Source organism: Lissotriton helveticus, chromosome 2_1, assembly GCF_964261635.1.
Source record: "Lissotriton helveticus chromosome 2_1, aLisHel1.1, whole genome shotgun sequence".
NCBI classification, from domain to species: domain Eukaryota; kingdom Metazoa; phylum Chordata; class Amphibia; order Caudata; family Salamandridae; genus Lissotriton; species Lissotriton helveticus.
The window spans coordinates 967,708,760-968,862,192 of record NC_136059.1 but is presented as its reverse complement, the minus strand read 5'-3'; the positions used below and the strand labels follow the sequence as shown (position 1 = coordinate 968,862,192).

General features: G+C 44.0%; 2 protein-coding genes across 4 annotated transcripts; both read right to left on the bottom strand.

Moving 5' to 3' along the window:
- Positions 1-40,624: 40,624 nt before the first annotated feature.
- On the bottom strand, positions 40,625-251,813 carry PUM3 (pumilio RNA binding family member 3). 2 transcript variants are annotated; one of them, XM_078675717.1, is made up of 18 exons: positions 251,619-251,813; positions 235,253-235,346; positions 210,833-211,030; positions 206,679-206,814; positions 196,180-196,255; positions 194,049-194,142; positions 192,843-192,909; positions 170,135-170,309; positions 162,356-162,459; positions 143,430-143,508; positions 118,297-118,395; positions 106,920-106,973; positions 84,774-84,854; positions 81,448-81,590; positions 78,731-78,953; positions 72,098-72,185; positions 60,669-60,759; positions 40,625-40,875 (listed from the first exon to the last, which is right to left on the bottom strand). In XM_078675717.1, the coding sequence occupies exons 2-18, from the start codon at positions 235,332-235,334 to the stop codon at positions 40,743-40,745; spliced, it is 1,923 nt and encodes a 640-aa protein (XP_078531843.1). In that variant the 5' UTR covers positions 235,335-235,346; positions 251,619-251,813; the 3' UTR covers positions 40,625-40,742. The 2 variants fall into 2 exon arrangements, with proteins under 2 accessions (XP_078531843.1, XP_078531844.1); XM_078675718.1 differs by lacking the exon at positions 251,619-251,813 and having other exon boundaries at positions 235,253-235,356.
- Positions 251,814-402,298: 150,485 nt separating this feature from the next.
- RFX3 (regulatory factor X3) lies at positions 402,299-1,040,806 on the bottom strand. Of its 2 annotated transcripts, XM_078675714.1 has the most exons (18): positions 1,040,601-1,040,806; positions 1,036,288-1,036,344; positions 765,498-765,622; positions 717,188-717,285; positions 688,361-688,619; positions 648,343-648,417; positions 572,176-572,357; positions 545,611-545,730; positions 532,015-532,130; positions 509,660-509,772; positions 493,615-493,730; positions 467,583-467,737; positions 464,992-465,089; positions 444,951-445,100; positions 442,235-442,443; positions 428,815-428,968; positions 409,439-409,481; positions 402,299-403,443 (listed from the first exon to the last, which is right to left on the bottom strand). In XM_078675714.1, the coding sequence occupies exons 2-18, from the start codon at positions 1,036,316-1,036,318 to the stop codon at positions 403,205-403,207; spliced, it is 2,283 nt and encodes a 760-aa protein (XP_078531840.1). In that variant the 5' UTR covers positions 1,036,319-1,036,344; positions 1,040,601-1,040,806; the 3' UTR covers positions 402,299-403,204. The 2 variants fall into 2 exon arrangements, with proteins under 2 accessions (XP_078531840.1, XP_078531842.1); XM_078675716.1 differs by lacking the exon at positions 1,036,288-1,036,344 and having other exon boundaries at positions 402,299-403,467.
- Positions 1,040,807-1,153,433: the final 112,627 nt, after the last annotated feature.

Here is a 1,153,433-nt window from a genome sequence, read left to right as displayed (position 1 = left end):
TTAGTTAAATACTTTTCAAATAGGCAATAGACTTTTTGATTACAATAGTTGTAATAGGCAACACAATTTCAAACACAATGCAACATTGAGCTCATGGTAATTTCTAGTTAAATGCAATTATTTACTTTAAAACGTTTTGGTTACAGTAGTGATTTTTAAGGAATATTATTCTATTTTAAAAGTTGACACTTAGAAACTTTTTCACATAGAATAACCAATGTTATCCTATGGGAGGAAATTCACTTAGCAGGTAAGTAATGTTATCGTTACTTTTTCTTACTCCGTGTTGGATCCTGGATCCAGCACTGGTGTATCTCCTGTAAACAGTTGAAAGAATGCGTTTAAGTCATACAGGCGGTTTTTAAGGAATACTTGTAGTTTTTGAAAATCGGCACTTAGAAACTTTTCTGGTCAAAACTAGACAATGGATTCCTATGGAAGGAAATTCAAGTTACTGGTAAGTACGGTTAAAATTATCTTTCAGGGTCAGTGCTGGGCTAAAAGATGCAGCACTTGGATCTCTCCTGATAACAGGTGAGTAAATCGAAATTAGTTGTTTGGCTGATTTTAGATGAATATTTTAAAGTTGCAAAACTCCACACTTAAAAGAATTTCCAAGTGAAACCAGTCAATGTTACCCTATGGAAGAAAAGTGAGTTATCAGCTTTTGGGTAAGTACTCGACTAGCAGAGTTAAGGTTCTGGGCATAGACTCAGGGGTCTCCCAGGGTCAGGTAGGTACAGTTGGTACACCCTCGGCGGCACAGGGGCAGCCAGGTGCAGAGGTAGGTAGACCCAATGTTATCCTATGAGAGGCAGGGGGCCTTCGGTTGGTGGCTTCTGGCAAGCAGGGCTGGGAGCTGGGCTATTGGTCACTGGCTCAGGGCAAATGGGGAAGTAGATTAGGACAAAGGTTGCACTGCCAGGGGCACTCGGGCGGCTGGGTGCAGGGTGCTTTTAAGCCGTTGGGCGCTCAATGTTATTCAATGGAGAACTCGGAAGATGAACAAAGGCTGCAGGCTCGGGGAAGGAGATTCAAGAGCGACCAACACTTCGAGGGGTACGTTGGGATCTTGGAGGATGGGTAGGTACCCCGGAGTAGGGCACAGGGGGCCGTGGGGCGCCGGGGTGTCTTTTGACGTTGGGAAATCTTACCCTCTGCTAGTCACGGTTGGAGGGGTCCCTGGTTGTGAGGCTGCAGGCGTCGTTTGGGCACTGGATTTCAGGTCACAATTGCCGGGGGGACGTCCTCAGGGTCTTTGTCCACTCAGGCATGGTCCGGACTCGGCGGGTGCAGAGTGAGCTGGATTCGCGGTTCCTGGCTGGCACAGGGGTGTTGCTTTTTGAGCAGAACCACTGCTCGTGGGAGTTCCAGTCTTGGTAGAATCTCAAAGCAGTCAGGTCCTCCGGGGTTTGTGATGTTGCTGACCACGGAAGGCGGCGGGGTTTCACAGGAGCAAGTTCAAGGATCAACAGGCCGGTAGGGCTGGGGCCAACTCAGTTGGTGTCGTCCTCTGGTGAGCAGCTGCATGGCAGGTCTTCTGGTTTCTTGATCTTCTTGCTCGTTTTCAAATCGGGATAGGAGGAAGGAAGGTTCAGGGTGCCCCTAAATACAAAATTTTGGGGTGTTACAGGTAGGGTAAGGGCAGGGACCAATGGGTCCCTGTCCTGGGGTGATCCTGCTCCTCTCCTGTCGGAGGGGAGCAGGAACCTATCTCTGATTGGGCAGTGCTCCCATCCTCAAGATGCCCGGAGCCCGGAGTTGTGCTTCACCTCACCTCTCCCACCTGAGGGGTGGAGTTGGCACAGGCTGGCACACCCCCTTTCCTCACTTAGGGTTTCCTGGCAGTCTTCCCGCCAGAGTGGGGATCAGAACCGGTGGGGGCCAGTTGCTGAGTACAGCAAGTGGCCTGGAGAAGCTCACAAAGGTGGCATGCCTTTGAAGCTTCCCCTGCCCATCCTGGGGGAGGAGACCTAGCCCCTCGCCCAGGATGTGCATTGTTGCAGGCCCAGGAGAGCGGAGGGCTCTCTACCCAGGGGTCCAGCAAAATGTCTGCTGTGTGGCAGCCTCGGCAGCCTCTCAGACAAGATGTGGATTTTAGGTTAGGTTTCAGGGGGCATCTCTAAGATGCCCTCTGTAGTGCATTTTACATTAAATACCACACTGGCATCAGTGTGGGCTTAATGTGCTGAGAAGTTTGATATCAAACTTGTCAGTCTTCAGTGTAGCCATTATGGTGCTGTGGAGTTCGTAAAGACAACCTCCCAGCACCATATACTCTTAATGGCATCACTGCACTTACAGTGCCCAGTAATGGCCCTGGGTACTGTAGGGGCACAGGGCCCATGCACCTGTGCCCACACCACTGGCATAGTGCACCCAGCTAGAGGGGTGACTGAGGTATGCCAGGGCAGTGGGGTTGTGGGCATGGCACACAGGGATGTGTGCCATGTCGACTGTTTAGTTCTGCACCAAGTCACTCAGCCTGTAAAGGCAGTGTGTGTGTCAGGTACAGGGCCCCTAAGGGTGGCACAATAAGTGCTGCAGCCCTTAGGGGTCTTCTCTTGTCACAGTGCCCTGGGTACCTAGGGTACCATTTACCAGGGGCTGACCTGTGGCCAGAGATGCCAATTGGGTTTATTTTTCAACAGTTTCTAGGGAAGGAACACAGGCCCTCGATACATGGTTGGCAGGAACCCAGGGCACACTCAGCCAAAATACATTAGCCATTCAGCAAAAAGTGGGGGCATACCATGCAAGAAAGATGGCACTTTCTCACACCTCCTCCCTAATGCCCTGGGTCACCACAAGCTGCTCCAGGAATGCTGCTTGTTTATGTTCTCATCTCTCGAAAATGCAGGCGGCTTCAATGATGCCGCATGCTTCCTTGTTTCATTCTTTATCGCAGCGGGCCGCTCTGCCCCTGATGCCTTTTTCCTCAGCCCCTGGACAGGGGCTCGGCCACACTGGTATCCCCAGCACACCCCCTTGCAGCACCCCCGCCCATCTCACCTGCAGCATCTTTCTCGCTCGGGCCATGGCCCACTGACACCAGAGGGCCCTGCACCCTTTTTGCCCCACCCGACACTTCGATGGGCTGCTTCTCTGCTCACAGCACAGCCCCTCACAGTCCCCTCTTCGCCAATGGCCCCGGCCACCCACCATTTTCTCAACAGGGAACATGCAATGACCGTCACAGCAACACCTGCGGATGCACAGCAAGTTAAGTGAGCCGCGGGGGCCTCTACCTCCCCTCCTATCATACGGTAAAACCTCAAATCTCCCTCAAAAACTGCAATGCCTCTGCAACGCGAACATCAGTAGAGGTACTTCACAAGTAAGTCACTAGCAACCAAATTTACTATTGGGAAATTATAAGCGCTAAGCCAAACATCCTCACCAGAAGTTAAACTACACAGAATTTAGACAATGCTATTTTCCCTGCTATCAGTCATCAGGTCACCTGTACCTAAAATGGTGGCTGGTAGCCTAACTTGACCCTCTAAATATATGTTGGCCTATGTTTGGGTTATAAACGCAGCCCAGAACAAATTTGCAGTCACTGGACTGCACCACCCTCCCAATCTGCCGGGGGGGGGGGGGCAAACTTCCTTCTGGTCACCTGCCACCCATATTCCCCTTCCCACTACTAGGGCTGTCGTCCAGAGTGAGGAATTATGCTGGTGCCAACGATGACCCCCACGCCTCAGTATCCAGTGCCTCAGCGCCACAGAGGTTACGGTTCTCGGTGGAGGGTAGAGACGTTGCATACCACACCGCAATGCAAAGCGGTTAACGCTGTGAAAGGAGGACTCTTACTGCAAGGTAAACTGACGCACAACCTGCTGTATGTGCATGTCCAGCACTAGCCTGCCAAATAACAGGAGAGCGATTCCCACATCCCCCTGCCTCCCAGCCATTTACAAACAGGGCGACAGAAAAGTTAACATTTAATCGCACCCAGCCAAACAGTTCTGGGTGATCGACTATTTTATTTTAGTCTTTTTTTTATAGAAAAACTTTTTCCTTTGAATTTTTATATGTCATCAAAAGAACAATTATCAAACAAAGAATACATACAGACAAAAAATGTACAATATATACAAGTGTTCAATATGTACAAAATCAATACTGTAAGTTAAAGAAACACCAAAAACACATTAATACAATGCCTAAAAAATGATTTTTTCACTAGGCACCAGTCCTTCATATTCTATACAAGAAGCCAGGCGGACAACACAGTTCATAGGTACTGCCTGCCTGTCTTACTGAGCCAGAGACTAGATAAATACTTCTGGGGTTACACTCCTAGGGATGGAAAGTGTGGTACTATTTGATAGCCCTAGTTGAACCCTTCTTCTTTTTCCCAGGCTCGGGGTCAACGCGTTTCGAACCACAGTGTAGTTATGGGTTCTCCTCAGGACATTGACTGGAGGAAGCCAATACTGTACACAATAATCATAATGGGATTTGGTGTCAGTGTTGTGTTCACATTTTAAATGAACTCTCAGACTCTATAGGTGGTATATATAAATACCTGTATGTAGCACTCTAGACCACTTCACTTGGGAAATTGCCTCGCAAGTACAAAGGTTCTGCAGAAGAACATAGATGTAAATAAAGACCTGTTACTGTGGCTCTTGCCGTGACGTGCTTCAATTATGGCTGTAAGTCACCACTAACAGCGAGCATACCTTAAACTTGAGCGGAGTGGCATGTAGAATGGAGGAGCGCCGGCCGTTCATCGGTCCGGGACTCTTCTGGACGCGTTTACGGTTCCGTTCAATTTTTGCCTAACCAAAGATATCAAAGAGTACATTAGATATCCTGTCTTTCGTTTTGGGTTCGGGTAAATATAAACTATGCTGAACGCTTCTACTTACTTGTTCATTCAGTGAACTGCTCCGCTTGTTCGCATACGGCGACTGGCGTTTACACGCCGCAAGCAGGCTTGGATAATTTAAAGGGACCGCATGTTTTCCGCACGGCAGGGAAAGATGGTACTCGTAATCCATTATTGCAGCGAGCTAGCACGGCCATACCAGGAATCCGTCACAGACAATAGCGCCAGAAATGGATTGTTTTTAAAGAGAGAACTGAAACTGGCGCGGCCCTCGCCAATATAAATCACAGACAGTTGTCAAAAAATGCTTAGCTGGTCATAAGTTGCTTGATTCCGACAGTTCATTCAGCCCAGAAATGGCTGTATCGAATTTCAGTATCAGATATGCTTCCTTTTGTGACAAGCGTGTTTCTGGATCACCGCCCCCGCCGACTTTAATCACTGCCAGCACGGTCCATTTCAAATCGTTCACCGAATGGTTGTGATGTAGAAAATGAGACACCAGTGGTGCTGTCAAGATTTTGTTGTTAATTCGAGAGCGATGTTGAATGATCCTCTGTCGCACCTCCTGTGTTGTTTTTCCAATGTAAACCTTTTTGCATGGACACTGGATCGCATACACTGCATACTTCGTCTTGCAGTTCGTATGCTCCTCATGACGCCAGAATTTCTTTCCGTCCGTAAACAATGAACCTTCCATTGTGAGATTGCACACGGAACAGGTGCCACATTTCCGATGTCCCTTAACAGGGTTCATTCCAAAGATGGTGCTTTGAGTGTATCTTTTCCTTGGAGGGCGTGTAGATGTGATCTGCTGCCCTATACTCCGATTTTTTTTAAGGGCAAACAGGGGTGATCCGACGTCAGGCATTACTTCTTCCACTAAATGCCAACAGTTTTGAATGATTTTCTGCAGAGGGTGAGTGTGAGGTCCAAATGTGGACACACACACAATCCGCTGTGTCGGTGGTCTTTGTCTCTTCTCAAGTAAATGCTCCCTTGGCGTCCATCTGGCCCTTTTCATGGAGTGTTTGAGGAGCTTGCGGGGGTAGCCTCTTTCCTGAAGTTTCTTAACCAATGCTTGACCATGAATATCAAAATCTTGGAGTCTCGAACAATTCAGTCTTACCCTAAGAAATTGTCCATAGGGAAGATTATTTTTTAGGCTCCTGGGATAATAGCTCTTAAAGTGTAGGGCATTGTTTTTATCCGTTTTTTTCTGAAAGAGAGAACATACCAACCCATCAGATGTCGCCTTGACTTCCACATCCAAGAATGATAACGCTTTCGCATCATAGGTTAAACTGAACTTGATGTCCGGACTGTGATTGTTAAGCCAAATATGAAATTCTTCCAACAACTGCGGTGTCCCATTCCAGATGCACCACAAGTTGTCTATATCCACTGCTGGATGTGTACTTGATATGGATTGTTATTATGTACACATTTTTCTTCGTATTGCCCCATAAACAGAATAGCCATTTCAGGGGCAAAAGGACAACCCATCGCTGAGCCTTTCACCTGCAAGAATAACTCGTCCTCAAATGTGAAAAAATGTATTTTTAGCGCCAGTGGTGCAAAGGCAACAATTAGCTCTGTTGGAACTCGATGGGGACGGGGCCTTTTTTCCAGATAGATTTCAAGAACATCTAGTCCATCTTGTTGAGGGATTTGCGTGTACAACGACGCTACATCCATCGTGACCATCAGCTGTGTTGTAGGATCAAACTGGAACCCTTCCACTTTATTAATGAAGTCCATTGTGTCACGAAGGTAAGACGGTACCTGGACTACTAGCGGTTTCAGAAACACATCTACAAACTTAGAGACTGGCTCGAGAACAGAGTCGCACCCAGAAACAATGGTCCGTCCGGGCGGTGTTGTGGCATCCTTATGAACTTTCGGTAGAAAGTATAAGTGAGGCACTCGAGGATATTTATTGAAAAGGTATTCTGCTTCTTTTGGACCAAGTATTCCCTTTTCTTTTGCATCATTCACCAGTAACGAAACTTCCTGTGTTATCTGGGTTGTAGGATCCTGTGTAATTTGACGGTACCATTCCTGGTTATACACATGGCTTCTACCTTCCGTTCTGTAGAGCTCCTTGGACCATAGGACCACCGCACCTCCCTTGTCTGCCGGTCTAATAATGGCATCTTGCTGATTCTTCAGTTCACAGATAGCTTCCTTCTGGTCTTTAGTCAGATTGGTGGGTACAAAAGGACGTTTTTTCTCCAGAACATTTAATGATGACATCACTGCGCGCTCAAATATAATGATATTCTTAGAAGTATTGTGATTGGGAGGGCAGAAAGACGATTTGTTCCTCAAGCCTGATGCCTCGGTCTGAAGTTGGTTGGGAGAATCCTTAAAGAACCATCTTAAACGTACCTTTCTGAAAAATTCCATAACTTCTAACTTGATCTTCGTGAAGTCCATAGATGTTCCAGGAACAAATGACAGGCCTAATTCCAAGACCTCTTTTTCCACTTTCGATAGTATTTTATTAGAGAGATTAATGATTGGAGATTTTTTTATGACTTGTAATGATGTTTGCGTGTTGTCATTTCCCATTGGGGCTTGAATCTGGTCCGCTTCTGTTGTTGGCTCTGTCCTGAAAAAAGGCCTTTTTTGGGGATTTCTATTCAAGGGACCCTCCCCAGCATCAGAGTCTTCAGTGGATTCTGAAGAAGATGTCTCCGAGAATGTTAGGAACTTCTTTCAAGATCGACCTTGGTAGGTATTCAGATGCCTGGTAGAATCCGGACGTGTGTAAAAATCGTCTTTTAAGTATGGATATACCGTCTCGAGACTGAAATTCTTACGATCTTTTTCGAATTTCGATGTTTTAAAGTTGATCGTATGGTCTTTGAATGTAGCCAATTCCTTTTCAATCTTATCCAAAAGTAATTTAGCTTCCGTCTCTGTGTGGTTATTTTTGATGGCTTGTAGTTGTTCTTCAATTTCTTCTTCTTTTTTGCAGATTCTCTGTGCTGTTTCGATGGTATGCACCATCAGGTCTCTGCTGCACTTCGTGCTGATACAGCTGAACCCCTTTCTGTACACAGGGTTGTCAGTAAAAATAACTGGGACGTTTTTGATCTGAAGTCCCCAGGGTATTGTGCCAGCCTTTAAATTGGCAAGCAAAAAATGCCCGTGCAGTTCAGTTCTCACATGTTTCTTTTGCAGTCTTATTAATTTGTCTATGACATTTAGCTGCTTGGCCGTACTACTCAACTTGACTGAGGAAAATGCCCTACACTTTAAGAGCTATCATCCCAGGAGCCTAAAAAATATTCTTCCCTATGGATAATTCCTTAGGGTAAGACGGAATTGTTCGAGACTCCAAGATTTTGATATTCATGGTCAAGCATTGGTTAAGAAACTTCAGGAAAGAGGCTACTCCCGCAAGCTCCTCAAACACTCCATGAAAAGGGCCAGATGGACGCCAAGGGAGCATTTACTTGAGAAGAGACAAAGACCACCGACACAGAGGATTGTGTGTGTGTCCTCATTTGGACCTCACACTCATCCTCTGCAGAAAATCATTCAAAACTGTTGGCATTTAGTGGAAGAAGTAATGCCTGACGTCGGATCACCCCTGTTTGCCCTTAAAAAAAATCGGAGTATAGGGCAGCAGATCACATCTACACGCCCTCCAAGGAAAAGAGACACTCAGAGCACCATCTTTGGAATGAACCCTGTTAAGGGACATCGGAAATGTGGCACCTGTTCCGTGTGCAATCTCACAATGGAAGATTCATTGTTTACGGACGGAAAGAAATTCTGGCGTCATGAGGAACATACGAACTGCAAGACGAAGTATGCAGTGTATGCGATCCAGTGTCCAAGCAAAAAGGTTTACATTGGAAAAACAACACAGGAGGTGCGACAGAGGATCATTCAACATCGCTCTCGAATGAACAACACAATCCTGACAGCACCACTGGTGTCTCATTTTCTACATCACAACCATTCGGTGAACGATTTGCAATGGACCGTGCTGGCAGTGATTAAAGTCAGCGGGGGCGGTGATCCAGAAACACACTTGTCACAAAAGGAAGCATATCTGATACTGAAATTCGATACAGCCATTTTTGGGCTGAATGAACCTTTTGGAATCAAGCAACTTATGACCAGCTAAGCATTTTTTGACAACTGTCTGTGATTTATATTGGCGAGGGACGCGCCAGTTTCAGTTCTCTCTTTAAAAACAATCCATTGGGGGCGTCGTGGCCAAGATGGCGACCTGATCGGAAGCAGGTCTCTGTGGCTCCCTGCCCCGATCCCCGTCTGAAGCACTTCGACATAGCTCAACCTTCTCAAACCGTCGCATTTGCCGGTCGCCAACTGACCGCTGCGGAGGACTGCGAAACCGGCGCTGCTGCGGAGCCTGCACGACCCTCAGGGTGACCTGGCAGACGAGCGATCCCGCGGCCGCGGTCCCCAAGATGGCGGCTGCCCTGGCATAGTCGCCAGCCTAGCACCGACCTGTGGCCGCTGCCTGAGACGCCGGGGGAGAATCCCGGTGCCTGTGGTGTTGATGGGGGAGCCCAGTTGCCCGCGACCCCTAGCTGGGAGTGAACCCCGGGGCGCCGACTGCTGCCGCCTCTACCCAGCCGGCGGAGAGAGGGAGAGCCGGCCGGAGGTCGCGAAACTCGAGGCCCCGGCCTCTGGGCCTGTGGAGACTCTGTGCCGGCGCTTGCGCTGGGGCCCTGTGGACCTCCCCCCCGAGCCACCGCGACGAGAGTGGGCACCCGCCCTGTGCGACGCGACGCTCCCTTGGATGTAGGGCGGGCATCCAGGAGGCCGGTGGAGCACAGGCCGACCCAGACTGCTGTGGGGACCGGGCTGCGGAGCGGGACCGGCGAGTCCGGCGGGGGACGTCAGTGCCTCCCGGGGAGCGGTCGAGGCGAGTTGGAGGAGACCTGCAGCGGAGAGTGCCCAGACGCTTCGCGATCCGGTGCTGCGGTGCCCAGAGGGCCGGAGGTGAGGAGCGGCGCAGAGGGGCGTGATTGGGAGACTCGGGGGGGCATAATCGAGCCCCCGGCGCAGGGCCTGACTAGACCGTGAGCTGATCGGCGAGGCGGGGGGAGCAGACGGGCCTCGCAGCACATGGGGCGGCCGTAGCCAAGGGAGTGACTGACCCTTGCGTGCCTGCACTCCTGCCCGAAGCTCGCCGCCTCCGGCGTCCAGACCCCCACGCCGCCCCCTGCCGGCCTACTCGACACGCGTGACACGCTGGTGCCTCTGTGGGGCACCGATCCACCCGCCTGGGAAGGCAGCCGCCTTGGTGCTGCGGGTGGTGAGCTGGAGCGGGGACCCTACCCCTGGTGATCTGCCGCCGCCGCCGACCCGGGGAGAGACTGCGCCCCCGACGCCCAGGCCCATTTTGGGAAACACTCACCTGAGGCCCTGGCTTTGGGCCTCCTGCACTGGGCCCACTACAGAGACACACCGGGGACGGCCCGCAGTCGCGCCCTCAAGAGGCGATCCACCACAGCGTACGCTGCTGCACTCCCACGCACAGGGGTGCCGGCGGCCCATCTGCTGGTGCTCAGCCCAGGGGGACACAACGCAACGGCCTGCCGTGCCAGGCCCCGAGACCGGGCCTGCCCCGTGGAGCTTCCATCCCCCTCGCCCCTGGAGTAACTAGCTGGTGGACAGCACACCTCTAAAACCCCCGAGTGAAACAGGGCCACCCCGAAGACACCAGCCCTGACGAGGTTGACACGAACCCCGGTGACCCAGAGAGCCCTGTCATCGGAGCAACATGGCCAAAGCGGGACGCAGGGCCAACCGCACTATACCGGACATGCTCAGCAAGACCTCTCCCAAGGGTGGGAAAACGCAGGTGGCCCCCCCGGCCCCGACCGACACCACCACATCGCAGCAAGAGGACCGCAATGCCCCCATCACGAGGACCTTCCTAGAATCCCTCTTCAATACCCTTTGGGACGATTTTCAAGCCCTAAAGCAAGACATAGCCGGGGAGCAGCGGGAAATCCGCAGAGACATGGATGGACTAGGAGAGCGAGTGGCTGCGGTGGAGGATGCCGGCCATGCCCATAGCGAGGCGCTGGCTCACCTTCAACAGGAAGTCCTGCGACTACAGGAGCAACAGCACGACCTGCAGGCACATGCGGAGGACCTCGAGAACCGTTCCCGGAGGAACAACATTCGGGTCAGGAATGTGCCACGCGGGGCAGAAGGGAACAGCATCAACTGTTACTTACAGGACCTCTTCAGGGACATACTGGGTGAGCCGGCTGACTTTATCGTTCGCATTGACCGTGCGCACACGGTGGGCCTAGCGAGACGGGCGCCGGCCCCACCGCCGGACATCCTAGCATACCTCCCGGATTTCCCCCTGAAAGAGCGGATCTTACAGGTGGCCCGACAGAAACAACCGCTGCAGTTCCGGGGCGACTCCATTGCCCTTTTTCAAGAGCTATCGACCATCACGCTGCAAAAGAGATGCGATTTCAAAGTGGTCACATCGTTCCTGCATGACAAGGAGGTGCCGTACTCATGGGGCCACCCATTTCGCATTATTTTCAAATGGCAGGGGCAACTACACCAGCTTCGCTCTCTCAGCGACGCATGTGCTCTTCTGAACATAGACCTGCCGGAAGATGAGGAATCAGAGGAGGCCTCGCAGCACGGGTCACAGGAGAGGCAAGCACAGCACTCCAACGATGGTTGGAGGCGGGTCCGGCGCCGCTGCCGACCCAAGACACACCTTAATCCGGCCCCCACAACGAGCACACAGGAGCGCGCAGCTGCCGTCCAGGAGGTGGTCAAGGATACCACTGCTCCTGCCTGATTCGCCTAACGGAAGCGGGAGGGCCTTCACACCTTGATCTGTCAGGGGGGAGGGGCGGGGAGCCGAAAGAGGGGCTGCCATTGCCACGTTTCCCACCACGATAACTTTCCACGGACCTGAACTGCGTTACGCCAGGGCTGGGACTATGGTTTGCCTACAGGATCTTCATGTTGGGGTACGGGAGGGGGGAGGGGGGCGGGTGGGAGGTGAGTTGGGGCCAGGGGTGTTCCTGGGGGGCTCTGTGGTTGGGGTTAGGGAGGGTCTGAGAGGGTGGGGGGGAGGGGGTCCTCCCTGTCCAACGTCCTTTTCTTTTGAAGTTTTGTTCCTCGCCAGTCAGACAACGCCACGCAGCGCAGTCCCGCCTACATGCCTCAGATGTCCCGTCCACTGAAAATTCTCTCCCTCAATGTACGGGGGCTAAACAGCCCCAATAAGCGCCGGGCGATACTCTCCCTCTTGGAGAGCACTGCTGCGGACATCTGCCTGTTGCAGGAAACTCATTTGCTACCCAAAGACCATCACCGCCTTAAATCTAGGTCCTTTCCCCTCCAGTTCTTCTCCTCAGCGACTAAGAAAGTGGCAGGGGTCGCGATCTTAGTATCCAAATCCTTCCAGGGACGGGTCCTTCAAAGGGTGGCGGAGCTTAAGGGCAGATTGCTGGTGCATAGCTTCGTGGTCGGGGGGCACACACTATTAGTGGAGTCCATCTACGCACCCAACGAGGGGCAGGAGAAATTCCTCCATGCCGCACTAGAGGCAGCCACAGCCGACACACATCCACACCTACTCTTGGGCGGGGATCTTAATTTAGTATTCCACAACACAACAGACCGCTCTAACCAACGATATGGGCAAGTGGGGGCACTGTCTGAGGCGCGTCACGCCCACATAGCAGACCTAGGCCTGGCTGACCTATGGAAGCACCTACATCCACAAACCACAGCGTACACCTATTACTCGGCTGCACGTAAGTCTTACGCTAGACTTGACTACTTTCTTTGCTCGTCGCACCTAGTTCTCCGCGCTCAGGATGTAGACATCCTCCCGACCTCGTTGTCGGATCACTCTCCCATGCTGGTCTCTTTCCTCTTTCTGAGCACACCCGGCCCGCAATGGCACTGGCGCCTGCGGGACACTTTGATCCAGAACCCCGCCATAGTGGAACGTATTGGGGCCGCCATCACTCAATTTCTCACCCATAACGCCAATACGGACACTACTAGGGCCACCCAATGGGCTGCGCTCAAGGCAGTCTTACGGGGAGACTTTATCTCTATAGCCTCGGCTAACAACAGAACGTGCGCTGAAAAGAGCAGAATTAGCTCAACGTGCCGCGGAACTGGAGCAAATGCACCAACGCACGGGAGCGGCTCAGGCCTGGCGTCAACTATGAACGGAGAGGAAAATGCTTGCGGCCCTAGACCAAGATGTGGCGGAATATGCCGCCATACGCCTTCGGCATGCCTATTACACAGGGGGAGACCGGTGCGGGAGGCTGTTAGCAAGTAAGCTCCGGGAGCAACGCCAAAGACAGGGCATTCGCACTATTAGGTCCAGTAGTGATGAACACATCACGGACGATGCGGCCATCGCCGCAGCGTTTGGAGACTTCTATGCCAACCTCTACGCAGCAGACACACTAGATATACACGCAGGGTAAAAGTATCTAGAGGGTGTGACCCTTCCGTCCCTGAGGCGCAGACTGAGTTCCTCGATAGGCCTATAGGGCTGGACGAGGTGATATCGGTGATTTCCCGCCTCAAACTGGGGAAATCGCCCGGCCCTGACGGCTACTCAGCGGCCTTCTACAAAACCTTCTGCCACCAGGTGGCTCCAATACTACGAGACCTCTTCAACACTTTCGACCAACCCGGGGCAATTCCTGCTGACCTGTTGGAAGCGGCGATAACAGTGATACCGAAACCGGGCCGGGACCACACCCAGTGTAGCTCTTACAGGCCGATCTCCCTTTTAAATATTGATCTTAAGCTCTATACCGGGATTCTGGCGAATAGATTAACATCTTATATGCAGCAGTTAGTGGAACCGGACCAAGCGGGTTTTATCCCCCAACGCCAGACCAGCGACAACACCAAACGGGTCTTACATCTTATAGAGGCAGGTTCCCGAACAAGGCCAGATTGCATGCTGCTTACCATCGACGCAGAGAAGGCCTTCGATAGAGTACACTGGCCCTACCTAGAACAGGTGCTGCAACGATCCGGTATAGGGGAAACTCTCTGCAACCGCATCTTAATTGCTATCGCCAGCCCAATGCTACCGTTCTGGTCAATGGGCACACCTCCCCGCGCTTTCCCATAGGCAGAGGTACCCGACAGGGGTGTCCTTTTTCCCCAATCCTATTTGCACTCTACATGGAACCGTTGGCACAAAGGATCAGGCAGCATGACCTTATTAAAGGGATTAAATTCGGGGGAGATATACACAAGATTAGCTTATATGCGGATGACATTCTGCTCTCCCTGACGGAACCGATGCAATCGCTCAGAGCCCTTTTATTGAACTCCACACCTTCGCATCCGCCTCTGGCTTTAAAATCAACATAGAGAAATCAGAAGCCCTGAGTTTGTCCCTGTCGGCGAAGGTACTCGCCGAAGCCAAGGATGAATTCGACTTGACATGGCCCGATGCTTCGATCCCATACTTAGGCGTGTTGCTGGCCCCGACCATACAGGCAACTGTAGACGCCAACTATAACAAGCTTCGCTCCCGCCTCAATGACGAACTCAGGAGGTGGAAACGGCACTCGCTCTCCTGGCTGGGAAGGATCGCCGCGGTCAAGATGACCCTCCTGCCGCAATTCCTCTATGTATTCCAGACCCTCCCACTACGCCCTCCACTGGGTTGGCTCCAGCGAGCGCAGTCTGACCTGGCCCGCTTCATCTGGAATGGCCGTCGACCGCGCTTCAAGCATGCGATCGCTATTCTTCCTCCCGAACACGGTGGAGTCGGAGTGCCTGACCTTACCCTATACTATCAAGCGACACAACTCCGCACACTGGTGGAATGGCACCAATTAGAATCTAGCAAACACTGGCTCTTTCATGACCAGGCGGTGGCGGCCAGACCTCTCCAGGGTGTTCCGTTCTTGCCTCGTTGCCATAGGCCCCCCAACCTATACGCGTCACACATCACAAGCACAGTCCTGGAGGTATGGGACAAAGTGGCGGTCAAACATGACCTTACTTCGTTCCCCTCCCCGATGACCCCACTCTTCGACAACCCCGATTTTTCCCCGGGCATGGACCCCAAAGCGTTTGCGGCATGGAGATGCACACCATGCAGAGCTCTGGGGCACCTGTTTGACCTAAACGGTATCCTTCCCTTTCAGAAAGTGAGGGAGGACTAGGACATACCGGAAACGGATCGCTTGCCCTACTTACAAGCTCGGCACTGGGACCTACAACCGACGGTCAGACCCGGTGCCCAGCGCCTTCTCACCCCGTACGAAAAATGGTTGTTGACACGCACCTCAGATAAGAAACTGATTTCAGACCTATACCAACAACTCCTCCTCACCAACAAATACACATACAACGCAGGGAGGGTCAGATGGGAGAGAGACCTGGGGAGACAGCTCACACATAAGGAATGGGATGGCATATGCTATAGGGCCAGACACTCGGCCTATCACACCGGTCTCACTGAGACTCTGACCAAGGTGGCCACCTATTGGTACCATACACCAGAACGCTTACACCATTGGGACTTCCGCATAAGTGACCGCTGCTGGAGGGGGAGCTTGGCACGCTGGAACACTTGTTGTGGAGTTGCGACCGCCTGCAACCCTACTGGAACTCAATACTGGATGACATAGACTCCCACTTAGACACTCAACTACCCAGATTCCCAGCCTATATCCTGCTCGGGCTTCCCAACACACTGATGTATCCCCTAAAGTCTAGGAGGGGGCGGCTCATTGCAATAGCGTTAGGGGCGGCTGTCCAGAACATTGTGGCACACTGGAGGACTACTCAGCCCCCACCACACTCCGGCTGGCTACATAGATTGTGGACGATACTGGGGATGGAGAAATTATCGCCGACGAAGGCGGGGCGAGGAGAAGAGTTTGCCGCGCTGTGGCGGCCGTTTTTGACTCTGCTTACAGGAGAGTTCAGGGAACTAAGCTGTCTCCGATACCTGCGCTTACTACGCCTAGCAGACACCCCGATTGAGGAACCTCAAACTAAGCCGTGCAAGCGACAGACTCAAACCGAGGTGTAGCATGCATCCCCACCCTGGTGATTGTAGGCTGTCGTACAACACTTTAGTTTTCTTTTTACACGCATTGATTGGATGGACAGGGAGGGGGGACGGGAGGGAGACGGGGAAGGGAGGGAACCTGAGGCCTAGATTTCTTGCTGCTGAGCCTCTACCCAATCGACTTTGATTGTATTGCCACTACCTTACGCCTGAGATGGACTCCCTATAGATGGCTGAGCACGAATATACCAAATGGCGACTGTGGTCTCTTTGTTTTTTCTATGATGTTGAAAATAATAAAAGATTTAAACCATAAAAATAATCCATTTCTGGCACTATTGTCTGTGACGGGTTCCTGGTATGGCCGTGCTAGCTCGCTGCAATAATGGATTACGAGTACCATCTTTCCCTGCCGTGCGGAAAACATGCGGTCCCTTTAAATTATCCAAGCCTGCTTGCGGCGTGTAAACGCCAGACGCCGTATGCGAACAAGCGGAGCAGTTCACTGAACGAACAAGTAAGTAGAAGCGTTCAGCATAGTTTATATTTACCCGAACCCAAAACCAAAGACAGGATATCTAATGTACTCTTTGATATCTTTGGTTAGGCAAAAATTGAACGGAACCGTAAACGCGTCCAGAAGAGTCCCGGACCGATGAACGGCCGGCGCTCCTCCATTCTACATGCCACTCCGCTCAAGTTTAAGGTATGCTCGCTGTTAGTGGTGACTTATAGCCATAATTGAAGCACATCACGGCAAGAGCCACAGTAATAGGTCTTTATTTACATCTATGTTCTTCTGCAGAACCTTTATACTTGCGAGGCAATTTCCCAACTGAAGTGGTCTAGAGTGCTACATACAGGTATTTATATATACCACCTATAGAGTCTGAGAGTTTATTTAAAATGTGAACACAACACTGACACCAAATCGCCTTATGATTATTGTTTACAGTATTGGCTTCCTGCAGTCCGTGTCCTGAGGATAACCCATAACTACACTGTGGTTCGAAACGCGTTGACCCCGAGCCTGGGAAAAAGAAGAAGGGTGCAACTAGGGCTATCAAATAGTACCACACTTTTCATCCCTAGGAGTGCAACCCCAGAAGTATTTATCTAGTCTCTGGCTCAGTAAGACAGGCAGGCGGTACCTATGAACTGTGTTGTCCGCTTGGCTTCTTGTATAGAATATGAAGGACTGGCGCCTAGTGAAAAAATAATTTTTTAGGCATTGTATTAATGTGTTTTTGGTGTTTCTTTAACTTACAGTATTGATTTTGTACATATTGAACACTTGTATATATTGCACATTTTTTGTCTGTATGTATTCTTTAATTGTTTGATAATTGTTCTTTTGATGACATATAAAAATTCAATGGAAAAAGTTTTTCTATAAAAAAAGACAAAAAGACTAAAATAAAATAGTCGATCACCCAGAACTGTTTGGCTGGGTGCGATTAAATGTTAAAAAGTAAACCAGCCATTTACAAGCCATTTTATCACCGCTTATTAACATTATCACCGATTGGCCCCTGGAGGCCTTTGGATGTCTCTGCTGCAACCTTGGCCACTGCAGGCTCCTGGTTCACCCTCCCTGTACAGCCTTGGTGCATATCGCGAGCAGCTCAGCCTCCAAAATCTGTGCCTGGAGGTGAGTCGGGGAGAGGCTGTGGTGGCTTGGGATTGTGTGAAAGGCTTTCCTGAATGAAGGTGCCTTCTACCGATGTACGGGCATGCTGTGGAAAAGATTTCCCGATTCAGTCTTGCGCCTGTTGAGGATTGTAAAGTAAGGAACCTGTGGCTAGATGTGTCTATCAGATTACTGAATTTAGGGGTGTTGAGGGGAGTGAAGGGTAGTAGCCAATGGACTACTTACCCTTGGGGTTACTACACCTACTATATGACCACTTCCTGTGGAGAGTTGGCATAACCCTGTTCCAGAGTTCCTAATTCCACCAAAATCAAGGATGGAGAAATCCTTTTTCCCTGGGTCACATTGGGCAGCCGCCCTTAGGGGTGTGACTTGCATGGTTGTGGACCACACTTCCCTGCATATCTAATTTCCTGCCTGTCCTGGTATCAAATGGGCATCAGGGCAAGAGGTAGCATATCCAAGGTCTGGAGGATGCCAGGGTCACATATCAAAGGCAGGAGTGACTTTGAAGCCCCTGGCCTCATAGTCTAAATTGCTAGCCATCCTGCTGGAGGAGGTGTGAACACCTTCATCTGGAGCAAGCATGGTTTCTGGTCTCATAGAGCATGTGTTCTCACCTGTAGGGGGTCAAAAACATGTCTGTGGTTGCAGGCTGGACATTACATGTCAGCCAGCACACTAGAGGCTGGTTTCCAGGGTGTAACTCTAAGGTGCCCTCTGGGTGCATATCTCAATAAATCCACTACCGGCATCAGTATGGATTAATTAAGACAGGGTGTTTGATACCAAACACCATAGGTTTCTGTGAAGCCATCCAGTAGCTGGGAAACATGTAATGACCAATGCCCAGTACATACCTATGATGGCTTCCCTGTTCACTTGTACTATCTAGTAACTCAACTAGACAGCACAGGGGCATCTCTGCTCACACAAATCTGTCCACATACGTAATATCATGCACTCTGTCTTAGAGCTATAAGGCCTGCTGTAGGGGTGACTTACATATATTGCATGCAGTGTCTGGGCATGGCATACAGGGTGTGTGCCATGTTGTGTTTTCACTTTTGTGTGCACCATTTCACGCAGCCTCCAATGGCAGTTTGGATGGGTTTGGTGGCGGGTCTTTTCGGTTGGCATACTGCATGCTGGAGCCCTTGGGGACCTTTAGTACCAGAGGTACCACTTACTAGGAACATACAGGGGTGACGAAAGTCTTGCCAATTGGGGAACACTTGCCCAGTTACCTCGTTTTAGAGAAAGAGCACTGGCACGGGGGACCTGGTTCGCAGGAACCCAGTGCACTTCATTCAAAATGGCAAAAAATACCAGGCAAAAAGTGGGCATGACCATGAAAAAAAGGGGCACTATCCTACACTCCCCTATTATAAATAAGCTGCAGTTGCTTCCTTATGTATTAAACAATTTGGTTCAGGAAGTAAATTCGATAAAATCCAAAGACAACCCTCATCATATAACCGCAGCCAAGAAATTGGGGGTGCAGAAACCCCAAACCGTAGAGGATAATTTGGACCCAGACACAAATACCAAAGGTCAACTTCAACTAATGACAACATCGGCGCAAATGTTAACATGCAATCTTCAGCCAAAACTTCATATTGCTCTTTCATAACTCAGCATAAAATGACAAAATACTCTTATCCCCAAATCTAGTCAGAATAGGAACCCCTGGCACCAAATGTCAAGAAAATTATACAAATGTATGAAAACAGCGGCCACACACTGTCTAAACAGGAAAGAATGTGAAAGGACAGAAACAAGCAGACAGCTATTGAGTCTCAACGTCAAACAAAGCCCAAAGACACACTGATAATGTTCTTTATATTAACGAGAAAGGAAAAATAGCGCACTTATGTTGGTTAATTGTCCGGAGGAAATTGCTGAAATTGAATCTTAATCTAGGACTGTTATAACAACTGTTAAAGCATCAACTAGGGAGAATGGACAGTCTCCGGTTACATCAGGTAATGCAACTGTCTGTCCAAAGAAATAGGACGTTTAAGCAGGACATTCATTTGGAGCCCCCCTTCAAGAAATCCGAGAAATCGATTAAACTGAAATGTAAACAAATCATTTCCACCCTATGAATTATCTCAATTGATACAATTGAAAGCCAACCATCCTCGTGATGTAGAAAGTATAAGGAGGTCTCTCCACATCCAGTTATTACTGTCATAGGTGCTACTGCAGTTCCACCAAAGTGGAGCATAAGAAGTAGCAAGTTAAGTACCAGAATTAATCTAATTTTGAAAATGATTGAAAGCAAAATCAAATAAATTAACTTTTCAACCCTCACATAAATCTACGGGGGTATCTGATCTATTGAACAGAGGGAATATAACAAGTTACCATCGCCATTTCAAACATTAGCACACTTCAAATCAACTAGTATCAGAGAAATTCACTTTAACATGACCGGAATTACTAAATTAAACTACACTTGTAACATGGCACTGCACAATTGGTTACGAGTAAAAAGCAGCACTTCGCCAAATGAGGAATTATAGTATCTGCTGAAAATCCAGCATCCATCGGTATGTTTTAAATCCTGTATGTGCCAACAATCCAACAGATGATGGTTCAAAATCTGGTTTGCAAGAGCACAATTATTCATCATCGGAGATAAAAAAAATGGTGCTCACTTTTGTTATTAATATTTATCTAAATCCCAACAGAGCACAAAAAAGGCTGAAGATAAAAAACTAGAAGTAATCTTCTCGGACGTAAAATCTACTTACCAATGGGCTAGCTGGCTGCTCACAGGAGATTTCGATTCAAACATACTTGTTCAGCTTTAGAACAGGTGAACATCTTAAATGACATATTGAAAAGCCCATTGCAACTTGGTCTGACGTATAGTAAAAGATATGTTGGGTGAGGTCTTATTGGACATTTAACATCAAGCAGATTTTTGTGTTGAATAGACGATTTAAAGAAGAACATCCAGCAGCCCCAACCTGAATTAAGCCACAATCGCACTCACTACTGGACTACACTTGTGAGCTTTACTATTTTTCATACTGTTATCAGTTTTCAAATAGGTTTGAGATTAGAGAGCAATCTTTTTCCACAATTAATAAAGTTGACGATACATCAAGATCCCAGGAGAAGCACCCACCTACATAATCTTACGCTGTCTCCTTAACAGGATTGAAGTGGAAAGCAATATATATAACTCCCATTATTCAATATTCCAAGCAGTCCTTACAAATATGGTCAACATGGGAGGATCCTCCAATAATGATGGTAAACGCTTGGTCTACCTCTACTGCAACATTGTTGGAAAATGAACAGCCCCAATACTGCGAAAAGCCTGCAACTCAATCAAAGAAAAAAAAATGAATCGTTTTTTAAAACTCCAAGGGTAGCAAAGCATAAACTAAACAAGGAAAGAAGAGCTTTTAGTAAACGACCTAAAAATCGCAGCTTCAGAAATTAAGGCTAAGCCATTAAAAGAACTAAGGCTGACTGTAGGAGAGTGGGGTCTGCAATCCTATGGTCACCCCAGATTTTTGCTTTTTGCTTCACTGGTTTACGACTTTCCCTGGCTGTGGGCCTGCTAATCAGACCCACAGCCTAGCTGTTCTCTCTCTAAATTGACAACCATGTACCTTAGGTGCATTTACCAATTGGTACTGGGCCACCTTATCAGTCCCTGTACAGTATACCTTAGGTATCCAGGGCATGGGTGTACCCAGGGCCTACCAGGGGCTGAAGCATGTATTATGCCACCCCTGGCTGGCCATCTAAATCTGACACAACTGGCTGCATGACAGCTGGGGCAAGGTGGTGTAAACACCCTTTGCTGTAGATATAGTATACCTATATCTAACCCTAAAATGGACACATATATTCCTATCAGTCACTCCTATGGAAGGCCTTATCAATCCTGAAGGCAGAGTGCTTGGAATTATGTGAGAAGGTGCTCTGGCATGAGCTGAGCCCGTTTGCAGCTTGCGGAACCAAGTCCTAATAGCTGTTCCATGATAACGCTATACCATATACTCTTAAGTGCATTATCAACCTCGCGGTTAAATGCTAACTCTGGCATAACATTATCAAAACATGTCGAGTAAGGTGTCATACGATTTGGAATACTACCCCCTCGCCAATTCTGGCGACGGGGGTAGCATTCCGCCGTTCTAGAGGGACACGACATGTATGCAACTGTGAACCCCGGTTAAAGTTAACTCGAGCCTCAGCATCACAAAATGGATGCTGCCACCACAGACACAAGTCTGACCTCCTGCTGCTGGGAGTCCTTCCAGCGAGGATGGCTTGGACAAAGGGTTTCCTGCCTTGGGAGGTGCTAGCACCACCCCAAACAGGATTTTGTGTATTGGGGAGGATAGGCCTGAAAGGAATGAGACATGCCTGGGGCACACAAGGTGCCCTGTGCATACACCGGTTCAAACCAGTTGCTGGGGCATCCCAGCCCCAGCTCTGACAGGAAACCGGACAAAGGATAGGGGGTGTAGCCACCCCCTTCCTGGTCCCACCCAGGGGAGGGACCTAGTCAGTAGTGCAGCCCCCTTTAGGAGAATAAAGGTAGGAGCTGGTCCCATTCCAAATTAGATTATCCTGAACTATTCAACAAGAAGAAACTCTGGCCTTCGACGTTCTGCTCCACAGAAGACTGAAGAATCTCCCTTGTGGACAAGGAGTGTCCACCCTGCACCCGCAGGCACCATCAAGCGTCCAGCGGCTTCACTTTATCGTCTTCCCTCGAGGATCCAGACTTCAGAGCCCGACGAGACCCAGATTCCCAGACCTCTCCGACCTCAACTCACATCTGCAGCAAAGCTGAGACCCGTGGGTGCGACGAGACATGTGGGACCGGCCATCTTGAACGAACCTGCACTTCGCTTCCAGCACGACTCCCGAGGTAAACTCGACCAAGTGCTTTGGGGACTGAGAAGCCCCAGCCCCGAGCAGCCCCTGCACCGAAGATCAGCCCTCCAGCATCCACGAGATCTGTGTGGGGCCCTTCTGCTTGTTGCTGCTCGACGCGTTGTCTGGTCACTTGCCGGCTGGCTAGTGGCCTCCTAGACGACGAACCTTTGAATCTTTGCTGCTGGTCTGGTTGCTCCAGACTGGCCCTTGCTCCCTTCCAAAAGAGGGGCACCCCGGACTCTCCTAGTCCGCACCAGACGTCTTTTCCCTTCACCGCGTGGGTTGCCTTTGCAAAGGCCTGTTGAGGCCAATCCCGGATCCGACACCGCAGACAGCGAGAGCCTGCGTGGGACAGCTCGTGCCTCCATCCTGGTCGTCGAAGACACCTCCTGGTCCACGTGGCTGCAGAGTCAAGCGTCCACTCTTCACCTGATCGCGACGACAGCACCTGGTTCCTCCCTGGTTCCACACCGGTCACTGGCTAGTGACTTTGAACACTGTCCCCTCTGCTTTCAGGTCCTCTTCTTCACCAATCCACCCTTGGATTGCACCGGACATCTCCCTCCTGGTCGCCTGCAGCATCTTTTCTTTCAGGCTCCATTGACTTCAACGCGAGAACCCGACACACTTTAGCACCTATGCACCCGCAGCCCGTGGGTGAGGTAACGAGAGCATTTCGGTGCTCAAGGGTAGTCTAACTGTCCAAGTGTCCAATTCCACAGTCGTTGTTGTCCTAACTAGTCAGGATTGTCCGTACTTACCTTTTACTTGAACTGTACTGTCCATAGACGTTGTTACGCATCTCGCGTGTGAGTTCACACTCTGCACACGCGTTCCGTGGGCCTCCTATTACTTACCTGAAGTTAGTGTAGCGTGGTCCCATCGATCCTACAGCCTCTGGACAGCTCCATTCCTTTTATCGACTCTCACATTCCACTTACTTAGTATATGGTTTGTCGTGCCCCTAGGGCACCATTGTAATTTTGTGCAACTTGTAGTGTTTTTCGTAAGAGATTGTCATGTGCTTAGCCCTCTGACCTCATAAAGAGTTCAGAGGTGTTGTTATTAATAAATATACTGTTTATTTTCATAACAACCTGTGTGGTGTCCTTTCATCTGGTATTCAAGGGGTTATATTGTGGTAAAACAGCTGGCTTCACATGCCAAAAGAGTTTAGCCTAAGACTGCTTTGTCCATGCTACCATTAGGATAGCTGGTCTATAAGGTTGACTTACAACCAATCACCATAAGGGTTGTTTGGACTGATACAAGGTGATCACTGGAACTAGTGAGCATCATATATCAGGCCAACTTCTCACACTGACTACACAAATCATAAATGGATAACAATACAACACATATGCAGAAAGTGTGACGTGAAATCTTTTTTTAAGTTTATTACTGGGATGACCAATAGTGAACATAGGGCGCATACTGCAAACATATCAGAATTAGCATGCATAAAACTCATAGAAAAAAATATACAGGAAAGCAATCCTAGAGGTTCTTATAAAACTATTTTAAAATATCCTCAGATACAGAGCATCTCGGCTACACTTCAATACAACTTCAGAAATGTATTAAAGAGGCTAAAACAGATGGGGCACCTGGCCCAAATGGCCTCCAAACAGCATTATACAAAGCTGAGTCAGAGTTTTGAGAAACTAACTTGAGTATCATATTTAATAAATGCTTGGCTGCCAATAGCATACCAAGTTCTTGGAGAGGTAATATAAGGGTTCTACAACGCCACCCTATTGATACAAGTGGTAAAAGAGAATCTGACCAATTATAGGCTAATTGTCTTAATCAATATAGAGGCCGAATTATAATCTAGCCTCTTACTTTAGGACCCTGAGGACTAGGTTTCAGTACAGTTGATATTACCAATTAACCAAACTGGCTTTCAAAATGTTACTGGTAGTAAAGCAAATCTGGTGGCCCTCGCAGGAGTTATTGAGGGTGCACTTCAAAATAAATCTTCAATTTATGCCTTTTTAGTGGGCTTTAAGGGCCATATGTATTATGAAAATTCGCAATCGCAAAGGTCGAAATTCGCAGAATTTCAGCCTTTGCGAATGCGAATTTGCTAAATGGAATGTATGAAGCAAAACTGGTGCAAAATAAGGAATCGCAAATTTTGCGATTCCTTATTTTGCAATTGCATTTAAGGAATCGAAAATTTTGCGATTTCTTAAATGCAATGTATGTAGCACAAAAAACGTAGCAAAATGCCCTTAAGGAATCGCAAATTACCACCAACTTCTAGTTGGTGGTAAGTTGCGAATTCCTTGAAAAATGCACATTTTTGCATTTTTCAAAGTACCATGTGACGCACATACATGCCCTTAGGGCATGTATGTGCGCCACATGTGCACCCATGCATATTTCAGGGGTGCAACAGGGTGTCCTTTGGACACCCCTGCACCCTTGAAATTATTCTCAATTTGCGATTAGCAAATTGCAAATTGAGAATAACTTCCCATTCATTCCTATGGGCCTCCTGGCCCATAGAAATGAATGGGAAAGTATTCCTTAATTGCGATTCGCAATTTGCAAATCGCAATTAAGGAATTCTAAGGAATCGCAAAAAAATGCGATTTTGTACATACATACCCATTTGCGATTCTCAAATAGCGATTTCTTAAAAATCGCTATTTGAGAATCGCAAATGGGTATCTTGATATATATGGCCCTAAGTCTCTATTCACAAGCTTTGTGGGCCAAACTAAGTCAATGGGGAATACCTCCAGCATTACTTCGCACCATCTAACTTTTATACCAGAACATCAGAATGAGATTAAAATTAGGAGATGGGTTACCAAACACAAAAAAAGACTCGCTCAAGTGACAATCTGAATAAATGTGGTGCAAGCATGCAGCCTTGCTTTAATCTATTTATTTCAGATCCTAAATGTAGCGTACAAACACAGCAATCTCGGATGCACCACAGCTTGCTTGGACACCAACTGACCAGCTTTCAATATGTGGACGACATAATGCTGCTCAGCATGACTCCAATAGGTCTGCAACACTTGATAACTACTGTTGCTGCATATAAGGAATGGGCTGGAAACAAACACCGAATCTTCACTTGGTACTTGGATGAAAATTGGACAAAACCGTCAAGTGCACATACCTAGGAGTTATCTTTGATCATAGACCTAAGTCTGTCTGGAATTTGCAAACATCAAAGAAGAAAGAAAACACATTGCTAGCAGCATTTAAAATGTTTCAGTTTAACCGGAGAGGTCCAACACAGATTCAGATTTTTAAGACAATGTATGCCAAGTTTATACCATCACTCCGTTATGGACTACAAATAATGCATGGCGAGATTCTAAGCTTTAGAGACACTTCGGGTGAATATCTACAGATATTTTTTTAGACTGCAACCCAATACCTCTTACTCACAGTTTCACCTGGAATTTGGCATTGTAAGCGAAATCTTGACATGCCAGGGTGCACTTATTTCATTTTGCAAAAAATTAGAACACCCAAACCTTTCCTGGCCTCTCTTATCTTTGTAGAAGTTGAACTTGGTAAAAAAAAAAAAAACACAAAAAACAACCTCTTGGGGAAGAGTATCTATCCTCCGGAACGAGCACTTTAGGGCTTACTTCGTTATGGGACTCTGCGATCTCAAGCACGTCCTTTAAGCAAGTCGTAAATAGGTCAGTCAGACTTGCTTGGCATCTTCAGGACAAAAATCAACATGCCAAGAAAGGTCATGCATGGACGCTTATAAAATCCTGTTTGTTTAAAATCACAGTCTTATTTGAGCGTCACATATTCTTATTATATCAAGTAAAAGTTCATGAGGCTAAGGATGAGCTAGCGCCTCTCTAAAGATTCAACTCCAGACTGGAAGTCTAGTTGGCCAACACAAAGAAGAAACGAGAACTCACATTTTGTGTTTGTCCACATATGATGGATGCACGTAGATATTTCTCACGCAGGCACTTTAAAATAAGATCATGTAGGGCAGCTTTGATTCAATGAAAACATCGGAACCACCTGTAACTCTCATGAAACTTTGAATAATCCATTAAACAAGTGAGCTCCAAGATGTCATTGTATTGACGTGTATGGTCAGGAAATTATTTATTTACTTTCATTATTTCTTGTCCCTATGTTTTTCCATTGCTGACTGATTCTCCTCGACACTTTTTGTACAAGTACTGCAATGCATGTTGACACTTTTTGAACAAGCACCTTCAAAACATTCTAAACTTGAAGACAGCGAGATAATTCTTTATGTAAATAAATTGTGTATGGTCGCCTCGATTTAATGCTTACGTGGGATTCTGCCACAACTTTAGTGTTATTCGGTAAAAATGTATGAAATGAGTGTCCGTTAGGTTGCCTTTGCGATGCTTTGTACAGACAATTGAAATATTTATCCACACAATCAGCTAAAGAACATGCTCAATGGATCAATTTGTATCTATAACCTATATCATATTATATGTGTAGAGATTTCATTTTTGCATGTATTTACGATAATCATGTTTTATTAGCAAGCTCTTAGGGCCTCAGATGAACTAGTTGACCAACAAATGCTTTTTATTCAAAGTTGGTTTTATATAGATCGATTTGGTAATTTGTGAAGGTTTTTATTAACTGCAAGCAATAAACTTGAATGATGCTCATGCAGCCTTTTCTTATTTAATTACATTTTTACATGACAATCATGAGTAACAAAATATTTCTAACAGTAACAAGTGGAATCTATTCATTCTCCCAAAACAAGGAAGGATCTGATCATCTACTTAATTGGTCCAAATCCATCAGAAACTACTTCGGCAAAGTGGATAGTCTCATGGTCCAGTAGAAAAAAAGAGTTATTTTCTGCACAATCCCCAAATTGGCATGGAAGTAGCAAGCTAAAAGGCATGCAATATTGCATGAACGAAGAGCTGGCTTTCCAAAAAGGATACCTTCTATAACTTCACTTCAATTTGCTTTAATTCTATAAGGCACATCCTTGGAACATGAGGGTGCTTGGCAAGGTTCTCAGTGAGACCGGATACAGCACTGGATCGCCTGGAGTCAGTATGAAGGCAGACTACCCGATGGTCCACAATAACCAGAGAGGTGCCTGATTTATTCTGGGGAGTCAAAACAGGATCACAGAAGGCCTCATTAAAAGGCAACCAGGGATCCGACGGTTAGGCACTAGATTGTAGGATTTCTGTCACCAACTTCACTTTATCCAATTCATTTGTCAAAAGCTATTGGAGACCTCATCGACCTTGCTTAAGACCATGTTATAGTAAGGAAAATGCTACTTACCAGGGGGGCTGTTGGGATTGTTCTTGGCATGTAGAACTGCAGAGTCTCACACTGTGCATTAGATCACCACCTGGTGTTGGGCTCGGATGATTGCATGTTGTTGTCATCTTGGAAGACGTCTTTGTAGTCACGAGATAGGTAACTCCACCCTTGGACGATAGTGCGCATGGGCATCGACTCCATCCTTAAATTGTTTTTCGCCATGAGGGGAAATGATGGAGTTAGTAGAAATAGAAAAAGGGATGTCCATGTGTGTGTATCTAATTAAGATAGAACTGGAACAGATTCAGGCCCCGGGGAGGCGGGTCGGCGTGTGAGTCTCTGCAGCTCTACATGCCAAGAACAGATGCACTGGTAAGTAGCATTTTCCGTTCGAGGCATATGAGCTGCAGATCTCACACTGTGCATCGATTGTACAGCAGTGTCTCCCCTAGCGGTGGTCACCTGTATCTGTTGCAGTAGTTTGAAAGAGAGTTTTGAGGACAGCTTGGCCTACTGCAGCTTGCTGCTTGGCTTGCACATCAACAGAGTAGTGTTTAGTGAAGGTGTGTGTTGTAGACCATGTTGCTGCCTTGCAGAGGTCTTCTAGGGGAATGTTCCCTAAGAAAGCCATGGAGGCTCCTAGTTTGTGTGTGGAGTGCGCTCTAGGAGGAACTGTTATTGTACGTTTTGCTTTGTGATAGCATATTTGTATACATTTTGCAATCCACCTTGCAATTCCAGCTTTAGAGATGGGGTTGCCTTTATGTGGTGGAGAGAAAGCTACAAACAGTTGCTTTGTTTTACGAAAGGATTTGGTCCTATCAATGTAATAGAGAAGAGCTCTTTTTACATCTAGTGTGTGTAGAGCTCTTTCTGCTACAGAGTCTGGGTTTTGAAAAAAAAATGGCAACTCTACTGATTGATTTAGATGACAAGGAGTAATTACTTTAGGAAGGGATTTGGGATTAGTTCGTAGAACCACTTTGTTACGGTGTAATTGTAAAAATGGTTCTTGTATAGTGAAAGCTTGAATCTCCCTAACTCTCCTAAGAGAGGTAATAGCAATAAGGAAAGCTGGTTTCCATGTAAGGAATTGCAGTTCACACTTATGTAAAGGTTCAAAGGGGGGCCCCATGAGCCTGGTAAGAACAATGTTTAGGTTCCACACTGGAGAGGGTGGTAACCTAGGAGGAATGATTTGTTTTAATCCTTCCATGAAAGCTTTGATTGCAGGAACTCTAAATAACAACATATGTTGTCTATTTTGTAGATATGCTGCAATGGCTGCAAGATGTCAACGTATAGATGAATATGCTAGATTACATCTTTGTAAATGCAGAAGGTAACAGATGATATTCTGGATGGAAGCATCTAGAGGATCAATTTGATTATTAGTGCATTAAATGGCAAATCTCTTCCATTTTGCAGCATAGGAAACTCTAGTAGTAGGTCTTCTGGCTTCTGTAATGATATTCATACAGTCTGGTGGTAGGTTAAGGTAACCAAACTTAAGACTTCAGGAGCCATATCGCCAGATTCAGTTGACTTGGATCTGGATGTCTGATGTCTCCATTGTTCTGCCTTAGCATGGATTGTGTCAGACAGAGTCTTTGGTGTGGAACTAGAGAGAGTTCTAGTAGTGTGGTGAACCATGGTTGGCGTGCCCATGTGGGAGCTACCAGAATCAATTTGAGAGATTGTTATCTCAGCTTGCGTACTACTAGTGGTATTAGCAGGATTGGCGGAAAAGCGTTCGCAAATCTGCCTGACCAGTTCATCCATATCGCATTGCCTTTGGAGAGCGGGTGTGGAAACCTGGCGGCGAAGTTAGGGCATTTTGCGTTTTCATGTGTGGCAAACAGATCTATGTCTGGATGACCCCACTTGTGAAAGAATGGTAGAAGAACTTGCAGATGTAGTTCCCATTCGTGAATCTGTTGTGTCTGTCGACTTAACAGATCTGCTATCTGATTGTGAACTCCTGGAAGGTGATCTGCAAGCAGATATATCTTTTGTGGAATGTCCCATCTCCAAATGTCCTATGCAAGCTGGGACAGTTGCAGGGAATGTGTGCCTCCTTGTTTTTGAATATAGTACATGGCTGTAATATTGTCCGTCCGTATTAAGACCGCTTTGTTCTGTACATGTACTTGGAAGGATTTTAGTGCTAGGAATATTGCTAGCAGCTCTAGGTGATTGATGTGAAGCACCTTTTGTTGAGCGGTCCATTTTCCCGGAGTTGTATGGTGGAGCAGATGGGCTCCCCATCCTGTGAGGGGTGCGTCTGTTGTCAGTACTATCTGTGGCACAGGCTCAAGGAACGGCCGCCCTCTGGACAAGTTTTTGGTGTTCCACCACTGCAGAGAGCGATGTGTGCGGCTGTCCACCAACACCAGGTCTGTAAGTTGTCCTTGAGCCTGATTCCACTGATGTGCTAGACATTCCTGCAATGGGCGCATTTGCAGTCTTGCATATGGTACAATTAAAATGCAAGATGCCATCATGCCTATTAGTTGCATAAACACTCTGGCTGGAAGAGAGTGTTGGTTTTGAAACTTTCTGACTAAGGCGTGAATGCTCTGTATCCTGGCTGGACTGGGATAAGCTAGAGCTGTCTCGGTGGTTATTGTAGCCCCTAGGTATTGATGTACATGAGAGGGCTGGAGATGTGACTTGGTGTATTTGATTGTAAACCCCAAGTTGTGTAATGTTTGAATTGTTTGAGATGTGTGTTGGACACTTATTGAATGACATGGCTTTTATGAGCCAATCGCTTAAGTATGGGAAGACGTGGATATGTTGTCTTCTGAGAAGTGCTGCTACTACTGCTAGGCACTTTGTAAACACTTGTGGTGCAGTTGTGACCCCGAATGGAAGGACTTTGAACTGATAGTGTTGTCCTTCTAGTACAAATCTGAGATACTTCTTGTTCGAAGGATGTATGGGAATGTGAAATTAGGCGTCCTTGAGGTCTAGTGTGGTTAGGAAATCGCCTTGTTGCAACAATGGGAGCACTTGTTGTAAAGTGATCATGTGAAAATGATCTGAGTGTATATACAGATTGAGAGGCCTTGGGTCTAGAATTGGTCTTAATGTTCCGTCCTTCTTGGGTATTAGGAAATAGAGTGAGTAAAGCCATGTTCCTTGATGTTGCAACGGAACTAGCTCTATTGCATCTTTTTGCAGCAATGAGAGAACCTCTTGTTGGAGCAGCGTTAACTGTTCTGCGGACATTGGGCGCTGTCTGGGTGGTATATGTGGAGGGGTAGCTGTAAGCTCTAGGCAGTAACCATACTATATAATTTGTGTTACACACTTGTCTGTTGTGATAGAATTCCAGACAGGTAGGAACTGTGTTAGTCTGCCCCATACAGGAGTGGAATGCTGTTGGGGGAGCAGAAGGAAGTCACTGTTTTGTGTTGGGAGAGGTTCGATTATTGTTATTTCCTCGACCTCTTCCCTTGTTGTTGTTGCCTCTGTAGCCTCCTCTAAAGTATCCTCTATTGGAGGATGTTTGTGTATTGGCTTTAAAGGAAGCTGAATTGTCTGCTCCAGCTTGTTTGGAGCCTCTTCTGTAAAAGGAGCGACGAAAGGAGCCTCGTGCTTGATTCGACTGCAGAGCTCCCATAGACTTTGCTGTGTCAGTGTCTTTCTTCATTTTTTCAAGTGCTGTGTCTACCTCTGGACCAAACAATTGTTGTTTGTTGAATGGCTGATTTAAGATAGTAGTTTGCACTTCTTGCTTAAATCCTGAAATGGATAGCCACGCGTGACGTCTAAGGAGGACCCTGGTGTTAATTGCTCTGGATGCAGTGTCTGCTACATCAAGTGCGCACTTAATGGAGGCATTTGATATAAGCTTACCCTCTTGTATGAGGTCATTTGCTTGTGCCTTATATTGGTCAGGTAGATGTTGTAAGAGCTTCTCTAACTGATCATAGTGAGCCCTGTCGTAACTTGCGAGGAGGGCCTGTGTGTTAGCGATACGCCATGTATTGCTAGCTTGGGCAGCTATTCTTTTCCATGAAGCGTCTATGATCTTTGATTCTTTATCAGGAGGTGGTGCTTCGCCTGATGTTTGGGAATTTGCTCTTTTCCTAGCGTTTGAAACTACTAGGGAGTCTAAGGGTAGCTGTCCTTTAATGTAGGCAGGGTCCCCAGGAGTCGCTCTGTACTTTTTCTCTATCCTTGGGTTTATGATTTTAGCTCGTACAGGATCTTTAAACACTTCTGGTGCATGCTTAATGACTCCTTTAATCATTGTTGGGTAGGGAAAAGGGCCTTTCCCTCCCCCCATGCTATACTCACTATCATCAACATCTTGAGGAGGTGTATGTGGTGGAGAAAGAGGAGGAGAATGTTGAGGTGAAATGTTTAAAGGAAGAGGAGGAGGAGGTACATGAGAAGAAGGGTGCATAGGAGATGTGGCAGATTCCTTCTTCTTGACAGGCACTGTAGGTGTGGGTGCTGTATCCGACTTCCTCTGCCTGTGTGGTGTACTGGAAACATGTCCTGTTTCTGGATCAATGTAGATCCTTTTTTGTAAAGGATCTGGTTGGAAAAGCGCCTCTTCTTGAGGCACAGTCTTCGGCGCCGATTTTTTCGGTTCCGAACCTGTGTGTTGCTTCTCTTTAGCCTTAGGAGCTGATGTTGAGTCCTTTGGCATAGATTTCGGCACTGAAGATATGGTCTTTGGAGCCGAAGCCTGTTTCGTGGACTTGGAAGCATCGGAAGCAGGCTTTGTGTGTTTCAGCATCGAGGGTATAGGCTTCGGAGTAGAATCTGTTTTCGGGGCATCCGAAACCAGCTTTGTTGTTTTCGGAGCCGGTTTGTCTCTGAGTCGACGGTTTCGGAGTGTCTTTCGGAACCAGGACTTTTTTGTTTCGGTGCCGAGGGAGCAGGTGGTATCAGCACATGCTGTTTGCTCGGTGTGGAGCTACTGGAAGGCTTTATTATTTTCTTCGGAGCTGGGCTCGATGGCGGGGCTTTCGAAGTGTTTTTTCGGTCTCGACTGGGCCCCGGAGGCGGAGTGTTGACTTTTGCCTTCGATTGGTGTTTGGGCTGGGGTAGGGGCAGTGGTACTCACGCTTTGACCCGAAGGTATGGAGTCATCAGAGTCATCTGCCCCGGATACGATCTGGAGATCCTCGGAATCTTCCTCTGAGACGCATGGTTCTTCATCGAAGATATCCACCGGTTCCGGAGCTGATCTCTGCATATCGCGTCAACGGGGCCCTCCGATCTCGAATGGTCATTTTTCGATCGAAATGCATGCACAGGCTGTGCAGCTGGATTAGTCGTGTTCTGGCGATAAGCACAGGTTACAGACCTTGTGATGGTCACTGTGTGGAAATTTTGCTCCACACTCAGGGCATCTCTTGAATGCGTCCTTTCCATGAGGTGTAGGGCTCACGGCATGGGTAGGCCCAACGGCCCGCGTCGACGACCGGAATCGAGCTGATGAAGTCGAGTCGATGTTCATTGATATTGAAGTTGTTTGGTGAAGTTTGAAGAAAATTTTACACGTTGAAGAACTTGAAAAGTATATTTCGAACCGGAGCGGAAAAGTTTCATCCGAACCAAGTGGCGGAAAAAAACGATCTAAGGATGGAGTTGATGCCCATGCACACTATCGTCCAAGGGAGGAGTCACCTATCTCGTGACTACAAAGACTTCTTCCAAGACGACGACAACATGCAATCACCCAAGCCCAACACCAGGTGGCGATCTAATGCACATTGTGAGATCTGCAGCTCATATGCCTCGAACAGAATGTTCTCCTACTTGGTCCCGATGAACATTCGAGATAAATCTCTAGATAGGTATCAAAGCCACTGTCAGTTTGGAGCGGATCGGTAGGGAGGATTTGAAGGGGGATGTTACTGTCATCTTTATCATGAAAGTTATTAACGGGAAGTTAAGAACTCCTGGTGCCGGAACTGAGTCGGGAGCAGCAAAATGGGCTGAGGCCGTTGGCCGAGCCAAAATGCTTATAGGCATCTTGAGGCCTTACATTGTACAACCATGGGGAGCCAGAGGGGGGCGGAACATAGTCAGCGCAGCCTAGGTAAAGGTCGACACCTGAGCTAGGTCATTAGAGTGGATTGGAAGTGGATCAGGCAGTTCTGGATACAGAGATAGATTCCAGGTGTATATCTTTCAGATTGCCCAGATGACTAGCCCTGCAAACAGGAACAACATTGAGAATACGAAAATTCTCTTTTAAATCCTGAGAGTTTAAGGTATCAATGTCTACATGAAACAGTTTTACATTTAGACTGCATCCAGATCCCACTAATGGATGGCAGAAAATTACACAGGACATAAACCAAAAGGATATTCAAGCTGTAAAGGACAATTCTACTGATAAATTCTAGCCGAGTGCCACTCCACATCTGTGTTGGAGGGTGTTAGAAATGGGATCTCTGGTTGGCTAAGGCTTGCGCTAAAGCCAGGCAGAGACCACCACTCTAGTCAGGGCAAGGGAGTTGCACGCCAAAGATAATCCCTGCTCACCCCCTTGGTAGCGTGGCACATGTGTAAAGCATTTGCGCACGCACACAGCAACAACATCCCAGGCACACAACAAAAGGAACTACACAACGTCCCAGGCACACTACAAAAGGATCTCCACACAAGGTTATATCAAAAATAGCCTTTGTATTCTCAAAACACATTAGAATAGTAATCACACAATATACACTATGCCAACTGGCACTGGGCAATATTTACAAGGGATTATATACACCTGACAGGGCCCACAGGACCACTGTCACAACCATCACAAAGCAAACTTAGTAAAAGTAAACAGATCATAAACGTACAACCAGTAACCACTGGTAATCACTGTACTTAGCATCAGCCTGTAACATAAACTACATTATGCACAGTATCACATCAGGCGCAAATTACATTCTGCACCAACCTGCCCAGCATAAACACATTAGGCAATCCTCTCACAAGTCTAAACACATTAGACCCTAACCTCCTAAGCATAACTCACATTAGGGGTATAAATCACACAGTGAAACATAATGTCACTAGCATAAACCACATTATGCAAAACAACATCATAATCATAAAACTACATTTAGAGGTATAAAACAGGGTGTGTAATCATACTACATGCATTACATTTCCTAGCACCAGATCACATTAGGGCCTGGCGCCCTACAATCCCAACAGCTCCCCTGGCCAACTGGCAATCTCAAGAAGGGTTCAAAAGAGGGTGGTGATGGACTGTTCCCATGAGGCAGGGTCAGACTGATTTGCATATGGCCATGTCTGAACTGGGGTGGCAGAGTGGGCTAAAGAACGGTGATGGATTAAACCCAGATCTGTTGACTGGGTGTGAGTGTTTGATTGGTTCAGATGCTCCGTCCATCACCACCCCCTTTTGTACCGCTTTGTTCGCCATAAGTTGGCAGGGTATGCTCAGACGTGAGTCCCTTGCTCACTTTGCCACTGAATTCAAGCAAGCCTGGCTGAAGACGGCTGTAATGTCAGAAACCGGTCCTTGGAAGCTTGTTTCCGGTCCAGGGAGGGCATGGCTTGGCAGTTCAGGCTGGACTGTTCCCATGAGGCACAGGGTCAGACTGATTAGCATATGGCCATGTCTGAACTGGGGTGGCAGAGTGGGCTAAAGAACGGTGATGGATTAAACCCAGATCGGTTGACTGGGTGTGAGTGTTTGATTGGTTCAGATGCTCCGTCCATCACCACCCCCTTTTGTACCGCTTTGTTCGCCATAAATTGGCAGGGTATGCCCAGACGTGAGTCCCTTGCTCACTTTGCCACTGGATTTAAGCAAGCCTGGCTGACGACGGCTGTAATGCCAGAAACCGGTCCTAGGAAGCTTGTTTCCGGTCCAGGGAGGACATGGCTTGGCAGTTTGGGCTGGACTGTTCCCATGAGGCACAGGGTCAGACTGATTTGCATATGGCCATGTCTGAACTGGGGTGGCAGAGTGGGCTAAAGAACGGTGATGGATTAAACCCAGATCTGTTGACTGGGTGTGAGTGTTTGATTGGTTCAGATGCTCCGTCCATCACCACCCCCTTTTGTACCGCTTTGTTCGCCATAAGTTGGCAGGGTATGCTCAGACGTGAGTCCCTTGCTCACTTTGCCACTGGATTCAAGCAAGCCTGGCTGAAGACGTCTGTAATGCCAGAAACCGGTCCTAGAAAGCTTGTTTCCGGTCCAGGGAGGGCATGGCTTGGCAGTTCGGGTTGGACTGTTCCCATGAGGCACAGGGTCAGACTGATTTGGATATGGCCAAGTCTGAACTGGGGTGGCAGAGTGGGCTAAAGAACGGTGATGGATTAAACCCAGATCTGTTGACTGGGTGTGAGTGTTTGATTGGTTCAGATGCTCCGTCCATCACCACCCCTTTTGTACCGCCTCATCTCAAGAAGGGGGCTCTAATGCCATATGTCCCAAAAGTCAGGGTGCGCTGCTAAAGCAGCGAAAGTCAAGGGTGCGCACTCTGCGCAGACCTAAACGTTGCAGCTGCCCACTACTTACTGGGCAGCTGGAGATATCACCTGAGGGCCTAAACGATGCATCTGCCCACTACTTGCTAGGCAGCTGTAATTATTAAAATGCGGCCTGGACACTCCTGGTGCCCTTTGAATCAATTTGCCATCGTTGCAGCTGCCTGCGCTGGTGGGTCGCGCTGTTGTGAGTAGGGAAAGGGCCCTCGCACCACTGTGCCTCGCTGGGGCTCTCTACCAACATGCCCCCAAAACGTGGGAGCTGCCCTCTAGCAAGCGGGGCAGCTGTAGGACATATGGCCACCACAGGGAACAGCACGGGCCCCTCTGGGTCCTCCCAAGACAAAATATGCCCCTCTTAGAGCGCACTAGCGCTTAGAACAATCATGCCCCCAATGGAGAGCGCTGGCTCCTAAAACAAAGGATGCCCCATGTTGGAGCGGCCCACTGTCAAGCGGGGCCGCTCAGCAGGTCAGCACCGGCACTGGTGCCCCTCTCTCGCCTCCCTTAGAGCCCTCACTCACCGGCTCTGCGCAGGGGAGGCTCTCTCCTCATGGTTGCTCCTCACAGGCGGCAGGGGCAGGCACCGGCAATGTGCCTCGGGTCCCCTCCGCAGTACTCAACAGCGGCAGCACGCGGGTTCTCCCTTACACAGGGGAGCCCCGGTATCTTCATTGCTGCCACTTCCTTCTCTTGGGAGTTCCGTGGCACGGGCTTCCCTCAGAAGGCAGAAGTCCCGTCCCACGACAGGCAGGACGCTGCCTGACTTCCGGTTGTGCCGCAACACGGGCCGCAGCGGTGATCCCTTCACTCCGGGCACAATGAGGGGTAGGCTCCCTCTTCACAAAAAAATATAAAGCAGGGTGGGCACCCGCTATTCTGTAATAAAAGCCAAGTCGCGGGGTGGGCACACATGCATTAGAGACGCAGGGTGGGCACCTGTTAAATGAAATCAAAATAAGGGGGGTGGGCACCCGCGCTGCAGGCGTCATGGGGGAATCCCGAATCTGGGGATTCCCTCTCTCTCTAAACAACGCGAAGCTGCACAGCCCCCGCTCATCCAGGGCACTGAATCAGGGACAAGCTCCTCCAAGGTCCTGGAGGAGCAGACAAAGGTCCCCCAAAGTCCTTTAGGCATCAGGGGGCAACGCAGGGCCTAGGGGCCAGCACACAGGGCCCTCCAGCAGGGAGACAGCCCCCATGGCGGTCCCTCCTGGGCCCCACCAGCAGCAACCCCCCTCCATCAGGAACACTGAACATTTACATGGGGTCACAGCCCCTATATTTATATTACTAAATCCTTTGTGTAAAGGTGCAGGGCATGGGGGAACCAGATGCAACTGGTTCAGGGGGAGCTTTGGAGCACTTTGTTTTGCTCAGCTCCTCTCTCCTTTGTCAGATGGGGGCTCAGGGATTAGACGCACCACAGGGGCCGAGCCGGCATTGTGGAGGGAAGGCCAGTCCTATTCAGGACCCAGGTGCAACTCCTCCCTCCCATTTACATGCAGATCTCCCTATTCACCACTGGGCAGACTCATCCTGGCTCCTGGAGCCACCCACATCATCCAGCACCTGTCAATCACAAGCCAGACATGCAATTCACATCAGGCAGGCAGACACACCGTAGATAAAGGAGAGATTCCCTTGAACTGGACTAAATAATACTAAAGCTAGAAAGTCAAAAACAATAACAAGATTCACGTGTATAAAAAGAATTCTTACAGTATATTGGTAATACAAACATTTAAAATAGTGGACAGTTAAGAGACCACTCAACACTGATTAAAACAAGATAATGATAATAAAAAATACACTTAATATTCAATATTGACCAGCAAAATTGAAACAAAAAGACAGAAAAAAAGTAAGACATTGGATTCGTACAATACTGGGTGTATATTCGTACTCTATTTTTGACACCTAAATTATGTATTCTATAATATGTATATCAACAAAGATGTCCGAGTTGTGAATTATACTAAATGGTGCGTTGACGCGTTTCGGTGGTTTTCCACAATATTCTCCACCTTTGTCAAGACTACATATAATATCTGTCGTCGTGTAGGGGTCAATAAAATCACCCTTAGGGTTTGCTTTTTGGAAATTGTTGGGTATCAATTGTTATCCAAATCCGAATGTGGTATATCAGAGAGATTTGCTAGCTTCATGCATCCATTTAATATCGTAAAGTCTGGCTAAGAGTAAAATCGTCCTGGTGCTAGGACATTAAGCGTTGAATATGGGCATTCCGAAATACTTAGGCCCCATAAAGCGTTCAGTCTTCTTTTCTTGATCTATTAAAACGCAGAGGCGCCTGTGTCATGTCCTCGCGGTGTGAGCTTATGGTTCTCAATTCAAGCGCAGAGGACTGCCTACTTCTCTGGTTTTGTAAGGCCCGTTTGGTTAAAATGCCAGGGGTGCTTGCATCATGTTTGTGCGATGAAAAGGGGATATTTCCCTGATAAGAAGCGAGATACTGCCTTCTTCTCTGGTTACCGGAAACACAGCCCATAGAAATGCCAACTTCTAAAAGTTTCATTTCTCCACCAGTCACCATAAATCTACGCACACCATTGCTCAGCATTTATTCTCACTAGTTCACACATACTAAACTCACCCCTGCACTCCTCTCATATCAGGAATTACCATGGACCCACATATCCCCCAAGCATTCCTATGGGAGGGCAGACCAATCTCACCACACGCACTCAGAGAGCGCAGACACTTTACACTGGGCCACAGTGCTAAAGTGCACAGAGGCCAAAAGTCACTACCACTAAGTCAGAGCTTAAGTAAAAAAGTTCAGGGGTGAACCTGCCAAAAGGGTCAAGTCCAACAGAGGGCATGAAAAAAAAAGGTAATGAAAAAGTAACCATTGTCAGAGTACTGGATCCGTGATGTCAAGCCCGGGGGAGGTACTCCAATCAGGTCGGAGCAGTGGTACCACAAAATAGCTCAGAAGAGAAATGTCAGCTTTCCAATTCGATCTGGTGCCAGGAGAAGATTCAAGAGGTGAGGAGCCAGCAGGTAAATGTATCTATCAGAGTGAAGTTATTAGTTAGTGTCTTCCAGAGTGTATCTAGCAGAGAGGACATTCAAGATCAATTTCTAGACAAGTATCCAATCCACTGCCATTTCGGAGAGAATCGGAAGGGAGGATTTGAAGATAATAAAGCTGTCATTTTAAAAGCTCCAAGTGCTGATGTTAGTTCTCTCGATAGTCGATTCAGTTTTTCAATCTATGCACGGATGTCACTCACAACAATGAGATTGGAGTAATCCTAACAGAGCATGGTAACACTCAGAGAAATGTGTTGTTGCAGCTGCTTTAAGCTGTGTGAAGGTAAACTAGCAGTATAAGAGATGTTGGTAATGTCTGAATAGAAGTGATTGAAATTCAGATGCTGAGATATTATGTAAGGGCAAAGTGTGCAAGAGGACTTATGCACAATTGAGCTTCCTTCAGGCACTTTATTAAGACTGTTTCTCATAACTATTTCATATCCTGGTGGTACTGCTTTATGCAAGATGGGGCTAGCTAAGTATTGGTTGTGAATGGGCAGTCTTCATCAAAGTCTGTGATAAGGTGCAAACAGGTGAAATCTGTAGATTCTATGTAAGAAAAAAAATATCTATCTTTGGTAACTATATATTTTTTGTAAATATATAATGTTACCACAGATTCACAATCACACAAACTCCCTTGAGGCCACAGAACTGCCTGAAAACCTCCCTCAGGTCCAAAGCAAAAACTATCCATTGCTGCCAGGCAGCATCATGCTGCTTCAGCCACCCTCTTGCCCCAGATGTGTGGACACTGGGGTACATACGGTAATGTTGCAAGGAATTGTACACCTGAAATACAGGAATCTGAATCCCAAGGCACACTGCTTACAGCTTTGTGTAATGAACAGATCAAAACAAAATCTGCTTTAATACAGGCAGACAGTCCAAGGCTACTAAGGCTGAAGACATCTATCAAATTTCAAGTCGTTGAACATTTGTAGTGCTATATTTGGCATTTACTCTAGTCAAAGACACATTTAACCATGCATCAAACACAAATACAGAGAATTCCACAATATATTCCTGATTTTAAGGTAGCAAATGTATGAATTTGCCGCTTCGTTGTCCTGAAGAATTAAAATAAGGTAGTTCCACAGGGTTAATTCAAGGAGTCTATCAACCACTTCAGGCAATCAATCACAGTTGATATTGTAACTCATGTATTTACCAATCATTACATGAAGTGTTACTGGTTTATCAAGTGAGTGCGTTCACAACATGATTTTTTTTATCTGGCTTCTACTCTGACACAATACGCTTACAGCATAAGAATATCTGCTGAAAGCCTGCTCTTAGCTTAAGCATTGAAAGTGAAAAAGGAGAACAAGGCATCACGTTGGCCAACTTGTTTTATTTATAAATATAAAACCTTTACAAATAATACAAATGTTCATTTAATTGCATAAAAATTGGACCGTTGTGGAGGATCCTTCATCCTTTCGATGGCAGTTATGGAGAACACAATTTTTCAAGCAAAGCATCCATTCCTTTAATGTTTTTCTTGTCTTTCAATTTTGGAATCAGAGTGCTTAATCCATCTTTCACCTCTTTTACTACCTCACCATTCGAGCTCTGAAGAAGGCTAGAAAAGAAAGATTCAAACAAATTAAGTGTACTGCTTCATAAAAAATATTCAGTTTAACTCAAGTACAAAAGTTGCTGAAACACAAACAGTAGAATTTAACTTGCATGCTGAAGGCCAGATAAGGAAAAATTATTGTACACCTAATTTCTACTAAACTGCGCACACAAATCTGTGTTCGAAGGTAAATTACCAATCCTGATATAGAGCATCAAGACTGGTGAAATCGTGCCCTTACAAATGGTATCAGCAAATATTCAAATCCTGCTATTATGATGCAAGGCCCATAAGTGAAAATGTATGGCTATTACCGGTATTTTGGGTATTCCTTGTAAGTGAAACCCGAAAAAGTAGATGAGCGCAATTAAATGTGCAAGTTGGTTTCTACTCTAAATAAGCTTACACATTTACCCTATTCAAGGGCTAAAAACAAAGAATTTATGGTTTGATGCGCAGAGGAGAACATCAGTTACAATCTTCCACCTTAAATAGGGAAAAATGGGTCACCTGTTCAAGGGTTGTCAGGGGAATCCAGATTATGTTCTGAATGTGAAGCCCCATTCTTCGCACAGCTCTAAATTGGCCAGGGAAAGATGGATGGCGGAAGGGGCTTCAACTGTAATCAGGCTTGTGCTCCACGTCAAATACTGAGAGCCCCTCTAGCCTAATTTATAAAAAGAGAGCTCTAATTGGCCCAGGGTTCTTTTTAAATCTTGGGCCATTAGGCTGATTGGCTGCCAGCAACACGAGAAAAATGTTTCTGGCAGCCATTACATGACTCTTGGACTTAATTCCCTGTCCTGAAGTTATAGAAAGTAAAATATAAGGGGTCATTGCTCCATTGGGAGGTGGGGTTGGGTGGGCGTGGCCCAGAGGGTCCCCACCAGGCCAAAATTGGAGAAAAAAAGGAATCTTCCTGTCACAAGCCCACAGGACTCCTGCGTGACTCCCCTTGCCGAGCCGCATTCAGCCTCAGGGATCCTATTCCCCAGGGACCAAAGCATTAAATAAGGAGTGTGGCCCATGCAGCCACCCTCCCCCTGAGCCTTTAAAAGGACCTGTGGACCCCATCTAACAGTACCGCTACTTTTACAAAAAAGGGAGGGGTGCTGCGCATCCCACCTCCCTGAGAATTCTATGGCCCCGGAGAACCTACCCTCGGGGCAGGCTCACTTGATGCTCCCGGGGAGCGGAACTGGAGCAAACACAGCCTACACCTAGCGGGTGGACCGCTGATTGGGAGTAGACTTGACATCTGTTTCCGATGCACTGATGCAGGAAGATAAACAGATCAAGATATTGCTCTGGCCCGGAGAGAGCAGCATAACTAGCTGCTCCCTGCAGCTGGGAGCAATGCTGGCTCCTGCGGCCTGCGGGGAGCCACCTGAGGTACTTGGGCTCCCTCCGCGGCATCCAATGTTGTGTATGGTTGGTGCCCCATCCATTTTAAACGCATGCCCTGGGTAATTGGGTCCCTGGGGTCAGAACAGGCTGGGGGCAGGACGGGGAGCAGTTGTGGCAGCCTGCCCCCTTAAAAAAAACATGGCCATGGGAGGGGGGGGGGGCTGTTCCCTAGGGCATTTTTAAAGGCGGGGAGGAGAGGCAGCGGGTCCCCTCCCTTTATTCTATTGATCGGGCCCCAGGGGATAGGGTCCTCAGGGCCAAAAAGAGAGAGGGCACGCTTCCACTTTCCCATAAACTATAGATCAGTGAAGAGTGGGCTAAGCGGCCCTTCCGTCCCACCGTCCCATTTTAGAATTAAAAAAATAAACATACGGCCCTGGGGGACTGGGTCACCAGGGCCTGATAAGGCTCGGGAAAGAGGGCTGTGTGGCTCCCTCCCTTTAAAAATTCATAAGGGTTTGGGATCCCCAGGGCCTAATGAGGCTCGTGGAGGTGGGCCGCAGGGCACCCCTTCCCTTTAAAATACATAAGGCCCTGATGGTGCTCGGAGAGAAGGGCCACACGGCCCCCCTATCCTATAAAATACATAAGTCAACCGGAAATGAGGTGTTTAGGGTGCTCTATACAGGAGATGTTTCCACCTAAACTTGAGAACTACTCAAGAGTTCTCTGCTTCTTTTTTTGCATAATTTATGCATCATTCTATGCTTGAATAGTTATAGTTTTGACTTGAAGCTTTGTCCAGACACAAGGGAGCACACAATATACCTCTCGGAAGAGCTCTAATGAGAGCAAAACTCATGCCTGGGTTGCTTTTGTTCATTTCAGGTTGGCTTGGTTGGTATTTTACCAATTCAAAGCTGTAGTACTGTGCTTGTAGTGACAAAAGACTGTCATTTTACTGCTCTGCATGGATAGCACTGTGCTTGTCCTATGCTTAAAAACTTTGAGGTAGAAATGGCAAAAGACTGTCCCTTTCTATCTTTGCGTGGATGGCACTGTGCTAATCCTATGCTTAAAGACCGATAGAAAAGCAGACATTTGAGTGAGCAGATTTAGAGTGTCGCCGGTGTTGAGGGTGCTCTATACAGGAGCTGCTTTCCACCTAAAGTTGAGAACTACCCAGTGTTCTCTGCTTCTTTTTGCATGAGTATATATATATATAGCTTTGCATAGCCTGCCATCCAGTGTTGGGTCTGGAAGCTTGCGCTTTGTTTTTGTTCAAAGAAGTCTTTTCCAGTTACGAGTTAGATGACACCTCCTTTCGGTGATAGTGCGCATGGGCATCAGCTCCATTGTTAGATTGTTTGCCGCAGAGGGGGATAATGGAGTTAGTAAGAGATGTCCATGTATATATGTATCCAAGTAAGATATTACTGCAACAGGTATAGGTACCCGGGGAGGCGGGTGGGTGCATGCGAATCTACAGCTCCACATGCCTACAGATACATACTGGGTAAGTACCATTTTCAGTTCGAGGCATGTGAGCTGTAGATCACATGCTGTGCATAGACTATACAGCAGTTATCTCCCAAAGCGGTGGCTAACCTGTAGCTGTTGCAGTCATTTTTAATAGTACATGTAAAAGTGCTTGACCCACACTAGCTTGCTGTCTTGCTAACACATCTACACAATAGTGTTGTGTAAATGTATGAGGTGCAGACCATGTGCAGCTTTGCAGATATCATCTACGGGTATATTCCCAGGAATGCAATAGAGACTGCCCACCGTGCAATACCGGATTTTGATATAGGATTGCCTTTATGTGGTGGCGCAAAAGCGACAAACCGTTGTTTTGTCTTGCGGAATGGTTTTGTCCTTTCTACATAGTAAAGTAGTGCTCTTTTCACTTCTAAAGTGTGCAAAGCACGTTCTGCCACAGAATCTGGTTGAGGGAGGAACACAGGCAACTCAACAGATTGGTGGATTTGAAAGGCAGCAATGACCTTTGTTGGGAATGTAGGGTTGGTCCAAAGAACCACGTTGTTTTCGTGTACTTGCAAAAATGGTTATTCTATGGTTAGTGCCTGAAACTCAAATACTCTCCTCCGTGATGTGATAGCTATGAGGTAAGCTACCTTCCAAGAGAGAAATTGCAGTTCACATCTATGCAATGGCTCAAAGGGTGGACACTGCTAAGATTCCACCCTGGAGCAGGTGGAAGTCTTGGAGGAATGATTATTTCAAGTCCCTCCATAAATGCTTTAATGACAGGCACTCTAAAGAGAGACAGATGTCGGTACTGTAGGTGTGCAGCTATTGCAGCAAAATGTAAGTGTATGGAAGAGTATGCTGAATTGGAATGCTGCAGATGTAATAAATAGCAAATGATGTTTTGAAATGAAGCATCCAGCGGATCGATTTGATTGTTATTGCAGTACAACACAAATCGCTTCCATTTTGCTGCATAGCATGCTCTTGTGGTGGGACGTCTAGCCTCTTTGATGCTGTTCATGCAGTCTGGCGAGAGATTAAGGTAGCCAAACTCTAAGGTTTCAGATGACAGATCGCAAGATTCAGATAACTGGGATCTGGATGTCTTTTCTCTACATGGGTCTGAGTGAGAAGATTGGGAGTGAGATGTAGTTTTTGGTGAGGATCTACCGAGAACTCCAACAGGAATTTGAACCAGGGTTGCCAGGCCCATGTGGGACCAACTAGGATTAGTGTCAGGGACGCCTGTCTGAGCTTCTGGACCACTAATGGAATGAGTGGGAGAGGCGGAAAAGCGTAGGTAAATATCCCTGACCAATTCATCCATAGTGCATTGACTTTGGACAATGGGTGTGGATGCCTGGATGCGAAGCTTGGGCATTTTGCGTTTAGGTTTGTGGTGAACAGATCTATGTCCGGAAAGCCCCACATTTGGAAAAATGGGAGAAGAAGTTGAGGGTGGAATTCCCATTCGTGGATCGGTTGTCTTTGACGATTGAGCAGATCTGCAATCTGATTGTTTACTCCTGGAAGGTTTTCTGCAAGGAGATACATTTTGTGATGTATAGCCCATCTGCAGATGGTTTGTGCTCGTTGTGACAGCTGGAGAGTGTGAGTCCCCACCCCTGACAGGACAGCTTTGCCTAATAGATGTACTTGAAATGCTTTGAGCGCTAGAAAAATCGCTAGCAGCTCTAGATGATTTATATGAACCTTCTTTTGCTGCAGGGTCCACATGCCCTGAATTGTATGGGTCTGGAGATGAACTCCCCAACCAGTTAGCAATGCGTCTGCTGTTAGCACTATCTGTGGATACGGGTAGATGAAGGGCCGCCCTTCTGAAAGGTTGTGTATTCCACCATCGCGGAGAGCGATCGGTGTGGCCGTCCACCAACACTAGATATAATAACAGACCCTGAGCCTGGTTCCATTGCCGTGCTAAGCACTCCTGAAAGGGACGATTCTGGAGTCTTGCGTAAGGGACTATTAGAATGCAAGACGCCATCATCCCCAGTAATTGCAGGAACACTCGAGCTGGCAATGAGTGTTGAGGCTGAAACTGAGAGTAAAGTTTGCATGTAGCGGATTCTGGCCGGATTGGGGTAGGCCAAAGCCTTTTGTGTATCTACTTTACCTCCCAGATACACCTGTGTGTTGGATGGTGGTACATGGGAGTTGGATAGATTTACTGTGAATCCAAGATCGTGGAGCAACTGCACTGTTTTGTGAGTGTGACATAGACAGCTTTTTGCGAGCTGGCTTTTATGAGACAGTCGTCCAAATATGGGAAGACGTGAATGTGTTCTCTTCGTAGATGAGCTGCGACATCTGCCTGGCACTAGATGAAAACCCTGGTTGTGGTAGTTACTCCGAATACGAGCACTTTGAACTGATAGTGCTGGCCTACTACTACGAACCTGAGGTACTTGGGGTGAGCAGGGTGTATTGGGATATAGAAATACGCGTCCTTTAAGTCCAGAGTGGACGGAAAGTCGCCTTGTTAAAGGAGCGGGAGCACTTGCTAGTGTGAGACCATGTGAAAGTGGTCCAACTGAATGTATAGAGTTAGTTCTCAGAGGACTAGTATAGGCCTGAGAAAGCAGTCCTTCTTAGGAATGAAGAAGTACAGGGAGTATACCCCTGCCCCTTGATATTTTATTGGGACTGGTTCTATAGCTCCTTTCTCAAACAGAGAGAGAACTTCTTGCTTTAGAAGGGCAAGATGTTCTTGTGACATTGCGTGTGATCTTGGAAAACTGTTTGGGGGAGTGTCTGTAAGTTCCAGGCAGTAACCATATTGGATCATTTGTAAAACCCATTTGTCAGGATTGGAATGATCAGGGGTAGTGGAAGGAAGTCACTGCTTGTTATTTGCGGTGGAAGTGCTTGTGGAGTTGCCTCTGCCTCTTACCTTACCATGGTTTCCTCATTGATGAGGACGATTGGTTGTTGCCCTTGTAAGAGGAGGAGGTATTTTCTGTAGGAATATTTTTGGAGCCACCCCTGTAAAAGGAGCGACGAAAGTAACCCCTATTCGCAGGAAACTGCAAAGACCCCAAGCACTTTGCGACTTCAGTATCTTTTCATCTTTTCCAGCGAGGTGTCAACTGCTGGACCGCAGAGGTGCTCTTTGTCAAATGGCTGGTTGAGAATAGAGGCCTGTACCTCAGGTTTGAAACTTAAAATTCTCAACCATGCATGTCTGCGTAGCAGTGCGCTAGTGTTTACTGCGCATGCTGCTGTGTCTGATGTGTCTAGGGTGCATTTGATGGAGGTATTGGTGATAAGTTTGCCCTCCTGAATAAGATCATTTGCCTTAGATTTATGTTCATCAGGCAGCAATTGCAGGAGTGTTTCTAACTCATCATAATGAGCCCTATCATATCTTGCTAACAAAGCCTGAGCTTTAGTGATGTGCCAGTGATTAGCTGCTTGTGAGGCTACCCTTTTGCCAGCGCCATCGATTAACTTGGCCTGCGGTCTGTGAGCTAGCTCTCTTGCAAGCATTGGAAACCACAAGAGAGTCTAAGGGCAGCTGACCCTTAATGTAAGCAGGGTCCATAGGTGCCGATTTATATTTCTTCTCAACCCTAGGCGTGATGATTCTTGCTCTTACAGGATCTTTGAAAACCTCATCTGCGTGTTTAAGCATCTCTTTAGGCATTGGCAGTCTGGGGTCTCAAACAAGAAGCCCTCCTCTAACCCCTCCGTATGCAGTTCCCCTCTGTGATAATGAGTAGCCCTGTTAAAAAGCTCAATATACCCTAAATTTTAGTCAGGTGGTGATGGTCTGGACGGATACAATTCCGGGTCATTATCCGTGTTTGGGTCAGTGTCATTATCCTCCCATGGGCCAAAATCCTGTGGCCTATCCTCATCCCCATCCCCATCCTCTTCATCCTGAGGGTCAGGTGATTGTGGTGGTGGTGAATTAGTGGGTGTGATGAGTAATTGAGGATTAGTGGAAGAAGGAGGAGGAATATATGGAGGTGAAGGGTTAGTACCCACATTTTTTCTCTTCAGGAGAATGTGGTACTCTTCCTGTTGGCCCATTTTCCTTTTTTCAGGCAATATGGCATGGATATGACCAGTGTCTGGGTTTATAACCAGTTCTTTCTGTTTCGGATTCGAAGGTGGGACATCAGACCGAAGTTCTTTTTGTGGAGTCTTTTTGTCTTTGCTCGCGCTCTTCGGTACCGAAGATTTACTCTTCGATAAAGATGGAATGTGGACTGCGACATGCTTGGATTTCGGAGCCGAGGATTTCGGTTCGGCACCGGCATGTGGCCGACACGAGACGGAGCTGGAAGGCTTCTCTTCTTTCTCTGCGCCGACCTTGGCCTGCATTCAGAAAAGGGGGTGGTGATGAACAGAGTGTCTGAATTAAGCAGACCACTCTTACCCAGTCCAAAGATCAGGGCTTGATCCATCACCGTTATTTAGCTCACTGCCCCATCCTAGCTCAGAACCTGGCTATATGCAAATTAGTCTGTCCCTGGCCCAGTGCATCATGGGAACAGGGCAGACCAAACTACCAAGCCAATTCTTCACCAGAAAGGAGACAAGCTTCCGGGGACCGGTTTCTGCCATTTCAGGCGTCGTCGGCCCGGCTTGCTTGAATCCTGATGGAGCAGTGAGCAAGGGACTCATGTCTGAGTATACCCTTCCACGCTTATGGTGGACAAAATGATTCAGAAAAGGGGGTGGTGATGAACAGAGTGTCTGAATTAAGCAGACCACTCTTACCCAGTCCAAAGATCAGGGCTTGATCTATCACCGTTATTTAGCTCACTGCCCCATCCCAGCTCAGAACCTGGCTATATGCAAATTAGTCTGTCCCTGGCCCAGTGCATCATGGGAACAGGGCAGACCAAACTACCAAGCCAATTCTTCACCAGAAAGGAGACAAGCTTCCGGGGACCGGTTTCTGCCATTTCAGGCGTCGTCGGCCCTGCTTGCTTGAATCCTGATGGAGCAGTGAGCAAGGGACTCATGTCTGAGTATACCCTTCCACGCTTATGGTGGACAAAATGATTCAGAAAAGGGGGTAAGAGTGGTCTGCTTAATTCAGGCACTCTGTTCATCACCACCCCCTTTTCTGAATCATTTTGTCCACCATAAGCGTGGAAGGGTATACTCAGATGTGAGTCCCTTGCTCATTGCACCATCAGGATTCAAGCAAGCCGGGCCGACGACGCCTGAAATGGCAGAAACCGGTCCCCGGAAGCTTGTTTCCTTCCCAGTATAAGAATTGGCTTGGTAGTTTGGTTTGCCCTGTTCCCATCATGCACTGGGACAGGAACAGACTAATTTGCATATAGCCAAGTTCTGAGCTGGGATGGTGCAGTGAGCTAAAAAACGGTGACGGATCAAGCCCTGATCTTTGGACTGGGTAAGAGTGGTCGCTTAATTCAGGCACTCTGTTCATCACCACCCCCTTTTCTGAATCATTTTGGCCTGCAGGCAGAGGAAGGACCGGAGCCTTTTTGGTCTTGTGTTGTTGGGGCAAGGGGGCTTCTGTACTCACGGTACGCTGACCCAGTGTAACTTGAGCCTCTTCTTCCATGTCGAAGTCGGCCTCGGACACGAAGACGTGTTCTTCCTTGGCTCCTTGAGCTTGTGTTTCTTCTCGGTTGGAATCTTCGCCGAAGATGTCCGGCACGGAGCCGCCTTGGTGTTGCATCTCCTGACGATGGGACTGAAGGTCACGAAGCATTTTCTTTGATCGAAACGATCGGCACGTGTCGCAGTCTCTCGTCGTGTTGCGGGGATAAACACAGGTTGCACGCTTTGTGCAGGTCGGTGCACGGAAACTTGGAGCGACACCCGGGACAGAGCTTGAATGGAGTCTGTTCCACCGACTGCTAGCGAGCCTGGCGCGGGTAGACCCGACGGCCCTCCACAAGTTTTCCAACGGAGAATATGAAATGAGATACGGAAACAATAACGTCGAGGGTAGTGGATCGCTTGTCGAAGGCAACCCAAGAAACAGTGCTGAACCAGAGCGCAGCAATTCACATCCGAACCCGATGGCGGAAAAAAACAATCCAACAATGGAGCCGATGCCCATGTTCACTATCACCGAAAGGAGGAGTCACCTACCTCGTGACTAGAAAAAACTTCTTTGTACAAAAACAAAGTGTAAACATCTGGACCCAGCACTAGATGGCAGGCTATGCAAAGCATGCGATCTACAGCTCACATGCCTCAAACTGATCTGTTTTGGTTTAGAAAATATAAAAACCTTATAAAGTCACTAAAAGAACCAAAGGTTAAAGTGACGTCATAGTTGGGTGAATAGGTCAGTGACAACATTAAAGTTTTGAACTAAAAAAACACAAATGCACTAGTTATAGTTAGCAGAGCTAACTATAATTTGGGTCCCTGCCAAGCACTAATGATCACACATAGTTCATCACTCATGATATGTTATATGACATAGTTTTTTTGTACCAAGTAATCTATAATCTAGTATAGCATTAGAGGGCTGAAAGTAAGCACAAAATAGCTCAGAATAATATGAAGTATCATTAATACCATCACAGGTGTAGCAAGCATGTGTTATGTGCAACATTGGCCATATACCATACACTTCACGGGCAGCCTAGTTGAAAATAACAAATCAACCACAGATATATGGGTAACAGTCACTGCACACACAACTCAATATGTTTAGAGAAAGCCAAGTTCCTCAAGATACTCAACTGTTGTTCCAAAATTAATGCCCTACCATGGACAGCTTTTATCTGTATCAAACCCCTCACAGTTACCAAACCTACATTGAGAATTGAATTTGAGGAGTAAAAAAGTGGGTTCTGTAAACAGTATTTAGTCTATGAAGAGAGTTTTTACTATACTACACTGTCTGCAGACAGTGCAACTCATGAGATATACAACACAGAATATTAAACATTATCTACTAAGAACTGTGTACACTCTATCCAACACTTTTTGGTAAAAAAGAAAAAACACTATTCACTTAAAATAAAGGTCTAAAGATGCTAAAGACTATACTATCAGCAACCTTCATACTCTGGTGAAAACTTTACAGATAGCCCATGTTCTGAAGCAAAAGAAGCACATGTTCAGAGGTTAGTATATTATGTAGAAATTGTCCTGCTGAGGCGATTCTGTCTAATAACTCAAGGTTGCTTGCAAAACTTAGTATCTACTATGTAGAATCTCTGCCCTGTTGGAAGCTTTTTCTGCTGAACCAAAAAACTTATGTGGTACATGCTGAACACAGGTCATCAACTGCCACCAGCACACGGACTTATTCGATCAATACAAAGATTTATAACGTATTCAATACCTCTACACACCTATGATACGTTTGGAGAATGTGTTTTGCGAACACTTACACTCATTAGCTGGACACAGGCTGAACAAAATTAGATAGAGAAGTAATCTAGCAGTTACTCGCCACTATGTAAACTATAAAATAAACTAGCTCGCTCATATGATTTTTTTTTTTTTGAATATCTTTTATTGGTTTTTGCTGTACATTCACAATACATATCATGATGTTAAACAGGGGAATTCAACCCAACATCCTGTAATCATACGAAGTTATTCAGAAAAGAACAATAAATTGCCACAGGACATCGTACACGCATCATATCACATAACGCAAGAACATTTTCAAGGACACTGTCTTTGCAAAGATAAATCACATATCCCAAAAGCTATAGGTGCATTTTAAATAAGGAAAATGTTTTGGGAGCTGGGAAAATGCAATAAGGCCCAGGGTGTAACCTGAACAAGTGGAGAAGGTTTGTGTGGTAGAAATTACTATAGAGAGTGCGCAGCTGCATGGTCATAACAGTTGCACTTCTTGAGTTTTGTGGATATATGACAGAGGGGTATGGTTTCCTAGCTGTGTGTCTCCTTCTGTCCATTTTGGAAAATGGACGCAGGACGTAACTTCCCAGGCAGTACCGTTGATGGATGCTGATATGCGTAGAGCAGGATTCGGATAATACGATATTCAAAGCATCTTAACAACTAGAACAATTTTAAAAGAAATGTTGAAACACTAAAGTATAATCAAAAGAAAGGAGAAGGAAAAAACAAAATAGGTGCGCAAGGAGTGTATCTATTTGGTGTTACTAACGTGCGTCATCGGTTCTAGGGAATGGTCCGTGCGGGAGCCAGAAGGTCAGAAAGCTCGCTACAATCAGGATCTCCCTGAAAGGGAAAAGTTAGGTCTCTGCGTCACAAGTGCTTCCGGCCCGTGGACCCGTGGGGTAGAGTTCCCAGTGAGTGGATCAGCAGCGCAGTTACATGTTACAACTTAGATGTGCTGCATGCAGGTACCAAGCACGGAGCAATCGTGTAGGTATACAGCCCCCCCTATCCCGCCCACTTTCCTGGTGGAGCCTGAGGTGGCTATACCTAGTCAACTCCTCTACTAAGACACGCCCAGTGGAAAGACTTCAGGGTATCATCCCAGATTTGCGCAATGGGGTACTTTGCAGTTTCCTCTCTATGAAGGGTTACGCTTTCCGCCCTTGCCCAATTATCGGAAGAGCTGCGCCAATGTACTGCCTGCGGGGGTTCGCTGCGTTTCCAATGTTTAGTGATTAGTCTCTTCGCCGTGATAAGCCCGAGGTCCCAGAATCTAGAAGGGACTTTATTAAGTTTCGGTCTCTTGTACAGGCCCAGTATGCATGTCTCCCATGTGTGTCGCAGTTCTTCGCCTACACCTTCCGCCAGTATGTCTGTCACAGTGTGCCAGTACGTCTGTAGTGTGGGACATGACCACAACATATGGAGGAGATCTGCACCTATAAGTGAGCATCTCGGGCACGCTGAAGTTGTGACTTCGAAATACCTATTGATTTTATCAGGCGACAGGTATGCGCAGTGTATTATATAGAATTGGATAAGTTTAAAGCGGGAGTTGCGCGGGATGTTGGTGGCGCCAGCCAGCACCGCCACCCATTCCTTATCCGTCCATGCCCTTCCCCTGTCTTCTGCCCTTTTGTCTCGCAGGGTTTGGGAGGAGCATTGCGTATGGGTCAGGAGAGCCTGCACCAGCCACTGTACCACGTGAGAGCCATGTCCCATGACATGCAGACATTGCACTAGCAAATGTGTCGGCAATTCCTCCGAAAGGTCGCCCCAGCTCCGCGAAAACGTGTGCAAAAGCGTTGTATGTAGGAGAAACTGCCCAGCTGGAAGGCCTGTGTCCGCTGTTAGCGTCTCAAAAGGAACCAAGGCGCCTTCAGTATATAGGTCTCCCACCGTGTCCACTCCAGCTTGTGTCCAGCGTTCTAGTGCTGCTTCTGTTACCAAACCTCCGTCTCAGCAGCGGAAGCACCGGGGCATACGGCGTCACAACACAAGTGAGCTTGAGGCTTCTCACATAGCATTTGCGAGCTACTGCCAGGTGCAATTGCTTCGGGCAAGAAACTTTGGTCAGGGGGTGAAACAGTGAGTGAATTTGTGTGTGGGTCCAGACCATGGCCTCCGTGGCGGTATCACACAGGTTCTTTCCGCCTAGCCATCCGGCTACCCATTGCAGCTGTGCCGCTAGGTAGTACAGCGCCTGATTGGGAACTGCCAGGCCTCCAGCATCCGGGGGTGCTTAGAGCTTCTTCAGCGCCACGCGTGGCCTCCCAGCGTTCCATATTAGGCCTCTGATTGTGGTTTCTAGCTCTCGAAATATACGAGTCGCGACATACACCGGGATGTTAGCATAATAGTATAATAGTCTAGGTAAAACAATCATCTTCGTCAGCGTGACTCGAGCAGTCACATTCAGGGGGAGGGTCTTCCAGAAGGACATCTGCGCTTGCAGGGAGGATATGGCTCGTACTAGGTTGCCTTCTAACACATCTGGCAGGGTTCTGTAGATATATATTCCGAGAGAGCGGAATGCAGTGGGGTACCAAGTGAGTCTCTCGTTGTTGATGCGGATCTCACATTCTTGTGTATCTGTGTTGAAGGAATACACTCCAGACTTGGCCCAGTTGACCTTCAAAGTCTCAAAGGTTCGGAAGGTATCAGACAGGGCCAACGGCAAGTGGGCCAGGTCCCTGATATATAAAAGTAAGTCGTCAGCGTATAAAAATACCGTATGTAGGCCATCCGCTAGGGGAATCCCCCACTCCACGCCTTATGTTCTCAGTAGTGCCGCTAGGGGTTACATCACCAGTGAGAAAAACAGCGGAGACAGAGGGCATCCCTGCCTGGTGCCTCTTAATGCGAATGCTGTCCGATAGCAATTTACCGGAACGTACTCGTACTGTGGGTTTCTGATATAGCAAGCCCACCATTTGAATATAATCGTCCCCGAGGTCACATTTCCTCAGCACTTCTACCAGGTAGGGCCACTCCACAGAGTCGAAAGCCTTTTCTAGATCGAGGACCAAACACCCGGATCGGGGCCAGCGCTGCGTGGCATAGCTTTGCACTCTGAACAAGCGTTGGATATTATGTGAGGGGTTCCGAGTGGGCACAAAACCATTTTGGTCGCTGTGTACAAGGGTGGGGACCAAAGGGGCCAGTCGCTGAGCCAGTGTAGAAGCTAGTATCTTGTAATCGGTGTTGAGAAGGGCCAGTGGGCGATATGAGCCTAGTTGTGTGCAGTCTCTGCCAGGCTTAGGGAGGGAAATAAGGTTGGCTTCATTCAACGGGGGGGGGGGGGGGGGGGGGGGGGGAGGGAAGAATATGAAATGGCCGCCGCATATACTCTTAGAAACTCGGGGATCAATAGATCGGAGTAGGCTTTAAAAAATTCGGCTGGCAGCCCATCCGGACCTGGGGACTTGCCATTAGAGAGGGAAAAAATGACAGCACGTAATTCGTCAGGTGTAAGTGGGGCTTCTAAATCGTTCACATTGTGTATCATCTAATCTTGGCAGTACTATGTCATAGAGGTATGTAGTTATATCAGCAAGAGGGACCCTTAGCCTAGAGCGATACAATTCCGTGTAATGATGTACAAAAGCTGCATTTATGCTGCGCTGTGTATATACAACGCCTCCCTGGCTAGTGCGTATTGCCGCCACGGGTGTCGTCCGTGTATCTGTTGGATCAGCCATGCCAGCGATTTTCCCGGTTTATCACCGAGATGGTGAGTGCGCGTCAAGTGGGCCTCATAATTAAGATGGCACAGCCTCTCCAGTAGTCGTGTATGTTTTGTGCATGCCTCTTGCAGTGAATCGCCGCCACCCTCCACTGCTTCGCGCTCCCTGCGGAGTAAATCAGCCTCGATGTGTGTCAGTTCTTTATCCAACTGTTTCTGCATACCTGCCTGTGTACCCAGACAGTGACCTCTAATTACAACCTTAAATGCATCCCACTCGATTTGGGGGGTGGAGGCAGTGCTGTTGTTCTCTTCAAAATATTGAGCAAGACGTGTGTAGTGAGTTGCGGAAGGGAGCGCCAAGTAGCAGGCCAGGCTGAAGTCTCCAAGTGGGTATAGGTGGGTGTGGACGTTCCCATGCTATCTCGAGGACGTGTGGATTGTGATCAGAGTGAGTACGGCCCATATAGTAGGTGTCAGTGACATGTGGGAGCAGTTCTCCCGATATTATATATGTGTCTAACCTGACATGTAGTGCGTGTGCGCCTGAGTAATAAGAATATATCTTCGTATTTGGGTTACGACTCCTCCAGACATGTAGATCCCACTGTGAGGGCCAGCTTGTTAGTGCTTTCACAGCCCCGTGTACAGGAGTGCCAGATAGGGGCGGGAAGGAGCGGTCCAAAGAAATATCGAGTATGCAATTATAGTCACCCCCCAGCACCCAAGGGACCCCATGCCAAGGCGCCAACTCTATAGACAACTGCGCAAGGAAACCTCCCTGATCTGTATTATGGGCATATAATGAAGCCAGGACTACTCATTGACCATCCAATTTACCCTGAGCAGTTACAAATCTGCCCTCCGGGTCTATGCGGGAATGTGAGATCGCAAAATGGGTCCCGGGCCTCACCCACAGTAGTGTCCCACGAGCATAGGACAAATACTCAGTAGCATAGAGTTGCCCGCGCCATCTGCGACACAGTTTCTGTACTTCTGCGCCAATCAGGTGTGTTTCCTGCAAGAGGGCTAAATGGATTTATTTATTTTTAAAGTTTTATATAGCGTGAACAAGATCTTTGCAGATATCAGAGCGCTTTACAGAAACAGTAGGTAGGATAAACAAGACTCTTAAATCAATATGAGATTCCGTAGACAGTGAGATGCAAAAATAGGGTATCAATCATACAAGAGTATACAGAGTAATAACAATCAAGAAACAATAATATGGAAGCAGTACAATGTCTAAACGGATAAGATTATAGCACCCCAGAGGGTGAGTAAACACAATGTTGAAAGCAAAGAAGTAGTCAGTAGTGGGTGCGTTGCAGGTTATTGAGGCACTCAAGTCCTAGTGTACAACCCAATAAACAAGTTGGAAATCAATAGTATAGCATCCGTGCAATGAATTAGATCCAGAAGCAGACAAAAAATGGACTGACATAGATAAGTATTCAGACAGCCGATAATGTGGGAGCCAAATACTGTCATTGTTCCAGTATCAATAGTGTTCAGGTGTATTTAGCCATAAGGATGGCCTTCACCTCTTTCTTGAAGAGTATAGTGGACAGGATAAGCCTGGTTTCTGGTAGGAGTGCATTCCAGATCCTAGGTGCCATTCCAGAGAAGGAGCGTTTGTATGTTTTTTCCTTCCGGAATCTCCGTGGTTTCAGGAGGAGAGTGTTTGTGCTTCTGTTGGATCTTGAGCCTCCTGATATGGTCAGCTTATGAGAGAGGTAGTTGGGTGCCTTGTGGTGTACGGCCGAGTGTGTCATACAGGCAATTTTCAACTGAATTCTGGCTTCAATAGGCAGCCAGTTCAGGGTTTTTAAGTCAGGGGATATATGCGAGTGTTTTCTTGAGCCAGTGATGAGTCTTGCGGCCGCGTTCAGGGAGGCTCTTAGGGGAGCCGTTGTTGTCAGGGGGAGCCCGCTGAGCGCCTCAATTCCGTAGTCTATGCGAGGAATGACTAAGGCTTGTACCACAGTTTGGAAGTCCTTGGGTGGTAGGAAGGGTTTGAGTTTTCTCAGCGTGTTGATTTGGAAGTTGGCTCCTTTAGTTGCTATGCTAATATGCTGCTGCATGTCGAGATTGCAGTCCAGTGTGATGCCAAGGGATTTCGCTGAGTCCACGATGGTGGGTTGGACATTGAGTGCGGTTAGATGATTGAGCCAGGTTTGGGTGATGGCCTTTTTCGCAGGAGGAGAGATCAGAAGGAACTCAGTTTTCAGAGCATTTAGTTTGAGGTGATTGTCGGCCAGCCAAGCTTGGGTGTTTCTTAGTGTGGCATTCAACAGTTTGATGTCTTCAGGGGATTGAAGCTTGAGGTAGAGCTGAGTGTCATCGGCGTACATATGGAAATGTACCTTAGAAGATTGAAGCAAGGTGGTGAGTGGTTCCATGACGAGGTTGAACAATGTGGGGGATAGGGAGGAACCTTGCGGGACGCCCAGTGTTACTGGCACAGGCGAGGACAGTGCGTTGTTGATCTTGAACCTCTGAGAACGGTTGTGCAGAAAGGACGTAAACCATTTGAGAACCGTCCCGGATATGCCCATTCTGGTATTTAGGAGCTCCAGTAGATTCTCGTGTTTGACCGTATCAAATGCTGAAGAGAGGTCAAGAAGGATGAGGAGGCAAGACTCATTGTGATCAAGGATTTGGAGGGCATCATCTATTATGTGTGTCATGGCCGTTTCCGTGCTATGCTTTGCTCTGAATCCGGATTGGTGAGAGTTGAGGAGGTCAAACTGCTCAATGTGTTTTGTCAGTTGGAGTTGTACGCATTTTTCTAACAGTTTTGCTAGAGTGGTGATATTGGTGATAGGACGATAGTTGTTTAGGTCGGCCGGGTCAGCTGTGGGTTTCTTGAGTATAGGCGTGACTTGCCCAATCTTGAGGGAGTCTGGGATGAGCCCTTGTTGCAGGGAACAGTTGATGATTTTAGTCCAGAGTGGGAGGAACAGGGGGGTGAGGACTTTAACAGCATTGGCAGGTAGGGGGTCTGTGTGATGATTGGCGGGTTTCAAGGTGACCAGCAGCTTGTGAATTGATTCTTCGGAATAGGTGTCGAAGGACGTCCATGAAGCGTTGTTTTTAGCATGAGTGTTAGTTATGCATATGGAGCCGGCGAATCGACTTACATCCTTGATGAGATCGCTTCTTATAGTGTTGTTCTTTTGCTTGAAGAAAGCAGAGAAGTCTTCGCAACTTGGGATAGCCTTTGTTAAGTTGTTGGGTTGTGGAGGTTGCGTTTTTGTTTGGGTTTTGACTAACTCGAACAGTTTTTTTGGTCGGTTTTTAGCTTGATCCAGCTGTTGGCTAAAGAATATTGATTTCGAGCGTTTGATTTTTCTGAAGTAAGCGTTTCTCTTATTCTTAAGCGTTCTAAGGTTCAGTGCTGAGGGGTCAGATGGATATTGTGCCGTTTGAGATAAGAATTAATTTGGTACCTGCGTGAGGGTGTGTGCATGCCACGTACATTCCACGTACACATCATTATCATTGACATTGACATTTACAACTCCAGGTTATCCTCCCACTCCCACATCGCCAAACCCCTACAGTGAGTAGCCACTCCGGCCCCCCCCACCGCCTCCCCGCACATAAACACCAAAGACCCATCAGTAAATACTTGCATAAACTGCGCAAAATGAAAATAAAAATGCAATCCAAATAGTGCATTAAACCAAAGGAAACACAACAGATGGAGAATGCCAAAAGGTCGACAGCTAAACATGCCGCCGTCCAAACTCTCTAATGAGGTATCGAACGTTTAAGTCCAGGGGGGTTGCTGCGCACGTGGCGCAACTATGATGTTACAACTGTTGGACAAATAGAGTGAAAGCTTCCCTCCCCGGGCATTCTGTGTCAGTCTTGACTGATACAAAGTGTTCCAGCTAGAAATGGCACAGCCCGTTATGTGTATACTCCAGGGTCTCTAGCTCACTCATATGATGACATCAGTGATGTCATCGAACATACCATGAGTGATGTTATATGAGGTCATAAGCAGTGCATTGTGGGGCCGCAAGTTATTGTTGGCTCTGCTAACTATAACTGGTGAAGTTCTGTGGTTTTTTTTGTTCGTTCAAAACATTAATGTTGTCACTGACCTATTCACCTAACTTTAATGCCACTTTAACGTTTTTTTAAAACATTTTTTAAAGGAAGCAGCACACTCCCTTTCTGGTGCCAGTGTGTCGGTCTGACAGAGACCCCAGGTTCAATTTGATACAAAGGTACATAGCAGTTCAGGAACTTCAGTGTTTAGAAAATCTTTATTATTCCTAACATTGGCACCAATGCGTTTCGACCTGACTGGTCTTTCTCACGGGCGGAGAGTCTCTTGTCAGTTTCAGTTTAGATAATACCCACCCATGTTGCCCACAATGAGGCATTATGGGATATGTAGCTCACATCAATCATAGTAAAAATAAACACAAAATAAAAAAAATTATTGGACGTATGTGTGCTCCAGGATCATATAATCTAACTCATTTCGTAAATTGAAACCTATAATTTTAATTTAAATCTACAGCTTTGATTAGTTCATTCTTGTATAACTTCTAGTCTCACTAATGTTAAGCTAAGGGCACTGTGGTGTAGTAGTATGGTGTACAACCATCTGTGTCTAATATACCGATGCCATGCACTCCTGGTGCACAGGTATGATAGTTGGATACATGTTAATCTATGTCTAGTACAATTACATCATCCTTAGTAGTATCACGTTGTAATGAAAGGAATCTGTGGTAATGACATGCAATGTAGGTCACACATCCATGCATGTATAGCATGTGAGGAATGAGTTATTTTGATACCCTTTAGTAGTAGGGTTCCCAAACACCTCCTCACTTGCACTGTTGCTCTGTCCTTCACATTTTCGTCTGCCCAATATAGCATTCACCGCTTGTGGCCGCCATAAGTGTGGCAGGGTATGCTCAGACGTGAGTCCCTTGCTCACTTTGCCACTGGATTCAAGCAAGCCAGGCTAAAGACGGCTGGAATGCCAGAAACCGGTCCTTGGAAGCTTGTTTCCGGTCCAGGGAAGACATGGCTTGGCAGTTCGGGCTGGACTGTTCCCATGAGGCACAGGGTCAGACTGATTTGCATATAGCCATGTCTGAAATAGGGTGGCTTAGTGGGCTAAAGAATGGTGATGGATTAAACCCAGATCAGTTGACTGGGGGTGAGTGTTTGATTTGCTCTAACGCTCCGTCCATCATCCCCTTTTGTATCACTTTGTTCGCCCTAAGTGTGGCAGGGTATGCTCAGAAGTGAGTCCCTTGCTCACTTGGCCACTGGATTCAAGATAGCCTGGCTGATGAGGATTATGAATCCGAAACCGGTCCCAGGATGCTTGTTTCCGGTCCACTGAAGACATGGCTTGGCAGTTCGGGCTAGACTGTTCCCATGAGGCACAGGGTCAGACTGATTTGCATATAGACATGTCTGAAATGGGGTGGCTGAGTGGGCTAAAGAATGGTGATGGATTAAACCCAGATCAGTTGACTGGGGGTGAGTGTTTGATTTGCTCAAACGCTCCGTCCATCATCCCCTTTTGTTTTGCTTTGTTCCGCGGCGTTCATGACAAGCTCAGCTCGGCATGAGCACATCGCCACTGTGCCTCATGACGAGCTTACGCATTGAGTAATGCGTAAGGTAACTACTACATGTGCTAGGATGTCCATTACTTGGTTTCTTCAGATGCAGTACCTGAAAGCAATCAACATCTGCCCTGCACCATTGTTACTTTAAATTATTGATACAGGTAGGCTGGGACAAAAGGCCTAGTGAAAACGCAAAATGTTACCTTTTGCCGATCCAGAGACAGACTGCATTAAATACACCCAAAGGTGTCTTAACTGTGGCAGGAATGCATCCTCTAAGTATGGAAAGAAACTAGAATGACAGTACATACCAACTAAGGACATGGGCACCACGATTCGTTTCAGCCCACAGCTTTAAATTCTCAGTGCCGACGTGGTCCACTAGTGTTCGTGAAAAGTTACCTAGAAGAAACATACAAATAACGAATTAATGAAAAAACAATGACAAGTACCTCAAATATATCAAATTAAACACAAGCATGTTAAGAACAGAGTAAAGATGAGAAATAACCACATAGTAGTTTTTCCTTAAAAAGTCAAAGGCAAGTGCCAGTTTGTTGGGCCTAAGGACTATTCAATGAAAGAAGACGCTCTTGTAGAATACTTAAACATTCTACTCTCTAGCTCGGTTAGTGCACATAAATATATAAAATAAACAAGTGATGGGTGTAATGCATAAATGAATCCCAGGGCCACTTTTCACTATAAAGTAGACCAATGTGGATGATATACGTCTCCCATAATGCAGTCTTCCTACTTTGCTCTCAGGCCTATAGAATTTTGTAGTAAAAAATATATAATTTACAGCCATTAAATTACCCTGGCAATCAATGACTCATCATTGTCACTATAAGTTCAGTGCCAATGACTTAATGTACTGCATTAAACAATGTCCAATGTTTCTGGTTGAAATGAGTAAATCACAAATAAATACCAATAATTTAATCAACATTTTTGGCCTAATTAAATAAGTGATGTTGGCCAAAAAGAGTCTTTAGGAATTCTGCTAAACGAACAGACAGGTCTCCATGGCAAGTGGGAATTGCTCCTGCATTCAGTGCTTTACCCATGAGCCCAGACTGCTTTTCTACAAATGCAAGCGTATACAAAACAAAGCATAATTGAAACCAAACTTACCATAAGAACAAAATACTTACCTTAGGTAACGCTATTTCTTGTGGATACTCCATCTAATCACAGATTCCTCGTCTTAGAATTTCGCCAGGCGCCAGACTGGATCTGGAAAAGTTTTCAGCATTGCTCCTGCATGACAATGGTGACGCCATGTGGCTCTACTTTTGACCCGCTCCAACCTGCAAGTGACAACTGGTGTTCTATCTAGGAGTCATTAAGGGCACGGACATCAGTTTCTTACAGGACATCATCTGCGCCATTGGACACAGAGCACAACAGTAATCAATTGTGCCAGTGTGCAGATCTCTACCTATTAGATGGTAGACAGTTCATTCCACAGAACGAAGGGGTTGGGGGGGGGGGGGTCAGTGAGGAATCTGCAGTTAGATAGAGTATCTACATGAAAGAGTATTATTGAAGGTAAATAACTTGTTCTTCTAAGGGATACTTCTACCTGTAGATGCCTCACCTTTATTAAAAGATACCAAAGCAGTACCTCCCTAGGTGGTGGTTCTGAGGAATGACACTGACCAAAACGTCCTGCAGGACAGAACAGCCAAAATGCCTTTCCTGTCAGACATGTGTATCAAGGCAGCAGTGGTTTGTGAATTTGCAAGCTGACATATATGAAGGGCAAGCACACAGTGTCTAATGCAGTGGCAGCAGCACTGGTCCTGGTGGAATGGGCCTCACCTTTCCAGATGCTGCTTGTTTTCCATAGTGAAGCAGATTTTAATACAGAGGACTATATGTAGACAAGAGCCGCTTTCTCTTTTTTTGCCCCAGAGAACCATACAAAGAGAGGACTGTCAACCCAAAAGGCTTTGGTATGATCAATATAACAGTTGGGCACCCTTTTAGGGTCCAGTTCATGGAGTTTCTCCTCTTGTTTCAAGGGGAGATGAGGGGCGGAGAGCATCGGAAGAGTAACAGAGCAATGTGAAAAGAGGTCACAAATTAGGGAAAAAGACGCTGTGGTCCTCAGGACCAGCTTGTCTGGAAAGAAGATGGTGTAAGGCAGCCGAACTGATGGAGCTTTGAACTCACACAACGAGCCGATATGATCACAATGAAGAAAATAGTCTTCGGGGTCTGCAGACACAAGAGACAGCTGAGTAGCTGTTTAAAAGATGTACACATCAGAAACGTAAAGACCAAGTTAAGGTTCCACTGTGGCATCACAAAAGGTTTAGTAGAGAACGTGTAGACTAAACCTTTGAGAAAATTAATCACAAGAGTTGATTTGAACAAGGATGATTAGTCTGGCAAACGCAAAAATTCTGAAAGGGTCAACAAGTAACCATTCACAGTGGCCATTACAAGTCCTTGCTAGGCCAAATAAAGACCTAATAGCAACACATCCAACAGTTTGGCTTGCAATGGGTCCATATAACGGGTACTACACCACGCAGCAAGCTCGTCCCAGCACCCTGCATAAATGGATTTTTAGAACTGCTGGCCACCATGATAACATCCACTACTTTGGGAGGTAGACCGACCGTGGATAACTTTCTCCACTTAATCTCCGCAAGAAGGTGAAGATTGCGCAGGCCTGATGAAAGATCCTGCCCTCCTGCTACAACAGATGTTCCCGAAGCAGCAGCTGGTCGAGGGCAGATAAGCATGCCAGGAAGTTCCAGATACAACACCGTCCTGGCTCAATCTGGGACCACGATGACTTGGGCTTGGCAGTGCCTGATCGTCAGAACTCTGGGCAGGAGAGGTAGTGACAAGCAGGAATACAGCAGTCCTGAGCTCCACTCTAAACAAAATAAATTTCCGCCAGAGAGGCTTCCTAGGAATAAAAGCACTAAAGAGTTTACACTGCAGATTCTAGGCAGTGCTTGGGAGACCGAGTCGGAGCACTCCCCATTGGTGGAGGACATCCTGTGCCACCTCTGGATGCAGCTGCCACTCGTAATCCACTATGCGTCGACCAATGAATTCATCAGCCCTGGCATTTAAAGATTGCAGATCCCCAGGTCCGAGGTCGAGCGTCTTAGCCGTTAGGTCAACAATACCATGTGGAGGTGAGGCAGTCAATGAGGGCTTAATTAGGCCTCCCATTGATGGGCAGCTGCCATTCTTTCACTGCCAAACAAAAGACCCAAAACTGCAACAGATTGACATGGAGATGAGTTTCTGCCAGAGGCCAGAGACCTTCGATCTCTACCTCTCCCTGATGATCTATTCAACCCAGAAGTGATTAATATGTAACCCCGTCCGCTCTGTGGGCTAGGGAGTGGGTTCTGCATCTGGTACAATCTTTTGCAGTTTCCTCCGCAACCCTGATAGAATTTGAAATGTTCCCTTGAAGCTGGGCCCACCGAGACCCAAGATCCCACTGCCTCATAGCCATTCTCACTGGGACCCAGGTCTGAGGCTGATACCTCAGTATCATAGCCCAAATGATCTGGACTTCTTGTTCCAGATGAAAAGTTTGAAAATGCACTTTATCCAGGATGGGATGGTAGATGAAAAGGAGCCTCTTCAAAGAGTCCGGCGTGACTTCATTGCAATGATCGGGAACCACAAAGAGTTTCACAGATGTCTGAATGTGGTCTTCAACTGAATGTGGCAAACCCCGCTTCAAAAGCCAGATAGGAGAAGACTGGTAACTCCTGACCTCCAAAGATAGTCTGCGTTCATGGTCCTCACCTTCTGGAACAACCAACTGTCACTGGTGAGGCCAAAAGAGAGCACGGCAAACTGAAAATGCTCTTCGGCCACCTTAAACCGCAGACAGCAATGTGGGCCAACATGAAGGAAACCAGGAAAGAGGCATTTTGCATGTATGGTGCCACCATCCAGTCTCGTGCCTCCAGGGCTGAAAGAACCCAGGCCAGTGTGAGCACCCTGCATCTTGATATTAGCAACCCCACAAACTATCGTCCCATCTCTAGGCTTCCTATTCCAGCGAAAATTGCGGAAAAGATGATTAGTGCAGAATTATCTAAATTCATTCTCCACAACCATCAGTTAGATCGCAGTCAGTTCGGGTTTAGAGCAGACCACAGCACTGAAACTGCCTTTTCAAAAACCACAGAAGAGATGAGAACCACACTCGATAATGGGGGATAAGCAGCCCTCATCTTGTTGGACCTGTCTGCCGCGTTCAGCATAGTGGACCATAAGCTTCTGGTCCACCGCCTGAATGCCATAGAACTTAAAGATAAGGCCCTTTCAATACTTTCATCCTTCCTTTCAGAAAGGGCTGAAATTCTAACATTGGGTCAATATAACTCCCTACCATTCACACTGACCTGCGCGGTTCTTCAAGGCTCTTCACTGAGCCCAACCCTGTTAAGGAATATGCTACTTACCAGTATGCATCTGTTCTTGGCATGTAGGGCTGCTGACATTTATATCTATGCATAGATCACCGCCTAGTGTTGGGCCCGGATAATTGCACATTGTTGTCCTAGAAGAGTCTTCGAAGTATCACGAGATAGGTGGCTCCTCCCCTGGACTACAGTGCGCATGGGCATCCTCTCCATGCTCAGATTGTTTTTCGCCATTGTGGCAGAGATGGAGTATGATACAGTAAGTGATGACCATGCTTGTGAATAATTCTGAGTGCTACAGCTGCGACAGGCACAGGGGAGGAGGGTGGGCGATATAAATGTCAGCAGCCCTACATGCCAAGAACAGATGCATACTGGTAAGTAGCATATTCCGTTCGAGGCATGTGGGCTGCTGAATTTATATCTATGCATAGAATAAATAGTAGTACCCTCCCTAGCGGTGGTTGCCCGTGCCAGCTGCAGCAGTCTGAAAAAGAGTCCTGAGAACAGCTTGACCGACAGCAGCTTGCGGTTTTGAGTGTACATCCACGCAGTAGTGTTTGGTGAATGTGTGTATGGTGGTCCATGTGGCTGCTCTACAGATATCCTCTAGAGGAGTGTTACCCAGGAAAGCCATGGATGCCCCTAACTTGCGTGTGGAATGCGCTCTAGGGGTAACCGTTAATGTGCGTTTAGCCTTTTGATAACAGATCTGTATGCACTTAACAATCCATCTGGCTATACCTGATTTTGAAATTGGGTTGCCCTTGTGCTGTTAAGAGAAGGCAACAAACAGTTGTTAAGTTTTCCTGAAATCTTTAGTCCTGTCTATGTAATACAGGAGAGCCCTTTTAACATCTAGTGTGTGTAGTGCTCTGTCTGCTACTGAATCAGGATTTGGGAAGAATACTGGTAGTTCAATAGTTTGGTTAATGTGAAACTGTGACACCACCTTGGGCATAAATTTAGGGTTGGTACGCAGTACGACCCTATTAGCATGAATTTGAATGAAAGGCTCTTGAATGGTGAGTGCTTGCAGCTCACTAACCCGTCTGAGCGACGTGATCACCACCAGAAAAGCCACTTTCCACGTGAGAAATTGAATCTCACAAGAGTGAAGAGGTTCAAATGGTGGACCCATGAGCCTGGTGAGGACTATGTTAAGGTTCCAGACAGGCGAAGGCGGGTGTCTTGGAGGAATGACTCTTTTGAGTCCCTCCATAAAAGCTTTAATGGCTGGCACTCTGAAAAGGGAGAGGTGCTGTCTATTTTGAAGATAAGCGGCCATCGCAGCTAAATGTATCCTGATGGAACTATATGCTAGATTGCATCTGTATAGGTACAGCAAGTAACATATGATGTTTTGCGTGGAAGCATCTAGTGGATTAATGTCAGTATTGGAACAATAGATGACAAAACGCTTCCATTTCGCCGCATAGCATGCCCTGGTGGTAGGTCTCCTAGCCTCCTTGATGATGTCCATACAGTCAGGGGGCAGGTTTAGGTAGCCAAACTATGACCTCAGGAGCCAGATTGCAAGGCTTAACTGCTGCGGATCTGGGTGCTGAATGTCTCCATGGCTCTGAGTGAGGTGCCTGGGTGTGAGTTTTAGTCACTGGTGGGGCACCACTGAAAGTTCTAGGAACGTGGTGTACCAGGCTTGCCTCGCCCACGTTGGAGCAACTAGGATGAGTGTCATGGAATTGTGCCTCAGTTTGCGCGCCACTAGCGGTATGAGTGGTGCCGGAGGAAAAGCGTACGCAAATCTGTTTGACCAGTTCATCCATATCGCATTGCTCTGAGACTGCGGGTGTGGGAACCTGGCGGCGAAGGTGTGGCATTTTACGTTTTCTGGTGTGGCGAAGAGGTCCATCTCTGGATGACCCCACTGCTGGAAATATGGTTGGAGCACCGAGGGATGTATATCCCACTCGTGCATCTGATGGCTGTGTCTGCTGAGCAGGTCCGCCATCTGGTTGTCCTTGCCTGGGAGGTGTTCCGCCATGAGGAACATGTTCCTCTGAATGGCCCACTTCCACATGCACTGTGCTAGGTGGGACAACTGTGGAGAGTGCGTCCCTCCCTGCTTTTGAACGTAATACATTGCAGTCATGTTGTCCGTCCGGATAAGCACGACTTTGTTGCAGAGATGCAACTTGAATGCCTTCATCGCCATGAAGATTGCCATCAATTCCAGGAGGTTGATGTGCAACCGTTTTTGCTGTGTGGTCCACAGTCCCTGCACAGTATAATGGAGGACATGAGCTCCCCAGCCCTGGAGAGATGCGTCCGCTGTTAGCACCACCTGTGGTACAGGCTCCTGGAACGGTCGTACCCTGCAAAGGTTTTGTGTGTTCCACCAATGCAGAGAGTTGTATGCACGACCGGTCACCAACACTAGGTCTTTCAGCTGTCCGTGAGCCTGGTTCCACTGGCGTGCTAAGCATTCCTTAAGCGGACGCATGTGTAGCCTCGCGTGAGGGACTATAAAGATGCAGGAGGCCATCATACCTATCAGTTGCATGAACACTTGCGCTGGGAGTGAGTGTTGTGGCCTGAATTTCCGAATCAGCACCTGCATGCTGTTGACTCTCGCTGAGTTTGGTCGCGCTGTGGCAGAGAGAGTGTTTATTTCCGCGCCTAGGTACTGTTGTAAAGGGGCGGGTTGAAGATGAGACTTTGGGTAATTGAGTGAAAATCCTAGACTGTGTAGGAGGTGAATTGTGCGGGACATGTGGCTGGCACCCTGCTGGGCCGATTTTGCTTGGACAAGCCAGTCGTCTAGATACGGATAGACATGGATGTGTTGTCTCCGAAGATGCGCGGCCACTATCGCCAAGCATTTGGTAAACACCCTGGGGGCAGTAGTGACCCCGAAAGGCAGGACCTTGAACTGGTAATGCTGGTTGTTGATGGTGAACCCGAGATATTTCCTGTGACTGGGGTGCATGGGAATGTGGAAATAGGCATCCTTCAGATCTAGGGTTGCTAGGAAATCCCCCTGACTGAGCAGCGGCAGAATTTGCTGTAAAGTGAGCATGTGAAAGTGTTCTGATAGGATGTATTGGTTTAGGGGTCTGAGGTCTAGAATGGGCCTGAGAGACCTGTCTTTTTTTTGGGATTAAGAAGTACAGTGAATACACCCCTGTACCCTGTTGTTCTAAAGGCACGAGTTCTATGGCCCCTTTTTGCAGCATGTAGATGACTTCTTGCTGCAATAAGTGCATGTGCTCTGCGGACATAGGACGGTGCCTTGGGGGTATGTTGGGTGGAGTGGAGGTTAATTCTAGACAATAGCCGTGTTGTATAAGGTGTCTCACTCACCTGTCCGTGGTAATGCTTTCCCAGACTGGCAGGAACTGCTGAAGCCTTCCCCCGACCGGTGTGGTATGGTCGGGGGGCAGTGACAAGGCGTTACTGTTTGCTAGTGGCGGAGGATCTGGCATTATTATTTCCACGTCCTCTGCCTTTGGTGCTGTTTCCACGATATCCACCCCTATTGTTTTTGTTGCAGGTGGATTGTGTGCCTCCCTTAGTGTATTGGGCTTGTTGAGACGCTTGACCTCTAGAAGCTTCCCTGTTACCGGAGCGACAAAAGAAACTGCCCCTGAACTGTTGAGACTGCAGAGCTCCCATGGATTTTGCAGTTCCAGTGTCTTTTTTAATCTTCTCTAGAGTGGTGTCTACCTCTGGACCAAACAGGAAGTCAGGGTTAACTGGCTGATTAAGTAGAGTAGTTTGGATTTCTGACTTGAAACCAGCGATGCGGAGCCAGGCATGCCTTCTGAGCATTACGCTAGTGTTTATGGGACTCGTTGGAGATCAACTTCCCTTCCTGTATAAGCATTTCTGCTCCCTCCTTATAAGCATCTGGCAGATGTTGCAGGAGCTGCTCTAACGTGTCATAGTCATAGGCCCTGTCATATCTTGCTAACAGGGCCTGTGTATTGGAGATCCTCCAAATATTAGCTGCTTGTGCTGCTATACGCTTCCCAGAAGCTTCCAAGATCTTGGATTCTTTTTCCGGAGGAGGAGCATCACCAATTGTTTGAGAGTTTGCTCTTTTACGAGCATTAGCCACCACTAAGGAGTCCAAGGGGAGTTGGCCTCTGATATACGTAGGGTCCACTGGCGCAGGCCGGTACGTCCGTGCAATCCTGGGGTTCACCACCCTCGCTTTAGTGGGCTCCTTAAAAATGTCGCTAGCATGTTTGAGCACACCCTTGAGCATAGGCGGAGTCTTTACAGATCTTTCTGATGTTGAGAACGTATCAAAGAGAAAGTCATCCTCCACAGGGTCAGCGTGCATGTCGACATCATGGTTAGGGGCTGCCCTTTCAATAAGTGCGTTAAACACAGCAGTATCTTCAGTAGGCGAAGTTTTGACTGCATATGACTGAGTGTTAGGGGTGGTGTGTGGTTCATCAGGGTCAACAGTGTCAGCCCATGGCTGGGACTCATCCTGAGCTGTGTCAATGGGATAGTTAAACTGGTCCTCATTGTCCCCTTCCTCCACATCCTCAGTGACAGGTGTGGGAGAGTAGGCATAGTCCTGCCCATAGGGCTGTATGGGTTCAAAAAAGTGTAGGAGAGGTCGTAGAGCCCCACTTTTTCTTTAGTGGTATCTTGTAAGACTCCATGGGAGTTTCAGGCCTGATTTTACGTTTATAAACGGTGAGTCGACCTGAAGCGGAGTCGATGTACAATTTTGACTGTTCGTCATAGGACGGTGGTTGGAACAGAACGTCTTCCATCCGAGGCTGGGTGGGTGCATCTCCTGTTGTGGACTTGGATGAGTCGGCAGCCTTTGGGAGATGGACAGTTTTAGGCCGTGCCATGGGTGGCAGGCCATATTTTATCGGCGCCAAAAGCATAGGAGATGAGCCTACTTGCTTGGAAGTGTTGGTCTTTGATCCGACTGACTCCGACTGGTCTGTGGGATTGTGGCTTTTTTTCGATTCAGGCCATTGCTGCGTAGCAGGTACGCTTGTGTGCTTCGACGAGGTCTGTTCCTTTGGGCAGAGTTTGGATTTCGGCTCGAAGGCCTTGACTAACTGCGGCTTCTGAATCTTCGGTTCGATGGCTTTTTGTGCCTCGAGTCCCTTGGAAGAGTCGCCATCTTTGGAGCCGGACGTCGACGTGAGCGTGACATGTTTAACTGCAGACACGGGCTTCGTCGCTCCGATCTTCGGGTCGACGCCCCCTGTCGACCCCGAGGGGTCGAGCCCACGTTTCGACTTGGTAGGTTCCGAAGTCGTCGAGCCGATGGTAGTTTTCACCACTTTCGGTTTCGTTTTAGTGTCTGTATTTTTCGGTTTCTGTTTGTCCACTGATTGTGGGCGTTCGACCGCTGGCTCATTAGAAATGTTCTTAGTCGGGCCTGGAAGCGGGACTAGAGAACTTGTATGAAGATCTCGGCTAAGGCCTTCCGGCGATGCCTCGACCGGAGCCGTGGAAGAGTCTGTATGAGGCCCCGCTACTGCGGTTGGGTCTAGCTCCTCGCTTGAGTCGTCGTCGACGGCTCCGAGAGGTTGTACGTCGTCTCCTACCTCGACGATGTCTTCATCATGGACGTAGAGTTCTTCCTCGTCCTCATTGTATGGTGAGTCTTGCTCCGATGCGGGATCCGAGTGCTGAGCAGGATCCTCTTCTTGTACACCCTCCTCGCTGTCACCCCCGAAGATGTTTTCTGGATCGGGTGCCGACTCCCGCGCTGACTGTCGAGCCGCGCGTCGAAGACGAAGAGTTTTCTTCGATCTGAATTTTGAACAGGCCATGCAGCTGGCCTCGTCGTGGTCCGGTGATAGACATTTATTGCACACCGGGTGCACATCGATGTGAGGGTATTTTGAGTTGCAAACGGGGCAGCGCTTGAACGGACTCCATTCCATCATCGATGGGCCTTTGGTGTCGAAAGGCAATCAGTCTTCGACATCGTGTTCCAAGAAACTCGAAACAAGTAGAAGGCACCGAACGAAAGACAATACCGACGCCCCGAAGGCCTTTTGGCCTTGAGAAAGAGTATTTATATATATTCCGAACTGGAGTTAAGAAGGTACATCCGAACCCAATGGCGGAAAAAAACAATCTGAGCATGGAGAGGATGCCCATGCGCACTGTAGTCCAGGGGAGGAGCCACCTATCTCGTGATACTTCGAAGACTCTTCCAGGACAACAATGTACAATCATACGGACCCAACACTAGGCGGCGATCTATGCATAGATATAAATTCAGCAGCCCACATGCCTCGAACATATATATGTTTCGGAGCTAGTATCTTTGATCAGAAGCTTAAACCTAAATCCTACCTCCTATGTTGAAGACACTTATTTGGTAGTCTCAGCAGTCGATATTGTCTTTAGGTCCATCATTGCATAGTTGCTATCAGCGTATGGATGAATAAGCATTGCTTAAAACTCAATTCAGGTACAACCGAGGTAGTACTGTTTGGCAACCTTTTCCCAGCATGGTGGCTGGATAACCTAGCTCCACTACCTGTACCCATGACAAAAGCCAAAACCTTGAGACATACTATAGAAGACAAGTTCAATTTTGGAGCTCAAGTATCCAAGATAGTTTCATCTTCTTTTCATACCACTATAATGAGAAGAAAAAGCCTCCCTTTTATTCCGAGCAACACCAGGAAAACTGTGGTCACAGCATTAGTCCTCTCAAAATTGGACTACAGTAAAGGCCTGTACATGAAAATACAGGAAAAAATCATTAGAAAGCTTTAATCAGTCCAAAATGCTGCTGCCAGAATGATTCTGAATACTCCTAAGTTCTCTCAATTTCTTCAGGAAAACTGCATTGGCTCCTGGTCCAGAAGCGAATCAAGCTCAAGGCACTCTGCGTGGTTCATAAAGCCCTACATCAGGCAGGACTTGGGTTTTTGTGGGAACATTTTAAGTGGTACACTCCCAACAGACATCTCCGTTCAGCCACTGCCAGAATGATAGCTACTACCAAATTCAAGAAAGTAAACTGGGGGAAGGAGCTTTGCCAACTGTACGGCTAGGCTCTGGAACACCCTCCCGCCACATCTTAGAGCTATATCCCCATGGATCGCTTTCAGGAAAGAGCTAAAAATGTGGTTGTTCAACAGCTAACAGATTCCATCTCAGGATGTTCAAGTACAGCAGGCGTCAAGAAGACACCCACAGGTATACAAGCACTATATACATTTTTGTAACATAACACAATTCTCTGAACTTTCTCTGTAAAAAAGTTACCTAAATTGTCAACCAGGGGCCAAACCACTACAAGTTCACATTTGGGGTACACTGATGCTAGTAATCAAGGAATGTTCTATCCAACCTACCTTCTCTTCCAGCTTCTTTCAGCTTTTGATCTTGTTCGATTAACCACTTTAGGACAAGGTGACCTGCTGGGTGCTCTGCCATATGAAGCTTTGGAAACAAACAAAAAAACGAATAAAATGCAAAGTCAATCTTCAAACACACTTTTATTTAACAGTAAATTTAATAAGTAAAAGATGTGGACAACCAAAATGATTCAGCATTGCTCATGTACCATTTGTGCAACCTTATTAGGTGTTCTCAATTTAAACCCTAGATTAAAACATCAGATCTAGTTGCGAGATCTATCCGAGGAGCAATCCTCTAGTTGCTCATTAAGACTCTTCAGGGCTATGGCATTTAAAAAGTCAGCTCTGTGTTAAACTAATTTTTTAGGCAACTAAAGTTGTGCGCTCAGGCTCATTGGTCACCTTTGCATCTCGTCAAGTTTGGGATGCCTAATAAAGAATGGTCAAGTGAGAAGCATTCGTCTTGGTAACTGTAGTGCTTTTAACACTTACAGGGCTCTTAACATGGTCAGAGGCAGGATTGTTCCTGCTTACTATTGCTACAGCCATAAAGACGTCTGACTTCTCATAATAAATGGCTCCCAGTCAATGTGCACTGTAGACGCACCACTAACCAGGAGGATGCTCAGTTTCTTTCCCCAAAAACCCTTTGCAGCTTTAGGGAAGTACAAATCCTTTTAACAGAGGCTATTCAGAGGGAAGCGAGGAAGAAAAATGTGTGCAATATTGTTTAGCACTTCAATTTTAACTTTAGTACCAACAGCTATATCAAATTATCACCTACTGCATCACTACCAGATGACAACCTCTTGCAAAAGGATAGTCAAAATTGTCTACATTTGGTCTTAAACCCGATATAATGTGGAAGAACTGCCCCTCAATGAAAGCTCTTGTGTTGGGTCGAGCAGGGGACAAATTGTCATTGGGTGAGGTGATTGAAATGTTTGCATGAATTTCTGTGTTAAACATTTCTGCAACAATTACTTACTTTCTATCTGCTTTGCTTAAACTGGAGTTCAGGTGTTTGCATTGTCATGATACTGGTATGTTTTTTATTATTTATTTCAGTGTCATGTAGTTTCATCCCTGATCCTCTGCCTCACTAAAACATCAGTGGCATGGCACCACTCTATTTAGAACTGACCTATTACATTCTCTGTAGTAGATACCGAATGCTGTTGCTATGCGGTATGTCCGAAGCACACTGCCTTTCTTTTAAACTTTGCTCAGGCAGTAGCAACAATAATGGTGAGGCCAGCACCATGCAGACTGGGACACCACTATCCCACTTCATGGGCAGACTGCAAGGTAGTAAACCTTCCAACACACAGAGTGGCGCCTCAGATGTGGATTCAATCAACTGTGAATGTTGCACCCTCCCCCAAGAATGCTCGGCCCCAAGTTACTGCTCAAAGTTGCTGTGTGCCCAAATCAGTGAGGACTGTGGTGCCTGTGTGCTATAAGGGACTAAAATACTCCACTGTGACATCACCTTACACAGTTCACTGCTAAAGACAGAGACGGAATCAATCTCAGTGATTACACTCAAAATCTCACCACGTTGGCCCATGCTAAAAAAGAACATAAAAACAATGCTAAAATGCTTGCACAACACGTTCTGATTCTTTACAATCAGATTAAATGAGTATGCTTGTAATAGACACATTCAGGCCATGTTACTGAATGTAGAGTTCTCTTTGAGGATGTAGGATAGCTAGATTCTCATACAAACATATTTGATTTATGTTATGGGAGGCTAAAGACCGATCTACTAAACTCCTGAACTTTTTCATGTGAATAAAAGTCTTCTACTTTTACCACTGCCTCTGCATTATATAAAGAATTATATTTTTTAGCTCCAATCTAGTGTTACCTCTAAATAAGTTTTCGGTACTAGCTACCTCCTGCCCTGCGTTTCTTAGGCTCTAGAGAACTAGCCATACTCTTAGCATTGAGGATCAAACGTCCAGATTTCATAGAAAACGGACATTCACTAAATGTAGATAGCAAAATGAAGGTCAGCCAATGCTTTGGAGAAGGTAACTGTTGCACTGAAGTAGGAAGGTTTAGCAGAGACACTCAAAAGAAATGAACAGAGATCCAAACAACTGGCACTAAACTCATCTATTTCCAGTGTCTTAATTCTTCCTCGATTCCCTTTCTTTTACCCTCATCATGTTCCTCCTCTTCTCAACCTCTTTCTTTACTTTCCTACTTGCATTCCCTCATCTCAGATCCTGTGATTTTGCTTCGCTTTTCTACACATCTCTTTAGAATATTTTTTACCTTATTGCTTCCACACTAAGGCTCTATTCCAAATCCTCCAAGCAGAGCGCAAAACAATGTGACTTGTTTACGCTTCCTTCACTTTGGTCACTGGTCCTAGGCCTTGCTGCTTACGTATCGCTCATGTAAGTCCCACAACCTTCCACAATTTCATCAGCCCAGATTCCTATCGTACTTGCACTTATGTATCGGTTCTCGATCTCTCTTCAGCTTTGATTCAATGTGCTTTCCCCTCTGTTTTCATGAATGAAAAATGGTACATGCCTTTTAATGATTTTCTTAAAGAAAAGATTTAGGTAGTGGCTGAAAATACACTCTTGAGACTGAACTGATATAGGAAGTCTAAGGTGGTTTTCATCCAAATGGCGTTTGTGACCGATCACTCTTCTAGCATTTGTCTTTTTTTATTAGAAGGCACACTAGCAAATTTTCAAGGACATACTAAAATCGCCTCTTCCTGGTCTAACTTGCTCAACTGCCCAAACACTGCACTGACCTGTCGAAATCCCAATATTGTCTACCAGTTCATTCAATTCATAGATATAACATATCAGCAAAGTCTACATTTTCAAGCAATGGCAAATCTAATAGGTCTCACATTTGAAAGGTGTTAGCTGAAGTTTTGTCTTTGTCAATATTTTTTGGTAATGCGGAGCTGCAAAAAAAAAAAAAAAAGGAAAAAACCAAGGAAAATATGGTGCTGCGGCCATTGTTTTTTTACTTTTCATTTACTGTTCGAAGGTGGTAAACTCTCATCTTACCCCAGTAAATAAAAAAAAAAATATGAAGTGGATAAAAGCATAACAGTGAAAAGAGAGGCCTGGTAGTAAACTGCTGCTTCCGGAAACCTCTATTAAAAAAAGATAAGAGGCAAGGGCTGGTGCAACGAATGGGGGCGCTAGGAGGATAAAAAAAAGCAAGCAAGGGTATGGGTGGCAAAGACACAGACAAGTTGAGGGAGGCATGTACTGAAGAAAGCAGAACATGTTGAAAAAAGGAAACACATTTGCTCCAATTGAGTGCTGTGGGAAGCTGGCTTGACTCTTTATGTGATATACCAGTTATTGGTTATATCGTGTAAAGGGTCCAGAGATTCCCAGAAGTGTACGCCTAACACAGAGGAGTGTAAGATATTTGTTATACACACAGTGACTAACAAATGACACACGACTCAAAAAGGATATCCACACCAATTTTAGAAAAAAACGTTTTTCTAGATATAGTTTAAGACCAAGATTTACATTAAAAGGCGAGTATGTTTTTCAATAAAAAACTTTTCACTTTTAAAAAGTGGACACTTCGTGCAATTTTTCAGTTCAACATTTTTAACCAATGGGAGGAAAACAAGAATGCCGTTTTGCAGGTAAGTAATACAGTCTTGGTTTTCAGGATAAAGAATCAACACCAGGCAAGGTTCAAGTAGGTGACAACTCTGCACGTCAAGCGGCACAGGGGCGGCTGGGTGCAGGGTACAAATTCGAAATTTGCCGCCAATGTTATCCAATGGAGAAAGGGGGTAATCAAAGAGATGCTGCTTACAAGAAACATTGTTTAGTAACCCGGTCTTCGGAGGTATTGGTAAGCATGGGGGTTCCAGGAGACAGCACAAAACCTACACACTCAGTGGTACAGGGGCGGCCGGGTGTAGAATGCCAACACCGTGTGGAGCGTCCAATGCAAATCAATGGGGGAGATCCGTTTTGGAAAAAGGCTGCAAGTTCTGGCCAGGAAATCTAGGAGCGTTAGAGGGGAGTGACAGGTAGGGACCAATGGGTCCATTATCTGATGTGTCTACGCCCTCAATTATGCCACCCCCCTGTGGATAAGTCCCATCGTCTTCAAGATGGTGGGCCCTAAAAAATGTGCTGGACTTTGCCTTCAGCACCAGAGGGGAGGTGTTGGCAAAGGGGGGGCACACCTTCTATTCTCACTTAGTTTTCCTGTTGGTTCCCCACCAATAGTGGGGGTTTGAACCGAGGGCTGCCATCTGCTGCTAGCAGCAGAGGCTGGAGTCGCATTACAAAGGCGGCAAGACCGTTGAAGCTTCCTTCTTGAGCACTGTGCCTGCCTGGGAGAGAAGGTGTGACACCCCTGCCCAGGATGGGGTTTGTTTCTGGCCTCAGGAAAAAAGGGCTCTCATCCCATGGGTCCAGAAACATGTCTGGTGATGGCAAGCTGCATACAACAAGTCAGATATCACGCCAGGGTCGGTAGGAGTTCAGGGGGCACCTCTGAGTTGCCCTCTAGGTACATGTTATAATAAATCCAACACTGGCATGCATCAATGTGGGATTATTAAGAAGAGTTGTTTGGAATGAAACACTCCTGGGTTCAGTAAAGCCATCATGGTGCTGGGGAAATGGAGTTGTTGAGTTTCTCGTCCATGTACTCCTTATGGCTTCCTTGGCACTTACAATATTAAGAATTGACAAATATTCAAGGGGTATATCTGCTCATGCAGATATGCCCACACCTGAGATATACTGCAACCTGCCTTAGGGCTTGAAATGCCTGCTAGAGGGGTGACTTAGCTATATCTTAGGCAGTGGTGCTTGACACTGCACACAGGCATATTGCCATGTCAGCTTTGTCGTTTTTTACTGCCACAGGCATGCACGCCGCAGTGTCAGTTTATATTGCATTGCACTGCATTGGTGAGGGGCATCTAGGGGACAACCCTCAGTCCCCAATGCCCTAGGTACCAGGTGTACCATTTACTAGGGACTTACAGGGGGTCTGAAGTTGTGCCAATCCTGGTAGTTTTATGGAAGGAGCTCTGACACAGGGGACCTGGTTAGCAAGGTCCCTGTGCACTTTTAATCGAAACATAATTTTCCAGGCAAAACGTGAGGGGTTAACCATGTCAAAAGAGTCACTGTCTCATAAGTGCAGAAAGAAAGTATTACAGTCAGTCCTAGAAAGATACAAGTCACTCAATAAAAATGATGGTAAAGTAGATATGCTCCAGTGGAAGAAAGTCACTGAATAAGAAACAAAAAATGAAATTGACAAGAAAGCCAACCAATGGGATAGCCCAAAGCCAACTTTATGTATTGTACTGTACACAATTGGTATTTAAAAACAGACAGCTAAAAGCAGTCCAGAGGTTATGCTTAAAAATATGAAAAGAAAGCAAAAGTCAGCATTTTCCCCTATGAAAATAAACATTAGGCAGCATATTAAAGAGGAAATCACTTCACAAGTATTTTAGAATGGTCTAAACTGTCCATAAATGTGTAACAAAGTATCCAAAGACAGAAATGACTTGTTGAATAGAATACATTTGATGTTTTTGAAATATCTATTCAGCAAATGACCAGTTCTTGGCCCTTCCAGGCTCTAAAAACGAACAAATTTGGCCAGTATTTTTCTACGCGAAATATGGCAACCCTAGTCATGAAAGAATGTGCAGTGCATTTTAAAGTGATGTTTACAACCCTGATAGATGTTGGATTTGGAGTCTCTCAGAGGAAAACTTTCTGTATGCTTCCCTTAGAAACAAGGTCTCTCGTTTGGCAGAGAATATTCAGTCTCTGAAAGTTTGTGTCAAAACAAAAATGAAAAAAAAACCTTTAAAAGCAGCCAACATAATGCGCACATTAAAAAAGTGGAATCCTTGCGGAATGATATTTCAGGCTGGCAGCTAGCTACACACAGAACAACAAAAACGAAACTAATTGTGCGCACAAAGGAGAAAATTGCAATCCTTCAGCATAACTGACTGCTGAAAGTAAGAGGTAGTTCCTTGATGGCAGCCTTGGCTGGATACAAGTCATCCAGTCAAAAGGATGATAATGTAGCTGTGAGCCGGAGTAGGGATAGACACAAGAGGAAGGAAAGTCATTGAATAGGATGCAAGCAAATGACTCTCAAGAAATGGGCTGAAACAATAGCCCTTTGAAAGCAGTCTGTAGCTCAACCCACACAGGATATAACCCATACTCTCATTGAGTGGCCAGTGATGTTCAACAAGGATCATATTGCCTCAACATTGTGGTCTTTCCATTAGACACCAGTGGTTCAGCAAATGGTCTATGCGCATCATTCACAAGGTATTCTACCGATTAAGACCAACCTTCCAGCGTGTCCCAAGAGAGGACCACGCTCCTCCAGCTCCTTTTTGCTAAAATCCTACAAAAGTTCACAGGTTATAAATCGGTGGAGGATCATTTTCAGCCCAGGTGAGGCTTATCTGAAACTCACTACCAGTCAACCATCGTGCGATTCAAGATAAAGTACCATTCAAGCCCAATCACTAGATAGCAAAATAGGGACACCAAGTGAGCAATTAATATATTTTACTGGTAAGAACTACAATTTGTATTTTCAGTACATGTTTACCTCTCCATCGATTCCACCTGCAACAAACTCTTCTGCCGCCATGGTGGCAATGGCATCCATAGCAGGCTGGGTGTCTCCAAGAGCAGACTCTAATATACTGGGAACAAGAACACAGGATGCTTTGTCCATAACAAGCTCTCTTGCATGGTCCTCCAGGTATTTCAACAGGGGAGGGGACACAGCTTCTAGAAGTTCACGACGGCGGACCACAGGGTCTTTCTTACTATTATAAAAAAAAAAAAACACAAAATGGTAAGGAACGCTTAAGTTCAAGCTTTTTTTGGTTTTCATGATGACAATTACTCAGAAAAGAAATACTTTTATATGTGTGAAATGCTTTCTACTGCAAGAATGCCAGTTTTGTTTGTGTTAATGAGTACCCACAGGGCCCTGAACTTGATCCACTCTGTGATTAGTAACCAGGGCAGATCGAAGATGGTCTGCGAGGCTGAGCTGAATTTAGGAAGATTCATCAGCACTCGGGCTGCCACATTTTGGAGAGTTTCTAATTTGTTTAGTAGGTGCTGCTAAGAGCCTACATACAGAGCAATTTAGTAATCTAACCTCGAGATTACCAAGAAATTAATAACTTTTTTTCGCAGCTCTAAGGGAAGAAAAGGAATGATCTTCTTTAAGACTTTTAATATAAAAAAAAAAAACCAAGAGGCTGTTCCCCGATTTATATAGTTGGAAAAAAGACAATTTAGAGTAAAAAATGACCCCTGGCTTCCTTGCTTTTTGAACCGGAACTGGAAGTGAACCTAGATGGGAGGGCCACCATGACGTATTCCAGAAGGAGGCATTACTGCCAAACTGCAGCACCTCAGTTTTCTCGGAATTGAGTTTCAAGCAATGTTTCAGCATCCACTCAACAATGTTCCTCATGCAGATGTTAAATTGCTTAGCTATTTTTTCTGGATTAGACAAGACTGAAACTACTATTTGGGTGTCATCAGCGTAAGAAAGTACTGAAAAACGACACAATTTAATAGGCTCAATAGGAGAGATGATGTACACATTAAAAAATGGGGGGACTAAGTGAGCATCTGGGTGGGACCCGGCACAAGATTGAGAAAAGATCTGAAGTGACTTTTTCCAGAGTGGCAACTTGCTCACGGTTGGACAGAAATGATCCAAGCAATTCCAATGCTCGATCCTTGATGCCTATGTGTATGAGCTGGTTGATCAGAAGAGAATGATCAACCGTATTGAACGCGGCCGAAAGATCAAGTAAAATCAAGGCCGCCTTCCACCCTTGTCCACAATGGCTCGTATTTCTTCCGTTGCAGCGATTGGGTCTGAACTCATGCTGCTGAGGGTCAAGGAGTTTGGTAGATTCCAGAAATGCCATGATCTCCAAGTTCATCACTTTACCCTAGTAGAAGCCTGACACATATGTCGTTTTGCTACAAAACTCTGGATAAAAGTATACAAGTTTGTTCAAAATGTGCCATTGTTCACGTTATTTCAGGAGAAAAGCAGCTAAAAATAAATATTTTTAAGATGGGATGAAGAGTGGACTAATGGTGCTTTGGAATTTAGCTTCTCCAGCACCACATTCTTTAGTCTTTTAAATTTCCCTCAGTCATTGCACTGCATAGTTTATATGTTTAGATTTATATTAAATCCTAACTGCAAAATTATTACCTTAAATCTACACATCCACCAATGTCTTACGTATTCAATTTAGCGTTACATGCCTTTGTTTGTTTTTTTACTAACAAATCTCTCAAAAATACATGTAAAAACTTTGCAAGTTAAAAGTAATTCAAAAACTCTATACCACACAGATAATCATTTTATTTAAATGTATTACAGCGTGCCTCAGAGGGCTATCCCAGTTGTTAAAGGGCCCGAATCAGAGTTCAATGTAAAGTTCACTAATGGGCAGTATTGCTACACACTCCAATGGAGGGATTGATGTAGAAGGTAGTTTGCCATGACTTTATATTCTCTTGCGTTTGGCAGACTGCCAATTGAAAACACGACCAAATGAAAGTCATTTTCTTGAGAGCAAACTGCTTCTACATTAGCATCTACAGTCAAAACATGAACTTAACAACAACAGAATGAACCTTTCCATTTTTCTGTCATTGTCAGTCATTTATTTATTTCAAAATATGCAGACGAGTTGGCAGCAACTGATATTCACCCAGAACAAAATCCTGAGTTAAGATTTGATGTTTTTTTTTGTTTACATTTTATAAAGGTAGAGCGGAATTACACAGTCTCACATGCAGCAAAAAATAAATTAACACTAAACAAGAATCAGAAAACAGTATATATTCCCAGGCAAGTCTTCTTGAGAGATTGTCATTTTAAAAGGTTCAATTAGAGACAAAGCTCAGAACACTTTCTCCTTTTCAAAACTTGATCTAGGGCTGCACCTGCACTCACAGCCATGTCAAGAGCATCAATAGGACCCTAATAAAAGTGACTTCTAGAGAATAACTATATACAACTTGTTCTGGAGACAGCCCTTCCAAATGGAAATAAGGGATTACTGAGATTACTCAATGGGTCCCCCAAAGAAACATGAAAGACTTAGCCCGCCAAGATTTCAACCTGAAGGTAACACATAGATACAAGCATAGACCAATCAACTTCTAAATTATGATTTAAAATAGCAACCACAGTGACGCACACTATAACCTGCACACAAAGCCAACTCCCCCTCCCAGTACAAGATATTTACAAAGTATTGGTGTGGCATTTACCTGTGCGTGTTCTCATCGCCCTGCTGCAGAACTTTCACAAGTTCTGGGAGGAAATGCGCATTATTTCTAGGGCTCAGTAAATACAACAAAACCTTCTTGCCATATTTGTTGTTAATGATACTTGGCAGGGTACCAATCATCTCCTGAAAGGGAAAATACAAATAAAATTACTGGCTGACAACTTTGTGAACACGAAAAAAGCTTTTGCTGCTCTGGAATATAAAGAGAAAAATGCACTTGAGGCACAGGAAAAAATTATTTATCCACACAATCGACTCGGGACAGGACTTGCTTCAATGAGTAGAATGAACATATAGGTTGTGTATGATATACAATACGTAATGGAGATACAAACACCTTCCTCGTCCATCAACAAAAAATTCTAGTAAACTATAAGACATGGAAAGTGCTTTTGGGTATTGACTACCCTGATAACAAACATCCCCTTTCTTACCCTATGAATACCTGTTTAAACTCACCCTTAAAATTATGCAGTATTGTGAATTATGGCCTTAGAGAAGGGTAGCAAATAAATCGCACGCAGGCTGAAAAATAGTAACCAAGGGCGAGCCTGTGCCTAATGGGCAACATCAGTTTTCAGCACTGTTTTCTAAGGCTTTGAAAAATAAATTCCAAATTTCACAGATCGAGTGAAAAAGATTTGTTTTGAGAAAGAGAATACTACCTTGCAAGGTCAATTTTTTAAAGAAAGTTACTGGAAATAACCAAAATTACAACATACAGGGTACACAGATTTTCTCACTAGAAAGGTCTGTGCTCTCCAACTCGTTTGTGAGATGAGACCTTGCACAGAATTGTGAAGCGAACTCACATGCAACTTCGAAACAAAGCAGGTGCAGAAGAGGATTTTTCCAAACCTCTCAAGGGTAGGTACCTCACTAGAGCACAATACAGTAGTAAAATCCTTGCATCCAGAGTGGCATTCGATGTCACATTAGTTTCATATAATGCAGCTAAATAAATCCATGCTTGAATCTATCCACTCTCAAAGGGATTAAAGTACGCTGTCTGGAATGGTCTTGGTGCCAACAAGCAGTGTGGCACTGTGAAGAAAGAAGACAGAAAAGAGACCCAGAGAGGATTCTAGGTTGGCATCGGTGCAGTGAGCTAAATCTATTTTCAATATTTTACTCCATGTGATCTGTTTTCGGAGAAAACGTACACACCCTGAATACCATTCAGAACATTCACGCATCTCCAGCAGGGAGTCACGGTTAGTTAATTAGATTCCAAAAAGAATGCGTTTCCTCTTAGCAAGAATTACGTGTAGCCTGTGTGCAGAAAGTGGTGTCCACATGCTGACCAAGGATAACTCAAAAACCGAGGCAACGGCAAGCAGGTTAGTCTTCCATCCAGCTACATAACTACTACCAAACAGGACGAACAGTAGGCCTTGCAGAACCTACATCCACCACGACCAGACCTGCACTGTGAGGGCCAAAGAGTAGGCGCTGGAAGACATTGGTCATTCTGCTGAAACTTAACCCAGACAGGCTGCAGTTCTGGCAGCAGCATGAAGCTGAGGCAAATCGCCTGCAGCCGGACTGAGGCAGTACGAAAACAAGCTTCATTTCACAAAACTTTAACAGCGGACAGCACCACACTGCAGACAACGGCAAGCAAGACTGACAGCTGCAGGCAGTCAGAGGCTGGGGGTACTCGAAGCACAGCATAAAGGGCCTACTGCTCAACTTGTAAAATAATAATTGCCGGGCCTTAAGAGTTCCTCAGAAGCCTGACGGTGCTGCAGCTGAAGGTTGCTGTTGTCAAATGCCAAGTCTGTCCCTTAAATGATTCAAATTTGTAGCCATCACATCTGTACTATAGATGGGGCTGCACGGACTGTCAGTAGCAAATGATCCGAGGGTGCGGATGCCTGTTGCACTCCCTGAACACAATATGTAATAAAGCCCCCGAGGTTTACATGTATATGTTTGGAAGTTTATATGTGTTTCAATGCGTCTGTGAGAAGGCAACAAAATACCTCAATGTTTTAATACTGTCCTTGTGGATTTAAGTCTATTCATGACTAGTTGTGTACTGGGATAACCTTCATAGAGGAAGATCTCTGGATGTGTGTGGAGCGTCCATGAGTAAAGATCACTGGGTATTACTGTTTGGACATAGGTTAAGCAATGGGTCGCCGGACTCAGGATGAGTTACTTGCGGGTCTCATACCTGTGTTTTAGAAATGGGGAGAAGAGATGGGGCAGGGGGTGGGGTGACTGATTTTATGTGTTTCTTCCCTCTACATTTGCCTACATGGAGAAATGTGCCTTTATTTAAAAATATGGGAAATCCTCAGTCAGGACGACATTCCTAAACAGGGGATTCTGTAACGTATGGGGAAGGAGTTTCTATGTTTGAATCTCTGAGCTTGGTTGTACATCCAGGGTTGTCTGTGGCAGTGTCTGTGTTTAGAGGGAGGTGCTGAGTTTCTGTATTGGCTATCTGATGATTCTTGCTGTGTTCTGTGCCACTGACGTTATGGTATGTGTGGATTACACAATCCATTAATATTTCCTGTATTGATACAACATTTCCTCCATCAGAATTATACTGGTGAAAATTTATTTTGGAAGCATGCATAAACTTTGCCCGTTTTGACGAATGTTCAGTCCAGATTTTTAAAGGCTCAACAAGTACTTGAAATGTTAGCCTACCCTCTGAATTAGTCACGACGGAGACCTGGGATGAAACCTAATGTTTTCTCCAGCAGAACCAGTGCTAAGGCGTTTAAGATACTGAGCACGCTAGTAGATTAGGTATAGCCTCTTGATACTAAAAGTGAACAGATGACAAATTTACATAGTACAGGTAGTTTGAAATGGGAATTATCTTACAAATAAAAGCACCAGAGTGCTCTAAACCTCTGGAAAATATGTTGTCAAATATATCTGAAGTCAAAAGTAGAACGGTTATATTTGAGCAGGTTCAAAGTGAAACAAATAAGGACATCATGGGCATTAAGTCAACGATCTGCTTGCCTATTTGTTGGACATGGCATTCCACTGTAAATATGTTTGCTTAAGAAAGCTTTTAAGCAAATAGTGCGGTTGACTGTTTAGTTAAATAAGCATACTTGAAAGGTTTGATTAGATTCAAATGTTAGATTTGGCAATGTTAAAATAACGGAAGCATAAATTAAATGCAGTAAAACAAATCTCACGGATAGTGGGAATGCGAAGACAAAAGAGCAACATTACTGTTTGGAGCAACATATTAAACGGTTTGGAAATCTTATCAATGCATAAAGTCATCATGTTCATGATGATTAATAAAAACAGATAATCTCTTCAACTTACGGATATGACCAACTGCTTCACAAGCTTGGTATCATCAATGGAATCGAAGGCTGCCAGCAGCACCAAATGAGAGAACTCGCCCTGCAATACGTGGAAAAATGTAATTGAAACTGCATCCTACAAATGTGTGTAAAAAACATACAGCAGGAAAAATTGCCTAAACCTCAGATTCCAGTGCATGTGAAATTCAACCCCCATTGCGGATTCGTTAATAAACCAGAATGTTTACTAAACAGACCATAAATCCAGATGCCTTAACCATAAACCGCTACCATGACTGCAGTAAACCACTCTTGATAAAACTGCAATTAAATAGTTCAGACACCATAAGAGTTGTTATCAATAAGCTCATACCAGCACTATTTAACTTCATTTGGGTCCATGTTTTATCCCACAAAGGGAACACTGCTAGGTTTTTGCAACAACATAAAGAGAACTTAAAATTCAAAACTGGGAATACAAAAACAAAAAACTATTTTGAAAATTATTGTCGTTTACCAATAGTCCGAAGGCCACTATATTATTCCACTCCAATTAGATAACGAAAGGGTTACTTACCCTTAGGGGTCACTGGCGTAACGAAAATTGAGGGGGCCTCCCTGCAAGGTATGTACAGGGGTCCCCTCCGGGCTCAATTAGGAGCTCTCCTGACAGAGTGCAGGTGGGGGGGCCCCCTGGAGCTTTGCCCCCCCCGCACCGCGTGGGCCTGTGTTACGCCCCTGGTAGGGGTAGTTTTGCAGCTTGAAGAAGTTTCGGGGATCACATGCTATGCATTCTTCGACCATCTAGTGGTTTGGAATACTCTTAGCCCTCTTTTCCTCTGCTTTTACTTGGGGGGGGGGGGTGCGGAGGGGGGGGGGGAAATAGTCTGTGGTTATTTGGTGCTAAGCCCATCTCTCCAAGACATCCCAGAGATCTGCCCGGAAGCCCGTGCTCACCAGCTTCAGATTGGCGTCTTGTTTTTGATGACTCCTCTTGTCCTTATTGGTTTCTCGCTATGTTTGAAAGGTTGGCAGTAATTTTCGAGTTGTGTTGCACCTCATTTCCAGGGGAAGTGGTAGGTTGCATGTGAATCCAGAAAATTCAAGACGCTGCAAAGGTACTCCTATTGGTATGAGAGAACATTCAATTTTTCAGCGTGAATCATTTTGGATTCACATGACGGTAAATGGATTTTGTAGTGAAATCCATGGTCACTTTTGAGGTGGAGTCCACATGAGGTTGAGATTGCGAATAGACTTTCAGTACTCTTGTCCCTCCCGTGATTCATTTTCACTTGGATGTCCACACAGTAGTGATTTGTGAAGGTGTGGGCGGATGACCACATAGTCGCCATGCATATATCCCTTATTGAAACGTTTGCTAGGAAGGCCATGGCGACTCCCCTTCTCCATGTAGAATGTGCTCTGGCACAGCTGCCATTTGATTGACTATCCATCTTACAATGGTGCCCTTCACCACCAGTGAGCCTTTGTTTGAATATGCAAAAGATGCAAAGAACTGACTTCCTTTGCCCTTTCTAGGTAGTATATCACGGCCCTAAGTACATCTAGCACACGCAGGGATTTTTCAGCTTGGATTTTTGGTTGTTGGAAAAAGGCTGAGAGCTGAATTATCTATTAAAGTAGAATTGTGATAGGGCCTTTGAGAGGAAGTGTGGGTTGTCCCGTCTGACTACCCTATCCTTGTGTGTTTGCAGATAGGGAATAGTTAGCGCTGGCAGCACGCTCATTGAAGGTCAGGAGCTGTAGTTCTGCCTTGTAAAGTGGGTCAAAGGGTTCCTTCATTATTTGAGTTAGCGCCAAGTTATGTTTCACATGGGCATCGGTGGAGCTCCCCTTTTTGCTCCTTCTAGAAAGCTTTAATAACTGGGTTCATGAATTCATGAAGAAGCTTCTCCCTATATGTCCTATTGTGTACGCTACTATTGCAACCCAGTGTACTTTAAGTGAAGCATATGTTAAAACATTATCCAGAGGGTACATTGGGTATTTGACCACTGTGGTGCCCTGTTGTGGAACAGTTTCTTTTCTTTGCGCCACATAATATACCGCATCCATTTAGCTGTATAGCATTTTCTTGTGCTTGGCTTTCTAGCTTTTTTTAAGGATGTCTACGCATTGTATTGGAAGGTCCAGGTGACCATACTATGTACTCAGGAGCCAGACTGTTATGCTCAGTCTGTTGGTTTCCAGGTGGAGGACTCTGCCTTCCTGCATGGAGAGCAGGTCGTGTGTTGCTGGTAGTCTTTTTACGTTTCCTTGCACCTACTCCACTAGATCTGAGAACCACCTGTATTCATTCGCCCACTGTGGGGCAATTCATATCAGTGAAATTTGCAACTCTTTGCGCTTGTTTATTATTACAGGTATGAAAGAAATTGGTGGAAAAGCATACACACATCTCTGTGACCAGTCAATCGGGGCATTACTTAGGGAGCAGCAGTGTGGGTGCCTGGAGGCGGAGTCTTGGCATTTTGCATTTTCTGGAGTTGCAAAGAGGTCAATCTCTGGAGTGCCCCACTGTTGTAACACCTCTGTAAGTACTTGTTGTTTAGCTCCTAATCGTGTGATACAGATGCTGGACTGCTTAATTTGTCTGCTTCCCCATTTTCTATGCCTGGCAAGTGTATTGCTATCAAGGTTATTCTTATTTGACTGGCCGATATGCAAATAATTTGGGCTCATTTTGACAGCACATGCCACCTTCCTCCTCCGTGTTTGGTCAGCCATAGTATTGGGGCTTTGTTGCCCATTTGGATTTTTTACTGTCTTTTGTCTCACCTGCGTCTGAAAGGCCTTTAGGGCCAGGAAGACAGCCTTGAGATTCAGGACATTTATGTGTTGGATCGCTTCTTCCGCGTTCCCTAGTCATCTGATTTTGAGCTCTCCCATGTGCGCTTCCCAACCTGTGTGGGATATGTCCATGATGATGGTCGCCATTTGAGTTGGTTGTATGAAATGTCTGCCTAATATTGTGGTATCTACATTTCTCCCTGTCATCACTTCCTGTACCTTTTGCATTACCACTTGATCTTCCCAACTCTCCGTCTCCGGTGAACATTGATTTTGGATCAATTTCTGAAGTTGTCTCATATGATATCCTTCGTGAGGAATCAGTGGGATGCAGGAGGCTACCATGCCCATAATGTTTCCCAGAGTCATGTCAGAGACAGACACTTGTGGTATCAGTGAGCCTGTTCTGTGATCGAGACAATCCTCTTAAGGGCGAGGAAGGCTCTTGCCTCCAATGTGTTGATTATTATTCCCAGAAAGATCTTTTTTCTCTACGGTTTTGTTGATGACTTTTTTTTGTTTATCGTGACCCCAAGTCTCAATGACCATCCTGAGGTTGCTCTTGCATTGTAAAATATGCTTGCCACGAATAGCCAATTGTCTACATAATGCTGCCACTGCAGCTTGGCATTTTGTAAACACCCTAGGCTCTAACTTGATTTCAAAGGGGAGCGGTCTAAATGGATAGTGGTTTTGGTTGACGATTAACAACTAACATCTGGGTTCGTGGTTCATGGGAATGCATCAAATAAGTGCATTTTAGAGCTACAGTTGCCATATATTCCTTTTGCTGCAGCCACAGCGGATTTCCTGGAGTGTTACCATTTCGAATATTTGTGTTTTCATTCATTTGTTTAAGAAGCAGAGGCCAGAACTGGTTGTAAGAAATTGTCTGGTTTTAGAATTAGTAGTAAATCGAGTAGTTTCCCTGATTGATTTTTGCTGTTCCTGCACTTCTTGTTGCAGACATCACCCTTCTTCTTGCGAGTGAGATCTTTTCGTTGATCTGACCACCAGTAGTGTCTTTATAAGTTCTATGCAGTAATCATGTTGGATGATGTTGAGGATCCAGTTGTTTGATGTGATTTTCTTATACTCCTGTAGGAAGGCCCCTATTCTGATGTGGTAGGGCAGATGTTAAGTGGAATCACTTGTTTGAGGAGCTTGCTCCTCTGGCGGACTGACCTCTCCCTCTACCCCAAAAAGGCTGGCACTGGGTTGCTTGGAGCAGACACTGCTGCATTGTTGACTGCTGTTGCCCTTCGTGTTGGTTGGGTGCCTGCAGCGGTGTGCTCTGGAAACTTCCCTGTCTAGTTGGTATCTTTATGGTGGTCTTGCCATAGCCACATTGATGGAGTCTGCCACTGTATTTGCCAGATGTGTAGTGGGTCCTTGGAAGTGTGTTTATTCTTCTTTTCCACCCTCGGGTTAACGGTCCTGCAGGCGGATGGCTCCCTGAATGCCTCTCTTCCTCGATCTAGAATGCTGGGCAGCATCGGGAGATGCTCATTCTTGCTTTGCGAGAGTAGGAGGGTTTCTAGAAGAAAGTAAATCCACGCCTTCTCTTCTTCCAGCTGGTCCCCATACCGGTCTGTCACCCTTTTTTATCACAGAATTATACATGGTGATGTTAGTGATGTATTGACTTCCTGCTTTCTCTAAGGGAAGTCCTCCACTAGTGTCCCTGTGTCTGGACCAGTGGGGCTCCATGTTTTTCGACTGCACTTTGTACAACATTTTTTTCGGTATAGAAGCACTGTCTTCTTCTTCACTCAGTAGCCAGAGTTTCCTCAATGATAAGCCTCCCTTTCTTCCATGCCTGCATAGAGGTGTAGTGTGCTTGCCTCTGTTTTGCTCTAGTTCTTGGCGACTTAGGAAGGAATTCTGCACACGCTTTGCAGGTCTTCAGCACTTAGGACAGAAGCTAGAGGGAACGTACTCTATTGACTGCCCAGTCTGTGCATTCTCCGACCATGCGGCCCTGTGGTCATCCATCCAAGTGTCCCACTTACTTTTTGGGGGATCTTCGATGTGTTTTCAGTTAGTTCTCTTTTTACATATGTCCTTTGCAGTTGACTTTTTCCATGTTGTCCTCAATGATTCCGACTTCTTGCTGTTCTTTCCCAGCATCCGCAGAGCTTTAGCTAATGCTTCAGGACCCAACTGCGGAAAAAAGATTCCAAAGATGGCAACTACGCACAGGGGCTTAGGGTTGCACGTCTCATGTCATGGAGGGAAGGACATACCACCAAATGACCACAGGCAGCGTCCAAAAAACAAACAAGTGAGAAAAGGAGGCCTACGAGTATAGCAGACCCAACCACTAGATGGCAGAACAATGCCCAGCATGTGAATCTAGAAAAGATTCATGCAGCAAAACAAAGTTATCCTTTTATACATTTGAGGCGCTAAGTAATGAGGGGGAGCATTCCAGTCTTACACTGTGAGGTGGTTTGATACAATACTTAAGAATCTAACTTCACATTTAATCAGTGCTTCTGCCAGGAGAAACCCTTCAAGCACGCAGGTCAGCTCTCCACGACTCTAGTTGTCAGAACAGCAAAGATGCAAGCTGGAATCCACATTTAGAAGTACTCTGGATGAATGGAGACAGCCAGGCCAAGATTCAGCTCTTGGCAGCAAATCTGCTCTGCAATGATGTCCAAAGTTACCAGTAAGTCCAAATGGTTGCAACTTAAAGGTTCAAAGGGGAACAGCATTATCCCTATTTGGTGGTCAAGGTTGGAAGCCATGCCTGCTCCAGTTTAGGAAACAGCTGAAGACGCACATCTTTAAAGAACACTATATGTTAAAACAATGGTGACACTACCAACCAGAATATAAGATCCTTAAGTATTGCCCGGCGGTGTCGCCTCTTGAACCCACAAAGAAATTAAAGTATTGAAGAGGCAGGCGCTGGAGACTGGAAGGCAGGAAACAAGGTTTTTATTCTCTCCGGAGGAGAACACAACAAAACGGGCAGAAGGTATCGTTCTGAGGTGCTCTAACTGCATCCCTGAGGCCTGGCCTCTTATACACAAGTTTATCTCTTTATTGCACGTAACACATTCTCGTCGATACTTTGATGTACGGAAAGACATCCTCAGAATCCCCCCTTCCCAGCCCGTTCCCACGCAAGGTTACAGTGGAAGTCCCTGCCCCGTTCACAACAGGTGATGATCATCGCGCAGCTGGATATTCCGCCGATTCATGGAGTGTGTGGGGTTCGATCGGATCTCGTAGGGCGGGGGGCTTTGATCAACCCGGGGATCCCTTGCTGGGGGGAAACTTTCTATTGCACGGGGAGGGGCAAGGAACAGTATCGGCAGAGCTGGGTGTCGGCCTGGGAACGAGGAAGACGAACGGGCACACGGGGAAAAGGGGGTTTGCATCAAAGGGCCGGGGATCATAAATGGGAAGAAGGGAGGTGTTGCGCTGGGAACAGGACGAGGGCCCGGGGCAGAGCAGCGCTGAAGAGGGGTTTTATGATTCGCGGCAGGTGCAGGCAGGGGGGTTGTCAGTATGCGGGGGATGCCGGCGAAGCTAGGAGGGGGAGAGAGGCGTGCTGGCTCTCGGCGAGAGCAGGGAAGCCATGGTGTTCAAAATGGCGGCTGTTTTACGCGCACAAAAAGGTTAAGGAGAGCAAGAGGGCGCCGATAATGTTGACGGTCTCAGCCCAACTTTCAACAGTCCCCCCTTTTCAACATATCTAGCCAACTTGCTTTACTCAATGTCAATTTTCATCAAATTCCTAACTTCGGTATCATACAATGCTCTCATGTGTTCGCTTCCAAAGTCCACAGTTTTGGGAAAAATACAACTCGCACATAAAGAACACATAGGTGGCAGACATTGAATTCCTAAGCACAGGCCACATATTACAACTACGGGAATCAGGATAATGGTGAGCAGTCTCCAGCCCCAGCTTTTGACGGTGTCCCAGAACCAACCACCAAGCGACCATTCTTCTTGCTCTTGGTGAACTTCCGAAGAGAGTCTGTGAAGATGTTCGATGGCTTTGTACACTGAGGGTGAGTTGTCCGGTATGTATGTGCAACAGCTGGACCCAATAATGCGGCATGCTCCTCCACGGTCCGCCAGAACTACATCTAGAACGAGGCGGTTCTGAAGAGCCACCAAACGGACCGCTTGGAGCTCGGCAGTGTTGTTGGCAAAGATGCCCGCTGTGATGTTCATGGTCGTCTCGACTGCCTGAGTCAAATGTCGGATGGCACGGCTGTTTGCCATCGGGCCCCAGAGGGGGACGAGTCCTTTCATAGCATCGAGGAACTGCGCCCCTGTTGAGTCGGCTTGTTCAATGTCTTTGGCTCGTTTTTGCCTGTGGTGATTCGCTGGGGCTACATAAGTCGGAGGAAGGACGAAGGAGATGTAGCAAGTGCCCCCCCAGCCTTTGGGGAGCCAGGTGTAGGCCTTCGTGCCGCAGATGAAATACATGTTTGGGGATGACACAAAGGAAGGTGGATCCGTGGAATCCAAAGTTCTGGTAAAGCGGCAAGCGCTGCGACCCACCAGCTGTGTCCCAAGTCCTTCTACACACATGTGGCCTGTGACGTTGATGACCGACAGGGCCACAGTCAGAGTGGCAGCCGTTCGTTTCCGCAGATAGGAGAAGGTGGGTCTGGTTGGATTGTTGAACACCTGCATTTCGATTCGTTCTTTAGCCGGGATGTCCATTTGGATCGAGTCGCTGGGGGTCAGCGGGCAAAAGTGTGTCTTTGTCTTGTTTCGCCCGGCCCCGTGAGAAGAATGTGCTGCAGTTCTGCTGGAGGTGGCATTGCCCGTATAGCTCTCTTGCAGGAGGATCAGCCAAGCAAGGCAGGAGCCGTGGACAGAGAAGGGTGAAGGGATGAATGGTATTGAATGTCCAGTGGCATGGGGTAGCAACCCACAGATCCAGCAGTTGGTGGTATTGGTGGCAAGATTGTGCTGGTGAAGTAGCTGCACGAAAGAGTTGTTCCAAAACTCCTTTCGCCTCTCTCTTAGTTGAGGAGAGAGCGAAATTAGATAATGGTCCTTCATGGTGGTAGGCTGAGCAGTGGTTAGGAATGTTTCGTGAGCAGGTGCATGTTCTTCCAAAATCCAGAGCGTGGTCATGAGGAGAAAACAGAAGAGGATTGTGATGAAGAGTGCAATTGTCTTTGAGCTATGGAGTCTGTCTGTTCTCGGATTTCTGTAGTGGGTATTTCCTGCTGTCCCCGTCGGCTTCTTGTTTGGCGCTTCCATCATCTTCTTATCTGGCGCTTCCATCATCTTCGTTTTCAAGGTGCTCGGTAGTGGGCAGGACCACAGACTTAGTTTTAGCTTCTCTCCAGGTAACCCTTGGTAGTTTGGGTCACCGTTCTGAGATCCTTTAACCTAGTCCGTGGCCTACTTAGCCGAAGCTCCCTCCTTTCGACGCAGGAAATACCCTTCTCGAGATGGCACAGTGGGGTCAGGATGTTTTGAAAGTTCAAGTGTCTCAGTATCAGGATAGCAGTTCAACGATGGTCGGTCCTGGTTCAGGAGCTCTTCTTGGGTGTTGACGGTGTCTGTCGTGGCCAGGGCTGGAGAGACCCTTTTGCAGTGATGAGCGTGCAGCCAGTGTTTCTTCCCCTCCACTCGAAGTGCGGTCCGAGTGGTGATCAGCACTTGCCAGGGGCCCGTCCACCGGGGTTCCAAACTCTTTGATCGCTGAAAATTTCGGATCAGCACGAAGTCCCCCGGCTGGATGGCGTGACCCGAACCCCCGGAAGCATCGGGGATGGCCTGCTGCACCTGCTGATGAAGGACAGACAAAGTTTCAGTCAATTTGTACAGATAATCAGACATTAGGACGTCCGGAACGTCATGAATGGAAGTTGGTTTCGGGGCAGACCAGACGCTCATGGGTCGACCGAAGACAACTTCATAAGGGGTTAAGTGATGTCGGGTGGGGGTAGAGCGCATCGATAGCAATGCCAATGGGAGGGCGTCTGGCCATTTCAGGCCCGTGGTAGCCACTATTTTGGCCAGTTTAAGCTTTAGTGTGGCATTGTGTCGTTCGACAAGCCCAGCAGATTGAGGGTGGAAGACTGCGTGGAATTTCTGTTTAATACCCAGCCCATTTAGGATGAGCTGGATAACTTTGGCTACGAAGTGGGGGCCATTATCACTCCATAAAACACGACAGAGGCCATAACGGGGGAAAAACTCCTTTAACAGAACCTTTGCAGTGGCCATAGCGGTGTTGTCACGGGTTGGATATGCTTCCACCCACTTGCTAAATGCGCACACCACGACGAGCACATATTTCAAGCCTTGGCATCTGTCTAGCTGGATGTAGTCCATCTGCAGGACTTCAAATGGGTGGTTTGGGACCCCAAATCCCCCCCGGGGTACTACAGTTCCTTTCCCGGGGTTGTGTTGCAGGCATATTAAGCATTGTTGGACCAGGCGTTTGGCGGAATCTGGGATCTTGTCATTGTGCCAAACCCTGGAGACAAGTTCGATCATGGGGGCTGATCCTATGTGGGCAGGGGAGTGTGCCATGGTTAATATGGGAATCAAGTATGAATCAGGTAGCAACCATCTGTTCGTGTCTTTTGTCCGCCAGCAGCCTTCATCGTCTTTCAATCCCACCCGTGTCCATTCAGTCAATTCGTGTTGTGTGCTAGCCGTTTGTATGTCTCTAATTGTGTCCTTGGCGTCAGTCCAGTTTTCTGCTTGTGACCTGGTCACGTACATACGTGTTGTCGTTCTATTTTCAGCTGTCGTTCGGGCGGTGATGTCGGCTAGTGCATTTCCCTGTCCAATAATGTCTGTCACTTTCTTGTGTGCCTGGCATTTGATAACGGCAAGTTTGTTGGGGAGGAGGACAGCTTCGATTAAGGCGGAGACTAGATCCCCGTGCAAAATGGGTGTGCCGTGTGAGGTCAAGAATCCTCTCTCCCTCCAGAGGAGCCCAAAATGGTGAACCACCCCGAAGGCATACTGGCTGTCGGTGTAAATGTTCGCTGTGGTTCCTGTTGCCAGGATGCAGGCTCGCGTCAAAGCAATCAGTTCCGCTGCCTGGGCAGATCGCTGGGTGATGCGGGCTGTTTCGACTACAGTTCGAGCCGTGGTGACTGCATAGGCAGCGGAAGTGGTACCATCGGAGAGTTTGATGCAAGAACCGTCCACCCACAGCTCCCCGTCGGGGTCAGGGAAAGCCGTGTCTCTGAGATCGACCCTACTCCTGGTCTGTTCGTCCGTAAGAGTCACGCAGTCATGTACGGGGTGCACATTGGGATCGTTCTCTGGCAAGGGTAACAGAGTTGCTGGGTTCAGTGTGGTGCATCTTTTCAGGGTGATATGGGGGGCAAGCAAGGTCAGTTCGTATCCAGTCAGTCGTGCACTCGTCAGATGTTGCGTCTTGGTTTGGTTCAGGAGGGTGTCGACTGCATGGGGTACCAGTACCGTGAGGGAATTCGAGAGTACAATCCCCTCACTCTGTCGGATAGAGATTGCAGCAGCAGCTACAGCTCGAAGGCAGGCAGGCAAGGCTCTGGCGACAGGGTCAAGAGTGGCAGAGAAGTAAGCGCACAGTCGTTGCTTAGGGCCGATGGCCTGGGTCAGGACAGATAAAGCGCACCCCTCCCTTTCGTGAGTGTAAAGGGAGAAGGGCTTTTTGTAATCAGGGGTACCTAGGACAGGGGCTGAGCAAAGGGCATCTCGCAGTTCTGTGAAGGAAGTTTGACACTCAGGGGTCCAAGGGAGTGGGAAAGGGACGTCTTTGTTTAGCAGAGAAAGCAGTGGTTTTACAACGAGGCTGAAGTTTGGTAACCATTGTCGGCAGAAGGAGGTGAGGCCTAATAGGGAGCGAACCTGCTTCTGGGTCTTAGGGACAGGGGTATCTAGAATGGTTTGGATTCGATCAGGGGTGAGTTTTCTTCCATCTTTGGACAAAAGGTGGCCTAGGTAAGTGACCTGGGGTAGGCAGAATTGCAACTTCTTCTTGGAGACCTTGTGGCCATTTTCCGCAAGGAAGTGCAAGAGTTGAATGGTGGCGGTAACCGCTAGAGGGGTGGTGTCGGCCGCCAAAAGGATGTCATCGACATATTGTACCAACACCACTCCGTCGGGTAACTGGACTTGGTCTAGTTGTCTTTTGAGGGCCTGGCTGTAAATGCTAGGGCTTTCCGTGTAGCCTTGAGGCGCTCGGCAAAACCTATATGAGCGGGCTTTTAGGGTAAAGCCGAAGAGATATCGGCTGTCTGGGTGGATGGGGATGGAGAAGAATGCGTTCTTGAGGTCGATGACGGAAAAGGTGGTGGCAGTGGATGGAATCAAAGTCAGGATGGTGGTGATGTCTGAGACCACAGGGTACTGGGGTACCACCACTTTGTTGATCTCTCGGAGGTCGATGATAAAACGGTATGCTTTCTCATCTCCCTCTCCCTGCTTCTTGATAATGGGCAAGATAGGGCTGTTGCAAATGTTGCTAACTACTTCCTCTACCACTCCTGCGTCTATCAGTGACTGGATAATCATTACCAATGCCTTCTCGCCCTCTGGCGATATCCGATATTGTGGGAGTTTTGGGAGTGTTGCGTCTGGTCGGACAGTAATGTGCACTGGGTCAATTAACATACGCCCTACGTCCGAATCCGCTTTGGCCCACAGATACGGAGGTAGAGTGTCAAGCAGGGATGCGTCAACGTCGGTGATGGAAAACATGTGTCGGGGAGAGCAATGTCTAAGCAGAACGGGGTTGTCGTAAAGAAACACTCGAACTCCATCTTGAGAACACCTGATCGTCGCTCGGAAGTGTTTCAGTAAGTCAAGTCCCATAATGGCGTCAGGGCTATTGGAGGAAAGCAAGAACGTGGTGTCGGTGGTGTTGTTTTCTACGTCAAAGAGAATCGGGGCAGACAAAGGGTTGGTGGAGGGCGTTCCATCGAAACCTGTCGATGTTATGAGTGAGCCAGACAAGGGTGCCCTCGGAATCAGTCGTTTAGATAACGCACTACGTGTTGCGCCAGTGTCTACCAGAAATGGAGACTTGGTACCCAGGACCTTAGCAGTGACATAAGGGCCCTGCTGGTCAACATAGAGCTCGACTGGATCCCTCCCTCGCCCTTGGCTGTCCTATGCGAAGGTGTGAGTGTCGTCAGTCAGATTGTTGATATTGGTTCTGCCTGGGTCGATCGAACGTATTTGGTCTGCTTGATCTGTCGTTAGTCGCGTCATTTGGGGGCCCTCGTTGTTGTCCCTTAGGTCTCGGTCCGTTTGCTACATCCCTGGGGTCTTTGTTTCTGATCATTTCCAGAAGAACTGGGCACTGGGATTTCCAATGGCCAGTCCCTTTGCAGAAAGCGCACTGGTGTTCTCTAAGGTCTGTGCGTCCACTGTAGGAAGTCAGAGTGCGGTCCTGGGGAAATGTAGTCTTAGGGACGTTCGTCTGGTAGTTTCCCCGATATTGGTCTCGTCCTATAGTCACCCCTTGCAGTTTGGCAATCATCACCCTCTCTTTTAAGTCCTTCTTCTTTTTCTCTGTTGCCCTATCGTTTTCATTTTTCTGATGCTCATAATATTGGGCCATTTGGAGAATCGCCGTAGGTTTGGAGGCTGCCCAACTACTCTCGCTGGCCTGTAGTTTCTGGGAGATTTCCGACGATAGGCCCTTAACATAATTCTGGACAAACAAATGGTGTCCGGTTGCAGTGGTCATGTCCTGGCCGCTGTAATCGGAGAACACCGTTTCAAACCGGGAGAAGTATTCCGATACATCCTCCTGGGGTTTCTGGCGACAGGCTGTTACTATCGACCAGTCCACTTTCTTTTCTGGGATCAGGGTTTTTAGTTTCTCTACGATTTTATCTGGAAGGTCTAGAATGGATTTCAAAGGCTTTTGTCCTGGTCCCCGTTGTTTATCCAGATCATTGAGTTGTGACCAGGTATGTCCAAACAGCTCAAGGTGGTCGACTTTCCGGATTTGCTTCCACACATCAGCTGGTAGACATAACCCGAAGAACAAGTCGATGTCAGCCAGGGTCATAATCGTTGAGCCCAGGGCTGTACCCAATTCAGTATAGAAGGCAGTGGGGTTTTTACGTAGGTCGGGTAGAGATTTCCGGAATGTCAGTATCTCTTGCCGGTCCCATGGCTGGTAGACCCAGTTGTACACTACCCTTCCCTTCGCATCTTGGTTGTTTGCATCATCGTGAGTCCCTGTACCCCGGGGAGGAACCCAGTAAGGGGCAGCCTCTCGTATCGGCATCATGGTGTTAGATTGCTCGGTTGGTGGTTCGGTCACTACGGAGGTTGCGGATTTAGCTCCCGGCTTTCGTTCAGTGAGGTGGCGGAAAACCTCAAGCGTACGCGTAAGGAGGTCCGACACATCACACTCGCCCTCATCCCCGATATCGACCTTCCGGTACAGAGTCCTTAGGCTCTCGGGACCTTTGTCTCGATATCGGTCCTCGTATGCATTCAAGACATGATAACACAGTCGTACGGTAAAATGTCGTCTGTGACTCCCTGTATACGAGCTGAACATATCTGTGATGTACTCTTCATCATCCTTCCTTTCTACCAGTGTCCTTGCTATTTTGTCGATCCCCGCTCGTTCATCTTTGTCTAGTCTGTTTGTTCTTGCAGGGCCAGCCCCTCGAGTCTCATGGTCGTCTAACGTTGTTGTTGATGCGGGTTTTAATACAAGGGGTTCGGCTGGCACAGAGGCCATTGGGGCCGACGCTGTGGCGGTACCTTCGTTTGTACCTGGGGGTGGCGCGTGCTGCGCCAAGGGTTGAGAAGGGGCATATGGAGGGGGCATGTAGATGATAGGAGGACCTAACAGCAGGTCCTCATTGGCTCGTTGTTTCGAGGGTAAATCAGGGTAGAGCATGGAGGGAGTTCTAACCGGACACTGGCTTGGCGTTTCCATTTCTAGTTTCTGTTTAGCTTTCTCTCTTTCCTTTATCTCTTTTTCTAGGTTCTGGGCAGCTAGGTGGGCTGCTTTTCGCAGCTCTTTTTCCAACCTACTCTCAGTTTTCCTTTTACGTTGTTCAGTTTCTTTTCGCCACATGCCGAAACTGTCAAGCATAGTGGGTGTTGTCTTGTTTTTACCCAGGGCAGTTTCTAGCGTTTTTATTTTATCATCATCGAAGGATCCTATCAGGGGCCACTGACTTTCTTGACCCTTTTTCGTATATTTATGCCATAGTTTACTATAGGCTATAGCGGTCAATCCATGCTTCATGAACATGTCCTTATTAGGGGTGCCTTCCAGTGGGGCTGGATGGTCCATCTCTAATAAGCGGTCCGGGCTAAACAGGCTACTAATCAGTGGGGAGAAGACAGACATGACGGCTCGTAACGAGGGACTAAAAAGTCAGCACTGCCTATCTTATCACTAGGTGCAAAGACTGGACAGAATATTTCTATTCTACGTTGTTTGCAGGCAGTGAATACCTCATGGATCAAAATAACAAAAGACCAATAAATAACAATGGGGAGAATGAGTAGGTCCGCAAAGATCTGCGTTACCTACCCTTTTCACTGTCTGCAAAAAGGGTGGTCTCTTCCCTGTTTGCAGACAGGGAATCTCCAGGAAACAATAGTTTTGCGAACAACAGTTCAGTTTCAAGTAATTATTGAGTGGGGGAGAAAAAATAAGCACGGCTGCTGCCCTACCTATCCTCCACTGCTTGCAAAGAGAGAGCCCGTTGTTTCTCCGTTTGCAGACAGTGAATCTCCAAATAAATAAAAAGAGCAATACTAGTATTTTTAAACAATCAATCAAGCAATCAACCAATCATTTCGCAACTTGTCGTGATTACACGACCTTACCCGGACCGCATGGACAGTTTCTTGTCTTCCGAATCCAGCGCCCGATCGTCCTCTCTTCTCCGTTATCCTCGCGGCACTCCTGATGGTTCCCAGTCAGGACCGTAGATCACTCGAGAGAGGTCTGTTCGGAACCAGTGAAGTTCGGATGATCGGCTGTCAGACGAGGGTCTATCGGACAGACGCGTTCCCGATCGTTGCAGTCGTTCACTTTGTCGTCAGGACCTCTCCCACTGGATCCATGGGTCGCTGATGGGCCCCACGTTGGGCGCCAATTGTTAAAACAATGGTGACACTACCAACCAGAATATAAGATCCTTAAGTATTGCCCGGCGGTGTCGCCTCTTGAACCCACAAAGAAATTAAAGTATTGAAGAGGCAGGCGCTGGAGACTGGAAGGCAGGAAACAAGGTTTTTATTCTCTCCGGAGGAGAACACAACAAAACGGGCAGAAGGTATCGTTCTGAGGTGCTCTAACTGCATCCCTGAGGCCTGGCCTCTTATACACAAGTTTATCTCTTTATTGCACGTAACACATTCTCGTCGATACTTTGATGTACGGAAAGACATCCTCAGAATCCCCCCTTCCCAGCCCGTTCCCACGCAAGGTTACAGTGGAAGTCCCTGCCCCGTTCACAACAGGTGATGATCATCGCGCAGCTGGATATTCCGCCGATTCATGGAGTGTGTGGGGTTCGATCGGATCTCGTAGGGCGGGGGGCTTTGATCAACCCGGGGATCCCTTGCTGGGGGGAAACTTTCTATTGCACGGGGAGGGGCACGGAACAGTATCGGCAGAGCTGGGTGTCGGCCTGGGAACGAGGAAGACGAACGGGCACACGGGGAAAAGGGGGTTTGCATCAAAGGGCCGGGGATCATAAATGGGAAGAAGGGAGGTGTTGCGCTGGGAACAGGACGAGGGCCCGGGGCAGAGCAGCGCTGAAGAGGGGTTTTATGATTCGCGGCAGGTGCAGGCAGGGGGGTTGTCAGTATGCGGGGGATGCCGGCGAAGCTAGGAGGGGGAGAGAGGCGCGCTGGCTCTCGGCGAGAGCAGGGAAGCCATGGTGTTCAAAATGGCGGCTGTTTTACGCGCACAAAAAGGTTAAGGAGAGCAAGAGGGCGCCGATAATGTTGACGGTCTCAGCCCAACTTTCAACATATATAACAACAAAGTAAAAGTGAATTCAACTTTTTGAACTCAACTACCTCCTCAATCACTTGCTGACTGCACGTTTGCCTTTGATTCTTTACAGCCCTCTGCTGCTTGTGGCTATGTGCGTGCTATACAACTACCATGAGGGCATACTCACTTATACATACAATCCTTTATTTTTTCCCATTTTTTTAATACAGTTTTATAAAGCGCGAACTAAACCCCAAACATCCGGTATCAGAGCGCTTTACATGAGCACCAGTTTCATTACAGATGGACACATTCATTTGAATTTTTGTTAGGCACAGGGAGAGATATGCCCAGAATCACAGGATGTTGAGCTGTCGTTGCTGAGACTTGAACCCGGTTCCCCAGCTTTGAGGTCGACTGCTCTAGCCCCAAGGCTACATCCTCACATTCCAGGGATTCTGGTGCAAAAGCCACTAGTCAGACCATCGGAAACTGGCCATAGGGATTTTGTAAGACAGAGCCCATCAGAGGTCATTGTTTCCACAAAGGCAAACAGCAACAATGAAAGTGAGTGGGATGAGGGAGGTGCAGGTCAATTAAGACAGGGGACACCTACTTTAACAAAGGGAAAGGGCTGGAAGCCTTTCCTCATTCACAAGTAGAACAGGTTTCAGGAATGTTTCTGCCAGAACTCTAGAAAAAGGAAGCACGGTTGAGGACCAGGTGCTATCCCAGAGATACCCTGAATGCAGCTAAGAGTAAGATCATTATCAAACGCAGTGATCTGTTTACTAAAACCAACTTGAGAAGAAACTAGAGACACAACCAACTTCTTCATTACCCCATATAATGCACTTAGTTCTGAGAAATATAAGATCCTTAACAAACACTGGGACATCCTATTAGTGGAAAACACTCTGGCCCACATGTATCAAAGTTCCATTTTGCATTTTTTAAATAGCGAATTTTAGGTAATCGCTATTTAGGAAACGCAAAATGGTATGTAAGAAAATAGCAATTCCTACAGAATCACAATCACAATTGAGGGATCGCTATTAGGAAATGCTACTCCATTGGTTGTGTGATAGAACCACGAATATGCCTTTACCATGCATACCTTTACAACGAATTATGATTTGTTAAGGCATGTTTGGTAAACAAATATTCGTGGTTAAGGCTTCACAGGTAAGTCTTAACCCTCCGACCCCTGTCCCCGGCCTAAGTCCTAAAACTACCCCACTCCCTCCGAAAAACCAACCTCCTCTTCTTCCTCTCTCCCCCTCCCCAAGTCTTAACCCCTCCCCCTGAGCCCTAAAAACTACCCTGCCCCCCTCAGCCCTAAAAACTACCCTGCCCCTCCTAAACCTTAAAAAGTATTACGATCTCTGCTTCCCGCCCTTAGCCCCGACAGCCCCCCAAAACCACCGCCCTGAACCATTTATCAAGACGTTTGGCTACAAGATATCAGACGAGGAGCGCCAATTTTGAATATCCCAATAGGGACATTTACCCACGCCGGAGGATAGTGTGTGTCGGAAATATCACCGCATGTTAATAAGTACCAAGAAAAGCCAATAGAGCCTTGAAAAAGGCGCATGTACATTAAACAGAGGCGACGAAACACGTTTTGGCTTTGGGCTTTCAACCAGTCACAGTAACTCACATAAAAGAAGGATCAAGACAAGAATAAAAGATTGAAGATTCCAATTATTTGTTTGGTGTCGTGGACATATGTTCTGGTTGACGTACTTTGCTACTGCTGCCCCATTAACTTAGCTATAAATCCAATGCGTGCTAGGGAATGTTGTAAACACCTAAAACGACCCCCTCCCTCCCCCCCAAAAAAACACCCTCCCCCAGTCCATAAAACTACCCAACCCCCCACCCTAAAAACTACCCCCAACACCCCAGCCCTGAAGACTACCCCGAAACCCCCCAGCCCGGAAAACTACCCTGAACCCCCCAGCCCTGATAACTACCTCGAATCCCCCCAGCCCTGAAACCTACCTCGAATCCCCCAGCCCTGAAAACTACCTCGAATCCCCCATGCACCCTGAAAACTACCCCAAATCCCACCAGACCTGAAAACGACCCCAAATCCCCCCCCCCCCGAACCATGTAAACTACCCTCCCAAAACTCGGCCCCAGCCCTACTTACCTCACTGTGTCGCCTCCACTCCTGATCCTTCCTGCTGCTTGGCTGTTGGTTGCTTCCTGCTAGTAGCTAGACCGTGGTTAAGGCAAGCATGGTAGCGCTTGCGTAGTCCAAACACGAGTGGCTGAGGCCACGGTGTTCAACTTTTTCCCTACTCCATTCATTCCTATGGCCCTAAGGCCCATAGGTGCAAATGATTTTGCATTACCTAATTTGCGATTACCAATTAATGCAAAACCAAGGGTGCCCGAGGGCCTAATGTCTCCCTGAAGCACTCAAAAAAGAAAATATGTGCACAAGTAAAGCGCACATATGCCGAGGGTTATGTGTGCGCTACATGGCACTTTGAAAAATTTTTTTTTGCGCATTTCCAAAAATTGCACATGTTTACCACCGACCTGGAGTCAATGGTAATAGCATTTCCTAAAATGCACTGCCAAAGCCTTTTTTCCATTTATCTGGAACGCCAATCTTGCATTCGCAAACGGTCAAATTTAGCGGATTCAGACCATTGGTGAATGCAAAGTTGGTTGATACATGTTGCCCTCTGAGAGGAGCTATCCCCAATAAGCCAACCTCACACATGACAAAGGAAGAACATTTAAGGAGTCACTAAATGAGTTATATGAAACCATTCACCCCAAACACATTGATGCCCACACCACCGAAGGGCTTCCACAAATGTGTGCAGTGCAATGTCTGTTGATTTGCGAAGGATAGGATTACAACTTTTCAATACACACTAACAGACAGCACAGAATCACCAAATTCATGAATTGCAACACCAGATATGTGGTGTGCATTAGCTAGGAGTGTGGACCCATTTACAATGGGAACACCATCAGACCCCTAAAGGAGTGAATCCAGGAACACTTCAGGGAGATCAGGAGTAATAACTGTAGCTATCCATTTGCAGTACATTACAACACCGTACACAGGCATAGTGATATGATCAACACCTGCTTTCATGGCATAGATACCTCCGACCTCATGCCCCGGTGAGGCGACAGAACACTGGCAAAAAGGCAACTAGAGAGTCAATGGATTAGCCAGCTTAGAACAATAGACATGGGTTTAAACACAGGCAGAGAACTACATGTGTTTTTGAGGGACTGACTGTAATATACAATGTAATCCCTTGTACACTATCCATGTATGCACAGGTAGAATGTACTTTGACCAACATGAAGATGTACTTTGTTTTTGAAGTGGGATGGACATAGAATCCATCAGGTCATGACAATCTATATAAGAACCACTTATTTTCACTAATAATGGTGTTGACTTATAGAGAATAGTAAATACAATTCCTACATATTTTATCACATCTCACCTAGGTGGTGATGACCTTTCCTGTGCACCCCTTTGGGGCTCTGGCTCCCAACTAGAATTATCTGCTATTTAACTTGTGGTTTTTGGAGTGTTTCTCCCACACAAGGACTTGGACCGTACACAGCAGTATACTTCAGTCTTTCGAAATTAGGTCCCATCTCCCCGCAGCTCACATGGGGCACAAATTATTCATTTAAATCCATTCACTCTATTCCCACGCCTTTTGGGACAGTTCGTACTGTTTACGGCCTTACTTTGTCTATTGTAATACTAGCTCGTATCGAGAGCTGTTTCCTGCACCAATATGGCAGGGACAATAGCTGTATGGCAGCTACTTAAACACATGCCATACAAGGCATGCCCTCTCAACATTGATTACAGACGGACACAACGTACAAGGTAAGAATATACCCTCATCTCTCATTTGGCACCATAATGTGGAGAAATGTGTTGATATACGAGTTAAGCAGGGGTAATATGGGGCCCTACCTCTCTTTTATGCATGTCAAGGCCATACTGATCGACTGTCACGCAGCTACTTAGCCATCAACATCACGTTAGAGGTATGATTTATATGTCTTGACTATAGCATGTGTTTATGTTTTGCACTCACTAAGAGCAACAAAGACCTCAACTGAGCCAAGCACAATATACTCTAGGAGCCGCATGAACTTACACTGTGCCTAACTGGACATCATGTGATTAAATTCTAGTTACAACATGATTGAAGGTCTTCAGTGTCTAACACAGAAATTGATGCTTAACTGCCTATTACTCTGGTGGCGGTACTACTATTTCAATCTGACTGAGCTTATGGGATTCTTGAACTGCAGGAATTTAGTTGCACTGCAAGTGAGGCGGCAGATTACGTGTGACATATTCAGAGTAATCATTACAGTGATACTAAAAATTGTTAGGGGATCAATGGACACAGTTGCTCTGTGTTTCTTATGTAACAATGTCAATATAAAATGAGGAAGCCGCTTGAGGGCGTCTAACTTTTCATGTTCAGCAGCCTGGGGGTGATTAGCTCCAGGGGTTTGGTATAAATGAAAGGCGAGCTTACACTTACTAATACAGAAATATACGTCCCTTATTTGGCGGATACTTTGGTGGTCTTTCTACAGATTCTGGAGACATTGACCTTTGACTCCATGCCATTTTGGTGTACGGCTTAACACAACTACAGGTATTCCTTAGCATCTGCTTCAGTATTCGAACTGGTAAGTACCTCCACGATACACCACATTTATTCTTGGTGTGACCACATGACAATTATTCTAAACAGGCACCGTGTTGCAATTTCATTTAATCCCTTTTCTGGTTAGGTACTAGCTTTAGGAGGCAGGCGGCACTTCTTTGTAACTTTGGAGACTCACATCTTGGACATTGTCAATCTTGTTTTTGCATGGCTGTTTTCACTATGGACTACGTAGAAGGTTTTCATTTTCTATGCACCCTGGTCAACAGATCTTTCTACATGGGTGAGCCACAATTACTTGCCTCTTTTAATGATCTACTCCCTTAGAGAATAATAATTGTATCTTTTACCTTTGCCTTCAAAACTCACAGTAACATGGGACTTCGCGTATATATCATTTGCAGTCTTGGACAAGTCTAAGTGACGAAACATGTGTCGGCTGCCGTTTCTTTTAAGTTGTGTTACAAATCCAAGGACTGTGGCAAAAATTAAAGAATAGAAACAACCTTTACTTACCTTCACTTTGGAACACATTATTAGTGTATACTACTTGTTTATACTGGAATTCAAAGTGTGCTTGTGTGCTTTGGAACGTCTCTTCTACAGACTTCAGGAAAGTGTCCTGTGCATATCTGGGGGGAGTGGGGTGTGGGGGCATGTTCACCATGGGCAGAGCCAGCCTTGCTAAAGGAGTGCCATCATCTTGAGAACTGTCATGACCACTTTAAAAGAACTTTAAAGAGGTAGAGACAGTAGGCATTCTGGTACGTGTATGCAGGTGACAAATCCTGGACTATATTTGCTATCATCACCAGTCGACACACATCCTGGGAGGCAATGGTATTGCCATCCTGACAAATAAATGGGGAACGGTGAGATTCACGTTTGTGGTTATCCTGTTACCAAAAATCTATTCACATGATGTACAGTAAAGAATAAGGTGGAGCACCAGTGAACTAGCATGTAAACAATGACAAGGGCAGGAAGCCTGGGCTGAGTGCCTTTGCAAGCCACACATACAACTTTTTTTCATTAACACTGGATTCTTTTCTGAAAAGAAACTGTGTGGAAAACAAAGAGAATACCTTATGTCTTGCCACCCTTCCCCCACACTTCTTTACCCAAATCTGAAGAAAAAAAGTGTCCTGACACTTAACTGCTCCTCCACCTGACTCTAGGCCTATGTTTTCCAATTACGAAGAAAAGAGAGACAACATTATGCTGGCAGAAGCTTTATCACAGTCTCTCTGACAGTCACTTCCAGCATAGACAGAAATCCTGTGGCCACTGTACAGACAAATGGAAATAAAGGGAGATGGTGGTTGATAGCATCATAGTGCAATCTGCTTTCTCCTGTGTTTATTGGGTTTGCAGAAAACTGTGGGAGGCAAATGAAAGTGTGTAAAACAATGGTCCATTATTCTCACAAAACAAAACCCTCCTTCGGGTCTTTTGAAACTGGGGAATAAGTTTGAGGAAGGTGTGCCCTGGGGCTTGTGTAGATGAGACATATGTCCATCTGACATATGCTTCACAGATCCCAGCTGTTCATTCCCGAACATCTGAGCAGTGAATAACCCAAGTTTTGATCACAGTGTTATTGCCATTATTTACTTTCAATATTTATGTAACTATTCAAAACAGAATGTGCAGTACTTTGTTTCGAAACTGGTACAGATGTAACATCACTGTCGTTTCAGAATTTTAAGCAGAAAAATCAGTACTTAATACTTACTGTAGCAATTTTTTCGATGTAAGTTTTCATGGTTTTTATAATAACTTTTCTGTCCTATAAAAGTAAAACACACATTTTTTGTCGAATACCATAAAATTCAGCTGAACTTTTCAAGTCAGTTTACTTTAGGAAGCATGGAGAATGTTGTACGAAAGATATATACTTACAATTAACTTGAACATATTAATTTCTTTGAATAATTTCAATGTTTAATCCCTAAAAGCGGTTTTAACTGAAAATGTTTCAAAATGCTGAACACTGGATCTGGAACACAGTAGAACAGCCACTGAGGACTTCATCAAATGTCTGCTGAATCACGTATGAGGCTACAGTGAAGAATTGTGTTTAAACCTTAACTGAATAGATGATGATTGCCTTGAATTAGGCATGAGGTGGTAAAAATCTGCCTTGGTTTACAAGTACTGTTCTTAATTAGTGGTTTACCTTTCTCTTATGGGATTAATTTTTGTTACAATACTGCAATACAAACCACTCGACCCTCTACCTGAGATACACTTTTTTTCATAGACTGCTGGAAAATCTATTTGTTCTACTATACAAAGGCAATGAAATTCTTAGTTACACTTTTAAACATAATTCCACAGCTGTACCACTATATAGAGTGTGGTTTTCAGTGTAGATATACGTTCAATTCAAGCAGCTGCAGTGCAATAGGTCTCACATTTAATCGAGTTTGAGCTATTGACATTGTAAATGACAATATCTTTCATTTGATTTTTAAAACATAAATACAAGGCATTTTCATTTAAAATGCCAATAGCTTAAACTCTCGCAAATGCGAGACCTATTGCATTCCAAATTTTGCATATTGCACTCCTCTTGTTCTGTTGGTTTCTTAGCGCTTGGACGCCCCCGGGCAGCAATCGCGCTCTACAAATCGACATAATAATAATAATAATAATAATAATAATAATAAATGCTTGAAGGCATCGGTGAGTTGCCCACTTCTGTCTCCTATGGCCCCTGAAGTGCTTCCGGTTTGCTACGAGTTAAATAAACAATTCGGTGGTAACAACTGCGCAAGAGAGACCTCCTGCCCTCTTGCAGTAGAAGAAACTCGTTCAAGAAAATAGTGCTTACAGACTAAAGAATACGTACCGTGTAACAACCGAAGAAAAAGGACCAGTCCTCATGAGAGGTTATAAATGAAGACAAGGCGGTACTAAGGAGGGACTAAAAACCTACTAACGAATCATTAGCCAGTATTTACAAAGGACAATAACACAAACCAATGACAAATATGGGCGGAGAGTGGGTGGTGCTTCAAATACATACTCCAATACAGCATTGCTTGCAGAGCAGTGCAAGTGCTGCTCAGGCCTGACCTAATGAAAAAACTTATGTGCGTTCCACAATCAAAGCCCTATTACTAATTACATTTCAGAGGTACCACCCAGGTCACTAATTGCAATCAACCTCCAAATACTTGATTCGAATCCCTCATTTTTATCTATGAAGTGGAGCACTTTGAATTCTAAGTTCGCAGCTGTGCAACTCTACTAGAAGGAGCAAGACAGCAAAAATTTCATTTTAAAATTTAAAAAATGGAATGTCACAGAACGAACAGTTTCTCACCTGTCGGTGTAGTTTTGCAGCTTGAAGAACTTTCTGGATTCACTATGCAGGACATTATTCCGCCAGCAAATGGTTGGGTCCGGAATGTAGTATTTCTTCTTTTTTGTTGTTGTTGTTGGTGGGCGTCAATGACGTAGTACCATTTGGTGCCCTTCTGTGACGTCGACTGGCTTCCTCCGGAAGCTCCCACCTTTGGAAGCCCTTTTCGGATTCTAGTCTTGTGGTGGTTGGGTGGAAGTACTTTGGTTTGTAAATAGATATTGTAAGACCTTCTGTCCTACTTGTGCCTCCTTGTTCATTTGAATGTCCACACAGTAATGCTTGGTGAATGTGTGTACTGAAGACCATGTTGCTGCCATGCAAATGTCTTGGATTGGAGTTTTAGCGAGAAAGGCAATAGCTGCTCCTTTCTTTCTTGTTGAATGCACTTGTGGCACTCCTTGTAAAGTTTGTCCTGCCTGTGTGTGGCACAAATGTATGGCTTGTGCTATCCATCTTGCGATTGTGTTCTTGGTTATTGGTCCTCCCAGAAAACTGTTTTGTTTTTCTGCACTCTTTGTTTTTTTCCGCGTAATACATGGCCACTCTTCTTGCGTCAAGTGTGTGCAAAGCTCTTTCCACTTTGGGTTTTGATAGAAACTTGGTATTTGTATACTTTGGTTTATGTGGAATTTTGACACCAGCTTTGGCATGAATTGTGGATGTGTCCTCATGACAATTCTGTTACTATGTATCTGGAAGTAGGGTTCCTGTAATGTTAGGGCCTGCAGCTCACTTACTCTCTGTAAGGATATTATTGCCACTAAAAATGCAGTTTTTATGGTTTGCATTTGTAGCGTTGCCTTGTGTAGTGGCTCAAAAGGTGCCCTCATCATTTGTGCTAGAACTATGTTCAGTTTCCAAGCAGGGGCTGGTACCATTTTTGGTGGTGCGATCCTTTTCGCACCCTCGAGGAACCTTTTTACTACATGGGAGGTAAAGAAGCACCGGTTTCTCCTCTGGTATACGCTACTATTGCAGCTAAATGTACTCTCAGTGATGAAAAAATTAATTTACTTTGTAGTAAATGTGTGAGGTTTTTGAGCACTGTTCTCTCCATTGTAATCTTTCTTGAAAGACGCCTTTGAAGACCACATTGGGTGTACCTTTTCCATTTTTCTGTATAACATTTTCTTGTTGTTGGTTTCCTAGCTTCTCTTAAAAGAGCCTTTGTCTTTCTGGTAGTTTGATATGTGTGAATTCTAGATCCTCAGGAGCCACGCTGCTAGGCCTAGGCTCTCTGGTTCCGGATGAAGCACTTTCCCGTTCTGCATTGTTAGCAAATCTTTTCTTTTTGGAAGTTTGTGCATTGTTCCTTCTGAGATTTCCATTAGTGCTGAGAACCATGTCTGTGTGGTCCATTGTGGAGCAATGAGAATCATGGTCATGTTGCTGGTCCTGCATTTGCTGATTACTCTGTTCAGTAATGGTATTGGGGGAAAAGCGTAAGCAAATCTCCCAGACCACACTATCCATAGAGTGTTCCCTAGGGACTGCTTGCAGAGTCGCCAGGATGTGAAGTTTTGGCATTTTGCATTTTGGGGTGTTGCAAATAGGTCTATTTGTGGTGTTCCCCGTTTTATGAAGATTGTTTGCACTTCTGCTTGGTTCAGTTTCCACTCGCGGGATGCTGTTGTTTGTCTGCTCAGCTTGTCTGCTTTTAGATTGTCCTTCCCTGGTAGGTGTATCGCTAAGATGTCTATTTTCCTTGGAATTGCCCATCTCCAAATCTGTTGTGCTAGTGTGGAAAGTGCGACAGAGGGAGTCCCTCCTTGTTTGTTTATGTAGAACATCGTTGTTGTGTTGTCTGTTTGTACCAACACCCTTTTCCCCTATAGCTGCTTCTGAAATACTTTTAAGGCTAAAAACACAAGTTCCACGATATTGATGTGTTTCACCACATCCTGTGGAGTCCATAATCCCCTTACTTTGAGATTGTCCATGTGTGCTCCCCATCCCACTAGGGATGCATCTGTTGTTATGATCATTGTCGGAGTTGTAGGTGTAGGTGTAAAAGGTCTCCCCTGTGCTAGGTTTCCTTTGTTCCACCATGCTATATCTTGATGAACTCTGTGACAACCACTGGATCATCCCAACTCCCTGTAGCTTGTGACCATTGTGTTTGGAGCCATTCTTAAAATGGTCTCATGTGCAGACGAATATTGGGAACTAAATGAATGCGTGAGGGCATCATCACTAGTAGTTTCCCCACTTTCCTCACTGTCGGATGATGCCCCTTCTGGTACAGATGCGTCTCCTTCAATAGGGCAGATGTCCTTTTCTTGCTGGGGAATGCCTTCCCTAACAGTGTTTATCTCTGCGCCCAAGAACACCTTCTTGCGTTCCGGCTCCATGGATGATTTTTCCCCGCGTATGGAGAAACCCAGCTGAACTAGTGTCTGTACCACTTGTTGTATATGCTGTTTGCATAGGCTGTATGAGTTTGCCCTTACTAACCAGTCGTCGAAGTAGGGGTAAACATGGATTCCTTGTCTTCTGAGATGTGCGGCTACTGCGGCCATACACTTTGTGAACACCCTTGGTGCTGCTTTTAGGCCGAAGGCTAGAACTTTAAATTGGTAGTGTTTGTTGTCTACTACAAATATTAATAGTTTTGTGTGTTTTCTGTTCATTGCGATGTGCAGGAACGCATCCTTTAAGCCTAATGTTGCTGTGTAATCTCCTGTTTGTATCTGAGGTAGCACTTCCTGTAGTGTAGTCATTTTGAATTTCTGAGTCTTTATGAATTTGTTTAGAAACCTTAGGTCTAATACTCGCGTTAGTGTTTCGTCTACTTTTGGAATTAGGAAGTATGTTGAATATACTCCTTTGTTCTTTTCTCTGTGTGGTACGATCACTATTGCCTGTTTTTCCTTTAAATCTTGCACCTCTGAGTAAGTGAGATAGTTCTTCTTTGGAATGTTGCCTTTTCGTTGGTGCTTTGCCTGGAAGTTGTTTGTTTAGCTCTATGCAGTATCAGTACTGTATTATGTTTAAAATACACTTGTCTGTGGTTATTTCCTTCCATTTTTGATGGCAAAAATGTAGTCAGCCTCCTACTGGGGTGGTATGTTGGAGGATCTGTAAAGTTGTGTCTATGTGTACACTCAGCGTTGGTGAGTGCACTGTCTGGTGATTGAAGTCACTTGTTGAGGTTTGTTGTCCTCCCCTTTGCGGCTGTCCTCTGCCATGGAAGCACCCACGAAAGGATGCTCTGCCAGTTTTGCTGTTGTCCCTGCTGTGTACCCTGGTCTCCTGTTTGATATGTTGGAAACCCTGATGAAAGGTAGTTGGTTGATGTGTACCTCTACCTGCTGGTCTCCTTGATGGTGTTCCTCTTAGTAGGCATCTGAACTGGAGCACCCCCATGGACCTTGCAGTTTCATTGTCTTTTTTGAGTTGATTGACTTTCTCCTCCACCACGCTCACAAACAATTGCTCTCCATTGAAAGGTGAGTTGATGATGTTGCTCTGCACCTCAGGCCTGAACCAAAGAAATTCGAAGCCATTCATTTCTCCTTTCTGTGATTCTGATCATCATGTGCCTGCTGGATGTTTCGGCAGCATCTAAGGTAGATTTTAAGCAAGTATTTGCTATGTTCTTCCCTTCCTCTACCAGGTGGGTAACTCGCTTTTGGAATTGTTCAGGGAGGCGTTTTAGCAGCTCTCCTACTTCTTCCCAAAGTTGGTAGGCGTGTCGGTTCAATAGTGCATTTGAATTGGCTATGCGCCATTGATTGGCTGCACTCCTCTCCACCTTTCTTCCTACCAGTTCCATCCTTTTGCTTTCCCTGCCTGGAGGTGGACCTACTGTAGCTGGGACATTAGTTATTTTCCTTGCAGTATATCTACCATCTCTGCCTCAAGCCTTTTCCTCTTCGTTCTATCTCAGCCGCATGCGTCTCTGCATCGAGATCCTCTGCCTTTCGTTTTTCGCCCGTCAACGCCGAAACATTAGTTGAGGGTTGCTTGTGTCTCTTTTTTCGGCACCGAAGCGTCCTTTTGTCGAGCATCTTTCGACTCCCCCTTACCTCTTTTGACGTCTTCTTATCGATGTCCACGACCAGAATATCTCTTTCCTAGTCACCCTCTGGTCCTTCGGCGACATTATCTTCCTCTTCACTGGAGAGGCCCAGGTCTCGCAACGACTGCTGTGGTCCTTGGCCTTGCATGTTGCGATTGGTGCGCCGCTGTCTTTCTCTCACCGCCAAAGTCTTCGGGGTGAAGACTGCGCAGGCGTTGCAGTCGGCGCTCTGATGATCCAGCGGCAGGCACAGGTTACAGACTGGGTGCTGATCCTTCTGTGCGTATTTGTGGTGACAGTTCTGGCAAAATTTTAACTGTGTCTTGTCCATTACCACGTCCAGGGAGCCCCCTGCATGTGTATTCTTCGATCGTCGAAGATCTCAATTTTCGACTCCTCGTTGATCTCCTGTTGCTCCGGGCAGTCGATAGAACTTCCTCACACTTTATCTTCTTTATTTCTTCGATTTTTCTTTCCAATCTTGGGAGCTTCTCAGTAATGATCCAGACCCAACGGCGGAAAAAAATAATCTGAAAATGGCTACCAAAGGTGGGAGCTTCCGGAGGAAGCCCGTCGACATCACAGAAGGACACCAAATAGTACTACGTCGTTGACGCCCATAAAAAAAAAAAAAAAAACACAAGATAAGAAATACTACAATCCAGGACCCAACCACTAGATGGTGGAATAATGCACAGCATAGTGAATCCAGAAAGATTCACGCTGCAAAACAATTGTCCTGGCTGTATAGGAAGATACCCTCTGCAACTGACTTCAAGACCATTTTGGTTTCATACTATACTGTGATCAAGCTGAAATCACTACCGTTGACATATTTGATGCCCTACAATGTAAGATTTGTTGGGAATCCCTTGGTTTTTCATCCATGGTCCCGATATAAGACTACTTTGTTTTCATTCGCATTGTTGTCAAGAGCACTATTTTTCTCAGGTGGCATTAAAATGCAGTAAATTTCACATTCACGGAATTTGGTAGAAAGTCATACGTCATCTGCTACTCAAGAACCCACCAAGCAGCTGCCCAAAAGCCATGTTTCTTTTGCAGACGTGTTTGATTAAAAAGGAGAAGACAGGCCTCAACACCAAAATAAAACATTGGGTCTCATGTGACTTGAAGTCAGGATGGGATGTTTGAGGCAGGAAGCATTGCCTAATTCATTTTATTTTTCAGAGAAGAGATCTTGTGAGATCTTTCCTTGCACTCTCATGTAGAAGTGTCAGAAAGAGTCTAGCAGCCATGCTGAATTGGGTGTCATATTGTCCCCATCTTGGGCGCTATCCAGGAATAAATGGGAGTTCTACTCACCATCAAAGTTAGTCAATGCAGATTTTCAAGGAAGGCAGTTGCAGCTCAAAGGGGTGGTCTTGGAGCAGTTAGGCGGTTAAAAGGAGCTCTCCAGCCAGTTGGGGAGTCTTCAACTTAACTTTCGACACAACTTTAGAAGTTACATGGTGTTAAGGAACAAGAAAAATCTAAAATAGGAAAGTTACCTTAGAACACTTGTTAAGTGACTAGAGCATTGAAACCCTAACTTGGTAAAATTGAAACACTTATCAAAGGATCGAGTTTTTGAGAAAGGAGAAACCATCAAGAGCACTTTCATGAAAACATAACTGGAATTTTCAGGAGTCTTGAGAGTACGGTCTCGCGTTTTTGAGGATGTCTGATCCAAGATTATTGCTAACCTTCTGATCCACAGGAATGGTTTGTTAATTAAAACTGGGTAACTTAAGAGACGGTCAAATGGAAAATTAACGAGGTGGGTAAATGTAAATCCCAATTAAGTAGAGAAATTATGGTAGATAATTTGAGGAGTTTCAAAAGTGATCTGAGAATAACTGCTGCAGGTGGCTGAGTGTTCCCACCATCTTATTCCCAATCCCCTCCCACCCTCTCCATATCACGCAAGGTGCAGACTCATGTATTCACATCTTAGCCATGAGTCTACATGATCTGTGGATTGGGTGGTATTAGCACCTTTCTGCTTCATGCTATGTACAAGTTCCGAGAATAAAGTGGACAAGTGATTATTTTCTTTAATCAAAATAACAGGATCTATTACTGGGAGTCCCTTTCCTAGTCTCTTCCCTTCCCTTCTGGAGTCTACCATGATACGGCTGATGAGAGTGGTGAGTGGCTACATTGTACTCTCACATAAGTATTCAGGTCTCAATATTCCATATATGGGTAAACTGTTCGAAAAAGCAGTGCTGTCCAAACTACAGAAGAAAATGTACTGATGGGCATCAACCAGGCTTTTGTCCTGGGGGTGTTATCAGCTTGATGGATTAGGATGAAGCACTGATGACAGTGGTGTCAGACTGCGATTGTATTAGGATTATCAGCCACTTTTGAGCAATAGCCCATTCAACTCTCTGGAAGCAAGCGGTCTCTTCCGGATTAAACCAAAGCCTATATTTCATGGGGATCTGGAATGACTGCAGTTCCGCCTTCCTCTTTTGAAGAAAAAGCTCTTAGCTACAGTGCCTAATAAGAATATACCATTTCTCTTTAATCTTAACAAGCAACCCATTGCAATGGTACTTCATCAAACAGTGGTCTGCTTATAACTGTATGTGGAAGATATTCCGCTTATATTCGGTCTGCTACGCACAATGGCTCAAACTCCCCTGGACAAGGCATGTGAACATCAAACATTCTAAAAACTCAGCTATATTAATAAGTAATCTCTATTTTGTTGTTCATTTCAGGTTTGGTGATTAGCACCAAGTAACTAAGCAATAAAGGACTCTACAAATAAAATCACATAACTCTTCCCCAAAATGTAGTTTTATCTGGGAAATGAAATGAAAGGCAAAGAACATTAAAAATCAAAAACAGATCTTCAACCGCCCTGATTTCCACCACCTTTCTGGTGGCTGAGGGACTCTGATTTCTATAAAACGATCATCACTTCAATACTGTCAAAAGTAAAGACCTCCTCAACCAACAATATAATCAAGCCCGAAGTACTCATACTGTACAATTATGCATTTGCAAATGCTTAGCAAAAGCGCATATTTTCTCCATGAGAGAAATATTTTACCATGTGGAGATACTACTTTTCAATTTTTTTAATTGTAAATGGGAATTTGTACTTGCATTCATTAAATTTGTACACATTATTTGAACTTGGAAATGCCTACGACTTTGTGAATCAGGCCTATAACAGTTCCAGTGTGGGCTACGTCTGACAAACACGACAGAAGTTACAAAGTTTCAGTATTCAAAGAATTTGAAAAAGTTAAAGAACAGCAAAAAATAGAACACTTATCAATGTGAAGATGTTATGAGACTAGGGGCCAGATGTAGGTAGGGTTTTACCGGTCGGTAACGGCCGAATTCGGCCGTTACCGACCGGTAAATGGAATTTGAGATGTAGGGGCAGATATTTACAGAATCGGTAAATTTACCGATTCTGTACATTTACCGATCGGTATTTTTACCAGATTCGGTAAATATGATATGTTGTCCCACAAGCCCTACAAATTCGGTATTTTACCATCAAATTCAATTTGATGGTAAAATACCGAATCCGGTGTGCATGCACATGTGTGCATGCACACCTGTGCCATATGACAGGCACACCTGCCCTTAGGGCAGGTATGACTGCCACATGACACCCGAACCTTTTTTGGGGGTGCTAGAGGGTGTCAAAGTGACACCCCCTGCACCCTTGTGAAAGTCGGTATTTACCGATTCGGTAAATACCGAATCGGTAATGCCCATTCATTCCTATGGGCTTCAAAGAACATAGGAATGAATGGGCATTACCGGTCGGTATTTACCGAATCGGTAAATACCGACTTTTAAAGATTCGGTAAATCCACATCTGGATTTACCTACATCTCGGTACTTCTATTTTACCTATTCATAAATACTGAATCGGTAAAATTCGGTATTTATGAGTCGGTAAAATAGAATTACCTACATCTGGCCCTAGGTTCATTATTAACAGCAAGAAATATACCACTAAGATCGTTAAATCATTTTTTTTTACAGTTTCAGACCATGCCTGACAGGAAAGAGAAAATGCACTTTATGAAAACAAAAATACAAGAGACCAAACAAAATGTGATCACACTCGAAAAATCAGCCTACTTTTCACATGGCACTCTGTCAGTTGAAAGGCACACAAAACCAGATGTTGGGCATACGAAACAAGACACAAATACCATAGACTCAAAAAGGGACGGTTGTGTCTTGCAACTAATTATATTAAGTACTGATAGAGAACACAGAGGCTGGAGTGCTTTACAGTAAAAGATTGTAGTTTGTCAACTTGCATACCAAATCTAACAGCTGGCAGCAGAGCCATTTTCTACATTAGATATTTTATGACTGACCATGATGCTACCCTTAAGGCCTGTTCATGAGAGCTGACAAAACAGTGTTCAGGGTCTAAGTTGGTGTGGGTATAGCTACTCGTGAGTAGGTGAGAAATAAGCCTCTTATGAACACCTGAATGAGCCAGTGGAAGATTAAAGAAGAGGCCTCTGGTCATCTTCACGTTCCATCAATCGCAGAGAACAGCTGGCAATTATTGTCCATGCACCATAGTACTGTGCCCACATATTCAACAGTTCTGCGCTACTGATGGAGAGATATTTATGAGTAAGCACTGTTAAAAAGCTGATAATGTGTAATACCTATTGAATTTGAATTTAAAATATTTGTAGAGCGCGCTATGGGGTAGCTCAATTCAAATTACCAACTCTGGGCTAGCTCAGGTTAAAAATGCCTGTGAGAAAAGAAAAGTTTTGAGTCTCCCTCGAAACTCCATGTAGGAAACTGAAGTGCGAATAGGAAGGGGTAGGGAGTTCCAAAAGGACGGGGCAAGGACAGCAAACTTGCAACCTCCCGACCTCTTCCTCCTAAAACGAGGGACCACCAGAAGAGAGAGGGCGGAAGATCGCAATTGTCTGCTGGGAATGTAAGGGTGAATATGAGATGTCATAAAGGCCGGGGCTGTCCCAGCCAGAGCCTGAAAGGCAAGGCAGCCAAGTTTGAACAGAGCTCTCTCTTTGATTGGGAGCCAGTGGAGAGAGCGAAGAGCGGGGGTGATGTGCTGAGATCTGGGTAAACCAAAAACCAAGCGGGCCGCTTGGTTTTGCACCAGCTGGAGTCGGCGCAGAGCATAATTGGGGATGCCATTGTATAGTGCGTTACCGTAATCTAAGCGTGAAAGGACCATCGCCATAAGGATAAGTTTGAGGGCTGAGAACGAAAAAAAAGTGAAATTTTACGAATGGTGCGTAAAACAAAAAAACAGGCCGAAACCACCGTGCTCACGTGTGAATGGAGAGTGAGGTGTTGATTCAGAGTAATCCCCAAAGTTTTAACAGAAAAAGAAGGGAGAGGGGGGAACTGAAGTGCTCTGGACAGGTAATAAATATATGTCTAAATCCAGGTTGTATACTTAGATGTGTAGGCTTTGGAATTCTTGTAAATAACCTAAACTTTGCAAATCTACTTAAATCGTAAAAGGAAACCACAGAGGAGCAGACTGACACTTTAAAGATATGTTCATGAATAGGTCCCAATGTGTTTACAAATGACATTGTCCAAAAAAATGAAAATGTTATTTGAAAACATGGAAAGTCAAACATAGGTTCATCATCACGGAAAACAGTGGCATATCAAGAAACCTGAGTATTTTACATAATACGTTTCCAATTTGGATGATATAAACCATACCTTGGGGGTCCCATGCCAAATGCAGTGCATGGCTACTCTGGCACCATCATGGGTGTGTGCCAAATAGATCACAGCTTCTCTGATGGCTTCAATCATTTCCTGGTAAAAATAAAATTGCACCAAAAATACATAAACAATAATACCCAATATTTACAATACAGTTCAGATAAAACAATCAAGCCTACAAATACATTACCTATATCACAATGTTCACATGCAACAAAATAATTGCTACAGATAATGAGAAACAAAACATAAGTAATAGAGATCCAATGGGAGTCTATAAGATTGTAACACCCACACATAGTCTATTCAAAGTTTCCACCTCCCCACTGGAGGGGTTGTGAGAATGGGATTTGTATATGTCACATTCAAGAGAGAACTGTGGATTATTTTAAGGGTTCTAGATGCATGTTTGTGTAATGGAATGTTACCTTCCGTGGCAGAATGAAACCCTTGTGCAGTAATCAAAACGGATTACTGTACAACCATTGGAGGATGAAAGAATGTAGATCCCTTGCTAGTTTAGGTAACCGGGGGTGGTCGTCTGCTCAGCCGAGTGACGGATCATCTATTGTGCTTGTAATACACCCTCTCATGATAGTAAGGCCAGTTTAGCTGGTCAGAGCCCAGTGTTTCAAGATGGTTATGTATGAATTGGAAGTAGAAATCGCCCTGCAATGGTTACCTTTGGCTGCCGATCAACATTAGGGAAGCGGATAACCTTTTCAACTGAGCTAGATACAACTACAGAGAACGCTTCTCCCAGTTGATCTACTAACGGCTAATGCAGCGAATAAGAAACAAAGCAAGGAGGTCACTTGTAGCATGCATGCTGCCCCTAGGCTTCAATCACTTGATCAGTCCTGTGAGTGTAAGCATTTATGAGACACTGATACTGCTAAATGTGCAAGCCATTTACAGCTTCAAATATGTAAGTTCTGGTCTGGCGAAACTGCATCCCAACATAGTGTCCACGAGCCCCACATCACCCTGTCTGCTGATGTACAGTGATGTTGTTTAACAAGACCTAAATGCTGCTCACAGAGATAGATGGGAGAAATACCACAGAGTGAGAACATTTATGGTCTGTGGAAGATCAAAGGATCCATGCCATCACCCAGGTGGGCACCTCAGCCCAGCGAGGAGGTAACCTTGACCACAGCAGTCAGCCTGCTGAGGGCTGAAAAGAGAACCAGCCAAAAGGTTGGAGGGGTACATTCACAAGTTTAGAAACAGGTGACCATAGTGGACTCTTCTGATGTTGGAGCCACTGTGACCTTGGATAACACTGAAGGAACATTGCCATAGGATGCGTGATACCAATAGGATGCACAAGACCATGGGGTCAAGCAGGCATGAGCTGCGAAAACGGAGTCAAAAACAACAGTTTCATCTGCTGAACATTGACAACCCTCTGAGGAAGGTGAAAAGGCCTGCATGTATGATGTGTCCAGTACTTCATGAAGGTTAGACATTGCATAGAGAAGAGGGAGACTTTTGGGCATTGATGGCAAGTCATGCAGGAGAGTCGTCATCCCAATGACATGTAGGAACTCTTGACTGTAACTGTTGCGCCTCCACAACTGCCAGACTTGTTGTATAGACACCTGGAGAAATAGTAAGTCCAGAGGGAAGAACTGTGAACTAATAGCGATGGGTTCTTACCAAGAACCTCAGGTAATATCTACTGTCAAAAAGAATTGAACAATGAAACGTGCAACCTGGAGTTCAAGGGAGACTAACCAATCTTCTGCATCCAGGGAGAGTAACATTTTGGAATAATTCTAATTTACAACAATGTATCTCTATGATTTTCATCAACACAGTTGTGCATTTGCTGGTAAACCTCTTTCCAAGTGTGCCTTGGCTTAGGGACAGTGTAGGAAAGTGCCCCTTTTTGATATGATCACCCCCACGTTTTGCCTGGTACCTGATGCAATGTTAACAGAAGTGCACTGGGGTCCTGCTATCCAGGTCCTCAGTGCCAGATCTTTTTCCCTAAAGCTGTACAGATGTCCCCCCAGTTGGCAATATCTTTAGCACCCCCTGTAAGTCCCTAGTAAATGGTACCCCTAGTACCTAGGGCAGGGAGACTAAAGAGGGTCCCTAAGGCATGAAGCATGTATTGTGCCACCCTAAGGGACCCCCTCACCACACTCAAGCAAACTGCCACTGCAGGCTGGGTGACATGGTGCAGCAAAAAGTGACAACACAACATGGCACACGTCCTGTGTGCCATGCGTGCAGAAACTGCATGCAATGCATGTAAGAGTCCCCTACAGCAGGTCTTGAAGCCCCAAGGCAGGATGCATTATATTACATTTTAGGACATATCTGCACAAGCAGATATACCCCTGGGATGTCCATGTCGATTCTTGGGCATTGGCAGTGAACAGGGAAGCCATCTTGAGTTCCCCATCTACATGATGGCTTCACTGAAACTAAAGAGGTTTGGGATCAAACATCTCGTATTAATACGCCCACACTGATTCCAGTGATGGATTTATTAATTCAGTTAGTTTAATCAATCAATCAATCAAAGCTTTATTTGATATAGAAATATCTTAAAAGCACAGAAAACAATAAAAATACAGTTCATGTTATTAGTGAAAACACTTAATAAATAATTAAAAAGACAAGATAAAACAGCATTAAACCATTTACAGCTTTGGGTTAGTTAAAAAAAAAAAAAGAAAACGGGGGATCGCCTGAGAAAATGTTCATCACATAGCTTTGAATCTAATCACCCATGCCCAGCTAAGGAATTTAGCTACCCCACAAGCCAGTACTGTATTAGGATCGGATTGTAAGATTCTTAACGCTGGGGCATAGCCTCTAGTCTCAAGGCGACAGACTGGTTTTAGCCATTTAGATCTGGGCTTGTTATAGGCTAATTCAGTTAGTACTGTACTGTACTGGTTGACTAGTGTAGACTGGTCTGCCACCAGATACAGGTTTCTCATGCCCTGCAGGTGAGAGTCCGCACTCTGAGGGCAGAAACCATGCCGCTTCGGCGAGAGATGTTGTCACCTCCTCCAATCAGCATATCAAGGCAGGAGGCTTCAAAGGCCGTTGCTGCCTTTGAGATGTGATGCCGGCTACCCCAAAACCTGGGAGATGCCACCCCTTGCCCTGAGGCCCATTTCGCACAGGACAGGCAGGAAGGCGTATTTCCTATCGGAAGAGTTACTCACCTTCGGTAACGATATATCTGGTAGAGACACAGTCTAGCCACAGATTCCTTAACTTATAATATCTCCCCATGTGTCAGACTGGATCCGGAAAATCTTTTTTCCCCAGCAATACCTCTGCACGCCGGGAGGCGGCATCGCCCGGCTCCGTCCTGAGTTCGTCCACGGAAGTGACATCAATGGAGCCATATATACCCCTCCCGGCGTCAGTTTTCTACAGGAAACTTTTCCGCGCCACAACGCGGAGCTATGCAAAAACTGCAATAGCATAGGAACAGTGTGTGTGATAAGGAACATAAAAAAGAGAAACAATAGGAAGTTGAAAAAGTACCTAGTACTCACAGAGCACTTGCTGCAAGAAAGGGCCCAACAAATTGCTAGGCTGTGCCTCAACGTGAGGGGGTAACGGCAGAGGCACAAAAGATAGGACAAGCCAGACACAGCTTGTCACCACCGGAGGGAAATTAAAAGAACCACCATATTGAAGCAACATGTTGCAAGACAAGTGACTAGAAGTGATCGACCACCAGAAAGTTCCACTACACACCCCCTCCAGGGATTAAAGGAGTGTAACACCAAAGAGAACGAATAGTTTCTTACCTGTCGGTGTAGTTACGCAGCTTGAAGATCTTTCTGGATTCACTATGCTGTGCATGCATTATTCCGCAGTCTAGTGGTTGGGTCCGAATCGTAGTCTTCTTTTTTTTCATCGCCCAGGTGGGCGTCGATGTCCCACCTTTTGGTGTACTTCCTGTGACGTTGGCACGCTTCTTGCGGAAGCTCCCACCTTTGGGCGCCATCTTCAGAATCTTTTTTTCGCCGTTGGGTCTGGATGGTTCCCGAAAGGGCTCCAGAGTTTTTGGAGAAAGTAAGACGCCAAGAAGTCGATTTTGGCATGAAAAGGATTGAGAAGACGACGAGAAACTACACCATCGAGCGGGACGACGAAGAAGGAGAACTTCGACGTCCAACGGAGAATGCACACACAGGGTGCCCCCTGAACGCAAGAAATGGACAAGACACCCTTTAAATTCTGCCGTAACTGCCACCACAAATCCGCGCAGAAGGACCAGCACCCGGTTTGTAACCTCTGCCTAGCGGTCGACCACAAGAGCAAGGACTGAAACACCTGCTCCGCCTTCATACCGAAGACCCTCCGGGTTAGAGAGCGACAGAGAAGGGCGGGGCAACTACAACATGCAGGGCAAGGGCCAACCTCCGTCCCTTCGAGACCTGGGGCTCTCGACCGACGAGAAATTCTGGACGAGATCGGACAGCTGTTAAGCACCTCCCTGACGAGCACAAATAAAGAGCTTCACACCTGTGGAAGAGGGGAAAAATGTGGCAAATTCTATCCTCAAAACAGCCCTGGACGGAGCGGACACGTCCAGCAGGCTGATGTTGGGAATCACGGAAAGAAGGCAGGCCTGGCTCAGGATCTCCGGCTTAAAACCAGAGGTGAAGCACAACATTCTGAACACCCCGTTCAATGGGGAGATGGAAGGTGCGAGAACAAGCCACCAACCAAACACTAGGACGGAGTGGAGCCCGAAGGGCCCCATGCAGAACAACACACTCTACACCAGTGTGAGGTGCAAGATCACACCTCCGAAAGACCAAGGCTACCAGAAAAGGTGGGGCTAGGTGGAAGAACACCATATGAAAAGGCTTTCGCAGAGCGGGGAGGATGGCCGGGCGTTAAGGAATCTGCCGCTAGACTGTGTCTCTACCAGATATATCGTTACAGAAGGTAAGTAACTCTTCCCTCTGATAGAGACATCTAGCTGCAGATTGCTTAACTTAGAATAGATAGCAAAGTCACACCCCATAGGAGGAGGGTCTGCGAAACAACCACGAAGTTCCATGAGAACATATTCATCAAAAGGCTGGACGAAACACGGTGGGAACCACAATGTCAGGGCAATTGACATTAGACCCAGAAAACTCAGTAAGGAACATGACAACGGTAGAGCATACCGCCTGAACTTACACCATAGCGGATGCCAAAACGATACAGGGGACAGTCCAAAGACTGTCCGGTCAAGAACTGGAGCCGCAACAGGAGGCCTGTGTGTGGAAGAAAAAACACACATGAAATGTGTACCCCTTAGGACATGAGTCAAGAGTGGCAGGGCCGAAACCAGAGGCGAGAGCCAACAGTGACAAAAGGGTCACCATAGAGCAAAAGCTCAGTAGGGAGGCATGCAGTGAAACGTACCAAAAAGGTACCACAGTGAGGGGACAACCTGCAAGCCAGGAACACTTAGGGGTCTCTATCCCGAAGGAGGGAGTGAGCAAGAAGGCCAGATACTAGGGCAAAAAGAACCTAGTATGCGAGCACCCCGTGGCGTGTAGAACCTACGACATATACACAAAGAGACAGGAATGTTGCCACACATACGTGAAGGTACGAAACCCTAAACAGGGGAGTTGTTCAATTTATAACACTGTACCGGTGTGCGGCAAAACAGTCACAGAAGCAGGTGGGAACCTAGACCACGAGACTGCAGTAAGGGATTAAGAAAAGGCACAGACAGAAGCCTGTCGCCAGAAGCACACATTGCCATAGACCGACACCGTCTACCAACAAGGAGAATACCAAGAAAAAGACATGCACAGTAAGGCTACCTAAAGAAGCAAAAGTGCCAGAAATGGGAGTAAAAACTCACCTCCAGAAAAACAGCTGGTGGGGAGCTCAACACCAGTGCTACAAATGTGAGTAAGAACCCACACCTGGAGAAACAGTTGGGATGGAGCACAGATCCGGTGGCAGAAAGTTATAGACAAGAGCCACCCTTTGAAGAATTAAGAAATATGCACAGGACAGGACAGAAAAACTGAACCCCCTGTCCTGTAAGAAGCAAGGGTACAGAGACCCCACTAGGGAAGTGGGGTAGGAAGCAACACATAGACGAGACTGTGCCGGCGGGATCTCCCCTCGCCATAGGCAAGAACCCCGACAGTGCTTGAGCCACAAGAAAGAAGGTAGAGCACAACCTATTTGCACCAATACAGCGAGTATTCACAGAATACACAATAGAGAATAGTGTTCCGAAATGGAACAGAGGGACCTGCCTCCCAGAGGTGAATGTCCACCTGTAGACAGACACAGTGAGTCTGCAAGAACACGCCAGGAAAAAACAGGCGTGACAAAACCCCAACCAAACAGCAGGGAAGGACACCCCTACTGAGGCGCGGATGGGCTACGGACCAACCGTAGATGACCCATGGTAACCCCCAGATTGATCAACCCGATGGATCTCACCAGAGGAGACAGCCTACAACAGTAGGAAGAGTCAATTTGTGGCAAAACTTCCAGGGTAAGGAAGAGAAGCAATATAACTGCCAACAAAAACCCCACATAGGGTAAGGCACAACCCTACAAAAGAAGGGTTCCTCTTGAGACAAGCTTGTGGACAGAGGCTAAAAGAGGCTGAAGCCCATGTTGCCGCCAGGCATATGTCCTGAATGGGTGTGTTAGCTAGGAAGGCTATTGTAGCTCCCTTCTTCCTGGTAGAGTGGGCGCGTGTCCCCTCTGCTAGTTCCTGTCCTGCTCGCTTGTGGCAGAACGAATAGTTTCTTACCTGTCGGTGTAGTTTTGCAGCTTGACGATCTTTCTGGATTCGCTATGCTGTGCATATTCCGCAATCTTGTGGTTGGGTCCGGAATCGTAGTCTTTTTTCTCTCTTTTTTTTTGTAGCCCAGGTGGGGGTCTACGTCCCACCATTTGGTGTACCTTCGCTTACGTCGGCATGCTTCCGGTGGAAGCTCCCACCCTTGGGCGCCATCTTCGGATTCTTTTTTTCCGTCTCTTTTTCCTGTGTTTGTAGTGAATCCATGGCTATGTGTGATAATCCTTTTTTCAACGTAATTCTTTCACGTATCTTGTAAGCTTCAACTTGCTTTCTTTTCTATGTGTCTCCACCTTCTTCTCCAGCCTCATCTTTCTGGCGGAGGCGGGTGGGTTCGCTAGCAAATCCAGAAAGATCTTCAAGCTGCAAAACTACACCGACAGGTATGAAACTATTCGTTTTGCAGCGTGAATCTTTCTGGATTTTTGTAGCGGTTTCGTTACTTTTGTGGCGGCTGGGTGGAAGATGAGCGTTGGTTGTTGAATATATGTTGAAGCACTCTTTGTCCTACTTGTGCTTCCTTGTTCATCTGTACATCCACGCAGTAGTGCTTAGTGAACGTGTGCACTGAAGCCCATGTTGCCGCCAAGCATTTGTCCTGAATTGGTGTGTGGGCCAGAAAGGCAATTGTTGCTCCTTTCTTTCTGGTTGAGTGGGCCTGTGCCCCTCCTGTTAGCTCCTGGCCCGCTTGCTTGTGGCAGAATTGTATCGTTTGTGCGATCCATCGAGCTATGGTGTTCTTAGTCACAGGTTTACCCATGTAACTGTTTGCGTAGGATACGAAGAACTGTTTTGTCTTCCTGTGTCCCTTCGTCCTTTCAATGTAGTGCATGATTGCCCTTCTTGCGTTTAGAGTGTGGAGCGCCCTCTCAGCGCTTGTTGTGGGGTTCTGGAAGAAGTTAGGAATCTGAATACTCTGATTCATGTGGAACCTTGACACCACCTTTGGCATGAAGTGCGGGTCTGTTCTCATCACGACCCTGTCACTGTGTATCTGGATGTAGGGTTCCTGCAGTGTTAGTGCCTGTAGTTCGCTCACCCTGCGTAGCGAGGTGATTGCTACCAGAAAGGCCGCTTTCATTGTCAGCATTTGCAGTGATGCTTTGTGGATGGGTTTGAAAGGTGCTTTCATGAGCTCTGTTAGTACCACATTTAGGTTCCAAGCTGGCGGCTGTATTTTTTTCAGTGGCGCTATTCTTTTAGCCCCTTCCAGAAATCTTTTTACTACTTGAGATGTAAAGAAGCTTCTCCCTGTTTCTCCTCTTATGTATGCCACAATCGCTGCCAGGTGTACCCTCAGCGAGGATGAGCTTAATTTAGCTTTTATTAGGTGCGTGAGGTATCTTAGCACCGTTGATTCCCTGGTCAGTTTTCTAGCAACACCATTGAGTGGATCTTTTCCATTTTTCCCCATAGCACTTGCGTGTGCTGGGCCTTCGTGCCTCTCGAGCACCCGCAGGGTGCTCTCTGGTATTTTTAGATGGGTGAACTCTAAGTCCTAAGGAGCCAAGCTGAGAGGTTGAGGCACTCCGGCTCTGGGTGTAGAACTTTTTTCATGGAGAGTAGGTATCTTCTTTGTGAGAACTTGTGGGGTGGGCCCTGCGCCATCTCCATTATCTGTGAGTACCAGGCTGCCTGGCCCACTGTGGTGCCACCAGGATGAGCGTCATGTTGCTCGTACTGCATTTGTTGAGAACCCTGGGAATCAATGGTATCGGGGGAAAAGCGTAGGCAAATGCTTTTGACCAGCTTATCCATAGGGCATTCCCCTGGGGTAGTGCCTCTGGTTGTCTGGATGCAAAGTATTGGCATTTTGCATTCTGGCGTGTTGCAAGCAGGTCTATTGTCGGAGTGCCCCCCCTCCTGAATAGTCTCTCTGTTTCCTGTGTGTTGAGTTCCCACTCGTGGGATGCTAAAGTCTGCCTGCTGAGCCAATCCGCTTCTACATTGTCCTTCCCTGGCAGGTGTATGGCTAGCAGGTCTATTTTGAGTGGTATTGCCCATCTCCAGATTTCCTGTGCCAAGCTTGACAGAGGGAATGATTGAGTTCCCCCCTGTTTGTTGATGTAAAACATCGTTGTGGTGTGGTCTGTTTGTATCAGTACCTTCTGGTTGTACAGGTGCTTCTGAAAAGCCTTTAGGGCAAGCAACACTGTTTTCAGTTCCAGGTAATTGATGTGTCTGACCGCATCTGCTGGGTTCCACAGACCCCTCACTCTGAGCCTGTTCATGTGTGCGCCCCATCCCTTCTGGGATGCGTCTGTGGTGGTGGTCACTGTTGGGTCCAGTGGCGTTAGAGGCTTCCCTATTGTTATCCTCTCTTTGGTCCACCACTTTATTGCTTCCTGCACCTTGTGCGTTACAACCACTAGATCCTCCCAACTTCCTGCAGCTTGTGACCATTGCTGTTGCAGCTACTCTTGGAGTGGTCTCATCTGTAGGCGTACATTGGGGACCAGGTGTATGCATGACGCCATCATTCCCAAGATCTTGCTCACTGTCCTCACTGTCAGAGCTCACCCCTTCTGGTAGTGACGTTTCTCCCTCAGAAGGCTGAGTGTCCTCTTTCCGCTGGGTAAGACCCTGCATTGGACGGTGTTGATTTGAGCTCCCAGGAAGATCTTCACTTGCTCCGGTTCCATCGAGCATTTTCCCCAGTGTATGGAGAATCCCAGGCTTGTTAGCGTTCTTGAGACCTGCTCTGCATGACCCTTGCATGTCCTGTAAGAGCTTGCCTTTATGAGCCAGTCGTCAAAGTAGGGGTACACGTGTATCCCCTCTCTTCGCAGATGTGCTGCCACTGCTGCGAGGCATTTGGTGAATACCCTTGGTGCGGACTTTAGGCCGAATGCCAGGGTTGTGAATTGGTAGTGATCCTTGTTTACTGTGAATCTTAGCAAGTGCCTGTGCTGCCTGTTCATGGGGATGTGCAGGTACGCATCCTTGAGGTCTATGGTGGACAAAAAGTCCCCGGCCTTTATCTGTGGGATGACCTCCTGTAGAGACATAATTTTGAATTTTTGAGTCTTTACATATTTGTTAGAATTGGTCCTCTCTGGTTGGCGCAAGTATTCACTTGTGACAAGCAGGGACCCTCTCCTCTAAGTCAGGGCGAAGGATGACCCCTTAGAATTACCCTTGCTCACCCTCTAGGTGCGTGGCGTGAGCAGCCAAGGCTATTCTCCAGGCGTTGTTAGTTAAGCATTGCAATAACACACACAGTAAACATACCAATCCCCCCACAAATGGACACCAGGCTGTAGTTATATAAAAATACGTTCTCTTTATGTAAAAATATATATATGCAGGTAAGACTTATCACAAGACCAATAATAATGCTTTTCTAAGCCACAAGATTTTAAATAGGCAAGCGTTTCTTCTCAGTTACAGTTCAAAAATGTCTCTTCTTAGTCTCTTTTCCCTTCAACACAGTTCTCTCAGTTCCTTGGTAGTTTTTAACCGGATTATGCACTTTTCCACCCCTCTAGGACCTTAGGGACTCGGTCCTGCACTCCGTAGCGCTTCGCGGCGCCTTGGACGGGGAGAATCCAGACCTTCTTCCAACTCTCACGCTTCTCGCGTGAGTCGAGGTTCGCGTCGTACTGCTTCTGGCAACGAAGCGTACGGGGCCGTTCCCCAAAGGTGGGCGCGCCGCTGCCCAGAGGCTCCGCGGCACGAGGGCACTTTGGGAAGGCGCTGTGGAGCAGCTCGGGCGCGTTTGGGAGAAGCGCTGCGGGACACGTCAGGCTGAGCCGGCTTCAGGTGCACTTACAGGAAGCGCTCAGTCGCGCTTAGGGGGAGAGACGTACCTGGACTTTTGTAGGGACGCACAGGGCAAACGGGGAAAGAACAACGTTGCGGGCACCGAGCCCGAGACCGCCCTGTGCGTTAAAAGTGGTCGGTACTGGCAATGGTGCTGTCCGGTCCTCGCGGTGCACTCCACGAGTGTGCGGCGGTTCCGGAGAGTACTTGGGGGTCTTTTTGCAAGGCGGAGGATCTCCGTGAGGAGTGGCGCGGCACGGGAGCCCTCAGTACGGACGGTATCGAGGGGGGGTCCCTTCCAACTGCGGCGCAGCCTCTCTTGGTGTGACAGAGCAAAGCGGGGCGGCTGGGTGCAACGATATGCACGGGCGGCCGTCCAGGCTGCAGGCTGCTTGCGTCTCCTGGATTCCGGCGGGAGGGGCTGAAGTCGCACTCAGGCACTCCAATGAACAGGCGGGGGTAGAGGAGCAGCCGGCCTTAGCCTGGGGCAGAGAGCGACTCCGAACAGAGCGAGGCTCTCAAGGGCAAGAGGGCAGGCTGGCTCCTGGGTACCACGGCCCTAGGAAGGGGCGAGAGGGGGCAGACTTCACCTCCGGCAGGAGGAAATACTCGGCCTTCGATAGCAGAGGAGCACAAGCACAGGAGAACCCACTGGTCCTGGGGTTCAGTTCAGGGGCAAGCTCAGTCAAGCCCTTGGAGAAAATTTCTAGCACAAGTCAGCAAAGTCTTTTCAATAAGTCTTCTCCTCTCCTTCCTCAGCAAGGCAGACAGCAGGCCAGTCCTTCCAGCTTCTTCTCCTTCTAGTTGGGCAGAGGCTCGTTGTGGGAAACAGGATTCTGATTTACAAGGAGCAGTGCTCCTACTTTTATACAGCATTTTCTTTGTTCTCACAGGCCAGGGGGGCCTCTGCATAACTTCCTTCAGTCTCTGAGTACTTTGTTGGGTGTACTCTGGTGTCTTCTTTCAGTGCAAGGGGCAGGCACATCAGACGCTCCACAGGAGGTGGAGCCAGCATTGTGTGGACAGGGGCTGCCAGGAGTACCTTGTTGACAGTGCTTCGCCCTTCCTGGGCCAGGTGCCGGCTGAGTCATCAGTCGCTCCCCAGGGGGCGGAGCCAGCATTGTGGTGGCAGAGCACAGCCCTATTCAGAGTCAAGGGGCACTCCCACCACCCACTAAGGTGTAATCCTTGCATTCACCACCTGTCATCCCCCAGCCCTGTCACTCACATATCCCAGACAGTCAGATACACATACTAGCAGAGGCGAACTGAAATGGTTAGGCAAGCAAATGCTAGCTTTCTAAAAGTAGCATTTGCAAACACAGGATATTAAAATAAACTTTACTAAAAGAAGTATTTTATTATTCTGAGTTCAGGCATACTAAACTTTACTTTCTACCATGTTCCCTGAGCCTGCTGGGATTATAGAGTGTAATAATTCCAGCAGCCCATCTTGGCTTAAGAGAACAGGTAGCCTTACAATAGTGAAAAACGAATTTGGCTGTAATTCACTATTAGGACATGCCACACACATCAGAGCATGTCCTACCTTACACTTACAATGCACCCTGCCCTTGGGCCTACCATAGGGGTGACTAATATGAAGTAAAGGGAAGGTTTAGAGGCTGGCAAGTGTGTGCACTTGTCCAGCCAGCATGACAGTACCAGACTGCACGCAGGTTCTGCAATGGCAGACCCTAGACACATTTTAAAAGGCTGCTTCTGTGGGTGGCGCAACCAGCGCTGCAGGCCCACTAGCAGCATTGGCATTTACAAGCCCTGGCACTCCTGGTGCACTTTACTGGGGACTGATTGATTTCCATGATTATCCCATATACATTTTGCACAGGGAGAGCATATGCACTTTAGCACTGGTCAGCAGTGGTAAAGTGCCCACTCATTAAACCAACAAAAACAGGTCAGAGAGAATATTGGAGGAAGGCAAAAAGTCCAGGGATGACCCTGCCAAGAGGGCCAAGTCCAACAATATTTGTTTAGGAACCGTAGGTCCAGGATGGGTCTTAGGCTTTCCGCCACTTTTGGCACCAGGAAGTAGCTTGATTACACTCCCCTGTTCCGTTCTTTGAATGGGACCGGTTCGATGGCCTCTTTGAGGAGGAGTTCTTGAGCTTCCTCTTGGAGCAATTGCAGCTCTCTTCCAGAGTGCTCTCTTTTCTTTGGCTTTCTGTTTGGTGGCCTCCTTTCCAACTCTATGCAGTATCCGAACTGTATGATGTTGAGTATCCACTTGTCTGTGGTTATTTTTCTCCACTCCTGGAGAAACAATCTCAGCCTGCCTCCTACTGGTGTTACATGGTCTTTTGTGTCTTGTCCGTGTAGCCCTCTCCTCTTTGTTTTCCCGTGCTCCTCCCTCGGAGGGATCGAGTGGGTGAGCACCTTTTTCCGTGTGAAGTCACTTAGAGGGGGGTTGTTCACCGCCTCTCCTTCTTTGGCCCCATCTACTCGAAAGGACTGGCCCCTGTTCTGATAGTTCCAGTTTTGCTTCTGCTGGCCCTGGTGACCTTGGTTGTCACTCTGTTGACCCTGGTGGAACACCTGGTGTGATTGTCCTTGCTGGTTTCCACCCCTTCCGTTCGGCCTCCGTGTAGGGGTGCCTCTTCTCATACCCCTGAATTGCAGGGCCCCCATGGACCTTGCCGTCTCGTTGTCTTTCTTCAGTTGGGTGAGTTTCTCATCAACTGGGGCTCCGAACAGTGTTTCCCCATTGAAGGGTGTGTTCAGGATGGTATTTTGAACCTCAGTTTTGAAGCCTGAGATCCTGAGCCAGGCTTGCCTTCTCTCTGTAATGCCTTTAGCCATCAGTCTGCTGGATGTTTCAGCCCCATCCAAGGCTGTCTTCAGGCACGAGTTAGCAATGCTCTTCCCCTCTTCCACAAGGTGTGATGCCCTCTCACGGTATTGCTCTGGGAGGTGCTTGAGCAATTGGCTGATCTCATCCCAATGCTGGTATTGATGCCTGTTCAGGAGGGCGTTGGGAGTTAGCCATCCGCCAGTGCATTGCGGCGTTCCTCTCAATTTTTCTGCCCGTCAGGTCCATCTTCCTGCTATCCTCGTCAGGTGGTGGCTCAGATGTTGTTGGGACGTTGGCCCTTCTTCTGGTCGTTGCAGCGATTATTGAATCTGCTGTGACGGACCCCTTGATGTAAGCTGGGTCCTGGGAGGAGAATTTGTATTTCTTCTCCGTCCTCGGCGTGACTGATCTGCAAGTAGCCGGGTCTTTGAACGCTTCTTTCCCCTGGTCAGTGATACTTTTCAGCATGGGCAAGAACTGGCTTCTTCTCTGCGTGGGGAGCAATGTTTCCAGCAGGAAGTCTGCTTTAGGCTTTTCCTCTTCCGGCTTAACCCCATAACTTGCTGCTGCCTTCCTGACGACCTCATTGTATGCCCCAATGTCATCCGGCGGCGAAGGCCTCGAGGGGTATGTCTCGACAGCCTCCTCCGGGTTTTTGGCCTCGATGTCCTGCCATCCCTGGTCTTGGGCCGTCGAGGATCCTGAGCTGTAGCTTGACAGTTGCTCCCCATATTCCCCCCTCTGCGTAATAGAGGTCCTCTTCCTCTTCGTGTTCTGAGGGCTCCGGAGTTTTCGGCGGCTCTTCGGCGTCGAACTCCTCGTGCTCCTGCACCTCAGCGACGGCCGTCGCTGGCTTCGAGGGGATCTTGTAACTTTTCATCTTTTCATCGAAGTCTTTCTTCCTCTGAAGGATGTTCTCCATCTCGGCCTCGAGCCTTCCTTTCTTCCTCTCCAACTGAGCGGCATGCTCGTCGTCGAGCGTTTCGGCTGTTCTTCGACGGCGTCATCGAAGCTTTTTTTGGCTCCTTTTCCTTCTAATTCGAAGACCCTTTTTCGGGGGCTTGCTTAGACTACCTTGGCTTTTTGCCGATCTTTGGCGCCCGGGAGTCCTTCTCGAAGGATCCGCTGGGCTCTTTTCCGGAGGATGCAGCTTCGGTCGTCGAAGTTTTCGGCGCCGGTGCTCCCTTCGAGGCTCTAGACTCTGACTTTTGAGAGTCTACCTCAGGCTTTCGAGGCCCTGTCGAGGTTTTCGGGGTCGTAGACTCTCCTACCTTGTCAGACGTTTTCTTATCGGTCTCTGCGACCGTGAAGTCATCTGGACCCTCGGTGATGTTGTCCTCATCGTCGGTGGAGAGGCCCAGTTCATAAAGCGTCGGTGCCTGGCCTTTGCCCTGCATCGTGTAGTGAGCTATCCTCCGCTTCTCTCTAACCCGGAGTGTCTTCTGCTCGAAGACGGAGCAGGCGTTGCAGTCTTTGCTCTCGTGGTCGATTGGCAGGCAGAGGTTGCAGACCGGGTGCTGGTCCTTCTGCGCGAACTTGTGCTGGCAGTTTCTGAAGAATTTAAAGGGTGTCTTGTACATCCCTGCGCTCAGGGGGCCCCCTGTGTGCGCATTCCTCAACGGACGTCGAAGATCTCGGGGTTCTTCCCTTTCTTCGTCGTCTCCTCTCTGATGGTCTTCTTCTCCCAATCTTCTCAGACTTTTCCCGTCGAAGAGATGTTGTATTTTCTCCTTTTCTCCACCAAAACTTCTGGAGCTTCACGCGACGATCCAGACCCAACGGCGGAAAAAATAATCTTAAGATGGCGCCAAAGGGTGGGAGCTTCCGCCGGAAGCATGCCGACATCACCGAAGGTACACCAAATGGTGGGACGTCGACGCCCACCTGGGCTACAAACAAAACAAAAAAAAAGAGAAAAAAAGACTACGATTCCGGACCCAACCACCAGATTGCGGAATATGCACAGCATAGTGAATCCAGAAAGATTCACGCTGCAAAACTGTATTGTTTGAGCGATCCATCGTGCAATGGTTCCTTTAGTTACTGGTTTCCCCATGAAACTGTTAGCGAAGGACACAAAGAACTGTTTTGTTTTCCTGTGTCCTTTTGTTCTCTCAATGTAGTGCATGACTGCCCTTCTGGCGTCTAGCGTGTGCAGAGCCCATTCAGCGCTGGTGGCTGGTTTTTGGAAGAAACTTGGTATTTGTATAGTCTGGTTCATGAGGAACCTGAACACCACCTTTGGCATGAAGTGTCGGTCCATTCTCATCACTACCCTATCGTTGTGTATCTGGATGTAGGGTTCTTGTAGCGTTAGTGCCTGTAGCTCGCTCACTCTGCGAAGTGAGGTGATTGCTACCAGGAAAGCTGTTTTCATGGTCAGCATTTCTAGGGAGGCCTTGTGAAGTGGCTCGAAAGGCTCTTAAATGAGTTCAGTTAGGACCAGGTTAAAGTTCCATGCAGGTGGCAGCACCCTCTTTGGTGGTGCGATCCTTTTTGCTCCCTCCAGGAATCTCTTAATGACTTGTGATGCGAAGAAACTCTTGCACGTTTCTCCCCTTGTGTAAGCGGCTATCGCTGCTAAGTGAACTCTTAATGAGGATGAGCTTAGGTTCTTGTCGAGCAGGTGCTTGAGGTACTTTAGCACTATTGAGTCAGTCTGCATCTTATTTTGTAGCTTTTCTCTCCTGCACCACAATGTAAATCGCTTCCATTTTGATACATAGCACTTCCGTGTGCTGGGCCTTCGTGCCTCCCGAAGTACCCTCAGAGTGCTTTCTGGCAGTTTCAAATGCGCAAACTATGTCCTCAGGAGCCATGCTACTAGGCTCAGACTCTCTGGCTCTGGGTGCAGCACCTCTCAGTTTTGCATGGAGAGTAGGTCCTTTCTTCTCCCGAATCTGTGGGGTGCACACTGTGTCATCTCCATGATCTGTGAGTACCATGTCTGCCTGGCCCACTGCGGTGCGACCAGTATCAGGGTCCTGTTGCTCGTTCTGCACTTGCTGAGTACCTTGTGCTTCAGCGTATCGGGGGAAAAGCGTAAGCAAATGTCCTGGACCAGTCTATCCAGAGGGCACTCCCCAGGGACCCCTCCCCGGGCTGCCTTAATGCGAAGTTTCAGCATTTTGTATTTTGGCGTGTTGCAAACAGGTCCCACCTGTCGAACAGCCTCCTTGTTTCTTGTGCATTGAGCTCCCACTCGTGGGAAGCCGATGTCTGTCTGCTGAGCCAATCTGCCTCCACATTGTCCTTCCCTGGTAGATGTAGGGCTAACAGGTCTATGTTGAGTGGGATAGCCCATCTCAATATCTCCTGCGCTAGCCTTGAAAGTGGGGCTGATTGTGTTCCACCCTGCTTGTTGATGTAGAACATCGCTGTTGTGTTGTCCGTCTGGATCAACACTCTTTGCTTGTACAGTTTTGTCTGGAAGGCTTTCAACGCTAGGAAAACTGTCTTCAACTCCAGGTAATTGATGTGTTTGACCGCATCTGCTGGTGTCCACAGTCCTCTCACTTTGAGTTTCTCCATGTGTGCGCCCCATCCCTTCTGGGATGCGTCTGTGGTGATGGTCACAGATGGCGTTGGTGGCGCCAGAGGCTTTCCCCTTGTTATGTTCCTCATGTTTCACCATGCCATTTCTTTCTGCACTGAGTGCGTTACAACCACTAGATCCTCCCAACGACCTGTAGCTTGTGACAATTGCTCCTGTAGCCATTCCTGTAAAGGTGTGAAGCCGTATATTTGGCACTAGGTGTATGCATGATGCCATCATGCCCATGATCTTGCTCGCTGTTCTCACTGTCCGAGCTTGCCCCTTCCGGTAGAGCTGCGTCTCCTTCACCAGCGCTCTCGATCTCTTCTCGCTGGGGACCACCTTGCTCTGTAAGGTGTCGATCTGTGCTCCCAGGAAGATTTTTACTTGTTCTGGTTCCAGTGAGGATTTCCTCCAGTGGATGGAGAAACCTAGGTTCCTCAGCGTGCTCATCACTCTCCGTGCGTCCTGCTTGCACGTTTCGTATGAGCTTGCTTTTATTAGCCAGTCGTCCAGGTAAGGGTATACGTGTAGATTCTGGATAATATTTCCGTAGATGCGCTTTGTAGTAGCGTGGACCACTGCCAGGGCCGTAATATGTTCAGATAAATGCTTTTATTAGCCAGTCGTCCAGGTAAGGGTATACGTGTATTCCTTCCCTTCGTAGGTGTGCTGCGACTGTTGCGAGGCACTTTGTGAAGACCCTACGTGCCGATTGGAGGCCGAACGCCAGGGTTATGAATTGGTAGTGGTCTTCTCCGATGGTGAATCTGAGCAGATGCTTGTGCCCTCTGTTCATTGGGATGTGCAGGTAGGCATCCTTGAGGTCTATGGTGACCATGAAGTCCCCGCCTTGCAATTGAGGAAGTACCTCTTGCAGGGAGGTCATTTTGAACTTTTGCGTTCTTATGAATACGTTGAGTACACGCCCTTGTTCCTTTCTTTGTAAGGCACTGGTTCTATGGCCTGCTTCTACAGGAGCTCTCTTGCTTCTTCTGGAAGGTGCTCTAGCTCTTTCTTTGCTAGTGGACTTCTTTTCGGTTTTCTGTTTGTTGGTTTCCTTTCCAACTCTATGCAGTACCCAAACTGTATGATGTTGAGAACCCATTTGTCTGAAGTAATTCTCTTCCACTCCTGGAAGAAATGCTTTAGTCTTCCTCCCACTGGTCTTACATGCTGGCATGTGTTTAGTTCGTTTAACTCCTGTCTGTTTTGTTTGTGCTCGACCCTGGGAGTTTTTGCTTGGGTGGGCACATGGAGCTTGCTTAAGTCACTTAGAGGTGGGCTGTTATCCCCCTCTCTTATTCTGTCCACGTCCATTTTCTCTCCCGCGAAAGGACTGGCCTCTTGGCTGATACTGCCAGGACTGCTTTTGTTGACCCTGCTGTGTCTGGGTGTCTGCCTGGTGGGTTTGTTGGAACGCCTGGTGTGATGTTCCTGGCTGGTTTTCTCCCCTCCCGTTAGGTCTTCGTGACGGGGTGCCTCTTTTAGTGCCTCTGAACTGCAATGCCCCCATGGATCTTGCAGTCTTGTTATCCTTCTTCAGTTGGCTGAGCTTCTCATCAACTGGGGCCCCGAACAATGTTTCTCCGTTGAACGGGGTGTTCAGGATGCTGTGTTGCACTTCCGGCTTGAAGCCTGAAATCTTGAGCCAGGCTTGTCTCCTTTCCGTGATGCCCATCATAATGAGTCTGCTGGAGGTGTCTGCTCCGTCCAGGGCAGTTTTGAGGCAAGAATTTGCCACATTCTTCCCCTCCTCGACCAGGTGTTCAGCTCTTTGCTTGAATTCCTGAGGCATGTTCTTCCCTAACTGGCCCAGCTCATCCATGATCTGGTGCATGTGTCTGTTTAGCAGCGCGTTGGAATTTGCCATGCGCCAGTGCATTGCGGCATTCCGTTCAATTCTTCTCCCCACGAGGTCCATCCTCTTGCTTTCCTTGTCTGGAGGTGGCCCAGAAGTAGTAGGCACATTGGTCCTCTTCCTGCGATGATGGAGTCTGCCGAGACCGTGCCCTGAATGAAGGGTGGGTCTTTGGAGGAATGCTTATACTTTTACACTGTGTTGTAGACCCCAATGTCACCCGGCGGCGAGGACCTCGAGGGATACGTGTCGACGTTCCCCTCCGGGCTCTCGGTGTCTACGTCTTGCCAATCTATCTCCTGAGTCTCCGAGGATGCAGACCCGAGGAGCGTCCTGCGGTCGTCGTCCCCTTCATAATCGTAGTAGGAGGCCTCCTCATCTTCTTGTTCGTCGAATGCCTCGACGCTCCCCGACTGTCCTTCGACGTCGTAGTCCTCCTCCTCCATTATCTCGACTACCTGTGCCGTAGGCTTCGTCGGGATCATGAAGTCTTTCATCCTGGCGTCGAATTCTTTCTTTCGCTGCAGGATGTTTTCCATCTCGGCCTCGAGCCGTCTCTTCTTTTTCTCCATTTCGGCCGTGTGTTCCGCGTCGAATGGTTTGGCCGGTCTTTTCGGCGGATAGCTCTGCGCCGAGCCGATCTTCGGCGTCGAAGGTTTCGGTGCCGAGCTGGCTTTCGGGTCCTTTGCCGAGGCCGAAGAGGTCTTCGGGTCTTTCTCCCTCGGCGCCAAACGCTCCTTTTCGGGGACGTTTTTCAACGTCTTTTGCTGTTCACCAGCTCTGGGCGCCGGGGACTCCTTCTCAGAGGGTCCACTGGGCCTGGGTGTAGCTGCGGGTGCCAAACTTTTCGGCGTCGGCGTTTGAGGCCTTGCCCTCGTTTTTTCGAGCTCAGAGTCTCTCGGGTGTTATGGGGCCGTAGTCTCCTACTTTGTACGGAGTCTTCGTATTATCGGTCTCTACGACCGTGTAGCCGTCGTCTTCGGCGGCGGAGTTGTCCTCTTCTTCAGATGATAGCCCCAGGTCCCGAAGGGACGGTGGCTGGCCCTTGCACTGCATGCTGGCGTTGGCTACCCTCTGTCTCGCTCTAACTCGAAGAGTCTTCGGCGTGATGATGGAGCAGGCGTTGCAGTCCCTGCTCTCGTGGTCGACCGGTAGGCAAAGGTTGCAAACCGGGTGCTGATCCTTCTGCGCGTACTTGTGGTGGCAGTTACGGCAGAATTTGAAGATGTCCATCTCATGCGTTCAGGGGGCCCCCTGAGCGTGCATCCTCCGATGGAAGTCGAAGTTCTGGAAGATCTTCTTCTCCTTCGTCGTCGTCCTCTTCGATGATGTAGTCTCCTGTAGTCTTTTAATATCCCTTTCGTCCAAAAATGCTTATTTTTCTTCTTCTTTCTCCAAAAATGCCTGGAGCCCTTTCGGGAACGATCCAGACCCAACCGCGGAAAAGAGAATCTGAAGATGGCGCCCAAGAGTGGGAGCTTCCGCAGGAAGCGTGCCTACGTCACTGCAAATACACCAAGAGATGAGACGCCACGCCCACCTGGGCTACAAAAAAAAAAAAAGACTACGATTCCGGACCCAACCACAAGACCGCGGAATAATGCACAGCATAGTGAATCCAGAAAGATTCACGCTGCAAAACTGGAGATTTGCAGGGCACAACTCCTGGGGGCCCCAGTCCGACAAAGACCTGGAGCCGCGGGCCCGACGATGTTGACGCAATGCTGACGACTTACGTTTGTGCTTACCCGAGGTAGGCGAATGATGGCAATGTTCCCGGGACCTGCCTTGAACAGGAACGTCCTCCTGTGCGGACCGGCGCCGCGTGGACGTCTCCGATTGAGAAAGAGACCGGTGTCGCAAGGGGTCCTTTAGGGACATCCCGGCAGACAGCAGCTTCATGCAGCGTTCCCGAAGGGATTTGGCCGCAGCTGGCAGCAAGCATCGCACTCCACGGAGTTGTGGTGCTCGCCCAAGCACCACATACAGATTTCATGAGGGTCCGGCACTGACATCTGTCGCGAGCAGGACCGGCACGGCTTAAAGCCCCCCCCCCCCACCCCCCCAAGGTGCGTTATCTGGTGTGAACACAAAAACTCTAATTCCATTATATTAATTTTTGGTGGAAATAAGCTCACTGGGTCAGGGTTATGCCCACTCCCCACAGGAAGTGGTAATAGAGGGGGTGCATTGGCTACTACCGGTCACTCCCCTTAACACCAGTATATTTAGTATTTAGGTGGTACCCCTGATGCCAGAAACTCAGATTCAATGGATCCGGAAGAAAAGGACCAAGAAGAGCAGTGAGAAAACGAGAAATGAAGACTGCTGTTGACTTTTGGTGCCAATCCCTGCCAACCTGCACCAGTCTAGACATTAGTGACAAAGTGACTCGTCCTGCAGATGAGCACCTGCCAAGATCTTCGGTAGACTGCCCGCCCTTCAAAAATTGGCAGCAATCTCATTTGGAGTAGAGGAGCTACTCTCCTGCAGTCCGCAGGCACTGATAAAGCAGAGTCTGGTTCACCGTGTTGCCGCTCCCTGGCCAGCCCGACGCAGCTGCCACTACTCTGGGTACCAGACCACATGCAGCAACCAAGGCCTGTTGAAGTCCTGTTGGGACTCCAACAACACGAGACCGAGCTACCATCGAAGAACTTCAGCACTGCAGAGACTCACTTCCAGAGTGGCCCAGCTGCATCCTCAACTGGTGAGAACAACAACTGCAAGTGCCTTGAACAGACAGACACCCTTCCTATCTATCCACTCTGAACCCGAGCGCCCATGCCCAGGTATGCGAAAACTGGCTGTGCCCCTTTGCTTTCATGACCCTTGTGTCCCCAGCTCCCAGTTGAAAGATGCCAGACGTGTCCCCAAGTCACCCTCTGTAGCCTGTTTTTGGGTAGCCCCCCTTCCTTCCACCTGCGCAGCACGCAGAGCTACCAACCCGACCAGCACCTCTGCACTCTAACGCCCCAGGGCAGGTAACGAGTAACTGCTGGTGATACTTTGGACCTTGGCCCCCTACGACCCCAGGTCCAGAAGACGACCCTAGGAACCGACCGTACAAAACTATTTGTACATCAGCCTTTTTTCCCATATAGGAAAGCATTCCTGCATAAAAACACATTTAATTGAACATTTTACTTAGCTGTAAAATCAGTATTGAAAAAAGTGCTTACTTGATAATGAAGTTCTTGATATCAAAATTGACATAAAAATAGAACTTATTTTTCTAAACTTGTTTCTGATTTATTTTCGTGTGGGTCTCATTTATTGCCTCTGTGAGTACTGCAAATTCTTAGCACTACCCTCTGATAAGCCTAAACTGCTCACCCACACTACCACCAAAGACAACATTTAGTGTTATTTTTGCCTCTGTAAACCAATAAGGGTTGCGTGGACTCTCTGCACAGTGTACCTCTCTTTGGTACACTACATACAGATATATTCCACAAGAGGAGCTTAGAAGGGAAAATAAACAAAGGTACCCTCCACTCAATACTATCAAAATCAAAGCCCTAGTTATATGTCAAACATGTACATCAGAATTGCAAGGGATGCTCAAGATTTCTTATTTTTTGTGGGACAGGGTTTGAGGTCTAATCATACACCCCATGTGTATCTTTTTAAGAAAATAAAAGCAGGCCGGTTTCCCACTGTGATGCTTGACAAGTGTTCAAACTAAAAAGTGAGGGGAGTCTAGGAGGTGCCTCTCGTAAGCAACAACAGTTGGCAGGTACTGTCACCAATCCGCTCACTGTGTCATCAACAGCACTTTCCAGACAAAATACGGAAACCAACACTCAAAAGTATATAAGTTAGAAAGAGCAACATGTATACTTTTGGGAGTTGGTTTACGTTTTTGTCTGGGAAGTGCTGATGACACAGTGAGCTCATTGGTGAGTACCTGCCAACTGCTCCCAGGTTGTTGCCTACATGAGGCACCTCCTAGACTCACCTCACTTTTCAGTTTGAACACTTGTCAAGCATCACGGTGGGAAAGCGGCCTGCTTTTATTTTCTTAAAAAGATACACATGGGTGTGGGGGGTATGATTAGACATCAAGTCCTGTCCAAAGAAAAAATTGTGTGACATCCCTTGCAATTCTGATGTACATGCGTGACATATAACTAGGGCTTTGATTTTGATAGTATTGACTGGAGGGTACCTTTGTTTATTTTCCCTTCCAAGCTCCTCTTTTGGAATATATCTGTATGTAGTGTACAAAAGAGAGGTACACTGTGCAGAGAGTCCATGCAACCCTTAACATATAACTAGGGCTTTGTTTGACACTATATACCGAGCCAGCTTTCTACAGACAGCATCCTGAGCTTCTCCTGCCACATGAACTACTTCAGAAGTGGAGATCTCGGATCGGGCTCAGAGCTCCAACTTTCTTGGGGGCCAAGAAGCAAAGGAAATAGATCTTGTGTACCTATCTCTACTCTACAGCCCATTTGCTCAGCAGGGCATCCAAAATGTAGGTGCGTGCCAGAGAAAAGTGCCTGGTGGAAGGAGGGAAAGCCAGAGAGAGGGCAGGAAGGGTATAGTACAACCTTTTGAGATAAGCGGATTGACCTAGCAATTTATTTATGTATTTATTTATTTATTTAGAGGTTTTATATAGTGCTTGCTGGACCCAGGGGTATCAGAGCGCTTTACATTTTTGAGACAAGAAGGTCAGTAAGACATGGGTCATACATAGCATAAATGAGTATAAACAACATATAAGTCTCCGCCAGACATATTTCAAAATGATAAATATGGGAAATAAGAACACCGAAAAGTGGGAGATGTGATAATCAAAAATAACCAAGCATACATTGAAAATTGCAGAGGAGGATAGCAGGGCCGGACTGGCATTTGCGGGCACCGGGCATTTCCCCGGTGGGCTGGAGGGGTGGGGGCCGGTTTTGTGGCCGCAGGGGGCCGCTTTTCCTACAGAGTGCCGGTTTTGTAGCAGCGCTGCAAAATCGTCCCTCTGTAAGAAAAGCGGTAGCAGTGCTTTGCGGTAACAACCCCCTCCCCTCCCGTTACCAGGGCCGGTGGAGGAGCAACCTGCCAGGGCTGGTTGCTGGTCTCAGTCCGGCCCTGGAGGATAGGGAGGTTGGTGGTCAGAATTGGGTTTGTAATGACGAGAGCAGGATGGGCAGAAATGAGGGCAGACGGAGGACAAGGGAAGGGGGGTGCAGGGAGGAGTGAATGTGGTAAACAGGGAGGTGGAAGTGACGAGGAGGAAGGGCGAAGTAAGGCTGAAAAGAAGGGAGGCATATGTATCTGAGGTCGGACAGAAGTGGCCAGTGGAAGATAGCAGATATGGATTATGGTCCCCAATATTTATTGAGGAGATGTAGTTTGAGTTCTATTTTGAAGCAAGGGTAGGAAGGGTTGCAACGAAGGTCAGTTGGAAGGGCATTCACAATTCAGCAATCACACATAGATGTCCCCAAATTAGTGGAAAAATTTAAGAAACGGTAGGGTCTGTGAGGCCCACGCCAAGCCGGTTGCTCCCTCTAAACTTGCTTGGCAACAGGCAGGGCTGGAAGGTCATGTCCCTACTATAAAACGAAATATTTAGCCCATTTGTAACATTATTAAATAAAAGGGTGGAAGCTGAAATGCAAGGCCTGCTCTGCAGTTGAAAACCAACAATTGCAAACAAGCAAACATGTCCTTTCCATTTATCACATGTAAGAGAAAAGCTAAACAATGTCAGGGGCACTGGATTTACATGTTTTTCGCATTTGCCACCTAAGCCATCATCTACTGCATAATCTGCCGATTTTAACTAAACAGAATTTGTTTGTAGCTCAAACAGTTCCAAAGTTAATAAAAGCACAGCCACACATGTTGCTGCGCAGTGGGAGGCCCTTTGCAAAGGTTGACTGGTCACCTTTCTGTTGCTTACTGCTGTATTTGGGCGATACACTGTTTAATGAGGAGCAACCTGTATCCAGACAGTCTTAACGTGTTAAAATGACAAAATAATGAAGTAATGATATCTTAAAATGTACCGCATTATGCTGCGTAATTTGGCTTTTCTAGCTGCATAATTTAGTCAATTGTGCTGCGTAATTTGACCTTTCCCTGCTACATAATTACAGCGCCCTTGAACATTGTAAACAAATAGCAATGCTCCAAAGTATTATGCGCGCTTTTATTAAACGTATAGAAATTATTTCAATGTGTCCCTTTTTATGTGCAACCGGCACTTTAAGCAAAAAGTGTAACTTCACAATTTTTTCAAATAAGGGATCCATGTCAGCAAGACTACACAAAAGTACAACAAATGGCTTTATGCGATTTATGTAAAATCAATGGGTTAAATACTTACGGTTCTTAGTTTTTGTGTAGCATGTACAAAGAAATCCAAGAATACTTTATGTACTAACGAGTGTTTAATAACTGCTTCTCTGTAACACAAAAGAGCATTCAATTGAAGCCAGATTAAAATGAAGAAATTATTTAATGGTGATCACATGTTTAATCATTAGGAACTGGTGTGGTTCGGAACGATGGGGCGCATAATACTAAACACTGAACAGCTTAGTTCTAAACAACCTAAGATAGTATTTATCTTGCAAAACCTAAGATAGTATTTATCTTGCAAAACCTGTTTAAAGAAAGGTGCAATCTCATCAGAACATGGTGAGCAATATACAATATGTGAGATGTCGAGTTCTGCGTGAATTGCCTGTATGAGAAGTTCTCCATTATAAGTCAGTTTTGGATACATTTGATTATCTGCTTTCTGATTTCCAGAACCAGCCCAGCCTGCGACAACCTATGCCAGAACAGGTCAGAGTTGTCCAACATTGAAGGAGGTCACCTGGGAAGGCAGTGGCACCCAATATAGTACTGAAATACAGATGCCCAAGTGAACTGGCAAAGTTTTAGGACACTTCTTACTAATACACTAGAACAACGTTTTCCAAACTGTGGGTAGCAAGCAGACTTTTGGGGAGTTGCAAAAGTCCAAGCAATAAATAAGGATGCCTTTCAATTCTGTGTTTAACTTTTCACATTTGCAGGTGATTCAAATACAGAGTTCAAATGTCAGGCTATGTCTTCTGTCTAATTGATGCTTAGTCTTTTAACATAGAATTGGTGTTTACTTTTCTTTCTCCTACTGCAAAGTGAGAGGTGTTTTTAAAGCGAACTATGTGACAATCTTGCTGGAATACAGGAACTGTGCTGATGTGATGTTGTGATGCAATGTCGTTTTTTGCAACAAAAAACAAAATGTATATACCTGTAAATAAACTGTATGCGTTCCGCAGTTAGGAAAGCAAAAAAGAAGCACTTTTTTTTTATAATTCTGAAGTGTGCTGGAAACAGAGATTTTACTAGGATCAAATTAAATCAAGACACTTTATTTGTAGATGCACAAATGATAAATAGTCACAGAAATCTGATTTCCACACATTATAACTTGAGTGCTATAACGTTTTAACAGTAAAACTGTATATCTGTGCAAAGTTGGTGGTCATTTCAATGGAAAATGTGCTCTCTGCAAATGACAATGTACTACCACATGATGCTTTAGTTAGGTAGGTAAGTAGTTTATTGTTTCAGCCAAACAAGCCGTAACAAATACATTTCAATATACAGCTCAATTATCTTCAATAATGAATCAGATCAAATAATACGGCACAATTAATAATCTTTTAAAAAACTATGCAGTTCATTTAAGATCATATTAGTTCATATACTAAAAATGTAACTCCTATTTTTCACGCAAATGAGAATGTATGCAACTCTTTACTTTAATACAATATAAAGTAAGTTTAAAAAACAAGAGACCTATTTGATAGCCAATCATTTTGTCAACACACATTCTTTCAACAACAATGCCCGTGGCTTAATACGCTGACCCTTGCAACCAGACTAATACATTCTTAATGTATAAATAGTATGTATAACTGCTTGCGTGCTAACTTGATCTAGTCAAGTCAAATAATTTATATAGCGCGCTACATACCCAGAGGGTCTCAAGGCGCTTGAGGAGGGGTGGGGAATTACTTGTCGAATATCCAGGTTTTAAGTTGCTTTCTGAATGCTAGGTGGTTCTGAGTGAGGCGAAGGTGAAGACGATACCGGGTCCGTTAAGGAGTGAGTGTCAGCAGAGTGCAATTGCGCGTGGCAGCGCGAAGAGGTTGTAGATTCTGGGAGCGTGGGGGAGCGACCGTTTAGGAGTGGGTCCGGACGGTCACCGTTTAGGACCGTTTAGGAGTGGGTCCGGACGGTCATCTATACAACTCAATTAAAAGATTGTCCAACCCTTTCGGTGCTCATGACGGAACCATTTCGTCATGAGGACAGGGGCAGGAAATCTTCCACTGTAAACAGCAGAGGGATTTTCATTTATTTTGTGCCTCGGGAGGTTGGGGAAGAGCTTCACCAACCTTCCGAGACCAATCCCTGGTTTTCAAAGTAATGACGATTGCGCGCATGGCTCGCTGTAGTCATTACTTTGAAAACTAAACTGAAACTGAATTTCAGTACTCGTGGGGCTATCTCAGCCTCCCGAGCACCGAAACACTTGGGAGAGGTATCCTTGGAAAGGGGAGAATCTCCCATTTCCAATGGTATCCTTCCCTAGTGGATCCCAGCTTGGGGATCACCCCTGTAGGGTGATCCCCAAGCAGGGATCTACCCACTAGCGCCAGGGAGGGGGGGGCGGCCCCTTAGGAAAGGGGGATGGGGGCAGTAGCCCCCAATCTGCAATACACCCCCCCCCCCGGAAGCAGAAAGTCCACAAGCACCAAGGATTTTTTTGAAAAATTTACTTAGGGTGGGGGCTGTCCAAAACGGGCATGCCAGTGCCCCCACCCCCGCCCCAACAGAATTACAGCAGTAGCCCCCAATCTGCTACCCAGTGGGGGGGGGGGGGGGGGGGGGGGGCAAAAAGCCCACTAGACACCAGGGATTTATTTTGAGCACCCCCCCCCCCCCCCCCAAAATTACTTTCTTTCGCCCCCCCCCGGGGGGCAGTAGTACCCAATCTGCCCCCCCCCCCAATAAGCCCACTAGAAACAGGGGATTTTTTTGTATTCATGTAGGGGTGGGGGCTGCCCAAAATGGGCATGACAATAGCCCCAACGCCTAAGAGAAATTCCAGTCTTTCCAGTGTTTCTGCCCCTTCAGGGGGCAGTGGCCCCTGAGCTTCCCCCTTCCCCCCCCCCCCGGGAGCAGAAAGCGCACTAGTCACCAGTGTTACACTGACTTTTTTATGCGTGGGGGTGGGGGCTGCCCAGAATGGGCATACCAATGTCCCCACCTCCAAAACAATAGCTACAGTCTTTCTGACCCCCTTTGGGCCATACCGGGGCAAACGCACCCCTCCCCTCCCCTCCGGTTCCCCCCAGGGCGGCAGAAAGCCCACAAGGCTCAGACTTATTTTTAGCAATGTGCCTACCTCTGGATTTTGGGCCCTAGCGCAGCCAGCACACAGGGAAACATAGCAAACCAGTACATTTTTGAAAACTACCCCACTTGTGTGGGTAGGCCAAGTGCCTGCGACAGGAAACAGCGCAAAACGTAACGTGGTCACAACACATTTCCACAGGGAAAACATACCTTTTTTTTTGCAAAGTGCCTAGCTGTAGATTTTGAACGGTAGCTCTACCAGCACATAGGGAAACCTAGCAAACCTATACATTTTGGAAAACTAGACACCCAGGGGAATCCAGGATGGGGTGACTTGTCTGGCTCTCACCAGGTTCTGTTACCCAGAATCCCTTGCAAACCTCAAAATTTGTAAAAAACAAAAAACAAAAAAACATTTTCCTCACATTTCTGTGGTGGAAAGTTCTGGAATCTGTGTGTATACACAACATTCCACCAAGCCAGCATTCCCCAAAGTCTTCATAGAACTTGTGTGGGTAGGCCTTGTGCCTGCTACGGAAGCGACCCAAAACGCAACATGGACACACCACATTTTCACAGTGAAAAATGACCCTCTTTAGGTCTCCCCTATGCAGTGCGCATGCATTGCATAGGAGACAGTTAGCCATCTGCAGCTCTTTATTAAAGCACATACTTGTGGTGGCAAATGCCTTGCGGGAGTGCGCAGCGGCGCACCACAAGCACGAGTTTGGCCTCGAAAAACAGACATTGCCGGGGAGTATTTCCTCTACTTCAAGGGAAATTGCTGGCAATTTGCGAAAGTCTGGCAGTCTCGAGGGGTTCTTGAAAGATGTTCAGCTGCAGGACAAGCAGCTGGTCAAGATTGTCGAGACTGGAGCAGGCACACAGGGTTTGGAGCCAATAGTCCACAGCAGTCTTCACTTCTCTCTTTTCTCACAGCTCTTGTTTGTCCCCTTCTCGATCTATTGAATGTAAGTTCCACCTAAGTACTCAATTTAGGGGCATTAAACGGAGTTTTCACAACAAAAGAGAGAGAGAGGGATAATAATAATTACAGGCACTATGTGAGGTGGGAACTCCTGGTCCCCCAACTAATATGCAAAAACAATAGAGGAGTAACCCCTCGTGGGTAGAGAGAAATATATCTCTCTAACAATGAGCTCAAATGCTCTGGTCAGCACATTTTGCCCCAACCTGTTACTGGATAATGGATATCCTTATAGAAGACCCCTCACTCACCAACCTGGTTGGTGACATGCTTCATCATCGGGGTCCCACCCCATAGGCCGAGTGCCTATAGGGTGTGCTGCGACACCTGATTACAGTGGAGCTGGTTTTGTTTTTTATGTGTTCAAAACTATCAAAAATACTTGAAGTGAGTAGTGTTGGCCCTTTTTAAACACAGTTTTGATAGTTTTGAACACATAAAAAACAAAACCAGCTCCACTGTAATCAGGTGTCGCAGCACACCCTATAGGCACTCGGCCTATGGGGTGGGACCCCGATGATGAAGCATGTCACCAACCAGGTTGGTGAGTGAGGGGTCTTCTATAAGGATATGCATTATCCAGTAACAGGTTGGGGCAAAATGTGCTGACCAGAGCATTTGAGCTCATTGTTAGAGAGATATATTTCTCTCTACCCACGAGGGGTTACTCCTCTATTGTTTTTGCATTAAACGGAGTGACAGAAGTAGGAAAGTGCCTTTTTGACAGCGTCGACCCCACTTTTTGCCTGGTATTTGATGCAAATTTTGACAGAAAGCTATCCAGGTTTCCGGGGCCAGAACGCTTTCCCTAAAACTGCAAAATTGTTCCCCCAATTGTCCATACCTTTCGCACCCCTGTAAGTCCCTAGTAAATGGTACCATGAGTACCCAGGGCATGGGTACTAAAGAAGGTCCCCAAGGGCAGCAGCATGTATTGTGCCACCTTAAGGGACCCCTCACCTAACTCGTGCCATTGTAGGCTGCATGTCTTGGTACAGATAAAAGTGAAAACACGACACAGCACACATCCCTGTGTGCCATGTCCTAACACACTGCATGAAATATATGTAAGTTACTTCTACAGAAGGCCTTGCAGCCTTAAAGCAGGGTGTCTTATATTACAGGTGAGGACATATCTGCATAAGCATAAGCATAACCTGTGATGTCCAAGTCAATTCTTAGATGTCACAAGTTAATTGGGGAGCCATTTTAAGTACATGTGCTGAACACTGGTAAAACTCAGTTCCCCAGATACATGATGCATTCACTGAAAGCTATGGTGTTTGGTATCAGACACCTTGTATTAATAAACCCACATTGATTCCAGTGATGGATTAATACATGCACCCAGAGGGCACCTTAGAGGTGCCCTCCGAAAGTGTACCAGCCTCTAGTGTGCTGGCTGACTGGTGTAGACCAGCCTGCCACCACAGACCGGTTTCGGACCGCTGCAGGTGAGAGCCTAAGCTCTCTGAAGGCAGAAACAATGCCTGCTGTGTACGGAGGTGTTGTCACTTCCTCCATGCAGGATGGCACAGTAATCAGCATATCAAGGCAGAAGGTTTCAAAGGCATCTGCAGCCCTTGATATGGGAAATGCCAACCCCTTGCCCTGGGCCCATTTGGCACCAACACAGGCGGGGAAGTAGATATGCAGGGAGGAGTGGTGCAGGCCAGTCACACTCCTAAGGTGAGCTGCCTGATGTGCCCACCCTTAGGAAAATCTTGGTGATAGCAGAATTAGGAACTCTGGGACAGGGTTATGCCCACTCCACAGGAAGTGGTCATGTAGGGGGTGCAGTGACCCCAAGGGTAAGTAGCCCATTGGCTACTCACCTTAACACCCCTACATTTAGTACTTAAGGGAGCCCCTGGCACCAGGAAAGTAGATTGTACCAAACTAAGAAGAACACCGAAGAGCCACAAAAAGCAAGAACAGAGGAACAGCAACTGATTTGGCGCCTACCCAGACAGCTGTCCCCAACAATTACGCCAAAGATGACTCATCCAGCAGCTGCTCTGTCTCCAAAGCCTGGGAGGACTGCAAGCACTTTAAGAAGCAACCAGGATCTGATCTCCCATGGCGTTACGGAGCTACTCCCCTGCACCCACCCCAGAAAAACCGCGAGAACTCTGGTTCTCCAAAAACCCTGACACCGGAATGCATCCCCGCATCAGAGTCACAGTGGGCCAAAGGTGCCCGTGAGATCCCGAGACCCTCCAGAATTGAACCCCAGCTTGGGTTTGCCCGCACTGGAATTCCAATGGCCGCCTGCAGCCTCTTGGTGTAGGTCCCCTCTACCACAAGCGTCTCCTGAAGTGAAAACCAGATGCCTCAAAAGAAAATGCTCCAGACTCTGGCTAGGAAGCCAGTTAGGCTGAACCAGAGGGTGGGCTCAGGTTTTGCGATGCTCTGGGATTTTGGGATCCCTTTGGTCTATTTCTCGGAGGCCCAGGGACGACATGTGCAGAGGTGTCTTTAGGTTTTTCCTTAAGGAGCAGTCGCAGTAGAGGGGGCCTACATGCAGAGGCTGCAGGTGACGTTGGGTCCCGTCCAGGAGGGGTATAGCCACAATGGACTCTAGCTCTGTAGCCCTGGAGAACCTTGCTGGTACCGTTGGCTCAGTTCAACTCGGGCCTTAGGTGACGTGTGCAGTGGTTGCTTCCGGTGTCAGGTTTTGTCAGTTCCAGAGGCCTCAGGGTCTTCTTTTTTGTATTCTCTCCTGAACAGGTCAGGTCTACTGTTCATGGAAAACCTTTAGTTTTTTTCGAAGGCAGGCAGTCCTCACAGGTTTTAGAGTCACAGCTGCAGGACAAGTCAATTTGGCGCAGTGTTTGTTGAGGGCTGAAGACTGGCCAGCGGGGCTGGGAACAAGTCAGCCAGATTAGTATTCCAAAAGTGGTGGCTTATGTGAAGCTCGCCAGCACAGGAGGCTAATCAGCAGGTCATCCATGTAGAAGGGGGTGTTACACCCTCGTTTTGACCACCTGAGAGCGAAAGGCTCTCCCCCCCTAGGAGGTCAGAAACTTCTCTCAGGTGGCAGACTGGCAGAATCCAGTCAGCAAGCACCTTAGATGCTGGTAGGTTTCAGGTTCTGAGTTCATGTTTTGATACATCCAACACTGGCATCAGTGTGGGTTGATCAAGACAAGATGTTTGGCACCCACCGTCCCCATTTTCAGTGAAGCCATCACATAGCTGGAGAACACGTTTTCACCGGAGTCCAGTACATAATTTGAGATGGCTTCCATGGTCACTTGTCAGGCCTCGAAAAATCCACTCGTCGATTCACAATAGCGTGTGAGATTTTATCAGGTCAAGCTATTTTCAGCATTCACTCTTCTGTGCTGGCGAGTTACCTTAAGCTAAAAGGAACAGGTGTTCTGTTCATTCGCAAGGTAAATGACCAATAAAGACTCCTTTAAATCTTGTTTTCGTCTTGACAGACATTTGCTGTCTGTTCAAGGGCAGAGGTTAAATGTCAGTTTGTCTTTTTACTGTTGCTAATCTGTTTCTGGAAAATGTTGTTTAGATTTCTCTTATTATAATTAGTGCCTTTTGTTAAGTGAGTTATCTGACATTAATTGTGAAACAAAAATCTGGAAAATGTCAGGTTTTTTTCTAATACATTTAAACAGCTTGTAAATGAATAGTACAAGTATTTTCAAAATACATCCGGAATCATGAAAGAACTTTTTTTGCAATTCAGAAGTGTGATGCAAACAAAGATTTACATAGGAGTAAAACAAACCAAAACACTTTACTTGGTGATGTGCAAATATCTGCAGAAACTCGAATTCCAGACATTGTGCACTATATAGTTTTAAAACCACATGTCAGTGGGAAATTATGGAGTAATTTCAATGCAAAAACCACTGATTTCAAATGACCGTCTGCTGCTACTTTATGCTTTTGTTATGTATTTATGAAAAGTGACCGTTTTTAAACATGATTTGAGAAACATTCCTGCCCCCGCACGACTAAGAAAGTAATGAACTGAGGCAAGTCTGCGGTCATGTCTCTCTTATATGTAGCTAGATTTGTATTATATATGGTACAAATGTTTAGTCTATTAAACCAAACCAGAGTTTTCTGTACAGCAGACATGCTGAACTTGCGTATTTGAAGGTGCTCTCATAAGTTATAAAGAAGAAAATGGCGTTTCAGTGAATTAAAATACTTGCACAGGATCACATAATTTGAAACCAGTTTATGGATCACGAGCATTATAATGAGGTTGATTAGATTATTTACGTCACTAGACCTGCAGGTCTAGTAACATTTTAAGGATTTTTCGAGGCCTGCTTGTACTGGCAGTAATAGGAATGAAGACTGAAGGGACACATCTTCTCAGCAAGATCTTGTCTCACATATGATATTAAGCACCCTGCTTTAGGGCTTTCAGGCCTGCTGTAGAGGTGACTTACAAATAACATATGCAGTGGTAGGGGACATGGCACAGAGATGTGTGACATGTGTTTTAACTTTTGTCTGCACAAAGATATGCAGCCTGCAATGGCATTCATTCATGTGTTTCCTGAGGGTCCCTTAGGGTGGCACAATTTGTGCTGCAGCACTTAGGAACCCCCTTTAGTACCACGGGCCCTAGGTACCAGGGTACCATTTACAAGGGACACAGAGGGTGCTTAAGTTTTTGCCAATTGGGGGACAATTGCACCGTTTTGGTAAAGAGTTCTGGCACTTGGGAACTGGTTAGCAGGAACCCACTGCTCTTTGTCGAAATCACCTCATGCACTGGGCAAAAAACCGTGTCAAAAGGGGGCACTTTCCTATACAGTGTCACACCCTCTTCCCGGACAGGCTTTTGTTCTGAGCCTCCTGACAGCAGAGGCTCTCACCGTAGGAGGTCAGAACAGTGTCTTGGGTGGTAGGCTGGCAGAGACCAGTCAGCAGCTACACCAGAGGCTGGTAGGTTTTCACGGGAAAAGTCTCTCAAAGGTGCCCTCTGGGTGCATGTATTGATAAATCCAACACTAGAATCAGTGTGGGTTTATTAATGGGAGATGTCTGATACCAAACATCCCCATCTTCAGCGAAGTCATCATGTAGGTGGGGAACACGTTTTCTCCATTGTCCAGTACGGGTTTTAAAATGGCTTCCCTGGTCACTTGTACTGGCAGTAACGAATAGTTTTCTTACCTGTCGGTGTAGTTTTGCAGCTTGAAGATCTTTCTGGATTCACTATGCTGTGCATTATTCCGCGGTCTTGTGGTTGGGTCCGGATTCGTAGTCTTTTCTTTTTTTTTTTTTTTTTCTTAGCCCAGGTGGGCGTCGGCGTCACACCCCCTTGGGTGTATTTCCGGTGACGTCGGCATGCTTCCTGCGGAAGCTCCCACTCTTGGGCGCCATCTTCGGGTTCTTTTTTTCCGTGTTTCTTTCGTTTCCGAAGTAATGGCAATGTTCTAATTAGTTGGTATTTTACCGCTTTGTACTTTTTAATATCCTTTCTTTTGTTAACCACCTCTTCTCTCTCCAGCCTCATCTTTCTGGCGGAGGTGGGTGGGTTCGCTAGTGAATCCAGAAAGATCTTCAAGCTGCAAAACTACACCGACAGGTAAGAAAACTATTCGTTTTGCAGCGTGAATCTTTCTGGATTCACTATGCTGTGCATAGATTTTGTAGCGGTTTCTCATTTCTGTGGCGGTTGGGTGGAAGATGAGCGTTGGGTATTGAATATGTGCTGTAGCACCTTCTGTCCAACTTGAGCTTCCTTGTTCATCTGTATGTCCACACAGTAGTGCTTCGTGAACGTGTGCACCGAAGCCCATGTTGCCGCCAGGCATATGTCTTGTATGGGTGTGTTAGCCAGGAAGGCTATTGTAGCGCCCTTTTTCCTAGTGGAGTGGGCACGTGTCCCCTCTGCTAGCTCTTGTCCTGCCCGCTTGTGGCAGAGTTGGATTGTCTGTGCGATCCATCGTGCAATGGTCTTTTTGGTTACTGCTTTTCCCATGTAACTGTTGGCGAATGACACAAAGAACTGTTTTGTCTTCCTGTGTCCCTTCGTCCTTTCGATGTAGTGCATGACTGCCCTTCTGGCGTCCAGGGTGTGCAGAGCTCGCTCTGCCGCAGTTGTTGGTTTTTGGAAAAAACTCGGTATCTGTATAGACTGGTTCATGTGAAATTTAGATACCACCTTCGGCATGAAGTTTGGGTCAGTCCTCATCACAACCCTGTCATTGTGTATTTGTATGTAGGGTTCTTGTAGCGTCAGAGCCTGAAGCTCGCTTACTCTGCGTAGGGACGTTATTGCAACCAGGAAAGCTGTTTTCATAGTTAGCATCTTTAAGGACGCCTTGTGGAGCGGTTCAAAGGGCTCTTTCATGAGTTCCGTTAGGACTATGTTCAAGTTCCATGCCGGTGGCGGCACCCGCTTGGGCGGTGCGATCCTTTTCGCCCCTTCTAGGAATCTCTTCACCACCTGTGCCGTGAAGAAACTCCTGCAAGTTTCACCCCTTGTGTAGGCGACTATCGCTGCTAAGTGAACCCTCAGGGAGGATTAGCTAAGGTTCTTCTCTAGCAAGTGCGTCAGGTACTTTAGCACTGTGGAATCCTTCTTCATTTTATTGTGAAGTCTTTCTTGTCTACACCATATTGTGAACCTCTTCCATTATGCCACATAGCACTTCCGAGTGCTAGGCCTTCTTGCCTCCCGCAGGACCTTCAGTGTACTTTCTGGCAATCTTAAATGTGCGAACTCTATGTCCTCAGGAGCCACGCTACTAGGCTCATGCTCTCTGGCTCTGGGTGTAGCACCTCTCCGTTCTGCATGGAGAGTAAGTCTTTTCGCCTGCTGAATCTGTGGTGTGCACACTGTGTCATCTCCATGATCTGCGAGTACCATGTCTGCCTCGCCCACTGTGGTGCGACCAGTATCAGTGTCATGTTGCTCGCTCTGCACTTGCTCAGTACTCTGTGCATCAGTGGTATCGGGGGAAAGGCGTAAGCAAATGTCCTTGACCAGTCTATCCATAGGGCATTCCCTAGTGACCCTTCCTCGGGCTGCCTGGATGCGAAGTTTCGGCATTTTGCATTCTGGCGTGTGGCAAACAGGTCCACCGATGGAGTTCCCCATCTGTCGAATAGGCGCCTTGTCTCCTGAGCATTGAGCTCCCACTCGTGGGATGCCGATGTCTGCCTGCTGAGCCAATCTGCTTGTATGTTGTCCTTCCCTGGCAGGTGTATGGCCAGTAGGTCTATCTTGAGAGGGATGGCCCATCTCCATATCTCCTGCGCTAGCGTTGAAAGCGGGGCCGACTGGGTGCCCCCCTGCTTGTTGATGTAGAACATCGCAGTGGTGTCTGTTTGTATCAGCACCTTGTGCTTGTACAGTCTTGTTTGGAAGGCTTTCAGTGCAAGGAAGATCGTCTTCAATTCTAAGTAATTGATGTGCTTTGTGGCATCCGTCGGTGTCCACAGTCCCCTCACCATGAGCTCCTCCATGTGAGCGCCCCATCCCTTCAGGGATGCGTCTGTGGTGATGGTCACTGTTGGCGTTGGGGGCGTTAGAGGCTTTCCCTTTGCTATGTTCTCCATGGTCCACCATGTCATCTCCTTCTGCACTGCGTGCGTTACAACCACTAGATCCTCCCAACTGCCTGTAGCTTGTGACCATTGCTCCTGTAGCCATTCTTGAATGGGTCTCATGTGGAGTCGTACATTCGGTACCAAGTGGATGCACGATGCCATCATCCCCATGATCTTGCTCGCAGTCCTCACTGTCCGAGCTTGTCCCTTCCGGTAGAGGCGAGTTTCCTTCACCAGCGCCCTCGCCCTCTTCTCGCTGGGGAACACCTTGCCCTGTAAGGTGTTGATCTGTGCTCCCAGGAAGATCTTCACTTGTTCCGGCTCCATTGATGATTTCTTCCAATGGATGGAGAACCCCAGGTTTATGAGCGTGCTGGTCACTGTATGTGCGTGCAGCTTGCATTTCTGGTATGAGTTTGCTTTCACCAGCCAGTCGTCCAGGTAAGGGTATACGTGTATTACCTGCCTTCTTAGGTGCGCTGCGACTGCTGCGAGGCACTTTGTGAAAACTCTTGGTGCCGATTTTAGACCGAAGGCCAGTGTCGTGAACTGGTAGTGGCTTTCTCCGACGGTGAACCTGAGCATGTGCTTGTGCTTTCTGTTCATTGGGATGTGCAGGTATGCGTCTTTGAGGTCTATAGTGACCATGAAGTCCCCGATCTGCAACTGTGGGAGCACCTCTTGCAGGGAGGTCATTTTGAATTTTTGCGTTCTTATGAATTTGTTCACGAACCGTAAATCGAGAATGGGTCTCATTGTCTCGTCTACTTTTGGTACCAGGAAGTACGTGGAGTATACTCCTGTGTTTCTTTCCTTGAAGGGTACCCGTTCTATGGCCTGCTTCTGCAGGAGTTCTTTTGCTTCTTCCTGAAGGCACTGCAGCTGCTTGCTTGCTAGTGGCTTTCTTTTTGGTTTTCTGCTTGTTGGCCTCGCCTCCAACTCTATGCAGTATCCGAATTGGATAATGTTGAGGATCCATTTGTCTGATGTGATTTCTCTCCACTCTTGGAGGTGGAATCTTAATCTTCCTCCCACTGGTGTCCTGTGGTCGTAGGTGTCTAGTTTGTCTTGACCCATCTGTACGTGCTGCCCCCTGGGGTCTTTTTTGCGGGCGGGCACACGGAGTTTTTTGAAGTCACTTGGAGGTGGGCTGCTGGCCCCCTCTTCTATTTTGTCCCCGTCCATTTCTCCCTCGAAAGGACTGGCCTCTTTGTTGGTACTGCCAGGGCTGCTTCTGATGACCCTGCTGACTCTGCGAGTCTGCCTGGTGCGTTTGCTGGAAAGCCTGGTGTGATGTACCTGGCTGGTTTCCGCCTCTCCCGCCGGGCCTCCGTGACGGGGTGCCCCTCTTGTTCCCTCTGAACTGCAATGCTCCCATGGATCTTGCTGTTTTGTTATCCTTCTTCAGTTGGCTGAGCTGTTCATCCACTGTTGGTCCGAAAAGCGTGCTGCCGTTGAACGGTGTGTTCAGGATACTGTGTTGCACTTCCGGTTTGAAACCGGATATTCTGAGCCAGGCGTGCCTTCTTTCCGTGACGCCCATCATCATGAGCCTGCTGGCGGTGTCTGCCCCATCCAGGGCCGTCTTAAGGCAAGAATTTGCCGCATTCTTTCCCTCTTCAACCAGCTTTTCGGCTTTCTGCCTGGCATCCTGGGGCAAGTCCTTCACCAACTGCCCTAGTCCCTCCATGATTTGGTACATGTGCGTGTTTATCAGGGCGTTGGAATTAGCCATGCGCCAGTGGGTCGCGGCATTCCGTTCGATCCTTCTGCCCACCAGATCCATCCTTTTGCTCTCCTTATCCGGTGGTGGCCCCGAGGTAGTGGGTACGTTAGCCCTCCTCCTTGCTGTGGCCGTGATAATGGAGTCTGCGGAGACCGTGCCCTGAATGTAGGCCGGGTCCTTTGTGGCATGCTTGTACTTCTTCTCAGTTCTGGGAGTTACTGCCTTGCATGTTGCGGGCTCCCTGAAAGCTTCCTTCCCCTGAGCCAAGACGCTCTCGAGCATTGGAAGGAACTGGCTCCTCGTTTGTGTTGGGAGCAATGTTTCTAGAAGGAAGTCTGCTTTCTGCTTCTCTTCGTCGAGCTTGAGCTTGAAAGCTGCTGCGGCAGATTGTATCACCGAGTTGTAGGCCCCGATGTCGTCCGGCGGCGAGGGCCTCGAGGGGTAGGTGTCGACCACCTCCTCCGGGCTGTCGGTGTCGACATCGATGTAATCTACCTCCTGAAGGTCCGAGGGTGCCGACTCTGTGTCTGTCCTGCCCTCCTCCTCCTCCCAATAGTTGTAACTATCGTAGGGGTTCTCGAACTCCTCCTGGTCGTCGATCACCTCGACGTCCTGGTCTTGTTCCTCGGTGACTTCGGCGATCTCCTCTTCCTCCTCGACCGGCTCCATCACCGGTGGCTTGGTCTTGTGAGGGATCGTGAAGGCTTTCATCTTTGTGTCGAAATCTTTCTTCCGCTGCATGATGTTCTCCATTTCTGCCTCGAGGCGCCTTCTCTTCTTTTCCATCTCGGCCGCGTGTTCCGCGTCGGATGGGTCGGCCGCTCTCTTCGGCGGAAGGTTCGTCGCCGTGCCTCTCGGAGTCGAAGTTTTCGACGTCGAACCAGATTTCGGTTCTCTGGTCGTCGTCGTCAGTTTTGGGTCTTTCTCCCTCGGCGTCGATCGATCCCTTTCGGGGACGATTTTCGACGTTTTGTGCTGATCAGCAGCTCTCGGCGCCGGGGACTCCTTCTCGGAGGATCCGCTGGGCCTGGGAGTAGTCGCGGACGCCGCCTTTTTTGGCGTCGGCGCTTTCGGGGTCTTGCCCTCGATCTTTCTAGACTCAGAGTCTCTCGGGTTCTTGGGGGCCGAAGAGTCTCCTACCTTGTCAGAAGTCTTCGTGTAATCGGTCTCTACGACCGTGTAGCTGTCGTCTTCGGCGGCAGCGTTGTCTTCTTCCTCGGAGGACATCCCCAGCTCGTAGAGTGACGGAGTCGGGGCCTTCCCCTGCAGGGCGGCGTGTGCTACCCTCTGCCTCTCTCTCACACGAAGGGTCTTCGGGGTGAAGGCGGAACAGGCGTTGCAGTCTCCGCTTTCGTGGTCCACCGGTAGGCAAAGGTTGCATACCGGGTGCTGGTCCTTCTGCGCGTACTTGTGGTGGCAGTTACGGCAGAACTTGAACGGCGTGTTGTCCATCCTCGAGCGTCCAGGGCCTCTCTGGTCGCGTGTTCGTCGACGGTCGTCGAAGATCTCGATGGAAAACGCCTTATCCTTGCTGGTTTCTCGTCGATGAAGTCCCCTGGAGTCTTCAGATGACTTCTCCTCGTCTTTTCTGTATTTTCTTTCTTCTTTCTCCAAAAATGTCTGGAGCCCAAACGGGAACGATCCAGACCCGACCGCGGAAAAAAAGAATCTGAAGATGGCGCCCAAGAGTGGGAGCTTCCGCAGGAAGCATGCCGACGTCACCGGAAATACACCCAAGGGGGTGTGACGCCGACGCCCACCTGGGCTAAGAAAAAAAAATAAAAAAATAAAAAGAAAAGACTACGAATCCGGACCCAACCACAAGACCGCGGAATAATGCACAGCATAGTGAATCCAGAAAGATTCACGCTGCAAAATAAGACTGACCAGCACAGGGGCATATCTGCTCATGCAAGTAATATTTAGCACCCTGCCTTAGGCCTGCTGTAGGGGTGACCTACAAATATGACATGCATTGGTAGGGGACATGGCACACAGAGATGTATGACATGTCGTGTTTTTACTCTTGTCTGCACCAAGACACAGCCTGAAATGGCAACCTTGCATGTGCTTGGCGAATGGTCCCTTATGGGGGTATAATTTGTGCTGATGGTCCTAGGTACCAGGGGTACCATTTGCTAGGGACTTTACAGGGGGTGCTAAAGGTTTAGCCAATTGGGGGAAACAATTGTACAGTTTTGGGAAAGAGCACTGGCACAGGGGACCGGGTTAGCAGGAACTCAGTGCACTTCCAGTCGAAAATCATTTGGTTACCAGGCAAAAGGTGGGGTACCATGTCAAAAAGGGGAACTTTCCTACAGAACACACTACTAAAAAAGTGCATCATGGAATTGTTAAAGCAAGTCCTGTCCACTAGTAAGAAATACCTGGACTCAACACAATATACCTCTTTTTGGTATAGTATATAAAGAGCGAGCCAGCTTCCACCAACAGGTAGTAGCCAATGGGCTACTTATGTTTCGAGTATCTACACCCTCTATAGGACCACTTCCTGTGGGAAGTGGGCATAACCCTGGCTAAGAAAGCCTAATTCTGTCAAAACTATGATGGTGGAATTCTAAAATTTGTGTTCACATGAGGTAGCCCAGCTTAGGGGTGGGACTAGTCTGAGGAAGCTTGCTCTGTATATGGTATACTCACTAGGTGGTTATACCTTGCGCAGAGTACAGGGGTTCCCGAGAAGTGTACAGGGCTCAATGTAAAACCCAAAGTGCTATATTAGTGGTAGTGAGGGCGAGCAGTCTTAGGACTAACACTAAGGAGTGTAATACATTTATTGCACAACAAGATCAATAACGGACACACTACTCAAAAAGGAAATCCACATCAATTTTAGAAAAAATTTACTTTGTTTGTATTTTATTTTAAGACCAAGATCTTAGCAAAACGTTTTTAAATAAAAAGACATTTCACTTTCAAAAGTCAACACTTAAAATATTTTTGAAGCAGTTCAACGTTATCCTATGGGCAAAACAATAATATGGTTTAACAGGTAAGTAACACACTTACAAATCCAGTCTTCAGGCCCAAAAGCCAGTAAGGAGCAAGGGTCAGGTGAGTACCAAAACTGCACCACCACCAGCGGCACAGGGCCAGCCGGGTGCAGAGGTCAGAGTTCGGTCCAATACTTTTCAATGAAGACTGAGGGTGCCTGGAGCCACACTACTTGCATGTAAGTGTATCGATTGCAGGGGCCAAGCTTTGGGGGTTAGCACAGAAAGAGGGCCACAAGTCAGCACCAAACATACAACACCAGAGGCACAGGAGTGGCCAGGTGCCGGGTGGAAAATCAGCATCGGGCACCCAGTGCTTTTTAATGGAGTTTCTTTTTATGACAAACGGTCATAAAAAGAAACGACACCAAGGGAGATTGGAGTAGTTTATTCTGGAAACGACACCAAGGGAGATTGGAGTCTTTTTCAAAGGCAGCAGTCCTCCCAGGGCTTGAAGAGGTCGCTGGCTGCAAGACCGGTCTGCAGATTCACAGAAGCGGGAGACAGTCCGGTAGGGCTGAGGCAAACGCAGTCTTCTTCAGTCTTCTCTGAAGGGGTGTCTTCTTCCTTCTTAGGTTGTCGCAGATCTAGTTTACAGTTCTGGGGGAGCCCCCTAAATACTAAATTTCGGGGCATTTTAGGGGAGTAGCAGGTAGGGCCAATGGGCACCTTAGCTGGGGGGATTACACCCTCAAGTATGCCACCCTCTTCTGGGAGGGGGCATAGACCTAGCCCTGACAGGAAGGGGAGGTGTACACCAGGGGCTGCCATGTGCTGCTAGCAGCAGAGGCTGGGGAGAGGGGGGTGCATTACAAAGGCAGTAGGCCTTTGAAGCTTCCCCTTCGAGCACTTCCCATCCTGGGGGAGGCCCAGGATGTTCATTGTTTCTGGTCCCAGAGAGCAGGGGCTCTCCATCCAAGGGCCCAGAAACATGTCTGGTGGTGCCTGGTTGCTTACAGCCAGTCAGAGACCACACCAGGATTGGCAGGTTCTCAGGGGGAACCTCTGAGGTGCCCTCTGAGTACAAGGTACAATAAATCTCACACTGGCATCAGTGTGGATTTAGTGAAAGGAGTAGTTTGGTACCAAAGCTATCATAGTGCTGTGGAACTTGAGTTATCGAGTTTCCAGCCCATGTTCTCTCTATGGCTTCACTGGCACCTACATATCTGCAGTCACCGGTGTATAGTGCACCCTGCCTTAGGGCTTTGAGGCCTGCTAGAGGGGTGACTTATCTATACCTTCAGGTAGCGCTGGCTGGCATGGCACCCAGGCAGGGTATCATGTAGACTTTGTCGTTTTCTACCCGACAGGGGCATGTAAGCTGCAAGGACAGTGGGATGGTCACAGTGAGGTGCGGGGGGGGCCGGGGGGGGGGGAGGGGGACATTCTTCAACTCCCAGGTCCTAGGTACTTAGGGTACCATTTACTAGGGAAATACAGAGGGCGTAAGTACCAATTGTGGCTACGTTTTGGGGAAGCAGCACTGGCACAGGGGACCTTGTCAGCAGGGACCCTGTGCAGTACAAATGAAACCACAACAAAACCAGGCAAAAAGGGTGGTCTAACCAGGGCAAAAAAGGCACTTTCTAATATAGGAAACACACCTGCTGACTAGCTTATTATCCCGCCTGTCCTGGTGGCAAAAGAGGCAGGCAGTGGCATTTACCCTGTCTGGGGGAGCCTTGGGTTACATATTAAAGGAGTTTGAAGCCTCCTGCCTTGATATACTGATCACTTAGCCATCCTGCTTGGCGGCGGCGACAACACCTCTAGCTAGAGCAGGCACGGTTCTTGCCCTCAGAGAGCGCATACTCACACCTGCAGGGGGTCAGAAACCGGTCTGTGCTGAAAGACTGGTCTCCACCAGTTAGCCAACACACTAGTAGTCGGTAGGTTTTTAGGGGGACCTCTAAGGTGCCCTCTGGGTGCATGTATTAATACACCCATCACTGGAATCAGTGTGGGTTTATTATTAGGAGATGTTTGATACCAAACATACCTAGTTTCAGTGAAGCCAACGTGTAGCTGGGGAACTCGTTTTTACCAGTGTACAGCACATGCACTTAAAATGGATTTCCTGTTAACGTGCAATATCTAAGAATCGACTTAGACATCACAGGGGCAAATCTGCTCATGGAGATATGTCCACACATGAAGTATTATGCACCCTGCCTTAAGGGTGTAAGACCTGCAATAGGAGTGATTTACCTATACCTCATGCAGTGTCTGCATGTGTGCCATGTCGAGTCTTCACTCTTATCTGCACCATGGCACGCAGCCAGAATTGGCAGTTTGCCTGCTGGTGCTTAGGGGTCCCTTACGGCGGCACATTACATGCTGCAGCCATTAGGGACCCTCTTTAGCCTCCTTGCCGAGGTACCAAGGGAATCATTTACTATGGACTTACAGGTGGATGCTAAAGGTATTGGCAATTGGGCGAAAAATTGTACAGTTTTTAGGAAAGAGATCTGGCACTGGGGACCTAGATAGCAGGTACCCAGTGCACTTCTGTCAAAATTGCATCAGATACCACATAAAATTTGGGGGATGACCATGTCAAAAAGGGGCACTTTGACAATTATCCAATCAAAAAATAGAGAAATGAACATTCTTACTTCTGAGCCATGGGTGTAAGAATCTGCTTCATTTCGTCTAGAATAAGATCTTTCTTCTCAGGCTGTGCTTCTAATACTTTGTCCAGGGATGGGTTGATGGCCGACTGGGAGGAAAAAAAGGCTACAAGAATTAATTTTGCAATATAAAGAACATCATTTAACAGAACAACAGGTAGTAGTGCAGATTTAATAGGCACTCGTAAACGTAACAGATTAGGCTTTAATGTGGAAGCACTGCCATGCCATGTCATGAGTGATGCAATATGTGAAGTCATAAGCAGTGCATAGCGGGGGAATAACTTCTAGTTAGCTCAAGTAACTATAACTGCTGAATATCCCTGGTTTATTTTTTACGAGTGAAATCTGAGCCTAACTAAAGCACCCTGTAACCTTTCTCAGTGAAAATAATTATATATTCACTTAAAAACCCAAAAGGTTACAGGGACATAATAATTAGGTAATAAAATGTTAAAAACATTAGAAATTCACAAAAAAAACAAAGGTTACAGGGACGTTATAGTTAGGCTGACATTTCACTCGTACAAAACCACTGAAATTCAGCAGTTATAGTTACTTGAACTAACTAAAACGTACATCCCCGCAATGCACTACTTAGGACCTCACACATTACATCACTCATGACCTAGTCAGTGACATCTCTGATATATGTATACACACACACACACACAAACACACCCAAATTATGTAGCCTTGTATTAATCCTAATGCTCCAAAATGTTTTATTCAATCTTTATTCTCGCTCTGCCAGGACGCATTTCTGCCGACTAAAGCGGCCTTGATCAGACACAATTGCAGCGTCATTTTGTTCCCCTTAAGTAACGTGCACGTAATTAACAAAACTGAAATAATACTGTAGCAGCATGTATGGCAACAACTTAATTTCAACTACCACATTAATTATTTTTATCAATTGTCAAAATACATTGCTAAACATTCCACTTAGCATTCACGTATAAAGCGCAGCAAATCACACAGTGCGAGTCGCAAGCTATCGAGAGGTAATCTGTTGATTCGAACAGGCAGGTCTTGAGTTCTCTCCTGAATTGCTTGAGCGATGAGATTGCCCTGAGGAGCAGGTGAAGGTTGTTCCAAGCTTTGGCCGCCAGATGTGAGGAAAAGCATTCTCCGCTGTTTGCTCGACAAATCCGGGGGGTGTCTGCGAGGAAGACAGAGGTGGATCTTAGGTGTCTGAACAATTGGTGGAAGATCATGCGTTTGCTGACGTATGCTGGTCCTTCATTGTGTTGAGCTTTGTATATGTGAGATAACATCTTGAACTGGATCGGAGCCAGTGTAGCTTCTTATGGTGGGGAGTGATGGGGGTCCGTCAGGGGAGGGCGAGGAAAAGTCTTGCCGCTGAGTTTTGTAGTTTCTTTAGCCTCTTCTGGAGGTGTGCAGTGATTCCTACATAGAGAGTGTTCCAGTAGTACAGCCTGCTGGAGACAAGGGCCTGCATGACGGTCCTTCTGGTGTCGACAGAGCCAACTTAAGATCTTGCGGAGCATGCATAGGGTGTGGAAGTAGGCTGTTGAAGACTGTGTTTATCTGTTGCTTCATGGATAGCTTGCTGTCCAAGTTGATACAGAGGTTGCAGGAGTGGTCTGCTGGGTCAGGGGGTTGGCCGAGTTCTGCAAGCCACCATGCGTCATTCCATGGCAAGGTGTTGTTCTCAAAGAGGACTACTTCTGTTTCGTATGTGTTCAGCTTGCGGCAGCGGTCCTTCATCCAGTCGGCACATTCATCAAACATCTGTGGTAGTTGGCTCTAGGATCTTCTGACAGCGAGAGGATGAGCTAGGTGTAGTCGGCGTAGGAAATGATGCTGAGTCCGTGCATCTGACCATGTTGGCCAGGGGTTCATGTACGTGTTGAAGAGGGTGGGACTAAGGGATGATCTTTGGGGGATGCTGCAGATGATTATTTTGGATTCCGAAGTGAACAGTTGGAGATTAATTCTCTGGGTTCTTGCGGTATGGTATGAGGCGATCCATTTGCAGGCGTCTGTCAAAGGTCCAGGAGGATGAGGGCTGCTGTTTCTCCGCAGTTCAGGCAGGCCCTGATGTCATCAGGGCCTGCGATCAGGGCTGTCTCAATGCTGTGGTTGGCTCGGAATCCGGACTGAGAGAGGTCCAGAAGATGGTTGTGTTCCAGGTGTTCGGTGAGTTGCTGGTTGATTGCCCTCGAGAAATGTTGCTGGATAGAAGAGAAGGGAGATGGGTCTGTAGTTCTTCGGTTCTGCTGGGCCAGTGGATGGTTTCTTCAGGAGGGGCCTCAATTCTGCATGTTTAGAGTCCTCAGGGAAGGACGCTGATAAAATTGAGGCGTTCAGGACTTTGAATTCATCACCAATCGTCTTGTTCCAGAGTTCAAACATGTGGTGGGGACAAGGGGTGCTTGGGTGCTCCCAACTGCACAGAGTTCATGATGGTGACTGTGGCTTGGGTTGTGAGAGGGTCCCAGTTGGTGAGCAGATGGTCGGGTTCTTTGTTCGTGGGTGGGGGTTTGAGCAGGCTGATGCTGTGGGCAGCAGGTGGTTGGGGTACGAGGTTTTTGTAGATGACTGAGATCTTGTCATAGAAGAAGTACGCCAGAGTATTGCACAGTTCTTGGGAGGGTGTGATGTCATTCTCAGCGACTGCGGGGTTGGAGAACTCCTTCACAAAAGGAAAGGGCTCCTTGCTGCAGTTTGTGCTGGCTTCAATGTGGTCTATTAGTGTGTTCTTCTTTGTTTCTTTAAATAGGCAGTGATACTGGTTGAGTGTTGTCCTTAAGGTGGTGACGTCTCCTGTTTCTTTGCAGGTAAGCCACTTCATTTCTTGTTACCGTATGTGAGAATGGGGTTGAGCGTGTACCCTGCGTTGTGGGTAGGGTGGGTGAAAAGTTGCTTGAGGCCCAAGTTGTGCATGCTTTCCAGGAAGTCAGTTGTGTTTGTGTTGCTGGGGTCGTTGAGGTGAAGTTGATGTCCCCTGGAAAGATGAAGTGCTCGGAGTTGATGGCAATCCGGGTGATGAGGTTAAGGATGGCATTGCAGAAACTGGGGCATGAACCAAAAAAGATTTTTTTGATTTACTTTTTGAAGCATTATAATCGTGCATACATATATACACACCAGCATGCAATGCCCCAGCGCGAATGAAGAGCACCTCATCTGGAGGAGGGGCAAGAGTAACATTTAACAGGGCTCGGTTTTTAGAACAGCTGTACCCTGTGCTGACCCTCGAAAGAGCCCGTGAAACTGGCACTGATGAAGGCGAACCATCGCTGAAACGAGTATGCCTGTTTTATGGACTGCCAGCACTGCGCAAAATTTTGAAAATAAAGCCCTCTAAGGATTCCGGAGTGTGTCGTGCTTGTCTCCAGGGAACAAGCGTGGCTTGGTGTTTAGTCCGCAAGCTGGTTGCTGACCTGCGGCACACCCTCTTGGTTTGGAGCACCTTGGGACAACCAGCAGTGTGGAAACTTGCATTAGTGGCAAAAACAAGGCGCCCCCCCAGCAGGTATATCGCCATTGGCTCTATGGGCTGCAATGGGGAGAGAGGAGGCAACACAGTGTGCCTGAGGAAGGATTCGGCTGTGGACTTTGTTTTGACACACACCCTCGGGCACTCGGACTACAGGCACCAGCATGCAATGCCTGTGGGAGTGTCTGCGCGAATGAAGAGCACCTGATCTGGAGGAGGGGCAAGAGTAACATTTAACAGGACTCTGTTTTTAGAACAGCTGTACCCTGTGCTGACCCCCGAAGGAGCCCGTGAAACTGGCACTGATGAAGGCGAACCACCGCTAAAGCGTATGCCTGTTGTTTTATGGACTGCCAGCACTGCACAAAATGTTGAAAATAAAGCCCTCTAAAGATTCCGGAGTGTGTCGTGCTTGTCTCCAGGGAACAAGCGTGGTTTGACATATATACACACATATAATAATTATTTAATTTTGTAAGCAGCCTTGCACCCCCTGAGTAGGTGTCACGAACCTCCAGGCGTTCACAGACCACAGGTTAAATAAACACTGATCTAAAATATTTATTTACAGACACAGGCCTTACGACACATGCATTAGGACACCTTCCTCAATACATTGCGAAGGGGGGTATGACCTTTTCAGGTCTGGCCTACAGGCATCTTCAGCTGTCTGTAAGACCTATTGTGTACAAAATCAATTCTTACACTGTGCCCGGAGTCACCTCATTGTTTATCACGAATAGGCTTTCATGTTGCTCTCATTCCACTGCTTCGTATTTAGTGATTTTTCTACCTCTTCTTGTGTGTGTGTCCCTTCCCTGAGCCATAGCGGTTTTACAGTGCTTCCGTTTGGATGAGGTGTAGACTTCTGCTGTTTAGAATCGGAGAACTTCATCCTTATTTTTACTTTCATCACTCCACGAGAGTGAATGTATTTTTCCTCGGTCTCCCTTTTAAATTAGTTTTATTTTAAATTGGCCAAAGATCACTGCCCAGCTCTTGGATTGCGTTTTCATGCTCCAAACCCCCCTGCTCCCATGTGCAACCTTTGGTCACGTATCACTCGCTGCTCCTACGTTTCTTTTTGAAACCTGATTACCCTGTTGTGTGCGTGTGAGATCTTACAGATCAGCAGCCCGCTGCATGGTCATTGGGCCCCTGCTCCCCACACAATCATCTTTCCTAGAATTTTGTTATTAATTGTATTTATTTGTTGCAAGCACCTGGCAACTACACTGTGCAACCGGGCTGCTCGCTTCCCTTATTGCATGACAATATATGAATAGTTTATTTTAATATACTGTCCCAAGATCGTTGTCCATCATTTGGGAATGGTAAATGAAGAATAAACTAACAAGTAACACAAGATTGCTGCCACATAAGTGTGCAGATGCATGGCAGTCCTCAAACTATTTTTTTTTAACTAAGAAAAACCACTCCAAGATGGCTGCTGTGTGGACCTATTCTTTTGTAACACTAAATTTGTTCCAGAGACACTGATGTGATTTAGGGACAGGAGAACCGTACTAGCTACTTAATAACCAGTTTGAATTTTCTTATTTTATTAACTGAAAGGCATTTTCAGAGAGCATTCGAATCTTTAAATGAGTGTCCAAACTTACTTGACAGGTTATGACAGTTAATCACCTTTTGAGAATCCTGGGAAACGTACATGTTTCTTGAACAGTAGCAGAAACTTGGTAAAACATAAGGCTCATTCTCCAGCTAAAAAGCATGAATTTCTAAACACTGTAGAAAGTATGCCAACAAGCAAAGGTTCTAAATAAATTGAGGAATTTGCATAGCTGATATATAAAGACAATTTTTAGGTGTATACTCTTTGTCAAGAGCAGCATCAGAAAATGAGGATGTCGTGCTTGGAAAAACACTGGACAGAAACAACAAATACCTTCATCTTGAGGTCCATGCTTCTCATAGTGAACAGTTGATGTACAAAATCCCTCCTTCAGTGGTATCCATAAAAAATGTGCGTTCCAATTTATTTATTTATTCAAAGTTTTATATAGCGCGAACAAGATCCTTACAGATATCAGAGCGCTTCACAAAGACAGGGTAGGGGCAGTAGGAATGAACAGAGGTAATGGGAGCAGTATAGTAGTTACTAACGTGATAGGATACACGTGATAGGATAATAATAACATACATAAGACATATCAATATACAATCAGGTAAACAAGTAATATAAGACGGCACAAGTCATTGATCCCACTACAGAGGAGTTCAGGTACACCTTGGGTGTGTGGAAGGCTTATACCAATGTTTTAGTATAGAGAGAGCACGGAGTGGGGGCATCGGGAGAGTGAATCAGTGAGCCAACGTGCATCATATATTGGTAAGTAGTACGAAAGTAGCGTAGTAGTGTCCCCATCAAGTAGAAGTATAGTGCCAAAGGACAAGGTGAGCAGTGATACAAAGCAATGCTGGGTCTCTGATCCAGCACCTATAAGGTTCAGGAGATCTTGGCCAGAAGGATGGTTTTCACCTCTTTCTTGAAGAGTGCAGTGGAGGAGATACGCCTGGTTTCAGGGGGGAGCGCATTCCAGATCCTGGGTGCCATTCCTGAGAAGGAGCGCTTGTATGTTTTCTCTTTCCGGAATCTACGAGGTTTCAGGAGTAGATTTTTTGAACTTCTATTGGATCTCGAACCTCCTGATATAGACAACTTTTGAGCGAGGTAGTTGGGTGCATTGTGATGCACTGCCAATGAAAGCACTGCCTATTATTTTAACACAACCCTCTGGGTTCTAACAAAGAACTCTCCCTTTGCAGCAAAATTGAAGAAATGCTAACTAAAATTCATGTTAGCAGCCAGAAAGGGGTGTCTCTGTTCACAATTTGTTTATAGTAAGCAGGGAGGGAGGACAACCCCTCCAAACTATGGGCACAGATATTGGATTAAGGAAAGACTGACTCAGGGCAAGACTATCGACCACAGCATAGTGCATGGGTACTCACAAACAGGTTACTAGGGGCCAAATAGTATGGTGTGTGGTGTGACAGAGCCACAATGATGGGGTGGGAAATTGTAGCGGGGGGGGCAAGATGGGTGTACAGAAAGCAAAGTATGTATACAATTTATTTTGAGGGCTCAATGCCATACTGCTCTGTGCCTAGTGCCTGGTCTGTAGAGGAGGCATAGATTCGCCAATACTGTGCTCCGCTGTATCCGAGTCGCCAATGCTCTACCGCACTTTGGAGTAAGCCTTCTCTTCTCACTATTGCTACCATGGCCGAATCAAGTTTACAAAAAGGAAGTTACTTGATTATTGAATTTGAATGGAACGGAAGTGCACAATGTGAAATCAGAAAACCTGGGATCAAGCCAGGCTTACCCACTTGACCAAATTCTGTGATGCTAGGCAATAGTTTTATTTTACGTTGCATCTCTTTTCTTCATTATCATATATGAGCACCTTGAAATACATGAGTTCAAGATGTGTGCTGTGCAAAACCTTCTTCTGTCTTTGACTCAATAAACTATAATGATGTCAATGTATAACAACAACTCAGGCCACCCAAACGGGTCCACATGAAAACTGACCAGGGGGCTGCATGTAAAGGTCAGGAGGGCCACAGGCAACCCCGGGCCATACTTTGAGTATCACTAGCTAGCATAGAGAATTGCTTGGAAGAGCATCGCGTGTTTCCAAACTTGTTTGTGGAGACTATTTAGTTCAGATAAATTACAATGATATTTTAGTACCAACATTCACTCCTATGTGGGACTGGTTAAATAAAAATCAGCGTAACAAATGGGTTACGCTTTTGCTACCCAGTTCCTGTTGGTTCACAGGGTGTCTCTCGTTCATTTATACTTTAAATAAAAATCAGCCAGACCTAAGGGACCGTAAGTGTGTCAGTCAAGTGTTTAATGCAGAATATCAGACAAAGTAACAACGTAGAAGAAAGGACAAAAGTGCAGGAGCGGAAAATGTCAGCACAGGAGGAGGCTGGTCAGGAGAGATGAAGGCAACAAAGTACTAAACTGGCTATATGATCAAGGTCTATTGCACAGCTATTTCTTGCTTCCATTTCACTTTTCTCAGTCAACCATGGCTTCGATATTGTAAGTCATTTTCAAGGAAAGTGAGGAAAAAACAGGAAGAGAAGAGCGTGGCAGAGCATAAAAAGGCATTTTCACCTAAAGCAGAAAAACACAAGAGCTAGCCTTACAGACTATGTTTTTTTGTTACTTTTTTACCTTTTTAGACTAAAGAGGGTACCAAACAGGCAACAAATATTCACACTGTAAAATTGAGGACATTGAAAACATCTACCTTATAAACCAGAAAGGCATTCCCATACAGTTCTTCTGTCAGAAAGTTTCTCTGTTCAAGAACAGCCTTGTCATTGTAGGCATACTCTATTATATATGAAGCCTCTGCATGCCGCAGCATTTTTCTCACTTGGCCTTTAAAACTTCTTATAATTTCTGCAACTTGTTGTTTTGACCTTTGGGTATAAGGAATTGAAAGAAACACATCGGTGAAATCTCACTTCAAAGTATTATTTTAAATAAGCACAGGTCTCCTGAAAAACAAAACAGTACACATTCTAATCTATATTGAGGTCGATCAATGCAAAGTTTTTTTTAATAGGATTGTTCTTAGGACTGACCAGAGAGAAGCAGTATAAAAGGAAGGCAGTACATCAAAAGATTTCTGAATTACGGAATTAGCCAAGAGGACTAAGCGGACAACTGTCACATTTACTGTAAATAAATCTTAGTTGGACTCGAACTTTATATGATTTCAAAATGTGTTGCATAAGCAGAGGTCGAAATGGGCGGGATCTGCGGGGTACGACAGGACCATACTTTTTTAATATGACAAAAACAGTTCCCCTACAAATGCAACCGTTCTGGGAGGGGCAGACTAGGGTACAGGAAACAAGCCTTCTTGCCAGGGTGTCTGCTGCCTGGCAGAAATTTAACTATTCACATTCGGTTAATGTGCAAATGTAAAGGCTGCTTGTGAGCCGGTACGGACTTTAATTGATGGAGTCACTAGAAGATATTCTTTTTGAGATGTTTTGTAAGGGGATCTGATGAGCTGTGGAGTAAGTGGTGTTAAGGGACAGTTATAAAAAATGTTTGTATTCGGTACAGTCTGCATATTACTCAGATCTATATTTTGGAAGCACTTTTTTTTTTTCCTTAAACCCAAACCTTTTTATGCATTTTGTGGCAGCAAATCTTATACTGCGTGTCATACTGTACATATGCTTTCTGTCACAGGCTCGGACTTCGCAACACTAAAAACTCAGAAGTCACTATTCCCCACTGCACCAACCAGAATTAAATTGTGTGGCTCTCTGGTTACACAGACAGATCTCTCCAGTTATCGCATTAAACAGGCGTTTCACTGCATAAAAAAGTGCATCTCTCACTAATTAGTTTAACTTGCATTTCCTTTTGATTTCAGGTGAGTGTTATTTTATATGCGGTTACTTGAAGGGGAAAGACCAACAACATAGTTACAAAATATTTAGTATTTAACCACGCCTTTGATCCTTCCCCCACGGTCAGCGACCTCGCCCCCAATGGGTTCAGGATCACAGTTCCCTTACTTCTTTTAATGCACTTCGATCACTGTGTGTAGGTGAATAACCATAACCTATAACAACATAGTTCAAATACCATATTCACTGACCAGAGGCAGTTGCTCAGGTAGGTATGACAATTTAGATTATAGCAATGGCACATGTCTTCTTTAATATTTACACAATATCAAGACAGTATTTTTTAGAAAAGCTCTGCCAACCTGACCAGCTTTATTTTCCACCACAGGAAGCACTGCTTTTTTTTGAAGAGAGGTCAGATGTAGAGTATATCTCTGCTTAAAGAGGGAGACTGAAAGTGCACTATTAACCACATAAATAGGTCTACTATGAGCTAAGTGACCGTGGTGGCAGCAGATTACAGTGCATGGGTTCAGACACTTTTTACATACACCTTTGGTGGGAATGAGGCACTTTCTAAATGTCATCAAGCAATACGCAGATACTGGGTAGTATCCTAACAGTACTGTCAGCTGTGTTTTAAGGCTAATACTACAGCATTCCAACTGGACAGAGTCGATCCCTTTGGATATTGACTATCCCAATGAAAGTAATCAAGGCTTACTCTCGGAGGTGGTAGACGTTAGAAACTCAGTGCATATTAGTAAATAGCACAAATTAACAGGCAGCTAAAACATAGCAGTTAAAAATATGCCTCACATGAATAACTTGAAGGTGCCACCAATTTCTGGGGGGTTAAGATACACGAGGGACTACATTTGTAAATATTAAGCCCTGGGGCCAATGTTATCCCAAGTTGAAGTATTTGGATATTGTGGTGTGCTTGGACGGATTCACGACTTGTATGGTAGATAGACTATCCTCCAGGGAGTACTACATTTTTTGTGAACAGATGAATACGTTACTTGCCTTCCATAAGGGTATTTTTGGTGGACACTCACTTGCAGATTTCTCACCTCATGAACCTCCCCAGGAAGCAAACTGGCTCAGGAAAAGTTGAGATAGCTCTATTGCACCGGTAGGTGGCGCCATGGCTAATGCTCCAGATGACAGTCCCTTCCTGGAAGTGATGTCACAGACCTAGCAGTATGTGGCACAACCCTCATGGTCTGAATGTCGGTTCCAGCCATTTTATTCCACATCGGAGGTGAAGATGAGTTTAACAAAGGTGCAATGCAGAAAAACTTGCAACCTTATTAAATACTCCTCAGAAACGGGGAAGTTTGTGGGTCGGTGAGGATTTGCAGGCAAAGAGAGTTTCAACCAAAAGGAAAACATTACTTGTCCCATAAGCATCTGTTCATATCATGAAGTGCTGTAGATTCACATGGTCATATATTCCTGCTATCTAATGCATGGCCACTGACTCCATGTTAGATTGTTTTCTGCACAGGAGATGAGAGTAGGTATGAGGCAGTGGTTACCGCAAAGGGAAGCACTTAGCAGCTGAGGTAGCCCCGGTAGGTGAGATGGATGGGAATAGGAGAGAAGGTGTTCTTCATGTTTAGTGCCGTCATGAAGTCGCCTTGTCGGAGCAGAGGGCTGAAATCCTGCAGGGTTGTCCCGTGGGAATGTGCGAACAGGAAAGATCAGTTGAGGAGCTGGAGGTCCAATACTGGCCTGAGGTAGCTGTCGGTAATAACCTGCTGTTTAGCTGTAATGCATCCTCTCCATAGACTCTCTATTCCCTGCTGCTCGGCCAGTGTGATGATGTCATGGAATGTTGAGTGCCTGTAAGAGTGTCAGCTGGAGAGAGTGGGCGGAGCAGTAAGGATGCTGCTCCTGGTGTGGTTACTTATCCATAACTGGTAACCTGTAACCTAAGCTACAACTTCTGCAATAAATCTACCTTGTTATCCTACGTGAACTGGCTACTTGACTCTTGCTTACAAGAAGGTATCTTTATTGTAACAGCGTCCTTCTTGGGGGATGAGGAAGCAAAGACAATAGGGGCATTTTGCCCTGGAAGGAGATCTCCTCTAATGAGGATATGTTCATGGGATGGGATTTAGAGAGGGGCTGTGAAGTTCTAGGAATTAGCTAAGGTGAACCATCTAAATTACCTTTGGATCTGATATGATTTCCACCCAGTGACAGAGGAAATCTTGCAATTGTTCCCTCCTAACAGGTGATGGGTGATCAGGTGGAGGAGGATTGGGGGGGGGGTGCTTAAAGGCATTCTTAATGATGAGGGTCATGGCCCCTGATCTACACAGGGTCACTGGGTAGGGTTTATATTTCTTCTTAATTTTATAGGTTTTATATAGCGCTGGCTGGACCCAGGGGTATCAGAGCGCTTTACATTTTTGAGACAAGAGGGTCAATAAGACAGGGAATATACAAAGCATCAATGTATATATATAACATATAAGTCTCAGCCTAACAGATTACAAAACGATAAATATGGGAAGTAAGCATATCAGAATGTGGAAAAAGTGATAATCAAAAATATGATAAGGCACAAACTGAAAAAAGAGCCGGAAATTGCAGAGTAAAGATAGGGAGGTTAGTGATCAGTTAGGTTGGTAAGGAAGAGAGAGGGAGGGGGAGAAGTAGGGGGGGGGGTTGAGGGGAAGTGACGAGAAGGAAGGGCGAGTAAGGATGATAGAGAGAGGGCGGATGCAAAAAGGGTAGGACAGGAGTGGCCAGTGGAAGAGAACAGATAGGGATTAGAGTCCCCAGTATTTATTGAGGAGATGTAGTTTGAGTTCTTTTTTGAAGCTAGAGTAGGAAGGGTTGCAGCGAAGGTCAGTTGGAAGGGCATTCCAAATGCAAGGAGCGTTGCCGGAAAAGGAACGTGACTGGGTGGTTATCTTTTTTAGAAGGGGGGGATAAGAAGGAGGGTGTTAGTACTTCTCAGGGAACGGGAGCAACCGGCTTTAGTGAGTTTGTTAGCGAGGTAGGTCGGTGTGTTTTGATGGAGAATTTTATGTGTAATGCAGGCTGTTTTGTAAGTGGACCTACCTTCAATGGGGAGCCATTTAAGGGTTTTAAGGGCAGGGGAGATGTGGTCGAATCGCTTGCAGTCAGTGGTAAGTCTAGCTGCAAGGTGAAGCACAGATTTGAGAGGTGCTAGGTGGATCTTGGGAGTTCCGGTGAGAATGGCATTACCATAGACGATGCGAGAAAGGACAAGGGATTGTACTGCTAGTTTGAAATCATCGATAGGGATGAAGGGCTTGATTTTCTTAAGGTGGCGGAGAGTGAAGAGGGCTCCTTTGGCAGAGTTGTTGATGTGTGTCTTGAGTGTAAGGAGATTGTCAATGGAGATCCCTAGTGATTTGACTGAGGAGGACAAAGATAAGGAGCAGTTGAGGGCATTAAGGTCAGAGATCCAGTTCTGAATGGGGAGCTTGTTATTTTGGGGGGGGGGAAAAGAATAATTTCAGTTTTTTTAGGGTTGAGTTTGAGGTGGTTAATGTGGAACCAGGCTTGAATCTTGATGAGTGTTGTTGAGGTGAAGGATGTCAGCATGAGTTTTAATCTTATAATAGATTTGGGTGTCGTCGGCGTAAAGATGGTAGTTGATCCCGGCTTGTTCAAGAATGAGTGTGAGGGGTTCCATGAAAAGGTTAAAGAGAGAGGGAGAGAGGATGGATCCTTGCGGAACTCCTAAGGAGATGGGGGTAGGGTTAGATAGGCAATTTTGAATTTTGATTTGTTGAGAACGGTGTTGTAGGTATGAGACGAACCATTTGTGTGTCGTACCGTTCAGTCCGAATCGATCTCTAAGAGCATTGAGTAGAGCAGAGTGGTTAACAGTATCAAACGCTGCAGAGAGATCAAGGAGGATCAGAAGGCTAGATTCGCCATTGTCAAGTGAGTGGTGGATGTCGTCAACAATGTTTAGCATGGCGGTTTCAGTGCTGCATCCTTTCCTAAAGCCAGATTGGAGGGGGTCAAGTAAATTAAAATGTTCAATTTGTTTATCTAGTTGGAGAAGGACACATTTTTCCAGGGCTTTAGAAAGAAGAGGAAGGTTGGAGATGGGACGAAGGTTATTGAGGTCGTTTGTGTCTGCCAAGGGATTTTTTATAATGGGGGTAATTTGGCCTAGTTGCAATGAAGTGGGGACACAGCCGGTGGCAAGGGAGCTGTTGATGATAGAGGTCCAGGAAGGGGTGATGATGTGTTTGAGGTTTTGGACAAGTTTGGAGGGGAGAGGGTCTTTGGTGTGGGAGGAAGGCTTGAGTTTGGTAATGATGTTAAAGACGTCTCTTTCAGTGACAGGTTGGAAGTTAAGCCATGCGGCATTGTTTTTAGGAAGATAATTAAGATGATTGGAGTCCAGGAAATTGGAGGACAAGGGGAGGTGAGGGAGATCAGAGTTATGGTGGGTAGTAGTGGGTGTAGAGGGAGTTATGTTGGAGGGGGGGATATTAAGAGATGTTCGGATTGGCGGTAGGGATTGCAGTAGAGTGGAAGGTTTGCTCAATTAGTTTAATTTTGTCAGAGAAAAAGAGAGCTATTTCTTCACATCTAGTCGTCGAGGCCAGCGGGACAGGGGGAGCGGAAGTGGTTTGATTGCGCACAATGTTGAATAGTTCTCTAGGCCTGTTCTGAGCTCGATCTAGTTGAGTCCAGAAGAAGGAAGTTTTTTGTCTAAAGATATGTTTTTTAGGACGATCTAGCAAGTCTGAGGCGGGCCAGGTTAGAAGGGGAGGGGTGCTGTCTCCATAATCTTTCCATCAGTCTGAGACTGCGTCTTTCATTATTAAGCTCTGTGTTAAACCACGATTTAGAGGGGATATTTCTTTGTTTTTTAAGCTTGAGAGGGGCCAGAAGGTCAAGGGTATCGATGACTGCTTTGTTATATTGTTCGGTAAGTTCATTCTGATTAATTTCCCTCTGAGGCGGAAAGCCGGAGGTTAGCACGCTGCACCTGAATTGTATTTTAAACTCTGTCACTATTGTCTTCACTTACTGTTGATTTTAAAAACTGTAATTGACCACGAAGCTCACCTGAGCAAAAGCGCCGTACTCACGCGCTCAGCCTGCCCTCCCAGACCCTCCAAAACACAGCGAGTCCCCGCTGTCAGAGGGGGAAAACGCCCACACCGCCAGCGCGGTCAAAGGCGAAGCCACGCCCACTGCGAGGCCACGCCCATAATACCTACTACAAATGTGTCGGCCATTCCAGCGCAGCGGACGAGCGCAGCGGGAGCGCCTAAGGCAAGCCCGTCTGCGCCCGTCCGCGCACGACCGGGCCTAGGGCCAGACCCCCTGGCACCCAGAGCCTCCACCAAAACCACATACTCCCGTCGTGACCTTTTAAGCCTCAGACCTTCCATCGCCCCCTCATGCAGATATATCCATGATATGAATGGACCCTTTGTCAGCTGCACGAACTGCCAGCCAGCCCAGCTTAAACTCCCCACACGAGTGCTGAAGCCCGCAACCCTCAAACTTGCCTCGCTGAACTGTCGCTCCCTCCCTAAACATGCGACACCAATCCACCACTTAATAGAAGACTACGAGATTGACATTCTCTTCCTAACGGAAACGTGGCTCACCCCACACTCTGACTCGGACATAGTGTTAGCCACACCACCTGGATTCCTCATCCAGTCTCTCCCTCGACCACTAGGTAGAGGTGGAGGTATTGCCATCATCTACCGAGACTCTTTCATCTGCAATTCCAGCGACGCACAAATCTCAGACTCTGAAAGCCTTCAATTCTCAATCAAACTAGACCCTACGAATTCCCTTTCAGGGATTCTAGTCTACCGTCCCCCCGGCCACCCTGGTTCCTTTCCCAATGCCCTCTTAGACACTGTAGCTACACAGGCTCACTCCGTCACGAATTTTATTTTAGTGGGAGACTTGAACATCCACTTCGAAGACACTTCAGATTCTGGAGTAGTCGACCTGATCACTGAACTAGCGGCCTCGGACCTCCGTCTCCTTAACTCAGGAGCCACTCACATTAAAGGCCACCTGCTGGACCCAGTCTTCACCAGCTCCCCCGCGATGCAAACAATAGACTCCATCCCCCTTCCCTGGACGGACCACTTCTTGGTCCTATTCCAACTTCCAGGTTCCCTTAGGAAACCTCAGAAATTGCCCACTTTCACCAGAGGCAGGACTTGGTCCAAACTTCCCATTGAAGAATGGGCCAATACCCTGATATCTACTGCCCCGATTCATGAAGATATCCCGGACAACGCCGATAGTAACTTCAGAAATTGGATCACGACCTCCCTTGACTCCGTGCTCCCACTCAGAATGCGCGAAGACAAAACCAACAACACGGGTTCTGCACCGTGGTTCACCCCAGAACTTCGTCAGCTCCGCAAAAACTGTAAAAGAGCCGAACGGCTTTGGAGAAAAGACTGGCATAATGCCAGCAAAGAGGCCTACCACTCCTCAGTCAAAATCTATAAAACTGCTATTAAGCTCTCCAAAGCCTCCCACTATGACACCCGGATAAAGGAAGCCTCAAATTCCTCTAGGGAATCCTACCTCATCGTGAAGGAGCTATTGAAAGTTCCCATCTCTCCCTTGTCCACCACCCCCCAGGTAGACAGAAGCAATGACCTAGCCACATATTTCAACAATAAAATCGCCCGTATCCTCACATCCCTCCCTCTTCCTAGCTCCCCCACCCGCAGAAATATTACTCAGCCCCCCGGTCAGACGGGAATACGTCCCCAACTTGAGACATTCAGGCCAGTAACGCCTAACGAGGTGGAAGCAACCCTGAATAAAATAAAAAGCGGATCTCCTTTAGACCCTGCACCCTTGAGATTTCTCAAAAACGTGGCCCCCGCTATCACCCCTACACTCACGGAACTTATCAACTGCTCACTTGCACAAGGATCAGTCCCCGACAGCTGGAAAAGTGCAGTGGTGAAGGCACTCCTTAAAAAACCTCAGCTTGATCCAACTGATATGGCAAACTACCGACCCATATCCCTCCTCCCGGGGATTAGCAAGATTACCGAGAAACTGGTGAATAGTCAACTCTCCCGATTCCTCGAGACAAATAACATCCTACGGCAATCCCAAACCGGGTTCCGTCCGGGACACGGTACAGACACCGCCCTTCTTGCCGTCATCGAGGAAGCAAGGCGCATTCTAGACTCAGGAGGATCAGTGGCAGTGATCCTCCTGGATCTGAGTGCCGCCTTCGACACGGTCAACCACCGTGTCCTCCTCCATCGGTTGGCGACAGCAGGGCTCACCGGGATGGCATTCAGCTGGATAGAGTCCTTTCTCACCGGACGCACGTTCCAGGTCTGGGACGGTGAATACCACTCGTCCACACTTCCACTCACCAGCGGGGTTCCTCAGGGCTCCTCCCTGAGCCCCACGCTTTTCAACGTGTATATGGCCCCTTTGGAAGATGTGGTATCACCATTCGGGATAAAAATCGTGAGCTACGCTGACGACACACAATTGGTCGTCTCCCTATCCCAACTAGACGACCACCCAGACAAATTACCAAACTGTCTCACCGAAATTCACGGGTGGATGTGCGTATCGTCATTGAAACTTAACGGTTCCAAAACCGAAGTGATGCTCATGGGCAAACAATGGGCGACCATCCCCCCGGCGATCTGGCCAGACGTGTTCGGGGAAATCCCCACCCCGAAACACGAAATCAAGACCCTCGGAGTCTGGCTAGAACCCGATCTCTCAATGAAGACCCAAGCGGCCAAAACGGCCGGGACCTGTCTTGGGCTTCTGCGGACTATCTGCAAAATCTTCCCCCTTCTACCGCCCGTGTCCAGGAAACTTCTAGTTCAGGGCCTCATAATGTCACGGTTAGACTATAGCAATATGGTCTACCTGGGTGCGCCGGAAGCTACCTTAGAGAGACTGCAAAGAGCCCAGAATGCAGCAGCTCGCCTAATCATGAGCGTACCTCCCAGAGTATCCGCCAAACCCGCTATTAAGGCTCTGCACTGGCTCCCAGTCCGCCAAAGGGTGAAATTTAAAGCCATGTGCACGGCCCATAAACTAATCAATGGCTCGGGACCTGCGATTCTCAGCGGCTTGGTCACCCCTTACATAGCACCGAGAGCTCTACGGTCTGAGAACGAGCACCTGGCCAATATCCCCAAATTCAAGAGGACACGTACCGGAGGCCGACGTTTCTCTGTAAAAGCGTCCACTGGTTGGAACTCCCTCCCACGCTCCCTCAGACTGGAGCCCAATTACCTGACGTTCAGGAAAAAACTTAAAACCCTCCTGTTTCCTAAATAAACCCTTCTCCCTTATCCCCCTCAGCAGGATTTAATCTCTATAGCGCGGGGATGCCCTCGGGTCACCAGGCGCTTTATAAGTTGCTAAAAATAAAAAATAAATAAATTCGTGTTAAGGGAGGGAGGGATAGCGAGAAGTTGAGCATGAAGTTTGGATTCAAGTAAGTTGGGGGGGGATCTGACTGAGATTTCTGATCGGTTTCATGGGTTTAATAGTTTTGGTAGGAGGGGGGGAGGCAGAGGTAGTTATCGAGAACAGGATAAGGTGATGGTCGGACCAGTCAATGGGAATGATGTTAGATAGGAGAGCTAGATCCTTGCTGGTGATGATAGCGTCGAGGGTGGCTCCTTTGAAATGGGTTGGTGACTGACAGATTCGTTTGAGGTCATTAATTTCGAGAAGGTCAGAGAGGAGGGCGATTGAGGGATCTTTGGAATCATTCCAATGGAGGTTAAAGTCTCCCAGGAAGATGTTTTTAGAATTGGTAATTGAGGATTGGGTAAGAAGGTTAGATAGCTCGTCAATGAATGGGTATTGGTTTCCGGGTGGATTATATATATTGTGAAGGCGGATGGGGGGGAACCCTGTATTTTGAGTTCAGCTACAAGGTATTCAAAGGAGGCATATTTGGTGTTATTGATAAGGGAGAGCTGTAATTCGTCTTTGAAGATGATAGCTACACCACCGCCTTTTCGGATGGGTCTATCTTTCCTAATGATGGAGTAGCCCGGGGGTAAGAGTATATCTAAAATGCTTGTAGAGTGGTCATTAAGCCAGGATTCTGTAAGGACCGCGATGTCGATGGATTCGCTAAGGATGGTTTCAGAGATTTCTATGGCATGGCAGGCAGTGGAGCGGCAGTTAACAAGCATGCAGGTGAGGGGTTTGGGAGTGGGTTTGGGAGAAGGGAGGGCAAGGATGGAGGTGAGATGAGGAGGGGGTCTAGGTGAGACAGGTGCGAGGGGAATACGACTAGTCCTCAATATGACGGGGATGTTTGAGAAGGTGGGAGGCGTGTTCATGGTCAAAGAGTATGGAGGGTAGGAATTTTGAAGGTCGGAAATTTCCCGGTGAAAGAGGGTGCAAGTGGTACGGAGAGGTCTTTGGGCCCGGCAAAGCAAGGGAGTTGTTTTACACTGTTTGGAGGTGGTGGGGTTTATTTGACCAGGGCTAGCGGTGTTTCTTCGGGGAGGGTGGTCGCTGGATTTGAGGTTTTAGAAATCGTTACTAAGACGCAAGAGATCTCTTGTGAGAGTGGAGAGGTTAAGTTTGATGTTGCGCAGGGAGTTTGAGATAAGAGTGAGGGGGGAAATAGGGGGAGGGGGGAGGAGGAGGACAAATGGGGTTCGGAGTTAGCTGCAGAGGGAGATCTACTCTGAGGAGGCAGTGAGCAGATGCAGGCAGGAAGCCTGTTCTGAAGAGGAGATGAGCCGATGCAGGCAGGAGAGCAGGGAGGGCTGTAGTTGAAGGGGAGAAGGATTGACATGGCGGGATAGGGGGGAGATGAAACCTCTGGGGATGAGTAGTTTGCAGATAGCAAGGAGGTACCGTTGCAGTGTGGTGAAGGAGTGCGGGGTGGGACAATGGGAAGAGTGTGGTGGGGGGGGGGGGGGGGGGAAGAGGATGAGTTGGGAGAGGAAGGGTGGGGGATAGTGTGATTCCGAGGGTGTGAGGCTGAGTTAGGAGAGGAGGAATGAGGGGGAGGAGGAGAAAAGGAAGGGGAATCCGGGTGAGAAGTATTGTGATTTGGAGGGTGTGAGGATGAGTTGGGAGAGGAGGAGTGAGTGAGGGTTGGAGGAGGAATGGAAGGGGCGGCTGTGAAAGAGGGCCAGGAGGGAGGAGTAGAAGGGAGGGGAATGGGTGTGCTGATTGGGTGCAAGGGGGATTGGGAGTGAGGGGAGGGTCATAGTGAGGAAAGAGGGGATGGGTGACAACGTTTGCATACAGGGTTTAGGGAACTAAGCTTGTAAAATCAGCGCCTGCAGACACCTCTCATTAATGGCCGCCGTTGTCTCACTCATTGAACCACGATATCCTGCTTGGCGCAGTAGCGTCACCTTGCGGGACCAGGTTACAACCCGGTGATGCAACCATTCCACAATTTATAAGGGCTTAATAACCGTCCATTATGATCAGAATAACACAATAACCCTTGTGTAATTAAACTTATGTAGCACTCCCCCCTCCCTATGGCTCAACTCCATACACTTAGAACTGTAAGATGGCCGCCGCTGTTACCAAAAAAATCACTTCTGCCCCAAGCTGCGGAAGCCACGAGTAACCCCACCCCGATCACATGACCGCATTGGCGGATAAGAACCTGTGCCTCTCCGTCCCGGTTACCTATCCGGTCCCGGCAGAGAGGGGTAGGTCCACCCGCGGAGGCACGGAGAATACAAGTAAGTGTGTGAGAGCATGTGTGATTATGGCGATTTGCTTCCGTGCACCCACCCTAACGGAGTTCCTCATAACTCGCATGAGAGTCTGGAATAATAATACTTTGTCTGCCAATTGAGGGCGTATTTACAGGGGAACCCTTAAGTAGTTGCTACTGTGTCGCTTGCCCTCAACAATAAACATACGCTGCGAGGCGGTCTCCTTGAGACGGTATAGCCCTTTGAGTGAGTTTAGCCACAACACATTAAAACTGTTATCGCTAACGATGGCTTCCTTCAAAGAGAGGGGGGCTCCGTGAGGAGCGTTTTCCAGGATCGCTGAAACTTTAGAATTCACCCCGGTTGTTTACAACCAGAGACCATACAACCCTGCATGTAATAACGACACTATTCCAATACCAGAAGGGGCACCCCACCATTTCAAGACTGGAAGGGCCACTCCCCCTGATAAGAAAACCTAGCTCTAGGGTTAAACATATGATGAAACAAGTGGTACTCTTCCTTTTTATCGTTTTACCCAATACTTGACTTCTGTTCACCATCATTAGCCTGAAAACTAAGAGGTTGAACCCGTAGCTCTACCTGCCGGGTGCTGTTGTTGTAGCTCACCTCCACCAAGATAGGGGAGTGTCCGATCACTATACCTGTTATGAGAATACTGCTGCTGATTATTGTTTTTAAATTTTTGGGACTACTCCCTTTGAGCATGCCATTCACATTGCTCACCACGGATGAGACCACCTGTTTTTAGCACATGTCAAGTAAACACTTACATAGGCATGCTTCACAGTATTTTGTTTGGTGACATGTCAATTTTAGTGGAAACGTGGCCTTGATGTGAATTTCTTTTTTTTGTCTCCCACTATAGGCAAATACAGCACAACACAGGTACCTTTGATCCTTTACACTATTTGAAATAATGTTCTATAGCAAGGTAAAGGCCCTTTGTAGATAGTATGAAAAAACCACAAACTTTTTGTTCATTTTGGTCCTGAAGAATCGCTAGTCATAGGACAACCAGCTAGAAACATGTCGACCTATTGATATACCCATTAGTCTAGTCTCGCACCAGGGGTCATGAATTCCCTCCGAGCCTATTCGATTTCTCATTTTTAATTTGGAATAAGGGATCACTAGAATAAACTTGATCCCGGTACCCTTTACCCCAATTTTAACTCTCCCTACGTCTACACGATACTGGCCCCTCACCCACACTTCACCCATACGGCAGTTGGAAAAAGATCTCTGCCAAAGAGCCCCTCTTTGAGGTGTTGCCCGTTGGGTATTGCACCGCCGACCCAACGAGGAGCATTGCCCATGATGAAGCAAGACACCTGCAAGGGTGTGTGAGGCCATTATATCCAACAAATTGGATACCCACGCGTTGATCCACGACGCTAGGGTGTCACCAACACAAAACCCTCGCCCCATTTAGGAACAGCCTGGTACCTCTTGTGTTTCATGTTACTTTGGGCGAACACCTAGCTGGACCTGCCACTCTCTCATTGAGTGGGAAACTCGCCTCTTTCACTGTCTCCCTTCTTTGAAAATATAACGTTTGCATAGTGTCATTGGATGTTGAAAGGTCAGGGGCGAAAGAGGTGGACTGGTGGGGCGGGGTAGGTGGGAAGAGAGGAGGTGGAGAGTCTTGGGGGCTGTTGGTGGAATTGGAAAGTTGGATGGCCAAGGCTCTGAAATGGAGTTCAAAGGTGTTAAGATGGGGTACGGCCGCTTGGATGAGGATGTTACCCGTTTTGAAAATGGAGATGTTGATTTCCCCATAAAAGTTGGAGAGGGAGTGGTGGAAAGTTTGTGGCCATGGGGTATTATGGAAGTTTTTGTGACTGGGAGATGTTGAGTGAAAATGCTTTTGCATTTAGAGGGGCGTTTGGAATAGAAAATATAATTTGTTTTGATGGGGGCCTTGTTGTTACTACCCAGGCCTTAATGGGTTGCCTGAATATCTTTGGGGCAGATATGTGCATGCTTTTTTATCATGGCCAGAAATTGTACTGTCCACCCTGACTTGGACAAAGCCTCAACAAGGAAATTGCTCATAGGGAACGTGCATGGAAGGTGACTGTCCATTGGATCACTTTGTGGTGGGCTTTGTAGTTGTCCTAAGGGTGGACTTTGGGCTGTGGCTCAAAATGTGTGTCAGCTGAAGAGTCTGCCTCGGTCATAAGACATCCCTCTGATGACTGTGACAGAGGCAGTGAAGGCAGTGTGCATGGTCACGGTGAAGGCAGCAGCGGTGGTAGGACATGAGGTGGAGCATAAGGGGGCAAGGCTGGTGTCTGTCTCTTTACGTTTCTTGGGCATGGAAGCCTGGTGGGTCTTCGATGCACATTCCTCCTCAAATGCCAGTCTCCTCTTTCGAGGTAGATTCTCTGTGGATTTCGGCACATGACTTCATCATAATCTTCTCAGTAAGGGGGATGGATAAAAGTCTTTGGAGGATCAGCTGTTCAGACTCTTCGGAGCATGTCATTGAGTGTGTTCTCAAAGTCAATAATGGCTTTGGAGTCGATAGTGGTCTAGGTGCTGGTGAAGGGGTTTTGGGCTTCAGGTGGAGTTGAGGCTTGTTGTGCTCTTGGGAACGGAGAGTCAAGAGAGAGGTCAACATCCATTCTCAGGTCCTTTTTTGGATCCAAGGTCTTCGTTCCATAACAAGCAGAGCCCGAACGTGGCCAGGCACTGGAGGCTGTAGTACTTTGTGTACAGGGCATGAAGTCAGACTCCCTAGTGAGTGGGGCCCTCCTTCAGTGTGAGGCCTCCTGGGGTGGGTGTAGGACAGGCAGGCCTTTTGACTCTGGCAGAGGTCTTTATTAGATTGCCGAATGTCTTGAAGACCAAGGGAGCATTCTCTTCCTACTTTGAGTCAAGGTAAGCTTCACATGAGGAGTCGCCATGGTCAGGAGAGAGGCATAGGTTACAAACTTCATTGGAGTCCAATAATGGGAACTTCGAGTGACATAGGGTGTAGTACTGGAAGGACGTTTGTTCCATTAACATCCATGCTCTGATGTGAAAGTTGTTGATATGACTGGGCCTGTAAACCCAGGCAGGACAAGAGATTCCTGGTGGTCAGGGGCAAGATTGGTGGACGTCAGTCTAGTGGTATTGTCGGTGAGAGAAGAACATGGACGACGAAGGTCTTTCCCAGGTCACTGTGTCAAAATTCACAGAGGGGTGGATGTATTGGCAAGTTATTTGACAATTTTGAATAGCTTTTTAGGTATGTTTTTGGCATGGTCTAGTTACACCCTAAAGTATTCAGCTTTTGAACTACAAATATTTTTGTTGTAGGAGCTGCTTGTCGACCCCATTTGCTTGAGGTGTGAAATGGAGGGAGAGTTCCTTCAAGATCTCATAGCAAGCCTTAAATTGCTCCTTTCTTAATTTAGGTTGTTGTTGAACCAGGGTTTGGAGTGGCTACTAGGTATTCTTTATAGTTGCTTCAGAGCAATCGTATCAAGTATTTCAGACATGGATTGTAGTTAATGCTCAATAAGATCATTTACTTTTGCCCTGTTTGTAGGAGGAGGTAGGATGTTGTTGCTAATAGGAGTTCGATCGGTTACATTAATTTTTCTCAAGTCTCTGGACCGTTGTCTGGGTTTAAGATGTTGACCCTTACTAGTCAACACCTTTTCCAAGACGAGGAAGGAGATTATGTAGTGGTCTGACCAGTCACATGGGTTTATAGATTTAAGCTGTATGGCACTATCCTTAGCGATGATTAGATGGCGAGTGGTGCCTCTATTGTGTGTTAGGTCATTACATGACTGGGTAACGTTGAGATCAGTAAAGGAATGCCTAGAAAGCATTCAGTAAGGAGTCATTTCAGTCATGCCAGTGAATGCTGAAATCCCGAAGGAAGATCTGGTTGGTGTGCTAGTCCAAGTAAGAGGACATGATCTTCATTATTTGTTTGATGAAAGGTAAAATATTAGGATTGAATATCCAGGCTCCCGGAGGAAAACAATTTATTTCCGCATCAACTCAATTCACAGAAAATCTCCATCAGACATGGGGCAGGAGGAGGACTCGGCACAAAAAAACCAAACTCAAAAAAGCCCGGTTCTTATCCAGCTGGCTGAAGCTGCAACTTGACAGTAGACAGTGTCCAGAAAAGCTGGTATACCCCAAATAAACATGGCCCTTTACAACAATGCCTCAGTAAGATCAATAAGGGTTTTGCCACAGAGGACCAGCCTGCAGCATTTCAACCAAAATGTAAGCCTAAATCTCTACACACAGCAAAGGCAATATTCGGACATTAAGACCGCCTTGCCCAAATTCGGCTTCAAAGATACAAAGTATTCTAAAGGGACTACAAAGCAGAAATCAGGCATAACCTTATCAGAAGCAGGGCAGTAGATAAGGTGCTGGAATCCCAAAACAGGGACCTTTTTAGAGTCTGAACAGGACAGAGTGAATCCGTATCATAAACTCCCTTGATCAAAACAGGAGTAAGGATAGTGAGGAGCTCGAGAAACAGACGGTGAGGCTTTTGGTAAGTAGTTCTGAAACTGTAAAGAGAAGACTCCCTCTGAAGAGTGGCCACACATTGGTACCTATCCCAGGAGCAGAACATGAAGAGGAATCCAACATTCATTGTGGAATCCAGGTGTGTAAGATGTTCCCATCCATTCCTTAAACACTAAAGGCAATCAATCACAAATGGAAACAGGAACAGAGGCGGGCACAGATTCCAAACCACACTGACAGGCACCCCAGGAACCTGAAGATCCTCAGGAACATTAGGAGCGGCACATACTACACTGAAGCAAAGCAAAACAATATATAGCTCTGTGTCAACAAATCAGATTTAAAATGGGAGCCACGGAACCACCTACAGGCGCGTGAGCCATTTCAACTTTTCACATCCAATTAGGCACCTGTGGATGATCATGCGCTGACTAAACTGCAGGTAGGATTGTCCATCTGAACTTCGTAAAATGAAGAAAATCAGAAGATAAGGTATCTATTTAGATATATTCTGTTTGCCCAGTGCCCTAGTGGTTTTGGCTTTGGGTTCAAAACTTGTGAAACAAGGACTACCTAGGACAAAAAAACAACAGATATTCCACATGCTAAATGTCTTTAAAAAAACACTGAATGCATCCTCTGTTCTGGAAATTGTGAACAGCTTCTCTTTTTGTAGTGTGCCCAACCACATGTTTAAAGAAGAAAACAGGATGGTGGAAGTACTTCTCGGGCTAGCAGCACATATTTTGTATAGTGCATTTTCATGAGACAATAGTGTTAGTTTCGTGTTTGAGGGGCATGACATTCTGGGTAAGAAAAGCCGATGCTTTCCACGCAAGCCCTGCATCCCTGGATACCCCCTGGTTCTTCATATTTTTCAAAAGTATACATGGGTGGCACATTAATCTGGATAAAGAGAACAACCCAGTCCCAAAACTAGTGACGCACCACTTGCAGAATGTGCGTCAACATGACACCTCCAAAATGAAGCCAGCAAGAGCTGATCCTGGCCCATTGCTCGCCCAAGAGCAATCCACATATGGAATTGCTTTTTTTATGAAGAGTGCAGAATGCAGGATTGTAGGAGTTTTTCAGCATTTGTGGCTCGTAAATGTAAGGAAAGTAACATTTTAGCAATAGTTTAACAGTTGCTGGGTGTAGGAAACTGGAATTTTGTTGCAGCTATCCCCCCACTTTTAGTTTCCCTTTTGAATATTAGATGCTGGTTTTAAACTCAGGAAGTGCACGGAGGCCTGGTAACCAACCAGCTCTCAGTGCCAGGGCTCTCTACCCTAAAACAAGTTCAAATTTAATTGTAACCCAACTGGCAAGGACCATAGCACCTCTATACGTCCCTAAGGGCTGCACCATGCATTATGCTACCCTAAGGGACGCACATACAAATTACATGCAGACTACGTGTCATGATGCAAAGCATCAGTAAAAACACGGCATGGCCCACTCACTGTGTGGCATGCCAAATACACTTTATCTTATATATGTAAGTCACCCAATATAGCAGGCATTGTAGCCCAAAGGCAGAGTGCATTATATTACATGTGAGGAAATATCTGCATGAGCAGATATGTCCCTGGACTGTTTAGTTAAAGTACTAGATGGTACCAGTGAATAGGGAAGCCAATTTAAGTATATGTACTGGGCACTGGTCATTAAGAGTTCCATACGGAGTCCATTATTAGACTTATTATGACCTGCACCCACAGGGCATGTTAGAGGTGCCCTCAGCCAGCATGCTAGAGGTCCAGTAGTTTTCAGACTGGTATTGTCCAGTCTGCCATCACAGACAAATTTCTGACCCCCCTAGAGGTGGCAGCCCACGCTCTTTGATGCCAGGAACAATGCTTGCTCAGGAGGAAGGTGATTGCACCCCTTCGAGCAGGATGACTAGTGATTTAGCATATCAAGGCCAGGTATTTCAAACCCCTGCCGCCTTTGATATGCTACCCAGGCATCCCCCAGACCTGGGAGATGCCACCCCTTGCCCTGAGGCCCATTTAGCACCAGGACAGGTGGAAAATTAGCTATGCAGTAGACGCGTTGCACCACCAAGATAGTCACACTCCTAAGGTGGGCTACCTCATGTGCTCCAGACAAGAAGTATTCCATCATCTTGTTTTTGCTGGAATTAGGAACTCTGGGACAGGGTTATACCGACTCCCTACAGGAAGTGGTCATAAAGGGGGTGCAGTGGCCCCAAGGGTAAGTAGCCCATTGGCCCCTGCCCTTCACTCCCTCAGTGCCCCTAAATGGAGTATTTAGGTGGTCCCCTGAAACCAGGAACTCAGATTCACTTGACCAAAGAAGAAAGACGAAGAAGAGCCAAAGAACACAAGAACTGTAGACTAGCTGTGGACTTGGCGGCAAACCCTGCCTGCTTCTGTCTCAACAATTGCAAATACCAGACTTGTCCTGCAGCTGCGCATCCTCCAAAAGCCTCGGAGGGCTGCTAGCACTTCGCCGACCTGTCAGCATCTCCCTTGAAGTGGAGGAGCCAAGTCCGTGCAGCCACTGACCGCAATGTATGGTTCACGATCCGCTGACCACCGGGTCCACCTACGCAGCAGCCGCCAAGGAGGTTGCCATGCATTAGGAGGTCAGATCCATCTCCCCACCAAGTTTGGAGATACCAGGACCCCCAGTAGTCGCCCTGCACAAAATACCCTGGGTACAGAACACCTTACAGCAAGCAAGCATTGCTCAGTGTCCAGCCCGGACACCAACACCTCCAAAATTGACTACCGATGTGGGACGTCAGCAACCGAAAGGCCATCAAGAGTGGCCCTGCTGTCCTGTTTTGCCCCAAACACCAAGTCGACCCCAAAACTGGGAGCCTTCAATGCAAGCGACCTGCCAGACGAAACACCTCTGACCCTAGTCCCCCAGCCTGAGTTCGAGCCTACGGACGGTGCACCCTTTAGCCAGAGACCCTCAAGAACACTCCCACCCTCCCCAATGGGTTCTGACAGACTTGTCCTCAAGTCCTCACATGCAGCCTTTTCACTTACAGGTTTCTCAAAAAGACTTCAGCGGTCGGGTTCGAGGCTACTCTTGTGACCAGCACCCAGGCACACCAGGGCAGGTAACCCAAAACTGCTGTTGGTTCCAAGGACCTTGGCCCCTACTTACCTTAAGTCTAGAAAAACTACCTTGTACATCGTTTGCAGGTGGCCCTATACTGCGTATGTTTCGCCCATAGGATAACATTACCGTGCTTGAGGCTCCTGCCTGAAATCTGACAGCTGTATTTTCTAAGTGCCTGAAAATCACCAACTTGAAATCAACTTACTTAATTTTGTAGATATTGGTGTCTAAATACATATATTAAAATGTATGTAATTTTTCAAAACTGGCGTTAGATTACCTTATTGAATGTGTGTCTAATTTACTGAGACTGTGTGTGTAACAAATGCCTAACCCTCACCTCTGATAAGCCTAAGGCTGCTCGACCATACTCCCATCAATACAGCACCTTGGGATTGTTAAAGCAAGCCCTGTACACTAATAAGGGAGACCTGGAGACTGCACAGTGCACCTCATTTTGGTACACTACATAGAAAGCCAGCTTCTTACACTGAGCATTTTGAACAAGACCAGCTTAAACCACACAAATTTGGTTTCACTCAAGTCTCTGGTTTTCAAACATTTCAGAGCTTGGTAGCTTTCCCTGGGTGTCTAGCATGCAGGGGAGCAAACTGCCAATACACAAAATGTCAACATTTTGTGAAAATAGCACATCCAAAGCATACATGACATGGCCTTGGTTTCAGTCTATTCGTTTCTCATTCAATATATTCGTCCTTCTACTAGAAGAACGAAGAACATAGGATGATAGAACTTTAGTAGAATTTGACTTTCACCAAAAAGTCAACTTGAGGAAATCCATAATTTGGACCTTTACTTCCATTTTCTGCTCTTGACATCGGGTATCTTGAACTCTAGAGTAGCTGAGGTCTGTAGACTAGAGCCTAGTTACAAGTGCACTACTTTGAAAAGAAAATACACTGAAGTTATCATATTGGCACTTTGGGAAGTCAAATGTATTTGGAGGTCAAAGCTTTGCAACACTGTACACAGTTCAAGTGTGGGTTCTAGGAGATTTGTTCCACACCCAGCTTTTAAATGTACGATATGAATAAAAATGAAACCCTATTTCCTTGATTTCTACTTGTAGCATGCAGGTAATACTGTATGAGAAATACAAGGGAATAATTTGTTGAATGATCAAAATGTTATGTGTTTCAAATAATTAAATCTAGCCTGCCTGAAGTGCAGATGCTTTTCAGAAAGAAGCCACCCACAATCCTAACTACCCTAGTTGTTGTTTGCACCTAATCTCTCCTGTTCACACCAAATTTCATTTGGCACTGGGAATGCCAACAGTTGGCATAGTAAATGAATTCCACAACAATGGACTCTTGAAGAAAAAACTTAAGGCACACCAGGTCACATCTCTTTGTGCACAGTCCCAAAACAGAAGCCATTTCCTTGAGATGGCAGATTTGCCTAAGACAAATGGAGCCGAGGCCAGCATTTGAGCTTGCACAGATAGAGTACTGATGGTGCTGATTATTGGTGAGAGTACTGGTCTCGCCTTTGGGCGAGTTTTGACATAGAGCAAAACGAGAAGGAGAACAAGGTGCTACCATTTGTCGTTTTCTGTTGTGAAAGCAATTCTGGAAATAACGTTTGCCCAAAAGCAAGCAAATCATTGGAAGAGGAAGTGAGTCACTCTGATGGCAATTTTAAGGGGAGGAATTGGAAGCGTGAAGTCCCTTATATGTTTGCATCTCAGCGAGTCCAGCCATGTGAAACAAGTGTCCAGTTTTTTTATTTATGTGCATCAGCTTATTGATCAGGACCGCAAGGTGTATATTGTTGGTTTCATGCTTCTAGAGCAAAAAGGGTGTCCATCACCCAGTGTCTTAGGCTAGTTGGGCACACTATGTAAGTGAAGTGTAATGTGGGGCGTTGTATGGAACAATATTGTGAGAAGATGTATTGCTGTTGGGTAACCTATGGTGCCCCTGAATAGTTTACATTCATTTATGAGGTAGGGCTTAGTTCCTGATCACACTTGGAACAGCCATGAATAGCAGAACCTATAGTGTTAACAGGAGACTCTTTTTGTCACTTGTGTACCAAGACAGCGTTGTCTGGAGGGGAGTCCTCTTTCTGGATTCCAATGATTTGAAGTCACAGTGGGCAAGACCATTCAGAATACCAAAAGTTGGAAGTCAACATTACACTGGAAGATCCACCAGCAAATCAAGCAAAGTAAGTCCGCAACTGTTCACCACTTAGGCTACCTTCCCTGGTGCATGCCCCCATCCCTTGGACCCCTCACCCATTGTCCACTTCGCAGTGTAGTATACAAATCCTGTGCAGCAGGACAGCTACCCATTTATATAATTTTTCTTACAACATTCACCAAACAGGCAGGCAGACTTAAGATACACCACTTAAGCTTCCTGACCAATCAAGATCATTATCATTCATACCACAAAGGACCCAGCAGGAAATCCCAATGGCTTACACTGCTACTACTGAGTATTATTCAATAAGCCCACCACCTGTAGGCTAGGTCCTTGTGTTGCCACCTGTGGAGCCAACAAGTTTGAATCATACAGGGCTCTGTCAAACTCCAAATCTAATCCATCACTTGTGACTTAACCACAACGTGCATTCACTCAATCATACTGTAAAATGGGAACTTCTTCAAGGTACATTGTCTGTGGTGCAGCACACCACCTTTTAAATGGATGTTGTGTTGATTGCATGACAATTTGGTGATGGTGTCCCTACGGTGGTCTTTATAAAGGGCACAGTAAAGCCATATTTCCATGCTGGAGTCTGGTGTGGTCCGTTTTGTTGGCGGCACTAGATGTTGTATAACAGCCGGGAGGTGCATATTGGGAAGCCCTCTTGCCATATGGGCTTCCTCTGTATTCCATCCACCCTCCGCATAAAAGCATCAGTACAATAATTTATAAATGGAGTTCACATGAAAACGTAAGCCAACAAGGATTTACAATCTCCATCTACAACGTGTGGCATTAATTACCCATGCCTTGATTTAATCTTGTGGAGCCTCAAGAACTAGGAGGAGTGTGCACACATCTCATTTTCCAAGGGACAAACAGGAATGCATGGCATTAATCCAAATACACTTTACTGGCCTACACAGAGTGAAGAGAGCAATAAAAGGAGATGGAACCAACCACTGTGGGCATTATATATTTGGTCTCGTCCCAGGGCCAATTTGTCCATCTTTTCCTGTACAGCATGAAACATGTCTTTTTGTCTTACAAGGCTAGACTAAGCAAACAGTCCCAGGACATATACTTACCCATACATGAGAAACTTCTTCACAATATTTCTGCCATACCTAGACTTGCTCAACTCAACCAAACGTTCTACAGAGAAAACAAAAACAAATTATTTTAACAGCTGTATCTGTATATGCGAACAAGCATGTGCTACCTCCTCCGGTGCCCATATCCAGGGAGTGAAAAAGTCAGAAGATTATTGTTCATTAATTACTTTCTCATGCTGGGCTCTATGTACTTGTCGTGAAACCTCCTTGTAAAGACAAGCTCTTTTATGTTGACAGGGCTAATTTCTGTTCCCACTTCATCTGGTGTATTCCTTGCCTGTGTTGTGCTCTCTGTCAATTCCCATCGGTCTTTAAATTTATATTCCCTGCCCCCATTCTCAACTTCTTATTTTAATAGATCTTCTGCATAGCTATCTCCATATTGTACTTTTATCATGCATCGATCTGTGCCAGTCTGCAATTTATTTCATGTGCTTTTGCCACTCACTTGTGCTACTAAACCAAGCATCTTCCCCTTTGGTCTTACCCATCTACTTCTGCTGCAAACATTCGGGTTACTCATGTGATCTCCTTTGTTACATCAATGTTCTCTCTTTCCCTTACTCTGCTGTGCCATTTCTGTATTCAGAGATATGTTGCTTGATTTCTTGCCAAGCAATCTCTTATTCAACATTCTCAACTTAGTAGAGGTCTTTAGTGTTTCGTTTGTTTACAATCAAAAGTTGATATTTTATGAGAAGAAATCAGTCCCTCTCTCCACAACTCATGTTGGCTTCCATCTAATGCAACATTCACTAAACCCAAACACACAATCCTGTTACATTGTTTAGGTAGCGCAATTTCCCCCAAGTATTGTGCTAAATCCAAGGAGCATTAATCTAAGACCTATAGTGGGACCTAGTGTACATCATGGTTTCGTTTTTATATTCTTGCTTGCTGAGCGTTGTTAGAAAGCTCTTTTCCTCAGCATCTAACTACTCAGTGTGGTTCCTGCTCACCCAGCTAAGATACTCTTCTCAGAGTTTTATTGATGCGTTCATGTACCAAGATCAGCAGAACTAACAAGCTTGTCCCATTCACAAGATTACCTCTACACCATCTTAAGTTTTACCTCAAAACATTCCTGGCCAAAAATCATTACTGGTGAATTAAAATGGATTGCTAGTTATGTTAATGGAAATGCAAAGCTTGTGAACCATAGTGCAAGTACAACATTACCTTTCAATTCATCAAAGACCTCCTGACGCTGCTTCTCATTGCCAAACTGCACATAACACTGAATAACACGGGTTGAGTCATGTGCAAATGCAATCTGTGGGAGCAAAAGTTTCATGGCTGTAAACAATTACTTTTTTCATATTTAAGAAAATTATGCACACAACCGACACACAACAATTTACAAAACATGTAATGTCACTCTCTACAGTATGAAACCATTTCACAACACACACAGAGGTAACCAGTGTCTTAAGTGGCTTAAGAGAAAATCTCTTTGTAGACATGGCATAATAGAAGAACTTCAGTGACTGAATGATTCAGCACAGACTATAGCACAAGCAATGTTATGGGGAGGCCAGGGCAGATGTTTCAGGAGTGGTTCATAAGAATTACAGAATCAGAGTGAATGGTGCATGCACAGATAGTTTCAAAATCTGTATTGTTCAGTGTCACTGACGTCTTTGTTGGGGCTTTCAATTCAGACTTCCATGACTTAATTTCAGAGTTGGAAAATCCAAATTCCTGGTCTGGCCTCTAGTCACAGCAAAGCCTAGTTCTATTATTGGCAATGTGCTTTGTCTGCAAAACCATTGGGTGGGGGCGGGGTGGATGATTTTGGTCCCTGAAGGCTGCGTTTGGGGATGGTGATGCGCATTTCGGTTTTAAACATGTGACCTTAATAGCAAAGTATTAACAAGACTGTGGAAAGTGCTCACCTACAATCAACAGGACCACATGCTTGGCCCATTGTTGACAAAATTGAGCCTGATTCAAGGGTTAAGCTGCTCCACATGGGAGAAGTCTCAGATACATATAAGTAGAATTACTGAACTGACTTACACTTGTTGACTGAAACTACCTGGTTTGCAGTAGCCTTGGAGAACCTGCTGTGGAATTAGAGTATAAACCGCCTAATATTGGGAAGCCACAGGGGGAAGCCTGCAGCCAATTTGGCCATATGAATGACAAAATGAAAATCACCAAAAAGCCATATCTAGAAACAGCCATCAAGTCCAACAGTTTATAAACTACTCATTTTGGCAGAGTACAGTAGATAGATAGATAGTAGATGTACACATAGTAACAGTCTATACATATGAAGCCCTGCATTTTACCTGCAATTCCACTAACACGAGACATTTAATGCCACATTTGCCAGCCCTGGTGAGCTGAGATTGTCAAGGCACTAGATGCATGTACCGTAGCTGTGACAATAATAGTATAAAAAAAGAACCTATCCCCAAAGAAGCATGTTTTGAGACCTCAGGCAATGCACATATGAATGGGTGCCTGTTAGTCCACCAAGATGTTGAAGAAAGTTTTAGAGTCAATTTAGTTTGTCCTATTCAACAATTAGGACCAGATTCTGGTACTTTCAGAATATTGATGCAGAAAGGTTCTGAAAGAAGTTTATTTAATAAGAACATGCCTACTTTTCAAATGAGTGGTGAAGTCAAACAAAGAGGGAGTGTTCCTCTCTTAGGCTGGGCTGCAAGTCTGAACATTGATGCCTTTTTAATCATAGCATCAAGGAAACACCAATTTATGTGGTACCATTTCATTGCTCTAGTGTCATCTAGATCAGGTTTCCTTGCCTACTTCAAACTATGGAAGGCCAATTGAACAGATCTGCATTTCAGAGAAAGCATTTTAATTCGTCAGCATCCGAACATGCATTAAGAAAGGAGTCTGAATCCAGTACCAGATGTTCTGGTGGAGAATGCAATATTTGCAAGCCTGTCATCCCTTCACCGGAAGGGAAGCTACATTTTGGTTTCAGAGCACTCTTTTATGGTTTACGTTTTTCAGGAAGGTCGGTCACAATCAACAACTGCAGAATCTGGAAAAAGCGGATACATTTAAGCTGACAAAGGTAGATTGACCTTATTAACAATAATGATCGTCGGAACTAAGACAGGATGGTACTTTTGTGTTTCTGGAGGAAGATAATTTGATAAACACAGGATTCAAAATACTTATTGCATTGGGGTGCTTACTTTGATGTTATTTTCTAATTCATTTCAGAGTAAATTCAACGAATCACTGCAGATTATAATGCAGAGCAGGTGCATAATGTGGTTACTGTTAACAGTGCTTGGTCCAAGATTTATTCAGTGACATCTCTACTTACACTCTTGATGTTACCATGTAGCAGTTTCTGTAGGTCAGTCATGAGCTTCGCACGCTTTTCCTTGTCACAATCCTTTCTGCAAACCCAGCACACATGTAAAAAGATGTGAAAAAACAAACTTTTAGATCACTGACTGCTCCCAGTACAGCCACAAAAAATGGTGATGCAAAATGACAGCAAGAATTATTATTAACAAGTGCTGGCAATGCCAATATGTCTTGCTTATAACAGAAAGTGCCTCGTCCGTCACTGATGAGTTGAGGCACTCAGTAATACAACATATAAATCACATAATCACTCATCTTTGCGCTTACACATCCATTCATCCAACCCCTCACTTATTCTAGCATTCACCCATAAAACAGATGCATACGCAAAATACAAATAGATGAGAAATTAAAGAATAAAAGTAGGAAAAAGAAAATGTGCCACGACCTAAAATCTGCGTTCATATGCTTGCAATATACAAATAAAATACAAAATTGTAGGAGGGGTCATCTTGTATTGGTAATGTACATATTGTACTGCCGTTTTAGAGATTCAACATAGCGTCACATTTAGAAGGAACGAGTTGGCCATTTGGAGCGAAACCCCATTATTAAGCTATACACAATACCAGTTCAAGATGGCCGCACAATGATACAGTATGGGCAACACCATCCCAAGATGGCTAACCTCACCGGCTATAGCACACTGCAGGTGAAATGAGAAGGCCAGTAGGAGTGTCTGGGGAACGCCAGGATGCTCTATTCATAATTGAAAAAAATACAAAACAAATAAAGGAGAAGCTAATAAATGAAAGGGGACCTATAGAAGGCAAAATTGCAAAACTATAGGGCTGAACCATAGCCCAGACACCAAAACGTAGTTATTTCTTGATGGATGTCTATGTGATCTCCAAATGCTGCTGCTCACAGGGCAAAGGAGCCAATGGGAAGAGGCAGAATGGGAATGACTGTGGAAAAAACTGAAAAAGGCTTACTGACACAGGACCCTCTATGTAATAGACGTATGAACATTTCTTTTTTATTACAAGGGCATGGAAGACAACTACACCCATTAGGCCCTCCTAAGAGTGTCTAGCAATCATGATGACATGTAAAAATAATCCACCCAAAGGTTTGTCAAAGGAAGTAGTAAACACCAAAATCCTTTCTTACTATTCGATTCAAATATTTATAAAGATTTGGAACTCATATGAGGTCCACTTAAAAGAGCATACAAATTGTTACAAAAAGAAATTAAACAAAACTCATTCCACGTTTGGAGTTAACAACAAACAGAATAAAGTGGCAAGGCATAGCCTAAGAAATACGAAGATGTAGGAGAAGCAATAGGTAGCAGCTAGTACAGGTACTTGATAAAATCTAGAATTCTTCCTCAACAAAACATTCAGCTTGAGCAGCAAGAAAGGGGATTATTATAAAGCATGGCCTAATATGTGCAAACAACAATTCAATAGCAGCAGTACACTGTGCAAAACGCACTCCAGAATCACACTTCGGGTGAGTTTTTAACTGGACAGCAAACCAAAAGCGGGAAATGAACACTGCACCCCCTCTTGTGCAAACAGCAGCAAAAAATAGCAATTACAATATATACATAACTCCTTAAAATAATTAAAAAGTTTTATACACACTCCTTTCTTACTAAAGTTATCTTTGGGGTTCCATGTAACAAAATGCCTGTCTAATGGCATTAACACAGGGTAATATCAATGGGTATCAATGCACCTTTAAAGTCCTATTAAATCTGACATGATTTTCATAATACACAAGTCAGGCCTACTGCCGGTATTGCTTTTTCCATACTAAACAGATCTGACCTATGACATCTGACATAACATTTCCTAATGAACCAATCAGGTCTATACTATTTATCACTGGCTCCTCACCATAATTATCCCAGGCCTACTATACTGAGCTTTCCTCAAACATACAGTCATAACATTAGAAAGCTGGCCAAAAAGGAGGTGGAAAAACAATATACACTGATGAAGAAGCCAAACTGCAAATCTTGTACCCACAAAGGTTTTGTCAGAGAGGTAACCAACATCAGGCCATCTGCCTATTACAGCTATCTGAAATCTATGTGACGCAATACCAGTTTACCAACTTTACACAGTTCCAATCCACCCTCAAACTGGCCTACTTGCTTTCAGTCACCTTCACAGCATTGTTGTAACTTTTAGAGTTAACACCATCAGACCCAAGCCATCTGACAAAGTTTCCTTAAGACCATACACCTACGCCATCTGACAAAGTTTCCTTAAGAACCAGAAAGGCCCAGAAGCCTTTATCATTGGTTTTTCACCATAACCAACTACGGCCTACTGAATTCTGCATAAGCACGCAACTTCTGTCCTATCAAAATCTGCCCTCAACAGAATCAACATATGGGAAGAGCCAAAGACCATCTCTCTTTAGTGTATCTGAAAGCTCTTTTTCTATCGATCACATAAAGCAATGTGACAGGTGCGCTCTTACACCACATCTAAACACCTTTTTCATATTACACACTGCTGAAATGGTGCAATGCATGAGCAATCACCCCTTTATATAGTGATAATATGGCACTCCTTCCTTAAAGACTTTTCCCTAATTTTATCACAACAGTAAAGTGAGCAAATAATTTGGGTTATAAATGTCATACTTAATGCACGCAAATGTACGAAAAGGCATAATTACTCAAGTGAGTAGAAAACAGCTTTCGTGCAATAAGAGGCACAACTTTGAATTATTATGCATGAGCATGAGAGGCCATCAGGAAAATGCTACTATCTGTACAGTGAATGTGCTTAGTCCTTACACTCATCCACTCACAGCATGCAGCAATAGCACCACCTCTTGGCCCAAATTAGATGTTAGATACCCTGAAAATAGCAACATACAGGTTTTAAATTCATGACCAGGTTCTAGCCCAAGATTATGGATATTAGCATTGTACTGTTGCCTGGATCCAGAACTTGTTGCCATTTCAAGTGTCAGAAAAGTAAGCAATTTCAAGAGTTAGCAAAGACTGCAACCGCAGTACCCCAAAATCAATAAGCATTACCTACTTGACTATAGATAAGTGGCATCGCATGGGATGCTGGTAGGAACTTTCTGCGATTGATGAAGGATCATCATTTGCACTAATGCCCTTGGGTTAAAGTTTGTCTTTTGACATGGTGAGTCGTGGCAACTTCTTGAAGCGCTAGCAACACTGGACAGAAGTATCATTCCTTGAGTTGGCAGGACTCTATTCCCTTCGCCATCCCGGGGTCCCTTTAAATGTTAGTTTGGGTCTCTCTGCTGAAGTTAACATATTATCCTTATTTTTTTTTAACCCCTTGCGCGCTCGTGACGGAACCATTCCGTCACGAGCCATAGTGGGGCTGTGCTGGTGACGGAATGGTTCAGTCACGGCCCGGCCGCCGCGCCTGCGCGGTGCGTTCTATTGAGCTGGCGGGGCCGTGACGGAACCATTCCGTCACAAGCACAGTGCCACCGCGGCTCGTGAAGGCGTGGTTCCGTCATGAGCATGGTGGCGCCGCGCGCCCCCCTCCCCCTTAGCGCCGCGGCAGAATTACCGCCGCGGCCAAGGGGTTAAAGGATAGATGGATAGATTCAGAGGGTGGTTACCTTAAAAGATCATATTTGTTCAGCCGGAACACAGCCCTGTTTAAAACTAAAACTGACCAATGATTATGTAAGTGAGAAAGCGGCAATAAAAAGTTGTGATCAAGGCAAGAATTCTGGCTGGAGGACAGTCTATGCAATCCGCACGTAGAGACAAAATCACTTTGTGATCTATAGAACTTAACACTGCAGAGACGTCTAGGAGCAACCATGTCTGTGACACGAGGCTATTCCCAAACATCGGCGTGAGTTGATATAAAGCTCCTAAGCAAAAGGCAAGGCTGGTTGCATTGGGTAGTGAAAATGGCTGACAGACAAGTCTCATCAAGCTGTGCTTTACAGTTACCCCGAACAAATCCTTCAAAATCATCCATTTCACCCTGCGATACAGCCCAAACAGAAAAACTTTCCATACACCATCATATTCACATGCTGTCTTAACAGTGAGGCCTTTCCTTGAAGTCCAGGGCGGGCTCAGTGTTTACAAGGCCACTAGTGTCTCCAAGTGTAAATACAATGACACTCATATTGACCCTTCTGGGTAGTGAAGTCGAACAGTCCGGGACTGCTAGGACATGGCAGGGATTAGATACAGAATGCTTCAGTAGTAATTATTTATTCAGCAAACTACCACTAAAGGTTTTCGGTGTTCATGTTAGCACCAACATCACTAAATGGTAAGTTATAGTTGAGAAAAGAAAGACTAGTGATTAAAAAGCCAGGTTTCGAGTTTCAGCAGGCAGGATTCATTCCACATAGACTTGGGAATGCAGTTGCATATTTTAGTACACCGAGGTGAAACCACTGCCATCCAATGATTTAAAGTTTGGTAACAGAAAAAATGCTAATTCGCGGATCACCTGAACTGAAAAGTACCTGTGGAATTCAGAGTTATATGGGGCTTTCTGCATTGCTTTGCAATGGATGCGTTCCCAGATGGGCAACCAGTGCACAGTAGGCCGATATTTGAGCTTTCTTCATCGGTCCAGTGACCTGTTAGACTACTGCATTCTGCTTCAATTGAAGATGTTTCAATAACTGTTTACGGGTTGCAAGAAGAACACTTGCACTGTCACCACTGTAACCCGGAACTAGGGCTCAAAATAAGGAATTATTATTTTCAGAGACTAGTTGCAGGAAATGAACATGCTAGTTACTTGGGCTTCCAGGGACAGATTAACGTTGCTCTAGATTCCTGGATTTTACACAGAACTTGGCTGCCCCATTATCCATAAAGCCACAGATATTTGTGCTAGTTAGAAATGTAAAATGAGTTACAATGCACCTGTCTTTTACCGCATCTAGTTTGAGAAAATTGGTGGAAATCTACTAACAAGTACTGAAAAAGCATGTTAGCTATAACAAGTCCCTTCCTCTCAGAAAACTACATACTGTGTTGTATTCCTATACATGTAAAAGTGTGTCCCTTTGAGATGGAGCATTGTAGCTATTGGGTCACATACAAAAGTGAATTTTCAAAGTCAACAGGTTTTGCCTATGTTAACTAAGTGCACAGCCAGCACTGTGTGAGTAGTGGGTGAGCAGTATCTGACTGCCAGCGCAATGTCAGGGTGACTGCTGGACAGAGTAAATGGTGGGTGTGTACAGGGTCAGAGGTGTCTGAGAGTAGGTGAAAGGTATGAAAGTGTTATAAAGACATGTCAGTAGTGCAACCAAAAAACAATCCGGTATATAATATATGCCAGTATGTAATCTCTCAGCCCCATTGAGCACCAGGGTCAATTGCAAGGAGTGTGTTAAGGAGAAAAAGTGGCAGTCTTGCGCACACAGCAGTCAGATAAAACATGAGAGTTTCGATAATGCAGTGGCCATCACATTCTCACCAGAGTTAAAGGCTCGATCAAAACAGTCAAAAACACCATCTCTATTGAAGCAATTGATTTCATGTTTGGAAGTAGAGATTCTATACTCGCTGTTCAATACTGACCTAGCTGTTATCACCATAAGTACAGTACAGAGGGTAGGAAATCTGAGATGACTAGATGACATACCCGATGGTGGTGAAGATGTGTCAATATAGTAAATATGATCTATGTAACCAAATGAGAACACAGGGAAAACCAGGAAAAGAACATTAGTGGAGAAAGTAGGAGCATATTAGTGCCAAACCAAAACAAAAACAAAACATGTCAAGGATGATACTTGTGTTGGTTCTCAAAAGAGTTCCTGGTCAACTGTTCGAGTTTTTCTTAAGAAACTTATGGATAAGATCGTCGATAGGTGCGTGTGGCTCCCCTCGCGGATAGCATTCGCGGCGTCCTCTCTGTCCGCAATCGCTCAATGTGTTATAAACCTGACCGACATGGTGCCATGTTAAATCACTAGTTCATTCACCACAGAAACGGTATGTTAATGGCCAAGGTGCAACCATGTGGATTTCCTTGGTCTTAACGTGTAAACTATATGAAGTGGCATGAAAAAAGTATATACAACTCTGAAGGTTTTTGCGAGCTATTGGTGTAAGAAAGTGGCTCTATATATACTGAACCAAAGTAACGTGCAGTGTGTATAGAGTCCCCAGAGGTTTGGCAGAGGCTAAAGTTAGATATAACCTTACTCTCCAAAGTGGTAGCTTGGTCGAACAGTAAGGCAGTATCAGAGGACAGTGTAAAGCATTTGTTGTACACACTCAGTCAGTAAATGGTTTCACACATTCAAGAACTGAACTCTAGGCCAATTGTTTTATATGGAAATATATAGTTGTTTTATTTTAGAACCAACAAGGTATCAAAATATACTTTCTCAGAATGAATTACTTTAGTTAAATACTTATCAAACAGGCAATAGACTTTTTGAATGCAATAGTTACAGTTTGTTGCAATGGGCAACACAATTTCAAACACAAAGCAACATTGAGCTCAATGGGAATTTCTAGTTATATGCAATTAGTTACTTTGTAGATTACTTTTCTAACCTCAAGACTGGATCCTAGATTCAGTCCTGGGACATGTGTTGTAAACAGTTAAGTAAAAGTGGTTTGGTTACAGTAGTGATTTTTAAGGAATAATATTGTATTTTAAAAGTTGACAAACTTTTCTAGGTGAAATTACCAATGTTATCCTATGGAAGGAAATTCAAGTTGCATGTAAGGTATATTTACATTACTTTTGTAATCCAGTGCTGGGCTCCTAGATCAGGACTGGGACCTCGATCTAAAATAGGTAAGTAATTACGTTTTGGTAGTTGGTACGATTTTTAAAGAATATTTGTAGTTTGCAGAAATCGATACTTAGAAGAAATTCCACAGAAAAACAGTCAATGGTTTCCTATGGTAGAAAATTCAGGTTACTGGAAAGTACGGTTAAAATTACTTTTCAGAGTTTGTGCTCAGCTAAAAGATGCAGCACTGAGGTCTCTCCTGATAACATGATTAAATCTGAATTTGTTGCTCCGCTGATTTTAGGTGAATATTTTAAAGTTCCAAAACTCCACTTTAGAAGAATTTTCAAGTGAAACCAGTCAATGTTAGACTATGGAAGAAAAGTGAGTTATAGGCTTTTAGGCAAGTACTGGACTGGTAGGGTTAAGGTTCTGGGCATAGACTCAGGGGTCTCGCAGGGTCAGGTAGGTACAGTTGGTACACCTTCAGTGGCACTGGGGCAGCCGGGTGCAGAGGTAGTTAGGCCCAATGTTATCCATTGAGAGGCAGGGGGCCTTTAGTTGGTGGCTGCTGGCTAGCAGGCCACGCGGCTGTGGGAGCTGGGCTCCTGGTCACTTGCTCAGGGCAAATGGGGAAGTGGGATAGGGCAAAGGTTGCACTGCCAGGGGCACTCGGGCGGCTGGGTGCAGGGTGCTTTGAGCAGTCGGCGCTCAATGTTAATCAATGGAGATCGTGAAAAGAGAACAAAGGCTGCAGGCTCGGGGACGTAGGCTCTTCTGGAGCGACCAACACTTCGAGGGTAAGTTGGGATCTTGGAGGATAGGTAGGCACCCCAGAGTTGGGCACAAGGGGCCGGGGGCGCCGGGATGTCTTGGCGTCGGGAAATCTTACCCTCTGCTGGTCGTGGTTGGGGCGGTCCCTGGTTCTGAGGCTGCAGGCGTCGTCTGGGTCGTCGAGGAGGGTACTTGGGCACTGGATTCCAGGTCAGAATCGCCGCGGGGGGGCGTCCTCAGGGTCTTTGTCCACTTGGGCACAGGCCAGGCTTGGTGGGTGCAGAGTGGGCCGATTCGCGGTTGCTATTGCTGTTTGAGCAGAGCCACTGCTCATGGGAGTCCCAGTCTCCAAGAGGGAAAAGGCAAGCAGATCCTCCAGGGTTCTCGAGGTTGCTGTCCGCAGGAGACACCGGTATTTTAGCAGGAGCAGGTTCAAGGAGCAGAACTGGTGGGGTCCAATTGCTGAGTACAGCAAGTAGCCTGGAGAAGTTCACAAAGGCGGCATATGCCTTTGAAGCTTCCCCCTGTCCGTCCTGGGGGAGGAGACCTAGCACGTCGCCAGGATGTGCATTGTTGTAGGCCCAGGAGAGCGGGGGGCTCTCTACCCAGGGCCCAGCAACATGTCTGCTGTGTGGCAGCCTAGGTAGCCTCTCAGACAAGACATGGATTGTAGGTTAGGTTTCAAGGGCATCTCTAAGATGCCCTCTGGTGCACTTTACATTAAATCCCAGACTGGCATCAGTGCGGGTTTAATGTGCTGAGAAGTTTGGTACCAAACTGGTCAGTCTTCAGTGTAGCCATTATAGTGCTGTGGAGTTCGTAATGACAACCTCCCAGCACCATATACTCTTAATGGCATCACTGCACTTACAGTGCCCAGGAATGGCCCTGAGGACTGTAGGGGCACAGGGCTCATGCACCTGTGCCCACACCTCTGGCATAGGGCACCCAGCTAGAGGGGTGACTGAAGTATGCCAGGGCAGTGGGTTCTGTGGGCATGGCACACTGGGATGTGTGCCATGTCGACTCTCTGTTTTAGTTCTGTTACTTAGACGCTCAGCCTGCAAAGGCAGTGTGTGGGTGTCAGAATACAGGGCCACTGAAGGTGGCACAATAAGTGCTGCAGTCCTCAGGGGTCTTCTCTGGTCACCATGCCCTGGGTACCTAGGGTACCCTTTACTAGGGGCTGATAGGTGGCCAGAGATGCCAATTGGGTTTTAGTTTCAACACAGTTTTAGTGAAGGAACACAAGCCCTGGGTACCTGGCTGGCAGGAACCTAGGGCACATTCAGTCAAAGCACATCAGCAGTTCAGAAAAAAGTGGGGGCATACCAAGGCAGGAAAGATGGCACTTTCTCACAATGAGCAGACCTAGAAGTCAAGGTCCATAGGCAGAACGCGGTGTTATTGAAAGTCTATTGTAACACACTGCTAGCCATTTTCCGGTATATTTTAAAGTGGCAGGCAGAACAGCCATAGTTCCCAGACCAGTAAGTAAATATATATATATATATATATATATATATATATATATATATATATATACCCTTAATGCATTTGAAACAATGATACTATATAAGCATTCCACATTTATAAACTTCACAAACAAAATCATTAAAATGTTCCCAGATTATTATAGGTTTACAACTCACAAGCTACACGTATAGCAATTTATCATGCCATTATATTTACAACCAACAGTACATATGCAAGACGACTGACAACACCATTATTTTAGCAAAGTAAAGCTTTTCACTGAGTTCAACTCGAGAACTATGGAGAACTGTAAAGGTCCTTTCGAAACTGTTACTCCCTTTGGAACAATTGCATTTGTAGGAGCCGCTGAGTTCAACAGCCCCATAAAAAGAGTTCATACCACTAATTCAAAACACAGGAACAGATAACTGTATTTCGAGGGTTCTCAAGCTCTTGCATACAGTCAGCATATGTGTAATGTTTTAAGCATCAACTAAAATTCAACGTTTACTGCTCTCAACATTCTTATTTTCCTCCTAACTAGTAAGCTACAGTATTTGCTGGAAGCACATTCTCATAAAAGACTGTCACAAATAAGGTTGAAGGCCGCTCACCAAATATCGCAGCAGGCATAGTAAACTAAAGTGGCTGGTTAAAATACTCCTGTGCGATTTTATGCTTTGTGTGTAGAATAACCTACTTTTTCTTTATGATAAAGCATGGGCTAAACATTGATCTATTAAGGTTTTTTTATCTAGAAGTTCTAAATCTCTAGCCCTCGCCAACACCATGACTAAGTTAGGCCTTGAACTTACTCTACCCTGCTATACTGAAAGTCAAATGCAAAATAGATGTATGCTACGTTCGGTGTTGAATAGAACTGTAGGAAGGCCCCAAAACAACAAAGATGACTGGACCTCCAATTTATACAACAGGGGTCTAGTAACCTCGGACAGTCTCTAGCATGCAAGCAGGGTGCCACACCTTCCGTCTAGAAGTTATATAATTTTAGGGCCACATTCTTTGCAGGATAACATTATGCCAAATAACCAGCAATATGAATTTCAGATATTCAGAGGGGAGCCCATTGGGGAGACTGGAGTTTTTTTGAGGTGCAGCTTTGAAGTATGACTCACTCCCATCCAACTGCTGGTGTGTATAGCCTCACTTTATTCAAATCACACTACCTGGTTTTTATTTGCTCTCAATAATATCAATTAATTGATAAAGTCCAGTATTTTGATATGTTCTGTGTTACCGATGGGTCTTTGGCACTACATAAAGCTTCATGATGATCAATACTTGTTTTACAGAAAGCATTACCCAGAATTACGACCTTTCAGAATCTGTATGAAAAAGGAGGGGTTATCGAAGCAAATTGATTTTTTTTTCTGTTTGAAATTCCACCTCAAGTTAGGTTAAAATTTGGATAGGTGGGACCAGAGGATTCGGTAGAAGCACATTCCCCAATTAATTTGTTTGATTTACTCAACCTTTATTATGGCTTACCGTCTTACGTTCTCCCAAATTTGTTTAGATTTGATGATCACATCATAGTTGGTTTTCTCTTGCAACTGTCTGGTAGTTTTTAAGTCCTTCTTTTTCTTTTTGACATCCTCCCACTTGGGTTTCTTGGCTTCTGAGCCTGGAGATTTAAAAAAAGCGGCATTGGAATCAAAGTCAGCATCAAATCATGTCAATACTTTGAAATCCAGTAATGTGTGCAACTTTCTATACAAAGTCAGTGATAACTCTGTAGTAATGATTACGTTGGTTAATCCAAAAACAACAAAAAAATTCTCTTTGCTAATACCTTTAGCCCAGGTTAGTTCCGAAAGTGACAGCATTGTTTTTCTTTTTTTTTGAAGCGCACAAAAAAAAAAAAGACTACTCTATTGATGTACACACATCATATGACATAGAACATTATCTATATAAACTTGGGTTTCAGAATCTGTTTGAAATAAATTCACTGAGCAATTTCAAGTCTACTAATAAAGAAAAATGGCAACAATTACTAATATCTGCACCGAAAATTTGCTAATGGATTCATGAACCACAATTTTGCTTGAAAAAGCAAATCTGATTGAATAAAACAATATTCCTCTACAGAGTACTATGTACCAATTCACAAAACAGAAAGAATGAGGTTGGCTGATAAAGTATGACATATGCTCAGTTAACCATTGTTTAGGCTAAATTGCACCGCTTTTTCTTTCCCATGACAATAGCTTAGCATTACACACTGCAACCCTCGTGTGCTGCTTTTTCTCATCTGCATGATTGCCAAAGATGTGACACAAAAGTGAAGGCTGAAACTATTTTGTTGCGAATCTGGTTTGAGACTTGTAAGACAAAACCTGGAAGACAGTCTTAATGCCGGACCCCAGGAGTAACCATGCCCTGCAAGGTCGAAGGAATTGAAGACTGAAATAGCGACATGTTACGATACCAATAGACTTTTATTAAGGGCTTGAATAGGGTGATGCTAGCCCCAGAGAGGTCATTTGCAAACCTTTGCATGGTTTTCAATAGTGGCCTCCTGTCAGCCAGTAGCACCATTGTGCTTACTGCTTTTCATGGCTTTAGCTATGCAGCCACACATCTTCCTGCCAACAAAGGGAAGGTTCAAATTCTTATCCGAACAAGAGCAAATGAAACTGGTTTTCTTATGACTGCTACACACTCTGCAGGATCTTATTGACATCTTGTATCTTTTTTGTGAGCCACTATGATGCAGATCCACTGAATACATATATGCAGAAATCGCCATAACATGCTCAAAGAGACCTACAACTATTGGCAAAATACATCCCATGGTCTTGTGATGTGTCTCTAACCAGCATAGCATCACGAGACAGGGCAGGCAGACTCATTGGCCTTTCACTTTGTCTCGGCGAATGCTCTCAGGCTGCATCAATTTTGTGAAGTCTTAGAGTTCCCTTTTACTGTAGCAATCTGGGACCTCAATGTGCGACGTCATGGGGCGAATGATCTCCTTGGTGTTGGAGTCCTGTGTTTGCAGTTCTCTTGCATGCGCTCCCTTGAAGGCGAAGGCTACAGCAAACACAATATCTAGATTGAGGGTCCAGCTGCTGTCAAAAGCTTTGGCGACACTGAAGGTCTCAACGAGGCATTCCTTGATGTTGAATATGAAGTCTTTGATGTTGTGCCTGGTTCTTGATGTCCACTCTGTTCTTGATTGACATTGAGAAGAAGTATAACTATGTAATGCCTATCACCCCAACTGTTAATCACAGAGTAGATATTTTTCGTACAAGTGTCTGCTTCTAGCTCTACCACTGTGTGGGTTCAGCAGCACTAAGCCCAACTCCACATCACCAATTTCCTTTAGTCTTCTGACATATACCTCCCTTGCTCACAGTCACACTCCCTGTTGGCTGCCCAGAGTCCTTTAAGCTCTGTTTTGTAAAAAAAAAACCCTTACAAAAAAAAAAATACAAACCAGCGTATCTGGCAGAGCACACATAAAACAACGGGTTTCCTAGCTTTTATTTCTCTTAATAGTAAGTAAGTAATTTAGTGTATGCACAGTTAATAAAAACCATTGCATAAAATACACAGATACAAAGTATTAAAGTTTGAGAAATGATAAGTCATCATACAATTCTTGATGTGACAAGAAAATGAGATGCAGGGATCATGATTGCTTTAGTAAATTCATCCAGAAAGCACTCCATAGCTAGTGCTTTTTAGTTCATCTGGATGATTTGGTAGTCAGAGTTTACTCATTTGCCTGACTAGTTAGTGCACAGTAGAACCACCATATTAAAACCGCTCCAAATTCATAAAACCATAAATTGACTTTATATGAAGCCCTGTTGTATCAAAACAGCAGAATATAAAATTATCTAAAATCCTTAGACGTGAGCCAGAGGTTACAGATAACTGTGTTAATTCTTTGTTAGAACCTGCAGTGACCAAATTATCCATTAAAACTGTTATATGGTTCATTTTGAGAAGAGCTGAGACGAGGGTTTATGTCCACAAGGCTGCTTGATGCTGGTGTTTAGCTTTCTTCCCGCTGCACCCATGAGTCAGGTGAGTGAAGAGGCCGTATTGCTTTGCCCTTATAGTCATAAAGCCATAATTTGAGGCTGTTGTGTATAGAATCAACCAAAGGAGTGTTGTCTGTATTGAGGCCTATCGCCAAATGCCATGGATTGCAGTTCATTATATGCTTTAAATCAAGCTGGCAAATGTAATTCATTTTGTATGGGGCAGAGGCCGGGGATTTATGCCCATTGGGGCGGCTACGTGCTGATTGTTAGCTTTGTTCCTGCTGCGCCCAGGAAGGGAACCAGGCAGCAAGCTGGCTTGATATCCCCTCCTTCAAAGCAAGCTTTCATTGCCTGCCTGCATGTTCTTATCTGTTTTCATCTCTGGGCAGGTTTTAGTATGATTCTTCGTTCCCTAGCTAAGCTCTTACATATGCACAATAGGGGTAGAACTTCCTCTTTTGCCTTCTTGGATAATCTGCACAATGTAGATGACTGTGTCCGTTTCCATGGGGGCAGATGCAGCATTGATGGCAAAATGTCCAGCCTCCGATGCAGATATATTTCCTTTTTTACTCTAGTAAAACTAGCACCGGAGTATGGTAGGGGGAGCATCTAGAATAGCTCTGGATAACGAACCATACGTGTGCCCTTTCTTTTAATGCAGCTTTGACCTCCACGTGGGACAGCATTTTTACCATTTTTACCAGCTCTTTAAAGCTTTTGCGGGTCCCAAAGGTATCCCAAGGGATTTCTAGGGCTAAGCAGTCTATTGCATGTAAGTGAGTCATGGCTGCGCTTTCTTTATTCTGCTTTAGCTCGTTCCAAAAGTATGCGTTCAATGTCCCAGAGTCGCACCCTTTATCTTGTGCCAGCATTTGACGTAAGCACCCTTGCGTGCTATTTGTTGCTTTTGTAGGCTGAATTCTAACCTGATTTGTGCCGGTTATGTTTTTCTCCTAATAGAGGGACACTATACTAACAGTGACTACACATGTAAAAAGGGTACAAATCTTTAAAAAAAAAAAATACAGAAGTTTGGGCTTAGTACTTCAGATTCTGAATCAAAAGAGACAGAAACAACTTAAGTATTTACCAGTGCAAGGCATGGTGACATACATGTGGTGCTGGCAAGGGACCGAATCAAGTTTAATGAACCTGCTGCCTAGGTAGCTTCAGTGTGATCATTTCCTTTTATACTTACTCCTACATATTGGTACAAAAAATGGGTTATCAGCTTCTTGTGATAACGATTAAAAAAAATTAATCAGCTTCTTTCAAAATGAAAAAACAAAATTGCATTCAGTCAATGTAACCTTTTGAGAGGCACTAATCAAAATATTTTTTTTGCAATTTCATCACATGGGTGACATTTTTCCTGAAGTCACAAGACCTGAACCTCCACGGGCTGCCAGCTGGATCAGGAAACACAAGGTCGTAAACATGTGGCGTTGTACAGTACAAATTCTAAGGGTCTTTCTGCTAACCTTTTTATTACTTGAATAATGCACATAACCTCTCTGACGTAAAACTGAGAGTAGAGTTATCACAGAGAAGAAAAATATAAATTGAATGCGGCAAATCACTTGTGCATGGTCTTTATTGCTTCAAGAGAAGAGCACATGTTTCAAAGATTACACTCACCTCCGTCTTTATCACCTTGATCCAGTTTTCTTTTCTTTGTGAATTTTTGGTTCTGTGGTTTGCTCTTAGCAGAAAATTGTTTGACAGCAGCTTTTCCGCTAGCTTTCTCAGGCTTTTTGTTTCCTTTTTCAAATTTCTGAGACTTGAACGTTCTATTATCACCAGCTTTCGCCTGATCTCTTTTTGGAGGACCAGAGTCTATTGCAAAAAAACATAATTACAAGAGTCAAAACTATATATATAAAAAAAAACTGCCATTTTCAGTCTCAGTCTTTCAATAAGTAAAATAAAAACACAAAGCTAACTTTTTTCAGTTAATGATTTGTACACAAGGAAAACACTAATTATCTACAGACCTACAAAGACATAAATGTACATAACTTTTCCAAAAACATTATAGTGAGTGCTAGTTATCTATGATTTTTCATCTCCCTCACACGACACATTTAAATGCCAATTTATCTTGATTTTTGTAAATTTCTGGCAGACGTTTTTTGTTTTTTGATAAAGAGAAATATGAATGGTAAACTAGGAATAACATTAAATATCACTGGAACTCTAAAGAAAATGTAGGAAGAATAAACCACATAAAGCACACACCATTAGGATCCTGTAACATTATCACTGTCCAATTCATAATGGGAACATGGACAAATATGAATGGCACTTTTCAGCTGTCTGCACAAGTAATGCAAACGCATCAAAAGCTACAGAAGCTAGCACCAAGCAAAATATTTCGTCAGGATAAAATAGCCTCCAGATCAAGTTTTAGAATATATACACGAACCACCAAAATGATCTATTGGACTACCTAAAAGCTGTTTTGTAAAAAGTATACAAAAGCATGAAACAGGCCTGGGCAGACCCCACCCTGTGGGAAGGCCTTCATAATCACATATGTATAGCAATATGATATCTGCAGGGGTAGAGGGTTTGATATTGGGAGGGTGGGGGGGGATACGGTTAAAATAGGATGAAAACGGAGGAGGGAGATGTGACGATGTACTGACTTGCTTCTAAGGTAATAGAGGGTAGTTTGGTCAGGGCAGTACAACATGTGGAGTGGAGAGTAGCAACATCATATACGGTGGATAACAGCCTATAAGTTATGTACATAGTGATTCAGTGAAGATGAAGAGGTCTTTATGACTTATACTTTACTGTCTTTTGTATCGCATTTGCTTGCTACGCATGGCAAAGCTGCTCGTCATGACTACAGATAGTTGCATTGTTGCAAACTAAAAACAATAAAAATATTTTTTAAATAATTCAGAAAAATCTTGGGTTTCATTTAATTTTTCTCCACTGACTCAAATGTTTGATTTTATAAACACTTCGGTATCATGACCTTAAGCTAACTTCAGATCATGGACTTCTTTGACACTGCTGGGGGCCATGACAGACTACAGCGCCCAGATTTCTTTTGCTGGTGAGGAAGAGGCGGCGGAGGCCACTAGCGGTACTTGGGAGCACCTTTGATTATCGCAGCATGAGAAGCGCCCAGGAGGAGACCAGGCCAAGAGCAGGACCGTCTGCGTCCATCAGAGCCAGAAGAGGCTGGGCCACTCCTCCTGGACCTGGATTAACCCCTGTAACAGTGAGTGGGGGCTGTAAGCAAATTAGATTTACTGAGCTGTGACCCACTTTTTAGCCTTGGGCCTTTGAACACTAGTGGACAGAATGGGTAAGATAATACTAGCCAGTTCTAAAACTCCAATGGGTTTTACACACATTTCTAGAGAGGGTGCTTGGTATGAGTACTGAAGAGATCGATTTAGCAGAAACGCGACTATCGTTGGATTTCAATGATCATCTGACTGTACCATTCCGTACTAAATGAACAAAGCTCCAATTTAATTGATTGAACATTGCATAGATCCATTTGGCCTGTGCGTTAAAAGGAAGACATGGCCTAGGTGTATGGAAACTGCGCAGAGTGATCTAGCCTCGACCTCCAGGACAATGTGCCAGGCAAATCAAAGGGGGTCCGACTGATATCCGTTCTCTTCACACGTTAAAGGTTTTGATTACTGCCAGCACTTGTCCCAAGAGTTGAGCACATAGGAGCCCTAGAAGAAGAAATTGCTAAATCGGTGGAGGATAGAACTAGAAGTGACTTTACGCTAGAGTGTAATTTAAAGTACAGCACCCCCATGGGATACGTACTCTGGCATAGCCTTGCCTTCTCCGAATGAAGCTAAATCTGAGGTCTGTAATGCCATAGGCTACATGGGTTTTGGCCTTTAACACAATAAGCTTCGGTGGTAGCAGCAAGCCTGCTCAGACCAACACAGGTGCTAAGAGCAAGTCTTGGCACCTGTGTCCACCGGAAGCCTGCCCATATGTTATGTTGGCAATTGTGCCCCAGCTGGTGCCAGCAGTCAGAGTCTACGGCACAGTTCTAAAATAAGGTGTGTCACAGGTTACCGAAAATGTACATTTTAACATAACTGAGTACAAAAACATTTTGTATGTAAGAAGGGTAGGCTGGATTAGCCCAATTACCAAAAACTTTGGTGGGAACTATGTGATTATTAACTTTAGACATCCCGCTCTAGCTCCATAGATTAGCGCTCTAGCTCCATAGATTAGCCCTCTATCACTTGGCTATTTTAATAAACATCTAGTGCTTGCAATGATCCCAATGCAGCCATGTTGCTCATCAATTGCTAGGAGTCAGCCCCAAGATCCTATATTGAAGGGGAACCGCTTTTCCAGGTTATCTGGATTAAATGATACAGACTGACAGACAGTATGTGCACAATGCAGCTCCTAAGAGATGATCCTATGGAATTAGTAACTTCACCTGCTGTATTGCGATCCTTAATGGGTTCTAAGCAATCTGGTCAGATTTCCAGTTTTACTTGTTGCAACATAGCATTGAAAAGTGCTAAAGAAGACTGGTTGGACTTTGTTAAGAAATTTGAAGTTATCAAGTTCCAAGAAACCTGGGACACAAACGAAAGTGTGTGTGTGGTGTCTTTTATAGTTTTTAGGTCATTTTTATATCAAAGCCTAGCAGACAGCACAACTGCCTTGTTTGCTAACAACATCTTGGGGACATCCAGAAAGCTTCCCTACGAATGCATTCAGCCCATTGCTTAGCATTGGCTTTGTGGTTTGTAACTCACATATGCTTGCTATTTGCTGGCTCTATTTGTTTTAGGCTGTTCAGCTTGAGTTCGTCCGTTTCATTACCCAAATCCTATTTACTGTATTCTTCCACCACTGCTCGACTTTAGTAAACAGTCCTTTAAATATTGTAATTATCTTTTCACATTTGCTGTGCATTCAAGGGCAGAGGTCAAATGGCAGACACTGTCTTCCTAGGGAGCTTGGTGTTTACTTTTCTTTCAGACTTCAAAGTGAGAAGACTACATTGGGTGTTTTTTTAGCACACAACAAAATGCAAATGTCTGTAAAGTAATTGTGCTGATGTGTCAGAATATATCAGAACTAGAAAAGCACAATGAAGCACATTTTATGATATTCTGAAGTGTGGTGGAAACAAATATTTCAATGCAATCAAAACAAAAACAATATACTAAGTGATTACATTTCCACACATTGTTTGTGTGCTGTATACTGCATATCTGTGCAAATGTTATGGTTATTTCAATTGAAGATGTGTGGTCTCTAAATGTCAGTATGCTACCACACCATGCATACTTCACTTTACCCACTCCATTCTACTCTGCACCACTCCACTCATTGCCAATGCACTCTACTATGCACCACTCCATTCACACCACCACTCCACTATCTGCCACTCCATTCTACTCTACTCTGTACCACTCCAGTGCACTCTATGCCAATCCACTCTACTCTGTACCACTCTGTGCCAATCCACTCTAATCTACTCCACTCTACACTACCGTGCACCACTACACTCTAAAACAATCTACTCTAAGCCACTGGATATAGCTACACTACAATGTACTGTGCACCAATCCACTCTACGCTATTTCTCTTAAAACCAATGCACTCTATGCCCTCTATTCTACTCTGCAGCACTGTACTCTACAACACTCTACACCACTACACTATAGGCCAATGCACTCTACGCTACTTTACTATACAACTCTGCACTCTACAACAGTCTACTCTGCAACACTGCACACTATGCCCCACCACTCCACCCTACTCTGCAACACTCCGCGTAATTCTACTCCGCAACATTCCACTTTCCACCACTCGTCTGCGCCGCTGCACTCTATTCTATGCCGCTGTACTTAATGCTAATGTACTCTACATCACTTTACTCAAAATCAATACTCTATGCCACTGCACTCTAAACCAATCTAATCAGCACAACTGCAATTTAAGCCACTATACTCTGCACCATTCTAAGTCACTACCCTCTACACCACTCTACACCACCCTACTCCGCTACACTACACGCCACTCTAATATACTGTGCACCACTGCACTCTATGACACTGCACTGTTCACAGCGCCACTCTACTCGGACCACTCTATGCAACTGCGCTCTATGCCATTTTATTCTGAACCACTGCACTCTATGCCAATATATACTCAACACCATTTTACTGAAAACCAATGCACTCTATGCCACTGCACGCTACCCCACTGTATACTATTACACACTACACTCTATGCCACTCTATTCTACTCTGCGCCACTGTACTCTACACCACTGCTCGCTGCACCCCTCTATGCCAATGAACTATATGCCACTGCACTCTACAACAATCTTCTCTTCAAGACTGCACTCTCCACCACTGAACTCAAAGCCACTCTACTCAGTACCACTGCACCCTACACCATTGTGCTCTACGTCACTCAATTTAACTCTACACCGCTGTATTCTACACCACTGCTTTCTGTGCAACTGCACTCTATTCTGCACCACTCAACTCTATACCACTCTACTGCAGTATATGCCACAACACTTCGCATTACTCCATGCCCCTCTAATCTATTCTGCACCACTGCATTCTACACCACACCTTTTGCACTCTACCCTTTTTCTCTCTCTCTCTCTCTGAAACAATCTAATCTAATCTACGCCAATCTACCCTACACCCCTGTACTTTACGCCACTTCACTCTAGGCCACTCTATGACACACCACTCTAGGATACTCCACTCTATGAAGCTCTACTCCATTAAACTCTACTAACAACTTCACTCTATAATGCTCTACACGACTCCATCAATGCCACTCCATGCCACTTTACTCCACTCTATGCCACTTCACTCTGCTATACAACATTCTACTCCACTGTATGCCATTCCACTCTACGATAATTTACTCCACAACACTCTAAACAACACACTTCACTCAACTATACACCACTCTCCTTTGCCCCATTAACTTTTAGCCATGCTGAACAGCAGCCACACTGGTGTACAACAGGGCTAAAACATATTGACAAAGTCTGTGGCTCTTGCATAGGCAAGACATATTGGCTTTGCCAATGCTAGTTGTAACCCAGCGATCCATTCAGCCACGGACAGACTGAGTGGAGGGTTGGCCAATTTAGTGCGCTCGTCTAACCTGGTTAGGGCATTTCTAATTCCACTCAAACACTGATCGACTATATATTATATCACAGTCCCAGCATTCCTTTATTACGAGGGGGAGTGGGGGGGCTCCATTTGCCAAGTGGCTATAGCAACCATAATCTTAACAGTTTAGTCCTAGGAATGTCGGGACAGAAGACGTAAGCACCTTGAAAGGGACTGACAAATATCATCATGGCGATAAAGGTCTGTAGCTTAAATGGTGGAATATTGATATAGACAACAATGTCGTCGGCATATGTCAGTGCTCGATAGCTTACGTTAGCCAGACAAATTGGTTGTATCCTTTCTTCCAGATTAGGACGATTAATTAAAGGATCAATATAAAGGGCAAAAAGTAAGGGGGAACAGGGGCACCCCAGTCGGGTACCCCGAGTAATTGAAAAAAAGGAGAAACCTGACCATTAATGCGGATGCAAGTTTTGGGGGCAACATACATAGTTTTTAACGCGGTTACGAAGCCTGAACCGAATCCTCTTCTGTCCAGAATGTCCCATAAATAATCCCAGGCAACCCTATCAAAGGCCTTTTCGGTGTCTAATAGAACTGCACCCATATTTGATCGCGATGCCTGGGCCCAATCCAAAAAAGCAATAAGTCGGCGAATATGATCAGCTGTGTCCTGAGCAGGAATAAAGCCATGCTGATATTTGGACACCAGTGGGGATATAACCCTAGATAACCTCGAAGCCAATATCTTCGAGAATATTTTGCTGTCAGCATTTATTAAAGAGATAGGGCGAAAAGAGGATGGAGAAAAGGGAGGTTTATCCTGCTTTAGGAAGACCGTAATAATCGATTCTTCCCAAGAAGGGGGAGCTATGCATAGTTGAGCTGCTTTGAACAAACAAACTAGTTCAGATTTGAAGATAAATCGAAAAGTTCTGAAGAACTCCAGGGGAATAGCAACAGGCCCTGCTGCTTTACCCAGTGCTAGCGACGAGAGACAATTCTATTTCTTCCCAAGTGATAGGCAATTCCAACTGCTCCCTCACTTCTCTTGCCAGAACCGGATTATCAGTAGGGTCTACAAACTCCGTGATCCTAGCTGTAAAGCTGTAAAGTCCCCAACAATATCTTCCGTGTATAATCTAGCATAAAAATCACTTAACACCCCCAGTAGCTCTCTAGTATTATTAAGGGTTTTCCCTAAATCGTCCATTATCTTATCGATGCTGGAAAAGACAGCTTTCTACCTTAGTCTCTTAACCAGATGTTTCCCTGAATTCTCCCCCACTTCATACACCTCTGATCTGAATGCAGCTATTAGTTGAGCAAGCTTAGTGGCAAACCCCTGATGAATTCTAGCCTTTTGAATCAATAGTTCTCTAGAGATATTTTCAGTATCAAGTCCCCCACTACATGCCCGCATAAGTTGTAACTCAAGTTCTCTCAGCTTATTCATCTCCTCTTGTTCTCTCTTCCCCATCTCTTTCTGTTTCTTCAAGGAATAGCTCAAGGTTTCCCCGCGCACCCCACACTTAAACGTATCCCATACAACCTCAGCAGAAGCTGACCCCCTATTATTTTCAAAAAACTCAAGAATCCACTTGCTCATCTGTTCAATATAAAGAGGGTCGAAAAGGAGTTTTCGCTCAAAGGACCATGGTTTCGGATTTTGGGTAAACTTTACATCGATAGTCAAAACAATGGGGTTATGATCAGAAATCACTTTAGGAAGAACATTATACCCTAAATTTACAGAAGTGCTGATAAGCCCTGCAGCAACAACATGATGTGGGGCGGAGAAAAAAGTAGGCCCCGATGTGCCCCCAGACCTTAAATAACCTATGGCAATTAATCCAAATTCTTGAACCATGCCTTTGACGGCTCTAAACACGTTTTTCTTCCTACCAGTATAGGCATTACTGCTGGATATATCAAATGTCCCCTCCAAATGTAAATTAAAGTCCCCACAAAGAATTAACAGAGGTGGCCATAGAGCGAATTTAATACTTAATTGGTCTAAGACCGAAGAATCGTCAATGTTCGACCCATAAACTGAGCAAATAGTCAAGTTTACAGCACCCAGTTTCAATTCAACTATTACCCAACGACCCAATGGGTCCTCTAACTCTTCTAACCTGTCCTAGCCCAAATCGCTTCAAGATTGCAACCCCACTTATAGTAGAGGTCTGTCGCGTACACCCCACGACCTCCAACCCTAGATCCTTAAGCCAGCCTCTATTCTTCCACGGCAAATGAGTTTCTTGAATTCATATTATATCTTTTTTCACACACAGAGCACAGGGGTTTGGGGCTATAGACAATTGCACTTAAGTTTTTATCTAAAAAATTAGGTGCTAAGGACTGGAGATCCAAAACCCCTTGATCTCCCTAAGACTAGCAAGTCTCAAACAAACATAATCCACATATGTCCAGCACTCTTTAACAAAGTGAAGGTGGTCCTTTGTGTATGGGATTAGTCTTTTCCCACTTAGTGCATATTACTTATCAATATATGGGGGACTATAATAATGTTTCTCTCTCCCATGTGAATCTGCCTTTGTGTCACAGTAGGGTGATGACATAATATTTTGCAAAGTTAGATAAACAAATGTTTGGCTGTATTATCTTCCATATTAAAATAGGATGATGACATAATACATTGATGAAATAGATAAAAAATTGATTGGCCTTATTATCCAAAACAAGTATCAGACTTATTTCAGAGATAAACATAAGAAAATAATATACAAATCTATTTACTTTTGCAGTATGTTGGACATATAAAAACCCAGCGTGCTACAGATCCTACATCAACAAAAAAAACTTAAGTGATGTGTATCAGGAGAAATATCACTCCATATTTATAAGGTAGGAAAATATTTGTGAACTATAAAACTGTTTTTTTTACGTGTACAATAGAAATCGCAAATGATGATAATTCTGTTTATACCAATAGAAACTCTTTAGAGGGTGGGTACTCATACAAATTGTACAAACCTCCTCTTTTCTATAGTGAGCTATGGTATAGGATCTCACTAACAGCACTAAGGAAGTGACCCATGCAAACAGTAACTCACAAAAAAGATGAACCAGTAAAATCTTCATCGAGGGATTCAGACAGCTATCTAATTGGTAAGAACTAGCGAATATATATATTCTTTCTATAATAGCTTGGGTGTAGATGATTTAACTCACAAAAACAAAAATGCAATAGCCTTTTGTAAAATAGAAAACGAGACCTATTGAAATAGCAATAGGGCACTGATCCTTTTTTTGAACTTGGAAAACTGTCTAACTTTGTCTCAGACAAAGAATGCTGATCTTATTAGATCTTCATCTAATCTTATGTTACAAGACCAAACAGTGAAAACCCACCAGACCTCAAAATTATTCTAGAGTTAATCATTCCGTTGTCAAAAGTATTGAGAGTATAATATCTCCTGATTGTAGAAAAAGATTGAGCCTGAAAACACTTAGAGAGAAAATGCTTCAGTGGAACTGTTAATGGTTCAAATAAATTATGGAACAGTCGAAAATTATGTAAAAAGTTTGTAAATATTGTGTGTGTTATTTTAAAAAAATGATGTGTTGATTATGTAATATGTACAATGTGTAAATAATGTATATATGTATCATTTGTAGCCCTGAAGAAGTCCTTGTTGGACGAAACGCGTAGGCATCGGCTACAGTCTGTTTTTATGAAGATAGAACCCTTTTTTTTTTAAACAAATAAAGAATTTACTACTATTCCACTGAAGATTCATCATTTATCAGGACTCAATTGCTATAATAATGGAATCATTTGAAATAACACTGTTTATTATAAACTGTTATGATTTTGTTGTAAAGTAATAGACCACCTTCACTTTGTTAAAGAGTGCTGGACATATTATATCTGTTCTCATAGTTCTCAGCATCTGGCCCATTATGCCCCTTTTTCTTTCATCATTAAGCCCGCACACATTCCATGAACATATAGTAATTCTACCCATTTTCTCGTCTATTTGAGAAACCGGAACGCTCCAACAAGCTGAAGATATCGTTAAATAACGTAAATATATTAGAACAGCAACAGACAAAAACAATCCCCAAATTGTGAGACTTTACCTTAATTGAGACAGACAGATCCTTTGCTTTTTTTCCTTGCCCCACAGACACCCCCCCTGCCCCCCCACTCCCCTCCCCATCCCCCCCCCACCCTCAAAGAACGCACCCAACCGAGGCGTAAGGACAAAGGTCCTCATTGATGGTGAGGGGTCGTGACCGCAGCGTCCCAACCTGTACCGACCAACACCCTCTAAACACCCTATATAATTAGATCACCCATCCACCAAAAATCAAAAAGTCCATAATCGGTTACTTAAACATATAAATGATATCTCCTATGCAGGGATTACATTGCATCCACAAATTCTTGCGCTTTAGCTTCAGAAACGAAGAACGATGTTTTCCCTTTATGGACCATCTTCAATTTTGCAGGGTTTTAAAAAAAAAAACCTGCCCCCCCCCCTTTGCCTGGATAGGTGATATTAGCTGCCTGAGCCTCCAGCGCTGTTGCACAGTTACCTGACAAAAATCAGGGCGCACAAAGAATTCGCACCCCATAGCCTTCCTGGGACGTAAAAGTCTAGCAAGGTCATATAGAATCTCACGAAGCAAATAATTATGCAAACAAATTAGGATTGCCCTGGGTTTCCCAGCATCCCCAACCCTGTCTCGTTTCTGAATGAAGGGAAAACGATGAGCCCTTATAATCTCTTTATCCCAGTCCCAGTACTTGAGATCTGGAAAGGCAGATGTAAAAAGTTCAACAACAAATCGACGGGCATCTTTTCCCTCCGAAAGTTCTGGTATCCCCAGGATGCGCAAATTGTTTCGTCGTGCGCGATTCTCTAAGTCAGTAAGCTTCCAATCAATGTCCTGGCCAGTCTTTTGTATTTCCTTAATTGAAGTCTTCTGAATGGAAAGCTCATCCTCAACAGTAGATCCGTTCCTCCACTTCGTGTACCCTTGTCGTAACTTCATTGCAGGACTTAGCCAATCGGCGGACCACATTTTGGAGTTTACGTACTGCTCCCGGAGTCCGAAGCCCCTCTACCTTGGTCTCTTCTCGATGAGCCATGATAATTTAATACATGGATGATTGAAGAGTATAAATAGATTAGAGTGTGATTTCACCTTCAAGCTCGCCTTCTAGTTCCAAATTATCCGGGGCCTTGCTTTGGTTATCCTGCACTTGCCATTCAGGTTGAATCACCGGAATCGGCACATTAGTACTTGGGGGGTTCTGTGCCTCTGGAATTTTCCGAACGGTGCGAAAAGCTTCCATGTTAGCGAGGGATTCTGGGCTTAAACCGTCCTCCTCAAAGATAGATGACCCTCAGCTGCCCAATCACCTAAAGACGACATCCTTTCATTCTCATTGCCGTCATCATTCTCCCCCTCTGACACTATAGAAACATCAGACATGGAATAAAATTGGCTTCCTGAGCCCACGGATTCACCATCATTCGGATATGTTATCGCCGTCTCTATCCCCTTGTTCTCCTTATGTTTACTTGCACTAGTGTCAGAATGCTGCTTATTTACAAGGGGAACTGTGTCAGAACAGGCAAGCCCCCCAGAGATACCAGATGTAAGATTCACAATAGCCGGAGGTGAGACTCTAACCTCAAGATAGTAAGGGGTCAAGACAGGAGTTCAATCTGAATTAGATCTCTACAACAATGATTAGAACGGACAAGGAAAAAGGAAAAGGGACAATTAGTGTGTAGACTAAATCACACCCAGGGTCTCCTGTTACTCAAAAAGGATTCCCATCAGTCACCACTCGGATCCGCCCTAGTTTATAACTATTACTTTTCATTATCTCACTGTGCACTCCACTTTTCAGCACTTGTTTAGCACTGCTTCCGGTTACCACCACACTCTTTAAGCTCCCCTCTTAGTGTACGCCACAAGTAGGATTAGGCTTCTTGACATCTGCCAATCCACTGTGGGTCGATACATCTGTAACTCAGAGGGCGATGGATCCCAGATGATGAAGGGCGGATCCGAGTGGTGACTGATGGGAATCCTTTTTGAGTAACAGGAGACCCTGGGTGTGATTTAGTCTACACACTAATTGTCCCTTTTCCTTTTTCCTTGTCCGTTCTAATCATTGTTGTAGAGATCTAATTCAGATTGAACTCCTGTCTTGACCCCTTACTATCTTGTGTTGTGCTTATGGTTATAGGGATACTAGTATTGTTTGGGTCATTAAACTATCCCATAGACCCTCCCCCGCCTGGTTTGTATATTGAGACTCTAACCTCCCCTACAGCCTGGCAAAGATCAGACAATTCATCATCCATGTCCTTCTCACAAGGCATCGCCAAGTTTTTAATTACTGGTGTTACCGGAGACTGAGGGGTTTTGGCAGTACGCGCTGTTTAGGAATTGCCCCTAGAACAGATGAATTAGAGTTACCGTGACTGCCTTGATTGGCAGACATAACAGGGGCCTGTATAATGCTCTTAGACAAATTCGGGGCAAGCTCTCCAAGTCCAGGAATGAACCTCCTTCAGGGAGATGGCTTGACCCCCTGGGAGCACCAGGCCTGAAGCACCACACCCAGCAAGAGATACTGGATAGGATACAGGCATTACATAACAGTGCAACAGGTCTATTGTACAGACATGGGTCTGACCTCTAAAGGGCCCTTAGCAATAAGGTACTTTGGGGCACATGCATCATTGTTTTTTGCAGTCGCAAAGGGGCAGATTCGCAGAACCTGCCCCTTTGCGACCGCAATTTTTGCATTTGGGATGCATCATCCCAAATGCAAAAATCGCTATTTAAGTAATCCCTAAATTTGCGATTACTTAAATTGCGATTGCATTTAGGGAATCGCAGATTGCGATTCCCTAAATGCAATGCAACGAGGAAATCGCGATTTCACTTTTAAGAAACGCAAATTACCATCAACTTAAAGTTGATGGTAACTTACGAAAACTTTGAAAAATGCACAAAATTTCAAAGTTCTATGTTGCACACAAACATGCCCTTGGGGCATGTGTGTGCGCAATATGTATTTCAATTGCACTTTCAGGGGTGCGCCGGGGTGTCCTTTTGGCACCCTTGCATGCACAATTTGGGAGTACCTATTTGGTACTCGCAAACTGCGCATACAACTCCCATTGATTCCTATGAGCCTCTAGGCACACAGGAATGAATGAGAAGCCATTCCTTATTTGCAATTTGCTTGTCGCAAATAAGGGATGTGTAGGAATCACATTTTATTTTGCGATTCCTAAATTGCGATTTCTTAAAACACACAATTTAGGGGCCACAATTCCTAAGTATGATGCATGTGGCCCTTTATGCCCAGTAGCAGAGGGTCTCTGACAAAAGTGTCTATTTTTATTTTTTTTGTATTTCTTTTATTGGAACTTTTAACAACATAAACAAAAAGAAATAATCAAGGCAGTACAAGCAATCGAATGGCGAAGCGTCCTGCGGGGAGGAAATCATGAGATTACAATACAATCATTGACATTGCAGGATGGGAGGAGTGAGGGATACAGCGAGTCCAGAGACAATCAAAGCAACATGGTAGCAGCAATGTCGGGTCAAGGGGAGGAAGGGTCCGCCACCAATTGTGCGAGGGGGGGTGTACATACATCTCCCCGATAGGAGTTCCATTGACCCCCAAATCTTACCCCACCTGCGGGGCTTGCCACAGGCCACATAGACCGTCTTCTCCCTGAACATACACCAGTACATATTCTACTTCCATGCCAGAACTGTGGGTGGCCTCTGGGAGCCCCACAACTGGGCGATATCTCTCTTAGCGATCATATTGCCAAGGGTCACCCACTGAGTCTGTGACAAATCATAGTCATTCGGTTCCCACACATTCAACAAGTATCGTCGAGCTTCAGGCAACAACACAACACCCGTGACCTCTTCCATTACTGCATGCACTCGATTCCAGAAACGAACAACCACCGGGCACTCCCAGAGTATGTGAAGAAAGGTGCCCGGAAGGCCACAACCACGCCTGCACAGCCCATCCGAAGCGTAACCCATACTGACCAAGCGCGGGCCGGTAACATAGATCCTGTGAAGAATCTTAAGCTGCACAAACCTAAGGCGGGCGGGAATTGCAACCTCTTTCGGCGAGGATATGGCCTGCTGCCAGTCTTCGTCATCTAGCTCCAAACCATCGCCAGTCCAAGCTTCCCTGAGTCGCTGTAAAAGGTCGGTCCTATCGTTTATCAACTTTTTATAAATAAGCGAAATCGTACTGTCTGGAACGTGCCCATCCAGCACCCGATCCTCAAGCGGCGACGCCTCCGGAACAATTGTACCCGGAGGGAAAACCGCCATCAGCGCGTGTCGGATCTGAGCATATCTAAAAAACTCCGTGTCACTCAGGTCATACTCCAATCTCAACTCGTCGAAGGTTTTAACCCTACCCTTAGTCCACACATCATTCACCCTGCATATACCAATCACATCCCATCTATCAAAGCCTTTCGTCGTCCATAGGGAGCCCAGCCTCTCGGAAGCATAAAGCGGAGTGGCGCGTGCAAGTCTATTCTTCCATCCCATGGCATCATTCGCACGATGCCATACTTGCAGCGCTATCTTGGTAGGGCCATGGAGCAACCTCCCTGCGGATTTCGTATAAAGCGCCCTGTTGTAGTCACCACCAGGCAGCAACCATCTATCCATTTCGAATGCGGGGTTCGTCGCGGAATCGTACATGCCATGATTAATCGCCCCCAGTTGGGAGGCCCAGTAGTAGCGCTTAATATCCGGGAGAGCGATTCCACCGTCGTACCAAGGGAGTGTCAACTTGGCAAGTGCTATGCAAGACCGTCAACCCCATATCAGGTGTCTCTGCAAGCTTTCAATCTCCCGAAAGTAGCTAGCCGGGATGGTATCGCAAGTATTCTGAAGGGCATACAAAAATCGGGGCAGGGACATCATCTTAAACAGAGCGGCACATCCAAGCGGGGACAACGGAAGTTTACGCCATGCCACAACGTCGGAACGCAAGCGCTGGAGCGGGGACAGCAGGTTACGTTCATAGCAAACCACAGGATCTAAAGTGATAAACACCCCCAAGTATTTGAAACCCGCGTGTACCACCTGTATTGGGCATCCACGCGGCAAGAGAGGAGGGTCTCCCGAAAGAACGTACACGCAGGACTTGGACCAATTGATTACAAGGCCAGGATTTTTACCGAAGGAAGTCAAGACATCGAATAGTACTATTAGTGACTTACGAGGTGACGTGGGGTATAACAGGATGTCGTCAGCATAGAGCGATATCCGGTCCTCGAAGTCAGAGGTCCAGCGTATACCCTTCATTGATGGCTCACAGCGCAGCCAAGCCGCCAAAGGTTCCAAAGCAAGAGCAAAAAGAAGCGGAGACAGCGGGCACCCCTGGCCAGTACCCCTACTGAGAGAAAATGAGCCAGAAACACGACCATTAACAACTACCTGGGCCAAGGGGTCTTGCTATAATAGTTTCACCTAACTGATGAAAACTGGGCCAAAACCAAACTTGGCGAGGACAGCCCAAAGGTTTGGCTATTCCAGCGTATCAAACGCCATTGTGGCATCCAAAGAAGCCAAAATGGCCGATTCACGCAGCGAGGACGCTCTCGCAAGGGCGCCGTGTAAACGCCGAAGGTTCAGAGCCGTGTTCCGGTGCGGAATAAATCCGGATGGATCAGGTCGCAGACAACAGAGATTTAACGATTCGCAAGCACTTTAGCAAGGATCTTAGGCTCAGCGTTTAAGAGCGAGATGGGCCTGTAGGAAGCGCAGCAATCCCGCGGCTTCCCTTCCTTGTGAATCACGACGATAGACGCAAGCCTTTGATCGGATGGAAGGGTACCCGCGTCTAGCAATTCGAAAAACATTGAGCGAAGATGTGGTGCTATTTTGTCTGGGCGCAGCTTATAGAGTTCGATGGGAAGACCATTCGGACCCGTGGCCTTTCCCGATCTCACAGAGCGGATCGCGGTCGTGACCTCCTCGACAGAGAGTGACGCGTCCATCAGTTCCCTATCCAGATCCGACAAGCAGGGCAAAGCAATGTCTCTCACAAGCAGATGCGAATCCTGTTCCGGTCTGTCCGACACTGGGGAGTATACGGTTTGAAAATACTCAGAAAAACACTCCACAATCTCAACCGGGTCAGTCACTCTCACTCCATCCGCCCTCTCAATCAGGGGAACCACACAACTAGCCCTCTCCTTCTTGTCTAACCAAGCTAGCAACTTTCCGGCCTTATCACCCACATCATACAAATGGCCTTGCTGCTCTCTACTCATCACCTTGGCGGCATCAGTGACCAACGCTCTATAGTCGGTCTGTTTGAGGCTGAGGAGGTGCAACCTGTCCTGGGTAACATCAGATTCCAGCTCCCTTTCTATGTCTGATATCTCAGTTTCAAGTCGGACCACTGCCTCGCACTTACGTCTCTTAGCGTTAGTAATTAACGATAAGGCATGGCCGCGGATGACCGCCTTATAGGCTTCCCATAAGGAGACAGACGATGACACAGACCCCACATCTCCACAAAATAATGGTCAAGTGATTTGATCAGTTCCGTACGGATCTTGGGGTCACGGACATACCAAGGGTTGATCGGGGCTACCCGGCCCTCAGTTCCCGGTCCTATTTCCATTGCGAGCCATAAGGGGGAGTGATCTGAGATACCCCTAGCCAGATGTCTGATCTCCTTAACAAGTGGGGCCTGTGTTGCGGGCATCAGGATATAGTCAAGCCTCGAAAGACTACCATGAGCACCAGAGTGGAAGGTGTATTGTAATTGTCCAGGGTGTAGCAGCCTCCAGCAATCTATTAGTCCCAGGGTGTCAAGGAAGCCACCCAGCCAGGACTGGGACCTCCCGAGGTCCCTGGGGGGGTAGCGATCGACATTTCCTGAGACCACTGAGTTAAAGTCGCCACCCACCACAAGGATGCCTTCCGGGAGCCCCAGTATCACCCTCCCCAGGTCAGCAAAGGTCTGAAGGCCAGGCGGGACATAAACGGAGAGCAAAGTGATGACCTTCCCCTCCCACCATCCAGTAATGGCAGCATACCGCCCCCTATCGTCAACGACGACAGCATCTACCTCGAGGGGGAGGGAGACTCTGACCAAGATACCCACCCCCCTTGAGCCAGTAGTAAAGCCGGAGTGTGCCAGGAGACGGTAGCCCCTACGATTCATAGCCTGGCATGAATTGCCCATCAAATGTGTTTCTTGCAACAGCACAACATCAGGGGAAAGACGTCTCAAGAGTTGTAACATCACGCCACGTTTTATCCTGTCCCCCAACCCGTTAACATTCCAACACAGCAATTTTAGCCCCCTACCCCCCATCCCAAACGTAGTCGCAGCATCCACCCCACATTAGTCGCAACAGCCAAATCCAAAAGTCCATCAATATAGTGCCTTGAAGGGAATCAAACAATAACAACTTCCCCCCATACTCCCCCAAACCAACCCTTAAAACAAGACCCCCCACCCTGCACCCCTGCGTTAAGACTCAAAGGCCCGCCCCAACTTGCAGTGTGCCTGTCGCCCTAGCAAATAACTAATCTACGGAAAGAAACCCCAGAGGAGGAAGAGACTCACTCCCTCCGCCACCCCTGGAGGACCACCTTAATTAAAGCAAGTTAAAAGATCTGCAAACCATGCCGAGAGAACTATATGCTGTCCGACGAACCCAAGTCACATTACTATTCCTGGTCCATCAGTCCACCCTCAGCTCCACCAGAATGTTCAGGGTGTTCCCGCTGCCTGGGCAGTGTGTCGAGCCAGTCACTTGCAGCCTCAGGGCGACCGAAGAAGAACGTCCGATCTCCATACTCCACACATAGCCGGGCTGGAAATAGCATCGCGTATTTCATGTCCCTGTCTCTCAATCGTCTCTTCACTCCCTGAAACCCCATTCTTTGCTTCTGCACCAACTGAGTGAAGTCGGGGTAGAAACTCACCGTCGTATTCTCAAATTTCGTGGGGCCACCCAAACGCGATGCCTGCAGGATAGCGTCCCGATCATGGAAATGAAATATCCCGGCTATTATGGGGCGCGGGTTAGCACCCAGCTTAGGTTTACCACCCGGCACTCTGTGCACCCCCTCCACAGCAAAGAATTTACTCAAGCCTTTGGGTGCAAGATGATGGACGATGAGGTCCTCCACGATGAGGTCGACATTTAAGTTGTCTGAATTCTCAGGGACACCCACAATACGGCTGTTGTTCCGCCTAGAACGACTTTCAAAATCTTCCAAACGGCGGGAAAAGGAGTCATTAGAGGACCGGAGATCACGGACCTCGTTTGTAGATCGGAGACATCCGTCGTCAGGCTAGAGGTCTTCAAGTCCAGGGATTTAACTTTTTCGTTCTAGCCAAATCCGCCTTGATCAAGGTGACATTGATCGCCACTGTATCCAGTTTGTGCGCCAGGGTTTCATACTGCGCACCGATTGAGGCCTGCATACTCGCAATGGCGCCCATAATATCGTGCAGAGTCAGGTCTTCGTCCACCGTAGGATCATCTCCCTTGTCCGCCGAGGACTTGCCCGCTCCACCGGGGGATCCCTTAGCATGACTGTATCGGTCCATGACATTAGATTGTATGGAGCCCCCACGGTGAACAGTCTTGGTCTTCCGCTTTTCAACCTCGGGCTTGCCGGCCATTTTGGAAGCTGCGCCCCCGAGGGGACCCCGAGATCTGGTGAGAATGGCTACGTCGCAATCACCCACAGATGCTCAACCAAAGGACAGCGTGTTACACGTCACACTGAACGGTGATATACATTCCCGGCCCTGAAGTGGGACCACTAAGTGAAGCAGTCCGTGGGCGGCGGGGCCAAATCCGCTGCGTAGAAGGGTCCGGGGCAAAAGCGAAACTGAAAGCCAAGTCCAGGGTCGAAAGTAGGATCAGGGAAGCCGCTGTTGTTCAATTACCATCCAGGCAGGTCATCAACTCGAGCCCGGGGCAGATCCGTGGAGCAGGCCAGGAAAGTTAAGATCATCATAAAATCGTTTTTTCTCGGACCAAATCAAATTTTGAAAGCAACTATCATATCAGTTGAGTTTCATCTTCGATGATCCGTAATCATAACCAGGATTATAGTCAGGATAAGTGCCGAAGGTGGCGAAGGTCCGGGAGCCCTGTGCTCACGCGACCATCTCGGTTGCGCGCGAAGCTCCTCCTCCTCAAAAAAAAAAGTGTCTATTTTTAACAAGTTGTCTGGTCCCTTGGGGAAAGCGGTCTTGTTCCCAAGCACGGTTACCTTCTCTGAGGTTAGTCAAACCACTTGCCACTCTTTTTGAATTTGAAAAAAAAAACTGTCTTTTTTAAAAAAGGTTTGTTCCTACTAAAATGGTAATGTACTGGCTTTTTGTGACATATCTGTTTCTAGTCATATATGTTTTTTAACAAATGTATGCTTTTATGATATTACAGTGTATATCGAAATAAAGGTTTTTTGAATTTGAATCTGAAGAGGAAGATGCCTCTCTTCGTTCACTAGCATGAAGAATACTTGTATCTGCGCCTGCTGGGAGGGATGCTGTGCTCATCTCCTAGCTCTTTATATTTTAATGTCTTGTTAGTGATCAGTACACCACTAAATTGCATGAAAGCAAAGTAATCCTGAAGGGACATCATACAGATGTCAGCACACGATGTGAAGATGTGCACTGGATGGCTGCTCCACAAGATGCATGTGTGCTTAAAGCCAGATAATTATGGCATTAAGATAACCCAGCTGAGGAATCAAAAAACAAAATGACTAAAAACATTTTTAAAATGAAAGAAAAATTGAGCCAACAGCACAGTTGATAGGACCTGCTTAACAAATTAGCTCAGTGCGAACGAAGCCAGTTCTAATCCACACCATTTGTGGAACAAGCATTTGCAATACAACGGTCTCTGCTTTAGTGAAGCGTAAGCAATTCGGTTTGTAATTAGGTCGCTTTTAGCTTTGCTTTATTTGTGTTTTTTTAAATTTTTATGTACATACCATGCATATGTATGTATGCATTAATATTGGTATTTATATAGATATGCAGATGTTTATATATATATAGCTGTAACTTGTATACATTGCGATAGAGTATGTCTTTTATGTCTATGCCATGAAGTATGATTTCACTTTTAAAAATAAAAAGAGGACACTGCCGCCCATGCGCTGTAGAGTGAACAAGGCCGGTTGCTTCCGGCCAACGCATCATGGCGACAGGGTGGTAGCACAATAAAACCACTGCAAACTATTTAGGTCTGCACTTGCCTTTCTTCGGGTATCCAGGGGATAAAGCGGCAAGCGTGTTGAGATATATATATATATATGTTATGTACATGAAAGTTTTACAAACACGAATAAAAGTAAAGCTAAAAAGCCACCCGATTACAAACAGAATTGCTTTAAGTGTAATAAAGAGGAGACCTATTGCATTTTTTATGTTTTTTCACTAGTGCCTTTAGGCAAAGAGTAAAGGGTTGGAGTAAGGTCACGCTGTTTTTTCAGTGTGAGTAGTAGAGAGTGATGAGAGTGTGAGTAGTATTGAGTAGTAGAGAGTGAGTAGAGAGTACTACAGAGTAGTAGAGAGTGAGAAGACTGATGAATAGGGGGGGTGGATGAATCATGGGTGGGTGGATGGATGGATGTAGGTGCTAAAAGGTGGAGGAACAGGTGGCCATGGCACAGGCATGGCATTAACTATGATGAGGTATGGTAAAGTTTTTGGGTAATGCCGTGGTTTAAGGGGCATTTTTTTTGTTCTTTTATTTAGCCAATCATTTAGTAAATTGTTAACCATTCTTTAAAGTTTCTCTTAAACTTTCTCGGACCGCTGGCGGCCATTTATATATTTTGTGCCCTGTGTTCTTTTGTAATGGGCAACTGAGCTATCCTGCCAGAAGTAGGACTTAAGTCATGTGTCTTAAACCACCACGGAACCTTACTGCACTGGATTGTGAACAATCACATTACCACCACCTAGTGGCATTAAAGAGACCCTTGCCCCAACAGCTCTCTGGGAGCATGCCTACTTTGCACTCCACGTAGCTCTTGCAGTCCCCGGGGCAAAGATGCCGCGCCCCGAGGGCTTCAAGTGAAACTGGTTCTACAAGTGTACAGCACCGTCGGTAATACAGTTGCCATTAACTTTACCTGTAAAAGGCCCATTGTTATCTGGGCAATGTGTGCAAGAACCCTCTAGGAAATCCAGCTTTGCAGTACCAATTCCGGGTACATTGCATCCGTATAACAAACACCACGATATTCCCTAAGAGTATATCATTTTCCCAGAGTGCGTTTCCATAGCACTGTTTTTCACGCAACATTCGGTCTTAATTGCGCAGAAGTGGCCTCTAAGTGTCTGTGTGACAACAGGTTGTGGATGGGTGTTCAAAGCAGGGCACGACTCACAGCTCTGCATGTTATGGTGAAGGCAGTGGAGTTTCTCACGTGCAGAACGTGCTCATGGGAACCATAGTCTCTCTTCAGTGCACAACGCCAAATTGTCACTTATGAGACAATTAGGTAAGTACATTAATTAGGTACTCAGCTGCTGAACTATAAGAAACGCTAACTAAAAGATCATGCAGCGTAATATGATTCCTCAACAATATATCTGGTTCAATTTAAAGACCCTTCATTTTATCTCTCCCTCTCCTAAAAGATCCTCAGGCTTCTGTAGCCCGTTCCAGTGGGATACCCAGTTGTAGCAATAAAACCACTTGTATTATCCCGACAGCACCACTTGCGAATTCCGACCGCTAACAGTGGATCCCAGTGCTGCTGCGCTCTCTCTGCGAGCCTTGCGACCACAGACATATCCCAGCTATCACCTCTTCCCATCTTTACAACTAGACCACAGCGGCCTCTCCCTTGTCACCTGCAGCTGGAGTTTACCCTACTCCATGCCTCACGCTGCCACTGCGCCGGGAGGAGTCGAGGATCACATAGGTGCATGGCACCCACCCACCCACCCACACCAAAAACAGGAGCACTTCTATAGCTCCACTCCAGACTCCACTCTCCTTTCCACCACCTCCCCTTTCCCTGCTGGAATGATCCCCTCCATTCAAAATTGCAATTATTCAGCTACACAGCAGGAAGACCCCCTCCCCAAGTTGCTCCAAGCACACATTTTTGGGAAAAACTTTAAACACTAGTCATTCTACTAGTGATCCATAGTATATATTCACTTGTCATTTGCGAATGCGTTTAATGCGGTCTCAATTCCTATGTTCGAGTTTTGGCTCTCGGGGCGCCATAGAACCCCCGCTTTAGCTCTGAATTGCAACCCCCTTTGCTCGGGGTGTAGCTATAAGTGGAGCAGCGGCGCAGGAGCCCTGGGCTTGCGTCAGGTCCGCTAAGAGTTTTCACCACTCAGACAAGTTGCTCATTTACCTTCCTGGAGTGTGGGAGGCCCAGACCTTTGTCTGTCACAAACTGCGCTCCTCACGCCCACACCCACAGGAAGTGGGTCCCAACAACTCCTATTCCTCGCCCGCACACGGTGACAGCTCGCAACAAGCCCAGTACCAGTTGTTAACTGCCTCTCGCAGTCTACAGTGAGACAGACAAGTTGCCTCCCCTCTGAGGAGCCTTTGAGGGTCGTCCTACCGCGAACCCCTCAGCACGCAGGATGACGCCACGGCTGCAACAAGGCGGCCGCTGGTGCCACGTAAAGGGAGCAGAGGGCAGCACGCAAACTCCTCCTCTCCAGCGGCAGAGGCAGCGGCAGGGAGGACTGCCAAAATTAGGGTGCGAGAGGGGGGTGAGAGACGGGGCCGATATATTTAGAGGCAGCTGAGGAAAACAACACCCAACGTGATCCAATCGTATTATCATGACAGGCCGGCTGATAGGAGAGAACATGAACTGTTGTGGTTTGTCAGTCGTCCTGCTGCGCAGCTTTCCTGAAATATTTGTGGAATGCGGAGAGGGACGCAGGTTTTTCTAGCTGAAATGTTTGGACCTCTAGATATGTAGCTAGTCTCTTCAAAAACATGCGTTAGGAAAGTTTACACATTAAGTTTCAGAAATGAGTGGTGTGCTCATAAACACTCGGTGCTGGAATGGAGTGCAAAGTCGCCAAAATCCGATTCTAGTATCTATTTTGAGCAGAACAGGATGGTCGAAAGGGAGGGGGAGCAGGGAGGCAGGCAGACAGACAAGCAGTTAGTGGCAGCCAACCTGCGGCGGAGAGAGAGACTTTTCTCTTTTGGAGCCATCCCACTTGGACGGACTGCCCTGCTGGCGTAAAAGGTTTCTTACCTTCTTTATGAGGCGAAACAGATGGCCCCATAAAGAAGATAAGAAAGCTTTTACCACAGCAGTAAGTCAAGAAAGCTAGTCCATGTGGGACGGCTTCAAAAGAGAATGTCACTAGGACCTCTTTTCCAATGGCTGGTCGCCGTTTAGCATGACGGGTGATGCCAGCCAATGGAAAAGAGGGGCGGGGCTTAACCTCGCTAGTGAAATGTACCCTCTAACGTAAGATCTCGCCAGCGAGACTGCGCATGTGCGCAGCCATCGCAGGCCGAAACATAAAAAGGGGAAATGCTGAAAGAAAACACCGCCACAGAGATTGGGCGTTGGGAGGATGGGGGGAGAGGTTGCTGCATATGACATGCAAGCATATATATAGTATTGGCTCGCAATGCTCTATTACCAGCTAAAGAGTGAGTTCTTAATACCATCTCTAGGAGCCATAAAAAGATAGAGCTTCAGAATAAGAAAGAGTCTGTCTTAAATGAGCCACGATTCACACACAGTATTTTATAATATTCCGGTATAAAAGTACAAATAGTGACAATATGATTAAGAAATAGGTTGAAGATTCTCTCAAACAATTTATTTTTAATTTAAATATCATAAATCAGTATACAGTAACCATATCTGCAAAATAGGACAACGTAGATAGAAAGAAAAACACACACAATATGTGCATTGGTGTGTACAGTGATTTTTTTTGTTGTTGATTTTTTTAGTTAGCGGGTGTTGCTAGATTTCATGATGCAATGATTGTTGAACCTTTCAGATATATCCCATGGCTTCTCACCACAGCAACTGTAAGATAGCTAAATCTTCTTTCCATCTTTTCGGCAGAGAATGGAAGGTTGATGAGTGGGTTACCTGAATATGTAAGGAACTTGAATTGGCCTCTAGTTAGGGCTAGTTGGGTGTGCAATCAGCAGGTCAGTTAAGTAAGCAACAAATACAAGTAAGTCACTGCTGCTTGGAGAAAGAACAGCTTGTCATTTTATCCTAAAGTGGTCACACATCAATATCAAAATAAGAAAAACAAGTATGTGCTATTTTAACCCTCCAAAAGCAAACAACTTCCCTAAAACTTGAAAGCAAAGGAACAATAACCTAAAAGCACACCTCCAATTTCCACACAAATGTAACACGGAAAATGACAGTAAAACCCGCTGTAGAGGCACCATTCTGTGAATCACAAAAGTGTTGAATGATCAAGGAGAGAGAGAAAAGGGACCAAGCAGGAAAAGGAGATAACGATTCTGTGCATGGGATGCTTGTTGAGCGAAGTGCAAAGGCCCAATTCCCATAAGTTGCAAACCAGAGTGTCCATGGAGTCCGCCATGGTGACCAGTGAGAAGAATAGAGAAGAATCATTAGGCATTAGTATTAGTTTAACCCCAGCGATCCTAGCCATTTCTGTGCAGGACAAAGGCAATCTGACACAGAGTTGTGTGAGGTTTGTTATGCTTCATTTGTCGTCTAGTCTTGAAAATGTTTTGATTGGGTCCAACTTTCCACAATGATGCAATCCGCACCAACTGATTCAATACGATATTAAATTCAACAATTCGAATGAACACCATTTAACATTTCTACCTGCAAATTAAAATGGGAATTAATGTTATCTTACCACCACTTGTCCGTGGCTTATTTTTTCTGAAAGGTACCTTCCCCTCTTTAGACTTGAATTGTTTTCTACCTTTGTTCTCCATGGTGACTGTGTCCTAAAGAACAAAAATCCATGTTAGCATGGATGCCTCCATCTAAGACCAGTGAAAACAATTACTGAACACAATTTTATTAAGGAAATCAAGTAAATAATACATCTGAAGGAATTCAAGGCCCACATTAGAATGTTGTTGGTATGAGGTATAGTGAAATATATAGATCATAGGGATGGCTGTTAAGAGACAAAAGCATAGTCTGTACATGAGTAAAAATGTCAGTTACCTGTCTTATATGGTACTGCATAGTTTTGTCCAGTCTTAAGGTTACATGCCATTGAAACGGGTGCTTGACCATTGGCAGACTATAACAAGCATTTGCAATGCAATAGTCTCGCATTATTAAAGTTTGAGCTATTGGCATTGCTAATAATAATGCAACACCAATAGCTCAAACATTCAGTAATGCTAGACCTATTGCATTGCAAATGCTCGTTCTAAAACTGCTACTGAATTTGTCAGTATGTCAGAACCAATCTTTTCTAAAGTGTCCTGAGAAGAAATAGAAAATACCGGAAAACACCATGGGCCTGGTTTTGGCCATTCACTTTCAGATCTTGGAAAGGCGTGGCCCTTTCTCCACACCTTGATGGAAGAACTCTGAACACTACCTATGTTCTGATTATATAAAAAAAATGTATTTACACTCAAAGCTCTTCCGTCAAGAAACATGGTGTTGTTCCCTTGTCACTCCGTTTCCCCATTCATGTGCTCCCGTACAAGAAAGCCAACCCCTGCTCCTGCATCTCCTTGGTAGCCAGCAATTCCCATTGCAGCTAACCAATCATGAGATGCCTTTATAGCTAGAATTATGAAATGGTAGAGTTTCTGTGCCTTCACTGCTAGTTTCCCCATGCCAAGAGGGCACCACCTATTTCGGCTGTTGTTGTGTTTAATGGGCACTGTATACTTCTAGTACTATTTGATTCTATGTTAGAGTGGCAGCCTCTTTTCAGGAGAAATGTGTTTTCTCCTGCAAGTATTTTGCTTGTTCTTTTGCTTTGCTGACCTGAGTATATGATCTCCCCTGGCTGTTCCATCCAGCGAACAAACTATGTAGTAGCTGTAAACATCACACAGCGATGAAGGAGCTTTATTTCTAGATATTATCTTTGCTACCACTCCGTATTCCGGAGTCGCCCACTGTTCATGGCTGGTGGAGTGTTGCACATCCATAGAACTTTTCGGCCTACTCATAACTTACCACACTTCTGTCTATGTTTGGTTTACTACACAAAACTAGTTCTTTTCCGTAGCCATGTGCAAATACTGTCCTTCTCAGCTGACTCCATTGCTTTGTTATGGTGCCTGTGGAACAAAGTCTAATGAACTACTCAAATAGCTGAACGGTGATCTAATACCTTGCACTTCCTATCTTTCTTATTTCTGAGTGTATGCAGCTGTAGGCATGACAGCAACTCTTAAAACAAACTATGCAGTAAGTATATTTTTACATTGAGACAAGACTGTGATATACAAAGGTACCTCCAAAGAGACAAAGTGGTTTGAACTCTCATGCCATGCTTACTAGATCAGCACAGCCAATAGATGTATGCCAAAGTGCATTACAGAAACAGCGTGTTAATATTAAATTTGCCGGAGACGATCTCAGGTTCCCACAAGATGGCTTCCCATTAAAAAAAAAAAGTAGTATCGGAATCAAATATGGAAGTGGGAAGTTTTGAGATCTGATCAATATATAGGTGTTTTATAGAAAAAAGGGATGAAGAATCTTACTTAATACCTGTTGTTATAGCGTTTCCTATATTGTTAGCGCCCAGACATTTATATCTCCAGCAGCCGCTCCTATGTCACAATATAAGAATGGCTTATCGAGTCTTTTATATACAGCCTCCTGTAGCAACAGATGTTTCAAAGATTACATTTTTTTTAAAGCTTTTCTAGGTTTATTCTGACCAATTAATTGTTGAGTTGTATTACTTATGTATATTTGTCACTCTATTGAGGATTACAATATCAATTTGTAAACGCTTGGAACTAAATTGAAAAAAGTAAAAATAAAATATAAAAAGTCACCCACATTTCCTCAACTTACCATCTCTGGCCTCAAACGAGGATACGGCATATTTAAAGGGGAGTGTGCACTGAAGAGAACTCCAACCCGCTGAAAGGAGTGCATTTCTGCTGCCAAATGTCATGCGAGGAGGACCAGAGCATTACACACCCATCTGTAACCATATGACCCTGCAGCGGGTAATGTGTCCAGGGTTAGTGCACATAAACCCGCTAAGTAATTTTCTAACGAAAACGTAAAGTAAACCTGCTCAGTAATTTTCAACGAAAACGTAAAACTACCTCATAGGGAGCAGCATATGTTCATTCATATTGTCTCTAGTGTTTAGTCAAGTAAGGGCCCGGCAATGAATCACAGACAACACAGAGGGTGCGTGCTATCGGAAAGGCATGAGATAGCACTGCAGAGCGGCTCTTGGCAAGGACCGCTGGCTCCACCACGCAGTGACTGCATCACGCCAAATCGCAGCGATTTCCTCCAGCAAACAATCCAACAAAAACAAGCATCGGGAAAGCCTATGGTTACCTCAAAAGAGCCTGAGCAGCGCAACAAAAGTGAATAGTTAAGGGACGTGTGGCAGGCTGTTTGCAAGCTCGAGATAAGCCCGAGCAGCACAACAAAGGTGAATCGTTATCGGGTGTGTGGCGGGCTATTTGCAAGCTCGAGATAAGCCACGGCAAGCAAGCAAGAAGCCTGCGAAAGGTGCGCGCGCGCGCCACAGCGAGACATGTGCTATCCCTCCCTCTCGCTCTCCCTCCCTCCGTCGCCCTCCCTTTCTCTCCCTTTCCCTCCCTCCTTCTCCCTCCCTCAGTCTCCCTCCCTCCCTCCCCCTCCCTTTCCCTCCCACCTTTTTGCTCTCCCTCCCTCCCTCTGTCTCCCTCTGTCTGCCTCCCTTTCCCTCCCTCTCCCTCTCTCTCCCTTCCTCTGCCTCCCTCCCTCTGTCATCTAACCCTGCCTGTGTGTGCCGGGCTGGGACAGCTTCTGGGGGCACACACATATAGCTGTACCCGAGCACTTCACGTGTCTTTAAAAAACCATTGGCATGTTAATGAGGCTTTGTTCACCTCTTAGCACCCCTGCAGCCCCACTCTGACTATGGAGGGAATCGCTCAGCCCCACAGAGCAGCAGAGTCTCTAAGTCGCGCTCTGGTTGCAAACACTATTAAAAAAAAACTATTAAAACTCGGGTACGATGTCTGCAAGGTCCGCGGGCCGCCAGGGAAGGCTTGCCGGGCCGCCAGCGGCCCGCACTATGAGTACCAGTGGTTTAAACGGTGTAAAATGGAAAATGCAATAACACCAAACGTGCAAAGGTTGGGGGACGAAGCATGCAGCTTCCCTGGTATACATATTAGAGAGGGAATGGCATTTCGATCAACTAGAAGAGACTCGTTACATACAGTAAGGTGCATGTGAAATGACATCAGGAAAGGGTGCCAGAACTTGTAGTCTTTTACAATCCCTCTAAAAAACGGCCTAACAAATACAATAAAGCATTTCCAGGTACCGTTTATGCTACAATTTATCAAACAAAAACCCAAAATGAAAGGGTCTGTTCTTTTTTTAAAGAGGTGATGGGGAGGGGAGAATGATGGCTTTGATAATCATGTAGCTGTCCTTTACTGTCAGATATCCCAATGTAATATTAAAAAGGATACACTGGCTAAGACTATGAAAATAGTTTAAGTTACTAACCTTCTAGTCAGTACAAACATAAGAAGTGTTTGGCAATGCAGGCACATAGGCATGCCTTGGAAAAGAGGGCCGGAGGAACGGGAGTGGTAGAAGAAATAGTACCTGCATTGCAGCGGACTGGCACTAATCAAGAGGAATTAATATGCACTTGGCCAGTGCTCCTCAGCTAAGTCCGGACGTGACGTATCGCCTGTGCGAACCAGTTGGGAGGCAGCAAAGAAGAGCGACACTGGAGTCAACCTATGGTAAGCAGCAGGTGGGCTCAAAGTCCTTTTACTGAATACAGCATGTCTTGCATAAAGTGCATGCACACTGCCTAGGCTCAACCTAAAAACAGGAGGCGGTAAAATTAAAATAAATCTGGTGATGGGGAAAAGCAGCATAAAAGGTAGAGCGCAACAAGGGATGGGTGAGAAGCACAGGAGGAAGACAGGAACACAGACCACAGGCGTAGAGTCCGGAAGGAGAAGCACACAAAAGAGCATGGGAGAAGCGACATGAATCGCAGGGGCTCGCATTTGGCGGGAGAGGCAAAGAAGGGAGAGGGACAGAAAACACATATGCACTCTCAAAGTGTTTGATTGGAAAGAAACAAAGTGTGCCAAGTTTGAGTAGTAGAACGGTAGGAATCAGCCATTCAAAAGGATGGTAAAGAGGGCATGCACCTGGGGAAAGACAATTCAGAAGGCAGGAAGTCGTAAAATAAGAAGCCAGCAACTGAGAGTGACAACAAAGACAACCAATGGTAAGGAATGGGCAGGCAGTAAGCCCACTGTAAGCTTTTGAGAAGCTTTAAAAAGTGTTTCACAAGCAGACTGCTGTTGAAGTCTGGTAGGTGAGACCAATGAAGTTAGAGTCCCAGGGATTCAAGGAAAATAAACCCACAAAAGAATAAAAATCTAAATATAATGGATATCGATCAACAGTAGAACCAAGAGACTTTTTACCTCAATACATGAAATAATTAGGAAACTGGGCTGAGCTACAGCCGGACTATGCAATTAAAAAACATACTATCAACTAAGCAAAGTGAAAACTCATGGTCAAAAAGTATGTATTTGAATTTACCAATTAAAAAATATAAAATTGCTGTCAGTTATTGTACAACTAGGTAGGACGCCAAGCAAGGAATTATCCATACCTGTTATTCTTTTGTGAGCAAGTTCCTGTACAATGAAATCAGCGAACAGGCAACACAATCGTCTTACTAAAAATTCTGCTGCCTTCTAGTATAAGACGTCTATTAGTTAAGAGGCTCGAAGGAGCAGACGTTCCAGGCCTCAACTGTCCACTTCAACACAAACAGAGGTCGAAATATGGACAATAACAGAGGGGCTTTCGTTTGGATTTTTGGTGCAGAACGCTTAACACTGTTTGGTAATTTATCTGTGTTGTAGCAAAGCTCAGTAATACATTATATTTGTTGGCATGATGCTGGATGGCTCCATGCCATCCGGAACATCAAGTTCCAGTGCTGGACTGGCCCTTTACAAATTAGAAATTACTGATTTCTGGAATGTGAGCCCAACTGAAATGAACCAGGACTACAACTCCTACAATGCATTCAATGGCGCCTCAATGCTTATAACGTGATAATGGTGCCCTGGATGACAACGAGTTATCTGCTAACGTTATCCAGACTGTATTTCTAGGGGGAATTACGAGTGGCTGGTGTCTGTGGGGGGACTGCACTGGTAGCTGCAAGAGCCAGCGGTCGCAGCTGACGAGACATCGGTTTCCCTGATGGAAAACGTCAGAAGCAACTATCCCAACCCGATGTGCCTTAGTAAGCAATGAGGGGGTGCAGGCACCCCTGCGCTCCACTCCAAAAGCATTAAATTCCGTGGAAACCTTCCGCTCTGGCTACGTTTCAGGTGCATTGCCTCAGGCTGCGCGCTCGGTGAAGGCTTTCCGGGGCGGAAGTGAGGCTCCCATCTTGTGCGTGGCGTCGCAGGGCATAAATTAAAGACAAAGAAAGTCAATTCAAGCACGCCCACGAATGGTGCGTGCAAGATGCGGGACCTGCTGGTGTGCGTGCGCAGTTGCGAGCAGCAGCATATGTTTCCAATTATCACGCCCGTGTCTAGGCACAATAATTGGAAACATATGCTGCTGCTGCTGCTGCTGCTGTGTGTTACAGACACCAATAGGCCATGGGCGGAGTAATGTGCCCGCCTTTGGCCAATTGCGTGCTGTCTTTATTAAAAAGACGCACGCAAAGGCCAATAGCCTGGCCCAAAAGGAAAAGCACACGCGCGAGCGTATGCGATTCCTTGGTCAGTTTTCAAACCCCTTACAAGAGGTCTCTCGCTGCGCGAGCAATGCTGCGCACTGCAAAGCTAGGCGCAAGACCTAACAAGCATTGGAAATGCAATAGGTCTCGCATTAGAAAAGTTGGAGCTATTGTTCTTGTAAATGACAAATATTTTATTTATTTGTTGGTTTTTAAAATAGCTAAATTGATAGCTTTGTCATTTACAATGCCATTAGTTATAACTTTCGCGAATGTGACACCTATAGCATTTGGAATGCAACATGTTTTGTATTTACGTGACTTAGATGGCAGCTCTGGTCGTTAGGCCACATCTATATAGAGAGCAGGAGAGTGCAGCAGGGGAGAGAAGCACAGCAATGCAATAGGTCTCGCATTAGGAAAGTTTGAGCTATTGGTATTGTAAAGGACACATTTTTTTATTTATGTGCTTGTTTTGAAAATAGCGAAAATAATAGCTTTGTTATTTACAATGCCAATAGTTTTATCTTTCGCAAATTTGACACCTATTGTAACACAATATGTGTTGTAGCACTGAGGGGTGTGAGGGTTAGGGGGTGTGAGGGTTAGGGGGTGTGAGGGTGAGTGGGTGTGTGAGGGTGAGTGGGTGTGTGAGGGTGAGTGGGGGGGTGTGAGGGTGAGTGGGGGGGTGTGAGGGTGAGTGGGGGGGTGTGAGGGTTAGTGAGGGGGTGTGAGGGTGAGGGTATGAGGGTGACTGAGGGTGTGTGAGGGTGAGGGGGTGAGGGGATGAGGGTGAGGGTGTGTGAGGGTGTGTGAGGGTGAGGGTGTGTGAGGGTGAGGGTGTGTGAGGGTGAGAGGGTTGTGAGGGGGGTGAGTGTGGGTGTGTGAGGATGAGGGGGTGAGGGTGTGTGAGGGTGTGAGGCTGAGAGGGTGAGAGGGTTGTGAGGGGGGTGAGGGTGTGAGGGTGAGCGAGGGTGAGGGGGGTGATGGTGAGAGGGTGCGAGGGTGAGGGGGTGTGAGGGTGAGGGTGAGTGGGTGTGTGAGGGTGAGGGTGTGTGAGGGTGAGGGTGTGTGAGGGTGAGGGTGTGTGAGGGTGAGTGGGTGGGTGAGTGAGGGGGTGTGAGGGGGTGTGAGGGTGTGTGAGGGTGGGTGAGAGGGTGTGAGGGTGGGTGTGTCTGCTCACAAAACCAGAGCTTTCAACACAACTATCTTTTGTGTGCAAGAGGGACACATCTTGCAAGGCAGGCACAGAGAATTTCGGAACTGGCTGCATATTTGAAATGCATCAGTTCAGTGTGCAGCTACTAGAACTCACCAATGAGATTGTGCTTTAATCTTGCTTGTCATAGCCACCGGCTTTCTGCTGCAAATTTAAATGAAAAAATTGCACCGAAGAGCGTCACATATAAAAGTGGACTACACAAAGTTTTTAGTATGGTCTCCAGCTTTACCCCCATATTCTCCGCAGTGAAGAGGTTTAGAATTCCACTGTAACTACGATAATTGGCCGCATTTAATCAAAAACTGTTTGTGCAGACAAGGAATGCTTTCCAATTTTACCTCTGTGTAGTCTCTTTCAAGTGAAGGGAGTATTATCTAACCTAGGTGTGGCTCAGGGGATTCCCGTGCAGAAGGCAGATCGAGGACAAACCAAGCGTCTGCAATGAATGAAGGCTCTCTCAGGAGCCAACACACGGTCATTGCTTGTGTGACCCCCATCTCTCCTTCAGCAAGATCACTAGCCCGTACAGAGAGTGACAGTGCAGACTGGCACTCTGTTAAACTCTCCCTGCTCTTTGGTGCATGAGACCTGGGCAAAAGTTGACCGAGCGCAAACTTCACAGCAATGTAAAGAATTCTCGGTGAGGGAAGAGGGTGTGAGGGAGAGAATAAAAGAGAAGACATTGCCTTAGCTGGTAAGGGAAGGTGTCGGGAAGCAGAAAGCAGTGAAAGTTCGCTAAATCTGAAGGAAAGAAAAGCGTGCAGAACAGAAGGGCTGCGGAGGAGGGGTGGCAGCTGCTCCTGCACTGCACACTTGAGGAGGAGTATTCACCAAAGCACTCAAAGCACAAGACGAGAGGGAGTCTGTATGTGTGTGTTAGATATTTACCCTGAACACAGCGGCATAAAAAACGGTGACCTACCTGTAGAGGCACAAGATTTCCATATACAAAACAAGCATTGGCGCCGCGCGGCTTTAAAAGTGACGCCATGCTGAAATAAAACAAGAAAGGAAACAAGACGGAGGGCATTGCTGTGGGGAGGGGGGGAGGAGAAATGCACACGGTGGGCAGGGGAGGGGGCGGAGCGGGGAGAGCGGCATGAGGGTGTGAAGCATCCGGGGCCTTTGAAGTGAAGCTAAGCTTCACTTCAAAGGTGTGGGAGGAGTGCGGCTGAGGGAACAGACGGCGATTTGGTGATGTGCACGCGCATTTTAGGTCAATGCGCTTGCGCATTGACCTAAAAGCCACGGGCACAGCACCAAATCGCCACAGTTAGGTAAACTTTGTTTAAAGCCCTATAGTCTTGCTTGTCTCAATGCGCATGCGCATTGATAGGTCACGAGACCTAAAAATGAGCAACTGTTCCTATTGCAACAGACACAGAATGGGTCTCTAAAACAGGCTTCTCCAATGAGTAGTTTGTGAGCTAATGGTAGCTCTCCAACTACCCATTAGCAGCTCTCTTCTGTGCAGCATAGACTTCAACATTAAAAGCATTTGCATGGTTGAATTCATTTATGTATACCAAAATTGAAAAGTGCATATTCAGGACACAAATAGCTTATGTGTGGAGGAAAGTGGGTGAATTTCCAACATATATTTAAAACTACTGGAGTGATAAATCAAAAGACGCTGGGAAGACTTGGTACTAATATGATTAACTTGGTTCAAAGTTCATTGCAGCCCTGGCCATGAAGAGACATTCAACACAAAGCATTTTTAAATTAATGCGGTCAACCGTGTCTGATGCACTGAGGAGACTACTACTAGTGACTGTTCAAATTGTGGCTACTAATGCATCTTGTCTGATGTGGTCATTAATCCAAGTCTTGTAATATTAGTAGTACGAGATGCTTTTTATTGAATATAAGCTGCTCTTATTACTTACTGAAAAGGTTGCAGACCCATAGTCTAAAGGCCCACGCACTATTAAAGTATTCAAAGACTACATTTTTACAATAACACATCTGTTGTGGTAATCCTTCAAAAGAATTGTGTTTTACAGATTAATTCCGACTGTGATAAGCTTTATTGCATTCAACTTAAAAAAAGAAAAGCGTACGTCAAATTGATTTTCAATTAACAGCTATCACATTTATAATTCTGATTAACAGCCTATGAACAAATCTGCTTTAAATTTACATATTCATACATATGCCACTTAATGTATAATTTTGAAGGCTCACCTAAGCACAGGCTTGCGGGAGGAGTCAAGCTGGTAGACAGTACCCACCTGGCCAATACAACGGTGTGGCCCTGTCCACCCCCAGGGTGTGACTTCTGCCCCCCTTCCAGGGGCAACCCTGTCCACCAGGACAACCAGCCACAGGGGTCACTGACAGCTGTCAGTGATGAGAGCCAGGCCTCATGCCTGTCAGGCCTCTCTAACCTCTGTGGCGTCAGAGAGTGGGGGGCAGTAGCCCCAGGTTCCTGGCACCTTGCCTCCACTCTCCCTCTTGCCAAGTCAGGTAGGGTATCCTGACACTGGCCTGCCAGCCCAAGGCCTGTACCATCAGACTGAACAGAGGTCATGGGTGAAGCTCTAATCCCCCTACCACTCCTTCTGGGGTCCGACCCTCTCCTCTCAGGAGTCACACACAGAACACAAATCTCCCACCAGTTCAGGACCTTTCTCCAGCAACTGGTCTCCCAACCTAGGGTCTAAACTCTTGGGTTGCACCGGGTCAGAGGCGAGGACTCCCTCCCTCTGCACCCCCTTCCAGAGCACTGCACCCTCCCTACTGGAGGGGTAACCCTGGAAGCCAAACTGGTCAGGACACTGGTTACAGATTTCCTTCCTTCCAGGTCAGGCAGATCCTGAACCTGGTCTCCCAATCCAGGGACCAATACCTGCGGTTGTGCACTTTCCTGGCACGCCAGGACTTCTGGGGACTCACACAGTACCCCCCCAGAGGGTGACACATGACTCATGTGTCCTGTGACAGTCTGTCTGGTGGAGATCTCCCGACCCCGGTCCACCTGACAGTGCGCAAAGATCCCCCAGGACAGAAGTGGTGTCACCATGGTCACTTCTGGGAGACTCAGCTCTTCTGGCTGGCCCCTGACCCACTGGTTCTCCTACTGGGGACTCCTTTACCCTCTCACCCCTCAGTCTGGACTTCTATACCCTCCCAAATGAAGCGGCACCGCCAGACACCGGAGCTCTGTTTACAGAGGCTCCAGGTTCTCCTGACACTAGGAGATTCTCCACAAATGGCCTGCAAGTACAGTCTAGGCCCCCAACCTGGTGTTCCCTTAAGGAACCCTCCAGGCCCTGAGACTGGCTTTCGGCCACCGTGAGACACACCGTCCCACACTCACTCCTTCTCCACTGAGACTGGACATGAGCCCATACACCCCTCCCACTACACTGGGACCTAACTGGGCTAGATTGTACCTCTTCCACCTCACAGGTCTGGAAGACATCTGTGCCACTCCTTTTGGGATCACTCCCCAATGCCTCCTCAGACTCTCTGGCATCCACCAAGAGGTCTGCCTCCAACGCAAGCTCTCTGGGATCAGAGAACTCACACTCCACCGGGTGTTGGCATAGCTCTGGAAAACAGGGACTTAACATATGCTCTCCAACAAATGAACCACACAGCCCCCCACAGTTTTTAACCAAGCTACCCTTTGCCTCACTCTCCAGTGCCTCACACAAGTACCCCACACCACTCTCCTGAGATTGGCAAGACAGTGTACTACTGTCTCTGTCACACAACCCACACTCTTCTGGCTGGTCTTCACACTCACACACCAAGGTTTCTACCATGGGGGAACTCCTCTCCCTGTACCTCTCATCTAGAGTCAGTAGAGTGTCCCTCCCACCACTAGGAATATGGTCCCCAGTGCCAGTACCCCAATCTACTTCAGGGACACTGCACTCCACTGGAACTACATCACAAACCTGAACCTCCTGGTGTATGTCAACCCCCTCCCTCAAGTCAGACGCCACATCTCTGGGTGTTTGTACATTTCTCTTAGCACTGGAAACTACAATCTTGCTGCCACCATCTGATCTGGACTCCACCTCCAACTCAGCAAAGCTCACCTCTTGAGCTGCCCGTGTTTCTTTTTCAGCTGAGACACTCATGGCCTCAAGCCTCTCGAGCTCCAAATCAAGCTCCCTCATTCTCAAGTCATGGGCCAAGGTCAATTTTAATTCATCCAGGGCGTGGGCATTTTTGCTCTCCTCCACCGCCCTCTCTACTTCCAATTGCTTCAGTTCAAGCCTCCACATTTCTAACTTATGAGCTCTAACCTTTTGGTTTTCCTCCAACTCCTCAGGGGAAAAACTTTCAGCTGAATGGTTGCTGCCAGCCCTGGAGGCTACTCTGGACACAGGCAGATCCTGTGACCTGAAACCATCCCTTTCTGTATCCTCTTCCACTTCTGACCCATCTGTCTCCCCAGCCTCTTTGGTCTCCCACCAGGCCCTTAAGGCCTTCTGTAGCTCCTCCTTCTTGGAGCGGTGCTTCATGGGGCATCCAAAGCTCCTGCAGAACTGCTTGAGTTGACCTACTTTGTAATCACTTAACATTTCAATATCAAACTCCAGTTCTGCAACCTCCTGGTTTACCATTCAGAGACATGATGCTTGGATTCTTTCAGGGTTACGATCAAAAATAGAACCAAACATATAAAACTCAACCGTAGTATGCGGTGAGTGGTCTGCACTCACTAGTGATGTACACCAGTTACTGTGGTTCTAATACAAATACAAGTTCAAATCCCACCGCTGACCAACAAGGTTAGAACTGGGGGTCTCTAGTTGGCAGAGGTAGGTACCACTGTCCAAATAGGGACCCTTGCTTCTAGTCAGGGTAAGGAGGAAACACTCTTTAGATAACCTCTGCTCACCCCCTTGGCAGCTTGGTACAAGCAGTCAGGCTTATCAAAGGCAACGTGTAAAGTATTTGTACCAACACTCACAGTAACACAGTGAAAACACCACAAACTGACTCCACAACAGTTTAGAAAAATAAAAGGTATTTAATCTAAACTACACAAGACCAAAACGACAAAAATCCAACATACACAGTTCAAGAATATGGTTGCAAAAAAGAGTTCTTAAAGTTGCGATAAAATAATCCACAGTTGTGTGAAAAGTTCACAGTTGCGTCACGTTTAGCCAACAGTTCCTTTAAATGCGACAAACTTCGAAAACAGAAGTGGGTGCGGCAGAAAACAAGCGATGCATTGCTCCTGAGACCCTGGGGAGGCGTTAGCGACAGCCGCGCTGCAGCAGCGGGCATGTTGCGATGAATCCGGTCTGTATGGGGAGGAAGGCGATGACTTGTATGGATTCCGGTGCGTAGGTACCGTAGGAAGTTTGTTCTCGCAACGGCACGATGCGATGATCTGTAGGGGCTGCGACGATCTCCGGGGCGATGATGCACGATCCAGCGGCGATCTTCCTTTCGCAGCTCCTCGATGCGATGGCTCTGCGACGATGTTCGTAGCGACGTGATGCGGTCCGCAAGCAAGCGGTGATCTCACCCAGCGATGACAGGCTCTGCGATGAACCTAGCAGCGATGGTAATCTTCCCGCAAACGAAGGATGCAACGTCTCCGGCTGCGACGATCTCGGCCTTAGTAGCGGCGGGAATTTCCTCGCACTGTGGGGGATGCGCTCCGCAAGCGAGCGATGCTATAACTTTTCTGTAGCAAAGTCTCTCAAATCTTGGTTTCCAGCTTCCCAACACAAGTACCACAACTGGCCCAAGCACTCTAGGAAGGACAGAGTCCTCTCAGCAGAGCTCAGGGAAGCTGGGGGTGAAGTCCTTTTGTTCCTGGGACTTCAAAACAGGGAGCCAGCTCACAACAGGCCCTCAGAGATTCCTTCAAGTAAGGGGACAAAGCAACAACAAAGTCCTTCCCCTCTCCTAGGCAGCAAAGCAACTGCAGGCCAGTCCAGCATCACACAGCAGGGCAGTCCTTCTTCAGTCTTCCAGCTTTCTCCTTGGCAGAGGTTCCTTCTTGTTTCCAGGATGATCTAATTTTCTGTAGTCTGGGGTCCTGTACTTATACCCCTAAAAGTCTTTGTTCCCTTTGTGCAGGAGGGCTCTGAGCCCGGTCTGAACCAGTTCTGGGTGTTCCTTGAGCACTTTGTTTTCCTGGCCTCTCTTTTACATTCAGGGAGAGGGGCAGGGTCGTCAGCCGCCCAGCAGGAGGTGGGGCCAGCATTGTGGAAGGAAAGCACAGCCCTGGAGCACTTAGTTGACATGATTCCTTCTCTCCTTTCACAGTGCAGTGCAGAGACATCAGACTCACCACAGGGGGTGGAACCAGCACTGTGGGGGGTAGGCACAGTCCTATTCAGGTCCCAGGTGCTATCCCCTCCTACCACTCAAGATGCAGATGCAGTCATTCAGCCTAGGGCTGACTCATCCAGCCTCCTGGGGGCTCCCCAACCCCGTCACTCTCAAACCAGGCAGTCAATTCACAAACAGGCCAAGAAACACAGAAAGGTCAGACAAGAGAACACCCAATTTCTAAAAGTGCTGTCCTCAAACACAGGATTTAAAAACAACCTTTCCTAAAAGATGTGTTATTAAATTCTGAGTTCAGGGATACTAGACTTTTATGTACTATCTTGCTCCTATGGGATGATATGCTGGTAGCCATTGTAGCCAGCATTCCCCATGATAGCCTATGGGGCAAGATAGCCTTACAATAGTGATAAACGAAAATGGCTGTAGTTCACTACCAGAGCCTGTCACCTGCACTAGTACATGCTCTACCTTTCACATACACTGCACCCTGCCCAAGGGGGTACCTTGGGCCTTCCATTGGGGTGACCAATGTGTACAGAAAGGGAAGGGTTAGGCCTGGTCAGTGGGGACACTGACCAGGAGGACATGGTAGTTCACAGACTGCACACATGCACTGCGGTAGCAGGCCTGAGACACCATTTTAGGGCTACTCATGTGGGTGGCACAATCAGTGCTGCAGGCCCACTAGTAGCATTTGAATCACCAGCCCTTGCACACTCAGTGCACTTTACTAGGGACTTCTTGGTAATACAAATATGCCAATCATGGATAACCAATCACAATAACAATTTACACAGAGAGCATATGCACTTTAGCACTGATCAGCAGTGGTAAAGTGCCCAGAGTCCTATTACCAACAGCCACGGCTCAGGAAAAATAGGGGAGAAAGGAGCAAAAAGGCTGGGGATAACCCTGCAAAAAGGGCCATTTCCAACAGTAAATATCAGACAATTCAAGGATGATGAACAGCTAAGAGCCGTATACCCATTTAACAAATCATTTCTATTAAGTTCTGTAGGATATATGCTTAAAAGACCGAATTTTGTTTGTGAAGAGATGCTACAATGCGCTGTTATAATAAAAATTATAATAGCAAGAAAAAAAGGTATGAGCGTCTCCAGCAGTGAGACTAGACCTCAATGCATCATCTCACCACCCCTAGCACATTGTGTGCAAAATCGACTCATTAGGACAATTGTTTCAAGGACTGGCAATCCCAATATGAGGTATTGTGTTCAATGCATCATCTGGAGGACAATATTTAGGAGGCAGAGCAAGCATGTGATCCAGCAATGTGAAGACCCGTCTGTGCACAATCTGAGGTCACCCAGGTAGTATTGTGTCTGGTTTACAGAGCCCATCTGGGGTACTGTATACGTAATGTGTTGATGGGGTCGGACTGAACTACAGGCAGGGCCACTGGAATTATGCAATTGTGCTGCCACACTGGTTTTCCAATAATTATAGATCTGCTGCATTTGCCACCTAATCCATTATCTGCAGCATAATCTGCAGATATTAACAAAAAAATGTTTCTAGTATAGCTCAAACGGTTCAAATGTTACTAAACATGCAGCTAGACATGTTGATGTGCAATAGAAGGCTCTTTGAAAAGGTTAACTAGTTACATTTGTGTTGCTTTTTGCTATATTTGGGTGTTAAACTGGTACTAATGAGGTGCAACAAATTCCCAGACAATGTTCAACAAGTTTGAAAATGATAAAATAATGAAGTGATGCGATAACTAAATGTGCCGCATTATGCAGAATGATTTGCCTTTACTTGCCTAGTAATTTTGCCCTCCCATGCCGCATAATTCCAGTGGCCCTGTCATGGCAATCAGGCAGTGCCCGATTGGCTAGTCTGACAGTTCAGTGGGTGGGTGGGTCTGTTTTTGGCTCTTGGTGGGTCTGTTTTCTGGTCTGCTTTGTCAGATTTTCTGTTAATTTCCCTGATATTACAACAAACACTGCCAGCAACAAGTCCAAATCTATGCAGTCTTCTATACCTAGCAAAACATGTATTTCAGTGCATCTTTACAAGTTCAAAACTGCCCCAATTAATGAACACTGGCCTCTTTTTTAGCGATCTAATTAACTAACATGCCGTCATTTTTAGTATGACACCCTGAACCAGTGGTCGAAGTGCATTAACCATAGTATGGGAACTGTGATGCAGTACAGTGTGGGGGCGTGGTAAAAGGTGTGGCAAAAAAATTGTAACACCTGCCAGTAACTGCATATAAAATAACACACAGCTTAAATGAAAATTAAATACAAGTAAGTTAATCAGTGGGAAATGCACTATCATACATTATGAAACCTCTATTGGTTAATGCACTGCACAAGAGAGGGACAGAATTGGATCCTGGTAGGGGCAGTGTAGAATACGGACTTGTGTATGTTTAGTGCTACAAGGTATAAGGCTGTGACAGTAAGCACTAGGACTATGCGGAATAACTGGTAGCAATCGTATGATTCGTCAACAAACTTCAGAGCTCGTCCAGTCTAGATTTATAATTTGCATTCTGGGATGTTTCGTTCAGATTTTACAATGGGATAAGATAAACAAGACTGCAAATCTCTAAATGCCAAGTAAAACATTGGTCAAGAATACGCTAGTCGTATATGGGCTATCAAACCCTGACGAGCTCAGAAACTAGGGATGTTTTTGCTTACATGAAGACATGTTTACATAAGCTCGCCAGCTCACTGTTCCCCGCGTGGTGCGGTAGCATGTACTCGTTTGCTGCACATCGGGCACTGGGCTTGTCTCGTCAACACAGATCGCGCCTCTAGCACACAATTTTACCTGCAAACGTTCCGCCTTTCGCCAGCTGAGCAGCCTGCTACGTCTTCACTGGATAACTTCGCTTAGCTCAGAACACGGCTCATGTGCTCTCTGGATCAGTGTGGACACAGTGAACATGCGTGCATTGGAGCCACCCGGCCTTGCTGCACGCTGCGTCATAAGCGTGCGTCTCCTGTGAGGGCGTCAAGTACTGACGTCATTGGGAGAGGTGGTAGGTTGCCAATCATCGAGCGGCAAGCCCAATTGGTTGGAAGTCCTGGTGTCACACTGTTGGACGTCCCCCACCTCCTCTAAGCGATCACCCAGGTCCCGTATTTCCGAGATTTGAAGCCCGTTAATGTACGTCGGATACTGCGGAGCATATTTAAGTCGTGATTCAAATTAGATATAAACAGCTCGCTCAGAAGACAATAGCAAGGTAGAGCTGTCAGGGTCACAAAACAGTCTTTTGAGTGCTGCCCGAGGACAAGGGACCTTTTACCTGCTCAGGTTAAAGCTTTTTTTCCCTACTGTTTTGGGCTCCCTCGTGCCTCAATGTTTTACCTATTTTTAGTACACGGAATTGGGATTATACTACATAGCCATCTCTGCCACAGCTATTTCAGAAATGCTGCATTCGTCTTGAAGTAGAGCTAAAGAGCGCCTCTAATGTATTTACTGTGTTAGTACATGGAGTCTAAGCAGAGCCAGCAAGTAAGTAGTGGTCTACGGTTACCACCAGTATTTAAGGAATAATAAAAGGGAATACAAGAATCACATGGCGATTCTAACAATAAAATATTGTAGAATATCATAACGTTCAAACGTGATAATCTGTTTTTTCAGTGGTCTAAAAGCATGCGCGTTTAGGGGGAGGGGGGTGTCGGGTGATACTCGTCAAAATATATTGCAAACGCCACTATTTAAGTATGGCTGCTATTTTTGCTACGTTATAAAGTGGGGACGTTCCTTTCAATCGTGGCTATCTCACGCAGAATGATGTCACTTATTTGTCTTGTAACCCTGGCTGACGGGAGGGTGGCAACGAAGAATGGCGAGTGGTTTAGTAATGCTAGCAGCTTTTGCCCTCCCTCGCCTGTGCCTACCCAAAAACCTATAGGACTACCGGTAGCCCTGTCTAGAGTACATATACGCATTCTAGAGTATGAGAATAATGTGTTAATTTGGCGTAAGTAAATTCTTCTGTCCATGGTTCTTCAAGTAGAAAAGCGGAGCTTGATCAGTAGCTTGGTGCCATCTCCTGGTTACTCACCTGTACTGCAGATTACAGAAACCTATTTTTTTTGTAACAAGAAAGGAAACCCAGACGGAATCGGCTAATTGACCCGGACATGATTTATTTATTTATTTAATGCATTCTTATAAAGCGCGGACTTAACCCGAAGGTGTCAGAGCACTGTACAATAGAACCAGTTACGTTACATGAGAGAACTGTTACAGGAATGGAACAAATAAAAATTGCATGCCATAGAATCAAAGCGACGTAAGCATAAGGCACACAATCTCAGGCACAGCAAGCACAGACTGTAAAAGCAAAAATATGAATATAAATGACAAATTTTACAATGAATAAAGAACTTCCTGGCGAAAAATAGCAGGCCATAGAATTAAAACAACTCAGGCAAACAGAACACAAAATCAAACGCAGCAAGCACAGGATTTACAAATAAAAATATAAATATATGTGACACATTTACAATGACTAAAGAACTTCCTGGCGAGGTCTGAGAAGGGGGGAATTAGTTCTGAAAGTGTCTTTGGAATAAAAGAGATTTGAGGTCCGCTTTGAAGATCTGGATGGAGGTGATGGCACGGAGCAAAGGAGGAAGTGAGTTCCAGATTCTCACCGCATTACCTGATAACGATTGTCACATACATTTTTCCCTTTTGAAGGAGGGGGGCTCAAGAAGGAACTTTTCCGCATTCCGAGACGGTCTTGAGCCTCCAGACAATTTCAGTTTATTCACCAGATAGCGAGGGGAGGAAGAGTGCAAAGCTTTGTGGGTGATGCACGCCGTTTTGTAGATAGCTCTAGCCTCGATGGGAAGCCATCGGATAGGGGTGATGTGGTCACTTGGTTTGGACCCGGAAATGAAGCGAGCTGCTGAATGGAGGACAGATTTGAGGGGAGAGGTGAGATTTGGGAAGGCCAGTCAGAAGAGAATTACAATAGTCCAATCTACAGAGAACTAGCGATTGAAACAAGGTTTTTAGGTCATTCTCCGGGAAGAACCGACGAATCCCCTAAAGAAGGCGCAGCTGATAACGTGCGCTCTTGGCCATGGAATTGATGTGTGAGATTAGGTTGAGTCTTTTGTCCAGTATGACACCTAAGGATTTAGCGCAGTCCACAATGATGGGTTTACTGTTGAGTAGATTCAACTGATCCAACAACCCTGATTGAACAGGAGGAGGAGAGAGAGAGTTAGATAAGAGGAGGAATTCCGTTTTAGAGGGATTGAGAATGAGTTGGTGCACTAACATCCAGTTGTGAATAGCGTTGAGAGTAGAGCTGAGTAGTGAGAGATCATGAGGGGAAGACACCTTGAGGTATATTTGGGTGTCGTCCACATAGAGATGGTAGATGATTCCAGATTTGCTTAGGAGGTTCCCTAATGGTTCCAGATACAGATTAAACAGTGGGAGCAAGGATAGAACCTTGAGGGACGCCTTGACCAACCACCAATGGAGACGAGAGACTGTTCGCAATCGGCCAGCATCTTATTCACAGGCTGAAGTTAGCTTCTTATTCGGCCAGTATTTTATTTGCAGGCAAAGCATTTTATATCAAATACAACCTTTAATAATTCAGCTAATTCCATTTGATCGGACTCTGTATTGATATACTATGAATATGTTGTTTTTCAAATACAACACATACCATTATTCGTCTATTAGGATTTAGACTGACACAAGCAACCTTGCCACCACAACATGGAAAACTTTGCCACCCTCAAAATTCATATTCATCTTAAGAAATGGAGCACCCCTTTACAATGCTTGTTTGTAGGTTATCTGAGCTGATCATAATTCATGGTACCATATGGGTCGCCCTGACCTCAAGGCATCTCCTAATGAGGAATCATATTTTTCCTTAAGGAAATTAGCATGGGGTCACAAATATTTAAAACACACTACATCCCCCTACAAGATCCATAAGAACTTAAACTGAGTCAAGCAACTGTACAACCCTGTAGTCAATACATTCCTGTGGTTTTATAGAGGAATAGTTAACCATTGCTTCTCCCATCAAGACTTGGCTCATCAGTTTTCACATTGGTTCTAATAAGGGGAGCATCCCTCTATAGTCATTGTTTGTAAATTGTCTGATCCAAGTAGAATTTGTCACAGCAGGTGGCATCAAACAGGGTGCCCTCCCCTCACTTTGCAGTTATGTTTTAATAGGTAATTGCAGTTCCATCCTAGGAAAATCATCTTGGCTCACAAATATGTATTTTGTTTTTCAAACACACCACATCTCCCTGTAAGAGCCATAAGAATTGAGCGTGAGCCAAGCAACGTTTCCACCAAAGCATGGGCCCACTGTGCCACCACTAGCAAATGCATTCATTTGGAGCAGTATGTGAATAATCTCCCATGAAGATAAAGTTGGCTCACCAATTTTCATATTGATCCTAATAAAGAGAGAGCCCCTTTGAGCTACCTCTATGTAAATTGCCTGAGCCGAGCAAAATTTGACACACAGGAGGCATCAAACTTGTTGACCTCACATCAATGTACTCCTATGGTGTTACTTATGAATAAGTAATTTTAGTTCTCTTATAAGAAAATCACATTGGCTCACAAATATGTATGATGTTTTTCAAACACACCTCACCTCTTTACAAGATCTATAAGGATTTAACCTGAGCCAAGCAATGTTTCCACCTGTGCCCACTGTGCCATCCTCACGTCAATGCATTCCTATTGAGTTGTAGACAAATAGGTAAACATCCTTCCTCCCATCAAGATCAACTTGGCTTACCAATTTTCATCTTGATCTTAACAAAGAGAGCACCACTCTCCGAAGCCGTCCAGAGCCACTGTGCTTGTGTGCTTAGGAATGCTCCCATCCATCCAATCACATGTCACAGGGAATCCCTCAGGTGCGGGCACCAGAGGGATTCCCTCCCCCTCCCCCCCCCCCCAGCCTCCGGAGCTAGGGAAGAGCTTCCCAGCTCCCAAGGCTGTTCCCTTGGTTTCTTTCCAGTGACGATCAGCGCACACGTGTTGCTGACGTCATTGCACCGAAACTGAAATGAGCCGATATGCCCATTTCAGTTTCACTTTCTACGTGCTCAGGGGGCTTTGTCAGCCCCCGAGAACGTAGAAAGTCAGGAGAGGTATCATTGGAAAGGGGAGAATCTCCCCTTTCCAATGGTACCACTCCCTAGTGGATCCCTGCTTGGGGATTGCCCTGGAAGGCGATCCCCAAGCAGGGGTCCACCCACTAGCCACCAGGAAGGGGGGAGCGGCCCCTTGGGCAAGTGCCTTTGCTCCCCCCATAATTATTTTGTGAAAATCAGTGTTTCTGGCCTGGGGGGCAGAAGCCCACTAGGTACCAGGGATTTTTATTTTATGAAATTTAGGGGTGGGGGTTGTCCAAGATGGGTGCCCCACCACAACATTAGTCTTTCTGCCCCCCGGGGGGTGGGGGGGGGTGAAAGCCCACTAGATGCTAGGGATTTTTTTTCATTAAATTTAGAGGTGGGGGCTGCCCAAGATGGGCATGCCAATATCCCCACCCCCAATAAAATGACAGTCTTTCCGCCCCCCAGATGGGAGCATTAGCCCCCGATATGCTGGGGGGGGGGGGCCAGAAAGCCCACTAGATGCAGGTTTGTTCTTTGTTTCTTTGGGTTGGGGCTGCCCAAAATGGGCATGTCAATGTCCCATCCCGCCAAAAAATTATGCAGTTTTCTACCCCTTCTCCCCCCTCCGGAGACAGATAGGGTCAAGAGCCCCTGTTCTGACCCGGGGGAGCAGAAAGCCCACTAGGCATTAGGGATTGTTGTTTTTTTTATAGGTAGGGGCTGCCCAAAATGGGCATGCCAATGCCCCACCCCCCAAATAAATTCCACAGCCCTTCTGCCTCCCCTGGTACCCGTGACATTCAAGGACCAAAACGTGTTGTGGAAACATCAAAATGACCTGGTTTTGCACCTGGGTTTTTGGCCCCAGGCTCGGCGACCAAAAACTTTTTCCACACATTTTTGTGTTGGAACCCAGTGCCGACACAAATGTCCTACCACCCAGCGTTCCCCTCGGTCTCCCGAGTAAAATGATACCTCACTTGTGTGGGTGGGCCAAGGGCCTGTGACCGGGAAGAGCCAAAAACATAGGGATTAAAGGTACAGCACAGCGGATTCTAAGCAATACATTTGTTTTAAAATACGTTTTTAGCCAATTCTGCACTGGACAGCCACACACGTGAGATATCATTTTACTTGCGAGACCATTGAGAATGGTTTTTAATTATTTTAAATATGGTCATTTAATATAAAAAGTCACCGTAACATTTGTTCATACAGTTCACTTTGTGGTATTTAGTCTGTGACAAGGTCACAGGGGAGACTCAATTAGAATCAGTTGTTAGTCGTGGACTCTTGAGGCATTTGCCTAATTCATTCAATTATTTACTTTTTCTTTCGGAACATTATACTACATTCCTCCCAAAATAGGAAATCCGGTTATACACTACATAACACAATTCTTTTTTTTTTTAAATGACATTAATCTGTGGCCATATTTCTACTTACACATACATATACATAGACATCAATGCTAAATTACATACAAAGGCAACCAAAATACTACTGCATCAAGTCTAAATAACATACTAGGGCAAACAAAACACTACAGGACAACTTTTCACTATTTGCAACTACAAACTGTGATTTCCAGACTTACGGTCTGGGTAGTTTGAGTTTTCTGCTTTTACTTGGGTGAAGTTCCAATAAACACTGGGTTTCTTACCCATCCCTTTGCCACACTTCAGAACATATGCTGATTAGTCAGCCTCAAACCCTTCTCTACCATGATCACTTTCAACTTATTTAGTTTAGTGCTTGGTATCTTCCAGACTTACCACGGGGATCCCTTAATATTGTGTCAATACACAATCTTGAATGCGAACAATAAAATTATATATTATTGTAAAAATTGGTAATGTATTTACATATAAAAAGGAATGGACAGTGTACTGTTCCCACCTTAAAAACACCAAACACCCAAGCCCTTCCTGCCCCTTAGAAATGAAGACACTTTTACTGAACAACAGCTTCTCTTTTACCTTTCAAAAGTGCGCAAGTCACTTCTTGGAGGACAGGCAGTATTGTGGACTGGCAGTTGGTGAAGTAAAGAAGAGATACAGGCTGGCTCGCTAATATGTTGGAGGAAAAATCTATTAATAAAGTAAGACAGAACTATTTTACACAATAATATTGTTTTAATCACTCAATTGATTGGGAAACTCAGCCAGTCTCAAAAAGAGACCATAGTCTGAAATTCAAAGTTCTGGAGAACACGCAGTAGTATATATACTAAATAAATGCCACAAAAAACACAGGTTACAAATTCCTCCATAACGCAAATAGCAAGCTGGGCAGATAAGATATTGCCAAAACACTTAAATATTTCCAAGAATTGTGTATGTGTCCATGATTAGCAGAAGCCCCCTCTTCTGGGTTAGTTCTGAGAATAAAGGTGAGATAACATAGAAACTATTTTTTTGTTTTTCTGCATAGCGAGTGATTAGCTCTTGTTCTGACTTTAATATATTCTCAACAGGCTTGCGCTACGGCAGAATCAACCCTTGTTTACACCCTGTGCTAAATGCTCCATGACAATGCAAAAACTGTTTCTACTGTGGGCCTCTTGTTGTTTAACCGATAGATATGTGGTGACCTTTTCTGTGACATCTGTACTAATTATTGATGTGCTGTCAAGTTTGAGCCTGCAAGGAAATATCTATTTATGTGTTTCCGCACAGCCAAATTGACCATGCAACATTCATGTATGTTTCCTAAAACTGATGTGGACTGTGACCCATGTATTTCTGCAGAACCCACAGTTATCTTTTTCAGCATGTCCATGTATTAGGCCTAAACCAGTTCACTACTTACATAGGTTTAAAACTATCACTCACCTGAAATGTGTGTATTAGGGTTTGGGTTTTTATATTTGTGTGTATGTGTCTATAAAATGTATTCCTATTATTTTCCTACATCACACACTACGTCTCCTTGTAAGCGCCATAGGAATTCTACTTGAGCCAAGCAACGTTTCAACCTGTGCCAACCTCAAGCCAATGCACCCCTATGGAGTTATAGACAAGTAACCATACTTTCTCCCATGAAGATCAACTTGACTCACCAATTTTCATATTGATTCTAATAAAGGGAAAATCCCTTTATAGTACTTGCATGTAAATTGTCTGAGTCGAACAGAATTTGTCTCAAAAGGTGGCACCAAACCGGGTGCCCTCACCTCAGTGTATTCCCATGCAGTTCTGTCTGAATAGATAATTGCAGTTCCTTTTTAGGAAAACCACATTGGGCCACAAATATGTATTTTGTTTTTCAAACACACCACATCCATGTACAAGGTCCATAAGGATTTAGCCTGAGCCAAGCTAAGTTTCCACCAAAACATGGGCTCACTGTCCCACCAACAGCCAGTTCTTTCCCATTGAGCTATAGGTGAATAAGAAACCACTTTTTCTCCCAAGAAGATCAAATTGGCTTCCCTATTTTCAAATTGATCCTAATAAAGAAAGCACTCCTCTAAATTACCTGCATGGAAATTGCCTGAGCCAAGCAAAATGTATCGCTACAGGTGGAAACCAAACTGGCAGCCCTGAAGAAGTAATTGCAGTTCTCTTACAGGAAAAATACATTGGCTCACAAATATGTATTTTGTTTTTCAAACACATCTCTTCCCTTTACAAGATCCATGGGGATTTAACCTGAGCCAAGGAATGTTTCCACCTGTGCCACCCTAAAGCAAATGCATTCCTATGGAGTCATAGACTAATAAGTAACCATTCTTTCTCCCATGAAGATCAACTTGCTCACCGATTTTCTATTTGATCCTAATAAAGGAAGCCCCCCTCTATACTACCTATATGTAAATTGTTTGAGCCAAGCAAAATTTGTCGCAACAGGTTCCATCAAACGGATTGCCCTCTGCTCAGTGCATTTCTAAGCAGTTGCATCCGAATATGTAATCCTTGTTCTCTTCCAGAAAGTCACATTGGCTCACAAATATTTATATTGTTTTTCAAAAACACTACTTCCGAAGCCAGCATGGCAGACGTGTGCTGAGTGAGCTCCGTCCAGCCTGCCATAAATCCTTAACTTATCCTTGTCCTTCGATGCTCCACTGACCGCAAACAATGACTCAGCAGTCCCGTGGTTTGAGCGGCATCGCACTGAGCAGTTCTGAGCCGACTCCGGGGCCCATAGCTGTGTATTTGCACGTCGGCCGGGACGGGGCCGCCTGAGGGCGAGACCTGGTTGACTGGACTGCTCTGCTGAAAACAGCTGCCATCCGTTCCGGGGGTGCGTACGGCAGCCTCGTTGCCGCTTCCCGAGCGGGAGCGGAGTGGAGTGCCCCGGAGGTCGGCAGATGTGCAGAGGAAGCAGGCAGGGAGCCGACCACCGCTCCGCGGCATGGCCCAAGGCAAAGGCTGGCTGAGCGCATCAGCGGCTGGATTGAGCTGCAGAGGTGAGGAGCGGCGTTGGGGAGCTGGGGCCACTGTGCATGCCTGATGATATATTGGCCCCTTGGAGTGCCGCCCCCGTGTGACTTCCTCGGGGACCCCTTCGGTGGTGGTTGGGGAAAGGGGGTGTGTGCGTTCTGTGGGCCAGGCGAAGCGGGCCTGTTCCCTGAACACCCCCCCCCCCCCGGCCTGCATTGCAGCGGGTGATCAGCGGCGTTGTCGTGCTGAGGAGGACGGCTGTGGCGATCTTTGGAGCGTACCCTGGGTCTATCAGGGGCCCCAACGGGTGTTGACCCACCTCTCTGCCCAAGGGGAACCCCCCAGAGGCCACAAGGGGCGCTCCTATCGGCGGTCAGGCGGACCGCAGGGGTGTCATCTGGAACCTTGAGGTTGACGGTGGTCAGAGTATGCCGGGGGAGGTTGCAGTCGGGGGCCGTGTGATCTGGACTGATTGCGGATTTGAGGTGCTGCGGGCGTTTCGGGGGCCCCAATTGTGATCCAAGGCGCAGTTGATTTAGCGGTCAATCGGTCCATGCAGGTGCCGCTGGGGATCCTGGTTGGGCCTAAAGAGACGCGGGCTCCTGGACTACTCGTTGGCCCTGGTCTCGGCGCGGCGCAATATAGGCTCCCCATCGGTGGTCGGCCGGGCCGCGGGTGCCCACTGTTGGACAATCACTACCCTCGCTCCTTCATCTGATCTCCTTCAGGCTTGTGTGAGGAGTCCAGAGGGCGGCCATGACGCGCGACAAGGGTGGTGGTGGCTCGACCAAACAAGGCCCATAGACAAATATACCAGCGCGGGAGTGGCAGCCGGGCCACCCAGAGTACTGTCAGGGACGATGCCCGACAACGCGGCACTCATGGCGGCCATCACTCAATCTAGAGACATGCTAGATGCGAAATAGGAGCGGTTGGCTCTGATGTCATGCTGCTGAGACAAGATTAGCGCAACGCGGTGTCACGCATCACCAAAGCTGAAACCCGTATCTCTGGAGTGGAGGATGATGTCACCTCACTAAAGACTAAAGTCGCAGCCATGGTGAACGCGCAGAAGGGGCTTGCACTACGAGTGGAGGATGCCGAAGGACGGGCGCGACGCAACAACCTCCGATTCGTTGGGTTTCCGGAGGGCTGTGAGGGGGGCAACATGGAACGCTTCCTCAGGCAGTGGCTGGAGAGTTGGATCCCCCCCCCAGAGGCCCTATTCCGCTGCTTTGTTGTCAAGCGGGCCCACAGGGCACTCATGCAGAAGCCCCCACCAGGAGCTTGCCCGCAGCCAGTTATTGCAAAACCTTTGAACTGCAATGATCGTGACGCCATATTGAAACAGGCCCGGGCCAAAGAGCCCTACTCTACGACAATGCACGCATCCTCATCGTTCCTGATTATACGCGACAATCATGTGTGGCAGAGAAGGCCCGCCTGAGAGACCTAAAGCTTCGCTCTGCTCTCCTGTTTCCTGCCCGCCTCCGGGTGGTGTACCGCTCCCGCACGCACTTTTTTGATACTCCAGAGGAGGTCTTTAAATGGACTGATGAGATGGTGCGGGTGAGCGTTCACACGCCGCCTGGAAGAGAATCTGTTTCCTCATCGAGCGAGATGGCCCGGAGAGGTCCTCATGGACAACTGAAGGGTAACAGACGGTCATGGTCTCTGCGTCGCTCCCAGTAATGTGGCGCTCCCTCTCGGGGAGGTTCAGTATCTGGGCGTCAGATATCGGCAGATTGATGTATGGGTTCACGAGGAGCTGCAGCTCCTACACTGCTGAACGCTAATCAGAGGAGACTATAACATGGGCCGGTTTCTCTGCCAGGCCCTCGCTGGCGGGGGACATGCCCAGGGTACATGGACTGTAAGTTGGGGATCCATTGGTAGGGGCGGATTCCGTTCCCCCCATTGGGGCTCGGGGTCTATCCCCGCCGCAACAGATGCTTCAGTGTTTTTGAGGTATAAGGTGGGGGGTTTGTTGGGTGGGGGTTGTTTAAGTTTACAGATCGCACAGTCGCTGATGGTCCACTGCTTTTCCCATATGTATGGAAAAGTCCTCATACTTGCTGTAGTGGTAGATGTCCGCCCAGATGGCTAGTACACCCAGAAGGGAGCAAGTGACCCCAGGTACCCTCCGTATTATTAGCTGGAATGTTCGCGGTGGCCATAACAAAATTAAACGCGGGGCCTTGCTTCGCTACGCTAAGCGGGCTGGGGCCGATATACGTATGCTACAGGAAACACACCTCATGGGTACGAAGGCTCTCTGCCTTCAGCAATTTGGGTTTCAGCAGGTCTTCCACTCCGGCTTTGTGAGGGGCTCACGGGGTGGCGATTCTGATACACCACAGGGTCCCCTACATGCATGATAAACAGGGGTCAGACACGCAGGGGCGTTACTTATTTCTCCAGGGCAAAATCGGGTCAGACCCCCTGGTGCTGGGTAGTGTCTATGCGCCCCCCCTGCAGTGGAACCTGGTGGAGCAGTTGATGACCCTGTGGGCGGACATGCCGGATACGCTATCTGTAGTTGGTGGGGATTGGAATGATGTCATGGAGCTGACCAGAGACCGATGGCGGGCTGGGGGTGGATTGGAGAGTGGGTGCACCACAAGATTGCATTCCTTAGTGACGAGACTTGATTGGATTGATGTATGGAGACGCCTTCACGGTGATCGTCGAGAATTCACCTACCTATCGGCGGTCCATGACTCATACTCCAGAATTGACTATATCTTTGTTCCCAGGGTGGCGGCCTGTAGGGTGGTGTCGGCGGATATCACGCTCCAGATTGGTCGAGGGCGACAACCTCTCAGTGTGGCATCTGCAGAATGATGATTACAAAGAACATATGAGCGACACTATTGATCACTAACTAACAGTAATGTGGGGTCTGTCTCCAGCTCCGAGACTTTGTGGGAGGCTTTGAAACCCACACTGAGGGGGGTGGATATTTCTTGGTGTGCGGCAGCGCGTAGGGAGCGTAGAGAGGAGCTGCTGCGGGCGGAAGCAGGAATGGAAGCCGTTGAACGTAGGAGCCGGGAAGTAGGGGGGGGCTATCTAGGAGGCAAATGTTGATGGCTCAACAGAATTATGCGGCCCTGCTGATGGACGAGGCCCGCAAAGCCTGGCTGGCGACGCGCAGCTAGGTGTATCAATGGGGAGATAAGTCTGGCAAGATGTTGCATCGTCTTTGCCAGGGAACCTTCCATTCCCAGGCCCTGCCGGGCGTTTTGGGCCCGGTGGGAGAGCCGATCACGGACCCCCCAGCCATTGCGGAAAGTTTTGCCGCCGATTACACGGTCCTATACGCTCCCAAAGAATGCCTATCGACCCCCGTTATAGATAAATTCATGGCCGACCCACCACCCAAAACGGTGTCAGATGAGGTGAGAGATCAGTTGGAGCTACCACTGAAAGACGAAGAATTGGGCACGGCCTTTGGGGATCTCAACCCTGGGAAGGCGCCGGGACCCAACGGGTTCCCCAGTGAATTCTTTAGACACTACTATGTGCATTTGGCCCCTCATTTTCGTTCTGTGATAGAGGAGGCTAGAAAACTAGGCTCACTTCCTCCAGACTGGAGGCATGAGGAGGTGGTGGTGTTTCATAAACCGGGCTGGCCACCGGAGCAGCATGCTTCGTACCATCCTATTTCTCTCTTGTGGAGGCGAAGGTCCTGGCCAAAGCCTTGGCAACTTGCCTTTTGCCTCATATCTCCATCCTAGTACACCCTGACCAGGCTGGGTTTATGCCCCAGAGGGTGACCAGGCACAATATTAGGTGAGCACACGTGGCAATGGCGGCTATCCGGCAGTTGGGGGAACCAGCGGCGCCCTTTTTGGCCGATACGGACAGGGCGTTTGACTCCCTAAGTTGGGTTTATCTATTTGCTCTGTTGCGAAGACTCAACTTTGGACCACGCTTTCTCTCCTACCTAATGCTCCTATATATAGATCTGACGGCGTCGGTGCGGGTGGCTGGGGCCGTCTCATCCACCTTTTCCATCGGGTGGGGCACACGGCAGGGCTGTCCCCTGTCTCCATATTTATTTGCGCTAGCTATGGAGCCTCTGGCTCCGGGGGGTTTGAATGGGCTCCGGGTCTGTCCAATAGGATTGCATTGTATGCGGACGATGTCTGCTTCTACCGTACGGCTGTAGACAGGACGGGGGCGTGGCTACTACGCATGTTATGGAGGGGATAGGAGACAACATCTGTAAGAGACACCTCAACACTGGCGAAGAGGACATTGCCAGGGCATGGAAAGCGCCACGGTCCCCATCAGTGGCCGCATGGAAGAATGGGCTTGACTTCTGTATGGGGTTGGAATAACCTATCTTTGTCGCTGGGGATGCCCACGCAAGCACTACAAGATTTGGAAACCCTGAGCGAACTATCGGGGCCTGATGTTAGACCCGCCATCAGCAACAGAGACCCATCCCTTGGGATAATTTGTATGTACGTCTCTGGGCTATGGGGGTGCAATGTGGAGGGGACCCGGAGGGGTTCATTTGTCCCGCTATGCTTATAAGCGGTGGACAGGACTGTGCGGACCTTGTGCGATCGGGGGGAGGAGTGGAGGAGGGGGAGTTGGGGTATAGAGTTTTTTGTTGAATATACATGTTCGGACGTCATTGAAAAAAGTCAAAGTCATCATATCTGTATGGTTTGATTGGGCAGATGTCTCTGGGGTGCAGAGCTCTGCAATACATGTGCCACTCTACAAATACAATTTGTTTAAAAAGAAACACTACTTCCCCCTACAAGCTCCTTAAGGATTTAGCCAGAGCCAAGTAATGTTTCTACCCCAAACACACTATGCCACCCTGAAGTCAATGCATTCCTATGGAGTTACAGACAAATACGTAACTATCTTTTCTCCCATGAAGATCAAATTCGCTCACAACGATCTCACCTCAGTGCATTCCTATGCAGTTGCATCTGAATATGCAATCCTTGTTCTCTTCCAGAAAGTCACATTGGCTCACAAATATTTATATTGTTTCTCAAAAACACTACATCCCCCTACAGGATCCTTGATGATTTAGCTAGAGCCAAGCAATGTTTCAACCCTAAACACACTATGCCACCCTGAAGTCAATGCATTCCTATGGAGTTACAGACAAATACGTAACTATCTTTTCTTCCATGAAGATCAAATTTGCTCACAACTATTTTTATTGATCCTAAGTGGAGCATTACAAAAGGTTAATGCACACTTTAATTCATTTCTATACATTTATGTCCAAAAGACTAAGGATGGTGGGTGCCATGGCATTTAAGATGTCCTGGCATCTGTCAATAAGGTATCTGCTAGACTGAAATAATGGGAAGTTTTTATCCAAAAGTAGCAGGACATAGGCTCAAAACATAAAAAATTGTTGTATGATAGCTTGTGTGTTTGAAACCTGAAAAGACACTTGACAGTCACAACTAATGCTCAGGCTCCATGTTGAAAATGGTGCACAGTCTAAATATTGATTCCCAAATATCGACCCACAGTAATATCAAGTTGGAAATATCGAAGGTAAAGAATATCGAGGTCAAGAATATCGTTGGACAGAATATCGACCCTAAAGTAACTAATATCGAATTTTATTATATCGATGTAAGTAATATCGAAGTTAGTAATATCAATATCAAGTATATCGATATTACTAACCTCGATGTTACTAATATCGATATTTGAATTATTGTTATGTATTTTTTTATTTATTTAATATGTATGTGTTATATGTTTTTTGTTAAGTATTCTACTGGTTTTAAATTATATGTATACTATTTTTATATGTTAATAATGTTATTTTTAAGTCAATTTTGTATTTTAGTACCGGAGCGGGTTGTGGGTTTATGGGGGAATAGGGTGGGAAGTAATCTAATTATACTTAATTAATTATTAATTTTTAGGAATTATGAATTTATTTTAATTAATTTTTGCGTTTAAGTTCTGTAGCAGGTTGTGGGTTTATAGGGGAATTGGGTGGGAAGTAATTTAATTGTAATTAAGTAATGCATTATGGGGGGCGTGGCTAGCCAGCCACGATGTTGGACTGCTGAAGCCTGAGCTCCGGAGCCGCCTGGGGGTGATCGTCCTGATTAGCACCTCTGGAGGGTCCCTGACCGCAGCCGCGGTCAGAACTTTGCGGCGGACCCCCTGGGAGCCCCCGGACGGGGACGGAAGACACAGAAAACTGAGTGGCGCCGGTGTGAGTCTGAGGCCTGTTGCGGCCTTACCCCAAGCCTGGGACCGGGGGCTGGAGTGCGGGCTGGGACCGGAGGACCGCGACCGGAAGTGCCGGTGTCTGGCTCGGTGACTCGGAGGTGAAGCCCGGTATTGCGGAGGCTTGCCGGTGGGCGCCAGTGCTGATCGGGGCGCGGGCCCGACCGCAACTGTGGAGAGTGGACAAGAATCCTGGACGACCGACCAGGAGGGGTGCACTCGGCCCCGCAAAGGCGGAGAGCTCCCAGGTTGCATTCTGCGCTTGAGGTGCCCCGGAGTGCTGGCTCAGGAGGTGAGGAGGCTAAGGTAGAGAGGTGGGGGAGTTTCTCCACTCCTTCCCCCCCTGCCTGCGCCACGACATAAGTGAGCATTGCGCCCAGGGGATGGCGCGGAAATGGCCATTTTGAGATTCCCCTCCTTGGATGTACGGTGGTGAACCGCCAGGGGGTGAGGACCTGATTCCGTGCAAGGCAGCACACGAAGAGGGAATAAGTGGCCCTGGGGAGGCAGAGTGAGGCAGAACACGCGGAGACATCGTTGGAGAGAGGAGTAGGGCCATAGTGACGGTGCCTTTGCCGGACGCTACGCTGGGCCATGCGGGCTGGCAGACGGAGAGACGCAGGGAGGTGCTGTACCTCAACAGAATAGCTCCGGCTACAGGGCCTGTGCTGGGCAACACGTACGCGAAATAGATTGGACAATCCCCGATATCCCTGGCCATGGTCTGGAGAGGGGCGAAGACGCTAGAGGGCCGGGATGGCCCGGCCGCTATGCAGCAGAATCAAGACGCTGAGGATGGAGGGGCCATGTCCGGGAATGGTGAGACGAACCCTATCGGGGAGCAGCAGACTGACAAGCTGGACCTGATACTAAAAGAAATTAGAGATTCCAGGACAGCAATGGAGATGTAACTTGGGGCCCTTACCACTAACCTCTCTCTGCTTAAAGCAGACCATAATAAACTGGCTGATAAGGTTAAAGACCAGGAACGAGTGGTGACAGACCTCACCCCGACGGTGGCAGATCATACTACCTCTATCCAGCAGTTACAACAGCAGGTTGCCTCCTTGATGGACCTCGTAGAGGATGCAGGCGTACAGTTGAGCTGGCGATATTCAGCAGGACAGTCAGGATAAAGAGAAAAGTGCTTGGCCACCCCCCCAAAGGCGCATGCACCCGAGTTTGGCTTGTTATGTTTTTAATTTTCTTGTACGGCTCAGCACTGTTACTATGCTGCGCCAAGTTAGTTTTGACATTGGGAGGGAAAGAGTACGTCTCCTGGATGCTATTTATATTACGTCACAGAGGGGGTAGTGTAACACTTCAAGACAAGAGCGTAGTCGATTATGGCTGACATAACTGAGGCTTATACTTTAGCTACCTGGAATGTGCGAGGGCTAGGTGCACTACAGAAAAGACATCGGATTCATGCATTCCTACAACGACACCACACACAGATCGCTTTCTTGCAGGAATCTCACCTAACAGTCTCCGAAGCTCATACACTGCGGAAGAGATGGAGAGGCTCTATTTATTCCACGTCCTACTCCACCTTTTCTAAGGGGCAACCATATGGGTCCGCCACGGGACACCCTTTGTAGAGTTGGAGCGGAGGGTAGATGAGCAGGGAAGATACATCATGGTGATAGGCACACTGGATGGCACATTATTGGTTCTAGGTAGTATATACGCCCCGAACTTTGACCAGGATACATTTCTTTGTAAGGTGGGGCGGGCGTTATCTCTCTGGGTGGATATCCCCTGGATTCTGGGCGGTGACTGGAACATGGTTATGGATGTGTGTTTAGATAGGTCGCACCCTCCCCTCCAGCTGGCTAGCATATACATCTAGGACTGTGCCATTTGCAGAGAATGTTCCGTTTAAACATTATTAAATATTTTTAACTATGTTTATTTTATTTATAAGTATTATTTACTTTATTTCACACATTTTGTTTTAACAGAAAAAAAACTATATTTTAAATTACGATATTTTTAACATCGATATTTTTTTCTCGATATTTTTGTACTTACCATGTTGTAGATAGGATGTCGATATTCTTGCCTTCAATATTCCAGCGTCGAGATTTCTGTAGGTCGATATTTTCTAGGTCGATATTTTGTCAGTGATTTGTTAAAAATATATACAGGGAGGCTCGAGTTCTTGTCAAAACAGGGTTGGAGATGTTCTAGGCAAGAAGAAGTTGATTGAAAATGTTCCTCTTCGCATTGCTATAACCATGAAATACCTTCCATGAAAGTTTGTCTACAGTACATATGCAGAGTATACTTCTGTTGCAGACTCCAACTCAATTAAGATACAGAAACTGCTTCTGGACTAACACCTTTACTGTCCTAGGAGACAACACCAACAACGTTTAGTCAAATATGTACTCGGACAGTTATTGCCTGCAATTTGTATACAAATAGTCTAACCCCCATTATTACATTCTCATTCTATACAGCATCAACGAAAAAGACGGACCGTAGCAACTTTATTTGAATATATTTCATATGTGTGGGTTCACTTCTCCAGGTTGTTTATATATTGATTATACATATGTTCTCATTGATGTGACTTATGCTTATTGATGCTGCATTGGTAGGAATTTAGGGAAATTTGTAGATGCTGTCCAACTAACACATGGATAAAATAATACTTGGATTTGTCTTTTGATGTGTCTGTTGAGTTGATATGTCTAGTTAATATACATCTAAAACACATAATTATACTATCTACAAAACAAAAAGCTCATAAAACAAATCACTTTTACATTCAATTGCTTTCTGTTGGGTTTTAGAGTAGTAAATAAGTATGTGAAAAATTGTTACTTTACAAACAATTAGTTTGCTACTCCAGAGTTGTTGTTTATTCATACATACAAATGTGATGATATTTGAAATGTTTTCACAAAAATTAGAGAAATCTGCGCACTCCTTAGGCAATACCCGAGAATGTACTATTGTAGGTTTTCATTCTTTTAAATTTCTTCGGCTTGAGCAGCATGGTACTGGAGCTCCTTGAGGAACGGGAGCCACCCGATAATTCAAGCTTATTTGCCAGCGATAATTCAAGCTTATTTGCCAGGTATAGAGGAGTGTTGAAATGTAGTGTTCTATGGGTCATACATGCAATTTTTAATTGAATCCTTGACTCAAACGGAAGCCAGTTGAGAGATTTCAGGTCCGGAGAAATGTGGTTTGTTTTCTTGGAGCCAGTGATGAGCCTAGTCGCAGCATTTAGAGATGCTCTGAGGGGGACTAATCTTTGTCTCAGTTGCCCGCAGAGAGTGGCACAGCCATATTCTAGTTGTGAGATGACTAGCGCTTGCCATGCAGATTTGAAGTCATCTTGGGGAAGGTAGGGTTTGAGTTTTCTTAGGATGCTCAGTTGGAAGTTCGCTCCTTTGGTAGATGCACTGATGTGATCTTGCATGTTTAGGTTCTTATCCAGCACAATTCTCAGCGATTTCGTGGAATCAATGATGTGTGGTGTGCAGTTGAGAGTGGAGAGGTTCTTCAGATATTTCTCCACAATGTGGGTTTACGTAGTGGGTGAAATGAGGAGGAATTCCGTTTTAAGGGCGTTTAGTTTGAGGTGGTTGGACGTTAGACAATTTAGGGTTTTGTGCAGAGTTCCATTGAGTATCTTGATATCTTCAGGGGAAGAGATTTTCATGTACAATTGTGTGTCATCCGCATACATGTGATATTGGATGTTAGATGCTTTGAGGATTACAGTAAGAGGTCCAATGAATAGGTTTAAGAGCGTGGGGGAGGACGAGGGCCCTTGGGGCACCCCCAGTGTACAAGGACTGGAGTTGGATAGAGTATGATTGGATTTGACTCTCTGCATTCTGTTATTGAGAAAAGAGGCAAACCATTTTAGTACAGTGCTTGAGAGCCCCATCCTACATTCCAAAGTGTCCTGTAGATTGTCATGCTTGACAGTGTCAAATGCAGATTAGAGGTTGAGTAGTATTAGTAGGCAAGATTAATTCTGGTCAAGCATTGTGAGAGCGTCGTCCACTATATGAGTGATGTCTGTTTTAGTGCTGTGGCCGGGACAGAAGCCCAATTGGAATTGATCAAGAAGTTGGAATTCCTCAATGTGGTAGCACAGTTGTTCATGGACACATTTCTCAAGGAATTTTGCCAGAGTAGGGATGTTTGTGATTGGTCGAAAATAATTCAGATCTTCAGGGTCAGCCGTCGGTTTTTTGAAAATAGGGAGAACCAGCCCCGCCTTCGGGCAGACAGGGATCTCACCTTGAAGAAGAGAGGCATTGATAATTTTGGACCAGGGCAGTACTAGTGATCTTATATCTTTAAAGAAGTTGGGGGGAGGGGATCATTGAAGTAATTTGAAGGTTTCAGGGTCGAGAGAATATTGAAGATGGATGTGTCATTGAGGGGTATGAATTGACTCCAAGAGGCATTGTTTTTAGGGGAGAGACGGGGCAGAGTTAGAGGGATCAAGGGTAAGGAGGAGTCAATAGAGGGTGATAGATTGATCAGGCATACCTTAGATCAGATTAAATCTTGCCCTCCTTTTCAAAGAAGAAGTCAGCAAAGGCATCACAGTTTGGCTGGGGGCAGGAGATGAGAGGAGATTGGGTAGGAATGTTATTGGATTGTAGCTTAATCAGCTCAAACAGCCTTTTGGGGAGATTTTTGGCTTTGTCAATTTGGGATTTGTAGAAGGTTGCTTTTGCCGATCTGATGAGTTTGTTGCATCTACTCCTTTTTAGTCCTAAAATTGTAAGGAGACCAGTAGATGGAGCATACCTCCAAGAGCGTTCTGCTAGTCTCAGGCTGCATTCATGCTGTCATTGAAACCATGGTTTGAAGTCTTTGTTGGACTTTCTTTTTAGTTGTAGGAGGGCAGTTGCATTCATGGAGTTGTTGTAGTGCTCAGTGTGGTCGTGAATATCGGACATGTTTGCAGGTGGCGGTAGGGACATATTGCAGCAAGATATAGCTCATTTACATTTGTATTTTGGAGCGTTCTTTTCCAATGTTTTTGTTTTAATGGCTGTGATCTTTTGGAGTTCCACCTATTTAGGATACGGAAGATGATATAGAGATGATCCGACCTGTCACAGGGGAGAATAGATTCAAGCTGATTGGAGTTGGTATTGGAGATGATCAGATCGAGGGTCGAGCCTAAGTTGTGCGTTGGACTGTCACCGAATTGAGTCAGGTTGAGGTCAGTTAGGAAGGTTTTGAGGCTGTTCAACTGATCATTCAGGTCATTCTAATGAAGATTGAAGCCACCAAGGAAGATTTGGGGACAGTGCAGACCCTGGTTGGAGGCAATGGTTTCCATAGTTTGTTCAATCAGAGGGAAGTTGTCTCCTGGAGGGTGGTAAACGATGTGCAGGTTGCATAAGGGTCTATGTTTGCTAGTGATGTCTATGCATAAATATTCACAGGATAAGAGAGTTGCAGAAGGGGACTGCTTTGCTGAGAGAGTGTTGTGGTAGATACAGACTATGCCACCTCCGGTTCTCTTTACTCGATCAAGTCTGTAATGTTGTGGCTCGGAGGGACTAGAACGTCAAGGATGGGACCTGAGGAGTTGTTAAGCCAAGTTTCAGTGAGGATAAGGAGGTCTAGTTCCTGAACAAGGATGACATCAGCAAGGTCTGTGGCATGTTTCACAGCTGATCTACAGTTATGCAACATGCATTTCAGGTTTGATTTGTGGTCAGTGAGTGAAGGCTGTGTAATGGGGACCTGCATGAGGTTATTAATGTTTAAAGCATTAGCGTTGAGTTTGGGAGCTCTATGAGGGTTAGATGGAATACTCCATATAGCCTCCGCAAAGCCTTGCTTGGGATTAGTAGCTCCAGGAGAATTATAGAGGAAGTTTAAGAGGTTCCAGAAGGGAATGGGATGGCCAAAAGAGAGGAGTTGTAATCTATGAGGAGGGAGATAATAGCAGGTTCCGATAAATGATTTTTGGATCTGGCGGGTCTGGATGGGGTGTAAGGGTAGAGAGTGGTACTCCAGTTCTGGCCTGGGGGGTTGTGTCCGAGGTCACTCGATAGCATAGTGGAAGGAGTTGGTGGTTTAGGGTACTGTTGAATCATTTGCAGGATCTCCTGCAAGTTCTTGTTGGAAATAGGTCAAGGGCCAGCTCTGAGGTGATGTTAATGAGTTTTTGTATGTTAGTTTTGAGCTTTGGAAGCTCCTGGTTTATTTCCTTGAGCCTAGATGCAGGACCAGATTGTGGTTCATAGCTCTTGGGAGGGGAGGAGGAGAGTTGTTCACTAGGGTGGAGGTAGGGGTGTCCCCAGAAAGGGGATGATGAGGAGGGGGTCATCCCCTGAGGAGGATTTCCGTCTCTGTTGGTCAGAACAGAACAGCAAGTGGGAGACAGAATTGGAGTGAGGAAGGAGCTTAGGTGGAAGGGAGGAAAGGTTCAAGAGTTGGGGATTCGAAAGGGAGTGTGGTCTCTTGGTATTGATGAGGTTAGGGGGAATTGACTTCCGTAGGAGAGTGAGCGAACCTGCTGTGGAGAAAGGGAATTATCTAGGAGATAGCCAGGGGGAGTGGGGAAAGTGTTGGTGAGGTAGCCGGAGCTAAGGATATCATTTGCTCCAGCATTACGGGAATGGAGGTGGTCGAGTCTGGGTGGTCGGGAGATGGTGGGTTAGTCTGTGGAGCCAAGATTTGGCGTAGCTAAGGCCATATGAGTGTTGTACAAGGTAGGCGGGGCAGTCAACCGGTGATTGTGGCTCATTAGAGAGAGATCATGGAGGTCCTGTGGCAAAGTTAGGGGAATGACGTCCCTGTCACTGTCAGTGTTACTTTGGTCAAGAGATTTTTTAATGAAGGAGAACCGGTCATCAAAGATACCAGATTCTGACCTGAGGCTTGAATTAGGGTAGTCCCATTGTTGTAGATGGATATGCTAGCATTTACTCTGAACGTGGATGACGGCACAGCCAAGAGCCTTAGGCCATGAGGAAACATCTTAGCTGAGGCGATTCTGAGTACAGAATGGAATGTCATTCTCCACTGAGCTCTTCTTTTAGTATAAAAGATCAGATCACTAATAATAGCACCTTTTGTTAGGCAAAAATAGGGGTCAGAGATAAGGGTTTTTGAATTAGCTTTGAGCAGTCTATGTTTCAGAGATTTAATCGCGTTTTTGGACAAGTTGGGCGGGTAATTAATTATGTGGCTATTCATACCTTGCTTCTCTAGTCTAGAGACCAGTCTGCACTGAGCAAGAGAGGGCATGATATAGAGATGGTATAGAGAGAGCAAGCAACCCAATATATCCTTGAGGGTTTGGGCAAAAGGTATGGAAGGGTAAAAGTACCTTCAAGGGGTTTTGTGGATATATTTTATACCATTAATATTAGTTTAAGACCCAAATGAATGTTGGTCTACTGTGCAATAAAGCAACAATGATTCTCAATTAAATTTACAGTGGTCACACAGTGATCCAAGTGAAAAGAACAGAGCAAGAAGGGTGTATATATAAAAGTTTGTGTATTTAATACAGCTAAAGAATAAAAAGACGGGTACAGAAAATATATGTCAACAATGTTACAAGAAGCATAAATTATCAAACAAAGACACTTCTTTGAAACAATTGTATATGCTTTTCTTCCTTGATACAATCAATGTAGTGAATTTAGTGAAGAAAAAGCGTAGGTCGACGTTTCAGTCTCTTAAAAGCTGATTGTTGAGACCATCTTTAGGACAAAAACAATATATCTGAAGACCCCTAAAAATGATATAGAAATTTCAGTTATTATATTTTCTATATCATCTAAAAACAAACTATACATTATTTACATATATAACATCCAAAATATATAAACCTAAAGGAGGTTGTACATATATCAAATCTTAACATTTACAAAGTTTATTACATTGTGGTGGCCTATCCTACACACCTTTAAATTTTGACATGTTGGCAATCTGACACAAAGATTACTATGAGATACAGACATTGATATTTATAAAAAGGCAAATTCATTGTTCATTATGATTTCAATCAGAAGAGAAAGAGACATTGCATCAACTGGACATCTCAATCTATTAGCTTGGATCGAAGCAATCGGGGATAGACGGTGTTCCATTAGGCAGCTAATGCTTAGCCAGTGCTGTGTAATTTAGGATATATAGAGATATATAGTCAAAGTAGTCCAAAAAATGTTATGTTTCAATTATCTACCTTGTCATAGCCATATCATAAGTGGGCACAAGGGTCATCGATCGCTAATCTGTGCATTGAACAGGTTATAAAAATCACCTTAGTTAGTGCTGAACGATTCTCCGCAGCGATTTTCGATGTTGTGTCAAGTAGACACTTCAGGTGAAGACTACAGAGGGTATTCAATTATCCTGTAGGGTGTCCAAAGAGAAAGACACTTTTCAATAATCTCAAGAAGTCCTGATCTTTTGACTACTAACTGAGTTCCTCTAAGCGATAGGAGCAATTGTTATCAAAATGTGCTGTCCATTATACAAGCTCATTATATGAGCAGTTGCATCGAAAATGCAACTTTAATTGAGATTGAAAATCTTTTTTAAAAAAAGAATTCAATACAAATCCAATTTTCCTCAAGCACAGCAGACAGCCTTACTAAATCTCCAATCCCTTGAAACTACCCTGATAAAGCCTGCCGACAAGGGGGGAGGTATCGTCCTCTGGGAACGTGACAGATATAACCAAGAGATGATAAAACAACTCTCAGTTCTCACTCATTACAAAGAACTTAAAACTAATCCTACACTCAGATTAACCAAAGAAATCACTGCTCTCAGTAAGTTAGGCTTTGATGGCGGATGGCTTAATGAGAAAGAAGCTGCCTTTTTAATTAACAAATCTCCTATAGTGCCTGCCATATACCTATTACCAAAGGTTCATAAAGATCTAACCAACCCCCCAGGACGGCCGATAGTTTCTGGCTGCAACTCAATATTGAAACCTTTAGCACAGTACTCTGATCACTTTATCCGACCCTTTGCCATAGAACAACCCTCTTATATAAGAGATACATTGGCAGTCATAAATGTGATAGAGAATTATGAATTTGATCCAGTGAATGAATTACTCGTGTCTATGGATATAGAAAGTCTTTACACGAACATACCCCAACAGGAAGTGTTATGAATCCTTACTGAACTTCTTGAAAGTAGATCAAGACCACATGAAGTCCCTACAGAATTTATCATCGAATGTGTACGCATCTCCCTTTGCAAAAACTTTTTTCTATTTGAGAATAAATTTTACCAGCAACTTAACGGAGTCACAATGGGCGCTATTTACGCCCCAGATATTGCCAATATCTATGTGTCTAGTTTTGAAAGTCAGCACATCTTCAATGTATCCAACCCTTTCTCTAATAACATCCGAAAGTGGTTGCGATATATTGATGATGTGTTTATTGTTTGACATGGGACAAGTACTGAACTACAAGAATTTCATGTTTGGCTGAACACTAGGAGCCAACACATTAAATTCACTTTAGAGCACGATAAAAATTAAATGAATTTCCTTGATATAACCATTAAGAATGATACATCTAACCATCTCTATACCACCCTTTATACTAAGCCTACCTCCAGAAATACTTTGCTTAACTACCAAAGTCATCATCCTCAAGCCCTCAAAGATGGGCTGCCCTTTGGGCAATTTCTGCGTTTACGCAGAAATTGTACTCTCAAAGTGGACTATTTCTGTGAAGCCAAAAAACTTAAAGCGAAATTCAAAGCGAGAGGCTATCCTGCTAAACTACTGAAAAAGTCTATGGAAAGAGCATGGTATAACAACCGTGACGCGCTTTTAATGGTTAAAGATCGCCCAAAAAAAGACAACTTGATTTGTGTTTCCACATTCGGCACACACACAAATGCAATCAAAAAAAATTTGCTTAAACAATGGAACCTTCTGGCATCTATCCCAGAATTTGGAACAAAACCTATGTTTGCATTTAGAAGAGGAACCAATCTCCAAGATCGTCTAGTTCACGCCTATGATAATAATACTGAACAAAACATTGTAGACAACATGAGGCAATTAACTCCAATTAAAGGTCATTTTAAGTGTAACAATTGCCTTGCATGCCAAACTACTTTAACAGTTAAAACCTGCAGAATTAATGACGTCAATCTCACTCTAAAGTCTTTTTCTAACTGCAATACCACGAATGTGGTTTACTGCATAAAATGCCCGTGTGATTTGCATTATATCGGCAAAACAATCCAGCCTGTGAAAAAACGTATTTTACAACATCAGTCTCGCATTAGATGCGAGAAAGATAATGCCCCGCTTGTCGAACATTTCAAACGCTTTGGCTATACTTGCAACCAAATGACCTGGTGGGTGATTGATGTCATTAAATCAACGAAAAGACAACATAATGTAGATAGGATCCTCACTATGAGGGAAGGCAGACCTATCTGCATCGCGGATACCATCGAAATGGGCCTCAACAGTGCAACCGAATGGCATACCCTAGCTTGCCTATGATTTGTCCCGTGATAATATCTATTTCAATCTAGACCACATCTAGGATTATCTGTACCCTTGAAAAAATTTGCCCATGATGTATGTTTATACTTGGCAGCTAGTTTTCTTCTTCTTTTTTCGAATTATGATGAACATTGTATGTTCTGCCAAACAGAGTGAGATATTATTTAATCGATATGTATCTTTTAGCATCACACTAATTTACATTGCTTACCAAGTATCAATGGACTAATAATATTTATAATTTATGTGTTGAAAAGACACGCTTGCTCTGTGAGACTATGTATATTTTCATTTGTGTGTCGAAATATGTACCTTATATGCCTTGTGTGGAAACGAAAACCTTACACTTTGTTTATCAGATGGACATGTGATATACATATTATAATATGAGATTGCTCTGTTTGTACAGAATCATAAATTAAAAATAGATGCAATTGATCATAGCATATAATAATGGACGATTCTATGTGTATTATCATGAAATTATGCTATTCAAATGTTCTTGTAGTAATATTTGTTGAATGGTGTTTTGTGTAAATACCACCAATTGTATACATTTTTTCTGTATAAACTAGACATTCCAAAATTTTGAATACAAATAATTGGTTGTAGTCTACTCAGTGTTTTGCCACATATTTTATGGTATTCCCTCGTGGATCGCGTTCCGTCACGAATAAGTAAAAATACACTCAAATATGGCCGAAAAATATGCACGACATCCGCTTTCGACCTCATTACAATATGGCCGCCAACTCTTGACATAGTCGAGCCAAGTCCTCTTTCGCGATCCAAACGCGAATATAAATTGAACCTGGTCGCCCTCAGCCCTTCGCTGCTGTTTTTCGAAGTGACGATCGCTAGTGATTCTGCTACGTTCTGTACACAAGGTAAGCTCATATTGGGCTCCCAGAACCTGTTTCGAATGACGCTACTCCTGATTAATCTTTGTATTCCGTTTGGGAAGCCTTAAAGTCACTTCTATTTATTTTCGACAGGCTTCAAGTTCCCCGAATTCGTTTGACACATGTGAAAATTTTTGAGTTCACCAATTGGAGGTAAAAACATTTTGTTAACCTCAAGTTATTGCCAATTCTATTCATCTGTGGGGGTCTGATTCTCGACATGGTTTTGACCACTTGGTTTAACTATCGATCTAGACGATCCTTTTGATAAATTCCAGACTTACTTTATTATTCCAACAAAAAGCTGAGATCCCACATACATGGGGACATCATTCTAATTATTGATATTTTTTCTAAGCAGGCCATTGCCCTATATGACCAGCTAAGACTTGTGCGAAGAGCTGATTCAAACTAACTATAACGGTGGACCATATTCTGGAAATCAAGGTATTCCGTTTTCCTAAAAAACTGAAATTTGTTAAATAAATCGACATACAGAGGTCCAATCAGTTCGTAAACTAGCTACAATAACTCTAACTGTTGAGGATACAACTGCTCATATAATGGACAGCACATTTTGATAACAATTGCTCCTATCGCTTAGAGGAACTCAGTTAGTAGTCAAAAATCTGGACTTCTTGAGATTATTAAAAAGTGTCTTTCTCTTTGGACACCCTACAGGATAATTGAATACCCTCTGTAGTCTTCAGCTGAGGTGTCTACTTGACACAACATCAAAAATCGCTGCGGAGAATCGTTCAGCACTAACTAAGGTGATTTTTATAACCTGTTCAATGCACGGATTAGCGATCGATGACCCTTGTGCCCACTTATGATTATGGCTATGACAAGGTAGATAATTGAAACATAAAAAATGTTGGACTACTTTGACTATATATCTCTATATATCCTAAATTACACAGCACTGGCTAAGCATTAGCTGCCTAATGGAACAGCGTCTATCCCCGATTGCTTCGATCCAAGCTAATAGATTGAGATGTCCAGTTGATGCAATGTCTCTTTCTCTTCTGATTGAAATCATAATGAACAATGAATTTGCACTTCTATAAATATCAATGTCTGTATCACATAGTGATCTTTGTGTCAGATTGCCAGCATGTCAAAATTTAAAGGTGTGTAGGATAGGCCACCACAATGTAATAAACTTTGTAAATGTTAAGATTTGATATATGTACAACCTCCTTTAGGTTTATATATTTTGGGTGTTATATATGTAAATATTGTATAGTTTGTTTTTATATGATATAGAAAATATAATAACTGAAATTTCTATATCATTTTTAGGGGTCTTCAGATATATTGTTTTTGTCCTGAAGATGGTCTCAACAATCAGCTTTTAAGAGACCGAAACGTCGACCTACGCTTTTTCTTCACTAAATTCACTACATTGATTGTATCAAGGAAGAAAAGCATATACAATTGTTTCAAAGAAGTGTCTTTATGTTTGATAATTTATGCTTCTTGTAACATTGTTGACATATATTTTCTGTACCCGTCTTTTGATTCTTTAGCTGTATTAAATACACAAACCTTTATATATACACCCTTCTTGCTCTGTTCTTTTCACTTGGATCACTGTGTGACCACTGTAAATTGAATTAAGAATCATTGTTGCTTTATTGCACAGTAGACCAACATTCATTTGGGTCTTAAACTAATATTAATGGTATAAAATATATCAACAAAACCCCTTGAAGGTACTTTTACCCTTCCATGATATAGAGATGGCGGCGTGACTTTAGTGGTGAAGCTTCGCATGTATGGTGGCACTTACTTTTATTCACGGGGAAAGCCCAGGGTCTCTGACCATCACAAGATGTAAGTTAAGTTAGGAGATCTGTGAAAGGAACCTCAGTGTGAAGATTAGTGGAGGGGCCGGATGAGAGTGGACAGGTTTGCAGTGGAGAAGTGGAGAAGTTAGGAGATCTGTGAAAGGTACCTCAGTGTGAAGATTAGTTTAGGGGCAGGGTGGGAGTGGACAGGTTTCCCGTGGAGAAGCTCGAGTGGATAGCAAGGTGATAATTAGCGATCTTAGATGGTTGTCTCAAATTTGTTGCGGAAGTTGATGGTGTTATCAGTCCTGATTTGAGGACAGGGGGTCCCAGTCAGGTGTCTGGAGGGGATAGAAGAAACTAGACGATCACAGCGGCTTTCACATTGGTCTATTGAGTTGCTGAGTGAGTAGCCAGGATTAAACCCTAGAGCAGAGATAGTGGGTCAAGAGTCCAAGGAAGTAGGTCAAAGAGATCCCCACCTAGTAGTACTCCAATAAGTGCGGACTCCGCAGGGCAGACGCAAGCATCCACCTCACTGAAGATGGGTCTTGTAAGACAGGGAGGGCTCAGCAGCGGACCATAGCACTCCAATATGGCCGCCAAATTAGTGAAGGTAGGTACTAGGGTGGAATTAAAAAAAGGACGTAGAAATTAAGCTTCCTAGGCAGGCTGGAACAGGTGCTCTTTCATAGCAACAGCATAGGAGCAGGGCTGTCATGTAGGTATAATGGGAGCAGTGATATGCAAGGCTTTATAGGCAGGGGACAGGAGAAATGCCAGGAAAGCCAGAGCGGGGGCCTCTTTCCCTATTTGAAAATTCAGACTGGGAACAAGTATTCAAGGAGTGGCCATTTTGGGTAAAGTCGAGAGTCACGAGATGGGGGGCTCTAGATCTGCCATCAGGGGAATGCAGAGGAGCAAGAACGAGTGGGCGTCACCGCAGCTCCGACCCAGCAAAGATAGACATCCAGCGAAAGCAGAGAGAGAGCTCCCAGTCCTAGTCAGCCCCCAGGCTATGTGATCACTGTTGTTGTTTCCCGCTGCAATAAAGTCACACTGAATGAGATGTACTCAGTCAGGGACAACCTAACTGTCTTAGAGCAAATAATATACTATATTTATGTATTTCCAGGTCTAGTGGCTCAATGGACTAATGCGTCCACTACAGGGGCCTGTGTTTGACCTCATGGTCACAGGTTCAAATCCCGGTGGGTCCACTCAGCCTTTCATCCATCTGAGGTTCATAAAATGAGTACCATTGAGTTGGGTAACAACAAACATCTGTTTTTCAGTGCCAAGATACCTGGGGGGTGAATGTGCGCTTCACAAATACACGTTATGTTATATACTATGTAACAAGTCATATCGCACAAATAGGGTCTGGGAATGCCAGAGTCTAATGTAGTAGAATTGTTGAATATATTATGTAGTAAAATGTTTCTTTTTACTTGTTCCACATTGGCGCATATCCTGTGAACCATGCAGTTGTGTATTAAATGTATGAAATCCTTTGTCTAAAGTCCTATAATGGACTTGATTTTCTTTTGTTCTATGGCTTACCTTTTCCCTTTCTTATAATGTGAATCTATGCTGGATTTTCAATGGAACTTTACTGGGTTCTTCAAGTATTCCTGATCGTACACTTATATGCTTAACTGATTGGTGGTCCAGCTTATGTATTTCTGTACTTATATTCTATGATTAAACTTTTACATTTTAGTCCTTGTCTGTCATTCTTACTGAGAATGTTTACAGCCTTATTCAAACGTGCTGATGTAATTAAGTAGAGACTGGTCAATCGGGAAGCACCAAAGTCTGTTAAGGGACTAGACTGCTCCGGGTCCAAGCTATCAGAGCACATTGGGCAAGTAAATGAGATACAGCTTTGCTCTCCGACACCTGCAGCCTGCTTCCTGGGTCACATCACTAAGTGTAGATGGCAGTTAGCCTTGCTGAATTCCGCCCCGACTGTATCACAAAGGGGGACTAGGCGCTGGCAGGATGGGCCATCTCTAGAAGGATGTGGCCCGGAGCTGTCACCTGCCACACTTGCTCTTTAATGGACTGCCTCCCCATAGGGTTTCACACTAATCTATTGTGACTCCAGACAATCTAAGGGTCAGGGTGGGTGGAATGGAATTCCCAACACATCTGTGGGGGAAAACTCCAGAAGGTTCTTTTTCTTCAAAATGGGACTGGGAATCAAGGTTGAACCCTCAGACCGGACTCTTCAGTACATTCCTGGACCTGTGGATACTATAGAAGAAGGACGCCCTGCTGCTTTAGGCCTGCCCTGCTTTCTGAGCGGGAAGATGGACCTGGTCCCTTCTTCCCATGCTCCCTGAAATGACTCCAAGGGTCAGCTCACTGACCTATTTAGAACTACTGGAACATAGCTCTCGAGGCCTCCCTGCAATTACCCTGTTGAACTGGCCCTGCCTGAGCCCTTCTGGCCTCTGCTGAAGTGAGTTCCTGATCTCCAAGATGTGTTTCCCCAGGTCTTGGACCCTTGGCTGACCTGAGATGAGTTTCTAGAAGAAAAGGGAAAAATCCTGAAGATTTGGGCATTGTGTGACCATGTAGGGCCCGTTCACGCCAAGACCTCGCCACAGGTGCTGATCAACAATGCAAAGCTCTGGGACAACTGACCTTCGCCCCACAGCAACTGGCAACTCGAGATCTGGACTTCGCACTACAGCATTACCAGCCTGCAGGTACCACCATTGTAGAGCTTCAGCAACGACCTTCCGCAACACTAGACCGGGTCCTCACGCTACAGCAATGATCATCCATGATGCATGGCCTGCTCTTCGCACTACAGCAATGATTATCCACAATCCTATCTCTGCTCCTCAGTGCTTCTTTCACTGCGAACTGCACTCTTCACTCTAGACTTTGAGAAGGTATCTTTATCAGCATGTCCTTTTTACCAGGCCGCACTCCAAGGCATGCAGCTTGAACTTGTGGCTTTCCCCCTGATATTAAATAATGGTAGGTTGAAAAAGGCGCGAGCCGACACGCATCCTCTTTTTGTGGACCTGGTAAAATAAATACAGGGTCCTTTCACCATCCACGAGTGGGGTCTCTTCATTTGGTTGGAGTGCGAGCTGGATATATATTGTGGACCCACAACCACATTCTGACCGCACCTGCTCCAGAGTACTCGGTGGTCTGGAGCTTTGAATATATATTTATATATATGTAAATATATATTTATATTTCTTTGAAATCTTTTTGGGGGGAGACCCGCACAACCCCCAATACATACCTTAAATTCGTGGTAAAGGCCAATACGTGCTAAACAAATGCGGGGTAAAAAATGCATAGTGAAGGCACTACGGTGTAAAAATCATGTTTCAAAGACTGTTTCCCCAGCTGGACCTGTCAATGTAAACTGACTATAAGAAATAAATAAATCTATTTACAAATTCAGAAGTATCACCCCTGCCTTCTTTCTGCAACCTCCTGTGATGTTAAAGGTTTTGTGCACAGGTGTGCCAAAATTTTTCTTTTCAGGTGAAGTGGACAAACTTGTCTGCCAACTTGCTCTCAATCCAAGCCTTTAAGGTAGAACAATTTTGCTTAGAGTAAGATGTAATACCTGAATCCCAACTCTAAAATATTGTGTGACCCTAATATCCTGCTCATATATCATGAGTGCCTAAAAGTTGAAGGACAAAATATTTAAGGTAAAATATCTTGTTTTACATTTGTTTATAATATTGATTTTAAAATATTGTATATTAAAATATTGTTACAGGTAATATCATTTTGATCTGTGTTTCTTGTACATGTTTATTATGTTTTAAATATCAATGTGTTACATTTTAATGATCTTTTCTAGGGTTGTGGGGTTTATTGGTGGATTGGGTTTGGCAATGTTACTATTTCAAATTTATTAATTCAGGTGTCATTATTATCTGTTTGTTTATAATATTAGTTTAATTGTATTCAATTAACTGTTTTTTTTCATTTTAATATCGTGTATGTGAGAGGACCCTGGTGTGGTGTTAAGGGTGCAGTGTTGGTGGGGGAAGCGGGCACATGCTTCAGTGGTACTTTTTAATCCTATGGGCCCTTGGCCCAGGTGCACTACAAAACAACCTACTGTTTTCGCTGCTGGTGAAGCCAAAATTTAGATAAGCATTTGGGCCCTATTAACCTACAGGATGGTAGTGCCCTGCAGAGTGCGGTACCGTAGTGGACAACAGGCTGGGGTTGTGGGCACGGGCACCAGCGTCTGTGGGACCCGGGGCACGAGCCCCAGCAGTATTCCAGCAGAGAGGCTGTGGCTTGTGAAAACACACCACAGCATGGGAACATAGGTGCCAGCTGTGAACCTTTCTGTTCATTTTCTCAATTCAGACATGTTCATATGCTAATGTTACACAGCAGGACCAAAAGATGGGTGGGGATTAAAGGTTTTGCTATGACACTGGCCAACAGCCCCTGGGGGCTGTCACTGGGTGGGCAGATAAGTTTTAAGCAGGCTCTATTTTTTAGGTGTACCTACCATAATTGAGGTAATTCCACACATAAAGGGTGAGCCCACAGTAATGTTTGAAAAAAATGAGGTCTGCTCCTGGCATACCATGAAACTGCTGGAATATTTTGTAAGAGTCTTTTCAGGGTCTATGGATCTTTAGCAAATGGATGCGAAGATTGTGCTGCGAAATGCACAACTTGATCCCATTTAAAAAAAAAAAAAAAAACAATTTGTATTGATTTTCATGTTGAAAACACTAGCGAGGAACAAACATGTCTTCCTATCCCAGACAAAAGAACTTATGTGTTATAACACAATTGACTAGAATTAAGCGAACCCTACACATTCATCATCAGGACCACAAATACCATCACCATTTTATGTACCCCAATGCCCCAGGACTTCACCATCCAGTGACCTATGTCCATATCACTGTGGGGACAGTGTAACCCGCCTGCATTGGGCAAAATCTTCCAAAATGTTGTAATGCACAGATCTAGACCTTTTTTCCAAATTTCTAGTAATGGGAGTCTGTGTTCTTCCACTGCCAGAGCAATATCCCTTGTAGCAACAAGAACCTCTAACCATACCCCTCGCTGGCAGAGCTGCTGATGCTGGGCTGCGGAGTCCCCAGGGAATGCCCGTATATTGTGCATCATGTAGCAGCAGTATGGGAGAACGCGGTGCGGTGAGTGGTGCAACATGCCCTGTTCGCTCCTGCTATGCCCCTGTGGGCTCTGCGCCCTTTAGCCAGTATTGCGGACTCCATGTCGGTGTGCCGTTGGAGGGATGGGGGCTGCCAGACACTAGGGGTCCTTTATGTGGACGGGAAATTTGTATCTCGAGAGGAAGCATGGGCCACCTATAATTTAGGACTGGGTCAATTCCTGCAGTATGCGAAAATCTCTAGTGCCGCCTGAGTACTTTGGCCAGGGCTCCCGGAGGATCCTCCTACCACTAACATTTTGAAAGTCATTTTCTACATGGCGCGGGGTAGGCGACTGATTTCTCATCTTTACAGAGCACTATCCCCCAGATTCATCAAGGCCACATTCTGCGAATTCCAAATTGCGAAAATTACCGAATTGCAATTTATAATTCGCAGAATGGGATTCATGAAGAAATGCGATTAAAAAAAGCGAATTGCAATCAGCCGTAATTGCCGATTGCGATTTTGCCAAAATCGCATAAAAATCGCAGAATCGGGCGTTTTCCATGTAGAAATTGCGAACTCGCTATTACCTAAATCGCAAATTGCGATCTCGCTAATTGCGAGATCGCAAAAACGGGAAGTCGCATTTCAAGCACAATGATGACATCACAACCAGGAAGTAGGCAGTTCCCTCCCTCATTCACAACACAGAGCCTGAGAGTGGAAGCAGCACAGCCCAGAGCTCCACTACAGACTACCTGCAGCAGCACTCCAGGACACTAACAACACCTGAAAATGTCCCAGGAAGAAGCAGGGAGCAGTGCCCCAGGCAGAAAAAGGAAAATCAAATTTTCGGAGCAGGAACTTGAGTACCTAATAGAGGGAGTCACAAAGGACCATGACCGCCTGTTCGGAAAGGATTCCCGGAGGGTGTCTGAGGCGGACAAGAGGCGCATTTGGCTGCGCATCCGCGCGAAGGTGAATGCAGTCGGAGTGACCCAGCGCTCCATTGACGAACTAAAAAAGAGGTGGTACGACCTCAGAGGGCGTGCAAAAGAACGCATCGCAGAGAGGTTGGGGGAGCGACTTGCAACCGGAGGAGGAGAGCCCACTGTTGCACCCAACACTCCACTGGAAGACCTTGGGAGGACACCCTGAATCCTGCAGCATGCGTGGGTGTCACCCGGCAGGACTCCTCCCGACCCACCCAACAATCCCAAGGTAAGTGCCATGCGACTGCGACCCTGTCCCCTAACAATGCCCATGACTCCAGAGCTACCTATTAGAAAACCCCAGTAATGCAGGGCATGCACACCTGAAATGCCCTATTGCATTGTGGGACTCGTAGTGTGACCACAATTTCCAGATAGCCCCACACAGCCAGACCTGTCAAGTGAAAGTCATTCCTAAAGCCAGTTAGGGAATGCAAGCCTGCATGCATGTAGCAACCTCCCATGTGCAAGATACATGTCATTAATCATGCTCCCATTTACATCACATGTGGCACTGAACAACCCAGCACCGACAGAGAGGCCCTACACATTGATGAGGACACCGAGGGAGAGGGCCATCCTACCCCTCAACCCGGACCATCACAGGCAGCAGCAGCAGTACCACCACCTCCCCATGTGGACAGGGCCACCTCTGCAGCCACAGGTGCTGAACAACCACCCCATTTAACACCCATGGCAGTGGTACAGGCCACAACAGCAGCAGCCAGGAAGCAGACAAGGCGCACAGCCACTGTGCGATCCCAGTCCAGCAGACTGGTGAGGGAGCAGCACGACGTAACAACACGCGCTGGCAGGTACATGTCCGGGATCCTGACCTGTCCTCAGAGTCCACCAGAAGCAGGCACGTCACTTGGCAGCCATCCACCTGCAGCTGAACAAGACTGCGCGTAATGTGGGCCAGCTCACAGATAGCATGCAACTCATGACCTTAGCTGACCGTGAAAAGCCAGATCCTGGTGTCCCAGCAGGATGTCACCCACCGCCGCCACCTGCTGACCCGCTTGTCAGCTTACACTAGATCGAATCACATAATCGGAAATGCCACCTCCCAACTATCGCGTCGCTCTCTTGCGATGCAGATCCAGATGGTGCAATGTTGCCAGGACGTCGCAAGGGCCCTTCCGCAAGTCACCACAGCAGTGCAGAGTCTGCAGGCGACTGGCCAAGCAAGTGGGGGGATGATGCCAGTGAGGGCACTTCCAGCCACAGCAGCCTGTCCTTGCCGCTGATGACAGTACGCCGCCGCATCACCAGGCCCACTGCAGCATCACGGGCCAATACTGATGTGGAGGAAGTTGAAAGGCGACTGGGTGTGTCCGGCCGGAGGCGCCACTGACTCATTGTACTGTACCAGCAGGGCCATGATGATGACACAAGCATGCCCTCTTCACAAACATGGGGATGTATGAGGGAATACAGCTCTCATGTAATATAAAAAATAGATATATACATTATTGTGAAAAAAACAATAAGATTTAATAGTCACAAGTTAATCTGACTCATGTCATTATTTAATTTGTCATGCATGAGTGCAGTGTTGTGTGAGGGGAGTGGGTGCACTAGAAACAGTTCATTGTGATTTGGTTGCGGCGCCTGTGTCCTTCAGCAGGATTCTCCCCGCGTGCATGAGTCACAAGTGCAGGTGGGCGGTTGTCCCCTTCCGACTCACTGCCAGAGATCTCCACAGGTATCCTCCGCTTGGTAGCAATGTTGTGGAGTATTGCACACACGGCCACGATGCGGCAGCAGACCTCAGGCTGGTATTTGAGGGCCCCACCAGTCTTGTGTAGGATGCGGAATCGGCTCTTTAAAAGCCCAAATGTCCGCTCAATGCAATTTCTAGTGCGGATGTGTGCAGCATTGTAACGTCGTTGCTGTGGTGTGGCAGGGTTGAGGTATGGGGTGAGGAGGTAGTCACGGAGACCGTAGGCGCTGTCACCTGAATGAAAGGAGCAGAGGGTGAGTGCCTGTTATGCGCAGCTACATGGTCGCGATGTACTGTTTGTTGGCATGTGTACTTATCTAGAAGGTGTCCTTCGCCAAAGTCTCCCCTGGCCAGTCGTGTGTGCATGCCGCTGTGCCAGAATATGAAGGAGTCATGCGTGCTCCCCGGGTATTGTGCCACTATGTCCGTGATGATTGTCTTAGCGTTGCACACCATCTGGATATTCAGTGAGTGGTAGGACTTGCGGTTCCGGTACATGTATTCTGTCTCTGCAGGTGGGCAGATGTGGATGTGGGTACAGTCAATGCATCCAATTACAAGGGGGAATTGCGCAATGTTGTAAAATTGTAGCTTGGTTTGATATAAGTCCTGTTGGGTGGTTGGGAATGTGATGTAATGGTGTAGGCGGGTCAGCATGGCCTCCAGGAAACTACTTAGGCAGCGGGACATTGTGCTCTGGGAGATCCCCCTGCAACAGCAGCTATCCCCTTGAAGCTTCCAGAGGCCAGGAGGTGCAAGCAGCACAAGACCTGGACATGGGTGGGCACAGCATTGGTCCTCCTCGTTGGGTGCTGCATCAAGGGGTCAAGATCCCAGATGAGCTTTGTAATCATTGCCCCATTCAGCCGGTACTTTGAGTAGATTTCCTCCTCAGTCTGGCCCAGTAGTGTGATCCGCTAGCGGAAAGTTCGCTCCTGGATCCTGCGTCTGTTCCTTGCTGCAGCCTGGAGCCTTCGTCGCCTAACTACCATGTAGAGTCCTGGCATTGTGAATGTCCTCATGCTCCTACTGTGTCTCCTTAAGTGTGTTTGGTCAGCCCCACACCTGCGGCTAGTTTGAGAAAAGTTTTTTTTTTATTTGAACTTTATGGTTACCATCTGGTTTGAGCTCTCCTTAATTTGCGCATCGCAAATAGCGATTTTGAGGTTTTTCGCTAATTGCGATGTTTCATGCATTTGGTTTGCGAATATTTAGCGAATTCGCAAATGTAGTCGCAGAATCATTGGGATCTCGCTAATTTCGATTCGCTAAGGGAGTTCCACCGAGATTCTGCGAATTTAATTGCGAAGTCGCTAAATCTATTTTGCGAATTCGCAATATGGTCAGTTTTCCTTTCATGAATTGCGGTTCATGGAATTGCGATCGCAATAGCTAATTCGCAGCTATTGTGATCTAAATTTGTGGTGATGAATCTGGCTGTATGAGAAGATTTACCAGGAGAGTCCCTTGGAATATAGCAAACGTGGGATATGCTAATTGATGAACCCCTGAAAGAGAGCGAATGGAGGAAGGTTTATGAGGGGGTACAAAGGGTTAACGCCAACACATGGTTTAAGCTCCTTCAATATAATCTAGTACATCAAGTATACCTTACCCCATGCACGCTACACATAATCTACCCATCCCGGAAGGATGAGTGACCCAGATGTAATCGGCAAGGGGTGGACTTCTTCCGTATGATCTGGTCCTGTCCGCTACAGCTCCCTTACTGGGAGGAAGTACTTATGCTTCTGTGGGGAGCCAAGGGCTGGAGCATCCCTAGCGATATAAGCCAAGCATTACTAGGATTATTACCCATGCCAAAGCACAAGAAACTAAGTAGGCTATTTGTTATTCAGAGGCCGGTCTTAGCTAGGAGGCGGGTCGTTATAGCATGGATGCGCCCTCGACCCCCGCAGCCTGAGGAATGGATTAGAGATGTGTGGGAATGGGCAACAGTGGAATCGGTAGGAATGAAATGTGTGTGGAAGGATGATAAAGCTGGGGAGGAACGTATGTCATGGGCCTCTATGCTGGGGGACTTAAAAGGTGACCAAACGCCTAGAACCCAGGGGACCTCGGGAGGGGAGGCCTCCCAAAGAAGGGAACAATAGAGGAACACTGCCTAGACCATGTTTGTTATTTCAGTAAATAGATGTAATATTGTATTGTGCATGTAATCTGACACGAAAAGAAAAGGGACAGGGTGGAAGGGGGAGTTAGTTCAATGAGACATTCTCTGTGCATTATATTAGAAAGGATTGTGTGGATCAGTACATTGTCAATAAATGGCCTAAATTTCAAAAGTGGCTTAGCCCATTGCACCCTTATCTCATCTGTAATTCCTTCCACTTTATATTCAAAATTGTCTCAAGTGATCTGGGCCTTAACAATAACTTAGTGAACCTGATTGGTGTAGAAGGAGGGAGCTGGCTCGGCACAGGCCTCTAGAGTTGGGCAGAGGGAACTGAAGCAGTGAGTTGGTGCTGGAGGAAGGTTCGGCATGAGGCTGTTGGAGCTCTGGTGACTGCCACGTTAGTCGGGGTGCCAAGATGGGTGGGCAGAACACACTGCTTATTCTAATGGCACAAACATAAATGGGGGAGATAAAAACAGACTCAAATACCTCTGCATCATCACGGTGGATGCTGTAGCCATTTTGAAAACCTAAAACAAGATCTGCACTCAGGGTAAGGCACATAGTGAGTATGTCATGATGCTCTGCCAACTGCTCTGCCAAGACCTGGAAACATCCAGGCCTGCAGGGTGCTCAACCCGAGGTCCCTAGGGTTTCTATTAAGTGTGTCTATTTATACTTGATTCTGAAAATAGTTCTCCAAAATTAAAAGGTCTCATGAATCAACAACACATCATCAATTGGGTTAATCAAGTTCATGTATTGTAAATTCAAACTTTCAATCAACTTAGCGTTTTCAAAGCCTTAATCCCTTTACAAAATAAATCAACTCCATTACAATCATGTAAAGTAATATAAACAATAGCGTTAAAAAACCCAATGCATTTCGGGTTCTGAGTGAACCCTTCGTCAGGGGTTAAGTTGTGAATTTCTTCTTAGTTGAAGTTCCTCAATGCTGGCACTGAAAGTGTAAAACATAAACATCTGAAACTGATTGCAAATACTTGAAGATTAATCATGCATATTTAACCATAAACACGATATACACAAATGTCTAGTCATAGGTTCTTCAAATAACTTTCGTTGTGCTGCTCTGCCAGCCATACTATTGCTGGAATATGGAGCAATATTCTTAGCAAATACCATGTAAGCATGGTGGCGCGATCTTTCCCTGATCAACAAGTGTATCATCACTTTTTGTTAGGTGAGGGGATACCCCACTGGAGACAACAGGAGTGCAACAAAAACTATTTCTTGGACACAGCAAACAACGTGTGCGGAATCAAATGCTGTAATCAAGATAACCAACATTAGGGTGGAGCTAAAGCCCCTTTCTCAGGTAGGCTTCCAAAACTCCTTGTTGATCACATTTGGTCTGGCAACAACTGGACTAGGATGCGCAACCTAAAATTAAATCTCATACATTTTAAGACATATCCATTAACTAAAGTCCTTTAAAAAGCCCATTACAGTATTATATAAGTATTTTAAATCTTCCAGGCTAACACTTGGAGTTATGTCATGTGTTGTGGAGCATTTGGTGACTATCCAGAAGCCTAAAAGCTAGTCTTATTCAAAATCACCTTGTTTTCATTTCTTTCCTTTAATGCCAAGAATCTCACACATTTATAGCTGCACCTACTGTGCTCTTATCTCCCATTGAAATCTTAGTAGGTAGTGAATGACAGTGGCTTTCTAATATAAGGAGTATTTGTGCAATATTACATTTTTCCTAAATCAATGTGGCTTCTCTGCTAATTCCTTACATGTTTCGTTGACCCTTGTAAGTGTGACATTTCGTGAATACTTAACTAATGTATATTTGTGTCTGAATGCATAGTCATTGGACTCAAACTAAACATATATTCTTTCCTATCATTGCCAATGTGTATACAGCCCACGTCGCCAGGTAAAGCCAGTGTTCTCCCTTTCAATGGTGAGCAGCATGGATGTTTCATTTTCTTTTCTTCTGAAGAACTATCTAGAGTAGGTAGCAAAGAATGCCGATTGGACCCAGGAAAGACAAATATCATAATTTGTGAAATAAAATAACCTTTTCTCAGGTTACCAAAACAGATTCTGGTATGACCGTGGCACTGAAGCAGCACTGGTATCCACAATTAATGAATGGATGATTATAAAACTACCATTGATTCAAGTGGAGTACCTGCATGCCTATTACTCGAACTCTTCCCTTGCATTTTATTCTTTTCACTGTTGCAAGCTTCTGCAGAGACTTGAAATTGGAAAATATTTTCCCAAAAATACTTTGCATATGTAGTACAGCTACACCTCTATATTATAGATTGGTACCTTTGCTGATATTACCCCCTACAAAAATATCTCAAGGCAAAACCTTTTTTAAATTTTTTTTTACAAGCCTCATGCATTCCTGCCCGGCTGTGGATAAATTATGCTACATATATGGGAACTGCTCAATGGGTAGTGCTAACAACATCTATTTGTTTTTCATTTAGTGTAGCACAGATGTGTGTCCCTGCAATTACAGTCAGCTATATTACCAACACATGGGCACACTTTTAATTTTTCGAGATAAGATACCACCGGAAGGGGAAGTGTGCCGGAATATTACAGCCGGACAGGAGCTCACACACACACTTCTAAGGGTAGGGGCATGGAACACATAGTTCATGGACATGTGCAGCTTTGAGGCCTGGAGCCCTTCATAGTGAGATAATGCTCCCTGAGAGCACAGCCAGCCCAAGGTACAGCACCCCACTGAGCTTCAACTCAGAGCTCCTAATATCCGGAAGAGCTGTCCTCTAATTGCTGTGCACATTAGGGCTCCAACCTCGGAACCACCCTGACAGCTTTGCATAGCCGAGAGTGCTGCCATTTTGCTTCATCTGTGTTACTGCATGTGCACTGCTTCTGGCGAGATGCCAAAGGAGGTGAAACTGTGAAGGGTCCAAAGGGGTAATTTGGCAGAGCGGAGCAAAAAGTGGTCACTTCAAGTGATATCACTTCCCACATTGTCACTGGATGAAAGTTCATTTGTTAGTATTTAGCCCCCCCTCTGGGGAACATTGGCTTCTGTGAACATAAACCTAAGTCCAGTGCTTTTGACATTGCCTAAAGCGTGTTACTCTGGAGAGTTACGGAGTAGCCTGGGCTTTAAGTGGGATGAAAAACCTGGAGGGTCTCTTTAAGGGGTGTGGCCAATGTAATTAAGGGCGTGGCTGAAAAACACAAGCTAAAATCTGTGCTTAGCATAGTGTGCAAGCCGACTTGTATTTTGCATCCAGATATATGACTCAACAAGTAATACCATGCCTACAACAAGTCAGGACTATTGACTTTGTCAATGGTTGTTAGTTGCATAAGATAAATAAGCAGCAACTATGGCTTGTATATAATATTGAAAAAGCTTCCACTTAAAGCCCTGGTGACACCACGACAATGTTGCTGCTCCTGAGTTTCAAAAAGAGAAGGGAAATCCAGAGAGAAAATGACTCTCTTTAAAGGATTTCCCTTCCCCTAGAACGCTCACCTGACATGAGGTCATGCCATAACTTCGCCACTAGTGAGAAGTGAGCAGTGTGAGCATGTGCACATCAGTGTGCCTGCGGTCACTGCAGTCCTGAAAAAAATGGACCGCCTGTGCTAGGGCACAAAACAGAGGCCGATAGAGACCCGTTTTGAGGCCTCCTTTAAACAAGCATTTGCAATGCAATAGGTCTCGCATTAGGAAAGCTTGAGCTATTGGTATTGTAAATGACACATTTTTTATTTATGTTTTGTTTTTGAAAATAGCGAAATTAATAGATTTGTCATTTACAATGCCAATAGTTATAACTTTCGCAAATGTGACACCTATAGCATTTTTAATGCAATTTGTGTTGTATTTATGTCACTTACATGTATTGATATTACAAATAACAATGGCTTTTAATTTTTTTGCAATAATTAATACTTAAATGAAAGTTATTGTAATTTATAATGGCACTAGCTTAAAGTTTTGTAAATAACTTTTGTGAAGATTAGGTTCAGTATATTTTATTGTGACGAAAATCCAAGAACAGAAGTGAAATATTAACATCTTTTTGTTACATTTGTAATAAAGCTTGAAACATTGAGAGAACATATGTGAACGTGGTGTTGTTGGATGGTTGAACAGATTGATGCTGTGGTGGCGCTGAGTGATGTTGTGATGGCGAACGAGTGGTGCTGTGGCCTTCAGTAATGCTGTGGTAGCGCATAGTGATGCAGTGGTGCCCCTGAGTGATGCTGTGGTGGTGCGGAGTGATGTTGTATGCTATGCTATGTTTTGTTTTGCTATGCTATGTTTTGTTTTGTTATGCTATACTATGTTTTGCTATCCTATGCTTTGATTTGTTATGCTATGCTATGTTTTGTTATGCTATGCTGTTTTGCTATGCTTTGTTATGCTATGCTATGTTTTGTTGTGTTTTATTATGCTATGATTTGTTTTGCTATGCTATGTTTGTTATGCTATGCTATGTTATGTTTTGTTGTGTTTGGTATGCTATGTTTTGATATGCTATATGTATGTTTTGTTTTGCTATTCTATGCTTTGTTGTGTTTTGTTAAGCTATGCTATGTTTTGTTGTGTTATGCTATGTGTTGTTGTGTATTGTTATGCTGTGTTTTGTTATGTTATGCTAAGTTTTGTTATGCTATGCTATGTTTAGTTTTGCTATCATATGCTTTGTTTTGTTATGCTATGCTTTGTTGTGTTTTGTTATGTTTTGTTGTGTTTTGCTATGCTATGCTTTCTTATGCTATGCTATGTTTTGTTATGCTATGCTATGTTTTGTTGTGTTTTTATTATGCTATGCTTTGTTTTGCTATGCTATGTTTTGTTATGCTATGCTATGCTTTGTTATGCAATGTTTTGTTATGCTATGCTAAGCTTTGTTTTTCTATCCTATGCTTTGTTTTGTTATGCTATATTATGTTTTGCTATCCTATGCTTTTTTTTGTTATGCTATGCTATACTGTGTTTTGTTATGCTATGCTATGTTTTGTTATGCTATGCTGGTGAGGGTGTGTGCGTGTGTGTGAGGGTGAGTGAGGGTAAGTGAGGGTGAGGGGGTGTGTGGGTGTGAGGATGAGGGTCTGTGAGGGTGAGGGTGTGTGCGGGTGAGGGGTGTGAGGGTGAGGGTGTGTGAGGGTGAGTGGGGTGAGGGTGTGTGAGTGAGGGTGTGTGAGGGTGAGGGGTTGTGACAGTGAGGGGGTGTGAGGTTGAGAGGGTGAGGGGATGTGAGGGTGAGGGTGTGAGGGTGAGGGGGGTGAGGGGGTGTGAGGGTGAGGGGGGTGAGGGGTGAGGATGTGTGGGGGTGAGGGGGTATGAGGGTGAGAGGGTGTGAGGGTGAGGGGTGAGAGGGTGAGTGAGGGTGTGTGATGGTGTGAGGGTGTGGGAGGGTGAGGGTGTGTAAGGGTGAGGGGGTGTGAGGGTGAGGGTGTGTGAGGGTGAGGGTGTGTGAGGGTGAGGGGGTGTGACGGTGTGAGGGTGAGGGGGTGTGAGGGTGTGTGGGGGTGTGAGGGTGAGGGGTTGTGAGGGTAAGGGAGTGTGAGGGGTGTGTGAGGGTGAGGGGTGCAAGGGTGTGGGGGTGTGAAGGTGAGGGGGTGTGAGGGTGTGTGAGGGGGGTGTGGGGTGGTGAGGGTGTGGGGTTGTTGATTTTTGTATTCATCAATGTGCCTTAGATAAATAACGTGACGGTGATTCACGATCAGCAAAGCATGATGCAATAATAAAGAAACAGAGGTAACACGCAACATAACCAAGAGATTTACAGAGAAATGCACATTATCTGATCATTCCAGGGCAAAGAAGGGCTTGCAAAGAAAGGTTTACAATGCCCCTGCTGAGAGAACTGGGGACAATCCGATAGATTCATGCTAACAGTTTCAAAGTCTTTCACGACTTTTGGCGGAAGGTGGTGACTCATGTTGCTCGGGCCACACGGATTACACTCCGTTTGGAACACATCCACTGCCTCCTGGCACTGGTGCCGAAGCCCAGAAAGAAAAAGTTATCCTATAAATTCTTGCAACTCCTGCTGGTCCTGGCGCGGAGGCGTGTGGCTATTACATGGATGGGTCAAAGGGCGCCGGAGTTTTCCTTGTGGCTGAAAGATGCGAGAGAATGGGCCCTGGCGGAAGAGACTCACATGCAGCGCACCCGTAGAGATAGTAAGCTACAGGATGATTTGATGGCCTGGAGGGTGCTGTGTATGGAGGGGCTGGAGGAGGATGATTCTGATGCCACGAGCGCGGAGTTGTTCTCCCCCACTGCTTCGGTAGCCGATTGTACTGAGGGGGAGTGTCTGTGAGAGATCTGGAACGGGTGTAGGGGCCCTATGTAGCCATACTGCTATTCCTTGCTATGTATATGCTTAGACATAACTGCGTCTCCCATGAGCCCATGCGGCACTATACCACCCGTGCCTCCCCTGATCCACACGTACCTGTTCTGCTGTGTTCGGTCCTGTGCTACTGATGCTGTTTCTGGGGTAATTGTTTGTTTTTTAATTGGTTCTTTTTTGAAATATGCTTGTACCATGAAAAAACCGGCGAATACAGTGATACGTGTATGTCTCTCGTGCACAGCGGTGGTTTGATTATCCTGCTCCTACGCCGCCCAGCCCCCGGGATGTGGGCCATATTAGGCTGTGTATGCTCCCTGATACGTGATATTATGGTTTTATATATGTGAACGGCTTTTCATGATTGTGTCTGCTGTGCCCATGTCATGTTTTCGCAATAAAAACATATTTAAAAAAAAAACAGTTTCAAAGTCTTACGGCTTTGCGGGTGAAAGCTTCTTTTTTTTTTTATTCCTTATTTTGAGTGATTAAAGTAGCATTGCGAATTTACTTCTGGTGCTGTGAAAAGCAGCTAGAATCACAAGTTTTTCATGGAGACAACAGGGTTAGTAGCAAAGAACTGTTTTATGAGCGATTCACAGGACTTTTTTGTAGAACTCTGACTTCCTACAGGAGAAAATGAAGGCTAACGAGGTGTGGAGTCTTATTATTCATCTCCATAGTACACAATAAGAATGGGGCGGATCTGCCAATCATTAGGAAGCATTTTAATTCAAATAGGGGTTAACAGGAGGACTTGGAGAGATGTTTTACTCTGCAGCAAAATGCCACATTTCAGATAGAAAGCCATGGATTCAGTTTTAAATCTGTGGATTGCCAAATGGGAACAAACCCTCGGCATTGCTGTGGCGGGAGGGGCAGGGGAGCAGGAGCGCATTCCTTTGAAGTCTGATGCGGGGCGGGGGAGCCACAGCCTTTGAAGTCTGATGGGGGAGCGGCAGCCTTTGAAGTCTGATGCGAGGCACAGACAAATGGTGGTTTGTGACGTGGCTGGTTTGTGCACACGCATAGATCGGTAAACAGTCAAAATATCGACTACAAAATATCGAATGGACATAATATCGAGTTTAAAATATAGAATGGACAAAATATCGAATGGACAGAATATAGACATCAAAAATATCATTTTTAAGGTAAGTAATGTAATATCGAGTGTTAAAAATATAGAAAGTTAAAATATCTAAGTATATAATATAGGTTAATAAAATTATCGAATTTTTAATAATATCGAATTTTTTATAGTGTTTTTTATGTTGTTATATGTGTGAAAAGTGTGTATTTATGTTATAATTTATTGTAATTAATGAACTTTGTTATTTTAATTTTTGCGTAATTTGATTCTGTAGCGGGTTATGGGTTTATAGGGGAATAGGGTGGGAAGTAATTTAATTATAATTAATTAAATATGTAAATTTATTTATTGGTATTCATTTTTAATTAATTGTTAATTTATACTTGGTAATTAATTAAATTTTAATTGGCAATTAATTTTAATTAATTGATTAATTGCTAATTATGTTAATTTTACAAATTTATTTTCTGTTGTGGGTGTATAGGGGAATAGGGTGGGAAGTAATTTAATTATAATAAATTAAATATGTAAATTTATTTATTGGTATTAATTTTTAATTAATTGTTAATTAATTTATATTTGGTCATTAATTAAATTCAAATAGGCAATTAATTTTAATTAATTGCTAATTATGTTAATTTTACTAATTTATTTTCTGTAGCGGGTTGTGGGTTTATAGGGGAATTGGGTGGAAAGTAATTATTTATAATTAATTAAATATGGAAAATTATTTATTGGTAATCATTTTTAATTAATTGTTAATTTATATTTGGTCATTAATTAAATTTTAATAGGCAATTAATTTTAATTAATTGATTAATTGCTAATTATGTTAATTTTACTAATTTATTTTCTGTTGTGGGTTTATAGGGGAATAGGGTGGGAAGTAATTTATTTATAATTAATTAAATAAATCAATTTATTTAATTGTATTTAATTTGAATTAATTGTTAATTAATTTTTAAATGTTAAATTATTAATTGTTAATTTGTAATTAATTTGTATTAATAGGTAATTGTAATAATTTTAATTTGTAATTTTTATTGATTAAATATTATATTATATTAAATTGGTAATTACTTTTAATTATTTTTTATAGATATTAATTTATATATTTTTAAATAATATATGAAGTATTTACTATGCCTACTGTTGCACTCTCTGGAGTGGGAATAGTAATTTTTACCACTATGCTATCCAACGCTTTCCCTACTGTGCACTCTTTGGAGTGGGAATAGTAATTTTTACGCCTACGCTATCCAACGCTTTCCCTACTATTGCACTCTTTGGAGTTGGAATAGTAATTTTTACCCCTACGCTATCCAACGCTTTCTCTACTGTTGCACTGTTTGGAGTTGGAATAGTAATTTTTACCCCTACGCTATCCAACGCTTTCCCTTCTGTTGCACCCACTGGAGTGGGAATAGTAATTTTTACCCCAACGCTATCCAACGCTTTCCCTACTGTTGCACCCACTGGAGTGGGAATAGTAATTTTAACCCCTACGCTATCCAACGCTTTCCCTACTGTTGCACTATTTGGAGTGGGAATAGTAATTTTTACCCCTACGCTATCCAGCGCTTTCCCTACTGTTGCACTCTTTGGAGTTGGAATAGTAATTTTTACCCCTACGCTATCCAACGCTTTTCCTACTGTTGCACTCTTTGGAGTTGGAATAGTAATTTTTACCCCTACGCTATCCAACGCTTTCCCTACTGTTGCACTCTTTGGAGTTGGAATAGTAATTTTTACCCCTACGCTATCCAACGCTTTCCCCACTGTTGCACCCACTGGAGTGGGAATAGTAATTTTTACCTCTACGCTATCCAACGCTTTCCCTACTGTTGCACTCACTGGAGTGGGAATAGTAATTTTTACCCCTACGCTATCCAACGCTTTCCCTACTGTTGCACCCACTGGTGGAGTGGGAATAGTAATTTTTACCTCTATGCTATCCAACGCTTTCCCTACTGTTGCACTCTTTGGAGTGGTAATAGTAATTTTAACCCCTACGCTATCCAACGCTTTCCCTACTGTTGCACTATTTGGAGTGGGAATAGTAATTTATACCCCTACGCTATCCAACGCTTTCCCTACTGTTGCACTCTTTGGAGTTGGAATAGTAATTTTTACCCCTACGCTATCCAACGCTTTCCCTACTGTTGCACCCACTGGAGTGGGAATAGTAATTTTTATCCCTACGCTATCCAACGCTTTCCCTACTGTTGTACTCACTGGAGTGAGAATAGTAATTTTGATCCCTACGCTATCCAACGCTTTCCCTACTGTTGCACTCTCTGGAGTGGGAATAGTAATTTTTACACTTCCACTATCGTACGGTAATAATATTGGATATTATTTATTTATATTATGTTACTATATATATATATGTTTTAACAAATATGATTGTACATTTTTTTAATAACTCATTAATTATTTAAATATTATAAGTTAATTTAAGTATTTTTAAGTATATTTTAGTAATTAATTTTTAATATTAATTTAACACTGTTTATAATAACGTCGATATTTTTATAAACTATATTTATGTAAACAATATTTTTTACTCAATATGTTTGTACTTACCTGTTTGTCGATACAAACTCGATATTCTGTCTGTCGATATTTTGTCACCGATATTTTTGCTAGTTGATATTATGTCCCTCGATATTATGTCAGTGATCCGCATAGATCACATGAACTGTGGCTAATCCGCCTTTTTGGCAAACTTGTCAGACCGCTTACTAGAATCTCGACCTAAAAACTGCCGGTGCTCAGACCCGGAGAGCCCTGGGAGTAGCCTAAACTCTGTGACAGAACTCCGTCTAAGAACTGATCTCACGGCGTCAGAAAGGATTTAAGGGGGTAAGAGGTGCTCTCACACAGCACACTAAAACGCTGCTTTTCACACTGGAGTCAACCATAATACTGTATTGTCCTTGTAAATGTAAGGAGGGTTACTGTGCAAGGTCTCTTAAATGTGTTTGATAAAACTAAACGTGTTCATTACACTTGCCAGATATTTGATTATAAAGGAATGATAAAGTGAGCAACATTGGAGGGACAGCCTTTCAATCTCAAACACTCCTGTTAAGGTTAAAATACAACTGAATTTCAAATTACGAATACAATTAAGATTCCCCCCCTAAAATTCAGGGAAAACATGGTTTTGCAATTGACGTTGTATGTTCGGGAAGAGAAATGTATTAACAATGTTTCCTAATAACAATAATAGCAATTCAAACGAATTGTGTTTGTACTTTTATTTGAAAAAGTAAAAAAAACGTCATATATTTGTCGATACAAGTTTTTAGGTCTCGCCTGTCAATGCGCATGCGCATTGAGCGGAGCGAGACTATAGGGGCTTAAACAGACTTTAACTAGACTGGCGATTTGATGCAGTGCATGTGCGCTTTTAGCTCAATGCGCAAGCGTAATGAGTTAAAATGCGCGTGCACAGCATCAAATCGCCAGTCTTCGCCATCTGTTCCCCAGCTTGGTGCCGCCAGCACCTCCCCTCTCTCTCCCCGCACACAGCCTTGCTCGCATTTCTCCTGCCCCTCCCCAGCCGCCAGCACCTCCCCTCTCTCTCACGGCCGCCAGGCCATGTTATTTTGCTCGCATTTCTCCTTACCCTCCCCAGCCTTTAAACTTATTTTAAGTTGCCTCGTGTTCATTATTTTAATCATGAAGCCCATGTCTGATTTTTTAATCGCCCAGCTACTGGACTCCTAACGTTCACTGAGACCAGTGTTTTGTCTGTGAGGCTAGTTTATTTTGAATATGTGTATAACGTTTTTTTTGCCGCTTGATATTCCCGTGCTTTCCTGTGCTGGAAGCACACGGCCTTCTCTAAGTGTGGCTGTTTAAGTATCATTCGATAACCTTAGTAGGGCACTTGCTGTTCTGGTTTTTGAATCTTTAGCTGTTTGAACAATCCCGGCTGTTTCCAAATTATATCGGTCAGCTTTCTACCCATCTGTTATATACATTTCGACCGTGGAATTCTATCCTAACATCCTGCCCACAATATCTTTTCTGATAGGCTATACAAATAACTCTAGCAAATTGGAAAACACTAACCAAGTCTCACCTCCATGCAGAGTTTGGCTAGCCTTCCAGCTTCATGAGGTTGCTATGACATTTTGTCCTTATAGCATTTGCTGCTGCCAGGGATTGGTGTGTGGAATGGAGTCGTTTACATGTGGCCTTACAGAGCAGTCAACAACCCTTGGCACTTTTCTACACATACTATAATATCTGTCTTTGTGCTTATGCTGCAGTGTTCCTGTGTTTGCATGCAGTTGTGTGCACGCCAGGCCATGTGGGGAGCTTCCGACGGCAGCCGAGTGGCTGGCTGCTAGCCTTTAAAGCTCATCTGCTGTGGTCTGACTTTTCTGCACCTTCGGATCCTGAAGCGGCGTTCATGGCAGTAGGCAGCTTCTCTGATCATCTGCCGCCTTATCTTTCCTTTCCATCGCTGCTTCTATATTTCTGGCTTTCTCCCTCCCTCCTCGCGATAGTAGCCCTCCCCCCACCCTCCGAGCACAAACGCAGCTGTGGGTTTCTCAGTACACGTAGGAGAGCTGACACCCAGACCCTCTCAAAGGTGTAGCTGACCTCGAACCACTACCAGTATGGCTGCACTGAAATGCTCCTACTTTGAAGTGACTCAAGAAAATATCAACGTAATATGAATGCGGAGTCCGGACGATTGGTATGCTACTGCTAGTCCATACCAGCAAGCAGATTTGTCCGTGTATGAAGAAAGAAAGGCTTTCATCTCGCTTGCTCTCCCAAGCGTGCGATTCAACGCTCCTCCCCTTCCCCACCACAGAGCGCGTCTCGCCGCCACTTCAGTCCTATTGCCTGTTTCAGATTCACTTGCCTGGTGACTGATTTCCTTGTCCCACAAAATATGCTCCCCAGCTATCAGCCTGTCACAGGGGGTCTGACATGAGACTGCTCTTCTCGTCTCACCCAGCCTTTCAGGTGTATGTGTGGCATGTAGCTGACTCTGCTCCAGCCCCACTGACCTCTCAAATATGCACGTCACGTGACTCAATTCCACCCAGCCCTCCTGGCCCTTCAGAAGTGTGCTTTGTGTGATTGAAACTGCCCTATCCCTCTTGTTTCTTTAAAGTGCGAGGCAGTTCTGGAAACAATCCATTTCAGCAGAGGGCTTGTTATGTAGACTCTGCCTTTTCTCCGTGACTACCCGGCTCTGGCAGCGATAAGGCGCAGTTCCGGGGAGTAGAAGAGCTTGAGGCTGCTTGCCTTGCACAGACAAACAGATAGTTTGGTAAATGCCATGCTGCTGGACACCAGATTGTTTTTACAACTCCGGTTTAAGTCTGAAGACGATCTGCATAAATATTTGCAGGCAGGAGTGGGACTGAACTTAGCACGACTTCACTCAAGGTGTCATTTTACTTACAAACAGGCACATTCCATTGTTTTCTGTTTTGATAGTCTGTTGTTTGCACACTGTAATCCCCTCCCTCCCCCCCCCACACCGAGGGAAACATTTGCTCATCAGCCAGAACTGGCATTTTAATTTGGAAGAGGCGTCTGTGGCACTGTGCTGTGCACACATTTCATTGTTTATAGTTTTACTGTACCCTAGGGCAGAACCCCATTAGCTCTTGTGCACTAAAAACAGATTGCCTACGGTTACTAAACTGTAGAGATTGCCTCCCGTTGCAAAATTATATTTTTATATACTCCTAGGCTTAAAAAAAAACACAGAGGGCAGTGTTTTGTTTGCATGAATAATGCTTTTTCCAAATCAGTTACCGAAATCCCCCATTGTTTTAAAGCTTCCGCCCATCCCTGCAGGTTTAATAAGTAGACTCCATTATGTTTGCCAATACATCGTCACGACATCTTGCTGAAATGTATGTCTTCATTTCCCCCACTACCCCCCCTCACCTGCACACTTCCTTTGTCCTACGTCATCAAAAAACCTTAGGGCGCGAAATGTAGTGAGGAGAGTCCCTCTACCCTCTCTCCCTTTCCCTCTCTCCCTTTCCCTCACTTCCTCTCCCCCTTTCCCTCTCTTCCCTCTCCTCTCCCCGTCTACGTCTCTCTCTCCTCTCTCCCCCTCTCTCTCTCTCTCTCCTCTCTCTCCCTCTCTTTACCCTCTCCCTCTCCCTGCTCTCCTTTTTCTCCCTCTCCCCATCTCCCACTCAGCACCACTCAGCACCACCACAGCACCACACTGAACCACCACAGCACCACTCTGCACCACCACAGCATCACTCTGCACCACCACAGCATCACTCAGCACCACCCCAGCAACAGTCAGCACCACCACAGCATCACTCAGCACCACCACAGCACCACTCAGTGCCACCACAGAACCACCACAGCACCACACTGAACCACCACAGCACCACTCTGCACCACCACAGCATCACTCAGCACCACCCCAGCAACAGTCAGCACCACCACAGCACCACTCAGCATCACCACATCAACACTCAGCGCCACCCCAGCATCACTCAGCACCACCACATTAACACTCAGCTCCACCGCAGCATCACTCAGCGCCACCACAACACCCCTCAACACCACCCCAGCATCACTCAGCACCACAACAGCATCACTCAGCGCAACCACAGCATCACTCAGCGCAACCACAGCATCACTCAGCGCAACCACAGCATCACTCAGCGCAACCACAGCATCACTCAGCGCAACCACAGCATCACTCAGCACCACCACAGCATCACTGTTTCAAATATGTTCTTTCAATGTTTCAAGCTGTTTTCAAGCTTTATTACAAATCACAAAAAGATGTTAATATTTCACTTTTGTTCTTGGATTTTCGTCACAATAAAAAACACTGAACATAATCTTCACAAAAGTTATTTACAAAACTTAAAGCTATTGACATTACAAATTAAATTAATTATTTAAGTATTAATTATTTTAAAAAATTAAAATCCATTGTTATTTGTAATATCAATACATCTAAGTCACGTAAATACAAAACATGTTGCATTACAAATGCTATAGGTGTCACATTTGCGAAAGTTATAACTATTGGCATTGTTAATGACAAAGCTATTAATTTAGCTATTTTCAAAAACAACACATAAATTAAAAAAAAGTCATTTATAAGACCAATAGCTCAAACTTTCCTAATGCGAGACCTATTGCATTTCCAATGCTTGTTACACAGGTGATCATATAAGCATCTATATCACAAGGCTTCCATGTTGTATAGTAGAGTTTAGGGTCTAGCACTGAGAGAATATCTGAATATGTCAACATCTTCTTAGCGCAGGTGGTTACGAGCCTAACATCTTATGTCAGGGACATGAAAGAAGTAATTGAATGACATTCCTTAGGCTGAAAGTTTTTGGCTGTTAACAATGGATGTCAAAAGCCTGTATGGTAATTAAACACGAGGGTGGGCTAAATGCCTTGAAGTTGTTTTCATGATTAAGTTTGCAATTAAATCTTCTAAAGCTTCTATACAGATAATAAGCTGGGATTTGTTGAATTTGTACTACTTAACAACTACTTTTTGGACGCTTTGGAGGTGATTTGGGGCCAACTGGACTCAAAAGCTTTGCACAGGTGCACTTTGGAGGAAGTGGGTCCCGAACCTGGCCATGGGGCAGTAAAAGCATACGTTGTCTCTCATTTTGTGGGACACTTTGGAATTGATTTGGGGCTAGCCAGGCTCAGTAATGCTTACTGCTATGCTCAGGTGCACTCTGAAGGAGGCGGGACCCAAGCCACTGCGCTGTAAAATCGAGCTTTATCTCCTGCTATGCGGGCTGCGCTCAGGCATAAATCTGGCCAAGTGGCGGCCCGTCTGCACCCATCCGCGAACTGACTGGGCCATATCTCTTTGAATTAGGCCTCAAACCTCTTCACAATGGGTAGGTGGAAGACCACATTTGCAAATACTGATTTGAAAGGTTTACGCCACAACTGTGATCCCCCAACCCGTTCGAGCTCGCCATTGCAGGAGATGACTTCACCCCTTTGACGCTTGCGAGCGCCCGGTCCCCCTAGGGCCCAGACTCTGTGCCGCGCACCTTGTGGCGCCTCTGAATCGGTCCCGAGGTGCGTGCTGCCCCTCAATGCACTCTGCTCTGGGGATACATCAACACGTTGCGGCCCTCTTCCCGCGGGTGCCGGCTGGCATCCCGACCATCGTTGTTAGTTCTATCTCTGGTCTCCTTTAGGCTGAAGAATAGTTTTCAAACAATATTCCCTCTACCATCAGCATCGTGCTGCCTGGCCCCAACATGGCGGCCCCTGAGCCAGTCCGGGTCAGCCATCTTAATTAAGAGTTCCTCAATGCTGTGTTATTGACTCCACACTTTCCTGGGAGCCTGTACTTGTCTCTGCATGACCCTCCACATATTAAGGGAAAGCAGACTGCTCCTAGCCCACATGGGAATAGAAAGAGGACTGATCAATCTCTCTGTCCTCTCATATCTCAGGGAAAGAGAAAAAGGACTGCTCAAAGTGTACCTGGGCCTAAGAAAGAGGACTTTGGGATCCTTAGTAGCTGCCATCTTGGAATGTTTTTTTTTTCTAATACTCCCACTGATATCTGAATATCCTAACCCAACTGACCTGCATATCCTAACCCAACTGACCTGTCTATCTGGACCTTCACTACATTTTACACCCTTTAGAGGGGGCCACTCCTCTTGGCATTATTGCGCACTAGTCAATCCTTGCGCATAGGACAGACCTACCGGGGACTTCGACCTACCATTTTCAACAGTCCTCCTGGACGAGAGTATCCACACTCTCCCAACATGGCTGGGCCTGGTCTGACCCCCACGGGCGGCAACTCCTACACCGTTATCTACCCTCCCAACCTAAAAAAAAACCGCTGCTAAATCCTTCAAACACTCAATCCTGAAAAGGCACCCTGAGATCCTAGTCTCCTACCATCGATCCAGCGTGGACAAGGGCCCATCAATGACCTTATCTTCTACTCCAAGAGAACGTCCGTCTGGCGCAACGCACTCTCGAACCTCCTCAATGTACATAATACTAGGAACATTCCACACAGCAGCAAGCTCACAATCGCACCTTCTGCAAACCTGCGTGCTGACCTCACCATTACCCTATACACAAACGGCATCATCCTGATCCAAGCTCCACCAAAAGACCTCCACAAATTTGCGGACCTCTTCCCTCTCCTTACAAAACATGTACATGACCTCCCTTCATCCTTGCTCCCCTGCACCTTCCTCCTTCAAAACCTCCAAGGGAACCTGCCCTCTCTCCAGCCACCCACAACAGGGCTCCCAACACAGACCGACAGAGCCCCCCTACTATGCATCCAGCGCCTACTAACGCCGACGAGCCCTTACCCCTACCTCCAACCCACATTCCCATCCCTCTCCTACGGATTCTGACATCACCCCCTTGGTCCAACCCTCTAGACATCCTAGCCTGTCTACCTGGCCACCAACACAAGCCATCAGTAGCCTCCCTAAACCCTCTACATCAAATCCACCCTACCGTGGGGATACTGGAACTCATGACTCTGGTCATCTTAGCCACACTACTAAGCCTAAACCCTCTACCTCAAATCCACCCTACCGTGGGGTTACTGGAACGCATGACTCTGGTCGTCTTAGCCACACTACTAAGCCTACTGACACCCCCCCCCCCATGGCCCAACCCTCTAGGCATCATAGCCAGTCTACCAGGCCACCGACACAAGCCATCAGTAGCCTCCCTAAACCCTCTACATCAAATCCACCCTACCGCGGGGATACTGGAACTCATGACTCTGGTCGGCTTAGCTACACTACTAAGCCTAAACCCTCTACCTCAAATCCACCCTACCGTGGGGATACTGGAACGCATGACTCTGGTCGTCTTAGCCACACTACTAAGCCTACTGACACCCCCCCCCCTATGGCCCAACCCTCTAGACATCATAGCCCGTCTACCAGGCCACCGACACAAGCCATCAGTAGCCTCCCTAAACCCTCTACCTTAAATCCTCCCTTCCGCGGGGATACTGGAACTCATGACTCTGGTTGTCTTAGCCACACTTCTAAGCCTCCTGTACTCTCCACCAAGTCCGTTCCCTCACTGCCGATCCCCTGCCCACAAGAGCACCCCTCTTTTAGGGATTAGGACACTCTCCACCGCAAAGCCACTGAATTAACCTTGAGCATCCACAAGTCCTTCACGGACCTTAAAAACCTCCTGCACCTCTCCGAGCTCACTCTCTCGAAGATCAGGTTCTCACAGAACTCTACCCCCCACTTCCTACTCCAAGCCGCTTCTCCACCCATTCCTTTTACCCCTGAGACACCTGCGCCCTCACAGGCAGCCCTGCTGCCTCGCAGAGGAAGAAGTACAGGCCCTCCACCTAACCTACAAACCTACCTCGCTATGACTAGCACTATGGAACTCTTGGAGGATGAAATTGCTGACCTCCTCGTTAGCTATGAACACTCATGCTCCTCGGACCCGAAGAAAGATCAACCTATACGCACGGTTGCAATCAATCCCTATAGATCAGCCACTCTCCGCAACAGAGGAATAGTAAACAGTAACCTAGCGCTAGTCCCAACCTCCGACCCTAGTCACGGTTCGCATACCGTCCCCCTCTCTATCCGGTCTCCTTATCAACTGCCGCTCTGTGGTAAAGCATGCCGCTAATGTCGCCAATCTCATCCTGAACCTAAACACGGACGTAGCGATCCTGACAGAATCCTGGCTAAATGAATCCTCTTCGCCCTGCCAACACCTTCTATTCCCGCCCAACTATCTCATCGTAAGGCTGGACAGGCAATCACAAAAAAGGGGGTGGCATTGCCTGCATCTACTGCTCCAACCTCCTTATCACTGAACTTCTGGCCGAACCTATCTTGCCCTCTCTGCCTGCAACAAAACCTCCCTTCAGTGCAGACTGCACATCTTTTACCACCATCCAGGCAAGAATGGCACCTTCACAGACTACCTCATGGAAATCATCACAGCCAAGGCCTCCCGGAACTCCAATGACATTTTTCTTGGCGACTTCAACTTGCACTGGGAGGACCGCAAGGACCCGCAGGTCAACGCCATCAGAGACTTCCTGGCCAAGCAAGCCCTTACCCAAGCGTGCTCCCTCCCTATTCACTCAAAAGGTGCCATTCTAAACTGGATCATCTCCAAGGATTCTGCGGTCAAACTCACTTCCATAGATCCCTGCGACTGGTCTGACCATCAAGCTTTTACCTTCCATCTTCCTGGCACTCACAAGACATGGATGCCGCAACCGGTGATCCCCAAAAGATGGATCAGAGACACCAAGAACCTTGATCACGAGAAATTGGCTGCCCGCTGTGCAACTGACCTCCCCCTCCCCCCCATATCACCACGGTCGACAACCTCACTGAACATTATTCCACAACGATATCCAATATAATCGATGACCTTGCCCCGCTAAAACTGAAAAGAACACAGAGCAAAGACAGGAACCCCTGGTTCCACGGATCCCTTAACAATGAGAGTAGGTCCCTCCGACAAACAGTACGGAACTGGAAAAAGTACCCTTCCGCAGACCATCTTAAACTTCTCCGTCAGGCCAGAAACGCCTATAACAAAAAAATCACCAACTCTAAAAAAAGAATTCTTCAGAACAGAACTGGATAACGCTAAGAATAGACCTCGCAAATTATTCAAGTTGGGCAAACACCAATCAAACAAACTTGCTAAATCATCCAAAGATACCCCTATTTCACCAAACCCATGCAAGCAATTCTCCTCCTTCTTCTGTGATAAATTCTCTGTCCTAGGAAAGTAACTCATGTCTGCTACCTATTCCCAAACCCCTCCGGTTCTTCGTCCCTACTCAGCGCTGCCCTCCCAGACCTCTCCCAAAAACCAAGTGTTATGGTCCAACTTCAAAGTCTATGATGAACACTCAGTCTCAAAAATTATTTCCTCCTTAAGTCCCAACAATCACTTCGACGACCCTCTCCCCTCAAACTGCCTTGCCGCTGCCTCTCAGGCTATCATCTCTTCTTGGACGACTATAATCAACTCCTCTCTCCTACAGGGATCGATTCCTCACTCTCTCAAAGCCGGCCAGGTGGTCCCCATTCTAAAAAAAACCACTTTAGATCCTGCTTCTCCTGACAATTACAGACCTATCTCTAACATCCCTCTCCTTGCTAAAGTGCTGGAAAAATGTGTACAGCAACAGTTGAGCCAACACATCTCCATCTTCCACCTTCTAGACGACTTGCAATCTGGTTTCAGACCTGGGCACAGCACGGAAACCACACTCCTCCACATTGTGGATGATGCCCTTCAAGCCTTTGACCAAGGCAAACCCTGTCTCTTGATCCTCCTTGACCTATCCTCTGCTTTTGACACGGTTAACCATGAAATTCTCCTGAATCGCCTCAAGGATTTTGTCTTCCTTCATCTTCAATGAAAGAAATCTCATCCAGGCGTTAACCTCAAATTGACAAGCATGAAATTGGTTAGTCGCTTCTGCCTAGGTGGTATCCAGCAGCAAGATAGTGAATGGGGTCGCAAATGAACTTATCGAAAAGGCAAGGGGAGTTACACATAAATTGAACATTGTGGAGCTTTGAGCTGATCCCAATAGAAAACACATACCAGTGTGTGAAGATCAGATTGGTGTGGAGGCAGAGAAACTGCCAGTGATCTTTGCATACAAAAAGATATTAGCCATTTCAGATCAAATCCCTTTATTAAACTCTTCTCCAGTGTAGTGATAAAGATGATGTTGTCACCTCATCAAGGAAAAAGGAGAGGTCTAGCAATTTTCATGCTGCTTGACCTACTTCATGAAGCAAGGTGTGAAGATTATCAAGTGTACTTAATAAGAGAGACTCCATTTCAAGTCTGGTCAAGTCAAAGAAACTTTATTCGGCCATCCAAGGCCATTAAAGCAGTTCGAATACACAATTAAAAGAAGAAGAAATACCAAAACTAATCAATACAAAGTATTAAAAAGGCACAGAATGGTAATTCATATGGCTGTATCTGACACTAGAAAGGTGTGTAGTTTGGTGAACACAGAGGCAAAAAATTTAAACCACCCTGTAAAGTGCAGAATAGTGCAGTATATATGTATAAAACCATGAATATAATACAAATAAAACGTCTAAAACGACTCAGTGCTAAAAAGCCAATAACACACTTAAGCTACATAACGTTTTTCCTTTGTCTTAAAGCATCTGATAAAAAACTGGCAACTCCAAAACAAATCAGAGGGGAGGACAGCATTTGCAAATATATCAGGGCTGGTTTCACTTGTGCAAATTTACAATGCCTTAACATTGGGAGAATATATATTTTTTGCAGATTACAAAAAATCACCCCAAAAAATAAATGTAAGAGGTCTGGTTCCAAGAAATGATCACAAGAGCAAGGCATTAAAGCACCTGTCATGGAAAAGCCTCTAGGGACAGATAGATCCCAATGGATAAAGTTAAACCTAAACCTGGTTAAAAGAACAATGATATTGGCTCTTGATATATGTCCAATAAGGTTGTCCTAGGGTCCCTCGGCTCACTATTGCTTATTGCCTTACTGTAGATTTAGTGAGTTTCCTATTTTCCCTTTCTACCATCCTTCTTTCTAGGAGTAATGATTTTATATCTCTCAGCCTGTTAGGGTGCATCGGCCTATGATTCATGAACAACCCGGGACAGCCTAAGATCTTTAACTGCTCTGAGACGTAAACTAACCACTGGATATCAAGGGCCCTATCAAGCTTAATACAGTCCTCTAGGATAAGGTGGTTCAGTGTAAGAATAGGGTTCAACCACATTTTTAACCAGTGCATTACAGGGGCTATAGCAATAGTTTCCGAAATATAACCCTGCCCAAGTTCCTCGTGTACCATAAAAGATAGGGTGCAAGGAGGTACTGCTAGGAGTCTGCGGAGATGTTTGTTCTCAATAGCCTGCAGTTCACTAACATCTTTATAGCCCCATACATCACTACCATAAGTGGCCCTGGGTATACATTTCTCATTGTAAACCTTCAGTAGGGATGGGTAACGGTTTGGCCCCCAGTCTCTTAGCAAAATCCATCGTGGCTCCAGCTGCTCTTGCCAAGGTGTTTTGACTCCATTTCATAGCATGAGCAAAATCCGGCTTGAGAACCAGCAAGAGGTTCACAGACCTAGGTAAGCATTTCTTTTTTATAGAATTTTGGCTTTAATCAGAAGACACAACATTATCTCATTGTTGGCAAGAATTTCAGTGTCAGCACTAATTGTCTTGAAGAGAGGTAGAACAATATTTTTTAATCTTTGGGAACAACACTTTTCTCTAAAGACATGTTGACCCATGTTTTAAGAGGATGGTCTGTAATGTCCGCAAAGCTCTTAAGATAGGGTAGAGGGACACAGTAAAGATGCAGGCCAAAATGAAGTGACAACCTACTATTTGAGAGTGGAGTACAGGTCATTCTCATAAGTCAAGTACCTGCCTCATGGTCTGAGAAGAGAGCATGTATAAAGCTGGCAAATGGGTAATAGAGATGGATTTTCTAAACTTGTTAATCTTAATAAAAATGTGAGACAATTAATTTCATAGATCTGTTGTGGGTAATATGGTTACCCCTGCCCTGAGTGCCAGACTACATGTGAATCTGGTATTCAGAGGCCTAGGCTTGTCCATCATAATCTAGATCCTCTTCTGTGACCTGTAGGGGCACTCCATGGGTGCCTGAATAGGGCTACTAACCATGTCTTAAGTTAATTATAGTTAATGATATAGAGTGGTAATGTGAGTGTATTGATGTTTTAAGATTTATAGTTCTGGACAAAGCCTTTTTTATCCGATTCATGGGAATGAAGCCTATCAGTTAACTTGTCTAAAGACCTACTGGGAAGTGACAACCAACCCTTCCGCTGACATGTCTTGTGTTGAGTGTATCCGTGCACAGGGGATGTAAGCCACACTTGTCACAGTGAAGCTCCATGTGTAGTGTGATTATGATTGCTGTGACCAGTGGGATCAGCAGAATAAGCAGCGGTGCACAGGCAAGACGCAGTCCAGACTGTTCTGAATTACAGGAACCAGTAATCGCTTAGCTCCAGAAGCCGAGATGTGCCCAGATGGAGTACCACGCATTCACAGCAATGTCGCACTAGGAGTGCTTTTTCCATCTCTTTGGAGGCTGGAAAGTCCATTACGTAGCAGGAAAATTAAAACCAGGATACCCACTACAAGTAGCAGGACCAGCAGAAGCCCTCCCAAAACACTTCCCAATATGGAGTGTATAAATGATGGAATAACCCTGAAGATCATCTGAAAGGTGCTCAATAGTCCAGAACCTATACTCTTAAATAGGTGTACTATCCCACACATATCAGACATGTTAAAGATACGATATACCATTTCCCCAAAATGGAGTGGGAAGTTAGTTTGGACTAATGCCTTTATCTCAGCTGAAGACCTTGCAACCTGGAGATCAACAGTCTCTTGGGCTGAGGTTAAGGCCACATCCTTCTGTAAAAGCATGGCTTTTAGTCTGCTCAGAGAATCAAACCATATAAGGGAAACATTCAATATAAGCCATAGTGGCGCCTCCCTGACTGTGTGTGTCAGTGGAAACACTACTTGTACATAACAAGTAACCCTGGAACTTACTGTGACCAGATATGCAATGCCTGGCAGCATCCCACAACAACCTTGATCATTCAACATCAAATAACTTCCATTCAAGGGCGGTTTGTACACTGGATGAATCACAGCAGCTGGGGACCCTTTTAATTTACCCGTTAATTTTGCAACTGAAGAATTACATGCTCCATGAAGCATAATATCCTAGTAAATTAGAGACCTACTTAAAGAACTCTCACAATCTGAACCGCTGAGAAAAACGTCAGTGCCCCAATTCCTGCATCTAAATCTGTATGGTAATTCCCAATATTCATGTATGTATTCCTTACCCATGTATGTATTCCCAATGGATGGATGACGTTAAAACGCATGCTTTTACCACGCATGCTGTTACAACGCGGTTTTTACAACGCAAACCTTTACAGCGCATAGCGCTTTGGGGTGCTGGATAGTGAATAGTTTAATTTACTATTCCAACTCCAGTCCCCGTGGACACTAGGGAAGGTGTTGGATAGTAAATTAAATCTATTCCCTATCCTAGAGCGCCCCCCAGCGCAATGTGTTGTAATGGTTTTCGTTGTAAAACCTGCGTTGTAAAAGCATTGCGTTGTAAAAGTTTCGTTGTAAAGGATGTTTCCCATTCCCAATATTCAAGTATGTATGTATTCCTTACATCATATATGAATTCCTTAAATCATGTATTTATTCCTTACCCAACGCTTCATACCTGCCTACTTGGTGATACTCTACACAGTATTGAAACTGGAATGCCGATACTGGCATTGTAATATGGCCATGGATTAACCATTCTTTGGAGGGTGATTCAGCCACGTTAAAAGGTAACTGGTCCAATTTTTCAATGCACAGCATTGTATATTTTGCATCTCTTCGTGCCATTGTTGTCTGTCTTTCTGTTAAATTGTATGCAGAAAACAGAGACGTGCTGTTGATATACCGCCAGGGCAGGTGACCAGAGCGCAATGAGTGTAGCGTCCAGCTTAATAATAGAATGGACCGCAATTGCGATTGCCCATGCTGTAAAATAGACAAATCTTGTTCTATTATATCTATAGCAGAAGATACATCAGTGTTGCCCAAGGAATAAATCCTGGATATTAGTGTGGTCATACCATTGTCGTTCACTGCCAAAGACTTTTCTAGATTAATCCTGTCAATCTCATGCAATCTCTCAGCAACCTCCTGTTATGTTTCGATTTAGATTCCGTATGCATTTCCCGATTCATGCCCTTATATAGGTACAACTCACATTTCCCTTACATAGGCATAGAAATCCAATCCTTATTTAGTCATAGCCCTTGCTACCCAAATACAGGCATGGCTACTTCCATCCGTTCATCTACATCACAACGATTTCTTAGAAAACCAGACTCTTAAGCTGAAGTGACTTCCCCTTCGTTGGATATTGATTTCTCAAAGAACTCATTTATAATGTATGAACATCTATTCCTTATGGGTTCATTCATGGCGTTCATATGCCCAACTGTTACGTCAATACTGGCATTCCTAAGCACCTTCTAGGTATAAATATACCTTCACTTGCTATGGCAAAGCATGGTGGGGTTCGTTGCAGTTCGACTACCTACTTGCACGACGCAGCTCGCTACAGAAAGTGCCGAAGGAAGCCAACTCCCCAACTGACGCACTGACCAGAAGCTGTCATCCTTCTGCCGAGAATCCAGCCCCACTGTTTCTGACTCCCCTTGCGGGGTGTTGGGCAATCGAGTCCCGTGAAAGAGATACCGACCTCTCTCATTCTAAGGTATGGAGCTGATTAGAACCTAGAGAAACTTTTGGCAATTCTTGGCAGAACTAAACTATAGCTAAAGATAGCACTTACTTCTTCCCTGGTACTAGACCTAGGTTAGGTACATTGGGGTAGCCGTATTTTAGAAGCACTAGTTGAGTATTTTAGCCTGTGTTATTTATGTATGTATTTTTATATATGTCATAGCAACAGACCATGCTATTACTGTACTCCTGAGGCTCAGCCGGGAGGTTTTACTTTAAAAACGTGTATTTTCTTAAAAATTGTGTGTCATTGTGATTTTAAAACTGCGCACTTCCCCTCACCTGCATAGCGGTTTGGGCACTTACTCTTACCTCTTTGACTCCCTGGCAGTCGATTTCAACACCGCCACGGGATAGAAAAACGCCATTCCCGACAGCAGCGAGCGAGCCTGCAGTCAGGCCACGCCCACTTCTTGAGGCCACGCCCCCCAAGACTACTTAAAGCGCCGCTTTCCCGCCCTCATTTCATCTGTACTCCTGAGGCTCAGCCGGGAGGTTTTACTTTAAAAACGTGTATTTTCTTAAAAATTGTGTGTCATTGTGATTTTAAAACTGCGCACTTCCCCTCACCTGCATAGCGGTTTGGGCACTTACTCTTACCTCTTTGACTCCCTGGCAGTCGATTTCAACACCGCCACGGGATAGAAAAACGCCATTCCCGACAGCAGCGAGCGAGCCTGCAGTCAGGCCACGCCCACTTCTTGAGGCCACGCCCCCAAAGACTACTTAAAGCGCCGCTTTCCCGCCCTCATTTCATCTGTACTCCTGAGGCTCAGCCGGGAGGTTTTACTTTAAAAACGTGTATTTTCTTAAAAATTGTGTGTCATTGTGATTTTAAAACTGCGCACTTCCCCTCACCTGCATAGCGGTTTGGGCACTTACTCTTACCTCTTTGACTCCCTGGCAGTCGATTTCAACACCGCCACGGGATAGAAAAACGCCATTCCCGACAGCAGCGAGCGAGCCTGCAGTCAGGCCACGCCCACTTCTTGAGGCCACGCCCCCCAAGACTACTTAAAGCGCCGCTTTCCCGCCCTCATTTCATCTGTACTCCTGAGGCTCAGCCGGGAGGTTTTACTTTAAAAACGTGTATTTTCTTAAAAATTGTGTGTCATTGTGATTTTAAAACTGCGCACTTCCCCTCACCTGCATAGCGGTTTGGGCACTTACTCTTACCTCTTTGACTCCCTGGCAGTCGATTTCAACACCGCCACGGGATAGAAAAACGCCATTCCCGACAGCAGCGAGCGAGCCTGCAGTCAGGCCACGCCCACTTCTTGAGGCCACACCCAATCTGTGCTTAAATATGTGCAACACCCGTACGCGCAGCGGACGGGCGCAGCGGGCGCGCCGTCAGCGCGCCAAAGGCAAGCCCGTCTGGGCCCGTCCGGGCCCAGACGGACCCAGGCCCAGAAATGCTGCCGGAAACCCCACGCGCGCGCATGGTATACACTGGAGACATGCTCCGCGCACTTCAACCGAGAACAATCTTGGCCTGTTACCATACGCATACCGAAGGTAAACCTTTCTACTACTGTATGCGCTGCGCTCCACCCCCTACCGCATCTACAAAACCCGGACTTAAGATTGGCCTTCTTAACTGCCGTTCCCTCCCCAAACATGCAATTGAAACAAACTTGCTAATTCTAGACCATGACTTTGATTTGCTCTTTCTTACGGAAACGTGGCTATCAGACAGCACCGACTCGGACATCGTCGTGGCCCTGCCTCCAGGGTACTGCTGTCAAGCACTTCATAGACCCAAAGGGAGGGGGGGGGGGTAGCCATAATTTTTAAGGATTATCTCACCTGTAGAACCACTGATGCTCAAATCGAGGACTGCGAAAGCTGCCAATTCTCCATTCAATTCTCCCCAGCCCACTCCCTGTCGGGCTTACTGATCTACCGCCCCCCGGGAACATTCCTTAACGCCCTTATTGAATCAGTCGCACAACTAGCATCCTCTGTCAGCAATTTTCTCATTTTAGGCGATCTTAACTTACATTTGAAAGACCCTACAGATCGGATAGCCGTTGACCTTCTCCAAGACCTGTCGTCACTCAATATCCGACTGGTAAACAATGAACCCACCCATGAGAAGGGACACTTATTGGATCCCGTCCTCACCAATGCCACAGCCATCACTACTAAGCCTCCCCTGATCCTCCCTTGGACAGACCACTTCCTTGTCCCAATCTCTTGGGAAACACCCCTCACCGACCCTCAAACCCCTAAAATTCAGACCACTGACAGACGGTGGCACAAACTTGCACCTGAGGAATGGGCCGCCGTTCTAGCAGAGTCCACTCCCGAGCTCTCCAGCGATCCAGCTATGGCTGACGAGCAGGTCACTGAATAGATCACCTCCTCTCTTGATGCACTCATCCCTAAAACCTCCTCTCTCAAACACTCCAAAAGAGTAGCCTCGGCTCCATGGTACACACCAGAGCTTAAAGCCCTGCGTCAAGAGTGCAAGAGAACGGAACGATCCTGGAGGAAAGTCAAATCAGAAACAAATAAAGAGATCTACTCTGCTTCTCTCCTTAATTACAAAACCACCATCCGTAAAACCAAAATCGTGTTTTTTCAGGAGCGAATAGAGAAAGCAGTATGCTCCAGCAAGGAATCCTATGCTATCCTAAAAGACCTTCTGAAAACCCCAGCACCCGGACCTAAACATCCCACTGACCCTACAGCTGACCAGACCAAATGCCAACAATTGGCGGATTTCTTTCACGGGAAAATCCTAAAAATCCTCGAGGCTATTCCCTCCGCGATTCCGGGTGAGGAACACGATCTCCCGCAACCGTCAACACCCTGCCGTCTTTCTTCATGGGGCCAAGTCACGACTGAAGAAGTAGAAGACACGTTAACATCCATAAAAAGCGGCTCTCCTAAGGATCCCGCCCCACTCCGAATTCTCAAAAAGGTAGCCTCCACGATCATCCCCCCCGTGACTCACCTGATTAACACCTCACTCCAAAAGGGAGTCGTACCCCCAAGCTGGAAGGCGGCGGTCGTGAAAGCTTTGTTAAAAAAAACCTCCCTCGACCCCGAAAACCTGGCAAACTATAGGCCCATCTCCCTACTCCCAGGAATCAGCAAGATTGCTGAAAAACTGGTGAATAGAAAACTTTCCCAGTTCCTGGAGGGCAATAACATACTAAAAAGCTCCCAGACGGGCTTTCGCCCAGGGCAGGGCACAGACATCGCCCTCCTAGCAGCGGTTGAAGAGGCCAGAACGCTATTGGACGGAGGAGGATCAGTGGCAGTGATCCTCCTCGACCTAAGCGCGGCCTTCGACACCGTCGACCACCGACTCCTTATCAAAAGACTCAAGGGAGCCGGTGTAGAGGGCTCCGCCTTAGCCTGGCTTACATCTTTCCTGGCTCAAAGGACCTACCAAATCTGGGAGAACAACGCCCGTTCCTCCGAAATTCCCCTCCAATGTGGCGTGCCTCAGGGCTCCTCCCTGAGCCCCACTTTATTTAATATCTATATGTCCACATTGGAGGAGGTCATCATTCCATTCGGAGTGAGTGTCGTCAGTTATGCTGACGACACACAACTGGTTGTGTCACTATCCCACCCCAAACAACAACCAGCAGATCTATTTAATTGCCTTGTGGAGGTCCATCACTGGATGAACACCTCTGCCCTAAAATTAAATGGGTCAAAAACGGAGGTTCTGCTCCTGGGCCCAAAAGGACTCACACTGTCCCCAAACATCTGGCCAGCCTGTCTGGGCCCTCCTCCAGAGCCCAGAGAGGAAGTAAAGAGCCTGGGAGTGTGGCTTGACACCGACCTCTCGTTCAACGTGCAGGCAAAGAAAGTGGCCGGGACCTGCTTTGGACTTTTGAAGTCATTGAGGAAAGTCCTGCCCATCCTGCCCCCCAACTCCCAAAAGTTGCTTATTCAAGGCCTAATAATCTCGAGGCTTGACTATAGCAACGTGATATACCTGGGCGCCCCAGAGATGACCCTGAATAAACTTCAAAGAATTCAGAATACCGCGGCCCGTATCCTCACGAATACCCCTGCCAGAGCGTCGGCCAAACCGGCCTTAAAACTCCTCCACTGGCTCCCCATAAGAGAGCGGGTCAAATTCAAGGCCCTGTGTCTGGCCCACAAACTACGACGAAATCAAGGCCCCCCTGCTCTCAAGAAATTCATCGCCCCTTACAAATCCTCAAGACCTCTCCGTTCTGACACCGAAAACCTCATTGTTGCCCCCAAATTCAAGAGAGCTCGATCGGGAGGAAGGCGTTTCTCCGTCCAGACTGCACGACTTTGGAACGCTCTCCCCCGAGCCCTGCGTCTCGAACCTCAATACCTCCGGTTTAGGAAACAACTCAAAACTCACCTCTTCCCACAGTGAATCACTCCTGGCCCTTATCTTGTTCCTTGTTCCGCCCTCCCCGTCCTCTTCCTTGTCCCTCCTTCCCTCTCCCCCCTCCCTTGGTCCACTGTACTCAGGAGATAAGATTTTTTAGCGCTGGGATACCTCCGGGTGACTACGCGCTCTACAAAAATAAATAATAATAATAATAATAATAATTATTATTATTTTATATTACTGTACGCATTATACTTCACATTCTGTCTTGAAGCAGTCTTGCATGAGAAAGATGACTGTTCAATAAACCCTTTTATTGAAACGCCTGTCTCTCTATTTCTGTGCAAAACTTTGTAGAAACGAAGCACGCACGATTGACTGAGTGAAATAGTTATCTATTGTTTCCACGACTCTGAAGATTTTGTTCCGGTTCTAGGGGAAACAAAGTTGTCGTGTTTATGCAGTTGTCAGAGACTAATCTCTTCTTGTTTATTCGAGAAAGTTTCTAGTGACCTCTGAGTTACCTGACACACACACAATTAAGTTTAATGTACTCGATAGAGACATAATGACCTCAGTCCTATGACAAATCTATAGTGTATATTATTCCAATGCGCAGAGCCTATTGGGAATATAGGAACTACACTACATGGCGCCCAACGGTTTGGTAAGGCACTAATTTAACGCTATATACTGAAGTTACTCAGTTGTGCTTTTCTCAGAGCCCCTTTACTCATAATACTCCAATAGACGTCTGGAATGGGTAAGGGATAATATCCGCCATAGCTGAGTAGGACGAAAAATCCTATGTATTAGTTTTTTGGTTTGTTCAACGTTGAAGGATACAATGTTCCAAAATATTGTGCACCTTATCTTTGGTTCCTTGAAGCTTGCTCTGCAACACCAAAACCGGTGGAGCTGCAGGCGACAACGCCATACCAGCTTTTAACGTTACAGGTTTTAACGAAACCGATGTGAATGCTATAATCATTCTTCCTAATGTAAGGCAAGCCATCACCATAAAACTTATAAAACATGGCCTATCATCAAGAGGTGGTAGAGCAGTTTTTGTGATAGAGGCACATGAATATCACCAGACAGATGTATTCTATTCATGGATAGTATTCCCACAATCAAATCCAATAACACATTTGTTTCACTTCTACAAAGAAGATGAACCACCGGATGAGTATATTGCTTTTGAGGATATTGAAATTCCACTCACATACCAGGAGCAGGAGCTCTGGTTTTAAGGCGCCCTAAAACCTTTAAATCACATTACCAGGCTCGATCCACTAGGTAGACCAGGAGCAACATGGCCGATTTTAGCCGGCTATACACCTGACCCTGACATTGAAGCAATGTCAGATGATTAATTAATAAGTAATATACAACATTTAATAGAATTATACAGTTAAAGCCACAACTGTCTGAAAGTCCTGAAAAGGTATTTTCTAAAAACACTCCTACCTCTTCTAAAAAGAAGTGGGAAAATAGCAAACAAACTTCTAAAGAGAAGTGTTCTCAATCCATAGGTAGGTCTCCTCAGAAGGAGCTCTCTGAAAGGAGGTATATCCTCAGGAATAGGGATAATTTGAGAAAACCTGATAGATATCAAGATACTGATACACGTTCCTCTTTACCTTTCAGACTTCGTCACAGAAACCCGAAAGAAGGGGACGGTCAGAAAACAAAGAAGAACGCGTGAAGTCCAAAGAAGATCAACATGTTCAGAAAAGTAAACCAAAAACTCAATTCACCAAAAAGAAAGTAGCAGGTCTAAAAATCAGACATGCCGAGGATCTTGAGGACACAACTCAAGAACGGAGAATGGGCATGAACAATGTTGGACAGCGCAGCAAAAGTAACAATAGCTCGCCAGAAGGGACTTCTGGAGACAGTGGATTTTGAATGAGGACATTGAAGTGGAAACTGCAGATACCAGGGTTAGCTCTCCACATAGGTTATATGAAATAACATTCCGTAGTCTCCAACTATGCTGAAACTAATGACCTCCTCTATGCTAGTCAATCAGGGTTTCGCTCTAATTTCAGCATGGAGACAGCCCTACTTGAGGTCTCTGAGACCTTCAAAGAAACCCTTGATAAGGGAGGAAAAGCTGTCCTGATTCTTTTAGATCTTTTGGCAGCTTTCGACACCGTGCCCCATGATCGCCTTTTGCAGAGATTGCAGCAGTGTGGTTTTGGTGGCACAGTGCTGAAATGGTTTGCCTCCTTTTAAAAGGACAGAAAGCTGGAGGTTTGGTCTCCTCCTTTTACCGCTAGGATCCCGCCCCTTAACGTGGGGGTCCCTCAGGGCTCTATCTTGATCCCTGTATTATTTAACCTGTATTTGTCTCCCCTTGCAAAGTTGGCGGAGGCAGGAGAAGCAAAGATTATATCTTATGCGGACGACACGCAGTTGTTGTTCACCTGTGGGAAGGGTGACGAGTTTAGAGGTCAGAAGATTAGAGAATGCTTGGTTGAAGTATTTCTCTGGTTTCAATCCCACCAACTCAAATGTAATCCGGAAAAATCAGAGATCATTTTCTTCAGCACCCCTCCGTTGGACACTTGGAAACATTGGTGTCTTGACGAAATGTCGCCACCTTTGATGGCTGTCAACATGGTCAAAAATCTGGGGGTGAAAATGGATGATCGGTTATTTATGAAAACACAAGTCCAGACTGTGACGGGTACTTGTTTTGGTTTATTAAAAATGATCAGGAAATTTCTCTATCTCCTGCCAATGACATATAGAAAGATGGTGGTGCAGGCCCTTATTACTTCTCGTTTGGATTATGTCAATGTCCTGTATCTTGGAATACCGGAGGGTTTACTGAGCAGACTTCAGGTCGTGCAGAACTCTGTGGCCAGAGCGGTCCTGAAGTTAGGAGCCAGAGAACGGATTTCTGCCCATTTGATGAATTTACACTGGCTCCCGGTCCGGTGCAGGAATCACTTCAAAGCACTAACCCTTGCTTTTAAAGCTCTGCACGGGCTAGTGGCTCACTATCTGCGTAAAAGAGTTCTCTATTATATCCCGCACAGATCGCTCAGATCAGCACACCAACATTTGATCTTGGTGCCAATGTTCTTTAGAGCAGGCTGCGGAGGACGGTCCTTCCAGGTACAAGTAGCTCATGCTTTGAACACTCTGCCTCTCTCCTTTAAACAGCCTACCTCCCTCTTGGAGTTTAGAAAACAATTAAAAAACTGGATGTTTCTACAGCTAATTTAATCCGTTTCCTCTCAGTTTAAGTGTTTGGTTGCATTGCTCCTTCATCTATCTTTACTGTCACAGCGCCGGAACACTCTGCTGAGTAGCTGAGCGCTCTATAAATCCCTGTCTAACATAACATAACATAAAATCCAACTAAAAAATCAACCAACTGCAAAAAGGCAGTACCCAGTTAAGCAAGAAACTAAAAAACAAGTCAGGGAGATATTAGATCAACTTGAATACCAAGGGGTGACTGAAACATGCACCTCGTCAATGAACAATCCTTTGTTTCCTGTCTCCAAACCAGACAATACATATCATCTAGTATTGGATTACAAACATCTAAACTCTTGTTGCAAACATTTGCAGTGCAGAATGCACAGAGTATGGCACTAATGAATAACATTGTGTGTAAAAAATATAAAACCACATTTGATATTTCTCACAGTTTCTTTTGTCAAAATATTGCACCTGAAAGCAGGTATTTGACCGATTTCTCAATAATGGGGACACAGCATCACTTCTGTGGTCTCCCTCAAGGATTCAAGAACAGTCCTGGGTTATTCTCAGCAAGAGTAACAGAGTTACTACAAACTTATGATGGTGAAGCATTGCCATATGTGGATGACATCTATCTGACAGATGATGACTTGGATAGGCACTTGAATAGGGTGAACACCTTTATACTTGGATTCGTCTCTGAGGGTTATAAATTCAATAAAAAAAATCTAGAATTGCCCATTTAAATGTCCTCTTTTTAGGATATGAACTTTCAAGTGAAGGCAAAAGCCTTGCAGCAAACTTTCTAGAAAAGTGTGCGCTTCTCCAACCTCCAAAAACGCTGAAAAACTTAGTGGATTGTAGGTTTCCTAAATTTCAAAAGAACTTACATTCTAAACTATGCAGAAAGGGTTAAACCTCTCTACGACTCATTCAAACCTGATTTTAAAACAGTAAATTGGACACAAAAACACACAGAAATTTTGCGTTCACTACAAAAAGACATGTTAGCAACTACACATTTGCAAACACGCGTAAACGTAAGCTACTTAGTAATCCGAATCATTCTGGGTCAATGCAGCTTCACCTACTTAACTTTTAACGAAGGTGAAAAAGTACCAATCGCATACAAATCACATTTGTATACACAAGCAGAAATGAAATTCACTTCAACAGAAAAGATTCTGACAGCAGTTCAGACCTGGCACAGGGGAAACGCTTTATGGTCGTAACTCCTGTGCCTGCCTTAGAGGCAGTGACAAAAGCGAGCATTCCTAATGCTAAAGCTTTAAATTCGAGTTGGATACAATGGGTTAATTCTCTTACTGCAACAGATGTTGAATACGTATTTGATCCATATTTAAAAACACAACCATTTCTACAATACGAACAAGAATGTCCTCTGCCTACTGAAATTCTGCCTCTTGACCAGTATGAATGTATAATTTATACTGACGGATCAGCTCAACCCACTACGGGGGTAAACAAGCCTATAGTGCGGCGTGCACGATCGTTAAAGGTCTTATGCTCGATTGCAAATTTAGACCAATGGTCACTAAAACACAATCTCTAGGAGATAGTACAGCTCAGCGAGCTGAACTACAAGCATTCAAAATGGCACTTGAAAACACAGATTGCAAATTCCCCACACTCATAGTGTCCGATTCTTTCTATTGTGTACAATCTTATAATGAATATTAACAGAATTGGCTTGAAAACGGGTTCAAAGATGTAAAAGTTGGCACAATTAAGCATAAAACGCTTTGGGAACAAGTAGTTCAGTTACGAGAAGGACTACAAAACACTCATGTGATACATACGCTGAGTCATCAACGTGATGTCAGTCACATTGAAGGGTATTAATTGGCTGATGAAGCCGCAAAGGGTGCTGTGCAATCGGCTTCCGTAGCTGCAACCACTCGTTCAAAAACTAAAATAGACAGTGAAATAATGGCCAAGTGGACTCCGACCAAGTAGCAGACGCACTCCTCTAGCTACAATCCAAGAGGTTCAAACTGAGAGACTCATCACCTTTGAAGAATCTGCAGTGAGAAAAGAAGGACTAAGCAACAAAGCTGTGGAACTTGTACCTCTTGAGACCCAAATAACAGTTTGTCAAGAAACACCTGTCTACAACATAGTAACAAGTGATCAAGTGGTTCCAGCGATTTCAAAGAATCCTGATGCAATCCTAACAATTGTCAGAACTGCCTCATTAACTTTGATACGTTTTCTGAGGATCCCAGCGAACCTGAAACAATGACAGCAAAAAGAACTTTCAAAGAACAAGCAACTGACTTTTTTCCTCACCTGGAAAAGACTTATCTGGTTTCACCATGGATTGAACTTTGGATTGTGTTGGGGATACATTTTTTTCTACTTTGGTTAGCTCTGGTAATAACTCTGGGTATGCTGATAGATGGAAGATATGTCAAAATGGACACAGCAAGTAAGAACATCAACTTACTTGTCAGCAGTGAACATCACAGCCGTTCCTATACCTGATGGTATAGCTTGGGACAAAACAGAATATGACATTTTTGGCCCGTCTGAGCTGTTAAAGATTCTACACCCGTTCAAGATTTCATTAAGTGACTTTGTTTCATCTAGTACCTTTTCTGATGATTGGGACTTCAAGACTTTTAATAATATGGGTCAGACCTAGAAATGTCTGCAGTGTTCACTAATCATGAATATTTAGAAGGTTCTTCAGACTATGAACAAATGTATTGTTATAATCACTATGGTCATCATTTCTTGCACAAATCAACAATGCCTAGAAATGTACATATGTATAACCAATGGGAACATTGTCCTATGCCACCAAAGGGTAGCTCAACAACCTTTGCTAATAAGTTTCCATACTTTTCAGGGTTCAATGTTTCCAATCCAGAATCATTTTATTTTAAAAATGTAAACAAAACGGGACTGAAAAGTATGTTAACAAACACAAAACAGATTTATTCTGCAGTCTTTTTTGCCCAAATGTCTGGACTAGGTTTTGACTTTTGAAAGGACAACATTGAGATGAAAACTGTCTGGGGTACAAAAGATTGGCAAGTACAGGGGATAGAAGCTTTATTTAGAGCCTGTAAAATTCCTGAGCAAATTAAGTTTTTGAATGACACTGTCCAACAGACGTCTTGCCTTGGGTTAGCCAAGATCAAAGATATGAACAACCCGTCCATACCTACACCTACACCTGATAGTGAAGACACTTCAGAGGGGGAGGTCTACGTACCTCCTATTTGCATCACAATAGAACAGATCCAGATTGGAAAAAATGGTTGACCTGGCCCACAGACACAAACAACTGTCAAGATAGATTCCTGAACAAAACCCAAAGGGTTAAATACAATAGGCCAGACCCAAGATATGTTCAAAGACAGCATCCTGGAATAGTAACAAAATACAGTGTAGGGAAGCTCTGCCTTGATTGGCTACAAAGATCTACACTTAAGGATGTAAAGCAACACTTATCTTTACCTAAAGATGGTGCAGATCTTAGGGAATTCTTGCTAGGACCAAGAAAACCACGTCAAAAACATTTTATATATGCCGGTATATATGCTGCATATAATGAAGCATGGAAGATTGTGCAAGCAGAGCTGCAGAAAGAATACGAGAAATTGATTGTATTAATTTAGAGAAAACTCTCTCTATAGTTGCGATATCTTCTATATTTCATTATTAGGGTGTGGTTTCTGGGGACCTAACAAAAAATCCCTAAGATCCATGTCATCTGAGAGTAAGGACAAGTGTTGTTTCACCTGGGACAGTGTTGAGGTTTTTAGCCACTCTAGGCACAACTTCCCAACACTGTAAGATGTCCCCACCCCGAGTGTTCTGGTTGTACGGAACGCTGATCAGGCCTATGGATACTAAACCCTTCACTGGTACCCCTAAGTCTTCACTGACACTTATTTGTGTTGATAGGCCAAACCAACCATTCCTTCCAAATGGGGTCATGGGGTCATTGAATTATATGAACCATCATGTAGAATGTCAATCAGTGTATCTTCAATATATTGTGTGTAATTTTGCCATACCTCAAAGTGTGTAGGTGAAGGAATCCAAGGTGTGTTCAAGTCCTTAATCTTGGCTACCCGAAAACAGGAAGGCTGTTGCACGGTATCGTTCAGGAAGATGATTTGCTGTGGAATGCGGCATGCTCTGAATAAGGCCTCAGTTCCCTGAACCTGCTAATCTTTAGTTCCTGAGACAGAGTTTGTGTCTGCGTTGGTACTCCAAAAGTCAAAGCCTTGTAAAGACAGCTGGGAAATAAAGGAAGCAGAGCATATCTGTTTCGTATTGGTGAGCATATGTCGGATCCAGAGAAAAGGTATAAAAATCGAAGAAGTAGCCAGACGATGTTCGATCTATCATTGGAAGCTCAGCAGGTTTTGTAGAACTGGCTGTTGACTCGCTTCGAGAGATATTTACATAAATGTCGGTATTAGGCCGAATTGAGATCTGTGTTAAATCTTCAAATGTTATTAATCTTTCTGTCTGAACTTCCTGACTGGTAACAAGAGGAGATCGGCAGCTACCCAGGAGCCCACACAACCTGCTATTATCGGCCATATAGTCTGTTCGATCAGATCATTGGAGATTAATTACTTTTCTTTGTTGCCGGCAAGAGGCGGAAGAAGTACTGTTCTTGTTCCTTCGACAGCCAAGACAGGTACAGGTGCTCTGTAAGATAGCCCAAATAATTTTTTGTCCACAATCATTTCTCTGACCAGGTCCCCGATCTTTGGGACTCAGGCAGGTCTTGCCGCAACAGCTTTCACTTCTCCAGTGACGTTGCTTTGTAATGCCCGGAATTCATTGAGTTCCTGTAAAGCAGCCAAACGATCATTAATGTCAAATGTTTTTTCATCCACTACCGTGCTGTCACAATCGAGGTCGGGTACCCACATTCTTGTCCCAAACAGGACCTCATATGCAGTACGGCCTCCTAGGGAACTTCTTGGCATGTTACTAAGTGCCCTCTGGACCCCATATAGGTGATTGACCCAACTGCCACCTGAAGCTAATACACTTGCTGTTAAGGATTGCTTTAAATCCCGGTTTTTCCTGTCCACAATCAAATTCCCCTCAGGATGATACGGAGATGAGTACCACAAGACCACACCCAAACCTTCCAGGGCTTCTTTGTAAGCACGAGAGCTAAATGCAGGGCCACGGTCAGAATGTAATGTGCCATATGCGTATGTCCCTATGAAAACTCGCAAATTCTTTATAACAGTTCGAGCGTCAGCCGGGCGCTGGGGCCAAACCCACAGGAATCTAGAGCATGAATCCACTGCCACCAAGATGTACTTGGAAGACTCATCAGATTGCAAGGGGCCGCAGTGGTCCAAATAGACATGTGCGACAGGTCTGTCTGATATCAGTAATGGTGTCTGTGGTGTACCTGCTATGGTAGAACGCTGCATCTGCTGACAAATGTCGCACTTAAGGACAAAGCCCTTGGTCTCCTTGGTAAGACCTGACCACCAATAAGGTTATTTCAGTAATTAAACTGATGCAGTAATGCTTGCATGTGCTGAACCAAGACCCTGGGGTGCAGCTGGTATTAAATCTAATCTGCGATACATGTTTGGTATTACTCTATCCTCCACTCCTGGAATTTGAACTTACGGTATGTTTTGCATATCTAACTTGTAAGAGTACTTAAGTGGTAAGACTGAGCTGTTAGTACACGCAGTGTTGACAGGTACCATTATCTGTTTGTCTATTTTTGTGCTAGAATGAGTGATTGCAGCAACGGCAGCAGTTCTCACTGTCGTCTTGGCAGCTTCATCAGCCAATGAATTCCCTTCAACGTGCAAGCCAATACGCTGATGGCTCAATGTTTGAATCACGTGAGCCCATGCCACTTGTTCCCAAAGCATCTTATGCTTTATTGTGCAACCTTTGGAATCTCTAAACCCATTTTGCCCCCAATAGTGAAGACATTTGTTGTCTGACTGGACACAGTTAAATGACTCACACACAATAAGTGTGGGGAATTCCCGATCCGTATTTTTTTTAGTGCCAGTATCAGGGCTTCTAGTTCTGCCAGCTGTGACGTGCAATCTTCTAGAGACTGCATCTGCGTATTGCTAGTACAGAACTTGCCATCCCGCATACGTGCCTTTACAATAGAAAATGCGGCGCTGTATTGCTGTTTACTTCCTACGGCCGGCTGGGCAGATCCGTCAGTATAAATGATGTATTCATACTGGTCTAGAGGCATTATTTCATTTGGGAGAGGATATTCCTGTTCGACCTGCAGAAATGCTTGCGTTTTTAATGTAGAATCAAATGTGTAGTCTACATCTGTTGCAGTGAGAGAATTAGCCCATTGTATCCATCGTGGATGTAAAGCTTTTGCGTTTGGAAAGCTTGCTTTTGAACTGCCTCTAAGGTCGGTACGGGAGTCACAACAATTATGTGTTTCCCCTGAGCTAGTGCTCTTTCTCTCACTACAACAGTCTGCACTGCTGTTAGTATTTTTTCTGTAGGTGCAAACGCATTTCAGCGTTGGTGTACAAATGGGATTTGTATGCAATGGGTACAGTTTTGCCTTCATTGAAGGTGAGGTAAGTGTACCCAGCTTGACCCACGACTACACGGATCACCAAATTCGTGGTGTTTACACGTATGTGTAAGTGTTTGGAAGCTATCATGTCAGTTTGTAAGAAACAGAGAATTTCTGTATGGTCCTGTGTCCAATGTCAAACTGAAAAATCCGGTCTTATTAAGTCATCGACAGGTTTTACTTTTTCTGAGTAATCCAAAATGTATGTTCTGCCAACATTTAGGAATCCTAAAATAGACTGTAGATTTTCAGTGTCTTTGGAGGTTGGAGTAGCACACATTTTTCTTAAAATTAGCTGCTAGGATTTCCCCTTCACTTGAGAGATCATATCCTAAAAATAGGACATTGAGACAGGCAAGGGAAGGAAAAGGCAAGGAAAAGTTAAATTTGTAGCCCTCAGAGGCAAATCCCAGAATTATGTGGTTCACCCTGTTCAAAGGATCCAATAGTTCATCGTCCGTCAGATAAATATCATTTGCATAGGACAATGTCTTCTCATCAAAATTTTGAACTAACTATTATACTCTTCCTGAGAACAACTATTCTTATACCCTTGGGGCAGTCTACAGAAACAACGTTAGGAGCAGAGGGCTGAAAATGCTGTCAAATATCTGCTTTCAGGCACTATATTTTGGCAGAAGAATCCATTTGAGATATCTAATGTTGTTTTGTATTTCTTCCGCACAATGTTATTCATTAGTGCGGCACTGTATTTTGTACTGCTAATTTTTTGTACATGTGTCCAAATGTCTGTAGTCTAAAACTAGACGGTATGAATTATCGGGTTTAATTACGGAAAACAAAGGATTATTCACTGAGGAAGTACAATACTCGATTACACCCTGGTATTCAAGTTGATCTAAGATCTCCAGGACCCGTTTCTTTGCGTCATGTTTTATTGGGTACTGCCTCTGTGGATTTGGAGTAGTTTTTACTGGGATTTCATGGTCAGGTGACTCAGCATCCCACCATACATAATTGCGGTATAATGCGGGAGCTAGCGCTACTGCCCACTCCTTGTGTATGTATGTTTTAGTGACTCAGGAACGAGGTCGGAGAAGGCTGGTAATATTACGGCTTCTCCTTTTGGGAAGTCCATAACGAACTCAGGTGGCCAATCTTTTTCAGGAAAAAGGATATTGTATCCAAAGGTCAGGTTCTCCCAAAAGAGACCTTTCACTTTCCTTGGTATGTCCCCCTCTATTTGGGGTGTTATTTCATGTAACTGATGTTTGGCGCTTACCCTTGTTTCAGGTATTTCCACGGTCATATGTTTATTCAATGCTGCTGTCACCAGAAATTCCATCAGGTTATGGCGTGCTATAGTTACTTCTGCTGCTCTGTCTAGCATCGTCAGAGCCCATTCAGAAATTAAGTCCTCACTAGTCTGGGTATTTCTTATTCTAAGGCCAGCTACTTTCTTTTTTGTAAATTGAGGTTTACTTTTAAGTTTATCTTCTTGTTTGATAATGTAGTCTGAGGTTTCTAATGTTATATTTCCTGTCAAAGGGCTCCTGTTGAGGAGACCCACCCCATGATTGTGATGCATTCTGCTTCTTTTATTGATTGTTTATTATCCCATTTCTTTTTAGAAGAATCTGGTGCTTGCTTTGAATTTTCCCTTTCAGTATTACTCATTAATTCTGTTTTCACAGGTCTAGCTCCCAAATTATCTCTACCCAGCGAAGCATAGGACTCTTCTATAATTTTAGGTAATTTTCGCTCCTGTTGTGCATTCCCTCAGCCGTTGGTGTATAGCCATCGCTGCTGCCTACCCTTTTATGTTTACTAACAAAATTGTGGATTCCTGGGAAAAACTGCCTATCAATTTCAACCCTAAGTCCAAGGCAGGTTCGCTCAGTACTCATTCTGAATTTATTTCAATACTTCTGGTATGACTGATATTGAGAGGGGTACCATGAGTTCTGTGCTTTTCATGCATGCCTGTGTGTGGATACACTGCCTCAAGCTGTGCTATCCAGAATGGTATTTGCTCACCTTTAGTTCAGCTTTTGTGGGGTGATTTTTGTTACTGTTCCTTGTAGTTGACCTATTTGAGTGACGCTTGTAGGTTGAAGTGTGGGTGTTCGCATAACAAAATGTGTAAGATTTTTCTAAAGTTTTAATATTTCTTTGTGAAGTGGACGCATATGTCTGCTGTTGGTAATGTATCTATCGCTGGATGTGGTGTGTGAGCAGCTAGAACTGGCAAAGTCACTCAGTCTCTGCTGAGCGGACCGAATCTCACTTTTTCTGGGGAGTGTGGGAGGGCGCAATTAAACCAATTTATATGCTCTTGGTAAGTTAACGGGACTTCTATGTCCATGTATGGAGAGTATTTATCTGGGATTTCATCCGGAGTGGAGGAATTAAATGTATTTGGGCGTGCATCTGCAGGTGGGAATTTAACCCAAGAATAAAACACCTTTGTTCTGTATGTCTCATGTGCCTCAGTAGACACATGCAAGAGGTCTGTACGATATCCAAAATGGTGTCTGTGGTGTACCTGCTATGGTAGAACGCTGCATATGCTGACAAATGTCGCACTTCAGGACAAAGCCCTTGGTCTGCTTTTTAGGTCTCGTCTAGTCCATCCCAATGGGGAGGGTGGGCGAGATTATAGTAAGGCTTCCGAAAAGTCTCCCCAAACTGCAGATTCGATACAGTTCATGTGAGCCAGGCGCATGCACATTGCCAGCCACATCCCACACCATGCCTCGGCATCAGACTTCAAAGGAAGCTGCTCCCCCGCCCCCCCAATCAGACTTCAAAGGAAGCCGCTCCCCCGCCCCCCTCCGCGCAATGCCAGAGCTTGCTTTTCTCACGTTTGGACTTTTAGAAAAAAATGCACAGACTGTTGCTTGCCAGCAGAGTTTGCTGTCTAGCATATGAAAAATAACTCTGCAAGACAATAAGATAAGTCGACAGTTGTGTTATAGGCCTCATCCCTAACATGTTTTATTCTTGATGCGAGGGAGAGATCATGTTTCGATGCACTTCCCCCTCCTCATTTTTTGTTTCCTGATTATCAGAGCCTTTGGAGGGCGCCTGTTCTGTGAACCTCCTCCCCCCGCTTGTTTTGACACAGCAACATTTGTTCACGCGATCCTGCAACTGTCCAAGAGCCAAAAACAAAACACCTAAATTAAATAAGCAATTAACACAAGTGTCCCACGAGGCTGTAAATAATAGATGCTACAATGATCCCACTGCATGAAACTCATCTGTTACAGCTGTGAGAAAAGAACAAAACATTCTCACCTCTGCCCACCTCAGCCATTCCTCCTAGATTGCTCAGTGGCAGTCACCACTTCACCATGCTATATTTTGTGGTGTTTCCCACCCCATGAGACTCGTAGAGGCAGAGAGAGCTTAGACTGAAATTGATGCAAAGTTCTCCAGGCCCCCAACGAATTGTCTGTTGTGCTTACAGTCTTCCTCTTCTCCCTGCCATTGGTCCTTCTAATAATTGTCTCGCTTTGTCATGGAGCACAACTAAACCTCCATACCTAATGAAACCAGGTTCTAACTATTGAATAAGCAGATATTCACCAATGTCTCATTTTCTATAATGCTAATTTATTGGTTAAATAAATCCATTGTCCCGGGTAGGCCTGTGACTGGAATCGCCTCCTGACTGCCTTCTCACAGTGTTCCTTCTTTCCCTGGTTCGGGACAAAGGCGTCAAATTCTTCAGTGGACACTCTTCTATTTTGATTTGTTATAGTGCTTTTATCCACAGCAAGGAACATCAGTCAAGAAAGTGGTTCAAAAATCCTGAAATGCAATACAACTCACAAGCGTGTGGGGGACACCCCTACCAGCCCCAAGCTGGCTTGCTGTCCACCTAATATTAATTCAACCTCCGATCCTGGCTTTAAAGCCTGTCCACCCCCATCCCCCGCCTTTTTCAGGATTTTAATATGTCCAATCACAGGCCAGTCTTGAGTTCCCGCGCAACTGATGCCCCCCTCCCCCTCCCGGGTCACCTTCCTGCACCCTAGCTTTGCTCCTTACCTTCCTACCTAGCTCTGTATTGTAATGTAATATCTAGCTGCTACAGTATCCATTGTACCATCACTGTTTTTCCATTGCTCACCAATCACGGAGACCACTCTTTTCTGTTAACTCTTTGCCGTTTATGGTATTTTCTGTTCGAAATGCTTTATTTAAACTATAAAAAATCAACACAAACATACAATATTCAAGATCTGGGAAGATAGCTCAGAGAGTTAAGAGCTTCAGGAAGACAATTTGTTAAATCTGCAGGTCACACGTGTCAATCCATGGAGGGCCAACTCGGTCATTTATCGTTCTGTTGAGCTGTGTGGTGCAGCGGCCAGGGCCGCTGACTTCGGAGCACAGGGTTCACAGTTCGATCCCCGGCTCCGGTGGCAGCTCAGCTCAGCACCATGTGACGCTGGGCAATAGCTCACTTAATTTCCACGACGGCACCCAGCGCCTTGAGACCTGTAAGCGAGAGTAATTTGTGCTTTACAAATATATATTTATTTATTCTGTGGTCTGTAACTTGCTAACCACTGATAGTAAACTGTAAACGGTACACGAACAGGCCACTTTGAAATGCTTTTGCCCTGCAGTCAGTAATACAGGGATGTTTTGGCCTGCATGTGCCTTTCACATCACTACAGCATTCCATTTCCTTACACACGGGCAACACGTCCCCGCTGTGGAGTGTTAGGTCGGGGCCTAACACGTGGTCTCGGGATGTTGAAATGAAGCCACACTGACCACAGTTATGGGTTCGCCGGAAAGACCCCGAGCGGTCTTCCGCTTTATTTATTTATACCCCGGCGCGAGCCCGCCCCGGGGTATGCGTGCGTGCGTGTCTGTAATTGCTACAAAGTATGGGAGAGCCCGAGTGGCTCTCTACATCCCTCCTTCAATTTAGATCAGCTCTTGCAGCTGGCTCTGGAGTTTTTTTCTTGCTCACGGAGAGGTCCAGACAAAATCCCTCAGCCTCTGGCTAGGCCTCGGGTTCGAACGCAGGTTGTATCGTTGACTGCGGGCACAGGGGGATGTTGCGACCCTAACTGGGGTCGCCACTGCATTTCTTCCACGGAGGAGATCCCCTTGGCGATGATCATTAGCCGTGATGTTTTGAGGCGTCGCTTGAGGTGACTGACTTTCTCCCGTTTGCCTGTCTCTCGGCGACCTTAGCATCGAGCCTTCCAAGTCCCAACAGCCATCATTTCCTGTCTCAGGGCATTCTACCTCTTGGTGTCTTTCAGCTGGTTCCAGGGCCTTCTTAAAGCACGACACATTGCGGGTCACTGACTGTCCGTTTCTCCTGGCGGTGATCATAGTTCCTTGGATCTTCTCAATTACCCACGTCTCGGGCTCGTAGGGCGTCCGATACTTCCACCCCGGGTGGCGATCTCGCACCACTACGGTATCCCCTTTCTTCAGCGTAGGCTCCTTGGCGTGACGAGACTCGCTCGCTTTCTGGTTGGTGAGTTGTCTCCTGGCCTGAATGGCTGCACCATCCCTGTTCCCAGGTGTCCAGGTGCTGTCGGTCGGAATGCTGTCACGGGGTACCCTCTTAAACAGCACGTGGGCAGGAGCACATTTTGTGGTGCTATGGGGTGTCTGCCGATAGGCTCCCAGGAATTGATCAAGAGCTAGTTCGGGATCGTCACCATTGTCCACCGCAATTCTCAGGGCTCTGTTGAGCTTTCTCATCAGTCTCTCAACTTCCCCGTTGGCCTGGGGTCACAGGGGGGTGATCTTCCTGTGTTTGATCCGAAGGCTCTCTAGATAGCTCTGAAAATCTCTTCCTTGAAAAGGGGGGCCGTTGTCAGATTTGATTTCCTCGGGGAGCCCCAGGGTGGCAAACACACGATTCGCGCTTTCTTCACTTGAGGAAACGCAGTTGAGGGTATGATCTCAACTACCGGGAATTTGGAGAAGGAGTCAACCAGGACTAAGGTGTGTCGACCATCTGGGAAACTCCCAAAGTCTATGCTGAGATGTGTCCATGGCGTCTGTGGAGCATCTTCAGTAATCACAGGTGCGGGAGCAGGATCCAGGCCTGTGATAGTGCAAGCATGGCAGGACCGCACCATCGCGTCGACTTGGCTGTCCATTGCAGGGAACCAAACTTTGCTCCTGAGACGGGCCTTAGTTTTGGCCATGCCCTGGTGTCCTATGTGTGCCAACTCCAGGGCCTTCTGTTGGAGGCTTTTGGGTATGACGAGGAGATGTCCTCAGAGGATGACCCCTTCGTCTCCCACGCTTAGTTCGCTTCGGATCTGCCACAACTGCTGGCGGGCATGGCTGACTTCCAGCCGAAGATTCGGCGCTCCGTCTAGGAAGTGGGCCCACCTGTTTCCCTCCAATGTATGACGGACTCTCGTTAGTATCTCATCTTGAGCAGTAGCGTCACCAACTTCCTTCAATGTCATGTGTTCTGGGCACGCTGCATTCAAGATCATGTGGACAAAAGCATCAGCTTCCAGGCCTTCATCTCGCGGTGGGTGTTGACTGATGGCATCAGGGTGTCGGGAGAGATAGTCAGCTGGATTGTGAGCCCCAGGCCGGAACACAATTTTAAAGTTGTAGCCTTTCAGCTGGACCGCCCATCGCTCAATCCGAGGTGGCGCTAGCCGGGAAGATCCTGTGAATAGTGGCAGCAGTGGTTTGTGGTCTGTAACTACGGTGAATTCTTGCCCACACAGGTATAAGTGAAAATGCTGGCACGCCCATTTGATCGATAGGGCCTCTCTTTCGATCTGGGCATACCTGGTCTCGGTATCTGACAGCGCTTTGCTGGCATACGCGACTGGCTTCCACACTTCGGGTCCATGTTCCTGCAGGAGCACCGCCCCCAGGCCCACTGGGCTGGCGTTGACTATCAGTTCCGTCTTGCGTCGGGGCTGGAAATAGGCCATCACGGTTGTGTCCAGGAGATTGGTCTTGATGTTCTGGAAAGCGTTATGGGCTGCCACTGTCCAATCCCACTGGCGGTCTGCCCGGGTGAGGGCTCTGAGGGGCTCTACAAGATCGGCCAGATTAGGGATGAACCGGCCACAATATGTGGCCATTACCAAGAAACTACGCACTTCGGTGGGGTTCCTGGGAGTGCTTGCTGCCTTGATCGCCTCCGCCTTTTTGGGGTCAACTTTCAGTCCTTCCCTCGTGAACGTGTAGCCAAAGAAGTCTATTGATTCCTGGTAGAACGAGCATTTCGACCTGTGGAGGGTCAAACCGCTGTCTACTAGCCTTTGGAGGGTTGCCCTCAGATGTTCATGGTGTTCTTCCAAGGTTGATGAGTATACCAGGATGTCGTCGCTGAGGTTGGTCACCCCACTCAGCCCAGAGAGCACTTCCCGAATGGCGTTCTGAAACACCTCCACGGCGGAAGAGACACCAAAGCTTAGTCGTTTGTAGCGCCTGAGTCCCACATGGGTGGAGAAGGTGGTTATGTATCTGCTGGCAGGTTTTAACTCAAGCTGGTGGTATCCCGAGTTAAGGTCCAGTTTCGAAAACCACTTTGCTCCGTTAAGGTCGGCCACTATATCATCCATTGTGGGGGTAATGTGCCTCTCTCGTTTGACGGCCACATTTGGCAACCTCATGTCCACGCACAGCCTGATCGCTCCAGGTTGTTTCGGCTTGGGTGCCACTACCAATGGGGAAACCCAGGGTGTCGGGCCTGACACCTTCTCTATCACGCCTAGGTCCTCCAGTTTCTGGAGCTCTTCTTCAACTTGCGGTCTCAAGTTGAATGGCACCCGCCTGTGTCTGAGGGCTACTGGTCGTACGGACTCGTCGATATGCAACTTGAACTTGCGTCCCTTCAGTTTTGCAAGGCCTTGGAACAGCTCTGGGAAGCCTCTCAGCAGGAAGTCCGCATGTGCTTGGTGCACCTGGTTGGCAAAGAACACGAGACCGAGGTCTTCCGCGGTGTGGCAGCTCAGAAGAGTGCCTTTCTTCCCTTCCGTGATGTGGAAGCGCGTTTCTGTGGAGTAGTCGCCGTTTACGACCGTCGTTTGAATAACTCCTTGTAGTGGTAACGGCTCCGTGCCACCATATGTGTAGATTCTCGCGGTGGAAGGTGCAAGCAGAGGTTTGGGGGACATTTTCTCATATTGGTCGGAGTCCATGACGTTCACTGACGCCCCTGTGTCTATGAGGGCCGTCATCTCCGTGCCCTCGACGGCTATTGAGCACACGGGCGGAGGTCTTCTTTTGGTGGAGGCTCTGCTGACGTAGGAGATGACATATATCTCATCGTCTTCCTCGTCCTCATACCGCGGTCTTCTGTCTTGAGCTTGGTGATCTGGTGGGGGCACTTCTTGGTCTATTGACAGCTGTCTGACCCGTTGTGTCAGTGTCCTGGGTCTCTGGCCAGCTGGTCTGAATTTTCCTCCGTGGCATACGGCGGCGAAGTGGTTGAGCCGCCCACATTTGAGACACGTCTTCCCTTTTGCACTACACGTCGCGGTCGCCGAATGGTCTTCACCGCAGTACCCACATGCGTTGCTCCGAGGCGGGGCGTTTCTTGGTCGGGCAGCCATGGGCCGTCTCTGGATTGCGTCGACCCTCTCCTCCTTGATGGGTGTCGTTGTGGTGGCTGTCGGCGAGATGATCGGTGTGCGTAGCGCAGCTTCCATTTCTTCCGCCCTCGCGTCAGGTAGTTCGTGCGATCTGGCCAGGACTAGTATCTCATCCAGCGATATGCCCGGTTGGCGGAGTATGAGTTTCCTGAGTAGCTTCGACCTGCAGCCCACTATGATCTGGTCACGTATCTCCTCCCGTGGGTTGGTGAACGAGCAGGTGCTGGCGAGCCGGCGTAGCCGGGCGTAGTACATGTCTACCGACTCAGACTCCGTCTGCCATGCTCTTTTGAACATAAACTTCTCAAAGTCAGTATTGAGTTGTGGGTCAAAGTGTGTGTTTAGAGCTGCGACTGCGGCATCATAGTCGTGGTCCTGTCCTGTGTTGGGCAACGTCTCGAATAGATCATATATTTCCGGTCCGCCATACAGAATGAGGAGTGACCTTTTCACTGTTCCGTCTGTCTCCCTGGTGCCCTTGAAGTAGAGGTTTAACCTCCCGACCCACGCCTTCCATCTCGGCGCCGCCGTCGCAGGGTCTGCCGCCTCGCTGAATGGAGGAATTGGCGCTGAGCCCGAGTGTAGGTGGGTGGGTGGCATCGGCACGTTGGCACCAGCTTGGTTGGGTCCCAGAGGAGGCAGCGCCTGTGCTGCCGGAGCCTGTGCGGCCGCTGCGGGTGGGTTTTGACCCGCCCCATCTTCACCAGCTCCTGGCACTACCACTGATATGGCTCAGCGAGGAGGCTTCCCAACGGCAGGTTGGTTGATGCTTGTGCAGCAGAAGAGTCGGTCCGGGTATGTGCGCTGACCGATGTTTGGTGGCGTGTGGGGTGTTCCCTCTGCCCCTTGTGTCCCTTACGGGGTGTAGACTGCGGAAGGATCTCGATCCTGAGGACCGGACACTCGTGGCAGATTCCAGGAGTGAGAAATGCCTAGGAGGAGTACTTTAGGCGAGTTGATTTTGCCTATGCTTGTTTTCACTGTAGGCGACTTGATATTGCCTATGCTTGTTCTCAGAGAGATGCCTTGTAGGAGTCCTATAGGCGAATTGCTTTTGCCTATGCTTATTTTCACCCCCCAGCGCGTTTGGGCCGCAGGCTCTGGAGTCTTCGAATCTCAGAGCTTTCCTTTTCCTCAGCAGGCGTTCCGTGGGGTCAGGGCTGAGGGTCGGCACGCACGAGCAGAGCGCTGCACGAGGGCACAGCCTCGGAGGTGTCCAACAGGCGTTGAGCCGACTCTGGCCACGTGGTGCGAGCGGCGCAAAGGGCGCGCCGCCGTTCCTTCCGGCAGATCGTGCGCTCCGTCGCTGTTGCTGGGATTGCGCTGATGGTGGGGCGGGCGCACGTGGAGAGGCTGCACAGGCGGGAGGGGGGACAGACTCACCCGCACCTCCGGCGGCAGCAGGGGCAGCTCCTGGCTCGTATCGAGTCCCGCCAGCTGAAGGCGCTCCCGGCAGGGAGACGCGTGGGCGGGTCTCGGAGCGGGACCAGCGCAGCACAGCACGCGGGTGGGCACCGCAGCAGGAGACCGGTCCTCCGCGGAGCCACTGACCGAGGCAGCCAGGCACACGCACAGGTAGGCCGGCCTCGCCGCCAATATGGAATGTTAGGTCGGGGTCTAACACGTGGTCTCGGGATGTTGAAATGAAGCCACACTGACCACAGTTATGGGTTTGCTGGAAAGACCCTGAGCGGTCTTCCGCTTTATTTATTTATACCCCGGCGCGAGCCCGCCCTGGGGTATGCGTGCGTGCGTGTCTGTAATTGCTACAAAGTATGGGAGAGCCCGAGTGGCTCTCTACACGCGCCACATCACTGCGGTACTTTCATTGATGATTCTAGTCTACTTTTTCTCTTCCTGTGATCCTTGTTTCATAACCTAAATAGTATTTTACTCGGAGTAGTAATACGCCCACCGTCCTTTGAGGATATTTTTGGCGCTTGAGGATAAGTCGGGTCTAAGTCGAAGGGAGAGTAGCTTTTTATATTTTGCAGGTGAGGTTGGTTTTCGTATTCGTTTTTGTGCCAACATTTCGTGGGATTGTTTTCAGTGTTGTGTCACAATCACAAGTCGTATGCAAAGGTGTTACAATAAGAAGCTAATTGAAAGCTCCTCTGTCACGGCTTTTCTCTGACATCTGGCTCGGATGGGTGGAGCTCTTCTCGTCGGTGTTAAATTTTCTTTTCTTTTTCCTGGGGCCTTTATCTCGTAGCTCCCTGGAGAAATCTGGGCGGGATGTGCAACGCACACAACTAATGTCAGCTCACTGTAGGAACAAAAGTCTCCCTGGTGCCCTTGAAGTAGAAACATATTCATCTAAAGTGCAGCATGCCACCATTTCTACAAAAATAAACACACATTTATTTTAGATGCTTTTAGTATTACTGTCACATACACAACCACACGCACAACCACACACACAACCACACACACAGACAACCACACACACACAAACACACACACAGCCACACCCACGCCCACACACAACCACACACACACACCCACACCCACACTCACAACCACACACACAAACACACACACTCCCACACACACGCAACCACACACACAAGCACACACACAAACTACACAAACAGAACCACACGCACAACCAAACAACCACACACACACACAACCACAACCACATACAAGCACATACACAAGCACACACATACAACTACACACGCACAACTACACGCACAACCACACACACAACCACATACACACACACAACCACACACACACACAACCACACCCACACAACCACACACACAACCACACACACAACCACATATACACAAACAACCACACACACAACCACACCGTCGGTGCACACTTTCACCAGACACAGACACCATCAGTCGTCAGTGCATGCTTTCACAGGGCACAAACACCACCAGCCGTCAGTGCACTCTTCCACCAGGCACACACCACCAGACGTCAGTACACGCTTTCACCAGGCGCACACACACCACCAGCCGTCAGTGCACGCTATACCAGGCAGACACACACACCACCAGCCGGCAGTGCACACTTCCACCAGGCACACACACCACCACACATCAATTGTTAACGCATCCACATTTAACTATTGTATCAATCACAGTATGGCGCACTTTACTTTTAAACATATACATCTAAAGCGCAGCATGCCACCATTGCTGCAGAAATAAACACACTTTTTTGGCCTACAATTTATAGACTTTTGTTGCAATTGGTGTTGCAATATTTAGCAATGCCAATAGCTCAAACTTAATTAATGCGAGACCTATTGCGTTGCAAATGCTTGTTAAGACCTGACCACCAATAAGGTTGTTTCAGTAATTAAACTGTCGCAGTAATACTTGCGTGTGCTGAACCCAGACCCTGGTCTGCAGCTAGTATTAAATCTAATCTGCGATCCATGTTTGGTATTACTCTATTCTCCACTCCTGGAATTTGAACTTACGGTATGTTTTGCATATCTAACTTGTAAGAGTACTTAAGTGGTAAGACTGAGCTGTTATTACACGCAGTGTTGACAGGTACCATTATCTGTTTGTCTATTCTTGTGCTAGAATGAGTGATTGCAGCAACGGCAGGAGTTCTCACTGTCGCCTTGGCAGCTTCATCAGCCAATGAATTCCCTTCAACGTGCAAGCCAACATGCTGATGGCTCAATGTATGAATCACGTGAGCCCATGCCACTCGTTTCCAAAGCATCTTATGCTTTATTGTGCAACCTTTGGAATCTCTAAACCCATTTTGCCCTCAATAGTGAAGACATTTGTTGTATGACTGGACACAGTAAAATGACTCACACACAATAAGTGTGGGGAATTCCAGATCCATATTTTTTTAGTGTATCAATGCTTTTAGTTCTGCCAGCTGTGACGTGCAATCTTCTAAAGATGCGTCTGCTAGTACAGAACTTGCCATCCCGCATACATCCCTTTACAATCGCACATGCAGTGCTGTATTGCTGTTTACTTCCTAAGGCCGGCTGGTCAGATCCGTCAGTATAAATCATGTATTCATACTGGTCTAAAGGCATTATTTCATTTGGGAGAGGATATTCCTATTCGACCTGCAGAAATGCTTGCGTTTTTAATGTAGAATCAAATTTGTAGTCTACATCTGTTGCAGTGAGTGAATTAGCCCATTGTATCCATCGTGGATGTAAAGCTTTTGAGTTTGGAAAGCTTGCTTTTGTAACTGCCTCTAAGGTCGGTACGGGAGTCACAACAATTATGCGTTTCCCGAGCTAGTGCTCTTTCTCTCACTACAGCAGTCTTTACTGCTGTTAGTATTTTTTCGGTAGATGCAAACGCATTTCAGCATTTGTGTACAACTGGGAATTGTATGCAATGGGTACAGTTTTCCTTCATTAAAGGTAAGGTAAGTGTACCCAGCTTGACCCGCGACTACATGGATCACCAAATTAGTGGTGTTTACATGTATGTGTAAGTGTTTGGAAGCTATCATGTCAGTTTGTAAGGAACGGAGAATTTCTGTATGTTCCTGTATCCAATGTCGAACTGAAAAATCCGGTCTTATTAAGTCGTAGACAGGTTTTACTTTTTCTGCGTAATCCAAAATATATGTTCTGCCAAAATGTAGGAATCCTAAAATAGACTGTAGATTTTCAGGGTCTTTGGAGGTTGGAGCAGCACACATTTTTCTTAAAATTAGCTGGTAGGATTTTCCCTTCACTTGAGAGATCATATCCTAAAAATAGGAAATTGAGGCAGGCAATTTTTGATTTTGTAAAGTTAAATTTGTAGCCCTCAGATGCAAATCCCAGAATTATGTTGTTCACCCTGTTCAAATGATCCAATAGTTCATCATCTGTCAGATAAATATCATCTGCATAGAACAATGTCTTCTCATCAAAATGTTGAACTAACTCTGATACTCTTTCTGAGAACAACCCGGAGCTATTCTTATATATAGGCAGCCGAGGCCTGGTGGGTGTACAGAGATAAGCAAGGGGGGAGGAGGGACACCTAGGTGTGCTTTACCAAGACCGGAAGGAGTCAAGGGTGAGACAGAGGGGCAGTGGGAAAGTGGTGGTGCTCAGCAAGGGGGTGGAGCAGTGAGACATATGCGCAAGTAATAGGGAAGTATATTGTGTTTATACGGAAATCGAGCTGATGGCATGTTGTGATTTCCTGAGGATCACACAATGTCATCAAGTGGGAATGCCAGGATTATTACTCAAGTCATCAGAGAACGTAGAATCCAGGTGACAAGATGTCTGCTGTAACTATCTCGTGGATCCACTAGGCAAAACCGCCTTTCCCCTGTCTCCCTGGCTGGCAGCGTATGCCCACATTCTGTAGCCCCACCCACACTCTATTCCTCTTGCCCTGCAGACTCCAAACTGGGTGTGTGGCCCCTACACAGCTCTGGGCCCTCCACTCAAACACTGCAGTAGACATCATGGTCCAGTGGTCTCCAACGCCATCTGCTCAGGCTCTGTGCCCTCCACCCCTGCTCGGAAACCTTCTTCCAGGCTCTATGCCCTCCACCCCTGCTCGGAAACCTTCTTCCAGGCTCTATACCCTCCACCCCTGCTCGGAAACCTTCTTCCAGGCTCTATGCCCTCCACCCCTGCTTAGAAACCTTCTTTCAGGCTCCGTGCCCTCCACCGAAGCTCTGCAGTGTACGTCCAGGCCCAGTGACCACCCCCAGCCTCTGTAGTCCCAATCCAGGTTCTGTTCCTGGCCGCCCCCTCTCCCAAGCTCTGCAGCCTTCAAAAAGGTCCTTGGCTTTCACAACAGGCTCCTTGCCAACACCCAGGCGCTGTCATCACCGCCCACCCTCTGCAGTACCGAGGCACAGTCTTCTGTGCCCACCTGGATCCTATTAATATGATATGCCCCCCTGCCCATCCTCTGTACTAGGGGCATAACTTGACCCGAACTTCAGGGGACAAAACCTCAAATAATTGAGGAGGGGGCTAACACTTCAAGCAGTGTGGGCGGAGCTAATGTCAGAGCCAACATAAGAAAAGAGAGTGACAAACTGTGCATTTTAAACATAAGGGCTAAACATTCTAGAATTAGAATAAACCTATACATCCAGGTAACACCACAAAGGAGAGCCATAGGATCATAAATGTATGTTGAACTTTAACCCAGAGATGCTCCAGCACAAGGGAGGCTTAAGGCAGTGCTACAATAGCTGCAAAAGCTCTAAAAAGACAATTTGTGCACTATTTTCAAGACTATAAACAACAACTAAAGTCCAATTCTACCAGAGACGCTCCCCCTCGTCATGAGGGGGAGGCGAAAGAAATCTTTGCTGGGCTGACGAGGTCACACACACCTATCAGGCTGTAAAATCTTTAGCTATGCACATTTCGGCTTAGTCAGCCAGGCACCTGTTTAATTAGCATATGTACAGCGCCTGGATCCTTGAGCTAAACATAAAGCGTGTCTGTAAGGCTGACTGTTGCTCATCCTGAGAGAGACTCTTCATGCATCAGAAAAACGTAGAGACATGGACCCTCCGCCCTTAATGATGGGCCACTACTGTCCAGAGGAGCGCCAATGAGCACTGTAAACTCTGTGAAAATTAATGCCTAGGGCCGGAAGAGTTAGGTGATTATGTGACTGAGGCGTCCACATTGGCTCTGCACTTCCCTTGCAGACTCAGACGCCTCCACCTCGGCTCAGTTGCTTCTGCCCAGGAAGCTCTGTAGCCTCTACCCAGGCTATACCACTCCAACCAAGCTCTCCTCCTCCCATTCCATCTGTCGTGATACCAGGCAAAGTTTGCGCATTGCGTGCAAGACTTGCCACCTCCTCGCTATGCCAGAAGCACAGACCTGGTGCCCCATGCACAGACCCAGCACGGAGCCCGTCTCAGTGCCATGCGCTTTCAGTCTGATACCTCCGATGGCAGCAGCTGTTCACTCATAGGCAGCTCTGCGTGTGACAACTGCCAGGCTGCTGCTAATGAGAGGTGCCATGTCATCACAGTACCCTTCCACAGACCCCCACCTTCCCTAGACCCACCATTAAAGAATCAGTGATGGTTCATGAAACATAAAAATCAAACTGTTCACACCTCGTATATTCATGCCGAGAAATCACCTCTGCCAAGCAGACAGCCCCACACTAGTGTCCTGTGGAAAACCACCACCAACATTCACATTTAAGATCTGACTTAGAGTTGGCGGACAGGTTACTCTGTCACAACTTGACGATTATGTCCACCTTATTACCTGTGCCGTAGGATAAAATGCACATGTAATAAGGCACAGGATTAGACTGGGACGGTAAATAGGCCCTGGCACCAAATTATAAGTGGCACCCATTAGTGAATTAGATAGTTTAAAAATCAAGAATTTGCAATGTAATAGGTCTCGTAGTTACGAGAGTTTCAGCTATTGGCATTGTAAATATCAATGCCTTTTATTTATGTTTTTAAAACAAAAACAAAAATAAAAGGCATTGTTATTTGCAAAGTCAATAGCTCAAACTCCCATAAATGCGAGACCTATTGCATTGCAAATTCTGGTTTAATTTGACAGCAAGTGCATTTCTGCAATTTTCCGAAATGTTTATAGCACCTTCTTGCTCAGCTTCCTCCCTACTAGTACCATTATCACCTGTGTCTGCCCTTTGAGACATTATGAGTGGAAGCTCTATGAAAAAGAGATAAGGTTTTGCACAATGTGGGGAACTATAATCCTTACAGCTTGAATAAACCTACAGCAATACATAGGGTATACCTACTCAGCTGTGGCGGATTTTCCCTCCCCACTCCAGACATCTCTGGGTAAATGTGAGTAGGGGTCTCTGAGAAAGTCACAACTGAACTACTCAGATTTGATCGTTAAATAAGAACCAAACCAACACTGGGTGCCATGTCATGTAGTTCCAACAAATCTATAAAGGATCTACACGTTTAGACAACATAAACTGACGGACTGGTGTTCAGACTGATTCCAGACACCCCCAAAGGATATGTTAGTCTTTAGACCAACTAGCTCACAATGCCACTGTAAGCCCCACAACCTTACCAAGGAGTGAATAGTTTCTGGCAACCATCGAACATGACAACCCTGACCGCTCAGAGAATGTGGAAACAGTACAGTACTTTTTGCTCAATCACTCATGCTCACTTTGTCTCGGAGAGATACAAAGAATAAACGGTGGGGATGTCTTCAATAAGTATTTATTGAAACAGCGTCATTCTAGTATAAAATATGTGTGCTGCAACTACCATTAAACAGAAAGAGATATATATGATTTCGAGCACCAGCAGAGTAAATTAAAGGTAGAATTCTACCATGGTGCTAAAACAGTGAATATAAGCAGGCATATGGAATACCTGGCAGTAATCATGTGTACTCCTAAGATGTTAACCCTAGCTAAGTGTAACCAAGTGTATCTAGCATGTATATAGGTGAAAAGCCAAGAATCCCTTAGGAAAGAGACAACCCCACTGGCTGAGAACAAAGTACCCTGTCTTGGTCTCGAGTTGGACACCCCGCAAGGGATGTCAGACCACACCGCGCCGGAGTGTCTGCGTGCAGGGACTTCTGCGTCTTGTGTCAGCAGGGAAGTTTCTCCTCTGACCTGCCCAGCGAAGATGTGGTACTTATATACCCGAAAGGTACCCTCAAGGGTTCTACCTAGATGTGTCATGGTACTGAAGGTCTGTCGCCAAAGATGATGACAGTGGTGACTTTTGTACAGAGTTATCATGCACAAGATGGTACTAAGAATCCTCATGCATAAGAATTTAGGCTTGTTTTCGAAGAAAACCGCACAACATGTATTCGGCACCTAATTAGGTAAGAGGTCAGTGCCAGAGACGTTGTGTAGAGCAAGGTAGGACAAATGTAGGTAAAAGGTCATGCAACTACCTAGGCCTATATTGCGGTTCATAACAGGACAGCATGTTTCTGATCATTAAATGTCTTTATGGCCAGGCCATCCAATTGCAGCCATAATGATATCTTCTCCAGGAGGTCATTTTTCCAACATTTCTTTTGTACCTGATGCCTGGCCATGAACGGTATTCCTGCTGCCAGAATATCCGTCAAAGGGCTGATAAAAAGTTAACCTAACATTCCATGTTCTTGACTTTGACTGCACAATCCAATTCATCATGAATCAGATATAGGACTAGAATTGCTTGAGAAGATATAGATCACTTATCTCACATGAAGAACAAATAAATTATGGATTGCATAGGATTTTATGAGCAGAACTGAAGATGTCCTTCATTCTGATTACCAGAGATGCATCACGGAAAAATACAGGTACGTGTATATAAAAGTCTATACAAAGTCTATGGGATAGCCACTCTTTCTCACGTTGGTCACTTGGCTGCATTCTCTGGAGTATAAAGACCAGTAGCTACGTTCTGCCTTTAAAGAGGACTACATGTAGTTTCTAGGTACCATAAAGGAAGCTTGAGCCAGCTTTCTTCCTGTTGTAGTTAAGGCACATGTGCATATCGTGTCAGACATTTTCATAACCTACTATTGAGCAATCTGATCATAGATGTGTGTGGGATTAATTGACAGAGGGCTTGCAATCCCAGAAGATCACATACTGAAAGGTCTAATGTGAATTCCCCTTAGAAAATAAAGGCTGCTGATTTGTCGGAAGAAGCTTTCTGTGGAGACCTAAGGAGTGCAAGGGGCTAGAAAATCAAAGTTCTACTTTATATCCCTGCCTTAGCCACTACTCTTTCCCTCCCCACTTTCACCTGCTACCTCACCTTGACGCAAACAGAAATCTTGGTGTTGTCTTCAATGCTATCAGGAAGCTAGAATCCCTTATCCTGTCATCCAGTTTCGCATCTATATTAGAAGTGCTAAACATAAAGATACGTTAATTTCCCCCTACGTGTTCACAAATTTTTCATCAACTGCTCCCTTGTTCTTGCTTCAGACAGTCATGTTAAATGGAGTGTAGAATCCTGGCACAATACTTGTAGCATTTATTCAGAAAAAGGCTCTTCATACCAAGAAGCAACATGTGAGTAATAGGTCGGAAGAAACGCCTCCGCCATCCATATCTGACACCCCCACTGCAACTTCCTCTGTAACATCACTGAAAGAATCACAAGAAACCTCATTCCCTCTATGACCTCAATCCCTCTTCAATTCCTAGGTGACTACCACACACCATACACCTTCCCCCGTTATACGAATGAAACAAAAAACATTTGAACACAAAAACAACAAAAGAACAACGAGAATACAATGAGGTTAAGTCCGAATGCTCTGTACTGGATAGGCATTTTTACATATTGTACTATATCTTACTTCTATGTCCTCAGTGTGAATATGTCTGGGCTCGAAGCAGTCTGCCCACTTCACGACACTCGCACCCACCAACGTCCTATCTCCCGCTCCAGCACTGTCATTTGTTAATGGCTGAGAATAAGAATCCTCTCTGGAAGTTGTTTAACCCAAGTAGCAGAACACATTCTTTGACTCTTTTGTCCTGTGAAGAGTCGCTGTACCTGTGAATTTCTATAGACAGACACTGCTGCGATTCCAAACCGAACTATCTTTTGCTCTCACAGCCCCATGTAACACTTCAATGACCACTATGGGCTCCAACGGGTGCAAACCTCCTGTGTCACTGGAGTTTTCAGCTGAACAGACTGTTCCACACTGCTCATACCCCAATATATTCTTCTCTCTTCTTTACATAATGGCCTGCTTCATCTTCATTTGGATTTATAAACCCTCTAATGCGTTCTGTGGTAAAATGCATTCTAGATCTTACCAGTTTCTTAGAATCATCTAATCTCCCACTGAACCACATTGAGGTGAGGCACAACCTTGGCTTCCGTCTCCTATGCAATTCAAATGAAGAATACTATGTGGCATTGTTTGGTGTTGTTCTGTAAGAGAACAGAGTAGCTAACAACGCCTTCTTCCAATCAAGTCCCCAATTAACCGACAGCTGCACTGGCTCCTTAATGATCCGATTGAGACACTCCACTTGCCTATTTACTTCTGGGTGGTATAGCACAATCTGTTTATGAATCACATTTCTCCAAATAAACAGCAAACTTACAAAATGACCACATTTATTGTTTCCGTTTTCGAATGCAAGCCATAAAATATAAAATCCATAACATTACAAAAGGAAAATCAACACTTTTCAAATTCTGTTATCATCACATTTCTTTTTGTAAATGTATAAAACCAATTGATTATTACTATATATAATGTACTTCATTCTATTCCTCCTGCCCAAGCAGAATTCCATGATGAGGTTTCAATTTAACCAATGAATCCGATAAAATACAAAAATATTTAAATAAAAATAACTCATAATAATTTCCTTCAATGCATTTCGTGAAAGTGATGCAATTACTTTACATCTCATTCTACATATGCATGTGTACTGCTGATTCCCATATTATTCAGAATACTTGCATTACGAGAAATACCAACCAAGTAAAAATAATATCCACCAGGTTTATGTTAAAACTACAACAGTAGTTCAAAACTCATTACGGAAGTTGATCATGGGATTCACAATATGGTTAGTATAATCAACTATCAGTCATTTCATGCATTGAGAACCGTGTGATTTTCCAAGCTGCATAAATATAGAGAGCCACTGGGTTGAGGATGGAATTGCAGTCAGTTTGAAGACATAGAGATTCATGGCTACATTAAAATGTTTCTTAAAGAGTGGACCTAAATATGGCCTCCTAACAGACAGGGAAAAATGCATAATAGCAGAAAGTCCAAGACCGATTCGTCATCACCTTGTGTGCAGTTGCAAATAGTTGACTGGTTCTTGTTCGACCACTTCCTAGTGTAAGATTTTACTGGAAGTGAATCACGCCTAAACTTTCTAAATAATGCTTTCTTTATTTTAGGGAAGAGCTGATCCAGGTATTTCTTGTAGCAAGGAACTGATTTAATTTCTTGAAACCATTTAAAGAGCTTGCCTCGCTGCATATTAAACATTTGTAATCAGTGCTTGTCTTTGATTATTTTCAGAGTCAAGGGGATCAAAGTGTCTGGATTAGTCCATAACTTATAATATCCTATATATAGTCCTTGCTATGTGATTAAACGACAGTAGATTATGTAAGTTACTGCCTTGTTAAATTTCATGAGCTAGCTTAAGATAAATGGGAAGATTTTGTTTAGTCCATATTTGAACGCGGTGCAAAATAGGTTTAAGCACAGGAACAGCTCCGATATTATTCGGAACAGCTCCAATATTATTCATTCCAGTTCATGCCTTAGGGCAGCCATTGGGCTCCCCAGACCAAGTTGTAAATAGGCGCTGCAAGAACTGATTTTCAATTTTCAAATGTCCAGGAACCTTGTGGCATCCCCAAAACTCGACCTGTGTAGTCTGGCTGCCTGTACTTTAATTCGATAAGCCAGTAAAGCTAATTTGATCAATCTTCGACTGCATTTACCACTCAATCACAGAACAGCATTAGCATGTTGGGACAGACTGGCTTCACTTTTGGACTTCTACTTTGCCCAGGCTAAATTTGCATCAAACCTTATTCTCAAGTAATCATAAAAAGCAACTAGGTCCAGCGGCTAGTTGTATGCTTTCACCAGCATATAATTTGCTTTACTAACATTGAATGTGAGCGTCTATTGTATGTAATTCAATTCCCCCAAGTAACTTGTGCATATAAAGCTCTGTGCAGGCCAACAATACAGTGTCATCGGCAAATAGTAGGATCAGTGTTTGGTACCCCCTATAGTTGGGACACCCAGATTGGCACCAATATAGGCTTCCCAACGTCACTGATGAAAAGATTAAATAGCAAGGGTGCTATGATGCATCATTGTCTGATGTTAGTTTTTATCGCAAAATTTGGTGAACTCTCACACTTTGGGCCAAACCTCACTGTAGCAGTATTGCCTAGATTAAGTTGTTTTATTGCATTCATGAGCTTCAAGCAGACCCCTAGATGTTGATGGCTCTGCCAAAGGGCTGATTTGCCCCCAGAATCAAACAAGTCTCATTGCCTGATCAAGCGTGCCTAGTGGCCTGTAGTTGTTGACCCAGGATTCTATGCAAGTTAGTAATAACTTAGCATAGATTTTTCTGCCTCTGCCCAACAATGAGATTGGGTGGTAGTTTGCCGGATCCTTGGGAGGACCTTTTTTGTGTAGTGGCATGACTGCAGAGCTCCAAGACGCTGCCCAAACTCCCAGATTGCATTGAATGTCATTGTCCATACAGGTACAAAAACTGTAAAGTTATTATGATATATATATCTGTTGCCATTCTGTCTTGGCCCAGAGCTTTCTTTTGTTTTTGGCTAAGCAGAACTAGTCGGACCTCATATTCAGTAAATTGTGAGCATGAAATGCCAATTTTTGCAGAAATTGTTGTTAGGAAATTAGGAGGGTTGATTTCATTACTAAGGCTCAGGATGAGGTCGGCCCGTTTATTCCGTTTGCTTAGATAGGATGGATTACATGTAGCTGTAAAGTATTCTACCCAGAAGAGTGATGGAATACTTGTTTCAAGGGGTTTGATTGCCAGATTGAATGCTGTCCATGATTTGACATGAAGAAGTCTTTTTATGTGTTTAATTAGTTGTTTATATTATTTTTTCATGCCAAAAGTTGCGCCTCACCTGTTGGGTAATTCAATCTATAGAATAGGGCATTGGTTAGAGATTTCTTTAATTTTAATCATTTGCTGGCAAACCACTATATGTAAGCGTTTTCCATGCTGCACGATTTCCTACCCCTGATGGGTTTACAGTGTTTGGGCCAAATGTGAGCTAATTTTAGTAAATGTTCTGGCTTGTATATGGCAACTGGAGTTACTGATTCCTTTAGCTTCAATAATTCTTCGTATTTATGGCCGAATGAGAACACGGAATGTTGGACCCTACTGGTAATTCGAGATCCAAGGACCTGGACAAGGACACTGTATATGTGGCATTCACTTTTGAGCTGGACTTTTTACATTCGGACCTCATGGTATGGTCCTTTACGTAACGACAAAAAAATGTGTATTACCCTGCCTGTTATGGTTATGATTTTGTTATGTTTCTGATTTTGTTTTGACTTTGGTATGATTTTGGTACGATCTTGTATGTGACTCATTCCATGTATTAGAGATTTTGTGTCTTTATTTGCTGTTTCTTTCATTCTTTCTTACTTCCATTCTTCTTTTGTTTTTCAATAAAAATGATTTGAATACAAAAAACTATTCTCCGTATTCATATGTCCATTGACCATCTACTCTGCGGTTGCCATTTTGCAAGATGGCAGATATTCTGACATAGAATATTTTTATTTTTCAGCTTCACAATAACTTTAGCTGGCTCGAGGGTGCACGATTTTTCTAGATCTTGATCATGCTGAGGCTGGATTTTCAGCTTGTCTTTTAGGGGGTCGTGGTCACTTTCAATTCTCTTTGTGACGCTCATCTCAGCAACAATATGCTAGGACTCCATATGCATGAATATTTAATCAATGAAGCTGGCTTGTTTGCCAGCTTTAAACGTATGCAATGCAAGGCAGTCAGCCATAGTTCATCCATTAAGTGAGAGCAGCTCATTTATTAGCAGCAATTCACTTAGAAGACTACCACCCTTGGGGGCCTCTAACTTAGTGGCATCAAGGTGACCACACAACCTCTTGCTTGCACATCTCTGGTTCCACCATCATTGTGTCTGGTCTAATATTGAAATCTCGAAAGACAATTATGGTGTGGGCAATAACTTTTTTTAAGGAAGTCTTTGAAGCCAAGAAATTCAATAGCAAACATAGAGCTACCACATTGGGGAGACCATTGCCAGAAACCAAAAACGCGGGTAACCGCTACCTGCAAAACATATCTTTGTAGAAACATATCACTACGTATGTCATTCAATCCTCAATTACCTTTCACCTCTGACTACTTGGAGTAATAATCCACTAAAAACTAAAGAAAAATCTCTCTTTCCTGATTAGTGCATGAAAGGGACATACTACATTAATAACCAGCTTCCTCCAAGGTCGCATGGGCAATGACACTGGAACCGGGTCAATCACATAAGGCTTGGCAACTTTATAATTTCTTTTACAATATACACAGTGCCATAAAACTTCATCCACCATTTCATTAAATTCAGGCTACCAAAAATATTCCTGGACATGCCTCTTAGTGGCGAACATTCCGATAGGTCTCTCATGGCTTTGGGCAATTACTCTTCCTTTCAATTCATACAGTGAAACTCTTTATGGTCCTGCATGAGAATTCCTCCCTTCCAGGCTGACTCTCCTCGAATTTTGGCATAGGATTTATGGAGCTTCTGTTCGTTAGGCCACCTGATTTGATGATATTTCCTTACCTCCTTCAGAACAGAAATGTTCCTAAAAGCTTCTAAAAATGTGTCTTCTGTACCAATTCCACTTGGATCAGACTCAAATACTGAGATAACAACCTCACTCTTACGATTCTCGCCCCACTCTGTTTGGTTGGCCAAAGGCAGGGAAGGAATCCAGTCAGCATACTGATTACTCTTATTTGAAACATGCCCAATTAAAAATTGGTAGTTTTGCAGTCTAGCCACTGCACTGCCCTCATTCTACCTCAGCCCAGAGAAATATTTAGCAGGAGCTTGTGATCCGTTCTTATAAAACAAAATGCTGTTCCCCACAGAAACCCCAAACCCCTCAGTCGTCAATCAATCAGGACACTTTTTAAGCGCGCTACATACCTATGAGGGTCTCAAGATGCTGGGGAGAGGGGGTGAGGGTGCTGCTACTGATCGAAGAGCCAGGTCTTGAGGAGTCTTCTGAAGGCCAGTGGGTCTTGGGTCTGCCGTAGGTTGGTGGGGAGGGTGTTCCAGGTCTTAGCGGCGAGGTGGGAGAAGGATCTACTGCCGGCGGTTGTTCTTCGGATGCGGGGAACTTTGGCGAGGGAGAGGCCGGCGGAGCGGAGCTTGCGGGTGGGGGTGTGGAAGCTGAGTTGTCTGTTGATGTATGCTGGGCCGGCGTTGTGGAGGGCTTTGTGTGCGTGGATGAGGAGCTTGAAGATTATCCTATTATTGACGGGGAGCCAGTGTAGGTCTCTCAGGTGGGGTGTGATGTGGCTGCGGCGGGGGATGTCAAGGATCAGCCGTGCGAGGCGTTCTGGATGCGTTGCAGCCGTCTCGGGAGCTTGGTTAATGTTCCTGCGTAGAGGGCGTTTCCGTAGTCCAGCCTGCTGGTGACAAGGGCCTTGGTGACTGTTTTTCTCGCTTTGGTAGGGATCTACTTGAAGATCCTGCAGAGCATACGGAGGGTGTTGAAGCAGGATGAGGAGACGGCATTGACTTGCTTAGTCATGGAGAGGGTGGAGTCGAGGATGACCCCTAGGTTGTGTGCGTGGTCGTTTGGTGTCGGGACTGTTCCCAGTGAAGTCGGCCACCAGGAGTCATCCCAGGCTGAAGGGGTGGAGCCGAGGATGAGGACCTCCGTTTTGTCAGAGTTTAGCTTCAGTCGGCTGTTCTTCATCCATTCGGCGATGGCCTTAATTCCTTCGTGGAGGTTGGTTTTGGCGGTGTGAGGGTCTTTGGTGAGGGAGATGATCAGCTGGGTGTCGTCGGTGTAGGAGATGATGTTGGCGTTGTGCTGTCGGGCGACGCGGGCGAGGGGTGCCATGTAGAACAGCGTCGGGCGGAGGGAGGAGCCCTGGGGTACGCCGCAGACGATCTTGGTGGCAATGGAGCAGAAGGGTGGGAGGCGGACGCTCTGAGTTCTGCTGGAGAGGAAGGATGTGGTCCAGTCTAGGGCCTTCTCTTGGATCCCGGCGTCGTGTAGGCGTGTTCGTAGTGTGCAATGGCAGACCATGCCGAAGGCGGCTGATAGGTCCAGAAGGATGAGGGATGCTGTTTCTCCGTTGTCAAGTAGGGTCCTGATGTCGTCAGTGGCGGCGATGAGGGCGGTTTCGGTGCTGTGGTTGCTGCGGAAACCCGACTGGGACGGGTCCAGGATGTTGTTGTTCTCGAGGTAGCGGGTCAGTTGTTTGTTGACGATTTTCTCGGTGATCTTCGCCGGGAACGGGAGCAGGGAGATGGGGTGGAAGTTCTTGAGGTCCTTGGGGTCCGCCTTGGGTTTCTTGAATAAGGCGTTGATCTCGGCGTGCTTCCAGCTCTCCGGGAAGGTTGCTGTCTCGAAGGAGATGTTGATAGCTTTCCGGAGATGGGGTGCGATGACTGTGCTGGCTTTGTTGAAGAAGTGGTGTGGGCATGGGTCAGACGGGGATCCGGAGTGGACAGAGTTCATGATCTTGATGGTGTCATCGTCGTTGATGTTGGACCAGGAGGTCAGGTGGCTGGTGCGGGTGGTGGTCGCAAAGGTGGAGGTCTAGGTGGTTGGCGGGGCGGTCGTGGCGTTGAAGCTGTCGTGGATGTCGGCGATCTTGCGGTTGAGGAAGATGTTGGGCAGTGAGTCGCACAGGTCCTGCGAAGGGGGGATGTCGTTGGTGCTGGGGTTGTAGAGTTCCTTCACGATGCTGAAGAGCTCTTTGCTGTAGTGTGTGTTGTTATCTAGGAGGTCCTTGAATGCGGTCCTCCTGGCGGTTCTGATGAGTTGATGGTGTCTGCGGGGGGCATTCTTGTGGGCTGTGTAGCTGTCTAGTGATCGTTCGCGGAGCCAGTTCTTCTCCAGTTTCCGGCATGTACGCTTGGAGGCCTGAAGGTCTTCGGTGAACCAGGTGGCTTTCTTGCTGGTGTGGCTGTTGGAGGGTGTCTTGAGCGGGGCGAGAGTGTTGGCGCAGTTGTCGATCCACTGCCTGAGGTTGCGGGTGGCGGTGTCGGCGGGTGGGCTCTGGGCGAGAGTGGTGGTTAGCATCGTCTTCGGTTGACTTTGCCCCAGCAGCGACGCGGCATCTGTTGGGTGTGGTGGGCTTCCTGAAGGTGAAATGGATGCAGCGATGGTCGGTCCAGTGGGATTCGGTGGTTTGGTTGAAGGAGATGTGGGGGCTTGCGGAGAAGATGGGGTCAAGCGTGTGACCGGCGGCGTGGGTAGGTGTCGTCACGAGCTGTCTGAGCCCGAGGTTGGTGATCAGGGTGGTAGAGTTGACGTAATTGTTGTTCTCGAGGTGGAAAATCAGGTCCCCGAGGAGGATGTAGTCCGTGGAGGCGAGGGTGTGGGTGCTAATGAAGGACCCGATTGAGTCGCGCAGTGGCCGCCATAAGAAGGGGAGGTGGGAGGGAGGAGCAGCTAGGTGGGGGGAACAGATGAATGGGGGCGGGGGACGCAGCGGGCCGGAAGCGGGACCGGCGAGGGGGCAAACAGGCACAGGCAAAGGCAATGAAGCAGCAAGGCAACAAAGCAACAAGGCACAATCAGGGAAACATTACAAAGTGAAAGGCACAAAAAACAGTAGCGCGGGCAGACACAAACCTACGGGCCTGCCACTGGCCACCAGGGATGAGGCTTAGGTGGCAGCCTGCGGGTGGAGGAGGGCCTCTAACTCAGCAGCAGCTGGATCAAGGGCACGACGCAGTCAGGTGGAGAAATGGAGCATGGGGAGCGACCTCCCTTCAACGGGGTCAAGGGTCGCTCCCAAGCCGTCCAAGCCAGAAGTTTCCTTTCTATTACTGAATAGTTACTTTAAGACTCTAATAAAGCTCTCAACCCATAAGATACAATACACTCTCTATGGTCATCAAGCTGTTGTAATACAGTCTTTAAACCATATCCAATCACATTACCAGTAACAGCACAATGCCTCCCAACGAGAAAATGTTTAAAACAAACAAGACAAAGGATTCATCTTGAGCAAGACAAAGGATTTCCTTTGACTCTCACTGCAAATGAATTGAAAATTCTCTTTAAGTGGTGAGCTTAATGGTTGAGCTTTTGTAGAGTAATCTTTCACATATTTTGTGGCCAACTCTGAAAGGCCTAATAATAACATCAACAGTTCTTTGGACATGAGTACAGGAGCCACTATAATAATTAAATGTGACTGTATTTTTATGTTAAGACGACACTGGAATGAAGATGGTTTGGAGCTGGATGACGAGGACTGGCAGGAGGCGGTTTCCTCCCCGCGGGTGGTGGCAATCCAGATGAGGCTTAGACTGTTGCAACTTAAGATATTACACAGATCATATGCTACTGGGCCCTGTCTGGTCCGTATGGGCAGTGTGGAAAGCAGAGACTGCAAGAGGGTATGTGGGGAATTGGGGACGTTCATGCATATATTGTGGCATTTTCGTAGTGTACAAGCGTTTTGGGGAGAGGTACACCGTACGCTGCGGGCAGTCCTGGAGATAGAACTGCAGTCAGAGGCCTGCAGATGCGTTCTGAATGTCTGGGAACCCAGAGACCTAAAAACATACAAACAGCAATGGGCAACGTTGGCACTTATGATAGCGGAGCATAATATCGCCCAACTGTGGGGAGCTAGCCAGCCGTCCCAGATTGAGAAATGGGAGGGAGGATTTAGACTGGTGTATGTTTAGGGAGAGGTCAGTCTATTCTGCCCGGGGAAGTGGGGTAAGATCTGGTAAGCTTGGCATCATTACAGGGGAGGTGTCTGTGCCGCACCGGCATGTCATGAGGATGAGGAGGCGCATGAATCCCCTTGATTCATTAACTGACATAACGGTGTTATATTCTGACTGTATGGAAAGTCAATGATAATCTCAGGAAAATTATGCGTATGTCACCTGATGTGTTTATATGTTAATTTTTGTTTAATAAAAAGAAATATAAAAAAAATGTGACTGTCTTTGAGCTTAATTCTGCCCTCCGAGATAGCTTGTCCTAACTAATCCACATCATGCAATGTGAAATTGCGATTCTTGAACTTCAAAGTCAAACCTTGCCAACCAAGGCCTGGAGCACCCCTTCCAGCCTCAAAATGTGCTGTTCCACGAGCTCCCCCAAAATAAGTATATTGCCCTAAAACCTATAGTTTGATCAATCCCTCCAAGGCCATCTTCATTATAATCTTGACGTAAGGTTGGGGATAGTCAACAACTACTTTTGTATTTTGTTTTTAGTGTTGGTGCATTTGATCTCTCCAAACCTGCTCATATTTAATCTTCTCTAACTCACAGCTGGCAGCAAAGATCTAATAGCCTCATACTCCACAATGCTTTCCCCTATTCCTTACTTCCTAGAATACAATGTAAACTGATCCATCACTGTATTAATTTTCTGCCCATATCTGGTATGGAGTAGTTTCTGTCCTGTAACTCCAGTTCTGTAGTAGGGGTATCTCTGTTACAGTCATAATCTAGTGAATAGTCCCGCCCATGTGCGTGGACCCCGGAGCAATCAAAAATAATCTCTTACAGTGTCAAAAAATGCAGAAAAGCATAGACACTTAAGAGAGAATTTAAAGACAGATAATGCAGCCTAAAAAGCTACACTGTCCAGTACTTCAACTAGAAATTCCACCATAAAATCCACACAACAGCAAAAAGCCTGTACAGATTTCCCTTGCTTTAACAGCAAACTCCCTCAGGAATGATAGAGAGAAGAACCTGGACAGACAAGTCCCATAGGCGGCCATTATGTGGCTCAGAACAGGATACTGTGCCTTTAAGAGAATCTTCCAGAACCTTCTCCCAGTATCCCAGAATGCATAGCAGGTCCAACTTACTTTCAGTTCTTTTTGAAGGCGTAACACGCCAGACCTGTAGCATTCCTTAAAGGAATATGTCTCTCTCCACCGGGGAGGAGGGCGGGCGCTTATGACTATAACAGAGATACCCCTACTACAGAACTGGAGTTACAGGACAGAAACTACTCCTTCTGTAGTAGGGGATCTCTGTGTATAGTCATAATCTAGTGAATAGAATGGCAAGCCCATCCCCACACCAAAGCGGCGGTGGAGAAAAGAGAATCAACACCACTATTGTGCGTGCAGATTTCGCAGCGAAGCCTGTCCAACCTGAGCATCCGCCCTAGCATCAGAGTCCAGGCAGTAATGCTTAGCAAAGGTATGAACCGACTTCCAAGTGGCCGCCTTGCAGATTTCTGCAATCGGAACATTACGGAGCAATGCTGTCGTGGCAGCCTTGCCCCTGGTGGAATGAGCCTTAGGCTTACCTCCTAAGGTCTTATTAGCTTTTTGGTAACACAATTGTATGCAGGACACAATCCACCGCGAGATGGACTGTTTAGAGGTAGCAAGACCCGTCCTGACTGATCCATAATTGATGAACAATTGGTCTGACCTACGAATATCCTTGGTTTTATCCAGATACAATTTCAACACCCTCCTAACATCCAGGGAATGCAAAGACCTTTCCGCTGGAGAGGAAGGATTCTGAAAGAACGTAGGTAAAGTTATAGTCTGGTTGATATGAAAATCAGAAACAACCTTGGGAAGAAACTTAGGGTGAGTACGCATAACAACCTTAGCAGCATGAAATACAGTATAAGGTTCTTGGCAACACAACGCCTGAATTTCACTCACCCTGCGGGCCGATGTAATGGCCACGAGGAACGCCGCCTTCCAGGACAGGTGCTGCAACGAAGCCTTATGAATAGGTTCAAAAGGCTCCTTCATCAATCTGGACAGCACCACATTCAAGTCCCATGAAGGCGAAGGAAGCCTGACAGGAGGGAACACTTTCTTCAAGCCTTCCAAAAAATCCTTGATCACAGGGATCTGGAAGAAGGAAGTCTGTGAAGGGCATTTCCTGTAGGCAGTCAAAGCAGCCAGATGAACCTTAATGGAATGGACATTAAGGCCAGACTGCGCCAGATGTAGCAGATATGGAAGGATGACATCTTCCTTGCATGTCGTAGGGTCATAGTTCTTAGACTTGCACCAGATGCAAAACCTCTTCCACTTGTAAGCATAAGAAGTCCGAGTGGAAGGTCGCTTAGCCTCCTTCAGTATGTCCATACAATCCTCTGGGAGATTCAAATGGCCATATTGCACTATTTCAGGAGCCAAGCCGCCAAACTCAAAGACAAGAGGTTGGGGTGCACCATCCGCCCCCCGAACTTCGCAAGAAGGTCCGGCCTGCACGGCAGCTTCATGTGAGGAAGGAGAGACCGGTGAAGCAGGTCCGTGAACCACCACTGCCTGGGCCATTCTGGGGCAATCAGAATCATCTTTGCCCTGGATTGGGAGAGCTTGATGAGAACCGCTGGAATCAGGGGAATGGGTGGAAAAGCGTACAGAAAGCTGTTCGACCAGTTGATCCATAACACGTTCCCCAGCGTCCCTGGCTGGTAGTACCTGGAGGCGAAGTCTCGGCATATGCTGTTTTCGGCGGTGGCGAACAGATCGATGTCTGGAGTGCCCCACCTTGCGAAGACTTCTCCTAGCACTTCGTCGTTTAGGACCCACTTGTGGTTTTCCTGAATCAGTCTGCTCAGCTCGTCTGCCTGAACATTCTGCACACCTGGCAGATGAGTGGCCGTTATCGAGAGTCCTCGAGCCAGAAGCCAATGCCAGATCGCCTGCGCCTCCTGAGACAGAGTGCGTGATCTCGAGCCCCCCTGCTTGTTGAGGTAATACATCGTGGTCGTATTGTCCGTCTGTACAAGCAGAGAGTTGGTCCGGAAGGACGGTTGAAAAGCCTTCAGCGCCAAGTGAACAGCCCTGAGTTCCAGGAAATTTATGCGGTACGTGGATTCCGACGGGGACCACGTCCCTTGAATCTGCAGGTCTCCGGAGTGCGCTCCCCAACCCAGGAGAGAAGCATCCGTCACGATAGTCTGAGTGGGAATGTCCTTGTGGAAGGGAACCCCTCTGAGGAGATTCTCCGCTGAACACCACCACTTCAGAGACTGAAGAGCATGTAGAGACAGTCGTATCTTGTCGTCCCAAGATCCTCTCCTCTGGTCCCACTGATCCTCCAAGCACTCCTGCAGCGGTCTCATGTGCAGCCGCGCATGTGGTGTCAGGAAGAGGCAAGAGGCCATCGATCCCAGCAGAGAAGACACCGTCCTCACTGTCGTGGAAGGAGTGGACATGAGAGCCTGAGCCTTCCGAAGGAGTGATAAACGGCGCTCTTCGGAAGGAGACACGCTTGCTGACAGCGTATCGATGGAGGCTCCCAAGTACTGGATGCACTGGACCGGAGTCGGGACAGACTTGGACATGTTGATGTGCAACCCCAGCTTGTTCAAGAGAACGCACGTCTTCTGGAAGTGTGCTTGAGCTTCCGAGAAGGAGGAGGCCTTGATCAACCAATCGTCCAGGTACGGGTAGACAAACACCTTGTTCTTCCTCAGGTGTGCCGCTACCACTGCCATGCACTTCGAGAACGTCCGAGGCGCAGACATCAGCCCGAACGGAAGTACCGTGTACTGATAGTGATTGGTGCCGACTTGAAATCGCAGGAACTTCCTGTGTTTGTGTGCAATGGGCACATGGAAGTATGCATCCTGTAGGTCTATGGCGCAAAGCCAGTCTCCCCGCTGCAGCTGAGGATAAATCTGATGCAACGACAGCATGCAAAACTTTTCTCTGCGAATCCATTTGTTTGCCTGTCACAAGTCCAGAATGGGCCTGAACTCGTTCTTGTCCTTCTTGTGGACCAGAAAGAACCGGGAGTACAGACCTCTTCCTCTTTGAGACAGAGGTACGTCTTCTATCGCCCTTTTCCTTAGAAGGATGTCGGCCTCCGCCTGGAGCTCGCGCAGTTGATACTGCGAGCTGACCGGAGGAATCGATGGAGGAGGGCTGATGAACCGAAGACTGTATCCATTGCAAACAATATTCAGCACCCACTTGTCCTGAGTAATTTTTCTCCACTCTGCCAGAAAAAATTGAACGCTTCCCCCCACCGGAGCGGGTAACGGACGAAGGGGTCGAGGCCCAGCCGGGCCCTTGTTCGCGGTAGAGGACTGCTGTCCACCTCTACCCCTCTGACGTTTCTGGAAGGGTCTTCTGTATTGCTGCTGTTGTTGCTGCTGCTGTTGTTGCCCAGAAGACTGTCCCCTTCCTCTACCCTGCGACCCAAACCGTCGTTGGAACTGGCGGTAGGGTTTCTTTTCTTTGGGCTTCTCCAAGCCCACAGCCGTCAGGGTTTCAGCCTCGGCCTTCATCCTGGCCATTTCGTCATCTGCGTGTTTCCCGAAGAGGGTGTCGCCGGAAAACGGCAGATTTGCCACTCGCTGTTGCGCTTCAGGCTTGAGAGACGTCAGCCGGAGCCAAGCATGGCGTCTCTGATTGATATCGTGGCAGTATCCATGCGCGGCCAGCAGGGAGATATCCGCCGCGGCGCTGATGGCCTGGTTCGAAACCAGCATCCCTTCCTGGACGATCTCCATGAAGTCCTCTTTCCTGTCGCGCGGGACAAGGTCCGCAAACTGTTCCATGGAATCCCACAGTGCACGGTCGTATCGTCCCAACAACGCCGAGTCACTGGAGGCCTTCATCGTCGTGGAAGACGTCCCACACGCCTTCCGTCCAGCTGAGTCAATCCAGCGGCTCTCCTTATCCGGAGGCACAGTGGAGGACGGGGAGGTAGCATGTAGTTTCCGAGCCGCCGTCACAATCACCGAATCAGGCACTGGGTCCTTCCGCAAGAATGCCGGGTCCGACTCTGGAGCCCTGTACTTCTTGACGAGCCTGGAGGGAGCAGCTTTCACCACCGCCGGCGTAAGGAAGAGCTGTTCAGCAGGCTCAACCAGTCCTGGCACCAAGGGCAGTAGGGGGCGAGACAGGTGCTTCGTGTGCAAAGTCTCGAAGATCACAGAAGTTGTGGGCGTAGGGGCCGTCACCTTGATCCCCAACTTCGCCGCCCCTCTCAGGAGAACCTCCTGGAACGTGCCAATGTCATCTATCGGAGACACCCTCATCTCCGGTGAATCCGACAAAGTAGGCGAATATGAACGGGTCCCAGAGGCCGAACGGGACCTGGACCTATGCCTCCTATGGCGATGTCTGGATCTCGAGGAGGAACCGTGTCCACTCCTAGATCTATCTCTCCTCCCGGAGCGTGACCTCGATCTCCTGGGTCTGGGACGCTCCGTCGGCTTCCCCTGGCCGGACGTCTTGGGTTGAGGAGGAACCTTCGACTTAGGAGTCTTCTTCGGAGGTGTCGGAAGTCTGGGCATCGACACCGATCTTGGCGGAACCGGAGGAGGAGCACCCGGTACCGGGGCCTGCGGGCCTGACGGAAGAGCAGGTAGAGGAGGTAATGGAGGAGGAGTCGAAACTCTCGGAGGAGGACCTCCAGGCAAAGGAGTAGTAGGAGGCGGCTTAATAGTCTTCCTCGGGGTATACACCTCTGAGTTCTCTGAGTACGCCGTTCCCGGCGAGCCACCATCCTGACCTGACTGAGGAGAGCCCCCCACAGTCCTGGGCCTGTCCTTACGACCCCCTGACGTCGACGACCGGTGTTCAGACGTCGACCGTGGTTCCTTCGACGTCGAGCGGCCCTTCGGCGTCAACCGTTCCACACGCTTCGGCGTCGACCGGCTTCTATGCCTCGACGTCGACCCCGACCAGATGGACGATCCACGAAACCTCGACGACGGGCGTTGACTCATCGACGGCGACCTCGACCGCCTCGACGATGACCTCTTCGATCGCCTCGACGCCGACCTCTTCGAACGCCTCGACGTTGACTTCTACAGCACCGGAGACCTCTTCCGCCTCGACGGCGACCTCGCCTTCCTCGACGGCGGCCTCGACGACGAGGATCCCCTCGATGACGACGATGATCTCGCACTCGACGGCGAACGACGGTGTCGCCTCGACGGCGAGCGCCGACGCCGGGTCCTCCGATGTCGTCCACTCGACGCCGACGGCGACGACGAAGAAATCGACACCGGGTTCGACGGCGGCCTGTGTAAGTCCCTCGACGTCGACGGGCGACGTTTTCTCAACCCAGAGCCCTGGGGAGACTGGGAACTGGCCGTGGACCTTCCTCTCGACGTCGTGGTCAGCGCAACCGACCCAGACGGAGACCTTGGACGTTTGCTGGACTTCCTGCCCCTGGGGAGCCCCCCAGAGGCCTCAGCATGGGCAGTAGAAGCCTCTCCAGACCCACCTCGAGCCTTCAGTCTTCTTTCTTCAAGTCCCTGAAGTCTGATCTTCCTCCTGTCCTTCAGGGTCCTGCCAGAGAAGCCTCTACAGATCACACACTCCTCTGGGATGTGGGAAGAGGGAAGGCAGAGGATACAGACCTCATGGGGGTCTGACTTGGCCTTCTTCCTGGAGCACTCCGGCCATTTGTCAAATAATGCAGGCATTATGGACAACAAAAGAATGCAGAAAACCAAGAAGACAATCACCAAAGTACTTTAAAAGTACACAAAATCGAATTGAGTGAAAAAACACCAACAAAACCCTGCTATGCATTCTGGGATACTGGGAGAAGGTTCTGGAAGATTCTCTTAAAGGCACAGTATCCTGTTCTGAGCCACATAATGGCAGCCTATGGGGCTTGTCTGTCCAGGTTCTTCTCTCTATCATTCCTGAGGGAGTTTGCTGTTAAAGCAAGGGAAATCTGTACAGGCTTTTTGCTGTTTTGTGGATTTTATGGTGGAATTTCTAGTTGAAGTACTGGACAGTGTAGCTTTTTAGGCTGCATTATCTGTCTTTAAATTCTCTCTTAAGTGTCTATGCTTTTCTGCATTTTTTGACACTGTAAGAGATTATTTTTGATTGCTCCGGGGTCCACGCACATGGGCGGGACTATTCACTAGATTATGACTATAACAGAGATTCCCCTACTACAGAATCAGCAGTTTAACAACATATTCAAATGTATTCGAATTAGCTGGATTTAGCAGTGCAGAGAGCATTTTAAATTGGTGCAACCATTCACTGTCCAAACAATTTTTGTATAAGGACCTTTTTCTTCCACATGTACACTCTTCACCTTCCAATACTTTAACATAAGCCAAAAACATCTCATACCACACATTTCATTGAATGGGTGGCTCCCCCATGGACTGGAAGGACGAATGGTGGTTTGAGGATGGCGGACATGTTGTAACCCTATCAGAAGAAAGTACAACAAAATTTGTTCTGCACAGTGTTCTGCAGGTCCACAGTTGGCAGACAAGCAGAAAGGAAAAAAAAAGTAAAATAACAAAGGTTGTCACCATTGTTTTTTGTTTTAAGTGGACAAATATTACTTTAATAAAAAAAGATGGTCATCATTGTCAAGGTAACAATGCTAAAATATCAAGCCTGAAATACCACTGTAACAGTACTTTAACAATGGTTAAAACTTGTGTCCGTATGTGCACAGTACACATTCTGAGGTACATCGATATAAACCAAATGATGCAGGTACTCAACAGTGCCGGCCAGAAAGTAAGCTCGGTACATGCTTCTTCCTTATCATCCCTGTTATCATTCCTGGAAAATGTGCCACCTACCAACCAAAACAGTGAGAAGTGTTCCGGTGCTGCACCCTCCTGATTCTGTTCCTCGGGATGCATCCGCCAAGCAAGTGGAGACCCAATGTGCTCCCCTCAACATTCTAATGAAGAAAGGAAATGAGGGGGGTGACTAACAACAGAATACAAAATGTGCTCCAGCCGTGCTAACTCCCATTCTTTGAGGGATATTACTCTCCCAGAAAACCACCCTTTGGCAGCACTGACTCTAGGTTGTAATTTACTAGAGTATTAGTATTGCTAAATGAGGGTAAGTAGTTTTATGTAGGGTACTACCGAGAAAAAGATCTGGAACAAAAGATGAATGTTGCCTTGAGACTGTGCAGTCCTTCAAGTCTGATGTGGTACCCGTTGTGCCGGCGAGGCTGTGCATACACTGGTATATTTGATCATATTTTATGTGAATGACCATTGCTACAGAGATTCTGGGGGGCAGTGGTAGCGTGTATGGGTGAAGTGTGCGTGGTTTCTGCCTCTGCAAGATGGTACCTACTGAATGTCTGGGGCGAAACAGATCTGAATATTATGAAATGTTGCAGGATTGTGGGGGGCAGAACAAGCGCTGCAGCTTGAGGACTAGAAACATGATATGGACTGGTGCAGGTTGGCCGAGAGAGCTGTATATGAAGACCGGGGATGCCCCGAAAAGTGGGCCAAAGTCTGGGGACATTGGAATGGCGATAGGGGCAATACTTGTGATGAACTCACACCCACCAATCTCGAAGAGAGGCCATCGGGTGTGGTTGTGTTGAGACTTGCTGTTAACTGTGCTGGGTAGGGGAGGAAGGAGGGTGGCAGGGATTTGTTTTCTATTGAAATGCCAATAAAAAGATCTGTAAAGAAAAAAAAGGTCTGATGTGGAATCCAAGATGGTTGTCCTTTAAATGAAATACAAGTGCATTCCAGCAATTGTCACCACCGTCAGAGAGCAAACAGAGAAGTTGCACTGTCCTTAAAACTCACCAAGTCTATGGGCCTGCGCAAACAGCTCCAGACTCATACCGTGTGTATGTAGCCCTGCTGAGACTAATGCCCACACCGGTCAGATCACGTAGTGCTCCCAGGCTAATGTAACACGCTCAACGGCAGTGTTACAGATAGCGCAGAGTCCAGGAATAACTATTGTAGGATTTATTCAGAAAAAGACTGTTCGTACAAAGTAGTAACAGGTAGGTAGCACGACAGGAGACATGCTACAACCATCCCTGTCTGGCACCTCCAACTATCACTTCCTTTTTAACATTGCTTGAGGTTCCACAGCATACCTCATCCCTTATATGACACCAATTTTTCTTCCATTCCCAGGCAACTACTATGTGCCAAATATCACAAGTACTAAGTCTTGATGCTTGTGTGAATAATCCCTTTGCTTAGTTCCTGCATTTAAGTCATCTGTCAGCTTGACCTGAACAAAACGTATTGCTTGATTCAGAGTTTGGCAGAGAGGATACTTCATCATTAACATGACGGATATCCTGTCAACATTATTAGAGGTGCATTATATCCCATACACTCCGCCAAACTCTAAATCAGGGCCTTTTAAAGTAACTAGAGAGAACCATCTGTAGGAGAGTAGGATCTGCTTACTATGGTTACCCCCACTTTTTGCTGGTATTTCACTGTTTTTCGACTTTAGTCTGGCTGAAGCCCTGGTATATAGGAACCCAGCCTAGCAACTTCCTCTCTAAAATGATTGCATGTACTTTAGGTACACCTCAGATTGGTTACTGGGTTACCCTTGTGAGTCCCTAGTATATGGTACCTTAGGTACCAAGGGTGTAGGTAGCCCAAAGGCCTACCAGGGGCTGAAGCATGAATTATTCCACCCCTGGGAAGCCTTCCAAAATGGCACCACAGGTCTTCTACTGCAGCCTGGGTAAGGTGGTGCATGAACTCCTTACTAAGATATAGGTTACCTATATCTACCTTTAATCACTGACACATATAAACCTATAAGTCACTCCTATGGTAGGCCTTATCAATCCTGAAGGCAGTATGCTTGATTTTGTGTGAGAGGGTGCCCATGCTTGAGCTGGGCCCCTCTGCAGCTTTTGGAGCCGATTCTCTGAGGCTGTTCTGTGATGCAGTCAGACCATATACTCTTAAGTGCATTATAACCTTGCGGTAAATGCTAACTTTGGAATGGCTGCATGGAAACATGTCGTGTTTGGTGTCAAACACTTTGGAATCCTACCCCACCCGCCAGTCTTGTCGGCGGGGGTAGAATTCCACCCTTCTAGAGGGAAAGACATGTACACACTGGTCTAACACGTAATATTTTAAAAGAGCCCTGGCATCAAAAAATGGATGCCACATTAGCTCACCTGCCGTGAGGGCAACGGCTGCTGCTTCCAGTTCCACCAGCACCAGGAAGAGGCCGTGAGGGGAACGGCTGTCTCTCTTACGCCGTAACTTCGCCTGCAGCCACCGGGGGGTCACAAACTACACCTCCCAGGTGCCCCGGCGGTTGAGTCGCGCCCCTGACGCCACCTTTGCGCCCGGAGGCGCCAGAAAAGAGAGGAGCGTCGAGCGCTCTGTGGGACGCCTAATTCATTAGCTCACCTGCCGTGAGGGCAACGGCTGCTGCTTCCAGCTGCACCAGCGCCAGGGAGACGCCGTGAGGGGAACGGCTGTCTCTCTTACGCCGTAACTTCGCCTGCAGCCACCGGGGGGTCACAAACTACACCTCCCAGGTGCCCCGGCGGCTGTCGCGTCCCTGACGCCACCTTTGCGCCCGGAGGCGCCAGAAAAGAGAGGAGCGCCGAGCGCTCTGTGGGACGCCTAATTCATTAGCTCACCTGCCGTGAGGGTAACGGCTGCTGCTTCCAGCTCCACCACCGCCAGGGAGACCCCGTGAGGGGAACGGCTGTCTCTCTTACGCCGTAACTTCGCCTGCAGCCACCAGGGGGGGTCACAAACTACACCTCCAAGGTGCCCCGGCGGCTGAGTCGCGTCCCTGACGCCACCTTTGCGCCCGGAGGCGCCAGAAAAGAGAGGAGCGTCGAGCGCTCTGTGGGACGCCTAATTCATTAGCTCACCTGCCGTGAGGGCAACGGCTGCTGCTTCCAGCTCCACCAGCGCCAGGGAGACGCCGTGAGGGGAACGGCTGTCTCTCTTACGCCGTAACTTCACCTGCAGCCACCGGGGGGTCACAAACTACACCTCCCAGGTGCCCCGGCGGCTGAGTCGCGTCCCTGACGCCACCTTTGCGCCCGGAGGCGCCAGAAAAGAGAGGAGCACCGAGCGCTCTGTGGGATGCCTAATTCATTAGCTCACCTGCCGTGAGGGCAACGGCTGCTGCTTCCAGCTCCACCAGCGCCAGGGAGATGCCGTGAGGGGAACGGCTGTCTCTCTTACGCCGTAACTTCACCTGCAGCCACCGGGGGGTCACAAACTACACCTCCCAGGTGCCCCGGCGGCTGGCCTCTCGCCCCGCGAGTCGCGCGCGGGAGCACCCGGGGCTAAGCCCGGGCAAAGGGCAGACCCTCTGAGGCCCTCAGAGGTCGAGGAGGCCGGGCCGGGCGCACCCCCCCCTCTAACATTGCCCTTGTATGCCTCTTGAGGTATGTGCCCGTTATAGTTCCTGCTTGATTGACTCTCAGACTATCATATCTTCAACCTTCCAGTCGTGGGGTCTACATAGTCTCATATATACCACCACGCACTTGCCGACTTTATAGTCCCCACTATATGGTATATTGCTCTTTGCTTTGCTTGTTTTGCCACCTGAATGACTATACCCATCGCTTACATTGTATTTGCATCTGCACCGTGCACCTCGAGTAGCGCGCCGCTGGGTTTGCCCAGATACATCCCCTTTGTACAATAGCCACCTTATAGGGGATTCTTTTAACATTATTGCTTCACAGCAAGGAGAGCGCGAGGGCCCAAGTTTAGCATAATATTTTCTGTTTTCTGTTTTGGAATTGAGTCACATTTTACCTGTGATAAATACAAACGCACCCAAAACTATCATTATGACTACTAGGGGCACCAGGAGCAAAACAGCAGCTGGGGCGGCCCCCGTGACAGGCCCAATAGATAATTTTATAATAGGGGCAAATGACGCTATAAACCAGGGCATCACACTTCTGGAGCGTAGGGTTTCGCAAGATTTAGCCTCAGCCAGATGATCATCTCTTGGGCTCATTGCATCAGCAAGAACACCAGTCCAGGCCACAAACACCAACGTTTGTCCTACAACTGCTGTTCGTGCTGATATTCATAGTATACCTAATGAGGTTAATTTATCTGCATCAAACCCTCTAATAGATTCTGACCTAGATTCTACTACGGACGGACCTGGAAAGGACCCCAGACCTGCCTATTGACCCCACACTAGTCGAAGTACCTGCAGATAGCATAAGGCAATTAAGGGGCAACCGGGAAGGTGCAGTACGAAAACAGACTAAACATATAACACAGCCCAGCACTTCCAAAGCTAGAAAGTACAGTGCACCAAAGCGAAAGGCCAGGAAAGCTGCTAACTTACATACAAATGTAGATGGAATGAATGCAGTAATAGAAATAGAAAATGAAGTGTCCCACGGGGCGCCGCAGAGCATAGGGGACAAACCTGATATAGATGCTGTAAATGACCACCTGTTGGAATGAATGGGTGAACTTTTTAGCATCTACTTGTCCCCAATGGAATCTAGACTCATACGGATTGAAAAACAACTAGCTGAGCTAAGTGCACCCACTAAAAACACTCTTAGTGATGGTGCTCCAAACCGTATGGGATCTAAACCTAAGAATAACACAGCCCCCACTACGGTTGTAAAGCCTAAAACACCACAAGCCCCATGTAAGGGAACTGCTGCTAAACAACCAGCAGCAAACACTAACATTACCGCTAATCCCACTGCCAATTCCATAAGACCATGGTAACCACACACCCAGGGAAGGGGTCAAACACCGCCCAAAGTACGGAAATCCAAACTAGTCAAACCAATAATTCCACCCAAAATCCCCCAAGGGTCCATCCCGCTGAAAATATGGTAACCAACACGAGGCAGATCCCTCCACGCATCAGTCTGCCGCCCGAATGCGGGGCCTACGTGCTGATCCTGGTAAATGTTTCTAAACTTTGGAAGGATCAGGAAGAAACTCCCATATCCCTTAAAAATAAGACCTTACATTGGATAATTGCAAATTGAAATTTCCCAATGGAAGGGGCAAGGGAGATCATTCACACCCAGAGAGTGGGATGGGTAGGCCCGCTGAGGAAAAAGTTTGAGGGGGACTGTATTATTGTAAATTTAAAAAACCCTCAATGGGCGGAAAAACCTTGGCTAGTGCACCCCTACCTTCACCATGGGAATTCAATACCACTCTGCTCCCATTGGGCTATTTTTATAGACATTTGATTCCCCCAAGCCAAATATGGCAAATAACTCTGTTGTGCCCTCTCGGGACTTAAACTCAAACTTAAATTTTGGTGCTGGGAATAGGTCCCCACCCTTTCGCCAGAACCTGGATACTAATTTCCTGAAGGGCCATGTATTACGCCACCAGGCCCCAATGTTAGCACATCAACTTCACTATACCAACTCCCCCATAATGCCCCAGTATGACCATAGGGATAGATTTTACCCTACAATTATCCCCAACCAGTTCATGTATCAAAATGAAGTAAGGCCACTATTTAATATCCCAACCTATAATAGGTTTGAACAGGCCTTGTCAAATTTAGATGACCTGGACTGACTGGTTACTGGGGCAGGTGACAATACTGACAATACTGGAAGTACAGCTACAAGCAATGATTACAAGGGGTGCCACCTAACAGAGGAAGAAAATACAATCCAGGGGAAATAACTTGGTGTCATGGATGTTAATAGTGGTCACACAGCAGTTGGCAACAGCAACGAGGAATGTTTATTCGCATTACTAGGCAATGCTGATCTGGGAATATCATCGCCTGATCTGGATGTGAATATACTGAGGAATCCCGGGACCAAGCTTATTAGACACCGCGGCTCCAGCGGTCTGAAAATCCTTAGCTGGAATGTAGCTGGGTTAGAAGTAAGGCTTTCAGACCCTGAATGGGTTAAGACAATTGATGATATCGACATTGTTATGTTTCAGGAGACATGGGCTGTTGAAAACATTTACATCGAGGGATACCACTGTTTTAGTGTAACAGCGTCTAAACCCAGCCTTGGCCGAGCAGTGGGCGGTTTGTTTATAGGAATTAAGACACTGGCTGGTGGCACAATCAGAGACTTGTCAAGAGGGAATCTGAATATTCAAATTTTAGAATATAAAACAAAGACCAAGATTTATCTAATTAATTTTTATAATAATGATTTTAATTGCGTACCAAACAAAAACTTTGAGGCTCTTTCAAAAACCTTACATAATTTGGAATCTAGCCTACAACTAGATATTGGGACAGGGATCTTGATTGGGGGTGACTTCAATGCAAATATACCTATAGATTCTGGGAACAAGGACAGGACCTATTCAGACCAAGCAGAACGAAGGGGCACTGAATTAGGGAATATTTTATCTGAGTTCAACCTTGGTGACGCCATGGAAATAGGCCGTAATCCAAGAGCTCCCCATGCTCCTACGTTTAGAGGTAGGGACTGCAGTTCCACCATTGATTACATCTTCATGACGCCCCATCTAATAGATTGTGTAGTTAAATCTACAGTGATGGAGACATCGTTTGGGGATCACAACCCATTAATAGTTACCTTAGATGTAGCCCCTAGTTCTGTTTACTCAAATATAAATGGCGCAAGAGATATTACACCCTCGGCTGACGGCCTGAGATTAAAATGGAGGGGGGTTGATAGTGGGCCAATTCTGAACACTGTACAAGTTAACCACCCCCACCTGATTAACTCCTGTTTATCCATGGACGGCAATCACCATAGGATAATTGCCGATTTTGGCAAATTATGTTTAGTCATAAAAATTCTTCTGTCAGTCCCTTTACCAAGGGTAGAGACAGAACCAAGATGGTTCGACTCCGCCTGTTCACTGGCAAACAGGGACTTAAGAAGGGCACTCTCCACTAACCCTAGGTGCACTACGGCTGTCCAAATAGCCAGGAAACAGTATAAACTCACAATAACAGGTAGAAAGGCAGCACTGCTCTCAGAACAGTGGGATTCACTGGTCGCCAGCGCAAATCTGGGGGGCAGTGGGCCTTTCTGGTCCGCAGTTAGGAAAACTAGAGAAATGGGCAAAAAGTTAACACCAATTAGCTGTAACATAACTAGCAGTGTTTGGGAGGCCCATTTTTCAAAAATGTATGCTGCCCCACCTGAGGAGGCGATGACTTACAGCTTAGGACAGCTGAGTGGCCTACAGATTGATGTCCATGAAGTTGCAACAGCTATAAAAGAAAGTCTTGGAAACAAGGCTCCAGGCCCTGACGGTCTGCCCATCGATATTATTAAGTATAGTCCAGATTTATGGACACCAATCTTAGTTAATGTCTTCAACAGTCTGCCAACAGTGCCCATGCCTACCACCTGGGCAACTAGCACCATCGTCCCAATTTTCAAAAAGGGAGATAGGTCGGACCCAGTTAATTACCGTCCAATCTCCCTTCTGGATAACACCCTAAAAATCTTGGGACGAGTAATTTATAACAGGGTGCTTGAATGGACTGAAAACACAGAGTTATTAGACCCGTGTCAGATGGGATTCAGGAGCGGGGTGGGGACAGTAGAGCAATGTTTGAATTTAAAATTGATAATTGATAAGTATAACATTGCTCGATCATCTCCCATTTACCTAGCTTTTATGGATATCTCTTCCGCTTTCGATCTAGTGAACAGATCAAAACTCTGGACTATCTTATTGAATTACGGCCTAGATGAGATCCTTGTTAATTTCCTGGCCTACCTACACACTGATTTAAAAGCACAGGTCCGGATTGGGATGGGCGGAGAGGTCTCTGGAGCCATTGATATTGGTAGGGGGTTGAGACAGGGGTGCGTTTTAGTACCCCTGTTGTTTATCATCTATATTAATGGCTTATCTGGAAACCCTCAAACAAGTCACCAGCGATGTCCCGATAATTATGGGGAAACCTTTTTCAGTTTTACTATACGCGGATGACGCGGTGCTTATGGCCCGCACACCAAATGCCCTCCGTTTACTTGTTCAAAGTTTTGTTAAACATATGGAGGGACTGGATCTGCGTGTACATTTTAAAAAGTCTATTATCATGTCATGTGGCCCTGGGAAGCGGACAGACAAACTTGAATCTGTCCCTACGTTTCCTTATTTAGGGTTGGTTTTCGCTGCGAACGGCTCGTGGAGTGGGCATTTGGCCCACGCCATGAGCAAGTTCTCGAAAGCCACCAATTCTATTCTGAGCTTGCCCCGCCCGAAGAAAATAGGTGCCACAAGAGCCATTTTAAAAATATTTAGATTACAGTGCTCTCCAGTAGCTTCTTATGGAGCAGAGGTTTGGGGGTTGGGAGATAGCGCATGCATTCAGCGGGAACAAAGCCGCTTTTGCAGAAAAGTATTGGGCGCCCCAATCTCATCCTCCGATTTTATTTGTCATAATGAACTAAACCTCCCCTATGTATGTGATTTTATTAGAGCTAGACCAGCATTATTTTGGGTTAAGGTGTGGAGGAACAATTCAGCCACTCTCACACAAAATATTATAAAAGATTGCTTAAACTGTGACCGTGGCATGAAGATCCCATGGCTCTTAGGAGTTTTTAAAACACTAAGTGCCGTGGGCAAAGGTGATCTTTTATCCGACCCCTCCAAGATTGAGCTCAAGGATAAAACAGAGGTTAAACATGCACTGTATGCACTTTTTAAATCTGAAAGGATGGGAAGAGAATTAACAAAATCAACTGTCGCAAAGTATATGGGAAACGAATTGTGCAGATATCCACTCCCGCTCTACCTTAGTCTACCTATGACCAACTGGGAGAGATCACTTTTGTTTCGTTTAAGAGCGGGTTCTGTGAAATTTTTGTTGTCCTTCTGTGACAGTTGCGGGAGGAATAGGCAGCACACTAATTTTAGTCTTTAAGGGTTTTATTTTGAGATATAGCGAGTCTGAGCTTTTCTTCCTATTGGTGGGGGTTCCTCGCGGCGAGCGGCTTCTTGCAGTCTTTCGGACCCCGGATTCAGTAGACGCAGCCCTGTGTCCTCGGTCAGGTTTCCGCCGAGGTGACTCTCCTTCAGCTTCCGTCTTGCCTCTCAAACAAAACAAAGAGAAGACAAACGGCGTATCAGTTGTCGGTTTGTTTATATATTAGTTCCTACGGGTAAGGGAGTGAGGATCCAGCTAACAGTGCAGCCCCCTGAACTAATGCCGTAGTGAGTTGGGTTTTGTGCTCAGGGAAAAGGGTATACCAGGAAGCGTGAGTATTTCCCGGGCTTTAATCGTTAGCTGCTGTCTTACGAGAAACCCAGCCCCTGAATCTCTCACGTACCTGGCTGAGCCATACACCTCCCGCGGGTGTATGGCTGGGCGGCTCGTGGTGTCGGTGGCCTCCTGGCTTCTCTGGCTCCGCGTTCTCCTCCGCGACTCCCCGTCTTCTTTCCTCGTATTCTGTGCTCTCCTGCTCCGTTATACGTTCGTCTTCCTCTCCACTCCGTTCTCTCCTGGTGAAAAGACACACCCCTGACTCCTCGTTTCCGGCATAAGACGTCTCCGTGTCCTGACGAGACTCCTCCCAGTCATAGGTCCATTCTGAATTAAAGGGCCACTGTTCTTCCTGCGTGTCTATTTCAGTTTCGACATTCTGTGGGAAGTACAATGAGTGAGAGGTAGTAGTAGACAAGTGTCCTTTTGTATTTTGTATACAGTCTCGCACTTGTGACAACCCCATATTGTTACATACCTCCCCCTCCGGACACTCACGATCGGTGAGTGGGTGACGAGATAAAAAATCCGCCCCAACATTCTCACTGCCTTTCCGGTGATGGATAGAGAAAGTATATGGCTGCAGTGATAGAAACCAACGCAATACTCTCGCATTATTAGCCTTATTGCGGGTCATCCAGAGCAGAGGTGCATGGTCCGTAAAAAGGTCGAAACGCCGACCTTCAAGATAGTATGCCAGTTTTTCAATGGCCCACTTGATCGCGAGACATTCCTTCTCGACGGTTGCATACTTTAACTCCCGCGGGAACAGTTTCCTGCTGACATAGAGTATCGGGTGGTCAAGCCCATCGAGACCTGTTTGTGACAGCACGGCCCCAATGCCGTAATCCGATGCATCGGTATGTAAGGAAAAAGGGCGAGAGAAATCCGGTGACGACAACACCGGTGTGGATGTAATCACCGACTTCAAGACCCGAAAGGCCTCCAGCATTTGTGGGGTAGGATGTACCGGTGCCGATGCCTTCCCACTGTTCTTTAAAGCATCCGTGAGGGGGGCGGCAATATCCGCAAACTGAGGAATAAAACGTCGGTAGTAACCAACAAGGCCCAGAAAGGATCGTAATTCTCTCCTAGAAGATGGAAAAGGAGTGTCGGCAATTGCCCTCACTTTTTCAATTTGAGGTTCGATTAAACCATGTCCCAGGACATATCCAAGGTATTTAACCTTTTGGAACGCTAGTTTACATTTCTTCGCGTTTACTGTGAGACCTGCACGTCGTAGAGCCAACAAAACCATCGACAGGTGTTTGAGATGAGCGTGCCAATCCGAACTGTATATCACAATGTCGTCTAAATAAGCAGACGTGAAATTTGACAACCCAGCGAGTACAGTGTTCATAAGACGCTGAAAGGTGGCAGGGGCCCCATGTAGGCCAAATGGGAGCACCGTAAACTCAAAGTGCCCCTCATCCGTCGAGAACGCCGTCTTTTTAATGTCGTCAGGTCGTAGAGGCACCTGCCAATACCCTTTTGTCAAGTCAAGGGTAGAAATGTATTTCGCATGGCCCAGTTTTTCAAGTAAGTCGTCCACTCTAGGAATGGGATAGGCGTCGAAGAGTGAAATTTCATTAAGGGCGCGAAAGTCCATACAAAACCGTCTACTGCCATCTGGCTTAGGGACCATAACAATCGGGCTGGACCAATCACTTTTAGAGGGACGAATCACTCCCAGGCAAAGCATTTCATCAACTTCAGATTTAATAGCGGCTCTCCTGGCTTCGGGTACCCTGTAAGGTTTAATCCGCACCTTTTTGTCAGGAGGTGTAACAATGCAATGTTCCGCTAGAGAAGTTCTCCCAGGCCTGTTGGAAAACACGTCTCCATAACGTTCAAGTGTCTCTCTCAATTCTAACTGTTGACGAGCCTCAAGTTCCTCATTGTGAACAAGCATGTCCACCGTAGAGTCAGTCGGGCCAGAATTATCAGTCAGATGAACGGCCGCGGGAGGCGGCCCCAACCATTTTTTAAAAAGGTTTATGTGGTACGATTGTTGTTTATTGGGAGCAACCTTCAATTTATAGCTAGTGCGACCAATCACCTCAATAACCTCATAGGGACCCATCCATACCGCCTTGAATTTATGGGAGGAGGAAGGCAGGAGAACAAGAGCCCAATCCCCCACCCTGAGTTGTCTCCACTTCTTGCCCTTGTCATAAGCATCTTTTTGTCTACGCTGGCTAGCCACCAGATGAGTAAACGCCAAATCTCTCAACTTGCCCAGTTTTGATTTTAGAGCTCTGGCGTAGTCCAGGGTTGCACTAGTCTCCTCCGAATGCTCGTTAATCCAAGCATCCCTCGTCATTTCTAGCAGGGAGCGGGGTTGACGGCCGTATAGCAGTTCAAACGCAGAAACCCCTAAGCTACTCTGTTTCTGAGCCCTGATGGCGTATAACGCTAAGGGTAGCATACGGTCCCAGTCAACCCCGCTGACTTCCATCATCTTACGGAGGGTAGTTTTTAGAGTACGATTGTAACGTTCCACCAGTCCGTCCGTTTGAGGGTGGTAAACTGAGGTACGGATCTGGTGGATATCTAACGTGCCACAGATTTCCTTCATTAATCTGGAAATGAACGGCGTACCTTGGTCAGTTAAAATCTCCTTCGGAAAACCGACCCTACTAAATAGTTCAATCATCCTGTCACCAATCTGTTTGGAATTAGGTGCGGATAAGGGAAACGCCTCAGGAAACCTTGTTGCGTAGTCAACGACCACTAAGATGTGTTGTAAACCTTTCTTAGTCTTTGGCAGTGGCCCAATAATATCCATACCAACCCTTTCAAATGGTTTTCCGATAACCGGCAAGGGCTGTAGGGGCACCGCCGGCGGCCGAACCATATTCATCCTTTGACATATCTCACAGGTCCTACAGTAAGATTCCGTATCTTTATAGATACCGGGCCAGAAAAATTGCCTGAGGATATTCTGGGTCGTTTTTTCTGCGCCGGAGTGGCCGGCAATGATATGGCTGTGCGCGAAGAAAAGTACTTGCTCTCTGAATGAGACAGGTACCCATAGTTGCGTGGGATCACCCTCCTTTCCAATTCTATACAGTAACTCATTCTGGACAATGAACCTGGGGAAAACCTTAGAACCGGCAAGATTTTGGTGAGCCTGTTCCCACGCCGTGAAGAGAGTGGGATCACTGATTTGCGCAAATGTAAAGCTTTTGTCCAGAACCCATGGGTCCTGTGAAATAACGGAGTGTATAGGAATGTTGTGAGGGTCAGAGGAGCCAAATCCTTTAGAACCTCTATCTGTGTTATCCAACCCGCCCACTTCTTCCAATACGGTACTAGCTATACATTCACAAATGAGTTGCGCTACTCTATCCCCTCTCTTGACCTTAAACTCATCAGGCCCAAAGTTAAACAGGAGAACCATAACATTACCCCTGTAATCTGCATCAATAACGCCTGCTCCAACATCAATAAAGTATTTAGCCGCCAGGCCAGATCTTGGAGCTATCCTGCCATAACACCCTGGGGGGACTGCGACTTGTAGGTCCGTTTTGACCAGTGCTTTCTCTCGACTGTGTATCACATAATCATATGCGCTGTATAGGTCATAACCCGCCGCCTTATCAGAACCTTTAGTGGGAGAGGTAGCAAACTTAGTCAATTTCACAATTTTAAGACTACTTCCCAGTTGACTTCCCTTTCTAGCATTCCCCTCCACCTCCGGTTGGCTCTTATCCTCTAGTTTATCTTTAAACATGTTCAGGAAGTTGGGGTTATCGGTCCCGATTATTATGTCTTCAGGTAAATTGGACATTACGCCTACCCTTACTGTTTGTGAGATTCCTACTGTTGGCTCTATGGCAATGTTAGCAATGGGGTAGGGTCGACCATCCCCATGTACGCATTTAATATTAACCAGCCCCTGAGACACGTATTGTTCTGATTTTACATATGGGGATTGGATTACTGACTGCCGACAGCCAGAGTCTAACAATGCTAATAAGGAGTGTCCATTGACTTTTACACTTACTCGAAATGAGTTTCCCATCTCAGCGGAAAATAGGACGGGCTTAGGGAGGTATCCAACCTCCATTGGTTCTTCTTCGTTTCTTTTTCTGGGACACATCCGGGCAATGTGGCCCCATTGTCCGCAATCAAAGCATTGTGGGCCTGTAGTTGAATTGTTCTCGGTCCTCCAGGTACGTGGACGCATAGTTTCTCTACCTCGAGAAATATTCTTTTCAGGTCGCATTACTATTTTCCTCTCTTTTTCTATCTCAAAGGGGAAACTTTTAGGTTGTGCACGTGTAAATGATGAAGCCATTTCCACAGCCTGGGTGGTTGTTAAATTATTATGCTTACGAAGCCATTTTTGGGTGGCGTAGGGGAGAGCCTCAAGAAACTGCTCTAAATATATACGGTCCATTATTTCCTCCTTACTGCTCGAAGTGGGAGTGAGCCATTTATCCGCGGCCATTTTTAACCTTACAAACAAGGTTTTAGGATTTTCCCCTACCGAACCTCTCTCTTTTCGGAACTTTAGTGGATATGCTTCTGTGTCTAATCCCAAGTGGTCGAGGATTATTCTTTTGATGTCTGCATATGTAGTATCCCCTTTCGGATTTGCCACTTGATAAGCGGCCTGGGCTTCTCCTCCTAATAGGGGTGCCAAAAAAAACGGCCATTTTGCTACCGGCCAACCGCATGCTCTGGCGGCCCTTTCAAAATTTAATAGAAAGGCATCTGGATCTTCCCCATTCCTATACTTTTGCAGAGACACGGCGGGTGTTCCATGGGTTACTGTTCTTTCCGTTGTTCCTCCTCTTAAGACGGGATCGACCCATGGTGGTTCGCTTTTATCTTCAATGGCTTTTTTGATTATCTCTCTATCAGCTTGGGCGGAAACTAAATGTTGTTCAATCACCCACTCAATTCGTTCCTGTCCCTTGACTAATTGTTCTACGACTGTCTCCATCTTGACTCCACAGATGGTTCCTATGCCCGCATTCTCCACCACTGTGACAGTTGCGGGAGGAATAGGCAGCACACTAATTTTAGTCTTTAAGGGTTTTATTTTGAGATATAGCGAGTCTGAGCTTTTCTTCCTATTGGTGGGGGTTCCTCGCGGCGAGCGGCTTCTTGCAGTCTTTCGGACCCCGGATTCAGTAGACGCAGCCCTGTGTCCTCGGTCAGGTTTCCGCCGAGGTGACTCTCCTTCAGCTTCCGTCTTGCCTCTCAAACAAAACAAAGAGAAGACAAACGGCGTATCAGTTGTCGGTTTGTTTATATATTAGTTCCTACGGGTAAGGGAGTGAGGATCCAGCTAACAGTGCAGCCCCCTGAACTAATGCCGTAGTGAGTTGGGTTTTCTGCTCAGGGAAAAGGGTATACCAGGAAGCGTGAGTATTTCCCGGGCTTTAATCGTTAGCTGCTGTCTTACGAGAAACCCAGCCCCTGAATCTCTCACGTACCTGGCTGAGCCATACACCTCCCGCGGGTGTATGGCTGGGCGGCTCGTGGTGTCGGTGGCCTCCTGGCTTCTCTGGCTCCGCGTTCTCCTCCGCGACTCCCCGTCTTCTTTCCTCGTATTCCCGTGCTCTCCTGCTCCGTTCTACGTTAGTCTTCCTCTCCACTCCGTTCTCTCCTGGTGAAAAGACACACCCCTGACTCCTCGTTTCCGGCATAAGACGTCTCCGCGTCCTGACGAGACTCCTCCCAGTCATAGGTCCATTCTGAATTAAAGGGCCACTGTTCTTCCTGCGTGTCTATTTCAGTTTCGACATTCTGTGGGAAGTACAATGAGTGAGAGGTAGTAGTAGACAAGTGTCCTTTTGTATTTTGTATACAGTCTCGCACTTGTGACAACCCCATATTGTTACACCTTCCCTCTGGGCTATCGACACAGCACTGACTTCAACCCATGTCCGTGTGATGGTGTCAGCACACAGAATGATTTACACTTCCTATTCTTCTGTAAATTTTATTTAAGATATATTAATTGGTTTTTAACTCCATATTTTAGGAAACATCGACCCCTCTCGCTGGAAAAGTCCTATTTGATGTTGGTTTCCTTGGACTCAGATGAACTAATTTTCCGCACTAGCACTTTATTGAGACTGTTAACGCGAGTGCGTAAAATGATGGAAAATCCTTGAAATTTGCCTCACTAGAACTGTATCGTACTGTATTATATATATTTTTAAACTTGATAATCTTGTAATAATGTGTTATGCAAATGAACTGTTGTTTTTATGTGGTACTTTTATGAATTTTATGAAATTCGAATAAAGGTCTTTTGAACTTGAACTTTTTTTGGATGCCACAGACACTGGTCTGACCTCCTGCTGCTGGACGAAACTCCGGCAGGGGAGGCCTAGACAATAGGTTTCCTGTCACAGGGAGCTGTAACCACCTCCCAGACAGGCTTTACTGATTTGAGGCTGGGTGGGTGCATTCAGAGAATGCTTTTCAGACAGTGCTGGGGCACACTTGGTGTGCCTGTGAGTACCCCAGTTAAAACTGGTTGCAGGGGCGCTCAGCCCCTGCTCTAGCATGAAACTGGACAGAGGAAAAGGGGTGTAACCACCCCTCTCCCCAGACCCTCCCATAGGTAGGTCCCTAGAGTATGTCTAACCTGCTAACTTAGTATAAGTATGGGACCCCAGTCCTTAGGACTTTAGATTACACCTGGACGAAACTCTGCAACATATATCCTGGAACTGCGACATTCTATACGACTAGAAGACGGAATAATCTCCCTTGGGGTCCAGGAGTGACTCCTCTCTTCAAACAGGCACCAAGAAGCATCTTGCCGGTCTGCATTTCCGAGGCTCCTGCCGGACCCCAAAGTATTTGCGACTCAGGAGACAGACTTCCAGACTTCTCAGAGGCCGACACAAGATCCCAGCAAAGCTGAGACCCGCAGCCCTCACGAGTGACGTGGGACCGGAACTCCTGGACACCATGCACATTTGCAAGTGCATCGACTTCCCGAGCTTTCCCGAAGCTGTGCATCGGGCTACTTGTAGTCGAAGCCCCGAGCACCATCTGCACCGAAGATTGTGGGCCTACACTCCACGAGTGTTCCGTGAGCCCGCTTCTAGCATTTCTGCTCGAGGCCCCTTCGCGATCCCTGGTCCATGGACTGGTGGGTCCCCACAGAGCTTCCCTGGTTGCTCCAGACGTGCCCTGACTCCCTGCCAAAAGGTGAGTCCCTAAGACCTTGCTGGTCTGCACCGAAGCCAATCTTTGCTTTCTGTGTGGGTTGCTGTTGCCAAGGCTTGTTGGGTCCAATCCGGAAACCGACAACGCAACACTCGACATACTTCATGGAACAGCTAAAATCTAGCTCCTGATCGTCCTCGTGGCTGAAGAGTCGAGCTTCACCTTCTTCACCTGAAATTACCCGATATCGGTGGGCAAATTCTCATCGCCTTCCTGGTCACTGGCACGTGACCCAGACTCTGTCTCCTCAGCTTTCAGGTTCTTCACATCTCCAATCCACCCTTGGATCCACCCGGACACTTTCCACTTGGACGCCAGCAGCACTTTGCAGCAGCTCTCCATTGAAATCGACGACGAAACCCGACACGAAAAGACTCCTATGCACCCGGCTTCCCTGGATAGGGAAACTCGAGTACTCCGGTGCTCCAGTGGTTGTTGACTCTAGAACCTCCTAGTTCTAAAGGGGTTTGCTCCAAGTCCTCTTCTAAGTGTCCTTAATCTTTAAAATTCCAACCGCGACTTTCCCCATAGAAGTTAATGGTGATTCGCAGTTGTGTTTAGACACTGCACGCCTCCCCCATGGGTCCCCTGTGTCACTACCTTGGGTGGTTCCTGGTGGCCCCAGCGGTTCTAAAGTCTCTAGGCCAAGTATCTATGTCAGTCGTGGTTCTTATACCACTTTCTTAATATATCGTTTGGTACGCCCCTAGGGATCAACGTATATTGTGCTAATTTACTGTGTGCTAAATAAGTTTACTGAATGTACTTTTGCCTCTATCTTATAAAGAGACTAGAGGGATGTGTTTAGAATAAATGCATATATTTTATATATATACCTGGTGTGGTTCTCCTTTCATTTGGTCATTCATGAGATTATAGACTGCTAAAACAAGCTGCTTTACATTCCTTCAAGATTTAGCCTGAAGGCTGCTCTCCACAGCTACTACTAGGATAGCTTTCTATATACGTTGTCTTTACACCTACCATCAATAAGGGTACTTTGGACTGGTGCAATGTGCCCACTAGAATAGTGGACAGCATATGCCAGGCCAATTTTTCACACCATCTGCTCTTAAGTTTGATTTAATAGTGCTGATAAATACATTTAAGGTTTGAGGGTCTGTACTGGATAGGAGGATAACTCAGTTGTGGATAATGCAGAGAGTGAATATGAACTTTATATCCAATCCAACGCACTTGTCTGGGTCATGAAAGAAACAAGGAATGTTTGAAAAAAGGCTACTTTTACTCTAGGTATTTCAAAATAACAACTGAGAATAAAACTGTATTTTCCAAATGTAGGCATAGAAAAAGAAAGTAGGTTAAATCCCCTTCTATGACCTCTTCCTTCTAGCTGATTTGAGGCCCTCTTTTCCAGAGAAAGAGCAAGGAGACAGCTTTACCTTAGTGATTGAATTTGAAGGCAAATAAAGCCAACTGATAAGTGACACTGGACAAGAGGAAACAGGGTTGAATAGGGTGGTCCAAGAAGTTCTGGAATCACTCACTCCATATTAGAAAATAACAATTGATATTGATATAGAAGTATTCATGGATACAGATGGGAAGGAAGTGTTAGACCACCTTTATTAAATCAAATCAAAACAGCTTTATTCGGTATGAGAAAAACATCCATAAAAGCATACTAATAGTCTTTTTCTGTCTCACAATGTTGCATTCTTACTTTGATCCTATAAAACATTTTAAAAACATACACAGCAAAAAAAAGGTTAAAACAAGACGGCAATATTCCATAATCAGTATGTTCATTGTAAAAGAGCACAATCTATAAACATGATTCGGTTGACTAATAGGTATCGCATGAAGTGCGATGTGCCAAGCAGCCAATATCTTAAAGTACGTTGAGGAAAACCTATATCGTAGTGATATATAGTGTGCAAATGGCAAAGAAAAAATAGACTTTCTATTAGTAAAATGAGAGAGAAAATATTCTTGTTTAATTAGGCTAAGAACTATACATTTTGGAACTCCTAGACAAAACATGGGTTGTAGCTCCAAAGTAAGTCCTCCAAATTTTCAAATGTTAATGCATCCAGATATGAGAGATCTTTTCTTCTTCTAATAGCCCTTTGTATAAAAACAATGACTGAATTCATGATTTTTATATTATCCAAACTACATATAAAGTTAAAAGCATATTTATAGTGGAAGAGCTTGTTCGATAAAAAAAGGGGTTTTGAAACTAACTTCCGAATATCCTTATAAAAACTGCAAAAAAGCATAAAGCGCACCGTGGACTGGGGGGATTTTCCATCACATGGGCATCGGGGAAAATATTGGACCACTTTTCTGTTCTAGGAAATGTAATTAAATGATGTAAAGTACCGAACCTTAATCTGGTTAAATAAAATCTATGTTGCGTATTTCTTACCAGAATTAAGTATGTTTGTATTCCCAGCTCAAGTGGGCGATCACAGTAAGCAACAACACTACGCTTACTGTCTGCGACCTGAATTCTTGCACAATCATTAGCTGTAGTAAATTTAAGCCTCAGATGTGTGCTGGGTTCTTCCTATCAAGGTCTATCTTGCAGTTTTCTAGCAAATTGCATATATGTTCTAACCATGGTATTTTCTTACCATGATCGAGGGCCAAGCAATCCATAATTAGGTCTTTGGTGAACTGAGTTTCGTCCATTGCCTATATCCCTTGCCAGAAAGTAAGTCCCGCTATGTGAATAGAATCACTTAGGTATGGAATAGACAATTGTTTGTGCACTATGTAGTTAGCTGTCGAGCTGGGGACTGCCAGTAGTCTTTTAAAAAATGTATTTTCTCGTATTTTGCAGCGAATCAGTGTTAGCTCTTCCCCAGACAGCTGTGCCGTAAGACACCTGCCAGACATTTGCTTCTATACAGGGTAAGGATTTCCCTAATCGGTCTGTTTCCTATTTTAGCTGAAAACTTGAAAATACCCTCAGTAGTTCTAAGAAATTTCAAATTACATAATTCAATATAGGTATTCCAACTGCTACTTCTATTGAACAGCAGACCCAAATACGAAAAAGATGGAACTCTATTTATCACTACTCCTCCCACATGATGTTGTCTGGTTTTATGTCTATTGCAGCTGCATGTCATAACAAAAGTTTTTTTAAGGTTAAGCTGGAGGTTCTTTTCTGTCATAAATAGTGCATATTTTTCTATTAAGCGCTGAATGCCATTCGCTATCCTAGATAAAAGGACAGCGTCATCCGCATATAAGAGAACCGGAGTGGGGGGCACACCGATTTTTGGGACATCTATTGTTTAAGTGAAAAGGTATCTACATTGTTAATATATAAAGAAAAAAGTAGAGGCACAAGAACGCATCCTTGGCGAATACCCCACGTGACCTTTATCACTCCTCCTCATCAGGCAGTAATCCTGTTACACAGTGGTATGGATCCGCTGATAAACACAGCACACCGAACATACAATGTTTCAGGTCCAAACTAGGCAAGAAAGTATGCTTTGCCCTCAAGATTATCACACACCTTCTACATTTCCAACCGTAATCCCTAAAAAGGTTTTGACGGGTCTTTTAAAATAATGAAAGACAAGCAGCGGCGGCTCCTCCGCTAAGGCAGAGGACCGTCGCCCCACTGCTTGAACTGCAAGCTGAATACAAAAACTAAAATGATAATCAAGTTTGTTATTATCATATTATTCTATGTTTTCAGCTTGCAGCTGAAGACAGGGGGGCAGGACTGGACTCCCCGCGTCACAGGCGGAGGAATGGTGACAGCACGTGAAAGTGCGCGTGATAGTTTGGCGGGCAGGCCAAAACATTATGTGCACTCTGCATGTTCTCCATGCAGGCTTTATTACATCCTGCTTGGAAAACATGCACAGCCTGCAAGCGCTTGTTTGAGTGCCGATCCACAGCACTCAGAACAATCACAATGCTGATGATTGGCCAAGGGATTCTGGGAGGCTATGTGCTTCCTGCAGAAGGACGACAAAGGACACAGGAAGAAGAGGCAGTGGCCGGCGGTATAGGTAAGTGCTTTTTTAAAATGTATTTTTATTTCGCACCCCCTTCCTCCGCCACCCACCCCACCACCCCTGTTCGGTAGCAGCTGCTACTGATGACAAGCCTTTCACCTCAGTTGTCAATATGGTTGAAAGGGTGCCCATTAGGCACACCCTGAGTGTGTGAGAGGAAGGCAGAAAATCCAACTGGCCTGGCTAAAAACGGAAAGTTCTCTAACCCGACTGGTGAGTTTGTGTGTATGATATTGTGGATGGGTGAGTGGGTCAATGCAAGAATGAGGGCATGGGTAGATACATAGATGCACAAAATGATAGTTGCAGTCGCATTCCTGGGTGCAAACAAACTGTAAACTTAGTTTTTCTCAGTCCTTATATTTTGGGTGCTAGTGGGTATCAACTCCTGATCATGAGGTGTGTGAAATAAATGCAGAAAGGACGTTCTCCACCAAGGAAAATCACAGCCTCCCGGCACTTCGCTGATATTTATTAATGATATATCTTTCAATCAAAGTTTTGGTCAATTTGTGTTTTATTCTTTTCAATTTTCATTTAAATCATCTTTTTCTTGTGCAGCAATAATGTTGACTTCACATTACACTTTGCATGCATCTTCACATGATTGTATCACAAACCTGATACATTTGTGGACTCACACAAAGGACTCCAGGTTTCACCACGGCTTCCTCTCTGAAGAACTATAGAAGTACCCCCTGAGGAAGGGCAAAGCCCAACAAGCATTTGCAATGCAATAGGTCTCGCATTAGGAAAGTGTGAGCTATTGGTATTGTAAATGACAATTTTTTTTAAATATGTGTTGGCTTTGAAAATATATAAATTAATAGCATTGTTATTCACAAAGCCAATAGCTTACACTTTCCTAATGCGAGTCCTATTGGCTATGGCTGAGTGATGATGTGGTTGGGCTGAGTGATGTGGTGGTGTCCCAGAGTGATGTGGTGGTGTCACCGAGTGATGTGGTGGTGTCACCGAGTGATGTGGTGGTGTCCCCGAGTCATGTGGTGGTGTCCCCGAGTCATGTGGTGGTGTCCCTGAGTGATGTGGTGGTGCCCCTGAGTGATGTGGTGGTGTTCCCGATGGATGTGGTGGTGTCCCTGAGTGATGTGGTGGTGTCCACAAGAGATTTGTTGTGGTGGTGTCCCCGAGTGATGTGGTGGTGCCCCTGAGTGATGTGGTTGTGCCCCTGAGTGATGTGGTGGTGTTCCTGAGTGATGTGGTGGTGTCCCCGAGTGATGTGGTGGTGTCCCCGAGTGATGTGGTGGTGTCCCCGAGTGATGTGGTGGTGTCCCCGAGTGATGTGGTGGTGTCCCCGAGTGATGTGGTGGTGTCCCCGAGTGATGTGGTGGTGTCCCCGAGTGATGTGGTGGTGTCCCCGAGTGATGTGGTGGTGTCCCCGAGTGATGTGGTGGTGCCCAAGGGGTGATGTGGTGGTGTCCCTGAGTGGTGGTGGTGTCCCTGAGTGATGTGGTGGTGTTCCTGAGTCATGTCGTGGTGTTCCTGAGTCATGTGGTGGTGTCCCTGAGTGATGTGGTGGTGCCCCTGAGTGATGTGGTGGTGTCACTGAGTGATGTGGTGCAGCAGCACAGAGACTGAAGCTAAGAACACGCAGGGTTGAGTGCTACAAAGCGCGTTCAGTTTATCAAAGCACAGAATGATGGAGCCGGGAAAAAGCAAGGGGAAACAGGAAAACACAGGGAGAGTGTATAATGATAGAGGCAGCGAGGGCTGGGGCTTGGACAGCAATCAAGCACACGGGAGAGCAGGCGGAGACCAGAGGGCAAGGAGTTGCAAGCAAAACAAGCTCTCGGCATTGGTGTGGCGGGGGGCGGGGGTGGGGGAGCGGGAGAGCATTCCTTTCAAGTCTGATGGGGGGCGGGGAGCGGCAGCCTTTGAAGTCTGAGTGGGGGGGAGCGGCAGCCTTTGAAGTCTGATGCGAGGCACAGACAAATGGTGGTGTGTGACGTGGCTGGTGCTGTGCACGCGCATAGATCACATGAACTGTGTCTAATCCGCCGTTTTGGTAGACTGTTCTTTTCCCCTTACTATAATCTCGCCGGAGCAATGCGCAAGCGCATTGGCTCAGGCAAGACCTAAAAAGCATCGGTGTTTGTGTTAAAATCATGTATAGATGCACGCAAAGTGTAATGTGAAGTCAACATTATTGCTGCACAACAAAAAGATGATTTAAATGAAAATTGAAAAGAATAAAACACAAATTGGCCAAAACTTTGATAGAAAGATTTATTATTAGTAAGCGGAGTGCCTAGAGGGTGCGATTTTCCTTGTTGGAGAACGTCCTTTCTGGATACATAGATGCACATGTGCAAGGAAAAGTGATAGAGCTCATGGAATAATCCAGACACTTTCATTTAAAAAGGCAGACCTATTGGCTTTACCAATTATGATTTTATTTCTTTCAAATCAAAAGCACTTTTTCTCCCGAATTATATTTTAAATACTATTTCAAAATGTGTGGGAAGAGGCCCCATCTCTTTCCATTTTTCTGCCTATCTCCAAAAGTAACCTTTCTCAGCTCTACAATCATTATCTGATCATCCTGATGAAGATTGCTTCTGATATCCCCTGTTATGTATTCAGGTCTCCTCTGCAACAGCTTTCATTACTTTGGTAAACCTGCAAGCTGTTCTTCAGGGCCTGACTCGTCTCCAGCCACATTGTTTAATATCTGGTAAGAGATATTCTTTTTAACAATACAATGAGACATCAGTGCCAAAGCGGAGTCATTCAACAAGATTTTTAGCCAACAGCTTCACATTCAATATGTTCCAATTGGCTGTTAGACAAGGGACGTATTAGGAAGAGAATGCACCAGCAATAATAAAGGGTCATGGTCACTCTCAACCCTTTCTTACACTGTTATGTCAGCAAAGATCTTGGTACGTCAGGCAAAGAAACAGTTTAGCCTAATTAACACGAGCCCCACTTAAAAGTAACTATTTCTGAATAAATGGAAAGCATCTTTCAATTGACGACAATTGACATATGATAGATTCTGGAGCTGAAGTTCTACTTTAGTCTTGTGTCCTGTATTTTCTATGCATGGTACTACTATCTCCAAAAAGCTAATGTCCATCCTGATGATTAACTCAGTATCTCATGGAGAGATTAACACAACAGATTAAAAACATTTGCTTGTATATAGGCACAGAGCCCTGAAAGTTTCTCCTGGTCAGTAAGTTAGGACTCGTTGTCTTTTTATTTAATATATGCATACTTACTGGTCTATCCAGCAAAATCTAGGAAGAGGAAACTGTTTCCTTTTACAGCAGTGGAGCCCCTTGTGCTGATGACATTGCTTATGAAAAGAAATCGTGCAATCTCAGCAAACTGTGCTTGTGGTCAGATAGAAGACCTGTCTCACTCCTTGCTGTCTTGTTCACATTAGGAAGCAGTACGGGAAGAAAGATCAAACACTACTTAACGCCTTAACCGCGGCGGCAATCCCGACGTGGTGCAGGCGTTCCATTGAGTGGGCGGGGCTGTGACGGCCGTTGGCCGTTGGCAGCACTAGGGAGGGAGTGCTCCAGTCGGCCAACGAAAGAACAGTTAGAGATCAAAGATGAAAACACATTTTACCTGCTCAGCAACATCTCTGTGTCCACCACAAGACTTATGGGTTGATACGTGTTAAAAAGCTGGAATATTAGAGTAAAGATATTAAAGATCAAGTAGGCCTGGTACTCATACAAGTGGGACTGTGGTGACAATTCACAAAAACTGGAAATATGACCATCTCTTGTAATACTTGAAAAAAGAAACACCCTGTAACAAATGTTTAATGTTTTTTTTTCCCTTTCTATGTTCTTTTTTTCCTTTTGCTGACATACATATGCAAATATGCTTCTGTTAATAAAAAACAAAATTCTAATTCAACTCCAATGATAATCCTGGGGAACAGGATATGCATCTTTGAGGAAGAGTTAAAATTACCTACTAGAATCTGTATTACTCCTTTCAATGTCTGTACTCTCTATATTCTTAAACAAACAATGCAATCCTGCCCCCATTAGATTCCTGAAAACAGTAGCCCCTGTCATTGTGCCTACGATCACGGAGCTGATAAACATCTCGCTATCTCAAGGCTCTGTCCCCCCAAGCTGGAAGAGTGCAGTAGTCAAGGCACTCCTAAAAAAACCTCATTTGGACCCCGCCGACATGGCGAACTACCGGCCAATCTCACTCCTCCCATGCGTCAGCAAAATGGCCGAGAAACTGGTCAATGGGCAACTGTCACAGTTCCTTGAATCAAACAACCTTCTGCGGCAGTCACAAACTGGGTTCCGCCCGGGCCACGGCACAGATACCGCCCTTCTCGCTGTCATCGAGGAGGCAAGGTGCATCCTGGATTCAGGAGGGTCAGTGGCAGTGATCCTCCTGGACCTCAGCGCAGCCTTCGACACGGTTAACCACCGTGTCCTACTCCATCGGCTGGCCGTGGCAGGGCTCGCAGGTTCGGCGCTCACATGGATAGAATCCTTCCTTTCAGGGCGCTCGTTCCAGGTATGGGATGGCAACTCCCACTCTGCCTCCCTCCCCCTTGCAAGCGGAGTCCCCCAGGGGTCATCCCTAAGCCCCACTTTATTTAACGCCTACATGGCCCCCCTTCGAGGATGTCGTCGCCCCCTTCGGGATTAAGATAGTGAGCTATGCGGACGACACGCAATTGGTCGTCTCACTCTCACATCTGGACAATCACCCAGACAATCTGCCGAACTGCCTCCAGCAAATTCACCACTGGATGTGCGAGTCATCGCTCAAGCTAAACGGATCAAAGACAGAAGTCATGCTTTTGGGCAAGCAATGGACCACCATCCCCTCTTCGGTCTGGCCAGACGTCTTCGGGGAAGTACCCACCCCGAAACAAGTAATTAAGACCTTAGGAGTCTGGCTGGAACCCGAGCTGTCTCTGAAAACCCAAGCAGCCAAAACAGCAGGCACCTGTTTTGGTCTCATGCGCTCCATCCGCAGGATCCTCCCACTACTTCCGCCCCTATCTAGGAAACTCTTGGTCCAAGGCCTGATCCTTGCGCGGCTAGACTACAGTAACACGGTCTATCTAGGAGCTCCTGAAGCCACTATGGCTAAACTTCAGCGTACGCAAAACGCAGCTGCCCGGCTCCTTATGAATCTCCCTTCCAGAGTCTCAGCCAGACCAGCGATCAAGGCCCTCCACTGGCTTCCAATACGACAAAGGGTAGAATTCAAGGCCCTGTGCACCGCACACAAACTTCTCAACGGTCTCGGCCCTGCTATCCTGAGAGACCTGGTTACCCCCTACAAGGCCCCCAGATCCCTACGCTCGAACAATGAGCGTCTGGCCAACGTCCCCAGATACAGGAAGGCACGCAACGGCGGTCGACACTTTTCTGTAAAAGCATCCTCAGGATGGAACTCACTTCCTCGCCCCCTGAGGCAGGAACCCAGCCATCTCCTTTTCCGGAAAAAATTGAAAACGCTGCTGTTCCCAAAATAAAGTCCCCTCTCCCCTCTGGTCTCCACAAATGCTACAGCGCGGGGATGCCTCCGGGTCACCAGGCGCTCTATAAATCGCTAAATAAATAATAAATAAATAAAATACCTTAGGCTTCTGAGACAAAACATGTATGTTTTACACCAAATTAAATTCCCTCCACATTTCATCCATCCATATACTTCTTAACAGCTGGAGCAAACAGGTGCTTAAATATAACTATGTAAACTTGAATATGTATAGCATTGACAGCTCAAGTTTATTGCAGGAAAATAATGTTGCAAATGTTTAAGAAATAATTTCAAACCTTTTTAAAAGCCATCAGTATTCCAGCTCATGACATTACATCTGTCACAAACATGCTGGGATACAAGGGCGCATGTGTGGGTGATATCAGTAATTCTCAAATCTATATTGTCTCTTTTAGTCCCCTTAACATCATCATGTTGTTTTTTTCTTTTGCTGTGTTCTTTACTATAAGCTGGATGTTATTGGCTTTTAACTGAAGGGTCAAAATTTCATTCAAATCACAGGTGCAAACTATGCATAACCACTACTGTACCCTTTTTCTTTTGAGACGTTTGAAGATTGGTGTGCTGCCTGATCTAATTTTTTAAGTTGGGACCAAAAGTGAAGGCTGTAAAACATTTGCATTGACTGAGAATGTGAAATTATTTACCACACAAGACCATCATCTTATCTTCCTTGAGGCAGGATCCAGTTTCACTTGTGCACCACTGTAAATTTCTAGAACCAATAAGGATGCATGTCATATCTCTTCCTTTCTCGGATGCTGCTCCCAGACTAAATACTATCATTTTAGTTTCCTGTTGATGTAATGTAATTTTTGTCTGATGTAAATTCACCAGAACATAAGAAGCCCCTCTTTTGGGTGTTATGGCAGGGGAAGGCAGACCAACCTTCTGTGAACAGGGATTGGGCTGTTGTAAAGCCATCAAGGAATTAAACCTTTTAGTTCAATTATCAGTCTGTTCTAATTTGTATGAAGTTTGTTCAGCTTAACACAAATTGAGTAAGAACATTCCAGGGGAAAAGGCTTTCTAAGTATTTATGTTTGCCTGTTTTCTCATTCTTTTCTAGTAGACCGACTACTTAATATCCATATTAAAATTAACATAGAATAGAAAAGTTAAACAGTAAACGGAGCTTAGTCTTGACAGATAAAATATATGAATGCCCAAGTCACATCAAGTTTCAAATATAAAATAAAAGTACATTTTAGGGAGGAGGGGAGCTCAGTCCAGCCTCATCTGTCCTCTGACAGAGGTTAATAATGCACACACATTTTCAAATATGGAAATCTACAAATGTATTTTTTTGATTACAATAAACATGAAATATGTGTACACATTATTTGTTTGTCAGAAATGTATGTTCATGTGTAAATGTCAGCATGCAAAAATATACTATTAACATATTGTCTTTGTCAACCAGGCACTGAGAGGAAAATGTTACTTAAGCACATTTGTGCAAAAATATGTTTAGATAATCCAATTCAAAGGTAAAGTCTCATTTTCACATCTTAATTATAATAATTTGATATCAACTTCAATCTTACCATTGTCCTACATTCCTCTAAGTTGACTTTTAAACTGAAATCCACGTAATAAACAAAGGTATATACAACATTCCACATAAATATATTATTTGTTTATGACCTGCATTCAAATACACAACTCAGTTGTTATTGAAAATAAACCATTCATGTCATTGTTTGGTGGGGTGACAACAAAAAACGTTTCAAGTGTATTTTTAACAAGAAAACAAATTTATTGATTTTAAAAGACGACACAATTCCGTTTTGAAAAACAACACAAGAAAGCTAGCCTGAGTTCAAGTCTGAAATATTCAGAAAAATCCTACTAATATCTTTAGTATGTTCCAGTCATTTGTTTAAACAACACACTAAATTTAATATATAGTTTTATAATTATAAAAGTTCCCCAGTTATTGTACAGTACACAATACAAATTGCCCACAAACTATTATTTAGCTCCTGTCAATTTTCAGAGGACATGATTTACTAAAAGTTTTAGCATTTCTCACAAAAATCACATCAGGAAATACGTATTTACAAAATCAAATACATTATACAAAAAAATCATCACATTTTATTCTGTAAAGGTGTTTTAAATAATTAGAAAGTATATCCAACTGTAATTCAAAAAACTGGAAAAGAACATTACATTATCTCACACGTACAATCTCTACAAAAGGTTGCTTACCTCATTTACATAATATATTGTCTATTGGAAAATGAAGCAAATTCATATATACGCAACTGGTACTCTTTCTGTGCTTGTGGTACTGAACAGTAGGCTCCGACACTTGATAAAGTGAAATGTAAATGATGGCACATAGAAATTAAACAATAAAAAAACACACGGTCAAAGTAATCTTGTAACTTGTAGGATTAGGAAGCCCTGAATTTATAGATCGGTAAGCAAGCCCACTAACTCAATTAAGGTATTTCACAGCAGGTACACATTGTCCAGCTCTTTTAAAGGCACGCAGACAAAATATGTTCTACAGGCTTACTATTTATTGAAAATAGTCCAAATTTCTGAGGGCTTGGAAAAATAATTTGTTCAGTAGAACAACCAAACAGCATTTTTCATTTCCAGGTTTTTCTATCACATCAACAAAATAATTGCCTATACATCCAAGGGCTTCCAAACTCCACATCATACATAAAAAAATAAACATCTTAAAAATAAGGCATACCATACGTTAGACAAACAAAAGTAAAACAGGCAGTCACTTTGTAAGTGGCTTTCAGTACATCTTAAGCAAAAGTGGTAAAATAAACCCAGATTTATTGGCACATAAAATCACTAGCAGCAATGATCAAGGCATGCAAACTGATAAGCATTTACAGTAAATCATTGTGATTAACAAACCAATTGTTACATTTGCATAACCCTTCAAGTATTGCATGTTTAACCACAGGACAGGCAAATTAAGAAAGACTCAACGCCCTACCAATCTAACAAGTAGGGCAAAAATGCTTAATGCTACACATGCCCTGTCCACGAATCATTAACTCAACTTTTTGCACTAGACCTCACTGGGGCAAAAGAAGTATGTACAGTATCAACTAATGCTAGGGTTCCACAGCCTATGTGCTTAGAATAGCAAATGAGATGGTTATTGTACCTATTACCAACAATCCACTCATGGTTTCATCGTATTAGAAACCAATGGCAAGCAAACAATCAAATAATGAAAGTTAAAAAAAACCTTTAACCCTTCAGGTCAATTTAAAGAAATAAAAGTTAGTTTATCAACTCCTTGGTTTGTTCTTGTGACTTAAAATTAAATATAAACCACATACCTTTAAATACTTCCTTGAAAGTGTGTGTATTGGCAATTAGATCATAAGTTCATTGATCCGATTATGGATATTCCATACTAACTCTTTTTTTAATCTCAACTAAATTTGAAATAGTTTTAAAATGATTGTGAGTCATTTCCTTGAATCTGTCATTACATATCGTATAGCATGGCTCATTACAACCCATGTATTGAATTATAGGTTTGACAGAGAAATAGGACAAAGAGGCTGTGTCTAGTTCGATCATTAAAGCAGCATTTTTGATAATATCTCTATGGGCAACGTTAGTTTTTCTTTTTGCCAATACAGTTTACTGTCTTCACTCAACCATGTTTCCATCAGACTGAATGGCTTGATAGCTCTGGAAGAACTGACACACACAATCTTATTTTTGTCCTATCTCTTGTTTCTTATTATGAAACCCTAAATGAAAAGGCAGAAGAAAAATAACTTAATTAGCACAAGACCATTGACTGTAGCTATAAACAGTCTGGAGAGTACTTTAGCCTCTCCTTCAAATCATTATTTCTCAAATGCTGGAACTGAAGGTAAAGGTTGCTGTCACCAAGCACTATGGTACAGTTATTACTGCTTGCTCAGCTGCCACTGGCTAAGGAGCATAACCGCATGTTGCATGACAACTTATGATAGCACTGTGCCCTTCTAAATCTATTGTTAGTAGAATATACCTCTTCTAAGTAGATTATTCCATTGTGTACATGTTAATCCTTTTCAAGCAAAGTTCTTACATAACAATCATTGTTTAAAAGATATAATACCTGCCCATGACAAAAGCCACATATAATAAGGTTACATTTTCAAAATTGTTAAATGGTACTGAGCATTTATGTCAGAATATGCCGGCAGGGCTAACAATTAGCAGAATAGATGGCAGTGTAAACAAGTAGTAAAAATACGGTTTTTCTCTCTATCTGATGCAAATATTTCACGCCTACTTTAGCAAAACAAAAACATGTGCTGCACTTCATTTGAAAGCTGTGATTTAATAGTATTTTCTAACCCCAGGCATCCTACTTGAACAGTAGTTAAGCTGGAATGGTTTTCCCCCTTTGCTACTCTAGAACCCAGTTATTTTGTAGTTGGAAATGGATTTACACATATAGAAAAGCAGAATGTGTGCATACGTATGAGTAAAAACCAGAAAAAGAAATACAAGATACCTTTGGAGAGCTTAAGACTCAAATGTGCAAAAATGCAACCCACGAAGTTGGGCAAAATCAGGTGGGCAACTGCAAACAATCTGCGTGCATGTGAAAAATAGAGCTGATGTAAGAAGTGTCAAAGATGTGCTAATTTGGAAAACCATGTTGCTATCAAATGATACTTAATGCTTGATATCTACTGGTTTTTCTAAGACCAAAGTTACTATTTATTCTAGGTTGACATAACCAAGAAATAGAAATGAGACAGTAGTAAATAACTATTAAAAAAGTATCACCTAACAGAAAAACACTTCCTCCCCTTTAAAGTGTGCTTTTCTCGTTGAACTTGGCCAACAGGAAGCTCTGAGCTCAGAATATACAGCCACATTTCTGTAAGTGCACATTTTGAGTAATTCAGTTTACCTCCATGAACATTTTGTGACATTTATATATACACACACATTGACATGCAAAATACCAGGAATATGCATGAGCCAGTTATAGGTTCAATTCGCTTATACAGGTTAAGATATGTTCCAAGCAATTCAGGAAAATCATGACATATACTTCTTACTTGGGGCATACCAATCAATAGTGCAGTGACATTGTGGACCCAGGGATGGGAAAGGACCTTTGCATCCTAATTGTAGCTATCTTTTGCTACCCAGACTGCAGGGAAAATATCCCAATTTCCAAGCTTGCCATAGGGTCATTGCCACCCTTGCTACACTGCATTTTCCACCTACTGTGCAAAATCACAAAACATTAAATGGGGCACGTCTTTCCTGTACTGTGGTTCTTACAATACTCAAAGGGTTATTTGCAAGGCATTACAGCAGTTACGTACTAGAATTAAGTTCATGGTTCTCTTCCAGTTTTTCTCAATTTCTCTAAATAACCGAATTAACTAGCACAGACCCTAAGTTTCAATTTCCATACTTGGTATAAATAGTAACTAATTACACAGAGATTTGCCTGCTCCCTAGACTACTTTCGGTAATCCTACTCCCAGACCAATTTCAGTATAAACATTTTGAAAACATTCTGGCATTAGTCTTATAACAGGACAGAAACAAAACATACAGTTTCTTTCGGTTTATGAAGATTTGCACAAGTTGGTAATTGCTTACATTTTGGCTGTATGAGGAGAACATTTTATTGTTTTTAGTTGGTGCCTTGTACTGTTATAAATTGTAATGTAACTTCATTTCTACCTCTTCAAACCAGCATGCATTTTCTTATATCGGGCTGATGAGACCTAATGAGAACAGTAATAATTCTCTCTCCAGGTGGAACACTACGAGCTTCAATGTTCAGATGCTAAAATATTTTCCCGGCTATTTCTCTCAAATTTAACAACTGCCCATAGGTTAAGCTGTTCATGTTCACCTTCTGTAGCTAGTTCGTTCAGCTCCAAATTACATTTTCAAAGTGCAATTATTATTTTTTCTTGTCACATCAATCATAGGCAGAAATAGTGTATGTTAATTAATCATTGATTTAGGCCAGTTCTCTCCCTTACTGCTTATTAACAAGACAAAATCTAAGCAAAGGAAATCTCATGTGATCCAGTACACATGATTACAGATATTTCCTTAAAAACCATTGAGTGGAAAACAAATCGAAATAATTGTTCCGATATATGTAATCTTGAATGCATGCTGCCATCTCTTGAATACTCCTAACGTGTAAAATAAATCCTTAGTGATAAAACCCACCTCGGCCTACATAGTTTGGAACAGGTAATGGAAATTCCTTTTTTCCCAGTACATTTTTACCTGATGACTAAACTGCCTCCCAAATAAATCGCCATGACTTTACACACCTTGATTCTTTGAAAAAAGATCAGTTCAAAATCCTCATTTCCCGTTAAAGGCAGAGAATTAAAAATTAAAGTGTGGAGCACCAGTAAAAGAAGTTATTTAGAACTTTAATCCAGTAAACCGAATTGCTGCAGCTCAACTGTTGATCTTAAGTGACTATCGGATTCATCATCTATATTCAGAATGCCAAATGCTCTCTGAAAGCGATTAGCCCTTATTTATACTGGAACATTGTGTAGAAGATCATTTGGGGTAGTTGGGAGAACAGAAACGTGTTACCAGTGATTGTTTGAATATCAAAAAGTGTAAATGTTTACTGCATAAGATCTGAAGCACCTGAAGTGCTCAAAAGGCGGGCGGCAAACGGGTGGTAGCAGACCATGAAAGCAAGCCCATAAAATACAACCATTTTTTTGTGGAGGAAGGGAGAGTAAAGGTGGAAGGGAACGAAGAGGTGCGCTCTGCAGGGTACTGGCTTCAAAGATAAATCTAAGTCATGCTGTATTAAAAAAAATAGCAATCTCACTGGAAATGCAGCAAACAAGAAAAAATGTAAAAGGGTCTTCAAAGTACTTTCTACTCAAAGAAAAGATGGGTCCAATAAAAAAATGACATTCATTAAAAAACTAAAATAACAAATAAGGCATCAATTGACTTTTCCATGCACACTGCAGAGAATCCCTTCCAAATGAGAATTTTTGAAAATGGTTCCAAAGCTGAACAAACCATAAACCTTACATGAGTAAGACCACTGGAGCTGAAGAAACTGAATTGCAGTGGCACACCAATCTTTAAATCTAAAATTCAAGTTTTACCCTAATGAGCAGATTAAGGGAAGAATCTTCTTGAGGTTTTAGATTTTACAGATATATTCAAGACAAGCTTATCACAAAATAGTGTCAAGTTGAAAACAACATCAATTTGGCATTTGCACTCCCTGAAAACAAAATGAAACATTTATTACTTATGGTTGCCCTCAGAGATGAATATATGGGTAATGGTATTCTAAAACTGACTTGCATTTCTGTATGTCAATTAAGCAATACAATCTTCTTTTTATAGACCTCTTAAACCTTGCCATCAATAGTGCACGATGCACAAGATCTGTGCTATCTCTCAAAGGTGGGCACAAAAAGATCATACTTGTTCTAAATATAAACATTGTAAAAGAATAGCTCAACATGTAAAGTGTGCTCTAGATGTGAATGGAGGGGGCAAAGTGTCTTATGGTGTGTGATTGGTATTCCTTCCTGAGGGTCATTTATGTTTATTGTCATCCACATTTTTGAAAGACTTTGGTGAAAAGATAAGAGGCTAATCATATATCAATGTTTCAGGGAAGAACAGTAATTTGGGGTAACATTTTTAGATTAAAAGCTGACAGGAACCCAGACAGAATGTTTTCAAATGTTATAACATGTGAGCATTGCTGTGCTTAAAGGAATTATCCCTGCGAACGTGGAAATATTTCATAACAACTACAGTTGTATATTTTGTTATATTTAGCAAGCACATTGAAGTCACTTGCCTCAACGTACTGTAAGCAGGATACAGGCATTCAACATGCAGCTTTTCAATTGCTTTCCTAGAACTAGGCGATTTTGCTGGGATTAAAAATGGTGAGGTAGCATAGTCAGTAAAGAAAACTGAACATATAAAAATGTTTGTGGTCGGAATAAAAAACAAATACCCTAAAGACCTTGAGCAATGAATTGTCTGCTGACATGGAACATAGCTGTGACAATCCAGTTCATGTTGTACTGAAGGCAAGAGGTGGTTTCACTACCAGTACATTCATGGATAAAACGAGATCAATAATTGTAACAATGTCTTGGATTTTAAACTAGGTGAGGACTGTCAAATTAGGATCTTTTTTATGCTGGGTCATATGCACAACAAAAGCTTCTTTGTTTGCATTCAAGAGTGTTTGAAATTATGCTACCAGTTTCAGAGGAAATCAAACTAAAATCAGTTCACTTATACGGTCCAAAGAGTCTGAGTTGATGATGGGTAGGTTCAACCACCTAATTTTTATGAGTTTTTTAAGTTTAATTCTGAATTTGTAAGAACATTTAAATTCTCAGATTTAGTTTTATGTAGTAATAACCATGTAAATGATCACATGGCTCTGATGAATAAGATCTTCGTTATGTATAGAAGGGGTACAGCATATCAGTAAGAGTTTATTTACCTAATCACTATGCTTCAGATTGCTCATCCCTTTGTCTACGTTAAGAAGACAATCTGTGTTTGTTATCAGCAATCACATAATCTTGAGCCGGGGTCCTTGGTTAACCTCTTCCGCCCGCTGCGCAAATTTTCACGCTGTGCGGGCGAGGATTTGGACGGTCCCCGGCCGTCCTCCGCCCATGTCCACTGTGACCGTGGGGCCGTCTGAAGCACACAAGGGGTTCATGTGAATTAGCTGCTTCAGCTATATATTTAAGGTCTAAAGTGATACAGTCCTTTCAAGCATGTCAATACGCCATATCAGAGTATCGTCAATGACTTGTGGTTATGTTGTGATTAATGGTATCTGCTAAATCAAAACCCACAAAGGTTTGCAGAAGGATTCTCAGTAATAGCAGAAACCCATCAGGAAAACTTTCCTACACTGACCACCACTGTCTAAACAATCTTGGAAATTGATATTTTATGTTGTGAATTACAGACTGTGTGAAACCGTTAAGTAAACTGCAATACCCTTTCAGTCCAGTAAGCGAATTTGCTGGACAGGGATGACAAATCCAGAATTATGATGCCCCACCTTGGCTGTCTAGCACCCAATAAGGATAATTTCCTCTGCTGGATCCATGCCAGCTGGGAATGCAATTCAAAAGTCTTATCAGTATCTGAATCAGTGAAGGAGGCAACTCTTCTAATAGCAAAATCAGTGAAGGCAACTCTTCTAATAACAAAATCACTGTCTAAAGGGTTGGAGGAAGACCACATCTAATTTTTTACTTTGAGATAAATTCAAATGACGGCCTTACTCAACATAAACAGCATGAATTACTGTTTTCATCTCAAAGGAATTTAGTTTCTTATTACTATTTTGAAAAGCTTAGGCCAAATTCTAATTTGTTCAATTTTAACATGTTACAAAAAAAATAAGTGGTGTAATGATCTAGCAATTTTACAGTCAAGTTAAAACAGACTCGTCATCAACAACTTTTTAAACTTTGATGGTTGGTTGTTCTAACACTTGTTGGTAGGTAAAGTTTCACATTTAGCTCTGCAAACAGGAATACTAATGCATACAGGTTATATGTGAGACCACAGGAAACTTCACTTGAACAGAATAATTTGCTAATTATTTCTATCATCATCAGGTGCTCCATAAAAGACAGTAATGTTTAATCTGTAGTAGAGCAGAACTCCGACTGGTGGGGCATTAATACCCAGCATTATTAATGGGGTTCTGATAAGCTCACCATAAATATTTTTCCTCACCTCCCTATCTTGCTTTGCTTTAGTACAGTCTTTCAAGAGTCAAAAGCATTTCCAGACTTTTTCTTTGAGAATATGAAATTCATGGGCCATAGACACTACTTAAAAAGTAATTCATAATGTTCAGCATATTTGAAAAGTCAAGTGAGTTAATGGTTCCTTTACTATAATCGCTCAAGTCTGAGCAAAGTATAGTGATTCAAAGATGAGTAAATCAATTAACAACAAGACTTGGAAACAGATTGAAACACATGTAAACAAAAAAAGAATAGCAAAAGCTGAATGTAAAATTGGTTATGTGATGATCACAAGTATTAAAAAACAAAAATAATTGATTTGTTTTTTTATATTAGGTCACAGTCATTTAGAGGGAGTAATGTTTACGGAAACAATCATGGCAGAACAGATGTTTTGTTACTGACAGGTTAAGATGTAGGACTCTGAACTGAATTTTGGGTAAGTAATACATAATTGAATAATGCAGTAATCTGTGCAGTACACCATTTAAATGCTTATAGACTAATCTTTCTTCACTCTGGATACATTTTCGTCATATCTTTGATAGTAGAAATTTTTAGAGCGAGTTAAGTATAACCACGGACGATTCTTCCCTTTTCATGAGTTTGACAGAAACTACGGTGATGGACTTGCATACTAGAGCTATAATGTTCAGTGTAACAGACTGAATTTGGTATAGTATGTTAAAATCTACATATCAATCAACAACTTGGCTAATCCTGTCCAAGTAGTTATATAAAGTCCTACTCGAGATTTGTAAGTTGTGCTTACTATCTTGAACATGTTGTCTTATTTTTTTATTTGGCTATTCTGTTTCTTGTTTGCTAGCCACGATTAAAACTAGGTACAGTCACGTTTTGGCTTTAAAAATAACGGTCTAAAATAATCTAACCTACTTACAGTGTTAAGTGTTCTCTTCTCCCGCCCCATAATATATATTCTGTAATATTTCTGATGGAACCTTTAGAGACCACTACAAATTTGACTAACTTCTCGTCGGGCTCCTCTGCACCATTTATAAGTTGTCTATTTTATAAAACCAAATGAAACAAAGAGCAAGAGTTCAAAAATATACATGTGTATATATCTCTACTGTACCTGTGCTCAGAGTTGAAGCCATGCCTATTCTACTGACAGACCCACACATTGCAACTAAAGCTGGTTTGTGCTCCAATCTTACTCAACATTTTCTGATATGCAATAAGTGAAATGCAGCTTGAGAAAAGACAAAATAAGCCCATTCCCACGTTTAGAGGAAAGGGTTCCAAAAATCTAGCAGTTGACTCATTCCCACAACGCCTTATGAACAATACATGACCTGCCCACCCCGTCTGCTTAGGGAATTTGAAAATGACAGGTACACCTTGTTAAACAAATGTTAAAGATAATAACAACAGAAAAGTATTAAACCTTAGCTTCAGTTATGTTTAAGGCACCATGTTATAGCCGAGGTACAATGATCCCTGATGTACATTCTTAAATGGCAATGGTCCATCTAGCCACCTAGTCTCATCCTACTGAATTGGGATTAAGTACAAAATGAGGTGTGCCAGTTACACTGCCCTATTTATTTATTTCTGTTATTTCTTCATGTAAATCTACCTACTTTAAGAACCAGATTTTAATTGTTTTTTTAGGAAACACTATGCAGGTTGCTACATTCCTTGCATTCTACAAATTAAGTTTATTTTTGTGTGTGTGTGTATATATATATATATATATATATATATATATATATATATATATAAACACATACAAACATATATTAAAACACACACAGTATTTTAGCAGCAGCAAAAACTACTGATACAAAAAAAGACCCTTAAACGAGAAAACTGCTTGTGTAATGGATTCCTGTACATCCTGTTTAGTATCATCTTTGAAAAAAATCAATTCACATATTGTTTTCGCCACCACTTAACAGCAGAAGGTATTGGCTTCCAAAACAGAATCAGTAGTACTCTGATATCAGATAGTTTGGGTATGCCAGTGCAATCACAAACTAGAGACTCTATCTTATAGCGCTCACTTGCCCGATGCATTATGTAGTACATACATTTCTTATTTGGGCGGCAAACCTATACTATTCTTTGCACTCATAAATGCTGACAGTCTAACTTCTCTGCTGAGAAAGAGAAAATGGACATGCCCGAATGGTCCAGACCAAAGTTGGCCAGTCCAATACTTTCCATAGCATGGCGATACAATTATCAACATAGCATCATATTCAGGACTGAAGGAATCAATCTTTCAATAAATACAATGCTTCTGCTGTTAAATGAGTCTGCCTCCAGTGTAAATTAGCAAAACATACTTTTTTCTGACATTTTACAAAGTGCAACTAAATCCTACACATGTGAAATTATACACCATGACTAACACAGAGCATTAAAACATATATAATAAAATGCTACAGAAAATATTTAAATTACTATTAAATTAGAAGAGTAGAAAATGTCAACATCGAGCTCAGCAATATTCCTTCCTGAACCTAATAAAAGTTCATGATGAGACAGGCAAATGATTGGTTTATGAAATGAAATAACGTTTTCCGGTAGATCTGCCAAAACACAGACACCCTTTTACATTTCACAACCTATGTTAAAAAAACAGTCAGCAAAACTGAATTTGACAACAGTCGACTTTCAGGCATATTCTGTTTCATATGTGTCAAAAGTCCACCTTGACAGTGTTGCTGCCATTTTGTTTTTTAAAACTCTTCCATGTGTGGTCAGACAGCTGTGTACGTGTTTCCAGTAGTGCTGCACTGCCTGATAGTCTGAGTACTTGTGACAATGTGTTCACTGTGAAGAGGGGTCAGGAGGTTCTGTTGTACTCCGCTATCAAGCACGGGTTGGATGCAGCCCACCTGAAAAGCCTGGTTCAGCTCACTTTTCTCTCTCTTGGCTAGTGGCTCACCAGACTCATCCAGCTCTTCATCTATTTCGCTTTCAACTTCACTGCCCTCATCTGCACAAATAAACAACCATGAAACTAGCACAAGGAGAAAAGGAGAGAAAGAGAGACAAAAAGAAAATCTAAATACTGCACAGGCAAATTCAAACAATCTTGTATTCACTCACAAAACAGATGTATGAAAAGCAGTAAGAGGGCAATTAAGAGTTTTTTTATTAATTCAAGGATGAACTAGACATTAAAGCCGCTCATTACATCTGAGAAATAAACATCATTGTTAGCAGTGGAGAATAGGAGACATGTATACACTCGCCATGACCGTGAAAACATGTTAGTAAGCATTTGTTCAAATGAAGTGGAACAAGGAAAATGTACCCTGCAGCTTCTGGAATATAATATTGCTTTTTTCGGCCTTGTACATCAGGCTGCATTATGTTTGCATAATGAAGACACTTACTATTTCTGACACCTTAATGGTTGAGCAGTAAATGTGTTTGAGGAATGTGTCTTTTTTTTTTACAATAAACACTTCTCCGTGATCGCTTAAACCATCCTTCTATATTTAAATCAAGGGTTAGCACCCCACATTCAAGGTACAAGGATAACGTCACTGTATGCACATTTTAAGTGGTAACTGTTCCCTCGTACGGTTTTAACAGCGAGACAGACATCTACCTACCTAAATAGCTGTAACAATATCAGTGCATGGCAGTTTAACTTTGTTACTTGAGACTTAAAAAGTAGTCATTTAGCACCCAGTTATTTTAAATTAAGGACTTGAGCAGGTATCTTCTGCATTCTAGACACCAGAATGAGGGGTACTGAGAGTAGGTGAGCAATCAGATGATGACAGATCACTTGTGGTCTTCAAGTTTGTGAACTGTACATAGATGTTGTATTGTTCTTTTTAAAGAGTGCCAATTTAAAGTTGTGGAGGGATAAAAGAACTTTAGGCCTAGATGAATCATTTTCAAATCACATGAAATGATGTAGCAAGCGGATTGCTTTTGGCATCGTCTTCAGTGTATCTAAAGATGATCCATGCAAGCTGCCCATCCTATGAGAGAGGCACCAAATGCAATCAACAGAGAACATTTCTTATATATCATGTTCTTGTGCCAACATCACCATTGGTGATCAAGGAAGGCCAAATGACAGCCTTAGCCTGTTTTCGCAGCTCTTGAAGCACTGACTCAACTGACCTTCCTGATTCAATAAGCAGAAAAGTATGGAGTTTGAGAATATATGACATTGTTGAGGCCATGAGAGAGGCAATCAGACATATTTTTTGACCATGCTTTATATTTCAGTTAGAAAGAGTCTTTCCTCTGAAGGTTACTGTATAACGATTTTCTGTATCTACAGTCACTCCCAAGCACCGAATTGTATATTCTTCCTAAATTGTTCTGGAGCACCAGAACAGTGTATTGAGGCTGGAAATTAGAAGCCGAAGCCTTGGAAAAGGCCTTCTGGTTTTTACGTCCAGTAATGTGCTGTGTTCATGAATTTGAAAAAGGCATGAGGGAGACACTAAAGGCCAAATGAAAGGATTGTAATTTGAAAATGATTTTCCATCAGCCATCTAAGATATTTCCTTTCTATCTAAATATGAAAGTATGTGTCCTGTGGCACCTGTGATAAAGTTGAATGAACATCTGATGTAACAGTATGATTATGAATTACGCTTCCTTCACCCATTTGTTTGTTGTTTTGAAGTTGAAGAAAAGTCTCTACTACAAATGTAGAGATTTCACAAAAAAGCAACAATATATCCTTTAGACTTTGTAAGATGATGAAACAGCCTCACCTATGGATGCTGCAGAAAAGGCAGAACCTTTTGCTACAGAAGATCTAGTCAAAACTGCATTGACATTCATGGTAGAATGCCGTCAGGTGGGGACTTGAACTTTTGGCAGATTCTGCACTGAAGCTAAAGGTTGGTGGTCTCTTTGTTTAATTCATGTGACAGTGATACAGTCACAAAAAAGGTGAAGCCTTTGATGGTGGTAGCTTTCACCCGTAAACTTGCAGCGAATGATAGCGGTGGTAGTTGGCATCTAATGACGTGTTAATGCCATACATTTAATCATCAGCACGAGAAACATTAGTTCCTGAAGAGATCTTTTGTTGAGCATGACATCTCAAGCCTGTTACCCTCAACCAAGAGGAATGGATCATGGACACGATTACTATAACCACTATTAAAACCTTTGGCCTCCAGGCCAGAAACATTTGTCGATACATTAAGAAAACATTGAGACATCAACATGCCTTTACTTAAACTTGCTTGAATATTCTGTCTTCCATCTTAGGGCAGATCCATTTGCAGATCTTACATGCACTCCCACAAAGATGTGTCCTACCCCTTAAAGCATAATAATGCAGTTATAGTCTTTATGGTAGTGGCTGATGAGTCACATATTTTCCGGCCAACTGTGTTAATCTGTTGACTTTCCTCCTCTTACTAAGTAGACAAAGGAGGTATAGATGAGGTCTATACTTTTTTTTATCACATCTAGTTGTTCTCTTGGCAAATGTGTGAAAAATCTCTATCTATAGCCTGTGCTAGCAGGCTGAAGCAAGCCCAGAGAGTTTCCAACCGTGGCCAGTGTTGAAAGTTCTTAAAATTGACTGATGATCACAATATTAGTAGGGATGCTCAATTTTGCAGCACCTATGGCTAGAACAACATAGAATGTTATGTCATCAGTGAGGGATACCCTTGGATGAGACAGTTATGGGACTAGGTTTCCTACTGGGATTCAGGACTCATAATCCTATGTGGAGAATAACTTCTTTGGAAATATCACTTCTCTGCCTCATCTTAGTATGAATATTTCAAGCAGGGTGCTGCTGATTAGTAGGCTTCTTTTTTTGTTTGGACACCTCTGGAGACAACTTGGTGAAAGGTTCGTCAGTGAAGTTCATTACTTTTGCAGACCTTTGACTCCGAAAGAGTGCCATTCCTGAGCTTGGAATCCTCAAACATTTCTTCTGGCTGAAAGATCGCTCCCTGGAGATCGAAAAAGTTGAGAACCACTGCACAGTGATACATCCTTGAGGGTAAATATGATAATGTAGACATTACTGTTCTCAACTCTGAACTTCAGCTTGAAAGTCCACTCCTCAGAATCGATTACCTGAAAGACGCGTGTGCCTCAACACCGAAAGAGGTTTAGACGGTTAAGTCTTTGAGATTACCCTGGACAGGAAGCAGTCACTCATGATACCCAGAACATCTTCAGTGTTGAAATGCAAGAAAGTGCCACCCTAAATTTCAAATTTGAATGGCGGGGGGCACAATGATGACTCTTTTCATGAATGCCTCCAATGGAGTTCTGGAATTGGGTAAGAATGTATTGAGGTGGAAAGAGGACCATCCCTAGGTAATTTGCTGGGTTAACAGCTTGAGCCAAGCCTTAATTTTTAAAATAAAATGCATGCTCTCTTTGTAGTTTAATCAATCACCTTCCTTTTACATCTTCTGTCTTTCTCTGACTTTATTTCTCCCACAAGAGGGCATTTCACAAAAAGTGAAGGCCAAAGTCACATTATCAGTATCATTCCTGAAAACTGGAAAAATAAGAGCCCTTCCCCTTTGGACTTTGGACAACAACCGGACACCTAAAGAGTTTCAGTGGTGCCCATAATATTCCAGAATCTTTCTTCAAGGTAATATCGAAAACATCCTACACACAAGAGGAGAAATTAAATTATCTTAAATAACTGACTCTGAACTAATTTATAAAGTAATAAACTTTCCAGCTTCACCCAAGTGATAGTATTATGTTTCCTCTCTAATGCTTCTTATCTGGCCCTAGTAACTCGTTCTGGTTTCTTATTATTAGGATGACAAATTCCTATGTGGATACAGCAGTTTTTTTCTAGGTTCTACCTATATTAAGTTTTAATGAAGAAATCCGTAAACAAATTCAGTTAATACAGACTTTATAGATGTATTTAATATTTTTTATAAACATGTTCTCTGTAAGTGTTCTGGGATGCAACAACCATGCACATATATTCCATGTTTATCCATTCAATAAAGATATCTTAATGCAGAAAAGAAACACTCTTTTACAGTTAGAACTCTATCAAAAGATAAGTTAAGCAATGCCCCTTGGAAATTCATGTGTGGAATCAGGTAAAATATCCTAAATTCACTAAAAGTACACTGCTCTGATGGTCTAATGAAGCGTTCACAACAAGAGGCTTTGATTAGTTAGGCATGCATGTAAAGACATGTCTATATTTGAAATATTTTGAAATCCACTGCTACCAATGCAACACTTTTGACAAATAATCTTTGGGGCAATATTGAGGTAAAATGACAAATCCTTAAATATGTAATTTGAACCTACCCTGTCCCTTTTTAGATATTGACTATAGTTCGGCCAGTGGAATCAGTTCGCAACCTAGGCATCATGCTTGACAACAAGCTTAGCATGGAAACCCAGGTTGCAAAAACGGCGTCCTGTTGCTTTGCAATTATGCAGTGCTTGCGAAAGATCTTGCCACTATTACCATCTCAGGCGCGGGCCCAAGTGGCAAGATGTACGATCCTCAGCAGGTTGGACTATTGTAACGCCCTTTTGCTTGAAGCGCCCGGCTTTCTGTTGGATAGGCTCCAACGAATTCAATCAGCTGCTGCTAAGCTGGCTCTGGGGTTGCCCAGAAAAGCGTCCGCATCTGCAGCTCTGGCAGAACTCCACTGGCTCCCTTTGAGACAGAGAGTGCAATTGAAGTCTCTTTGTCTCGTCTTTAAGGCTCTTCATGGGTTAAGACCCTTATCAATGCAATCTAAATTTGATTGGTATACTCCAACCAAACTGCTGTGCTCCTCATCGGCAAGACTGGTGAGAGTGCCAAGGTTTCGGAAGGTTAGATCAGGGGGCAGGTCCTTTGGAGTGGCTGCTGCCAAACTATGGAATAGACTCCCATGGGAGATTAGGCAAATTAAGGAGCTTCTCCTTTTCAGGAAAATTCTTAAAACCTGGCTGTTTCCCAAGTATTAGCTGCTCGGCCTTACCTGTCACTTCCTTCCACCCCTCTTCAGCTACTAGCGCCAGGATGCCTGCAAGGCGGCAGTGCGCTTTACAAGTCGAATAAATAATAAATAAATATTTTCTGTGTGAAAATCAATTGTCATACTAAAGGAAATCTCGTTCCTTTGTTTAATTTAGGCTATATTAAATACAAGTTATTTTTGTAATCAGTTTGTTTTAGAAAGGCCTTTACATGTATAAAACATAGAACATATCTATGTTATTACTGTTGTTTTGCAACAGAAATTAATGAAACTAGCAATTATGTCTAGAATCTTTGTGAGGAACCTCTTCCATTGTCCCAGAGGCTGGCCTGCTCTCAGCCTCTAGAGAACGATGATGTAGGTAAGTAATGTGGCTATGAGGTTTGGCTGAGGAGCAAGTAAGAGAAAAGGACAGGAACTAGATATATAGTTTCAAAAACATCTGGAAGCTATGGATCTGAGGATGTTGTTCTTTCACAAAGAGCAAACCATATTCGAGTGATTATGTGGCTCATTACTCTAATATTATTATTTAGATAGGGATTTCAAAAGGTAAGGTGATCTTAGACTGGAATTTTTTGTACATCCTCTCCAATCTGCTGATAATTGTTGGGTAGTTCAAACATTAATATTTCTTTTATGAGTTCTGATATTCTAGCACTATTTAGGCATGTTAAAAAACAGCTGCAACACCATAAAATGTTCACATTTTTATATTAAAACCTTTTCCATTTCATTTGAAACATGCTCACTGTCAATATCTTCAAACATTTTCAAAAGTATGGCCCTTGTGAATACAGCATTGGATTGTTCTACATAAAAACCAATTAGTCTACATTTATTAAACAGTGATACATTACAGACTCGTATAGACTTAAATGCTGTGAATACCCATTATACTTATTTCTGAATACACTGAAATTATACATTTAGAATAGCAAATACACATTTGTAGAATTTGATCTCTAAAATGATTTTGGTTGTGTGATGAATACATATTTGAAATATTCACATACTTACCTTTATCCATGTTACCAGGAGAGCAATCATTCAGGTCACCAAACTGAGGGAATGAAAAGAACATAAGAAATATGTTTAACAACACAAATCAAAAGCAAAACACAATAGATATTCAAACAAATGTAAAATATTCTGTAAGCTATAGAAAAAGGTTGTCTGTATGGCTCAGTATCATCATAAACATATCCTTTTCAGAGAATTCTATTCTTCAACACAAAAGCCTACAAATATCAATAAAAAGAGTTTAACAATTTATCACAGTTTAGCTTTACAGCTATATGAGGGAATTTCATATTTATACATGTATGTTATTTTGTGCTGCATTTACATGGAATGCAATAGTCCATAGTAATTAATATGTGGTACACCTAAAGATGATCATTTATAGCTTAAGGGGCACAGGATCGGTGTTAACAATAGAAATTAGACTAGCCAACAAAATATAGCACAATTTGGTAGGAAGAAAAAAACCATGAAATAATTCCATGTTCATGATTATTTAAGATATAAAATAATTGGATGATAGATATTTCTCTGCTTTTCAAATAAAGAACTTACAAAAGATCGCCAATTGGCTTATATTAAATGATCCCATGCGTACAGAATGCAATTCAATTTCCCATCAGACACAATTAAAATTGGCCCTGTAAAAAGTTACTGACAGTGTTCTAGAAGCTGATCAGTGCTACTTCCTGGTTTATGCTCTATTGATTCCAAGAAAGACTTAAATAAAGCATGGGCATATGTGTGTATATAAATTTTCCATTCCAAACACAAAATAGCAACTGTCCCTGAGAACTTGAAGATACAAACTTTGTTAATTTCATCTTAACTCTATGTCATGTATCATCCATTCTCTTTGTTTGAAACTTAAACTGAATCATAGTTAAGGGCCTCTAACATCTGCTTCCGATTCAGTGGCTTGCCAAGAGTGTAAGTGTTAGTGTGACAAAATTGAGGCAACTGACCATATTTTCATTCTTTTACAAATTTATTTCAAAGTCACTCATCTATATTTCAAATATGTTGGGCATCATTTCAATGCTTGGCTTAATAAAAACCTTTTCACATTTCCTCATCCAATGCAATAGTAATTTCTCAAATAATGTATCATCAGTAACATCCTCAATATTTACATAAATCACTTACCTGATGTTCAGTCAGTTGGGCTACTGGATATGGATAGCTGGCCAATATTAACTAAATGAAATAAGATAACTAGCTATATCTTACTATAAGCAGAAAGTGCTAATCAACATAGTCAAAGGGCTGTCTTCTAATAAAGCAATCAATGTTGGTGGTTTGTTGACATTAATGTGTACATTCAAAAAATAAAAAGTAATTTTATTGACCTTCGGTGTAGGGAAATTAAATGAAGCAATAATATACTCAGTCCTGTGGACACCACTACTGTGAACAGATGTAGGTATATTTTTAATGCTTTTGAGCTAAAAGACATGACATCTTTTTAATGTCTGCTAGGTTTTCATATTAATGGCACATGTTGTGTATTTGCTTACCTGACCCAGCAGTCACATAGTAAGGGCAGAGGTTTCAATAATCATATATTAAGGTAACAGCTCTCAATAAAGAATTTCTTATAGAACAATATTTGGACATCATTAGGACTCGTGGCCTTTTGAGTTTCCTAAAGGGGTACACCGTTTTGACATTCAGTTGGCTTATGGCTCACAAAGCCTACTGATTAACCACAGCATTTACTGAAACCAGAGGTCCAATAGTGCAGCCCTAAACTTATATTTTACCACTATTTAACTTTTCCTGAAAGGGTAGTCCATATTTTCACATTAAGAGATAGTGTACTTAGATAAACCATGACTTGTTCAAGTTATTTAGCAAATGGCTAATTAACACACACAAAACTAAATGACTGGAAAACACACCAGTAAATGAATTGAGCATAAGGGAAAAAATGGTTATTGTGTCTATTGAGAGTCATTGAAATGTAAAAAATAAAGTGAATTATGCCTCCATCATACATCACTTTTCCGCTCAAGTCGGAGTCACGTTTCTCCGCATTTGTAAAATAGCTTGCAATATAAACAGTGTAAGGATTCAGTCACAGTAGTATGGATAGGAATTCTTTCCACCATGTCCACGAAAGGCAGGCACAGAGAGGAGAAGGAAAATTAAAAAGACAGCTAAGAAAATATAATAAGTTGTAAACATAAAGAGCCCATCTCTGTTCACTGTTTCTGAGTTCTGTCTAAAGTTCATGCATTAACACAGAGAAATTGTGAATAATATGTTTGAGGTTTAAACCCCTAACATGCAAAAAACAGGGGCTCGACTCTGCGCTGTGCTGTGCAGGCCATCATGACATGGTCATCTGATATCGTTTGTGTGAGTGAGAAACTGCAGTCACTATACTCTGTAAATCGAAAAAATATAGCTTTGAGGGCTTCTTAGAAAGCTCTCTGACACATTCTTGCTTTTTTATGTTTGTGTGATGATAAACATGTTTGATGGTCTCTGGAATGAGACTCATGTTGAACAGCTGGCTGTCATAGCCATTTTCTTTTCTTCACAGAGTTCTATATATAGCGTGAACTTGACCCGGAGGTATCAGAGCGCTTTACACAAGAACCAGTTGCGTTATATTAGGACACATTTATTTTTGTTAGGCATGGGGAGATTAAGTGATTTGCCCAGAATCACAGGATGTTGTGCGTCCTTGCCAAGACCCGAACCCGGCACCCCAGACATGAGGTCAGACGCCCTAGTTGTTAGGCCGACTCCTCTCCCATTGCTGTGCACCTGGTAGAAGACTCAAAATGATCTCCACATCTTAAGTGGCAACCTGATTGAAATATTCTAGAGGTGTTACTGATCCTGAAGATGGTTAGACACCTGGTCAAAACACACAGAGAAAACACATTATACACGCTCAGACATCTCGCTGAGCAAATACACTTAGATCAGAAATTCCCAAACAGTGGGTGGGACCCACTGGTGGATCACAAGCTGATTTTTGGTGGGTCAAGAAAGTCCTGGTCTGTGTATAAGTAATATTTCAAACAATTTTACCTGTTTGTGTGCCAGTGCGGAACTATGTCCCTAAGTAGAGTTTTAAAACAAACCCTCACAAGTATTCCCAAGCAAGACTCCAGGTGAACCTTCCAGTATTTGTTGCTGTTGTGTTTTTAATTTTACAAAGCCAATTCAACAGAGAATGTGCTCACTATACACAACCATACACAACCATACAACTTTTGTTGACTTTCACACGGTAATTGAGAAATATGGGTGTGGCCTAATGGCCGGAGCTGCTGACTTTGGATCTGGGGAACCAGGTACATGCCCAGGTGTTGGCTTGACATCCCTTGATTGTGGGCAAATAACTTAATATTTAGTACATGATTGAATTATTTGCCCTTGTGTAATGTAATCTTGTGGTCATATAAAGCGCTCCTATGCCCTTAGGCAGTAATTGCGAGATACACACACAACCCTCAACCCAAAACTGTACAACTGGGCCTTGTTGTAACACCGGAGTAAATATTAGGCCATGCCCAACACTTTACTGCAGGAGGGCAAAGGCTAAAATCACTGGTATCAACACCAAGATTTTTAAGAAGCCATGTCATTTTAGTTAACAGGTGCCACAGACCAGCACCCTACCCAATCCGGACTCCAGTACGGTTCACTATGTGCTCCTTTTATGAGCAGATCAATTTCTTTGCCACAGTCCGATATTGAAGGGCATGGTCAAAGTCATGACGTTTACAAACAATTTCTGTTAATGCATTAAAAAATTACCCCTGCCTTACGTCCATTAAAGCTAGATGAGTCACGAAAGACTCTTATAACAAGCATTTGCAATGCAATAGGTCTCGCATTTACTAGAGTTTGAGGTATTGGCATTGTAAATGACAATGCCTTTTATTTTCTTACTTATTTACTTGAAGCAAATCCATTTTTGTGGGAAATGAGGCTAATGGGAAGAGAGGAGAGGATGTGAGGTGTAAAACTGTGCCCTAGTACAAGACAGGAGATGCTAGAGAGGGGGGTTGGACTTGCAGGTGCAGGATGAAGGGCGAGGAGGGACAGTGGGGAGGAAGCACACATGGGTGAGCCCATGACGGAAGAAAGTGGGAGGAAGCACACAGGGTGAGCACATCACAGAGGGAAGTGGGTAGGAAGCACACAAGGGTGAGCACATCACGGAGGGAAGTGGGGAGGAAGCACACATGGGTGAGCACATCACGGAGGGAAGTGGGGAGGAAGCAAACAAGGGTGAGCACATCACAGAGGGAAGTGGGGAGGAAGCACACAAGGGTGAGCACTTTACGGAAGGAAGTGGGGAGCAAGCACACATGGGTGCCCTAGTACAAGACAGGAGATGCTAGAGAGGGGGGTTGGACTTGCAGGTGCAGGATGAAGGGCGAGGAGGGACAGTGGGGAGGAAGCACACATGGGTGAGCCCATGACGGAAGAAAGTGGGAGGAAGCACACAGGGTGAGCACATCACAGAGGGAAGTGGGTAGGAAGCACACAAGGGTGAGCACATCACGGAGGGAAGTGGGGAGGAAGCACACATGGGTGAGCACATCAAGGAGGGAAGTGGGGAGGAAGCAAACAAGGGTGAGCACATCACAGAGGGAAGTGGGGAGGAAGCACACAAGGGTGAGCACTTTACGGAGGGAAGTGGGGAGCAAGCACACATGGGTGAGCACATCATGGAGGGAAGTGAGGAGGAAGCACACATGGGTGTGCACATTACGGAGGGAAGTCGGAGGAGTACACATGGGTGAGCACATCACGGAGGGAAGTGGGGAGGAAGCACACAGGGTGAGCACATCACGGAGGGAAGTGGGGAGGAAGCACACATGGATGTGCACATCACATGGTAGAAATTCGAATTTAGTATGCCTGAACTGAGAATAATAAAATACATCTTTTAGTAAAGTTGGTTTTAATATTCTGTGTTTGAAAATACCACTTTTAGAAAGTAGGTATTTTCTTGCCTAACTATCCAGGCCTGCCTCTGCTAGGTTGTGTATTCGTTGTCTGGGTTTGTTAGTGACAGGACTGGGGGATTCCAGGAGACAGGCTGGGGCAGCCCAGTGGTGAATAGAGAAATCTGCATCTAGATGAGAGGGAGGAGTTGCACCTGGGACCTGAATAAAGCTGGACCTTCCCTCTACAATGATGGCTCCACCTCCTGTGGCTTGTCTGATGTCTCTGCCCTGCACTGTGAAAGGAGAGAAGGAATCATGTCAACAAAATGCTCCAGACCTGTGTCTTCCCTCCCCTGTGCTGGCTCCACCTCCTGTGGGGCGGCTGATTAATCTGCAGTGCACAGTGAAAGGATGAAGAGAGTCATGTAAACAGAGTGCTCAGGAACTGTTTTGGACTAGGCAAGGGCCTCTCTGCCTTCAGAGTTCAAAGCATTTTGGGGTATAAATATTGGGACCCAGTCCCAAGGACTTTAGATCACTTCTGGAACATGAAACCATTTGCGAAGGAGAAGAACCAAGGAAGCTGCAGGAGTTTGACTGCCCCTCTGCCAGTGTGCTATTTGCTGGGTTGGCTTGCAGTGGTTGCTTCATTGCCAAGGAAAGGAGAAGGAACTTTTTAAGGACTTTCATCATTTACAGAATATTCTCCAAGGGCTTGAACTGTGCTTGCCTCCTGCTGAAGTCTCAGGGACAAAAGACTTCACCTCCAGCGCCCCTCTGAATTTCCTTGCTGGGAATTCTCAACTCCAGACATTTGCGTGTCGCTGGGAGCTGGAAGCGCAACGCATTGAGAGGAAGCGTGTTGCCGCCGCATCGGAAATAATCGCATCGCCGGAGAAGCGAGCCTTCACCGCATCTCCCTGGAAGCATGTGTTCATCGAAGCTGCCTGCTGTCGCATCACCGGAGAAGCGGGACGCCATCGAAAGAGTCGCCATCGCATCACCAGAAAAGCGTGTCGCTGGGCCTGTCGCGGCTCCAAAGTACAATGTCGTCGCAAGGCTGCCAGGGCGTCTACGCATCATCATCGCATCGCCGCTTCAAGGGCGCCATCTTCTCACATCGCAACCGGATCATCGCATCGCATCAAGGCGCCATCTTGCGCACCCAACGGGCCTGCAGGCCGAGAATCTACGCATCACCTCCGCACCGGAAAGGATTAAGACGCATCCCCTACTCTGCACAAGCATTGAGGCACGACGCATCATCTCCCCCGGATCACGGAACCGATGCATCTTCCCTTTTGCGAGCCCTTTGTTTACTTTGCGTTACGCATCCAGGTACTTTGTTGAGAACTTTATTGCATTTATCATCAACTTGAACTAAGCAACGTTTTATCAATCTTAAGTGTAGTAATGGGGATTTTTGTCGTTTGTGGTCTTGTGTTAAGCCTATATATAAAGAATACTTATTTTTATAAAACCTGTGTTGTGTCCATCTGTAGGGCTTTCACTGTATTACTGTGTATATTCACAAATGCTAAACATAATGCCTCTGAGCCTGTCTGCTCGTGCCAAGCTACCAAGGGGGTAAGCAGGGGTTATTTAGGAGTGTAATCCCCTTATCCCGACTAAGAAGTAAGGGTCCTATTTGGACAAAGGTGAATACCATTGCCAACTAGAGACCCCCAGATCTAACAATGCCGAGCTTCCTTCTTCAACTGACAGTTCACTTCAGCCAACTCTTGTGTGCCTATCATCACACAATGCCTTCCCTGGATGCTAGAACACCTTACTGAGCAACTCACACAACCAGCTTTCAATGATGCTTAGACTGTTTCTTAGCATCAGCCTCAGTTCTGCCTTTCCTTGCTCAGCCACAGTAGCCCCCAGTATGGAAGAATTTTAGTCATGTAAAACCAAAGGGACTAATAGCGTCAGTGCTTTGCCATCCCTACTGAAACTCTAATTTTAATGCCAGGATGAGGACTACCACTTCCGCTCCAACCTGATAACAAAGGCATGATCTACACCGTGTAACATTCCAAGTGATTTCCTGCTCACATTTACTTATATTGGTATATTTCGGTTTTAAATACTGCTTTATTGTGTTTGAATTATTGTGCAAAAAGTTGAAGCATTTAGGCTGTCAGGTCATGTGATTGTTTACCTTTTCTACTGACAATACCAGCAGTAAGCTGGACCTGTCAGTATTTCTTTGGACCACCTCTTTAATACCACACAAGTCTCCTAACATCTGGGGGCGTGGCTACGGTGCTAGGTAGAATGGATGCCTCTTGAGGGAGCTCCGCATGCCAGATTCGGATTTCCGGCAAATACCAAATGTTAAAAATGCCTGTGCCGCTTACGAACTGCATGCAGAGGTGACCTCATCCCCTGGGCAGGATCGGGGAAGATTTTTACTCCGCAGCTGTGGTGGAACTGCCGGAAATTGGCGATTGTCTCCCCGTGCCGGCTTCGGAGAAAATGGCGCCCTTCTGAAGGAGAGAAGCCCTGTGCGGGAAAATGGCGCGGTGCGTACACTCAAAGCACCGATTAATATGAGGAGGCGCGCTTCGCTGCACAGGATTGAGGTTTGCTGACTGGGGGTAACATCAGTGTGGAGGATACGTCCTGCGTGATAAGAGCCGATGCTGGAGTGCAGGAGGCCCCAGAGACCTGTGGTTGCAGCGGGGAGGCGGGAGGAGCCCTGCAGGATGCTGCTGGCGGACCCGACCTGGATGGTGCTTGGCGCGACTGGTGACCCAGAGGAGGCGTGGTGAGTGGGCGGGAGCCGCGTACTGGGCCGGGTGCTGGTTGGGCTGTGCGGCCTTACTTAGGTGCACCTGTCACAGTGCACGGTGGTATCTGGGAGGGCCAGAGCAGGCAGACTATGTGGGGCACAGAAGGACGACACCTTCACTGCCTACTAGTGGGTGGCTGAGCAGACTTGACGCCCATGACTTGGAGGTGCCAATTTGGATGCTTGATACAAGGCCTAGTCTGCTTTTGCGGGCTGGGGTGTGCAGGGCACTGCTGGTGCTTTTGAGCTGCGGGGGGAGGGTCATGTCTGCACCCTGAGAGCGCGTGAAGGTTCTGGCGTGACCGTGGGACATCCTGGGTGGCATGGTCTACATCATTGGCAGCATTTAAAGAATATAACAGGGCGCCGTGCTCCGGCTAGACAGCAGCAGGGAGCTTTGGTGGCAGATGCCGGATTGTGCTGCAACGCTGCTGGGAATGGCTTGATAACAGTTTGGACTCATTCTGTGTGGGGCCGATATCTGAGACCTGGCTGGCTGATTTCTGGGTGGCAGTGACTGCAGGAGTCAACTGAAGGCTGTCTTCAAGACCGCGTGGAACCTCTGTGTTCACCTGTGGTGTGCGCCTCAGTGGGTGGCCATATTTCCCAGCCTACTGTGGGGTGCTGCTAGGCAGTTGCACTGCTGTGGGGCTAACCTGCGGACACGGCGGAACTGAACACTGGAACAGTGACCATGAAGTGTGACGCGGCTGTGACAGCGCATAGTGTCCTGCTCATGTATTGCCACCAATATGGGAAAATCTGACCCTAATCAGCCGAAGCTCCAGTTTGAAAGTAAATGCAACACACGTACTAGCGAACCCATGGGAGATCAGCCTGGGGCGCAGGGTGCCTCAGGGACGGTGGAAGACGACACCAGAACCATCCTGCTAGAACTATGCGCTGGGATGAGGCCTCGATGTGGTGAAGAAGAAGGTGGTCAAGCATGAACACACACTAGATGTCCTGGAAAACAGTTTATCGGACACGCAGGACTCGCAGGCGGAATACCGGACCCTAATTCTACACATGGAAAAGGTTTTGGAGGTCATAAGGGCAAAAAATGAGGATTTGGAAGCATGCTTTGCATAATTGGCCTGCCTGAATCCACGCCATATCTAAAATGGAGACATTCATAGATGGCCTGCTGCGCGAACTGTTTGGCTCAGTGTTGTCCACAGTAATGATCATTGAGAGGGCGCACCGATCGCTGGGCACCAGGCCTTAACCGGGAGCGCCCGATCATTGCGGGCCTACTGAACTATGCTGACAGAGACGCCGTTCTGCGGGAGGCCAGGGTTAAGGCCCCCAATTAACTATAAGGGTGACAACTTGTCCTTTTTTCCTGACTATACCCCGGCGGTGCAGGCAGCGCGGATAGAATTTGTGCCGGTGAAGTTATTGCTACAAACTGCTTCTGTCCCTTAGGCGATGCTGTACCCTGCCAAACTGAAAATATCTCACGAGGGACAAGCGCACTTCTTTACAGACTCAAAGTCAGCCCTAAAATTTTCGAAATACTTCTGCAAATCCAGGCCCCGATTGGGCGAGACGGGGAGCCCATCAGCTTCGACTAATTTAGAGGACACTGATTAGTGTTTGTGACATTGTTTTCATCTTGATGGAAATGTGTAGATTTATAGTAGACTTGCGGTTGTTTGCTGATCTGACCTTGAGAGTGTTTACAGTTGCAGATAGGGGACGTGTCCCCTGTACATGGGCCACATTGTTGCATGTAGTTATGTTGATTTGTGCAAGGTCGGCGTGTTAGCTGTTGACCACATTTATGGTTTAAGGCGCACAGGTGTGCCACACAGTTCAAATCTGGCGAATCTCACCATTGAGTGAGTGTTCGCTGCAGTTCCTCCCCCCAATGGGTGTTCCCCATATGTTGAGAAGTATGGTAGATGGGGAAGATCTGTGGGTGGGGAGGTAGGACATGGTCTCGACCTAATTGGGAGGTTGCAGGGGGCGGTGGGTGGAAAGTGTGGGGTATGTGTTGTATATTATTATTTTTGTGATAATTGCATTGATGTCGGTTGGGGTGAGAGCCGAGCATTGCCCTTCTGCTGTCAATTGCGTTACTTCTTGAGTAGTTAGGAGTTAGTCAGTTCCGATATGGGTGAGTGATACCAATTGTTGACGTGGAATGTGAGGGGACTCAATTCTCCTAAAAAAGTACGACAGGTTTTGGCCTATCTGATTTGCCATGACATATATATAGCCTTTTGCAGAAAACACATTTCACTAGGCATACAGAGAGAGGTATTGCTGCAAGATGGGCGGGATTTAAACTGGCGTTGTCGTTTTCATCATATGCCCGAGGTACGCTGATTCTGATTAAAAGGGGTGTACCATTTATACCTGCTCGAACATATGTCGATGAGGAAGGACGTTGCGCAATGGTGCAAGGCAAATTAGGAGGCTCGTTGGTAACTATAGTTAGCATGTACAGGCCTATTGCAGATGACCCGGGGTGTTTTTTGCAGATGTATGCTAAACTGAGGGTCTGGCTGGAAGCTGATATTCTGTGGGGAGGGGATTTGAACACCTACTTGAATCTAGATAAGTCCAATCCACTGTCGCATCAAACTCCCAAAGTAGCCCAATGTGTGCAGAATGCTATGGTAGAATTCGGATTGAGAGACGTGTGGAGAGTGCGAAACCCCCTGGTGAAAGAAGGAACACGTGCGACACAATTGCACTACAGCTGGTCGCGTCTGGACTACTGCCTTCTGGGCGGGAATACGATAGTATGGGTACTGGAGGTTGTAACCTTACCACGTACGTTATCAGACCAAAAGATCCCGACGGCCATACATCTTCCTTTTAAGTGGCGGCTATGGTCTGAGGCATTGCTTGATCCGGTGTATGAAGCTATAGTGCGGAAGCCATTGAACAATACTTTTTAGTCAATAAGGGTTTGGGGGATGAGGCCTCCACGTTGTGGGAGGCTTTTAAGGCAACAATCAGGGGGGTGAGCATTGGTACCACGGCAGGCCTTTTGAAAGATATTAGAGCGCAACTACACAAAACTTAGACCGCGCTGCAGGACTTAGACCGTAGCTACTCAGCGGCTCCGGCGGCAGATATCTTGGCCCGCATACACGAACTGATATTGGAATATGATACTTTAGCTGAAACTAAAATACAATATCTTTCACGTAGACACACCGCACGACAGTACGGAGAGGGAGGGAGACTGGGGCGTACACTAGCACGCAAGATCAGGGACCGCATGGAGCAACCTCATATATATAGGATCACAGACTCACACGGGAGGGAGCACTATCACCCACTAGCCATTACTGAGCAATTCCGCGACTTCTACGCAGATTTATATACGTCCAAAGGAGAAGCGTCCACAGCCGGGTTTGAAGGGTACCTGGAGGATTTAGCGTGTGCTTGGCTGTCGGATGCTCTAAGAGAATATTTAAGCTTACCTATCGATGTTGAGGACATTAAGGCTGTTATACTAGCCCTTCCCAACAGGAAGGCGCTGGGACCAGATGGCCTCACGTCAAATTTTATAAAACATATGCTGAATTGATTGCGCCATATCTACTGGAGGTGTATGCTGAGGCACATGAGGCGGGGAAACTACCGCCATCTCTACGGCAGGCACTGATAATAACACTGTTCAAGAAAGACAAGCGCCCAGATAAATGTGACTCTTATCGTCCCCTGTCACTGATTAATATAGATGCCAAGATCCTTGCCAAGATCTTAGCAATTAAATTGCAACCCCTGATGCCGTGCCTGGTGCTGCCTGACCAGTCAGGATGTATTCCTGACAGGTCTACCTTCCACAATCTTCGAACTATATTTTCCATGCTTCACGTATTAGAACCAAGCATGTCGGCCGCGGCGGTACTGCTGGACGGTTGAGGGGAAATATATGTTTTTTATACTTAAGCGCATAGGATTCCCACCTTTATTTATACAGTGGATAAGGGTGTTGTATGGGGAAACATCAGCCAGGGTTCGTGTTTGAGGTTTGACGTCCGACCTGTTTCACATAAAGAGGGGCATGCGCCAAGGTTGTCAGTTGTCTCTGCTGCTTTTTGCGATTATATTGGAACCACTAGCGTGCATCATTAGGCAGAGAAATAGGGAAACAGCGCTAAGCTTTAACTATCGCCCAGTTGCCATCTCGCTATATGCGGATGATATGGTGCTTTTTGTGCGTGAGCCCTCACGGTATTTGGCTAAGCTGCTGCAGGAGTATGTGAGGTTTGGGCGCTTGTCGGGCCTTTTAGTCAATTGGGATAAATCCATTGTTATTTCTCTGACGGAGTCCACTGTACAGCGGGAGATGGATTTCCCGCTGGTGTGGACTGTGGACCCAATAAAATATCTCGGAGTCTGGGTCCATAGAGACCCGGATACAGTGATACGTGAGAACTATGGGAGAGCATACACCAAACTGGAACAGCTGGTGGAGGTGTGGGTATCTTTACTGCTCTCCTTGGCGGATCGTATTGCGCTATTTAAGATGGTGGTCTTGCCGCGGTTTCTGTACTTGTATACTGACATCCCGATTGGTTCCTTAGCACTCTCCTGGGGACCTTGCTGCGTCTTGTCTGGGAGGCAAAGATGCTCAAGTGAAATGGTCAGTCCTCACAAGTAATTATGACAATGGAGGTTTTGGGGCACAGGACTTCTATGTCTATTATTTGAGTGTGCAAGCGCAATATACGTTTTATTGGATGAGAACGCATGCGTTTACTCCACGTGTCACAGTAGAGGAGGGGGATGCATATCCGGTGCCATTACACAGCATGATCACACACCGAACACGTGGAACTCCAAAACGGAGATAAATGCAGTGGACACGTCCATAGCTGCCTGGCAGGAGACAGGGCGTCTGGTGAGCAAACTGCCACTATACGCACCAGCCATGTACATAGAACATCATGCTGCGCTGTCAGTGACCCATGAAGCGCCATCGATGCGGTTGCTTAAAGAGGCAGGCTTTCAACTGATGCAGGATTTATATTCAGAAGGGTCATTTATCACACCGGATGCCCTGCAATACATCAGCAACCCAAAGTTGCTGTTCAGGTTCGTGATGCATAGACTGAGGCACGCGGTCAGGGCTCACTACGTTACTTACCCTCTCGAACCTCCCACATTGCTGTCTCTACAGTTCGTGCTTACCACTCCCACTAATAAAAAACTGATATCCAGGTTGTATAGGTTGATCAAGGAAGAATGAGTTAGCCAGCTGGACAGAAGTTGGGAGAGATGGAATGTCTGTTTACCTGATCCGATATCGGTGAAAGATTGGAAGTATGTGTGCAAGTTAACAGGTACACTTATTATGAACAGGAATTTACGTATCATACATTTTAAATATATACACCAGGTGTGTTATACCCCAGCACGGTTGCATCGATTCGGATTGCGCGAGTCTGGATGTTGTGCACGTTGCGGACAGGAGAATGCTGATTTTCTGCACCTTGCTTGGGGATTTAGGAGGGTGACTGAGTTTTGGGAGTCTGTGGTGAGAGATATAAAAGCCATGGCAGCTGTGGAGCTACAGTGCACTCCTCTTGTCTGCCTGCTGTCTGCCTGCTGTGCTGTGTGCCTCACGTCAAGGGAGTGGGTGGTAGATTTGTACAATTGGCCCTACTAATGGCTACACGGCAGGTGGCAATTACTTGGGGTGGGAGACATACACCGAAGGTGGAACACTGGATAAAGGACTTGGTCTATTGCAAAGATAACATAGAAACGTATGAGGAAGAATTACCAACAATCTCGAGACCAAAGGACATTTGGGAGCTCCGACTCTTTCGTCAGCAAAGGGCAGCAGAAACTGAGCAGAGTGATGTGAACTAGGGGTCGCAAGGGGGGAGTGGAGGGCAGCCTGGATGCGAGGTATGAGTGACTGGATGGGAGAGGCTTTATTATTTCAACACGACTTTTTAATTTACGTTCAGGAAGGATGGGGAGTTTTTGTGTCTTCATTTTATAATTTGTGGTCTTTATGATTTTTTTGTTGTTTTAAAAAAAAGTTTTTGTTGGATTAATTGGGAAGTTTATGATTAGGATTATTCATGCATAGTGTAAATATGTCATGCGATTATTTTTATGTTTGTTGTGGATGTATTGTGATGTCACCCTTTTAAAATTAAAACAAAAAAAAGTCTCCTAACATTTGTCTTGGTACATTTCTTTCACAATTCATTTGTATTCTTTTCAATTTGCCAATTATATGTACAATGCCAAACAATGTTGATCTGATATTATTTTTTGCATGTGCCACCAGAATTAAAACTCTGAAATCATATGGTCACTGTTGTAGTTTCGAGGTTGGAGAATCTCTTCTTCAGTTGCTGTGTCACTACCTATTTTCTGCATTTTAAGGAATCTTAGTCCTGTAATGACTGCCATTAAATCACTCTCACTTGTCCGTCACACATACAGAACAGTGTGACATCACACTCATGTCCGATTCTGCTGTGCTTATGCCTCCCTGCAAGTGAAGAGGGTGGAACTTTGTAGTGCGACCCCGCCTTTGCGTTGGATCTGTGTTCCTCAGTTGTTTTTTTAGTTGGACAGTGACATGTATGTGGCCATTAAATCACTCTCACTTGTCCGTCACACATACAGAACAGTGTGACATCACACTCATGTCCGATTCTGCTGTGCTTATGCCTCCCTGCAAGTGAAGAGGGTGGAACTTTGTAGTGCGACCCCGCCTTTGCGTTGTATCTGTGTTCCTCAGTTTTTTTTTTTGTTGGACAGTGACATGTATGTGGCTCTGGTCTTTGCTGGCAATCTTGTCTCCCCTCTGTACAGGACCATGGGTCAATGGGCTAGCTAGTGCACTTGCTCTCTTTAATTTACTGCATGGAGTCAAATTACGCCTCCGTGTCGCTCTTTTAGCACTTGCTAGAACTTTTAATGCCATCGGCCTTAGTGACTCTTTTTATTTTATCCCTTCTTATGACCTTAGGACTTCGAGTTCTTTTCTCCCAAGTAGTGCCTCTCCAACTCAGTGCAGCAGTTAGCACCCATCTTTGCCGAGCTTGGACCCCAAACCAGCCTTCTTGTAGCATATAGTCCAGGTGGCTTTTTAGAGTGAGATATTCCGGGCAGCTGACCTCTAGATGTTGCAAAGGTATATCTTTACGTAGCATCACTAAGTAGTACATGGCAATTAATGTGATGAATGGTGTGTAATGGTTCTTTAAGTCTGACAGCAGTCAGTATTGGTAGGAAGAGGTTGATGGCTGCAGGTTGTTAGAAGGACATGGTCCAGTGCTTCATGAAGCCGTTCCTCTAGGCCCATGGTACTCATAGTACGGCCCGCGGCAGGCCTTCATTGGTGGCCCACAGACCTTGCCTTGCAGTTTCTACATTTCAAGTGAGGCCGGCAGTAAACACAGAAGAAGACCACAGGAGCATACGTAGTGAATACCTTTTAAATACGTATTCACAACATATGCTTCTGCGGCTTTTTTTGCGTGCTTACTGCCGGCCTCTGTGACGTCTTACACAGCACCCACGGAAAGCTAACCAAAAGGCCCTTTAAAATTCAGCTGTACGCTTTCACTGCTGACTTTTAAAGGGCCTTTTGGGAAGCTTCCTGTATCGTGTTGCAGACGACGTCCTCTTCTCCCACAGCAGCTTCATCTTTGAGTCACTATCCCTGAACAGTAGATGTAAGCACATTCAGAATTTGGACAATTGCACCTGGAGAGAGACAGACAGAGAGAGACAGAGAGAGAGACAGACAGAGACAGACATAGACAGACGGACAGACATAGACAGATGGACAGACATAGAGAGAAAGACAGGCAGAGAGAGATAGAGATGGACAGACAGACAGACACAAAGAGAGACAGACAGACACAGACAGAGAGAGACAGAGAGAAAGAGACAGACAGAGAAAGACAGATAGAGACAGAGATAGATGGATCGATAGATAGATAGATAGATAGATAGATAGATAGATAGATAGATAGATAGATAGATATATAGATAGATAGATAGATAGATAGATAGATAGATAGATAGATAGATAGATGTGTGTATGCCGGGTCTGGTGGCTCAGTGTACTAATGAGTCCACTGCAGGGGCCTGTCTTCGACCTCATGGTCAGAGTTTTGTTTTTTAACTCTTGCCCCACCTCTCACTGACCCCGCCACCACCAGAGTGGCCCTCGGCCACAAAATTTAAATTTGGCACCCGAAAGTTTGTGAGTATCCATGCTCTAGGCTATCAAACTATCACACAAAATCGTATAGGCAAAAGAGGAGGTGGCTTACCTGTTGTATTCAAGAAAACATTAAATATCACTAAAGCTGACGGCATCTCCATAAAAGGTTGTGAGGCCCTCTTCACCAGATGCAACCCTACACCATTTTCCTCCTGTAACTTCCTGCTCCTTTACGGACCTCCACCTAGCAATGCAACATTCCCAGACACACTTCTAGACACAGTTTTAAACATTATAACACTATTCTGGGTGACCTAAACATTTAGTGCGACAAACCCAATATGCCACATCCAAAAACAATCATCACTCGCTTAGACGCACTGAACCTACATTAGATCGTCCACAAACCCACACACATCGCTGGACACATGCTAGATGTCATTTATGCAAATACAGAACTAGTTACCTTTCAAACAATGACTCCAGTCACATGGTCTGGCCACCATGTGCTTGCTTTCCAACATAAACAACACAAAGCAACACACCTAAAACCACCTCATATCCATCCACCTATCGACTATGGAACAAACTCAATTTTGAACACTTAGAAACACAACATCCAGTACAGATCTAAACACAATAAATTCAGTTCAAAAACTATACGAGTGGCTACAAGAAGCTTTAGATATCCTAAACCCACTAGAAACAATGCAACAGAACAAAAGAAAACAGGTACCTGAGAGAAAACAGAGAATTAGAAAGCTACAATGTACCTGGTTCAAAACAAACACCAATCAAGACAAACTGCACCTACAAAAACTTAACAGATTATACAAGTCAGCGATAATAAAGTGAAATAAAAAAACTATTCAGACAGAATTTAAAATGCTAAACGTCCAAATAAAGAATTACATAAAACTCTCACTGAATTTCGTGAACCAAATTGCCTTAAAGGAACACTTTCCATTACTCAAGATTTCAAAGGCATACTTGCAATTTATTACACAACCAAAGCAGCCACGTTGGACTCCTATTTAAAACAAAGAAAAAACACCAGCACGAACACTTTTCCAAAAAAATACTCGAAGAGTATGCTAACCCAGCCTCTCCATTCCTTCCAACAAATATCACACAATGAATTGATGGACCAGGTCAAAGCAAGCAGGCCTGCCGGCAGCCCATTTGACCCCTGTCCGCCACAAACTTTCAAGAAAATTCTTTTAACTACCTCTGTTATCTTTTAACTACCTCTGCTCACCAACAATTCCTGAACTATGGGATATTTCCAGAAAACCTCAAAAAGTCATACATACGCACATTTCTAAAGAAAACAAACCTGGACTTGCTTAATCCCGACAACTACAGACCAATTACAAAGGGACCTTTGCTGGGCAAACTGATAGAAAGAGCTGCATTCGCCCAGATATCACAATTCACTGAAGATAATACCATACTTTCAGACATCCAGACAGGATTCCGTCCAGGAAGAGGCACAGGATCTGCCCTCTTAGCCATCTGGGATGACCTTCAGAACACAGTTGACCGGAACGGGGTTGCTGCACTACTTCTCTTGGACCTCTCAGCTGCCTTTGAAATGGTGGACTATGACATTCTAATACAAAGACTCTACGAAGCCAGCATAGAGGGGGCTGCTCTTGACTGGATCACATCCTACCTTCAAAAAGGAACTAATGTAGTCCTTACACGCCTTTCTCGCCCAAACCGTACTTCATGAAAGCAGGGATGTCTCAAGGCCCTATCGTTTCACATATGCTTTTCAACATTTACATGAAGTCATTACCGGCACTGATCAATCAATTTAATCTCACATGTTATACCTCTCCAAATGACACATAAATACTCCTTCAACTGGAAAGCCCCAAATACATTGGAAACTCACAAATTTTCAGCTGTCTCAGAGCCATGGATCACTGGTGGATATGGAGCCATCTCAAATTGAAAGCTTCTAGAACGTAAATACTCAAGTGTGGCATTTGGAAAAATTATGACCCACTCGCCGCCTGGCCTAACGATCTGGGAACACCACTTAAAGTATCTTAGGAAGTAAGAAACCTTGGAATTACCATGGACTCCAAGCGATCAATGAATGCCAAGTGGACAAACTAGCAAAATCAAGCTTTGTTACTATAAAAACTGTGACACATCTTACCCTACCTGGGATTTCCACACAAGGTCCAGGCAACTATCTCACTTGTTCTGTCTGAACTCGATTATGCCAATAGCCTCTACCACGGATCATCTTTAACAACTATGAAAAGACTACAACGGAGTAAGAACTCTACTGCCAGACAGCTCTGACATATAAAGCCACAAACCCACATCTACCCTGCTTTGAAGGCCCCCCTACATTAGTTACCGGTTGCCAGAAGATCCACATTCAAGCTGCTTTGTATCACCCACAAAGTCATACATGGAAAAGGACCGCTCTTCATCCAGAATAAAATTACCAAACACATTTAGAAAATGAACCTCCACTCTAGATTGGCACCTCACCTAAAAATCCCACCATACAAGAACAAAACCATAGGTGGCAAATCCTTCGCTGTTTAAGCAGTCAAACTAAAGATTTCTTTACCCCCAAAAATAAGATCCACAGATAACTACCTTATCTTCAAAAGACTACTCAACAGTTGGCTCTTCCCCACATAACAACCATACTCAAACATATATATGCAGCATATCCCTCTCTATATAGGCATTTATTTGGACTATAGATGTGAACCTACATATGTGTATTGCTTTGCATAAATGTGTATAATAATTATGTTTATAAATATATAGATATTAGCTAGTTCTGCTTGTATGTACATATGGTTATATTAATCTTTATTTATAACAAATGTACATATTACTTATGGTTATATTATTCTATGTTTAACATGTATATAGGGGACTGCATAAATAAGTAAATCTTGTATCATATTTATATATCTACGATTGCTTCACTAGTGAATTACAAAAAATACATATAAAAACAAATAAATTAACCTAAAGTATAGCAACACTTGAAAGTCTGAGTTTATTAAATACAACTTACATGTACATATCTGAGCACTATACAAATACAATTAAAATTAAATTTTGTATTCAGGGCACTAACCTACTGCATGTCCATGTAAGATGCCTTAGAGGCCACAATTCATGCTAATTTGACTCTTTTAATCCAGTTCATGCTATTAGAGAAATTTGGGAAACTTATGAATATATCGTACTGGAGCCGAAATTTAATGAGCACAACATTTTAAGTAGCACCGAAGCGTTAAACTTTACCTTATTGTAGGAGCTACGGTGGCAGAAGTCCTTGGCAAACTTTGCAAATACTCGTTGTATGCCCTGTGATTCCCAGAAGAAAATGTATTTTCTATATTTATCTGGTAAATGCTTTGAGCTGCCCAGAGCCCAGTCGCATTTATACATCTTAATGATAGAGCAACCGGTAATAAGTTCAAGAGTATCTACTCACCTCTCCCATGACTGCAATAGGCGTCTCTCCGGTTGCCAGGGCAACTCGATGTTCAACTAAGTAAAACATGTACTCATCGTACAGCAGGCGGATTAGGTGAAAGGAGCCAAAGCTAGCAGCACTTCGTAAGGTTAAATCTCTAATCACCATGGAACTATGTAAAAAAGACAAGCATGATTTCATATAGTACAGTACAATATAGATACACTTTTCAAAACTGATCACAGTATCCTAAGTCATATGGTCTACATTTCAGTATGCCTGACAGGGCATCTTCAGTATTCATCTAATGATCTCTTCACTTTTGAGTACCATTAAACTGGGAATTGTAACACCTGTTAATTACAGAGCTCAGAAGTGGCATAAATGAAGTAAGTATGCAGCACTATATAAAAACGAGCTAAATCGTATTTCCATCAGGTGGTTCTCACCTCTAGAATGTAATATTGACATAAACATAGTTCATATTGTAAATATCTTTTATTGACAGTTACGTATTCATATTTATTATAAAAGTGAAAGCTGATGTTAATTTATCTACAGTCGTAAAACTAATTAGAGATGCGTAGCAATCCTCCAGCACTGACAAGAAATGCAGGTATGTCCATTTTTTTCTTTCTTTTTTAGATTGAGGATGGCCGAGCAGCTTCCCTGCCAATAACGATATGCAAGAACAATGACAAGACAAAACAAGCACTGACAACGCCAAACGTTTGAAATGCCAAAGCCATACCTACTGGCTTTGCCAACGTTTGATTAAAAGCGAGATTGAGGGTATCTCTAAACATGGCAGATAGCATGGAATAAAGTCATGGGGGCGAATCAAATGTGGAAATTTTGACACATTCCCACTTGAAAACAAAAGAAGACAAGATGCCGGTATTCATATTACTGAGGGCCAGAATGTACGTTCCCATTGCAAAATTATTCCGTGCATGATACCTGGCTTGGAAGCTTGAAAGCTGGGGTAGAACCATTACATTTTTAAAGAGCACTGGGATGCCATGATATCAGTCTCAAAACCCTTACCCTGTAATGACAATATCTATGGTGGGGCTAAAGAGGTTAATCTCACAAAAGGCAAAGTAAAGATCCATATACTAAGTGTCCTGATTTTAGACTAAGGATATGCTATACACTGCATTAGTTTTAAAAATATTGTAGCCTTTGTAGGGCTATGAAAACATTGATATCATTTGACAGTTACAGCTATAAGACGCTCCAGCCTTCCACAAGCAAGAACAGAAAGTGAACTCCATACTTCTAGGAGATAAGATCTGTGAAACAGTCCATCACATACCACAACACAAACCCAGACTTTGGCAGATGTGTGTTCAAGCCTGACCGTACAGAACGAAAGGTCACTGTTTTGAGAGAAATGTTCTTCCTTTCCCTGTATTATTTTCCTAAATGTAGCAGATACCACAACATACTGAACCGAGGGCTGTACAGCAATTAAATGATCTGAGAATTTATGATTTTACATTGGTTGGTACTTAATGAGTGAGATTCGTAGTGTATAAGGAATATTTTACATTTTTGAGTGAGCTTAGGTCCGAAATCTCTATACCAAAAGCTGGACATCTTTTTGACAGAAGATGAGAAGAAAAGTCCTCTGAGATTGATCTTAGATTGAGTGTGGTTGATGATATGAATCATTTTGGAAAGGACTAGGTCAAAGCGATACAACCTCTCTTTTTTAGTATACTCTGTTACTAAGGAGCCAGAGGTGAAGTTACACGAGTAGTTATGGAGCAAGATTGTTGATTGTCTGAGACAGGGCATGGGGTCAGTGTCAAAGATTCTTAGGAATTGAACCTTAGTACTGAGGATGGAGAGGGGCAGCCATACCTACTCAAGGCTTCGCTTCTCTTCTTGCAAGTCATGTCCCTTCCCCACCCCCAACAATATTAATAAATAGCATATTATACTCAGCACATCCGGATATATTTGTATTGTATGCCATACCAATGAAAAGAAAATTACCTACCTACACATATACTAATAAATACACATTCACACATGTATTATTACACTGCAAAGGACAAATCTTGTTATTACCACCGCAGAGTGTCAATGGCATGAAACAAATATTACTAGCTCTCACACAATCGATGTTGCAATAATTTGGCAGAGGAAAACAGCTCTGCCAATAATCACGAGGCCTATTCAGTGAAATCTTATCTCAGTTACTGGGAGCCTTGTATCCTGATCTGGGTAAATACCTTAATTTAAAACTGCTACACATGAAAATAGCATGGCATAAACCACATATCCATGTAGAAGGAAGAACATCATGACAGACTCAATGTTTCACCTCCCATGCATTTATTTATTTAAAAGATTTATACAGCGCACAGCTACCAAACTTGGTTTCCACGCGCTGAGCAGGACAAGCGAGGTTGAGGTTAGTTGGAAGCACGGAATTAAACCGGACTATAAAGAAAAGTCTTCAACTTTTTACGAAAGGCCAGGAGCGACCGACAAGTCCTGAGTTCCAATGGAAGGGAATTCCACATTTTAAGGTCCAGGTAAGAGATGGAGCGGCCTCCCATACTGGTCCGCCGCACTCTAGGAACTGAGAAAAGAGAAAGGCTGGCCGATCTCAGTTAACGAGTGGGTTGGTAAGGCTTGACAAGGCTTTATATGTACAAGGGGGCCAAGCCATGCTGAGCTCGGAACATGTAACAAAGGGCCTTGAACTAAATACGTTTGTGTACCTTGAGCCAGTGAAGTTGATGAAGCAGAGGGGAAACAGGGGTGTACCGCGGCAACCAAAAAAGCAGGTGGGCCGCTGCATTTGAATAAGCTGGAGACGGCGGACGGAGGCCTTGTCCGTACCTAAATACAGTACATTACCATAATCAAGTCTGGAGATCACCAAGGCCTCCACAACGGTTCTTTGGGCAGCTGGTGAAATTAGCCAAAGGATTTTCTTTAGCCATTTAAGGACCACAAAGCAAGCTGAGGTGACTCCAGACGTGGGTCCAGACACTTGGGCTACAAGAGAAAGTTCTTAACCCTCGGGACCGGAGTGGGAAAGGTCCGAAAGGGGCAGGCCAATGGCTTGCTCCCCAGAGCTCAGGATTGTTCCCCAAGATGAGGACCTCAGTCTTGCAGCCATTCAGCTTTAAAGCATTTCTGGACATCCACAAGGAGATATTACGCAGTCCAAGCTGAAGTAGTGAAGCATCCTGATGCTGAGCAGATGAAAGAGACAAAATGATCTGCGTATAGTCTGCTTAAGAGAAGATGGTCAACCCAGGTTTTTCCGCAATGTCCGCCAAAAGGCGAACATAAAGATTGAAAAGTAGAGGACTCAGGATCGAGCCTAGTGGTACTCCCGATGTTAAGGCTACTGCGTTAGATTTTGAGGAATGTGAAAAAAAGTGAAAGGAGCAATCCTCCAAAAAGAGATCACCCACTGCAAGGCCACACCTCCAAATCCTGAGGCTTCAAGGCGATCCACCAGAATGGAATGCGAGACAGAGTCAAAGGCTGTGCTCAAATCCAATAAGATGAGTGCTGCGGTACCACCAAAGTCAAGTTGTTGCCTGAGGTCCTCTGTGAACGCAAGCAGAGCCGATTTGGCACTATGACCAGGACGAAAGCCAGACTGTGACGGGTGGAATAACTTATGCAGTAAGTATCACATGTGCAGAGAGTTGAGAGTTAATATGTCTTTCCGGTACTTTAGAAAAGGTAGAAAGAAGAGATATAGGCTGGTAATTAGACCAGCAGAGGGGATCCAGACCAGTCTTTTTCAGCAATGGGAGTACGAGAGCGTGCTTCCTATTTCGGGGCACCTACCCAAGATTTAGAGAGGAACTGAGAAGAGTAAGACTCACACCAAGGGCAGACTCATCCAAACGTCTGAGCTTAGATGGAGGGAGAAGGTCAAGAGGTGAGCCAGACTGGATGGGTCACAGAAGGTTTTTGAGAGAGATCAAATCAAGTGGGAGCCCGGCCTTAACTTGACAGGACTCAACAGATGAGAGGTCTGGAAGATGAAGCTGTCATGAAGGGAGGAGTCTGAATCAAGCTGGTGGTTGATAGACACAACTTTATTATGGGGAAGAAAGCGCAAGTTTGTTGGGAAGATGTAACAAAAGTGAAGGGGACGGCAAGAACGTACTTGATGTAGAGAGTTCTGTCACAACTTTAAATAGGCTTTTTGGGGAGTTTTGCGCAGTCATAATTTTATTCTTGTAAAAGGAAGCACAAGTTGATCTGCATAGAGCAGGGTATTTTTCCAGTGCCTCCTGATAGGCAACTTTGGATTCTGGCACATAGTGCTTTCTCCACTGTCTCTCCAAAACTTTACTGCGTTGTTTATCAAGTATAAGAGAGTCGGTAAGCCACGGAGCAGGGGAAGCTCCCTATGTTGAGATTTTGTGGAGAGAGGAAGAGTAGAATCAATAGCCCCTGACAGCCAGTGATCTACCAAAAGCTGATCCGGGTCCAGTTGAGATGTAATAGAGGAAGTGGTCTTTAAAAGCTGCTTATTAAGGGCCTTCATATTAAGTAGAGACCAGTTCTGTGTTTCATGCAAGACAGAAGGACGAGGCAAGGGGGCCAAAGAAGAAACAATAGAAAAAGGAACAGCAAAGTGGTCCGGTCAACCAAGTTGAATAGGAGGTGCGGTAGACAATGTAAGAAGAAAAAGATTCGCAAAAAATCGTATCCAAAAGATACCCCGCTGAGTGAGTGGGTAGAGAATTAAAAGTGAGAGGTTATCACGTGACATTTCACCATTAGTGCAACCATGGAAGACAGACTCCCTGAGCGTGCATTCACAGTAGGAGCTAGAAGGCAGATTCATGTTATACGCCTTAGGAGATTTCAAAAATTTCAACATCATAAACGTGATGTGGTAAAATGTTTTTTATTGATTGTTGGCAATATCGTCACTTGAACCGTGATCAAGTTCTCCGTTGAGAATGAAACGCGTCAGTATGGCTTTTTGAAAACCCGATAAAGCAATCTGAATAAAAAGGATTGATTTCACCCAACACAAGAGTGCGAAATTTTTCCTTCTTTCAGAAGGTTTTGAAATATTAATTACTGGGGATATATATATATATATATCAAGCGCTCCAAAGAAAACACCATCACTCTCCTGGTGCGGATTTATTTGGCACAAAAAACTGTTTTAATTTTTTGTGCCAAATCAATCCCCACCAGGATTTACACTCACAGACCCACTCAGATACTCATGCACACACTTACAGACTCAGAGTCACGCACCCATGTACATACCCAATCAGACTCACATACCCACTTACCGACCCACTCACGTATGTACTCACAGACCCACTGAAACTCTCACCTACCCACTGAGAGAATCATACACCCACTCGTAGACCCACACACTCACTCGCAGATCCACTCAGAGACTTGTGCACCCAGTCACTGATTCACTCAGAGATTGACGCACCCACACACAGTCCAACTCAGAGACCCATTCACAGAACCACTCAGACACTCACGCTCCCAGTCACTGACCCCCTGAGAGACTCACTCACAGACCCACTCAGACAGTCATGCACCCACTCACCCACCCACTCAGACACTCATGTATCAACTCACAGATCCAGTCAAAAAGTGATATGCTTACTTTCAAATGCACAAAGCCACTCATGCACCCACTCACAGATCCATTGAGACACTGACGCACCCAGGCATAGATGCACTGAGACAGTCACACAGTTTGCTACAGAACCATTGATAGACTGTTGCACCATCTCACAGATCCACTGAAATAATTAAAACAGTGAATGAGAGACTTACTGATACAATGAGGTATGCAGTCACAGGTTCCACTGAAAGAGTCAGACACAGTGTTATAGAGATGATATTATGGGATTTATACATGATACTATAGAGTCTTTTATATAGTAATGTGTTTAGAATGTTGGTCATAATCTATTTTGCAGTTATAAGTTTTGAATGTGGTGGTGGCTATTGAATGTCTGCTTTTGTTTTGCCATTTCATGATGTATTCGTGGTGATTGTGGGTACCGATATCATCATGGCACCAAGCATCATTGCGAAAACAGAAAATCGGCTTGAAAGACTGTTTTTATACAAACTCCCTAAAAAAATATGACTTTAAACAGTGCAGTCATAAACCACTAGTGTCTAAAATACTGCAAAATGTGTGCATATATGTGTTTTACACTTCTTAAAAATGGCGTAATTGTCACGGTTTCCGAAGTCATCGCGACTATCATGTCATCGTAATGACGGAAAGTAGTGTTCAAATGTAGTTTTTCAAAAAATTTACTAGAAAAATATATGTTTAAACATGTTTTTTAAGCTGTGATGTAGATAGTAATGTGTGTATTGCAATACTTGGAATGAAATTTGTAAGTTAACATTTTTTAATGTGGTAGTGGTCGTTGAATGTCTGCTTTTGTTTTGTGATTTCACGACGTGACCGCAACACAAATTTCAAAAATTTAAAAAATATATATTTAACAAGAAAATGAACACAATTTTGGGCTCTTGCTTGGCTCTGACAAGAGCCTTTGTGTTGCGGGTGTGTATAAGACAGCTATAGATAAGACTGAATGCAGAGTTTCAGTTTGCTTAGAAACACCGTTTCCTTCATCTGTAAAGTGTAAAGTGAACTCCATCACTTCTATAGATTCCGTGTATGTTAAAACGCAGGTTGTTGTTGTAGATAGAGCCCATGTTATGGTCTCTAAGGAAAGCAGAAATTGTTTTATTCACATTTTTGCAGGGTTTGTCAATAAGTGGACAGAACTGATTAGACCATTTCCATTTCTGACTTTGGCATATGTTAGAGTACACCAAGACAGTGAGAGAAAAAAGCATCATCAATTCAGCAAAGGTTTCCTTCATTAGGACTTCCAGTCATACTCCAGTTAATGTGTCTAGGTTATTGCCACCACAGTGCACAATCATGAGGTCAGTGGCTGGTGAATCTACAATGGTTTTAACCAAAGGCAGCAATTGATGAAGCTTTAATCCTCTCTGCCCAATCCAAGAAATGCAAATCCAAATCCCTGGTAATATTTCTTTTTCTTGCAGCCTTAGCAGCCAAATAGACATAGCTATGGCCTACAATCCGCACTCTAAGCATTTAGTAGGAAGGAGGAGTAGCACACAGGATAGGTCTGCAGCTGAATATCACAGATGGTACTATGAAAGACAGTGAAAATGCATGTGTGCTGGTGGTTTGAAATAAAACAAAACATTTGATTGGGTGGAGGGAATATGCAGGCGTAAAAAAGTAGGTAGAATTTGGAAATGATGAATACATAGGTGTTTGATTGGGTCTGGTAAATAGAAAACAATGTAATAGAGAGTTGGATATGCTAATAACAGCTAGACTCAAACTTCATGTAAAATATGTCTATATCCTCTTCCGTGCGTAGGACGGCCCCCGGCCGTCTGACATCATGGTGGGCGTGGGGTTCGGATGGCTGGGGGCTGTCCAATGTGCACACATGTAGAATTCGCCCGCACAGCAGGGAAATGTACGCCGCATCGAAGCGGTTAAATTTATGTTACATTTTCACAAAAATAGGCGATATTCGCTGTGTGTCCTCCGCAATTGCAAGGTAATTTCAAAAATCAAAAATATCTTGAAATAAGATGACTAATGTACTTTTTAAATAAATAGGTGAGAAATACAACAATAAGTGGTGCACCATGTATATGTAATGTTCAATATCTAATTATAGGAGAAAAAAACAAGGACAAAATCATAAGAAACTCACTCAAAAAAACAAAGGTTATAGGGACGTTATAGTTAGGAAATAGAATTTTTTTTTTTTTTAGAAATTCATGGAAAAAACAAAGGTTACAGGGATGTTATAGTTAGGCTGATATGTCACTCGTTCAAAACCAGAGAAATTCACCAGTTATAGCTAGCTGAGCTAACAATAACTCGCACCCCACAATGCACTGCTTATGACCTCATATATTACATCACTCATGACATGGTCAGTGATATCATTGATGACATCTCAAATGACCTTACTGATGACATCATCCAGTGATGGATTGTGAGTGTTAAATATAGATTTTGCCTGAAGAAGTCTGGGCCTTCTTCATGGAGGGCCCTAAAGGCAATATAGAGGGCCTTAAAGTTGATACATTTCTCTATAGGGAGCCAGTGAAGAAGGGGAAGAGAGGACAAGGCTGAATCTTTTTTACGGAATGCCTAATAATAGGCGTACTACAGAGTTCGGCAAAATCTGCATTTTATATTCACTGAAAGAGCCAAAGGCTAAAGTAATGATATAGTCAAGTGACAATGTAACAATTTAAACAAAAATTAAAAATACTGAAATTCACCAGTTATAGTGATCTCAGGTAACTATAACTCATGCTCTAAGTTAACTATAACTCTCGCCCCTGCCATGCAGTTTTCTCATCAATAATTTCATTGCAAACGTTGAACTGAAATTATCAATAATGTCATAGACATTAGAACGGTCTGGCCACAGTTATAGTTATCATAGGGCTCACAAGAGTCCCTCAAACCCCATGAAAAAAGTAGAGCATGCTAATTGGCCTAGCAGGCTTTTTTCTCCTTGGACCAATGTGGGAGCGAGCACTCTGATTAGCTGGCTGCAACATGAAGAAAAGAGTTGGAGCAGCCATGACAGGACTCTGGGACTTAGTACCCTGTCCTGAGATATTTTTTTATTAAAAAGAAATATATAAGGGGCAGGGTAGGGATACCCTGCCCACTAGCCCACGTGGGGGGTAGGGAGGTACCAGAGGGATACGCTCTAGCAACATAATAAAAAAACAGAAAGTTTTTACAGCTGTGATCCCGCACAACTCCTGTAGGTTCATGCCAACAAAAACTAACTGCTGACTGTTTTTTCTCCCGTCAGCCCTTTCAGTACTGAATACCAAACGATCTCGGCGGCTGGCAGCAACCCAGAGATAAATGCATCCGCCGCCATTACAAGACTCAGAAATACGGGTATAAAGAAATACTATAAGGGAGCAGGGTAAGGACACCCTGACCACCTGACACTTGTAGGGGAACCCAGAGACAACCCCTATAGGACGCTGGCTCTTTGTGATATATCAATGAGTTGATATACAGTGTAAAGAGTCCAGGGTTCACTTGTGAGTGGACATGGGCTTACTATGCAATCCCAAAGTGCTTTTTTAGGGGTAGTGTCGTTGAGCAGACTTAGGCTTAACACAAAGGAGTGCATGACATTTGCAAATACTCACAATGATAAATAATTGACAACATGCCTCAAGAAGAAGATCCACACCAATTCATAAAAATAGCAATATCTTTATATATATTATGGCATCAGAGAAAAATTGTTCAGCTAAGTATGTTTTTGAATATAAATTATTTTTACTTTAGAAAGCGGACACTTCGCAATTTCTGAGTTCTGCAATGTTATCATATGGAAGGAAGTTCTGCAAACAGGTAGAGTACATCGACTTACAAGTCCAATTCTCAAGGAGTTAAGGTGAGTGGTGAACAGGGTCCAAGGCAGCATCAACAGTACACCACCAGCAGCACGAGGGCGCCCGGGTGCAAATCAGCATAGGGAGCGAAAAGCGTTTCAACGGGGATCGGTCACCTTAATAGGAAGCTGCTGGCTGTGGCTAGGAAGCCAGTGGGGGTGGACCAATAAGTGGGGTGGGGGGTTTTAAGACTTGCGATGCTGTGGAATTGTAGGGACACCTGGGGTCATCTTCTCCACGGCCCAGGGGCGACAGATGCAAAGGTGCCTTTAGCCATCGAGTTTCTCCTACCAGGAGCAGTCGCCTTGAGGGGGCCTGCATGCAGAGGCTGCAGGTGACGTCGGGGAGTCCAAGAAGGGTGAAACCACAATGGACTTGAGCTCTAGAGAGCTGGGAAACCTTGTTGGCACCATTAGCCCACTTCAGCTCAGGCCAGAGACGACAGGTGCAGTGGTGGCTTTCGGGTGTCGGTTTTGGCAGTATCGGAGGTTTTAGAGTCTTCTCTTTTGGAGTTTTTGCAGGGTGCAGGGAACAATTCCGCTGCCCTTCAGGAGGTTTGGCCTTTATTGAATGCACGCCATGTTTGGAGGCACACAGCTGCAGGACAAATCATCTTTGGCGCAGGTTCGACAGAACAAAAGACAGGAAAGTAGGGCTGGGGTCAAGTCAGGTACTCTCTTCTGCTTTTGCGTCTCTTCATGTCCTTCTTTGTAAGTCACCAGGATCTGCTTCTCTGGTGCTGGGGGTTCCCCATAATACTGAATTTAGGGGTGTTATGTAAGTGTAGGGTGGTAGCCAATGGGCTACTGGCACTTGTGGTCACTACGCCCTTTATATGGCCACTTCCTGTAGGAAGTGGGCATAACCCTGTCCCAGAGTTCCTAAGTATGCATTCACAAAGATGGCTACTTCTGAAAAATCGTGTCCACCTCACAGTAGCCTACTTTAGGGGTGGTACTAGCCTGGAGGTGACACGCCTACCTGACTAGCTAATTTTGCCACCTGTCCAGATGCAAAGAGAGCTCTGGACTGGAGAGGCTTCCTCTCCATATGAGGAAGCCAGATGTGCATTCCAAAGGCAGAAGCTTCTTTGAAGCTTGCCAGCTCAAGAAGGCTAATCAACAGGTCATCCTGTGGGAGGAGGGGGGGGGGGGAGAACACCATCCTCCCTGACAGACTATTGTTGGGGGTCTCCTGAGAGCAAAGGCTCTCACCCTAGGAGGTCAGACAGTGTCTCGGCAGGCTAGCAGAAATCAGTCAGCAATCGCGCCAGAGGCTGGTGCCCTCTGGATGCAAGTGTGGGTTTACCAATACGAGATGTCTGATACCAAACATCCCTATTTTCAGTGAAGCTATCATGTAGCTGGGGAACTCTTTTTCACCAGTGTCCAGCACGTTTTAAAATGGCATCCCTGGTCTCTTGTACTGGCAGTAATAGAACTGACCAGCACAGAGGCAGATCTGCTCATGCAGGTATGCCCTCACATGTAGTAACAAGCACCCTGCCTTGCGGCTGTCAGGCCTGCTGTAGGGGTGACTTACAAGTATCACATGCAGTGGTGGGAGACATGGCACACAGGGATGTGGGTCATGTTGTGTTTTCACTTTTGTCTGCACCAAGACACGCAGCCTGCAGTGGCAGCCTAACATGTGCTTGGTGAGGGATCCCTTAGGGTAGCACAATTTGTGCTGCTACTGCAAAAAATGATGGACGGAATGCTGAAGGATTCAGACATTCTCCCCAAGTCAAAAGATCTGGGTTAAATCCACAGTTTTTTGCCCACTTCGCCACCCCAGTTTGGACCCAGCCATATGCAAATCAGACTTGACCGTGTGCCTCATGGGAACAGTCCAGTCCGAACTGCCAAGTCAGGTCCTCCCTGGACCGGAAACAAGCATCCTGGGACCGGTTTCAGGGTATGTCACCCTTCATCAGCCAGACTAGCTTGAATACAGTGGCACAGTGAGCAACAATTTGTGCTGCTGCCCTTAGGAATCCTATTTAGTACCTCATGCCCTAGGTACCAGGGGTACCCTTTACTAGGGAATTTTTAGAGGGTACTAAAGGTTTTGCCAATTGGGTAAACAATTGTACATTTTTAGGGAAAGAACGAAGGTACTGGGAACCTGGTTAGCCGGGACCCAGGACACTTTAGTCAAAGCTGCATCAAAAACCAGGCAAAAAGTGTGCGTGTGTGTGTGTGGCAGGGGGGACTGCCACAAAAACCCAGTTTCCGACACCACCCATGGGCCACATACTGAAAATGTAACTATGAAACTTCTGCGGGATCCGAAGCGGCCCTCTTGTGTGGTATTGTAGTATTCCAATGGGAGCCAAGGCGCAATCTTCACCTGTGTTGTGCTGCAGTATTGTGGAAGCTTCATTGGGGGATGTTTGCACGCTACCGCCCATGCAGCTGAAGCCTGGACACCCGGAGTACTAAAGTACCCAAAACATTCCATAACCTTCATCATCAGAGTGTACAGTTCTTCTCCCCATTAATGTGAAGGCTTCCAGTCACTGTAGTCATCATCGTTTTATCCAGGCAGAGGTTCAGGCATAATACTTATTGGGGAAATAACCAAATTCAAAGGAACAGTAGACATCAATGTACTTATGGGCAACAATGTAGTGGGATTTAGTCATAAGCGTCCTTGTTTATTGGGATACGATCACCAGAGTCTTCATCGGTGCGGACGTTGTTGAAGTAATACTCGGTGTTGATGAGAATGCTGTAGATGGGGTCATCCCTATTAAAGATCAGTCTGTCAACAAGGTCTTGGCCCTCACTGAAGGGGATTTGATCATTGATGGGGGTGAAGACAAAGACATCTTCATCAGTGAAGGCGCCGTCATTGACAGAATCTGTATTATCTTGCTCGTCGACAAGATAGTTGTTGGACATCATCAAAGAAATATTGAGTGACTTCTTTGGAGTGGATATGGTTTATCAGTTGCCAAATCTTGGCTGTGACACAAGGTTTGTCACATGCATCACAAGTCTGACCATTACTGATAGTACAAGAGGGCCCTTTAATGCTGGAGGACGATTCTTGGGCAGGATCTTTGGTGGTGAATGGAACCGATTTATGCTTCTTGGACTTTGATGTGGACAAATATGAAGCGCTTTTGACCGACTTCATGGGCAGACGTTGACTTTAGTGCCAAGAGGGGCTTGCTTTCTCTATTGTGAAGGGTTCTAGAGCTTATATTCTTATACAAGGAACACTTCTTAGCAAAATATCCATTTACGTAGAGACAAAGTAATAATTTTATATGTGGGTAATCCATATACATTTTCATAGCCACACGGGAGTCGGAAAAATTAAATAAGCTTTTCTTCTTTAGAATATCTGCTATGGTAAAAGCAGAGGTACCTGGGGTCAGACACCCAACCACAAAAGGTAACATATTACTAAACTTCCACAACAGGGGGTGAAAGATTACACAGACCAGAGTCAAGGAAATCAAATTTGACAGAAAAAAACCGAAAGGGAGTACTCTCATCCATTCTTCAGATATGTAGTAGAAAAGAGCAATTGCGTCAGTGGGAGAAAGAGTCTTTTCACCCGATTAGTTGAACTTCAGGTCAATAAATGACACTACATGTAGTCTTTCACTACTTTCAACATTGTTGAGCGTATATGAACATTACTATGTTATCTCTAATAACCGAAGATTTCTAGCATGAATTCAGATAATATAACTGAAGCATGTGACTCAATGAAAGATACAATGGTAAAAGCCCTAATGTGATACTAATCTAACAACCATACCCTTCTCATCTAGTCCTCTTCAGATCCGGCCTCTGCCCACCCATCCCTTCCCCAAGAACAAAATAGGACTTTCATGGGCACACTTGTATGTACATGCATATCCTTCTTTGTTCATGGATGCACTGCGTATTTTCTGCTGTGCATGCACATTAGGGAAAATATGTACCTGTAAAAAGACCACTTGAGAAGAAATTGGCGTGCTGCTTTAGGGAAGCTTGGTCTTCCTTCGTATGGTTTCAGGGCCTGTGTAACTACATTGTCAAGCCAAGCAGCCCATTGCTCCAGTGTGCTCTGCTGCTGAAGGGTCATCTTAAAGTCAGACTCTAATCTCTGGACCATGTTGTCATCACATTGGCACACCCAGGAAGCCTGCTCCTGTCACAGTTCACAAAAGGGTTCAGAGTAAGAGGCCATAATCAAAATCACAGATCACAGTTATAAATGTGCGGCACAAATAATTATGAAGTATGCAAATTATTGGCAAAAAGTGGAAATCAGTACTTTGGCGAATTATGTCAGTGACAACTCAGGAAAGTAATGCATGGATTTAGAAGAAGAAACGTTTAGTACTCGTAATGGGAGTAAACTAAAATGCTCTAGAACAATATGGAGTTTATCTTGGAAGACCACTCACTTTTGGAGAAAATAGTTGTATAGAAAGTCACAACTCCTACATTAATGTGCTGTCGTTCTTTATGTCCTGGTGGCAGATGGCTTCACAAATTGCGTTTGGGATGAGTTGTCTAAACATTTGCATAATGTATTCAGATGTGGGTTAAGGTACCTGTAGCAAATCCCCACTCCCCATATGATGCACTATTAACTGGTCTATTTGATTGCCAGCTTTACTTGAATGTTTTACTAGGACATCCGGTTTTGTGCTAGCTTTGCTGTAAGGATTTCAAAATACATATTTCAGTATGCATTACATACCTCAGCGTACCTTTCAACACCATGCTTTGCCTTTGCTTGACAGCCACCCTTTACCAGGGCTCTACAGGTCCTCTGCACTTTCTCTAAGTCATGAAGCACAGGCACAATATAGTCTACTACTGCATTTGGACATTTGCATAAAATAGACATTGTAGTTAGCTATTCCAACTGTCCCAGTCCCACCCGAATTAGAATTGTCAGAGGTATTTAATGGCGAGAAAACAACGATGCACCCCTCTGGACATAAATACAAGCTACACAACAACAGTGCATCCCTATGGGCAGTAAATACAAGCTTTTTGGGCACTCAAAACAGAACAATTTCAAGTCTACCAAACTGTGAGCGCCAACATGCTGTCTCTTGTAAACAGAGATGGCAATAATGTGAGAAATATATCTGAGAAGGTGACTGCTCTCTTTAGTAAGCTGAATGAATAATAATGCTTAAAGATAACAGGTTAAATACTTTAGTAGAAGTCATTCTTTAGAAACAAAGAAGCCATGCATAGGTCAAATAATGTACAACTTGCAGAGGAACTTAGCACTTCAATTGTATTAACAAAATAATATATTTTGATTGTTTGACCAATCAAGTGACCATGCTTTGAAACTGTTCATCCTCAGACTTGAACACGTAAACCACGTCACCTCACTCGCCACTGCCAAAAAATCTTTATTAGGATGATTAACCCCTTTTGGAATGTGTTTACTTTCATGTTTGCTTTCCTGAAAGTAGTGTTGCAGAGAATGGTAAGAATACAATTCTGTAAAGCACATGCTTAATGGGACAGCTGGAAAGCCTCGATGTGCTGAAGGCAGTGACGGCCACCAAGTGAAATGACGATTTCTACCGTTAGGGTGATGCAATTAAGTGCTTGTAGACACAACCTCGTCATGGGTGACACTGCCCCGGACCATTCTAGCATTCCTGGTGACTCTGGGCAGAGAATTATCCGAATCGCAGTGGCTGCGACCCATCCCTGCCCTCCCACTTACTGCACAACGGGGGAAGGAGAAAATACTCCCCAAATTAAACGACTCATGTCCTAAAAAAAGTGGCGCACACATTTATGACCTCTTGTAAGTAGGTGGTAAAAGGTTTGGACCCGCTATTTCCAAGGTTGCGCACTATTGCCTTCTCTAGGGGAAATAACTTTAAATCTCTGGATTCATTGCAGGGAACTCCGAATGAGGGATTAAGTGGTCACTCTGCTGCCTTGTCTCAGAAGTGACCATTGCCAGATAAGTGGAATCATACTATGCCCCTTGCGCATTATGTTAAATCTTTCGACATCCTACTAATCGTGGCTCACAGCTTACTTGGGGTGGATAGTGGCAACATTTGCACTGATGCAATATTTCAATTACTGAAATAAAAATCCTCAGGGTCATAGCCATTAATAAATCAATTTTATGTTCCCCTTTAAATTCTAGGTGAAAGGAGAGAGATACCATGTCAACAGCTTGCAATAAGATGCCATTTTGTTTAGCGCTAATTCGAATGGGTTCGGACTTTGATCCAGGAAGGAATAAGGAGTAAGGAATTTGTTTCAAACAATATCCCAGGTTTGATAGAAATGTCACCTGTTATGTGCTGCAAAAACCCTAAAACGTATTGCTGCGATCCCATCACAGCGGATTCCTTGAATCTACAAAACTCAAGGTTCTGTGGCTAATACATGAATACTTTTTAACCTTAAGTTATGCAGTTGTCTTGATTGCCTGGAAGAAGCTCTGCGCCTCTATTGCCAGGCCAGGCAATTGCACTGCGCTGCAATGGCCCACTGTTGACATGCGGTCTTTAATCTTCCATTGGAGAAATCAGCACACATTTCAAAATGTGAAATAAAAAATAGGACATTTTATGGCTGTTCAAAGTCCGGCTTCACCATATTGAAGAAATGATAAAACGAGTAAGATTCAAGTACGCCTGGAAAAGCTTACTTTACCTGGACATTGGCAAAGTCCACACGGTTGAGGTCACTGAGCATCTGGTTGATTTGAGAAGTGTTCTGCAGCACAGCACGAGCAGCCTGTGCTAGGTGATTTAGCGATGTGTATCTTCGCAGAGTCTGGGCAAAGGCACTTACAGCAGCAACCTGCGAAGAAACATATGTGATCACTTAGTAGCAAATACTTTGATATCGCCCTTAGGAAAATAGGTTCTAGCTTATGAAAACTCCCAGTAAATTACATGAAACATGTGGAGAGGGTGTGCACTGTACATGTTGGCTGGTGTGGATTAGGGTGAGCATGGAGTGGATCTGTGGTGCTTTACTATGTGGGAGATGAAACTATTTATGACCCCTTGTGTGGACGGTACATAAAAAGTAGGCTGGGTAGTGCCTGCCAGATAGGGATATAGATTGTAGAACATTCCTGGGGTCCCTGAAGTGCACCAAACTCCTGTGAGAGGAAAAAGGGAGACACATACTCTGTTGAGAGCCCTTGTGCTCGCCCCTCTTTATTCTTGACCAGAAGTACTACTGTATACATTTTTGTGTAAAAGCTCAGTGGAAAGGCCTTTCCAGGGGTGTGGAATTTAACAAAATATCAACTTGTCCATGGGGCAGGTTTCTTCATAAATCTACTTATCCTGTAACAAAACCCACTTGCCCATTTGGTGCCATGTAGTGCAGCGACAAATTATGGCAGCGTTCTCATTATATTAGAGCACTGATATGGCCTCTCTGATTATGCCAGGGCTCATATCTTAGTAGTGTTTGAATACTTGCAATCCCCTTATTTTGTCACATTTCCGCAGATCTACATACTGGGGCTGAAGGTAGTGGTAAGCAATAGTTTCAGGGGTAGAATGCCCTTTTGATTCTGTGCAAACCTACTAACTTGCATGATTTAAGGGTTTTTAACAACTCTTCTCTAATCTTTTCCCACACTGAGAAATGTTAGTAATTTACCCCTCACAATAGCTGACATAAACCTTCTTCCAGAGTTGGGAAAAAGTGGTTGGAGAGAAAGCGAACTTGCAACAACTCCGTTTTTCGCATGAGCAAGTCTACATACACATGCATATTTGCTCATGCTAAAATGCAGTTGACAAATATTTTCTAGGAGTACTATTTCTTGTCCTACTTCTATAAATTATTTGGAATTCACGAAAGCCATGTAGCTGCACTTAATGCAAGGACATATATCATGGGTGCACTTTTGAGACTTTTTTTTATAACTGGGCCCCTAATTTATCTGGTGTTGACTGTTACCTTTTGTGTTTATAAAAGTCTGTCTCTCTCTCTCTCTCTCTCTCTCTCTCTGTGTATCGGCTGGCTTCACTGTGAGTAACAGCATTCTGCTCTTTCACAAGGAGCAGAACGGCACACAAAGTAGTTTTGTTCAGTGCCACTAACTATTGTGGCAGTGTGTGCTTTTTGAGACCAAAAAACAATATTTGCTTTTGCTAATGTTTGTTATAATGTTGAGGGTCCGGCAGCTCCCACAACTGTAAGTTTTTACAAAAACCATGCCAAAACAAGTCATAAATTGACAAAACTAAAAAGCTGACCACCAATTTCAGACCTATTGGCTTTGGCGGTGCTTGTATATTATTGTTTCCCATAATCCTATTGAAACTGGTTACACTGATTTTCCATTATGAATATTTTTGGGAAATACTAGCACGCATCAACACATGTTCCTAAATTATGCTGAAAAGAAACAATACCTGAAATTTTACAGCAGTTTAGCAAAATGGTTTTTTTCCCGGTTTCATTTTTTTAATGAACACTTTATTTTGGAAGCAGAGAATCATCAATCTTGCTTTCAAGCTTCTGTAAATATTTGCATCAAATCAGAGAGCATTCTGGGAGCATTATACATAGCCTCATATTGCTAAATTTTGAAAACGTGTGTACGCATTTTTATACTGGAACTACTGTCAGTAGTGCAGCTAGAGCTTACAACATTTACTTAGAGCACTCACCCTAATAATAAACGCTTTCAAATAATGAACCATAAATACAAGTTTCAGCAGCATTAACCTATGGGCAAAAATATTAACTTAACGGCAGACAGTGCTCTTCCCTGATCCATGATGTGGTACTACAAACTGGCAGCTAAAGGGTTTGTGCGGAAGGGCGTTGGGCCTAATTGTCAGAATACACATGAAAACCTGTTGCCCTTGACCCCAAACAATATGTCCTGGGCATTGGGCTATAGGAATTCCACATCCCTGCCCTTCTTTTCCATGTACTTCTGCTTCAGATTCCCGCATCAGGGAAACCCAAGTTCCACCTCATTTCCTGCTGTACTTTGAGTTACAAAAACATTTAACCTACCTACTCTGGAGCTAACAAATGCTTTAAATACCATGAAAGTAGCTTCAGACATGGGTCTTTGAATGTCACATTGTTTTCTGAAACATCAAGATAAATACCAGGTAGAACCCAGGTCAGTGTGCCAGTGTTTTTGCTGACCAATGACAGAAACGATCCTGCAGGGAGGGTGCAATTATTTGAGTGCCTGTACCAGGATGTTTGATTGCTCTCTTACCAAGGTGGACCCCTGCAAGTAGAGCTGTAGACTCCCTTGAGAGAGATGAACTCTCTGCTGAAGAAAGGGGTTACTGGCCGGCATCCCCAAGAGGAAAGCCTTCCTTGTGGAATCATCAGCTCTGCTTTCTGGTGACTGAGGATCTTTGCAAAGGACTTGAGTCTTAACCCTCCTGGAAGAGCTGAATCTGCTCTGAGGGAAGAGACTGTGCTTACTGTGGAGAAAGAGCATTGCAAGTGTGCAACAGAGTAAGATGCTGTCTAGGAAGGGGAGAGTTCAGCTGTGCAGGAAGGACAAAGAACTAAGAGCAGCCAATTCTGGGAGTCATGTCGCCGCTGTAAAGTGGGACAGGTGGCTACAAGATCGCTGAATACTGTGCAAATCTATGCAATGAGTCACATCTCCTAATGCTCACGTTACAATCACCTCCGTATCCTGGCTTCACCTATCATTACGGCATTATCCGTGGGCCTTTTCTCCTTATGATACCTACCCGGCACTTCCGAACAAACCTCCCGGGTGTTGAGACTGCTTCTCTAGCTTAATGTATCGATTTGTTCCTAATCCAAAATGTATTCAGGTATTATGATTGTTTGTTTTACCATATGCTGTATCTACCTGTCCCTATCCCTTCGGCTCTCTTCCCTTGTATCCCACCTGTTACTACTGCAAAGCGCTCTGATACGCTCACAGGTCTGGTTCGCGCTTATTAAAACACGTCATAAATAAATAAACATCTCCACAAGTACAAGTAGGCTTTAAAAATGTACATATTTTGCACAAGTATGCCCCAGGGCCTGAGGCGCATACCAATTTATTTATTTTATTTTTATTTGAAAGGTTTTATGTAGCGCTGGCTAGACCCAGGGGTATCAGAGAACTTTATATGAGAAAAAGGAGTCAAGAAAAGCAGTTGTTCAAGGTAAAAAAAGTACAAGCGAGTACATCCCTCAATAAGTTAACAAAAAGGGGCAAAACGTACTTCACATGAGAAGAAGCAATCAAGGGGAGCAATTTTTCAGGGTAAACCAAACAAGCAGAAATATCACACATTAAGTTATGGGGGCAAAATTCTGGGTGGTTAGCGGGTAAAACACATCTAAATAATACAAATGGGTGAACAACTTAGGGCAGAGAAGAGAGTATCAGCAGGGAAGAATAAAAGGTAGAGGTATGGGGTAATGGTAGGAAAAGGGGGGTGGTCTTCAGGAGAGGGTAAGGTCAGAGTAGAAAGGATGAGATGTAAAAAGGGAGCGGGAAGTGAGAGCCAGGCGAAGCAGAAAGATAACTGATGCAGGGAAAGCATAAAGCAAGGTCATAGGAGTGATTATGGACCCCAAATTGTGTTGAGAAGGTGATGTTTTAGGGCTTTTTTAAAGCTGAGGTAGGAGGGGTTACAGCGCAGGTCTCTCGGGAGGGCATTCCAGATGTACGGAGCATTTCCGGAAAAGGAGGGAGATTGAGTGGTTTTCTTTTGTAAAAGCAGGGGAACAAGGAGGAGCGCTGTGGTGCTTCTCATCCGTCTGGAGCAGCCCCCTTTATTGAGTTTGTTAGTTAGGTACAACGGCAATCGTTGGTGAAGAGCTTTGTGTGTCATGCACGCGGTCTTATAAAAGCATCTTTCTTCAATTGGCAGTCAATTTAAGGATTTATGGGACGGTAAGATGTGGTAGAATAGTTTACAGTCAGTGATGAGCCTAGCCGCCAAGTTGAGCACACCTCTAAGGGGGGCTAAGTGTACTATAGGGGTTCCGGTGAGGATAGCATTGCCGCAGTCAAGTTTAGAGAGGACTAGTGATTGGACAACCCATTTGAAGTCATCTAGAGGAATGAAGGGTCTAATTTTCTTGAGGTGCCAGAGTGTGAAAAGTGATCTTTCAGCCGAGTTTTTTATGTGGTCATTAAGAGCCAGGTTTTTGTCAAGAGTGAAAGCTAGGGATTTCGCCGAGGCAGAGAATGTGAGCGAACAATTGAGGGCATTGGGATCTTTGATCCAGTATTGGATGGGAGCCAATTGTTTTTTGGGGAGAAGAGAATAAATTCAGTTTTTTTAGGGTTCAGTTTACGATGGTTGGAGTAGAACCAGGATTGGATACTGCTTAGGGTATTGTTTAAATGAAGTACATCGGAGTGGGATTTAATCTTATAGTAGAGTTGGGTGTCATCAGCATAGAGGTGATAATTGATTCCAGTTTGCTTCAGAATGAGGGTAAGGGGTTCCATAAAGAGATTGAAGTAAGAGGGAGAGAGAATGGAGCCCTGGGGGATGCCCAGGGAGACAGGTGTAGGATTGAAGAGGCAGGCGTTAATTTTTATTTGTTGTGTTCTGTGCTGGAGAAAGGAAGAGAACCATTTGAGGACCAAACCATTAAGGCCAAAGCGAGCTTTAAGTGAATTAAGTAAGGAAGAATGGTTAACTGTATCGAAAGCTGCAGAGAGGTCGAGGAGTATGAGAAGGCAAGCCTCTCCAATGTCTAGGGAACTGAGGATGTCATCAACAATGTTCAGAATGGCCGTTTCAGTACTGCAGCCTTTCCTGAAACCAGATTGAAAGGAGTCCAGTAAATTGAAATTGTCTATGTGTTTGTCCAATTAAAGCAATGCACATTTTTCAAGGGCTTTAGCAAGGAGTGGGAGGTTAGAGATAGGGCAGAGGTTATAAGGATCATTTGGGTCAGCAGTGAGGTTTTTAAGAATGGGAGTGATTTGTCCGAGTTGGAGGGAGTCAGGTACGCATCCAGTGGCAAGGGAGGTGTTGATGATTTTAGTCCAGCAAGGGGCAATGATGTGGTTGAGATTATGAACAAGGTTAGAAGCGGGATAGGCTTTGATGTGTGAGGTCAGTTTTAATTTAGCAATGATATTACAGACTTCAAGCTCGGACATAGGATGGAAATTATGGCAGGCGGCGTTATTTTTCAGTTGTGAGTTGGAAAGAATGTCATCGGGCGAAGTAGGAATGGGAAGGTGTGTGGGCAGATTAGTTGGTAGGAACGGTGCCGAACAAGGGAATATGTCTATGGCAACGTCCAGGGCAAATTGGGGGCTGGGCAGGTCCAGGATTTGAGGGAAGGATTGGTCAATTATGGCAATTTTATCCGAGAGGAAGTTGGCAATTTCCTCACATCTCTCAATTGAATCTGTCAGTTCAGCAAGGGCTGATGATGTTTGTTTTCTAACAATGTTAAACAGTTCTCTGGGCCTGTTTTTGGCACAATCAAGTTGAGTTCGAAAGAAGGATGCCTTTTCATTGAAAATGTGTTTCTTGTAAGTTGATCTAGCAGATCTAAGGAGGGCAAGATGGGAGGGTGTGGGGTGTTGTCTCCATGTTCTTTCTGAAAGTCTAAGTTGTCGTCTTTCGTAATTGAGCCCCCCCCCCAAAAAAAATCTATAATGCATACAGGGATCAATACATCCACACAGCTCTACATCTAAAGACATGCATCTGCACACTGACCAACTCAGTTACAAGCCCAGGCACCCAAACAATAGCTACTCAATCAGCTAGGCCAAAAGGCACATGTGCAGTGAGAAGGAAAGAATAGTTTCAAGATTATTCCAAACTCTTAGTTCGGTCTCTCTCGCTATTCCATTGGGTAAGGAACGCCTACATCAAAGACAGCCCTGGAACAAGACTGCCAAAAAAGACTGTCACGTTAAATCCTCCCCGCCATTTTTTATGACCTTCGTTTTTGTGACTTCTAGCCAACAGTTAGGATTTTTTCTGGTTGTTTGTGTTCTGCAACTAAAACAAGTACTATACTGATGATAGACCCTAAAGATTAGATGATACCACACATCTGTTTAGAGGCAAGTTGGTAACTGACATCCATTCCAGTCCATTCTCCACATGCTTTTTTCGCCATGTAACTTTGTAACAGAGCATATCCGTCATAAGCGAATGACTGGGTTGGTGTTCTGAAGGAACTAACACTACAGGCATTTTCCTTACTCTCTCTCTCCTTCCCAGCTTGTTGGAAATCTAATTCAAAGGCATTCATTTGTGTGAGAGTGAAACAGGCTTCACTCTTCACCAGGCTTGAAGCAAATAGGTTGTTGAGAACTTCCTGGTCAAAAGGTGCATCTTTTACAGAAGATGCACCCAAACAGTGGTGCTTATAGAAGGTATGCAGAGAGATAAAAGTTGTTTCTTTGCACATTTTAGCAGCACTAAGTACATGCCTTTGATTAGCATCTTTCTACTGCTTCAGCTCTGGTGAAAGGATAGCGAAGTCAAGAAGGTGACAATACTCCTCTCACACTGCAAGCATTTAATATACAAGGGACTAACGGCCACATGCATCATTGTTGCCGTTTGCGATTTCTTAATTGCGAAAATTAAGGAATCGCAATTAAGAAATCGCAAAAGGCTATGCATCAAGAAATCGCAATTTTTTTTGCGATTTCTTAAAATTCCTTAATTGCGATTCACAATTTGCGAATCACAATTAAGGAATCCCTTCCCATTGATTCCTATGGGCCTAGAGGCCCATAGGAATGAATGGGAAGTCATTCTCAATTTGCGATTCGCAAATTGAGAATGCAATTTCAAGGGTGCGGGGGGGGGTCCAAAGGACCCCCCCTGCACCCCTGAAATATAACTCTAAGTGCATTTTTCACACACACATTCCCCAAGGGCATGTGTGTGTGTAAAATGAAACTTTCAAAAATGCATTTTTGTGCATTTTTAAAAGTTTTCGCAAATTACCATGAAGGTCAACTTCATGGTAATTTACCTCTCCCTATTTGCGAATTCGCAAATTTTAAATGTTCATGCATTGCATTTAAGAAATCTCAAATTGCAATTTCTTAAATGCAATCGCAATTTTAGAAATCGCAACATAATTGCGATTTCTAAAATTGCGAAAAACATGATGCATCCCAATTTTGTCAATTGCATTCGCAAACGGCCGAAAATTGCGATTTGCACCGTTTGCGAATGCAATTGACAATGATGCATGTGCCCGTAAGAGCCTGGCGATAGTAGTATGCCAATTGATTATCTGAAGTAAGAGCACCACAGACAATAAAAACGTTGTTCTGAGAACCCTGGAAATATGAAGGTTGTGATGCGATTGTTCAGCTTGAAAACATAAGACATTGACGTGAAAACCATAACGGATTTTTCCAGATTAAGAAGAAATTCTATCAAAACGAGTCTAGTTTAAAGGAGGGTTCTATACTCAGCACAACCCACATAAAGGTATTAATAATTACAGTGATATGTCAGAAGTAATGTTTAGAGGAATTAGGTAGGACCCAGAATTTACTAATTGAGTCACGATATTAAGGATAACATTCAAAGAAGCCTGTATAGGATTTAGGTGATGATCTAGAGCCCAGTGACAAAACTCAGCCACTTGCTCTTATACTGACATCTAGTAAAGACCGTCCTGGCAGCAGGCCAATTCAATAATGGGAGGGAGGCAAGCGAAATCCTACCCTCCTCATGCATTATAAGATCAGGGGCTTAAGACAGTTGTAAAGAAGCTCAGTCTGTAAAAAAGGGCTATGCAGTTTGGTGGCTGTCTTCACTCGAGAGTTTAGTGACTCAATAGAGTAGGCTGAAAGCCATACAGGAGTTTGACTGTCAAGTCAAAAAAGATAATTTTCTGTTGAGTTCTTCGCTTCTAAAATGAGTTCCCCATCTAGAGTCAAGGTTGAGTTTCCTCTAAAATCCACAGTTTTGAAAATTGACCGAAGCACTCTTTTCCTAAATTCATTAATAAACAGCCTGGTGTCATTTTCTGAGGACACCAATTAGAAGGAAAATGCTACTTACCAGTATGCCTCTGTTCTTGGCATGTAGAGCTGCAGATTCACACACTGTGCATAGATCGCCATCTGGTGTTGGGCCCGGATGTTTGTACTTTGTTGTTGTCTTGGTATAAGTTTTTGGAAGTCACGAGATAGGTGACTCCTCCTGTGGACAATAGTGCGCATGGGCATCGACTCCATCTTCAGATTGTTTTTTCGCCAAGAAGGGAAATGATGGAGTTTTGTAAGAAACAGAAAAAGATGCCTATGTGATGTATCTAAATGAGATAATACCGGTACAGATAAAGGTAGTCGGGGAGGCAGATGGGCGTGTGTGAATCTGCAGTTCTACATGCCAAGAACAGATGCATACTGGTAAGTACCATTTTCCGTTCGAGGCATTTGAGCTGCAGATGGAGAGAGGGGTTGGCCTAACGGCTAAGGCGCTCGACCTCGGACCTGGGGATCTGGGTTTGAGTCTCGGTAACGACGCCAAAAACCCCCTGTGATTCTGGGCAAATCACTTAATCTCCCCGTGCCTAAAATGAAAGTGTGTCCTCATGTAACGTAACTGGTGCTATGTAAAGCGCTCCGATAACTGATTCGGTTCGGTTCTAGTTCGCGCTATATAAAACTGCAAAAAAAAAAAAAAGATCACACACTGTGCATAGATTGCATAGCAGTACTCTGCCTTAGTGGCGACCACCAGTATCTGTTGCAGTAGTTTGAAATAGTGATTTGAGTACAGCCTGGCCCACACTAGCTTGTTGTTTAGCCTGTACAGCTACACAATAGTGTTTTGCGAATGTGTGCGGTGTAGACCATGTAGCTGCTTTGCAGATGTCATCTAAGGGAATGTTCCCTAAAAATGCCATGGAAGCCCCTATTTTGCGGGTAGAGTGGGCTTTAGGGGGAATAGATAGTGTAAGTTTTGCTTTGTGATAGCAAATTTGTATACATTTGACAATCCACCTTGCAATTCCAGACTTTGATATGGGATTGCCTTTATGTGGTGGTGAGAAGGATACAAAAAGTTGTTTTGTTTTGCGAAAAGGTTTTGTTGTGTGAATATAGTAAAGAAGTGCTCTTTTATTTCCAGCGTATGAAGAGCTTTTTCTGCTACTGTCTGGGGTTGCGAGAAGAACCCTTGCAACTCAACAGATTGGTTGAGATGGAAGGGAGAAATAACTTTAGGAAGGATTTGTCCTAAGAACCACTTTGTTATGATGGAGTTGTAAAAATGGTTCTTGAATAGTTAGTGCCTATAACTCACTGACTCTTCTGAGAGATGTGATGGCCACAAGGAAAGCGACTTTCCATGTGAGCAATTGTAGCTCACATTTATGTAGAGGTTCGAATGGAGGACCCATTAATCTAGTGAGGACGATATTTAGATTCCACACTAGAGAGGGTGGTACCCTGGGAGGAATTATTCTTTTGAGGCCTGCCATAAATGCTTTAATGGCAGGTACCTTGAACAATGGCAAATGTTGTCTATTTTATAGGTAAGCTGCCATGGCAGCAAGATGTATCCTAATTGATGTGTATGCTAGATTACATCTTTGAAGATGTAGAAGGCAACATATGATGTGTTGAATGGGTGCATCTAGAGGAATGATTGTGTTATTGGTACAGTATATAACAAATCCTTTCCACTTGGCTGCATAGCAGGCTCTAGTGGTGGGGCGCCTAGCCTCTCTGATAACGGCCATACAATCAGGTGGAAGATTGAGGTAAAAAAAATTCTTGGACTTCAGGAGCCAGATCGCTAGGTTGAGCTGTGCTAGATCTGGATGTCTGATCTCTCCATGGTTCTGCGTTAAGAGTTGTGGGGAGAGATGTAGTTTTTGGTGTGGGACTACTGATAGTTCCAGTAATGTTGTGTACCATGGTTGCCTTGCCCATGTTGGAGCAAGTAGCATCAATGTTAGTGACTGTTGTTGCAGCTTGCGCACCACTCATGGAATGAGTGGGAGAGGCGGGAAAGCGTGCGCAAATCTGCCTGACGACCAGTACATCCATATCGCATTGCCTTTGGACAATGGATGTGGATATCTGGCGGCGAAGCTTGGGCCTTTTCTGTTTGAATGTGTGGCGAAGAGATATATCTCTGGATGCCCCCCCATTTGGAAAAACAGTTGAAGAACTTGTGGATGAAGTTCCCACTCGTGAATCTGTTGGCTTTGACGACTTAACAGATCTGCTATCTGATTCTGTATTCCTGGAAGATGTTTGGCTTAAATTAATATGTTTTGAAGAATAGCCCACCTCCATATGCTCTGTGCTAGTTGAGAGAGCTGCAGAGTGCGTCCCCCCTTGTTTTTGTAAGTAATACATTGCTGTTATAATGTCCGTCCAGACAAATACAGCTTTGCCTGATATGTGTTTCTGGAATGATTTTAATGCCAGAAAGATTGACAGTACCTCCAAATGAATGATGTGGAGTAGCTTTTGCTGAGGTGTCCATGTGCCTTGTCTGGTGTGATGTAGTAGATGAGCTCCCCAGTCAGTGAGCGATGTGTCTGCTGGTAGCACAATCTGTGGAACCGACTCTAGGAACGGTCACCCTTTGGAAAGGTATTGGGTGTTCCACCATTCCAGAGAGCGAAGTGTGCAGCCGTCCACCAACACTAGATCTGTTATTTGACCTTGCGCTTGGTTCCACCTACGTGCTAAGCATTCCTCTAAGGAATGCGCATCTGGAGTTTTGCATGTGGTATTATGAATATGCAAGAGGCCATCATGCCCATTAGTTGCATAAGCACTCGAGCTGGAAGTGAGTGTTGCAGCTGGAATTTTGTGATAAGGGCTTGCATGCTTGCTATCCTGGCTGGATTGGGATATGCAAGGCCTTTGGAGGTGTTTATTGTGGCACCTAGATATTGTTGAATGTGGGACGGTTGGAGGTGAGACTTTGTGAGGTTTATTGTAAACCCTAAGCCGTGGAGTAGTTGAATTGTTGTGCATGTGTGATTTACACACTGGGTATGTGACTTGGCTTTTATGAGCCAGCCGCCCAAGTACAGGAAGACGTGAATTTGTTGTCCTCTTAACTGTGCTGCTACCACTGCCAGACATTTTGTGAAGACTCTGGGTGCTGTGGTGACTCCAAATGGAAGAACCCTGAACTGATAATGCGGACCGTCCACTACAAACCGAAGATATTTCCTGTGAGCAGGGTGAATGGGAATGTGGAAGTAGGCGTCCTTGATATCTAAGGTGGCAAGGAAATCACCTTGTTTGAGTAGAGGAAGGACTTGTTGAAGAGTGACCATATGAAAATGGTCTGACTGTATGTAGAGGTTTAATGGTCTGATGTCCAAAATGGGCCTCAGGGTTCCGTCCTTCTTTGGGATGAGAAAGTATAGGGAGTAAACCCCTGTGTTTTGATGATGCAGGGGAACTGGTTCTATTGCATGTTTTGTAGGAGGGAAAGCACCTCTTGTTTTAGAAGTGTTAAATGCTCGGTTGACATTGGACGCTGTTTGGGTGGTATGTTTGGGGGAGTTGAAGTGAGTTCCAGACAATAACCGGATTGTATGATTTGTCTCACACACCTGTCCGTGTTAGTGGTGTTTCAGACAGGTAGGAACTGTAACAGTCTTCCCCCGACCGGAGTGTAATGGACCTGGGGGAGTGGAGGGAAGTCATTGTTTGGAGGTGGAGGCAGTGCGAGTATTGATAATTTTGCCTCTACCCTTGTTGTTATTGCCCCTGTAGCTTCCTCAGTAATAACCTCTGGTAAAGAAGGTCTGGGTAAGACGTTTATAGGAGGTTGAGGAATTGTCAGTGGTAAAACCTCTAGAGGTGCCCCTATAAGAGGAGCGACGAAAAGAACTGGGAGTTTGCGATTGCAAAGCTCTCATTGATTTGGCAGTATCAGTATCTTTTCTAAAGATGAATCTACACTTGGCCCAAATAAATGTTCGTGGTCAAAGGGTTGGTTCAATATAGTAGTTTTAACTTCAGGTTAAAACCCAGAAATACGTAGCCATGCATGTCTGTGTAAAAGAATACTGGTATTGCTAGCTCGGGAGGCTGTGTCTGCAGCATCCAGAGAACATTGAATAGACGTATTAGTTAAAAGTTTCCCTTCCTGGATGAGATCATTGGCCCTTGTTTTATATTGATCTGGAAGGTGTTGTATTTGGGTCTCTAGTTCGTCATAGTGTGCCCTATCATACCTAGCCAGCAAAGCCTATGTGTTGGCAATTCTCCATATGTTGGCGGCCTGAGATGCTGTTCTTTTACCAGATGCGTCCAACAGTTTTAATTCCTTATCAGGCGGTGGAGCATCGCCTGAGGTCTGAGAGTTAGCCCTTTTCCCGGCTTTGGAGCCTACCAAGGAATCTAAGGGAAGCTGCCCTTTAATATAGTCAGGGTCAGCTGGGGAAGACTTGTATTTCTTTTCCACTCTTGGGTTAATGACTCTAGCCCTTACAGGATCTTTAAAAATGTCATTAGCGTGTTAGATTACCCCTTTTAACATTGGGGTAATGGAAGTGGACCTTTGAGATGGTGCAAAAGTGTCCATGAGGAAATCTTCTTCTGTAGGGTCTGTGTGCATATTCACACTGTGGTATTCTGCAGCTCTGTGTATGAGCTGAGTGAATCCTATCAAGTCCTCTGGAGGGGACGGTCTAGATAATTGTCCCATGGGTCATTTGGGATATTAGGATGAATAGGTTCTCCTAAAGGTTCATCATCCCTTCCGTCCCCTAAGTCATCCTCATCATCCTGAGGTGGAGGAGATTGTGAGGGTACTGGATATGGGATAGGAGAGATGTGGTGTGGGGAGCAGGTGGAGAAGGAATCCTCAAAGGAGAAGTAGCAATGTCTCTTTTCTTTAAAGGGGGTGGAGATGGTGCAGGTTTGTCCATTTTTCCTTTTGTTGGAAGGACTAATTTTAAGGTGACCTGTCTTTAGATCTATTTTTTTCTATTTTTATTATGTTTTTTGGGTTGGATCAGTTCAAAAAAGCTCCTCCTGTGGAGTGTCTTGCTTCTGCGCCGATTTTTTCTGGTCCAACTGTTTGTGTGGCACCAGTCTTGGAGTTGTATTATGCTCCAAAGGTTTGGAATCAGGAGTTTTCCTGGGTTCCGAAGGTTTAGTTTGGAACTGGTTGTTTGTTTGGTTCCAATTATTTTTCCGGATCCGAAGGTTCGTGCCAGTGGATTTCCGTGCTGAATGCGCCTATTTGGAACCAGGATTCGGTGCGGACAAAGACAGTGGCTTCTTTTTGGGTTTGTCTTTTTTCGGTGCCAGGGACGGGGGATGAAGTTTCGGTACTGAAGGTAGGCTGCTTCTCAGTGGTTTCTCTTTCTATTTGTCTTTTTTCGGTGCCGGGGATGGGGTTTCGGCACTGACAGTAGGCTGGCTCGATCCCGAGTCGCCTGAAGGCTTATGTGTTGACTTCTTTGCCGGGCCCGATGGCGGGGCGTGGGAAGTTTTGTCCCGGTGTGCACATAAGGGGTGGTACCAAAGCCTTTTTATGAATGGGTGGGGGGGGGTCAACGTCAGTACTTACGACCCGCTGCCCTGGAGTGATGTCTCGATGTCGGAGTCGTCGGCTTCGGAGGTGCTGAAGTTGCCCTCTTCGATCTGCCCCTGCACATTGATACCTTCTTGGAAGATATCATCCAGTATCGATGTTGATGATCGAGCCATAGTTCTTCGAGCTCGACAATCCCGTATTGTTTTCTTGGAGCGGAAAGAGGCACAAGCTGGACAGTCTTTGGCCTCGTGCGCGGGCGAAAGGAAGAGGTTACACACCTCGTGAAATCAGCGTGTGGAAACTTGGATCTACATTGAGGACACTTTTTGAAAGGAGTCCTTTACAGGAGTCAAAAGGCCTAAAGGCGCAGATAGGCCCGAAGGCCTACGTTGATGACCCGAATCGAAGAGATTCAAGTTTGTAAAGATGCGTGTCGATTGGGAAACGCGATCAAAACAATACCGTGGAATGGGTTAAGGATTGCGTGTTGAAAGGTAGATCGGTAACGACACCGAACTGGAGCGCGACAAACACATCCGAGCCCGATGGCGGAAAAAAACAATCTGATGATGGAGTCGATGCCCATGTGCACTATTGTCCACAGGAGGAGTCACCTATCTCGTGACTTCCAAAGACTTCTACCAAGACAACAACAAAGTGCAAACATCCGGGTTCAACACCAGATGGCGATCTAAGCACAGTGTGTGATCTGCAGCTCATATGCCTCAAACTATTGTGTTGCCCTCTATGTGTAAGGTCTTTGGAGGATTTTGCTACGAGTAACGTAGATCTATAAACGAAGACTACACTTTTTGTTCAAATAAAATATGTCTGGTTTGTGTTTTGTGAGGAACTGGACTACATTTCTCTGCAGGAAATGGAAAAAGGCTTTGAAATTCAGATGGTTTCGGTGGATTAGCTGACCACAGACCATGGGTGCTAATGCTCTTGAGGGAGCTCCATGGGTGTTCACATATTCTTTTGTCAGTGCTATCTGAGTGTGTTGTGTCCAGAAGGATGGCTTTTTACAATATTTTACTAATGAAACCACTAAGGGAGGAATTCAACAAAAAAAATTCAAATAATGATCGTCTTGTATTAAGGTTCTCAAACTGAGTTCTAACGATCAGCCAGATAAATCTAAACATCTCACCTTCAGATGGGTCTAAAGGGGCATGTGTATGCAGCGCCTGACAAAACTAGAAGATGGTCTCTTCTATAGAATTCATTCTGTCCAAAGGATGAAATAACAGTCCCAAGGATTTGTCAAGAAAGCTACTATGAATAGTAATTTGTGAAACGTTTATGATGTTCTGATAGTGCTGGAGAACCACAAATTGCATAAAGACGCATCAACGATTGACGTGGCTCGACGCCTTTGAGCGGTTTTTTGTTTGGCATCATGGAGGATGCTTGCGGCTGAGATGATCTTTCTGTCAGTGCCCGACCTGAGGGTCATTGCCTAATGAGACCATACTCTAGGCTTGATGTTCTACCTCGTTGAGCGGGACTACTTAGGGCGATTAAGCAACTGACCCCTGTGACACCAGTGGGACTATAGGAGTTGTTTTGGCTTACTGCTGTGATGGCTTAGGAGGCAGATACTCGATGACTTGTACTCGTTGGAAACAGGCCCATTGTGCATTCTGGCAAGCCATGGGGGCAACAGCCAGGAGCTAAAACCTTCAGAGGCCTATGACGTCAAAGAGCAAGTCGTCACACTGCCACCCAAGCAGTTAGCTCAGGGCTTGTGTAGGTCTTCAGCTCTGAAGATCGGAAGTCTCTGGCGTTGCCTGGTGCTGCATTTTTGTGATGAGCTTAGCATCTCTCCTATGCCTGGAATGTTTACATCCTGAATGGGCAACTGAAAGTGCCAAAGGCCATTTCTGCAATTGTTTGTGGCCTGTCCCAAATCTTTTTTATATAAATATGCTGGTCCCATACCACACCTTCCTTCTACATTGACAGCACATAATCCTCTGTGACCTGAGCTGTATGCCAACAATAAATAACAGAGAATCAATGGATGACAGTTTAATCGAAAAAGACATAGAAATATTGTGTGGATCAGAAAACACTACTCCATATGCGCTGTTTACAGCTGGGCTTCAGCAGGAGGGAAAATGTCTGTTTTTTGTTGCCTACAAGGGCCCATATATACAGACCATCAAACATGCAATCTCTCAGGCACACTCACGATACATGTACAAAGACTGTACAAAAACATGTTTGTGTAGATGGAAATGGTTGTGGATAGACATGGAGATCTTTCGCTCTTCTGTGGAGGAAATACATTTGGGGTGGAGAAACTGTGGAGTGTCATTTTTACCCATTTAATACTTAGCCTTTCCTAGGGTAATGAGTAATAGAATAATTCAGTATCCATGCCCATTCAATGGAGACAATTGCAATTGTGAGTAAAAGCCTCTCTGGAGTATTATGTGATCATTGCAGAACTGCATCGAGAACTGCAGAGTGATGAGACACATACAATGCATGCACTGTGATTGTGGATTGAGCAGCACATCATGGGAGGCTTCATCTTAGTAAAAGTGAGCTACTAGAACTAGATAACACGCCATGGACCAGTCGAGAGAAATCTTAGGAGGAATTTTGGAAATGGTTTTCGCTGAAAGAGAGGGGAATATGCACTGGGGAATCTCAGCAGGAGGGGAGGAGTGGTTAACAAGTGTATAGTTATTTTCAAATGTGTCTTTGAAATGAATGGTAAGAATACTAAAAAAGCAAGAAGCAAGAGTAAACCTTGGACAATGTAGGTACTCTATAGCATGTACATGCAGGAGATGGCAACCCAGCTTGGACTACAACAATATTAACAAAGCAAAGGTGACTCTCAAGACCATGGGGATGGGAAGGTGTCATATAGTTTCCAAGCTACTGCAGGTTTGTGTACAGCACACTGAGTCCATGCACCCCCTCAGGATATGTCATCTTATAGGCCAGCTAGCTCACAGTGCCACAATAAGCCCTCCTAACCCTAGGCGGGTAGCAAATGGTTTTGGCAACCACTGAACACGACAACCCTGATCCCCCAGGAATCATGGTAACAGATCTCAAAACCTTTTGCTCAGCCAAGTGTGCTCTCCTTCCCTCAGAGAAATATACAAGGAATATATAGTGGGATGTTTCCAATATTTATTGAACCAACGTGATTCTAGGACAGTGAACAGAAAGAAAATTTCCACCACCGAGCTGTAACAATGTATATATGCAAGCATATAAAACAATATAGAGATCTGGTGCTTAAACTGATCTTGGCGGTGCAGTTCTTTTAGATCATTCCAAGAATCTCTGCAACACTGAGAATGTGAAGAAGTTGATACATGAAGGGCTCCTTGTGTATACTACTATCGCTGCCAGGTGTTTCTTTAAGGATGAGTAGGATAACACACTGTCTAGCAGGTGAATGCTGTAGGTCAATACTGTCTCTTGTTTTGTTCTTGTTTCCATCTTAGTGTTTGTGCATCAGTGGATGTACCTCTTCCATTTTGCTTCATAACATGTTTGTGTGGTATGTTTCCTTGCTTCTCTAAATATTTCCACTGTCACGGTAGCTGTTGCAGACACCCTAACACTAGATACTCAGGAGCTAGGCCCCTAGGTTGAGTCTTTGCTGGTTCTGGGTGGTACACTTTCCCCTTTTGCATTGGTAGTAGATCATGTTCTGCTTTGATCATGATTATTTGTTCATTGCACATCTCCAGTAGGTCTGAGTACCAGGTCTGTCTGGCCCACTGTAGTGCTATGAAAATGAGGTTTGTCCCTGGTTGACTGTATGAGCAAGGTTATCAAATGAGCTACAAAAAGAAATTAGTAAATCTGAGAATGTTATTGTTTTAAAGAATTTAAAAGGCATGGTTGTGAAAATAGTCCTCCATGGAATGAGCATTAGTGACTGGATACCACAAGGTTTACTGGTGCTATACAAATGATTTGACTAGGATTAGAACTGAGAAAACAAAAGTACAGCTCAAAATTGTAAATTACCTAGTGGGCAAAGCAAGCAGAAAAGGACAAAGCGATGGAGACTTGCAGTCTTTATCTGCTATCATATTTCCTACTGCTCAGGACATAACCTAATTCCTGCAAGAACAATGGCCGAACCATATTTGACTCTTCGTAGAAATATTTATGTGTCAAACATACCAAAAAAGAATAGATGTGTACTTAGTTGGTGCTGGGGCCATTTAGGCTTCATGCCCACTTTTATCTACCCCCTGCAGTGGAAATCACATCTAAGATAGATACGGTGGTAAAGTGTCCACTTATACCTAATCTTATCTGAGGATGAAAGACCATTTAAGTGGGAGAAGTGAGTAGTGTGTTCATGCCCATTCAATCCTTGGGTGCGTCTCCTTTACGAAATCACTTACACAGGATGAAGTAAAACTTCAGTCTGCTCGACATCCCATCCTTGCGCTCTTTAAAAGGATCACTTATGAGTAACAATAGAGTACAGTCTGGGTTTCAATTCCATCTCCTGCTTCTCTGAATAAAGTGTATACGGAATGCTCATTCCATCCTTGGTCTTTTTATAATAGTCATGTAGCACTGCAGTTCAGTACTTGCATCTATCCAGGAATGACATATGTCACTTTTTGTTTTGTTTTATATAGCGCAAACTCGACCAAAGGTATCAGAACACTTTACATAAGCACAAGTTGTGTTACAGATGGACGCATTCATTTTGTCAGGCACGGAGAGACTAAGGGCCTGATTACGAGTTTCGGCAGTGCGCGAGCGGGCGCGGCACCACCACCAAGTTCCTGTACTGTCAAGACTCACTGCCACCCGCTTGCCCGATTATGACAGATTATGACTTAAAACTGGTCTGGCAGGTGGGCAGAGTGGCGATCCCTCGGCAGTGCCTCTTTCAAAGGCGACAGTGCCATTGAAAAATGCACTGCAATAACAGCGGCGCAAAAGGTTCCTGCACGGCATGGACTGTAACGTCCATGCTGTGCAGGAACTGGGGTGCACGCACACAGGGTGGTAGTGCATCCACATGCCGTGAGGAATCATGGGGCTCCCTTTGTTTTCTCTCAGCCACGGTTTTCATGGCACTTCCGTGGCTGGACCACCACTGCCGAGCCACCACAATTCTAGCGGTCCTTGTAACTGGGCCCTCAGTGAATTGTCCAGAATCACAGGATGTTGAGCGTCCCTGCCGAGACTCGAACCTGGTTCCCCAGCTTTGAGGTCAACCACTCTAGATGCACGAATTTGTTAAAAGAACACCCAGGACTATAAACATAGCCATTGACAAATATGGACAGCTCGGAAAATCCCAGCGTTTTGCTGCAAGTATTAACTGTACCATGTTTCATTGTGAAGACTCAACTAAAATTATGAGAATTTAGTTTAACTTTATGCTATTTGCGGCTTTCAATGGAAAAAAATAAGTTTGGCATAATGCAACAAAGCAGATAAAACTGTGCATTCCATATTTCACTTTGCAGACTGGGATATCAAATATTTTCATTAGTCTTTGTTTTAAATCACAGGAGACAACGATTTTGAAAGGCACATCTTCTCACCGTGAGGTCTGTTAATAAAACCGCAGGTGTCATTTAAAGAATTTGGAGAAGGGAATACATTCCAGTCCAGTGGTCGCGACACTAGCGCACCTCTCTTGGCCAATCAATTGCATAGACAGCAATTGCATTTTAAGTCAGACAGTAATGTTCCTTACCTTAGCTTTTGGCTAGTGAGTGGAGCAAACTGCGTTTATTAAGCCTACCTACAATACGTCGCCCTTTATACTATTGGTTTAAGAAGTTAAAGGGGGATGGGCATCACAGGAATACTTACAAACCATGCAGCACTTGTAGATATGTATGTTTAACTCGTATTTTACATTTCATGATGAGCTTCTCTGATGCCCATTTGAATTGTACTGGAAAGACACTTGGAAATAGATTCTACATTGCAGGGCATGACACACTGGTTTTCCCATTCCACCTCTCAGACCGTCAGTTGAATGGAAACAGATACTTGCAGAAGCATAAAACTTCTTCAAATCAAAAATGTGTTTAAAAAAATACATTCCGATCATTTGAATTTGTTCACTGATCAATTTGTCATACACAAAAGTACTAAAAGGTTTTGACAGCACCCATTGTCCTGCTATACTCCTTCCACCCTCTCTGATAGTCTATTAACAATTTTCCCTACCAAGTTCAGCTCTAAAAAGTAATACATGGCTTACTTACCTTGGTTTGTATCATTCTCTGGGGAATATTGTTCATAGCATTAGAAAGCCAACCTTCAAGGCTTTTTGCAAAATTTCGAATGGCTTGGGTCAAGGCACCTAGTCATTGTGGAAAGAAAAACCAGAGGGTTAAAGGTCACAAAGTACATGTCCTGCAAAAAAGCAACTCCCCTGGACTCACGACACGCGCATTCCACATCCATGAGTTCTACCAGAGTCCCAGCCTTAGAGGCAGATGGAGTGTGAGGCAGAATGCCACATGCTAACAACAACAATTCTATTCGCAATCTTCCTGCAGTCTAAGCATTTCCCCGGGTCGTGAACATCAGTGCAGGCCATTCCCATTGATTTAAACTAGTAAGGACATTACATACATTTTCAAATTCCATTCAAACAAACACAAATCGACGACAACAGCCATGTTTTCAACACATTAATACTTTACATAACAGAAAGCCATACTTTAATAAAAAAGTACATTTTCAAAACACTAACCACATGTGCTAAGAAATTCCTAAAGACCAGTCTTTTTTCCCAAAAAGTATTTTCACTGTCGTAAATAATTACATCTGCCTTGAAAGTTCATGGAATATGCACGTTCAGCTAAAGTGGAACAAATACCATGCTGCTCGCCTCTAAGGTCCATTCTTTCTTAGAAGCAAACTTTCTCCATGTATTCTTGTGAGAACAGCCTCACGACACAGTACCAAGTCCTGTCTTCAAAGGTACTGATGAAGTCCTTATCACTGCACCTGAACAAAGTACGGCATAAAACATATACCGCCCTGCAGCACAGGAATGCTGCATTTAGATATTCTGAGTTCCGCCCCTTTGTCTCTTCACTGTGAACCCATCAGAGCATACAATATGGCTGGTTGTCATTCCTAGCGACTTCTCAATGCTACTCATCGGTACAGTACTGCAGACTATACAGCATTGCTGGATGTAGAAGACTTAGTCCTATGAGTTGCTCTGCTGTTGCTCCTCTGTGGATCTCTAAGACCAATTCCTAATGGCCATTTATTTGCCAATTCTGGAATGACTATACAGTGGGTTGCTGCATGCTGCTCGTGAGTGGACTACTCAGAGCAAGTATGTCAAGGCTGGTTATGTAAAGTTCATTCCTATGGATGTTCCCTGTCTGGATTGACTCCTAAGGCATGTATTGTGGCTCATTGCATAATGCTGCCCATTTGTCACTCCACAGTAGACCACGCAGGACATATACAATGGCTAGTTCTAAGCTGCCCATACCTCTGAGTTGTTCCTTTTTGCTCATGAGTAGAACTCTCAGACTCTAGAGTGCGGCTGATTGCAGAATGTCTTTTCATCTGGGTTGCTCTGCTGACGCTCAAGTTGCCGACTCACATCACACAGCATGGCTATTTATACAATGCCATTCACATGAGCCGCTCTACTGCAGCTTCTCTACAGATTCCTATCTATGGTTGGCTGCATAACCTTTGCCGCTCCTGGATAGACATACAATGGGTTACTCCCTGCTGTACCTGGGTGGACCCATCAGAGCCTGTACCATGGCTAGATTTATAATGTCCATTCCAATTGGTTGGTTCCTTCCACATCTGAGAGGACTTCTCAGCCATATACCACACCATAATGCTGTCCCCATGTTGCTCCACACGTAACACCATCAGACCCTATCGTATGGTGGACATCCAAGGCGTAGACAATGGCTGCTCTTATAATGGTTGCTTCTGATGCTTCATGGTGAACCTAGATGAACATATACTACAGTTAACTGCACAATACCCATTCCTTTTGGTTGATCCCTCACACTCCTGAATGAACTCCTCGGATCATATGGCCTGGCTGATTACATAATGATCATTCCAATGGATTGCTCCTTGGCCACTCCCGAGTGTCACGTCTGGGTACTTTTGATGCCCATACTTAACATGGTTTAAACTGTGCGCTAGAGAACAATCAAAAACTTGTCGGTATCTTGTGTGCTGCACCTTTTCTCACACATTTCTCCTATACCCATGAGTGAGTGCAGCAACATGCTTGCTACAACAAGGTTTGCTCAATCTCTGCCATAGACACACAACACAAAAGCACTTCCTGCATAGGCTATGCTGCACCTTCTATCCATCCACACTGTCGCAGATAATGATTAAATATTCTATTTCTCACTCCTTCACACTTCAATTTTCAATGTAGTCACTGCAACAAAACTTGCTAAGAGCACAACTCAAAACACTAACCACATAGGCCACATGACAGACACACTCTCTTCCATCTACAGCATTGCCATGGAGGACAGTACTTCGGCGTATTATCAAGGGTATTAAGTGAGAGACACACAGTTGCAGACAATTCCACAGCTCTCCGACCTTTTTCAAGGCCATCTAATATTAAGAAAGATAATGTCTACACAAAGTAGGATCGTTAATAGTCATATTTTGCAAAATGAATTGTCAAGTACATTAAAATTTCAGGGAGTGCAGAACAAGAACTAAGAGAAAAATAAACGTTTTAAAAAAAACTTTTTACAAAACAAAGTACGTCTTAGGTTGTAGCTCTGTCCATGAAAATGCATATCGTGAAACTTTATAAAATAAAACCACATACTAGGAATAGGTCTTAGGACATCAGGAATGAGAATTTCCACCAAAGCTTGGTACATCACATGGTCACAGTTACACATCCACTTCAAGATAGATTCGTTTTTGCAGAGAGCTATCAGTTTCACCGTCGGTAGTCGACTTTCGATTTCACTCAAATTGCTGCATGAAAAGATTTACAAAGAGTGAATTCGACGTTATCAGTACATTGGAGAAACAGCACTATGTTTACACTGTTGAAATATTTTCAGCTGAGAGCAATGGTGCAAAATCACAAGGTCTGACTAGAGAAAAGACTAATTGAGGCTACCAATGTGCTAGCATTGACGGGCCAACATCCTCAGGTTCAACACCCCGATTCATCAGTTGAAAATCAGCGTCTAAACCGCTAGAACATGCTACAGGACAGACAGCAGCCTCATGTCTGAGCTTCTTGTGGAAAGTCAAAGGAGTGAAATCTGAGGAGTGGAAGGCGACCGCTGGCAGTCAAAAGAAACATATCTGTCAAACATGACACACAATACTGGTAATAGACTTACATGCAACTCATCCTCCTCTTCACATAACCATTACAGGAGCATCGGTAACAAATGATAAAGACGCATGCATTGGGCCAATGCAATTTACAGTTAAATAGGCCTCTAGTGGACAGCTGCTCTGACCGATAGGAAAGTCATTTAAAGAGTACATTTGACAGAGTGAAAGGGAAATTGCATAGGTGGCAACTCAGCAGTTTTTGTCTGTAAGGAAATCAAAGTTTGCACTATAAAGTGTCAGGGTATGAGGAATTTATTCTCCGTGGGAATCTGTTGTATTGGAGCATTCACAATGCAGGCTATGGTATTTTGGATAACTGTAGCAAGCTATGTTTCCTTACGATACATGGCATCACAGTTGGCAAGCTGATGGGTCTAAACGATGAGAGTGCTGGGGCAGGTCTTGTTTCAGCTACCCTTAATGGGTCATTGGTCCTGTGATACAGTAAAATCAAGTAAGAGCTGGTCAAAAGGAATAATTGTAAATTTTGCTCCACCAGTTCTAATCCTGCTACAAAACAACCTGTACCCGCTACTCTTTGTGAACTTGAAGATGTAATCAGTGGAGTGTGAGGCCTTGAACCAGGAGCTCTTAAGGAGTTAAACTGATAATGACTCATCCTAGTTGTTGATTAGGTATCATTTCAGGAATGCCAATGGAAGTATGTCATAGGGGCATTTGCAGTATAGGATCTGTGGAAGGAAAGGACCGTCCTACTGAACTCTGCTGGATGAGGTACAGTATCATCCATCCAGAATGCACATACATGAGGGTGCTTCCAAAGAAGGATCAGAGTTGTCAATTATACCAGTTCTTTAAAGATAGAACTACTCATGTGCATTATGCAACCTTGCCAGATGTTCTTTAAATCGGCTTCAAAACGGAGGCAACACCTCTTGTGAATTCCCAATTTTCCATACGGTGGTTAGCAGGAATGACTGGACATACAGAGATGTAAATCAATGTTGCCATTTCAGCCAAGTGTTAGCATTTTATAGCCTGTCTCTACAGAAGCATTTATTTCAACTGCGTTGATGCTCAAGAGATCTTCAATTCCTATAAGTCAGCTGTTGCCTTGGCCACAGGACCTACTCTGTTTTTTTGCTGCTTTGTAGTTGATCTCCTAGATAATTAGTACACCACCCTGATTTGACTGGCTTGTCAACGGGCTACAACAATACTGCCCCATAGGTGTCTGCCCACTTATCCAAAAGACCCTAGAAAGGACAGAATACCTTGGTCCTGAAGAGACCCTGCACTGTAAAAGGGTCGAAACGCAGTGGACTGTTTTTGAAAGTGAACCATTTTAACAGCTCTGACTATTGTACACAGAAGCTGGGATCATTACTAAGTTAATCTTTGGTCGCCTTTTTAAAAAATTCTGTAAACCAAGCTGTAGACGTTACATATTTTTCACTGTTTGTTATATGGTTCCATTTCACTTGGGGACACAAAAACACTATTGTTTTTTCTTGGTCTGTGTATATATCAATTTGAATTTTACAAATCTGATAAAAAGAATTAATGTGAACACAAAGTCTGCAAGGCCCTCTTTCTTTCTGACATCACCTTAACCCGTTTTTGTGATTGCGATTGTGCATTTGATTATTATTATAGATTAGCCTAACTTTCCGCTGGAACTGTTGTTTCTGTCACACATGAAATGCCCCTTGTTCTTGTTTTCGCCTAGAACGGACAGAAGTAACTGTTTTCAACATGAATTTTCTTTTTCACAATCACAATATATGACCTTGGCTTTCCAAGTAATGACCACGGTACCTTTTCCTTTGGATATACATCAGGGCTCATTATTTTCACCCATGTTGTTTACTTTATAAAGTAGGCTTGTTGGACACCTTTGGTTTCCAATGACAATCTAGCTCACTGGAGTTACTAAGTGGAATGACCAGAACCAGTTAAAGCTAAATCCTGACTAGACTGAATCCATATTCTAAACAGCAGGGCCTACATGTGTTCATCTTTTAATTATCTAATGTGGGTTGGTGGTATCACAGTACCAGAGACAGACTAGGTCATCTGACATGTTTGTGGGAATTGGCATACCAAGTGTAGGCTGCACAAACTCGGTTCATCACAAGACCTGCAGTTATTAATCCACGCCTTTATCTCAAAACACATGAATCATAGTAGACATGCACATGTTGATTATATTCATGCAGAACTTTGTAAACTAGCTGCTGGATAGATGGTGAGACACTCCCCTGTTTAATCCTATTACTCACTCTCTCCGTAATCTGCACTACATTCCCCAAGGTGTGTCATTCAGATCATGGTAGTCATTGTTTGCTTTTATGAGGATTATTACACATCATAACCAACAATAATCAGAACTAACATACCTGATGGCTGTGCCTAGTGATCATGACCTCATACTTTTAGGGTGGGAGTGATCTCGAATATGTAAGTGCATATACCCAGAAGTGACATTGAGCATGTCCTCTGTTGCAGAAAGCCGTTAAAAGCTTTGGTCAAAATGTAAACATAACCGAAAATATTGGCAGCAACAGTAAGGATTGAAACTAGAGTGAATTCAGGACAACACCTCCCTGCTTTACACTACAAGTGGCCTAAGTCAGTGAGGAAAGAGGTGACCCCCGTTGGGGCTATCTCATAGCATATTGGTTCCAAAACTCTGCCACAGGTATACGAAGCCTGGCAGATGATTAAGATGAAGAGCTGCATAATGATTGTTATATATATGAGGGTCCTTCTCCTTTTGCAGCATTACCAATTTCTAGATCCACATTCTGGACATCTATTGCAAAGCAGTGTTCCTACTTCATGGATGTGGGCTTGGTGACTGAGTGGTTACAGATTCTTTAGTGCTGTCTGACCAGTTGTTGCTTAGTGCCTTGCCTAACATCAACACAGTAGTTTTTAGCGAATTAATGAACAAAACATAAAGTTGCCATTTCACATCCATAAGGTCAAAGATGCTGCTTTCTCTTTTTTTATGCAAGAGGTGCAGCTTTATACATAGTTCAAACTGTCATTATTATTTGATAAAAAAAATCGATGTAATAAATGAAATGATTAAAATTCATATCAACCAACGTAAGCACGTCAACGGCTTCCCTTTTCAATATCATCCTGCTTACAGTGCCATCTTTCCACAAAACAAAACATATAAAAAGAGCTCCAATGAAGTGCAAAGGTCGCCTAAAGTGCATAATTGAACAACCCAATAGCTACAGCAACCAAATTGAGTAACCTGCAGCCTGGTATATTAATGTGCCCATGGTGCCGGTTAGTACTCATTATACTCGGATGTTGCCATACACCTGAACCATGTCAACATCCAACCAGCAGTCTCTCAAATGGCCATATATCAGCGCATACCCAGTTTCTTATTGTGAGGCAAAAATACAGAAGAGAAGTGTAAAAAAAACATAAATAGAGCTGTGCTAAAGTGCAGATATAGCCTAATGTGCTTGGTTTATGCACCCCAGTAGCAGCAGCAACCTACTTGGGTCCCCTACGGTCAGGTATAAGAAAGTGGAAAAAAAAAAACTTATCAATACTTTTCAACCTGGAATGTTGCCATAACCCTGTGCTGCGTGGGGGGCGTGGCCACGGAGCCGACGAGCATGGTCGTCTGAGCCCTGAGCTCCGGGTCGGTCTCGGGCATTATCCTGTTAAAAGTCCCCCCCGGCGGCGCTGACACCCGGGCTCGACTGCTAAGAGCCGCGGGTCACCCTGGTGCCGAACGGGAGTGTGCTGGGTCCCGAGGGTGTTGAAGATCGCGCCCCTCGGTGGGAGCTTCGGAGGCGGCGGCCGGCCATCTTGCCTGGGCCTGCACATCGCGGCTGATCCCCGGCCTAGATTTCCGGAGGGCCGTCGAGATCGGACCCGCCGTGGGTGGCTGGAGGCCGGCGCTGGCGGACACCCTGACCCTGTGAGCGGGCGGCTGCCCTCTGGGGGCCCGACGACCAAGTCCCAGCAGGCCGGGCACCGGAGCGGAGGACGCCTGGAGACCGGAGCGGTGAGGAGACCTGGAGAGGGGGCGGAGTGCGGAGGTGCCCGGCGGCTGTGGACGACGCTGCGGCCGACTGAGGCCTTGATTCTGTGGTGGCGTCGGAACGGCGCTACCGGCCTGGTACCCAGGTGCGCCGCCCTGGGGGCGAAGCTGTTGGGCCCTGACGGCGCGGTGACGGGACTGGTGGCCGTAATCACTGGGGGGGCCTGGGAGTACTTGGAGGAGCTCCTCGTGGCCCGGCAGCAGACTTTGGCGGCAGCGACCAGGTCACCGCGGATTTCCTGGGGTGGCCATTTGGCGTTGAGGGGAACCTGGGTCCGCTCGGCCCCCATCACGGACCCTCACATCGGGAACTGCCGGCGGAAGCGGCCTGGACAGGGAGTGAGGTTTCCTGGCGGCGCTAACTGCGGACTGCGGAGGCCCGGAGTGGGGGGAGTCGCATTGGAGGTAGAGTGTGTCGAGATATAGCTGTGCTGGCTGCTGGCCCACTCCTCTTTCTTTCTCGTCACCGAGTTGGACACCGCTACACTTTCAGGCTTATCGGCAGGCCAGTGACTTTGGCCCTAATCGAGGTACTTATTGGGGTGGCGTGGTGGTGTTTGGTGGCGACGCAGTCGCCGGCTGGTCTTCATGGGGAAGCCACGGAAGGGAGTGGGCGCAGTACAGCCAGGCCAGGTGGAGGACTCCCTTGACCCCCTTGATCAGCAGCAGGCACTGGATGAAAGGTCCGCAGGGCTGCAGCAGCAACAGATGGACCAGATTCTTAAGGCTATTGGGGACACGAGGGAGGCGCTGCGCCAGGACATCGCCCAGGTCTCTACGAGCCTCGGCCTTTTGAAGGCAGATCATGGCAAGCTTGCGGACCGTGTCAAGGCCACGGAACTGGCAATGGAGACACTGGAACCGGCCCAGAAGGCGTCGGATGCCGCGCTGAAGGACTTAACTCGCAGGGTGCAGCAGTTGGAACGGAGGGCGGCTGACGCAGAAGGGCGCAACAGACGCAACAATATCCGCGTGGTGGGCCTTCCCGAAAATATCGAGGGGGACGACATGGTTGCGTACCTGGAGAACTGGCTGCGGGAGGTGGTGGTCCCAGAGGGCCTGACGCACTTCTACACTTTGGAGAGGGCACACAGGGTCCCGGCTCGTCCACTGGCCCCGGGCCGTCCCCCGAGGCCGGTGATAGCTAGGCTGCTCCACTTCAGGGACCGAGACATTATACTGCGGCGGGCTAGACTGGCTGGCCCTTACAAGGTAGACAACGCATCTGTGTCGATCTTTCCGGATTACTCCCAGGAGGTTCAGCGCAGCCGCTTTTCCTTTGTCGCCATCAAGAGAGCTCTCCGCGACGAAGGGGTCCAATACTCCCTGCTGTTTCCCGCCCGCCTGAAGGTGCTGGTGGACGGAGTGGCGACGTTCTGTGAATCCCCGGATGATGCTTGGCAGTGGTTGGAGCGGTACAGGGCGGGCAAGGATGGCTCGGGTACCTGGACGGAGAACCCGGAGGCCCGGCCGAGACCGCGCAGGAGCAGGCGTAATCGGCGGAGAGAGCAGGGCAGGAGGTCTCCTTCGGCCTCTCAGACTGCGCAGGAGAGGAGGGATGCCCTGCGAGCGGTGTCGGACATTTCAGGAGTGGTGCCAGAGACTCAGATGGTGGACTCGGGTTCGAGACTGGGCTAAGATGAGGCGGAACCGGGAGGATCGGATGAGGCATCGGACAAGGAAACGGAGGGGCGGCCTCGGATTACGCCGCAGACGGCGGATGGCTTACTGGATGAGTGACTACGGGACGCTATGAGATTGACAGTAAGGGGGTCAGCTGGCCCAGAGGTGTGGACATATTAGGGGCCAGTGGAGCCTTGTTCTTTGGGTGGATGGTCCGGTGGCTGTGCTCTGCTCCTTCTGGGGGGTGCGGGGTCTTGGGCTTTGTTGATGGGGGGTGGTGCCGCCGGGGGGGGCTGGGGGAGGATTCCTCTTAGCCGGGATAGACCTTCCTGGTGGGACGGGTTTTGGATGTCCGGCTGGCTGGTGGGTGGTCACCTCTTCGACCTCACGTAATCTGTGAGTCTCTGGTCTTTACCAGAGTTTCCCTCGTAGTCGGGGGTAGGGTTTGGATGGGTGACAACTGTTTGATGCCTGTTCTGGGGGTGGGTGGGAGGGGAGTTGGTTGGGGATGTTTTGGGATTGTTGAACTTCTGGGAATTGTCAGTGTGCCGGTGGGACTCCGGGGGCTTGGACTCTGCTATGTGCCCATAGATGGCGGCTAGATTAGAACTGAAGTGCATTACCTGGAATGTGCGGGGGCTCAACTCCATGAGGAAGAGATATAAGGTGCATGCATACTTAGTCCGGAGGGGGGTTCAGGTGGCTTTCTTACAGGAGACGCATTTAACTTTGGCGGAGGGACAGGCGCTGCAGCGGCGATGGAGAGGGCAACTCTTCGATACTACTTACTCTGCGCATGCTAGAGGGGTGCTTATTTGGGTGCGGGCGGGTGTCCCCTTTCAGCCATTGGTCACCAGAGTGGATCAGGACGGGAGATTTGTGGCGGTGTCGGGGCGGCTGGATGGCCGGGATGTAGCGTTTTGCAGTGTGTATGCCCCCAACTTTGATCAGGTAGCGTTTTTCTCTGTTTTGTCAAGCCGCCTATCGGATGTGCTCGTCAACACGGTGTACATGGGAGGGGATTTTAACTCGGTGGCAGATGTTGAGATGGACCGTTCCCCTCCCCCGCTGGTTGGGTCGGTGGTGCGTAGAGTGGCCAAGGCTCGAAGGGATTGGCAGGACCGTTGGAGACTCCGAGACGCGTGGCGGACATGCCACCCTGCGGATAGGGACTATTCGTTCCACTCGGTACCACATGACTTTCATGTGCGTCTCGACACTTTTCTTTGCTCAGGTGGGGCGCAGGAGCTCACGCAGGATTGCGAGTATCTAGCACGGACCATATCGGACCATAACCCTTGCCTGCTTACGGTCCTCTGGACCAGGCAGCGGCAGCCGGTCCCTACTTGGCGGCTGAACCCGCTGACGCTGGAGGACCCAGTTTTCCGAGCTGAACTGCAGGATTGCACTGAGCGTTACTTCCTTGCGAACGCGGGGACTGAGTCCACTCGAGCAATTGAATGGGACGCCTTCAAGGTGGTGGTGAGGGGCGCGTGCCTCTCGTCTTCGTCGGGGGTTCGCCGAACGTTGCTGGCAGATGTCACACGGGAGGAGGATGCACTGCGGCAGGCGGAGAGGAACAGTCACGTGGCGGGCGGCAATAGAGACGGAGTGCTGGAAGCCCGGGAACGGGTGGCCGCCCAGGTGGAGAGGCTCCGCTGCCATGACTACCGGGAGTACATGGTCCGAGCGCATGCGGAACGGGATCGGGCCGGTTCGCTGCTAGCATGGTTGGCAGCCCCTGATACTAGGGGCACACCGATTTTATCGTTAGCCACATCGGCTGGGGAAGTGGTCCATTCACAGCTGGAGATTAACACTCAGTTCCGGGATTATTACGCAGAACTTTATCGGAGTCGGATGGCGGAGTGCCCTGCGACACTGGATGCCTTTCTTGAAGAGGCTCAGCTACCACGGCTAGATCCGGAGCAGGGAGCCTCGCTTGGGGCGGCTATCGCACCGGGGGAGATTAGGGCGGCGATTAAACATATGGCCAGGAAGAAAACTCCGGGGGGGGATGGCCTCCCTGTTGAGTTTTACACGGCGTACGTGGATCTGCTGGCACCTCGCCTTCACCAGGTCTATGGGGAGGCCTGGGAGCAGGGTAAACTACCGGCATCGGCGCGTGAGGCGATTGTAATCCCGTTGTTGAAAAAGGGCGGCGACCCCACGGCTAGAACGGCGTACCGTCCGCTATCGATGCTCACGGTGGACTACAAGGTGCTGAGCAGAATTTTAGCAACGAGGCTGACTGCCCATATGTGCTCGCTGGTTCACCCGGACCAGTCGGACTTTATCCCCACTAGGAACACCTCGACGTGCATACGGCGTCTGATAAGAGTCATGGAGGTTGAGGGGGAGGGCCCTGCGGGGGCGGCCGTGTTATCAGTAGACATTGAAAAGGCCTTCGATAGTGTGGAATGGCCTTATCTGTTCCGCGTCCTCCATCGGTTCGGGCTGGGAGATGGCTTTGTCCGTTGGACGAGGCTGCTTTACGAGTCGGCTACTGCTAGGGTTCGAACGGGCCGCTCTGTATCTGCGGCATGCCAGGTTGGTCGGGGCACCAGACAGGGTTGCTCCTTGTCTCCGCTCCTTTTCGCTTTGGCAATTGAACCGCTGGCGGCGCGGGCCCGACGGGGACAGTCCTTTGATGGGGTATTGTCCCGAGGCGATGTGCATTATATCTCCCTGTATGCCGACGATCTCTTGCTGTTCCTGGCAGATGTAGATGCGTCCGTGATGGGAGCATGCGCCTTGCTTCGGGAATTCGGGGACCTATCGGGCCTTCGGGTTAACTGGTCTAAGACCTGCCTATTCCCATTAACTTCCTGTGGCGTTCAACCAGCGGTGTTGGATGGTCTGCGCTGGGAACCGGATTGTCTGCAGTACCTCGGAGTTCATATATATCACACTCCCTCGCTCCTGTACGAGGGGAATGTGGGAAGAGTCATGAGGGGTATTAGAGGTAGCATGAGGATTTGGCGTGCCCTCCCGTTATCTGTAGCAGGGCGGATAGCCTTGCTGAAAATGGTGGTCCTGCCGCGATTACTTAATTCTTTTCGCACGCTACCGGTGTGGATCCCATCCTCTTTCTTCCGAACTCTGAGGTCTGTGGTGATAGGCTTTATCTGGGGTACTGGAAGGCGTCGCGTAGCCCTGAATATTTTACTTAGGTCCCGGGAGGAGGGCGGCCTGGCTGTGCCAGACTTTGAATGGTATTACTTGGCCGCACAGCTTCAGTGGCTCACGCAGGCGGTGGCGCGGGAATTTAGGGGACCGGACGGCCCGCAGGGTCGGCTAGTACAGCGCCATGTTCTGTCCTTTATTGTGCTCCAACAGGAGATTCGGCTGGAGCGACTGACTCTCGAAGAACGCACTCTTCGCAAGTGTTGGCTGCGTAGCCATAGACGGGTGGGGTGTCGTGCGCCGTATGCACCGGAGATTCCCCTGGGTATGTGTACTGCCATCCCGCATGGCGGGGACTGGTCGGCGCTTGCCAACTGGGAGGAGCTCGGGGTTCACATGCTAGGGGACTTATACCGGGACGGAGCTTTGATGCCGTTCTGCGCTCTACAGGAGGCCTTCGGGCTGCCGAGGGGTGACTTCCTGTTACATGCGGCCTTGGTTGCTGGGATTCAGAGGCGATGGAGGATGGGGCTGGTGGAACCACCCACGTCAACGGGCTGCCAATATGTAGTGATGGCAGCTGGCACCTATAAGGCCATCACGTGCCTGTACAGGAGGCTGGCACTAGCTGATCCCACTCCTCTTGATGGGCTGCGGGAGCGCTGGGAGGCTGACCTTGGTCGGCAGATACCGGAGACGACCTGGCCCCAGCTTGTACGTAGAGCCTGGAAGGGCACCCGTAATGTTCGGTTCCAACTGGTCCAGTACTACACACTCCATAGGGCGTACTGGACGCCTGCCAGGATTCACCGGATCTTCGGAGGCGCGCAAACGCTTTGCCCGCGTTGTGCTGCGGAGGACGCTGACTTTGAGCATATGTTTTGGTCGTGTACAGGGCTTGGCACGTACTGGATTGAGATTTTCACATGCCTGAACGAGGTCACGGGTCGGCGTATTGATGCGGACGCCGGTGCATGCCTACTACTCTGGTTTCCCCACACTCCTGCCACTAAGATCACCAGTAAGTTTTATGATTTGGGGTTCATAATGGCTAAAAGGGAACTTACACTACACTGGAAATCTAGAGGGGGACCTAACTTCCTGAGATGGCGGAGGTGCTTCCTGCAATGGGCCTCGTATGAAGGTTCTCTTCGTTTGCAATTAGCTATGCGAGCAGCAAATGATAAGGCGCTAGAGACTGCGAGGGCATGGAGCGCGCTTGTGACAGATTTGCAGTCACTTATGGAGGCGGATGATGGTGGGGAGGCGGGCAAAACGGCAAATATGGAAGGGGACACGGGACGGGGAGAGGAGGAGGTTGCAGAAGCAGGGGAGGGGACTTAGACTGGGAGCCCGGAAGCAGGGAGGAGGCGGGCCACGTGCGATACCGAACGCTGGGGTTGGAACGGGGGGCTTGGGTAGTGCTGGACCATACCTGAACTTTGATGCGGGCAGCGGACGGAAGGGATTGATGCCTGCCGTAGGAAGGTTGGATATGACTAGTCGTAGCGGGGGCGTGGAGGCACACTGACAAGGGGGGGTGGGGGTAGAGGGGGAGGGGGGATGTCATGCTTAGGATTGGTTGAAGGGGAATGTGCGGGAGGGACAGACAGATATGGAACATGAGAGGGTGATTGGAGAATTGAGATTGTATGTTGAGCGCACAAAATTAATAAAACAGTTTTAAAAAAAAAACCCGTGCTGCGTGGACATCCAACCAATAGTCTACCAAGTGGCCAAATGTGAGAGCATACTCAATTTCTTCCTCTTAGGCAAAAATACCCAAATTTTCCTGTAAAGTGCTGTTTTATCGAGCTGAATATAGTATCAAAGCTCCTTTTCGCGGACTATCTTTAACCTATTGGACCATTTTAAAAATGTAGGACCAATAGGAGACTTGCAGTGTTCAGTAATAATCGATCAGGATGACACCATTTAGATAAAAATAAATTGTCCCCCTTCTTTCTCATACAAGGAATCAGCAGCAGTGCTCAAAGTGCCAAGATGGGCGATGGTTCAACCTACTGACGTACTCTAACTGAAATCCGAGTAAAAAGCTGTGTCCAGTAGTCTTAAAAACCACACATGACCAAAAACGTTTCCAGTACTCTTGTTAGTCACATGAGGGGCATTTCCCACTTATCGCCCGGAACATTTTATTAAATCCAATAGGGGTGTAGTACAGTATGCAGTCATTGTAAAACACCATCCTATGAAAATTAGCTCCTCAATAGAGAAAACCCAAAGCTGAAATACTATTGCCAGCTATCCCTGTCCATATTAACACTCGTACGGCAACTCCATTTAGCACAGATCCCCTCAATACCTTGAGCATGATCATGGCCAAATTCCTTGAACCATGAGCTAAGGGAGTCTTTAGCCTTATCTGCTGCAAACAACTTCCTAACTAGTGCTTCTGATTGGTCTAAATATCTACCAGAGACAAGGACTGGGGAGAGGGGTTGGCCTAACGGCTAAGGCGCTCGACCTCGGAAACTTGGTTCGAGTCTCGGTAACGATGCCAAAAAACCCCTGTGATTCTGGGCAAATCACTTAATCTCCCCGTGCCTAAAAAATGAAAGTGTGTCCTCATGTAACGTAACTGGTGCTATGTAAAGCGCTCTGATAACTGATTCGGTTTGGTTCAAGTTCGCGCTATATAAAACTCTTAAAAAAAAAAAAAAGGACTTAAAATCAGAAACAAACTGATTATACAAAAATCTATACAATGGACTGTACCAAAGAGCCGATGGGTAGAGACAGTGTTTTTCATCAGATTGGATAATATGATGACGTTGTTTGTCTGGGGGATTAAGACCCCTCGGGCTAATATGAACATTTTACACCCGCCTAAGAAAATTACGGCCTGGCTCTTCCTGACTTTACTGGGGGTTGTGGAATGCACTCCTGTTTACACTGGCTCAACTTTGATTAATCTGAACGTACTCCGGTATGCGTGCAGCTTGGTCACAGTGTCATGCCCAGGAGACACTGGAAAGTTAACAGCAAATAAATAGGGACATATTTTTGTCCCAGACCCTGTGCACTGCGAAATGTGCCACAATAGCAACGATTATTTCTTTTTTAATCCACTTTAACAATTTTCATACATCCTTATCTTCATCTTTTTAATTTCACGCGCTTAATTTATTGACCCCACTTTACGTCGTGCGCCTTTTTCCCACGTTTCTGATGTTCAGCCTGTGCCACTAGGGCCTCTTGAAAGAACATGACTAATGCGAAGTCTCGTAAAAGGCAGTGCTTTATTTAGTAAAACCCAATGCATTTCGGGCATGAAGTGCCCTTCTTCGGGGGTCACTGTAAATGAACAATAAACATGACAGTCCATCAGAATACATCATACTGAATCATGGCGTTATCTTACACAAACTCATATTGACTCTAGCCCACAATAAACATCTCTTTAAACAACGATTTTATCTTAACCTGCGCAACACCCTCCATAAACATGCTCTATGTCTCTCCCCATTTTTAATTAATACTTTTCACTCCAATGCTAGCTCTCCCTCCCTCTCCTAATTCAACCGCAAGTGATCAGACATAGTAGTGAGTCAGCGTGTGGGGCTTCTATTTAGCGCTGTGTTCCTTGGCTCTCCCTCTGCTTGGCATCTTTAACAAACATTTAACTATGCAAGGTATTTAGGCTGAATACTTCAATCACACGCCTAGTTGTACACATACCTGCCAAACACCATTTAAAAACCGTCCGTTTTCCTCTTCATTTTCAGAAAGCATTAGGCCTCCCACAATCCCTCACGTTTTTAAACTCCTCCCAATCACTCAGCTGTTAGAAATCTCCCTCAGGGTGAACTACAAAGATAGTTGTGCACAAGCTGAAAACTCCAAATCCCAACATGCATTAAAATCGATGTGGACTTAATATAACTATCGCAATGTCCAAGTTGCATGATGATGGTTTCATTATTTCATCTGTGGCTGACTTCAGAGTTCATCTCCTTCAAAATTTCACACTTGCTCGAGAACGAAACTGATGTTCCAAAGGACGTGTGGGTCTTTCAAGAGGCCCTAGTGGCACAGGCTGAACATCAGAAACGTGGGAAAAAGGCGCACGACGTAAAGTGGGGTCAATAAATTAAGCACGTGAAATTAAAAAGATGAAGATAAGGATGTATGAAAATTGTTAAAGTGGATTAAAAAAGAAATAATCGTTGCTATTGTGGCACATTTCGCAGTGCACAGGGTCTGGGACAAAAATATGTCCCTATTTATTTGCTCTTCCTGACTTTAGGCAATATTAATGGGCATCCTTTGCATTACAGATGAGGAGATTCTATGTGCAATTTTCCAGGTTTGATGATTTTGTTATGGTATATATGCTTAAGAGTTATGGGTTTAACAGCCTTTCCGATTCCATTAATGAACCGAGAAAGGTGAGATATAGGACCCTGCTGATGCTTTGGTACACTCAGCACCAACTGTCTACAAAGCATAGAATCCCTGCACTTCATGCCTAAACACCCCTGACTAGCAGGAAACATTTATCTCCCTGATTTTAAGGGAATGTTATTAACTGATGGTGGGCCATCCAGATTAATAAAGTAGGTAATTTTATCAAAGGTACTAGAATTAAGTTCTTGGAATAATGCTGCCTTCTTTCTAATGCAAGGTACCCGTAGTCAAGTGTGCAGTGTCTTTGTTCTCAAACACAATGTCCGGTTTTGTGACCACACTATACAGACAATGGCCACATGGGACACAAACATTTGCTAAGGTTTCATGATGACTCATTCTCCTTCAATGCAATACCCAAGAGCTCAGCTTACATCAAGCATACAGCAAACTCTTTCTGCTGGTAAATTAAGGTGTTTAAAGAAAGAGACATTTTTGTTATCTGGGCAACATAAAACATGGACCGGACTTCGAGTATAAAATAGTGAATTAATACCCAAGACAATCTTGTCCTGTTGAATCACCACATATGATGCCACATTGTGAGTGCTGTAGTTCTCTCAATTTATATAGGTTCCACATTGCTGGAGGGATGCGCCATGTTGGGTAAACATGCTTGAGTGCCTCTAAGGTAGCAAGTACGTCTATCATCCTAAAGGGAGAGGGTTTTTTCCAAGTCCTATTGTACGACAAAAGTGTCAAGTAGACTCGCGATGAATGGATAACTCAATCGGTTAACTAAGAAATGTTCAAAATATTGAAGAATATCCTGCACTAGGCAGAAAATAGCACTATCTGTATTTGAATACACCATGAGGGAAAGAGATTCACTTGCTGCATAGCAATATGGCGTGGTTGTTCTTCTGTCTCACTGATGAGCTCAATACCCCTTTAAGGTAGGAGTAAGTACCGTGTTCAAGAAACAATTTAGATTATTCGAGCCAGTAAACAATACACTAATGATGTAATATTTAATTTAATTCACACACAATTATAAAAAAAGCTATTTTAATGGGAAGGTTGAAGATTTTTCTAAATTCCATTAAAGCAACCCATTGTCCATACCATATTTTGCTTGGTGCAATTGCACTGTCCCACAAATTAATTTGAGGATACAATTTAATTTTGGACTTCTATTTTAAATTTCTTGACACTTACAGAATGTTTTAAAATTTTCAATTTTACATGTTTCTTCTTCTTTTCTAACATTATTTTGTTTTCTAGGGAGTCGTGGCCCGCCCTGAGTATGCTTTGAAGACCCCCAGGGGTCCCTGAACTATAGATTAATAACAACTGTTACCTAATTTCAGGAACCAAGCCACTAAGTTCAGTGAGCAAGGGTCTGGGAAGCTGACCTGGCACTGGCACATTCTTGAGACTTGTGGACATATTAACAGTTTCATATTGTGTACTTTTCATGAGACCTATTCATGAGGGGCAAATGCGAGTGCTGTCTGGCCCATGCAGAAACGCAAATGTGTATAGTGTATGTTACCTCAGTGCTCCATTGCTCTCAAGCTAGGTTTATGTTTTACCTATACAGCCCTAAATTCATACATACATACATACATGAACACCGTTAGAATAAGGTGGATTGAGGGAAATTGTCCTAAAATGTCGTGTACCAACTTATCCAAATGGCACTGCTCCTTGATAGTCGCTTTGAGTATTTGGTGGGATAGTCTAGACATTTTGTGTTTTTATTTGTAGCCAAGAAGTCATTTGAAGACGTCCCCTACAACTGTCTGATAGCGTTGACCTTTGTAAATGTCACCTGACCATCTACAAAGTGTCCCCGTAATATTGTTTAGTTTCCTGGAATGTCATGGGCAGCTCCTGTCTGAAGAGGAGCAGTGACAACTTTCCTTTTATTCACAAAAAATTCTCCTGTCGTGTTGTCCATTGAGATCCGCACCACCTTCACCTGTCTGTGCGACTGCCTTTAAAGTATGGCCAACCTTTTGAAATTCAAGATATTTATTTATTTATATTTATTTATAATTACACTTGATTAAGCGCGCAGCTACCCGGAGGTTTCCCGGCGCTAAAGTAGACACAAGGTAAGGGGACAGAAGGGCAGCAGCTTACATATCAAATAGCCAGGTCTTAGTACCCTTACGGAAGGTCAGAAAACACCTTTCCGATCGAAGAAATAAAGGTAAGGAGTTCCAAAGAGAGGGGGCTAACAAAGAAAAAGACCGACCACCCATTTTGGCTCTCTTAATTCGCGGTACTTTCACTTTATTTTGGGTAGAGGACCTGAGTGCGCGAGATGGAACATAACGCTGCACTAAAACAGATAGATAATTGGGGGCTGTTCCAGTCAAGATTTTGTGCATGAGACACAACGCCTTGAATTTAGTCCTGTTCTCAATACGCAGCCAATGCAAGTTGCGCATGTGAGACGAGGTCGAAGTTCTAACAGGAAGGTTACAAATAAGGCGAACCGCCATATTTTGTACCACCTGGTATTTCCTAGTTACCTCCTTACTGGCACCCAGGAGTAAGATGTTCCCGTAGTCCAGGCGTGAGATGACAAGCGCCTGGACTACCGTCCTCAGGGTGTCAGCGGGCAGCATCCACCTGATTTTCCTCAGCCACCTGATGATGGTGGTACAGGTGGCGGAGACTTTCACGACATGCTGCTTAAAGGACAATTGGTTGTCGAGGAGGACTCCAAGATTACGAGCATTCGTAGTTGGAGTAGGAAGAGGACCCATCTCCGGAGGCCAGTGCTGTGGGCCCCATAACGAGATGTCTTGACCAAACAGAAGCAATTCCGTTTTGTCCCCGTTTAATTTTAATTTATGATCATGCATCCATGCAGATATTTGTCGGAGTCCATTTTGAAGAGACGAGGAAGAAGAATTTTTGTTGGCGGAGAGTGAATAGATGACTTGCGTGTCATCAGCGTAGGAGTAAATCGTGAGACCTGCCTGCTCTGCCAAAAAGGCCAGGGGTCTCACGTATAAATTAAAAAAAAGGGGACTGAGAATAGACCCTTGTGGAACACCGTGTTTAGAAGGGAGGATGGATGAAACAGAAGTAGGAGAAAACACTTGAAAAGTGCGATCAAGGAGAAAATTAGCAATCCAGGCCAGGGCCGAGCCACCGATACCCATAGATTTCAAGGTGGACAACAAGATGGAGTGGGAGACGGTGTCAAATGCGGCACTCAAATCAAGTAATATGAGTGCCACTGACTCCCCATTGTCCACCTTTTGTCTAATGGATTCCGATACTCCAAGGAGCGTGGTTTCAGTTGAAAAGCCAGCCCTGAACCCGGATTGCGAGTCGTGAAGAAAATTAGAAGTTTCAACATAAGAAGAAAGTAATGAATTAACGTGTTTCTCCAAAATTTTGGAAAAGCATGAAAGCAAAGAAATGGGGCGGAAGTTCGATGGAATATTAGGATCAGCATTGGCCTTTTTTAATAGTGGAACCACCATAGCATGCTTCCATTCATTGGGGACAATAGCTTCAGATAACGACGCATTCAGAATTTTTAAAATCATTTGAAGCAAAGCTGGATCTAAGGATCTCAAGACTTGTGGGGGCATTGGATCAAGAGGGGAGCCAGATTTAATATCTTGAAGATATTTTTTTAAGAGTGTAGGAGAAATGGGGTCCCAGACATGCAGAGGAGGACAAACAGAAGACGAACCAAAGTTAGTATCAAGGGTGGGGATGCATACAGTTGGAGCGGAGTGAGTAGACACCGTAGAATTAGAATTAAAAGTGGCGTAGATTTTATCAATTTTTTCAACGAAAAAATTGGCCAAAACCTCACATTGATCAGTATCTAGACAAGGGTCTTTAGGTGCCGTGGACGCACCAGAGAGCTCTTTAACAATTTTAAAGAGCGCCTTAGGTCTGTTTTGTGCCGTAAGAATAGAAATACTGGCAAAGTTGGCTCTGGCGGCGTCACAAGACAGATGATAGGCTTTAAGGGCTGCCTTGTATTTTATTTTATGGTCAGCGTTGTACTTGGAACGCCAAATGCGTTCCAGTTTTTTACAATATGATTTTTCTTGACGAAGCGCGTCAGTAAACCAAGGTGCTGGCGGATGAAGAATTTGAGGTTTATTTTTTTGCGCTGCAAGACAGGTATCTAAGGCCGTTGTCAACCATCGTCTAATAATGGGTAAGTCCTTAGTTGCTATACTGGAAAGCGCAGGTTTATCCTTAATGAGAGTGGAGTTAAGATTGTCAATATCTAAATGCTTCCAGTTCCTGCTAGCTTTATGAGGGAGAGCCTGAATCGAGGGTTTTACCATCTCAATTGTAATTGAGAAATCTACAACGAAGTGATCTGACCAAGTGACTGGTGACGAGGATTGATAGGCGATGCCAACAAGATTCGAGATAATGGGATCTAAAAGATTGCCCGCTATGTGAGTGGGATCAAAGTTGTGCAGATGGAGGTCTAAGGCTGCCAGGTCCTGTAAAAGGCGTGCAGCGATGGCACACGATTCAGAGTTGAAGTGAATATTTAAGTCGCCAATAATAATAAAGTTGGTTGATTGCGCCAGAAATGGGGAGATGATTTCTGGGAAAGAGGAAGCCCAGTTACTGGCGGAACCTGGTGGACGATAGATCAGCGTCCCCGTTAAGGTAAATTGAGGGGAGAGTAAGAGCTTGAACAAACCCGCCTCACAATTTGGGAGGTCGAGATCTACCCATTTACAGGAGAATTCTCTCCTGAAAATGATAGCAATTCCCCCACCATCTTTAAGAATACGGTTACGCCCGACATAGGTGTAACCAGCGGGAAGAGCCATGGCGATATCCGGGCCAGAGCTATCCGTTAACCAAGTTTCGGTAACAAACATGGCAGCTGGACTGTCGGTCTCCAGTAAATCAAAAATGTCCCTCTTGTGCTTCACGAGAGATCGACAGTTAATACTAATAAACTTCCAGGTAGGGCAGGATTTAGGCACAGTAAGGGAAAGATTGTGGTTTAAAGATGACATTTTCCAACAGGAAGAAGACAAATAGTCTGACTTTGAGACAGAGGAATCAAGTGAAAGGAAACAGGTCGGGCAAACAGTAGGTGCATTGTGACAGTTAAAAATGGCATGAGAGGAGCAAGGTGGCCCCCGCAGCTGCAGTAGAGCATCCCGGGAATAGGTAACATAATTAGGGGCAGACAGACTAGGCCCTAGGCCCGTGCCTGCGCGGACGGGCGCAGACGGGCAGGACTCTGGCACGACTCCGGCGCGCCTACGTCGCGCCCGCTGCGCTCGTCCGCTGCGCTGACGCATGAGGGCCGTCTATATAGGCGGTGACGCCAGTGAGGGGAGGAGTCAAGAGGGCGGGATCGGGAGGAAGTGAATTAAAATAATTCCAGTTACCGCTCGCCGCTCGTATTCAGCGGGGCGGTCCAAGCATGAATCTGCTCGCAGTCAGCAGCAGAGATCTCCAGGTATTTAAAATTAAAAGTTAGCGCTCAGCGCGCAGTCACCTCTGCCCTCTGCCACAGAGCTTTGGTCTACAGCGCGAGGCAAGATGGGCGGAGCCTATATAGGCGGTGACGCCAGTGAGGGGAGGAGTCAAGAGGGCGGGATCGGGAGGAAGTGAATTAAAATAATTCCAGTTACCGCTCGCCGCTCGTATTCAGCGGGGCGGTCCAAGCATGAATCTGCTCGCAGTCAGCAGCAGAGATCTCCAGGTATTTAAAATTAAAAGTTAGCGCTCAGCGCGCAGTCACCTCTGCCCTCTGCCACAGAGCTTTGGTCTACAGCGCGAGGCAAGATGGGCGGAGCCTATATAGGCGGTGACGCCAGTGAGGGGAGGAGTCAAGAGGGCGGGATCGGGAGGAAGTGAATTAAAATAATTCCAGTTACCGCTCGCCGCTCGTATTCAGCGGGGCGGTCCAAGCATGAATCTGCTCGCAGTCAGCAGCAGAGATCTCCAGGTATTTAAAATTAAAAGTTAGCGCTCAGCGCGCAGTCACCTCTGCCCTCTGCCACAGAGCTTTGGTCTACAGCGCGAGGCAAGATGGGCGGAGCCTATATAGGCGGTGACGCCAGTGAGGGGAGGAGTCAAGAGGGCGGGATCGGGAGGAAGTGAATTAAAATAATTCCAGTTACCGCTCGCCGCTCGTATTCAGCGGGGCGGTCCAAGCATGAATCTGCTCGCAGTCAGCAGCAGAGATCTCCAGGTATTTAAAATTAAAAGTTAGCGCTCAGCGCGCAGTCACCTCTGCCCTCTGCCACAGAGCTTTGGTCTACAGCGCGAGGCAAGATGGGCGGAGCCTATATAGGCGGTGACGCCAGTGAGGGGAGGAGTCAAGAGGGCGGGATCGGGAGGAAGTGAATTAAAATAATTCCAGTTACCGCTCGCCGCTCGTATTCAGCGGGGCGGTCCAAGCATGAATCTGCTCGCAGTCAGCAGCAGAGATCTCCAGGTATTTAAAATTAAAAGTTAGCGCTCAGCGCGCAGTCACCTCTGCCCTCTGCCACAGAGCTTTGGTCTACAGCGCGAGGCAAGATGGGCGGAGCCTATATAGGCGGTGACGCCAGTGAGGGGAGGAGTCAAGAGGGCGGGATCGGGAGGAAGTGAATTAAAATAATTCCAGTTACCGCTCGCCGCTCGTATTCAGCGGGGCGGTCCAAGCATGAATCTGCTCGCAGTCAGCAGCAGAGATCTCCAGGTATTTAAAATTAAAAGTTAGCGCTCAGCGCGCAGTCACCTCTGCCCTCTGCCACAGAGCTTTGGTCTACAGCGCGAGGCAAGATGGGCGGAGCCTATATAGGCGGTGACGCCAGTGAGGGGAGGAGTCAAGAGGGCGGGATCGGGAGGAAGTGAATTAAAATAATTCCAGTTACCGCTCGCCGCTCGTATTCAGCGGGGCGGTCCAAGCATGAATCTGCTCGCAGTCAGCAGCAGAGATCTCCAGGTATTTAAAATTAAAAGTTAGCGCTCAGCGCGCAGTCACCTCTGCCCTCTGCCACAGAGCTTTGGTAGATAGATGTATTGATAAACTAAGATACAGAGCTCATGGACCCTGGGTTAAATTTCTGAGTGCAACCCCCTCGCTATATGTGAAGTGTTTGTAATTATTATTACTATTGGCATTGGATCAGTGAAACACCTGCCAATGAGTTAATTATGTTGTATTCAGCACTGCAGGCAGTGCAGTCTCTGCCACAAATACTAGATTCAGCCAGTCCTCAAAGGCATACTTGGAGTGGTACTATGAGGAGCTGTTCAAAAGGGAGCACATTGATAAATGTTGCTATTATTCCAAAGAGCATAATTACACAACGTCTGTCACAGGAAGAATGTGTGATAAAAAGGAGTAGTATTTAAAAATGCCAGCATTATTTGCAGCATCATATTTGGAACTGCTTTCAACATTACTCTATCTGCAAACATGAATTTCCTTGAGAGGGGTGTGGACACACCTTTGAAGGTTGTTGGTGGAGCTCAAGAGTATTATTTGTGAACTGCCAAATGTGTACTACTATGGTACTGCTGAATCTATCTCCCCTTCATCAACAAGTAATCTAGGTACTAACATTCATATATGACTTTGTGCCATAGAGGTGCTGCTATGGCTGATGAGAATCTGGTAAACACTGTTGGAATGGATTTAACTTTCAATATCAGTACCAGAACCTGCTAAAGATTGTCTCTTGCAGACAAAAAACACACCAAAGGTGTTTTCTCTCTTTCAAATATGATGGAATATGAAGTAGGCATCTTTCAGGTAAATTGTTGCCAGCATGTCATCTTTTTGGAGGAGGTGACTGTTGTTCGCAATACTGTTTTCCTGAATTTGGTAGTGAGGACTAAAAAATTCAGAGGCTGTAGGTCATGAACTGGAAACAACACACATCCCTTCTTTACAATGATGAAACAAACTGAGTTAGCCGACGTGTAGGGGTATTTCTTCAGTGCATCCTGATTTAATATTACCTTTAATACCTCCATCAGAAAAATAATGTTGTAGACTATCAGGAGTGCCACTTAAGGTATGCACTAGTTATACCCTTTCATATAACATAAGTTATAGTATGTGAAATCATAGCATTGATAACAACACTTATGACATCTGAAATCACATAATCTGTCAGAACACAGTGCATGGTAGAGTAGCGAGTTATAGTTAATGAAGTGCGGCGAATGAGGTGACAAGACTGTGTACGGAGGTGCGCAATTTATAGTAATTTGAAGATTGTGCATAAGTATAAAGGTGAGTTATAACTAGGACATAGCAATTTGAAAGTGGTGCGTACAATATAAATATGTTATAACTATAATTTTAGAATTTCTTATGTCTGTGTAGTTTAAGTTGGTTTGTATCCTCTGAGGCGGATGCCGGAGGACTGCCTTCTGCACCCTGATTTTAAAAACTGTTATTCGTCTGTTTTGATTTTACAAAAGCATTGACCATACCTGCATTTGATTGCTTCGTGTATCCTCTGAGGCGGAAGCCGGAGGACTGCCTTTTGCACCCTGATTTTAAAAACTGTTATTTGTCTGTTTTGATTTTACTAAAGCATTGACTATACCTGCATTGAAAGCGCCAGCTACACGCGCTAAAGCAGCCCTCCTAAGACCCCCCCTGACACAGCGACATCCAGCGCTGACACAGGGGAAAACGCCCATACCGCCAGCGCGGTTCCAAGGCGGAGCCACGCCCACTGCGAGGCCACGCCCGTAACTCTCTCCACAAATGTGCCGGCCTTACCAGCGCAGCGGACGAGCGCAGCGGGAGCGCCTAAGGCAAGCCCGTCTGTGCCCGTCCGCGCACGGCCGGGCCTAGGTCCAGATCCCCTGTCGGACAAAGCTGCCTGTAAGGTAAGCTACTCACGTCAGGACCTCCTAAGTCTCAGACCTACCATCGCGTCTCCCTGTGAGTATGTTCACGATCTTGAGGGACCTTTCATTAGCTGCACCTACTGCCACCCAGCCCAGCTCAAACTCCATAATCGACCCTACAAGCCCCCAGCCCTTAAACTCGCTACTCTGAACTGTCGCTCTCTCCCTAAACACGCGATGCTAATTAATCATCTCATAGAGGACCATGAGATCGACATTCTGTTCTTGACGGAAACGTGGCTTTCCCTACATTCGGAGGCAGATATGGTCCTAGCCACCCCACCGGGCTTTCTCATCCAGTCCCTACCTCGCCCCTCAGGAAGGGGTGGTGGTGTCGCCATCATTCACCGGGATTATCTCCCCTGCAAAACCAACGATGCGCAAATCCTTAACTCTGAAAGCCTCCAGTTCACAATTAAGTTGGACCCGACTAACTCACTTACAGGCCTCCTAGTGTACCGCCCTCCCGGCCATCCAGGTCCTTTTTCCAATGCTCTCCTGGACACGGTAGCATTACAGGCCCACTCTATCACCAACTTCTTGATCTTAGGAGACCTGAATATTCATCTTGATGACCCTCTTGATACTGGGGCAGCCGACCTGATCACTGACCTGGCGGCTTTCGACCTCCACCTCTTAAACTCCGGAGCCACACATAACAAAGGTCACTTACTGGACCCGGTGTTCACGAGCACCCTCACTATGCAAGCTAGCGAGTCCATCCCCCTCCCTTGGACGGACCATTTTTTAGTCCCCTTCCAACTACCAGGACCTTTCAGGAAACTTCAAAAACCTCCCACTTACACCAGAGACAGGGCTTGGTCCAAGCTCCCCACGGAAGACTGGGCCAGGACCCTAAAGTCAACTACCCCTGCCTACTCAGTAGATCCGGCTATCGCCGATAGTAAATTCAGAGAGTGGATCACTACTTCCCTGGACTCCGTACTCCCATTTAAAACCCGGGAGGATAAAAAGGGGAAACCAGGATCCGCCCCGTGGTACACCCCGGAACTTCGGATGCTACGCAAAAGTTGCAAGAGAGCCGAGCGGCTATGGAGGAAAGACTGGCAGCACGCCAGCAAGGAAGCTTACCAGAACTCAGTTAGAATTTATAAATCTGCCCTTAAGCGCTCTAAAGCTTCCCATTACGACACTCGGATAAAAGAATCCACCAACTCAGCTAGGGAATCTTTCCTAATAGTAAAAGAGCTATTGAAAATACCAACCACTCCCCTCTCCAACACCCCCCCCGTAGACCGAAGCAACGAACTAGCCACCTTCTTTAATGACAAAATTGCCCATATATTAGCATCGCTTCCCCCTCCCTGTTTCTCCAACCACATGGACAATGAATCACCCCTCAGCCAGACAGGAAGCTGCATGCGCCCCCAACTAGCAACATTCAGGGCAGTAACCTGCATCGAGGTAGACGTAACCATGGCCAAAATGAAAAGCGGATCACCTTTGGATCCCGCACCCATTAGATTTCTTAAAACCGTAGCCCCCGTCATCGTTCCTACGATCACAGAGCTTATTAACAGCTCGCTTGCCCAAGGATCTGTTCCCACCAGCTGGAAGAGCACAGTGGTGAAAGCACTCCTAAAAAAACCCCAGCTGGACCCAGCAGACATGGCAAATTACCGGCCAATCTCACTCCTCCCTGGCATTAGCAAGATAGCTGAGAAATTGGTTAATGGACAACTGTCTCAGTTTCTTGAGGTAAATAACATCCTACGGCAATCCCAAACTGGGTTTCGCCCTGGCCATGGCACAGATACCGCCCTTCTTGCCGTCATCGAGGAGGCAAGGCGCATCTTGGATTCAGGAGGGTCAGTGGCAGTGATCCTCCTGGATCTCAGTGCAGCCTTCGACACAGTTAACCATCGTGTCCTTCTCCATCGGTTGGCGGCAGCAGGGCTCACTGGGACGGCGCTCAGGTGGATAGAGTCCTTCCTTGCCGGGCGCTCGTTCCAGGTATGGGACGGCAATCACCATTCGACCACCCTCCCCCTCACGAGCGGGGTTCCCCAGGGATCATCCCTAAGCCCTACGCTTTTTAACGCCTATATGGCCCCCCTTGAAGATGTAGTGACACCCTTCGGGATCAAAATAGTGAGTTACGCTGATGACACACAGTTGGTCGTCTCTCTATCCCAACTGGACGACCACCCAGATAATCTGGCAAACTGCCTCACGGAAATCCACAGCTGGATGTGTGAATCATCACTCAAATTAAACGGGTCAAAGACCGAAGTTATGCTCATGGGAAAGCAATGGGTGACCATCCCCCCATCGGTCTGGCCAGACGTGTTCGGGGAAATCCCCACCCCGAAACAAGAAATTAAGACCCTAGGAGTCTGGCTAGAACCCGAGCTTTCAATGAAAACGCAAGCGGCCAAAACAGCAGGAACCTGTTTTGGGCTCATGCGCACCACCCGCAGGATTCTCCCCTTACTCCCGCCCGCATCCAGAAAACTCCTAGTCCAAGGGCTAATATTGTCACGGTTGGACTACAGTAACATGGTCTATCTGGGAGCCCCAGAGGCCACCATGGCTAAACTGCAACGAACACAGAATGCAGCAGCCCGACTACTTATGAATCTTCCCCCCAGAGTGTCAGCTAAACCAGCCATCAAGGCCCTGCACTGGCTACCAGTGCGCCAAAGGGTGGAATTCAAAGCCATGTGCACTGCATACAAACTGATTAATGGAGCTGGCCCTTCGATCCTCAGTGACCTGATAACTCCTTATAAAGCCCCCAGATCCCTTCGGTCTGAGAATGAACATCTGGCCAACATCCCTAAATTCAAAAAGACACGTACTGGAGGCCGACGCTTCTCCGTGAAGGCTTCCACCGGATGGAATGGCCTCCCCCGTACCCTCAGATTGGAACCCAGTTATCTGATCTTCAGAAAAAAATTGAAAGCACTCCTATTCCCTAAATAAACGTCCCCCCCCCTACCTTCCCTCTCCTCTGGATATCACAACCATTACAGCGCGGGGATGCCTTCGGGTCACCAGGCGCTCTACAAATCGTCAAATAAATAAATAAACTGTACACAAAGAAGAAATAAAGTTTTGCTAGCTATAACGTACCCTTAATCTTTGTTTTTTTTCATGGAATATATATCAATGCATACTTATTTACATATATATACAAACAGTGGCATGATAATTTAACTTATTTTACATCATACATCAATTTTAATTATTAACTTTGAAAATATACTTTTAGTCCCCACCTCAAAGGCATGTAAACCAACAGCAACGTCTATAGATAACCTGATTTTATGGTCCATTCCCAAACAGTCCATATTATGTTTGGCACTTTTCTAAACCTCTCTCATGAATCTGGTAGCGTACACTGTTGTAGATGTACTAACCTGCATTAAACACACAATACGGAAATAAAACATACAAAAATGGCGGTAGACATTTTACAAGTTTTACGAACCTGGACTCGGTTATGGTAGTGCCATCAGTTGGAGATGAAGGAGAATAGCGCCAAAATGTTTGCCATAATTTCTCTATCAGGCTAAACTGAAGATTTACTACAACATCCAATATTGCCTAGAAAAATAAACATACATACACTCAAATAAATGACATTATTTATGTTCTAAAAACACATTTTGAGCACTACAAAGAAGTTTCAGAGCTCTACTTTCCACCATTTGATAAAGAGGCAATATATAAAAAGTAACCATGTAACAGCTGAAGGCAAAGAAACCACACAAAGACTATGCCTTTGACTGGTTGTATTTCACAGGAAGGGTATAATATCCTATTCACACAAAAAATTAATTACTTACCTGTAAAAGACAGGTTTAGTAGCCACTGGCGTTTGTGCACTAAAAGCAGCCAAACATGTAATGTGCATTATCACCTATGATACAGTTAGCGATGGAAACTGTACAGTTCTGGCTCCATTGAAACAAAATTGTTTTTTTGCTGATAACTTGGATGCTGTTTGAAGTATGAGGGTAAACCTTTGGCACTTGCTTGATTTGTACAGTTACATTTTGGCATGTCAAATTCTTGATTGGTTGGTAGCATTTGAACATTTCTGTTGTGGCAACCATTACAAAATGACAGGCACGAAAGTCTGCATCCTGATAACTAAAATCAAGGGGGTGCATAAAGGAAGAGGGCAGAATCTTTTGATCTCAGGGAAGATACCCGCACCTCCTCTCCCACAGAAAAAAAGGTTTTGTCTTGAGTTTTGGGGTCAATACCCATGAATTCCTCTCTAGCTTTGGAAACCAGAAATCTGGTCCACAGATGTGTAGAAAATTGAAATGTTCTTTTTCAGCAAAGTCTGAAAAAATTTACTAAATGAAATAATTCATAGTTAGACAATGCAATGCATGCATGGTGAGTTTTGTGCTTCAGCATCATCTCCGCGGCCTAAAGCCATGTGCAACAGTTCAGTGGCACAGGAACTGGTGCGAGGCTTTACCCCAGGCTAGAATACACATGTCCAAAGGACGTATCCATGGGGTTTGGTGAGGTGGTACAGGGCCAAGCTACAGGCCATATCCTCAGACCAGGTCCTGTAGCATATGGCTAGAGGCTATGTGCAGCAGCTTTGATTCTATGAGAAGGGGAGAGAGTTCCCTGGTCACAGACCAGACCATGCAACTAAAGCCTGTTACACACAGCTAATGTTATGCACAGTAGGTACGTTAGCACAGGACAGAATCTAGCCACAGGTCTGTATTGTACTCAGATCATACTGTGCACAGTGGTCTCAAAATAACTGGGACTGGTAAATGAGGATAAATGTAGCGAAGAAATCTAGAAATTCGTGACAAAACCCACAGTTAGTTTTGTTAGGGCAGTGAAAAATGCAAAACTTAAAAAGACTGAAATTCTGAAGTGAAGTTTACTACAAAAGTAAGTGTGTAAAGTGGAGTGGGAGATTAGTAGAAGGAAGTATATTCAATATTGAATTTCATGTAATTTTTAGTTTTTGTGGTATAGCAACTGTCACAGTATTTGGTAACCTTAAATTGTTTTTCACTTTAGTTTTTATTTAAGTGAATTTTGTTTTTTTGTACATTGGTATATGAAGGTTGGTGTGTGGGCCAATGATGGTGGTCATATGATGGTGTGTGTGTGGGTGATTGGGCATCTGATATTGGGTGTGCAGCCATTTGATAGATGGTGTGTTCACTTATAATGTTGGCTATGTGGCATATGATGTTGGCTTTGTGGGCATATGATTGTGGATTTTTCTTTCCATGATGGTGGATGTGTGTATCTGACGGTGGGTACGCTGGTGTATAATACTGCATGTGTGGGTGGATGATGGTAGTGGGAGTATCTTTATACTGGTGGGTGGGTGCCTGATGGTGGGTAGGTGGTCTACGGATTGTGAATGAGTTGCCCGGGATGGTGTATGTATTGGTGTATAATGCTGGGTGTATGTGGTTATGATGAAAAGTGTTATGATTTGTTATGGCAGTTTGATGTGTGGGTGCATGATAGTGATATGATCATGTTTGATGGTGAGTGTGCTGGTAACTGGTGGTGGGTGTAAAAGTGACGGTGGTTGTGTGGACATATGAATATGGGCATGTGATTGTATGATGATAGGTGTGTGGGTATAGGGCAGTGGTTGTGTGTTAGCTCCATGTTCATATGAGGGTGGATAGCTGGTGTATTTTGATTTTTGAACCAATTTTTATTGATTTTTAAGCATCAGGCTTATAACATAAGTTACAAACCTACCCAGGCGGCAGCATGAGATGTACAACGCATTGCCTAATATTCTTGACATGAGTGCATGGTTCAATGGTATAAAACACTCATAGTCAACACAAACCAACCGGATAGTAGATCACAAATAGATTGTGGGCAATAATAAAGACAACATATGGTATACTGTACAAACCAAATTATGGTGGGCAAACTCTATGACATCCCATGCTGGGGCCCCAATAAACAATCAGACTGTATTTGTGAGAGGTTCTGGAGCTCCCCTTCCCGCCTTGCAGAAAAAGGAAACAACATTCACTAGGTCCAGTGGGCGCCCTGGTGCAATAATGATGGTAGTACTCAATGGTACTCCCCAAGTGGATACTATGGGCCTATGTCAATGGGCCTGAAGCGTCGACCCCAGTCATACGTCCTGGGGAGTAGCCTGCGTGTCCTGTAATTCTTGTAACATGTTTTTCCATACGTCGGCAATTGGAACCCTACGAAGGCCCCATATCACCTCCCTGCTCAATGCGGCTGCCTCTGTCCTGCCCCATTTGAGTGTTGCTGCGAACCGGTGTTGGGGTGTGTGAGGAGTGTGGCGGCCTTCCAGTGCATCATGATGGCTCGACAAGTGATAATCATTGCCAAATCTATGAAGCGGTTGGACACCTTTTGCACTTTCCTCCTCTTAAACAGTCTCAGCAGTGCCCCCTCCACGGTATGGAGATCGTCATGGCCTGTGAGCATAGTAAGTATAATCTGTGATTTCGGACAAGAACGTCACAGCTTCTGGACATAACTAAACATTTCTATTAGATCCGAGCTAGGTGCCTGGCAAATTGGGCAGAGAGAGGATGACCAGAACATTTTCTGCAGGGCGGCCGGGGGGAGGTATGCCCTGTGTGGAATGTTAAATTGAATGTACTGAAATTAGCATTACAGGACACTCTGGGTGGATAGTGTACGTTGCATTCCCATTCTTTGGGCGTCAGGGCTTAACCTATTTCCACTTCCCACAGACCAAGGAGGATTAGTAAAGGGTCGTGGATAGCTGGTGAATGATGGTGGGTTTTGTGGCGTATGATAATAAAAGGATTTGAATGATGGTGGATGCGTGGGCCTCTAATGTAGAGTATGTTGGCGTATAATGTGGGTGATTGTTTGAGGAGTGTTGGCCTATGATGGTGGCTGTGTTGGATTATGATGTCGACTGAGTGGGTGTATGATGGCAGATGTATATGAAGGGATTATGGGAGCGATGGCATATGATAGTGGGTGTCTGTATGATGATGGCTGTGTAAACGTATTGTAAGAGTGTGGGTGCATGATGGATGGTGTTTGATCATGGTGTGAAGGGGTATGACAGGAGTTTTTCCATTTCATAGATGCAGAGGTGTATGATGGTGGATGGGTGGGTATCAGATGGTGGATATGTGGATGTTTAATGGTGGGTGTGCTTATATATGACAATAGGTATGTGACATCATGATGGGTGTGGGTTCATATGACGGTTGGCGTGAGAGTTTGTTATGGTCAATGTATGGGAGTATGGAGGTTGGTGTATTTTGTTTTTCAAATCTCTGTTGATGTTTGCAAACATCTGGAAACTTAAAAAAACAAAAAGCTTTCTTGTTTTTTCAAACGCTGGCATTGCCCTAGCTTGGGGGGCCTGGGAAAGGAATGAGATTATTTTGAACAAATAATGGTAGCCGGGGAGGTGGGTGGGCGTGTGTGTATCTGCAGCTCTACATGCCAAGAACAGATGCACACTGGTAAGTAGCATTTTCCGTTCAAGGCATATGAGCTGCAGATCACACACTGTGCATAGATTGTACAGCAGTACCCCTCCTTAGCGGAGACCACCAGTATCTGTTGCAGTAGTTGGAAATAGTGTTTTGAGTACAGCCTGGCCCACATTAGCTTGTTGTTTTGTTTGCACATCTACACAATAGTGCTTTGTGAATGTGTGCAGTGTAGACAATGTAGCTGCTTTGCAGATGTCATCGAAGGGAATGTTCCCTAAAAATGCCATTTAAGCCCCTATCTTTCGGGTAGAGTGGGCTATAGGGGGAATAGATAATGTACATTTTGCTTTGTGATAGCAAATTTGTATGCATTTGACAATCCACCTAGCATTTCCAGATTTTTATATGGGGTTGCCTTTATGTGGTGGTGAGAAAGACACGAAAAGTTGTTTTGTTTTGCGAACAAGGTTTTTTTCTTTCAATGTAATAAAGGAGTGCTCTGTTTACATCCAGAGTATGAAGAGCTCTTTCGGCGACTGTTTGTGGTTGCGAGAAGAATACAGGCAACTCCACAGACTGATTGAGGTGAAAGGGAGAAATAACATTAGGGAGGAATTTTGGATTGGTTTTGAGAACCACTTTTTTTAAGATGGAGTTGTAAAAATGGTTCTTGAATAGTGAGTGCCTGTAACTCACTGACTTTTCTAAGGGAAGTAATGGCCACCAGGAAAGCGACTTTCCATGTTAGAAATTGTAACTCGCATTTGTGCAGAGGTTCAAATGGAAGGCCCATTAGTCTCGTGAGAACAATGTTTAAATTCCACACAGGTGAGGGTGGTACCCTGGGAGGAATTATTCTTTTGAGGCCTTTCATAAATGCTTTAATAGCAGGTACCCTGAATAGCGACAAGTGTTGTCTATTTTGTAGGTAGGCTGCTATGGCAGCGAGGTGTAACCTAATAGATGTAGATGTAGATTACACCTTTGGAGATGTAGTAGATAAACTATGATGTGTTGGATAGACACATCTAAAGAATTGATGATGTTGTTGAGACAGTATATCACAAATCTTTTCCACTTGGCTGCATAGCAGGCTCTAGTGGTGGGGCGTCTAGCCTCTCTGATAACATTCATTTAGTCAGGGGGAAGGTTAAGGTACCAAAACTCTAAGACCTCAGGAGCCAGATCGCTAGGTTGAGCTATGCTGGGTCCGGGTGTCTGATCTCTCCATGGTTCTGGGTTAAGAGGCTTGGGGAGAGGTGTAGTTTTTGGCGCGGGACTACAGATAGTTCCAGTAATGTGGTGTACCACGGTTGTCTGGCCCATGTTGGAGCAACTAGGATGAGAGTCAGTGAATGTTGCTGCAGTTTGAGCACCACCAGTGGAATGAGTGGGAGAGGCGGAAAAGCGTACGCAAATCTGCCTGACCATTTCATCCATATCGCATTGCCTTTGGACAGTGGGTGTGGATATCTGGCGGTGAAGCTTGGGGATTTGTTGTTATCGTGTGTGGCGAAGAGATCTGTCTCTGGTTGTCCCCACATGTAGAAAACAGTTGAAGAACTTGCGGATGAAGTTCCCACTCGTGAATCTGTTGCCTCTGACGACTTAACAGATCTGCTATGTTGTTCTGGACTCCTGGAATGTGTTGGGCTAGGAGAAAAATGTTCTGGGGAATAGCCCATCTCCATATGCTTTGTGCTTGTTGAGAGAGTTGTAGGGAGTGTGTCCCGCCTTGTTTCTGTATGTAGTACATTGCTGTTGGTTGTCGGTGTGGACTAGGACAGCATTGCCTGATATTTGCTTCTGGAATGACTTTAACGCCAGAAATATGGCTAGTAACTCTAGGTGATTGATTGGAGTAACTTTTGTTGAGGCGTTCACCTGCCCTGCATGGTGTGATGTAATGGATGAGCTCCCCAGCAGGAGAGCGGTGTGTCCGCTGTTAGCACAATTCGTGGAACCGGCTCGATGAACGGTCACCCTTTGGAAAGGTTTTGGGTGTTCCACCATTGTAGAGAGCAATGCGTGCGGCCGTCCACCAACACCTGAGCTGTCAGCTGACATTGAGCCTGGTTGCACTGACATGCTAAGCATTCCTGTAGAGGCATCTGGAGTCTTGCGTGAGGTACTATAAAGATGCAAGAGGCCATCAATCCCTATCAACTGCATGAAAACTCGAGCTGTAAGAGAGTGTGGCAGCTGAAATTTTGTTATGAGGCTTTGTATGCTTGCTATCCTGGGTGGACTGGGATATGGAAGTGCTTTTAAGGAGTCTATTGTGGCTCCGAGGTACTGTTGTATGTGGGCCGGTTGTAGGTGGGACTTTGCGTGGTTTATGGTAAACCCTAAGTCGTGGAGTATTTGGATTGTAGCGCAAGTGTGATGTACACACTGGCTGTATGACTTGGCTTTTATGAACCAGTCCTCTAGGTATGGGAAGACGTGAATTTGCTGTCTTCTTAGGTGAGCTGCAACCACCGCCAGACATTTGGTGAAGACTCTGGGCACTGTGGTGACGTCCACTACAAACCGGAGATATTTCCTGTGAGAGGTGTGAATGGGAATATGGAAGTAGGTGTCCTTGAGATCTAAAGTGGCAAGGAAATCGCCTTGTGTGAGAAGAGGAAGGACCTGTTGAAGTGTGACCATATGAAAATGGTCTGATTGTATGTATAGGTTTAGCGGTCTGAGGTCCAAAATGGGTCTCAGAGAGCCGTCCTTCTTGGGAATGAGGAAGTACAGGGAGTAAACCCCTGTGTTGTGTTGATGCTGGGGAACTGGTTCTATTGCATGTTTTTGTAGGAGGGAAAGTACCTCTTGCTTTAGCAGCGTTAAATGTTCTGGTGACATTGGGCACTGTCTGGGTGGTATGTTTGGAGGGATAGAGGGGAGTTCTAGACAATAACCTGATTGAACGATTTGTGCTACCCACCTGTCGGTAGTGATGTTGTTCCAGACAGGTAGGAATTATGGCAATCTTCCCCCGACTGGAGTGGAATGGTCCGGGGGTGGAGAGCGGAGGGAAGTCATTGGGTAGGGGTGGAGGCGGAGCGAGTATTGTTGGTTTTGCCTCTCCCTTTGTTATTATTGCCTCTGTAGCCTCCTCTTTGATAACATGGTTTTGCCTCTCCCTTTGTTATTATTGCCTCTGTAGCCTCCTCTTTGATAACCTCTGGTGAATGAGGTCTGGGTGGGATTTTTATAGGACGTGGAGAGGTTGTCAGAGGAATAGCCTCTGGAGGTGCCCTTGTAGGTGGAGCGACGAAAATAACATCTGGGAGCTTGCGATTGCAAGGCTCCAATTGATTTAGCTGTGTCATTGTCTTTTTTAATCTTTTCTAGAGATGAATCCACGGCAGGGCCAAATAGGTGTTGCTGATCAAATGGCTGGTTAAGTATTGTAGTTTGCACTTCTGGTGTGAAACCAGAAATGCGTAGCCATGCATGTCTACATAGAAGAACACTTGTGTTAATAGCTCTGGAGGTGATGTCTGCCACGTCTAGAGCACAACAAATGGAGGTATTTGTTATGAGTTTACCCTCCTGTATGAGGTTGTTGGCCTTGGTTTTGTATTTGTCAGGAAGGTGTTGCAATAGGGTCTCTAGCTCATCATAGTGTGCCCTATCGTACCTAGCTAACAAAGCTTCTGTGTTGGCAATTCGCGTTATATTGGGTGCTTGTGACGCTGTACGTTTAGCAGAAGCATCCAAGAGTTTTGATTCTTTGTCAGGAGGTGGAGCATCCCCTGACGTTTGTGAGTTGGTCCTCTTTCTGGCTTTGGAGACTACTAAAGAATCCAATTGTATTTTTCCCTTGATGTAAACCAGGTCTGCTGGGGTAGATTTGTATTTTTTCTCTATTTTGGGGTTAATAACCCTAGCCCTAACAGGATCTTTGAACACCTGGTGCATGTTTGATTACCCCTTTTAACATAGGGAGAACAGAAGTGGTCCTTTGGGTTGTATCGAATGTGTCCATTAAGAAATCCTCTTCCACAGGGTCTGTATGTAAATCTACCCCATGGTATCGTGCAGCTCTATGAACGAGCTGGTTGAAACCTATGGTGTCCTCTGGAGGAGAGGGTCTAGAGGTAGAGATGTCATCTTGTGGTACATTAGGGACATCTGGTGTATTATAATCAGCCCATGGGTCTGGGGTGTAAGGCGAACTAGGATTCCCTAGTGGTTCGTCGTCTGTACCCTGCCCTCGCCATCAGAGATATCATCATCATTCACTGGTGGAGGATATGGTGAGGGGAGTGGAGATGGTGTAGGGGAGTGGTGTGGAGAGGGAGGTGGAGGCGGAGGTGGTGAAGGAATTCTGAGAGGAGATGTTGCAATGTCTCTCTTCTTTGGTAGAGGTGGAGCCAGTAGAGGCATTTCCATTGGTCTCTTTTTGGAGCTGAGAATCAGTTTACCTGTTTTTGGGTCTTGTACCAGAGTTTTTTAAGCTCTTCTAGTTGAGGCTGTTCTTTTGGCTACGATTTTTTCAGTTCTGAAGGCTTGCGTGGCACCGAACCTGGACTGGATTTATGCTCTTTTGGCTTGGAAGTGTGAGCTTTTATAGTCTCTGAAGGAGCCAGCGGTACCGGTTGGTTTCTTCGGTTCCGAGGGTTTTTCAGCTCCGACGGTTGAGCATCTGTACTCTTTGGAAGTGGATTTTTACTCGGATCCAATGACTTTTTCGGAGTAGAGGGGTCGGTGCTAGTAGGTTTAGGTGCTGAGTGCGTCGATGTAGAGGCAGTGCTCAGCATGGAAGAGGAGGATGGTTTCTTTTTGAGTGCCGGGGTTTGACTTTCGGCACTGACGGCAGGCTGACTTGATCCCGAGAGGCCAGAAGGCTTGTTTGTGGCCTTCTTTGCTGGGCCCAGAATTGCGGGGCGTGACAAGTTTTGTCTACGTATGTATCTAGGCCCGAAGGTGAAGGTGTTACCAAAGCCTTTTTTGGTGGTGGAGGGAGGGGGTCGGGGTCGACGTCACTACTTACGACCCGCTGCCCAGGAGTGATATCTTTGACATCGGAGCATTGGCTTATTCTTCGACCCGCTCCGGCTCTGGCACATCGACGCCTTCCTGGAAGATGTCGTCGGGGATGGATGTCGACGAGCGAGCCATGCTTCTTCGAGCTTGACGATCCCGAATGGTTTTCTTGGAGCGGAAAGAGGCACAAGCTGGGCAGTCTCTGGCCTTGTGCTCGGGAGAAAGGCAGAGGTTACTTACCTCATGAAGGTCTGTGTGTGGAAGCTTCGATCCATATTGTGGACACTTTTTAAAAGGAGTCCTTTCGATGAGCCAGATGTAATGGCCTAGGTAGGCCCGAAGGCCTTCGCTGATGACCGGAATCGAGGACTTCTAAGTTGAAGAGATGCACGACCACTAGGGATCACGATCAAAGCAATACCGGAGAAAGGGTGAAGGATTGCACGTCGAAAGTTGTATCGGTAACGGCACCGAACTGGACTGCAATAAACACATCGGAGCCCGATGGCAGAAAAAAACAATCTGAAGATGGAGCCGATGCCCATGCGCACTATCATCCAAAGGAGGAGTCACCTATCTTGTGACTCCCAAAGACTTTTCCAAGACAAAAACAAGTGCAAACATCCTGGCCCAACACCAGATGGCGATCTATGCACAGTGTGTGATCTGCAGCTCATATGCCTCGAACATTGTGTTTTTTTCGATTTGTCACTTGCCCTGGGCTCAAGGGGGTACACACAATTCTATGAGAACCCCAACTTTGTCCAAGGGTGGAGGTTGCATAACTAACTGCCTCCTATCCGCATATCTTGCCCAAGGGCGAGAGGAGCTCAAAACAGGCCTTTTCCACAGGCAGGCATGGGAAGAGTTATTTTTGTTGAAAAGCTCACCCAATGTTCACAAATACAGGAGAGCTTGAAAAAAACACCCACCTTGAACAAGGGCAGGGCAAAGTATTTTTTACTACCCCCTATAAATAAGGGCCATGGAGCAGCTAACACCTGGCCACAGCCCTCTTGTGCAGAGGGCAGTGGGGCAGGTGTTAGCTGTCCCATAACTCTTCCATCCTCAGAAAAAAAGATTATAAAGCACAGCACAGCTTATATCTGCCTCCTTGACTTGTTCACTCTTTACGAGCTGTGAAACGTGTAAACAGTTTAGAGGGACAGCAGTGAGTCCAACATATCCGAATAACAACATGTCAACTGAGTACCTCAAAATCAGCAGCTCAGACACGCTTGAAGATTGCAGGGATAGTCTTTGACCTATAAAATTCAGCCTTCACCAGGAGAGCATACCAACTTGAATTTGATTCTGTTTTTGGAGCTGGAAGTTGCATAGAATTTGAGTTTATAATTTTGAAAACAGGTGTTGCACGTGGGAGAAATTCAGGTTTTCTCAACCGTTTGAACCCTTCCGAGATTGTAATAGAAAAGGTTGAGTTGCGGGCAAATCCCATGCTTATTCCAAAATTTATACTGGGATTCCATATTAATCAAACAGAAATTTTATGACCTTTCCGATTTTTTCAAAAATCAGGTCTCCTGAGAGGCACTTTCTTTACACTGGATGGATGTTCCAAGACACCTACGGTACAAGATGGACTGGAACGGAGGATTAAAAAAAGAAAACAAAAAAATCATATCAACATTGTTTTCCCTTGTTTGAGACGATAAAGGTTATGATGCTGCAATTATCCAGTGTTAGTTTATTTTATGGATTCGTATGCAAATCTCATTCTTACTGGTTAGGTTAATTGTTTTCATACTTTATGTATAAAATAAATATATAATGAATAAATCTGAAGATGGGCACTGTAGGGTAAGAGTGGAGTTGTATTGTGGATATACGAGATGGACAGGCTACAGCAAATATAGTATTAAATGGTCGAATTTAATGATGCTGTGCTAAATGAAGTGGGCATTCCCAGTCGGACAAAGAATCATTCAAACGCATAAATCTAAGAAAAATTAGAAAGTTGTAGAACTGTAGTTGCAGGTAATAAACGTTTTTATTTGCAGGGTGCTAACTGCATAACTCCATGTTAATCTTACCACTGAGAAAGGCCTACACCTTTGTGAAACTTCACTTAAAGGTGCAGATACAGTGGATCATGGGGTCAGTTGACTTAGCAGGCTCACTACTCTCTTCATTTGATTTTTGTGAGAGGATGGATGGTATGAAGGTCATTAAGTCTCATGTGAGGGGGAGTCGCAGTTGTTCCTTAAAGTGTAATATCATCTGTTTTTTATTTATTATTCCATTTCCTTATTCACTTTATTACTCATCTACTCTTTCAAATATTTATTGACTTATTTATTTATCCGTTTATTTACCCATTATTCATTTATCTACTTAACTTATTTAGCTATTTTATACCCTTCATGAACTTCCATCACTCATATATATATAAAAAAAAATATATATATATATATATTTCTTCATATTATATACACAACATATTTCACTATTTCTAAATTATATTTACCCATCCTATTATTTACTTTGTCAAACTTTTTCGCATGATTCTATCTAGCCAGAGTTAGATTTCCTAACATACAATGTGCACTATTCTCCTTTTCTCTTCTTTACACTTTGTCTTTTATTTCATGTGTCCTATTTCCTCCCCTTTCCTTTATTATATGCAAGATTTTTCTTCTTCATATTATACTATATGTGTTAAATACCTAGACTTTTATGGGTCTATTATAATGTATTATACTTTTATGAGTGTATATACCTTTAATCTCTCAATAAAGAATTACGACACAAAAAAAAGGAGCCACTGAGATGGAGTCTGAAAAGATGGCTCACTGCATTTGTCATGTACTTCCCTGATCTAGGGGAAACTGCAGCGTAATAGTGCCTAAACGAGAGATGTCAGCAATATATTTTTAGCGGTCTGATAAAATGGAGAAAAGATGTGAGCAAGATCTCGCTAGGCAGAGCCTGCCACAGTGCCGACGGAGCGCATGGAATGACCTTTGAACATGATGTGAGCTCAGTCCCCTGCCCTGTCGTTTATGGCCCATGACAGTGTCTAGATACCCTCGGGGTGATAGTGCGCTTTACAAATACACATAACATAACATGAAAAGACCAAGATGGGAGAGAGAATGAAAAATTAGATATTATTAGAGGATTCAATCGAGGCTATGTTTAAGAAAAAAATACATCAATAAACAACTTAGAAAAAGCAGCTGTATGAAGATTGACCTTCCTCTAGGTGAAGCAACTGACACCATAATATCTGTACAAGGCCTGCACTTGTTACTTGGCATCACCAAACGCACTGCAACGCGAAAAAACCTTAATAAATTCCTGGACCTAGCTTTGGTGTTAGCAAAGCAGAGAATAGCTATGTCCTGGAAATCAAGTGCAGCTCCTGACACACGCACCTGGCTGTTAGATCTCTACAAGACACTGGTGGTGGAGTTTATGACACAAACATTGAAGGCACCCATAACCCCCCACAGACTAACCCCATGCAATGGGAGGAATACTTGTAGTTTGTGGAAGGTAGACTGAATGCACCCAGTCCATCCCAGGGATGAGACGGTTTCTCGCTCTGGGCATTTGTGGCCACACGCCAACATATAGACAAGAGCAAGTTGGGACCCTCCTCAGGCTTGACCTAATCTAACTGGGTAAGAACTCCGGCTCCTGCGGACACGCAGTGGCGTGCTGCACGTGGCATTCCCCCTCACCTTCTCGCTATCCCTGCTGCCATTAAAAATTGCAAACTTAAGCAGTCATCCTAGCTCATACACAATCCGACTCGCACAGTACATGTAGGTTAGAAGAGATCATATAGTTCTGTGTTCACTGAGGTTTGGTTAGTGGGAAAATATAGAGACAAAGAGGGTCTGTTGCTTTAATTGATGATTATAAAGTTGAAAACATATAAAGACAAATACAAAATGTTAGTTACGTCTCCTGTCACCAGCATACAACGCAACATGGTTCCCAACCATGTGTTAAGTTAGTAAATGTCAATGTAATGTTTTGTATAATGAAGCTGGGAAATTGTACAATGCATAATTTGTGAAAAACCCATAAACATGATTAAAAAAATAAAAAATGAAGTTGACCTTGTGGAGACGTGTGGCTCAATGGTTAGAAGAGGCAGACCATGAAGCAGAGGTCAGACCCGGGACCAGGGTTCAATTCCCGACGCGGCAGGGTCTTGAGCCCAAAATGTCCACGGACTCGATAATTCTCACTTCGGTGCCTGCTCGAATCATGGGTTCACACTCTGCAACTCTGGGCAATAGCTTGCTTAATCTCCACTATGGCCCCCCGCGGCGGGATGCCTGGCTTTCACCTAGGGGGTGCCCAGTACGGGTTATCTCACAGGGAAAAACCAGGACGGGTTCCCAAAGCAAGCGCTTAGAGACCGTTGGTGATAATGCGCTATATAAATATAAATTACAATTACAATTACCTTCCAGAATATCAGAGGAGAAAAACCACAAGTAAGTCTGTGATGGGTGTTATTGGCAGACAGAACTGAGAATGAAAAGATAGGGTGTCAAAACCATTTTAAACTTGGAACAAGCCAACACAAAACATTGGATTACTTAGATTCCGTTATTGAACAAGGAAACAAAGTTTTAGGCCATAGAGCTATAATAACTAAATGTAAGAATAGAATTGGGTTATCACCAGGATTTTCCTATAAAAGTTTGAATCCACTAACCTAGCACATTCCTGGCAACTTCAGAGTGAAAAATTGCAGTTAATCAAATATAGTTAATGGGAATATATGGGTGAAATATAGTTATGCCTAGATCTCTTTATGAGCTGTGCTTTGAGTTATGCTGAGTTATTATTGTGTAGCTACCCATAATAAGGGGAAATTCGTTTTTAACATAAGTTAAGAGAATTTTTATGATACCCAGCAAATGTTGGCATTTAGTGAGGTATTCAGGATGCTATAGGTGTGTCTTACCTAACATTCATAAAATGGTCCATCTACTTAGATGTCAATATATCAGTTCTGGTAACTTGTGTCTTAAATTATACATTTTTGCTTGGAGGAACAGCTTATCTGATTTAATTTGTAATATCATCAGTGGAATCAGGAGTGAGATTACGAACAGTGTGCTGAAGGAGGAAACTGTGACTGTGCAGCTCATCCTAACTGGGAACGATCAGTGGATTTGAGGTTTTGGATAGCCCCAGTAACAACATTTCAGTGGGATTTGTTATAGCGTGTTATTTTGTCATCTATGTAAACAAACATAACTTGCCTTTAAAAATCTTATTATGTGACATATAATTTGCCCTTTGAGTAAAAAACCTAGTGTGGCTGTGCCCAGCGTGGCCTGTGCACAGAACATGGTATTTGGCCATTTCATGCTTAAAGTCCGCTAAGCATGCTGGGAATGAACTAGGCGAATTATGAAAGCCCTGTGAAAGTTTCAAATCTGGGATATTGCCGCATGGTGCAGACAAACGAGAGATGCATACTTAATATATTATGTCAATTTAAGTTGTAAATTCTTCATCTCACTGTGGATGTGTTGTAACAGATGAGGAAGCGGACATAGCTTTCGATTGGGAAGGGGGCGCAGACACAGTACTCCTTGGGAAACAAGTGATGTGAGGTGTAGCATTACCTCTTGTGATCATGAACAGGCCAAGGAGGCAGAAGGTGCATTGTTTTCTCAGAAATCATCCATGGAAGTGAGTTCATATTAGGTGAAGGTGAGAGATGGCTCTGGTCACACAAGATCTGTAGGCACTCTGTCCCATTACCAGGCACCACAAAACTGGAGGCATTTGAGAAAAAAATTTATTGTAGCAAACAAAGTTTTGAACTTTGTAAAGTTGCTTCCACACAAGTACAAAAGTGCTTGGACACATTTGCAACAAAGTTACAAACATTATCAGATGAGAATCTTGGGATATGAGAAATGTTCACAAGATCTTGGGAGACTCACAATATTAGATTAATAGTAGCACCTTATAGACATTACATCTCTTCCAAATGACCTTTCTTTAAAAAAACAGAACACCTTTAAGAGGGCTAGATTGGCATGGAGTGGCAACTCGTACAGCCTTTTCCCTCACAATCCTTTATCTTTGAACCTAAACGACTAGTCGTTTGAACACAAAGTTAGAAATTCCTTTTCTTTGGTGCTTTATCATAGCCATGGTGAAAAAAGGCAGAAAGTTCCAAAAAGTTCATTCGGACTACGGGAATTAGAACTTTGTTGTAGACAAAAATCTGCACCGGCAGCAAAACTGAACAGTGAGTTGTCAAGTTTGAAATCCGGTATACTGAAAAATAGAAAATCTGACAGTAAAACAGGAACTAAAGAAAAGTCATATTTGACCATTTCGATCAGGCAAGGCAATGGAACAAAAAAACAGGGACCAGCTCTAGTAGGAACATTTTCTGCTATAGACACCTCCTTGAAAAAGCAAGATTATTAAGTTCACTGCTTAAATAAGGATAACTGTGACAATTTCAAGCACACATTTCTACTGCCAGACTGCAGAAGTATTATAAAGATCCTTTGGTTGGTGAGTTGCAGAAAATCTATTAAAGATGACATTTTCTTGAACAAAGGAAAGGGTATATGATTATTAACTGGTGTGCAATGGGTCACTGACCCTATAAAATGACAGTGGTTTCCAAGGCCCTCAATCAGGACTGAGAATGTTCGAAGTGACAGCACTCTGTCAGAATATTAAAAAAAGAGAAAACACAAGGCAGAGATGCTAAACTTAAACGAATACAAAACAAAAACTAGGTAGAGTCAAGGGGAAAGCATCCATGGGAAGCAGTATGGCTTTTTTCCCAACTAATACAAACAAATTATTTTAAAACATGGCATATGCAAACACAGAATTTGGAATCGAGAATAACCCGCTACTTTTTTTTCTGAATTTAGAACGACTGTCAGATTGAAAAGAAGACTCCTAATGAGTTTTTACAAATTAAGACATACCCTGCTGTTTGCATGACAGACTAGAAGATGCCACGTTAGAAAATTACGCTTCAATGCGATAAAGAGTGAAAAGATGACGCTTGGCATGCATGAGTTGAGTGTGTCTTACCTCACAGTGCTCTCGATAAAGACTCTGCAGTGACTTGATGTCTTCAAAGGTAGTACCATCTGGCAGAGAAGACATTTCAACTTCTACAAACTCTGGAAGTGCTCGAGATGCATCTGTTGCCATGACAATACAACAGAAGAAAGATATTGTGTATGGTGCCAATTACAGCTTCATTAGGAAACATTTCAAAACCGCGCAAAGGGAAGATTTCTAAAAAGGTCATATTATTTAATGAGCAAAGACATCCATGTTTTTTCCCTTTTCATTAATATGTAACTAAGTAGAAAAATGTACATTTTGAACAACTCCCTTTGATTTTATTTGTGCTTAGGTAAAAAGAGGCGAAACAGAACATGACACTTAATCTAACAGAAGGCTAGATCAATACTTTCACGGGGAGATCACACCTTGACATAGAATACATTTAGCTATTGTAATGTAGACTGCTCTTTGCCACATTAAAGAAACTACATCCATATTTATGCAAAATAACTTGATAAAGATTCCATAATCTTTGAAGTATGTATTTCTCTGTATTTACTGCTTAAATTTTTACCTGAGGGCACATTTAGTCATTGTTTTGATTATTGAAATAGTATTTGTCCTGGGATTATCTTGCTGCTCAACACACGCTTCTCTTACATGAAGTGTAAGAGGCAAATTAATATGCCAATTTCAGAAATATTCAGAGTTGTGTTTTATTTACAGGATTCATCGTTCATGTTTCATACAAAAATTAGTTACTTACCTGTAACTACGGTTCCCCAGTATTGGTATCTTTCATAGATTCACATGCTTGAATCATTCCCGTCGTCGTAGTGGAAATCCCACGGTATACATATAAAAGCAGCAGATAATACTACAATAGGCTACAATGCAATGAAGAGTCACTGCAATAGCCTATCCGTTTTGATTTGTAAAAAAGAACCAAAATTAAAAAGCAGCCAATCAAGGGACGACATCCTCTAGAACAATCCCAAGAGAGGTAAGGTTCCTCGAATTTTCAAGCACAAGTGTGAAACTTTATACCTTGAGGAAACAAGGGAAGCCTCTCAGGAGAGGAAGGTGAGTCGCATGGGAATCTATGAAGGATACCAATACTGAAAAACCATAGTTACAGGTAAGTAATTAATTTTCTTCTCCAGTATTGGATCTTTCATAGATTCACATGCTTGAATCAGAGTAGCTAGTAGTTGCATAGATAAACATGTATAGAAACAATCCAATATATACATATCTGCCCTTAGAGGATGGTGGATAACACTATACATGCATTTACTAAAAGACATATAAGATATAATATAGGAAACTACCATATATATATATATATATATATATATATATATATATATATATATATATATATATATATATATATATATATGTCACATAATGCGGAGGAGAAAACACCTCTAATAATAGAGGCTTACCTTAATAAAAAAAGATAATGTAGAACTCCCTGCCCCACTGCTGCTTTGCTACAAGCTGCCATATCCAGGCAATAATGCAGTGTGAAAGTATGAGTACTCTACCATGTAGCGGCACGGCAAATCTTGTCCAGTGGTACACCAGCGGAAAGAGCAGTAGAAGAGGAAACTGCTCTTGTAGAATGTCCCTTGGCTTGATTCGTAAGTTTTTTACCCACCTTAGTATGACAGAGCTGAAGAGCAGCAGCGACCCATAGTTCTTTTTGTGACAGCAGAACCCAGACTTAGAGGCCCATAAGATACTAGCAGTTGATCCGTTCTGCACAGCTGTTTTGCTCATTACAAATAAAACTTAAGGCATCGTTTGACATCCAAAGAGTAGAGAGATTTCTCCGCTGGTAAAGGAGGATGCGGGAAAAAAGTGTGCAGAATAACGGGCTCATTAAGGTGAAACTTAGATGGGACCTTCGGTATGAATTTAGGGTTCGTTCTCAGCATAACATAGTCCTCTGTGAAGCGCAAGTAGGTCTCATTTATGGTGAAGGCTTGAATTTCCCTTACTCTCCTTGCAGAAGCACGAGAAGCAATGCCACTTCCATATGAGAAACTTGAGCTCAATTTGGTGAATTGGTTCAAACGGTGGTTTCATTAATTGAGACAGGACTACATTAAGGCGCCATTCTGGCAGAGGAGGCCGAGTGGGGGGGAAAGTCCCGAATAATCCCGGAATTAACTGCTTGATGATGCATGAAGAGCAGAGAGAAGAAGCGTCAGACATCCCGTCTGTATCGCGAGAGGGCTGCGAGGTACACCTTTACTGAGGCATATGCCAGACTTGATTTTGCCAGAGGTAGGAGATAAGGCAAGATTTGTTCTGGAGATGAGAGAAGAGGGTGAATGTCATTCTGAAGGCACTAAGAACAAAAACTTTTCCATTTTAGTCTGTACGTATTAGTAGTAGACTCAGCTCTGGCTCTAGACAATATGTCCCCACAGTCTTGAAGAATGACTAAATCTTTAAACTCATTGAACTCAGGTTCCAGGCATGCAATTGAAGAGAAGCTGGGTACAGATACAGGATCTGCCTTTTGTTCATGGTTAGCAGAGTAGGATGACACTGGCAGGCGATGAGGCTTGGATTGTGACAGCAGGAGTAGCTCCGTGAACCAATGCTGACAGGGCCAACTTGGAGCAATGAGAATGAGCTGGCACGGTTCCCGTTTCATTTTCATTAGCACTCTGGAGATGAGGGGGCATGGGGGAAAAGCGTACACAAAGATTCCTGACAAACGTATCGAAAATGCATTCAACCATGGCCCTCTCTGAGGTTCCCTGATGGCGAAGAACCGACATTTCTGGGTCCCTTGAGACGCAAATAGGTCTAAGTTGTGTATTCCCCATTTCTGGAAGATTGAATCAAGAATCAGCTGGTTGAGTTCCCACTCATGTTTTGCTTGACATAATCTGCTCATGGTGTCTGCCAAGTTGTTCTATACTCCTGGGAGATGCTCCGCCTTGATGGTTATGTGATGCTGTGGTGTTCCTTCCCAGATCATTTGAGCTTCCAAAAACAGGACTGGAGACCTTGCTTCTCCCTGTTTGTTTGGATAATGCATGCAGGAGGTATTGTCTGTACGAATGAGGATGCTCTTATCCTTCAGAGACATGACGGGAGGGCTAGAACAATCGCTGTCAGTTCCAGAAAATTGATAAGCATTTTGGATAGCGATAGCCTCAATTTTCCGCTTATTTGGAGGTCTTGACGATGCGCTCACCATCCTTCCAATGATGCATCTGTGGTCAGAACAAACTCTTGAAGAGGACAGAGGAATGACAGTCCCAGAGAGAGATTGGGGTGGATTGCCAGGTCGAATAATCCTGTTATCTGAAAGCATTGTCTGTCCTATTGCTCCTGAGGCATCATGAGGATGGCGGAAAACATCATGCCTATAAAGGATTTGAGGAGACAGACAGAAGCAAACTCTCTTTTGTAGAGATTGTGAGCCAGAGATAGAATTGTGTTCTCTCTTTCCGTTGATAAGAATGCTTTGTTTTGGAGGGTATCTAATATTGCTCCTAGAAACAATTGTCCGATGAGAAGAAATTAGAACGGATTTTTGATGATTTACTGCCATTCCCAGAGAGCGGAACAGTTTTAGGCAGAAGGAGATGGCCTCAGAAGCCTGATGAAGAAAAGGAGCTTTTACTAACCAATATTCGAAATATGGGAAGATCTGCAGACCCTTTAATTGTAGGTACACTGCCACAGGAGCAAGACACTTGGTGAAAAACCTAGGAACTGAACGAAGGCCAAAGGGAAGCACCTTGAATTGATAGAGCACGCCTGCCACAGTGAAACGGAGGAATTTTCGATGCTTGGGATGAATAGGGATATGGAAATATGCGTACTGCAAATCAAGGCTTGCCAGGAAATACGAATGTTTCAGAAGCTGAAATATCTCCTGGAGAGTTATCATGTGAAAGGACTTCTTCTGCAGGATGGGACGCCACTCTCCCAACTTCTTCTTTCTTACCAGGAATAAAGAGGAGTAGTAGCCTCTTACTTTCTGAGAGCGTGGCACACATTCTATTGCTCCCTTCTCAAGCATAATCAATGCCTCCTTCTTAGGCAATTGAAGATGGGGTGGTATTGATTTTTGAGGCAGATAAGGTGGTGGTGCTGTGGTAAACTCTAGGGTATGACCCTATTTCATTATAGCCAGGACCCATTTGTCTGTAGTTATTTTCTGCCATTGGCCTAGGCAACAAGACAGGGGAATTTTCGTTAGAGTGGCAGGCGGCGAGGTTTTGTCACAGATTTCTGACAGAATCTCTGGATTGAATTTGTTGTTTCTGCCTAGGCTGTCTGGAGTAAGCAGCCTGTGGTGGTGCACGCTATTGCTGTTGCTGTTGGTAGGAGGGACAAAAAGAGGTGGAAGTCCGAGGCTGGAATCTGTGGTAACCACCTCAAAAAGTATAGGCTCCTCTGCCACGTGCTCCACGAAAGGGGGTCTTTCTGTATTGGAACGTGCCCAAAGCTTTAGCTGTATCTGTGTCAGTCTTGATAGTTTTAAGGGCATCATCAATTTGTTACCAAAAAAGTGTCTCACCATCGAATAGCATGTCCAAAATTTTGCTTGCACTTCAGGACAGAACGGAGGACAGCCGCTCCAGCGAGCTGACGAAAGGTCAAGGAAGCCACGTCCATAAAAGCATCAATATTTTCTGATACCGATCTTTCTTCTTCTAGAAGGATCTTTCTTGATTCTCGTATTTTATCCCCCGGAAGGAGAGCCATGAAATTAGCGATATCTGGCAGTCATATCTTGCTAATATCGCCAGACCATTAGCAGCGCGTACCGTAGCTCCTGAAGTGGTTGTAAATCTCTTACCAATGTTATCTAGGTGCCTTCCCTCCTTATCTGGTACTGCAGTAATAGGCGCTACAGGGGTTCTTGATCTCTGTTGGGCAGCTTGTGAGATAAGGTAATCCAGCTTAGGATGTCCTATCATACAAGCTGGAGCATCAACAGGAGCTCTATACTTTTTGTCAATCCTGGGTAAAACTGGGATAACTGTGGCGGGTGTCCTCATTACTTTTACACCTTCCTCCCAGATTTGATCTACAATGGGCATAATCTCAGTCTTTCTGGATAAATCCTTGAAACTATAGAGAAAACAGTTAGATTGCTAGACTGTCAATGACAATTGAAAACGGGAAGCCGCTCTTTATATTAGAGCATGGAAGCTTTCAATATCTGCTGGTGGAGAATCCGCAATTTGAGGAGACGGAGAAGCAAGTGTTAATATAACATAGTCCTCCCATTCATCACCTATTGCCCATCTTTCTGAGGTTGACTCTCCTCAATTTTTCCGTCATCACAAGTGTCCTGATGTTGCTGTTCCAAAACAGTATCCCTCGTAGGGGAAGCCGTAGGGGAGGGCTCAGGCCTAGGTGGAGGAGAAGCTAGTGGCAAAGGGGCAGGTGATGGTGGAGGTGGAGGAGCAGCTGCTGTAGGAAAACGAGTGCGGTGGTCATGCAACAAGTCTTGAAGGTCCTGAACCAAAGTCACAGGAAGGTGGAACTTAGGCTCACTAACAGGCTCCTTATATTACATTTTTTAATGTGGAGGGTGATATTCTTGCTGATAGTAACCTTCATAGTCATCATCATCTTCATCTTGATATTTCACATGAAGCTGAGATGGGATGTTAGGAGGGCCAAACATCCCATCATCAATAGAATTCTCTAAAAATGTTGAAGGTGGTACAGGTGAGATTATTCCAGGATTCCTGAAAAAAACGCCTCGTCGACAGTGTTGTATGAGTTGCAACGTCGCTTACGACCAGGCGTGGGATACAGCGTTGTCAGCTTCGTCGACGGCAGTGGTGTCTGTGTTGTCGACGACGACATTACAGGAGCGGATGAAGAAGCCATCGTAAGCATCATCGACGATGTGAAGAGGTGATCATCAACACAATGGTAGACGAGGGGGTCGTCGACCGAACCAACGTCGTTGACGAGGACACGGACAAGAAGGTCGTCATCGTCGTTGTCCGAGTCGCCGTTGACCAGGAGGTCATCGGCGGTGTTGAAGCCTTCGTCATCGCTGAAAGCATCGTTGGTGGGGCCGTCGACGATAACGTAGTCGTATCCCTGGTCGCCGATGTAGATTTTGATGATGATGTCTTCGACGACGAGGTAGGTGAAACATGTCAACATGTCCAAAAGGTGATTTTTGTGTCGAAGGGGACCCAGATGATAACGCCGTCAACAACATAAGCTTTCTAGAGACTGTAATCTTCATGGAGGGTTCTGAAGATTGTTTTTCATGTTTATGGCTTTTCTCCTCAGTAGGAAATGAATGCTTTCTTTTTAGTGAGGCGCTTGCATCTTCCTGTCGAGACTTTTTAGAAACATTTTTCTTGGAAACTTCAGGTGATTCAAGAGATCTTTCTCCCCTTTTGGATGTTCCTGAGAAGCCTGTGAGGTAGAGCTTTCCTCATCCTCAGAAATGACGTCAGATTTATTTTTCAGTCTCTAAAGCCAAATCAATAACTTACCCTCTCTGTCTTTAAGGGGTTTGGTTGAAAAAGTCCTACAAATCTTGCAGTCTTTTACCTTATGTTAAGGGTAAAGGCAATAGATACAGTTTTTATGGGGGTCTTCAGCGTGTAGTCTCTTCTTACTGCATGCTCCACATGACCTGAAGAGACTTTTCTTTGAAGAATCTAACATTTTCAGTAGAAATCTGGAAATATGAGGAGAAACCTGAGCCGAGCTCAGGGAGACTCCCTTTCACACGACATGCAGTAGAAAATCTGAGGAACCTAGCGTCTCTTGGCATTGTTATAGAGGGTGCCGTTGCCTGAATGGCTGCTTCCTAAGTTTGGTTATTTTTTACAAAAGAAAATGGATAGGCTATTGCAGTGACTGTTCATTGCATTGTACCCTATTGTAGTATTATCTACTGCTTTTATATGTATACCGTGGGACTCCCACTACAACGACGGGGATGATTCAAGCATGTGAATCTATGAAAGATCCAATACTGGAGAAGCATCATTTTCTTTAAATGTGTACTCTATCAAAGCATAGGAGTAAAAGTTGTTTACTAAACGAGTTAAAAGTTACAGTAAAACAACAGAACTCCATTAGTTCTGGCCTAAAACAGACACCTATGTACAAACAACACTTTTACAAAACAAGATTTATTTGAAAAAAAAAAAAATATATATATATATATATATCCTGGCTCACTGCTCCAAAGTCCGGGGCACTCTTGCAGCGGGTGCTAGTCCAAGCGCGTCAGAGCTTCGCGCTTCAATATCAAAGCTCACTCCCTCCCGGTCCCGGGTGGAAATAAAGACAGCACACACGGGAATTCTCCTTAGAAGCAACTTTACTCGCACAGACGCGTTTCGGAAGCCAAGCTTCCTTCCTCAATGTTTGTTACAAACATTGAGGAAGGAAGCTTGGCTTCCGAAACGCGTCTGTGCGAGTAAAGTTGCTTCTAAGGAGAATTCCCGTGTGTGCTGTCTTTATTTCCACCCGGGACCGGGAGGGAGTGAGCTTTGATATATATATATATGTATACAAACACACACACACCTACACACACACACACACACACACACACACACACACACACATACACACACGCTCAAACCTAAAAGCTATTCATAAATTGCAACATACCAGCACTTTTAAATATACATAGTAATTCAGAGTCTAAAGGTTAGGGACTAGGGGAGAAAACAGACAGGCTGACGCCAGTCGCAAGAACTCCCGGAACAGAGTGAAGTATGAGCTGAATCTAGTGCTATTCCTAACTAAGATTCAGCCCATTAAAAGATGTGAAACGTGACAGATAGAAACAGACGATACAAAATTAAACAGGACAAACCTCTAAAAATAAATAGGACCCTTTGGGGCAGATAGAAATGCCAATTCCCTCTCTACGACCGCCACCATTTCCATTGTGTCAACCTCAGGTGTCAGTCAACCTCAAGGTAGTGGCAGTACCTTGGAGGGGGTAAATACAGAAAATATGCAAGGAGTAGAGGGGGCAAAGCAACAGGTTGAACTGATGTTTTTGAGCCTGAGATAAGATATCCTCTCAAAATTTGAGATAAATCAGAAAGGGATACATGATAAATGTGATGTCCTGGAAGAAAAGCTGGATGACATTGCTTTGCAAACTGGGGCCTTGGAGAGTGAGGGGAAGATCTCGTCAGAAGTAGTTTCAGAGAACACCAAATACCTAGAAAAATTAAAAGCACAGAACAGAACCCTGCAGGAGGATATGGAGAGGCTCAAGCTGCAGGCCAGATGAAATACCTTAAAGTAAATATACATAGATTGGGTAAATCCACCTAGCTCAGGGGCAGAAGCTACAGTTATGCTAATTTTAAAAACGAATAAAGATCCGCAGATGATTGATTCGTATAGACCCATATCCTTAATAAATATAGATTATAAGGTATTCTCAGGCATAGTGGCATCACTGGTTGCAAAGGTTATAAAGACGGTTGTTCACTCTGACCAGAGGGGCTTTAAAGCAGGTAGGCAGCTCAACGCATTAACATTCCAGATAATGGGGGCTATAGATATGGCAGAAGTTAGAAACGTCCCATTAACTATAGTGGCAGTAAATGCTGCCAAAGCTTTTGATCAACTGAACTGGGCATATCTGTGGGACACATTAAAACGCTTTGGCTTCCCGAGAAACCTGGTCAAGACGGTGAAAGATTTATACCATAGCCCTAAGGCAAAGGTGCTGGTGAATGGGGACCTAACAGATTGGTTTAGCATTACAAGAGGTGTCCCATGTCGCCGCTCCTGTTCGATTTGTATATGGAGCCTTTTGCTAATTGGCTCAAGGCAGACATTTTAATTTCTCCTTTTAGTTTTGGCGAGTTAGAAATTAAACTAGCCTTATATGCAGAAGACCAGCTTCTTTACACGACAAACCCCCAAGAAGCAATTCCTAGTCTAATGGACAAGGTGGAGAGATTGGGCGAGATCTCGGGGTATAAGATCAATAGGGGAAAAACAGAAATTATAGCGTGGAATAAGGGGGTGAGAAGCCAGGTGGTCAAAAATCAAATGAGATACCTAGGTGTACAGCTAACTCAGAAACTAGAGGATATTCATGCAGTGAACTGGAAGAGAGTCAGTAAGGAGGTAATGAGTTTACTTTCACGATGGGCAAACCTCCCACTAAATATCTATGGGAGGGTAAACCTTGTTAAAATGATTTTCTTACCAAAAATTTCTTTCTTCTATAACTCTATCCCCCTATCTTTCAGGAAAGAAGATATAGCCTAGCTACAGGGAAAAATAGGTAGCTTCATTTGGTCCACGAAAGGCCCAAGAATAGCTTGGAAAGAGCTTAGAAAAGGGCAAGATGCGGGAGGGTTGGCACTACTGGATTTACTTACCTACTGTTATGCCTTCCATTTTTAAACATTTCATATGTTGGCTAGTAAGACAGATAGATCATCATTGGGATTACTATTTGATGCCATGTTAGAAGATGTGTGTCAAGGTCACAACATTTTCTCTTTAAATATGGAGATCTTACTTACACACAAAAGCGATCTTATTGACCTACCGTAAGATAATTAACAATTACCCAGACCCCACAGTGGCTCTAAAGGTGGCATGGGAGCGAGACCTGGGAGCCATCGAGGAGGCGGATTGGCGGGAAGCGCTAGCGTCACCCAGAGAGGCAGCAATTCCATTGAGACTGCGGTTAGTGCAGCTCAAAATCCGGCACTGCACATATTATACGAGGACTCTCCTCCATAAAGTTCACTGCGCGGACACACCACTCTGCCTTAGACAATGCGGAGAAGCAGGCACATTCTACCATACAATCTGGCAATGTCCCAGGGTCGTTTCCTATTGGGCAGCGGTGATGCGAACAATCTCACATGTCACACATGTCACAGCATTGCCAGAACCGGGGTGCAGCTTGCTCAATATCTGGGAGCTCACAGACCTCACCCAAATGACTCAAGACTGGGTGACGCTCGGCATGTCAATAGCAAAACGCAATATAGCGCAGTGCTGGGGATCCCAAAACGGCCCTACCCTCGGCCTCTGGTGTAGGGACATGGATGTGGCAATGATGGCGGAAAAATCAGTATATATTCATCGAGGTTTTCCAAAGAAATGGGCAAAGATATGGGGAGGCTGGAACAGCTATAGAGGCGACATATGCGACCCCCCTCCGGTGGAGGACTCTCAATCAGATGCTAGTATATGAAAAAAAAACAGTCAATGGGTTCTTACCGAAGTATGATTATTGGAAGTGAGGGGTACACATATTGATCTTAAATGCCTAATACTTTACCTTTGAAGCACTGTAACAATGAGCGTAAACAGAATATTGAAATGTTTTTATAATGTGAATCTCATGCAGATATGTTTTCTATGCAATGTCATGTGGAATGTTCAATAAAAAATTGTTTAAAAAAAAAAATATGGAGATCCAAAGTTTTTTAAGAAAGTAAGGCTAAAGATTTTAAGGGCGACTTTAGAAACCTAGGTATTCATAAGAAAGAGAATGAAGATTCTATACTATGCAGCACGGGCTCCGGTCTGGGAATCTCCAGGCCCTCCTGAATGCGAGAGAGATCAAGTCAGCCAGCCTTGAGAATGGGAGGTATAAATTACTGGGAAGATCTCAAAAAGGAATCTAGTTTAGTAAGCTGGGAAGTGCTCAATAACCTTACAAGAGGAACATTAACCAGGTTCAAATATTATCAGTTGTCCTCTTGGTGGGCGACCCAAAACTGGCCGCAGGAGGAGGAAACCCCGAAACTGGATCAAGGGACTAGAACAGATAAGTGGAAGAATGAAATATCTTTTTGCTATTGGGGCCTTTTGGAAACTGAGGATAATGAAGAAACCGAAATTATAAATTTATGGGGTAGAGAATACAGGGATGAAGACATCAAGAAACTCTGGTTTGATTCGTTTGGTATGTCACAGGCAGTAGTAAAACCGGCAACGCTTAAGAGGAACAACTTGTATACGGTCTACAGAGTCTACTGGTCTCCACAAAAGTTATTTAAAGTCACAGGCAATATGTATAACTGTCCAAGATGCAAGTATCCCGCAGCAGCAGCATTAGCAATTCTATGGAGTGCCCAAGAATTAAACCTTATTGGGTGGGGGTGTGCAATTTTCTGGAAGAAGTGCCGGGGATACCAATGGAAGTAAGTACCAGTTTGATATTTTTTGGACTTACGAATGACTATCAGTTGAATGCACTTAGTTCTAAGTTTACGTTTTATGTGATAATTCTGGCGATATGAGAGATATGCAGGCTGTGGAAATCAGAAACACCCCAACCATTGTTGAATGCTTAAAGAATATTATTTACACCAGTGAATCAGGCATGGCATGCGACCGAAGAAGCAGAGTTAGGATTTGGTCTGCACTGGTGGATTGGAGGGAGAAGACAAGTGAGTCCAATGAATAAGCCAAGCATGCTGTTGGTCCTGGCTTCCCCAGTAAAACTCCGAGGGCCCCCACAAGTGAACAGAAGATGGAAGTGGAAACAGCATTATCTTTGTGGGGAATCTCTGCTCTCTTTATCTCCCCGAGGGTTGGTATACAGAGACATGGGGAATCCAAACAAGAGTATTGGCTGAATGAGGACTAAAAAAAAAAAGAGTCTAAATGTTAGATGGTAAGCATATTGTTGTGTTGACACATAGATGTTTAGTTACCCTCTTAATTACCCTGTTGCTGTTTCCCTCAAAAAAGTAAGGAACCACAGAAGCAATTGTTCTACACCAAGCCTCTCTAGAAATTGGTTTTAGACTGGTTACAGATGCTGAGAGTATTAGTGAGACTGCTGAGGCATCTACACAGCTGCAGGTTTAGCAGGTAGACGGAGGGTTATACAGGGTCCCCACAGACATTATTAGATAAGGCAAACTGGAGAAGTAAATAAGGAGCTGGGCAACTTGTGATTGATTGAGATTTGCAGGTGGATACATATCAGCAAATTTGGCACCTGCATCTAGGCTCACATTTGATTGTGCTGAAAGAGGTACCGTCGCAGACTATCCCTGATGAACTATACAGCTATGGTAAAACGTGATAAATGTTTCCTACCTAGAAATTGGTTCTTGACCTTGCAATATGTATATGCATATTTGGGATGCATGTCCTTAAGAATCTGATTGTATCTGTGCCTACTGTGTGTGCTTATTATCTTCTGCTTACATCACTTAGCGTACTCAAACAATATGCAACAAAATCCAATCATATATATATACGTGTGTGGGAAGGATCCAGGAGGCAACGGAATTCTGTGATATATATATATATATATATATATATTCCACAGCTCACTTAAGTAGGGGCATAAGCACAGATTGTTTTATGATGTTTACAACATAGGTCACAGATTGTGGCATAATGAGGGATTATGTTGCAAGTACCTTGACACTGGAGAATTGATACAAACATGATACAAACAGCAAGAGAAAACACAAAACTCTCTTCTTTGCAACCATTGTAAGATTACAATTTCAACATATTTGTTTGATTAATCTGTTTGTATCAATAGTGTAATGTGAATTCCGTTTACGCTGGCAAAGAATCCAGTCATTAACAAAAGAAATATATTGTTATTTTCCTTAAAAAACCATCCTTGATAACGTGTCAAAGTTTCATTAGGTAGCGACGTGGACATGACTTCGCAGTAAGAGCTAATTCAGTAGTGAATTCATATACAAGTAACATATTTTGAAACTCATGATGAGCTTTGTTATACACAATCCAGACATTTAGGAATGTTTCACGCATCAGAAACTCCCAGAGGAGTAGCTTGGTCAGTGAGATTGAGGGGGTGTGAGCTTCAGATTTCCCAACAGTCACACTGGGATATCTTGTTAAAACACATTATATGAGGAGACAAGGGGGTAGGGAGCACAATGCCTCTCATCCCAGCACATTTAAACCCATTTTATTTTGGAAAATGTAAAATGCCTAATTCAAAGTTGCTAAAGTGTTTCACCATAGTTGGTGGAGGTAGTGTTATCTCTAGACATGTGTTTCTGGGTTTAGCCCTATATCAGTAGAGAGCATAAGTAGTAGAGTGCAGAGAAAAGCCACCTGGGGTTTCTAAAATGCTGTACAAATCTTCACAGGAGACCTGAGAAGACTTTGGGCAGCGTTTCCAGAACCTCCAATAGAATGTGCTGCTCTCTACTGAAGAAGGATAACACATTTCAGGAAATATGTGTCTAGAGATACACTGCACTGGATGTACCAACAAGGGTGACAAACTAAAGGCTGTCACTTAAGTAAGTGTTATGATGCTCTGCATTTACCATGATGCATTGGGGTGACCTGAGCGCTGGGATGTGTGGCAGTATGCTCCCACCCTCTTTTCACTTATATGAGAAGCAGGACATGGGGGGGGCTTAAGGAGTAGTGGACGGGGAGAGGAGGGCGGATTGTTAGGGACACTTATTTCACATTAAATCAACATTTCTAGAGACCTTCAAAACAAAGACGAGAGAAAAAGTGTGTGTGTGTGTGTGTGTGTGTCTTTTTGAGGCACGTCTCCGTGTTCAACATGATCCAGTAATAATAGAATTTGAACGCCCGTACTGCAGCATTTGGCTAGAAGGTCTCCCATCGCTCCAAGCCGCCGGCACTTTGGGGTGATTTATCCCCGACCCTGATGAATCCACAGGATACGATTGAATTTTTGAATTACTCGCTACACGACCATGAAGTAATCTCATGAGATTGTTTCACCACGACCTTCGCTCTGGTTCCCCTCCCCCCCCTGTCCTGAGGAGGACCCGCAGCAGAGGAGTCTACTTACCCTTTTGCGAGAGGGTCAAAACGTCGACATCTCCCAAGAGGGCCTACACCCAACATTTACTCCCCTCATACCCAAGCCACAGATGAAGCCGCACTGTGATATGAATTGTTAAACAATCAACAGAAATTGTAATTGAATGCAGGGGTAGGCCCAATATTGTAGGGATACCGGCCTTGTCAGGAATTGTTGCTGGATTCCCTTTGTCACAACTTATTTGAATGTTTTCCTTTATGCCTCTTGATGATCTTCATCTCCATCTCAATTTCCTATTCTCCACATGAGCACTTACTTTCACACCTCTCTTTCTCCCCTTGTAAATAAACGGCGTCAATATTACATGCTGCATATTATGCCTCCACATATGTATATCATTTTATGATTAATACTCTGCGGAAATAAATTGATGTTTGTAAGTTAATGAATTGTTGGTGGCCCATAATTTAAGATGTGTTGTTCTCGTTGTCTTTTCGAATGTGCCTTTGAAACTGTTCACGTTCGCTTATATGGATTGGTTTCATAGTATACTCTTTTTCAGTCACGCATTGAGTATAGTAAGAATTGTCTAGGACCACTGTTTTCTTTTAACAGATTTTTTGACAGAGTGGGCATGTAAAAGGCCCAGCTGAAATCCGACAGACACTTCTTCATACCGGACTGAAAGCCCTTGTAGCCAGCTATTTACTTCACAATACATTTTTGGTGGGAGTGTAACAACAAAAACAGCCCCCCCGAAGCTACACCCCTGGGAACACCAAAGACGTAAGCCCTATTCTAAACGCATTCAGCATTGTGGAGTCACAGTACCAACTAACATGTTAACCCCAGTAAACAAATTTGTTTTTAAGTTAACATGAAATGTTGCACAGCATTACAACAAAATTGGATCATCTGTAGATTTTAATTTAGTTACTACTTCAGCTATTGCTCTACCTCCCTAAAACGTTATACAAGCCAACATTTTCGAAAAGTAAAGTACGAGATTTTAAAAAAAAAGAATCTGGAGAATGTATTTCTAAATTGCCATCTAATGAAGCAGCAGCAATTTAAGGCGCGAGGCAGCCAAAATAAAGCAATGTTTTGCTTAAAAAAGCGCGAGTCTCATACCCGACTCAGATCTATTGCCATGTATGAATATATATGAAATTCAATTTAGATTCAAACCTAACTACCAAATATGCATGTCTTAATACACACGCAGATTTAAGTATATGCCTAGGTGTAATACTTCCCTTAAACATGCAATTCAGCAACTCTAGATGGAGAGGTAAGACTTATGGTATGCATACGCATGTCCACTCCTTTACACAAGGGGATCGGGTCACGCACAATCCAAAATACATTCGTAAAGTTACAACAAGTAACGTTTCAGCCCTATTTCACATAGAATAAGAATAAGGGAAACCCGTATGAAGTACACAAATATAGCCCACATATAATGCTTTGCCCTCTTTATGTTCTGCGATATGTCAAAGAGTAAGGCATGTGATACAGCTTGTGTAGTGGTCTTATATGTGTATTTTGGACGTGTAATATGTTATGATGTGTCTGTAGAGTTGTATTTGAGGTGAGATGAGTTGTGTTTTTTTAAATCGTTAATGTACATGCTTGTAATTTCATAACAATGTACATCTGTTATGCTTACATTTTCACAATGTGGTTTGTAAGGGTGCCTGCAACACAAAAAGTTATATGACCATTTTTATTTTCTTTATTTTTATTTTTTTAGGCGTAGATTTTCGTGCTGGTAGTGTTATTTCCAGTCTTCACTGATTACTGTGTGCTTCCATTGGAGCACCTATAAATGGCCATTTGAGGAAAGAAATTAAACCCAAGGTTTGGTTGCAGATATGAGCCTCTTTGGGCTGTAGTACTACTGGAGTAGATGTGGGTGTAATTTTTGTGAATTGCAACTGGTTTGTAGGTTTGTTTTTTATTGGCTTGTCCAACTGAGTTCTCCATTCCTCCACCACTGTGGGTTAGCTTTTTCACATTTTCATGCCACTCCCACATTTACACCAAAAGAATACGTTACTTTTCTTCGGTAACACTATTTCATTGGCTACTCTATGTAACTCCAGATTCCTCACCTTATGAATCTTCCCAGGTGCCAAACTGGCTTCAGAAACTCCTACAATTGCTGCTGTGTGATGGTAGGTGGTGATATTGGCCTCTGGCACGACTGAGTCCCACCTCCTGATTTGATGGCATGGAGCCGAATAAATGTGCTGTCACTGAGTGCTGTTATTTCTGTCCACACCCAAACAAAATTCAGATAGCGTGTTCTAGCATTTTTCAATCTGTATAGACCATTCCACAGATCTGAAAAGTGGGTGTTAAGGTACGAAATCTGCAGTTAGACAGACTATCCATTAAAAAGAGCAATAACAAAGGTAAGTTACTTATTCTTAAAATGGATAATTCTAATTGCGGATTGGTCACCTTATACATTTATAACAGAGCAATACCCCATCCAAAGACGTGGGTCTGAGGAGTAGACTTTCCCCAGAAGGTTCTTCAGAACGGAGTTAGCAAATGGGTCATCTTGCGGACTTGTGAAACAATGCAGGAGTGCTCGGTGAAAGCATGGATAGATACCATCATCGCCACCTAGAAGATATCCATAGCTGGAACACCCTAAGCCAGGTAAGTAGTAACTGTCTTCGCCCCATTATAATGAGCTCAAAGACATTTAGGAGGATCTTTTCTTGCCAAGGGGTACGATAGCTTGATGCACAAGGCAATTAATCTTTTCGAAACTGCCTTACCTTCTTTGGCTCCAGTTAAACAAACAAAAAGCTGATCAGCTACACAGTATTCCTTAGTACTATAAGTGTATAAACTAAGTGCACATCTAGGATCTACCTACTGCAGCCACTCCTCCTCTTTAGATGGATGAGGCACAGAAAAACACTTGGGGAGTATGATGGAGTGCCTTTTATTGAAAGGGGATACCACCTTCTGTAGAAAGGTTTCACGAGTCCTAAGCACCAGCTAATTAGGGAAGAGGATATTACTCGGGGACTGAACTGACAAAGCCTACAACTCTCTGACACGGCATGTAGAAGTTATAACAATAATAAACAGTATTTTCAAGGTCAATATCGTCAGACTACACCTATGAAGAGACTCGAACAAACATTAAGAATGTAAGTAGTCTGACGTCCAACTGCAGCATAATGGAGAAAGCAGGGGGAAGCTTATGTGAAAACTGTTTAAGAAACACCAGGTGATATGAATAAAGATGGCTGATCAGCCAAACAGAGAAAGGCTAAAAGGAATTCTACATAACCCTAATGGTGCCCAGAGTACAGGATTTCATTAACCGAAGGCTTGAGAATGAATAAGAGGGACCTGAGAGTGTGGCCTGGAGAATTGCTGCTGCGATGTCTTCATCCTTTGCCACATAAAGTCTGGAGCGACTGCTGCACATGCTGAAAGGGTATCGCAGGCGACACAGGCAGGACTCCTTGACTAACTTTCTGTATTTCTGACGGACCTGTCGAGTGTTGGAAACCCTAGTGAGCAGGTGGCAGCTCTCCTGTCTTTGAATGTCTCTATGGACACATCAATCTTCTCGCCCAAATGCCTAGATCCAATTCATAATCATAGAAACCTGGTTGTCCTCAGAGAATCCCATGGAGCACATACAGGCATGTTTCCTAGTAAGGACACTGGTGCCCAACAGAGTTCGTAGTCTCAAAACCAGACCATACAACATGTTCTCAGCATTGTGTCCGGTTTGCATTGTGTGAGCACAAGAGTTGTGGACATCCTCCATCAAGGCCCATAAAACCTCACTAGCCATGTCCCAAAGGTCAAGTGTGTAAGGACAAAGGAGACAAACTGCATTCAAGGAGTACAAAGCCAAACTGGCAGTAGAAATCACTTTTCCTTCCTCGTGATTTTATTTTGTTTTTTACATTTCCTGTCCAGTGGAGAGGTCAGTAAAGAATTTGGGTTCACCTTACTCAATGAAAGCTGCCCCACAGGGCTCTCTGCAGTCAGGTGCTCAGGTGCTGGTCTGCGATATCTTGGAATGGGGAGACTTGCTGCCAAAGGTTAGAATTGTTTCAATCAAGCTGCCAGGGCTGGGTGAGTGGGAGCTTCATTACAAGACTAGGACTCACACATGTCTGAACCATGTTGCAAAATGTTCGTAAGGAAGTTAGCCTCTTTAGTATGGATATGTAATTCCAGTAACTCTTCAGTCCTATGAATCACTACTGTGAAATCTGTAGCAGTCAAGAGCAAATCCAGGACAGACTTTGAAGAGGACTTGCATCCCAGCATTCTTATTTTGAGAGAGCAAATGATCTGCCTTCTCATATGCATCCTCGTGCTGTAGCACATGTTGGAGGCCTTGTATGGTGTCCAAATCAAGTCCACACATTTCATCCAAGCTCAGAATGTACTGCTGCCTATGCTGGGGGATGGGAGGAGAGCCATAGTTTTGCCAATAGTGTATCTTGGCTTTGGACAAAGCCTTACCAAGGAAGGGTCCAGGTTCGATATCAGAGCCAGATATCAGAATCAGGGACAGAGATGGTATTGGCACCACTAGAGCCAGGAGCAACTCTGAAAGAGGAGCAAGTGGTAAGACCAAGCAATGGAGACACAGCCTGGCAAGGGAGTAGACAGACTTTGTCCAGGGTCAGTCAGCACCAGGAGAGGGCCCACCAGTAGACGCATGACTAGAGGCACTAATAGGTCTGCATTTTATGTGGGATCACATGAAGAAACAGGCATGCACAAATGCATTAGCATTTTAAAGCCAGAACAGTTGTTTAACAGGACTGGTTTATGTTTGGTTCCGTGTGTTGCCAGTGCTTGATTCAGTTTGGTTCAGTGTCAAGTATGATTTACAGGATCAAAACCTGCACTATGATCGATGTAACATACACATTCGCCTAAGTTTTCTTCTGCTTGGCTCTGCCACTATGTTGTCAATAGCTGAGTGATCGTTCCGAAATCCAGTTTGTGAAAATTGTAGTAACTGCATGCCACCAATTTACTAAATATCCTAGCAAATATCTTCCCTTCCGAGTCTATTAATGAAATTCATCAATACGTTTTTTTATTAGTAATTGGGACAATGTTTCAATGTGGGATGCAAGATTGAAGCCTTCCACAATGGAGGAATATTACCTTGAAGTCATGTGATTTACATATCATAGGGGCTATAACTTCTGCCCACCTAAACTATCTTGTTTAAGACCTCTATTAGTATCCCATTAGGACTGGGTGGCCATGATGTTCTCCATACTACTACAGAATTAATGTAAAATAATCTCATTCTAGTTGTGTATTTTAGTCCAAGTGGGACAATAAAACACCTGCTTATTTTTACACATTTATAAAGCTCAAACATCTACCTCTTCCAGTCCTCATACGACATACAACAATCGAAGCGAGACGCCTACAGTCCAACAACATACCCTGCTGGGCTTCAGAACTTCCAAATATCTTTCAGGTTGATTGACGACTACAACAGAAACCATGCATTTGTTGTCTCTTAGGGTTAATGCTAAAACAGTCTTTCTTATATTGTGTTTTCAGATTTTTTATTTTTCTATCTTTTGATAGGGGAAAGTAACAGCTATCCATAAAGATTCTTAATGTTTCTCAGTGCTTGTTTGAATAGATCCTTCTTATTTGTAATAGCTTCTGTCTTCCTATTATAGATATTCATAGATTTTACAGGAAAATTCACCAAAATGCCTAATACAACCCCAGCTAGGATTCCACGACCATAACACTCTGCTCCCTATTTTCATTGTGTGTATCAACTGAAGCACAGCACTCAATTATTCATGCGTAAATCCATAAAGTAATATACTTTCTTAAACTGTCTCCACTGGCATACCTCCAATCTGACGTCCCCATTTTGCTGGAAACTTTATAAATATTTGGAGTGAGGTCTAGTGTAAAGAATAAAAGATAATAGTCACTTTTGTTTCGCTCATATAGCAGTTTTTCAACTTCTTGCACAGATGAAGATTGGATACACGATGAAAAGAGTATTCTATCTCCAAGCTGCAATAATGTCAAATATTATTATACTGAGCAGGAGTGTCACTTCTGAATCTACTATTAAGTGACTTAAATTCTACCGCTTAATGGGTTGAAATGTATGAAGCATTCAATTTCAAAAAGTCTATATATGTATGTGCCTAAATATCACTTAAATATTCGCCCCAACGCTGTGGGCTTGGGAATCACATTACTAAGCAACAAGACCTATACAAATGTATAAGGTAAATACCAAATGCTTCCACCCACAAGTTTATATAAAAAGGAGGAATAAACTGAAAAGTCAAAGCCTCCCATTTTGTCTCATTATTGCTGTTCGGACAGCAAAAGGGGAAGACTAGAATACATTCTCCTTTAGGTATAATGATGTTTGCAGAGAGCATTGTCTATACTTGTTAAGGCTGGAGAACACCAATCAGTGTTTTGCCAACGATCATTTTGGTGTTCAACTTATGTTTGTCCTTTGGCGTCGGACTCCATTGACCTGCTATGGCAGACACTGTATTTTTTGAAGTAAAGTAAAGTAAAGTCCACATTTGTAAAGCGCACAATCACCCGTAAGGGTCTCTAGGCGCTGGGGGGCCGTCGGGAAGATTAAGCGAGCTATTGCCCAGAGTCACATGGTGCTGGGCTGACCTGCCGCCGGAGCCGGGGATCGAACCGTGGTCCCCAGATTCCAGCGTCAGTCGCCCTGGCCGCGGCGCCACACCTCTTCCCAAGTAAGAGTCTATGCAATTTCTTGTATGGTTGCTGAAATAGAAGGGAGAGGATTTGGCGTTAGGACTTGAGTGGCTGACTTAGGAGCTGGTGGGAACCAGGTTTGAGTTTTGGCATCAATATCCTGTAATACTGGGCAAATCACTTAATTTTCCAGTGCCTACATTCCAGCGCCTTGAGACCTTCGTGGTTGATTTGCCGCACTTTACAAATCCTGGATTTATTAATTTATTTATTTAAGTAGAACAGCTCTATACAGGTTTATTTGCTCAATTAATATCTGCATTCTCTGCATCTTGAGCCTTAGAAAAGGGGAATTTTACCACAGATAAAAGGGGATTGAGTCAGCATGAGAGTAAGTTAAAGTTGATTCATGCTGAGAACTAAAGCCACAAAATCGTCTTTGAAAATTCAGTTATGCAAAATTGCAGCACTGCACTTAGCTAATTGCTGCACCTTTTGCCCTTTCATACCAATTTCCAATGCACTTTTCTTTGGGTCCTGTGTTTGCTGTGCCATAGGACTCATGCCATACCCAGTGATGAAGCAAAATGAGGCAGAAATAGGTCTGGAGTTGCTTGTGTTTGCATCTGGAGGAAACCTGCGGTTGGCTGGACTATTCGTATTAGAGCAGGACCAAGGATAATTTGCATATGACCGGTCTCTCTTGAGAGACAGTGGGTGAAAAACGATTGGCTGAAATGCAGCTCTAAGGGATGGGTAGTGGTTCAGACTAATTCAAGTATTCCCTCCATGACTTTTACACGTTTATGAACATGACACCACAACAGCTGTCATCTTCCATGGATCTCCTTTTCCTGTATGACACTGGGGAAACTGTCAGTTTCCCTCAACAGCCTTAGCCTACAAACGCATACAGGAGAAGGAGGATGGAAGACCAGCATAGCTGACAGATGCCCCTGTGCTCATGTACCCTGGCCATTGGGCAAAGTAGGAACGCTAGGGGAAGGAAAGAGGAACCATTATACCCCACCTCAGACACTGTTCACAGCCTGGGAAGAGGCTCTATGTAGAATGGGGCTAGAGCTTTCCACAGCCCGCATTGGTCCTTAAGTAAGGCTAGGACCAGTGGAATAGGTAGAGCGGGGGAGTGTGTCAAAACTTACCTAGCTGTTAGAAAAGATCAGTGGGGTGGGTATTGCCATGCATCAACTCACTCTGGACTTGAAAGAAGCAAGGAGGGGGAATTAAAAGTATCTAAGAGGTCTGAAACAAACATTCTAGAACTTTGGCAAGGCTGGAGTGTATTCTTTAAACCCAAACTCACCCACTGCAATTGTGGCCATTTTAATCTCTAACCTGTCAATCAGACGTGTGACAGATCTGAACAACTGAGCGGGCTCAGGACCACCCACTTCTGACATCAAAGAAAAAGAAAAAGGGCAAGAACTTGAGATAATAGAGTGCTTATAAGACAGCTTACTTAACCAGTTCAGAGATTCTTTTTTAAAGTTCTATTGGAGTTTTAATGCTTAGATACGTGTTTGGTGTGGGTCTCAAATCAACTGTAGTTTGGTATCTGGGACACAATTTAAAACAGATGGTTACTGATCCAGCCACTTCAATTAATGTGCCCATTCATCATACATCATAAATGACAGTGCGATAAAATCTCATACAAGACTTAAACACCTACAAGTAGTTTTCAATCACTATAACTGGTTGTATTCCAGACCCCTTAAACTGAAAACAACTTGATCCCAGTGCTAAAACACTGAATCATAACACATTATTCCTTTCAATTTACTGTATTTCTTTGTTTTTAATTTTAATTAATACAAATTCAGGAAAGGCATACCTAAAAACTGCTGATGGTGTTGACTTTGGGCAATAACAGTCTGCTCAACAGACGTCGGATGGCCACTTGCCGTGTAGCCATCTCCAACCCCTTCCACTTTCTGCATAGGCTTATACCTAGAAAGCATCAAAATCAACATACAGTATGATTTGGAGGAGAAATATTGGTGTTATACAACAATGTTTTTAAAGCCTTCATGTTTCAGAAAAAGTAGAATTAGAGCACATTACACACTGAGTTGCCTATCTGCAAATTACCCTAAGGATAATCACATTAGCACAGATATAGGTTTTCAAATTGGAGTTTAGTTGTTCAAACAATCAGATTTCCCCGAGCCACCAAGGACTTCTCACTCATATAAAAACATTTTAACTCCCTGCACCCTCACAATGACTATTTGTCAATACTTTTATGTTAAAATAAAGGTGTTTGCCAATTAAAAACTGAGATCACCACCTCTGCTGTCAGCTACCAATAGTTAAAGTGTGATTTCTGCTATTCCAGCCTAACTAGTAATATGCTAAACACAGTAAGAGAACAAAGCCTGAATATTGGTGGGGGTGGGGGGTGATGGGTGGTATCACTGCTGTAGATCTGCCTTCCCTAAATTTACTTAATTCTCTTAAGGCAGCCTTCTGTTCCTGGAGATATAAAGGAGATACCAGAAAACAGGTGGAATGGAGGTAAGACACAGGGTAAAGAACTGATTTTGTTTTGTTTCTCATAAGACACTTTTCATTTGAAGTATCAAGCTACTAAAACAACACTGATTGATATTGACTTATGAGGTAAAGTAAAGATACATGGAGTTTTGTTTTAGAAATGTTTTATTAGCCTCTTCCAACTTCAAAATAAATTGTGGCAAGACTGACATTCTCATCACTATGAGTATTCATTCTAACAGTAGTATGCAACTTTCCACACTCTACTCTTCAAAGTGCGTCAAAGGGCTATGTACTTCCAGTGTCAGTACCAGATATTCTGGTCTCTAGAGGAGGATCTTTCATGTGTTTATATGATTTCTTTTTCAAAATTAACACATAGGAGTTGGGAAGGGAAAGAAAGTTCTCTAGTTTTCATTTACATTTGCTCCCCCCTCATAGATTACCTTTTTTGCAGACTTGCACCAGTCCATGTATTTTTCCTATTCCAATTTACTTGGAGGACTTGCCCATTTCCTTGATGTTTCGTTAAGAAATTGAAAATCCCTGATTGATCAGTAATTTTTTATATCTAGTTAAATCAGTGTACTCCCATAAACCAAGCACTGTGGAGCATATTCCAGCTGTAGTGGGATTTCAATTGTTTATTAAAAGAATTCCAGTAATTTGTCACTGTGGTGCACTCCCAGAACATGCTATAAATGTTCCCCTCTGTTCACATCAGCTAAGACTTTTATCATCTTTGCTCATCCCAAACTTATATAATTGTGTTCTGCTATAATGTATTCTATGCGATACCTTCAGCGGAATTATTCTTTGTTTTAATAAAGGGTTCTCTACGGTAAATAAAGACTTTTTCCCACATATATTCTTCTGTTTCCCCCCACATCTTGTTACCATCTTCCTCTATGAGAAGTCAATTCTTGCTGTATGTGTATTCCAAGTGAAAATGAGTGTTCCGTCATAAAACCATCCAAGATTATTTTTTCTAACATGGAGACTTCCATAGGTTTTTTCTGGCCTGATCGTGGCTGTTAATGAGTGTTTCAGTTGTAGGTATTTAAATGTCTGAGACTCATTTAGGTCAGTTTGGTTTGTAGGTGGGTGAAGGAGACCACTCCATTTGCATTCCACACCTCTTTTAGTGTTGTGATACCAATGGCATCCCATTTCTTGAATCCATGCAGTGTCAAAGTTGTTTTCATTCATATGCTTACCCATAGTAAAATTCCGGAAGTTAATTTATTTTTCCATTCCATTTCTTTGTTCAGTTTATTCCATGTTGTAGTTAGGACACCTGTGATTGGTGTGGGGTTGTATAGCAAGTGTTCCACCAGATAATACAGAACTGTATTATCTGGTGGAACGCCTTTCTGGCCCAGTGTGTGACAGCCCATTTTGAGAGTGCACTCCTAGAGGTAGGCATGCCCACTGACTATTTACCCAAAGTTGAGCTGTTTCACGGTACTTCTGGATGATAGGGAATGCAATGCGACCCACGCTGAGCTGCTTCACAGTACTTCTGGATGTTAGGGAATACAATGCCACCTTTGAATGTTGATCTTTGCTTAACCCTGTCCAAAATGTTTTCCGGATCTGCTATATATAATTAAATATAATCTGCACATAATGAGATCCTTTCAGCCCAATCACCATCTCAGACCTATTCCTTTAATTGGGCGTCTTTTCATGTCTGTTCAGCTAGGGAGGGGGGTACTATGGCTAAAGCAAATGTATCTAGGATAATGGGCATCCTTGAAAAGCCCGTCTGCATATTGGGAAGTTCATTGACTGAGAGGTATTCATCCGTACCTTAGCAATAGTTATATAGGTCTGGAGTTTCATTCTGAATTCCATCTTCTCCACAGTGGACAACAGGATGGGCAATGCTACTGAACTGAATGTTCAGTTCCTTAACTTTAGTAGCTACTGCACCTCCATCAACATGCTCTAACAATAACTTGCAGTCATTACCACTAGCATCTAGACTCTCCCGGGTGTTCCCCCGTCCTACCTGCTTTGTTCCACACAGCTTGTTTCCACGTAATGTATCGAACTGCTCATGCATTATTGTCCCTACAGTGTATGTAACAGTTGTGGTTTTTCTTAACTGACTGCGGACCTTCCGCCCGATGTAATGTACCATGTTGTGCAATTTCCTTAATAAAGGTTTTCAAACCCCACCCAAAAAAAACGTTTGTAGCTGCTGCCAGGTTATTATGAAGATGCCTTATGTTAAGCTTACTTGTTGACCTTAAATGCATAAAACCTATTTGGTCTGGTTATATCAAGTATATTATTACATCATTAACCTTACTGTCTAGTATTTTCACCAGGATTTTGATTTCACTTTTAGGCAGTGTTTTTGAATGATAAGATATGCATGCATCTTTAGGTCTCTGTGAATCATTGCTATAGTCGCAGCTGTTAAGTCTGCCAACAACTCCCCTTTCTTACTTGCCTCCAGAAACATGTCATGCTGTGGTTTAATTATGGACTTGGCTTTTTTCTTTAAAAGAAAAAAAAATCCATCTGGCTTTGAATGTGGCTAGGGTTTTTTACCAGGTTGTAAATGTTATCAGCCACCAAGTTTCCTCCTTTTTAAATTCTTCCTCCTATTTTGTCTTTACTCTCATGTTAGTTTTTTGGGGTGGCAATTAAGGATAACTTGTGTTAAACCTACTGGACTGATTGAAGTTTTAGATTTATAGAAGTCTTTGTTCTTTTTTTAAAACAGTGAAAAAAAACACAGCATCAACAGCAACGCATTTAGTTGAAATCCTGATTAGGACTTTATACATTCTTACATCAGTCCTCTATATTAGAAGAATAGTTCTACCACATTCCCCACCACTTTCCAGTATTGTTGAGGATAACCCCTTCATTTATACACATTTTTATGCCTTGGTGCAGCAGTCCATGCCATCAGTCCATTCTGCCAAGGAGGAGGCGGGCTCCTGTTGATCTTCAGTGGCATGGAATATCCCACTTTGCTATGAGTAAACCCAATGCCACCAGAAGTCTAGAGGTCCAATCGTTCCCCCTTGTACCCAATTCGTTAATTAGGAACAGTATTTAGGCTCTGGTATAACTGATCTTCCCACTACCTGAATCTAAGTGGAGCAAATAGGCATCTAGTCATATTGTAAGAAGGGACACTCCCAATCATGTGATAAGGTACCCAATCCAACTTTACACCTAAGGCAGTGGGTGCCGATGCCACATTTCATTTTGCTTAGTCTTAGTGGGGCTATATTATACCCTGTGTAGGTTTTTTAATTGAATAAGCCTTATTTTCAGTGAAACTCACCGATTCCAAGGAGCCATCTTTGCTTCAACCAATCTTCATCACCTAGAGGGCCGACTGTATGCTCTCATCTTTCCGTCAGTGCCCATATGGGATCTGGAGTATTGTTTACTAGTGTGTAATATAGTTGAGAAATGCCCTTCTCACCTAATTCCGACTCGGTGATCTGTGCCTCAAGAGAGGTATATTCTTGAAGGGCCTTCAGGTCTTCCCGTTGTGCCTCCAGGGTGTGAAATATCTGTACATTTGTGTATTATGCAATCTTTGTTGCTCTTTATGGCTTTTTAACCGTTATAGGAGCTTCCCAGACTAGTCTCTGGTTTTATAGTTTCCTCTGCATACCAAGGTAAAATATTTTAACAGCTTTGGTGTTTTTTACTTTGTAGTCCTCTTTCTTATCTTGTATTAACCTCTTTTTCCCCTCACTGGGATGGTGTATATATAGACTCTCACTAGTTGCAATATGTTTTGCGCTACAGTGTTAGCCGTCTTTTCCCTTTCTTTTATATCTCCCTTTCGCCTGTTAATAACTTCCCTCTCATCACAGCTTTGTAAGTCTCCCAGAGTGTTGCAGCACATTCTACAGTGCCAGTATTTTCAGAAAAGTAGTTTTCTGTTGCTGCATTCAGTTTATCGTGAATGAACCTTGGTTATAGACAAACATGTATTAACCTTGTTTTTGACTGCACATTAGACTGGGGTATCGTGAGCTTTCCCCTGAGGTAAGAATAACTAGTTTATCACATGCAGAACACAATGTGCTTCTCTAATTTGCCAATTCCTAAACACAGCTAGACTATTCTGCCCACAGAAATAATAATCGATTGCCTCTCAATGTAATGACCTTTCTGAGCAGTTAGATTGGAAGACAAGGGTTCAGTTCAGACTTTTCATCCTAAATTTACACAATATGGCTTTTTTCAAACAAATTACATTTTGCGAATCTCACTTTGCTCTAAATATATCCAGGCCTTTGGGAAATAAATAACTTTAAGTGTCTCACTCTATGGTCATCTGCAGATTCAGAACTTTGATAATGATTGCACGCATGAGTTGGCATGTGAGTCGTACTTCATATTTTTTTTTTAAAGATATTTTTATTAACTTTTCAAACCAGCCCCTCCATACAGTCGGTCAGCAGTGCTTATGGAATACAGCATAACAACAAATTATTCATTCCAACCGCTACCCCTAAACCCACCCAAACCCTCCCTTCCCTCACCGGTGTGCCTTAATAGGTTAGCCCAAACATAACAATAGTGTATCTACCAACAGTACGAAAATATACACCCACATAAATAGAATCGTACCGAATCACACCAGTTCATCCAGTACCCCTTGTTGATTTTCCAAGTCCGAGTCATCCCCAGATTCTGCCTCTGGAGTCTGTAACGTTGCCACCAACGCTTCCCAAGCCCTGGCACCCTCCATAGCTTTGTCATTAGCAGTGCGCATGGCCTGTTGCAATCGAAGCGTGCCCTCACTTTGTGCCCACTTTAACAGCTCCGACCTCCACCTCCCTATATTGGGTCCCAGCGCTGACTTTAAATGTGGTGTAAGTTCCCGTTTAGCCAATAAAAGGCCCAAGTCAATAATTGTACTTGTTATTTTAGTTTTGGAGGTATGTGGGAACCAGTGCAATAAGCATACACCCATATCTAACTAAATCGTACGGTCAGTTATTCTGAACAGTAGTGCCCCCACCTCCTCCCAAAAAGTTCCCAGATTAGTGCAGCCCCACATCATGTGCCGGAAATCAGCCCCTTCTAGTTTACATCTCGGACATTGTGCATCCGCAACCCCAAAATACTGAGAGAGTTTAGCTGGTGTTAAATATGCTCTATGTAAAACATAAAACTGTATTAACTGAAACCTGGCATTCCTGGTACTCTTCCAGGATCTTCTCACTAGTTGCACCCATACGTGCTCAGGGATTTCTTTGCCAAGATCCACGTCCCATTTCCCTTGAAGCACAGGTAATGGTTGCAACCCCTCCGTAGACAGAGGTTTATAAAGGTACGTGATGGCCTTAAACGTTCCTGCTGCCATTACAACATATTGACACCCTACCGAGGTTCGCGGCTCGGAAAGTCCTGTCCCCCAATAACGTTGTATTGATGAGGTAAGAGCCGAATGGAGTAAATAATCCCCCCGCGGAAGGTCATATTTCAGCTGTAATGCCTGGAACGACAACATAACTTCGTTTTCATAAATGTCTCCTATCATTTGTAGGCCTAACTCCTCCCAAGTGGCCAACGCTGCCCAATTTCCACCATGAAGTAAAGCGGTACACATACCCAACGGTATCTCCGGGGCATACGGGCGAGGGAATCCTGCTCTGTGCTGACTCCTATTCCAACATAGACATAACGTGCGCTCTTCCATATTGAGCGGTTCAAGACACATCTTCTGCTGGAGTACTATGAAGGATAAAATATATCAAGGGATGCGACGTCCTTCAGGGCCGTCTGGGCCCCGAAACTCCCTGGCAAAAGCCTGAGTGAGCCATTGTAGTTGCACCGCCAGATAGTACCACTCAAAATCCGGCACTGCTAGTCCCCCATCAGCTCTCGGACGCATCATTGTAGTCATAGCTACCCGCCTTCTGCCCGCCCCCCAGATGAGGCCTATCGACATGGAGCGAAGCTGCCGGAAAAAGGAGCCCGGTACCCAAATCGGCAAGGTGCGGAAAAAATAGAGCAGACGGGGAAGCGCCAGCATCTTCAGGAGGGCGACCCGGCCCATCACTGACAATGGCAACGTACTCCAAAACCCAAAGCTTCCTCTAAGTCCCCGCAGAGCCCTTCCCAAAATTCCCTCCAACTGATCTCCGGGGCAGTGGTAAATGTTAGTGCCTAAATATGGTAAACAGTGAGGCTCCCAACGAATTTCGGCCACTGGGGGAGAGCGCATAACCGCCGGTGCGACCGGGAATAGGCAGGTCTCCACCCAGTTCACCTTCAACCCTGAGAACTGTCCCAGTTTCTGAAGCAGGGATCGAGCACCCTCTAAAGCCATATCAGTATCCGCAAGGAAGAGCAACAAGTCATCCGCATACAATGAGATATAGTGCATATCCCCACGACAGAGCAGGCCCGTGTAATATCTCCCTAATCTGGCATGGTCGGCCAAAGGCTCAATGGCCAAAGCAAACAACAATGGGGAAAGGGGACAACCCTGTTGTGTACCCCGTCCCACTGGGCAGGCCGACGAAGTTGTGATTCCTGTTCAAACCCGGGCCGTTGCTGATTTATAAAGGAGTTCCGTCCACTTTACAAACGAATCCCCAAGGCCAAATTCAAGCATGGCTCAAAATAAATATGGGCACTCGAGGCTATCGAACGCCTTCTCAATGTCAATGGAAAGGACCGCCGCAGATGGTGATACCCTATGATCTTCTCCCAAGATCCTCAAAAGACGTCTCACACTAGACGCAGTATTACGCTTAGGAATAAAACCTGCTTGATCAGGATGAACGAGTTGGGCCATGTATGGGAGCAACCTAGTCGCAAGAATCCTACTAAGTACTTTATAATCGACTGTCAAATTGATAGCGGGCGATAGGCCGAGCAGAGCAATGGGTCCTTACCCGGTTTCAACAGAGGGACAATAATGGCCTCACGGGCAGTAGCAGGCAACATCCCCAGCTCCCAAGCCTCTCTATAAACTAACAGCAGCCTAGGGGCCAACACATCCACATACACTGAATAAAATTCCACCGGGAGTCCGTTCACTCCTGGGGTTTTCTTAAGCGCCATCTTTTTAATTGCATAGCGGATTTCACCCACTGTAATCTCCTGACCCAACGCCTCCCTCTGAGCAGGTTCAAGGCGAGGTAACCTTGCCTCAGCCAGGAACACATCCAGTTCTGCACCAATCCCAGCTGTTTTACTCTCATACAGATCTGGGTAACAGGCCAAGAACAGTCCATTGATTCCCCGCTGAGTGTATTCCCGCTGTCCCGTTGGGGTGGTCAGGGCCAGAATAGGCGTGCCGCTTGTGGCCGGGTTGGCCAACCGGGCCAGTAGTGTGCCCGCCTTATTTCTTTCTGCATGTGCGCGTACTAAATATTCCCTATGATCGAAGCATCGCAACCTATCTATTTGCTTGGTCACTTCCTCTCGTGCAGCTAAAACGTCTGCCTGCGCCCCCAAATTCCCTTGCTGAGCTTTCTCAACATGACGTAAACGCTGCTCCTACTTCTCTATATTGCTCAACAGAGTCTTCCACATTCCTGTGGATTTAGCAATGCATAAGCCCCGCACCACCACTTCAACGCAAGGGTCGAGGCAGTCTGCTCATTCTCCAAGAAATAGTGTTCTATTCCCTCCTGGACCTCTGCGCGAAATACTGGGTCTTCCAATGTTTCTGGACGTAATCGCCAGGTGGGAATCGTGGCCAGCTCGCGAGACCACCCTAAAGTCACCAACAAGGAATTATGATCGGATATTGTCCTCGCCAAGTATTCGCTATGACGAACCAGCCCATGGACACCTGGGGAGCACAAGAACGCATCAAACCGCACATGCAAATCATGCATGCCAGAATAAAAGGAATAATCCCGTTCACCCACATGCTGTGCTCGCCATGTATCGATTAATCCCCATTCAGTTTGCCAATCTCGTCTGAGTTTCGAAAGTTTATGGAAAGGGGCCTGAGGGAGAGGAGGATGCGAACGGTCCATAACAACATCCGTGACTGAATTAAAGTCACCCCCAATAATGACAGGGCCAGTTAACATAGCGGCCAGCTTCCCTGATAAATGGGCAAAAAAAGGCATCTGTTCTACATTAGAGGCGTACACACTCGACAACGTGATATCCCTACCATCTAATCTTCCCGTAACGGCTACAAACCTCCCCTGCGGGTCCACTATCTGATGAGTTGGCTGAAAAGGGAGCCCCGCCCTCACCCAAACCAATGCACCCCTAGCGAAAGCAGAGTACATCGTATAGAAGAGTTGACCCCTCCACCTACACTGCAGCGCTTGACCCTCGGTCTTATCAATATGGGTCTCTTGAAGAAATGCGACTTGCACCCCCTACGTTCTAGGTAAGCGTGGATCTTATGGCGTCTCAACATCGTGTGCATTCCCCGTACATTCCATGTCACACACTTGATCTCTGGTGATGTCCCCATAGTGTTGATGAATGTCATTCTACAATTTTGCTCCCCATACTAGGACACCGGTGAGCCCCATCCCCGATATAACTCCCTTGCCCCACCCCCACCCCTCCCCAGAACAGGGTCTAAACATCAGGCACCCATCCAAACCCCAGCTCAACAAACCCTCTGGCAGCCACCAGAGACTCACACCTAGTGTGAGGATGGAAGGGTGACTCTACACCGATGTAAACAGGACGGCAGCTGCTACCCTCAACATCGTCCAACCTCTACGGATGTGCTGTCTGAGCCCACGGGGGGCCTCCCTTCGACTCCCCCGATATGCAAATAAACGCGCAGGACCCAATCCCCGCAGCCCCTCAACAATGTCATCAAATAATGTGCCCACCCACCGGTCTAAACTGGCAATGCAATGCGCCCCCTTACTATACTCAATAAGCAACGACCAAAGGTCAGTCATTGAACAGTTCCTCCGCCGTTCGGGGGGTGACGTGCGGGAGAGAGATGCTCCCAGCATCCGTGCCCTCGGAATCCGGGTCATCCCAACCCTTCCCTGATCCAGTGTCCTCAGGCGAAACCTGGGAGACCGTTCTCGAGATCTCCGAGACCGCCCAAAGGGCTGCCAGCCGTTCCCTCTCCGTCTGTGACGCCGAAGGTGTCCGCGGCAATGTTTTGCGCTTCCTTATGCGCCTGGGCCGTGGCGGTGCTGCCCGCTTCACACCGCCACCTCCATGGCCATCGGTGCCCGCTCGATGAGACTCCAACCAACTCCACGCCTCTTCCGGGCTACTGTACAAAGAAGAAGTGCCATCCAGCATTACCTTCAGATGGGCTGGGAACAGGAGGGAATATTCAATACCCTCTGTACGGAGGGCCTTCTTAACTTCGATAAATGAGGACCTTTGACCCTGAACCTCAAATTTATAGTCCGGGTAGATGGAGACGGAGCTGTTGTCCACCTTGTATGGCCCCGCTGTTCGTGCTTTCTGGAGAATGATGTCCCTGTCTTTGTAGTGCAGCAACCGGGCCACAACTGGCCTGGAGGGCCGTCCGGGCGCCAGTAGACGGGACGGGACCCTATGTGCTCTCTCCAAAGTGTAAAACTTTGTGTGATCCTCAGGACCAACCACAGCACCCAGCCAAGGCTCCAGATAATCCAGCATGTTCTCCCCTTCAATTCCCTCTGGCAGGCTCACCACCCGTATGTTGTTGCGCCGATTGCGCCCTTCTGCATCTTCGGCACGCCTCTCCAGGATCTGCAATCTCCGAGTCACATCCCCCAGAGCGACATCCATCGCTTTTTGGGCAGGCTCGAGCTTCGCCAGCGTATTCTCAGCCTGTTTGACTCTATCCACTAACTCGCCATGATCCGCCCGGAGTAACCCCAAGCCAAGCGTCACCTGGGCAATGTCACGCAGCAGCGCCTCCTTTGTGTCGGTAAAGGCCTGGAGAATCTGGTCCATCTGCGGTTGCTGCAGTCCCTCCGATGGCGCCCCAGTCGCCTCAAGCGGGCGAGAATCAGTCGTCTCTTCATGCGGGCCTGGAGGAGCCGCCCCCGGTTTGGGGCGAGGGTCTTTTTTCCCCATAATCGGGGTCAACAACGACCAACCACCGCCCTAAGAAAGCTGGCCTCCACAAACAATCCAGGCGGGCCCCAAATCACATCAACCAAGGGCGTCCCGCCCCGTAGGTGAGGGGAGAAGGGCAGCAATGTCCTCAAAAGCAGCCCCATGGAGCCCCGCCGGTCACAGAGCCGCCCAACAGCCCCCAGCCCCCCCCGCTCCAAGGCGCTCCCAGCAGCAAAAGCTCCACTCCTGATAATCTCGGAAAAGCGAGGCGCCAACCGCAGCCACCCCGTTGCAGATATAAATTCAACGTGGGCCGCCACACCTCATCAAGCAGTCCCGCTCAGGGGGCCCCAACCACCACCATCCGGCAGCAAGGCACAGTCTTGAGCATCATCCCAGCATCAGCGAAAATTAAAGTAAGCCGGTCCTTCAAGAAATCTCAGCGTGAGTGAGTGGCCCCTTCCTCAGTTACCACTCCTGTACAAACGGGCCCCCTTCGGCCGGCAGCCGCCACACCAACCGCCCGCTTGCCAGCTCCCACCTCCACGTCACCACAGTCGAGGACGGGCAGCCACAGCAAGGGAAAGGTCTCCGCGAAGTTAAGGGTCACAGGGGTCAGCGAATTAGCAGCTCCGGCGTCAGCAGTCGAGAGGGCACCACTCCTTACCCCCTGTCCGCCTCCAATCAAGCAGCAGTCCTTGCCACACTTTCACCGCCACTCTCTGCCTCCAAGGCACCTAGGTCCTCACCACCTCTCGGGCCACTTCGCCAACACCAGATGAGCAGCAGCACAGCCCAGTGTCCGTCGGCCGAGTTCCACAGCGACGTCCCTGCCCCCGATCAACCACGGCCATCCAGGCCGCCGCGTCGCGCTTCCGATCGGCTGGGACCACCACTCCAGCCCGCGGCTTATTCCGGAAGGTTAGGCCACACAGTATGGCCGCTGCTCCGCAATCCCGGCCAGAGGCATAGCCGTCGTCGCTAGACCGGGCATCCCCCAACAGCCACAAGGGGGGTGCCGCCACAATCCAGCCAGAGGGGGGACCCCAGGGAACCCCCGGAGCCCAGTTGCGGTGTTGGAACTAGGATAATTGGCGAGGCGGACGCGGAGCTCACAGCTCACACGTCCATGCCAATCGGCGCCCAAGCCACGCCCTGTGAGTCGTACTTCATGTGGTCCATTGCCCAAGACTCCTCTACATGGAGGATAGGAGACAGGCATCATCCCAGTACTTATTAAAGCCCACTGCCCAATTCTCATCAACATGGAGGATAGGAGACAGGCATCTTTCACATAACTTAGTAAAGCCCACTGCCAAATTCTTATCTACATGGAGGATGGGAGACAGTCATCTTTCACAGCACTTATTAAAGCCCAGTGCCCAATTCTCATCAACATGGAGGATAGGAGACAGGCATCTTTCACATAACTTAGTAAAGCCCACTGCCAAATTCTTATCTACATGGAGGATGGGAGACAGTCATCTTTCACAGCACTTATTAAAGCCCAGTGCCCAATTCTCATCAACATGGAGGATAGGAGACAGGCATCTTTCACAGAACTTATTAAAGCCCAGTGCCCAATTCTCATGTACATGGAGGATAGGAGACGGGCATCTTTCACAGTACTTAGTAAAGCCCACTGCCCAAGCCTTATCTGGTGCTACCACTGCAGACAGCTGTTTGTTCACATATCCTTTATAGATATGGTAGCAGCTAGTGAGGGGTGCGGGTGCTGGATAAAAAAGCTGTAATAGCTGCAGCTGAAGACGCTTCACTAGCCTTGAGTTGCCCCTCCAGTCCTACAGCTAAGATTTAGCCCAGAGCCAAACTGCCTGCCTCTGCTATCCGCAATGATGAATAAACCTATTAGTTGCAAATGCGAAACGGCTCGGTGTACATAAAGACAAGAAATGCACCTGGGGATTTCTATCCTATCAACTTCAGATATTTAGCAGTTTTGCTAATTAAGCTTTCACTTAGGAAAACAAAAGCCAGATAATGACGATGCTCGACGAAAAAAAAACTGTATGAATCCCAGGCACATTTTGTTTGTGCAAAAATAGCAGTTTCATAAAATTTGGGGTAAGTTGCACAAAGGATGGGAAAGAATATGAGTTAATTTCTCTTTGGCAAATAGCACTAACCTCCAGACTATCCACCCTCTAAGCACTTGTGCAGAATCAGATAAAGGCAACTGGTGATGGCAGAAAATAGTGACGTTTGCAATGCCTTGCAAAGCATTAGATTGCCAACAGCCTATTCCACAAATATGGCTTAGAAATAGTGAATAAATGAGAACACCAACAATAGATGTGTAATAAGGCACAGTATATGTTACAAAACGCCAGGTTGCCACAATGGAAGAAGTAGTCTTTCTGTTGCTTACTACACTCGTGGCCTTGCCTGCCACAAACAACATACCGCTGCGTGAAATATAAAATAAAACAATCCCCACAAAGAAGCTAACGTTTTTGAAAACAAGTATAATTGTTAGCGTCCCTAGAGAAAATGTCATAATGGATATGAATCACTGGAAGGGCAATCCAAAGAGTCTACTAAAATCTTTGCAATTGGTTTCGAGGGGCACTGTATGACCTGGTGTAGCTGGATATAATCAGGAAGAGTAAGTAATCGAGACAGTAAATATCGTAACAGCACAGAGATATCATCAACAAATATTGAGTATCAAGGAGGAGGATTGGTGGACTCATGTCCAAAACTTAGTCCCTATATAAAAAAAAATATTTGAGTGCTGTTCTTTAATACTAACCGCAATCTCGCAACGGAATGCCACCAGTACTTTGCGGTCTGCACTGACGCATGAACCACTGCGTGGCTGTGTGCCAAACAGAGGTAAGTAATAAAAATGGAGGTAAAAGATATTCAGACAACAATCATGAACTTCTTGCTCTTCGCTCACACTAGACAGTACCTTTGTTTCTGCTGCATGGGCTGCTGTCTCATAGCCATGTATTGCATGTCCTCTTGTAGTCGATTAAGAGGGGAGTCTGGCTTGACACGAATCCCGTAGTAATGATATTTAGAGTTCCCCCTTTGGACAAAAAAAGAGGAGGAAAAGGCATTACATCTATAAGCAGACAAGAAGTAGACTTTACTGCAGTATTACAAATTACCCAATTCTCTTTCCCTCACATGCACTTCTCTGGAGTTCCTACTGAACAAACAACAATGCACTGACTACATTTTCACTTACGTCCTTCACCAAATATGTTTTAGACACAACATATCTAGGCTTGTGTAGGATACAGTTGGCATTAGAACGAGGAAGCATGCACAAGAAAGGAATAAAACGTAGGCCTGTACATCGGCATGGATCTATCCAAGCATTCTGATCAACATAACACATTTCTTAATTAATAAATTCGAATACTGGTGCAAGATAATAAAAGCAATAATAATTTTGAATACATAAAAGCCAACATCTCCAAAAGAATTGGGTTAACCAAAACTCATTATTACTGTTTTCATATCATCTGACGTGGGCCACGGTTTTCAAAGAGGGCCATGGACATTTGCCTTTCTCATCTAGCTGAGATACTAATGACGCTGCCCAGCCCACTCCTTCCTGATCCCACTGACAATCATGGCCAATCCCTCTTCCTACCCAGCACAAACTGATGTGATCGAGCTGGGAGGCGACAAGGCAGGAAGGCCAGGAAGATGAAGATGTAATAGCGTGCATTCTGTTCTCCCAGTCCATTGACACATATGCCCCCACCTTCTGGACCAATTTGCCGTCAATGTTATTTAAAAGATATTTATGCGTCAATATTATTCCGAGAAAATATTTTGAGTGAACATTTTACTGTATACCGTTTAAATTGGTTGTTAATTTGCAGTGGATCGTACAAGACCTGTATAATGGATATCCACAGTGGGTATTAATTACTGCTGTCTGAGTTGTAATGACTTACAGGTGTGAACAATTATATTCACTCTATGTTGGATCTACAGCTATTGACCAGAGACATTTTTGTCCTTTGAGAAATACAGGTTATAGTTAGGGGTTTTAGTCGAATCCCAATTTTCCATCTGCAAATATGGATCATTAGACATGTATTCAATTATGAGATGCAAAGAAAGAAAAATGCAGGCAAATAGCAGTGTGAGACCTCAAGAATACTGGAAACCACTGCAAGATTACCAGAGATCCACTGGTCCTCCCAGTTATCTGTCCCTACAGCACAGACAATCTTAGTATGGTACATCTCACACTTTCCTGGATCTATAAGTGGTCCAAGAATGCTTGAAGTACTAAATCAGGAGGGGATGCATGCAGAGGCCTATTCAGCAGGTTCAATCCCTTCGACCAATCTGTGTTCAAGCCATTTTGGTAGGTTACTGGGCAGCCAATCAGAATGAAAGGGGATCCACAATTATTGTCACAAGTGGGCATTGGCTATTATGAAATAGCATGTGCATGCAGGGCAGTCAGAGAGTTTCACCAGCACAGAACTACAAAAGACAATGCACCAGTGCAATGATGAAATTGGAAAAACTGCCAGTTTCAATTAATATTTGAGCCATAATAATGAATTCAAGGCACTAAATCTTCTTTCTGGTCAGGGTGCATTGGGTTCTAATGCATATAGGACCCTAATCAGGTACATTAGCATAGCCAGGTATATAAACGAAGATACAGCAGGTACAAACTGATGGAAAAGAAAATACTTGTTTTCTGGCATCTCCTCCATCAGGTTATCAAACTCCCATCAGTCATAAGCATCTGGCATGAAATGGCCAACAAGTCACCAGATAGGGATGATCTCCGAGATGTCCCTCTCCTCACCAAATAATTATACAGGGCTCAGTATGGAATTATCCATTGCTGGCTATTATTCACCATGCTAACAGCCTGAGAAAAATCATGTTCTAGGATTAAATGGCCAGTGCAGAGGTCTTGGAGAGAGAACATGATATGGCACCAGAATATAGTAACCAAAATATTGTCTGTCCTAAATATTGTGTACTAGATATTCACAAAAATATAGCTCATTTGGGGTGAAAAGGATAGGTTGAAATGTTTATGATCGATATTTAGAACACAATCTTTCTGTCATAACTTATATTTGCTAATGATATTACGATGACACAGAAGCAAGGACATGCCTAATGGTGCCTCTAACGCAACTAACTGAGCTAAAATATTTAATGTGAACGTAGGGGGGCTTAAAAGAAGATTAGGGCCGGATTCTGGTGGAAGGGTGTTATTGCATCTTTTTTTTTTTTGGAATGGACAAGAAAGAGTACAAAGGCCCATCTTTGGCTGACCACAAGAATTTTTAATAAGGCCAAAATTCCAAGCAAGAAAACTGCTTTAGTCACAGAATCAATAAAGGCCCTTCTGACAGTTAGTCAACATTGGAGGGTCCAGGTAGAGGAGTAGATAGCATTGTGAAATATACCCTAATGATAGCAGTTCTTCTGCAAAGTAGGTAGCTTTGCATTATAGGATGAAACCGCATTTGGTACTAGGACCACTTAAAGATATAGATTTTCTCCTTTGCAGAACCAATATAATTTCCTTTATCAAGCAGAATAAGAAAACTAATGAGTGCATCAGCTCACTTTCTAAAGATTTTTCAAAGTGGCACCCAAACATCTCTCAAGCTGGATGGGTGATTTATAGGACAGTGCAATTGTTGACATACTCAATAAAAAGTGACTAGACAAAACTAGAAAGGAGTGAATACAGGTCGCAGAGAGTCAAAATAAGAATTACTTGAGTACACAATGATCAAACGATCCATGGTAGTCTGCCCAAGCTGCACATTTTAAAAATAATCAACTTTGTTTAATTTCAAAAACCTTTTTTTGTATTTTATTTCACCAGTCAATGATTCAGTGTTTTGAAATGCCATAAATGGAAACACTTTATCTTGCTGAAGTTTAAGCTGAAATACTGTAGATTATTACAGTTCTCTTTGGAAGAAGGAGGGCAAACCGCAACATTATCTTAAGGATACAAGTATTATTTGCAAAATATAGAACACAAAGTCTTACTCCTCAGACTACTAGAGTACTCTCATCAAAAGAGAAGTGTATGGAACACTACATGCCACAACATGAACTGAATTATTTAATATCAAAGGCATTCCTAATTGCCTACAATTAATATTTAGCGTTCTGCAGACAAAGATTTCATAACTAAAGGGCAAATTATCATTAACAAAGGTTCATTAATTTCTTATTAGTACAGAAGTATTTTACAAAACAAAAATGTGTAATATTATAGAAAGGTTACAATCAAAGAGCACTGACGATTAGTCACCCATTATTAAGGAATTGGCTCCAGTTATTGAAAGGGCATATATTCATTCTAACACAGTTATACGTGGTTCAAAAGGTATAATAAGGGAAACTATTCTTCTGCTGACAAACCTCGGGGTACAGTAGTCTATCCAGCTCAGAAAAAATCTGCCCAAATGGGCGGTGGGGAGGAGGTCCGGGCGTAATTTATGACAGCATTCCTGATGATGGGGGTACAGGCACTGGCGTAGGGAAGTGCGCTGTGGTGTCTCAGTGATCTTAACAACAGCTGAGGCACTTACAGGGTGAGGAAAAGGGGACCTCATGTGGAAAGTAGGTCTCACCCTCTTCGAGGGGCATTCAACTGGGTGTGCCTTGCGGGTATTGTGACTGCGGGTGTAGCATCATTGCTGATTGTTTGCCGGAAGCGCATGAGTAGCATGGCCCACTCTGGGTAGATGGGGCATCTGCGCACCGAAGCACCTCCTCGTTTTGGAGCACTTCTTCCTCTGCAGCACCCCATTTGTGTACTGCTCCTGTCCAATCCTCTAAAGGGGGGCCGTAGGCACTCGCCAATGCATGGTGATAGCTCGCTTGGCTAGAAGGAGGGCCAGGGCCATGAAGCGTGTCTGCAACTTGAGCTGCTTCTTATGCCAAAATACACCCAGCTAAGAGGCTTCCCAGGAATAGATGCCCGGGAGTCCTGTAATCCCTCGCACTGTAGCATGAATGATGTGCCAATAATGCTGCAAAGTTGGGCAATCCCAGAACATGTAGAAGAGCACCACGTTAGGAGCGTGAAAATGAGGGCAGGCAAATTGTGTCAGCATCAGATAGGCCTGTTGTAGTATGAAGTACTGTATATTCTTGAAGCAGGAGTTCCGGGAGACTTTCTTTGGTAATTCGAGAGCTGGCTCCCATTCTTTGTCATAAAGTGGGCTCCCGCATTCCTCCTCCCATTTTTGGCAAAGTGGGGCGAGAGGGAAGGGTGTCAATTCTCTTATGGCCTTATACAGCCGGATGATAAGATGACGCCCGCAGCCCATTGTTAATGCAGCGTAGAGCACTGGGTGAGTTGTGGGCTCACCTCCAGATAGGTCCCAGAGACGCCGATAAGCCCAAGCTGTCGATGAAAGAGGAACTGCCCCGGGGGGAGCCCACTCTCTTTAGCCAGTTGGTCAAAGTAGAGAAGTATGGCCCTCAGAAAATAGGGCCTCCGCCTCGAGAAGCAAGTGGTCAGTCCAGATTCATAATTTACCAGCTGCTTAATAGCCCTTGCCTCAATGCAGACCACCCAGCGGCAGCAATAGGGTGTAGAGTGTGGTCCATCGAGAGAGGCAGTGGATGCAAAGCATACTTGTCCATGCTATAGTCACTTGTATGGGATAGGTTGAGGCAGGCTGGGCTCCTGGCAAAAGTAAGCAGTGAATTACCTGCAACGGTAAAGGTCCAGATTCTGAGCAGGTCTCCTCAAGATAGCAACCCGCTGTACAGCAAGACAGAGAGTATGCCTCAAAAGATGGGGCACTGAGGCCATCCCAGTTAACCGGCAGCTGCAGCTTCGCCGGGGCGACTCGTCTGCACTGATTCCCCCATGTAAGGGAGCAGAGCAGTGTGCCCAATTCCTTAAAGAAGGAACGGGGGAGAACCGGAAGATTCGCAAAGAAATATAGAAGGCGGGGCAGGATGACCATCTTCGCCAGAGCGATCTTTCCTGTAGGAGCTAGGGGAAGGGTCCTCCAAAAGTCAACTTAGGAGCGTATACTGCTAGGGCCCTGTGGTGGTTGCCCTCTTACAAGTCAAGGGGCGCGTGCCAGGCGAGGTGAGAGTCGCCAAAGCACAACTCTCGCAGGGAAAGATCTGGCTGAGAGGTTAAACACTTGACTTCGACCAATTGACCTGCAGACCAGCTGCAGCAGCAAAGTTCGACAGTGTGACCTGAGAAAGGTCGGGTCGGCCGAACAATCTCATATGTAGAGGAGCAGGTCGGCTGCATAAGGGGATACACTGTGGGCTCACCCACTAAAGTGATACCCCAGTCCTTTCCCTCCCCCAAAGGCCCACAGCTAGGGGCTCCATAGTTAGGGAAAAGAGTAGGGGGGAGAGCGGACATCCTTGGCATGTTCCACGACACAATGGAAAGGGAGCCGAGTTGTAGTGGCCCAAATGAGTCTGGGATGAAGGATTTGCGTATAATAGCTTCGTGTGTGCTAAACGTTTGGGTCCCAGTCTTGTATTGTACATTTATCGTTGCCAAACCTTTAACTAAAAACTGTTTTTCTAAAGTTTGGGTCCCACTCCTATACGGCATAGCACAGTGAAGAGGTAAGCCCAGGATAGGGTGTTGAACGCCTTCTCCAAGATAAAAAAAAGACAAGCCCCACCTCGGTAATGGGGTGGCATTCAGTGTCCTGATGGATCAACCACACCAAGAGCTTGCCAGGTCAGTTGCCCTCTTGGTGACGTGATCCTTAAATTTAGGTGGTCTTTGCCTCCGCCAGCCCAGCTGCCGAAGCTAGGGTGGCGTCCGCCGCCTTGCTAAAGCTGGTTACATTGTGTTCCGCCTTATTCAGGTCTCTCTCATGCACATTTCTGGCTACCGCTATCTGTCTGATGAAAGCATCCCAAACCACAACTTTGAAGGCGTCGCTTTCCAGTATCCTGGTGGATGCCGTGCTGTGATTTTTTGAAAAATAACGGCAGATGTTGGTTTCCTGCTCCTGATGGAAGACCTGGTCCTCGAAACAATCACATGGCAGTCTTCAAGTGGGGGTGGGTGTTAAGGGGGGCCTCCACCCAATGGTCAGAAGATGCGCGTCATGGTTAGAAAGGACCCAGCATACGTAATCCACATGCTGGATCTGTGGGACAACCGTGGGAGAGCAGAGGAAGAGGTCAATAGAGCGAAATTAATATAATTTTGTCACAGGGTGCCGGGATCTCCATGCATTCACTAGTGACCAGTGGTGTACCCAAGCACAGAAGTGTTCCATCTGCGCATAGGGTAGGGAACAAGGAGACCTGGAACAGGCTTTGCACCCTGGTCCGCCCATTTTAGATAGTGAAAAGGCAGCCAACCAGTGTGACAACTGGATCAGGGCAGCTGTACATGGCACTGCCCCTGAAATAAATAAAACAGTCAAAAGAGCATCAGTAACCGCACCTTGGTATAGTCCGGATTTAAAAATCATAAAAATGAAATGTAGAAGAAGTGAACAGACCTGGAGGACTGATTATAGTATCAAGTATAAGTTAGCTTACAATGTAAAATTAGATGAATACAAGCAAGCAATCATTGAAGCTAAACGGGCATATTTCACTGCTAAAATTTGAGATGCTGTACATTCCTCCAAGGAACTTTTTAAAACTGTGTACACATTAGTTAAACCCCAGCATACTCCTCAGTTTAGGCCAGATCAAGTTTTTTGTAATGTAATGTAATGGCTAATTTGTTTCCAGAGTAAAGTACAACTGATCTACAATGATCTTTTAAATTCGGTCACCACTACGTCAGGTAGCAGCCCTTCAAACATAAATGTGTGGGCAGCACATGGTAGGCTCTCAAGCTTCAGGGCACTTACCATGGAGGAGGTTCATAATCTCATGATATTAACAAAATTGGGCTCGCCTAACGATCCATGCCCTTCAGTCATCTTTCAACTAGTATCAAAGACTATTAGTACACATCTCACTCTTTCCAGGCTGCCTTTGGCAGCAAAAATACTGGAAACAGCCATGAACAAGGAGCTGATAAAATATCTAGAAGAGAACTTTCTGCTGGACCTACACAGCATAGGTTTAGGCCCTGTCATTCGATGGAGACAGCTTTAGTACTAGCCACTGAGGGGATTCAAAAGATAGTTGACGGGGGCAGAGCGGTCCTGATTCTTCTAGATCTCTCGGCAGCATTTGATACTGTGAATCATACGGTGCTGGTGCAGCGGCTGAGAGATGTGGGAATAGAGGATACCGCTCTGACCTGACTTTCCTCCTTCCTAGAAAACAGGGAACAAAACATTCACTGGGAGAACCTACAGTCTGGAACTGTTCAGCTCACCAACCCTCTTCAACATCTATGTGTCTTCGCTGGCCAACCTAGTCAGGAAGCCTGGCTTCTCTCTGATCATGTATGCCGATAATTCGCAACTTACAATCTCGGTTTCTAAACCACCAGAGTTAGTGGATAACAGTTTGCACGCATGTCTGAAAGACATCATGATCTGGATGAGCCGAAACTTCTTGAAAATAAATACTGATAAAACCGAGATCCTAGAATTTGGTAAGGGACCTTCGCTATGGAATAACAACTGGTGGCCAACTGAGGCGGGAGTCTGTCCTCGCCCGGTTCCCAAGGTTAGGAATTAGGGGGTGATCCTTGATGATCAGCTCAATCACTTGGCCCAAGTCAATCAGCTAACTTCCTCCTGCTTTTTCCTCCTAAAAACACGGAGGAAAATGTTTCCTTTCATTGCATATGAACTTCAGAAGCCCGTTGTATTGTCACTTTTTCAATCTAAACTAGACTGCTGCAACGTGCTCCTTGGGGGATTGATAAGGCGCAGGAGAGGAAGCTGCAATCATTGCAAAATGCCACTGCCAGACTGCTCATGAATATCCCTAAGGGTCGTCCTACCTCAGAGGCCATTAGAGCCTTACATTGGCTTCCTGTCCAGCAAAGAGCCAATTTTAAGTCTCTTTGTCTAGTGCATAAGGTCCTCTATGGAGAATTGATTATGCCAACTCCCTTTATGTCGGCATCCTGGCATATCAACTTCACCATTTGAAGTTGGTACAAAACAAAGCAGCCAGGCTCATTTTCCATCAACCTAGACACCAACATGCCCGCACTTTGATGAAGAGCCTCCACTGGCTTCCGGTGGCTAAACGCTGTGCCGTCAAGCTGGGCTGTACCATCTTCAAAGCCCTTGCCGGGAACGGCCCAGCATTCATCTCCTCAAGTATCCTTCATTATGCTCCCTCTTGTGAACTGCGCTCCTCCCATATGAATCTGCTCACCACCCCTACTTTCAAACGTAAAAAACACGGTGGCCTCAGATTTTCAGTCCTGGCCCCTCAATTTTGGAACTCTCTCCCTGCTGGACTGAGGTCAGTAACATCCTACGCCCAGTTCAGAACAATTTCTCCAGACCCTGTTGTTCTCTCAGGCATACGGGTAAAGGTTCTGTTATTATGTCACTGTCGCCCTCCCGCTCTTAGCGCATTGAAACAGCTTGGTGTAAGTGCGCTTAACAAATATCTTCAACATAACATAACAATGAAAGCAGTAAAAGGGTTAAAAACAGTTGAGGCATGGCATGGACTTATGGATTTCATAATCTCATGGGCTAATCAAGTGCAACATGTCAGAGTGGTTCCCTTCATAGTTAAAATCAGCATGTCTTGACTGTTTCTCTACTGAGGTAGTCAGATCCCATCTACCTGTTATATTTGTTTCTGCCTGCAAAACATTTGTCCCATACTTGCCAGCTTTTCCCAAACAAGAAGTCAATTGTCTAGTTGTGGCTATGAAGTTATTTCACAGTAACTAAAAAAAGATTTCTTGCTCTGTCTGAAGCACATCTTTGTCAATAGGCCGCCTGATCATTTTTTCTTGTTGCATGATATAGTAGGCAATGCAGGGATGAAGCGCAGTAGGTCTTCTTCTTTCTTCCCACATAAGCTGGTAAGGTCGAGTCTACCAGACAGCACAGCTTAATGTTAGCGTAACAAGAAATATCAGTGGGCCTAAATCCCACCCATTTCTTACCATCAGTTGGCTTTTTAGGAATCTCTTGTTTGCTTGCTTGTTAGTCGATGGCTTACCTTGTCCATCATGTGTTGTCCCTCCCTATAAACATATTCTCTGTACTGGTGTCCTTTGATTACTCACTTTTAGGGAACTACTTTTTTCTTAAGCACTCCATGAGAGTGCATGCCTTTTCCAAATGTCTCTCTTGTCTGCTTCTTCCCCGAGCTCTGTGCTCTCACATTTGTGCGCTTCCTGCCCCCTGCTCTGCATGTAGCTCTTTCTCATCCATGTGTTTCTCTTTCTCTCCCTAAATACAGTGTTGCTATGGTTCGCTTGGGGGCTTCTTCCTCCCCCTTTGTTGATATCCCTCGTGTGCTGCTTTTTTCACCTCCCTGTCCACTCCTGATGCTTCCCATTGTCAATCCCACCTTCATTGACCCCCACCCCACAGTTGTATATTGTAATTATTTTTTTAATGTTTTATTCTTAAAAAGCACTATGTTTTTTTCTTTTTTAATTCATTGATCAGTTTTAGATCAAGTAAGAAAACAAAAAAATGTCTCCTGGTATTTTTAAAGATTGCACACGTGATGACCCATGCTTCTTTGTGTAATGATGCATGTGTGCAGACTAAATGACAAGGCAAACGAGGCCACATCATCATGCCCCCTCCCTCTTTTCTTTTATTCATGCTGTACAGCATAACCAAAAGAGTTTGTCAAAGCCAATAGGTCTCATAGATGAGACTTACAGAGTTAGACATTGCTTGTTTCAGATCCTGTGATTTTCTTCTTTTTTTAACCAGGTTCCAGATGTAAATTGTCCACTTCTGGTCAGGGCGAATGGTCTTCATCTGCATAGATTTGAGAGAATTGTCAGGTAGGCCTGGGAGCATTTGCAGATGTCAAACTTGCTAATCTGGTTTTGTCCAATTGTTTTCTAGGACTTGCCATTTCACGTTATGGTTCCAGGTCTTAATGTTTTCTATATGCTTCATATATTCTTCCCCAGAGTACAGCACTTGGGATAGTCTCCGGGGAGCTGAAGTCTAACCCTAACTGTTCAGTTTCCATTTTCCATAGTTGCATGGACTCAGAATAAGACCTCATTAGCTCCTGTTCTTCTCAAGCCCTATCCACTAGGCGATTTGAGTGTGATAACTGACGTTTTAGTCTAAAGTTTATTACAGTCAATCTGCGTTGTTCACACATGGAATTATAACGGACATCGGTGACAACGCTGCAGTGGAAAAAAACACTTGGCAGAGGGAGCAGCCTTTTCCAAAAGTTTCTCTCATGCAAGGCAAGTTTATCTGCGTTTTATCCATGCTCCAGATTTCGGCTCCAAACATGACCCGACTCCCATTAAACCTGTGTTAGTCTGCGAGGAGAACCAGTTATCAATGGTGAGGGAAATCTGAAAATGACAATTAATGGCGCTTCAGATTTCTGCATTGTTTTGTTATGCTGATAGGCTCTTTTCAGCTTTACAAATTGGTCAGATTTATTCCCAGACATGGGGCATAACGTACTTTCTCCAGTTTAGCATCCTCTAAATTAAGGCTCCTATGCTCCCAGTGGGTCTCTTCTGTTGCCTAAACGTCATAATCTTTGAATTCATGGTGTTAATGTTCAGGCCATTTAAAGAACAATTGTTTTCCATTGTGCACAGATGAGCTTGCAATCTCTTTGGGGTTCTTCCAATCACAATGGAGTCATATGCATATAGTAGTGCAGGTATTTGGATTCTTCCATTAACTGGAACATATTCTGTTGCCGAGAGAATTTCTCTCTGAAAATCATTCATGGGCTAAACTGCATCCCTGCTTGACTCAGTTGCAAGTGGGTTGCTGAAGCTTCCTTTTAAGTTGAATCGATTCCCAGATCTTCTAGTTTGTGCCACAATCTCTCCCTTGGTACCAGATGAAATGTAATGTGTAGTCTAGAAATACGATAGAAAGATACAATTGTGTGAGTGTCCTATATGTGTATAGGACACGTAGAAGGAGGAAGACTAGGTCAATAGTTGACAGTCCTCTTCTAAAAATCACCTTTAGTGGGGTGCAATATGTCTTGGTCCTATGCCTATTCTTTCACTGCTTTCAGAATCAATTTGGTATATTGTTTTCAGTTTATATCAATTACAATATGGGGCTATTTCTTGGCCCTTTCTGGTAGAGGGGTACCATTATGCTGTTCAGCCAAGATTGCGGGGCAATTTTTGGCAGCTGAAATTTCTGTGAATAAGATGGAAAGTAAGGGTTTGCATAAACCAGACAATTCATAGGAAACATTACATTTGTGACATTTACAAGCATGATTTCCTTTTGTGAATGGAGATACAGCTGGTGTAAGAAGATTTCCAAGACTTCGAAACGTTTATGAGATTTTGCACACATTTACGTTAAGGATCCTTTCTGGAAATGAATGTGTATATCTTGATGTGACAGCTGTTAACTGTCTTTTGTTCATTTTTTCATGAGACATACTTCAAGAAGCAGAAAAAGGGACAGTGCTGGCTTAAACAAAATATTTGAGTTTGGTTTGCAGAAGTACAAGACTTAAAATATGTTTTTTAACTTTCGCAAACTGGTTTAATTTTTCCCAGGTGTATGTTAGGCAGTTTAAATGTACTGTTACCAGTCAATTCATCATTATTAATTCGTCCAGATTCTTGTAATCCTGGTCTGTCCACAGTGGCATGGATATCAATTAATTCAATGTTTGGCTTTTTACAACAGACTAGAGTAACACTTATGAACATAAGGCCTGACACTCTTTATTTTCAATTAAGGATATTCATCCATAGGTCTATTGATAAAATGATCTATACAGACAGAAGAAAGATACCATTGTTAACTGCAGCTATTTAGGACATAAAGCGATTAAAATATGCATGGATAGCCCATTAATCAATTTAACTCCAACAAACCATCAACATATGTAAGCTGAAGGATAAAGACATAGTGCTTGACTAACCTTCATCTCAGAAAAGGATTTTGAACAAAGGGCACTGAAGCTCCTAGCGGTGAGCTTTAAAAATAATATGCATTCCTAAAGTACTGGCTGAAGTGCTGATTAATGCCCAGTATGCTGCAGCATTGTTCACCCGAATAAGAGACAAAACAACTCTCTAACCAAAGTAAACTAGAAAAGGGCTAGGTCTGGAAGATGAAAAACTAGACTTCATTATTCTAGAGCAGCTCAGTTGGGCTACATTACTCTACGCTAGAGAACTAGGAAAGACACAGAATATTTCAGGGGAATATAACTATGCCAGAAACCAGCCTTCTCGAATATCATTGAAAATTCTCCCAGGTATGACATCTAAACACAGTACAAAAAAGATAGCATACAAAACATTATGACATCAAATAAATCTGCAGAAAAGAACAAAGGTCTGCCGTTAGTCACTGGGTCCCATTAGTTTAGTAGTCTGAACACCAATACTTTGGAAATGAGTACTCGTTCTATCCAGAGAGAGGATTTTGCTCCATCCTCAAACAAGTGAAACAGGAACTAGTTAAAATTAGGTTATACCTAAGTACAACGTAGAATAGTTTTGAATAGATTTAAACAGACTAGGTGAAAGGCTTATAAACATAAAGACCACTATCAGAGACCAGTATAAAGTAAAAGACAACAAGGCATGGCAAACTACGTATACGAATACAGAAATATATTGAAACCGAAAGGACTTTATCAAATAGTGAAAAAACAACTAATGTACTAGAGACCCTATGAAAGGTGAAGAATAGACAGACATGTAAACCTTGCTAAATACCTGCTTGACTTATACCAGCTGCCCAGACCTTTGGGAGTTACAGAAGTTAATTACATCAACCTGATGGATCTGCACGTTAAACATTTTCTGCTGTCATCTGTAGTGATCTTAAGATCACAAACTTGAACCTCAACAAGACCAACTACGCTTTCCATCCTTCCAAAGTTGATTAACTGAGTACCATTAAATTGGGTATGGCTAAAATCTGTTATTTACAGGCATTAGAAACATCAGAAGTGTATATGTAGCAGTTGAATGAACAAGCTACATTCATCCAAACTGTGACTCTACAGATTTGCAGTTTGGGTGTAGATATTGCTATTTGTAAGGGGCGTGTTTAGGGCGTCCCTTCCAAATAGCGATTTCTAGTGCTATGTATCAATGTTTAGCAACTAAAATGAGGTCGCAAAACCTTGGTATTTTACCACCAACTCAAAGTTGATGGTAATACATTCGCAAATCGGAAGCACCCCTTATGGCATCACAAACCGTTTAGGAGGAAACGTATATCAAGCCTTTTATAAACCTCCTCACAACAGGTGATTTAAACAAGGACAATTGGTCCAACGAACTCAAAAATGCAAAAAAGAGCCACATATAATCTTTATTAGCGTTTATAGCAAGGCCTTGGTGGGTTAAAGACAAAACAAGCAAAAGAACATCTGATAGCTTTGACTTTAAAGGGTCAATCTTGCGGTTACTGTCCCTGGCTACAAACTTGTATCATCACCTAGCATAAATTGACTTTTTGGAAGGGAGTCTAGTGGCAAGGATGACATCCACCACTTTCGGCGGTAGAAAGTCTGTCAACTATCGCTGCTAAACTTCCACGCATCAAGATGTAGATTGAGTAGATTTGGGTGGAAGACCCTGCTCTGTTGATGAGACAGGAGATCCTCACAAAAAAGCAGCCTAATCAGCGGCAGATTCTCATGCACAGATGCTTTGGGTCCAAAACTGTCATGGCACAATCCGGAGCAACTAGAATGACTTGGGCCCAGTCATTTCTGATCTTTTTACAGCTAGTGCTAGGAGATGCAGAAGTAGGAAGGCACACAGCAGTCCCAGTCCATTTCGACCAAAACAAAACACAAAACGTTTGGCACTGCACATTCTTAACCGTGGTGAAGAGATTTAGCCAGGAGTCTCAATATGCCCTGCAACACCTCAGGATGTAGTCATCATTGGTGGTCTGCCATGTATCATCTGCTGAGCTTGTCCGCCCCGGCATTAAAGGACCTACTAGATAGATCAGGACCACGAAGGTTGAATCCTTTTTTGTCTTATTATATCAGCATTAAACTTTAATTTCAACTTACGAGAGCTATTCACCACAAGGCTGAATTCTCGCTGGCATGGCCTTGAGAGCTGGACAAGTCCATGCCCTCTACTTTGAGTGGGAGTGGAACTTATACTAAGCATGTGACCTCTTCTTTTGTTTGGCAATGTACAGCTTCGCTTCTCAGTTACGGATCACCTTCCGGTGCATGAAGGAACATTTGTCACACAAGTATGATTCGCATCCAGAACACACGCACTAGATACACTCCTTGTTTTGTACTATAACCCACATCTGTTTTCTACAGGAATGATTTAGTTGGCGGGGACATGGTTATTTAACATATTGGTTATAGTTTGATTTTGTCAGAGGCAGGCAAAATTAGGAGTCAAGCTCTGGATCCACATCAGAAAGTGCAGGAAGAAAGAAAGAGACAAAAGCACAGGGGTGGTGCGTATATGCAGCTCCACTCTGTCACTTCCACAGTAGTATGAAGTCAATGTAGAGCTGCACAGTGCACCATAGCAGCATTACTACAGAAAAGCTTACCTGATCCAGTCTCACATCTGGGGAGTATTATAAGGTGAGGAATCAGAGGTAAGAAATATCCATTAAAAAAACATTATCACTAGATTTTCTCAACTTGGGATTGTTTTTAGCACAGCCCAAGAAAAAGTAACTAAAAATGTTCCAAATCTGCTTCAATATAACCTACCATTGCCTCAAGGACTATATGCAGGAGTTGGGAAATTAGATAGATGCAAGCTACACAGCCAAAGTAATGGTCCAAAAAGAAAATATATTTTTTTAACATTCATTTAATCTGGTCATTCAGCACAACAGGAAAATGTGTCACCACCTTTCCACAAAAAGACCAAGAGCACTGGAATGCAGTAGAAATCAATGTGCGGGGGCCTGGCTTAGGCAGCACCAAGATGGCTGCTCGCTAAGGGGGCTCTGACGGCTGGAAAACTAATCCAACACTAATCCTGGCTATTTGGTCTGGTTGGTAGAGGAAACCAAGCAGCATAGATAGCGGACATACCCTACATCGGACTAACTCGGGCCTATCCGTGGCCATCCCTGCGACCTGCAATGTTGGGAACTGAAGTGCGATTCGCACGGTCGGTCCCTGGTGAACTATCGGAGGGCTCCTGAATTGGGCCCGAGTTGGGATCCAGCAAGAAGATAATAGCAGTTGGGCCTCTGCGCGGCCGGGGATTCCCCTCCTGGAACGAGTGATTGTATCTCCCAGCGAGGTGGGAGGTGCGCGCTGAAAGCCGACGCAGCTGTGTAATCAGGAGACGTCGAAGCAGCAGGTCTGAATCTAGCGCAGGCTGTGGAACAGACTCGAGCAGAGGAACATGAGGCATTAAAGGCACGGGAGCAACGCAGAACTTATCGCATCCAGGCTCAGGAGGATCAAGTCGGGAATCACCAGAACAGCTGAGGCCGCGTCATCCAGTAAGAGATCCCAGGACGCAACTGACCACGAAGGCCAAGGTGGGTGAAGCGCATAGCTGATGCTGGCCCCAGAGTAGCAGTGTAGCTGCCAGATCACTGGCCAAGCCCTGCGCGGAGAGCTTCGAATTATTGTAGGGGGTAGGCAATAAATCGCCCCAGGGCTCAACAAAAGCTAATGGCCCGGACCGCAACGCACAGAAGAGGGCATACCGGAAGACAGGGAAATCGGATACAATTTGACTAGACTCAGCAGCGCGTATTAAAGCCAATCACGCATCCATTAACAGAATACAAAGACTTTAGCTTACTGCTGATCAAATTGCCCATTTCTGCATTTCTTTATTGTGGCTTCCTTTATACATCTAAAAGCTTTAAAGGTTTTATCTTAAAGTCTTGGTTATGTGTTTTAACTCCTTATTAATATGATATACTGGAAATAACTGTAATATGTATAAATGAAATTCTTATGTAATGTCTTTTTATGATTTTTCTAAAATCGAATAAAAGTATTTTGACTGACTGACTAGACTCTGTTATCTGTATAATGGGGGAAGGCTCTGTCATTCATCAACGCATCTGGCAATGAGGAAGCTGTGAGTCCAGTTATGATCCACTGATGGGACTAACTAAGCCAGGAAACACTGCCTGAGAGAGGGCCCAAACACTGCGTACATAAAGGCACGGTTAAACCTAGCTCTTGGGCGAAAGGTTAAGCGGCTACACACAAGAAAAGAAATAGCCCGTTTTTGCCTGTGCATACTGGAACTGGACACAACCCCCCCCCCCCCTAAAATGCAACCTACAAAATACCACCTCTGCACGGCGTAAGGCTTCCCGTGATAAACCCCAACATGTGTCAACGCGAAACATAGCGGCAAACACAGCAAATTGGGTTTGGTCAGAGTAAACGAGAGGCGGAACAGCACCCGACAACACATACGCAGCTTGGTGAGGCCGATACCCACGCGGTCATCTCCAAGAGTAAACTGGGCACAGGCTGGTCTGTAGAGACGATGTACAACTGGAAACGCGGCCTTGGACCTGAACAAACAGAGTTGCTACACACTGATCACAATTGGCAAAATGAGAAAAAACTATGCCAAGCAAACCAAACTGCCATTTAAGAATAAGAGACTCACATGCACAATAGATGCGGGGCGGAACAAGAAGCAGTATTGGGCCCTAGAGAAGAACCTGAGAGGCAGGAAGAAGATATAGGCAACATACTCTTAGAAGCAAAAACCAGCGTTAAAGGGATCAACATAAAACTGGACAAACTCACTACCCAACTGGACCAGGTGCAAAGGCATGTAAACACACAGGAAACCCACTTAGACCAACTAGAAAACAGAGCGTCAGATGCACACGATTACCAAGTAGAATCAAAGGAACACCTATTGCAAATCGAGAAGGTCTTAAACATAATCTAAGTGAGAAACCAAGAGTTAGAGGCCCTTTCCAGAAGTATTAATATACGACAATACCCAAAATGGAGACATATGTGGAGGGGCTGCTAAGGGAACTGCTTGGTCAAGATTTTTCAGCAACGTTTATTGTTGGGAGAGCGCATCGGTCACTGGCCTCCAAACACCATGTTGGAGCCACTCATAGACCAGTACTGGCTACGATACTAAACTATAGAGACGGAGACACAATTCTGCACCTGGCCACGGAAAAAGGAAGCATCACACAACAAGAGAATAATATCTCCTTTTTCCTGGACTTCACGCCCACAGTCCAGGCGGCCGAACGTGAGCTTGTAGCAGCTAAGAATCTCCTGCAGCAGGAGGAGGCCGCCTATGCACTCTTCTAGCCTTCAAAGCTGAAATTAACACATGAGGACTCGGCGCACTATTTCACAGATGCCAAGTTGGCCCTTAAATTTGCTAAGCACATAGACAATCGGAAAGGTCCTCCTATCCAGGCACAACATGAAACAAGCAATGCTGCTCTGAGCGACGACTAAAATCCAGTGAGAAGACTGCACCAGATAAAACTTTCATTAGTTTATTTGCTAGTGGTAGGTGCATGAGGTGTGGTTTGACATGCAGAGTGAAACAGAGACTATTCTCTGGCACACCAGCCAGGTCCACACAACACCGACCAGCTTAGACCCATGGCTATTAACTCATCGTTCGGCCACCTGCCACAAGCCGGGGAAGTCAGCCGGTGACCCCATGCTCCCGGGAGATCTCCCACTGGACTTTACAATTGTTTGTAATGTAGATCGTTATATGGTTAGTGGAGTGGGATTAAATGCACAACCTATTTGGGGGGTTGGTGTTGGAGGTGGGGAGGGAAGGGGAAATGTTATATTTGTTTAGAAGCAGATTGAGACAAACAAACCTGTTACTGACACACAGTTGCTCGAAAAGATATGCGCTGCACAGACTAGGTCCAACACTATTCCTATACACAAACTCATAGGTTCAGTGCTTAAATGCGACAGACAAAAGCGGTGAACACTCCACAAGTCATGAGGCAGATGTATAAATCTGCAGCCGCCAGATGATATGACAGCATACACGTTTTTAACCTGGAACATCCGAGGCTTAAATGATCGTAGAAAAGCTCGCCTCATTCAGGCCTATCTAGCCCGGCATTAAATTGATATATGTTTCCTTCTAGAAATACATTTAAAGAGTACTGAATCCAACAAACTACGCCATAAGCGATGGGGAGAGGCCTACTCCACCATACACTCTAATTAAGCTAGAAGTGTTGCCATATTAATAAGCAGAGTTATCAACTGGTCAACATCCCATTCCCAGATAGATCCTGCGGGTCAATACATTATATTACAGGGCACACTTGGGTGCACTAAAGTAACTATGGTTGGGATATACGGTCCAAACACAGACGCCCCTGACTTTTTTAACGACATATGGGCCAGAGCTGCAGCACTTGGCTGTGACACCATTATATGGGGCACTAACTGTAATGTTAAACTGAACGACTCCACTGATAGGGAGGGTGCATCACGTAGTATACACCCCAGAGCAAGTAAGGCACTAAACACGATTATATCAGATAACCACTTATTGGATATCTGGCGCCAGCATAACATTGGGGAAAGGGTGGGCACGTGTATATCGGCACAACACAATGCTTGGTCCAGATTAGATTTCTGGCTGGTGTCTGGAGATATGGCGACCTGGACTGAGGACTGTGAATTTACCTGGAAACTACCCCCCATTCTCTATTAGACGCAGCATTTAAGTAATAAATTCGCGGAGACATAATTGAGTACTTTTCTTTGAATCAAGGATCGGTGCCTGGTGTATTACTCAGTGCCTAGTCAAGGTATGATGTGTGCGTTATACAATACCTAATTGGTATGTTGCTTCAATGCTACCTATTTGGTATGATGCTACAAAACAATTTTCTTCCAGTCTAAACTTGCCCCATGAGCTCTACACGGGAGGGGAGGGGTGCTTGTAGTCACACTTATTCCAAAGCAACGAAGCCACAGGCAGGCACAATGTGCTGGGTGAGGGAGCAGCACACATATCATACTTTGACTAGGCACTGAGTAATTCACCAGGCACTAATCAGGAGTGGTATTAGGGATCAATTTTACTTCGTCATGAAGAAAAGCCATAGGGGTAGGCTTGAAACATGTAGACCGAGAGTAACACACTCATTACATTGTGTAACTCCAAAACCCCCCTTTTTCACAATACCAGCCACAGGGTTTGATAACGTTTAGGTTCCTAGTGGCCCGACATTTTTTAGAATGTTTTCACTACTATCTGACCATTCCACTCCTACTCTAGCAAATATAACCCATACCTTCAAAATTAAGTGCTCCCATGTCTCTGTCGGTCGTAGCACGCCCCATACCGCAGCGGGGTGGGTAGAACCCGATGATTAAGCATGCCACAAAGAGGCCTTTTGATGGGTGAGGGTTATTTTAGGAATTTTGTTTTTTTCCCTTAGTGATCATTAGCTTATCTGGAAAGATACCATTTGGTATAGGTTTCACTAGTGGACTTTTTTTGATTAAACAGGTGAATATAATGCTCCTTTGTTACTTTCAAACATGAAGGTCTATGAATTAGGAACAAATGCGTTACTAATAAGAAGGCTATTGAACATCATAAAAGTATCCACAACATATTTCTTGGGGCGTCTGAGGTGAAGAGATGATAGCACTTAGCACCTGTATGACTAGGAATGGGTTTAAGAGAAAGAAAATCAAACAATGAAAGGGTGTTTTTTTGATTTATCAGAGTGGAATTCGAGCATTATCATAATTATTTTCGGGAACATTGGAATACAGGGATCAATATGGGTCTTCAACGTAATATAACCAATGTGGAGTTTTCTTGATGGTGGTAGTGAATGTTGGTCATAAATAAAGTGGAAAGAAAGAGTTTCTCTACAAATCCAGTCCCAACCACAGTTTAAACCCTGATTTGGCATAATAAAGCTGGTGGAAACAGGGTAAGCTTTGGTCACAATTAGCGTCTGCAGATCTTCTCATATGCAGTATTTGCTGAGGTACCAGCTAATCTTTCTAAGACCAGGTCATGTGCAGTTACTGTGATTGCCCACCCTGCTTTAGAAGATGCTATGCTTACTGGTAGGCACTAAATGTTACACCGTATTTAAATGTTTCAGTTTCCTACCTCGCTCTGGTAAAACATACTCACAACACATTGGTAAAGATACAAAGAGCAGATGTGTTTCTTTTGATTATATAAAGATACAAAGAGAATCACAATTCAGAAACAATTCAATAATAACAAGATTCCTCTTGTATCACACGACTACATGCTTGCATTTGATCCTGTATAGTGATCTGCTGCCTTTTCTGCTAGGTTCACGATATACAAATATTACATACATAAATATATATAAAGAATATAAGAATGGAAATCTAAGCGACTGCAACCTCCTGTCCAAGATGGATAAAAAAACAACTTATCATTAACAAACAACAATATATGAGCTTTGATGGGACTGTAGGGTATCACGTTTATCTTAAAACACTAATAGTACACTTTAGAAACTGAAATGCAGGAGCCAAAGAATTTGTTAGAGCAAATGCAAAAAAACCTTCAAACGAAATTGTCAAAATACAAAGTAAACTGACAGCATTCGTCAGTGATCAAGCAGCATTGTGTTATTACAAACCCAGCATAATAGGACAGAGGTTGAGAAGTTGTTAACCTCCTCACTGGAGGTATAAGGAAAAGGTCAATTTTGCAAAACAGCCTCTCCAGAGGAAAACTCGTATTAATGAAAAAGAATTAGACAGGCTTTTTGTACTTGCATTCCGATAAGTTCAGGCAAAAAGACGCATACCACAATGGACTATTTATCAATTCCCTCTTAGATAAAGGTAAAAAACGTTAACTGGATAAGCATAAATATCTTGTTTCTCCCTCAAAATATAGCTGTAGCAGACGTGAATGAATGTTGTGCAACTCTTTATAAATGTCAATGTTTAGCCAAATTACTTAAGTAATTCCTAGATGTTAGAGTGGCATGCCATTCACTCCAAATTCAGGTAAGGATTCCATAGATTGTTAATCAGATAGGTGTACTCCAATGTATGAAGTGATATCAAGAACTTTACAAGCACTGGCAATGGAATTAAAAGAACATTAGCCCACTTATACCATTTTAGGTTAATTTAATTCAGCATGTATGAAAGAGATTCACACAGACTCCTTCTCTGCTTTCTTTGAAAGTGAATAAAACTGGCAACTGGTGGACTGGAATGTTTGCTGGCCTTACCCTAAAAAGATCTGAAATGTGTCCTAAGTGTATCAAGTTATCCCTTACAAAAACTCCACGAGTCTAGGGTCAAAATGAACCACAATCTCACTTAGACAGCATTTTCCACAGCACACAGAGGTGGCTTCAATCTTCATTCAGCTTTGCCTTAGTGATGTAGCCATTTGACCAAAACATTGGAAAAGAAGAGCATGCAAGGGACTGTTAATTACCTGGAAATCTCAGAAGATTTCTCTATGTGCAGATAATATCATTTTTATACTGGGTAAAACTTAAATCAGCCTTAATGAACATGTGAAAGCATAGTGATTATGTTAGTGAACTGCTATTTTATCTGTGACAAAGCACACTATACATATTAGGAGGTTCTCATTACTAATAACATTAATTATTGGCCTACAACAAACAGCAAAAACTCATAGGGATCGCCAACTATGGAATTATCATAAAGCCTTTTGTGCATCCCGAGTGCAAAAATGGCTCTACTTTACAAACTGCGACTATATTCACCGCTGTCCAGTCTACGTTCCAAAGAAAGTCTTAATACTTTTTTGTTTTCGTATTGGCAAGCAAATGTTTCAAGACAAATGGAAAGGTGACCTCTAAAAGGGTTCAGACTCAGAGAAATATTACGTTGTGTTAACATCCTTTATTACAACATGTGTAAAGGTGAAAACACTGAGATACGTACCTGGAGGAAGATTTACCAAATAGCAGACTTTTTCTCAATATACACCAAGCCCTGGAAATAACTGCATACTGTCAAGGAAATGGTTTAAACTTCTGCTCTTGTCAGGTATACATTGAAACCTTTTCAAGGGAGGAAATGGGTTGGAGAGGAGGTGGTGAATGCCCTTAAACTTTCCAGCCCTGTGGTCACCACTTCCCACCTTCTTCCAGCCCGTGAGTAGATTTTCTCCCAACAAAATCTTTTATGTGCACCACACAAACCCTTGAAAATAAAAGCAAAGCTTACATGCATAAACAGCTTTGAGAACCTGTCTAACAGACGGCAAGTGGTCTGATTGATCCCCTGTTGGCCATCTAGGCACTGGAATGCAAATATAATATAGATGTAATTACGTCACATTTTGCGAAATTGAGTAATTAGGTAAAAGTTAATGTAATGGTATATTTATGTAGCGCGTTTATCACTCCGAGGAGCATATTGGCGCTGAGAAACGGAACCCTGATGGAAAGAAGAGGTGGTTTACTGCAAGACGGTAGGGAAGGGACACCGGATCTCAGATCAACGTTTTGCATAGAGTGTCCGGAGCACTGAAGATCCAGGTTAAAAGTTAACTTGCCTTGGATCCTAGCCTTCACCGCACACCCCTCTTGAGAGGAATCCGCTCTTCCCGCTGGCCCATCATACGCGTGCCTTCACAACCTGGGCGCAAGGGGGATGCAGGGCGATATGTGATCTGTATGAGGGGGGAGTGTTCAAGAGTTTTGCACAATGTAGAGAGGAGTTCCGCGTCTCACCGGAGGCGGGATTGCAGTACGCTCAGCTGAGGCACTGGGCTTCTGGGAACGAGATGCAGCAGGCAGCTACCCGCGCCTTCACCCCCTTTGAGCGGCTGGTCCGTTCTTTTGATGAATCCAAGGTGCTGATATCCCGGATCTATCAGATCCTGCAGCACCTTCCTGTAGCACCCTCTCACCCGTATCAAAGGCAATGGCAATCGACATCCACAGCGGACATTACACCTGCACAGTGGAATCGGTTATGGCAAGATACCCCCAACATTTATCGCAGTATCCCACAGCGGGAGAATGCATATAAATGTATGACTCAATGGTATTATACTCCACTGCATTTGCATAAGATGTTCCCTGCGTCTTCTCCCTTATGTTGGAGGTGTCTGACTGCATCTGGGGACTTCATACATGTGTGGTGGGCGTGCTCAGCATTGACCATGTTTTGGAAAGAGGTACTTAGTCACATTAGGGGGGTGTTAGGATTCCCTCTGCCTGAGGCCACAAACACGATCCTTTTGGGCATCAAACCCATTGGCCTGACAGCACTCACTCGGAGTGACTGGATTCTGGCGGTTCACATGCTAGGGGCGGCTAAACAGCTTATAGCCTTGTATTGGAAACGAACTGAGGCTCCTCCAGTGGCCGCCTTGTTTATGCGCTTATGGCATGTCATTGCTATGGAGCTTTTCACAGCGGGGCTGCAAGCACGCGATACCCGCTTTAAGGCTGTTTGGCAACCTCGGATTACATATCTCTGTGCGGTTGAGCGTGCGCGTTATATGCCCGCCAAGCTTGGGCGCTGCGCCTCTTCGAAGATGCGATTGTTCCGTCAGACCCTGGCAGATTGCTCCTGTAGGCGCATTGCTGGCTTGCTTGTGGTGCCCCCCTGGCTTTGGTCCTTGCCAGTATATGTGATGACATATGCCTTTCCCCCCACCTGCAAAAACAACAGTTGATGGGCAGAATGCATAGCAATGTCATACATTCACCCCAGTACAGAGATATTGGCCTAAATACATCGTTTTTTTGCTCACCAACACAGTTCAGACATGGCCATATGCAAATCAGCCTTGACCCTGTGCCTCATGGGAACAGTCCAACCCGAACTGCTAAGCCATGTCTTCCCTGGACCAGAATCAAGCATCCTATGACCGGTTTCTGGCTATCAGCCGTCATCAGCCAGGATAGCTTGACTCCAGTGGTGTGGAGAGCTCGGGACTCACGTCTGAGCATACCCGTCCCACTCGGGGTGACAAATGCAAAAACAACAGTTGATGGACAGAACAATGTCATACATTCCCCCCACCTGCACACATCATTCTCCTTTCTTCTATTCTGTACTATTGTTTCTCTCTCCTTTTCCTATTCTCACGGTTCTAATGTCTGTCTAGATCTGTCTGTTACCTTTAGGCTTGTTGCCTGTCCGATACAGCTGTGGATCTTCCGGGGTCCTCATTTACAATATGCCCTATTGCTCTGATTCTAAGTATCTTTTCACGCAGTCGGCCCCTCGAGGGTTGTAGGCGTTACGCTGTGTTAAAACCTGCTCTTTGCGGTGGATTTTTTTAGGCCACTGGAGAAACATACGCTTACACGGCCGGCCCTGTATAGGGTTGTGGGCTTAACGCTGTGTGTAGTCGGACCTGTTCTTTGTGTTTATGTCTGAAAATAAAATAGATCTGAAACAAAAGTTAACTTGCCAAAGCAATTCACAAGATGCTTCCTCAGAAACAAATGTAATAAAGAGATCAATAATACAGTTATAACAATGGTATACCCTGAACTCTGGCACAACAGACGTGCTGACATATTCAGAATCCTACTATGTTAAAAAAAAGCTGCGCTCAAAAGGCTGTTCTGAGCCTGTGAATTGCGCTTTTCCAAATTCAAATCAGGAATGATAGATAAGGATTGCCAGGATAAAGAAAGAAAATGGGTTGTAGTGGGTGAAGTCAAAGGCTGCAGCTTCCGGTACCACCTTCACCTGAAAATCTATGTTAAATGTTGGAGCCGGAAATCATTCTCAGATTTCAGATAAGTATAAAAACAGTGGGTTCTTAGTGAAACTATGCATACAAGATGCCCTCCTAATCACTCACTGACAGAAAAATAGTTTTGGTTAGATTCAACACTAATCCACATTTTGTAGTTGACTGGGTTGCTGGCGAGATGGACAAAGATCATGGTGTGATTCGCATAGGATTGATAATATTGATAAGGGTTAAACAGGAGAACAGAGAGTAAGAATGAATAACAGATGAACACCGACTGCGACAAGTCATTTTAGGGAAGAAGAGGTTTCTCATTGAATCCTGTTCCTAAACCAAGGAAAAATCTCAGAAAACACTGACAAGATGGAGAGGTGAAAAAAGGTTATAATACACTGTGTCAAAGAAGATGAATTCAAATAATTAGGAAATTAACTAGTTCGAGTGAGAGCAATTATCTGCTGATTCAATAAGCAGTTACCTTAAATATGCTTTCAAGATTGGGGACCAATTATTGGGTCTTTAGAAGTGTTACATGTATTTGTCTATACTTCGGAAGAAGCTCAGTAGCATTTGATGGGATGGATGTCAGACTAACAACAGAACTTTAAAAGCTGCTCAGGCCCAAATCTGAGGCTGGAACTAAGCCTAGTATACTGACTTGGGGAGTCACCTAGATGAGATCTGCAACTAGAGGATACAGGATGTATTGGACATCTGTTGGTGAGCAAGCATTGCCTCTTGGCAAGTTGACTTTGTGAGAACCTATATGACTGTTTCCTCTGCCTGAGCGTAAGACTACCACTTATTCTCCAGTCGCCCTATTTTTAGGTTGCAATCACATCAGCCTAGGTAGAAAGATTGAGTTGACAAGGGCACTGAGAACCTAAGAATATATGACTATTTACTGAACACTTTGTTATATTATGTCTCGCACCTAGACAACAAAAAAAGAACAGAGCATTACCATGGTTACACCACATACTATGTAAGGACTAGAAAACTACTGTGAGTCATATGTCTGGCAAATGTTAAAATATTGGCGTATCCCAAAGGCCTGTGCTTCTTCTCTGTCTACTGATCTGTGAGTACAGTTCTCAGAGGTATCACGTCAATGTTGTGAAACGTTACATGAAATTTATGAATTGACTACACCAATAAAATGTTTAAAAAATTGAAGCACTCTTCCTCAATGAGAAGTCAATCTGAATATTTTAATAATTTGAAAGAATGAAGAAAACATTAGATTAATCAATGACTTTATCCACTTTACAGGCAACACCTAAAGTATTTAGGATGTATTCTGAAAACAGGTAGAAGAAAGCCAAAGAAAAGCATATCGAAAGGAGAAGCACGCAACTGCCACATGTATTCCACCATGGGTCATTCATCAATCCAAAAGTCAGGACAAGGCAGAGACAGTAGCCCTGACACAGAATAATTCACTCTACTCTGACACATTTTATTTTAGTCATGCTGAGGCAAGAGTTGGGAGGCGTATGACTTATGTTAAATAACTTCTTTGCAATTCTCCAACACGACCAAATGGACTTGTTTGCAGAATACATTTCCTCACATGCTTTATTAAATGCAGTTAGATGTGATAGTAAAAATGATCAATTCTGTCAGATTCTGTACAATAATACCGTGAACCTTTTATTACAATGCGGTGTGAAAACAAACATTTAGAGGACAGCTATGTCGGAAAGACAGTCTACTTCATAAATATGCACACACCTGGTTCCCAGTCTTCTGGTTCGAAGCCCCATGAAAATCGAACGTATGAGTTTCCCAAATGAGGCAGCGTTTACAGGATCCAGCTTGTGCTCCTGACAGTGGCGTAGGTAATGACTGTAAAGTGTACTTCTGGGCAGGCTCACACCTTCTGCTGTTTCGTAGTTGTCCAACAGCCATTGCAGCTAAGATTACACATAAGAAACAGAATTATTAGGACAAAACAGACTAAACCACCTCCACACATGACCAATGTATTGAGTAGGCTTCAGAATGACACTATAAGACACATTTCACCTTGCACACTATTCCTTACTCCTAATGCTCTTTCCTCTATACAAAACGTGATTTTGAACCGACCAGAACTTCATTAGAAACAACTATGCGCGTTGAGAAAAAATGAGACAAAGATTTTGGAGTTTCTCACAGTCCAATATTAAACCAGCACTTAAAGCTTTTTTGTTGAGTAAAACCACCTTCAATGTCATTACTATTGGCCATAAGCCGGTTTTCTTTCATACTCCTAAATTTTGGGCAACCAAGCTTAAGGGGCATGTTCCAGGTCGTTACGTTGGTATGCTCATCAGTTCCAACTGTGTAGGCCTAAAACAAGAACTGTCACTTTAGGGCACAGGGAATTCTAGGTGGCAGCAGGTTTAACCTTTGCTAAAAGAGGTCATGCAAATAGGGTTAGGAAAGGTCTATATGAAAGGGGTTAGCAAAGGTCTCAAGTCCAGAGGTCAGATTCAAAAGGTATTTTCAGCCATAGATGTATGTTTATGTCTGAAATTAGCTTAATTACATTGGTCATAAAACCACAGAACGATTTCTGACAAGCATAAATGGTTTTATTACTCCATAATCCTGAGCCAAACGCGTTTAGAATTACACTATCCTAAACTTCAGGCAAGGAGTGGGCAGCTGGTGTAACAGGGCTTGGCTTGTCCACTAAGTTTGTTAATGTCCACAAATTTGCTGATTTGTGGAAATTCACAAACACCATTAATTCAATCCTTTCCCACCCTGGAATTGTTGCATTTTGCGGAGAGTACTCTGAAATTCCCTCTGCTTCAATAGACGTCCATGGGGAAAAAACATACCCCCAATTCTTTTGTTTAAACCTCCCACTTTCCTGTTCTAAAATGTTGGCATGTTTGATAAACACATTTACATATATGTTCCATTACATGTTAGGATGCTTTTATTGCACAAAATGCAGTGATATTAAAATCCCATATTTTTCAGGGAACCGTGAAATCTGGAAACTACTCTATGGCCCCCTGTGAAATATGGATGATATCATCAAATGACAGCCCCCAAAGCACTCAGCAAAGCGTTACCTACTAGGACTATGCAGCACGGCAAGGCTTTGTTCCTTGTACTGCAACAAACAAATTATGCAACACAATGTACGGCGGTATTATTTTCATTCAGTTGAGCTACAAGGAACATTTTGTATGAAATCTGCAAATATGAGGCAAATCAAGTGGCAAACGCAGAACATCTATAGTGCTGTGGTAAGCGCTACAGCCACAGAATTGCATTAACCCAGTGGCTGTCACCATTGCCCCCGACTTCATTAACAATTTATTCAGGAATGGTAAACAAAACCTAATTGCGATCAAGACCCATTGTTAGCTGCACTTTAAAAAATTCAATAGCCGTTGTTTATATATATATGAGCATTCATTTGTATGTTCCCGGCTGGGAACATTTTTGTATTTGAATTATAATTGCACTTTATCCACCTTTCGCACTTTTTGCACTTAAGCACTTTATCAAAAAGGTCAGAAACAAAATTGTAAAATTGGTTAAATAGTTGGAAGGTATAATTATTTTTGTGAGATAGTTCTGTTTTGCTATAAATATTGTTGCATTTACGCAGGTAGTTTACACATATTGATTGCAAGGGAATGTTATGTTTTTAACATTTAGCATAATATTTATGGTTTTAAATATTTACTTATGAAATTTAATTGAGATCAATTTAAAGTACATTGCAATTTCAATATCTGACAGAAATTAAATGTTAGACATATAGGTATATATTATGTGTATTTAAACAGTCACAAAAAAATGAGTTATGGACGTCCTAAACAGAGTGTAACTTTTAGTGAGTCTGTTTTCCTCATCTATCACTATGAAGAATGACCATGTGACCTATCTGAAAAGTAAGGTGATTGGTGATGGTATATTTAAATTGTTTGCACTAAATAACGTTTTCATCTGGTGAGCAAGGCGACAGGATCGCCGAAACGCGTCGGATCGCGGCACCTTTGACACTGCATTTGAAAATGATAAAATAAAAAAAGAACTTTGCTGCTGAAACTACCGGAGTGGTGTCCGTTTCTCTGTCTGGCTGTGCTGTTTGTTCGGTGCTCCAGGGAGCGTTACACGCATATATATAAATATATATAGATATATATAGATATATATATATAGATAGATAAGTATATAAATATATATAGATATAGATATATATATATATATGCTTCAGACTGCACTCTGTTTAGTTTAGCAGCAGAGATTAAACCGCTGTGTCTGGAATATATTACATATTATATATATATTCATTGAGAAAAAACCAACAGTTACAGGGACGTTATAGATAGGAACTAGAACTTAAAAAACCTTAGACATTCACTGAAGAAAACAAAGGTTACAGGAAAGATATAGTTAGGCTCAGATTTCACTCGTAAAACCAGTGAAATTCAGTAGTTTTAGTTAGCTGAGCTAACTATATATTACATCCCCACAATGCACTGCTCACATATTACATCACTCATGACATGATCAGAGACATATCTGATGGCATCCCAAAGGACATCACTGATGACATTATCCAGTGATTGTGAGAGTTTTGTAAAAGTTTATTTATTGTGAGTGGCTTTGTGAGTGAGTAGCCGTATGGGACTGGGACTGGGTGTGTGAGTGGGTGAGTGAGTGTTTGAGTGGGTCTGTGAGTGGGTGTGAGAGAGTATGAGTGGTTCTGTCAGAGTGGGTGTGAGAGAGTATGAGTGGTTCTGTCAGAGTGGGTGTGCGTGTCTAGGTGGGTCTGTGAGTGGGTGCATGAGTGTCTGAATGAGTGTATGAGAGGCTGTATGGAGCTGTGAGTGGGTGTGTGAGTGTTTGAATGTGTGAATAGGTGTCTAAGTCTCTGTGTGGGTGTGTCAATATCTGTGTGAGTGACTCAGACACAAAAGAAACACCCACCTGCCCTTTTATCCAACAAGAGTTCACAGATTTGCACAAAATATCTACCCAACTGAAGTACTTTCTACTGAATGATTACTAAGTGCTATCTCCTTGGGTAAAGGTCTAGACCGTATTCTACACTACAACTGTGTAATGGAGGATGAGGAAATGTCACCAGTGACCTTGTGTGCGTTTTGGCAATGTGATTGTTCCTGGTGCGTCTTTATCTAGAAATATGTGATAACATGAATCCTCCTACAGAGAAGACGAGACTACAACGAGGTAAATCTCCACCAAACAATGGACCTTCTTCTTAACTTTATGAAATAAATGCTTCTTTGATTGATGGAGATGTCCTCATATTACTCAGAATTAAGAAAGCATCACTAAAATCGTCAGGAAACACATTGGGGGCCACTTGTTAAGCTGTCCATCATTCTGGCAAACAGCAGGAAGACCTTTGCATACTCCTAAGGTGGGCGGCCCAAAGGGGGAAGCTTCCAAGTGATTTTTACATTTGAATACTCGTAGTAATTTAAAGGGAGAACCATGAACTCTGCTTTCCCAGGTAAGAACAAGAAAGCACCCACTCCTCACAGTAACCACGGATTGCACTCCAATAAATCGATGATGTATTTACCACCACAAAGCATTTCAGATCGCCTTTCAATATGGAATTGCTGAGAAAGCACACTCGCTTTGTCTTCACCAAGCTCAGGAGTTAGGATAATTTTTTTTTTTTTTAAAGTTTAAAGACCTTTATTGAGAAGTAGTCGTGACGTACACAGCACCTGGCCCACAACCCGGATGCCGGCCGCTCCGATTAAACAAGGATGATGACTAATTCTATCCAATACAACACAGCCTTTCAGCTGACAACCCGGGGGTCCGGCGGCGATGTTACACATCCAAGGGGTTACCAGGGCTGGATTGGAGCGGGGGGGGGTGGAAGGGGGAGGTGAAGGGGAGAAGGGGGAGCAGTGGGGAGAGGAAGATTCCAGGTGACAAGTGCATCTCCATACTTCCCTAGTAGTAAGGGGTAACCTAATATGTAATTCAGTGTACTATTCCGGCCACCCCCGAGCCCCTCCCCCCTCCCCCCGCATAGGTCTAAACTGAACCCAAAACTCAACATCAACACCCCCCCACCCCCCCTCAGTCCCCACTTAGTTACTATTTAAACTCTACGTCCTATCCCTATCGCCAAACTGCTGCAGAGTTTCACACCTGTCTCAGCTTGTCAAATCCTCTGTCACCCCGTCTGCAGTCACACCACTCAGTGCAAAGCTACCCCATCTCATTTGGCCGTGCGCCCTCAGGGACTCCCCCCATACCCATCACATCACCACCACCATCTGTCTCCCCATCTTCCTCACCACCCAGTCTCGTCCTACATAAGCCCCAGAAGTTTTTCGGTCGGCTGGTTGGTGGTAAGAGCACGCCTTAAAGTTCTGATTGAGTACAACAATATAACATGTCATGCACCCATCTTCTGACTAAGGGCAGTGGGCCTCTCATCCAGCACATCGCCAGAACCCGTTTAGCGATCAGTAATCCCATATCAGCAAGTCGCCTTACGGCAACCGGCAGCGGCCTGGAGTACCCTATCAGCGCCAGAGCCGGGTCCGGGGCCAGTTCTGTGCCCAGTATCCTGTTTAGCTCCGTGTAGACGCCGCACCAGTATCTGCTGATCCCCGGGCACGTCCACGGCAGGTGGAAGAAGTCCGCAGCTTGTGTTCGGCAACGATCACATTCCGCTGTGGCCCTAAGGCCATATCTGTGTAATCTCTCCGGCGTGTAGTACACTCTCTGGAGAAATTTAAAATGAATCAGTCTATGTCTGCCGTTGAGAGATATTTTCTTTGTGCTCATGCAGCAGTATCTCCACAATTCGTCATCAATGGTGATCTGCAAGTCCCGTTGCCAGGCATCTCTAGCCTTCACAATCTGGTGGTCCCTATGCTTGATTGCTGTTCTGTATAGCGTAGTTATCAGCTTTAATTTGGAGTTAGGATAATTTGTCCTTTACAGAAGTGGAGCTTCAGCTGGGGCACCTGCTATGTTTATATTTGTAGGGGGGCCCACGGCTCCCCTCCCCGGGCCAAATTCAGCCCGGGGACCCCATCACCCGATGTTCAGCCACAATTCTATGGTGGGGGGGGGGGCCGAACGGCCAACCTCCATGGGCTGATTTCGGCCCAGGGACCACATCCCTCGTGGCCCAGCCAAGTCTCACTGGGTGACCTGGAGCCAACCTAGGGCACACAGTCTGTACCACTGGGGATAACAGGGGAGCCTAAATGCCCCCCCCATTCGCTGTCAGCTCCTCGCCTTCTGTCGGAGCCGGCATTGGTCCCACCCATATGGAGCTGCTAAATATGCAGCTCTGTGCAGGCAGGAGTAATTATTTCATATCTTACTGCCTGCATAACAGCGGGCAGGAAAACAGATGAACACTCCACTCCCACTGAGCGCGAGCAGTTTGACAGCTCCTGCCTTCTGGGATTAGAGTATATGTTTGCTCTCACTTGGCAGGAAAAGCAAACTGCTATCTCCATAGGGTGGGCACCTTGGGAGATAGCTGGTGCTGACCCTGGAGGGTGGTTGTCCTAAGGGCCAATATTGGCTCCAGGAGGGGGGTGGGGGGTCCACGCTGCCACACTCCTCCTGTTTTCACAGGTAGCCCCAAGGAGGTGGTGGTCCCTGGCCTGTATATGCCTGGGAGGGTGGCCGTGTGCACCCCCCAACCAGTTTTCAAACATCTATTTGGCAGCAGGGAGGCAGTGGTCCCCTGGGGCACGAGGAGGTCCAAACAGCCCCAAGATTGTTATGGTCCCTGGGTATAGTGAAGCCCCAAGGATAGGGGGTGCAGGGTATTTCTCCCCTGCCCCCTTTTCTTTAAAAAAAAATGTTGGGGGACATGACTGTAGCAAAGTCCCAAGATGGCTGCCAACACTTCCTTGTTGACGTGTTTGCAGGCAATCAGATATCAGCACGAGAACTGTCGGATCCTTTGAGGATCCATGTCCCTACATATCCAATTTTGGATTTCTTTTAAGTAGCCTAAAACTACTGAACAGATTTACACCAAATAACAAAAAGGGCTCTTTTTGGACCAAGAGCTACTTTTCAGACAAATCTGGTGTAATTCCGTCTAGGGGTTTGGGCTGTAGTCGTGTGTAAAACCCCTATTGGAATTAACATGGGAAACTCACTTTCTTTTTTTACCTTCCTTTTTCTCAGCATCTGCTTAACGGATCACCCCAAAGCTTTCCCTGCACAACTAGAACTACCGGGGCACTTTTTTTGTCAAACGGCGCCAAAGATATAGGCAAGTCAAAATGTGTTTTTCTATTGAAAACATGGTCCTACCTATAACTACCTACTGGTGACCGCCTTTGGGTAAAAAAAAAAGTGTGTGTGTGTGTTTTGTAAAAAAACAAAGGTGAAAGTAATGTTATAGTTACGTATGGTAACTACAACTCGCGCCCCCGCCATGCACAGTTTTTTCATCAATAATTTCATTGCAAATGTTGCAGTGATATTATCAATGATTTTATAGAAGATGTCCTGAGTGAAGTAATATGTGAGGTAATTAGCAGCGCATCGTGAAGGAGAGGGTTCTGGTTACCTAAGGGCATGAGTTATAGTTACTTGAGATAACTATAATTGGTGAAGTTTAGTGGTTTTGTATGTTTAAGCCGTAACACTGCCATAAAAATTCTCCCTTAACTATAATGTTACTTTAACCTTTGGTTTGTTTCTACGAATTTCTAAGATTTCTTTATGTTAAGTAAACATTTTCACCATATGTAAAACCCCCATTGGGCACGACCTTCGGCCTTGCGAGGCATAGGGATGGGCAGCAGGGTCGCAAGGAGACACCCCACACACCGCGCACAGCCCAGCCTGTGGCCAGGCCTTGCGTCTAACCCATCATGGCATCCACCCTCCCCAACCCACGTCATGCCCCGGGTACCCCATAGTTGGAGGCCAAAAGATATTTCTAAAGGGGAGGGGGATATGTGGCTACCCTCACCAAGACACAAGGGGCCCAACTCCCAGGCCCTTTAAGGGGAAGGGGGCCGAAGCCCCAACTCCAGAGCCAATAGTGACCTTGGGAGCTCCGGGACCATTACCTAAATATAGGGGAGGGGTGGGTACACAATATCCCCTGCCAGAGCCTTAACATGCCCCTGGACCACATACCAGGGGTCAAATTCCATTAAGAAGGAGAGGAAGGCCACACAGTCCCCCTCCCTGAGCCTTAATAGGCCTCGAGAACCCCATCCCCCGGGGCTGAATAGCATAAAAAAGGGGAGAAGGGCCAGGCAGCCCCTGACCCTTAATAGGTTCCAGGGACCTCATCCCCAGGGCCGAACACCATTAAAAAGGGGAGGTGGCCAGGGAGGGGTCCCTCAGCCCCAGCTGACTCCCTACATGCTGAAGGAGCCGGCATGGGAGACAGGATTGCTCCCACCCCGAGGGAAGCCACTGTTTTTTTTTTGCTCTCGCCAGGCGGAAACAGTGTTTTTCTTCCCGCAGGAGTGAGGGCTGGGAAGCTCCATCTGGTGGGAGCCTTTTTAAAGCTCCTACCGAGTGAGAGAAGACTTGCCTTCCCTGCCCACAGTCCTGCAGGCAGGGAAGCCACGTCTGCTCCCACCAGACTGGAGATTTAAGAATGCCCTTACCGGGTAGGAGCAATATAGGTTTCCTGCCCGCACTAATTTGAGCAGGGAAAATACAGTGTCCAGGGGGTGGGCTCCCTGGACACATTCTGTGAGCCAGCTGCAGGGGATGGAGTCTCCGGGCCTTTGAAGATTCAGGGAGGAGGGCCAGCCTCCCGTTTAAGTTCAGTTCAGCCCCCTCCTCTTTTTTGTGTGGAATTTGGCTCGGGGAATGAGGTTCCCAGGGCCTAATAAGGCTCTGGTCGAGGGGCTGTGCAGCCTTTTAATATGAAATTCCCCCCATGGGGATGGGGTCCCCGGGGTCTAATAAGGCTTGGGGAGGGGTCCACATCCCCTCTCTCTATTACAAATTGTCAGTTGGGGATTGCACTTTTTTCTTCTTTCTTTTTTTCCCCCACATTTTGCCACGGATTCTCTGCAAATTCTGGTGGGGTCAATTATGGACCTCACCACAAGGCCTAGCACGTAAGGGCATGCCTATTTTGCCCCTTATTTTTTTTTTTACCGGCAGCCAAATACGTCTCAGCTTGAGGTCTGTCTGGTCAGCAGATCCTCTGGGGCGTGATATATACAACGTTTTTGAACATTCATTGCTCGAAAACTACTGAATGGAATTACAGTGAATTACACAAAGTAGTCTTTCTGGACCAAACTTTCTACCAGCATTGTTGTACATCTATTCAATGGTTTGGGCTGTAGCTGTGTCTAAGCATCCGGTGGAAAAATGAATAGAGAAAAAGTGCTTTGCAACCCCCTTGTTTCATCCAACACTTGACGGATCTCCCTGAAACTTTCCCTGCACAAAGTAGGAAAAAAAGTAGCAAACGTTTTGGAAAGTTTTGTGGGGATTAGTCAAATGGCACCCAAATTATTAGAAACACAAAAAAGCGTTTCCCATGTAATATATATTTTTTCAATTAAAAAACCAAAGGTTAAAGCTTTGTTTTAGTTGGTAAAACGTATTTTCCCTATACAAACCAAGTTTAAACTACACAAACTTTAAAAATTCTAAATTTACTGTTAATACTTTAATTTGCAATGTATCCACCACCTTCCAATTATTGTAAATAGCAGACCTTGTTACACACACTTTTCAGCTCACTAACCAGACAACACTAACTATAACTCACCAATCTACAATACACTGTGTTGTGACGAAGGTTGTTATTTGAGAACTTAAAAGTGTTTTTATGAATGGTATGATTTCACAGGCTATAAGTGATGCAGTATGCAAGGATATAAATAGTGTATGGAAAAGGCGTGAGTTATACTTAATGTAGTGTGGCGAGTGAAGTGACAAAAATGTGTTCAGAGGTGTGGGACATAGTAATTTGAAGGTTGTGCGTAAATTATAAATTGAAGTTATAATTATAACGTAACAATTTTCAATGTTAATATATTTTAAGTTGTGTTTGTAAAGAAAGAATATACAAGGTATTTCTAAATATAAATTTCCCTTAAACTTTGTTTTTTTCATTATATGCAAATGTTTTATATTTTTTGGTAAAAATGTGTTTCAAACCAGTGTGGAGTGTCATTGATTGGAGTGTCATAAAGTGGAGTGTAGTGTAGTACAGTACAGTGAAGAAACGTTTCGCAGAGTCTAGTGTTGTAGATTGGAGTATTGTAGAGTGGAATAGAGTGAAGTCGAGTAGAGTGGAGTGACATAGCGTACAGTGGAGTAAAATGTCATACAGTGGAGTGGCAAGGTGTGTTGTATCGTGGAGTGGAGTGTCATGGAGTGGAGTGCCATGGTGTATAGTGTAGTGCTGTGTCGAACAGCAGAGCTAAGTGTTGTACAGTGGAGTGGCGTGGACTGGAGTGTCATGAAATGGAGTGTGGTGGGGTTGAGTGTCATCGAGTAGAGTGCTGTAGGATGGCATAGAGTGTAGCAGAGTGTTTTAGAGTGAAATGGTATAGAGTGGAGTTCATTGGAGTAGAATGTTGTATAGGTCAGTGTTGTCAAGTGTAGAGTCAAGCAGTAGAGTGGTGGAGAGTCTTGTATAGTGTAATGTTGTACAACAGAATATCTTTATTTGTGAGAACATAGTGCATGATAGAGTGGCATGTTATAGTTAGTGGTTTCTGGTTAGGGAGCTGAAAAGAGTGCGTAACAAGAACCACTACGTAGAATAATTTGAAGGTGGTGGATAAATTCTACATGAAACCAATATCTATGACTTTAGAATGTTAAAAGTGTGTGTAGTTTAAAATTAGTTTGTATAGGGAAAATACGTTTTCCTAACTACCACTAAGCTTTAATATTTGGTTTTCCCAAGAATTTCAATACATCTTTTACACTCTTAATAAAAATGTTTTCAAATCGTAGAGTGCAGTGTGGCAAGTGGAGAGTAATGTAGAGTGTTGTAAAGACTATTGTTAAAGACTAAAGTATTGTAGATTGGAATCGAGTAGAGTGTAGTAGCGTAATGTACAGTGCTGTAAAGTGTAGTGGCATGGTGTCTCTTATAGTTAAGTATCATAGACTGGAGCAGCAAGTTGTACAGTGGAATAGTGTGTCAAATAGTAGAGTAAGATGTTGTAGACTGTCAGAGTGGAGTAGAGTGTCTTAGAGTGGAATAGGGTGAAGTAGATTGTCACAGAGTGGTGTGGTGTTGTGTCATATAGTGGAGTGGCGCATTGTACAGAAAAGTTCATCGGCATGTTGTCCAGTGTCATACAGTGTAGTAAAATGGTGTTGAGTGGATGGGCACAGTGTGGAGTAGAGTGTCATAGAATGACATAGAATGTAGTACAGTGATGTAGACTGGAGTTGCATACAGTGGAGTAGACTGTCTAACAGTGGAGTGGTGTAGAGTAGAGTATTGTACAGTGGCGTAGAGTGGGATTAAGTTTAGTAGAGTAGAGTATAATGGAGTACACTGGAGTAGGAGAGTGGAGTAAAGTTTCAGAGTGGAGTGGCGTGTTGTAGATTATAGTGGAGTGGAGTAGAGTGGTGAGGCATACAGTTGAATAAAGTGTCATAGATTTGAGTACCGTGTTGTACAGTAGAGTGCACTGGGGTGTCATACAGTATTGGAAAGTGATGTAGACTACAGTAGAATAGAGTGGCATACAGTCTAGTTGATGTTTGTAGAGTGTAGTGTATATTACAGCATTATAGAGTGTGGTAGAGTGGATTGGCATACAGTGTTATAGAGTACAAGTTCATCGAATATAATAGAGTGGAATGGAGTAGAGTGGAGTACTGTGTCAAAGGAGAGTGGAGTAAAGGGGGGTGCAGTAAAACAGCACCAAAGGCAGAGTCTGGCCAAAGGAAAAATTAGGCAAAAAGCGGACATAAATCTGGCTGTTCGGGGCCGACAGACAGAATGTGAACTGGGCTTGGGACGTGGGCCTGGAAACCTGGGATGGTGGCAGAGGAACACAAGGTACCCCGGGGCAGACCTGTAGAACCTTGCAAACTATCTCTTTGCTGGAGGACAAGAACATGGCTTCACCTAGGTGCCCAACAGTGCATCAGTGAAAACCTCGTTACAGGGGAGGAGAGACTCCTGAGTAGCCTATCATGGGTGAAGGACCACAGTTAATACATTTGTCTCAAACTCCGTGGTAGCAGGATGAGGTCCGAAACCTTTGCAGGACGGACCAGACGTAGAGCTGCAAAATGCCTCCTAGCAACGTGTGAGGGATCCAGTCTGGCTTCTCGGGAAATTCACAAAATGAGGAATCTGCAGTTAGAAGTATTAATCAGAGGTATTGTTTTCATGCCCCCTTATTGTTCTATGTCTTTGATGTGCTCTTGTGATACCGTTCTGGTTCTTCAAGTCTATGTTTTACATTAATATAATTTGTTGTTTGACATGTAGAATTGTACTTTCTGCTAGGAAGGGAGGTGTTTAGTGTTGCAACCGGGGCAGTTAGTTTATCAGATTACTTAGAAACTGGCTCTTTTCTTTCTGCTGAGCCCGATTAAACTTACATTCCCATTATTGCTGGCTGCAGACCCCGTCATTTCACTCCTTCATTAAAACATTTTAACATTACGAAACATAAGCTCCGTGGCTTGTGACTGCATTTGCATCTTCTAAATACATTACAGTCGTGTTCCGTCTGCCTCTTCTGGAAATCGTTTTGTAATTATACAAACGATTCTTTATCATGTTGCTGTAAGGAAACATTTAACCTACAAATAATCTCTGTGATGAACAATCGCCCACTGCTGCTGCAGATTTCCACTCAATAACATGAAAGAATTGCAATGCTTCTCTTAAACAGGTGTGAAAAACAACACCAATAATTACTGAAGCCTGGGGACTCTGTATGAATCCTGCCTCTTTCGCAGATTCCTTTTAATTGGAGCCTTGCCAGCTAGGATAATTTCAGAGTGGGATGTTGAGTCCCCAAGGGCTCTTCAGTAATTTGAGGCAACTAGGAAGCCTTTTGCTCCTATATATTCCTATGCAGATGTACCTTACCACATCTGCTCAGGATATTTTTAAAAAAAGAATGCCTCGTTACAAGCGAGAACCCTGCCCTATATCCGCAAATGTCACGTGCATAGTCTGTAAGGTCATCTATCCAACTGATGTATCATGAATGAGTCCAATGGACATTGCATGGCTAACCCCTTAGGACAAGTGGCCATCTATCTGCTCAGAAGTCCAGATCAAGATTGGCAACATGATAAACATATTGCACAAGATTACAAGGCAGATGTACAGAAAGACAGAGCAGACAGCTTCATCCTTAGAAATACATCATAGCAAATATTTCAACTTTCATAGCGAATAACGTATTTTTGCCTGTACATCAGATCATTTCTGTGCCCTGGAAAACAGACCGGCTAGCCCCACCCTTGTTGTTTTCTCCAGATCGTAAGACAATACTCTGGAGGACATTAATCACGAGAGGTTGAGAAGCAGCTGTGATTAGCACTTTTATAAAACTGCCGTGGAGCAACAAAATTCAGATGTAGCTCGCCTGTGAAAGTTTACGCTACGTCCACGTCGCCACATGAACTGTCTCGGGTGGCACTCAGCTCAGCAAGTGTCCTATTCGAGTATTGGAAATATGCCCCTAATAAAGGTGGGCAAAGAGGCTTAAAATCTCAGTATTGCCTCCCAGGGAGTCGTTCTCACAAACATCTAACAGTTTAGGGCAGCACTGCGGCACTCTAACACTCCAACGATAATTCTAGGGGCCACCATTTAGTGTATTACATTGAGAAACGGCAACGATGGCCACAAAATGATGTGCCTCGGATAAAGAAAGGTACTTTTATTTCTAAAAAAAACGGTGCGCTACACATGTAGAGCAAATGACCAGGGAAAGCTCGCAAACCTGTTCCCTGGGTGAGAGCTAATGCACTTTCAGCTCTACTTCGGCGGCAATAATGAGCTTGAGTGCAACATGAATTACACGCTGGAACTGTACTTTATCAACATGGTCAGCGACTAGCTGCCGCCCCCCCCCCGATCCGGCACCCAACACCAAGGAACGTGGACACGAGACGTGTTTACTCTTTGGAAGGCGGGCGCTAGTCGCCCGGCCGTATTTATTAAAGTATGAAATTAAAAAGGGTTTTAATTGCATAATCAACAATGAAATACAAAAATCAGCAGGACATTCAGTTATACAATCGTAATCAACAAGTTTGAGAGCCTGACCTTAACAAAACTCTAATACAAGTTTTTCCTAGCTTAACTAAACATCCTATCTTGATTTTTGTACATTTCTGGCCATATGGCAGGGTCACTACCGGTGTCAGGTCCTACAAGCGGCGCCTTCCCCTTAGAAGTGCGCATGCGCAGTGTTACCCCGGGAATTGCCCGGTCTACGCCCCAAACTCCATTTACCCACTAAAGGAGGGCCCTTACTCTGCGCCGATGGCGTCATGAGTCCACGCGCGCGGGGTGGCTACCAGCCTAAGGAAAGCGTGAACTACTCCTACCCGCGCTCCTTTGCATATTACCTTGCCCCTGGAGTACTGGGAGTGGCCCGCAGGCTCCTCCCCCTGGGCGGGAACCTCCATAGGATGATGCCCGCCCCCTCAGACCTCAAATATGTGCTCACCGATAATGACCTTACCGCATGCCCCATACCTAATAAATACGACGACCTATGGAAAAAAGTCTAAAGGACAACTACACTGGCTAATAAATAACAGTATCCACGCATAGCTAAAGGGGAAAAAAGGCCTAACGATACATGGCATAAAATTACAATTCGGTTCACGCATGTTGCTCATAATCACCATAACTACGTATATCTACAAAGGGAAAAAAGGCCTAAAGACACATATCTTCAAATATAGTTCACTTCACACATCATTTTTCTACAAAGGGAAAAAAGTCCTGACAACAGATCACAAAATACCACAACAACCTACTCTCTCCCGCGGTCTATACCTATGAAACTTACCATTAGACCGGACATACGCTGCTTAAACTTTGTACCAAGGGATGGTGGGTGGGAAACAAAGAGGCCCCGAACGCGGGGCACAACGTTCAGCGAGGGAGCGTCCAGGGACAAGGAAGTCTCCTGGGCGCTCCCTACCTCTTATTCCCGAGGGGCCGGGTGGCCCCTCCTCACGCCCGCCCCCCCCGACCCGGAACCAGTCCATTGATTCCGGGTCAGGAGGGGCGCCGGCCAATCGGCGGTGGGCCGCGCCCCCAGGGCACGCCCCCACCGTCGAAAGACCCGAGGGGAGGGGGGTGAGGCGGTCGCCGCGCCGCCATGCGTGCGGGGGGGCCGAGGGCCCCCCCTTTTCACATGGTCAGCGACTAGCTGCCGCCCCCCCCCCGATCCGGCACCCAACACCAAGGAACGTGGACACGAGACGTGTTTACTCTTTGGAAGGCGGGCGCTAGTCGCCCGGCCGTATTTATTAAAGTATGAAATTAAAAAGGGTTTTAATTGCATAATCAACAATGAAATACAAAAATCAGCAGGACATTCAGTTATACAATCGTAATCAACAAGTTTGAGAGCCTGACCTTAACAAAACTCTAATACAAGTTTTTCCTAGCTTAACTAAACATCCTATCTTGATTTTTGTACATTTCTGGCCATATGGCAGGGTCACTACCGGTGTCAGGTCCTACAAGCGGCGCCTTCCCCTTAGAAGTGCGCATGCGCAGTGTTACCCCGGGAATTGCCCGGTCTACGCCCCAAACTCCATTTACCCACTAAAGGAGGGCCCTTACTCTGCGCCGATGGCGTCATGAGTCCACGCGCGCGGGGTGGCTACCAGCCTAAGGAAAGCGTGAACTACTCCTACCCGCGCTCCTTTGCATATTACCTTGCCCCTGGAGTACTGGGAGTGGCCCGCAGGCTCCTCCCCCTGGGCGGGAACCTCCATAGGATGATGCCCGCCCCCTCAGACCTCAAATATGTGCTCACCGATAATGACCTTACCGCCACAGGCCAGTATTGTTAACCGACGATCTGGCCTCCCCCTGTAGCCCCTATCTAAGGACACATCCTCCTACCCCAGCCCTCCAGCCAAGCCCAGATATTGTCAGCCCATAGGACATTACCCTCTTCTGTCAGATGAACCCCGTCCCTCAAGTAATACTTTTGACCCCAGATGCACCCATGAGGTATTGACTGTAACACGGGGGTTCGGAACAACCTATCCAGACGTGTGTTGATCCTCTTTACCGAGTGATTCAAAGCCCTGACTGAATCGCCCCCCCGCCACTGAAGTCGAGGTATTAGTTGTGACCATACTAGTGTGCACCCGGGGCAGGTCCTAGCTATCCAACCCGCTGTTGAGATAATCTCCTCAATCAAGGTGCGCCTGCCCAGTGTTGCCAAATCGTTCTCCCCAAGGTGAAGTATCACCACTGACGGTGGAGCCCGCTGGCGTGCCAACAGCCCTTGGAAGAATCCCCTAAACTCGTGAAGACACAACCCTCCTCTGCCAAAGAACGTGATATTCAGCCCTAGTTGTGCCGCCCTTTCCTTCTTGTCACTTGACAGGAAAACACATTCCGCTCGCTTAACATATGAATGACCAACAATCCAGACATCGTTCTTCGTTGTTTCCTGGTCGCCGCTCCGTGCCGATGAATATTGGCGGTGCCCGACGACAAATTCCTCCCCTGCGTAACAGGTCTGAGAAACTGTAAGAGAGCGGAAAAGAGACCAAGCGTGAGTGACAGGTAATCATAGCATGTCAATCCGCACATAACGTTTATAGCAGTCTGACGACCACCTCCCAATTGTCTTCACTCTGTCCACTGGGAGGCCCCCCGCCACCGCCTCAGTTGCTGCCCCAATCCTGAAAGAATGAGATCCAAAATCTCTAGGGTCAAGACCCGCTTTTGTAACCCCAATTTCGAACACTCTCCTGAATTGATACCTGGTCAAGGGGCTCCCGTCGGCGTGACAGAGCAACGCCCTACCTACTGAACCGACCAATAATCCCATGAGTGTTTCCACGTGCCTCACCGGGCAGCACGGGTTGGCGGGGGCCCGTTGCAGAACTATGGTGTGACCCCTAGCTTCTTGATCGGTCTTTGATTTCTGGATAATCACCCACATGGTGTCACCCCTTATCGTCACCCCAGCCTTCTGCAAGCCACCTAGTATGTCAGCCTTAGATCCTGCAACAAGTTCACTAATTCTCAGCGCCCCATAAAATGCCAGGGAGAATGCCGCCCTAAAAAGAAGCACTTCCCACTCTGAGTTACAAACAATCTCCAGCGTGCCCAGTAAGGCTGTTAGCCGGGCCAACCCCATGGGCTTCCTTTTGTCCTTCTGGTGTCCTTGAATACGGCGCCATCCCCTTAAAGCCTTGCGTATCATAAAGGTATTGGTGGGATCCCGAAAGCCCCTAGCTTGAGCGAAGAATGACACTGCTGCCCTATGTCTGGTTGCCGCTGCTACTGAGCGCCCCTCTTTGTGCATCCATTCTAAATAGGCTGCAAACCCATCCTCCTTTGCCCAAAGCACTTCCCACTGTGGCCCCAAAAAGGAACAATAAGACAGAAACGCCCCTTCGTAAGCCGTCTTGGTCCTGGGGGCTAGGCTAGCGACCACGAGGTCTTGTAATCTGGGGCACCAATCTGCCAAAGTACTGCTGGGAAGTGTGCTGGCGAGGGGTCTGCTGTGGGGAGATGTTCCCTGAAAACCTGCATTTTGAAGCGAGAAAGGGCGTCAGCAGCATTGTTTAAAACACCAGGGACATGTTTGGCTCTAAAATTAGCATTCAGTTTAAGGCAACGCAGAACAATTTCTTTGATCAAACGAAGTATGAAAGGACACCGCGCCCCCTGCTGATTGATACAGTCCACCACTGTCATGTTATCTGACCAAAACACCACTGATCGGTTACATAGGTGTTCTGGCCAAACCATCAGTGCCACCCATATTGGAAAAAGCTCCAGGAAGCCAATGTTGCCGAGCAAACCCCATGTGTTCCATTCTCCTGGCCATTGTTGAGCGACCCACCTATTCCCTAGGATGGCACCAAAGCCCACACTACCGGCCGCGTCGGTCCATAGTCCTAACTCCGCTGATGTAGTGAGCGGGCCGGGCCAGACCACCCTACCGTTAAAATCCTCCAGGAATGCCATCCAAATAAGCATATCCTGGCGAATTTCAGCCGATAGGCGCGTGCGGTGGTGCTTTTCCCTCAGCCCCTGCATCGCGTGCGCGATGGAGCGAGAGAAGGGGCGAGCCATTGGGATGATTCTTAGTGCGAAATTCAGTTGCCCTACCACCTCCTGTAATTGCTGCAAAGTGACCTTCTCCTTCCGGAGGCATAACTGTAGCGACGTCTTGAATTTGCGCACCTTGTCCTTAGGTAGTCTAAAACATTTCTCCATTGAGTTTATCTCGATGCCCAGAAATTCCAAGCAGGTGGTCGGGCCCACCGTCTTCCCAGGCGCAAGCGGGACCCCAAAAGCCTGCATGAGCACGCAAAACTCCTGCAATGCCAGTGCGCACTCCTGAGAACCCGCTGTACCGAGGAAGAGGAAATCATCTAAGTAATGCATGACTCTTTGATGGCCTGTCACCTGTCTCATGGCCCATTCCAGAAATGAACTAAACATCTCAAAGTAGGCGCAAGAAATAGAACAACCCATAGGCATGCATTTGTCCATGTAGAACCTATCCCTAAAGGTGAAACCTAAAAGATGTTGGTCCGCCGGGTGGACTGGGAGGAGGCGGAAGGCGGACTCTATGTCTGATTTCGCCATCAGCGCCCCGGGTCCCGTGGCCTGCAATAAGGTCACAGCCTGATCAAAAGAGGCGTACTTAACACTACAGATCCCTTCGTCAATGGCATCATTCAGTGAGGCCCCCTTTGGCGCTGATAGGTTATGAATCAATCTGAATTGCCCCTTCTCTTTCTTGGGGACAACGCCCAGTGGGGAACACACAAAATTGTGTACTGGCACTGCAGAAAAAGGGCCAGATATCCTGCCTAAGGAAAGCTCCTTGTCAATTTTGGCGGCCACAACAGCCGGATTGTGTGTGACTGATAATTGATTCCTACAGTGCGCACTGCCTGTGTATCCCCCGGCCGGGATCCTAAAACCTTTGGAAAAACCTTCCTGGAGTAGGGTGGCTGCTTTGTGGTCAGGGTATCTGTTCAAGAATGGAATCATTGCCACCACGTCCACAGGAGTGGGGGGGCGTGACGTGTCTGACTTATAGTGGCCTTCCCCTACCCCTCTGCCCCGTGTTACCTTGCTTGGACCTACAGGTAGATTCTGGGTGAGAGGGGTGCCCACAGGAGGCACATGCATGCCTAAACTTACACGCGGCCCTTGTGCAGGTACGCTTATTAAAATCCCAGCACACCCCTTTCTTTTCTGGCCCACCTGCCCTAAATTTCCCAGGCACTTCACTCGTTTGGGGGGGCCGAAAGGGCTGCTGCGGTCTAGTGAACACCCTGCCCGCACCGAACTGAGGGGGAGGTGCAGTGTCAGAGAACTGTTTGTGCCAGGCCATGGAGTCTACCGTGTCCCATGGTAATGCTCTATTGAATTCCAACGCCTTCCTAAAATTTACATCATAACCCTTCCATGCTTCCCCAGAATACTGTTGACTCCACCCCACAATCCTGCTCGAGTAGCAAGCCAATGCAGCCTGCAGATCTGGAGGACGCTCAGCCTTAACTGCAGTGAAAACGGCCCATGCTTGCATCCAATTATTGAGATTTTCCTCAACCCTGAATCTAGTACACTGCGCCCTCCATTCACTTGGGAGCATCCACTCTTTCAGTGCTTTTGCCTGCTCCATTTCCCTATTATCCAATAATAAAGAATAAATGTACACGTATTTATCAGCCCAAATCATTTCTTTAACCGCTAAAGACACATGTTGTGCTAGATTTTCGCTCCTAGAAGGTACTACACCGTCCCCCAAGAGTGGCAATGCCACTTCCTTACCAAGTGCGGGCACCATGAGCGGCTGCCCTTGTACTCCGTCCAGCTGGGGAACACTTGGACCTGCAAGGGGAGAAGAAATTGGCACTGCAACACTGTCGGCTCTCGGTGCCGATCTGATTTTTTCCACGAACCTTGCCGCCTCTGCCGCATGGTCTGCAGAATTCGGGAAGGCTCCCCCTTTTTGGAGCCATGGCATCATGGCCGTTAACTGAGCTACCAATTCGGGCGGCATTGAGTCTACGTTACCCCCCGGGACAACAGGTACCACTGGGGTTATGCCCAATGGTCCTGGCACAGCTGGCGGGGCGGGCGCCGGGTGTGGCCCGCCTGCACCCGGGATTGTGGGCACCGGTGCAGGAGCAGACCCAGCGTCTACTGGTTGACCTGTCGGCACCGGCACCACAGGGGCAATGGGTGTAGGCACATGCGGGGGTGGGACCGCCGCGGGCGGTGCGGCGGGTAACGGATCCACTGGGCCTGGGGTGGGGACCGCCTCCTTGGGCCGTTTGGACCTAGGTTTCCCTTGCGGGGTGACAAATTCCCCTCTCGGCACTGGTGCCACCCTCTTGCGGATCGGTCTCCCGGACGGGCCCGGTGCCTCGCCCTCTCTATCCTCCAACCGAGCTTCCCGCTCCTTAATTTGTCCTAGCTGTTGCTTAATGTCGCTCATCTCCCGCATCATAGCCCGCATCATAGCCTCCATGTTGGACCCCCTTTTTCCACCCCTTGGACCTGGCATGACGCTAAACCCAAAAACACCCGCTGCCTACTTAGTTCCCAACAGGTCAGCTGTGTGTACCTTTCAGATGGAGGGTCACCAGGGGGCTTTCAGCACCATGCAACGGCGACCGCAACACTAGCGGCTTGTCCGCTTATGTAAGGGGGTGAGTAAACCTAATGTAGACCCACCCGGCGGCCACCAGGAGCGATGAATGCTAGCCCCCCGTACCCCTCTTACCGACCAGTCACTCGTCCTCGCCTGCGATAATGATCTGCGGCCCCTGCTCACACCACTTTGCGTGCTGGATGCTCTTCCGTCCTGTCCGCTAGTCCAATTTCCTGGAATTAAAACTTGTGTTATTACCGTGTATAAGCGACCTTTAAATTAACACTCCGTCCAAGGCCAGGACAAATCTGGACCCGTATCTGCACTTACTCCCCAGAAATGTAAGGATATGACAATAAATCACTTATTAATCGAAATTACAATAATACATTAGTGAAAACCTTTCAAAATTGTCACCTCGTTTTCAAGAAAATTGCACCCTCTGTGACACCTCCAGTCCCCTGAATTACAAATAAACACTGCAGTGTAGCGTGAAAATAATTACATAGATGTACTGTGCAATGACATTAATAATCAATCACTTAATAACTAACAATAACCTTGTTAGCAATGGTCCCTTGTTTCACCATGCAATTGTACACCTTGTGTCACCGGATGAACAACAAATTAGCTTAATCATCAATGTAATGCAGCCGTGGAAAACAGTTTCTTCCTACAATTATAAACTTTCACCGGGGGTCTCCCATCCAGGTGCTGCCCTGGTCGACCCTGCTTAGCTGCAAGCGAGACGCTTGTGTTCCGCTGGAACAACCTCTCCGCTCCGACTCGCCGAGGCGGGAAAACCCTTGTGTGTACCGCGTTACCTATGCGGTTTAAATTTGAGTCCCGGAGCACACCTTCGAAATACAAAATTAGCAGGGCGGCCCCTCGTGAGCTGGCCCGCTGCTTAATTGGTTACAGAATGCCCACCCCGGCTTCTTTCGCCGTTCTTCTGGGAGCGCGCCAAAATTCCTTGCTAAAACAATGGGGGCGCCTTGATAACGTATTCCTGGCCGCCCTTCGGCACGCACTCAGCCCGTCCCCCTCCGACCTGGCCAGCGAGCTACCACTGCCCCTACCCGATACCTCAATGAAACACGCTTCCTCCACCGCACGAGCGCGCCGCAGTACCGGCCCTGCGTGACGACCTCGCAGGATCCAAAAGCCCCGAGTCTCCGCAGACCACGATCGGTGAGGCGACGCACTGTGTCTCTCTCCGCGGCCTGAAGCAGTCCGTTCTATCCACAAGCGATCGGCTTTTGAACCTGAAAAAGAAACGGGGAGAAAATTATAAAACAAAGAGGCCCCGAACGCGGGGCACAACGTTCAGCGAGGGAGCGTCCAGGGACAAGGAAGTCTCCTGGGCGCTCCCTACCTCTTATTCCCGAGGGGCCGGGTGGCCCCTCCTCACGCCCGCCCCCCCCGACCCGGAACCAGTCCATTGATTCCGGGTCAGGAGGGGCGCCGGCCAATCGGCGGTGGGCCGCGCCCCCAGGGCACGCCCCCACCGTCGAAAGACCCGAGGGGAGGGGGGTGAGGCGGTCGCCGCGCCGCCATGCGTGCGGGGGGGCCGAGGGCCCCCCCTTTTCAATTGATGTAATGAGTCACTTTCAGGGAACAAAAATGGAAGGGAGGTGGAACTGCAAGTCATAACAAAACCTGCATTCTTGTGTTTGCAGACAAAAGTCATTGGTAATGGCTTGCCAGGTAGTGTAGTTTATGAAGCATTGTGCTGTGAAAACTTGACTTCCATGATTGAATCCCATTTCTGCAATGTGTTCACTCTGCAACCTTCAGCACATCACTTAACCTTCCTGTCTGAAAGCCTCCTAGACATTCTCTATGCACTCTATTCTTCCCATTGCCTTGCAGCCAGTGTCCAAACGCGGCGGTTGCTGCTACTTGTGCTTCATGAACTGCTTGGAGAGTGAGTTGTCTGTATGATAGGTGCTGCCACGTATAAAGCCCAATGACTTTATTTCGCCTGAGTGGATTCAGCGAGAAATCCTTCCGCGTTGTGACTATAGCAACAGGTCCGTTATTAGATCAGATTGTCCTTGCTCATCTTGGTGTCCCTGACAGAGAGGCGTACTCAGGATTACAGGCATATGCGGTAACGCAGGACCAAATTGGTTGTATGTTCTTACTTCGCATTCCGTTGCAACGCATGCCTTTACCACGCATGCGTTACAACGGAAAGGTATTTCTACGCACTAGCTTTTCCTCGAAATCTTGCGTGGTGACGTCATACGTCGTTAAGAGAAAACTGAAGTTTTTTTCCGTTTTCTCTTAAACAACGCTGTTTGCCTGCATATCCCGACGTGACTTCTGGTGAGTTTTTATTTGGGGGGGACACCCCCCAACTCCCCCTTTTTTACTTTTAACCTTTACCACATATGCCTTTACTACATACCTCGTAGTAAAGGTATGCGTGGTAAAGGCTATCGTGGTAACCACGCATGCGTTGTACTGCATGCGTGGTTAAGGTATCCGTGGAAACGGCCGCGTTGTAGTGGCCGTTTCCCTAGCCGGTTATCCACCTGAGTTCGAAACGTTTTTGTTGAAATTCTTTTTGGCAAGTGCTTTAAAGCCATACTTAGTCAGAACACGCAGTAGCTAGTAAATAACATAATTCCAATAACTCTGTACAGATTCAGATTGCATTCATGGCTTGAGTTCCACACACACCACATTTACAATCAGTAATAAATGGGAGAGAAGGTGCTGCTTCACCACGCCCCTTACACATCCAAGCAAGTGTGCGAATGGAGGCATTAGAGCAGCATTAGTGTAGCAAGGAAATCTGCTGCTTCATGTAATTAGAGCTAAGTCTCTTAATTAAGAATAGGTTTGTATTAGGTTTCAAACCCCTCTTCGAAGGTGTTAACTAGTCCATTAGACGATGCCATCAGCTGTGTGATGTCTCAACAATCTTAAATGGATCTATCATTTAAAATACTGGAGCTGGCAAGGATCCCAGGAATAACTATAGCAATTGAGAGACATCATTGAGACTTCATGAAGACCTGGGCCACTTCATAAACATGACAGGCAAGCGAAATAGGAACCAATATCTTTTATACTGCACGGTAAAATGTTAGTATGGACGAGCATCCACACTGAGCAGTGTGGAATACATGCTGCTCTATCTGAATCAACTAATACATTCATGAGAGAAAGGAAGATGCATTGGAATTACTAATTGAGCAAAACGAAGCACAGCATTTCAGTTAATAACTAATTTGTTTACATTCACAATGGATGGTCGGATATTTCTTAATTGTACCTGTTTTATACATTTTCTTTCTACAAGCGCAGCTCCTAGATTACTATAAATATACCCTTTAAAGAGCAATAGACAGCTGCAGAACAACAATAAAACATGCATTTTTGGATAATCCAGTATCAGAGAATTTTATAGTCTTCTGTCACTGTGCACATGACACATAACTGCACCTCACGGTGTCTTACCTTAAAGGTATAAAGGTATTCATTGAAACAAAATCCCATTACCAAATACGATCACCACAGCCTTGCTCCAGTTTAGTAAAGTGGTGTAGAGACAACTCTTTAAAGAACACCTCATGACGAAGACGTAACAGTCTATTTCCACTGAGATCAGCTCCCATCTAATCTCGTTAACAGTATCTTTGCCTTGAATGATCAATAAATGAAATGTGGATAAATATAATTTAATATTACAGTTAAGAAAGCAACCAACGCTATTCCACTGTAAACCTAGACTGATCAGTTTCCCAACTGTAATGCACAGAATCCTCACCCACCAACCTTCCAGAACAGTTCCAGTGGAAGGTTCACATTAAAGGTATAATATAGAGCTTGAAATAATAAGAACAATTGCAGTAGTGGTCGTATTTCATCGCACTGGTTTGTCAATCATTTCTAATCCTGAGGGTGTTTACTCCGAATATGTGTTCTTACAACGAATTCCGTTGCAACGCATGCCTTTACCACGCATGCGTTACAACGGAATGTTTTTTCTTCGCATAGGCTTTTCCTCTAATACTTCCGTGGTGCCGTCGTACGTCGTTACGAGGAAGCGGACGTTTCTTTCTGTTTCCTCTTAAGGACGCCGTTTGCCTGCACATCTCTCCGTTTTTTGAGGTGAGTTTCATTTTATGGGGGGGAGACCCCCCCAAGCCCCCCTTTTTTTTGTTACCCTTTACCACACATGCCTTTACTACGTACCTCGTAGTAATGGTATGCGTGGTAAAGGCTTTCGTGGTAACCACGCATGCGTTGTAATGCATGCGTGGTTAATGTTTCGTGGAAACGGCCGCGTTGTAGTGGCCGTTTCCCATTTACTCCCAGGGGTCCTACTGCCTGCCTATTGCCTGCCTTGATACATTCAAATTCACCATAAAAACAAGGGGGAGCACAACCTATTGATTAATAGCTGTTGTATCCTATGATTTTTATATTGTACTTTAGGTGATGATCACACAGAATGTTCATATTCAGTCCATCTGAAACAAAAAAAGGCCGTCTAACACATGGGTATTTGCAATCCTTTATTCTTCTATCTTCTCTTCACATATAATCAAAATAGTTGTCAGCCCAACCAACGAGTTTTGTCCCCAACATGGGACTTCATCAGATGGCCCTTTGTTTATTTGGCAAGTGTTTCAGGCGAGCTATGAAGATACGGGCATATACGGGAATTATTGTTTAAACTGGTTTATCGGAAAGATGCCTGGACATAATTAATACAGTCCATTTTTAACCACTGCAACAAAAACAAGCATTTGCAATTCAATAGGTCTTGAATTTACAAGAGTTTGAGCCATTGGCATTGTAAATTACAATGTCTTTTATTTATGTGTTGTTTTTAAAACAGATAAATAAAAGGCATTGTCATGTACAATGCCAATAGCTTAAACTCTCACAAATGTGTGACCTATTGCATTGCAAATGCGTTCAGCGCCCGTGATATAAAGATTTATTTTAAAAGCATTAGGAGAGAGCGTGTCCTGCCCGCAAGCTATTTGAGAAAATAGTGCTCAGAGGCTGTAATTAAAGCCTACCGAGTAACAACACACGTAGCAGGGGGTGTCCTCATAGGAGGTTACAAAATGAGACAAGTCAGTACTATGGGGGACTTCTAAGCCTATTGGCCAGTGAACAATGACACAAGCCAATGAAAAATATGGACGGAGCTTCAAGTCCATACGACAATTCAGCATGCCTCGTTGAGCAGCAAACGCGCTGCCCAGGCTCAACCAAAAAAAAACATTTTCCCTGATGAAATACCATATTGGGGACGCAGCACTATGGCTGGGCTGGCATTTTGTGATCATATGTGAATATGTGAAGTGAAGATGGAAAAATAAAGGATTGAAAATACTTGTGTATTGGTCAACCTTTTTTAGTTTCAGATGGTCTCAATATGGACATTCTGTGTGACCATCACCTAAAGTACAATATATAAATCATGTTATGTTATGTTATGTTATGGCCATACTTTTAAAGCGCACGGCTACCCCAAGGGGTGTCCCGGCGCTTTGGCAAAAGAGACCTGAAACCTGAAAACACAAAGGAGCAATACCACAGTCGTAGTGATTACGCGGAAAAGAGCATGGTCTTCAGCTCTTTCCTAAAAGCCAAAAGACTCTTAGCTTTGCGAAGGGAAAGAGGAAGCTCATTCCAGAAGCGAGCTGCCACAAATTGGAAGGACCGTCCCCCCATCCGAACTCGTTTGGCAGTAGGAACCTCCAGCTTGGCCAGATCCGCTGAGCGCAACGACCTCCGAGGCACATAGAAAGCGACCCTCTTTCTGATGTAAACCGGGCCGACAGAGTGAAGGGCTTTAAAGGCTAGTGTGAGGATTTTAAACCTGATTCGTTTAGAGATGGGTAACCAATGCAACCTATTTAATAGCAGGTGAGCGCTAGCTCTCCTGGGCAGGCCAAATATAGCTCTGGCCGCCGAGTTTTGAACAATTTGCAGTCTGTCCAGGAGGTACCTAGGCAAGCCTGCAAAGAGCGCATTGGCGTAGTCTAGCCTAGAGCCTACTAATGCCTGAACTACAGTCTTCCTATGTGATCTAGGGTACAACTAGTAATCAATAGGTTGTGCTCTCCCTTGTTTTTATAGTATAATATACAGCATCCTATGTTCTGGGCTATAACAGATGCGGATAGAGACCAAGGAAAAACACTATGTGATTCACTCAGGCACTGGTTTATAGATATCGATCATGCAATTATTCTCATTAATCTAATTTAACAAAGGATCAAGAATTCTAGAATAATCTGGTAAACAAAGGAAATCCAGACAGAAATGTCACTGTCGCAATCTACCAAAAAAAGAGAAACACGACTTGCCTTTAGCTACAAATAATTCTAATTCTCAGTGGAGCATTACAAAGAACTAAAGAAATTGACCAGAAGTCATACTACTCTCAATGAATCCCTTCAGGATGATTTAACGGAGTCAAGTAATTGCTTGCCACCCCTTTCTATAATCACCCCAGTCGCAAGCTAACTGGAACTGTGTGAAAAGCTCTGATATTTTCCTAATAAGAGAGCTCAGAAAATTCAGGGACCATGCCCGGTGCTGTTTGGCCACTAGTATCATCTCAAACACTCTGGTTCCTTTGCCATATTCATTGGCACTACTTTCTCGCATATATAGCATTAATATAAATCAAACACACAAGCTCTTTGCTGATAATAAATAAGGCTTGGCTCTGCACCAGTATTTTGTTCATCCTAGTCAAGAGGGCAGGCTATAAGTCGATTTATCTTGTGATCCAATCCTTCTCAGCAAGGGGCTTCTTTTTCACCTATAGTAGTAATAAATAAATAAAGAGCATTGTTCAAGAATCCTTCAGTGCACAAAGATTATTGTCTTGCAGCCCATTTTACAGCTCTATTTAGTAGTAAAAATGTGGCGGAAGAAGACACCCAAGGAGAATTTTCTACCTTGAGCCCACTGATTACAGCGATTGTCCATAGGTAACAGAGGAACAAAGTCAGTACTGGTGTCTGTTTTTGAAGAAATGAGGAGGGTGATTGAGGAGGGTGATCTGACACTGACAGAGCAGAACGTCACTTCAGATAGCTATGAGTGTTTGACCGAATTCTGTCCTCTGTCTCTTGAGGCTTCCTTAAAAACACTATCAGAAAGCAAATCTGGCTCACCCGGGGATCCCTGGCCAGCCCAGTTTTTTAGGTTTCGCCTGGCGTTAGCAGCGCGCATTCGCCATTGGAGGACCTTTTGCACACGCCCCTCTCTCTCCATTAGTCTCAATCACCACAGGTGCCTAGAGTTGGATTGGCTCCGTGTGCCTGCTCCCTGACCCAGCCTACCCTGCAACCCGTCTCATGCACCGCCAGTCTAATCTGCCGTATCTCTGCTCTCTAGCCGATGGCATGCCTTCTGTGCAGTCTCTTTCTACCGATCCCCTCTGTACAACTACTATGCCTTCGGTGCAGTCCCTTTCTACTGATCCTCTCTACTCTACAATCCCTTTGGTGCCGTCTCTTTCTACTGATCCTCTCTGTGTACTCTATCATGCCTTCTGTGCCGTCTCTTTCTATCCCTCTACCCCTCAGCATACCTTCCCGTGCTGTCTCTTTCTACTAATTTCACTTTACAATCTGCTTCCCTTGCAGTTTCGGTCTCCCCTGAATACGCCATCTCCCCGGCCCCACCCACACCCCTGAAGTCTCGGCACCACCCACGCCCCTGAAGTCTTTGCCCCGCCCAAGCCGAGCTCCTGTAGTGATGCTTCAAGGCGCGCCCTCACCAGGCCTCTCTGCCCTGCGGCTGTCCCTATCCAGGTCCAGTACTGTCGTCTGACCCACCCGCATGTCTCTCTATCCCGCAGTATTACCCCCTCCTCCCAGCGCTGTCCATCAGTCTCATTCCCCTCCATTTCGGCTGCCGCCTCTACCTTACAGTAGTCTGTCTCCCTCACTAGTTTTCTACCCTGCCTCAGTCTGCTCAAGCCTGTATTGGTAGTGCGGTAGCTGCAGCAGCACCGGGAGTCTGAGCGGCACTGCGGGCCCAGTGCTGTGCCGCCGCTGCCAGTGCACTCTGTACGGTGCGCTGTCCCAGGACCTCGGTGCACCCTGCACGTCTCTCCCCCTGCCTGTCGGTCGCTCTACCACAGTCTCTATCCTCCTCCCTTGCAGTCCGCATAGAGAGGAGCCTCGCTCACGGCTCAGAGGAGCGCCTCTCCCGTGCACCTGTTACCAGCACTTTCTGGGTGGACCAGGAGTAGCACCCCCTTGTGGTACTCCAGGCGCTTCTGAGAGGTTAGGTTTGCTACTCCTCCGGCCTGCCCACAGGCTGCGGAGACCACTAAACCCATGACGTCAAAGCTTTCAAAAATGCAGAGGGGGAGGGGCATGGCAGGGATAAGAGGAAAGAGGAACGTTTGTGATAGGGCGAGAGAGAGAGAGACAGGCTGGAGGGGTCGGCGGAGAGCAGGATGCCGGTGAGGGAGAAATGCATGTGAGGAAGGCCATGGAGTGGGAGTGAGAGAGGTGGGAGGGTAAAGACGAAGGAGATGTGCGATGAGGAAGAGGCATCAGAGAAAGGAATAAGAGTCAAGGGATAGGGTAAGAGGATGATAGTGTGAAATGAGACGGGGAAACAGAGCGATATAGAAGAATGAGAGGCGAAGAATGAAGGTGGAGAGGGGAAGGGAAGCAGATGGAGTGAGGTAGACAAAAGATATCGTGAGAGAAGAAACAAGCATTGAAAATGCAACAGGTCTCGCCTTTTATTAGGTTAAAGCCATTTGCTTTGCTGTACAATACCAGTAGCAAAGGAAATGGCTTTAACTTAATAAAGGCGAGACCTATTGCATTTTCAATGTTTCCTAAACTCCTGGCCCCCTGTTTTAACGTCCCCTTGAACCAAATTTGGAACTCTTTCTGAGTTCAGGCATTTTCCCTGCAGCTTGGAAACAGGCTTTTCTACTACCCATACTTAAGAAACCGGATGCCGACCCTGCAGAGTATAAAAACTTCAGGCCCAACTCGCTTCTACCTGCTCAGGCAAAGATCTTTGAACAGATAGTCCAGAGTCAACTATCGGAATTCTTGGAATCTAACAAACGATTCCATGACTCCCAATCCGGCTTCAGAGCAGGCTATAGCACTGAGACTACTCTCCTAGAAGTGGCTGAAAGCGTCCGTGAACCTAACGACCAGGACAACGCAGCAATGCTGGTGCTGCTGGATCTGTCTGCGGCCTTTGACACCGTGGCCCATCCGATTCTCCATACTTAAGAAACCGGATGCCGACTCTGCAGAGTATAAAAACTTCAGGCCCAACTCGCTTCTACCTGCTCAGGCAAAGATCTTTGAACAGATAGTCCAGAGTCAACTATCGGAATTCTTGGAATCTAACAAACGATTCCATGACTCCCAATCCGGCTTCAGAGCAGGCTATAGCACTGAGACTGCTCTCCTAGAAGTGGCTGAAAGCGTCCGTGAACCTAAGGACCAGGACAACGCAGCAATGCTGGTGCTGCTGGATCTGTCTGTGGCCTTTGACACCGTGGCCTATCCGATTCTCCTATAGAGGCTCAAACTTCTGGGAATTCAGGATACAGCCCATGCCTGGATCCGGTCCTTCCAGGAGAACCGGACACAACAAGTTTTCCTACGTCCATTTGTCTCTTCCCAGAAGCCCCTTGTGTGTGGGGTCCCCCAGGGTTCGGCGTTGAGACCTCTCCTATTCAATGCCTATCTCTACCCTCTTGCAGCTTAGATTGAATCTCTGGGGGCGAAGGTGCTTTCCTATGCTGACGGTACCCAGCTTCTGTTTTCATTTAAAAAGCACTCAGAGGCTGCTTTTATTAACTTCAGAAGCTGTCTAAGTCACATTTCGACCTGGATGACCCAAAACGATCTAAAACTGAACTCGGAAAAAACTGAGGTGCTATTCTTCAGTCAACAGGCCACACCACCCTCTGGCTCTGGTGGTCACAGGAATGCAACCCCCCTCCTGAGCCTGTAGACTCAGTGAGAAACTTGGCTTTCAGATTTGATAATGCCCTTTCTTGCAAGTCCCAGTTTCGACAAGTCTCTTCCTTCTGCTTCGGGAAACTCCGTATCCTGCGGAAGTTGTTCCACTTCCTCCCAATGGACTGCAAGAGGATGGTAGGTCATGCTTTTATTACATCCAATCTGGACTATGCCAACAGTCTGTACTTAGGCCTCCCCGCATATCTGATCTGCAGGCTGCAAAGGATACAGAATGCAGCGGCCAGACTGATTTGCAAGGTGCCTTACTGACACTCCAGGCCCAGACTGGCCATAGCAAGCACCGGGCAATCCCCCGGTGCGCCGCAAGGGTGAGGGCCAGTTTTGAGCCCCTGGGGGCCGATTTTGTTACAGGGCCGTTTTTGCAGCATAGCTGCAAAATCGGCCTTGCAACAAAATCGGCCGAAAACCGGCCCTAGCAAAGCGTTCGGCGGCACCTCCAAACCCCCCCCCCCCCGACCGGGGAAGGCAAGGCGGCCGAGCACTTTGCCAGGGCCGGTTTTGGTTCCCAGTCCGGCCCTGTGACACTCCATCACACCCCACCTCAGAAGCCTCCAGTGGATACCCGCCATAAGGAAAATAGAATTCAAGGCACTCACCCTGGCCAACAGAGGAACCAGGGGCCAAGGCCCGGCCTACTTGAGAGCTAGACTCCAACACTACCAGCATGACTGGGTCCTGAGATCTAACCACCTGCAGCACCTCACCACCCCCGCTTTGGCAAGGCGAGGGTAGGTGGCAGAGCATATGCAGTTAGGACCACTAAACTGTGGAATACAAGGCTGCTCCCTCTCTGTCTGACCGAATCTGAACCCGTCTTTAGACAAGCTCCAAAAACCTGGCTATTTAACAGTCACTAAGCCTACTTGCACCCTGTGTCTCTCGACTGCCTTAGCGCCAGGACACCTACACTGGAGGTAGCTGCGCCCTCTACAAACTCCAAAATAAATAAATGATGAGACTGTAAGTATATGATTTTATTAGTCCCATCACAAGCAACATTGATCAAATTGCATCTTTACCATTGTTGATCATATTTTATGGTTGTGTGCCTCGCAACAGCAGTTAGACATGATATGTCCCAAAAGTGTTTCAAGACATTCCTGGTGGGCGGCGCTCAGGCTCTCTCTCTCTCTCCTATTTCAATTCTGAATTTCATGCACTGTTCTGGGGTGTTTGTCAGGACCTGTAATTTCAATCACCAGTGCTACCCAATTGGCCTTTTGATTTCCAGGGTTAAACTCAGGGCACGAGTCAGGGGTACATGCGGGGACACAGTGTCCACCAACTATTTTCACAGAGTCGACTCTGTCCACCCTGCCAAGATGTTGGGCCCCACAGAAATATGTTGAAATTCGTCCCAGTGTAATTTTCAGACACCGTAAAACGTTCAGCAGCTCCTGCACGTTGTCTGCTTTCCATTTTCAGCAGCAACGTGAAGGCAGCAAGGGGTGGGGTGCGAGGTTTCACCTCCAGCTGTGCTAAAGATAACGGCAGAAGTTAAGGGGCCATCAGGCCTCCTTTTGATCGAGTATTGTACTGGAGGCGGCCTGGAACCTCACACTTACATGCAAATGTAACGGAGAGGAAACAAAAGCACACAGCTTGTTATCTCTTCACAGGTACTTAAGAGATGCATAATTTATTTTTATTTTGTGCAGTCCCTGTGTATAAGTGCATGCACTGCTACTCATCCCAATGCAGAGTGTTAGAATGCTATACATAACATACACATTATCCATTCAAAATAAATCACGTTAAGTGTGCAAATCAATGTACAAGTGTGTTACATGAGACAGTCAGGATTACAACGTATAGGAGTCAAATGTCCTTCATAGCTCACTGTGTTCTACTAGAAGGATTACAATTTATGAATTTCAAGTAACAAAAGGATCTCTGTTCAAAGCAGTAATTCACCTCCCCATCTATATAAAAAAAAATCTGTGATCTGCATGTTACATGATGGATTTTGCTTTGCAGGAGTCGACCTTTTTTCAAAACATAGTTTATTGCATTTTCAGTTGACAAATGTTATCTCATACACATAGCAAAGCACTATTGCATAATTAAGTGGTACATTTATGCTCACAACACTGTATAAGATGCACCCCATGTGTGTTGTGATATCATGAATAACAAACCTGAATAAGGTAGCAACAAAATTAAAGGTTCAACAATACCCAAACTGACCTCCCCCATCCCCCCCACCCGCCAAGCACAGTGGGTGATTATGTTTTGCAAGAGACACCTTAATTTTCTATACTCCTTTGATTCAAATTTGGGACTACACAAAACACAGATCTCTCCAACAAATGCGTTAACCTCCAAAGTTATCTCACCATTATTATCATTCCTTGAGATTTACTTGGCACCTCCGTTGCATATGCCTTGACCCCATAAAATAATTTAAAATGCAGACTTTGCAATCAATCAGGCAGAACAGATCAACTACCATGCTTTTCCTTGTTGCCAATTTCTTTGTGGCAGGGTTTAAAAGAAATGTACTAGTTGAGGCCCAAATTTTGCATCAGAATTGCACCACTTTTCTGGCACAACCCCACTATAAATCTCATTTGTTAAATATTATAATGCACTTGAATTTACTCATGATGCATCTGATAAACATGTGTGAGATCTTAGTATCTGATGGCACTTCTTGTGGTGTCACTTCCAGTGAGGTCACTTACTGTGATACCACCTGTAATGTCATGCATTGTGACGTCATGTGCAGTGATTTGCAAATAAAAGGAGTTAGGTCCTGGGACGTGCAGTTGGTTGGACCATATATACTAGGAAAACAATTTAAATACCAACCACACACTATTTTTGTCAAAAATAGTGTGTGGTTGGTATTTAAATTTTTTCCTAGTCATGTGCAGTGATGGCACGAGTCATGATGTCACTTGCATACTGCCTATGTTGGACTGTCTCCCCACTTCTTTTTATAGGATTTGTCCCCTGGTTAAACTAATACATGGGTAATTGTGAATAATATGGATGTTTTCACTAAGGGGTTCTGAGTGACGGGAAGTTAAAAACCAGGATGAATCCTCCTTGGTCAGGGCTCCATCCTTGAGCCACAAACAATTTATAGCTCCTGCCTTCTTTATTCAAGCACTGCTTATTCACTGCAGCTTATAGGCTAAATCCACATCATGATGCCAAATACTGGAGCTTCCATGTTTCTCCTTTCATAGAGGTATGTTATTTTAAACCTTGGAACACGCACTGGTGATATGGGGGCCCAATATGGTTATCAGGCCCGGACTGGCCGTTGCGGGCACCGGCCAATCCCCTGGTGCGCCGCAAGGGTGGGGGCCGGTTTTGGGCCCTAGGGTCCGTTTTTGTTACAGGGCCGTTTTTGCAGCATAACGGCCCTGTAACAAAATCGGCCAAAAACCGGCCCTGGCAAAGAGCTCGGTCACACCCCCAGGGGGGCGGCCGAGCTCTTTGCCAGGGCCAGTTTTGTTTCTCAGTCCGGCCCTGATGGTTATTCTGACTTGGCCGTACAAAAACATGAAACATGCCTGCTCCTGGATACAGCAAAATGAGGTGTGACAGGCACTCGGATGTAATTACATAATCTGGGCCTCTTTTTTTTAAAAACATCTGTTTATTGAACATCACCTCACCATACAACAAGCATAGTTGATGTATCACTTGCATTGTAAGAATCATGGAAGAACGAGGCATAGCACATCCTACATGTTCCTTAGGCTAAATTGAGAAAACAATGACATACATATTGATAAGCATTACATGAGGACAAGACCTCATCGGTAATCCAGGTCCAGTTTCCCAGGTAGCAATCATCATGCAGATGGAGAGTCTCACTATCCCATGTAAGTATGCCAGGTGCCCCAGACCTTCCCTATTTCTTCAGGCAACCTTAACTTTGGTACACTGCGTGCTCAGCCCTTTGATAACAATCTACTTGTGGTGGTCAATCCCCTCCCTCCCCCCAAGCCCACACTATGGTTCGCTTGGCTACCCTCCATGCCAATGCAAGTCGTATCTTTTGGTATTTAGGCCACTCCTCCTTGTCCGTTATATACCAAAGGTGCCATTTAGCCACCAGTGGCATGCTGAGTCCAGTTGCTAGGGTCATTGTGTGTACCACTCCCTGCCAATAAGACCGAATTTCCAGGCATTCCTGCTGTATGTGAAAAATGGACCCAGCCATCCCACAACCCCTGGTACATAGAGTGGTGTTGCACTTACAAAGGCGAAGCAAGAGCATTCGAGAATAGTATGAACTGTGGAATTTGCACAGCTGGATTAAACAGGAGCAGATATGTAGCGCCTCCATCCAGTTTTCCTCCTCTGTAAGACCAATATCTCCCTCTCAAGCTTCTTGCAGCTTCAGCTGGGGATCAGGGGAGTTGTTCATTAATTTATGATAGGTCAATAGACAGCCTTATCTACCATTGGTTCCAGGAGGAGCCGATCCACCAGGGGAGAAGATTTGGGCAAATCTGGGGCTCTGTTTGGGGCATTAAGGCAGAGTCCTCTTCAAACTGTGTTACTTCTTACGTCATTTTTCTTTGAAACTCACTATGTTCACATCTATCACCACTAAAATGCTAGACACTGCACTTTGGCGCATGCATCGCCTATAAAATGTTAGTTTGATCATTGAAGTTCTCAAAAAGGCCTTAATTTTGGTTTGTGATCTCTGTCCCTGATTATAAACATATATATAAATATATTTTAAATTAGTTAAGTCTTCATCTCTACACACATGACTGATAGCAGATATGCCCCACTCTTATTTTGAAAAACAGACAAAAAGCTATTTTTCACAGCAGGAATATTTTATATGACCTGAAAGCATTGTACTTTTAAAGTAACCACTCTGCTAAAAACATATAGCTACCTAGAAGGCATCAACAAGTTGGAAGCCATAGCAAATTCATGTGTCTGCTATCCAGTCCTAGAGAGTTGCATTTCCTCTGAGTAAAAAGGAACTAGGGCTAGATGTAGGTAAATCAGATTTACCGCTTCATAAATACCGAATTTTACCGATTCGGTATTCATGAGTCGGTAAATCTGCTGTAGGTATTCATTCGGTAAAAAATACCGAATCGGTACGATTCGGTATTTACCGATTCTGTAATTACAGAATAGGTATTTGCCATTGATTCCTATGGGCCTTGAAGCCCATAGGATTCAATAGGAAATACCGATTCGGTAAAAATACCGAATTGCAAAGGGGGACAGGGTGTCTCTTTGACACCCTGTTGCACCCCTGTAACTGGCTTGTGCGCCATGTGGCACACATACATGCCCTTAGGGCATGTAAGTGTGCCACATGGCACAGGTGTACATGCACAGATGTGCATGTACACAAGAATTAATTATTTACCATGCAATTGTATTACATGGTAAATAACGAATTCTAAAGGCCCTGTAGCACTGTTAGAAGTGCTACCTACATAGGAAAATACAGATTCGGTAATTTTACAGATCTGTAATTTTACCGATTTGGTAAAATTACCGATTCGGTAAAATTACCGAATCTGTATGTTTTCAGTGCCCCTACATACCAATGTCAAAATACCGGTCGGAAACGGCCGAAAATCGGTATTTTCGGCCAATTCCGACCGGTATTTTGACACCTACATCTGGCCCCTAGTCTTGGATGTTCTGTGCCTTCCTCTATTAAATAAGTAAGGGCACCGAAAATCCGAAATTCACTGCAAGTGTCTACAGTTATGGCTCTTATTAGAGCCGTTCCTGGTGGTTGGTTTTGTAAGAACATGCTTTGAAAGAGCTCATGCTGATGATCACTTCAATATCTGTGGTCTAGTGTTAAATAGATTGTCAAAGAAGAACTCTGGGACCTTATTCACTCATGCATGCTACTTGCCTTTCACCACAATTAGTACACAGGACCAGAAGGAAGCTGCACAGTTTTCTCTTCCATGGTGCTTAATGTGCCAGATGGATTGAAAAATGTGTGCTGATAATTCTTGACAAAAATGTAATTGTATTTATATAGAGTTTACTACCACTGATGAGGCATTGAAGCACTTTAAGGCGAGTAGCACGCTACACCGTAACCCAAGGTTAGCAGTTAATTTATTGGGATTCGTCTTGTGCACTCAAGAAAAAAAAATCATGCATTTACTCCAGTTACTTTGTGATAGATTATATTAATACCGGTTAGGTGCGATCGTTAGTGGGGACTATGCGGTTTCAGGTGAATGGTTTGGTGAGATAGTTAGGCTGGTGGAGATTAGGTAATGTTAGGTTACAAGGATAGGTTTTAAAGAGGGGAGGTTGTGATCTATGAAATTAGCTATTAGCCAATTGCAAAATTACAATAAGAGAGATTAAAGCAGACAGGCATGCGAATGAGAGGAGACTGTACTTAGAAATAGAAGGCATGAGGAAGATGGAAGATAAGAAGAGGGTCACTCAGAAAAAAGAAAGTAAAAGAATCAAGCAGAAGTTAAAGTAAATTTCTCATGCATGATTTCAGGAGATTTTAGGAGATAGCAGGGAATCAGAAGATGTAAGCTGTAAAAGGAAGTGTACCATATCTTGACAGACAGCTCAAGCATGCAATTGTGAGTGAAGACCATTTAAATATTAAGAGCCTTAGCCTGTTGTGTTCCAAACCTAAGACAGCCCCTTTAATCATAGTCTGGAGTATCCCAACCTTGGTACAGGGTATGTATGGGGCACAAGGGGAGTTGGTACTGAAAAAAGAAAAGGTTATCCTTAAAGATCTTTCCTCACTATTCTGTAATTAAAGGTTTTTCAATCACAAAAATTAGCAAGAACAAGTCTTGTATTTGATAACATTTAAAATAACAATTGCTCCACGTCAGGAATACCAATACATATTTGATACTGCTGAAAAGGGGGCTCTTAAAGACTTAACCACTAACAAAGGGGGAAGACTGTGAGAGTTCAATAGAGACTGGGGTCCTGTGTTTAATGTTTCTCTGCTGGCTTTTAATCTAATAAAAAGATTTTTTTAAACATTTAACAAAGAAAACTAAACTGAAATGGGGTCCTTAACTTTTCCGATGCTAAAGATATGATGGTTGTACTTTGCAGCCTAGCTCAGACACTTAATTTCGGGTGGGCGAAGGTCACTGTTGCAAAGTTTTTATTATGATTAAAGTTTCTGATAAAACCTTCTGGGTCGTACACTAGTAGGGCAATATATTCAAAAATGTGGCTTCAGGAAGAGTACTTCCTAGAAGAGAACTATCTTAAGTAAACACAGCATGAACGCAAGAATTAGGCATATTATTGGCTCTTAGCTGTGAAATCTCAGTCTTTTTCTTAGAACACCTTTGCCAAACAGAACATCTACCAACTGATTTTATACACTTCATTTCAAATGAAGAACATAGAGGATTATATTCTTTTAATGGCATAATCATATCTGAGGGTAAAAATGCAAGATAATTACATCGTTCAACCTTTACACGTAATCCGCGTTAATTAGGGTAGATTAAATACTGTGTGCTAGCCCCCTTCCCCTAGGAAAGTGCTGATTGACAAACAAAAAAAATATGCATTTCCCAATTAGCAACCAGATGGATGATAACACATTAGAATTTGTTTTAAGTGCACTTTGATAATAAATTCAATTCATGACAGATGTTACTTCAGCTATCAGTTTCTGCAGCAAATGCATGATGGTCCAAAGTCAGGTATATGTGAAAAATAACTCGATTTTAACTTCAGCAGTGATACGGTTGCTGTCAGTGCTCATGTACAGGTTGAGCAATACTTCAGCTATGAGCTAACTAAAGAACTAGAGATTGTACAATTCACAAGGCACGGAAATTATAAAACATTTCATTTTCATTCATTTCAAAGACTTATTTCGGTCAACATGGCCTCAAAAGTACAGTCATTAAAAAAATACATTTATGATATACAACAGTAACAATAACAACACATTAAAAAAAATTCTATGCAACACCTTAAAAAAAGAGAACCACATATGAGGTCAATTGTTATGGGTGAATGCAAAATACAAGGGATGGGACATGGCAGTCTATAATACTCAATACAATGACCTAAAAATATTTGCCAATAGACTTTTTTTTAAAAAGGATGACCAAAACGTGATTCTTTCTACATACATCAAAAATCTCCATATTAAAAACTGTCAAGCTTTGTTACTTTATTTAGAGACCAGCTACTACTTAATTAATACAACTGAATAATTCATCTCCGAGGAGGGGAGGGCCTGTGGCTCCTCACTCATAATTTCATATATGACCTGCGCGTACACCACATTAAGAATAAAAACCCCGCTACCGCACACACTATCGGGATACTTGTGTCATACTTCAGTATCCTAAACGCCTCGGAACAATGTCTAGTTCCTAGATTCCTGCAGATCTGGACCAGCCACCATTTCCTAGCCTTTTGGTATCTGGGGCAGTTAAAAAAGACATGCGGTATTGTCTCTTCAGTGCAATCACACGCCGGACAGTGTACACTTTGCATATCACCCCATTTATATGTAAAGCTTCGAAGAGGGAGGGTCCCATACCTGAACTGCAAATATAGCTTTTTAGCCGCAGCCGGCTTAATGTCATCCAGAACCGGCTCAAAGCTTAATCTATCTTTGATTTCTAAGAAGCTAGTAGTTAGTCTACTTATTCGGGGGCAGCTATGGAGTTGTGATAGTTTATACTCCTCTTAGCTAGTCTTCAACAACTTCCTGGGTTGGGTGGCACAAGCTATCTCTGGATGAGTCCAAAGCTCATCCAACCCAAGACGGAATAGCCATTGTTTAATATGGGCTAGCCACGGGTGTTTGGCAGCTCCTCGCAAGTTCAGTATTTCTTTTAATTCCTCCCTATATGCTACGAGTTCGGGGGTCACCCAGAGGCGACACCAGTAAAGTAGAGGTTTCAAATTTGTTACATCCGCGATTGCTATAAGGCCCAGATCTAATCGTAAGGGTATGAGCGGAGTACTCCGTGGAAGATTAACTATCTGTCTTAAGAAACTATTCTCTACTTGAGTAAGATTGTCTTGGTTTACGTGCCCCCAGAGTTCTGCACCATATAGTGCCCCTCCCCTAGCTTGTACTTTATAGATTTCGATAGCTGGGCTCAATAATTTGTGGCTTGATTTACAAAGAACCTTCATAATGCCTCCTGAAGATTGTGCAAGTTTTAGAGTTGATTTTTTAACTTGGGCCCCCCATTCCTTTGTTTCTGGAATAGTTATCCCTAAATAATCAAATGAAGTAACTCTTTCGAGAGGTTTGTCATTTAATGTGGGGTTAGACCTTGTACTTTTAGGGCAATTGAACGCCATGAATTTAGTTTTCTGTAAATTAATTTCCAAACCTTGTTGACTACAGAAAAGTTCAAATTTGCCAAGAACCCTCTGAATCCCCATAGGGGATTTTGATACCAACAAGGTATCATCCGCAAACATCATCGCAGATATGGGACGAGAGGCTAATTTAGGGGCATCCGGATCTTTTTCTAATGATAAAAAATCTATTAAACCATTAATATAAAGACTAAACAGAATGGGGGCAAGCACGCAGCCCTGACGTACTCCACGCTTGATTGATATCGGTGCAGTAAGGTTCCCATCCTCACCGAACCTGATTTGTGCAAAGTTTTCATCATGTAGCCGCTTAATGAGATGGATTAAATATGTGGGAGCCCCCATCTCAAGTAGGACTGTCCAGAGTTTATCCCTGGGGACCAAGTCGAAGGCTGACCAGAGGTCAACGAATATTAAATAGAGGCTGCCACCCTCCAGAGACACGGTCTTCCAGTACAACATCTGGAGCCTAAGGATTTGGTCAATTGTGGAAATTTTTTCCCTAAACCCTGCCTGGAGGGGAGTTAGTATATTCTGTTCCTCCATCCAGGATTGGAGTCTAAGGAGTACTACATGCGCGAAAATCTTTTGTAGAATATCAATCAAGCTTATTGGCCTATAATTATTTGGCAGAAGAGAGCAGCCCTTATTATAAATTCTAAAACAAATTGCGCACATGCATACGATACCACAGTACACTGGAGCCTTATGATGAACATTATTGCACTCTTTCTGCCTTAAGGGTCTTTAACTCGACTTTCAGTATACATATGTAATTAAGACTACAACCACAGTATCAGTACAATGTACATAATGTCACTTTGTACAAATGTGTCGGTGGGGTGGGGAGGTACCCTTCAGGGTGGCCTCTTTCAGTCCAAAAAGATTGCACTTAAGTGAACCCCTCACAAAATTTTGGAGAAGGGCCTATCAATTTCCATTGAGCTGCTGGGTTGTGCTGTCTCTTGTGCAGCAGAGGTTAAATGTGTTTGTTAAACCATTTAAGGGGGAATTCCAGCCTGAGCTAGTGAAATTAAAAAAATAAAATCTCGGTGAGTTCTTCGGGGCTATATAGTCCATTAATCTAATTCCTATTGCGATTTTAAAAGGCCCTTTTCATAGTCGTGACGTATGTGGAGAGTCCAATCCAAATATTATCAAGCCTCTCCTACAAACAAACCCTTACAACCAACAAACCCGTACAGCTACCATCTCTAGCGCATTTTTTTCATCTATCAAACATCCACTGTAAAAAAAACACATTTAACAATCTGGCCTTGATAAGGAGTGCTCTGGAAAACTTGATGTGTGCGGTGAAAAATATAGGAGTTTTATACTAAACACTACACCTCCGCTCTTTTTCGCAAGTAAATTTCATCAGGTCAAACCTGCTGATGTTTCCCGGGGAAAAAAAGCCTGATAAATATGTGCTTATTTTGGTGCTGCATGAACCAAAATCTGCACTTTTTAGATTTTCAGAGCAAAACTCGTAATTTCTTTTGTTTATCTCATCCGATAAATAAAGATGCCTAGGATATCGTTTTTTGTTGTCTGCTATAAATAACCAGCCAAATAATCAACCAATACCAGGTCAGTTGTAATCGATGTTGGTAGATTTTCTTACCTCGCTTCCACAATTTCCACCTCTCGCTTTAATATTGCCTACCTTAGCAATTTTAGCCTTTCTAGGGAGGCTCCTATGGGACTATGTAAGACTGCTTTCCACATCAGTAGTTCAGCCCATCTTCCCTTATTTATTGCCACACCTACACACTCTAAGGGCAGAATCCTAGACTTGGTTATCTCTGTTCTACCTCTGCTGACCTGCCAACACCTAAGCCACAAGACTAATCACCCCACATTGCAATCCCTATACCAAGGCCCACTCCTAAATTACCATTCTCTCTACTTTGCGGCTATCCAAACTAACTCCAGGTACCTGACACTTCAAGGTATCTAAAAAACAGTCCGAAAAGAACACTTATTTTACCCCCTTCCATTCTCAAAGCCAAAAATTAAAATATGGCGCTATTCAATGAATTAAATACTGCTACAAGCTGCGTGTCAGAATCAGACGGTTATTTTGTGCTCTGTATGGTAATGTGGAGAGTCTCACTTGACAAGGTCCTTGCAATCAGTTCCTTGATGAGTATATTATGCTTACAGATGAAGGCTGCGACCGAGTAGTATCTCTAAGAGCACTAGTGTCCAAAAATCCTACAGCCAAATGTATTCATGTTCATTGACTCCATCATACGTCTTAATTTGAAGAGATTTGAAAGAAATTATACCTTCCAATCTGAAAGAAGCCAGAGAGCTACACAGAATGGTGCTGACTCGCATATTGCATGCATTTGTCGTTTTGTGCTCCAACATTTTTAGTCACATTTAGTAAATAAGGTATCTGCACTGTCTGGAGAGTTGACATGTCGCCCAGTAGCATGACAATTGGAATTGAGGACTCAATCAAGCGGAAGTGATAGGGTTTGTTGACTGCCATTTTCTTTTCATGATAAGTAAGATTGCTTTGCGCATCCAAGATAGCACAATAGGTGAGGGAAATCCATTGGCTGGTGATAGTAGAAGGTGTAGTATTAAGGTCCCTTGAGAGAAGAGGATGAAGCAGACTCTAATTGTGAACTATTAGCAATGAATTGGCCAGACGCACAGCTGAAAAGAAAGCTGTATATGTATGTCCCCATGAGAACAGCTCTCATTCACTTTATAATGAGACCAATATACTGTGGCTAGGTACCTACACAGAGAGAAACATGTACTCCACTTGACCTCATGGATGTTCTGAGAGTCCAGAATATACTGATAGTGACTGGGCTGTGAAGAAGTCACACAACTGTGCAAAACAAAGGGTATGAACCTCAGGGCCACTAAGATAACCTCTCCAGCTATGATGACTGAAATACACTGAGCTGATAGTTCTTCTACTTCATGCTAGATATTTCCATACTATAATTCGCCCTTCCCCGCGGAAATGATTTTTTATGCTTAAATCATACTTGTTGGGCATATATGTCTACAATCAAGAACATAAGAAGTAACCAACTGATGTCCAAATGCAACATACAACCATTAACTATACCCTGCCTCTCTGGAATAACATCAAACAATGAGCACTACATTCCCTCCAAACGAACAATATTAAGAACAGCTCTATAACAGTAAGGGGAAATGAACGTGATTGTGATGAGATTGTGACTGCAATTATCTCAAGTTTTGGAATCTCAAAGTTCCCTTGCTTCCAAGAGGTAACCAGTTGATTTATTAGGAAGCCAAGCACAAAGCAAAGAAAACCCTTACTCAGACTCTGGTTCCCCTAAGGTGATTTTTTGTTAGCCCCAATGCTCTTAAATTGCTATACAGGCAGCTCGTTATTGTCCTTGTTTTTTTTGGTTATGCATTTCTTGGCAGTGTATTCCTCAATATAAAAAATACAATGCCAAAAAGCACTGCTACAATCACCTTGGTCCAGCTTTAACTCTATTAAAATCAAATAATATTTCATCAACAAAGTGAGCAATATAAGTCACAATACTGAAACACATAAGTTAAAACTCTACTTTCAGCCTAACACCACTGCATGAAAGGGCTTCTTTCAACCCTTGACAATCGAATCACATTTCATGATAAAGGCCTCCTCTCTTCCTCAATCGTCAACTTCTCTCATGAGGCCATAACAACTTGTCTGGACATTATTAATGTTCCCTTCTCATGTGAATCCTTCTTCAAACAGAACCAATCCACCTCTTCTCAATAAACCTAAATCTAGACTTTGATGAGTAGTCTAACAACTACTCCATCATTCACCTACCATTCCTAGGGAAAATCCCTGATGGAACTGCATAACCAATTAAAAAAAAGGACCTTGACACCTACAACTTTCTCAAATATTACCAGTCAGGGCCTCACTTGTGTTGCAGAACAAAGATGGTTAACAGCGGTTTACAATGATCTGAAGATATCTTACAATGGCAATCATATGTTGTCGTCTTCCTTGAAATTATAAGTTCCTCAATAAAGACGTTCAACATATTTAATGGAAGAAGTTCCACCTACAAGGATGATGGCAGCAGTGGCGCCCAGAGTAACTAACTTAGAATTCTTTAAAGGTACACAGCACTAAGAAGGAATGTATACAAGAGAATTCCATGGGACTTAAAGGAGAATACCCACAACACAGCAACTACGCATGCTACATAACTGACCACCCGGAAGTGCTGTAAAAGAGAAAGTCATTAGAAAGGAGAAACATCCTCTGATCTTAAGATGAGAACATATGGTTATAGAGAGTTACAAAATTGTATAATTTGCTAACCTCAACTGAGAAAAAACTGTATTGACCCATTATACCCTTTTTCTGAGTTTTAGAAGCCCAATGTTAGTGGAGCAGAGCAGTCTAACGGGTTATGGTAGAGCCTGATAGGCTACTTTGGCAAGGCTTAGGTATTGAAATGTACTCTGTCCTTGGACTTAAGCTAGTGCGATAGTCGGTGGACCTCAGAGACCTTATCCTTTCTCCACAATCTTGTACATAGGTGGGCACCAGTGTGTTTTCTCTACCAGGAGCTTGCTTGTGATTTTCTTAAGGACCCTCGATTAAAATTATTATTACAGACCAGTATAGCATACTAATGACCTACTACACCCTTCCCAGTCATGTTTTAGAATGGCACTCTCCACAGAATCAGCACTACTGATGGCCACTGAGGCGCTGAGAAAATATGTTGACGAAGGGCAAACGACTGCGCTGATCTTGTTGGATCTTAGCGCTGCGTTTGACACCATCTCGCACCAATTGCTTCTCCAAAGACTAGAGGCCTGTGGTATCAGAAGGAATGCTCTGAAGTGGTTGACATCGTTTTTATCCCAACGGAGCTTCCAAGTTGCACAATAGACGCATCTGTCCGATAGCTTCCCTCTGCCCCAAGGGGTCCCACAGGGATCAATTCTAAGTCCCACCCTTTTCAATCTGTATGTGGGACCACTAGCAGAATGTGTAGAGAAACATGACGTGTCAATAGTGTCATATGCGAATGACACACAGCTAATTGTAATGCTGTCCCAAAACAAAGATCAGGCAGCTATCCGCTTCTCTAAATGTCTAGAGGAGGTGGCTGACTGGATGTCAAACCATTGCCTCAAGCTAAATGGGAATAAGATAGATGGAGGTAATGGTGGTAGGTAAGACACCTACCATATGGTCATCCGCATGGTGGCCAGAATCACTGGGCCAAGTCCCCTCCCCAAAAATAGAGGTGAAAAATCTCGGAATCTGATTCGACTCCAAACTGTCATTTGACAATCAGATACGGAGGGTAGCTGGGAAGTGCTATGGGGCCATGAAACCCCTGAGGAAAGTCATAGATGTGTTACCATCTAATGCTAGGAAAACCATAGTACATGCAGTAATCACTTCACAACTGAACTATGGAAACGTACTATACCTAGGTGCATCCAAAAAAAGCCTATCCAAATTGCAAAGGGTACAAAACGCAGCGGCACATTTGGTTCTCAGCCTTCCGAGGAGAGCCAACACGAAGATAGCCCTGACTACCTTACACTGGCTGCCAGTAGGGAAGTGAGTCGTGTTTAAGGCAATGTGCCACTGTCACCGCATCCTTTCAAATAGAGGTCCAAGATACCTCCAACCACTACTGACTAAATACACCAGGACGGAATCTAAGATCCATGGAAATGGCACTGGTGACAGTTCCAAGAATATTCAGAGCACGAATGGGGGTTCGCTCCTTCAGGTACTTAGCAGCTAAAATCTGGAATACCTTGCCAATCACCATCAGAACTGAACCAAGCGAAATTATCTTCCGCCGACAGCTGAAGACATGGCTGTTAACAAAAACTGAATAAAAGTACAGTTCAAGGCCCTATGGGGGCAGCAGCAGACTCATTAGATGTGTCTCAGTGCGGGGACACACCGGTTGGTGTAACCATGCGCTCTACAAATGAATAAATAAATATTCACAAACACACCTATCACGATTTTAAGAAGTTATCTTGTCCTCCTAAACAGAAAATGTGTTTACTTTACCTGCAGTATTGATTAAAAAGATGAAGCGCTCTCCCATGAGGGATATTAGCCAATTAATTTTTAGCACCAAAGTAAACTACCTGAATCTTGACTTCAGTCAAATGTGCAATACCCGTAATTCAAAATCCTGTCTGCACTTCAGACGACTGTGACAATAATCTGCCTATCCCTCTAGGTGAACAAGAGACTGTGTATCATCCACGTATGAGTGAAAGTTAAATCTGTTAAATCTATGTGAATCTTGATCAGGTCAATAGCAGCTGAACCTAAATGAAAATCACCTGTGACTGTGGCATAGAATTCCAAAACGTCTGTTTTGTAAAGGCCACCTTTATCTCTAGTTTCTTGATGCCATACACATGTTTACTCTTACCCCGCCTAAAGTTACTCCTTTTTTATAAAACTTAGGATAAGGTAAGGCTGAGTGGAAAAGCCAAGATTGAAACGTGATCATGAGGTCGAACACTGATCGCTGCACTGGTACATTGACCCATTAGAGCCAGCAGAATGACTTGCTGAAGACAAAAGTGTCCAAAGCCACATTCTATTGGCCCTGTTGCTAAGAAACAACATCAAGCATTCCATGGCTGTCCCGTCAAATTGTCGTGTATTTCTATAGGTTCTGATTCGATCCCCCTATTCCTGACCCTATTCTGGTTAAACTTACTAGCTAGTTAACTAACAGTCAGCCCATGAGGCAAGAAATCCCCCATGATGCAGATACCGTTATCTGACGCAGTCACACTACGGCACAGGAACGTGTTATCTGATTAGGTCATAACGCTTGAGATCTAATTAGACAAGCGATATTCCTCCAGCCCCTGATAAGGCATACGACGTTCTCATAACAAATCAAACCTATGACAACCTGGATAATCCGTGCGGCCATTGTTTTGATTTCACAGAGAACTTTAGTAAAGAATGTGCTAACGAGCAAGTCGTATGACATCTTTATTGACGTACCTATGTCCATCCTTACGTCAATCTCGGCACCTTTAAGGTATAAATATTGCCGACCTTGCCCTATGCAAACACACGCGTGGTGACAAGACGGAGCAGCCATACTTGCCGAAGCCGAGAGCAGAAGCAGACCCCGCAGGCAGCAGCCCCGCCTTCCTGACGCGCTGAGAGACGCGCTGCTATCTCAAGCCGAGAGACCCAGCACCGGCGCTTCTGGGCAGCCCTCGCAGGCAGCCTGGAATATCGAGAGCAGAGAAAGAGATACCATTCCTCATTCATCCTAAATTCCAGGTACAGAACTGAATAACCCCTCCTAGAGAATTCTTTAGTTATTCACTTGGCAAAAACAAACTTAAACTAAACTGTAACTTTCTATTCCCGCCCACGCATTAGACTTAGGTCAGGTACACGGGGTAGGCGTATTTAGAAACACCAGTTGAGTACGTTTAGTCAAATGTATATGTGTATGTAAATATATTTTAATCATTTTAAACATCATATGGCTCAGAAACCATATCAATGTTTTTACAGTATTATTTTATACTATTGCTTCTAATGTATGCACTTTACTTAACTATAAGTATTGCAATAATATCGATCCATTTCTCTTGTACGAGAAAAGAGACTGATCAATAAATAACATCTTTTATTGAACACGCCCGTCTCTTCCTTTTCTCTACATTCTGATGAGACTAAGAATGCACGTACTGACTGAGTAAAATAATTGCCTTGTGCTCACACGACTCTCGAGATTGACTCTTGATTAGGGGAGAGCAAAGTTGTCATGTTCTATGGTTGTCAGAAACTAAATCCCTTCTTGTCTAATCAGGGGAGTTCATCCTTCCTTGAACATTCGAGAAAGTTTCTAGCGAACTCTGAGCTTAGCTGGCAAACCCAAAAATTAAGTCTAGTTTCGACAGTAGTAGACCTAGTTAACGTCTGGCCTAGGCCTTTACTGCTGTAGGTACTATTCCAATGCGCAGAGCCTATTGGGAAAATAGGAGCTACACTACATGGCGCCCAACGCGTTTGGAAAGGGCGATAAAACTAACGTAAGACATTTAGAGTAACTCAGTCGTGCTTTCTCACTCAGACCCCTTTTCCCAAATACTCCAAAGACGTCTGGAGTGGGTGAAAGGTTATTATATCCTCCAAAACCTCGCAGGAGGGAACTCCTATGTATGGTTCTTGGTCTAGTCAACGTTGAAGGATAAAACAGTTCCAAAATATTGTGCACCTAATCTCTGTTTCCATAAAGAAACCTGATCTGCAAATAAAAATAATACCATCCTGTCAGTAAAATGGGAGACAGTGATGGAGAAAGAGAGGCAATTAGATTAGCTACTGAAATAGCAGATGCTGATGCTACCATGCAAACAGCAGACCCGGATATAATACTCATCCAGGTCGCCAAAAGGAGATCTATAACCTTAAAACTTATAGAAAATGGACTGACACCTAGAGGTGGCACAGTCATATTCGTAATTGAGGCACACGAATATCGGCAGACAGAGGTATACTATACATGGATACATTTTCCAGCAGCAAATGCTGTAACAAAGTACTTCCACTATTACAAAGTAGAGGAACCTCCTGAAACGTACACTCCTTTCGAGGAGGTGGAAGTACCACTCAAATTCCAAGAGCATTTGCTCTTATTTGATGGCGCCCTAAAACATAATAATCACATTACAAGGCTCGGTCCTTTAGGAAGACCAGGAGCAACGTGGCCGGTCTTAGCCGGATACACACCACATCCAGACATCGACGAGATGACTGCACCAGAGCTATTAATACAGCTAAAACAACTACTAAAAATTCACAGACAATTAGTTCAGTATGTAATGCGGACTTCAACAATTCAGCCAGCGATTAAAATTCCACAGCTGACCCCTCACCAGGGGAACACAAATAAAATCACACCACAGAACATCCAATCCTGCCTAGGTAAAGTTCCAGCTAAACGGGAACAGATACCATTCTGGTTGGCACAGAAAATCACCCAAATAGAGGCGGTGTTTCCTGACACCACCCCATTAGAAAAGCACAGGATTCTGACTATATGTCTCCCAATGGGAATCGCACCACACATTGAGGACTGTGACACTTGGGGTACGGTCTTTGCTTCAATCTACACAAAAACGCACGGTGTTCCATCCATTTCGGTAATACCAGATGTGCTAAAACAAATTCAAGATGAATACGGTCCAGAACCTGCTTTAACTCTTGGTATGAAATTACTGAAAGACTTCAAGCAGGTCTCGGCTATATTACTAGCCAACATAAAGGGTGAAGCAGCAAACGTGGCGATCCGCCAGAGGTTAAAAGAGACAGATATAGCAGACCAACCAGCTGAAATTGCCAGAATCATAGAAAAATCCTATGAAGAACTAGGCAGAGATAGTCTAGGTGGAATACCAGTAAAACCGCAACTGACTACAAGTCCAGAAAAAATATTTTTTAATAATAATTCACCAAAAAAGAACTGGGATGGAAATAAACAATCCAATCCTAAAGAAAAGAAATTCCAGTCCAGAGGAAGGTCTCCTAGGCGAAGAGAGAAATCTCCAAACCCGAGACAAAGGTCACCTCAGAGTGAACCCTCTGGGAATAGATATAACCTTAGAAATAGGGATAATATTAAAAAACCTGATAGATATCAAGACATTGATACACGTCCGTCTCAATCTTTTCAGAATTCCTCGCAGAAATCGGAAAGAAGAGGACGATCAGAAGAGCACGCCAAGTCCAAAGACAAGGAACCTGCTCAACTGAAAAAGAAATCACAATTTCCAAAAAAGAAGGTAGCCAGTATCAAGGTAGTTAACAATGCCGAGAATACTGAGGACACAACTGAAAAACGGAGAATGGGCTCAGACAATGCTAGACAGCGCAGCAGAGGTGAGCATAGCTCGCAAAGTCCTTATGAATCATCTGGAGACAGTGGACACGAATGAATACCTTCAAGTGGAAACTGCAGATACCAGAGTTAGCAAGCCCCACAAAATATACGAGATAACATTACGTATAGAGGGAGATAAGACTAGGAAAATAAGGGGACTATTTTGGGATAACCTATCCAAGGGCTATGACATCCTTCTAGCTGAAAAAGACTGGCCACCGGAGTTTGTCAGGGAGTGCCCTCATGGCGAAGAAGTAATTATGCCTGCCTTCTCGAATCAAATACCGATTCATAAAAAATACACACTTGCTAGAAAGTGGGCAGTGGCCTTAGCACCTGCTTTATATAAAAATCACGTAGGATGGGATGAGGATTCTCCTCCTCACAAAATCCAGTTAAAATCACAACCTACTGCACAAAGGCAGTACCCAATTAAGCAAGAAGCTAAAAAACAAGTAAATGAAATACTAGATCAGCTAGAATACCAGGGGGTGATTGAAACTTGCACCTCACAAATGAACAATCCTTTGTTTCCGGTCTCCAAACCAGACAATTCGTACCGTCTAGTTTTGGATTACCGACACCTTAACACATGTTGCAAAACTTTTGCAGTGCAAAACTCACACAGTGCTGCACTAATGAATAACATAGTGCGCAAAAAATACAAAACAACCTTGGACATCTCCAACGGATTCTTTTGTCAAAACATAGCACCAGAGAGCAGATATTTAACAGCTTTCTCAGTAAATGGCACTCAAAAACAATTCTGTCGGTTAGCCCAGGGGTACAAGAACAGCCTGGGGGTATTCTCAGCGAGAGTAACAGAATTACTACAACTATATGATGATGAAGCATTATCTTATGTCGATGACATTTACTTAACAGATGATGACTTGGAAACTCACTTGAAAAGAGTGAACACCATAATACTTGGTTTCGCTGCAGAGGGTTACAAATTCAACTTCAAAAAGTCCAGAATTGCCCATCTGAAAATCCAGTACGGAGGATATGAATTATCAAGTATTGCCTGGTTAACAGTTTTTTAAGAACTAGAAGAATTAAAAAATCTAAAATATGAAAAAACGTATCCTCTGCCAATCGACATTCTGCCTCTACGACATTATGCTTGTGTAATCTATACAGACGGACATGCTCAACCCTCCGTTTGGGGAGAACATGCATACAATCCCACATGTGAGATTACAAAAGAAGTGTGGCACGGAGGTAAACTAAGACCTCTATTAACAAAATCACACTCAGTAGAAACTAATTCAGAACTACAAACTGAAATATTAGCTTTGAAAATGGCGCTAGATAATGCGGATCGCGAATTCCCGACACTTATAGTGTCAGATTCATATTTCTGCGTCAAAGCATATAACAAGGATTTGCAGACCTGGATTCAGAACGATTACAAAGATGACACGGATGCACCAATAAAGCAGAGACTGCTCTGGGAACAGGTAGCTCTTTTGAAAAAAGAACTACCAAAGACTCACGTGACACACTCACTGAGTCACCAGCGTGATGGCGTTCACGTTGTAGGGAATTCATTGGCTGAAACAGCCGCAGCGGCAGCCAGTAAACCGGCTCCCGTAGATCGAAAAAAGCGTACATTAAAATACATTGACGGCGAAACAGTGCTGGCAGTAAAAACGTCATCAAAAGGCGACTGCTCGGCGTTACCGATCAACTATCCACTCAATTACACATACATCATAGATGCAAACTCCATTCCTTTTGCTCGAATCCCTGGAGTGGGGGATAGAGTGATTCCAAACATGGACAGGAGAAACTTGTTAATCGCAGACGCACACATGGGCGAGGGTCTCAGACACCTTAAATTAAAAGATTCTCTGGAAGAATTACAATCACGGTACTGGTGGCCAGGCATGAGCCTGCACTACACCATGTTTGTAAAAAACTGCCCAAACTGCAACAGAGATCGCAGTGGGGAGAGAAGCAGTTTAATACCTCGTCGTATCAAGGCAGATAATATTACCAACAAAAAGAATGGCTTGCGATTAACATACACAGGCTAGTTCCACTTATAATGTAGATCCACAGCACTCGGCTGACGTCCGGACTGTTATACAAGATTTGCGAGTCTAAATGGCATATACGCTAAGAGCATGCTACGTTCGACCATTTTTTTTTTTCACTCAGGCAAACCAGCCTGGGGGGGGAAAGAATGGCCAAATGAGCACAGCCCAGCGGGAATCTTCTCACTTCCTTCCTGAGGGTATGGGATGGTGTAAAGAAAAAACCAAGGCAGAAAGCAATCTATAATGGAAAGGACATTAGGTTCGGGAGCTGGGTGGGTCAAACATCTAATAAGTGTCCAACGTAGTCTAAATAACTTGCCAAGAAATTCTCTGAAGGGATTCAGTCCGTACGAATTATTATTCGGAACTAGGATGTTGATCTCTGACCTTGATAGTCAGACTTCAGTGGTAACAGAAAAAAGCTTTGATGTCAAAGACCGTTTGGCTATTTTGCAGGACTTAAACAAAACAAGAAAAGACCTGAGCAACATACAGTTGAAAGAACAGCCAACGACCACTGAAGAATCACCACCTGTCCCAGCAAGACCTGTCTGGATTCCAAAAGTCGGGGATCTAGTCAGGGAGAAGATCGCGGTAAAGAAGGAATTTGGGCCTTCTTACAGAAAAGCAGTTCCTGTATTGTCTGTCAACGGGACAAGATCAGTTGTACTACCGCCACTTGCTGGAAAAAAGGAGAACCGAGTTGTATCCATCGACCTGGTAAAACCACAACATGTGGCCGATAACCAACAGTAGGCCAAGTGGACTCCCAATAAGTAGCAGAACACCAAGGTTTGCTACCAGTACAGAGGTCCTATCAAAGAGGCTCATCACATTCGAAACGCCTACAGAAGAACAACAAGGACTATGCAACAATGCAATAGAACTTAGACCTCTGAAAACCCAAATAAAGACATTTAGCAGAGACACACCAATCTATACAGAAGTACCAAGTGAAAATGCGAGAAACAAAAATCCTGAACCAATTGGAACAATTGACAGAACTGCATCCGGTTACTTCATCAACTTCGATGATTCCTCTGAAGGCTTCAGCGAACAAAAGACACAGCCATCATCAAAATCCTTTAAAGACAAAGCGAAGGAACTTTTGGAACAACTGAAAGAAACATATCTAGTTTCTCCATGGATTGAATTTTGGGTGGGTTTTGGTGCATTTATCCTCACACTTTGGCTCATCATGGTATTTACCTTGGGACGCTTCATTGAGGGAAAATATGCTAAAATGGACACAGCAAGTCAGAACATCAACTTGGTCCTCAAACCACACACATCTTCACACGTCGAGAAAAGAGAACTTTCTTCAGAACTTTCTTCAGCCAACTTCACAGCAATTCCAATATCTGGTGGGGTAGCCTGGGACAACACTGACTATGAAATTTATGGTCCGGTCGAGATCCTGAAATATCCACACCAAATCAAGATCTCCTTGAGTGACTTTGCAAAACCAAATTCATTTGCTGATGATTGGGACTTTGAAAGTATAAACAATATGATGTCTGACTTAGTAATGTCTGCTAAATTTACAAAACATGATTATTTGCAGGGTTCTACAAATTATGACAGCATGTACTGCTATAACCATTATGGTAACCATTTCTTGCATAAATCTGCACAACCTAGAAATGTTTTAAATTTTAATCAATGGGAACATTGTGCTACACCTCCAAAAGGGAGCTCTAGAACCGTGTATGGCAAATATTCATATTTTTCAGGTTTTAACATAACTAATGCTGAAACATTTTATTACAAATTGTCAAACAAGACAGGGATGAAAACCATGATAACCAACACAAAATTGATATATTCAGATTCTTTCTTTGAAAAAATGAATAATTTTGGATTTGATTATTGGGACAAACATGTTGATTTGAAAAGTGTTTGGGGTACAAAAGAATGGCAAGTACAGGGTATAGAAGCTTTGTTTAGAGCCTGCATGATCCCAGAACAAATGATATTTTTAAATGACACCGTTCAACAAACCACCTGTCTTGGCTTAGCCAAAATCAAAGATTTAAATAACCTGTCTATTCCAAAGCCAACAATGTTTAGCAATAACTCTGAAACAGATGAAGAAATAGACATAAACCATATACTTAACCAAAACAGAACACATCCTGATTGGAAACAATGGTTGATCTGGCCCACAGATACAAATAACTGTCAAGATAGATTCCTGAATAAAACACAGGGTTTCAAAATGAACAGGCCAGACCCTAGATATCCCCAAAGACATCACCCAGGGATAATAACAACCTACAGTGTGGGCAAATTATGCCTTCAATGGCTACAAACTTCCACACTGCCTGAAATTAAGCAACACCTAACTTTACTTACTGATGGTGCTGACTTGCGTGATTTCATAATGGGACCACGCAAACAGCGTCAAAAGCGTTTCATAGCAGCCTCTGTATATGCAGCATACAATGAGGCCTGGAAGGTTACTCAAATTGAGACAGCAGAAAGAATACGGGAAATTGACCGTATTAATTTGGAAAAATCACTTTCTGTAGTGGACAATGGGTTAATGACTCTGTCCTCCAGAATTTTTTCATTGGACAGCATTGTGTCTTCAGCAATCGATATATTATCGCAAGACTTACTGTTATTACAACATGGTCAGTCACAATTGCGTTCTATTGTACAGCTTGGCTGGACGTTACAAAATCTGCGTTCAGGCTATGTGCCTTGGCGTTTAATCAACACAACGTCACTATTTCAAATCTTTAACCTTACTGATAGACAAATCGGTATGGCGCAGAAGGGTGCTGATTATACAATCTTGAGCATTGAAAAACTAGAAAGATTACCGTTGACAATGTCAGAACGACCTGTCAGTGAATGGATAATCCACGGAATCATAAATATTCCAATCTCAACCTTCAGGTTTCAATACTGCCAAAAATATATACAGGCTGGCATGTACGAGAAATTGGGAAAGGGGTACCTTAAAACAACATGGAACCTGCCCTATTCACATGCATGTATCAGTAACAAAGGACAGAAAGTGTTTCTTAGTGGCATCAATTGTGCTATGTCACTAAGCGGCACGCTTCTGTGTAACGGTATTAGTTTGCACGGAGCCTGTGAAGGGAATTCATACAACCTTTCATGTCACCAGCAAGGCGCACCTGCAACTGAAATAGAACCATTCTTTCAAAGACTCTATAATGGGAGTTACATTCTTATTGTAGACCGCAGATGCTGTAGTCTTATGCCCGGGACTCCTTATCTCGTCACTACGACGGCGAAGGTCAAGTGCTGTGGACGTTCTTTGTTCCCCAGCTCCTTTCCAGACAGGGAGGCGAGGGCATGGCCCAGTTTGAAAATTACTTCTATTCGAATAGACACTTTAAGCAGAATGAAAACAGTGCTTCTTCAGACGCCTACAAGGCTCACGTCATCTAAAGAAACGTATGATCTACAAGTCGCAAGGACGACTGCAGAGATACATACATTATTATCAACTAATTCCCCCGTACATTTCGCGGAAATCCTGAGCGAAATCTTAAATATTTCTGATACCACAGGGGTCTCAAAGGTATTTAAGACAGTATTTTCGATGGCATTAACACCATTCAAAGCCATACTGGGTACTTTTCCAGACTTCGTCCATTCGATTTTTGGCGGACTTCCCCTGATCCTAGGACTAATTGCAGGAATCCTATTCCTAGTCCTTATTTTTCGTTATGGCAACCCATGTCACAGATCAAACTCTCGCGACAATGGAAGATACGATCCTAGCCATTGGATACCGGGACCGGATATCAAAAATCCTGGGACTATCCCGGCTTAGAGACCTAAACATGACTTGGTTTCTATCATTTCGACCAATGTGGCAAAGGTGTGTTTTACCTGTACTAAGGTGTCTGCTATGCGGAGAAGAATGCGTGTTAGACACCTGTCTGACGCTACAATCGGATGCGCCGGTGGATGCAGATACACTGTTGGTTCCTACCAAGGTTCACGCACTGTGCTGCCCTCAAAGGCTGCCAATTCTGATGACGGCATTCCTGGAATCTTCACCACTGCGATTGAAGAGTAGTGAAGTTCAAGATGAAAGCAGCATCGAACAGGTACGACCTTCTGTCAGCAATGCAAATCAGAATGTCAATGGAGACAATCATGCGCATGAATGCATGGTTACCCCTATTTCCGACTTAGTGGAACTTTCCCATGAAGCTGTTGACAGTTTTTTCGAAAGCCTGAATGATATGATGTTCTCTCCGGAACAGAAATAGAGACTTTTGAGTAAACTCGCACACGGCGTTCCCTGAATTCGGCCTTCAACTTTAAAAATAAAGTCACATGAACAATTACAATCCAGTTCACGGACAGCAACTTTTTTCAGCAAGCCCCTAAAATATTTTTCTATATATTTTTTCCCGGGACACTGATTTTCTGCTTAAAGTAAGAGACTATTCCTAGAGAACTAAGATTTCTATTTTAGATACTTTATAGACTTTATAGACTTTAGCTGCCCGCTGGTATGTTCGCAATAGATTTTATGTGATGAAATGGTTTCGACTTTTTTTCTGTATAGCCATATTAAGAGCCATTTCATGTGTATTTCTCATATACCAACAATCAATAATGCATAACAATGCGTGTTCACTTTTGCATCTAATTCATAGCTTAAGTGCATACAATATATATGACTGCAATTTTTCAGTATATTTGAAAATTTCGAAATGCATTTATGTATTTTGGGGTGGTAAGGTATACACTATACTCTATAGTATGTTGTACTATGTTATACTATGCATAGATTAGTAGATATGACCATAGTTAGCGTGGAGTGGGTGTCGTGTATTTCTATAGGTTCTGATTCGATCCCCCTATTCCTGACCCTATTCTGGTTAAACTTACTAGCTAGTTAACTAACAGTCAGCCCATGAGGCAAGAAATCCCCCATGATGCAGATACCGTTATCTGACGCAGTCACACTACGGCACAGGAACGTGTTATCTGATTAGGTCATAACGCTTGAGATCTAATTAGACAAGCGATATTCCTCCAGCCCCTGATAAGGCATACGACGTTCTCATAACAAATCAAACCTATGACAACCTGGATAATCCGTGCGGCCATTGTTTTGATTTCACAGAGAACTTTAGTAAAGAATGTGCTAACGAGCAAGTCGTATGACATCTTTATTGACGTACCTATGTCCATCCTTACGTCAATCTCGGCACCTTTAAGGTATAAATATTGCCGACCTTGCCCTATGCAAACACACGCGTGGTGACAAGACGGAGCAGCCATACTTGCCGAAGCCGAGAGCAGAAGCAGACCCCGCAGGCAGCAGCCCCGCCTTCCTGACGCGCTGAGAGACGCGCTGCTATCTCAAGCCGAGAGACCCAGCACCGGCGCTTCTGGGCAGCCCTCGCAGGCAGCCTGGAATATCGAGAGCAGAGAAAGAGATACCATTCCTCATTCATCCTAAATTCCAGGTACAGAACTGAATAACCCCTCCTAGAGAATTCTTTAGTTATTCACTTGGCAAAAACAAACTTAAACTAAACTGTAACTTTCTATTCCCGCCCACGCATTAGACTTAGGTCAGGTACACGGGGTAGGCGTATTTAGAAACACCAGTTGAGTACGTTTAGTCAAATGTATATGTGTATGTAAATATATTTTAATCATTTTAAACATCATATGGCTCAGAAACCATATCAATGTTTTTACAGTATTATTTTATACTATTGCTTCTAATGTATGCACTTTACTTAACTATAAGTATTGCAATAATATCGATCCATTTCTTTTGTACGAGAAAAGAGACTGATCAATAAATAACATCTTTTATTGAACACGCCCGTCTCTTCCTTTTCTCTACATTCTGATGAGACTAAGAATGCACGTACTGACTGAGTAAAATAATTGCCTTGTGCTCACACGACTCTCGAGATTGACTCTTGATTAGGGGAGAGCAAAGTTGTCATGTTCTATGGTTGTCAGAAACTAAATCCCTTCTTGTCTAATCAGGGGAGTTCATCCTTCCTTGAACATTCGAGAAAGTTTCTAGCGAACTCTGAGCTTAGCTGGCAAACCCAAAAATTAAGTCTAGTTTCGACAGTAGTAGACCTAGTTAACGTCTGGCCTAGGCCTTTACTGCTGTAGGTACTATTCCAATGCGCAGAGCCTATTGGGAAAATAGGAGCTACACTACAAAATCTTCCTGCAGACTAGAGATGATGGACTCGAAGGCTATTTTACTCCAGTAACATTAGCACCATCTCGTGATGGGGATACAACCCCGACTGACAAGAACCAAAATGCTTACAGCATCCAGATGAACCTAGGGAAGTTTAGTCATTATGATTTCCAGCACTTTACTTTTAACTAACAACAACCATACTATTGACCTGAATTGGAAGGGTTCAATGTGTTCCAGCACCGTCTGCCTTGTTTACATTTTCTAGGATGACCCTTCCTTAAAGGGGTGCATTTATGATTTCCTGAAGCAAGCTTTTTCAGGAATGCCTCTTAAAGCTGTCCTGAAGCAGCATCATTTGGGCATCCAGAGCAGTCATCTGGATTGTGTTGCTTCTGACGGAGACTTATTGTCCTCGCCCGAGTTTCCCTTTAAAATGTGAAAAACTGTGGTCCAATTTTTTAAGTCCATGCTGGCATAATTCCTCACATACAGACAAATCTGCACGTCGACACACACTTTTTGTAGGTCCTGACTTCTTTTGATTAGGATTTCACAACTGGGGCTGTGGTGAAGGAAGCCTTAGAGTTGCTTTATTCAAGGACATACAGTAAACGGAAAAGTACTGACTCCGATATTGTAAAAGAGACAATATAAAGGATCTCAGCCTTAGGTCTCGCTTGTCGCAGATGTCTAATGCTGTTACAGTAATGCAAGAGGCAATTTATCCAGCATATTATAACATCTGTGTCTAATCCAGATGTGACTTTATACCACTGCTCACTACTAATATATTACTGACCCAGTACTGTCAACACAAGATGACAACAAAGGTAGGTTAAGAACAAAGGTCAAACACAGTGGATGCAAGCAGTGCACTGACAGCAAACTGCACTGCTCAGCAGAGTGTAAACTGACTTAACTTTCACTGTCAAACTTGCCCTACAGACCACCATTAGCTCTTTGTAACTGCGATTTAGACTAGTGATCCCACCCAAGTCTTGATGGCCTACTGTTGACAGTGGAGTTATTTTTTCAGTTTTAGGAATATGTTGCATTACTCGGAGTGATAGAGAGCCCGCATTAAGGAGGATCCTGGCCAGGGTTACATTGGCCTAGTGCATTAATAAAAATAAAGAGCTCTCAAAGGAAATATTTTTTTTTAAATGCTTAGAATTTCTTTTTAACACTAAATTAAACAAGTTGGAAGATGATAAAACATCCACCCTTACACTGTCAATAAGCAACTGGTATGCATTTGAACATTGGATGCTGACTGAATCGGAAAATATTGAGATTGGTGTACAAGCAATAGCTGTAATACAAAAAAATATATATTTACTATGTTCTTAAATACGTAAAAACATGGGGTACACATAAAAACATCAACAAACGTATGTAAGGCAAAAAGAAAACAGCATTGCTTTGGGCATAATCATGGGTACATAAAAGAGCTACTTCAGACTTGCTATGTGTTTTGTCCAAAGATGCTAGAAATAGCATAAATAGGTGGTGCATTGGCAATCATTGGTCGATTGAGCAAGATGCAGACGAATGAGTCGAAGTTTCAGCCACAACAATCTGAATAAAGCATAAAAAGTGCAGTTGCACACCAGAACAGAAAATAAACTCAATTAAATTAGGCGAGTTGTGGTTCTAACACAGAAACCAGTTCAGTGACCAGAGCAACACCGCGAACAAGGGTGAATGTGAAGTGTCTACTCTATATGCCAACACACGTCTAAAAGATCACAAACCAAGTTACGCTACTCATGCCCAGCACTAAATGTGAATAACTTGCTCTTATCAATGGATGTTCAAATACTACCATAAGGGTATGTATAGGGGTATGAAGAACATTTGTTGCAAAGGAAAGTAATTGTGACCCAGAAAACACACAAATCGCCAAAGGACATTAGGCAAAAAGAAGTCAATAACGCACAATAAGGAATAAATCCACTGGGACGACTAAAACGTCAATTAGACCACTAATATAGTAGGAAATAAAAAATGAAGTTTAAAAGAACATGCACAACCATGCAAATCATTAGCACGTGAGTGGCAACTGCTTTCAAGACGAGAGTGTAGGCAAGAAAAATAGGCCTTCTCACTGCTGACTGGGTCGCAACATATAGGAATAATTAGGGCTCTGTCGGGGGTATCTCTTGGCCCTGGTTCACTGCACCTGTTGCACTATTGATGACTGCATCCCTGATCTTGACCACATTCCAAATAATGAGTGGATGGGGCACATACTCACTACACACGTATACACAAGGCAAAGAGATTAGAGAGAAGAGCAAAGATGCATTCTTGAACAGATTCCAGAACAAGCAAAAGAGCAATGCTTGTTTAAAATCAATGTTGGTACTGACACTGACAAATACAATGAGTCACAGATGCGAAGCAGTCTTCAATAGCTAGAAATGTTGGTCTTGGAAAACAGAATCTTCGGCGGAAAATGTTCATTACTTCTCCAGCTGTTCAAAAACGAATGAACAAAAAAGGCAGTAGATTGGTATTTGGATGGTTTGGTCAATGGGGGGAGGCAGCTGTTCTTCCTCACAAGTGGAACTACCTATCCGTTTGAGTGGGCTGTATTACATACACTTCTTGGCCGTGATTTCTGTATTGTAAGGCACAGTACCACCTGACCAGGCGGGGGCGTGGGGCGGGCAGAGAGGAGTTGTACGCTTCAGCAATGAGTTCCCCCACCCATGGCCCAAGCTATGCAGCTGGGCCTACCACGCTGGACCATGTTTGAATGGAGAAGCGTCCCATGCATACCAACATGCTCTGTTGTAAGGAAAATTGGACTCAGGGGCCTATAGGAAGAAGGAAAAAACTGCCAGATGTAGATCACACTAGCGTGGCTAGATGTTGATTTATGGGCAGGATTCCTAGATGCCCCATCTACTCGGGTTGGGGGTAGTACGCTTTCAGTAGCAAAGCCTCAGATAAGGTTATGAAACTGCAGCATTTCACTCCTCATCTTTGACGGTAAAATGATTTCTCAGGGAGTAAAATGCGATTGCTGATAAGAGTATTTTTAAATGGGTAAAAAAATTACAACAATCTATATTTTTAATGAAGGGTATGTGACGTTTGGAGAGTTTTGCATATCATTTACCTCCTCCCTTTCTCTTTAGAGTATTCTGAAGTGTGTTTCTCCCATGCTTCTGCCTGCACCCTCATATGCAACGCACAGCCATAATGAATGAGGTGGGTGAAGAAAAGGCCAGAGGGTGCCTCTTATCACCGGACAAGAATGGGAATTACTTTCAGAGGTCCACACAACTCCTGAACAGCGAAGTTTATCAGGAGCAGGGCCATCCGAATGTACTTAGTTTTAGTACACATGTTGTGTCGCTCTCTTTCCCCAACCAGTACAAAATCTGTGCATGAAATTCATTAAAAACAACACGGCAGCACAGATATTTTCACCACAGCTTCGAATGGTACAATCCATTGCGCTGACCTGCACCGACTGGCAGGGATTGCAGATTTCCCGAATTCTAGTGGTTGACAACAACGGCTCAGGAGTATTACCAGAAGACAGTGCTTTGGTAAAATGTTTGGTAGTGATGTCAGAACCAGGCATCCCTTTTTTTTAAAGTTTTATTTTTTTATTTTTTATTTTTATTTTTTATTTTTTGTGTGATAAAATTATTTTATTGGGAATGCCTAAACTGCTTGTTAAATAGTAGGCATGTACTGCAACATTAAAGAACCAACATGATTTTTTTTAAACTCGACAAATGGGTCACATTTTCATTATTACAACCAGAGTGGCTTAAGCTTACAAGCACACAAGGTATACAACCATTTTGGGGATAAATACACAACTATGGTTTAAGATCCCATTAGACAACTCAATTTACAACAACTGTCATTTAATAAGAAACAGGCAGGCAGGCAGCCTTTTCTTGTCAGAATCAATAGCATACAAATTGAAGAAAAAAAATCCTTCACAAGTTAGAACTGCCACAGTGCACACACATCGCAACCAAGTATATTTAGAGTGCCTCAACATACACACCACCCTCGCTATTAGCCTGCATTAGTGTTTAGACCGAGCCACTTTATTCTTTTAACTTGCCATGTGCTAAAGAGGGGATGGTGTGTATTACTAGTATAGTTCATTTACATTTTTTAAAAGGACCACTACACAATCGCCTACAATCTGTAGTATGCTAGTCACCAGATTGTAGGCGATTGTGTAGTGGTCCTTTTAAAAAATGTAAATGAACTATACTAGTAATACACACCATCCCCTCTTTAGAGTATTTCAGGGTTCTACATTTTATCTGTATAAAATGTAATTTTTTTACCACAAGTAAAAAAAATGTTGCTTTGTATCTGGTGTCATTTATTAAGAGATTATCAGCCTGATTCATCAAGCTTAATTGCGCTCGCAAAGGGCCAGATTCTGAGAATCTGGCCCTTTGCGAGTGCGATTTTTGCATTTGGGATTCATCATCCCAAATGCAAAAATCGCTATTAAAGAATTCGCATATTTGCGAGGAATTGCATTTAAGGAATCTCTATTTGATATTCCTTAAATGCAATTCATGAACCATTTTAAAATACCGAAATCGCTATTTTGGGCCGCTACTTACCGCGAGGTCAAATTGCATGTTACACACACACATGTCCTTTGGACATGTGTGTGCGCAACACCAATGTAGATTACATTTTTGGGGTGCTACAGGGTGTCCTTTGCGCTATCTTATTTGCGATTAGCAAACTGCTAATCGCAAATAAGGAATAACTCCCCATTCATTCCTATGAGCCTTTAGGCCCATAGGAATGAATGGGGAGTTATTCCTTATTTGCGATTAGCAATTTGCTAATCGCAAATAAGGAATGTGTAGGAATCGCATTTCTTTATGCAATTTCTACATGAATCCCGTTTTGCAAGTCCTTAATAGCGATTCCTTATGAATCGCTATTAGGGGCTCGCAAAACGGGAGAATGATGAATCAGGATGTCAGCACTCCCATCTATTGAGAACGAACAGCGGGAGCTACTGTCGCAAATTACAGTATGAAAGTTTTTTTTTTTAAAGAAATGACATACATCTTGTCGGTGCCAGATACACAAAATGCCATAGCTCAGATTATTCAGCTGACAGCTCCTCACGAGACATTATAAGCACATCACAATGTACAAACGCAATTGGCATCCCTTTATGAGAAGTAGTGTTGGAGGATACACTGAAGCATAACAGCAGCTGCTGATAACTTAGTCCACTTTAAATGGGAAATAAATGCTGCCGTCAACCTTGCCTTCAGGCGTACATGATTGGATGTGAGGACGCGCTTCATTTAATTTCTGGACAACAAGTTACACACTGATTAATTTACTGCCCTTTTTCGACTCCAAAGAGGGACTCCTACCAAAATGCACACCCCAGTGTGACCGTTAACACACTTCTGGAACACCGATCTAATCTTAAAAGACAGCGCATGTTTCCTTCTCAAATACAACAAAAATAGCCCATGCAATGCTGGAAGTAATAGTTGAGGCCTGGCGCTTTATTGAACAGGAGTAACGGCCGGGCGACTTATTACTAACGAGAATGGAAGTAAAAGAAAAAAAAAGTGCCAACCCCCTGCAAATAGTTCTGCTCCAAGGTACACCCATGTAAAATACAAGGTTATGGACGACAAGAGAACATAAAATATGCGCGTATCATTTAAAATCTCTCTCCCCCCCCCCCTCCCCGCGGTACCTAGTGAGCCTCTGGTTTAGTAGCTGATTTAATATTGTGGAGGTAATTGGCCAGCCACCGAATCACTTACTGTACTAGCAGAGTGTGTTTGAAGTTGCAAGGTCGTTGATTTTAGTAATCTGCTCTTATTATGCAGGAACTCGAACAGAGCGCTCTGGGTTTTTTTGCGGGCTCTCGTATTTCATACAGGATTGCTTTGGCTGAAATTCAGAACAATGTAAAACGATTTTCTAAAGGAACAATATTATCAAACCCCTCAATAGATTTTCGATTTTCTTGTTTTGTTGAAGCTCCAGCTTTAAGTCAGGTTGACCCCTCAAGACCAATGCGATCAAAAAACCCGATGTAGTAACGAGATTAACCAAAAACCGGCCACGCTGGAGGAAACTAAGGTCCAAATACTTGCAAACACACAATGCAAGGAAAACAGGCTCACTGGTGTATTGTGATGAATAAACTGAAATAAAACGTGTGTGCTGCATGTTTAAGGCATATTCCACTGCACTTAAATTGCAACATTAACATAGGAAAAACATTCCATTTATTATCATGTTTTTATTTCTTTGGATTTTTCGTCATTTTTCTCCCACTAGCGCACCAGGATTTGACGCGCCGGGCATTTTCCCGGGGGGTTGGCAGGGTGGGAGGCGGTTTCACTGCTGGTGAGGCCGGTTTTGTTGCTGAGGAACGTGCAGCGCTGACCTTCAGGGCTCTGGAGGTGGGGGGAGGTGAGAGTGCTCCTGTTGTTTGGCTCAGACAGTACAGCACAACCAGTGCTTTCAATGGAAATATGAGCGCTTGTAGTATATGTTTGCTGCTGAGAAGTGTCAGTACTCTCCCATAAAATGTAGTGAAGCAGTGCTGAGAAGTGTAAGCACTTTCTCTTTCAAAAGAAACGAGTGAGGCTATTTAGTAACGGACAATACCGTACCGACCCCTTTAAAGCACTGAGAATATATATAATAGAAACAGTGTATGTCTTCATAATGTGAACTTCACCATAGCTCCGAGTTGCAACTAGTAGAAGGGAAAGATTCTAATCAAGAACTTGGACGGTAAACAGCATTAACCACGAGGGCTAAACCACGCTGCCGTTTCCACGCAAGCGAAACACTGCTTGCCTTGCCCGTGCATATGCTTTAACCACACATATTTGTGGTTAAGGCAGTCAGCGGTCTAGTTGCAGAGACCGGATGGGCGGAGAGAGGAACAGTAAGGATCGGGAGAGGAAGGACTCCATCGCGGCTCGGTAAGTAGGGCTTGGGTGGGAGGTGGTCAGTTTTTCGGGGGGGGGGGGGGGGGGTAGATTTAGGGCTCAGGGTAGGAGGGAAGGGGCAGTTTTCAGGACTGGGGACCGCTTTAGGGCTCAAGGCAAGAGGTTGAGGTCAGGGTTGTTTTTTTGTGCTGGAGCCGTTTTAGGGTTTAGGATGGGTTGCGCAACTTGGGGTAGTTTTTTGGGCAGTGGGTTGTTTTTGGGCTCAGTGTGGGGGGTTGGGCGGGTCAGATAGTGTTAAGGGCTGGGGCGGAGGGATAGTAGTGCTGAGGCCGTTTTAGGGAGGTCGTTTTTTGGGGCAAGGGGGTCGTATTAGGGCTCAGATTGAGGGTTGGGGGGTAAGATAGTGTTTAGGGCTGGGGTGGGGGATAGCAGTGTTGGGGGCCGGTTGCTAGGGCTCAGGGGAGTGGGGTCTGGGGCGTGATGTTTAACACGCATGCCTTTACCCATCATGCCTTAACAAAGAAATCTGTTGTAGTGGTATGCATGGTAAAGGCATGCGTGGCAAAGACGCAGTTGCAGTTGAGACCATGTTGGCAAGGCAAGCGTTGTTGAGGCATGTGTTGTTCTATCATACAACCACTTAGACTTATTATGCCTCTGGACGATGATGCTATTGGTGAACTGTAAGACCTGGAATCTTTTGGCATGTTTTCCCAGTCTTTTTGCTTTCTGATCTCCTGGTTTTGACTCTGTTTTTGCTCGTTTAGTGTTTCTGCACACTTTCTCACTGCTGTTCAGTGTTAAAGTGCAAGTGTTCCTACTGTAAATGTTGTTATTAATTGGTGTCTCCACAATTGGCATGTTTGATTTACTGGCAAGTTGCACTGAGAGTGCCAGAGCCTGTAAATCAAATGCTACTTGTGGGCCTGCAGCACTGATTGTGCCATCCACAGAAGTAGCCCTGTAAAGGTATCTCAGACCTGCCAATGCAGTGTCTGCGTGCAGTTTTTACTGCCACGTCGACTTGGCAAGTGCATCCACTTGCCAAGCCCTAACCTTTCCTTTTATTACATGTAAGTCACCCCTAAGGTAGACCCAAGGTACCCCTATGGCAGGGTGCAGTGTATGTAAAAACGTAGGACATGCACTGGTGTGTGTGACATGTCCTGATAGTGAAATACAGTGTATTTCGTTTTTCACTATTGAAAGGCTATCTGTCCCCATAGGATAGAATGGGAGATACTTTGAACCATCAAGTATAACTCCCCATTGGGAAAAGATATAGAAATGGAGTTCAGTCTGCCTGAACTCAGAATTAAAAATCCTCTTTTAGTAAAGATGATTTTTATGTTCTGTGCTTGAAAATACCACTTTTAGAAAGTGGGTATTTTCTTGCTTAACCATCCTGTGTGCCTCTGCTGGGTTGTGGATTGACTGCCTGGCTTTGGAGTGACAGGGGCTGGGGATGTGCATTCACTGTAGACAGCCACTGGGGGGGTTGAGGTGTATCCTGCCTTTTCTGGTTGAGTCAGGGTTGGACTGACTGGACCTGGGCTGCATTTTGACAGTGGGAGTAGATTTCTTTGCAACTGAATAGGCCTGGTCTGCCTTAAACAATGCTGTCTCCACCTACTGCCAGGAAGCTGGACAATAGAGGACAGAACTGGTTTGGACTAAGCACAGAGACTCTTTGCCACAAGGGGATATGTGGTATAATCATTGGGGCCCAGACCCCAGAATTTTAGAACTCTTTTGGACTCAGAAACCTGCCAAGAAGAAGAGCTGCAGAAGCTGTGAGGAGGAACTACCACTTTGCTTTGTTGGCCTGCAGTGGCTGCTTTTCTCTTGGGCAGAGAAAGGACTGGACTGAACTTTCTGCAACTCCTGTGTTTGAGTTTCTCCAAGGGCTTGAGGTAGAGCTTGCCCCCTGTTCAACAAATCTCAGGAACAGCAAAGACTTCACATTTCTCTGGGTACCGCTTCTGGAACCGACTGTCTCAGTTGCCATAGAGGGAAACCGCAACCCAATGCTGTCAGCAAGACCACTGGCAGTTCTGAGACATGAAGGCACCGCAGAGGGCACTGCTGCACTTTGCAACATAACCCTGGTCTCACGGTCGACGGCTGCTACCGTCACCGAGCCACTGCTTGCACTGTGACCTGTCGGCACTGCGCTCCACACTGCCTCGCTTAACTCCGTCGCCCCGGTCTCACAGACTACTTTGTTGCCAGCTGACATCGCCACCTTGGTCTGCACCATGATCTGGAGGCACTACTCGTTAGCTACATGAAGCACCACCCCATTCCACACCGCAGCCGTGGCCACCGATGCCAGCCCCATCGACTGCCGATCTTCGACAGATGCCGCTGCTTGCACCATGACCGTCAGCACCACGGCGGGCACCACCCCACTTCGCACTAGAGCCCGGGTCTCACCAACGCCGCTGGATGACCACCACCGAGCCGCTGCATGCACCGTGTCCTAGAGCACCGTACACCGCGTCGCTCCGCTTCACACCACAGCAATCGGCCGGAACAAAAGGTACGGTTTATAAGTCTTCTGACACTAACAACGGTTCGCACAGACGCAGTCGACTGAAACTGTTGGATTTGGTTGTCTTCAGCACGCCGTAGCACGGGATGGAGATACAGACTTCAAGGAACATGCTTTTAAAGATTATTTTTGCAAAGTGCACATCTTGTTTATTGTAAGTTGGGTTTTTCTCGTTTTAGTCTTGCTTTACAGATAAATGTTGGTTATTTTTCTAAAAATGGTGTGGTGTCCTTTTATAGTGTTTTCACTGTATTACTAGGGGAGAGGAGTTGGCCTAACGGATAGGGCAGTCAACCTTGAATCTGGGGAACTGGGATCGAGTCTCGACAATGACGCTGGACATCCTGTGATTCTGGGCACATCACTTAATCTCCCAGTGCCTAACAAAAAATGAATATGTCCTCATGTAATGCAACTGGTGCTATGTAAAGCCCTCTGATACCCGATTCGGGCCAAGTTCGCACTATATAAAAAACTCTGTACAATAAAAAAAAATACTGTTGGTAATGTGCAAATGCTTCACACACTGCCTCTGAGATAAGCCTGCCTGCTCGTGCCAAGTTACCAATGGGGTTAGTAGGGGTTATTTCAGTAGTGAATCCCCCTTATCCTGATTAGGATGAAAGGTCCCTACTTGGACAGGGTAACAACGTGCCAACTAGAGACCAACATTTGTAACATGAACCAAGAGGATATTCAGCTGTCGGGGCCTAGGGTGTCACTGTAGGGTGGAGTAACATTACAGTCTATTGCTTTTGTCCAGCGTACACCCCAAACCGATGTTTTTCAAGGTGCACTCATGTAACGACAAAGCGAGGCAGTGCCAGGAGGTGAAGGAAAAGCCAGCATCGCTACAGGAGTAACACATGCATTGTGCCTTGGCTTGCTTATAACTGGACTTCTCTCTGGCTCATCCGCTAAAATTTCTAATAATTCTATTTTATGTTTTTGTTTTTATATGGATGACGCTGCCTGTTCAAGGTGGTTTGGTGGGATGGGAAGGAAGGGTTACAGAATATCCGTGGAGGGGGCTTCTCAATCAAAGATTCAGTAATCTAATTATTCACTGACATATGTTAATGAACTGAATGTTGGGATCACGATGCAGCAACACATTTACCGGAACACAAACCTTGTCAATAAGCATTTTACAACTGTTCTGAAATTGCCCGCCCTGTCTCTCACTGGACCTAAAATAGGGCTCATATTCTTTCTTGAGGCCTTGGGATTATCAACAATGTGATACAGAGAATCTGCTCAGAATTCTGCCAGATTGCACAGTACGTTATGCTTTGATGCACCAGGATTCGGTAAAATCTCCTCACTTCCCATATTACACACAACTTCAGACTATGGAATTTAGGCACATGAGCAGATGACCTTGCAATCCTGGCAGACCAGCAGTAATTGTTTTTTAACTACTAACCTTAAATGACTATAAAACATATTCTTCTATGAATAAAATGCATTAGGAATGGCAAGAGTCACAGATCCCACAGAACTCTATAGACGTTATTTTTTAATTACGGCTTTCAACAGGTGACAGCTTGATTTGGTGGAATGCCAGGCAGGAGTTACGGATATAATCTTTAGCCCAAGCGTTCATCAACATTTTAAATGGCCGAATATTTTCCACAATTTCTTTTATTGACACTGTGCCCATTAGCAGTACCTACACTGACCTTCAGCTTTTGTTTTTTCTTGAGAACTTAAGGGAAAGTGGCTCTGTGTTGAAATGAAATTTCTGAGTACTGCACTGAGTTGTCTCTCTTACAATCCAAAAAAAAGGAGTTTCCATTAAACAAGCCTTGGCAAAGCCAATAGGTCTAGCCTACACAAGAGCTATTGGCTTTGCTAGTGTATTTTAGCCATGTTGTACACCAGTGGGGCTGCTGTTAGCATGGGTAAAAATTAGTGGCATAGAGAAGAGTGGCACGGAATGTCGTAGAGTAGAATATCGAAGAGTGGAGCAGAGTGGCAAAGAGTGTCATGTATTGGAGTGGCACAGAGTGGAGTCGTGTAGAGTGGTGTACAGTGGAGTGGTGTAGATTACAGTTGACTGGTGTAGAGTGCACTGGCTTAGAGTGTTGCACAGTATAGTGGCATAAAGTGTGGCAGCATAGAATTCAGCGGCGTACAATGTAGAATCGTACAATGTAGAGGCAAAGATTAGAGTGCTGGACAGTAGAGCGCAGTGGCATAGACTGGAGTGGTGCAGAATGGAGTGGTGCAGAGTAGAGTGGTGCAGAGAGGCATAGAGTAGAGTGTAATGGTGTAGAGTGCATTGGCATAGAGTGTAGTGGCATAGAGTGCAGTGGGGTAGAGTGTAGTGGCATAGAGTGCAGTGGGGTAGAGTGTAGCGACATAGAATTCAGCGACGTACAACGCAGCATCATAGAATACAGTGGTGTAGAGTGCAGTGGCGTAGGGGGCAGTGGCAAAGAGTGGAGTGACAGAGTGTAGTGGCGTAGAGTGCAGCGTTGCACAGTAGAGTGGCATAGAGTGCAGTGGCGTAGAATGGTATAGAGTGGTGTAGAGTGCAGGGGCACAGAGAGTATCGGCATGGAGTGCAGTAGTGCAGAGTAGAGTGGCGTAGAGCTCAGTGGTAGAGAGTGCAGTGTTGCAGAGTAGAGTGTCGTAAAATGCAGTGGAATAAAGTGGCATAGAGTACAGTGGTGCAGAGTAGAGTGCAGCTGCATAGAGGACTGACACCGAGTGGAGTAGAGTGGCGTAGAGGAGTAGCATAGAGTGCAGTGGTAGTGGCGTAGAGTAGATTGTTTAAGAGTAGAGTGAAGTGGTATAGGGTGGATTGGTGCAGGGTAGTGTGCAGTGGCGTAGGGTAGCATGGAGACGAGTTTAATGGCTTAGATTAAAGTGGTGTAGATTGCAGTGGCATAGAGTGCAGTGGTGTAGAGTAGATTAGAGTGGCATACAATGGACTGGAGTAGAGTGAAGTGGCACAGAGTGCAGTGTTGGAGAGTTGCGTAGTGTAGAGTGGAGTTGTGCAGAGTAGAGTAGCCTAGACCTGAGTGGTGTAGAGTGCAGTGGCAATGAGTGCAGTGGTATAGAGCTGAGAGGCGTAGAGTGCAGAGTGGCAGAGTGCAGTGGCATGGTGTAAAGTGGAGTGGAGTAGAGTCCAGTAGTGTGGAGTGGTACAGAGTAGAGTGGAGTGGCTTGGGGTTGCATGGATTGGTAGCACATTGTCATTACAGATAACACATACATTTTCAATTGAAATGACCATTACATTTGCACAGACATTCGGGTTTACTAATAAAACTATACAACACACAAACTAAACTGTGTGGAAATGGCATCACATAGTGTATTGTTTGTTTTGATCATTTTTAAGTATTTGTTTCCAACAACACTTTAGAATTAACACAAAATGGGCTTCATTTGTGCTTTCCTAAATCAGAAATACTTGTAATTCATTTAAATGTTGATGTGTGCTGGAAAAAAACCTTTCCTGCCACCAGTATCCCACACGATTGTCACATAAATCCTCTCACTTTGAAATCAGAGAAAGAAAAGTAAACCCAAAGCTCCCTTGGAAGACAGAGCCTGATATTTGACCTTTGTCTTTGAATGCACACTAAATGTACATGATAAGAACAAGATTTACAAGCCTGTTTCCCGAAAGAAGACTACAAGGAGAGGCAGTGTGAAAAGGCTTTACTCCCTGGAAAAGATAAACTCACACTGGACATCCTAAAACAAATAAAGCCAGCAAATAGAAAGCCAGAAAATGTGAGTTACAAGCCACAAAGCCAGTGGTAAGCAACGGGCAGAATGCATTGCCAGGGAAGCTTTCTGAATTGTCCCCACGATGTCTTTAGCAAACCAAACTGCTGCACTGTCTAGCAGGCTTTGACCAAAAAAGGAGCAAGGAACACCACACCAGTAGCAGTAAACCTTTCTCCTCACCCTACTTCCAGCTTCTAATTTCCAGCTGAAAATGATATGTAGAAAATGTCACACTGCATAAACATTCAAGGCTCTGCACAGTGTAAAAAATCATACTAGTAGAAAAGACAGAGCACATTTACCTCCAATACAATTATTAATGCAATGAAGAAATATTAACACTTGAAACCAGCACAACCATGCTGACCATCACCCATCATTACTCCACAAGCAGCACAGGAAGACGTCACTTACATTGTGCATGCAAGGTCAATCTCTCACTCTAAACCGTCACAAAACCAAGTATAATTACATCCAGCTCGAGTACAACACAGGCCGCAAGACACTGTAAATCTCCTCTTTTCTTACCAATCCAGAAAACCATACACTCTTCCTGGCAGTTCATAGAGGATTACATATCCGTCAATATCAAGTTTCACCAGGTAAAATTGATTACACATTACACTATTAATCTCAAACTATCAAACAGCCTAGAAAAATACACTTTCTTGTCACCAGTTTAGCTACAGTGGATCACACAGGACAGAATTGATCTGAACATGGGAAGGCTAACCATATGAGTACCTCTCACTTCACAGTGCCACTATCAGAACAAGGAACAACATACCATTGTCACCAACCGCACACTTGTACACCTAGGATTATGCCATTTGGGTGAGAATCCAAGCAAAATCATGTGCCAATCTTGTGCATATGCAACGGCTGAGCACATATAAGCAGGTTTGTGTGGATTGCTCAGGGCCAACACTACATGCCCGTTGAATATAATGGTCCAGCAATGCTGATAAAACAATGGCTGTGGTAACTCATACAAACTCAACTATCACTGAGCACATTCATGGCTACTCCAAAGAAAGTTCAGCACATATTCATGGTAGCCCCACTAATAAACACATTTATAGGAGCCCTACTAGCCACAAGGACAGCACACTTTCTTCAGGTCTCTTTAACCCTTCTTTCTGAGTTATATCTTCCTTGCTCCTAACGTCGCAAGTGTGCAACAGTAAAGCATCCCTCACAATAACCCTTAAATTTACATGAGTCGGTTGATTCCAGAGATTACTGCACAGGAGGGCTTAAAGTTTTCACTTTCCAAGGTCCTGAAAGGTCATTACTGTTTCAAGCTATTGTAGTGCAAAACGAGACATTGCAGCAATTTTTGATATGAGACACTGTTTTTGCTACAGAAAATAGCTTGTGTTCTGAATGTTCTCCGTGCTATAATTTTCGAATAACAGAGCAATTATGTGATATGGCGTAATGGTGTAATTTCATGTAACTAACGTAACACATAAATCCCGAAATTGCATGAATTTCGGTTGCATAATTTAAATTTCCTCTGGGCCTATATAATATCACAAAGACTAAGGTTATCATATCTGGTTGTAGGATACATTTCTGAAGGGAAGGTATATTGTCCTTGTTCAGTGCACTACTCTTGTTATGAATAATCTCTGTGATTTACTGAGTAAACGATGCTAGTTTGCGGAACCACATACTGCTTTCTCTTGTATTTTCTAACAATATTCCGATAGACAATACAGTTACATCATCACAGTCAAACAATGAAACAATCTCTATTTGCGAGTCCTTTTGAACCAAGAACACATTTTTTGCATGTCCATAACACTGTGGCCCACATGTCTTTACGTGTAAAGAGAATGGAAAATATGTTGGTGTTTTGGCTACCATACACTGATTCGCACAGATATTAATTCAAATTTTACTCGTAGATACACAAAGGTGTTCATAGACATCACTTTGATGTGTTGAAAAGCTATAGACTAAAAGTTTGCATTGTTAAACTGCGACAGCACTGAGGTTCAGGAAATTAGAGTAATCACTCACTTTCTATCCAGAAACAGAAGCAGAACTCTCAAACTCCCTCTCCTTAAACTAGTGCTAGTATTATATTAGAATTAGGAAAACATTTGAATCGATTCTAAGTGGTACAATGATATACTACTAACAGCCCTGGAAACACAAAAATGAACACGATGGCAAGAGAGAAACAAGCATTGGAAATGCAATAGGTCTCGCACCATTAGAGTTAGTGCTTTTAGAATTGTTTATGGGTTTTTTTTGTAAATGTTTAGCATTTTTGTTTCCTGTAGCCAATGGTAAAGTATTACAAATAAAAAAAGCCATAAACATTTCTAAAAGCTCTAACTGAAATGGTCTGAGAACTATTGCACTGTGTGAGGGAGGGTGAGGGTGAGTGAGGGAGGGTGAGGGTGAGTGAGGGTGAGTGAGGGTGAGTGAGGGTGAGTGAGGGTGAGTGAGGGTGAGTGAGGGTGAGTGAGGGTGAGTGAGGGTGATGGAGTGAGGGTGATGGAGTGAGGGTGATGGAGTGAGGGTGATGGAGTGAGGGTGATGGAGTGAGGGTGATGGAGTGAGGGTGATGGAGTGAGGGTGATGGAGTGAGGGTGATGGAGTGAGGGTGATGGAGTGAGGGTGAGTGAGGGTGATGGAGTGAGGGTGAGTGGGGGTGAGTGGGGGTGAGTGAGGGTGAGTGGGGGTGAGTGAGGGTGAGTGAGGGTGAGTGAGGGTGGGTGAGTGAGGGTGAGGGGTTGAGGGTGAGGGGTTGAGGGTGAGTGAGGGTGAGTGAGGGTGAGTGAGGTGTTGAGGGTGAGTGAGGGTGAGTGTGAGTGAGGGTGAGTGAGGGTGAGGGGTTTTGGGTGAGTGAGGGTGAGTAGTTGAGGCTGAGTGAGGGTGAGTGAGGGTGAGTGAGGGGTTGAGGGTGAGGGGTTGAGGGTGAGTGAGTGAGGGTGAGGGGTTGAGGGTGAGTGAGGGTGAGGGTGAGGGGTTGAGGGTGAGTGAGGGGTTGAGGGTGAGGGGTTGAGGGTGAGTGAGGGGTTGAGGGTGAGGGAGGGTGAGTGAGGGTTAGGGTGAGGGGTTGAGGGGGAGGGGTTGAGGGTGAGTGAGGGTGAGTGAGTGAGGGTGAGGGGTTGAGGCTGAGTGAGGGTGAGGGGTTGAGGGGGTGAGTGAGGGTGAGTGAGGGTGAGTGAGGGTGGGTGAGTGAGGGTGAGTGAGGGTGAGGGGTTGAGGGTGAGTGAGGGTGAGTGAGGGTGAGTGAGGTGTTGAGGGTGAGTGAGGGTGAGGGTGAGTGAGGGTGAGGGTGAGTGAGGGTGAGGGGTTTTGGGTGAGTGAGGGTGAGAGTGTATTTGCCAAGGCTGTTACTCAACTGTTTGCATGGTACACGAGAGGGACCATAAGGCTACAACTTGGTGCAATATAAACACAATAAATCGAAGCTAGTGTGTGCAATCCTCCCACATGGAGCACTGGAGTGCTATGTCTATCTCTGCCCTCCACTGCTCACCCCATGATAAACCTTTATAGCTGCATGTTATGTGCATAAATCTCTTTATTTAATAGAAGCTTTCAGGCCAGGAGATGTATCTTCTCAAGGCTCGTTAACTTAACCATCCGGAAAGTGCATTGGTTAAACCAGCCGCCGCTTTAATCATTCCACCAAGAGCACCTGTCATGGAGGCATTACTGGGGGCAGGGGGGGGGGGGGGTGACAAAGGGGAATACGGTGAGGAGAGAGATTCATAAACCTGCAGCCATTACATGCCTCTCCACACGGAGTACGCAGTAATGGGCAATGGAAAGGGGGGTTGTTGAAAATAAGAGGGGGGAGAAAGAATAGGGGGTGTGAGACATTAGAGCTGTTCATAAGCATGCAGCCATTAATTCGTCTGCATGACGAGCGCACCTGTTAAATTGCATTGGGTGTTACATTGCATTGGGGTGACCTTACCGGAGCACAGAGCAGCAGGTGGTGCTGGTGGGGGGGGGGGGGGGGGATGGGGAGGGGGAGAGAGAGAGAGGGCAGGAGAAAGGGAGAAAATAGACCTGTGGCGAACTCTGGCCGCAGCTTCTATCATCTTCAGAAATATTGGCAGAAATAGTCCGCTTTATCAAGGCAAGGGGCTAGGGTGGGGGTGGATGAGGAGAATTGAAGAAGCGATCCATACTTTTGCCGTTCTAATGCCCAAGTTGCTCCGTCTGATTGTCGAATGGGTAGCGTTAAGTAAATTTTTGGTTTTTTCACGTACCTGTGTTAGTTTCGTCGTGAACCTCCGAGAGCAGGTCTGTGCAGGGGAAGCTGCCTCGGGCTGGGGGTGCTAGGGGGAGGGGGCGGGAGGCGGAGAGTTGAGGCAGGCAGGCATGGGAGGAGAGGAGGAGGGGGGAGGAGAGTATGTGTAAAGGAACAAATAACATTATGGTTTCGTCGTGAACCTCCGAGAGCAGGTCTGTGCAGGGGAAGCTGCCTCGGGCTGGGGGTGCTAGGGGGAGGGGGCGGGAGGCGGAGAGTTGAGGCAGGCAGGCATGGGAGGAGAGGAGGAGGGGGGAGGAGAGTAGGGGAGGCACGGCCTAGCGGCCGTGCAATCAAGTAGTGAGGGGGCGGAGTTGTGGGAAGGCTGAGAGAGAGAGTAGGCGGCTGGGTGCATGTGCACGCGCATTTAAGCTCAATGCGCATGCGCATTGAGCTTAAATTTATCGTGCACTGCAAGGAATCGCCACGATTCCTTGCAGTGTGGATAAAGAGTGGATAAGCCCCCATAGTCTCGCAAGCTCGATGCGCATGCGCATCGACAGGCGAGACCTAAAAAATGACTATTAAGAGTGGGAAATAGGCTGTGTTCAGTCAACATTTCATACTTTTCTACAGTAATGATCCTAAAATGTATATACAGCCAATTAGAAATTAATAAATGTAGAAACGAAATGTCAAGAATTCACAATAAGGAGAGCGACCAATGGTTTTCAGAAGATCTGTGATCATCAGAAACATTATTTTACAGTATTGACGTGTCTCGTGACCTAGAGCATCAACATTTTGAATGTAGTAAAGTAATGGCTCGTGTGGCCTATGGTGCAGAACATACTATGCTGCAAATGCTAAAAGGGTTGCAAGTATCGCTGGATTATGATTGGCTGGATTTATTCTTGAAAATGCTAAAATCAAAACAAACTCTGTGTAGAACCTAGTGACACTGAATGCAAGGAGTGGTCATTTTAGCCGAATACATTTCTGAGAATATAACATAATGTGGAGTGTGGAAAAATTTCAAGTAAGGTATATTCTAAAGCAAGCAAAACATACTCCTTCACAGGCAGACTAACGAGCAAAACAATGAGAGCTTAAAATGCACTTACGTGGCTGTTGAGAAGAGAGCTTCTGTGAGTGGAAAGACCATCGGACTTCTGCAGGGTCTCAATCGCCATTTCAATCTGACAATAAATATTATGATTAATAAATCTCAAGGTAAGATAGTAATGCACAGCTAACCAGAGAAAGGCCGACATGCTCTTGCACAGCTAAATTAAGAACATGATTTAACATTGGTGAGAGTAACAAAATACACATTAACCTTTCAAACAATCAGCTAAGATTCTGGAGAGGGATTTATGATAGGACATATATTGATAAAACCATATTATAAATACAAATGTCATTGCCTTCTGTTAAATAAAGCCCAAGTTTAGCATGGCATCAAATCCAAAGTAAACTTGTAAAACTAAACAAATGTGACTAATAAAAAGGTTTTAGACTAATTTCGTTGCTAAAATCCGTGTTTTTTCTTCACTCCAACAGCTGAAGTCTTTCTCACTTTAAATTCTATTAGTGCCGATATGTTGCTCTCTCAACAAATCACCGATCTAAACTCCTAGCACTTGCTTTGTAAGTGGGATATATGTTGGTCTATTTTAAGTGGTGTAGTACATGCTATGCTAAGCACAGTACACTATAGAATGACTTGCTGGAGACTAGTTTTTATTAATGTTATTACCAATTTTTTGATAGTATTATGTTCTTCTTGCTGAAGCGATAATAATCCTTGAAGCTAGAGAATGCTTCTGCCTACCGCTGCTGTAATTTCTGAATGCATTTTAACAAAGAGCTGAGACGTAAGCCCTGAAAATCTACAACTTCAGTGGATTTCCCTAGGTACACTAGGAACCTACGCCAAGTGAACTTTTTTTTTTAGCCCCATATAAACTTACTTTTCACTCCACAGGGAAATATTATTCCCACCCAAGCAGAAACAACATCTTAATATGCCATCTGAATTTAAATAAGGAAGTTTTAGTTGGTGTGAGGAAATGCAGTGTATTACACGGTGTGGTTGTTCAACCTCACTGTGTAATAATACACTTAATGGTGAGTTTTGTCTGTCAAACCCTCAGCTCAATCCAGGGTTGCTGGGGCACTGAGCAGCAAGGTTTACACAGAGGACCTAGTGTAAAGTATTTAAACAGCAACAAAACAATGGAAGAAGAAATCAACACAATACTCAGGAAATCCAACGCCAATTCATAAAAATAAACCTATTTTTATAAGAATCTAGAAACTAGAACAACAAAGATCCACCAGAGCATTCCGAAGATCTAGATTTTACAGGAATTAATAAATCAAAGCAATTTTCACTCAAACGCGAACAAGCCATGGCAAATTCAACAAATTTGACATAGAAAAGTTTTCAAAGAAAATGTGGGCAAGTGTCAACCAATGATATCTTTTAGAAATTTGCATGCTTGAATCTTCCCCATCGTCATGGTGGGAGTCCCATAGCAACAGTAATAAAAGCAGTGCTAAAGCATTAGCATTAAACTTCATTGAAAAAACAATAACATTTAGTTGCCAAATAAATTGATTTAATACACCCAAACTTCAGCCAATCAGAGCACAGACCCTGAAGTGCTTATCCCCTGCAGAGCCACCATACCTTAGATTGCGAGCACGAGTGTAAATAAAGTAACAGAGGTATACAATTGGTGAGCCTTAACGAGGATCACATATGGATCTATAAAATATATCAATACTGGAGAACCACAATGTACAGGTAAGTAACTTATTTCTTCTCTAGTACTGTATCTTTTATCGATTCACATGCTTGAATCAGATTAGTTAACAGTATCCAATGAATAATGGCGTGGGTAAGGCGAGCCATCACACCATGAAAAAAAATCAAAAATACGATTAGTCAAACCAAAGATACTGATATTGTACAAAACAAGGCGAGATACAGCATTGCATTAAGCAACCATAAGAAAAATACTTATTCTGGTAATCAACTATTAACTCTTTCGCAGCTAGCCCCCCCCCTCCTCCCCCTGTGCTAAGCCTTTTTTGGCTTTTTGGGGTAGTTTGCACGTAACCCCTGTAACTTTTTGTCCATATAAGGTATCCAAGCCAAATTTGCACCCTTTTCTTCCAACATCATGGGGATTTTAAAGTTAGCCAGGGTTTGTGGATTGCCCTAGAGGGGACCCAGAAATTAGCCAAAATACAGCTAAACATTTGTTGTTTTTTTTGGGAAAAATGGGGAAAAAGTACTGCAGAAGAAAGTGTCTGTTTTTTACCTAAAAATTACAAATGGTGTCAACAAAGGGTTTGTGGTGCTGAAATCATCATCGTTCCAGCTTTTAGAGACACGCAGACTTTTGGCATTTTACTGGCTACTTTTTGTGCTTTCAACCTCCTTCCAGTTAGTGGTGGAAATGGGAGTGAAAGCAATAATGGATCCCGGAAAGCTATACATTTCTGAAAAGTAGACACTATTCTGAATTCAGCAAGGGGTCATTTGTGTAGATCCTTCAAGGTTTTTTTAATAGAAACTAACAGTTGTAAATAAAGAAAATTGAACTTGAGTTGAAAAAACAAAACATTTGTGCAAATGTTTTCACTTGTAACTTCTTCTAAGTATGACAGATGTTAGAAAGCAATATACTGTTACATCTGCCGGACCGTTCTGGTTGTGGGAATATATAGGACTTGTAAGTTCACCAAGAACCCGAGGAACACAGAGCCAATAACTGAGCAGCGTGTCGCAGTGGTTTTCATTGTTTATCAGGTATATAGCAATTAATTTGGTAACATATAAAGAGTGAAAAATAGATAACAAAGACACCTATGTACTTCTGAAATGGGAACAAAATATAGAGTTTAGAAACAGTAGCTCTTTGCAAATCTCAGAAATTGTGGGTACTCGTACTAGCTTGTGAATTGTAGAATATTTTTCAAAGTGACTTTATTTTAACACATTGTCTTACATTAGGAAGGCAGAAAAGCTCAGAAAGTCAATAGGCAATAACAGTTGCTCCACAATTCGAAGTTCCCCTAAGTCTCCCGATAAAAATGGTACCTCACTTGTGTGGGTAGGCCTAGTGCCTGCGACAGGAAATTGCCGAAAACGCAACGTGGACACACCACATTTTTACAGTGTAAACAAACCCTTTTTTTGCACAGTGCCTAGCTTTGGATTTTGACCCCTAGCTCAGCCGGCACCTAGGGACACCTAGAAAACCTACACATTTTTTAAAACTAAACACCTAGAGGAATCCAGGATGGGGTGACTTGTGTTGCTCTCACCAGGTTCTGTTACCCAGAATCCTTTACAAACCTCAACCTTTGTAAAACAAAAACACACATTTTCCTCACATTCCTGTGATGGAAAGTTCTGGAATGTGCCTGGGTCCACAAAATTCCACCCACCCGCACTTCCAGTAAAAATGGTACCTCACTTGTATGGGTAGGCCTAGTGCCCGTGACAGGAAACGGCCCAAAACGCAACGTAGACACACCACATTTTTAGAGTGAAAACAGACCCTTTTTTCGCAAAGTGCATAGCTGTGGATTTCGAACCCTAGCTCTGCTGGCACCTAGGGAAACATAGCAAACCTACACATTTTTGACAACTAGACAACCAGAAGAATCCAGGAGGGGGTGATTTGTGTGGCTCTCACCAGGTTCCGTTACCCAGAATCCCTTAAAAACCTCAAATTTTGTAAAAAGAAAAAAACATTTTCCTCACATTTCTGTGATGGAAAGTTCTGGAATCTGCGTAGGTCCACAAAATTCCACCCACCCCGCATTCCCCAAAGTCTTCTGATAACAAGCATTGAAAATGCAATAGGTCTCGCCCTCGTTTAAGTTAAAGCAATTCTGTTTGTAATCAGGTGGCTTTTTAGCTTTGCTTTTATTAGTGTTTTTCAAACTTTCATGTACATAACATGCATATGTATGCATATATGTATATGTATGCATGCATTTATATTTATATAGATATGCAGATGTATAAATATGTTTATAGATGTATGTATATATTTACACATACATATATATAAATGCATATGCATATATATACACATATATGTATATATATGTGCATATGTGTGCACGTAGAGAGAGAGGTGAAGAGTGAGCAGTAGAGAGTGAGTAGTAGAGTAGTAGTAGACAGTGAGTAGTAGAGAATGAGTAGTAGAGTAGTAGAGTAGTAGAGCATGAGTAGTAGAGAGTAGTAGAGTGAAAAGACAATAGCAGAGAGTAGAAGAGAGTAGAGAGTAGTAGAGAGAGAGTAGTAGAGATGAGAGAGCAGCAACATCCAATCATATGGAAAGGCTGAAGGCAGCTAAGACTGGAGTGACTCGAAATTAATCTTAAATTGCCTGAAACCAAACAGGGCTACTTGTCAAAAACACACCACCTCACTTCCTGTTTTAAAACAAGCAAAGGTACAAAGTCTACTACTGCATAGTTTAAATGTAGGCGCATTTAGCAATATAAACTCACAGCGCACCCCATATCACTGGAGACATTAAACCAGGCACAAAACTGTCCAAACTTTGCATGCAACACTGTACTTGGTAGCTTCATAACATCTCTGCTGAGGTATTATTCCATGCATATCACCATCCCGTCAAAAATTGCACCAATTTCGGATGGAATCCCTGGAGTGCATGGATTGTGTGTACTTGTCAAATAATTATGAATGGTCGCATTCTGTGTGTCTGTTTTTGTTTTGTTTTTGATAGGAAAGCATATATCTGTGAACCGTTTCCTCATTCATATTGCGCCAAGTCGGAATTTGTCTCGCAGATCACAGTTCTCGCCCTTACTGTGTCAACTTAACAATGAAAGGGAGGGGGTGCTAAAACTACAAATTCACGTCAGTTTTTACCTGACAACACGGTGTTCGACATAGAGAATGAAGGTGCTGTGACCTGCTACGCTTTTAAGATATCTTGGTCCGAGTTTTCTATTCACCAATCAACACCAATTTACCTGAACTAAAGAGTTACAATTCGGGAGAGGGGTTTAAAAAAAAAAGATTACGGGACAAAACGTGTATGTAGAAAATTATTGCTGAGTGGAACTGAGAATATTCCATATTTTTTTGCTTAATGTTGCGAAGTACTTTCTTAAATCTGGCTTAATAGCAAGGAAAAGAATACAAGTAGGCTACGTTACCTGATGCTAAAAGACCGACTACAAAAGCTTTTATGGCACCAATAAGTTAAGATGTCATAGCTCTAAAACTCCAATGCGAGACTTAAAGAACGACATGTTAAAGTTCTTAATGGACTAGACAATATTGCCAAAGACACAACCAAACAAACACACGAAGTTACATGGTGACAAATCACCTGCCCAAACACTTACTTTACATAATACCGAAACAGAACCAAAAACCCAGCACGTGAAATAGAGATCGCAGATCAAATAAAAACAAGCGCGGCCCGTCATGGGATGGAGAGAAGATGTGCACGTGGGGACTCGCTTTACTGGCGGCGAGAAAAAAGTCCACAAGAGTATCATGACGGCAGTAAAAGGGACAATACCCGCGTGCACATCTTCTGTCTGGTTTGGCTCCCCGCGTGCACGCTGGAATCGTATCGATTCCAAAAGGCCTCTTATGGCAGAGCAGCGCATGCGCTGCTCTCGCCAGGCCGAGACCTAAAAATGGTACCTCACTTGTATGGGTAGGCCTAGTGCCAGCTGTGGATTTTGAATCCTAGCTCAGCCGTCACCTGGGGAAACCTAGCAAACCTAGATATTTTTTTTAACTAGACACCCAGGGGAATCCAGGAGGGGGTGACTTGTGAGGCTCTCACAAGGTTCTGTTACCCTGAATCCCCTGTAAACCTCAAACTTTATTTAGTAAAACACATTTTCCTCACATTTCTGTGATGGAAAGCATTGGAATCTGCGTGGATCCACAAAATTCCACCCACCCCACAGTTCCCAAAGTCTTCCGATAAAAATGGGACCTCACTTGCATGCGTGGAACAAACACATGCGACACAAAGGGTCCAAAACTTATTGAGGAGACATCCAAATTACTTATGACAAAACCTCCAGGTTTTGCAAGCGGGGGTCATCTGGGTTTTTGGCTCCGGACTCGGCGGCCAATTTGGGAAACTACCAAACCCCCACATTTCTGAAAACTAGACACACGGGGGAATCCAGGGAGGTGTGGCTTGCATTGATCTCCTAACATTTCCCTTCCTAGAATTTGCTGCAAACTTCAAATTTCACTAAAAAGTCACATTTCCCTCTAATATCTTTGTGGGAAAGTTGTGGGATCGCCACACGGCACAAATTTCCTACCACTCAGCATTCCCCTCAGTCTCCCAATAAAAATGATACGTTACTTGTGTGGATGAGCCAAGTGCCTATGACATGGAAGGCCCAAACAAGTGTAGAGATTGAGGGGGGCCCAAAGTGAGTCCAAAAGGGTAGTTTGTTTTTCGGCTGGCGCTACTTTGAGCACCCGAACAAGTGAGGTATCATTTTTGTCAGGAGGCTAAGGGGAATTTTGCGCAGTAAGAAAATTGTGCCTGCGCGGTGATCCTACAACTTATCCACACAGAAATGTCAGGAAAATATGAATTTGTAAGTAAATTTGAGGTTTGCGGGGGATTCTGGGTAAGAAAATGCTGGGGGATCCATGCAAGCCACACTTCCAGCCAAGAGTCAGTACATGCACACCATCATCCACACACACCACCAACCAAGCGCCATTCATGCACACCGCCAGCCAGGTGCCATCCATGTACACCGCCTGCCAAATGCGATCAATGCACATAGTCAGCCAAGCAATATCCATGCTTACTGCCAGCCAAGCGCAGCCCACGCACTCCGCCAGCCAAGCGTCATCCTAGCACACCGCCAGCCAAGCAGGGCCGGACTGGGAACAGCAACCAGCCCTGGCAGATTGCTGCACGACCGGCCCTGGGAGGTAGGGGGCGTGCTAGTAAAAAGCATCCCTCCTAATTGTGTTACTGGGACCCGATATTGCAGCATTGCTGCCGAATCGGTCTCAGTGACAAAACTGCACCCCCCCCCCACGGCCAGAAAACAGGCTCCCACCCCTCTGGCACACCGGGGAAACATTGTGTGCCTGCTACGCCCATTCTGGACCTGCAGCCAAGCACCATCCATGCACACAGCTAGCCAAGCACCAGTCCACGAACACCGCCAGCCAAGTGCAATTCCACGCACACCACCAGGCAAGCGCCAATCTACACACACCATCATCAAGCGTGAGTCCACCCACACCATAAGCCAAGTGTAGGTCCATACACACCACCAGAAAAATGCCAGCCAAAGGTCAGTACACGCAGAATGTCAGCCAAACTCCAGTTTACAAACACACAAAGTCTCCCTGGTTTCTAGTGGATTTCTGCCCTGGGTGAAGATGAGAATAAAAATATCCCTGAAACAGCCGAAATGTGTGCCTAAAAAAAAGGGAGCGACCCTTGCCTATGGGGCTTCTCACTGGCATGCCATAAACATATCCCTGGTGACTAGTGGGCTGTCTGCCATGTCTGCCACCCCGAGGGGAGCAGATAGGGGGATATTGCCCAGACCTGACTTTCGGGAGGGGGGCGGGGGGGTAGGGGGCAGAAAGCCTTTTTTGGAGGTGGAGCATTAGCATGCCCATTCTCAGCAGCCCCCACACCTACCTGTAAAAATCAAAACAAAATCCATGGGGCAGATTAGGGACTATTCCACCCATCTGCTTCCTGGGGAGGCAGAGAGGCTGTGGCAATTTTGGGGGGGGGGCATTGGCATGCCCATTTTGGGCAGCCCCCACCCCTACGTATGAAAAGAAAATCCCTGGTGCCTAGTGGACTTTCTGCCCTCCCTGGGGGCAGAATGGGGGCTATTGCCCATATCTGCCACCCAGGGGGGACAGAAAGACTAGAATTTTGGTGGAGGGCATTGACATGCACATCTCAGGCAGGCCCCACCCCTAAATCACATTTTTTTTTTTTAAACCCTGGCTTCTAGTGGGCTACTGCCCCGATCTGCCCCCCAGCGAGGGCAGAAAACTGGAATTTTGTTGGGGGTTTCGGCATGCTCATCTTGGGCAGCCCCCACCCCTACATCATATTAAAAAAATCCCTGGCATTTAGTGGGTTTCTGCCCCCCCAGGGGGGAGCAAAGGCCCTTGCACGAGGGGCCACTCCCCTCTACCTGGTGCCTAGTAGGTGGATCCCTGCTTGGGGATCAGCCTCCTGGGGTGATCCCCAAGAAGGGGTCCACTAAAGAGATTCTCCCCTTTCCAATAATACCTCTCCTGGCTTTCTACATGCTCGTGGGGCTGAGATATCCCCATCGAGTACGTAGAAAGTGAAACTGAAATGAGCCTATCGGCTCATTTCAGTTTCGGTTTCTGTGCAATGATGTCAGAGCGACATGCGTGCTGATCGTCATTGCACAGAAATGAGACAGCCGGGGGAGCTGGGGAAGCCCTTCCCCAGCTCACAAGGCTGTTGGGGGTAGGTGGGGAGGGAATCCAGCTGGTGCCCGCACCAGAGAGATTCCCTGTGCCATGTGATCGGACGGCCTGGGGACTTCCGACGCACATGAGCACTGGTACATCGGACAGCCCGGGCGTCCGACGTACAGAAGGGGTGAAACAGAATAACAAAGGAGATTTCAGCTTAATAACTGCATAACTTATGAGAACAGCATTTGCCGGGCAGCCTAAACCACTGCTACATCTGCCTTACTCCAGGAATCCAGGCAGTAATGTTTTGTGAAGGTATGGGCGTTCGTCCATGTCACCACCCTGGAAATGTGAGGTAGAGACACTCCTGCAAACAGGTCTAAAGACGCGGTGATAATCTGAGTAAGTGAGCGTTTACCTTTGCAGCCAGCGGATATCTGGCCTTCTGATGACAGAAGACTACAGTCGAGGAGAGGCAGCGAGCAATACTAGCTCATGATAAGGCTTGCCCCTTTCTTGGAGCTGAGAAAGAAAGGACCAATTGACTGGATTTTCTGACAGTTTTTGTCTTTCAAACAGCACTTAATGTCCAGCAAATATGAATCTCTCTCTGCAGACAAAGATGGATTAGAGAAAAAAGAAGGCAGAATGACTGGTTCATCGAGGTGAAATGTTGAATCTACCTTGGGAATGAATGACGGATTAGTGTGCAGAACTACTCTGCCTTCTACTAACTGTTGAAAGCTGGACTGAGACCGTCAACATTATCGGCGCCCTCTTGCTCTCCTTAACCTTTTTGTGCGCGTAAAACAGCCGCCATTTTGAACACCATGGCTTCCCTGCTCCCGCCGAGAGCCAGCGCGCCTCTCTCCCCCTCCTAGCTTCGCCGGCATCCCCCGCATACTGACAACCCCCCTGCCTGCACCTGCCGCGAATCATAAAACCCCTCTTCAGCGCTGCTCTGCCCCAGGCCCTCGTCCTGTTCCCAGCGCGACACCTCCCTTCTTCCCATTTATGATCCCCGGCCCTTTGATGCAAACCCCCTTTTCCCCGTGTGCCCGTTCGTCTTCCTCGTTCCCAGGCCGACACCCAGCTCTGCCGATACTGTTCCTTGCCCCTCCCCGTACAATAGAAAGTTTCCCCCCAGCAAGGGATCCCCGGGTTGATCAAAGCCCCCCGCCCTACGAGATCCGATCGAACCCCACACACTCCGTGAATCGGCGGAATATCCAGCTGCGCGATGATCATCACCTGTTGTGAACGGGGCGGGGACTTCCACTGTAACCTTGCGTGGGAACGGGCTGGGAAGGGGGGATTCTGAGGATGTCTTTCCGTACATCAAAGTATCGACGAGAATGTGTTACATGCAATAAAGAGATAAGCTTGTGTATAAGAGGCCAGGCCTCAGGGATGCAGTTAGAGCACCTCAGAACGATACCTTCTGCCCGTTTTGTTGTGTTCTCCTCCGGAGAGAATAAAAACCTTGTTTCCTGCCTTCCAGTCTCCAGCGCCTGCCTCTTCAATAGTTTAACTTCTTTGTGGGTTCAAGAGGCGACACCGCCGGGCAATACTTAAGGATCTTATATTCTGGTTGGTAGTGCCACCCTTTTTTCAACAATTGGCGTCCCAAGCGTGGGGCCCATCAGCGACCCATGGATCCAGTGGGAGAGGTCCTGACGACAAAGTGAACGACTGCAACGATCGGGAACGCGTCTGTCCGATAGACCCTCGTCTGACAGCCGATCATCCGAACTTCACTGGTTCCGAACAGACCTCTCTCGAGTGATCTACGGTCCTGACTGGGAACCATCAGGAGTGCCGCGAGGATAACGGAGAAGAGAGGACGATCGGGCGCTGGATTCGGAAGACAAGAAACTGTCCATGCGGTCCGGGTAAGGTCGTGTAATCACGACAAGTTGCGAAATGATTGCTTGATTGCTTGTTTGTTTAAAAATACTAGTATTGCTCTTTTTATTTATTTGGAGATTCACTGTCTGCAAACGGAGAAACAACGGGCTCTCTCTCTTTGCAAGCAGTGGAGGATAGGTAGGGTAGCAGCCGTGCTTATTTTTTCTCCCCCACTCAATAATCACTTGAAACTGAACTGTTGTTCGCAAAACTATTGTTTCCTGGAGATTCCCTGTCTGCAAACAGGGAAGAGACCACCCTTTTTGCAGACAGTGAAAAGGGTAGGTAACGCAGATCTTTGCGGACCTACTCATTCTCCCCATTGTTATTTATTGGTCTTTTGTTATTTTGATCCATGAGGTATTCACTGCCTGCAAACAACGTAGAATAGAAATATTCTGTCCAGTCTTTGCACCTAGTGATAAGATAGGCAGTGCTGACTTTTTAGTCCCTCGTTACGAGCCGTCATGTCTGTCTTCTCCCCACTGATTAGTAGCCTGTTTAGCCCGGACCGCCTATTAGAGATGGACCATCCAGCCCCGCTGGAGGGCACCCCTAATAAGGACATGTTCATGAAGCATGGATTGACCGCTATAGCCTATAGTAAACTATGGCATAAATATACAAAAAAGGGTCAAGAAAGTCAGTGGCCCCTGATAGGATCCTTCGATGATGATAAAATAAAAACGCTAGAAACTGCCCTGGGTAAAAACAAGACAACACCTACTATGCTTGACAGCTTCGGCAGGTGGCGAAAAGAAACTGAACAACGTAAAAAGAAAACTGAGAGTAGGTTGGAAAAAGAGCTGCGAAAAGCAGCCCACCTAGCTGCCCAGAAACTAGAAAAAGAGATAAAGGAAAGAGAGAAAGCTAAACAGAAACTAGAAATGGAAACGCCAAGCCAGTGTCCGGTTAGAACCCCCTCCATGCTCTACCCTGATTTACCCTCGAAACAACGAGCCAATGAGGACCTGCTGTTAGGTCCTCCTATCATCTACATGCCCCCTCCATATGCCCCTTCTCAACCCTTGGCGCAGCACGCGCCACCCCCAGGTACAAACGAAGGTACCGCCACAGCGTCGGCCCCAATGGCCTCTGTGCCAGCCGAACCCCTTGTATTAAAACCCGCATCCACAACAACGATAGACGACCATGAGACTCGAGGGGCTGGCCCTGCAAGAACAAACAGACTAGACAAAGATGAGCGAGCGGGGATCGACAAAATAGCAAGGACACTGGTAGAAAGGAAGGAGGATGAAGAGTACATCACGGATGTGTTCAGCTCGTATACAGGGAGTCACAGACGACATTTTACCGTACGACTGTGTTATCATGTCTTGAATGCATACGAGGACCGATATCGAGACAAAGGTCCCGAGAGCCTAAGGACTCTGTACCGGAAGGTCGATATCGGGGATGAGGGCGAGTGTGATGTGTCGGACCTCCTTACGCGTACGCTTGAGGTTTTCCGCCACCTCACTGAACGAAAGCCGGGAGCTAAATCCGCAGCCTCTGTAGTGACCGAACCACCAACCGAGCAATCTAACACCATGATGCCGATACGAGAGGCTGCCCCTTACTGGGTTCCTCCTCGGGGTACAGGGACTCACGATGATGCAAACAACCAAGATGCGAAGGGAAGGGTAGTGTACAACTGGGTCTACCAGCCATGGGACCGGCAAGAGATACTGACATTCCGGAAATCTCTACCCGACCTACGTAAAAACCCCACTGCCTTCTATACTGAATTGGGTACAGCCCTGGGCTCAACGATTATGACCCTGGCTGACATCGACTTGTTCTTCGGGTTATGTCTACCAGCTGATGTGTGGAAGCAAATCCGGAAAGTCGACCACCTTGAGCTGTTTGGACATACCTGGTCACAACTCGATGACCTGGACAAACAACGGGGACCAGGACAAAAGCCGTTGAAATCCATTCTAGACCTCCCAGATAAAATCGTAGAGAAATTAAAAACCCTAATCCCAGAAAAGAAAGTGGACTGGTCGATAGTAACAGCCTGTCGCCAAAAACCCCAGGAGGATGTATCGGAATACTTCTCCCGGTTTGAAACGGTGTTCTCCGATTACAGCGGCCAGGACATGACCACTGCAACCGGACACCATCTGTTTGTCCAGAATTATGTTAAGGGCCTATCATCGGAAATCTCCCAGAAACTACAGGCCAGCGAGAGTAGTTGGGCAGCCTCCAAACCTACAGCGATTCTCCAAATGGCCCAATATTATGAGCATCAGAAAAATGAAAACGATAGGGCGACAGAGAAAAAGAAGAAGGACTTAAAAGAGAGGGTGATGATTGCCAAACTGCAAGGGGTGACTATAGGACGAGACCAATACCGGGGAAACTACCAGACAAACGTCCCTAAGACTACATTTCCCCAGGACCGCACTCTGACTTCCTACAGTGGACGCACAGACCTTAGAGAAGACCAGTGCGCTTTCTGCAAAGAGACTGGCCATTGGAAATCCCAGTGCCCAGTTCTTCTGGAAATGATCAGAAACAAAGACCCCAGGGATGTAGCAAACGGACCGAGACCTAAGGGACAACAACGAGGGCCCCCAAATGACGCGACTAATGACAGATCAAGCAGACCAAATACGTTCGATCGACCCAGGCAGAACCAATATCAACAATCTGACTATGACGACACTCACACCTTCGCATAGGACAGCCAAGGGCGAGGGAGGGATCCAGTCGAGCTCTATGTTGACCAGCAGGGCCCTTATGTCACTGCTAAGGTCCTGGGTACCAAGTCTCCATTTCTGGTAGACACTGGCGCAACACGTAGTGCGTTATCTAAACGACTGATTCCAAGGGCACCCTTGTCTGGCTCACTCATAACATCGACAGGTTTCGATGGAACGCCCTCCACCAACCCTTTGTCTGCCCCGATTCTCTTTGACGTAGAAAACAACACCACCGACACCACGTTCTTGCTTTCCTCCAATAGCCCTGACGCCATTATGGGACTTGACTTACTGAAACACTTCCGAGCGACGATCAGGTGTTCTCAAGATGGAGTTCGAGTGTTTCTTTACGACAACCCCGTTCTGCTTAGACATTGCTCTCCCCGACACATGTTTTCCATCACCGACGTTGACGCGTCCCTGCTTGACACTCTACCTCCGTATCTGTGGGCCAAAGCGGATTCGGACGTAGGGCGTATGTTAATTGACCCAGTGCACATTACTGTCCGACCAGACGCAACACTCCCAAAACTCCCACAATATCGGATATCGCCAGAGGGCGAGAAGGCATTGGCAATGATTATCCAGTCACTGATAGACGCAGGAGTGGTAGAGGAAGTGGTTAGCAACGTTTGCAACAGCCCTATCTTGCCCATTATCAAGAAGCAGGGAGAGGGAGATGAGAAAGCATACCGTTTTATCATCGACCTCCGAGAGATCAACAAAGTGGTGGTACCCCAGTACCCTGTGGTCTCAGACATCACCACCATCCTGACTTTGATTCCATCCACTGCCACCACCTTCTCCGTCATCGACCTCAAGAACGCATTCTTCTCCATCCCCATCCACCCAGACAGCCGATATCTCTTCGGCTTTACCCTAAAAGCCCGCTCATATAGGTTTTGCCGAGCGCCTCAAGGCTACACGGAAAGCCCTAGCATTTACAGCCAGGCCCTCAAAAGACAACTAGACCAAATCCAGTTACCCGACGGAGTGGTGTTGGTACAATATGTCGATGACATCCTTTTGGCAGCCGACACCACCCCTCTAGCGGTTACCGCCACCATTCAACTCTTGCACTTCCTTGCGGAAAATGGCCACAAGGTCTCCAAGAAGAAGTTGCAATACTGCCTACCCCAGGTCACTTACCTAGGCCACCTTTTGTCCAAAGATGGAAGAAAACTCACCCCTGATCGAATCCAAACCATTCTAGATACCCCTGTCCCTAAGACCCAGAAGCAGGTTCGCTCCCTATTAGGCCTCACCTCCTTCTGCCGACAATGGTTACCAAACCTCAGCCTCGTTGTAAAACCACTGCTTTCTCTGCTAAACAAAGACGTCCCTTTCCCACTCCCTTGGACCCCTGAGTGTCAAACTTCCTTCACAGAACTGCGAGATGCCCTTTGCTCAGCCCCTGTCCTAGGTACCCCTGATTACAAAAAGCCCTTCTCCCTTTACACTCACGAAAGGGAGGGGTGCGCTTTATCTGTCCTGACCCAGGCCATCGGCCCTAAGCAACGACCGTGCGCTTACTTCTCTGCCACTCTTGACCCTGTCGCCAGAGCCTTGCCTGCCTGCCTTCGAGCTGTAGCTGCTGCTGCAATCTCTATCCGACAGAGTGAGGGGATTGTACTCTCGAATTCCCTCACGGTACTGGTACCCCATGCAGTCGACACCCTCCTGAACCAAACCAAGACGCAACATCTGACGAGTGCACGACTGACTGGATACGAACTGACCTTGCTTGCCCCCCATATCACCCTGAAAAGATGCACCACACTGAACCCAGCAACTCTGTTACCCTTGCCAGAGAACGATCCCAATGTGCACCCCGTACATGACTGCGTGACTCTCACGGACGAACAGACCAGGAGTAGGGTCGATCTCAGAGACACGGCTTTCCCTGACCCCGACGGGGAGCTGTGGGTGGACGGTTCTTGCATCAAACTCCCCGATGGTACCACTTCCGCTGCCTATGCAGTCACCACGGCTCGAACTGTAGTAGAAACAGCCCGCATCGCCCAGCGATCTGCCCAGGCAGCGGAACTGATTGCTTTGACACGAGCCTGCATCCTGGCAACAGGAACCACAGCGAACATTTACACCGACAGCCAGTATGCCTTCGGGGTGGTTCACCATTTTGGGCTCCTCTGGAGGGAGAGAGGATTCTTGACCTCACACGGCACACCCATTTTGCACGGGGATCTAGTCTCCGCCTTAATTGAAGCTGTCCTCCTCCCCAACAAACTTGCCGTTATCAAATGCCAGGCACACAAGAAAGTGACAGACATTATTGGACAGGGAAATGCACTAGCCGACATCACCGCCCGAACGACAGCTGAAAACAGAACGACCACACGTATGTACGTGACCAGGTCACAAGCAGAAAACTGGACTGACGCCAAGGACACAATTAGAGACATACAAACGGCCAGCACACAACACGAATTGACTGAATGGACACGGGTGGGATTGAAAGACGATGAAGGCTGCTGGCGGACAAAAGACACGAACAGATGGTTGCTACCTGATTCGTACTTGATTCCCATATTGACCATGGCACACTCCCCTGCCCACATAGGATCAGCCCCCATGATCGAACTTGTCTCCAGGGTTTGGCACAATGACAAGATCCCAGATTCCGCCAAACGCCTGGTCCAACAATGCTTAATATGCCTGCAACACAACCCCGGGAAAGGAACTGTAGTACCCCGGGGGGGATTTGGGGTCCCAAACCACCCATTTGAAGTCCTGCAGATGGACTACATCCAGCTAGACAGATGCCAAGGCCTGAAATATGTACTCGTCGTGGTGTGCGCATTTAGCAAGTGGGTGGAAGCATATCCAACCCGTGACAACACCGCTATGGCCACTGCAAAGGTTCTGTTAAAGGAGTTTTTCCCCCGTTATGGCCTCTGTCGTGTTTTATGGAGTGATAATGGCCCCCACTTTGTAGCCAAAGTTATCCAGCTCATCCTAAATGGGCTGGGTATTAAACAGAAATTCCACGCAGTCTTCCACCCTCAATCTGCTGGGCTTGTCGAACGACACAATGCCACACTAAAGCTTAAACTGGCCAAAATAGTGGCTACCACGGGCCTGAAATGGCCAGACGCCCTCCCATTGGCATTGCTATCGATGCGCTCTACCCCCACCCGACATCACTTAACCCCTTATGAAGTTGTCTTCGGTCGACCCATGAGCGTCTGGTCTGCCCCGAAACCAACTTCCATTCATGACGTTCCGGACGTCCTAATGTCTGATTATCTGTACAAATTGACTGAAACTTTGTCTGTCCTTCATCAGCAGGTGCAGCAGGCCATCCCCGATGCTTCCAGGGGTCCGGGTCACGCCATCCAGCCGGGGGACTTCGTGCTGATCCGAAATTTTCAGCGATCAAAGAGTTTGGAACCCCGGTGGACGGGCCCCTGGCAAGTGCTGATCACCACTCGGACCGCACTTCGAGTGGAGGGGAAGAAACACTGGCTGCACGCTCATCACTGCAAAAAGGTCTCTCCAGCCCTGGCCACGACAGACACCGTCAACACCCAAGAAGAGCTCCTGAACCAGGACCGACCATCGTTGAACTGCTATCCTGATACTGAGACACTTGAACTTTCAAAACATCCTGACCCCACTGTGCCATCTCGAGAAGGGTATTTCCTGCGTCGAAAGGAGGGAGTTTCGGCTAAGTAGGCCACGGACTAGGTTAAAGGATCTCAGAACGGTGACCCAAACTACCAAGGGTTACCTGGAGAGAAGCTAAAACTAAGTCTGTGGTCCTGCCCACTACCGAGCACCTTGAAAACGAAGATGATGGAAGCGCCAGATAAGAAGATGATGGAAGCGCCAAACAAGAAGCCGACGGGGACAGCAGGAAATACCCACTACAGAAATCCGAGAACAGACAGACTCCATAGCTCAAAGACAATTGTACTCTTCATCACAATCCTCTTCTGTTTTCTCCTCATGACCACGCTCTGGATTTTGGAAGAACATGCACCTGCTCACGAAACATTCCTAACCACTGCTCAGCCTACCACCATGAAGGAACATTATCTAATCCCGCTCTCTCCTCAACTAAGAGAGAGGCGAAAGGAGTTTTGGAACAACTCTTTCGTGCAGCTACTTCACCAGCACAATCTTGCCACCAATACCACCAACTGCTGGATCTGTGGGTTGCTACCCCATGCCACTGGACATTCAATACCATTCATCCCTTCACCCTTCTCTGTCCACGGCTCCTGCCTTGCTTGGCTGATCCTCCTGCAAGAGAGCTATACGGGCAATGCCACCTCCAGCAGAACTGCAGCACATTCTTCTCACGGGGCCGGGCGAAACAAGACAAAGACACACTTCTGCCCGCTGACCCCCAGCGACTCGATCCAAATGGACATCCCGGCTAAAGAACGAATCGAAATGCAGGTGTTCAACAATCCAACCAGACCCACCTTCTCCTATCTGCGGAAACGAACGGCTGCCACTCTGACTGTGGCCCTGTCGGTCATCAACGTCACAGGCCACATGTGTGTAGAAGGACTTGGGACACAGCTGGTGGGTCGCAGCGCTTGCCGCTTTACCAGAACTTTGGATTCCACGGATCCACCTTCCTTTGTGTCATCCCCAAACATGTATTTCATCTGCGGCACGAAGGCCTACACCTGGCTCCCCAAAGGCTGGGGGGGTACTTGCTACATCTCCTTCGTCCTTCCTCCGACTTATGTAGCCCCAGCGAACCACCACAGGCAAAAACGAGCCAAAGACATTGAACAAGCCGACTCGACAGGGGCGCAGTTCCTCGATGCTATGAAAGGACTCGTCCCCCTCTGGGGCCCGATGGCAAACAGCCGTGCCATCCGACATTTGACTCAGGCAGTCGAGACGACCATGAACATCACAGCGGGCATCTTTGCCAACAACACTGCCGAGCTCCAAGCGGTCCGTTTGGTGGCTCTTCAGAACCGCCTCGTTCTAGATGTGGTTCTGGCGGACCGTGGAGGAGCATGCCGCATTATTGGGTCCAGCTGTTGCACATACACACCGGACAACTCACCCTCAGTGTACAATGCCATCGAACATCTTCACAGACTCTCTTCGGAAGTTCACCAAGAGCAAGAAGAATGGTCGCTTGGTGGTTGGTTCTGGGACACCGTCAAAAGCTGGGGCTGGAGACTGCTCACCATTATCATGATTCCCGTAGTTGTAATATGTGGCCTATGCTTAGGAATTCAATGTCTGCCACCTATGTGTTCTCTATGTGCGAGTTGCATTTTTCCCAAAACTGTGGACATTGGAAGCGAACATATGAGAGCATTGTATGATACCGAAGTTAGAAATTTGATGAAAATTGACATTGAGTAAAGCAAGGTGGCTAGATATGTTGAAAAGGGGGGACTGTTGAAAGCTGGACTGAGACCGTCAACATTATCGGCGCCCTCTTGCTCTCCTTAACCTTTTTGTGCGCGTAAAACAGCCGCCATTTTGAACACCATGGCTTCCCTGCTCCCGCCGAGAGCCAGCGCGCCTCTCTCCCCCTCCTAGCTTCGCCGGCATCCCCCGCATACTGACAACCCCCCTGCCTGCACCTGCCGCGAATCATAAAACCCCTCTTCAGCGCTGCTCTGCCCCAGGCCCTCGTCCTGTTCCCAGCGCGACACCTCCCTTCTTCCCATTTATGATCCCCGGCCCTTTGATGCAAACCCCCTTTTCCCCGTGTGCCCGTTCGTCTTCCTCGTTCCCAGGCCGACACCCAGCTCTGCCGATACTGTTCCTTGCCCCTCCCCGTACAATAGAAAGTTTCCCCCCAGCAAGGGATCCCCGGGTTGATCAAAGCCCCCCGCCCTACGAGATCCGATCGAACCCCACACACTCCGTGAATCGGCGGAATATCCAGCTGCGCGATGATCATCACCTGTTGTGAACGGGGCGGGGACTTCCACTGTAACCTTGCGTGGGAACGGGCTGGGAAGGGGGGATTCTGAGGATGTCTTTCCGTACATCAAAGTATCGACGAGAATGTGTTACATGCAATAAAGAGATAAGCTTGTGTATAAGAGGCCAGGCCTCAGGGATGCAGTTAGAGCACCTCAGAACGATACCTTCTGCCCGTTTTGTTGTGTTCTCCTCCAGAGAGAATAAAAACCTTGTTTCCTGCCTTCCAGTCTCCAGCGCCTGCCTCTTCAATAGTTTAACTTCTTTGTGGGTTCAAGAGGCGACACCGCCGGGCAATACTTAAGGATCTTATATTCTGGTTGGTAGTGCCACCCTTTTTTCAACACTAACTGTATGTAGGGTTCTTTTATTGTGAAATCCTGAAACTCAATAATATGTCTGGCAGATGTGATGGCCAAGAGAAATGCCACCTTCGAGGAAAGGAATTTCAAATCGCACTTGTGAATAGGGATCTCATGAGTTGTGATAAGACAGTGTTCAGCCGTTAGGGCACTGGAGGAGGCTTGATAGGAGGGAAAGCTCTGAATAAACCCTTCATAAGCTCTTTCATGAGCCTGTTGGACCAACATCGTTTGTATTGAGAGATTTCCACTAGGTGCACCTAATGGATGCATGCGTAAGGCTGGATTTGGCGAGATGTAATAGGTAAGGCAGAATCTGTTCAGGTGTTGACGAGAAAGGATGGCAAGACTGAGAAGCACAGCATGAACAGAATATTTTCCAGTTTGCTGAGTAGCATTTAAGTGTAGAAGGAGCTCAAACTTTCTGAAGGATTGAATTGCATTTGTCAGAAATTGTTAGAGCTCCGAATTCAGAGTGGTGAGGAGCCTGGTCAACAAATTGAGAGTGTGAATTTGTGGGTGAACCACTTAACCCTGGTTCATTGAGAGGAGATCCTGCGCGGCTGGAACTGAATGTGTGAGCACTCTGATAGGCGAAGAAGCTCACTGTACCAGTATTGCCTCGCCCACAGGGGGTCATTAGAATGAGCCGGCACTGTTCTCTTTTCATTTTCAGTGGGATCTTTGGAATAAGTGGAAACAGGGAAACCCCATAAGTGAACATCCTCGCCCATGAGAAATGGAAGGCATTCCCCCAAGAACATGGCTGAGGAACTCAACTTGCGAAGAATTAGCATTTTTTTGTTGAGGTATGTAGCGAAGAGATCTAGGGTAGATACCCCCAAGACTGAAAAACCTTTCTTAATTGCTTCTAGCTGAGTTCCCACTAGTGACATTGCTTGTTTGTTCTCTCGAGGGAATCGAGGCACTCGTTTTGTACTCCTGGGACATGCTCCACTTTCAATGAGATGTCGTTGACCGTCAGCCATTCCCTCCCAGTTTGATCAGTTAGAACATAGTGGTGGTGTTGTCTGTCCTGACGAGAACTGACGAGCCTCGTAACATTGGAAGAAAGGATTGACGGCCGAGAAAGGTTAATTTCAATTCTAGGAGATTCAAGTGACATAATGTCTCCTGACAGGACCACTTCAGGTACACCTCTAAATCCTGCAGGTGGGCTCCCCATCCTTCCATGCAGGCACCCGTTGTCCTCACCACCTGGGACACTGCAGGCAGGAAAGAGACACTGTGAGATATTTGTTTTGGCCATTCACCAGGACATTGCTTTCTTCATCCCTGATATTATCACAACCATGTCCTCAAAAGAACCCAACATTGCGCATCTAGCTGGCAGCAATTGAGAATTAACGGGATGCAGGATGACATCATCCCTAGCATGGCTTTGTATTACCTTTTTGAAGATAGGGATATTGTGATTGCCTGAAAACAGGAAATCCTTTCTTCTGTGGGAAATGCCTTTGACCGCTTCATATCCAGGATTGCTCCTAGAAATACTAGCAACCTAGAGGGAACAAGAGAGGATTTTTCCCTGTTGAGCTTGAGGCCTATGGATTGGGATAGTTGTTTACAGGCCTCTGTAGACTTCTTTTGCCGACAGGAAGGAGGGTCCTTTGATTAACCAAGCAGTCAGGTAGAGCAATACCTGGTGACTGGAAAGTCTGAGAAAAGTTGATACTGGTGCCATACACTTAGTAAATACACTGGGGACTGATTTTAACTCGAAGGGAAGCACCTTGAATTGACAATGGCACCTTGCAACTCGAACCTAAGAAACCTTCAGTGTTTCAGATATATTGGAACGTGAAAATATGCGTCCAGTAGATCCAGGGACGAGAGGTAGTCAGTCTCCTGTGTCCATCAGCTGCCAAATCTCCTGAAGATATAGCATCCTGACAGGTTGTTTTTTGATGAACGTGTTCAATAGTCTGAGATCCATTACTAGCCTCCCATTTTCCTGATTTCTTGTCGATCAGAAAGAAGTGAAAATATAACTCTAGGTTGCGCTGATTGAGCAGCTCCTCCTCTATTGCTTTTTGGAGAGAAGCAATCAGATTTCTTTTTTGAGAACTGAACAATGCAGATGTGATGTCTCCTGTGTAGGACAATTTGGAGGCTTTTGAACAAATTCCAGGGTGTGACAGTGCTGGCATATGTCTAACACCCATTTGTCGGAAGAGATGAGCCTCCATTGATTGAAGAATTTGGAAAATGTGTAAGCGAATTGAAGTGGGACTGTGGTGACAGGGAACAGAATTACCTCATTGTCTCATGTTGGCATCCTCAGACCTTCCTCCTGCTGATGGGTGTAAACACCCTGGCTATCTAAACTATGTAGATGTTGTGGTTGGCCTGTTGGACTGGGCTGAATATTGTGAGTGAAGGCCCTCTTGGGAGTAGGGCTGAAACATCTGCTGGAATTGCGCTCAGGAGATATTGGCCTCTACCCCTGCCCCAAATGGGCAGAAACCACCTCTGCTGTAAGTTGGCCAGTGACTTATCAGTGTCCAGAAATGAAAGGCTTCTTGACACAGGATCCAAAACCCCACCCGCTCTGCTTGTTGCAATACCACATGGTTGTGGCGTTGTTCGTGAACACCTGAACCAGCCTTCTCTTAATGGCAGGAAAGAAGTAAGGCTTTTAATGCCAGAAGAATGGCTCTCAACTTCAATAGGTTTATGTGGAGCTGAGACTTTGACGGAGACCAGAGACCAGAGTCTTCAGAAGTGACGCATCTGTTACCACTATGAGCTCTGGGAGGGAAGGGGAGAGGGGTCAGCTATTGACCCAATTGCAGTTCATCAGCCCCCACTTCAGGTTTTTGCAGTTGCCTCTGAATCTGGGCCAGGTTGGAGAGATTCCCCTGATGCTGCGTCCACTAGGACTTCAGGTCCCACTGCAAAGTCAGCATATGCCAATGCGCATGTGACACCAGCAGGATGCAGGAGGTAATGAGGCCCAGCAGCCTCTGAGCCAGTCTGACCGAAAGCCACAATAGAGGCTGAAATATCTGAATCATAATCCGAATATCCTGGAGACTCTGTTCTAGAGGATTGGCCCAAAACTGCACTGCATCCAGAATGGCTCCTGTGAAAAGGAGCAACCGAGAAGGAGTCAGGTGTGGCTTCGGGACGTTGATAGTGAACTCCAATGAATGCACGAGATCTGCCATAGTCTGGAGGTGGGAATTAACTGCCTGGGGTGAGCCCACCGTCAACAGCCAGTCATCGAGGTTGGGAAAGACTGAAATACCAAACTCTGTAGATGAGCTACAACCACCGCCATCACCTTGGTGAACACAAAAGGGGCGCGGGTAAGGCTAAAGGGGAGTACAGTGAACTGAAAGTGCTTTTGGCCCACCGTGAAATGCAGGTAATGCGTATGGGCAGTCAGGATGGGAATGTGAAAATAGACATCCTGCAAGCTAAACTCTACCCTCCAGGGTCCATGGCAGGCAGGACCAGAGCCAAAATGAGCATCTTGAATTTCTCCTTCTTCAGGAAAAAAGTTGAGAGGTTTAAAATAGGGCGGAGGCCTCTGCCTTTCTTGGGCACCAGAAAGTAGCAGAAATAGCAACCATGACCTACTTCTGATGACAGCACCCTCTCAATGGCCCCTTTGGCCAAAAGAGCCTGTACTTCCTGAAGGAGCAGGAAGAGGTGGGCCCTCTGTCAGACTTGCTGAGGATGGATGTATGGGTAGTGGGGTTTATGCAAATGGAAAGGTGTAACCCTGTTGAACAATTTGGAGCACCATTTATCTGATGTTATGGGCCGTCAGCGGGACAGGTGGTGCTGGATCCTGTCATCATCCGATTTACGGTGGTGGTTCAAGGGCACACTAAAGGGGTTTGGAGACTGCGGCTGCCCGGCGGAGGGGCTGATGGCAGACCTTTGCCCTTGGGGTTCCTCTAGGCTTGTGGTAGCTGAGTCTACAGCCACTAAAGGACTGGGAAGCCTTTTGGCATTGGTGGCTGAGCAGAAATGAATATGGCTCGTAACCCCTTTCATAGCCGCGGAAGGAGACCCAATTACCAGGCCATGACCCTGCTGCCCTTAAAGCACTCAAGTGCCAAGTCAGCATTATCGCTGAAGAGGCGGGTGTCATCAAAGGGCATGTCCATAAGGGACATCCCCCCCAAAAAATAGCAGATCTCAATCTGGCATGCTGTCTGAGTGTCTCTGATGATGCAATCGCTGTGCCTAGTGAGTTAGTCGTATTCAATCCCCAGCGTATGGTGAACTTAGTTGCGTCCCTAGCTTGGGTCAGCATGGCTCGGGCCTCCACTGAGACCGTGGGAAGCACTAGCACAACCGAATCCCAACCGCAGAACAAGGATTTCAGCCTCTTGGATTCCCTATTCGGCTGTGTGGCCCAAGAGGTGGAGGCCTGAGGTGCTGGGTGAGGAAAGCTGGGTCCCAAGGAGGGAGTGGTGGCAGCGGGGAATTGTCCTGTCCACAGGAGCTCCTGAGCAGGACCTGGCCCATGCCCCGTACAGGACATTGTGAGGGCTTCATTAAAAGTGAGACAACGTTGTGTGAGGGCGACTCTTGGCTGAAGCACTTCTGTCAAGACATTTGTTTTGACTGCCACAGAGGGAAGCATAAAGTTTAGGACCTCAGCTGCCCCGCTCACCACCATGGCAAAGGAAGCCTTTTCCTCCGTAGCCACACAAGGAGGAGAGACCAAGCCAATGCCTGGGGAGGTATCCAAACAACTGACATCTGCCGGATTACTTTGGGTGCTTTTAAGGGGTTGTGGTAGTCAAGAGGAACTTCAGATCCTCCACAATTGCACTGCCCACAAGGTCTATCAAAAAAGTGGGCCTGGCTCTGACTCGGAAGGTCGCGTTCCAGCCGTAGTCAATGTTGGGTGACACCACACCAGCTCTATATCAGAGTCGTTGTTAAATTTGGTGGTCTCTAGTTGGCACAGGTAGGTACTTGTGACAAATAGGGACCCTTGCCTCTAGTCAGGGTAAGGGGGTACACTCCTAAAATAACCCCATGCTCACCCCCTTGGTAGCTTGGTATGAGCAGGTTTATCTCAGAGGCAGTGTGTAAAGCATTTGTGAACACAAACAGTAATCCAGTGACAACACTACAGATGGACACCACACAGTTGTATATTAAAAATAAGTATTCTTTGTATAGATTTAACACAAGACGACAAACGACAACAATCCACAATTTTTGTAGAATTAGCTTAGTTCTCTTTAAATCTTAAAATGCGACACTTTGAGTCAATATACCTTAAGATGCGACACGTAGGGCAACGACGAGGAGTGTTGCAAAGATGGAGATGCATTCAAATTTTGGTGGAAAGAAATAAAGACGTTGTTTTCTTGTTGTTGCAGCACGCTTCTCCGATGATGCTAGAAGTCTCGACTCGATGCGTCGGCTGCAGCGGTGAAACCCTTGTTCCGTGATGCGACGACAGCGGCTTTGGCAGCGACACTCTTCTCTGACGTTGCAAGACGCTTCCACTCGATGCGACAACTGCAGGGGCGACACCCTTGTTCCGTGATGCGAGGACAGCAGCTCCGACAGCGGCCTGCTGCTCCGTGGATGCGAGGCATTTCTTTTGATGCGGTGCAATGCAACAGCTACAGCTGCGACATCCACGATGCGACGGCAGCAGCAGCTATGGCGACACGACAGCTCCAGCGGCGACATCCACGATGCAACAGCAGCGATGGTGACACTCTTCTTCTTCGTTGCGAGACGCTTCTCTTGATGCAGTGCAATGCGACAGCTCCAGCGGCGACATCCACGATGCAACAGCAGCGACGGCGACACGCTTCTTCTTTGTTGCGAGATGCTTCCAGCTCCTTGCGACACGAAGTCCCTCAGAAGGCCCAAAACAGCAGCAGGCACTTCCAGAGAACTCTTGGGGAGCTGGGGGTTGAAGTCTGTTGCCCCTGAGACTTCAGAAGGAGGCAAGCTCTTCTATCAAGCACTTGGAGATCCTTTACAAGTTGAATAAAGTGCACACAAAATCCTTTCTCCTTTCTTTGGCAGTCAGGCAACCACTGCAGGCCAATCCACCAAGCAGCACTTCAGCTTAGGGATAGTCTCTCCTCAGTTTCTTCTGGTTCCACTCCTCAGCAAAGGTTTCTTCTTGTTGTCCAAAAGTGATCTAAATTCTTGGGGTCAGGGTCCCAATACTTATTCCCCAAAATCCTTTGGCCTCTGAGGGCAGAGCGGCCTTTGCCTAGTTCAAACCAGTTCTGGTCAGTCCTGAGCACTCTGTTTACATGACTCCTTCTTTCTTTTCACAGTGCAGGGCAGAGACATCAGACGCACCACATGAGGTGGAGCCAGCATTGTGGAGGGAAGGCCCAGTCCTATTCAAGTCCCAGGTGCAACTCCTCCCTCCCATCTAGATGCAGATCTTTCTATTCACCACTGGGCTGTCCCACCCTGTCTCCTGGAATCCCCCAGCCATGTCAATCAAACTCCAGACAAGGAATACACAACCTAGCAGAGGCAGGCTTGGATAGTTAGACAAGAAAATACCTAACTTCTAAAAGTGGTATTTTCAAACACAGAATGTTAAAATCAACTTCACTAAAATATGTATTTTATCATTCTGAGTTCAGGCATACTAAACTCGAATTTCTACCATGTTCCCTGAATCAGTTACGATTATAAGATGTAACAATCTAACTGCCCATTCTGGCTTATGGAGAGCAGGTAGCCTTGCAATAGTGAAAAACGAAAATGGCTGTAATTCACTATTAGGACATGCCACACACATCAGGGCTTCTCCTACCTTATACTTACAATGCACCCTGCCCTTGGGCCTACCATAGGGGTGACTGACATGAAGAAAAGGGAAAGTTTAGGGACTGGCAAGTGGGTGCACTGGCCCAGTCAGCATGGCGGTACCAGACTGCACAAAGGCTCTGCAATGGCAGACCTTTGACACACTTTTACAGGCTGCTTCTGTGGGTGGCACAACCAGTGCTGCAAGCCCACCAGCAGCATTTGGTTTACAAGCCCTGGGCACTCCTAGTACACTGTACTAGGGTCTGACAGGTAAACCAAACCAGCCAATCATGGAATCACAAATTCATACATTAATTTACAATAGGGAGCACTTGCACTGTGACACTGGACAGCAGTGGCACAGTGCCCAAAGCATCTAACACCAGCAAAAAAACATGAGGCAACAGCAAAAAATGGAAGGGAGACCCACGCCAAGGTGCCAGGTCTAACAGGCGGGTATTACAATGTGGTTGGCGCACAGGGCATCAGTGGTGCCGTGAACGATATCACTGAAACGGGCTCCTGGGAAGATTGCAGTCTTGTGATCTGAGCTAATCCAGATCCAGAACCGGATCCAAGGGGCCCAATTAGTGATGAGGGCAGACTTGCTGGCTGGAATCCAGTGAGGGCACTGTGGAGCAGAAGGCACTTCAGAGGGGGTCAACCAGCCAAAATATGTAGTGCCTGCCTCATAGAACTCCTTTAGTTTGGTGGGGGTCACTCAGAAACCAGGAAACTCCGGGAGATGTGGGGCAGATCGACGCTCCGTGGCTGATGCATGACAGCATGACCTAGATTTATGGTGTCATTCCTGCGCCTTGTACGATGTCGTGGAATGGCACAGTAAAGTCTAAGGGCGCTTTCATTTTCTAGACTTTTCGTGGGACTTATCTGACGACTTAGGGCGCCAGGAATGGCTCACAAACTGGCCCGTGGCCATACGTGCTACTGGGACCAAGAGCATCGTAAAGTCAACCGGACTGCTCTCGGAATGCCTTGTGCTTCATGGTGCAACATTTTCACAGGCCTTGGAGTCCTGGCCCGGCTCATGGCGCCAGAGGCAAAGGAGGGCATCCTCACAGGTCAACAGTTGATAGAGTGAGAAGCATTTGATTAGGTTAGAACCTTCTGCCTTCCAAAGCTGTATTAATTAAAATCACTAGAGAGGTTTACCCTTGCTTTCGAAATCCTATTTTAGTCCAAAAGATTGTTGCGTGGCCCAACGTATATCACATCAAAGTGTAAGATCTTCATCAAGGTAGATCAATGTGATCAATACATCTTATAGAATATTTTGTTGGGTCGTCACCCACAGGTACCACCTGTGGCATGCTTCATCATCGGACCCATGCCAAACCCATCTAGTGTTGGTGGACATGGTCAATGCCTTTGTAAGCGGAGAGCTTAATCTATTATTTAGGGATTTAATATGTTAAAGTTACCTGCTGGATCCTCGATGACATGGGGGTGTTGTGGTCCCATTCATCTGGGGTCCACAAGTTTCAGCTGTTTAAATGCCCCATGGGTCAGTCGGCTTTCTTCAGGACTAATGCATGTGATAATCCCTATATATTATTGTTTACATTTGCAGCTCTTATTACAAGCATTCAAGCATTAATGTGGTAGAAAACATGCACACAACTTATAAGGACCAATTGTTCAGACTCTTTTCTTTGTTATGGTCTGAAATAGCCTACATTTCAGTTAGGCTTCATAAGGTGAATGGGTGGGACCGTCCTTATAGTCACACACTCATCATAGGACTACGTCCGTGTCCTCACCTGGTTTCAAGGTTACATTCAGGGTTATGGGAAGCCAACTACGCGAGCTAATATTGTTTGCCCTAAGTGGGCATGGTATTGCCAGACGTGGGTCCCATGCTCACTATGCCTTTTGATTCAAGCTAGCCAGGCTGGAGAGGGGTGATACCTGAAACCGGTCCCAGGATGCTTGTTTCCAGTGCAGGGGGGACCTGGCTTAGCAGTTTGGGCTGTTTTGTTCCCATGGGGAGTAGGGCCAAGTCTGATTTGCACATGGCTGGGTCCAAACTGGAGTGGAAGGTGAGCAAAAAAAAGAAAGATTCAACCCAGATCTGTGACTGGGCGTGAATGTTTGATTTGTTCAGCATTCCGTCCATCATTTGTTCTATTTGCTTTTGTTGCCCATTAGATGAGAAGCAGCATTAAAACCATCACTGTACAACCACAACACACTCTCCTATCCCTCTCGCACCCAATCATTATATTAGGCGTCATAGGCTTGTGTTCAGCTCCTGCTGCGTTGACACTTACTGGCATGAAAAGCAATAAGTTCTTATCTAGATCTCGAAACGGCGAGGAGACATTAATGAAAGGGACAATGAGGTGATGTGATGGGGAGAAAAGGGTCACACACGATACACACCCGCCTTCTCTTAGAGCTCAATGAAAATCTAGAACAACCAATGTAGCTCCAAAGCAATGCTAACTGCAAAAGTAAAATTAGACAGCACTGTAAAGGGTGTAGAAACTAATAGCTTTATTCCAAGGAGGAGCCAGGTTTTTCTTACACACGCAAAGAAACAACTGGCAGAATTATAATTATTATAAGCGTACAGGCATATTCTGTGTGGGGTAAGTATATATTTTTGTGTATGTTGTCTGGTGGCTATTATTGCATTGAAACATGCATACAGAAGGTGTGTTTCAATGCCATTTCAAGCCACTAAAACAAAAAAAACGCTACAAAGGATGCGGCTCTGAAATATTGTCACAATCTTACTGCAAAAACATCAGCCAATTGCAAAAGTCATGAACACCGAGGCCACACTTCAAACTAGCCCCTATTTCAATATGTTCTAGGACCAAGAAACCTATGGTAAACACACGCTCCAGATGCGCTTACTACATAATGAACCAAATCACATTTAGCTCTGTACCAGGCTTATACAAGTACAAAAATAACTGATAAATGAATTAATGCAAGTGATCAGAAATGCCATGATGATGCATCAACATAGAAGTGAGCGACCATACTTTATTATAGACAGGAATTTCAAATAACTAATATTAGCCCTCACTAGGTAAACATCCACTAGCAAAGCCAATAGGTCTCACCTCTTTGACTTATTTTGACCTACTTGCCAATGCCTGCTTTTTGCTGATGAAAAGAATTTAAAAAAGAAAGAAAAGGCCAGGATGAAGCAAATTTGCATCAGCGTGTACAGGTCATGAAGCGGTTGACATACAAACCTGTGGTCAAATCTACACTACTTTCTTCAACTTAACAACACTGGAAGCACATATCCATCACCCTAACTGGACAACACAAAGCAGTCACCAAACCCTGGCGCCAATCCAGTTATATGAAGAACAGGATTGCAACCGTCATCGAAAAAGACATCCAAGGATGTGGAGGAGAATCTATATGCTGTCTTGTTTTCCCCCATTCACTATTTCAGGGAAATATCAAAATAGAGAGACTTGCAGACCCATTCCAGGAAGCATAATCATGCTGTCCAGGAGTTGTGAACGTAGTTTCTGCACACACACAATGGCATATGTTTATATTTCCACTGAAAATAGCAACAATTAGTAGTATTAACATAAAACGAAAATAAATCATAAAAAACATTTTCAAAAAAATCAGCCCACTGAGAATTGTGTACACGAGTTAAAAAGTAATTCAAGGAAAACCTTATAATCATGTTCTGCGCGTTTTGTATAATCTTGTGCAATTCATCACAACACTAAAAAATTAAAAGGATTTTAGTTTCAGGACAAGAATTTTTAACAGTATTTTCTACATAAAATAACGCAAATCCAGTCGCATTTTATTTATTTTGCAAGAGATGCAAATGATTATGAAATTGCAGTTCAGACCACATACCATTACAAAGCTAAGAAGTGAGTATTTGAGACAAGTCTGTAAAAAAGACTGATTGCTTAAGGAGCAGCATTTGAAATGATATAATGTACAGCAGTGTGGAGCCTATGATTGCACCTTCATCTCATGGCATGACAGGCGTAGGAGCCACTATGCAGGCTGGAGCTCTTTTAATTACATTCCACTCTAATAAGATTTCTGCTATTTATTCAGCGAGTCATGCTATATAAAGTGTCTTTTTTATTACTTGAACAGGCGAGTTTACAACACCACACTGTGAGAACAGTTCAAGATCAACAAAGAATGTCACCTTTTACATTTAATGACGGGCTCGTCAGACCTTCACTACACTGACACAAAATGATTTAATAAAACAAGGTTTAGCATTCTAATGGCTTCATTTTATGTTCATTGCAGAAGCAATTTTCAGCACTAAGAATTCGAAAAGTTCGAAACAATAAAAAATGATTGTTGTGTACTCGAGGAATAGACTGGAATTTTATATTTTTCTTTTGCCAGAAAGCGACGACTAAAATATTCCCAACATGAATCTTCCACAAAAAATATTAATATTTTATGTTTGTGGCTTTTTCTAAAAACATGTCTAAGAAGGGGGCTTTCTGTGATCTGGAAAGTTGAAAATTAATTACTACTTCAAAAACCACCTTGGTCATGCTTTGTTTGTAATCAAATCTCATTGCACTATCTGCAAAACTGCTATACCACACACAGTTATTGGCAAGAATACCTACCAATAATTTCATCACTCAACTCCAGGTCTTCGACCTCACAGTTCTCACCCGGTGAGGGTAGGTCACCATCACTGAGACGGCGTTAATTTGTCGAAGTGCTATTATGGTAATCGCATATGCAAATAAATCTAGGAGGGAGAAACCTACTGGTATATTGGACACTACAGCTCTAACGCAAACCTTATTCACTGAGGGTACGTTATAGTAGCATGCAAAAGAGACCTATCATAGGAGCTTACAACACATTAAGCGTCTCAAGGAAAATAGTCGTCCTTCTACAGGTTAAAAGCATTAGGAAGGCAACTAACTTCGAATCGTAGAAATGTCCACAAGAACAGCGGCTGCAGAAGATACTCCACAAGCATACATGACAAAACTTGGCAGCAGTAACACTGGCAGCAGTTTAGCAAAAGATCACAAGACGTGTTCCTGGTGATCCATTGGAAAGTCACCCACATCTATAGCTGACAGCATAGACTAGGCAAGTGTAGTACCAAACCAAAACGGTGATACTGGTAAATACTTGCATGAGCCCATCCGCTGAAGATAACCAAGAACAGGAGTTAAGCATCATAAACAAAAATAAGGGAATAATGAGACCCTTGATGGTCCATGCTACAGATTCATCAATCAAGAAGGTGTTATTTCGAAATGAGAAAAAGACAAGAAAAAGTTTGCATATTTGCATTAAAAGCCATCAATACCTAAAATAGCCAATCTAATCCACAAGAGCATTCTGACAATGATAACTGTGCTACTGGATAACTAAAGATCCACTGAACGTAAAATTTAGTGAAGACGAAATTGTGATAAGACGACACGTGGAGTAACAATACACCAAAGAACAAATTAACTGCTGAAAAAACAGGATAGAATGTAGCAACATTTTGGAAATGGAGATTAATTGGATCTGATGAGAAGTGTCCACTAAATTAAGAAACAGCAGGTATGAGCATGTCTATGTGAATTCTCAATATTGTTAACCTTCCCAAAAGAGAAGAAATCACAGAAAGATTAGGAATAAATTCATCTCCCAAAACTAGAAAAAAATATATTTCAAAGACACCCAACTAAAAAGATGGCCATTGTCAAACTACAGTGCCAAAATTTAGTTGGTCTGCCCATTAAGGAGCAAGAGAAGAAGAGAATTGGAGCAACACAGCAGCAAACTGACACAAGATCAAGGCAGGTCAACTCCTATTACATCGCGTTAGACAACCCACAAGAAGTATTCAGGATCCATGAGAAGTATCACCAGACAATCCCGATACATGCTGGAGATGACTATAAGGCTGAGAGCCATCAAAGTATCTGTCCTTAAAAACCATTATCATACAAGAAAAATACAAAGACAATGTCGAGTAATGTTTCACTGTAGAAAAAGATGGCAAATAAACTAGCCAACATGATCCACCAAAGAGTACTGTGGAAATACCCTCCTTAAACAGAGGGAGTCACTGGACAGGCAACAATGTTGAAGGACAACAAAAGGCTAAAGAAATAGATCCTAATAGAATTAAAGATAATACATGTGGAGGGCTAGGATTAGGATTCTGTGTTGCTCTGTTGAGAGACACAGGCTATCCACCACTTGAAAATCAAACTGACACTGGTGACATAGCAATACATAGGTATGAAATGAACCACGTGAGGACCATATTTTCTACTTATAATGGAACCTGCACACCAGAAGTGGATCTGATGAACATTAACAACAAGAAGACCAATTCAGTTCTAGCTAGAGGACAAACCTGATGGACATGGAGCCATGTCAACCTGGACTGAAAAATGCTGTGCTCATTGTGCCAGGTTGCACTTATATAAAGGATAGTAACTTGCCCATAAGTAATAATGCTGGGGAAAATAATGAAGAAAAGATGCTAATCTGTAGAAAACATGGTTGTAAAACAAAACATATAAAATTAAGAAAATAGCCAGATGGTGAATAGGTGAAAAAGAAAATGATAGGGATAAAACGTGGACACAAGGTCTCAGTAATCCATAATTAAAGTACTGCAGTGGGGCCAGTAGTAGTCCTGAACTGCAAACATAAACAAAGGTGTTGTTTCAGCTGAAAATATAAAGTAGAGCTAGAAAAACTATAAAAGTTTTGATGAAGATAAAGGAAATATACAAGTTAGCATCCTGCATAGGAATGCGATCCTGTAGGAGGCTGGATCCCGTGGCCTGCTCCTGCCGGAGTGAACCAAGATCTTTTTCTATCCAGACTTTGTCAATTTGAAGCTAATAAGAAATAAATCTCGAAGTATAAACTTAAGTACCTGTTGTTCTTCCCCGTTAGACTCTGCATCATTGTTAAGGGGAATTCTTGATATTTTATTAATCCTGATGATTTCTGGGAACTGCTTGAGTAGTAGCGGCTAGCTACTGACCCCCTCCTCCCCCGAGCCCTCAAGCATAGCAATGACCAAACAACCCAGGCCAAGGGCAGATGAGAGAGGAGATCAGATACTGCTCCCATATATATCCTGAGTGAGTACAATAGGCAACAAACATATTTGAAAAGAAAGCAGTCACAGCCCGACCTCCAGAATAAGTGCAGTATATTGAGATAACACAATGAATATCTGCTACCCTCTGATGATTGAACATTGTGAATAAGTGTAGAGTTTCAATGTAGAGAATCAAATCGCTTAGAGATGGAGGTCGATATCCAGCTGAATGCCGTTGAATGGGATGCACACGATTTTTCAGATTTCCTGATATTGAGCTCCCACCTTTTGGTTACATATACATGGTGCGCGAACACTGAATTCAGTTAATTTTCAGTGCTTGGGAGATAAGCGCTATGCACATTAGGGAGGTAGGTAGTTTTACCTTCACTGCAAAAAGCGGGGGACGCATTTGGACTTCAGAATTACATATGACTGTTTTAAATGGGGATCTCTACTTGCAGGGCATTCGAATATACATGACAATATATTAGATGTAGGATAAGGATCTACAGCAAACTATTACTAAAATACTTATTTATATGGAACGTGAATGGCCCAGTCCATTAATTAGAGAGGGATATAGTGCTACAGCTCCTTAATAGATGCATGCCAAATGTGCTATTGATTCAGGATCACATCTGATGGGCAATGACTGCATGTTTATTGATAAGTCATCTCTTGTGAAGCCGTGGGATTGCAGGAAATTTGTTAAACAATACATTTTTGCTCGAAATCTTTCACTGGCATTTTGTGACTGATTTTGGTGTTTAGTACCCCTCCCCACCAATTTGGAATTTGTCCCCGGCAACGTCTCAGCCTATTATTATAATTACTATCCTATAACCTTCATTCACCATAGCACAGGTTAGCAGTGAAAGGGTTAATTAACAACAGTATCTCTAAATTGCGCTTGACCATCTTACTGTTCAGCCAGTCTCATCAGCACCACCTCTCTCTCCTTGTTGAGTGAGTGTTCTCATTTCACTTGCGTCTGTATTACGCCACCCGGGTCCACCCAATGCCTTTGTCTTTTACCCACTTTCCCCACAAGTAACCCTTTACAATCTAAGAATTCTAGTTTGAAATGTCAGTCTTCTTGTCTTATATTTCATTCTTACATTAGTTCTTATATTTTCAGTCAAACCGGACTATGGATGTGTATGCTACAGACTAAATTGGGAACTCTATCTCAATAAAAAAAGCTGAAATGCAATCCCAAAATAGAAAAAAAACATAAAATGTTTAAGATGGTTGATGGAGACTACGTTGATGAGGTGGTAACTGTCATGTCACTGAGATGCGCCCCACAACCATCGAGTGATTCATACATCATTGGTGATGGACATGTGTGGAAATGGATCTGGGAAGGACCTTCTATGCATAAGGTTGTTGATGTTCCATCACTGCAGAGACTGATGGGTGCTTGACCTTATCAACACTAGATCTTCCCAGTGACCGTTTACTGCGGATCATTGTGCCGAAAGGTATTCTTGGGGTGGATGTATATAGAGCTTTGCATGAGGGACTATGGCTAGGTATGAGGCCATCATACCTAGGAGGTGCATTACTGTTCCAACTGTGAGAGGATGGAGTGATTGAAAACGAGTCTGCAGCTGTTGGAATGCTGCTACCCTATGACTGCTTGCGAAGGCTTTGTCTGAGACTGCATTTAGGACTGACCGTTGGGAGGGTTGGACCAGACGTAACTTGAAATGGGACTTGGTATCGTTGAACGTAAACTTGAATCTGAAGTGCAGGGTGTGGGCTAGGCAGTCTTGTCTGCTTGCACTCTTTATCCGATAGTCATCTAATTAGGGGAAGAAGTGTGTCCCCTGCTTCTAAGGTGGGGAGCCAACACTACTAGGCTTTGGATAAAGAACCCTTGGTGGTGGGGACTCCGAAAGGCAAAACCTTGATCTGGTAATGCAGACCACTTACCATGAAGTGTCCACTGCACTGATGGGCCGAGTGGATGGGGATGTGAAATTAGGGATCCTTCAGGACAAGTGTGGCTAGGAAGTTGCCTTGCTGCAGCAGGGGATGAAATCCTGCAGGGTGACCATGTGGAAATATTCCAAGAGTATGTGTCTGTCAAGAGGCCTGAGATCGAGGATTTGCCTAAGGGAACTGTCCTTTTGGGGATGAGGAGTAGACTCCTTTGCCCCAGTGTGTGTGTGGGGGGGGGGGGGGCACTGGCTCTATGGTCAGTTTGAGAAAGAGCACCCTCTTCTCGCAGTAGAGCCACGTGTTCTGAGTGAAGGGTGTGTGAGGAGTGGGATGTTTGGTGGGGTTAAAATGAGGTTGAGGCAGTAACCCCGCTTGATGATGCATAAAACCCACTGGTCTATGGGGATCTGCTTACAATGGGAAAGAAATCCCTGAAGTATTTCCCCCAAGAAAGTAGTGTGCTTGGGGGATGCAGGGCAAGTCAGTAGTGTGCTTGGGGGATGCAGGGCAAGTCAGTAGTGTGCTTGGGGGATGCAGGTAAAGTCAGTAGTTGGAGGCAGAAGCTCCCTTGGAGGGAGTGCCTCTTACAGTGGTTACCTCTGAAGGTGCCCCACGCATAACCTCTTCCTCTCTGTTGGTGGTAAGATTGTTGCAGGTATTGTTGCGACTGCGTTGATTCTAGGGAAGTAGTCTTGGATCTACCCCTTATCTGCTGCCTCCAAAAGGAACTCCTATCTGAAGGGATGTGAAGGGCACCCTTGGCTTTAGCTGTGTCTGTATCCTTTATTTCAACAATATTGCATCAACCTGTGGACTGAAAAGGTATTCACTATCAAAGGGCAGTTTGATAAGATGTTGTTGGACCTCCGGCTTGAAATCAGAAACATGCAGCAAAGAATGGCGGTGGAGAATAATAGAGGTAGTCACACCTCTGGCAGCTGTATCAGCTGAGTCTTGGAGGTCCACATCATTGTATTTCCAAGCATCATCTGTGGGGTGCAGATAGTCTGGCACACCTAAGACATCTGCTTGGGAGTAGGGACTAGGGCTACCTTTATCTGAGCATGAATTTGGCGATGCTCTGAGGGGAAGTTGCAGGAGGTGAGGGAGGAGCGAGTGGAGATGGTGGAGGTGTTTGAGTAGGAATAGGAATAGGATTAATAGCCTTGTCCGTAGGCCGTTTGAGAGCTGCTGTTTGCAGAGCAATGTCCAGTGCTTGAGCATCCTCCAAAGCAAACCTTCACTTTTCTGGCATTCTTTTCCATAGTAGAGATCTTGCCTGTGCGTGGGTATATGATGATGGGCCAATGTTTTTTATCCAGCTCCTGTTGAAGCTTTTTGAAGATGGGCAGCTCCTCAGAGTTGGTTGCCAACAGCCTCTGGCCTTTTGAATTCGATGGAAGTGTCGACTTCGAAACATCAGTGCTGACGCGCAGTCTCAGGGCTGATGGATTTGAGGATCTTATCTGGATCCCGCCTCAGCTCCGACCAGAGCCCAAAGGCGGTAGTGCACCTGGAGGCAGTGGTGGTGAACCTAGAGTAGGCAGAGGCTTGTAGACAGGGCTTGATGCCAGACTCCCGGAGTGGCGATGTTTGTCCTTGAAGTTCAGCCGCTTATGTGTCTTATAAATCTGTAAGAATGTCTGGGTGTCAACTGTACTCACACATCTTGGCATGGTCTTGATGCGAGGTCCAGGGTCGACAGAGGTAGGCAGGTCAACCTTGGGCGCCTCTTCCTTCTCTTGGACTTATACCTCTTCAGGCAATGAGAAATTGGATGCGATGATCTTGGACCTGGGTTCATGTACGTTGACTGACTGACTGCATTCCTCTTCTTCGCTGATCAAGTCTACTTCGCTGAAGATGTCTGGCATCACCAAAGATGATCAGTACATTGTATTGTGGGCCCACAGCCTCTCTCTCTTGCTGCCGAAGGATCTTTTCTCTCCTGAAGGCTGAGCAAGAACCGCAGGGGTTCTTGGCATGCTCTGGAGAGAGGCACGAGTTAAGGACAGAGTGGAAGCCAGCCCAAAGGTAGGAGTGTCACTTAAGGGGATCTCTGGAAGGGCGTCCATTAGATTACACTCAGCACGTCTTCATTCTCCTGCGTCCATAAGGTGAATGAAGATACGCAGGGCAGAGGGCCAGGAGGCCCAGTCCTTCGACGACGATGTCCTGAGCAACTAAAGCAGAGGAAGTGAAAGTTTGGTCCACGCATCAAAGTTCAAGTCTTCTCAGTGATGGGAAGGAAAGCAAGGGGCTCTGGGGCAGCGACGATCAGCGTCAATACATGTTCGAACTCGATGGTGGAGAAAAACAATCTAACAATGGAGTCACTGCTCAAGTGCGTTCAGTGCCAGAGGAGGAGCCACAAAGATCTTGTTACTCAAAAAACGTAATTGAAGAAAAAACAAGTTGTAACAGTCAGAGTCCAACAGTAAATGGCAGTAGTATGCAGGGAATGTGTATCTTCATCCACATACACATACATTTGTGTGGGTATGCATGTGCATATAGTGTATTCAAAGGCCTGTGCCAGTCTTCTGCTTGCAAATAACTTTTCTCTGCCAGTCCTTGAAACATGTAGACATTAAGCCTTTCTAAAATAGCAATATCTCCCTTGTTGAGACTGCTGCCTTCAGACCAATATACAGTCTCCAAATCTGATTATTTGTTTTTTAGTTTTCAATTGAACCATCCCATTTAGACCCTCAGTCTCTTCAATGTCAGACACTACACTTTTGAATTGTTGTGAGAAGATCCTGGATCCCTTAGAAGGTTGTATGGCAGTCCTGCTCCTGTTGGGCTCTAAGTAGTCTGCAACACCATCAACCATTAGGAGCTTCTGAAATATTTTTTCTGGTCAAAACTGCAATCTCATGGATGATGTCCCTCAACATTCTAGTCCCTCTGTTTCCATTATCAACATTAACCTAATTATGCCATCACTTAAAAGGGACGGCTTCTACCTACAGATTTATGTTGGAGAGGCATTAAGGTGATTCTGCATACTGCTACCTTCCAGCCACCCATGCATAAATCAAATACAGCCAATTTAATTAAATGGATGCACAACTAAACTCCTTGTAATGTATCTTCCTCACTATCTCAAATCCTATTCTTCTGGCACACAACTTTGGGTAATAATGTCTATATTGTACAAAACAGGCTTTCTGAGGCACTGGTGGGAGGAGGAAGGTATTTATCTGGAAGTACCATCCTTGCGCCAGGCGTTTAAGGTGTGTGAGTGGCTATTTTGATCCTGCCATAACCTCAAATACCTTATTGACAATGTTCACTTTGCTCAGCATGCTTTTTTTAATATTGACTAACAATGACTGCCCTTGCTTTCAGAAAACACTTTGTCATAGTATGTTAGTGTTGTGCGCCCTAGCTGTAACACAGTATATTCCTTGCTTCATGATCTCATAATAAATATGTAAAACAGGGGACAAAATATCTAATTTGCTGCTAGGCTTAATAGCACTGCCATTTTACGATGGTAAAGGGAAAAGACCCATCCAATCGAACAGGCTCATCTCCAAAGTCTAAGGTTTCCTCATTGGTGCAGAAATTTAAGCTCTGCCATGAAACACCAATACGCTGTGCATCAGGCAAACCTAGTCCCTCAGCATGGCACAGGTAGCTTTTGTCTTTCAGAGTTTTCAGTTGGGTTATTGTAGCCCTGAAGGAGGCACACATTACACATAGAGTGTGAATTTACCCATTGTCATAGACGATAACACTGACCGAACTTGGAAGATGTGACCCAGAAAAACCACGAAACTGTGCATTAAATAATTTGGAAACCTGTGCATCTATCGGTTCTCAAAATCTGCTTTTGAACTTCGACAACCAGAAACCCACTCGTGTTTTTCTAAGTTGTAGAATGTTTTATAGAATATGTTATGGAGCAGAGGAGTTTTCGTGACAGTATCATAATGAGTCGATTAGACTCTGCATTCCCATGAATGCTCCATCATGAGGTAAAGAATAATACCTCTCCAACCAGGGCAAGAATTTAATTATTAACTGTCACTATTATCTAGTTTTTGCAGTCTGGCAAGTGCGGGTCAAACCACTGTCAGCCTTAAGATTTCACCAGTTTCAGTTTAGCACATTAGGTTACCAAGCCTTTTATGTGAGATTAAGCTGAAAGAAGGTTGTTAATGCATCAATGCAAGTTACTTGTTTAATCAATTGACACAACTCAACGAGACACAAATCTGTGGCCATCACGTTACCTGCAGGCGTTTCATGGATTTATAATAATCGAACGAATTATAAATGGCAAATTTAAAAAAAGAAAGATGTATATGGTGCTATGGGGTGATAAATACTTGACAGTCAATCAAAATCTTCTAGAAAGAATATCTATAACATTACCGTGCTCCAAGAATCATACCTGTCTACAAACCAGGTCACTGAAACCTACTTTGAATCTGCGGATTGCTCCATGTGGTATGAGATTACGGTCACAAAAATGCATTGAGATTCTCAGAACAATATTTCGAATGAGTGCTACTTGACATTGGGCAAACCATCATGGTGACTTTAACTTAACCATGAGGATAAAAGGACTACTATTATAGCATAGAGCCTGTAAAAAAGTTTTTTTTAAACTAAGAAAATAATAATAAAAACTCGCATCTGCATGAAGCAATATAATTTACTTGAAAGTCAAAGGAGGGAATGGTGGTCTCAACTCTTTAAAGCAGTGCTTGTGAAAAATGTGATGTTTAAGATTGTCATGCATGTATGACTTTATTGCAACAGAAAAGTTATTTCACTTAAACTGAAAGCTTGGAATTGCAGCATTCACAATTTAATGCTATACATTTTGTAACAATCAGCCAACATGAAAATATTTTTTTTTTACCGAGAGCAAACTCCCCTGCCACCCAGAACATAAATAGGCTTGGATAAATAAGTACTTACAGTAGATGGTGAGGCTCTGTTTGTGTGAGAAACAGGGTGGCCTGAATTTTCCATGGAATTGCCTATGAGGTATGTCCCTCCAGAGCTGCTTATGATCTGTCCTCCAGCGACACCCATTTGGATGCCTCCACTTCCCACCATATTGTGAGATGAAACCACTGTGGTCACCTGTGCGGACCCTCCTTGGGTTTCAAAGTAATTTCCTGCTGTGTTTTGGCTATACATCTGGGCTTCTGTGTAAGGATATGTTGTTGTTCGGCTATAAAAAAAGGAACACAGAAATGGTTATAGTTAGCGTTTTCATTATTTTACTGGGGTCTTACATATGCATCAGGAGATCCTCAGTTAGGCAGGCTTAAATACTAACCAGTATAGACATGAACACGTTGTGTTAGGTATAAAACACCATGGCCCCAACAAGTGAGAGCAGTTCACGTAAGTAAGTAAGTAAAGTAAGCTTTATTCGATTTTACCAGTAAAATCATAAAAGCACTGCAAAGAAGATTTATATATACAACAATTAAAATATCATATACATGTGTATGTGATATTTCTGCCGCATTTTGTTGTCACTTTACACAAAAATAACAAAATGACCTAAAATAAAGTGAACATGGCGTTGAGGATGAATCTGATATTCATCTTCAGTTCACCTTTTAGGCACGTTTTTTTTATTTTGCATGGTTTAAAACACCACGAAAAGGATAGGCCTGCATAACAATCCAAACACACGGTCACACGCTTCATAAACCTGCTACTAAGTAAGAAGCTGAAAATAATTAATTCAAGTTTTAAATTACTTTGATAAAAACAAGTTACAAAACAAACATTCAATTACAGTTCAGGGAGAAATAGGCAAATATCTGAAAGTGTGCATTTAGTAGAAAACTGAAATGAAAATTATGTATATGCTACTGCCATTTACTATACTTCTGTTTCGTAAAAACACACATTTTGGTGATTTTTAAATAAAAATAGTTAGGCATGTTTGGTTGGAAAGGGTGCAGCCGAACATTGTGCAATACAACGCAAAAACATAAATAAGTGCTTTTCATATTTGGTTATGACTTAGCCTCTTTAACAACAAAAATCTCCCTGTGCTTAACAAAAATGAATGTGTACTTGTGTAACATAACTGGTGCTATGTAAAGCGCTCTGATACCTGATATCTTCGGGTCTAGTTTGCGCTATATAAAACTTTTTTTTAAAAAGGGTGTCAGAATTGCACAACTCGTGTCAGAAATTACCAAGTCTTTTTATGACACTGCACACAAGGAACTTTTTGGATTCAGAGGAGAAGGTAAATTACCAACTACTCAGTGTAGGCTAATCCCTAAATAAGACAGCTAGATAGGAGAATAATCACACATTGACATATGACAAATTGGGCCGCTATATACCGCTCCACAATGCCCTTCACTAGGCCACCACGATTTATAAATCCAAACAACCGAAAATCCACAATTATTGCAACAACAAAAAACAGACAGGATTGGGAAAGGAACTACATTATGTCATCCCTTCATCGGCCGTTAAACTAGAAAGCAAGCCTTAATATGTAAGCAACTGATATCTAGCAGCACATTTTAAGGAGCTATCCTTAGTCACCAAGCAAAGCAGACCATGTGCAAAAAGACGAATATAAGAGACCCAAAAGCCAGACTGTGGAAAGGTTACATGCTGGTGAAAGGGAATAGCTGAAATAATTCATTTGACAACGTCTTGACATTCGTTTATCCAGAACAATTACCCCTTAAAAGTCTTCTCAGCAAGGCCTAAAAAGCTCAAAAAGAATCGACTGCCAAAAGCCTAATGGAGGCAAAACATACCAAAGAAAACATGAGTTTACGCTGTTTTTCAGAACAGAATCATGAATTACCAGCGTTTTACAACTGACCCTCACAAAGCATACATTCATACCTATACAAAATGCGTCCTACTACCCAAGCTTTTCAACACAACTGGGGTGATTTCTTTAATCTCCAAGATTAAACGTACCTACTTTATAGATGTTATTACACTTGCAGTGACAAAAAGTATGGATCTGTTAAATTCTTCTCTTACACCACAATTTAAGCCATTTTCTGTAAGTCTTGAATCTTTTTATACTATTAATAACTGTAACATAACCTTAGACATGTTTAGTATTTAGTGTTGAACTTAACATTGATCGTAGACTGTGTAGCCCCTTGCCATCAAACTTTAACACAGCGTAGCTTGGGCTGGTAGCCCCAACTGAGGAATATTACAAAATGTGTATTCTAATTTAGATGTTGATAAGAAAAGAAGAAATCGCACAAAAAAACGGTTACAAATAAACTGCATCATCACTGTAAAATGCAAGCCAAAGTAAGCCAACACCTTGTTGGGGCATACTTGAATTGCTATCCTTTGCCTCGAACTACCTCCTATCTTGGCCTCTGCCTCAACAGTGTTGGGTGTTGTTGCCGCCTTATACTGATGCTCCCTACTCTGTGCTTATCCTTATAGTATGTGAGATGCAACTATGAGTCCTATTTACTACCTATTATGTGACGAGGTAATTAGGGTGTAACAGTCACATACTCCTTCCGCTCCCTTAACAGTTCATTTGCTCTCACATCCACAGTCCTCGCAGCAACTATATGCTTTGCATAGTAACAAAACTTTCCCCTAACCTTTTCAAATTCCAATCTCAAGCTTTACCACTGCTCTCAGCCTTGAACTTCTTGTTTTCTAAAACAGACCCCTCACTTGACATTGCTCTCTTTAGCTACAATAGCTTCCTTTTTTGGACTCTCTGGGGTTGCAAGTGTATCCTTAATCGCCGCCTCTCAAATCTGTCTTAAGCTACAGGACCACCGTTAAATTGAGCTATTTCAGTGAGGCTGCATAGGCTGCCTGAATGTAGACTTGTGGAGGAGGTAGTCTCATGCCTCTCAGCCGTTCTTTCACAACTGGCCAAGTATATCACAAACCAGGTGTCATGAATTCTACTTCCCTGTTGGAGCATGGATTCCCTTCACTGTCAACATTTCATATTCCTCAACTGTTCTGTTGCCCCTTACAACTCCTCCCCCTGACTCACTTGTCCTACTGCTCCCGGCTTCTACACCAGCTTCTCCACAATGTATTCCCTCTTGACTTGGTGAGATGCAAAAATGTTGGAGATGACAGCTTCACCTGTGAAACTCCTTGCTCTTTTTCCATATCTTTTCCCCTTCTCCCCCCCCCCCCCCCCCACCTTCCTGTTCCATTTATGCTATTTCTCTCTGTTAGACACTGGAGGATAATTTAGGGCGTAACAACATAACATAATAATCAGCACATTTCCCCTACAGCTACCCACACATAAAGAGATCATGATCAAACAACAAGAATGGTCACTTCAGAAAAGATGGTCGCCTTACGGTATATCATCATATTATTTGAAAATGATGCAGCATTGTTGTCTACATTTAACAAATATTAGTGCAAGTTATTCACCACAGTGACTCTTCTCCTGATGTGCCTTTGGCACCCTTTCTCCAGACAATGCTTTACAAAGTGCACACAGGTCCTGTGTGTCAGGGAAGATGTCCCAATATTCGGGAGGAAGCTTATGTAAAACAATAGTTAACTTGATAGGCTTTTAGGTGTGTAGATAAAGTAGTCTTTTTATTGACAGTTTCAATTATGAAATGCCATCTATTACATAACAAACATGAATATGATTAACTTGGAGGCTTTCTGACAGTTAAACATAACCTAGCAGAGCATACATACCATCAGATTTAAAAACAGGCACCAGTATCTTGCCTATAAGTACCCATGCGCCACCCATGATTGCCACCTATGGATACGTGGCTGATAGGCTCCAATGTTCTCAAGTGACAATACTTCCCATATGCTCCATTGGTGCCACATTATCGCCTCACCTACACTCATGTCCATAAGGCGTATCTTAATATATCTTCGCTTTTGCTCCGTGAGGTGACCCCCGTATGTCCTGTGGTAACAGGGAAGCACAGGCTCCCATTGTGCTATTGCACGTAGTTGCCTTCAGCAGCCATGCTTTGGCCATATGGCTTGAAGGGTGTAACAAGCACTCTGTGTTTTGCCAACAACTGCATTATTGCAGCCAGCCATCTAGGTGCAGCTAGGTCACCAACATGCCCCAGTAATGCAGTTAGAGATGATATTGGAATCTCTAGAACGACCCTGACCCACTCCCACCAATGTTCCTGTACCGGTGGACAGTGCCATGCTAGGTGTATAGCCGGCAAATGGTGCCCAGAGTCTATGGCATTCAATGGATGGTATAGGGTCAAATCGATGCAGGTGCGTGATATATCTCATGCAGGTAGTTCAAATGAAGTAAGTAGTTAATGGATATCAGCATTGTCTGCGAATGCTAAAATGCCTAGCATGTATCTGAGATCTCCAACTCAGAGTGTTTCCCACCAGGACCGGACTGGCCGTTGCTGGCATCCGGCGTTTCCCCGAGAGGATGGAAGGGTGGGGGGCAGTTTTGCAGCGGTGGAAGCTGGCTTTCTTACTCTGGGTCGGTTTTGCAGCTGTGGTGTAATATCGGTCCCCAGTAACAAAAGCAGCAGCGCTTCACACTTGCACCCCCCCAAGCCCCTCCTCCTGTGGAGGCAGGTCTAACAAAATTGCCAGGGATGCTTTGGGTTCTCAGCCTGTCCCGTCTCAAGGGTATTTATCATCTGACTGTGTGAGGCGTGTAGTTTTTTTGTTGTTTTTTTTTTTTTACTTTTCAGCAACTCTCCTAAAAAATGCAACGGAAAGAACAAAGGTCTTTTATTTTCAAAGGAATGGCTCAATTACTGTGTCGCTATATAAAATATACTTCGCATTGTTTTATTTCCAAACGCGAATCTTAATTGTGCCTCTAATTGATCACTAATTTGGTGGGGGGTGATATTATACAGAGCTGGAAGGTATAGCTTGCAGCAGAGAAAGGGTTAATCGTTATATTTATTTTCTACCTAACATTCTCAGTGCTGGGAGGCGCATACACGTTCCTGCCTTGTCGGCTCTATTATTAGGTTCTATGTAAATGCCAAGACACAGATCGGTTCCTTTCTATAAATTAGTGCTCGCACTAGCCCGTCCTGCCTCGGTGTGTCTCTGAGCTTTACATGACCCCGCATTTTCTTCCATTTCCCGTTTAATTATGGTGAGTTTTCTAGTCCAATTTACACAGCTCCCCCATGGATTCCTTGTTAGTGGTAAACAGAGGCGGCTGCTCAAATGGCCTTTAGCCAGCATCAGTGGAGTAAGGCGCCTTTTCTGATGATGCGATGATGTGGGTTATCAGGATAGTTATCCTGATGTAATAAAAATGGAAAAGGTCTAGGGAAGTGAATGTGTGTTACTTCGCTAAATCTTGACACCAGACTTCACCGTTAATGCTTGAAGGGACACACTGGTGGGTTTGAGGTGGTATTGTGGTCAGTGAGCTATAGAATTGTCCGACGGTATTTCAGTGGGAAAATCGTTCCTCAAAAACCAACACCACCTCATTCTATGCGGCACAAATTATGGGTCATAAATGTAAATACTCCTATGTCGTTTGTCGAGGCAATCACACGTTTAAATGATGCAGGAGTGTGCAGAGCAGCCTGCAGAACATAGAGCCTATTCTACACAGACCTTCACAAACATCAATTTCTTATTTTCTGTCCAACACAAAAGCAATTCTCAAACCTAAGCTGTTGGTGATTTTTCATGCTCAAGATTCACTAGTGTACACGAATGACTAATTAACACAACTAAACATTCCATTTGAAATGCAAAAAGCAATCTGTAAACACTGTTTCCTTCGACTTCTGAGGCACTCCATGAAATAGAGACAACCTGCTTCTTACAATGCAGCTTTGCTGTCACATCACCTGTACTATGCAGGGCTGCCCATTAATCCGTGGCCATGACGCTGGGTAGGGTTAAAGTCGAAACAAAGGAATTCTTTCAAAACTGTTGTGTGAACGTGAATCGGACCTGGCACCAGTGGCCCTAATGCATACCTGTCAACCCACACAGTGCCACAGTGTGACACACGATATCGGCTCCCATCACACATCTCCCGGTGAGATGGCAATATCACACAGTGGCAGGGATAACAAGCTGAAAACCACAGTGAACAGTGGTTTTCCAGCTCACTTTCCGAGGCTTTGAACTGCTGACATCCATCAAGGGGTGTGAAAAACACCCCAGGACACCGGCACCAGCCTCAGCAAGCTTGTTTTTGGAGGAGGAGACTTGGGGGTACTTCTGGGCACGAGGCCCCGCCCCCTCCTCACACACGCGATTCTTCTTCAAGTTGGCAGGTATACTAATGCAAAGAAGATAAATGTGGGCCCAAAATACCCCCCTGCCTCTGTGCTATGTATAGGGTGGCAGTTACCAACACTGGGCTAGGTGCAGTGGCAAACGGGTCTGAAGAGTCAATGGCACCCCTTGTACCACTGTCTTTCATTACCTAAAACCACCAACTGGGTAATGAAATAAGGGGGGCACAGGGTCTATGCCACACAACAGGTCACATCAACTCGAAACCTCATCACCGCCGCCCAACAACATCACAGCCAAATCGACACATCACACAATATTGCCAACTTCAAGTCACATTAAAAAAATATGCCATTCCACCCCAACCTACAATCACATATAATACAGAACAGATCAGAACACCACATCACCACAGCACAATTTAACTCCTACAACACATACCAGTACCTAATGTGCCACACCTCGTCAAAAATGTGGCTACATAACGCCTATCAGTCAATCCACACTATTCCACATGACTTAATCCAGTATCACAAAAGTCATATTGTACCATACCGAGTCTCACCATATCACCACTAACACTCAAAATCAAAATCACACACTTCTAAAACCATACAATCCCACACTGTTTAATACAAGCGCCACTTCTTATCACATGTCCTCAATGGCCACCCCACAACATCCACAACACATCATCTATATTGGCTCGACACCACATGCTATCAAAATACTTCATACAAACCCTAGCACAGTACCTATTAACAATTCATAAGCACTCACGTCTACAAACACCATAACAGCATATACAGACCACATCCACTACCAATTTTACAAGCATACATCAAAAGTTCTGTATGCATAACACCCCCAAAACCAAATTCTTTATCACACTACACCACACTAAACACCACATCCTACTACATCATACCTACATTGCTATATATCCCTACTGTTGCTCAGCTTGGAGTGGAAATAGCAAGTCACACCCCTGCAAAGTCCAACACTTTCCCTACTCTTGCTCAGGCTGGAGTGAGAACTGAAACTATGACCCCTCTTCCAACACTTTCTGTACTGTTACTTACATTGGAGTGGGAATAGTAAATCTGATCTCTAAAAAGTTCAGCACTTTTCCTACTGTTGGTCAGGTAGGAGTTGGCGTATAAAACGTGGCCCCTGCAAGTCTAATTTTTTCATCTGACTTTTTTTAAGTTGTTTTAATTAATGCCCGGTTTTAATTTTAAAATTAGATTAAATTATAAATTGTATTATTTGTTTGTTGTAATATTTTTATTAACTTGTTTATTTTAATGCTGTTATTGTATGATATATATTTAATATTTAGTGTTTACAATTATAATTACGTTTTATTTGTGTTTTTTATTTATTGTCTAAACAGTAATTATGTTTTTTAAATAGGTTTTGTAATTATTTTACTTTATATATTTTTAGTTTGTAATCTATACTTGTTTGTATTTTTTTAATTATAAATAGATTTTAAAATTAATATGAAATTGATATATATTTTAAAATTTATATAATGTAGCTTTCTCCAATGAGTTGCTCTTGAGCTACGGGGTAGCTCTAACCTACCTGTAACCAGGTCTCTATGTGCACCCTAGCCTACTCATATAGAAGCTTTTGCTAGGTTGAATTCATATATGTAAACCAAAATTGAAAAGTATGTGTTCAAGAAAAAAATGCATGTATTTTCAGAACTCATATGCGTATGCTGGGAGAAAAATTATTGAATTTCTAAAAATATAGTTCAAACTGATATTAGAGTGAAATCATGCTGCGCTGGGTAGACTTATTACTCATATTATTAATTACCTTGTTGCCAGGGGCATTGCAGCTATGGCTGCTAAGTAATACCCATATGCCTGAAAGCCCACTTGATACACTGAGACAGTGAGGTGATCAGTGCAGACAATCTGCATGGGGTGGCCACTAATTAATCTTATTTGATACAGGCACTATTATCACACCGATAATATTAGTAGCTTGGGAAGATTTTTGTAGAATGAAAGTAGCTCTTATTACGGAAAAGATTGGAGTCTCCAGATATAGTATATAATAGTCTCACATTTTATATTTTTGCTGTCAATATGTTTGACTTTGCATAAAAGTATGTAAGTTGATATTTGTGTCCTTAATATGTTTTAGGGAATATTCTTGTTACCAACATTTCGTCATACAAACGAGTGGGAGGGTAGATAGATCAAGGCTTGGTTTGCCTTGTGCATTCAAAATATTTGATTACATTTTATGATTAGATGACGGCCATACAAAAAAAAAGTACTGAAAAAGGTAAATACAAGATTTTAAACCTATAACAATTATGAGGAATGTACCCGAAGAATGAAAATTATATGAGATATTATAGATAAAAGGAAAAGAAAAGAAAAAAATTAAATATAAATAGAACGAAGTAATGCATTTGTGAAAACCACAAACCTGCAGGTTTGTAGGTATTTTCAAACTCTGCCGGCCGTTTACTTAATTAGAAACTGTCAGAGATGTTCTCCTGCAAAAAAGCAGGTGGTTTTGAATGAGACGAACACCCCAAATTACATGAGGGTGTAAGGGAAGTTTTTTTTTAATGGGAAATATGTTTTCCCCATGAAGAAAAAAGAAATGCACAATTACACGTCGGCCTTTGCTTCCTCCAATAAAGACTTTTACTGTGCGCACAGTTCTGTATCGTAGGTACACCAAACATCCAAAAATGACAAATGTGGCTAGAAAGCTGCAACTGGCAGAACTTTTCAGTTGTACAAAGCTTTCTAGGTGCACTCCAGGGACTGTTTGGCAATTAAAAATAGTAACTCCACGAACGTCTTTAGGCGTACTACTATTAGTGTAGATTTGATACTTTTTTGGTGACTAAAGCGTCTGTTTTGTTAAACAGTCCTGCAATCCCAGGTGCTATCCACAAAACTTTGAACAACATCGAAAACATAAAAAAATATAAAGAATATTTACTCACAAAAGATTTTTTTAACTCACCCCTTATATTAGGAGTCTGACAACATTAGAAAGCGATTGTAGGCCGTTCCTCTAATTGCAGAATCCACACTTCCTACCACAGTATAATCCCCAGAGCCCTGCCACACAGGAGACCACACTTCCGGTCAGGGCCGGTTCTAGGGCGGTGCGATCGGTGCCACCGTACCGGGCGCTGACTTGGGGTGGGGGCGCCAGGTTTATTGTTTTAAAAGCACCAGGTGCCTTTGTTCCTCGTCCCAGAACATTTTAAGCATCAAAGAAAATATCACGAGAACTCCGGTGATTAATGTTCTTCCTGGAGACAGACCGGAGCTTTGTCTGGTAGAGGACGTTATGACTCACCATAGCTCAGAGGGTTAATATGCCTGCTGCCAAAAACGTGTCCCATCCAGATCACAAAGTGCATACACAATAAATATGTCAATGCGTTATCACTTTGTGGGAGAGATCCTTTTGATTCTTGGAGTTTAAAAGTTAAAATCCAAATATGGAGCAGTGAGCGAGCTGCGAGCTAACTGCAAGGAATATATTAGAGCTACAAGTTTTTTTACCCAGTCTTTCCTTGTCCTAATATTATGAAAAGTGTTGATTTCGGTAGAAATAAATTCTTATTATTAAAGAAAACCCCTAACAATGGGGTTACATTTTTAAATTCTAAATTTGTGCTTTTTCACACAAAGGACTCTTAAGCTATACCGCCTACCAGTATGGATGACATGTGACTCCTACACTTTGTAGGCCTCTGCCTTATTTAAGATTTCCTGTACACCGATTTACACACATGATTGTCTCCGTACAACGTATGTGTGATGTAAAGTGTTCTGACACCTTACACTGGCCTGAACGGCGCTATAAAACTAAATAAATGTAAGAGACAGTGGTTATGGAGACTTGGGGGACACTGACACATGGTGGTAGTGAGGGAATCCGTGGCTTGACGGTCATTGTTGGGCGCCAACAAACATTCTCGCACAGGGTGCCACCAGTACTAAAGCCAGCCCTACTTCCGGTCTTACAGCCCCGTCACGCTGTGAGCGAACTGCTGGTGATTGACAAAGCCTGCTTTTAATCATTCCTTAGTGGGAACTGATAACACTCAACACACCAAGGGCAATTTGCCAAGAGGTTCAACTTCTTCTTTACAAATAAGGTTGGCTGACAGCAGATCAGGCCCCTTCACTTTTTCAGTTCGTTCAAAGAGGAACTAAACCCATCCTGAAGTTACTATACAGCGAGTATTCTGAATTATGTTGGGTTAAATGTTTTCAGAGAGAGCTACATTTCTACCTTCAGGTACATTTAAAAGCCAGCTTTATTTAAGCTTTCTAAAATAGCTGTGCCCCAGCCAAGGTACAATAGCTAGCATTTAAAGTTATTAAACAAGCCTTAGGGATCTCTCCTGAAGACAGCCTCAGTCACACATTTGACCAAGGTAATACAGGTGTAAGATCCTAACCCCAAGCAGTAAGGACAGATCTCCTAAGATGCCTAAACAAGGCTCTTAACTTCACACACTTTCCCAAATGGAAAGGGCACACAAATAATATCTATGCTGGTAGATGCCCCTGGCCCTCAGCTGTTGCAGCATCAGGTGAGACAACGTGTCAATGGAAAGCGGTTTGCCTAACTTATGACGAGGCAGGACGAGTTCAGACCCGTACAATGCAGCTGATAAAGCCTCACCATGGTATATTTCAAAGGCAGCAGATACTTAACGTGCACAAAATGGACCATTAAATCTTTCTGAAGGCTGTTGGCTGGCTTCTCAAGCTTGGCCCACTTTTGCCACATGCAGTAACCAAATCTCGATTTTTTTAGCAAAGCAGGGCTCCGCATACTTTAAAATTAACAGATTCCACATCTATTGTATCCATGGTAAATTTATGTATACGTTGTTCTAAAGATTTCTGTCTCGTACATTATAACTTGACGGTGCATAAATTAATAATATTCGACATTTCCACAAGTATTGTGTGTCCTTTGGAATTATGGCCACATCGACTGCAAACAGAAGGAAGAGGACATTCTCTCCTTTTGCTTCTGCAGTGTCTGCTTGGACAGACACAAGGACTAAATAGAAATAGTTAAGAAATCTATTAAAAACTCTGAGCAGGTACACATTCTTGTTGTGCAACCACTTCTCGAAGTCATTTTGTTAGTTCTGATGTGCCCGTGTGTAAGAGCATTGAGTATCAGCTCAATTTTCATGCTTATACTATAAAGTGACTACTATTGTTAGTCCCAGGGGATCCCGCAAAATAATGTTTATAAATCTACAAAGGAAAAACTAAGTGGGATTTTCCATGGCAATCACATCCAATCTAAAAGCCTTGCTCCAAGATACTTAATAATTTCTTGACAAAATTTCGCCTCTGTTGGGGGCATAACACAACAGTACAAGACTCCTGATAATTAAATTATGTACCGTTGCATAATGCCACTGTCCCGGGTCCAAGCGGTGCTCTGGGTTACTGTGCGAATGGAGAGCAGGCATGATTCAGAGCCAAAGGGCTTGCCAAGTACTCAGGGCATGCTAATCATGGTTGCAAGTACTTTGGGGTATGGTACTTGTCCCAGGACATGGTCATACGTCATGCCCTTTGCACACTTCTTGATGGGGTAATCCGTGGTAAAATATCTGTTGGAGGCAATTGCATACCTTAAGGCAAAAAACATATTTTTCCCCAAAGGTATACACTTAGGTCTGTCGGCCATTTACTTTGGGGGAGGCAGACTACCAAGCAAAATGCGAAAACATTTAAAGAACAGGAACATATTTTTACTAGCAACTAAAGAAATATTTACTGTGGGCAGAGGATGCATCCCATAACATGATAACCCTACCTCGGTGCGCCTCTTTATGTTTATGGGATTTATAGAGCGCATAGCTACCCGCAGGCATCCCAGCGCTATAACAGGTACGGCAGCTATCTGAAGTGAGACTTAGGGAAACAGCCAGGTCTTAAGTTTCTTTTTTAAGACTGTTCATTTACAATCAGTTGCAACTCTGGGTCCATACTGTCCCAGAGTTTGGGCACCATATGAGAGAATGATCTACCACCCCATTTTGATCTCTTAATTCTGGTAGTGCACATCAGAAAATTCAACCCTGATCTGAGACAATGGCAGGGGTGAATAGGGGGAGATCAAAGTTCGTAGCATAACTGGGTCTCTGCCATACATGGCTCTGTGTGCCAGGCAGAGGGACTTAAATTTGATCCTGGTCTGCACAGGGAGCCAGTGCAGTTCTCTCAAGGGCGGCGCTCTGACTGACTGGTTCCTAGGTATTTTGAGAAGCAGTCTAGCTGCCGCATTCTGAACAACCTTAAGCCTATTGGTGACGTATTTAGGTTACCCAAGTTGCCATAATGGAGCCTCGAGACCACAACGGATTGTACCACCGTCTTTATTGAATTCTCTGGGATTAGGCTCAGAATTTTTCTGATCATCCGGAGGATACCAAAACATATACTCGCCAATTAGTTTGGCTTGCGTCTCCATAGTAAGAGTCTGATAGAGCCACAGACCCAGATATTTTATGGAACATTTCGGAGTGGGGGGGTAACCTAGTTTGCTGGCCAGGGGTTCTCTAAGCGAGGGCTGAAATTGCTGCCCAGGATCATGAGCTTGGTTTTATCCCCGTTCAATTTGAGACTTCAATCAGCCATCCAATTTTCTATTTTTTCCAGACACAGTATTAGTTGCCTGTGGTTGCAATTGATAGAGTAAGCTATTGACACCACTAGTTGGGTGTCATCGGCATATGACAAAATGGAGGGTCCAAACTACTGTACTATATGGGCCAATGGGCTCATATAGACATTAAAAAGAATTGGGCTCAGGGAAGATCACTGAGGCACTCCCCAAGGGGCTGAGAAAGTGTCTGACAAGATCCCGGCCTCCATACACTGAAAAGATCTATCATTCAGGAACGAGGCCACCCATTGGTTGGATGTACCTCTAATCTCAATGTTTTCTACCATGTTGACAAGAATTTTATGGTCTACCGTGTCGAAGTCCGCGCATAGATCTAATAACACAAAAGCTGCGGACCTTCCCTGACCTAATATGCTTTTTAGTTTTTCGGTGACCATGAGTAGGGCTGGCTCCGTTCTATGCTCTGGCCGAAAGCCCATCTGGGTCTGGTGTAGAATGTCATTTTCTTCCAAAACTGTGAAATAGCACTGTTGACATGCTTCTCCGCGATCTTATCCTAAATTGGCAGTAATGAGATCGGGCGATAGTTTGCCATGACCACGGGGTCAAGTTGAGGTTTTTGTAATAACGGTTTTACAATGGCATGCTTCCACTCCTTAGGTACTATCCCTTCTTAAAGAGATCGAGAGATGAGGTTGGTCAGTTGCTTCAAAACACAATTCCCCCTTGAGCAAGAATGTAGGGCGGTGCAGGGTCTAAAGGGGATCCTGACTTAATGTTTCGTAAAAGGGAACCCACCTGTCCTCATGTACAAAATAGAAACACTCCCCCTACAGGATCAAAAGAAAGACAAAATACTTCCAACCAAACACCCTACATGTGGTAGCATGCTACCCACGTGAGTAAGCGCTTGAGTGCCTCACATAGTGATAGTAAGAACTGTATAAATGTTGCAATACAATACATTACAATACCAGGACAATGTCTTAGAATATGCTGAGTGCCCAGAACCAATGCACAGTGGAAAGCCCTATGGGTTCTTGAACGTAGGTACTGGGAACTCAATACTGACCACTGGGAGTGACAAAGACCTTGCAATGTGGCCAGTTTTCACAAAGGTCATAATGACAAGCCAAGGTCTGTGGGTAACACATGGCCCCAGGGAATGGTTGAAGGCCAAAATACTTGCCCTGAGGCTGCTGTGGGCAGTACACAAAGAATATTATTACAACACCCAAACAATTTACTGATAAACTCATAAAGGGACCTTGTAGTTCCATAGGGAGATCACATGGTGATTTAGGTTATAAAGTTCCATACAAATAACCCTAAAAGATTCCTCAGGTGGAGGAATGTTATGTTTACAATCCAGAACAACTACCACAAACATTTCCCATTTAAGTTTAGAAAAGCAGCCATAATGCATCAAATGTGTTCATTGTTTCACAAATGCGGTGCAGAAAATACCTTGCTCGAAAATCTATTTTAAAAAACACATTTGACAGAATTGTAAAATTGATCAAAGGTGTTAAATACAGTTTGCATACTTACATCATATTTTATTCCATTTTACATAAAAATAGGAAATTTTGTTTTGCCAAAATATTTAAGAAAACGTATATGGTACAGTTTAAAACTACAGTGGCAGACCAGTAGATATGGTAGAGAAAAATTGTTTTGTATCTACGCGCACATGAGGACATATTCTGCCTGTTACCTTTTTGAAGCATGTAAGAAATTGTAAAATAGTTGAACAATAACCATAAGTCTTTTTTTCTACAATCGAAAAATTAAAATTGACCGATTCTAAGAAGTCCAACAAAATGTAACAACAGTGGATGAGGTGTTTTTGACAAAGGACCTCTCTTTCTAAACTCATCATATCAAATGTGTAAACAATATGCATAACAGCTTGCGGTGAGGAGAAATCGATGGCGTCTAATCGTTTCCGTGGTAACACCTCGTTTGAGCTTTAAATCGACGCTTTTCGATTTAATCTGTATACTTATGCGGGTCTCCTCAGGACCTGGACTGTATGTTTTCAGGGTGTAAAAGGCACAGAGATACGTTTGCAGAAGAACTAACCACATGCATGCAAGGGACGTGATTATATACAAGATAGTAGTATTAAGTGTTTAGTGCACAGTTTTTACCTTAGAGTATGGTATTGCTTGGACCAAGGAATTGGTTAATAGTGCTTATTTTATTGCGTGAGAAACTTGTGAAGTTGAATTGACTGAATTAATCGTGGCTAAAAGAAAATCGAAAAACAACAATGGAACCTTGTGAAGGCCCTCATTCATGTGAGGGACATATGCAGCAACGAATAATACATATTAAATGGTGTGTCTCACTCGCAATAACTGTTTATTTTTTTGTGGCAGTCACTGTCGCACCCAGAGTGGTGGGAAATCTCTAAGAGATGTTTGGGGCTTATTTGGGGGCTCATTCAGACAATTCATTCATGTTCTGGATGAAAGAATTCCAAAATGAAATGTCACCTTAGATGGCGACATGGTCATGTCCCTAGCCTGCATTGTTTGGGAGTCATCAACTTTTTCTTGTTTCCACTAGTTTTAAAGGTAGTCGCGGCGAATAAGTCTACGTTGATCGGTAGGCATCATAATCAAATGGTTCGCTACTATTCCTTGTGCTGGCTTCGTTAGTGCCAGCAGATATTTTTACAATTAATTCAGAGTTCCTCTTTTTGAGAACATGTGAGATCAGTTCTGGACGTTTGTCATGGGATTGGTCTGTGGATGGGGAACAACCTGGTAAAAGGGCAGGACTGTCTTAGTGTAGTTTACTCAAGTGAATCATAGTTTTATACTGACATAATGTAAAATAATCACCATTCCTAATTGGAGAAATGATGCAAAACAAGTCTAGTGTTAGAATCTTGAAATGTTATAATTCTAATGTCTTATTGAAGGCTTTGGTCGCTGTACCGAATCGGAGTATATAATTGGCTTTTTCCTAAGATTAATTCTGTCCAACTTTAGTCCTCTAGAATCTTGTAAGTTTAGGGTTCTGTTTATTTTCTTCACGCTCTTTATAACTAACACACACACTCACACAGACACACAAAAAAACTAGGTAAGTATGTATTATTTCTCGTCCTGTTTGGATTTAATCCTCTTTTTTGTTGTTTATATATATATGTGCGTTCCCCTCTCGACTCTCGTCCTACTCTGCCTTTTGTCTCCGTCCTGTTCTTTGTCTAGTCTTTTCTCTCGTTTTACTAACACCTGAATGAGTCTTTCTTCTTTTTCTACAGTAGTGAGTAGGTGCAGACATAATCCACGGCCTTCTGATGCCTGTCAGCCCCCTCCCCTCCAAATGGATCACCATATGTGCTGCTTGCACCTTACATTTGGTTCTTAATTTAAACTAGGAAATTATTTTCTTGTGTGGTTTCCCAATGTATAGTTTTGGAAATGGGCAGACAATGGCAGAGTTTACATTTTTGTGGTAGAATTTGGAAAGTGATTTCATATAATTCTTTAGCCATTTAATTCAAATGCTTCCCCTGCAAAGGTTTGCTGACATATTCCACTTGATATGCATCGATGATAACCTTTGGGAAGGTTGCATAATAATCTCAGATCACAGTTCTATGTCTTGTATGTTGATAAGTATTGCAAGAGGTTCCGAGCCGGAGAAAGGTACGTGAAGAGCTAACAGTAAGGCGTAGACCCTGCAAGGTAATAAAGAATAGAGGGACAATAAATTCTGTGATGCCCGTAAAATGTGGGAGAAAGGGATAGAATAACGAAAGGTGGAACTGGTGGCAGTGAGGCTGGTGAGTACTCGCAAAAGGGCAAAAGACTCAATGGTGTCCGTCTGAGAAGCAACTCTACCTGACATGTTAAAGAAGGTACAAATTAACCATAGAAGGAAAAACCAGGAAAATGCCAGTAGTAATAAATCACCCTATACTTACGAGGAGCGAGGCGGTCTAAGGTTTCTGTGGTGGGGTTTAGCCCAAACTAATGTCTATATTAGCCCACTGTGAAACACCATGCACTCATGATGACACAGATGATGTTTATTGCTAGGTCATCATGTATGACACCTGCATTGGAGTGACGGCTACACAACTAACCATTACTGGTATGTTGCAGAGGTTTAAGGGTCAAAGCCATACCTGCGAGTATTGAGCAAGAGTTAGTCGAATTTTTTAATGAATGATGCAAATGCATTAGAAGAAAAATACCTCAGACTTGAATACAATATGTTTTGTGTGAAAATAACAACTTATAAATGGTGCCATTTTTTGTAAAATGTATGTCCCATTATAACTCAGGAACTACACTTTGATGTGTATGTTACACTAAAGTATATAAAAGAAATGTCTGACATCTGCCAAAATTAACATTTGGAATGCATGGCTTAGCTGATTGATACTTTACAAATTAATTCAGAATTTATTTGTCAGTGTTTTATTTTGGTTTCTTTTCTAGAGTATTCATTGAAGTTTTTAAAAACGATTGAATATTTACTTAAAAATAAATTTACAGACAAAGATAGGCAGACATCAACTTGATAAAGCATGGTTTGTCCAATCATCAGAGAGAGAAGCAAGAATTTGCAGATGAGGAGCACTGTGAATGAGTCTCACAGAAGGTCAGTGTTTACGTGACTGGGGTATACATGTGTGCGTGTCTGTTTTGTTTCATATAATTAGTAGATCTTTTTTCAAAGTATCATAGCTGACAACTAGTTCTACGTCATAAGTACGACCTAAACACAGTTGTGGATGTTGAACCAATGGTATTATTCGCGGTACAACTTGTAGTTTCACTTTATTAACCATAAGTACAAGTCGAAAAGTCCCCAAATACTTCCTTATTTTTGTGCAGAGAGCAGGTCAAAATGAATTGCTGCTTTCTCCTGGATCTATGCACCCAGAAATATCCCCCGTCAGGTGCGGGGGTCTTTTAGGGGCTTGCATGGCTCCGGGTGCCAGCACTTCTGGTGGGTTCACAGAGCTCTGGACTTGGGGCAGCGTTCTTGTGCTGGGAGCCTGTGATTGGATTGGATTCTGGTGCATGGAGTGGGAGGCATTCCTACAGGCTCACCACTTTACCACTGTCCTGTGACTGATGTATGTGTCCGTGTCCTTGTCCTATGCTGAGTCAATGGCGACACTCACCTCTGGATAAGACGAGGGTGGTCCTGTGGCCAGGGATGCTGGTAATTTCTGCTGTTCACACCAAGTGGTACCGAATGCTGTTTCTCCCAGACTAGGCAGTGAGGTGTGAGGAACAAGCAGGTCCAACAGAAGGACGTTGGAGTACAGCACCCCTATTCCCTGGGCAAGCGATAAAAGGAGTGACTGCTGCACAATGACCCTTAAACTGAACCTGTAAACTGGCACCACCACGAGACCCAATGACACCCAAATAGTTATACATCCCATGAAATGTAAGGAGGATTTATTTTCACCAAGCGGCCTGACGCACATAGGCAGAGACCATTGAGGTCCTGCAGACTCTGGGACAAGTTTAATTGAGGTGGAATCCTTCAAGTACACCAAGGCAAGAACTGAGAAAAAAGTACAAATCCTAGATCAGAGGCTGAGGTTTTCAATAGTCTGCCAATAGTCTCCCAGGAAGGTCCAAGATTTGAAAGTTGTGCATTCAACTCTACTTCCTACCTTGAGGACATAGAGCACTTAGAACATTATACCAAGGCTATTTTGGGGCTACCCACACATCTGAAATGAGGTATGTGAAAAAAGGCTGACATGGCGCATGAAGTGAAAGGAACACAACGTCCTACATTAAGGCGCCTCGGGTGGCAAGGCTGGTAGGGGTGAACGTTTACAGTAAACTGCAGCCCCAAAAAAAAATATGACATATATGACAATATGAAAAATATGGATCCAGTGTTCAGCATTACAGCAAAGAAGGGACCTACAGACTCTCAAGAGAGAGAGGAATTTGCATGGAATGGGAACCTCACTGTGGTTCCCTGGCCAGGCTGGGCGTCTAAGATGAGGACAAAACATTAGTGTTTTTAAACCCAGAAGCAGGTAGGGAGCACACTTTCCATCATAGTCATACCAAGCGTCTCTTAGGCAACAGTAGGGGCAGTGTTGTTTGCTACATTTTGTTATGAGCTGCCTCTGGACCATGTTTTATATTTTGTTTCCATTAGAAGGCCAGAGGAGAGGAAGACTTTTTGTGTACTGTAAGTTATTATCGAGAGGTAGTTAAACTTGACGAAACCAGTGAGGTGAGTTTACATTGGTGCTTTGATTGGAGCTGATTCTCAATAGAAAATAATTTAAATCTAAATACCCACCAACTTACAAGTCTGTACAAAAGTCTTCCCAATGATCAGCCCCATCTGTATGTCGCCTGTAAAACCCCAGGTTTATGCTGTGGCTGATTTGTTTGTACTACTGTTATAAGTTTCACCCAGATTACTTTTTTATGAATCTACATTCAAGATGTGCAAAAAGGCAATAAGTAAAACTGGAGGGTTTATCTGAGAGTGCAATTTTATGGCATGCACTGGGAGGCAAGCTGGCCAGAGTGCTGAATAGCTGTGGTTCTAAGAAGCTTCCACACTTGTCTCTGGTCTTCCACTCTCCTGGGAGCTTACGAGACATGTTGGTCTGACAGAGGTGTTCAGTTGTTAGTAGAACAAGTGGCGCCCTCTGAGGTGCTGAATTTAGAACCGTTACTCCTGAATGTTACTCTACAGTGGCCTACACCCACCTATCGGGCATTCATGGCAGAGCTTGAAAATACAAAGTACTGGCAGTGGCAATCTCTTCTGATGCTGGCTCACACCTATGAGTGGTGGAGGATAAATTGTGTAAAGCTTTAGCTCTGAGTGTGTTTGGGAGAGTTAAACCACATGTCAACTGGAGTTCAGGAGTTTAACCAGGAGAGGTGATGATTCGCCTGCGCCCCTTCTTAACATTGGTGGGAGAGACAGTTCACTAAAGAGGAGACTGCTTCTCACCTTCCAAAGTTTTTGAAGCAACCCATCCATCTGTGGGCATCAAACGCTATCGCCCCACTCCAGCTCATGAGGCAAGGCCCTTGCCCTAACAATCCTGCACTTTGAGACCTAACGAGTAGACCCTGAGAGATGGCACTCTTTGGTCAGGACTTCTTTACTCGTGTGGAACTAGACCACGAAGTCGGACAGAAAATTCCAAGATAGAGTAGTTCAAACCTTGCACATCAACATATAAGAAAGAGTGAAAGGAAGCTTCTGAGGATCCCCCAGAAGACACCTGTCCAGGGGGTGAGAGGATCCTTTTCTGCTGTATTAATATCCTGCGCACAGACTTGAGAGTCAAAACTGAAAGTATAGGGGGGCGTGGCTAGCAGTCGATCATGGCGGCCGCATAGAAGGGGAGCTCCGAGAGTGAGGCGGCTCCAAATCACTAAATCGTACACTGATCCGCATTATTAATACCTCAGAAGGCAGCCTCTGTGTTTTGGGACCGAGCGGCGCTGATCGGCGCAATTCCGGTAAAAATCGGACCCCGGGCAGCAGAGAACGGAAGTGTTATCCGGCGCGGGCCTACACAGCGACGTTGAGCCCCGACCTGGAGTGACAACCCAGGGTGGAGCGGAAGTGCAGGCGATCCGGCGGCGAGAGACCGCAAGTCGGCCGCGTAAGCTTGCGGCGGAGCCTGGACGGCGGCGGCGCCGTTGCAGAGTGCTGGCAATGCAGAAGCAGCGGCTGGGGCACATGTCACCGAGGGAAAATCCAACAAGCAGCCAACACGAGTGGAATAGCCCCAGCACTGAACATTGCCACTGGGGCGTGTCGTCACTCAACTGGAAGAGTCCGGATCCCTGGCAGACGCTCATACCCCCCAGCCCTACCGGAGCATCGAACGGCGCCGAGGAGCCTTGCACGCTACGTGTCCCCCTTGTAGCGAGTGCACAACTCGGCGCCCGGGAGAGGGGCGGTTGGTGAGCCAGAGGAGGGGAAGAGACGAGACGACCCCTCGCCTCGCTATCTGGGGTGAGTCGGGGTGCCCGAGCGGGCTGCGGGAGGAAGTTGTAAATACCGGCCTGGCCCCAAGAAGGAGAGGGGCAGTGAGACAGCCGCAGCTCACTTTCAAGATACCACATTTCCCATTCGGATATCATTGTGGGCGGACCGGTGCTGGAGCTCCTGTCACGGCGTCGCCGCGATTCCCCGGTGTGGGTCACTGCTGCGCTGCTCCCCGTGAGGCTAGACGCAGAGAGCCACGAGTCTGACCAGCTACAGAAAGACCGCGAATCAGCGCAATGACGGGCAAAGGCTCGAGGAACAACGCGACACAGGGGAGATTGGACAAATTTGCCTACGACAAACGCAATCCCCCTCAAACAGATCCACACAGGCCCACAGGAAAATCGCCAGAAGGAGATGGAACTACAAAGATCACGTTGGAAGACATCATGAAAGCATTGTGCCAGGTGCAGGTCACTGTAGGATCAATCTCCACGGACGTGGCCCTCCTACGTGCGGACCTCCATAAAATGACTGACCGAGTGAAAGAGGTAGAGATTGTCACGAAATCTCTGGTCGCGGATGTGTCTGAACTACAATCCGCAGTGGAACGCATGGAGGCTGACAACAAACTCCTTAAAGAGAAACTGGACGACCAGGAAGGGCGCTCCAGAAGAAATAACGTTCGGATTCTTGGGGTTCCAGAGACAGAGGGCATCAGAGCAATGGATCTCTACGTGGAGGAGCTAATTAACACAAGACTACAGCCCAAAGGATTGTCGTACTTCTTCTCGGTGGAAAGGGCGCATAGGGTTCCTGGCGGAAAACCTAAACCAGGCTTACCCCCCAGACCAATTCTGGCCAGACTGTTCAATTTTGGAGACCGGGACGCTATCCTACAGGCGGCGAGGGTCTCACCACCGATCAAAGTCCAGAACTCCACAATCACCTTCTTCCCAGACTACACGGCCGAAGTTTCCCGTCGTAGGAGAACATTCTTAGAAGTCAAGAAAGTACTGAGATTGAAAGGTATGCCATACTCTATGCTATTCCCGGCTAAGCTGCGAGTAGTGGCTGACAATAAAACCTGGTTCTTTGATACGCCAGAAGCTGCGCAAGACTGGTTGGAAGGCTGGCGACAAGTTGGACCACCCCGCCGCACAAACAAGAATCATCGGAACAGACAAGAGGAGGGCCAAGATGGATTCCAAGCCACGGGGGGGGGGGAACTCTGGAATACTTATCAGGGCCTGAGACGCGAGAGGATGACCACGAATCAGGTTCATGAACACCAGGTGCTGCACTAATAGCAGCATTTCGGCGCTACAGATCGTGCTGCTTGACGGAACTGAACTAGGGGAGGCCGAAGAGGGTCAATGGAGCCGCCTCCTCCACGGGACCTTTCGCCCCAACAAGAAAGTACAATGTTTTTGGGAATGGGTAAGCACTCTGCTAAGTTGGGGAGGCGGGTGGTTCAATGTCCGTTAAGCAGGGAGGCAGGGAGGGGGGGGGGGGGGTAGGGAGGAGTTAGTTTTTGTTTTCCAAGTTAAAAACGTCTTAATGGCACACGACGGCGACCACACCAGACATACACAACTACGGGGTAGACCCAGGATACCAGAAGGGAAGTCACCCTTCTACAACCTTAGACACCTTTACAATGGCACACAGTTCACACCTTACCGACAATGATAGAGTAGCGCAGATAATACCAGTGGGCCCCATGGGCTTGATGTCCTGGAATGTGAGGGGTCTGGGAGACAAAATCAAGAGGGGATTAGTACTACAGGCGATAAAAAGACAGAGACCGGCACTGGTCTTATTGCAGGAAACCCATCTTACTGGGAAGGCGTGCCTGGCGCTAGATAGAAGAGGATATCGAATGGCAGTGCACTCCGAATTCCCGTCAGGCTCTAGAGGAACAGGCATTCTGGTAAAAAAGTCCTCCCCGTTCATTATCAGGCACACAAAGGTGGATAAGCAGGGCTGCTTTGCAGCGATTCAGGGACAGTGGGAAGGTAGACTGCTGAATGTGGTTTCTGTCTATATACCTCCGACACTCCACTCGGTCATGCTGTCAGCGTTGGGGGAATTCCTCCTGGAACTGCCTGAAGGGGATATTATTATAGGGGGAGACTTTAACACGATTGTAGACGCCACAGTTGATCGTTTCCTGGCCCGACCCCACCCGCCCGGCCCCTCCCGTTTCCGAGGCTTCCTTGAGGCACTGGGGCTGGTAGATGTCTGGAGACAAATGCACCCCACTACAAATCAATACACATATTATTCCACGGTTCACAACAGACTATCATGCATAGACTATTTCCTATTGTTGGGTAACGGACTCCAGCACATTGACAAAATAGACATACAACCCAGGGGGATTTCTGATCACTCCCCGATTACTTTAATTCTATCCACCCAAGAGAAATCACGACAGAGAATATTTCCCATCTATTCAAATTATCTCAAAATCCCGAAGATTACAAAAGACCTCAAAAACACGACTAAACACTATTTTGCCGAGAACACGACATCAGTCGCCTCTGCAACCATACTATGGGAAGCATACAAAACAGTTCTTAGAGGTCAGGCGATAACCTCAATCACTGGCTACAAACGTACACGACAGCAGGAATTGTCGGAGCTAGAACTAGCACTACACACAGCGAATGCAGCGCACGCGGCAGACCCAACTCCCGACACCGCGCACACCCTGCAAATACATCAACAGCGATATCGAGATCATCTGACACAACAGACAATAGAACACATTGAAACCACCAAACATAGAATTTACGACATGGGGGACAAAGCAGGAAAAATTCTGGCCTGGTTGGACAAAAAAGGGGGAAGTACGCGTGGAATACAACAAATGTATAACAAGGACGGCATTACTCAGACACGTCCTGAGGAGATAGTCCGCATACTGGCGGACCACTTCCAAATGGTCTACACCCCAGATAGAATTGTAACAGAGGAGGAGGCACAAGACTCCCTCAGACACACTGAGATTCTTACATTGACATCGGAAGCGGTTGACGAACTGGAGGCCGACATCTCTCTTGAGGAAATACACCGGGCCATACACGCGATGCAATCCGGGAAGGCTCTGGGACCCAACGGGATCCCTATAGAGTGGTATAAAATTATGTCTGACACAATTAGCGGGCCCCTATTAGCGATGTACCTCGAATGTTTCTCTACAGCCGAACTCCCACCAGACCAGCGGACTGCAATGATAGTGGCAATTCCGAAACCCAGCAAGCCACCGGCGGAATGCACCTCCTACCGCCCAATATCCCTTCTAAACACAGAAGCAAAAAGCTTAGCGAAACTTCTAGCAAACAGCCTGATATCCCACCTCCCGAATCTGATCCACCCCGATCAATCCGGCTTCATGCCTCACAGAAACACTGCACTTAATCTCAGGCGGGTCCACGGAGTGTTGGCGCGAGTCACGCTATTATCGTCGCCAGCGGTGATACTTTCGCTGGACGCAAAGATGGCGTTCGACATGGTGGAATGGCAATACTTATTTGCAGTACTGTCACGAATGGGGTTTGGTCCAAAATTCATGGCATGGATACGACTCCTGTACACTAACCCAATGGCTCAAATTACAGCTAATGGACACATCTCCCACACAATACAACTGGCAAGAGGAACACGTCAGGGTTGTCTATAGTCGCCTTTGTTGTTTGCGATTGCACTAGAACCCTTGGCAACACTGATCAGAAAGACACCGTTACTGAAAGGCATTAGTTGGTGGGAGGGATGGGAAGACCGTCTCTCGTTGTACGCAGATGATATGCTAGTATACCTAACGGAACCGGAACAAAGTATACCGACACTGCTGACACTGTGTGACACGCATGGGAAGATCTCAGGGTACACAATAAACTGGGCAAAATCAGTGTTATTTGTCGTACGAGGCCCTACTCCCTCACTTCACGATGATTGCCCCCTCAGACTTGCAGACGAGTCCTTCAAATACCTAGGCATCCACATTACAAGGAGCCCCTCCGACTTCTTTGATAAAAACTTAAAGCCACCGCTAGAACGTCTGCGACACGATGTAAAACACTGGGCGACACTGCCCCTGACTCTCCTAGGCAGGGCGGCCCTATATAAAATGATGGCCTTGCCGAGAATTCTATATGCCCTAGACAATACCCCATTTCCAGTGCCGCCAAGATATTTCCGGCAGGTAACAGCACTGGTGTGCACCTTGCTATGGAACAATCGTCCGGCACGAATAGCACACACCAAATTGAACAGAAGCTGGTATGAGGGGGGATTGCGCTGCCAAATTTACAGGCGTACTACTGGGCGACACACCTTAAAACCATTAATCAATGGCTACTCACACCCCAAGACGACCCAGCATACAAGGCAGATAGGGAACAGATGAACTCGGACAATATGCTTGCGATGCTCTATGACAGAAGACTGGCAGTGAAACTAGTGGGACCCACAAAACACACGACCACACTATGGCACACGGCTCAAGCGAAATTGGGGTGGAAAGACAAAATCACTAAACTAACCACATTATGGGACACCAGGGTGTTCGGACACCTGAGACGCTGCAAGGGCTTTACACAGTGGGACAACATCGGTATTTCAACAGTGGGCGATTTATGGGATAAGGGAACAGTGATTCCATTTACCCAACTCCAGCAACAGTATGAGTTGGGAGCGACTGAGACCTATAGATACATACAAATTCGTCATGCGATACTGACGGCGATACAGACAGACACAGAAGTCCCGGAGGCCTCTCCACTAGAGGACTGGCTGCTTACAGACTACATGCAATGCAGCGCCACCTCACTAACGTATCGGAAACTGATAAACAACTTACCAGACCCTGCACTAAAACTAAGAGAAACATGGGCGGAAGAATTAGGTGACATGGACTACTCAGAATGGAACGAAGCATTGGCGTTCCCAAGAGAAGTGGGTATCTCGGCCAGATTCCGCTTAGTGCAACTTAAAATCCTGCACAGGGTATACTACACCAGAACCACACTTCATAAAATACATCGGGTGCAATCCCCCTATTGCCTCCGCCGCTGTGGGGAGGAGGGCACATTTCTACACACTATATGGGACTGCCCACTTATAGCTGACTACTGGAGACAAATCATGCGTACCATCTCACAGACACTGGATACATCTCTAGTACCCGAGCCGCGCAAATGTCTACTGAATATATGGGATCCCAACGACTTGTCCAGACATGGGTTGAATTGGGTCACGGTTGGTATGATAATAGCAAAGAGAGATATCGCACAGAAGTGGGGGGTGGCAGAAACCCCCACTCTAGCACAATGGTGCAGAAATATGGACATGGTAATGATCACTGAACGCGCAGTATACACAGCTAGGGCAAGTCCACGTAGGTGGAAGAAGATATGGACTCCATGGAATGTGTACAGCGGGGAGATCTGTGACCCTCTGCCGGAGGACAAGATTATAGACTCAGACGATGAATATGATGGAGATGTCTAGGGGGAAAATAGGAGATCTCTTTGGTCACCGTAGATAGATGAAGAGGTGCCTACATAAGTACCTGAAAACACTGGATCTACACTACCTACATAACTGATCTGTTGCTTTGTTCACGCTGCTGTGGCTGCCTACAGAAGTGCCCTCCATATATATATTTTATTTAATATAGTTGATGCAAGTTCTAAAACTAACACAAAAAACTTTAGACCTGGGATTTATCCGGGACACACACTGATTGTATGATATGCATTTTTATCAAACCACGCTGCCGGGCCCCAGGGTTTTTTGTTTTTTTTTGCAGAGTTTTATATAGCGCGAACTAGAACCGAACCGAATCAGTTATCAGAGCGCTTTACATAGCACCAGTTACGTTACACGAGGACACACTTTCATTTTTTTTTTTTTAGGCACGGGGAGATTAAGTGATTTGCCCAGAATCACAGGGGGTTTTTGGCGTCGTTACCGAGACTCGAACCCAGATCCCCAGGTCCGAGGTCGAGCGCCTTAGCCGTTAGGCCAACCCCTTTTTAGGCACGGGGAGATTAAGTGATTTGCCCAGAATCACAGGGGGTTTTTGGCGTCGTTACCGAGACTCGAACCCAGATCCCCAGGTCCGAGGTCGAGCGCCTTAGCCGTTAGGCCAACCCCTCCCCCCCAGGGTTGTCGGCTGAAAGGCTGTGTTAAATTGAACATTATTTGACAGACATTATCCGTGACGTGGCCGGCTCTTGGGGTTGTAGGCTATACGATGTGTACTGATAAATTTGTGTAATAAAGGTCTTTGAAAAAAAAAAACTGAAAGTTTAGAATTGGAGGAAAGGCAACGAAGGAGAAGATGGAGGGAATCTTGAATAGGGTGCTGAATGTGAAACATGAGGTGATGAAACGGCCCTGATTTTGCAGATGCCTGAAACTCATTAAAGGGTGACGACAGAGGCAAGGAGGGAATGCAAATCATTAAAGGGTGACGACAGAGGCAAGGAGGGAATGAAAATCTTCCAGAACGGTGCAGTGTCTAATATTTGGAAGATCGATGAGGGCCATGAACAACTGGATGACCTGAGAAGGACTGCCCCTATGAGATTACTAAACATCCCAGCTAAGATTCTTGTGAAATTGCCAGCAGGCAAGATGGAGAAGGTGGATGTGAAGGGGAACCCTGAACAACAATGGAGAAGATGGCTTTTCAACTTTTCCCAATCACTCAGAAATAAAACAGCTTCAAGATGTCATTGTAATGGTGGTTATAGCATCAAAAGAGTTGATAGAATAGCACTTAGAATTGGGGATAGAAAACAAACCAGTAAGGCGTGGGTAAGAAAGACTCAACCTCTCTCCTGACCTGACAAATTCATTGAGTGACAAAACAGACTCTCCTGGTGCTCAAGAAATGAACATATAGGGAATTACAGCATCAGTGGGTTTTCTAGTGAAACTCAGGGCAGAATACTGGAGAGACTATGTTTTTCCATTACCTAAGGCCACCAAATCTTCACACGATGACCTGAGAGAGTTTAAAAGATTCATTTGGCCCTTGTTCTATTTTAGGGGAAGTGTGTGTTGGTTGTTAGTGGTATGCCATGATCCAAGCAGGATTAGGTGCGGCGGGATTCCCCACTGGAGACAGGGTTGTGCGTGAGACAATTTCTCTGGGGACTCACGTTATTTTTTTGTGTCTTGCTGTACTTCTCTTCTTTCTCTGTGGGCTGTGTTTTCATACGCACGGTTGAAAGTCATGGACTTTGGAGTTTTTTTACTATGTGCTTCATGTGCTGGATATTATCAACTAAGGGGTGTGTTTTCTTTCTGTTTGCCTATATTGTTTGAACATAGTTTCAGCGTATGTAAATGCTCAATATAAATAGAATTAAAAGACAAAATGATCTTCAGGTGGAGTTTAGGCGCAGAAGCATTGAATAGATCTTGCAGCAGGTCGAGAGTCTGGTCACCATTATCAATCAGGAAACAATTAAGTACAAGGATGTACCCTCAAACTTCTAGTTGCAAGTTAATGTAAAAAGAGATACAAGCATGTGGTTGCAATTACATATACAATTCCGGAAATGAAAGCCTTCAGAGAACCTCGACTTATTATAATGCAGGAACGATTAAAACGTTCGAAACTACTGGGGAACAAGAACATGAATTGGACTTATGCATCTAACAATTAAAATAATTTCTCTGAAGCGTCTTGAAACGATGAGCGGTAGAACTAAATATAGCTAAAATTGTCCAAACTATATTCATGCCCACTTCAAAACTTAAAATGCCTAAACCGATCTAGTGTGGTGTGTTTTCTTCATTATACACCCGTAACTACTTTCTGAATTTGCAGAACAAAGGACTCGCAGACGAGTGAGCGTCATCTTATCACCATCGATGTCACTTGTGTAAGAACACACTTACATTGCTCCGTTTGTGTACACTGCGTCACTTCCGTCCACATATTGCACTTGTGCTGGGTAAACATGCTGAACTTGCTGTACAGTCTGCACCTGCTGGACCTGAAACAACAAAAAGAAAACACGGCGTCTTAAATTTCCGGAGGACCGTGCAAATGAATGATTTCTTTTCTAAACGGCCCATACACAAGAGTGCACTAAATAGTGTCGGCGACCTAAAACACATACTACAGTGGACACCTCCTTTGCTCTAACAATTTGATCCTTTTACACATTACAGAAAATCCACATTTGAAAATTAATATAATCGTCAAATATTGCTAATTGTGTTGATCAATGCAATATATATATAGTTAAACGTGTTCAACAGCATCTTACAGTAAAACCAGTTTATTAAGGTGTTAGATTATAATGTGCTACACTTGACATTGCCTGGATGGAAAATAACTTATCACGTTATTCACTAAACCGCACGTTAAGAGATTGGGAAGAGTTGAAATGGCATATGAATTTCTCACAAACCCTCATTTTGAATGTTAGTAAGTACGAAGTGAATGCCACATTCCTGTCCTAACCACAAAATCTATAGGGTTGGCTCAAAACACAGATGCTATCTAGGCTCTGTAATAAATTCAATCTATGTATTGAGACCTGCCCTTAAATAGCTTTAAAAAAAGAGATCCATTATTTATTATAAAAATAATCTTTATTAACCACATTTTTAAAAATGTCATCACAAGAATCAATATAATCACACAATTAGAGTGACACATCAAATAAAATTAATTTAAAAACACCTACACCAAGCAGTCAATTCATTTATATTCCAAATATATATTCAAAAGACTTGAGGGGATTTTTCTGGATCTAGATCATACCTTTAGTTGAAAGTCTATATAAATATATATTTAAAACACTGGAATGTTGGGACCTCAACTGAAGACAATGAAATGGCTCAGTACTAATAATGGCTGGTATAACTTCTTGCTCTATCATTCCTATGTCTGTCTTTCTGTTTCTCCCATTGTAATTTAGAATATTCTATCGTCAGTGGGTGGAATGTTCTAATAGCAGCATAGCCCTTCTGCCTGTCTATACCAGTAGTTAAAATCCCTCCATCTTCATTTTAGACCCTCTCTAGAGTCTCAGGCCTATAACTTGGAATCCCCTTTCTAGTCTATAGCCTCATTAATTATTTTCCATCAATCCAAGCCTCACAGGATGGCGGCAAAGCAGTAAAAATGTGCGGTACTCAGCCTACGGCACATTTTGTCACCTATAGTAATTTCTGTGGCATTACACAGTAAATGCAAGCAATTATTACCAACGGCTAGCAGCTGTTTGGAAAAATTGAGAAAAGGCTAAATTTACCAGAGGCAACAAAGCTGGCACTGGTTATTTTACAGATTTTCAGCAAATCTTCCAAATGCAGCTATAATGACAGAACACAAAGTGTATTTCAACACCGCAGATTCACCCGTGGTTATCTTGGTGCTGAATAACGGATGCTTTTTGTTGCTCAAGAGAATGATACACTTTTTATTGACCTGAAGAGGATGAAAGGGGTAGGTGAACTCACCGGACCAAGAACTGATCCTTGCAGAGGATACATCAGCCCAGTCGGTCACCAAACTAGAAACTTGCAATGCAATGCGTAATGTTTCAAGTGGAAGGTCAAGTGACTGCTTATTCGGACAGTGTTCGAGGTGGCCAAACACTAGACGAGAGACTGGTTGCTTTTGCTCTGGGACACGACCTCTGGCACCAAGAGCCAATGCCTTCAAATCCATGAGAGAAACTACAACCCCATCGACTTCTACGTTCTAGTGAAGTAGGGGGTGAATAGTTAGAACACAAAGCACAGTGATGTGGCAGTACAGAAAGGTAGCTGACATTTTCTCTAGAGATAAGACAGCATTGAGTGTTTTACCCATATCACCATCAGAGCAGGAAAGGAAACATGCAGTGGGATGGGTATGCTCAGACGTGAGTCCCATGCTCTCCACACCACTGGAGTCAAGCTATCCTGGCTGAAGACGGCTGATAGCCAGAAACCGGTCCTAGGATGCTTGATTCCGGTCCAGGAAAGACATGGCTTGGCAGTTCGGGCTGGACTGTTCCCATGAGGCACAGGGTCAAGACTGATTTGCATATGGCCATGTCTGAACTGGGGTGGTGTGGAGTGCAAAAAAACGATGGATTTAGGCCCAGATCTCTGTACTGGGGTGAATGTATGACATTGTTCTGCATTCTGTCCATCAACTGTTGTTTTTGCGTTTGTCACCCCGAGTGGGATGGGTATGCTCAGACGTGAGTCCCATGCTCTCCACACCACTGGAGTCAAGCTATCCTGGCTGAAGATGGCTGATAGCCAGAAACCAGTCCTAGGATGCTTGATTCCGGTCCAGGAAAGACATGGCTTGGCAGTTCGGGCTGGACTGTTCCCATGAGGCACAGGGTCAAGGCTGATTTACATATGGCCATTTCTGAACTGGGGTGGTGTGGAGTGCAGAAAAAGATGGATTTAGGTCCAGATCTCTGTACTGGGGTGAATGTATGACCATGTTCTGCATTCTGTCCATCAACTGTTGTTTTTGCATTTGTCACCCTGAGTGGGATGGGTATGCTCAGACATGAGTCCCATGCTCTCCACACCACTGGAGTCAAGCTATCCTGGCTGAAGACGGCTGATAGCCAGAAACCGGTCCTAGGATGCTTGATTCCGGTCCAGGAAAGACATGGCTTGGCAGTTCGGGCTGGACTGTTCCCATGAAGCACAGGGTCAAGGCTGATTTACATATGGCCATGTCTGAACTGGGGTGGTGTGGAGTGCAAAAAAACGATGGATTTAGGCCCAGATCTCTGTACTGGGGTGAATGTATGACATTGTTCTGCATTCTGTCCATCAACTGTTGTTTTTGCATTTGTCACCCCGAGTGGGATGGGTATGCTCAGACGTGAGTCCCATGCTCTCCACACCACTGGAGTCAAGCTATCCTGGCTGAAGACGGCTGATAGCCAGAACCCGGTCCTAGGATGCTTGATTCCGGTCCAGGAAAGACATGGCTTGGCAGTTCGGGCTGGACTGTTCCCATGAGGCACAGGATCAAGGCTGATTTGCATATGGCCATGTGTGAACTGGGGTGGTGTGGAGTGCAAAAAAACGATGGATTTAGGCCCAGATCTCTGTACTGGGGTGAATGTATGCCATTGTTCTGCATTCTGTCCAAAAACTGTTGTTTGTGCTAAGTAGTATAAGCACCCTTTGATAAAAGTATCCAACAGAGGCAAGTAACCATAGAACAGTCAAACTATGATATGACTTAGTGATAATTAATATCGACATGCAGTGGAAATAGTGTCTAATTAGTGATCAGATATAGCTTGTACTAATAATCTTACATGTCACAAATAATACATATTAAAAGTTTTTGAGCAGTTAGGATGGTACAGCTACATTGCAAGAATGCATTTACAATCTCATAAGACTGATCCTGTGTTAAGTAAACTGTGCCGAGAAGGAAGATATACTATGGCATGACCCAGGTTGAACCACTCTTGTTCATACCATTACCTGCCTGCCTATGTCTTCTAGCCAAGCTGTTCACTCTTACTTGAATCTCTTGATGCACTGCTTCTAGAATTGCATGTGTTTTTCCGCCATGATTACCATGGTTTATAATGTTCCCAATATTTTCATACACTGTTCTCTTGATTTTGCTGCTCATATCACCCCACCCTGCACTAGCTATCTTTACACATAACAACACTGCTCTTCAAGTCTAGCTCCCTGTTTACATATTGGAACACCTGATCCATCTGCAGAAAAACAAAGTAATTGAATCTTTTCATCAGTTAGAGTCTCAATACTCTTTTAGAGTCTCAATACTCTTTTCAAACTATACCATGATTTTTCTACCTTATCTTTCTTTTCTTACAGTTAACATTTTCTGTCACCCGAAATGGTCTCTCCTTTCCTTTTCTCCTCCACCTATCTAGTCCTATTTTGATGTCCAAATGTCACTGTTCTCTGGTACATCATTACCTTATGGTTTTCTCACTATTGAATAGATTATCTCGTTCATATTTTCTTCTCTTATTGCTACTCTCCATCTAGGCTAGCTTCATCTTCCTTTCATGGACTCTCTGCTTCATCATTGGGTTCTTCCCATACTGCTGCGGACAGGGCATGCTACGTGGGAGCACTTTGATCATTTGCTATGAAGTATTGAGAGATATAAGAGTGGGAGGGTCTTATCAAGTGCAAAAGTTTAAAATACCTGGCTTAGTAGGAAAACAATGTATTTGTACCTCTAGCTGGCATGATTAAAAATTGGGGAAAGAAATGTAAAAACATGCGGTTATGTGCATGGATTTCATCGGTCCACATGTTTCAAGCCCTGTCCACAAGAAACACATCTTAGAGGCCCTGGGTACCCCCTGTACCACGTACTAGGGACGTTCAAGTAAGTTATTTTATGACAATTGGGGATAAGCCAACTAAACGTACACTTGTAAGCACAGGCACTGGGGCCTGTTTGGGAAGAGATAAACCAGCAGCATCAGTCCAAACGTTTGAGGGTGATCATGCAAAAAAAATAATTACCTTACATTTACCATCTGCAAAACGGTGATAGAAAACCCCAAATGAAGAGATCAAATCACCATTTTGTAATTTTCAAGTGATTTTTAATCAATGATGGTACTCCAAAGAAAACGACTTCAATATCTGATTTTAGTCACTAAACAAACTCTTGTTAAAAACATCGGTGTCAATTGCATGATCTAACACTATTCGCTGCCAATTTACACTGCAACAAACATTAAGGATCAATTGATTTATCATGGAAAACCTGTTAGTTTTTGATAATCCAACCGGGGCTCAATGAATTTAGCAGTGAGGTCAAATTCAAACTAGAGTCATAAGGATATGGCAGTGCACGGGAAGAGATTTCCTGCATTCAAACACACCAATGCCTTCGCATCTGATCACTATCCTCCTGCTCAAAGAATAGAAACATATGCCTTTGTGTATCCACCCCACCCCCACCAGAACAAGCAAGGAGCTGATGAATAGGAATACTGGGATACAGTAACAGATGGCAGCAAACCACTAGAGAAGAGTCAAGTATTTTGAGTGCGGCCATTACTTGTTTTAAATCTTCTGTTCCTTTTTCCGTGGTCTTCTTCGGTCCTTTAGAATTGGCTGCCTACCAAACTTCCAATTGTATTCAACAGAACCTTTCCTTTCTGTAATCCACTGTCGTCAGTTTACAATCCCTGTGGCTTGCCACACCTTCTTACCAAATGCAATTCATCTTTCCATACTGCAGGAGTGCTCTCCTACATTCAAGCTGTGCAAAAGGTCAGGAATAAAACAAGGGAGTTTAGCTGATAGTGCTATTTTTATCAGCACTTACTGGGAGGCAGGCTGGCTGGAGTGTCAGATGGTTGTGGTTCATTGAAGCTCCGTGTCTACCTCTTCTGACACCAGCCTCCCAGCTGTTTACTTTGCTACTCAGCAGTGAAGCACTCGACATGTGCCTTTACAGATTCGTGCCTCGCGGCCTGGGTTCCAAGCAACGAGCTGCACCTAACATGACTTCTAAATCCTTGTCCAGTACAATTTCTTCACAAACTTCCATTGGCTACCTAGCAACCAAAAATGAGCTTCGCATAGATCTTCACCTATTAGTGGCATTATATATGTGCACACTTAGCAATCATCAAACAATCACATTGCGTTAGATTAGGTGTCCTTATATGGAATAGGCCTCTTTCTAATATATGGCTTCCCCTCCTTTGCTAGATCATTTTAATGTAACAATTGTCATTTTATCTCCCGAATAGCGAATTATCTTTATAGAAGAATAGTACAATTCAGTGTTCTCCCTAACTGGACAGTTTCCTTACATTCCTATACAGACAGTGCCTTTCAATGACTTAAGAACATGTTAAAGTCAGTAATGCCCCCAGGATGGTTTCTGTCTCTGAAGGTTCCCAACTTTGCATTGCTGAACTATTTTGAGTTTACATTTTTAAATAAAGAGTAACTTCACAAACAAAGAGTCAGAATCAAAACATTCAATACAACACAACTTTTCACATGAGGCGAACACCCTGTAACACACGTACCATCACAACTAGCATCAATTAGCACCGCTACTCACCTAATTTTGAGCAATTAATTAGCTTCCCAAAATCCAGAACCTTCAAAATATACAATTAGGTGACAAATATTGGGCTGAAGACGGCTGGAATGCCAGAAACCGGTCCTCGGAAGCTTGTTTCCAGTCCAGGGAAGACATGGCTTGGCAGTTCGGGCTGGACTGTTCCCATGAGGCACAGGGTCAGACTGATTTGCATATAGCCATGTCTGAACTGGGGTGGCAGAGTGGGCTAAAGAACGGTGATGGATTAAACCCAGATCTTTTGACTGGGTGTGAGTGTTTGATTGATTGATTCAGATGCTCCGTCCATCACCACCCCCTTTTGTACCGCTAGGAGAAGGGAGAGCCACCAATTCTTCCCCTGCTGGAAGATCCAAAATTGAAAACAATCTCCGAGCACTCTGTAAGTCACAAATGAGGTTGTGGTATCAACCATTCTGTTATTTATTTTCATATCTTATTGATAAACTTCCCCCTCGCCAGCACGTGTTTCGTCTGAGCTGACAATGTTGCAGCAGACTTCTTCAAGGCGAACCCGAATGTTGCATACACAATCTCCTAATATCCAGAAATCTATTATATCTTCAACGTGACTACTTAATAAGTATGCAGTCTGTATACTTCCAATCAAACAGGTGCATACATTTAGCACAGTTAAATTATAGATGTGCCATTATGTCTTGCGGAGAGTGCCCCCAACATGCTCTTGTTTCAATGATACTTTCGGCGTTTCGCCAGGCGACAGAACTCTTGCTTGCTGCAGACAACCATAGTTCTGGGGATTAGCCTGCGTTCTAGGCCTTTTGTACTTCCACATTCAGACAATTTTTTTTCCAGGCATTCCAAATGAGTTCTTCAGTCCTACACTCCAAATCACTCTTAGCTTCAAGTACTGGTATTTGATCTCCTTTGACTGTGAAATATGGGAGAAAGATTTTAGAATAAAGAATCATGAAATGGCAGAAATATTTTTGTGATCACGCCAAATTTCAATACAGAGGCTGATGGAAACAATTCTGCATTGGTAACTCAGAGCAGTGAGATCTCAATTGCGAGACAAATGAACTCCTTCTGAGCACCAGAAAACCAAACCTTGGAACATCTTGGTGGTTCCCATCTAAGGTTTAGCACACGATGCACCGTGATCCTCCATTTATCTGTCTGGTCAAGGTATCTAAGGTTTAATATAATAAATGCCTTTAAACTTCAGCAAAGAGCTCTTTGCATAGATTGCTACAGCTCTCTGTGTGTTGGATACCTGTCTAACCTCAAAACTGTAGCAGCGCCTGTTTGTCTGCAATCAGGAGGTTTGGGGACCTCTCAATGTAAGCCCCTGTACCTCGCTTCAGCACTCAGGCCCATCAGTATTTCAGCTGGTGCCAAAATTTTCAAGCCTTCAGGACCCAGGTCATGCTGGAGCACTAGTCTATTGTAAGAACCTGTTTGTTTCCAACCTTCACAATGATCACACATAAGGCCCTTCCACTTGAGGCAATCCCCCTTGTCCCTGCTCCTCAGATGACGTTTTGGCCTGCTCAGCCATTGTGACTTTCTGGGCAGGATCCAAGGCAGACTGCAGCATTCAAAGCACAGTGAGCAGCACCCCTTCACACGTAACAGACAGCAACCCTGGACACCAGGAGTTACAACTCTGGCCCAAAGAGCAGCCCCCTGGCACTATTAGCACCACCAGAACCGTTTAGGGACAATTACTTAATTTATAACATTTGCAAGAATGGGAAATAAATATATATATATTTTTAAGCAAGAGTGTATATATGCACACCTGAGTTGGCAGAAGCTGGATATCCATCAAAATGTGGTAGATGTTCAGTCCACAGTATTTAGAGCGGATTTACTTCCATACACTCCAAATAACGTAGAAAAGACAATTTTCTGCATTTGGGTGAATGTCTCACATCCAGAAAACTGTGAAGTAAGCCCAGAGTTTTAAAAATTGTTGTAATATGTCTTGGGCCAAGACATTTGGAAAGTGTGCACTAATGCAAGCACTATTAAAATTGAAAGGAGTAAATTGTAAGTGATTTGTGGTTGCTTGAATTAATCTCAAACACTGGTAATTGCTGGGGCCAAGCAGGACGTTTGCCTACTGGCACAATACCAAGACTGATCTGCATATGGTTGTTTCCTGTCTGAGGTGGAATGACAGGCAAACAAACAGTGGGCTGGAATGCAGCCCGGATAATTACAGGTGTCTGAGATTAATTCAAGTTCTTCATCCTTTACTTTTTGTTTTCTTACATTTCTGAAGTCGTCTGAACCTTTGTTTTCATATTGCGTCCCTTGCAAGAAAATTTCCAGCCATATTTTATGTCTGAGAGTCTTTTCGAAATTTTATTTTATTCTACTTAGAAGGGGCAAGGTCAGAAAATAAAAAAGTACACTGATCTGACACGCTCTGGCCAAAGAGAGTAGAAGTATACTTCATATCAGACAGATCTCACAGGTTTAGACACTAAATCTAACACTGGGGCCATGCAGAGAGCATACATATCGCTTAAGTTTCCTGAGTGCTATGAGCAAAAGCTGTAGATACTACTAGGACTGATAAACAACATATTAAAATGCTACATCATTATGGATGAGATGCTGCCACAAAATGATCGTCATACCCGCAAGTACCTTTTAAAACAAGGGTAAGAATATCAGCAAAAAGGGTCCCCGACGACACATTAAGTATTGCCCAAAAATCTGCTTTCAAAATATTAACGGTGTATCAATAAAGGGTATGTCTCACAATCAGTAAGGCTGAGCACTTTAAACCAGACAACAAATCAGATGCCAATACTGATCAACAATTTAAATCACTTAAAAAAGGCGTAAGAACCATAAAGCAATGCACCCGTAAGCTCATTAGTAGCTTTTATTTCAAAAGCACATATTGTTTTGATATTTTTATATCTCAAGGGAACACTGTAATACATGAGATAGACCTAAATAAATTGTGAGTAATAAAACAACCCAAAAAAATCACTCCGCTTACATTCAAACACTTACATACAATCCCATTCAATCTCCACAGACACCACACTTAATAATCGTCCTTGGGGCAAAATGTGATACACTTAACACCACCTATAACACACCCCATATGCCAAACAAAACTGTGGTTGACCTCCAAATTTTTTGTGCACACTATACAATCATTTACATTAAATGAAATGGTTTCATTAGATGAGCACAATACAAGCAAGACTAATATACAAGACAAATGTTTGGCAACAACACAACAACCAGTGTCTGATCTGCTCAAAATAATACGCCTTACCACTTGCGGTCTAGCTGAGACAGGTAGAAAAGGGAGTATTTTTCTAAGGGCTCGAAGCAGAGAAAAACAGGTACTCACAGTTTTATCTACTTGTGAATCCAGTTGCAGATTACTATCTAGCAGTACTCCTAAATTGCGAACTATTTTAACAGGCACAGGGGGGTTATTGGCAGAACCTGTCCAGAAGTCTACTGGCAGGGGGCAAGGGATTTTACTTGCAGTGCAGCAAAGTATTTCTGTCTTGTCCCCATTAAATTGTAATGAGTTATCCCTAAGCCAGCAAGCTGTTTCTCGCATGCAGCTATGGAATTTCTCCAGAGGAACTGCATCATTGCCCTCCAAGGAAAAGACGAGTTGAGTGTCGTCCGCATAATTTATAACATTAATGCCATAAGCTTTTATAAGAGAGATACGTGGGCATAGGTATAAATTAAAAAGAAGTGGGCTGATCGCTGAGCCCTGCGGAATCCCGTGTTTTACTAATCTGCTCTGAGAAAAGAAGGGCCTCAAGGTCACTGCCTGCTGCCTGTCTAAAAGACAGGACCGCAGCCAGTCCAGTGCCCTGCCCACAATGCCACATTCTTCAAGCCTCTCGATCAATATCTTATGGTTGACAGTATTGAAAGTGGCCGACATATCCAGCAGCACTAAAATGGCTGTTTGGCCACTGTCAGCACTCATTCGTAGGTCATCAAGGACAGTCACTAGAGCAGTTTCAGTGCTATGTCCTGATCGAAACCCAAATTGGACCTCGTCCAGGAGATTATTTTCTTCCGCATGTATAGAAAGAGATTTACTCACTACGCTCTCTAAGATCTTAATCGGGTAGGGAAGCAGGGAGATGGGTCTGTAATTAGAAGAGCACTGAGGGTCCAACATAGCCTTCTTTAATAGGGGAGAGACAAGTGTCTTTTTCCAGCACTCAGGTACTGTGCCACTAATTAGAGATTGGGAGCAAATTTGGTAGAGATATGGGAAAAGCTCAGTACAGCACCTTCCACATCTTATGAGGGAGCGGGTCCAGGGGGGATCCTGAAGAGCTACTGGCTGCAATGATGTTAAACTCCTCTTGTGAGGGAATCTGGAAGGACTCCAGAGGCATCATACATTCCCTGAGCAATGTTACCTCAGGAGTATTACCGCTTGGCGATAAAAGCATATCACCTTCTGTATCAGGCTCACCATCACTTGGAGCTTTTAACCCAGTTAAAATGTTATTAATTTTTTCTTCAAAAAAGACTGCCAAGTCATCACAGAGTTCTTGTGATGCTGGAATCTCACTCTTTGCGCACTCTGGATTAGACATGTCTCTAACTAAGCTAAATAAGGTTTTGAGCTGGTTGGGCGATTGCAGGATAGTTTCTTCCAGGTATTTTGCTTTGGCCTTACCCATCATTACTTTATAGCTATGCAAAAGTTTTTTCAAGGCTGCCTTGTCAGTCTCCTGGTATTTCCTCCTACTTCTCCTTTCCGCTTGTTTGCATTTAGTCTTCAACAACCTAAGCTCCTCATTGTACCAGGGTGCGGACGATTTCTTATCACCCTTGGCTTTCCTCAACGGGGCCAGCCCATCTAGTAAATTAGTAATCTGCTTGCATAAATGCAGATCATTTTTTATCCACGGAGCTATTAGTATCAAAGCCACTATTATCAACAAGCTGTGGGAGTTCTTTTAATTTCAAGATTTCAGCCCATTCCCTACCCATACGAGTGTTAACTGAGTGGGAAGTTTGTTTATTAAGGGTAGTTAGCCATAGGGAGAAAAGAACCAGGAAGTGGTCTGTCCAACACAATGGGAGTATTTCTTTCACAGCTACACCCCTTTCCCTGGCAAATATAAGATCCAACACATGGTCTCCCTGATGGGTGGGACGCAGCACCAGCTGCTGTAGATTAGTATTCTCGCATGCTTGGCACAACTCTTTAAGAGCCGTGTCGAGGTTGTCATTCTCCCAAAGATTGAAATCTCCCAGGATCAGTAGTTTCGAATGGGAGTGTGATAAATTATATATCACGTCAATCAGTTCTTGGTAGCGGGGGATAGCACCTCCCGGAGGTCTAAAACAGAGTATACCAGAGCACAGAGTACCCCTATTATCTTTAAGTGAAAACCCGAGTAGCTCAAACCCCGGGACTTCCTCCACACACAGTGGGGCAAGGTTGGTTTGTGAAATATTATAAAACCCGGGGGGCAGGCCAGGCCTAGTTCCGCTTCCCCATCTAATCGTGTCCAGGTTTCAGGGAGAAACAGGACATCCAGGTTCTGGACTTCCAGTAATAAGTGAATCTCCAATGTTTCTTAATAAGAGACCTCACAATAACCAACCCACAGTTAAGGCCATTTAACATACCTTCTTTAAGAGGAGTTTTACCACTGCTCTCTACCCTTATTTCTAAGGCCATATGCTTCGGTGCACCAATCAAAATAATGTTACTGTGATTTTATTTAGGCCTACATATTTTGAACACATAAATTGTTTATACAGCTAAGTAAGGAATATTGCAAGAGCATATTACTATAAGCGAAAAACATTTAACTTTAAAGTACGAAATGAGCTAAGCAATACTGTAATGGTTGATAATCTTCAAGTTGAAAAGTTTGAAAAAGGTCACCCACGGGAAAATAAAAACGTTAAACAAGCAGAGTAAATTATTAACACATCCTGCGCATACATCTAAAGAAGAAAAATGTAAAAACAAAAGTATCATTGCTGCCTTTTTCTCAGATGCTAAGGTGGAGAACCTCTCACAACAACAGCTGGTATTAAACAAATGACATTATCTTTCTCGAGTTGGCAGAGATTCAGCTCAAGTGGTAGTCGAATGTTCTCCTAAGGGTCGGTCCTAATCAAGAACTTTTAGTGTTGTTGACAGAAACGACATTTAGTTTTCGCTGGAATCCTAGGATGCTGTGAAACCAACCCCTTAGGGGCAGAATCTTCTCCTTGTCAAATCATTCGGGTTTCTTATTTTGAACGTTGGAAATAACTTCTGTTCATATTTAAGTGTTATATGGTGTACTCGGATTCTGCAGTTCTCGGTTTTCTTACATCACCATAGTGCAAGAGGGCTGGGCAGGTGCCCTGGCACGTCTGTCTTATCGCTGCATACCTATATCACTCCCAGCTTGACTTCTAGCAAGTAGTTGGAGAACATGCCATAGGGGGAGCCTCAGTCCACATACGGGGGCCACCACGTTGGAGCTGGGTGGCTCTTTTGATCGCCTATGGACAAAGATTCCGCTTCTTTTCACGAGTCCTCCTCTTCCTACCTTGGTCTGTCACATACATTTACAATATTAATATAATTTAATTCCTTTTCTAATCCAGTACTAAATAAGAAGTTGTAAACAAGTTTATCGTACCATGTTACAAACATGGCATGTACCCCTGGGTTTGAGGCCGTTCCAACATCTCCATAAAACATACATCATTCTTTACATTTTAACAAATTATTTTATCTTTACATAATAGCTTCTTTTTTATACATACAAAATAGCCTCTTGTGAGTTCTATGAATAGATCTCAACATTTCAGCAGTGGCGGCTCCTTCGTTAAGGCTGAGGAGCGTCGTCCGTATGCTCCGCAGCAGGAAACATAAGATGATAATAACTCGCATTATTGTCATTTTAAGTTTCCTGCTGCAACGGCAGCTTTCTGGGCATGGCTGCTCCAAGGACAGAGGAGCAGGAGAGGAGTGGTTTGCCCACTCCTAAGTGCACATGATTGTTTGGTGAGCCCTATCGGGCATGTGCACTTCCCATATTCTCCTTGCAGGATGCATTACAGCCTGCATGGAGAATATACCCAGGCCCCCATTCCCTGGCTGAGCGCCAATCCATGGCACTCAGACCAATCACAATGCGATTGGCCATCGGGAGCCAGATACTTCCTGCTGGAACCAGAGTCAGGAAGAAGAGGATGGAGGAGAGGTGGCGGCCGGCTGTCAAATCATCCCCCTGAGCCTCCCCCCCTCCCACCACCACCAAGTCAGGTAGCAGCTCCTGCTGAATTTCAGTGAACGCCTGATTGGCGGACAAGCCAGGCAGTGATTTCACCCTTGTATGGAATGCCACGGAACCAAGAGGAGAAGGCAAATAAACTCACTGAGGGAAAGCTGTGCTATTATACAGCACACCAATAACTTGCCTGTAGATCAAAAAAGGTGTGAGTGCAAACGCACAAAGGCTAGGCCTGTTTGCAGATCTTCAGATCTATAATAAATTCAGATGTGTATAGTCAGTTACTGCCTCTTGATCCCTACAAAGTGAGGACTGATGTTGTTAGGGTTTGGCTTATCAGCCTAGTAGCGGCCATGAATAATACTGCATAAACTCCTATGGTGTTCAATGCAGCCTTAGAACCTGGGTTAAGTAGCATAAAGGTGCTAAAAGATGTTAACCTTGCGAAGGCTGGTATTTAAGATTTATTGAGGTACTGAAGAATAAAAGGCAAATTATTTTTAGGTGTTATGCACACTATTTTCATTAGACTTTATCATACAAGCGCCACTTTATTTGTATGTCATTTGCCAAAGTTCAGTGGAAGAAAGAGTTGGTAACTCATTCATGGCCCTGTTCCGAGTTATGGCAAAAAAAAAAAAAACACAGAAGAGACTTTCAAAGTGGTATGAACGTAACACATTTTGGGTTGATGTTGATCACTCATCATGTGGTATGGCAAGGTGAGAGTGACAGAAATAAAATACCAACTGAATAGTAGTGGAAAAAAGTGGCCATTAAGGGCCACCCAATTGCCCATAACCTATTGGCTGGCGAGAAAATGAATGAGATGGGATATGTTGTTGCCTCTCACTTCATAGGTGAAGGAAGCTAAATACAAAAATCATAGGTTAGTTAATGCATAGGTGGATTTGTAGAGTCTGCCACGCTCCAGTTGTAGCAGTAAATTTCGACTAATAGTTAGCATGGTCAAAATAGCCAACACTTGATCATACCGCTGTTAGATGATCACCACTGGACCAAAAAAATACACAACTTCTTATTGCTAGTCATTTAGGGGCTAGCATGCGGCTTTAATAACTAAATAACATAGCCCATTGCGTGTAAAAGCTAACAAACATTGTATCACAATCCCCTACTTTGACTCCTAACATTTGTCACTTGCTCCAGCACTGAAGCACAAGCATGCTGTGAATAGGATCTAAGTGTAACATCTACATTATGCTTTTGAACAGAGACAGCTTACCTCTGTTCACACATTTGTTACCAGACAGTGCTTCGTAGCTGTGATATACCCAGTAAGCAATGCACAATCTTTAGCCGGCAGTGGCATGTCTGGAAAAACAGTGGGGTACCCTAGCAAACAAGGTGAAGGTGATTGGAGTAATAACCTGAGAACAGCATTTTTAGGTCAAGCCTTCTTATCAGCGCATGTGCTGTCTGTTGCGAGACATATTGTGGGCTTATCAAGAACACACAGAAGCTTGGAGTCCACCCATTGCTTACTATTGATTGGTTTTACAGCCACTCTCATTTCCATGCTTTTTATTTCATGGCTTTTCTGTCAATCTTGTGTTTGTTCCGCCCATGTCGCCTTGTTTCTTTGCAATGTGTTTGATTGCCTGTTTCTCATGCTTTTAAGGGACTTCTTTTGTGCATGTGTTTTCCAACTCTCTCCCTTGTGTGATTCTCCTTCTCTAAATTGCATTTGCCAGTTGCTTCTTCTCCCCACCCTCGCCCTCATCTCTCACCCATTGCTGTTTCTCCCCATCCCCCTTCCCCCACCCCCGTTCCTTGCTTGCCCAAGTGCTTATCCCCACCTCTTCTATATTGATCTCTGGCCTGTTGTTTTTACTCCCTCTCTCTTCCCTCCATGTTGTATCCCTCCACCTGCACCCTCTTTCTTTCGCCCACTTCTTCTTCCCACCATCCCCTCTGCGTTGCTTCAGCCCACCCATGCTGTGTTGCTTCAGCCCACCCATGCTGTGTTGCTTGCTCCCCACCATCCATGCTGTGGTGCCTGCCTCCCCATTCTGACTTTATCTTGCTTAACAGCAGTGTTTGCTATTGGCTTTGGCATGATCTTATGTCATCTTGCATACTAATTTTGCTCTTTTGCGTGAATAGAAACTTATGCTTGAGTGACTCCATTTTCTGAGCTGTCGCCATTTTCTGAGCTTCACTAGGTGAGACGAGCATGTTTTCCTTTTCACTTGTTTTTCGCACTTTACTGACCAGAAAGAACTGGATCTTGTCAGAGGTATGTGCTCGCTCTGAAGCCATAACAGACGCCTGGCCAGCTGAAGCTGTGACCTTGGTGTGGAGTGGTACGGACTCTGATGGGAAAAAGAAGGCGAGGCTCACTAGGAGCTTCGTCTTACGTCTCCACTGGTACTAAAGGAGGTATCTGGGTTCTGGTCGGTGGAAGTGTCACTACTGTCTCTTGGTTCGGCCGGAGAACCGGACTCCCCTCTGGCGAAGTGGAAACAGGATGAACAGACAGCTGGTGAGGTGTTCACCTAATTTCTAATTTTCCTACTGTTCTTGCTTACTATAACTTTCTTTTCAGGTTCCATACATTTACAAACATATATTTCTACATATGTTTTCCTGATTGCGTTTAGTAATCGCCTAATTGTTAGTTGGTTGTTGGCTAGAAATGGTACTGTTTGGCCTACCGTGTATCATATACAGGTAATAAATACACCCCAAAATATACCATTTGGTTTCTTTTCCTTGTGGTGGGAGGTACTGTTAGTATGTGGTTTTTCCTAGGCAAGTATTCTGTGGTAGAGAGGATCGGTTGAAATTGCCTCCTGCGCAGCGCGTGTCGTCAGGAAAATTGTTATTGTATAAGTTCTCTCAGCAAGTGACAAAATATAATTGTTAGTTATTCTTACCTTGGGTAAGTATTGTAGAGTGTTGTATCTTTTGGGTCCCCAGGGGGATGTGCCTGCACGACCTGATTATTGGCAAAAATCGGGCCATAACAATTGGCAAAGCCAATATGTCACAAAGGAGACACCCTTGGCTTTGCCAATGCTTGTTCTATATGGAGGAAATATCTCAATTGTACATGAGGGACTGTAAAGAGTAGGGATTTCAAATGAGCGTTGCTGGGGTAACAGTTACACAGATCGAGTTAACTAAGGACAACACTAGTTGGCGCAGCATATCTGGTGGCTGCAATTGTCTTGCTTTTTGCAGTGCTTCATTTGAGCCAGAAAATACCTGGACGTGCACCCTTTAAAAATAGGGTGCAAGTGCTACCTTCCACCTGATGTCACAGAGTTCAGGGAAAGTCACTGTACATTAGTCATGTCTCAGTAAAAGAGAAGAATTTTCCATGCACCCAGACTTCAAAGTATTTCATCTCAAAGAATAGAGAAGAGGAGAGGACAGGGAGGTGCAAAGATTTGTTGAGGGTAATTAATGAAGTTCAGTAAGTAGGACAACTTTAAAAACAAGTGTACTAACTAGGAAAGCCACTTTCTCAATGGAGTGTATGCAATCAGAACAACTCTCCAGACCGGATCTAAAAATAGCATAGCAAATGATGAGGGTGGAGGGGCAGATTTGTCGGTTTCAAAACTCCAAGAAAAAGATGTAGATTCCGTAGGTGCAGAGGCAGGACACGGCAACAAACAAGACCCTGTTCTTAAAGTTCCTTGAAAACATCAGATTTGGTATCACTTTCTAAGCGTAGTTTAAGAAGTGATAGCTTAATTTGTTTCTGGGCCAGATAATCATCAGCAAACGTCAAGAAGCCAAGTCCATCATTTTAGATATGCTGCACAGGAGAAAGAGCAATTTGAGAGCCCAGAGGTCTAGCCTGACTCATGCAGTAACCTTTTAATTAACCCACACGGGAGTCATACGGACATCCAAACATCGGCTTGAAATCGAGAGAACGAGATGGAAATAGTAAAGAGAGAAAACAGCTGATCTCCCTTTGATGGATAACAATTTTCTCATTAAAGCTCCACATTTTACCCATCATGGACCTACACAAGTTGGCAAGAGAACCTATTGGTGCAAGTACTAAATGATCTGGTTGACACAAAATGCATGCCAGTACTGTTTTATGATTCATAGAGTTTATCTGGATAGTGTCCAAACTTCCCAATCTAGGTTTAACATCAGAGGGAATTTCAGGGACCAGTATCAAATAAATCAATTCTACAGCGGCACAACAGAGATGATGATTGAATAACCCAGAACATCACGCACATTATGACTTCAGAATTAGATTGAATATTAAGATCAGACTCAAAATCAGTTATTCATAAATAAGTGTTCATAAATAACATTTCAGAGACCTAAGACACCAAAGCTTAAAGTGGGAAATGAAAGAAAAGGAACTAAAATAATGATTTGAAACTTACCATGCACTCAACCCGCAATAGTGCTGGGCCGTGAGATAGCATATATGTCTGTATATGTCTGCCCATCTCTCGAACACTTTGCACCGTATATACCATTCTAGGCCAATCATTCTATCCCCACGAAGGGGGCTGGGCAAGAGCCTTCATTTGATCTCTTTTGTAACTGATCATACATGGGACTGCTCCCGTTGGTTATTGGCGGGGCGGGATGGGGATTTGATAATTGTTAATGTTGCAAAGACTTAGGTTTGCATGATACCAGATTTATACATAATTGCACTATTTACTGGCATCTCTTCCACAGGTCTAATGGTGAAAGAGGAGGCACGCAAATGTTTGTTCCTGAAAGTGCAATGCTTCTAGTTATTGCAAGCACTACAACAATGTACCTGATGCCTTATCCTGGCGACTGACTGTACGTACACATGACCTTCTATATATGCATAACGTCTTAAATGGCACTTTAAACATTTTTAATAAAATGTATTTTAAAAATAAATTGGGAATTCATGATTAAAATCAACTGGGGGCGTCAAATATTATTTTTAATAGTACTAATGTGGTTCTGCTCATCCTGCATGAAATAAGCAGTACATGAGGAGGGAGATTCATTATTGCACTTTGTACTGTTTCTTGTGCTTGTTACGAGGATGTAGTATGCTTTGACCGCTAACTTTTAATTCACTGTTATGTTTTTGAGACTTTATCTGGGAAATTGCACATTCAAGTTTTTTCAAAAAATAATTTAACTTGACCACTCAATGTTTGATTATGTTTCTGACTTAGTAAATCTGATACAGCAATTGGTTTTACCTTGGTATTGGAGATGAAGTGCTTTCTTGACCCCATAATGGATTATTTATGCAGATTTTAGAATCGCTTCTACCATTCTTCTTGACCATAATGACTTATACACATTGCTGACCTGTAAGTAACAACATTGCCACAGAGTGCTCTTCTAGTGTGTTTCACCAAGCACAATTTCTTATAACTCAGATTTATAGACAGTTTCCTATTGTTTTATTCAGAATTTTGCATTTGCTGCTGGTACTTCACTGGGCGCAAATGGCCAGCTTTTCATGTTTTTGTAAACGAGCACAACCACGTGTAGAACTTTTATTGCACTTGAACTAAGCAACTTTCACCTTTCTTTTTCATTTACTTTTTTAGTGTACATGCACATACCTCTAAATACAGGTCCCGATACTGTCCCTGTGATGATACAATGGGTTAAAAAGACAAATCCACTGAGTACACTAAGGGTTCAACTCATTATTAGGTATGATGCAAGAGCAAGTGTGGCGTTCCAGCCGAAATCAGTCATCCATCCATTGTGAAATGAGAGCTGGAATAAACATCACGCTAGAACATTGCACCCTCATTTCGAGTGCTGTAGTCTGTTTTTTGGACTATTACAGCAGACAATTTCCTTGAATATTTTAAAAACGCAGTTTGGCTGCTGCTTGTTCCCCGGCAAAAACAACTTGTGAAGGATTGCACATATAAACATGAATGTATGTATGTGTGTGTGCAACGTTATATATCAGCCCTGGGGACCCCATTCTCCGGGTACACTTACTTAAATAAAGGGGATGGGGATGCACATCCCCCCTCCCTGAGCCATTTCGGCCCCAGGGACCCCAACCCCGGGACCTTGAACACTTAAAGTTGGGTGCCCTGGTGCTCTTCCAGGAAACCCACCATATATTTATTGGGGGCCGCAAGGGAGGTGCTCTAAGGCTCCTGCAGCCCCAGCCGGCTCCCTGCATGCAGCAGGAGCCGGCACTGCTCCCACCTGGAGGGAGCAACTCCTAATGCTGCTCCCTTCGGGGAGGGAGCAACTCCTAATGCTGCTCCCTTCGGGTGGGAGCAATATTTTGATCTATTTCTCTCAAAAAGGCAAGATCTACTGGCTTTGCCAATGCCTGCTTTTATTTTTGTGGTAGGTAATGTTTTTTAAACTTGTTTGACAACATTTGCACACCCACCACCTTTTGACAGCAATATTTTTTAATTAACTTTATACTAATGCCTGTTGCAAAAAAGACGTAAAAAATGCAGGCATGCAAACGCCTGAAATCCTTATTCTGTTTGCGGGTGTGAAAGAGGAACTCAAAATTCTGCAATACATCTCTATTCATTGTGGTTTTTACAAATTTCGATAAGATATACAATGTTTTTCTGTAATATTGTATTTAACCACTGAATGTGAACACAACAGCACTAAGCAATTTATGCTGTTTACAATAATGCACGACCATAGAATCTGCGGGATTATAAATTAGATCCAAGGCAAATGTTTTCGGTCTAAATCACATATTCTTTTTAAAGTATTTCATTTAAATATATTACTTTCTGGCCATATTTTCAAATTGAATGAATACCCAACATAAATGCAGAAAGGAGTTCTCTATTGGGATTCAACCCCTAAATGAATCAAGAGGAAGCATTGCTCTCCTTCTACATCATGTTCTTGTCTGGCATATTGGTTAACCCTACTCGGATACATTGTCTCTGTCTAAAGCAGAACTCACTTTCACCATATTGAAATAAAGGGCACAGATGTTTTTACGGTCCTCAAAAAATGTGAGGCTGAATTTACAACGGACGGTGGACATTCAGATATCATGCTTAAGTGAACCTGCATGTAGAACGCCATATGCAAACTCAACATCGTACCCTGGAGAATCAATTAAGGAGTATTTGTGCTGATGGGAAAATCACCGACCTACATATAAGGAGTCAACACAAGAAGAAAACACCTCGGGCTTTCTTATGTGTGAGAATACGGTCTTTTTCTCGCCTGTCCTTGGAACGGTTATGCTCATCTTTATAGCCTCTGCACTGTGACCACACAGAAAAGAAAAAAATCATAACATTTCGGCCATTACATTTTTTTAGTTTATGTTCTGTTACACATGTTGTACATTTTAAGGCCCCTTTTGCGATTTGCTGTCCACTTAAAGCTTCTAAAGGTGTACAGTTCATTCATAGGAATTTACATTTTGTTGTGTGTAATAACACATCGTACAGTCTTTCCTTCACAATCCTTTACCCAAGCAAGATTGCCACATGATTCACTTTACTTTTCTTTCTTCAGTCTAGCCCAAAACCTCCTTCAAATGGCTTGCAATGTCACAATGGGTTTTATAATGTATCAGTCCATAATTGCTTCGATGCATTGGAGGAAGCAGACTGCGTAACCCATGAAGAGGGGCCAGAGCATACTTATTCTCTTGCAGGGCTATGGGACAACTGCCATTACACTGGTATTGGCCTAATGGATGGTGGGGGTAAGAAAAGCCCACCAGCCCATTGTGTAATAACTAAGAGGGCCATAGCCAACCAATGCACTTACGAGCAGTTCTTGGACACAGGATTGGTATGTGTCTCTGAGAGAGAGATCAGAATTGGCTAGGTCAAGACATACATTCCTAAGAAATCTTGTCCATCTGCCGCCCAATACCCAACTTTTCCCTCTAAAACTCAATATGGGCATGAAATCTATTAGAGAAAAGACTTGGCTGTGCCCCCTACTCTATTAGAGGGGGATGATGACCACACAAGAGCTCGCCATATATACTGAAGCAGTTCAGGAGGTAGTCAGTGTTGACACCGCGCATAAAGTATCCTGGTTCAGAAATATCAAGAAACTGCTTACTTCTCTGGGACTGCAATCAGCATGGAATAACGGTCTTCCGGAACGTATTCCTTCGAAGGCCCAAATGAAGAAATGTTACTGGACCTGCCTCTTCTTCTAGAGGGTCCTTGGTGAACCCGTTCTTAGATTTCAAGACTGCCAGTGCTCTGGAACCATATTTGGACTTTATTACCACTCCTAGAGACAGGAAATGGTATATTACATGTTGACAAAGCTCTCTCCTCTTGATATCTTTTACAGATAACGGGCTTCCAACCACACTGCATCCACCTAATGTCCTGGACGCAAGTCTGCAACAGAATCTGAAGCCCATGTTCTATTTGCATGCCGTGCAAACTTCAGTCCCCGCTCAAGGTGGATCAAATCGGTCGCAAGGGAGTTGGGTACATGCTGCAGCATATGCGCTCCGAGAATATTGAGAACAGACCCTACCTAATTCTTGAGATATATGTGGACCATCAGGAAAAAGGCTATTAAGTAATTGGAGATGAATGTAACTGTTGGAACATCGTTTTTTTTATTTTTTGCATGGACCCATTGTGACACTCCTGCATCTGTTTGTCATTTTGCACTGTATCCTATGCACTTTTATTGATGCTTTAGAAATTATGTACTGTAATTTTATGCCAGCCCGCAATGTTTCAGGTCAGGCATTTTTGTATCAGCAGTACTTGATGTGGGGTATGTAGTAGTATGGACAGTTTTATGTGCTTTTTATATTTTCCCAAAGGATACCTGAGAATTGACTCCAGCTTTCTCTCCGACTGATTTAGTAGGCACTCTCCAGGGTGCACGTGGATTCTTAGAAGTTTGGTTTCCAAAAATGGGGGACGTACGCATTATGTTGTTGTAATATTTTAAAGCTTTTTTTATATCTACGGTTTTGCCTTGTAACTAATGCATTTCTTTTGCTATTTTTGCACTATATTTTAAATATTTGGTCAGCCTACGGTGGTCCTTGAACCCCAACAATGTAGATTTTATTCCAATTTGTACTGAAGTTGGATTAGGCTCTAAAATAGTAGCAAATGACAAACATGGATAAATTTTATTGACGGTTTTATATGTTTTATTTTTATATTTATTTGTGTGATGAATCTGCTTTTTTTTTTTTGTGTGCCGCTTTTAAGGCACAAGCTACCGGAATAAAGCTTTCTAAATTTGAATTTTCTTTCCCTGACAGCAAAGTTAGAGGAAATTGCAAACACAAATCCCTATATTAAAAAATAAGCAACAATTTGTCAGAAGACATAGCTTAACATTTGACGTCTATCCTTGAGGCGCAGGAAACATGTGAAGATAAATACAGAATTTAAACGCATCTTTAAATATTGCTTGCACTTTCATAACCGACCCACCAAAAATCGTCGACACAACCCACCAGTGGATCGCGACCCATTGTTTAGGAAACACTGCTTTAAACAATTCTGTTGATTTAGAACTCAGTTATCGAGTAGCCCTTAAACTTAATTGACGTTTTGTGGTATTTTGATGTGTTTGGATTGTGCCTTATCTCGGTGACACACTGCCATATTCAAATCAGGCTTAACACTGTCTCAGATTCATTGAATTGGGGGTGTTCTGTTGAAGTGATGTTTTCGGGTGTTAAGAAAATGTGGGGTCAATTGGGAAAATTCCAATTGGGAATGGAGATGGAGGGCAGCATAAGGGGTTCATGCTAAATCCCAGAAACATACACAGTGAGTGGTGCTCACAATGATTATTATGTTGTCCTACAAGTCTGGTAACCCACAAATCATGGTGTTCACGTATCCGAGTACCTTTAGTTCAACACAGAAGAACATTTAAATGATAGTTGTACAAAAATACCCCAACCCCTCTTTAGGGGCACAAGAACTTGTCTGTATACCCTTAAATATCACCATACCTGCACAGAAGTAAATTGGACACAGTACAAGTAAACATCACATGAAAGATATTTCAGTGTCAGGGCATTGGATAGAAAATGTGAGTCACATCAGAGCTAAGAATAGAAGAGGAAGATTTTTGGAGGCTGAATTTAATAAGAAATTCTTGGATATAATCCCAACTTCACTAGAAATGGCAGGTAGATCACTAGAATGACTCACATTGTGAGCTGCTGCTGTTGATTTCACACAAAGCCTATGCAGGCACATACAGTTGCATTCTGTTACAGGGTTCGAAAAATCCAAAAAATGGCACTAGTCCCCTGCAGGACTAGTACCTTGAAAAATCTCCTCGACCTTACTCCAACCTACTTGACCTCCATCTCTGAAAGTGGAGCAAATGTGAGAAGATAACAAGGTTTAAAGGTATCTCTATTGCTCATTACCTTTGTGAGCAATAAAAATGCCTTTAAATCTTGTTATCTTGTCACATTTACTCCGTTTTCACAGAGAGGACAAAAGTTAGTTTGTCTTCCTACTCGCCAGAAAGGGCGAGTAGGACCTAAAAGCAGCTCAACCTCGTTAAATTTAGCTTGCATATGTGCGCGGTCGAGTGGATTTTTCGAGCCGTGTGTTAGAGCAGTGATCATCCTTTTTAATCTTTACACATCACTCTTACTCAGGTCCACAACTACTAGGCTGACTTCCACTTCAGCAATGATGCATGCTTCGCTCACCTCTTCTATTTCTTTGTCATGTTTCCACAAAAGGTACTGTAGATAAGTAATCCACCTTTATAGCCAGACATCAAGGCATATAATTCCCTCAGAAATTGAACTTCAAGAGTTCAGAAACAAGTAGTAGACATCTTAATTTTGATCCCAGGTGGATTGTTTACAAATGGCCAGTGATTAATCTTCAAGACTAAAGCTCGACCACATAAAAACCCTTTGAACTTTTCTACACTTCATAGAAACCCAAGCATCTCTCTCTCTCTCTCTCTCTCTCTATGACTAAATGCCTTTTCCACAGGCTGTAAGGTCTGTTGAAAGATGATACCCAACGCAAAACCAACTGTCACATCCTTTCAACCAACCACCTTATTAATTACTTCCAGCAGGAGTAGGTACTGGCATCTATAGTTACGCTACTTGATACATTAGCACCTGATGGCGTGCTGTTCTTAGGTCCAGCTTGATGAACCAGGTACAAAATGGCCAAATATACCAGTGCAGTCAAATCTTCAACCTTGGCCCAATGGTGCTGGCAGAGTGAGGGTACTGCTATCACTGAATCAGAGAGATTGTGAAAAATCCATGTGTTCCACAAAGAATACTTGTAGCAAATGAGCCATATCCAGTCAGGAGAGTGGTAAAGGAGTTGTATGTCTGCAGTGGTGCATTTTGGAACACTGTTACAAATATATGACTAAATCATGATGTAGTAGGGGACTGTCAATTTACAAACAGCACATTTAAAATGGCCACTCAATAAGCATCAGACATGAACTTTCACTACTAAGCATATATGGCGTACAAACAATGTGTGGATCAGGTTTCTGCATTTACTATTTGTGCATCACACAAGTAAAGTGTTTTGTTTCATTTTGATCCTATTTAAATATTTGTTTCTACCACACTTTAGAACTACAAAAAAGAGCCTTGTTTGTTCTTCACTTACTGCTGTTTTTAAAAATATTTGTACATTTTAATTACAATTAAATGTAGCAGTCTGTAAGAAAATATGAAATATCCCACAGTCTACCCTTTCAGAGTTCCTTTACTCCGACAAGATTGTCCCCTGTTTTAACACTGTTTCGTCAGAGGCACCCTTTCCGTCAAACTCGTAATCAGGCCCTAAGTTTATTGTAAGGAGAGATGGGGGAGGTAGATAAGTATGAAATGAATAAGAAAGAAATTTATTTTATTGCTGTTGTAACCACTTTTACATCCCCACGCAGGTTGTGTTTGTAAGAGCTCATCGGGACGGATGTTTTTTTCCAACTTAGGTTAAAAAAAAAGTCAGAAAACTTTATGGATTCATCTTTTTTAACACTATTTGAAATAAAAGCAACATTTGAAAAAGATTTCGGCTGTGGTTTTCAATTGTTTTGTGACTTTAGAAGACAAAGACCATGACAATGATGGAAAAACTCGAGATTGGTGAATGGATTGCTGCAGGATTTTGGGGGGAGAAATTGTTTTGGGAATTGGATTTTTTTTTACAGTTTTTTAACAACTGGATTTTTTGGGGAATTTAATTTTTGGATTATTTTTTGCTTTTCTGTGGAATACCAAAAAATGGGATGTAGGAGGAGGTTTAAAAATATGGATGTGATACTTTGGATTATTGGGCTGCGCACTACTCTTGGGGACAGGTTTTATGAAATATCACCAAGAGTCGAAGACTGAAGACAACTACAGGTAGGAACGTGAACTATTTTTTTTATTTTGTAAAAGAAAATTTAAAAAATGCCAATTTAATTTGATAATGTCTAGCAGGGTATCCGTTAAGGCAAGTAGTACAGGAAAATTCCCTCATGCAGCAGTCAGAGTAAGGAAAAGTAAACATCAATCTCCATGCCGAAAGATTATTTAAATAAAGGCTTCCTTCTTGCTCATTCTCCTTCTGAAAGCATTTAAGTTTATTTTGGGGGTGCAGAAGCACCCACCGCACACCCCTACTTTTAGTGCATCCTGGCTTGGACAGAGGAACGCTCTTCCCTCAAATGAACTCATCTGTGCTCTTTAACATTTACACACAACAGAAGTCTGCAGATTTCTTGTGAGCCAGAACAATTGGCAGCAAAGTCGCACACAGGGCTCAATCATTCCCTGGTCTCAGTCTTCCAACAAAATACATACATCTATTGGAACATTGCGTGGCGCATTGCTGAATTTATGTTTCACAAGAATATGTCCCTGTTTAATCATAATGGCATAGATAAAACCCTTCCGGTCACCCAACTTCTGGGCAAATACTCTTTTATCATTACTAATCAATTCCCCATCTCCACACTCCTACATAGGCATAACTCTACCCGTTTCCCCTAATCGGAGTACCATGTTAAGACTTGTGCCACAATCTACGCATATTCAAATCCTTTTTAGCTACACACACTATTGCCTTTATTTACTGAGAATTTAAACATAGCTCTACCCAAACAATATCACAACTGGTCAAGTTTGTTCCATTTAAATGCCACAAGAATTAGATAAGCAGAAAGCAACACTTTATTTCCTCACAAGCATATTTAGTTGTACGCTGCTGCAATGGTGATAATAGCTCCAGAATCCACCAGCCATTTGATTTTAAAACTAACAACTATCACCCACACATGTAGATTTTAAATTCCATCACTTCCCTGATATTGTCTGGTAGTTAACACTTCACCACCAACACCAAGCCACCAATTGTGTTGGTTGCATCACTGCTCTTTTCCTCATCGTTCACTCGTTCACCACGCACCACATCTCCAGACTTCTACCACCCATTCACACACTGTGAGAATCCAACTCTGCCACATCTTCTACATTCTTGTTCAATAGTTTGGCATTTCTTACCCTTTAACACATATAATGAAGACCTGCACTTATAACTGCATACCTAGAACACAATAACACATATTTCTTGGTCTTAACACCTGCATTTACTTTACAACAACAAGAGGCAGCAAATACATGTCAAGTTGCTTGGCTCCCTCCTGCAATATTTCAGTGCTCCTGGCAATGTCAATTACATTGTCTAGTGAGGGCCTTTTACATGTCAAAAGACAATGCTGTTCCTTTTTAGAAATACACTTCTATGGTCTATGACAAACTTAAAAGTGAATCCCTCAAATTCGAAATTGACCGCCAGTACCTCTAACTATGAAAAAGGTCCATCTAATTATCTGGCCCCTGTAAGCAATAAAACATTTGTGTCTAATACAGCATTTTTCTGCTCCTAAAATATTTTCGAAGTTGCTGAACAGGAATTTTGATTTTGTCATAATCTTCCTCTTGAGCATGCACATAATCAGACTGGTGTGGAAACACATTCTGACTCATAACTACAGGACACAAATGAACAGATGTTTCTTCCTACCTGGCCTGAATACGAAACCATCAATGAGTACAAAGTAAGCATTAATCAGAGAATTTTCAAGATCTTGTAAAAAATTAAAAATAAAGTGTCGCTGGAGTAACATTCTGCATTTAAAAAAATGTAAATCACTAAACAGCACTAGAAATGCTACATAACGAAGTTATGTATGCCAAACAAAAAGAGTGAAATCCAGTTTCTACTGGAAGATTGACAATTTAAGTGTACTTATCGCTGATTGATAATCTGTGCTCCTACAGTTTTACCCTCTTCAGTGTGTAGATGGTAAACTGAAACTTTCTAGAAGGAAAAGAAGAAGAAGCCACTAGCACAGACAGAAGATGTTCAAATACATGCACAATGGTAATCATGCACACGTTCCTTAAGCACAACTGTTTCATGTGAACATCCTTTCCACCAGCTCATGAGTAGCTTGTGCAATCCAGTATTACATGCAAGTTAGACAAGGCAACGGGCTATCCCTATACACAACAGAATACAGCACAAACAGGCTTAGAGGTGGCATATGAGATACCGTAAGTCATTGGCTTAATATAAGCAATAGGACACATTCCCTTAGAGATTTGGGCTTGCAGAAACAGCCTCCTGAATTCGCTGGGTGGTGAGGCATAGGACTAAATAAACACAATACATTCAATTCAACTTCATAAACGTGCTTGCAATGAAGCAAAGATTGAGAAAGTTCAGGCCTGCATGTGGCATCACAGGTATCCAGAAGCTGCCATTGACAATTGATAAGATGAAAGCACAGAGAAGAAAGCAGTAAAGAGTTTGAGAAGTAACCTGCGTCAAGTAACGGCAACTTAATGGGGCTCCTGACTCAACCGTGTGTTCTAGTCTAAAAAATCATTGGGGGGAGAGGAAAAAGGCCTCTACTGAGGAGGATGGAACAATAGGAGGGCTTAAAAACAGATACAAGGACTTGAGCCTTTGCTTTAGGGTGGAGTGTAGGAAATCATGGATTAGTAACTGTTCCTGGGTGACGATCAGAAAGCCCCTACTCCTTGTACTTCTCAGGAGGTTTCTTCAGTGTTACTGGTATATAGACATCTACAGTATTCAATGTTGACTGGGGGAAGCTCAGGGGCCTCCTATGAGGGTCAAATTGGGAGACAGCATGGATGATAAAAGTGCACATTCTTCAAGATAGCCCTAGGGTTTGTAAGGAAATGAATACGTGTCCTCTGAAAATTCTACTTTGATAATATTTCCTGCTGCCAAAATAATGCTGTTATCAGGTATTTGGGTCCTACAAACTCATTTTGCTGCAGCTAAAAGACATGCTCTATGGACATCATACATATAAGCCAGGAAGTAGATTTATTCTCCCTCTAGAACTTTTCTCACCAGTGGTTCCTCTCACTTGCTGTGTAATTCAAGTCCAACAGACCCACTTAGGTGTCTCAGGGTGAGGAAATACCTTAAATTATTTGTGAATAGCACCTTTTGCCAGGCTACTGAAGTCGCCTGGGGTTCTCTTTATTCTAGTCCCCAGTTCTACATCTTTCTGATTCTCTTGCTGCATCATATGGACCTCGGGCACGTAGATCATACTTTCCAAATTGTCAAATCTTGTGGCTAGCTTGAGAGTGTCCCTCTGTATTTTGCACAACAAACTCCACAACTACTAACTATAGGGGGCTTACTTCACTCTTCACCCTCACCACTCAGGTTTTCCTTCACCATGGAATAGCGTTCTTTATATAAAAAAAGTTTTTGATTGCTCTCAATGCGGCTGGGTCAATATTCTCTTCTCTACTATTCGGAGGCCCCTCTATTTCCCATCGTTCTGCTCCTCTAGTTCCCCGTATCTCTCCACACATCACCCAAGGGATGGTTAACCTCAGAGTAACCCAGATAGCACATTGATTTCTATAAACTATCTTTATGAGTGTACTTTTATTCCTCTAAGGTGTTGGCTGAAAGTTCCAGCTGGTCTTCAGAAACCCTGCCGCTCTTTTCTGACCCAGTAGTTTCTCCAGTGTCTGAATGCGCTTACAGAGGTTGTAAAGCTGGGACGACAGCAGGCCTTTCCTGTTTTTCAAGAAGCAGGGTGGACATCTTGAGTTTAGCCCCACATATTGGGTAGGGTCATAGGAGCAGGATGTTGGTCTCTACCACAATACACAGCTTTAGATGTATTTGCTCTGAAAATGGAAGCAAACATAATACATCTCATCACCGTAGAGTCAGCCAATGGTCTCTCAGAATTGAATTGTTCTTCTCAGGTTTTCAATGCTGGATCTTACTATTGGCTAGGAGAGCTCTCCGATATCATGCCAGCCATACAGGATGCCGAGCCATACAACAGAACTGGCAGGCAGGAAAGATGGGGGCAGGATGGATTTTCAGTAGAAAAGAATTGAGGGAATTAGAAGGGACTGCAAATGACAGAGTGGGGAGCCTGTGTTTACCATGGAGCAATGATTGGCGTTATGACGGCAATGGCGGTTACGGCTAAAAAGTGTAGGGAAGGGAGGAGGGTAGAGGAGGGACAATTGAGTGGCTAGAAGAACTGACATTGTTACCAACAGTGACAACTGCCGAGATGAGGCCAACCAATGCGCACTGGAGGAAATGAAGGCTAGTCAAAAGCAGATACACAAGGGGTTGGACATGTTAAACAAAGGTGATGGTGTATGGTAGAGGCCATGGAAGAAGGGGAGGAGATGTTGGGGGAGTCATTAAAATCACAGTGGTGGAAGAAATGGCAACTATCAGGAGTCAAAGAGTGATTCTTAGTGGGTCTCTATGTTCCACTTTGACTGCAACTCAAATCTCGGAGTGAGAGAAGGCGTCAATTTCAATAAGCTTTAGTTGATCACTTCAAAGTAGATCAAAAGAAGATAAAAAGATCTAGCACTATAAGAATACATTATCAATCAAACATTAAATTATGCGATCATATTGCACTTTTCGAAAATGAGCTTACAGCTAAACATATGTCAATCAAGCTAACTTCTGCAAATAAAACAATGCCACTTTTCACCTGTGAAAATTGTGCTTGTGTAAAAGAGGTCATAAATAATATTGTGCAAAGGGAAAATGCCATTTACAACAAACGAAAATTTTAAACAAAGTCTGGGTAGACACCTTGTCACATGGGCAGCTACATATATTAGAGGAACTGAATTGACCTTGTGGGAAACATAATACCCATCTGATGGGGCCCAATCTAAACCAGGACAACAACATACACTCCCAGGATAAGGTCCAAATAGAGCTCCACCCCCAGTTTTTTTTTTTAAATTATTTGTCCTCATGTCACCACCGATTAGCACTAGTCGATGCGCCCTTCGTGAGTGCCTAGAATCAGATATAGATCGATCAGAATTATTGGGTTGTTACAAAAACTACACTGCCCTCCCAGTTACTGAAATGAGAGGGTGTAATCATTGGACACAGCGGCCTTCAATATTTTAGTGAATTACAAAACCTGAGACTGCTTTTATCTATTTCCTTGAAAAAACCCACAGAATTCTTCCAATTTTGCCAAGAATGGGGCTCCCGGATGAACCCACAGTTTACAGATTTCTCTTCTTGCTAATACTATTAAGTAAAATATAAAATAATGGTGATTTACCACCCCCAGTGTGGTTTGTACTAGACAGTATTCCCTAACGGAGGTCTTTATTAATTCTCTGGTGGTTGATCAGGGAGAACGGAACTTAAAGCTAAAGGGTAGGGAAACATTGGGAGAAGGGTTGACAGCAAAACTGAGGTATGTTCAGAAGAACATGGTGGTGATGTAGCTGAAAAGTCTCTGGGAGTAATGCAAGTCATGCTAAACAGTCAGGCACAGAAAATGGGGAAACAAGAAGCGAGAGGGGCAGATATTTCTAAGGATGAGCAGATATGAGCGAATGGAGGGTGGCGGGGTAGATTTGGGGGATAAAAATTGCAGTACAGTAGACAGTAGCTCAGGAAGGGAAGGAGGATTTTTCTGAAAGAATTAATGAACTGATTAGTAAGGAAGATAGACAAAGAGAGGGTGGAGGAGCGCAAGTTTGAGGTGTAAGACTAGAGGAGAAGCGGTGAAAGGGGGAGTACAGGATCAGACAGGGGACACAGGAATGGAGCAACAATAAGGAAATGAAGGGACAGAGGAAGGGCAATGGGGAGGGAAAGGAAGAACAAATGAGAAGGGAAGTCTAAGGGGTGTATTAGAGAGTAGGGAAGATACAGATTATTTGGATAGGATTCTGGGATCTTTGAGGGGGACTTGAAGGTGGGCACAAAACTAGAGACATAGGAATGGGACAAAGACAGAAGTAAGAATGAGGGATTAATGAAGGTAAGATACCATAGTGACTTGGGTAGACAGGCTATGTGCTATGTGCGATTTCAACTTGTCACCTGCACTGAAGTCGAGGATGCTATGGCTGAGCGGGTTTGGGGAGGTGGGTTTAAAAGCTGAAGTCTCAAAGGATTCGATATGTTTGCACTCTTGTTGGGGGAGGAAGAAGGAAAAGTGGTAGTGCAATACAGAGATGTGTGGGTGGATCAGGAGAAGTCACAGAGTCAACAAGTGTGTAGGACATTGGTACAAGTGATTATGATGCACATTTTGTGGGAGGAGAGACCATATCTTGCTTAATGACTCCCAAGGTATGGGGAATATGTCCGCAAGTTGTATAATGGTAATAGAAACAGTGATGCATGGACAATGGTGAACAATTCAGAAAGTTAAAGGGAAACGCATCTAAAGTTTAGTAGGGCAAGTAGGTATGCTCATTATTGGGTGGATGCAAGGGAAAGGGATGTGTGGCCCTTTTCATTCAGCCTCCCAGTAAATGGGGTACAAGTTCACAACAAGGAGGACCGGTTTAAGAAGCAAGGGTACAGCTGGCACTCTGCACCGGGTTGCACGTACAGAGCAGATTTCAGATTCTTAGAGAACTGCAGTAGGTGTGATGGGGTCCATTCCAGATTACAATGTCAGGAGAGATCAGTTGAGTCAGTCAATGGTGGTAAAGATAAATGGATTGGTCAGCAGGCGACGAAAAAGTGAAGCAACCATGAATGGCCAAGAAGTACACATGCGTATTAAATTACTTGTAATAAAGATGTTCTTGGTGTGTTATGTGAGTTATGACATTGAGGAAGACACAGAGTTGAGTCAGGTTTTCTTACAAGGTTTTTCTATTTGATATCAGGGTCTAGTCAGGAGTTTCACAGCACCTAGGCTAAAGTCAAGAAAGGAACTGCCATTCATTTTAGATTAAAACAACTGAGAAATTGGTGTCCCTGAATCGAGGGCATCTCCATTTTAGTTGATCCTATTTAGGAATTTCAGCATAACACCCTTGGGGCTGGTACCCAAGAAGGAGCAATGTGAATTCAGCTCTATCTTACTCAGGAAGGAAGTCTAATGAACACCTTTTGCCCTAGACAGGAAAACAATATTCCATTGTTTGAACCAGCAGATAAATTGATGCTTAGTCAGGGTGTGGGCATACACCTGTCTAATGCAGAAAACTAGTCACCATTTCACTTACTACCAGTGCCTCCACAGAACTAAGCATTTGCGGATGTTGCTGCACAAGGGATATTATATCATGATAAATGGTTGGTGATGGGTATACTGTGCTCAAAAGGTTAAATAACTTTCTTGTGTGTTGACTGTAGAGTGATCAGAATGGAATTGCACATTATCTGGATTACCTTTTGTTTGTCAGTGCAGCGGTTAGGCGAACATAAAAGGGTGGTGGAAAGCTTTAGGTGCACGACAGTAAGACTGGATGTGCCACTAGCACTAGAGAAATGCGACGGGTCAGCAACGCAGCTTTCGTTCTGGGGTACTGAACTTGATACTATTCAACAGGCATCCTAATTATAGGGTGCAGAACTTCGTGGTATAGGTCTAATTTTGTCTGTTAACAAAGAAGGTGCTGCGGCAAAGTTTGACTGCCCAGATTAATTTTGCAACCTGAGTGATACCACAGGACAGGCCATTTTCTCTGAAGTTCTTAAAAGCCATGTCAAGGATGAGGCACAAATCTAGTAGAACATCAACATTTAGGCAACTATCCTTATTGTGTACATCACAATATCATCATACAGGGCTCCACACTTCTTCATCCACAAAAAGATGTTGGCATACAATTAGAACACAACAGTGACTGTAATACCATGCATTGCATTTACTCTCTCAAGTGCCCATGTGGGCTATTATACATTGGCAAATCAGAAAGAAAACTTAAACTTCGGATACCTGAACATAACAGCAAAAGTCGTAGCAAGGCAAGTTAAGGAAGCTTAAGTATCCAAAATTATATTTTTTATGGTTTCACTAGAATCATGAAATCCATTAAAAAAATATATATATGAGTTACGCCAAATTCATCAACTGTAAGCAACATATTAGGATAATATTTTGTTATGTAAAAAATGGTGAAGACATCAATATCACAACTGAACAATACAAGCCTAATGCTCTGCACATCTTTATAGCAAGGTGACAAATTACTCAATGCTTTACATTCCCAACTATGCCACTTCTGATTTTCAGATCCCTTTCTGTTCCACGTGAAAGCCTATCAGTTGACTTGTTTTATATTTGGATCTTAAGGTAACACTAAAAAATGGATAATTATTCATGGGGATATTTAGATAATACTCTTTCATGGATTTTCGCAACATATTTTTTTTTGCTAATTTACAAATGAGTTTTCTGCCCTTTAATTACCAGCTGAACCTGGGATTTGATTGTACACATTTTATTCTCCATAGCTGATAAACCACCTCCTCCTGACTATTTTGCACATATTTCTCTGCATCTTTGCAGTTCCCATACGGCCTCCTCGCGCTTCTTTCACCAGACAGAATAGAGACCTTTGAAGTACATATAATAATGTTTAGTTCTTTATGAGCCTACATTGGATTATGTCCATGCTTGGAAGAACGCTCATTTACAGTGAGAATGATCTCACAGGGGGTAGAGCTACTCATTCCTAGAGTCACTCTCTAGACGAGAGCATCTATTTTGACTCTAAATCAATTTCGTGTATGGGAACCAAATAGAATTGTTATAAAAATGGAAACAATAGCTTGGAATTATAAGCACTTTTTATAACTGAAGGTGGCCAGCCCACATACTTAACATTTATAAAGGTTTAGTCGTTTCAGATCACCATTTGCAGATTGATTTGTTATAACGCATTAGGGTGCCCAGCTTACTTTGTTAATGACTGTAATGTCAATGCAATAACTAACTGCAATCTATTCTTACTGTGTCCCCCTTGACATTTACCCCCTCTTCCTCCAATTATAAGGCCCAAACCTTTATCAAATTAATAGTCAACTTGATCTCATCACAATAAGAGGATAATGTATCCGACCCTTTATGCAGACTAATTATAGTCAAAAAAGACAGTGCCATCGTCAGACAGGAGATTAAAATGGTATGTTTGCCTCCACTTAGGTGACTTCAGTCAAGCCTTTAGTAAATAGACAAAATAAAGGGCAGAGAGCCAAGTACTCATGCATGGTTAACTCATATAACTCCTTTCAAATAACTCGATACAATACGCCTTGCATTGGCGTAACGAAACTTCAGGGGGGCCCTCTTGCAAAGTACATTAAGGGGGGGGTCCTTTCTCCGGTCCCAGACAGGAGCTCTCAAGCCAGGGGCCTGCCGCCAGTGCACAGTGCTGGCGGGAGCCCCTGGAGCTTGGTGGCCCACAGCAGAGGCTGTAGGGGCCAATGTTAGGTCACTGACTCCTTGCTATCGGGCTTGATGTTTACATCAGAACCACAGAACTACAAAGGCGTTGTACCAAAGTGTGAAGAGCAGCATGTGGGCACGAATCTTTTACGGGTCCATTATCCAAGGCACAAGCTCAGACCAGATTTTCAGTCAGAATTTGAGTAAGGAGACTACATCTAAAAAATAGTTTACAATTAAGAGTGAATCTCAATGACAAATCAAAATAAAGGTGAACAGCTGTGCAGGGTATCAGCTAGAATTGTTTTGCTTTTCTTATTCTAAACCTGGAAAGTGAAATAGAATAAAAAAAAATTGTAAATGTCCACAGCTGAACATAGACCACGCTGCCCGACACTGACAAGGAAATCTTCCATCCCTAAACCAGAGTAAAAATAAATTTTATCAGTGCTTAATTTGAGCCGGTGGTTTCCGGAGCTCAGCACTGGCACTTAACCTCTTCAGTGCTGCGCGAATTTCGCTGCAGTGCTGAAGGGTTTAAAATCGTATTGGCTCATGACGGAAATGTTCCGTCATCAGCACCGGAGCACCGACGCTGATGACGGAACCGTTCCGTCATGAGCATGGAAGGGGTTAATCATCAACACCGGTGCTTTTCATGAGCCCCAGTTAAGGACACATTCATTTATGGTAGGCGTTGGGATATTAAGTGATCTGTCCAGAATCACAGGATGTTGAGCAGATGTCAAGACTTGAGCCTGGTTCCCCAGCTCCAAAGTCGGCAGCTCTGGTCATTACGCTACACCCTCTCCCCACTTTCATGGTTAGTAGTTGCTTCTGTTTTAGGCGGCGCTAATAGGAGAGATGGGCAGGTGCCAGCTGCCACCTGACGGGAGCCTGCCACTTATGTTTTTATAAATAAACCACTGCATTAGATGCTCCACAGCTGGAAGGGATATTTTTTAAAAGACTGCAGTCTATGAAAGCGTTTCTCTTCATGGCTCCCACTTTAAGCTTTTTGTCTGAATTTCAAACTTCCAAAAACAAATTAAATGCACCGCTCAGACTCCAAGAAGTTGGTCTTTAGTGAATTTGAAGCCCGATGGGCAAAGCCATTTTGCAGTCATCAACCTTGAAATTCAGAAAATTAGGGAGTTTGCTGTAGATAAATTTAAACGACTTTTTGGTATGTATGAAACCCAGTGGAAGAGGTGTGGCACCGCGGACAGGGCGACTGACGCTGGAATCTGGGGACCACGGTTCGATCCCCGGCTCCGGCGGCAGGTTAGCCCAGCACCATGTGACTCTGGGCAATAGCTCGCTTAATCTTCCCGACGGCCCCCCAGCGCCTAGAGACCCTTACGGGTGATTGTGCGCTTTACAAATGTGGACTTTACTTTACTTTACTTTATTTCGTGAATCAGAAAGGAATTGCCAACTTGTAAATTGGTTTACCAACACATACCAAATCGCAATTAGAAAGGTTTTAAAAGGCATTCTTTACTAACTGTGCATCAGTATTTTATGTATCAATGGTTTGTGACCGCAATTATGGTCACAAACCATTAATTAGTTAATGTCACCTCAAATGATGTGGTAAATGATTGGTCTTAACTGAATGATGTCGGCATACTCAGGGGGAGAAGGTAGTGCCCACCACCTGATATTTTACCAAATGGGAACATTATTTTCTTTTTAAATAACGCCGGTTTGTTAAGGAACATGGGCTGCTTTAAAACAAAAAGCAATTCCCATTTGGGAATGCAACTGAAGGGATGATGGGCTGCAGTTTTTTCGAGGTTCTCAAATAGCAACCTACCCTTGTGGTGATATTTGAACATGACCGATGAGTGCATAGGTTGCATCACAACGGACTACTGTCGCAGGACATCAAATGCTACAGATGTGTCTGCTTCACACAAATGCGCCTACAACTTCCAGGTTCTTGGGCATCCTGCTCACTGCATCTGACTATGCAGATGAGGACTTTAAATTCCATGTTCACCACAAGCTCATGAGAAACATACGTAGGGATCTTCATATTGTTTTATGTTTCTAGTGAAATATCTGAGAAAGGACTTGATACAGAGTAAGAACTGAGAAACCACCCCTGATGTACAAAGAATCCAGCATAGAGAGTGTTAACAAGTTATGGAATAATGAGCGGATGGGCTGCCTTTCTCCTGTTGTCATGAACCTCTCCTGACTAAAGAAAACACATGAGCAGGAATCTAGGAGCACCTTTACAAGATACCTTTACAAAGTCTGTACAATGCCTAGCCTGACCGCTTTATTGAAGTCTTTGTTTGCCTCAGATTTGCTTTTTTGCTGTAAAATAGCTGCCACCAACTACCATAGCTTTCTCGTCTGTCGTTCCTTTGGTAGGTAATCCCCTTTGCTGGCTATAATGTACACTGAATAGAAGTAGTGACTGAACAGTCCATGTGAATATGCATGCACATACCCTTTTCCGGTCAGATAAAAATAAGTATGCAGATGTCCTCCTCACTCCATCAATGTTTAAAGAGTCACAGAAAGAAAAGTAGCAGAAACAATAAGCACGTTTATTATCATTTTCAGGTCTAGTGGGTGCAGACAATCTGGATCAGTGTTTTGAAAAGTCAGATGTAAAATATTATGCTCCACTTCAGACACTGTATACAGTCCAAATGGTAGAGGAAAATGTGGTCCTAAAACTTGCATTGAGAAAAACCTTGGACTGCTTCAGCACAGAGAAAAATAAGACAACAGGGCAAAGATGCTCCAATTAGATGTCAATTGATTCTTTGCACAATAATGTTGATAACTGCTTGTTTCAGGACTACCCAATTTGGTTTACATAAAAAGTATCCTAGTTTTGTGTGGTGCAAGACCTTTTACCTCCACTTGGGAACCATGCTTACTTATGACGATAACTACTGCAAGATGCAGCTACTATTAACTCAATCAGCTACAGAATAATCATCTAAGGCACAAACCACAATGAATTACTCTTTGTTGAATGAATAAGGCAAATGTAGTTGGTACTGGAATTGCCCCCTTCCTACCTTGCCAAAAGCAGGTTTCTTCGATTACATATGATTAGCTGCCAGTCTTTGAAGACCAACATCAGTACGAAGAGCCAAATCATATATGTGGTGGAGGGGGGGGGGGGGGGGGAGCCAACACGTGTTTCGTCAGTAAGGGTAAGACTCATCCCCAGCACAGAGAATATTTGAAACAAATTTGAACAATTACTGGTCCCTAGGGGTGCAAAAGGTCATGGCACCCGTCTTTTTGCATAACATTCAGAATACGAGTACTAAATACAAAGCGGAAGGTGGGTATGGAGCACGTTATAGTGATTTTGGCTATTGCGTTCCTATTTAAGGATGAAGATCAGCGCACATAGGATTTCCGCCCTTTTGGCAGGTCAGCTTAGTCCTTTCTCTAGACACTGACTCGCAAGGTCTCGCACACAGAGCTTGAATTACTACCGGGACTAGGGACCACTGCAGATACCGGTCATGTACTCGGGCTTGCTGTATGATGGATTGATTACACTCTTAGGACAGCGTTTTCGTTCCTAATAGGAAATGCATGGTATAAACTCGGTTATGACTTTACAAAACACGGATATTACACTATCACATTCTACAGATAGTGATACTGTGAAGACACGGATATACAGGGATATTGGACTGGATAATAGGAAGCGGAAGCTCTCCGCTGTGAAAGATAGTCGACGTATACACCAGCGTATTGGGAGATTTTGAATTAGATATTCAGGTAAATGAGCAAGATGGATTGCTTTTCTAAGTTAGAGAGATCACATTGGATACACAGTATCCTAAACCCTTATAATTGAATCCAACAGGTGGTACATATATTTGGTGATAAAAGGACCCCTGCCACACAAATATGAATAGATAAATTGGGTGTCAAGCTTCCAAGTTCACTATGGGATGATACTAAACAGACTGCCTAAAACTACAAAAAGGGCACACATTTTGTTTTATATTAAGTTCTACGTGCATGGGTCTCCACTTGTATTTGAAGCCTTCATCATATGGTTACTAATATGACACAAATATATAAGGGTGTATGGAGTACATAAGCCAATTTAATTACCCGTTTTTATAAATGAAGATTAGGATGTAAAATCCATTTGTTTTATAGCCCTGAAGAAGTCCAAAGTTTTACCCTCACTGACGAAACACGAGTTAGCTGGCTATAAAAACTAAGGAACAGGCTAATGGCTGAAAACAATAAAAGAAGATCAAAAAGAAAATATCTGTTGTGTTCTTTCTATGACTGGACTGTAATTTACATCACTGAACCAAGATTGTGTGTGCTAGAGTTATATATATTCACTATGAAGATACAGACAGTTTGATACCAGGTTTCACTTATGCACACAGTCAAAGCACCCCTCCCAGAACACAAGTTCAGAACTGCAACTGAGTCCTGGCCCTGGTACGCCTTGATCCACTTCTCGGCACACCTAGATCCACTTCTCGGCATCCTAGCCACCCGTCTTACATCAAAAAGGATTGTACTCCTAGCCACACTAAGGCCATTAAGGGACTGAGAAAGGAGGACTAGATGACCCCCACACCATAGAAACTATTTTGGCTTTTCCTGCAAGCACAAATCATTTACAGATTCTCTTTGTCATATTCCAGGCTATCACATCTAACATGCCACTCGACCTAAATGTGAAGATGAAGATCTCCAGTGCTAAAAACAACATACTACTAGGGATGAAACAGAAACCTGCAAGCAGGTAAAGGCGAGGAGAAAGGTCTTCTTTTGCTTTGCTTCGGTGATCCACAACTCAATCCCAGTTTATACCTGGCAAGCATATCCACTCCTCAATATCAGGCGGAAATAGAAGATCAAACACTTCAAGGAACGTCTCATCCAGATGAGAATACTTGGATGTCAAGTAAGAGACACTCTCATTCGTAAGCAAGTTTTCCATCCACAAACTTTGTTCTCCCTTTTAATGTATATAGCTAAGTTACATTGCATTATTATTAGGTTTGCACGGCAATAATATATATATAGATGTGTCTGATGAGTGGCTTATATGTGTCTGATGAGTAATTTACATATGTCAGGTAGGTCCATAGTTAAGTCATAACCGAGACAGATTTCTAACCTCAAACTTCCATCCAAATACTGCTGTGAAGAGTACCATGTCATGATACTTTTTTGGTACTTGTCCTCTGAGGAACAACCATTTTCAGTTGGAGCTCACATTCATTCCCACAACACCCAGCATGTTTCCCTTCAACTGACAAAGGCGCGATGGATACTACACAAACTCTGACTTTACTGCACAGCCAGACTCTCTCAAAGCTCGCTCCCATGCAATCGCTCACTTTTGGAAAGTCATTACCTGGCCTTTTGGCTTTGCAACTGCTTTTGTTGTAGCCGATGCTAAAAAGCATTGGGAAAAAGAAAAATACTAGTTGGTGGCAATGCTGAACAGCATAAGCATAAAAAGCCTGAGTCTTACCAGGCATATGCCCGCCTAAGTTGTGATTCAGCATTTCCCATTTCAGTTTTTTTTATTTATCACAAGTTAACATTCCAAGATGACAGACTCCCATCTTGCAGTGGTTAATTAATAAATTTAAAAAAAGGAAGAAAATGTGCACAAAGCACATTATAAAGAAAAGAGCAGCCCCAGAGCAAATTGCAGCTCCTTGGTTCTTTGAAAAATAAATAATCAATAATATCACACACACACACCGCCCCCCTGGCCCCCAAGAAAGAGGGGATAGGTGGAATGAATAAATTAACTCTGCTAAACAGAAGAAAGCAACAACGCTGAGCAGAGAGAATCGGGAGCATAGCGAAGAAGCTTAGAATGATGTAAACAAAAAAACTGCAACAAAAACGCAGAGCTGTGAAGGAACGGAGTAGGAAGAGCAACAAAGAGTGAGGGAAAAGCAGCACAATTGGGCCGGAGCAAGAAAACAAACATTGAGTGCTAAATGAAAAAGAAAATTCGTCTATTTTTTGTTGTTCCAGTTTTTATATAGAGCGAATTCGATCTGAACTTTACATGAGCAGCAGTTACATTCCACAGGGACACATTCATTTTTGGTAGGCACGCAGAGATTTAGCGATTTGCCCAGAATCACACAATGTTGAGCCCACGCGAGATTCGAACCTAGATCCCCAGTCGGCAGCTGAGGCCGTACAGCCACATCCTCTCCCATGGTCCAGGGGAGGATGCACACAAGAAGAGGAAGAAACGCCATTAGCAGGAGAGCAAATGAGCTAGACAAGAAAACCAATTAAGCGCAAGCAGTGGGCTGACCCACATCTCACTTTAAGTTCTGGTACTTCTACAAAATCGGCTGTCTGCAGGTGAGACCGAAATAACCAATATCAACTTACGTCACAACTTAGACATGGAAGATATCAGTTAGTTAACTAAATGCACTTTGTTATAAATAAAAATATAAAAATTGGGTCCTGGTTGAAAGGCCATTTTAAACATACAGTGCCCCGCATTTTCCAATTCGATTAGAATTACTAAATTTGGAGACTAAGTATAATGACATGGTTCGGTAGAATTCTTGGAAAGGCATTTCATAATACAGTTTGTTATATGAAAATAAATGGAAGGTAGACAAAAAAAAGTGCAACGTCAAACGGCTAGAGCAGAAGATGCGACAATAGAGAAGATGAGTTGGAGAGGCAGGGGAAGGTCGAGAAATAAAGGAAATGTAATCAGGTCTTCAAGCATGCATTCGTTGATTAATTAATACAACCGCTGTAGGGCTTAGAATGGGTTGTAAAAATGTACGTTGGGGTCCTAACTCTGAAATGTCAAAGAGACATTCTTTAACCCCGAACGGCAGTAATGTATTGTACAGTGGTAGCTCATGGCATTTAGGTTTTACTCTGACACAATCTATAATGCGATACATTATATCATATACGATCTTGTGTTTTTCAATTCTCCCTCCCAACTCGGGAGTCAGGGGCTTTCAATGCATTAACCTATTACCTTGTTGTGATAGTCTCTGACATTCAGTGACATTTTTTAATGAGATACAAAATGTCATTTGCTTCAAATGTGTACAGCCTGCAAAGCATCGATGGTAAAGTAAGCAATTTTATGTACTTTTGATATTGAAGAAGTGCATTAGTGAGGGGGAAATGCATAATGCAAATATTTTTCATAAACGGATCTTCACAGAAGTATGCACTTCTGGAATTCAGTTTGAAGGGAAACAGAGCTCTGACTTCACCAAAGAAGGATGCAACTTCAGGTACTTAGAATTCAGGCACGGGTCTTTTGCACTTAAAACAGCATTTACAAAGGATCTGTAAGAATCATTTCTTGCAAAGTATTCTTTCTGCGCCATATTTCTACAGATGGAAAGATGTACTAAAAATGTGCTTCAGGTGTAAGTGTGAAATTTGTGTTTTGGGTATCCTTTTGCAAATGCATATGAAATAGCAACTAAAAGACCACATAATGACTTGAAGGTGGCTACAGTGGATTGCCAAGGGCAAAAGGCAAACAATCCAGCCACTGTAACAAGACAGAAAATATATAGCAATATCATTATTGTGATGCAGGCATCCTTTGTCCTCGATTTCCCTTAATTGCATAGGGATCCATTACAGATGGCATTGAGCAACAGAGCGAAATGGCTTTTACCAAAAGTACTAGCCCATGTACAGAGGACCAATGCAGCAATGCACCCCTATTTTTAAGGGGAATGCCCTTTCCTGGCCACTGATAGCAAATAAACCGCCCTGACTTCTCCCTCAATTTTCCTCTCCATTGTCAATATCTCTCTTGTTAATAGTGCATCACCACTTAACCTGAGAATTGGTCACATCTCGCTTAAGAAAATGTCATCTCAAGAGATAACGCATAAACAGCAATTCTGTTCCATAACAAAACTCTGCAACCTAGAAATAATTATGAACTATACTTCAGCAGTTAATCACCTTGAATACAATTAAAACAACCTAGCAGGAACTTATATTATGGTTTTTTGTCCTCAGCCACTATTGAAGCGGTACATATAATGGAAGGAGGAAAGATGTCTAGCATGGAGCAGTCGGCAATGTGTGGAGCGTGCAAGGGTGCACTCATGACTATCTTTCTCTCGCTCTCTGGTTGCCACAGAGAGAAAATGACCTGCATTGGTTCATAACGGACCTTTCGGAATAATCTAAATTTGTGAAGATTGGAAGAATACTCGCAGTTCTATCCTGCCGATCTCCTAGTACCTGTCATGTATTTCCGTGATGAATCATGAGCCTATATGTTTTTTGACATATACCGGAAGCTGCAAGGGTATCTGTGGTACAAAAGTGGCATATTATATGCTGAGCATACTCAACTCTTGCTTAAGATGTGAAATGCTACAGCAACTGATCGCAAGATAGTCTATGGTACTCAGAGTAAAACAAGTCAGTCTTTCTACCTCATGTTCAATCTCTGTAAAATAAAGTGCTGTCCCTATTCCATGTTTAAAACCCTGATGTTTAATCCTGTCTCTCTCACTCTGCCAAAGAGTCTGCCATTTTCCTTAGTGTTATCCTTGCAGGTCATCTGATTCACATCAACTTCTATTCACTTTAACTCCTTAGGAAGATAATGACATTTCTTTAACTTTTATTCCCCCATTCGTGTGTTGGTCGTTTCACACCTAAAGTAATCTTTCACCTCTAACAGTGGGAAAAGTCCCAAAGAAATGTTCCCTTGGATGCTGTGTGCTGCTACACTAGAGATCAACAAAATGGCAATCAATAGGTTGTTCTTTAACTGGCTTCCACTCCAGAGCCTAACTGGTTGAGAGCATGCTGAAATTTCTCAACAATTTTCCCATCTCAATGATAAACTTAACAAACAGCAGTCAACATTTTCTTTGCATCCACAACTCGCTTTGTTCTAGAAATTTTCCTTGCAAGAAATAGTTCAGAACACACATCAAATTATCCCATCTCTTCCTAACCAACAAATTCCCTCCTATTACTCACACCTTTCAGTAAACTCTCTCGCTGGATTGCAAAAATGTCTTTATTATGCAGTTCTTCTTACATCTACTAAATTTAAGTGTGGTATATGGCTCAGACTATCAGCAAGCCGATTCCCTTGAAAACAAGACTACTTCCCATGTCAAAGGCAAGATGATTATGTGATTTTTAAAAACTGAATGCATGTTCTTTCCCAGAGTTTGAAGACCTGGTGGCGGTTAGATCCTCCCTTCAAAGAGACTACAGATCACCATTCAATTTATAATACATGAAAGGGTAGGAATTTAATGCACTCGTTGTTGCATGGTGTAATTTGTGAACAATTCAGCCAGGGCATGGAATGCTGAAGATTATTTTTAAGTTAAAAATATATTTCTTTAGGATCTTGTTTGTTAAGTGAAGTAGACAACAGTCACATGAGGTGGAACTGTTAATCTATGGGAAGTCATAGTTGAATAATTCCTTCTTTGTGGGAATCATTGTCATTAAAGAACAGGCCTTATGCACCCCAAAACATTACAGACATTAACACTAGGTAACAGATCCTGAGGAATGCCGCATTATGTAAACCAGAATGAATATTTGAAATTAATTAATCAAAAGTAGGCATATTTCTAAAGAAACAAGTGGAAATGGGGGTTTAGAAATGTTCTCAGTATGACATTTTCACCCTATTAAACATTATACTTTTCCCTAAAACAGTCACTGAATGAAGTGTTGGGTTCTTCCCCAAAGACATTTTACATAGAAATAGAAAACTGCGCAATTGTAAGGTATGCTTCACACATGTTAATGTCATGAGTCACCACCATAATAGGTCTTGGAATGGGGCGTCATCAACATGAAAGTAACCAAAAGCCACAAAAACAGTGAGAGACTACCCTGAAATAACCCTTAAGTAGAATACACTTATGTGATTGTACTCACTTTGAAGGCTCATAGCTTATGGAGGAAACACTTTCAATGCTCTTATGCAGTCAATTTAGTATTCCTTCTCAGGGGCAATACAAAGATACAGGAACCATTTGCTGACCTTAGGGGTAACTTCATGGCTTGTAAGCATTAGTTTATGAAACTCTACATATACCCTGAATGAAGACATGATAGCTTCTTCTGGATTTATTAGTGACCCAATGGCAAATAAGGGAATCACTGTGTTCAGCGGTTAACAGATTTGAAACGATTATAACTGCAACCATTCTCAGAATTTTGACAGACATTTTTATCTGGAATGGCCACAAAATGTGTTGAAAAGTTAACCTTTTGACTTCTGTGAATCCCCACTTAATAATTACTGGAATATGGGGCCACCACCGAGTCATTACTGGAAGCCGAGGATTCCGGCCTAAACAATTTTGATGATTGAACTGCAAAACAATACACAAAAATACAAGAACAAACATTCATCAAATACACAAATGATTAAATATTTTATTTAATTCACAAAAAATATAAATAAAATAATGTTTTTATTTTTAATAGAAAGGTATGAGCTTTTTTTAATTCAATTGAGGCTATCCATTGTCCATACTATATTCTGTTTGATATGCACTTGCACTGCTTCCACAAATCAGTCTGAGGATACCAACTCAATTTTTTTGCCTCCAAATTCAAATTTCTTTGCATTTAAAGAACATTTTAAAATTGTCAATTGTTATATTTTGCATCTTTTTTATATAAACTTTATTAATTTGTTAATATTATTCAATTTTCCAAGCAATCATGGTCCTCCAGAGTGGGTATCCCAGAACTCCAGGGGTCCCCGGACCACAGGTTAACAACCACTGGTCTATTACAATAGCTCTTTCTGTCTTGCATATATATTCTAATAAGTATCGCTGTAGATATTAAAAGACAATTTAAGCGTGAATACGGATGTGCAGTTGTATATGTGTACAATGTAGGTGACAAGTTAAAATACCATTAGATTTTAAGGGTTTGCATTTCTTTTGTTTTTCTCATAGAATACAAATTTCATAATAATAAGCTCATTTAACTCAAATTTAAAAAAACTAGAAATATCAAAGAAATATGATGTACCAGAAAAACAAGTTCATAATACATCTCCATATAAATATCTGGATAATAGAAGAAAATCATGATGCTTCCTACGAATTGTAATCAAGCTACGCATTAATTAACTTTCTAACGAGGACCACATTTGTATCTACACCTCAATCAATATATAGTGCTGCTCAAAAACATGCTGTATTTGCCTGGATTTGATGTAGGTGAAAGTGACCGGTAAATGCGGTTAGATCCTAGTGAACAAGTTGATGTGACAACTCCTGCGGCGCTGAGCTTTCTTAAATGTCTTTTATAGATTTATCATGGGGTTCGGTTAAAACAACTCCACAAATATGACGGGACCCTAAATCTTTGTTTGGAAGCCGCAACATCTTCAATCGCTTTCTCTTAGCTCCACACTGTATTTAACCACCAATCACTCACGCACCCAGAATCAGGAGCCATAATCAGGTATGCGCACGAAACACCAATATACTCAAACACCTTAAGAACATTGGGGATACAGTGTACCTCACATGTAGGTCACATGTGCCAATCACTTCAGGGATATATGACGGTACAACGCGTACCGTCACAACGCATACCTTTACAACGCGGCCGTGACAACGCAAGTCGTTACCACGACTTGCGTTGGGGGGGCGCGGATTTCGAATAGTTTAATTTACTATTCTAACACCAGTCCCCGTGGACCCTAGGGAAGGTGTTAGGATAGTAAATTAACTATTTTTAGACCTTGAGCGCCCTCCAGCGCAAGTCGTGGTAACGACTTGCGTTGTCACAGCCGCGGTGTAAAGGTACCGCGTTGTGAAAACATCGTTGTAAACGATGTTTACCCCCTGGAGCATTTCTTCATGCATTTCTTGTACTGACTGCATAAATACGTAGGTTAATGCTGACTGAATAAGAATGTATATAACTGCATATTATAATTGTAGAATACTATTATTGAAGTGCTATCTTTGGTTGTACAGTTATTAACACACTAAAATGATACTCAAATTGTTAAGCCAAATACTACGGGCTGCACTTCAAACAAGAATTAGGAAATCCAATAGGTGTTGCCTTTCATTAGAAATGGTAAAAGAAGCATGAAAACGTGCATGCACATCTATTGTGATGCTGCTGGCAGCTTGTCTTTGTGTCATTCCATCATTGCGTATGCGTGCACATGCATGATGACATGCGCGCATGTGGACCCTAGTTTATTCTTTAAAAAAATTAATTATTGACTGTTTCAAGATGTGGACACTTCTTGGAGTAGTAAATAAAAATAATGCAATTTTACATGTACAACAACTTATTTTTTATAAAGAAAATGGAGCACTCTGGCAGCTGTCTGGCCCCTCAAAGAATTTGAGAAAAAAATATTCTAAGACCTATGAGGGGTGCAGGAGCAAGGGAGAAGAGATTTGTGGGGGAGGAAGAATGAGTGGGCAAAGCAGCAATGGACAAGCTTGAGGCTGGGCAGAATAGAAAAAAATAAGCTGTGGTGTCGGATGCAATTGCCAGAATCAATGAGGAGGGAGCAACGAGCGTCAGATGAGGAGAAAAGCAAATCACAAGGGCACAATCAAGTGGGAAAAGCAATAGACAAGCTGGAGTGGGGCTGGGCGAGGAGGGATCAACACAGAGCACACATGGGGCAAGTATTTCAGGGGACGCAGCACACGAGAGATCAAGAAAACACGCAATTTTCTTGGAGTGATGAAGGAAAAATAAAATAAGTAATTTCCAGAATTTCAGCCACAGAACGATACAAGTCATCCCATCAAAATGATGGTAAAGAAGCTATTCTCAGGTTAGGGACAAACACAAGAAGAAGCTGGAAAGCCATTGAATAAGAAGCAAGCAAACGAGAGAAACCATAAAGCCAACCAACATTTGACAATAGGCTTTTTCTAAACCCATTGCAAGTTTCTGGTATGATCCCCAAGAGGTCTTTCGAAACCAGAGAGCTTAAAGTAAAGACCTAAAAACTGATTAAGCAATCAGAATAAGAAATGAGTATAACACACAAAGAATTCTCATAGTTTAGTCACTTCAAGCCATGAACGTAAGCAAAAGGTCAAGGAAACATTTGTGAACCAACAAAACAGCAAATGTACTACAGTAAAATAGATCAACAATTAAAGTAAACCCTTTGCTTTCTCAAGTGTTGGTGATTCCTTAATATAAAACATACCTGTTGCTGGACTGGAACTTGTTGAACTACTTGTGTGGGCACTCCGGACTGGCCAGCTACTGAGGTCTGTAAAGTTACCGTCGAACCTGTGTCCGAGCCAGTCTCTGACGTCTGCATGGCAGTTTCTAAGGAAAATTAAATTGGTAATCAAATTTAGACAATGAGTGTTTTTAAGAACTACTTACAACTTTTTCTACGTATCTAACTTGCGTCTGCCCAACGGCAGCCTAAACACTAGTGCAAGAAATAAGATTTTCAGAGAACTATAGCACAAAACCTTATTGCTAGTACAGTTATAAATAAAAACATATGACCCCCGGAAGTCAGACAGCAAAAGAGTATACTACGGAGACAGGCACAGTCCAACAATGGAGGCCTACCATAAACAAGGCAGTAAGAAGGAAAATAGGACAGTTGCATTAATGAGTGAGGTATTTTAAACATTTGAAGGATTATGGTGTTCTGGATATCACATGGGGAGTTGAGGTATTAATGTGCCTATTACAAATGCCACATGTTTAGGCCCTTTGGTTGTCATCAATAGTGGCCTGGTTGGTCATGAAACTAATGTTGCAAGCTATATTTGTAATTGTATCTGGGAGTACCAGAGGGCCTTGTCTGGCTTCTGGTAGCCTAAGCCTCCCAAACGCTGTTGCTCTTCGCATCTGATCGGTTTAAATGATCCATTCATATTTTCTCAAAGTTTCCCAACCAAGGCATCTAATCCTATGTCTGCATTGATGACCCTTGTTGTGACCCTACTTGTGAAGCAGGACTCTTAATACCTCCATTGAAATGTCTAAAACTCTGGATTATTTCAAAAGGTTTCACAGTTACTCCGATAAGCTTGCCTGCACAACACATGCTACAGCACAGCCATTTCTCCGCGACATCCAGTTAACTTTGCCTGCAGATCCTGTTGTGCACTGTTACTCTCACCATTCAATTAATCTTGTATCTGCCCTGAGGTGTGCCAGCATTTACAAGAACAATCCTTAAACCGGTGTACGTGTGTGTGTGTGTATATTTATATATATATGTATGTATATATATTTATATATACACTGAAAACATCAAAAAGCTAAAGTGAGTCCTAGTTAGGTGTCAGTTAAAATATAACGTTAAAGCTAAAAAAGCACTGATATCCAGAAGTTATAGTTTACATTTACTAGAGCATGTGCCCCCACCTTGTCCAATGATGCCATCAACTATTTCATTTGAGATGTTATCTGTGATGCCTTCAATGATGTCATTGAACATGTCATTGGTGGTGCAGTCTGTGAGGTCATAAGCAGAGCTTGATGAGGGAACACGTTCTAGTTAGAGTAAACTATAATGGATAGACTTCCGTTGTTTCTTTAACATTTTACATTTTAACTGAATTTTCACCTAAATATAACATTACTTTAGTCTTTATTTTTTTGTGAATTTCCGAGGTTTTTAATGTAAAGTAAGATATTATTACCATACCTAACAATAACTACATGTTAACCTTTGTTGTTTTCATGAATTTCTAGTTTTACAAAAAATGTAAAGTGCTATCTTATTACCACACCCAAGCCCTTTCCCTACAGCCCCCACAGATGCCCAACATATGCCACTGTGCACAGCCTTTGGACATCTGCAGTGTGGGGTTGGCTGCCAGGCCAACGCCCAACACCCCTAGGGGTAACCGATCTCACTTTTTTTTTTCTTTTGGGCCCGGGGGTCCTTTGGACCCCCCCTACAAGCACCAGGGTTTAGGTGTACCCATAACCTGCCCCATTACTATTATTTTTTCTAACTTCCAAAATCAATGGTTGCTACAAATAATTTTGAACTTAACAATTATAGTTCATCTTCCTCTACAACCCATACGTGATCCCAGGATTAATAGCTCTGTTCCTTGGATTCATCACCAGGAATCACTGTGCAAGAAAATACATTCTGATTGGCATCTTAAGAAACCACAAGATTAGTTTATCTTTACTTTGTGGTGGGTACAGCAACTATATTCAGATATTATTACAAACTCGGGTATATGGGAGGTGTGATCAAGATGGTGGCAGAGGCAGACGTCTCTGCCTAGGCTCCTTGTTCCATCTGGCTGATCCTACATTTAACCTGGGCCCATCCAAGCCATCTAGGTGGCTGCCTAAACACCCCCCTCCTGCACCCTGGGCTGGTGCTGAGATCGGCGTCGCCTCCGCTGGAACTAGCGGGCACTGAGAATCTATCGCACAGTGGGGAACCGCGGCTGGGCCACTGCTGCGGCAAAACCTCAAATAAAGGGATGCAAGCTGTTATTGGGACTCACGGAGAGTGACCCTACCTCCCGTGCGGCCCGCCAGAGACTGACAGAGGAAAAACTGGCATGGAGCATGCCCTGGGCCTGAACACACACCTCAAAGCTGACGTGACTATGTGACGTAGGCTGTACGCGGTGCTCTGATGACACTGTGCAGCCAGTCCCACACCGTGAGCACAGCGCATCTGGACATTGGTGCCTGTATTGGGGGTGAGGCGTGGGCCTGGCCTGCAGGACTGTTGTAGAGGAGGAACTCAGTGCAGAAGCCCCTGAAACTCAGTGAAAGGCAGCGAGTTGAACTGTACCAACTGGGAGACTGAGGAGCTTATGACCTGCATGGTGGGGCCTGTGTTTATACCGGAGCCCTTCCAAGTGCCTCTCTGATGGGCGCCCTCGTTATGAGCACAGGAAAGTAGACTGCAAGGTTACCTACTACCTCTACATTGGAAACACTGCTTTGATCTTGTGATATCAGGGAATGCCTGAACTTCATCTTCTTCTCAGCGGGAGACCTGGTATTGCCAGACACCACTGATGCCGGCGGAAAATGCATAGGCCTGGAATGCAGCACGGAAAACTGTGGCCCAGGCCTCTGGACCAACAACCAAACCCCTTGGTGGTCTAGCGAAGTGGTGATACTGAGAAATCTCTTTTGTATTGGAGTAAACCAGTGTATGTCGGGAGAGCTCTATGTGGCCTGGAGTACAAGGAGTGATCAGCCCTGCCCCAGTAATTGACGTGGACTCCCGGGCACTGCAAACACGACTAGGGGAGCACTGGCCTTATGGGACCTGGATCCTATGGCGATCTCAGACAACAGCAAAACCGAAGCACCCCAAGCACGCTTCCCTGTCTGCTGAGACAATGCAGCTCCAAGATAGCGTTGTCTGGCAGTAGTTTCTTTCCCAAAATGTATATTTTCTTCTCATTTGCTACCACAAATAGCATGGTAATATTTATTTTTGATGCCACAAATATTGTTTAATAAGATCCGCGTGCATTCCCTAACCTCCATGCTTGATTGCTCAATTATAAATTGATGCAATTACTTTTCACTTCATAGAGTCATGATACTGCGGTAATGTGGTCCATATCAGACACCAATTATACAAATGCTTGCGCACGCTCACTCCACACATCATGCTCAATCCACAGCAAGGAACCTCAGCCATTGTTATACTATTGCTTTGAGTACGTGAAAAGCTATTCAAATGTGTTATTTATATTGTAGAGTGAAAACAATCACTAGAGACCAGGAACTGAAGTGTTTTACAGAAAGGAAATATAAATCAACCTGCCGCAACTTAAAAGCATATACGCATGTACAAGAATGTTTTAAGAATACTGTGACCTCATGGGCAGTAAAACCACTTTTGACTAGAGTTTCAAATGCTTCAGTTAAAAAGATGTCTACTGTAGCTCATCATGCCTTTTTAGGTCAGTACTTTATTTCGCCATTGTTTTTCTAATCAATTCATACATAATATACACATACACAGAGAAGAACTTTTTTTTGGTTAGCAGGCTTCATCCATTGTTCTTTTATACCATCAAATATGTGGCTTCCGCTCCACCATACCACACAGAATGGGCCAATAGGTCAGCCGAATTTAACCTTTGGCCCCCTTCACTTGTAGTGATTGAGCAAGGCCTGGGCACATTTGCTTAAAAGTAGTTATTTTCTTTTCAGTGAAAAAGCTGGTTAAAATTGTGCATTTTTATTTTTATTGCAATACTAGCTACTAACTTTGCATACATCCTTTTTATTAAAGCTTGTTATAAACTTTTTAAGTGACTTTGCCACTGCCTCTAATTTAAGAGCTGGGATAGGCAATGATTTAGTGTTTTCTTTTAAAATTATATTTATAAAATACATGGTGTGAATGACAGGCTTAGTGCTTAAAAATCATCGATAGTAAAACAGCAGCATCAATTATAGTTTTCTTTTAATTGATTGCAAGCATACTGTGCCCACTTGTTCTTATTCTTGCATATGCTTGCAATACAAACAAACTACCCATGGCACGAGCATGGCTAGACCCACTGGTTTGCAAATGCATGTTTCATTTAGACTTCAAGGGCCTGTTGATGAGTATGCGCTATGGCACAGAGAAGAGCTGTGCACTTAATGTGTAGTCATTCCGCTGTCTAAAGCCGATGCGCGACACTCTGAAATTCTTTGTGTCACTGCATGTGCTACAGACCCCATAGCTAAGAAACAGGGAGCAGTGGGTGCCTTGATGCCTGTCATAAAAGGGCGGCAGAAGGGTCACAATTTCCTAGGCCAGGCGCTCATGTGCAACATGCTCTATTAATGATGGGGCCACTAACACGTTGATTACCAGTATATATCATCAAATGCCGGACTTTCCATGGAAAACATTTTGTGATGAAATTTAAAGCAGGTCACTGTCCTTTTGGAAGCCCCGTAATAGCTTCCCCATTCCCGGTTGCCTCTCCCTAGTCTACGCTGTCTGCAGCGCGTGCCTTAACTGTATGTGCTCAAGAAGGTGCACGGTCTTAAAAACAGGTGTGCAGCTCTGATATGCACCCGTGCACACACTCATGATAATGCAGCATAACACGTAAAGGCTTGACCATCTTTACTAATATTACTGGATCAGAAACAATCTGACGTGGGAAGGGGGTAGGGATGAGGCCAAGCACAGAACAGGGCAGATGCATCCTACGTGTACTCTTATTGGAGGATTGACGATCGGGCGACTCGGCTCCTGGAAAGAAGTCATCCACGCCAATGTCTGGCCTGAGCAGATTCTGCAAGGGAGAGGAACACAATTCTGGCTTTCGGTTGGTGATACTACAGACATTAATCAGTTGACATGCTCTTCCAGAGTATTTTGCAGCACAGCATGCAACTTTAACCATATGGAGGTACAGAGATAGATGGTGGACCCCAGATATATCTCCAGTCGAAAAATAAATGGTGAATATCCTGCCCCGCCAGGTGTATAGCTGGATCAGCACAACAGGTCCGATACAATATCAGTGAGCAGCAAGTAATGCATGGAGTTGAAGACGATGAACAAAGCAGTTCTGCAGCAATACGGTGCTCGGCTAATCATGCCCCAACGGAGTAGGGTGCATTGAGTCGGAGGAATTGGGATCAGGCCAGCCGTTACATTTTACCATGGGACAAGTTGGAAATATTAAACAGGTTGAGTAGCATATAGCCTGCTAGGAGTAGAAAGCTGGAATAGTGGAAAGGAAATATTGCAAGTACCGTGTAATCTTGGAAATAACCATTGGTGCAACATAGTTGACAACAGGAGAAAATTGCTGTAACTTGAAGATATAAAAAGTAATCTGCCAGCCCAGAGGGAACTTGGGGTATTTGAATTTCTAAACATTTTAGTTGCTGTGCTCCTTAACAGGGCAGCTAGCCTCTTGGTGTCCCAACATGGTGTGGGCCTGCATGGTCAGTAGAAAGGTGATTTTATTTAGGTCTAAAATCTGTGTGAATCATGTGTGTTTTATAATGTTTGCTTTGCAACTCATTGGGTCTGGGATATGGTGCTGGTGATTGCACACAGTGCTTTATAAGCACATCTTTCTATGCACAAATATGCTGAATAAAGAGTGTTCATTTTGCCTGGGCAACGAACTGGTTGTGTGAATCTTTTCTATACTGCACTCTTATGGTATGTGGCATTCTTCTGTGAAAATAATTTTTTTAAGAAAACAAGAAATAATCAGAAGTGTTGTATGCCGAGCAAATAAAGTTAAGGTGGGCAGTTGATGTATATCAAGGTAATTGTTGCGAAAGGCAAAAAACGTTTTTTGATAGACAGTTAAAACGTTAAATAAATGTGAACAGCAAAACTCTATGCCATCTGAATTATCTTAAACCTAGGGCCTCATTTAGAGCCTGGCAGGTGGCTCACCAGTAGGTCAGATCAGCAGAGGCCATTGCGTCTGCTTGCCTAGTGTGGGACCGTGCAATAGATTTAGAGATTCTCGCCTGCTTGATAAGGAACTATATGCCCAAATCAGCAGAGGCCATTGCATATGCTTGCCTAATGTGGGACCGTGCAATAATTGCGTCTGCTTGCCTAATGTGAGACCGTGCTATAGATTTAGAGATTCACGCCTGCTTGGTAAGGAACTCTATGCCTTCAATAGAGCCACCTTTGAGGAAGCTCTGTTTACAGCAATGATATTTTGTCGAGCAAGCGCCATGTTAGACGCGCCTGCTCTGTAAAGTCTGTTCTTTAAGAACAAAATCACAAAGAGGGAGTTTGTTCTTGCACAAAATGTAACAATGGTTCCAATAAGCAGAGTTTTATCCCTGAACGTGGAGACCACTGTGCAATTTCTCTACTCAGGACCATCATGTCACGCATGTCAGTTTCGGTAAGGTAAGCAATATATATTAAAATAGACCTTCCTCAACACAGCAGGGTGATCGTCACTGTGACCTTAAGACCCTGTAATGGATAGGCCATCATGACAAAGACTTCCAATGGCAGAACCAGATGAGGCTTTGCAGGTGAAACCTTCCAGTTCCCCAAACTCTGTATGGGGTGGAGGTACTGTGAGTTTGGCAGAACAATGTTTCTGCTGTTTTATGACGAATGCATCAATCCACTACATTCTAAATTTCCTCTTTATTTAATAAAATAAAGGTCCCTCCTATTGCATTCCCACTTCTTGACTGTGCAAACGCATCAAGTGGCAACACAAAAACATCAATTAGAGAACTTGTCTAAAAAGAACTGACCAAACACATTGCAATTCTGTAAATATAATACATTCGTCTGTCTTCTCGATGTTTCTGTTGTGCTTATTAACACTGCTTTATTGTGTAATATTTTTAGGAATGGTTCTTTGCATCCAGGAAAAAATCCAGTGCGTGCCCTCCTGCTCAAAAATATGAGGTCAATTCGTCGAATTCTGGCAGTGCCTGACATCCTTTCCTGCTTAAAAATATGGTTACCTTTGAATTGTCTGAAAATAAAAGCCATTATTCTCAATTAATTTTTTGGTGGGTTATTACATTGGCATGGTTTTCACTATTTTATCATACTTTCCTCCCCCTTCTCTGTCTGTGGAGTGAGAACAAAACAGTGTGCGAAGAAAGTTTTGCTTTTTTCACAGCAGTCTTACGGCATGAATGAGCAGAATTACTAGCTGTCTTGAGGTGTAAAGCAAGTTCTATTAACGCCTATTTGTGCATGTATTCATGCTCCAGTTGCACATTTTCCACATACTTCATAAACTCTCATTTCTACTCATAATATGTACACTGGAAGGTTATTCCAGTCTATATTGCATACTTAATCCTGAATTTGATATATCCACACAGGGAAGTATTACACCTTTTCTTCAGCGAATACAATTAGCATTACCAATGCACTACCCTATTTCTCAGCCTATACTTCGCTCAATATATCTTCTAGCCCAACCTTCTGACTCATCTCAAACTTCTTCTACTACTCCTTCCAATGCACTACCCTATCTCTCATCCTATACATCTATCAATATATCCTCTACATCCACTCTCTCATTTATCCCAAACCCATACCACTAAGATTGCCAAAATAACCCTTTCTAGACTCTCTCCTACTCTACCCCTCCTTGTATCATCTGACACCTCTTTAACTATACCGATCCCCTAAAACAAACCTTTCTAAACTCTTTCCTCTGAGTCCTCCCCTCCAAACTCCTTTTTACTCATCCAAAAGCCTCCTCCTATTGCTAAGATATAAAAAAAATCGTTCACTCTATTATCCCTCCACTATCTTTTTCAATCGAAATTAACAGACTAACATGTTCACTTCTCAAATTCCATGTTAAACTATACTAATATACTACCCAAATAACTGAATAACATATCCACTACTCAAATTACTTCATATTTTTTTACTATACTAATTTTCAACAGTAATCCTTTATGGGTTCCGGAGTGGCGTGCTACTCGCCAGAAAAGCGATTCAACACCCACCAGGGGCAACAAGTGCTATATGAATGTAAATCTTTCATCCCCTTTTATCCCTCCACTATCCTTCTCACTCCAAGTAACTGACTAATATCCACCACTGGAATTACTTCATATTTCACCATATTAATTCACCACTAATCCTTTGTAGGCTTCCTGGATAGCATGCGTCAAAGCGCTATAGAAATACAAACCTTTGTCCTCCTCTATCCTTCTGCTATCATTCCAAATCCAAATAACTGACTAACCTATCCACCACTTAAAATGTACTTGCATGTTTCACTATACTAATTCAACACTAATTCCCTATGGGTCCCGGAGTAGCGTGCTACTCGCCGAAAAAGCGCTTTGATGCCTCGTCAGGGGTAGTAAGCGCTATATAAATGCAATTACAATACAATACAATATCTCTTTAACAAAAACCCTTTAGGATATAGGACACCTGAGAACCACACGGGGATACTTACTGATGCCTTTGTCAACACGAAAACGCCATGTTAAGCATGGTAACATTGCCAAAATTCTTAAGTATTTGGCTAGCACTATATTAAAATATTGCACCCTCATCTAAAAAATTCAGCAGGGTTACATTACCTGACAGATAATGAATGTAATTTTTATCCTAAGGCTTCCTGTTATCCATCCTCTATAGGAGGTTTCAGTTCACCCCCCAGAAAGGTCAAGAAGGAAAACAATCATTTGGCAAAACAAGATTACACGATCAGAATAAAACTGTTTAGTCATAGCTGAAACTAAGCCTAGTCAAAGACAAACTCTCAAATTGGAAAGAAGCAGTGTCTCACTCCAAAAGTTTATCCGAATATTAAGGGCATGAGGGCAAAGACAGTCAGATGAAAGTGCCCACATTTCACATTTGACTGTTCGTATTGTTCACAGACTGAATCCTTGTAAAATGTACTATATATACTGTATTGTCTCTTACCGTTCAAAAGATCTTACCTGTTGGGAGGAAGTGGTGGATAATGAGGGACTGAACTGAATTGACTAGCATTATGTGCTTACCTAGTCATTAAGATTAGGTGAACTCCAGGCCCTCATGTAGTCTGCTATGTACTTTTTGGGAAACTGTATCCTTGAAAAATCAGCAATATTTTACGATTCTGGTGTCCCTGAACGTAGGTCAAAAGCACATTTTGTTATGGAACTAAAATGAATACTAAACAAATTGACTTTTTGAGGATTACCAATGGAGACTGTGGACAAAGGGGCCGCACACCCCCTCGCAGGGCCCTGAGACAGGTGCGGGCCGGTATGGAACGTTTTTTTGGCAGTGGCCCAAAGGTGGTCGCAAATTTGAATTTGCGCTGGCAGGTTTCCTGTGGGTCTCCCTAATTGGTTGCCTGGGGGGGGGCAGCGGGGCTATCCAGGTGGCTTGCAGGGGGGGCAGCACAGCTTAAAAGGCTGTAGTCCAGCCTGATGAGCACCTTTGCGTCCTGCCTGTCCCTGAAGTTTCCTGGAGCACGCTGCCTCACCACGGACGAAGGAGTTTCTTCTACCCACCCACCCATCCCTTAAGCTTCTATGGTTGGGGGGGGGGTTAAGGAGTCATATTTTACCCACAAAACGGGTTGCCAACGTGGGGCATCACAGATCTAAGCGCACGGTTTCATTAGATTGGTCTGTTAAGTTAGATCATCCTAAACTCCTTCTATGATAAGGTTACCCGAGAGTGGGTACACCACGTTCAACTCAGAATTGGGATCCAGCTTATAAAAGTCTACATTGTCTCACAGAGGGCCACTAATGAAGATATTAGAAACTAAACACTTTGAAGCATGACACGGCAAGTCACTGGGAGTTGTCTCCTGATCTAAAGATAGTATCGGACACCATCATTTTAGGTTAGAAAAACTCTTGAGAGATTTGACTCACTTTAGAGGGCTTAGAAAAAGACAGCATATAAACAATTTATCAGCATTGTGTGACATAGTTAAATGGGGGCAGCATCCTGAGATCCAGAAACTTTGAAAGTAGTGTGGATTCATTTTCTAGATAGACAAACCTTTTTTCATATTCTTGTTTATGCAGAATACCATTCATGAGTTTTTAATGAAGTAGTAGAGGGCAACTCCGCATACCTAACAGATTGTGGCAACTGAATGATGGACTATAGAGTCATTAATTGGATTTAATGGTGGTGTTTACTTGGAGGATGACCTGTTTGCCTCATGGTGAGGCATGCTGCTCCCACAATTCCCTTTGTCTCAACTTCATTAATTTTCCTAGCGTGGACAGTGTAGACTGAAGCCCCAACATTTGGTTGCCCATTTATATTCCCTAAAAAACCTTTAAAACGCGAGATTCAGAAAAGAGGGGTTTTGATTTGTCTCTCTCTTCCAGAACATAAAACATTTGAGCCCTCAAAATTCACCACAAACCCAACACTTACAGAAAAGATGCAAGTATTTTTTTTATATAGACACCTCAAATCGTTATTGTTTCATGTTACTCAGAAAAGATACTACTGTAAAAACACATAATCTGTTTATTTGCGGTTTGATTTTAAGTGGTGTAATTCTAAACTAGCATTAATATTTTAGTTAGAAATCGTCATAAGAGTGACACCAGTGCAGATTCATTGTCAATTTAAAAAGGAACATTTAAGGTAACTTTGTTCTAATGAAGAGTTACATTTCAGCCGACTTTAATTTAATCGGCGGTTCCTCAGAAAAATCTTCAGTTCACTTACCTGCTGTAACGCAAAGATGTAACTTGGGATCATGCGTAATCTGTTTCGCATTGTGGTAACTGAAATATTTTATTAGTAGTTTTAACTTTAGAATTCTGATATCTTGCTTTTGAGAGAAAGGCGATGGGTGAAAGGGTAAAATAAAGATATGGGGGTTAATTCTTTTCTTATTGATTATACTTTTTAGATCAAACGTTCTTTCAGAGAAAAACGAGCTTGCGGAAAGATCTAACTAGTGTTGTCGCTGACGGCAGCTGCGTTGTGGCTGTTGTTTCGTTTTTTTATATAAGCAAAGTTTGGAAAGTCTGCTTTAAAGGTTATTCCTTATTTCATTTATATTTTTCGTACAATTTCAGACTAATATCCCAGAACCAGATGGTATTGCACCATACATCCAAGCACATTAACAGTAGTATAGCCAGCGTGTCCCGAGCCATGATGCAAGTGAAGAAAATGGTCCGCTCCATTTACTTTCGATAGTAAGAGTCCCACAACTGGGGCGCAGTGGGACTCCGGGCTCCCGTGCCACTGTACTTGCTACACTAATGGCTGCTGTTCCCCTACTTACCAAACATTTTCAGAAAATGCTGACTTCCCCATGGTATGAGAAACAAGCATTTGCAACGCAATAGGTCTTGCATTTGCAAGAGATTAAGCTATTGGCATTGTAAATGACAATGCCTTTTATTTATGGGCTGGTTTTAAAAACAGATAAATAAAACGCATTGTCATTTAACTCTGGCAAATGCGAGACCTATTGCATTGCAAATGCATTTTTTTTAAAATGGGCCCAGAGCTTGCATACTTTGGGGGCAGATTTATGTCGGACTTGCGCCACGTTTACGCCGCCGTTGCGTCACGCAACAGCGGCGTAAACGTGACGCATCCCTGTGACCCATTTACAACGTGACGCATCTAGGCAGATGCGTCACGTTGTAAAGCCCTGCGCCACCTGAGGGCGTTCCGGGGCAGGTGCGCCTCGCAAAAGTGCCTGCGTGAAATCTACAACATTTCACGCAGGCACTTTTAGGCCAATGCTGCGTCAAAACCCAGCGCCTGCTTGAAGCAGGCATAAGGCATGACGCAGCATTGGACAGATAGGGCCCCCCAGAGCATTGCTGGAGCTGCGTCGCGCTTGCGATGCAACTCCAGCAATGCGCCGCCTTTACGGCACAGATGCGTCACGCATCTGTGCCGTTTTTGCCCCATGGTGCGCCGCATTGTAAATGCGGCGCACCATGGGTGGCGGAGCTGCGGCGCACAATAACTGGCGCATCCCTGGGGATGCGCCAGTTATTGTAAATCTGCCCCTTAGTGTTGCAATGCTTCTGGTTCCTCTTTGCTGGTAGGATCTTTGCCCAAAGGGCCTATGTTTTTCACCCTGTGTATTGTTTTTACGTGTGTGTGTGTGTGTGGGTGGGAGGGGGGGGTGGTACTCTTCAGCTACCAGATTAAAGGCCTAATGGAGCAACAGCAGCACCCAGACCTTGAAAGCAGTTCTTACTCTCTGCTCCCTGCTGTAAGTTGTTAAATCATTTTTGTTAAACAATAATACTTTCAAACAATAAAAAGATATCTGCGTTTTAGCTGCACAGTAGATGCAAAAAATCATATATGGCACATTACCAATTCGGAGTAAGTAAATAGGGGACGATTGAAAATGTAGTACATCTATTATAAAGTTTGTCAGGAGCATGCACAGAACTAAAGGCTTTACTGTGCTTGTCTCTGCAAAACATACAGTGCAACATTGATATTAACGCAGTACGACGCATTTATCAGAGACAAATTGACTCATGAGCCACCACCTTTTCTAACCACTGTTCGTGACACGCATTAATTTAAAAATGCGCTTCCTATGACACTAATGAATAGCACTGGCCACGGAAGATATTAACAACTGACAGATTAGTTACATTTGGAGTAAATCCACCAACAAATAGTGTTGTCCTTACAAAACAAACATGTTCTGCTTCCTTCGCTCCTTTAAGTGGAACACTTGTCATCTAAGGTTGCGGGAACAATTTGGGAACTCCCTTAAGCGATAAAATAAGTATCATGATTTCACAGTTGATTAATTAAAATGCAAAAATGCGTTAGGAGAGAAACAGCTTTGCCAATTTTCACTAGGCGGATAATGTATTCCTAATCTCCTGGCATGGATGTCTCAAAAAAGCATTTGGCCCGTCTTCAAATTTTCTAGAATGGCATATGCTCCCATATATCATCGGAATTTTTGAGTGTTGAAAAGCAGGCCTCACGTTCAGCCTCAAGGGTATACATTATTTAAACACGGTGCTCTGCCTCGCTCCTGTTCATATTTCGGGGTAGGGTGCAGGTGGTTCAAATTTAGAGGCGGCCTGCTGCGATTAGCTGGAGCCGGAGCTCGTTTTGGCAATGTTTGTTTACCAGTCACACACGCATCCATTTTGAGGAGCTGCACGAGCCCCATGCAGCCGGCCCCGGGTGCTGCGCGGATGCAAATGAGCGGCACGTTCTTAGGAGCGGGAGATGCGCGCGGTTTCGAGGCAGCCATCCATGCCTAATGCGGCTGTCAGGTGTGTCACGAGCAACAGATGCTTGTTTGACAAAGGACCTTTTTATTCTGGCTAATTAAGCAGTTGGACACACCCGCCTGTTCGCGACTCTGCTTTGTACAGCCAGCGCTGGCTGAATCATGCGAGGCTGCAGCTAAATAGGCCACGCTTTGAAAGAAGGCTAATTAACCCCTAGGAGAAGGAAGGCACTACTGCACAGGCCCAGCTGCTGAATGTGACAAGATTAGCATTTCCCTAAAGTTGATGGGCAAAACCTAGGCGCAGCAACGGCGTTACAGAGCAAGCATGCTCCACTGTGCTTTCTGAAGATTATTTAATACCCTCGCAGTCACAGCAGGGCTCCTTCTGACATCTACAATTTACATGCCCGACAAAACGGTTTAATACTCTGACCTAATCAATTACCGTATTTAAAAAAAAACTGTTCAAACGTGCCAGCTCAGAATATAAAAAAAATGGAGGTACGCTTGGGCTTTTTTTCACCCAGCCCTAATTTGCTCCACTTAGTACCAGACTTTACAAAGTTTTGTTCAACTACATACGTTTCATTGTGCGCCAACATTTCAAGAATGCCATGGTTTTTAATTCAATATGGCAAAATAAAAGCTTCTAATTTGCTTTCAAGTGCACTAGGGAATTCCTGCCCCCACCGCCATCACCCCTTCCACCCATTGAGACAGCAAAATAAGCCAAAGGCTGACTGAAGGCTCTAGTCAGAAGAGGCAGGCTCATCAGTGCATTGAAAGAACGATAATCGTAGACGTACCGAATGGATGAAAACAAATCATTAAACAATATACAAAACAAACTTTGCTATTTGATTTTTTCTAAAGCGTTCCCTCACTTAAAAGTGTTTAGAAATGCAAAGTACAGTTGTGGATTTCACATACCTATAATGACTTTTCACAGTGGGCTGCTTATGAAGCCTATCAAACTAAAACTTCACCTCTCATCTTTTTTATTCAGCTGGCATTTGCTTCACATTTATAAATGCAAAATATGGACTTATGTTCCCGAGAGTGGCTTTCTCTGGAGTGCCACGACAAAGAAATTGAAATGTCTCTGGCCCACTTCCGTAGAAACCCTTCAAACCCAAATACACGTTTACCTGGGGGTGGTAGAAGGCAGAAAAGAGGACAATATTTGACTTTAACTAATCTAAAATTAAACAAGCATCTTCATGGCAAGAAGACGCATTCGAGAGCACACTTTCGTTATTAAAAATAAAAAAAGGAAAGGTCACATGAAGGGGTGGAATGAAATTCATGGCCCTTCTAGCAAGTGTTGAGGAACCTTAGCTGTGGGTGGACTGGAAGGTACGTCGATTTTGACACAGGGGCTGATCATAGGTCGAGACAATAAGAATTTGTGACGACTCCAGCTAGACTATATCATTTCTTGTGTTGCTGTTATTGCTGTATTATCAGAATTGAGTAGGTAAGTGATATCTGGACGACAGCACTGCTCAGTGAGTCACAGGTTGACATTTTGGCAGTTGGACTAAACATTTTATCATACAAAGGTTCAAAAGTGAGTACCGTAGACAGGGGCAGTACTAACATCTGCTACTTATAGTATTTCACACTGGCAAATTCTGCAATAGTAAACAGGATACACAAACACATTTATTACTTATATTTTTACGTAACATTTTTTGCACATACATACTTCCAAACGGCCATTCACTATGTAATTTACGTGCAAAGTTTGCCTATGTGTAAATCCAGATTTTGAAAGATGAAGAAGTCAAATTTACATATAAGCCAACATATCATGTCGTTCTACAGGATAAAGTTATTTTAAATCATGTTCATGGCCAACGCACAGCCTTGGAAAATGACTTGAAGCGAGACTAAAGACATCTGTGAGTGCTTTATCTGCTTCTACCCAAGTACAAATAATGGTCACCAATTGATGATTTTCCGTAATGGCGCTGGAGCAAACATTACTGACTGAAGCTAAAGATTGTCCTGATAGATAATTGATGGTTCCTCAAGTGAACAAAAAGCTCTTAAAGATCTAACATTATAATTAGGACTCTGGGTTGTATGGTATTTTTTTTTTGACATTTCCGTTTGTATTTATCCATATTTATTTTGGGTTTTACGAAAAAATTAAAGATAAAAACAGTATATTCCCATATTTATTCAACCAATAAATATATACTCGTACTTCAATGCTTGACAGGTTTCAATGATGTGAACACCCACAGATGAGAAATAAATAAACTTATATGAAAACATGGACATTTTAATAACAAACCTGTGTATGTCTACTGCTGTTTGAGCCCTCATTAATAAAACTATATTTGTTTTTTTCATCCTCTTACCTGTTAATCCACATAGGTATTGGCGTGTAAGTCAAGACTGACAGTTTTCAGAAGCACTGAAAAAACAACCCAAAATGTCTGTTTTATCCACATTTAAAAATAAATACAGTCAGGAAAATAAATGATATTCTGTCAGTAAAAAAGTAAATCAGGGAGCCTTAAGTGTAAGCACTAGGGCTTCTTCATCAATGGTATTTTCTTTTAGGGCATACCATTCTTCTCATCCCTTGTATGAGTAACAATGTTTTATGTTAAAATGATTTCTAAAGCACCATGCATCGCACAGCATGACGTCTTGGTGCTGCTTGGAGTAGCTATGATGAAAAGTGCAGACCGATACTACAGGGAAGTCCTTTTTTGGCACGCCATTGTTTTTTTTTTAAATTGGCTGCCTGGCATATTTTAACTCCCACTGCATGTGCTCAACCCCTATAAAATGATGTGTTAATGGCAATGATTGGCGGCTTGTTTGATTTTTAGGTAAGCTTCAAGGCTTTGGTAAGTCAGTCATATGCAAGTGGATTTACAACACCCACTTGTGGAATTTTAAAAGCATCATCACATGGCTGTAAAACAGCTCTCTAGAGCTAATATTTCAGACTAAAACTGTTTTGAGTTGTGAGAGACCCTCTATTGCAGTCGATAAGTCACCGGTAAACAGTGCTTTGAACACCCCAAGGTCAAGATACATAATGTTCAGAACTGAAATCTGAGAGCTCCTCTAAAATTCTAATTTCTAGGATAGCCTTGTCTGTAGAGAAACGAAGTGCTGAAAAGTCAGAGAGGAAATAGTGTGGAACCTTAGCCAGGATAGGGCCATAATTTTACATGAACCACAGCTGAGTATTAATTTAAATTAGGCTCACCACACGCTGAAAATCGAACACTGTTGGAATTTGGAGACATCAAAGAGAAAAGGGCTGTGTTGGATTTTCTCTGCTTGCCTGATAAAGGATTGGGGAGTTAAATTCTCCTTTATCATGAACCCAAATATTGCAGAGGTGTTCACAAGGGGCAATAAGTTTGCCTTCAGAAGTCCACAGGGAGATAAAGGACAAGAGGGATGATTGGAAAGGAACCAGCAATCCCCGGTGGGACTTTGCTGTTGGCTGTAGCCATGAAACAAAGGACAGAGAAATGTGTTCTCCCTGTCAGGACTCAGAAAAATATGAGCAGCGGAACATTGCCCAAGACTTCTCCTCTGAGAATGGTACTTCAAACAATGCAAGACTCAAAGCAAGAAGATCGCCTGGAAATGGCAGCAATGATTGAATTAAGCTGATTTTAGCATAATTATTTCAGACATCTTGAAGGAAACTAGGAAGTGTAGAAAACTGTCAGATTATAGAAAAAACAGGGTAAATGGAAAACTGGAGCGGGAACAAGATGTAAACTGAGAAAGACCAGAAGGGATGGTAGAAAACTGTACAACGTTTCAGAGAGGCAGGAAGACTTTTGAACTGGAAACCGAAGAGAAGAACTCCACAGAGCTTCAAAGCATCGCTGGAAACACAGGTGTGAAGCACCTCCCAACAGCCACTAACTCCTTTTACAGTGTTCTCAGACCCCTGGCATGCTCAGAGCCTCAAGCACTCTTCGCGGATAAACAATACTCCTTCACAAATGTGCATTCTTAGAGAAGACAGCGTCCCTTGTTTCCTCTGCACCATTAGTGGAATTCCTGAGAGTCCCTGACTCTGAAGATGTAAGCAATTTTGTACACCAAACTGAAGGAAACTGTTATTATATGGGAAGAGAAGGAAACTTAAAAACGAACACTTGGTGGACAATGTAACAGGAGACCGTTTGCTTTATGCACCATGATCCTTTCCATAATGTGACACCCCCTCCCTCTGGAACCCGTGCTTTGGGTTCCCACAAGGGCAACTAAACAGTTAGGAACACTTAGAGCATCCAGAAAGAGACAAGCTGCCATGCTTACTTGAAAGATGCCACCTTGGAGGCTTTTTTGCCAGGTATGTCCCACTCGGAGTATTTGAACAACACAGACTCTCTGGCCTGACACCAGCCATAGTGAAATCCAGAATATCCCCAGCTACAAGAAATGGCTGTTCCCAGAAGTTCAGCAGGATAAGGTAGATTAGACATAAACGTTTTTTTGTAAGCAGATGTTGAATTTAGGCTTGCATAACTTTAGGAGATACAATGACACTTGAGAAAGAGGCACAGATGATGATATAGTGGGAAGGAATAGTCACTAGGAGGGCAGTTGGTGTCTAAGTGCTTCAGAGAGGTGTATCTATAACACAACCTATCCATTTGTCCTCATGCACCATTTCTGGAATTCTTTTCTTTCAGGAGTGAGAAATGAAAGGAACAAATTGAATGACGCAGAACGTAAAGAACATGTCATTGGTTATAAATGTAAGTGTCTGAAAATTACATGACTCGTGATCTGCTATACACAACGTTATCAAGATTTGTTTCGGTTTTGAAGGAAAATAAAATTGCATGCAAAATGCATAAGTTCTGAGGAGGAGGGATCTGGGAATTACATACCTGCATTGATTTTATGTAGCATTTATTCTGCTTAGCTAGCTTCCACTTACCACAGGTGCAAAGCTATGTCATTTCTATGTTTGATAAAATACTGTTTAAAGACTAAATAAAAAACAATATCCTGGCAAATCTGGTATCAATCAAGTTGTTATATCAAAGGATAAAGCTTTGTAAACATATGCAGCAAAGGCCCTATGAAATCCTAACACACCTGCAGCACAACGCACACTTAATAAAAGCAGGTCTAACTGCGAAGAGCCTTGGATCTTTCAAAAACAGGGTCAAATGCATTGAAGTGCCCACCATGAGAAACATTCCAGCAATACACATGTACAGTCTACTGGCCCCATTATGGAGTTCAGCTATAAAGGTTCAAAAAGCAAGGGGACCCTAATGGTTTTCATCAGGTCATGTCGACCTTCAGTGCAAGACGTATGACCTTAAGAGAAAACAAATTATCAAGGCGAGCAGAGCCAAGCCAGGGGTCTGGTTCGGCTCTAAGAGTCCACCCATGAGCTAAATATTTGGTATCTAAAGAATGCAACAAACATGATGTAAAAATATGATAGTCGCCTAAAAAAAAAAGGTATTTCTTTAACGGGAAACGGCCATTACAACGCGGCCGTTTCCACGAATACATTAACCACGCATGCATTACAACGCATGCGTGGTTAACACGAAAGCCTTTACCACGCATACCTTTACTACGAGGTGTGTAGTAAAGGCATATGTGGTAAAGGTTCAAAATAAACACGGGGGGCTTTGGGAGGGTCTCCCCCCCAAATAAAAACCTCACCTGAAATCGTCGTCGTTTAAGAGGAAACGGAAAGAAAATTCTGTTTCTTCTTAAGGACGTACGACGTCACCACGCATAAATTAGAGGAAAAAGTTATGCGTTGATAAACCATTCCGCTGTAACGCATGCGTGGTAAAGGCATGCGTTACAACGGAATTCGTTGTAAGAACATATTACCTTCTTTAACATGCAGAAGCGTTTCAGCTTAATACACGAGATTATTTTTGTACAGCGCACGCCAGCCTACTGGAAGTTGCTCCTATATCTGATAATTAATTTAAACGGGGCTCTGTTAAATAGCATCAGAAAGGTTGGTCAGCGGGGAAGCTAGGATTTGTCTGAGACTTCCTTGTTTCCAGCCGCGGCCCTTACAGGTAAGAGCGGTGGGTGATTTCGATAGACGTCTGTCGAAATTACCCCCCCACCCAGCCTCACCACTCTTGCCTACAAAGGGCGTGGCTGCTTGTTTCACATTAAGGAGTTCACCCACTAAATGTCTCCCTCTTTCTCTCCCTTTAATACTAAAGCTTTTTGGTTTGTTTTTAATTCTTTGCACATCATGGTAGGGCATAGGTGGCAGGCGGAAGCCACACCAAAGCTCAGCTTGTTTTGGGCTCAAGCGTCAAGAGGTCCTCGAGCCGAGCCAGAGCCAGGTCTCTAGATCGAGCTGGGCTCGAGCTTGAAGTGGCTTGCCCACCTATAGGTGAGACTGAGGAACTCCATTTAAAAATAGTGGTAATATGTAATCCACGAAAAGCGATGGTAATCATCGTGTTATCATATTTATTATAAAATATGCATAGTTAACGTTTTAGATATGCTGTTTACCTTTGTATGTGGCACTGAATGTTCCTGCTTCACTTACAAAATAAGGAAGTTGAAAAAATAACAATACGCCAATCAAAACAAGGCCTTAATTTAATCGCTATTTGCCGAAATAATTGAAAGCAGTTACCCAAGTGTCAAACCTCTGTCTTCTGCAGAGTACTGGTAAACAAGTTCAAGACGAGGCCTATTGGAAAACGAGTCAAAGTTACTGGAGGCAAATCTATTTGAATGTATTTTATTTAAAACTATTTGTGTGCTACTAATACACATGCCTATCCTCGTCATATATGCATTACCTTCAACATGCCAGTCCGTTGCTGTGTGAAGTGCTATTCCTTTGATGCCATATGCAAAAATCATCATTAGATTCACAAAATACACCTTAAAAAGTAAGTGGGTGATTCAATAGCTAGTCGGTCGTTATATTCACACAACCTATTACGCAGTTTGGGTCAATGATTCATTCTGTTGAATGCTAGTTAAAAAATGAAGGGAAAAAAGAAGGAAACTATAGAGCTGAAAATAAATCAAAATCTTTAAAATCCTGATTTTAGAAAAGACTCCAAAGCTAATACGAAGCATTTAGCTTTAATGCCACTCAGCTCCAGGAGGAGCATATCAATGCATCACTGATAGAATCAATGTAAAAGTAATGTATATAAAGGCAGCGGGTAGCAATGCAACATTATTCCTAAAATGCAAGTCTGGCAGTAAGTGCCAGAAAATTATCAAAATAAAGCCATCAGTTATTTTAAGGTGAACAAACCATCTATGAACAATTTGATGAAATAAAAGCACAGCTGTAGAAGAGATAATAGTGACCTCTATGTTTTGGTTGTATGTTATTACAACTAATTCTGTTACAACGCATGCCTTTACCACGCATGCGTTACAACGGAATGCTATTTCAACGCATAACCTTTTCCTCTTTGTTCGTGGTGACGTCGTACGTCGTTAAGAGGAAGCGGAAGTTTCTTTCCGTTTCCTTTTAAACGACGCCGAGTGACTTTAGGAGAGTTTCTCTTTTTTTGGGTGGGAGACCCCCCCAAGCCCCCTTTTTTAATGTTAGCCTTTACCACACATGCCTTTACTACGTACCTCGTAGTAAAGGTATGCATGGTAAAGGCTTTCGTGGTAATCACGCATGCGTTGTAATGCATGCGTGGTTAATGTTTCCGTGGAAACGGCCGCGTTGTAGTGCCCGTTTCCCCTATGTTTTTTATAAAACGCTATTTCTAACCTACCATGGAGAGAATCTACATTTTATGCCAAGCTAAAGAGGATGTCTTTAAGCTACATCCTTGCAACTACTAACGTGAAAAGTTTTTAAGGTAGAGGCATGGGACCAGTCTGCTCACCTTAAAACATGCGCCCCAACGTCCTGTAAAAGAATTGAGGAGTCATTCAATACAGGCAGATGTATTTATGAAGAAACCAGCCATCTACAGTACTGAGCGTATCAAGCGGGCCAGGTGGCTGTAGTGACTACTAGGCGGAAGAAAACATAAAACTGAACTGAAGTCTCTGAGCCACAGCTCGTTCCTCATAAACATAACATAACTTAACCGCAAGCGCGCTGCGGCGATTTTCGCGCTACGCGGCTTTTTTCAAAAAGCCGCGTTAGATGACGAGCTGAGCTCGTCATCAGCGTGCGAGCGGCGCAACTGATGACGAGCTGAGCTCGTCATCAGCGCCGAAGGGGTTAATCACACAGAGTGCAGAGGCGTCTAATTCATGAGGGCTATCAAAAATATGTGAGGAGATGTACTCAGAAAAAAATAAAAACGACTCCATAGGAGAAAACTGACTTATACACCATAGATCCTAATTGTAGAGATCCTTCTGTGGGGGACAGTTGGTTTCAGGGTAGGTCCTTACAAATTTGAGACCTGGATTCACACCACAAAGGGAACTGTAATCAGTAGATAGAAAATGTGCATATCAATCACCAATAGTTTTCTTTAAGCCTAGTACGTGAGGAAGGGAGTTTTGCTATTTTCATTGCTCCACAAACAACGAACCAAAATAAAAAAAACGTAGAAGTGCATTAACTCAGAAAAGGATGTAAACATATAAAAAGGTGCACAAAGTAAAAAAAGTACAGAGTAACAAAAATATTTTATACTGTTTGTTAAGGTTTCCTAGCCTGTTTGTAAAAGGTAAGGTGTCTGTAAATTACTGTTGTTTTTCGCCAGGTAGTCTCTAGGGGAACGAAATTTGTACGAGGAATAAGAGCTTTCTTTTTAATTTGACTTTAACATAAAGTAACCAATATATCAACAAAGCACACTCCAAAAACGCAAACACAGACACAAAATAATACATTTAATAAAACATTTCAACATAAGCATTGTTATGCCAAAACAAATACCTTCAGTAATGGCCTACACACACTGCTAGGTATTTCTTGATCATTTTAATGTTATCATAAACTATCTAGCATTTTACTAAGACTTTCCTCGTGTATTGTCACCAGGCTGGTCACACGACCTTTCAAAAACATTTAATTACTCCACTTTTTATGATTTGATATGGACAACAACTGTATTTTTCAGGGACTGACTGAGGAACCAAAAGCGTCCCTGTCAAACATGCCCAAACCAGCCGGATCTCTTCATCTTGTAGCACAATCACTCTCTTTCTATCCATCCATTCTCTCCCACTTCTCCAACTCTTATTGCCTTCTTTCTATCTTCACCTTCCTTTCCTTTCTCCATTTATTGACTCCTCCCCCTTCCTGCTGCAATTAACATCCGGGAGCTGGGGATAATGACAGCGGCACCAGGGGCTTTCAAAAACGCCTTCCACGGGCTCCAGCCCACTGGGGAAATGCCCAGTGATATAAAAGGCCCCTACAGCCCTGCTACGCTCTGTAAACTCTTATTCTACAAAAATATTCAGGAGCAAATTTGTGAAAAGCAAGTGTTGGAAAAAATAAAAAATAGAACCCCAACACATTTTCCTTCTGGGGTTTGCTCCCAGTCACACGGAATTTCTATTATAAATCCATTACTTAAGAATACATTATTGACTCTTCACTCCTCTGAAACTATTGTTTTACTTCTTTGCTCCAGTGTCCATATAAAAGTCTCCAGCCCATCCCATCTGAATGCACACATCCTGAAGTACAAGTCTTCATCCAGTCACTCCAGCATATTCTCTGTTCTAGTTCATTTGGACCTCTCTCATGCTTTTGATACTCTCAATCACCTCACTTCAATCTCTCCACCTACAGATTGTCTAGTACTGTCTCGCCTTACTGAATACAATCCTATTTCCTCTATAGGCCCTACTCTATCTTGGAAGAAGTCCTTTCTTCTCCTAGATCAACCTTTTTGGGAGTTCCACTTCTTCTTGGCCCACTTATGTTCTCACTCTAATCCTTTACCGTCTATTATTGTTTTCTTATGACTTTCAATCCTATTTCTACATCAATGTGTAAGGACGTACTTGCCAGGAGAAAATACTTTAGGTTGTGTCCTCCTCCTACTCCGTCACACCCAGGGCAACAACTTCTCACCCCCTCTTCCCAAAACATGTGTTAAGCATACCCTGGTAGAAAAATATCATATAATGTAAAAACTAAAAAACAATTTGGACATATGCTGGAGTGTTTTTTTTGTTTTTGTTGTAGAGGGCATGGTTACCAATAAGGCAACAAGGTGGCAAGGAACCTCAAAAACACAGAGAAAAACAAACAGTTAACAGCAAACCAGTGCATAATTTGACAGAAGACAAGTTTCCAAAGATTTCCATAGCGGAGGTCCGAGATCTCGAACAGCTCTCCCACCATGATGTATATGTTTGAAAGAAGCAATAGAAGGGTATCAGACCACAAAGGTTTGTGGAGACCTGAGTTGTCAGAAGATAGGAGAAGAAGGACAGGCCTATTTGGTAAATTGCATGGCATACCAAGCCCAGTGTTTTTTAGATTCTCTGCTTTCACAGAGCCAATGAAGGGCACATTAGGAGAAGTTGAACTGCCACATTTTGTCAACTTAGAAATAAGGACCCGTGGGAAAGTCACCCGAGGTAGTTCAAGTGAGATAACAAGCACACCCTCATTACAGTGCCATATAAAGCCAGTAGGATGACAGGCAAATCAACTTTTAACAGTTTCAGCTACAAGAAGCACGTTGGCTAGACCATGCATACTTCAGGTGGGAAGAAAAGTCATCCTCACCTACGTGGGTAATAAGACTAGCTGCATTGGCCAAATATTCTAAGACCAGCAATTGTCATTCCCTTCCGAGAGAACCTGTATCTTATCCACATTAAGCTTTAGGAAATTACAGGTCATTCAGCCTTGGCTAACCCCAGAAGTAGGGCGGATCTTATCTGCCAAATCTACCCTAAAGAATTACTTGTATGGAAGTGTGCACCGTCTGGTGTAGATACCAGAACCACAGAGTAGCAAACAATGCAGTCCCCATCTTTAGCACACCTTTGTGGCTGTCCATACCAGTGTGGGGTACTTCAGACAGTCATAGGGAAACAGTTACGGTTTAGTGTTGTAAGAGGGAGATTTTAAAAACGGAATTGATCATCAGCTGTATGCTACATGTGAAACATGAAACATTTCAAGTATGTTTTTGAACTATACAGTTGTCATTTGTATAGTTCTGCATTTGTTCACGCACAAAGGGAGTAACGGTTAATGTAAAACGTCGTCAAGACCCTCTACCCCAGCACAATGTCAGCTCATGCAGGTCCTAACACGCGCTACAGGCAAGCGCTCTACAAAATAAAATCGTGTGATTTCACTGGAAGTAAATAAGGGTAATTTTAGTGTGCAATGCAAGCCTTTTGAAAGTAATGGCTCTTGTAAAAGCCTTTTCAGGTGCTCTCTTCAATGTCTAGCAGCATCAGATGCCCATAGCTGTAATATGCTGTCTATGACAGGTTTGCAAGCTTTCTGCAATGTTGCACTCTGTATGTAATTCATGTAAAAGTAGTACAGCAATTACCTATCTTGTTAGATTACCATTTCATTCTTGCCTGCAGCCTAACGGACTGGGAGCCCTTACCTGACACTGCTGTCACTGTTGCTGGACATCACCGCTTCTGGGGCCCTGACGCTGTGGTCTCGCTGCTGCCGCTCCACTCCATCGCGGCAGGCGGCGGCTGGAGACTACAGCTCCCAGAGGGCTTAGCGGTCACTTCCGGCCACTTCCTGCCGCTGCGCGCCCGGAGGCGCTATTAAAACAGGACGCTCCCTCGGTGGAGCGGGGGTCATTCTTGCCTGCAGCCTAACTGACTGGGAGCCCTTACCTGACACTGCTGTCACTGTTGCTGGACATCACCGCTTCTGGGGCCCTGACGCTGTGGTCTCGCCGCTGCCGCTCCTCTCCATCGCGGCAGGCGGCGGCTGGAGACTACAGCTCCCAGAGGGCTTAGCGGTCACTTCCGGCCACTTCCTGCCGCTGCGCGCCCGGAGGCGCTATTAAAACAGGACGCTCCCTCGGTGGAGCGGGGGTCATTCTTGCCTGCAGCCTAACGGACTGGGAGCCCTTACCTGACACTGCTGTCACTGTTGCTGGACATCACCGCTTCTGGGGCCCTGACGCTGTGGTCTCGCCGCTGCCGCTCCACTCCATCGCGGCAGGCGGCGGCTGGAGACTACAGCTCCCAGAGGGCTTAGCGGTCACTTCCGGCCACTTCCTGCCGCTGCGCGCCCGGAGGCGCTATTAAAACAGGATGCTCCCTCGGTGGAGCGGGGGTCATTCTTGCCTGCAGCCTAACGGACTGGGAGCCCTTATCTGACACTGCTGTCACTGTTGCTGGACATCACCGCTTCTGGGGCCCTGACGCTGTGGTCTCGCCGCTGCCGCTCCACTCCATCGCGGCAGGCGGCGGCTGGAGACTACAGCTCCCAGAGGGCTTAGCGGTCACTTCCGGCCACTTCCTGCCGCTGCGCGCCCGGAGGCGCTATTAAAACAGGACGCTCCCTCCGCGTCGCGGGACGCGCGCGGGCGTCGCCGGGCTGAGCCCGGGCAGAGGGCGGGCCGTCTGTGGCCGTCCGGGGACGAGCAGGGACGGGTCGGGCCACGTCCCTAAGATATCCCCCCTTAGGTGAGCACCGTTCTTGGATATTAAAATGGGCGATCATACGCCTACCGTTAATAATGCTGATGTTTCTACCCAGGGTGTTGATACCTCCATCTCCCTCATTACATCCTTCGAGACACTGATAGATACAGCCTTTAATGAGATTGTGGAGACTGAGAGGAGGTTCTCCATGGGTCCATTTTCCACCAACTATACATCGAATATAACAACAAACAGTACAAGTAGCACTAATGGGAATATGCACTTAACCCCTGCAGTTATTGTTGTTAAGCCATCACATCCTCCTGTTAATGTGCCCACTGTCCTGGATGACGAAAACACTGTCACCTTTATAGCACAGGATTTTGCCTCCGCACCACCGGCAGCTATCGCCTTAAAACCGGCACTTACATCTCCATCCCCTGCAGCCTTGCTAAATGAAAATGTTCCTACTATCATAATAGCTTCTCCGGATGAGGTTCATACCCTGGATAGTTTGGAATCTAGTAGCAATAAACAGGGAGGAGAAAAACGTAAAAGAGGCACCACTAAGCAAAGTTCTAATAAAAGGAAACAATCGTCAATCCTTAAAAATCAGCCCACACCTCAAAGTTTGTGGATTAAACATAAATCTACAGGGGCTCAAAATGTTCCTACGGAGGATAGAGATCTAGCAGATATGGGCAGTAACTCTGCCGCATCTACTATTCACTCGAGTGAGAACTTTAACACTGTCTGGACCCAAACAACACTAATGGGAGACAACTATAATCTTTCAAGACAGAATTTGAACCTTATAGAAACCATAGTGGATACTATTTTTAACCGGATAGAAAAGCAAATGATCAGTCAGTTTAATAATGTTTTTAAAAGACTTGATAGATTAGACAATTTGGTCAAAAACGGAGAAACAAAAAAGAAGGGGTCTGTCATCCTGGACCAAATCAGGGCTGATCGTCTTATAAAAGAATTGGAATCTGTAAATAATATCTTGTCAGTAAAGAAACAGGAAACTACTACTCTCCTGAATGGGATTGTGAGTATCCCTGGAACTTTACCGCCGCCCACTGCTTCTTCTACAATTCCAATAAGATCTAGTGATGGAGGGCCACATTTGATAAACCCTAATTCAACTACTAGGCCTACCCCTACACCCGCCCCAAGAAAAATTACAACTCCCCTTGTTGCCAATTATACCAATACTGCTTTGATCAACAAGAATGGTTTTACCCAACCAACAACAGCGCCAAGTTCAACTGTTGTGAATAATAGTGAGGTTATTGGTAAACAAGGGTCAAACAAATCCTTTAAACATCAGGGGCCGGCATTACACCTGCCTCCTGATGCTTGCCCCTATGTTTTGGTTCTTGCAGGTGTACCACAGCTGAGGGAGGGCCAGGGGGAATCATGGGTGCAATTGAGAAACAAATGTATAGACTGGCTGACTAAACATAAAGGCGTTGGTTATGATATCTCTAGAGAGATTTTATCGGTCCGTAGGGTTTCTTGGGTCGGGCCTTTAACCAAAGATAAAGAAGGCGATTGCATAGTTCTTAACTTTCATAACCCAGGGACTGTGAGAAACCTTCTTAACAGAAACAGCAATTGCTCTGCCATTTCTACTGTTGCCACCATGTTACCTTTGTGTTATTTCTACAGACAAATGGCAAGACACCCCCGGCCTCCCCCGATGCAATTTCAACCACAACCAATGCCCTTTCACCCATCACCTATGTATTTTCAGCCACCGCCTATGCAATTTCAACCGGCCCCATTTCCTTTCAAGATGTTCAATAGATTTGCTCCTTTGTCGGACTTAGATCTGCAAGACTGACCATCTTTGCCCAACTCTGTTGTACCATCTTTGTCACTAATTCCCGCATCTCAGGTTGTTCCTCAACATTCCCCTCGACCAGTTATGAGTCAAAAAATTTCGATTTCTAAACAAATGACCTTGGATTCCGCAGTATCTCTTGTAAGCTGGAATATAGCGGGACTAAAATCGAAATTGAAAATCAAAGAATGGCTAAATTGGGTTGACAATAACTGTGATATATTGATGTTACAAGAAACTTGGTGCACCGCGTCACCCTCTATGGAGGGTTTTTGCTGTTATAATTCAAAAGCTTCCCCTTCTCATATGGGTAGGCCTAGTGGGGGCCCATCCATCTGGTCCAAAATAAAATCAGGGGTGCAAACCAAACTAATCCCTACTTTAGGCAACTGTTTTATGGCCATTAAGTATTTTAATAGACTGAAACTGTGCATTATTAATTTTTATAATAATAATTTTGTAACTCATCCTAATGATAATTTTATTTCCTTGTTTACTTTTATTGACGACATTATTGAAGGGCATAAGTATGGGCCCTTCGATGGTATTTGCATCGGAGGGGATTTTAATGCCCATATATATCGTAGCAGCCCACCATGTAAAAACGGTGAAGAGTTGAAAAATTATTTAGCCTCTCGTGACCTATTGAATGTAATGGAAGTTGTGGGTTCAAGTGCAAATTACATAACTACACCTACTTTTGTGGGTCATGGTTGTGCATCCACGATAGACTATATATTTATATGCCCATCATTAAGCGACATAATTTTAAAAGCAGAAGTCATCTGTTCCGCCTATAGTGACCACTATCCGCTTAGAATACATTTACATAATCCACAGACCATGAAGGTTGCAGCAAAGTTAGAGTGTGGGCCAAAAAATCTGGCACTCTCTACCGATAGACTAAGACTAGTGTGGAAAGGGGCAGACAATAAAGATATTTTAGCTAGAGTAATTAGAAAATATCCCGAGGTAGTAGAGACTTGTCTGTCACACACGAGTCCCAGTAGTGTTGTGGCTGAAGCTTTTGGCAACTTATGTGGGGCCATTAAAACAGAATCCTCTAAACCTGCAAGGCAGAATATAGTTCATGGTCCCCGTTGGTTTGATTCTTCATGCTCCAAGGCCAATAGGGACCTGAGGGCTGCATTAAAAACCAACCCTAGGGATGCGAGATTGGTGAGAGATCTAAGATCAAAATATAAAATTGCCCTATACACTAGATCTGAGGCTCTGGTGATTAATCACTGGGAATCTCTTACACGTACTGCCACGCTAAAGGACACAGCAGGCTTTTGGAGAGAAGTGAAGTTATTAAGATCCTTTGGCTCTAGCATTAACCCAATTAACTGCAACATAACTGGTGAGGCGTGGGTTGAGCATTTCTCGCAAATTTACGCAATATCAGCCACCTCTCTAGTAATTGCCCCCCTATTTAATAGCGCCGAACCTCTGACCTTTTCATTAATGGAGGTTGAGGACGCGATAATTGATAGTGCAAGTAATAAAGCACCCGGCCCCGACGGTCTTTCTATTGACCAGATTAAATCAGAAATCAATTTTTGGGCCCCTCTTCTATGCAACTTATTTAATAACCTGCGTGAAACCACAATTCCTAAATCCTGGTCGAATAGTGTAATCGTACCAATATTTAAAAAAGGTGACAGGTCGGACCCCGCCTGCTACCGTCCGATTTCACTGATCGATAACACGTTAAAGGTCCTTGGTAGGGTAATCTTCAAAAGGATAAGGAATTGGGCTGAAGAAAACAATGTTCTTCATTGCAGTCAACTGGGATTTAGAAGCCAAGTAGGCACAGTTGAACAGTGTCTAAATTTAAACCTGATTATGGCTAAATACATTATCGTTAAAAAATCCCCTCTTTATTTAGGTTTCATGGATCTGAGTTCTGCATTTGATTTTGTTAATCGTTCTAGGTTGTGGTCACTTTTGCTCGAATATGGTTTGGATGACTCACTGGTGTATTTTCTTTCTGAGTTACATAGGGACTTAAAAGCGAGAGTACGGATCAATAATGATGGCGATCTGTCCAATGATGTTTTTATTAGCAGAGGAGTTAGACAGGGCTGCGTACTCGCCCCCCAGCTTTTTATTTTATATATTAATGGGTTGAGTAGCACTTTGAGTAGGATTACTAAGGACGTCCCAATTATAAATGGTTCCCCCATTACTACTTTACTTTATGCGGATGACGCAGTACTAATGGGGCGTACCCCGAATGCTTTACGCATCTTAATTTCTGGGTTTGTTGCGTTTATGTCCGATCTTGGTTTAAATAACAATTTTAAAAAATCCTTCATCATGAACTGCGGACCAAAAAAGTACAATATTACATCAATTAAATCCGGAGACAATATTTTAAAATGCACTAGCACTTTCCCCTATTTAGGGTTGTTATTCTCCAACTCAGGTTCATGGCAGCCACATGCTGCACATGCGAGAAATAAAATTGGCAAATCAATCAATTCAATCTTATCCCTCCGAAAACCGAAACTGGCCAATGTTGTTACACCCCTACTTAACATATACCGTACTCAATGTCGGCCAACTGGGACATATGGAGCAGAAGTGTGGGGTTACTGCAAAAGCACGGGTCTCCAGTCGGAGGAAAATAGATTTTGTAGGAGGGTGCTGGGGGGAGTCCTGTGCGCCTCTACATTTATTTGTCACAACGAACTGAGATTGTCTTATATTGCTGATTTTATTAGGTCTAGGCCTGCTCTTTTTTGGATCAAGGTATGGTTAAATCCAGCAGCGTCCTTAACGCGCAGTATAATATCTGACTGTTTGTTAAGCGATAGTTTCCATCACATACCCTGGTTAAATGCAGTCAAGAATAGCCTGCAGAGCGTGGGTCAAGGCTCTTTGTTTAGTTCCCCGAATTCTATTGTACCCGCTCATAAGAATAGCATTAAACGGGCTTTACTAGACCTATATAAAGAGGATCGACTGAGATCTGAGTCTATTAAACCTGCTGTTATTAGTTATCAGCTTATTATTGACTCTAGTTGTGATAATTTGAATAATTTTTATAGATACTTGTCAATACCTATAGGAAAGTGGAATCGGAGCCTTTTGTTCAGGTTTCGTGATGGAAGCATAGTTAATTTGCTTAGCTTCCCCCTTGGCTATAATAAAAAACTAGAAGAATTGAATTGCCCCTGCTCTCAGGGCGGAAAACAAAGTTTATTGCACTATTTCTACTTTTGTAGCTATTACAAATTGTATACCTGTAAATACTTAAGGCCGATCCTTTGTAAATATAATCTTAGAGACTTTAATCTCGCATTAAAATTCCTCCAAGTGTTGCATACCGACGAAGTCATATATATTGTGAGTTGTTTTATAAAAAGATGTGTGAAATCGAGGGCATGCATGGAGTTTGGATAACTGATATCAGTATTATGGTATCTGTTGCACTTTTCTGCACTTAATTATTTTTGTAAATTGCCTACTGATTTAGTTGTATATCTATTTTGATATAAATGTTTATTTCGGGAGTACATAATCTGAATTTTGTGTCTAAATTTGTTAATAGACCATTGTCTCTCCCTTTAGTATGCATTTTGTACTGTATAACATGCACTTCGCACTTTATGACATATGCTACTTAAACCCAACTTGATAAACCTGTTTTCCATTTATATATATGTTTTTAAATTGTTTTAAATGTATTTTTATCTTGTATGTACTTTTATGGATGTATTGATAATCCGAATAAAGATCATTTGACTTGACTTGACTTGATCATCAGCTGTATGCTACATGTGAAACATGAAACATTTCAAGTATGTTTTTGAACTATACAGTTGTCATTTGTATAGTTCTGCATTTGTTCACGCACAAAGGGAGTAACTGTTAATGTAAAACGTCGACAAGACCCTCTACCCCAGCACAATGTCAGCTCATGCAGGTCCTAACACGCGCTACAGGCAAGCGCTCTACAAAAGAAAATCGTGTGATTTCACTGGAAGTAAATAAGGGTAATTTTAGTGTGCAATGCAAGCCTTTTGAAAGTAATGGCTCTTGTAAAAGCCTTTTCAGGTGCTCTCTTCAATGTCTAGCAGCATCAGATGCCCATAGCTGTAATATGCTGTCTATGACAGGTTTGCAAGCTTTCTGCAATGTCGCACTCTGTATGTAATTCATGTAAAAGTAGTACAGCAATTACCTATCTTGTTAGATTACCATTTAATTGGGAGAGTACACAGCAGCTCGTTACTTTATTTAGAACACTGGTGTATTTCCTGATCTCGATCATAATAATATAAAATAAACAGATGGATGTTTGCTTTTAACTGAAACCCATTTGTCATGTTCAAATAATACAATTTCACATGCACACACATTGAAGTCTAAACAAATGTTTTGAAATATAGAAAATGAGGAAAGAACTACAAAAGTAACATGTATCTCTCGCTCCTGTATACAATCTTAAATAACTGCCAGAGAACATAGATAAATGCAGTTAAACATATATACATTGATACACTGCACATTCACAGTTCTTCTAGGATTAAAAGAAAAGTAATGACAAAGTCAATACGTTTGGGTTATGTACCGTGCATGCGAAGATTCACCCACCCCCCCCCCCGCACAGACCACACCCATAAATGCATCTGTGTTCACATTCTGCGTATTGGATCACAAATACAGGCAAGTTATACGTGACACATTACCAGTACTGGGTTTGTGCTCAGAGGCATATGGCCTGCTAACATTTAAATGGCCATACTTGTAATGGTGAAAGCAAAACTAGATGTCCTAGAATGAAAAGTTGTATTGGCTAAAAGCCAGTTCTAGCAGAAATTGGACACTTCACTGACTGTACAGGCACATAACAAACTTGGGCCCACATTATGACTGCTGTGTGATTGCCTATTGGGTCGGTAACAGAATTCCTGGCCAAATAAGGAAATATATCTTACCCAGGAAACTGCCCCTGGTGTTTTTCCTCTACTGTACATTTCGCAAGTTAAAGGCTGGAGAAATGTTATGGTAGGAAAAAGCTCAAATGAGGAATGACTTTGGAAATCAGGTGGGGTAACACAGATTCCTTTTGTAGCGCCTAATATTAAGGAGCCACGCAGGATCCAACTCCAAATACTGTTGGGCTCCCAAATCGCAGAAATAGCAATAGACGGAATATTGGCAATTCAAGGTGGGGTAATATTAAATGGGTATTATCAGCATCCATTAAATATAATACATACACATATATCACATGGGCCTTGGTCATGTTTTTGAGTTCCTACTTTGAAATGCATTGTCTTAGTTTGCAATAAAGTAAAGGGACGTTTTAATTTTTTTTTAGAAAACCGGCCTAACCAAACTATGAAAAGTCTGTGTTTGTTTACATTTCAAAACAGATAATAAGACTTTTGCTATAAGACTGTGAATATTTTCACGAGGGGCTCTGGGTAATATTAAATCGACAACCCCTCTCAAATATAAAAGAAAATGAATACCTGGCTTCCTGATATTAACCCCATATTGCCTTAGTGCCTTTCCTCCCTGTTGAATGAATGCACCCCGCTCTTCAAGGAGCAGAGAGCAACACAGGCACTGTGCCGAGAAGCTCTCTGAAACCATGTCGGTGCATCTCACTGTCAATGTTATGTTATGTTATACATTTATTTTTATAGCGCACGGCTACTCCAAAGGAGTGTCCCGGCAATGTGGACCTGCAGAGACCCACACAGTTTAGGGAATGTGCAGTTGGTGCAGGCACAGTTCCACCCATGTTTTCCAGGCTCCTTCGGGTTTGTAGAGTTCCACTAGAGGTAGAAAAAGGTAGCTGCCACTCTGTCGTCTTGTATAAGTCTCAAGACCTCAGCCAGGTGGGTCTGGAACTATGACATCACTGCAGAATAAAACAACTTTTGTGTTCCACTGTTGCAATATAATAGCTGCAAATAACTCTATGCTGCATCTGGTTATTTACGCTAATGGCCGTCAATGAGGTCATAACAATGGCTCTATGATACTGTTCTGACACAACAGTGCATGGATACCCCAAAAACATGTGCAGTTACTGCCACTAGTGAATTTTGAGTGGATTCTTTATGTGATGATGGGTTTTCACCACTAATGAAAACATTGAGAACCAATAGCCAAAAACATACCGCATTGTTGAGTGGTCATTCAGACCTTATCGTCACACAAATTAGGCATCTGGATACCTCTTCAAACCATTCATTGAACCAAAGTTATAAAAGCCATCACGGATTCCCGTTCATTTCATGCATTAATCTCCTTGGGAAAATGATGCATCTTGAGAACCATTTTTTGCTTCTTTTGAGCAGTTTTTTGAAGGGCTTAAACGGCACAAATAGATACTTATGGAAATAAACATCAAGGGTGAGATACCAGTGGCATTACTATTTTCAATTGAGATGGATAGACCTACTTTACTTTGAGTGTGACTAAGTTCTATAGTGACACAGGCGTGCACTCTACCCTGTGTATTCTAGCTGGTCTTCATGTTCAGGGTGGTGCACAGTTGACCTAAAAAGGATACTGGGTTCTAAAGCTGGAAATTGCATGCTTCTCAACCTCATCTTTGCATCTACACTTTTTTTTGTTTAAATTTGTTTATTTACATTTAAAATGTTTCCAAATAGACAGTATACTTGGCATCATGTCAGCAACAGTGCAACTGCATAAATTAGAGGCATTTAACGCATTTAGGTTAAATAGAAACGAATCAACAGGGGGAAATAATACTTGTGGAGCGTATAACATAGGATGAAAATAGAGACAATCTGTAATAATGCTACATTATTAAATGCAGAATGCGCGTCATCTGGTTTAATCAATGTTAAGAGCTATAACATTCTTAAGCAACAACTACAATTCTAACTGTGATAAACTGTGAACCAGATCATACATGGGATAATTATGTTAACCCAGAGTGTGGTACATACGTCTGGATGAGGGAACAATTGAATGTTACGAGGCATTCAGGGATGTTCGTCACACATGCCTGGCTTATATAGAGCAGTAACCATTAGTGTGTGTCAAGTGGAGAAGTCTGCCAGTGGGTGAGTGGCTGTCTGGAAGTTTGACAGTGTGGTGTCCCAACAATTAGTCATGGGGTATTTATGAAATCCTAGTGTGCCCTCCTTGTGGAAGGCAACACTTTCCACCTGAGCCCAAACAATCACAGAGCGCTTTCAAGCAGTGAGCAGAAAGGGAATGGGAGATTTCCATTGACGTGTGATTAGACACTTAGCTAATAAATGACCTAGGGCAAGAAACCAATGCGTGACTCTGTGTTTTCTGTTTTTTTATCATGGCGGCATAGCCCCAATACAGATATTTCCTAGGCATGCATTGCTGGGTGCCCCGTGCGGTGTATCAGACGGGTCATGACACCGTGCTAGTATAGGTGTAAAGTTGGGCAAGACCACAACATGTGCAATATATCAGCATCAGGGAGGCTGCATCGGGGACAGGTGGTTTCCATGCATAGAAAGTATGAAAAATGTGCTAAATATGTACCCACACACATGACGTGTAGGTATTGAATAGTAAGACGCATGGGGTATTCTTGTTGCATATCTCCCCATCTGCTCCCTAATACTCTAAACAGTGAGGTATAGAGAAGGAATTGGCCCGGAGGAAAGCCTTCATTATCTATCAGAGTCACCGGGAGAGTGAGGGTGTCATCACAGTACAGGTCATCAAGTGTAAGGATCCCTGCCTAGTGCCAGAAGGAAAATTACAATAGTGATGCAATATAATTTCAGCGCGGCGTGCCAAGCAATGCGTGACAGTGCACAGGGAAGGACAGATTTAATGATAAAAAGGCAACGCTTGAATCAGTGGTAACTCATCTTTGCATCTACCACTGTTTCCGGTGGCATCCTTTACATCCATGCCCCTGCCTGGTAAGAAGAGCAATATTCTCCTTACTGCAGTCTCTATACTATGTCTCTCTCAAAAGTCAAATTCTTTCATCTATGAAACGTGTTCAATACTCCACTCAAGACAAGTCATGACTTAGTGTTAACAAAAAGAGCCACTAATTGCTTTTCCCGTATCAACAGTGAAGAGATTCCGGTCCCACATAAATTACAGACCAATATGGTCACTTCTGGAAAGTAAAAGGTAACAAGCGTGCATTTGGAGATGTTTTCTTGTGCCTGTTAAACTTGTTCCTGTATGTCTGCTGGTCCAGGGACAAGGGGTGGTTTCTCCATTAGGGCTCAAGGAATGCGCCCCTCTGAAATTCCAACACATTTACATAAAAACATTTGGAATAGACAGATTTATTTAGAGATACGATCATATCTCTAAATAAAGCTAATAATGTGTTATGTATATTGTGCTGAGATCCCTCATCACGCTAACTAACCTCCCCCACTGTGACACCCTACGCCCTCGCTGAACATCGTTCACTCCTTTAGAATTGGAGCTGCAGCATTTGTCCCCCCCCCAAAATGGATCCAAATAAGGAGCAGGGTTCTTGTTCTCTTGCAAAGTTGATCTAATATCCGAGCCAAGCTCAAAGCGAGAGATATGGGCTTACTTTTTGACATGGGCTTACAGTGGCCAGTTCTCTGACGTATGACATTAAAACTGGCCCTCTCTTCATACCTATAAGTTAACCTTGACACCAAAAACACGGATTGACTTGCAAACAATGAATGTTAAAAATGTCAAGGGAATGCATTTCAGCGATTTAGTTCATCTCTTATTTCAGATGCTTTATTTAATCTTGCATTCCCTAAGTGCTAGCTATTTTATGATATTGCTATTTATCTGTATTTTTGTTCTGTGCATACTTTGAGGCTTGAGCCATGTCAAGTGTTTACGGAGGGCTTTGATTGAGCACGCAGGCACTAAGGCTGAAGCCAAACAAAGTGCCTGTCAGTGGGTTGCCCTCTCTGCAGAGCACACAGAACAATGTTTATGTATTTCATTTGCAACTGAAGTTCTGTGGATATGTGTGTGAAGGGGGTACACAGATGTCAAAATATTTTCAAGGCAAAAGTAAGAGAAATGAAAGTGCTTACATGTGAGGGAGTGCAGTTCATGTTGGCGGCAGTGAAATGACAGATGCGAGGAAGTGCATTTGGGGAAGAGTGAAAAGAGGATGCTGAAGAGGAAAGAGAGGGGGTTGAAGATGAACAAGATGTGCAGAGAAAAAGAGGATAATATCTAACATAAAGCACACATAACGTAAGGCCAAAACTCCTTCCCCCAGGCCTCAATGCTGTTTAATTCACAGGCTCACTATGTCAGAATTTAAACATTTCCAATGTTAAATATTTATAAGAAATCATTGTTGTTACTCATTTACAACAGCTAACACCCAGTGACTAAGCCAATCATATTGACAGGCTTTAGATGTATGTCAGTTGTTGTGTAATTTATCTGGATAAAACTATATCTGAGAGAGAAATGAAGATACCAGTCACATGGCATACTATGGGAATCACAGAAATGTATTTAACATGTTCCTTTAAAGAAAGCCCACACTTTTTTCATCTCACTTAAAGACCTGTCTGCACATATTTCTATATGACTGGTGACAGCTAGCATCTGTGGGCGCTTCTCGAAGTCTGGTTAGAGCATATTTTTCCAAAGTTAATGCTGCATGCAAAGCAAGGCACTGGGCAAGCATACATTTTAAACGGCTAAAGTTGTTATGCTGTACAATTCACACATTACAGATACTGTTGAACATATTAACGGAGGAAAATATGGGGCAGTTTTTTATGTGTTTAATATTTCATGACTACATGTTCCCACTGCTTAATAAGCCTTGGTTTATCACTACATTCATTTGCTTTAAAATGCACCATTTGCCAATATTTTTTCCATTTCTTTCTTGGAAGAGGGACTCACCCTGGACCCCAGGTTTGTCCACTGAATTTGTTCACATCGCTCGCTATATAAAAGTCATGTCCAGCGTTTAAGCGCACAACTTTCAAATGTCACCAGCCGCCACTGCCAGGGAATGCAGTTTGCATTAACAGACTGACCAGGGCCCATAATCCTAGTTGAGTTACAAGTCTTAAGAGTTTGAAATAATTAAACACAACAGTGTACCTACCAAGCACTCTTAAAGACTGTTGCTGAGTTACATAAGAATAGGTAAAACACACCATTAACCTTTTACTTCCACTAAGTATTTATTGGTGAAAATAAAAGAACGCATAGAAATGAACTCTGAAACCAGTGCCTCACCGAATACAGGCCAGCTACAAAAAAATCTAACACACCTCTGGCCTAGAATACTTTTCATTCATACTATTTTAACATATAACAGCTATAATTACCATGCAAGATTCATGGAATCTACTTGCACACTCATTCAAGAAAGAAAATAAGCAATATACCAACAATGGGCCGAGAATTAAGACCCAGAAAAAACAATGAAAATGCCTGCTGTAGGGCAACTGCACAAAAAGGTTGCTTTGGGAATATAATGCATGAATGGGATAAAAAAATTAAATGTTTTCTGACAACCCTCTCAGATGTAAAATCGTCCTTAACGCATTCCAATTTAGACACACAGAGGTCTCTGTTTCACTAGTAAATATAGGCAGGACACGCTGGAGTGGTTGAAATTGGTAAATATTTACTACAAAATAGGAGGGATTTGGGGAAATTTAAGGAGGGGTTTATGGCAGCACAGGCAAATACAAAACAAACGCACAAATGAGTACGATAATTGCAATTCACAAAGGTTACCTCAACATGTACTACAGTAGCACCACTAACAAAACAGACCAAACCGAACCTCAGAGCAGGTCAAGAACCTTGGCAAATCATTGGTATTGCAATATATTCTTACAGAAAGCAGGGAAAACTCGAAAACCACATAGGGAAAATAATGCATATTTAATTAATAAGTTACATTTTACAGTATATTTTTCTTTTAAATACATGTCAATGATAACACTTTATGATATATAATTATTTTAAATATAAAAACTTTGTTATAATAAATAATACAAATATATTTCTTTTATTTTAATTTGCTACAATCTTAATTCAATCGATTGTTTCTTTTTAATTATGTACAATTAATATAATACACATTTTAGTACCAAGCTTCAAATACAATGCACACACCTGATACTACTATGGAGACAGACTATGTTGTTCCCTGTACTGATCAAAATGAAGTTAACTACACGGTTTATCTCATCCTTAGTGAAGTTCCCCTTCCTCTTAAGTGGCATAGGATGTTGCTTAGATTTTAGGGTTGGCATGCTGCTTCATGTTAGTGAGGGAGCCTTAGAAGATGAGGAGTTAGATAAGGGTGTTAGTGGTAGTTTTTCTTTCATTCCCAATGTGTTTATCTTGGATCCGATGTTTTGCTATTCCCTTCCATTCGTAGTTCTCTGTTCTGAAGAACTACAAACGGGCATGAAGTTTCTTGTAGTAACTTTATGGCCCTAAATGTGTTCATATAAGGCTCCGCCCCCTCATTCGACAGGTGGAGAAGCACATGTTTAAAACTTAACAGGTATCACCACAGGGGACTGGTGACCAGTATATGGGAGGGGATCTCCACCTGTAAGTAGGTATTGATCTATGTATGGTGAGATCTCTGCAAACAGATTTACCTGAGACTTGGCCTGTTTATCTTCTGCTTTTCTAACCGAATTAATGAATTAGTACATTTGTTATGTGCACACTACCCTGGAATCTCTGGCGCATTATATTAAACTAATGACATTTAGCAACATCAATGATTTACTGCAGTACGTTTAGAATAATCAAGCTGCTGCTAAAAAACTGCCATTAGTACACAATTTGTTTAAAACATGGATTCTACCTCTGGAGCATCCTTCCTCCGTTTAGCCAATTTTGGACAATAATGTATATACAATAAAACATTAATAAACACAGACATCAGCTTTCATTGTATCCCTTATATCTATTGTGTGACACTTTCTATTAATAGAATGATTCACATGGATCACACAGCTAAGAACTGTTGAAAAATATACATACATCGTCAGTATTTACACCTACGTGATATCGAAGTTCACTTCAAAATGTGCATTGAAACCATCAATTGCCACTTGAGAAATCTTTGACTCAATCATCAAGCGAAGGTAACCATATCACCAACGCTTTGCAAACAGTACCTGCATGAAATTCAAATGCCACCACAGGATTCTCCTAGTTCACAACTTGTGTTGCTGTGGTGGTTGGCCTTTTATTATACCAAGAGATGCAGGAAACCTAAACTGAAGAATAAATCATATCCAATGAATAAATGACTTGACTTGCTTCTGTATGACTGACTCAGGGCTGAGCTGTGCAGTAAACACAACTTTCACAAATGCATTTTTTCATTGAACCATTCGATAACCTCCCTTTTCTGACAAATGAGTAATTAGTTCCAGTCAATGTTCACATTATAAGTGATAGATTGCCTTATACACCATGAAAGGCTTGGGCCACATGAAGCATCAAGGACATTGATGAAAATAACAATGGAAGCCACTAACAGCAAGCACTATATTAAAGTATCCATGGAGATCTAACATGTTCACAGAATGTTCTGGTAATCTTCTAGTCCTGAATGTACTGATTTCAGGACCATAAGGCATGTGTCATCTGATGGTGATGGTCAAGCATATGGCCCTAACCTATCAGGTATCCACATCACTGGATAATCCTTCGCCTGATGGAAGTGCTGCTTGAATTCTACTTCCTGCGCAAGTATGATTGCTCCAGTTTACTTATTTACTGTTAACATTTCTACACTAAATGTATCAGAATGACCAATCAAAATACTTTCAAATGATAAGTGAGGTTTAAACTATTGTGCTCTGTCAGAAACCCGTGTTTGCTCCCCTAGAGCTTTCTCAAGTCAGAAAAATGTATGTAAAAAAAAAAAGAACTAGAACACAAGTAGAACATGCTTTAATATTTTATATTATGTGTGATTAAATGGGCTGCTTGACAGCGAAAACATTTTTATTGTGTAATTATTTCTTTGTGTGCAAATGACTTGTTATTTTGATTAAACCGTCTGACATTTAGGATATGGTAGGATATGGCTGATCAGTTTGTTGTTATAATCTTGAGGTGTTATATGCTATAAGATGCTCGAGCCATGACAGTGCACAATAGAACTTTGTGAATTGTATCATCTTGTTATGCTGTGAATACAACGACAGACAGGAGTGGTCCGATATGCGCTGTCAGGAAAACAAAGAAAGAAAAATTATGAAAACTAGAAAACACATGCGGGGGGGGGGAGGCGCAAAAGAAAGCGACTAACAAAAATCGGAAAATAGGGCACCAAAGATGGTAGGAGGAAAAAGAGAGAAAGGAAGAAAGGTAGAAAAGCTAAAAGAAATAAGGTGACAAAAATGTCCAAAGTAGGATGCGTGCAATGAGGGAGGAAGGGTGGAAAAATGGATGGGCGACTGAAAGGATCGCAGAATTAAATGAGGAATGTATATATGAAAGAGTGAAAGGAATGACGGATGAATAGATGGATGGAAGAAAGTATGGTTTGTAGGAAGTATAGACAGATGGGTGGATGGAATGGTGAAGGGATGATAGTTGAACAAATGAGATGGTGGATGGAGACATGGATGGAAGACGGATAAAAAGGTGAAGGAAACTCATCTTTAAGAGGATTGCGTCTGCTCACTTCGCATGTCCACTGTGATTACAGGTATGGTTCACATGTGGCGTATTTTAATTTTCTGGTTACTCTTTTACATGCATGAGGATAATGATTAATGTAGATATAATCCCTGACACTGCATACTGCATATCTGGCAGTGTACGTTATTGTAAACAGAGGAGGAACTTAAGGTGAAGTTTGTAGGATGGGAGATAAGACTAAGGTACTACTGTAACTTGTAAAAATCCTTTATTTCTTTAGACTTTTTTCTGGAGCTAACCCCCACTATAAGCTTTTTTCTTGCGTATTTCAATATTTTCATCAATTTAGTGATCTTACAAAACAGGAGGAGAATAAAGTGCTTGAGCCTCATTCAATCTACTTTTTTAAGGGTAAAGGCAACTGGGGACTACGGACAATTGTGAATAGAACTCTGGGATAGCAGTAGACTTTTTTGAGATACTAAATAGTGGGTAGAGGAGTACACTAGATATGTCATCAGTCTTGCCTCCCTTTTTCGCTTTGCAAAGAACAAGGTGAGGCAGCAGGCCTTATTCACCTTGACTTTCCCATTGGGGGAGGGTGTGAATGGGTAGACGTTTGCAACACACTTGGCGTGACTGAGGCAAGGAGATATAGTTGTTACACCCCACCTTTACCAAACGATTGGAGCCAACACCCCTCTAACTTTCCTGAGAGCGGGGAAAGGGCTGGGTAAGTAGTATTAGGCTTCCTCCCCACACCTCCAAGAGCAGGGGTGTAGCTTTTTCGCCACCTTTTCCTCCCCAAAGGTAGGAGTAGCGTGTGATATTCACACTCCCAACTTGTCCAAGTGGGTAGGCACATGACTGAGGACTGTATAACAAGGGAGCAGTTGACCCGTGAATATCTTAACACCATACCTGTCTGTATGTGAAAGAGAGAAACCATAAGAGAAAGAAAGAAAAAAAGGATAGAAAACAAAAGTAAGAACAAGAACAAAAGAAAGAAAGAGCGCTTCATGTTGAGGGTAGTCCTAACATGTGACTCCCTCAAAGGGAGTCAAGGCCTTGAATACTTCCTCTAGATCAAAGTGTACCATCAGCTAGTTATGTGTTGCGGTTGCATAGAGGCCATATATCTAATTTATGTTAAAGTGCTGTAAATGTCAGTAGTCCCAATACAGTGTGTTGCAATGAAGGCTTAGAGCAGGGATAATCAAAGAACGGCCCAGTGACCACATGCGGCCCACCGGACCTTTAATTGCGGCATCCTGGTGAAGGGCAGTTGTTCATATAACTAGACACTGACCAACACATAATAATCAGTTTAAAAAATCGCCTTTAGTAAGAACGGTTTCTATGATGGTCTTTACATGTGGCTAAGCATTGTTTTAATTTCAGCAAGATTTACAGGTATGAAGGGGAGTTTAATAGTTTTCCAACACAATACTTTCGTCTCTTTTGAAAAAACCACGCAGATGTCTATGCAAATCCAGTTGCGATTGCTCACAATCGCATGATGCATTGATTTTCTTTCTGGTGGATACTGAGAGAGCATAAGTTAATACTAGAACCTTCCCAACAAACCCCCACCAATCTGCAAAATGGGCCATATTCAAACTTCCTCACATAATTTACACGCATTCTAACCACACATATATATTTAAACACTGTAAAAAACATAGTAGAACGTTAAAATAACTGGACCAAATGCTCTTGAGATGTTTAGAAAATGTTCCACTAATGTACTGTTTCAGCTATACGTGGTTCCTAAGCCAGCTTCATAAAGAGAACTTGACTCGCCTTACAGTAACAGTAAAGAAGAAAAGAAGGGGTCCTGGACAACGTATCTTTGTAACAACTTTAGTTTTAAAGACATCTTACACAAAAAAATTTAAAACATGATACACTTTTTTGAAGTTTGCAGAGAGTTAATTATTAACATGCATGAGCGTTACTTTGACTTTAATTCTTGGTGCATGAGACTAGAGAATTGGTGGCAGACAGAAGTCATGTGGCGGCTCCGTTTTCTGCTTCGCGTCCCCCTACGCCGACCTTTCGTCACTCCAACCCTCGCCCTGCTGGCATCAGTGTGGCCCTCTGGCATGCCACAGACAGTACTTTGCGGTCCTCGGGGATATGTTTGTGAGTACCCATGGCTTACAGGAAGAGTCTTGCAACCCACTTTTAAACTCATATTTGAAAAGGATTTCTAGCCTTTGAGTAGCTAGGTACCATGCAGTATTGAGTCTCTATTGTGGAGTAGGAAATGAAGTCACTATTACACCTACAACTACTTGTTTCGGCTGCAGTAAGTTCTTCATGCAGAAGGAGAGTTGTGTGGAGTTACTGAAACAACTAGAGCATCTCTTGTTGCCAAGCAAATGAAACATACCCTGACAAAGCTAATGAAAAGGGAAAACCGCAGAAAACGCAATGGAATGGCAAATACACACAGTCTTGACATAATATCCAAACATCTTTTGGGAACAGTATCACAATGCACTGTTCTAGCTAGTTGGTAGTAGAAGACTGACGTATGCAAGAGATGTTTTAGACTTTCTGTATGCCATCACATTGTGACTGAAGGATAGTGTAGAGATGGTTTTGCCTCCAACACTTTTAATATAACTTTTAGGTAGAACTTTTTTCACTACTGTGAAACCTTTAAAAATTCAATGCCCTTCACCTGCCAGAAGTAGCATCCTAACTAGTGTAATATATTTATATATTATAGTAGCAATTTAATTGAAATGACAATGTTTAAAATAATCCTGTGACACTCACTGCTCTGCTATAGGCCTTCCATATATACAAGACCTTTCTAGATGAAATGCTTGAAAAATATTTGCACCTGCAAATCCATGCTAAAAGGATACTAATAACAGGAGCCTCAAATTTTTGAGTGAACTTAGCTCCTAAATTCATAGAATATCTTCATGACATGGGCTTCAATCAAATAACCTGGTGTCCCATATACAGAGAGGGCTGTATCTTGGACCTGGCATGCGTTGGCTACCTAGAGAAAACCAAACCCGCGATGCAACCTGAACTCTGTTCAGACCATTCTATGATCTCATTCTACCTCTGTTATAATGCGCCTTATTGCCACATGTTGCCACAAACTTGGAAGCGAAATTGATCAGACAATTTAAATGCATGGATAAGCAAGAATTTCAAAAATCCTACAAGGTGCCTCAAGAAAATTCTATCAGAACTACAATCATCTAGGCGAAGACCGGAACAGAGATACTCAACAAACGGTGCAATGCAGAAATGTCTGAATTTAAGAGAACCTGAAGCAATAGAATAACAATGAAGTTGGTCACTGACAAGTGTGTATCAAAATCAGATATAAAATTACCAGCAGAATTAGTTTTTAACAGTTTTCTTAACTACCTAAATATGAGTCACTACAACACCTGCCCGCATCACTGATACATCTCCACAGCTGGACAAGAATCTACACAACACTATCAAATAAAATTATAACAAAATCAGAAAAAACGTTACTAACAAAACCGTAGTATCACCATTTCTCACGTGACTAAAAACACTAGACTAGCACTCACAATCAAACATATAACCTTCTGCTGAAACAGCTTTGGCATTCTGAAGAGAACAATGACACTGAATGCATTAATTGCAAAGGGCATTGTAACAGAACTCCTAACACATAGACTTGTCGTCCTGCTCCAGGAGAAAACTAATTTAGATCGGGAGATCCTAGCCAACTACAGACCAATTACAAATCTTGAGTTTGTGAGCATGAACTTGAAAAGGGAAGTTACTACACTAGTCCTGGAATGATGGAATGTGATGGGCTTTTACGCAAGACTTTATGGTGAAGAAGGCAGCCAAAAGACATTTGTGCACAATTTCTCTTTTTGGGAGATTAGAGCCATTTTGTCTGTGCTAGAGGGCTTCTTTGAAAGGTAGCAATTTCAGGAATGCAACCGACTGGGGAGAGACCAAAGTTGCTGCCTGGAGGAGGTTTTGGAGCATAGACGGATGCCATATCCTTGAAAATATCTGCAGGTGATGGAAAGTTGCTTGTGGTGAGGGCACTGCTTGCAGGAAATAAGGAGACTCAGCAGTAGTATCAGAGCCCAAAGCGGGAGGGAGCAATTAGAGTCATAGATGAAGACTCTCTATGGAGCCCTTTTAGATGAGGAAGACTAGTTATTTTGAATGAGCAGACGCCCTTTCTCGGCACATCTCAGGCTGCTGGAGAGAAACAGTTAAGGCAGCAGCCACCTTGGAGTGGATGAGTCATCAATTCTGAAGCTCACATGAAGTGTAATCTTTACACATCAGCAGTCTGCTTTAAATTAAAAATATCAAAAAGAGGGGACGAATGGCAACTTTTTATCCTCAAAGAGACTCCTCAGCAAAGGTAAAACTGATGAAGAGGACATAATCCAACTACCCTATGGCGATTAAGGCTCACACAGACAATATTGCTGTAGAAGATACAAAAACACCCCTTCTCTATATGCTGCATGCCAAAATCAACACATTACAGGGTAGAGGAACATGACGGCAGAATATCTTAATTGCAGCAGTCCATCTAGGTCCTGCCTACGAGAACACATGGGTCACACATTTCTCTAATATCTTTAAAAACAGCTCACCTACAGATTCATTGCCTCCAGGAGCACAGTACCCCATCCCGCTTCTCTTTGACATTCCTGATCTATTGGAAGCATTGCAGAAAAGCAAATTGGGTAAAGCGCCAGGCCCAGACGGGGTCCCAGTGGACTTTTTTAAAAATAACCTAGATCTCTGGGCCCCGATTCTAACAAGAGCGTGCATTGCTGTCGTGAATGAGGGAGTGCTAAGTTCTTGGACTAAATCAATAATGGTCCCCATTTTTAAAAAAGGGGACCGACAAGATGTGAAGTGCTATCGGCCCATCTCACTGCTGGACTCGCTGGGGAAAGTAGTGGGGAGAGTCATCCTAGAGCGTCTCCAGCAGTGGAGCGAGGACCGAGGCATTATTTCCGACATCCAATTCGGCTTCCGTGAGGGTTTCGGAACAGTCGAACAGGCCCTCAATCTCACCCTAATAATGGGAAAATACACACAGGCCAAGGCAAATAAAATCTACATGGTCTTTGTCGACCTGTCCGCAGCGTTTGACTGCGTTTCGCATGCAAAGCTGTGGACGGTCCTAGCTCAAATGGGAGTAGAACCCCCTCTTCTGGATTTCCTACGAGAACTCTATTTTGGCGCAACGGCCAGAGTGCGATTTGGCTTAAATGGCGAGTTGACGGCCCCGTTTAGCGTAGGGCGTGGAGTCAGGCAGGGATGTGTCCTGGCCCCCTTCCTCTTCTCACGCTATACAAATGGTCTGGAGGGGGAGATGTTGAGGGGGGCTCAGGACCTCCCACGCATAAACCAGCGCCTGATTCCCGCCCTGCTCTACGCGGATGATGCCGTCATTCTCGCGCGCACTCCTCGCGAGCTTCAATCTTCATTGAATAGGTACACGACCTTCATGGGTAACCTGGATCTGAGGGTGAACGTGAAGAAAACCTTTGTCATGACATCAGGTAGGGGGAAAAAAAGAACAAAAGCCATTTACCTCGAGAATCAACAACTTGAGGTTACCCCTCAATACCCTTACCTGGGCATCATGATAGATGATCAATTAACATGGAAACCAGCCGTAGACACAAGGGGTAATCTATTTAAGAGATCAATAGCCGCTTTAACGAGCTTTTCTCAGAGACTAGGAAAAAGGCCCCCGGTGGAGCTATTAAAAATTTACAATGCCAGGCTACCGCCATATATGGTGCGGGAGTCTGGGGGTATACCGATACTAGCTCCATACAGAAGGCGGAAAATGTCTTTCTCAGATTTCTCTTAGCTACTCCGAAAGGCACCTCAACATATGCTATGCACCTGGAATTAGGAATACCCTATATAGAGGATCTAATTAAAACAGAACCTGTGATGCTGTGGCGGCGCATCTGGACATCCGATAATAATAAGCTGACCCAGTCTATCATTGCTGATTCGATGGCTCTCGACAAATCCTCTAAAGTAAAGTGGCTGTCCTACGTAAGAAATTTCCTCAAAGATCTAGGGTTTGAGAACTATTACCTTAAACCAGAATCTATAACGGACATTCCAAAAAAAGATCTTAAACAACTAGCACTAAGACATTTGGAAACTCTAAGACTAGCATCGAACTCATTAAAAACGGCGGTAGTTTATGCTAACATGGTCCAAATAGCCCATGGCATTCATCCGTATCTGACACTCCAAATACCAACTTACGAGAGAATGTTAATAACAAGATTTAGGCTAAACACTTTTTTTAGATTGGTCACGTTCCCATTGAAAAACTGTTGGAACGCTATTCTCCCACCCTGTCCGTGCGATGGACTATCAGCACAATCAAATCTACATGTGATTATCCTTTGCAAATTTCACCAACCGCATAGAAAAATTTGGTTATTACCAATATTAAGGAACTGGGGACTGAGACAATGTAGACCTGCCCTTCTTAGACTCCAAATGTTGGAAACTGAAAATGTCTGTTACTTTGTGAGCAACTTTTTAAAATGTATTATGAAACACAGGAAAAATCTATAAACGCCCTCATTAAGGATATTTCGAGCAGATCCCTGTAGAAAATTTTATAACTAATTCTTTTTTAACTTACTAGTTTCTTTGTATGAAATTTTATGAAATGTGCTTCTTTTAATTATGCAAAAATGTAATGCATGTTATTCACTGTCTCTTTTATGGTTTTTCCTTTGTGAATAAGCCGAATAAAGAACTTTATTATTATAACAAGAGAATAATACAGAGAGACAAATAAAAGCTACACGAAGGCCTAAAGGTGAAACAGGGTCTCGCAGTGCAGTGGATTGACACCTGTAGTTACTGAAGAATACCAAACTGGGCAAGGAATCACCAGATTTTGGTGGTGGGGGCTCAATACGAGAAGGGAGGTCAGATGTGGCTACCCACCAATCCGCTTGGATACCGGATGAGTTAAGAGATATAGTAGAAACTTACTGGTGGCATAATGCTTTGCTACTGGCTCAAATTTCTTTAAGCACCCATAACTGGGACAGGCATGGGTTCGACCATAATGTTATATCTGAGGAAGACAAAAAGATGAACTCCTAGAGGCCGAACATCTTATAGGGAAGATATAGGTGAAGGTTAGTCTGGTCTATGTTTTTCAGACACCTTGCATTAACACTGACATGGAGAAGAGAAATGTTGCCACTTGGTAGAGAGTTCAACTCCTGAGGCACCTAGCAAAGATACCCAGAGAAAGTCAGTGTATCATCTTCTGCATGGTGACTGATCCCTGCGGCCTGGAGGAGGGACAGTATTTACCCACCATACGTCTCATGGGGTAGCAGCATCATACTTTAGAGTCGGTGATGTCTCACAAGTAGATCTTTTTCTAAGGGCTGGTTTGAACAGGTCTAGGTCTACCTATTGCTTGTAGTTTTAAAAGTTAATGAGAACTAGCTGTTGCTTTGTTTATGACTCCCTGCCCATCAGCCAATGTGATTTTCCAGATGAGTGCGTCACAACCTCTTTGCTGTGTCTTCACTCTCTCACTACTGTCCCCAATCTACCCATTTATATTTGCGCCTCTATCCTTCGCCTTCCTTTGCTTCCTCCCTGCTTTATGATTTACTTTCCTTATTTGCAAATTTAGGACTACCTTGGCATCCAGGAGGGCAACCTCAGACATCTTCTGCTTTGAGGGTGAAGATGGAAAAAGTGTGGGTTTTACATAGTTTAAGGGGCCCTGGATATTACAGTGCAGGACTAGAATAAAAAGGCAAACTGGGTTAATGAGTTCTTTAATTGAACCATACTGTACTTGATCATTGACCTGTCCCACCGTATCTTGTTATGAAGTACACATAGTAGCCATTTGCTACATTGAGATGATTCTGTGATACATGTTTGAAATAAAAATATGAGTTACAAAAAAATCTTTCAACATCACAAACAATTAGGCTTCGAACTGATGACAGGAACATGACTGCCCCGGCCAATGTAAAGGATGGTCTAATCACCGCACTGGATGCAGAAGATCAGGCCACATTGATTTTAGTCAATTTTTCAACATCTTATGTCACAATCGACAATGAGCTGCTAATGAAAAGGCCTAAGGAATGGACGAAGATTTCTGTACTGGCTTCTGTGTAAATAATCATGTATTCAGTACTGCAATCAACAAATCCCAATTGGATCAGCAGAGTCATCGGTATGCAAAATTATTCGTGGTATCCTACATGATTAATTTCTGTCCCCTCTATTGTTGAGTGCTTTACCGTGCCCTATGATGCCTGATATTGACAAACACAACCTCAAATTCCAGATGAACTAATTACGTTTCTCATAGTTTACTTGTGGAGGAGACAGCATTTTCTTACAGTAACGGATAAGAGCTCTTGAAGTAGATGCATCACAGGAAGTAAAGAAAAATGATTTGGGTTAAAAAATGATGATTATAAAAAGGGCATTAGGTAAAGACTTCTGGCATCCAGGACACCATTGACCAATTTTGTATGACACTAGGCAAGCGAAAATTATTTCTTGCCTTAACAAAAAAAGTCTTACATTGAAAGACAATATGAGATGTAGTCTTTGCAATAAAAAAAAAGCGAAATATCGCTTAAAAAATGAAGCACTGCTTAAATCTATAAATATGTACAGACCATGGCAACGGAGTGAATGTCGTACATTAAATCTGACCTGTGCATTAGGCATTCCACTCCTGTGCCACCTCTTCAAGTAATTTATATTGTCCTTTTTTATCTGAATAACATTTACGGAACTAAACTCTCTCCGTAATAAAAAAAGGAAACGCAAACCCTAAAATATTAAATGGCATTTAGACAAAATGCCAAACGCACAGCGGAAAGTGACAGAGGCCTATGCAACGATTAGGGCTCAAGCAATTAACTTCTCTGCTAGGGCGAACTTCTGATCTGTGCGTCAGACTACCTGAAATCTTACATGAAAATTACAATACAGACTTGGGGCTCTGGACTAGAAGAAGCAAATGCGCGTAGGAATGTCCACGTTAAACAGTAGACTTCCTGTGTATAACACAATAGGCTTATGGCGATTAATAGACTGGAAAACAAATGTGAATCTTTGGAGTAATTTACAAAGTTAATTTAAAAATAATAAGTGTGAAACCTGCATGTGAATACAGTAGCTGAACGTATTTGGATGCAGGTATGTAAAGTCATCGCAGAACAAATAGACAGTAGTTGGGAATCACAACAAAATAGTAAAGTGAGGAGCTGTGGTCTAGTAGTATCTCAGTGTTAAAATGATTCTCTTCACACTGTAACAAACTCACCCTTAGTAAAGAGTTCCATCCTTGACCATACAATTTTCAAATGAAGCCAAGACGATTCTCCTGGTAGACTGGGCTACTTATGTCAATTCCCTTCTTCTTGGGCTTTTACTATATATAATCTTATTGATACTGTCTGTCTCTCTCTAGGATCCTTTTCAAAAACCCTTAATCATTATGCCAATGCTGAACATTCCCTTTTGTACTCCATGCAGTGCTCTGGTGCCCTCTGGGCCTAGTCTCCACTAAAAAAAACTCTACTAAAAATAAACAAATACATATGAAAGTCCTGCATTCGAATCCCAGCTCTTCCACTCGCCTACATTGAGCAACCGGGAGCAAATCACTATCACCTTGTGCCTTAGTTCACAGAAAGTCCTTAAAGTGGGCTAGCATTAGCATTAAGTGCTAAACAAAAATAGCACATTGCATTTATGAGTTGGATAGACAAAACCACAGTATTGGAAACTGTAGTAGCAGATGTTTCAACATGGGAAAGGGAAAGAATGTAAGTGCATTTATTAAAAATAAATGCAAAAAATCTTTTTTGGGAACCTCCTGAATGTACTTTCCTCTCCATCCCCATGAGCTAGCATCAATTTACTCTGACCTGGAAGCAGTGCACCTGTAGGCCTTACCAGGCTATGTCTTGCCACATGTCCTTTATTTTGAGATATCGGAGTTGGTCCCCTGAGCCCAAGACTCGCCTCCAACATTCTCCCACGAGATGCTGGTTTCCAGTCTTTATGAAAACGACACCTGATATAGAGCAGATACCTGACCCAAGTTATGGAGAACAAAACTGATTTAAACACACACAAAGGCAACCAACAGTCAGGAACAACATTGAATTTCCAGACACCAACTGCACAGGGTGAGTGACCCATCAGCCAATAACACTACTCACAGCTACAGAAAGCAGGCAAATATAAAAGCAACAACAATTTTGCTGAAAACGGCTATGATGCAGAAGAAATCCTTAGCAGTCCAAGGCAGATGTTGAGAGGGATATCCATTCTGGAAGAACCCTGACAGCTACTTGGTAGGCTGAGACATATTTAGCATTGGCTACTACGAGAAAATGGCGCCGCAAAGGTGAAACTGAAACCAAGTGAAACCGAGCACGGTGAGCCAGGAAAGAGGGACAGAGGGAAGCTCGACCCACCCTGCACCGCAACATCGCCCCATCCCCACTGCGCTGATTGAGACATAACAGTACGCATAACAGTACGCGTGTAGGGGTGAAGGAGCAACACAGTAGCGAGCGCTGCCGCAGGGGAACGGATTGGTGAGGTGGAGAAAGCGGGTCGGCAATGAGACGGAGTGAGGGCAGAGCCAAGAGCATCCAAACGCACGCCAGACCTAGCGGTTTTGAGTAAATATAGCTGGGATAGCCGGGAGCGAGGGAGCATCGCACGCAGACACGGACCCAGTGGTTGTTAATCAGAGCGTAGCCAGATCAAGCGGAAAGACACCGGAATGAGGTGTGGAATGGGGGATGTCACCTGCAGGCGACAGAAGAGACAAAAATCACCGATAACAGCATTATAGAGAAGGTGTTAAGCTAGTTAAATCAGCGCAGCACAAAAAGGAAAATGGCGGCATAACCACAAGAACCGAAACTGAAACCCATCAAGCTCGTACTGAACGACAACCGTCATCTTAGGAGGAGGAACAAGGTGGAAGGACCCGTCGCCATTACCACTCGTGATCTCGAGCGAATGAGAAGGGCAGAGCACCCACACAATCGAGGGATAGAAGGAGCGCCGGGAAAACAAGCCCTCGCTCGAGGTGTATCACCGCTGTAACTGGTTGAGAGCGGAGAGCGGAGAACCGGGTGAGGCATGCAGCGCTAACGGAACAGCCCTCAACTTGCAGGGTGTCACCACTGTAACCGGAGGTGTACCAAGCCACTACCATACGGAGGGGGAGACTGGGATCGCGAGCGCATGTGAGACTGCAGGGCGCCCACACAATCAAGAGAGAGTAGGAGCTCTGGGGAACGAGCCCTCACTCGAGGAGGGTCGCCGTAACCTGGAGGAGAGCGGAGAGCGGAGAACTGCCTGAATATAGCCCTGCAAACTGGCCACCACCCTCTGTGACACGCGCTGCCAGTGCAGTACAGGGAGTGAAAAAAAATGAAAGAGTGGCCAAGGAGCAGCAAAACCAAGCCCCCAGTGAGAGCGCAAGCACAAATTCAGAGTGCTGCACCAAGCATACGCCACAAAGCGCATCCTTAGCAAGCGCGACACAGTGGGCACATCGAGGCAATACCATACCGATGGTGGAAGGGTGAGTGTGGGCACTTTCACAGAGTGTGCGGGGCGTGAGACACCAAGCTTACGCCACAAGCGCACTCTATGCCAAACGAGACACAGGGGGTGCAGCAAGCCCACCCCGACAACGGAAGTGGGTGGGATACCTCCAATGGCACAGCAGGGCAAAATGGTGCAAATGAATGAGCAGTAAGCAATGTGCTAGAAGCATGATACAGAGACCAAGGAGGGGCAAATCCCGGAACTGGCGAGCAGCGCTAGCCTCTTGACGCACCTCTTGATGCGCAAAAGCTAAACAGCGGACACAGTCAGATAGAGGCAAACCTACAACAAGGGCTAACATCAGGACCTTAAAGGGGTCAAGCACCCCTGCTGCGAGTGTGACCAGCTGCAGTGATCAGTTACCAGTGAACAGATCCCTCCTTGTTCCGCAAGAGAAACACCCAGCAAACCAACGGTGGAGCCTAAACAACCCCATCAAACACAAGGGAAAACAACTTGACATCACTCATGACATGGTCAGTGACATCACTCATGACCTCACTGATGACATCTCAAATGACATCACTGATGACATCATCCTTGTGAAAGAGTGGCAGACCTGCTCTCAGCGTAATATAACCTTTGATACACACATTCAAAAATCGAAACGAAAAATGTCAAAACAATGGAGATACCAATACCAGTTACAACAACCTATTCAGTAATTCCAAAATCTACATACACATCCACTCATTCACCAACAGTTCTATATAGTCACTCATACATGTACTCACTCATCATATGTACTCATACACCTATACATCCTGTTACACACCGATACTCATCCATAGAGTTACTCACACACACACACTCACACATGCAAATAAACTATCAAACATCCATTTACTTACATATACAGCTATATCACACACCACTACACTTACTTCTACAGAAACGTACACATACTTACTCTCTGAAACAATCACTTATAGAAACACATACGTATTTACAGAGGAACTCTTCCAATCTCTCACTCTCACATATACTCACTTATATACGTCAATACTCACATATACTAGTTTAAAACATATGTACTTACTAATAAAGACACTATTGAGACAGTCATTCACTCATTAACACACCCATACACACACTCATCCACCCATACAGTCCTGCACACATGCTGTTTTCAAAAAACATACAGTGAGTCACTCATTTATGCATCTATACGCGAAGTAATATCCCCCACCGAACCATACAGACACTCATATTGATACTCAAAAAACAAAATAATAATCCATATACACACTCACGTAGCTACTCACCAACCCATGCAGCCACTTATACACAAAGTGAGACACTGATACAGATATTTAAATATTTAAACATTACTCGTTAATACATGTATTCATTAAGATACAATTAATCAGTTATACAATCAATTTTACAAAACAAAACATCTATTTAGACACTTATTTACCCATTTATTCTTCTGTAGACCTTTAGATATACATATATAAAAAATATTTATTTTTCAGAAAGACACACATTCACTGGATGATGTCATCAGTGATGTCATCAGTGATGTCATTTGGGATGTCATCAGTGATGTCATGAGTGATGTCACTGACCATGTCATGAGTGATTTAATATGTGACGTCATCAGCAGTGCATTGCGGGCGCGCGAGTTATAGTTCGCTGAACTAACTATAACGGAGGAATTTCAATGGTTTTGTATGAGTGAAATGTCCAGCTAACTAGAACATGTGAAACCTATGCTTTTTTCAGTGAATATATATACAGATATATATGTGTGTGTATATATATATATATATATATATCTACTACAACTGTGCCTTTAATTATGTTTTAAATGGTATCAGGTTTGTTACATTAACACACACACACATTCCATGTCATTCTACATTATTTATATACTTTACTATTTTTTATACTGCTTTGTATAGCTCTACCCATAAAAGTGTATTAGGCACTTTTCATGCAAACAGCAATACACAAACTGGGTTCTCTTCACAAAGTAAAATTAGATTAGCGTGAAAAGGCAACAGAGAATAGCGGGCAGAGGCTACAGAGAAATTGTTTCTTTCCTCATGGGATTTTCAAGGTTAATGTCAGGTAAGGTGGTTGTTTGGATAAATCATCCTAAAGACGACACGCAAATTGTCTTTTCCCTCTCCAGCACTGAAGGCAACAATGTGTCTAGTCTGAAAATCGGATTGTCAAGAGTGGCTGAGTGGATGCAGAGGCATCTCCTCAAGCTAAACGGTGACAAGACCGAGATTGTCATCCTGGGGAAACACAAAGATCTCTGGGGCCCGCAACACTGGCCTTGTGCTATGGGTCCCCTTCCTCAACCGGTCTCTGTGGTCCGCAACCTTGGATTCCTCATAGATGACAAGCTCTCTATGCGGCAACAGGCTACCAAGGTGGCAGCCATCTGTTTTACCACCTTGAGATGGCTCCAGAAAATTCTCTGGATGTTGCCATATGCCACCAGGAGAACCGTTGTCCAGGCGTTAGTAACATCTCGCCTGGACTATGGTAATGTCCTTTACCTTGGTGCCGATGTTGCGACCATAAATAAATTGCAGGTAGTACAGAACTCATCGGCCCGACTTTTATGTAACATCCCGAGGAGATCTTCGGCCACTCAGGCTCTTCGCGATCTCCCATCTAGGCCCCAAATCCTGGAATGCGCTACCTATTGCTCTGAAAACCGAGATTAACATGCTTTGCTTCCGCAAAAAATTGAAAACTTTACTTTTTCAATAGATTTTCTGCCGCTCTAGCTGTCAATAATGCTGCCGTGTTGTCCACTTTTCTGCTTTAGTCTATCCCTTGCGCCGGGAAACCCACTGCGGGTAGCTGTCGCGCATTATAAGTTTTAAATAAATAAATAAATAAATAAATAAATAAATAAATAAAGATGATGTATGTAATATTTGAACATGTTTCAGGCTTCAATCAGAAGCTAACGGGAGATAATTCAGTACAGGGGATATGACTGAATATCATATATCCAAAACATAGCCCCACAGTAGAATGCATCATAGCTTTAAAGGCTGTTAATTTTTTTTTTTTTAGCCCAACTCATTATCCGGGTGAGAAACCACTAGAGATGGACAACTGAATGCATGTCTTTTGGCTTAAGGAATGTTTTTACTTTCTAGTGAATTATATTAGATCAGAGTGTTGCACCGCTATGGTCATCACATGACATCAAATATATAATTGTGTGCTTATATTACTGGGCCCTCCTAACTAATTTTATTGGTTTTTATTAATGCCTAATTATTAGGGCAGAGGAATGACACAGCATTTCAAGTTAAATTAAACCTCCATGAGGCAAGCAGTATCTTGAATCTTTTTTTTCTTCAGATTCTACATACCGAAGACCCTTCCTCCAAGAACCAGGACTGCAACAGAATGCGGGCAGAAGACCCTTGGCTGGAGACAATGAGAGGGTAAGCTAATGCAACAAACACCTATGTGACAGAGGGAATACTCTGCAAATACAGTATGACTGGAACGTTCAATTCATGGGATTACATTGGGATAGATGGGTAACATATCGGAGGGAGAGCGTATGGAATGCTTCCCTACCACAATAACTGAATATGACCTTCACATATCTACACATACTTTCAACTTAGACATGCATTAAAGGTTCATTGCTCCCAATTATTTACTTGAATTTACCCCCCTTGGGGGCAATTAACTATGGAAAAGATTGACACGGATGGAATTATCAAAGGTTTATCTCTTCCTTCTGCCAATTCACCTGCCGATCTGTCATTCCTTAGAACATGTGTGGAAGAGGAATTGTGGCCCATTACATGAGTCTGACTGGAGAGATTCACTGCGAGTACTGAGACATGCCTATATCAGCTAAGTAGAGACTGATAAAACAAATAATTACAGAGGGTCTATCTCACCCCCAGGCCGCCTTTAAACTCCAAACTGTATGAGATGTTAGGAGGATGATATGGATATGGGCATAGCTAATAATTGAAGTCTACTGGTGAGGAATAATTTGTATATTGACCAAGTGACTTTACACCCAAGATTTGCTTTGTTAGGTATCTTGGAAAAGTCTGGGGGTCTGACGGGTGAATGTAGACTGTTAGGCCTGGGCACATTAATGGGAAAGAGACAACATCAGATAGTGGAAACTGAAGACACCCTCACACATGAAACATGACTGGGGAAAATGGTTTGATGCTCAAAAATAGAAGAGTCGGTTTATGTCAGGGGAATGACTAAACCAATAAAATATGCTGAGTGTGTCATTGGTGATGATTGGTTCTGCCAGTGATATCTACAAACTATAACTTTCAATTAATGTAGAAATGAAGCAATTACACTTGAACAATATAGACTACCTTATCTGTCAACGGGGAAGGGTTGTTCTGCATGAAAAAAAAGTTTTATTACAAAAAAGAAGAATTAAAGGGCACTGTTAACAACACGATTGATTTCTCTAATTTTGAGAGCACAGCTCCAACAGAAAGTGGGTCACTGTAACACCATTGTTCATGTTGTTTTTGTATATGTCTATGGGTCAATCAAGCCTTCAGCCCGATGGTCGTGATCGCTGGTCATCAAGGTGATTGCTGAGCACCGATCATAATCGCTTTTAAGACAGTATTTGGGAATTCAAAAACTTGAGTAGAAAACTATTTACTGCCCATGTAGAGTATAAAAACATGTCTCATTTTAGGGGGCACCACAATCCAGCCTACCCAAACGGGTCTATAGTAACCAAATTCGTGCTGAAACATTTTTGATTAAAGAACGTGTGTTTTGAGAGGTTATGCTAAAGCTCTGCAAATCTTTCTCAGTGGAATTAGGTGCACAGATACCAAAGTAGTTGCTTTGTTTCAAACATAATTTTTCAAGGGTGGGTTTATAAGCAATATCATAAAAATACACAAACTGATGCACTTTAGTTGAAGAAGAGGCCATTAAAGATCATTTCCAAATGGCTGCTGTGAACCTATACAAAGGCTGAAACATCTCGTGGTGCACATAGTAATCTGACGTATATAGATATAAAACAACAAAGTTTATGACGCATTAAAGTTTTTGCGTGAGAACTAATACAAGGCTCATCAAACGAGAACTTTCACCAAATTTTGTTTTATAGCTAAAGTGACATTTCAAAGTCTTCATGTTTGCATATGTCGTAATCTGTTAGCTCAAAGGACATGTTAAAATGAATGGGGAGTACCAGGTTCATTTCAAAATAGATTTCTTGTTTTTTTCTGTTAGTATTCGATCGATGTGAGCCAGTCAGGCAGTCTTTTCTAAATTACGGTGAGGAGCATCATCATGTGATGAGGAATCCACTTTGGGTCATGGTATTACTAGAAACCTTTACTGGGTGAATCTTTAATGTGTATATGTTAGCCAGTGGGGGCTCCTCCGCTATGGCGGAGGAGCGTCACCCCACTGCTTTTAAGCAGTGCGAAGAAGAAGCATAAAATGATAATAACTTTAAGTTATTATCATTTTATGCTTTCTGTTGCTTTGCGGGAGGGCGTGGCTACCCTGCTCTCGGAGCAGGGTGTGGGAGGAGTGGTTTGCCCTCTCCTAAGTGTGCATTAACTGTTTAGTTGGCCTTCTCAGGCCGCCCAAACCAGACGTGCACTTAGTCCCTGTTCTCCATGCAGGGTGCATTACAGCCTGCATGAGAACAAGCCCAGGCTCCCATTCCCTGGTTGAGTGTCCAACAAGTAGGACACTCAAAACCAGGAGGACACTCAAAACCAATCACAACACTGCATTGCAGCATTGTGATTGATCAGGGGAGCCTGGGTGCCTACCAATCACAACGCTCCATTGCAGTATTGTGATTGGTCAGTGGGGCCTGGCTGTGCTTCCGTCAGAGATGGAGAAGAGCAGGAGTGGAGACGTGGAACCCGGTCGCAAAGGTCCCTTTATTTATTTATTTATTTAAATATGCGCAAACGCCCCTCCCCCCGACCAGCTCGCCCCGCCACCCACGAGCCATGCCGGCTGCCGCTGATGTTTGCAGCACACATTTTAGGAGAGCTGCAATGCTCTGCTATGGTAGTCTGTAAAATCTGAAGCCTTTATTACATTATAATAATGGCCGGAGGACTGAAAGGTGTTCAGAAGATCCAGATGTTCAGCAATCACATAAACATGCATAGTTCTGTCTCTTAGCCCCCCCCTATTATCCATATGTTCCTGCAAATGATAGCCTGCATATTGCAATAAACGTATGTCAAGCCATTACGGTTTACTTTGCTGCAGTGAACTAATAAGCAATGTGCTGAAGAGAAAGGAAGGCCTGTCAACTATTTCTACTGGCTTCAAACTGCCTGGGCTGTGAATTGTCATTTTGAGCGCTGTAAAGTGCAATTTTGGGGATTAAGCATTTTTGTTTTACAGATCACACACGATTTGTATTATAATTAATATTTCTTAAAGTAGGTTGCATATGTAATGGAAGTGCTCTCCCGATTGTTTAAGAAGCAGAAAAGTGAGTTTGTGATAACAGTAACTGTGCAGTACGTTTTGCAACATGTATTAAAGAGAAATGTACTCAAAATGAAAATAAGACCGTTTTGAAATATTTACTTCTGGTTTCTTATAGCTGTACGGATAGTACCATATTCCGTTATACAAAAATGCTAACCAAAATAGACAACACTACTAATTGTTTGGCTAGCTAATATTTTTTTAAAGAATAGTATGCCTTTAAGGTGATGCTCTCGACATGTTAAAATTGATTAGCCAAAATATTATTTTATGGAAAGTAGTGTAGGATGTTTTTGTACAATGGCATCCATATGGCATTGTGCAGAAAACATGGCTGAAGAGGCAAAGGAAAGGAAACAGGAAATATTGGCAACCTTCTTTTCAAACCTTTAAACACAGTGCATCAGTACATTCAGCTTTTAAATCAGCTGGCCCTCAGTACTGTCATTTCTGTTTTCAATCAAATTTCCATACTAACAATTCTGTACGCTTAAGGAAAATACAGGTATTCAACATAGGCCTGTGACGTCTGTACGCTTGCTTACAGAGATCCCCGGCATCTGGTTACATTGTGCATCGTTTGAAGGCAGGTTGTGGCCATGATGTAGGCTGTGTCAAACAAGCACCTATATATGTCCCAGTCCGATATAGCTGGGAAAGATCAGCCTTGGTGAAACAAGTAGACCTTTATGCACAAAATCCAAAAGTCAGGAGATAGGTTCAACATGTAGGTTTATTCTTCATAAAGGATCCCGTCCATCCATTCTCATCAGCTGTTGTCAAGATCTGCCAGCCCCACATGCCATAACATCATTCCACTATCATGGTTACCTACACACTACAGGCTTAAACATATACAAGCATCTAAGATGCCACATTTGGCTATTGCGGCAGGAAACTACCTGCTATAAGAGACCCTATTTCACTGTACTAACACAAAAATGGCAAGCATGGGACCCGCAGACAAAGAAAACACATGGCAAGACCTACAGAAATAGATAGGCAAAGTCAGGAAGAAGAATACAGAACTAAAGAAAGAAAAAGTTCACAAGACATAGTCTGAGAAAGGGTACACAAGACCTAAGGAACTGATACTGTAAAGGAAAAGGAGGTTACGTTATTTTTTCCACACTGTGAAATTTGTCCATTTTTCTCATACATTCATTTTGGTAGCCTGACTTGCTACTGAGTGTGGTCACTTGTATCCATCTATAACAGAGCATATAACTTTTAATGCCACTCCACTGCAGCACCTTTAAAGAACACTCAACATAACAATCTAGACTTAGAATTCCCCAGCCCATAAATAATCCTTGCATAGAACACTCCCTTTGGATCCTCACTTGGCTCTTTTTGAGACTTGTCCCCAAACCTAGGACTTATCTTCATCAAAATTGCTTTCCTTCTCTCTGATAGCAAACCTGCGTTAGCATTTCCTAATACCACTACTGCTCTCTGGCTCCAACCCCTGAGCAGATCCATATCCAGAGGTGCCTCCTCCACCATGTCCATAATCCTTGCTAAAGGTCCCATCACATCCAATAGTTTGACCTGGCAAATCTTTAGCGATCTTTCTAGCCCTTTCCTAGGATCTCTACCCAGCTTGAGTAGAAAACATATTAGTTCTGGATCCAAATTGGGCTTCATGCATACCTTTTCCTCAATCACCGGTCTTGAGCACTCTGCCTTTGATATCCGTATCACCTCTCTATCTAATGACTTCCTAATCCACTTTTTAATGAACTTGCCCACATGCTCCATGTGCCACTAATCCCCATTTCTGGTGTGTCTTATGTTAAAAGTTGAAAACATCTCTTCACCTAGTGGACCCCTCAAAACCCCCGCTGAAGCAACTTCATCCAAACTTCCAAATTCATTGCCCATCTCATCATACTGCAGATCCAGAATATACTCATCCCAGTCCTTCTCAACAACTAGTATTGGGTTCTCCAAAGCCTTACTGTTTCCATCCTTTTGTGTGCCGCTAGGGGCACCGTTACTTTGTGTGCCGCTAAGGACACCCACTCTCTGTGTGCAGTCCAAGACACCTCTTCTTTCGATGGAACTCAGACCTTCTTTCCTTTTTTCGATACAGATATATCCTCAACATGTTTCATCTTCCTCAGCCTTTACCACCAGTTCCTACTACATTTTCATCCTCCTCCGACAAAGAGAAACATTACTCGCCTGATTCCATATCCTCCCTGCCTCGCTTCCCTAATATGCTTGTTACTGATTCCTCTACCTTATTTTTCATTTCGTGCTGAATGAGTGTCCTTATTAGGTCTTCATCCATAATCCCAGTTTTTTGACCTGCACTGCAACCCTGTTCTGGTTTCATCTAAAAAATATATACACACTCTACACCTAGCTTAGCTAAACTCTCCTTATTGATTTTTTTTAATTTTTATTGCACTACACCAAAAAACTCCTACTTCCTCTTGTCAAAAATACTCTTCCTCTCAACCGCTGACCAGGCAACTTTTGGCCGTTATTGTTTTTAATGCAAATGTCACGTTACATGCAGATCAACGCTGCCGTTCCTCCAATCTTTTACAATACTGAGGCCCAATCCAAGATGGCCTACAAACCTCGCAAACCTCACAAGATTTGCTCGCATAATGTCAGACGCTGGAACTTAAGAAATCAGCTCCACGGCGTGTGACGAGGGTCTGAGAGGGTGCAGAGCATGAAGGGAGTTCTAGAAACTGTTCTTCGTCTACATGGTAAGAACGAAGCTCGCACTCACGCTTGTTACCATGAGACATTTAAACAAGCTCAGCATTTCCCCCACATAAAAAAAATCCTACTCCACCTGTAGTCCTCACAGATTTGGCCCACACTCGCTACAATTACCTTCACCACCTCGAATTCAAAAACCTGCTAAGCTCCTGTGAATTTAGAAGCGTTCCTTCGTCCTTAATCAATTTAATTAAGCAAACATGCAAACTAAGTAAACCTCAAACACCAACACATGATTAAAATAGCACTTTCGTATCATCATAACCTTACATAAACTCTTTCACCATCAGAATCACATCACAGAAGCACAGTAGTACAAAGTGCTTATCTGTGTAAGAGCAGCATTTAAAAGAGGAAGAGTGTTCTAGGCAAGGATTATTTATGGGCTGTGGAATTCTAAGTCTAGATTGCTATATTGAGTGTTCTTTAAAGGAGCATAATGGTAGGCTCCGGTCTTGAAATGAAATCCATAGTTACAACAAGGTGAAGCCGGCTGGATGCAGTCAAACATATTATGGAGTTCAAGCTTCCAAAGAACATCTATCTTAGAAGGTCACATTTTCTACAGCTTCTTGTCTCAGTGGGAGTCCCACATTTCTGATCAGTTAAAGAAACTCGTCAAGCTTTGAAAAAAACATATTTTGTGTAAATCGCTTTCTGTGTGCCATATAGCACTCTATGGTTCTACCTGCTGTTCTAGCTGCTATTCTCTATCTTTTATCCCACTGCTCCACGATGTTCCTCTTCTGTATTTTCTTGACCATTCCAAGAGTTTGCCCTCTTCGTTTTGGCAGCCACTCATTTTATTTCTTGCTTGATAGCCAAAGCCTGAACACCCTTCCTTCCCTACCTTTGTCACAATTCTGATCATGTTTCTTACAGCACACTGCTCAAAACCTGGTTGTTCATTAACTAACTTCTGTTCTAATTCTGGTGATCTAGTAATCCTAAGGGAGACTTACACGCTGAACAAACAAAGAAATGAATCCATTAAAGCTCTAGGTAGAAAACAAATATAGTCACAATCCAAGGGCAAGAACCACAAACTAGAATCATCTTCTAGCATCTCTTCAGTTTAGGGAAGAGCTGAGAACACATCATTAAAAATCTTTACATCGAGACAAAGTATATAAGCCACTCCCTACTTTCACATCTAGATTTATTTACTCATTGTATCTTTTCCTTTGATCCTAAGTAGTCCACTGCTGTTTTTTCTCAATGTTTATGTTACACAAATTCTACATACATGCATTACCTTTAATTGTTGTGAATGCTTCCTTCCATTAGCGATTCCCTTGGCATTATTGCCAGCAGCCACGTCAGATAACAGATTCAAGTATCTTAGATGCAACAAATTCTACTTTTGCTGTTCTTTAATTTTTCAGTTTAGCTGATATTTTCTAAGCAAATCAGGGGAGAGAATGTGGCCTAATGGCTAGGGCGGTCGACCTTGGAGCTGGGGAACCTGGCTCCAGTTTCATCAGGAATGCTCAACATACTGTGATTCTGGGCAAATCACTTAATCTAACAGTGCCTAACAAAACAAGTATCTGCAATGCAATAGGTCTAGCATTTACGTGTGTTTGTGTTATTTGCATTGTGAACGACAATGCCTTTAATTTATGTTTTAGTTTTTAAAACATAAAAGGTATTGTCATTTACAATGCCAATAGCTTAAACTCTTGCAAATGCGAGACCTATTGCATTCCAAATGCTTTACGTCATTGCTGAGTTGCCCCCTTCTGTCTCCCATGGCTCCTGAAGAACTCCCCATTTGCTCCGAGTTAAATAAACAAGCTAGTGGTCACAACTGCGCATGAGAGACCCTGCTGCAGTAAGAGAAACTCATTAAAGAAAATAGTGCTTACAGACTAAAGAAGAAGTGCCGTGTAACAACCAAAGTAAAAGGGTCAGTCCTCATGGAAGGTAGCAAATGTAGACGAGGTAATATAAGGAGGGACTAACAAGCCTAATAACAAATCAGAAGACAGCATTTAAGAAGGACAATGACACAAGCCATTGATAAATATGGGCAGAGAGTAGGCGGGACTTAAAGTACATACTCCAATACAGCATAGCTCGTAGAACTAAAAATTAATGTGTCCGTCTGAAACGCAACTGGTGCTCATGTAAAGCGCTCGGATACTTTCAGGTTGAGTTTGCGCTATATAATATCAGAAGAAAAAAAAATGCATAATGGTCATTATACAAAACAAAATATAATTGAGAAAAAGCTAAATAAATACAGCGGGGAATGGCCGCTGAATAATAACTGTAGCTTTCTCTCCACATTCTTTAAGACTTTAACAGCTTTGTCTTTCACGATGCAGTGACAAATTCCGATTTGTTCTGTCACTGCCCAGACATTATTGCAATACCTGACTTGTGAAAAAAGAAAATATCCTTTCCGTCTTGGTAAAAGATCAGTGGGATTTCAGTAGGTCTTATTATAAGGCAAGCAGTGTCAAGTGCTGGCCCTAGGTGAGCACACCAGGCCAGTCAAGGAAGTCTCCATGGGGCATGTTTACAAGCCATGGTCATTCAAAGCGAGTGATTGGAGTCTAGCATGCTCCCCTACTAGCAGCACAATTTAAATCACTTGCACTGCCACCCTACAATGACCTGGCTGATTAAAGCACAACAGGCCTCATCAATCCTTCTTGACTAAATCGCCTTGGGGGCGAGTTAACAGCATGCCACTGTATGAAGTCTACCAGTGAGACTATTTTTTCTGCAGTGTTAATATACCTCCCAGAGCCTACAAACATGTTTATTTAGGGCAAAACAACATTGTGTACATGTTCCTCTTTTCATGTATTTCTAGGTTACAGGCCTGGCAGCTAGGAAATCCTTTATGATCAGTAGCTGGCAACTTTGTAAAATAGAGTTTTTCTTTATACACCACAGCCAGCAAGTGCACTTCTCATATATAAAATACACGTAGCACCCAAGAAATCTATTGTGCGGAGTTCATACTGGTAGCATATGCAAATTATGCATAAGTGAATGACCTTATACCAGTGGTAAGCATCAAGGGAAGCCAGCCTCATCTAGAGGTTGCATCATTTACATAATTAAAACATGGAGGACAGGATACCTCAACTCTTTTACAGAGCTCCTCAAAATATAATTTAAAAAAGTAAATAGAGAACGATTACAAACTCGCTATTGCATATGAGATCATTTACAGAGATGCGCTGATTTTATTTCTTTCTCGCTCTCCTCAAGCACTGGTGCTCCAAATTGTCTAGATCTTCTACTCGCCTCCTGTGAACACTAATGGGAGTTCGGCAGGGTCAACATATTTTGAAGGAATTGTAAATTTAGACGCTATTCCTCCAAAGAGAAGTCAGGCTTATTTCCTTACTCCTTCGTGTGATTGGATTGTCTATGGACTTTGACATCCAATTCTTTAGCCAAATTGAAGGTCTGCTTCATTCCTATGTTCTTCTATTGTTTGATTGTCGCAGTTTCTGGAGTATTTCTCTCTTACCGCAGTTGATGTCTGTGGTCTGGTCTTTAACAGCCAGATTCATCATTCTCCCGTTTTGCGAGCCCCTAATAGCGATTCATAAGGAATCGCTATTAAGGACTTGCAAAACGGGATTCATGTAGGAATAGCAAAAAATATTGCGATTCCTACATGTTCCTTATTTGCGAATAGCAAATTGCTAATCGCAAAAAAGGAATAACTCCCCATGCATTCCTATGGGCCTACAGGCCCATAGGAATGAATGGGGAGTTATTCCTTATTTGCGATTAGCAATTAGCTAATCGCAAATAAGGATGCGATTTCAAGGGTGCAGGGGTGTCCAAAGGACACCCTGTAGCACCCCTGAAATGTAATCTACATCGGTGTTGCGCACACACATGTCCAAAGGACATGTGTGTGTGTAACATGCAACTTAGAAAAATGCATTTAAATGCATTTTTCTAAGTTTTTGCTATTTACCACGAGGTCTGACCTCTCGGTAAATAGCGGCCCAAAATTGCAATTTCGCAATTTTAAAATGATTCATGAATTGCATTTAAGGAATCTCAAATAGAGATTCCTTAAATGCAATTCTTCGCAAATGTGCAAATTCTTTAATAGCGAATTTTGCATTTGGGATGATGAATCCCAAATGCAAAAATTGCACTCGCAAAAGGCAAGATTCTGAGAATCTTGCCCTTTGCAAGTGCAATTTAGCTTGATGAATCAGGCTGAAAGTTCTCTCCTCTGGCTTGCAAACTGTTCAGGCTGTCTGTAAATAGCATGCATAAGCGCACACTAAATAGACCTTATGTATTGGAATCAACAGGTATGCATACAGATAACTAAAGCTGTCTGCAGCTGAGATTTGACAATGAATGGGTGTCAACCATAATGGACTTTCGGGGCTTAGCACTGACTGAAGCTCGATCCCCTAAACAGGGCCGGCTTTAGGCATGTGCAAGCTGTGCACCTGCACAGGGCCACCAAACCCCAGGGGCCTCCACACCAATATATATCCTTAATATAATAATCCTCTGAGGATGGATGCATATTTGCGTGGCGGCCCCTGGCAGGGATTTGGCGGCCTCTGGCTCTGTTCCGGTTCCTAAAACTCTGACCCCCCCCTCCTGAGCTCCGGGGGGCTCCGCCCCACCCAGACCCCCTCTTCCGGGGCCCCCTATCTACGCTCCCTGCCCAGGGCCACCATGAGCCTAGAGCCGCCCCTGCCCTAAAAGAATGCTACCAACGTAAATATATAGGAGCAGTTATTGCGTTTCTGCTTCAGAGGGTGAAATGAAAAACTGGCACCTGCAAAATATATTATAATATATGTATATGTATATATATATATATATATATATATATATATATATATGCAGTTTCACATACTTTACCAGTACCACGCACTCCGCACAGGAAATAACGATTAGTACTCCGTCTGTATGGTTATATTCTGGATTTATTCATAAAACCAAAAGCCATCAAACAAAACCCTACGCGTTTCGGCGGGTAACCGCCTTGCTCACGGGTAAAACTTTTCACGGGTAGGCTTTACCCGTGAGCAAGGCGGTTACCCGCCGAAACGCGTAGGGTTTTGTTTGATGGCTTATGGTTTTATGGATAAATCCAGAATATAACCATACAGACGGAGTACTAATCGTTATTTCCTGTGCGGAGTGCGTGGTACTGGTAAAGTACGTGAAACTGCATGAATTATCGGGAACCTCCAGCCCGAGACGCACCGCCGGCAAAGTGTCCCGGTTTTCGTGGAGGAAGGGAATTCGATATATATATATATATATATATATATATATATATATATTTATCCAAAAAGGCAGTTACTCCTTCTGGATCCCCACAACCCGAGAAAGGTGGCATGTGCGCCGGCGGAGTCACTCCAGTAAATACAGAGTGCTTGTAGTTCGTTGGATAATGGCACGAACACGGTCATAGACATAAACAAAAGACTAAGGCTCGGGTAAATAGTCTAATTAGTATGCTGCGGCTCGTAGCCACACAAAAATATGTATCCCATGTATTTACAGACATGGTGGATTATTATATATCTGGAGTGAGTGAGATATGGGACAAAGTTTAGTTTAATTTATTTTATGCCATCGTATTTTACCAATATCAATTTGTGTTTGAGAAAAATTGCAAAGACAATACATTTTCTATTGGTTCGGTCTTTAATGTATGTAATGCCTACATCATGCACTAAATACCAGATTTGTTTTGATTATCTTCTTACGATAACCTGCAATTACCCGAGCCTTAGTCTTTTGTTTATGTCTATGACTTTGTTTGAGCCATTTAACCAATGAACTACAAGCACTTTTCACGTGATCAAGCCATTCTTTTGCGAAACGCGTTGGGAATAAACAGCACTTCCTGGATTTGGTGACTACTCTCTTTTGTCCTGAGAGCATGTAATATTGACTTTGGTTGTTTGCTAATATATATATATATATATATATATATATATATATATATATATATATATATATATAGCAACAAATTATCTCCGACGGGAGAAAATAAATCACCGCAATTTTGCCTTGCGTTTAGGTTGTGCGTACCACTTCAGGTAAATCACGCCGATATTTTATGCAACAGGGTGTCTCCCACGGGAGAAGGATGAGTCGCCACAACCTTGCCTTTGACCATTTATTCGTGCAGGGTGAACAGGACATAGCGTTTTGTCGACATGTTTCGTTTCTGCTGGAAACTTTTTCAAGAATTACGCCTGCCACCTATTCAGTTCGCCGGTTAACTGCAGGTAAATTTTGACAATTGTTAACGTAGCTCAACATAGCTCCGCCCCTTAAGAATCACTTCCGTTTGTCACTGGCATTCTGGTACCTGTAGTATGGTCAGCGTCCGATTTGTCAAATGTTTTTTCCAGTGGGTGGCAGATAATTGTCCTGTTGTGGTGCCTGCCACTTTTAAAACCTCTGCTCCGATGCCATGATGCAGGTTCCCCCTTATGTCAATCCCCTTTTCGGATTGAATGGGGGCCGGATACCGGAGTACAGTCCCCGGGAGCACCGCAGACCCCTAGTCCGAGTAACGGTTCAAACAAGAAAGGTTCAGGTGCGGGGCTGCATGGCGCTTCGTTCCGTAGGCGTCCTCTTCAGGTGAACCACGCTGATATTAATAGCAACAAATTATCTCCGACGGGAGAAAATAAATCACCGCAATTTTGCCTTGCGTTTAGGTTGTGCATACCACTTCAGGTAAATCACGCCGATATTTTATGCAACAGGGTGTCTCCCACGGGAGAAGGATGAGTCGCCACAACCTTGCCTTTGACCATTTATTCGTGCAGGGTGAACAGGACATAGCGTTTTGTCGACATGTTTCGTTTCTGCTGGAAACTTTTTCAAGAATTACGCCTGCCACCTATTCAGTTCGCCGGTTAACTGCAGGTACATTTTGACAATTTTTAACGTAGCTCAACATAGCTCCGCCCCTTAAGAATCACTTCCGTTTGTCACTGGCATTCTGGTACCTGTAGTATGGTCAGCGTCCGATTTGTCAAATGTTTTTTCCAGTGGGTGGCAGATAATTGTCCTGTTGTGGTGCCTGCCACTTTTAAAACCTCTGCTCCGATGCCATGATGCAGGTTCCCCCTTATGTCAATCCCCTTTTCGGATTGAATGGGGGCCGGATACCGGAGTCCAGTCCCCGGGAGCACCGCAGACCCCTAGTCCGAGTAACGGTTCAAACAAGAAAGGTTCAGGTGCGGGGCTGCATGGCGCTTCGTTCCGTAGGCGTCCTCTTCAGGTGAACCACGCTGATATTAATAGCAACAAATTATCTCCGACGGGAGAAAATAAATCACCGCAATTTTGCCTTGCGTTTAGGTTGTGCGTACCACTTCAGGTAAATCACGCCGATATTTTATGCAACAGGGTGTCTCCCACGGGAGAAGGATGAGTCGCCACAACCTTGCCTTTGACCATTTATTCGTGCAGGGTGAACAGGACATAGCGTTTTGTCGACATGTTTCGTTTCTGCTGGAAACTTTTTCAAGAATTACGCCTGCCACCTATTCAGTTCGCCGGTTAACTGCAGGTAAATTTTGACAATTTTTAACGTAGCTCAACATAGCTCCGCCCCTTAAGAATCACTTCCGTTTGTCACAGGCATTCTGGTACCTGTAGTATGGTCAGCGTCCGATTTGTCAAATGTTTTTTCCAGTGGGTGGCAGATAATTGTCCTGTTGTGGTGCCTGCCACTTTTAAAACCTCTGCTCCGATGCCATGATGCAGGTTCCCCCTTATGTCAATCCCCTTTTCGGATTGAATGGGGGCCGGATACCGGAGTCCAGTCCCCGGGAGCACCGCAGACCCCTAGTCCGAGTAACGGTTCAAACAAGAAAGGTTCAGGTGCGGGGCTGCATGGCGCTTCGTTCCGTAGGCGTCCTCTTCAGGTGAACCACGCTGATATTAATAGCAACAAATTATCTCCGACGGGAGAAAATAAATCACCGCAATTTTGCCTTGCGTTTAGGTTGTGCGTACCACTTCAGGTAAATCACGCCGATATTTTATGCAACAGGGTGTCTCCCACGGGAGAAGGATGAGTCGCCACAACCTTGCCTTTGACCATTTATTCGTGCAGGGTGAACAGGACATAGCGTTTTGTCGACATGTTTCGTTTCTGCTGGAAACTTTTTCAAGAATTACGCCTGCCACCTATTCAGTTCGCCGGTTGACTGCAGGTAAATTTTGACAATTTTTAACGTAGCTCAACATAGCTCCGCCCCTTAAGAATCACTTCCGTTTGTCACTGGCATTCTGGTACCTGTAGTATGGTCAGCGTCCGATTTGTCAAATGTTTTTTCCAGTGGGTGGCAGATAATTGTCCTGTTGTGGTGCCTGCCACTTTTAAAACCTCTGCTCCGATGCCATGATGCAGGTTCCCCCTTATATCAATCCCCTTTTCGGATTGAATGGGGGCCGGATACCGGAGTCCAGTCCCCGGGAGCACCGCAGACCCCTAGTCCGAGTAACGGTTCAAACAAGAAAGGTTCAGGTGCGGGGCTGCATGGCGCTTCGTTCCGTAGGCGTCCTCTTCAGGTGAACCACGCTGATATTAATAGCAACAAATTATCTCCGACGGGAGAAAATAAATCACCGCAATTTTGCCTTGCGTTTAGGTTGTGCGTACCACTTCAGGTAAATCACGCCGATATTTTATGCAACAGGGTGTCTCCCACGGGAGAAGGATGAGTCGCCACAACCTTGCCTTTGACCATTTATTCGTGCAGGGTGAACAGGACATAGCGTTTTGTCGACATGTTTCGTTTCTGCTGGAAACTTTTTCAAGAATTACGCCTGCCACCTATTCAGTTCGCCGGTTAACTGCAGGTACATTTTGACAATTTTTAACGTAGCTCAACATAGCTCCGCCCCTTAAGAATCACTTCCGTTTGTCACTGGCATTCTGGTACCTGTAGTATGGTCAGCGTCCGATTTGTCAAATGTTTTTTCCAGTGGGTGGCAGATAATTGTCCTGTTGTGGTGCCTGCCACTTTTAAAACCTCTGCTCCGATGCCATGATGCAGGTTCCCCCTTATGTCAATCCCCTTTTCGGATTGAATGGGGGCCGGATACCGGAGTCCAGTCCCCGGGAGCACCGCAGACCCCTAGTCCGAGTAACGGTTCAAACAAGAAAGGTTCAGGTGCGGGGCTGCATGGCGCTTCGTTCCGTAGGCGTCCTCTTCAGGTGAACCACGCTGATATTAATAGCAACAAATTATCTCCGACGGGAGAAAATAAATCACCGCAATTTTGCCTTGCGTTTAGGTTGTGCGTACCACTTCAGGTAAATCACGCCGATATTTTATGCAACAGGGTGTCTCCCACGGGAGAAGGATGAGTCGCCACAACCTTGCCTTTGACCATTTATTCGTGCAGGGTGAACAGGACATAGCGTTTTGTCGACATGTTTCGTTTCTGCTGGAAACTTTTTCAAGAATTACGCCTGCCACCTATTCAGTTCGCCGGTTAACTGCAGGTAAATTTTGACAATTTTTAACGTAGCTCAACATAGCTCCGCCCCTTAAGAATCACTTCCGTTTGTCACAGGCATTCTGGTACCTGTAGTATGGTCAGCGTCCGATTTGTCAAATGTTTTTTCCAGTGGGTGGCAGATAATTGTCCTGTTGTGGTGCCTGCCACTTTTAAAACCTCTGCTCCGATGCCATGATGCAGGTTCCCCCTTATGTCAATCCCCTTTTCGGATTGAATGGGGGCCGGATACCGGAGTCCAGTCCCCGGGAGCACCGCAGACCCCTAGTCCGAGTAACGGTTCAAACAAGAAAGGTTCAGGTGCGGGGCTGCATGGCGCTTCGTTCCGTAGGCGTCCTCTTCAGGTGAACCACGCTGATATTAATAGCAACAAATTATCTCCGACGGGAGAAAATAAATCACCGCAATTTTGCCTTGCGTTTAGGTTGTGCGTACCACTTCAGGTAAATCACGCCGATATTTTATGCAACAGGGTGTCTCCCACGGGAGAAGGATGAGTCGCCACAACCTTGCCTTTGACCATTTATTCGTGCAGGGTGAACAGGACATAGCGTTTTGTCGACATGTTTCGTTTCTGCTGGAAACTTTTTCAAGAATTACGCCTGCCACCTATTCAGTTCGCCGGTTAACTGCAGGTAAATTTTGACAATTTTTAACGTAGCTCAACATAGCTCCGCCCCTTAAGAATCACTTCCGTTTGTCACTGGCATTCTGGTACCTGTAGTATGGTCAGCGTCCGATTTGTCAAATGTTTTTTCCAGTGGGTGGCAGATAATTGTCCTGTTGTGGTGCCTGCCACTTTTAAAACCTCTGCTCCGATGCCATGATGCAGGTTCCCCCTTATGTCAATCCCCTTTTCGGATTGAATGGGGGCCGGATACCGGAGTCCAGTCCCCGGGAGCACCGCAGACCCCTAGTCCGAGTAACGGTTCAAACAAGAAAGGTTCAGGTGCGGGGCTGCATGGCGCTTCGTTCCGTAGGCGTCCTCTTCAGGTGAACCACGCTGATATTAATAGCAACAAATTATCTCCGACGGGAGAGAATAAATCACCGCAATTTTGCCTTGCGTTTAGGTTGTGCGTACCACTTCAGGTAAATCACGCCGATATTTTATGCAACAGGGTGTCTCCCACGGGAGAAGGATGAGTCGCCACAACCTTGCCTTTGACCATTTATTCGTGCAGGGTGAACAGGACATAGCGTTTTGTCGACATGTTTCGTTTCTGCTGGAAACTTTTTCAAGATATATATATATGTATATATTATTCCCATTGTGCAAAAGTATGATATGTCTCTGAATACGTAGCCCAGCCATCTTCTGTTTTTGCTTGGTACGGGCAAATCTATGTCAAGACGTATGTCCGAAATTCCTGAAAAAAGGTTTTCGTATTATTACCAGTTGGAAGTGTATGAAATACCACCTAAATATGTCTACCACATTTCTTTTTGTTTCTGTGCTGTGCATGAGTGTGAATGTGCCATCTTGCTAATGCGCAATGCAATATTTTGCGTGTATTTTGGTGCTGTCTCAGCTCTTTCTTTGTGCTTTGAGCACCTGAATGGAAACTTTACACTCTACAAAGCAGGCATCTGTTCTGATAATTATCTGCCATTTCTTTGGTGAAAACACCTAATCTGCGTTTGTTCTACCTAATTTACACTTCCTCTATTGCCACCACAAGGTGATTCCAAACCCTGTACTCTGTGACCAATTCTTAAGTAGCCTTTTTGAAAAGTCGACTTGTGTGTAAAATGGCACAGGCAGTGGGGGTACAAAGTGAATGCGTGACACATTTTACACTATTCCCTTTGTCTCACTGGAAGAGACTCTGATATCAGGTGGAGTAGGATTTTCTTCTGGAAATGTTGCATTTTGACCATCATTACATGTGCAGTTGCTTGCAAAACATTTATGACAGTATCTAGGACTCGATATTCCAGGCTGAGAAAAAGCTTTGACTACTTCACAATGATTTCCATGCCCAAATTATGGAGTAGCTCAACTGCCTTTTGAGTGCTGAAAATATATTTTTAGAGAGTTTACCTTCACAGCCAGTCATTCGGGTACAGAAAAGCCTCATAATGGAGATGGACTGCAACCACTAAGTACTTTGTAGACTTTATGCTGAAAAGTAAGGCCGTAAACTGATCACGCTTTGCACTTACCAAGAAAACGGTGCATCTTATTTTTTTCTCTGACAAATTGCTATATGAAAAATAGGTACCTTTGAAAACTGTCGCAGTCATGTAACTGTTCCCTTTCATAAGTAGGATCCCATACTGTGGGCAAGATAACATTAACTTCCTTTTCCGGATCAGCTAATTTAAGGATCATAAGACCAGAATCTGTCTTAATGTCCCCTCTTTCTTTCATTTGAGGAAATAAGTGGAGTGTAACCCTCTACCACTTTCCTTCTAAGACGCTTTTTCTGCTAGAATACTGTCTAATATTGCTTAAACTTCTTCATCTTTTTCAGTTGCGATTTTAGTTTCAATGCTGTTCACTTTAATTTCATGCACTAACAATGAATTTTTATGTCTAGCACCCACTCACCTGAGGGCATGGCAAGGGTTCTACTGAGAAGAACCTATCGTCTTCACTCAAGTGCAAACACAACACTGCTTGATTTTAGTAACTTCCTTTTCAGAACCACCACTGTCTCATTCTTCAGCAGAGGTTCTCTTTAGTCTTCTAGTTGGTTTCAATGTGTCTGTTGGTAAGGTGGCCTCTGAGAAAGAAAGTAGTGTTTCTGAGTCAGAAGACATCTACGGAATGTCCTCCTTTCTGTACTGATTGTGCAATGTCAGTGGTCCCAAATGCTTTGCAAATTTAGATTTCTTTTTTTCTCTAAGGCATCATCTGTTTTAATACACAAACCTATGGCCCATATGCATGAACTCATTTTCCCATCGACACAGAATGGGCAAAACCCTTTGATGCATATGGCCCTATATTCCCATTTAAAAGGATATTTTGCACCTGCATATGTATTTCAGATAGAAGCTGACACCTTAAGCAAAGAACATCTCATTAAAAGTAGGCTATTTGTCTCAACAATACGGCAGCCTTATCTATAAAATTCTTAACTCCACTACTGAAATTAGTTTTCCCTTAAGGCACAATAGGCTTTCTCAGACTCAAAGTTCTTGGAGGTGTGTTATCAGTTCTTCCATTTCATCTTATTGTCTACGATCATAATTTGTTACCCAAGACACTGAATCTGTAACCTGTAAGGTTTTCAAATCGAATATTTGTTTTTGTTCCAAAGTAGTTTTGGGGGGGAAATGCCTTGTCTTGTGTCAATGTTTTCTTCAGCAGCATGTCTCTCGAAAACTTTATAAAGAGGTCAAACTTGGGGCCTCTTCCAAAGATGTGGAAGATTTGGAAGCCAGCCTAACTAGTGATGGTGATTTTCACTACAGCCTACGTTTTGCAGTTTTCTGTCTTACTTTCTAATGCGGGTGCCCTTTTCAGTATCAGGGGCAATATCATCTGAGCCAACCTCTTCCTCATAAAAGTATTGCCTGGGCTCAGCCGCCTCTGATAGCTTTTGAGCACAACCTGATGCAAGAGGACATAGTGCACAGAGACCAACTTTGTTCCAGAATGTCTTGTTTTGGTTTCAATGTTCCACAAGCTTTGCACTGTGTTCTCTGTAAAGTTAGGTTAAACAGGTAGCATTTGGAAATCCAAAGGAGTTTTTGACTGCAGCTTGGTTAAAACTAAAATATATATTATTAACATTCCTTGAAAAGAATGTCTGGAAGAACTTTGAAATCCGTAAAGACACAAACAAACAAACACCCTCTAAACTACCCAACCCCTGTTTTTAGAGTAATAAAACATCAGTTGGCTGATTATGTCCTAAAGCCCGTTTTTCCTTGTCATTTCCTCTCAGCACTGTTCTTTGTTCCTCCACGTGATTTTAAAGATGGCGATGATGTATGAGGCACTAGTCAGCATTATACAGGAGTCTCATTAGGGGTACTCCTTAGTCAACACCGTAAATCTCTAACACGTTAAAAAAAAGAAAATTCCAAACCAATCACTATACAGAAGAATACATATAGTATGTCATTCTATTGAAGATGCATGCTTCATAGACACATAAAATGTGTTAATACTTGAAGGCCATCGAATGTAAATAAGGGATTGTACACAAACAATATGATAAAACCAAGTGTGCTATATGTTAACAGGATTTCTATAGAGCAAGCATAACACCTGAATGGCATTGTGCGATAGCATATCATGCACTGAGTAGCCCAAATAAGCTATTAATGGGCCAGAATACTCTGCTAAATTATGAACATGATATATAAAAAATACAATAATTGTGATTAGATTTATATAGTGCTTACTACCCCATACGAGGCATCGAAACGCTTTTTGGTGAGTAGCACGCTACTCTGGGACCCAAATAGGATTAGAGGTGAATTAGTCTAGGAAAATATTAAATTAATTTGAACGGTGGACATGTGAGTCTGTTATTTGGATTACAAAAGGACAGGGGAGGAATTGAAGAGGAAAGGATTTGCATTTATATGGCGCTTGGTACTCCTGATGAAGCGTCAAAGTGCTTTTCAGCGAGTAGAATGCTACTCCGGAAACCAAACAGGATTAGTTGTGAATTAGCATAGGGGAAATACAAAAATTAATTTAAGTGGTGGACATGTGAGTCTCTTAGTTTGATTGAAAAGATTAGTGGCGGGATAGAAGAGGGAAGGCTCTAGAAAGTGTTTATTGGGAGATCATGGCAGCAGGAATAGGTTTTGGATGAGTAGAGGGGAAGGGGGAAGGGGGAAGAGTCAGAGGGAAGGGTTTTGAAAGGCTTTGTTTGAAGATCTGAATAGTAAAAGAGGTTGGGATGAAGCAAGGAGAGGCAGAGGAGGGAAGAGTCTAAAAAATATTTATGGGGGAATCATAATAGTAGAATGGGCTTTGGGATGAGTCAGACAGTGGGGATACAGGATATGTTGAGAGAGGTATATAGGGTGAGTTATAAAGTAAGTATGGGTGAATTTTACGGATCTGTGATCCACAAATTCGCGCGAAATCGGCAAAAAAATCCACGAGTTCGCGGAAATTTAGAGTAGAGTACTTTCTACTGGCTAATCAGTAAGTGCTACCTCGTTGGGTAAATGTGAGGTACCAGAATCGATTCTTGATCACTTAATATTGATAATCGATATGTCAGGATTAGCATGGTGTCCCTAAACGCACATCGTGGACACACAACATTAGTATTTGTGATATTTACATTTTCTTGCTCCACACCACGTTACGCTACATGACTACCATATTTTGGAGTTTTTCTATATCGTGCATGCACAGGCCCTATTCTTATTTTCCTCTTAAAACCCTGCTACTGGGAATGAAACCAACTGTTGCAGAAACTGCTGTTTCAGCTCGTTAGACTCGGCAAGGTCGTAGTTAGCTGAGGAAGGGCCGATAAGCACATTCCGGGAGGGGTGCAGGGTGGACTGTCTCTGAGAAGACAGAAGGGAGTCACCCGTCTGACCTTGCTGCCTGAGCGAAGCAAGGAGCTCTTTGTGTGCCTTATATGGGTTTTCCTATTACTGTACTAGCTTGTACCAATTTGTATTTTTCCATGTTAGGCTATGATGATGCCAACGCAACTGTATATATGTGATGTGCTGACAATGTGCCAGCAGTCTTCTTGGCAGACCTCGCGAGTTAGGACGCAAGGAGCTCCTCTGGCAGAGTTTGTGTTTGTCTAATAAACGCCTGAACCTTCTACACTGCCGACCGACTGCTTATTGGTATTGGTAAGGGGATTTTGGTAATGTAATAATAATTGTTGGGAGGTGATAATATAATTTCGGTACTTCAGTTGGCGACTCCGCCGGGACTCCGCGTTGGGGTCGTCCCTGTGTAATCACAGGTGACGTTGAAAGGGGTTCTCTTGATTGGGGGGTCTGCAGACCGGATACGTAAGAATTCGGGGTTTTGCTCTGCCCTCCCGGTCCGGAGGGCTTCAGCTGCTAGTAACCCCACGCCGGAGTCCTTCGGGTGTAACCCGAGAACCTGCAACGTTGGTGCTAACAAAACGTCGGCAGTGGAGAACGTTCCGGCAGACCTGCGTGCACCAGGTGAGTGTTGTGTTCCATTGTATGTTGGATTGCATATACAGATTTGGATAACGGAACCTAAGCATTTGGTGGCCTATGGTCACGGAGGAACTCGGAAGTTGCATTAGTTACCACAGAGAGAATTTGGACAGAGGTCCGACGGGGGCAGTGTGAGGCTGCACGTGCGGACGCTCTAGGTATACTAAAGATAAGGATTACACGCCTAGGGGAACTGCGGTTTCTGCTCGGCCGGACTGTTATCGGGAAGGCCGATGGTTGAGATTGGGTAGCACCCAGACAAATCTGGAGCGGCGCTTAAACGCGGGCTTACCCAGAATAGTCCGGGAAGTGAACCATGAATGCTGTCGGATGGCCTGTAGACCGGTCTGTGGTTTAAAACCTGTGTGACTATCTTTAGGCAGTCTGAGGATGAGACTGTTGTTGGAAGTGTTCTTTGCAGCCTTGTGAATAGTAGCAGAAGAGTTCTCCACCAGTGGGAGCCGACGGGCTCCACTTTTTGATTGCAACTGTTGGAATTTATGTGTTACGTTTTACGTTCATATTCTTGTCAGATGAATAATGAATGACGGATGAGAGAATGATTGATGTCATGGCCATGAGAATGAAAGTATAATGATGACGTGCTACGTAATTTTATTGAATTTGTAATAACGGAAAATTCCTTTTCAGCCCGAAACGAAGTAATCCAATATGCCGTGCCTTAGCAAGTTGTGCTTTGGTTGTATACGTAGTGATGAGGGGAGGTTAGACGAGAGTCAGCCGACCCCACCGGAGGGGACGCCTAGTCACGATATGTATTGTAAGCATGGTATTGGCCCCCTTATTTTTAATTCTTTGTGGCATAAATACACTAAGGACAATATAGAATTACAATGGCCGAAAACTGGGTCTTTCGATGAAAAGAAGATTGCGTATTTACAAGAACGCCTTTTTATTAAACGTAGCCGACAGTCGATGTTTGACACCCTTAACAAATGGCAGAAAGAAGCAAAAAGAAGACGCATTCGATCTGAAAAATTAATGAAGATAGAGCAGGGACAGACTATCACTCAGAAGGCTATCGCATATGACAAAAGAAAGGTAGAACGAAACATCGAGATTGCAGATAGACAATTTAAACTTCAAGTAGACCAATGTTATGTAGCCAGAGAGGGCCCGGAAGATGAGATAGAAGAATTGTTAAATGCAAGGCCTCCCCCGCCATATGCCCCGGAGCGTATATATCCCGCAATACCCGTCCAACCGGAAGCTAGGCAACGGGCATCCGCACCAGAGGAACTGGACTCCGTTACTCGAGAGCGGAATGACGGCGTTTCCTCTCCTCATGGGGGGACTTTGATTACGCTTATCCCCGAGTCTGCGCCAATAATCACATCCCCTCAGCCGCAATTGAGTTCCCCTACGCCGAAGATACTTTCCCCTCAGGTATGCATCGCACCTGGCGGGTCTGAACAGACCCCGAGGGGAGCTGTAGGGGGTTTAGATAACAAGCGATTGTTCACTAGATCGTCTGTGGGATATGGCGAAAAGGAAGCATTAGAAGACCAGGCGATTAAGTGGATACGGAATGACGTGTACACTATGACTGATATATGGAGTACGGTGAAAGACTTAGAACCGGTCATGCAGCAACATGTGCTGTACCAGATGTCCAATTCACTTATTTGGTCTTGGGAAACAAGCTTCAGGGATGGGACGGCCCCTCAGATCCTGTATACTATCAGAGATTGGGCTCATAAATTTAGCCTAACACCGGAGGAAGTATTCAAGAATATAGACACTTTGGTGCAATATCGAAGCAGATTATTCTTGAAGAGTCCGCAGTGGACTACGCAGCACCCTATGCGAGAGGTGCATCCCGTCTATCATCCCGAGATCCCCGAACAACGAGATGGTAATCAGACAATCATACGGGAAGGGGTGGCGGCTAGGTTCCAGGAACAGTGGGTTTATACACCATGGAAGAGAAGTGAAGTACTGGCGTTGAAATCCCAACTGCCAGATCCCCGAAAGAATCCTACTGCATATTACAAAGAATTGACTGAGGCAGCCGCCTCCGCTGTAATGACTTTAGCCGATGTTGAACTGTTCTTCGGACTACTAGTACCGGTTGATATATGGCGACAGGTGCACGATTCTAATCATGTTGAGTTCAGTGGCACATGGCAGGAGCTAAGGGGCTGGGACCAGGATCGCAAACCAGGGGACAAACCAAGAGCGGAAATAACTTCTCTTCCAGCAAAAATAATAACCTTTATGCATACTCTAATCCCACCCCGAAAAGTCGACTGGGACAAACTGTCCGCCTGTAGACAAAAGAAGGACGAAAGTGTGTCCGACTTCTTTACCAGGTTCGAAGAGGTTTTTATTGATTTTAGCGGGCAGGATTTGGCAACGGAAGGGGGCACGAGATTGTTCGTTAACAGGTTTGTTACGAACCTGGCCCCGGAAATTTCAGCACGGCTGGAGGCGGCAGAGAGTACCTGGACTACCTCTTCCCCGTCTGTAATTCTAAGCATGGCCCAGTACTACGAGCATAGAGAAAATGAAAATAAAGATAAGGTGGATAAAAAGGTTAAGGATCTGAAGACTCGGGTACTGTTACAGCAAGTGGTTCGAGGGCAAGGAGGAGGTAGAGGTAGTCGGGGCCCAATGACAAGAGGGGCGGGGACAGGAAGGGGTTCAGGAGGAGCCCCGCCGATCGGCATCAACCAGTGTTCCTATTGTAGAGAGGAGGGACACTGGAAGGCACAGTGTCCGTACTTGGCCGCCCAGAACGGAACGATTCGGGGACGTGGTAGAGGACGAGGGGGCCCCGACCGAAGTGATATGCACAGAGACGATCAGACAGGCAAGTTGGAAAAGAATCATTTCGATAATCCCCAACACAGACAGTACTACCATGGCGACTATGCCGAAGGGAATGACGATGAATACGCCCCAGCATAGGACAGCCAGGGACAGAGCGGGGGCCAAGTGTCGATACCGGTCAATCAAAGGGGACCTTATATCAAAGGGGAAGTACTGGGGACCTCCGAGGATTTTCTAATTGACACAGGAGCAATGAACAGTTCCGTTGCTCGATCATTGGTTCCAGGGGCAGCTCTGTCTGGGCGAAATAATGTTTCGGTGGGTTTCTCCGGAGTCCCTGTCGTAAGCCCCATCTCCAAACCTCTCCCTTTTACGATCGGTCCAGCCACCATTGACACTCCTTTCTTATTGACTTCGAATTGTGGGGAGAATCTGTTAGGATTGGATATGTTAAAGAAATTGAATGCAACTATACATTGTTCTGCGGATGGGGTCTATTTAACTATACGCCCCTCTGTAACGCCTGTTAAACAATGTTTTGCGAAAAACGAACAACTCCCACCGGAGTTCGATGACATTCCGACTTCCCTTTGGGCGGTAGGAGACGCAGATGTGGGTAAACTGGACATTCCCCCAGTTCACATCACGTTGAAACAAGGTGCGAAATTACCACGCATCCCGCAGTACAAAATTGCGCCGGCGGGGGAACGGGCTTTATTGCACATCATTCAGGACCTGATTGACAAAGGGGTTGTAGAAGAAACGAATGCCAATGTTTGTAATAGCCCGATCCTCCCGATTTTGAAAAGGAGCCATGATGGAGGGGAGACGGGTGCTGCTTATCGTTTCGTAATAGATTTACGAGCCGTTAACAAGATTGTGGTACCACAGTATCCTGTTGTGACCGATATCACTACCATTCTCACCATGATCCCTCCGACTGCTCAGTATTTTTCGGTCATTGACCTGAAAAATGCTTTCTTTAGCATTCCTATCCATCCTGATAGTAGACAGATCTTCGGATTTTCAATATCTGGTCGCAGCTTCCGCTTCTGTCGCGCTCCTCAAGGCTATACTGAAAGTCCGAGCATATATAGCCAGGCCCTCAAGGCTCTGTTGGATGACCTGGACTTGCCGGAAGGCAACGTCCTCTTGCAATATGTGGATGACTTACTCGTTGCGTCTGACACGGAAGAAGGATGTAAGGAAGCTACGATTAAGTTGTTGCACCATTTGGCTGTTAAAGGGAACAAGGTATCATTATCTAAAGTTCAATACTGTCGAAAGGAGGTGACCTACTTAGGTCATCTCTTATCGAAGGAGGGTAGACGACTAACACCTGAACGAATTACCACCATTTCTAGCATGTCTGTACCTTGCACGCAACGTGAAGTCCGCGCTTTTCTTGGCATCACATCTTACTGTCGCCAATGGATACCTAATTTTTCACTTCTGGCTAAACCCTTGTTGCATTTGACTACTAAAGATGTGCATGAACCCCTACCCTGGACGGATGAATGTCAGCTCTCTTTTGACTCTTTAAAAACTGCTTTATGCTCCGCTCCTGTTCTGGGCACTCCAGACTATCGTAAACCTTTTGTACTATATGTACACGAGGTCGACGGCTGTTCATTGTCTGTTTTAACGCAGGCCTTTGGAGGTAAGCAAAGACCGTGCGCCTATTTGTCAGCGACATTGGATAATGTCGCAAGAGCACTTCCTAGCTGTCTGAGGGCTACGGCTGCAGTGGCAGTGGCAATCCGGCAGTCAGAAGGACTCGTTTTGAATTCCAATTTGACTACAATGGTGCCGCATGCAGTAGACACCTTACTAAATAAAACAAAAACGCAGCATCTTACGAGTGCACGTCTTACTGGGTACGAGCTGACCTTATTTGCACCACATATTACAATTACTCGATGCGCAACACTGAATCCAGCCACATTATTACCGCTCCCTACGAGTGGACAGGACGTTGATTTACATGATTGCATATATCGCACAGAAGACGAGACAAAAGGTAGGATTGACCTCACGGACACACCCTTAGACCACCCCCAGGGAGAGCTATATGTGGATGGTTCCTGTTTCAAATTAACAGATGGCACAACAACAGCTGCATATGCGATCATGACCTTAAAAACGGTTGTTGAAACACTCCGAGTACCCCACCGATCAGCTCAAGCTGCTGAACTTATGGCCTTGTTGCGAGCCTGTGAGCTGAGTGAGGGACTCGAGGTCAATATCTACACAGACAGCCAGTACGCCTTTGGTGTAGCCCATAGTTTTGGGCGGCTGTGGAAGGAAAGGGGTTTCCTTACTTCACATGGTCAGAGAATACAGAACGGACAGCTAGTTTTGAGGTTGTTAGATGCTCTCACCCTACCCAAGAAAGTGGCTGTCATAAAATGTAGTGCTCACAAAGCAATTGTGGATGAGGTGGGGGAAGGCAATGCTTTTGCAGACCAGGTGGCCAAGCAGACAGCGCAGTCACTGATGTCACCCATGTATGTCCATTCCTCTGCCAGATGGGTGGGGGGGGACTCTGGCCTATTTGATAATACTATGGAAAGTGTGAGAATAATACAGAAGGAAGCCACCTCCGCAGAATTAGAGAGATGGGAACGTGAGGTAGGGAAATTGGATGAAAATAATTGTTGGATTGACTTGACCGACAAACAAAGGTGGCTACTGCCCAATGCATTGGTACAGGCCGTGGTAACAATGGCACACGGACCAGCACATATAGGAGCAAAAGGTATCTGTGGGCTTTTAGATCCAGTCTGGAATAACCCAAATATCCAACGGACGGCTGTCCGTTTGGTCCAATATTGCATGGTTTGTTTGCAGCATAATCCAGGAAAGGGAGAAAATGTTTTGAGCGGGAATTTTGCACCACCTACATTGCCCTTTGAAGTGCTCCAGATGGATTATATTCATATGGAACGCGTCAATAATTTGAAGTATGTACTGGTTGTGGTCTGTGCATTTAGTAAATGGGTTGAGGCATACCCTACCAAGGAGAACACAGCATTGGCAACTGCAAAAGCACTCCTGAAGGAGTTTGTGCCTCGCTTTGGATTGCCTCGCTTGATCTGGTCAGACAACGGGGGACATTTCAATGGAGCCCTTGTTCAGCATATCTGTGAGGGCCTACACATACAACAAAAGTTCCATGCTGCCCGACACCCCCAATCAGCAGGGCTTGTGGAAAAATACAATGGCATTTTAAAACTAAAAATGGCAAAAATCAAGGAGAGCACGGGGTTGAAATGGCCCGACACTTTACCCCTAGCCCTTATGTCTTTACGCGTCACCCCGCACTCCCGATCGGGTCTCTCTCCCTATGAGATACTGTTTGGGAGGCCTGCTAACGTGTGGGGGGTGCCTAGACCCCGTTCTTTTGCAGATATTGAATATCCTGATTCAATTGATTGATTATCTTTATGCTTTGACTAAAGACCTTCGTTCTGTTCATCAGCAGGTAGCTTCTGTACTGCAGCCACTGCCAGAGGGCCCCGGTCATCGCTTGCAGCCCGGCCAGTGGGTCCTGGTAAAAAAGTTCGAGCGGGACACCAGCTTGGCTCCCAGATGGTCTGAGCCACGACAGATTTTGTTGGCCACCCGGACGGCGGTTAAAGTGGATGGTCGTAAACACTGGATCCATGTTTCACATCTTAAACGACTACCACTTCCACTCCCTGGTGAGCGGTCACGTCCAGGGGAAATTCTGACGCAGGAAACTGAAAGAGCTGATGCATTCGTGCCCTTTTCTGATGCCTGCGAAATTGAGCGTAGGCCACAGGAGGGATCGGCGAGATCAGATGACTTGGTCTCCACTGAAGTTGCAAGTGAACGTGCAACAGCTTTAAATCCTGTCACAAGTACCCCAGCCAATGAAATCTCACAAGTACGGGAAGCCCCGGGTGTGCTCTTTTCCGACCCTGAAGTGCTGGGTCGCGAGCGATACAATTTCCGGCTCAGGAAGCCGGCACGCGGCGCCTCAGACCCCATTGTCAGGAGATAGGGAAGGACTTCATTGCATAAGATAGGGCTTGCTAGACTACAGGTCTGGGTCTTGAGCGAGACACTGGACTGAACCCGTTGAGAGCTGGAACTTTTGATCATTGTGCTCTGTTCAGAAAGAAGATTCTGGAGATGAGTCTGCTTGTGAGACTCTGACGGACGCAAGAAAGAAGAACCCTCTGGCAGGTCGGACTGCTAGGCCTACTTTTGGACTTTTAGCTAGCAATGTACCCTTTTGGTCGTGTTATTGTAGAAGAAGAGTTTCCTATTGCACCCCGACACATACCTTTTTATGAACCGATGTTTTCCACATGGACCACGAAGGTCAAAGTAGCATTTGTTGTGACTATAACTGTTATAGTAGCTGTGTTCATGAGTCTATTCGTATATTTAGAACATAAATACCCATTACAGAAGTTTTTGCCAACTACTGTTGCACCCCCCGAACATTTCCTATTCACCCTAGCACCTCACAAAGAAAGACATCGCCAGAAATATGCTAAAAATGTATTCATAGAAATGTTACACCAAACACACAATGTTACTAACACTACGGATTGTTGGGTTTGTGGGCTCCTGCCATCTGTAGTACGCAATCATGATCTGTTTCTCTCCCGCCCTCTGTCTTATCTAGGTAGTTGTGAAGCTTGGTACAAACTGTTTCTGGCAATATACCGGCACGGGGGTGAACATCACAGGGATCTCGATGTCAATGAGCATAACATTATTCTTGATTATGTTCGAGCACACTATGCTTATAATAGCACAGGGCATGGGAATCAGGTGACCATTGACCCACAAGGTTGCATACAGCTGTATTTAGCGGGAATGAACAAAACTTGGTTGCAAGATGAACTGTATGACTTTAAGGACTTTAATGCCACTCAATACTTCCAGATTTTCATTGAACGAAATGTTACCAGAGATCGCACTGTACCTATTCCGATTTTGAATGTTTCTGCAGGATTTTGTGTGCAAGGGATGGGGAGGGTACAAATGGGGAATAGCATCTGCAATTATACCTATCGACTGCGGAAACGTATTAGCCCCCCTTTGATTACTCCCCACAATGTGTATTTTGTGTGTGGGGAGCATGCATACACTTGGCTACCACGAAATTGGGGGGGACGTTGCTATCTATCCTTTCTTTTTCCTCCTGTTTATATGGCTCCCTCCAACTATCACAAAACGCATCAGTTATACCCGATGCGATCCCATCATGGGAATATAGCCACCCCCGTGACAAGTACACCAGTAGCAAGCTTTGCCGAGGTGACCTCTAGCCGTTCCAAGATTGCACTCTTACACAGATCACGTAGGCAGTTCGATATGACGGAAGTTGATCAAACAGATACCTCCTTGCAGCAATTTACGGATTTTAGTAAGGGTCTGCTACCCTTCTGGGGGCCTATTTTCAATAGTAGGGAAATTAGGAGATTGTCTAGAATAGTGGAGAATGTCATTAATATCACCACTGATATTTTAACAAACTTAACGGTGGAACTTCAGGCTACTAGGCTTGTAGCGCTTCAAAATCGTATGGTTCTAGATGTTATCTTAGCAGATCGGGGTGGGGCATGCCGCGTCATCGGCAGTTCTTGCTGCGTGTATATTCCTGACTCCGCCCCCTCGGTCCATCTAGCCATCCAAAAACTGCACCGCATTGCCTCTGAAATGCATACTGAAAATGGGTCCTGGACATTATCAGGTTGGTTGTGGGGACTTCTATCCACGTGGGGATGGAAGTTAATGTTGATCTTAGGAGGTGCAGCTGCCATCATCTTTACGTGCTGCGTCTTGATGCAGTGCGGTCCTGCCTGCTGTTCTTACTGTGCTTCCCGTATCACCACACTGTGTGTTCCAACCCCTGTCTCTGTTAAAGCCCAAATGCTGCAGAAAGAGGTACATGACATGATGACCATCGATGAAGAAATATTCGAGGAGTAGTTGTTTGTCATTATTTAGCTCCACCACGCTAAAAGGAGGGTTTGAGGTACCAGAATCGATTCTTGATCACTTAATATTGATAATCGATATGTCAGGATTAGCATGGTGTCCCTAAACGCACATCGTGGACACACAACATTAGTATTTGTGATATTTCCATTTTCTTGCTCCACACCACGTTACGCTACATGACTACCATATTTTGGAGTTTTTCTATATCGTGCATGCACAGGCCCTATTCTTATTTTCCTCTTAAAACCCTGCTACTGGGAATGAAACCAACTGTTGCAGAAACTGCTGTTTCAGCTCGTTAGACTCGGCAAGGTCGTAGTTAGCTGAGGAAGGGCCGATAAGCACATTCCGGGAGGGGTGCAGGGTGGACTGTCTCTGAGAAGACAGAAGGGAGTCACCCGTCTGACCTTGCTGCCTGAGCGAAGCAAGGAGCTCTTTGTGTGCCTTATATGGGTTTTCCTATTACTGTACTAGCTTGTACCAATTTGTATTTTTCCATGTTAGGCTATGATGATGCCAACGCAACTGTATATATGTGATGTGCTGACAATGTGCCAGCAGTCTTCTTGGCAGACCTCGCGGGTTAGGTCGCAAGGAGCTCCTCTGGCAGAGTTTGTGTTTGTCTAATAAACGCCTGAACCTTCTACACTGCCGACCGACTGCTTATTGGTATTGGTAAGGGGATTTTGGTAATGTAATAATAGTGCTTTTCCTACACTACAGCTGCATAAAGTGCCAGAAGAGTTATCTCCAGTGACCATGTGTGTGTTACTATGCCATCGCGCCGAAGGACGCAGGGGTCCCTTGAGTGAGCTGTCCATCATAGTGGGTATGGGCGGGAAAACAGTGCACACAGCTAGTGTGTGGGTGGGGCCAAACGGGCGGGCTTCTAAGCGAGTTCACATGCCTCTTGTGTGGAAAAAAGGTCAGAGACCGATCAGAGCAGCAGATGAGGAGAAAGAAGCTCCTGGACACAGGAACTGCACAGGGATTGCGCTCGTGAAAGTGAAGGATGCAGAGGCCTCTATCCAGCATCACAGCTAATTTCCGACTGTAGATATGGGGAGAAAGCAGACCTGCCCAGCGCCGGGTTCCTTGAGTGAGCTGTCCATCATAGTTGGTCAGGGCGGGAAAACGGTGCACACCACAAGTGTGTGGGCGGGGCCAAAGAGCGGGGCTTCTATGCAAGTTCACATGCCTCTTGTGTGTAAAAAAGGTCAGAGACCGATCAGGAGCTTCTTTCTCCTCATCTGCTGCTCTGGACACAGGAACTGCACGGGGATTGCGCTCGTGAAAGTGAAGGATGCAGAGACATTTATCCAGCTCATGATTGTTTTTGGGCTGATGAATGCGTTACTAAACTTGAGCTTCAACTTGGGCATCTGCTTTATTTATATCTTAAGTGCTTCCTGTTGAAGTTTAATTTTTGTGACAGGAGCATTGTGCCAGAATGAACCCTGCCCTTCATATTTATTCAAGAAGACGCCATAGTTTTGGCCGATACCTCTAGTCAACTGGAGTACTTTCTACTGGCTAATCAGTAAGTGCTACCTCGTTGGGTAAATGTATAGTGCGTTTCCTAAACTACAGCTGCGTAAAGTGCCAGAAGAGTTGTCTCCAGTGACCATGTGTGTTTTACTATGCCATCGCGCCGAAGGGCGCAGGGGTCCCTTGAGTGAGCTGGCTATAAAAAAAAGAAAAAAACGCCGGCTCGCGTATTTGCGAATTTTCAGCAATTTCACTAGATTCGTGGATCACGAAATTGCCGAAAATCCGCAAATTTCACGAGCGTAACGGATTTTTGTCCCATACTTATTATAGAGTAGTGCATTGGAAATGCTGAAGTAGGAGTAAAGTGATAAATATAAAGATACACAAGTGCGTGGAAGGTTTATATGTATAAGTTATGTTATGTTATGTTACATATATTGTATTGCGCACAGCTGCCCCAGCTAAGGGGCGTCCTGGCGCATGGCAGGTAATATGCAACACCTACAGGGAACACAACAGAAAGAGAGACAAAGGCGAATTATTAAAACAAAAAAGTTTTTAAAGCTTTACGAAAAGTTAAAAGATCATCTAGCAGCCGCATCTCTACTGGAAGAGAATTCCAGAGCTCAGCCGCTCTGACCCGGAAGGATCGGCCACCGACCCGACACAGCCTGTATCGGGGGATCACAGTAAGTGCTTGGCCCAAAGATCTCAGGGACCTGGTAGGCACATACCAGGACAGAAGGTCCGCAAGAATTTGAGGACCCCCACCCCTCAAAATCTTGAACGCCAAACACAGCACTTTAAACTGGATTCTTGCCCTGATAGGCAACCAATGCAGTGATCTCAATGTGCCGGAGACGGAACATGTTCGGGGTAAGCCAACAATGGCTCTCGCCGCGGCATTCTGAACGTGTTGGAGGCGGGTAACCTCAGCCAGATTGGACCCTACCAGAAGCGAGCTAGCATAGTCCAGGCGAGATAACACTGTAGCCTGGACTATCAGCTGCCTGGTGCGATGGTCAAAAAACTTCAGGACGGGACGCAGCGACCGTAGGATACCAAAGCAACATGCCGCGGTTCTCTTCGAATGGCCCACAAAACTGAGGGAGGGGTCCATCCATACTCCTAAGTTTTTTAATTCTGTGACCGGAAGGGGGGCCGGCCCCAGCTCCGCGGGCCACCACCTGTCCCCCCATAGTTCCGACCTCCTACCGACGATCATGATCTCCGTTTTCTTTGCGTTGAGCTGGAGACAGTTGTTCTTCATCCAGCTCGCCACCGCCCTAAGTCCACTCTGAAACCTGGGGGCATCCCGGTCCGCATCCCCGCTGATCGTAACCGCTAGCTGAGTGTCGTCGGCATATGAGACCATGGTCATGTCCCATTGCTTGACGACCTCAGCCAGCGGTCTCACGTATAGATTAAACAACGTGGGACTCAGCGAGGAACCTTGCGGCACCCCCTGTTTCAAAGGATGGAATTGGGACTGGAACGGTGGAACGGCAACGCTAAAGAAACGATCGTCTAGGAAAGACCGGAACCACTGGCGGGCAGGGCCGCCCAGCCCAATCTCCTCCAGGCGATGCAACAGGATGGGATGCGAGACAGTATCAAATGCGGCGCTCAGATCTAATAAAACGAGCGCCGCTGTCTGCCCCGCATCCATCACCGTGCGAAGATGTTCAGCCATGGAGAGAAGGGCGGTCTCCGTGCTGTGACCAGCACGGAACCCGTTCTGGGTGGGGTCCAAGATGTTAGCATGGATAAGGTGGGCCGAAAGAACTTTGTTGACATGGGCCTCCAACACTTTGGTCGGCCACGGGAGCAAGGAGATAGGTCGATAGTTTTCAGGTTTATCTGGGTCCAGAGAAGGTTTCTTTAAAATGGGAGAAACCACCGCCCGCTTCCAGCTAGCGGGTACCGTGCCTGACTCTAACGAGATGTTAATCAAGGAGTGTACCACGGCCCGTCCCACGAACGACTGATCTCTAAAAAGAGTCGATCTGAGCGGATCAGCGGGGGACCCCGATTTAACCTGCTGAGCCAAGAGGTCGAACCCCTCAGATGTCAACGGGGGCAGCACGTGCAAAGTGGTATCTCCATTGATGTTAATCGGAGACTCAACTGGAGGCCCTGTATAGGGGAACGTCTTATAGATGTTTTGGACCTTTTCCAGAAAAAACAGAGCAAGAGCCTCACAGTGAGTGGTGGAACCAGCCGTCGGGGCACAGGCTCGCTTTGCTAAAAGATCCTTCATCACTTTGAAGATGGTTTTGGAGGGGTTGGAGCTGTTGCCGAATTCAGCAGCGTAATAAGCTGCCCGAGCTCGGCAAACAGCCCGATGGTAAGTTTTGACGGAGGTGAGATAAATAGCTTTTTTCCCGTTATCGTACGCCTTCCGCCAAGCCCTCTCTGCTCGCCTACAACTACCCTTGAGTGTACGTAAGGCGCCATCGTACCACTGACTTGAGTCTCTGGAGCTGCTCTTACAAGCGGTGATTGGAATAAGGGCGTAAAGCGCCTTGGAGATCCAGGAGCAGAACCTATCGTAACCTATGTCCACAGTCACCAAAGGTTCTAATGGCTCCGCGGCGAGGACACGGTGTAAGTCCTCCAGTCGTAATTTACTCCAATGCCGCCTCGCGACCAACTTTGCAGGGGGAGTAGTAATCATTCCCAGCAAGGGGGTACAGATGGCAACCAGAGAGTGGTCCGTCCAGCCAAGGGGTGTAACGGCGGTGACAGAAGCGTCTGCCAAGTTGGTGAAAAAAGGATCTAAAGTATGGCCACCTGTGTGAGTAGGCTGCCGAACCAATTGCACAAGCTGAAGGGCCTCCAAGTCAGCAAGAATACCGCTTACTGTAGGGATGTTAAGATTATCGAAATGTAAGTTAAGGTCTCCCAAGATGGAAAAGTTGGGGCAACCTACCGCCAAGGAGCTGACCACGCCGGGGAAGGCAGCTCTAAACGCCACATCACTACCAGGGGGGCGATAGACCACCATCCCCGAGAGTGAAAAATGTGGGGTGACCAAATCTTAAACACCGCACTTTCACACCCCGCAATGGTCAAACCCGACCAGCTACAAGTGAAACTGGATCGCACGGCAAGAGCAATGCCCCCTCCCCTAGTAAATCGATTAAGGGTAAAGACAGAAAAGTCAGAGGGGAATGCCAGATTGATAATAGCCGCATCGTCATCCTTCAGCCACGTCTCTGTGATGGCCACGATGTCCGGGGCCTCTTCCTGTATCAGGTCAAGCACGGCCTGATGATGCTGCACCAGAGACCTGGCATTAAGACTGAAGATGCGAAGGGCATGCTCGGGGCGATTGCTACAAAGAGCAACCGTTGGGTTTTCATGTAAAATCGAAGTAGGGGGATCCAAAGTCCACCTGCAACAAGTGCAATGGTAGGGGCCAACTAAAGGATGTATAGGAGAAAGACTACAACTTACAGTCAGGCGTCCTATGTCCCGCAGAATTTCGCTGGAGTACACCAACATGGCAGGGAGTGCCGCGACCACCTCTCAGAGACAAAAGGTGCCCGCTGAGCCCTGCGCGTCCTTAGCGCGGACGGGCAGGACTCAGGCACGACTCCGGCTAAGCGACGGCGTCCCACTGCGCGTTCCCGCTGCGCGGTAAAGGACGACTTTAAATAGGCGTTCCTTGGAGCCGAGCGAGCGTCGATACGCTCCAAGATGGCGCCCGCCAAAAACGCCAAAGCCCCAATCCAAAATGGCGCCTAAAGCTGCTAAACAGGACCACCCTCGGGTCCCGGACCCGCCAAACGGCGGTGCGTTGTTCAATTTTATGTGCGGTAAGAGGGAGGTGAGGAATCTCTACCCAGGTCCTGCTAAAAGCAGGGGAAAATAGAACCAAAATACAACCAAGATAAAAAACTGGAGGAATTAAAAGCAGAGCGCTCGTAGCAACGTGCTACAGCAAGGTGGTAATAGCAGTACCTGACCAATGTCCAAAAGACCGAGTCCGCCTTAAATAGGCGTTCCTTGGAGCCGAGCGAGCGTCGATACGCTCCAAGATGGCGCCCGCCAAAAACGCCAAAGCCCCAATCCAAAATGGCGCCTAAAGCTGCGAAACAGGACCACCCTCGGGACCCGGACCCGCCAAACGGCGGTGCGTTGTTCAATTTTATGTGCGGTAAGAGGGAGGTGAGGAATCTCTACCCAGGTCCTGCTAAAAGCAGGGGAAAATAGAACCAAAATACAACCAAGATAAAAAACTGGAGGAATTAAAAGCAGAGCGCTCGTAGCAACGTGCTACAGCAAGGTGGTAATAGCAGTACCTGACCAATGTCCAAAAGACCGAGTCCGCCTTAAATAGGCGTTCCTTGGAGCCGAGCGAGCGTCGATACGCTCCAAGATGGCGCCCGCCAAAAACGCCAAAGCCCCAATCCCAAATGGCGCCTAAACCTGCGAAACAGGACCACCCTCGGGACCCGGACCCGCCAAACGGCGGTGCGTTGTTCAATTTTATGTGCGGTAAGAGGGAGGTGAGGAATCTCTACCCAGGTCCTGCTAAAAGCAGGGGAAAATAGAACCAAAATACAACCAAGATAAAAAACTGGAGGAATTAAAAGCAGAGCGCTCGTAGCAACGTGCTACAGCAAGGTGGTAATAGCAGTACCTGAAGTAAGGTAATATATCTATATTTAAGTTGTATTTAATAAATCCAGACTTTCATCTGTTGCTGCACTTTAAGCTAATTTATTTGTTTTTATAAATAAAAATTATTTAACAGTGAAGAAACTGTAGTTGACAAGTTATTATAAAACCTTAATTTATGCAGTGATTTATATACATGTTAAACATAGAATAATATAACCATAGGTAATATGTGCAGTGGTTAAGTAGAACTAACAAATATCTATATATTTATAAACAAGATTATTATACACATTACACAAAGGAATACACGTATCTAGATACAGAAATACAATCCAAAAAACTGCTTATATACATAGGTATTTGCTGTATATTTATGTTTGAGTATCGTGGTTATGTGAGGAAGAGCCAACTCTTGAGTAATCTTCTGAAGATAAGGTAGTTATTTGTGTATCTTATGTTTGGCGTAAAGAGTTCCATAATTTAGCTGCCTGAATAGAAAAGGATGTGCCACCTATGTTTTTTTCTTGTATTGTGGAATTTTAAGGTGAGGTGCCAAATTAGAGCAGAGGTTCCTTTGTAGAATGTCTTTGGTGATTTTATTCCAGATAAAGAGTGACCCTGTACCATGTATCGCTTTGTATGTGATTCAAAGCAGCTTGAATGTGAATCTTCTGGCAACTGGTAACCAATGTAGGGCCTTCAAGGCAAAGGAAATGTGGGTTTGTGGCTTTATATGTGAGAGAAGTCTGACAGCAGAGAATGAAACATTCTTACAGAAGCAATGCCAAAAAAGTTCAAATGAATTAGTTACCTGCAGTGAAATATTTGTGAGCTAGAAACCAATTATCCAGGGAACACTGCAATCAGTAACAACTATTTTAGACTTGTTCCTATTTCAAGTACATAGGCATGATAGCAAGCCCATACATTTTATCAGCGGAATGTGAGTTCCTTGTGTTCTTAATATAATCCACAGGTTGGAGAGTGAGATTATATAAAAGACAACATTATGTATGTTGGTGGTGTGGGGAGAAAAGGGCGGAGGCAGCATACTGGGGATATCGTCAAATACTTTATTTGGGCTATCTGTCCATAAAAGTACCTAAACAGGTACAATAAATATAAATAAACTCTATAAGACATACCAGTAAAACATTTTTCCAGTTATCAATAACAATACCTTTGGGATATAATAAATAGCATTATCTAGTTACGAGTGGGGGTAGCAATCTCTCGCTCCTTTCGGGTCCGACGGGGCACGCGACAGGGCTGTCCTCTTTTTCCCTACCTGTTCGCACTCGCCATGGAGCCCTTGGTGGCATGGGTGCGCATTGACGCCCAACTTAAGGGCTTCAGGTGGACGACGGGCCTCACTGATAAAATAGCACTATATGCGGACGACGTCCTGTTCTTCCTTACTGATTTGGATAGTTCGGGCCGCGGCTGCTACGTATCCTACAGATTTTTGGTGAAACTTCCGGACTCTATATGAATCCGGGCAAATCTACACTGTGGGTCCTGGGCGGGGTACGGGAGGTGGGAGCCTGGGCCTCGGCCCTCCAACTGGTGTCTGGGGGGATGAAATACCTAGGGGTATACCTGACAGACACAGCAGTTGCCTCTCGTGATCGTAACCTGACCCCGGTATGGGACCGTACGCGCGAGGATTTGAAGGTGTGGTCCCGCATGCCTCTGACGATTTATGGCAGGTCGGCCATCTTTAAAATGATTGCGCTCCCCCGCCTATTGTACCAACTACAAAACCACCCCTACCAGATTTCGCCCCGCTGGTTCCAACAGGTCAACTCGGCGCTAGGTGGGTTTCTGTGGTATGGGGGGATCACATGGGTGGCCCTGCGCACATGCTTCCTCTCCTCCTACACTGGGGGGCTGGCTACATCTGATGTTCTCGCCTACTAGCAGGCGTCACACCTACTTGTTCTCAATGAGTGGTGGTAAGGTGACAGGGGGGACCCGGCCTACGCGGTCGAGCGGCACCTGATGGGCTCTGGGTCCTTACATATGCTGCTGTACTCTGCGTCGCTACGACCGTGCCTTCCCTCCGCCACACAGGTGGTGTTCCACGTCTGGAAGCGGGCGCTGAGCAGGATTGGGTGGTGGAATGTACTGACCCGAGAGACTCCTCTCTGGGGGAATGGACGTCTCCACCGTCTGGATGCGCTGCAGGTCTTCCGGGGCTGGGACTCTATAGGACTCTCATCCCTAGGGGACGTAATGTCAGGTCTGACACTGAAATCCTTCCAAAACCTGCAAGATGAATATGGGATGCGATGGTCCCAGTTCTTTAAATACCTACAGTTTAGGCATGCATTGACACCTCACCTGACCGACCTGAAGTCCCTTCCTGACTTTAGCCCACTAGAGGCCAAGGTGTTTATGGGGGAACTACCTGATCGGAAAATATTACGCATTTACCAGACGTTAGTTCACCACTGCTCCATTGACCTACACAGACTTAGTACTGCGTGGGAGGGGGACGTGGGTGACCTGGAGGAACAGGACTGGGCTGAAGCACTGGCGAGCCCGCGGGGGGCTGCCATCTCCACCCGCTTACGCCTGGTACAGTTCAAATATCTGCATTGTACATACTTCACCCGAGTATGCCTGTGGAAGGCAGGAAGGATTGGCTCCCCTGAATGTCTCCGCTGTGGAACGGATGAGGGTACACTTCGGCATACTGTCTGGGGGTGCTTAGCACTGCTTAGGTTTTGGAGGGGGGTGTTCTCCTGCTTGTCCGAGGTGTTGGCATGGGAGCTCCCGCACACGCCGAGATTGGCTTTGCTGCATGTGATGGAAGGAATTGGGGGCAATCGATACAAGCGTCACCTGCTACTGCTGAGCCTCACGCTGGCGAAGAGGGACATAGTCAGGGCGTGGAAGGCGCCTCAAGCTCCGCCATTGGCTGCATGGAAAAATGGCATGGACTCAAGCTGCCGATATTTATTGCTAGGGGATGCCCCCGTAAACATTTTAAGATTTGGAAAAGATGGACGGACTATCGCGGGCTGGACCTTGACCCGCCGCCGGAGGGGCCCGACCCCCCGCCCTCTTGATAGGTGGGTGGAATGTGGGGTTGACAGGGTGTTTTGATGGACTCAGTATGCTCTTTCTGGATTGTTTATTATCATTAGTGGCAGATAGGAAGGGGGGAGTTGTTGTTTTTTTTCTTCTACAAAAGTCTAAGACATTATTGTTGATGTATTGATGTGTGCAGTAGACTCCAGATTCCGGAGCTATGCAGTGTATGTAACCTTTGACCAATAAAATCTGTTTTCAAAAAAAAAAAACTAAGCTAAAATTGCATATTTCAAGTCTCCATAAGAACCTACACCAAGAGAGGGAAATGAATCAGTAGAAGCTGTGTTATTCATTCGATTACCTTGCTTCAAAAGAACCAACTCCAATGTATATATATTATGATGCTGAACAAACAACAGTTTTTGAAGATTCTATATGGAGGAACCGTATGGCAACCTAAAGTCTACGATTGCCAGCTGCATGCATAAAAGTATGATCCATGTTTTTTTAGGGCGGATAAAACCCGGACAAACAAGTATAGAGTGCTCCAGTGATTCATCAGCTTGTTGGCAAACTGGGCAAACAGAACTTGTTACATTTAAACTGCCCCATTTTGCTAGTAGAGACATTAATGGTAAAGTGCCATAACAAAATGTAAGGAAGAGTGTCTTTGCATGTAGTGGGTCAGTAAAATCCAAAAAGGCTCCCATTGAGGGTTAAGTTTAAAATCTAAAAAAAAAGAAAAGTAAGTGACCCCTCAGTTACATTGAGCTACACTGATAACTTCTATTGGAACCATGTGGGGGCTCCACTTTTAAAGGTAGCGAAATCCCAAACTAAAACTCTATCTGGCCGCTGTTTCATGCCAGAAAAAAGCAGATTGGCTTTTTGATCTCCCAGCAGGTTACAAGGTTACTAATGAATACTCCCAGCAGGTTATGCGATTACTAATGAATCTGTATATCATTAGATAGCCTTATCTTGATCTTTCTTAACTTGTACAGAATATTTGTGTGTGTGTGTGTATAAAGATATTTTACAACAAAGACATTTTCTGTTGAGCAATGCACCGAGAGTGGCTCAGGCTGTAAACATAGAATACCTGCTTCTGCACCTCAAACTCCAGTGATCTCTACGAGAACATAAGAGCAGCTGTTCACCATGCCTATCAAGCTTTACATAAAAGTGCAGAACATATCTGGACTGGATCATATTCAACTTCTAGGGACCATACTTTGCAACCCACTGTGCCATTGTCAAAGGGAGACGCTAAAGGGGGTTTTAGCATCTTGCTAGGTTTCAATTTTAAGTAGTTATTGTCAAAATCGATTTTACATTTTTACATTTCCCCATGTGATTTACATTTTCTATGTTGAATTGAATATTGTTCTGTATTATTTGTAGATTTCTAATGTTTAATTTCCTCCTTCATGTGATACTTCCATCAGTTTAGACACTGAATAGCGTCTTGAAATTGAGTAGTGAATTTCCAAATGCTGTTCTTATTGTGGCAGAGTATTTTAATGCTCAACTAATTTCCTCCTTAGATGTTTTTTTTTAATCTATATGCTATCTGGGATTTAAATACCCCGCCACTGCTGAAACAGTGTTATGATAAGCCAGCAGTACGTTTTCAAACTTGAGCCTTGAAATTAGACTTGGCCCTAAAGGATGGTTGTTTTCATGATGGAATTGTTAGTAACTTCACTTGGAAAAGCAGGGACCACAGTTCATTAACTGAAAACATATGTGCTCTTATTTAGGGAGTACATTTGTTACCATTCTTCATATGGAATTTGTCTCTCCATTACCTCTAACGGTAGTTCTATTTGTGTAGACACACGGAAAGGCATTACTAACAATTACTTAATAAACTGGTTATCTCATTCTATTAACGACTTCTTTAATTCAAATATGGTTAGCATTTGAACCTTTACCGATTTATTATCATCTCTGGTTTATTTATATACTTCCTTGCAACAACCACAATTAAAATGCCTAATGTATATGGTAATAGTAAATGTATACAAAAAAAGGAGTGTTTCTAAACAACTGAGCAATTTGGGGAAGGAACATTGGGAAGTGAGATGGTGGCATTCCATATAACTAGTCCTATCAAAGCTCATCTTACATGAATTTTAGTAATCAGAGTCCTGAGTGAATATAATGTTTAAAAGCCTATTCTTTTACGCGACATGCCTTGGCGTTCTAATTTTAATACCCTGTACTGGAAGTCAAATGCACATTTGGACATCCTCATTTATCATTTTTATCGTAAAATAGACCATATGGATAGAGCGTCATGATATTCTGAAATTTGTAGGGGTGCATCATAATCACTGTTAGTCCGCACCCACATATATATTCTGTGTAAACTAATTATAATCATTAGAAATTGTGGACATAATAACGAAAATGTATGTGTAATGCTAGGAAATTAGTTTGTGTTAATAGAAAGTGCTCTACAAATTAGTTAATGTGTAATGTAATGCATTAGATTTAAACCTGCACCATAAAAGTCTGCACGTGTTGTGATGCTTGAATGTGCCCTAACATGAAGAAATGTAATGCCTAGAAATGCAATGTTTAAAATGTGTAATCTTTGATGTGAACAGGCCTTAATGGATGTTCATGTTTTTGATGCGAGAGGCCTAGTTATTCCTTATGTTAGCTAAATCGAGTAGGCCTGAAATGTATTTTCCCTGGGAAAGCTCTCAGTCGAAGACAGCTCAGCAGATTTGTGCGTGCAAGGTTGATTCGTTCTCATGCTTTCCGTTGCAGGTGCAAGGACATCGCTTTTGTTAGCTAGAATGATGCTCTTTGTTTTAGGAGTTCGGTATGGAGGAGACCTGTTACAGTGTATTATCGGAATTTGATCATTGGGAGCTCGCTGGAGAAGCCTGAGACCCAAGGACAACTCAACCATTTTTGGACGAAGAGCAAGTGTGGAAAATCGCCTGCCGAAGACATCCAACCAAAGGAGGTGTTACGGGGCGTGTTCTTTAAGTAAATCATTTTGTATTAGGGACAGGAGGAGGAGAGGCAGAGAAGAGCAGATGGGAGCAGAGAGCAGTTAGGAAGAGACGAGTGGGATCGATTCTTAGAAGAGAGACTTAGGTTTAACTATTGACTTATGCAATGTGAGTGTACTTCTTAGGAAGTCTTCACAAGCTGACACCTTTTCTCGATCTGGCCTGGAAATGCTAAGTAGGGATGTCATCTTAGTGATAGTTTAGGGACAGAACTAACTGATTAATTTTCGTTTCTGTAACGGATGAAGACTAATTTGGATATTGGAGCAGTTGTTGCTTGTTTAATTTTCTTAAAATTGCTTATTCTTTTTACTTTGCACCAAATTAGGTTGATTCGTAGAATGTTTTTTGTATTAGTGCCCATGTATTTTTTGAACCTCGTAATGAGGTGTTTGTACGTTCAGTTATTTTTGCCATTGTAATAAATGTCTTAAATGGTAAGTTGGAGTTAGTGATCCTTTCTGAGTTTAAATTGATCCACGCATGTTAGTTATAGTAAGAACATAGGGTTCTCTCCTTTACACTTCCTAGCAGATACAAAGATCCAGTTGGCCGAGGATTCTTAGGAATGGTAAGATAACATAATAGATAAGATAAGAATCCGGCATTATCAATATTATCACTGAAAGGTTTGTCGATGACATAAGAGGAATTAATGTCTTCCGAGCTCAAAACCTTGACGTCATATGAGTCACACTTTTGGAAACTGCACCTTTTAAATGGGCTGCCTTGTTTAAACCATTTTTTACATATTGTATGATATCAAAAAAGCATTTCCTATTCATGGAAAGGAATGCACAATACAATTTCTCTCTATGTAAAAGGTGACAGAAATGACTAGTCACAGTGCGGGGGGGAATGATGGTGGAAACGATGCATCACCTAGTTGGGTATTTTCCTGTTGACTGGATGTTTTTATAACAAAATGCTCAAAAAAGGTGACTAAAAGACCCTTTGAATTATCGACCCATCACTTTGTTAGACACATCAGGGAATGTTTCTGCGAATGTCATCTTGTCCCAAATCGAAAGCTGGAATATAGATAAACAGTTACTACCTTTTAAATAAGTTGGGTTTCATCTTTCATGCACCACTACTGAAAATATTGTGTGCTGCAGATTTTACTTGTAAAATATGGGAGAAAACAAATAAATAAACTATATGTTGCTTTTATAAATTCTAGCAGAGCAGCGATCATGTGGAGAGCAAAACACTGGCAAACATTAAAGGATCCGGATGTCTTTGATAATATATTGCACAGTCTAATTAACCAATAAGATAATTGGATTATGGTACTATTGGGGTCCAGCACAGAACGTTCATCTTGAATTTCAATTAATAATGGTTTACAACAAAGATGTGTGTTAATGATGTTACTTTTCTCACTTTATGCTCTGACTTTTCAAATTATATAAAATCATTCAAGCTTTTTCTTCCGGAACTTGGGGATCAGGAAATCTACCCACTAACATACCCTAATGACTTAGCGTTGATGGACCTTACCCTAGAGGACTGCAGCAATGATTTAATGTAAAAGCCAACTATTTTTATTCTCACAATCTAATGGTAAGAGTAAATAAATCTAAGAATATGATAGTGGGTGGGTGCACGTGGACTAGTAACTCTTCATAAATGGTAATTTAACAATAACAGTCAAAAACATAACTAAGAGTTACACTTACATTGGGGTCACAATGATCAAAAGTTTATCTTGATCAAGACATTTCAATAATCAAATGGTACTGTTGCAAAATGTTTTCTTCAATGTAGGAAATAAGGATGGCATCTGCTTAATGAAAGCAAATGCCCCTAAAGCTCCAGCCATTGTATTTCATGCAATTGAAGCACAACGTTTAACCTTAATTGACTTTTTTTTAATCAATTCACAACTGTGTAAGTCATTTTAAGGGTTTACAACACTGTTTCAGTTAAAAAAGTGATACAAAGATTTTGATGGCATTTTTTTTCACTGTGTAAATACTAAAAGACATCAGTTCAATTGCACTTCTGTGAAAGTGAGGAAACTCATTTTTTATTTTTAAAACAGATCTTACTCCTGATGCAAGCATGTCTTACATGAATTTTAAACTTGCATATGTTCCCATAAGCGAAAACATCTGGCTTCTAAGAAAAGATGGGAAAAGGCACTCGAGTTGTCAATTTTGCTGCTCTAAAAATCAAGATTTAAACCATGTTCTTTTATATCGTCCTAGGGGTAGCACTGTGATCAAAATGTATATCTAACACAGTTTTATACGATATCATATCAGAATCGTTTCTGAAGCTTTATTTTGTTTTATCTGAAATCAATGAATATTTGTTACCAACTGAACAAATGTTATAAATCTTTTATTTTTTTATGATGTGTATGGTTTTATATCTGTAATATCAGTTGAAGCAGACATTTATGTAGAAATATTTAATAATAATGAGCTTCAATCTGAACTGCAGCTTCACCAAGGATCAAAATGGTCCTGCAATATTGTTGTGCCAAAGACAATACGAACATTGGCTTCTAAATAGTTTCAACTCGGGTTTTTCCATTTATCCATAATTTTAAAATAAAATGTAAAGGAGTATTTATTAAACCCTGCTCTGTCATCAAAGTACTTATGAACTAGCGTGCACCAGGATTTTGGTAAATCAGATGGGTTGTTATGTCCTCATAGTAATTCACACATCATACATATTTCACATTTTAAAAACTTACTTTGTTGGAAAAGTAGTTCAGCCAGTGATGACATCCTTCACAGATTTAAATGATTTCGAGTGCCCTATGTCAGGAGACGACCCTGAATTGTAACAATAACAAGGCAATAGTCCCTTGTGTAGCTCGTAGATGTCAAGGCATTAAATGCAGTGATGTCAAAAAAGATACCGTTTGTTGGTGGTTGTTTTACCGGAATATTCTGCTGAGATACAGAAGCATGAGGTTTGTCTATGACACTTTTACTTGCGAAATGGAGAGGGGCAATGAGACGGACCACTTCTACACAACGACTGGCTAGTTAATTTAGTGCACTGCAAGAAATGTTGTATCCCCTCTCTTGAATAACAAGGCACATCGGGTGGCAAGGCAGCAGGATTTTTGGAATCCCTGCAACAGTACCTACTAAAACGTATGGGAGACACCGAGGCCATTTGGTATAATTTAAGCTGAGAGTGTAGCAGTGCTTAATTTGTAAAAAAAAAAGTGCTATGGCCGTCGTCCGAAGACCACTGCAGCTCGCACCACCCACTGCACCTGCTAGCACTACTAATGACAATACCAACCCAACTGGAGAAGTGTGGCTCACTGGTTAGAGTAGGCAGACCTGGAAGCAGAGGTCAGCCCGGGACCAGGGTTCAATTCCCGGCTCGGCGGGGTCTTGAGTCTTAAAATGTCCATGGACTCGACAATTCTCGCTCCGGTGCCTACTCGATTCACACTCTGCGACTCTGGGCAATAGCTTGCTTAATCTCCACAACGGCCCCTCGCGGCGGGATACCTGGCTTTCACCTTGCAGATACCCTGCCGGGGTTATCTCACAGGGGAATACCAGGACGGGTTCCCTAAGCAAGCGCTTAGAAACCGCTCGGTGATTTGCGCTATATAAATTCCTGTACATTTACATTTACATTTAACTACTGACCATCACACTCCTACCTGTGTGGCAATTCAGACTATTCCAGACCCCAAAGCTAGGCGAATGGTTTAGGCGGCATGTTTTAGTAATTTTAATGTATATTGAATTAATAAACAACTGCCATGGTGCTCATCTGTAAATCAGGTGCTTTTCTCTAAATTAGACAAACGGCGCCATCATGTGGCGGACTGTCATAAGTGCCGAGCACCGGAAACGACTGCCTCAGATTAAGCACTGCCCGTGTATAATCAATGTGAGGCATAGCCAACTACAGAATAAATAGCTCAGACATTGGCATGGAGGAAAACTTAATAAAATGTATAGACTTGATGGCTTCTCACACTTTGGCCAGTCGATGAGAAATTGACTGGCAGCTTATACAGATTTGATGAACGTAACAAAATGTATATTTAAGTCTTCAATTAGATGACTGTCATCACTGAACCTGTGCATTCATAACGATTTGCTGTATTACTTTCCAAGCCTTAAATACAGTTTATTTTTTAAAAAGATACAATTTTAAATCGTTCAATTGAAGTACAGTAAAAATAAATATAATTGCTTGAACCTAGGTCTCATCAGGAAGGTAACGTGGGTGGTATTTGATTCTTTGAAAGATACCAATGCCGAAGAGCTAGCATTATGGGTAAGTAACTGAAGCACGCAAACAATTACATGACTCTTTTTCAAATCAAGTGCTTACTGAGCATAAAAGATAAGTACCGCATAGGAGAAGAGGCCTCAGTATTTCTCGGTAGCTCTACAGCAACAAGCAGAAGCAACCAACAGTGAGAGGAAATTCAGAACAATATCAGAACATCTTATGTGCACACACACCTCCGCACATTTCTCTATTACAGGTCTTCCTTTCCTCGTGATTTCGGTTAATCAGGTTCAAAGCAACACAGCTGTGGCTGTCATATTCAAATTATCACAACGTTGTCCCTTCTGCTCTCACTGCATTCTTAAAACACTCCAGCACATAAAATACCATGGAAAATAGTTGCAAACTCTTCAGCACAACTCCTGGCATTTTTTTCCTCAATACCGACATTCCATCTGCAACATCTTCACTGTCACTAGCTTATCATTTATTTTGGTGTCCATTTCGCCTTGTTGTGTACTTGGACTTGTTTTGCGCACCTCTACAGTTCAAGGTACAATCTCGAGTGTGACTTCTCTGCGTTTCGAATGTAAACGTCTTGTTGTGGTAGGCACTCCCTGCCTATAACTTGTCTCCAGACCATCTATACTACGCTCACAGTCCTCCCACAATTCGCTCACAGTCCGTCCCACAAGTCTCCGCGTGCCATACTGCATCTATGTCAGTCAGGGCTTTAAGGAGGGGGGGGAGGGGGAGGGGGAGTTTCTCTCAAGGGTACGGAGCCGATGTAATTAATGGCGTTGTTTTGAAACACTTAAGCTAAAAAATCTGTGCTTAGCATAGAGTGAGTGGACAGGCAATTTGCTGCTTCTGTCATTACATGCAGATATATAATACAGCAGGCAACATTACACCGACAACAATCCAGGACTATTGGCTTTGCAAATGGTTGTTAGCTGCAAAAGATAAATAAGCAGCAACTATGACTTCGTTGTATAGAATACTGAAAATGCTTCTGGAATTATGAGACTGTGAAAGAACTATGAGAGTCTCTTTGAATTTCAACTACTGCAGAGTTAAGATTTTTTTTTCTCATCCTGAGAGTGACGGTAAAAATGTAGAACCTGATAGGGACCTGTTCCAGCACCTGTTTTTTTAGAACTTACGGTGCCGAGCACAGGCAGGACCCAGCCCACTTAAAGTCCTGATGTTAGTGCATTTAAATCTCCTGCTGCTTTCCACATGATGCAATGACAACATATGTGGTAGAGTAGGCTGCAGCAGGTCTTGATTTGTAACAAAATAAGTGCCAGGGCCCTCGTCAGCATGCACCACCGATTGCTCCTTCTCACTCTCCTACAAGTGGAACAATTCAGACTATTACAAGCTCCCAAAGCTATAAGAATGACTTTGGGAGGCAGGTATTAGACATTTTAATGTATATTGAATTAATAAACAGTTGTTGTGTGCATCTCTAAATTCGTCAAACAGCGACACCATGTGGCAAACTGCCATAAGTGCCGGTGTTGACATTAAATTAACGGTGCCGAGCACAGGAAACCCCCGGAATAAATTAGGCACTGCAGTAAACAAATGGGTGGAACGCTTCTTTCCTTCTGCAATTTTTTTTTTACCAAATATTCACAAATAATCAATACATGTGGACCACTGGTGAGTGGTTGCCTACTTTGTTGCCAGTGAAGCAGACCAAACACTTACTCCAATGGTTTTCAAAATCAAGTGCTTATTGAGCATAAAATGAAAACCACCTTCCAGGAAAAAAAGCCAGTTATAGCAATCACCTGGGAGTGAGAAGAGATTCAAAACTCTACGTGAACACTGCGTGGAAAGGCCACGCATAGCGCCTTCACTGCTTTTAAATAGGGTAGTCTCCTATGATCAAGCTCATGCAAACCACCAGACAGCCAGGCAGAGGGTTATAGCAACAAGGCTTTTGGCTTCCAAATGTGTTCCCTGCAGGTGTATGAACTGTCTGTTCTTTCTGAACATTGCAGGATTCAGACAATGTGGCCTCTTTTAACATCTACATCTACAACAGCAGTAGGACCAAAAAGCAGATGAATTGCATCATTATTCACCAAGGAAATATTTTCTTGCTGTCTTGCTAGCCATATTTACCTGTTTAAAACGAATGCACACAGCCATTAAACGCATGGGAATCTAAGAATGGCGCACTATTAGACAAGGAACATGCTATCTCATTTTACATGCTACAATCTACTTAAATAGTCTAGTATTTAATTTTAAAAACACGTCTTTATAAATGCTGAGCTTTAAAACAAAGATCTGCGTTAGGGTTACTTGTGGGCTCAATGTGAGAGTTAGCCGTAAAATCGGGCACAGGATTAGTATTAGGCTTAGAGTTAGCATTTACTTTAGACGCAGTGCTAAATTTTGGCAAATCTTAAAGTTAGCTAGCAATAATCTTAAGGTTAGCTAGCAATAAGCGAAGGTTTCCGTTGAGGGCAAGTATTATATTTTGGGGCAGGTTTGATTCTTAAAACATTGTTTTGTTTGGTTAGCAGGAGTATAGGGGTTACATTTTCTGGACCTAGGTATTGAGCATTGTAATCATGCATTTTGTCATTTAGTTTTCAGTATAACTGGTTTCAGATATTACATGTTGTATAATATTTTCTGCAACGTTTTTACACCACATTAACAGTGGGTGTTTTTATTACCTCTTCAGGTCATTGGAAACTTCTTTTGAGTGCAAAACTAGTATTTAAATAACACACAGCACACATATAACTGCTGCCGCAAAACATTATTAACTGATTTACAGTTTTGCCTGGAAGAAGTACCAAAATGACTGTTTGAAATAAATGCCCTGTACAAATTCAGTTGAGAATCTGTGATGGATGGCACAAGATATGTGTAAATGTAGCTTATATGGTTTCACAATAACATTATTAAATTACTTTTATTCTCATATGCTTGTATTCAACTTAATGTCAGAATTGCTGACAGGAACAACACTTCAAAACTATGATTATACACTTGAGAAAAATGTACATGCCATGCTATTCATTGTACCCGGCTGATAAGCCCATAACTAGGGTGAAACCTGTCCTGGGTTTCTGGCGTTCCGGTTCAGGGAGGACCTGGCTTGACAATTTGGGGTGGACTGTTCCATTGGAGCAGGGTCAAGACTGATTTGCATACAGCTCGGTTCAAACTGAGGTGACATGGTGGGCAAGATAATGATGGATTGAGATGCTGCCTGAGTAATTACCAGTGGCTAAGAATAATTCAAGGATTCCACCCATCAATTTTTTGTGTACTTTAGTATGCCATTTCACCAATCAAAAATGTAAACTCCTCTAACTCCCAATGGACAGTTCAGTGATTCTGTCAGCTCGTGTGCAATTATAGTTGAATGTGGCATAATGTTTTTAATAAGCATGAGGCAAACATGTATGAATTATATTACATGCCGCCTTTTAATTTTCCTAACACTACTTCTGCAAAACATACACAAGGAGGACATAGATTATGGATAGGATTGAGAAAATACTGCAATATACAAATTTCCTGTATTGAATTCTCACCATAACAGTGTAGGATCAGCAATATAGCCCTCTTCTTTCTACACACATCCTCTAAATAATAATAGATTGATTGGTACCAGAGCTGTAGCTATATAAAGTTCTTTACTCCCTACTTGTGGAATTTAGGAGTGAAAACTGTTTTATGGAATAAAAAACATTAGTTTATGAATCTGATGAAAACACTTTTAAACAAGCACAACATTTAAAATATATTTTTATTTGTAATCATAGTTATTTATTATATGCAACCCATGTTTTATTTCCAGCCAATTGTTTTCACCTCTTGCCTACAACAACCATATCTGTTTTTTTTTGTTGTTTAAGACCTATTGTCTGCAATGCATTACATAGTGTGGGATTTGGGTCTGTCCAAGGGGCATGATTGGATGCCTTTCTTGTCGATTTCAAGTCACTGGTCATTATTCGATGGTATTCTTCTCGATTCTAGTGTTTGTCTCGGCACTGAAGCATTTCTTTTTTTTTTACAATGTATTTGAAAGAATGAGTTGTATTAGTCTACTGATGATGTGAACAAACATGTTAGCTTATTTTTCTTCCAGCACTCAATGGGAGTGCATCGATTTCCTCAATCTTTCCATATATCTTCTGCCCGGCTTTATTATTTTTTGGGGGAACGGCCCCACAGCTGGACACTGCTACCAGATCATTCCCTTTTTACCCATTTGCTCCACCACTGTCCGCTAGTCTCTCTCCCAACCCCAATAAAAAAAAATATCATTATTATTTTTACGAGGTTGTAGCGGCTGCACAACACAACATCCCACCCAAGTTTATCTTTTAACTTGCCGTTCTGAAACGAACTTCCATCATCTTGGGGAGAGATAAATTAAAAAATAATATAAACAAAAAACTATTTTCAAAACAGGCTAGTGCACATATGTGCGTTCACACAGTGGCCATCTTGAAATAATTTTTCATTTGATTTAACAAAAATAATTGAAAGCTGGCTGATGTGCATATGGGAGCAAGCATGATGGTCATGTGTCAATGGTTTATCGTCCCCCTAAGACAAATCTTTGCAAGAAACACGCACAGCATGCATCAAGGGAGGAAAGAAGCATTGGCAAAATGAATATGTATCACAGGCGAGACCTGTTGGCTTTGCCAATGCTTCTTTACCTTACATCCCTCTTAAGATCAGCCAGCACAAACAGAACAGCACCTTCGTCGGTTACTGTTCTGGATAAAATTCTAAATTGCTGCATGTTGAGTGGCTGAAACTTGGTAGAGTTGTGTGTGTTTGTTACTTAACTATCATTTAGGTTGAGAATTTGGGCCTCTCTATGTGGAGTCGAGCAGGTCAGTATGTTACTTTAAAGAAGGTAAAAGCAATCTTCTTGGATTAATTGAAAAAGTGTAATGAAGACTTAAATAGCTTGAGAAGAGAGAACTGTCATTGCGATTGTTCCTTGCTGATAATGAAAACAGCTTTTTTTATGCTCGGTCAAATTGGTGTCAAATTGGTATCAAATTGGACTGTAAATTCTAAATCCGCGACCCCTACTGTCCCGACTCGTCAACTAGAAAATATAGGAGGATTTTTATCTTTCCATCGCCATGCAACTGACAATGTAGCTATCCCAGTAGATAAACATATACACAACAACAACATTTAGTTTCCAATAATGTTACATGCCTCATCTCCAAAAAGTGCTGGATATGACTATTTCTATACAGATATCATTAGTATAACACCACAGAATGCAAACATTTAATTTCAAAACCCATTAAAAATTGGAAATTTAGTCACACAAATTTTGGGAGTAGCCTGAGAAGCAGATTCTCTACATGAGGCAAGATGGCGATCGCGTAGCACCTCTGCCTGCGACTCTCTCCTGGCTCCTAGTGAACTCTGGTCTCAGAGGCGGAGAGGAGGAGCAGTCCGGAGTTCAACGGCATGGGGGACTGCTTCAGGTCCAGCTACAGGCTAAAGCGGTGTACTTACCATTTGTAAGAGATTTGAGCAGTACTGTTTGCAGCTGCTGAGGTTTCTCGACAGGCGGGAGCAGACTGGGCTCACAGGTGGAGGGCTCTCAGTGTTGGACTGACTGACTGCCAGGAGAACGCAAAAGAAAGCTAGAGTCACCTGTAACCGGGCGGACGCATCAGCCCAGCGATTTTGTGCGGCGGGGCAGCCCTGCGTTAGACCGGACCACTCCAGTAGCGGAGCTGCAGGCAAGAGAGCTGAATCGAATCTAAGCAAAAAGGCAGCGGATCTGCCCGGTGTGTTGGGGAAGAAAGTGGCTGGCCAAAACACTTCTGCACAAGGGCTGATGAGGCTCCTCACCTGCAATCCACTATTACTGAGTTCTTCCCCACACGTGTTTCAGTAGTTAAATTAGACTCCTGCACTGCAGCTGAAGCAGTGTGAGGTGGCTCAATGGTCAAATGGGGACTGGGGAAAAAAGGGGTGCCTGAGTCATCTATTCTGGATAGCGTTGAGACTGCTCTGTATGGTTTGACCCCACTGGAAGATGAAGGGGCTATGGCTCAGCAATAGACTGTCGGCCCTCAGAACCCCCGCTTGGCTGCAGTGCACAGCAGTGGTCGGTGGACTCAGAGTCGCAGCTCTAAGACAGTGAAAGGGCAATTGAGACATGTGGTGGGGATCACAAGGATACAAGTGATTTTTAATCTGGTCTTCAGCAGTTGGGGTTCCCAAAGCCAACAACCTAACGGAGTCCAACCACAGGGGATAGTAACTGTCATCACGAGCACCCCTACGGTCAATAATGTTTAAGAGAGCACGGGCCTGACCCAAGAGTGCAGCCAGATTGGCTCTAGCATTAAGGGCCCAGTGGATTGATATCTCAGGGTCAACAGCAAATTATTAAATAAAAGCCTAGACAATTCTCAAGATGGGGGGGGGGGACAGATTTGACACCCTCGCTTAGGATTCAGAATCTACATGCCCCAGCCTCAGCTCCGATGAGGATAATTCCAATCTGTCCATCTATGGGGCCAATGAAAGCAGTCTCTCTGACAAACCAGGCTCCACAGTTAAGCGGCTGAAAAGCCAAAAGAAATCAAGGGTTAAGGCGTGTACTTTCCTCACTGCTTTCGATGAGGGACTGCATGTGGCTGCAGCTTTGACATGGGATTCTTCCTCTGCACAGCAAGTATATCCAGAGTGTGGTGGACTGGGGACTGCGTCACCTGCTATGGAACCGAACCAATGCAAAAACAACAGTTGATGGACAGAATGCAGAACGATATCATACATTCACCCCAGTACAGAGATCTGGGCCTAAATCCATTGTTTTTTGCTCACCATGCCATTCCAGTTTGAACCCAGTTCATATGCAAATCAGTCTTGACCCTGTGCCCCATGAGAACAGTCCAGCCCGAACTGCCAAGCCAGGTCCTCCCTGGACTGGAAACAAGCATCCTAGGACCGGTTTCAGGCTTTCAGCCCTCATCAGCCAGGATAGCTTTATTCCAGTGGCATGGAGAGCACAGGACACACGTCTGAGCACACCCGTCCCACTCGGAGTGACAAATGCAAAAACAACAGTTGATGGACAGAATGCAGAACAATGTCATATATTCACCCCAGTTTGGTTTTGCTATGGCGAAGAACCAGACAGCTCCTCCTGATGAATCAGAAGAGCCCAGATTAAGACTCATTTATGACTCTATAAAACACCATCAGGCAGATACAGGTAATGACAGCCGTCGGGCTCAACTAGCAACCAATTAGCTACATGGAGCTATTAAGAAAGTTACTAAAATCTGTGCTGAGATTGGCGAAAAGATCACTCTTTGGAAGAGAGAATGGCGCCAGAGGAAACTGACCAAGGAACACTCAAGGGTTAGGGGGAATCCCAGGAATCAAAAATTTACGACATAATGTCAAACTGAGGATTTGGAGAACAGAGTGGTTGAGGGAGGGACTGATTCTGTCCAAGGAAGGGGGGGGGAGGTAAACCATAACGGGTTCTGAAGGAGGGAGGAGCACACCACACGGGGAGAATCAATGGTACGCAAAAGGTTTGGTATGCTATTGCACTATGAGGGAATGGTTATCAAGGCTGATTCAAGAGTTGTGTTTGATGGGCATAATGTGCAGGATCTTCGATAAAGTAGTTGAACATGATAAGCTATATGTCTAAACTACGCATAGCCTCAATAAACATCAGTGGTATGAATTATGGTGACAAAAGAGGAAGGGTAGTGGAGGATTTGTAAGCTTTTAGGGCAGACATTTATTGTCTCCAGGAAATGCATACAGATAGGGAAAGCAAGAACTTGCTTGAGACACTTGGTTTATCATTAACAACATGCACTATTCAAGATACTAAAACTTGAGGAGTTGCTGTGCTGGCACGGCGTAGGCTTGTGTCTTTAAGTGGAGTTCTGGAGACAAAAATGGTAGATGGGCAATTACGGAATTTTAAAACAGGCTGCTTTACTTTATGCTCTGTATATGGGACAATCTTAGATGACCTGCAACGTTGGATTTTATGCTAGCTGGACTCGCTTTGTGGCCTGTTCCCTGTTTGGTATGTGGGGACTTGAATATTAATGGTTGCAAACGTACCATCTGTGGCAATACTGGTGCTTTTTCAGAACCTAAACCAAAGGTGGCTAGAGCTTTGCATAACCTGGAGAGGGAATAGGGCTTGGTGGATGCTTGGCTTAATGAAAAGGCACCGGACCCCAGCTATAATAACTACTCGGCTCCCCGTGGCTCTTTTGTCTGGCTTTATGACTTTTTTTTTTTGGCCCCTGGTTTATTCAAGGGGTGCCAAATAGAATTATTCCCTCAAGCTATGTCGGATCATAACCCTTCGGTAATCAAACTCTTTCTTGTTAACTGTGGGTACAGGGTCTGCCTGATGTTGGTCTTTCGAGAGAGGCCTCCTCATTGATCCCAACTAGATTACACGTATGAATACTTGGATCCCTGATTTTTCAAGCTGAACAGAGGCAGTGCCCCAATTAGGGTAATATGGGATGCTTTCAAAGCCGGGGTAAGGCGAAAAAAAAACTTAGATTTAGCCTGAACCACCAGAAGTACATTCAACTGCACCTTAGGTAATTATATCAAAAATGTACTAAGGCAGAAGCTCTTCTTATCTCAGTGGTTGTGTTTGGGGTAGGTCCAACCACTGCCCAGCAACAGATAGCCTTGATCATGGCTGAGCACAATGGAGTGACAGCAACAAAAAAAAACAGCAGATAAATTCCTGGCTAGAGAATAACGAGTGGGTGAGACACCTCCTTGCTGGATGCACTTGGAGAAAGGCGTCCGCTGGACACACTGTGGAAATTAGGAATCATCAGGGAAACATGATTACAGGCCCTGAAGAAATTCATGAGGTTTTTTCAGGAATACAATGAAGGGCTTTACCGGGCTTATGGACTGGCAGAAGAGGAGGACTGTAAGGGGCTAGGGCAGATGTACAGGCGAGGAGGCTGTGTTTGCTTAGCAATTACCTCTTATTTCATTATTATTATATAGAAAACCATTGATATGGATGATTCTCAGTGATTGATAGAATAGGATCATCTTTCTTGTCTTTCTCCTTTGCATGTGAGAGGAGGGACCCAGAATCTCGGCTAAAGAAACAGAGGTAAGTATGGATTTAGGTTAGGGATAATGATGCCCTGCCACCACAGCCAATTGTGCTCAAGACTGTAAAGAAACATGCAAGACTTACAATAGAAAACAAATGAGAGGAAAGACGGATAACACTTCCTCCTCCTACATAACAATACCCTCCTTGAATACTGCCCGTGGGATATGCTTGGTTGGCCCATTTCCGAGTTGATACACCAATGGTCCAGCTTTTCAAATATTAAGGATTTCAGACTAGATACATTCGGTTTGGAAATAATCCAGGGACTGGACTTTATTCAGATACATGTGATTTGTCTTGTTTGGTCAACTCTTACAATTATTCGAACACACAGAGTAGCCTTTGGTAATGCAAAAGTAAATCACATGCTTGATGTGGTTGCCACCAAACCTTGGTGACCCTGTGCAACCTAAAAATAATCGATGAACTCTGGCTCCCCGGGACTCAACCTCTCCACCACTACTCTGCTGAGTTGATGAGTTGCTGTGGCTCTCCAACGTCCTCCAGGGCCAACAACCGGTCTCACAACAGGTTTCGGTACTCTCCTCCTCCCCCTCCTTGGACCTCCGACTTTCCATCCGGGGTCTTCTTCTCTAGTACAATGTCCTCTTGCTGTGTTCTGCTCTGCTGGTCTCCCTTCTCGTTCCCCCACGTCCTGGCTGGAGTCTCGGGCCACAATTCCTGGTCCGCTCTCTCCACATCCTTGTCCTTCTTCCGTCTTGATGTTCTCTTCCGGTCCTCTAGCCTTTTCGTCACCTAGAACCACCTCCAATTGGTCCTTCTGTTCCTCAAATCTGCATCTCTGCTTAAAGAAATAGCCAACCTTTAGAGGCTTTGATGTTTTACCCCTTTCCTTTCTTTATTGACAGGGTTCCTGGCAATGGCATGGTTTATGGCGATGATGGCATGGCGGACTGGAGGCAAGGAGGGGGTCTATGAGGCCTTATATCCCACAAGGACATAAAGCATTACCTGGATTCAGTATCTCTTAACAGAATTAGCCAGTAAGATTGGGATTCTATGGATGCACTTATTACTATCGAAGAAATTCAGGTAGCACTCAAGGATCTTCCATCCGGCAAGGCTAGGAGGACCGATCATATTCTGTTGGAATTCTACATGGTGTTCTCTCTAGGGCAGGGCTCAGAGCTGTGCGAGCTGTTTTTACGAGTGTAGAAGGGAGGACTGGTCCCCAAATCATGGTCTGCTGCTAATATTGTTTTTTTTATTTTTAAAAGAAAAAGAAGGCTTTGCTGAGCCTAGGTCCCACCGCCTTATAACTTTTCTAAACAGCAATACTATGATAAATTTCAAAATGTTGGCCACACGATTGAATTTGATCATCAATAAAATGGTTTCTAACAAGCAGCATGGCTTTATCCCTGTGAGGGGTACCACAAACCATATTTGTAGGGTTATTAGGCCTTTTGATGCAACTGCCATTTCGAGCAAGCCCAAAGCTGTAGCCCTTCTGGATGCAGAAAAAGCATTCGACAGGCAGTGTATTGTAGACCCACAGCCGAGCTCCAGATGATGGGGAGACAACTGGGTCTAATACAAAGTGAGAGAGGCACTTGGCAAAGGTGACCTTGCTTTTTGTGTTATATATCAACCCTTTTATTTGGAAACTGGAAAATAACTCAGCCATAGAACCTTTGCGTTCCCATGGATGGGAAACTAAACTTCTAATTACGCAGATGACATCACAGTATTAACTGCAAATCCCAAAGGAGCAGTATGGGCAGTAGAGGAAGAGGCTGTAAAATTCTGTGGACTTTTTGGTTATTCCCTAAATAGAAATAAAACACAATTTGTCGTGAATAGGCAGGCCTCATCACTGGATGCACGCATGGTTGATTAAGTGCAGAAGGGAATCATATAGTCAAGCCTAACATTGCTCCAATCATTAGAAAAGCTAAGAGTGATCTAGAGAGGTGGAATTTACACAATAGTCGGTTGGTGTAATATCATCAAAATGCTATTCCGACCAAAAGTCTTATATCTCTTTTGGGCTATTCCCTTTGAGTTTGAAACTTCTTCATTAAAATCGATGGACGCCATGGTGTCTCGATTTATTTGGTCATATACTAAAGCTAGAAGGGCACTTACGTTTTTGCCTGCCTAGGGAGAGAGAAGGACGGGTCGTTCCAAGCCTCAAGCTATATCAATTTGCTGCTGCGCTACAATATATGCGCCACTTTATAGTAAGGAACCTGGGAAGTCAAGTCTCAAAAGAGCATTTCCCCTCTCTTTATGAACTGCTAATTGGGGCTGATGCTAAGGACTGCTTTCTAAAATTTACCAAACCAAGTTATTATAAAAAGGTTTGATTTAAAAACACTGGGGGCAGCCTTTAAGATTTGCGCCACCTGGTGAAAAAAATGGGTCTTGGCAGGTTCCATTTTTAGGTTTCGACCTGGCGAAAAGCTGCGCCGCGCAGCTTTTCGGCGCAGGTCGAAATCTTTTGAGTTACACTGTGTGCTTTAGTTCACCCTCTCTCTTACATTGGCTAGCTCCATAAATGGAGGCTAGCCATTGGAAGAGAGAACTGTCCGTCATTTCCCGAGGCGATTGGTGGGCGTTCCCGACGATTCTTTCCCTCTCTGCAACGTCATGAAGACGTGGGCACTGTGGGCGTGGACTTTTTTTTTTTTACACCGGTTTGTGTTCATTGTTGTCTTGTTCCCTGTCCCGCTGGCTGTTTTCTGACCACCCTCCCTCCCGCTGTCCGTGTGCCAGCCTGCCCCCCCTCCCGCTGTCCGTGTAGCCGCCCGCCCCCCCTCCCGCTGTCCGTGTGCCCGCCCCCCCCTCCCGCTGTCCGTGTGCCCGCCCGCCCCCCCTCCCGCTCTCCGTGTGCCTGCGTGATATTATTCCCTGTCGCCTGCATGACTGAAGGACAATGACTGTTTCTATAGGAAGATGAGAGAATAGCGGAAAACGAACTCTTTAAGAATGAAAGAGAAATGAGAATCTAAAATCACTAATGCGGTCTTGCTTCACGAGCGGCTTTTATCACCTGTGTTAGGCACGTGGCCGAGGGTGCGTGTCCCTCGCACTCTGTGTGCGTTAAAGTACTTGTGAGAAAGAATGTCACTTATGCCACTGTGTGCACAGAGAATGCATCACTCTAGTGCGGGGCCGGCGCAAGTCTCTGAGCCGTCTGAGCCTTGCCAGTGATAAAGTGCTTTGCACAACTGTTGTATAATTTCTGTCGCTTTGTGTGTACAGAGTGCATCATTCTAATGGGGGTCGGCTCCAGTCTCTTGGCCGTGTGAACACTACATGTGATAAAGGGCTTTGCACAACTGCCTGATAAGCAACCTCGCGTGCAGAGGTAGGGTAGCCGCTACGACAACTTCAAACTCCAATCAGCAGCAACGTTGTTTGTCCAAAATCACTCACTGCGTCTGGTGTATGAGCTGAGACCCAACCCTCTCCCTCCAGAGCAAGGAATAAACGCGTGGGGGTGTAGGGGTGTGTGTAGGTCAAAGGGGGGCGTTCCGTGTCTGTGCGGTACACTTGGCCTCCTCGTGGGGTGAACCTGAGCGCGTGAATGTAATATTATCGGCCTTGAACGGATGAAACGCAGAGTAGACTGCGCAGGACATGCACCAGTGAGAGTGGTGGTGATACCCAGCTCCCCGGAAGGGCTGCATTACCCCCACGACGTCATCTGTTCCATGCTGTGCAGGAACTGGGAAACAACATACTACAGGAGCCCAACCATTGGATGTCAGGGTGTCAGGGTGTGAGGGTGAAAGGGGGCGGAGTCACGAGGCGGCGTCATGAAAAGCAGAGTCTCACAGTCCACGTTTACAATTTTTTTAAATAATTGGCGTCACGAAGAAACATGAGAGTAAATTATAAATATTTAATTGGCCACAAAGAGGCTGCATTTTAAACTCTCCTGGGCCTGAGGTCCCGGCTGCGGTGATTTCTGAGTGCGCAGCAATTTTGAGGGGATAAAAACAACAGTAAGATATCTTTGGTCATTAATGCCCTTGCTGGAGGGATCTGTGTTTTGGTTAGTCAGAGTTTTGACTTTTAAAGTAGTGTAGCAGGTTAATGTACCTGCTGCAAAGCAAGAGGCGTAAGATGCAGATCACAGATTTGATGTTATGGGGATAGGTAGGCGGGTCACTGATCGTGACACTGACCCTCTGGTTACTTCCGGTTCATAAGTTGCAGTGCTTCTAAGATAGCTCAGTGAGCTACGAACCAGCATCAAGGAGCTGCATGAAAGTTGCAACGCTTGGGTTTAAAACCATATTATTTTTCTCAATCTGTCATTTTTCACAGGCTGCTAAAAGGCGTTCCTTTGGTAGTAATAAAGACTCATCCTTACCACTGTGTCACGTTGTAAATCTCACTTTGTGTTGCTCCCGAACTTGCACTCTTACCTATAATGCCTGCGCGTAGCAGTTGCATGTCCTCCTGGCTTGTAGGCAATATGTGGCGTAACCCTAATTGACTCATGTAACACATTGTGTACATTGATGTACACATTTGTATGATATATTGTCTTTGTAAAATGTATGCGTGGTGTAAACCTCTCTGACATCCAACATGGGGATGATACCTCTCCAGCAGTCAGCGGGGTTGAGGCTGGAACTCACTCACCGTGTGACCTCCGGCGCCGGCTGCACGTGCTGCCCGGTGCTTTGGTGCAGAGCCCGAGTCCCTCTCCTTACCGGAGCGTTTGGGGGCGTGGCCTTCGCGGTCGGGCCCCCGTGAGGGCCACACTCCCCAGGTTTAGGAGCGCCGTGCGTCTGTACACATACAGATACGTGTCACATTTCCTATGATGATTAAAGATCGAATAATCATGTTTTCAGAAGTGTCTTGAAGGAGATGGGGTCTTAGCAGGAGCGAATGGGCGAGGGTGGCTGATGCCAGGGTCTGGGAGTCAGGAGAGGAAAGGAGCGGCCACCACATCTGGCTGCACGGATCCCTGTGGGGTATAGCAGACATCATAGCTCAGTCACTGGACCTGAGCCTGGGTACCGGATATAAGGATGCAGTTTATTTTTAAGATCGCGCGTTCCCCTTCCGTGCAGTGATTTAAAGACCAGACACATACGTTTGAAGAGCGCACACTTTTTTTTAATGGGAAACCAATGAAGGGAGCGTGATAAAGGTTCAGATGGGATCGCGGAGGAAGATTACAGACGGGGCGCGCTGCTGTATTCTGTATATCACCTGAAGTATAGAAAAGGCCTTCACCGTGACTATAAAGTCTCTAACATATTTCCATGCCAGTAATAGAATCGCTATTAACATTTCACATTTTGCTTCAGCTGGCATTGCATAAGAGATTTAGTTTTTTCTCCATGTTGCGTTTCTACAGCTTTTCTCATGGAACATGTGACTTTAGTATAGTGCATACATGAAGTCGTCTCTAGGTGTGAGTGTGCTGAGGTTGCACGTGGGTGTTATATGATGGAGAGGTATTGAATGCTCTGAAACGAGGCTGAAGGCCGTGCACGTTTCTCACATTAACTGTCAGTGGGTCAAAAGGTGTGTATATGCACACCCAGTCCTTAGCATCTCTGCATGTCATAAGGATGCAGACTACGTGCACATCCAGTCCTTGGCCTCTCTGCGGGTCATAAGGTGTGCAGACTACGTGAACATCCAGTCCTTGGCCTCTCTGCAGAGTGCACAGAATGATGGTCACGTGTGTCAGCTCTAATTGTGGGGATGAGTGAGATGATGGAGTTCATAAAGGTCTCACTCTTGAGGGGCCCCGCGCACTCTTTCACTCTTGAAGGACCTCAATTTCGTTCCGTGTCATTCTTGAGGGAGCCACTGTCCCTTCTGTCTCCCTCTTGTAGGAGCCCCCAATCCATTTCTCTCACTCTTGAGGGAGCCCACCGTTCCTTCTATCACAGGCTTGAGGAAGTCCCCCTCCTCTCTCTCATTCTCCCCCCTCCCCCACTATTGAGGGAGCCTTAGTGGGTCTCTCTCTCTCTCTCTCTCCCAACACATAAATAAAAATGTTGTCATTTACAATGCCAATAGCTTTAACTTTTTCAAAGGCGAAACCGTTGCATTGTAAATGCTTGTTATACTTCTCTGCAGAGGAATCTGCTACTCCCAGATATTTTTCATGAGGCCGGTTTGTTACACTGGGAAAGGCTTGGGCTTTGGACATTTGGGTATTTTTTTCAAGGTCAGAATATGGTATAATTTGAGGAGCTAAGTACCTGCTTTGATGTAAATCAACAAGATTTGTTTTTAAATGTATACAGGTTTGTGACTTTCTGGTTAGGAAAAGTAGGGGCCAAAATGGGTTCTCTAAAGCGAAATTAATGGGATTGTTAGTGGGGTTGGGGGGGGGGGGGCACAATTAGCCAAATATATGAAAGCTGGTCTCTACTATGCCCGATGACGTAGAGAAGCACAAAAGTAAATGGCAGAATTGACTAGAATCTATGAATCTTAGCTTTTATGAGTCTCTGGAGTTTGCCGCACTCTGCTCTGCTTGGCGTGGTTGCAGGCGCAGCACTATAAAACAGTTGTTGATTCATAACATACCCCAGAGAAGATTGGTAAGTGGGGGGGAGGGACGGAAGGGAGGGGGAAGGGAGGGACACTGGTATTCACTGTCCATGATGCCAAAGTTTTGAAGCAGACCTAGTTCACATATGCTGTAGATGTCCTGCTCTAGACGCAATCAGGCATGAGATCTCTAAATTCTTTGGAGGTATGCTTAAAACTGATTTTGCTTGGACTCCCCATCTGATGCTTTTGGTGGTACATGAGGAAGCGGTTGTTAGACCAGGTCAGTTTTTTGTGTTTTTTGCCACGGCTGTGGTTCGAATATGCATTGCCTCGGTGTGGCTGGATCCCCAATCCCCCTCTTTTCACCAATGGTTTGGACTATTGCTGTCAATGTTCAATTTAGAAATTGCGATATATGAGCAGAAAGGCTAGGTGAAAGGGTAAAAAGATTTTGGCACCCCTCCTCCACTGGGTTGATTCCTCCTGATCAGTCAGATTTATGCTATGTAGTTTAATTTTGTGGTTATTGGGTTTTTAGAGACTGGTTCATGGGGAGTTGACTTGGGATTAGATGATTATACTTCGCCTGGCAATTTATTCTGTTTTTAATGAACTCTATAAGCACAGAGAAGTATAATTAACACTTTATTTTCTGGGTGCTTGCTCCCTGCCTTAAGCTTAGATCAATTTTGCACTTTATTTTTTTCATGGTATCTCTCAAAGGTATATTAAGTATTAACTATGGTAGATCCATTTATACAAAACTCTAGCACTTTATGAGTATGATGGAATTTGAAACCGCTTTATCAAACATCCAAAGTATATCTAGTTATCTGGTACTCATTTTATATCAAATCTGATCTATATTGGTTCGGGCTATTTGGAATATTTCTCTAGAACTAGCTAATGTGCACTTCATCTATTCTATCTCTGTTTCCGAAAAGGGTGAACCCTTTTGACTTTATCTTGATGTATTTTTTATGGCCCTGAAATATGTTTTTATCTATTTCACCATGAATTGTGCAGATATGCCATTGATTAGTCTCTTTATGTATAGCTGTACAGATAGCTGATGAATTTACATTTGTATTCTTATTTGTTTTGCATGTTGCTTACCTCTGGGTTTTGTAAATACACAAAACGCTATAATAAAAAGAATATATTTTATTTTATTTATTTATAAAGTTTTATATAGCGTGAACAAGATCCCGAAGGATATCAGAGTGCTTTACAATAAATTGGTAGAGAGGACAAAATGAAATAAACTTAGTAATTGAGGAAAGGAAAAAACACCAAAAAAAACAATGCTAAACTGTAAACAATGGTACAAGTATAAGGTATAATATTATGCAGAGGATACAAACCGTGACTGTTAGTGTGCCATGGAGCTAGGATTTGCTGCTTCTGTCATTACATGCAGATATATATTACAGCAAGCAACATTACACCGACAACAAGCCAGGACTATTGGCTTTGCAAATGGTTGTTAGCTGCAAAAGATAAATAGGCAACAACTATGACTTCGTTGTATAGAACACTGAAAATGCTTCTGAAATTATGAGACTGTGAAAGAGTTAAGATTTTTTTTCTCATCCTGAGTGACGGCAAAAATGTAGAGCCTGATAGGGACCTGTTTCAGCACCAGCTTTTTAGAACTTACGGTGACAAGCACATATACATTAAACAAATTGGACATTTAAAAAAACACGTTGTTATCTAAATTATCTCCACATCAAGGGCAACAGTATGCATTTTTTGGAAATTTTTCTGATAATTTAGATGAAGTTTTATAGGTATTGAAGGATTGTATAGAAAAGTTGTTGATGATATTTCGAATTAGTAAACATGATTTTAGTTGTAGTAAAACACAGATTCAAGAAATTACATCAACTTCCACAGCATCACTACCCACTTTAATCATCTCCAGGCCCTATCAAATTCTAGTATAATAGGGGGGGGATGAGCAGGACTTCGTAAACTGTCTGAGATATTTAATTATACAAATACATTTTATATTTGGAGTTAAAGTAAATGTTTCAATTCATGCGACTTGTAGTTCTTTCTTCTCGCAGTTATAAACTATGCATCCAATATGGAATACTGTCTTATTTAAAGATGAGTTTAGAGTGACGCTAAGAATCACAAAATGTGCCTTTCTTCATGATGCTTTATAATAGATGAATTTAGGTATTTTAAGCACTTTTTATATGTCTCGCCAGATATAGGCAATGTGATGTATGCTCTTAGTTTTAGAGGGTAAATAATAGTAAATAGATATTGAAAGTGAGTATAATATCAGCTTGGAGCTAGTAAAAATTGGATAGGATAACATCTTGCAGCCCAGTAATATTTACAAAAATCTGGGTAAGTTAAACCAGCTTTCACCACATTACATGTACATTTGTTCTGTGAAAATCTACATCCTTTACTCCTCATATGAAATAATTGATATGGGATTCTAATGTATCTAAATATTTCTTTTGTATATAAGTTGGAAATTGTTGGAAGAATTATTGTAGTTTTGAGAGGATGGTCACCCTGAAACAGTTAATTCGCCCAATCAGTAAGAATGGAAAGTTCTGATTGTGATCCTACAATTGTTTAATTTCAGCCAACTTTACATTATAGCTCAAAGAGAAAGAATCTATTTTCTTCAACATTTTTACTCCTAAATACTTTACCTTATCTGCTTCACAAGAAGCCCATCGATCCTCCTGTCTGATAATACGTGATATAATCTCAGTTTTATTAACATGAATCTTGTAACCAGAAAATGAGCAAAACGTATCTAAAATAGTCAGTTCAGTTACTGAGTCTGAATCATGGAATAGTACTAACAAATCATCCACGTAAAGCTTGACTTTAGGCTCCTTGAAGCCTAATAGAATGCCATTGCTTACCAACTTCTGTCACAAGATAGTTGCTAAGCATTCAATAAAAAGTTCCAAAAGGATAGGGGACATTTCTGCATAGCACTGTGTTGTATCAAAAAAGGTTGACTGAAGTCGCATTTAGGATAATACATGCAGATGGAGCCAGATACAGAGCTTATTTAGCTTTTAAAATTTGCACCATTAGTATGACCAACAAAGGTGATCTAAAGCTTTTTCTGCATCTATCAAAACGACCGTTAAAGGAGCTGACCTTGCTTTCTACTATTACCATAAAATAATTAAGTTTCAATATTTCCTCTGCCCATCCAACAAACTCATCTCCTTTTAGATTAGAAATAGTTTGTTTGGAATTCTTACGTATCCATTTAGCCACCCCTCTAATTGTGGTCTCTTGAACTAATGTGACCACCAGTTCTGCCCATGGAAAATGCAATTACCTAAACGTATTGCCAGGGAAATGCGTTTCTTGTAACAAGAGTTTATGAGCCTGGGACTTTTGAGTAAGTGAGCCAATAGCTTTTCACTTTTTTTTGGTACCATTTAAAGGTCAATTCACATCCCAGGAGATACTTTTCTGTTTATTGTTTATCATTTAAAGTCTACGGCCGTTGCTGGATATGTTTCAACGTGGTTACTCAACTTTTTCCCTGTGCTAGCAACACCCATTGCCCCATCCTATCCTAATTATTAGCACACCCCGTATATGTCCCATCCTTGAGAGAAAATGATGATTCCTGACCTCTAAGCTGTAGCTCTGTTGAAGAAAATGTCCTTTAAATTATAAAAAGAAAAGCTATCAGGTAGACATTGTGAATAAAAATAAAAAAAACTCAATTTCAAATATTTACTATGCAAATATTAACTTCTCAGCTTCTTCCGTTCAAAATAAAAATTCCAGCTTCCTAGCTAGTGCAAACTTCAACAATGATGCATGATTTAGTTTTGTTTCACGCTGTACAGATTTAAATAAATGCACTGATGAGTTGCCATCATCACTGGTCCATTCTTTTAGAGATGTCAGGACTAATTAATATTGTGTAACTCTTATGCTGGCTTTATTTACTACAATATCATACGAGAGAAAGTTAACTAATATTTTACAAAGCTTAGTAGGGTCCTTTGACTCTACAGAATATTTTTTATCTTAATCTATACCTTGATCTACAATCTGTATGCAGGCTTTCAAGAGGCTCATCACAAAGCTTTACGAAAATGAGTTAATCTGTGACACATCTGAGAGACCTATGATTTGAATTTTATTTTTTCTGGAGAAGTTTTCCAGTCGCTCTATTGTAAATTTGAATGCTTCATTTTTCTGTATAACTTGTATCTTTGTCTTCTAAGTCTGTATAATCGCCGACATATCTTTCACCTTTGTTTTCTGACACATAAGTTGTAATAAAAAGCAAAAGAGATTCTTATGGCTCAGATCAGCATTTGAAGTTTCTTAAAACTGTTTCAGTATTTTAGCAGCTCTCTCCATGGAATCATGAATATACCTAATTGACTACGTATCTGCATCAAGGTAACAATTTCAGTCACTGTTATCATTACTTTTCAGCTTCTTTCTTGTCATTTCTGTCTTCCCTGTCCTGATCAAAAAAGGAATCAGGGAAAGCTGAGTGTTAAAGGAATGTTTTATTGAAAGTATCTAGCTATTCTCTAGAGCTCTACTGCTACACCCATTTTTTCAAGCTCATTCCATATGTATATGCTTGAGGTACACATGGGTAGCATGCATATCTCTCTCTCTTTCTTTCTCGCTCTAGCATGCACATATATACATATTTTGAACATAAACTGCAAGCAGACATTCTTCTGTAAATCATGCAGAATTGAAGTATGCATCCATTATTACAATTTGTTGTGTACAATATTTTTCTGCCAGATGGTGCCCTTCCACATCTTTAAACTAGATGTGCTAGGTTGTGGCAGCAGAACTTCTTTGCCGTGGTAACCTAGGAGGATTCAGAATATTTAGATGTGGCATTAGCCAAGACCTTTCGATTTGAATACAATTGAGAGTCTAATTGACTCATGCATAGGCACTTTCAGCCAGCCCTCTTCATCCATTAATTAGCCTGTTAAATTGTCATTTATATTGTATTTCCACCCTTACAACATATAGCACGGGACACTAAGTCAGCCCACTTCAGCCATTGTTTAGCTTCGCCGTGAGTGATCGCATTCTGCTTTTTCACAAGGAGTACATCCACACACAAAGCAGTTCCTTTTAGCGCCATGGGGTACTATGGCATTGTGCCATTTGTTTTAGACCAAAAATATTTTTTCTTTTAGCCAATGTTTTTTTAAATTGCTGAGGACCAGGTAGCTGCCCAACAATAAAGTTTAGGTTTGGCAAAGCCAAACGGTGCTGATCTACTGGCTGTGTCAATGCTTGTTTAGTTCATGACGCTTACATTTCTTTCAGAATGGAATCTTGCTGTCAATCACTGCCTCCCATTACAGCACATATATACTATGCTGCTTTCACTTGTCATTTCCATTATATGGAACGTAGGCAGCTTAGCACTAAATCAATTTAGAGACTGCACAATTTAAATACATACATTATTATTATTAGGAAGGCAGAAAAGCTAGAGAATGTCTTGCAGCTCAATTAGCTTCCTTTGTTACAGGGGGGAAAAGCTAATTATCTGCAGCTGTCAACCATGAAGACCGAGACCTATTTAAGACAACATTGGCCTTGGACAAACTAAGACACAGTTCAGACTTTCAACGTTTTCTTCTGTCCTTGAAAAAAGAAAGAGATGAGGAATAAAATCGGCACCAGAGAAGCAAACTGCAACAGTTCATCATGTAAGTAACTGCAGATAAGACTTGTTCACACAGTGGGATTTCCCTTTCAAAAGCAACATCTGAGTTGAATTTGCCTTATGCGGTCAAATTACCAACGCACAAAACAAATATGCCCAAAATAAAATTATCTGGACCTTCATTCACAAAGTGATTTGAGTTGCTGCTCTTTCTTGTGGCCAGGTCAGGCTGCACATTGTACAACATAGGAGATCTGTCCCTTAAGCTTGACTAAGAAGCAGACATCATTAGACCTCAAAGCCAAAGTCAATGGCAGAGTACTGCCGAGAAAGGCATGTTACTTCTCCACCTGATCCCAGCAAACGTAATTTGTAATTCTGTCGTATTCAGGGTCAGGGAAAATGAATCAGGGATTTAAAACGTACCTAGAGGAAGAGCCCTTCCATTCTAGATGCAAAATAGCTTGGGAAAGGAGGACACTGCAAGTCAATTTGCCATGGGAGTGACCATGGCTCTGCATTTGTCCAGACAAGACCATGCCTCTAACGGGGAGACCAGAGATATCAGCCAGAATTCCTAATCTATTTACTTTGTCAAAGAACACTTATGCTTGGCAATACCTACATAATGACAGCTAGCAAGAAAAAAGTCAGCACCTCAAGCTTAGTAGTAACAGGATTGTATATAGGTGCCAAAGTTCTACTGGGGCCAATACTTATTTGTAATATATGATGATTTAGTACACAGCACCGCATATCTACAACTCATGTGAATATTACATGCCATTGGCAGGAGAATCATTACAAATGTGGTGGCATGTCTCTCCATATCTGGGTCTGAACCTAGGATCTATGGAAAGACACCCCAGGGCCCTGGGTGTTAATAGGAGGAAACAGTGACAGTAGCACAAATGAAAAGTCTGCTCATAAAGATTTTCATACCCCAAGCTGTGAGCAGAGTCCTCAGTATGTTACTGTAAATTAATACAACGACTATGTACAAAATAACAATCCACTTTGCAGCACGCTGTCCTGGCTATTATGTACTAGCTGTTTAATATCTGACCTTTAAGCAGGGCCCTATAGTAGTGTAGTTTAGTGCATTACTGTAATAGAGTAGTTTAGTACAGTAGTGTAACCTTAACACGTATCCCATGGTCAAGTTATGCCAGCAAAAGGAAGAATGTAGTCACATAACTCGGCCATATAGAAACTGTACATTCCTTCTGGAGGCATTTTCTGAGGACACTTTATATAAATGTAAAATGTGTCAAATTACACACCTTGCATTTCTTTTTACAGTCTAATACGGGACCATGCTACTTGTAACCCAGCACAAACATACTACAGAGACAAACTACAGGGGAATTCTGAGAAGGCTGTTTTGGTAACAAGCAGGAGCAACTACTTCCCTGTTAAACAAGCTAATCATACACGGCTCCCCTTCATTATGTCATATTCTGCACAGTACATACTTGTACTCACAGGATAATTTACGACTACACCAAGGCATAGAAATACATTCACAGCAACTGAAATTCTAGAGTTGAGTGTGCTGTCAAACTTTTAAGACTAAATCAAATAGTCTCTTATATCCACAATTAAATGCACAGAAGTAATAAATAGTGCTACAAAGGGTGAGGTTAATTGACTATGCAGTGCACGTTTTGAGAACATGTGAGCATGCAGCAATAGATACAACAAAAACAGAAGTTTACGCTGTTTAGCAACAGTATTTAAGAAGCAGTACATCATGTAAGAGGTAATCTGATGGAACACGGTGCAAAACTATAATATGTCAACATAACGTTTCGACCACATAATCAAATTTGGCAGCACTATATCATTACTTTTGTACATCTGACTGTGAATATAATAGGCTATTTGATTTAATCTTAATGGTCTTGGGACCAGACTTAACTCTAGAATTTTAATGTCTGGATATTTATGTTGGCTGATTCATCCATTGGTCCCTTATGTGTGTCTTTTTATTTCAAAATGACTTAGAAGGAATCCTTTAAATCTTATACTTCTTAAATTACCCATTTTCCTTGGAATACTGGGTGGCCCTTTGTTGTACAGAAATACAATTGACACAGAACATGTATTTTTCTCTACATCGTTGGACACATTGAAAACAGAAGGCTTCTCTCATTTTCAATAGTCCAGGATAGCAACTCCTTAGGCTTCCTTTAGACTCAACATGAATTCTTTCGCCTCACAATAGCAGATAGCAAATTTGGAAGTGCATGAGAAAGCATGAGAAATTAACTGAAAATGTTCGTGAACATCAAGAAAGTTAACACTACAAGTGATCTCCTCATGTTCAGGCATCTTTCCTAGTAAAGCTCTTAAATAATCCTGTAAGTACCACTATCAAAGAAAATTTAAAAAACGCAGCCGTATTTTCAAGTGCACAAGTGAAAACCCTGCTTACAAAACTGACTATGTGAACCACCTGTCCATTTTTCATTCACAAGTTCAGACTTTTTTACTGAACATATCGAACTAAAGCCGTAGAGCCAGCCATGAACTTAAAAAAAAATGTAGGTAGTTTTATGAAATTCGGAACGGACAAGTAAACAAAAAAGGCCCATAATACAGAGTAGGTTAGTTTGAAATTAAATTCAGATAGTGCTCGTTATTTCTTAAAATGAACATAAAGTCCTAACATCAGTCAGTAAAGCAAAATGGCTGCCCTTCACTTACATCACTTACATTTTCAAGCTAAGAAAAAAGTATTTTAGGCACTAGTTAAATTAAACAAAAAACGTTTTTTAATAGAATTACAGGCATCCTGCCAAATACGTCAATATCTGAAAAATCTCTGATTGAAAGCTCTGACTGAATAAATAGATTTTTCTGTGAAGCACTGAACATCTTCATTAATAGATTTACAAAGCCCCGCCCTCTTCACATAGCCTCTTAATCCTGCATCTGTTTCTCTAGTGTTCTTCCACGCCCAACTCAAAAGCTACATAACAAGCTGCAGCTTAATTTTAGCATACTATAAAGATTTAGAAAGCTTACAAACAGAGGCGGTTACATTACTGCTCATTGAAAAGACCCCGTATATTTAATTAAGCATTACAGGATTTTAAAAAAACAATTATGTGCTGCATTCACAGATGTAGACAGCGGTGACATAAAAAACACAGGAGAGTAAGGTGCCTGAATGACACTTTGTAGCAATACATTGAGGAGGCAGCCAGGCTTTCACAGTGCGAGTTTGGGAATAATGTAAAACACTGTAATTCATTGTAAGTGAGGATTCAAGTTCATTACTGCTTTTATTTGGTGGGTAGAACAGCCTTATAATTAATAATTGACTTTCTAGCATTCTTGCTCTGTGCCATGCAGCCCCCACACTTGTTCCCTGAGCTTGCAGTAGAATCTGTGTTTTGTAATCTATCTCGCAGAGCTGTCAACCAACCAGAGGCCGCTTGTCAGTCTGACGAGGAAGTGCTTTTAATGAATTATAATGTTCAGCAATACCTCGTTTCTACTCTATATTTTAATTGCCACCCTTTAGAGTAACTGCCACTTTAACAATGTGACACAAAGACTTAAGAAGTCTAGGGAGGGAGCACAGTGTGTGTGTGTGTTTACAGCTCACGGCTGTCAAGCTTTGTAGTCCTATCCCTGCATCTACCAGTTGATTGCGAAAATAGGAGCCATGCTTCTAGCACATTTCTAGACTTCAGCATACACTGCAAGGATTCAGAGTGGGCTTGGAGGCAGGAGGGATCCCGCATGTCATCGCTCCCTTAAAGAATTCCTGTCATCTCAGACAAGTCACTTGGGGTAAGGTAAGACTCTCAAAGCCCAGGTTTTTAAAGTTGGAAATCTACTCGCCTAAGGTTACTCTTACATGTATAGCAGGTTTGAGAGTTTAATGAGGTTCACAAGGAATCTCAGGAATGTACAACTGTTGAGGATTTCCACTAGTACTCCAATCTGAAAAATGAATGCATGAGGTACACAAGTGAGGAGCAGTGTCCTTCACTTTCCCAGAATGGAAAAGCGTTTACTCCTGCATTTTCCAGGAGTAGTTGTATGTGCGTTTCCAGTGTGGGAAACCCCCTGTCAATTTTTTGGAGTGGAGAATACTCAGATATTTCCATGTTATGAGTTTTGGCTGCATCTTGACACCATACACTGCCTCAGAACGTCTACTTAACACCCATCTCATTCAGAATGTGAAAAATCCACTGAAGTGGAGGAGTTTCTATATTTATATGTGTAATGTGTAATTTGTAACAGTAATATTCCACCAATCCTAATTACAGTGAATCACTGATGAAAAATGTACATTTGTGGATTGCTTTTCTTCCAAACCTAACTGGCAATTCGGTGCGCAAAAACGTTTGAGAATTAGCCCATTCCAATAGGAATGGAAACTAAACACAACTATAGACTACCTCTAAGGCCATGTACTAAAATGGACACGTACTTTTTCTGAGCTACGCTGGAGATAAACAACAGCTAAAGACAAATTCAGAAGAGCACAGAGAAGGTATAAAAGGAGGCTAAAAATTCGCTTAATTTTCGACTACCTTTAACAGTTCTCAACTGTAAACCTTTCTAGTTTTCAACAGTTTTTATATGTGGAGGCAGCAAACATAAGGATGGCAATCAGAAAATCAAAATAGCTGAACAAATAAACAGGCAAGTGAACCATAACCCTGCAGCAGTGTATAAATTCAGTAATTACATACCCTTTATCTTGCCAAATGGTTCTTTGTTGGCTCAAAAAACAAACAACTTCAGCAACCGTCATTTTCTGCTTTGTTATACATGCAGTAGTCATCTCACACTGACAATGGCAACGCAACGTCTATGTGAACTACAAAAGCCAATGATGAACCACTGAAATACATTCTCCATTCTGCTATCAGGTACGTCGACAGTTGACCACATCGTTCTATGGGAACTACATTGGCTTCATCTTGAGACAAGAATAACATTCATGTTGGCATGTCTCATATTCAAATCCATCCGCTTTGGGCACCCTGAACAACTCTGCTTCTTACTGATTTATCTCCACTGGTGAAAAGGCCTCAGTATTGGAAAATAATCTTAAATGTGAACCAAAAAGATTTGGGAATTGTGCTGCTACTGCTCAGAAAAAATCAGGACCCGAGGGAACTGTTTGCAAGAAGAGCTGAAACACACTGAGAATGTGTCTCTTTAAAAAAAGACCTAAAAACGCACCTATTTGCTCCGAACTTTCACTACCTTTACTATTCTTTCTTTCCTCATCCGCCATTTCCCTCTCTATCTTTCTCTTTATTTGCTGTCATCTCCACTCAACTATTGCCATCATTCCCCTCATTGACCTGAACCATGTTCTTTACTCTAAGTCCCTCCCAAATAAATCTATCTCTCTACCCTCCACATTTGTCTTTCTTCATTTTTGCCACAACTTATTCCTCTGCTGGTTGCCTAAATCAGGCTTCTGATTACTTGCAGGGCTTTTGGTTCAGTTCGCTTGTGGCTTCCATAATTTCTTTGTAAAGAGATTAGTCATGTCTTAAGTTGCTTGATGAATAGTGTACTGACAGCTCGTTGGTAAAAATACATAAGTTATAGAAAAAGTGAAGGGGCTGGCCGAGGTGGCAGCTTTCTCGTATGTCTCCGGTGTGGCTCCCTCTTCCAGAAAGCGCAAGTGGCTCTCCTTATATTTCGGCGATGGATGAACCCATGACTGGATTGAGAACCAAAAGCAACCTTGGAAAATATATTCAGACCAGTCATCATACTACATATACTGAGCGAGAGCTGCGAGGCAGCGTGACCACTGCAAAGGAGGTTTTAAAGAGGTATATCTGTGTGGTTGGTCTAGCAGTACGCCTGCAGCAGTCCAGTGGTACTGCAAATTAAAAAAATAGGGCCATCTGTTTGACCAAGGGAGCTTTTTCTCCCATCTGCCTTTCAATACCATGGGTCTGTGTCTGGTACCTGTCATGTGGTACAGAGAGATCTGATTCGTTGGCCGCAACCAAAAGAACATGGCCGCCATTACAGGACGCGGAGACTATTTCCCTGTGTACTGAAAATTATAAAATAATAGGTATAAGGGGGCAAGATAGCAATATTCTAACCCTATAGCAGTTGTGGGCGGGTACCCAGATGGACGCCCTCCAGAGTCCAAGATGTAAAAAGAAAAAGAAAAGGATTTTTCATCCCATGTGTAAAGTGGTACTCCTGCAGGCCCCGGAGCAGCCCTTCTTGCTGCATCACCGTATTTATGCAATGTCCAGCGCTCACGATTCAACCCCATGGTACTGCAGTATCTATCATGCAAGCTTCACACAAGGCACCAGGGTACCCTTGGTATAAAGCTTGAGCACTTGTACAGCATGAGTACAGTGGCTGCATGTGTACCCTACCACCAACCATCCACTCATGCCTCCCCACCCTGCATGGCCAAAGGCTGGGGGTGGTTATCCGCAGCCTAATTGGGTGTAGGGGCTTACTGGAGGCCAGGAACTGCAACCAACACTCTTACCCCCGCACCCACTGAAGCCTTGTGCAGCGGGGGAGCTGGCTGAACATGAGAAATACAGAAATTTACTCAAAACACAATGTTTAAAGTGATGTTATAGTTAGGTATGGTAATAAGATCGAAGCTTACAGTAAAAAATACCCTAGAAATTCACTGAATAAAAACAAAAGTTTAAAGTGACGCTGTGGTAAAATAAGATAAAAAAATTAGTATTTAAAAAAAAGAAAAACACTGAAATTAAATATGTATAGTCTACAGAGTAATATTTTGCAGTCCTGCACTCATTGATTATGACCTTACATACATATTACATCACTCATGACATTTCAAATGACATCACTGATGTCATAATTAATAACACCATAGTCGTATACAGCATAACATTACTGAGTGTACAAATACAGGTCTATAGCATAGAAACAGAATAAGACCTGTAGGCAAGTGTGATTGAGCAGGATGCATACATTGAATCACCATAAGTCCTTGTACTAATTTCCCTGCAGTCAGTTAACAATCCAGCAATGATGAACAGATTTGCTAAAGACATGTAGTGTCACCAAGGAGTTCTGTGACCATATAGAGAAACAAGGTTGAAGGCTGAGTTACTTAATAAGGTTATGGTACTATGAGGTGATTGGCAATATCCTTTTAATACAGGGCAGAGGGCATTATAATCTTTACTATACAGAATCACCCTTTCCATCCACTGCTTAAATTCATGGTGTCTGGCTCTTTCCTGATCATTACAGACAAGAAGAATAAAAGCAGAATCTGTATTGAGAAATTAAAACATACTATAAATTAGTTAGTCATTTTTATGAAAAGATATTAGTGCAGTTGAATTCAAGTCAGGTTAAAAAATATTGTAGCTCAGACTGCTTCGAAACATGCACAAATTCTAATTTTTCTTCAGTGGCCTATATAGTAGGAAAAAGTAAAAATGGTCCTTTCTGGTGATCACTTTTAATTTTTACCAAAACATATCAAAAGAAGAAATGCTGATTCCCATTTTCATTGTTTAAACTGCAGCTGTAATTATGGGCCATATGTATAAAAAAATAGTTTTGCGATTCTCAAACTGCGATTTTTAGCGAATCGCAATTAGAGAATCGCAAAATGCAATGTATGTAGGATTTGCTAAACATTTTGCTAGGAGGCCCATAGGAAAGAATGGGAAGACATCCTCAATTTGTGATTACCAATTAGAGAATCGCAAATTGAGAATGCAATTTTAAGGTTGCAAGGGTGCCAAAAGGACACCCAGTTGCACCCCTGAAATATGCATGTGTTCTTATTTTAGGCACATATGTGCGCCAAATAGCACTTTGAAAAAAGCAAAAAAGTTTTTTTTTCCTAGAAAATCGCAAATTACCACCAACTTGAAGTGGATGATGGACGGAGTGTTAAACATTGCAAGCACTCACCCCCAGTCAACTGATCTGGGTTTAATCCATCATCATTCTTTAGCCCACTCCGCCACCCCAGTTCAGACATGACCATATGTAAATCAGTCTGACCCTTTGCCTCATGGGAACAGTTCAGCCCGAACTGCCAAGCCATGTCTTCCCTGGACCGGAAACAAGCATCCTGGGACCGGTATCTGGCTAATCAGCCGTCATCAGCCAGGCTAGCTTGAATCCAGTGGCAAAGTGAGCAAGGGACCCACGTCTGGGCATACCCAGCCAACTTAGGGCGAACAAAGCAAAACCAAAGGGGATAATGGACGGAGTGTTAAACATTTCAAGCACTCAACCCCAGTCAACTGATCTGGGTTTAATCCATCATCATTCTTTAGCCCACTCCGCCACCCCAGTTCAGACATGGCCATATGCAAATCAGTCTGACCCTGTGCCTCATGGGAACAGTTCAGCCCGAACTGCCAAGCCATGTCTTCCCTGGACCGGAAACAAGCATCCTGGGACCGGTTTCAGGGTATGTCACCCGTCATCAGCCGGGCTAGCTTGAATCCAGTGGCACAGTGAGCAACAATTTGTGCTGCTGCCCTTAGGAATCCTCTTTAGTACCTCATGCCCTAGGTACCAGGGGTACCCTTTACTAGGGAATATTTAGAGGGTACTAAAGGTTTTGCCAATTGGGTAAACAATTGTACATTTTTAGGGAAAGAACGCCGGTACTGGGAAACTGGTTAGCAGGGACCCAGTACACTTTTGTTTTTGCATTTGTCACCCCGAGTGGGACGGGTATGCTCAGACGTGAGTCCCGTGCTCTCCATGCCACTGGAATAAAGCTATCCTGGCTGATGAGGGCTGAAAGCCCGAAACCGGTCCTAGGATGCTTGTTTCCAGTCCAGGGAGGACCTGGCTTGGCAGTTCGAGCTGGACTGTTCCCATGGGGCACAGGGTCAAGACTGATTTGCATATGGCTAGGTTCAAACTGGAATGGCATGGTGAGCAAAAAAACAATGGATTTAGGCCCAGATCTCTGTACTGGGGTGAATGTATGACATTGTTCTGCATTCTGTTTATCAACTGTTGTTTTTGGTAATTTGCGATTCCTTCAGTCCAAATAGCAAATTTCTGGTGCTTCCAGAATTGCATTTAAGGAATCACAATTTGCAATTCCTTAATTACATTTGCCAAATGGAGAATCGCAAATTTTGCAATGGCCTTTTGGGATGATACTTCCCAACATACTTTTTCCCATTCGCAAACGAATTGGCCCGTTTGCGAACGGGACAAAGGCTTGATACATATGGCCCCAAGATCCATGACCTGCATTTCACTCTGGCAGCTGGCACCAGGCATTATGAAATCAAAACTTAATTGTAATAAGTTATTAGTTGAGCAGCTACAGCATTTCTTTATTACAGATTAGAGACATCATAAATCGTATGTAATGAGGAAATTAGATACTTGCTTTTATACAGAGATTGCAGACATCCATGTATTATAAATTGTCAACTAGAATACAGCTAAGATGCAAACGCTCTCAGATATTTTTTAATCTCTATAGCCACTAATGCCAAAGGATTGTTTATAATGTCCTTAGTCTTTGTAGATTTATTACAAGCAACCTTATTCTAACATCTGTGGTTTATGTTACTAATGGATAGTCATGGTAAAGATCAGTAGGAAAGTTTAGAAATGAGTGGAGTAAAGTTCCTAATAGTCAGGTAAAAAACTTATTATGGATTAGACTACCATAAACTTGAGGTCTGGAAACTTGAATTGAATTTGCATTATCCAACAGAAAATAATCAACATGCTTTATTGGACTACGGTCTGTATAATGGGTATGAATGTGTATATATGAGTTGTGTTGGGCATGTCAAAAGACTACAGAAACGGCAGTACATGTTATGGATCATATACAGAAAGAGGTGTTTGACAGAATGAATATGGAGTGACTTCTATCAGCAATTCTTATCAAAAACAGTATAAAGAGGTCTTTGATCTTCACACGGCAACCAAGATGTGGTTGTCAAAAGAACTTTTAATTACAAAGGAGTTGATTGAGTCTTAAAGTGTGTCAGAGATGCTTGAGCCCTACAATAATAGATTGGATTTTAAAATGTATAAACATTTGAGAGATATGAGAAACCGATGCATCATAGATAACTATTACAGACACATTTCACAATACTCGATCAATCATCTATTAAACGAATTCATAAATAAAAGTGAGTCTGCTTTGTTATAAGATCACAGATCTTTTCGACTTCATAAGCAATGCAACAGTATTATAAATCGACACTGGACAGCCTTGAAAAATCCTCAGACTGACCAGCGTAAGGGGCTAGGTATGTGTTGGATACCACATTCATTGTTGAAGAATAAAGATTTTTACCGGATCAATGGATTTATAATTGTAAAGCCACAGAATAAAAAGAAAAAAGTCAACACTTTACCCTCTGTGCCTAACTAAAAAAGTATTGGGCAACAAATGTATATATAAGGAATAATATTGTGGAAAGAGCTTATATTTACAACAGCTTATTGTTTATAAATACAGGCAATAGTTCTGAACTTATGAGAGTATGATACTATTAAGTCAAAAACACATACCTAATGTTTAACCTAAACACTAACTGAACTGGGAAATGGGTCAACCTAGTTACCCCAACGTACCTTGAATATCACTTGTCCTTAAATGTAGTCTTTATTACAGCTGGGTTCTTACACTGAAGCCCTTCTTCTCAAGTTTCCAGATTCACTTTGCCCAGACTCCTCCAATGTGCTATTGGGGCCCTGTGTGGTACGTCCAGGAACAAACGGTAGCTGGGGAATAGAGTCTGGTGGAACAGGCCCTCCCCTTTCTTTTTGTGATATCTGGGGGTATCGGGTGTACTGGCACTCTGAACAGCCACTACCCTCCTACAGCCTTCCAGTGGCTACTGGACTAGAGGGACTCCAGTAAACTGTGCCAAGACATCAGGCACCTGTGATCAGATCCATAACGCCATAAAGCTGTGGCCTCACTCAGGACGGGAGGGCGCTTCTGTTTTCTTTGGGTGGTGGGTTATGGGGCTGAACAAAAACATTTGACTTCCCATCATATGCTGGAACTACATTATTTCAGTACAAGGATTGGTATCATGGCTCTAGCGAAAGAGCATCCTGTGCAATATGGTCTCTAAGATGCAATGCTAATTGTGTGTCTACATGTTAACTGTTTTTTATAGTGTAGCATCTAGGCGTTTAGGGTCAGAACTCTGGCCCAGAGGGTGCTAGAGACATATTTTTCTCACAGTTTATCCTAGTTTTATGTGTAGTATAATTCTCTTCTGTGTATTAAAATACTTTTCTTTTCAAAAAGTAAAGCACGGACTATTGATTTTATCAAGTGATAGTATGATGTGCACTGTATTCTGAATAACTAAGCCCACCTCACCTCCTTGAGTAAGCCTTGGACTGCTCTGTCTTGCTACCCTGAGAGAGTCAAGTGCTGGAGAGGAGTACTTGGTTATCTAGTTTTTGGTCCACTAGTACTGAAGCCCCAGGACACCAAAAGGGAACACTCCAGTTGATGAGACTGAAGCGCAGTGCTCTGGTGCCCAGGAAGCCAGGTCTAACAGAGCTGAATAGATGTCTAAAATTCTTTCCTCAGATAATTGAAATTATAACAAATCTACCTAGCATACTTTTCCAAAATGGTGATGGCCTATATCTTCTGATACAAAACAGTGTGGGTTAGTAAATGTATTGTGAAGTGCTACACTTTCATGGTCTCATAAGAGGAATGAAAAATTCCTAAAACTGTCACAAGAAATATAGTTTAGCAAAAGCCATTGTATCAATGACTGCCTTAGGAAAAAAAACAAATGATCCTATTCAGTAAAGGAACAATAGCTTAAATACATCTTGCAACCAAAGTAGAGATGCCATTTGAGCATATGATTGCTGTATTGATAAGTGTTTGGCTGCTTAACTTGTGCTGTTATATTCACAAATGCTTTAAATCATCTTTTGGATGTATGAAATACTAACCAAAAGAATACATTTAATCTATATTTCAGTTGTTCTGTATTTATATGCATGCATAAAATTAAATCTATTCAATTAATAGAACATTTTTTCTTTAATTGAAAATACTTTTAACCCCTCAATAAACAGCAAGTTACATCTATAGACTTACTGTCCACAATTAGCACGATGAGGAGAAATGCATATGGGTGAGTAATAAACAAAGGCTCATAATCAGAATAAGAGCGCCCTTATGCACTGCGAAAAATTCCTAATGTCCTTAAATCCTACGGCATCAATTTGGAAGTCTTCAGTGGCTTGCAACAAACCTATAACTAATTATGAGGAGTCCTCCATATAATATACATTTTTCATAATAAATCTAGTGCTCAGATTGCCTCATCGTGCTATCAATGAATGCTTGAAGCTTTACAAACTACTAAATCACTCTATGCCACCTATATTTAGCTGCAAGGTGTGTTCTGGAAGTTACCCGAACTAAAGTAAAGAAAAGAGGAGTTATTTAGGCTTCAGACTCCTCAATGGTAAAAAAAAAAAAAAGCTTCTCTCTGGCTCTCATAACAGATCCATCTTAAACGATTCATAAAAGATCAAATTATGTTCTTCTATTCTTGTTAAATGTACACTGTTGCCCTATATACATGTTAATCACCCACAATAAAAGTGTTTTGCTCCTATGGATATACCCTGCACCTCAGGCGCTGTTAAAATGCATCTGTTCATCTGCTTAGTATTTTGACCTGCATTTTTTCTTGCTTTGTAAATACATGTATAATTAAGGACTCTGCTTAAGAATTATGCTGGGACTGGGACTCTTTTGAAAGAACAAAGGAGAATGAATGTAGTCTAGGAAGTAAATGAGCACCAAAGTAAATGAAAGTGCATACTACAGTCTGACAAAAGAGACCCATGCCCAAACATTGGCATGACAAAAGAGACAACACTTGAAGAGACTATTATTTAGGATGTGTGGACATAACTATTCTGTTAACAACTATTCAAACACCCCTAATACATAGTAAAGTAAGCACCAACGAAGATTAAGAAAACTGTGAAAATGTGCCTGGGTACCTAATAGCAAGGATACTTTTTGTGAATAGAATACATTCTTCTAAAAAAATTTATAAAGAATTAAATAAAAGAATAGTGGCAATGCCTCATTCACAAGTGTCATCTTTTTTTAAAAAATGGAATACCTGACAGCACTTTCAAAAATATTACTTCACAGCGCATAGCAGTAGAACCGTCAGACTGACGTTTCATTACACAAAAGTACTCAAAAAAACGACATCAATATGTTTGTGCTGTCAGGTCGGCTAGCTCTCCAGCACTGGGGACTGTTTACTTATACTTCTCACCATACTCTGACTCACAAATGCTACACAGCTGCAAGATTGCATAATAACGGGATGCACATAATTATGTGTATATTTTTACTATTATCATGCACGGTTATATATTTTTTCAACGACTAGGCCTTGAGCACTACATTGTTCTCTTCAAACTTCTACTCCTTACACAGTTCCCACACAATTAAATAAAATCCTCTTTTTGCTGTGGCTTCATTTCTCTATGTGAATTCAGCAGCACATGACTCCAAATGGTCTGCAAAAGATACAAAACAAGAAAAATGACGAAATCTCAGCTTGAAAGTAAAGTTGTACTTCAGTGGACTTTCTAAAATATAGATTTTCAATTTCAAGTGCAGAACTACACAAAAGACGGTGCAATGCATGTTTTAACTCGTCCACTAAAAATACGAGCCTACATATCTAAACTTCCTAAGTAGCGTTAGTTATTTTAAACCCACAACACTGTTTGAAATCACAGTCTTGCATCTTTTTCAAAATCGCACCTAGATACTTACTTCAAAATCATGGGTTGGTAACATTTTCCAGTGCTCAACATATACAAAATGTATACAACTACAAATTAGTACAATGGATATATAATGAAAGATTATCAATACTTGACACAAATAAATTAAAACTATTAAACATTGGTAACATATTAATGGATCTCAAAAAACGTTTGAAAGGGCGTTTTTTGTTTGTAACTATTAGTTAATTGAATAAAAATATAAGCATATGAACTAGATACCATTAAAAAGCATGGACTGCTTAGAGGAACTCTATGTCGGTTGGAGTTTTAATAGGCCTTTAATACAAAATGTAATGCTTTTATGAATTACTGTTTTAATTATGCCTGTTTTATGATTTGTGCATTTTATAACATACTTGTATACTATGTATTTTGTTGTGTATGATTTATTTTATCTCTTGTATGGTCACTGGATGACTTAATAAAGAGTAACGCCTATTATATTCCCCATTTTTGGATTTGTTACCTTTCCCTCTTATTGTAAAGCGCTCTGATATCCTTCAGGATCAAGTTCGCGCTATATAAAACTTTATAACTAAACTAAACTAAAGTGAATCTAATGTCTCTCCTACTAGGGGTGCAGTTGACAGGGCAGGCTATTCAATTATTTGATGATTAAAAAAATAAAAAGACCCCATGGCAAATACCAGCTTGAGCCATTTGGATCTTTTAGGCATAAAAAGAAAGTAACAAATGCTGTTGGCATGGGAGGCAAGTACCTGTTTTGGGATGAAGAACGAAATCTTGAGATGGCCATCCTTAGTAAAACACAAAGGCCCAGATGCATGAAGCTAAAAACCGCTCGCAAAGGGGCAGATTCTCAGAATCTGCCCCTTTGTGACTGGTATTTTTGCATTTGGGATGCATCATCCCAAATGCAAAAATCGCAATTTAAGAAATTGCAAGTCGCAGTCGCAATTAAGGAATTTTAAGAAATCGCTATTTTTTAAGCGAGTTCTTCATGTATGCCATTTTGCTATTCCTTGTTAGCGAATCCTTATTTTTCGCTAATAAGGAATCGCAAAATAGATGCTTGATGCATCTGGGGGAAAGAATGTCCCTGTGGAGGTTGAGAATTGTTGAGTTAAAAGTGGGCTCCAAGCCAGTTGTAGAAATGCTAAAATTCTATTGGGCAAAAACACATTCAATTGCTACACATGGAGCAGCAGTTTGGGGTATAACTGATGTGACTTCACTTCAAGTCATTGAGGACAAATGTATCAAAAGGTTGCTGTCAGTCCCACCTTCTTGTAATAATTTCATCGCACATAAAGAAATTGGTTTGCCATTCATTACTGATGCCATCAAATTTGCGCCTCTTTCCTTTTGGCTTTCAGTATGGAAGAGGGGCACAGTGGGTCTAAACCAGAAAATCCTGATTGATATCCTGAACCTGGACCACGTTAATAAAATTCCTTGGCTAGAGTATGTCAGGAAAAATTTAACCACCCTAGGACTGGCCTTTTTATACGACACATCCACCCTCTGTGAACATTTTCCTAAATCTAGATTAAAGGACATTTACCCAAATAAAGCGATTCGGGATAGGTGGGAAGGTCATAGAAAGAAATACTCTGTAAAAATGCATTATAATATATTGCAGATATTAAATCATTCTCTCTGTTATTTAGGGTTTGTTGAGAACAACCAGCATAGTTTTATTTTGTCAAGATTTCAACTGAATTTAATTCCATTAATGCTGGGTCGCCCTAATAATACATTTTCTGTAAGCAATTTACCGCCTTGTCTGTGTAACAACATGGTGCCCCAATCAACCTTTCACTTCTTATTCTTCTGCCCCCTGTACGCTCTAGAGAGGAAGATTTTTATTTTCCCACTTTTAAAGAAACTCTCACTGTGCACGTCAGGCTTAGCCTTGTCTACATTTTATCGATTAGAAACGCCATTAGTTTGTTATGTTATTGCTTCTTTTTTTCTGCCAGCCCTGAGAACCCGTAAGGTGCATAGTACAAAATCTGTCACTTCTTAAGTCTCCTATTTTTATTGATGTACCTGCTCCAACACAAGACTGCTGTTATATCTTTGTTTTAATCTGTAGTTTTAAACCCACTGGCTCTTGTACTGTATTCATAATTTTATTGGATCTTTTTAAATGGATTTTAAAAATAATTTTAATTGCAATGAAATGCTCTTTTTTATTGTATACTTTTATGCTTAGTCCCAATGCGAAATAAAGTTGGTTGATGATGATGATGAGTTAAAAGTCCTCTCATTTCACATTGAAGGGTAGGGGACAATTAGACAATTACTCCTCCCCAAAACCCCTCCCCGCCCCCCACCACCACCACCAACAGGACACTTTGCTTGTACTGTTGCAGCACCCAGTGTGAAGTAGTAGAATAAACATTAGGAGGTATATTCTACAGCGCCTGCAAGACAGGAGATTAGATGAATAAGAGACCTTCACTTTCTATAGCCACTGTTAGCACTGGAAACAAGCTGGAAAAAAGAAAAGCCATTGGTGCACTATTAAATATAGATCTACCTACAGAAACGTAGCCTATCAATTTCAACTGGTCAACTCCATAAGGTCGTTCTAGTTGAATGTAAGGACATGTTTGCTAGTAGGAGTGATAAATGAGGGCTCATATATAATTTTTTCAAGCATTTTTACATAAAGACAAGATACGATATTTAAATAACTGCCTACAAAGGTTCTTAAAGTGGGTAGATGTTCTACATATGTTTGCCCTTTGTCCAGAGAGCAATATTTGAATGATGTGAGCAAGTAATATAGAAAACAATTTCCAGGGGCAAGTATGATAATAATTATTTCCGTCTAGTGTGCAATGTAGGACTTTGCCCTGATGAAAGATAGGAAATGAGGGCTTGATCCTATTCCTATTCCCAGAAAACAAATGTATAGAGTTTGAAGAGAAAAAGTACAAGGCCATACACAACAAGTGTAGAAGATATCTTGTATTACTTAGGTAGGAAAATGAAAAGGTCAGTCTAACTAATAGGGGATTTAGCAAGATGAAGGTGCCTCATGATTACATTCAGAACTTGGTGATACTATATACTACTAGTTAATGCATACTTTCACAGGAGTAGCTAAAATCCTAAAACTGTCCTTTGGATGGCAGGTGTTTTATTCAAGTCACACATGCACTGATAAACTTTAAAAGGAGTTTAAAAAAAGTATTATTAAATAAATCACATGTAGAAAAGGTCCAAAAATATTTCAGTCAACAGAATGCAGACCAGTTGTGCATTCTTAGACAGCTGTCTGTGTTTAAGTTACAATGGAAAGATGGGAAGGGGGTATATTCTATTCCACGTGCATCAACTTCGGTTCGTATTTGTCTAAAGACCACTATGTGCATCTCAGAACTTCATCCACCCCATGGGCTGGGTACGAACATCTAGTCCCGTCAATTATCATCATGGTTTACACATATGAAACTATGCAAACATGAGGTTGCACATCCACAATAACACCAATATAGTTCACGACAGCATAATCTTTAGCAGAGACTCTCAGTTACGAGGTGTTTGAACATAAACAATTACAGAACTGCCAGCAACCTGTTCTCAATCTTCAGATCCACTGGTTCCAAAATGTCTTCTATGAAAAAGCGTGGGTCAGCAAGAACAATTCCACAGAGCAGAGTCACAGGTCTGCGTTTATCACGTTTGTCGTTACATTTCATAAATTCAACCGCTTGCTTGGCATCCTAAATTAAATAATACGTCCTGTTTCTAACAAACGCCACTTTTCACTGTTTATTTATTTTAGCAAGTACAGTGAAATATTAGGTTCATTCCCACTGTGTAATGAAATGCTTTCCACAACCTGTCAAATAACATAACTTGCAAAAGTAAGGAGGACAAGAGCTTGTGAGAAGAAACTGTTTGATCTCGAAGACGACACTGCTTTAATAATTGGATGGTTTGTTTTCTCCGCAAATGTGGCACCTTGCTTCATGGAGATACATCTTTACTAAGCATACATAGCCTAACATAGAGCTCCAATCCTGCACCATCAGTAGAAACATCAAATCAAATCAAATGGCTGCCAGAAACAGATTTGCTAACAATATCAAGCATTACTTCGAAGTTGCTGTAAACGTTTTCTAGGTTTTTTTTGTAAGCACAAGCAAACCGAGACACACGACATCCCAACTTGTGACTGCTTATAGCACCATGTAATGGTGCTAAATATGCTAAAATAGCTTCATTACATTCTGCAGGGCATGGACCACATAGTATGTGATGTGGATTAGTTTATTTTAGAGACCTGTAACTGATTTTTCTCTACTGCTAATTACACTTAACAATTCTTTTTTACATTACTGGGCACAACACTGAGCTTAGCGTAGCCTGTACTAACACTGAGGTTTTGGAAACACCACATGTCCTACGTATTAATTTCGGTTACTGATGTTTAGTGTGCGATGCCATAAAGCTAATTCAGATCACATCTCTGGAGGGAAATAGATCAGTCAATGACAACAAAAGCTATAGTTGGGCTATTAGCTGGACTCATGAATTAAACGGTCCTTTAATTGCCAAATAAAATCACTATAATCCTATTTTAAATAAAGATAACAGTAAGGAATTCAGCTCTTTAGTCGACTCTTACACCCAAACGTTCCATCCGAATGGGTTGACTTTAAAACTGTTTCTCTGTATGTGAGCCATCCTTCAGAATCAACCTGACCTGCTCCTAGAGGATAAGTCTGACTTACAGACACCTACACCATATAGGAGGTAATGACTGTTATTGGACACGTCTATGATTACATGTTATAGGCACTAATTGTACGACTTAACAACATATTCCTTCAATGTTCATCAATCTATCAACATTTTCTAGGAGTGTTATGAGTACATAAGTGCACGAAGTTCTAGATCGAAACAATACTGAAACAGATGATGGCAGAGTGGGTGTTAAATTTTAGATGGTGAACTATAATATAATTCACAAACGGAGCAATCTTGCATTTTGTGACTTTCAAGCTATATTGAATTATCCCGTTCAGGACACTACACACACTACTAAATAGTACCTGACTTGCTATAAGAAAAACAGAAACTTCAAGTAAGGGTGTGACCCTTCAATAGGCAGGATTTGGAAGATAAAAGTATATACAAAATTGGAAAGTAATGCAGGACAACAATCTGTTACCATTTGAATCCTACAGACTGTCTTTCAACTAGGCCTGTGCATACAGGGCCATTGGAAGTGCAGAAGGACAATGTAATACCTAAACAGTAACATGCTATTTAACAGAGAGTATGAGGGGAGATTGTTAATACCCTCAAACCAAGCCAAATTAAATGACAATCTCTATTCTGATTTCACATCTAAAAATCTCAAGTCCAAATGGGAAATGAGAACGTGACACTTATTCACCAACACACAATGGTTGGACGTGTCAAGATGTAATGTAGCTAAACTAACATTCATTCATTTCTAGATCATCGATGGATAACATTGGACACCTGAGACAGGTGAAGAACAGGACTGAGAAACAATGGAGGATGTCGGAAGTATCAGAATCTGCAGAATAGGATGCAAATCATTTAGGATTGCTTGAAACTGTAGGACAGTAGGAACTGAAAATTCGAGAAAACTGACTTTGCATGATTTTTCGGTCTGCACAAATATATATAAACAGGCTGCAATATAATTAACATTTGCATATTAACTTAACTTGCTTTAGCCAAACAAAGTTTTCTTACAGGTAGAGCACGAAGCAATGTTCTAGATGTCAACACTGGTTAGAAGGGATGTCAATAATAGGTTAGTGTGCATGATGGACAAAATGAATGATAGAAAAACTGTGATCTTTCAGATACTGGGCTCATTTATTGTGGTGCTGAAGCCAGATGTACAAGTGAACAGTCAAACAAAATAAAAAGGAAGTCCCTGAAGGGAAATATTTCCCTAAAATAGAGTAAAAAGACGAAATACGTAAAACCGAACTTACAGGTTTACTTTTTCTATTCTTGGGTTGTTCTATTTGATGTTTTATCACATTATTGTGTGTTTCTTATCGTACAAGTGTGCATAGTAACCACAAACTGACCTAAGAGAACCAAGAGTTGAAAATACACCAAGTGCCAAGTTTAGATTATGGGGCACACATGTAAAATGTGCTGGCAAATCACTGACTATTATGAGTGAGTTCATTTTAATTTCTGCAATTGCACTGTTTAATTTTTATATTGTTTATTTCAGCCTGGATAAGTGCCTCCAGCAAGAAGATTTGATCGCAGGTGGGGACAGTTTGGTCAATGTATTGACCTAAACAATAAAGGAAGATAAAACATATCTAATTAGGATTTGGGTCTAAGGACAACTGGGCCATTATACCTTCAGGTTTCATTACTCATTCTGCGATGATATGGTAATGATAAAACTCTTATTTTTGTATTTTTCTTCAAAATGAATACATTAAGTCCCATTGCAAGAAACTGTGATGGGTACCATGTTTGCTCCTTTATACACCAACCTATTCATGAATTTGTGTGAAACAGAGCAAGCCTGGTTCACAAAGGCAGGTGAGTGCACAGCACATGCCATATTATGCCCAAGGTTTATAGCTGTTATAGTAGATAGATCTAATTATGTTTTGCAGGACGACATTAAAGGTTTGAACATTAATTTCAATCTTAAACTGATGACTGACTTCAGAAAAGGAAATCTATATTTTTAATTCCGGAGGCGCATATGTCCGACAGGCACATACATGTGAAAATGCACAGACACCATAGAGCAGCAAAGACTTTACTTTACTCAGACGGCATTCAGTTCAAACACCAAAAGGTGAACATCCACATAGGAATAACCAGAGGTTGGTATCCATTTTGGTCCAGGTAAAGATGCTGAGAGAAATTATGTGTACATGCAATAAAGCATCTTTTCACACTCAGTCAGTGAGGGTGGAGTCAGTATTTCTAGGGAATGGGACCACGATACACCCACCAAATCTCTCAACCAATAACAATTCTAGCTCAACATGACAGGAGGAGTTGAAGGGAGATAGAAGTTGGATCACAGACAGTCTGTCCGTTATATAAAGGGAATTCTTCGCTCATTGTCCAAAAAGCAGTTTACCTGGCTGGCTGTATACTACCTGATTTTTCTTAAATTACAGGCAAACGGAGCTCATGGAGACTATGGCTCTACTCAATCATGTAAGAAGGCTCTGACTTACTGCCACAAAAGACTGCGCTTCCACAACATGAAAAAGAGACAGTTACCCTGGAAAGACTGGAATAAAAAAAATGTAGATCTTGAAAAACAAAATTAAATGTGCGTACTACGAAGGCATGATGAAATCTACCTATCCCTCCACTAAGTGGGAATAAATAAGCAGTCATATATCTAGTCTCAAAGTTATTCTTATCAGGAGAGATTGACACTTCATTGAAAAGCTATCTTCTGAAGCCTTCTAATAATGGCTCTTTTGTATTTTGGAGTCATTGTGGTCAGAGGTATGATACTTTTTGTGAGACATACCGGTCCATCCTGTGATATAAAGAAATGCACATGGGAGGTTGTGACAGATTCTGCAGCTATTTCATTACTGCATCGCTCACCTAATGGCCACCTAAATTTACAAATGGAAACGTAAATAACATGATGTTTAACTATGTGATTTCCATAAGACCGAGAAATGTGACATATCTTTCTTTTTTAACTGCCGAAAAATATAGGAACTAAAGGATAATGTGATAAAATGCTATCTTATGCAATTCTGTTGGGAAGCAAGATATTAAAGTAACGTATACAGCGTCCAGTGGGTTATAAAATAAATGCATCTTTTAAAGGAAAAACAGAACAAAAGTGGGAGGTTACTTCTAATTGGCATAGCTGAATGACAAATATCTAAACCTTGGTAATGATTTGAATATGGGAGCAAATAGTAATTTTTAACTGTAGTGGGAGAAACATGAGGTGGGGAAATCCTTCTAAAAGCATTCAAAAGTAAAAAGAACATATATGTTTATCTGGTGAGAGCTATCTATTTTCCTAGGACCACTTTCCAAGCCTTCATGCAGTTATGCCGATGGTGTGTAGAGGACCCCCGTCAGGAACCAACCAACATATACAGCTGTTATAGAAATAGGGTTAGTTAAGGCAGTCACTTTCTAACAGTACTTTCTTAATTACTAGCCTCTACCTTTGAGTGAACTTAGGCATACCTCTAAAAAGTACTTAGTCACAAAACCCAGGATTTAAGTGGGGACAGTGTATGTACAGTTTACAAGGCACAGGGAGAACAGGACAGGATGGATAAAGATTTGTAGGATTAAAGATAGATTCTCTCTAATCTGAAAAAGGAACAGGCCCTATTTCATACACATCATTCTTGGTGCATCGCAAGCTCGCGATTACCATCCACAACTAGTAGCACCGGCAGGACGGATTTGGTTTAATAATCTCCTATTTGATTACCATAGTCACTAATTGTACAGAAACATAATCAATCTAAAAGCAGGAGGACATCACGCAGGGTAGAATAAGCCCTATATTCATAAAATTCTGTATAGCAGTATAGATTCAAACATAAAGCCAAACCCCACCCTTTCATAGTCACTACTCAGTCCAATGTATCTGGCACGACACTGCATTTTACTGAATCTGCAACCTTCGCATGCCTATCAAAATTCAGGACTCTCTCTTTGCTTCTGTGCTAAATTCAAATGTTATTTAACTTGCCCAGCATCTGCAAATACACGTCTCTAAACATGCAAACTTCAGTACTGCAGAGAACACCATGACTACTGTTTGTGCACTTACTGTCGAACTACACCGGGCATGGCCACTTGAAAATGTAGTCTGTCTTTGTCGGTAAGGTTCTGTTGCTATGCAACAATGAAGGGGATGAACAGGTTTTTTTGCAGGACAAGAAGTGTTAATAAACTCAAAGGTCCGTCACCTTGATTGGGGCTGTTACATTTGAAGAGGTTAGCGTTCTGCAAATGCGCATACTTTTGAACAACAAAAACTATGTGCATGCCTAGCATCAAAAATGTGGTTTGTTTTCAGTGAAGTAGAACGGAGGGGCGGAAAGCTAGTCCAAAGGGGCCAGGTACACTGGTGGTAGTAGTGCACTGCGGGCTGCTGTGAAACCTGGGTTAAACTATATTACAAAAAATGTGCTATGACGCGGCCAGAGTTGCCAAGGACATCACACTTTTTTCTTTAGGTCGTGCTGCACAGCAGCCCACGCGGCTGTGCAATATGTGTGTAAACAGTGCAGGGGGAAGTAAAACAAGGAGATGCAAGGGAGGGAGCATCAAGCAGGACAGTGGGAGGAGAGTGGGGTGGGCTCTGAGCAAGCACAGACAGCATGAGAAAGGACAGTGGGTGGCACAGCAAGCATGGACAACGGGAGGAGAGTGGGGTGGGAAACCAAGCAGGGACAATGGGAGGATAAAGCATCAACAAACAGTAGAAGGATGGTGGGGGATGGTAAAGAAGAAATGGGCAGCGCGAGGAGGGTGAGGTGAGGGAAAGAAAGTATGGACAGCAGAAGGAGGATGGGGGAAAGCAACACGAGGAAGGGAGCAGCAAGAGCGAGAGGAGGACGGAGGGGAAGATGAGGGACTGCAGAGACATGCACTCTACAACAGGGCATTTCAAAAGTAAAAAAAAAGATTGCCTACAGAAGCTTGAGGCCAGTGGAAAGACACTGGCCACAGACAGGAAGCTGTACATGGTTATTGCTCCATGGCAGGGGCACACACTAAGCCCAAGACGAAGCCACGGTAAGGAGGAGGCTCTGACCAATAAGAAGGAAGGAACCAATGGTACATCATGGTAAGGAGTGGGCTCTAAGCCCTTTTTATTAAGATTTACTTTTTGTTAACACTAGATTTTGCTGACAGCACATGTGCGCTGTTCAGGTGAAACCTAAAAAGAATCATAAAGACAGATGTTCACTGCGGATCTCTGTGATGCGTCTGTGGATCAGTATTTCAAGGAGAGAGGTAGGTGTGTGCGAAATGTGTGTATGTGTGTGTTTAAGGGTCAGTCAATTAGCCCTCAGGGGTCCTAAAGTGTTTCCTGACAGTACTGTCCCTCCCTCCTAAATGCAACAAGCTCTTTTATGAAGTGGCTATCAATGTGAAAATGTATTTTTATGTAATTTTTGATGCATATTTAGTAGAGCTGCTTGTGTGATTGATCTATGTGAATCAAATGCAGACTAAACGCGTAGCCACACACAAAAAGACTCAAAAGTTAGAAAGGTGATATTAAATAAACACTGAGGGTTACCAATTTAATAGAACAGCCCAGAAGATGCTAGACATGGCGATGAATGATAGTCTCTGATATTGCGCTTGGAACTGACAGGAATCCAGCCAATTAGGCTACAGGAGCCTAGAAGGACAAAGGGTTGACACTATTGGTATGAGCCAAACACAAGAATAACATCAGGTTGGACATTTATGGAAGCTAAAGCCCCATAAGCTTGTGCATATGTGAGATTGAGGGTCACTAGAATAGCCATGAAGCCAGAATTCACAGGGGAAAGAGAACATTAGGCAACATTAGGGACTGTGGTGCCTCTGACAGTGGCCATGGTGGAAGAAACAGATAGAAAGAGGACGACGTGAGCACAGGGTGGAAAGGGTTCACATCTCATCAATTTTGAAAAAGTGCTTCGCTGACAACTGGTGGGTGATTGACACATTTGTAGATTTTAGACACTTGCATACAACATACATTAGGACACTTGATGCAATAAAGTTTTGACACAACAAAATGGTGCAGCAGGAAAATATCACACACCAACAGCCAGAAAATGAACCACAAGTGATTCTTCAAGATCTTGCTTCATGCCACCATCTAAATCTTAAATAATGGAGATGTTCCAAAATATAATTAAACAGAACGTCTGCTAGAATCAAGGGCAACCAAGCATTGGCCGAGTTAATAGTCTGTACACTCACACAGAAGCGGGCCCCTGGAGCTGATACATAGGCAGGAAAAACAGGGAAAACTGAGAAATTCACTCAAAACAACATATTCCTGCCTGTACAATATTCTATAAATGGTGGTCATCACTGATACAGGTATAATTGTACATGAAGGCTGGCCTATTGCAATACAGTACTAAAATGAGTTTGGTACAAAAAGATATCAAATGTATTCAATATATGACAAAGGATACAAATATTGGAAAATACAATATGTTCAACACAAAATATAATCAAAGCGCAACGCAACAACTCACACTCACTAGCGTTCACACAGACCAGTGCATACCCTTACATACACAGATGTCCTTAAAACTAAGGTTGCACAGCATTCTTCACACTAATATATACACAAATAGTCATGGGCCCCCTTTTATCCTAAACAGTTAGAGGCACTGTAGAAGTCCACAAGATCAAATGAGTGGAAGCAATGATCAATTCAATTTTCCAATATTTGTATCCTTTGTAATATATTGAATACATTTTGAAAAAAAAATTATCAAATTAATTTGAGTACTGTATTGCATAGGCCAGCCTTCATGTACAATTATGCCTGTATCAGCAACGGCGAGCATTTCTAGAATATTGTACAGGCAGGAATATGTTGTTTGAGTGTATTTCCAAGTTAATAGTCGGCCCATGGAAAACTGAGTGATGGCTAATGTTTGCATTGCAAGGATATGGCACACAATTTTAAAAAAGGAAAAATGCAGCCACATGGTTTCTTTTCAAATTAAAATATCATTCACTGGCATTGCTGTTTTACTGTACAAGTGAAGTTTTAAAAAACAAGCATTTCAGTAGTACGATGCATTTAAAAAAATTCTTATTTGTGTAGAAGATATGAATAAATCAACAGCGAATCAAGCATACAAATTGCAGCTATCTAACATTTTAAACACTTTAGAACTTTTAAAAAGAAACAGAAAATAAATCACCATCTACCTTGGCACCAAAAGAAGAGGCAAAAAAATAGCCGGTTTTTAAAGTTAATATAAATAAAATAAAAACAACACCATTAAAACCAGCTTTGTCACTGAAGAGAAAGGAACTATTAGTAGGCAGATGTGAACAATATGCACATGTTTTGTGCAGTCTACGTGAGAGCCAAGGGGTAAAGACCCTTTCCCTTATGCTGTGCTGTGGTGAAGGGAATCAAAATGTAAATGATAATTTAACCAACCAATGGAATAAGGCCTCTGACCAAAAGCCCCTTCATCTATATAATATGTATGGTTTGTTTGAAAAAACAATGGTCTGGCTAGACAGCTAAATCTGTCTCAAAGTTGAAAAGTTCAAACCTTTTAAGTAGAGGCAGACTAGGTCCCCATATCTAACATATATAATCAAATCCGTTGAGGTGGCAGAAACAGCAATAATGTCCTAAATACAGAATTGTCTAGGGGAGGGGGCTTGAGGTGCGGTTAAAATATGATAAGACACCGCCACTGTGAAAATGAAGACTATTGGTTGGAGACGGAGGAGGGTGCGTTTCTCAGCCACTGATAATGTGTGCCTTGTAAGTTGAATGAACGGTATGGAAGCATGCCTGTGAACCCTTCCATCAAAGAGGGTCCACATGTCACACGCGTTCCTGAAAAGCCTAACACTGTTTTAATGAAAACCTTGAAATCTGCAAAGAAAATATGAGCGGTATCAACGAAATAACCCTTAACATATTATATTAAAACATACATCAAGAGTGACCAATGTTGGGTGCCAAATTCATTTACCTCAATTTAGGTTGACTTTATCTAAGTTTATCTCACCTAAAAAATATTCGGGTCTTGATGTCGCCCTCCTGGACTAAATTTGGACATTCTTGGTGTACTTAGATGTATTATAAAGACGCTACAGAAAGTACGATATCAGAAGTGGGAAACGGCCATTACAACGAAGCCGTTTCCACGAAATCGTTAACCACGCATGCAGTACAACGCATGCGTGGTTACCACGAAAGCCTTTACCACGCATACCTTTACTACGAGGTTTGTAGTAACGGTATATGTGGTAAAGGTAAAAAGTAAAAAAAGGGGGGCTTGGGGGGCTCTCCCCCCCCCAAAAAAAACTCACCTGATGTCACGTCGGGTTATGTATTTTATCAGCGTCGTTTAAGAGAAAACGGAAAATAAACTTCCGTTTTCTCTTAACGACGTATGACGTCACCACGCAAAGAATCGAGGTAAATGTTATGCGTGGTAAACGAATTCCGTTGTAACGCATGCGTGGTAAAGGCATGCGTTGCAACGGAATTTGTTGTAACGTCATACATTCATCAGAAGTGCTAGTGGGAATGTCATTTCACATTGACAAACAGTGAATAAGTAGATGCTTATTCATCCGAGTTATTAAGGAATGTTTTGCATTGTTTTATTTCACTTCTGACAAAAGCGTATGTTGAGCTCATGGAAAATATGTTCTGGGAGAGATAAAAGTGTGCTGCCTGACCACCAATCACGGGAGAGATGTGGCCTAAAGCCCGGGCTGCTGACTTTGGAACTGGGGAACCACGTTCGAGTCTGGGCGTCGGCTCAGCACCCTGTGATTCTGGGCAAATCACTAAATCATCCCGTGCATAACAAAACATGTATGTGTCCTTGAGTAATATAAGTGGCGCTCACGTGCAAGGATCGAATTCCCGCTATCGTCAATACCTCAACTTTACCATCTTTTTAAACTGTATTTTATGTACTTCGATTGTGTTATAATTTGTTCTATAAAAACATACATTTTTAAAAATATTTTTTATATATATGTATTTGAAATTTATTAAATATCTTGACTGTTTTTTTACAAATATTCATCTTAGTTCAGTGTTATTAATTTTTTGTGCTGGTTACATTGCATTGTCGTACTTTGGTTTTGCCTGGGTGTTATTTGTCATTGTGTTGAATTACCGCTATAGACAACAGTAAAACAAAAAAAAAAACTCTATTTAGGTTAAACGTCAAAGGATGAGTTACTGAAACGAAATAGCTGCCCTTATTTGAACTGCACCTAAATTGAGAAGGCGTGTCTGTCAAATAGAGCACTCCTTGTATTCTTTCCACAGAATTGCATGGGGCCACAAACAACAGCCCAATAAATACGAACAATGATAGATAGCAGAAAGTTATTTTTCTATTGTGCTTACTTCTGCAGTTAACACATGTCAAAATGGTCTGCTGGAAATCCCACTCATGGTATATGGCCCACATTAGCTGTTAGGAGGGAGTGCTTAACTGACTAGCCTAACTAGTACTCTGTAGCAAAAATGAAATTGGAACGAAAATGGCCTCGTCGAATATATATTCAAATGAAAATGGCCTAACTTGACATATTCCAATAAGCATAGACCCATTTAGCAGAGTATAATATATGCATATGTCGTGCAATATCGCTGAGTTTGTTCTCACCCAGTCTACTGCACTCCTATCAAAAAGTTATTCCTGACAATCCTGCCATACAGTAATTACAGCCTGCAGACCTTAAAAGCTACTGCTCTCCAGGGAAGCAATTCACAAACTATGGTGGAAGAGCAGGCACGCTGTGGCTATTTCTGCCAAGGAGAGAGTGTTTCTATGCGCACCCTGTAATTCAAGTGTCCTGTAGGTGCTGCGGACAGGCAGTTACAAGACAAGTCCTTAGCAAAGACAAGCACATCTAAGACGTTCGCGGGGCTAAAAAACACGAGAAGCGAATGGAATTAATGCATGGAAGTATGCTCCTTTAAGAAGGTACTTGGACATCTATCTAGCTAACCAGCTATCTATCTAAATATAAAAACACACATTCACCATGATCGCCCAATGTAGATGCAGTTTTGTGCGCCCCCATGAATATAATGTCTAGAGACGTCACTGATCTAAAGCTTCGCCCAACAGACAATGTCGGAAGTGACTATACTTTTAATGTATTCTATTCACTGTGTCCTTGATAGAGGAGGCATTTCATTAACTTATCTACTGCCCTAAAGCAGTCAACTTGGGACTCAAACCACACAGAGGATCCCTTATTTGGAAATGTCCTTCTCTCCCATGCATCATACTCAGACGTTTGTGTGGTCTAGAAAGGTCAACACGAACAACAATGCTGTAGAAAGAATTTCTACACCTGGAATTCAGCAATTGATGACCCAAGGACAGTGAAATACATGGATTATTATTTTTATTACCATAACCAGGCTAACCTCGGGCTGGCTATCAATTGTACTGGTGTACAAAAAGAGAAGTCTGCTCTTGAAGGGGTCATGATAGACATATATGATTGGAAACTCTCTACAGAACAAATAGCTATCATTTCACCTCCCTCTCCTGACCAAACCAAGGTCAGTCCCTCCTGTTGATTATTAACTCTAACGAGTCTTGCCCTTAATGAATGCAATAACCAAAAGGTCCTAATGCCAGCTAATTGCTAAATTGCCTTTTCTTTTTACATCACTGGTGTGTTTAATCACCAACGTGCATCTCTTTTTAGGATATCCTCAAGACAGGCTGCATTTTACTTATAATCATCAAGTGCTTGAAACAAATGCAAGGCTTAAAAGTATTCATGTTTTGCTTCGCTCATTATGTATGTAATCTTTACACATATATACATATATATCATACTAATTGCTTTTTAGGTTACGACGTCTTAGATACTGTGTTTAGATATTTATTAGGTGTTAGGTGTTTTATATCCTAGTGATTTAAGAGCATGGATTTTTTTTTTTTTTATCTTTACCTGTTAAATACGCCCCCTATGATGTCACATTCAGACGTACAAGCCAGGAATGAAGTAGAGTCCTATGGCACAATTACAGTTTTAAGTAGGCCCAAATGCATTTTTAGTAAATGGAAGTCACCATCTTCTCAATCTTTGGTAATGGGAGTCGCCATTTTCCTCAATTTATGCAGAATCACTGTCATGTCTGCCATTGACACAGATGTCGACTAACCTTTCTTTCTAAGAATCGTCAAAGTGCTAAGTCATTTAGCTAATGACATAGATATAAAACCTGATGTAACATCAGTCTGGGGCAAGTGACTATTTATCACCATATCAAGGTCAAATAACAACAAATACAGATACAGACATATAACCAAAATACTGTAGACTGAATTGATGTTCTTTCACATTTTATATTCAGAAGGAAATGTCTGGGATGCACACCTTGATGCACATAATCTCAGTCATTCCTAAACTTATGTCAGGAATTCTAATCCCCGATAAGATTTAGGATCTAAGGGCTGCCACTTGGTTACTTGTCAGGAGAGGTTCCTCGCCCAGATTATCGCACAAGATTCTGCCAGAGACGGTATCACCTACTGCCAGGGCACTTCAAAGATGCTACATCTCACCTGCTACTGGTAAAGCAGAGTCCAGGAGAAGGCTACAACTGCAGTGCATGTTTGTCCTTTGCATGGAACACTGCATTCACACCTCTGCCGATAACAACAGCTCTTGCTGTCAATAAGGTATGTAGTGAGTCTCTTCTCCCTAAGAAACTCTAGACTGCAAGTTGCTCTACTTTCCAGGCTCTCTTAGTGTAGCGTATCGAAGTAGGTCTTAGGGTTTAATGTTTTAAGTTATATATTAAACATATGACATTTTAATTTTATTCTTGTTGCTCATAACAAGCCTTTTTTTTTGTGCAAAGTTTTATATAGCGCAAACTAGACCCAAACCGAATCGGGTATCAGAGCGCTTTACATAGCACCAGTTACGTTACATGAGGACACACATTCATTTTAGGCACGGGGAGATTAAGTGATTTGCACAGAATGACAGGAGGTTTTGGCGTCGTTACTGAGACTCGAACCCAGATCCCCAGGTCCGAGGTCGAGCACCCTAGCCGTTAGGCCAACATCTTCTTGTTGTTTTTATGCTATCCTGTGTAGTTTTAAATGTGCTGAGAAACAGGTTTGCCCTGTCTTAATAAATACATGTTTGTGTGAGATACTTTGAATAACGAAATACGTTTGTTTCTGTTATCACTGTGCCCCAGATCCCATTGCAGGGATTATTAGTAACCCAAAAGCAATAAATCTACTCCAACAACGTACTGATTAGAGTTCTGCAGTGGTGCAGTAACCTGCCTTTCACATTCAGCACTGGTGCATTGAACTGAGTTCACCCGTGGGTGGGAAAGCAAACCACGTAGATCTATGCCAGAGTAGTAGTTTACCCAACAGAAAACCATTGGATTGAAAGGCAAAGTGGCTCAAAGAATAGGTCCTAATCGAAATTGAATTATTATATTCGCTTCTCGATTAGGAAAAGAAATCTTCAGACAACTCGGACAGCCTAAAAAAAAGCAAAGTGAAAAAGAGCGAGGTTTGTAAAAACGGACTATGTAGGACTTGTTCTAAATACCTTGCTAAGGCTACCCACAGAGCAGTCACATTTAAAATGATTTGTCAGTTTTATAAACACTGCTGAAATGGAATCCCTCTACACAACTGGAAAAAAGGTAGCCACTATACTAGGAAAGGGATCTATGTTCTCATAACTTATAACAGACAATCTTAAAGCCAGTAGGTATTGCTTTAATGTTCCATAAGATATATTCAATGGCACTCACAAATGCTGTTTACAGCACTGCAAACACAATCACTGTTTACCACATTAAAGCCTGCCATTCATTGGCTTTTCCAATGCTGGAAATAAATATAAAAAAAGGACTGCTTTGTATATGGAATGTATATAGGAGATAAACATATTAATGTGTCAGAGTAAAGAATGGCTGCATTTTTCAGATGTAAAATTGTCCCTCGTACATTCCATTTGAAAACCTTCCTGGAAGGCAGAATGATACTCCAAAATAGACAACAGCATGAGCTCAGTGTAATACTCATGTGGTCAGAGCCTATGTACATTTTTGGGCACTGATAACAACTCTTGAAGACAGCTGTGATGTCAGCCAACACCTAAAATTTACCATCAGCAATCACACACATAGCGATACTGCTGGCAGACGTTACAAGTTAAGGAGCCTAAAGCCTCCAACACAAAGGACCATATACTTCAACACAAACTCATATTCAGTGTAGTCACCTTGTATTGAAAGTTCTTAGTCACTGGTGCACATGTGACTTAGAAGTAAAACATAAGAATAACATAGATGGCGGGGAAGAATACCTGTTTAGCCACACAACTACAAACTGGCTATTCTTACCTATTTACAACTGGGAAATAGTCATTCACAGTGGGTGAGGTTTTGACAGTACTTGGTCAAACTTATGGTACCCCAACAAAGGGAGCACATTGAGTTGAAACACCTGAGAAAAAGAATCATCAGTTTATTTTACACTAGTTCATCTGGCCAAGATTTGTATCCTCAGATTCTTGCTGGTGTACATGCTGACCAATGAATTGTAATCCACGAAACCAGGGAAACATTAAGCATGGGACTTGAAGTAGAGTGAAGGCTTAACATAGTAGTGTTAATGTGCCACGACCCTAGGGGAAATCCATATATTTGAGACAAAACATGTGTCCGCCGTAATAACTTTCAAATAAACCAGCTTCCAAAGAATGATAATAAAACAGATGGAGTATTTTGACATGTAAGCTGTCAGCATATTTTTATACATATTAATTAGGGTGTATATTTGGTGTCTCTTTGAATAATGAACAAACCTATTGATGCAAGTGTGTACACAAACTCCTCACACACACATATATATATATATATTCAAAACACTACACAACTTAGGTCTCATCTACCTCCTAACAGTCACATCTTCCACCAATCACCAGGAAACCTCAGCTCTGCAGGACTCTTACTCGCACTGACCCCTTGCATAAATTAAACCAGATCAGGAGAAAGCACATTTATTTTTTCGGCGGTTTTGTATAGCGCGAACAAGACCCTTGCGGGTATCAGAGCGCTTTACAGATCGATCCTATTACTCATCCATCTTTTCACTTATCCATCCAACCGTTCTCTCATCCATCCACCCTTTGACTTCTTCACTCATCCATCCATCCTTTTGTCCTTCTACCCCCTTTCACTCAATTAATCCTTACATCCACCCTTTCACTCATCCATCCATTCACTCTTTTACTTATCAATTCATCAATCCATCCATCCTTTCACTCATCCATCCACCCATTCACTCGCCGATCATCTACCCTTTCACTCATCCATCTATCCTTTCACAAACCCATCCATCTACCCTCCCACCCATACATCCATCTATTTACCTTTTCTCTCATCCATACTTCCACTCATTCACTCATTCATCCTTTCTTTCATTACCACCGCCAGGGCTAGGCACACACACCTGCTCAGCACCAGGATAACCTTGTCGGTGATATTACACTATACAAATAAACGTAACGTTTTCAGTGTTCGGAATTGTCCTTTCTAGCACCCTTTGGCACAAAATGCAATGAATATAACACTACAACATATAAAAAGAAAAATATAACGTATAAATATAACATAATACAACAAAATACAATAAATAAACAGAGAAATTAGGACTGAATAGAGAAAAATCATCCAAAAATCCTTTAAAGCTGGAGAGTTTTTCAGAATCTGATGGGGCAAGAGTGATTATATGTCTTAATTTAGTTATTGAAGTTCACACCACGTTGAAACCTAAATTGATTCTTCCGTTCATGAAAAATGTTTGGCATGGCCTTCTACGTCTTTCCCGCCTACCCTCGCGAGAGTAGGCGGCAGACCTTCTTTCCAAGCATTAACCATTTAACAATCTTTTTTCACTGTCAATTGTGTATTTGTACGCAACTACAACTAGGACAAATAGCAAGACACTTCCGCAGTGGGCATGTGGTCAATTTGTGCATTAATGCCTCAAAGTAGAACAAATAATAAACTAAACATCATGCTGTGCTCATTCTTACCCATTTGCATGGCGGGATCCAAGGGCCTTTTGTCTTTTGATGCGTCCCTTGGACCAGTCTTCAAACGTTGGCACGTGTGATAGCGATGTTTAAAATGTTATGGCTACAATTCACATTTTCAGCAATTCTCTTCTACTGACAAACTGCAATTTATTCAGTTTTTACTTTGGTGATATAATCATGTGTACTGTGTGTTGACAGCCCATTGTAACTGTCCTCAATCTGAATGCCTCTAAACAGCTCTTTTATAGCTTACTGGCAGAGATTTCTTTTTTATCTCTTCGATTACTCATCACACGCCACACCTGAAACCACCTTTTGTACAATGTTGAAGATTCACTGTGTGAAGAAAAAAAAATTGCAAAGAAACCGATAACAATGCATGCTTTCAATAAACCTTCATTACACAGTGCAAGAGGATATTAAAGGAGGACGCCACTCAAAAATAGACTTTCCTTCACCACAAAAAACGCACCCTCTTCCCTCGGTTAGTACTTTCTGTAAAATGAAAATTACAATATTTCAGTGGAAAAGAGCTCTGATGGAAGGTCCTTAATGGAGCCCACTACTTCTTCCAACAATAATGGTGAAAAGTGGCCCATCCCCCAGACCCACGCCTATGTATCAGCAGTGTAGGATGTGTTGCAGATGGGAGAATGGTAAACTACATACACTGATTCAACCGAACACCCCTTTTAAAATGGAACAACATACGCCTCTGGAAGGAGAGTTGGCTGTTTTATATCAGCTAGGGCACCACATAAAAGGCGCACGAGCCCATAGTACTCATAGAAATAAAAGACATAAAACAACAAATTAGAAAGCTGCAACGTACCTGGCTCAAAACAAACGCCAAACAAGACAAACTTCACCTACAAAAAATTAACAGATTATATAGGTCGGCTATCAAAAAAGCTAAGAAAAGGTACTATTCAGACAGAATTCAAAACGCTAACTGTGCAAATAAAGAATTCTATAAAATACTCAATGAATTTCGAAAACCAAATTGCCTAGAAGGAACTCATCCTGTTACTCAAGATTTCACAGACAAACTGGCAAATCATTACACGGACAAAGCAGACACGTTGGACTCGTACTTACAACAGAAACAAAGCACCAGCATTAACCCTTGTACAAAACAACTATCCAAGAATGCTCTAATTAAGCCTCTCTGTTCCTTCCAACACATCTCACACGATGAATTTATGGACCTGGTCAAAGCAAGCAGGCCTGCCGGCAGCCCTTCTGACCCCTGACCGCCACAAACTTTCAAGACAATTCTTTTAACAACCTCTGCTGCCATTCCAGTTGCCATTCCAATAAGAAGAATCATCAACGATTCCTTAACTACTGGAATATTTCCAGAAGAACTCAAAAAGTCATACATTCGCCCTTTACTGAAGAAAACAAACTTGGACCCCATGAACCCTGACAACTACAGACCCATTACAAATGGATCTTTCCTGGGCAAACTGATAGAAAGAGCAGCGTTTGCCCAGATGTCACAATTCATTGAAGAGAATGACATACTTTCAGATTTCCAATCAGGATTCCGTCTGGGAAGAGGCACTGAATCTGCCCTCCTTGCCATCTGGGATGACCTAAAGAATACAGTTGACCGCAACGGGGTTGCTGCGCTACCCCTCTTGGACCTCTCAGCTGCCTTTGACACGGTTGACCATGACACTCTGAAACAAAGACTTTATGAAGCCGGCATAGAGGGAACTGCTCTAGACTGGATTGCGTCCTATCTTCGAAACAGAACTAATGTCATCCACACCCCACCTTTCTCGCCCAAACCGTACTCCACAAAAGCAGGGGTCCCTCAAGGTTCTATCATCTCGCCCATGCTTTTCAACATCTACATGAAGTCTTTACCAGTACTGATCAATAAATTCCACCTCACGTGCTACAACTATGCAGATGACACGCAAATACTCCTTCAACTGGAATGCCCCAAAGACATTGGAAAATCACCAATTTTCAGCTGTCTCAGAGCCGTGGATCAGTGGATGACTTGGAGCCATCTCAAATTGAATGCTTCAAAAACTGAAATACTCACGTGTGGCGATTGGAAAAATTACAACCCGCTTGCCGCATGGCCTAATGAACTGGGATCACTGCCTAAAGTATTGAAGGAAGTAAGAAACCTCGGAATGACCATGGACTCCAAGCAGTCGATGAATGCCCACGTGGATAAACTAGCAAGATCAAGCTTTGCTACTATAAAAACGCTGTGACAAATTTTCCCTCATTTGGGATTTCCACACAAGGTCCAAGCTACCATCTCCCTTGTTCTATCCAAACTCCATTACGCCAATAGCCTCTACCACGGATCACCTTTAACGACCATGAAAAGACTACAACGGATTCAGAACTCGGCTGCCAGACTACTCTTACATATCAAACCACGAGACCACATCTCCCCTGCCTTGAAAGCCCTGCATTGGTTACCGGTTGCCAGAAGATCCACGTTCAAGCTGCTTTGTATTACCCACAAAACAATACATGGAATAGGACCACTCTTCATCAGGAATAAAATCACCAAACACATTCAACAAAGGAACCTTCGCTCTAAAGGAGCATCTCGCCTCAAAATCCCACCATACAAGAAAAAAAACATGGGTGGCAAATCCTTCTCTGTTCAAGCAGCCAAACTATGGAACTCTTTACCCCCACCATAAGATCCACCGACAACCACCTTATCTTCAGAAAACTACTCAAGATCTGGCTCTTCGCCACATAAGCACCATTCGGAAACAGAAATTTACAGCATATCCCTCTGTATATAAGCATTTGTTTTTACTATAGATATGTACCTATCTTTGTGTATTACTTTATAAAACATGTAAAATAATTATGTTGTTAAGAGAGAATAAAAAATTAAAAAATAATAATATTCAGCAATAAATAAAAATCATCTTTGGTCTACATGTACATACTTCCATTGTGCATCTATGTACCTTCCATGTACTTGGATCTGTGTGTCTGTTACTTTTCTCCTGAAAAGCATATCCAATGCACTACCCTATTTCTCATTCTGTGCCTCTATCAATATATTTAATCTAAATATACTTACTTCCTTTATGTATCTATATACTTTCAATGTACTTATGGATCTATATATTTATCACTTTCTTCTCATTTAGCAATTTCAATGCACTAGCCTATTTCTCAGTCTATACTTCGCTCAATATATCTTCTAGCCCAACCTTCTGACTCATCTCCAACTTCTTTCTACTACTCCTTCTAATGCACTACCCTATCTCTCATCCTATACATACAGGGGTGTGGAATTTAATAAAATATCTATATGTCTATGGGGCAGGTTGCTTCATAAATCTACTTGTCCTGTAACAAAATCCACATGTCCCTTTGGTTCCATGTAGTGCAGCGACACATTGTGGCATTTGTGGGACACCCCCGCGCCGCACGGCCACCAGCTGCTGCGTGTGCCCCCCTGCTGTGCCCTCTGCCTCGCTGCCAGCCACGCTGCCGGCTGACCCTGCTATCATTGCTCTGTTTGTTTTTATAATCACTTGTGCTTGTTTTTCCCTCGTAGCTTCTGCCCGTGTTTTGTGTTTCTGACCATCATTTTTGCTTGTTTTTCTCCTTCATTGCTCTGTTTGTTTTTATAATCACTTGTGCTTGTTCTTCCCTCGTAGCTTCTGCCCGTGTTTTGTGTTTCTGACCATCATTTTGCTTGTTTTTCTCCTTCGTAGTCTTGCCCGTGTTAGGGTTGCTTTAACCATCATTTGTGCCTGTATTTCGTAGTCTGCCCGTTCCCCTTCGTGTTTCCCGCCTCCACCGCCGACCCCGCCCCTTTTTTTCTTCTGTTCCCTCCCCGCTCCCGCCTCCCAGCTGCTCCGCCCACCCGCGCACTTCGCCTTAAATGGCGACCGTGCGAACGCGCAGCGTTGACGCGCAGCGGGCGCGCCGATTGTGCGCCGAAGGCGCGCCAAAGGTAAGCCCGTCTGCGCCCGTCCGCGACCGGATCGCGACCAGCGCCAGGACCCCTGGCCCCCACCGACGGAAGCCGACCCGACGAACCTACAACGCCGCCGATCTCATCGCACTCAACACCGACCGCATCCCTGGATGTCACCGAGCCGCCCCGAAGCACACCCACGGACCCTTCAGCTGCCACGCCTGCAAGTTCACCTGCACCCGAACTCATCCTGCACCAGCACTCGCCAAGCCGTACACCAGCAGCAACCACCTCAAGTGCATCCTGCTCAACACCCGCTCCGTCCACAGACACGCAGTAGAACTCTGGAACCTCCTCGACACCACCGCCCCTGACGTTGCCTTCCTCACCGAGACCTGGATGAACGCCTCCTCAGCCCCAGACATCGCCATCGCCATCCCGGAGGGCTACAAGATCATTCGAAGGGACCGCATCAACCAGACCGGAGGAGGCATCGCCATCATCCACAGAGACACCATCCGCATCACGACCAACACCGACGACACCCTAACCACCGCTGAACACCTGCACTTCCAGATCCACACCAACCCGAAGACCACCCTCAGAGGCACCCTGATCTACCGACCCCCGGGTCCACGCACACGATTCAGCGAGGACATCGCCGACTTCGTCAGCCCGCATGCCCTCCCCTCCGCCGACTACATCCTCCTGGGGGACCTCAACTTCCACCTGGAGAACAACAGCGACCGCAACACCATCAGCCTGCTCGACAACCTCGCCAACCTCGGACTCAAGCAACTGGTGACCACCCCCACCCACCTCGCCGGACACACACTCGACGCCGTCTTCTCATCCAGCAAAGACGTCACCTTCAGCCACGCGACAGGACTCCACTGGACGGACCACAGCTGCATCCACTTCAGCTTCAAAAGAACGACGATCCACCACCACCAGCAACAGGTTGCCCGAAGAAGCTGGAACAAGATCACAGCCGACCAGCTCACCGCTTCCCTGAGCCAGCACCCTCCTGCCAGCTCAGCGAACCCCAGCCAGGCCGCCGACAACCTCACGAAGTGGATCAACAACGGCGCGGACGAACTCGCCCCTCTGAGAACCCCACCCAACAGACCCTGCAGCAGAAAAACACCATGGTTCACCGACGAACTCAAGAGCTCCAAGAAGAACTGTCGAGCCCTCGAGAAAGTCTGGAGAAGGGAACCAACTACGGACAACATGACCACCCTCAAGCTCGCCACCCGGAAACACCACCAACTGATCCGCGCCACCAAGAAAAATACATACAAGGACCGGCTGGACAACAACGCACACAACTGCAAGGAACTCTTCAACATCGTGAAAGAGCTCTCCAACCCCAGCGCCGGAAACAATGACATCACCCCGTCGCAAGACCTCTGCAACTCCCTCGCATCCTACTTCCACAACAAGATCGCGGACATACACAACAGCTTCAGCAACGAACCAACGCAAGCCACAACCGCAACAACGCCACCCACCACCACCCTCCGCACCTGGACTCCGATCAGCACCGAAGACACCATCCGCACAATGAACTCCATCCATTCCGGATCTCCGACTGACCCCTGCCCTCACCACGTCTTCAACAAGGCCGACGCTGTCATCGCACCCCACCTGCGGGACATCATCAACACCTCCTTCGACACCGCCACCTTCCCGGAGAGCTGGAAGCACGCCGAACTCAGCGCTCTTCTCAAGAAACCCACAGCAGACCCCACCGACCTCAAGAACTACCGTCCCATCTCGCTCCTCCCGTTCCCGGCCAAAGTCATCGAGAAGACCGTCAACAAACAGCTGGCCGCCTTCCTCGAGACGAATGGATCCCTCGACCCCTCACAGTCTGGCTTCCGAGCGAACCACAGCACCGAGACCGCCCTCATCGCTGCCACCGATGACATACGAACTCTGATGGACAACGGAGAAACAGCGGCCCTCATCCTCCTGGACCTCTCCGCGGCTTTCGACACTGTCTGCCACCGCACCCTAGTACAGCGCCTCGGCAGCATCGGAATCCAGGACAAGGCACTGGAATGGATCACCTCCTTCCTCGACGGAAGAACACAGAGAGTCCGCCTACCACCGTACAAGTCAGAGGCCACCAAAGTCATCTGCGGCGTCCCTCAAGGATCCTCACTGAGCCCCACCCTCTTCAACGTCTACATGAGCCCCCTCGCGGCCATCGCACGCCAACACAACCTCAACATAATCTCCTACGCCGACGACACCCAGCTGATCCTCTCCCTGACCAACGACCCCGCCACCGCCAGAGCCAACCTGCACGAAGGGATGAGAGAGGTAGCCGAATGGATGACGACCAGCCGCTTGAAACTGAACTCGGACAAGACGGAGGTCCTCATCCTGGGCTCCTCGCCCTCCGCCTGGGACGACTCCTGGTGGCCCCCCACCCTGGGCACCGCACCCAAACCGACGGACCACGCACGCAACCTGGGCTTCATCCTGGACTCCTCCCTCTCCATGACCAGACAAGTAAACGCCGTCTCCTCGTCCTGCTTCAACATCTTGCGCATGCTACGTAAGATCTTCCGGTGGATCCCCACCGAGACGAGGAAGACGGTCACCCAGGCCCTCGTCACCAGCCGACTGGACTACGGCAACGCCCTCTACGCCGGAACCACCGCCAAGCTCCAGAAGAGACTCAAGCGGATCCAGAACGCCTCGGCCAGACTCCTCCTCGACATCCCCCGACGCAGCCACATCTCCGGACACCTGAGAAATCTGCACTGGCTCCCGGTCAACAAGAGAATCACCTTCCGTCTCCTCACCCACGCGCACAAAGCCCTACACAACCAAGGCCCGAGCTACCTCAACAACCGGATCAACTTCTACACTCCCAAGCGCCTCCTCAGATCGACCAGCCACGCCCTCGCCGCCGTCCCCCGCATCCGAAGAGCGACAACAGGAGGAAGGTCCTTCTCCTACCTGGCTGCCAAGACCTGGAACTCACTCCCAACCGACCTGCGCCTGACCCAAGACCACCTCTCCTTCAGGAAGAAGCTCAAGACCTGGCTGTTCGAGCAGTAACGACACCCCCCCCCCCCATCCCAGCGCCTTGAGACCCTACGGGTGAGTAGTGCGCTCTACAAATGACCTGATTGATTGATTGATTATATAAGAGCTCTGATATAGTCTCTTGATTATGCCAGGGCTCCTACCATAGTAGTGTTTGAATACTTGCACTCCCCTTATGTTGCCACGTTTCCGCCGATCTACATACTGGGGCTGAAGGTAGTGGTAAGCAATAGATCCAGGGTTAGAAAGCCCTTTTGAGTCTGTGCACACCTACTAAGGTGCATGTTTTAAGGGTTTTCAAAAACTCCTCTTAATCTTTTCCCAAACTGACAATTGTTGGAAATTTACTTCTGACAATGACAGATATAAACCTTCTTCCAGAGTTGGGGAAAAAAGTGGTTGGAGGGAAAGTGAACTTCAAACACTTAGATTTTCACATGAGCAAATCTACACATGTATATTTGCTGATGCTAAAATGTTGTTCACAAATATTTTCTAGGAGTACTATTTCTTGACCTACTTCTGTAAATTTTTGGGAATTCACGAAAGCCATATAGCTGCACTTAATGCAAGGACATATACCATGGGTGCCCTTTTGAAACTTTTTTTAATAATGGAGCCCCTAATTTGGTCTGGTGTTGACCATGACCATTTGAGTTTATTAAAAGTCTGTCTCTCTGTGTATTGGCTGGCCTCACTGTGAGTGACAGCATTCTGCTTTTTCAGATGGAGCATATCGGCACACAAAGTAATTTTGTTCAGTGCGAGTAACTACTGTGGCAGTGTGTGCTTTTTCAGACCAAAACACAATTTTTGCTTTTGCCAATGTTTGTTATAATGGTGAGGGCCTGGCAGCTCCCACACCAATAAAGGTTTACAAAAACCATGCCAAAACAAGTCACACATTGACGAAACTAAAAAGATGCCAACCAATTTCAGACCTACTGGCTTTGCCAATGCTTGTTTATTTTTGTTTCCCATAATCTTATTTGAACAGGTTACACTGATTCTCCATTATGAATATTTTTGGGAAACCTAGCATGAATAAAAAACATGTTACTAAATGATGCTGCAAAGAAATGGTACCAGAGATTTTAAAGTAGTTTAGCTAAAGGTTTTTTTCCTGCTTTCATTTTTTTTATGAACATTTTATTTTGAAAGCAAAGTATCATCAATCTTGCTTTCAAGCTTCTTCAAATATTTGCATCAAATCAGAGAGCATGAAAACTTGTTGCCCTTGACCCCAAACAATATGTCCTGGGAGTCGGGCTACAGGAATTCCACATCCCTGACATATATCAATATATCCTCTACATCCACTCTCTCATTTATCCCAAACCCCATACCACTACTATGATCGCCAAAATAACCCTTTCTAGACTCTCTCCTGCTCTACCCCTCCTTGCATCATCTGACACCTCTTTTTACTACACCGATCCCCTAAAACAAACCTTTCTAAACCCTCCCCTCTGACTCCTTCCCTCCAAAACTCCTTTTTACTAATCCTTTATAGTGTTCCTGAATAGCATGCGTCAACAAGCGAGCGATAAATAAATACAAACCTTTGTCCTCCTCTATCCTTCTGCTATCATTCCAAATCCAAATAACTGACTAACCTATCCACCACTTAAAATGTACTTGCATGTTTCACTATACTAATTCAACACTAATCCTCTATGGGTCCCGGAGTAGCGTGCTACCCGCCGAAAAAGCGCTTCGACGCCTCGTAAGGGGTAGTAAGCGCTATATAAATGCAATTACAATACAATACAATACAATTAAAATCGAGATACTAGTCCTAACCTGACAGAGGAAGTAAAGATACAGTCAACGAATAGAATTAGGTGGAACCCTAGGCTGCTCTTCCACCTACACTTATTTGTGCCCATATTTTGGAGTTTGCAGTGAGAGGTGTAAAAACACGGGCAATGGGTATGCGTTGTAGAATCCTGTAAACATTACATTTATGCCTCGAAAAATATTTGTGTTAGGTAGTCAGCCAAAACTATAACATAGGCACGTGGATCCTTGATGGTGTCAAAGACAATCACATCTTCAACTAATTAAATATCTTCTGCGGCCCTATTTAAGATATAGTTGTATTTATAAACCTTTAGGTGCTTATAAACGTATTTTTCTATAAGGCAGACTCTCAGTGGCACGAATAGCATTATAAGGTTCACGAGGTAGGTGTAACTGACAAACATTAGTCCGCTGATTTGCAATTTAGTTTACACTGTATGCAATAACGATATTAAATAACACAATATACTATTATAGTAATATATTATTTCTGAAACAAATACAAATACCTGTCAATAAACTTATTATGTTCTCATTCATAACATTTTGTGTAGCAGTTAATTCATAGCCCCACATACGTTTGTGTAGATTAATAAAAATAGCACAAATTATAGACAGCCAAACCTATCATGTAATCTACACTTCAGTCAATTGACTACAGATTTATTTCTTCCACTAATTTCAAAATAATAATAAAAAAAAATCATCGAACTGAAACTCAAGATGCTAATATCCACTGTGTAAGGATGCTGATGATGCCCTGGCTTCGTGCAAATGCGGTAAAGTCCCATCAGGGCGAGAAACAAATGTTGGCTCTACTCCATAAACATCCCCTCAAGTAACAACTGCCATCTTTTTTCATGACAATTTTCTGGGGAGCACCTGTGCTGCTAAAAAGGTGGACAAGAAACTTGAAGGTTTCTTCTTCATACGGATTTTGAAAAGGCTGTTGATTGGTCCTATTGTTAGTTGTATCTCTTAGAAAATGTACTTGCTATGCCATATTTAGTTGTTTTCCTCCTCGAAAAATAAGATGGAGACTAATCTGGTGCCTTGGTAAACTTCACTGGAATTAATCATTTTACACTAAACTGAAATACAGTGCACTGAGTGGCTGACAGAATATTATTACTGAATACCCCCAAAACTACTTTTTGCTGTTCCCTTCCACAGCATCTTGAGTTTCTGATGAGCCGCAGATAGCATGTCTCATAGGTTAGATCCTCTGCACTTAATGTATACACATGCATCATAACTCTATACCCAATTAACTACCCTTGCTTGGGAAATCGAAGTTGTATGTCTCTGTGAGGATCATGGACGTTAATTAGGGGTCACCAGGGGTAGCAGCAGCTACTCCTGGCTTGCTCATTGCAACCCTGCCAGTGCTATTGTGGCCCCTGGCTTCAACAGACCACAATCAGAAAGGACTCGCTGATTTATGTCTTTGTTTATTTTGGAAACAAAATAACTGCAGGGGAGATTGCATTTAAATGCTAAAAATACTTCCATAATAAAGAGTAGGGTTTTTTTCTCTGCTTCTCATTTGTCAGAAAACAGAACGTTATGGCTTTGCTTGAATGCAGGGCCCCTGTCCTTGCTTTCGGTTTTGTTCATCCACTATTATAAAAGCAGTGAAATGAGAGAGGTCACAAATTCAGCCAGGATGGAATTAACTGGCTGGGCCTCAAAGAAGGCTTTCTGATGTATTAGAAGAGAGTTCTTCAACTTCCCCTTGTACAGGTAGCCAAGAATTAAATCTAGAGTTCCACTCACCAGTCCCATATTGCAACATGGGACTAAACGAGGTGAGGTGGAGTGGCATAGATTGGAGTAAAGTAACGTGGAGTGGCAAAGAGGGAGTTGTGTAGAGTGGAACTGGGTGGCTTAGAGTGGAAAAGGTTGTCGCAGAGTAGAGTGGCATAGAGTGGAGTAGTGTTGTTGATTGCAGTGGCATAGAGTGTGGTAGGGTGGAGTGGTATAGAGTGTTGTAAAGTGGAGTGGCATAGAGTCACATAGAGTGGAGGGGTGTAGATTGAAGGACTGTAGTAGGGTGGTGTAGTATGTTGTAGAATAGAGTGGAGTCAAGAGGCATCGAGTAGCGTAGAGGGAGTTCGGTAGAGTGCTGCAGAGTGTCATAGAGTAGTATAGAGTGGAGTACAGTGGCGTAAAGTGGAGTGTGCACTGCCATTACAGACATGCAGTTTTACTGATAAAAGTATACAGTGCACAAACGATAATGTGTGGCAATGTCATCACCTAGGGTATTGATTTGTTTTGATCGTATTAAGGTATTTGTTTCCACCACACTTCAGAATTACCAAGAAATGTACTTCATTTGTGCTTTCCTAATTAAGATATGTTTTTAAATATCTGCACAGTTCATATACAGACATTGGAATTTTGCTGTGTGAGAAAAAAAATAACAATGTACAGCCTTTCTCTAGCACACCCCCAGTAGCCAACATGATTATCACATAAATCCTCTCACGCTGAAGTCACAGTAAAAATGATATAAACACCAAGCTCCCTCAGAAAACAGAGACTGACTTTTGACTTTTTGAACGGACAGCAAAATTGACACAAATTTATAGACCTGTTTCCATAAATTGAGTACTCGGAAACAATACAGTAAACAAGGGATGCTCTATAAAAGGGGCAAATTCAAGCTGGACAGCCTAAAATAAATAAAGTCATCAAACAGAAACCAAGAAAGGTCAATGATAAGGAATGGGTTGAATGCATTCCCAGAGAAGCTTTCCGAATGTCCAAAAGATGTCTTTAGCAAACCGGACGTCTGGTAAGCATCGACCTAAACAAGGAGTTAGTAAATAAAAAAGCTACAAATTGGGTTGTTTGGTTGGACATTCAAAGTATTAGGACTAATACTGCAGTAAAAATGTTCTCCAAGCCGAAGGTGGAAATTCTAGCTGACAAATCATAAATGTTTTCGATCAGCTTGGGTATTCAGTGACTTTTAAACATATAAAGTGCATTTCTAGAAGTATTTTTGTGTTTCAGTGTATGCAGTTTGGCTTGTTTTCTGCCGTAGGTGGGTGGGGAGGGTGTGCCAGGTCTTGGTGGCGAGGTGGGAGAACGATCTGTCGCTGGAGGTCGCTTTTCGGATGCGGGGGACTGTGGCGAGGGTGAGGTCACGGAGCGGAGCTGGAGGGTGGGGGTGTAGAAGCTGAGTCGTCTGTTGAGGTAAGCTGGTCGGGTGTTGTGGAGTGCCTCGTTCATGTGGGTGAGGAGTTTGAAGGTTATCCTCTTGTTGACGGGGAGCCAGTGCAGGTCTCTCAGGTGGGGTGTGATGTGGCTGCGGCGAGGGATGTCGAGGATCAGGCGTGCAGAGGTGTTCTGGATGTATTGAAGCATCTCAGGAGTTTGGCCGAGGTTCCTGCGTAGAGGGCGTTTCCGTAGTCCAGTCTGCTGCTGACGAGGGCCTGGGTGACCGTTCTTTCTCGTTTCAGTGAGGATCCACTTGAAGATCCTGCGAAGCATGCAGAGGGTGTTGAAGCATGAGGAAGAGAAGTGCTTAGTCATGGAGAGGTTGGAGTCGAGGATGATCCCTAGGTTGTGTGCGTGGTCGGTGGGTGTTGGGGCTGTTCCCTGTGCAGTCAGCCACCAGGAGTCATCCCTGGCCAAGGGGGCGGATCCAAGGATGAGGACCTCCGTCTTGTCAGAGTTCAGCTTCAGTCGGCTGATCCTCATCCATTCGGCTACCACCTTCATTCCTTCATGGAGGTTGGATGTGGCGGTGTGGGGGTCTTTGGTGAGGGAGAGGATCACGTGGGCAAGTGGTGCCATTTTCAGAACATTTTGTCTGCATGTCTATGCTACACAATAGAATGATTAAACTAATCATGATGTCATTAGAATAGACACCCCAGTGTCTTGAGCACACAGTTGGTTGTTAGAGGCAGACCCACAGGATGTGGAGGCTTAAAGGGCTGAGTGAGCATACAACATACAGATAAGTTCTGAGGAGGAAAGCCTGCACAGATACTCTTCTGAAGCTCTAATAGAGTATGAGAGACTATATAGGGGAATATGATGATTATTCCTGAGCAAATGGTAGTGCTGTACTGCTGGTCTATGAATGTCTTGCCCTACACCATTATAAAAATCCTGGATTCAACAATCTCTAAATTCATTTGGAATTACGGTAAGATAAGGAGAGCATTACCAGCTTTAACTCTTCCCCCGAATAGAGGCGGTCTAGGAATCCCGAATTTGACATTCTATCTTTGGGCTACACTACTTCAACAAATGGGCTTGCTTTTCAAATTAAAACCTCTCAATTCACCTATCACAAACACCTACATCCCCTCTATTTTTGAACTGGGACTAGGAGATAAATGCCGAGGATTACTGTTGAAACAGCTTGAAGCATCTTATTATAAGAAAACAAAGTTTAAAGTAATCGAAGATGTATGGAAGGTGTGGAAACTTGCTTCTAAACAGTTAGGTATACCTAAAATAACATGGTATATCTCTCTCTGGCATAGTGAGGTTATATCATCATCCCTAAAAGATACTGTCTCTAGGAGATGGGAAAATTCAGGCATATACACACTTGGCCATTTTTTTGGACAGAACGTTGCTCCATCCTTTGAGAGATTTCAGCAGAGATTTGATATACCAACTACAGATTACTTAAAATACTTTCAAGTTTATACCAACATTCGTAACTCTAAAGCCATCATCAACCTAGATAGTTTTAACTTTTTTTCTGTTATAGGGAAACTAGACACCAAAATAGGTACTCTATATAACTTATTCTCTCACTCCTCTAAGGATGATTTAGAAAGTGTTGAGAGGTCCTGGGCACAAAAACTTGGTAATTCTGATGTAGATATTAATAAAAGTATAACTCTTTACACAACTTTATTTTTAGCACCTAACCTTAAAGCACAATACTTTAAAACCATTTACAACCTTTATTTTACTCCGGCTAAACTGTTCACATGGGGTATGCGATTAGATGACAGATGCCCCAGATGTAGACAGGGACAAGCTAATTTGATTCATATGTTTTCCGAATGTCCGAAACTAAATAACTTACAGACAATGATCGAAGGATTCTGGATTCAAGTTTTTGGACGGAACCTCAGATCCTCCACCACTTTATATCTTTTGGGCCACGATGAATCTTTAGGCCATAGCGTAGAGGAACAGAGAATTGTATTTCTGGGTACTGCCGTTTTCCGCATTCTTCTAGCGGCATGTTGGAAAGATTCTAATGTTCCCACTTTTCAGATGTGGCTCGGCCGATTTCTTGCCACCTACAAGCAGGAGATGGCTATATATCGCACAAGGGGTAGGAAAACAAGAGCTAGGGGTACTCAGATTTGGGCCCCAATTTCGAACTGGTATCACAATGTAAGATCCTCCACCTGATATGATAAGGGCTGACAAGGAACTACATGCTAAGAAAATGGAAAAAATGTATTATTTATAATTGACCCCTCTTTTCATTTTCCTTCGTCTCTTCTGTTACCTTCTTTCTTTTTATTCTCTTTTCCGTTTTCCCTTTTTATTTTTTTTTATTTTTTTTTTTTTTTTACTTTCTTTTTCCTTTTTTCTGTATTTTTTTTCGTTAAAATTTTACGGATGTTGTATTGTATTATTAAGAATTTATTCTCTACTGTACAAAATACGTTTTTGTTTGACTACTACAGATCATGCTCAATAAAAGAAAAAAAAAAAAAAAAAAAAAAAAAAGAATGTCTTGCCCTGGTCCATCATGTTTGCACATCTGCCATAGCATGGCAGCACCCTATTTAATGTATGGTTGGTAACTTGAGTAAAGTTTGTCTGCTCTGGTATTTTTTTCTGTATGTTTCATTGTTCTTGTTTTTATTGTCTGTGTTTTTGAAGTTAAGTGATGTCGCTCTGTAGGAAGCTGGCTCTGTATATATTATACCAAAGTGAGGTATACCAGTGGAACCCCAACGGTAGGCAGAGGTAAAAGTAGATAGCACCTTACTCTCTATTTGTGGTAGTGTGGTCGAGCAATAAGACTTTATCAGAAGACAGTGTTAAGCATTTGTTGTACACACTTGCTCAGCAAATGATTTCACACACTAAAAGACTGAACTTCAGAACAATTGTTTTTGTATAAAAATATTCTTTTAGTTGTTTTATTTTCTAGAACCAAGCAAGCCTGGCACACGTAAGCAGCAAATACATTAAAGTAGTAATGCAGTAGTAACACAGTTTGGATTGCAATTGTATATGCATTTTGTTTTGATTACAGTAATGGTACTGGGAATGCAATGCTTTGGAAATACAGTACATATACTTAGTATAGGCTTTTTAGTAAAATAACCAGTAAATTACTTTGCAGATTACTTTTCTTACACAGTGCAGTATACCTGGATACTGCACAGGGACATTTCCTGTAAACAGGTGAGTAAAAGCGTTTTGTTATTTAGTACAATTTTAAAAGGATTTCTTAAATTTTCCAACTCCACACTTAAAAACTTTTCATAGAAAAACAGTCAATGTTATCCTATGGAGGAAAATAGTGTTAGCAGTTAACAGTTAAGTACTTTGCTGTGGGAGTTGGTAATTTGGGGTTAGACTTAGGGGTCCCCCAGGGTCACAGTGCACTCGTGTTGCACCCTCAGCTGCACTAGGGCAGCAGGGTGCAGAGTGCTGAGGCCCAATGTTATCCAATGGGGGATAGGGGGGCTTCCGGTTTGTGGCTGCTTATGAGCAGGCCACTGGGTTGAGGGAGGTACGCTCCTGGACTTAAGCTCAGGGCAAATGGGGGATCAAGCCAGCAAAAAAGGTGCACCCTCAGCGGCACTAGGGTAGCCGGATGCAGAGTGCTGTTTGGCGTTGGGCGCCCTGTAGCTTTCAATGGGGAGTCTCCAGTTTGCAAACACACTGCTGGCTCGGGGACGAAGGTCTTCTGGGTGCGACCACCACATGGAGAGGTAAGTTGGGATGTTGGGGGTTGGGTAGGAACGTCGGTTGGGCCACCCAAGACCGTGGGGCGTCGGGTGCAGGGGTGTCTGTTATGGTAGGATCTTCTTATCAGCTCCTGGTCGCGGTTGGGGGGACCTTCCTGTTTGAAGCTGCAGGCATCGGCTGGATGCTTGAGGCAGGTCAGGGATCACCAGATCTCGGGTCAGGTTCGCCGGGGAGATCTCCTCTTGGTGTTGAGCCACTTGAACTCAGGCTGTGGGCGTTGGGTGCAGAGTGGTGCAGACCCGCGGATTCTTGCGGACCTGGAGTCTGTTGTTTGAACAAATCCGGTGTTCACAGGAGACAAAGTCTTTAGGATGAAAGGCAGGCAGGTCTTCCGGGTTTCTCGAAGTTGCTGGCTGCAGGACAGACCAGGATTTCGCTGGTGCAGGTTCGAGGTGGGGACAGGCCGGTAGGGCTGGGGCCATGTCAGTGGGCGTCCTCCTCTTGTTAGCTTTGGCACGGTTGTTCTATCCTTTTTCTTCTTTTCTTCCTCTGGTTTCTTGTCTGCCTTCTTGGTTCACTGCTGCCTCTAAATAGAGTATTTAGGGGGCATTTTAGGGGTCTCGAGGTCAGTAGCCAATGGGCTACTGACCTTAGGGTGACTACACCCTGAGTGTGCTCACCCCACATGGGGGAGTGAGCACAATCCCTAATCCTGTTTGGGGAGTGCCTGCCATCTGCAAGATGGAGGGCACTGAAGAGTGGGCTTCACCTCGCCTCCCTCACCTGAGGGGAGGGGTTGGCAGAGGTGGGCACACCTTCTGGGCTGGCTAATTTTTCCTGCCCTTCTTCCTGACGAAAAGGAGGGGAGACAGGAAGGGGGCCTGCTCCTGAAAGCAGGAGAGGCTGGGGTTGCATTAGAAAGGCTGCCAGGCCTTTGAAGCTCCCCTGCCACAGATGGCTCTTCCTGGCCTGGGGAAGGCGTGAACACCTCCGCCCAGGAAAGGCTTTGTTTCTGGGCTCAGGGAGTGAAGGTTCCCACCCTAGGGGTCCAGAAACATGTCTCGTGGCGGCAGGCTGGTGTGTACCAGTCAAGGAACACACCAGAGGGTGGTCGTTTTTCAGGGGGCATCTCTAAGATGCCCTCTGAGTGTATTTTTCATTAAATCTCACACTGGCATCAGTGTAGGTTTAATGTGCTGAGATGTTTGATACCAAACTTCTCAGTTTTCAGTGTAGCCATTATGGTGCTGTGGAGTTCGTAATGACAAACTCCCAGCACCATATAATTTTAATGGCAGCACTGCACTTACAATGTCTAAGAATTGAGTAAAGATACAGGACCTCTAAGGGTGGCACAATAAGTGCTGCAGCCCTTAGAGGCCTTCCCTGGTCACAGTGCCCTGGGTACCTGTGATACCATTTACCAGGGGCTGACCTGTGACCAGAGTGGCAATTGGGTGTACAAGGTACAGTTTTGGGGAAAGAACACAGGCCCTGGGAACATGATTGGCAGGGACCCAGGGCACATTAAGTCAAAGTGCATCAGTAGTCTGGCAAAAAGTAGGGGGGGTTACTGCAACAGAAACCCAGCTACCTACACACTCACTATAATATCATATGTGTCAACAGTCACATGATATGACTATGTTATACCATCAGGGTCAAAGGTCATATGAGGTCACTTTCTGTAAGGTCATGAAGGGATGGGTCAAAGAGTGTGAAGTTACTTCCACTACCCCTCGCATTTTGTTAAATTGACGTCCATGGTGAGGATCTTAGAATGGTTGTTCAAACTTAGCTAATCTATAGGCTCAGCACTGGGGACAGTTGTATGCCAAAATAACAACGATATTGTCAGAGATAAATATTGCTTGCAAACATTGTTCCATTGGAAGTACATTTTATATTTTTAAATATAATGGGCAATAAGTGTGTAAACAGCATTTAAGGACACAGTATTTGAAAATATTGAGTCCACAATATACCGTTCCCTGAAATATCAGTCTTGTGGGGTTGCCCAAATTGTTCATGGCTCTTTTGAAGGTATTGTGGCCAACTGCCAGGCCGGTCACCCACGCCTACAAGCATGGCCACATAACTCTTGTTTTGCACTTCCTCCACAGCATTCCCTGTTCTCTCTGCCATTGTCTAAGCAGGCAGTATTCCTTCAGCTTAAAACCATTGCTGAACAAAAAGGATCCTTTACCCTACCAAATGGCTTTAGATTGTTAGACGGGGGTTGAACGTGTTGGACAATCTCAGGATGGAGGTTGATGGTGGCGGTGATGGGGCTGTGGAAACATGATCTATCTTGTCCTTTGGTAGGATCAACTTACTGACTGGAGTGCATCCAGAATTGCAAATCTTATTTGGCTTGACCAAATGTTGCTATGCTACATCATTTTGGAGTTCCCTTCAATAGCTCCATGTGAAGGGTGAATGTAGTTAAAGTACTGGATCTACATTACTCAATTTCTTAAATATTGCCCTCTTTTTTTTAAAGAGACATTTCTCCCATTGTGAATATGCTATTTTCTAATGGTCAGTGCCAACATTTTCAGTCAAAACACCATCTTTCAAGATGGAGAGAGATAAAGGCAACCCCCTTAAAATGCCAGAAGCAAAGCCATGGAGCTCTTACGCATGATCAATGACAAGTCACCAAGTAACGGCCTGGTGCCATCAGGGAGGAGACTATTCAGAATTTCTCACCTAACTAGTTAGTGCCAAGAGATTGGGAAATTGCAGTACCTAAAAATGTATACCATAAAATAAGCTGGTTAACTGCCCTATAAAAAGGGTCACTAGAATTAAGGGATCCTGTGGTGTTTTCCACGTAATTATGTATTTGCCACTTAATTAATCATCCGCTGCATAATCTGCAGATTTAAACAAAAATGCATTTTTTTCTAGCTCAAGCAGATCAAAAGTTACTAAAATTGCAGCAACTGGTATTGCCAGGCAGTGGATGGCCCTAAGCAAAGGCTGACTGGTCGTCTTCCAGTTGCTTATTATTATAATTGCATGCTAAACTTGTACTATGGAGGTAAGACCTCTGTCCCAACAGTGTTAACGTGAAATAATTACAAAAGTAAAACTATCACGTAATGTATCGCCTTAGGTCACATATTTTTACTTTACTTAACACAAAATGTAGTCAACCCTGCCCCATAATTTGCTCCTCCCTTGCAGCATAATTCCAGAGTTCTGCCCTGTGAGGCTATCCATCTAGGCAGGCTAGACAAATGGCTCAGAAATTAGTAGCCTCTTGAGAGCATTGGATCAAAAAAGCAGAGAAATTCTGGCTTGTGGTTACTTGCTTGAGTAAATAGAAAATCTTACTTCTAATTGCTTCCAGGCGACTTGCACTTCACTTCTGGACATAATTAAATGTTTCCTTAAATGTGTAATAAGCAACTGATCAACAGATGTTGATTGCAGTTTTTTTTATCATATAATTTTACTGGTGATATGAGTGCTTAATTATTTTCTGGAATTGGTATGTTTTTTGGTGGAAATAAAATTACATAAATTAAAGGAGGTGAAATGGCAAAAAAAACAAGACAATAAAATGTAAGATGGTGTAGCATGTCGACAGACAATGCAGAGTAAAATGGAAATTGAAATGCACAATCAGTGAAGGGTTGAAGACAATAGAAATGGGTGGAAGGCAAAAGGAGGAACACAAATATGGCAGGTGTCAGGATTGGTGGAAAAATAATGAGGTATAATAGTTGATAGGGCTACGAATTAGTCTGAATCGAAAGCCTGGTTGAAGCAAAAAACATAAAGGAATGGATTTTCCTGAAATTAAACAGCTGGTGATGAGGGGTACAGTATATCAACAATTTGTGGAATCTGAGGCAAGAATGCGGGATAAAAGTCACCTAGAACGCTTAAATGGACAGAGGCAGAACGTTGGCAAAATATAAAGAAATAATGATAAAAATAATAGAAAGACTGGACTGAGGATCCTAGAAAGATCAAGAGTGAACTGTGTGTGAGTACTTCTGGTTCCTGTTGGCAAACAGGCATACAAAGCTGATCCTCAAATTAATGAAAACATTAGATGTTCTAATCTGTAGCATGGATGCGAGATGTGGAGGGACGAAGGAAAGAAGACAATGAAGAGAACATTATGTTTTACATTCAACTAACGAACTGACTGTTACTTGTTCAACATGTTCTCATTCTATAGAATGGGGTTCACTGCATCTCTCTTATCTTTACCCACAGGTTTCACAAAAGAAAGCTGCTGGATGGTTCTGTGACTAGTGGATAAACTCAGTTTAATTTGCAGGTTTGCACTGTAACCAACACCTACGACTAATCTTACACTCTGGCTGTGACAATGCGCAACCATTCTGACCAATGACAATACAGAATCCGTGCTTGTTTTCTGTGTCCACTGCCTTTCCTTTATCGACGAAACCACCAAGCCTCAGTGCAATTCACTTCACGACTGAGGTTCGAACTGACGGGTAACTCCGTGGCTTTAGAATTTAAACTGCAGTCCGACACGGGAAGACACGATGCGAGTCAGAAAACGCAAGAGCTGTCGGCGCTTTCATCATGCCATTGTTTGTCCCCTCGCGCTTTCTTATTAAAGGCTGAGCCGAATCTGTCGAGACTTGCAGCGCAAGAAAAGCTGCGCCCATTGGGGTTGCGCGGTTAACAGCTCGCGCAACGCTCCTGGGAAAAGCATTATTTTGTAAAATTGTGTTCACTTGCGTTCAACCGCACAAAGCAGGGGGCAGGAAGCTGCGCTGAACTGCAGGTCACCTCGAGCTGCACATTCGCTCATTAAAGGGCTGCTTCAAATAATTAAGACTCCAAAGCCATAGGCCTGCACGCAGGAGGTTCATTATTTCAACCGCGGATCATACAAAACTTAAGAGAATCAATTGGAAGCCCTAATAGAAGTGTATTAACCCTTTATAATCGTGCTCAAAGTGACGTTTCCTGGAATGTGTAAAATCTACAATGACATGGAAAAAGCGTCGTTCATGGGATCTATCCCTCTTATTGTAGATGTATTTGTGAACATTTTACAATCTGCCACCATTAGCACATATACGAAACTACTGTCATTTTTTAGATAAAAATACTTAAAGTAAGATGAATAAAGACAATACACGAATAAATGGCATTAAAATCACGTACAACATGAAATGCACTAGACCGATGGTGTCACTTGAATGGTCGGAGCAGAAACACTCCAAACACGTTAACTAAGTAACCTGCTATATTAAAACGAACCTTTGAAACTCAGTAAACATTCAGAAAATGACAGTTCCGAACACTGCCATCAGAAGGAATCCGTGCTACTTGGAAACGGACGCATTACACCGTTTTCAAGTTTTCTTTACTCTTCGTCTAACAGCGTCAATTAAACCTTTTATTGGAGCAAAATCAACGTTTCCAAATTTGACCAGAAAGGGGTTCAAGTTGAACCTCGAGCGAGGGTCACGGCCGGCACCCAACTAGAAAAAAGGGTGCATAAGGAGGGTCTAGTTATTGGACTTGTCAAATGTACCTCACCACTGGCTGATCTGCACCTTAAAAGAAAACAAGGAGCACTTGCTTTAGCCACATGACCTTTTTAGGGCTCGCCTGCTGATGCGCTTCAGCGCATAGCTGGCGAAGCTCTATAGGGGCTTATCCAGTGTTTATCCACTGGCGATTCCACTGGCGATTCCTTCAAGTGCATGTGCTTTTTAGGTCATTGCGCTTGCGCAAGCCCTAAAAAGCGCGTGCACAATGCCACCAGCCGCCTGCCTGCCTGCCTCGCATTACCACATCAAAGGCAGCCCTCCGAGCGCATTTCTCACCCCCTAATTATTCACGGCCGGCCGGCAGGCACATCAAAGGCTGCTGCTGCCGTGACTCGCATTTCTCCTCCCTCCTCCCCTATCACTGCCCAGGCCGGCCGTACTTTCTCTTTACAAGGGCCCCCATTCCTGAATCACTTGAAATCTCTCCACATTATTTGCATTTTGTTAATTAAAAAAATTAACTACAACACAGCGTTGCACATTTTTCTCGACTTCGGAAGGATGAGTCCCAATCTCATTTGTACAAAGTGTTGTAATGGGATTATTGGAGAGTTAGAGAAACGTGCTCACAAGTTACATTTTTATGCAAATCATCTGAGTAAATAAACAATAGCATGGTGCCGTTTGCGTCCTTGACTTGATCTGGTTTTTATTTTTATTTTGCTATTATTCTCACAAAGGCTAAGAAGGTCTGCCTACTTTAGTATTAAGTGCTATACGTCGCATAAGCAACAGCTAACCATTCACTCACCCACGCAACGCCACTCACCCACGCAACGCCACTCACCCACGCAACGCCACACACACACGCAACGCCACACACACATGCAACGCCACACACACATGCAACGCCACTCACACATGCAACGCCACTCACACATGTAACGCCACTCACACATGCAACGCCACTCAACCACGCAACGCCACTCACACACGCAACGCCACTCAACCACGCAACGCCACTCACCCACGCAACGCCACTCACCCACGCAACGCCACTCAGCCACGCAACGCCACTCAGCCACGCAACGCCACTCACACACGCAACGCCACTCACACACGCAACGCCACTCACACACGCAACGCCACTCACACACGCAACGCCACTCACCCACGCAACGCCACACACACACGCAACGCCACACACACACGCAACGCCACACACACACGCAACGCCACACACACACGCAACGCCACACACACACGCAACGCCACACACGCAACGCCACACACACACGCAACGCCACACACACACGCAACGCCACACACACGCAACGCCACTCACACACGCAACGCCACTCACACACGCAACGCCACTCACACACGCAACGCCACTCACACACGCAACGCCACTCAACCACGCAACGCCACTCACCCACGCAACGCCACTCACCCACGCAACGCCACTCACCCACGCAACGCCACTCACCCACGCAACGCCACTCACCCACGCAACGCCACTCACCCACGCAACGCCACTCAGCCACGCAACGCCACTCAGCCACGCAACGCCACTCAGCCACGCAACGCCACTCAGCCACGCAACGCCACTCAGCCACGCAACGCCACTCAGCCACGCAACGCCACTCACACACGCAACGCCACACACACACGCAACGCCACACACACACGCAACGCCACACACACACGCAACGCCACACACACACGCAACGCCACACACACACGCAACGCCACACACACACGCAACGCCACACACACACGCAACGCCACTCACACACGCAACGCCACTCACACACGCACGCAACGCCACTCACCCATGCAACGCCACTCACCCACGCAACGCCACTCACCCACGCAACGCCACTCACCCACGCAACGCCACTCAGCCACGCAACGCCACTCAGCCACGCAACGCCACTCACCCACGCAACGCCACTCACCCACGCAACGCCACTCACACACGCAACGCCACTCACACACGCAACGCCACACACGCAACGCCACTCACACACGCAACGCCACTCACACACGCAACGCCACTCACACACGCAACGCCACACACACACGCAACGCCACACACGCAACGCCACACACGCAACGCCACACACACATGCAACGCCACTCACACATGCAACGCCACTCACACACGCAACGCCACTCACACATGCAACGCCACTCACACACGCAACGCCACTCACACACGCAACGCCACTCAACCACGCAACGCCACTCACCCACGCAACGCCACTCACCCACGCAACGCCACTCACCCACGCAACGCCACTCACCCACGCAACGCCACTCACCCACGCAACGCCACTCAGCCACGCAACGCCACTCAGCCACGCAACGCCACTCAGCCACGCAACGCCACTCAGCCACGCAACGCCACTCAGCCACGCAACGCCACTCAGCCACGCAACGCCACTCAGCCACGCAACGCCACTCACACACGCAACGCCACTCACACACGCAACGCCACACACACACGCAACGCCACACACACACGCAACGCCACACACACACGCAACGCCACACACACACGCAACGCCACACACACACGCAACGCCACTCACACACGCAACGCCACTCACACACGCAACGCCACTCACACACGCAACGCCACTCACACACGCAACGCCACTCACACACGCAACGCCACTCACCCACGCAACGCCACTCACCCACGCAACGCCACTCACCCACGCAACGCCACTCACCCACGCAACGCCACTCACCCACGCAACGCCACTCACCCACGCAACGCCACTCACCCACGCAACGCCACTCACCCACGCAACGCCACTCACCCACGCAACGCCACTCACCCACGCAACGCCACACACACATGCAACGCCACTCACACATGCAACGCCACTCACACATGCAACGCCACACACGCAACGCCACTCACCCACGCAACGCCACACACACACGCAACGCCACACACACATGCAACGCCACTCACACATGCAACGCCACACAAGCAACGCCACTCACCCACGCAACGCCACTCACCCACGCAACGCCACTCACCCACGCAACGCCACTCATCCACGCAACGCCACTCATCCACGCAACGCCACTCATCCATTTGCAAAACGAAAAATGTGAAACTCTTCTATTGCGAGACCTATTGCATTTTCAATGCTTGTTCTATTTATTGCTCGTGTTTAACTCTGTCTCTGTGACAGACATCTTGACAGGGGCAAAGTCGGCCTAGGCAAGCCTCAACGTGTACTGTTTACTTTGGCACCCCTTACATACTTTTTGCGAGTTCTCGTTTCACATGTGTAATTTCTCTGGAACAATTGTTGCACTTTATTTATCCGAAATAACGTTAGGAAACAATCTCTGTCTGAGGAGATTAGATCGCGGACCCCACCGCAGCCCCTCCCCGTAAAGCAGGTGCATGTGCGGGCCTGCGGATTCCTTTCACTAATTGTATTGCCTGTGGCATACGCTAACCACGCCAGACAAGTGGAACCACAAAGGTCAAGAAATACAATACAGCCACTTCTCTCAGAACAGAAGCCGGGGCCAGGCCAGCGCGCGACACGCTCGCCTCTCCTCACTAAACACGCTCCTCGGGTGACCACAAAATATTGCTTGCTTCGCAGGCCGCAATCACTTTTAGCAATTACTAGAGCAAAGCAACGAAACACTACCATGATTCCAACGTGTTTTTAAAAGAAACACGAGTACAGCATGTTGTTGAAGGTGACGTTCGGCGTGGGCAGCACATTTGCAGTTGGTAAAGAAATGCTCCTTTTATCATTTCCAACCAGCCTTTCAAAATGCGCTCAGTGTTTTCCCTTAACTGTTACACATTTCATGCAAAAACTACTTTTTTGATGACATATTTTCCATGATATCATTAACACTAATGCAAAGTACAGAAATAAAAATCTTTAAAATGCGCATATCGACGCACGTGGATTAGTTATCGTGTGACAGGTACAATGGACTTGCCTGACAAACCACTTTTATCTGACAGTACTCACATCTGACTGGGACTTTTTTATTAAGCTCTAGGGTTAAACCAAAGGAGTTACCCATAAACATAAATATAAAATACGATATATAAGTTGAAAAACTTGAGCTTGTTTCCTGGCTTTAAAAAATGCTGTTGTCCCTACCATTGAAAGGCTGGGTCATGAAGGGCGGGGCATGTCGCAGTAGTCTGTCAGCCTCCTTCCATAAATGTCAACAGACCTGCTATGGCAGAGTCCGACTGTCGTTCTCCCAGCTTTTTTGTTACTAAAAAATATACACCTTTGCTTTTGTTACAATCATGAAGTGTACATGTTGCCATTTTCTATGCAATAGAAAGTTAAAGCCTCACCTACATTTAAATAATTTAAATATAAAAACTTGCCTTAACCAAAATGTTGTACAGTTGGCATCTATGTGGTTCCAAGGTGTGCCTTACCAAAAGTTTAAAGGGCCCCTCAAGCGAAGAGGAAAATACAATTCTCATACATGACTTGGTCTTTCTCTTTTTTGAGGTTGGTTAAATAAGTACTATTGCGTGGTTCAATAAAGATGAGAAACAATTCTGTTTCTAGAGTGCCCTATATACAAATTTCTATATAATTATGAAAAATGGGAGCACCATCTGATACACACAGTGGCGTAACGATAATTGAAGGGGGCCCCCCTGCCAGCTACGTGGAGGGGCCCCCTCCGGACTCTATTAGGAGCTCTCAGGCCGAAGTGCAGTGCTGAGAGGGCCCCCTTGAGCTTGAGGGCCCCCCCGCACTGCGGGGGATGCGTGGGCCTGTGTTACGCCCCTGGATACACATCACTTGGGCTATTTATTCTAGACTTTATACCCTGCTCAAAATGCTAATAAATGTTGGTGCAAGTTTTGCAACATGGCACTAGATGAATATTCTCTGACATTTAACACAAATATTCACTAAGCCAGTGCTTAGTTTGTAAAACATATACAGGCACATGCATCAATGTTGGCTTTTGCAATTTCTTAATTGCTATTTTTAAGGAAGCGCAATTAAGGAATCGCTAAAGCCTATGCATATAGAAATCGCTTAAAAAATTGCGATTTCTAAACATTCCTTAATTGCGAGTCGCAAATTGCGAGTTGCAATTAAGGAATACCTCCCCATTCATTCCTATGGACCTAGAGGCCCATAGGAACGAATGGGAAGACATTGCGATTCTCAATTAGATAATCGCAAATTGAGAATGCAATTTCAAGGGTGCCAGAGTGTCAAAAGAACACCCTGTTGCACCCCTGAAATCTGCATATGAGTACATCTTGCACACACACATGCCCCAAGGGCATGTGTGTGTAAAATGGAACTTTAGTGCATTTTTCAAAGTTTTTGCAAATTACCATGAAGTTCAACTTCATGGTAATTTGCGCCACCTATTAGTGAAATCGCTCATTTTTTTACTTTAATGCATTGCATTTAAGGAATCCCAATTTGCGATTCCTTAAATGCAATCGCAATTTGAGAACTCGCAATTAATTGTGAATTCTCAAATTGCGAGGGCCTTGACCCTTGATGCATCGCAAAAGCTAATTTTGCGATCGCAAAAGGAAGATTTTTGCGAATTGCACCATTTGCGATCGCAAAAAGCTTTGATGCAGGTGCCAGTAAGTGCCTAGTCTCTGGTCATTAGGCCACTGCAAATTCCATAGCACATTGTCCCCACCAGCGCCACCAGTGACAGAAGCAACACAAATACTAACCATTATACCCTACAAGTGTGACAAGACTATTCCAGGCCCACACAGCTAGAGTAATAGCTGGGCAGCAGGAAACAGTCATTTTTAATGTATATTGAATTAATAATGAACTGTTGTTGTGGTCATCTCTAAATTGGCCAGACAGCGCCACCCTGCGGCAAAAAAGTCACAAGCACCGGTGTTGACAATTAAGTGCTGGTGCCAAGCACCAGAAACTATCGGCTCAAATAAAGCACTGCACCCAGCTCCTCCAACACAAGAAAGCAGAATGCTGTGTGAACCCCGGGTGAAGAGACCCAGAGCATTATTCAAGAAATATAATGGCAGGAACAGCAGATGCACAAACTAACAGGCTTAATATGGAGGCCTGATCATACCTCTGTATTTTGAGGGTCTTGTTTGTAATGAGCCACATCTTTTGACTGAAATCCAGGATGCACATGACATTTTCTCCTGGTCCTACACGACTTCTTGAACATGTACTACAGCACTTCTAGCTGAAGTTCCTTGTAACCTCATTAGCATCCAAACTCAAGAGATCTGAAGGGCATCTACATTTTAATGTGACCACTGCAGATTCATACCAGTTGCACGATGTAGTCATAAAAAGTTTAATTTCCAGTTAACTCACTTATAACTAAGTACAGTAAGTTTGTCTATCCAGGTCTCGAAAAATGCTAAGAATGTTACTAGACCTGCGGGTCTAGTGACTTCAGTAATGTACTCGACCTAATTATAATGCTCCTTACCCATAACTGGTTTCAAATGATGTGATCCTGGGCAAAAATTTAAATACACTGAGCTGCCATTTTCTTCTTTTTCACACTTTTCAATACGCTCAAATGTTCAGCAAGTGTTCTGTACACAAAACACTTTAGTTTGATTTAATAGACTAAACGTTTGCGCCATAAAGAATACACATCTAGCCACATATAGGATACACCTGAACGCTAACTTGCCTCTTAGTTCATTAACAGCATTGTCATCAGGGCGGGGGCAGGAATGTTTCTCAAATCATGTTGTAAAAGTATCACTTTTTATAAGTAAATACCTAAAAGCATTAAGTGGTAGCCCACTCATTTGCAATCAGCTGATTTTCCACTAAAATGGCCAACAATTTCCCACTGACATGCTACCTACTGATAAAACTGTATAGTGTACAATGTTTAGAAATCACGTTTCTGCAAATATTTGTCGGGTGCACATCACCAAGTAAAGTGTTCTGATTTGTTTTTTTCCTGTTCAAATTTTTTTTTTACACCACACTTCTGACTTAGATAAAAATTTGTTTTCGGAATTCCTGATATATTTTGAAATATTTGTACTATTCATCTGCAAGCTGTTCAAATGTTGTGGGTTAGAAAAACATCATAGCCTTTTGTTTCACAATGATTGTCAGAGAAATTACTTGACAAAAACTCCAACTGTAATAAGAGAAGGAAAAGTAAATACCTTTTTCCAGGATAAGCTAAGCATCAATTATTGAAAAGACAAACTGACATTTGACCTCTGTCCTTGAAACAGACAACAAATATGTCAAGATAAAAACAAGATTTAAAGGTGTCTTATTGCTAATTCATTTCCTAAATGAGCAGACCACCTGTTCCTTTCCAGTTTAAGTTTGCTCACCAGAATGGACAGAAGGTCCTATAAACGACCTGATAAAACCTGACCTGCCATAGCGACTGAGCGAGTAGATTTTTCGAGGCCTGCTATATCATTTGTAATGGACATTTATCTTCTTAAATGTCAAAGAAATTACAATCAAGGCTACCAAAATAATCATAGGCTGAGGAAATGATGACAATGGAAAATTACTCAACACATTCAACCAAATGTTTAATAACTTATATTTGGTAATTTTTAGGTTGTTTGACGGGGAGGGCTGGAGGGAAGGTACAGTCAGAGAGGAGACTTTAGTGAGACTCCAATCAGGTGCAGTTCTCAGAGCTACAGGCACCAGGAAGACCGTCAGAGTTGATCACAGGCATGGTCAAGGAAACTATTCCAGAATATCCAAGAACTTCCAGAAGCATGGAGGTGGTGGATGGTTACTCGAGGATCAAAACAGGAGTCTTCTGCTCCATAATCCAACCAGAGACGCTCTCCTTGTGCTGAAGTTAAAGACTGCAAGATGCCTACTACGTACAGTAGACGCCAAACCCTCCAGTGCCAGGACAGGGGTAATTTGTTCAGAGGTTTGTGCTGCAGCAGTGACCAAAGTTGTCTATTGGAGCTTAAATAGGAACACATGTTTATTCACTCCCCTTAACTTGTTTCCCACCTGCAAATAACTGCACAAAAATAGACACCCTAGCACTTAGCTGCATATGCTAAGCGTGTGTCAAATTTTGTGCAGAGTCCTTGTTGAAGACCATTGTTATTTAAAAAAATGCCTTTTCAACTCTAAGTACACAGTGATGACAGCCACTATCTAAAATACATTACACCATAGAATATATTTTTCTTTCATTGAAAAAAGGTTACAGAGAAGATATCATCAGCTTTGGTTATAATACCTTCACATATGTTTAAAAAAACTCAGGTTTCACTGAAAAAAATGTTTGAAACTCACACCCCAGACCAAAAACCAGTGTGCAGATATCTAGCTTGGGACACTTTTAGATGGAAAAAGAGACCATTCCATTGAAGGGGACGTGGAAAGGCAATGAGGAATCTGCGGTTGGATAGAGTATGCACAAGAAATAGTTACCGAAGGTAAGTAACTTGTTCTTCGGATGCATACTTCTAACTGCAGATTCCTCACCTTTAGAACAGATAGCAAATGAGTACCTCCCAAGATGAACGGTCTGTGAAATGGGCTCAGTCCAAAAAGTTGTGCCGAACAAGCAAAATGTCCTTCCCATCAGACCTGACTGTCAAGGCTGTGGTGCTTTGTGAACATATGTACGGATGCCCATGTCAATGCCGCAAATGTTGAGAGCAGACACTCCATGTGCAAACACAGTGGTAGAAGCCTTGGCTCTAGTGGAATGAGTCCTCAGTCTTTCCTGAGGCTGCTTCCTGGCCAGTGCGTAGAAGAGCTTGATACAGGGAACTATCCACCTTGACAAAGTACTTTTCTGAACCACCTTACCTTCCTTTGCTCCAGAAAACCCCAGGAAAAGTTGATTGTTCACCCAACGGTCTTTGGTGCAATCGATGCAAAAGCCCAGAGCTCTCATGATGTCAAGAAGAAGTCTTTTCCTCCTTGGAGAGGTGAGGCGGAGCAAGGATTGAGAGGGTGCTAGATTGTCCAATGTGAAAAGGAGTCACAACAAAAAAGGCACCCTTCTCCTCAACACTAGTTTGTCTGGAACAAATGGTGGTGGAGAGCTGTTGCACTGAGCATGCCTGAATGTCACTCAAAGTTTAGTGAAGCAATTATGAAAAGGAACACAGACTTCACAGTCAGAAGCCACAATAAACAGCCATGCCTCATTTCGAAGGGAGTACACATAAGAAAAGTCAGGAACAAACTGAGACCCCTCTGAGGCATCACATAGGGTTTAGGGGGAAATTATGTGTTAAATCTTTCAGGAACCTCATCACAAAAGGACAACAGGTGATTTAAACAAGGATAGCTGGTCTGGCAAATGCAAATAGACCAAAACGCCGAATAACCTTAACCAATGCCCACCGCAAGTACTTGCTGGGCCAAAGACAAAACAAAAATAACAAATCCATCAGTTTGGCTTGCAGTGAGTCTATGCTGTGCACACCACACCAGGCTATAAATCTGTTCCAGCAGCTGGTGTAGGTAGACTTAATAGAATGGCAAAGTGGAGCTAGGATTACATCCACAACCTCAGGAGAAAGAGTGAATGTAGTCAACTGTTGCCACTCACTCTCCATGCATATTGGTGCAGATTGTGCAGGCCTGTGTGCAGGACCCTGCTCTGCTGCTGTGACAGAAGATCCTCTCGAAGTGGAAGCCTGATCGGGTGATAGATGCTCATGCCCAGAAGCTCCTGCACCATACTCTCTTGATCCAATGCAGATCCACTAGGACGACTTGGACCCGGTCATTCCTGATCTTCTTCAGAACTCCTGGCAAGAGAGTCGGAGGCAGAAAGGTGCACAGGAATCTTGTGCCCCACTGTAGTCTGAATGCACAGAAGTTTTGATGCTGCACATTCTCGACAGTGAAAACAAAGGCCAGCCAGTGTTTTTTCCATTATTGGAAAATGCCCTGTGCCACCATGAGGTGAAAGAGCCATTTGTGATTTGTTAGGTGCCATCAACTGAGCTTGTCTGCCCTGGTGTTCAAATATCCTGCTAGATGGTTCAAAACCAGGGATATGCCCTGGAGTCCCAGCCAACTCGAGGCGAAGAGCCTCTCCACAAAGGACCCTGGACCCCATACTGACCTGCTTGTTGAAGTAACACAGAGTGGCAGTGTTGTCCATGAGGACCTCTACCAGTATCTCTTTGATGGATGGTAGGAAAGCCTCCGGTGCCACGCAAATGGGATGCAACTCCCACAGGGTGATTTGTAGTCAGATTTCCACTAGAGACCAAAATCTTCTGATCTCCACTCCTCCAGATAACCTCACCAACCCAGCAGTGATGCAACAATCACTCTCATCACCTCTAGGTGGGGAAGGGAGAGGGGTCTACCACTGGTCCGACAAGAGTTGATCAGCCACCAAAGCAGATCTTTTGCAGTCTCCTCCAAAACCTTAATAGAATACGACACATTCAATGGATCCTTTGCCCTCTGAGTGTCAGCTTCAACTGCAGAGCCCACAAATGTCACCTTGCCTAGTTGATAAACAGCATGCAGGAAGCCAAGAGGCTAAAAAGCCTCAGAGTCACTCTCGTTGACTCACATGACTGAGGCTGCAACATCAGGATCATAGCCCAAATTTCCTGGATTCATTGTGACAGCCATAAAGCCGTGAACTGCACCGTACCCTAGAAGGCTCCAATGGAAAGGAGCCCTGAAAAGGAGTGAAATATGATTTCAGCACATTGATTGTGAACCCCAAAGATGTAAGGAGGTTCGCTGTCTTCTGGAGATGGTCTTGCCTGGCTGTGGTGAGCCTATCTGCAACAGACAGTCGTTGAGGTAGAGGAAACTGGTATTCCCAGCCTCCATAGGTGTGTTGCGACTACTGCCATAATGTTCATGAACATAATTAGGGCAATGGTGAGGCTGGAGGGAAGCAAAGCAAATTGAAAATTCTCATGGCCTAACTTGAACTACGTAACTGCAAAATGGGTATATAAAAATATGCGTCCTGCATGTCCAGGGTGATCATCCGGTCACCAGAATCCAAGGCAGACAGAACCTGGAATAATGCGAGCATCTTTAATCTGTCCTTCTGCAGGAAGGTGGTCAGAATGCAGATATCTAAAATAGGAAAATACCTCTATCCTTCTTTGGCTTACGGAAATAGCAGGAGCAACAGCCACTACACATTTTTAAGGCTGGTATCCTCTTTCGACAAGACAGCATGCACTTCCTGAAATACAAGGGCCTGCTGCTCCTCTGAAAGCTACTCTGATGTGAGTGGAAGATGTGGGGGGTGAGAAGGGAATAGAAGGGCATACCTGAATTGGAGAATCCATCTATCAGACGTGATCCTTTCCCAATCTAGTAGAAAGTGTTGAATCAGACTTCCAACAAGGTGGGTGTGTGCCACTAAGGGCAAGCTACAGCGGCATGGAGGCTGATGCTGCAGGGTTGGGGCACTGTAATGATCTATGTCCTGGTGAGCTGCATGTAGTCTGCCCGAACCCTGTGCCTCACCCGAAGGGACTGGGCTGACTGCTGCAGGGGCGATTGGGCTTGGTGCTGCCTCTGGAATAACCTTCAAAATGGAAGAAATTACTGGGGAAACCAGCTCGCCTAAGGAACACATTGTGGTTTGGCTCTCCTTAAAGTGCTCCTGGGCCAAATCAGCCTTCTTGCCAAACAAGCGAGGCTCGTCAAAAGGCATTTCCGTAAGCGGTGCCTGGACATCCCCAGAGAAGCCTGCAGATCTATCTCAAGTGTGGTAATGGAGCACCAACCGTGTGCCAACTGCTCGACCCAAGCAATCATTAGTATCCAGGCCAAACCGAATGATGTATTCTGACATATTCAACCATCCAGAGTTATTTGATCTAGGGAGGCTTACAGATCTTCAGGGACTGCCAGCATGATCTTGCCAACCATGTCCCAGTGGGCATATCAGCCAAGTAGGCGCCCGACATTGACAGGCCCCAAGGCCGATGAGAACATCCATTTCCCAAATACCTCAATTGTCTGTGACTCTGTCTGGCGGGCTGAGGGATCATGGGGAATGAATTTTGGTTCACCTTGCTGGTGGAAGCTTGAACCACTAAACTGTCTGTGGGTGGATATTGAGTTAGAAAATCATGGTCGCCTGTTGCCAGTCTATGACGCCTGGCAGCCTGTCTCTTCCATGGAAGGCAAGCAAGGCTTTGCTCAAGTGCCCATCAATGTGTCAGTAAGAGCTTTCTCAAATGGCAGCAAAGGTTCAGAATGTGCCTGCCCAGGCTGTAAAACCTCTGTTCAGACATTAGGCTTTACCTCCACAGAAGGGAGTTGTACGTCCAAAACCTCTAATCGCCACACCAAAGGAAGCACTTACCTCTGTTGCTAGTCTGGGAGGAAATCAACATTGTATCAAGGGAAAGTAAATCCAAGTAGAGATGGTTGTCATCTTAAGAAGGGGCAGACACCCCCATCTAAAAAAGGATGTTTGACTCATCAGAGTCGGAGCTAAAAAGTTGGTAGAGCAGCTGAGGATGGCTCCATGGCAGAGGCAGTGTTTTATCTGAATCTGACTGATTGAAGACTGGGGGAGCCGAAGTGGATTAGGGGTGTGACCTTGGGTGAGTCATCACTATCTACAAAGGGTCCTCATTTGGCAGCGTCAGGGCTGGTGTAGAAGTCGAAGGGACCACCACAGATTTTGGTGTTGGAATTGATCTTGGCAATGAAACTGGTGTGAAAATTGAAGAGGGTTCTAGAAGCACAGAAGGTGCCAAGGATGGATCCGCCAGAGGTAACCCAACTGAAGCCTCTTGCTGATTCTTGGGACCAAAAGGCATGCGAGAGGAAACCTAAGGCGTGCCACAAATGTGCAACATAGGCTCCCTAAATCCTCGGTTTGTTGCAATTTAGCTGATGACCTGGAAAACATATGGTGCATCAGGGACCAATTGTGGAATCGGCTCCTCTGTGGATCAGGAGTGGGATACAGTGGCACATTGATAACCTCACGACAACTCCATAGATAGAGTGGTGGGATGTGGACGGGTCCTGCTTGGCTTTCTTATGTTTTCAATTTGACTTTGATTTGAACTTTTGTGGAGACTTTGACCACAATGAGGACTGATCACAGGAACGACCTAGGGAACAGATCCAAAACATCGAGTAGGGCCCTAATCATCGTCAGATTCAGGAGGGTACATTCCTCACATAACTTGGAGTCGTGTTCTGAGCCCAAACACCAGACTTACCTTGTTCGAATCTGTCAAAAACATTTGTTTGAGACAGTCGTGGCATGGTTTCAATCTAGTAGTTTTTGAAGGAAAAGGGAGAGCAGAGGTCCAGATACATGTTCAAAGGCATGGAAAGAAAGCAAGTGACGTCAGTTCACAGAGATGGCGCTTATAGGTGGCTCTGGAGGTCACTTCCAGAAGGAACAAAACCTAGGAGGAACTACATGGCACCATCTACAGGCACACAAGGGCACTGCAGTATACATTTTCCCAGATACAGTGGAGCGCCTGGGAATATTCTAAAAGTGAGGAATCTGCGGTTAGAAGTATCCATCAGAATAGCAAATTACATCTTGAGCATCTGCGTATATGGTTTATCTCATAATGTATATATATACTATATATGTACATGGTTTTTATTTTTATTATTGATAGTTTGGTCTCCCGCCTTCAAAAGTTTTTCGAGTAAACTTTCCACTCCAAAGACTCCCTTAAATATCCAGACTGTGGGCAATGAATGTGACATGGGTGAACAACCCAAACGATTTCTTTCTGTTTAAAATTTCTGGTTATCATTCTGGTATTCACCCATTTCCCTGGCACACCCTGAAGCACTCTGGGGTGGCAGACTGAGTTGTGCAGAACTTTACAAAACCCCTAAAGAAAATAAGAATACAAATGGACACTATGTTTAACTGAAGCACAGTGTCAGATAGATAGAGAATTTGTTTGAAGGCCGCACTGCACGGAGGGAGCTGTGTTTGTCAAAACAGATAACCAAAAAAGAGCATGGCATCCTGATATGAAGCATACCTATCTTAGCAGCTCCCGAGGAAAAAAAATTTAGGATGTCCTTGTCCTGTGAGCTTAAATATTGTTTCTTGAAAGCACCACATAAGCTTCCTGCCAATCAAAGTGGGTTTTTAAAATTGGTTGCTTTTGCCCGCCACGTATGGTTCCCGATTGCTTGCCTCCGTAGCCTGCCCTAATGAGACAGCTGAAGGGAGAGGAAAGGAAGGAGTAAGAGGTGGGGTGGCTTCATTGTTCAAAACTAGGTTTTGTCCACCTCTCAATGTCTATGGCACGCTGAGAATCCCACAGTGGAAAGTATCCCTACTGTCGATGAGGATCCACCCGCAACTCTTTGTGTTCCAGTACTTAAGAGCACCACATCACACAGTACACTGTTATTTAATTTAAAGCATCTGCTTGTGAGCTGAAATAACCCCAAGGCTGAATGTGTCACAATACAAAATACAAAAATAAGCAGATACGTAATTATTCCCCTGGAAATGTTACTAATAAGACCCTTCACAAAACTCAAACACACCCTCACATCTCCCCATTTAACCTATATATATATTTATTTATATTTTCAAAGAGTGCTGCTCTACCAGAAAGAGAGTCAACTAACACACATGCATATTCATAATACAGACAAACAACACATATTCCTAATACACAACATTCTGTTGGGACCCAATTGCTTGCCCCATAATCCAATGTTGAGACAGCGTTGATAGCTCCTTCCCAAATATATTATACAAAGTCTGAGCAAGCCTTGGGTTTAGGGCCCCCACTAACAAAGAGACAGACATTTAAATACAAAACCCTAAGCATTTCTGTCGCGCAAACTTTACCACTTAGGAGGACTTTGTTCTGACCAATACTTATAAGAAGATATGGAGAACAAACCTCCACTTTCTGTATTAGGCAAACCCCGTAGTATTTGTACCACCCTACAAGATCAGCAGAGCTGCAGCTTCTCTGTAGATTCATGGTGAGCAGACAGTGGTTCATCAAACCACAACTGCTCGTGCTTTTCTTAATCTATTCACTTCTCCCTGCCCTATGCCGACTCTGTAATTACTCTCAAACAATAAGAAAACATCTGCCTTTGAATAAACAGATTATATCCTAATGCAGTCTTGGTTATTAAAAAGCTATTTATCAGCATTTGTGCTACGCGTGACATTAATGTATCCAGCCTTCGAACAGTCCCGATTATAAACGGCCAAAGTGAAGGTTCAAACGCTGTGAAATATTTAGATTTTTCAGAATAAAGCGTATCCTGATTTGCCTCTATGCGCAGCTTGCAGGGAAAGCACTTTCCATGCGGTGGTGCGCAACACAGCCATATTCCACAAAAGTACAAAATAAAGGCATTTTAATATGTACGGATGGACTAAGAAGAATACCTCATATTTTCAACAGAAAGAAACCTTAATGAACTTGCCACAGGTCCATTTTTAAAGGAAGGAACATGTGGCATTTTAAACCAATCATCTAGAGCGCTGAAATCATCTAGTACTTCAAGAAAACGCATTTACTTGTAATGTGATGTATGCCCAAGGTGCTGTTTCGTCCTTCAGTTCAAAACAAATGCATCTTTCCCCAGAGAGACAGCTGGAAGCAAGCGTGTTTGAAAATGACCTACTGAAACAAAAAATCCTTTCCCAAGCCAAAAGACTGCCTCAAAAGCCACCAGACTTAGGGGCGATAGTGAGCCCGGCTTCAAGATGGCCGAATGTTAGTGAGGCTCCTTGGCCACGGAAACGATATCGGCAATACCTGAAGGCGCAATGGCACAAGCTGTGCTTGCAATACTGGGAAAATAAAGATGAGCTGAAGCAGAGCAGCCGAAGGCCATGATCAATTCAGCTAAGTGCATGAATCCCAGAGCCTGGTGGATCGCGGTATGGCACGCTCTGATCAAGATGGGGACGCAGGACTGGTGATGGGCGGTACATTGCCAGACTGAGCTCAGCTGGGAAGAGCGGAGCGAGGTGGCACCCACGTGTATTTATCGCAGTTTGACAGGGAACATTCCGGCCCCATACACAGTGTGGACTCCAGCGGTGGAAGAGGTAGCCAGCAGCCTACCCAAGCTCTCCCGTGAGTGCTGCTAGCCAGGCGGTACTGGCCTGCCATCCCCAATAACATAGTAGGCTCTACTCTTGGGCGTTTGGATGGATCTAGATCGTGGAGAGGAGTGCGCCCTGCTTCAAATGTGGATTCTCTGTAGTTAGGCCCCCGGAATGCCCAGTGTGGCTGTAGACTTAACACGTTCTGGTGATCTCGACTACCGTGATTGTTAAGCAGTGGCCGATGTGTTGGACGACCTAGTGGTGACTGCCTGGCCTGTTGCCTCCTCAGTGGCTCGGGTCCTTGCGGGGTCTGCAGCAGGAGTTTGCTTGTCTCCAATTATAGTGAATTCACAACCTTGTGGCCACCTGGTGCGCTCTAGTTAGACAGTGGCCTTTCAGTTGAGTGGTTTAAAGGACATATCTAAATATCCTATGCCCTCCTAGTAAGGGACCCAGATTTGTTCCAATCAATGAAATGAACTACCCACAGGGTTCATATAGCCTGATAAAGGATACTATCCATTGTAAGACCATTAATTATATAAACACATATGGACCCAATGTGGATGACCCAGACTACATACAATGGATATGGCACATATGCACAACCCTGGTGCCTCAAGCGGTTCTGTGGGATCCTAACTTTAGTCTTGGATAGGGGCATGGACTGCTCCCACTTGACAAGTCACACACATAATGCTGCCATGCATGTACTAAGGAATGTTATGAACTTATAAGGTCTATGGACATTTGAAGGAATAAGCACCCCTCATTCAAGGAAGGAACTCACATCACCCCAGCATATGGATCGGGGGCACGCGTGGATTGCTTGATAGGCACACAAGATATTTGAAATTTGGTGACATCAGTAGACCACTTTCCACAGAAATATTCAGACCATTCACCATTAAAGCTAAGTCATTGAAGTCCCAGTGTCCCACTAGCTACATGGCAACAGTCACCCTCATCCCTCCTTGACACAGTGTTTCAGGAGGAGGTCAAGAATGAAATAATACGCCTTTTCCAGCTCAATGACAATTCAGTAGGATTGTTAGGTATCCTGTGGCATGCCTTCAAGATGTACACATGGGTATCTGTATGGCTAAGCAGCATGGGATGCAGAGGGCTCTGTACGACTGCCTTCCTAAATTAGAAGGTGAAATAAGTGGTTTTGAGAAGGAATACACACCCTCATCGTCTGCCCAAGTCTTGGCCGCCATTAGAGACAAGCTCAACAAGTTTGAAGGAACAGCAGAGCAGGAGGTTAAGCATCTTCATAAGAATGGTATGGTGAAAATCTACAGGGAAGGAGAGAGGTCATGCAGGTCACTAGATTCCCTCATATGCCACCCATGGGCTTCCCAGAACATTATACAAATTGATGATACAAAGGGAAGTCCTCTTTCCAGTTCTGACTCAATACTCACAGAATTCTCAACATATTATGCTAACCTTCACATGTGCAGGATTTCCCCTTCGATAGCTGACTAACACATTCAGTTAGATTGCATCTCGCTTGCATGGCTTTCTAATGCACACCAATTATTTCTTACCACACCAATTACACAAGATGAAATACTTTCAGCCATTGATGGCACGCCCACCAGTAAAACATCAGGTGGAGATGGACTCCCCGGTGAATTTTAAAATGCCTATGTGGAGCTGCTTGCACCCAAACTGTTGCAAGTTTACAATGAAGCCTTTCCTTCTGGGGTTTCCTCCCCCCACCACAAGGGAAAAAATACTGGTTACACTGTTTAAGCCCAACAAGACATCCACACGATGTGAATCATTTAGACCACTCTCCTTAATGAACAGGTTACTATCAGTAACACATTATCTGGTAGGGTCAAGCTCTAGCCACAGATTCCTTACTTAAGAATCCTCTCGCATTCATGAGAGTGGATCTGGAATTTTTTTTTATAGCATGTCTGCATGTCGGAAGAGGGCATCCCACGACTCCGTATCGACGTCATCCACCTGCAGACAGTACAACATGGAGCCGCTCGTCTGGTATTGAAATTGCCGTGCCATTCCTCGGCCTCTGCAGCTCTTAATACCCTGCATTGGCTGACAATTCGAAAAAAAATACTAATCAAGATCCTCCTTTCAGAGCATCCGGCCAAAATACCGAACCGTTAGGTTTAGGCACTATGTCACTGGCCGAACGCTCAGATCTTCATCTTCAAATTTCCTCAAACCCCCTGCTTTCAGGTACAATTCTAAAGAGGGCAAATCCCTAGCAGCTATTGGGACCAGAGCAAGGAACATTCTTCATAGAAATCTAAGATAGATCAAATTAGAAACTCTTTTTAAAAGACTACTGAAAACTTGGAATTTTGCAGCCTCTAATGCCCTATGTGCTTCACTTGTTTAACATTGCGACCCGGACCATGCTTACTTGGACACTTACCTTTACCTCCGCATAGCACCAAGATGCTCCTTCCGGAGCAACAGCTGTACTTCATAAATACAAATACATTGAACATTGAATATGTGACGTCGATAGAGTCTATATAACTCCCTTGCCGACACACCGTCAGTTTCTTCCATGACTAATTTCCATGCTCAAAACATCTAGCCACATATAGAAACTGCCTATTGAAACAGTGTGCTACAATAAAAGACAGTCTTGTGTCAAATAATCATTGAATTCTTAATTCAGTATGTGAATTTCCATAACAAAATCATTGCGACAAAAGAGGATGGGAGGGTCGTTAAGGAATCTGCGGCTAGATCCTGTCTCTACCAGATAATGCGTTACGGACGGTAAGTAACTTGTCCATCTGATAGACACATCCAGCCACAGATTCCTTACTTCAGAATCACATACCAAAGCATACCATCCCCGGAGATGGGTCTGAGAACTGAGACCATTCAAAAGTCTCTAACTAGAACAAAACCGGTCAAGAACGAGAGAAAAAGACCAGACATTCATAAAGTAGGTGAGAAAACAGCATGCTCTACAAATTAAAAACCTGTGGAAGGAACCACAGAAAAGTAAAGCCATAAGACATTAAAAAGCATGGGAATAACATTATCCATGTTAGCATGACAAACTGTGGTAGAAGCTACCTAACAATATGAATATAAACCATTTCTCATCCTTAATGGAATCCAGACCCATGCATGCTCACAACATAAGCACTACAGAAAGGACCACTGAAAGAAAAGTCATAAATACATTGAAAGAATGGGTTTAACATTACCCATGACAGTAGGACAATTTCTGCCAAACAACCCTATTAATATAAAGCTATTTGCCCTGAATCCAGACTCGAACTGTGTGTTCGACACTTGTTGAACACAGATCAGCGGGCCATGCCATTGAGCAGTACCTTTTTGCCATATAGAGTTCTATCCACGCCAGACCTGCTCTTTAAACACAGAGAAAGGTCCATCACCCATGGGAAAGCACAACGAATGCTCTATTAAAATGAGTCGAAGACAACAATAGCAACTATTGGCATAGACCCGGTCTTATCCATGAGAAAATCAACTAGAGAGAATACAAATACCTCTAGAATATCCCCAAGATATATTCTGACACACGAGTAAAATAAATAACTGCCTATGTATTAACAAGAGAATAGTATAACACATAGCTATAAAATAAAGCTGAGTAATCAGTCAGACAATACTGACATACCAGTATGGAAACCATAGTAGGCATCATACCACGTAGGAAAGCAACAGCCGTTGAAAACGTCAGCGTAATGCAAATTGCCTGAGACACCACCATCAAGCACTAGTAGTATAATGCTGAATAAAATAGTAAGAATGAAAAAGAAACCTTCATAGCCTAGTGAAAACCAAGGTAAGTATGTGACCCTATTATATGAATAGAAACCCATCTACAGATGATCCAGAAAAGGTCTCCCATATTTAAACCAGAAAATTTAAAGGATTCTATAATAAAAATAATCTGACTGATTCTGTGTATTTCATCTAAAGACAACACTCCGCAAAGTGTGAACCCAAACCACAATTGGTCAGCTGAATGATGAAAAATAGTTGTCACCTAGAAGAGCAATGATCCTTTAATACCGTAATAAAAGTCTTCTACAAAAAGTAGAAGTTTTGAGGCAAACGCCTATTCTCCTCATTTATAATTGTATATGAACAACCACATAAAAAAACAAGCATTTACAATGCAATGGTCTCTGCATCATTAAAGGTAGAGCTATTGGCATTGCTCATGACATTTCTTTTGTTTTCTTTAAATCATAAATAAATGGCATTGTCATTTACATTGCCAATACACACCACTCTGCACTCAACAGCGCACACCGCTCTGCACTCAACAGCGCACACCGCTCTGCACTCAACAGCACACACCGCTCTGCACACTCACTCTGCATTCTGCACACTCACTCTGCATCTGCACTCACTACTCTGCACTCACTACTCTGCACTCACTACTATGCACTCACTACTCACTACTCTGCATTCTGCACACTCACTCTGCATCTGCACTCACTACTCTGCACTCACTACTCTGCACTCACTACTCTGCACTCACTACTCACTACTCTGCACTCACTACTCTGCACTCACTACTCACTACTCACTACTCTGCACTCACTACACACTACTCTGCACTCACTACACACTACTCTGCACTCACTACACACTACTCTGCACTCACTACACTACTCTGCACTCACTACTCACTACTCTGCACTCACTACTCACTACTCACTACTCTGCACTCACTACTCACTACTCTGCACTCACTACTCACTACTCTGCACTCACTACTCACTACTCTGCACTCACTACTCTGCACTCACTACTCACTACTCTGCACTCACTACTCTGCACTCACTACTCTGCAATCACTACTCTGCACTCACTACTCACTACTCTGCACTCACTACTCACTACTCTGCACTCACTACTCACTACTCTGCACTCACTACTCTGCATTCACTACTCACTACTCTGCACTCACTACTCACTACTCTGCACTCACTACTCACTACTCTGCACTCACTACTCTGCATTCACTACTCACTACTCTGCACTCACTACTCACTACTCTGCACTCACTACTCACTACTCTGCACTCACTACTCACTACTCTGCACTCACTACTCTGCACTCACTACTCTGCACTCACTACTCACTACTCTGCACTCACTACTCTGCACTCACTACTCACTACTCTGCACTCACTACCCACTACTCACTACTCTGCACTCACTACTCTGCACTCGCTACTCACTACTCTGCACTTGCTACTCACTACTCTGCACTCGCTACTCACTACTCTGCACTCACTGCTCACTACTCTGCACTCACTACTCACTACTCTGCACTCACTACTCACTACTCTGCACTCACTATTCTGCACTCACTACTCTGCACTCACTACTCTGCACTCACTACTCTGCACTCACTACTCTGCACCCTGCACTCACTACTCTGCACTCACTACTCACTACTCTGCACTCACTACTCTGCACTCACTACTCACTACTCTGCACTCACAACTCACTACTCTGCACTCACTACTCTGCACTCACTACTCTGCACTCACTACTCACTACTCTGCACTCACTACTCTGCACTCACTACTCTGCACTCACTACTCACTACTCTGCACTCACTACTCTGCACTCACGACTCTGCACTCACTACTTACTACTCTGCACTCACTACTCTGCACTCACTACTCACTACTCTGCACTCACTACTCACTACTCTGCACTCACTACTCTGCACTCACTACTCACTACTCTGCACTCAATACTCTGCACTCACTACTCTGCACTCACTACTCTGCACTCACTACTCACTACTCTGCACTCACTACTCACTACTCTGCACTCACTACTCACTACTCTGCACTCACTACTCTGCACTCACTACTCACTACTCTGCACTCACTACTCTGCACTCACCACTCTGCACTCACTACTCACTACTCTGCACTCACTACTCTGCACTCACTACTCACTACTCTGCACTCACTACTCACTACTCTGCACTCACTACTCTGCACTCACTACTCACTACTCTGCACTCACTACTCTGCACTCACTACTCACTACTCTGCACTCACTACTCTGCACTCACTACTCTGCACTCACCACTCACTACTCTGCACTCACTACTCTGCACTCACTACTCTGCACTCACTACTCACTACTCTGCACTCACTACTCACTACTCTGCACTCACTACTCACTACTCTGCACTCACTACTCACTACTCTGCACTCACTACTCACTACTCTGCACTCACTACTCAGCAATCACTACTCTGCACTCACTACTCTGCACTCACTAATCACTACTCTGCACTCACTACTCTGCACTCACTACTCTGCACTCACTACTCACTACTCTGCACTCACTACTCACTACTCTGCACTCACTACTCACTACTCTGCACTCACTACTCTGCACTCACTACTCTGCACTCACTACTCTGCACTCACTACTCACTACTCACTACTCTGCACTCACTACTGCACTCACTACTCTGCACTCACTACTCACTACTCTGCACTCACTACTCACTACTCTGCACTCACTACTCACTACTCTGCACTCACTACTCACTACTCTGCACTCACTACTCTGCACTCACCACTCTGCACTCACTACTCACTACTCTGCACTCACCACTCTGCACTCACTACTCACTACTCTGCACTCACTACTCTGCACTCACTACTCTGCACTCACTACTCACTACTCTGCACTCACTACTCACTACTCTGCACTCACTACTCACTACTCTGCACTCACTACTCACTACTCTGCACTCACTACTCAGCAATCACTACTCTGCACTCACTACTCTGCACTCACTAATCACTACTCTGCACTCACTACTCTGCACTCACTACTCACTACTCTGCACTCACTACTCTGCACTCACTACTCTGCACTCACTACTCACTACTCTGCACTCACTACTCTGCACTCACTACTCTGCACTCACTACTCTGCACTCACTACTCACTACTCACTACTCTGCACTCACTACTGCACTCACTACTCTGCACTCACTACTCACTACTCTGCACTCACTACTCACTACTCTGCACTCACTACTCACTACTCTGCACTCACTACTCACTACTCTGCACTCACTACTCTGCACTCACCACTCTGCACTCACTACTCACTACTCTGCACTCACCACTCTGCACTCACTACTCACTACTCTGCACTCACTACTCTGCACTCACTACTCTGCACTCACTACTCACTACTCTGCACTCACTACTCTGCACTCACTACTCACTACTCTGCACTCACTACTCTGCACTCACTACTCTGCACTCACTACTCACTACTCTGCACTCACTACTCACTACTCTGCACTCACTACTCACTACTCTGCGCTCACTACTCTGCACTCACTACTCACTACTCTGCACTCACTACTCTGCACACTAATCACTACTCTGCACTCACTACTCTGCACTCACTACTCACTACTCTGCACTCACTACTCACTACTCTGCACTCACTACTCACTACTCTGCACTCACGACTCTGCACTCACTACTCTGCACTCACCACTCTGCACTCACCACTCTGCACTCACTACTCTGCACTCACTACTCTGCACTCTGCACTCACTACTCTACACACTCACTACTCTGCACTCACTACTCTGCACTCACTACTCTGCACTCACTACTCTGCACTCACTACTCTGCACTCTGCACTCACTACTCTGCACTCTGCACTCACACTCTGAACTCAGGTTGGCACATGGGCAGTCTTTTTCTATGTCTATGACACCCAGGTTCCGCACTGTGCCCGCAGCCGATATTATGGAATCTTCCACCACACTTTCTAAAACTCTATAGTCCGAAGCATAATAGGCACAGGACCAAAAGAAGGGTAGACATTTGCTTAAAATAATCTTATTGTATTTATGAGAAGCAAAAGCGAGACTGTGAAATGTGCTGAATATCAGTTTGTTACGAATCAACAGAGTGGAGTTAGAGAACCAAGAAATAGTAATTTAGAATCCGGGTTAGAAGGAGTAGTAATCACAAGCTGAGGATCAACGGGCGCGAAACAGCGTGGTGGGCGCGCACGAGACGCAGCGTGGGCGTGCACATCAGCTGAAGATCGCCGGAGAAGACACCGAGTCTGCCTGCTGCCGTGACTGACCCGCTGTGGAGGGAAAGAGCCCGGTGAGTGGGGATAGAGGGGGGGGCGGCAGAGAGGGTGTGGGCAGAGAGGGAGGGTGTGTGTGTGTGCGCGTGTGTGCGTGCGTCTGTCTCTGTGTGTGTGTTTGTGTCTCTGGCGAGTGCCTGCCTGCCTGTGTGTGTGCGCGTCCACAGACCCTGGTAGGCTCGTGCACCGCTCTGTCTTCCCTTGAGAGCGAACTCGTCTGCAATAGGTCTCGATGCCGAGACCTAAAAAAAGGTACACCATTAGAGGGATATTTCCTTCAGAAAAGAAGGCAATCTTAAGTAATAATGCAAAGCATCATCTAGAATAGACCTACAGGCTACGTCTTCCTGGAGACCTAAACAGCCCGACGTAATCCCAGGTAAATGAAACAATAACGTTCAAAGAACATTTATTATCCTACACATGTCTACAAGCATGTGTAGAATAGCTACCAAACTGTAATGGCTATAAGTAAGAACCTTAAAAGCAAAAACATATATTGTGTTATGGGTCACAAGATGTTAATGTCTTGGTCCCCACCTACTTAATACAGCAAAAATAAATAACTCGTACTATCTTTATTAAGTAAAATCACCTGCTTAGATGTAAAGCAAATACCTGAGGTAGAAGTAGAACCTACAAACAATGGTAAAGTAGGCTACAAACTACCTTTCTTGAGGACACAATATGTTTACATTTTTTTTTTTAAATAGACTAACAGTGCTGTACACTCCCATCAAAGGAACGTCATTGAATTAAAAGGCAGCAAAAGTAACCCAGACATAAAGTGTAAGGTCACACAAATACGATATATATATATATATATATATATATGGCTTGGATTGCCACCATGGTTTGACACGCTGCGTTGGGGAGAGAGGAGGCAACGCTGTTCGCCTGATTAAGGAGTTGGGGTGAAAGGCTTTTGGTCGAACTGCTGGGCACCTGAGCTGGAGTACGGCCCATATCCAACAATTGGGGACATCACCTGATGTGAGGACTGTCATAGCCCCTGAACTGACATCCTTATGGACTGCATCTACCAGCATGCATCTGCCTGGCAGTGAGAAAGCGCGAGTGATTAGCATACCGCACATTGGAGGAGGAGCTCGATTTCATCATAAAGGGGCGGTTTTCCACTCACCTGCACCTTGCTGGACCATCAACGAGCGCAGAGACCCAGGAACAGGCACTGATGAGAGCCGATGGAAGGCTTGAAATGCGTCTGCCTTATCGTTTCAAGGGACAGCTAACATCACGTGCATATTATTTTAATAAATTCCTTGCCCTTCAACTCCGGAGTGTGCCGTGCTTTTTCCTATGAGGAGGAAGTTTTGGTGTTATATATATAATGCAAATCCAGTGACATTCTGCGTGAGTGGCGCTTTGGAGCAACAAGCGGCGCTTTATGTTTGGAATAACCTTTGGTGTTTGTGCAAGCAATGCTAACAAAAGGAACTTATGTACTTTATTTCAACAGGTTCTGTGTCCGGACCCACTTGGGATTTAAATATGACTCCAACTCCCGTGATTCTTTGTTTCCAGGCCCAGGTGGGCAGGATATTATTAGAAGGGATTTGTCAGTTGGAGTGCTCACGGAACGAACTTTGTTTGCCATGCTGCCTCTGAAGAAAGAGTGTTAACTCTGAAACGCGTCAGGCAAAGCGTGTGTTGATTAAATTACTTGTGCTGCACGAAGGCTGTCCCAGTGCTTTTGAAAATCTTGTTGGGAGTGCTATCCAAAAGGGCAACTTGTGAAACTCAATATTATATATATATATATATATATATATATATATATATATATATATATATATATATATATATATATAAAGCTCACTCCCTCCCAGTCCTGGGGGAAATAAAGACAGCACACACGGGAATCTCTATAATGGCAACTTTTACTCGCACAGACGCGTTTCGGAAGCAACGCTTCCTTCCTCAATGTTAGTTACATCGTAACACGCGACTTGGCGCCATTTATTTCAAATTCAACAAACGAGCTGTATTAGCAAACACAGAGAGAGGACTGACGCGTGTGCGCCATATTGCTAATGCATTTCATCCCGCAATAGCATACTCGTATTTCAACAATACATTTTTCATACAGTACCACATTTCTCATTTGTGAAAAAGCCGCTCGACTTTCTGACAAAAATTTACATAATACAATATTGCCGTGAATCGGCACATATCCTCTCACTAATCTACCGGGAAATGGATTATAAATCTTGCCGTGGATCGGCCTAAGGCAACACTAAGGCTGCCGTATGGATTTCCAAATACCCAATACCATCATTTTTGCCAATCACTCTCGGATGTTGCTTTATAAAATATTAACACAAAAGTTGCAAAATTTCACAAAAATCCTGAAAAAACAAAAGAAGTATAATACATCACAGGACATACATCGTCTCGTGATACCAGACACTCAATGATGATTAATTGCTGAAAGACACTATTTGCAAACAAGCATTGTCGTGTAGCTGTAATTCACTTAATATTTACACTAGAAATACTCTGTGGCATTAACAATTCAACTCCCTAGATGCACAGTCAATTCCTCCCCACAATTTAATCCCCAGGGGGCTTTGGTTTGACAGTCTATGATATACCGGGATTCTAACCTGCGAAGTTTTTGCAGTTTATCCCCTCCCCTGATATTGTCTGGGATCGCATCAAGGCAAAAGTACTGTAACAGGTTCCTGTCGCTCTTGTGTTTGATCGAAAAGTGTCTGGCGACAGGGTATGTAAAATCTCTGTTCACTATCGCCCGCATATGCTCCAGAATACGTAATTTCACGGGATTGATAGTGCTGCCTATGTACCTAAGCCCACAGGGGCAGAGAAGACAATAGACTGCAAAAGGGGTGGTGCATGTGAGGAACTGATTTATTTTCCTCTTCTTTCTGGTACCACAACCCATAATTTCATAAGAGTAAACCCTTTTACTGTTGGCACAGGCTTTGCATCGGCCACAAGGAAAGTAGCCTTTCGCATCTTTTAAATTGCTCGTGCGTACCGGGACAGATGACAGATGACTATGTACCAAGGTATCTCTCAACGAGCGTGCTCTCTTAAAGGTAATTAAGGGATTGGCAGGTATATCACTCCCTATGATGTTATCCTTTTGCAAAATGTGCCAATGTCTCTTAAGGATACTCCTCAGTTGTTGACAATCTTTGGAGTGAGGTGTAACCATCCTAAATTTCTCAATATCCGTAAAGGGTTTATGCTTTTTTACAAACAAAGTCTGCCTGGGTTGTGCCCTTACTCTATCCAGAGTGTTCCTTAACAGTTGCCTACTGTACCCCCTCGCCTCAAATCTGTCATTGCTCTCTTGTGCAGCCAATTCGAAATCCTCGTTAGTGGAACAGTTACGCTTAAGCCGTAGAAGCTCACCATAAGGTATACTCTTGATGAGTTTCTGTGGATGATTAGATGACGCATGCAACGTACTGTTTCCCGCTGTCGGTTTTCTATAGAGGGAAGTTTGGATCATGTTGTTAATCACCTCTATTCTCAAGTCTAGGTACACTGCTTCGCTTGTGCTAATATTTCCAGTAAAGATTAGATTACAGTTGTTATCATTCAACACCTTTATATACTGCCCTGCCGTCTCCACAGAACCATTCCACACTATGCACAAATCGTCAATGTAACGATACCAGCAAACGATACAGTTTGACCATTGCTCTTTCTCAGGCCCCCAGGCTTCCTGCTCCTCCCACCAGCCCACGAATAAATTCGCGTAGCTGGGGGCGAAGCAGGAACCCATGGCAGTACCAGACAACTGTCTAAACAAATCATCCTGAAAAAGAAAGATGTTATTTTCAAGACAAAATGCAACTAATTCCATCAACATAACATTATGTTGGGCATATTTCAGTTGTCTCTTCCCTAAGAAGTACTGGATCGCCTTCATTCCCTGTGCATGCTGAATGCTGGTGTAGAGACTGGTAATGTCGAGAGTCAGCAGGCAGTATCCTGGTTGCCAAGCAATTGCCTCAATTTTCTCAATGAAATCAGCAGTGTCTCGGATGTAAGACTTGAGGCCCAACACCATTTCGAATAGGTAATGATCTAAGAATTTAGATAAATTCTCACTAAGGCTACCCATAGATGAAATAATGGGACGCCCTGGTGGTTTATCCATGTTCTTATGAACTTTGGGCAAGTAGTAAAAAGTGGGGGTAACAGGATGTAATGTTTTCAGGAAAAGATATTCTTCTGTTTCCAGCATCTGTTTATCATACCACTTTTTCAACAGTCCGTGCAAAGTTGTAATGCTAGACTGATATCTTTGCTTGGTCGTCAATTCATAACAGGAGCCATCCTGCAGTTGTCGCATAGCTTCCTGGACATAATCTTCACGCGACAAGATGACCACGTTTCCTCCTTTATCCGAGGGTTTACAGACTATTGACGTGTCGTCAGCCAATGTTCTTATCGCGTTCCGCTGTAATTCAGTTAGATTATCACGATATCCCCCAGGTTTCCTGTGTGTACGCATTCTCCTTAGATCACGAATCACTAACTCAGAGAAAGTGTCAATCATGTCGGTTTGAGTTGGAGGCACAAATTTGGACTTCAATTTTAATCCGCTGACTGGGGCTTCTTGTTCGATTTCCACCGACCTTAGTCTCTGAGACAGCGTTTCAGGTTGCGCTAACGGCGCCCTCCCTGTATTTTCCAAACGTAGTTCTTCTAATAGCTCCAAAGTTGTCAATTCATTCACCTTCAATAGGTCAGTGTCTTTGTAACGTGATCTGATGACTTTAGCTTCATCAGCTGTTGGTTTTGTCTTGAAGAATTTATGCAGGCGTAGTCTCCTAATGAATTGATACAAGTCAATTCTAGTCTGTGTGTACTCGAGGTTACTGTCTGGACAAAAAGTTAATCCCAATTTGAGGACTGATTCTTCTGATGGTGAGAGCATCCTCGCGGAGAGATTTATGATGGTAAGATTGTCCGTTGATTCCTCACGGCCTACCATCTTTTTCCCCTTGTGGCTCGCGTTCTGCGTGTCTGGGCCCCCACATTCGGCGCCCTTCCTCTTCCTCTGCCCCTTCCGGCCCCCTCGTCTGGTTTTTCTTCGTTTTCTGGGGGTTTGTTCTTCCCTCCCCTCAACCAATTCATTCGGATGACTTGTACCTCCGTCTGAAAAGGGGTGTCTACGGTTTGAGGCAGGGTTCTTGCTTCGTCCTCCGACTGCTCGCCCTCAGTAACCTCGGATTCTGATGTCTCCACATCCGGCAGTGCAGCCGCACCGGCAGCCTTATTTTTCAATAGGTCTTTCCTTGTCTGGTCGTATTTTTTAGAGAACGTAAGGACTCGGCCCATGGCATAGTCTCTTTCGTCCCTCTCAAATTTCTCTTGTTTCCGCATACGTATCTTCTGCTCATATTTCTCCAGCCGTTTCTTCATCTGGGCTCTGAGTTGTTCCTGCTGGTCTTTATCTGTGTTGGCCGCTATTACCGTTTCCATGGTTTCAATCTCTTTAAGGACCTTATCTCTGTCACTCCAAGCAAATTGTACCAGGATTTCCAACATCCCCTCGCAGGATTTCGCAATATGTGCTGCCCAGGTATCAAGGAGTTTGGGGTCCGGGTGTTCATACGCGGGAATCGTGAATATCCGCAACCCTCTTGGCACTCTTTTCACTTCTATATAACCTTGGAGTGATGTGCCCTCCCACCATTTCCGAAGCTCCCGCTCGTATAGCTTTTCTAATTTGCCAAACTGCATGGCCAGTGGACTGGGAGCATTAACTGTTTTTATCTTAGTTGCTGGTTGAGCATTAATATCTGGATTTTTGTTTTTAAACATTCCTGTCGCCAGGTCACGGCGTTGCGAGATGTCAAACATGCTGTTATGCTTGATATTCGGCCTCCCTCTTCCGGGTAGCCTTGTTCGTTGCACGTTGGTCTATGAAGATTCCCTGCGCTGGAGCCAGTACTCGAATAGTGAGAAGTGTCTGTAACAAAGTTCCAAGGAAATGGACAGATTAAATCTCGGCTTACCCAAATTCTGTCGGGCAGCGCTGAGTACACTCTGTCCGTGTAACGAAGGAACCTCCGGACCGACTTCACTCCCACTCGGCTCTCCTCTTCAAGTAGTGGCGGTGCTCCGCATATTATTACATCCAAGCTCACTGCTCCAAAGTCCGGTGCACACTTGCAGCGGGTGCTCGTCTCAGCGCGTCAGAGCTTCGCGCTTCTATATGAAAGCTCACTCCCTCCCAGTCCTGGGGGAAATAAAGACAGCACACCCGGACCCCAAACTCCTTGATACCTGGGCAGCACATATTGCGAAATCCTGCGAGGGGATGTTGGAAATCCTGGTACAATTTGCTTGGAGTGACAGAGATAAGGTCCTTAAAGAGATTGAAACCATGGAAACGGTAATAGCGGCCAACACAGATAAAGACCAGCAGGAACAACTCAGAGCCCAGATGAAGAAACGGCTGGAGAAATATGAGCAGAAGATACGTATGCGGAAACAAGAGAAATTTGAGAGGGACGAAAGAGACTATGCCATGGGCCGAGTCCTTACGTTCTCTAAAAAATACGACCAGACAAGGAAAGACCTATTGAAAAATAAGGCTGCCGGTGCGGCTGCACTGCCGGATGTGGAGACATCAGAATCCGAGGTTACTGAGGGCGAGCAGTCGGAGGACGAAGCAAGAACCCTGCCTCAAACCGTAGACACCCCTTTTCAGACGGAGGTACAAGTCATCCGAATGAATTGGTTGAGGGGAGGGAAGAACAAACCCCCAGAAAACGAAGAAAAACCAGACGAGGGGGCCGGAAGGGGCAGAGGAAGAGGAAGGGCGCCGAATGTGGGGGCCCAGACACGCAGAACGCGAGCCACAAGGGGAAAAAGATGGTAGGCCGTGAGGAATCAACGGACAATCTTACCATCATAAATCTCTCCGCGAGGATGCTCTCACCATCAGAAGAATCAGTCCTCAAATTGGGATTAACTTTTTGTCCAGACAGTAACCTCGAGTACACACAGACTAGAATTGACTTGTATCAATTCATTAGGAGACTACGCCTGCATAAATTCTTCAAGACAAAACCAACAGCTGATGAAGCTAAAGTCATCAGATCACGTTACAAAGACACTGACCTATTGAAGGTGAATGAATTGACAACTTTGGAGCTATTAGAAGAACTACGTTTGGAAAATACAGGGAGGGCGCCGTTAGCGCAACCTGAAACGCTGTCTCAGAGACTAAGGTCGGTGGAAATCGAACAAGAAGCCCCAGTCAGCGGATTAAAATTGAAGTCCAAATTTGTGCCTCCAACTCAAACCGACATGATTGACACTTTCTCTGAGTTAGTGATTCGTGATCTAAGGAGAATGCGTACACACAGGAAACCTGGGGGATATCGTGATAATCTAACTGAATTACAGCGGAACGCGATAAGAACATTGGCTGACGACACGTCAATAGTCTGTAAACCCTCGGATAAAGGAGGAAACGTGGTCATCTTGTCGCGTGAAGATTATGTCCAGGAAGCTATGCGACAACTGCAGGATGGCTCCTGTTATGAATTGACGACCAAGCAAAGATATCAGTCTAGCATTACAACTTTGCACGGACTGTTGAAAAAGTGGTATGATAAACAGATGCTGGAAACAGAAGAATATCTTTTCCTGAAAACATTACATCCTGTTACCCCCACTTTTTACTACTTGCCCAAAGTTCATAAGAACATGGATAAACCACCAGGGCGTCCCATTATTTCATCTATGGGTAGCCTTAGTGAGAATTTATCTAAATTCTTAGATCATTACCTATTCGAAATGGTGTTGGGCCTCAAGTCTTACATCCGAGACACTGCTGATTTCATTGAGAAAATTGAGGCAATTGCTTGGCAACCAGGATACTGCCTGCTGACTCTCGACATTACCAGTCTCTACACCAGCATTCAGCATGCACAGGGAATGAAGGCGATCCAGTACTTCTTAGGGAAGAGACAACTGAAATATGCCCAACATAATGTTATGTTGATGGAATTAGTTGCATTTTGTCTTGAAAATAACATCTTTCTTTTTCAGGATGATTTGTTTAGACAGTTGTCTGGTACTGCCATGGGTTCCTGCTTCGCCCCCAGCTACGCGAATTTATTCGTGGGCTGGTGGGAGGAGCAGGAAGCCTGGGGGCCTGAGAAAGAGCAATGGTCAAACTGTATCGTTTGCTGGTATCGTTACATTGACGATTTGTGCATAGTGTGGAATGGTTCTGTGGAGACGGCAGGGCAGTATATAAAGGTGTTGAATGATAACAACTGTAATCTAATCTTTACTGGAAATATTAGCACAAGCGAAGCAGTGTACCTAGACTTGAGAATAGAGGTGATTAACAACATGATCCAAACTTCCCTCTATAGAAAACCGACAGCGGGAAACAGTACGTTGCATGCGTCATCTAATCATCCACAGAAACTCATCAAGAGTATACCTTATGGTGAGCTTCTACGGCTTAAGCGTAACTGTTCCACTAACGAGGATTTCGAATTGGCTGCACAAGAGAGCAATGACAGATTTGAGGCGAGGGGGTACAGTAGGCAACTGTTAAGGAACACTCTGGATAGAGTAAGGGCACAACCCAGGCAGACTTTGTTTGTAAAAAAGCATAAACCCTTTACGGATATTGAGAAATTTAGGATGGTTACACCTCACTCCAAAGATTGTCAACAACTGAGGAGTATCCTTAAGAGACATTGGCACATTTTGCAACAGGATAACATCATAGGGAGTGATATACCTGCCAATCCCTTAATTACCTTTAAGAGAGCACGCTCGTTGAGAGATACCTTGGTACATAGTCATCTGTCATCTGTCCCGGTACGCACGAGCAATTTAAAAGATGCGAAAGGCTACTTTCCTTGTGGCCGATGCAAAGCCTGTGCCAACAGTAAAAGGGTTTACTCTTATGAAATTATGGGTTGTGGTACCAGAAAGAAGAGGAAAATAAATCAGTTCCTCACATGCACCACCCCTTTTGCAGTCTATTGTCTTCTCTGCCCCTGTGGGCTTAGGTACATAGGCAGCACTATCAATCCCGTGAAATTACGTATTCTGGAGCATATGCGGGCGATAGTGAACAGAGATTTTACATACCCTGTCGCCAGACACTTTTCGATCAAACACAAGAGCGACAGGAACCTGTTACAGTACTTTTTCCTTGATGCGATCCCAGACAATATCAGGGGAGGGGATAAACTGCAAAAACTTCGCAGGTTAGAATCCCGGTATATCATAGACTGTCAAACCATAGCCCCCTGGGGATTAAATTGTGGGGAGGAATTGACTGTGCATCTAGGGAGTTGAATTGTTAATGCCACAGAGTATTTCTAGTGTAAATATTAAGTGAATTACAGCTACACGACAATGCTTGTTTGCAAATAGTGTCTTTCAGCAATTAATCATCATTGAGTGTCTGGTATCACGAGACGATGTATGTCCTGTGATGTATTATACTTCTTTTGTTTTTTCAGGATTTTTGTGAAATTTTGCAACTTTTGTGTTAATATTTTATAAAGCAACATCCGAGAGTGATTGGCAAAAATGATGGTATTGGGTATTTGGAAATCCATACGGCAGCCTTAGTGTTGCCTTAGGCCGATCCACGGCAAGATTTATAATCCATTTCCCGGTAGATTAGTGAGAGGATATGTGCCGATTCACGGCAATATTTTATTATGTAAATTTTTGTCAGAAAGTCGAGCGGCTTTTTCACAAATGAGAAATGTGGTACTGTATGAAAAATGTATTGTTGAAATACGAGTATGCTATTGCGGGATGAAATGCATTAGCAATATGGCGCACACGCGTCAGTCCTCTCTCTGTGTTTGCTAATACAGCTCGTTTGTTGAATTTGAAATAAATGGCGCCAAGTCGCGTGTTACGATGTAACTAACATTGAGGAAGGAAGCGTTGCTTCCGAAACGCGTCTGTGCGAGTAAAAGTTGCCATTATAGAGATTCCCGTGTGTGCTGTCTTTATTTCCCCCAGGACTGGGAGGGAGTGAGCTTTCATATAGAAGCGCGAAGCTCTGACGCGCTGAGACGAGCACCCGCTGCAAGTGTGCACCGGACTTTGGAGCAGTGAGCTTGGATATATATATATATATATATATATATATATATATATATATATATATATATATATATATATATATATATATCCAATCCATGCAGGTAGCACACAATGAGGAAAAACACTGGAAGCTTAGTACGGTGCCTTTTATTATTATTCCGAACTCTTGCCAGCAGCCGCCCAACAGGAAACGGGCATTCTTTACAGTTCAAGCCAGACGCGTTTCAGGTAAGTAAAACCTTTCTTCAGTGGCAGCAAAGGACTGAAAGTTCGTGCTGCAACACAGCATTGTCATTTATACCTTACACCTGCATCTGTGGGCGGGGCACTCCTAAGCCTTCTGGTGCTTGTAGGCTGCGTGCTCCAATTATCCCAAGTCGGTGCTTCTTTACAGTCTTTAAGTTAATGCTAGCAAAATATATCCGCAGTGGGTGAATGCAACCTTTCCTGTTATGCCGCTGCCTTGCTTTACAGAGGACGAAATGCACTCTTGCAGACGCCACCCTGACATGGGGTCTGCATCTTCCTCCCGATCATTCTCAGCACTGTGTTCGGCCAAGACGGGCCCGCTTAACCGCAGTGGTTCTTCCTCAACGGCCGTGCTCGCCGTTTATAAATCCAATCCATGCAGGTAGCACATAACGAGGAAAAACACTGGAAGCTTAGTACGGTGCCTTTTATTATTATTCCGAACTCTTGCCAGCAGCCGCCCAACAGGAAACGGGCATTCTTTACAGTTCAAGCCAGACGCGTTTCAGGTAAGTAAAACCTTTCTTCAGTGGCAGCAAAAGACTGAAAGTTCGCGCTGCAACACAGCATTGTCATTTATACCTTACACCTGCCTCTGTAGGCGTGGCACTCCTAAGCCTTCTGGTGCTTGTAGGCTGCGTGCTCCAATTATCCCAAGTGGGTGCTTCTTTACAGTCTTTAAGTTAATGCTAGCAAAATATATCCGCAGTGGGTGAATGCAACCTTTCCTGTTATGCCGCTGCCTTCCTTTACAGAGGACAAAATGCACTCTTGCAGACGCCACCCTGACATGGGGTCTGCATCTTCCTCCCGATCATTCTCAGCACTGTGTACGACCAAGACGGGCCCGCTTAACCGCAGTGGTTCTTCCTCAACGGCCGTGCTCGCCGTTTATAAATCCAATCCATGCAGGTAGCACACAACGAGGAAAAACACTGGAAGCTTAGTACGGTGCCTTTTATTATTATTCCGAACTCTTGCCAGCAGCCGCCCAACAGGAAACGGGCATTCTTTACAGTTCAAGCCAGACGCTTTTCAGGTAAGTAAAACCTTTCTTCAGTGCAGCAAAGACTGAAAGTATCTGTAAAGAATGCCCGTTTCCTTTTGGGCGGCTGCTGGCAAGAGTTCGGAATAATAATAAAAAGGCACTGTACTAAGCTTCCAGTGTTTTTCCTCGTTGTGTGCTACCTGCATGGATTGGATATAGGCGCGAACAGAAACAATCCAGTGCAGCTGATGCTCACCGCCACTGGGAAGGAGGAGCTTGAATAAGCACTGTGTAATGAGAGGCGCACTTTTAGACAAAGGCGTCTGAAGAAGGCACTTCGCTGAAACCGGTCATGCCCGAAAATCTAAATAAAGCTACCTTCTGAAGCCCCGCAGTGCCCTTTGTTTATTCGACCGTTTGGAGGGGAAATTGACTGGATATATATATATATATATATATATATATATATATATATATATATATATATATATATATATATATATATATATATATATATATATATATATATATATATATATATATATATATATATATATATATATTTAGTTGTTCACTTGTTAATTTTTTATTTCATTATTTCTCTATTAAATTTCAAGCATGCAAAGTGCAGGGTGCGTCAGGTAACAAAAAAGACGACCTACGCATTTCGGCCAGAGGCCTTCGTCCGGGTCATGTGATAACGAGTGTAGGATGTTTAAAAAGGGGTTGGTTTGACCCGCCCCCAATTTCCAAAAAACAAAATACCAAATTTTAAAAAACATGTCATTAAGGGAATAAAAATCACATCCGATTTAGAAACAGTAATTTTGAACTGCATGACATCATATATGAACTTGTAAAGTACTTAAAGTCAAAAACCTTATAGAGTCATACAGCAATTAAATATACACAAAGACTTTGATCTTGCAACAACAGTTACGGACGCCCAGCAATTGGATTACTTTCATGAATCCTTTGTATACATATACATAGTCGTCATTGGCTAAATCAATGAATAGGCGACATAAGTAACAAAACATCATTCATTAAAGAAAGATTGGCAAGTCATTTAAAGTAAGAGTTGTTGTTATCTATCACTGGTGAAGTACCAGATTAGAGGAGAGATGTCGAACAGTAGTAGTCTCAAATGCTGGTGCATTTCCTGTCATCAAGGGAAGAGAATCTACACATTTGGTGAAGTACCTCACTGTTCAGAGATTCTACTGTGTCACACTATTCATATACTCCCTCTTACAAGTTCCACATCCTCTTAAATTAACTAAATCAATAGATGACAATTTGCCAAAGACAACCACAAACAGACCAATCATGAGAGAATCCCCAACATCTATGCTGGGTTTGATCTATATTTTTAGTCTTTCGAATAAACATCTTGGTAAGGACATTATCAAGAGCCGGATAACTTAATTTGCCACTTGGTATCTCCCATAAGGTGTAGCTATTGCACAGAACAAAATATTCCTATAGGTTAAGGCTAAGTTTAAACTTGTGGCATAGTAGCATTCTTGACTATGGACCATTGTCCCTACAGCTAGGCGTATCGCAAATGTCAATCTTAGGACATTTTGCAGTTCAGCATCTGCATTCAACCCCCATGGTATCTCTGTTCCTTTCATGATGATCCATCTAGATTCTGCTTGTCTTAGTATCTGGTCACGATCTCCACCCCTGATGTTCAGAGGGATGTGTTCCACTACATAGTATTTTAAGATGTCAAAGTTGCCATCATGTACATTCCAAATATGTTTGGCGATTGCATAAGCAAAATCTTTATTCTTTGTCGCCTTCAGATGTTGCAAAATGTGCAGTTTTAGTTTGTTGATGGTACTCCCTATGTACTCATTGCCGCATTCACATTTAAGGCATAAACCACATGTGTGGTTTCACAGGTGATTCTTTCTGTAATGACCTTTTGTTCGCCAAACATGGTGTTAGTTTTCTGTTGATTCATGCCATGACGGCAAGCTTTGCATTTTGAGCATTTGAAGAATCCTTTTGCTCTTAGCCATTGTGCTTTGCTGCGCCTTGGTCAGTTCTTTGATAATGGCTATGTGTAAGGATATCTCCCAGAGAGGGTGCTTTCTTATATGTGATGTTAAGATGCCCTGATGTCATTTCCTTTAGGTCGTCATCTTTTCTTAGGATTTTCCAATGATCTTGAGTGTATCCCTTATTATTTTGCTGGATGAATTGAATTGCGTAATGTATCTTATATTGGTCCTCTCTGGATTCTCACCTTGTTCCATGGTTGTTCTCTTTGGCAGTAGTAAGGCTTCTCTTTTTGTCTGTAAAGTTCTTAATTTAGCATTATCTAACACTGTTACGGGATATCCTCCGATTAGGAATCCCTGGTACATCTCATCAAGTTGTGAGAGAAACTCCACTTCCTCCGAGCAATTCCTTTGTGCTCTGAAAAATTCACTATATATATTTATACACACACACACATATATATATATACACACATATACGCACACACAAAGGGCACTCGCATATTACTAACCGGAATAAGACGATTATTTTAAATCAACTCTCTTACAATATGCAAGCCATAGACAGAGACTCCCATGAATTTTCAATTACAAAATTGGCCCTATGAAGGATACTAAATTTCATTAATGTATTATATCTTAAGAGAGATCAATTAACACTTGACAGAGTAGTAACTCTAATCTCCCCAGTGAGGGTCTTTACTTCACAAGCTGAGCGATCTCGGTTCAGAATGCTAACATATAACTGCTTACCAAGCATACAAAAGATGCTCTACTCCGGGCACGGAACACACCATAATGGTAATCATGAGCATAAGCTCTTCTTCAGAATAAAGAAAAAACGGGTCTGCCCTCTGTATCAGGCAACAACCCATTAAGGATCAGAAAAAACAAAAACACATGAAAAACAGTCATCAACAGATCTAAAGTAGAAAGTCATCACAGTAAATAGGAATAATGAAAACCTATCATAGGATAGTAGATAACAATTTTCCTTTAGAATAACTGCATACATAATTTATCATCCCTTGATCATCGTAACATGCCGGAAATAAGGGTGATAATAAAAGATGTAAATAACCATAAGTGTATAACCATTAACACCTAGATTGTTGTACTACACGGTGTGCCATAATAGGGAATATGCCACTTATTCAATCATAACAATTCTTCTTCAAAACTCAGAAAGAATTAAAACAATTAAAGCTATATCTAGGTGTCTTTGTCATACTGACCTTCTCTAAATCACTGCAAAGCGGAATCTGCATGTACATCAAATAAGTGTACACCATCAAATGGCATATCTTTTAGACTATTCTGGACTGCCTCAGAAAATCCAGATTGACGTAGCCATGCATGTCTTCACAGCGCAAATGATTGAGCCATAGCACTCCCCACAGAATCTGTGGTATCCATGCCACTTAACACATGGGAAAACCTGCCAAGAAAAAAGACAGTATTCAAAGATCAATCAACCAATCAATCAGAGTACTTGTAAAGTGCGATACTTACCCGTGAGCGTCCCAAGGCGCTGAGGGGAGATGCTACTGCTCGAAGAGCCAGGTCTTGAGGAGTTTTCTGAAGGCGAGTAGGTCTTGGGTCTGCCGTATGTGGGTAGGGAGGGTGTTCCAGGTCTTGGCGGCGAGGTAGGAGAAGGATCTGCCGCCGGAGGTCTTTCGTTGGATGCGGTAACCAGCGGCGAGGGCGAGGTTTGCGGAGCGGAGCTGGCGGGGGGGGGGGGGGGGGTGGAGCTTAGTCTGTTGTTCAGGTAGGCTGGTCCGGCGTTGTGGAGTGCTTTGTGTGCGTGGGTGAGGAGCTTGAAGGTGATCCTCTTGTCGACGGGGAGCCAGTGTAGGTCTCTCAGGTGGGGGGGGATGTGGCTGCGGTGGGGGACGTTGACGATCAGTCGGGCGGAGGCGTTTTGGATGCGTTGTAGTCGTCGTAGGTGTTTGGCTGGAATTCCTGCGTAGAGTGCGTTGCCGTAGTCCAGTCTGCTGCTGACGAGGGCCTGTGTCACCGTTCTTCTTGTTTGGGTGGGGATCCACTTGTAGATCCTGCGGAGCATGCGGAGGGTGTTGTAGCAGGAGGAGGAGACAGCGTTGATCTGCTTCGACATGGAGAAGGAGGAGTCGAGGATGAATCCTAGATTGCGTGCATGGTCGGTGGGTGTTGGTGCTGTTCCCAGTGTGGTCGGCCACCAGGAGTTGACCCAGGCTGAGGGGGTGGGTCCGAGGATGAGGACCTCCGTCTTGTCCGAGTTCAGCTGCAGACACCTGCTCCTCATCCAGTTGGCGACAGCCTTCATTCCCTCGTGGAGGTTGGTTTTGGCAGTGCGTGGGTCCTTGGTGAGGGAGAGGATGAGCTGGGTGTCGTCGGCATAGGAGATGATGTTGAGGTCATGATGGCGGGCCACTTGTGCGAGGGGGGCCATGTAGACGTTGAACAGCGTCGGGCTGAAGGATGAGCCCTGGGGGACGCCGCAGATGATGTCGGTGGCTTTGGATCGGAAGGGTGGGAGGCGGACGCTCTGGGTTCTGCCGGAGAGGAAGGACGTGGTCCAGTCAAGAGCCTTCGCTTGGATTCCGGCTTCTAGGAGGCATGTCTTTAGAGTGCGATGGCAGACCGTGTTGAAGGCGGCTGACAGGTCCAGGAGGATGAGGGCTGATGTTTCGCCGTTGTCTAGTTGGCGCCGGATGTCGTCTGTGGCAGCAATGAGGGCTGTCTCAGTGCTGTGGTTTGTCTGAATCCGGACTGGGACGGGTCCAAGATGTTGTTGTCTTCCAGGTGGCGGGCCAGTTGCATGTTGACGATTTTCTCGATGACCTTTGCCGGGAACGGGAGCAGGGAGATGGGCCGGAAGTTCTTGAGGTCCTTGGGGTCCGCTTTGGGCTTCTTGAAGAGGGCGTTAATTTCGGCATGCTTCCAACTTGCTGGGAATGTTGCTGTTCGCAATGTTGCACTAACCGAAGAGAAAATATTTCTCCCACAACTTTCCAACCATCTGGACTCAGTGCTTGGTGGGCCTAGAGAATGAACACTAGGGTTCACAGAAGCTGTTGCTGCTTGCACAACTAGACCCTTTGTGGAGGGATGTTTTAAGAGACAGACAGGGTCCCCAGGGCAAGGCCGATGCCTATGGGATATGGCCCTATCAAATGGCATTCCCATTACCAGCCTTATCAAAGTTCCCAATACAATCTCATATAGAGACTCATTATAAGGTACTAAGTGCTCCACTCTTATCTCCCCCTTAATGCAGGGAATTATAACATTACCACATTTGCGCCAAAGTCCCCCAGGCTCTGGGAAAATAAGGAGGCACAGGGTAGACTCAACCAGAAGCTGGTAGATGGTGTCTGAGATGCCTGACTTACTTGTCAGTTTTGTCTGTTTCCACATTGGGGATACCTACGCTGGTGAAGGACCCTTACGCGAACGGCTCCCCAAGTGATCTCTGCACTTTGAGGGGGATCAATGATGGTACGGGCCTTCAGCCAGGATTTTCAAACAACTTTTCCTTCAAGGACTTCGGCCGAAGACGACGAGAAGAACCACACTCCACAGGGTCGTGATGCTCTCTGAGGCACACCATACAGATGGTATGGGGATCTGTGACCGACATTTGTCTGCCACAAGATCCACAGGGCTTAAACCCCAAAGACATTTTAAGAAAAAGCACACTGACTCATCAACAAACTGTTGAGATGGGCCGAAAAGCGGCCCCCTAACTGCTCTGGATTGGCGTTGCAAGCGCAGAAAAGAATGAAATGACGTAGGGGCAATGGAAAGGGGGTTATATAGACTAAGTCGACGTCAGGTGGATGACATCGATACAGAGTCGTGCAATGCCCTCTTCTGAAGCGCAGATGTGATATGGAAAAAACTTCTGGATCGGTGTCACATATGATTCTACTGGACAAGGCCGAATTCATACTTCATTCCAGCCAGGTCCACAGCTCAAAAACTGAGAACGCTCTTTGTCGTACTCAAACAAATAAACACTTAATGTCTTCCTGGACATCACAAGGGCATCCGATTAGCTGGAATGTGGGTTCTTGGTTGCTGTGCTGTCCAGACTAAGGATGCCAGTGACCTTTTTGGTGTGGATATTCCTGGTCTACAGAAATCCATGCACCAGGGTAGAGTTGAATGGGCTTTTCTCAGATTCTACAGCTATAGTCAGAGGTACCCGTCAGGGCCATCTCCTCCGTTATATGCACTGGTTTTGGAGTCACTGGTGTGTGCTAGTAGACAGACACATGCTAACAGGGGTCTGCAGTTCTGATCTTGGATTCTGATTATTTCAGCCTATGCAGACAACAAAACTCTGTATCGGAAGAACACAGCGCAAAACGTAAGTCAATCCATCCAGGAATTCTGAATCTTACAGATTTTGGCAGGTATATTTCTTCAACTGGAATAAAGGGACAATCTTCCTACTAACCCCAGGGACACAGACCTGTGAGGTTGAATATCCCTTGCCCTGGATAGAGTCTGCTATTACATATTTAGGAATATGGATTATCTATGATAAAGCATCAAATATAGTGGAAAAATATGGCACCACAGAATGTCCAAAATCAAAGAGCAGATAAAGAGATGGATCTCCCTTCCACTCTCCTTGTTGGGGTGAATTGCATTAATGAAGATGGTCCTTTTGTCTAAACTATTGCACTTAATCTGCAACATCTTGGTGCCATTAAATAAACCATTCTTCAAAACTCTCCACTACCATACAATCACACTGGCTTGAGTATGTGGTCAGCACAGCATAAGTTGTGAAACACTCATTCGGCCTTATGACAAAGGCAGATTGGCGTCTCCTAATTTTGAGCTTTACTTCTACTTTGCACAGGCACAATATACTCACTCCTGAATCTGTCCTCTATAATGCAAGGATCACTTGGCAGTTGAACAGGATACTGCACACCTGACACCGTTGGATGTCCTGATTAGGCAGGCTCCCCTTCGTAGCCGCACAGAGGTGTTTTCGACATCAGAAAATGTATGGCCTGTCCTGTTTTATATGCCCAGAGCAGTTACTCAACCACCACCCATGCCACCAAATTACAGCGGAGCGTTGGGAGAGCTATTCCCTGGAGACACCTTCAGTGACTATACCACAATTAGCAACAGGATACATCCCACTTTGGCTGATAAATGTACATATTTACGCATGTGTGCCATTTTGAAAAGCCATCTATTCCTCATTTCCACAGGAACCGAGGGCCTGTGAGGCATTATCCTTGCTCTTTACACTTTTGCCAGACATTTGAATAGCGAGCTACATGCTACCATACAAACAGAAACTATGCGTATTGTCACAACTACTAAAACTAAATCTAAGTCCGATTTGGGACACACAATAACGGAGAAAGAATGGCGGAGTTACTGCAAACAGAGAAGAACCCTGTCCCCTTAAGGGTCGACTTAGACTCATTCACTTAAAACTTGTACACCAGACCTACAGTAACCCACCTAAATATGGTTCTACGGCTTCTGCTAATTGAATGCTGTGCTCTGCACCAGACGTTGATTTTATTCACTTAGCCTGGGAATGTCATAAAATAGCAGTATACTGAGAACAAATAGTTAAGTAGGTATCCAGGATGGAATATCCATATATATCCAGCATAAATTAATAGATGTCTCCACAGCGACATACATGTCTAGTTGGTGTTCTAAATACACATTCATGACAAAAGCCATACACACGTCATGATCAACTGTCCCGGGAAATGTCTAAGACTTTTGAACATAGTCAGTGCAAAAGAAATGGGTCTGCAACTGGGGTGCATACACATCTTGGCATTAAAGTCCTCACGTAGAATTCGTTTTTTTTATTAAGACTCATTATAAATGTAAGGCTCTAGCCCAATCATTGGGGAAAAGGCTATTTAAAGTCAGATTCCTCAAATCCTTCCTGGCTTTAAATCCCAAAGAAGCCCAGAAATTTCTAGTCAGGTCAATCAAAGAAAAAGTACAAGGATCTTCAAACCCCATTCTTTTGCAGTAACCAACAGGGACATTTTAATACTTCTCTGCAAAATAAATAAATAAAAATTAATTAAAGCAAAACAGTATTTGAAACTATCTGTTTCAGAATTATTCAAGGTCACCAGGGCAAGACTCTGAGGAACAGAGATGGCTCTATCAGGGGTGGGGGGTTAAAAAATTGGGGCCGTGGGCCAGAGCCCACTTTGCTATTGCCTTAAAAAGGCTCTTGTTACCAGCAATATAAAAGCTTCCTAGGAATAAACAACACAACAGTTCTATCGAAAGTACCTACTGCATGTTAGCTTGACCTTTCTCTTCAGAAATGAACCATTCATGGAAAAAGGAGGCGGAAACTTAAAACTAGATCTTGAACTGAGCTCATTCCAGCATCGGAAACAATGTCCGCGATGTTTATCCGGGTTCCTTTTTCTTTGTTAATGGATGCTACATATGCCACTTTTTGCCTAAATGATCTACACGCTTAATTTTCAAAACTGGCTTCACAAGGGATCCTGCAAGACTTTTGAAATAAAGTGTGTGAGAATATTACTCACATGTGATAGTTGAGGGATCTAATCAATGTGTTTGTGACCACAAAGGGGCACTTACATGTCCTTACTGTCCAATACAATTTTGAGCAGAGGGCATCATCCACATTTTGAGAAGCACTTGAATTCAGATATATTGGGTTGTGAAAAAGGATCTTGAAGCAATTGTCCAGTGAACTGAAAAAGTCCATTTCAACACCTAGTTTTTTTATCTTTTTTTTTTATCCACGTACTGGTATATTTCAGTGTTTCAGAGCGCCATTGACCAGATATACAACATGACCCATTATAGGTGCAGAGTAATAAAAAAATGCGACGCAGGAGATATAAAAAACACATCAATGTGGGACAAGAACATGTCCAATGAAATAATATTGTGGCACAAAGAAGCTACTTTCATAGTGCGGCGGTCTTCATTCCTACTAATCAGAAAGCTCCAATGGTGCCAAGTAGGCAGGAAATGTCTGGTGGTACGTGGTTGAAATCAGAAATTGATGGGTTGACATGCGAGACTGTGGTGCAAGTATTTATAAGCTGAGGCCAAAAATCTTTACAGAACATAATTAGCACTCTACACCAAGGCAAAGTGCTCTCAAAGAAAACACACTGCCAAACTGATATTTACAAAACTAAATGTCACAATTCAAAGAAGTTTCCCTCAGTGCTGAATACGTTAAATCTTTTACTATCCCCATCCATCTCAGGAACTCCGTCACATGGTTTGGGGACATTATTGCTCCCAGCTCCCAGGACCTGGAACCCAGGCTCTAATATCACTTGAAGCTACAACGCCGCCGAGCTCGAAGCCCTGAACTCAGGACTCAACAACAACTGCTGCCGCATATCTTCCCTATCCAAGGCAGGAACTTTTACCTGACTGCACTGTCTCTTCTCCTGCAAAACCAAAACACCAGCATGCTAGGCAACCACTACCACACCAACCACGACCACCCCAGACCATCTCCTCTGCCTCCTGCTCAACGCACGATCTATCAGCAAGCACGCCACCAAGTTCTGAGACACCATCACCTCCTTCACCCCCAACGTCATCTTTCTTGTAAGACCTGGCTCAACCCTAAATCCGCACCCGACATCACCTCAGCTAAGCCCGATGGCAACAAGATAGCACATCAAGACTGCATCAACAAGCATGGAGGTAGAATCGCAATCATCCACAAGGAAACCATCCACTGCAGCGCCACCATTGACAAATGTCACCCTGATCATGGAACACCTCAACTTCAAACTCCGAACCGGCAGCAAAACTACCATCAGAGGCACCCTCACCTACAGACCTAACCCCAGTTTTTGCAACGCCATTCCCGAATTAATCGCTTCACTCTCCATTAACTCCAAAAACTACATCTTCCTCAGCTACCTCAATTTTTACCTCGACGACCCCAAAGATACCGACACAGCCAACCTCCTCGAAAGCATGGACAACATCGGCCTCACCCAACTTGTCACCAACCCTACACACATCGCAGGACAGACACACTCAACCCCATCTTCACGGCCAGCGACAGAGTCAATTACAGCCATATCACAGAACTCACCTGGACAGACCACGCCATTGTCCACATCACCATCTCGCGATCCCCCAGCACGCCCCCAAGCAGCCCATCACTTCACACTGCAGCTGGAATAAAGTCTCAGACAGCCAATGGACGATGCACTCAACACCTCCCGCCCACACACCGCAATAAACGTAGAACAGGCGGTCAAGAACTTTTAGCCTGGATCACAGACGGATCTGACAGAGTCACCCCCAGCAAGCCCACCAAGCTCAAGAGGTCCTTCAAGCAAGCTAGTTGGTACACTACATAAGTAAGAACTATGAAACGCACCTAAAAAACGACTCAAAATTAAATGACAGACTAGCAAGAAGCCCATGGACAAAGCCAAATTCAAAACAGCCTTCAACTAATACCACCAATTCCTGAAAAGACGAAAAGAAATGCCCTCGCTGACTGCATCGAAGCAAACTCCAATCACAGTAAAGAACTCTTCAACATCATCAGAGATTTCGCCAACCCCATAGTCACCGAACAGGTCATCACCCCTTCCAAGGAACTCTGTGACACCCTGATGGACTTCTTCCACGACAAGATCTCCACAATCTACAGAAACTTCTAACCCCAACCTACCGACATACTCAGTTATTTCACTCCCATGAATGGGTAGCATGACCACCTGCTCACCACCTGGGACCATATTTAAACACAAATGGGGTAACCCTGTGTCCCTCAGAACCTGGGTAGTTAATGGTTAATAAAACAAGTGGAATCCTAGAGATCAAGCTGACGAATGCAGCGGATCGGTGGACCATTGAGCCAGCGGATTCTTTACATATAGGACTGAGAAGCGGATCTTTTGGCCTTGCGCCAACACCTCTACAGGCGATTCAATACGACCTGTGGACTGTTGTGCAATACACCTTGTCTTGAGAAAGACCCGCCACGACCTTACACCTAGGCGCAGAAGGGTCGAAACGTCGACATCCTGTAACTGGCCGCTGATCTCTAGGATTCCAAAACTGAAAGAAATATCTAGAATCTCTAGACATCCAATTATCACGGCCTACAGAAAAACAATTGTGTATATATGTATATATTGATTGTATAGACTTCTAATCTCACTTATATATATTTGTCACTTGTTGATCACTATTCACTATTGTCACTATTTTTGCACTAAATTCTATTTGGACAGTCTTCTCTCTCTTTTTCTAAAAAAAATTTCTTTTGCATTGAATAAAAAGTCAAGTAAAAGACTTGAAAGTAGTAAATAAGACCTCGAGTCATTAGTTGGGCGGTTTTGAACTGTTGTCATTGGAGGGGGGGCCTCAACCACATTAATAGTAGTGTTTGAATTACTCATGCGTCACACCCAACAGAACCACTTGTTTTATTAACCACCACCTGGGACCAGCTCACCATGCAAGATACCATAGCCATCATGAACTCTGTCCACTTACAGTCACCCACGGACCCCTGCCCCTACCACATTTCCAACCTTGGGAGTAAGACGAACAGCAGAGAGCTCACCGCCATCTTTAATGCATCCATCACCACGGCCACCTACCTAGAAGAATGGAAATACACAGTAGTTAAGCCCCTACTCAAGAAACCATACACCGACCACAATGAACTTAAGAACTGCTGCCCTCTCCTGCCAAAGTCTGCGGAAAGGCCATCAAACGCCAAATTACAGAAAACCAAGAGAACAACAATCTTCAGGACACTTCTTAATCCAGATTCTGCACCAACCACAGCACTGAAATGCCTGATTGTAGCCACAGACATCCCCAGATCCCTCCTTGGTCAAGGAAAAGCAGCAGCCCTGATCCTCCTCAATCTCACAGTAGTGTTCAACACAGTATCACACCACCTGCTGATCAAAACCTTCACAACATTGGATTCTAAGGAGGCGCCCTCAATCGCCTCCTTCATCACTGGAAGAACCCAGAAAATCATCTTACCCCTTCACCTTGGAACCCAAGAACACCATCTGCGGCATCCATCAAGGTTCGCCCCTCAGCCCTACCCTGCTCAACACCTACATGACTCCCAACATCATTAGATCACATGGACTGATCATCATATCCTACGAGACAATACCCAGCTCATCCTCTCGCTATCAGACGACCCCGCCGCCCCACTGATCAACTTCCGCAGGTGCATGGTGAGCATTGCCGACCCAATGAGAGACAAATGCGTAAAACTCAAAACAGAAGTGCTGATCTTCGGGAACTACACCTCCCCATGGAACGATGTCTGGTGGCCTCCTGAATAAGGACCTTCACCCACATTGACTGACCATGTCCGCAACCATGGCATCATCCTGGACAGTAAACTCACCATGAAAAGAAAGATCAACACAATATTGTCTGCCTGCTTCATCGTTCTTCGCATCCTCCACAAAATCTTCAAGTGGCTACCCATCGACACCAGACGGACTGTCACACAAGCTCTTGTCACCAGCCGGCTGGACTATGGTAAGGCATTTACGTAGGAATCACCTCGCACCTCCTCAAGAGACTGCAAACCATACACAACTCAGCTGTCAGACTCATTCTGGACCTCACTAAACGGACCTACTTCACCCACCATCTCAAGAAGCTCCAGTGGCTCCCTATTCAGAAGAGATGCCAGTTCAAGATGTTGATCCACACCTTCCAAGCCCTCCACAACCAGGGACCAACATACTTCAAACACCGCCTGAACTTCCACCTTTCCTGCAGATATCTACGCTCTGCTTCCCTGTGCCCCACCCACACACCTTGCATTCGCCGAAGCAACAGTGGAAGACGCTCCTTTTTTGCTGTCTCACTGCGAAGTCCTGGAATGACCTCCCAGGTCACCTCCGCACATCATCCTCTCAGCTGGAATTCAGAAAAGGACTCAAGACCTGGCCGTTCAACTGAGCCTCCCTGCAGCAGAGCTCTGAGTGCATGGATACCCTCACAGAGGATTAGCAGTGGTAACGAAATCCAGATTGATTGCTTAGAAAATGTTCACAATCATAAGTGTCTGCAATGGAATGACCTCAAAGCAGCCTTTCGTCTCAAATGTCCCACCTGGTAGAAAAATTGCTGAAATGGATCATTCTTGTAAGACGTAGTTCCCTATACACCTAAAGTGCCAGCAGATGCCACCATCTATGTCTTAAAGTTTCAAAGAAGTACTTTTACCTCTTTATCATGCCCATGTAAATTTCCTATAGACCTTTTGGCCATGCTCGAATTTCCTGGCTAGCTTTGCCATTCGTAGGTGTCACCAATGGACAGCTATAGCTTTCCACTGGATAAGTTGTATCCTTCAGCTCCTTACATTCGGGAAACCACTTTTTTCTTTTGACTTTAGCATCTCACAGTAATGCATGTAATTTATTGCACTCTCCATCGTGCTCTGCTTCCTTCCTCAAATCCCCTCACTCTCAGTATTGCACCCTCCCTTCTCAACATTTATGCTATTGCATCAAATGTCGATCTGCACCAAGTTTTAAAAAAAATGTACAACTCCTCTCCTCCCCCGCTCCTTCACTGCATCCCAGCATTCATTAGCTTCCCACACCTCCCAACCGCTTCTGCATTGGTCACCCCCCCCCCCGTGCAGCGTTCTTACTGTAAAAAAAATATATATGTTTATTTATAGGTTTATATAGCGCTAGAATCGACTCCCGAAGGAGTATCGCTGCGCTTAAACGGACACTTGGAGGTTGACGATCCTAGGATACTTAGTAAGTGCGGAACAGGAAGGCCTTTAACAGTTTCCTGAACTTAACGTGTTCTGGACATAGTCTGAGAGAAACAGGAAACGATATACTTTTTTCCTTTTTTGGTGAGGTCTACAGTTGCAATTTGCAATTGGGCCATGCCTTTTCCTTACATGCACTTTCGCACATTTCTTTTTAATATTTACAGCTCCAAAACTGGCGACTGCTCTCTAAGAGCAATTTTTTTAAAAGGCTCTGTCAAGACTTCTACATGCGCATGCAGGGTCATATATGTGCGCATGTATACACTATCATATGGCTGTCGCAAAGCATCATAACGCATACATGCGCATGTGTGGCCAAGCATACATGTGTACACTTCAGAGCATATTTGAGTTTTTATGCTGATAATGTTCAGCACAATTGAACGCCACTGGCAAAGCCAAAAGGCAAGAACGATTGGCTTCACTAATGCTTATTTATATGGGCACTGTCAATATTTCCTAACAGTGGGTGCAGCTGGAGCCTTTAGGGTTTGATCATACCTCTACTGAAAATCCTCCCACTCCTCCTTTTTCAAATGTATCTAGTTTCAAACGCTGAGCGAGTCCAACAGCAATTATGCTATAAGCTTAGCAATACAAATGTAATCAAAATCTAATTGTGTTTATAGGGTTCCATTCAGAACCCATAATAAAGGTATATTTATTCGATATGTGGACATAATCAAAATTATCAGTAGTTGTGGCATGCAAGTATCATAATATTCAGGTGTCATTCTAAGCCCTTCCCAGGCATCATCAGCATAGACTGTGAAGATGCCTTTGATTAACTGTGGCTTGTTCTTATCCACGAGGGTCTAATAGCAGATAGAAACAAGAGCACCTGTGCACAGAGCTTCAATCAGTGAGGTAGTCCACTAGCTTTAAATATGTTCTACAAGTGGATACACATATTTCTTCTACTAAGATATGCATTCTTTCAAGTCTCTGAACCAGTATTGCACTCATAGTGCTTGTGGGTTCAAACAATTGATTGGGAAGTAGAAAAAGTAAGAGTGTTTTGGAGATACCCTAAAGAAAGAGAAGGGGTAGTCGATGGGGAACATTGTGGTGACGAAGCCCGTGGATAACGAGTTTCCACTGTGACAGAATGCCATGCACAGAGCACTGGAGCTTTCAAATATGATATGGAGTATTACTTGATTTTCACTGAAATGCAGTCAGCGTCTGCAGGGCACAAAATGGGTGATAGCTATATCATCACTTGCCAGGAGGAAGAAGTCCAGAGGGCAAAGGTCATGCATTTTTAAATGTACTGGGATACCAACTTCCTTACAGGAGCCTAAAGACTCTGAACCAGGGGCTTCTAAAGGGCTGGTTCTCCAGTGTTAAAAAAAACGTTTCAACTGGATCTAGCTCAAACAACATCTCCTACCTTGTAGTGCCCACGATTCATGACATACCAGTCATTTTTGCAAGTTCCCAATGAATATCTAAACAAATATATTTTGTAAATCAAGAGTGACCTGCCAAGTCAATGGAAAGTACCTACTAAGCCTCAGCTGATATAAATGCAGTTTTTTGAGGATACCTTTTGAGAGCGTGAGGATAAACAGGGTCAGATCCTTGGACCCCAGGCACACCATAGATGTCTGGTTCCTACGGAGGGATCATTCCAGCAAGTATTCTAAGGTAGAGTGTACTGTGTTTTAGAAGCCTGAGAGAAACAATAGCAAGACCTCCTACTGTCATCTTTACTAGTCTGGAGTTCACATAAAAAGTGGTCTCTGAAAGAGGTACCAAATTGACATGCAAAATTAGAGCTAGGTAACCTAATATTTCACCACTACTTTTAACCACCTGACAAACGGACTGGTTGAGAGGTCCGACAAGGCCCTGCAGGGCCACTGTGGTGGTAATTTGATGCCCCCTGTCTCTCCTGTGCCTATGTTTGCATCTAGTGAAGATAATACTCTTCGGGGAACACTAAGATGTGAATCTTCTTTATACAGCTGTCTACATTTTTCTGTCAGAGAAGTTCTCAAAAAATGTGCATAGTATGCAAACAGATTATAAAATTAGACCCTCAAAATGTAGGGCGTTTGGTTTTCCATATAAATATAGGGCATCACTGCATGAAAAAGGTGATGAGAGGAATGCTAGCAGAAACACTAAACCAGTGGCAATTGCTCTGGGTATCACTCCAACCAATCACTTTTTCATCCACTGTGCTGCGCGAGTCAGAGGCCTGCTTTATGCATATCAGAACTCCCAGTGCTCCTTGTAGTCCATGCCGAACTGCCAGACAAGCCTCTCTCCAAAAGGAAACACAAAACCCAAGAATGGTTTGGGCCTCGTCTGAGAGGTATAGCTTGGATTTTGAGTCACAGCGAGGAAGGGCTCCACAACTAGGTATACGCAGGGTCATTGCTTGTGTTTCCTTCTGGAAGGGGTCTCACCTTGCAGTTTGGGAAGGACAGTTCCCATGAAAAGAAGGGTCACCAATGATTTGCATAAGGTGGGCCTTTATCTAATGTGGCACAGGGGGCAAAATAAGACTGAATGCTGCTCACAGCGATTGCCAGTGCTTTAGACTATTTGAATGAATTTCCCTGATCATCTTTTACCTGTCTCACGTTGTACAATGCCAATTATACTTAAGATGTCAAGGAAAATAAGCCACACACAGCATCAAACAAATCGTAATGTCCTAAAAAATGGCAATCGGATTGTTTGGCATGATTCAGTTTGTACAAACCCATGATGAATTACTTTAATGATTGGCCTTACCCAAATTGCTCCAATTTTGCAGCTTCCATGGTCTAATTAACCGAACAGTAATACCAAGACTCACTACATTGTCTTTTTATATGAACATGCAACATCTGCCATTCCAGAAAGTCCTCTTGCATCTCAACTTTGTTTACTTAAAAATATCTGCTAAAGGGCACATTAATCTCTCTACTGGTTTCAGGATAAATGTAAAGAAAGGGTAGATAATCCAGTTCAGCTAACTGAAAATATACCCTGTTATCATTTCTAGCACAAAGCCAAATTGTGCATTTTTTGCACGGCATGAACACGTTTCAACCTGAGAAGGTGCTTGGAAGACACTGTGATGGCGGTGGGTTAAAGGCTACAAAATTATGTACTGAATATACTTTCAAATAGGTAATGCAACGTGCATTCCAAACTGATCGCTCAAGACGTCTATGGGGGTCATGCAATAACATAAAAAAATATGTTCCTGCTGCAGTGGACCTATTTGTTATTAAAACAGCAGCCGTTTTGTTCCACGAGCATTACTTCTGAAATATTTAAAGGGTTTTGATCCTTTCTCTAAATTCTATAGAAACTGGTGGTTAGTAATTAAACTAGGTTGTTTGAATCTGAGAGAAAGCGATTTTATGTTTGGATAGGACAGTTTTATTTATATAGATTTATGAAGGCATGTTTCATGATAGGGATAGAGGGTAAATTGCATAAAACAGACTTACAAAAAACCACTAAAACAGAAAAACCAAAAGCACAACATTTTAACTTCATTAACACCGAAAAAAATGGGAACATCAACTGAAATCATTACAATTGAAAAGGAAATAAAACTATTTAAATCTGGGGGGTGTGGTTTCACCACTGCACGGAATGGACGCAAGTTAGATCGGCTCCGGAACACCCCGACCCTACCCCACAATCAGCTGCACAGATCAGTCTTAAAACACAGCGGGATCATCAGAGGAACTATCAGCACTGGTGATCCAAAAGCTGCACCGAAAGAACCAGTGGCTGCGGAGATATAAGAAAAAAGAGCAAAAAGAGGGCTAAGGCGCAGGAATGGCCCAAACAACTGCCCAGGAATGAGAGTAGAGGTACAGAGGGAGGACCTGTGCCGCATACAAAGCCCTGACTACACAGACTGTTGGCCCGGGTGAGCGTACAGTATTTGCAGTGAGGGTGGTGTGCTACAAAGCGGCAGGCACAAAATAAGATGCTTCACGACCCATAATTTTCTGCGCACCTGGGAATGTCGAAAAATTGTTGGATACCCCGGATAGGTGGGAACGGCTTGGGCGTGGTGGCGCTTAGCGGGCTAGAGACTGAATACCCGAGATCAGTACAGCACAGCTGGCCTAGAAGCGCCACAGAGACAAAATACCACAACCCAAAAGACACTGGGCAATAGCAGACCCTCAGATGGTGACCCTGAAGTATAAAGCCTAATAGGAAAGACGCCATAATTCGTAGCTGGCACGCAAGTGGATCAAAGAGACGCGCCATAAACCAGAAACCAGCGGCAAAAAAGGAGAGGCAAGGATTGGGTGCAGTGCTTGGTGCGGGTGGGGATGTCGGGAACCAGGGGTCCTAAGAGTTTGCAGCAGACAAAGCTAGATACATTTCCAATGCCAAGGCCAGCCGACCCCGAACACACCACCAAATGTAATAGACAACTGGACGAGAGCGTGAGGATCAGGACCCAACCCTGAAAGACATTACCAATGCCATCTCTGGCATGCGCACATCATTAGAGGAAAGAATGGGCTCAATCACGACAGAGGTCACTCTGATTAGAGAAGACCTACAAAAAATGGGGGAGAAAGTCAAATACATGGAAACGGTAACGACAGACCTTATGGGGGACTCCAAATCAAATGCAATAGGGCATTAAGGAATTGCAAGCCTTTCTGAAGCTGGCGGAGGATAGACTGGACGATTATGAAGGAAGAACCCGGAGGATAAAACATACATATAATCCGAATACCTGAAAGAGCGGAGGGCCCTGCAGCAGACCTATTTGTGGAAGACCTAATAGTGAGGCACCTGCAACCTAATGGACTTTCTAAATTCTTTGTCGCCGAAAGGCCGCCCAGAGTCCCCGGAGGAAGACCGAAACCAGGAGCGCCCCCGCGTCCAATGCTGGCAAAGCTCCTGAACTTTAGAGATAGGGATAACATGCCTCATGTCGCCCGAGAGGCCCACCCAATTAAATACAAAAACTGTACAGAAACACGAAGATCCTTCCTCGACATCAAGAAGCAGCTCAGGGAAAAAGGCCTTAAATATGTGATGCTGTTCCCCGCCAGGCTTCGAGTCGAGGCCGAGGGTAGGGCCTGGTTGTTCGATAACCCAGAAGCAGCAGCAGATTGGTTGGAGGGATGGAGACCAGTAAAAGAACACAATGCCCGAAAGGGACGAGAACCGGATCAAATGGGACGATCGATGCAGTCTGAGTGATCTATACACCACTTGATGAACAAGAGTTAATGAACACTAATGCTGCCCAGGGCCCAAGAAGTGACAACGCTTTGCTGATGGACAGTAATACCAAGGATCATGCTAAGTGTCTCACTAACTATTTTGAACTACCATGCTGATCCTTCTGTAATGTATACATAATGGGTAGATGTCGGGGTGGTGGAATCCCTCCCAATATATTCTACTTTTAGTCTACTGTTTAGGGCGACAGGCACTCTGCATGGTTGGGGTTATGGGCAGTTTGACGCCCAGAGTGCAAGAGTGCAGTGAGGGGGGTAGTTGGGTTGGGGTAGTCTTGTTTTATGTGTTATCAGACAGTGCGACGACAAGTGATCCAGACAGTGGGAGGAATCATTCAGCTCCAACTACAAAGATGGGAACGCCGTGGGCCAAAGTTTTAAGCTCCTGTCTTGGAATGTCAATGGCCTGGGGGACAAATTAAAGGGAAGTATTGTACTACAGTTTACTAAGAGACACCCCCAGATGTGGTGCTACTCCAAGAAACGCACCTCTTTGGCAACACCTGTAAGGCTTTCAACAGGTAGGGATATCGTCTGATTGTACACTCAGGCTTCACTACGGGTTCCTGGGGGGTGGGCATCATGATGAAGAACTCCTTTCCAATATCACCCAAACATACTTGGACAGACGCAATGGGCAGATACGAGGCCGTATCGGGGCAGTGGGAGGGTGTACCACTCACAATAGTAACAATATATGTTCCACTGGGGCTGCAGGGACAGACATTTTGAGATTTAGGTAACATTATGCTAACATTCCCAGAGGGGTGCCTGGTGGCAGGTGGGGATTACAACTCAGTTGTGTCTGGGACTCTTGACCGGTATCCCCCCCCCCCCCGCCCGAAACATAGGCCCCACACAAAGATGGCTTCCTAACTTTCTAGACGGAATGGGAATGGTGGACGCATGGCGGTGCAGCACCCGAGTGATGCTCAGTTCACCTTCCATTCAGAGGCACATAAAAGCCTGTAACGAATAGATTATCTTCTTACCCTGGCGGCTCAGATAGGGAATATACAGGAAATCCGACACTTAGCCAGTGGTATCTCGGACGACTCACCCCTATGGGCAGAGGCAGCACTTGGCGAAAAGCGAGTAGGCAGAATAGCACAGATTAGCCCTTGGTACCTCCAGAATCAAATAGTTAAGCAAAAAATGTCTGCAGTTATTGAACATTATTTCCGGGAAAATAAAGATTCAGTAAAGTCGATACAGACACTTTGGGAGGCCTTCAAAACAGTTGTGAGGGGACAGGCAATTTCTCAGATTGCCGGGGTGCGCAAAGAAAAGACTAAAGAGCTAGTCAGACTAGAGGAAGAGATTCTTCAAATAGAGGCGGAAGAAGCAGGATCAGGGGCGAAGGACAGACTCCACACATTAAAACTCAAGAGAGAGGAATATAAAACTATAGCCACTGACATGGCCAAAACACTGAGCAGGGACACCGCAGGTAGACAGTACGAGTTAGGTGATAAGGCTGGGAAACTATTGACCTAGCTGGACAAAAAAGGGCTTGCAAACAGTCTAGTCACCAAACTAATGATGGAGTCAGGGGAAGTGTTAGTAGATCCACAGGAGATGGCTAGTGAATTTGCCAATTACTACTGCACCATCTCCCTCCAAGTAGAACATTTTAAAGCCCTGCTCTTTGACAGAACACTGCCATCTCTATTGACTGAAGATATGGAACTATTGGACAGGGACATAACTAATGACGAGGTTGCCCAAGCCATAAGAAGGGTTCAATCTGGAAAGGTAATGGGCCCTAATGGTCTGCCAATTGAATTGTACAAGTTGAAACCAGACAAAATTGCTCCATATATATAAGAGGCATGTTTGAGGAAAGCCATGACTAGGGTAGACTTCTGCAGGATCAGAGGGTGGCCACATTGGTAACTATACACAAAGTAGATAAGCCCAGAAATAAGTGTTCCTCATACAGACCAATCTCGTTACTGAACGTTGAGCCCAAAATATTTGCCAAACTACTGCCCGTTTGTCTGGTTCGGGTTGTCAGTAAGCTAGTACACCCGGACCAATCGGGGTGTATACCTAACAGAAACACGTCATTCAACCTGAGAAGGCTTAACGGGGTGTTAGGACGTCAAGAAACTACAAGAGAGGATGCGGTAGTGGTGGCCCTGGATGTCACTATGGCCTTTGACACTACAGAAGGGCCATACCTCTAGGCGGCACTGGGTAAGATGAGATTCGGACCAAACTTTATGAAATGGGTAAAACGGTTATATTCTGAACCTCAAGCACAAGTGGTTGTCAACAATAAAAAATCAGCAGTCTTCTCCCTCGGTAGAGGGACTAGACAGGGATGTCGCTGTCCCCTTTCCTCTGTGCACTGACTCTGGAGCCCTTGTTGGCCTGGATCCGCAGAGACCCCATTATCCGGGACCTGAAATGGGCAGAAAACTGGGAAGAGCCCATTTACCTTTATGCGGATGCTATACTATTATATTTGGCTACGCCCAGGGCGTCGCCGCACAGAGTACTTAATATATTTACAAATGTTGGCAAATATTCTGCCTATACAATTAATTGGAGTATTTCCTTGATCTATGCCCTCAGCGGAAGGCTTCCTCCCCTGCCCCAAGATTGCCCAGTGAAGGAAGCAAAAGAAGGATTTCAATACTTAGGGATGTATATAACAGTGGACCGCAGGGCTAGCTATGAGTGTAATCTACTGCTCCCGCTACAACGACTAAAACAAGATGTAGGAACTGGAAGACTCACTCAATATCCTTACTGGGAAGAGCCTCCCTATCTAAACTGATGCAGTTACCAAGCTTTATCTATGCCCTGCAAAATTTCCCAAACAACGTACCGGCGAGATACTTTAAAAAGGTGGAGAGAACTACTCTGGGATGGCCAACCCTGTATATCACTTCCAAAGTTGGTGAGGGGATGGTACAATGAGGGAATTGGGCTTTCGGACAATAAAAAATACTATTGGGCAGCCCACCTGACTGCCATCAACCAATGTACGTATCGACAGTGGGATGACCCGGGCTACAGAATGGATAAATGGCTTCTACCAGGAGGAAACTATAATATGGCACTCTATTCCAAACCCACGGAATTCCATCTGACGGGACCCACCAGGCATTCAGTACAGGTGTGGCATGCAGCCACTAGAAGTATGGGTTGGGGAAAAAAGTTAACTCAGGCCACTCCCCTGTGGGATTCAGAGCAGCTGGGCACCTTGTGAAAGACGAAGGGATTTGATAAATGGGATATAATCGGGATCTCAAGAGTTGGCGACTTATCTAGGAATTATACCATTTGCCACCCAACAACAAGACTAGAAGAAGGCAGACACAAAGCATTTTCAATACCTGTAAGTGAGACACGCTCTGACATTACAGATACCGAAGGGGGAGTCCCCCCGGAAGCCTCACACCTGGAGGACAGGCTCCTTGATGGCTATATGCAAACAAAAGTGATATCCTTAACATACAAAAAACTGATTAATAATGCCTTAGACCCTCTGGAAAAGGTCCACGGGTGTTGGGAGAGGGGAATTTCAGAATTGGATGAAGACAAATGGCAGGAAGCATTGGCCTCCCCCAGAGAGTTAGCGATCTAAGCTCGACTTAGATTGGTCCAAATAAAAATTCTCCACAGAATATATGTTACGGGACCAACACTAGCTAAGATGGGCAGTAGAGAAGATTCGGGGTGCAGGAGGCAATGTGGCCAAGAGGGTACATTTTTTATATATACTGTGGAAGTGCACATATATTGAGAAACACTGGAAAGGAATCCACCTTAACTTGAAGGAAGTCCTTTTGGCACGAATGGATCTCGATGTCAAAAGATGCTTGTTGAATATCTGTGAACCCACAGACCTGAACAGCAAAGAAAAAACATGGGTGACATTGGGACTGATGGTAGCCAAACGGAATGTGGCCATAATGTGAGGCGCAAGTGTTGCACCTTCAGTGAAAGCCTGGAAAAGACATGGTGCATGATGAGGGAATAGACTGTATATATGGCAAGGGGATGCCCGAAAAATGGTCAAAAAATGGGGCAAGTGGAATGAATATTGAGGCAATATCTGTGTCCCACCTTCTGTCCCCTTCCCTCCTGTCTCACCTACAATATAAACAATGTAATACTGAAATGTTAAATATTGTTACAAGTAATTGAATTATTCCTGTAGATATAAGCTACAGTAAGAAAGTACCTCATCTGATTCCTGTGATATAAATGTCGCACTACTGTTATAAATAAAAATATATTTTTTAACTACCCAAATCTGAATACCAGCATGCACTATGGTTTTTTTATGTTTAACTTTTTTACCAAAAGTCCACTGCTATTCGACTATGCCAGTAGACATGAAGTGCAGCGCACTTCATAGCATCAGCAGTTTATTACTAAGTTTCTCTGAGGTTTAGCGACTTCTTCCATTTCAATAAAGACTTATCGGATAATGAAGGAATTCACTAAGGTGTTTGGATCGGAAGGCCTGAACTTAAGGAAGGAACTTGTGTTATTTTTGTGTGAAGAATACAACACCAAGAATATTTAAGGCATTAAGTTTCCAAAAATCCTGATTTTGGAGGACTGACTTTTGAAAAACGTCTACTTACTTGGCATCTACGTTTTAAAAGGGGCAAGGGCAATGAGTAAGGAGGTAGTGTAAGATTAACACGTCGATTCCCGTTTTGAAATGTATAAGACAGGCATTTGGCAGATTGTTGATTTCAATTTAGGGGTGGGTGCCTAATTTATGAGTGTTTATGAGCAGAGATCAGCGTTTGCAAGGTGGCAACAATTGATTAAATACATATTTGATGTACATGTTGTGTACAACAGGGAGGAAATCAAATAAGGGACTTCATTTGAGTTCCTTGTTTTTTGACTCGTATTTCTGGTCAACAATAACGTTGTTTCAGTGAAAACCATTTAGGGTATATCGTTTTATATTCGAGGCTTTCAACACAGCTTTTTATTTTCAATACGATTTGGTCTTTATTTTGACATAGATGCCTTACTAGTGTATTGGGGTAAACGGATATGTGATTGTTATACTGTATTGAGGCAATGGTGATGTTTGCTCTTGAAAAAGCCTCTTAAGAAAGAGCCTTCAACAGGACTAAGACATGTGTCTACCTCATAGGAACCTAGCATCATAGAATCTTCATTCATAGACGGGTAAGACACCAAGAAAAGTGGACCAACAAAAACCACCAGCCGATCATGTCCATCAGAGGAATAGCTTACTTTGTGCCCAGTACAAATGCAGAACTTTCAATCTTCTAACAAGTTTATTGGAAATAACTGTCAAAAATGTGGTATACAATGTCCGGCGCTTCAGGATGCTGATTGGTCCCTGTAAAGTATTAGCACCACAGACCGCCTCAATAACTTTCTGAAAATAATAACAACAATCGGTTGCATGTGAAAATAATAGCATTGGATTGCATGGGCTATCCCCTGCTATGGAAGACTCAAGGCGAAAGTCTACATTACCCTTGAATATTGAGCCAGCGAAGCAAGAGGGGATACAAAAAGAAGGGGAGGGCAGGGTAGTGAAAGACCGAGAGAGAAGCGAGCTCATGCTCATGTCTAGTGTGCTGAGAACTGTCAATTCAAACCAGTTAGTCCTGAGCGGATAAAGTTCTCTGCAGCTGTTTTAACTGCTCGCGGTGACATTTCTTAACTTTTTAATGCCAGCAGGAGTGAGCTTTAAATATAAGTGAAATTGGTTTGGAGCTGGGAGGCCTCAAGCTGGGTCCTTGAGCATGCCCGGCTGCTCGGTAACAGCAGCACTAAACCCAGTCGCGCGGGCACGCTCAGCGCGGTCAGCGGCGCGAGCTTCAGAAACAAGGCAGGTCAGACCTGGAGTGCCTTCCACAGGAGCGGGGAGCGGCATGCGTGGCCCCTGCCTGCTCTACAGCTACCTCGACCAAGCAGTGCATAACCTTTTATATTTCAAAGCTTTTACAATACACATATTCACACAAGGCGGGAAAAAAACGTGAGCATGTGTTCCAAACTGCCACTTTAAAGAGACGTCCTTCGGTTATCAATGGCGCCAAGCAGTCGCAGCTTTTTTTTTCCAAATTCCTACAATGTAGGGAGCACCCACATAAAACAAAGCAGACATCGTGCTCCCTCAGCAGAGCGCTGGTTATTCTGCTCCAGTCCCAAAGCATGCGCTTTTGTGATGGATAAAAGGGGCCTACTGCACACAATGCATCAATCGGGCAGTTGGATTCTCAAGGACTGCAGTCATTAAAATATTTTAAATCTTTCTCAATTTGTGCAAAATATTTTTTTTTTCACTGCGACATATGTGAAAAATGAGCCAAGAACCAGCGCACAGGGTTTTGTTAATCACAACAAAAACAACGAATGATGTATTCTGGAAAGCTTAAAGAACAGGGTGCACAATTGCTGTTGGCCAGCGTCCCTTGCACGTGCGAAAGTTGAAAAAAATGGCTGTAAACTATCAACCTCTTCTATAGTGTACACAACATCCTGTTGGGTATGGTTTGTCGAACTTTTGTTGAGCTTGAGGAACAAGCCTTCACAATGAAGGTGCGTCACATGGGTGACCTATTGCTGCAGGAACAGGACCCTTCCCTTGCCTCCAGATTCAGAACCGGTGTTTCTGACAGCGGTCAGGTGCTGTGCCGCCAACCCAGCAAACAAGATAACATGAAAGAGGACTTGGCAGTCAGCGAGACCCAGCACAGGCTCCTTTTGTTGACAGGTGGTCTTAAGTGATGGTTTCAGTACATTCAATTAGAAAACAAATGCAGTCCGGCAATGATGGCCCAATTACAGTGCTGGTGGGGATGAACGCCCCACCTCGGCCTTCGCTCTCACCATGCACAGACCACGTTCAATGCTGAGCTTCATTCCAGGAATCAGCTAAATATTTTGGCGAGCAAAAGTGTAATTTAGTAGCGTTCCCCTGGCCAAAGAACCACAGGTTCTCTTTCGTTAAACCTTTAGCAATAACTTGAGTTTAGGAATCCTGAGAGATTAACGTGGAGGGCTGAACAAAGAGGTCTTGGAAAAAACACAAATTCCAATGGCCACCCCTACTGCTTTCCCACTCACTATGCTCAGCAGCATTGCAAGGCACTACAATTGCATCAGAGGCGTGTGCAACAGCTGGTGTCGCACAGTGTAATGCAGGTGGGAATATTCCGTAAAAACACACTAAGGATAAAAAAAAAAAAATAGACCTCTCCAGAGACCGTGAAGAAAACACATCTCCCTGCTTGGAGTTGCTCTGCGTACATCTGGAGAGCTCAGCCTCTGGGCTGCCTCAGGTGTTAAGATATTGCTAAGATTTATTTATTTTCTGCAAATGCACGACAAAGGCGGATTGTAGGGTACCATTTTGAAAGCACAAATGGTAGCAGCAATCCAAGGTATGCGCTTTTTTTATGCTTTTAATATTTGCACCCAATTTTGTTTATTAATCAATTAATTGATGTGATTTTTTTTGCCAAGTTCAGATTCATGCTACATGGGCCTTCCATCTCAAGCACTTTGAACAACTTAGTCTAGGGTAATGCGATCCACTGGTACAAAACAAAAGAGTAAATGAAAAAGGCTAGTTATTGAAACACATACCATGGAACTGGCATAAGAAGGCTAGAAGGGTCTCCTGACTCAGGTGCACACGTGAGGGCTGGTAGTTGGGGCGAATGGTATGGTCTATAATTATGATAATTGGCATAAGTCGCAGATCCCCTTGTGTGCGCAAGTCTCAGAGAACCAAAGGGTGGTGTGTTTCTCTTCCTACCTGATCTGAACTCCCTGTTGCCCTTGGTCTGTAGGAAATGGACATCACATATAATATTAATCCATAATAATCCATACTTGTAAAGCTTGAAAATTTCACCCCATAAGGTTTCAAGGCGCTGGGGGCCGTCGGGGAGATTAAGTAAGCTATTGCCTAGAGTCACATGAAGCTGAGCTGAGCTGCTGCCGGCGCTGGGGACTGAACTGTGATCCCGGCTCTCTGGAGTCAGCTGCTCTGGCCACTGCGCAACCTCTCCCAAGTATGGTCCCAACGCATATGTCACACCAAGCAAGAATTACTGTATAGTGACAGTATGGGTAGGAATGGAAGTATCACATAATTTCCCTTGTTGTGAAAACATGTTTGCATTTTTGTAAGGAAAATATATCTCAAGTGTGAAGAATCCATTTGACATGTCTTCAGACACAGACAGGCTTCCAGATAATGTTTTAAGTGTGAGTATTTAACTCCCTGGAATAGGAAATTGACAGTAAAATGATAACTTAGACGGCGTAAAAAAAATCAGTTTAAATTCTGGTGGAATCAGATATAAGTAGGTAAATATATAAACTGTTAATTTTCAAACCATGGGTGTTTATTTCCTGTAACCTGCGCATTCTTTGCAGTTGGGAGTTCAAATGAATGAAAATATTTTTTTGCACTGCTTCAGAGTCTTCTTGTGGCACTTCACTGCTGGTGTCACTGACAAGGGTATAGTACCGGGGCAGCAGGTGTGGAAGCTTGGGTAGACTTCTGTACCTTCTCATGATCAGAGAGAGTAATACAGGTAATTATCAGGCAAGCTTCTCACTGGAACCACAGACCCATCTCATATAATGTATTAAAATAATTCAGAAATAAGTCACTACTCTTAGGATGCATAGTAGAACGACTAAGCACTGTGCAAATATAAGACTGTTTGCCTGATTCACAGAACTATCAGGCATACATGTAGCTCCCCCAAGATTTTTAAAAACAATGCAAGCAAGTTTAAGGTATTCGAGTTTTAATGAAACACACAAAAGGTGACAGGGGCTGCTTGCAATACGTCTAAGCACTAGCAATAGCTCAGGGTAGCACTCCAACCCATAGTTCTTTAGCTCACTTTGCCACCTCAGTTTGGACCCAGCCATATGCAAATCAGTCTTGGCCCTGTTTCTCATGGAAACAGTCCAGCTGAACTGCCAAGCCATATCCTGCCTGACCCGGAAGATGAGCAACCATGGATCAGTTTCGCCTTAGTTGTGTGCTCATCAGCTGGGTACAGCTTGGTTCCAGTGGCACAGTGAGCATGGGACCCACGTCTGGGCATACCCATGCCACTTAGTGCGGTACATGAAACACACAAGAGGTGATGAGAGGCTGCTTGCAATTCATGTTTTCTTGCCAAAGCGATGTTACCCTAATCCTAAATGTGGAGAGCTTTACATGCAGAGTGCTAAGAAATTAGAACTTTTAAAAGAATATATTTAATCTGTTTTATAAAAATGAATAAAATTTAAAAAGTCCTTCTTCCCACGCCCCACTTGTGAAAGAAGGGTGTACTGATTATTTTACACTGTTAGAGCCCCATTCCAAAGGGGCGGCAAATTGCTAACACAAATTGCACACCCACTAATTCCTGCTTTTACAGAGAGCAGTAATTGGCAAGTGCGCTATTTGCACCCAGTTCGAAGTTATCACACGAGGATTGCTCGCTAACGGTGCATAATTTAACCTAGTCCTGGATGCACAACCAGAATTCCATCAATTTGCGCATGTTAGTTGCAAGCTGAGTTTACCTGCCACAAATTGTGGCAGCGAACTCCTGTGTCGGCGCAGTTTGAGCTTGAATTCGAATCCCATTTCTGGTGCAAACAAGAGTTTGCATTACAAAGGGTATCAACCCAACTGGGATAAGAACATTAGATTAACGTGGGTCATTTAAGTGTCACTTTTGAAATGAAAGAAAAGTGTAAAAGCAGGATACAACCAAAGCTACTACTTTAGTTGCTGCTTATGAAGACTAAATTTTGTAGGTGTAATACAATTATGGTATGCTTAAGTGATAACTCTGCACACAATATCGTCCTTGTGAATCAACAGTGTTTTTCTACATGTGTAAGTCTCAAATACCTATTAGTATTTATATTGCACTTTGCATGTCCCTTGAGATGCGGAAGACAGTTTCTGGACAGCCTGATTGCATTATATGTGCACAGCACTTCATTCCCACTCTAATTTGGATTGTTTACCTGGTGGCTCAGTGTGCATCATTGAAAGGGTGTTGCTTGTAGAGTTGCTGTGAGGTGCGTGGGGTTTGAACAATGTGGTGGAAGTACGGCAGGCCTAACGTCACTACACATAGCCGTGAGTGGTAGCAGAAAGTGAGAGAACAGATGCAATCGTGCATTGTAGGTACTTACCAACTTTTCGATGGAAAGTATTAAATGTTGAATGTGCATCAGTGGGGTCCATTAGCTATATGGAGTCCTCTCAGTAGCAGTTAAAGACCCAACCCATGGAGAAGCTGGTTATTGACAAATGATCTATTTCATGTAGTCTACTCAAGCACAACAGAGCACCCACCCACTGGAGCTGTTGTTAAACTATGAAGCGAGTGCTATGTGGAGTCCACCCAGTAGGTAATATGATGTAAGCAGCAGCTGGTGCTAATGTTGCAGAGCTCTTGTAAAATGCAGGAACGATATAAAACAAAAACATCTTTTATAAGGTATTTGTCTTCAGTCTCAAGTATCTGCAAACTCTGAAGTGAGTTATGGGAAGGGAAAGGAGCATATGGAGGGAACACAAGGACTATGAACTGATCATATCTGATCTCAGTCCATGTATTTCCAAGCTCAGAGACAGAGCACCTGGGCAGTGGTGGCTCCTCCGCTATGGGGAGTGTCGCCTTACTGCTTTTAAGCAGTGAAAATAAAGGAAACATGAAATAACACTAATTGATTTATTATCATTTTATGTTTTCATGTTGCTTTGCGGGCGGGCGGGCGAGTCTGCTCGGATATAGGAGCAGGGCAGGGGAAGAGTTGTTTACCCACTCCTAAGTGCACATGACTGTTTGGCCAGCCCTCTGGAACGGGCCAAACAGTCATGCGCACTTTCCCTGTTCCCCACGCAGGCAGCATTACAACCTGCGTGGAGAACATTCCCAGGCCCCATCCCCTGGCTGAGTGTCGAACCACAACGCTCACACCAATCACAACGCTGCATTGCAGCATTGTGATTGGGCACAGAAGCTTGGGTGCTTACCTATCTCAATGTAGTATTGCAGCGTTGTGATTGGTCAGGGAAGCTTGGGTGCTTACCTGGCTCAATGCAGCGTTGTGATTGGTCAGGGAAGCCTGGCTGTTCATGGAGTCCGACAGAGGAGAGCAGGAGCATAGATGCGAAACCTGGCGGCAAAGTAAGGGTTCAATCCATCACCGTTCTTTAGTCCACTCTGCCACCCCAGTTCAGACATGGCCATATGCAAATCCGTCTGACCCTGTGCCTCATGGGAACAGTCCAGCCCGAACTGCCAAGCCATGCCTTCCCTGGCCCGGAAACAAGCTTGCTCACTTTGCCACTGGATTCAAGCAAGCCGGGCTGAAGACGGCTGTAATGCCAGAAACCTGTCCTCGGAAGCTTGTTTCCGGTCCAGGGAAGGCATGGCATGGCAGTTCGGGCTGGACTGTTCCCATGAGGCACAGGGTCAGACTGATTTGCATACAGCCATGTCTGAACTGGGGTGGCAGAGTGGGCTAAAGAACGGTGATGGATCAAACTCAGATCTTTTGACTGGGTTGAGTGTTTGATTGGTTCAGATGCTCCGTCCATCACCACCCCCTTTTGTACCGCTTTGGCCGCCATAAGTGTGGCAGGGTATGCTCAGACGTGAGTCCCTTGCTCACTTTGCCACTGGATTCAAGCAAGCCGGGCTGAAGACGGCTGTAATGCCAGAAACCGGTCCTCGGAAGCTTGTTTCCGGTCAAGGGAAGGCATGGCTTGGCAGTTCGGGCTGGACTGTTCCCGTGAGGCACAGGGTCAGACTGATTTGCATCTGGCCATGTCTGAACTGGGGTGGCAGAGTGGGCTAAAGAACGGTGATGGATCAAACCCAGATCTTTTGACTGGGTGTGAGTGTTTGATTGGTTCAGATGCTCCGTCCATCACCACCCCCTTTTGTACCGCTTGTTCCTATAAGGGACACGTGATGCTTTAAAATGTAAAATTATGAGGAAAGTGAAAGCTGTCCCTCGCAAGCCTATATCCCTCCATTTACAGTGGTTGCAGAATGCCTTCTTCCTAATTATTATTCATTAGTCAGGAGGCTCTGCAACCTTGGCGAATCCGCTTATCCTAATGCGACTGAGTCACATCGCAAGATGAAACACAGGTCCCAAACCAGTTGGAGATTTGCAGAGGTTAGTTTGTGACCTGGGCTACCTACACTGGCGCTCTAGTTATTTAAGGAGCAGTACTCTCTATGAACAAACAGCTGAAGTGAAGCTTTGTGCGTTACCTCCAGCAATATATTTACTCTGATTTGTAACCACAGATACGTTAGTTACTTTTAATCTAACAAAAACCATTAAGAGCTTTCCAACTCAAGCATCAACGTTGAGAGTTAAACATTCTACAAGCATAGTGCTAGTGCCCCAAAGCCCACCAAAAATATTCTGAAGAAAAAAACAGTATATTTTGTTATGGTGCTAAGTTATATACACATGTATAGCACACATTCTGTCCTTCCTGTTGCCTCGCAGCAATGGTAGAGTTCTGGTACTTTCACATCATAGTTTTGAGGTTTGCTTCATACATCAGAGTTTAATTCCTGGTTGCTTGAGCGGGATCATAAACAGTGTGAAGCAGCTCATGAGGTGCTTTTGTCTATGTTTTCTATATGTGTTTTATAGTGGTTAGTAATATAAGGTGAGTGTATTTGAAGGTCTTTGTCAATTAGGGTGTATGTCATCTGGGGGGTTGGTATGTGCGCAGCCCAGCTTGCCTGAGGAATTGAGAGTGTGGTGTGTTGTTCGGGTCCCTTGAGCCTGTCTAACTTTGGGGTGTTGGGTGAATGTCTGGTTTGCATGTTGTGGAGTGGTATGTTGTTTTGTGACAAGTAGCAGGCTCTTGTGGGCTCGGCCAGGGCCAACTATTTTTTATCTTTCAGCTGTTTTGGAGGAGTGTGTTCTTAGGTGATTTGTTGTGATAATTTATGAACACAGTTAGTGCTGTTTAGAGTGTGAGGATGCCCAACTATTTGAAATCTCTGAGCTGTGTTATGAATTCGGTCATTGTTCAGTCTAATGATTTTTCTTGGATAATGTGCGTTTCTACAGCAGAAGGTGCTGTCGTGGTCACAGGCACATCTTAATAAATTTCAAACCTGGACGTGTTTACGATCCTATGTAGCCAAATACAGTGTGCTATGCTGTGATCTGGTAGATGTCCAGCTATATGGCGCAATGCCCTAGTCTCGATGCTTTGCCCTCACATTTTAGGCTATACCTTTGACAACGAATGGAATTTTTAAATTCCGAAGCTTATTTGCAGAACGTTCCCTTAACTCTTAAAATATATTCCTGCTTTTTTAGTCCCCCGCGCTACCCTTCCCTAAAATAAAAAGGTAACTTGAGTGTTTTATAATTACCAAGATATTCCTTAAAACTACATAGTAAGTTCTTTTCATGTGAAAAGTTCTGCTAGGGTTGAAAACAATAATTTAGTATCATGAATAGAAACATCAGCAACATTTGCTGATATGTGATAATTACATGGTATGCATTCTTACCACATCATCAATGTCATTAAGATTTGTCTTAGTGAAATTGAAACCACTGATGTGGACAATTGGCAACGGAATGGAAGAGGTGACTATAAAGGGGAAGAAACAATCTAACACAACTTAACAGCATTGCACATTGGACAAAAAATATCCAATAGGATTGTAAGTGAGCGTTGGCTTTTGGGCTTTAAAAGAAGCATGTGTCTGCTTGAGCCAGGGTCCCATTGTCCTGCAATCAGTAATTTAATAAATACATTTAAGTGCTGTGTTGACTGGGAATCTAATCGCTGGCCATTTCCCTGGTGTATTCTTTTTGTGCTTTATACTGGTAACAATGAAAGTGTGATTGTTGAAAACATTGCTAGTGAAGGACTATCTTTAGGTATAGTTCAGGTCCAGTTCAAATAGCTTTATTCGACAGCATGTATCATAAAAGCATTATTTGACATTTATAAAAAAATAAATATGTGTTCAATGGTAAAAACTCTTTGAATGCAAAAATTCATTTAAAATATTTTGGCTTGGCATTTTTGGCATGGTATTATAATACAAAGCATAAAACAAGTATCACTAAAAACATTTGTCTAAAAAAGTGTACATACTAATTTCTACGAATCCCTTTCACCATAGGTGCTGAATAGTTAATATAGTAGTACAAAAAAAGAAAAAAGGTAAAAAGGGCACAATCCATCGCAGCAGTATTTACATAAAGTGCTAGTGCTATATCCATCCTAAAAAGTATTCTAAATTTGTGGTAACACCCTGATGTATTCTGTGATTTTACTAAATGCTATGTAACACAACTTTTTTAGCTGCCTCTAAAGTCACAGAGGCCTATATTGGGGTCACCCTTCGTATGGCTTTAATCCCGACTAACCAAGCTTGGCCTAAAAACTTGGCCACCCCACATGAGAATAGACCACTGGGATCAGATTGTAAAATACGCAGATAAACTGTTGGACGCGGGTGCCCATGTCACTGCAAATTGGTTTTAACCATTTGATCCTTGCTTTGTTGTAAGCTGGGAAAGCAAACATGACATGAGCAACACACACCACCGGGGCTCCACAGCAAGGGCAACTCTTGGTTGTGTTCTCAGCTGTGTGCCACTTTGAAGTTAGGGTATTAATAGGGAGCGTGCCGAACCTAAACTGAATGTACAGAGTCCTATCTCGGGGGACCTGAATCACGTCTAGGTAAGGATCTAGGATTCTAGTTTGCTTAAACATTAGAAAATCATTTGTTAAACTCCCCATATTTGCCTTACTGATCTCCTGGCTGTCGAACCAATCCCAGTAATGACACTTAATTTCCACCTTGCTTGCGGGAATTTGGGTATCCCATGATTCTTTGAGGTCAAGTAGCATCATAGTTTTCTTCACATATGATATCCACTTGACCCTATGTTCCACATCCAAATTCATTACCTTCATTAGAGCTGTGGCGTAGTTGGTAAGCTCTACAGTACACTTTAGGCAAGCCTAAAAAAGCAGTGGGCGGAGCCTAGCAATGGCTCTAAACGGCCGCCTACCCATGTCGTGCATTAAAGGTGTTAGTGGGGTGTTACGGAGTAGTGTCACCAAACCACTCAAAAATTTGTGCTCAGACCTGCTGATCTCGTCTACGTTTTCAAACCTCCATTGCTCGGCACCGTAAAGAGCTGAGCTAACTGCCTTTGCGTCATAAACTACGAGAACCGGGGCAACTGGCCTACTATACGAGGAGAGATGTTCTTTGCTTAGTGCCCCGGTCACGCGTTTATGATTCAAAAGCATTTTAGCTAGATGGGGCCTCCAATGCATTTTATCAGAGAGTCGCATACAGAGATATTCAAAGGTCCGACTCTCTCCAGGGGGGTGCCATTCTTTTTTTTTTTTTTTCCAATATTTTTATTATGATTTTTTTTATTCGTAACAATTTTACCCCTCTCATTATTACAGTTCACAAGTTTACAACACTGAGCATATATACATTGTATTTATCAAAATAACTAAATAGTAAATAAATATAATACATATCTTGCAACATCAGTCCTCTACATCAAATTATACAAAGGGCATTAACCAAATTTCAAAACTAACACAAAAGTATGTACTAATGTAAGCCTATTACCCGATTCCCATCCTATTTTGTCTAGTCTTCCACTCCGTGATAGGTTGCCATATCTCCTCTCCCAATTCCTTTTTCCTTCTCCCCTTCCTCTCATAAATAGCCTTCTCCAGATTATATGCAGCAAGCAGGCCTGCTAACCAAGTTTGAAATGTTGGTGGTGCCTTATCTAGCCATGCCCTTGCTATGTTAATACGATAGACAGCCGTCATCATAAACAAAACCCTGTGTAGTCGTTTTCCTGCTCACTCTTCGCCCCCAGTAATAATAGTTCATCATTTAATGTAATCTTAATTTTTAGTGATTTCTCCAAAAAATCTTCCATGGCTCTTTGCAGGGTGTACAGTTGGGGGCATTGTGCAAACATGTGTACTATATCAGCTTCTACTGCATTGCATCTAGGGCAGGTTATGCCTTCCGTCCCCCCCACTGTGCAATTTTTGCTGGCGTGTGATACAGACTATATATTTTTTTATAATGCTGTGACTGCAGTGTTGCTGAATACAAGACTGAGCTACCTAAATCTAGAGACTGCTGAAACCCTTCCGGAGAGGTCTCCACCTTTTCCATCCATTTTTTGGAAAATTTCTCTCTGTCGTCTGTTTTATATGCATGCAGTTCCGCATGTAGCTGCCGTATCTTACACTGTCTATTCTGTTCTATATAGTCCATTAGCCTGCACTGTTTAAATCCAAGCCGTCCCCCCCTTTTATCTCTCAGATAACTCCTAACCTGTAGGTATTTGAAAAAAGTATTAGAGGTAATATCAAACTTTTTTTGTAGTTCTACAAATTGTATTATCCCCCCGTTGGTATCCATAAGATCTCCTATTTTCTTAATGCCCTTATCATTCCAAATCCTCATTATTCCATCTCTAAATATCCCCTCCCGGAAGGGTTTCATTAGCCGTCAGTCTGGTATATCTACTCAGTCTACCTATACCTAATTTTTTCCCCACACCTTTCCAGATTGTATACACTGCTTTTAAAGTTTTAAACCTAGTATTCTTAAAAATTCCATAATCTATTGTGTTCAGCAGTCCGTCCACCGCTCCTGCCCCCAATACAGTTCTATACACATTTTTATATTCATATCCTCCCCCTAGTAAACCTTGAGCGTACTGTAAAGCTGCAGCCCAGTAGCATAATTTAAAATCCGGCGCGCCCCAACCCCCTTTTTCACGTGTAAGTGTCATATACCTGTAGGCTCTTCTGGTTTTCCCGTGTGCCCATACTAACCTATTCAGAATTTTTTCTATCTTAACAAACCAAAAATGTTCAAAAAGTAAAGGTATGGCCCTAAACAAGTAGAGCAGTTTCTGGAGTGTGACCATTTTAATTACATTTATACGTCCCATTAGAGTCAGGTGTAGATTATGTATTCGTTCCGTGTTACTTTTAATCTTAGCTAATAATGGTTCCATGTTTAACTTCACCAATCCCTCTAAGTCTGCTGACACCCTTACTCCTAAGTAAACTGCCTCCTTAACCACTCTGGGGTCTGAATAGCATATAAATTCATTCAAGATGATCTGAGTTTTCCCCTTATTAATTGAGTATCCTGCTAAGGCTCCAAAGGCTGTTGCCTCCTGCTCAATTTCCCTTATGGCCCTTTCTGGTTCCGTAGTTACCAGGGCAACATCGTCTGCATATGCAAACACTTTATGTTCTACCTCTTGTATCACTACTGGCGGGATGTTAGTATTGCCTATCAATCTCCTAAGAAGTGGGTCCAGATATAAGGCGAAGAGTAAGGGTGATGCCGGGCAACCCTGTCTGGTACCGCGTGTAATCTTTACCGTTTTTGTGTATAGCTTATTTATTTTTACCCTGACCTTTGGTTGCATATACAAAACCTGTATAGCGCTGATATATCCTTCACCTATATTAAACCACTCCATTACCTTCCACAGGAATTGCCAGGAGACCCTGTTGAAGGCCTTTTCAGCATCCAGAGATATAGCCGCGACAGGGTCCCCTGCTACCTCAGCTGCATCTAGTATTGTGATTAGCTGTCTGGTATGCTGAGTGGTCCCCTTCCCAGGGATGAAACCGTGTTGTGTCTTGCTTACCAGTTTCTCTATTACTCTACTCAGCCTTTGCGCAAGTGCTTTGGCATACATTTTGGCATCCGCATTTAGGAGGGTGATAGGTCGATATGACCCGGGGTCTAATGGAGGTTTATCCTTTTTAAGTATAACTATTATATTTGCTTCATCCCAGGACTGTGGCGCAGATTTCTGCATCTGTGCCTGTCGAAAAGTCTCTAGCATATCAACCCCAAGCCTTTCCCAGAATATTTTATAAAATTCAGCAGGTATTTGATCTGGCCCTGTAGCCTTACCCCCTGGTAGGTTATGCACTGCCGTTTTCACCTCCTGCAGTGTAAGTGGTAAGTTCAGTTTCTCTCTTTCTTCACTATCCAGTCTCTCATGTGGTATCCCTACCAGGAAGTCCCTACACCCTTTTCCTAGATCCTCTTCCTTTTGATCATACAACTTCTCATAGAAATCCCTAAATACCTCCTGGATATCTTCCATTTTATTTACTACTACCCCATCAGTGTTTCTAATTTCTTTGATCTCCCCTGCAGCTGAATTTTGCCTGATTCTGATAGCCAGTAGTTGTCCTACCTTCTCGCTGTACTCATAACACTTTTCTTTTTTGGCGAGGTAGTTCCCAGCCGTCTTTTCCATTAGGACTTCTCCTGTCTCTGCTTTCCTAATTTCCATTTCTAGTAGTATATCCTCTATCTCTGTTGTATTTAATCTAGTGACTGCTCTGTTTAGTCGCTCTTCTAGCCTACTCATTTCTTTTACCCACCTGTCCATCCTTAATCTCTCCATCTTGCCCCTCTTAAGCGTATAACTCAGTGTCTCCCCCCTTATCCCAGCCTTAAATGTATTCCAAACTATTTTTTGTGAGGCCGTTCCCCTATTAATTTCCCAGAACTGTTCTATCCACTCATTCATCCTACTAATATATCTTTCATCTTTTAACAGCCTTCTTTCAAAAGTCCATATGTACGATTTACTCCCTCTATCTGCCCTTGGCATGGTTACTATCAATATATTATGGTCCGAAATCATTCTGGGCATCCGTTCTATCTGAGCCTCACTTATTTTGTCGTTAGACAACAGAATATAATCCAACCTAGTAATTATTTTATGAGGGGCCGAGTAAAAGGTACCCCCTGAGCCAAATGGGTTATAATGAGACCACAGATCACATAAAGCGTTATTCTGCATTAAATTGTTTAAGGCATAACATGTTTTTTTTTTCCAACCCCCATACCTCCCTCCGCTTGGTCCCCCCCAACCCAAATAAGCCATTAATATTAAAATCGCCGCAAAAAATGACAGTCTCTGACCATAGTGCTAACTCTTGATCTAACCATTCGAATATCTCGGGATTGTCATCATTAGGGCCATATACAGCTACAATTGTTATATTCCCAGCCGTAGTTTCTACTTCAATTATAGCCCATCTCCCCTCAGGGTCTTCTTTCTTCCTTCTAAGTTTTGTACCTCCTTTCCTTGCCAATATAGCTACTCCCTTTGTTCTTGTGTCCTGATTTGTGTTAGCCAGTACCCCATAGCCCATCTGTTCCAATCTGTATTTTTCCTTTCCCATTATGTGTCTCCTGTAAGCAAATCACATCTAGTTTTAATAACCTAAACATCGATGCCGCCTTTTGCCTTTTCTCTCCGTCATTTAAACCACATATATTCACTGTTGCAATTCTTAATGCCATGTGTTATTTAATATAGTCCCTTCTGTTGCAAGTTTTATCTCATTAAAGTTCGCTCTTTTGTGTTGTTTTTCCATTTTTATCAAATCTTTCCCCACCCCCCTCTCTCCCCCCCTTTCCCTCCCTAAGCTTCCCCTCCCCCCCCTTATACAGGCAAATAGGTCAATCCTGACCTATGTGCTGACTGCTAGCATTGTAGCGTCGCTCTCCCTCCCCCTTCCAGATACACCAGAAGCTTATTCCATTGACCAAGAGTCCATATTCTTGCTCCTCAATTCCCCTTGCGTTGCTCTGTTAACTCTGCGAGGTACTCCCCTGCTTTTATCTCCGAGAAGAACATCCTAGTACGACCACCCATAATGACCTTAAGCTTAGCTGGATACATCAGATACACTTCCGCCCCTTGTTGCTGTAATGGGGTTATCAATTGTCTTAATCGCCATCTCCTCTCCACCGTAACGTGGCAAAAGTCTGGTCTTGCAAAGAAGGTGGACCCCTCTGCCTTTCTTTTAGAGTCTGGCCTTGCCTTTTCTATCACCTCCTGCCTTACCAAAAAATTGCCAGAAAATACTAGCATTGCTCTAGGCATATTGCCCTGAGCCCCCTCTTGTCTTCTCTTAATTGTAAGTGGATATCTGTGGGCTCTTTGAACCTCATCCTCCCATCGCCACCTAGCCTCAGGGAAGGCTCCCTGTAATAGCCTGATTACGTAGCCCCTGGCATCTTGCCCTTCCACTCCTTCCTCCAGTCCCAAAAGTCTTACGTTATTCCGTCTCTGACGGTTTTCGAAATCCTCGACCTTCCATTGCAAATCTTCCACTATCTTAGACTGTTCCTTTTTGAATTTATGCCAATCGCTGACTTCGTCCTCCAGGTGTCCTGTTCTTTCTTCTACTGACACCACTCTCCCCTCCACCTCCTCATATTTTTTATTCATCTTCCTGATAGAGGCTTGTATTTTTTTTGTGTCATGCCTAGCTCTGCGGCTCTCTATCCTTGCCTCTCCCTGGATTTGCTTCAGCATATCCACTAGTAAGTTGAGGGTGGCGTGGTCTTCTCCCCTTCCCCCGTCCTTTTCTTGACCCCCTTGTGTCTCCTGCAGTCCTTCCTGGAAAAGACCCGTGGTGGCGGAATAATCCCACATAAGCTTTTTATTTACTTTTGTATTCAGACTGCGTTTTATGGCTGACTTTTTCTTCTTCTGTTGAGGAAAATATGTGGGAGGAAAATATGTGGACTAGAGGCAAGATGGCCGCTAGTCCATTGTAGAGAGCAGTCGCATTACACTCCCTCTCCTGACTAGATGTTGAACTTGACTGAACGACCAGGAGAATGCAGTAAATAAAGGCGATTATGTGGCTGGTATATTGGACAGCAATAAGGCTCTGGAGCGAGGCACAGAAGAAGCACTGGGCAGGAGCTTCTAACTGGGAGAAGACCGGAATGGCGGCGCGGTCTAAGGAAGGACCGGGGGCCATCCCAAAAACCGTGATGCCAAACAAGAAGATAAGTCCCGCAATAAACGCTGCACAGAAAGCACAACAGCGAAAAGCGGAAAGGGAGAGAAAAGCGGAGGCAAGAGCACAGGCCGGTGCGGAGCGCATAGAAAACAAGAGACAGAGCTGCGCCACAATCAAAGATAAGGAGAGAGAAGCAGCGCTGAGGCAGTCTACCATCTCGGAGTCATTTGTCAGGAAATCTTGTCCCATGACGGCGGTATCTGCGGCTCCATCTGGCGGTTCAGGAACTGGTGGAGAGACGGAGGCCGTGCCCGCGCTGAACAGGCAGTCACGGAAGGCGGAGGTGCTGGGCGCCGAGGGCGCCTATGGCCGCGACGGAGCTGACAGCAGAAGCAGTGAGGCGCGGGCGGCTGAGAGTGGTGAGCAGACGGAAGCGCCAATCGAGGGACAGCCAGCGAGCAATGGCGGTCACCCAACCGGCGGTAGTACGAGGCAGACTCACCTCGCGGAAAGAAGCGTCAACGTTGCTGAGCAACCAGAGGAGAACGAGGAGGTGTGCACGCCCAGAGCTGAGTTGGAGAGTGCGCCGGTGGAATCAGACAAAGCAGTGGAGGTACCGGGGGATGCAGAAACAACGCCCCAGAGCACAGTTCTCTGCCTGGGGGAGAGCAGACCCCATGGAGGAAGAGGTACTGGCGGTGGCAGGTTTACATTAAGGGAGACTGAAGGTTTAAATAATGCCTCGATGTTAGACGCATTATTACAAGTAGAGGCTGAGCTCGATAACAATGTAAGAGCAAATGCAAACTGGGGGAGCATGGTGAGCCTGGACTCACAGAGAGAGCGAGAAGGAGATAAGTTCTACACGGTGGACGAAGGTTCTACCTCAACAAGTGAGGGAGAAGAGATAGTGTCCACTGACATATCATCTGAGGAAGAAGGAAGCTCAGAATCAGAAATATCAGGTGCAAAAAAACCAGGGGGGTGCCATTCAATGTAAAATTATTCCTAAAATATTCATGGGGGTTAAAAACCATGAGCTTTGTCTTTGAGGTATTGATGACTAGGCCCCCTGAGTCGTAGAAAGATTTGGGTCTTTGACACCAACAAGATGTCGTCGGCGAACAGAAGCGTTGGCACTTTGTCGCCTGTCATGATTGGGGTGTCAGCAGGATCATCTTGCAGAAACTTCACCACCCTGTTCACGTACAAGGAGAGCAGGGTGGGGGCCATGACACAACCCTGACGGACTCCCTTGCCAACAAGAATCTGATCTGTCAGCTGACCTTGGGCTCCCCATCTCATCTGGGCATAGTTTCCCTCGTGAAGACGGATTAGTAGGTTACGGATTAGCGATGGAATGCCCATGTCTTTTAAGATCTCCCACAATTTGGCCGTACGTACCAGATCAAATGCGGTTTTTAAGTCAATAAATGTCAGGTAAAGGCTGCCCTTTCCAATTAGCACGACTTTCCAGTATATAAGCATTAGCCTAAATACATGGTCGATCATCCCGGTAAAGTTTCTCTGTTAATGTGTAAATATTTACTTATTTACATAATCTGTTCTTTTTTAGGTCTCTGCTTAAGAGGGGACCTTTTGCTATCGCTCAGGACTTTTGCCTAAACGCGTGCATGTTTTGCATTGGTTTGTATTGCAACTCGTGCATGTTTGGCGTTTCCCTTGCGGGAGCGAGCAACGGCGCCATCTGTTTTTAATTATCTTGATTGCGCTTTCAAAATAGATGGCGCTGCTGCTCGCTCCCGCAAGGGAAACGCCAAACGTGCACGAGTTGCAATACCTCCCTCTTTGGCATTCTTCTAATGCTCCCTTCTTTCCCGTTGTTCCACGGCTCACTTCCACACAACTTCCTTCCCTCATTGCTCCTCAGCGCGCCCCCTCTAAGCTTCCATGCACGAGTTGCAATACTTCCCCCTTTGGCATTCTTCTAATACTCCCTTCTCTCCCGTTGTTCAACGGCCCACTTCCACACAACTTCCTTCCCTCATTGCTTCTCAGGGCCCCCTCTAAGCTTCCATGACTGCCCCAGTTCCACCCCTCGTGCTCCTCTTTTTCTCCACGCCATGTTTGCTCCTCTTTTTCCCCATGCCTAGTTTACTCCTCTTTTTCTCCACCTCGTAGTTGCTCCTCCTTTTCTCCACACCGAGTTTACGCCTCCGTGTTCCTCGAACGCCCTCTACATTTCTCTTCCATGCTCGTTTCTTACCGGACCAGGCATATTCCCGGAATCCAGCGCCTTTCCCACTACTTTCTCTTCGTCTCTTTTCACCCAGTCTCTCTTCTACCCAGTTTCACACCTCCTCTTTGGCATTCTTCTAATGCTCCCTTCTCTCCCATTGTTCCACGGCTCACTTTCACCCAACTTCTTTCCCTCACTGCTTCTCAGCGCGCCCCCTCTAACTTTCCTCCACTGCCCCAGTCCCACCCCTCATGCTCCTCTTTTTCTCCATACTGTGTTTGCTCCTTTTTCCCAATGCCTCGTTTGCTTCTCTTTTTCTCCACGCCGTATTTGTTCCTCCTTTTCTCCATGCCGCATTTGCTCCCCCGCTTTCCTCCAACGCCCTCTACATTTATCTTCTATGCTTGTTTCTTCCTGGACCAGGCATATTCCCAGGATCCAGTGCATATCCCACTTGAATGTGCCCTGGACCTGCCCTGCTCTGCTCTTCTCTTCTGGGACAGGCGGGCACGTCCCATAAGACAAATGTCACCTGCAACCAGGTCTTCCCTATAGCTACACTGGTCACTGTGTCTACTGGTCCCTCCAACCAACTTCTTCCCCTCATTGCTTCTCTGTGCGCCACTCTAACCTTCCCTCACTGACCCTGTCCCACCCCTCGTGCTCCTCTTCTCTGCGCCGTGTTTGCTCTTCTTTTTCCCCATGCCTTGTTTGCTCCTCCTTTTCTCCACGCCCTCTACATTTATCTTCCACGCTCGTTTCTTCCTGGACCAGGCATATTCCTGGAATCCAGCACCTTTCCCACTGGAATGTGCTCTGGACCTGCCCTGCTCTGCTCTTCTCCCCTCTCCCGGGACAGGCTGGCACGTCCCATAAGATGAATTCCACCTGCAACCAGGTCTTCCCTATAGCTACACTGGTTACTGTGTCTACTAGTCCCTTCTTATCCTGCTGCCATGCTTCTGCGAAAAAGCTTTGGCAAAGTGAATGGTTCTCCAAAATTCCAAGTCAGACTTATTTGTGGGTTATAACAAATCCAAACCAGACCTATAGGCTTTGCCAATGCTGGTTAAGATTGTAAGTATGGGGTGAAACGCCCTCATATGCTTAGCAGTGGACTCTTTAACATAAATGACCTTGCCTTGAAGGCACAGGGACTCGGGTGAGGGGTCAGCTGGGAGCCCCCCGGCCCCTAACCCGGGAATGCTGCTTCCTTAGAGGGTGACTGCATCTAATCTCAGCAGCCGCAGCTACTGCTCCGGTTATGTGGATGTTTCACAGCAGAAATGGCTTTAGGCTATGACTATTTGGAATTTTTACTTAAAATTGTTGAATTTCAAATGAAGGTTCTGCTTTGCAGGAAAACTGTTAACAGTCACAGCTGTTATTCGCTCCTTGATTTGGTGCTAAACTCCTTATGTGAACGTGTGTCTATTTAACGTGTTTAAATATATTACAATTTCCTTACGTCGTGCATTAGTAGCTCGGTCAGTCTTATTTTCTTTGGATCCTGGTACAGTGTTTGGTAAATTTGCTTTTAGGAGTAAAAACCAAACTACAAGTACCAGACTATATTTTTAAAAAACAGGTTGGTGTCTCTTTTCACCCTGCTAGGAAAGAGAAAACAGTTCTCTTTACCTAATACTAGCACTACATTTCCAGCAATCGCCAACAATGTTTGATTATGTCTGCCATGGATCTTAGATTTATTGTGACATCATTCACATGATGGCCATATAAGGTAACAAAAATGCCTATAACTTTTTGATAACTTTTCAACATGCTGCACAGCAGGTACACTGCTTTACAACATAGCCTAAACACATTGGCAAAGCCAATAGGTCTGGCAAAACACTTATAAGGTCCCATAGGCGAGACCTATCGGCTATGCCAATGCTTGTTTTTAAACTCACAGCTGCTGTAGTTGTATGACATTCCTAAGGAAGAAACAAACTTGTATTCAGTTTTGACTGCAGGCTTGCAAAGAAAGTTTCTTCCACCTTTAGAAAAGGGCCTCCACGACCCTCTAGCTATAAATCAGAATTCCGAATCCATTCTGAGGCTCACTCCAGAGGAAAAGAGCCACAACTGAGTCGGCAACACCACGCGGCTACATAAGGGTAAAAGAACGATACATTTCCCATACAAAACACAAAAAGTGAAGACACTATTGATGGCACCAAAAATAAAATGGAGAATAAGAAGTTGATATAAAGGTGAAATGTGTCAATCCGAGACAAAGATTCTAATTTCTGATTCAATGGAGTGAATTTAAACACGTGATGGGTCGCCAGCAAGGAAGATTTATACTCTAAGCTACATTTCAACCAAAACAGCACACGAGCAGTGCTACTATGGTCCAGGCATACACTGACACAAAGACTTATGCTTGGCCTGTCATGCAAAACATGGATCAGTGCACCTAGCGCTGGTACAGGTATGCGGTGTCCTGGCTTGTTTATTCATTCCTTCGATAAGAATAAAACGCACAGCTATATATTCATCTTACTGGCACCATCTCTTCCTGGACATATAATACCAAAAAGTAAGCATGTCTAAACATGCCTGAAACATTACTAAGAAACACTAGACAATGCAGTTTTGAAACCTACGCACTTTTCATTGAATTGGTACACCAATTTCTAGATCAGATCTGGAGGGCAGTACTCATTATTAACACACACTACAATGAGTCATTTTACAGGGCAAAAACTACAGATAAGCATGCAATCTTGTTTCTTTTTTGCATCTTTAATTTTCATCTTCTTCCCAAAAGGTCGCCTCACTTTTGTATTTTCTAATTGTAAAGTGGGGTTATTGCGAGCCTAATGCAAAACCATAAACACTTCCCTCAGTGAAAGATTCTTTCAAAAGTATTTAAAATGTAGACAAATCCCTCCTACTCTAGAAGGCCAACCGGATCCTAATCTTCCAGAAATCCCATCTTTAGCCTACCCTCAAGGGGCAAAATCATACACAAATGTGTCTCCCTTCACCTACCCGAGTACATTATCGGCGAACAATTACTCATAGTTCACCAGTCCTGGTTCAGAGTGTGTCATGGAATGAAAACCACCTCACAAAACATAATTTACAGTATCAGGATGCTTGGTGTTGGGATTCCTGTCTTCTCATTCGCTTGAACTCACTGCTGCTTTTGACATCGCTGATCACAGTCAATTGCTTTACTTAGAGTATACCTCTTTAGATTGAAATATCATGTCTCCAACTTATTCTCCTCCTTCCTCTGCAACTGTGCTCAAATTGTCTTTATCGCTAAACTGGTTCCAATCATTTATTGAGTACGCAAAGGATCTATTCTTGCCCCAACATCCTTTAAATTGCATTTTGATCCTCTCGCTAAAATGTATTGATGAACTGGTGTGTCTATTTACCAATATGGAGATGACGTAGATTTACCTGAAAACTTAAATACTCTCAGACATACTAACTCTAAGAACAATTCCTTTGAATATTTGCACTTGATTGTAATAATAATTCCCCACCCTCAACCCTATAAGGAGATCATTTAGTCTTTACTTGCCCTAAAAAAAATCCCTTCAATCCTGATCTTCTGAAACATCTAAGCATTGATACATTTTATATTTCACTCTCTCCATCTGCGTCTTCCCTCAGAAGTATTCTGTATCCGTTTTATCTATGTATTCACATCATAAAAGTTGTTAAAGCAGGGAACTTTCAACTCTTGATTCTAGAAAAATTACCATGGTATTACTTCCAAGTCTTCTAAAACCTGCAGCCCATGCATTGATTCTCTCTCTGCTAAACTTTGACAATGCCTTTCTGGCAGGGCTCTCCCAATCTACCTTTAAACACCTCCAATCTGCCCTCAAAAAAACCCTTTCATGCAGAGTATCAAAGTTGACCCTGAAAGGTATAAGAAATTATTGTCCTATATTTTGGCTCCCATTCCTTCCAAAATTAAGAGCAGTAGGTGTCCTTCAATCCTCCAAACTAATCGAATGTAGTTAATTAAACCATCTATTTAATTTCCAATCACACTTCCATAATTGTCACAGAGTAGAGACTCCAATGTTCACTATTATGAGGCCCAATGTACCCCAATATAGGGCTAGGTAGTTGCATGACCTTTTACCTACATTTGTCCTACCTTGGCCTAAATAACGGCTTTGGTGCTGGCCTTTTGCCTAGTTAGGCGCTGAATAAATGTGTGGTTTTCTTCGAAAACTAGCCTCATTTAATATGCATGAGGATTCTTAGTATCACAGCAGGATTACCATTTTCTGTATAATAACTGTACAAAAGTCACCGCAATCCTCATCCTTGGACGACAGACCCCCAAGTACCATTTCACATCTAGGTAGGACACCTGAGGGTTCCTTTTGGGTATAAAAGCACCACATCTTCACTGGGCAAACCAGAGGAGGAGAAGCTTCCATGCTGACACAAGACGTGGAGATTCCAGTAATCAGAAACTCCAGCACTCAGTGGTCTGACATCCCATGCTGGGTGTCCTACTTGAGAGCAATAAAGTAACGAAGGGAGTGTAGGAACTACCTGCACTGCTTCCAATGGCACTCCAGTGGAGATGAATTCTCCTTCAAAAGACAATTTTATAACAGTAACCAGAGTAGTAATTTCCTTGGCACCCAAAGCTACGATTACAATCGCATTCAAATAGAACCTTGTTGAATTTGTACATAAGGTGTGCCGCCATCCCATTTAAATGTAAAAGTAAATGTACACGTATTTATATAGCGCAAATCACCGACACGGTATCTAAGCGCTTGCTTAGGGAACCCGTCCTGGTATTCCCCTGTGAGATACCCTGGCAGGGTGTCCACAAGGTGAAAGCCAGGCATCCCGCCGCGAGGGGCCGTAGTGGAGATTAAGCAAGCTATTGCCCAGAGTCGCAGAGTGTGACCCCGTGAGTCGAGTAGGCACCGGAGCGAGAATTGTCGAGTCTGTGGAATTTTGAGCCCGATACCCGCCGAGGCGGGGAATCGAACCCTGGTCCACGGCCGATCTCAGCTTCCGGGTATGCCGCCTCTAACCACTGAGCCACGCTTCTCCTCTTACATTGCCTACTTGAGACCAAGACAGGGTCCTTCATCCTATCCCATCAGGTAATGGGGTTGGCTCCTTCCTAGGGGGAGTCTTGGCTTTACACCTACATACATGCTAGGTACACTTAAATAGGGTTAGCATCTTAGGAGTACGCATGATTACTGCCATGTATCTATATGCCTGCATATATTTACTGTTTTAGCACCATGGTAGAATACTACATTTTACTTACTCTGCTGGTGCTTGTAATCATTTGTATCTGTTTCTGCCTAATGGTTGTCGCAGCACACGTATTTTATACTAGAATGATGCTGGTTCAATAAATGCTTATTGAGAACACCCCTTCATCTATTCTGTATATTTCTGGGAGTAGAAATGAGCATGAGTGACTGAGCGAAAAGTACTGTACTGAGTCCATGATCCCTGAAGGGTCCGGGTTGTCATGTTCGATAGTTGCCAGAAACTATTCACTTCTTGGTAAGGTTGTGGGGCTTATAGTGGCACTGTGAGCTAGCTGGTCTAAAGGCTAACATATCCTTTGGGGTGTCTGAAACCAGTTTTTCATTATAACCCTTAACACCATTAGTAGCACAGTTATCTCTTGACAAGATCATTTTCAGACTGCTGCACTTTATACTGATATTGTGCACAGAGGGAAACCAGGAGATTCCATCTAGACAGTAAATTAAATGTGCAACTGCAGATCAATGCATGGTAAAAATCATAATCTACCCACTAGTACTGCTCAAATCCATTAAAATACCAAAACAACAAGGTGACGGATGGAATGCTTGAATTAATCTCAGCCACTGGCAATCAATTGGGAAGTATTCCAATCCATTGTTTCTCACCACCGTGCCACCTCAGTTTGTACCCAGCCATATTCAAATCAGTCTTGACCCTGCTCCTCGTGGGAACAGTCCAGCCTCAACATTCAAATCAGCGAGTATTCATTTTAAAGACATCAATATGAACACACTACACCACCTAAAAAACAAAGTGAAAATTATAAGTGGCGACGTGCACTGTGTTTTGACCATCCTCGGATCTGGACTTAGATCTGCATTCAACGAGATTCGAGGAGATATCAGGCTAGACCCTTTATTTAAATCCTCATAAACACAGAGAAGAACAGTCTTCTCATGAAACACCTCAGCAGCCTTACATACTTTTTTGTAAGCTAAGTCTGACGCCCCCATTAACCCCCCCCCCCCAACACACTTTACCATTCGACTTTTCTCTCTTGCCCGAAATTACTACACTGCTCCAGTCCCATCTCTTTCTGGACACCATACCCTGAATATCAGTTTTTCTTTACTGCCCAACTTATTATAGGATACCAGAACACACAACGTGACAAACTGCAGCACAATTCACTTTCTATCAGCATAAGGCGTTCTCTCCTCTGAGACTGTGGTGTATTTCTCACTTTTCCATGCAGACTGTGCCCTGGCTATGTCTGTGGTTTTCTGCCCGTTGCCCATGCCTTTAGCTTTATGTAGTTTTCATTCCTATGACTTTGAAAATGATATCTCCGTGGCATGTTTAAATAATCCCGCAATAAAATTGTCAAAATGTGTATTCCACCTGTAAAGCAATTTGTAGTCTATCAAGACTACATTCACACTATATAAAATAGGCATTTAAATTAAACTAGACTTTTCAAAGACGGTATGGGTGGAATAACTTCCTGGAAAGACTAACTTTTGATAATCCTCCAAGAGGAAACGTACAGTATTTTGCAGCTGTTACACTTTCACTTGTCGGTTACATTGGGTAAAAAGAAAAACACATACATGCAGATGTAGCCCTAGACACGCGCACTGGAGTGAAAGAAATGGAAGGTGAAAAACAGAGAAAGACGACATGTGGCAAACAACATCGGCTTGACCGAAACATGCCTCATTAGAGCAGAAATATCCCATTTTCTGTAACAGAGCAGATTGAGAAATTGAACTACTTTCTCCTGGTTAACACACTAGCAGCTATTCGCTTGGGATACGAATCAGGGTGTCTCTGTAGAACAGCACAAATGTAATGAAAACCCTTAAGAGCCAAGCAGGGTTCTAAAACCTCGGTTCTCCTGCACGGAGCTCGTGCAATCAGACCGAGCGCGGCGAAGCCTGCTGAAAGCGTGTTTATTATAGCATTTGAAGTAATGAGCAAGGAAACCTGCTCGCAGGTAGTGACTGAACTGTGATACAGGATTAGGGCTAGCACACTTAGTGTTCCGAGCCGCGGGAATCACAGGTGGACTTTGATGGCAGCTCACTGCATGTGCACGTTAAGGTGCTGTTTGCACTGCATAAGAGAGCAGGTACATTTGGCTTAGAACAGTTAATTATTAAGTTACACAAAAATGTCTATTGTACATTGGGTTAAAAGGAAAACAGCAGGCTATGTAGAAGTCCAGAAATGGCAAACAATGGCTTATTGATCCTGACACAGCTGTCCAAATGTCAGCTAATTGGCAGGTGATAAATATATGTTTTTCCAATGCAGTGTTTTTTTTTTTAATGCACGACTTTGCACAGCACTTCACCATCTCAGGGCACTTTGAAAAAGGAAGACTCTTTTAATAATACACACAATAAAAGCTGATTGATTGATTGACAACGTTTTAAAGCACCCACCACCCCTAGGGGTCTCCCAGTTCGTGTCTACCATATACATGCTTCACTCTGTTGTGCTATAGGGAATTTCATGAAAAGCCTTTATTGAGAAGGTGAAGTTATTTCAAACAATTATCGACGGTCTTCAAACTTCTCACATGAACAGCCTGAAAGTGTCGTCACCGTAATGGGCAGTCAGATTGCTGATACAGACTTGGTGTCTAATAGGCATGGACACTGGAATCATGTAGTTTTGTGGATGCACGCATAATTAGGGATTTGCCACATAATCCATCATCTGCTATATAATCTGTTTAACAGAAGAAAAAAAAGTTTCTGGCTCAAACGGAACAACATTTGCCAAAAATGCAGCAATATGTGTTGCTGGACAGTGAAAGGCCCTTCTAAAAGTTTGAATGGTCATCTTTCTGTTGCTTATTGCTTTATCTGGATGTCAGATTGGAGTTAGTGTGTGGAACCTTTGACCAGATAGTGTTCACATGTGTAAAAACAACAAAATAACGCAGTAATACTATCACACATGTCAGATTTATGCAGCATAATTTAATTCTTCTTGCAAAATAATTTGTTATTCCCATGCTGCATAGTTCCAATAGCCCTACTAATATGCTTCTTAGCCTTTACTTTGGAGGCAATGGACCCTATAGAAAGAAAGTAAAGCAATTTATATTTGCCTTCTTTCGGAATTAGTTTGTCTCTAGATGCCAGGCGATCACGTAAAAATGCAAGCTGGCATTTGGATTCAGGGCATTACTGCTCCATTTTGAAATGGCTTTGAAATGTCGAACTTCAAAATTAAAGGACGTTTCGGTCCTATGGAACGTCCTCTCTGACTCATTCAAAGACGGTGCCCTTGTGCCAGGGCTCCCACAGAGAGATTCTCTAAGCTACATGCATGCAAGAAAGACAAAGAAACGTGGTTGGAACGATGTGTCAAACGAAGAATAGAGTAAATAAAAGCAACTGAATACTAAAGTAGGAAACCAATTTCCGAATTCAGTTACTTGGCTACTTAAGGGGTTCGGATAATTTGTCTACCAGGTTTAACCCAGTTCACTTACTGGACTGGAGACTAAAGATGTTCTGCTGCTGGGTGTAGTTTAGAGCCACAGAAGTCCTGTGAAGAGTTGACCACCTCAACTCCATCTGTTGTACCAGAGCATTGAAAGCAAATAACTGAGAGCACTTGGAAAGATAACTCCCGACTGAGAATCCTAACATACCCATTACATAGTTTGCTTTACAAAGAGCAACCCAAAATTCTTCTTTCGGAAACTTGGAATTAAGAAGCTGACTGACTGTGCAGCTTCTTGTCCCATACTTCACAGAGCATTATTAAGTGCAGGTCATGTGCCGTGGCTGCTATAGCTTACCATATTAGTATAGTCAACAAGGGAACCCGTCTAGGTAGCTACGGACCTCGGGGGATTAGTAACTTTATCAAGAACAAAGGACCTAAGCTTATCAGATAATTACGTACATAGCAAACATAGACTGTAATCAGAACTATGGCTCTTTTTTCAATGTCCAGCCGGACAAGGAAATATTTGTTTTCAAAATTTAAGGATACGTGAGACACAACATGAATCAAGAAACTGGGCACAAGCCTGTACCAAGTGGGAGAGAACGAACAATACAGGGAAAAATAAGAAAGGGTTTAACAGGCAAAAGAAATGGAGCAAGAGGCGGCTTACAATACAATGCAATCTTGTGCAAGCACGAACCAACATATACTGCAATGAATATATACAATTTGAAAAATGCAGTACTGTTAAAACAGTCGACGTGACGTTTCGATCCCTAGCTCCAATTGTTAACTGGGATCATCTTCAGGACTAGTTATTATGCTATTGCCTGAATCATTAAAAGCCAGATCACGATTCGAGTTGGTGAAACTGGCAATTGCATTGATGCCTCGGGGAATTGAAAGCGCGTCACCTTGAGCCGTGAACGCGGAGCCGAGTGAGGCTTGTTGGGGAAATCAGGTTGGCGTTCTTGTTTCTGGTATTAGTGGCCTGTGAGGTATGGGGTGGGAGCCAGCTATAGATGTAAACTAGCAGTGAAGGGCGGGATTGGCGGCTGCAGCAGTGCACAGTCCGTTTCACATCAATCCTCGATGGGATCACAATGAGTCTAACTTCGTCCGCGGTGCACATTATGTACGTAATTATCTGATAAGCTTAGGACCTTTGTTCTTGATAATGCTATAGCTTACCAGGCATGGTTTGCCCAGCCAGAATATAAAAGGAACTACCAACCCAGAATTGAACCAGTCCAAAAGATGTGGGTCAATGCATAAAAGACTTGAGGTATTATTTCCAAATTACCAGAAAAACATTTGCAGTTTAGTTAACATAATCATCCAAATTCTTAACCCCATCACTCAAAGTCTGCATTTTGGAGGGGACGAGGGGTGTCTAGAAAGTAAAGTCAATTTTGTGAAAGAAATAATTACACTGAGGTTAGGCACGTCTTCCAAAACAGTTTAGATTTTGGCCAATCTATCTATCCATCCAGAAATAGCAATGAAAAATTCCTTTGTTTAACTGCCAAACAGTGTATCATCAATTATAACAAAAATGCCCATGTACCATACTCACATCTCTTGAAAAAGTTCCTATATAGGAGTTCAATGGTGTTTTGCTCTATAATCGAACAAGATCATTAGAGAAAATATGCTAAGAGCTAGCCATCTTTGAATGTCCTTCAAGATTGTATCTCTTATACTGTGCAACTGCTGTCTAATAGTTTGACAGAAAGCAGAGTTTCTGCTCACCAGGTTTCTTATGATGAATATAGATAATTTACATGGGGTCCTTACCCGCTTTCTTTACAGAGGGGCGTCTTATATGGGAAATTGGACACTTGTGGAATTTATTTTTATATAAATCTCCAATCATAATACCATACTACAACAGGGAGATAATAGATTCCATCAATGTGCTTAGATATTGCCAAGTACTAGTGTTATGTAATCCACAGAGATTTGATAAATAGACTAAAGCTACACAGAACTGTAAGTGGTATGCTAAGCTTTAGTCCCTCAACCCCACTGGCTCTTCCTTTATGTTACCCACAAGGACACCTGCTACACAGATCTCTCCATTCCTGTCGAATTTGATCCCAGATTTGAGCAGGTACCTGGAACTCCCACTTAAGAATGGGTGCCCGTACACTGCAATCCTTCCCTATAGAAGTTGCTGCTTGCTTAGCTCATTCAAAATGTTAGAATATAATTTATAATTATTTTCAAATCTTCTGAAATTAGCTTCAAGCTCCTTTATTCAAATACAATGATTTAACAAAATGTATCTCTAAATAGTATCCTTGCTCCAAAATGGCACTCCAAAGTGAAGACAGGGCCTTGACCATGTTGTGAGAGACTAGCACAATGCTGTTATAAATGGAAAGAAGTTGTATGATGATTTACTGAGACACTAGCGCCTTCAGCAGCAAAGATCAGTGGTCTCTTACTTAACACCATAACCCTACCAAGTGTGAAAAACCAAGAAGCTGTTTATTCCACCTATACAACGTCTGGCACAATCTACTGATGATGAAGTGTAAAAAGCAGGAAAGTGGTCAGCACTAAGAACGAAACAAATGTTTCTCTGCAGATCAAGTGTTGCCAGAAGGATAGTATGAGGCAGACTTGTTCCCTTTAAATTTCTCCTAGGTAACTACACAACATGAAAAAACTCATCTGACCAGAGAAAAGTACCCATTGAGATTTGGGCTGGGGTTTCACCAAAAGACATGTTAATAAATGCTGGCCAGAAGAACCGCTTTCATAATAACAAACTAAGTTCACAAGCAATTTAAACTGATTTTTTGAGTTAGTGAACTAAAAGCAAAGAGCATAACAATAAAATGCACCTATATGGCTTTGAAATATACAACCTTAATTTAGTAATAGTAGTAAATGACTCTATTCAAATGGATCTGGCTACCTTGACGTCCAGTATAGAAAAAAGAAACAGTTCTCTTCACCCGGTCTTGCATCACTAACAATCAAAAACAACACATTTTCTGTAATGTTGCTGAAGTCTGCTTGGTTTCTGAGATGCACAGTGACATAATTCACTGTGTGGCCACTTCAAGGGTAAGGAAAAATGAACTCCCCTTTCACATAGCCTGTTGTCTTGGCCATACCAAGTTAGAATACATAAGATTACCTCAGGGAAAGTCCTATACGTTCTGTGTGTAATATTGGAGAAAATAGAGACAAATCACCAGGTCCAGCTTATACCTGCTTTAAAGAATACAAAGATGGTCATACTATGGAGGATCACATCACTGACCGACTCAAGAAAGCAAAACTTAAACAATACACACATGGCACATTTCAGTAAACTAAAGCACATGAGCTTCAAAAACATTTAAACACGTTTAACTCAAAGCGTTTTCAGGAAGGACATGAAGTCAGACAAAACCGAAACTTGTGGAGATATTACTCTTCATTGATGCTTAAGGCACATGGACGTTTCATAAACGAATACCTGTGGCACAGGCCAGTGTTTAACTTGCTATGGGGGTTAAAGTTGCAGTTAATACACATCGTTTGGATCAACTGTTCAGTGTAGATGGTTTCATGGCAATGACCAATAGTAACTTTTTAGGTTGTGAGTCATCATAATTTTTCTCTTTTTCATTGTTTTCCATTTTTGGTCGAGATCCACACAAACGCTATCTGGTCTTTATAGTTCTTTTTTTTTACTTAAGCGTGAGGAATACAGCAAATACATAAGAAACTACAGAAAAGATGTCAAGCTTTATGTGTTATCCAAATCGTGACATGAATGTGAAAGCAGTTAATGGTTTTTCTTCCAAATCTTTTTTAGGACCAGTGCATTAACCTGCCAAGAAGCAGCAGGCGGACCACTTTGACCAACACCTGTTTACTAAATCCTGCTGCTTTAATGTTTTACCAACTCACCCAGGAATAGTTTTACTAGTTTAAGACCATTAATTCATATTGGGTCTGCCTTCACTCACGCATTCCAAATGCTGTGCCGTTGTGTGTATTTTTTCCAATGCGTATAGCGACAAGTGGTCAGAAGGGCAGATGTTTTTGAATTAGCTTGTAATCCTGACTGAGAGACCAGATCTATTTTCTCTGGGCCCGCATGTATTTGACAACCAAATAAAGCACAGCTGACAGCGAAGAGGTTTTGTAGGGACAGGCACTTTCTTTTTCAAGTGGCCTTTATATGTTGTCTAGAAGCTTCATGCCTTGGTCAGCTCTTTTTAGATGATCCCGTTTTTGCTCCAGGGACAACCCCGGAAATATCAGATTTTCAGAACTGCACATTACAAATATACTGACGATCAGATTATAATGCGCAGATGTTACAGTGTGGAACGTCATGAAGACTAAATCTGATAAAACCGTGAAACTTAATGAAATGAATTCAGTCCCTGGGAAAATAATTAGCACCGACGGTGGCTCCTGGTAATGACAAAAGGGGAGGACGCCACCTGCTTTGTAGAGTCCTTTTGTGGGCCTCTGAAAGTCCCAACACAATGCCCTGGAAATGAAAGTGACACCTGTTTAAGGCAGCCATCTGCCCTGAACAAACTGGGTTTAGTCAAATCGCCGTCTCTCCACTTAATCTCGGATTCCTGAAATACAGGAACACGGTGCACCTGTGAACACTAAAGAATTAAAATAATGCACCCATAGCAGCCAACAGCCAGAGGAAGTTAAGGAACATATACAACTTTACATATTAAGACTATCTCGAGGAGGAAGTAGGCAAACTTTTTCACACAAAACACGCTATATCAAAAAATGTTATTGCCTTTATCGACACAAGTGAGGTTCATTCACAACTGACTATTGGCTGGTGTGGGCACACAGAAGCAACGCTGTCATCCAAAACATGTTCAAAGATGGCTTTTTCCAAACAAATGCAGCCCAACACATGGCAAGTTCCAAATATGCGCAGAATGAACAAACAAATCGAACTCATTTTATGTTTTTTTTCTCAAAAAAATCCAACATTCTTTAAAAGCCTATGTATACCTCGTTTACATTCCACCTGCCAGCTCCTCATGTTGATAAACCTTTCCGGTCTGCCGTCTGCAAACAAAAACACACGGGTTGCAGCTCTTCGTAATAAATACAACAAAGGGAGATATTTTTACTGCATGGAATGACAGAACGATATTGCAAATCAATAGCATATGGCAGAGTACAAAACGTTAACAGAAGAAACATTTAGCACGTGTGGCTGCGCTGCCAGCGGCGCATACATTAAACAGCATCTCGACACCTAATGCATGGAATTACGGAACATTTCAGACACACAAAACCAACAACAGCTATAATTTCCTTACGCACAAAGCATGATATTCCTCGTTACACTGGCGCGAAAATAAGGCGATTACTCTGTTGTATAATGGTATTCTAATTAGCTTCCATCTCGCCCAACACCTGGGTGATTACAAGAAACACAAATATGGAAAACAGCACGTTGTTGTCAATGCCTGTAAACGCACTGCTAAACTAGGCGCATCCAAGAAGTAGCTGAAACGTGACGTATGCATGAAAGAGGCAGCTCAAAAAGCTTTAGTGGAGACCCATGGCTCTATTGTTATGAAGAGAAACAGGAAGTGGCTATATTTGTACCTTACTGACTGGGAGCTTCCATCGAATTGTGTCTTGAAGTTTAACGAACAGTGATAGTGAGTGCATATTTGAAAGTGTCTTTATAAAACACATTTTATGTGAGAAGTGTATTGAAAAATAGACTGCACCCAAAACAATTGTATGTGCAGCTGTGAAGGTACGTAGCCAAAAAGAATTGAACTAGATTATAAAAATGTGTGCTTGGGGAAGTACCACCAAACAGGCAACTGAAATTGTTTTTTTTAAAGGAACCCATATTGTCTTTGATTCTAATAACCCAATAAGTATGATTAAGTAAATTGCGTGATAAGACATGCAACTACTTAAGGGAGTATCAACCACAAAGGTCCAACCATATTGTCAAACGCGTAGGCCCACTAAAGCAGGCACAAACGCAGAGCAGTCTCTAGGTATGCTGGCAAAACCACAAAAGACTAGCATGTCCAGACATTTAACCCACAAGAGCATCAGAACAAGAGCGAACGTGCGGCACCTACATCCATAGATTATCTGAAAGATGGATTATTTGCAGAACCATATACATAAATAACAATGCAACCACTAACTGCTTATTGCTAGGGTAGAGTTTAACAGTCCCGACACCCTCTGAAGCACACTTGGAAACTAACAAGCAAGCACAGCTGGCAACCGTTCCAGAAACCTCCACCTAAAGTGATGCGAAATGCTAACTCCCACCTGCTGAACATAAAAAAACGTGCTTCCAGAACGGAAAGTGGAATTATCTTTCCTGTGTGACGTCACTGACCGGCAGCCGAGAATAGTCAGCAATCCACAGTGAACAAGTGAGACAAACTTCAGTGCCCTTATGCTAAATACCCAGTCTGCACATCAGCAGCAGCTGAATTCGTGGACTTGAACTCCAGGAAGATTCAGTCCACTGTGAAGGAAGTTGTTGCTTCAACTAATGGAAAGGCCCGGCTCATCTTTTCATCCTACAGAGGTATGCACAATGATGATCGTGCCAGACTTAATCATATAAATACAATGCACACAGTTAATAAAGCATACTGATAGCACGGGAGACTGTAAAACACTATAAAGATATCAAACAATTGGTGTCTATTATCTACTGAAAAGCTCCTTAGAAAATTGATAGTGAACACTCACATTTACCGCCTGGAACTATTAGCATGCAGCTATAATGCGCCAAGGACCACCACAACAATAAGCCTCCCTTACAAATCTTAGCACTGTAATCATTGAATTTAAAGTCACAATGCACAACAGATACACCACCAGAAACTTGTGCTGATGGCGTAAATGTGTTGGAAATGGACCACAAGTCAAAGGGAGGCAGAGCTGCATTTTAGGGCTCCTCTGTCGCATTGTCATCTGCGCCCATCTCCAGGTGAGAGAGAAGGGCTGCAGAATTGAACTTTCTCGGAGTTTATAAACAAATTAAAATACTTAGAAAATATTGTTCTGCTTCATCAGAGGCATATATACGCTCTACTATGTGCGCGTGTGCCCACCAGGACATAGTGTTATCAAGAAGCAGCACATCTGGAGCAGTGTACTGTAGACATAAAATGAGGGCATTAATCACATATCAAAGTATGGTTGTGGTACTGTAATGAACACATGGAAGGCGACCTGCTTCTCTTTAGTCTGCCGACCTACCATTTCCATCTGGCTCGGGCCTATATTTTATATCTAGAGCATGGCGTAATTAATAAGGACTTATTTCTGTAGTTTAAAGAATGTATACGCAAATTCAAGGAGATGAATCTGGTAAAACACAAAAGAGAAACTGTGAGATCTTAAGACGGATTCTCAGGAAATAGGATCCACGAGTAGCATAAAACAGAGCAACAGTTGCCAGAGTGTGGAGGCAGCAAGATTGGGTGACAAACAACTTCACTGACAGCAGACATTTTTACTGTGCTTTTCTTCTATCCACAGTGAAAGGTTAAAAAAGTTGTTTTTATCTAGGAAAAGTTCCTGGTATGGGCATGATGTACCAGGACGAGAGTGATTTTCAGGGACGTCACCCCGCCCTGTACAGGTGATAAGAGGTTTAAAAAATTAAAATGTGTCACCAAATAGATATTTGTTTTTGTAAACAAATAAAAGTAGTCCTTTTAAAGGTCGAATGATCCAACCTAACATGCACTTGGCAACATACAAATTAATGAATACCATGCCACACACTTTAGAAGCTTTCCTTTGGTTATAAATCAATACATCTTAAGCTGCTATTTTTTGGAGGAAATCAAGATCGAATCAACTCTTGACTTATTGCACATTTCACGAGGAGGCTAAGCGGTACCTAGGAACTGCATCACATGCAGTCAACGCAGTACTAACGCCTCTCTGTATCTGTATCTCCTTCATCTATACGACATGCTGCTGCAGTCCGAACAGCCAAGTTTTTACGAAGCAAACATTAAAAATACACACATACCCTCAAGGTGGAAACTGCTCTTGACGTGTGCGGAAGACCTAAATATGCAGGGATACAACGTATCCATCGCTCCCTGGGAGAACGATTCCACTTCAAATCAACATAAGACGTTTGGCGATGATGTGAATATTTGTGCGGGACAACAAAACTGTACCCCGCTTCCCAAAAAGGCAAACAATCAGAAGTGTGGATGGAATATGCTAGACAGATCCCAGATTAACCAACCGGCACAACGAAAGAGGGTGTGACACGTCTTAAGTTCATAGAGCAGGCACTGCTTATAAATCCAGGAACTTCAATGTCAGGTTATGAAAGGGGCGAATAAATCCACCAAGAGAAATCGAAACAGATGACTGGAGCAAGGTGTCTTCACTACAGACAATTTTGCAAAGTAAACAGCTGGATCTCCGATGCTCAAGCCTCAGTGGCACACGTGAATAACGAAAGCTCCGTTTTGCTAAGAGCACTTTACACAGAGCGCCCCTTCAAATCAACGTGCACACAAGGCAGCATCACCTGCAGCCATGGTGAACTGGTATCAACTGCAACGTCAAACGGGGGAGGGGGGATTCCCACACTCTGCGAGTGCAATTCAAAAGCGACCGAGACAAAAGCACATTTTGCAAGAGACTGAGGTGAGAGACTGAAATGCACAAATAATACAGACACACTGAGCAAGGAAATACATTCCCAAAGCAACAGAAAAACTGACAGCCAGTGAAAAGCGAAGCGGAGCCTCTTGGCACACTACATTAGCCCTAACCCAGTCCCATCATGACCACCAAACAACAGACCATGGACAGTGCACAAAAAAGTTGAAACAATCTTTATTTATGCCAAAACAGACATAAGAGAATGAACCAGGCCACACTGATGCCTCTTTCATTCCCACCCCCAGCATATAGTACCACCCCCTTCATGCATATACATCCAGGCGGCTCTCTGATAAATATTTATTTTTCAATAGCTAGGCAAATGGAAATATATAAACCCCCTCAAATGTACATGAGGTTGCGCAGGCCCCCTCCTTTATACCCAGAGCAGCGACGGGAGACAGGATCCACCATGTCCTCAGAGCGGGGAGGACTGGGGTCCTTTTTGCTTCTCGGAAGGAAAGGAGCCTGAGGCTGCCCATGGATATATGGTGATCCCCATCTCCCATCACGCACGTACACACATTACACACACAGAGCGACCGGCAGGATGCAGTGCACCCCGGGCAGCAAGAGGCTGACCTCGGGTGCAAAGGGGGTGGGGAGCACAAACACACAGATATATTCACCTTGGCTGTGGATGGTGTTGCTGGTGGCTGTTGTTGTTGTTATGGGTGGTGGAGGAGATGCAGAGGAGGAGGAGGTGGCGGTGGAGGGTGAGGAGGAGAGGAGTAGTAGTTGTTGATGGGTAACAGTCGCCAGGACTACGGTGACTATGGCGCTGGGATTCACAAGGCAACAGTTGCTATAACTCACAAAAGGAGGGGAGGCAGCCTAGCCTGAGCGCCGGAAGAGGTTGTACTGACCCGCCCACTAGGTGGGCTCTCAATGGCTGAGGCGTTCTACGGACAGGAAAAGGCGGATTGGCCGCGCCCATCGGTGACGAGGGTTCTGACGCGAGAGTTCTGCCTGTTTCTGATGCAGCATGGTGCGTGTCACTGTATCCTCCGTTAATGGACTGCAGGGAGAGACGAGACCACGTTTCTGCAATGGGGGCCAGTGCTAGAAAGCAACTCAAGGCGCCTAAATCCAAAGAGGAGGCTCGGTGTTGTTAGCAGTCGTCGCGACACATTCCACTGGCATCTGGCAGCTACCTTTGATCCTCACAGCACAGCCGCCCCTTCTAACGTTTGTTGTACACCGTGTGTTTCAGTAGGGATTTTGAGCAAGTCCTTTACTGTAACCAGCGTGGTCAGCGAGGGCTGCCGCAAGTCAGTTCTGTACGTACTGCAGAATAATTGCAGCAGCCACTGAGGAGTAGAGCATAAAGGTTCAGGCGATATGAACTTTAATCTTTTTTGTTGGAATTACAGTTACCAGATCTCGACATTGCGTTGTGTTGTGTTGAATGGAGTGCCAGTGGCTGGTTCAAGGTGGGGGCTTCATAGCCGTTGACTTCCAGGGGACTTTATGAAATACATGGCCAGATTCGTAAAAAATCAGTTCAGTGTTTTTGTTTGCATTTTATATGAATGTGGGCAAAAACTAAAATTGGAAAAACTGCCCGTGCGTTAGTGCAGCAACTTGATCACATCCAAAGCATTTATAAGGGAAGATAGGCAGTACAAGTGCTAGTTATCCCTTGAGTGGAATACGGAAGTGTCTCTCTGTGTGGCCTCCCAAAAGCTACAACAGCAACCCTAAGAGCCTCAATAAAGCAGCAGCGAGACTCATCACTGGCTTGAAAAGAAGCTCCTACATTTCCCCAGACTTAAAAGCTCTAAATTGGCTACCATTTGAAGCCAGAATTCACCTAAAAATAGCGTGCATGACGCATAGGCCTATACATCACAAGACTCCCAGCTACCTAGCACAGAAGCTGATGATGATCTCTGGTGGGACAAGATCCTCTAAAAGTGCTGAAAACCTGCTGTTGAAACCACAAAGATTCAACAGGAAGAAAACATATAAACGATCCTTCTCTGGGATGGCGCCCAGGATATGGAATATACTTCCCCCAGAAACCAGACGGATTGCTTCTGCCGCATCGTTCAAAAAGGAAGCAAAAGCTATTCTTACGGCAAAATTCACCTGATCTTAGACCAAAGAAACTCACAGATCAATCATACCCTTACTATTAATACATACCGCGCATAGGGTCCATTCATTCACTCTAGTCACTTTAGCTGCCCGTGACTTGATTGATTGGACTTTTGTTTGTATCTGACTGCTTCCCTTTTGCACAAGTTTTTTTAATATATATGTTACTTACCTGCATCTATCCGTTTGTATAATTACCCTGATTTAATGTAAAGCGCTATGATATCCGCAAGGATCTTGTTCGCGCTCTATAAGACTTTCAAAATAAATAAATAGGACTGAATCGTTTCCAAATTACGTTTGTTGGAGAGCTGGCACTCAAGTTTCAATATAAATATGGCAGAGCGTACTCTTGCTGTGTGAGGTTGCTTACACTAGTCGCAGTGTTGGTTTAAATAGGTACGTTACTGAACCAACACTTTGTTTTTTAATCATATTCCTAACTTATTACGTTGGGCATTATGATACTTTGTCAGACCCCGTTCAGGGAGGCAACTTGGCACACGGGCTACTGGTCCTCAATCGTGCTGGTTGAGATTGTTTGCCCCTGAGGTCCTTCCTCCTATGGCTCAGCAAAAAGGGTGATATACTGCTCTTTCTGTACTTGATTCTCAGGGCAGTGAGGGCGAACGTTCTGTGGCTTTTCAAGGAGGTAGTGTGGGGGACAAGAATTCAGAATGCAAAAGTCGAGCAATACAAACAAGAACATATTGGCTACCCCAGTGCCTTTCTGTAAATGAATGTATTTTAAACTTGCAGCAGAACTAAATCCTATACAGTTCAATAGAACGTAATACAAAGTTGTAATATGATTCACATTTAACAGTGAAGAGCGTTGCAAACCCTCGGAGACTGAAAGCCGCAAGGAAAGAGCAGCATTACTATGCCAACAGCAATAGGGCATCACAACCAGTCAACATTGACTGGTTGAACGTTCAACAGCCGTCCGTGTGCCGGTGGGCCAACAGGAATGGGTCTCCCTCTTCGACACTCCATGCTCCTATGGTTCATAGCTGCATTGCTCGGGGACTGGCTTTCCCTTTTCGGTTGCTGCTAATTGGCGACAAAGCTCCCTGATGACTTCGCACAGGAGAATCGATGTGAACTGCTGCCGACGACCTAGATCCCCACGTTTCTGGTTATGTTCCCGGGCGGGAAACTCACCTGTTGAACTGTTTCATGTTTTGCCCCCTCCTCCCCACACCTGACAACCTATGCTTTTCTCCATACACTACAGACACATCTGCAGGGGGTACACGTGAGGTTTCTGGCCTGCCCTGCTTGCGCAGCTTCATCTCCACTTGTGTATCTATGATTACAATACTTAACTTGAATATCCGGGGACTCAATGCTCCAGTGAAACGCCTTGCACTCCTTTCCTTTCTTAGAGATGCTAAGTGTGATATTTGCCTTATCCAGGAAAACCACCTGCTTAAAGCTGACTGCAAACATTTATGCTCCCGGTGGTTTGACCACCAGTACTTCATCGGGTCATGGGAAGAGGGTGGGGATGGGGATTCTCCTGGCTACTCATTTCCCAGGAAAGGTGATACAAACACATACTGAATTGCTAGGGAGGCTTTTAGTGCTCCAGTAGAACTGAAGGGACACACCTTCTCATTGGCAAACTTATATGCCTCAACCAAACATCAAGACGTTTTTTATTAAAGATGCAATAGGCTGCATTCTTGACCCCTCAGACTCAGACGCTATTATAGGGGGAATTCTTTAACATAGTAGTTGGATAGATCCACCCAGAAGGTACGACTGACTGGGGCCATTACTGTGGCGTGCAAGCAGTGGTTGGTTGAGGTAGGATTAGTGGACATGTGGCTTCATAAACACTCAACTACGCAAGACTATACCTTCTTTTCTGTGCCGCACCAGACATTGTGCAAGAATTGACATATTTCTTACACCCCTCGAATTACTAGTGCAACGACGGCAGTGGGCATTGGGCTAGCCGCCCTCTTAGTCCATTTCCCAATCGTCCTTAGTTGTACCCTTCTTAGCACAGCATCCCCCATGCCTGGTGCCTTATTGGCAAGCTTCTCACATACGCGAAGACAGTCAATGATATAACAACCACTATCAACTCTTTTTTAGCTACTAATGACACCCCAGATACACCTATAGCATTGCTGTGGGATACACTAAAGACGGTGATACACGGTCAGTTTATAGCCGTAGCAGCCCATCTCAATAAGGACAGACGTGACACCCGAGCTCACTTGGGGGTCAAAATAAAGGAACTGGAAGAATCCCTTAGGCACACTGGCTTATTCACGACTCAGCTCCAACTTATGCTGGTTTGCAAACAACTTAAGACTCTGGACATTGAGAGGGCAGAACATGCCCTGCTTCGCACCTAACAGAGAAATATTACACTGGTGGGAATAAAGCGGGCACCTTCTGGCCCACAACCTTCGGTCCCAGGCTGTTCAACACAGGGTGGGAGAACTTGCGAATTCGGATTGCGCCACTAAACATCAGGATGAGCTTATTTCAAGGGTTTTCAAACAGTTTTATGCCACGCTTTATACAGCTGAAAAACTAGACATCGGGAACATTGACTCCTACTTATCTCAGGTCCCGTTGACGCGCATCCCTCATGGAGACGCCTCCACCTTGGATAAATACATTACTCCCAATAAAGTCCTAATGGCCATACAATGCCTTCAATCAGGCAAGGCCCCTAGGCAAGAAAAGATGGTTATATCTCAGACTTCTATAAGTGGTTCAGGTTACTGCTAACTCCCACACGGGCACGTTTATACAATGCCTTTAGCACCACTGGTACCTTCACGGATGCCATGCAACTCAATCATGTATAGAAGTACATTGAATTGCCCTCACTTAAGTCTTTTAATCCTACAGAAATATATTACCTAAATTAAAGTAAGGCACACATACACAATGGGACCAATCTTCAAACAAACAAAATAACAATCAATTTGTACAAAGACATACAACTGTACATAATACAATACACTATGGTTGATAACACAGGATGATTAAAAACCGAGCAAAAAAAGTACAACAGTAGGTGCATAGTCTTGAACCATCTCAACAGTGAACCATTGTGAATACACAATACTCCCTCTCTGTGTATGAAATCGGTCATTAAGACCGTCCATGGCTGTGTGATACCTTTCAATCATCCAAGCTTCAAAGCGATTGAGGCTCATTTGAAGCATTGTTTTGTTAACAGATTTCACAACTAAAAATACTGACCAACATAGGTCATTTTCACTGTGCCCGTGTTGTTCAAAACGCTGGACTAATGGGGCTTCCTTTGTTTTACAACGTATGCGCGACTTATGTTGAATTATTCTCATTTTAATCGCCGGTGTTGTCTGGCCAATGTATGCTTTACCGCAGGGCATATTACAGAATACACCACATTTTTGGTGTTGCAGTTAGAGAAACTTAGTGGAGTGTGTTTTTTGTTGTTAATCATCACAGACTTTAAGTCGCAGGTCTGTGGGCATACAGAACAGTTGTTACATCTGTAATGTACTATTATTGAAGGAAGGCCCAACAGGCTTCTCAGATCCTTTTTAGCAGGTGAACAACGTGCTGCTCTCACAAGATATTTCCTTACGTTTTTGCCACGTCTAAATGCGAACATAGGTTTCGGAATGTTCAAGTGTTCTACCAATCGCCAATTACGGGCAATAATTTGTTTCACCTTGTTCGCTTTTGGATTGAAGGTGAGCACACACGTCAACTGTTCAGAGTCTTCTTTTATTTTCGGTGTAAGGAGATGTTCACGTGGAGTGAACCAAGCCCTTTTCAGTGCCCCTATAACCAACTTTTTTGGATACCCTCTCTTGCATAGTTTGTCTTGCAGCATTTCTGCGTTATTGAAATAATCTTTTTTGTATGAACAATTTCGACGCACTCTCAAGACCTGGCCATATGGTAAATTCTCCTTGAGGTTTCTAGGGTGCCCTGATGTGTGTTCCAATAAGGTGTTCCGATCAGTTTGCTTAGTATATAAGCTGACTTCAAGTTTTCCTTCATTCACCATTATCCAAACATCTAAAAAATTGATGTTATCATTGCTAGATGTTTTGGCGAATCTCAAGTCTTGGGTGCAGGAATAAAGCACCCCACCATTTAATGATGTGCGCTTTGAAGGGAGTCATCTCTTGAAAAATATGTTTAATCTTGAAGCAGTCCATCACAAGGTTTGCTATTTCAGGGGCGAAACAACAGCCCATAGCCACGCCCTTAACTTGCAAAAGCAGATCTTCCTTAAAGGCAAAAAAAATATTTTTTTAGACAAATCCGGGCTAAAGCTACTAAAAAATCTGTAAATACCTGGTGAGGTCTTGCTCTTTTCTCCAGTACCATAGTCATTACCACTAGTGCCTCATCTTGAGGGATGTTTGTATATAAACCTTCTATGTTGGAGGAGAACAACTTGCTGTGAACAAGGTAATCCCTAAGACCGGCAAAGACCCTGTACACTGCTCCTCCTACTGCCCTATTTCATTACTTAATGTAGACGGCAAGATTTTTACGGGCATTCTGGCGCATCTTGCTCCTTATATGCAAGGCTTAGTGAATCCTGATCATACTGGTTTCATTCCTGAGAGAGGGTGTAGCGACACCCCTAACCATTTGTTAAACAATATGCAGTGCTCCCATATCTCGGCCCTCTCTATCTATAGATGGAGAGAAGGCCTTTGATTGAGTAAAATGGCCATATCTCCGCTCGATTTTGACTCGATTTGGCCTTGGTCCACGGTTGTGTTGATGGATTCAGTGTAGTTATGCCTCCCCAAAAGCGATGATGAGAGTTAACTGGCACATATCTTGGAAATTCAGTATTTCTAGCGGCACCTGACATGGCTGCCCTTGTCTCCTTTACTATTCACCGTTTATGTGGAGCCCATTGCTGAATGGATATGTAACAATCAGGACATTACGGGCCTTTTTTATGGGAGGCAATGACCACAAGGCAACTTTGTACACTGACAATTTTTTACTGATCCTGTCGACCTCTCTGCTCCCTGTGATGGGAGAGACAGCTGCTTTCAGGTTAGCCTCTGGATTTTAAACAAATATACAGAAATCATCTGCACTAAATCTGACTATGCCAAAGAGCGATGAAGCCCAACTTCAGCATAACATCCAGTTTGTCTGGTCCTCACAAGGAGTAGGGTACTTGGGCTTACAGATACACTTCACGCCTGGGCGCACAGTTGACCACAATTATGCTGCAAATTTTGGTAACCTCGCATTATGATCTACTTAAATGGAAAGGTTGTGGTCTTTCCTGGCGGGGCACGTAGCAGGCGCTAAAATGATGCTGTTGCCGAAAATTCTTTAAGTCATGCAAACCCTGCCACTTCAACCTCCCCAACAAGTAATTACGTAGTTAAATGCCTTATTGATAACTTCTTTTGGGATGGGAAGAAGGCATGCATGGCCCGGAAGCAGCTGTACCTGTCACAGCCGGAAAGTGTACAGGGTATTCCCAATTTATGATGCTGTTGTCAAGCAGCACAGCTGCGCTACATGGTAGAGTGGGCCAGGCCTTGCACTGAAAAACATTGGTGCTTTATAGATCAAGTAGTGGCGGGTATATTTGGAAGGCTTCATGGCTCCCGAAACAACACCGACCAGTGGGGGGTTAAGTCTTACCAGGGCTCCGGGCTACAATGGGAGCCTGGGACAGAGTGCAAGTACCCTGGAAATTGTCTACTTGAATTTCACCATAGCCACCAATTATAGGGAACTCAGACTTCCCCCTGCACTGCATGACTCTACGTTCCCTCGGTAGAAGGATGCTAATTGCAAGAGGGTGGGTGACTTCTTTGATATAGACAGCCTTATGGAATTTACCCAGATTAAGCCTGCCTGTGGTCTCCCACCCACTGCGCACTGGCAGTTTACAGCCATGCGCCCCTGGGTCTCTCAATTTCCAGTGCATTCCCACGCCAGTAGGCCCCTTACACCTTTTGAAAGATGGCTTCTTACCCACTCTTCCAATAAGCGATTTCTCTCCAATATGATGCCGAGAAAAAAACGCAGTACCTAGCTAAAACCAAAATTTACCATAGAGCCATATGTAGGGCTTGTGTGGCCTACTACTCCCAAGAGTTCAAACGCAGTCCTAATGCCACGAAGCTGATCTTTAAAGTTCTCAAAGACCTGACTGCTAAAAGAGCCCCAGCAGCTGAGGTATGCTCAGTGTCCGACTGTGAAGAGCTTGCTACCTTTTTTTTGGAAAAGGTGCATACTATCTATCGCTCCTTCCCTAGTACCATCCCTCATAGTGAGGACCAGAGGCCTAGTACCATCCCTCAGAGTGAGGACCAGAGGCCTAATTCTACTACTGATGTGGTTTTATCCACATTTCCTGGAATTTCAGAGGTAGAGTTTGATAGGCTGGTGGCCAAAGTAAAATCCGGGTCTCCTGCCGACCCGCTTAGACCTGCGCAGTTCAGAGAGTCGGCTGCACTCTGCCTTGCCCCCGTGCTCCAACTCATCAATCTTTCGTTCTCTTCAGGGACAGTACCAACTAAGTGGAAACAAGCCTATGTCACTCCTATTTTGAAGAAACCCGCGCTGGACCCTCTCAAACTGGAGAATTATCGTCCAATTTCTCTTCTCCCATGGGCCGCGAAGGTTGCGGAGGCTCATGCCAATGGAATCCTGACTAAACATCTTCAGACTGCCAATATCCTGGACTCCTCCCAGAATGGATTTCGGGCAGGTCATAGCACAGAGACTGCTCTCCTTGCTATGACAGAACATCTACGCTCCGTGCTCGACTCTGGTCAAACTGCGGCACTGGTGTTACTCAACCTCAGTGCCGCGTTTGACACGGTCTCACACGCGATACTGCTGCAGCGTCTGGGAGAAGCAGGTATCTCTGATTTAGCACTTGAATGGTTTCGGTCATTTCTAGCAGGCCGCTCATTTCGGGTCGCTACACCTCCATTTGAGTCTAAACCCTATTCCATCGAGCAGGGAGTGCCTCTGGAGTCGGCACGTTGTTCAATCTGTGTGTGCAGCCGCTGGCTGCGGTCGCCAAGCAGTGGGACCTGACTATGGTTTTGTATGCTGACGATACGCAGCTGGCGGTTGCACTCAGTGGGGACTCCGACTCTTAGGCCCCTAGGTTCAGGGAGGGTTTGACAGCAGTGGCTGGCTGGATGACCGCTAGCTGTTTACAGCTCAATGCCAAGAAAACGGAGGTCCTTATTGTTGGTAAGCATAGCAACCTCTGGGGCGCTCAGTGGTGGCCTCCAGAGCTGGGTCCAGCTCCCATCCCGGTACCCGAGGTTAAAAACTTGGGTGTCTGGTTAGACCCCGCCCTCAGTTTCTGCGGACACACAAAAAAAGTGGCTGCTACATGCTTTGGTATTTTGCGTGGGCTCAGGCCAATCCTGAAATTCTTTGACGCCCCCACTAGACAGTTGATAATCCAGGCCACCATACACTCGCGGCTTGATTACGCAAGTTCGCTCCTGTTGGGGGCCAATCAGGCAGAAGTTATACGGATGCAGCGCGTACAGAATGCAGCGGACAGAGCCCTGGTGGGCCTACCTAGGTTCTGTTCTGCGAAGGAAACCATCCGGAAACTCCATTGGCTGCCCATGGCTCAAAGGATTGAGTTTAGGACTCTATGTCTTTCCTTCAAGATTCTTAAACTGTCCTCTCCCCAGATCCTAGAGCATCTTCTCACCCCCTATGTCCTCACTCGTTCTCTGAGGTCATTGGGTCAAAATCTGGCTACAGTTCCACGGTTCAAATGCTGCAGAGCGGGAGGGCGTTCCTTCCGCTATCTAGCGGCTAGGCTTTGGAACTCGTTACCAGCTCACATTCGCGCCCTAGATGATTTGCTTACGTTCAGGAGGACTATTAAAACCTATCTTTCCCCCCCTGGACCCTAATATACTGCCCCGCTGCTACTTCTCTCTGGTTTTTCTTCTGTTCTGTATGTGTATTCCTTCTGCCAGTCAAAGCGCCGGGACGCCCATTTGTTGGGGCAGCTGTGCGCTATAGAAGATGAGATAACATATCATAACATAACATAACAATAACAATATATATGCATTCCTCAATGACCCACAGAATCCCTCGAAAACTGCAGCAGAGAGTCGATGGGAGGAAGAATGTGAGCACATGTTCACCACTAAAGAATGGTGTAACATCCTACACTGCTAAAAGTACCTCCGGCAAAGAATTGTTTCACAAAATTGCACACTGTTGGTACTATACACCAGCCAGGGTCGCCCAGTCGAAGGTGGGCGGAGACTGTACTTGTTGGCGGTGCTGCAGACAGACTGACACCCTTAAGCACATTCTGTGGCACTGCCCCAAAATCAATTCCTTTTGGTCAGAGGTGTTAGCAGCTGTGGATGAAATGTATGACACTGACCTCCCTAGATTTCCCAGCTACATCTTGCTGGGCCTACTGAACCCTCTGACACTCCCCTTAAAATCGGTGAAGGGGAGCACCATTGCGTTAGCACTTGGTGCTGCCAAGCAACTTTAAATTTTTTGCTGAGGCTCGGATGCAATCCCGATAAGACTGGACTGGCTGCATAAACTGTGGGGGCTATTGGGCATGGATGGAGAAATTGACTGTAGTAGTCACGCATACACTACCACAATATGATGAGATATGAAGACCATGCACACAGTACTTTTCAAGCAAATTTAGAGAACTGTCCTCTGCTTGACTCACCCAACCACATATCCACCAGGAATAGCATACGATCTACTGTCCTTCTCACCCACCCTTCTTTTTCATTTTACAAGTGGTGAATCATTTCTCTCAGGTTGTTGATGTACTCAAAACCCCTCCCCATATCCCCCCTGCACCAGGGTCGGATTGGGATCACAATTAGGCCCAGGCACTCCTAAAAAAGTTGCCCACATTTCCGGATCATGCCTTTTCATTAAAAGCCAATTAATTTGTCTCATTGGGCATATTTATATTGGAATGTTTGGTAATTTTAACTTTTTATAGCTTATAGAGCCAGTAGCATGGATAAAGACTAGGAGCACTCAGTAAGGCAAAAGCACTTTATATTGAATTCTAAAGCTGCCTTAATGAACCGCAACGGATCGTCAAATTAACAGGCTGAATAGCCATGTTAAAAAAGAATGAGGTTTTATATATAAAGATTTGTCTTTAATTATCATGCTCTGCGTTTGCAACGTTTTAAAACATGAACAATGGGCGGTTATAAAAAAAAATGGGTAGTTTTATATAGTGTGAACTGGTCCCATCGACATTGGATCTATTTCAATGAGCACCAGCTGCATTAGAAGAGATCAAATTTTATTTTTTTATTTTTCAGCCTCAGGCCAAGAAATGATTTGCCCAGAATCACATGATGTTGAGCTGCAGCCGGGATTCCAACATAGTTCCAAAGTTGGCAGCTCTGGTCAAGGTAGCCTCACAGGTAGGCCTATGCAAACAGCCCCCTCACACACACCACCTTACATAGATGACAAGACATGACCCCCAGTAAAGCCCCTGAATACTCTCTCCCTCCCCATCCACCAAGGCCTGACTGTGATGTGATGATCCAGTGGGGAAGGGACCAGGGGAAAGAGTGATTTTGGGCTGAGTCGAACCCAAGGGGATGAGGTGAAAATTACCCTACAGCCAGAGGAATAACTGGGCCCCAGAGAGCCCACTGGCCGCTCCCCAGCTCATTATAGCCGTGGGCTATAGCCTGGCAGAGGTGGAAGGAAGCAAAGAACAAAGCTTCTTGGCCAGCCTCGGAGGTGGGGGCAATGGGGGCTGAGGTGTAGATGGGCAATCGGCTATCACCTGACACTGAACCTCTCAGCAAGGCTGCTTTACTCTTCCCGCCCAGCCTCTGTTGACACCCCGGCAGGGGAGAAGGAACACTGCTTTTGGTGTCTGTGCAGCCCCCCAGGATAAGCTGAAGTCTGCGACGGCAGACCTAGTGACACAAGTCCCTGCCCTGATATCCTGCCTTAAAATACAGCTGCCTGGCTGGGGGGCTGCCAAAGATTTCAAGGCTTTGTGGGCCAGGTAAACAGGGCTTAAATAAAACAGCCCACAGGTGACACTTAGAGACCGGCCCATCGGCCAGTGCCCGACAGTCCGCCTTCCCAATCTGACTCTGCCCTGCACCTCTCAAAGTCTCCCTCCTGATCCTTCTTGGTTGCCCTCCCAGGTTATTACTCTTTCACTGCCCCTCAACCAGTCAGTGGATGTAGGTGGGATGATTATTGGACCCTGTTGCAAAAATACTAATAAAAGATTTAAACCATAATATTGAAGAGCTACATCCCCCCTCTCCTGGTGACTTCTTTTCCCAGAAGGGTCAGGATCCCATGACTGTCTTCGTAGTACGTGTATTGTTCAAAACCACTGCAATATAAGACATTGAATTTACACTAATCAAAAAGCAATTAATATTTTTTTTAATTAATTTTAAAACATGGTTAATATAAAGTGCATTGGTATAAATTACTTAGATAAATATATTTTAATCAATAAAACAAATGAACATTATTTAAAGTTTAAGGAAATCATTGTAACATGGTTATTCTAATGACCTTGGAGTAAGAAACCCAACCCCAAATAAAAAAAGAGTTCATGCTATGATATCTCTATAGTGCCATACACAGATGATCAACCCTATGACTACAATCCCTAAGACACTACACGCGTTGGCATAGATCAGGTGTAGGTTCCTATTACGTCAAATACTCTCAGAGGTCAAATGTGCAATTCAGTTAATGTCTTTTACCCCACCGGCAAAAATCTCAAGCGTATGCTGTAGACTCTTCGGAATGTGTTCACCTCTTGTCCCTGGTGCAGGCATGTGCAGGCAAAGGCCTCCTTTTATCTGCTGTGTGTTGAAGGTACAACAGTACTGTACCATCATTTCTGATAACAGTAAGATTATCATTGTTTATATAACCGTCATAACTAATATTTCTAGTGAGGCAAAAGATCTTAAGGAGTTTAGCTTGTGGTAATCAGCCGGCTCCTAGTTTAGTGAGATTGGAAAGCGATTTGGAAAGGTTGGTGAGAATTTAGACAGTGTAGAAGGGAGTATGTTGCATACAATATTAATACCATTAATTTTGTTGATTTGTGTAATTGGTTTAATTCTTTTGCTTAAAATGTTTGAGGCAATTTTTATAAAAAATGGGACTAATATGTGGGTGTAAGAAGAAAGTGCCAGCATCGTCAATAAATAAGAGCAAACATGATCTTTATGAAATGGAAGATATCAAAGCATAAACCTATTATGACATGAAGGCATTGAAAGAATTGAAACGCAAGAGACAGAAACTGTTGTAGACTCTATTTTGAATGTAATAGTGGGATACTGGTGATGATTGTAACCATCAGATGGAGGATTTGATGGAGCTATTTTCTGATCAGAATCATATTTACTTGTTATCATGAATCTTTTGCAACTGAAATGCTAATGCTATAATGTACTGAACTATGTTTTCCTGGTGTAGGTCAAACGAGGCCTCAACCCCATCTTGTTTCTTGGAGCATTGATGATATTCATTGTATTTATATTACTCATTCACATGGCATGCAGCAAATTGTGCACTGATGACTTGTGATGACATGCTGTTCTTAAATAAGTCCAGTGGAAGAGTTTATTTTTCAGGGTCCTTCTTGCTATTCATTTATGAGTTGTTTCATTGTTTTGTGACTAGACTTATTCTGATGTTTTCAATGACTTTAGGTCAGAAGAAGCTTATTATTATTCATGTTGGACTGTGTTTCACAAACTGTAGGTCGGGTGTTTGGTGGACTGTCCAAGCAATAAATAAAGATGTCTTCAAATTCTGGATTTGTCTTGTCACATTTCCTGTGCTTCCATGACAGAGGTCAAATTTTAGGCTATCTCTTCTAATAAATACCTGCTTATGTATTGTCAACTTGAGGATTGGTGTTTACAAACTCCTCTCACTTTGTAGTCAAAGAAAGGAAATTAAAGTGAATTATGTGACAGTCTTGAAAGGAAAGACTGTAGGATGTAATTTTCATAACACACAACAAAAAGTAAATACCTGTATATGAAGTGTACACATTCAGCTGTTGGGAAAGCTAAAATGAAGCACATTTTTTGTAATTTTGAAGTGTGATGTAAACAGATTCTAATATCTAAACAAGGCATTTTTTCTTGGTGATGCGCAAATGATAAATATTCACTGAAACCTGATATCCACACAATATCAATTGTGTGCAGTATAGTTTTATCACTAAGGGCCCGATTCCGATGTCGTTCGAAAGGCCTCCGACACTGATTTGGCTTTTCCAGATCCGATTCGTAGCCCTTGTTTCCGACCGAATCGTACAATGGTCCAAACGACCCAGTACGAACAACCCAGTACAATGCGAAAATTACGTACGCGGCGACCAAATCGTTTTTGGGACCTGAACTTGTACGTACGACTTGTTCTTAGCCGAATCGTGATGCGCAATGGAACAATATTCCATCTGAGCAACTTGGGAGAGGAGCTGGCCTAACGGCTAAGGCGCTCGACCTCGGACCTGGGGATCTGGGTTCGAGTCTCGGTAACGACGCCAAAACCTCCTGTGATTCTGGGCAAATCACTTAATCTCCCTGTGCCTTAAAAAAAAAAAAGTGTGTCCTCATGTAAAACGTAACTTGTGCTATGTAAGGCGCTCTGATACCTGATTCGGTTCGGGTCTAGTTCACGCTATATAAAACTCCCCCCCCCCCCAAAAAAAAGTACGATGCATGATTCGGACAGCCACTACGCCTCGGTCTCAGCGAGACAAAACAACTGTCAGAATCGTACTTTGGGGGGACGAAACAAGCCCCCCTTCTCCCGGGGCCCTCCGAATCTGTCACAGGGGTGTGTCCATGAGTCACCCAGATCCAGGCATGCAGAGTGTGGTGGGCACCATGGGGTGCCCGCCACAGGGTGTACGCTTTTCCCCACCCACCCCTTTTTGCTTTGTGAGCCTGCATACACGTCTGTACACAGGCTCCCATAGAGTTCAATGGGAGTCCGAGCGAACCCAGTCCATAAGCATATGGCTGCATTGTACTTGCTCGTTCGAATTCCCGGAGCACGTTTCGCTCGGAAAGCTCTCCGGTTCTGAGTCATATGGAGGGCTTTCCTAGCGAGATCGGAATCAGACCTTAAAACGTTAAGGGCCCGATGTAGTTCGGAAAGCCTCTGAATCGCTTTGGCTTTCCCAGATCCGATTCGTAGCCCTTGTTTCCGACCGAATCATACACGGGTCCGAACGATACACAGATCCGAACGATCAAGTATGATGCAAAGATCGCGTCAACTGAATCGTTTCCGTGACCCGAACTTGTCCGTACAACTCGTTCATAGCCGACTCGTGCCTCGCAATGGAGCCAAATTCGGACCGAGCGAGTACAATGCAAAATTCCGACAGCCGCTTCGCCTCGGTCTCAGCGAGATGAAACGGCTGTTAGAATCATCACCGTAGCAGGCCCCCTTCACCCGGGGCCCTCCAAATCTGTCACAGGGTTGTGCCTATGGGTCCCCCCGATCCAGGCATGCACAGTGTGGTGGGCACCATGGGGTGCCCTCAACAGGGTGTAAGCTTTTCCCCATCCAATGCTTTTTGCTTTGGGAGTTGGAGTGAACCAAGTCCATTTTAATTTGCCCAGTGCTGCATCTATTTTAAATGCTAAGAGCCTTTATGGGAATTGATATCTGAGCCTTAGGACTTATTTACTGACTCATTATATTTTTGTCTTTTGAATTGCAGTTTAATTTTTTAATTAACCTTTGTGGTTTTCTAATTTACTGATCTCAAGCCTTTTTTGAGTCAGTCATATTTATTGACTGTTATTTGAAATGCTGTTTGAATCTTATGTCTAAGGACTTATTTCGTCATCTATTCTTGAGGACAACACCGTCCTTGCCTCTGCATCGGCGCATTGACTACCATGTAAATTATCTGAGAGATGCAGCTGACAATCCTTTGGGGATGTATTTGCTGAACTCATTGGAATAAGGAGATAATAACATATTGTCTTTTCTCCTACATTCAAGCACACAAAGACAGTGACTGGAAAGATGGAAGCTAGCAAAGTTAGACAATGGTGTGTTAAGGAAACTATGATTGAAAGGCACTTTAACGAGTGCAACATCAACTGTACTAGTAGGACCTGAGAACTGAATGAGAAGGTCAGATTTAAGGAACTGATCTGTAAAATATGTTTAGCCTGTTAAGACAGTGATATTTTCATGGACTACTCATATTGTATGTAAAAAGAGATTATTTTCCTAAAGGGGCGGAATTAGAATAGCAGGTGTTGTTTACTGTTGTAAAGTGACTCTTTGGAGAAGATAGCTTATTCATTGGCAACAGTGCCCACGTCTTGTGTTCTAGTTTGAAAAAAAAAATATTGCCATTTTCAAATGCACTACTTTTGACTTTGGTCCCTTCACACCTCATTGGTAATGTGGTCACATTTGTCTGAAAGAGGAAAACTGTATGTCTCTGTACCACGAATTAGAATACAAATGTGTTTCAATCACTGGAAATCAGGTGTCGTGCCCTGCAACAACTTGAAAATTGTGAATGTAGAGAGCATGATGGAGACAGCGTAAGCCTGTGCGCACGGCCGCCACACCAGCCACCGGACCTCGAGTGATCGGCTACCTGCCCTGCGCACACATCAGTGATGCTGGGATCCCAGGTGCACAGAATTGTGAGGCAGCAGAGGACGCAGCGGGACCTGCTCGGAGCTGCAGGGCCGTTTGGGGCACTTATCGAGGCGGTGGAGAGGTGCTTGGGGAAGGAGGATTGCCTGGCGGACTGGCTGGTTTTCTCGGCAACTAGATTGGAGAATTTGCTTTTACACGCAGTTTGTGTGTATTGCGGACACAGGAGACGGACGCCCAGCGAGCGCTTGGGCGGACGGGCGGGGAGGCGCTGTGTTGAGTTGCGGGCGGTGTGCCTTCGAGGTCTGGGCTCTCTGCCCTTCGCGGATGCGGTATTGACGGCGCTGTGTGGACTTTGGGGGCAGTGCCAAATATTGGAGAGATTTAGGTCTGACGAGGGCAGCAGAGCAAAAAGTATGAGTCACCGCGGAATAAAAAAAGGCCTAAAGGCAAAGACACCCATTGCAGGGAAGGATTCCTCTGCAGGAGACGACACCGTCAAGAGCAAGCCTAAACAGGTCAGTGGGGTCAGTGGGGAAAAAAAACCACTGGCCAGACAGGGGCAGAGCAGGGGCTTTTAATAAAGATATTAAAGACTGTAAAGATGCTGGCCTAACACACCCCCTTCCTGCTAAGATCTTTTTAGTGGCTAAGAATCAGGCTGCCATTGCTAAAAACAGCACAAGAGAAACGCAAAGACTTGATATAGCTGAAGCCTCTTCTCAGCAGGATAGTGCTAGAGGCAACATCAGTCAAACCCCTGCTGGCGGTCTGGAGGCCAGTAAAGTCCTCTCCAGCCTGGATGCTCCCCACAACCTACCAGTCAATCAGCTCAGCCGAGCCCTCTCTCTCACCACACACCCCAGCCGAAGAACATGACCACGCACTTGGCTCTTCTGACCCCCCCAATCCTCCCCCCAATCCTCTTTTAACACCACTTCCTACTGAGAGCGAACACCTGGAAACAGATGAAGGAAATACTGGTAACACCCTACGCACACCTTCTGAGAACCTCAATACCAGGGACCTCCTCACAGGGACAGAAGCAGTCATCCGAGGCCTGGAAGTTCCTCCTGGCACCGTTGCCCCTTGGACTCCAGAGATTGGTCAGGAGGATTTTTACTCGGTTTCTGACATTACCCTGAGTTCATCAGGGGAAGGGGAGATGGAAGAAGATGAAGACAACACCAACAGTACTTGCGAAGAGGAAAGTGAGGCCTCCCGTGATAATACCGACACGGTCGTCCGCCCTACAAAATCTAGGAATAAGATCAAACGGAGAAGTCAGCTTAAATGGGACTACTCGGACTCGCAGATGTCCTATCACCTAGAAGAAGATGAGCCAATCCAATCGCAATCACAAACACATTGGCGCAGCCCAAGAAAGCTACAAACCAAAGGCAATGAGTCAATGGAGCCCTCACTTGCCGCCATACTCACCTCGATGAAAGAGTTTCAGGAGGAAGTGAGAGGGGAGAATCTAGCAGCTAAGAACACAGCAAAGAAATTACAGGGCGGTCTCAGACGGCTGAATAAAACTTGCACAGATATCAGCGAGCGAGTGGGCATGGTCGAGACTAGGACGGAACAACTGGAAATCGAAGTAGTGGCAACCAAACAGGCAACTGACTCCAACTCCGCTTGCCTCACGGACCTGATGGTGAAAATGGAGGAGCATGAAAACCGGCAACGCCTGAATAAGCTACGCCTGCTGGGAATTCCAGAAGGAAAGGAGGGGGAAGACCCCAGGCAGTTCATTGTCAAGCTACTGCAGGACTCTTTCCCAGAGCATTCTGACTGGAACTGGGATCGCGAAGTGCAGCGAGCTCACCGATTTCCCTTCTTTCTGAAAAGGCAATACAATAACAGCAATGTAACTGAAGGTCAGCCACGGGTCTTCCTTGTATATTTTGGTAATTTTCTCCTGAGGCAACTGGTTTATGACAAGGCTCGCCCCAACTCAAAAAAAGGGGCTCATGGGATTACCTTCTTCTCTAAACCGGACTTTTGCCACCAGACTGTCGAGCGCAGATGGCATCTGCGACAGCTGATTTCTCCCCTACAACAACTAGGCACGGAGGTGTATCTCATGAACCCAGCGAGGCTGAAGGTTATCTTGCATGGCACTACCAAGGTCTTTACATCAGAAATTTAAGCCAAAGAGTACTTGGAAGAGATTAAACTCAAGAAAGGACACAAGGGGACATAATGACTTGATTGGCTATCCTGATGTTACTCTGATCCTACTTTGATGCTATCTCTTTCTTTCAGAAGGGAGGAAAATTACCGATAGATATATTCTTTTTTTTCTTCCTTTCTCATCTTTTACTTCCTCTTAGAACTTCGACTCCTCTGGTGAGGAAAGGGGGGTGAAAGGAATGAGGGGAAGACTGTAACATGAAACAAATTATGCACCTATTCATCTAAGTCAAGCATTTGACTAGAACACGGAAGGTACAAGGGCACGAAAGACAGGTCTTATGGCCGACCACATGACTACAGTCATGCACTCTTATTTTTGTAAGTGGTTGGCGTGGCTAGTGGCTGTGGCTTATGACTGACCACCATCATTCAGGCTTGGCCTGATTGCTCACATAAGGGGGGGTGGGCGGGGGGTTGGGGGGGTGGGAGGGGTGGGCAGGGTCACAGGGAGACACACACAGGTACTAATTTTACACACACACATACACGAATCTTTACGGTCAGACTTTTTTCTCTCATGGAATTCAAACAGGCATTGGTGTACCCTTTAGATGGCTAGGTTAGAACCATTACGAATTGTATCACTCAACGTTTGTGGCTTGAATGACGCATCAAAGAGACAAAAGGTGGCCATGGGCTTGCGGACCCTTGGGGGGAACATCATATGCTTACAGGAAACCCATGTAGAACAGTCCCAAATACACCTATTAGACACATTAGGGTTTAAAGTAGTGGGTGCTACCACTCAAGGAGCTAAAACAAAGGGAGTAGGAATCTTAACTGACAGAAAACTCGCTATCAGTTGTCCATATACCAAATCAGACTCACTAGGGAGGTGGACCATCACTCAGATTCAATCCCTAATAAATCTTCTTTCACTCTTTGCTCATTATATGGGAGTAATACTGACGATCCTGGGGTCATTAATCAAGTATCCAGTGAATTAGCACACTGGCCCACCCCGATAGTGCTATGTGGGGACTTTAATATACACCTACCTGGCGACTGGGCTACTAACACAACCTGGAGATACAAAGGAAGGAAGCCCCAAGTCTTTCAAGCTCTTACCAAACTTATCCAGACTCATGGACTGATAGATAGTTGGGCGAGTAAAAACCCTTTACAATCTGGGTATACTTTTTACTCGGCCCCGCATCAAGTATTGGTTAGACTGGACTACTTCTTTGTCTCTGCATCATTGGCCACCAGCTTCACTATAGATACTGCACCCCGTTTTATATCCGATCATAATCCCCTTATTTTCACCGTAAAGGAGTTTGGGCAACCTAGAGAGGCTTCCAGGTGGAGCTTTGAGAAAGCTTTATTGTACGACTCGAGCTATCTTAATCACATGCAAGGATGGATCCAGGAGTTCCTGGAGATAAATATTGGTTCCGCTTCCCAAATGACAGTCTGGGACACCTTAAAGGCTGGGATTAGAGGCGAGACCCTCAGGTTCTCCGTCCAGAAAAATAGAGCGGAAAAAAATCAGGTCAAGGATCTCCAAGAAAAACTAAGAAACATAGAAATAAAGCTAACACAAGCAATCCATGCAGGATTAGATTGCCAGCCAGTCCAGCAAGAAGCAGTTTTGGCCAGGGCGGAAATAGGGGCGGTGTTTATGGAAAAAAATCGCGGCTAAGTGGGCAGCGGCTAGGGAGAAGACTTATGAGTGTAGTGACAACATTGGGCACCATTTAGCTGTCAGGACGAGACAACAAACTACCTCCAGTGAAATCCATACAACCAGACTCCCTTCAGGTACAGAGGTTACGGATCCTAGTCTTATCCGGCATGGGTTCCAGGAGTTCTATGGCAAACTATATAAGGAAGAAAGCTGCTTCACGGCCGATGCCCAAGATTAAGAGATCCTTGGCTATCTCAGTGAGATTGAACTAAGTCAGCTTAGCTTAGAGGATAGCCAGCTTCTGGACCTTACCCCACATGGGAAGAAATCCTGGATGCCCTCAATAGTCTCCCTGACGGGAAGGCTTCTGGCCCTGACGGCATCCCCGTTGAATTCTTTAAAATCTTTGCCAATCAAATCAAGGCCATATTTACAGAGGTAATCACATCCATCTTCAGCGGAGCCTCTCCCCCTGCCTCCTGGTCCAGCGCTAGAATCTCCATTTTTCCAAAACAGGATATATCTCCACTAGACATGAGTTCTTATAGACCAATAACTCTTATCAATTGCGACTGCAAAATATTTTCTAAAGTATTAGCCTCCAGAATATCCCGAATAGTGGAACCCCTTGTCTCAGAATGGCAACATGGTTTTATACCCAAGAAGGGGACCACCGAACACGTCAGGAGAGTTATTACTCTGTTTGACGCTGCCCAAGTAGCCGGAGACCCGATGTCACTCATATTACTCGATGCCGAAAAGGCATTTGATCGGGTCTCGTGGCGATTCCTTTGAAGGGTAATGGACAGTATGGGGTTCGGGGACAGGTTCATGCAGGCGACGCAGGCACTTTATTACAACCCAACTGCTAGTGTCACCATAAATGGACAGCTAACGGAGCCCTTTAAAATCTCACGAGGCACCAGGCAGGGCTGCCCCTGTTCCTACCTAGACCCCCTCATCAAGCAAAGAGAGAAAAATCATAACATCTCTCCAGTAGTATATTTCCAGAACAGCTGTAAAATCCTGGCCTATGCTGACGATCTCGCCATTACCACTCCAGACCCTGCCAATTCCACATGGGCACTAGAAAGCGTGGCCCACAAATTCGGGAGATTATCCGGGTATGCCCTAAATAAGAACAAAACGCAGATTCTAGTAAACAACAGAATCACCTGGACTGATGCTAGAGTGGTGCCAAAGGCCAAATATCTGAGCGTACTGGTTTCACCTAGGCTAGAGGAAATAGTCACAGTCAATTTGACTCCCCTTGCTGTCCAGACAAAGAAGGCATTAAAACAAATTGATAATTTACATCTAACGCTGGTCGGCAGGTGCAACGTCATCAAAATGACTTATTTCCCTAAACTACTTTATTTTTTTCGTTGCATACCCCTTGAGTTTAGTAAAAAAGACCTTCTTAAATTTCAACAAATTTTCACCCAATTTATTTGGGCATACGCTCAGCCTAGATGTGCATTAAAACACCTCACGCTACCGAAAGACAGAGGGGGATGGGCTTTTCCAAACATCACCATATACTATTGGGCGGCAGTTCTACAATACAGCTCAGTTCTACTAAGGGAATCCACCTGTGGAGCTGAACCGTCTTTACCCTCACCCTTTCAGTCCTTGTTAGGGGAACAACACTGGAGCTGCTTAATCCGTGAAACAACTTATGGATATTATAATCGCGTTAAATTTAAGACGCTAATGAACTCTTATAAAGTCTTTCGCCATGTCCGGAAAATTCTTGGAATCGGTAGACTTAACTTTTACTCCCCTATAACCAACAACAACAATTTACCTGCTATATTTAGTTCATCCTACCTGTCTGAATGGTATAGAGTAGGGATAATTAAACTAGGGGACCTTATAACAGCTAGGGGGATTTAAATTAAAAAGTCAAGATTCATTTAAATACATGGCTATTTATGACTACCTCTCTAGGAAAGTGGGAGGATCCAGCGGATTCGCTGAGGTTGAGCTTATGAATACTCTCCGGAATAACACTACTGCTCGCATTGGAAGTATTTATCAAATATTAAATAAGGAATCCCCAGACGACCTAGAATCTATTGCTACTAAATGGCACACCAAACTTGATTCCCCTCAAAGTGTTTTTTATAACTCCTTGCGGCTATCACAACAAATTCTAATTTCTGCCAAACTACAGGCACAACACTTTAAAACCATATTCTTTCTTTATATGACACCTAGCAAAATCATCAAGTGGGGATCTGGGAGAGGAACATTATGCCCACGCTGTTCCGAGGTAGGGGCTGACTCTATACATATATTCGCAACTTGTCCAACCATTGACTCCACCCTACTCAGAATACAGAACCTACTTGGTGAAATAACAAACCAACCAATCCTCTTAAATCCTACGACCATTCTTTTGGGAACACAATCTGACTCTTCAAGAGTAAAGGAGGAAGGGCTGATTTTTATTGCAATGGCAGTTTGGAGGATCTGTGTTTCCTCCGGATGGCTAGACTCTGAGTCTCCCTCCTACGCACAATGGCTGGCTAGATTGGTTGCTATATATCATCTAGAAAAAGCTGTATATGCCAAGAAAGGACAAAGGAAAAGGAGGACTGGGCTTGAAGTCTGGGGGGCATTCTCCAAATGGATTGATCAACAAGGGCAGGGGGACCAAGAGACATACTAAGGGAATTAGAAGCCTACAATACCCTTTTTTAGGTACATTGCTCTGTTACTATATTCTTTTTCCTTTTTTTCTTTGTACCTGTGCTACTGGCTTTTATTGGCTGCGAGGGGTGTGGGGAGGGTGAGGGGGGGGGTCTTGAATTTCCTTTCTTTTACTGCTTTGCTAAGAAATTGTTTTCTGTGAAAAAGCCAATAAAAAAATAAAATAAAAAGGAAATCAGGTGTCGTTTTGTTTTAAATTTCAGAATGTTACACTAGCATTAATTATACTCAAAGTGGACCGACAGAATGAAGCAAAAAAATGTGTTTTGCTTTTATTCTTTACTACTATGAATTTCTGTAACACATATGCATGAAGCTGCCTTTTGTTTGTGATTTCTAAAGTTCCAAAATAGAGTGAAAGTAATTGTTTTTCCATTAATTGCAAACGTTAATGCATATTCTGAAATATTTACCCACAGTGATATGTTTTATCTCTTAAGGAAATAAAATACTCTTGTCAATATTTAATTTCACCCATTCACACACGGAAATTCTGGTTAATTTCCTCATAGGAACCTATGCACAGTCGCATGGATCCAAACCAGACACAGACAAGAAGTTAGATCTGCTTTGTTAAAAACTTGAAAACCCACCAACTGAGTCTATTAATAGTGTTTGTTTTTTTATTCTTTAATTTTATTTTTTGTAAATAACTTTCATTCAATTTATTTTAGAATTATCAAAAATTTAATTTTGGCTCAGTTCCTCTCCTGGGCCTATCAGCCGCCTTCGACACTGTCTGCCACCGCACCCTACGCACACGCCTCCACAACGCAGGGATCCGAGACAAGGCTCTGGAATGGACCACCTCCTTCCTCTCAGGCAGAACCCAGAGCGTCCGCCTCCCCCTTTCAGTTCGGAAGCCTCCGAGATCACCTGCGGCGTGCCCCAAGGATCATCCCTCAGCCCAACATTGTTCAACGTCTACATGGCACCGCTCGCCCACGTTGCCCGACTGCACAACCTCAACATCATCTCCTACGCCGATGACACCCAGCTAATCCTCTCCCTCACCAATGACCCCCTCAGTGCTAAAACCAACCTCCACGAAGGCGACCCTTGACCCCACCAGGTAGGTCGCTCCCCATCCGCACAGCACCGCTTATGTGTACCTGTCCCAGCTGCTGCTGCTGAGGTAGTTCGAGGCCCTCAACCACCCGCAGGCTACCACCTGCGCCTCATCCCTGGTGGCCAGTGGTAGGCCGCAGGTTTGTTCTTCTTCCGCTTTATTGTTTTATTGTATTACCTGTAATTCATTGTTGTGTCTGTGACTGCTGTTGTTCTGTCTTCCCCTGCTGCCTGTTCATGGTCCGTGCCCGTTTTCCTCCCTCTGTTCCCCTCACTGTCCCCGTGTCTCTGCCCGTTTTTTCCTTCTGTACCCCTCGCTGCCCCTGTATCTCTGGCAGGTTTTTTCTTCTCTACCCCTCGCTGCCCCGTGTCTCTCAGTCCGATTTTCCCTCTCTACCCCTCGCTACCCCGTGTCTCTCAGCCCGGTTTTCCCTTCTGTTCCCCTCGCTGCCCCCATGCCTCTCTGCCTGTTTTTGCCTTCTGTTTCTCAGCTGCCCCAGTATTCTTGTGCCCTTTTTGCCTTCTGTGCCACTCGTTTTTCCTGTGTTTCTGTGCCCCTTTTGCCTCTGTGACACTCGTTTTTCCTGTGTTTCTGTGCCACTCATTTTTTCCCTGTATTTCTGTGCCCTCTTGCCTCTGTGACACTCACTTTTCCTGTGTTTCTGTGCCCTCTTGCCTCTGTAACACTTGCTTTTCCTGTGTTTCTGTGCCCTTTTTGCCTTCTGTGCCACTCGTTTTTTTCCCTGTATTTCTGTGCCCTCTTGCCTCTGTGACACTCGTTTTTCCTGTGTTTCTGTGCCCTCTTGCCTCTGTGACACTCGCTTTTCCTGTGTATCTGTGCCCTATTTGCCTTCTGTGCCACTCGGTTTTCCCTGTATTTCTGTGCCCTCTTGCCTTCTGTGACACTCGTTTTCCCTCGTTTTTTTGTGCCCTTTTGCCTTCTGTTCCCTTCATCGTCCCTCACCTCCCCCGCCGCAGTGTCTCCTGTGCCCCCACCCCCTTACCTGCCCACTGGCTGCCCCCGCCTCCCTCCTCCCAGCTTCTCCCTCCCACCTCCCCATATATGCTGGCCGCTGCACGGCCGCGCAGCGGGCGCGCCGATGGCATGCCTAAGGAAAGCCCGTCTGCGCCCGTCCATGCCTGGACCGCGCCCAGAACCCCACGCTCTCAACTCCGGACAGACCCACACCTGCTTCAAGGCCGCCCGAAACACACACACGGTCCCTTCACCTGCTGGAACTGGATGTGGGGTCCCCCTTCTTTGCAGCTACACCAGCCTCAGAGCCGACGAATCACCCACCAAGAAAGACCTCAACCACTTCCGATGCATACTACTGAACACCCGCTCTGCACGCAAATACGCCGTCAAGCTCTGGGACCTGCTTAACTCAACATCCCCTGACGTCGCCATCCTGACAGAGACCTGGTTGAACGACTCCTCCGCACCCAACATCACCACAGCCATCCCAGACGGCTACAAGATCACCCACAGAGACCGCACCAACGGAGTCGGAGGAGGAATCGCCATCGTCCACAAGAACAGCATCAGGGTCTCGACTAGCACGACGACGCGAATAGCACCTCCGAACACATGCACTTCCAGATCCACACAGACCCTAACTCCACCCTCAGAGGCACCCTCGTCTACCAAACCCCCAGAACCCTGTCCCCAGTTCAGCGACTCCATCGCCGACTTCATCAGCACTCATGCCCTGACCTCCACCGACTACATCCTCCTTGGAGACCTGAACTTTCACCTTGAGAACAACAACGACAACAACTCCACAACCCTGATCGATAACCTCGCCAACCTCGGACTGAAGCAACTCATCACAACGCCCACCCACTCCGCCGGCCACACGCTCGACCCCGTCTTCTCCTCAAGCCCGCACATCTCTGTCAGCCACACCACCTAACTCCTCTGGACCGACCACGGCTGCATCCACTTCGCCTTCCAGAAACCCACCACACACCACTGCACCCAACAGATCCCCCGCCGCTGCTAGAGCAAAATCACAGAAGACCAACTACATGCAAACCTCGTGCTCTGCCCACCCATCGAACCCTCCAACACCGACGACGCTGCCCACAGCCTCAGACGTGGGATCGAGGACTGCGCCAACACCCTCGCCCCACTGAAGAAACTCCCCCACAGAGACACCAGCAAGAGGGCCAGCTGGTTAACCCCATAACTCCTTGCCTCCAAGCAAGCCTGCCGGGAACTAGAGAAGGAATGGCACAGTGAACAAACTCTGGACAGCCACGCAGCACACAAGGACGCCATCCGCAACCACCACCACCTCATCAGGGTGGCCAAGAGGACCTGCTTCAAAGACCGCCTTGACAACAATGCACACAATTGCAAGGAGCTCTTCAACATCATGAAGGAACTCTCAAACCCAGCTCCAACACCAACGACATCCCGCTGTCACAAGCCCTGTGCGACTCCCTCACCACCTTCTTCCACCGCAAGATAGCAGACATCAACGACAGCTTCAACACCCAGACCGCCCCAAAATACAAGTACACAACAGACCCCCCGCACACCATCGACCACGACCCCCTGCTAGCCTGGGCCAGCGTGAGCGTCGATGACGCGATCAAGACCATGAGCACAATCCACTCCGGCTCTCCATCAGACCCATTCCTGCACCACGTCTTCAACAAAGCAAGCAGCTCCATCGCACCCCACCTGCACAACATCATCAATCTCTCCCTTGAGACCGCAACCTTCCCAGAGAGCTGGAAACACCCCGAGATCAACGCCCTACTCAAAAAACCTATGGCAGACCCAAGAGACCTCAAGAACTTCCGGCCCATCTCTCTGCTCCCCTTCCCGGCCAAGGTCATCGAGAAAATCGTCAACAGACAGCTAACCCGATACCTCGAAGAAAACAGAATCCTGGACACTTCCCAGTCAGGCTTCCACAGCAACCACAGCACCGAGACTGCCCTCATCGCCGCCACCAATGACATCAGGACCCTGCTGGACAATGGTGAGACCGCAGCACTCATCCTCCTAGACCTCTCCGCCGCCTTCGACACCGTCTGCCACCGCACTCTATGCGCACGCCTCCACGCTGCAGGGATCCAAGACAAGGCTCTGGAATGGACCACCTCCTTCCTCTCCGGCAGAACCCAGATCGTGCGCCTCCCCTATTCCGTTCCAAAGCCTCCAAGATCATCTGCGGCGTACCCCAGGGATTCTCCCTCAGACCGACACTGTTCAACATTTACATGGCCCCGTTCGCACACGTAGCCCGACAGCACGACCTAAACATAATCTCCTACGCTGACGACACTCAACTGATCCTCTCCCTCACCAAGGACCCCATCACCGCCAAAGCCATCCTCCACTAAGGAATGAGGGCCGTCGCTGACTGAATGAAGATCAGCCGTTTGAAGCTGAACTCGGACAGGACGGAGGTCCTCATCCTCGGCTCCAACCCTTCAGCCTGGGACGACTCCTGGTGGCCGAAGGCACTGGAGGCATCCCCGACACCCACCGACCATGCACGCAACCTGGGAATCATCCTCGACTCAACACTCTCAGTGACCAAGCAAGTCAACGCCGTTTCCTCCTCCTGCTTCAACACCCTCCGCATGCTCTGCAAGATCTACAGATAGATCCCGACAGATACAAGAAAGACAGTCACCCAGGCCCTCGTCAGCAGCAGACTCGACTACGGAAACGCCCTCTACGCGGGCGCCCCGACCAAGCTCATCAAACGACTACAACGCATCCAAGACGCCTTGGCACGAATGATCCTCGACGTACCACGACACGGCCACATCACCCCCCACATGAGAAACCTGTACTGGCTCCCCGTCAACAAGAGGATATCCTTCAAGCTCCTCATCCATGCACACAAAGCACGCCACAAGACCGGCCCAGCCTACCTCAACAGACGGCTCACCTTCTACATCCCCAACCGCCAGCTACGCTCCGTCAACCTCTTACTCGCCACTGTCCTGCGCATCCGAAGAACAACCACCGGCGGGAGATCCTTCTCCCACCTCGCCACTAAGACATGGAACACCCTCCCACTGAGCCTACAACAGACCCAAGACCTGCTGACCTTCAGAATGATATTCAAGACCTGGCTGTTCGATCAGTAGCAGCCCTCCCAGCACCTTGAGACCCCCGCGGGTATGTAGTGCAGTTTATAAATGATTGATTGATTGATTGATTGAAAGCAGACACCGAGTGGATGAAGAACAGCTGTCTCAAGCTAAACTCGGACAAGGCAGAGGGCCTCATCCTCGGCCCCACCCCCTCAGCCTGGGACGACTCCTGGTGGCCGTCCGCACTGGGAGCAGGACTGACACCCACCGACCACGCATGCAACCTGGGGTTTATCCTCAACTCAACACTCTCCATGACCAAGCAAGTCCACGCTGTCTCATCCTCCTGCTTCAACACCCTCCGCATGCTCCGCAAGATCTACAGGTGGATCCCCACCGAAACAAGAAGAACGGTCACCAGGCCCTTGTCACCAGCAGGCTGGACTACGAAAACGCCCTCTACGCAGGAGCCTTGGCCAAACTCCTGAAACAACTACAATGCATACACAAGGCCTCTGCACGCCTGATCTTCGACATCCCGCAACACAGCCACATCACACCACATCTGAGAGACCTGCACTGGCTTCCCATCAACAAGAGGATCACCTTCAAGCTCCTCACCCACGTACACAAGGCGCTCCACAACACCGGACCGGCATACCTTAACAGACGGCTCACCTTCTACACCCTGAACAGACAGCTCCGCTCCGCCGACCTCGCCCTCGCCACCGTCCCCCGCATCTGAAGAGTGACCACCGGCGGCAGAACGTTCTCCCACCTCGCCGCTAAGACCTGGAACACCCTCCCCATCCTCCTACGGCAGACCCAGGACCTACTAACCTTCAGGAGGCTTCTCAAGATCTGGCTATTCGAGCAGTAGCAGCACCCCTCCCCCCCCAGCGCCTTGAGACCCTGATGGGTGAGTAGTGCACTCTACAAATGTATTGATTGATTGATTGAGCTTATCATGCTCTTTGATAAAAATACATTTCTAATATTCAGCAGCCCTCGTAGTATGGAATATCATAGAATCACCATTCTCACACTAAAGGGCAGATTACGATGCCAGTCTGACATGCGTCTGACAATGAGTCGGAGGTCCCGCTTCCCAGATTACTATCTGATCAGTGTGTTGGTGTAGGATCCTGTATTTTTTCCATTGCAGCTTGTGCTGCCACTTGCAGCACAAGCCGTAATAAAAAAAATGAAGAGTTTAAATATTCCTGCATTGAGTGGCAGGCACTGTGTGGTTCATGCCACATGGTGCAGGGATGTTTAGGGGGTTACCACAGGTGCCCCCCAAACCCCATAGCGGAGGGCCAGGTGGGAATCGGGCCCCTGCTGGGGGCCCCCAAAGTCATTTTCCATCTGCCTTTCCATAGCGGGCAGACCCCCGTGAAAGAGCAGGCGGAAAGCAAAGTTGTAACCCCGGCGGCAGAGCCAAAGCTGGCTCCACTGCCATTTGTGGAATACCTTTCCAAGTGCGGAGCGGTATTTCCCTGTGGGTTTCCCCCAGACCGCCAGTATTGTAAAACGGCGGTCGGACCGAAACCTCTGATGTCGGGCGGAAATCCTCCGAGGAGCTGTCGGATGGCTTTCCGTCCGGCATCAAAATGAGGCCCTAAGTTAAGTGATTGGTTGATTCTTCTAGAGCTCATATTTTCTGCCTTGTTTTGCAAGCTGTACACCTCTTTTCAACAAGAGATAGTGTGAAGACTTCTATGGCACTTCATCAGCATCTGACACTCTTTGGAGGCCATCAAAAATCTATTCTGTCAGCTCACAAGACTTTTGTATTCCTTAGATTATGTATCAGCATATTGAATATAGTTTTTTCGTTCTATTGATATGGCAACGAATATATGACAAGTTTCAGTGAACCGTCCACTCATCTCCATGTGTTTACTGTTCTTTGAGCCTTCCCCTGTAAAATGTGTAGAAACCAATGTGTTCTGTGCAGTTTTTTATTTTGAATTGCTTAGCACCCTCATCACAAGACTTGATCACAAATCTAATTCTTAATAATAAAGCTTTGAATTAAAATATACTAGTGTGTAGGTACTCCTACAACAGATGATAAAAATTGATAAAAGTATTTGCTTGTGTTGAGTGAATTTTGTTGTGAAAAGGTATACTAAGTATAAGATTGTGTGGTGTTGCTTTGACAAACACATATGTAGCTTGTTAAATTTACCTCAGTATTACTTAATTTGTATTATGTTTATCATCTTTAGATCCATTGGGGAATACCTAGTTGAAATACAAAGAAATAGGACAAAAACATTTGTGTACTTTTTCCATGTGCAGAAGCACACACAAAAAGCTGCATGGATTGTGGGGCACCACTTTCACATAAAAAAGATGCAACAGGTGAACTCTATATCAGAATTTGCGCATTAAATCTACTTTTTTTAAATATTGCCTTTTATTATACTCAAATCGAAAGTTACACGTTCCCTTACAACATGGACCTTAGTACATTACAATGGCATGACATCACATACATTGGTTTCTAGCATAGGTCTCACTCACTCTGGCTCGGGTAGTGAAAAGTAGCACATGGAATCGAACATTTAACCTGGGAGATGATGGAGACCCATTGGTGTCTAAGTCCAGGCACTGTGTCAATTTGGACGCTGCTATACAGTGGGGTACCTAACAGCGCATCCTCCTGGCTTTGTAGGGGTGGTACTTCCATTGCATTACCATAGTGTACTGTATGAGGACTGTATGCATGTTGGCTCCAGTCAGCTAATGAAGTTATATTCTGGTGATTTAGAATATATACTGGCAGAGGTTGCCAAATATCCAGAGGCCTTGAGTCAGATGTCAAAAGCTCTGCATAGATGTTCATTTGTTTGTTGCAATATATTAAATATCTATGCCAATGTTTAAATTCTGGGAATTGTCATCTGCCTCATTTGCAGGACACTGGTTGTTTGGCCAGCAGTAAGGCCAGGGCTACAAATCTTCTCTGCGACACAGCTATGTCCTTAACATATTCCAACAGTGATACTAAGGGTCCGCTGGAATCTCTTCACCCACTATGTCAGTGAGAGCTGCCAGTACCCCCTCCTAATATCTTTGCACTACAGCACAGGCCCAAGCTAGATGGAGAACACCCACCCAGTGCTGTCCACATCTGGCACAACAGTTGTCCTCCCCCCAACTAAACCTGTTGAGACATGCTGATGTATGGCAGGCCTGCTGTAGGAATTTGTAGTGTATGATTCTAAGATGGCTTTTAGGGGATATCCTACCTGTTTGGGCATAGCTAAATATCAATTTTTCATCTATGGTTTTATATTTCAGCTCATCTTCCCACCCCGTCTTGCTCTCCCTGGCGATTCAGATAGTTCCTCTTGTGCTTGCTGGTATAGTATTGTTATGAGGTGCTTGGTGCTAGATACCAGTGGTTCTGAGGGGAATCCTGGCATGCCATGTCTAGAGCTTCATGTTCATCTACAGTGTATGAAGGTTTCTATGAGGGATCCCAGAGTGTCATTGCTATATTCTTTGAGTGTGATAAATGTGTCTTTTCTATAGAGATTATTCCAATGGGATAAGCTTGTTCCTGTAGGTATGTTCTAACTAGCTGTTTGTGGGTAGACAGTAATAGCGGGTGATGACTTAGCAGGATGCGGGGGGGGGGGGTATTAAATGAGTGTCTTGTCGACTGTTGAGCACAAATTCTCCTAAGCTCTATTTCTGCAGTCTCTGGTGGATGAGCACATACCCAACCTTGTTGAGGATATTCCTGTGAAGGAAGAAGCAGGTACGGGTGTCATGTAGCTATCTTCATTGCCAAATGAGGTAGGAAGGGATTTGGCTGATGCCAAATAGGGCAAAAGAAGCCTGGAAGCAAAGATAATACAGTTGTGAATCTGGCGCCTCAAACCCCCATTATGAAATAGCTTCATAAGGGTCACCCACCTGATACGTAGCTGCATCCCAGCCCAGACAAAGCGCAGCATCTGAGTTTTGATAAACATGTTTTGGTAAGTGCACTAGGGACATTTATAAACAGATAAAATAGCTTGGGGAGAGCGACTATCTAGAGTAGTCCTATGCGTCTGTCTAAGGACAGCGGGAGTGAGATCTAGTAAGTGTAGAGACAAAATTCATTGTGAGTGCGATATGGATATTTATAAACAGATATAATAGCTTGCAGAGAATGCCCATGTTGAGTAGTCTTATGCATCTGGCTAAGGACAGTGGGAGTGAGACCCAACGGGTGATTTGGTCTGCCAGTCCTGTCAGGGCAATGCCATAATTTGTTCGCAGCACAGTTTCCTTGTCATGTTGCACCCACACTCCCAAATATTTGAGTTCTTCAAGGCACTAATTTATGGGTAATTTAGGATTGTAATGATGGGTATTAGGGGTCAGAGGAAACATCTGTGATTTTCTCCAGTTGATGACCAATGCAGAATAGGCCCCAAATTTGGAGAATTCTATCATTATTGTGTTTAAACTAAATTGAGGTTCTCGTAGATAGAGTGTGATATCATCTGCATAGAGCAACACTAATATATGGCGGCTTATGGAGCGAAGGGCATAATCCCTATGATATTGTCCAGGTTTTGCTGCTAGTGGCTCTGTCACCAGAGCAAATAAGATTGGCGAGAGCGGGCAGCCCTACCTTGTACCTCTACAGATTGCAAAGGGTTCAGACAAGATCCCATAAATGCATGCACTGGCTAGAGGCTGTGTGTACAGCTGTTCTGTTCAGAGGAGGAATAATGGGGACTCCCCATCCTGTGCAGTACAGTGAAGAGGAAGTCCCACTCTAAGGAGTCAAATGTTTTAGTGACATCTAAAAAGACTTCCATTGCATTCAGGTTAGGGTTAATATAGTGTAGAATAGTGAACAGGGCACATGAGTTATGGGTAGTTGACCTCCCTGATATGAAACCCATATGGTCTTGCCTCAACAGGCAGGGCATTAGCAATGTGAGTCTATTTACAATCAGTTTGGCAAAAAGGTTTACATCACAAATTATTGACAAGTTGATCTATATGAGTCACATTTATGAGGGTTCTTCCCCCATTTTAGCAATGCGAGGAATATAGTTCTGTGCATGTATGTGTGCAGTATTTTATTAAATCCCCATTTTAATCTTTAGATTGAGTTGTTATTTATTTGCTGAGATTGATGGAATGAGGAGAGAAATTAATGTGGACTTTCTTCATGTATGCCATCCAGGGCCAGACTGGCCGTAGCCGGCACCGCAATCCCCTGGTGCGCCGCACGGGTGGGGGCCAGTTTTGGGCCCCTGGGGGCTGTTTTTGTTACAGTGCGGGTTTTGCAGCATAGCTGCAAAATCGGCCCTGTAACAAAATCGGCTGAAAACCGGCCCTGGCAAAGAGCTCGGCTGCACCCCCAACTCCTGGGTGGGCTGGTCGAGCAGTTTGTCAGGGCCGGTTTTGGTCCCCAGTCCGGCCCTGATGCCATCCTATAAAGGCAACGGCTAGAGCATTATGTATGGAAGGTAGCAAAGTTTGACTATGTAGTGTTAAACCTATGATTGATAAAAGGGGAGATGATTGCAACAGCGAGTGTATTATAGACACATGATAAGAAAATTAGTTGCTCAGTTGTAGAGAATAAGTATTTAAAATGGAGGAACCATTGGTAATTGTGGGTATGTGATATTTCTCGCTATTTTAACAGGTATATTTTAGAGGACTTATCTTATTGTATGAAGTTAATATTTTGTTCTCTTAAAATGGAGGTTTGGAAAAGTATCTATTCTTTTTTGTTGTAGACTGAAGTTTTAATCGTGACCCAAAGATCTCATGTCTTACCTTCTAATTTGAGAAACAGCTTTTGTTATTGCCATAGTTGTATGTACTATTTTTATTTATGTGCTTTCAAACCTAGTTTCTGATTACAAGATCAAACCAAATATCATCTGAATGTGGTTAAATCACTGCATTTCTCTATACAAGGCATGGGTTGCCCACATAAATATCAACAGATTTGGGGGAGACCAGTTTGGTATTCAGAATGTGTAATGCAACATGTCTCTGTCATACTGGTTATAAGGAAGGTATTGAGTCATGTACTGTACAGTACATTGATTCGCATAAAAAACACATAGAAAATGATTATATAAAAGATCAGTGCATTTCTCTGTACCCTATAAGGAAAATGAATATGTGCAAACATTTCACATCAGCTGTGTTCTCACATGGCTAATGTTTGCACTTGAAAAAAAGTATTCACAAACTGGGCTAACGGAAAGAAAAAAATCATATTTTGCTTTTGTTAATACAATTAACCTTGACTTTTCATTTTGCTTTTGGAGTGGAAAAAGCATGAAAGGAAGTACATTTCCATTAACTGACAAAGGAAACGTGTATTATGAAATATTTCTCTATTGTTCAGTGTTTTATTACACAGGCCGATAAAATATTCTTATCAACACTTGCTAGGGGCAGGTTAAAAGGCTGCATTTGTTGATTTCTCATTGTAAGAAGGATGGAAAGCTGCAGTGCACTTCATGGGTTTGGACCACCACATACATCTAGCACTTCTTCAGTAAGATTGATGGCTCTTCTCACCTAGTCACCCCAATTACCACAAAGGAATTCTTGTTAAATTATTTTTTATAAACCTGTGCATAGCACAATTGAACAGAATTGAAGATAGCAAAACGTTAGATCTGCTATGTAAAACACTTCAAACCCAAAATGTTAGTCTACCAATAATTTCCACATTAGCAAGTCTAGGGCGGTTTATGGGACTTGTTCTATTTTTTTCAATGTTTTACATTTTTAACTTTATTCTTTAATTTCTCATTTTCTAAACAACTTTCTTTCCATTTGTGTTAGAATTATACAAATTGTCAGTCAAGCCTTGCATTCTCTTTCATTTAAATACATACATTTACATGTGTTCTCTAGCCATTAATCTACGTAATTCTATTATGTAACAAGCCATTCTCACAGTATGGTATGTAGAAGATTTCACACTTGAAATCTACAAAATCTGAGCTGACATAAAATCACATTTTGTTAAAAACACATAACTTTCAGGCAGTTCATGCAGAGACATAATTATTTGTATTGGCCTGAGTACAGATATCCTGCCTTTGTTTTTGCATCCACTGCACGTCTTTTGAAAAAAGGTCACTGTTTTGACTCCGACTCACACTTGGTTAGCAAGTTACATTTTTGGTCCCTTTCCTTTAGAGGAAAGCGAAATTCACTCAGTCAACTCACATGACTACTGAATTCATTAGACTATGTGTCATAATCTTAAATATACTCCATATTTCCCTTTTTGTGGATACAATGTGTATTTTCCTTTTTGTTTGTACACAGAAGACTATATGGCACATAGCCATAGTCTGTCTTCCCATCTATATGTGTTAACTGTTCTCTGTTGCCTTCCCCAGTAAAAAGGGAAACTGATAGGTCATGTGTACTTTCTTATTTTGTTGCGCTTTTCACCTTTACCAGATTTGTTAAACTGCAGCCTTCCACCGGACCATTCTTAAACACAAACTCTAATTCTTAACATTAAATCTTATAACTATATAAGTTGTGCGTGTTTTTAGTCTTGTGTCAGATGTTAAAAACTAATAAAAAAAAGTAATTGGTTCTGTTCTTCATTCTTCATCATGTCTATAATTTCATTTTGGATACAGTACATCCTTAAATGCTCAGACAGTAAAAAATACAGAAACAATAAGTAGTAGAAATTAAAGTGCATTTTCAGTCATTTCAAAAGTTGCTTACAAACAAAAGGGGAGACTAATGTAACACTCATCAAATTAAACCTTCTATCTATCCCAGGCTTTTACTGTATTCGTAGTAGTACGATAATACACTTTCATACTCTATATGTGTTACATAAATGTAGACTGGCCCACCTGTTGCCACATTCAAGTGACTAAGTCCACTTTTTTGTGCCATTGATCATATTGAGGACAAAGTACAAGGAACTGCATTTTGTCCATCCTCCATCTCTGTGGGCAAAAATGGCAATTGTTTTATTGATAGGCATTGCATCTTGCTGTATACCTCCTCGATGGTAATGATCCCAGGCGAAAACACAGGTACAAAGCTCTTTTTACACGATAATACCATTCAGTTTAGATATTTATTTTGTCTAGGAAAGATTTTTTTTTTATTGCAAATAACCCTGACCAAGCAAGTTATTAAGTATAGAATTAATGTCATTACACCTGACTTTTACCCAGTATTTTCCTTTAATGTGGCAGATAGCGAATTAACACAGGAGGCAGGATTTTCATGTCGCGTTTAACCCCACATTAACCAATATATTCTATACTTGTGCCACCCAGGGAAGTCCTAAGGCGCAATCAGACTTCAAAGAATCAGCAAAAGTTTCATGACACAATTTTAACTACTCTATAGCTTTTCTCACATTAGGTCAGGTTAAATATGGGCCATGTGCATATTATTTTAGTCTTCCAACACCAACTTAAAACGAATCATCTGAGTAACTACGAAGTTTAGATGTTTGAAAAACATCTCTAGGGCGAATGATAATGATCTAGTATTCAAATGGCCCTACAGTTCAGCCAATCAGACCCAGAACTTGTGGCTTGGGCCAGATTCTGACTTGTCATGTGCTTGCGAGCTGGTGAGGCGGTTGTCTTGTAACCAAAGGTTCAAGTTACTGCATTTTAATTGCCTACAATGCACTACGTGACCTCCAAATAGTTGAACAAAAATTGACCCCATGAGAGAAACTAGTTGCAGGTGTTGTGGGGAGCTCAGAGCTTCTTTCTTATACCTAGCCTGGTCATGCGCAGGAATACAGTGATTCTGGATGGATGTGGTAACAACCTTAGTAAGGGCAACGGATATTGAAATTCCCCTCACCATGCCGGCTTGCATCCTTGGAGTGGTGTCGTGACACAAGGGTCGCAAGATCCCCTACAAGCTTGCTCAGCTTGCATTACTATTAGCAAAAAGGAGAATAGCCATTGGATGGATGGGCAAAAGGTTGCCATAGTAAAACCTTTGGCTTAATGACCTCTGTGAATGGGGTGCAGCGGAGGAAGCTCATATGCATCTAAAACGTATGGACGAGAGGGCTGAGTATGCAATCTTGGCCTGGTGGCTAGTTCTCAATAAATGTAATGAAGAAGGTGAGGCTGGCTCAGGAAAATAAGATGTGAGAATTCTGTTTATTCTTTGTTATCTATATTTGAGGGCCAAGTGTGATAGCATATGTCTGGATACTTCTTGAGTAAATGGTTTTACGTCATGGGCTATAAATTCTGCTATTGCTATGGGTGTCTTTTGCCTCTTGTGGCCTACATGACATTGTAATGTTCTACTATTCATGAAATTATATTCCCAATAATTTGTATCCTATTTTATGCACTGCTTATTTTTGTTTTTATTATGTTTTTTTTGTGAGAAACTCAATAAAACAACATTTAGAAAAAATATAATATTCTTGGATTTGACTGCACTAGTCAGAATCAGAATATAATCTGTTACATTTTCATCTGGTTCTTGGATCACGGGGCAATTTTTGTCTAGATAATGCTTCAAATAAAGTTTTATTGATCAGGTGTTATCCGTTTCAAATTCAAGTTGTGATATTTTCAGGCGTGTGATTATTGAATTTGTTAGGGTACTACACTAAAAAGATATTAAAAAAATGATGATCTAACCAAGGAACTCAAAACTAGTATTTGATCTTTATACATTTTACACTAGCCAAAACCAAATCAAGAGTGTCTCCTGCTAAGTGCATAAGGCATGTGTCTTCTTGGCCCTGTCTTTCCATGTACCCCCATGATTTACTGCCTATACTTTTTATAACTGCTCTCCTTTTCTGTAGCTAGGCTTAAGTGAGCTTGCACATTCACCTGGCACTATAAGTACTGGACCTGCAATTTACAGATTACAATATTGCACTTTCAAAATCTATATGGGTTTACATCAATTTTGAACAGTCCAACTGTTGCTACATTCAAATGTTTAACAGGATTGACGAAATCAACTTTTTTTGTAAGTGTTTAAATTAAGGGGGAATTAAAAGGAAGTGTAACTTGTCCACCCTCCATCATTTTTGAAGAACACTAGCAATTCTTATATTAGCAGTCACATCATCTTGCTGAACAGATCCTCGATTTTAGAGATCCCAGATGAAAACACAAATACAAAGCTCTTGTACATAATGACACCATTTGATTTAAATATTTATTCCAACTGGGAAAGAGTTTTTTTTATTGCAACAGCCCGGATCAAGCAAATTATTAAGCATAGGATAAATGTAATTAAACCTGACGTTTACCCATTATTTTCCTTTAATCTGGCAAGCACTTGAATTAACGCAACAGGCAGGGTTTGCATGTCTCATTTAAACAATATATGTTATACTTGTGCCACCCAGGGATGTCCTAAGGCTCATTTAGACTTCAAGGGGTCAGCAGTAGTTTCCTGACACCATTTTAACTTCTCATTTCTCCATAGGTTTGCCCACATTATATTTTGGACTTCTAACTCCAACTTGAAAGAAATCTTCTGAGTAACTATGGAGTTTGCATATGTTTGGAAACAATTGTTGGGCTAATGATAAAGATTTTGTGTTCAAATGGCCCTCTAGTTCAGCCAGTCAGCCCCAAATATAGCCCCAACCATTGTCTTCACACTATATAATTCATATGATACAAGTTTCACATTCGAGGCTAATGTTACGTGATCATAATTACTGAGTATGGCAGAACATTTTCTCACCTGCCTATAGAAAAGGCTGTTCTGACAAAGAAGAATGGCTAAGTAATCAAACAGTTTGACCTGTCCCAATTTATTTAAGCAGGACACCCATTTTGGGTGGTTCCTGTTCCCTTTTTATCATACTGTTACATATTAAAGCCACCAGCCCTTTAAGATGGCAGTCATTCTCATCATACCTTGCCAACAATTTATGCAGTTCAATTTCAGTCCTAGCCACTACTAGAATGATATCATTGGCATCTAGAACTTAGGCGTTAGAGACTGCATTTGATAAAAGTAGATATATTGATTGTCTGTTTTGATTTTATGATTGTATTCTCGTCTTCGATGCATGCATGGAGTCTTTTCCTTTTTATCATATTTGTGCTCTATTTCTTTTCCAGCCCCACATTTCCACCTATAGTTTTTCATTGAACAATTTGCAGCTAATGGTCTTGGATGTGAGTGGATTCGTTAGAATCAGATTATAATCCTTTACATTTACATCAGGTTCTTGGATCATAAGAGTAATTCTTGTCTAGATAATGCTTCAACTAAGCTTTGATTTATCAGGCGTTATGCTTTTCAAATTCAGGTTGTGATGTTTTCAGTCTTTTGATTATTGAATATGTTAGGGGGTGTTCTGTAAAGATGGCAAAATAAATTAAAAGATGACCTGACCAAGAGACTCAAAACTAGTGTTTGCTCTTTATACATTTTGCACTATGCAAAACCAAATCAAGAGTGTTCCCCCCCTAAGTACATTTGACATGTGCCTTCTTGGCTCTGTCCTTCCATGCACCCCACTTCTTTCTGCCTATACTTCCTTGCACTCCTCTTTTTATACTTACTCTCTTTTTCCATAGCTAGGCTACTTGAGGTTGCACATCTACATGGTTCTTGAACATGTAATTTACTAAATAATACACATGGAGCATGACTACTAATAGGCCCATCACAAGTGAATAGTGTCGGGTCCTGACCCGGAACCATGCAGACGGCCGCACTGGAGCCAGTCTTGTGATAAGGATATATCCCGTACTGGGACATCTATCGGACGAGAGTCCACTCGTTTCAGCATCTGCCTTGGATACAGCGGAACCCTTTACCCAAAGACAATCTTTAGAGCCTCCTGATACATCTCCTTCGCTGTAAATTTTGATTACAAGACCACTCATACTTCTTACTCACCGAACATAATCTACAGGATTCGTACCGAGTTCCTGTAGTCTGTGGCATTAGCAGTCCCCACCGAGGACTTCAATACCCTGCCTGGTCCCGAGCCCGGCCGGGTCGGAAGTATCACCGGCTAAGCGACCTTTTCTGTTCCTTGTTCTGGAAGTACAGCCCTGATGAATCGCTTATCACTGCGACGAAACACGTGTCGGCTGACCAAGAAATAAACAAGGATACTTGTTCCAAACAACGGAGTGGTTTCTCTGACATCTGTACTTGGACTGTTTCTGTGTCTACCTGACACTATTCACTTGTGATATGATTTATTGTTGTGTGCAGTTGGTATTTGCTCTTTTGTTTGGATGACGCACTGTCTCGTTTCAATGCGTTTTTGAGAGGTTATAGGGCTTATCCTCTCTCCAACTAGCACAATTACTTATCTTGCTTTTTCTCATTTACTCATGCGTTATATTTGCTGAGCGCCTATTCTTTTCCCTAGATTTCTAAAAACCCTGTTCCCTGAGTGACTACTAATAGGCCCTGCCATATATAATAATGATCACATCTCTTAAAAATCCAATAGCGAGGTATTTGGAATTGAATGGATGTATAATTATTGCATATTCCAAGTTTTTGGGGAATAACATGGGTTTTGGTGCTTACTGCACCTAAATCTTCTTATCCCGGTAAATACTGGGCATTTTCTCCTTGTGAAATCTTGGCACACTAGACCTGATGAAATTTCGTGAAGGGTGTGCTATTTATTGCTTTCGAGAAGCATCACATCACTTGTAATCCCTAAACAAACTGGTGTTTGCATTTCAACATACCACTTATAATCAAGCCCATAGTGTTTCCCGTAAGATCATAATTATGTGGGAAATTTAAGGCCAATTTCTTTCACAAAAGTGTTCTATATATTTTCCAATATATTTTCTAATGGCAAGGATGCCATTAAAAATAATGTGTGTGTTTAAAACAGTAGATGTACATTTAACAAGAGAGGCTGTACCTGTCAACTTGTGTCTCATTCCCCCTACACCATCTGCTTCCCTCCTTTCCCTCAGTGCCTCCACTGTTTTTATTTTGTGCTTATATCCTCGTATATGTTCTTTGATTACCTTTCTCAATATTTTAGAAAAACAGTACGTATTTTAATCCTTTACTTGTGCTTGTATAAAAAAGCACTTGCAATCTTTAGAAAAAAATATCCCTGTCCTCTACATCCTATAAGTGACTTGATTGGACATTCTCTTAAAATGTTAGGAGGACCTCATGATGGTACATTAGCTTGTCAGTTGTGCTATGCTAGAACACCACTGCTGTTTCTATAAAGATTAAACATGCTTCATGTAGAGGCAGTGAAAAATATATATGTAAGAAATCAAAGAGGTATTTGTAGGAAAACATAACACCAGAAAAGTCAAAACATAAAGCAAATTACCACTGGACCTTACCAGAAACCAAGAGACTGTCAAGTATAACAGTACAAAATGGTAACCTTAACCAAAGAAACAGGAAGTTAAAATAATAAGAATTTGTATTAGTTAGCTCTTAACATTGATACAGGAGGAAAATTGTTTAAAATACTACAAGACCATCTGTAAATATTATGTAATTAGGAATCCCGGTTTATGTTATTTACTTTTTAGACATTGCCACCTGTACTTTTCCATATTTTTTTGCTCATTTCATCCTTGTTTATATATATATACTAGCTTACCCGTCGTGCGTTGCTGCAATCTCCGAAGAAAGGAAATTCAAGGAAACTCGTTATGTTAACATTCAATTCGCATTGTGTCATTTTTATTGAAACCTATTCATTTTAATATGGAAAACACTTCAAAGTGTCGTTTTAATTCTATTTATTTATTCGAGTGCTTGTGGATACACTTTTTTTGTTTTTCCGTCTGGTGCGTACATCAGTATTCGAAAGATTATGAGGGCCCTGGGGGGGGCCAATATTTAAAAAATGTTATGCCAGAAACCTTCGCGGGAGTGTACTCAACAACTTCCCAAAGTTTCCTGGTGATCGAATGAATGCTGTTTTAATTCTATTTATTTATTTGAGTGCTTGTGGATACACGATTTTTTGTTTTTCCGTCTTGTGAGTACATCAGTATTCGAAAGATTATGAGGGCCCTGGGGGGCCGATATTTAAAACATTTTTATTCGAGAAACCTTCGCGGGAGTGTAGTCAACAACTTCCCAAAGTTTCATGGCGATCGGATGAATGCTGTGTTAATTCTATTTATTTATTCGAGTGCTTGTTGATACACGATTTTTTGTTTTTCCGTCTTGTGCGTACATCGGTATTCAAAAGATTATGAGGGCCCTGGGGGGCCGATATTTAAAAAAATTTTATGCCAGAAGCCTTCGCGGGAGTGTTCTCAACAACTTCCCAAAGTTTCCTGGCGATCGGATGAATGCTGTTTTAATTCTATTTATTTATTCTAGTGCTTGTGGATACACAATTTTTTGTTTTTCTGTCTTGTGCGTACATCAGCATTCGAAAGATTATGAGGGCCCTGGGGGGCCGATATTTAAAAACTTTTATGCCAGAAACCTTCGTGGGAGTGTACTCAACAACTTCCCAAAGTTTCATGGGGATCGGATGAATGGTGTAGTAATGCATAAAGGACAAACAGACAGACAGACAGACAGACAGACATTCGTATATATATATATATATATATATATATATATATATATATATATATATATATATATATATATATATATATATATATATATATATATATATATATATATATATATATATATATATATATATATATTCACTGAAAAAAACATAGGTTTCAGGTCTGATATAGTTAGGAATTAGCATTTAAAAAACCTTAGAAATTCACTGATAAAACTGTAGATTTTAGGGGTGTTATAGTTAGCTGGACATTTCACTCATACAAAACCATTGAAATTCCTCCGATATAGCTAGTTGTACTAACTATATCTCGCGCGCCCGCAATCCACTGCTGATGATGTCACATATTACAATTGAAAAGTTGGGCCAGCAAGGGATTTTATTTGTGTTATCAAATCTCAGCTAGTGCGGGACTTGAATTAATTGAGAACTCACACTGTTATAAACTAATGGCTGAGGTAAGTGAATTTATACTGCAAGCAAATAATGTTACCACACTAACATCATAAGAAATAATACAATAACCAGGTTTTTGAAGTCAAAAAAGTTTGTTATTTACTTAAAGACAAAACAATTAATCATTGATAAAATAGGGTACAGAAGAATGCAGTTGAGATATACAGGGAGTGTATTGAATATTCCACCAATATATCAAAAGGAAAAGTCTAAACTGCTAGCAAATAAAACATACTGATTTCAAATCAAAGAGTAGATGAAAATCAATAGTAGTGGGTGAATCCCGTGCAGAATTAGACACAGTTGTCGACGTTTCGGTCTTTGTGTTATGCTTTCATAAGACCATCATCAGGACATAAATTTTAGTGCATTTGAATGTTGACCCTCTGGAAAAATATGACAAAATAACATAATATTATAACCTGGTTACATGATTAACATTTCATTTAACAATTCATTCATCGATAATGCATTTAACATATCGAAAACTTCTGTTCAGTCTTAATTTCTACTTTAGACAGTTGGTTGCTAAAACAGTTTCTGAAAGTCGGTGTGGCGACTTAATGTCAAATTTAGAGTAACTAATCAATCACAGTTAACTTTAACAAACTGTTTATGAATGGATCTCACTTACTTAAAATCAAAACCACATACACTTCCCAGCCAGGTCAGTGATGTTAGTTGAGAATGGATCAATTGATGAAAACACTTGGTCGAAGTTAAAATCTGCGACTTCAATTCAACGGACGCTATGGAACAAGGGTAACTAGTTTGAGTCAAAGATATCTTATTGTTTACTACAACAAGTAAACTCTACTGACAGTGAAAGTTACCTTTGAATATTGGTTTAGGAGAAGCGTTCAAGGCTCGTTCAATGGCAATAAATGCGTTGTCACGTTCTGCAAAGAAGGGAACGGTGAATTTAAATGTCTTGTCCGACTTAAAGACAAATATCTCAAATATGTGCTAGGTTTAGCTAGACAATGAGTCTTGACCCAAGGATCACTTACTTGAATAATCGGGAGCTTTGGAAAACTTTGTTATCCGGGTCGGCCACGGCAGCGTATTCAGACGGAACAGCTGATAACTGCCGGTTGACCCAGCCCTTATTTATGTCGATTTTGGAGAGTAGCGCGAGATGGTAATTCTCATGAGATTGCGTTTGTAGAGTTGGAGAGTGCCTACTTAGTAATGGAAGACAATTTGGCGGCCATATTTGAACAGGCAAATGGATATATTATAGCAACCTTGAAATTAACTTCTCTCGAATTTGGTTAGTTGATCTATGATTGTCGGTTATTAGAATTCACCTTAAAACAAACTAACTTATTAAAGGCGTGCAATAGCCTAAACGTCTTGGCAAGATATGGCTGTACAATGGATGTTTATATTTCTTCATCAAAAACTTTATAGACAATATCCATATCAATTGGATCATCGTAAACAGTCATTGATTTGTTGACCAACCTGAGCAATTATGAAGGATATATACATATTTTTAAGCAAACAAGTAATATATTTGTTGATAAAAAGAAGAAAAAAATAATTACTGTCGCAGCTCGGTTGCGCGCACAATCTTGGTGTTTACAAGAAAACAATTCTCATAAGTTTAACATCAAAGTACATTTCTACAAATTATTACTTGAATGTCGTTATGCTTGTGTTATACCTAAAGGGTAAATTTAGATTTCTCAGCCTGGGCAGGGAGCTTAATAATGGAAAAAGCATCAACTGAGGCACGCTAAAGTGTGCCACTCGGTGGATGAATTCATTCCATTCTTTATACTGTCTGCAGTTTCAATACAGCGGTTCTCTTTTAAGGTCAGGATTTTATCTACGTTTTTGTGTCTGATTGTAGGTTTGACCAGTTCGATGACCCACCAGGTCATTTCTTTTTCAGAGTGTTGGAATTGTAGATAATGGTCTACAAGGGGAGCATTTTCTACCTTGCAGCGTATGCGGGACTGGTGTTGTAAAATCCTCTGTTTAACCATTTGTGTGGTTTTACCGATGTAAAGTTGATCACAAGGGCAGCGGATACAGTAGATCACGTTGGTGGTTCTACAATTAGAGAAATGTTTGATTGAAACTTTTTTACCATTGATTTCAAAACATTTCATGTTGTTAGTTGTATTGCATGCAATACAGTTGTTACATTTGAAATGACCATGTATAGGTATCGGCTGTCTCATATTGTCCACAGTGTTGGGCTCCTGTTTTTCATAGGCATGTACAAGCCGATCTCTGAGATTCGGCCCTCGTTTGAAGGTAAATAAGGGCCTTTCTCTTAGCTCAGGTAGTTCATGCAGAAGAGGCCAGTATTTGATAACAATCTTTTTGACCTGTTGGCTGATAGTACCGAAAGTTGTTATACATACTAGAGGGGCTTCTGTCTTTTTCGGTTTAGTTTCAAGCAGAGAGTCACGGTTATTGTACCATGCTCGTTTTAAAGAATTCTTTAGAAGCTTGTTAGGATAACCTCTTTCTAACAGTTTCATTTTTAGAATTTTCGCTTCTTGAAAGTAGTCTGAACGTTTTGAACTATTTTTTCGGATTCAAAGAAATTGGCCAAATGGTAGCCCGTCACGCAATGCTTTAGGGTGGTGGCTATCATACTTCAAGAGAGTGTTTCTTGCTGTAGGTTTTGTGTACAGAGTAGTATAGATAGTGTTGTCATTATTTACTCTGACGGTGATGTCTAGAAAGTTCATCTCGTTGGTGTTGTAGTCAAGAGTAAATTGTAGATGTGGATTAATGTTGTTAATCCACTCATGAAATTGTTTTAAAAGTTTAATGTTGCCTTTCTAAATTAAAAACACGTCATCTATGTACCTGAGCCAACTAGAAATGTTGGCTAGAAATGGATTCAAATGGTGATAGATGAAATTCTGTTCAAAGTTGGAAACATAGATGTTCGCTATGTTGGGGGCATAGACAGCCCCCATTGCAACGCCTTTTAGTTGTTGGTAATAATCTTTTTCAAAAAGAAAAATGTTTTCACACATAGAGAGACGAATACACTCGACTATGAATTCAGTAGGTACATTATGTGGCCTCACACGACTGTCTAGTATGTCATTTAGTATTACTAGAACATCCTCTTGAGGGATGTTTGTGTAGAGGCTTGTGATGTCCATTGTTACTAGGAATTCTTCTTCTGGATTGAAATAGTGATTTTCAAGTCTGTTAATCACTAAAGTAGTTTTGGGCAAGGGGTTTAAGGATAGAATTACACCCCGAGACTATTGGTCTCCCTGGTGGTTGTGTGGCATGTTTATGCATTTTGGGGAGGATATAAATTGCTGGTACTGTAGGGGTCTTGTTGACTAGGAATGCTGCTTCCTTGTCACTTAACCATCCTCCTTCAAGCCCTTTAAGGCTCAGAGCTGTTATTTCTGCTTCTAATCAAATGACATCAGTGATGTCATTTGAGATGTCATCAGTGATGTCACTGACCATGTCATGAATGATCTAATATGTGACATCATCAGCAGTGGATTGCGGGTGCGTGAAATATAGTTAGTACAACTAACTATATAGGAGCAATTTGAATGGTTTTGTATGAGTGAAATGTCCAGTTAACTATAACACCCCTAAAACTTATAGTTTTTTGAGTGAATTTCAAAGGTTTTTTAAAAGCTAATTCCTAACTATATAATGCCTGAAACCTATGTTTTTTTCAGTGAATTTGCAAGGTTTTTTTAATGCTAATTCCTAACTATATAACGCCTGAAACCTATGGTTTTTTCAGTGAATTTGCAAGGTTTTTTAAATGCTAATTCCTAACTATATAAGGCCTGAAACCTATGGTTTTTACATTGAATTTCGAAGGTTTTTTAAATAGCAATTTTTAAATCTATTAATTGTTTTTTTTTATACTGATTTACTACATTTTTGCAGGCAGGTGTTCAGAGGGCACGCCCCCTTTTTACAACGTTCTGCAGCGCAACCCCTGGCGCGTTTGCAGAGGAAGAACTAATTCCCCTTGCATACTGGGGGTCCCTGGGGGGCAACTAGCCCACCAGGAGCCTCCAGTATAAGCCAGGGAGCTGCATTACAGAGAGGTGTAATGAGGCCACACCCTTTTTTACACCTCTCTGCAACGCAGCCCCCGGACGTGTTTGCAGAGGGGGAACTAATTCCCCTTGCATACTGTGGGTCCCTGGGGGCCAACTAGCCCACCTGGAACCTGCAGTATGCGCCAGGGGGCTGCATTGCAGAGAGGTGTAATGAGGCCACACCCTTTTTTACACCTCTCTGCAGCGCAACCCCTGGAGTGTTTGCAGAATAGGAACTAATTCCCCTTGCATACTGGGGGTCCCTGGGGGCCAAGTAGCCCACCAGGAGCCTCCAGTATGCGCCAAGGGGCTGTGTTGCTTTGCCCCGGGGGCGGCGGTCCCCGGGGAAGTGTTGGGGGGATTGTGGACCCCCACACTTCTTTATCACTATGCCGCCGCGATTTGGTCCCCCCGGGGGGTAATTTTTAAAAAAACAGACCAGTTTTAAAAAAAAAGAAATGTGTGCCTTTTTGGTCCTTCTGGGACCACCTGGGCAGGCCTAGGGGGTCAGGGTGTATCTACCCTGCCCCCTGTTTGTGTTATTCACGTTTGTTTTTCTGCTTTCTTGTGCCTCGGTCTATCTACATGCACACATATACACATATATATATATGCATATATATATATGTATGTGTGTATATATATATATATTACCTACTGGCGGTCGCCAGTAGATATATATAGTTAGGATTTTTTCTCTATGGGATTTTTGAAAATTCTATGTCTAATAACTTTGGCGTTTGTGGACGGAATTGGCTGAAATTTTCAGGAAAATGGAAGATTTTGTTTCTGAGCAGCCACTGAAATTTTGGGGGGGGTCGTCAAGGGGGGGCCGAGAAAAAAGCGCGTTTTTCCCATGTTAATTTCCATAGGGCGGTTGGCCTCACTTTTAGCCCGAACGGCTGAATGGATTTGCACGAAACTTGGCAAAATTGTAGGGACTGTTAGCCTGATGTGCCTTTGCTAGGTCTCAAGATATGTGCTCCAGTGGATTTTGAGAAATTAACGTTCAAAAAAAGATATATATCTGTAAGCGCGCTCCGGGCAGCGCTCCGGTTCGCGTACTTGACGCGTAACGGAACTTCGCGAAGCGAAGCTGATTGGCTCTCCGGTGTCTGTCAACATTCTAAACAGTCCGGAGCGGCCGCCATCTTGTCTCTCGGTAGGATCGAGAGACAAGAGGAGGCCAAAACAAAGGGGGAAATGACCATAAGGGGGCATAGTAGATCCTCCTTGACCCCCTAGGTTTGATGTGGAGGCTTTAAAACGGCCCCGCGGGGCAAAAAAAAAAAAAAAAGTTTTTTTTTTTTTTGCGTGGGGAGCGCCCGGTACGCGCACCGGGAAGCGGTCTGGGGAGCGTACTATAAGGAAAAAAGAATGATAGACTTTTCAAATATTGTATGTTAATTGATTGTTTGTTTTGTTGATTTTTGTTTAATTTCTTTATTTTTTAAGCAATTATTTATTATTGTGATTGTGTTTCAAAATTTAATAAAATGTCTAACATTTCACTGTCTGAAATGTCGTTATTTTCATTGAACATAGCTTGTAATGTTTGAGTGTGTAAAATGTCCTCATTTTCAAGGAGGACATCTACTGATTGCACACATTGCAGTAGTTCTTCGTCCCAAGTTTCATCCATAAAATTAATGTAATTTGGATCAATGATTTCTTCGTTGGTCTCTGGAAGGACAATTTCAAATGAAATTTTCTGTTCGCCTTCCATTTTGCCTGAAATTTGCATAAAAAAAATATATATTAGTAGAGATAGGGCACTGTTGGGATTAATTTTAGATAGGCAGTTTTTAACAGTGAATTTATCTTTGGGCAGTGTATAGTATCAGAGTGGAAGTAGGAATATAAAAAAGTGTATGTGATTTAAGGTAAATAAATTCATAATTATACAACACAAGCCTAACTCCATCCATAACTATAACAGAGAAGTCTATCTAAATGTATAACTACTACAGAGGGATAGTATATAACTATCAGAACAAATTTACCATATTAACTTAAAGTGCACAATATACTTCAGTTTTTAAAATAACAACTTACCTTTATAAAGAAGTTGAAGTAATTACTGAAAATCCTATTGAAATGTACACCAGGAAGTAGTAGTCAAAATGGCTGTGTTTCTCTCTCTTTTTTTTATATATATTCAGGTACATAACCAATCAAATGTCAGGTAAAAAAAGTAGAAAATGAAAGTAACATTTTAATTGGTTGTCAATTCCAACACTTCAGATGTGTTTTGTGAAGTAATTTACCTCAGGGTATTTAGAGAGGTCTACAGGCTAAATAACTAAATGGAATTCCAACCAAATTAGTGAAAATGGTAGGGATTGGTATGTAGTATGAGCAATTCTATATTTGGTGAAAGTGTCTCCAGGGTTTCTTCTGTAAATTACTTTCCCACCTTTTTTAATGGAGCGCTTCCCGGTGAGCGCCCCGGTACGCGAACCTGCAACTTTACGGGAGTCCACCATTTTGTGTTTCGGTCGAATTAAAATACAAGATGGAGGGCAAATAATGTTCAGAATGGGTAGAAGGGGGCACGGTAGACGTATCTTGACCCCCTAGGTTTTCTGAGGGTGGCTGAGGAGGCCCATATGTGCGGAAAAAAAACATTTTTTTTGAAAATTTCGCGCGGTTAGCTTCCGGTTCGCGTACCGGGTAGCGCTCCGGGAGCGTACTTTGTTGAAAATTTGTGAAAAAATTTAGAGTAAAATAATAATTGTGAGTGATCAGATGTAGGGTAGCTCTGAGAAGAGCTTTTGGGTTTATGGTACATTTAGGTACTTATAGGTAGGTACCAATGCACAGTCTTAAATTCAAAATGAAAACTCTGTTGCCCTCATCTGAGAAGTGAACTCCATCACCTCTGTAGATATCTTGCATGTAGTAACGCAAGTTATTATTGTACATGGAGCCCATTCCATGGTCTCTCATGTAAGCTGAAACAGATTTGTTTACATGCTTCCTCGACTTCTCAATTTGTGGACAAAATTGGTTCGACCACCTCCATTTCTGTCTTTGGCATATATTTGAATATACCAAGGCAGTTTGAGGAAAAAGTGCCATCAATTGCTCAAAGGTGTCCTTTAAAAGCATTTCCAGACCTACACCAGTCAAAGTGCCCAAGTCATTACCTCCACAGTGCACAATTAACAGGTCAGGTTTAGGCAAATGCATAAAGGTTTTCACCAATGGTATCAATTGGTGACATTTTAATCCTCTGTGGCCAAACTACTTAATTTCCACATCTTGTAAATTGAGATTAGGTAAATTTCTGTTCTCAGCATACCTTTGAGCCCAGTAGATGTAACTATGTCCAACAATCCAGACAGAAAACATGGTGAGAGAAGGTTCTGCTGCAGTCAGATGAAGTGTAAAAACAAAAAGTGATGGACTGAATGTGGATCAATGTCACACACTCCCCCAGTCAAAAGATCTGGGCCCAAATCCATCGTTTTTTTGCACTCCACACCACCCTGGGTTAGACAATGGCGATACGCAAATCAGCTCTGACCCTGTTGCCCCATGGGAACAGTCCAGTCCGAACTACAAACGCCATGTCCTTCCCAGAACGGAATCAAGCATCCGAGGACCGGACCGGTTTCGAGGTAACACCTCTCTTCAGCCCGGCTAGCTTGACTCCAAGTGGTGTGGAGTGCCTGGGACCCACGTCTGGGCATCCCCAGCGCACTTAGGGCGGCAATTGCAAAAACAACAAGTGATGGACTGAATGTGGATCAATGTCACACACTCCCCAAGTCAAAAGATCTGGGCCCAAATCCATCGTTTTTTTGCACTCCACACCACCCTGGGTTAGACAATGGCGATATGCAAATCAGCTCTGACCCTGTTGCCCCATGGGAACAGTCCAGTCCGAACTACAGTGTACTGGGGATGCTCAGACGTGAGTCCCAGACACTCCACACCACTGGAATCAAGCTAGCCGGGCTGATGAGAGGTGTTACCTCGAAACCGGGCCGGTCCTCGGATGCTTGCTTCCGTTCTGGGAAGGACATGGCTTTTGTAGTTCGGACTGGACTGTTCCCATGGGGCAACAGGGTCAGCGCTGATTTGCATATCGCCATTGTCTAACCCAGGGTGGTGTGGAGTGGAAAAACGATGGATTTGGGCCCAGATCTTTTGACTGGGGTGAATGTGTGACATTGATCCACATTCTGTCCATCATTGTTGTGTTTGCAGTTACCGCTCTAAGTGTACTGGGGATGCTCAGACGTGAGTCCCAGACACTCCACACCACTGCAATCAAGCTAGCCGGGCTGATGAGAGGTGTTACCTCGAAACCGGGCCGGTCCTCGGATGCTTGTTTCCGTTCTGGGAAGGACATGGCTTTTGTAGTTCGGACTGGACTGTTCCCATGGGGCAACAGGGTCAGCGCTGATTTGCATATCGCCATTGTCTAACCCAGGGTGGTGTGGAGTGGAAAAACGATGGATTTGGGCCCAGATCTTTTGACTGGGGTGAATGTGTGACATTGATCCACATTCTGTCCATCATTGTTGTGTTTGCAGTTACCGCTCTAAGTGTACTGGGGATGCTCAGACGTGAGTCCCAGACACTCCACTCCACTGGAATCAAGCTAGCCGGGCTGATGAGAGGTGTTACCTCGAAACCGGGCCGGTCCTCGGATGCTTGTTTCCGTTCTGGGAAGGACATGGCTTTTGTAGTTCGGACTGGACTGTTCCCATGGGGCAACAGGGTCAGAGCTGATTTGCATATCGCCATTGTCTAACCCAGGGTGGTGTGGAGTGGAAAAACGATGGATTTGGGCCCAGATCTTTTGACTGGGGTGAATGTGTGACATTGATCCACATTCTGTCCATCATTGTTGTGTTTGCAGTTACCGCTCTAAGTGTACTGGGGATGCTCAGACGTGAGTCCCAGACACTCCACACCACTGGAATCAAGCTAGCCGGGCTGATAAAAGGTGTTACCTCGAAACCGGGCCGGTCCTCGGATGCTTGTTTCCGTTCTGGGAAGGACATGGCTTTTGTAGTTCGGACTGGACTGTTCCCATGGGGCAACAGGGTCAGCGCTGATTTGCATATCGCCATTGTCTAACCCAGGGTGGTGTGGAGTGGAAAAACGATGGATTTGGGCCCAGATCTTTTGACTGGGGTGAATGTGTGACATTGATCCACATTCTGTCCATCATTGTTGTGTTTGCAGTCAGATGAAGTGTGGCAATGAAATGGCAGTTGGAAAAAAAAGAGTTTAAAATGAAAAAAACTGTGGAGTTTCTGTGTTAAGGAAGCAGTAGCAGTGATTGGTGGATTCTGATTGCTGAAAACAGAAAGTTAGGGTGCATGGATGTGTTCTTTGAAAGATGTAATTTGAATGGTCAAGAAAAAATCATTTAATGAAAGATTGCACTGGATACGCAGGTGCACTGAGAGTTCAGAGTTCAATTGAAACATTGTTGTGTGAACTTGCAAACATCAGAGGTCTTTCAGGAGGTGGTTGCTATGCAAAAAAGGCAGAAAGGACAGAGGGGGGAAGGGTGTTGATTTGAAAAAAGTGAGGGAAGAGTTTTGATTGGGTGACATGAGAGATATGTGTGATGAGTTACAGCATTTCTGTGCTTTTCATAGCTGCAGACTCTGGAGTGCATACCTTTTGCTCTGCTAAAGACAATTTGGTGTGTTTCTGAGACTGTTTTGAAACTCATAAAGTATTTGCTAAGGTGAGAAAAGATTCATTTAATTTAGATAGAGAATAGTATGGTTTTGGGAGAAAATTATGAAGAAAGTTGTGTATTTAAAATGTTGCTTGGTGTCAAGTGTTTTACAAATAGATTTTGTTTCTTTGTGTTACATAGCCATGTTAAATGTGACACAAAAATGTTGCAAGGGCCTTAAAAAAAACGATTTCATGTGTCTTAGGCCATTTTAAGTCATTTCTCCTTGAATGTAGATATATAATTCATTTAGATGATGTGTTTAAAAACGATTTTTTAAAACACTTAGGTTTCTTGATATGTACTGCTAGAGCTTCATAGGTTGCTTGGGGCATATTTATAAGGCCTTTGAGTCTCTCTGATGTTATTTTTTCCATTTTAATTTAAGACCTTTCCCTTTGGTGCAAGGTCCTTGTAAATATGCCCCCATCTGTGCTTGGCAAATTTAGATTTTAATTCTTTGACTAACATAGCCATGTTAAAAGTGACACAAAAATGTTGCAAGGGCCTTAAAAAAACGATTTCATGTGTCTTAGGCTATTTTAAGTCATTTCTCCTTCAATGTAGATATATAATTCATTTAGATGATGTGTTTAAAAACGATTTTTTAAAACAATTAGGTTTCTTGATATGTACTGCTAGAGCTTCATAGGTTGCTTGGGGCATATTTATAAGGCATTTGAGTCTCTCTGATGTTATTTTTTCCATTTTAATTTAAGACCTTTCCCTTTGGTGCAAGGTCCTTGTAAATATGCCCACATCTGTGCTCAGCAAATTTAGATTTTAATTCTTTGACTAACATAGCCATGTCAAAAATGACCCAAAAATGTTGCAAGGGCCTTAAAAAAACGCTTTCATGTGTCTTAGGCCTTTTTAAGTCATTTTATTTATGATAGGTGTGTGACTTTTTTTCGCCGCTGTGCGTCACTTTTGTGACGCAGCGGTGGTGCAAAAGATTTCCTATGTGGTGACATATTTACAACTTGATGCATCTAGGCAGATGTGTCATGCTGTAAAGTCCCGTGCCACATGAAACCGATGCAGCAGTGATGCAAAATATGCACCATATTGCAAGACAGGCCTCATTTCATCTCCAACAAGATAAGAAGCTGAATGTTTTGTAAATGTCAAAATTGTTGTATACACTGCTCAACTTCTGTGTACTCTTTGATATGCTAGAGTCCATCTGCACTATGAGATACCTAAGCAAAGGAAACACAGGTGATGTGATTGTGAAATGAGGAAAAGAAACTCCATATTTTTCAATTACATCACCTGTGTTTCCTAAGTTTCCGAATGACATTGTGCAGATGAGGTTTAGGTCTGTCCACGGACACAGAAGAGGTCTGGCCTTTGTTCAAGAGTGAAGTGGATATGACTTACTTGATTGGTAGGCCTGCACATGTATTATCTGCTCTATACTCTTCAACAAGTGTAAATCTCATCTGCAACCCTGAGTAGGCCTCACCTCAAACAAACCTCTGGATAGGTCACACCTTATCGTCATCCTGAATCAATCATTTAAAATGTTAGGGACAGATTTATGATAGGTGTGTGACTCTTTTGCACCACTGTGCGTCACTTTTGTGATGCAGCGGTGGTGCAAAAGATTTCCTATGTGGTGACATATTTACAACTTGATGCATCTAGGCAGATGTGTCATGCTGTAAAGTCCCGTGCCACATGAAACCGATGCAGCAGTGATGCAAAATATGCACCATGTTGCAAGACAGGCCTCATTTCATCTCCAACAAGATAAGAAGCTGAATGTTTTGTAAATGTCAAAATTGTTGTATACACTGCTCAACTTCTGTGTACTCTTTGATATGCTAGAGTCCATCTGCACTATGAGATACCTAAGCAAAGGAAACACAGGTGATGTGATTGTGAAATGAGGAAAAGAAACTCCATATTTTTCAATTACATCACCTGTGTTTCCTAAGTTTCCGAATGACATTGTGCAGATGAGGTTTAGGTCTGTCCACGGACACAGAAGAGGTCTGGCCTTTGTTCAAGAGTGAAGTGGATATGACTTACTTCATTGGTAGGCCTGCACATGTATTATCTGCTCTATACTCTTCAACAAGTATAAATCTCATCTGCAACCCTGAGTAGGCCTCACCTCAAACAAACCTCTGGATAGGTCACACCTTATCGTCATCCTGAATCAATCATTTAAAATGTTAGGGACAGATTTATGATATGTGTGTGACTCTTTTGCGCCACTGTGCGTCACTTTTGTGACGCAGCGGTGGTGCAAAAGATTTCCTATGTGGTGACATATTTACAACTTGATGCATCTAGGCAGATGTGTCATGCTGTAAAGTCCCGTGCCACATGAAACCGATGCAGCAGTGATACAAAAGATGCACCATGTTGCAAGACAGGCCTCATTTCATCTCCAACAAGATAAGAAGCTGAATGTTTTGTAAATGTCAAAATTGTTGTATACACTGCTCAACTTCTGTGTACTCTTTGATATGCTAGAGTCCATCTGCACTATGAGATACCTAAGCAAAGGAAACACAGGTGATGTGATTGTGAAATAAGGAAAAGAAACTCCATATTTTTCAATTACATCACCTGTGTTTCCTAAGTTTCCGAATGACATTGTGCAGATGAGGTTTAGGTCTGTCCACGGACACAGAAGAGGTATGGCCTTTGTTCAAGAGTGAAGTGGATATGACTTACTTCATTGGTAGGTCTTCACATGTATTATCTCCTCTGTACTCTTCAACAAGTGTAAATCTCATCTGCAACCCTGAGTAGGCCTCACCTCAAACAAACCTCTGGATAGGCCACACCTTATCGTCATCCTGAATCAATCATTTAAAATGTTAGGGACAGATTTATGATAGGTGTGTGACTCTTTTGCGCCGCTGTGCGTCACTTTTGTGACGCAGCGGTGGTGCAAAAGATTTCCTATGTGGTGACATATTTACAACTTGATGCATCTAGGCAGATGTGTCATGCTGTAAAGTCCCGTGCCACATGAAATTGATGCAGCAGTGATCCAAACATGCACCATGTTGCAAGACAGGCCTCATTTCATCTCCAACAAGATAAGAAGCTGAATCTTCTGTAAATGTGAAAATTGTTGTATACACTGCTCAACTTATGTGTAGTCTTTGATATGCTAGAGTCCATCTGCACTATGAGATACCTAAGCAAAGGAAACACAGGTGATGTGATTGTGAAATGAGGAAAAGAAACTACATATTTTTCAATTACATCACATGTGTTTCCTAAGTTTACAAATGACATTGTGTAGATGAGGTTTAGGTCTGTCCACAGACACAGAAGAGGTCTGGCCTTTCTTGAAGAGTGAAGTGGACATAACTTACTTCATTGGTAGGCCTTCACATGTATTATCTCCTCTGTACTCTTCAACAAGCGTAAATTTCATCTGCAACCCTGAGTAGGCCTCACCTTAAACAAACCTCTGGATAGGCCACACCTTATCGTCATCCTGAATCAATCATTTAAAATGTTAGGGACAGATTCATGATAGGTGTATGCCTCTTTTGCGTCACTGTGCGTCACTGTTGTGACGCAGCGGCGGTGCAAAAGATTTGCTATGTGGTGACATATTTACAACTTGAAGCATCTAGGCAGATGTATTATGCTGTAAAGGATTGTGCCACAGGAAAGTTGCGTCAGGTTTCATATAGGTGTTTTGTTGCAGGGTGGGCATTCATTTGCATGAAAGCCCTGTAAAACTAACACAGTGAAATTTAGAAGATTTCACTGAGTCAGATTTATAGCATTGCTGAATCAAATCCTTACGCCTGTTTGAAACAGGCATAAGGAGTGAAGCACCATGCAATGTGTGGCTTCCTCCTGTGCATTGCAGTAGACATGTCGTGTTTACGACGTGATTCGTGCAATGTGCTGCTTTTGCGGCACAGATGCATGACGCATCTGTGCTGTTTTTACTCAATGGTGCTCCACATTGTAAATGCGGCACACCATGGGTGGCAGAGCAGCGGTGCACGTTAACTGGTGCATCCCCGGGGATGCGCCAGTTAACATAAATCTGCCCCTTTACATTTAAGTATGAGCAGGGTAAAAAGAGTCGGTGGACATGGCTAAATAATAGCTGCAAAATGTTCCTCTTGTTAAACAATTTTACTATCATAGTCTCTGACATTTGTGCCTTACTCTGCAACATCTCATTGTTGTTCTCTTTTTTTAAAGATAACAACAACATCAAGCATGAGTGATAATGAGGAATCAGTTGATCTTGATCTTATCGTTGAACTTGTGATTGAAACGTCAGTGGAAGTGGATCCCTTAGATGATTTAAATCCTGAGGATGAAGAAGACTATGATGAGGATGCTGATTTGTCAGAATTGTATGACATAGGTTGGGAAGCTGACCTGCTTGAGCCTATGGAACTATAAACATTTATTTTTAAAAGTTAGAAGAAATTAAAAGTAAAAATGTAAACGGTTTCATTTAAAATTAAACACACCTTCAAAAACAGGTTATGTGTAGTGTCTTCAATAAAATATTAAAATATGCTCATTAAATTAGATCAGATTCACATAAAAAAACAGCACAGGTAAAATAAAGAAGAATTCCATTTCTTTTCTGCTATTTGTGTATTCTAAATTTGCCAAAGCACTAAAAAATATTCTATGTAAAAATGTCAAGTAGTGTGTTAAGTTTTTGAGGACTGTTATTGATTTACTGTTTGATAATAGTGGTTAATAAAAATTTTTATTATATTTTACCACAGATTCAACTGCAGATCATTTCAAAATTTGAGAATGCCAACCAAAGATAGAATTAAAAAGGCTGCAAAACGTCAAAGACAGCAGGTCCATGAAATAATGCAGCAGTCCTCTACAATAAAAAATCGTCAAGTCACCAAGAAAGCACCGGGTAAGACCACGAAAACATTCATAAGAAACATTTCTAGAAAAAAAAGTAGTACTACAGAAAATGTTTTTGTCCAGAAAAAGAGAAGCAATTTAAACGGAAAGGAAAGGCCAATCAAAAATGTTACTGCTAGAGCAAGAGATAACTCTGTGCATGATAGTAGAAGGAAACAACAGTTTAGGGACATTCGTAAACTAATGTTCCGCAACAGGATAATTGGCAATTTGCTAAAAAATATTAAGAAAGGTCAACAGAAAGTGGTTTTTTATAAGAGAAAAAAAAAGTTGAGAAAGTTATTGATCAGGCGTTTGAAATTAAACGAAAGTTATTTATTTTGATAATCAATATAATTAGGAAGCTAAACAAGGCAATTTATGATTTCAAAAGAAATAGTAGATGGAAGAGAACAGTTAATCGTAGTAATTTTTGTGAAGTTTTTTCCGGAGAATGGATGCATAGTTCAAGTTGTGAGGCATTTTTCAATGAGGAGAGTTATTTCCAGGATAATGATTTGGTGCATGCAGTTGACACCAGCGGTCGAGCTTATGAGGTGAAAGATGGTTGTCCAGTTGAAAAAGAAAAACTTGTGACAACAGAGGCAGAGGATGTGTTAGGTAATGAGGTTTTAGGAAGACGTCCTAAGGGACCTGTGTACACCTGGAAGTGTAGTAGTATTTGCAGTGTGCGACAGGATTCTATCAATTTGCTTTGTGATTTTGTACGGACATTTAATAAGAAAAGTTTGAAGCAGAAAATGAAGTTGTTGCAAGAATTAGACCCTTGTAGAGTGAGAGAAGTGACAGGTTTGCATGGTCATTCACTGGCTTGTCTTTCCAGGAGAGTATGCCAGAGTGTTTTTCATCATTTCAGGATGCTAGCAGTGCATCATAATAAAGTGAGGAAATTAGTTAGAATGTTGTATTATGCTAAGAGTCCAGCAGTTATGCTTAAACAATTATGCGCTGCTCTTTTGCATGGTTCTGAAATAGATGTGAAGAATATGTGTGAAGAAATTGAGTTTTGTTACTTTGGAAGTAAAGAGGAGAATGTTGAAATTGACCCAGAAGAAGAGGGTAATGTGGAAGATAGTGTACAGGTTTCCAGTACAGATAATTTTCAGAACGAAATTGCCACGTTTCAGGTGAAATCAAGTGAGAGGCCTAGTTTCACTTGTGTGTGTTGTCGACGCACTTATTATAAGAATCAGACTAATTTAGTGGATTTATATGCAAAAAGTGAAAGGGAAAATAATAGTAAATGGAAGGATTTCGCTACATACTTGATGGTAGAAAATTGTTTTGATTTGGGATTGGATCAACGTGTGTGTACTTATTGTTGTAATAAATTAAATCAAAACCAGATGCCTGCTAGAGCGGTTCATAATAACCTGGAATTGGTTGAGATTCCTTCTGAATTGAAGGATTTAAATACTTATGAATCTATTTTGATTCAAAGTATCCATCCCTTTCAGGCTATTGTAAGAATGGAGCCAAAGACAGGGAAATTGCCTCCATCAGATTTACAGAGAGGATTAAAGGGAAGAATTGTTTATTTGCCTCTAGATTTGAAGAAAAACATTAACACAATTGGAGTAGAAAAAGTGGAAGAGGAACCTCTGGTTATCTTAGTTAATGGGGTTCCGACAAAGAATAAGAAAATATGGCAAGATTTAGTGGATGTTAGGAAAGTCAAAAAGGCAACATTGTATTTGAAAAAATAAATAAGTACTATAAGAATGTATATGTTGCAGAAGAGGAAGTAAGTGAGGAAGAGGATAGCGATTTGTGTGCTGGTCAAATTGAGAAAGTAGAACCCTCTAAAAGTGAAGAAATATAGAAACATTATAGTGTTCATCTTTTGCATTCCAAGGAAGTCATGGGGAATGCTATTGAGTTGTTTCAAATGAAACAAGCCAAAGGGAGTCCCATTAGTGTCTGGGAGGAAAGTTTGGAAGCTCGGTGTTTCCCACAGCTATTTCCAACAGGTCAAGGAGGAAGATATGATGAGCGACCTCATCAAATTCCTGCTTCTGAATACCGGACTTTACGATTGTATGCAGAAGATGCTAGGTTTCGACAATGCATTCCCTATTTGTTTCATCTCCTGTTTGAAAGCGATCTGTCTGGACTGTCATATGCAGTGAACCACATCTTGAAAAGTGGTACACAGATGCAAAACATCTCGGCAAGTGACTTTATGGATAAAGTCAATGTCCAAGACAGTATTTTGGATTCTCACCTGATTAATCTCATGGCGTGTCAGCGTGGTACTAATGAGTACTGGTACCGTCGTCATGGTGATTTAAAATGTATGCTGAGGAACTTAGGAACTCCCACATGGTTTCTCACTCTGAGCTGTGCCGAGTATGGCTGGGAAGACTTACTTGAATTTCTACGAGAGGCAAATGGAAACATCGAAAACATCGAATTCAAGACACCCAGAGAACTGTGCTCTTTGGATCCAGTCAATGTATGCAGGTACTTCAATCATAGATTTGAAGCTATGATGTCTTTCATCATGAATAAGAAGAATCCACCTCTTGGAGAGGTGTTGGATTTCTTCTGGAGAAAGGAGTACCAAGCAAGAGGTGCTCCTCATATACATTTGCTGCTGTGGATCAAGGATGCACCTAAATTTGGAACAGATCCAGAAGACTCAGTGATGAGTTTCATACAACAGTATTCTACGTGTGCTGTTCCAAACGCAAAGGAGAAGAAAAGCCTAAGAGAAAAAGTTCTACGTTTCCAAAGCCATCGTTGTGGAAAGTACTGTCGTCGTAAATTCAGAAACAAGGACAAGTTCTACACCAAATGTCGTTTTGGCTTTCCACGACCGGTGATTTCTAAAGGAAGAGTAAACAGTTTGATGTCTTCGCTGCGACATAATGTGATGAAGAAATCACCTAAAAACACATACAATTTGAAGAGGAACGAAGAGTCCAAGTACATCAACGACTACAACCCAGTGATTTTGTCCATGTGGAATGCTAACATGGATATACAGTTTGTGGCTGATAACTGTATGGCTGTGGCTCGGTATGTGACATCTTACATCACCAAAAAAGAAAAGACAGAATTGAAGGATATGTGGGAGGACATTTCCCATGAAAAGAGCCTCAGTAAGAAGTTGTACAGTTTCAGTCTGAAGATGTTGTCGCATCGAGAAATCGGAGCTTACGAATGTTCTGACCGCTTGTCTTCAGCAAATCTCTATGCCAAATCTAGGAGTATCGTTTGGGCGAGTCTTGGTCTTGCTGCAACGCGTAATCGAGTTCTGAAACCTGTGCGGGAAATTGAGTATTTGGCGGAAAAGGAGCCAAACAGTGCCGACATTTTGAAGACCAACATGTTGGATACATATTATCCAAATCGAAGCAGTCACCTCGAGAATGTTTGTCTGTATGAGGTTCTACAAAATTATATATTCAAGAGGAACATCAAAGAAGATATTGATAAAGGAGTGTATGCTGTAATTGGAAGTGAGGGATGTCTGGTAAAGCAAAGAAAATGCCACTTGGTAAACCATCGAAAATTGAGTGGCGAATCTCCTGAAAAAAAGGAGTTTTTCTATTTAGCACTTTTGCAACTTTTCAAGCCTTGGCGTGCAGAAGAGGAACTGCTTGGAGATTTCCTCTGTTACGAAGAATCTTTCACTGCCGCCAAGGAGACCATAGAATGTCCTGCTTTTCCCAAATATGTAGAAATGTTGAATGCGGAAATCGAGCAGGAAGCAACGATTGCAGCCGAGATTGCCAGAGACAGTTCTCAGGACAGTCAGAGTTCTGTTTCATTGAGTCAGGATCCACTAGGAGGCCCTGTTATTGAAAATGAAGCTGCCACTGCCATGAATGAAGTGGAAAGAGCCATGGCACATGCTCAGGAGGATGCGGTTAACTTAGTAGACTTGGAAAGACAACTCAACGTTGAGCAAATTGATCACGGATTAAGTCATGAGAAGAAAGAGTGCTCATGTACGTCGTTGAAGCCTGTCCGACTGTACGTGAGTGGAGAAGCGGGAACTGGAAAGAGTTTCCTCATTAAAGCAATCTCATGTTATTTGAAGGAAAGGACTGAGTCATCGCTGTCTTGTGTTGTCACCGCTCCAACTGGACTGGCAGCACATAACATTAAAGGTATTACTTTGTTGTATGTTGTTGTATAGGCATTTATATAGCGCACTACTTACCCGTAGGGTCCCAAGGCGCTTCGACCGCTGCGAAACCCTTCCTGGCTTCCCTGAGAGATGGTCCCTTAATGGGTATCTCCAGGGTGAGACCAGGCATCCCCGGCGGTCTGGTGGGGCCGTTAGTGAAGATGAGGCAAGCTAATGCCCAGAGTTGCCGAGTGTGAACGCTGATCAGAGTGGGCGCCGAGGCGAGAGAATTATCGAGTCCGCTGACCCTGGTCCAGAAACCTGCCGCGCCGGGAATCGAACCCTGGTCCCGGGCCGTCCTCTGCTCTCGGGTCTGCCGCCTCTAACCAGTGAGCCACACTACTTCACTTTGCATCGTCTACTGATGCTGCCAGTGGAGCATGATAACAAATTACAATACCACAAGTTATCTGGAGATGCTTGTTGTAAAGTTTCAAGAGTCTTGAGGAAAATGAAACTTCTTATCATTGACGAAGTAAGCATGGTTTCCAATGTCATGCTTGCCTTTGTGCATTTGAGAATGCAAGAAGTTCTTAAAACAGAGTATGATGTGTTATTTGGTGGCAAACACATCATTGTTTTTGGAGATCTTCTGCAGCTGACACCAGTGAAAGGACAACCTGTGTTCAAAATGCTCACGCATGAAGATACCAGGAAGTGCCTAGGGAGCATTGGCAACGTCAATATATGGTTAAACTTCAATTATGCTGAACTGAACTGCATGAAAATATGCGTCAGGCGAAGGATGAAGTTTACCAGAATATTCTACAAGATGTTAGAATTGGAAAAGTGACCGAGCATGGGAAAGAAGCTTTACATGCACGATTACTGTCAAATTTATATCCAGAACAAGACGTTGTGCCTGAGAATATTTTTCAGAAAATTACTGAGAAGAAATCTGGAATATGTTTGATGCCAACTCTTGCAGAATGTGCCATCTTCAACAACAAAATGTTGCATTTAGAAAACCAAGAGATTGTGAAACTGGAAGCTATTGACAGAGTAGAGCATATGGGATCTACAATTATTTTGTCTGAGAATTTGAAAACAAAATTGGATTCATTAGAGAAGACTATATCTAAAACTGCAGGTTTTGAAAAGACTCTGAATGTGTGCTTAAATTGCCGTATAATTTTAAGAAGGAATTTACATGTTGAAAGAGGTCTGGTAAATGGATCAATGGGTAATGTTGTTGATTTTGTGAAATACAGAAATAGAGATGGAATTGAATTTTTTAAAATTAAATTTGATGGCATTGAGGAAGTACAGCTAATTGGTCGTTGCTCTGCTAGGTTTTTGCTTGTAAAAGACTTATATGTTCGCCGTAAACAGTTTCCTGTTTGCTTGGCATATGCGGTGACAATCCATAAATCGCAAGGTTTAAATGTAGACAGTGCATTGGTGAATATTGGCAGTTCTGTGTTCAAGGAGGGTATGGCATATGTGGCATTGTCACGAGTTAGAACTTTATCGGGATTGTACTTGATTGAGTGTGATGTCACAAACATTTGTGCGGATCTAGATTGTGTTAAGGAATACAATAGGTTAAGAAGAGAGTATGCGCCACATTTGCCTCAATATCCTTTGTTTGAGAAACGTGTGGTAGGCCGGAAACGAAGAAATGTCACCAATACTATGGAGGTTGTAGCAAAAAGACGAAAAGTCGATGAACCTGAAATTATAAGCAGAAACAAAAAGGATTCTGTTGAAGATGTTGTTGGTTTTCAATTTGAAAACAGTTCTGGTGTCAACTGCTATGCTAATGTAGTGGTTAATGTTTTGTTTTCTCTAGAAAATGTAAAAGAAGAGATTGTGGTCAATTCTGATCAAAGATTTTGCAGTTTGTTAAATTCTGTGTTAGAGAAATGTAGCACTGATAAAACAAAAATAGAAAGTGTGTCTGAAATTCGAAATCTGTTAGACAGATGTTCAGGTCAAACACAATTCTCTCAAAATATTCAGCAAGATTGTCAGGAGTTTTTAATGTATATGCTTGATGTATTGCATGCTGAAGGTGTAGATGTAGATCACCTGTTTGGGCTTTCTTATCAATGGCAGCATGACTGCGAGAACTGTAGGGTATCAAGTACTACTAGTGTAGACTCAGAAAGATTTATATATTTAACTTTGCCAGACAGTAAATCAGTCTCCTTTAATAAGCTAGTAAAAGCAGCTGATCACAACATGGAGTGTAGCCAATGTAAATCTGAAATGATGTCAACATTATTTATACGGACATATGGCCAGTATGTCATTTTAATGTTCCAACGATGTAGGCCTGATGGAACAAAATTGACAACTTTAATTAAAAATTTTGTAGCTTCGCAGTTGTCAATATCAGGAAGGACTTTTGTAACTGCAGCAATTATATATCATGACGGTCCTTCAATAACATCAGGACATTACACAGCTTATTTAAAGTCTAGAAACGGCTGGTCATTCTGCAACGATTCTGTTTTAACTTTCAAAAAAAAATTGCCGTATGACCTTAAAAATTCTTACCTGGTGTTTTTAAAACCAAAATTTTAGGGAAAGAATCTCGGGATGTGCTCTGAGGAATTTCAAGAGGTTCTAATGGCTCCTACACGATTTGGCCTTGAGGATAAGTGTAGTACAGAGACAATAGTTCCTGGAAAAAAAGAAGATTTTCTTACAGAAAGTGGTGGGCACAGATTAGTTGAAGGACAACAGAGTATTTCCCAAAGCAAACGGTCTTCTTACCATAACACTTGACGTCATGGAAAAATAACTGCACTTTGAATGAGTTCAGAAAAACTGTTTCTTTTTATAAGCTAATTCAAGCAGCCAATCAAAACATGGAGTAGAGGGAATGTAAGTCTGCAATGCTGTCTAAATTATTGGTCCAAACTTTTGATTATAATGTCATTTTAAAAATCCAATTATATAAATCTGATGAAAGTAAGTCTTCAACTTTAATTACAAATGTTGTGGCTACACAGTCGTTGATTTTAAGAAGAACATTTGTAACTGCAGCTATTATATTGCATGATGGTCATTTGACAAGATCCGCTTATTAGACAGGTTATTGAAAATGTAAAAAAATTTGCTGTTTCGGAAATTATTGCCATTTGACTACGATACAATGTTGCCTTTTTACTAAAAAAATATTCTTACTTTCTGTTTTCAGAAAAGAGAATTTAGGGTAGGTAACTGGCGTATAATGATTCTAGGGGTTGATATAATTTTATCTACTGTTTTATATTGCTTTGTGATTAAAAGTGATGTAGAGAATTAAATAATTGTAGTAGTCATAGAGGTACTGTAAGTCTGCTTCATAGTAAGCAGTATCAGTGTCATAGGAAATGTAGAACATGAGTGAGCAAAAAGGGTAAGATATTACTAGTCTAGGATTGTGAAAGTGATCTTGAACGTTTTCTTTCTGAAAGTTGCGGAAATACAAAATGACGGGATTTGCTTAAAAGAATTCCAAGAGTTATAAATGGCTCTTACACGATTTGGCCTTGAGGAAACATGTGGTAGAGAGCGAGAAGTCATTTATTGTATGTAACATATTTTTCAAAACGATGAAGCTTTTCTTTCAGAAAGTGGCGGGCTGAAAAAACAGCACAACCGAGTGTAAGCTGTTCATAGGACATCCTTCGACGTCATGGAAAGTAAGTTACTTTTGAGGAGTTTTGATTTCTGATTGGTTATGTTATATGGGTTTTTTAAACACAATCATTTTAATTGTGTTTTTTTTTCCCCGCTGTTATATGATGAATACCTTCAAGTCACTGTTTTTAGTGAAATTTGATACATTCTGAGAACAGCAAAAATAAACCATTTAACATGTATAGTTAATTCTGTACTGTTTGTATTTATGATGTACATTTAGAACTGTGTAGGAGGCATGGAGAAGGTGAGGCTTCTGTAAGTGTCAAAGTTGTTGCATTCAGTGCGTACTCTTTCATATGCTGGACTACATCTGCATAATGAGATACCTAACCAAAGGAAACACAAGTGATGTGATTGTGAAATGAGCAAAAGAAATTGCATATTTTTCAAATACATTACCTGTGTTTCGTAACATTACGAATCAAATTGTGCAGATGAAGTTTAGGCCTCTCCAGGGAAACAGAGGAAGTTTGAACTTTATTGGTTGCCCTGCACATGTATTATCTCCTCTGTACTCTTCAACAAGGCTAAATTTGATCTGCAACCCTGAGTAGGCCTCACCTGAAACAAACGTCTGGATAGGACACACCTTATTGCCATCCTGAAACAATCATTTAAAATGTTAGGAACAGTTTTATGATGATTGTGCACCTCGTTTGCGCTGCGATTGCGTCACTTTTGTGAGACAACAGCAGTGCAAAAGATGCACCATGTTCCAAGATAGGCCTTAGTTCATCTGCATCAAGATACTGTTAGTTTAAAATGTATATCTTTAGGACTGTGTAGGGGGCCTGGAGAAGCAGAAGCTTCTGTAAGTGTCAAAGTTGTTGAAAAACTGTTTGTCCTTCAATCTTTTCCCTTGTCTTTTCTAATTTTTAAATACATGTTTTAATATTTTTCAAATGTTTGTTCTCTCTTTCACAGATTGAAAGTATAAAAATAACAAGTGACTACGTTAACGACAATTATAAGGTAAATGTTTTGTACTCTTTTCGTTACATTTCTATCACATTTAACTACTATTAGTTCCACTGCTTCATTTCTTTAACCCTAACTTTCCTGCCTTTGCTACTTCCCTCATTCCTTTCTCTATTACTTACTTACTTACTCTACTCCTTCCACTCCTTTTCTCAGTCCCTCTCCTCATAGTTCCTCACTCTTGTTCACTCACTCCGTCTCTATTACTCTTAGTGTCTCTGACTGATCACTCTTTCACTACTTGTTCATTATGCTTTCTCTGTGTAGTTGAAGCACACTAAGGGGCATATTATGAACACAGCCAATAAAATTTTTGCTGCTTTTATCGGCAGAAAACTGCTGCAAAAGCGGCTGTAGCGGCAGTTTTCTGCTGCAAAAGCGGCTTTAGCGACACATTTCTGCCAATAAAAGCTGCGAAACTTTTATTGCCTATGTTGATAATATGCCCCTATGTTATTTACATTTCTTTGCTGTTTCAATTATTCCTTTTCTGTTACTTCTTCTTTTCTGCTTTCTGTTTTTTCTCTCTGTTATTCCACATGTTTTTAATCTTATTTTGAACATTCACTCACATTCTCTAAGAAACTCTTCTTTGTTATTCTTCTACTCTCCTTTTTTTCTTTCACTTCCTTATCTATTTTCTTTTTCACAATTATACCCTCTTCCATCTTTTCTTCGGTAAATAAATCTATTAAACAGTATCTCTGGTTTAGTCCCTATAGCTGTCTTTGTTTTAACATTACTCTCTGTTTACTTCCCTTATACTTACTCTTCTTTTTAAAAAAAAAAATTTTTTGGGTTCGCTCCCGGTTCGCGTACCGGCGAGCGAACCGGGAAGCGAACCAAAAGAAATAGAGCTTGCCAGAGTGCTAAACATTCTAGCAACTTTTTTTTATAAAGGGGAGGTAGTTCTGAAAAGAACTTTTTTTAAAATGTTTTTGTTGTTTTATATATTTTTTTTTTTTCTGAACATTTTTTTTTTTTGTATTTTTTGAACAGTTTTATGTTTTTTTTGGTTTTTTTGGGGGGGAAACAACAAAAAACAGGCATTGGAAAGGGCTCAACAGGAGCAAAAAAATTTTTTTACTTTTTGGGGCGTTTAGAGCACTTGTGGTTTTCAAATGCTCTGTTTATTAAGTTAATGCTCATATTGGCACATGAGAGCAATGTACCACAATATAAACAGGTAATCTTCATATGGACAAAGTTGTCCTGAATGTTTGGCACGGTTTCCCGTGCCTCTGGCCCCGACAGAGATACCTGTGACGATGTCCTGGCCACATGAGTTGGTGGATTGTCCTGAAGGTGACGCATCTCTGCCCGGCTGTAGTTTAGTGGATGCCACCTCAGCATGTGACGGTGCATAGTATAGTTGCCGTAACTATACTTCTTTTCTGTGCCTCTAGATAAGTCCTCTTTACATATCAGGCACGTCACATATCGAGCATTAACTTTTTTCTGTCCTTCAGGAAATGAAAAAACTGCCAAATGAAACTAGTTTTATGATGAGATACCCGGGGCTCCTCTTGTAAAAACGGTGTTTCCTGTATCTCCTGTTCCTCTTCTTCATCCTCTTCCTCCTCTGTGTTGGTAATGAACTGTGGAGGTGGTCTTCTCTTCCTATGAGGAGGTGGTGGTGGTGGTGGGGGTGCACCACCTGAAGCTACTAATGAAGCCATTGCTCAGTGATCACAAAGGGTCTTCCTCTCACAAAGATGAAAGTCAGAGTGAAGAAAGAAGGAGGGGTTTTCATCATTTTGGAAAAAAAATAGGTCGAAACCAATGAAAAGTGTTATTTTTAGGTCACATGACCTAGCCTTACATCATTAGGAAACCAAAAGTGAAATGAACCAATGAAAAGTTTTATTAACAAGTCACATGACCTGTTACGCTTAAGTTACGCGCTGCGGAACGCGCCCCGGATCGCTTCAGGGGAGCTGCGCTTCGCGCCTCGGTTCGCGCTCCGGAGCACTTCCGGGTGCGCTAACGCGGCGCGTCATAAGACGCATTACGCGGCAACGCGATACGTCGCGCTTTCGCGACGCGCCCCGGATCGCTTCCGGGGAGCTGCGCTTCGCGCCGCGGTTCGCGTACCGGAGCACTTCCGGGTGCGCGAACGCGGCGCGTCATAAGACGCATTACGCGACAACGCGATACGTCGCGCTTCCGCGACGCGTCACGATGTTGATTTCTAACGTGGCAGTTGCGCAAACGGAACGTTTACTGGTTCGCGGACCGGGTCGCGGCACCACATTGAGCTAACGGGAAGCTTCCCGGTTCGCGAACCGGGAGCGAACAAAAAAAAATAATAATAAAAAAAATTATTAATAAACATATAAAATATATTTTTGGATTTAAAGAAGAATACATTTTACAGCTATAGATATTAGCTTTTAAAAAACCAATGAAATTCACTGAAAAAACCATAGGTTATAGACCATATATAGTTAGGAATTAGCATTTACAAAACCTTGAAAATTCACTGAAAAAAACATAGGTTATAGACCATATATAGTTAGGAATTAGCATTTAAGAAACCTTTTTTTTACTCACACAAAACCATTGAAATTCCATATATAGTTAGTTGCACTAACTATATATCGCGCACCCGCAATCCACTGCTGATGATGTCACATATTACATCATTCATGACATGGTCAGTGACATCACTGATGACATCACTGATGACATCTCAAATGACATCACTGATGACATCACTGATGACATCTCAAATGACATCACTGATAACATCTCAAATGACATCCCTGATGACATCACTGATGACATCTCAAATGACATCACTGATGACATCTCATTTGACATCAATGGTCACATCACTGATGATATCATTCATGTGACAATACAATGCATCTCCTCACACTTTAATATAACCTCTGTTACACCCAGTGTTAAATACAGAATATACTTTTTTAAACCATTGACACACCAATACTAGTTACTACATACGCACTCACTGATTCCTACGTCTACACACACATTCACTCATTCACCCATACAATCATTCATACATACAATCACTCATCTTTACAACACTATCATATGCACTCATACACCTATACAGACACTCACACTCTGCCACTGATCCATGGAGTTACTCACACACCTAGTCAGTCCTGTAAAGAATCAATCACACTTCCATTTTCTAATCTATACAGTTAAACATAGAGTACCTTACATTTTCAAACATATACTAACACATACTTACTCTCTTATACAATCATTGATACAAGAACACATTGATCTGCACAGAGTCAGACATCTCCCAGCCAGCCACACACACACTCAGTCTCCCATACAAATACTTGGACAATCAATCAATAACCCATATAGTTACTCATATAGCTACTGATCAACACATGCAGCACTTTACAGAACAACAGACATAATGATGCACAAATTAAGACAGTTTAGTCACTAACCCATGCACTCAGTGAGACACATTTAATCACTTACTCATTCATAAAGTCAGTCACGCACCTACTAAATCTTTTATTTAGGCTCTTCTACATCTACTCATTTTTCAATATGTAAAACATATTTAAACTTTACAGAAACACACAGTCAATGGATGATGTCATCAGTGATGTCATCAGTGATGTCATTTGAGATGTCATCAGTGATGTCACTGACCATGTCATGAATGATGTAATATGTGACATCATCAGCAGTGGATTGCGGGTGCGCGATATATAGTTAGTGCAACTAACTATATATGGAATTTCAATGGTTTTGTGTGAGTAAAAAAAAGGTTTCTTAAATGCTAATTCCTAACTATATATGGTCTATAACCTATGGTTTTTTCAGTGAATTTTCAAGGTTTTGTAAATGCTAAGTCCTAACTATATATGGTCTATAACCTATGGTTTTTTCAGTGAATATATATATACATACATATATACACATATATAATCTGCATATCTATATAAATACAAATATAAATGCATGCATACATATGCATATATGCATACATATGCATGTTATTTACATGAAAGTTTGAAAAACACTATTAAAAGCAAAGCTAAAAAGCCACCTCATTACAAACAGAATGGCTTTAACTTAAACGAGGGCGAGATCTATTGCATTTTCAATGCTTGTTTACTTTGGTTCCATCAAGAAGGCATTCAGATGTGTCACACATTTGCCATAAATTCTGAATGTTAGCACTCTAGTTGCTCATTATATTACTGTAGTAAAGCTACTGCTCACCAGGGAAGTCTGCTGCTGGTATTCAAAGTGCATGTTTCAGTCTGCATGTCAGAATTCTTTTAATGAAATAGAAGAGGATTTGAGTAGTCACTCAAAATGTGCCCTAATTTTTCTTTCTGAAGCACTAATCATACTTTCTATGGCAAAATGAACCCCCTCATTTTGTTCCTTTTTAAATTAAATGTTTTCAGACTTACCACTTCATTCCAATCAAGATGGCTTCTGTTGTGCCATACTTTTGTCATAAGTAAGACTGTTAGCGCTCTAGTTGTTCTTTATTACACTCTGGAACATTCTGTCATTGGGCTATACTTGGGCTTCATCTGGGTGATATGTGGGCTACATTTGGCCTCTTTTGTCTCTGGTGGCCATCTTGGGAGACTGCAAGTCAGAATTTTTTAATGAAATAAAATAGGATTTGAGAAGTCACTCAAAATGTGCCCGAATTTTTTTTTCTGCAGCACTAATCATACTTTCTATGGCAAAATATATCCTCATATTCTTCCTTTTTAAATTAAATGTTTTAAGAGTTACCACTTCATTCCAATCAAGATGGCTTCTGTTGTGCCATACTTTTGTCATAAGTAAGACTGTTAGCGCTCTAGTTGTTCTTTAGAACACTCTGGGACATTCTGTCATTGGGCTATACTTGGGCTACATCTGGGTGCTATTTGGGCTACATTTGGGCTCTTTTGTCTCTGGTGGCCATCTTGGGAGACTGAATGTCAGAATGTTTTAATGAAATAGAATAGGATGTGAGAAGTCACTCAAAATGTGCCCTAATTTTTCTTTCTGCAGCACTAATCATACTTTCTATGGCAAAATTAACCCCCTCATTTTGTTCCTTTTTAAATTAAATGTTTTCAGACTTACCACTTCATTCCAATCAAGATGGCTTCTGTTGTGCCATACTTTTGTCATAAGTAAGACTGTTAGCGCTCTAGTTGTTCTTTAGAACACTCGGGGGACAATCTGTCATTGGGCTATACTTGGGCTACATCTGGGTGATATTTGGGCTACATTTGGGCTCGTTTGTCTCTGGTCGCCATCTTGGGAGACTGCATGTCAGAATTTTTTAATGAAATAGAATAGGATTTGAGAAGTCACTCAAAATGTGCCCTAATTTTTCTTTCTGCAGCACTAATCATACTTTCTATGGCAAAATATATCCTCATATTTTTCCTTTTTAAATTAAATGTTTTAAAAGAGTTACCACTTCATTCCAATCAAGATGGCTTCTGGTGTGCCATACTTTTGTCATAAGTAAGACTGTTAGCACTCTAGTTGTTCTTTAGAACACTCTGGGACATTCTGTCATTGGGCTATACTTGGGCTACATCTGGGTGCTATTTGGGCTACATTTGGGCTCTTTTGTCTCTGGTGGCTATCTTGGGAGACTGCATGTCAGAATTGTTTAATGATATAGAAGAGTATTGGAGAAGTCACTCAAAATGTGCCCTAATTTTTCTTTCTGAAGCACTAATCATACTTTCTATGGCAAAATGAACCCCCTCATTTTGTTCCTTTTTAAATTAAATGTTTTCAGACTTACCACTTCATTCCAATCAAGATGGCTTCTGGTGTGCCATACTTTTGTCATAAGTAAGACTGTTAGCGCTCTAGTTGTTCTTTAGAACACTCTGGGAAGCTGCAGTAGAACACAAAGGAATCAACTGACAGTCTCTGTCCTTGTTGGATGTACATGTTTTACTGAGAATGTCAGACTTCATTCTCACATGACTGAGAAAGATAATGTGAATTTACAGAAAATATGCTTTCAGTTTAGCTTATAGATCCCCTTCCAAACCACTGTGGGAAAAGCATGAGATAATAGTTTTCTTTCAAACACGATTCATGATATCCCAGCAGAAGGCTTTTTCACATGGTAAAATCACCTTAGAACACACCACAATTCCTAAAATGAGTGTGGTACCATCAACAAATGATTTATAATTTAACTAAAGTCCTAAAACCCTCTATTAACTACAATGCTTTTTAATGAGGTGCTATCATGTATATTGGTCCCAAGATGGCTGGCAACACTTCTTGGATGAAGAATTTGAATTTTGAAAAAAAAATTTTTTTTGCCTTGGGGGTCCTTGTGGGACCCCCTGAGCAGGTCTAGGGGGTCAGGTTGCTTCTACCCTGCCCCCTTTTTGAGTTCTACACGTTTGTTTTTCTGCTTTCCTGTACCTCAGTCTACTGAGGCACAAGATGTCTTCCAACACTTTCTGGTTTGGAGTGTTGACAGACATTGGCAGCCAATCAGAATGCAGCTCATGCTCGGAAAGGTAAGCTTACAGTAAGCTTACACGTAAGCTGCTATAGATATATATATATTTTTTCTCTTTTAATTTTCTCAGGAACTACTGGAGGGATTTTCACCAAATATAGCAAAGGCACATCTGCGTACCAGTCCCTACAATTTTGCAAAGTTTGGCGTAATTCCGTTCAGCGGTTCGGGCTGTAGACTTGTCAGACCATCCTATGGAAATTAACATGGGGAAAACACGATTTGGGACCCCTCTTTTTTCTCCGACCCCACTTCACGAATCCCCCTGAAACTTTCAGTGAAGGAGCGCAGCAGAGCTTGCCAACATTTTGGAAAATTACACACAAATTCCTCAACCGGCGCCAGAATTATTCCCAATAGAATGTTGCGGATTTCCTATGGTAGCCAATCCTAACTATATATACCTACTGGCGACCGCCAGTAGGTAATATATATATATATATATATATATATATATATATATATATATATATATATATATATATATATATATATATATATATATATTCACAGAAAAAACCATAGGTTATAGACCATATATAGTTAGGAATTAGCATTTACAAAACCTTGAAAATTCACTGAAAAAACCATAGGTTATAGACCATATATAGTTAGGAATTAGCATTTAAAAAACCTTATTTTACTCACACAAAACCATTGAAATTCCATATATAGTTAGTTGCACTAACTATATATCGCGCACCCGTAATCCACTGCTGATGATGTCACATATTACATCATTCATGACATGGTCAGTGACATCACTGATGACATCACTGATGACATCTCAAATGACATCACTGATGACAACATCCAGTGATTATGTGTTTCTGTAAAGTTTAAATATGTTTTACATATTGAAGAATGAGTGGATGTATAAGTGTCTGAATGAAGGTTTTAGTAGGTGCGTGATTGACTATGAGTGAGTGATTAAATGCGTCTTACTAAATGCACGGGTTAGTGACTAAACTGTCTGAAAGTGTGCATCAGCATGTCTGTTGTTGTGCAAGCTGCTGCATGTGTTGATCAGTAGCTATATAAGTAGCTATATGGGTTATTGATTGGTTGCACAAGTATTTGTATGGGAGACTGAGTGTGTGTATGACTGGCTGGGAGGTGTGTGACTCTGTGCAGATCAATGTGTACTTGTATCAGTGATTCTATAAGAGAGTAAGTATGTGTTAGTATATGTTTTAAAATGTAAGGTACTCTATGTTTAACTGTGTAGATTAGAAAATGGAACTGTGATTGATTCTTTACAGGACTGACTAGGTGTGTGAGTAACTCCATGGATGAGTGGCAGAGTGTGAGTGTCTGTATAGGTGTATGAGTGCATATGATAGTGTTGTAAAGATGAGTGATTGTATGTATGAATGATTGTATGGGTGAATGAGTGAATGTGTGTGTAGACGTAGGAATCAGTGAGTGGGTATGTAGTAACTAGTATTGGTGTGTCAATGGTTTCAAAAATTATACTCTGTATTTAACACTGGGTGTAACAGAGGTTATATTAAAGTGTGAGGAGATGCATTGTATTGTCACATTAATGATATCATCATTGATGTGACCATTGATGTCAAATGAGATATCATCAGTGATGTCATTTGAGATGTCATCAGTGATGTCATCAGTGATGTCACTGACCATGTCATGAATGATGTAATATGTGACATCATCAGCAGTGGATTACGGGTGCGCGATATATAGTTAGTGCAACTAACTATATATGGAATTTCAATGGTTTTGTGTGAGTAAAATAAGGTTTTTTAAATGCTAATTCCTAACTATATATGGTCTATAACCTATGGTTTTTTCAGTGAATTTTCAAGGTTTTGTAAATGCTAATTCCTAACTATATATGGTCTATAACCTATGGTTTTTTCTGTGAATTTCATTGGTTTTTTAACAGCTAATATCTGTAGCTGTAAAATGTATTCTTCTTTAAATCCAAAAATATATTTTATATGTTTATGAATAATTTTTTTTTTTTTATATTTTTTTTTCTTCGTTCCCGCTTCGCGAATCGGGAAGCTTCCCGTTAGCTGACCTTGATGCCGCGAAATAGACCGCGAGCCGGTAAACGTTTCTTTACCGCAACTGCCGCGTTAGAAAACAACATCGTGACGCCTCCCGTCCGCATGACGTTTCGCGTTGTCGCGTGATACGTCATATGACGTGCTACGTTAGCGAACTCGTACGCTTACCGAGTCGCAAAGCACAGGTTTCTGGAAGCAAACCGGGAGGCCCTGCAAAGCGCGTAACGTAAACACAGCAGGTCATGTGACTTGGTAATAACACTTTTCATTGGTTCATTTCACTTTCGGTTTCCTAATGATGTAAGACTAGGTCATATGATCTAAAATGAACACTTTTCATTGGTTGAGAACTATTTTTTTTCCCAAATGGTGAAAATCCCTCCTTCTTTCCTCACTCTGACTTTCATCATTGTGAGAGAAAGACCCTTTGTTACCAGTGAGCAATGGCTTCTTTACTAGCTTCAGCTGGTGCTTCCCCACCACCTCCACCACATCCAAGGAAGAGTGGACCACCTGCTAAAGTTATAATTCAGCAAGAAGAGGAAGAAGAGGAACAGGACGACCTAGATAATCTCCCTATTATGGCCAGAAGATCTGTTGTACCGGAAGTAACGGGACCAGAGGGCAGGGAGATGGTGCCAAATATACAAACGAGATTTCGTGAAGTAAAACAAGTCTGCGTACATTGCAGTGGAATCATTTGCTACGCAGAAAGTAGCATCACTCTGATCAACAGAGCTATTAACAATCATGCTCATGTTTGTCCGAAACTCCCCAAACAATAAATTCTTTTTTTTGTTTTCTTCCTCCTGTTGAGCCCTTTACAATGAATCGTTTTCGTTGCCCCCTCCGAAAAAAAAACAAAAAAAATATAAAACTGTTCAGAAAAATTCAAAAAAAGTAAAAAAATGTTCAGAAAAATAATAAAAAAAATATAAAAGAACAAAAACAATTTAAAAAAAAGTTCTTTTCAGAACTACCTCCCCGTTATAAAAAAATTGGTACAATATTTGCAACTGTGCCAACCTCTATTTCTCTTAGTTCGCTTCCCAGTTCGCTCCCCGGTACGCGAACCGGAAGCGAACCAAAAAATTTTTTTTATAAAAAAGAACAGTAAGTATAAGGGAAGGAAACAGACAGTTATGTTAAAAGAAAGACAGCTATAGGGGAGTAAACTAGAGATACTATTACCCGTAATCCACTGCTGATGATGTCACATATTACATCATTCATGACATGCTCAGTGACATCATCAGCAGAGGATTGCGGGTAACAGTATCCCTAGTTTATTCCCTATAGCTGTGTTTCTTTTAACATAACTGTCTGTTTCCTTCCCTTATACTTACTGTTCTTTTAAAAAAAAATTTTTTAGATCTGTCAGAAACAGTGAAAGTAATGAAATATAAAAGACTACGTAGAATATGAGCACTGTATGCAACAACTTTGACACTGACAGAAGCCTCACCTTCTCCATGCCTCCTACACAGTTCTACATGTACATCATAAATGCAAACAGAACAGAATTAATTATACATGTTAAATGGTTTATTTTTGCTGTTCTCAGAATGTATCAAATTTCACTAAAACAGTGACTTGAAGGTATTCATCATATAACAGCGGGGAAAAAAAAACACAATCAAAATGATTGTGTTTAAAAAACCCATACATTACAAATCAGAATTCAGAACTCCTTAAAGTTAACTTACTTTCCATGACGGCCAAGGATGTCCTATGAACAGCTTACACTCTGTTGTGCTGTTATTACTTTCAACCCGCCACTTTCTGAAAGAAAACCTCCATCGTTTTCAAAAACATGTTACATACAATAAATGACTTCTCGCTCTCTACCACACGATTCCACAAGGCCAAATCGTGTCAGAGCCATGTATAACTCTTGGATTTCTTGTAAGCCAATCCCGTCTTTTCGCATTTCCGCAACTTTCAGAATTAAAATGTTGAAGATCATTTACACAATCCTGGACTAGTAATATCTTCCCCTTCTTGCTCAATCATGTTCTACATTTCCTATCACACTGATACTGCTTACTATGAAGCAGACTTACACTACCTTTATGACTAGTACAATTATTTAATTCTCTACATCACTTTTAATCACAAAGCAATGTAAAACAGTAGACAGCATTGCAGACTTACATTCCCTCTACTCCATGTTTTGATTCGCTGCTTCAATTAGCTTATAAAAAGAAATAGTTTTTCTGAACTCATTCAAAGTGCACGTATTTCTCAATAACGTCCAGTGTTATGGTAAAAAGTTATGTCTCTGTACTACACTTATCCTCAAGGCCAAATAGTGTAGGAGCCATGAGAACTTCTTGAAATTCCTCAGAGCACATCCCGAGATTCTTTCCCTAAAATTTTGGTTTTAAAAACACCAGGTAAGAGTTTTTAAGGTCATATGGCAATTTTTTTTTGAAAATTAAAACAGAATCATTGCAGAATGACCAGCCATTTCTACACTTTAAATAAGCTGTATAATGTCCTGATGTTATTGAAGGACCATCATGATATATAATTGCTACAGTTACAAAAGTCCTTCCTGATATTGACAACTGTGAAGCCACAAAATTTTTAATTAAAGTTGTCAATTTTGTTCCATCAGGCCTACATCGTTGGAACATTAAAATGACATACTGGCCATATGTTCGTATAAATAAAGTGGACATCATTTCAGATTTACATTGGCTACACTCCATGTTGTGATCAGCTGCTTTTACTAGCTTATTAAAAGAGACTGATTTACTGTCTGGCAAAGTTAAATATATAAATCTTTCTGAGTCTACACTAGTAGTAGCTGATACCCTACAGTTCTCGCAGTCATGCTGCCATTGATAAGAAAGCCCAAACAGGTGATCTACATCTACACCTTCATCATGCAATACATCAAGCATATACATTAAAAACTCCTGACAATCTTGCTGACTATTTTGAGAGAATTGTGTTTGGCCTGAACATCTGTCTAACAGATTTCGAATTTCAGACACACTTTCTATGTTTGTTCTATCAGTGCTACATTTCTCTAACACAGAATTTAACAAACTGCAAAATCTTTGATCCGAATTGACCACAATCTGTTCTTTTAAAGTTTCTAGAGAAAAGACAACATTAACCACTACATTAGCATAGCAGTTGACACCAGAACTGTTTTCAAATTGAAAACCAACAACATCTTCAACAGAATCCTTTTTGTTTCTGCTTATAATTTCAGGTTCATCAACTTTTCGTCTTTTTGCTACAACCTCCCCAGTATTGGTCACATTTCTTCGTTTCCGGCCTACCACACGTTTCTCAAACAAAGGATACTGAGGCAAATGTGGCGCATACTCTCTTCTCAACCTATTGTATTCCTTAACACAATCTAGATCCGCACAAATGTTTGTGACATCACACTCAATCAAGTACAATCCCGATAAAGTCCTAACTCGTGACAATGCCACATATGCCATACCCTCCTTGAACACAGAACTGCCAATATTCACCAATGCACAGTCTACACTTAAACCTTGCGATTTATGGATTGTCACCGCATATGCCAAGCAAACAGGAAACTGCTTACGACGAACATATAAGTCTTTTACAAGCAAAAATCTAGCAGAACAACGAGCAATTAGCTGTACTTCCTCAATGCCATCAAATTTAATTTTTAAAAATTCAATTCCATCTCTATTTCTGTATTTCACAAAATCAACAACATTACCCATTGATCCATTTACCAGACCTCTTTCAACATGTAAATTCCTTCTTAAAATTATACGGCAGTTCAAGCACACATTCAGAGTCTTTTCAAAACCCGCAGTTTTAGATATACTCTTCTCTAATGAATCCAATTTTGTTTTCAGATTCTCAGACAAAATAATTGTTGATCCCATATGCTCTACTCTGTCAATAGCTTCCAATTTCACAATCTCTTGCTTTTCTAAATGCAACATTTTGTTGTTGAATTTGGCACATTCTGCAAGAGTTGGCATCAAACATATTCCAGATTTTTTCTCAGTAACTTTCTGAAAAATATTCTCAGGCACAACATCTTCGTCTGGATATAAATTTGTCAGTAATCGTGCATGTAAAGCTTCTTTCCCATGCTCGGTCACTTTTCCAATTCTAACATCTTGTAGAATAGTCTTGTAAACTTCATCCTTTGCCTGACGCATATTTTCATGCAGTTCAGCATAATTGAAGTTTAACCATATATTGACGTTGCCAATACTCCCTAAGCACTTCCTGGTATCTTCATGCGTGAGCATTTTGAACACAGGTTGCCCTTTCACTGGTGTCAGCTGCAGAAGATCTCCAAAAACAATGATGTGTTTGCCACCAAATAACACATCATACTCTGTTTTGAGAACTTCTTGCATTCTCAAATGCACAAAGGCAAGCATGACATTGGAAACCATGCTTACTTCGTCAATGATAAGAAGTTTCATTTTCCTCAAGACTCTTGAAACTTCAAAACAAGCATCTCCAGATAGCTTGTGATATTCTAATTTGTTGTCATGCTCCACTGGCAGCATCAGTAAACGATGTAAAGTAATCCCTTTAATGTTATGTGCTGCCAGTCCAGTTGGAGCGGTGACAACACAAGACAGCGATGACTCTGTCCTTTCCTGCAAATAACATGAAATTGCTTTAATAAGGAAACTTTTTCCAGTTCCCGCTTCTCCACTCACGTACAGTCGGACAGGCTTCAACGACGTACATGAGCACTCTTTCTTATCATGACTTAATCCATGATCAATTTGCATGGTAAGTTCGTCATATATTTTCCTCTGCTCAACGTTGAGTTGTCTTTCCAACTCTTCTAAGTTAACCGCATCCTCCTGAGCATGTGCCATGGCTCTTTCCACTTCATTCATAGCAGTGGCAGCTTCATTTTCGATAAGAGGTCCTCCTAGTGGATCCTGACTCAATGAAGCAGAACTCTGACTGTCCTGAGAACTGTCTCTGGCAATCTCGGCTGCAATCGTTGCTTCCTGCTCAATTTCCACATTCAACATTTCTACATATTTGGAAAAAGCAGGACATTCTATGGTCTCCTTGGCAGCATTGAAAGAGTCTTCGTAACAGAGGAAATCTCCAAGCAGTTCCTCTTCTGCACGCCAAGGCTTAAAAAGTTGCAAAAGTGCTAAATAGAAAAACTCCTTTTTTTCAGGAGATTCGCCACTCAATTTTCGATGGTTTATCAAGTGGCATTTTCTTTGCTTGACCAGACATCCCTCACTTCCTATTACAGCATACACTCCTTTCTCAGTATCTTCTTTGATGTTCCTCTTGAATATGTAATTTTGCAGAACCTCATACAGACAAACATTCTCGAGGTGACTGCTTCGATTTGGATAATATGTATCCAACATGTTGCTCTTCAAAATGTCGGTACTGTTTGGCTCCTTTTCCGCCAAATACTCAATTTCCCGCACAGGTTTCAGAACTCGATTACGCGTTGCAGCAAGACCAACACTCGCCCAAACGATACTCCTGGACTTGGCATAGAGACTTGCTGAAGACAACCGGTCAGAACATTCGTAAGCTCCGATTTCTCGATGCGACAACATCTTCAGACTGAAACTGTACAACTTCTTGCTGAGGCTCTTTTCATGGGAAATGTCCTCCCACATATCCTTCAATTCTGTCTTCTCTTTTTTGGTGATGTAAGATGTCACATACCTAGCCACAGCCATACAGTTATCAGCCACAAACTGTATATCCATGTTAGCATTCCACATGGACAAAATCACCGGGTTGTAGTCGTTGATGTACTTAGACTCTTCGTTCCTCTTCAAATTGTATGTGTTTTTAGGTGATTTCTTCATCACATTATGTCGCAGCGAAGACATCAAACTGTTCACTCTTCCTTTAGAAATCACCGATCGTGGAAAGCCGAAACGACATTTGGTGTAGAACTTGTCTTTGTTCCGGAATTTACGACGACAGTACTTTCCACATCGATGGCTTTGGAAACGTAGAACTTTTTCTCTTAGGCTTTTTTTCTCCTTTGCGTTTGGAACAGCACACGTAGAATACTGTTCTATGAAACTCATCACTGAGTCGTCTGCATCCGTTCCAAATTTAGGTGCATCCTTGATCCACAGCAACATATGTATATGAGGAGCACCTCTTGCTTGGTACTCCTTCCTCCAGAAGAAATCCAACACCTCTCCAAGAGGTGGATTCTTCTTATTCATGATGAAAGACATCATACCTTCAAATCTATGATTGAAGTACCTACATACATTGACTGGATCCAAAGAGCACAGTTCTCCGGGTGTCTTGAATTCGATGTTTTCTACGTTAGCATTTGCCTCTCGTAGAAATTCAAGTAAGTCTTCCCAGCCATACTCAGCACAGCTCAAAGTGAGGAACCATGTGGGAGTTCCTAAGTTCCTCAGCATACATTTTAAATCACCATGACGACGGTACCAGTACTCATTAGTACCACGCTGACACGCCATGAGATTAATCAGGTGAGAATCCAAAATACTGTCTTGGACATTGACTTTATCCATAAAGTCACTTGCCGAGATGTTTTGCATGTGTATACCACTTTTCAAGATGTGGTTCACTGCATATGACAGTCCAGACAGATCGCTTTCAAACAGGAGATGAAACAAATAAGGAATGCATTGTCGAAACCTAGGATCTCCTGCATACAATCGCAAAGTCCGGTATTCAGAAGCAGGAATTTGATGAGGTCGCTCATCATATCTTCCTCCCTGACCTGTTGGAAAAAGCTGTGGGAAACACCGAGCTTCCAAACTTTCCTCCCAAACACTAATGGGACTCCCTTTCGCTTGTTTCATTTGAAACAACTCAATAGCATTCCCCATGACTTCCTTGGAATGCAAAGGATGAACACTATAATGTTCATATATTTCTTCACTAGTACAGGGTTCTACTTTCTCAATTTGACCAGCACACAAATCGCTATCCTCTTCCTCACTTACTTCCTCTTCTGCAACATATACATTTTTATAGTATTTATTATATTTTTTCAAATACAATGTTGCCCTTTTGACTTTCCTAACATCTACTAAATCTTGCCATATTTTCTTATTCTTTGTCGGAACCCCATTAACTAAGATAACCAGAGGTTCCTCTTCCACTTTTTCTACTCCAATTGTGTTAATGTTTTTCTTCAAATCTAGAGGCAAATAAACAACTCTTCCCTTTAATCCTCTCTGTAAATCTGATGGAGGCAATTTCCCTGTCTTTGGCTCCATTCTTACAATAGCCTGAAAGGGATGGATACTTTGAATCAAAATAGATTCATAAGTATTTAAATCCTTCAATTCAGAAGGAATTTCAACCAATTCCAGATTATTATGAACTGCTCTAGCAGGCATCTGGTTTTGATTTAATTTGTTACAACAATAAGTACACACACGTTGATCCAATCCCAAATCAAAACAATTTTCTACCATCAAGTATGTTGTAAAATCCTTCCATTCACTATTATTTTCCCTTTCACTTTTTCCATATAAATCCACTAACTTAGTCTGATTCTTATAATAAGTGCGTCGACAACACACACAAGTGAAATTTGGCCTCTCACTTGATTTCACCTCAAACGTCGCAATTTCCCTCTGGAAATTATCTGTACTGGAAACCTGTACACTATCTTCCACATTACTCTCTTCTTCTTGGTCAATTTCAACATTCTCCTCTTTACTTCCAAAGTAACAAAACTCAATTTCTTCACATATATTCTTCACATCTATTTCAGAACCATGCAAAAGAGCAGCGCATAATTGTTTTAGCATAATTTCTGGACTCTTAGCATAATACAACATTCTAACTAATTTCCTCACTTTATTATGATGCACTGCTAGCATCCTGAAATGATGAAAAACACTCTGGCATACTCTCCTGGAAAGACAAGCCAGTGAATGACCATGCAAACCTATCACTTCTCTCACTCTGCAAGGATCTAATTCTTGCAACAACTTCATTTACTGCTTCAAACTTTTCTTACTAAATGACCGTATAAAATCACAAAGCAAATTGATGGAATCCTGTCGTACACTGCAAATACTACTACACTTCCAGGTGTACACAGGACCCTTAGGACGTCTCCCTAAAACCTCATTACCTAACACCTCTTCTATCTCTGTTCTCACAAGTTTTTCTTTTTCAACTGGACAACCATCTTTCACTTCATAAGCTCGACCACTGGTGTCAACTGCATGCACCAAATCATTATCCTGGAAATAACTCTCCTCATTAAAAAATGCCTCAGAGCTTGAACTATGCATCCATTCTCCAGAAAAAACTTCACAAAAATTACTACGATTAACTATTCTCTTCCATCTACTATTTCTTTTGAAATCATAAATTACCTTGTTTAGCTTCCTAATTCTATTGATTGTCAAAATAAATAACTTACGTTTAATTTCAAATGCCTGATCAATAACTTTCTCAACTATTTTTTTTCTCTTATAAAAAACCACTTTCTGCTGACCTTTCTTAATATTTTTTAACAAATTCCCAATTATCCTGTTGCGGAACATTCGTTTACGAATATCCCTAAACTGTTGTTTCCTTCTACTTTCATGCATAGAGTTATCTCTTACTCTAGCAGTAACATTTCTCATTGGCCTTTCCTTACCATTTGAATTCATTCTCCTTTTCTGGAGTGAAACATTTTCTGTAGTAATATTTTTTTTACTACACATATTTCTTATGACTGTTTTTCGACTCTTACCCGGTGCTTTCTTGGTGACTTGACAAATCTTTTTGTTAGAGGACTGCTGCAATATTCCATGCTCCTGCTGTCTTTGACGTTTTCCAGCCTTTCTTACTCTTTCTTTGCTAGGCATCCTAAAATCTTGAAATAATCTGCAGTTGAATCTGTGGTAAAATATAATAAAAAATGTTATTAACCACTATTACCCAACAGTAAATTAATAACAGTCATCAAAAACTTAACACACTACTTAAGTATATAATATACTGAAGCCTATCTCCAATTTTTAACTGAACAGGACTCATCTCTTCTTAACCTTGGATAAACCTCACCTACTCTGTGTCCCCTGCACATAATTAAATGTAAAGGGGCAGATTTATATTAACTAGCACATCCCCAGGGATGCACCAGTTAACGTGCACCGCTGCTCTGCCACCCACGGTGTGCCGCATTTACAATCAGATAGGACAAAGCTACATCAAAACCCTGCGCCTGCTTGAAGCAGGCATAGATCTTGACGCAGGTAGGCTGAAAGCTAAAGCAACAACTAAGTGTCGTGTGCAGAAGTTACAAAAAAGGAAAAATGGCGTTTAAACCAGTAATGAGACCATGCTAACGTAATACAGAGTAAAAATATCCAGGATCTACATCAGTTTGGGGTTCACGAACCTGGCAGGTACAAGGCACTGAGGCTTTCCACCGTGCATGTCTCATCCCAAAACATATGTTGTTTGTGAATGAAACAATTTCCCAGACCAAATGCTTTGGATTGGCTACTTCTAAAAAATTAAACACCCCTACTATCCCGGAGTTAGAGGAATACGATGGTTGGAGTAATTTTACTCGTTGTCTATTAAAGATTTACAGGCCCTACTCCGTAATTCTTCCTTTAACATTTCCAGTATAAATCCAAAAGGTTGACTGCTTTGGCAACGTGCCTTATCCACGGTTTAATAACGCTGCCTTTTGCTTTATATAAGTTTTCAAATTGTATGAAATATATACCAATAGGTCGTTATTAACCTTTAGGTAGTGGTTTTCTTCATCAAGTCTGGTCGCTTCCATACACATACAGATTTTCAAAGATGATCAAGAACTTTATCTGAATGGAGAGGAATGCACTGAGACGCCAGATCATTCACTAATGTGTAGGCACAGACAGTTACACGGTTCATGCAACAAACACCGACCAAATATGGCTTGCGTGTTGCAAGGCACGCCAGTTCCTGCTATCATCCCCACGTTCAAGTTCTTGGAAAATGGTAGTTATTTGATGCTCAATAATGAAGATTGTTCTGGGTTAATTAAAAGTATTCATTTTATCGTAACAGTAAATGAACGGGTTATTTGCTGCAGAAATGTTCTATTTCCTCCCACACATGAACATAGGGAGTTTTCAATCTGGCCACAAATACCAACCTTGGGAGCACATTTCAACAGCATGGCAAGAATAAGAGCTCTTTTGTCTCAGAGAGAGGTGGCCTTGAGTTCGGCCCGTGAAACTTTCGTGCTTCACATAGCGAACACCCGTACAGAGGTGCAGACCCTTTTAAATACAGATTCGACTTTGCATTTCAGCAAGATTACCCATTCATTTCCATGCAGCAGGAGGCCCATAGGAATGAAGGTGCAATTTGCGATTAGCAATTACCTCATCGCAAATTACGAATTTTTCCGACGGTGCAGGGGTATCTCAAGAACACCCTGCTGCACCCCTGAAAAAAAAATTTGGGGTCATATGGCGCACATAAATTTTGAAAACATTCCTTTACCTCAAAAACGATTTTCAACTCATAATTTGAAAACACTGCACATGGGGAAATGACTTAAAATGTCCTTAAGACACATAAAAGCATTTTTTGATTGCCTTTGCAGCATGTTTCAGTCACCTTTAACATGCCTATGTAACGGAAACATTCAAAATCTAAATTTGCCATGCACAGGTGGGAGCATATTTACAAGCAATTTGCTCCACAGACAAACTTCTTACATTGAAATGGGAAAAATAACATCAGAGACTCTCAATTACCTTATAAAGAAGCAGACACCATTATGTCCTTCTCATCAATATTAAAACCATTGCTTTTTCTCAAAAACGATTTACAAGTCATAATTTGAAAACACTCCACAGCTCCTATGCACATAAAAACCCTGTCAGTACTAATACTTCACATTTTCTCCAATTACAATTTCTCAAAGAAACAAAATCTATTTGTGAAACACTTGAGACAAAGCAACATTTGAAAAACACAACTTTCTTCATAATTTTCTCCTTAAAGCACACTATTTTCTATCTAAATTAAAGAAATTTTTTCTCACCTTAGCAAATACTTTGAGTTTCAAAACAGTCTCAGAAACACACCAATTTGTCTTCAGCAGAGCAAAAGGTATGCACTCCAGAGTCTGCAGCTATCAAAAGCACAGAAATGCTGTAATTCCTCACACAGATCTCTCATGTCACCCAATCAAAACTCTTCCCTCACTTTTTTTCAAAGCAAAACCCTTCCCCCCTCTGCCCCCTCTCTGCTTTTTCTGCATAGCAACCACCTCTTGCAAGACCTCTCACACAACAATGTTGCAATTGAACTCTGAACTCTCAGTGCACCTGCATATCCAAAGCATTCTTTCATTTAATGATTTTTTCTTCGCCACTCAAAATACATCTTTCAACGAACTCATCCATGCACACTAACTTTCTGTTTTCAGCAATCAAAATCCACCAATCACTCTTACTGCTTCATTAACACAGAAACTCCTCAGTTTTTTTCATTTTACACTCTCATTTTTTCAACTGCCATTTCATTGCCACACTTCATCTGACTGCAGGAGAACCTTCTCTCGCCATGTTTTCTGTCTGGATTGTTGGACATAGCTACATCTATTGGGCTCAAAGGTACGCTGAAAACAGGAATTTACCTAACCTCAATTTACAAGATGTGGAAATTAAGTGGTTTGGCCACAGAGGATTAAAATGTCACCAATTGATACCATTGGTGAAAACCTTTATGCATTTGCCAAAACCTGACCTGTTAATTGTGCACTGTGGAGGTAATGATTTGGGCACTTTGACTGGGGTAGGTCTGGAAATGCTTTTAAAGGACACCTTTGAGCAATTGATGGCACTTTTTCCTCAGACTGCCTTGGTATATTCAAATATATGCCAAAGACAGAAATGGAGGTGGTCGAACCAATTTTGTCCACAAATTGAGAAATCGAGGAAGCATGTAAACAAATCTGTTTCAGCTTACATGAGAGACCATGGAATGGGCTCCCTGTACAACAATAACTTGCGTTACTACATGCAAGATATCTACAGAGGAGATGGAGTTCACTTCTCAGATGAGGGCAACAGAGTTTTCACTCTGAATTTAAGAATGTGCATTGGTACCTACTTATAAGTACCTAAATGTACCATAAACCCAAAAGCTCTTCTCAGAGCTACCCTACATCTGATCACTCACAATTATTATTGTACTCTAACTTTTTTCACTAATTTTCAAGAAAGTACGCTCCCCAGAACGCTTCCCGGTTCGCGAACCGAGCGCACTCCACGCAAAAAAACTAAAAAAACGGTATATATTTTTTTGCCCTGCGAGAACCTTTCAAAGCCTCCACATCAAACCTAGGGGGTCAGGGACGATCTACTATGCCCCCTTATGGTCATTTGCCCCTTCGCTTTGGCCTCCTCTTGTCTCTCGATCCTACCGAGAGACAAGATGGCGGCCGCTACGGACTGTTTGGAATGTTTACAGACGCCGAAAAACCAATCAGCTTCGCAAACCTCCGTAACGCGAAAAGTACGCGAAGCGGAGCGCTGTTACAGATATATATCTTTTTTTGAACGTTAATTTCTCAAAATCCACTGGAGCACATATATTGAGACCTAGCAAAGGCACATCGGGCTACCAGTCCCTACAATTTTGCCAAGTTTCGTGCAAATCCATTCAGCCGTTCGATAATTATTATTATTTTTTTTTTTGCCCCGCGGGGCCCTTTTAAAACCTCCACATCAAACCTAGGGGGTCAGCGAGGATCTACTATTCCCCCTTATGGTCATTTGCCCCTTCGCTTTCGCCTCCTCTTGTCTCTCGATCCTACCGAGAGACAAGATGGCGGCCGCTACGGACTGTTTGGAATGTTGACAGACGCCGGAGAACCAATCAGCTTCGCTTCACAAAGCTCCGTTGCGCGAAAAGTCCGCGAACCAGACCGCTGCCTGGTCCGCGCTTACAGATATATATCTTTTTTTAAACGTTAATTTCTCAAAATCCACTGGAGCACATATATTGAGACCTACAAAAGGCACATCGGGCTACCAGTCCCTACAATTTTGCCAAGTTTCGTGCAAATCCATTCAGCCGTTCGGGCTAAAAGTGAGGCCAACCGCCCTATGGAAATTAACATGGGAAAAACGCGTTTTGGGACCCCCCTTTTTTCTCGGCCCCCCCTTGACGAACCCCCCCCAAATTTTCAAAGGCTGCTCAGAAACAAAATGTGCCATTTTCCTGAAAATTTCAGCCAATTCCGTCCACAAACGGCAAAGTTATTAGACATAGAATTTTCAAAAAACCCATAGAGAAAAAATCCTAACTATATATACCTACTGGCGACCGCCAGTAGGTAATATATATATATATATATATATATTCACTGAAAAAACCATAGGTTATAGACCATATATAGTTAGGAATTAGCATTTACAAAACCTTGAAAATTCACTGAAAAAACCATAGGTTATAGACCATATATAGTTAGGAATTAGCATTTAAGAAACCTTTTTTTTACTCACACAAAACCATTGAAATTCCATATATAGTTAGTTGCGCTAACTATATATCGCGCACCCGCAATCCACTGCTGATGATGTCACATATTACATCATTCATGACATGGTCAGTGACATCACTGATGACATCACTGATGACATCTCAAATGACATCACTGATGACATCACTGATGACATCATCCATTGACTGTGTGTTTCTGTAAAGTTTAAATATGTTTTACGTATTGAAAAATGAGTAGATGTAGAAGTGCCTAAATAAAAGATTTAGTAGGTGCGTGACTGACTTTATGAATGAGTAAGTGATTAAATGTGTCTCACTGAGTGCATGGGTTAGTGACTAAACTGTCCTAATTTGTGCATCATTATGTCTGTTGTTCTGTAAAGTGCTGCATGTGTTGATCAGTAGCTATATGAGTAACTATATGGGTTATTGATTGATTGTCCAAGTATTTGTATGGGAGACTGAGTGTGTGTGTTACTGGCTGGGAGATGTCTGACTCTGTGCAGATCAATGTGTTCTTGTATCAATGATTGTATAAGAGAGTAAGTATGTGTTAGTATATGTTTGAAAATGTAAGGTACTCTATGTTTAACTGTATAGATTAGAAAATGGAAGTGTGATTGATTCTTTACAGGACTGACTAGGTGTGTGAGTAACTCCATGGATCAGTGGCAGAGTGTGAGTGTCTGTATAGGTGTATGAGTGCATATGATAGTGTTGTAAAGATGAGTGATTGTATGTATGAATGATTGTATGGGTGAATGAGTGAATGTAGGAATCAGTGAGTGCGTATGTAGTAACTAGTATTGGTGTGTCAATGGTTTAAAAAATTATATTCTGTATTTAACACTGGGTGTAACAGAGGTTATATTAAAGTGTGAGGAGATGCATTGTATTGTCACATGAATGATATCATCAGTGATGTGACCATTGATGTCAAATGAGATGTCATCAGTGATGTCATTTGAGATGTCATCAGTGATGTCATCAGGGATGTCATTTGAGATGTTATCAGTGATGTCATTTGAGATATCATCAGTGATGTCATCAGTGATGTCATTTGAGATGTCATCAGTGATGTCCTCAGTGATGTCACTGACCATGTCATGAATGATGTAATATGTGACATCATCAGCAGTGGATTGCGGGTGCGCGATATATAGTTAGTGCAACTAACTATATATGGAATTTCAATGGTTTTGTGTGAGTAAAAAAAAGGTTTCTTAAATGCTAATTCCTAACTATATATGGTCTATAACCTATGGTTTTTTCAGTGAATTTTCAAGGTTTTGTAAATGCTAATTCCTAACTATATATGGTCTATAACCTATGGTTTTTTCAGTGAATTTCATTGGTTTTTTAAAAGCTAATATCTATAGCTGTAAAATGTATTCTTCTTTAAATCAAAAAATATATTTTATATGTTTATTAATAATTTTTTTTATTATTATTTTTTTTTGTTCGCTCCCGGTTCGCGAACCGGGAAGCTTCCCGTTAGCTCAATGTGGTGCCGCGACCCGGTCCGCGAACCAGTAAACGTTCCGTTTGCGCAACTGCCGCGTTAGAAATCAACATCGTGATGCGTCGCGGAAGCGCGACGTATCGCGTTGTCGCGTAATGCGTCTTATGACGCGCCGCGTTAGCGCACCCAGAAGTGGTCCGGTACGCGAACCGCAGCGCGAAGCGCAGCTCCCCGGAAGCGATCCGGGGCGCGTCGCGAAAGCGCGACGTATCGCATTGCCGCGTAATGCGTCTTATGACGCGCCGCGTTAGCACACCCGGAAGTGCTACGGAGCGCGAACCGAGGCGCGAAGCGCAGCTCCCCGGAAGCGATCCGGGGCGTGTTCCGCAGCGCGTAACTTAAGCGTAACAGGTCATGTGACTTGTTAATAAAACTTTTCATTGGCTCATTTCACTTTTGGTTTCCTAATGATGTAAGGCTAGGTCATGTGACCTAAAAATAACACTTTTCATTGGTTTAGACCTATTTTTTTTCCAAAATGATGAAAACCCCTTCTTCTTTCTTCACTCTGACTTTCATCTTTGTGAGAGGAAGACCCTTTGTGATCACTGAGCAATGGCTTCATTAGTAGCTTCAGCTGGTGCACCCCCACCACCACCACCACCTCCTCATAGGAAGAGAGGACCACCTCCACAGTTCATTACCAACACAGAAGAGGAAGAGGATGAAGAAGAGGAACAGGAGATACAGGAAACACCGTTTTTACAAGAGGAGCCCCGGGTATCTCATCATAAAACTAGTTTCATTTGGCAGTTTTTTTCATTTCCTGAAGGACAGAAAAAAGTTAATGCTCGATATGTGACGTGCCTGATATGTAAAGAGGACTTATCTAGAGGCACAGAAAAGAAGTATAGTTACGGCAACTATACTATGCACCGTCACATGCTGAGGTGGCATCCACTAAACTACAGCCGGGCAGAGATGCGTCACCTTCAGGACAATCCACCAACTCCTGTGGCCAGGACATCGTCACAGGTATCTCTGTCGGGGCCAGAGGCACGGGAAACCGTGCCAAACATTCAGGACAACTTTGTCCATATGAAGATTACCTGTTTATATTGTGGTACATTGCTCTCATGTGCCAATATGAGCATTAACTTAATAAACAGAGCATTTGAAAACCACAAGTGCTCTAAACGCCCCAAAAAGTAAAAAATTTTTTTTTGCTCCTGTTGAGCCCTTTCCAATGCCTGTTTTTTGTTGTTTCCCCCCCAAAAAACCCCAAAAAACCATAAAACTGTTCAAAAAATACAAAAAAAAATGTTCAGAAAAATAAATAAATATATAAAACAACAAAAACATTAAAAAAAAAGTTCTTTTCAGAACTACCTCCCCTTTATAAAAAAATTGCTAGAATGTTTAGCACTCTGGCAAGCTCTATTTCTTTTGGTTCGCTTCCCGGTTCGTTCGCCGGTACGCGAACCGGGAGCGAACCAAAAAAAATTTAAAAAAAAGAAAGAAGAGTAAGTATAAGGGAAGTAAACAGAGAGTAATGTTAAAACAAAGACAGCTATAGGGACTAAACCAGAGATACTGTTTAATAGATTTATTTACCGAAGAAAAGATGGACGAGGGTATAATTGTGAAAAAGAAAATAGATAAGGAAGTGAAAGAAAAAAAGGAGAGTAGAAGAATAACAAAGAAGAGTTTCTTAGAGAATGTGAGTGAATGTTCAAAATAAGATTAAAACATGTGGAATAACAGAGAGAAAAAACAGAAAGCAGAAAAGAAGAAGTAACAGAAAAGGAATAATTGAAACAGCAAAGAAATGTAAATAACATAGGGGCATATTATCAACATAGGCAATAAAAGTTTCGCAGCTTTTATTGGCAGAAATGTGTCGCTAAAGCCGCTTTTGCAGCAGAAAACTGCCGCTACAGCCGCTTTTGCAGCAGTTTTCTGCCGATAAAAGCAGCAAAAATTTTATTGGCTGTGTTCATAATATGCCCCTTAGTGTGCTTCAACTACACAGAGAAAGCATAATGAACAAGTAGTGAAAGAGTGATCAGTCAGAGACACTAAGAGTAATAGAGACGGAGTGAGTGAACAAGAGTGAGGAACTATGAGGAGAGGGACTGAGAAAAGGAGTGGAAGGAGTAGAGTAAGTAAGTAAGTAATAAAGAAAGGAATGAGAGAAGTAGCAAAGGCAGGAAAGTTAGGGTTAAAGAAATGAAGCAGTGGAACTAATAGTAGTTAAATGTGATAGAAATGTAACGAAAAGAGTACAAAACATTTACCTTATAATTGTCGTTAACTTAGTCACTTGTTATTTTTATACTTTCAATCTGTGAAAGAGAGAACAAACATTTGAAAAATATTAAAACATGTATTTAAAAATTAGAAAAGACAAGGGAAAAGATTGAAGGACAAACAGTTTTTCAACAACTTTGACACTTACAGAAGCTTCTGCTTCTCCAGGCCCCCTACACAGTCCTAAAGATATACATTTTAAACTAACAGTATCTTGATGCAGATGAACTGAGGCCTATCTTGGAACATGGTGCATCTTTTGCACTGCTGTTGTATCACAAAAGTGACGCAATCGCAGCGCAAAAGAGGTGCACAATCATCATAAAACTGTTCCTAACATTTTAAATGATTGTTTCAGGATAGCAATAAGGTGTGTCCTATCCAGACGTTTGTTTCAGGTGAGGCCTACTCAGGGTTGCAGATCAAATTTAGCCTTGTTGAAGAGTACAGAGGAGATAATACATGTGCAGGGCAACCAATAAAGTTCAAACTTCCTCTGTTTCCCTGGAGAGGCCTAAACTTCATCTGCACAATTTGATTCGTAATGTTACGAAACACAGGTAATGTATTTGAAAAATATGCAATTTCTTTTGCTCATTTCACAATCACATCACTTGTGTTTCCTTTGGTTAGGTATCTCATTATGCTGATGTAGTCCAGCATATGAAAGAGTACGCACTGAATGCAACAACTTTGACACTTACAGAAGCCTCACCTTCTCCATGCCTCCTACACAGTTCTAAATGTACATCATAAATACAAACAGTACAGAATTAACTATACATGTTAAATGGTTTATTTTTGCTGTTCTCAGAATGTATCAAATTTCACTAAAAACAGTGACTTGAGGGTATTCATCATATAACAGCGGGGAAAAAAAAACACAATCAAAATGATTGTGTTTAAAAAACCCATATAACATAACCAATCAGAAATCAAAACTCCTCAAAAGTAACTTACTTTCCATGACGTCGAAGGATGTCCTATGAACAGCTTACACTCGGTTGTGCTGTTTTTTCAGCCCGCCACTTTCTGAAAGAAAAGCTCCATCGTTTTGAAAAATATGTTACATACAATAAATGACTTCTCGCTCTCTACCACATGTTTCCTCAAGGCCAAATCGTGTAAGAGCCATTTATAACTCTTGGAATTCTAGTAAGCAAATCCCGTCATTTTGTATTTCCGCAACTTTCAGAAAGAAAACGTTCAAGATCACTTTCACAATCCTAGACTAGTAATATCTTACCCTTTTTGCTCACTCATGTTCTACATTTCCTATGACACTGATACTGCTTACTATGAAGCAGACTTACAGTACCTCTATGACTACTACAATTATTTAATTCTCTACATCACTTTTAATCACAAAGCAATATAAAACAGTAGATAAAATTATATCAACCCCTAGAATCATTATACACCAGTTACCTACCCTAAATTCTCTTTTCTGAAAACAGAAAGTAAGAATATTTTTTAGTAAAAAGGCAACATTGTATCGTAGTCAAATGGCAATAATTTCCGAAACAGCAAATTTTTTTACATTTTCAATAACCTGTCTAATAAGCGGATCTTGTCAAATGACCATCATGCAATATAATAGCTGCAGTTACAAATGTTCTTCCTAAAATCAACGACTGTGTAGCCACAACATTTGTAATTAAAGTTGAAGACTTACTTTCATCAGATTTATATAATTGGATTTTTAAAATGACATTATAATCAAAAGTTTGGACCAATAATTTAGACAGCATTGCAGACTTACATTCCCTCTACTCCATGTTTTGATTGGCTGCTTGAATTAGCTTATAAAAAGAAACAGTTTTTCTGAACTCATTCAAAGTGCAGTTATTTTTCCATGACGTCAAGTGTTATGGTAAGAAGACCGTTTGCTTTGGGAAATACTCTGTTGTCCTTCAACTAATCTGTGCCCACCACTTTCTGTAAGAAAATCTTCTTTTTTTCCAGGAACTATTGTCTCTGTACTACACTTATCCTCAAGGCCAAATCGTGTAGGAGCCATTAGAAGCTCTTGAAATTCCTCAGAGCACATCCCGAGATTCTTTCCCTAAAATTTTGGTTTTAAAAACACCAGGTAAGAATTTTTAAGGTCATACGGCAATTTTTTTTTGAAAGTTAAAACAGAATCGTTGCAGAATGACCAGCCGTTTCTAGACTTTAAATAAGCTGTGTAATGTCCTGATGTTATTGAAGGACCGTCATGATATGTAATTGCTGCAGTTACAAAAGTCCTTCCTGATATTGACAACTGCGAAGCTACAAATTTTTAAATTAAAGTTGTCAATTTTGTTCCATCAGGCCTACATCGTTGGAACATTAAAATGACATACTGGCCATATGTCCGTATAAATAATGTTGACATCATTTCAGATTTACATTGGCTACACTCCATGTTGTGATCAGCTGCTTTTACTAGCTTATTAAAGGAGACTGATTTACTGTCTGGCAAAGTTAAATATATAAATCTTTCTGAGTCTACACTAGTAGTACTTGATACCCTACAGTTCTCGCAGTCATGCTGCCATTGATAAGAAAGCCCAAACAGGTGATCTACATCTACACCTTCAGCATGCAATACATCAAGCATATACATTAAAAACTCCTGACAATCTTGCTGAATATTTTGAGAGAATTGTGTTTGACCTGAACATCTGTCTAACAGATTTCGAATTTCAGACACACTTTCTATTTTTGTTTTATCAGTGCTACATTTCTCTAACACAGAATTTAACAAACTGCAAAATCTTTGATCAGAATTGACCACAATCTCTTCTTTTACATTTTCTAGAGAAAACAAAACATTAACCACTACATTAGCATAGCAGTTGACACCAGAACTGTTTTCAAATTGAAAACCAACAACATCTTCAACAGAATCCTTTTTGTTTCTGCTTATAATTTCAGGTTCATCGACTTTTCGTCTTTTTGCTACAACCTCCATAGCATTGGTGACATTTCTTCGTTTCCGGCCTACCACACGTTTCTCAAACAAAGGATATTGAGGCAAATGTGGCGCATACTCTCTTCTTAACCTATTGTATTCCTTAACACAATCTAGATCCGCACAAATGTTTGTGACATCACACTCAATCAAGTACAATCCCGATAAAGTTCTAACTCATGACAATGCCACATATGCCATACCCTCCTTGAACACAGAACTGCCAATATTCACCAATGCACTGTCTACACTTAAACCTTGCGATTTATGGATTGCCACCGCATATGCCAAGCAAACAGGAAACTGTTTACGGCGAACATATAAGTCTTTTACAAGCAAAAACCTTGCAGAGCAACGACCAATTAGCTGTACTTCCTCAATGCCATCAAATTTAATTTTGAAAAATTCAATTCCATCTCTATTTCTGTATTTCACAAAATCAACAACATTACCCATTGATCCATTTACCAGACCTCTTTCAACATGTAAATTCCTTCTTAAAATTATACGGCAATTTAAGCACACATTCAGAGTCTTTTCAAAACCTGCAGTTTTAGATATAGTCTTCTCTAATGAATCCAATTTTGTTTTCAAATTCTCAGACAAAATAATTGTAGATCCCATATGCTCTACTCTGTCAATAGCTTCCAGTTTCACAATCTCTTGGTTTTCTAAATGCAACATTTTGTTGTTGAAGATGGCACATTCTGCAAGAGTTGGCGTCAAACATATTCCAGATTTCTTCTCAGTAATTTTCTGAAAAATATTCTCAGGCACAACGTCTTGTTCTGGATATAAATTTGACAGTAATCGTGCATGTAAAGCTTCTTTCCCATGCTCGGTCACTTTTCCAATTCTAACATCTTGTAGAATATTCTTGTAAACTTCATCCTTCGCCTGACGCATATTTTCATGCAGTTCAGCATAATTGAAGTTTAACCATATATTGACGTTGCCAATGCTCCCTAGGCACTTCCTGGTATCTTCATGCATGAGCATTTTGAACACAGGTTGTCCTTTCACTGGTGTCAGCTGCAGAAGATCTCCAAAAACAATGATGTGTTTGCCACCAAATAACACATCATACTCTGTTTTAAGAACTTCTTGCATTCTCAAATGCACAAAGGCAAGCATGACATTGGAAACCATGCTTACTTCGTCAATGATAAGAAGTTTCATTTTCCTCAAGACTCTTGAAACTTCACAACAAGCATCTCCAGATAACTTGTGGTATTGTAATTTGTTATCATGCTCCACTGGCAGCATCAGTAGACGATGCAAAGTAATACCTTTAATGTTATGTGCTGCCAGTCCAGTTGGAGCGGTGACAACACAAGACAGCGATGACTCAGTCCTTTCCTTCAAATAACATGAGATTGCTTTAATGAGGAAACTCTTTCCAGTTCCCGCTTCTCCACTCACGTACAGTCGGACAGGCTTCAACGACGTACATGAGCACTCTTTCTTCTCATGACTTAATCCGTGATCAATTTGCTTGGTAACTTCGTCATATATTTTCCTCTGCTCAACGTTGAGTTGTCTTTCCAAGTCTACTAAGTTAACCGCATCCTCCTGAGCATGTGCCATGGCTCTTTCCACTTCATTCATGGCAGTGGCAGCTTCATTTTCAATAACAGGGCCTCCTAGTGGATCCTGACTCAATGAAACAGAACTCTGACTGTCCTGAGAACTGTCTCTGGCAATCTCGGCTCCAATCGTTGCTTCCTGCTCGATTTCCGCATTCAACATTTCTACATATTTGGGAAAAGCAGGACATTCTATGGTCTCCTTGGCGGCAGTGAAAGAGTCTTCGTAACAGAGGAAATCTCCAAGCAGTTCCTCTTCTGCACGCCAAGGCTTGAAAAGTTGCAAAAGTGCTAAATAGAAAAACTCCTTTTTTTCAGGAGATTCGCCACTCAATTTTCGATGGTTTACCAAGTGGCATTTTCTTTGCTTTACCAGACATCCCTCACTTCCAATTACAGCATACACTCCTTTATCAATATCTTCTTTGATGTTCCTCTTGAATATATAATTTTGTAGAACCTCATACAGACAAACATTCTCGAGGTGACTGCTTCGATTTGGATAATATGTATCCAACATGTTGGTCTTCAAAATGTCGGTACTGTTTGGCTCCTTTTCCGCCAAATACTCAATTTCCCGCACAGGTTTCAGAACTCGATTACGCGTTGCAGCAAGACCAAGACTCGCCCAAACGATACTCCTAGATTTGGCATAGAGACTTGCTGAAGACAAGCGGTCAGAACATTCGTAAGCTCCGATTTCTCGATGCGACATCTTCAGACTGAAACTGTACAACTTCTTACTGAGGCTCTTTTCATGGGAAATGTCCTCCCACATATCCTTCAATTCTGTCTTTTCTTTTTGGTGATGTAAGATGTCACATACCGAGCCACAGCCATACAGTTATCAGCCACAAACTGTATATCCATGTTAGCATTCCACATGGACAAAATCACTGGGTTGTAGTCGTTGATGTACTTGGACTCTTCGTTCCTCTTCAAATTGTATGTGTTTTTAGGTGATTTCTTCATCACATTATGTCGCAGCGAAGACATCAAACTGTTTACTCTTCCTTTAGAAATCACCGGTCGTGGAAAGCCAAAACGACATTTGGTGTAGAACTTGTCCTTGTTTCTGAATTTACGACGACAGTACTTTCCACAACGATGGCTTTGGAAACGTAGAACTTTTTCTCTTAGGCTTTTCTTCTCCTTTGCGTTTGGAACAGCACACGTAGAATACTGTTGTATGAAACTCATCACTGAGTCTTCTGGATCTGTTCCAAATTTAGGTGCATCCTTGATCCACAGCAGCATATGTATATGAGGAGCACCTCTTGCTTGGTACTCCTTTCTCCAGAAGAAATCCAACACCTCTCCAAGAGGTGGATTCTTCTTATTCATGATGAAAGACATCATAGCTTCAAATCTATGATTGAAGTACCTGCATACATTGACTGGATCCAAAGAGCACAGTTCTCCGGGTGTCTTGAATTCGATGTTTTCGATGTTTCCATTTGCCTCTCGTAGAAATTCAAGTAAGTCTTCCCAGCCATACTCGGCACAGCTCAGAGTGAGAAACCATGTGGGAGTTCCTAAGTTCCTCAGCATACATTTTAAATCACCATGACGACGGTACCAGTACTCATTAGTACCACGCTGACACGCCATGAGATTAATCAGGTGAGAATCCAAAATACTGTCTTGGACATTGACTTTATCCATAAAGTCACTTGCCGAGATGTTTTGTATCTGTGTACCACTTTTCAAGATGTGGTTCACTGCATATGACAGTCCAGACAGATCGCTTTCAAACAGGAGATGAAACAAATAGGGAATGCATTGTCGAAACCTAGCATCTTCTGCATACAATCGTAAAGTCCGGTATTCAGAAGCAGGAATTTGATGTGGTCGCTCATCATATCTTCCTCCTTGACCTGTTGGAAATAGCTGTGGGAAACACCGAGCTTCCAAACTTTCCTCCCAGACACTAATGGGACTCCCTTTGGCTTGTTTCATTTGAAACAACTCAATAGCATTCCCCATGACTTCCTTGGAATGCAAAAGATGAACACTATAATGTTCATATATTTCTTCACTTTTAGAGGGTTCTACTTTCTCAATTTGACCAGCACACAAATCGCTATCCTCTTCCTCACTTACTTCCTCTTCTGCAACATATACATTCTTATAGTACTTTTTTTTTTTTTCAAATACAATGTTGCCTTTTTGACTTTCCTAACATCCACTAAATCTTGCCATATTTTCTTATTCTTTGTCGGAACCCCATTAACTAAGATAACCAGAGGTTCCTCTTCCACTTTTTCTACTCCAATTGTGTTAATGTTTTTCTTCAAATCTAGAGGCAAATAAACAACTCTTCCCTTTAATCCTCTCTGTAAATCTGATGGAGGCAATTTCCCTGTCTTTGGCTCCATTCTTACAATAGCCTGAAAGGGATGGATACTTTGAATCAAAATAGATTCATAAGTATTTAAATCCTTCAATTCAGAAGGAATCTCAACCAATTCCAGGTTATTATGAACCGCTCTAGCAGGCATCTGGTTTTGATTTAATTTATTACAACAATAAGTACACACACGTTGATCCAATCCCAAATCAAAACAATTTTCTACCATCAAGTATGTAGCGAAATCCTTCCATTCACTATTATTTTCCCTTTCACTTTTTGCATATAAATCCACTAAATTAGTCTGATTCTTATAATAAGTGCGTCGACAACACACACAAGTGAAACTAGGCCTCTCACTTGATTTCACCTGAAACGTGGCAATTTCCTTCTGAAAATTATCTGTACTGGAAACCTGTACACTATCTTCCACATTACCCTCTTCTTCTGGGTCAATTTCAACATTCTCCTCTTTACTTCCAAAGTAACAAAACTCAATTTCTTCACACATATTCTTCACATCTATTTCAGAACCATGCAAAAGAGCAGCGCATAATTGTTTAAGCATAACTGCTGGACTCTTAGCATAATACAACATTCTAACTAATTTCCTCACTTTATTATGATGCACTGCTAGCATCCTGAAATGATGAAAAACACTCTGGCATACTCTCCTGGAAAGACAAGCCAGTGAATGACCATGCAAACCTGTCACTTCTCTCACTCTACAAGGGTCTAATTCTTGCAACAACTTCATTTTCTGCTTCAAACTTTTCTTATTAAATGTCCGTACAAAATCACAAAGCAAATTGATAGAATCCTGTCGCACACTGCAAATACTACTACACTTCCAGGTGTACACAGGTCCCTTAGGACGTCTTCCTAAAACCTCATTACCTAACACATCCTCTGCCTCTGTTGTCACAAGTTTTTCTTTTTCTACTGGACAACCATCTTTCACCTCATAAGCTCGACCGCTGGTGTCAACTGCATGCACCAAATCATTATCCTGGAAATAACTCTCCTCATTGAAAAATGCCTCACAACTTGAACTATGCATCCATTCTCCGGAAAAAACTTCACAAAAATTACTACGATTAACTGTTCTCTTCCATCTACTATTTCTTTTGAAATCGTAAATTGCCTTGTTTAGCTTCCTAATTCTATTGATTATCAAAATAAATAACTTTCGTTTAATTTCAAACGCCTGATCAATAACTTTCTCAACTTTTTTTTTTCTCTTATAAAAAACCACTTTCTGTTGACCTTTCTTAATATTTTTTAGCAAATTGCCAATTATCCTGTTGCGGAACATTAGTTTACGAATGTCCCTAAACTGTTGTTTCCTTCTACTATCATGCACAGAGTTATCTCTTGCTCTAGCAGTAACATTTTTGATTGGCCTTTCCTTTCCGTTTAAATTGCTTCTCTTTTTCTGGACAAAAACATTTTCTGTAGTACTACTTTTTTTTCTAGAAATGTTTCTTATGAATGTTTTCGTGGTCTTACCCGGTGCTTTCTTGGTGACTTGACGATTTTTTATTGTAGAGGACTGCTGCATTATTTCATGGACCTGCTGTCTTTGACGTTTTGCAGCCTTTTTAATTCTATCTTTGGTTGGCATTCTCAAATTTTGAAATGATCTGCAGTTGAATCTGTGGTAAAATATAATAAAAAATGTTATTAACCACTATTACCAAACAGTAAATCAATAACAGTCCTCAAAAACTTAACACACTACTTGACATTTTTACATAGAATATTTTTTAGTGCTTTGGCAAATTTAGAATACACAAATAGCAGAAAAGAAATGGAATTCTTCTTTATTTTACCTGTGCTGTTTTTTATGTGAATCTGATCTAATTTAATGAGCATATTTTAATATTTTATTGAAGACACTACACATAACCTGTTTTTGAAGGTGTGTTTAATTTTAAATGAAACCGTTTACATTTTTACTTTTAATTTCTTCTAACTTTTAAAAATAAATGTTTATAGTTCCATAGGCTCAAGCAGGTCAGCTTCCCAACCTATGTCATACAATTCTGACAAATCAGCATCCTCATCATAGTCTTCTTCATCCTCAGGATTTAAATCATCTAAGGGATCCACTTCCACTGACGTTTCAATCACAAGTTCAACGATAAGATCAAGATCAACTGATTCCTCATTATCACTCATGCTTGATGTTGTTGTTATCTTTAAAAAAAGAGAACAACAATGAGATGTTGCAGAGTAAGGCACAAATGTCAGAGACTATAATAGTAAAATTGTTTAACAAGAGTAACATTTTGCAGCTATTATTTAGCCATGTCCACCGACTCTTTTTACCCTGCTCATACTTAAATGTAAAGGGGCAGATTTATGTTAACTGGCGCATCCCCGGGGATGCACCAGTTAACGTGCACCGCTGCTCTGCCACCCATGGTGTGCCGCATTCACAATGTGGAGCACCATTGAGTAAAAACAGCACAGATGCGTCATGCATCTGTGCCGCAAAAGCAGCACATTGCACGAATCACGTCGTAAACACGACATGTCTACTGCAATGCACAGGAGGAAGCCACACATTGCATGGTGCTTCACTCCTTATGCCTGTTTCAAACAGGCGTAAGGATTTGATTCAGCATTGCTATAAATCTGACTCAGTGAAATCTTCTAAATTTCACTGTGTTAGTTTTACAGGGCTTTCATGCAAATGAATGCCCACCCTGCAACAAAACACCTATATGAAACCTGACGCAACTTTCCTGTGGCACAGGCCTTTACAGCATAACACATCTGCCTAGATGCTTCAAGTTGTAAATATGTCACCACATAGCAAATCTTTTGCACCGCCGCTGCGTCACAACAGTGACGCACAGTGACGCAAAAGAGGCATACACCTATCATAAATCTGTCCCTAACATTTTAAATGATTGATTCAGGATGACGATAAGGTGTGGCCTATCCAGAGGTTTGTTTAAGGTGAGGCCTACTCAGGGTTGCAGATGAAATTTACGCTTGTTGAAGAGTACAGAGGAGATAATACATGTGAAGGCCTACCAATGAAGTAAGTTATGTCCACTTCACTCTTCAAGAAAGGCCAGACCTCTTCTGTGTCTGTGGACAGACCTAAACCTCATCTACACAATGTCATTTGTAAACTTAGGAAACACATGTGATGTAATTGAAAAATATGTAGTTTCTTTTACTCATTTCACAATCACATCACCTGTGTTTCCTTTGCTTAGGTATCTCATAGTGCAGATGGACTCTAGCATATCAAAGACTACACATAAGTTGAGCAGTGTATACAACAATTTTCACATTTACAGAAGATTCAGCTTCTTATCTTGTTGGAGATGAAATGAGGCCTGTCTTGCAACATGGTGCATGTTTGGATCACTGCTGCATCAATTTCATGTGGCACGGGACTTTACAGCATGACACATCTGCCTAGATGCATCAAGTTGTAAATATGTCACCACATAGGAAATCTTTTGCACCACCGCTGCGTCACAAAAGTGACGCACAGCGGCGCAAAAGCGTCACACACCTATCATAAATCTGTCCCTAACATTTTAAATGATTGATTCAGGATGACGATAAGGTGTGGCCTATCCAGAGGTTTGTTTGAGGTGAGGCCTACTCAGGGTTGCAGATGAGATTTACACTTGTTGAAGAGTACAGAGGAGATAATACATGTGAAGACCTACCAATGAAGTTTGTCATATCCACTTCACTCTTGAACAAAGGCCATACCTCTTCTGTGTCCGTGGACAGATCTAAACCTCATCTGCACAATGTCATTTGTAAATTTTGGAAACACAGGTGATGTAATTGAAAAATATGGAGTTTCTTTTCCTCATTTCACAATCACATTACCTGTGTTTCCTTTGCTTAGGTATCTCATAGTGCAGATGGACTCTAGCATATCAAAGAGTACACATAAGTTGAGCACTGTATACAACAATTTTGACATTTACAGAAGATTCAGCATCTTATCTTGTTGGAAATGAAATGAGGCCTGTCTTGCAACATGGTGCATCTTTTGCATCACTGCTGCATCGGTTTCATGTGGCACGGTATTTTACAGCATGACACATCTGCCTAGATGCATCAAGTTGTAAATATGTCACCACATAGGAAATCTTTTGCACCACCGCTGCGTCACAAAAGTGACGCACAGTGGTGCAAAAGAGTCACACACCTATCATAAATCTGTCCCTAACATTTTAAATGATTGATTCAGGATGACGATAAGGTGTGACCTATCCAGAGGTTTGTTTGAGGTGAGGCCTACTCAGGGTTGCAGATGAGATTTACACTTGTTGAAGAGTATAGAGCAGATAATACATGTGCAGGCCTACCAATGAAGTAAGTCATATCCACTTCAATCTTGAACAAAGGCCAGACCTCTTCTGTGTCCGTGGACAGACCTAAACCTCATCTGCACAATGTCATTCGGAAACTTAGGAAACACAGGTGATGTAATTGAAAAATATGGAGTTTCTTTTCCTCATTTCACAATCACATCACCTGTGTTTCCTTTGCTTAGGTATCTCATAGTGCAGATGGACTCTAGCATATCAAAGAGTACACAGAAGTTGAGCAGTGTATACAACAATTTTGACATTTACAAAACATTCAGCTTCTTATCTTGTTGGAGATGAAATGAGGCCTGTCTTGCAACATGGTGCATATTTTGCATCACTGCTGCATCGGTTTCATGTGGCACGGGACTTTACAGCATGACACATCTGCCTAGATGCATCAAGTTGTAAATATGTCACCACATAGGAAATCTTTTGCACCACCGCTGCGTCACAAAAGTGACGCACAGTGGCGCAAAAGAGTCACACACCTATCATAAATCTGTCCCTAACATTTTAAATGATTGATTCAGGATGACGATAAGGTGTGACCTATCCAGAGGTTTGTTTGAGGTGAGGCCTACTCAGGGTTGCAGATGAGATTTACACTTGTTGAAGAGTATAGAGCAGATAATACATGTGCAGGCCTACCAATGAAGTAAGTCATATCCACTTCACTCTTGAACAAAGGCCAGACCTCTTCTGTGTCCGTGGACAGACCTAAACCTCATCTGCATAATGTCATTCGGAAACTTAGGAAACACAGGTGATGTAATTGAAAAATATGGAGTTTCTTTTCCTCATTTCACAATCACATCACCTGTGTTTCCTTTGCTTAGGTATCTCATAGTGCAGATGGACTCTAGCATATCAAAGAGTACACAGAAGTTGAGCAGTGTATACAACAATTTTGACATTTACAAAACATTCAGCTTCTGATCTTGTTGGAGATGAAATGAGGCCTGTCTTGCAATATGGTGCATATTTTGCATCACTGCTGCATCGGTTTCATGTGGCACGGGACTTTACAGCATGACGCATCTGCCTAGATGCATCAAGTTGTAAATATGTCACCACATAGGAAATCTTTTGCACCACCACTGCGTCACAAAAGTGACGCACAGCGGCGAAAAAAAGTCACACACCTATCATAAATAAAATGACTTAAAAAGGCCTAAGACACATGAAAGCGTTTTTTTAAGGCCCTTGCAACATTTTTGGGTCATTTTTGACATGGCTATGTTAGTCAAAGAATTAAAATCTAAATTTGCCAAGCACAGATGTGGGCATATTTACAAGGACCTTGCACCAAAGGGAAAGGTCTTAAATTAAAATGGAAAAAATAACATCAGAGAGACTCAAAGGCCTTATAAATATGCCCCAAGCAACCTATGAAGCTCTAGCAGTACATATCAAGAAACCTAATTGTTTTAAAAAATCGTTTTTAAACACATCATCTAAATGAATTATATATCTACATTCAAGGAGAAATGACTTAAAATGGCCTAAGACACATGAAATCGTTTTTTTTAAGGCCCTTGCAACATTTTTGTGTCACTTTTAACATGGCTATGTTAGTCAAAGAATTAAAATCTAAATTTGCCAAGCACAGATGGGGGCATATTTACAAGGACCTTGCACCTAAGGGAAAGGTCTTAAATTAAAATGGAAAAAATAACATCAGAGAGACTCAAAGGCCTTATAAATATGCCCCAAGCAACCTATGAAGCTCTAGCAGTACATATCAAGAAACCTAATTGTTTTAAAAAATCGTTTTTAAACACATCATCTAAATGAATTATATATCTACATCCAAGGAGAAATGACTTAAAATAGCCTAAGACACATGAAATCGTTTTTTTTAAGGCCCTTGCAACATTTTTGTGTCACTTTTAACATGGCTATGTTAGTCAACGAATTAAAATCTAAATTTGCCAAGCACAGATGGGGGCATATTTACAAGGACCTTGCACCAAAGGGAAAGGTCTTAAATTAAAATGGAAAAAATAACATCAGAGAGACTCAAAGGCCTTATAAATATGCCCCAAGCAACCTATGAAGCTCTAGCAGTACATATGAAGAAACCTAATTGTTTTAAAAAATCGTTTTTAAACACATCATCTAAATGAATTATATATCTACATTCAAGGAGAAATGACTTAAAATGGCCTAAGACACATGAAATCGTTTTTTTAAGGCCCTTGCAACATTTTTGTGTCACTTTTAACATGGCTATGTAACACAAAGAAACAAAATCTATTTGTAAAACACTTGACACCAAGCAACATTTTAAATACACAACTTTCTTCATAATTTTCTCCCAAAACCATACTATTCTCTATCTAAATTAAATGAATCTTTTCTCACCTTAGCAAATACTTTATGAGTTTCAAAACAGTCTCAGAAACACACCAAATTGTCTTTAGCAGAGCAAAAGGTATGCACTCCAGAGTCTGCAGCTATGAAAAGCACAGAAATGCTGTAACTCATCACACATATCTCTCATGTCACCCAATCAAAACTCTTCCCTCACTTTTTTCAAATCAACACCCTTCCCCCCTCTGGCCTTTCTGCCTTTTTTGCATAGCAACCACCTCCTGAAAGACCTCTGATGTTTGCAAGTTCACACAACAATGTTTCAATTGAACTCTGAACTCTCAGTGCACCTGCGTATCCAGTGCAATCTTTCATTAAATGATTTTTTCTTGACCATTCAAATTACATCTTTCAAAGAACACATCCATGCACCCTAACTTTCTGTTTTCAGCAATCAAAATCCACCAATCACTGCTACTGCTTCCTTAACACAGAAACTCCACAGTTTTTTTCATTTTAAACTCTTTTTTTTCCAACTGCCATTTCATTGCCACACTTCATCTGACTGCAGCAGAACCTTCTCTCACCATGTTTTCTGTCTGGATTGTTGGACATAGTTACATCTACTGGGCTCAAAGGTATGCTGAGAACAGAAATTTACCTAATCTCAATTTACAAGATGTGGAAATTAAGTGGTTTGGCCACAGAGGATTAAAATGTCGCCAATTGATACCATTGGTGAAAACCTTTATGCATTTGCCTAAACCTGACCTGTTAATTGTGCACTGTGGAGGTAATGACTTGGGCACTTTGACTGGTGTAGGTCTGGAAATGCTTTTAAAGGACACCTTTGAGCAATTGATGGCACTTTTTCCTCAAACTGCCTTGGTATATTCAAATATATGCCAAAGACAGAAATGGAGGTGGTCGAACCAATTTTGTCCACAAATTGAGAAGTCGAGGAAGCATGTAAACAAATCTGTTTCAGCTTACATGAGAGACCATGGAATGGGCTCCATGTACAACAATAACTTGCGTTACTACATGCAAGATATCTACAGAGGTGATGGAGTTCACTTCTCAGATGAGGGCAACAGAGTTTTCATTTTGAATTTAAGACTGTGCATTGGTACCTACTTATAAGTACCTAAATGTACCATAAACCCAAAAGCTCTTCTCAGAGCTACCCTACATCTGATCACTCACAATTATTATTTTACTCTAACTTTTTTCACAAATTTTCAACAAAGTACGCTCCCGGAGCGCTACCCGGTACGCGAACCGGAAGCTAACCGCGCGAAATTTTCAAAAAAAATGTTTTTTTTCCGCACATATGGGCCTTCTCAGCCACCCTCAGAAAACCTAGGGGGTCAAGATACGTCTACCGTGCCCCCTTCTACCCATTCTGAACATTATTTGCCCTCCATCTTGTATTTTAATTCGACCGAAACACAAAATGGTGGACTCCCGTAACGCTGCAGGTTCGCGTACCGGGGCGCTCACCGGGAAGCGCTCCATTAAAAAAGGTGGGAAAGTAATTTACAGAAGAAACCCTGGAGACACTTTCACCAAATATAGAATTGCTCATACTACATACCAATCCCTACCATTTTCACTAATTTGGTTGGAATTCCATTTAGTTATTTAGCCTGTAGACCTCTCTAAATACCCTGAGGTAAATTACTTCACAAAACACATCTGAAGTGTTGGAATTGACAACCAATTAAAATGTTACTTTCATTTTCTACTTTTTTTACCTGACATTTGATTGGTTATGTACCTGAATATATATTAAAAAAGAGAGAGAAACACAGCCTTTTTGACTACTACTTCCTGGTGTACATTTCAATAGGATTTTCAGTAATTACTTCAACTTCTTTATAAAGGTAAGTTGTTATTTTAAAAACTGAAGTATATTGTGCACTTTAAGTTAATATGGTAAATTTTTTCTGATAGTTATATACTATCCCTCTGTAGTAGTTATACATTTAGATAGACTTCTCTGTTATAGTTATAGATGGAGTTAGGCTTGTCTTGTATAATTATGAATTTATTTACCTTAAATCACATACACTTTTTTATATTCCTACTTCCACTCTGATACTATACACTGCCCAAAGATAAATTCACTGTTAAAAACTGCCTATCTAAAATTAATCCCAACAGTGCCCTATCTCTACTAATATATTTTTTTTAATGCAAATTTCAGGCAAAATGGAAGGCGAACAGAAAATTTCATTTGAAATTGTCCTTCCAGAGACCAACGAAGAAATCATTGATCCAAATTACATTAATTTTATGGATGAAACTTGGGACGAAGAACTACTGCAATGTGTGCAATCAGTAGATGTCCTCCTTGAAAATGAGGACATTTTACACACTCAAACATTACAAGCTATGTTCAATGAAAATAACGACATTTCAGACAGTGAAATGTTAGACATTTTATTAAATTTTGAAACACAATCACAATAATAAATAATTGCTTAAAAAATAAAGAAATTAAACAAAAATCAACAAAACAAACAATCAATTAACATACAATATTTGAAAAGTCTATCATTCTTTTTTCCTTATAGTACGCTCCCCAGACCGCTTCCCGGTGCGCGTACCGGGCGCTCCCCACGCAAAAAAAACAAAATATTTTTTATTTTTTTTTGCCCCGCGGGGCCCTTTTAAAGCCTCCACATCAAACCTAGGGGGCCAAGGAGGATCTACTATGCCCCCTTATGGTCATGTCCCCCTTTGTTTTGGCCTCCTCTTGTCTCTCGATCCTACCGAGAGACAAGATGGCGGCCGCTCCGGACTGTTTAGAATGTTGACAGACACCGGAGAGCCAATCAGCTTCGCTTCGCGAAGTTCCGTTACACGTCAAGTACGCGAACCGGAGCGCTGCCCGGAGCGCGCTTACAGATATATATCTTTTTTTGAACGTTAATTACTCAAAATCCACTGGAGCACATATCTTGAGACCTAGCAAAGGCACATCAGGCTAACAGTCCCTACAATTTTGCCAAGTTTCGTGCAAATCCATTCAGCCGTTCGGGCTAAAAGTGAGGCCAACCGCCCTATGGAAATTAACATGGGAAAAACGCGTTTTGGGACCCCCCTTTTTTCTCGGCCCCCCCTTGACGACCCCCCCAAAAATTTCAGTGGCTGCTCAGAAACAAAATGTTCCATTTTCCTGAAAATTTCAGCCAATTCCGTCCACAAACGTCAAAGTTATTAGACATAGAATTTTCAAAAATCCCATAGAGAAAAAATCCTAACTATATATACCTACTGGCGACCGCCAGTAGGTAATATATATACCATGGTGTATTGAAGAATGAGTGGGTGTATGAGTGTCTGAATGAATGATTTAGTAAGTGTGTGACTGACTGTATGTGATTTCATGTATCTTAGTGAATGCTCGGGTGAATAACTAATCTGTGTGAATATTTGTATTAGTCTGTCAGTTGGTGTGTAAGTGGCTACATGGGTTGGTGAGTAGCTACATGAGTGTCTATATGGCTTAATGATTGGTTTTCTGATTACCTGTATGGGTGCCTGAGTGTCCGTGTGAGTGTGTGGGGTGTGTGTGTGTGTGACTCCCTGCATGGATGTGTGAGTGGGTGATTTACTGGGTGTATGGGTTCATAAGTGTGTATGTTAGGGGCTGTATGGATGAGTGAGTGTACATATAACTGTGTTGGTGAGTGACTGGATGTCTCAGTGGTATATGTGTAAATAACTACATATGTGAAAGGCAGTATATGTGAGTATTGGAGTATATAATTGACTAAATGTGACAGTGAGTGATTGTGACAGTGGCTGTATGGATAAGTGTGTGCTTATGTCATTAATTGTAGAAGAGAGTAAGTATATGGTACGAATAAGTGAGGTGGTGTGTGTGTATAACTGTATAGGTGAGTAAATGACATTGTGATTGATACTTTGGGTGACTGACTAGGTGTTTGAGTAACTCTTTGGGTGAGTGGTGGTGTGTCTTTATGAGTGGATATATCAGTGGCTGTATTATTTATTTATTTTACTTATTTATACAATTTGTAAAGTGCGCAAATACCCGTGGGTGTCTCAGCGCTAAGGACAGCGAGCAAGAACTAGAGACTATAGATTATTGGCTGAATAGCCATGTTTTTGTCATTTTTCTGAAGGCAAGTAGAGTCGGACTAGCTTTGATGTGGATTGGAAGGGAATTCCACAGCTTGGCCGTGGCGACAGTAAATCGCTTGTCACCCCATGAGGCAGTCTTTGTGCGGGGAATCCTTAACAGGTTTGCTGTGGATGAGCGTAGAGCCCGATTAGGGATGTAGGCACCCAGGGCCTCTTTGAGGAACAATAGTCTGGAGTTGCGTGACGCTTCATATGCAATGCAAAGGGCCTTAAACTTAATGCGTTTTTTTATCAGGAGCCAGTGATACTGTCGATACTGTCGGAGTATGTGTGAAATGGATTTGTATTTGGGGGTTCCTGATGAGATTCTGGCAGCTGAATTCTGGACCAGCTGTAGTTTGTTGAGGGTGTTGCTCTGTGCATTCATGAAGAGACCATTGCAGTAGTCAATAGTAGACATGACTAAGGTGCTTACATGTGTCTTTCCAGTACTGAGTGGTAGAAAAGGTAACATCTTTTTTTATCATTCTTAATTTATGGAATGAGGATGAGACCACAGAGTTAACATGAAGTACAAAGGACAGCTTGTTGTCAAATATGACACCCAAGTTTCTGACCTTAGATACCGAAAGTGGAGGGGGTCCCAATAAGGACGGCCACCAGGAGGAGGACCAGCTTGGCTGCACTTTGCCAAATATCATTACCTCTGTTTTCTCAGAGTTAAGTTTTAGGCAATTATTGGCCATCCATGTGCTGATGGCCAACATGCCTTTCTGGAAATTGGCTGCTACTGCCCCGCCATCATTATGCACCGCGAGCACCAATTGGGTGTAATCAGCGTAAGACGTAAGACCCATCCTGTGTGCTTTGATGACTTTGGCCAAGTCCGACATGTAGATATTAAATAGTGTCAGACTCAGTGAGTATCCTTGCGGTACGCCGCACGGGAGGGCGAGTTGTGGAGAATTGAAAGTGCCAAGACTCACTGATTGGGTGTGATTAGTGAGGAAGGAGGTCAGGAGGGCTCTTGCTGTATGTCTGATACCTATATTTGTGACACGGTCAATCAGGGTAGCATGATCAACCGTGTCAAATGCAGCTGAGAGGTCCAACAGTATAAGAACAGCAGACCCTGATCCAGTATCATCCTGATTTCCTCAGATGCCTTAAAAGAGCTGTCTCAGTTCCATGGCCCTTACGGAAACCGAATTACGTGTCGTCCAGGAGGTGGTGGTCTTCGATGTATTTAGATAGTTGGGAATTCATTACATTTTCGAAGATTTTTTCTGGAAATGGAAGGTTGGTGATAGGTCTATAATTCTTTGTGTCAGTAGGGTCAAGATTGTGTTTTTTTTAGCAGAGGCTTGATGATGGCTGTTTTCCAAATCCTCGGAAATATGCCTGTCATAAACATCGCATTACAGATGTTAGAGAGGCTAGGAGCTATAAGATCAGAGATGGGTTTTAGAATAGCAGGTGGGCAGGGGTCAGTGGCAGATCCTGATTTGACGATGGAGATTAGGTTTGTAATCTGTTCCAGTGATATGTTATCAAATTCTGAGAAGGAAGGAGAGGGTTCAAGAGTGCCATGATTCGAGAGCTGACCATCTATCTTGGGTTGAGATGAGAAGTTGGTAAATGTAAATGCCATTTAAATGCCAGCATTTGTAAAGTTTGAAAAAAGGAAGTGTACCTAAGCCTCTGATATCAATTTAGACAATAAATGCAGAAATACGGATAAACACAACTTTATTGGTTTATCCTGACATTGATTTATGTCACTTTTTTTGGATGAATCATCAAGTATTTTTTAGATCTAGGCAGCAAAAAGAACGTAATCAACTTCACGTGTTACCATATACATTTTAGAGTACATTTCAACACAAATCAAAAAAATCAAAAAAATATATTTACACTCGTGAAAACATGACATTAGACATGAGACAACAATGTGCATACAATATACAGAAACATGGAAATATTTACAAGTTGAATCATCAAGTATAAATCTTTGAAGGGATGAAAGCTAGTGGAAATCACCCCAGAACCTGATACAGTCTAAATCTATTTGATAAAAGACTGTCGCTAGCATTGAATGTCATTTGAATAAAAATGCCAATATATTATGAATGACTATCGCTAGCATTTAATGTCATTATTTGAATGAAAAATGCCGACGCGTTTCGAGTCCCACTGTGTAATTCACAGGACTCTCCTCAGGGCAGTATTATTCGAATCCATGGGGGCTGTTGAGAAAAGGGAAAACAAGGGGGAAAGTTTTACTCAAAAATCCTCAATCCATTTCATCTTGCAATGGGTTGCATCATTGTGATGCAGCGTACCTTATTTTCTTGTTGCCAAGGATGTGCTTGCAGTTTTATTTTTTAAAATATTGTCGATGCCGTGGCGGTCACCCTACAAAAAAAGTGTACACGGGATAAGCCATTGCCCCCAAAATAAGCCACCTGGTGCTCATGTGAATGAGGGAAAAAGGGAAACGTTTACCTTTATGGTTGTGGCGGCGTGTCTGCCGTCATGCAGAAGTCGTGCCTTTTTAACTGGGTTCACATTTCTGTAAAGATTATAGGAACCGAAGTGAGGTTACGGTAAACCCGAGGCCGGATGGAACTGATTCTCAAGAATGTTTTTAAAAAAAGGATATGAAACGTACTCGTCAGAGGGCAAGAAGAACGCGGGAATTAATGCCGCTGTTGCTTCAGGGAACTTCAGTTCTAGAAAAAATGAAAGTACGGGCAGGGATCATTGGGCCAGTTCGACCAGCAATTATTACGACAAAAAGCGAGGTGTTACTGATTTGCTTACCGTTCGCGGGTAACAGCGACAACGGTGTCGGAGTCCTTCCACCATGGATTAAAGCGGCCGGGAGGATCCGAAAGGGTGCCGGTTAGTAGAAATTCCGGTCACGTGATGTTTTGGCATAGCCAATCAAGGCATTGGGAAAAATCCATGCAATCGCTGTGTCTTCTGGGCTTCGTAGTGAGACCCAATGGTTATTATGATGTACGTGACTGTTAAGCCCTATTTACTTCACTGAGACAGTTCAGGCCCTTGTTTACACTGTCAAATTTCATAATGAGGTACGCCTCTT

What these genes read in the sequence shown, in the direction of transcription:
- PUM3 (XM_078675717.1), bottom strand. Translation starts at nt 235,334, where the DNA reads ATGGAGAACAAAGGTAGAAAACAATTCAAGTCTAAAGAGGGGAAGGTA. An exon ending in ATTTGGGAGAACGTAAGACG is followed by an intron (nt 196,256 to 206,678) that starts GTAAGCCATAAT and finishes CTGGGTTTGCAG; the next exon opens with AAAGGATTGTGACAAGGAAA. An exon ending in ATGCCTTTCTGGTTTATAAG is followed by an intron (nt 162,460 to 170,134) that starts GTAGATGTTTTC and finishes TTTTCCTCCCAG; the next exon opens with TCGGCCATCAACCCATCCCT.
- RFX3 (XM_078675714.1), bottom strand. Translation starts at nt 1,036,318, where the DNA reads ATGAGGAGCTGGCAGGTGGAATGTAAACGAG. An exon ending in GCTCTCTTCTCAACAGCCAC is followed by an intron (nt 572,358 to 648,342) that starts GTAAGTGCATTT and finishes GTGTAATCTTAG; the next exon opens with CTGCAATGGCTGTTGGACAA. An exon ending in ACTACCATAACCGAGTCCAG is followed by an intron (nt 467,738 to 493,614) that starts GTTCGTAAAACT and finishes CTTTTCATGCAG; the next exon opens with CAATTTGAGTGAAATCGAAA.